This window comes from Phodopus roborovskii, unplaced genomic scaffold (assembly GCF_943737965.1).
Source record: "Phodopus roborovskii unplaced genomic scaffold, PHOROB, whole genome shotgun sequence".
NCBI classification, from domain to species: Eukaryota; Metazoa; Chordata; class Mammalia; order Rodentia; family Cricetidae; genus Phodopus; species Phodopus roborovskii.
Genome location: NW_026125444.1, coordinates 13,160,998 through 14,225,000, shown reverse-complemented (window position 1 = coordinate 14,225,000; position 1,064,003 = coordinate 13,160,998). Strand labels below are relative to the sequence as shown.

The following is a 1,064,003-nucleotide window of genomic DNA, read 5'->3' as shown; positions in this document are numbered from 1 at the left end:
TTGGGTGTATGCCTAAGAGTGGAATTGCTGGATCCTGTGGTAGACCGAGTCCCATCTTCCTGAGGAACTATCATACTGATCTCCAAAATGGCTGTACAAGTTTGCATTCCCACCAGCAGTGGAGGAGTGTTCCCATTTCTCCACATCCTCTCCAGCTTAAACTGTCATGGGTGTTTCTGATTTTAGTCATTCTGACTGGAGTAGGATGGTATCTCAGAGTTGCCTTAATTTTCATTTCCCTGATGGCTAAGGATGTTGAGCACTTTCTTAAGTGTCTTTTAGCCATTTTAGATTCCTCTATTGAGAATTCTCTATTCAGTTCTGTACCTCCCTTTTTATTGGATTATTTGGTGTTTTGGTAACTAGCTTCTTGAGTTCTTTGTATATTTTGGAGATCAGTCAGATGGGGGGTTGGTGAAAATCTTTTCCCATTCTGTGGCTGCCTTTTTGTCTTGTTTACTGTGTCCTTGTCAACTGTGTTTTTTCCCATCTCTCCTCTGCTATTGCCATAGCTGATTTCCTAAAACATAGGTAGTGCTGTTTGTCCATTGCTTGACTAATTTACACATCCTTTAAGTATCACTCTAGTGTTGCTTTTCATTAAAATGTCTCTCCCTGAAGTTCAATATTCTCTTTTCCTAGTGTCCTCTAATAGAGTTTGTAACCATGCTGATATTATGAATTGATTTGTTTAATGTGTGTGTGTCTTTCCACTGAAAAGATTTGTGTAAGGTAGATGTCACTTCCATGCTTAGCACAGTCGTTGGGACAGTAGTAGTGAAAAAAGAGGATGGATGAGAACATAAGGCACAAATACGACAGGGTCCTAAACTCTTCACTTTCTCATAGACCTTGGTTGTAGTGCTAACCTTGCTAAGATAATAACAGGCTTCTTTCTTTTGTCTTTTACATTTGTCCACCCCAGAGATGGGATTGGTGCTTACACTACAATGCAGTGATGGAAATGTGGCCTTTTCTAACCATAGCTTTGTGATTCAGTTAAGGCAGCTAGAGAGTCACTCTTGTCTCATTCAGGTAATTCACTTTTCTGAGGAAACTCAGATGGGTAGCAGGTTATTAGATACTCTGTGCATTTTCTCCAGAGGTCTGTGTGGTGTTGGCAGCTTTGAAGGCAGGGCTTGGGATAATTGTGTCTGTATAGGAATTCTGTACTCCCTGAGATCAAAGGACTCAGACAGGACACTCAGTGTGTACCTTCCATTTATTTAGCATCTTAGGAGATAATCCATTTAGTTTGTTATTTCTGGTGACAGCAGCTTTCAAGTTCGAAGGCTTAAAAACAAAAAGGACCGAATGGTGACCTTTTCAAAAGGTGCACTTCCTTTTGAATTATCTTCCCTTTAGAACCATCTTCTTCCTACCTTTGAACTTGCTTCTTCTCTTAGCCTGCTCTACTCTTCTACTGTGTCAAGAATGGCCTTCCTTTCCCGAGCCCTGTCTTTTCTTGATTTGGGTCACTTTTGTTTCATACCTGCACTAACATAATGACTAAGGTGATGAAACTATCATTCTAAGAGACCATTTTGTGCTTACATGGTAGCACCTCAGACTGGAGCCAGAGAAGGTTTTCTAAAGTGGAAAGCCCTGAGCCTTTCTACAAGACGCTGTACCTCTTGTTTGGAGTTTCCTTTGCATCACCTTCCCACCTTCTCTTTGAGGACTTGCTTCCCTGTCTCCAGGGCAGTAGTAGTAGATGTTCCTTCAGTGTATTAATCCCACTTTCTAATTTTCCCTTTGTAGCAATTACTACAGTGCTGTGTAATTTTACCTGTGTGGCAGGGTCTCCCTAACTATACTGAAAAGGCCATTTAAGGGCTGTATCCATTTCTGTGTCTTAGGTGTCCAGTACAGCATCTGCTACACATATTGTGGTGCATACAATAAGTATTTGTGCAGGAAATGAGTTTTGGATGGAAGCTGTCAGTTCAGTGATCTCTAAAACTGCTAAAGAAATATCCCATGACCATTTCTTTTTTTGTTTGTTTGTTCATTTTAAATTAATTTACATTTTACATCCCAATCTCAGTGTCTCCTCTCTCCTCATTCCCCCCCCCACCTCCCATCTGGCCTAGGAATTTTACTAAGTCTGTCCCATCATCTAGTTGAGGCACGACCAAAGCACCTCTCCCCCTCCATACCCCCGCATCTAGGGCTGAGCAGGGTATCTCTCCATATAGAATGGGCTCCACTAAGTCAGTCTGTGCATCAGTGTTAGATCTTGGACCCACTGCCAGTGGCTCATACATTGTCCCAGCTGCACCATTGTCACCTATATTCAGGGAGTCTAGTTTGTTCTTACGCAGGTTCCCCAGTTGTCAGACCTGGGTCAGTGATCTCTCACTAGCTCAGGTCAGCTGATTCTGTGGGTTTCCCCATCATGGTCTTGACTCCTTTGTTCATATTTTCGCTTCTCTCTCACTTAGCTTGTACTCCAGGAGCTTGGTCTATTGGTTAGTTATGGATTTGTGTATCTGCTTCCATCTGCTTCTGGAAGAGGGTTCTAGCTTCTCTGGGGTTATGGATTGTAGACTGGATGTCCTTTGCTTTATGTCTGGTATCCACTTATGAATGAGTACATACTATATTTGTCTTTCTGGTTTTGGGTTACCTCACTTAGGATAGTTTTTTTCCTAGTTCTTTCCATTTGCCTGTGAATTTTCGGATGTCATTGTTTCTTACCACTGAGTACTCCATTCCATGACCATTTCTTTATTATTGAGAGAAGCAGTGCTAATTTGTATCTTTATTTATGACTTAATTTAGATTCTAAACACATTTGCATACTTGATTACATGGCCCCAATGACAGTCTATAAAATTGATTTTTCATATTTTGGTTGAGTAGTATGAATAATATTTCACTCTTGGATGATAGGATATCCCACAAATTTATGCTGGTGGTACCTTGTGATTTAGAATATATATTTTTTTCCAACAAAAAGTCATTGTGAATGGATCTTTTTAGAGGAGTGATTCTCAGCCTTTCCAATCCTACAGCCTTTTAATACAATTTCTCATGTTGTGGTGATCCCCACCCATAAAATTGTTTTTTATTGCTGCTTCATAACTAATTTGCTATTGTTATGAAATTGTAATGTATTATCTGTGTTTGCCAATGGTCTTAGGTGACCCCTGTGAAAGGGTCATTTGGCCCCAAAGGGATCATGACCCACAGGTTGAGAACAGCTGCTTTAGAGACATGCATCTTTCTTGGTTGACTTCACTTTTCTGTAGAGGGGGTTATTCATGTCATGTAAAGGAGTTTATATAAAACACATGTCACCATTTGCTATATCTTTCATTATAGAATGCCTGCAATACTGTGAATATATATCTTGCTTTCAAAGTACAAGAGGAGTTTGATATTTAAAGGAATTCTGTAAAGCCAGTTGCTTGGGTTATGTTAGTGGATAGTTGGTTAATCAGGATATGGACTTGAATTGCTTACACAAAACTGAAACTGAAAACAACAGATATCTGGGCTTTCTACTCATCTATATACCATAGTTTCTGGTGGAGGCAGCTCACGCCATGCACAAGTTATGGCAGTCTCAAATGCTTGAGACCAGAAGTATCTCAGATTTAGATGGGATCTAACATCAAAAGTGAAGTTCATTTGGGTTTTATAGACACTATACATATAGCTTGAAGATATTTACTGAGTATTTTTAATGTGGCTGTATTTGAACTCAAAGAGATTCACCTGCCTCTGCCTCCAAGTGAGTGTTGGGTTAGAGGTGTTTGCCACTATGCCTGTCTGGGTTCTTTTAAATTCTTATCAGCAAAGATAATTTAGTTATGTAAAGACTGTGAAACTCTCTACCTCTATACTGAACACATGAAAAGAACCTGGAAGCAAAACAGAAAACTAGTTTTGTTTGTGGGCTATGGTAGATGACAAGGAGTTCACCACTATGACTTCAGTGTTGTGAGGTTTGTAGGGTGGTGCAGAAAGTTGTTTACCTGCTACTGATGCCCAGGTAGTGTCTTAGGCATGGAGTCAAACAGGTGTTTGCTAGGTCTAATTAACCCAGATTCCTGACTGAGGCACACTTTGGATCACCTTAATGAAACAGTTATTACTTGTCAGACAAGTTGTATCTGAAGTTTGGAATTTTATTTCCCTTTTAGAGATTAAAAACTTGTTTAATCTTTAGAAGATGAGTGAACATTTAAAGTATCAACAGAGAAGTTAGTATTATAGTAATAAATGAATTACATTTTTTTGGTTTGTTTTGATTTTTTAGACAGGATCTCGTTGTGTAGGTCAGACTGGTATGGTACACACTATGTAGCTTAGGCAGGACTTGAATTCAAATTCTCCTGCCTCACTCTTTGACTTGCTGGTTAATGTTACTGTGCTATGCTTATCATCCCCCACACTGTAGTGGTTGTTCAGCTGTCAAAAGCCAAAGAATTTCATGGACTACGTATTCTACAGCTTTTGCTGTTTTGAATCATTCCTTCTGTAGACATGTTGAGCTCAGCTTTCTGCGTGGTAGACGCCTGTGCTAGGGATACAGAGGTTTGCTGAGGCTCCTTTCAGGCATTGTGATAGAGGAGTGCACTGTAAGGACACAAAGGCGTAATCTTAAGACATACTGGGGTTTGGAAAGTCACTTCTAATTCCTAAATTCATCTTTGAGGTTTGAAAGAATTATGCATAAAAAATTCCCAGATTTAGATATTTAGATTAAGTGAAGGAATATGAGACTAGACAGTGGCCAAATTAAGATGTTATACACCAGTAAGTACTTTGAATTATATTTTCAAGATTAGGAGTAGCTATTGAAGGATTTTAAATTGGGTCTTCTATAGCACCGAGGAGACAAATGTGGAGTGGAGTGAAAATGTGTATGTGGTGGGAAAATTAATTATGAACTAGCTTCAGCCCTGTAAATGTGATGGGGCTTAAATTCATGTAAATGGCAAAAATTTAGGTAATGGCAATGGGACTGCCAGTACAAGTTCAGGAGTGGAATTTTCTGGACAATGGAGATAAGAAATGAACCCTGATGATTCCAATCTCAGGCATTCTGGTTGGGCAGAATCTTCCAAGAGAGAATGTATTAACTTTTGATGGGTTGAGTTTGAGGTTCTTCTCCAGCACATTCAGGTGAGTGGCCAGGAGAGACTGCTCTGGGCAGATATTTAGGACCCATTAGTGTTGATGTAGGTGTGAAAGCCACAGGATTGGAAGAAATCACCAGATAGAATAATAGAGTCAATGTGTCTGCTACCTGTTGCATTCTTTTGGTTTATTTGGTAACTAGGATGACATGTAGCTTGGGTGTTTCTATTTCAGTGGTTCATTTGAGAGATGCTGTCTGACGAGAAGTGGTTATCTCTGTGTCTGCCTCTCCTTATAGAACAGTGTATTTGATATTACCTCAGAAGTGGCACTTAGATTGTAGTAGCATGAGGGATGTAAGTTAGTTGATATTCAGAGGGCTTTTGAGGTAAATCTCAGATACGTACTTTAAAAGACCATCCCTTTAAAGAGAAATGTTTTTTAAATAAAACAATATGTTAGTGTTCTTGGAATGAACAGCTGTTTTGTTGTTGTTGTTGAATCCCATAGTTTTGAACTTAGGTGTTTTCCATGAACATTCTCTATGTCTGACTAGACAGGAATGGCCTGTATTTCAACTCAGGCAGCATAAAGTAGAGGGCAGGGCATAGGAAACTAAATTTAAATCCTAAGCACCCATGCAGAAAAGGCCAGGAGTAACTAGCATGTGTACCTGTAACCCCAGTGTTGTGAGGTGGAGATAGCTAGATTTGGTAGCTGCCAGCCAGCCTAGCTGAAATTGCAGGCTTCTGGTTCAGTGAGACACCCTGTCTGAAGGAAGTAAGATGGACAGAAACATCAGAAACATCCTCTGGTCACTGCGTGTGCATGCATGGGTACATGCTCCTACACACTCATGTTCATGTACACCATACACATGTACTTTAAAGTAGGGTATAATCCATATGACTGACTAATTAGTATCCATAGCCATAGTATAAGGGGAAAAGATGCTTTTAAAGGATGAACAGTGATTGAAATACGCTAGTTTTGTTTTTCAGAGCTGCATTTCTTAGGCTGGCGATTTCTTCGATGTTAGAATGTAGGTCATGCATTGTCATATTCCTTCCTGTGGACTTCCTGTTCGTTTTCCTTCTTTCACCTTCCTAAGGAAGAGCCTCGCAATAGAACTTGCCTTGATCTTGGATCTGAACAATACAACAGTTCAGATGGGTATTTTTGTCCTGATACATGAAGGAGCTTATTACTCTCGACCAACATTCTCAGGAAGGTTCAGTGAGTGGCTTTTTAGAAGTCAGTAACTCCTTGTCATGAACTCTGCTTATTTAATACAGGAAGCATAAGCCCACATACCTTTTGAGCTATTCACTTTTGGGGACTGACTTGAAAAATCTGACTTTAAAGGGAAGAAATCCAAGAAGACTGTGTGACCAGGAAGTTTCAGTAGAGGAAGTTTTATGGATGTGTTAAGCTCGACAATTGAAAGCCAACAGACATGAATTAGGAGATGGTAAAGCTACAGGATCTGTAGAACATGGGGTGGAGCTTATAATTTTATGTTCTAATGCCTTGAAAATGGTTTTGTTTCTCTTACGTTCTGAGTTAATCCCTAGAGCATAAAACACAAAGCAGTCTGCTGTAGCACTGAACTCTATTATAACTATAACTTTATTATAGTTTTAAAGATTAAATTTTGTGAACACTGATCTTGTCTCTCCAAGTAGGATTGCCTGTATCAGCTCATACTCCAGCAAAGCACTAGGAGATGTTTATAAACATAAAAGAATGCTTAGGTGTTTAAAGCATAACAAAAATCACAGAGTCTAAGTTTAGAGTATATTTTCTGACTTGAAGACCTTTCTTGTTTCATGGCATTTCTATACGTGTGGTTCTTTCTTGCCTATATGCCAACATTCTAGAGAGAAATCTCGTTTGGAAATTTCTTGCAAGGTTTATCAGTATGCAATCAATAATAGCACACCCACTCTTTGTCCCTTTAACAGTGAGCACCGCCAACGTGTATTGTGTATTTTGCCCATACTTGTGTATGCGTTGTTTCTTTCTTCACCTTTTTAAGATTACAAAATTAGAAGGGTTTGTTGTTTTATTTTACTTTAGATGACTTTCTTTTTTTCATGTAGCAGAAACCCAGAGTTTATTTCATTCAGCAGGCCCAGTGCATACTTTTAATGGGAATTTAATGGAAAACTGGCACCTCTTCATTTCCTGGTTTTGTGCTTTGGGTGGAGTTGGTTTCTGAGTATGATGGTTATGACAGGAAATAATATGAGGTACCTGCAAGAAAACACTGGGAAAGGTTGCCAAACATTTTGAAGTACACGCCTAGGGTTCTGCCCTCCTCCAAAGTTGGGTCTAGGTGCATGCTGATCTTGTAGTTGAGCCTACTCAGTCAGTTTCTTTAAATAAGGTTGTTTTATTTGTATTTATGTGTATGTGCTTACATGTATACATAGATGTATGTACCTGCAGAGGCTGGATGATGGGTGTTGAATTGCCTTGAGCTGGGGTACAGGAGGTTGTGTGCTACTCAATGTGCTCTTAGCCACTGAGCCATTTCTTCAGCCCCTCAGTCAGGGTGGGATCTATTGCTAGCATGCCATCATTCTCTACAGAAAAACTGAAAAAAGAATTTTGAACATTCTTAATGAACTAACCACTTAGAAGCAAGCCATGATAAGCTGAATCATCATTACTATTGCTCAGGTCATGACCTGAATCATACTGGAAGAGATTCCTGTCTCCACTTTGTGCATGGTGGTGTCACCATCCCTTTGCTGATCATTCAGACTTCAAAGCCTGTCTTCTATCACTCTGTTCTTGATGTTTCTAGTCTGCATTGACCTTCCAACATCTGCCCTTCCATTTTCACATTTACTCTGTGTGATATTGCATTCATATTAATTTTGTTGTCCTTGTGAATCAAGTCTAGCTCTCGGAGAGCAAGATTATCTACAAGTTTAAAGCAATGGTTATAAATGAACGAACCCCTGGCCTCTTCCCATTTTCCTTGCTTTGCAAGGAAGCAGTTGATTTTGGTCTCTTTATAATGCCTTCTTCATTATTATTTCTAGTGCTAGCTTTATACTTCTGTGTTTGCTATCTCCTCTGTTACTACCTTGTTTAAGAACATTATAAATGGCTTTAGGAGATGCTTGGGGTATGAAAATAAAAGGGTGAGTTTCAGTATTCTCCAATTTTAGGATCTGTTTTTAACTATCATAAAACACCTCTTTGTATGTCCATATAATATTTGTTCTTCTTTTGTAATGTGTGTTGGAGGCAGTAGTGTGGATATGCACCTAACCACAATTTTACTTGGTACAGAATAGAAAGAAGGGAAACACTGTCAAGTTTCAAACCTGGGTTTTCCTCCAGACTATTGATTACTCCTACAGCCTTCATGGAAACTGCAGGCAGAATTGAAAATAATTACATTATATAAGTTGCCACCAAGTAAGGCTTATGGTTTTCTTTGGCCAGCTGGCATCTCATGTACACCTGTTGAGCCATAATTCTGTTGAAATGTAGATAGAGATGTAGAGACTTAGTGTAACTTCATCTTAAATGGAGGAAATTGGTTCATGTGTAGCTACTGAAGAACAGAAAGAAGCTGTCCTGTAAGGGTTGTTCTGTTAGGTAATGTGTTATCTGAGAAAGCACACTGCAGAAAGGGTGCCGTGGAAGATAAGTCTTCTCTCTACCAGCTCTTCTCTTTTTACCCTTCCCTAGACAGAGGCAGGCCGTTACCAGTGTCATGGGCTTTTAAGAGCTGTCTTATGCATATGCAGCCATACACATGTATATGTTATCCTAATTCAAATGGCACCACGTCATTCGCAGTTTTGGCATCTTATTTTAAAGGCATGTTCAAAAGTATATCTGAAATGTAGAGTCAGGTATTTTTATGTAGTTATTTATTTATTTTGGTTCATGACTTTACACTTAAATACCATTTAGGCAACTGGATTTTGCTAACCCAAGTGAATATATTTTAAAATAGTGATGTATTTCTAGTATAACATATCGAACCATCTTCTGTTTAATATAATGTACTGTTCACATTTTTTTTAGAGAGAAAGAAGTGATTATTGATTTATCTTATAATGAATCATGCTAATGTTAAAAATTATATTTAGAGAAATTTATATATTAGCTATTACTGCTAGTTACCCCAAACAAATCAGAACATTTACTTTTCTGTTTAAAAAAGGGTAAAACAAAATTGTCAGAAGTCTGGGGATGTAGCTTACTTCATACAGGTAAAGCTCTTGGTTCAGTCCCCAGTACAAAACAAAGTAATAAAGCAAAAAACTAAGATGGGAATAGTAAGAATTTTTCAGGAAATTTGCTTTTAGACTTACATAGAAATCTGTATGGTAATGTGCAAAGAGTCAATCTTAGGGCCAGTGAGGAGCAACACTGCTATAAATATCAAGCTGTTTGTGTGTGGATGGTATAGGTATGATTCTGTGTGGATGTGTTCATGTGGTTGTAGGCACATGGATGTGTGTGGCTGGAGGGTGACTCTGGATGTTTTCCCATATTACTTTGCACTTTACTTTTTGAGAGGGTTTCTCCCTGAATGAACTCCCTGGAGTTCATCATTGACTGGGCTGATTGGCTGGTGAGCTCCATTCTAGATGCCCCGACTTTTACATGGGTGCTGGATATCCACACTCAGTCTCTCAGAGCCACCTGTTTTCTGGATCATCTAAAGTACTCACAGATACTGGTGTGTAAATGTCAGAGTGCCAGTTCTTTAATTCACACTAGGAAGCATCAGGCACACTAATATTCATAGTCGGTATATTTTCCTCCAGTAGGCAAATTTGGGAAAGCAAATTATAATCAGTTCCTTTTTAAAGTTTTATTGAAAACATTTTTTTTTTTTTTTCATACAATATGTCCTGATTATGGTTACTCCTCCCTCTGGTCCTGCCAGTTCTTCCCCAACTCCTCTCCCATCCAGATCCAACCCCTTTCTGTTTCTCACTGGAAAACAAACAGGCTTATAAGGGATAATAATAAAACAAGATCTAATAAAAAACACATTGAAATAGGCTAGAAGAAACAGAAGGAAAAGAGCTCAAGGCACAAGAAATAGCTTCAGACACAGAGACCCACTCATTTGCATACTCATTCCCATAAAAACAGAAAACTGTTGAGAAAAAAAAAAAAAAAAAAGATAAAATTAAAGATAAAGCTCTGCTGTGACATTGAGAATTGTTTTCCGTTGGCTGCCTACTGCTGGGCATGCAGCCTACCCTTAAGAGTACTTTGTTTCCCCGGTGCAACTGGGTATCAATTGGACATAGTATCTGGGTTATGGACAGGGGTGTGGGGTGGGTATGTGCCCACTTCTCTTTTAGCTCTAGGACGCTATCGGGTGCAGTCCAAACCGTGGACACACACCATGTGCAAGCTGCCTCAGTCTCTGTGAACTCATATGTACTTTGAGCCTGGTGATTAAGAGGGCCTTGTTTCCTAGGTGTCCTCCTTCACCTCTGGCTCTTACAGTGTTTCCAACTCTCCTTCTGCAGGATTCCCTGAGTCCCGAGGGAAGGGATTGGATAGCAACGTTACATTTATGGCTGAGTGCTCCAAGGTCTCCTGTTCTCTGATAATGTCTGGCTGTGGGTCTCTGTATTTGCTCTCATCTGCTGCAGAAGCTTCTGCGATGATGGCTGAGCAAGGCACTGATCTCTGGGTATAGCACAATGTCATTAGGAGTCATTACTACATGTTTTTGTTTTGTTTTAGTAGAGAGGTTTACCCTAGGTCCCTGGGCTATCTAGTCTGAGGTTCTTGATCACACAAGCAGTGTTTGGTGTGGTTTCTACATCATGGAGTGAGCCTTACATCAGTTCAGATATTGGTTGGTTTCTCCCATAAGCTTTGTGCCACCATTGCACTTAGCACATCTTGCAGGCAAGGCACTGTTGTAGATCGAAAGGTTCGAGGCTAGGTTTGTGTTTATGTTTTTCCTTGGGTAGTGTAAGCTTAGTTTCTTGATAAGCATTGAGTCAGCCTACTGTGACAACTTTCTCTTAGGGACACAATCTCAACTCAGACCAGACAGTTTCATTTTTAGTGCCCTCTCATTAGACCAGGCCAAAAAGTCGTTGACAACTTTTGCTTTTCTGATTTCTTTACTACAGGGGAAGAGATTATGTCCTTGAGCACATTTTTTAAAACTAGAGTTTTACAAAACTGACTTCAATAAAAAAAATTGTGGCAATGTAGATGAAAACACTTAATGTCTGGCACCCAGCAAGTGAATGGTAACTATTAATAAGCATAGGTGCTTTTGGGTCTACCTCGTTTTATTACCTGCAGTGTCAAAGAGAGCCTTTTGGACCACTTTTGTATATAACTTCTATTTTATCTTATATATTTTTGATATGTTTCTGCTGACATAAAAGGCCAGATCGGACAAGATTAAAAATTGATAAATGCAGGTTTATTGGGTGTAACTCCCCAAAGAACAGGGCCAGTGAAGTCAGGTGCCCAGGCTAAGACAGAGAGATTTTATAGATCTTAGGTGATGGGCAATGTGTGCCAGCCAGGAGCTGGGACTGTGCCTAAGTATGGTCAAAAGCTGGGTCCCTGGGCAGGTACTTGGGTGCCTTTTTTTGATGAGAGTTGGAAGTAGAGAAAAGTTTCCCAGCTTGTGCAAGGGGGAGCAGGGGTTCCAATCGAATAATTTTGAGTAATTTTTATTCTTCCAATTCTTCCTATCCATTGGCTTCCTTAGTTAATCCTTAATGTTGGCTCCCTGAACTAATTAGGGTAATATCACTTCACTCTGCATTATTTTACAACTATTTTGTATTTAACATATTTATTACTTTAGAATTTGTTTCTTGTACCCAAATACTATATTACCCATGTTCCATCCATTTGTAATATTAATTTGTTGGGATATGTGATCTTAATATTACTGCTTGGTGACTTCTTCCATCTAACCTTGTACATTTTCATCTCAAGCTCTGCTTCAATTCTCTCTTACATAGTAGAGAATTATTTTTTTAAATGGAGGCAGTGTCTTAGAGTAGGGAGTTGGCCATAGTGTTGGGAGATAATGTTGGGAGGAAATCGAGGAGTAGAGATAGAATGTTGGTTAATTTAGCAAGCAACAATGTTATTGCTGATCTGGCAATCACACTGTAGGCAAATCAACTTTCTGTGTGAATGTGAATACAGAAAAGATGATTCAGATGAGCCAGCCAGTCACACTATCAACAAAAAATGCTGTTAGTGTTCTTCTCCACCCAACTGGACGATGGACTTTTTTTTTTTTTCTTTTTTTAAAGAGGAGCAAAATAGAATGGGAAATGGTAGAAAAATCACTCCAGTGGTTGTGAAAATACAGATTATTGTGATAATGATCTCAGAGCAAGAATAGGGAACAGATCATTTAAGACTACAGCAGTCAGAAAACTTCACAGTTGAGGGGCAGAAGGGATGAGAACTTAAGCAGTAGGAGGACACTCCCCACCCCTTTAATGAGTTAAGGGACAAGAAGAGCACACAGATGGAAACTTTTTAAGGGAATAAGAATAAAAATATTTTGGCTCAAATTTTCTAAAATAATGGTTCATAAGAGAAAGCTGATGTAGGTTTTTCAAATACTTTGGAAAAAGCAGGCAGCTGTCTTTCTTTAGCATGTAATGGAGTGAAACTTGATAACTCTCAGTGCATGCATTTTGTTTCCGTGTCTGTTTTAGTATCTGCAAATAAGTTCGTTTCAGAAAGTCGGGAGACTGTCAGCATCCTCAAATACTATTTGCTCCAGTTCTACATGGGCACCATGGCTTTCTGGTTTGGTGAGCTAAGGACTGGCATACATTATTGTATTTCATTACTTAGCACATCAGCAGCAGCCACTGTCTTTCCACGGGGTCTTGCCAAGAAATAGAAACACAATATATTTTCTCTATACCACACAGAAATTTTCTGACTTAGCTGGGTACTTATTTGAACTTGATGGGAGAGGATATAATGTGTGTTGATTCTAACATGAACCTTGGAGGAATTTGGTTGTCCCATTATACAGGCTAATTTAACCTTGCAAGAACACTGTATGAAATTCCGTGTTTGGGCTTTACATATCTTGGTGAGTCAAGGTTTTTAGTACTTGTTGCCTCAGGGGGAGTGGCTCAATTGATATAAAAAATGAAGGACATTTTGCTGTGATACAGGCAAGATCACAGATTTAACTCATTAAGTCTCATCAAGACTTACTACTGAGCAGTTAAAATCTTTTAAATTACAGGACCCCGCCCAGGAGGCATCAATTTTCCATTCCTATGAAGGTAGTGATGTGAAGGAAGCAGCTGTTTGTTCTCACGTTTGTGTTCAGGAAGTCAGTTTCTAGTGTGGTTGTGTGCAAGCTTCTGGAGGGTGACAGTTTTAGGCAGAGCCTTGGACTGGTCTTTGGCTTTCCTCAAAGGTTAGCAACTATTGATTCAGCTAGCGTGGAGACAGTGGGATGCTTTTATGAATCTGAGCTAAGGAATGAATGACAGGAAATGAAATGGTTCGTCTGAAGAATATGAGAAGAAAACCCTGGCAGGTCTGCTGAGCGATTTAGGGATTCAGGCTAGCCTTGGGGTCTGACTCATCCTACTAATGGTAAACTAGTTTTCTAGATAACCTCAGAAATAAATAGAAATAGAAACTTTATGTATGTTTTTTTCTTTCCTTCCATCCATCCATCCATCCATCCATCCATCCATCCATCCATCATCTGCTGTTACTGTCTGAGCAAAGAAGACTTAAAATACATTCTAAAATGTTAAATTGAAATTAGGGCCAGTGAGATAGCTGAGTGGAAAAAGGTGGTTGAGGTAACCTGACAACCTGACTTCCACTTTGGAACCCAATGGTGGCAGCAGAGAGCCAACTCCCATTGTCATTGGACCTCCACATGCCCTGGAATACATACAATGCTTAGATTTTTAAGAGCTAATGCTTTCTTAAAAAAAAAAAAAAAAAAAAAAAAAAAAAGGCTTTTACAGCCATCATTTTATTCAGAAAATTAGTTAACACAAATGTTTGGCTTCTTAGGTTTGGTTCTCTTTGTAAGTTTTATATATATATATATATATATATATATATATATATATATATATTTTTCCCCCCTCCCCCAAAGATGTGTCTTTGAGATGATTCTATCCAAACCCTTCAGAGGGCAGGAAACTTGGAGGTGGTGTGGTTAATTATGTCATCATCGTAAGCAACAGAGCACATACATTCCCATAAACACCTAATCTTTGATGAGCTTATCACCAAATAAAATCCATCTGACAACCCTGAAGTCGTTTTAGCTTAAAAATATTTTTGAAGCTTATGCTGCAATGGATTTCCTATATAATAACAAAGCTCTGGCACACATCTATATTATTAACCCTTTTGTAGTTCCCTGGAATAATTTAGCCAAACAGATTCCCTTAAAGACCAACAGTTAGCCAATAGTTCATGTAATACTTAACTTTTTCTTAGGTTAAATGCTTTCAGATACAGGGGAGGGCACATTACTGAAACTGAAACACTGGTATTATGTAAAATGTTTGTTCCAAAAGCAGGGTAGGTTTTTCTGATTTTGGTATACCATCTTCCGAAGTCTGAGGAAATTACAAGTTGACAAGTTACAAGTCATCAAAAACACAGAAAACTTTTTTTCCCTCAAGATTAGACTAGAATAAAATAAGGTATAATTTTGGAAACGACAGTGGCTTTGTTTAACTGTTGAAAGTTTAAGGGATAAACTAGTCTAATACTGTGATTACTACAGAGCTTCGAGTGAAGATAATCGGTCCCAGTGAACCCATTCAAATCCCTTTATGCTTACCATTTTGCTACCCTGTATAATTTTATAAATTCATAAGCAGAATAAAATTTTAAAACCATTAAATTTTTATCTTAATAGTGAAATGTACTTACTGTACAATTTTTGGAGTCATAAATAAAGTGAAGACAAGCGTTATCTGCAGCCTGTTACCTGAAGATAGCAGCCCATTGTTTTTCTCCATCATTCTATAAAGTCGGGTTGTCTGAACACACAAGTACAAATGCCTATGAAATCGATCTTTACATTGACTACTTCCCGGTACTGTTAGGTAATATCTCACGCATTATTTATTAGCAAGTTAGTTCACACTATAAGATTATAATACTTTATTGTCGGGTATGAAAAACTTAACAATTTTTCTTCCTGCCCTTTCCCCGTTTTCCATTACGGATGTCGCACAGGACACTTCTCTGAAATTTTATTTGCATTCATAGCTTGAGTTTTTAAAAACAGGATTTCTGGGTCAAGCTCACGCCGGGGTTCGGTGACTGCGGCCCTGCCCGTCGCGGGGTGCGCGGCTCCCGCACGCAGCGTTACCTGGTGGGTGCGGGGGACGCGGCGCCTCAGCCCCGGGCTGCGCGGTTCCCGCTCGTTGCTAACCGGCGTGTCTTTGTCTTTCCTCCTTGGGGTCCGCCGCGCCCGTGGGGGCCGAAGCCTGGCGAAGCCGTCGCCCCGCAGCGCCGCCATCTTGCGTCCGCCCGCGGGCGCCGTCACCACGCGCCAGGCCGCCTCCAGCTGCCGCGCCAAGCTCCGCGGCGCCGCCAGGGAGCGCCAGCACCCGGCGCGCGCCCTCGGCAAGTCCGCCGCCCCGTGACGCCGCCGCGCGCTCCCGCGCCCCCGCGGCCGCGCGCGCCGCCGCACCTCGGCCGTCCCGGGTCCTCTCTGCAGACGCCGCGTCGCCGGCCCCCGCTGCGGCCGCTGCCCTGCCCCGCCCTGCCCCGCCCCGCCCCGCCCCTCCGGACGCCCGGCCATCCATCCCACCGCTACGTGCCACGCGTCTCCAGGCTACCTGCAAAAACCCCCGCGTGTTTGAAAACCTCACCGCACACAATTCCCTTTCTGTGTCTCTCGTAACGACTCCCTGTCCACACGCACATGCTTTTCACAATATCAGTTCTTCGAAGCCACCTTCGCTCCCCTCGCCTTAAGGCCCTCATCAAGCTCCACTTCCCACTGCCATCGGCCAGAAGATTTCCTGTTGTCCAAGTTCTTGTTGGCTCTGGGGTAACTGACTAACAAACGTAGAGTTGAGCCATGCACAACAGTAACTGAGCTCGACCATTAATTAAGCTTCCTCCTCCCCGTGACTGATTACCCTTCCTTTTTTTTTTTTTTTTTTTTTTTGAGGCAGTCCCTGTTTCCAAGGACCATAGCTTGTCACCCTTAGAAACTTCATCCTCTTTAGAATATTGTCCCGGGGTGATCACAGGAATGCACCTCTCAAAGCTGCTCCAGGAAGGCTGTTGGACGAGCCAACTCCCCCCTTTCCCCTCCCCCCCCGTTGTTTTTCCAGGGACTCCGTCCCTGGGGTTTATTTTACATCAAGGTTGTGCTTATCCTGGGCTATTCCCAGTGACTGGTCACAGCCAAGGTAGCAGGGATGTTCCTGTGGCCTACATGGTCCCTCAGCGAACTGAAACTTTCTTAGGACTGCTGGCTTCAGGCTGTAGCCACAGCGAGTCAGACCTGCCTATGGCATGAAGGTTCTTTTCTCTTGTTTTCTTCAGTCTTTCTCAGGTGTCCCCTCAACGTAACTGCTGCACAGTGACTTTTGTCTTGGTGTCTGCTGCTAGGACCCGAACTGACACTCCAGACATTCCATTCTCTGATCATCTTCCTATCCTGAGTTCTTGGTTAATTGACCTCATTTTTCTACTGTTGAGCAGGCCATGATTCCATAGTCCATTTATAATCATGCCTTGAAATGCAATGCTGTCAGCACTCTCAAACCTCAGTTTCTTCCAAGTTATTTTCCTAAGCAAAAAATAATCCAGCCCTGGCTGTATGTACCCCCTGTCTTGCATTGGCCTAACTGGAACACCTGACTATTTCCTCTAAGAAAATCACAAAACCCAACCGACCTGTTCTACTTTCAGTGCATTATTGCAAATCTTAAATTGATGGTTTTCCTATGGTCATCTCAGACCACCACATCTAGGCCTACTGTTTGTGTTCTCAGAGTGCCCCTTTTGTTTCATAGTTTTCTGAGAAACAGGAGTTGTATACAGACCTCCTCATGTTCCAGCAGCAAGTGCATGGAAATGACGTTCCATTTTGTGACTGTGAAGAAAGCTTGAAGGCCAGCCCCTTCTCTCAGGGCTGTGGCTCTAATTCTCTTGCCTTTTGAATAATTTTAGGTTCTCTCCTCTTTCTCTCCTGTCACCATCATTTCCCCTCCTCTTAACCATTTGTTCAACTGCAATAAATGATCCTGCTTTTCCGCCAGTTTCCCTAGTCAGAAGCTCGGAGGCCACCTCTGCTTCTCTTAGGACTAGTTCCTTACAAATCAGACCATCTAATCAATCAGTTTTATTATTCGAAAATGCCTCTTTGTTTTGTGGAGATAGGCTCTCTCTCTATATACTTCTACTTGACTGGGAACTCACCATGTAGACCAGGTTAGCTTCGAATTTGTAGTGATCTCCCTGCTTCTGTCTCCTAAGGCCTGGACTTATAGGTGTGCACAATCATGCCTGACTCAAAATTGTCTTTAATCTTCCTCCTTCCAGATTTAGTACTAGTCCTGCATGGTCTCCCAACCACTACTCTTGACCTACTTTAGTACATTTTTGATAACCTGGTGATAGTGACCTCTCTCATCCATTAAATAGTTGGTTATAGAACAAATTTGAAACTCCTTACCATGGCTCACCCTTTTATATTTCTCCAACATCTTCTGTACTCTTCTCTTATTGTTTACTGTGTGTGGCCATCCTAGTTCCATCAACAGGCCAAGCAAGATCTTTTCCATACCTCAGGGGGTTAGTAAATGCTACTATTTCTAAGCTGCCCTTCATGGCCATCCTCTCCTCCATCACAGTGTATCCTCTAGATGGGTGCGAAGGTGGAGAGAGGTCTGCGTGGAGTACCACATTGAAAGTAGTCATAACCTCCCAAATCATTTCCTGTCCCTGTTCTGTGTTTGTAATCTTATTTATTTGTTTTTTTTCTCTCTCTTTTATTTCCTTCTCCCCACACTAGAATGTATGAAGGAAGAGACTGTGTAGATGTCTGGATTCTTCAGTACTACATTCTCCGCCCATAGCAATTTGGTGCATATTAGATGCACAACAAATGTCTGTTGTTGAAGGGATAAATGGATACATATGCTAATTTTCTGTTGGGGATTCACTTTCTATTGACTTAGTAAGGGGTATTTATATATTAAAACCACCAATAATTTGGTTATTCTGTTTGTTGCTGACATTCTGCCCCTTTTCCAGTATGTGCCAGTTTAATTATTGATGTCTGATATGCAGAAGCATTGTATTTTTCACAACAATAAATATCTCTTATGAGTTCTGCATTTGGTGATATGTTTAAAAATATCTTCTCTGAGTCAGTGTTACATGTATATTTGTTTCCTTTTATTTTCATTTTTTTAGATTTAAATACTTTTCTCTAAATGGAATTTATTTTTGCTATAGGTATAAGGGCCTAAATGTTATTTATTTAGTTGTTATATCATCACTTATTGAAAATTCTTTTTTACCATTTTGAATAGTTCACATTTATCAAATATTAAGTTCTTATCAGTAGAGTGGTTTCTGGATTTATCACTTGTTTGTTGTTCCTGAAGTCTGTTAACTATTGCCATGGTATCAGTTGCTTTATTCTGTGTTTACAATGAAGTAATATTACTCTTAACTTTTAAAAAATATTTTTGGTTTTTGGCCATGTTTTTTCAAATATGCTCCTCAATAAGCTTTAGTTATACTTTGGTAAATTCCAAAAGAAAGGCTAGTGTTATTTTGTTTAGGATTGCTTTAGGATTGTGGGTTATTTGAGAAAAACTGTAAAGTTTCTACTCTGAAATATCCTGTTGAGGAACCTGTCATGTGTGAAGGTTACTGAAGACATCTTGTATGGTTTTTCAGTCCTTTTTTAATGTGCTGTAAACTTGTTATATTTCAGCTGTTTTACATTCTGTTGCTATTTGACTGTGATCATTCCCCCTCCCCATTTTTAAGAGCTTTTATGAAAGCTATTGCTTGTAGGGTCAATTGATTTTGTATTTGATAACTTTTCAGAAATCTCACTGATACTTACTGATTCTTTTCTACATAGCCAATCATTTTAAGCATAATTAATGATGATTTTGTGTTTCTTTTACTATGCTTATACCTCATCAAATAAGTGATGGTAATAGATTTGCTCTTATCCTGACGTTGTAAGGAATGCCAGCAGTATTTTACCAGATTTTAATGTTAACTACTGGACTGAAATGCAGACCTTTAGCCAAAGGAAATGATTTTCTGATTCAAATATAGCAAACTTTTTTTTTGAAGTTCTTGTTGAATTGTATTAAATATTCTCGTCAACTAGAAGTTATCACATGGTTTTATTTTGTGGTCTATTACCACAATACATTATTATTAAAAGATTTCTTAATGCTGAGCTATTTCCCCATAAGATAAAGTCTGTAATCACAGCACGAATTCCCCCATTTTAAGTATAACAATGTTAAATTCCTTACATTCTAATTGGGGTTATTACATTTATATTCATGAAAAAGATTAGATTGCAATCTTATATTTTTGTAGTCTTCTTTCTTAGCTTCAGAAGGGGAATTTCTAGACTGTTTTAGTTATAAATTAGTAATACTGTAGGAACTGTCTATTCCTTGATGTCTTGAAGGAACCCCCTCATAGCACTGTTTATAAGATAAAAGAGAATTCTCTGAAAATTTTGAAAACTTCTATGGTTTTGTCCTATACAGGCAGCCATACCTCTTGAATAGCAACTTTAAAATTATATTTTTTAAAAGAAAGTCATGCATTTTCATAGAATTTAAAAATATGTTAGATTTCTGCATATATTTATCTTATAATTAAAAATATTTTTCTCTGTATCTGTGGTTGTAGTGTTTTTCTTATTCCTAACTCTGTAGTCTTCAGCTGTACTTTTTCTCTTATTAGACTTGCCAGGCTTTTTAAGGAACCAACGTTTATAGTTTATAACTCTAGTTTTTCTGTTTATATCAATATAATTATTTATGTCTAATTTCTTTCTTATTTTTATAAGAACGTGTAGTTGTTTTGTGAATTTTTTTGTAATTGGTGACTTAGATAATTTTTAATTTCTTATTTAATAATAGGAAGTAATACTATAAACTTACCTCTGGGCATAGCTTTATTGCGTAGCTTCTTACTGTTATAGTAGCTGTCTCTATTTCATTTTTAAGTGGTGTAATTTACAATAGTGTTCTGAGTGTTTCCCCTGTTAATTCTGCTTTCTTTAATAAAAATAAGTTTATTAATATTTATGTTGCTATTTTAATAAAGAGCCATTTTTTTTTTGTAAGAAGTGAGCTTTAACTATGAAACGATTTTATCTGAAGTAGCAAATAAGCAACACCGTAGAGTTCGCCTTTGGAAGATGCCACCAACAGTGTTGCCTAGTGTGTCCTCTAATTACAGACAGCAGCACGTTGAGATGTCACCACCACCAGTAATTCACTCAAATAGCAGTTTCTTCACTGCCCTAGTTGCTCATGTAAGAGTCAAGAAAGAGCTTGAAAATGTTTATGGTATCAGTAAACATCAAGTAATACGAAATTTAAAAAGTCACCCAATAATGAGCAAATATCCATTCAAATTTTTGAAATCGGGAAGGATTGCCTATTTTTAATATGGATGTCTCAAATTTTGTCATTAGGAAAGCTTTCTTTTAGATTTAGAAAATTTGTTTTAAAATATTTGTTTTTTAAAATTATATTTCATATACATAAAGTAAATGAGACCTGCTAAAATTTTATTTATTTTTAAGACAATTTAGTGCACATCTCATTACTTTCTTTGGGACAGAACTAGGCTCAGGGTCTTCTACAGCAGGTTTTGTTTATCCCCATTACATTTCCTTAAGGAATAGTGGGGAAACAATCATCTCAGTGACAGTAGATGATAGAGGGGCTCTCCACTCTGGAGGCTGGTGTCTGTGCTGTCCTTTCCTCAGGTGTGATCCCGTGCTGTCCTTTCCTCAGGTGTGATCCTGTGCTGTCCTGTCCTCAGGTGTGTTCCCGTGCTGTCCTGTCCTCAGTTGTGTTCCCGTGCTGTCATTTCCTCAGGTGTGATCCTGTGCTGTCCTTTCCTCAGGTGTGTTCCTGTGCTGTCCTTTCCTCAGGTGTGTTCCCATGCTGTCCTTTCCTCAGGTGTGATCCCGTGCTGTCCTTTCCTCAGGTGTGTTCCCGTGCTGTCCTGTCCTCAGGTGTGTTCCCGTGCTGTCCTTTCCTCAGGTGTGATCCTGTGCTGTCCTTTCCTCAGGTGTGTTCCTGTGCTGTCCTTTCCTCAGGTGTGTTCCCATGCTGTCCTGTCCTCAGGTGTGATCCCGTGCTGTCCTGTCCTCAGGTGTGTTCCCATGCTGTCCTGTCCTCAGGTGTGATCCCGTGCTGTCTCTTCCTCAGGTGTGTTCCCGTGCTGTCCTTTCCTCAGGTGTGTTCCCGTGCTGTCTGTTCCTCAGGTGTGTTCCTGTGCTGTCCTGTCCTCAGGTGTGATCCCGTGCTGTCCTTTCCTCAGGTGTGTTCCCATGCTGTCCTCTCCTCAGGTGTGATCCCATGCTGTCCTTTCCTCAGGTGTGTTCCCGTGCTGTCCTTTCCTCAGGTGTGTTCCCATGCTGTCCTTTCCTCAGGTGTGATCCCGTGCTGTCCTTTCCTCAGGTGTGTTCCCGTGCTGTCCTGTCCTCAGGTGTGTTCCTGTGCTGTCCTGTCCTCAGGTGTGATCCCGTGCTGTCCTTTCCTCAGGTGTGTTCCCATGCTGTCCTCTCCTCAGGTGTGATCCCGTGCTGTCCTTTCCTCAGGTGTGTTCCCGTGCTGTCCTTTCCTCAGGTGTGTTCCCATGCTGTCCTTTCCTCAGGTGTGATCCCGTGCTGTCCTTTCCTCAGGTGTGTTCCCGTGCTGTCCTGTCCTCAGGTGTGTTCCCGTGCTGTCCTTTCCTCAGGTGTGATCCTGTGCTGTCCTTTCCTCAGGTGTGATCCCGTGCTGTCCTTTCCTCAGGTGTGTTCCCGTGCTGTCCTGTCCTCAGGTGTGTTCCCGTGCTGTCCTTTCCTCAGGTGTGATCCTGTGCTGTCCTTTCCTCAGGTGTGTTCCTGTGCTGTCCTTTCCTCAGGTGTGATCCTGTGCTTTCCTGTCCTCAGGTGTGTTCCCATGCTGTCCTCTCCTCAGGTGTGATCCCGTGCTGTCTGTTCCTCAGGTGTGATCCCGTGCTGTCTCTTCCTCAGGTGTGTTCCCGTGCTGTCCTCTCCTCAGGTGTGATCCCGTGCTGTCTGTTCCTCAGGTGTGATCCCGTGCTGTCTCTTCCTCAGGTGTGTTCCCGTGCTGTCCTCTCCTCAGGTGTGATCCCGTGCTGTCTGTTCCTCAGGTGTGATCCCGTGCTGTCTCTTCCTCAGGTGTGTTCCCGTGCTGTCCTCTCCTCAGGTGTGATCCCGTGCTGTCTGTTCCTCAGGTGTGATCCCGTGCTGTCTCTTCCTCAGGTGTGTTCCCGTGCTGTCTGTTCCTCAGGTGTGTTCCCGTGCTGTCCTGTCCTCAGGTGTGTTCCCATGCTGTCCTTTCCTCAGGTGTGTTCCCATGCTGTCCTCTCCTCAGGTGTGATCCCGTGCTGTCTGTTCCTCAGGTGTGATCCCGTGCTGTCTGTTCCTCAGGTGTGATCCCGTGCTGTCCTTTCCTCAGGTGTGTTCCCGTGCTGTCCTTTCCTCAGGTGTGTTCCTGTGCTGTCCTGTCCTCAGGTGTGATCCCATGCTGTCCTTTCCTCAGGTGTGTTCCCGTGCTGTCCTGTCCTCAGGTGTGATCCCGTGCCGTCTGTTCCTCAGGTGTGATCCCATGCTGTCCTTTCCTCAGGTGTGATCCCATGCTGTCCTTTCCTCAGGGGTGATCCTGTGCTGTCCTGTCCTCAGGTGTGTTCCCGTGCTGTCCTGTCCTCAGGTGTGATCCCGTGCTGTCTGTTCCTCAGGTGTGATCCCATGCTGTCCTTTCCTCAGGTGTGTTCCCATGCTGTCTGTTCCCCAGAATGACCCTTGAAGATTCTTCTTCTGCTCCTTTTATTTAAATCCTTTGCTACTGAAACTTACCAGAACAGAAGTACTTTCTGTTATATTCTAGAATACTCTCACTGAGAACAGTGACTTTGTTTTATTTCATTTATAATATTCTTTGATGTCTAGGCCCAATAGATATATGGATATGCACACATAGCATTCCCATTTGGAAATTTTCTCATGTGCAGATCTGGAGGTTCACAGATGACTTCTCTTTTTAGATAAATCTTTTAGAAGTTCTGCAATATAAGAGGAACTTTTGTTTTAAAATTGTACTTCAAAGTTTTCCTTATGGAACACTTTCTTACAGTAAGACTTGCTAGTAGTTTTAAAGTTTTATTTTTGTCTGAGTATGTGTGTATGTGTGTGTGTGTATATGTGTGAGTGTGTATGTGTGTATGTGTGTGAGAGTGTATGTGTGTGTGTATATGTATGAGTGTGTATGTGTGTGTGTATATGTGTCAGTGTGTGTGCATGTGTGTATGTGTGTGTGTGAGTGTGTGTGTGTATGTGAGTGTGTATGTGTGTGAGTGTGTGTGTATGTGAGTGTGTGTATGTGTGTGAGTATGTCGTGTGTATGTGTGTGTGTGAGTGTGTATGTGTGTATGTGTATGTGTGAGTGTGTGTGAGTGTGTATGTATGTGTGTATGTGAGTGTGTGTGTGTGTGAGTGTGTGTATGTGTGTGTGTGAGTGTGTGTATGTGTATGTGTGTGTTTGAGTGTGTGTGTATGTGTGTGAGTATGTGTATGTGAGTGTGTGTATGTGTGTGAGTGTGTGTATGTGTGTGTATGTGAGTGTGTGTATGTGTGTGAGTATGTTGTGTGTGTATGTGTGTGAGTGTGTGTATGTGTATGTGTGTGTGTATGTGTGTGTGAGTGTGTGTGTATGTGTGTGTTTGAGTGTGTGAGTGTGTGTGTATGTGTGTGAGTGTGTGTGTGTATGTGTGTGAGTGGGTCGTGTGTGTATGTGTGTGAGTGTGTCATGTGTGTAGGTGCCTGCAAAGGTTGGAAGAAGCAGGAGTACACGTGGCTGTGAGCTGCCTGATGTGGGTGCTGGGAACCGAACTCAGGTCCTCTGGAAGAGCAGAAGCACTTTTAAGCTGCAGACCCAGCATCAAGGGGAGGAAATATGCATATGAGGCCCTAAGTCAGGAACCAGGCCACTGTGTTCCAGAATAAGACCCTGAGAAGTTCAAGAATTCTGAATTTAGGTGTGGCTGGCTTCCCAATAAATAGATCAATAGGACTTTGTTGTTGTTGTTGTTGTTGTTGTTTTGTTTTTGGTTTTGAGAGAGCATCTGTCTACATAGTCCTGGCTGTCCTAGAACTTACTATGTAGACCAGGCTTGCTTTGAACTCACATAGATCTGCTTGCGTCTGCTGGGATTAAAGGAGTGCATCACCACACTTGCCTATTAGGACATATTTTATGTGTTTATATGGTATTTCTGCTTGTGTACTTGTGGTGTATGCATGTGTGTGTATGGATGTAGTTGCCCATGCAGGTGTGTTTGGAAGCCAGGGGCTGTGGTAAAGATGTCTTCCTTAACGTCTTTTCTTACGTGTGTGTGTGTGTGTGTGTGTGTGTATAAAATAATTTATTTAAAAATGTCATACATAATAATGTGTCTTGATCATAACCATCTCATATTCCATCATTGGTTGGTTTGTATCTTGAAAGGATTTGGACATGTGGCATGTACGTCTGCACTTTATTCTAGTGCCAGACTCTAGAGGTTGCAGTGAGGTTGATGTTTGAAGGTTAGAAGCAAACTGCACTCACAAGAGTACTGGGAAGTCTGGAAGTTTCAGAGGAAGGTTGCCATAGAGTGTGACTTGAGAGAGAATCCTGTGTATCACCACACTGCCTGATGGGACCGGAGAGCACTTGAGCCTTTGGCCTTGGGATATTACATAAACTGGACAGTAAGTACTTTTGCAAGGACTCTAAACCACAATGAACTGAACATTAGAAGCCCTTACTCCCAATTATTGGACATCGGAAGTTTCTGGAATTGTTCTGTATTCTAACAGGCGCCTCATAACATGACTGATTTTGGTTTTGCTTATTTTTTTTTTAAAAAAGAAACATACAAGTAAGTGGAAAGTTCAGAATTAGGTTTTGTTTAGAAAATTAAGGTAATAATTCACATCTTATACCTGTCTAAGGCAGTATGAGGCCTTCAACAAAACTGTAAAACATCTGAAATGGTACAAAAAGAAGTGCATGATGCTTTGGAAAGGTAAGAGGGAGGGACCTCTCTGTGTCTGCATGTCTGAATGTTCCAGAACATTAGTGTGTGTATGTGCAGTTTTAATGAAGTTTTACCCCCAAGAGCCTCAGACTATCTAACCCCTTTAAGTTGTTGGTCATACTGCCAAACAATAGAGGCGATTGTCATTACCCTTGATTGCCTCCTGGAACTTGAAGGTAGGACCTGATTGCTGAAGACAATGCATACTTCAGACATAGGAGGTGGAGGAACTGTGCTGGATGCTTCCTCCCTGAAGAGCAGCTCTCATAATATCTGAAGGAGCTTTGCAAGCTTCCGAGGGAGAAAAATCAGTCAATAGTCTTAAGAACCACAGCAATGACCAGCAGGGGAAGATACCCCCAAGAGTATGATAGTGGCACTTTCATCTTGGGGCTGACCAACAGTCATTTAATTGGACTTAAGACTAGCTCATTCTTGATACTGTAAATCTGTCCAGCTACCTCATGAATCCTAGAGGAGACTGTAGTACTGCCATTTTCCTAAACCAGTATAATTTCTAATTGCATTCTAAGTGTTCATCTGTGTACCCACAGATAGGCGTATCTCTCACTTCCCATCAATGACGCTTCTTTTTTGCAGCAGATGGGACACCATTACAGAAAGACACAACTGGTCAAAAGGCAGAGAACAATCAATCATGGAGTGCCCAACCTCAAATCTACAGTAAAACCCCTACACCAAAGGCCCGGAGAACATTGTAGAAGAGGGGCTGGAAGACTATAACACTCGGGACCAGGGAGTCTCCTGCAAGATATGTACGACAGGGTAGCTGCACTTATGAAATCTCAATGAATGCCTCAATCTCCAGAATCCTAAATAAGACCTGCGCAATGACAACACTGAGTGACATGCTAACACGAATGGAGAAAAGCTCTAGGGTCCTGCCCCTAGATGAAGACTACAGGAAATTAATGGCTACAGAGAAGGGAAAATCAGTCTTCTCCAGGAATAAGATCCCTAATAGATTATCCAATCCCAAGTGTTCAGCCCTAAACATATATACATGAACAACACTATTAGACTCAGTAGTTTATATTTTTATATACATGTATACTTATATACCACATATTTCTAAACCAAACATTATAGATATATATGAATATATATATATATGTGTGTGTGTATATATATATATATATATATACACACATATATACAGAGCAATTAAAGAAGAGAGGGAGTTGGGAGGCATTGGATAATTTAGAGAGAAGAGGGAGAAGAGAGGAAATGATATAAATATGGTACTTACATTTTGAAATTCTCAAAAAATTAAATAAATATGAAAAAAAGGTATCCTTTATTTGAAAGAGAAAATGAACAGAATTCCCAGGGGCTGAGTTCCAGGAGGAAAAAGGGAAAAACATTACAAACACCAGAGAGGAGCTCACAAGGAAGTTGGAAGTGGAAGACAGGATGGATTAGAATGTGATGGGTTAGGGTCTGTATGGCCGGGCACTGAAAGCAAACTGGAGTGTGGAATGCAAGAACTGAATGCATCTGGCTTTATGTATGAGTCCTAAGCTCTTCCGGAAAGCAGTAAGACATCATCTTTAGCTCCCGTGGGCTCATGAGCTCATGGATACAAAAACACCGTAGGAAAATAATGCCCCCTCGCAACGCAGAGAGACCAGCGGCAAGTGCTACTGTAAGGTTATGCTCTGCTGTCTGCAGTCTAGAAAGAGAATGTCAGTACTGCTGAGTGACCCACAGAGGGGCTTCAAGTGTGGTGCATTTGAGTTTTGACTGCGAGTTGAATGGGTTTTACTAGTGGATAAAAGGGCGAGGCTAAGGGGAAGGGACAGGCAGGGCAATGTCTGGGCACAGAAATAACTCAGAAGGAATGGAGTGTCAGGTGTCAGTTTAGCAAATAACTGGGCTATTTTATTTTTAGTGATGGTGGATCTTTCAAGACTTTAGGGAAAAGTTGGTGCCTCTTATAAGAAGCCTTACCTGGTCTCCGACAGTTACATAATATAATCATAACTTGAGGTATGAAACTATAAACTAATTTCTATTGTGAGATTCAGTTCTTTTAAAACGACTCTGTGGAGGCTTGTTCTTCCCGATTCTTGTGTGAATACTTGGGTAGACCAAACTGAAAGCTACAAAATGTAAGCAAAGGCCCCTCGTTTCACCTCCTCTTCCACAGGGTTCCCTGAGACCCGAGGTGAGAGATTTGATGGTGACATCCCATTTAGGGCTGAGTGCTCCAAGCTCTCCCATTCTCTGATAATGTCTGGCTGTGGGTCTCTGTAGTTGCTCCCATCTGCTGCAGGAGGAATCTTCTCTGATGATGGCTGAGCAAGAAAGGCACTGATCTATGAGTGTAGTAGAATGCCATTAGAAGTCAGAAAGGATCTAAGAATGGGAGATTATACCGGATAATCGTGGTGGACCCAGTGTAATCATAAGGGTCCTGGTAAGTGAAAGGAGGCAGGGGAATCGGAACAGGAGACATGACACAGAATCCAAGGTTCGAGGACTGCCCTCTTTGATGCTAACAGCCTGTGGAAATGGGAATGGAAGGGAGCCTCTTGAGAGACTCGCAGAGGAACAGGCCCTCCCACACCTTGATTTTGCCTAATGGAACTTCAGGTTTCCTGATTGTACCGTAGGAATTTGTGTTGTTTTGAGTCACCTGCTTTGTGGTAATTAGTTATAGCAGCAGTAGGAAACAAATGCGAGGAAAGTCAGCCCCAAACAATCACAATTAGTCTGGGTGGCCCCTTTAAAGGGCATGAAGTCAGATCCCAGTTTGTGTTCAGTGTGGTGCTTACTTCCTCATTAGCTCAGCTCCTCTTTAAGCAGCTTCATTGCTTATAAGTGAGGGGAAAATTTAAAGCTCAGACTTTAATTGCCAGCGCTTAATGACCAGCTTACTAATTTTGAGCTGAATCACAAAGATTCCTCAGATTAGAAACCTTAAATTGCAGTTTATTTTGATGCTGTTCCTGAACATCAATTGTTTCTACCCAAAAGGAATAAACGGTTAGCAATTTCTCACCTATGATGGCTTTCATGATTTTCCTCTGTAGAAGTTATGTTTTAGGCAAATGAATGCCCCATGCAGGTTTTTTTGTTGTAGAGTTAGCAGGGGTCCAAAGATGATATATTCACACGCAAGTTTAAGATGAAATAACACTGAAACTTTAGCAATGTTTTACTTATCTGCTATTCCAGGGTCTATGATTAGTCATCACTATTATGAGAAAGCAAACATGATGATCTAATACTGATTGTCTGAACACACTTTGGCTATTACTTATGAGTATGATCCTTGCCCTAAATATCTGTATCCATAGAGACAGGCTTTGAAAGAAATAACCATGAGGACAAGATTAAGGGTTCCTAGTGTTCAGAAATATTCCATTCCATACTCCACAATGTAGCCGTTTGCTGACTGTTTAAAAGAATGACAGTTCATTCAATTCAACACAACCTCAGAAATTATTTCTCTTGATTACTTGCCCAGAAAACATCTAGAAGTATTTGGATGGACGGATGCCACTGTCTCCTGTAGTTGCCCACATGAGCACTATGTCATAGACATAAAAATCAAAGATCCCGATAATGAACTGGGGCTATTTAACCTGAGAAAATCCATTATAAAATAACTGATTTTTTTCCTGACTGAAGCAAGTGTTTTAGAATTCTAACTTACATAACTCTAACCCTAACCCAGTCCATCCCTAGTAGCCTTCAAGCCTGCTACTGTCTGCCTAGCACCTAACACTGGTATTTAGCCTCATCAGATGGTATATAGCAATTGGCTAAGACCAGGGACTTTGAAAGAGTAAGTCAAGGACAGGTGGTCCCACAGACTCGTATGGCATCTCCCATCACCAGGGTGGCATTGTTATATCAGTGAACCAGCCCTAAGCTGTGAACTCCAATAGGCTAGCACAAAACTAGTGCCCATTGGAGTGATACAAAAACTGGGACTTCATAGATGGCCCTTAGTATTGCACTGCCGTGTCCCCAAGACATCTGTGCTGTCACTTACTGGCATGGGGACTTTGAGGCTGGCCACTGTATGGCTCTGGCTTCAGCGGTCCTAGAGTATCTGACACTGTTGCTGAGTTCACACATACCGCCTGTTAGCACTAGCAACTGGCCCATGCTCTTAATGATCTTCTGGGACCTCCAATAGTGGTGTCCTTCGTAGGGAATGCAGATCGAGCTTGTAGAAGATTCCTCATGGTAACCCTGCAGCAGTCTCTGCCTGGCCAGTCATTCTTGCTTGGCAGGATGTCTGCTCACATGAGATTATCACAACCTGTATAAAAGCATGGTATTATAAGGCATGTTTTGGTGAATAAATAGTGTATCTTCAAAAGGCAATCCTATATGGACATCCTAATTGCTCAGTGCCTCACAGTCCACTCTGCAAAAGCATAGTTTGAATTTTGAAAAATTTTAAAAGTTCCTTATAAAATTAAATATAAATTATCTGATGTTTCAGAAATTTTACTTCCAGGTAATTACATAACAGGAATCAAGGCATTTGCTTACTTTAAGACTTAAACAAGTATATTCATATCAGCTTTACCCACAATAGATAACTAGTGGAAACATCCCAGGTATTATTCAAGAGGAGAATGGGCAATTGTGGTATGTACATATAGTGGAATGTATACATACATATATATGCATTATATATATATATATATATATATATATATATATATATATATAGCATACTACTTGAAAATAAAGGGAATAGAACTTAGGAATACTACCCACAAAACATGAATCAATCTCAGAACACTACGGGGAATAAAAACAAACTTACACAAAAAATTTAGTAATGTATGACTCTACTTCAGCAAAATTTTAGATAGACAAAAATTGATGTATCATAAAAAGCCCAGAACAGCAGTTTCCTCTCGTATGGGGAAAGTAGGTTGGCTGCAGAGGGACCTAAAGGAACTCTATGAAATGAGGATAATGTTCCATAACTTGTGGGGTTTGAGTTAGACAGGGGTATCCATTTGGCAATATGTGATTTATGTCTTAGTTTTCCCCTTCACTGTAGATGGGTTATTATAAAAAAGAGAAATGAGCTAGAAATAAATATTGAATGCTACTTGATGATATATACACTAAAGATGTGCTCAGAAGTGTACTGATGTCTGAAACTTACTCTGAAAGACATTAAAAATAAGATTAATAAATCAATACAGGTTACATGTCTGCAGGCCTAGCACTTGAGAGGCAGAAGCAGGAAGATTTCTTCACTTTTCAGGCTAGACTATTTTATATAATGAGTTCTAGACCAACTAGGACTGCATAATGAGACCTAGAGGAATACCACCATTATCATCATTACCATCATCATCATCATCATCAACAACAACAACAAATAAGATTAATAGAGCATGGGTGTAAGAATCAATATGTCAGCTTAAATACAACAAGATGATAGAATTTGAAAAATAAAGGGCTCAGGGAGATGGTTCAGTCAGTAAAGGGTCCATAGAGTAAGCATAAGGGTATGAATTTGGATCTCTAGCCACCACATAGTAGCCACTCATGATGGTGTGTGTCTGTCATCCCAGATCTGGGGCAGAGACAGGTGGGTCCCTAAGCCCATTGGCCAGGCAGCCTTGTCAAATCTTTGAGCTCAAAATTCAGCAAGAGACCTTTATCAATAAATGACGTGCAGATGAAGGAAAGGACGATGCATAATGTTGACTTTGGGCCTCACATGACACACACAGCATAGTACACAAACTCATATGCACACACAAAGATGGGCAGAAGGATGGATAAAAGAATGAACATGCTATGTCAAGTGCAAACAATTGTCAAATACGGAACGAGAAAATTGGGAGAATTCAGGTGTATACTGCACTATTTCCCAACTTTTCTGTATAGTTTAAAAGTTTTATAATGCACTGTTGGAGAATATCATATCAGCCCTTACGTATTCCATTTGTGTAGGAACATTTACCCATCACTGAAGCTCAGTCCTCTGTTTTTCTTCTTCCCATGTTTTGAGTATTGCTTGTGGCATTTGACTTCTGGACACTCAATGTACTTAATCTGCAGCACTTTCAAGTTCAGTGGACCTTAGGCCCAATAACTCAATTGGCCTTGGTTTAAATTACAATTTTTCAGCCGTATGAAGGTATACAATCTAAATTTGAAGTTTGATCTATCTCTGAGCTGGCAGTATGTGTTGTAATGTGCTCTGGTGGTCCCAGGCAGTGACAGCAAGCTGCTGTTTCCAGTCAACTGCAAAGATAAACAACTGTTCCTCTGCCAGGTTCTGTGTTGCCAAGTCCAGATGTTCAGTGGGGTATGTAAGTATATTTAGTGCCTTTTCAACCTAGGCTGTTTTCAGTTTACTATGGGTTACTAGGATGCATCCCCATCACAAGTGGAGAAGCATTGTATCTATCTCTTAGTTTCTTTAAGGGCTAAAGAAAACCATGTGAAGACCTCAGACATGTCCTGGCCCATGTTGAGAAAGCACCCCGATGTTAACTGCAGCCACCATCACCACCCTTGTTATTTTGCAATGCAGTAGCCATTGCTGTCCGTCCTGCACGGGGATAAGGCTGCAAAGCCACCATGAGTATATTTAGCATCAAGAGTCCCCCAGGAGTTTCATATTTCTTTTTTTCTCTCTTGGAGAGACCTTTATATTATTCTTTTCCAATTTAAATAAAGTTAACTTAGATCTATTTCTCCATGACTTAGAATTGTTAGATGCATTTGCAGCTACTGTAAGGTGGGTGTGCTTTAGTTTTTAAACCAAATTGATTTTTCCAGAAAGGATATCATATTAAAAGTAAGGATCCATTTTAATTCCACATATACCTCATGATCTTTCATCTTCTAAAGGCAACAATCTTCATATGCTTTCTTCTGTGAATCATAAGGGCTAAACTGAAAAATCAATTCTTCCTGAGAAAGGAGAAAAGGACTGTTATTAAGAAGTAAAAAATAGTCTAAGGATAGTGTGAGCAGAAGATCAATGGAACCATTGGAGATGCCGTTAGTTGCCTACTAAAACTAAACCATCACCCCGGGCTGTGGATGATATACGTGCCTATCCTCATCTGAACCAATCTGTGCAAATGTAGGCACAATCTCATGAGCCTCAGCTCTCAGGGCCTTAGCTTTTTACTGTTCTCTTGAAGCCCACAGCAAACCACTAAGAATATTAATCAAACCAGATAAATGTATCGTACTTAAAGCATAGTTTTAGCGTAAGATAATTAATATTTTAAGATACCCAGCAGTCTATATACTTAGAAATGTTCAATTAGAAGTTTTTTTAAAAGCCATAAAAACACAACTTACATTCCAGATATTCAGTTATGCATATAATACAACAGTGGTAAAATTATAGAATGCTTGGGCTTGAGAACCTTGGGTTGAAATAAGATAGTAATAGTATTTGATCAGAAGTCCCTAAAATTTTAAGCATTGTGTTGAAGCAACTTGCCAGTGTGTCAAGGGACTCATGGGAATGCAGGGACAAAGGGCAGAGAGCTACAGACGGACACATGTGAAACCTTGGCCCCTGCCCTGATATAAAAGCTGAGGGAGGACCACCGACTGTCACAAGAGGCAGTTGTGAAGGGCAGAGCACCACAGATGGCAGTGGTTACTCCTTTGCAAGTCTCACGTCTCACAACCAAGGGCAAAGAAAACCACACAAACAAAGAGCTTGCGGCCCGGACAGGGTGTGTACGCATGGTCCCTTTGCCTCAGCCTCCCAAGTGCTGGGAATACAAGAGCACACCACCGTGCCTGGACAGGAGGGCCTCAGATTCCTAGGCCAGTCCTAAGTTCTCCTTGGGTGGGCATTCATGTTTCTTGGCTGGGGGCGGTGTGTGGCTGTGTTTTCACTTGGGGAATTTGTATATCTAAGGATTTCTCCAGTACACCGTGCTGTACCCAGTTAGACATAGAGGTCACGTGGAAGTGCGTGGACAACAGTGGTAGCTAAAAAGCAACAGCTGCAACCCTGAGTGAAGCGCCATTCCATGCTCCAGCAGTTGAGAACGGTCGTTGATAATGCTACTATTAATACACATGCTGGCAGTTTCTCATGCTGTAGGTGAGAGCCATCAGTCAGTAAGCTGGGAGTGGGGCAGGACACCAGAGGAAGGGAAACTGTGGCGAGTCCATTCTAGCCACCTCTTTTTTATGTTCCTCATTTCCATGGTTTACCCAGCCACTCAAACGATGATGACTATATTTTGAAAGGTACCCCTCATAGAAGAAACTGCAGAACATCCCTGATGAGTGGTTCATTATGTAGCCTTGTCTGTCCTGGAACTCAGTATGTAGACCAGGCTGGCCTTGGATTCATGGAAATCTGCCTGCATCTGCCTTCGGAGCATTCTAAAGGTAGCCAAAGGTCTTACTGGCTTTAACAGATTAGTCAACTTACCTGGAATCACAGTGTCTTCGCTGACTTCCAGTAATTAGTTGACTTCAATGCCTTCCTAGAGATAAAGTGTCTTAGGGTTTCTATTGCTGTGAAGAGACACCATGACCACAGCATCTCTTAAAAGACAACATTTAATTGTGGTGGCAGCTTACAGTTTCAGAGGTTCTGTCTATTGTCATTGTTGCAGGAAGCATGGTGGCGTGCAGACAGACATAATGCTAGAGCTGAGAGTCCTTACATCATCATAGGCAGGCAACAGGAAATCGGGTGACTGTCACACTGAGGGAAGCTTGAGAAAAGAGACCTCAAAGCCTTCTCCCACAGAGCGACACTCTTCTTCCAACAAAACCACGCCTACTCCAATAAGGCCACACCTCCTAATAGCGCCACTCCCTTTGGGGGGGGCATTTTCTTTCAAACCACCACATAGAGATATCAAGAATTGAGATTTTGACCTGTTTCTGACGTAGCTCTGCTGTGAGGATCAGTTACTGCCTTCCACGCTACTGTATTCTATGATCGTGGGGGAGAATGTGAAGGCTGCCTCCCTATAGATGCCCTTGATGGCAACCCAGACCTAGTTTCCCCTTTTCTCCAGATCTCATGCCTACTGAAGCACTTCAGTTCCTCTCTCTCTCTACATCTTTTACCCATGGGAACAGTCAGGAAGCAGTGTGTGTCCCCCAGGCCCACCACACAATAATGTCTAAGAGGGCACTCACTACTTAAACCACAGACACCATTGATTTGTTATTTATTGTCATGGCGTCCTTGTGTGCTGTAGCTCACCAGAACCTTTGCAAAGTGCGGTAGATTTGCACAAAGACTTGAGAAGTACCATAACGATCTCTCAAAGTCCCCATTTTCTTTACGTTCATCAAGTCCCACAGCATAAGCATTGGCTTACAAGAAACAACTTTGTAAGGATGGATACGGCCAGAAGAAACAGGCTGTCTTTACTCACAGGAATGGGCAGTGTGAGGTTCGTGGGGGAATTGGTATCAACAGAAATAGACAGGGCTTATTCCAGTGTCCACGGCTCAGGAAGTATTAAGAATACCAAAAGGACTGCACAGGCAGCAGCTACTTGGGATCTTTCATTTCCTCCTTCGCTCTTAAAACCACACTGCCCACTCTTCCTTAGAAAGGAGGACAATGTGGCGTAATAGCCTTTCTACCACACATCACCGCTGAAGGACGTGTGAATGCTTCAAAGTTACCTCGCTGTCGGTTCCGCTTCGTGAAGTTTGTTCTGCTTCCTTACTCTGTCCCCCTCCTTTTGTTCAGTCCCCCCTACCTCTCCACCAACTCACACAATTAAGCTGCACACACTGGCCATGACACCTCCACACCAGCCCAAGAGCCTCATTATTACCTATAAGTCTAAAGAACTGTAGGAATCTTGCTGTGTCACAAGCAAGGTCTGCTGAGTGTCCATAATAGTCTTTCTAAAAAGATGAAGATTAAAAAACAAACTAGCAGAAAGCCTACAATAGTTTAAATATGATTTCCATAAGTTCTTTTTTGTTAATCTATGGAAATAAACCACTAAAATATAATGGCTTATCACATCACATCACACACACACACACACACACACACACACACACACACACACGCACAAGTTAGATCAACGTTAACCTTTCCTTGCATGTAGGAATGGCAATTGTATAACGAATCTTTAACACATCTTACATGGTGCTAACATCTAAAGTTTTCTGAAGAACCAGGAATGTCTACTGTTCTTGCTTTGAAAGCTCTCGTCCCAGAATAAAGCAGTGACCAGGCCACACAGGGGGCTCATAAATAATTGGAATCATGACCCTGCGACCACCTGAGTGCTTTTGAAGGTTGTTTTGCTTTTGTTCAAGACTGTAGGAGAGAGGCAAAAAGTGGTATTTGTGAAGTTGCAAAACCTTCATGCTGAGCTATCTGACATAGAGAAATTTCCGAAGTCTATTACCTGCGCATAACTAAGAAACATTGAACTACTATGTAAGAACAGATACTTCAAGGAGAATTTCGTAATGGAATGTGGCTTCAAAATACTCTGAACAAGTATGCTTCATCTCTTGACCTTTCAAAGGTCTCTTGTGTTCATTCCACAACTAACATGGATTTTGGAGAAATGGGGAAAATACGTTTATTCCATATTCCCCGAAGCAGAATTTTTAAATTTTAAAAAGAAAAGTAGTGTATGCTTAATGCATTAATTGGCCAGAATCCTTAATCCATGTGTCAGAATGCAAAGACTCCTATTTTGTGATAGGAAGGCCAGCACAGCTTTGCAAAAATGAGTGGGACGCTCCAATAAACCATTTCATTAACAAAAATACTAGGTGCTTGTAATTGCCTCCTGCTTGATTTAAATACCCAACATATGGCCCTAGCCAGTCTTGAACATACTGATGGTGACTAATTTTAACATTGTTATTCATGCACTTTCTTTCCTATACCAGAAGGAAAGAGCTGCTGCTCTTGGAGTAGATATGTACAGACCTTGAGTATATGTGTACAGACACATACCCATCTCACTTCTTCACAGTGCGCACCACACCTGGTTCTACCAAAGCCTCAACGTGTGTCTCCCAGTTATCAGGAAGCAAGAACTTAAAAAGAACCCATTGCCCTTGACCATGTCAGTCTACATGGATGTAGATTTATGGAATCTATAGGTCCTGAATTTGCAACGTTCTGGCCAGAAATACCATCTATCCCCTTATTTCTTTATCTCTCTGTCTCGTTCTCTCTCTTCCTCAAGAAAGCCAAAGTTAGGTCGTTATTTACATTTTTGAAATCCTCTCTGAGAACCTGTAAAGCCTTTTAAAGGTTTGATTTGAAATGGGATTACTGTGTCCTGCTATTTCCTTTTCTGTACTAACAAGTAAGCAGCTTATTATGTTGGTTTGTGAGAATTTACCTCATATTATATCTGTGCAATCCAAGAAATTCATCCAGTGAATGATTCTCAAGATTACAAGGTCATCTTTGGCAATGGGATCTGTCTAGTCTAGAAAGTGTTACAGGCTAGAAAGGACGAGAAGTCTTGTAGGCAGGAGAGCTGTGTAACTACTAGAAGAATTTCAATTTGAAGAAAACTTCAGTCAAATACCATGCTACAGGTAAAAATTCGAATCCAAAGTTATGTATGGTTTACCGTAACAGCTGTTTCCAAACATTGCTGACTTATTCAAGATGCTATAATATCAGAACTGGAAGGCTGTAAGGACACTTGGAAGTCGTGTACTTACTAAGATGTGTAAGAACAGATACTTCAAGGAGAATTTCGTAATGGAATGTGGTCCTAAGACTATTTTACAAGAAAGGGATTTGCTCTGTAACTGTCACATGTAAAACGAGGGCAGTTGTGTACTCTGCAGTACTACTCAGTGGACCACTTGGGAGCAACTAGCTTAGTGTCACTTGGGTTAGGATTTTGCTGGGTGCTAGGCAATTACTAAAGACAACTGACATCTATGAATTTCTTATATGGATTTACTTGGATAAAATATCACCTATTTATAAAATGAAACAAGTGAGGGAATATTTGATATTCGGTAATACTTTTTACATTTAAATGGTAGAGGAATTGTAGTAATGTCATTGTTATCAACAGATGCCGTGAGGACTTGGATTATTCTAAAAATAGTACAACGGGGATGGGATGGTGAAAAAGATGGCCCACAGGTTGTTGGCTCATTTTTGAGAAAGACATATGCCCACCTTTCTGTTCATAGGATGAAGTATGTGAGGACAGTGAGGACTAAGGAAGAGGTCTTGGGTTGAGTTGCTAGGGATCAAGATCACATTTAAGAAAGGATATTCTAGAATAGTGGAGTCAGCAGGATGGGCATATAAGTTAAATGTCAAGTCCTTAAGAAGGGACACCTTAAGAAGTAGAAGAGGCAGTGATATTGTACTGGCTGGTTTTGTGTCAACTTGACATAAGTTATAGTCATCAGAGAGGAAAGAGCCTCGGTTGAGGAAATGCCTCCTTGAGATCCAGCTGTAAGGCATTTTCTCAATTAGTGATCAATGGGGGAGGGCCCAGCCCATGTTGGGGGGTGCCATCCCTGGGCCGCTGGTCCTGAGTTTTAGAAGAAGGTGAGCTGAGGGAGCCATGGGGAGCAAGCCAGTAAGTACCCACCCTTCCGTGGCTTTGGCAACAGGATGTGCTGAAGTGTAAGCTCAATAAATTCTTTCCTTCCCAACTTGCTTTTTTTTGTCATTGCTTTTGTTTCATTGTAGCAATAGAAACCCTAACTAAGACAGAAATTGGTACCAGGAGTGGGTTATTGCTTTGGGGCCATGCTTTGGGGAGGATGGTGGAAGGACTTTGGAACTTTGGGCTAGAAAAGCCGCTGAGAGCTGAGACCTCAGTGGGATGTTCTGTGGGAAGTTCTAAGATAAGAGTACTGAGAGGTGTGCAGAGGATGGAGGCCTGGCTTTCAAAGTTTCAGAGGGAAGTTAAAATATTCTATCAGGGCCATTTGTTATTTCGAATTAAGATTCTGTGCTTCTGGTTCGCTGGGGCTGAAGAATCAGCTGTCATTAGCAAGGTACCAGAACTACTGAGGCGGAACCTTTATGTTACTGGGACAATTGATGCTGGTCAGCTGGAGCTAAGAAATTAGTGGTGATTAAGAAGGGGCCAGCATTGCTGGTGAAATCTTCTGGGAAGTATTATTTCCTGAGAACACAGAGAAGCTGTGTTCCAGAGCTGGCCAAGGTTGAACCTTGTGCTGGCAGCTGGACTTGATAATGTATGAAAGTCATCCAGGTGGTACCGATTTTAGGCAGGAATTGGATCACAAGGGCGGGGAGGGTGGGTAGGGGGATAGCAGAGGCTTGGCAGTGTGAGAAGCCAGGAGAGGTCCTTGCTGAAGGTGCACCCTTTGGCGCTTGAAGGACCAGGACTGAAGGGGTCATGCAAAGAAACTGAGGCTTGGCCCCATGAAGAGAGCCTTTGAGTGGCTATTGGTGAATCTGCAGCTCAGTTGCAGCAAGGAACCCCGGTGTTTTGGAGATGCCAGTACCATGGGAAGACCACTAGGAACAGTAGCAGCGGTGAAGTGGAGCCAGCCCGTGCTTAGAATACGAGCTGTGTGTACCTCAGAGGGCAGAGATGGAGAAGTGACCCAATCCCTTTGGAGGAGTCCAGAAGACCGTGAGTAGATCCCAGATATTGGATGGTTGGGATTTTTATTTGCTTTAATTTGATTGTGACCGCACTCTGATTTTTCCCTCTTGAAAGTATTTTACTGGAGCCCTCAGTTGAGAGACTTCAGTTTTAAAAGACTTTGGAATTTTAAGGAGATTAGTTATTCTATTTTATTTTTGCTTTTTCGAGACAGTGTTTCTCTGCGTAGCTTTGGAGCCTGTCCTGGCACTTGCTTGCTCTGTAAGCCAGGCTGGCCTCAAACTCACAGAGGTTCACCTGTCTCTGCCTCCGGAGTGTTGGGATTAAAGGCACGCGACACCACTGTGTGCTGAGATTGGTTATTTTAAAAGGATTGAAATTTTAATGTGTTTGAATTTGTAAAGATTGTGGGACTGTTAAAATTATTTAAGATCTTGGGGCTAAGAAAGGAAGTGTTGTGGCTTAACAGTGATGTACTTGTCTGTCCAAAGGGTCAGTTGTACTGGCTGGTTTTATGTGTCAACTTGACACAAGCTAGAGTCATCAGAGGGGACCCAGCCCCTGGTGGGTGATGCCATCCCTGGGCTGGTGGACCTGGGTTCTATAAGAGAGCAGGCTGAGCAAGCCAGGAGAAGCAAGTCAGTAAGTATCACCTCACCCCATGGCCTCTGGATCAGCTCCTGCCTCCAGGATCCTGCCTTGTTGAAGTTCCTGCCCTAACTTCCTTTAGTGAACAGCAATGCTGAAGTGTAGTCCCAATAAACCCTTTCCTCCCCAACTTGCTTCTTGGTCATGGTGTTTTGTCACAGCAACAGAAACCCTGACTGAGACAGATATCATGAGCATTTATGAGACTGACATGCTGCATGCTTCCCAAAGTGGGCCATTATCATGAATATTTAATGAGGAAAGGACATCAGACTGACCAACAGTGGCAAGAATTCATATTCCTTCCACAGTTTCATTTTATAAATGTATACACAGTAAGATTAAATTTAGATTTGTTTCAAAAGTAAAATTAAATATCTTTATTATTGCAAAAATACAAGATTATAAAAACTGGCATTTTCATCGGGCCTTGGCAGCTCACACCTTTAGTCCCAGCACTCGGGAGGCCGAAGCAGGCGTATCTCTGTGAGTCTGAAGCCAGCCTGGTCTACAAGAACAAGTTCTAGGACAGGCTCCAAAGCCACACAGAAGCCCTATCTTGAAAAACAAACAAACAAACAAACAAACAAACAAACCTTCTTAAAAGAAAAACAACTGGCATTTTCTAAGATATTATGAGAAAAGGAGATATTTAAGGACTATAATTACGGAGGTGAATGTACAGTTGTGAAAATAGATATTTTTCTCATTTCCAATGGGAAAAGATATATTTAGGTACTAAAATTAATTCTGAATTTTCTAGGATATAGCAAAATAATTATTATACTTTAAAACTTTTCATCTAAACACAACTACACACTTGTAAAAAGTTTAAAACATGAAGTCCTTCCATGTTGTCAACAGTTTATACCTTATCCCAAAGTAATACAATAATTACAATTAGGAAACTGATATTAAGCTAGTACTATTAAATCATAAGATTTCATCAACTGATCCACTAATATCTTTTTGGTTTGAATCTAATCTTGGTTTCAAAATTGTATTTTAATAATGTGTCCTGGAATCTTTTAACCTAGGCTAGATCTTTGTTTTTAACTCTTGGCTTCATTGGCTTTGGCATGTTTGAAGAGTATTGATCAATTCTCACAAAGAACAGTACTCAATTTGTACTCTGATCTTTGCTCATAGTTCAATTCAGGTTATATAGTGGGCTTTTTTTTTTGGCAAGAATATCACAAAATGAAAATCCATGCATCATACTGACAGGCACATGGTTAAATTTATTCCATTACTTCTCATGTTAACCTCAGCCACTTGTTAAGGAGATTTTCGATAGTTACTCCTTTCTCTCTCGTAATTACTAGGCATCTTGTAGAGAGATACTTGGGGACTCTGAAGTAGAATAGGGTTTCTATTGTTTCTATCTGCTCTCTCATCAAACTTGTATCTATAAATTTGAGGCTTTAGCAGAGATTCTTGTCTACAAGAATGCATTTTGTGCCATTTGCCAAATTGAGCCTCTATTTTCATCATTTTTTCATCCTATATGTGTATGCTTGGAGATCTACTGTAAGGAAGGTTTGTGTGCTTAGATGTTGTAAGTCCTGGTTTTTATTTTATTCCTTGGTTATGACTCATCCCTTTGCTTTTCTCCTTGTTATTATTTACATTGTCTTAGCTATGACCACTGGGAATCCCTCCAAGTTGGCATCTGTGCCCTTTTGATGTATTTGAAGTTGTTTCTCTTTGAAACAAGGACAAGTTAAAAGTATTGGCTGACACCCTGGAGGGATACAGATCTGGGGACTTGTGTAGGCTCATTCCTCCCCTCTGTGGAAGGCTTGGAAATGAGCTTCTCTATGGCTGAGCTGGTCAGCCCCTTTAACAAGGCCATCTCATATACATTTAAGTCCCTGTTGGCTCCTTGGTATCTTGATCTTTCCTCTTTTTTTTTTCAATGTATTGACTATGTGCAGTGGCCCTGGCATTTTCTTCATCGTCTGCAAAAGAGAAGGAAGAGGGGGCTCTTCACCCATGCTTTTTTATCATTTGCGAGGAGCAAACAGACCCTCTTCCTTAATTCTCCAAGCATTTGGTAATTATGCTGTAGACTAAATCTCTTGACCTCGAGGATTAAAAGTAACCATACCTTAGACCAAGTCTCTTGTTATTTAGATAAGACACCCACGACCAAGACCAAACATCCTACAGTAGCCACGCCTTAGAACTTTAGGTTTTCTGGCTTTAACCTTGGAAGAGTAAGGATAGTTTTGAACTCTCTGACCTTAAGCCAAGATGAAGCACAGCCATCTGTCTGGGCCCTGACAAATATGACACTATCCTATCAATTAGAATTTATTAATGTAATAATTTTAAAGAATTGCCAAACTTGCTTCGTAATTAAATTAATATTTAAGTGAACTGTGCACAGTTTAACAATGACATACATAATATTTCCTATAGGTTTGCAGTATTTATACTTTTTATTTCTAAATTTTAATTGAATAAAAATTCAATAGCACTACTACAACAGTGCTATGAAATGGTGAGAACTGCATGAACATGAAAGTAAGACAATCCAGTTATAACATATAATAAAAATTAACCACTTCAAGTTGGATTTTTAGGGTATTTGACATTAGACATTATTTCAATCATGGCTTATTAAGAAGAAAACATTAACATAAGCCAGATTTTATGACAAAATATTTTGTCCAGTTTAATTGGTTCTTATTTATTGTTTCTATTGATAGCACTTTATGTTCCAAAAATCAAGGCCATTTTGACCTACATTGCTGTAGAATATTATTTTAAGATCTATTACATTTGTTTATGTTGTGGGACATTTGTTTAATGATGCAAAGATGTTTAATTTTTTTTATGTTGCCTTTTTTTTTTTTTAACTCTGTGAAACTGAGTTACCTTGCCTGTCTTAAACACTTGATTGGTCTAATAAAGAGCTGAAGGGCCAACAGCAAGGCTGGAGAAAGGTTAGGAAGGGCTTTCAGGCAGAGAGAGTAAACAGAAGGAGAAAAAGAGAGAAGAAAAGATGAAGGACTGAAATGAGGAGGACTCAAGGGGCAGGCACCCAGCTACACAGATAGTCACAGAGTAAGAAGTAAAGAGAGGTATATAGAAATAGAGAAAAATAAAAGCCCAGAGGCAAAAGGTAGATGGGATAATTTAAGAAAAGCTGGGTATTTGTAAGTAAGAATAAGACTCTGTGTGAGATTTATTTCAAAGCTAAGTGGTGGGTCTTCAAAGAGCCAAAGAATAAAGAGTAAAAGAAAAACAAAACAACCCCAAAAAAACAAACAACCAATAATACTGCATAGTCATTTTTAGGCTAGTGTGAAGAATAATGCAAGGCAGTCTCACAAGACAAAGGGAAATTCACATTCATATTAAGAGTGACTTACTTTTTGAAGTAACTTACAGACCTTAATGGTAGTGTTACATATTGCAAAAGTGTTCTGTGATGGAGGGGCTTCCAGGCACTAGGAATTTCAGAGGGACTAGAGTTTTCTCCTCCTTCTCCTTCCTCTTCTCCTTTTCCTCCTTCCTTTTTCTTCTTATCCCCCTCCTCCTTCTTTAATGAAATAAAGCAAATAGATATTCTGAAAGGGAAAGAAAAAACAATAATTCAAGAGTGCAAGTAAAACAAAATCATACTTGGTTTTGAACTGAGGGCTGAGGAGAAGGGAATGCATCATTTCACCAGCTGTGCAGGGTAGGCAGTGGTATAAACTGGTGGGCCAAGAGTTGAGGCTTGGAAACCAGGCAGTCCTGGGTTTAGTTGCTGTTTTGGTTTACCTTTCCAGTTGCTTTGACAAAAACAGCTTGACAAAAGCAATTTATGGCAGAAAGGGTTGATTCAGCTCATCATTATGGGGGAGTCAAGGTATCAGAAACTTGAACCAGCCAATCAAGTTCATCGTCAAGCATTCTTGCACTCAGCTCACCTTACATGCAGTTCAGAATGCTTGGACTAAGGGAACAGTGTCTTCCACAGTGGGCAGGTCTTCCCACCTCAACTAAGAAAATCCTGCATAGGCATGCCCACAGGCCAACCTAGTCTATATGGTTCTTCAAAGGTATCAAAACTTCATTCAGAACTAACCATCATAGTCCTGTCTCCAACAGAGAACTGCATGATCTCAGACACATTCCTGAGTCTTTCTGAGCCTTGCATAAAAAGCGGTCATGTTTGAATGCTGAATTGAATAATACTCATACATGGCTTGATACACTGAGCAAACCATAACAAACCCTCTATTAAGTGTGAGCCATTATCATTATCTGAGAACAAACAACTGGGCAGTGACTTAATTATGCATTTAACATTAGTCTGAGACTGGTAGGATGAAGGTGATGCCGATGAAGATGATCAATAGTTTGTGGTTTTACAGAAACACAGAACTGGCTCCATTTACATACCTAAATGAATTTGAGATTTTAAAAGCTCCCTGCCTGGGGCAGTCTTAAGGATCATGCCTCTCATATATCATAATTAACTTCACTGTACCCACTGAGCTGAGGCTGTGTCTGAAAAGCTGACATTTAAAACACGTCTTTGGAGCCGATCAGAGGGTGAAAGGTCTTTGTACTGAGGTAGATCAGGACTGTTGAGAAATTGGTGTTACCTTTTCTTACATGAAGTTCGACTACCTCAAGCTCAGATGAATGTGGATCGATTTTAAATGGCTGGTGGTATTAAGTAGCTGTTTCTTAAAAAAGGCTTTAAGCTGTAAAGTTGGAGCTGTGGAGCCAAACACGCTTTTGGGGACTCCGTGAGTAATGTCCTTACATTGCTGCAGTTATAACTCATCAGATCTTGCCCTAATGGCCTGGATGAGTCGATATATCTCTGAGTATGCTTAGAGGATAGACTTGTGCCAGAAGATCTGGTTCAGGAATCAAAAACATATTTAGAAGTTAAAAAAAAATGCCAACAGAAACCCACTATTTAAATAAAATTATCCAACTAGGTGTCTGCTTCCACAGCATTGGTGCAGTTTCTGCTCAGAACAGAACAAAGCTCTTTTGGGAATAGATTTACTGCTGCCTTTAACTTCCCAGCAACAACATTAGCATTTTTGCTCTCATAGTAGTAACAGTGGTTGAGTCTTGGTGGTAGCAGTTGATTTTATGCTATTGCAGAAGGCTGTGTCATGGCTATTTTAGGGTAGTGTGTGTGTGTGTGTGTGTGTGTGTGTGTGTGTGTGTGTGTGTGTGTGTGGTTTTCTGTGAGCTGTCTCGAGAGCTGTTAAGTGGAATATTGCTTTGGCTGGTGTTTAGCTGCTGTTAAAAATTCTTAAATTATTTGAAGTATAGGACAGGTACAGCTAGCCTAGTCACTTTCCTCTTCTCATTACAAATGATCAGAGGAGCAGTTTTAAGGAGATTTGGTGTTTCCTGAGATCACAGCATCTTGCTTCACGGGATCCTATACTACGGGAGGCAGAATAAGTGTCCCTGGGAGGATGATAGGTGTGGCTGAATAGCTGTTACAGGGTTCACACTGATGCACACACTGAGTACATATCTTAGACTATTTTCTGTTTGTTGTAACTGAACACCAAGACTAGGTATTTGTAAAGAATGGAGATTTAGCTCATGGTTCTAGAAGTTGGCAAGTCTAGGGATATGCTGCTGGCTACAGGTGAGGGCTTTCCTGTTATCCTGCAGCACAATGGAGAGTATCACATGGCGAGAAGAGAGTGTGGGTCTCCCGTCTTCTTGGAAAGCCATCAACAGAAGCGTGGGAGCTCCACCCCGATAGTTTTATATAATACTATTCCCAAAGGTCCCTCAAAATACTGTCTACATGGGACGTTAGGGATTACATTTCTAATACATGAATCCCGGGGTTTGCACCCAAACCTTGCAGCAATGGATACTGTGGAGACAGAAGCAGATGACTAAAGGCAAGCAGGTGGACATGCACCCATTGGGTGTAGATAGAGAGGCCACCTCACTCTCCACACTGTGATGTGTGTGGTGCAATATTTTGTCACCACCTGAAGAGAATGAAGAAAAGGAATGAAACTGAATTTGCCTACCTTGTCCTTGACATGACTAAAGAAGCACTAATTAAAAACAAAAGGGTTATTTCCTTCCCCCGGGGCTCAGAGAGCTTTGCAGAAGAGGAGACAGAACACTTGTAAGAGCCAGAGGGGATGGATGAGTCCAAGGAAAAGAGTATCTTCCAGATACAATGAAACTAATGCACATATGGACCCATAAAGAACATGGTAGCATGCACAGACCTGCACACGTTCAAGCCAGACTGGGTCCCAGTGCTGAGATGGGGAGTGCCCTAGCCAAGAAGCAAGTTCTGAGCCATCTCTCTAGTCCAGGAACCACTAACTTTAGTTCATTAAAATTGGAGAGATCAACTCTCCTGATGCAGGGATCAGTAGAGCTTGAGCTACAACTCTAGTTCGGTTGTGAGAAAAGCCAAGGTTGAATTTTAAAGCCTCAATTGTTGACTTGAAATGAGAGTATCTAACACATTGTCTACCAAACCAATATAAATTGAGTGCAAGAAGTCATCATGGGAACTTTCTATTATATTTTCAAATAGAAAGCTCTGAGTGTTGGGCCCAGAGAGATGAGATGGATGTTCACTCTTTCTTTCCTCACATTTCTAGTGCAGACACAGCTCCTTGAAAAGCAATTCCCATTCAATTGCATTTACTTTTCCACCAGCTGAAAGCAATTAGGAGAAATGAAGGAAATTTTGGTACTAAGGCTATATTGGTCACTAATACTGAATTATTTCAGGATTAGGAACACTGTTGTCCATATTGTGGCAGTAAAAGTACTTTATACCCCATCTACGGACAAGGTTAGTGTATCAGTTTATGGACCTTGCATTCCCCAGAGGCCTCAGTTTATAGGCCTTGCATTCTCTAGAGTACCTTCTAAGTCTCTGGTTTGTTCTCAAGTGCTCTGTTTTGCATTTGGATCCCTGAGAGAGCTGGAAAATCAAATGAATAAACACACACAGGCAAAGAAGTACCTGGTTAATTATGCATCACAGGAAATAGAGATGCTCAATTGCTTTTCCCCCATTTCTCTCATGAAGTTTTCACAAAAATTTGTTAAACACTTTGTGATATTAAAAAAAAGTCTTGTATGTCATATATAACCAGCTTCAATATACCCTAATAATATTTTTTAGCCTTACAAAGATGTATAAATGGCCAAAGTGGGCAGCAGAGGACAACCTGATGATCATTGTTATAGTCATTCAATAGTTATTGGGAATTATGACTACAAAGAGCTCTACATGGGATTTACTGTGTTGGCTCTTAATTTTGTTTCTGGTAAATATGCAGGTTTCATCTTTTTTCCCCATAAAAATTCTTTCTACTCTGTCTATATGCATGATCCTTTGCTAAATGATGGCTGGCTGGAGCCAGGGACACATCTAAGTTCTATGACTCAGTGCTTCAACTGCTTTCTATTGCCAAAGTGGACATAAAACTGACCACAGGCACCCATCACAGAGAAGGCAAAAGCCACAAAATAGAGACTGGTCTCACTTTCACATTTGGGGCAAGGAGAGATTTTACGCTCTAACAGAACTCCCCGGGAGCATATTTGGGATGGAGAATGGTGGCTCACAGACCTCTAACATGTATCTCACAGTTTTCGACATCTCCTCATCTCAGCACATGGAGCTGCAGGACTCAGTAGCTGCAGGTCCTTAGCACGACGGTGTAACCTTAACATCTGAGCTCTTTTGGCTCTCATCTCAGAAAACGCCATTCACAGACTTACCATATGGAGCCAGTACCTGGGGGCAATTGCAAAGCCTGCTGCAAGTAAAAAGTGCTATGTCTAAATGAAGAATAATACCCAGACACATGCATTTTTTTAGTGTAGAGATATGGGTGTCTGTTCAGCCCTTTATTTGCAGGAAGTGAGTATGCTGGCTGAACTAAAGCTGTCTATAGTTTTTTAGATGACAGCTGTGAGATACTTAGAAACATATGCTGTTTCACATTTTGTCTGCTTGACACCACCAGATTGAAGATTTAAAAATGAGTTTCAAAGAATTTCTATGGCATTGCATATTCTAAACCTTTCTCACAGAAGACACAGTTATTAACAGTCTTCTATATGTCACTTGATAACATGTCTGCCATGGGAATTCCTATCTAAAGAACAGTATGTCTAGTGGGCAACCAGAGTTTCTGTGGACATGAGGACTGTATTCTATACCAGAGGCCATGGCTCCTGGCCTACACAAGTAGCATACATCTGGGTACTGTTGGTTTGGCTTATTTTCTTCTGTGTCATTATATAAGCACAGTGTTATGTTCCATTATGCTTCCTAAGAATTAGGGACACACTTTGTTTGCATTCTGTATCACTAGTCTTTGCATACATGTTATGGCTGCCTAGAGAATCCTAAAGGGCAGGCCACCATTGATCAAGAGCACAGCCAATCAGGTATTTTGTTTCATTTGCATTTTCGTCTTTCCCTCAGGCACATCTCAATGCCAGTATGAAGATACATTTTGTTTCCCTGCTGCATCCAGCATGGCTTCAAGGAGAGACCTGACAGGGACACATACAGGAAAGCTGGGAACTGGGTGGCCTGGGCTCCTGGATGCAGAACTACAACATCCCAAAAGCTCACCATGTTTAATATAGAGAGTTGACAGACAGCTGAGGTTATTGCATATAGATAAACACAGAGGCAGGCTTAACTAATCTTGGTAGGAGCAACCTCTGCAGGAGAGTAGTCTTTGGGTCAAACACATCCATGAGGAGTAGGAGGAGAAAACTAGGATGGTCAATATCTACACACAGACTAGAAGGGAAAGCCTTGCCATTTCCCTCCAGGACTGAGGCTGTGCCTATATCAAAAATATACATTCACTCAGGACCTTTTGCACTTAGGGCTGCTTCTGCTCCCCACATTTCCCTACTTTGAATCAGAGGAGAAAGACACTAGTCACCAAAACACCAAATAATCCAATTAAAAATAAATAGACAATTTGCAGTAGAGGAATCTAAAATGTCTAAAAGACACTAAAGAAATTGCTCAACATCCTTAGCCATTAGGGAAATGCAAATCAAAACAACTCTGAGATACCATCTAACACCTGTCAGAATGGCTAAAATCAAAAACACCAAGGACCGTTTATGCTGGAGAGGATGTGGAGAAAGGGGAACACTCCTCCACTGCTGGTGGGAGTGCAAACTTGTACGGCCACTTTGGAAACCAGTATGGCAGTTTCTCAGGAAAATGGGAATCAATTTACCACAAGATCCAGCAATTCCACTCTTAGGCATATACCCAAAGGACGCACATTCATACCACAAGGACATCTGTTCAACTACGTTCATAGCATCATTATTTGTAATTGCCAGAACCTGGAAGCAATCTAGATGCCCATCAACTGAAGAATGAATAAAGAAAATGTGGCACATTTACACAATGGAGTACTGCTCAGTGGAAAAATACAATGAAATCTTGAAATTCATAGGCAAATGGATGAGAATAGAAGAAACCATCCTGAGTGAGTTAATCTAGACACAGAAAGAAAAACATGGTATGTACTCACTCATATATAAATATTAGGCATAGAGAAAATGATCACCAGCCTACAATCCACAACCCTAGAGAAGCTAGCAAACAAGGAGGACCCTAAGAGAGACAGACATGGTCTCCTGGAGAAGGGGAGAGGGACAAGAGCCCCTGAACTAATTGGGAGCATTGGGTGGGGGGGAGGGAGGTAAGAGAAAGAGAGGGGAGAAGAGGAGCGAGAGGAGGACATGAGGGAGCAGGAAGATTGAGTCCAGTCTGTGGAAGGACAGAGGAGAGCAAGAAAAGAGATAGCACAATAGAGGGAGCCATTATAGGTTTAAAGAGAAATCTGGCACTAGGGAAATGTCCAGAGATCTACAAGGATGACCCCAAACTAACAATCTAAACAGTAGTGGAGAGGCTACCTTAAATGGCCTTCCTCTATAATGAGAATGGTGACTATGCCATCCTAGAGCCTTCACCCAGCAGCTGAAAGAAGCAGAGATCCACAGCTAAGCACTGAGCTCAACTCCTGGAATTCAGTTGCAGAGAGGGAGGAGTGATGAGCAAAGGGGTTAAGACCATGCTAGGGAAACCCACAGAGACAGCTAACCTGAGCAAGTAGGAGCTCAGGGGCCACAGTCTGACAGCTGGAGAACCAGCACAGGACTGAACCAGGCCCCTGAACATGGGTGTCAGTTAGGAGGCCTGGGCAGTGTAAGGGGGAGACAATGGCACCCGGGACATCCTTGCTAGGTTACCCTTTCTGATGTTACTAATTAATTAATCATGATGATACCGATGCAGCATGGAATAGAATGAGTGAAGCGGCAGGGCTCAAGTAACTGAAGTGTCAAAGTGGCCATCATGGAATGACCACATGTGCCAGCCAGATGCCGAGATCAGGAAGAGGCTTGCAGACAGAGTTATTGTGCTCAGTGGGATGAAAGGGGAATGAAAAGATGGAGAAGGAATGGCAGATAGACACAAACTGAAAGGTGAAAGAAGAGAAAGGCTTTCCTGGGCCAGGTGCGAAAATATGCTGTGAAGTATGGAGAGCGATCAGTCCAGCCCCCTGCTCTCCTACAAAGAATGGTGAGAACAAGTGGATGCTGGACTCTGGCCAATGCCTCTGTGGAGATCACTGTTCCCCACAAATGGGACTTTAACATTCTAGATTCTCTTGGGTGGGTGAGCAGTAACCTCTCTTACGGAGTTCTCTAAAACAAGGTGGCCAGAAACAATCACTTTTACCCACTAAATGCTTTAAATGTAACATCCACTGAAGCATCAGGACTGCTCTCCTAGGGACAGTTCTGTGAGTGGGCCAAGTGGACATGCAGAATCTGCCTAATCAGACTAATTGTTGTATTATTTTGAGGTTTTACATGGTGCCCTCTTTGGAGCTACCTTAGACTTGGGAATAGAGATGTAGACCAATTAAAAGGCTGGTAAGATGGCTCAGTGGGCAAAGGTGCTTGCTTCTATCCTGACTGAGTTCAATTCCTGGGACCCACATAGTGAAGGAGAGAACTGACTCCCACAGCTTGTCCTCTAACCTCCCCATGTTTGCTGTGATACACGTGTACACCCCCACACACAGATAAATACAAGTTTAAGAAAATAAGATACATGCATATAAACTCAAGAAAAAAAAAAAAAAATAACACCGGTGAAAGGATTCACAATGGCAGGCAAAGGGCTGCTAATCGATTCCATATGTTAATGTAACTGTGGTGGTTTGAGTGGAAATGATCCCCAAAGGGAGTGGCCTTGTCGGAGTAGGTGTGTTCTTGCTGGAGAAAGTGCATCACTGTGGAGGCAGGCTTAGAGGTCTCATATATGCTCAAGCCATGCCCAGTAAGACAGACCACTTCCTGTTACCTACCAGTCAAGATGTAAAACTCTCAGCTCCTTCTCCAGTACCCTGTCTGCCATGTTTCCCACCATGATGATACTGGACTAAATCTCTGAGATTGTAAGCCACCCAATTAAATGTTTTTCTTTTTAAGAGTCGTGGTGTCTTTTCACAGCAATAGGAACTAAGACAGTAACCAACAGACGGACTCCATGCTTAATTTTGGCAGGACATGGGATCCCTTCCTTTCAGGTCTTCTGGGATTCTTGGAATGCCAATTTGATCCACCCTCTACTCTTTGTCCTTTTCTCTCTTCCTATGATTCCTTAGAACAGTTTTCATTTTACTCAGAACTGCGTCAGAATCTGGAGTTAGAATAAGATAGATAAAGGCTCCCCCCCCCCCATTAAGCCTGCTTTCCCATTTTCTCCCACTTTTTATGAGAATCCGTGTAGATGGTAGATACATGGACAATATTATCATTACGTACTGTCTTAGTGTTCTAGTGCAGTGGAGGGACAATGTGGCCGAGGCAACTCTTATAAAAGGAAGCATCTAACTGGGGCTTGCTTTCAGTTTCAGAGCTTTAGCTTATTATCTTCACGGTGGGGAAGACAAGATGCTGGAGAGGTAGTTAAGAGTCTTACATCCAGATCTGAAGGCAGCAGGAAGAGAGACCCACTGGACCTGGCTTGGGCTTTTGGAACCCCAAAGCCTCTCCCCAGTGGCACACTTCCTGCAACAAGGCCACACCTAGTTCAACAAGGCCACACCTAGTCCCCCTCAAGGGGTGCTACTCCCTGATAACTAAGCTTCAAATATATAAGTGTATGGGGATCATTCCTATTCAAATTACTACACTTACTGCACCTTAGGCGGGATGCAGCGGGACGGAAGACAGCACAGATTCAACCTGCTTCTTAGGACACGAGTTTAAATTGTGAAGTGAAGATTTCACAAGTGTCTCATTTAGCATTTTCAGACTGCAAATGAAATGGGTGACAGCAAAACCATGAATGGGGGAGGCAATTATGGTGCTTGTTTATTTGGAGGAATAAACAAAGGTATGCTCTATGGAAGCCTCAGAGTGCTTGTTTTAAAATCCTTCCTGGGTGCTAGAATTACATGAATCTGACTCTGTGCCCATTCTTCGTTATGAGTTTCTAATGCTTTTCTGGCTGTATTTATTCTGTAATATTTAATACATTATTGTTGTAAGTATAGCTTTCAGACTGTTAATAAATGCTCTATTTTTTTTTAAATGTTTGACTTTTAATTGTCCTCTTTTTCTTGAAAGTAAAATGGTTGGAATGAACTGTTAAATCTCAGATCCTGTAGAAATGTGTAGCTGGCAAAGCACATTCTAATACAAAAATCTTATTTAATGTCTACACGAGCCCTGCGTGTTGGTGAGGAACAAGGCCATAGAGGCTCTGCCCAGGGTCACGCAGCCAGGGGGGTGGTGTGGGGTCGGGGCAGAGCAGGCTCACTAACTTTTAAATCTCATTTCATGGTTCTTTAGTGCATCTTAAGCTCAGAGCGAACTTGAGCAAGGTGATTGTAATCCTCAGCACTTCAAGTCTCCAGAAGCGTCGCACATACGTACTGCTGCAGTTCTAGTCCAGAAGCCGTCGCGCGTACGCACTGCACTGCTGCAGTTCTAGTCCAGAAGCCGTCGCGTGTATGCACTGCTGCAGTTCTAGTCCAGGAGCCGTCGCGCCATTGCGCGTATGCACTGCTGCAGTTTTAGTCCAGAAGCCGTCACGCGTACGCACTGCTGCAGTTCTAGTCCAGAAGCCGTCGTGCATATGCACTGCTGCAGTTTTAGTCCAGGAGCCATCGCGCGTACGCACTGCTGCAGTTCTAGTCCAGGAGCCATCGCGCCTACGCACTGCTGCAGTTCTAGTCCAGAAGTCGTCGCGCATATGCACTGCTGCAGTTCTAGTCCAGGAGCCATCGCGCGTACGCACTGCTGCAGTTCTAGTCCAGAAGCCGTCGCGCGTACACACTGCTGCAGTTTTAGTCCAGGAGCCGTCGCGCGTACGCACTGCTGCAGTTTTAGTCCAGGAGCCGTTACACCACACACGTCCGCGCTGCCACTGTTTGAGCTACTGCACAGGGCTTTTCCCTATAGCCTCTGCTTCTCTGTCTGTTTCTCCCTCCAATTCTCACTCAGATGAACATTTCCCCTCTGGGGGGGCATTCTGGAGATCTTTTTATTTTAACTTTTCATTAGTATATAGTAATTGAACAAAATAAAGGTTTTGTTGTGACACTTACATATCCGTACATCACGTGCTTTGATCGTGCTCATCTTCTTTAATCTTCTCTTGTTTCCCTTTCCCTCTCCCTTTGGTCTCCTTTTGTTCCCCCAAGTACTTTTCCTATTTTCACGTGTCCTTTTTTTTTTTTTTAATTTTACTTGATTAATGAAGTAAATTATCCCTTGACAATTTAATACACATGTATAATATATCTGATCACCCCTCCCCATCCTTCTCACTCCTTCTGGCATCCTTCCTGACAGACCCTTGCTTATTTTCATGTATTATTTTTATCGATGATCCACAGAGTTTAATTAGGGTTACTTTAATGAATGAGTGTGGGGCTATTTACTGGGGCACAGGAAACATGTCCTGGGGCACAGTGCTTACTATCCTGAAGAAAAAGGAGTCCCTCTCCCTAAGAAGGTATTAACTGCCAAGCTGCTCAGCTAGGGGTAGAGCCCCATGAGCCCCTTCACCTTCCATTCTGGAACATGGAATATGGACAGGCTTGGTTTTGTGTAGGTCTTGGGTAGGTCATTACAGCTATAACAAGTACAATGGCCTTGTCATGTTCAGAGGACAGCATTGTACAACACTCTTCCCCCTCTCCACCTCCAATGTTATTTCTGCCTACTCATCTAGATTTTCCCTGGGACTTGTGTGTGTGTGTGTGTGTGTGTGTGTGTATGTGTGTGTGTGTGATATGATGTCCCACATAGAGCTAAGCACTCATAGTGAGTATTTTGAGCAGTTATGAGTTTGTAAAATAACTGCTGCCCATTTTTTTTTAAAGAAGCTTCTCTGTTCCTATTTTTAATTTGGATTATGTATGCAATATTTGTCTTTTTGAGTCTGACTTTTTTGCTTAACATGACCTTAGTTTTCCAAGATTATTTTTTTTTTAATTATTTGGCTGTAAACACTCATTTTATTTAAATGTTGACTAGGATATTTTAGTAAGCAGAGGGAATACTCGGGAATTCTTTCAAGTGAGAAAAATATACCCTACAAGTTGCTTTCATATAAAATAAATGTTTTAATATATTAGAATAAATAATCTATATAATACTGTATACGGTAATTTTTTTCTGAAGTGTTTCTTTTGATCTTGCAGCTTGCTTTTCCTATCTTTTTAGGGATTGCGTATTTTCCAAGATCTTTCCTTAATGGCTGTGCCAGTTTGGACTCTCATCAACACTGAAGACCTTTGAAAAAGCTCTGTATAAACCAATTATTGTAGAAGATTCCTAAACTATATATTTATATAAAAAGTATTTAAGCCAAGATACTCTTAATGGAAGGATAATGCCTCAACCAGGTACATTGGCTATCAAACAAAAGGTGTCAAATGTGGATTATTTTGAATTGTTGGTCAGTGGGGTCCCATAGACTCTCAAACCAGGCTACTGCATTGCTCCTGGTTACCTCTCAGCCCTTGATCGTAAGAGTCAGTTGCTGAAGACACTGCATGTTTGACATAGAGAAATCAAGTGGTACTGATCTGGAAATCATCCCTTCTAGATAGCTTTCACCGTGCCAGGAGGAGCTATATAAGCTTCTGGGGGAGAAAAATTACAAATAGTTTTTTTTTTTACCAGGCTGTGCTGTGATCCCTGCAAGCTATAACTTCAGCCACCCTGGCAAGGCGAGCTCATTGGTTCAATAGTGGCACAAATATTTTGGGAGTAATCAACTACTTTTTGGTTGGATTTCAGGCCTGTTGCACAAGTTGGAACTCATGCTTGATACAGTTTTCTGGGCCAAGAACCTATGTTTGACTAGGTTATAGGCCTTAGGGGAGAACTAATTACCAATATTTGGTTAAGTGGATATCATATTAAATTGCCTTCTAAATAAGTATATTTCATTTACTCTAGAATAGTGCAGCTCTCAGCCTCTACCAGAGAAACATTTTTTTTTTTTTTGCAATAGATGATGAATTATGCAGAAACTTACAGTTGGATAACCTGAAGAAAATAAGAGCCTGGGGAGTGCTCAGCTCTAGATAGGATATCTATATTACAAGTCCTCACCCTGAGGCTCAGGGATCTTCATGGGAGAGGTGGTCAGAAGTAGAGGTCTACTGTGAAACAGTCCTTTCTGGTTAGGACAGGGATATTGCATATACAAACTCACAGTGACTGTGATTGCACACACAAGGCCTTTACAATATTTAGCCATCCACAATTCTAGCACAGATGGGGAGAGATGCATGAAATCTTAACCCTACCTGAGTGATGTCTCCCTTGTTCTTGAAGTTTGCTTTTTTTTTTTTTATCTTTTTAGGGATCACATATTTTCCAAGGTCTCTCTCTCTTCCTCTCTCTCTCTCGGCACATTTTCATATTAGTTACCTCTCGGTGTCTATAGTGACTGTGACAGTTCGTTCTCTCACCAGCACCAAAGACATTTGACAAAAGCTGTTGTCTTCTGGGGGTGGGGAGGGAGGAGAATCAGTTTACATTGAATGTGGCCCTTGATATATTGCCCATGTTCCAGTGAATGGCCCTACACCCGTGTACATACTGGAAACACGAAGTAGGTTTTAAAAGAGTTCATGACATTGGGAGGGAAACTGATGTGGGGCATGGGAGAAAGTGGGGGATAGAAATATGGGTGGGTTTAACCAAAACACATTATATTCAGCTATAAAAGTCTCAAATTTTAAAAAAGCAAATTTTCAGTTTTCTCCCGTGTACATTGCCTGTAATAATCTCATCTAGTCTTAGGTTTCTATTATTGTTATGAAGAGTAGAGAAACTTCAATTAATGAGTTTAGCTGGGTAGTGGAGGTGCACACCTTTAATCCCAGTACGTGGGAAGCAGAGGCAGGGGAATCTCTGTGAGTTTGAGGCCAGTCTTGTCTATAGAAAGTTCCAAAACAACCAGGGCTACACACAGAGAAATTTTCTCTTGCAAAATCGACAAACCAAAAAGAAATGAATGAATGAATAACGAACTTAAAATCGTCAGAATAACAATTAAAAATGATGCTCAATAATGTTTAGTTACTGTTATTTTTCTTATTGGAAGGGAGAATTTTCATTATATACCTCACTGCAAAGCAACCATGTAGAGATCTAGAAATTTCATTATTTGAATCCCAGTCCAAGACTAATATCCTAGGATGAATATTAAAATAACTTTGGAGTATAGTTCCTGAGAAATGATATGGTTTAAGAAAATAGATGTCAACAATTGCAAGAATATTAGCGAGAAGATTTTAGTGAGACAAAAATCAGTTTCTTCCATTTCATTATGGCATAGCACACTACAGTAGTTTTTAAATCTTCCAGTTTGGACTGGAGCAATAGCTCAGCCACTAAAAATATAAATCTTCCAGTTTACTATCAATGTGATCCAGTTTTTTATTTTAAAAATTTAAACCCATTTTGAGAATTTCATGCATGAGTACTATATTTACAACATTTCTACCTCTTCTTTCCCACTTGCAATTTCCCTGCATACTCCCTCAAAACAATGATCCATTCTTTAATTATTCTTGTTACTTATATGTAAACACAGGTGCATATATGTATAGATAAATAACATCTACTGAGTCCGTTTAGTTTTGATCCTGTGCATATGTGTTTAGGTTTGACTTCTTGGGATTAGGTCACCTATCAGGGACTTGTCCCTGGGAAAGAATGACTCTCCGTGTCTTAGCAGCTATTGATTACCTAGTTCTTCACCTAAGACCTTGAAAGATTTCTCCCATCTTTATTGGTATGTTAGCCAGTATTGCTATTGTGCAGTCTTATCTAGGTAACCTTACTGTTGAGATTTCATGGACTCACAGCCCTCAAAGCATCAATTTCTTCTTAAATGGAGATACTAATAGTGTAAACAGCCAAAGTTGGAAAATGTTAAAATGAAATATCCTGGCACAAAGTTTTAATGAACAAAACCATAGTAACTTAGTCCCAGACTCCAGGCAATGACTGGCCCTTCTCTAGCTCAAAAGCCCTCAATAATTCACATATCAGCCACGTGGGAATCTTTGGAAATACTTTAAGTTCCTTTTCTCATGATAAAAAGTACCCATGTCTTTTCTTTCTGAGTTTCTAGTCCCCATTCCTACCAGGGTGACTTTCCTTCGGAGAATCACTTTCTATTTGTATGTTTCTTCCAGCCAAGAAAATGCTGCTCTCTGTAGTTTTTATTATGAAAGTGTTAGGAGTGTACATAAGCACATATATGTACATATACACATAGTTAAATGTGTTTCTAATATTTTCATAAATATTTATTAGCACATTGTCGCCAAAGTAATTTATTTGTCTTATAAAAGAAATACTCCTAAGTAACCTTCTATTACGTTTATGTATTTTTTCCTTGTATAATAATTTCCTATTTCAATTGCAAGTTCTTTTTACTTAAATGTGAAATTTGTGAGTCAAATATGGCTAATTCTCTAAAATGCAAGATTATCTTTAATTCATCCCTGTGCAGTTTTATTCATTTCCATAATAGGCCCCATGGTGGAAAAGTATTGCCTTGAAGTCAATCACTTCAGATTCTTACTTCCAAGACACAACACTGGTCTTAACCTGTTCTGTGGCTCACCCTACTTAAGCATGTGTGAGCTGCAAAGCAGCTTGGTAAGTAGGGAAAGTCTGGAAATGGGGGTGGGGGAATGGGTGAAAGCAGCAGGAAGAGATCTGATTGGATAGAGATTTGTCCTTCACCCTAGGAGAGCAGAGGGCAAAGAAAGGACAGTTGCTGGGGGAGAGGGAAGGGGATGTGGGATTATGGCTTTGTGATGCTGAATGGGCAAAGATCAAAACAACCTTAGCACCAGAGCAGCATAATTCCATACATCATATAAGACACTGAGATTTTTTTAAAAGCCATGTAAATAGATAAAAACAAACAAACAACGAAACAAACAAAGAAACAAAAAACACAACTATTGTGGTTTGGATGTGAAAAGACTCCCATTGGTTCATGTATTTGAACATTTGGTCACCAGCTGGTGGTACTGTTTAGAATGTCTATGGAGCTTCTAGTAGGCAGAGCCTTGCAGGAGGAAATAAATTCCTGGGGGCTGGCTCTGGGTTTTATTGTCTACCTCTACTTGCTGTCTTCTTTCTGTTTCTATTCTGCTGATGGAATGTGACAATGTGACAATGTGACAGTGTGACAGTGTGACAATGTGACAATGTGGCAAGCTGACCTCACACTCCTGCTGTCCCCATCATAAGGAGCTATATCCTCTCTGAACTATAAGCCAAAGTTAACCTTTTTCTCCTTTTGCAGGATATCTCATACAGCAACAGGACAGGAAACCAGGACACACTCTTGAAGGATGAACATGGTTAACTGGTTGTAAGAAGACCTATGAGCTTACAAATTACTTTCACAATGAAAGCTACTTTCACACTATAAAGTAATGTTCATGAGCCTTTAATATATCCCAGACCATGGAAAGGTTATCGGCTCATGTACTCTTCTATAGATTCTACATTTACTTATAGAATAAATATTTCTATGAAAAATGAATTGCATTTTTTAACTTGGTTTTTCGAGACAGGGTTCCTCTGTAGCTATGGAGTCTGTCTTGGAACTCAATCTGTAGACCAGTCTGAACTCACAGAGATCAACCTGCCCCTGCCTCCCAAGTTCTGGGATTAATTTAATTACAAAAATGACCAGCATTTTTGTTAACAAAGTATTTATTAAAAATTAGAAATACTGTCATTTGGAAGATCTCAAATAAATGTAAATGTTCTTTGACTTGTTAATCTTGTAAGTGCAAGCATACTAGGCTTTAGAAATAGACTAAACACAAAGCAAAGGTAGAAGAGTTTTAGGCTGCTTGACAAATACAATGTATCCCTGGAGGATAAGCAAGAAATTGATAGCAGTTCCTTCTGGGAGGAGGCAAGGGTAAGGAGGTTTTTCTTCCTGTAGTAGGTTTTTAGAACCATCATTTGGAATTTGAACCACATGTCTATTAACTCTTCTTAAAAGAAAGCAAGAAGAAAATGATGTTCAGTCTTTTTTTTTATATTAGTAGGCATAATCTATATGTGTTGATCATCCTTTTACTTGCTTCCCCTTCCCCATTTCATATCCCACTTAACCCTCCTGTCCCCTGAATTCTTTTTGCCTTTGTGTCATATGTCAATGATTCCATTTCTAGCTATACCCACGTTCACACCCACATCTATACTTATGTATAAAAATTAAATCTAGGATCATCAAATCCCAGTTCCCTCTCCCTCCCATCCTCCCATGCTCCCCACCGACCCCCATCCACTCCCCATCAGTGAATGAGTGTTCTTTCCCTACATCTTTGCCAACATTATTTTCTTTTGTGATACCCATTCTTACTTGGGTGAAATGGCATCTCAAAGTAGTTTTAAATTTTAGTTTGTGTGTTTCGTAGCATTTTGGCTAGACAGTGTTTGGCTTTATGAAGAAGCATCATTTATCTGTAACTATTTATCAGGTGTTTGTCACATGTTAGTTACTCTTTAGGAATTAGGTTGATCATAGAAGACTTTTCTGTGGAGGAATTAGACCATTCCAGGCAGTGGGAGAAAATGCAGAACTCTGGAGATGGAAGAGGAAGGACAGGCCATCTGAATGATTACTGTGTGGGTGGTCCAGGTATGTTGCACATTCCCTGGATTCCGGTCCACAGTTGCACTGCTCCACACCCCTTCAGGATGACAGGATCAGCATCTCACCGGATTTCCAGAGAGCTGTGGACCTATGAAGCCATACTTGCATTCCATTCTTCACATCTTTAAGATTTGTAGCTCTCTACCGATGGGAGAAAGTATGTATTAGTCTCCTCTTAGAGATAAGCCAAGGTTTTCTTCTGCAATAATCAGAATGCTGGAAAAGAAAGAGAAATGTTGAGAGTTGCTTGTTCGGAAACACTTGCATGGTTTCTAAGGGAAGAGGCATGTGCCAGTGCCTTGAAAATTTAAGGAGTAAACATGATTGAGTGCAATAAAAATAGCTGGCAAAGTAATACTAGAAATAGTGAATTTTCTTCTTCTTCTATATCATTCTATTAACTTGGAGTTCACCATAAAAGGGTAGTTTAAGACTTTTATTTTCATTTATGTGGAAACCCATCACTCACAAGGCACTGTGCTAAATGCTTTGTGTTAATGTTTTTTTTTTATTCCATTCATCATCTTTATTGCATTTCCATCTCTGATAAAGAAACAGAATCACAGGGAATCTAGATAACTTTGCCTGTTTGCAAAGCCGTTAACAGAGCTGGGTTTCATGTTCAGGCAGGAGAACTTAAGACCTGTGTTCTCATCAACCAAATCAGCGAAGGGGTACATTTAATTTCCCACATTTTCCATCTCAGAAGGTATTAGTTCACTTCAAGTACTGATGTCAGCACCTTTGGATAAATAATTTGACAACAGGGGTGTATCCGTGTTTTGATTACATGACATTAGGAAGGAGATAAAGGAGGAAGCTTATTAGCTTGTATGTTCAATCAGAAGATTTGACTTGGCTTAATTCAATTTTCCAGATGAATAGAAAAAGAAATTAATACAAGGTAATATTTTATTGTACTTGACTCTTATTAGATAAACATGCTAATATCTTAGCTAAACATGGTAAGTAGTTATTTTTCTCATTTTTGAATATTAAAGTTTAGTAGTTAAAGAATCAAATAGGCAGAAGTAAATGGCAGAGAGTGGGAAGCTCAAAGCCCACATTCTACAGCATGGAATTTACCCATTCTATAGGAAAACTTCACCTTACCGCACATCACACTTTATTCAGACAATATTACCAAGTACCAGAGACTGTAAAGAAAAATTAACTTTCAATAAAGACACTAGGAATGCAGTAAAATATGAAAAGAAAGTGTCTTTGCTGTTAGGGTCCCTGAAATGTGCGTCTGGTAGTAAAATGTCTTTGAAGCATGTTGTGCTCTCTGGTAAGGTTCCTGTGCAAGAATAAAATGCGAAAAAAACGTTCTTTCATCCTTGCTAGCTGCTTCCCAACCAACTGAAGGTGCCATGCCTCCTGAATGCTGGCCCCTTTCCTTTATGCACAAGATCCAACATTGTATCATTTCTCATTTAACTACAAGAATTGAGAGAATACATAATTAATAACCTCTTTCACTAAAATGTCAAGTAGTCGGCACAATTCTCAGCTGGTACTGAGGTTTAATTCTTGCACAGGGCTTCTTGCTCAGACCCTGCTCCATGCTCTAAAGTATGGGTTTGCACTTCGCTAGCAGAGTGGTCTAGGAGATCTGTGTAGGGTGGCAGCAGCATCAGTGTATTAACTTGAGTGTATGTATGCATACTGTGTACACACTCTGTACTTGTATTTCAGTGTACACATTTAGACACAATCACACAAACATACATACCATACACACACACTTAGACACACTCAAATCCTCAACACATACATATACATACTCATACACACACACTCATAAACACACACACACACACACACACACACCACAATAAGAAAATAAGAATCAACAAACCTTGTTCACTGATACCTTTCAACAGCAGAGGTATCAACTATGCAATAAAATGACACAGACCAACAGAATAGATGTAAAAACAGGATCCATCTTCCTGCCGCATCCAAGAAACTCCTTAACACCAAGGATATATGTCACCTTGGTATAAAAGCACAGGAAAGGTATTCCAAACAAATGAACATAAGAAGCAAGCTTCATAGCCATTTTAATATTAGACAAAATAAACCATACCAAAATTAAATCAAAAGTGATACGGAAGGACACTACATACTCACCAAAGGAAAAATCCACCAAGAGGACATTGCAATTCTTAACATCTATGCACCAAACACAAGGGCACCCACTTTTGTAAAAGAAACACCACTACACATATTGACCTTCACACACTGATAGTGGAAGACTTCAATACCCCATTTTAACCAATAATAACTAGATGACAAAAACTAAACAGAGAAATGCTGGGGCTAACTGATGCTATAAACCAAACAGGTCTTTACAGAACATTTCACCCAAACACAAAACAATACATTTTTTTTTATCTGCACCTCATGAAACTCTCTTCCAAACTGACCACATACTCACACAAAACAAGTCTCAAAAGATATAAGAAAACTGAGGTAGTACCCTGTACTCATCTGAGTTAAAGCTTGGTATCAATTATAACAGAAACAACAGAAATCTTACAAACTCATAGAAACTGAAGCAGATATCACTGACTGAAAAATATGTCAAGACAAAAATAAGAAAGAAATGACTTTCTAGAATTGGTTCTTTAAGAATAATCAATAAGATTAATAAACCCTTATCCAAATTAACTAAAATGCAGAAAAGGAGAGGATCCAAATTAATCAAATCAGAAACTAAAAGGGAGACATAATAACAGACAATGAATAAAGAAAATGTAGTACATTTACACAATGGAATATTACTCCATTGTTAAAAATTATGACACCATGAACTTCATTGGTAAATGGATTGAACTAGAAAGAAATCATTCTGAGTGAGGTATTCAGACCCAGAAAGACAAATATGGTAGATATTTCCTTATATGTGCATATTAGCTGTTACGTAAATGATAACCAAGCTACAGTTCATAGAACCACAGATTTCAGGTGTAGAGTAAGGGACTGGGGAATGAGTAGATAAATAGTTCTCCTTAGGAAAGGGAAACAGACTATATAGTTATTGGTGGATGGGAATCTGGAATGGGAGGACCAAGTGGAGAAGGGGAGGATCCAGCGGGATGAAGAAGGGAATATGGAGAGAGACAGTTAAAATTAAGGGCCATTTGAGGGTTGTATGAAAAACTAACACAGTAGAAACTTTAAAAAACATACACATATATGAAACTTATCTAAATGAAATTGACGAATAATGGGCAAGGCAGAGGCCTAAATGGCCATCACTTGTCGCCAAATGAAGCTTTCATCCAGGATATAGTACATCTAATTTAGTTGTTAGACAAAGGGATCCCAAGGTAACCCCAAACAATCCAGGCAGTTGCCAAAACTACAGGTTGCTCTCAACTAACTGATGGATGGCAAGGTCTCATTGCTGAAGACATTACCCACACAACTCATTGAGCATGGAAAAGTTGAGCTGGTGCCTATATAGAGCTCTCACCCTTATGTTATAGCATCTTTGGTACAGGAAGTACTCAGCATGCTATCAAGAAAGAGATTTAAAAACAAACCCAGCCTCAATCCTTTTGAGCTACAGTGCTGCCTTGCCTGTATGATATGCTAGGCCAATGGTGCCACAAAGCTTGGTGGAAGCAAACATCTGCTATCTGACTTGACTGAAGTCCCATGTCATAAAATGCAACCAATATCTGACGTTGCTTGGGTGGCTAAGAACCTGAGACCAAGTGGTCCAGGGACCCAGAGTAAAACCACATAATACTTTTCTGAGAAAGTCAGCGATGAAATGACTTTTAATGACATTCTATTCTGCTATATTCATAGATCAGTCAGTGCCTTGCTCAGCAACCGCCAGAGAAGCTTCCCCTTTCAGCAGATGGGAACAAGTATGTAGACTCACAGCCAGACATTATGTAGAGGGTAAGAGACCTTGCTACACTCAGTCCTCCTAAATGTGATATCTCTCACAATTCCCTCCCTTCAGGGCTTAGGGAACCCCGTGGAAGAGGAAGCAGAAATAGTGTCAGAGTCTTAGGGGGTCGAGGAGAGAGCAAGGAAACAAGGCTCTCTAAATCAATACGATCAAAGGTCATAGGAACTCACAGAGATGGAGGCAGCATGCTCGGGGCCCCTGTGTGTCTATTACAGCGTCCAGTTTAGCGTTTTATGGAATGCCTGAATGTGCTAACTAGTGAGTCTCCGATTCTATGTCTTCCCTTGGGCTTTTTCTTTCTGTTTGTTTTGTTTGGTTCTAATGTGTTACTTTTTGTTCTATATCATTTATATTAGATTGGGTTATTATGTCTTAGACGCCTGTTTGTTTTCTAATGAGAGACAGAAAGGGGGTGGATCCAAATGGGAGCCGCAATAGAGAGGGACCGGGAGGGGTAGAGACGGGGGGAAACTGTAGTCAAAATATATTATGTGAGAAAAATGAATTTATTTTTCAATAAAAGGGAAAAAGAAACTAAAACATATTTAACTGGGAAAATGAGAAAATGAAATGTATCACTTTTATACTTGGTATGTCTCTCTCTCTCTCTCTCTCTCTCTCTGTGTGTGTGTGTGTGTGTGTGTGTGTACAGTGCTCCCAGGGAGCAGAAGGGAGAAATAGCTAGAATAAAATTTGGAAGGAGATAATGTCAAAACAAGCACTATCTTCTGAAGGGCACACGAGCCAGTTAAAGTTGGCACTGAGGGGACATCAGATGGGTGTGAGTCCTGAATTGTTTACAAAAAAGGATGATTGGTTGTGTAGATGGGACCAGATGAGGTCGCTGCATGAACAGCTCATGTTCACCAGGTAAAGCTAGGGCACCTAGGTGTGTGATAGGCATTAAATCCATTGGCTGGCCGTTTTCCCAATCTGTGTTTTCTTCTTTAAAGGATACTTGCTATTCCACATGGAGGGATGCTCTCAGCCTATGCACATGGGGGAGGGCCCTGCTCCAAATGATCTGACAGACTTTGAAGATCCCCATGGAAGGCCTCACCCCCCCCAAGAAAGGGGATGGTGAGTTGTGGGGGTAGGGTGAGGAGGGGAGGGTGAGGGAACTGGAATTGACATGTAAAACAACCTTGTTTCAAATTTAAATAAAAAAAATTATCAACAGCAACAACAACAACAACAAAAAAGATGCTTGCTATGGGACAATAAATGAGTTCCTGCCTGACTAGACTCCCTGCTTCCTCTGGTTGTCTCTGGGATCCTGGGAAACAGGCAGGCAGCCCACTTACCTTTCCTCGTACCAGCTCAGCTTTCCATGGCTGGGCTAAGACCCTGCAATCTTCAAAGATAAGGAAGTAGCTATTCAATGGCTTCATGAAAAAAAAAAAAAAACAAAAACAAACAAACAAACAAAAAACCCAAAAAACAAAAAAGGACTTTCAGGTCATATACTGTATTTTGTGCTTGTATATTTAAGAAGACAGAGTCAAGTTTTATTTTTTAACTCCTATCTGCAATATGTCGTGGTGCATATCTAATCACAGATTCGCTAAGTCTAATTCCTTTTCTATCCTATGTACTATTCTATTTACCACCATTGGCCAGGAATAGCAATACTGAAAGAGAGAGAGAGAGAAAGAGAGAGAGAGCAAATGACTAAATGAAACAAATTGAATATATTTACAAGTTGCAAATTATAATTCTTTATTGTAAAGAGCAGCCTTGAGCAATTGCTTCTGGATTCTCAAATTCTTTCAGAGTTAATATCTGTTTTGATTTGTCCCCCCTTATCTTTCTTTCCCTTTTCTCCTTTCAATATTTAGTTTTTTTTCTTTTATTGAAAATAGATTCTTTTCTCATGCAGTATATCTTGATTATAGTTTCCCCTCACGCTACTCCCCCCCCCCAGGTCCCCCCACCTCCCCTCCGATCCAGACAGAACACTCCCTTTCTGTCTGTTGTTAGAAAAGAACAGGCTTCTAAGAGAAAACAACAAACATGACACAATAAAATAAAATAAGATGAAGCAAAGACTGCCATAATAAAGCTGGACACTGCAACCCAACGGGAGGAGTCCAAGGGGCAGGCACAAGACTCAGAGACCCACTCATTAGCACAGCCAGGAGTCCCATGCAAACACGAAGCTGAAAGCTATAAAATATACAGAGAAGACCTGGTACAGACCCGCGTAGGTCCCATGCTTGCTGCTTTGGTCTCTGTGAGCTCATACGAGCCCTGCTTAGTTGATTCAGAGGGCCTTCTTCTCCTGGTATCCTCCATCACTTCTGGCCCATACAATCTTTCTGCTTCCTTTTCCTGGGGATTTTTCTCAGCTTTAAGGGCAGGGATTTGATGGACACCTCCAATTTAGACTTTCTCTCTCTCTCTCTTTCTCTCTGCATAGCGTCTGGCTGTGGGCTTCTGCATCTGTTCCCATCTGCTGAAGAGGAAGCCTCTCTGATGATGACTAGATTAGGGACTGAACCATGAGTAAAGCAGAATATCATTAGGAATAATTTCATTGATCATTTTTTTTTTTTTAGAATTGTAGTGTTTATTTTTACTCTAGATTTCTGGACTATCTAGTCTTTGGTTCTTGGTTACCCAAGCAGTGTTGGTTGGGTATGGGTTCCTTCTCCTGGAGTGGGACTTGAATCAAATCAGACATTATCTGGTTACTCTCACAGGTTCTGTGGTACAATTGACATAGCATATTTTTGAGGTAGGACAGATTGTAGGTCAAAGGTTTTGTGGCTGGATTGGAGTCCACATTTCTTTTTTTGGTTCCCTACAGAGTACCTTCCCACACCACAGAGACTAGAACATAGGGATGAAGTCTCCATGTAGGTACCAACTTGATTTCTCCATGTTAAATGAATTGTATGTGTGTTGTCCTCACATGCCTCAATGCCAGTATGTGGAAACCAGCCTTTTGTCTTAGCAACAGCCTTGTTTATTTAGTGATTTCTATGGGACCCCGTTGGCTAACAACTCAACTCAACCCTAGTCCCATCACTGGAAGCCTTGCCTGGCTACAAGAGATGGCTACCTGAGACTCCGTATCCTCCTTTACCAGTAGTCCTCATTAGGGTCACTTTTATAGATTCCAGGAAGTTTCCACTGCAATGAATTTCTACACTACCCCCTAAATGCCTCTCCCCATTTCTGGCCATCTTTCCCTTCACTTTCTACCTACACCTTATCCCTTCCCAAATTTTTAATTATTTTTTTTTATATTTAGTTCTTAGTTCATTGAGTTCTTTATATATTTTGAATATTAGTCTTCTATTGAAAGTGTAGTTGGTAGAATATTTTTCCATTCTGTAGCCTGCCACTTTGATTGTCCTTTGCCTTATAGAAGCTTTTCAGTTTCATGAGGTCCCATTTATTAATTGTTGGTCTTAGTGCCTGAGCTATGAAAGTTCTGTCATTCAAAGAGCTGACTCTTGTGCCAATGTGTTCAAGGCTATTTCTCACTTTCTTTCCTCTCAGGTTCAGTGTATCTGGTTTTATGTTTTTGTCTTACATGCACTTGCCCTTAAGTTTTTGCAGGATAATAAATGTGGATCTATTTGCATTCTTTTACATGCTGACACCCAGTTTGACTAGCACTATTTGTTGAAGATGTAGTATTTTCTCCAGTGTGTATTTTTTTCTGGCTTCTTTATCAAGAATCGGGTGTTCATATGTCTATGAATTTATGACTGATCATTCATTTCATTCCATGATTAATGTGTCTGTTTTTATGCCAATATTATACTTTTTAAAATTACTATTATGTCTGTAGTACAACTTGAAATCAGGATTGTTTTAGCTATCTGCTTTTGTTTGTTTGTTTGTTTTGTTTTTGTTTTTGTTTTTTTCCCATATGAAGTTGAGAATTGACATTGCAAGGTATGTAAAGAATTATGTTGGAATTTTGATGGCAATTTTTACTGAATCTGTATATTGTTTTTGGTATGATGACCATGGTTACTATGTTAATCTTACCAATGAACATGGGGGATCTTTCCATCTTCTGATATCTTCAATTTCTTTTTTTCAAACACTTGAAGTATTTATCATTCAAGTCTTTCACTTGCTTGGTTTGAGTTAACTCAAGATATTTTATATTATCTTGAGGCTATTGTGAAAGGTGTTTATTTCCCAGATTTCTTTCTCATTGTCACTAGTATATAGAAGGGCTACTGATGTGTGTGTGTGTGTGTGTGTGTGTGTGTGTTAATCTTGTATTCAATCCAGTCACTTACTTGAAATTGTTTATCATGTGTTCCCTGGTGGAATTTTTAGGGGTCACTTATGTATATCATCTGCAAATAAAGATACTTTGACTTGGTCCTGGGCTGTTTTTGGTTGAGAGACTGCTTCAATCTCACTAGGGGGTTATAGGTCTATTTAAATTGTTTATCTGATCTTTTTTTAAACTTTGGTAAGTGGTATGTATTGTGAAAATTATCCATTTCTTTTAGATTTTTCCAAGTTGGTAGTGAACAGGTTTTTAAAGTACTTTTTCTTTTTTTTTTTATGATTTTCTAGATTTCTTCTGTAACTGTTGTTCATGATTTTGTTGATTTGGATATTCTCTCTCTGCTTTTATTTTGTTTGGATAAGGGCTTGTTGATTTTCTCAAAGACCAAACTCTCTGCTTTACTGATTCTTTGTATTGTTCTTTTTGTTTTCTTTTATTGGTTTTAGCCCTCAATTTGATAATTTATTCCTCTTGGGCATGATTACTTCTTTTTGTTTTAGAGCTTCCAGGTGTGATATTAAGTTACTAGTATGATATTTCTCTAATTTTTTTATGTAGGCACTTAAAAATCTCTCTAACTTTTTATATACATGCTATGAACATTCTTCTTAGCAATGCTTTCATCGTGTTCCATAAGTTTGGTTATACAGTTTATTTATTTTCATCAGTGTCTAGAAGGTCTTTAATTTTTTTTGTTGACCCATTTTTCATTCTATGTTGAGTTGTTCCATTTCTATGAGTTCGTAAACTATCTGTTGTTTCTCTTATTGTTGATCTCCAGTTTTAATCAATTTAATTTAATAGAGTTAGGAAGTTATTTTATCTTTGTACCTGTTAAGGTTTGTGTTGTCTGAGTATGTGGTCCATTTTGAAGAAACTTCAATGAAGTTCAGAGAAAAGGTATATGCTTTTGTTTGGGTGGACTGTTCTGTAAATATCTGTTATGTCCATTTGGTTTATAACGTCTGTGAGCTCCAATAGGTCTCTGTTTAGTTTTTGTCTGAATAGCCTGTCTATTGGAAAGAGTAGAGTACTGAAGTCTCCCATGATTGGTGTGTGAGGGTCAATATGTGATTTAAACTTTAGCAGTGTTTCATTTTACAGAAGTGGGTACCCTTTTGGGAGACATAGATGTTAATAACTGAAATGTCATCATGGTGGATTTTTCCTTTTATAGGTTTGTGTGTCCTTCCCTATTTCTTTTAATTAGTTTTGTCTTGAAGTCTGTTAGATATTAAAATAACTACACTAGCTTGCTTCTGATATCCATTTGCTTGAAATATCTTTTTCCAACCCTTTACCCTGGGATAATATTTATCCTTGATATTGAGGTGTGTTTCTTGGATGCAAGAACAGAATGGATTCTGTTTTCACATCTATTCTATTAGTCTATGTCTTCTTATTGGGCAATTGAGACCACTGATATTGAGAGCTATTAATGACCAATGATTGTCAATTCCCCTTATTTTGTCATTTTTTAAATTTAACTTAATTTAATTTTTATTTTTTTGAGACAGGGTTTTCTCTGTGTAGCTTTGGAGCCTGTCCTGGAACTAGCTCTGTAGACCAGGCTGGCCTTGAACTCACAGAGATCCTCCTGCCTCTGCCTCCTGAGTGCTGGGATTAAAGGGGAGCATTACCACCGCCCAGCTGTCATTGTTGTTAATGATGATGGTGGTATATGTGTGTGTGGGTGCTTTCTTTCTTTTGATTTTGCAGGTGTGAATGATTTATTCCTTTTGTTTGTGTGTGTGTGTGTGGCTAACTTCCTTAGGTTGGAGTTTTTCTTTTAGAACCTTCTGTAGAACTGGATCTATAGATAGAAATTGTTTAAATTTGATTTCATCATAGAATATTTTAATTTTTCCATCTACAGTGATTGAAAGTCTTGCTTGGGTATAGTATTCTGGGCTAGCATCTGTGATCTCTTAGAGTCTGCAGTATCCTACACATCCATCTATAATAAAATGTCAATTAAATGTGAAGATGTGAAAAAGATAGTGATTATCTTTATGTGAAATTTTCACTAAGCTCCAAAAATTATATCTAAAGGAGAAACTCCTGAAGGAAATATTTTTAAAAAGTAGGTAGAACATAATTGAATAACTCAAGCATAGAAACTATTTCCAACTGTTTTATGGTCTTTCCAAAAGCAGACCTGAGTGTGCACTATGCATATGTGTGTGCATGTATGTGTATGTTGTGTTTAAAGGGAGCTGGCGTGAGGGTTGGTCAAAATGAAACCAAGGAGGAGATGATATCATAAGAGAAGTTATTAAATTGGCCATCTGTATCTGAGATGGTCAGTCCTTAGAAAGAATCCCAGAACTGTTGGTTTAAAGCATGAAAGAAAATAGTTGTTTTCAAGGACTTGAAAACATCTGAATTTTGCAGGTAGTGACTAAAACACATTCGTGTTTCTGTACTTTTGAGTTATGTGTGTAGGAATACAAGGAAGGTCATGCATGCTTTCTGTGCCACCTGTGTGTGTAGGAAAGATGCTATAAGGGATGTTGGGGGAGAAGTATCAAGGGCTGTGGATTAACAATCACTGAGTCATGTCTCTAAGAGACAGCTGAAGCTGAGCGTGGAGCCAGGAGACCTTGAGATGGGACACAAATCACTGCATCTGCAATCATGCAAAACTGTCAGAATTTCATCAATTTAGTCACATAATGGACTCAAGACAGGAAGAAAGCACTCACCAGATGTGGACCTTGGAAGTTGGATCTCTAAAGAATGACCCCAAATAAACCTTTTTATTTTTGCATGAAAACTTGAAAGATTGTATTCGTCACTTTTTATCTATGTAATGACGTATTTGTTGTTTAGTTTAGCTTGCATTTCTTAAATTTCAAGCTCCACTGGGATAGGGATATTTGTTTCACTGATGTGAGCTACTGATCAGTGATGCTGAATGTGTGATCAGTACATAGAAAAAAAATTTCCATTTAGTTTGATGTTGGCTGGTGGCTTGCTGTATATTGCCTTTATCATGTTTAGCTATGTTCCTGTTTATCTCTGATCTCTCCAAGATCTTTACATGAAGGTAATTCTCCTGACACAATGTGAGGCTCTAGCTAGAAGGCACTATCCATAATCTAGAAATGCCTTATCAGACGCTCTGGCTTTGGTTACCTTTGATATGAACTTTGTAGCCTTCACACACATAGAAGGTAAACTTTTATTGTGATACATTTTGTTATAACAGCCTGAAGTGGAAATTATTCCAGAGAGATGAACTACATATTATTGAATTTGCACATAAAGTAAACTAATCTAGAGGAAATTGGAGAAGAATGGTTGGCTAGAATATATTAATAGAAAGAGTAAAATAATTGGTAGTAAGTAATATAATATTCAGCTCAATTATTATATTTTTTGAGTCCTTGTTCATCCAACATCTCTTAAGATACATCACTCAGACTTGCATGTGTTTGTTTAGATGTTTCTTAAGCAATATATTAAAAATTAATACCTATTCAACTCCAAAGATGCTCAGTAAGTAAGTTTGTGGACCTCAAAATCTACATTCTCAACAAGCTTTTCAGTGATGGTTTTGTCAAGGAGGTGACCCAGAGATGACAGCCTGAAACCTGGCCCCAAGGCTTGTAAATGTTTAAAAAAAAAAAAAAAAAAAAAAAGGTAACTTCAGGGATGTATCAAATCTCTGAAATGTTGAATATTTAAATTTTATCCCTTTCTTGAAAAAAGTAGAGAATTATGTCATATTAAGACATTTAAATTGGCTTAACAGCTCTCTCTCTAGGGAGCCTTTGCCATTTGGCTGGTTAGTGATTGGAACCTACTGACGGGTAGAGATTGAAATATGCAGTGCTTGGGTGCAACATGCCTTCTGGAAATATTTCTTGAATCAAAATGCAAATGAAAGCTAATAATTATTCTTCCAACATCACCAAGCTTGTGCATTAATGTCTTAAGCATCCACATTGCTAAAGCCACTCTCCCAAGCTCTGTTTAGGAATAGTCCAGTGAAATATACTGGAGAAATGCTTTCTAACTGTATAGAAAATACCGTTCACCCTGAATTCTCTTTGTTATCAGCACATAGTGGAGGGATACATCTCAGCAAAGGTGTGATTAAGGGGTGGTCTAATCAAGTTTGATAATATGAAAAGGATTTTGTTTGTTTGTTTGTTTGTTTCTGTCAGGCAAGCCAAAGCCGTACTGTGTACATACTGAAGTTGCAGGTAAGGAGTTGGCTGGCCACCTTTTGCAAAGGTAGCCTCATAGGTTACAGTTTGGGACTGGTAAAAGACTATTTTTTAAAGTCATGAAATTGAACTTGCTATTTCATAAACTATAACCTGTCTTGGGGTTGATTATATAAAGATGAATTCATAAGAGGCTTTGGTGACAAGCTAGAATCTCAACGTACCCGGTTGCTATGAGAAGCCCACCCTTTTGGGATGGTCTGAGGGGATTGCTGGGAATATCACCAAGGATGTGCAGACTGAAGAATGAGGAAATAAGGGGTTACAAAGACATAGAGCAAAGGTTTACCAGACTACAACCCACACCTCCAGAGAAGCTAGGAAACAAGGAGGACCCTAAGAGAGACATACACGGTCCCCTGGTGAAGGGGAAAGGGACAAGAGCTCCTGAACAAATTGGGAACATGGTGGAGGGGAGGAGAAAGATGAGGGGAGAAGAGGAGAGGGAGGAGAACATGAGGGATCAGGAAGATTGAGTGGGGAGATGAATAGAGGAGAACAAGGAAAGAGACACGTCAATAGAGGGAGTCATTATAGGTTTAAAGAGAAATCTGGCATTAGGGAAATGTCCAGAGATCCACAAGGATGACCTCAACTAGGAATCTAAGCACTAGTGGAGAGGATACCTTAAATGCCCTTCCCTTATAATGAGAATGATGACTCCCTTAAATGCCAACCTAGAGACTTCATTTAGTAGCGGATGGAAGCAGAAGCAGAGATCCACAGCTAAGCACTGAGTCTAACTCCTGGAATCCAGTTGCAGAGAGGGAGGAGTGATGAGACCCACAGAAACAGCTGGCCTGAGCAAGTGGGAACTCATGGACCCCAGTCTGACAGCTGGGGAAGCAACATAGGACCGAACCCCTGAACGTGGGTGTCAGCTGGGAGGCCTGGGCAGTCTATGGTGCTACTGGCAGTGGAACCAGGATGTGGCCCTAGTGCAAAGGGACTTCGGGAGACCTTTTCCCATGGAGGGATACTTCCTCAGCCTAATACATGGGGGAGGGCCTAGGTCCTAGCCGAAATGACTTGACAGATTTTGATGACCCCTCATGGGATGGTGGGGGAGTTGGAGGGGGCATGGGAAGATAGGAGGGAGAGGGAACTGGGATTGATATGTAAAATAGGATTGCTTCTAATTTAAATAACATTTATAAAATAAAATTAATAAAAGAAAGGAAAATACTGTCTAATTGTTGTAGCTAATGTAGATGTGTAATTAGGTTTTGTATATTCAAAACAAAGCAACACAAGATGAAGGAAAAAATATAAAAAGACAGTAGTTAGTTTGAGGTAATATTACTTTCTGGGTTATTTTTTATTTATGTTTTGTTTTTTTAATAGGACCTGATTATTTCTTTTTACTTCTGATCTGGAGTTTCATGTATTTGTTTAGACAAAACTGTGGTTTTGATTTTTTCAGCAATCACCACAAATTTTTATTATAACATCAGTTCATAATTTCATTTTTATTGAGAAATGATATTGTTATTATCATTTACACCCTGAGTGCAGTTTCCCCTCCCTCCTCTCCTCCCAGCCTCTTCCCTACCTTCCCTCTGTTCTCCCATCCACTCCTCCTGGGTTTCTTGAAAATGGTAGGTCTCTCATGGATGAAACCAAACATTGCAAATCAAGATGCTCTAAGCCTAAACACCTTCCTATGTATTAAGCCTGGGCGAGACAATCCAGTATGAGGGAAAAGGTCCCAAAAGCTGGCAAAAGAGTTAGAGACAGCCCTGCTCTTGCTGTTAGGAGTCCCACAAGAAGATGAAGCTATACAACTGTAACAAATATGCAGAGTGCCTAGGTCATTCCCATGCAGGCTCCCTGATTTTTGGTTCAGTCTCTGTCAGCCTCTATGAGCCCATGTTAGTTGGTTCTGTGAGTTTTCTTGTGTCCTTGACCCCCCTGGCTCATGCAATCCTTTCTCCCCATCTTCTGCAGGGTTCCCTGAGCTCTGCCAAAAGTTTGGCTGGGTCTTCATCTGTTCCCATCAGTTGCTGGATGAAGCCTCTCTGATGACAATTGGACTAGGCATCAATCTATGAGTAAAGCAAATATCATTAGGAAATAATTTTATATTGTTACATTTTTATTGTTATTTTCTGATCCTCAATCTTATTAGCAAACTATCTGAATCAATTGTAGTAAGAACGATAACAGCTAGTGTCACTAAGGATCTAATCTTGAGGATGACCTGGAGGACCAGAGTGGTTTATGACATACCTAAGGCCACTTAGTTTGTTAGCGGCAGAAATCCCAAGTCTTTCTGTCTCCTTGGTATGGCCACTCTCCTTGGGCTTATATTGTCTTCCACTCCTATAAAAAACGGAAGCAAGGAGAACAGTTTTCAATGGTAGAACTCATCATCTAGGTCCCCTTAGAAGAGAATCTATGGTCACGATCTTCTTCACAGCATTCTAAGGAGGCCACTTGGGCTCCTTCAGATCACCAGTCATGTCATTGCTGCTGTGGAGGGGATTATGGAACATGCTTGTTTCCTGTAGACCTCAATCTAATTGCTGCATCTCGAGGGGCTTGCTTAAGAATTGCCTAAAGTTTTCATTAGCCTTATTTTCTTGAAAATTTCAACTATCAGAATTTGGAACTTGTATTTTCCTTACCAAGTTAAAGCTTTATTTTACACATGCATAGAATTCCAGAGTTTAATTGCCTTCCAATAAAAAGGAAACTATTACATTTCCTTTTTTTAATGAGTTAAAAAAACTTGTTTGATGGTTTTGTGCAGCCCTGTAATTTGAAAGTAATTGTGATTTCTCAGCAGTTCATCTTTCTGCATTTATTAGTACAGAAATATGTACATTCTCAATAAATACAAAATGAATGAAAATATATTTACCTTTTCCTTTAAAATATATAATAATTGTCTTTTTTTTTTACCAATATTAAAAGGACTCACATGCCCTTCGATGGCACTGGGTGAAGAGAACAAGGCTGTTAGAGAAAAGAAGCCGGATGCCTAGGCACTAGCTGATGTCCGGATGCATTGCAGAGCTTGAGACCCAGGAAGAACAGTAGTTGTCAGGTGTTTCCCTACTGATATGTTTTCAATATCCCTGATAATTTCTGTAAAGAGAAGAATCATTATTATGACAAATATAAAACAAACATTTGCCAACATTTTATTATGTTCATTATGAATAAGGGGACCCGTGATACATTGCAGCCGAGTCAGAGAATTCTTCAGGTGTCAGATATTTGTAGGCAGTACTAAAATATGATGGAAGTATCAAATACTAAAGTGGTTAACAACTAACAGTCATAAACCATAACCTCTGGTTGTCTATTCTACCAAAAGAAAGTTTATCAGTTAACTTCTGTCCCTATAAAACTTATTAACTGGCCAGACAATAAAAAGTCAAATCTAGCACAGTGCTGTTCGTGTTCCTGACAATCCCTGCATCTCATCTTAGCATTCTCTCTTCCCAAATCCTGAGAATACTGCCATGCAGCAGTATGTCCAGCATCCCTTTCCCTCCCTTCCTTCCTTCCTCCCTCCCTCCACGCATCCCTCCCTCCATGCATCCCTCCCTCCCTCCCTCCTTCCCTTCCTTCCTCCCTCCTTGTGTGCATCCCTCCCTCCTTCCCTCCCTCCCTTGCTTCCTTCCTTGCTTCCTTCCTCCCTCTGTGCATCCCTCCCTCCCTCCTTCCCTTCCTTCCTTCCTTCCTCCCCTCCCCCCCTTTGGAGAGGATATTTTGAGTAGAAAAGAGAATATAAGGGCACTTGAATATCCAGGATGTTTCCTTTTAAGCAGTTGAGTGAAGAAATCAATGATGGGTGTATTTAGCTAGCTTTCTATTATTGTAAGAGAAACATCCAAGGCATTTCACAGAGAGAAGATGTATTTGGTTCACAGTTTGGGAAGTTGGCTTTGTTGCTTTGGGCTGCAATGAGGAGACACATTGTGGCAGGAGTGTGTAGTAGAACAAAGCTGCTCATCTCATAGCTTGGGAGCCAAGAGAGAAAATGGAATAGGTTTCCACAGCCCTCTTCAAGGTCATACCTGATGACTTACAGACTTCCTGTTAGGTCTCACTTTTTAAAAGACTCTGCACTCAAGTGCCATTTCCCAGCATAGTAAGCTTTAATGCTGGACTACTGAAGTCCAAACTATAGCACAGGTATTTCAGTTACTTTAGGAATGTATTTGTTGTAGAATTATTTGCCTTAATTTTCTGGTTTGTGCTCTGGAGGACAGAGGATCTGTTGGTTGTTGTTTGATTTATTAAAGAAAGAGAGAAGGGATAGAAGGAGAAATGGACATCACAGAAATTCCACCATGGTGTGCCCTAGACAAAGGAGTTCTGTTGAGAAATTGAACTAGGGCAGGTAGAGGAAAAAATCTCTAATAATGCAGAGGGTTCCACAGTCTGGCTATTAATAGATGTTTGTCTCAACCTGTTAGAGAGCTTGCACGGTAAACCACCCCTGTGAAGTCCGGTACCTTAGCCCTAGATGAGGGCAAAGTGTAAGGAATGGCATTTCCTTGTCTGTACAGTTTTCATGTGTACGGTTGCTTCCAGTATTGCATAACTTACTTTGAAACAATTTAGTTGTCTGAGCTATCTTCATTAAAGAAGAAATACTCTGCATGTGTTCAGAACAAAGAGTTTCCATTATTATCCCGGTGTTAAAATGTTCACAGTTTCACTTCTCAGTAAGAAGGTGGTTGGAAACCCAGGTGAGATTACCTTTGTATGGGAAGCTTGGCAATGTTTGCCAGTTTGTCAGCACGGCTGAGAACTAATCCTGTTCTCACTGAGAAGTACAGGACCCACCCTTTCTTATTAATATACCTTGAAAATAAGATTAAGTGTATAAATCTACAGCTAGGACAATGCTCTGCTCAGGCATAGGTGATACATATGTGCATTGGGAAACATAAATAAGTTTCAGGGTCCACATTCTTATCTGTCTCCTTCTTAGAAAGTGCTTTTCGTTAAGACTTTGGGTGAGGTAAATTAAAAAACTCATTAAACTTCAAAGCATGATTTAGTAGAGAGGGTATTATTGCTATAATTTGTAAAGTACATTACATAGATCAATCTATGAACACAAATGAAGAACCTATAATGCTACTAGAACAGTATAAACCATATCTAATAATATATAACACACACATACACAGTTTGAGTATATGTGTTGTGTGTGTGCAAGAAAGAAAGAGGGAGAGAAATACACACACACACACACACACACACACACAGATAGATCGATTAAGGCGGGGTATATATTTTTTTCTCATCTGCTTAGGTTCAGAAGTATTTTAGAGTTAGGCTATTTTTCTTGGACTTGGGAATGTTTTCATATATGTAATGAGATCATTTGAGGAACGAATGGGACCCAACTCTAAACTCAGAGTCTTCAAGTTAACCTTATATAATATTTCAAATAATTTTGTACATGAAGCAAAGTGTCATGGTATGGAATTCCCACTTGAGGCATTATGCTCCACTCACAGTTTCAGATTTTGGAGAATTTGTCATTTCAGATTTCAGGGCAGTCGATTCTCTATCTGTATATTCATTTTAGTTATTTTTGGATGTAACTGGAAAAAACAGCCCAGTATACCCATGGTTAATGCCAAATTTAACAGCTGCAGCCTCCTAAGAGTTTATTGTCAGCAGGATCCTGAGAATTCTCTGGACACATGTCCCTCATGAGGCCAGCCTTTTACTTACATCCTTTTCTCAGGTCACTGGGGGACCTTGGACAGCAATTTTCTTGCTCTGGGCATTCATTTCCATTCTGACTGATACAAGGATTTGGATAAGATGCTCTCAATAGCCTTGTCTAGTTTGAGGATTCTAGAGATAACCAAAATTTGAATTGTGAAAAAAAATGCTGTGTCTTGGCGTCTTTAGTTCTGTTCTTGATTCTGTGGCAACTTTCTGGATCCTTCTCCTCGCCTTGTCTCATTTTCTCATCTCCCTCTTTGTCTTTCTTCAGAGCCCAGGTGGGAGGGCCAGTTCTCTGAAATGGGAGAAAGATACAAATTTCTCCCCCTGGACACTTTGGAACTTCTTATAAAAGAAAACATCAGAGCTTATTTGCTTAATTTTTTGCTTGAGAGCTGTATGTGAGAGAATGTGTTTGTCTCTAAACAATTCTTTAGAGGAAGCTGGCTTCACCAGGTGGAAAGATGTCTGCCTGCCCAGAGGCCAGCCTCCGCATCGCCTCTGAAGAGAGGATAGAATTGTCTGTTTAGTATGCAATTTACAAGGTCCCTGTCTGATTTAGGCTTGAGCAGAATGATGTATATAAATGCCTTTACGGAAGGGCACTAAATTTGCTAGCAATGTTCTAATGTTAACGATGCTTTGGTCTTGCCTGGTGGTGGCAAGGGTGAAGTCCCTCCTTGACTGTAGCAGCCAGGCAGGGTTGATCCAGTGACACCCAGGTGTCTCTGGGATTTTTCCTAGTCAATGCATTGCTGTCACACTGTTCTCATTAAACTGCGGCAGTGACAGGATTACACCTCAAAGTGCAGCAGCTGGAGGCCCTGCACATGCTGCTAAAATAGTCTCAGAATTGAGTTGAAAGATTTAACTTTAGGCCTTTAAAAATCTAGCCTTCCTCCTCTCAGGCTGAGATTAAGTGGTTGAGTAGACCTTTTTTTTGTTATATGCTGTTAAAGTTCTAGATTGTCATTTGTCACAACGTGGAAGTATGTTTGCAACAGAAGAGTCTCTCTTCCTAACTGACTTCGTATTTATTATAAGAAGCCTTCCATCATTAAGTTATCTAATTTTAAATTTAACTCAGATTTGATAGTTGATTCTGTTTTCCGCTTGGAAACCCTGGGGCTTATTTTGGGAAGTAACCCTTTTGTAAATGGGGAACTTACTGATAAGGATACTCTTGTATCTTGACAGCCAACTCTAACACAGAGGGGTTCAGCTACCATTAGAGTTCAGTAAGGTTTCAAACATTTGTTTTCATGGAGGGGAAATGAACTGACATTCCACACACTACAAATAATTTAATGAAGTTTAAAAAAGCTTTCTAACAAGTAGCCATCTATCTAGGTTATTCTCTTAAACACGGGGAACAAGACACTCTCTTCTGAAAGTAAAGCACATAAAAAATATCCTCCGTTCTTTATAATGTTCGCTCAAGGAGAGAGAGCCAGAAGAAATGAACAAAGAAAGCTGACAGGAAGGAAGGTGGGAAGAGAAAGTCGGAGGACCAAGGTAGAGAAGCTGAGGTAAGAGAGAACTGAGCCAGAATAAGACTCAGAGAGGCGAATTTGCGCGGACCAATCCAAACCCCCCTCAGTTTGCCCCATAGATTCATCAGAAAAAGTTACTTCTCTGTTTCTCTTCCAAGTTCTCAGTTTTCATAAACCCTTACCTGGACTTAGATCTGCCCCCAGCTTCTGTGCTGTGTAGTTTCCCCTCAACTGCGTATGGGTCTGCCACCGTGTTCTCGCATCGTTTCCATAGCTACTGCACATCATACTCCAACACTACCCACAGCCCCCAGTGTTCCCTGCAGTGCCCTGTGTCCCCTACAGCCTACACGTTTGCCCACATCTTCACTTTCCCTCCCAAGCAAACACAGAAAACAACGGCAGTAGCAAAAAATCAAAGACACCAAGTACTTGCCTGGATTTTCCAGAAACTCTGTTTTTTTTTTTTTTTTTTTTTCCCTCACTTCTAGTTTTAGGCAATAAAACAGAGCAGTGGAGAGGGCTCACCACCCTTGCTCCACATGGTGGTGGGTCACAACTGCCTGTGACTTCCACTCCAGTGAATCTGACTCTGAAACCCTCTAATCTGCTCTTTCATGGAATGTGTATATACCATCTACAAAGCATTTTCATTAACAAAGAGCTAACTGTACTCTGCCATGGTGCTCTACACACTAACCCCAGGTCTACCTGTATCAGCAGACTTCTGATGTCGGCCCCCACAACCCCTGTTTTCTTGTATCCACATCCTAAGTAATCTCCGTCCCTTCTGTGTGGGCTGGCCCTAGAGTGTCACTTTGAATGAACAGAATGTGACAGATATGACATGATGTCACCTCTGATATTAGGTTACAAAGGGCTGTGACTGCCATCTTCCTGGCAGTCACTGCTCTCTTTCTTGCTTACTAATTTGATGAAACCTGATGTGGTGTGAGCTGCCTTTTTGGGAGGCTCATGTAGCAAGGAGCTGGTGGTGTCTACCAGCCAACAGCTAGCAAGGATTCCTGATCAACAGAAACTGTGAGACACAAAGACTGTTAAAGCCATTTGTTTGGAGGCAATTTGTTACACAGCAGTAGGTAATATGAAATGAACTCTTCTTTTAACAGGCGTGCACACTCTGTTTCTGAATATAAAAATGAGTTCATGATTTGATTGTCTTTAGTTACAGTATACAGCTAGGAATTCATGTTTTAGTAAGATTCTTTTGAACTGATTTTTGGAAGGGGAAGAAGCTGTGTCTTACAAGCTTGGTAAACCACAGGTTATTTCGTTTCTCCCTATTCTCTGTGGACCAGCTTGGTACCCCAATTTGACCTACATGATTTAACGGTGGGTTGTTAATTTTCCTGCGTTATTGCACATCTGTCAGGGAGAATTAGAATGCCTATGCTAAAGTGGCTGTGGCTTCAGTTGGGTCCCTGAGCCAAGCAGTAATTATGAGTCATTTGATTATTAACCTTGGAAAGATTCGAATAGCTTAAGTGGACTTATTATTGAGTTCTTGATCATTTATATACTTTATTTGGCATCAATACCTAGCCAGCTGACAGACAACGACAAAACGCCCAATTATTCTGCCACTGGAAGTCTCCTTACTGAATTTTACAATTATCGCAAAAAGTTTTTGTTATGAGCTGAAACTTTGATGGGATGCAGGTTGTTTTCCAGGTGGTATGAGCTATAACTCCCACTTTTGTTCGCCACCGTCCTGAGTGTTTTCTAACTCAAATCTCAGAGATTCATGTTTCAAATCCAGTGGCTTATTTCAAAGTAATATACGGTTTAAATAAATAAAGCTTAAACTCAAAGAGCTGAAATGGAAGTCACATGTAGGCTTGAGTTACATGTAGTGGTTTCTACGACATTATTTAAAAACGTGGTATGTGCTAAGCTTTCTTTAGCACCATGCACTAGCCTTCGTGGGGGTGAAGTTTTGTCTGGGTGATGGTGGCAGTACTATTTATTGGTGGTGGTGACAGTGGTTTTCTGGCAGGTGTGGTAGAGGTGACAGTGATGATGCTGGTGGTGAGGATGTGTCTCTTTTAGTCTCTTCATGACCAATAATCAAGCAATTTTTGATTATCTATTATATGCTCAGGGACCCAAAGTAGCCATAACCACTAGTCCAGTTCAGCACAACAGACACAAGACAAGAGACAAAATGAAGGAAAATAATCAAATAACATGTGGATTCTGTGTACCACATTTGTTCTAGGAATTGGGGTGTTGTCGTAGGAGATGATAATACTAACCGGCCCGCTGAGAAGGGATCTGGAAGGAATAACATGCTCCAGGACATGTGTGAGGCACAGACTTCTCAGATGCTACAAGAAATATGCTTTTGGATACTTGGAGGGAGCCAGATGAAAGCTGAAAGGCAATTCTTCTCTTTTGTACAAAGACATCCCCGTGGCCAGTGATTCAGGGAAGAGGCAGACACCATATTGTGGCAAAGAGCTGTGTTATCTTTTGTGTCTTCTCCCAGGATAGGCCAGGCCAGTGGGAAGGACCAGGCTGAGGGAGGACCAGAAGAAGGTGGCCCTGTGCCTTTAAGAACATAAGCATTGCTAAGGAAGGACATGTAACCATCATGTCACGGACCACACATTACCACACTCACTTTATTAGTCTGAATACTACCTGGTGATGCCATGATTTCATTGACTTAACACAAGCTTCTTACTTCCTTAACAATGCGCATTCGATGTGGATATTTCTGGTGGGTAAGCAGCATTCTTCAGCATGGAGACATGGAACCCAGGACCCTGTCACCTTCAGCTGATGCCACTATAACAAATATTCAAAGTTGTTTAATTACTGAAATTTGTTATTTGACAGTCTCATACATGTATATAATGCATTCTGATTGCTCTAACCCTCTCATTTCCCTTTCTCGCCTGTCTATACCACCTCCTCACTAGTCACTTTCCCACATACATGTCTTTTTGGTTTCTTTGTGTCCCTCAGGGTTTGACTAGTGTCTTCTGTGAAATCTTGAGATTGGAGTCTGGGTATTATCATTTAGCACACCGTCAAGGACAGCGGCTTCCACTTTGCAGAGTCCATCAGTAGCCTACAGTTCAGCAGGAAAATGTAGGGGATTGTAAGTCCCTCTTAGCCGGGCATTGGTGGTACACGCCTTTAATCCCAGCACTCAGGAGGCAGAGGTAGGCGGATCTCTGTGAGTTCCATGCCAGCCTGGTCTATGGACCTAGTTAGAGCAGGCTCCAAAGCCACAGAGAAACCCTGTCTTGAAAAACAAAAACAAAACAAACAACACAAAACAAAAAACCAAAACCAAAAATAAGAACAACAACAACAACAAAACAAAAACAAAAACCCCAAAAACCAAAGAAAAAAAAACAACAAAACAAGTCCCTCTTCTAGATGCAAGTTTCTGTCCTGCCTGGTTCTACAGCCTTTCAGTCCCAGATAAACACACAGAGGCTTATATCACTCATAAGCTGTTTGGCCCATGACTAAGGCTTCTTATTGGCCAGCTCTCTCTTAACCCATTTCTATGAATCTGTGTATCTCCACTTGGCTTACCAGCGATTCCCAGAATCCCTTTTCCTCAGTACTTACATGGTGTCATCTCCTAACTCACTCTCTGAGTTCCTCTTCCCAGCCTTCTCCTACTCTGGTAGCTGTTCCTATACTTCCTGCCCGGCTACGTCCTGCCTGTCCATTGGCCAAATAGTTTTACTCATCAACCAATAGGAGAAACATATATTCAAAGTATACAGAAGGACATCCCCCATCACCCTGCCCTAGCCATAACTGGCTATTGAGAGGCTCTGTCCTTCACAGGCAGGTAATCAATGCAAGTAATCACAGTTGCTGTGAGTTTGTAATTACATCACTTACACAGTATCTAGTGGATGAGGTTTTACTGCCCTTCTCCCCACCTTTTGATTGCCTTTGGTTACTTTTTGGTTACCATTCTTCTGGCCATCTTCTTTCTGCCTTCCTACATTTTTTTTTTATTCCCTCATTATCAGTGTTTGCTAAAACATTGAAAGAATGGTCTAAATGACATGTTTAAGGCTAAGCCCTCACCTGCCACTTATTCACAGCATTTTGGTGCACTGAAGACATAGTTTCTCACTATGGGTTGAGAGAAGTCTTTATATAAAGATGTAAACATAGAAATTAGAAGGCAGATCAGCTTGCTTTATGTCTATTTGGTGAAACATTAATAGTAGTTTCCCTCAAAGGGACCTTCCAAAGCATGGATTTTTGGTCAGAACAAGGTATGGGATCAAATCCAACCAAGGAGTAATACTGTAATAGTCATGCCACTACTACCTTACCAAGAAGGTTATATATCATAGAGGTCACTTCTGGGTAAGACCACTGATGCCTTTTCTTCCCCTGCAACCTGTGCAACACCTCCTAACACTTTGAAAGCTAGCCTGCAGAGAGGATGCTTCCAGTTCAGCACCAGATTCCTTCCTGTGTCAGAAATAGAGTTTTATCATCTAGTTTTAGTGGGAAACCAAACAGAAAGGCAAGAGTCTGTTGTTTTGGGGGCTTCTGAGATCTTCTTGACAAGCAATTCCTATGGAGAGAGCCCATACCTGGCACTGGGGTTCTTGCTTAGTGCCTTGCTGCTTTTAGGAGCAGAATTATCTAGCCAGACTGGGAATCCTCCTTCAACTCTTTAGTACTTTTTAATTAGGTTACAAGACAATGGGTTTCCATATGATATTTTGTCCCTTTCCCACACCCCTTTTCTTCCCCAGCCCCTTCTCTCTCTCTGTGTGTTTAGCTCTTTGTATTCCTGGTACTCACCCATTATACTTCTATTTCATCTATGTTTTATTGTCAGCCATCCCTTAAAACTCCAACCTCCACTTGCTGCTCTCTAGTTACATGGCTTCTAACTGTAAGTTAAAAGCACAAAAGAATTAAAACTATGATCCACGTATGAGAGAGAACATTGGTATCTGGGTTCCCATAATCGGAATAATATTTTGTAGTTTTATTCATTTCCTTGCAAATTTTATTTTTCTTCATTGCTAATAAAATTTTATTGTGTGTATGTACCACATTTTCATTACTCATTCATCAGTTGTTGGACATCCAGGCTGATACCGTTTCCTAGCTGTTGTGAATAGAGCATCAATTAGCATGGATGTGTGCTTATCTCTGCAGTAGTGTGTAGATCTCTTTTGGTATCTGCCCAGGAATGGTATAGCTGGCTCATGTCATAGCTTTATTTCTAGCTTTTAAAAATATTTACCTTTCTTTCTTTCTTTCTTTCTTTCTTTCTTTCTTTCTTTCTTTCTTTCGTGTGTGTGTGTGTGTGTGTGTGTGTGTGTGTGTGTGTATGTGTATTGGTGTCTGCAGAGGCCTGAAGAGGGCATTGGGTCCCCTAGAGCCGGAGTTATAGATGGTTGTGAGCCTCCCAACAAAGGTGCTAGAACTGAACTTCAGAAGAGAAGGAAGTGCTCTTAACAATGGAGCCATCTCCATAACACCTATCTTCAGTCTTTTGGGAACCCTCTGGATTGATTTTTAAAGTGGTTTCACTGCTGTACACTATACCGACAATGTAAAAGGATAGCTTTTAGCCTACAACCACGCCAGCATTTGTTGTCACTTGTGGCCATGAACAGGAATGGGCAGTCTGGACATCCATTGCTGGGGTGTCCAGTTCCTACAGCCTGCCTCCTTGGGCAATGCACTGACTGCTGACTGAATGTAGAAAAATGATTTCCCAAATGCCCTGCATTTCACATTGCAATGAGCATCATCAGACTCATCATGTATTAAAAAAAAAACTTGCAGATTCAGAAGACTTACACGAGCAAATTTCATTCAGACAACTTTACGGCATACCCTATGAGTCTGCGTTTTAAACTGCTATCCCAGTGACCCTGAGGGCAAGTGGGTGGTTGGATCACTCATGAAGAGACAGCACCTTGATGACAGTGTGCTTTATGAAGTTTGCCTGAGACAACTCTATGAACTGGTCAGTACTTAATACCATCTTCCTCCTAACTGCCAACACACATGCCCTCCTGAACAAAGGGATTTTCCTGACCTTTGGAGTCTACTTTGCCACACATGTGACACACTCCATGCTGGAGAATTAACACCATCTTGATCAACAACTGATAGGTGCAGGGCTGTGGATCCTCTGCTTCCTCCAGCTATCCACTGGAGCAGCTCTGGTGTATACATTTTACACTGGTTTGTGGAATTCTCTACTGGGAGAAGACCGAGAACAAGTTCCAGGTGCCCATAGTGGTACCTGGCTTCCTAACTGCCTCCTTCCGGATTTGCTTCTCTTCCTGACAACTGGGAGGGGTTTCCTCCTCTGGTTAATTGAACTGTCTGCCCTGAAATCTGTCTTAGGTTGTGATTCTGGGAACAAATGAAGATGCCAGAGATGTACATATACCTTACTATAGGTTCCCTGTCTGGGAATTTCCCCCGTGGTCTCATGCGGTGGTTTGAATGAGAATGGCTCCACTAGGTCATATATTTGAGTGATTGGTCCCCAGTTGATGAAACTGCTTTAGGAGGGAGTAGGAGGTGTGACCTTGTTGGAGGAAGTGTGTCACTTGGGATGGGCTTTGAGGTTTCAAAAGTCCACACCAGACCCAGTTTCTCTCTGCCTCCAACTTGTGGATCAGAATGTTCTCCAGTTCTCTGCCTGCCTGCCTGCCATCATGCTTCCTGATGGCAGCCATGCTGATCACCGACTAACCCTCCAAAACTGTAAGCAAGCCATGGGCTAAGTGCTTTCTTTTATAAGCAGCCTTGGTCATGGTGTCTCTTGATACTCCACTCTGCAGGTATGCACTGACTGTGGGAATGAGGAGCACGTTGCTATCATGAGCCTCATTAGCTCTGTGTGATTGACAGTCTAACATGTCTGATCTTGATTCTAGCAGCCAGAGCTTTAATAAACCAAGCAACACCCACATGCCACACTCACTGACACTTTCAGAAGTCCCACAGAGAATGCACTGTCGTGGTTTCCAAAATCTGGGTGGCAATTCCTCTTGGGTAAGTGGCCTTCCTGATTTAATGACTGCCCCCAATCCAGGAACTGCAGCATAAATCTCCACATGTGGGCTACATCTCACAACTTGAGTTAAATGGCCCCCAAACATATGGTATTGTTTTTTGCATTTTCCAACACATGGACAGTTTCTCACATTTTAAATCAACTGAAAATGAGAAGATTATATTCAAATCTTCTTGGAGGATTAACTACCGGGAAATGTGCTTGATTTACATAAATATTTGTGGTGGATAGATGATGAGGTCAGACACTTTGCAAAGACATATTTCATACTGAAGAAAAAATGGAATTCCAAGAAGAGTCAAGGTGGATGATTCTGGAATCACAGGCTTGCTGGAGCTGGACTGCCTGAGCTTCAGCCATGCACTCTTGACTTAGACTGTAGCAAAGGCAAAGCAGAGGGTGGGATGGGGCTAGACAAACTGGGTTTAGATAAGAGGTGTCTTTTCCATATGAATGCTGCTGGACAAGGATCCATCTCAACAGATAGCCTGCCTCCTTTTATGATATTGCTCTGTGTAGATTATAATCTATGTATGAGCCCACGTCAGTTGTTCCGGGGTTTCTGGGTAAAGTCACTGGAAAAACTTGTATGTAGAAAGGTCCTAGTTCCTAGTGACCAGATTTCATGTGGGGGTTTGAGGAAGGATAATTGCATACTATGTAATGGATGATACAAGGTCGAACACCAAGAATACCATCCCTAAGAGAGATCAGGCCCCTTTATTTCTCGGAGGGCTGTATCAGAAAGGGCAGCAGCATGCCTAGAAGACAGTAGTTCTCTGCAGGTGATGATCAATAGGAAAAGGAGAAAAGCAGCTCATTAGCCACTTCTCTCCCTAGCAGTTCACTGGGCCTTGTCAAATTTCCAAAGCCACAGCCAGCTGTGTTGTCCTTGTTATGGAAATACCCACTAGAGCAGTGCCCTCTTGGCTAACACTAGGCATTAACACTGTAGGGACTCTGGGCTGGACCCTGAAGACCAGAATGTGGCCAGCAGCTCTGTTTCGTAGAGTATTTTCAGCCTTGACATGTCTTACTCGTAATGTGCAGAGACACACATAGCAGAGAGACTAGGGAGGGTTTATTCAAACCCATACACTTATCCCGGATAACTCTGCTCAGACAGAGGTCACCAGGCTAGGTGACCTCAGACCCCAGATTGGTGACCTGTATGCACTGTGCTACCTGCATAGAAACCAGGCTGCCAAAACTGCCTCCCTACCTCCAGGGGGAGGAGGGAGCAATTCAAGTTCCCAAGGAAACTCCTCAACTCCCCAGTAGAGTTGCAATCATTGAACCAACTCAGTTCTGCAACATTTTCCGTTTCTCCTCACCTTAAAAGGATGTGTGGTGCCCGCTTATCCCTCCAAGTCCTCCTCTTTCCCTCCAGTTACCTATGGCCACAAAAGCATGCTTTTAACTTCTCCCGCAGAGACAAGCTGTGGAATGAATGGATAGAAAGTAGGATGCTTGATCTGTAGATCTGTTGAGTCTTTGCTAAGAGGGTCTGGGTGGCTTTAGGAAACCAGGGAGGAAGGAGGCTGTGGTCTTCTCGTTAGAAACTTCATGCCTCAATGCCAGCCTTGGGGGAAAGCCAGAACATCGGAAAAGCAATAATCTATGGGGGATTTCAACTCTGATTTCTAGGGCTAGCACTTTCCAAGCATAGCTATAAATCCAGATTCTTCCTTCCTCTGTAGAGAGGGATCAATAATTTTGATCATTTTAGAGTTGATTAGAAAGTTAAAGAAACCCGAAGAGGGTAAAGTTCAAAACCTGTACACTGGAATTCAGGCAGGTGACTTGTTGTTGTTAAGGTTATAAAGTTCATGACGCTTATGAAGTTGAAAATTCTCTGTAGCATACTGGGTCTGCCCTCCTCCCTCCCCCACTCTTCACATTGATTTCATGCCTCCTCCGCCCAGTCCCCAACTCCCTCAGTACACCTCTCTCCTGGGCTCTGGTCTTGGGCTGCAGTTGCGCACGGCTACCTCTAGATGGAACTTTCTCACCAACCCAAAGCCAGGCAGGCCCGAGCACCCTGGTGCAGGGTGGTGCGGGGAGAGGGTTCCCGCCTTCTCTCCGCGGGCCGGCGCCCTGTAGAAGTACCCGGGCGGGTGTAGTCAGCAGGAAGGGGCAAGGAGCTGTGCATTTGGAGCCCAGCGGGTTCCGGGCCACCGAATGTGAGGGAATCCTGAGGTTTCCCGGTGAGCGAGTTGTCGGGAGTTTCATGCCTTGATCTAGGCTCCTCTAATCCTCTCCACAAAATGACAGTCGCCTTGGCTGCCTGGTCCCGCACAGTGCCCGCAGTGGGACTGTGCTGTGTCTCTTCTCCAGCTTCAGGGGCGCGATAGAAGGTGTCCCCTGGCACCCACCGGTCCCGGAGCTACGGGGCAGTACCGAAGGCCAAACAGCCGCTAGCGGGAGGCAAACTTTGCTTGGAAGTGCGTGGCTTGTGGGCGCTACTTTGAACGTCATCGAAAAGAATGCAAGTGTCAGGACACTTGTCATCTGTCATGTCTTCTTCACGGTCACCCGCCTCGGAGCTATGCTCATTGGGAGGGAAGGGGTCCCGGGCTCGCCAGAGCCGTCCCCTTTGCTTCAGGTCGGCGTCGCTTTCCCGCGTGGGTCCCGAGGTCACTGAGCCTCTGTCGCCCTTCTTATACCTCTCCCAGCCACCCCGTTCGTTCCCTATCTTCGAACCGAACCCTCCCTTCTTTCCCCGGGGCGGGGCAGGTGGGGATGATATTTAAACAACAAAAAAACCAGAACTCTGTTATTTCTGGTCCCGGAGTTGATTGGGACTTGAGCGACCGACGAAGGGGTCCCGCCACTGGGGGTGTCCCCGTCCCCCACGCCCGGGACCCTGCCCCTCGGGGATCCTCCTCCCTCTTCCAGGGGTGACTGGTTGGCGCGAAGCGATTGGCGATCCCGGGCGCGATCCCGGGCGCCGATCCACGCGCCGCGTGGGGTGAATGGCCGCGGGAGGAGGACCGGGAGGCGCAGGGCGCAGACCAATAGCGGCCGCCGGTGGGAGTATTTGTTATTCACATGGAAGAGACTCGCCGGTGGCTCGGCCAGCTCAACCCCCTCAGCCCCGAGACCAGCCACAAGTGCGGCCGTGGTGCTCGCCTAGCGCGGTGGCGACGGCGGCGGCGGCGCTGACATGGAGCTGCGGGCCCCCCGGGGGCTTCCTCACCTCGTCTTCTGCGGGGAGCAGGGTAAGACTCCCCAGTGAGCAGCAGGCGCAGAAGAGGACAGCAAGTGCTGAAGCATAGCAAAAAAGCCCCCACCTTTCAACTCTCCCCCAACCCGGAGCTGGCTGCAAAAGTAGGGTTCCTCCCCACCCCCCGATTTTATTGCCGTTTTCATCCCCCCCCCAACCGTGCAGCTGACAGCCAGGTGTATGCTTTCTTCTCAGATTACTTTAATGATCTGCTTTATTTTTTTATTTTTTATTTTTTTTATTTTTTTGCTGGGCACGAGTAGATGGCTTTGCACACTGGAGTCTGGGAAAGAACTGGCGGGCGGAGAAAAGCGGATGGGGAGAGAGGAGGAGTGGGCACCAGGGGGCGAGGGGCTGGCCGGGCATTGGAGCTTGATTGGGTGTCTGTTGATTTTACGTTGCAAATAACAAGGCGGCCACCCCTCTTGTGTTTCCATGATTACATTCCAGTGAAGAGGTGCGGAATAGAGGGAGCTTAGGTTGGAATTCCCAAGACTTAGAGATGTGATCCCCTAAAAGTTTAGACGGTGAACGGGAGATTGAAGGGTGACGGGAGTGGGCAGGCGCTCTTAGGATGCTCTAACCCGGCGTGCGGCGGCAGGGTTTTAAATCGCTCTGCCTGGGATTGCTTGGCCTGAGTGACCTCCTGGACCTGCCCTGGTGGAATCTGGACTTGCCCGGCCGAGATGCCCAGGTACATTGGTTATGCGAATCTAAAGCGAGGGATTTCCGAAGTTAGCGGCTTCCGGGATGAGTTGGGGGTAACCCCCGCCTTCCTGAACACCGGCTAGACGGATATCTAACAAGGATCTGGGGGAAGTGTTGGGGGTTGGGGGAGTGTCGCAGGAAAAGCCTGGTGGTTTAGGGGGGTCTTCGAGACCCGCATCCCCCCGCGTAGCGCTCACACTCTGCCTTGAGTTTGTGGTCCCCGAGTTAGCTCGGCGAGGTTGGGATTTCCTTGCCCCCTCCCCCCAGCTCGGGGGAAAACGCCGGAGTTCTGAGTCCTGTTGGGGGTGGAGGGATCTAGATTCAAGGATCTAGAGTTTCCGAAGCCAAGGCTCCCTGCAGCTCCTTCGCGGCACCCACGGTCAGAGTGGCCCCTGTGTCGGGCAGACCAGTGAGGGGTGTGGGCGTCTGCAGCCAGCAGGTGTGGTGGGGGCGGAGGCGCTCTCGGACGGGTGCGCTCAGGAGCCTGGAGCCTGGGGCTAGGGCGCGCGGGGGTGGTGGTGGCGGGGACTGGGGCGGTGCCGGGTTGCCTGGGAAAAGCTAGAGTAACCGGGTCCTTCCCCGCGGCCCTACACTCTACTCCGCGTAGGGTTTACACGGTCTAAGGAACTGGGAGGGAAAAGGAAGACGCTGCGGGGAGGAGGGGACCCCGGGTGGGGTGAGCGGTTACTGCCTGAGATTTAGAGGGAGACCTCTCAGCCACGAGGGCGGAGTGAGCCCATCTACTCAAAGGGCTCAGAAGTCCCCTGAGGCATAGAGTTGGTGAAAAATAAAACAGAATCATATCCCCACCAGTCCTCCTCCCCCCTTCCCCCCCCCCCCGGTTGGGTTGTCTGACACGCTTCTTTGGTGCAAATGAAATGCAGAGGCGCGTGCGAGTCACCCGTTGCGCAAGAAGGCACCTCAGAGCTTCCCTGAGGAATTGCTTCTAGCCTAAATTGGGGATCCTGGCTTCAAAGGGTGTCTCTGTGCCCAGGATAGTGGTGGTATGTGGATAGCAGAAGACCAAGTCCCCCCCCCCCCCCAGGAGTTCCGCCCCTGGAGGGAATACCTTATTTGTCAATTGGGGGTGATATTTTCCCAAAGAGCCTACAGTCTGGGAATCTTGTGAACACCAGAGAACACACTAGGATCTTGATCATTAATCCTACCAAAAGAACCGAAGACGGGGTTTGCGGTGGAGGTATATCTGCAAGAAAAATTACTGTCAGGATAAATGCATTCCGACGATAGCTTGTGTTTTGCTTGAAAGAAAGATGAAAAGAGAGAAAGAGCCACCAGCAGGTAGATCTTGGATAAACAGCTTATTGCACTTGACTGTAATTTCCATTTTCCGTTATGAAACTGTTTGTCAATAATTGCAAATGGCTACAGGAACCACTCGAGTTTATCTTGGTCACTTGCTTGTGAATAGTATCTTGAAAGATCTCGAGAGGAGACAATCAGCTGTATGAAATGCATTCTCCGGGTCTTGCAAATATATATATATATATATATATATATATATATATATATATATATATATATCTTGATGATTTTGAAAAGATCCCAATTCACTGGGGAAATGGTTTTCTAATGCAATTTTCCTATCTCAGAGTCAACTACAGGTTGTACTACACCCGAAATAATAAAGAGAGTATCTACTCTTAAATAAGGGATGCGGGAACAATTTAGGAAGGGAAGCTTTCCAGGAGACATTTTCTCAGAAGAAAGAAGATGCTGAGCACACAGCTGAATACTGTCTTGTAGGCTCAATTCATTCTGTTTGGTTTATGCTGGTTAGCTTTACCCCCCTCCCCCCCATGCAAGTTATGGCTGATTGGACAATTCTAACCATTCCGATCCAAAAGGAAGATGGAAAAGGATGGGCCCAGCTTAGCTGAACTGGAGTGCAGAAGAAAGTTAGAGGTCTGGAGTGATATGCTCTTTTCAGACTTGGCTGGGCAGGTTGAAGCTGCTTCCGGGCTTGTTTAATTGGTATTTATGCAACAAACAGCCCAGCTGACATTCACATTGGCAGTATCAAGCGCCAATCTTTGTGTAAGAATGTTCTATTGTCTTTAGGGCATGGTGCACTGAGTTCTGCACATGCATGCTTGTGCAATGTTTTTCCTTCTAAGTTTCTTCCCCACTGTCCTCTCCCAATGGGCAACACCAAGAGGACCCTGCTTTAGTCTGTGAGTGCCATTGCTCTGTCTCAGGATTTTAGAAGATGCTGCATAGACTTATCTTTTGCTTGGATCCAGGACAAAAATCTTACCACATCCCAGAGCCTGTTGAATAGGCTGGCTTTGAAAAGTTCAGGAAATTGCTTCTGTTTTCAGGACAGAACCTGGGGTGTTACCAGACTCATACTGGGTTTGCCTAGTAGGAGTGGTCATTCCATGTTGTCCTAGGAGAGGTTGTGAGCCTGGAACTGTGTTGTATTTTTATTTCCATTTCAAGGAAGCTTTTCTTTACTGTTAGGGATTAAGGTTTTCCTTCCTTCCTTCCTTCCTTCCTTCCTTCCTTCCTTCCTTCCTTTCTTCCTCCCTCCCTCCCACTCTTTTCTCCCTTCTCTTCCACTTTTGATTTAAAGTTCTTGGCTTTGGCAAGTTGGAGCAGACTCATCCAGGATCTTGAGCACGGTTTAGCTTTGTCTGGGTCCCATCACTGTGGAAAGAGGGTGCCCAATACAGCTCCTTTCCTTGTTTGGCTATACTTTAGTCTATTAATGATGGTTAGATATTATGGCTTTTCTTAGGAATAGTTTTAAAAACACAGATGTTCCAGTTGGAGGGAGATCATCAGGTCTTGACACCAGTGGTCATAACCCTTAGTGCTAAAAGTATTCTGTTTTCTCACTACTTAAGAGTTTTCCTGCTTTCCCTACAGAAGAATGTTGTGTATTTTAAGAATGGCCCACTGGGCTCTTTGAATATCTGTGGCTTTGACTATCAGGTCAGACACTGTAGCTCCAAGAACTTCTCTTCATGCCTTCCAGTCTTCCTTTGTGCTCCCCCTTTTGGTATGGGCTTTCTAAAGTTGATTCTTGGCCACCTGCCTGTTGCTAAGGTCTGACCGTCTATGCTGGTCATGGGAAAGTGTTTTCCTCAGATCTAAGTATGATGTGCAAGTAAACTGTGTTAGTTCTGGGATGGTTATTAAGCCAATGCTATCCCTGTGCATTCTTATATCGCTTGGCAGTTTAACAAGTTCCTTAATGATCATCATGACATTTGATGTCACACCCAGCAGGAGGGCAGAAATCAGTTCACACTTTAGGGGGAAAAAAGAGGTTAAGTAAATCACCCAAAGACTAGACTCAAGCTTCCAGAGGACCCTGGGCATCCTACTAACACCTTACATAGTCAGGTCAAAGTCTCATGCCCAGAGGCTTTGGGATAGGGGACAGAATGAACTGCAGTTATAGTCCTACATGTGAACTCTGGCCTGAGACTTCAGACAAGAGTCAAATAACCTGTCTGCTCTCAGGTTCTCATGTCCAGATGGGGCTGTGATGCCAACCTTACAGGTGGATTTTAGGAGGAAATGAGACCATGTGTGTGAGGTTCCACTGTCAGCATTCACTCAGTTGGTTTCACTCTTTTCTAATCTGATGCATACTATAAATGTGGTCTTTTTGTGCAATGACTGTTATCTACAAAGAAGGATGCAAATTGAATTCTTCTAAATCAGATTTTTTTTTTTTTAAATGCATGGGGTTTAGGTATTAAAGGAAACCTGTGGTGAATTCCATTGTTATGCAAATAACCACAGTCTAATTTATCTGTTTAGTACTTAAGAGTCTTCTGGATCTGGTTTTCTCAATATCTGCTCTGCTTGTATAAATGAGCCAGCATTTAGAACCTTCTCGCACAGACTGGGGGTGGAGTGGGGGTTATTCGCTTGCAAGCAGAACAGGTTATTGTGCTCAGCTGACAAAGCCTTGGTCTCCTGTTTGAGTAAAATCCCATAGTCCCTTATGATTGAGTAACAAAGTCTTCGACCAGGAAGCAGGAAGACACCTTAGAGTTGATTAGGTCACAGCACTATTTCGGATTAGCAAGTAGAAGCACGGGAAATGCCTGGGTTTGCAGCTATAGGAGCTGATGGCAGTGCTTCCCTGGGATAGCCCTTTGTGTTAAAGAGCTGAACAGACACAGTGCTTCCCCAGGATAGCCCTTTGTGTTAAAGAGCCAAACAGATACAGTGCTTCCCTGGGATAGCCCTTTGTGTTAAAGAGCTGAACAGATACAGTACTTCCCCGGGATAGTCCTTTGTGTTAAAGAGCTGAACAGATACAGTGTTTCCCCAGGATAGCCCTTTGTGTTAAAGAGCTGAACAGATACAGTGTTTCCCCAGGATAGCCCTTTGTGTTAAAGAGCTGAACAGATACAGTGTTTCCCCAGGATAGCCCTTTGTGTTAAAGAGCCAGACAGATACAGCATGGGACTGCTGCTCTCCTGAGAAAAGCTTTTTATTTCTTGGCTAATGATATTTTTTTGCACAAGAACCTTACTCTGTCAGTGCTACACACTGGGGGAAGGCATGGGGTTATTCCTTTGTGCTGGTGGTCATGTTCCATTGGCAGCGGCTGGCCAGGAAACCAGATTGGAAATTTGGAAGTTTGAGTATTTTCCAGGGAAGGATTCAGAAATATCCCTTCTGGAAATTTCCCACAATTGTCCCTTTCTCATTTGCACATTATTGTTTCTTGAGCTAACCATTGGGAAATATATACAACCATAGAAGACTTCCATGGAGTGGTGGGCCCTCACCCTCACTGTACTGTGTCATTGCTGGGGTTATCTCAAAGCACAGGGCCCACCTTAGGGATCTGACGATTTTGGGGTGTTGCTCTTTACTTTCATATAGGGAGCACACAAAGAAAATAAGATGTGAGCGCATGGCACTGGCCTGTAATGCAGTCAGGGAGTTTGTTTGTAAAGACACCCAGGTCTGTAAGACAGTCAGTGTCAGTGGTATAGACCTTAGAGAAGACAGAGAAGGGTAAGATGGGAGAGTGCATGGTTAAGCTTCCTGAGCGTCAGCCACCATCGTGTGACCCAGTAGTACCGACAGCAGCTTGGTGGCCTCAGAATTTCCAGAGAACAGAACTCCCACCTTCTTGAAATGTCTGCCAGGGAAGGAAAGGTTTCAACCAAGCCCAGAGCATGGTAGGTTAGCTTGGGAGGTAAGCTATTTTACTTCAGATCAAACACAGCACATGAAGAAAAGCTCTTTGGAGGCTGTAGCTCAGAAAGGCCATTATTTCTTTGAAAATATTGATTCCAACAATGAGTTTGGATTAAAGTTCAGAAGAATTCTAGGAGAGCTGGATTAAGCAATATAGGATTATGCCGTGAAACATACATAAAGTTTGTAGTTGTTTAGTCTTCCATGGACTTTCACATATTATTTTGGCTTAGAATTTAAAAGAGAAACTGAACCTATCAGCTCTGTGACTTTTATAGCAGTGTATCAGACTCTGAGACAACTGTAATATTTAAATATTTTATACATAGCTCTCATTTTACTTTTCAAGTGATGAGCGGAATTCAGAATTCAGTAAACACTTTACCAACTAGGCGAGTAGTCAAGGATTTGCTCTGCTTTTGATAGAAAAAGAATGGCAGGCCACATTGATGCCTGTTTACTGAGCTTGTACCCTGGGCCAGATACAGTTTTCTAGTATGTACCTGTTGGCAGGTTCTGTCTCCCCTTACAGATAAGAAAACCAAGAGCTAGAGAGCTTGCATGCAACTAATTCCATATTGCAGAGGAGGAAAGTCCAGGAAACATCCATCCAACAAGCTGTCCATTAAGCAATCATCCAAGTAGAACCCCCCCATCCACATCCCATCCCCAGCCCCATGCTACAGCAGATCACAGATGGGATGGATGTTGGGGTGGGCCAACAGGTAATCTTGTTTCTGGGCTTGGGTAGTTGCAGGGTTGGTCAGCCCATCAGATCTTCCCGATCTTTGCCACCAGGGTAAGCTCTCCAGGGTTGCCCTAGCTAGTTCATCCTTTGCAGTGATGAGCAAGGGGCGGGCCAATCCTCCTGCTTTGATGTCCTCAGGGTTGGTTCTTCCACACCTCCTCCTTCAGGGTCAGCTCTACTGTGTTGTTGATGAGGGGCAGGAACAGCTCTCCCTCTCTTATGGTCTTAGGGCAAGCTCTTCCACTTGCTGAAGTCATTGATGGGCTGTTGGGGGGGTGCTCTCTCTCACCCATTCTGCACATGTCAGATGAGTAATTGCTTACAACAAAGGGCTTGGGTCACCCACATCTCTGCCAACAGGGTCGGCTCTATTGTTCTGCCAGGCCAGGTGCAGGATCCCCTTTTTCGAGTGTTGTAGGTGATAATGGGGAGGGTCAGCCCCCTTGACCACCATAGGTGGCAAGGTGGGGCGCATCGTCTTTCCCTTGCTCTTACCACCACACGGCAGATGAGGGGTGTGGTCTGCTATCACACTCTCAGGGCTATCTTACTGGAACCTCTGCCAACAGGGTCAGCTTTATTGCCTAGGCAAGGAGCAGGGCCCACTCCCCTGAGTGCTACAACTGGTCAAGGGAGGGTCAGCTTGCTCATCTTTTGCAGATGGTAAGGGGTAAAGGGTAAGGGGGACATCTTTCCCCACCCACACCATCGCATGGTAGTGGGGCAGCTCTCCCATGCTCACCCATACCTGGCTGGCTCACCCACACCTACACCAACGGGGTTGGCGCCATTGTGCTGCCCAGGCCGGATGCAGGGCCTGCTCTCCTGAGTTTCACAGCGGGCAGGGTCATTGAAATTTCTTCTTAATTTTCCCATTTATTCTAGGTTCAGCCAGTGTGGACTTGGTCTCAAACTCTAAATTAGTGTTCATCATTAATGACATTTTATCATGACGTGACTAGTCTTCCTTGTAAGACTAGTCCTAACTGTCTTAATTGCACATCCAGTTTCATCCAGAAACTCACTCCAGTTTCATCCAGAAACTCACGCCAGTTTCCTAAGAGTTTCCCTTGGTAGGATACTTCAGGTCAGGCTGTTGTGGACCTCCCTCGAGAGGGAAGCAGCTGCCAGGTGAAGTGAGTGGCAGATAATCGGAAAAAGGACTACATATTTGGGGCAGTGCAGAGGGAATCAAGGTCCAGAACATGCCAGTAGGCAAGGGACATTTTGTGCAGGTAGCCTGGAAACATCTCAGCAGAAGGGCCAGCGCTTGGCTGGGGCTCCCAGTGCACACTCAGGAAGTGAGCACAGTAGCAGCTAAGAGCCTCTTTTCAAACGGGGAAGTGAAAGACAGTGCCACTTTCTCTGAAGGCACTTGGGCATATGTTCAGTTGTCCCCCAGGGAGGCACCATCCTTTTTTCTTTTGCAGGACAAAGAAGATGGAAAGAGAATTTTATGAACTGGAACTTGAGAACGAGTGAATGGGAAATACAAGCAGATGTTGGTTGGCTGGGGTGGAGGGAAGCAGTCCAGATTTCAGATTCAAGTGTAAATAGGTTAGAAATGAACATTAGGTTAGGCATCCTGCCAGAATATACTGTTGCCGCTCGTTCTCTTCATTACACGTGCATTTCAAATTTCCTTTTGTTAACTCAGTTCTCATTTCCAGTTAAACTTCCAATCGTTCAGTGAGGGTCTTATGGAATCCTTTAAGGACAAAGTCCCCAGGATGAGGCTTCCCTTGATTTGCCCGTAGATGCTTTCACTCCAGGTTATTTCTTGTCTTGATGAAATGGCTGTTTTCCTCACCGAGTCAGACAAAATTAAGCACCTTTCCAATTGATCTGTAGCTCTAATGTGTTCCTAGTGATGCTCGGACCAAGGCATGTTTACTCCAGAGCTGCAAGCATGCCCGTTGCTTCCTCCCTGACAAATTAATTGGGAACTCTGGCAATGGTTACAGGAAGATCTTCACATGTAACCCTCCCTATGCATTTAATTTTCAAGTCTTTGATCTATTAGCAGAGAACAACAGGATAGTTGATATGAGGTAGCGGCTGCTCTATGCTGAATGTCTCTGCAAGCTATAAGATATTTTCAGAGCTTTTGGTAGCTTGTCTCTCCTTTCCTCTCTTCCCTCTTTCTTCCTCCCTTCTTCCTTTTCTGAGACTGAATAGTCACTGTTTCCCAGTGGGGAATCTGGGATACTAAAAAAAAAAAAAGTCATTAACAGATGACCGCCTTGTTGAACAAGTCACAGAAAATAACCTTTCATTACCTTGTGGACAAGATTTAAATGCGACATTTATATAGCTGTAAAAGGTAAGAAAGGTTTGACAAGAAATAATGTCATCAATCACAGGTATTTTACCTTTCTGGAAATAAGGCTTATTGAACTAAAATGATAAATAAAAATATGTCCTGGTTTGAAAGAAGTGATCTAGCTGCTGAGACTTTTCTGTTTCTCTTGCTCTAAACATGTCATCAATCTCCCTGCTTGGATGCAGTGCAGCCAGGTGTTCAGCATCACGGGAGACCAAAAAGAGCTAGTTCTTAATGAGTAGGGGACAGACAGGGCTTAAGTATATAAGAAATACAGCCTTACTGAACTGAACTCCCCCCTTTTCCTCCTCTTCTTCCCAGGAATAATTCTGCTACAGGGCTGAATTCAAGGACGTGAATTGTTGACCTCATGCCAACATCAGAACCTCAGATGTCATTCTAATTTATTTGCAAGCTGGCTTTATGTGGAAATAAACTTGAACCAAGGGCCTGTCGGAAATTCACTGTGACGTTCAAATCAAGAAAACTCGCTGAACTCCCCAGAGCCTTTCCCCATGGGCCCTGATGGTAGACTCCAAAAGGTGCAGCCTCAGGTGGTCCCCCTTCTTCTGTGGCAAGAATAAACTTTGGGTCATTGATTGCAATACCACCTGTGGAGAAAATGGTATGCGAGGGAAAGCGCTCAGCCTCTTGCCCTTGTTTCTTCCTCTTGACTGCCAAGTTCTACTGGATCCTCACAATGATGCAAAGGACTCACAGCCAGGAGTATGCCCATTCCATCCGGGTGGATGGGGACATCATTTTGGGGGGTCTTTTTCCTGTTCATGCAAAGGGAGAGAGAGGGGTACCTTGTGGGGAGCTGAAGAAGGAAAAGGGGATCCACAGACTAGAGGCCATGCTTTATGCAATCGACCAGATTAACAAGGACCCCGATCTCCTCTCCAATATCTCTCTGGGTGTCCGGATCCTTGACACATGCTCCAGGGACACCTACGCTCTGGAGCAGTCGCTTACCTTCGTGCAGGCATTGATAGAGAAAGACGCGTCCGATGTGAAGTGTGCTAATGGAGATCCACCTATATTTACTAAGCCCGACAAGATTTCTGGTGTCATAGGTGCTGCAGCAAGCTCCGTGTCCATCATGGTGGCTAACATTTTAAGACTTTTCAAGGTAGGTGATGACATTGTCTTTTCAACCGATGTGAAAGAATCAGGAATCTTTGTGGCTCCACATGTGGGTTTAAAGAAGAAAGTGGAGATGATGATGCCAATAGATACTGTCTGTGTCACCGGGTTCCTCAAATGGGGCATTCTGTGCTAGGTTTCTACCGTGTATGGCTTCAGTTCCTTTCGTTATGATTGATTAAATAGATTAATCCTGGCTGTTTTTCCCCAAAGAGAGTGTTGGTAAGTTCTGTGAAGTGTTTGGTCCTTGCCGTCAGGGGCTAACCTCCCCAGGGAGGCTCACTTTAAGTTAAAGCAAGCATCTTTAGAGAATCATAAGCCCTTCGCACATTTATCATACAGAACACTTCCTCTCTACTCGAGGTACGTGTGAGATAATTTACTTGGTAAAACTTCTTCAAGGCGGGATGCTCTGTTATGACAAAAATTCCTGTGATGAAACGGTATTTATTACTAATGTGTAGATGGTAGTGACATTCTAGGAGACGAGATGGCCATAAAGTTGTCAGGCTTATTGTAACTCGAATAGAGCAGAACCTCATTAATTCAGAATACTGTGATGCAGACTGGAAATAATTACATATAATTCTTATTGAGTTAATAGTTCAAATTTGGTAGGAAGCAATCAAGACATTTTGATTTAGGTTTGATGATCTATTATCTGTACACTTTATAATATTGACTAAAATTGCCAACATAAAATAATATATGTGAAAATACTTTGAAAGTACATAGTACCATAAAAATAAAGTTATTGTAACTCACCACTTTCATTAACTTTCTAATCTTATTTATTAATATCCATTATGTAGTCTTTTGAAATAGACACGGTTTTTAAATTGAAAATACTTTTTACTCTCATTTCTTACTCATTGGGATTTGACTTTTCCAACTGAACCTGAATTAATGAGGCTTTATTTTATATATAAAACTATTCCTATGCATATCAGATTTAAAGTTGGACTGATGACAGATAGAGTGACAAAAACGAACGAAATAATGGAAAACATCACAAAAAAAAGCAGGAAAGGGATCGAATCAAAGGCGTTCTCTTTGGGTAGGTATCTCGGGGGCCAGTTTAGTTTGGTCTGTATTTCATATTGGACTCCTCGTTGTAACATTCCCCAAGAGGTTGCATAGCCTCTGTGTGGATCTCCTTCATTCAAAGTGAGAATGCTAAGAGGCAGTTTAATGGCTCTTTTCAGATTGATGACATCGCTTCAAAGGAGGAGGCTGCTGTCTGTGTCTCATAGAAGCCCCGTGTATAAGGCATTCTGAAGGGGAACAAAAAGGCCTTGGGGAGTACGGGAGACACTTTAGCAAGACATTAGAAGAGTTGCCTGGCAGTGAAAGACCTTGAAATGAGCACTGGCAGCCAGAGGTCTCTCATTCTCCATCTCCGGGAGCCTTGAAGAGAAGCTAGGCAGTTGTAAATAGGGCCCCTAGGGATGACTACCACCTCTCCCAGAGGCAAGACAGAGTGAGGACTCCCACCTACAGGATCTAGCCTTCTTCTCAGGACTTCTGATCTATGCCTCATGGTGTTTCCTGCTCATGGCTAGAGTCCAGACCAGCTATTTCCCCAGCCCTCCTCCTTTCTCCCATTCAATCCCCCTCCTCGCTTGTTCTAAAGCCTTTCTTAACACTGCTAGAGATGAGGGAAACCTTCGTGATGAGTTTCTCCTTTCTGGGATCTTCCTCGTGTATATTAATTACTGCTCTTGTCACCCCATAGTTATTGCTTTTTTCTGTGGTCTGGTTACCATCCAAACACACACAAGAATTTCAAGAGTGAGTGAAAGAGATAAAGTACTAACCTGAGATATTCAAAGCTCATTTATGTTATTATTTTTTGGTCATAGAATGAACTTATCGATAAGAGTATGATGATAGTTCTATATAAGATTGTTGGGTTTCTTTAGTGGGAAAATGCAGGTGACATGCACTGCCAGGCCCTGGCTTTGCCCCGTTTCCTAGGCTGCTGAAGGAAAGTTGATGCCATCTGAAGGCGAGAGGGGGGCTTTTGTTTTATACGGCTGGGCCTGGCTTGCCTCCACTTGGTTTTTCCCTCATTTGACAACACTTTTACTAATTTTGGGTACTTGTAGAGGGATTCTGTCTGATGGAGTGAATTATTCTTGGTTCTTTGAACACAGAAAGACACCTAGGGGTCCCCCTGACTACCCCTTGATGGAACATATAGGGAGGCGCTCACTTTTAGCCAGCAGAGGGCAGTGACTGTGATAGATGATATTGCCACAATCAGCACATTGGAACAGAGAAACATTTCGCTTATGTCTCCATGTTACTACACTGGAGAAACTGATCTCAATCAGCAAAGGATAGCTCCTCCCATCTTTCAGATGAACTTGAAGTACAAGCATTGCCAATCAAATAATTTTACCTTATCATGGTGCTGTCTCCATTTACTTGCATGATTTATGTGTAACCTTCAGCTTGCGCTCACTGTAATTGTAATTAGGAGAAGATGGTGGGCTGTGTATGGGAAAGAAAATGGCCTTCTTTAGTGTGGATGACTTCTGTTTATACCCATATGCTAGGGCTGACATGAAATATTACAATAGTTATCAAAGGAATGCTTGCATTAGAGATTGAGATGCAGTTCCATTTTGAAAAATAATAATTTTCCCATGGCATGAGATGATGAGATGAATGATGAATGAGAGTTAAGTTTTAAGCACGAACCTTAGAACTATTCATAGTCCCTGCAGGACAGCATATGAACCATAGAATCCAAAAGAAACTCCATGCATCCAACTTATCTACTCTTGGTTCTCGAGGGAGGCAGCGCTGTTTCATCTTTGTTTCTCTTATCAAAACTCTGAGGCAAATGAGAAAAATCAACTCCTTAATTTAGAGGAGAGCTAGACAGGGACTTGGAGCAGGGAGTTCTTGGAAACAGGAAATGCCCACATATCATTGAAGCTCCCCCAGAGGAGTGGTCTTCAGTCTGAAGGCAAGTAGGTACAACTTAGGCCACTTTCCTCCTCACCTCCAAGAAACCTTTGCAAAGTTCAGGGCCTGTGAATGAGTATAAGCCCTTGCTCTCCTCTGGGGATTGTATTCACCAAGAGAAGTGGACATGACTCAACATTCCTCAGAAATGTCAGAGTGGAGTTGGGCTTGAAAGCCGCAGAATCAGATTTTAATGCTTTGAACTTTATAGAAGCATTGCTATGCACACATGCAAGCACACACACACATTCACACACCCACATGCACACACAGGCATACATGCACACACACGTGTGTACACACACATGTACACATACACACACATTCAAACACACACACACACACACACACACACACACACACACACACACTGTTATCAGCACAGTGGCTGTCTATGTGACCTCTACAGCAAGTTGATGGCCTTAGATAATGGCACTATCAATTGGGATATTGTGTAATTATGAAGTAGTAGCGCTCCTTTGATTTCAAGATAAAAATGGTGTGTCTGGGATTCTGAACCTTAGAAAACTCAGTGAAGACAGGGACTTAAAATGAATTTCAAAATCAGATGTCTTTTGGAAACTTTGACTGACATGCCCAGAGATGAAATTTGTTTATAAAAAGCCCAAATGGTTTTCCTTCTTTAGAATGTTCCCCAACTTCTTCTTTGAATGGGAGGAAATCAGTTTCTCAAAACACACTAAACGTATGTCTTACTTCCAGTAAAGATTGAGTTTCCTAGGTGAAAGGTGACACATTGACACCAGAGTAACTCTCATTAATGTCCGCAAAGACACATGGGTTACAAGAGGACAGTGTCAAGTGCAGTTTCTCTCTCTCCTGTTTGGCTAGTTAGCTTTACCTGGATTGTTAATTTCCCATTCTTGAAGAATGGGCTTCAGCCAGCCTGTGCTGTGCCCTCCCAAAGCAATCAAATGAAATGTCAGTAGAAATCATTTGTGTGAGGGCTAGATGATTTCTCTCCATGTGGATTTGTGCTTTTTAATCATTTAGTTATAAATGACTAACAACGATCTTTACGTTGAGCAATGAAATACAAAGAATTCTCTCATTCTCCTGCAAGTTTTGTCTACTTCACAGTGTTTATGAAGACATACTTTTCCAAGAGGCTCAGCTATACCAACTGCTAAAGCCGTGCATCTTGTGAGTTATTTATTGCCACAATGGGTTTTATTAATTATAAACAGTGAAAGGCAAATTTGCCATGTTCAGGCTCATCTAGTTAGAATGGATGGGTAAGCGAGCAAGCACATTGAATAGATTCTGCAGGAGGTAACATTTCATGTAAATCCCGTTTGATAACAAATAAACACTGGGAAGTGGAAAGCGAGACTCCCTCATACAGTCCTGTAGTTTTAAGCATCTTTGCTTGTAAAAGAGCACACCCTCTTTTGAGTTGGAAGGTGGCCACTCTTTTACAGTGGCCGCTGGGCTGGCAATGGTGTCAACCGAGAAAGAGCACTTCAGATGTGCAGTAGGAGACTTCTATATCACAGCAATGTCACTTGTTAATGTCCTCCCCCCAACCCTCTGAGAGCCATCTTCCCTGCACCCTAGGACAAAGGCCTACCTCTGCTAAGCAAAAGCATCCTGCTTTGCTTGGTGAGGTTTACAGAGAGGCAGCCTTTACATCTTCTTCTTGGTGTCCATGCTACACTGTTGTACTTGTTTGCCTGTCTATATCCTCCACGAGACAAGCACCGAGCGGGCAGGTTCCATTTCTTTGTTATTGGCAATTTATTTCTAGTCCCTAGTCTCACTCTGTGAGACTAATAAACATGTGAATGAACGAATCAACCATATCTTCTACTCATTTAGCCCAATACCAAATACTGGAAATAATATTTAGTTAGATAGGAAAATAGAAATCAAATTTCTGTGTACACTCTCAGGAAAGGGAATAGAAGGGGAAGAAGAAAGAAAGGCATTCCTATTTTCATGTGCTCCCTCACACTCCTACGCATTCCCGTCTTCTTTAGGTAGACCCTTAAAATGGAAAATTAAACAAGCACTAAACATGAGTGCTTTATCATTTTGGAAAATTTAAGCAACAAATAATAGTCTGAGATGGAAAGAGTCCACTTCCCAGTACAACTATTAATAAAATAACACATGCATACATGATTTTATTTATAGATATGCCTTCTGACTTTCTTTTCTACTTAATACATGCAGGACAGACTTATACGTTGGTTAATGTAGGTCTGCCTCAGTAATTTTCAATTCTGCAAGTCAAGAATTACCTGGATAGATGGATGCTCAGATTTTTACTGTTACCAAAGAAACTGGACAAAGCCCTATCTATATTCATATATCTTAGAATATTTCCAGGTGATTCCGTGTTGGTCTAGGATTGGGAAGTTTCAAGACGTCCTCCTTCATTTTTAGTGGCTGGTGCATTTTAATTATGGATAGACCATAATTTATTTTTTACAAATCCCTAATAGGGAAGTAGTCAGAGATTGTTCCTTTTGATTTCATTTGAAAAACTTGTAACAATGCCAAATCCTCGCTGAAACACTGTTAGCCCTAGTGGGAATTCTTGCATCATAGAACCTTTTCTCCGACCAACTCAGATTATACATTGTGAACAGCCAAGCCCATCTCTCCATAAGGCTGTCTTACACAATTCAGGCATATAGCACAGACCAAGGCTTTTCTCAACAAGGAGTAACTTAGAACCAATGTCCTGGTCTTGCGCCCAGGCTGTGAAAGGGACATCATGATTCCTGTTTTGGGGAGTAGATTTTTAAACTTGGTGAATTTAAGTCTTTCTTACTTTCCTTGTCTGAATCCCCAAAGAGCCTGAAATCCTACAGCGAATACTGAAGACATTTTAAGAGCTTACTAGGTGATTAATGCCTAGCTTTTGGGCTCTTTGAGCGACGAGGATGTTTTAAAAGTAGCGAAAAGGCTTTCTAAGAGGCTGGCTTGTGATTAGATAAAATACACCTTTTTTGTTGTTGCTGTTTAAGAAATGGTCTGCAAATTTTTCTGGAAAAAGTTAGAGTGGAGGTAAATAAATCTGCACAAGGAAAGTGCTTTTCTACTTATTTTCCCTAAAGATGGCAATTAAAATAAAAAAAATGTTTATTTTACAGGCTTTATTTATTTATTTATTTTTAGCCACTTGTGGGTTTACAGGAAAGCTAAAGATTGCAAGGATTTTATTTGGCTTTCAGCACAGGTGTCTTTCATAGATTTTTTTTTTTATTTTATTTATTTTTTATTAACAACCAAAAGCTACCTCTTCCTAAGGAGGCTTAAACCCTGGAGGCCATCTGTGGCTCTGGTTCAGTGGCTCACAAACTCAGCTTGCATCAGAATCACCCTGGGGCATTGTTGAAGCACAGATTGCTGAGCCCACCTTTGGAGTTTCTGATTCAGTAAGTCCAGGAAGGGTCTGAAAACTGGCATTTCAAAAGGTTCCCAAGTGTTGCTGATGTTGCTGTTTCACAGCCCATGCTCTGAGAACCAATGCTCCACATAAATTGCATGCTGGCTGACTTAGCAAGTGAAGGGATGCAAAACGGAAATGAGATTTAACCATGTTGTGACTGACAGCCGCCTTTTGTCTTTTAAGGCATACCTGGTTAAATCTTCTGTTCCTACAGGTCTCATCACAGCAACTGCTGGAGGAATCTCATTTTTAATTGTGTGTTCCTTTGGGAGTTGTGTTTCTTACTAAATAATGCATAGCTCAGAAGTCACAATCAGTGTCATGGTCACTTAAACAGGATCTTAAAAGCAGGGCCGTCTGGATTACCATGTTTTACTAATGAGACCATAGAGAAAACTGATTTTTCAAAACTCAAACTGTAAGATACACATTGAGAGTTGAGAACAGTAAGAAGTGAAGAGGCTATGATTTGTCTCAGCTCCCAGCAATTTGTCTTCAGAAACCACGACAGTTACCTCCTGATTTCCATTATGCAACAGGATTGCAAATAACACTCTACAGCAGTCTTAATCAATAGAGGGTCACCAGAAGCTCTTCCCCTCCCACGCTGGGGAAAGGGCCTATTTATCCACTTAATTGATATAGCACATAACCTGGCAAAAGAAGGAAACATCTCTCTCTCTCTCTCTCTCTCTCTCTCTCTCTCTCTCTCTCTCTCTCTCTCTCTCTCTCTCCCCCCCGCCTCTTTTGCTATAACAGGGGACTTTCCCTACTCCTAAGCATTCTTAAGAATATAAGAGTATGCGACAAACCTTTGGAAAGATGAAGGGGTCTGAGCATAGCTTTGTCCACAGACTCCTTGATCTGTTTCTAGAATGAGGCCAGCATCTGCAGTTTTCCAGCATCGGATCCAGAAAAGCAGTAGGCAAGTGTGTTCAGTGATGGCTAGCTATGTTCTCAAGTCTCTTCCAGGTTCCTGCTAAGCCACTGGTAGGCTGGGCAAAGCTTTAGTGAAGCCATATTTATTTCAACACATCTCTCGCCTCCCAGTGCCACCCAAGGCTCTTAGGGTTATGTGCATGGCAACATTCTTACACTAACAGCTCCCTCCTGTTCCTCTTCATCTGGATTGAGAGGAAAATCCAGTTTTGATTAATGTTTGCATTATTTCTTACCTTTTAAGTCCAAGTATTTACACGATGACGATTCCATTTATTAGCACTCTCAGAATGTTTGTGCTTAAGTTGCTTATAGGACAAATGCCACATCCTGCTTATGCAGATTTCTTATATATTCTAACTTATAGATACGATCATTATTCTTATAAGAAGATGTCTATTGACATGGTAGATTATTTTAAGGATTCTTCTAGTGATACTCATACTCTTTTGAATAAAACAGATGAATATGAATTTTATGAAACAGGTCAGGCTCTATAGTCAGACTTTCTGGCTTCAAAATATGATACAATGTTTATTAGCTCTGTGATCATAAGGCAGAGGGTTAATCTCTCTATAGATAGTTTGTGTATGTAGAGAAAGTTGACAGGAAGCCTACTTCTTCAGAAGGTTTTGAATCAACACTAACAAGACAAACTTCAGAGACCTAAGGGAAACTCTGTCTCCAGTGAGCACCATAAATATTTGTTGTGATGATATCAAAAAGGGAATTATTCACCACTCCTAGACATTTTTGAGAGGAATCTCATCCAGTTTCTTAACCATTTGTACTAACCACATCTTGTGAGAATGGTAGACTAACATAAAATCATTGGCCAAGGAATAGAACAAAACAATTTTGGTCAACTGAAGTTTGGGATATGGTATGGCTATCCTGTGGTCAAGATTTTCACTGGAAGCTCATTGGCTCCACATCTAGTCAGGTAAGTTGAGAAAGTAGCAAACTGAAGTCTATGCAGTAGGTCCCAAGAATCACTTTATTTAAAAAAAAAAAAAAAAAAAAAAACAAAGCAATCCAGAGAATGGCTAGGTGACCCAAAGATAAACTTTACTAAATTTTAATAGCATTTGTGTACTTGAATAAAATTCCCCTTATGAATGAATTTAAAAAAGAAAAATAAAAGCATTTTGGTGACCTAGACCTTCTTAGAACTCCAGGACTTCTGGTGGAATTGTGGGTGAGGATGAATATCTGATTCACCCTTGGAATGGGTGATAGAAGTAAGCTCATTTTGGATGCGAATTACACTTTTTAATTTTAATTTTTTTTCCTGTTTGGTGCAGATTCAAATAGTAGGCTCATGCTGGACAATGATTGCTATTCTTTGTTGAGGAAAAAACTCTTTTCTCCCAGACATGTTTTGTGTAATACTCATTCATGCCACTGGGTACAAGTGTGATGCGTGACAGAACTTGCTCTAGAAGTCTTACTCCTCCCAAGACAATCAGAAGAAGACTGGAACTCAGTACATTAAACTTTGATTCATACTGTTACTATCTTCTTCTATTTAAATGGGAATAACTAAGTTAAACTTTTATTATGTTCTGCTAAGTTGTCATTTGGTGAAATATGGACAATTTAGTCCATTGAAAAAGAATTTCATAGAGGAGAATGTGTTTATTTACTGCAGACTTGCCTGGATGTATTGTAATGGGCCTGAAAGACAGAATGCTGTGATAGGTATGGTCAGATAATGGCAAACAGTTCTTAGTGTAAGTGATAAATTTCCACTCCACAAAGAGGAGTAGTGTGGAGAGATGTGAGCATTTTATCCATTCATTGTCCTTCTTTTTCTTGATGGGCAAAATAGCCAATCAGTGCACCAATCGGGATTCATTCTAAAGCATACATCCTACAGATGCATGTGTCATGTTTGACACTGATTCAGAGAGTGAGAAGGGAGCACACCAACTTAAGCTCTCCTGCTACTTAAAATCCTGCTGAGGAGACCTCACTAACATGTAAAGTGACAATGATCTATATGAGATGATATGATAAAGACAATATCACTGCTCAACCTACTGGGGTTCAGAAGAAAGTTCAATTTCATCTGAGGAAGCCAAAGTTATTGGGCAAGCTGTTTTAGTTATCTTGATCTGCTCAATAGAATGATAGGACCTGAACATCTTAAATGCCCCCCCCCAACTTAATGACCCTTTGTTGTCTGAGAAGTTTTTATGTGACCATAGGAACATATGTATATAAAATAGGTATACACATCAAACATCTACTGTTACTATTCATGAAGAAATTTGTTTTAAAGTAATTCTCTCATACATATCATTTTACATTATAAAATATGAAATAAAATATAAATAGTAGGGAGGTGGATATTTTTGCTTATTTTTACATAAATATTTAAGTCTTAGGTGAATATTTAGTATTGAAGGATGCAGAGTATCTTCAGTGCTTTTTGGACTTGATGATGAACAATACGATTCACAGAAATATCTACTACAAAACATACAGAGGTATGTTTATGGTTACCTCAGAAATTGTTGGAAAATATGTGCTAATCCCAAACCAAAATTCATTTAGTATTTTCTAAAGTTAAACTCAAGTCAGCTACTGAAACAATAGTTGGATATGTATGTGTTCAGTGTACACGTGTGTGTGTGTGTGTGTGTGTGTGTGTGTGTGTGTGCATGGAGGCCCAATATCAATGTTGGCTATCTTTCTTCATTGTTCTCTACCTTAATGTTTGATTCAGCATCGAACTGGACATCGGGCCTCTGGGATCCTCTTGTTTCTACCCCTGACATTGCAGGCATGTGCTTCTACACGCAATATTTTAAAATTTACTGAAAAACTTCTTGTACAATAAGTTTTGGTCATATTCCTTCCCCTCCCACAACTCGTGCCAGAGGTCCCCCTCTTTACCTAACTTCATGTTCTTGCTCTTACAAAACAAAGTAAAACCAACATACACACACACGCACGCACACACACAAAACAAACACAAAAAAGCAGATACCCTCAAAAATGAAAAAGAAAAATAACAACAACAAAAACATGGAGCCTGTTTTGTGTTGGCCAATTCTTCCTGAACATGGAGCCTGATTTGGGATGTGGTTGCTATATTCAAGGCCACTCCATTTACCAGTAGCTATCGATTGCAAATAACTTCTTCCTTAAGAGTGGGACTTTATGCCCATTTCCCCTTTGTAACACTGTATATCCAGCTGTTTATGTGGGTACTGGCATTTGAACTGAATTCTTCATGTTTGCATGATAAACACCCTTGGGTTAGACCCACATCTTCAGTCTCTCGAGCAGCAATAAAACAAACAAACAAACAAACAAACCACCTCAAAAGCAAAAACCCACGAACGTTATAACACAAAGACAACAATCAAAACATACATTAATTTGGTACTTAAAGCTCAAGACTGACAACAGGCCCACTTTTCATACAAGAGCAGGTAACTATGCAAATGGTAAAAATACTGCAGTTTATAACATATGGTAGTCTAGTGTCTGACCTGGGGCGTTTGAGGCTGAATGGTGGCAATAGTCTGATAGCATGTGCAGTGTCAAGAGCACGCTATGTGTTTAAAACCACGTCTGTAATGAAAGCTGCAAAGGAGCAAGGTGAGTGCTTCCAGGAATACCGTGGGCTTTATTACTTTTGATTTTGAATTCCTTTGACTCCTGCGTGTTTAGAAACTTCTTACTGTCGCCGCATTTTTCACCATCCCCCACATTCAGTTTTACGGTCCCTTGTAGGGTTGTGGTAACCCATAGTTTAAGGAGCTATGCCATAGAGTGGACAGTGTACACAGTGCTTATTTGTTAAAGTGGGATGTTTGGGGCCAGACTGCCTCACACGGGGTTCTTGGCGAGGTCTTCTTTGCTGATTTATAGATTATTGCCTTCTCATTTTGTTGTAACTGGAGGGCAGAAATGAGTGAGAGAGTTGGGTGGGGGGGGGAGAGGGGAACGGAGGTGAGATCAAACACCACCAATAAAATCCCTCATATCAAAACGTTCACCCCTCTTTCTTCAAAACAATGATACTTTATTCATTCTTCGAGAATGTCATAATTATTTTGATCACATTCCCTTCATATACCCCCCAACTCCTCCCAGGCCCACCCTTCCTGTTTACCTTTACGCTTCACCCCCACTCCCCAAAGACACTATCTCAAAGCAGATTTCATGGTCCTTTGGCTTTTGCAATCTTTGCCCCTGTCTATGACCTACATCTTCTAAAGGCCTCACCTCCTGCCCACACGGCACTGAGGGTTAGACTTTCCAGCTATGAATTTGGGAGCACACAATTTTCAGTTCATAGCACAAGGCTTTGTATAGTGGTGTGGAAGTGGGGTGGACTTAGAAGAGTAGGTTGGAGTGTTAGGAGTGTGTGAACTTAGTGGCCAGAGGGAAGAAAGGACCTTCCAAGCCTGAGATACCCATAAACCTTTGGCCTGATGTCAGCTCATGCTACTCTGTAAGGAAGCAGAAGTGAATGGAAATGTCTTTTCCTCTTCAGGCCATCTTTCTGCTGCGTCAAAGCTTCAAAGGTTACTTTAAGAGTCTCCTAGGAAGATTAAAGATGAAGCATTTGGGAGTATTATACCCTTGGCTTCCACTGAGCATGGAACTGGGGGTTCCACTTAAAATCCAAGCCAGTGGGCATGGAGCATCCAAAGGTCAGAATGCCGCACCTTGGGCAGTGAAGGAGGTAAAAACCGCTGTTGGGTTTGAGGAAGGATCTACCAAACCCAGGAGATCTGTTGACCCTTGATCTGTGGAGATCTATATAACATAAAATCACAAATTTCTCTTTTTTTCATTTACCCTTGAACCACTTTTATTAATCACAGGTACACAGATAAGGTTCAAAAAGGAGCTAAAGACACTGACTGAAGTCAGCGAGTTAACTTTGCTCTCCTGTTTCATAAGAGAGCCAGCCCTGAAGTGCTCCCTGCTCTTCCTGCATTTACACCTCTTGAGATTCATTGAATCTACACTCTGTCATTTCTTCAGGTGGTCACGGTTCTCACTAAGGGCAAGTTTGGGGGGGAATAGGCAATGCTTTGATCAGGAAGCGTTTAAAGTGTTTGGAAATAGGCTCTGAACTGAACATGGCATAAATGATTATTTTCCTTGTTAGTGTTGCAAGTTTTGCCTTGTAATTTCTACCCTTATAACCTACTGAAATGGGAGATATTTGTTGTCTTAGAAACCACAGGGATGGAATTTTAAATTCTTGGAGTTTTTCCCCTTTTGCCTGAGGAAAGAAGATACTGTAAATTTAATTTTTTAAAAAAAGTTTGCATTCCTTTATTTAATTGATATTCATGCAGCTGAAGCATCTAGTGAGTTTGGCTGGTGTATAAATTAATATTTACAGGTAAAACCTTGCTGAAAATAAAATAGATTAAGTGGAGAATATTTTTCCCATAGCTTCCTTCTCCAAAGAAAATGAAATAACTCTGTACCATTTCTCTGTCGAATGCCCCATCTGTCAGCTGCACTCAGACCTGAGCCTTCACCATCTCAGGAGTGTTTGGGGCCAGGGGCTTCATGTGAAGCAGGGTGGTGTGTATGAGTTAGCGCCCACTGGGAGAACTGGGAGTTAGGGATTTAGATTTACCTTTAAATATTTCTCTGATTACAGGGTTCCAAATTGAAAACCTGTATCATTGGATTCTAATTACAATTGCATTTCAGTCTCTGCTGATCCATAGTATATGTAGCACACAACAATTTTTTTTTTAAAAAAATATATTAATCAAAGATTCTAAAATATTGTTTCATGGTGCTTAAACTAAGTATTAATATTTCAGTTTGCTAGGGTTGGACATAAAATTAAATATAAGGCCTATAGAGGGTAAGTACAAAGTACACAATGGGAATTACCCCGAAGGACTTATGCCCATGCAGAAACTGGTTTTCAGGGGGGTACACAGAGTTATGCATTGTCCTTTGTTTCAGACACCTCAGAATTAAGTTCAGTGGAGTTGTGCAGGTTTTAAATAGGATGGACCAGGCCCAGTCTTGTCTGTGGGTATTTGAATACTGTGTCCAGTGACATCTGGATATTTTAAAGATGTTTTAAGAAGCTCGACACATAGTAGAGATATAAAAAAAATAAGTGATTGTTTTCCTTAGTTTCCAAGTACTCGGAGTCACTGTAATGTTAGAAGAAACATTAAAAGTCTTCCTTTGTAATCTAGCACACAAATCAAAATATAGTGTGTGGGACCATTTAAAAGGCAGAACAACACAGCAAGGCAAACAACATCAACAACAAAACCTCACAGCTAGTCCATGAAGACCTTCCACAGGGGTAGATTTGTCTCTCTTGGGTCAGGTATAACTCCACCCAACCCTGTCTTCTGATGACCTCTCCATCATGGAGCAGCCCTTTTTGAGGGCCCCTCTTGTTCCTGAGACCCGAGTTCTCCAGCATCTCTGCCGCCTTATCTGCTTCTTAGACCAGCAGCACAAGTGCTAACATTTATTGACAGCTTCCTAGATGCCAGAAGAGATGCTAAAGCACTTGATATACATAATCTTGTTTGCTCCTCATCACAGCTGTCAGGGAAGCGTGGCTTTTGGATGAGGAAAAGATATTTGTTTAAGGTCACTCAGAAGGCATATGGCCACTCCATGTAAAACCTGGCTCTAATGGACCCATACGTCTTAAGCTATTGCTTTATATCACCTTTCTGTGGTATATTTTCAGATTTCCTGATGGTTTCCTTTATTTAACTATACTCCTACTGTTACTTTAATCCAATTCTGAGTTAAATCCATTTTTCTTGCCATTTTTTTTAAAAGCTTGCCTTTGAGTAGAAGCTAAACCCTCCAGATGGGAGGTGTTGACTCTGCAAGCCTCACATTCTCTGTATGTAGGGGGCTAGAATGGTAGGTGGGCTTCTCAGCATATGCACAGTGGACAATGGCCTCCTTACAAGGATGGGAACTTATTGACCATGACCCTGTGTGCCTGTCTTCCTGCTGGGATGATCCCATGGCTCTCAAGAAATGTTGGTATACTTGTATTTCTTTAGCAACACTAATGGGGAGCTTTCCACTGTCCCAGGTATTTTCTGAGGACATTGGACGGGAAGAGTTTGTATTATTGCAGATGGTCAGAGCAATTTGTGCAGCAGGAAGGGATGATCCATCCAAAATTCTTTTCTGAAGTTGATAGCATGACGTGGTGAAATTACTTGAACTTCAGGAAAACACTGAAAACATCAAAATAAATACATGTGCTTGCGCCTACTCCTTTCCCAAACTAAACCATTCCCTGTGATTGCATTTCCTGAACATATGGTGTCAAGTTCTAGATCAAATGGAGAGATGATAAAATGAGAGTCTTCATGTGAAGGTCCTTCCATTTGCTTCTTATTTGGAGTCTAGACTTGAGTAGCTGGGCTCCTATGCTGGGACAGGGAATGTGTGACAATCACAGTGTCTGAAAAACAAACCATTTATATTCACATTTATGAGGAGAGGTCAGAATCCGGCCCTCATTCTTGTGCCTTGGCAGAAGAGGACAATCAAGTTCTTTCAGCTTCTTTGTTTGGGGAGTAAACTTGGCCAGCAGCCCCACCTGTCTGTGTGTTATCCCAGCCCAAGAGCTACCACTCGATGCTGCTGCTTGTCCCACTGTGGCTCCATGCCCCATCCCTCCTCTCTTAACCCATCTTGATCCTCTCTTCCAAGGCTTCTTAAAGCCACAGTGTGTTTGGTTATGCCTTTACTTTGAAAACACTTTTGATCTTTTTAAGAGTTCCATTAGATAAAAACACCTTTTTATACCTTTTGTTTCCATGGTAATGGATTCCAGGGCTGCTGTAGAAAACCACTAGCTTCGTGTGCCCACGGAAAGGCAGCAGTTATGGATTAATACAGTAAGCACCAAACTACCTGTACAAGGACTACGAGGCTGACAGGAGCACTTAGAAGACCCGTGAAGTGTTGATGTTGTCGTCATGTGCCTGTGTGTGCGCGCTTCATGCTCCCCCCTTCCCCCCCCCCCCCGCAATCAGTGCAGTCTGCAGGCAAATAGCTTGTGGACTTTAAGTGTGAAATGTAGTGGTGTTCACTAGTCAGCGCAAGGCAGATAGAGCAAAATTAACTTGAGATGTTAGCTTCAAGTTTAATAATACATAAGAAGCCATGGGAGCCCCCTTTCTGAATTTTGTACAGCCTTATTTCATTTTTTACAAGCACCATTCCTGTTTCTAAGAATTTAAACATGGGAGAAGCTTTCTTTAGCTGTTTGCCTTTTGCCAGAAGAAAGATTATTTCCCTAAACCCAGGGATGTCTCTCTGGTCGTGTCTGCAAACATATCCTTTAAGAGTCTGGGGCACAGATCAGAGTGCAGCAGGAGATTCTTTCAAGATAGAATAAAATAAATACAAAACAGAGCTTTCCTAGGAAAACCGGAACGATCTTGCAAGACATTTTAGGCTACCGAGAATGGAAAGACAGATTCAGACACTCCCGTTTCTCTTTATTTTTTTTCATCCCTGATTTTGTTCCCTGCAGACATATTCTTTGTCGTGGCTCAGGGCAAGGTGGAGGAGTGGAGGGAAGTGAAAATCAGACAGGAGGGAAAAGGATTGGAGGTTGGAAAGAAGAGGCAAGAGTGTGCTAACTTGATTGCTTGATTGTGCTTGCTTGGAAAGAGGCAATGAATCAAAGCCCCATTTTCGCTAATGTAGATTTTAATATTTTAAATTGCCAGTGCCATTATTAGTAATATTAAGATGATTTTATGTTGAAATGGCTAAAGTTACTTTCAGAATAAAGAATGACATTGAAAGTATAAGTACCCTTCCCCAAGACTGCTTTCTCTTTAAACTGCTTTATACTTATTTACCCCCTCCCCCCACCCCATGTGTGCAGTTGCATGTGGAAGGCAAAGGACCACCTGTCGGAGATTCTCTCATTTCATTCTGTGGCTTCTGGGGATTGAACTCAAGAGGTCCGGCTTGGCAGCAAGCACCTTTATCAGCTGAGCCATCTCTCTGGCCCTGCCTTTTCTTCTTATGCCTTTCGTGCAAAAAATGATTAGCCACTGTAATGCAATGTTTACAAAAGTGTTTTCCTAGGAGAACCAAGTTGAGGGGCCAGAAACACAAGGCCAGCACACTGTATACAATGATTTATTATAAAACTTGGGGAATCCCCACATGCCTGGAAAGATTCAGCACTACTGTCCCTAATAAAATTAAAAGGACGGCCATTCATTTCAATACTCGTTTTCGCTCTCATATTCCTTGGTTTTAAAGTGCCTGATGTAATATATTTCCTCTCTGCTATAGAGCCCTCACCAAGGCTAGCTGAAATTCAACATGACACCTGGGCACAGGGAACACTGCTTCAAACGGTTGTCTCTTCTTCTTGCACCCACACTGGATCGTCACGGAAATCTCTCTAGCTTCTGTTTCCTTACCAGCACTGGTTACACACCAGGAAGGACTTTGGACTTTTGTAACCAGAATGTAAATAAAGCCCCTCCCCTTAGACAGAGCATCCTCCATGTAGAGGATTATCTAAGACTCAAGTTCTGGCGAGGAGTCCTTTGGGTGTGATGGCAGGACAGCCGATAGATAACCTTTGAAAAGTGCTCCTTGCGAACATCAGCACAAACGTTACCAGCTACCATTACACCCCAAACAGAACTCAGAGATGGAGCCTGCTGGGATCTTCCCCTGTGGCACTCCAGCTATAACCTCAGAGCAGCAGAGGGACTATGCTTCCCGGAGAATAAGGGTAGAGTGGCCCTGGAAGAGAGATGCCTCTACCTCCCTTCATTATCTCTTTCACCCTTTCTAGGTGATTTGAGCTTTTTATAGAATCCATTTTGAGTTACCTATAATGTTTTAAAGTATATCACTTTATATAGATTTTTATACACGCATAAATAACTTATCAAGGTCTACTGGCGGTGCCATTTTGTTAGTTCCAACCAAGTATAGAAACTTAACTCTTACCATCTGTTCTCTCTTGTAATATGCTTGGTCTAAATATTTTCTTTGTGTACTCTGAGAAGCATGTAAGGTGGTGTAATGCTTTTTGTTTTAATCATTAATTAAATTTAGAAAACTCAAGACAACCAAATTCTATCCTATTTACCCATATTTTTACTCTGTTTTCCTCCTCTCCTCTCTCCCTCCTTCCCTCCCTTTTCCCTTCCCTCTTTCCTTCCTTCCCTTCCTCCTTCCCTTCATTCCTGATATCTTGATTTTGTTTTCTTTTCCTTTTCGCTCAGAGAGCTTCTTTAGCCACTCTTTTAGGGGCACGTCTATTAATGACAATTTGCCTTCATTCTCCTTCACTTGCAGATGGCATCCTTGGGGAATATTTTCTCTGGATATAGGTCTGATTGACAGGTCTATTCTTTCAGTGTTTGAAAAACATTGCACCAATTCCTTTGAGCTTCCTTGACTCCTTTTGAGAAATTCATTGCTATAGGATTTTTTTTTTCTTCCTATAAGTGATGTGCTGTTTCTCTCTGGCTTGTTTCTTCTTCATCACTGTGCCCATAATGTCTTGATGTCTTTCAGCCTGTCTGTTAGTGTGTTAATTCTGATTCTCTTCTCTGCTTTTTGCCAACTTTGGGAAGTTGTTAGCCATTATATCTTTTTTCTTTTGCTAAATTTATTTTTTAAATGTCATTTCCAGGTGAAATTCTCCCTCCCACCCCTCCTCTGTCCCCACCCACTCCTCCCACTCCCCACCCACTCCTCCCAACAGGTAAGGCTGGCATGGGGAGTAATCAAAGTCTGGCACATTAAGTTGAGGCAGGACCAAGCCCCTCCCCCCTTCATTAAGGTTGATCATGGCATCCCCTCATAGGGAATGGGCTCCAACAAGCTATCTTATGCACCAGGGGATAGATCCTGTTCCCACTGCCAGGAGTTCCTCGGATAGTCCCAAGCTTCACAACAGTCTCCCACATACACAGGGCCTAGTTTGGTCCCATGGAATCTCCATGGCTGTCAGTTCAGAGTTCAAGAGTTTCCACGAGCTCAGTTCAGCTGTCTATAGTTTTCTCCATCATGCTCTTGACCTCCCTTGCTCATGTATTCCCTCCTCCTTCTCTCTGACTGGGTTCCCAGAGCTCTGCCTGGTGCTTGGTTGAAGATCTCTGCATCTCGTTCCATCAGTTACTGGATGAAAGCTCCAAAGATGATAGTTGGGGTATTTACCAATCTGATTACAAGGGAAGGTCAGTTCGGGCATCCTCTAGGCGTTTTGGCTGGGGTCATCCTCATGGATTCCTGGGAGTTCCTCTGGCACCAGATTTCTCTCTAACCCCATAATTGCTGCCTCTATCAAGATATCTCTTTCCTTGCTCTCTACTCCCCCCATCCTATTTCCTCATATTCATATCCCTCATTCCTCCCCTTTATATCTTTAGCTACTTTAGCTGAACATTTATTTTTCTGGTCCTCATGGGAGTAAGATGACTTAAATTTTAGTTCTATTGTCCCACAGTTCTTTGAAGTGCTATTAATTTTTTCCCTAGTGTGATTAATCATTATCATTTAGCTTAGGGCATTTTTATTTTATCTTGGCAGTCATGGACTTTTCCCTCTGCTTTACTCATTCTGTTGTGGAGTCCATCTAGTGAGTCCTCAAATTTTTACTTAGTTCTATATTCACTTTCTTTGCTGACTTCCTATTGCTTTGCTATGTGTTTGAAGACATTTCTCCTCCCCACCAAGACTATTACTCTCTGAAACTGATAATGTTCTGGTTTTGAGGGATAGAAGGGACTTGTGACTTCCCATGTGACTTCAACTGTCAGCACCCGGACTGTGGACCACCTCCCTACTGCACAGTAAGGAGTCCTTACTCTCCCCTACATCCTGACACCACTTCAGTGAAGCATTGTTCCCAGTAGAGGTAAAAGTCCAGCCTCCCCACCTAGCCCTCTCTGGAGGAATGGTGTGGTTGGGCTGCTGAACACCGGTGTACAGCCTAGGCTCCCCATTGTGGTGTGTGTGTGTGTGTGTGTGTGTGTGTGTGTGTGTGTGTGTGTGTGTGAGACTGCAGTTCTTCTGTGGTGTTTGCTCCAATAGAGGGGCTTGCTATCTAAATGTTTCCTATCTAAAAGGGTCCATCCTGCTCATTTTTTTCAGTTCTTTGGATAAACTAAGAAGGCTTCTTTGCTTCTTTGTTTCTGATGTATTCCTGTTGGTATGTCAAGGTTGATGACTTCTTTAGGATGAATGAGGACATATATGGGATTCTTAGTTTAAGTTTTTTTTTTCTTGCTGTGATAAAACACCATGGCCAAAAAGAACTTGGGGAGGAAAGGGTTTATTTCAGCTTACCATTCCCAGGTCACATTGTCACCGTCAGGAAAGAAACTCAAGGCAAGAATCAGGAGCAGGAGCTGAAGCAGAGGTCACGGAGGAATGCTGCTTACTGGCTTGACCAGCATGCTTCATTATATCATCCAGGACGAGGGGCTCAGAAGTGGCACTACCCCCAGTGGGTTGGGCCCCCTACATCAGTAATTAATCAGGAAAATGCCCCCACAGACTTGCCTACAGGAAATCTGATGGATATATTTCCTTACTTAAAGTTTCTCTTTGTACTTAACTCTAACATGTGTCAAACTGACAGAAAAGGTAGCCAGGATAATGGGAAAACATCAACAGCAACAACACTCAGAAGGAAAATGGAGAAAGAAGAACACCCAAAAACTTTAGTACTCTATCATTCCCTGGGGCGAGAGGTCATTAACCTGTTTAACTTTCCTGTCTACCTCTCAGCATCAATGTTGGATACAGTGTCCAGTCATTAATTGGAACCATGAGATTGGGAGGGAAGAGCTCATCTCTTCTAACATGCTGTTGAAGCCTTTTTGCATCTTTGATGCCTTCCCTTCCATACTACTCTCCCTTTCAATGTCAGAGGATTTGATGTGCTTTCAAGAACGTTCAGTTACTCTTAGGAATCTTAGCTTGGAATAGAAATAGCTACAGTGTAGAACCATTTCTTGCACTAGAACAGTAGCAATGGTGAAGCAGTACATTTGCATGCTTTGTTGTTAGACAATCCTGGGTTTAAGTCCTATTTTTACTGTATATTTGTTATTTAATTTTGATCAAGGCACTCAACTGTGGCATACTTCTTGTGCTTGGCACATATTAAGTTCCATAAAAATATGGTTGCTATAATGCATATTATACATTTCCCAGTTATTTTGTGAATAGTCTGATTTCTACTAGGAGAGAAAACAGTCCAGCTGTTTTCTAGGATGCTGTTTTATACAAACAAGATATCATTAGACATTAATTCCAGGTCACCAGCTCCCTATTTTATATTCTGTATCCAGACAGGAGCATCCATTGGAACATGGAGCAAGAACAGTGATTTCTGTGAACAATGATGTGACATTACTTTGATGGAACCTATAGGTTTATTTAAGAGGTTTCATAGTGTAAGAATTCAGTTAAAGGATGCTTGGGGATGTTTCTTTGTTCCCCCAGAAAGAGTGAGAAAATGAATATTTTAGAGAATATCCTGGTACTGTAAACCCTGCTTGATAAATTTCAGACTTCAAAATACCTTTGAAGTCCTCCCTACAGGTCAGGTGAGAGTGAAGAGGTCAAGAAACAAGACATTTGGTATTTTTCCCTTGAGGAAGAGTCGAGTTCTAAGCTGGAAAGGAGATGAGGTTATTCCTGACTGGGCTTCTAGATACATAGTCATGGAGGTCATTTGGTCATTTTGGGTTTGAGCTAATGTGCCAGCTTGAAACACCCATAGAGAACCTGTCAGGTCAAGCCCCCTAGAAGCAAAGCTGAGGAGTGAGGAACCTTTGTAAGTTATTTGTTAACGAGCATTCTCAGGAGATAGGATGTGGTCTCAGGCAAAGTCTAGCCTCACTCAGCATGATCCTGTGGGATGCCCTGGAGTATTAATCACATTAGTCTACCCTGCATTGAGACAAGGAAGAAGGCAATTTGTATCTTTGTATCCTGAGCTATAAACAGCAAAAGTGTTAAGTTAGGGAAACTTCCTAGGTATCCTTGGTCAATGAAACTCTAAGGTGTGAAAGTAGCCACAGGACTCAGAATGGATGGAAGAGAGATCCCGGAGAATCCAGGTCGGGCCTAGCTTCTGCAAGCTTCACTGTGATCATGTGAAAACCAGTGGTTTATGTAACAGGAGACCTGGCTTGCAGTTGTTAATTGCTGTGTGAATTTGAGTAAGACTTTGAGCCTCTGGCTTAGGGGAGGAAAGCATAGCTAGATGCTTAAAGCCTGTTGGACTCATTGAGCTTGGTTGATAGAAAGTATTTGATTTAGTCAGACCAGGCCTTCCTGGCCCACGGAGAATGTAGCTCACCAAGAAGATCAAAGAAAGTTGGTGCCATGTGGCTTGTAGTCTAGGTAGACAACTTTTGGGGTCTGTAGGTAAGAAGGCTTAGAAGCTTGGTGCCTTAGTTAGGGTTTCTATTGCTATGGAGAGACACCAGGACCATGGCGACTCTTGTTAAGAAAAACATTTAGTTGGGACTGGTTTACAGTTTCAGAGGTTTAATCCATTATCTCATTGTGGTGTGCAGGCAGATAGGATGCTGGAGACGGAGCGGAGAGTTCTACATCTTGATATTCATGCAGCAGAAGTGGATTGAGATACTGGGTGTGGCTTAAGCATATATGAGACCCACCTCCACAATGAAGACTTCCTTCAATAAGGCCACCCCTACTCCAAACAAAGCCACACCTTCTAATAGTGCCATTCCCTATGGGGGGCATTTTCTTTCAAACTAACATACTTGGTGATTGAGGGGTACTCAGGGAGTTCACATCAAAACTGAGTCTTGGCAGTGGGTTCTCGGAGGAACTAAGTCTTCCTGTCCCTTCTCTGTGTGTTACAGTGGAACTCTGTTCTGCTTAGGCATTTGATAAAATATTTTCAGTGTCTGAGCTTCAGTTTCTGTATTCTGTTACTTTGCCCCTTGATTTTCATTTCATCCATTTAAAAGAGATCCATCCTTTCTTTTTACAAATTAATGGCATCACTAGTAATATTTTGTAATCATTCCTTGGCTCATTAGTGCAGTTTGTTCCTTATCAGGATGAGACAGATTTTCCATATTTTTATATGTTCCCTTGTGTTGAGACTCCAGTTCTAGAGAATAAAGTTAGCAGGTGAGGCTCAGTAGATGGATTAAACCATAGCCGTGTCAGTCCTGGGATGCTCTGAGGACATTGCCCATATCAAGGGTAGGAGATACTAATGGTAATATATCATTGTTATCCAACACAAGTGGTTGATGGTACACCATTACTCTTGCTGAAACAGTGGCAGATTCACTGTTGGTATCTGAGACTCATTTGGTGTTTCATGAATGCAGAAGTCAGTATTAATCAAACTAGACTCCTGGAGAGATTCTTCCTTTCATGCAAGGCTTTGGCTTGTCGGGCCATCACTATTCTTGAACTTCCACTCCTCCTGTGTATATCCTTTTAGGCCAGAGACCCTGCATTGAGGAGTCAAACCTTAAGGTCAAATCAACAGGCTTTGTAGTAGACTGTAGGAAGAACATTGAGCAGGATTTTTTCTCTCTAGGCGTAGTTACTTGTCATCAGAGGACACACATTTCTTGCTTAAAAAAGGTGTTTCTAAGGAGTTTCCAAGCTTGATTAACTTATTAACAAAATGACCAAGTTCTTACGAGACCTTTTTCTGGAAGGTTTTGCAGGCTTTAGAATATTTGAAAGGCAATAAGTTCCAGGCTGGTGCAACCAATGGGAAGTCCTATCAAACAGGGAGCTACTTTTCTGAGTGGCTCTTGCTTAAGTCTGGCTGGATCCTGCTGAGTTTGGGCTTTGCTCAATGTGTTGACTTTTAAAAAAGAAAGCTACCCTGTGTGGTTGGCAGATCTGTGGTCTGCTAGGGCTTAGAGTTTATATGGCTGTCCCTCATTCTCACCTCAGCCCCATCCATCCCCACATCCCCTTCTCTGTCTCCTGGGTGGATGCTTTGGGATGAGTCCAGATGCTTCTCTGCACCAAAGGATTTCAGTAAGGCCAGAGTGGTAATGCCGCCTCTTTCTTTCTGACTTTTCCTCCTCCCTCCCCCGCACCCCTTCAATTGCTTATGGTTGTAAATAATGACTTGTTTAAAATTTTATGTTCAACTCTAGAAATATTTTTTTTTGGAGAGAGAAAATTAATAATTTTAATACATCCTTACTTGGTAGAAATCTGTCTTTATAGAGTAATTTCTTGTCAGAAAGGCAAAAAGTTCTTTGCCGTGTCTCTGTTTCAATCTTGATGTCTCAGCTGCCATTCTCAGGATGTAGCTTCCTTCCTCGGTAGAGGTGTCATCTGCACAGATATCGCCATTTGCTGCTAATGATGATTGATGTTAGTTCAAAAAGTTCTTCTGTATCAAGAGGGCACTTGGGAAGCTGGCAGTAAAGAGCGCTTCCCAGCATGGGAAAGCATTTGTTATCACTCGCGCTTTGATGCAGCAACACATTGCGGTTCTTGGCATAATGAGAGGCAGGCTTCAGGAGTTACTGCGGCACCCAACTCATACCTGCCAAACTATAAAGACAAACTATATTGAGGATTAAAGGATGGATTCCCTTTGTGTCTCGGAGTAGCAGAACTGAGAGGTTCATAATGACAGACAGGACCATTAGGAGGCATGAAAGGAAAAGCAGAAGCCAGGCTGAAAATGTTCTGGGCTAGAAAGGAGTTGATGCCCTTTGAACATTTAGGTTCAAATAACGTGCCGTCCTTTATCTCCAAAGTCGACACGGCTGACCTGGTGGGTGTGGAGCGTGAGCTGTGGGGTTGTTTCCCAACAGAGAAGATGGGCTTTCTTCAGCTCCATCTTGTGTTAGCCAGAGTTCTTACATGGGAACAGCGACAGGCAGGGAGGTGGCTGGAGGAGAGGAGGCGAGAGGGTGATGGGTAGCGCGTGATGAGTACTTTACATAAGTCTCTTCTTCAATACCTTGCCTGTATCACCTCCATTATTCTCCACACATAACTGCATGGGGGTAAGGATGTGTCTAATTTGCACCTCGTAAATGGGGCCACTGAGACCCAGGGAGGCAAAAGAACATTCCTAAGGCTGCACAGATCGTGAATGGTACAATGATCTTTGGTCTCACTGTGTTTGGCAGCAAGGCCCAAGCTCTGACATATGAAAGTACTCTGCCCTGCTAAGGTTTAGTGACAGCTAGAAACACGTCTGGGAGACAGAGGAATGTGAACTGGACTCCTAGCCAGGACTTCTGTGTGAAAGTTTCTTAAAACGGTTGAGGAAGGAGAGAGGCCTTTGCCACCATTAGTATTTTGTTTATCATTTTGCTTTTGTCCCAGATCAGAGCGAAGCTAAGGGCTCACGTTTCTCCTCTTAAGTCAGAAGAAGGAATCACTTGGGTATTGTTAGTGTTAGTAAGGCAGATTCTGGGTCCCACTTAAGGGCAGTAGTGGTTGGGAACCTGAGTTATAAACAAGGGCTTTAAGTGCTGTGGAGTGAGTGGTTATCCCATTCCACTCCAAGGAGCCCTGCAATGTGGGAACCACAGACCTAAGGCAGGTGTCCCTGCTCCGGTCTTCTCTGGTCAGTGCTTCAGCAGGCGTCATGAACAAGGCTTGACAAACAACCTGATTTAAAACTATTCTGTAATTGGCATATTCATTTTTGTCATAACTGGGTGATGAGATGTAGCACAGGCAACCTGAAGGTTCTCTTAATCACTAACAAAAATAAGCCAGCAAGCCATGTGGTTACTGTAAGCAGCCAATGGACTTCAGGGTGATTCAGCTAAGGGAACTGATGATTTCCAAGGGACTGCAGGCTTGGCAGGACCTTTAAATGTCTGTGCTTTGCATCCTGGCTTTATAGAGGCTGAGTCTGAGGGCCCAAGGACTGACAGGACCTGCTGAAGTGTGACGTAATCAGTCCATGTTTGGACCTGTGGCCACCTCTGGACCCAACCCATCTTGGACGCTCTACACCCTTCCAATTCATGCTGATAGTATAAGGAAGAAGAGATCTCATATCTGCTGGGGATCCACAAACTCGTTTTCCCTGTGAAAACTTTGTCCCACCATGACCACCTGATAAGTGCAGCCTCCCTCAGGGCCCTTTTCACATACAGTTCTCCCATGCTTGCTCCCAACGGAGCCCATTATTTCCCCGTTGGCCATGGAAAGACCTAACAACACTTATTGCACACAATGGGACTTTTTCTTCTCTCTTTCTTTCTTGAGATGCAGTCAGGGGATGCACGCAGAGCTCTTCTGTCTCATGCACTTGCAGACGCCACCAATTATTCATTTGTGTACAGGAACAGGGCACTTGATGTGTATGGCAAAGGCATCTGGAGAATACAGAGAAATGTGACCATCATAAATGAAGAAGTGATTTCCATAGTGATATGGAGGCTGAAGAAAGTAAAACATGGATGATGTCATAAAAGATATGGTTGGGGGAAGCCATTTTGACCAAGTTGTCAGGGAAGGGCTCCTCTCAAAGTATTTTATGTGAGCTGAGACCCAGGTGGTAAAATGAGGGATCCATGTAAAATATCCAAAAAAGGAGAATTCTAGATACAGGGCCAAACATGTACAAAAGAGCTTAAATGGGTATTAACAGAAAGAGTGGGATGGAGTAAGCAGAGAAACGTGGCGAAAAGACAGACCTGTTGTAAACCAAGGAGGAGTTTCCTGCAGTGTAGATGAGGTGGATGGAAACTCTTATGGAAACTTGAGCTGGGAAATGGCATGGTGTAATTCACCTCTTACAGATCAGTTTTATTCACTGAGCTAGAGCTTGTCTAAGATTCTCAGCACATGGTCCAGGCAATCTCTACTTGTCAGTCAGTTAGCATTTCTGGAAGAAAGCATTTTAAAGACTTGCTACATTGTGTGAGGATAAAATTCATATTTTAATCACTTTTTTTTAAGGCTTTGCGTTTTGTCCCTGGTAAAGAGTAAGTGCTTGGTTATTCTGAATAGAGCCGAACGGTTTCTGTAGTATTGTTCCCTTGGAATAAACGAGGGATAGTCCTGTTCTCGTTGATTGACTTTTGTGCATGCTAGTGTATTATGGAAAAGAATTAGTTGACTTCCAGCTTAGTTTGTCCCTAAATTTTTTTTGGGGGGGGTTGTTGTTCTAGAAAGTTAGCTATAGTTCAGCTAACAGGCGAAAGAGTGTACAGTTCTTACAGTGTCTTAGCAACTTTTAAGAAGCAGGCAGAGCCTGGCAAGTGTCTGCCCCTGGCATACTGACAGATTGCATACCAAGACCCTCTCTATCAGAGAGGTGTGGATATGTTAGACATTATGTAGTAAGCAACCTTTTAAAAACCTAAAAATGCTTATAAATTACAAACTAAATTCATAGGTCCTAAAAATGGAGAGAGAGCTGACATCAGGGTGATGAGCAAGCAACTAAGCTATGGATTACTTTGTAGGATGAGGGTGTGTGACATTCATAGAAACCCGGAGCCCTGATTTTTAAATTTTATGCATCAGCAGATAAGTAGGTAAGTGTGTTGGGGTGGGAAAACAAGGTGTTGGGTACCATAAGATTGGTAGAGTTGATAAGGAGCCTGCAAAATCAAAATGCCTCGAAGATGTGTATTCTTTATGAAAAAACAAAACAAAACAAAAAACCTGTTCCTAGTGAAAAAATTAATCTAGCTAAGAAAGTTGTTATAAAAATTGCTGTCTCAGCCTTTTCTGGGAATTGGGAATTAAAAAAAGAAAAAAGAAAGAAAGAAAGGAAAGAAAAGAAAAAGAAAGAAAGGAAAAGAACCTCACTTAAGAGTTCAGATCTCATGAGGCTTTGGTGCTTAAATTTTACCTTCTTTGTGTATGCTGTTCAGGAACTCTCAAGGGACCAATTCATTAAGTTGACTAAGAAGACTAAGCAGGAGTGGTAGGTTCAGTAGTGGATTCTCTCTTGGGGCACTGTTCAAAGCTGGGACTCTTTGGGAGTTTCACAGATTAAAACCAGCCATGTGTGTGCTCATGACAAATTGCTATCTATTGAATGTGATCAACAAGCATCAGTGGAAACAGCAAACTGTAGAACTAGGCTACCCAAGAACTCCAGTGTGAGAATGATCAGCTGTCAGAATGGAAAAGAAGTACTCTTCAAGTGGGCAGGAACACAAACGGTAGAATTGAAAGCATGAGCAAGAAACAAAAGCAACTTAAAATGACAAGGCAGTGTTTGAAAACAGAACCAGGATAAAATTCCAATAGCAGAGACTATTATATCTGAAATGAAAAGAAATGAAAAAAAGAAAACTGGGTTTTAACCTTCCAATACCTGGAAAGATAATTGACAGGAATTTGGGCATACAATGCTTTCAAAAAGTGATATGCACACAAAAGCAAAAACAAACAAACAAAAATGCCATTATGAGTTCCCAAAAGTTAATGTGCCATAGAACCAGTGCCTCTTTTAAAAACAGAAAATTAAAAGCATCTCCAGAGCGTTCTTCCTGTCCCTTTCTAAGTAATATTCCTCCAAGATTAACTACTAATTTTGATGCTGAGACCATGTTAGTTTTGCCTGTCTAAAAACATCTTATGAATGAATTTATATCGTATATACTCTTTTATTCATGACACTTAGCTCTCAATACTTAACAATAAGTAAACTAATTAATATTTTAAGAATAACTGTAGTTCTCTTCTTATTTAAGGTAGTATTCTGTCATATGAACTTAAAATTATTTAGTCAATTCTACAGCCTAAGAGCATTGGGTATCACCTATATGATGTTTTCAGTTGTCAATTTTCACTCATTAGACTTTTTCCCCGGGAATGGGATTTTGGGTTGTAGAGTAGGCATATGCTTATTTGGTACTAGCAGAAACTGCATAAAAACTTCCAACAATTTTCTAGCTTAGTTGAAATTTTGTATGGGAACTCAGCGAACAATACCACATTAAAAATGTCAAAATAGCCTAGCATGGCAGCACAAGCCTTTAATCCCAACACTCAGGAGGCAGAAGCAGGCAGATCTGTGTGAGTTCAAGGCCAGCCTGGTCTACAGAGAGAGTTCCAGGACAGCCAGTGAGACTTTGTCTCAACAAACAAACAGCCCTGAATGCCAAGACAAACATAAAAAGCAGATGGGATGGAGAGGTGGATGACAGATGAGTCTCAGTGAAGAACGAGTCTGTGAACTTGATAAGTATGAGAAGGAGGGAGAACACATCCCAGAATGAACAGCGCTGGATTTAGGAGCAGATTAACATGATAAGACTCAAATTACACCTGTTTGAAGACCCAGTAGAACTGAAGACCTCCAATCTATCCAATTCAACATTACAACAGATGTGTAAGTGAATCATGCATGGAATTAAAAGTTCCAGTATTTAAAATTTCATTTAATCTGATACATTCGACATATATAAAAATCTTTAGACAGCTTGCATTCTTTTTTTTTTTTGTTTTCCATGAATCGTTTGCTTTACTAAAACAAGTTTTAAAATATTTGCTTATGTATTATTTTTATGTGTATGTGTGTGCATGATTTTATGTGTACCACATGCACTCAAGAGCCTGTGGTTGCCAAAAGAGGACATTGGCTATTCACTCACACTGGAGTTACAAAGTGTTGTAAGCTACATGTGTGTGTTGACAACTGAACCCTGTAAGGGCAATGAGCATTCTTTAACTATTGAGCTATCACCCTAGCTCAAAACAAGTTAATTTTTTTATAGTTAGAGTATATTCATATATAAAAGTGTTTTAAAAAAGAAAATATGATCACATGAGTGTTTTCCAATTATCTTAAGATGAAAAATCATGAATTATTTTTCTTTCTTTCATTTTAGCCTTAAAATTGTTAATTACTATTTTAAATTAAAATATAATTACATCATTTCCCTCCTATTCTTTCCTCCCTCCAAGACCTCCGAATCTTCCCCTCATGCCCTCTCAAATTGATGGTCTCTTTTTCTGTGATTATTTTGATATGTATATCAAAATTTTTGATTGTTTTTAGATATATAAACACAAAAATATATACATGTATGTACAAATATACAAATGCAATCCATTGAGCCTACTTTTTTTGTTAATGTCTATGTGACTTCAGACCATTGAAATTTCGTAAAAATGGTTTTATTTACATTGTTTTCACTTAAACTTTTAAACGTAAATATTCTCCTTATTAGTAAACATTTAAGATTGATAGTTGCCTTCTAAATGACTATGTGGTATTGCATCTTGTAGCTGTCTAAGTAGATGGAACTTTCTGTTCCACCTGGTCATGCCACCCTTCAGCCCCAAATAAACACACAAAGACTTACATTAATTATAAACTGGTTGGCCAATGGCTTAGGCTTCTTACTGGCTAGCTCTCTCTTAATTATTAACCCATTTCTATTAAACTATACATTACCACGAGGTTGTGGCTTACCTGTAATCCATCATGTTACTCTTCTGGCAGCTACATGGGTTGTTTCTCTTCTTGTACTCAGCTATTATTTACTGCTGCTCTGAACTACTCAACAGCTGTATTTTACCATGCACTGGACACTGAAGGATATAACAAGTGTAGAAAGGATATGAATGAGTGTAAACCCAAAGCTAAATGCTACCACAGTGGCCATTCACTAACACACATTCCTCTGTGTCTCCTCTCCCCAGAATTCTCTGTAGCTGGTAGCCCTGCTTGTATTTCCTGCCTGGCTACTGGACAATCAGTGTTTTATTCATCAACCAATAAGAGAAACATATATACAGAAGGACATCCCCCCCATCATGTCTAATATACATAAGATACTAGTTACTCAACTAGGAGGAACTTTATGAACTTCTTCCCCATCCATAGTGGGAGTTTGTTTGGCTTGATCATGTATAAGCTGTCACAGCTGCTGTGTTCATGTGTGCAACAATACTACTGTGTCTGACAAGGATGTCCCCTACCTTTGGCTCTTTTACACTTCCTGTCCTCTTCTTCCTTGGGTAAAACTGTTCAGTTTAGAGCTAAACACTCGAAAGACATGCTTTCATCCATACCAAGCCTTTAAATTCTAGCGATTTTATCCTTACCATGCATTTATTTCTAGACATGCTGTATTTTAAGAGCTCAATAACCATGTGTGACTAGTGGCTACCATATTAGTGCAGGGCTGACCAGAGAAGCTCTATCAATGTAGAGAAATGAAATAAAGGCCATTAGGTTTTCGGAGAAATGAGCCAGTTACAACAGAGGGCTATGCCGTGCAGAAGGGAGGAATGTGTGTTAGTGAATGGCCACTGTGGTAGCATTTAGCTTTGGGTTTACACTCATTCATATCCTTTCTACACTTGTTATATCCTTCAGTGTCCAGTGCATGGTAAAATACAGCTGTTGAGTAGTTCAGAGCAGCAGTAAATAATAGCTGAGTACAAGAAGAGAAATATATCATATCTTCTGAATTACAGAGGGACATGGGAACTTAAAATTTAATTATCCCCGTGGAAATTTGACCAGAAGCCTAAAGTGAGCATTTCTGACATTTACATCAAAGTTCACCGTGTGCATTAATAGAAGCAGGCAGATTGGAAGTGGTTTTCATTTCTTTGGCTGTAATAATATGAAAACTTGACAACGAATGCAAGTAGGTTATTACTTTGGTTTTCACGTCTCAGTTAAAAGATAGTGCCATATCGTAGTGTGCTCGCACAATACAAAAGGTATATTATTGGGATCCAGATCAACTACCATAGAAACATGACCTGAATAACCTCAGGCTTCCTGGAAAATTCTTGAGTAAAATACATGACTGTAGGCAGTTGGCTTGCTTTTGCAACAGCTTCAGAAGCAGTGAAGCAAGGCTTTTGAGTCTCTGTCTAGCTTCTGCTGTTTGAAAAGTAGTAATAAAACTGAAAATGTATGTTTGTCCTTAGAAGAAAAATCTCCAAATGCTGTATTTATTCCTGCAAAGATAACACATTTTAAATGTTTGTTCTGTCATTCTACAAGTTGGGATGTGACTATTATACAAAGGAGTCTGTTACAGAAGCTAGTGATCTTGATGGGGGTTGCTCCTTTTTCCCTCAGACCTAAGAATGGACCGGACTCAAATATGTGCCACTAGTATGTGTGACTTATGGGATCAACTGTGAAAATATTAGTTTAGTTCAGCTAGTGTTAATCCGGTGCTACAGCAGAGTATTGAATTAGTACTGTCTTGATGCAGTAACAAAATACCTTTGAATACCAAGTAACTTATAAACAACAGAACCTCACTTCTCAAAGTTCTGGAGGTTCTAAGATCAAGTCACCAGCACATTTTACATCTGAAGAGACCTTATTTTGAGGCTAAGGAGGGATAACGATCCCTCAAGCTCTTGTAAAATGGAGTGAAACCTACACAAATGTCTTACCTCCTAATAAATCACCGTGAGGGCTAAGTTCCAACATACTGGTTTTAGATTTAGGTATTACTTTTAATTATGTTTATATATGTGTGTCCGAGTGTGCATTTGTGCGCATGAGCACATTGCCTAAAGAAGCCAGAAGAGGGTGTCATATCCGTGGAGCTGGAGTTACAGGCAATTGTGAGCCACTGCATGTGGTGCTAGAATCAAACTTGGGTCCTCTTTAACAGTTCATAATCTTAAGCTTTGACCCATCTCTTCACCCATCCCCACATTTCAAAGGGATCCTGACATTTATATCGTGCAAGTGTTCTGGAATGTTCCATCATAATAACTCTCAATATACTTTAAGCTGGCTTTCTGAAGTTTTGGAAACGGTCTCAGACTAATGTTACCTGTACTCAATTGACATTTTACAATATGTGTGAAAGCATATCCACCCAACCTTATGCTTTTTATTTGTGCTCTTTGTCTGTGAAACCAAAAGGAACTTCTTATAGCCAATGCTCATAAGCCCTGCTGTCTCGAGACTGCGATGGGACATTGTTCAGTGGAAGAAGTTGAAGGGTCTGATTATGTAACTTGGTGCAAGCTCTCTCATCACTACATGTGGGTGCCTTTGCCTCACAGAGTCATCATGAGTGTTTGGATTGGAACGGATCATAAGGGATGTTTATTCTCATCTCACATCAGACTAACCAGAACTCTCTAAGACATTTGTTTCAAATTTTGATCCAAATGGGTCCTCACAACACTACACGTTCCATTGCTTAACGTTTTAACAGTTAGAGAACTTTCCTTGGCCTTAGAATGGTCAGCTGTGTGGACCTAGGAAGACAGCTGAGCGATTAAGAGCCTTGGCTGTTCTTCCAGAGGACTAGGGTTCAAATTCCTGAGCCCACATGGTGGCTCACAGGTATCTGTAATTACAGTTTCAGAGAACCTTCCACCCCCTTGTGGCCTCTGTGGGAAATGTGTACATTCGGTGTACAGATAATACATGCAGCCAAAGCATCCATATACACAAAATAAAATCATAATAAAAATACAAAAAGTATGATCTGTTTTGCATTTGGCCAATACCTTTTTGCCTGCATTCAATTTATAATAGGTTTGTGAACTAAAATATCACAAGTGAACCTTTTTTAAAAAATAAAAGAGTAGAAGGACAATATGCAAATTTCTATTGCCATGCTTTCTAGCATGGATCTGCACAGATAGATTCTAGACTAAATACTTTTTTTCACCCATACAAATAGAGGATATAGTCATACGTGTGGTATCACTTTATAATCCAAGCACTGAACTCTAGATTGTCTTGAAAGGAAGGAAGAGAATTCTGCCCCCAGGCTGAATATGAGCTCTCTCTTCTCTCTCCTCCCCCCACAGGATGGTTTTATGCTTACCTTTAGAATTTATTATTAAAACTTTTCATGTGGTTAGAAATTCTCTCACTTCCACTAAAAGCTTGCTTGGCAGCAACTAGAACCTTCTAGTTTTCTGTAGCATGGAGTACTGAAAAAACTGTGTTGCAACTCTCAGCCACTAGCCAGGCAGAGGCTGCTGAATTTGCCATGGTGTGAGTGCCCCTTGCTCACCTCACTGTTCCCCCTTTGAACAGCAAACAGCTGAAGTCTTGGCTGAGCTTCTTCTTGGACAGTGGATTCTTGGCTTTGTGAAAGATGGCAGGGCGTTAATGAGCTTCCTTTCTGATTTAGCACTTGGGTGATTTCTTTCCAACAGCTGCTGTGTCCCCTTGCTCCTCATCAAATGAGGTTTCCAGGTGAATTTACTTCCTCAACAATTTCAGGATGCAAGCTGAAGGCACAGTGTCCGGTTCTTGGTGCTGAATTTTGTTGAGATAGAAAGAGAAGAAACCTAAGCTACATTTAATCTGGAGAATTCCTTGTCTCACAATTGGGTTGCCCTTGGTTTCTCCCAGCAGCGGGGCATCAGCAAATGGAACCTCTATTTTAGGAATTTATATTCCCCAGATATTGAAATAAACACATGCCATTCAGTATTCCAGAATTAAACGTCTATGGAAAATGGAAGTGGGAGCTACATGTCCCAAAAGAACCACCAGGGATTCGGTGGGGGCGGGGATTAACAGGGAAACAACTGGGTTTCTTGGAAACTGGAAAAACTCAACACTGCTTCTGTGCATTGAAATGAGCAAAAACAAATGACTGCTGGAACCCCAGGATTGGGGGCAGCGGGTGTCACAGCACGGGTGAGCAGTCAAGTGTACTGTCAATACCTTGGTGATATGGGAGATCTGAGATGAACAAACTGAGTGATAATCAGGAAAGCTTTGATATACTTTGCTCACAACTTTGCCAATCCAAGGGATCTGGAGATCCCAGAGATGATACCACAGGATCTGGCTCTATACTTTTGTGATGGACACACACACACACACACACACACACACACACACACACACACACACACACCATAGCTCTTGACTCCTTATCCAAGTCATCAGTATGTTTATACATTAGCTTTGTTGCCTGTGAAGCAGCAGTTATAATATCTACCTGCTTAGCATGGCGCTTGCAGCTCCTTACTTGCTATATATTGGTATTGTATTCTATAGTCTGGATCAGTACTTGGATAATGACTAAGGCACAGCAAATGTTTGTTGAATAAGGGTGAGTTTTCCTTAGTGTTCTGAAAAAGTATCATCTTCAATGAATCATCTCCCTTACTTGCTGGCTAATATATAGTTTGCTGTATCATTAAGACAGAAATCTTTGGAGTGAGGATTTTGAAAAATAATGATCAAATGTATAGATAATAAATGTAAATATTTTCCCTTAAGAATGTGATAGATATTTTATAATATTTAGGAATGTGTTTCCCACTAAATGTTTCATCACTTTTCAAATATAAATCACTATGCAGTTATTCAAATTTCTTTCTAGGTCTGTCCTTCCCATGTTTCCTCAACAGCTGGTTGCAACTTCTCAAATCTGTAGGAAATCTTAGTTACTGCTTACTTAATGCTTTCTCTCCTTTATCCCCACATGTATTCATGTTTATGGGCATACAACCAATGTCCATTTCACCCCCTGGTTGGCTTCCAAATCTGTCTTGTGTACCTTTCCCCACTATTATTTGATTAATCCAGCTACTGTCAACTCTTGCCTGCCTTAATACTTAATACCATAGTGCCCTGACTGAGAATTAAGGGAAGGTCTTCTAAGAACATCTGAGGTAACTGACGATTGAACTTCCTGCTGGCAAACTCTCTGGTGCCCATGCACGTAGGACTTATGAATGATTTAAGCAGCTTGGATTTCCATGGGCTTGCAGAATGTTGGAGGTGCTTGCTTTCTCTCCTACAGAATTATGTATGAGCAGATTGCTGCTGAGGCTAGTTGGACTTACATTTGAAGTATGCGGAACTTTAGGTTGTTATGATGTTTGCTGCTGTCATTGGGGGTGTAGGCTAATTCTGAAGAAATAAAACTCATCATTGCAGAAGATGTATCCCCCACACCAGCAACCCAACACAGAAAGATGAGAAGACTTTTATACTAACATAAAGTGTTTAATCCAGGTTTCTCCAGCAAAGTATGCATGGGTACTTACAGTGCAAGGAAACTTATATAGGGTTATGGAATCAATAACTCAGAATTCAGGCTGGTTATTGCTGTGTTGACTGGGAAACCTCAAATTAAACGGATGAAGAGAATCAAATCAGTGCTCCTCAAAGATGGCATTGCCACATTGGAAAAGCTTACCAGGATGGCTTACCAGGATGGTTATGGGAGCTGACTTGGCAAGGATCATAAAAGATGCTGCTGAAGTGGTATGACTGCATCTCACCCACAAGGCCCGATTCTCAGTGTAGGAGGATGGTGAGGGAAACGCTGAGATGTAATGGTTGGATGGAGAATGCACTTGTCAGAAAATAGAATTGTGTGGTGCAAAACCCGACTCTGCTGCCTGTGCTTTTGGTGCCAATGGCTTTCAGTTTCCTCATCCGACTCTAGCCAGCAGGGTCTCCTAACAGAGCCCAAGGTGGACCATGGCTTTTAGAAAGTTGGGTTTGTCAATCCCATGGAGATGAGGTTGCATGAGATAATTTTCACGATTACTCCTGTTTCTGAAAGAAAGAGAAGGGATCTGGTTTAGTGTCTATGTGCCCAGAGAGAGGGGGAAGAGTAAAGAGTAAAGGGAAATGTGTGACATCTCGTTGGAGAGAGATAAAGAAGTCAGGCACACATAGAACTGTGGGTGGGACTCAGCTGGGCAAATGTGATTTCAGCAAGTGGATGAGTCTCCAGTTGCCGTAGATCTCCCCGATGAGGTGTGACACATTGCATGCTCACGGTGAGTGCAGTGCAGTGCAGGGGACCACAGCATCACAAGTCAGTGTATCATGGGAGCTTGGGAGGTATGGCAGTGAGTATGCTTTTATCTGACTCATGCAGAGGTGACTGGTAAGATTGTCCCAGTGTCCGTGTGGGGCATCGTGACTGTTGATTTTTGCATTTGTTGAATGCAGCATCTGCTAGTATTCTCAAATGGGGGGAGCTTAAGGAAGTCTGAGCCCTGGTCATTCAAGCAGTAGTGGAAATATGATTCGATTTGTGTCCATGGGCTGGTGACATCTGGAGTACTTGGAATTGTATACAGTCCCTTGCCATGATTATGCTATATTTAATAGTATTCACACATGGTGAGACAAAAAACTACTTAGCACTGATTTGCAAGTGAATCACAGAATTTTTAGCCCAGGAAGAAACTTTAGGAATCATGTACTTCAACCCCCACAGTTTAGAAATTAGAATCAGAGAGCAAAGGATGGGAAGTGACTAAGCCACGGGGTGTCAGGCATGTTAGCAGCAGAATTAAGACTGTATCTAGATCTCTAGGGTCCCAGATTTGGTCAATTTAAGACTGAAAAAAGGGAGTCTTTTTTAAAAAGAATATCAAATACAACTTGGCTTCGATCAAATTAGAAGTTTTGAAAATCACATTTTCCCCACAGTTTTATACCAAATCCCTCAGCGGCTTGCCAAATCATGGTGCCTATTTAGAGAGAAGGCTCTTAAATTTCAGCTGTGCTATTAGGTTTCAGCACAAATTGTGTCTTTGGTCACCACATCTTGACTTTGTATCCCTGGTGGGTCTCTATTAGGTTTCGTGGCGGGTTTGCTGCTGAAGGGAGCTCAGGCCTCAGATGCTATGTTCACTTACATCCCAGAGCATCGCTCTTCTCTTTCTCCTCTTGTAGGTACTCTCCCCAGGAATCACACCCAGACGCTCTCCTCTTCTGTGTGCAGCCCAAGCCTCATCTCTTAAAGGACTGCGCAGTGCCCTACTCCCCACGTTCTTGTCTGTTTCAGTGACTGTCAGCAGAGGGTGTCATTCAGAGAACCTTGTTACCATCACCACTGGGGTGCTTGTACATGGAGGCCAGTGCATAGACTGTACTCCATAGACAGCTCCCTGAGACTAAAGCTCAGCTAGTTAGATGTGTCAATGGCAGCGAGATTGAGAAACTTCTGACCTATTCCCTTAGCTTTGCTTTCCCTCAAGACTTCACTGAAGGCTTGTTTACTTGTTTACATACTCTCTGGTCTATTTCCTTTCATTCCTCCCTCTCCCTCCAGTGAAGGCTCTGTGAGACTGGGAAATTTGTATTGTTCCTTGTTGCATAAGCTTCCGGAACAGTACTCTCTGCACCTGCTAGGGACTCCATAAATATGGATGGAACTGATGGAGTGAATGGCACCATCATCACTGCTAGGAAAACAACTCACAGGGCCAGCTGCACGGATGGATGGTGCATCATTTCACGGAGGGGAAAAACACAGGCAGGCCCAGGTAACACAGAACACACAGATTTGGTTGTCGGTCCTGGTGCTGATCAGGGTCACTGCATCCCTCCCAACCCCCCCCCCCCAGAAAACTAACAAAGGGTGAAGTTTACTGAAGACAGGTGGCTACTGCCTGTGTGATCAGTGCAATCCTGTAGCACCAATCACTGTGGTCATCTCTGCTCCCATTGAACAGGGATGGTAATGAAGCCATTGGTGCAGAAGCTACAAGTGGCCAAGAGTAACAACTTATTGATCCTGCCTGTCCAGAAAGGCCATGTTTCTTCTCCATGTCTTTTCATTGCTAGTCTGGGTTGAACTGAGAGCACAAATTCTACTCAAATGTATTAACAGCTTTCTAATGTAAACTATCAGTTGTGAAGAAATGAAAATGATTTGAAGCACCGGAAAAGGCCTGAGTTTGCAGCTGGTTTGTTTTCCCTTGCATGATATAAATAAAAAGGAAGGAAAGAACAGCCATGCACCAATGTCAAGATGGAGATTGTCTTGGCACCACTTTCTCAATATTAATCATATATTAATAAGGGCACCTCAGTAGCAAATGAGATTAGGAGCTTTGTGGAAATAAAGACAGAAAAGTACCTTAATAGCTTTAAAATCCACAGATGGCAAATCAAGGAAAAGATGTGTTTATCACCCTCTGAACACTCTGTAAAATGCACAGCACAGGGCTAAGATGCTTCTAATGGCAACTCCTGCACTTCTGGAGACCTCAGTAGAGTCTTTGTCTCTCTGATATTCAGCTTTTCCAGCGTCTTGTGGCAGTCTGGGGAAACCACTCTTCTGACCACACAGCACTGGTTAAATGCAGCTGAGCAGCCTTTGCTTTGCCTGAAGCAGCTGCAGGGAACAACCAGGGAGTCAGCCATGTATAATGATGCATCTGAGATGGGTATGCCATGTGCTGTGTTTCATTAAGTCCTGCACAAACAGTTTGATACAGAACAATGTACAGTATTAACAGCTGCTTTCAAGTGTTTTAGTTCTTTTTCTCTCCGTTTTTACTGCCTGTTGGGTACATTAGCAACATGACTCAGAGGACACTTTTCTGCAACATCACAAAAATGTGAGTCAAATTCCACGCTCATCTAGAACTCAGTAATTTTGACTACAACTCTTAGATTCAGCCCATTTTATGTATCAAACACATTTCAACCTCATCTACCTTTATTTGCATGATATGTATTTGAATATTTTATAAAATTAAAATAAAGAAGTTCTACAATTAGGATAGAATGTCTCTAGTTATAAAATCCCGTACGTTTCTTGCTCTCTCTCTTCTACCTATCTTACTCTCCTTTTCATCCTTCTTTAAAATAATTATGTCAGGGTTAGCCATTTAAGAACCCCAATCCAATCACCTTTAAAAAGTTTTTGTTGGGGCTGGAGAGATGAGGAGTTATTAAGAGCAGGTACGGATCTCACAGAAGATCTGAATTTGACTTCCAGTACTCATGTAGGGTGGCTTACAACTACCTGTAACTCCATCTGCAGGAGATCATGTCCTTGGGCCTTCATGGGCACTGCATTCACACACACACACACACACACACACACACACACACACACACACACACACAGAGAGAGAGAGAGAGAGAGAGAGAGAGGCTTGAAAAGAACTTTGAAAAATGTTTTCAAGTAAACACAGCAATTTGATCATATATTTGTTATCGGGGATCAATGCATAAAATGACTTAAATTATTTTTTATGTCAGGAACCTCTATGGTGTGGATTAAGCTAGGATCTTCTGGAACCTAAGTCATGTTGAAAACCTGCTATATAGCATAGGCCTTTAAGACAGTTTTAGATGTGTTTTCTGATAACTAGAAAGGCTCAAGAGCTCTCTGACTTCATTGGGTGAAAATGATGAATTTATGTTGAAGATGAGGGTTCATCATTAAATAAGAATCTCAAAAGATGAGAATGACTGATTAAATTTTCCTTGCGCCTAGGATGAAACAGCATATTTGAGTTGTTCTTAGTCTTGTAAATGGACCAGTGGATAGTGTTCTCTTGTGGAGGTAGGCTTTGGAGTTAGGTAGAGTTAGGTGGAGTTTGAATTCTGTCTCGTCCATTTACCAGGCCTTGAAAGAATGGTTAAATTTTCCCAGATGAGTCTGATATCCTTATGTCTTAGGAGGCAATGTGTGTGCATGCATGTGCGTTTCTTGTCTAAAATGAACAAATGAGGCCAATGAGGCGCCTTAGTGGGTAAAGATGCTTGCTGCCAAGTTTGATCACCTGAACTTGACCCTTGGGGTTCACGTGGTGAAAGAAGAGCATTGCCACACACATGAATACCCGTAATGCAGTGTCTCAGACTCTATGTGGGTAAATAGGGGTTACTAGTAAGTATCTGGAAGGCTTATTGTAGGAAGTAGAAATACACATAAAAGTGTCTAACTATCTGGAATCCAACAGGCATTCAATATACAATAGCCATTAACAATATTTATTGGCAAATATGCAAAACAATGTGTTAAAAAATCTGGAAAACAAGTTCTGGTTTTGTGGCAATGTTTATAATATTTGGAAGGCAAAACTGGTGGTACTGAGTTTAGCATGCTTACACATACACATGCATTCTACTCTGGAGTCTGCTGGGGGACTCAAGAAGGCATCGTTCAGTGATTTAGCTTCTTGGTGAAGGCACAACTACCCCCCTCCCTTTTTAAAATTTAAATTAGAAACAATCTTATTTTATATATCAATCCAAGTTCCTTTCCCCTCCCATTCTCTCATGCTCTCACCAATCCCCATCCCATCCCTCTTCTGCTCCATAGAAAGGGTGAGGCCTTCTATGGGGCTCCGTCACATCATTTGGGGCAGGGCCTAGGCCCTCTCCTGTGTGTCTAGGCTGAGAAAATATCCCTCTATGGGGAATGGGCTCCCAATGCCCATTAGTACACTAGGTATAAATGTTGTTCCATTACCAGGGGACCCATAGACTTCCCAGGCCTCCTAACTGACATCCATGTTCAGGGGACCTGGTTCTGTCCTATGCTGGTTTCCAAGCTGTCAGTCTGGGGTCCATGAGCTACTTCTTATTCAGGCCAGCTGCTTCTGTGTGTTTCCCCAGCATGGTCTTGACCCCTTTGCTCATCACTACCCCCCTCTACAACTGGATTCCAGGAATTTGGTTCAGTATTTAGCTGTGGGTCTCCGCTTCTGCTTCCATCAGCTACCAGATGAAGTCTCTAGATGGCACATAAGGTAGCCATCAATCTCATTATAGGGGAAGGCATTTAAGGTAGCCTCTCCACTATTGCTTAGATTCTTAGTTGGTGTCATCCTTGTAAATCTTTGGATATTTCCCTAGTGCTAGATTTCTCTTTAAACCTATAATGGCTCCCTCTATTAAGGTGTCTCTTTTCTTGCTCTCCTCTATTCTTCCTTGGACTCAATCTTTCTGGTCCCTCATGTCTTCCTCCCCCTCCCCTTCTTCCCTTCTCTTTCTCCTGACTCCCTCTCCCCTCAGTCTGAGTCAGACCATGTGCTCCCTATGCTACATTTTAATATGCTTACCAAGTTCCACTTGGCTTGAAAGTATGTTCAAGTTGCCCTCATTCAGGAAAATTATCTTCCCTCCATTTTCTTTCTCAAGGTTATGATATTCTTCACTTACCAGGCTTGGGATGCAACCCTCTGAATGGAATCTTTTATCAGACCATTGGGTCCCTTCTCTGTCTATTAAGGGGGGGTAATGTGATAAAATCACTAAATGAATTTCAGGAAATCCTGACCATGAGTAGGTTTACTAGAGGGCAGGCTGAGTTGGGAGGGAAGATTGGAAACACTATGATCTTGGAGCACAGCTCTTCTAGGGATGACATCCATACCTGATCTGCTTTTACTAGTTACCATGCCAGGCATGTGCACCTCCCGCATCTTTAGAGTGGAAATGGCCCCACTTAATGTTTATTCTGCAGTTTTTATATGGGTAAAATGACAGGACAGTCAGGACAGCATGTAGCAGAGCCAGTATTTAGTAAATTTCTTCTCTCTTTGACTTAAGTATAAAGACTTTAGACATCTGGCAGGCATGTCTAAAGCTCACTCTTTGAATTTGGGGGCACTGTGTTTGATTGTCAAGTGAGAGTATCGAAGCACTTTTCAAATGTAAAGTGTAGTATCAATATAAGCAATGAAAATGCTTATGACTTTAAAATTCCAGGTATGACAAGCTGTACATCTGTTGAGAATTCAGTGAAGATTTCAATTAACTTTGACTCACATAGAAATTGCTTAGTAGAAAAAAGGAATTGGTTTTGTGCCCTATATGCTGTGGTTGAATAATGTTGCCCAGAATTCATGTCCATTTGAAATTTCAGAATCAGACTTTATTTGTAAATAGTCTTCACATATGTAATAAATTAGGTGAGGTGAGTTTATATTAGCTTAAGGTGGGCCTTGGAGTGATGATGATGATAATGATGATGGTGTGTGTGTGTGTGTGTGTGTGTGTGTGTGTGTGTGTGTGTGTAGGTAGTGTTGTGTGCATACTCCTTAGTACAGGTATGTGCTGTTGTATAGAATTTCTTCCTAGAAGCTCATTAATACTGAGGGAAGTTTTGAAGGGAGCTCCTTAAGACTCTGAAACTTAGAAGTCTCAGGAAGTCCCTGAAACAGAGTAGATGTATTAAGCCTTTCCATCCTCAAGGTTATGTAAATAGTAAGGTACTCTCCGGCCAGATAAGCTATCCAGAAGAAGAAGACCAGCTAGGAAGCCTGGAAGAGATACTCCTTCACCTGTTGAGTGGTCAACAAGTCATGCTGGCAGCTCTATGGTGGTGTAGATAGATGCCTTTGAGTCAAATCCCCTCCTATTAGTACCACCTCACTTGTCTGCCTGTGAGTAACCCCAACACAACTCACTGGTTCAACAAGTTATTGGTTCACTATCTGGGATGGGCTGTATGGGGTAAGTAAACATTAATTCATGACTCCCCAGGAATAGCATCACACAACATTTGTAAGTGAACATGTGGAAGCCTGAGGTCAATGTCAATGTCTTTCCTCAACCACACTTTTTTTTTTTTTTTTAGACAGAGTCTCTTGTTGAACCTGAAGTCACAGATTCAGCTAGTCTGTCTGGCCATGAGCTTCAGAGATCTGCCTGTGTTTGCACTGCCCCCCCCCAATTGTAGGGTTACAGGAGCATGTGGCCCTGTGGCTTTTTACATGGTTTCTGGGGATCTTACCACAGGTCCCTCGTGCTTGTGTAGTAAGTACTTTACTTATTTTCTAGTCCCATCTCTCTATTTCCATCGTGTTTCTATAAGAAAAGAAACAGACACAGGTGGTTGTATGCAGTGAAAGAAACCCCATGAATCAGAGCAGAGATCAGAGTGATAAATACAAGGGCCAGGGAAAGCTAGAGATTGTCTGCAAACTCTAGAAGCTGCAATAAGCAAAGAAAGGGCCTCTCCAAGATTATTCATAAAAATGATAATCTTGTTGAGCTCTGAGGTTAGGAACAGAACTCCAAAACTCAGAGAAAATATTTGTTGCTTTGAGCCACTCAGATTTGTGGCATTTTGTTACAAGAGTGCTCACCATACATGAGATCCTTGACTTAAGATGGCTTGACATTTTTAAGCATTGTGATGGTACAAAAGTATACCCATACAGCCGTCTTGGATTTCACTTTCAGAGTGGTGTTCCATAGGTTCATTAGGTCATCAACAGGTTGTTATAAAATACATCTTCTTTAGACGTTTTGCCCACATGTAGGTTAATGTATGTTTCATCCAAGGTAGGCTTAGGCCAAGCTATAATGCTTAATAACTACAGTGTATTAAATTCCTTCCTTCCTTCCTTCCTCCCTTCCTTCCTTCCTTTCTATTTTATGTGTATGGGCATTTTGCCTGTGTGTTTATGTGTGCACCACATATGCATATGCTTTGTGCTTGCAGAATTCAGAATAGGGTATCAAATCCTGTGGAACTGGAGTTGTAGATAATTGTAAGATAGCATGTGGGTGTTGGAAATTTGAACCCTAGTCCACTGCAAGAGTAGGAAATGCTCTTAACTGCTGAGCCATCTCTCCAGTCCCCATATTAAATACATTTTTGATTTACAATATTTTCAACTTATAAGGTTGTAACTCAATGTAAGTTAAGGAGCAACATTACTTCCCTTCCTTTTATTGAAAGAGAAGCTGGAGAAATGACATAATTAGGTTTTAATTAAAATAAAAATGTATTAAAAAGTGATTTGCATATTTTAAAATGATGCAAAATGTCAGTTTAACTTGTAAATAAAGCTTATTATGGAGGCATAACATTCTATTGAAATCCTGATGTAAGTGGAAGTTAAGTCTGCCATTAGTCATATATAAAAGCTCCCAACATGCTGGGCTTTTTTTTCTGAAATCCATCAAAGAAGAAGGAATTAGCTCAGAGTTGGAGAAAATCTTCCAGCTTCCAGTTGGTCAGTCCTATCCACTGGATAATCAAGTAGAACAGAAATGGAGTGGTTGTTTTGGTGTGTGTGTATGTGTGTGTGTGTGTGTGTGTGTGTGTGTGTGTGTGTGTGTGTGTGTGTAAGCTTGATAGAGTTTTGTAATGAATTTGGAAAAGAACTAAAGTCATGTTGGATGTCTTAATCAGGTTTCCATTGCTGTGGTAAAACACCATGGCAAAAGGCAACTTGGGGAGGAAAGTTTTTATTTCATCTCCCACTTCCAGGTAATAATCTATCATTGAGGGAAGTCGGCAGTAACTGATGAGGAGGACATAGAGGGGTGCTACTTACTGGCTTTCTCCTCATGACTTTCTCAGCCTTCTCTTTTATAGCACTCAGGAACCCACAGTGGGCTGTGCCCTCCCATGTGTCAATCATTAAGAAATTGTTCTATAGGCTTACCTATATATAGCCTGGTCCAATGGATGTCTGAAGCCTTTATTTTTTGGTTTTCCTTTAAAAGATCTTTCTGCCTCATATAGGCCCTGCCATCATCATCATGTTCCTCTGGTTAATTAGGATCTTTTTCAGTGCCTGGACAGGGGGGGAAATAGGTCTGGTATGAGCATTTCTAAAGGGAGGCATTGTTTGCATCATTTCAAACAATAGGCTGTATAGATTCAGACAGAGCTTCTAAAAGGTGAAGTGAAGAGAAACCTCTCCTCACATGCCCCTGTTCTCACACTAAACCACAGCGGAATCTTGGAACGGAATGTGGTGTCATCTGAAAAGGAACTTGCCATGCAGATGAGTAGAACCCGACAGACCACATGTATTTCCACAAGGACCTGAAAAGGCCTTGCTTTTTGCTTTATACAGACATGCGTGTCTTTAAGAAAGAAAATTCTAACCAGTTCAGTGTTTTAAATATATCTTGTCTTTCCATATATGTTTGTGTTAGGACTGACTCCTTTAATTCTGTGGTATAACATCCCGTTTTACTTGAAAACAATTTAAATATCTCTTTACTAAGCATTCCTGAGCTGAGTTAAAATCTGTTGTAGAATATGAAATGAAAGATAACCTATGTTTTTAGTACTTGGCAATATAAGCCAGCGATCAGGTCCTATATACACATAATAGACCCCGAACAAACAAGCAACACAAACCAAAGTAGACAAAAACCTTCATATAGTATTATAATGAAGACAATAATAATATGTAAGCATTTATTAGGGGGTATAACTAACTAGAATGCTACATAAGTTAACGCATTTGTCCTTTCCAGCATTTATCTGGGGACAAGCACCACAATTGCTATCAGTTAAGCCGCTTTTCTAGTTGGTTCAATGATGTGTCTAGGGCCATTGAGTACATTTGGGATCCAATTCAGGAATGACTACATATCTGTTCTTATTGTGACATAAAGATTTTTGTCTGGCTCCTACACATCATGAGAGTATGACCTGTGCCTGTGATAACATGAATATTGGTTAGAATTAAGAAGTTGGTTTTCAAAATCGAGAGAAACCTCAGCAGGCCTACATAAATAATAAAATTTCCCTTGGTTAGTTCTAGTTTAGAAGGCGTAAGACAGAGCAGTGTGCCATGATTTGGAATTTGGATATTGAGTAATTTCTGTTAAAGGAACAGCAGAGTCTCCATGTACTAGAGCCCAGAGGAAGTCAGTTTATAACGCATAAGTTTTGACCACATTTTGTGCCCTGAAATCTGTAACATAGTTACAACTGAAGTTAGAACAGTAGAGAATAATGCTGTCTATGCTCAAGTGACATTCAGTTTCCCTAAGTGTTAGATGTCTGTATACTTTGTTATTCCCAATAAATGGGAAATTACAAAGAATTTCCTGGCTCCTCTTTCCACTCTTTGCTCTGAGGGATGTTTTCCCCTTTGTAACAGCCACCCTTTTCTTTCTCTAACAGACATGCTTCTTTCTTTCTTTTTTTTCATTGAAAGATATGAGAGAAACTCTTTTTTTGTTTAGTGATGCCATACATAAAAAATAAAAATGCCCACATCACCCAGTGACTTGAGTTATTGTTGTGTTATTCTTTCTGGTAAGATACAAATAAATGCCCACTCAACCCAGACTGGAAATGAGGACAGAATAAAGTAACAATTCTACCAAAGTCTAGCTTGGCCAACTAATATGTTTATTGAGGTCAGTCACAAAGTGTACACGTGAGGGGTTTACTTACAGGAACATCCATGACTCAAACGTAGATGCATCACTAAAAAGCTCAACTTACCATGGGTGATAATGCATGGAATCTGAAACTGCAGAGCTCTCTGTATGACTTGCCGACTGCCTGACTAGAGGGAAAGTCTCTCCCTGGCACTTTACTGCTTCATATTGGGCAGGAACCCCGTGAATCTGGTTAGTTTTAGAATCTTCCTGAAATTTATGAGTTGTTTATTACTTGAGTCTTATGAATCTCCTTCCACCTTTCAGGAGGGACAGTTTCAGTTAAGACGAAGTTGCTAAAGAGCAGGTATGAAGTACGATATGTTACAGTAATACCCACCCTCTAATGGTTAATCAGTAACTTGTCTGAGACGAAAAATATGTATAGTGAAAGATCAGATATTGGTGTGCATATATGTATGTATGTATGTGTGTAATAACTACTTATCTATATAGGTTGCAAAGATTTTGGGAAAACATCTTCAAATATTGTGGTAGTTTGAATGAGAATGTGGCCATAGGCTCATACAACACTTGGTCCCGAGTTGGTGAAGCTGCTTGGGGAGGTAGTGTAGCTTTGCTTGAGGAAATACATCACTGCAGGTGGGCCCTACACCACTTCTAATTTCATTTTCTCCCTGCTTTGTGCTTGTGGTCTTAGCTTTCTGCTAGAGGCCTCTGCTGACATGCCCACCCCATCAAATGGTCTTTCCCTCTGGAACACCCTCTTCCATCAGTTGCCTTTGTTTTGGTATTTTATCACAGTAACAGAAAAGTCACAAGTACAGAAGTAGTTTGTAAGCAGACATAGAAAAGTAGGTAATTTTGCATGCGAGTTAAATTGTGACTTTGAAATAGGGAGATTAGCCCGGGTTATCCTGTATGACGGCCACTCAAGTTTTTAAAAGCAGAGAATTTCTCTTGACTGTTGTGTAAAATTGAAGGCAGTAGAAGGAAGGCAATGTTGCCGGCTTTGAAAACGGAAGGAGGCCTGTAGTCCCAGAATGTGGCTGGCTTACAGAAGCCAGCAAAGGTGAGAAGATGGATTTTATTGTAGAGCCTCCAGAAAAGAATGCAGCTCTGTGACACATTGATTTGAATACTCTGAGGCTCATTTTGACTATACCTCACTAACAACTTTTTTTATTCTACTAAATTTTGGTAATCTGTTATGACAATGTTGGAAAACTGCTAGCGATTATTCTAATGTTTTTAGTACCTATTGAGGTTTGCTATATTGCTGAGTATGTGGTCGATTTTACAGAAGGTTCCATGTGGCGCTAAGAAGAAGGTATATTCTTTTGTGTTTGGATGGAATGTTCTATAAATATCTGTTAAACCCAATTGGGTCATAACTTCTGTTAGTTCCTTTGTTAGGTTTCTGTCTGGTGGACCTGTCTAGTGTTGAGAGTGGGGTGTTGAAATCTCCCACTATAAGTGTGAGAGGTTTTTGTGAGATTTGAGTTTTAGTAATGTTTCTATTACCAATGTGGGTGCCTTTGTATTTGGGACATAGATGTTAACAACTGAGAGTTCATCTTGATGGATTTCTCCTGTGATGAATAAGAAATGACCTTCTTCATCTCTTTGATTGATTTTCATTTAAAGTCTAATTTGTTAGATATAAGTATTGCTACACCTGCTTGTTTCTTGGGTGCATTTGAATGGAAAGTCTTTTTCCAATCCTTAACTCTGAGGTGACATCTGTCTTTGAAGTTGAGTTGTGTTTCTTGTACGCATCAGAAGGATGGGTTCCGTCTTCATATCCATTCTTTCAGCCGGTGTCTTTTTATAGACAAGTTAAGACCATTACTATTGAGGGATATTAATGACCATTGATTGTTAATTCTTGTTTGTTTTGGCTTTGTCATTGTTGCTGGTATTGCATGTGGATTTCCCCCCATGTTTCTTTTGGCTGTTGGTAAAGTGGGATTATCTATTGCCTATGTTTTTGTGGGTGTAGTTAATTTTCTTTTGTTAGAGTTTTCCTTCCAATACTTTTTTGCAGGGCTGGGTTAGTAGATAAGTATTGCTTAAATCTGTTTTTTCCCCCATGGGAGATCTTGGTTTCTCCATCAATAGTGATCGAAAACTTTGCCGGGTATAGTAGTCTGGGCTGGCATCTGTGATCTTTTAATGTTGGCAGAATATTTATCCAGGACCTCCTGGCCTTCAGAATTTCCATGGAGAAGTCAGGTGCAATTCTGATTGGTTTGCCTTTATATGTTACTTGGTCTTTTTCCTTTGCTGCTCTTAATATTCTTTTTTCATTTTGTATGTTTGGTGTTTTGATTACTATGCAGCGAGGTGATTTTCTTTGTGGTCCACTCTATTTGGTGTTTTATAAGCTTTGTGTACTTTCATTGGCATGTTTTTCTCTAGGTTGGGAAAGTTTTCTTCTATGATTTTTTGAATATACTTTCTGCACCTTTGTATTGGGTTTTTTTTTTTTTTCACCTTCTATACCTATTATTCTTAGGTTTGGCTTTTTCACAATGTCTCACATTTCCTGGATATTTTGTGTTAGGGATTTTTTTGGACTTAAGATTTTCCTTGGCCAATGAATCTATTTCTCCTAGTGGATCTTCAACACCTGAGATTTTCTTCCATCTCTTCTATTCAGTTGGTTATGCTTGTATTTGTAGTTCCTGATCATTCGCCTAACTTTTCTATTTCCAGCATTCCCTCAGAATGTTTTTTATTGTCTCTATTTCAACTTTCAAACCTTGCACTGTTTGAATTGTTTCTTGTAATTTTTGGTTTGTCTTTTCCTCCAATTCTTGAATTTTTTTCTTCCATTCCTTTAAGGGATTTTCTCATTACCTCTTTGAAAGCCTCTATCATTATCATAAAGTTGTTTTTAGGGTCATTCTCTTCTGCTTCATCTGTTTGGGGATGCTCAGGTCTTGCTTGTATGGAGTCCCTAGGCTCTGGTGGTGTCATATTGATCTTTCTGTCATTGACTCTATTCTTATACTGTCGTCTACCCATTTCTTCTTCCAGCATGTACTGGTAGGGTCTCTCCCTCTCCTGGTGGGTATGGGACCAACGTTCTCATCTGGTGGGTGCAAGCAGGTCCAATACTCTGATGGCTCTCCTACTCCAGTGGGTGGGTTGGTGGGACTCCTCCCATGGTTGGAGGCTGGACCAGGATGCTGGCAGACTCTGGATGGTCCAGTCTACTAGGACAAGCTCTCCAGCAGGCAGTTCTCAGACCTCAGGATGCTCCGAGCAGGGCACCTTTACTCTATGCTGCCCAACTGGTGACTCTGCCTCTCTTCTCTGAATCCTCTCTCTCAACAAATGCTTTTAACCACTGATCCATCTTTCTAGCCTCTAGTAATTTGTCTCTTAAGTCATCTACAGAGTAAAAACATAAACTTCATGTCACTTATGGACTATTACTAGTCCCATAGCATCACTATCTGATACCTTCTTGACAAGGTGACAACATACCACCAGTTTGAATGAAGTCAAATAGAATGAAAAAATCAGTCATCAATTTAACCCATTTATGAACATAGGATTATACTTTCTTTTAAAAATCATCCACTCTCTTTTCTCCTTGATTTTGTTAGTTGAGAAGTTAGTTTTATTTGTATTTAAGCAAGGCATTGATGATTTCAATTTTGGGGGTAGTTGTATGAACTTCAGCTACCACATTTGTTTTTCTTAACTTTTTATTGATTCTTTCTGGATTTCACATCATGCTTCCTAATTCCACTCATCTCTCAATCCCCTCATTTCTGCCCTCTGCCCTTGCAACCTACTCCTGAAACAAAACAAAACAAAATTAAAAGTAAAACCCCAAACTAAAAAAAGTATAAGCATAAGAAAAAAAAAAAAAAAAGAAAGAAAAAAGAAAGAAAGCAAAAAATGAAAAAACCAAAACATGGCGTCATGGAAACTGTAGTGGTTTACTTGTAAGTGTCCATTGCAATGAGCCACTGGTCTGGTTTGAAGCCTCTGGCTCCTGATGCACTATTGATGCTGGGCTCTCGCTGGCACTCCTCTTGGATGTCCTGTTGTTGCCTCTCTTTATGAAGATTCTGCAGTTTTGGGTCTGCAGGACCAGTTCCGTCACATGCTCCAGCAGAGCAGTTCATAGATGATGTGGATGTTGGGGGTGGACTATCTCAGCCTTGGCTGTGGGCCTGGGTGGTAGCTGGGTTGGTCACCCACCTGGAGAGCTCTCCACCACTGTCCCCGCTGGCTCACCCAATGCAGCAGGCAGCAAGGAGTGATGCCAGTTCTCCTGTCCTTATGTCCTGTCACCCACACTCATACCACCAGGGTCAGCTCTACTGGAACCACCACATCCACTTAAAAGATAGTCCGCCTTTGTGTGCCAGGCACCTTGGTTACTATGTAGTTTTGGGTGTTGGTTTTAAAACTCATACTTCCAGGAGTACCAGATGCTTTCATTGTAGGGTTTGGCATTTGGGCAGTGAATACTTGAGCCAATACTGGAGAATGGACATGGTAGGTTCATTTTGGAGTCAATCAATGTAACTTGGTCATAAGACGCACTTGATGACCGCTGAGACTATTGGCATGACTCACTGATACACAGAACTCCATCCCACATGTCAGAGTGTACTTTACCTCAAAATAACCACACGTGGAAGTACTGCTAAGGGTTCTTGTTTATTCTCTTTTCCAGACACAAATAATGTACTGAAACTTGCTACAGTTATTTTAGCACTTAACATTTTTTTTTTGTCATTGTAACATGTAGACAAAAATGCTATTTGGGAGAGTTTGAAACGCAAAATAAGTATATTGTGAATTACAGAATTGATCTTAGGGAGAATTGTGTCTTTGTCAACATAATAATAGCTTATTATTGCTAAGAAGAAAGATCTCGCTCATTTATTCCAAGATTTGTTAATTAGTTGCTTTATGCTGGAAGACCTCAGAGTGTCTAAAACACTGTAGAGGTTTCAAGGAAATAGAAAACAATATTTTTAAAATGGAAAGTGTAAATATATTTATCACATTTATCTCAGTGAGAGAGAAAAAAGCTTGGAAAGATTCAGTTCCATTTAACCTTTCAGTGTTGTGGCATGACATTGTTATATGCTTGAAAACTGTGATAAAGTTACAAATAATTGAAACAAAAAACAATTGAAATGTTTTAGGTAATTTTGTGATTTTTGTCTTGGGCCGCATTCATAACTCACTTTGAGTGTATGCATACTACCATAGTACATTTTGTTTTTATTCAATGGAAGGTGAAATTCTTCTTGTGGAATGAAGAATCAGGCAAGTTAATTTAAAGGGTAGATGACTAAAATTACTGATGAGAAATCTTGTGCTTATGGAACTAAAATTTGGGGCAAAACGTGGGGAGGTAAGGAGCAGGATGGGCAGGTAGAAAGAAAAGGTTTTGTTGTTGTTATAAGGGAAACACTTGGGTTGGAGTGTAAACTGATGGTGATGAACAAAGGAAAGGGTGTCTGAGAGATGCAGGGAAGGATGGAGGCTTATGGGGTTCTCTGCAACAGGATCTCCACCCAACCCTAGTAAAAGAAAGACATGTTAAAAATTGGAAGTCAATGTAGAGCTTTACTTTGGATATCTGTGTGTTCCATTCCCTATTTCAAATGGAATCTAATGTGGATAAAGGGGAGGGTACAAATTCCTGTTACCTGGAAGCCCGTGAAAATTATGCTTTAACTTATTCTCATTATGTCCTATAACATCCTTTAAAATGGTTTTCATTATATAAGTGTGACTCAGGAACAATTTATGCTGATTTCGCTGGATGTCTTGCCAACATCAGTCTCATTACTTAGTATTCACAGTTTCCAACCCCTATATAATTATAATTAGTCTATCAGGAAAGATAGTTAAATGAGAGAGTTAGGATCACTTTTTATGGATTAACTATCAAGAGTTCTGTTGATATGGGTCCATTTTTCTTTTCTTTCTTTCTTTTCTTTCTTTTCTTTTTTTTTTTTTTTTACAAGAGTTATGTTCTTAATTTAAAAAATGAAATGAATACGATGGTTAAATGAAAAAGGTCAGAGTCAACAGCATGCCTTACCTTTTCACGGCACTATAGGAGGGAGCAAATTAAACTGAGGAGTAAATAAAGTCAGAGGGCAAATAACAGAGCAGATGTTGAGAACACAACTAGCCCAGGTCCAACACAAGAGTGGTACTGATGATGATAATAGAGCTTATTGATATCTTTATGTTGGCTTACTCAAATTCCATCATTTCAATGAACATCATTCACAGGTGAATAAACCAAACCTTAGATCAACACTCAACTTTGTTTAACAAGTCATTGTCTGGGTGTTGTTTGAACCTGGGTTTGTTAGACTCCAACTTCAAAGGTCACAGTTTTTGTCATTCTTTATTGAATGACAAAGCTAAGCTGATGAAAGCATAGGAGCTATTCCTTACAGAGCTTGGGTGGAAGCTATGCATTTGAGTCAAAGTCATTAGAGGAATGCAGTATCTGTCGATCTGGTAGTAAAGCCAGTTTTGCCCCCTCCTTGGATGTCCTCTGGCACTAGAGCTATAGCTGCTTGTCTGGATGGAGTCCCCTGTGGCTTGATCATTGTTTAACTATTATTTGTATCATGTCTTGGATTGGATATTAAGGTTCTTAAGATCTTAAGTTGAAATATGCACACAGGTGTGTCCGTGTGTGTGTGTGTGTGTGTGTGTGTGTGTGTGTGTGTGTGTGTGTGTGTGTTTCCCAATGCTTGCAGAAATGAGGAAAATGTTTACTGAAAGCAGGCTCATATGGGCTGGACTCGAACTTTCTTGGGATACCCACACTTACAAGGCAGCTTTCTGAACTATGATAGACTTTTCTCTCATTTTCTTTTCTTTGAAAGTTTCAAGACTTTAATATCTGAGAAAGCGATTCTGAGGATGTGTTGTATAACTGATGTTCTTGGCCCAAAGTATTAACAATTGCTCAAGAGAAGCTACTTCCTCATTCCTCATGCCCCAGGAACACCTGGGGCCTCTAGAAAGGCCCCAGGAGTGTTGCTTTAAATTAGAATTGGGAATGAATCCATCTCACATTCACTTTGAAGTTTTATGCTGTGGAGTTGACCCACACAGGGATCTACTCTGATAAGGAAAGGAGGATTGACTGAATTAGGCGTTCCATAAAAAAAATAATATAGAAATTTCCACACCACAGTCTGAAATACCTGCCTGGGCCAATGGTGTGAACTCTTCTGCCATTGAATAGTACTTTGATTGCAAGTTGAAGGGAGTTCTGACTTTATATTATCACTCATGCTTGAGGGTCATAGGATGTTGTTGTATTCTGTTTAAGAAGAAAAAGATTTCAAATAACAGTTCTGAAAAAATTTGTGTTTTCTATTACTCCAAGTAAAGCTCTATGCTGAGTGTTTTGTGTCATTATTGTATGTCCTGACATAATTTGATCCTCACAAAAAATAGGGAAACAGAACACCGATTTAAGGCATACAGTTGACATATGGATGACAGAGAAAATTAATACTGTAGTCTCTGAAGATAGCATCAACTTTGACGTGGAATGCTGCAGAAGGGTAGGAAGGGGAGAAATGGATGGCCCTTTCAGAATGGAAAAGGCACAGGCATGGAGAGACTTGAAACTGACAAGTGTGAAGTCTGTTTGGAGAGATGGAGATCCATCTGGTCAGGTGGGATGAGAGTATAGAATGTCCCCAGGGAAACAGAGTAAAATCAGGAATGTGGGCTGGCTGTACTCCAGCCTGGTACCTCTCCTCCAGTATAGAATCCGGGGGATATTTCATGAGTGGCGAGCCACTTTGTTTCAATATGGCGGAATGAAAAGATGGTAGTTCACTTCCTGTTCTTGTTCAGGACTCAACCTTCATCCTCAGCAGTTCACAGGCTCCTGTGCTATCCGCAGTATGAAATGTTCTCTGGCTGAGAGCCAAGCATTTTTCATGTTTCTCAGGCTTCCTTTTCATTGTAGGTCTGGATGGGCTCCCTGAGACTTGTGATAAAGCAAAACCTAGCGGAAGGAAGCAAAGGAGCCATAAATTAATGTTTATTAGCTCACATAGCCTTCTCTGGAACAGTCTGGAATTCGAGACCACAATCTGAAATATTGCCCAGAAACAGATTTTTAGAGTTCAGCTCCCTAGAGACAAGTCATTTCCTCTACCTACACTCCTGGCTTTGGAGTTGAAATAAAAAACTTCAAGGGGACTAAAATTTAAACAAAACATTGGTGTCTGTGATACACTTTGTTTAGCTATTCAAAATAATGAAGTATACATTGGCAGCACAAAACACATCCCTCCTTTGTGCATGTGTTCTACTCACTTCCTCCAAGTTTTTGTTTGGAGAGGAACTTTATGTAAATTCTCTTCCCAGGTAGTGTTTCCTAATCAGAATGTGGCACAGATCTTTCTCTGTTGAGTGTATTTAGGACAGGGCAAGACCTTAATGTCAAGGGCAGTTGTTAAACACCATTTAAAAAGAAAGACTTTGATCAGTTTTATCAACACTTATTAGTTGTGTTGTACACAACTTTCAAAAGCATGGGGTTTAACAAATGTGATGTAAGTATACAGAGCATAGACCATGGAAGTTTGGACAATGGTGCCCCTAAAACAATTAATGTGCTAAGAATTCCAAATAAACAACAGATTAGACCTTGTCAGCATAACACACCAGAAAAACGAGGGTTTTCAGATATTGTTCATAGTTTATTCTTCATCAAATGGTGGTGGAGAGTGTCTGCCAGAATTAAGTACTAAGTCACTTATGAGAGATTTGTCCTCTAGGTAGCTAATGCTGAGAAAACTATTTATATTAACAGGTAAAATAGGCTGGCAATACACAAGCAATTATCTAAATTTTATGGACGTGGCTCTGCCCATAAATCTAGATAATGATGACATATTTCTTATGAGACTACATTAGCTCACAGGTTACCATAATCGTATTAAACCAATGGAACATCTACATAAAGATTAAGGCATCAGAGTGACAATGGACAATCACAATCCCACAGACAGGCAAGAAGGTCCTGGTTTCTGTAATAACAGCAGCAACAGTAACAGCAGCAACAATGCAGCGGTTGTAGAAGTAACAACAACAACAACAACAACAACTTTCCAATTAAGTAGAAATGAATATAATTTGAATACTCCTCTCTTCTATTCAGTATTTCTCCAGAACTGTTTCATTTGCTAGAAAGTTAAAGTTCTCTGCCTTTTCTTGGATTAAAATCAACGTAGGTAGTTCAACTGTCAGATGCACTGAGCCAGAGTTGGAGCTTCTGATGTCACCTCAACATCCCTCCAGTCTGACACTGCTTCTGACATTGCTCAGTGACTGACTCTTGGCCCTGATGTGACTGAGTTGGCATTTTCAAATTATAAGATTACAGAATTGAACCACATGAGAAATGCAGGAATTGACATGTGACTCCATTTTTTTTTTTCAAAATGGTTAAACAGAAGTAATTATCCCTGCCCCAAATGATATGACAGACTTTGAAGACTCTCCATGGAAGGTCTCACCCTCCCTGGGGAGCAGAAAGGGAAGGGGCTGGGGTTTGGTGGGGGGAACAGGGGAGGAGGGGAGGGTGAGGGAATTAGGATTGACAAGTAAAACAACCTTGTTTCAAATTTAAATGGAAAATAAAAGGAAAAGAAAAAAAACTATAAAATACTAAAAGAAACTTGATTTTTACATAATCTTTATTTTATCATATAGGATATTTTACTTCTCCCGTTTTCTAAAAAGTAGTAAAATTTGTGTCATCATGGACTTTGCAAAAATGTTTGACTTCTTATTAGCCTGGGAAACTATTTATTGCACTAGGCAACTTGACTGAAGAACTCCAAGAGGAAAGAGATGTCAACTCATACTTAGTACAAATGCTGTTTGGCACAAGGTAATGCTTATGCAGTTATAGAAAAATACAGTGTGAGCAAGATGATATTCATTTGAAAGGTAAGGGTCCTCTTTAAGTTCAGTTAATAAGTTCAACACTGCACTTACATATATCCCGTGTTTGCAATTAAAATCACTGTGATCTTATTTCCTTACCATTTATTTTATGTTTTTCAGATAAGGTTTCTTGATGTGGTCATTTATACTGTCCTTGGACTTGTGATCCACTTGCTCCAGTCTGCCAAATGCTATTTTTTACAGGGGTTGCCACCATGTCTGGCTTTGTGGTGTTTTATTTTTATGAACACACACACACACACACACATACATACATATATATATGTATATATATATATATTTTTTTTTTTTAGAAGAGTGCATTATGTACCTCAATTGTACACCATTCTCTTGGCCAGTTTATTTTACTGTCCATTTCCCCGGGGGTAGGACAAAATTCCGTCCTTGGGTTTGGCCATTTGGCTCCCTTTGGGTGATAGAATATTGTAGATGGGACGGGATGGCAGATTTGTGCTTAGGCCTCAAGAGCTCTTGTGTATTTCTAGTGTAAGGCTCTTCTTCCATTGCCATGGCGATGTTTCTGGATAGTCTGTTGCAGGGTTGGAGACATGTGGAACAGATATGAGTCACTTCAGTTGCCCCAGCCAAGGCCAGCTGATATCAGCTAACAGCCAGCTTACTGTAGGCCTGTGAGCAAGTTTTCCCAAGATGAGTAGAGCCATTGAACCAACTCCAAGCTGTCACAGATATAAAATATGCTTATTGCTAAATGCTACTGAGATTTATTTCTGGCTGTTTGTTATGCAGTGCTATGGCAAAAGTAACTACCTGATACACTACTTCTGTTGCTATACCATCAGAGCCTAAACTATATGGCACTATAGTTTTCTAGTATTGAGGATGAGTTGCCATAAATGGAGGTGCTCTTTTTCAGAAGTTCTAGGTGTATAAATTCAAAATGGACTGATTGGCTCTTGGGCTCCCACAACCTTGTTTAGTTTGAAAAGGCTCAAATGGTCATGAACCAGAGAGAGATGCAGTCTGACTGACATCTTTACACCTACAATCACTAATTTTTACTTCCCCTCCCATTTCCTGCTTTCATTCCCCCCCCCCCTTTTTCCTTCATTGTTCAGCACACATTAACTCAACATTTATTTGGTGCCTTTTCTGTCCATCACTGTGGGACTCCACAGAATAAGGGGTGGCTGGCAAAATGAACTCTTTTGAATTAGTCAATAAATTACTATTTAGGTAAAACAACAGTTTGGGTACATTTGCTGAAATGTGTGTGACTTGAGAGAGAGAGAGAGAGAGAGAGAGAGAGAGAGAGAGAGAGAGAGAGAGAGAGAGAGAGAGAGAGAGAGAGAGAGGTGGGAAGAAACGAGACCTACAATACTGGGAGAGTTGGACAATTTCCGCAGATGCTCCATCAAATCGAATATAATGATGCCCATCCCCCTCTAGCCAGTTCTATATAATGCCACTTCTCTGCCATGGAGATGAATCATTGCATTCGAGATAAGGCACTGGAGAATTACTGCTGCTTACAGAAAGCACCTACAGCAGTAGGGTTAAGAATTCCCCACAGTTAAAACCCAGACACATTTGCAATGATGAGTGATGGAAAATAGTTTGAACCAGCTTAGGTCTGCAAGTCTTCTTAAGGCACTGAATGAATTCCTCTTAGGTAGTGGGGGGAGACATGCCCCATGGGAGGACAATACTGAGGGGAGTTGTTTGACCCACATCCAAGTTCTGATAAAGACACTTTCAAAGCTCCTAACTTTTACGGCAGTTTTGGATTTACAATATAATATAAAAGTCTGGGTGATTGAAACCATGAGACAGTAAAAGTCCCTTTCAGTACTTCTGAGGCTTAGTATTTGTAATACCTTTTAATATAAGATAAAAGTCACGGGGAAGGGAGTGTAGAAACTTGGCTAGAGGGTATTTGTTGTCAGCTCAGCCTGTATGGATTAGCAGAGCAGGTTCTGCAAGGTCAAGGTGAGTGTCTTTACATGGTCTGGATGGTATGGATCAGATTCTGAATAAAGTTGATTTATTATGGAGTCTTGCTTACTATTTGGTAAACACTGCAGTCTTGGCTGTAGATGTCCTTCACAAATGAGCAGGGGAGGTGAAATGTGATACCAGGTGGAGTTAGAATAAAAATGTCAGGTGTGGAGTTATATCCAGTGTAGCAGTCTTCACAGGTATAAAATTGTAAAGCCTGGTCTTCAAGTAATTCACTAAAGGTATTTCTCCACGATGTCCATTTCCTAGTGCCTGAGATAGAGAGGATTTGGCAGAGGTGGTCGCATGGATGCCTAACACCAGCAGAGGAAAGGTGGGAAAATCTTGGAACTGAAGCAGATTGTGACATCTTAGCCGAGCTAAGATTTTCCTTTTCAGTATTCTGTGAAGACTTTTAATACATTTCCACTATTACTTAAGAGGTGTTTTCATTTAGAGCTGCTCACGTTTGGCTTATCACTCGTTTATTGTCTGACTTGGGCTGTGGTGGCCTCCATTTTGCCATCTATGAAAAGGAGTCCTCAGAAGTGCCTGTCACAGGGTTGGGGCAAAGGTGCCGTAAGCTATGTGTAAGTCCCCATGTGGAAGTGCCCAGACGTGCCAACTGCTATTGTGTTGTCCCACGTAGCTTCAGCTGTAAAGTTAACTTGACATCTCACAAAATCATCTGACCTGTGGCTATATCTATGATGAATTATCTTGAGTGTTGATTGATGTGGGAAGACCCAACCCACTGGGGGCAGTGCTGCATAAGGTGGACCAGGGTACAAGACAGCTAGCCAAGCATGGGGCAGTGAGCAAGTCAGGAAGCAGCATCCCTCCAAGGTTTCTGCTTGAGTCCCTGCCCCTTCCTCCCTCAGTGATGGACTGTGTTTACTGAAATAGACCTTTTCTTCTCCTAAGCCGTTTTTGGTCACTGTGTTTACCATAGCAATAGAAAGCAAATTACAACATGCCTGCCAAGGTCAGGGCTATGTTCCGTATTCTGGAGCCCAATCCTGTGCTCATCCTTGGCAGCTTCCAGTAAGCACTGCTGGATGTGTGCAGAATGGCAGATGTCGAGGGGCTAACTCCGCAAAGATTATTACATGAGATTGGGAGAATTCCGCAGAGGCACGATAAAATCAAAGCTAAAAGAAACCTTTAATATCACTTAGTGCCCTTCTGTTATCACTTTTATAGATGGGAAATCAGTCCCGAGTGCGTTCACGTTAATCTGAGCCATTCGAACAGTGAACAGGAGCGTGGTATAAGAACATTGTACTGTGGGGGCAAGATGAAAGAAACGAAGGAAGTCAGACCTGGAGCCCTGTGACACGGAGCTAGCACTGGAGGGGCTGTGAGGGAGGGAAACGGGAAAGTTTGACATGAAGAAAGGCTAAGAGTTCACGATTTGGAGACGATGTGAGAATACCTAGGGCAGATACAGCAAAGGAACTTATGCCTGTGCCCATCCACTACATGCTATTCAGGGTTCTTGCTGTGTGGAAATTCCCAACTCGTTTTGACCTCAGGGTTGCAGGTTCAGTTTGATTAGGTACATGCACATACATAGTAGTTTCTATATGAAAATACATCTTAGAAACTCACCCTTGCTTGCTTTATCATGGACACACACACACACACAAATCATCTCTCAAAATAGTTTAGTGTTGGTGTTGGCAATGAAAAGGATGAGTTTGTGTGTGTACACACATATATGTGTATGTTGTGTGTTCATGTTTGTGTGTGCTTGCATTCATGTGTGTGTGTGTGTGTGTGTGTGTGTGTGTGTGTGTGTGTGAGAGAGAGAGAGAGAGAGAGAGAGAGAGAGAGAGAGAGAGAGAGAGAAAGATTGTGTGACATCTCAAGGTACACAGTGCTTAGATTATTCTATCGTGGATGTATTGATGGTGAATGATGTTCTTTCAAGTAGTTTCTACTTGTCCCTGTGAGGAAATGATACTTGCACAGCAGCTGCATTGATTAGAAGACATGGATTAATCTTTGTGTATTCTCAACTCAAGTTGGAGGTCAGGCAGTGGTCTAGAGATAGGAATAAAAGGAGGCTCAAAACTCCCCTGTTGATATTACCTGTTGAGGAGACAGATTTATTGAGAGGAAAAGGACATCTCCAAATTGTGTCACACTGGAGGTCTCTTGGTTGTCTTCAGGCAGAAAGCCTCAATGGACATTGTCCCAACCATCAGAACCATCAGAACTCTCTGTGTTTCTTACAGATCTTGCTGCTCCCAGTTGGGCCTCTGTCCTCAGTTTCTCCATGCTCAGCATAGCCTCATGAGGATTATATGCAGATAAAGCATATACACCACTTGATGGAAGATCGAGTCCATTAAAACCATCCTCTCCCACAGACTGTGTACTGCAAGGAATCTGCATGATATTGATGACTGCAGACTCACAGTTGAGAAAGGGGGACACAGAAGGCCTATATGACAACCTCCATTCCCCAACCCTCAAAAAAGTAGCATCCTAGACAGAAAGCAATTGAAAAGAACTCTTAAAAATTGTGATGAGGATGCTGAAGTATAGCTCTTCACAATTGATGGCTTCTGGCTGGAGTGTGAATGGGGAAAGACTCAGTTTTCTTTAAGGGGCTGGCCACAGGGAGTTTGAACATGCTTCTGTGAACCTCATATGGGCAACACAAATTGGAATTGTTTTCTTTCTTTCCTTATGTCTTCTTTTTTGGGGGGCACAAGGATGGGGGTGGACCCTGGAGGCCTGAAAAGTGAGTGTGATTGAGTTTCACACTCCCAAATAATAAAAATATTACAAAAAGAAAAAAAAAACACCCAACATGGTTTTTCTCTTTCTGTGGATGCATTTTATTCTGGAATCAGTCAGATTAAAGGCAGTAACAGTTGGGGAGAATCACAGGTATTATTTCAGAGCTGTGTGCAGGGCCCATGGAAGCCAGCAAGAGATAGTGTAAACATGGAGGGGGATACTGTTCTAGCTGATGGTACATGGGAGGGGCAGATGGTTGTCTTCCAGGAGCTCTGGCCTTTCGGGGTGAACTTGGCCACTGAGTATCCACAGGGCAACAGGGAAGGAGCTAAGAAGTATTCACTGTTGCCTCACTCTCCCACACCCTTAATCTCCCACAGTTTAGTTTCCACTGAAGATAGAATGAAGGGATCACTTAATGAGGGTCCCAAAGGTCAGGCCCGGAGCCCTCTGGTGGGGAAGGTGAAGTACTGTTTTCAGAAGAGTCAAGGGAGAGCATCCAGCACAATGCCTGCTTTATTTCTTGGCTTGACCTACAGAAGACCATTTCTTTTCCTCTCCAATAAGGGCATAGCGTAATCACAAATTGTAATGATTTATAGCTGATTATTGCTTCTCTGTCCTGATTATTGTCTCATGCTTTATACATTTATTTTCTTCCTTCTGCACATCTCCTGCTTCATTTGCCCGGACAAACCCTTTTGTTTTCTCTTTCTATACATGGTGCAATATCTAGTGTGTGTGTGTGTGTGCATGTGCGTGTGCCTGTGCATGTGTGTGTGTGATTTTCTTTGGCTTCTTTATCCTTTTATGGCTCAAATCACTGCACACTAGTAATTAAGCCTCAAAATGCCCCAGTGAGATTGATAGTAATGCACACATAATGAAAAAGATAAGAAAAATCAATGTATTAAGTTGATTGTTAATTCGGTTTTTATGTATGCAGGAGTGAAAGGTTAGAACACATACAATACAGTTTATGTTCAGATCCACAGTTTGATTATCTGCTCCTATCTAGATACGATGTTGTGTGGCTCTGTCTAATGAAGACAGAAGTAGCATGGGGGAAGGGAAGCTGTTTTCATAAGCTTAGTGTTATTTTTTATGGACTTTAATGGACTGCTCTTTTGATGTTGAATGTAAAGATTCATCGTCAAACCCAGGCCACGAGGATGTTCGCATAGAGATTTATAATTTTAAATTTAGATCCCTGGTCCATTTGAGTTAATTTTGTTAAACATGTGAAGACTATGCCTACCTTATTTTTCTTTTCTTTTATATAAACAAAATATCCAGTGTAATATTTATAAAAGCTTATGTTCCTCCATTCAGCCACTTTCTTGTTTTGTTGAAACCAGTTAATCATGTTTGTGACTCCACACTGTCTGTGGATTTCTAGGTCTGCCTTTTGCCAATGCCACACTGTATTGATCACTATGGCTTTAAGTGAAGGGTTGGAATTGGCTAATATGGGTCCTATATGATTGATGTTTCTCACTAGTACTCTGATTGTTCTAGGTCTTTTGCTTTTCCATATATGCTTAAGCATACCTGTAGCCATAAAACAGATTGTGGGAATTTTGATTAAGATTGACTTAAACCTACAAACCAACCTGGGGAGAATGGATATTTTTTTCTTTTATTTATTTATTTATTTTTATTTTTTTAATTTTATTTAATTTTATATAACAGTCCAATTAAATGAAAACAAACATTTATACACAATATTTGGGAATTTGGGCGTCGTTCTTTCCAAACTACTTCCTGCTGGTAAGGGGCGCTGTCTTGGGGGATTCGAAGAAGGAGAATGGATATTTTAATAGGGAATATCTTTACCATGAACATAGCATAATCTCTGCATTTCCATTTCCTTTGCTCTCTCATAATCAATTTTGTAGTTTCTTCTGTATCTCTTATATACTCTTGCCAGATTTATACTTAAGCATTTCATGTTGGTGTGATAACTCAAATTTGTTATTTAATTTTAGATTCTAGGTGGTTATTGTTTACACACACACACACACACACACACAGACACACACACACACACGCAGTTGTCTTCTGTAGATTAACCTTCTATCTTTATGTCATGACTCTGCTATAGTCATTTTTTAGGAGCATCCCATATTCTTTGAAAATTTGCTATGTAGAATGCCATGTGTGAACAAACATTTTTACTTCCTCCCTCCCAATCTGTATGCTGTTTTTTTTCTTTTTTAATTGTATTCATTTGTAAAGTAGGACTCGAGTTCATGCAGAAGACATTTTTGGTTTGTTGACTATTTAGGAAAAACAATGACCAATTTCTCACCATAATGTATGTGTTTAACTTGATTAAAAAAATATATATATATGTATATATATATATGTATATATATCAACTTGGATAGGTTTTCCTGTCTTCCTATTTGAGTAGAATTTTAAAAATGCAACAGTGTTGGATTTTACCATGTGAACTTATGTTTTTGTGTGTGGTTTGTATGCTTGTGCATGGGTATTTGTACATACGTGCATGTCCTTGTGTGTATGTGCCCTTGGAGGTCCAGAGCTGACAGGTCTTCCTTGATTGTCTTCTACCTTACATATTGAGAAACCTGGCTTGCTTGTTCTGGGGATCAGTTTCCTTCAGTTCCCATGCTGATGGGAATAAAGGCAGGTTGCCATGCCAACCTGGCATTTCTGTGAGTGCTGGGGATCTGAACTCTGGACCTTCCTATTGAGACATCTCCTCAATCCCAGATACTCTTTCTGCATGAATTAATGTAATAATATTTTCTTCTTCAGCTTCCTGTGCAGCAAACCACATTGATTGATGATTAAATATTAGAGCAAGGTTGTATAGCTAGAAGAAATTCTAATTGTTACTATGGTTTGAATAGTAATAGTTCCTGCTGAATAATTACCAATTTCTCTTTATATGAGTTTTGTTTTTCAAAAATTTGATTCTTTTCTTATAACTTACCAGACTTGTGAGCAGAGAGTTGCTGACAGTACTTATCTTTTCAGTGTGCACATGAGTGATAGCCATGACCTTTTATCTCTGGTGTTGGTAATTTGGGTCTTCTGTTTTCTTGGCTAGTCTGGCTAGAAGTTGTAAGTATTATTGATATTCTCAAAGAATCAGCTTGTGATTTCATTGACTTTTCTGTACCTTATCCCAAATTTCAAATTCATTGCTTTATATTCTGATTTTTCTTCTTTTACTTTACAGTTTAAATTATCCCTTTCCCTCTAACTTCCCATGGTAGAATTTAAACTATGTATTTAAACTCCCTCTCTTATATTTTTCTTCTTTTTTAATGATGTAAATTACTCTCTAGACCTGGTTTATTTATCCCTACCTTTTAATAATTTGAATCTTTATTTCCATTTAGTTAAAAATGCATTTAATTTCCTTTGAGAATTCCACTTTAAGCTCTGTGTTACTTAGAACTGTATTTATTTGATCTGTAAGTAATTCTGAACATTCCAAATCTGTTCTTGCTATTGATCTCTAATTCCACTGTGATCATATGCACATGATTTATGTTTTAATTTCGTTCAAAATTTTCATTTAAGGTGTCGAATGTGGCCTGTCATGGAGAGTAGTCCATGTGAGAAGACATGTATAAGAATAATTATGTACTTTTGGATCATAGACCCTTTCATCATTGTATAATAACAACTCTGTCCTTGATCACCCTTATTTTTCTGAAGTCTGACTTGTCTGAACCTAACATGGCTAAGCCAGGTTTCTTCAGTTTGCATTAAAATGGCTTATACATTATCTGCATTCCTTTGCTTTGAACTTACTTGTGTTTTATATTTAAAGTAGATTTCTTGTAGGAATAACAGGCCTTGCTTTTTAATACACTGAAAAACCTGATCTTTACTATGAGTATTTCATACTGAAAGTGATTGTGAATGTCGTTAACATACATGAACTGTTTGTGGCTGTGTTTTGGGAACTGTACTTAATTCTTTGCCCTTCATTCCAGCATTTTCTGTCTTCCCTGCTTTTCTCAGTCTCTCTCTCCGTGCATATGAATGTGTGTGTTTGCATGCATATGAATCTGTGTGCATGTGTGTGTGTGTATGTGCAGAATCATGTGAATGTTTGTGTGCATGCATATGAATGTGTGGCCATGCATTATGAATGTGTGTGTGTGTGTGTGTGTGTGTGTACATATGCATGCATGTTCTTGTATCTGAGTGTGGCAGGACTCACAGCACCCAGACAACTTTGAGTGTCAGTTCTGGCTTTGTACCTTGTTTGAGACAAGATCTTTTGTTCGTCACTGTAAGCTAGACTAGATGGCCTACATCATCTGGGGATGCTCCTGTCTCTGTTCCCATTTCATAACAGGAGCTCTGGGATTAGACGTGTGCTACCATGCATTTCATAACAGGAGCTCTGGGTTTAGACGTGTGCTACCATGCATTTCATAACAGGAGCTCTGGGTTTAGACGTGTGCTACCATGCCCAGCTGCACATATTTTCTGGGTATCTGAAGTCAGCCCCTCACTTCTGTGACACAAGCGTTTTATTTATTAAGCTCTCTTTCCAGCCCCTTCTCTGATTTTTGTTCGTGTGTGTGTGTGTGTGTGTGTGTGTGTGTGTGTGTGTGTGTGTGTACGTGCGCTTCTAGAGGCAGGAGAGGGTTTATGTACCCTGAAGCTTCCTAATGAGAGTGCAAGAGCAGTAACTTCTCTTAACCACTGAGACATATTTCCAGTTGCTCCCTGTTCAATTTCCAATAGAGCATTTTATGTGATTGTGTGTGTGTGTGTGTGTGTGTGTGTGGTGTATGCATTTATAAGAGAGTGTTTGTGTGTATTTGTGGAAGCCAGAGGTTGACATCAGATATATTCCTCAATTTCTCTGTCTTACTTTTTTAAGATAGTGTCTAATTGAACCTGGACTTCACCAGTTTGGCTAGCTTAGCTGGCCAGCAAGCCCCAGGGACACTTTTGACTTTGTCTCACCGGGGCTAGGGCTACAGACCCACGATGCTGTGTTTGACTTTTTGTGTGATGCTGAGGGTCCAGACTCATGCTGGCGAGGCAGGCATTTTCCCTCCTGAACCCTCTCCTCAGCTCCCACTTGAGACTCTCCTCTATTGTATTTCCTTTTCCATCTCGGATGTTTTGCGGTTGTGTCCAGAATCTGTAATATGCACTTTAAAATATCTATATTGACTTTCTAATAACATCATTTTATGTACATATTAGGTTGTTATGAAAATATTTTATTATTTTTATTTTTACTTTTTAAAAATTATTTTTTTTCTTATTTTACTTATCGATCTCAGTTCCCTCTCCCTCCCATCCTTGCATGCCCCCCACGACTCCCTCTGCCATCCCGTTCCCCACCCACTTTCCAGGGAGGGTGAATCCTTCCAGGAGGGATCTTCAACATCTGTCAAGTCATGTGGATTAGGGCCTAGGCCCTCCCTCCTGTCTCTAGGTTAGGGGAGTATCCCTTTATGGGGAATGTGCTCCCAACATCCTTTCATGAACCAGAGATACATCCTGGTTCCATCGTCAGAGGTCCCTTAGACTGCCCAGGCCTTCTGACTGAGATCACATTCAGGGGGTCTGAGTTAGTCCTGTGCTGGTTTCCCAGCTATCAGTCTGGGGTCCACGAGCTCCCTCTTGTTCAGGTCAGCTGTCTCTGTGGGATTCTGCAGCCTGGACTTGACTCCTTTACTCATCACTCCTCCCTCTCTGCATCTGGATTCCAGGAGTTTGGCTCAGTGTTTAGCTGTGGGTGTCTGCTTCTGCTTCCATCAGCTACTGGATGAATGCTCAATGATGGCATATAAGGTGGTCACCAATCTCATTATCAGGGAAGAGTATTTAAGGCAGCCTCTCCACTATTGCTCAGATTGTTAGTTGGGGTCATCCTTGTTATTTTGTTATTTTTATTTAGTGTGTCAAATATTGGGCTTCATTATGACATTTTCATATGTGTGCCACATTTTGCTCACATTCTCCTACTATTCTTCCTTGTCTCCTTCCTTCTGCTAGTTTCATTTCCCCCTCAAATATTCCTTTTTCTAGTTTCATGTTACTTATATAACATGCTTAGAGACACACACATAACTTATGTGTTCCTCGTATGAAAGGAAACATGGTGTTAGTCTTTCCTCTTTAGTGAAAACACTCAATTCTTCTTGCATCTCTTAGGATATTACTACAACTCATTTCACTAACCCACATGCTGCAGTCGGGTCATGGGTGACTCACTGGTAGGATGTCACCTGCCATATCCTATGATAACTCTATACATTGCTCTCACTTTAAATGATGTTTAAGATGTCTATTTTATTTCTTCCTATTGCTTTTCACTTAAAAAAGATTTATCTGTAAAATCTTGCCTCTCTCTCTCTTTGTGTATGTGTGTGTGTGTGTGTGTGTGTGTGTGTGTGTGTGTGCGCGCGCGCGCATGTGTGCATGTGTGCGTGCCTACGCATACACATGTGCAGGTGCCCATGGAGGCCAGAAGGTGCCTGAGTCTATGGAGTTGGAGTTACAGGTGGTTGTAAGCTGCTTGATGTGGGTGATGGGGACAAGCAGATCTTCTGCAAGAACAGTGTTTGTTATTAACTGCAGAGCTACATCTATAACAGAGCTTTTAATTTCCTATGTTCATCTGAGTTTCTGACCTGTGCCATTTCCCTTCACTTTGAAGAACTCTTCTTGTTGCTTTGAAATAAAGTCCATGATGTAAACTTAGAAGTCTCTTGCTTCAGCCTCTCAAGTGATGGGATCACAGACATATGCCATCACTCTTGGCTTGAAAACTTCTTTTTTAACATTCTGTAATGTAGATAATTAAATACATCAATTTTTGTTTTTAGTGAGAAATATTTTTTTTTTAATTTTGAGGGATTTTTTTAAGATTTGCAATTCTAATTGACTTTTGTCTTTTGATACTTTTGACATTTCATTCTGCCCTTCTTGCTTTTTGGTTTTTAACAAGATGTCTACCGTCTTTGTGCTCTCCTAAAGATATCACCATGCCAGTGTTTAAATGGGAGTTGTAAATGAGGTAGTCAAGACGATTTTAAATGCATTCCATGGTGAGTAGGGAATTGTCTTATGTAGGCTGCCAGGGTGGAAGCTGTCACATATGGGAAAAAAAAAAAAAAAAGGAAGGAAGGAAAGGAAAAAGAAAAGAGGAAAGGGAGATCAGTTACATTCAGCACAAAGCTGCCTGTGTGCCCACAGCTTATTATTCCAAGAAAAAGGTGTAATCTAAGCATTTAGATGTAGGCTTGAGAAGTACAGGGTGACAAAATTACCATCTCAGATCTGTGAGCACTGGCAAAATACTTGGTGTTAGAAAACATCAGAGGAAACTTTTAAGCAGCTTGCTCTTAAGAAAGAGTCATTCTTTTATTTGTTCAGTTCTAGCCCTAAGTCCAACCGTCAGTGGGAAGTGTGGGTAAGACTTGGCATTCATCTTCATGCATTTCACCCTGCTTTTGATAACATTTTCCTCTTAGAGGAGAGCTTAAAAAATAAGAAGTTAAAAGGTTTCCATTGTAACAAAGACATTTTATTGAAAAAGTATAGGGGGAAGGAATGTAATAGTCATAAAAAAAAAATGAATTCAAGGACCAGGATGTCTAATCGGGCTATCAGGAGACATCCTGTGGTCTGGTCTCAGGGAGGAATCATCAGGAAGAGCAGGACCAGAGGACATGTTTTCCTTCTCTCCAAAAGCAAGTGACTACGTCCGATGTGGGCTTTGGATCTGGTTCAAACTTGGAGCTACCAACTCTCTCCCCAGGGGTCCCTTAGCCTCTGTTTCCCACCTCATCATGCAAGTATCAGGCACATTTCCTAAGATGGCATTTTTTTCTTTTACTATTTTTCCCAATCATCCCTTCAAAGCACTAGATCTGAGGAAATGGGAAGGAAATACTACAGGACAGTATGTTATCTTGTGGGTAAGTTTGGTGTCTACCAACATTTTAGTCAATTTCAGTTAATAATATCTAGGACTGAGATATAAATACCAAGTCTCCCCCTCCCCCCCGTGTTCTTGTGCATGTTTGGGTCCCATTCCTCCTGAATTGCCAGTTAACTGGTTCCTTACCAGTTACAGGGATGAATTAACTCACACCAAAAGGTAATTTTCATAGGTTAAAAGCATCCCAGTGTAATGTATAGTCTTAGAGAATATTCTGGAAGATACCCAGGACAAAATAATTGGTTTCAAGTATTACAATTTCAGCCTGTGGGAGCACCTGTAGACTTCATCCTGAGGAGCACTTCTACATGCAGGAGAGAGGATCACATTGCATCACCAGAAGAGACTCAAGGGAAAGGGCGAAGGAAATCGGGCTCCTTGGTCAGCCAGATCTGACAGATCAATCTTGGTGTTGAAGCAGAGAAATGGTGCTTTAGCCACATTCCTCTGGGCAGGCTGAGGACTTTCAAGCTGGTTACTTCACTTTCCAGCAGATACTCTTTCAGCAGTCCTAACTTGTGCCATGTCATTCCTCTGTTTAAAATCCCACAATGGTTCCATTTTACCCCTAATAAAAGACAAAGCATTTTTTTTTAAGAACTCAATGAAATGGTAACTCCTGGGTCTCCTGACCTCTCTGCCTCTACCTTTACTTTCTCATCAACTCTGCTCTGTCTGCAAGGTTTTTCCTTGGAGCAATCCAGGTCTGCATCCTCACTCAGGCTTTGCATGGTTTTCTCTGCCAAGAACGCTTTTATTTCTAGAATTTCTATAAGGCTAATTCTTACCTTTTTCAAGTTTTGCTCAAAAATCATCTTCCTCAGGACCCATAGCCACCCTATTTGAAGCTTCAACCGCCTGGCACTCCTTTACCACAGCAGATTGATTGCTTTTCCCCACAGTAGTTATTGCGTTTGAACACACTATGCAATCTAGTTGTTTATCATGTTTAGTAGTTGTTGTCTGTCTATTTTTTTCTTCACTATAATGGAAGCTCCAGAGGGCATGAAATGTCCTGTAGTCAGCTGCTGAGTACATGACCATGGCTTAGCATAATGTTGCCTACTTAAGTTATTTGCTGGCTGGATCAAATAGTGAAGGTGTAAATGTTGGTCATGGCTGTCTTTTCTTTGCTCCATCCCTGTCAAGAAGGTTTTTGTAGCTACCCTAGAATCATGCATACTAGGCCAGCTCATAATTTGGACACAAACTTGTATTAGACCTGAGATGCAGACAAACAGGAAATCAGAAAGAGCCTAAGGAAACTCCAGAAAGCCAGTGTTGTGGGCAGCACATTTACTCCCAGGGTATGTGATTATTGTTAACAATCCCCTACTAGGTGCAAGGCTATTTTCAAAACAATTTCCTATGAAAAAGAAAGGCATGATGTGGAAAAATTTTATCATACATACACACACACACACACACACACACACACACACACACACACACACCTAGTAGAAGTAAAAATATTATAAGTAAAAATATATAACACAATTTTTAAAATTCTCATAGTTTACAATATATATTGAATGTAGAAATTGTTAAGATTTGAGTGGGGTGATGGTGCACCCCTTTAATCCTAGGACTTGGGAGGCAGAGGCAAGTGGATCTCTGAGTTTGAGGCTACTTTGATCTACAGAGTGAGTTTCAGGACAGCCAAGGCTACATAGAGAAACCCTGTCTTGAAAAAATAAAATTAAGCTACAGATTTCTAATTGTCAATAACAACAAGAGGACTCTCTTTTCCTTACCATATAAGATAAGGAATTAAGAACACTTTTATTAATATTTCTTTTATTTTTCTAACTTACACTTTTAGCTAATATAATCCATCAGTTTTCCATTACATTGTTATGCTAACACTGCCTATAGTACTGGGTTGATACTTTAATATTGTTAATGTAAAGTTTTCAAGAAAGGGAAATCCTTTATTTATTGATCTATCATAGTACTGAATAGCACTGCAGTTTGATGTCAGTTAAGCAGCAATTCTAGAATTTAAAGTAGAAGTACCACAATTAAAAAAATATTATCTAAATCCAAGAAAAGAGTTAATTTACAAATTCAAAACTGTACTTACTAATAGGAATATTGTATCTTGCATTCTATACTTGGGATGATTAATTTTCATTGCTACTTATGTGTGAGAGTGTTTCTAGAGTAACTTCGATGTTAAGAAAGACCTTCCCTGAATGTAGGCAACCCTGTCCCATGAGAAGTAGTCCTGGGCTAAGCAAAAAAGGATAAACATGGGTAGAACATCAGCGTCTGTCTCTCTCTCTGTTGCCTGACTGTTCACTCAATGTGACCAGCTGCCTCATGTCACTATTGCTACACCTACAACTGCCAGGACATGCTTCCCAACCATAATAGACTGTTCCCTCAGACTTTGAGCCAAGATAAATCCTTCTTTTAAGTTGATTTTGTCAAGTATTTTGTCAAAGCAACAACAACAACAAAAATAACTAATACAACATTCTATTTTATTGTCTTATATTTTTAAACACAAATAAACACTTCAGTGGTTATATGAAATGACAGGAAATAATGAGTTAGCTAGAAGTTGTTGCTGGCAATCAGTATCTTAGCACTATTTATTTTTAATCTTCCAAGTGTTTTTGATCCAAACAAAGTATAATTGAAATTTTAGGTACACATAATTTTACAGTGCTTCTTAGAAATTCAAGAATAAAACAGCCATAGAAAATTCTAGAAACAAAACACCAGTCTTGTTATGGACTAGAATATCTTATCTTTCTATATCTGATTTTAAATTATGTGATAACAGAAAATTGGAACGTCACTTTACACACACACCCACACCCACACCCACACCAACAAGACATTGAATTGAATGCACTGCAAGGATATGGAATAAGACAAGACTTTTTCAGACTGGAATGTGTATACTCACTTATGGAGTATGTGGGTCTGGGACTGTGTATGTATGAGTTTAACTGTGTTGCTGGGACTTGTGTGAATTTATGTGTAGCTTAAGGATGAACAGTAAAAAGTATGCTAATTTACACATATAATATTAGACTCAGCTGCCACCCAGCAGTGGTTGTATCACTTAGCACTATGCAGAGTTGTTTGTGCATGGTGATAATAATAAGCAGTCTGGTTTTTAACTATTAAAATATTATTCTTAAAATAGAATGCTTAATGATGCTTTAAATTCTGTGCAGAAAGGGCACCTTTTGGCCTCCATTCCAGCCAGACTGTATTTTTTGTCTGGTTTTGGCAGGTCACTGGAAATAGCAGACTCTAAACCTCTTGTCCTTGGATTCATTAAAAATTAATTGTTTTTGGCATATTTTTTCTACATATTTTTGAGGTACAGTTTGGCTTTCTTATTCATGCATGTGTTCGGTAGTGATCAACTGAGAGTAATTAGAAGATCCATCACCTGAAGCTCTTGCCTTTTCTTCATGGTGAGTATATTCAAATTCCTCTCTGTTAGCTGTTTCGCAGTATATAATGCCAGTACTCACTTGCTAAAGGATATCTTTAAGTTAATGATTGACTTTCTCAGTGAAGAAACTTTCAGTGTTATTCAACTCTGGCTCAGCGCTCATAATTTTTAATCCAAACACAATAGTATGGGGAAAAATATACTCTCATTGATCTGAATAAAGCACTGTCTAGAAGATTAAAATAAGTCCCACCAAAGGCCACCAGAAGGTGAAACAGCAGTAGCTTAAACATCTTATCTAAATTGAAAAATAAAAATCCTTAAAAATTAAAACTAGGACAATGCATGGCCTTTCTTTCTTTCTTTCTTTCTTTCTTTTTTTTTTTTAATGAGTCAAATCTCACTAAAAGGATGTAGGAGAGCGAATGGCTTGAGATCTTGGATGCCTGCATTTTCTGTGATGTAATGCTGAAGTCATTGGATGTTGGTCATCATTTAGTTCTTGGAAGCTTTAGCGTTCTGTAGTCCAACTCTGCCTTTCATAATGCCCACAACACCAAATTCTGGCCATTCTCCCAATGGTGTCACCATCCTAGCTCCAACATGGGACACACAGCAAACGAGAAACTGACCAGTGTCACATGGCCCTTATTAAGCAACATGTTAGGGATCAATTTTATTAATCTGGCTTGTTGAAATATTGAAAAAGAATTTATGTGGTCTTAATACAATTCCTGAGGTGTTAACGACAATTTAATTTCTAAGCCTTTCTGTGGTTTCTAATCTTGCATGAGTGCCTCTGAGCTGTATGAAAAAGAAGGCAAACAAACACACGCATTCCACCCGAGGGTAGCCAGGTACAGTGACTCATGTCTATAATCCTAGCACTTGAGAGGCTGAGGCATGAAGATTGCCATCGGTTTGACACCTGCTGGACTACACAGATAAGTCCTGCCTTAACCAAAATCAGCAAGCAAACAAATAAATGAGCAAATGAATAACCGAAACCAACAAATAAAATACAACCAGAGCAAAGGAGTAGGACTCAAAGAGGAAGGTTCATCTGGCAGAGACGTCGCTCACAGGATTTCAGGATGAAGCTATCATGTCTAGATAGCTAAGAATGTGCATGCTTGTGTTTTAAATGCATCCCCTTAAGCCACTTACACAGGACTCATCAGAGGGGAACTTTTATTAGGAGATGTTTTTCTCTTGGTGGAAATAAGCATTGTATTGCTTGTTGCATCGTTCTGACTCTCTTGGCACTTTTCTAACATAAATCCTTACTTGATTATTATTATTTTTTTTTATATTCTAAATTTGTCAGCGAAGTGATGGCAAGGCTCACACTGCTTCTTGTCTCCCATGTCCCATCCCCCCCCTCCCCTGCCACTCCCATCTGCATTGCCTCATTTCTCACCTGCCTCTCCTTCCAGACACACACCTCCCCCAGGGCTGGCAGCATCTTTTGGAATCTCCTCTCACCCTGGCTGTATATGGAATTAAAGAGAGAGAGGCATGGAGGACGGAAGAACTTAGGGACAGTGACTACTACAAAAGCGAAACAGGTGAACAGTAGCCTAAGAGCAGTTTGAAAGTAGAATTCTGACACAAGGTGGCTTCTTAGCCAAGAGAGGTGAGGAAGAAATTAAAAGGCTACATCTGTGAGATGGCAGAAAGAGAAGGACCTGTCGACAGCGTGAAGATGGAGCACTGCATTGCAACAACTAGGCCAAGGTTTTAAAAGGTGAAGAAACATAGCTTTAACCAGATATTGGAGGTTTTAATTTAACTGCCTGTGTCATGGCTATTAAGTTGGAAAACATATGGTTCCCAAGTATTTGAAACCTTTTCATAGCTAGTAATTTTTTTTAGGCAGTAAAGCTAGCTACTAATTTTAAAACTAACTTCAATATATTCCTAGTCATCAAAATGTCACCTGCTTAGGGAAACCACCTAAGACCATTTTGTAAAAAAATTGCTTCCTTAATTTTTACTTTGTTTTAGTTTCTTTGTAGCATTATGTGACTAAAAAAATCCATATATATATATATATATATATATATATATATATATCCACACATATATACATACATATACACACATGCACGTATATAAATCTATACCTGTATCTACAGTTATATTTACATATGTATATTTACTATCTGACTTTCCTGCTAGAGAAGGGATACATATTTTTATTTAGTGTTGCAGTTTCAAGACAGCAAGACCCACACACGTTGAAAGCATAATGTGTACTTGCTAGATAAATGAAAGAATAATAGAAGTAACACTGATTGAATTTATTGTATCAGTCAATCGTAAGTAGTCCCAGTACTCACATGAATTTCAACAAACACATACAGTTATTAATTTTATTTTAAGATGAGATAAATGCAGCCTTAAAGATTAAATAACATCTTAAAGTCACCCAGTATTTGGTGGAACTCAGATATTAGCTGACTGTTAGGAGAGTTCATTTTGTGGCAAGATGTTTCAGACAAAAGTTTAAATAAGAGGTGAAACAAGCTGAGTTCTGAGATGCAGAAGCTTTGACGTGGGGATGAGAGGACCAGATGTGCTCCATGACAGGAGGAGGAAAGATCACCCAGGAGAGCTGTAGGGCAAGTCTTCAGAAAGTTTTAGGAAGAGGAATGGTGGTCGTGATGAGATTGGAGAGTGTGTAAAGCCAGTCTGAGAGTGAAGGTGAGTGAACTGTTAGATTTCAAAGAATGAAAACTCATATAGATCTTTCCCGAGTCAGAATGAGTTGTTCCCCTCTTCATTAAGGTGAAATATAAGTTTTTATTGTCTAGTCAACCACAGGTTCATTATTTATAGCCTTGCATTTAAAAATATACTTTAAAAATGACATACCATAATTGAACATATTTAAAGGGCAGATAGTGATATTCCTATACATGCAGGAAATGTGGAAGAATCAGATTGTGGAAGTTGGAATATTTATTATCTTTAAAACATTTATCACATCTTTATGTTAAAACACTTCTTTGTGTTCAAAATTCTCTCTATTCTGAAATATGTGAACAATCTGTGCCAACACTTGTTAATGATTGTCATATACTCTGCAATGGGACCTAAGACATTAATCTTGCTGTCTAATAGCATCTTTGTAAGCTCTTGACAACTAACTTCTTCTATTCTGGAATAAATCTAGTTTCCCATGGAAAATAACTAGTATCCCACAGGAGGTGCTTAAGAAGAGTCTCCCCCAGTAAAATCTCTTTGTATGGGCTGAAGAGATGGTTCAGCAGGTGAAGTGCTTGGCGTGCAAGTGTGAGGACCAGGGGGGTTAGATTCACAGAATCTACCTAAATGCTGGATAGGCGAGGTGGCCTGTCTTTGATCCCTCCCTATAGGGGGCAGAGACAAGGAAGCCCTTGAGCAAGATATAAAAGAAGCTGAAACAGCAAGATCTGGGTTCAAAGATAGACTCTGCCTCAGTAAACAAAGTGAGTAATGGCAGAGGAGACAGCAGATGTGAATGCCTTGGATCTCTGCATACACATGCATGAACATGCACCTGAACACACACAAGTGAACATTCAAGCACACTCTACATGTACATATGTTAAAAATCTCTAGGGTGTGGGGAGATGGTTCAGTGATTGAGATCATATGTTGCTCTTGCAGAGGGTGGCTGACAACTTCGGGGGCTCCAATGTGCTCCTATATACTTTGTGAGCACCTGTATTCACATCACATGTGAGCACATGTGCAAATAAACACGCAATTGAAAATGAAATAAATCTCAAGCCTGGAAGTGGTGGCACATGCCTTTAATCCCAGCACTCAGGAGGCAGAGGCAGGTCCATCTCTGTGAGTTCAAGTCCAGCCTGTTCTACAAGAATTAGTTCCAGGACAGCTTCCAAAGCCACAGAGAAACCCTGTCTTGAAAACCCAGAGAGAGAGAGAGAGAGAGAGAGAGAGAGAGAGAGAGAGAGAGAGAGAGAGAGAGAGAGAGATGCAACGTTTCTATATCCACGTATTGATCTCTTCGTTTTATAATTATGAGTTCTTAACCAAAAGTTTCATATAAATAGCATTTAATACCTAAATATTTTAGGATGCATCTTTAAAAGATCAATACCACTAAAAAAATAACTACACTATAATTATACCTACAGAAGTGGCAGTTCTAAGAACATTATTACTGGAGGGTATATCTTCCTAGAGTTAAGGATAGGGGAACTTCAACAGGGATGGCAAAGCATCTATATTGCCTACTTTTCTCATATGTGTGACAGAAAGCAATCTAAGAGAGCAAGGGTTTATTTTAACTTGAAGGATTTAGTTGGGAACATGTGGCAGCAGGGTCATAAGGCATTGATAACACAACTTCAGTAGTTAGGAAGTGGAGAGACATAAGAGGCTGTATTCTACTTGACTTCTTTTCTTTATTCATTCGGGGACCCCAGCATATTGGATGATGCTGTTCACATTCAGGATGAATCTGCCTTTTTCAGTTTAACTTCACTGAAAACACCCTCAATAGGCACATAGAGGAGTGTTTCCTAGATAATCCTACCTTAGTTTAGTTGACTGTGAAGACTGCCTATCATAGAATCCAAGGTTTAGCCCAAGAGGAAGCCCTTCTTACTTCTAACTAAGCTGGAAGCTGTTGTAGTTACTAGAATTCATGGAGCTCTGTAGTTGCAGTAACATGGCCTTGGACAACGAGCTACAATCACTGCCAACCCCACAGGAATAGATCAAATACGATAAGAATGATGGCTGTTCTCTTCTGCTTTCCCATCTCTGGCAACACCTTAGCATCAGATTGGACTTGGAAAGAAGCCAAAGGGAAGGTCAGGCTGCTATGGTTCACAGCTGTCAGTCTCTGAGTAGTAAGATGGGGAAGGGTGCAGAGTTGATTCAGGGTAGCAACTCATTCCCTCCTAGCTTCATGCAGGTCCCTCTAGGACATGCTTTCCTTTTTTTGGGGGGGGGGTAAGGATTCCTTTTGAGGCATGGTCTTCCATCACAGAACCTGAAGCCTTTCACTATCACTTTGAGGTGCACACATTCTCCATGTAACAGAAGAAAATTGTCCAGTCTCTCAGCAGTCTCGAGCTGGTGGAGTTAGGTATTTTGTAGGAGCTCTTCTTTCCTCCCTTCCAGTGGTATATTACTTTTTCTTTGTGCTACAAGAAGATCTGTATTTTGATATACTAGCTCCCAACCCTGACCAACCAAGGTGCAAGGAAGCTCCACTAACTGCCTTTTGAAGATGCTTTGCTTTGCTGTCTTCCAATTAGGTTTAAGATATTTAGATGAGAAAATGTAGTTCTGGTTCATTTAAGATAAGCCTCCAATAAGAGGCAGTTTGGAGTTTGCTGTAGGAAGCCGGCAGGGTTATAAAACCCAGAGTGCTGTTAAATAAATCCTCTAACTATTAAGTCTGATGTATGATGAAAAGGAGGAGCCAGAAGACTATCTAGTCTAGCAAGAAAGAGAATGGGTGTTATATACAGTTGTGTTGGTCATCACAGAGACTTGATTAGATGAAGAAAGAAGAAGGAGGAGGAGGAGAAGTAGTAGTAGTAGTAGAAGAAGAAGAAGAAGAAGAAGAAGAAGAAGAAGAAGAAGAAGAAGAAGAAGAAGAAGAAGAAGAAGAAGAAAAGATCCATGTTCTTGCTGCCAGTGTCTTAGGAGAAAGAGAAAAATGGCATATGGGATAAAAGGGTAGGGAAATCCCCTAGTGGAGGTTTTGGGGAGGAAGGACAGATACTGGGGATGAAGACTTGCTGTTACTGGAACATTCTGCTGGAAGCTGAAGAAAGGGTCAAACAGGTCCATTGTCCCCCTAGTCTTTCTGAGGGACAGATGCCACCTGCTTTTTATGAACTGGAAGGCAAGACTATTGCAGTTCTGGAAGAAAACCATAGATTGGCAGCTACAGCCTTACAGCCTTTTTAAAACATAGAAGGATGACCTGATACTTAACAACCAAGAGATGTTCACATTTTTCACAAATATAACCAAGACAGTTAAGGAACCTGTCAGGGATAACACCTATAATGGTGGTTGACAAGGCTGAACATCTTGATCTAGAAACAATCCCAAATATGAAATGATCCAAAATCCCAAACCTTTTGAGTGCCAATATAACAGAGTAATCAATATCCCTGACCTCTTGTGATAAGCTGCATTCAACATACATACACATTAAAAATACTGTGTAAAGTCACCTTCAAGGTATATGGATTAGGCATACATGAATCATAAAACAAAGCAGCCAGCCACTAGCTCTTACCTCAGCCTTAAAGGCGATCCTGGCCTACCAAACCTCAGACTGAAATCCCAGATGGCTATACTCTTCTCAGCGTGGCTGGAGAATCCTGAGACTCAATGTCTTCCTATCCTTAATGTGGCTGGAGAAGAATGCTGGCTCGGAGACCCTGCTCCTGTTTTAAATACCTCTCATGAGTCCTGGGGCTAAAGGCATGTGATACCAAGTGCTGAGATCATCTTTATGTGAGCGGTTTCTCTTTAGGACTGGATCAATTTCATGTAGTCAGTGTGGCCTTAAACTAACAGAGATCCATCTACTTCTTAATCCTAAATCCTGGGATTAAAGGCATGTGCCTGGCTTCTATGGCTCGTGTCTGACTTTGCTTTCTGAATCCTCAGGCAAGCTTTATTAAATCATAAATTCTATATCACCATGCAATTGCATGTTGAACTTGATTATCAGTCCCAAGATATCTCATTCTGTATATGCATATTCAAATATCTAAAAACATTTGATATCTACACAAGAATGGTACCCACATTTTGGATAAGGGATGCTCAACATCACTTGAGTTTTTTTTTTCCTCTGATATCCTCATGACCAGAAGATCCTACAGCTCATGTGTTAAGATGTTACAGAGTTATAGTTCACAAGGAAACAGGCTTTTAAAAAATAATTTTATTTATTTATTTGTTTATTTACAGTGACACATACAATGGTGCTACATTGAAGACTAAGAACTACCACTTGTTATTCATGTATGGGAGGTAAAAGAATTGGTCTTCTAGAGATACACAGTAGGATAGTAGTTTCTACAGGTTGGGCAGGGTGGCAAAATGGGACAGAGGACTACTGGGATAGAGTATTAATGAATAAAGAGATTAAGTTGTAGTACTCTGTAACAAAGTAGGACCGCTATAGTTAACAGTATTTCATCATATATTTTAAAATATATAAGAGGAAAGATTTTTGAATGTTTCAAACACAAAGAAATAATAAATATTTGAAGTGATGGACATGTTAATTACACTGGTTTGATCATTGCCCATAATATACAGGAATTCCAATTCCATCGTATCCCATGATTATGTACAATTACTATGTTTCAATTATGAGTAAAAATGAAATTAGCTATCAAAAAGATAATGGTGCATTGTTTAATCAAGTGATCCTTCCATGTGTTAATATAGAATGAGCAATGATAGACAGGAAATCTTTCTACTGGTACAATCCTGCTTACTACAATCTTGTTGATTCATCTCAACATCTAAATTATTAATGGATTTTTTTATTTCAAAAGCATTACTCAAGTAATGAACTGTGTTTTCTTTCAGTTATAAGTGGATCTTATCCGGAATAAATCTGTCTGCTCTGTTTGTCCAGGACTCACACACACACACACACACACACACACACACACACACACACACACACACACACACACACACAGAGAGAGAGAGAGAGAGAGAGAGAGAGAGAGAGAGAGAGAGAGAGAGAGAGAGAGAAGTTAGATCAGTGTTAACCTTTCCTTGCATGTAGGAATGCCAATTGTATAATGAATCTTTAAATTTTTAACACATCTTCCAAGGAGTGCTAACATCTAAATTTTTGTGAAGAACCAAAGGGTGTTTGAAAACACACACACACACACACACACACACACACACACACACACACACACACACTTCTTACAAATAGGGAAACAAGGAAAAAACATGTGTTCTGTAACCCAGGTCCCACTCTAGGCATCTTCAATTGCTTCCCTGGTCACAGTTGATGGAGACCCAGTTTTGAGGAATCTTCTTGCTCAATGTGGCTGGTTCTGCTAGATCCAGAAGACAGATTCTTCTCATCAGCTGCTCAAATTTGTAGACCTCTGTGTTCCAGGAAGGGGGTTTCTTTCTATGCTTTTCTTGTTTTCTCTTAATATTGGTATTTCCTTCCTTTTCTATTTCCTTTTATTTTCCCCTCGTGGGTCCAAGGGCCAAACACACTAGGCTTAATTAATGAGGACAGGAAACTTGCATGGCTTGTTATTCTCCTGCTTCAGGTTCATGAGGTTTAAGAGTCAGAGAAGTCACATTTCTTTCTTTCAATAAATTAAATTGTTTTATAAAACATTGTTTAATATAAAGAATGTTTAAACAAATAGGAAAAGTATGAGGAGTAAAGTAAAGAAGTGATCTCTAATTCCACTTTTTCTTAGCAAACAACTTCCCCATTTCAACTTTGTAACTGCTTACATTGACCGAGAAAAGACAACTCCATTAATTAATACCTGACTTACCACTTAGGAAAAGTGGTAGCTACTCTTCTATGAAGGCTTCCCACAGGCTTCCAAATACGCCCCCCTCCCCACCCCAGCCCAGTCCATCTTGTGGCTTAGAGGAACCTCTGTCACCAGAGAATGGTTTGATCTCCTCAACAGTCTTTCTATAACTTCCTAGGGGAGAAAAAAAAATAAATGACCAACACACTAAGTTGCCTCTCTCCATATTTATTTATTGATGTGAGGGCTTGGGATTTTGTAGCCCTCTGGGGTAACTTGTGAGAGTTTTGTGGGAATATGTGGGCAAGCCTGTGTAATGGTAATGGCCAGCACAGCTCTGCTGTAGTCCAGTCTTTTTCCTTCTCTAGGCATTATTTTCTGAAGTGGTGATCTTAGATTGTGGCTTTTATTTATTTATTTTTATGATGATTTTAGTTATTTTGCCATTTGCAAATTTTTGTCTAAAACTTTTAAACCAGTTTTTCTTTATGCCATTATATTTAGTTAGAAGAAGAGGAGTGGGGAGGGAAAGGGAGAGGGCATGGAGGGGGGAGGACACTAGTCATTTTATCCTGGAAATCTTGTTGTCCGATTTGCATGCTCAACTTGGTCCAATGTGGAATTCTCACTAGCCAGTTGCCTGTCTTCCTGCCTGGACAAGCTCTGTGTATCCACGTATAAACACTGTTGGTTGAGGTTTTGTCCAGTAGGCAGCGTGCCTTCTCTCCTTCGCTATGCAGTGTTAGTTAGCTGTTTTCTTGAAAGAGATGCACATTAATAGTGTTTAAAGTACCATTTCCTGCTTTTCTCATGTTTAGGCAATGCTTTTGATAAACCTCTCCATTAAGTATGTTCCTTTACATTCGCTGACATATTTATCCTTTAGCTGAGCTTCGCTTTCTAACTCTGGAAGTAAGGGCAATTTTCAAAATTATCTTTTATTTGTGAAAATAATAAAGTAGTAGGCTTTCGTCTTTTGAGTATGTTTTATTGCACTTTATATCAGAACTTCAGTGGAAAATCCAGCATTTCATTATTTTGTTTAAGTTTTAGAATGTCTTAATCTCTTAAAAAGACAAGTTTTCAGCTGTGGTCTATTTGCATTTACACAACATTAACTCTCATGGAAAACAGCATAACACTCAATGGTTCCCTGCACATATACTGGGAATCTGACTTACAGAATGAGGAATATGTTAAAGAGATATGCTGGGTTTTACAAGATCAGAATTGCTTCTACGATCACTTTCCCATCACATCTGTTTTCTTCTCCTGGAGATTTAGGTGTATTCATTCTGTCTTATTTGGCAATTATTTTCAACTCACACGATCAACTTTGCAGTGCCATACATCTTAAGTTACTAGTGGGTTTCTCCAAGAGGTTTTCCTGCATTTCTCTGTCCCCCATACTCGGTGTAAGGATTAATTAGGTCATCTTTAAAAATAGATGCTGATGGCTAAACTCAGCATACGCTTAGACAGTGTTTCCTGTCTATTAATTTTCTGTTTTCACAAGTACTTTAGGCTTGCATCTAATTATCAAACAATGACTAAAAGGCTTAACTTAGATAAGTAATTTTAGATGAGAAAGACCTGTTTGCAGATCATATCTGCTATTATTAGCTCACAAAAATAACCTGAAGAATTCCCAAGAGAAGCAAAGGCAAAGCCTTCATTGTCCTACATGCAAGAAAGCAAGCATCAGCAATATTTTATCTACTGGAGAGCTTACTCTTTGGCACGCTTGCAGACCTGGATAACTTGCTTGGAGAGCTTTCTAAACTGTTGGACTAGTTAGGTGGGAGTTTGTTAGAAGGCAAAGACAGAGTGGGAAGGGTTGGCAGTTTATTGCCCCATCCTACAGATATAGGACAGTGAAAGGGTCAGGAGATCCCACCCAGTTTCTTTTTCTTTTGTGTCAGTGTTGTTATGGTCGGGTTGTCTGTCACAAGTTGGAACCCAGTATCCAACGCGGCTGTGTTAAGAAAGTGAGGATGATTAAGGCATGAGGGTAGCCCTCAGAAATTGGATTAGTAATGTTATAAATGAGACTCAAGCAAGTTGCTTGTCCCCTTTTCCTCATGGAAGGACATAGCATCTGGGCACAATCTTTGCAGGAGGAGGAAGAGGGCTCTGAGCCAATGCTGCTTCTGCACGTGCTGTTTTGAAGGGTTCTATGAGAGCAGTGGCAGCTGTGTGCAATGTTGTATTTGCAGTTAAGGGTCAGGACAAGCACTGGGTTCCTAAGTTTGTGCTGGCTCCACTAACAAGACAGTGTCCTCTGCTTAAACCAGGAAAGACAGATTGTGACCAGTTTCGTTGCGAGGCAGTTCTGGGTGTTGTCCCCACTCTTTCTAGTGGATCTATAGCATGCCAGCAAAGCTGCACACCAGTGAAATGGACTGAAAGCATGTCCTCAATGCAGTCTTAGGTCCGATCCATCTGACCGCATTTGTGTCCACTCGTCTCAATTCTTTAGTTGCTATGACAATTCTTTTTTCCCTTGTATGTTCCAATCCATGCCAATAAAATTCCTATTTTCGGCTTCCAATAATCTGTCATCCATCATGTTGCTTGCTTCTTTTAATTAGACTCAGGCACCGAGAATCAAGCAAATGCCTCTTTATCCAGACCACATTGCCACCATTGGTGGTCACACAACCCTATGTTCTTATTCTTTTTCTTTCATTTTTTTCTGGCCACTATTCTAATTCCTTCTCCTTAGCATTCACTCTGGTGTCTTTGATGTATTGTTTTAAATATGTATGTATACCTTATGAAGTCTGTGCTAATTTTTCTATGTAAATGTATCTTTAATTTACATCGATAGTGTTGTGTCACAAATTGTGCTTTATTCCCTACTTGTATTCTTTAACTCTAAGTAGCTGGATGTATCATAAATGCTTGTCTGGGCCACAATAGGTGACAACATCCTTTTTCTTACTCATTCTGTAAGTTTCTTATAGGTTGGCTATGGCTTTTTCAAACTGAGAAGTTACTCAACCTAACATGAATCTTGTTGCAGAACATACTGATAAAGAAAAATATGTATTATTATATTACAGATTTGTTTATACTTACATTTTAGCAACTATATTTCAATATAAACTTTTCTATTTATAATCCTACGTTCTGTTTTGTGTGTGTGTGTGTGTGTGTGTGTGTGTGTGTGTGTGTGTGTGTGTGTGAACTGTTTTGAGACAGGGATTTTTTTTCTACATTTTTAAAATTTATATTACAAACAATCTTGTTTTACATGTCAATCCCAGTTTCCTCTCCCTGCCCTCCTGTCTACCCCTTACTGACCCTCTACCTCATCTACTTTCTGTTCCCCTGGGAGGGTGAGACCTTCCATTGGGAATCTTCAAAGTCTGTCACATCATTTGGAACAGGGCCTAGGCCCTCCCCCCATGTGTTTAGGCTGAGAGAGTAATCCTCTATGTGGAATGGGCTCCCAAAGACCATTTGTATACTAGGGATAAATACTGATCCATTACCAGAGGCCCCATAGACTGCTGCCCAGGCCTCCTAACTGACACCCATGTTCAGGGGATCTGGGTTGGTCCTATGCTGGTTTCCCAGACTGGGGTTCATGAGCTCCCCTTGTTCAGGTCAGCAGTTTCTGTGGGTTTCTCCAGCCTGGTCTTGACCTCTCTGCTCATCACTCCTCCCTGTCTGCAACTGGATTCCAAGAGTTTGGCTCAGTGTTTAGCTCTGGGTGTCTGCTTCTGCTTCCATCAGCTGCTGGATGTAGGTTCTAGGATGGCATATAAGGTAGTCATCAATCTCTTTATCAGAGAAGGGCATTTAAGGTGGCCTTTCCACCATTACTTAGATTGTTAGTTGGGGACATCCTTGTAGACCTCTGGATATTTTCCTAGTGCCATATTTCTCTTTAAACCTATAATGGCTCCCTTTATTATGGTACCTCTTTTCTTGTTCTCCTGTATTTTTCCACTAACTCAATCTTCCTCGTGTCCTCCTCTCCCTCTCTTCTCCCCTTCTCTTTCTCTTAATCCCCTCTCCCTTTCCTCCATTCTCCCAATTTGCTCAGGAGGTCTTGTCCCTTCCCTCTTCTCTGGGAGACCATGTAGAGACAGGGCTTTTTTAATGTAACCCAAGATGGCCCCAAACTTACAATCTTCTGGCTTGCTTCCTAAGAGCTGAGGTTAACACATTAACTGGATTTTATTTTTTACATTCTATTTATTATGTGCACATATATGTGTACATTTGCATGTATATGAATGCATCCCTTTACATGTATGTCTCTCTTTCTGCATATGCATGTGTATGGCACATGTTTGTAGGTCCATACAGAGGCCAGAAGAGGACACTGGATCCCCAGGCAGTGAAGTTACAGGCAATTGTGAGCTTCCTAACATGGGGGCTGGGAGCTGGACTTGGGTCCTCTCTGGAGGCGTGGCAATGGTTCTTAACCTCTAAGCCAACTCCCTAGCCCATCATCTGGCTTTTAATCCTTAGTATCTGCGATGTGAATATTAAAATGGTTTTTTAGAATGAGTTCACAGGATTCACCAGACTTCCAAAGTGGTGCATTGCTCCAAGAAGAACCTTAGTTTCAAAAATTGTTCTTAATAATATTTGCATATATATATATATATATATATCTTACCTGCTTTATCGTCTTCTCTTTTTTGTGTCTCCTCCGCTCTCTCTTTTCTCCTTATATTTTCTTTTCTTTCTCTTCTCACTCTCCCTCATTTTTCTCCTTCTAAAAGTCCTTTTATCCATGACCATTTATCTTTTTTTTTTAATTCTTATAAATGTCCTGTAATTGTTTCTTCCACTGTAGTCTTCCTTCTTTCTCTTCATTGATTTCCTTGTCAAAAAGACATGGACACATGAACACTACCCATTTTTACTCTTACACTGTACCTCTGTTTTCTCTCTCAGTGTTTTATGGAAGCGTGCCTGGATTTGATTTTCTGTTGACTACATTTTTCTTCAACTCTGCACACACATTTTGCTTGTCATTCTGTCTGTGGAGTGGCTCCAACTGCGTTTCTCACATCTGGAGTTTCTATTAGTTCTTAAGAACCACTTCTTCATTCTTCATGGGCTGATTTCTTATCCTCTCCCTTGGATGACATTTTGCCCATTTTTATATCTGTACTTCTGTTTTCCACTAGTTCTGATTTATTGGGTATAGGCTTTTCGGTGTATGGTCTCCCCTACTGCCAAGTCCCTGCTATCTTGAATCTGGCTGCAGCTCTGCTGTTTAGGATATCAGTCATATAGAGACCATGGCCAAGCCAGTCTTAACCTGTGCCACTCTGGTATGAGAGGAGGGTGAAGATGTTCTCCAGGATACAGAGTTCATTGCACTGAGACTTAGACTAAGCTTTATACTTACTGTCTCTTTTATTGAGAAACTGACTGTGAGCAAAACTCTCTTTGCCCCTGCTACATACCATTCTGCTTCTACTTGTCTCTACTTAGCTGCTAGTTTTTGAGCTTATGCTTTGGATGAGGCTGGGAGCTGGGTGAAACCATGTAGGGCAGAACAATCAGGATAAACCTTTCTCATACAGGCTCTACTTCAGCTCTGAGCCAAAGTTACCTCCATTGCAGAGGCACACTTATGCTGTCATTCTACTGAGGACTAAGAGAGCAACTGGATTCCACAGTGAGAGAAGAGTTCAACTCAAGTATATATCCAGCCCAGATACCCTTGTGTGTATCTGCCTTCACTCTGAGCCCATTTTCCTTCCATGCTTGATCATTTGTCCTCCCTTTCTGCTTAGTGTTTCTGCACAGTCTGTGTGTCCGTTTTCAGATCCACATACTTTTCCTTTACTTATGGCTTCTTGAGAATTGGACTAAAGAAGGAATTTGAGAGTTTTATTCCAGTAGAAGAACTACCTTCCAAGTGCATACGTAATTGTCACTATATCTGAACAAGTATTTCATTAATCGCTTGCATATATGTGCTGGTACAAGATTTTGTCACTGGAAGAGAGAAAGGATGTCAGTCAAATGGTTCCTTTATCTCTCAAAAATTCCTTTTGGAGAGAACCCTATACACATAAGCAACCTTTGTTAGAGTTAATCTCACTTTGTAACACTGGGCATTTGGGCCAGGACACCCAGTCAGTGAGGAGGGTTTCAGTATCCAGTTTCGTTTTGTTGTTGTTTGTTTTGTTTTTGTTTTTTTTTTTGCCATTCTCTGTGCTGAGACAGGAGTTCAGTGTTCAATTTACCATGGTATCATAGGAAGACATTCTTTGTTTTGTTCTTTTCTTTCAAGTTCACAGAATCAGATTTAAGTTGAAATGAACCTAAGAAGGCAAAGGTAGTTACATTCTCTTGATTTTTCTTAAATAATAAAGGATTTCAGGCTGTTTATATGCACATGCTAGTTGACTGACTGAGACAGAGTCTCGTGAAACACTGTCAGGTCCTGAGCTTGCTATGAAGCTAATGGATTTATGGTCCTTATGCCTTAACTTCTCAAGCGCTGAGATTATAGGCCTGTGCCACCACAACTAGTTTTGGATGTGATGCTGGGCATTGTCCCTGGGGATCTGTGCATGCCAAGCAAGCATTGTATCAATGGAACTGTATTCCCAGCCTTCTTTACACTTTAAAAATATACACTAAGTGGAATTTCGAGGTCTTCAGTCAGAAAAACTTGTGAATAACACTGTTTTGATTCAAACTTGCTGGTTTCAGCTAAGTTCTTGTTGCTTTTCCTTTTTCCTTCCCCAATGGTTCAAAAGTGCCCGCCATTATCAAACATCTGCATCAGTTTGATTGATATAGATACTGTAGAAAAGCATTCTGGCCACAGATATTCACCCCTTCGTTTATCCTTCCAATTAAGTCATCAGTTCAGAAGATGTTTCATTTTAAATGATTGTCAGCAGGTGGTATAGGATGTATTTAAGGAAGAAGTGGATTTGGTTTCAAGAAAATGAATTCCCCCAGACAAACGGAGCTGTGATGTTCAGAAGATAGAGAAGCATCAGACATACCATGCTGAGTTAGGTCAGACTGAAGAGAACATACCTTGCTTCTGCCACAGCTATTTGAAAGAAGTAGGAGGTGCTTTATGGGTAACTGTGGAATGGGGCTCCCTGCTGACAAGGCAAATGACTCTAATTTGTTCTCAAGGACACATTGGAACCGTCATTCTAGATTATAGCCCAGTCTTTCTTGGGACCTTAATAATATTTTCAAGTCGTCATCAGGCATCTAAGTAAGAATCCCATGTTTGATCCCCTGCTGTGGAAAGTAGCATTCTCATATATTTATCCTAAATCTATCCCATTTTTCAGGCTCCAAATTCCCATCATAGTCTCATTTCCATATCCAGCCAGGCCTTTTGTAATATTTTACACTCACTGAAGTAATATGAACCTTAAATGCATCTAGACTGTTTCACTTAACTGGTAGGACAAATAATCAGGACCCATTTAAATTATTTTCTTTCACGGGTTTTATTCAAACTCAAGTAGTACACACATAGTACATACCCTAAAACCGTTTGGAGAAAAACAATACAACATTTGGCTTGTGACAGAAAAAACAGAAAATGGCAAAATGGACTGATCCCTAAGAGTCAGTTTTTTGCAAGGTCGAAAAAATTCAATTAGATAAACATGCCTTGAATGTTTAGGTATGAGTACTGGGTGTTCTGAAGTCACAAGGAGGCAGGCTTGAAATACATTTGTCTTCTTTTATGCCTAAAGATGCGCTCAGTACACAATAGGGGTGGCCTCCGTTGCTTACAAGAGTAGGGCAAGCTCTACAGAAAGGGAGTCACCTCAGGAGATGCGTGCACATGGAGTGTGTGTGTGTGTGTGGGGGGCGTTGTTTATAATTGGTGAGATGAGCCCAAAAAGGCCTCATAGTGAGAGGGAAAGTTCCCTATGGAGTTCAGAATTAAAGGCAATACGCAGTGTTCTAAACTAGGTAGTAATTTGTAATAGCTGGAGCACAAGGTGTTGGCACGGAAGAGGAAAACGAAGCTGGAGGAGAGGCAGGTGGGAGACAACAGCTGGGTTCTGAAGAAAGTTAGTTGCAGCTGCCCTGTGTCAAATGCAGAGTCTGGAGCTCAGGGTTTCCTTTGAGTATATGTTGGACATCACTCTTTTCAATTTCATTCAACTTAAAGCTTCTAACTCACGTTTAGCATCTGTATATGCTCAGACAATTCAGGCATTTGCTATTTTTAAATGAGTTCCTGACATTCCTGTTTCCCATTGACTTACTTTATTGCTAAGCCTCTCTTTCAGACCACCCTCTTCCCTGAGTTTCCTCTGTAGAATCTTTCTATCATTTCATGGAGGTAGGAGACACCTGACCCAAACTATCTCAGCATCTGCCAAACACTGTACTCTAGTCCACAGCCAAACTCTGGTTGTTGTTTGGATTTATTCATCTCACCTATCCTTATAGTTTCTCTTCTATGTGTTTTTGTTTGTATCCTTAGAGAATAAGTTTCTTTCTTCTTCACATTTCTGGCTTCCAGAAACATTAGGATTGCATGAGTAGTGTTTTTGCACAGCACTTGGGTCAGCTGTAACTTCTTGCCTGCAGAAGTGCCTCTAATAGCCGTGAAATACATCTTTCCTATGAACTATAAATAAAATGAGCCTCACACTTCATTAATGAATCCTTCCTCTTCACATCCCAAGTGATCCAGATGCTAAAGATACAGTATTTCACAGCAGGTTGTGTGACCTTTTATGTAATATACCCTGTAAGTGGGTTATGGTCTTGTGATTAATGTAGCCTGATGTTCACATTGAGAAAATGGGAGGGTGCTAACTGACTTAAGAAACCCAAGAGCTCCAAGGATGCATGCAAATCAGATTGACTAATTATTTTATTCTACAAATGGGATGTTTGTAATTTAATTTTGACTGACAAATGGTTCCAAACTGTGGAGACCATAAGCAGCACAGACGGTTAATGCTAACTTCTATGACACATGTCTGAAAAATACATTTATTCATAATTTTCCTTTTTGGCAGATTTCCTTAGAGACCTTTGACTCGTTTTCTTCAAATGTCATCAGTTGTGCTTCCAATTTAAAAGAAGGATTTCTCCCTCAAAAAAATGCCTGCAGTCATTGATGGAAAGAGCTCAAAGCAAATCTGTAAAGGAAGCAGCCACCCCAGGGTATGGTAGGGCAGATTTCCCCAGGATCAGTAATTGATTACCCTGGAGTTTGATTCTCAGGTTGGAATGAGGTGAGACCATACTTAACTGGGATCTTCATGGAATCTACAACCTAGGTCGAGTGTGTTTCCAGGCAGGGTAAAGTTATTAATGGGGTTGGTAGAGCATTTCTTTCACTCATCATATTTAGATCTGTAGAGTAAACTTTGTCCAGATCCTTCGTGTAATTTACTTTGTTCTATTTGATCACTTTCACCTGTCATCACCATCATCCTCTTTATTATGTTTTCGATCTCTATACTTAACACCTAGTGACTTTATTGGATTTGTTGCTTATCCGGAGGCCAGGCCCTGCAAAGTGTGTATCACTTTACAATTGACTCATTTTCTATTCGACGAGTGATCAAGTCAGCATGGCAACTCATCTTCTAACATCTGCTCTGCTCTGTGCTGATCAGTCCCCTTCCCCCAGTCCTGACAGTTGTCCTTATCCTTGTAGCTGCTATACCATCACTTTCCTGTAAGGTGACAGGAAGTGGAGGGGCGATAGCAGTTTCCCTGTTCTCAAGCTTAAAATTAAACATGAAAATTCAACCATTAGCAAGTGAGAAAATGTAAGCATAATTTTAAATTGGCCTAGGTATATACATGCTGTATTAAAATAGTCTCGGAGCTGCAAAATTAAAGAGAAACACATGAAACAATATAAAATATAACATATATCGAATGCATTCAAGAGAAGGAAAATATAAATATAAAGAGAAACAATATAAAATATAACGTATATCGAATGCATTCAAGAGAAGGAAAGTATAGCATCTGGATTTCTAAACACCTCTCAAGGTCCATACTATCCCTTCTTTAGACTTCTAATCTGCAGACTAAGTAGAAGCATTTGTTTTTTTCTCTGTGCTTTCTTGACATTGTGTCACACTGAAAAGCCTTTGCTTTCTAATTCTCTGCAAACACACGGGCTCAATGTTTGATGAGTCTCAATGTGTATTTCCTTAAAAAGCCAATAGAGAGCCATAAACGGAGAGACATAAGGACTATGCAGCGATGATGGCAGGGACGGTGGGGGTATGCAACGGAACAGCCCCCAGAAGATCTCCTGATGTATTTACTACTGAAAATATTCATGCTCCCCTTAGTCTGATGTGACTTTCACAACTTCCTGCAGCTAGGTTTTGGGGTCATTTTCTTTCATGACCCCGACAGATAACTGAAAGAGAACAGCAATCCTCAGGTAGGAGACAGAGGTTCTCGGTAGACCCGTGGAAGAGATGAGTAAGACACTCACTTGGGGGGGGGCGGGGAGGGGATCTATGGAGGTGGTTTTTCTATATACTCAGGGGAAAGCAGAGTCCTTGCGTGGCTGAGTTTGTCACAGATGAGATTTCCTCTGGGAAGGCTGAAGCTGGAGCAGAACATGGGATAGCATATCCCCTAGGACTGAAGTAGAGTCTGCAGGCCTGGTTTGGGAGGCCAGGAGAATATGGCCTTTCAGAGCTTTTTCCCAAGGAGACCTGACCTCCCACAATGTCCTTGTACTGCAATGAGCCAGGTGGCTGTGCATTTTGCCATGCAAGCATATGCTATTCCCCAAGGAAGGAAAAAGCCTTCATTTTTGCTGACCCTTGATATTAATTCTAATATAGAGCACACACCAACTGGGAAAATCACAACATTAAGACAGCATTTTTTTTCAGTCTTCTTAAGCTCATAGCAAGGGCAATCTTGCTTTTGAAGCTGGGTCTGCCTATGTCAGACATGGATATGTAATAGCATCCGGAGAGTCTGAACTCTGAACTTTGTGAAGCCAGCTAAATGGACAGATGTGGGAATGGCTGGGTCCACACTGTGATGAGACCCACACACAAAGACCCAGATCAGCAGAACAAGGGGTAAAGGAGGGCTGAGATGGGTTCAGAGCGCATATCCTAACTCTCAGTGGCATGCTTTGCTATAAGCTTCCAAATCTTGCTTCTTTTTCAGTTACTTAATGTCTATTGTTGCCATAGCATGAAAGACACAGGTAGCACATCCCGCCCAAGCTCAGCATCGCTTGCTACCAGAGAACCTGGAGGGCTCTGACTCATGTTCTGTTTCCCTATTCAGATGGCAGTGGTCCAGTTGCCATTGTGTTCTTGTCCATTGGGGTCTGACCACCCTTGCCTTCTTCTGAGCCTCCCTGTATTCTTCTGTACTTTTGTCTCATGTCTAAGGACAGTCCCAATCTTAGAGACCTTCTTAGGCTCTTGCGATGTGGCTTTTGTCCACTACCAGATCTTTAGCTTTTTCTTTTCTTTTTGCTTCTGGTAAATGGGTTGTTTTTATTTTATCTAAGCCTTCTATGTTATCACCACTCATTTCCTGGCTCACTGAAAGAATGTAAAGATAATTTTATTTATTTTAATGAAGAGATTTTATTGTTTGTATTTAAATTATGACACACACACACACACCCACACACCCACACACTCACACACACACACACACAGTATAAGAGTTACTCTACTGAAGCAAATTGGCATTTCCATTGTCCCATAGTTATCATGTCTTGTGGTAAGCGCACCTAAAATGTACTCATTACCTACAAGCCATGAGCTGTCCTCTCTTTCATCACAGGCTTATGCACCAGGTTGAAATTAAAGTCTTTCCAAGCTATCCTTAGGGAAACTATATTGCTCCTACGGATTTTGCTGCAAGGGTCCACAGAGCCACAAGCGTGCTCTGTACTGTCTTGAGGGAAAGACTATCACCCTAGCATTCTGTGTTAGGGTTCCTCTCAAGGACCTGCATGCCTATTCTTTATCATTCCAGAATATAAAATGTAACCAAGAGGCTTGCTATCCTTTGAGACCCATCTATTGCAATTAAAGCATAATTAAATCAGAGCAGATTGATCAATGGATCAATAACTTTTTAAACTACAGATATGGTTTCCTAAGTAAACAGGATGCTCAGAAATGTTTTCTTATTTTTTCATTTCTTTTTAAAAGACATTTTTTTTTAAAAAAAATATGTGTATGTGCCTGAATACCACATGTATGTGGATGTCCTCAGAGCCCAGAAGAGGGTGTTGGATCCCCTGGACCTGTAGTTACAGACAGTGCGATTTTATAGATCTGGGTGCTGGGAATTGACCCCAGGCCCTCTAGAAGAGCATTAAGTGCTCTTAACTGCTGAGTCTCTCCAGTTTCTGAACAATTTTATTGATGCCCCTATGGCCTGGTCCTAATACCCTCTCCCAGCCCTCCAGCCCTGGCAAGACCCAGAACAGCTGCTGGTTCCAGAATTTTTTGTTTGTTTGTTTCATAGTTTACTCTGCATCAGAGTCCAAGAGAATGGCGTGAATGCCGCCTTTTCATCAAGGGGATATTGTTTTTTATTTTTAATTTTTAAGGAGAGTTTCCATGTAAGGTGTAGAAGCCCATTTAGATTTGAATATCAGACAGACTACAAGCAGCCTTTTAGTATAAATACGCCTGTGCAACATGGGGAAAACCAAACCCCCCAAATCTGGCAACCCTCAGAGCACAGATTGTTCTGCTTTCCTGACACCACAGCAACTGTTAGTATCTTAGACATCATTTTTCATAGCACTTGTCTTCAAAATATTGAGTAGGAATATTTGCTTTAAGAAATAAAGAAATAAAGTGGATTATGCCTAATTTTACTTTGCAAAGTTAGTAATTCCTCTTGACAAGATGCAGCACCTTGTGTTGGAAGACTGGAGACCCTCAGATTTGGTAACGTGAAAACTTGGGTACCTAAGCTTGGTGAACTATTTGTGCAGATCTCATGACCAAGCATGTGCCTTTAATTGTAGTGCCAAGTCTGTGCAATTTAGTGCCGTGGTTTTGCGCAAATGCCTGAAACATACATATTTTTTTAATTTATTTTTTTATTTTATTTAATTTTATATAACAAAGTCCAATTAAATGAAAACAAACATTTATACACAATATTTGGGAATTTGGGCGTCGTTCTTTCCAAGCTGCTTCCTGCTGGTAAGGGGCGCTGTCTTGGGGGATTCGAAGAAGATTCAGATATCCTGGCTGTAGTCTATAGGGCTGTTTTGTCCAGATGTTTTGAATGTAGGATTAGCTTGTACTGAAACATGCATATTATGCAGCTTCACTATTGTTTATATGCTATACGAAGATAAAAAGATTCATAACATTGAGAAATGGAGCTTGGAAAATTTATGTACAGACATGACGTCATAACCAGGGAAAGTACATGAAAGTGAAATGTCTCTGAGCGCGGGTAGTTTGAGGTCACTGTTTTTGCAAGGAGGAATATTTAACAAGAATCCAATTTAGCAATAATTTCCATCAGGCCATTTACAGTTGGGAAAATTAATGAAAATGTCATCTGTTTAATTACTGTTTGTTACCCTTAATTAAAATGTTAATTGAGTACATTTGTGTGTACAACATACTTAATGTGTTTACTTTTTGACAAAGGAAGTGACAGTGTATTTTGCTTTCTGTAGACAACTGCTCCGTTGTTTACGTCAATATTTTGGAGAAAAGATGAATATATTTAGGGGTTTTAAGATCAGAGTTGGAAAAGTCATTTTCCTGCTACGGCTGAAGGTAGCAGATATGAAGAAAATCATGTCTTTAATCAGCAGAGAGGAAATCTACCAAAAGTGTGCATTTTAGACTTGTATTTGCATATGAGGGAAAAGGACAAAAATTAATCAGCTGTAAAATGTCCATTTAGGATGACATTTGTAAGTAAAGAAATTGATTATGGCGAGATGTGCTTTAAACACAGGCTGGCTCCTAATGCTGAAGACTGGAGAATAATGAGAACCTTTTGTGCTCTTTCATAGCAACAAGATTTTGACCTTTTCATTTGACCAACATTTGAAATAGTTGTTTAAAACAACATGGAGACCCATGCTTCCAAAGTGGTCTAAAATCCTTTATGACAATGGCCATGATTTCTCTTTCCACACAGACTGACCCGTGTTCAGTAAGTAAGTGTATGCTGACTTTATTCCAGAAGGCAAAAATATATCACATATCAGCACAAAAACAAAATGGTTCCTTTTCAAATAATTTATGAAGTGTAATGTCTTCCAAAAAACAGCACCGGCCAGGCTACAGCTTCCCCTTTGCAGGATCTACCAGCAAGTCCAGCAGCTGAGGAACACGAAGACAGAGGATGATGAAATGCACACACTTCACTGTTCCAGAGCTTCAAGCTTTTTTTTTTTTAATGTAACATATCTTATTTATTTATTTATTTATTTATTTATTTATTTATACATATCGATCCCAGTTCCCTCTCCCTCCCTCCCTCCTATGCCCCTTGGACCCCCTTCAGTCCCATTCCCCACCTACTCCACAGGGAGGGTGATGCCTTCCAGGAGGGGTCATCAAAATCACTTAAGTCATCTGGAGTAGGGACTAGGCCCTCCCTCATGTCTCTAGGTTAAGGGAGTATCCCTCCATGGAAAATGTGCTCTCAAAGTCCTTTGGTGCACCAGGGAGGGACACATCGTGGTTCCACTGTCTGAGGTCCCTTAGATTTCCCAGGCCTTCTGACTGAGACCCATGTTCAGGGGGTCTGAGTCAGTCTAATGGTGGGTTCCCAGCAATCAGTCTGGGATCCATGAGCTCCCCTTTGTTCAGGTCACAGAGCTTCAAGCTCAAAGTTTTCTTCTCTTAACGGAAATCACTTTTTTTTTATTGATACATTCCCAGACTAAGGATTACTGGGAGAAGATGCAGAAGTGCACATGAAGAGGCAATAATCATGAGATTAATAAAGTTACTTTTCTTATATAAGATCTCATTTAATCATCAAGGAGCCTGTGGGTAAATACTAGCATGATTTCCATTATGCAGATGAGGAAACTGAGGCATAGCTTTTCCAGACTACACAGCTAGTAATCAGTGGGGCTAGAAGTCAAGACAAGACATTCTGCACTCACAGTCTATCCTGTTTTTCTCCCACTCACCCTGTGACTATTGAAAAGATCTATCTCAACTTTTTTCCTTTTTTTGTATCTGTTGAGGTTTGCTATGTTGTCGATTTTAGAGAAGGTTCCATGTGGAGTTGAGAAGAAGGTATATTCTTTTGTGTTTGGATGGAATGTTCTATAGATGTCTGCTAAACCCAGTTGGGTCATAACTTCTGTTAGTTCTTTTGTTTCTTTAAGTTTCTGCCTGGTGGTCTGTCTAGAGGTGAGAGAGGGGTGTTGAAGTCTCCCACTGTCAGTGTGTGAGGTTTTATGTGAGATTTGAATTTTCGTAATGTTTCTTTTATAAATGTGGGTGGGAAAGGGACCAGATTTCCTGAGCAAATTGGGAAAAGGGTGGAGGGGAGAGGGAGTTAGGAGCAAAAGAAAAGGAGAAGAGGAGGGAGAGGAGAACATGAGGGAACAGGAAGATTGAGTCAGGGGAAGAATAGAGGAGAATAAGAAGAGAGATACCATAGTAGAGGGAGCCATTATAGGTTTAAAGAGAAATGTAGCACCAGGGAATTGTCCAGAGACCTATAAGGATGACCCCAACTAATAATCTAAGCAATAGTGGAGAGGCTACCTTAAATGTCCTTCTCCTATAATGAGATTGATGACTACCTTAAATGCCATCCTAGAGCCTTCATTCAGTAGCTTCATTCAGTAGCTGATGGAAGCAGAAGCAGACACTCAGAGCTAAACACTGAGCTGAACTCCTGGAATCCAGTTGCAGAGAGGGAGGAGTGATGAGCAAAGGGATCAAGAACAGGCTGGAGAAACCCACAGAAACAGCTGACCTGGACAAGGGAGGCTCATGGACTGCCAGACTGATAGCTGGGAAACCAGCATAGGACTGACCCAGATCTCCTGAACGTAGGTCTCAGTCAGGAGGTCTGGGTAGTCTGTGGTACCTCTGACAGTGGAGCCAGGATGTATCCCCAGTGCATGAATGGACTTTGGCAGCCCATTATCTATGCAGGGACACTCCCTTAGCCTAGAGACATGGGGGAGGGCCTAGGCCCTATTCCAAATAACAGATTTTGATGATCCCTCATGGGGATCACCCTGGGCAGTGGATGGGGGATAGGAGGATGGGAGAGGGAACTGGTATCAATATGTAAAATTAGAAAAAATATTAAATAAAAAATTAGTAAAAAAAAGACCCAGTTCAAGACAGAAAAAAAAAGTGTTGTGGCAACTGTACAACTGTAAAAGATGCTTGTGTTAACACTTCGGGTTTAAACTTAATGCCTTGTTTATTTATAGTCTTTTAATGACCATTAACATATTGAAGGAAGATTAAGAACAGTCAGGGGGAACATATGCTTGTAAAATAATTTTTTTTTTCATACGTCATGAACCTGCTCTTAATGGGAAACAGAATTGTGGAGTTAAGTGACATCTTAACTCTGCCACTTGCTTGCTGGATGGTCATAGGCAACTTATTTAACCTCCATAAACTTTTCTGTCTTTTTTTTTTTTTATAAAGTAAAGATGGTATTTTGTACCTCACAGGGTTGTCAGTCTTAAGGATACAGGAAAATGTTAAATACATCCCGAGGAGTCCAGCCTCAGGTCACACTGCTAAGTGTTTGCTTCTAATTTTTACCCTAAGACTTTACTTGGCCAGTCTCCTGGGAGAAAGCATCCCTTCCATAGACTACAAAGGGGGAGTGGCTAAGACAGCTTGGTCTCCAGTCACAACCATCGGCTTGCTCTTATGTACAACTGCATTCCCAGCCAAACACCTTCAGATGGCTTGGCTGTCTTTAGTCTGACTCAGTAGCCAGTAGTTTTCCAATCCCCTCTTTCCTTCTCTTGACCATCCCCACTAGATCTCTAACACAGCTGGCACCTTCTGTTCAGGCCACCTTGCCACTGAGATGGCCTTCTGTGCTCTTACTTCATATGTGGCTGACATGCCTCCATAGATAGTATAGGAAACTAAGAGAATGGGTGTTTTTGTTTTCTGTTTAATCTTTTGCTTGTAGATTACAGTAGAGATTATAATCTTGATAGTTGCTGTAAAAACAAAAGGCAAAGTACAATGTTGGGCACATGCTGGAGCTTTACTACTTATGAGCTATAAGCAGTACACATTACATAAATCTTTATGTTGAAAATTATCAAGTTGGATATTAGTACTGATTGGGTTATCTCTGAGGAAATTTAGGGACAATATGTATGGTTATGTACTTTAACTTGCCTAAGAGAACAGTTGATCACAATTTAGATGGTTTGCCTGTAAGTAGCAGTGGGTATTTATTTTAAATTAAGATTGACGTTCTCCATCTGTTATACTAGTAGACGTATTCACTAAGAGCTGTTCCACTTTGCAAATTTCTATTCCAACAGCCTTACCATCTATTGTAGAAAACATATCATTAGAGAGGAAGATGCATGAGAGCATGGCCTCAAGGAGCTTATTCTTGAAGATGTGTTTAGACAGGGAGAAGGGGGCATGACTTGGGCTGTTTCACCACATCACCCTGTCCAGGGTTTTCTGCAACGAGAGGGCAGTTGTTGGCAAAAACTAAACAAAACAAAACAAAGCCAGTGGTGTTGGAGAGAATGCATGGGGCATGGGTAATTTTTTCTTTAAACTGTTAAATGCTAGGAAGTACATTTTACATTGTTGTGTATACTGTATTAGGCATTATAAAGTTTTGGATTTTGATCTATTTTCACATGATGTATCTGAGTGTCTAAAGACCCTGATATGTGATAGGTACTGAGTATGCATGTTTGTCTGTATCTATGTGTATACATATGAGTGTGTGTGTGTGTGTGTGTTGTGCATCTAATCTATATGGGAAAAATTCATCATACATTCTTTAACTTGCAATACATCCTGAATTTTTTGTTCCATTCCACAAAAGAAAAAGATTACAGTTAAGGCTTACTACATTAATTTTAGTATGCTCACTGGGGGATAGAACCTTAGCAGGGAATGACTTCAAGTTCTTTGAATTGTGATCTGCATTTTAAAAAGTGCTTCTTGTTACTGGGAACAATTGGCTTTATGTGTAAATTGGCTTGTGTCATTGGGACTTCAATACTTAATTCAGTTTGGGTTGGGTGTTGCCCAGTCCATGCTATACTTTGGTACCCACAGCACTTTAGCCATGCTTCATGCTGGTAAGGTAAGTCAATTTATATGGAGTATTTGTTAAACTTACTCAAAGTTCTAAACATATAAGGTGTACTTTAATGTCTGTGTGTGTGTGTGTGTGTGTGTGTGTGTGTGTGTGTGTGTGTGTATCTCCGGTGTAATAATTACTTATTGGGTAGTACTTGATTCTAACCAGTTGTACTGGTACTATCTTCCAAGCCTAACAGCATCATCTTCATCATAAGAGCTTTGATTGCATTCAAAAGACCCTCAAGATTAGGCCTGTTGATGTTTCTTGATAAAGTAGAGGGCATGGGGAGGGCCATTTGACTTTTACCTGATTTCAATCACTCCCTTTTCTGCTCTACAGCTAGCTGAGTACAGTTCTGTCCTAATTGCACATGCCTTTGGGACCTCGGAGGTGCTAGGGTGTGTGTAGTTTGTGGAATGTTAGCTGAAGAAGGAGCTCTACCTAGGCAGTTGTAGGAAACTCATTATCTGTGCTGGGTTTGTGGGCACCGAGTCACTCGCACTCCTGTAAGTACCGGTTCATCTGTGCTCTGTAACTAATCAGAGTAAAATCATTGTTTTACCACATCTCAGGTGAGTGGGGTCAGGTTTGATGGTAGTGCTCCGTGAGCTGGGTGTAAACATTTGTATATGTTTCCCTGGGACAAGAGTTCCTGAAATACTAGGGTCTATGCCAGGCTATAATGGTGAAGATACTGTTCTCCATCGAAGGCAGAAGAGTAAAGTATGCCCTGTTAAAACACTTTCTGTAATGAGGTTTTTTAGTCATGTGGACACTGAAATGAAAATTAACTACAGTGAACCTTGAGACTCAGTCTTTCTAATTTCCATCCAAGTTATCTGTGATTAAGTTTTATATTCAGTATAGGTTGGAAGAGAAAAAGAGGATCAAGTAGAGAAATGGATGCAGTAAAGTCCTTTGGTAGGTGTGCGAATTGCAATACTCTGTCATTTGCTGAGAAAAAACTGGGGAGTAGAAAGAACAATGGAGTCAAATATTACATCCATTGTTCAGGGGCCTGGAGACCCTGTTCCTGCTGATTCTATAATCTTCATCCCTACGTGGACCATGCAACTGAAAAGATGACAATGTTTACTACTGATTTCTGAGTAAAACAATTAGAAGGGCTCCTTGAATATTAAGTATAACATCTAAGGTAGATCTGAGGGTGACAGCTTACTTAAGGTTACATAGGAGGAGGCCTGGAAGCCCTGTAAACTGCAGGTGTGAGGTAGTTGACCAGGAGGAGGCAAGGCTACAGAGGGAAGCTGCCTGGTGTATGCTAGCAGCCTGCATGCTGGTGAAAAGTCAGGTGATAGCACCCACCTAACATAGCCACTGGAATCATACAGGTGCAATGGGGTCTAATGAGATAGTGGCATGGAAACTCAGCGAAAGCCAACTCTGAAGCAGGTGCTTAGCCTCCCAAGGGATAAACATCCCAGCAGGGGTTGTACAATTCCATCAGCATGTAGGCAGTCACGCATTAATACTGACAAAGAAATGCAGGGTCCTAGTCCTGGAAGACGATGATATCATGAGAGCAATTACAGAAATGTGGGGAGAAGAAATAAATTATCATCAGTGGGCGGCAAGTGTGGACGTTATCCCCACTTCAGTGCACACACCTGTTTTTCAAAACTGGGTCACAAGGATGTGATTTAATAACAAATGGCAGGAGCAACTTGAGTTAAGTGTCAGGATATTCGACTGGACGGGACCAGATCAACCACGGGGAAAAGATGGTGTTGGGAGTGAGTCTAAAGGTGGATAGAGTTTGGGATCTCAGGTGCCCACAAGCAGGGAACCAAGAGATGGCAAACTGTTTGGAGCCTGGCAGTGACAGACTCCATACCTTCATCAAGATCATTAAGGGTCTTAATACTTGGCTATAGACGGCAGGGCTCTTGAAGTCAGAGTACATTATAATTGCACCTTACAGGAACTTTAAAAATCATTACTGTGTACTATAGAAGTATTACATTTGTATCTTCTTTCTGGTTGTTGCTTTTGTGGCTCTGTTATTCATGGTAGCACCACACGGATATTACTATAGTATTTCAAATCACACGAACTCCTACGCTTGCCCAGAGGATTTGATATCTCCAGGCTACATTTTGCCATCTTTTTCCTATGGAAGGAAGACCAAGTGAGCCTTAATAGATATTCAAGGTATTAAGGTTCTGAGTAGCTTGGTATCTAAACCATAATGTCTTGGTCCATAGGAGAGGCTTCTAGATAACCCATAAATCAAGAAATCCGGAGACTGCATTACTTTTGCCACTGTTTACTTAATTATGGTGAACATGCTAGAAGCCAGTTCAGTGGAATAATTAAAATTTTGGGTCCAGAGGTCAGATACTGAAGTCAGTGCCCCCTTGTTATCATGTAAGGCTTTGGACATGTGTCTTAATATCATTGTGGATCTTTTTCTTTTTTTCAACCGCTGTGAGCATTACACAATGCAAGTTGGTCATCTGAAAGAACACTAGTGTCAATAATGTCATAACAATCATAATTAGTTATTATCACTTCTGTTGTTAATAATATTGAGTCATCCATACTTTCCTTCAGGTTTTCTTGTTAAACACTGAGGGAGATGATTTCTGGGTTTCAGAGAAAGGAGGTGTGCTGGCTAGTTTAAGGTCAACTTGACACAAACTAGAGTCACCTGAGAGGAGAAAATGCCTCTGTAAGATAGGCAAGGCTGAGGGCATTTTCTTAATCAGTGGATGATGGGGAGGGCCCAGCCCATTGTGGGTGGTGCCATCTTGGGCTGGTGGTCCTGGGTTCTATAAGAAAGCAGGCTTAGCAAGCCATGGGTAGCAAGTCAGTAAGCAGCACCCATGCATGGCCTATGCACCAGCTCCTAGCTCTATGTTCCTGCCCTGCCCGAGTTCCTGTCCTGACTTCCTGCAGCAATGAATAGTAATGAGGAAACATAAACCAAATAAACCCTTTCCCCCCCAAGTTACCTTGGTCATGATGTTTCATCACAGCAACAGACACCCTGTCTAAGACAGGAGAGTGCTGGTTACTCTTCAGTGTCTTTCATCACTAAAGAAAGCTTTTTCTTGCCCTGGCGTATGTCCACAAAAAATAAAGAAAAATTAGAGTTTATAGTTGTTGTAAACCAAATTCCATGAGGAAAGCGCTTTATTCACACACATATCATTATGAAACATAAATGAGTAATTCTAGTGCTTGTATAAATGCTGCCATTTAAATTCTGGCCCTAGGTCAGTCAGATGGCTGTTGAGCCGTCACCATATTTATGAAAATGAAAAGATGTGAAGAAAATCTGTCTGCTTGGGCTGTATACTGAATGTCTGAAGAGGTGTTTCTTGTGTGAGGGCTACTTGAGTTCTGGAGAATACCCAAGACTCCAAGACCTGAGGGTGTATATAATCTGTGTAGGTGCTAACTGATTTGACTCCCAGTAGATATGCACAAGAAATATTCAGGACTCTGGATATATCAGCCAAATTATGTAAGAGTCAGAAATCAACATAAAACAAGAGAAGATATTTCAGAAAGAGAGCAGGATGAGTAGGAAAAGCATCAGATAATTATCTGGTTTGGAAAAGGTAGGTAGAAAAAAGGGCCTTTGCAGCTGTGATTGGGAGGCATCATAAAAACTAAACTTGAGAATTGCGTGGTCATATCTGTGCATCTTGTTTGTATTACACTTTGGGGAGGGGAAAAGTTCCTGAAAGCACTGGGCAGGCAGTTTGAATGTTCCTTTTGCAAAAGGGTTTTGGATTTTAGATTTCAGATTATTTGTTTTGGGATCTTTAAATACTTACATATATGTGATGGGCAGGAACCAGTGTTAAGTGTAAAATTCATTTATGTTTCATAGATACTTGACCCCATAGCCCGTCAGCTAACTGACAAAACACTTGGAATGCTCCTGTATTCTGACTGGAACTTATAGCATGAAGTCAAGTGTGCTATTTAGTGCTCAAAATATCTCATTTTGAGCATTGGGGAACTAGGAGTTCCGGATTAAATATCTTCACCCTGCTCTCCAGCTTGACTTTGTTTTGCAGGTGGAAGAAGCCTGGTTGTGTGAAGCGGTGTTGTTGACATCTTGGTGGGGCTGAAAATTAGGGTCTCTGTTTGCAAAAGGAAACAAGTTTGGATACAAAGCACAAATTCTAACTTGAAGCATCCCCATGGACTTTTAACCTGGCAAAAATGTTTCCTTGCCTTTCCTTTTAAACAAGGCTTATAAATGGAGATGTTTGCCCAAAGGCAAAGCCAGTTTTTTTTTTTTTTTAATTCAGAAAATGATTTCATTTTGCATCAAGAAAGGAACTCACCTGCTACTTAGGGCCTACAGTTCTGTCATTTACAAAAACCTTAAAACAAGTTAAATTTTGCAAAGGGGATAGACAAACTCAACCATGATTAAACAACGTGGGAGTTATAAACTTTAAACTCTTAAGTAGAAAAACAACAGCTGACTGCCATAGCTAAACAAATTTCTGCCCACATATTTAAAATGGTAGGGGAAAACTTAATAGCTCATGAGTGAAGGCCTTTCACTTTATTATATATGAAGCATACTTCTGCACATGGGAGGGGCAGTTGGTGTCACCATTTGCAGGTTGGAATTGGGGCTTGCTGTTATACCTCATGCGATGTGTAACAACTCGGGGGGCTACAGAATCTGTCCAGGGTGATACAGCTGCTGATGGCATTGGCACCTTGAGTAGGAAGGAGGAGAGGGCAGAGCCAGTAAGGTCTACATAGGGTGGGAATTTGGGGCTGTAGTGACCACTGGTCAATATGTTTTCAAAGCTGTGTTTCCTCCAGGGTCTGACCTGTGACACTGAGTTAGAGAATTGGTCATGGTGTATGTGTGTGTGTGTACATGTACATATGCACTAATCTACACTGAAGATATGATGGAAATTATAATTCAAGGTAGTGCCATCTTGTCTGTATCACGTTTAGGGCATAGTCTGTGGAAGGCTCCTTGGAGATGCTATAGGTTGAGTACTAAGAGTTGAAGGGTTTCATATGTTTGCAGACTTTAGAATATTTTGTACTTACATGATGAAATATCTTGGAGTTAGGGCCCAAGTATAAATAAGAGGCCTACCACGTACACAGGATTGCTCTGTAGTAAGCAGTATCACATCTACTTTTATCAACATTCTATAGAGGGAAAAAAATCAAAGTTCAGAATATCCAGCTTTATCCAAATAGCTATTTTATTAGTGATTTTACTTTTTATGAATTTTTTATGCTGTGCATGATATGCATGTGTGCATGCATGTTTATATGTATGAGGATTCATATGTTCCATGGCTCTTGTGGACAACCTAGGGTGTTGCTCTTCATATTCACTCTGTTTGTATCACTTTGTTGTTTTCAGTTGCTATATAGAGAGAGCAGTCCAGCCACTGTTCGTCCTGCCATAGGGATCACAGCTGTGTGTCACTATATCCCTTTTTGAAATGGGCCCTTGGGGTTTGAACTCAGGTTCTCATGCTTATGTGACAGGCACTTCATTGATTGTCACCGAGCTATTTCTCTCACCCTAAAACTGAGATTATAATTTAGAAATACACACAAACTTGAATTAAGTGCTAAGATCTTCATAACTTTGTGATTTTTACTCTTTAACTTAAGCCTTTTAAACACTACCAGACTAGTGGGCAATTGTTCCATTTCCAAGAAGATGTGGAAACCTCCCCAATCTGAAAATACTTTTAGAAATTGCCATATGTGGTGATCTTTCTCAGGAATACAATATTTTGGAAAATCAGCTAGATCTTATGGAGTATTAATCTGAGCACATTACTTGCACATTACTCTGGGAGAAATGCCTGATATTTCTCAAATGTTTGCCAACCCACCCTGTTCAGTGAACACCGACTGTGCTCTTAGTGAGACAGTAAGTTGAGTCTTAAAACACAGCCCAGCGTTTGACACATTTTTCTAAACTGATCACAGGTAGGGATACTGGAAAGATTTGAATCAAATAATATTATCACTCAGTGGAAAGAGGGTGTCTCAGGTTTACCACAATCTATATTTAAAATGGCTTCACATTTTATGCTACAAGAGTTCTGCTGGTTCTTGCTTTATAACACACAGTTGAATGGTACTATTATGGATGTCAGCTTCCTTCCTGGAGGTAGAATGAATATAACATAATCCATTCTGTCATAAGTTGAGCTATAAGAAGTGATGCTTCTGGCTTTTAGAGGTAAATCATATCTGTGGAATGAATTAAAGGTTGGGCTGTTTGCAGTGTATTGAATTTGCTTTTTTCATATGGTATTCATTGAATTCAAATTTGATGAAAGCCATTCATGTTAAATTGGATAACCTTAATTCTAGCAAGTTACACATATTATAAAACTTCTTAGAAAATTATATGGCATTTGTGACGTTTTTTGTCCTTTAATGACTAAGCCATTTTAAAATTAGGTACCCGTACTTAACCATTTATTAGTACAAGTCATAATTTATGACATTTATTGAATTAGTTCAGAATTCAGTGGTCTTGTCTAATTTTATCTTAGTGATTTGATGTTGAAGAACTTAAAACTAGAAAATATTCATAATCTTTCACTAGAGTTTGATAAAATTTCAAAGAATGTCTACATTGTAATCATCACTGTGTAAAATGTAGTTGGTTTGAAAGAGAAGAACTCTCAGCTCTTTAGAAAGCATTGTCTGTTGTGATGATGACGTGTAAAATCTGTCTCAGGCACTTCCCATGTGATTTTTCTGTTGAAGGACATTCTCTTTATGTTGAGCCAAAGGAGGAAACAACCCATCTTTAGAGAACTACATTTTTCCCTTTCCTCTCTCAAGGGGATGGTGTTGGGTAGGGGTCAATTAGAATTAATGAAGGCTATTTATTATGAATAGTTAGAGTTTTAGAATCATTATTTTTAAATATCTGTAACTACAAAAAACCTAATGGTATTTCTTGGATATTTTCAATTAGAACTTGTTTAAATGAATAACCAAAACACAAATTGTAATTAGCTTTACATAGTGTGTACATTTATTGATATGGATATAGGCATTCTTAGGCTTTTCAAAATTGCTGCTCTCCTCATTTGGGTGAATTAAGTATTACTTTACTGTTTTCTGAATATGTTACTATCTTGCTAGTTTACTGAGTCAAATTTTCTTTTAAAATAGGGGGTAAAGGAGGGCCATGATGGTATATGCCTTTAATCACAACATTTTAGAGGTAAAGGCAGATGGATCTCTATGAGTTTGAGTCCAGTCTGTTTTAAATAGTAGTTTCAAGCCAGCCACAGCTACATAGTGAGACCCTGCCTCTCTCAAAACGGAAGAAGCAAAAAAAAAAAAAAAAAAAATTTAAAAAGAGAAAATGATAAATAACACAAGTCAAGGTTCAAGTTAAGGATCTCTAATTCCAAATTAGTGAGGTCCATGCAGTGGTTTTTATGACTACAGTACATATATTACCAGTGATATATTAAGTATAAAAACTCTGTCAAAGTTTCATCATGTTAATTTTCACTACTGGGCATGCATTTGTATATTTAAAAAAATTAGGGTGGATTAAAGCTTACAAAAACATTAGCCTTTTAGGTTTTTATGACAGTCAATCTATCTTTTACAACTCAAAGGGAGCTTCTTGAAGACTGGTCAAAGTCTCCGTTCAGCTGAAGTGTATTATATGGTCACCAGTGATACCTTACCTAATAGTTATGGGCTCACTGTTTCTCTTATATGTAAACATTTTCTATCAAGCAACAGACTAGGAAATGGCATGAGCTGTTCTCTGATCTTTAAAAAGGTTTTAAGTTATTACTGTAGCAAGGTGGGTAGGATTGATTTTGGTGCAATTCTACTTTCCTCTTATAGGAGTTTTGATTTTCCTGCAGTTCACACTGCTTCTTTGCCATGTTTACCTTTGGTGGCAAAATGCTTTAGTTTATGCTAGAAACAAATCCACTTGGTTCTCACGCTTTCTTCATTGTATCCTAACAGATTTGAGGAGCAAATCAGGCACAGTGGAATTTATGAATGTGACTTATCAAGTTGAGGTGATATTTAAGGAGGTGAGACCTACAGCAAGGATGTAACTGTTTTAAATTGATCTTTGAAGTGTTGGGCAACTTAACCTATTGCAGCATTGTAGATATTTTCTCATCTTAATTTTTGTAATTTTTTTCTCCTCAAAGAACAAAACTTTCTAACCTAGCACAAATATATTCACCAACAAGTTCTTGATTTGCTTCTGCTAATAGGTTTGCTTTATGGTAACAAAACTATAAATGTGTTAGTTGATGCTTCCTCAGCATTTCACATACCTGCCCCTGTGCTGAATTCATTACTTGAATTGCTTTGTTAAACCTTTATCTTTCGTCCTACTCTGTGACTTGAAAATCTGAGTGATAACTCTGTGAGGGAGATGGAGATAATATCCAAGTCTTGCCAAGTATGTGAGGCACAAGTTAGAATTTGCCAGATGCCGAGTTCATGTGCCTCATAACTGTACCCACCTCAATTACGCTCATTGTCTTGGAAGTTTGCCTGCCTTAGCTTGCTTGAACTTTTTCTGTCAGCCCAATGTCTTACTACATTTCCTGGTACAGACTGAAAATGACTTTCTTTGCAGCATTAGAAGATAATCCAATCTTTTTGACAACTCTTGTTCACTAGTGCTCACATTCACAAGGATAAGAAAAACAAGAAACATAAAAAAAAATCAAAAACCCAAATGTCCAATTTATCTTATTCTTGGCCTCTTACCCCATACCACCCTTTGCTTCTTAAAGAGTTAGCAAAAACGTATGAAGTTAATTCTTTTTCTAATTGTAACTGTTCCAACAAGGGCTTTCCCCAAGGAACAGAGATCTGTAGATGTGATATGTGATGTGTCCTACTTTTTTCCAGTGAGAACGTAGCACACCCCTCCTGTCTGGTCACCACAGGTCTTCTGGAGGACATAATTATGTCCTACACTCAGAATCTTCTGCTACTTGCAAAAGTTCCTTCCGGTCTTTCTCAGATGAAATGCTGCCTCTTCATGATCCTTCTCTGACGCTTCACCTATGGCAAGACTCTTCACTGGCATCTCTGCAGCCCACGTTTCTTATTGTCATCATCATGCTCTCCCTGTTGCTGATTTGTCCCTCTACCAGCTCCTGAGCTTTCTGGACCATGTCTGTCTTACCCACTGCCTAGCAATGGCCGGATACCATACAGGTGCTCAGCTGATTCTTGAGGAGTGAATGGAAGTAAGAGTGAAGGGGAGAGTTTTTATTAAGGAGAGAAAATAGTTCCAAGGCATAAGATGCGGCAAAACATCTTTTAAATAAACAGCCGAGCAGAGCTAATGGGATGAGTAGCAGCCAGAGGCAGACAAAGGCACTTTTCCTTTAGTTCATGAATCCCAGCCTTGAGTACCACTTTGAAACTAAATAAGGCCATCCCAGCTTTATCCTCAGAAAAATAGCTGCATTGCAGCCAATTCTTTTACTATGTGAAGACCCGGATCCAAGCTCCAGACCTCAGCTTTGCTGTCACACCAGGGAAGCAGCTTGCACCCTGCCATAGATAATGAAGACTGGTCGGTGGTGCATAATGGCTTCTTGGTTGTCTCAATTTTTCTTTTCAAGACTCCAGAATTCAAAATAAATGACATGCTGTAATGTACTATTCTTTATTTTGAAAAATGTGATTATTAGAGTTAAAGATTAAGCTCACACTGTTCAGCTTACTCTTTTGCATTTAGGAGTTCAGAACTGCATAGGGTTAGGGAGAAAGATATAATTAAGCATAAATAACAGCTGCCAGGAAATAAAGGATCAAGGGAGGAAATGTTAAATTACAAGAGGGGTATGGTCAGTAAGACTAGACCTGCAACAAATCTCCTTCCACTGCAAACTCATGGTGGAGGGGGTCACTCAATCCTGTCTTTCAAGCCTGGATTGGAGAAACACAGAAATGAGAACGATAGGAAATCACTTGCCTAAAATACACAAGTGATGTTATTATTTCAAGGAAATTGGTACCTGGTACTAATGCTCTTGCAAGCAGGTGAGGACTAAGAAGGGATACCTGCCATTTTGTAGCTCTGGACTATGTGTCGCTACTCAAAATGGAATTGAAGTATACACTGTAAAAACAAATAAGAAAAGAAAATGATTGAAGCTTTGTCTTAAAAATCAAATAGTTAAGAAACCTTTCCTATAGTTACTCTTTGGTCAAACTATCCCATTGCAATATGTCTATGGCTTTGCAAATGTTTCTGGAAGGCAACAGCTGCTGATTTCACTGATTTATACAATCTTGAACCCTTACCCCCACCCCAAGATTTCCACTTTTCATTTCATAACTGATTTGCATTGCACTGTTGGCTGTTGTAAGTAATCAACAAGAGGTTGATTACAAAGATTTTGACCAGAACAAAACTGATGTTTGGGAAGAGACTAATTTTCAGACTTCAGTGAATTTGTGACTATTTTGTTATGACAATTTGCTTTTTCATGCAGCTCCTTTTCCAAGGGGAGTTGACTGAAACATGCTCAAACAATTAAGAACTCTTGTAATTCTGCTTCCAAACAAAAGCCTTCTTCAGCAGTGTCAGAGACCCTCCTACAGAGAAATGATTGAGAGATTGGGAACTTCTAAATTATCTTGATTGGCTACAACCGCAGTTCAAATACAGAAAATTATTGTTTGATCTATGTATGAATTTGCTAGAGCAGACTAAACTCATGCAAACACCACCTCTTATAACTCCAGAAGAGGGAAATGACTACATTTACAATGTGTCTGCCAAGGGCAGCCTTCCAGATGGGCTTGCAGCAGTTTAGCGTCCTATGCCCTGGGAATAAAACCCTTCGTCATGTGCAATTTAGAGTTATTGAGAAGGTTAGTTTTCTTGCAAGCTACTCCATGCTTTGTCTTGATGAGGGCGAGAAATGAAATTTTTAGTCCTTTAACACAAGTGTTTGGGAATTTGTTTCTTGGCTATTCTAAATATATATATATATATATATATATATATATATATATATATATATATATTTGGAGTTTAAGAAGTGATGCTTAAAATTACATTACAGACCAAGGAGTTTGTTTTTTGTATATCCAAATTCACTTTCTGAAAGATGCGGAATCCTTGCTTTGATGGGGGGAAAGTGTTTCAAAGGAAACAAATATCTTTTCAGAAATTCAAGCTATTAGCTAATAGCTGCAGCAGGAAGTAGTAAAGTGAGTAAAGTGTTAAGTCTTTTATACCTCCACTGAGGAGATAATAGCTTTAATAGCTTTTTTTTTTTTTTTTTTTTTTTTTGCTTATACCTTCGATTCTATAGATTTATTGAAAATGTCAGGATGTGAAAATGTTGACTTAACTGGTTCTTGCAATGAAATTCGTGATGCATGAAATTCTGACATACTTACAGGCCTTCACAGTCATTATTTATAAGAAGAAGTCATTTCAGTTTACCAATGAAGAAGGTATTCTTTTGAAGTCAGAGTGTTAGTATTGATAAGGCCATTATTCATGGCTTTAATTCGTATGTTGATTTTTCTCCTGTCAATTTTCTCCCTGTGTACTCAAATATTAGCTATTGTTCATTGTTTTTCTGGGTCTTCTGTGGTAGGAGTTGATATCCACATGCTGATTGGAAAAGAACAAATTCTGAGTATCAATGTGTGTGGCAGGAAACACTCCCTGCTTCTTCCTAGAGAAGTGATACAGTATCGCAGAAAAGATGTGGCCATTAGAATTTGACCCATTCTGGCCTAAGCCTGTTTTAATTGTTCATCATGAGCTATATATCATCAATGGATTTATTTGACTTCCTGGGTCTAAGTTTTCTTATCTGTAAAAGGCAGATACTAATGCAGATAGAGATGGTATATTGAAAGTGCTTTGTAAGGAGTTACTTGAAATGGAGGTAGTTATTGCTGCTGAGGTATATACCCGGTGTCCTGTGGCAGACTGAACAATGCTGTAAAGAAAAGGGCTCTACTTAAAGGTGGGACTCACCTTTGATGACTTCAGGCAGGAAGATTTCCATATCTGGATGGTTATGAGGATACTTGGAAGCATCATCATACAGCTGGTCTCAAATCCTCAAGTGTGGGGTTGTAGATGAGGACAGGAAATCCAACGCTTTCAAAGTTTCCCTGTTTTTTTCTTATTGGTCATCTCTGGGAGCCTCTTCTTAAGACTGAGATCCAGACCTTTGGGAACCATTGAGTTGGTACATATACATCATTCTTAGGACTTCTTACATACTTTAAATATTTTTTTTTTTTTTTTTTTTTTTTTTTTTTACTGTGAACAGTGTTAACACAATACCTTAATTGAAAACTCAATCAAAATTCATGTTAGCTCTACCTAAATGGTATCAACTTTTTCTTCTTATAGTTGGTTTGTTTGAATCAGTGCCCAAGCAAGGGCAGCCCACAGATGGCATTTGGTTGACATATCCATTCATATCGTCTGTTTTTATATAATAGATTCCTTAATGACACTGTGCCATCTACACTGCAGAGAGTTCTACACTTTTTGATTGCCATCTCATACTGACAATTAACACAGTGCTTTATTTCTGTGCTTTATATAAACCAGTAATTTAATATAGAGGGATGATTAGATTCAGGTTCAATTAATTTTTAGATTGTTGCATTTTTAGTGAGTTCCCATTCATTGTGGTGAGTATTCCTTTTAATGAAAAATTTTAGTGGGGACTCTAAATTGGCTCTGGTGCCTTCAGACACAATCTAATGTCCTGAATGGTTTTCTTGCTTTCCAACCCAACAAGATATTCCAGGCTCATCTTATTTATATTTAGAAGGAGTGGAAAGAGCCTTGCTTCAGTGGGGTGTGGCATTTTGAGATCATAAATCTAAGTACATAAATCTTTGCATCTATGTGTCATGACAGACAGATTTCTCAGGAGGTATGTATAGACACTTACACAAGGTAAGCCTTCTTTGCTGTGCACACTACACACTTTAGCTGCAGGACATAAGGAAATAAATTTCAAATTGACCAGGAAACTTGCTTCCTGCTGGATAGCTTTCTTAGTGCTGGAGGGTTCTATACAGGCTGCTGGGGAGGAAAAGACATCAGTGGTCTTATGTAGTCCTGGACAATGCATGCTGCTATGCCAACCTGCCAAGAAAGATGTGCCCATGGGTGTAATAGTGCCAGGGCTGTTATAGGATAACTAATTGTATTCTGATTGGATTTGAGGCCAATGCCTCAGGAAGGAATTTTATGCCAGGTACTGTAATCCTGGTCAAAAGCTGATATCTAGGGAGGTCATATGTCCTAGAATTTATTATTGCTTTGCTACTAAATGATCATGTTGTCTAATTGCCATCTGATTACTACATTTATATCCATAGACCTAGGCAGCTTTAACCTTGGTCAGGAAACTTTGATTATTTATTTATTTTGCACTAAACAGCAGTCGATAGAGAGAAGCATAATTGATAAGCATGCTAAGGATAGGAAACTGAGTGTCCAGTCCTGAACAGGACATTAACCCTCAGTCTCTAGCAGGGCTCAGGGAACATCTTTGAAGAGGAGGTGGAAGGAATGTAGGAGCTGAAAGATGGAGAGAAATGCTATGAAGAATTATGAACGTGACATAATTATTATAGTAGTGAACTCACAGTGGCTGTGGTTACCAGCACAAGATCTATGTAAGATCAAGCCAGCTGAAATCTTAGGTGGGAAGATGATCTTCAGAGCCCATCTATTGATCTTGTTTTTGTGGATAATATGATACCCATGCACTAAATCTAATGACTAATTGGACTTTATTTAAAAAAAAAAAAAAAAGACATGAAGTTGTGAGGTGGCCACATTGGAAGGAAATAGGAGAGTCGGAGGAGATAAACGTTGATGCATGTGTGGGATTCTCAAAAATAAAAAGTTTAAAAGCATAAAATCACATCAAAATCAACATATAAAAGTTAGCTTGAGATTATACATCTGAGATCCATGAGAAGATGTAAAGGTGACACTGGGCAAATGTATAAGAAGCTCAGTGGGACTGTCTGGGCTGATGACAAAAGAGCCAAGTGGTGAGGGATTGTCCTGCATGGCTGACGGAGGAAGCCATGCACAGGGTTTCTGATGTGCATCTCCATTCCTTACCTCCTTTATGCACCTCAGATTTCCCATCATCTTTTCAGTCTAGGGCGATGTGAACGGAAGTGTATCTAGGGACCACTTTAAGTCCCTCAGCACCACCATCTCCTTCCTCAGCAATCAGTGTGAATGTGTGTCAGGTCTAGTCCCTGAATATCTATGTGCTTGTGAAAAAACCCTCTTCTGTTCTATGTCAGCTGTAGAACACAACAAAGAAACAAATGTTTATGTGTTAAATCATGAAAATTTTGGGATTAGTTGATTTTTTTTATTTTATATAACCAAGTCCATTTAAATGAAAACAAACATTTATAGACAATATTTGGGAATTTGGGTGTTGTTCTTTCCAAACTACTTCCTGCTGGTAAGGGGCGCTGTCATGGGGGATTCTAAGAAGATGCAGAAATCCTGGCTGTAGTCTGTAAGGCTGCTTTGTCCAGCTGTTTTGAATGTAGGATCACCCCGTACTCTGTTTCAGGCGGTCTGGCTTGATCAAACCACATTAGTCTGGAAGGAATCCACATCTTTTCATTTTCTGTGAAAACAAAAATAGAAATCCTTTCCCCCAGTAACTTGTCCTTCAACTTAAATTTTGGAGTCAACGCATTTTTTTATTTAATTTATTGTTTTACATGTCGATCCCAGTTCCCTCTCCCTCCCCCCTCCCTCCCTTTTACCCTCTCTGCCCTCTCACATGCACCCTAACCACCCTCCCCTCCCATGCTCCCACCCAATTCCATATGTAGGGGAATGCCATCCAGTTGGGGTCATGTAGATCTGACAGGTCATGTGAAGTAAGGACTAGGGCTTCTCTCCTGTCTCTAGGTTAAGGCAGTTATCCCTCCATGGGGAATGTGTTAGCAAGGTCCTTTTGTGCACCAGGGATACATCCTGGCTCCACTGTCTGAGGTCCCTTAGACTGCTCAGTCCTTCTGGCTGAGACCCATATTCAGGGGGGCCTGAGGATTAGTTGATATTATCCTGTGACTTGTCTCAAAAACCCTACTCAGTTACATGGGAAGCTGGGGCAGGAAGATCAAAAGATCAAGATCTGTCTGGGCATTCCTGTCTTTTTTGTATGTAGAGGATGTGCTGTTTGAAGTAGCTTGTGTACAGACAAAAATCAAACCACGATTAGAGGAAATGAAAAATGCGAGTCTTACTTTCATAGAAATAATTTTACAGTTATTGGAGGAATTATTCTATAAAGAACATTTTATTTTTGCATTTAGTACTTGATTATGCCAAATTACTAAAAATGTTAAATACTTGATTCTTAAAAGTTTGATTATTAATGTCCAGAGCAATGAATTCATTAGAAGTTTGTGCAACTTCCAATGTTGACAAATGAAAACACATTATTACACTTTTAATTTGCTAGTCTTTGGTATGAACATTGTCCCATCCCAGGTAATGAATCCATCTCTTTTGGAGTTTAAAACAGGAATTTCGTTGACTCAGTCCTTCCTGATAAAATGACATTCACAGTTTATAGGCTTGTTTATTCTATTCTGAGTCCTGTGTCCCTCTGGACTCATTTTAAAAGCAAAATGTCAGTGATTAAAGAACATACTTGCTCTTAGTGAAGGTCATTGTTGACACTTTATTTTATCAGCATCATGGGTCCACTTGGATCTTTGTCTTAGGCTATATTAATTCATTTATTCATGTTTGTTGAACCTTATACTTATAATAGTAGGTATGGGTGATAAGTTGGTGAATATGATAGACAGGGTTTATTCTTGTGAAGCTTAAATCTACCAGGAGATACAGGTACTAAACAAATAATGATATAACTCTAGTGGAAATGAGAGCTATGGGAACATCCAAGCGTGCCTTGAAACCCTGTGTCAGAGGTTATGCCTTGCAGGGGAATGGGGCAGGGAAAGTTTTTCTGAAGAAGTGATGTTCAAGTAGAAACTTGAAGTATGAACAAAGATTTAGGTGATGTGTCTGCTTGAGCAGGGACTACGGCAGGCAGGAAGACAAAGAACAAAGTCAGTGATAGTCGCTTTGAGGCCTGAACAAAGGCCACTGTGGAAGGTGCGAGAGACCAAGAGGACTACTGAAGTGGAGAGGCATGCAGGGAGAAGGTCACACCAGACTTTGTTGCTGACGACAACGGCTGCTAGGAGTTTGGAGAGATGTCAGAATCTTTTCGGTATTTGTCTGGTGTGTGAGGAACACACGGGAGGCACACAAGAGTCGGCTGAGATGGCAAGGGGACGGATTGAGTGAGAGATAATGGGATTCAGGGCAAGAGATGAGAATATGGCAAGGTTTGGAGACATTTTGAAGGGAGACAGCAATTGCATGAATATGAATGTTGAGGGATGTAAAAAATGAGATGGTGTGGTCTCAAATAACTTGAAGGACTTGATTTTGAAGGCACAGGCTGTTGTGGAATGAAAGAAAAGATATTGAGTCTTGTGTGTATAACAATGAATGAAAGAAGAAGAGGCTATCAATTTGAGAATGAGGGGGCATAGGAGGCATGTGAGTAGTGGTGGGAGGGGTTGGAGACAGGGTATTTGAGTGGGGCAGGAAGGAGGAAAATGATATAATCCTGTTATAATTAAAATGTATCAAAATAAACCAAAAGAGATAAAAATTAATTTTATTCAATCAACATTCTCTCACTGGCTCCATGTGTATGCCCGTGTGTGTGTGTGTGTTTGTGGGATATATATACATATATATATATATATATATATATATATATGTGTGTGTGTGTGTGTGTGTGTGTGTGTGTGTGTGTGTGTGTGTGTGTTTGTGGGATATATATACACACATATGTGTGTGTGTACATATATATATATATATGTATTCGGAAAACAATGTAAATCAATGGGTTTAAAAAAAAAAAAAAAGAAAAGAAAAAAGAGAGAACAGGAAGTTAACTGGTAGGAGGGGTGGATCCAGGAGTAGTTGGGGAAGGAGTAGTGAATATGATCAAAATGTCATACATTGTATGAACTTCTCAAAAATGAATTCTGGATAAAATTCTTTGCCAGAAACATACTGCAAATATCCCACCCTTGAAACTGTGCTTACCTTAGAGTTTATTAATGGGCTTTGTGAAAAACAGAGGTTTTTATAATTATATGTTATAATTATTTATTCTTTTTAAATTGAGGTGTGCTTTTTGTAACTATATGAATAACTTTGTTTAAATTTGTGAAAATTTCCTTTTACCTTTTTGTGCTTTTAAAGTTTACCACTTTAGTTTACTCTTAATTCACTTTGAACTTTATTTTTATGAATTGTGTGATAGTTAAAGTACATGGGTTGTCTCATATGAATATGTAATTATTCTAAAACTATTTTTTGAGATAATTATTCTTTCCTTTAAAACTGTGAACTAGAAAAACAATTAGGTTTAGTTTCTCTTTCATGGCTTATTTGTCTTTTATCTGCATTTCTGACTTCCTCGTTAGCTAATATTGCTTTTTACCATTCTATTTTCTGTATGGTATATTTGTTTACAAATATACATGAATACATTATATGCAAGGACCCACATATGAGGAAGAACATGTGGTTTTTCTTCTCCTCCTCCTTCTTCCTCTTCTTCTTCTTCTTCTTCTTCTCCTCCTCCTCATCCTCCTTCCTCTTCTTCTTTTCTTTTCTTTTGAGAGAGGATTTATTGGTGTAACAACCTTGACTGTCTTGGGACTCACTTTATAGACCAGGCTGGCCTCGAACTCACAGAGATCTTCCTACCTCTTCCTTCTGAGTACTGGGATTAAAGGTGTATGCCACCATGCCCAGCTAGTGGTTTTTTCTTTTTTTTTAGAGTGGGTGGTCTTGCTTAGTATTACACATAATAAGTATCTTCATATTCCTGCAAAGTTTTTAGAGCTGAATGTTATGCCATTTTCTGCATGTGCCAGATTTTCGTTATCTATTCATTAATTGTTGAATAATTAGGATGCTTTCATTTGCTTGCTATCATAAATAAAGCAGCTATAGACATGGGGTGCAAATATCTCTGTGGTAGGACGTTTCCCTGAGTGTACGCCCAGGAGTGAAATAGCTTGGTCATATGATAGTTACATTTTTAACTTTTTGAGGAGTCTCCGAGGTAATTTCCATAAAGACTCCCACCAGCAGTGAATATGAGTTCTTCCTTCTCCACATCCTCTCCAACTTTTGCTGTTAGATTTCATTTTTTTTAGAATCAAATTTGTTTATTTTACATTCTAAGTGGTTTCCCCTCTCTCCTCTTTTCCCATTCATCCCCCTCCCCTCAATCTACTCCTCCTGTTTCTGTTCCAAAAGGAGCAGTCCTGCCATGGGTATCATCAAAACATGGCATATCAAGCTGTAGAAAGACTAAGCACCTCCCCTTGTATTAAGGCTAGCCAAGGCCACCCAGTATGAAGAACAGTGTCCCAAAAGCCAACTGAAGTATTAGGGGCACCCTTCCTCCCACTGTTAGGAATCTCACAGGTAGACCAAGCTACATAACTGTCCCATATTGTACATGGTCTGCTCCATGCAGGCTCCCTGCTTATTGGTTTAGACTCATCTGACTGCAGTGAGGTGCTTTCTCAAAGTACTTTAAACTCATATTTCCCTGATGACTAGAGATTTTAAGTGCCTTTAAAAACGGTTACTGGCCATTTGCATTTATTTTTGTTTTTAAACTGTCTACTTAGTTCATTAGATTATTTGTTGATTGACAGTTCTATTTCTTTGGTGTCCAATTTCTGCAGTGATTTGTAAATTCTAGATATTCACCTCTTGTCATACAGCTGACAACGATCTTCCATTCTGTGACTTACTTGTGTGCTCTGCTGATAGTTTTCTTTGCTTTATGGGAACCTTTAATTTTAGTGTAGCCCCGTCTGTTGACACTTACGGCTAGTTCCTTTGCTATGGAAGATCTGTTCAGAAAGTTCTTTCCTACTTTAGTATCTTCAAGAATATTTTCTATGTTTTGGACTAGAAGTTTCAGTGCTTCAGGTTTTAAATTATTGTCTTTGATCTATTTTGAATGGATTTTTGTATAAGGTAAAAGATGTGAACCTAATTTGATGTTTTCTGCAGGGGGCCATCCAGTTTGGTCAGAACCATTTTTGAATAGGCTGTCATTTCCCCCAATGTATGCTTTTTGCCTCATCTGTAAAATTTTGAGTTGACATAGCTTTGCTGGTTAATTTTCAGGTCATCTCTGGTCCCATGGTCTACCTGTCTGTTTTATGTCAGTATCAGATTATCTTTACCACTATAGATCTGCAGTATAAGAAACAGGAAAAGTATCCCATTCATGTTAGCTTAAGGAATTTCAGTGCCAAGGAATATTCTTAGCCAAAGATAAGAGACCTTTATAATGAAAATTCTGAGATATTGAGAAAGGAAATAAAAGAAGATACTAAAGATGACCTTGAATGACCTTGGATTGGGAGAGTTAAAACTGTGAAAAGAGTCAGCTACTAAAATTAATATACATATTTCATGTAAAGCCTATAAAAATTCTGTTATCATATTTCACATTTCTATTCAAAGCAAGTATTCACATGGAGTCACAAAAGACCATCTATAGCCAAAGCAATCCCAATGAATAAGAACATAATGGGAGGTATTACAATACATGACCTCAAATTGTATAACGGAGCTATAGTGACAGCCTAGTTAGTAGTCTTTCCTTCTGAATTGTTTCAGCACATTATTGGAAGTTAGCCTGTTATTTCTGGACTGTGCATTTCATTCAGTTCTATGCATAGTCTTATGAAAATACTTCATTTTTTTTTTTTTGCTTTACACCTCACTGTAGGGTTTTTAGTGAGTGTTAAAATAAGACGAGTTATTCAAGTTTCTTCTTAGTTTTCAAAATTATTTTAGCTATTATTAATTCCTTGCTTTTGCATCTAAACATGATGTTCAGGATGCTAACTTTTACAGGAAAAAATTGCTGAAATTTTGGTGGGATCACATTGAACCACTAGATGAATTTGGGGATAATTGATACCACAACATAATTGAATTTTCTGATTAATGAATATATTGCATCTCTTCATTAACTTGTATGTCCTTTTAATTTTCTGAGCCATGTTTTATAATTTTTAATGTACATTTGCCCCAGTTACTGTTCTATTACTGTGAACAGACACCATGACCAAGGCAACTCTTGTAAAAGAAAGCATTTAATTGAGGGCTTCCTTAAAGTTTCAGAGAATTAGTTCATGGTGGCAGGCAGTCAGGTATGATGCTTGAGCAGTAGCAGGGAGCTTTTCATCCTGATCCACAGGCAGACGGCAGAGAGGAGAGAAACACTGGGCCTGGTGTGGGGTTTTGAAATCTCAAACTTAAAACCCCAGTGACACATCTCCAATAAAGTCATGCCTAATCTTTCTAATCCTTCTCAAACAATTTCACTCTCTGATGACTAAGCATCCAAATATATGATATGAACCCATGGAGGCCATTCTTACACAAATCACCACAGCATGTTTTGCATGTATTTTGGTAGATCTACCCATTCATATTATTGATGGTATTAGCATTTGTGTGTGTTTTTTTTAACATTACTATTGAAATGATGTATAGGAATTAAGTTTTAAATAATAAACTTATCCTGAAACATAAGTTTGCCTATTCACTTTAGTAGATTTGTTGTAAATTCTTTAAAATTTTTATGTAGATAATTGTACCATACATAGGCTTTCTTTTTCAATCTTTGTGCCCTTTAGTTATCAGTTTTTCTATCCATGCACATGCCTACCTCTCTACCTGTCTGTATATTTATTGTTTGCTAGTTCTAAATGCACTGATTATCCACTCTAGCACACTGAAGAACAGAAGCCACGAGACTGACATCTATGTCTTATACAGACTCTTAACAGAAAAGCATTGGGGCATTAAGCACCTGGCATGATCTTGGATGTGTTTTTATAATAAGTGTTGTCTATTATGTTGAGATTCTGTGTGGTCTTACTATGGTAGTGATATATTTACTTAATCACTAAATATTATAACTTTTCAAGAAAACTAAAATGATAATACAGTTGTTTTGTTATGTGGTGAATGGATAGCACCCTTATAGTTGATCTTGGTTTTGTTCATTATCCTTTTGTATTTTTCTGAATACTCTTTTTAATATTAAGGGGGAGGAATGCTGCTTTGCTCTCATTTATTTCCCCCATGGCCAGAAGCAAAAGTCTATGCATTCAGCTTGACTCATTTTACATTTTAAAATAATATTGTAAAATCCAACTGGAGATTGATTATCCAGTTAGTGAGGTAGTCTGGGTTGAAGAGATAAATTTTGAATGAAATTCTTAAGTATTATAGTCAAAATCATAATCATGATCCAGTATTAGTGCATGAGAATGAGTGAATGCGAGGGAAACCGGGACTGGGGTCAGGTCCCAAGGAACTTCATCCTTAGACACTAGACAGAGAGAGATGAAGCAGAAATGACAAAGGAAAAGAGTCCCAGAGAATATGCTGAAGTCAGGGACACTGATGTCAAGCTTTTAATGTTGCCAGGTCAGGTGAACTGAAATTTGAAAATTGGTCATTGCATTTTGGGACATGATACGTTTTGGTGACCTTGCCCAGAGCAGTTCAAGTAGATGTTGAAACAGATGCCCTCTTTAATGTGATGGAATAAATGAGAGACAAGACAGTGAAGAAAGTACATTTTGATAATTTTTAAAAATTTGGCGGCGAAGGGGAGATAAAACTAGTTTGAGAGCTGGAATTGGGCAAGGGTTTGAATAATGCTTTCTTCTTCTTTAAAACCAATTTCTTTTTAAGTGAGAAGATGCATTGTTTTATAGATATCCCAGTGGAAGATCCGTTTGAGAGGAAGAGGTTAATGAGTTGAGAAGAGAGGCGATAATCAACATTGCCCAGCTCAGGAGGTCTGCTGTGTGTGCAGTTCAGAGTCCAAGTTGGGGCCTGACATCAGACACCAAAAGTCACATATCTTCTCACAACTGAAGCAAGGAAAAAAGAAAATGTACCCAGGGTGTTAGCTTTGCAAATATAATGGTGGGGCATTGAGAACAGCCTTTAACTGATAGTTGTTTCTTCTGGAAAAGGGTTTGAAAAAGAGTTGACCTACATTAAAAGAGATAGGAAGTTTTTAGACTATCTGTTAGTGTTTAGCCTGAAACCATCCACCAGATCAGTCAGGCAGCATTACTTAAGCTCAGCCACACTGGACTGTAGCCTGGCCCTGGTTGTGAAGGGACTCAATAGTCCTGGAGACTGTGGTGTGGAGGGAGGCTGGTGATCACTTTGGTTCAAGGCTACTCTCATGTAGCAAACCTGCAGACAAATAATTCCTATAATTGTGGCCCTGAAGCTGGAGGCCTGTGCTAGTGGTGGGGAGCAGACTCCTTCTGCCCCATCCCCGCCAATGGAAATGGGAAGCCCCGTCCTTCTCCAGTTCTGACTCATTTGCATTGCTTACTCTAGTTCCAGCTGTTTTTCTAATTCCCTGCATTTAGCTCTTCACTCTTCTTGGTCCCTCACCTGGAGTCTTTACATTGCTTTCTTTTGTCATACAAGGAAATCAAACCCAAGGCCACACCCAGGCCAGCAAATGCTCTACCACTGACCTACATCCTCAGTCTTATTGCTTGTTGAAATGGTTTTATCAAATCTTTCAGTTTTCCAATTTCCTCAGGTATTTTTCCCCCTGAAGCTTTAAAGCCACTCCATATTCCACTAATGGTCTTACTCTTTATTTACAAAAGGAAAAACAAACAAACAAACAAACAAAAAAGAAGGCTACATTTAGAATTCCCATCCTTAATTTAAAGCAGACTATTATTGCCTTTGTGTGTTTGTGTGGTGTTGGGGGGGGGTATGTAGGGGAGTATGCTCATCACAGTGTGTGTGGAGGTCAGCGAGCAGCTCAGGCATTGGCCCTTCCCACCATGTTTGAGGCAGAATTTCTTTTATTTACTCCTACACACTACAATAGCTGTTTGGTGAGCTTCCAACAAGCCTCCTATCTCTGGTTTCCATCTCCATAGGAGTGTTCTAGAATTATCAAGACTTGTGTTATTGTCTCAGCATTTAAATGGGTGAACAAAACTCAGAGTACTGGGTTGGCACAGCAAGCCTTTCTGCCCTTGAGCCATCTCCCAACCTTAGATTAGCTTCTTAAATACCATCTTGAGCTGGTTTTATTTTCCCCAATTTTATTCCTTAGAACAAAAAAAAAAAAAAAAAAAAAAAAAACAAAACAAAGGCTTCCAAAACACAGTCATGTTGTCAGGGGCAGGGGTTACTATTGATTCTAATTATTTCACAACTTAAAATTTGAGACTGAAATGGTTTAAGGATAGAAATACCCTGCAATTTTTTTTTTTTGCTTTATTTTTGCTTTCTTTACACAATGATATTTACATATAATCTCTGGCAAGGCATTATGAAAACATTTACATATTTAGATTATTTAGAGAATTAGAGAGAATTGGAAAGACAATAAATGTCTTCATATATCTAAGTTATAGTCTATGAAAAAGGAGTTAGTTACTCATAAAAGAGAAACGTATATTTTTCATTTAAACACCAAAAATATGGGGTGCTTTTGAGAAGCAGTTTTGCTAGGTAAATTCTGGATGTTAAAAGCAGGAGCCCTGTGTTGTTTTACTCTCATTAGCAGGCAGTTAATCAACAATATATATCTACTGTAGACTACACACAAAGCGCTTTCTAGAATCTTCTGATGTATCATGGTATACCCAAGAATATTAGCTCTGCCCCTCTCAGGGGAACATAAGGAATTGACTTGTTCTTTGAAAGTGCTTGGAGCCCTTTTCCATGTCAAATGATTGACATTGAACCACACTGAGAGGAGGGTATCAAGAAATATGTAATCCTACTTTGGGAGCCCAGTGTTTAGTAGTCAAGGTGTAGGAGTATTTACCACAGAGATGCAGCTTTGGTGGTCTGTTGCAATGAGGGGGTTCCATCCCTTCTGTGGGAGACACACGGAATGGGCTTCACGGGTGAGGTCTCTGGGTTTTAGGTACGCTGATCCAGCGAACTGGATGCCATCATTTCCTGGTATGTGGTGGAGCACTGATTCCTCCTCCTCAACTCGGCAGTTCAGATTTATGACCTCTGCAGGTCAAGGTTTCTGGACAAACCAGCAAGTCCTCTAGGTACATTGACTTGATGCCTTGTTAAGGAGGGCACAGATAAAAGGGAATCTTTTATGACTCTCCTAATGCAGCAAGAGTCAGGCAGAAATGAATAGCTCATTCTTACTGATGACAAGGTATGTTGCAATGTGTTGCTGGCACTCAAGCACTTGGGCTTCGTCAAATTTTTATTTTTCAGAAACTCATCTGTTATTTTCAAATAAGTATGAAATATATTTAAAACCCTCTTACTGACTCAACACTTTGTATGATATTCACCAGTCTATAGATTTGCCATGAGTCTAAAAATAATCTTAGTGGCAGCATCTGATTTAAAAGTTGAACATAATGATCTTTAAAATATAATTTTGGAAACAGGATATTTCTAAAAGAAATTTCTAGTTATCTCATGACAATCTTACCTTAGAGGAAGTGATAAATTTGAATAGAGGGATATATATATATATATATGTATGTATGTATGTATGTATGTATGTATATATATTCTTAAAATGACTGTAGTCAGACTGACCAAAATAATCTGTTCAATGAATGCATTTAAACCCCTTTGAGCATGATATGGATAATTATTTTTAAAGAAAATATATGGCTCTTGAGTATACTTTCAGGTTACTATTATTATCATTATTAATATTATATAGCAGTGCCTTTTCAACTTTCTGGTACCTTAGAGGAACTACCTGGAGACCTCATGAATGTTCAAATTTTCATTCACTAGGTCTGGGGTGGGGCCTGAGGTTCTCCATTTGTAACCAGCTCCCAGATGATGCTGGTGCTGATGCTGATATGAAGTCAGTTCTACACTTACTACATTCTTCAAACTAGATGACTGGCTTTATGTGATGTAACTATATCTGTTATACCAAAACTTGAATTTAATTTTGAAGTTTATTATTTTCAGTGGCTAGCTCCAAGCCAAGCTATGAATGGCACAAGGGGAAAGCATTCAGCACAGCTGCATAGTTGGAAATTGTGTATTTCCATGTGACACCCACATTAATGTGAAGTCAGGGTAGCTGGGAATCAATGACTTGGCCCCCAGTACTTCAGTTAATGTCTGTTTCACAAGGGGATGGTATGACATGTGTTGGATGTGTGATATGTTCTGAGACTTCTTTTGGGACACCCACGATGCGCTGTCGTGCGAGTAGGACATGAGACTGGAATTCAGTTAGAGATTTAGACTGTGTGCAATAGAGTGTGTGTGAAGTAGAAAGAGAAACATGACATCGCATGAAAGGGGAATCACCAACCAAGGAGTCAGACTTTAAGAGGAGGTTTGGAAAGTCAGTTCTCACACAAGCAAGTAGGAAAGTGGCAGGGTAGCAAATGGTTAACTGAAAACCAAAGTCAAACAACAGAGAACAGACTGAATGTTTTCATGATCCCTGAACAGCTCAAGGCCTTGCACTGAGTTACCACATCACTTGTTTTTCATAAGCAGTCCATATTCTTTCCTATGTTTGTTTCTGTCAAAAGCTGCCCATGTTTCTTGGAACGCTCTTCTAGCTTCTACCTTTTCCCATCTTTATTTCATTTCATTTATTTATTTATTTATTTATTTATTTATTTATTTATTTATTTATTTTGCCTCTGTTCCCTACCTCCTCATGTGTTGGCCATGCTTTATGGCCTTCATGTATTACATGAAGTGCTTTCAGCCTGAGGGTTTAAAATATTTTTCTTATTTGAGAATAATGACTGAGATTTTGAACAATACAAATTTGCCATGTTGACATGGTTGATTGCTGACCCGTCTGCCCAACCTGTCTCTAGTTATTTTACTGGTATTTACCCTACCGGCCCAGGAAGACTCTCTGCCCCACGAGGAACTGTAGCTATTTCAATGGATGGATATTATCATATGTTTTTCATTCTGGTGCTGTCTTAGCTACTTTTCTCATCACTGGCAAGACACCTAACAAATTATTTAATGGGGGGGAGATTATTTTGGTTTGCAGTTTCAGAAGAAGCAGTCTGTCAAGTGACGGAGGCATGCAGTGGCAGGGGTATACCTTTGCAGAGATGCCGTGGAAGAGGCATGCAGCGTCAAATGCATGCAGTGGCAGCCTTTTCACATTACCATGGACCAAGAAGCAGAGAGCACTGGACTTACCCCTGCTAATGTGCCTTCTAGATAGACCCCCACATCCTAATGGTGCCACCTTCTCCCAAAAGGTCCCACCATCTGGGCAATGGGTGCCCGATAGATGAACCTGTGTTATTCATTGCAGAGTCAAACCTACAGTGGTTTGTGATGTCCAAGCTGCAGATAAGCCATGACCTAAGCTGTTGAAGCAGTTGTGTAAGCAGAACAGAGAAGTTTGGGTGCTTCCTTGGGACCTTGAGTACTCAGTGAATACAGAGCTAACTAGGAATGAACAGCAGCCTTTAGTTTGGGAGGGAGAGTCATTGGAAAGTAGATTGTTTACAGGGATGATTTTTGAGACATTTTGTCTAGGTTTAAATGCTACTTTGCAATTTGAAAATTAGTCTTGGGAAAATTACTTCTTCAGAACTCAGTTTTTTTTTTTTTAATGGAAATCAAATATTTAGCATAGTTCTTGCCCCAAGCATTATTAAATGAATGTTGACAAGAGAAACATATACCCATGTGCTCATACACACATGCATCACAGACATTTCATTGTTTAGGTGTAATATGATATATGAAGGCAGTTTATAAAGAGCAGTAAGCCAGGCTTCTCAAAGAAGAGATTTAGATGAGCATAGAGGGTAAATAAGTTCACTTTGGGGACATTTAATGTACTGCTCTTTAGGGACCATTGATATTTGTTAGGAGGACAAGAGCACTCTGCACCATGTAGTAGAATAATGGAATCTGGGTCATTTGAGTTCTTTTATCTTCTTTCACTTTCGTGCAATGATTGCCATTTATGAAATCCACTATTCATTCTTTGGAGATGCAGCTAAGATTATTTCCCCCTATGAAAACGGAGTTCTAATTAAGATCTTTAACCCCATGAGGTCCTTCTAACAGCTGAGTTCACCAACTTGGGTATCATTAAAGAAATGAAACTTCCCACTAGCATTAGGTGTTTAGAATCCGGACCTAAATGGTATCTGGAAGACAGATAATGATTTGAAGTCCGGGATACTGGTGAATGTGGAAAATCACTGAAAATCGTAGAGACTGTCAATCAGGAAACTGATTTACATAGACAAATGTCCTTATCACCATTTCCCTTGTACTTGCAGGATTCCAATCATGGATTATTGAATGGCAAAATGCCAGTCTAAATGGAATATTTGCCAGCTTAAGGTTTATTGACTTCAATTTGTTGGTTATAATTACTAACTTTTTATGTTTAAGCGTTCTAGTGCTGACATGCTTGGGCGAAACATTGAACCACAGTGGTGATTGCACAGCAAGGAAATCAGAAGCAGAAGAAAATTAAATGCTAGGTGATCGTGTGAAGTCAGCAATGATGGGAGTGAGTGGGTGGGTGACTTAAATTTTTAAGTGATTTAGCAAATGATGCTAAGAAAGTGCCACAGCATCGTTTTGGATTTTCTATTATAACAAATTGTAATTGATCATCCTTTGGTACTCATGTAAGGAAAACCACTTCATAGAAAATTTTCACTGCCCTAAGCACCCCATACCCCACAAAATTCCCCTACCTTTTGTTGAAAAGAATGCCCTGAAATAGATTTCATTTTTAAATCCCAAGTTGCTTGAAAACTTTGTCAAGAGGTATCAAAGAAGTGCCTTTTACTCCAGAATGCACTGGAATCAGCAGTAATAGTTAGAAATAATGAAATCAGGAATGACATTTTCTGTGTCTCCCCGGGATGGTAGGTCATGGTGTGAAGTTTTCAGAGGAGGACAGATCCATTTATTTCCCTTTCTGATTTCTGAGCAAATGTATATTATCTTGTTAAAAAAAGATGACAGATTATCTTCCTCGGTTAGTTTTAACCTGTTTCTCATGTATATTAAAATCCTACTCCAAGCCACTCTTGCCTGAGGAGAATGAAGATGGCATTTCCTTCAATTTCTCTTTGTTTTTCTAAAGAATCAAATATTAGAATTTGTAAGTAACAAAAGTTCCCATTTCTTTCAGGTCTTGTCTTAGAGTTGTTCCCTTTTATGATTAGTTTCTGCTGTATCTTTTCATTGACTCATACTCTCTTTCTACTCATCCATTCATTCATTCCTTACTCATACCTTGGAACTTAGAGATATGTGTTTATTCCTACTTTCATACTTACTCTCTTCATAGTTATGGAATAAGAACCCAAATTAGGTGTCGTTCTTGAAAATATATTAGCAGGGCAATTATAGTTCACACTCCTGTATTATATATTTCATAGTCCTTGAAGAGAAAAACTTGCAATGTTTTTCTCCAAGAAATAATGATGTTCAAGGTGATGGATACACCAGTTATTAGGTCCTTATCATTATATAATGCACATACTTATATACTGTGTACAAAACCACACAATAGCCATAAATATATGCTATTATTGTGTGTCGATCAAAAAAAAAATAAAATAGGACTTCAGGAAAACAAAACTTGTAAGCAGCAGGGAGTTTGGGTGACTTTTTAAACATATGATTTAGCCTCAGGCAAGTTTTCTAAAATTAAGTAACTGTCAGTTGGCCAGGGCTCCTCTTTACTTACAATTTGGGTGTGCATACATCTGAAAGACAGCTGAATATGAAGCCAACCTGGTGGGGTGTAGCATATACTCCTTTCCCCCATCTCTTCTCATGTATTAGCCTAACGCCACCTCATCAAGGATGCACACCTTGCCCCCCAGAGATCCGTGGCAACACTCATTATGACTGAGTACTTATTTGCACAGTTGTTTCCATAATGCTTGTCTTTGGAGATGGAAGAGCCACACCCCCATGCTCCTTCAGTCGGGAGGACTGCTTGGTCTTACTGCCTCGTCTCTAAGGATTGCCTCAGGGTCTGGCACCTAGTGTGAGCAGATTTGTTGGATAAATTATTAAAACATCAAGAGTAGCCATTCGGAAGACAAGAACTTTAACCACTATTCAAAAGAAGGGCTTGGCTGACTGTTATGGGCAAGGAAGCTTCTTCTGCAGTGGTATTGATGAGTGCAGATTCATAACTAAGAATGGGAGACACTGAAGGCTGCTGGATAACCTCTCCCCCCACAACCTCTCTGCCAAAGGGTCCAGACAGGAAGCTATTTGAGGAGAGTCCTTAGAAACTGTGATAAAGGTACAGAAGTGTAGTTCTCCACAGCTGATGGTTTCTGATGGTAGTAGGGTGGAGGTAGGGAAGAACTGGGTTTCTTTCAAGGGGCTGGCCACTAGGAGTTTGACCATGTTCCAAAGAGAATATGGGCAGTACAACTTAGACTTGTTTTTTTGGAGGGGGAGGTGAGGAAGGGCACATAGTTGGGAGGATGGACTTGGGAGGAATGAGAAGTGAGTGTGATTGAGGTAGGTTGTATTGAATCACCACACCATTAATAAAAATACTGTATTGGGTAGAGGCAGAAGGGCTTGTACTGAATTCATCTTTAAAATTTGTATGTAATATTGAATTTACACTGGTGATAATTTTCTACAAGTCACAGGATAGTGAATTGTGGAGAAATCAGAAAAGAAGGAAATTGTAGACTAGGAGAAAATTTAAATGAGACAAACCATAAAGTTATTTGTAACAGTAAAGTCCCTCTATTAAGTAAAGTTTAACCCTACTTTTTAAGACATTGAGATGAACATGTATGTAGAATAGCTAGGCTTAAAAGAATCTCCACACTGCTAGAGACTTGATAGATTATAGTCGCTCCTTCCCTTAGGAGCTGTTATGCTTTCTCATTGTAAAATGTAATTAGTAGATCTACAAAAAACATATTATTAATCACACAGGGCATAACTGTGGTTGTTCATATGTAAATTCTTTCATGTTCATGAATTGCTTGTTTTTCCATTTTTAAATAGGCAGGTTAGAAGTCAAATGCTCTCTAGCTTTCAGTAGGTTCTCTGTGGGGCCCCATAGGAGGTATCTGTGGTAGGGGTCAGCTTGTAATTTCTTCATGAATTTGTCAGTTGCTGGTTGTGTGACTCCCCAGAAGTCTAGGTAGCTTCTCTCTAGGTAGCTTCTGCTCTTATGGCTATCTGAAGTCTGTGACTGTTCCTTCCTTTGGCCTGCAGAGAGCTCTTGTGTGGCAGTCACCATGCCCTAGGTCCTAAGGCATTATAGCTCTCCAATCTACCCTTTCTATACTGCTCCTGACTTGAAAATTCCTGTATTTAGAAGAGTGGTTTGAATATCAGTGTGCTTTTTTGCTTTCTTTCCTTCCCCAACTCACACAATATACTTGAAAAATAGAAGAGAAAAAATCAGATCTTCTTATATTTGAACAGACCACACAAAAGGATTATTAGAAGCCAACAAATGACTAGAAGTGTAATCATACTTTCAGTTGCAGAGGCATGCAGAGACAAAACCATGCTCTTTGGGCTTTGAGGAAGGTGTTCTGCCTTTGATATGATGCTTTTTCATGTTTACTGTTGAAGTTTCAAGTTCATCCTCAGCCACAAGCCGTCTTTGAATGATTCATTGCGCAGTGGATTGGTCTTGCCTTTCCCCTTGATGGTTGGTTTTGCTAGCAGTGCTGTGCTTTGTGAAGAGGATGTGGGGGCAGAGCAAGTAGGCTGCATTTTGGCCCATGATGAATTAAACTGACGACCTTAAAATTCCTAATACAGGATTGCATTTGCTAATAAATATAGGCCCTTTCAGTATGGGTGTGGAAAAGCTTTACTAGAAGCTTTATTAGAAGAGTGAGCTGATGTAGGGAAGTAAATAAATAAAATTGCAGTACAATGAAGGATGAAATCTCTCTTGCTGTCCCCGACCCCACAATTTCCAATTTCAATATACTTCCTGGCTTTATTTTGCTAATCTCTATCATGTATGAAAACCCAATGATGAGTGTTCCTTGAGAGTCAAGTTTGGGAACTCAATTGAGCAGGAAGACAAGGATGCATATTTCACATTTGATATTGACTTGTGAGCAGGAAGCTGGATGGACTTATGCTGAGTATGTCTTGATTTGGGAAGAGAATCATAATTTTGAATGCAAAATTGGGACATTCATCACCCTTCCTTATTTTATTATCACTTGGCTTTACTTTTTTTCCTCCTCCTCATCTCTTTATAATGATTTTCACGAAGCTAAGAGGAGCATGAAAGCTTAAGGCAATGTCGGGAGAGGAGGACCAGTGCTGGGCATTGACTCCTAGCCCTGATTTCTCACTCTGATCTAATTTCTGATTATATGCTCATGTCTTGCCACAAGCACAAGCACAAGTAGATTTAATACTACAGAGCAAAGAAGTCTGAACAGACAAAGTTAATGGCTACAAAAGTCATTATGCTTTTTCTGGTCCTGAGTTTTACAGCAGCAACAAATCCATCCTAAGGATGGGTGGCAGGAAGCAGTTGTTGTGATGGCCACTGTTGCTAGGGCCACCATCACTGGAGAAGTGCTCAAGCGCTACCTCCTGGGGGGGAAGAGTGAAGTTTCAAGCTGATCTCTCACTGGGGAAAACCAATGATGTTATTGACTACCACTAAGGATTCCTCACTTACCTACCCTACCAAATACAGCAATCAAAATAAATGAACAAAGTTGTTTTCAGGCAGGTTTTATTTTTCCCCTCTGAGAATCAACAGTGAAGATGCATTATGACTTATGTTTTTTGTCTGTCTGTGCTTGTATTCAGATATGTGTGAGTTTCTTTGTAGTAAGATACACTTTCTACAAACCCTGTGTCTTCACCTGGACTGTGATTTTGGTGCCTTATTGCTAGCTTGTCATGGTTTGGACCTGGCTCCCATGATATTGTGAGCAAATCAGAAAGTATGGAAAGCAGGAAGGCCTCGTGCCATTTGGACAGATAGAGAATAATCAAGATTTCAACAATAGTTTTATGTACAACCAATAAGAAACCTTTATAGATACCTGAAATCATGCCCATTTGGCATCAGCAAGACTATAAATGCCTTAGTTACTCCAAATCTTACCCCTCAGTGATGTAAGTAGACTCAGTAAAGGCAATGGAGAGAGACAATTTGTAGGAGGCAGCATTACATCTGTTTCAATTAATCAGTTTACAGGAAACAATAAACTAGAAGGGACTTTTTGTTACAATTGTCATTTTTATTCAATGTCACATTGAAGTCCATGTGCTTCCAAAGTATTCCCCAAGATTTTCTGAAGTTATTGTGACCATTTCTAGCACCCCAAAGATTTGACTGACAAGTCTATACTTCCCTGTAGTGAGCAAGGTCAGGACACAACTAAAATGCACTTAGTTGATTTGAATTGGGATTCTATCACTTATTCTTGGTAAAACAAATGATCTCATGTTGATCAGTAGCTGTAGCATCTGAGGAGAACTTTGACTAATAGATAATATGAAAATTGGTAACTTTCTACTGAAATAAATAGTATTGTAGAAAAATCCTTCATTGTTGGTATACATGGAGGAAAGTGAGGAGTGATCCTTGAGGTTTTCTTTTTCTATTAATGTTTACTGAACTTTTGATACATGCTAGGAACTCCTATAACATCTATGAACAGTACAGCAAATGTCTATTTAGAGTCTGTCCGTAAAGGAAACAGAGTATATACATATACGTTGTGATAACAGCGTGGAAGGAAATGTGTAACGTGATGAGGTAGTAGCTACAGGTGAGACAACACAGAAAATGGTGTGGGGTTCTGTTTCAGGAGGAAACAATGGAGGGAATTTGCAGGTCCACGAGTTGGAAGGAGGACTTTATGGTTGGGCCAGGTGAGCGAGGAGGAAAGAGGAACAGATGCCAGCCCAAAGGACCCCATAGCAAGGAGTTTATGCTTTATTCTAAGGTCAAAGGGAAGGGGAAAATGATTGAAAATCTGTGAGCTAGATTCATCTATTACTTTCCTATTTGAAAGGATTGCTTTGGTTGCTGGTGTAGTATGGATTTGAAGAGGGCAAGAATGGAAACAGCTAACAGCTAGAGTTGTAGGAATCTAGGCATCACAGTGATTTGGCCTTGAGAATGTCTTTTATTTCATCTTTTCTTGTGTATCATCTGGGATAACTCATGGAGCTGTAGCTCCATGTTTGAATTCCAGGGATAAAAGATGGAGAAATTAGTACTGGTCCCTCCAGGGACATTTTCAGAAGTTCTGTTCACCACTGCAAAGAAGGCTATAATGTGTAGTTCAGTTTTGAGTGGTCAAGAGCCTACAGAGTTTCCATCTAGAATAAGTATAAAAGAGCTGGTAGTCTGTTTTACACACACACACACACACACACACACACACACACAAACACACACACCCGTATTGAAATAAAACTTTAGCCCTCCTTTAGAGGTTCTAAGCCAAATGTGGGTGTGTAAGTCTAAGGTTTGCAGAATATCGAGTTAAATGTAGATCAAGTAATTAGTTTTATTAACAGCCAGGCAAGCACCAAATCATTCCCAAGACACATAGCTGTCTAGATTGCAGAGAAGCCAGCTTGGGCTAGAGGCCAAAATAGTGCCTCCTACTCCTGTATCACATCTCAACCTTGGGACCACTTTGCCCTCCTAACAGATTTGAAGTCCTTTAAATTCAACCAGCGGCCTGGGCATCTGTCCACCTCTCTTTACACACGTGGTATGTGAGAATATATAGCAGAGAGGAGGATGGGAAATTTGCAACTAGAAGAGAGGTTCTGCCCACATGTAGAAAGGGAGCCCAGGATGAGAAAGTCCGTGAATAAAGAGCTTGCTAGGCACCCTTGTTCAGCAAGTGTACCTTTGTTTCCTGTCCCCAGGCTTTGTTTCCTGTTTGTCAGGGAGAGGAAGAAGAAATACACAACTAGGTAGGAGACTTTTGTTGTATAACTTCCCCCAAAACATGGGATTTGGGGTGGGATCTACAGTTAATAGAAAAGTGGAAGCTGTAGACTTTTTCTTTTTCTGGTTTTTTTTTTTTTTTTTTTAAAGGGAGGGTCGTGTGATGAGTCTTGTGTTGTATAATTAATTGCCTCAAGCACACTTTATTTGGGTAATGAAATGGCCTCATTTTAAGCATACATTATAGTCCTATGAAACCTCAGCACAAAGAAAATGATAAACGAAGGAAAGCAAGATGACAGGCATTTTCAAATATGCAATTTGATGCCTTTAGGAGTTGAAAGAGAAAAATAAAAGGGAAAAGTTGGGTGAGGACAGCAGTAGACAGTGTTGAAAGGGAAAGTGGATAGAGGACCAACAGGTTAGGGCAGGACAGAGAGTGGGGGTGCATCAATCAAATAGCTAAGCTTCTGGAGTGCTGGGATGGGAGAGGGGTTAATAAAAGGCTATTTATAAGGTGTGGGCAGAGATACAGGAACTACCATCGGATGAAGATATACTCAGGGGTGGACAATAGTAAGTAGAACCGCAGGGGTTAGGGTTGATGATGTCCATTAGAGCCTGCAAGAGCTATCTATGGCTGAGGCTCGGGTAGAGACCACCTTGTTATTGGGAGAAGGGAGCTGGAGGAATAGATCTTGACCTCTGGCTGGTCTTGCTCCCTGTTCTTGCTCCTGTGTCTCCTTTGGGCCAAACACAGCTGGCAGCTGTAAACAGAAAACCCAGGTGACAGCAATAAAGAGCAGCCTGTTAGGAGACACGGGAGGGTTGATCGGCAAATGGAGAAGATCCTTGCCATACTGTAGCAGAATGCAGCAGGAGGCTTTGCCACATTTCCTGTCACGAGTTAATTAGTGAATTACCTCTAAACATTTACTGAATACTCGCTTCATCGAATATCGTAGTTAGCAAATAAATAAAGAGCTAACTTCTGGGAGAATCATAAACCAGGTACCAGGCAGGATTCTAATTTCAGATGAGACGAGCTGAAGGAGTGAGGAACACTATTTGGCAGGCAGGGAGGGCTTCCTGTGGAGGGATGGCTTTGGAGGCATGCGCAGTATCAGCAGGAAGGGAAGAGCACACTCTTCCTTCACTGTGGTGCTCCTGTGGGCAGGGGTGCAGGTGTTGACCATCTGGGATTTCCGTTTCTAACTCCAATTGAGTCCAGCCTAACGGTAGAAGAGCAACAGGAAGGGAGCAACACCAGATTGAAGTCTGGATCTATGTCTTCATTTCCTTCTGCTGGCGATAGAACATGGCTTGAAGGGGGCGGGGATGAGCAGAGCTGAATGGTATCCTGAACCAGATGAGAGTGTATACTTTATCCTTAAAATTGTCAAGTGGGGCTTGACACTGTGAAGGACATTACTTCTTTGGAAGGATAATCGAGGGATGAGAAACACGTTCCTTAATTCCTCCTGTTGTTGATAATGGTTTCTTCGATTTCCCCCACTCCCCCTCACCCAGCCCCCTCTCTTGCTGTTTTTATTAGGTAAATCCCCCAGAGTTAAGGGGCTACTTAGGATGGATCTGGTGCTGTGAAAAGAAGAAACAGCCTAGGTATTTAATAAAATTTCACTTCAGTTGCTAGTAGGGGTTTAATTTGAGGGTAGAGGAAATATTGGGGATGCTGACATAGAAATTAAAATGCTTAGTGAGCCAAAGCTTGGTGATTTATGGCAAATAAAGTAAAAATAGGATGTGACTTCATGACTGTTTGAAAAGTTGGCTTGAAATACTATCACTATACCATGACGCTATTGTAGACTGCAACATAGAAGAATTGAACAAATGAAATTGCAAACACGTTCTTGCACATTACTTTTTCGCACTTCGATCTCCAAAGAGAAAGCTCTTCAAGACATTGGGGAGAAAGCCCATTACTGGATTAATCAAACAACCATCTCCTATCTGCACTTTTATTTTATATACCCTTTACACCTGTTTAATTAATCCTAAACATGATGCTGACTGCTAATTAAACAGCCCTGGAAGTGACTGACTGAAGGTAGTAATTTGAGATAATTAGTTTTGGTTTCAAACACTCAATTTTCACACTTTGTGCTCATTTTTAGAAAGGGGTGGCTCATTATTGCAAGTGGGGTGGGGGTTGTGGAAGACATTTTACTGCTGGACTCTTAGGATCAGAGGAAGTAGGAGGGCTATGTTTCCAAATAGGACAAGAACATGGTAGAGTGCTGTAGAAGTCTTTACAGAATTCTCTTCCACACACTCCCCTCAATATATCTCACTCCACCTACCCACCCCTACCTATACTCACATCAGTACAGCATACTCTGAATCAGACTGATGAATCTTTGTTTGTTCTAATTTAGTTTTTTTATTGATTTATTGACGCATCTTAGTTCCACTCATCTCCCCATCCCTTCAAACCCACTCTCTGCCTTTGCATTCCCATCCCTGCCTAAGATAAAACAAAATTTAAAAGAAAAGAAAAAAGCAGAAAGGTCTTGCTATGAAAGCTTTAGTGTGTCATACAGCATATCCTTTAATCGGTACATCTTTACTTTACATTGCTCATTGCAATGAGTTATTAGTCTGGTTTGAAGCCCCTGGTTTCTACTATACCATCGTTACTGTTACTGGGACCTCACTGGAACTCCTCTTGGATAGCCTGTTGCTGTCATGTGTCATGGAGATCCAGCAGTTTTGGGTCTGTAGGACTGGGACCTTCATAGTCTCCAACAGGTCATAGATAGGGTAGATGCTGGGATGAGCCAACTCATGACCATGGGTCTGGTGGTTGCTGGTTGGTCAGCCCCCAGCTCATCCTCATCCTCACCCTCATTACCAGGGTGAGCTCTCCAGCACTGCTCAGGCTAGCTCATCCTAATCAGTAAGCAGCAAGAAGTAGGGCTGGTTCTCCTGCTCTCATGCCCTCTAGGCCACTCACCCACACCTACACCATCAGGACCAGCTCTACTGTGTTGCCCATGAAAGGTGCAGGGGTCAATCTGCCCATGCCACCATATGGCCAATGAGGGACAGGGCCAGATCTCTCCCATTTTTATTCTCTGTGTGGCTCACCCATGCCCTATCAACAGGGTCAGCTCTACTGTGCTGCCCAGGTGAGGTGCAGGGCCTGTGCTCAGTCTTAACAGTACTGGGCATGTTCATATTTTCTCCTCCCTGCCCAGGATGGAGAGCCCTGGGAAGGAGGGGATGTGGATCTTCTTCTCTCTCTCTCAGTATTAATCTTCAGAATCATTTTTATTAGAGTATAGGAATGCATATGAGATTGGTTTTTGGGAATTTTATATCTAGTATAGGACATGGGAAGAGCTCACTGAGTGTCCAGGATCTCTTCTACAGATTTTCTAGAAGCAAGGGGAAAAAAGGTGAAGATGGCTAGGGTTGTTGTGCTTTGAGAGTTGTAGATGTGTCTTGCTGAGTCCTCACATACTACAAAGGCACAGGGCCCAATAAAGACATCTGTCTGTCAAGACAGGGCTAGTATGTCCAGAAGAGAAAGCAAAGAGCAGCCGCAGGAGGCTCAGGCAGCTTTTATGGTCTCACCATGTAAAGGAAGTTAACATGATCCACACCAGGAAAAGAAGCCAGGGAGAATTTAGTAAATGGCTGACTTGAGCAGTCACTGCCACTGCTGAAATAGGAAGAAAGTTGGAGCCAGCTTGAGCAGAGGCTGAACAGCTTTCAGAACCTGGACAGCTCCTGGCACATGGTTTTGCTTCTGAGAATGGGTAAAGCTTTTTAAAAACAATCTCATTTTACCTAAAAGTCCCAGTTTCCCCTTCTTCCTCACTTCCTCCCACTTCCAGGACCTGTCCCCACACCCATCCACTCGTCAGAGAGAGTGAGGCCTTCCTCCAATGGAGAAGCACCCAAGTCTTTTACATCATTTGTGCCAGGACCAGGGTCCTCCCACCTGCATCCAGGCTGAGCAAGGTATCCCTCCATAGGGAATTGGCTCCAAAAGGGATACATACTGGTTCCATTGCCAGCGGCACCATAAACTGTCACCTACATTGAGGGTCCCATGCAGGTTCCCCAGCTGTCAGTCTGGAGTGAGTGAGATCCCACTTGCTTGGGCTAGGTATGAATAAAGCTTTTATTTGTAACTTGGAGTCACTTCACTGGGCACTAATATGGAGCAAGATTCTGTGAACTTAGAGCTGTTATCCAGATGTCGAGTGATCTGCAAAAATGTTAAGAATGGTTTGGAAGCCAACTAGTTAGAGACTGGTGAGTGACCATTAGATCCTTGAGATCTACAACCTTTTGTGGCAAGCCAGAATAACTCTTTTTGACATCTCCTTTGAGCCTAAGAATTCAGAAAACTCTCACTTCAGTTGCCACCAGGGATTTAATTTGAGGGTATGGACGTATTCAGGGTGCTGGCATAGACATTTTGTTATCTGTAGAGTCTCATGGTGAATAAAGTTCTATGTATGTGCTAAGCTGTATTTTAAAGAAACTACTTGAGTTAGGGTATCTTGGAGTCTTTTTGACCTCTTAATTTATGCCCCCACCTAGGATGGTGACTGAAGAGTGATGAGATGCCCAGGCACAGTGCACACTCTCAGATTTTTGAGAAATGACATAGGATTCTCAATTTTAAAAAAACTCTGTAGCAATTTATCCTGTTGGTGTCAGAAAACACTCTCTTTTCCTAAGGAATTTACCATCCAGATGCTTTTTCTAGGTGATGATTTTTAATGAGCTGGAAATATGTTTTTATTGGAAGACATACAGTTCACTAGTTACAAATATTCTTGTGTTATTCAATGACTATACCAATAATCAGTGAGGAGAATAGAAAAAGTATGCACTTAAAGTAATTTACAGCTAGGTATGGTGGCACAAACATTTAATCTCAGCACTTGGGAGGCAAAGGCAGGCCAGTCTCTATGGGTTCAAGTCTAGGATAGCCAGGACTACATAGTGAGACCTTGCATCAAATAAAAACAAAAACAAAATTATCAAATTATGATCTTAAAATGTAAGTGGTATCAAGTGTCAAAATATAAATAAAATAAAAAGCAAAACAATAACAACAAAAACTCCTCGTGTTAAATTATCACATACCTTTTATGTGTTAAAACCAAAGAGAATGGTGACTTTCTCTGATGTGTGTTTCATTTCTACACCAGAACAATCTCATATATAATAAAAAAAAAGCAGTAACAAAAAGCAAAAATGCTTTCCTTTGGCCTTCAACACAAAGGAACTTGAAGCAAAACTAAACTGTTTCTCAATGTTTATGCATCTGTGCTTCAAAAGGAAGTAAAGCCCATGGACTGTTAGGAAATTATTTCTAATTAAATTGGTGGTCCTAAAACCATATGTTGCCTTCAGACTGACACATCTAGGTTTCCGTTACAGGTCTGACCATTTAGTCTCTTGCATTAATCTAGCATTGTACAAGACACACCATGGATTGAAATGCTCTCTCATTTGTTTTGCAGATACCTCAAATTAGCTATGCATCCACAGCCCCAGAGCTGAGTGACAACACCAGGTATGACTTTTTTTCTCGGGTGGTCCCGCCTGACTCCTACCAAGCCCAAGCCATGGTGGACATTGTGACGGCCCTGGGATGGAATTACGTGTCAACATTGGCTTCCGAAGGGAACTATGGAGAGAGTGGTGTTGAGGCCTTCACTCAGATCTCAAGGGAGATTGGTGAGCATGTATTTACCAGTTGATTACATTTGGAGGTGACAGGTTGCTAAAATCTGGGTACCTCCAAGAGCTGTCTGATGTCTATGAGATATAAATGCTCTCACAAATATGTGGCCCAGGCTGCTCTCTGTATGGGGAAGCAAGATTATAGACAGGTTCATTGTTCTTATTTCTAGAAAGGTGACTCTTTGGTGCTAATTTAAGAAATAGAAACCCCAACTTCAGTAAACATCTTTTGAGATGTCTGTTTTGATGAGGGAGTTTGCAGGCATCTTAGAGCCACAGTGAATTTGAATAAATGACATACCATTTGATTATTCTAGAAAGAAGTTTACATTAGCAAGTCATCAAATTAAAAAAAAAAGTCAGTGGAATTTGACATGGAACACTAGAGGGATCAGTGCTTATAATTACCTTAAAGCAATATTAGATCAGTCCCCACGGGTAGTCCTGTTATACTCTCATTGTCATATTTTGCTTTTTCCATCCTTCATTTATATATAAAAGTCTAGAGCCTATCATGAGATGAAGGGAAAATTGTGAAAACTTAACCAGGACAAAATGCTGGCAAGCTCTGTCCTGGGATTTCTTCAAAGAGCTTTTCAAACCTATGTAGATATTTCACCCACATGTATATTTCCTGTGAGGCTGTAAACCCATTCTATTTCTCAGGAGAACACAGAATGACAACAGAAAGCAGCATAGAGAATAAATCTTACTGACAATTAGTCATTGCTAGTACTTAGTAGATGGAAGGAGACATATCATTGTTATTTAAATCCTATCTTATTAAAGAGAATCGGTATTTTTGTGTATTGGTGATCATGATGTGGTGGAAGTACTAAGGTGTCTCTTAACTACTTTTAAGCCCTTTTGAACTTCAGGAAGGAAATGATCAGTCAATGGTTGGAAGTTTCAGTTCAGGAGAAGAGCATGGGAATGACTGAGATTTGACCGTAATTACCTGGAACAATTTTCACTTGAGAGTCATAGATGCCTGAAGCCTTCTTCTGGGCGTAGTAGGCCAGGAAAATTTATTATGCACAGTACTTTTTATATTTAACACGTATTCTATGGTTGCATGTGGCACAAACTATAGAGAGAGACTAGTCTAGTCAAAAGATGGGGTTAATTGATTTAATTGGACAAGTGTTCATGCCAACTGAGTCTATGATACTGTAATCATTGCTTTTTGGAATTTTAAGTTGTATCATTACAGCTATAAAAAAGATTCAAAGGCTTCCATTAAACTTTAAATTATATTATTTTCTTGGAAAAAAGTCCCATGTTTATCCTTAAAGGAAATGCCCACTCAGATGAAAACAATAGCTTCTGGAAGCAGGGTTAATACATTATTCAAGCAGCTGATGTCTGTTCTTACCAGAGTGATAATTCAACATTTGGAAGAAAATAATAGAGTATGTATTGAAATAAGTTTTCTACAGTGACTCTGGGCATTCTTCAATGTTGGGACACATTTTGTATGCATGAAAATGATTACTATGAAAAATTCAATAAGGACATAATTTGCCTATTGTAGAATCTGATGTAATCTGTTGTTCTAAAAGTTAAGTGAGAGTACAATTTTAGTTTGTTTTATTGACTAAAATAAGAAATACTTGATTATCTTTCTAAGATGCATGGCTATGCTTTGGTAATACTATCTCATAAGAAGACTCAGGGGGTGCTGTCCCATAAGAACATTCATTATTGCTGGTTCTATCTTAGTCATTAGTATGGGAGAAAATCACTTTAGCACCTCATGCATGCTCCTGATTAGAGCAGCACATTTTTTTTTTTTTTTTTTTTTTTTGCTGTGTTGATCCTTTCAGTATTCTGTGACTTGATTGGCTGTCCATTCTATTTCAGTTCTCACTTATGTAGGGGATGTAGGAGGGATGGATTGTCACTTAATATGCAGAATGCTGAAAAGGCCAAATTAGTATCATGCCAGAGTATGCCATGGAATATATTAAATATCAGAATCATCCCTCATTTTAATGACAAAGATTTTTTCTAGAACAAAAATAGCTGAAAACTCAACCTTTCACATGACAATGATATTAATGGGAATGACAAATAGTAGCAACTTAACCCATTCTGGAGTTATCTGATGACTCTAATGAAAATTCATCAGCTCTGTAACATTTGCCATTCTTATGGAATCACTGATGGAATTTCTGTCACCATGCTAGTAATGTGTATAGAGGAATTTGAATGTCTTGACTGAGAGAGAGGGGTATACAGTCAGTTTTTGGAGTATCTGCCCATAATTAAAATTATGTATTCACTCAACTCAATGTTTGTATTCTCTCATTTTTTTTTTAAAGAAACTTCCACGCTCTGTTCTGAGTTTCTCTCTTCAGCAATATTGATTGCTAAGAAATTTCAGTGTAAGTTGAGGCATCCTATGTTTTAGCTCTGATTAACTTGGGTATATAATAATGGAATTATAGCAAAATGAAAATTCATTCAGTGACACATTGTACATCCAGCTTAATTAGAGTGTTTTGCATTTTAACAGAATCTGAGTTTCTGGAAGTAGTCTTTGTGAATCTGGAAGAATGAAGATTATGTGTAAATGATAGTCATGAATACACACTAATGATGGCTCATCTTTTGACAATATCCTTGTGAAGGAGATATAGGAGACATTTGATATTCTAGATGTCTTAGTGTCAACCTAGAAATATATTGGTTATCTCTTTTAAGGGAGAAACTATCAAACAAATGACAAACGAAACCCTATACCAATATAGGTTCACAAAGCAAAGTTTGACTAGCGTATAGTATATGATGAGGTATGGGAAATAAAACTGAAAGCCAGACAATGACACATCTCTAAGTACTTTACATCAAAAGATATTTATTTATTCTTGGTGTTCTAGATAATACCAGAAACTTTTGAGGGCTGAGAAAAATCTATCAGGATCTATCCATAAGAGAAGGGGGTCTCAACAGTATCAGTTTGGGTTTAAAATGAAGCTGTGACAGTAGAAACGATAGAAAAGTCAACAGATACAAGAGACATTCTGAGATCAAGTCTATGGAACTTGGTAACTGATTACATGTAGATCTTGAAGGTCAGGAGAAAAGTTATAGTTGGCCACAAAATTCTGTAGCTGGGTGGTTGAAAGAAAGCAAGTCCAGTCACAGAACCATAATGGGAAGACTGGTGTTGAGTGGGGAACATGGGTTTGGCAAGGACACATTGTGCTTCTGATACCAGTAGAGATCTTTTGTGCGGAAGCGCAGCAGGAACCTTGGTCTAGTGATCAGGAACTAAAATACCAACCCTCAAGGCCATTCTCACAAAATCATAGCTAAGGAGGGATTGTGGATGCTGAAGCAGAACATGGAGAGAGTGAGAAACAAAGGAAGCCAAGGTTTCATGGGAGTAATGGTTCTGTATAGTAACAGGAAGCCAAGACTAGGGCAGTCTTCTCTCTTCTTGGTGTGTTGGTGGCCATGAAGGGCTTATCTGCTTTTGAGTAAAGTTTTTGTTATAGCAAACTATCAGATATTTTTGTTGTGTATATTTTTAATTCAAAGATTTTGAATATTCTTTCATAAGAAAATAGGAACTTTTCCTGGTGGGCATAAGGAAAGTGTGTTGTGCAGTTACAGAGACCCATGGTGTGTGATCTACTGAGATGAATTGTCTTCTCAGAAGTGCCAAGACAAAGAACAGTCTGGGTGATGTATGATGATGCTCACTGCTTCTCATCTCTGATATCCAGAAACTTGAGACCTAGGTGGCTTCAGGGCTGTGCTGTTTCTTATATCTCAGAGAAAAGTCTCACTTCCCTTGGATCTTCTGAGCTGTGTACCATTCCTTCTTTCTTAGCTCGAAGAAACATCACCTCAGTATCTGCCTCTAAAACCACATAGCCACTTTCTATGTTGTTGGAGGTATCTTTGTTTTCTTTTGTCAAAGAGATGCAGCCACATTGGATAGGACCACCTTACTCTAGCATGATCTTATCATGACTATTATGTTTGCATTGTCTCTATTCCCAAATGGTCACATCTTGAGTTACCAAGGTGAGGTGTTTGTAGAAATGAGTCAAAGTATCACAGGCTATAATTGTGACTGTCTCGGAGGGATGCCATCCAGACACAAAAGAGGGAAGTAGACCAAAAGAACAGGTTACAAGAAGCATGTAAATGGTACTGGCTAGACAGAATTTAGTTGATAGCGATGCTTATAATACCACTAATTCGGTAGTTTCTTTGGTGTTCTATGCAATTCTACTCTTCTGGTCTTGATTACTTGATTATAAAGATAGGATGGCTTAGTATATAATCTGGGATTACAGAATGGAGCAGGTGTGTGTGGGATACCAGTATCTAGGTGTCCCTGGCTCAGATTGCCAAGAGCTCGCAGAAGGATTGACAGGGACACTATAAATATGATTGTACACAGACTGTTACACTACTTTGTTTTTGTGCAATTTCAAAATGTCCTTTTTAAATATATAACACCTAGAAAATTATAAACACCCAGAGTTTGTCTTTTAGCCTAATTTATTTTTATTTCCCCCTTTGGTCTCTTTTGGCTTGAGGAAATGTAATGGCTTAGTTGCTCCTGGGTTAAGAGTTATTCATCATCTGTGTTACATACCCCTGATTGCTAGTGCCACACTCCTCTATTTGTCTTGTTTTAATTATTCAATACAAAGTTTCACTGATACTGTAATAAAGGGGTCGATTATATTTGCTCATGCTTTTTTTCCATCACAATCTATGGGGCTTGTAGCTCCTGACTCAATAAATGACTTCTTTGAGTCTTCAGACAGTTTCTTTCACTTCTTTGTCTTATTATACCATTTTTAAAGGAAGACAGGATAATAAATGTTAATGCTACTACTATCATTATAAAGGGCAAGGATGCTAAGACTTTATCTTTGGAGATAAAAGGAATCTGTGCAAGCATGATATCTTTTCATTGTGGATTTGCACAGTGAGGCGGCACACACACCTCCTTTAATCAGTTATCATGTTTATGAATGACTTATCGGAGATGACAAGCCTTCAAGTCGTCACTGTGTATATTACAAGAGGCAGGATAGACCCAGATCTGTCAAGTCTTCTACTGTATGTGACTTTTCTTCTAATTTGCCAGTGTTGGACATTCCTGACTATTGCCTGACATGTGTTCAGAATCTTAAAAATCTCAGGGCTAGGAAGAACCATGAAGAGACTTGGCAGTTTCTATTTGAATAGTGGTATGCACCAATTTAATTAAATAATTTCCATATACAAGATGACTGATATTTGCCTCCCCCCCCCAAAAAAAAAAGTTGAGTAAGTGATTTACTTTTTGTGACGATTAAGCATTAATGGAAAATTTTATTCCTAGTATAAAATTGACAAATGCCCACTGATCATATTTCTTAGCTTACTATATTGTTTCAGAAGAAAGCCCTCCTCCTCTTAGCTTATAAGCAAGAACCACATTTCTATGAATGAAAATGGATTCAGTTTTAAGATTAAAACAAAGTATTTTCAATGACAGAAAGAAAAGTATACATAAAGTACATGTTCCCCCCTCAGATGTTCATTGCTTTGGAAAAATGACTTCCAGCAGGCAAAAATCAATTTGACAAAAGTATTAATGTTCTAAAATACAATGAATGAAAGGAAACATTTTAATTCAATTGAAAATTTTATTTCATATCCATACAGCTGAGTTCCATTGATAATACTGCATTTCAAGTTGCAAATCACATTTAATTAATATTAACACCAGGTAATTGGCAAAAATAAACTTCAAAGGAGGGCTGAAGAAATCGCAAATTGGAACTGCAGGTGCCACAATACTGCAGAGGCTTTGGCAGGATCCAAAGAGAGTGCATATGATTTTAACAATTACTGCAGAACCTGATCAAATAGAGTATCATTTCAAAGCCATTCCTCTCTCTGGTCTTTCCTAATATTTAGGGCTTAGTAGCTGCCCAGCATCAATAACAGCTGTTAATGTGAACTGGCAGATAGCATTCAAACAAATGCTTTAAGATGCTGTAGTTAAGTTTTTAGTAAACAATGGCAGGAAGATCAGAAAGATGGCAGGCACCATCGTCTGGATTCAGGATTGGAGGAGAGAGGCCTGTGCTTGACATGCTATTGCATCCAAACTAACTTCAGGGAGCAGTCCTGCCTCAAAGACCATGGAAGGGAATTCTGGGTGGCTCCTGACCACATGTGGCCTCCTGTCTCTTTACTAGTTCTCTATGGACATCCCTGCAAGTGTTCTTCCCCATGTTTTATTTTTTGTCACCGTCAGATCCTAAGTATTACTGACCATTGCCATCTGATAATCGCCGCTCCTTGTATCAACTGTGTTGCCACTCAACAGTTCTAAAATTCTTTACAAGTCTGGGGTACACTGCTTCTGTGAGTCCCTGGCCATCATGATGAGCTACTACTGCTCACCGTTCTCATCAGAACACTGACTTGTCATTCGAGTGTATTTTTGTCAGTGGAAGGCCACCCCAGTACCCAGCAGGCTGCCTGTCCCACAGCACATGCTTTATGAACTTCTATCTAATGACCATCATCTCCAGATTCATGGTTGGGCTCTTCATATTAGCCCAGAGGTTAGGCTTGATCAGGCTCTGGGAATTGAAAGGCAAAGGTGGCTCCAATAATAGTTCATAAATTTTGTTTGCTCGTGTCTAACTATCAGTGAACCTTGAAGGGTTTCTGCACCATTAGGTCACTTTTTTCTTTGTGCTTAAGGCCTGAGCTCATCCAGACTCTCATCCATTAGCTAGGTAGTGCTGAGCAGTGGTGCAGGGCTTCTGATGGCTGAGCTTGAGTTTCTGTTCTGTCAATGGGACCTTTGCTAACTTATTGTGACACACTCTAACTGCCTTTTCTGTAGAATGAAGACAACTGAGAATTGAATAATGAGATCATATGTAAATGGAAGAGTAAGTGGTGGACAAGCATCTACTATTATCATTGGTATTGAGACAGAGTCTTGTTGTATAGTTCATGCTGGATTCAAACTCACAACCCCACCCCCTCACCTTACCTCGCCCCCCCCCCAAGTCTCCTCTCAGTCTTCTGAGTGCTGGAATCACAAGTGTATACCATCTTACCAGGCTTTCATCTGCATTCTGTTAAAATCCTGTGGCTTGGCAGTGGACTGTGGACTGCCTTCTCTGAGTGTGTATCCAGCTTGCTCAGTGTTCATGAGGCAGTGTTCCTGACTTAGCATGACAAATACATTACCTAAGACAGAGCTAGCATAGAGTTGAATTCATGAATTAATTATGTCATCATTGGCACACAAAATCTGCATGTTCATCTTTCCTCTTTACCCTTTTAAATATTGGTAGGCAGCATCGCTAGTGTACCCAGCATGTATTCGGCTACATTCGGCTCAGTTGAGAGGACAAAGAGATGAATCACACTGTTTTCTAGCAGGTCACTGTTGTTGTGAGTCAGAGAACACCGACATGCAAACAAGCAAACAAAAATCCAGACTATGAACAATGCCCTGGTGGAGGCATCGCTTAAAAGCCACACCCAAGAGCATCAGGTCTGCAGGAAGGGCCTTTTCAGTTCACATAACAAAAACACTTGTCAGGAGACTTCAGGGAAGAGCTGGTAGGTCCCAAGCTCAAAGGCCGGTGCACAGTATCATGGGAGTTACTCTAAATAACTCAGCAGAAGAAAATCTCTTACATAAAGCCTCAGAAAAATATAGACTGTGACCATGCCAACTTTGAAATGTGGTACATGTATATGGCGTGTTTAATATGTCTAAAACACTAATAGCATCTGACCATAGCACTGTGTTTGTTTAATCTATTGGCAATTACTCAGAAATATTATCTCCTATGCCAGCAGCACTGGACTTGTTCCGATGTGCAAGTCATGGCTTTTTTTTTTTTTTTTTTTTTTTTTTTTTTTTTACCCCAGTATCACCCATGCCCTTGGCAGCAATTTCAGTTTTGCTCAGTTTCTGAAAGTGAGCAGGGGGCAATGGTTGAAATTCAGCCTCAACCCTGAAGTTGTCAGGTTAGAAAACTGCATCACTGAATGTGCACTCTGTCATCAGGAGTGAGCCTTGGGCTCTTCTCTGTTATTGCAAACTTACAGTGTCCTACTCTTGACCTGGCTGATGAATCTCTTCCTACACTCTGGTTTTCCAGACTTGGACCACATTGCAGCATTTATTCTTTGCCTGCTGTACTGGAACCCAGTGGATAAGGTGATGGCATGAAACCGCCAAGTAGGGCCTCTACCGGTCCTCTAGTAGCTGCCTAACTGTATCCATAGTTAGGACACTCTGAATGAATAGACATTAATTCTACAGAATTCAAGAATTTGCTTTTAGACTTTAGTTTAATTCTCTCAGAGACTCCTTTCCAGCTACTTAGAAAAGGTCAGCCTCTGTCACATTAGGAGTATGGTTTCCAAAGTTACCTTTTCCTGTTAACCAGGTGCAGAAACACTTAGAGACAGCTGACTCGAACAAGGAGGAGCTAACGGGCCCCCAGAGTGATAGCTGGGAATCCAGCATGGGACTGACTCAGACACCCTGAACATGGGTCTCAGCTAAAAGGCCTGGGCAGTCTAAGGGACCTCGGACAGCGGAACCAGGATGTATTCCTGGTGCACAAAAGGACCTTGCAGGCACACACTGTATGAAGGGATATTCCCTTAATCTAGAGACAGGAGAGAAGTCCTACTTCAAATGACTTGACAGATTTAGATGACTTCTCCTGGATGGTATCACCCTTCATGTGGAATGGGTGGGGGAAAGGCAGGGGAGGGTGGTCGGGGTGCATGTGAGGGGGGGAGAGAGGGAAAGATAGGGGGAGGGAGGGAGATGGAACTGGGGTCAATATGCAAAATAAAAATAAAAATTAAAAAAATTATTTTATCAAAAAAACCTCAAAAAACAAATAAACAAACAAATACAAAAACCAAACCAACTCCCAATGCCAACTGCATTAGGTATCTTGGGACACTGTAACCAAACACCACAAATCAGGCATATTTAAAGAACACAATTACATCATTTAGTGGTTCAGAGGCTGAGTGTTCCAGATGAAAAAAAAAAAAGTATTAGCAAGACCCTAACTCTTTCATATCTCTCCTTTAGTGTTATACTAATATCAATCTGCTGTTTCTTGCTGGTTTACAGTGTCACTATGACCTCTGTGATATCGGATGAAAGACTCATCTTATTTCAGTATGACTTCATTTTAATTTGATTAATTAAATCTACAATAGCCCTTTTACAAATGCAGTACCTTAAGAGATTTTTTTTGGGGGGGGGGTGGAGGGGACAGGAACAATTTAATTGATGACACCAAATGTAGTTACTAATTGAGCTCTGATGGAGTCCTGTGTGAACTGACATGAAAGGACATTTGCATTTGTCCTTTGCCTGGATTTCGGACCACCTGTGTTCCCTTGAGAGGCCAGTCTTTGTAGTCAGATGAGCAATTCCATTCCCCTTTGTCCCTGTTTGTTGTGGCCACATACCTTAGAACCAAATGTCCAAGTCATGACAACAAATGTGCTTTCCTTTTTGCTTAGCCCCAAAGAAATCACATTCTTTTAATTTCCTTTGTGAGGACATTTCTATATTAAAGGAGTTTTTTTTTTTCTTGGAAACTCTAGCAGTAGCTGAGAGCTTTAAGGTGCAATCTGTTGATAGAAGCACATAATACAAACACCCTTCTGCAGAAATGAAGCAGCATCTGATGCCATTTATGTCATTTTTATAGACCTTAAAAGAGTTGGCCTGAGAATTAGCCGTGTGCTTTTCCCTGTTTCCTTCATAACTTCTCAACTAAGTAACGATTATGGTTTCCTTCAAAATAAATGGCTCAAGAATAATAAAACCAGAGGCTGTAAGATGAATAGTTGATTGAAATAGGTGCCAGTTTTTTCAAGGGTTATGTCCCTTGGCAAGACTGTTTCGTGTGGACTCTAATTTACCATCTGCATGTCAGATAGACCAGGCCTCCTTTCCATGATGCTTTCTCTGCTGCCTATCCAATGTTGTTTCGTGACACACTGAGGGGGCTCCAGGATGGGGAAAGCAAGGGAGGATGAGAACATCAACCTCAAGTTGGCACCTTTGGTTTCTTGTTAACATCTCTGGGAAGAGGCTTGGTCAGGAAAGGAATTTCAACTAATGATTTAAACATATCTTCTGGCAGTTGTAACAGTGAGGGGAAAATGCTGCCTTGTAGCCGCTCATATCACTTCCCAGGCAGTGGCATGCATAGCCATGTGACTCTGGAGTCACATTTGAATCATGTATCATGGCTGGCATGCATGTAATGGGCTATTAAGGGAAAGAGGGATGTTTGGAGTACACTGCCAGTCTTTTGTATTGGATATCATGGAGAGCAATCACACTGTGTTCTCCTTGAAATTGTTGCTTGGTGTTATTGCCTGCGGAAACTCTGTGTCAAATGGAACTATTTATGAAAGCTGATGTGACATGTCTTTCCACAAATATTCGAGTACCTGCTCTGTATTGGTGCATTGTGCTGGATGCGAGAAATGCAGCGTTGATGAAACTGACCAGGCTCCTGACTTGGAAGGTTCTCAGTCAAACTTTCTTATAAAATGTGGAAGTTTTGTGTCCTTTTTAATCTTATATCTTTCTGGGGTGTGAGAATTTAGTCTAAGCCAGAGTGAGGTGTGACTGAAGTCATGGAAAACCTGAGAGTGGGTTTGTCTCTGTCACATACACAGCTGGATCCCCTGGGTGTTCTGGAGTCTCTCAGGTTTGATCAGAGTGCATTGTGGCTTACTGGTGAGAACCACACATTTGGAAGAAGCAGCATGTGTGCACATAGAAGATTAGGTCTGGAGCAGGGAAGAGGACATGAGGGGTGACAGATTTGGGGAATGCCTGTGCATGTGTGGGCTGATGGGTGTGGGTGAGTATGCATGTATGTGAGGGTGTGTCCGTGTGTTCGTGCAAGTGAAGGTCAAAGGACAATCCTGTATATCATTCTTCAGGTGCCACTGTCCTTTTTGAAATAGGATCTCTCATTGGTTTAGAGCTTACCAAGTAAGTTAGGGTGGTTGGCCAGGGAGCCTCAGGGATCATTTAACTCCACCCCCTAGAGCAGAGATTACAAATGCATACAAGTACACCTTACCTTTATTATTATTTTTTCTCATCATAAATTCTTGGCCTTGAACTAAGGTCCTTGTGTTTATAATGAAGGTACTTGTCAATTTTAATTGTCTCCCAGCCCTTCTTCTAGGTAGTCTACCAAAGAAAAAATTAGCCCAGACTTAGATAAAGAGAGACTTTATTTAGAAAAAACTCATAAAATAAAAAATAAATAGCCTTTTCTTTTACATGGTGCAGAGGAATACACAAATACCTTTTAATTTTCTTTGCTCGTTTATTTATTCACATAGTAAATCACTATTGAGTTTCTGCTCTTTGTATTAGGTATTTATAATTTGTTACCAGGTTTGACTCAGGATGATCTTTACCATTAGTTCCCACTCCCCATCTTCTGGCAGATGCCAGTTTGACCACATGTTCCCAATGACCTATTACTTAACAGAGTGTCTAAATGAAAGTTGGAACATCACCAATGGAATATGACAGGACAGCTTCCTGCTGTGATCAGATGGTTTTCTAGAGTAAACAAATACAGGGGGTACACTCTAGGTCTTGCTTTTTGTGTAGGATTTGGGAAAATAGAGTTTGGGGGCCTCTAAGAAGAAAAGTTCTGCCTAGACCATATGGAGCATAAGCAGTTGGCCATTGTAAATACTTTTATGGTTCCTTGCATTTATTTTACTATTTCCTATTTTAATTCTCTTTCTTTCTACAAAGATGGAGCAATACTTTGTTTACCTTTGCATAGTTGGAGGATCTTGAAGGATGCTTAAATATGTAAAGAAGTGGACATCTGATGGGCAAGTGTAACCTGGAGATAGGATATTGGGAGCAGGTGACTTGGGGAAAGGTAGATGAGCAGCCTAGGAGCCCAGATTAAGAATTCTGTAGCATTTGTAAGACTTGGACCTCGAGGTCAGCATCACATTTTTCCTGGTGGCAGTTGAGAGATATGGATTTTGGGTCCATAACTCTGTCTGCAAAAGGAAAGTACATAGGAAGTAAGGAGAAACCACAAAACAAGGTTTAGGGCTAGGTTTATGTTGGCAAACAGAAGAATCAGTTTAAGCAGATGACAGTAAGTCCATCCCCAAGTTGTCACACTTGATGGAGAATATATAGTTACAGCAGGAAAAAGTTAAGTTGAGGACCAGCGCTTCACTACATTTGACAAATAGGGTTGGATGCAAAATTCAGGACGTGGATTAATTTGCTGAATGCATTACTCCTCTTTGGGGTTCTAGGTGTATAAGTGGGTGAGGTGATCCCTGATTGCAAGATCCCACCCAGGTCCAAGGCTTCTGGTGCTTGTTGTGTTTAGAGCCCCGCTCTGTATTCTGGAGCCCTCCTTGCTCATCATTCTCTCTACATATGCTTGATGCTTACATGAAGTTCTGTGTGTGTGTGCAACATGCTGGGAATTCATGGTGCCTTGTAGCCTCCCTGGCCTTGGATTCTGGCGAGGAGACTAATTTTAAAAGACAGAAAGGAAACAAGATAATGATTACAGATTTCACTTTACCAAGAAAGGATGCATATTTATGGTTTATTTGAGAAGGGCTGGGAAGCTGGTGGCTTCAGTGCAGCAGGAGTGGATGCAGTGGGATGATAGGCAAGGGCTTAATTGACTACAGCTGGGTAGTCTGTGAAGGGACTTGTGTGGGTGTGAGTCTAAAACAATGGAAATCCTTTCAGTGGCCTTTGATAATGCTAGGCTGTTATGGAGGCTTTAAGATACTGTATAGAGGCTGCATTCAGGGAGAAATGCAGCAGTAGAGTTAGGGTTAGAGATTCATTGCTGAGCTCCAGGCAAGGACTGGGGGGCATAAGAGAAAAAGCAGAAGCTGGCAGTAGCAGAAGTGGAGGAAAGATCCCAGGTCTGGGAGAATGAGGACTGATTCTGTGAAGGTCTGCGCCCTTGAAACAAAACTCATGTAGGATACCCCAGACAGCATCAAGGTGTATTCTACAGCCCTTACATTGGGATGGTGGTGTCAAGAGTGACCACGAGGCTCCTATGAAAGGATGGCTGAAGAGCAGAACATTGGGTAAATCATTTCCGGGCAAAGTTTCACTAGTTGGTGCTTTAGAGAGGAATTTCTAAAAAGGTAAAAGACCTCCAGGTTGTTGTTACTTTTCAAAAAGTGAAATCATTTTGGAGATTATTATTGCTTTTTCTCTTGGTAGTAGATGGACCTGGGATTTAGAGTGTTCTCAATAGTTGTAAATATTTTTGCTTGAACTCATATTTCTTGTTTCTTTTTTTCGATTTATGTGTTAATGATTCATCTTAAAGTTCACTATTCACTATGCAATCTCTGGACATTTCTTTGTGCTCTCATAATGCTACTGTATTTATAGTGTCACTGCTGAATCCAGATAATAAAAGGTCATGGGAAGGGGCGATCTAATATTTTTGCCTCTAGAAACTAGATTTAGTGTGCCTTCCATGCTGAATACATAAAATTATAATGGACAACTTCTTTGGTTTATAAGCTGGAATGTGGACCATATTCTATTAGATGTGGTCCTATTAGATATGACCTATTTGCTTATCTAACTACCCAAAAGCCTGAGTGGAAGATTGGAGCCTTCCTAGTATTCTCGCATGTGTCAAAATATGAACTTCCCTTTGGATATTAAGGGAAAATAAGGGAAGTAATGTACAAGTGCTACTTGACATATGCCTCCTAGTATATTCCTGTGCCATTAGGTAGATATTCTCCTGTTTCATAGACAATAAAACCAAGCCTTCGATGAATATATATATATATATCAAGCTAGTCTAGTAAGTAAATAGTAGTGTTGAATACATATCCAGGGTTTCTTGATTCCAGTGTACAGAATTTTCACTGCCTCTTCTCTTTTGAGATCGTCTGTTTTATTTTCTGCATGTGTGGCTGTCATCATTGCCTTGGGAGGCTGGCACAGGACAAAGAAACTGTCCTTTGCACACAGCCTCGTTTCTCTCTTTTCTCGTCACTTTAGCCTGAATATTTTCTGGTTTCCTGTATGGATCTTGTTTGCCTGTTGGGAAGAATGCATCCACAGTGTTGCCCTGGTGTGATTTTTTTTTCCCCTCAGTCCTGAGTGTAAGCTATGGCTCCCTGTGCAACATTCTGGGATTCTCTGAAGTAGCTCTGGTTCAGGTCGTTTCTGCGGTTGCTGCACCCAGTGCATATGTTATGACAGAGAACATTTTCGTCAGTCAATGCATACGTCAGCAGGAAGGACAAAGAGAGTTTAGAAACCAAAAGAGATCTTGATGCTACTTTGACTTCAGATGGGCTTAGTAAGTTCTTCATTTTAAGATGAAGTTTATAGGATTGTGTCTGGCTGTAGCTTCAGTCTGTTTCCTATCCCATTTGTTCTAGTCTTTTTTTTGTCATGTGCTAAGAAGATGACTATCAGTATCTGTAGACTTCCATACCACCACTAAACCAACTGTTTTCATTATTTGGAGCAACCTTGACATGTCATTGCATGATGGGTGTCTTAAAACACACACTTTTAGTCTGCTACATTGTGAATTCAAAAGTTCAAAGTCAGTTGGGTGATGGTGGCACACACCTTTAACACCAGCCCTCAGGAAGCAGAGGCAGGCAGTTCTCTGAGTTTGAGGCCAGCCTGGACTAATGAGAGAGTTCCAGGACAGCCAGGGTCTATACAGACAAACCTTGCCTTGAAGAACCAGCCCTCCCCTGAATAAAACAAAAAAAGAAACATTACAAAGTCAAGATATTGGCAGGGCTGGCATGTGAAGGTGCTGAGGGAGACTCTGTTCTGGATCCTGTCATAGACTTGATGTTTGCCAACAAGCCTTGGCTTGTAGCTGCCCAGCATGGTTTCTGTCTCCTTTGTTACACTGCTTTGGCATCTTCTCTGTATTTGTGGCTTCTCTTTTTCTGTCTCTTATAAGGACAGTTGTCACTGGATTTAAGGCTTCCTTTCATCCAGGATGATCTCTTCTTGAGTTCACTTTCTTAATGATTTCTATAGACACCCATATTTAAGGTTGGGTCCTTTCCTGGGCTTCCATGTGTGTGCATCTTCTGGGTGTAAGAGGGGGTGCTGTTAGGCTCATTGTTAAAATCCTAATGGAAAGAGTTTCCCTCCTTTGTGTTACTGTAGAAATTCCAGCATGCTCCTGCTATGTGTCTGGTGATTATATCACTCCATAATCACTGTAGCCTGCAGAAGCTCCTATTCACTTGTATATGCCTACCTTGGGTCTAGGGAAGAAAGAGAAGTGTTCGCTTCACCTGAAGCATACATAGTCCAGGCCAAAGTTCAGTTGGGTTGCTCATCTAGAATGAGCAGAAAAGATTGCCTGGCCCGAGAACCATGCAGATGTCTGCTATGCACACTGCAGAGTCAGTCTGTTGACATCCCTGCCTTCCACATAGACTGTGACCTTCTCAGGGGCATGAACAACCTGGTCTTACTCATCAGTGCCTGGGACATGATAAAAACTCTATCAACACATGTTAAATTAAGTTACAGAGATCAAAATTTCCCCAAAATAAATCCTAGGATCTAAATGTAACCATGAATCATAATGTTTGTTAAAAATAGTCTTGGCCTCTATCTAAATGACAACAAAAAAGCAGTTTTAAAAATAAGAAAAAGCTTGTGTTGAGGTATTCATCTTTACCCTGCAAGGCTCTGTGACTTGTTTTACCTTCACCAGCCCTTGTGTACTGGGGCTCAAAGGGGCAGTGTGGTCATCAGTAGAGTTATGTCTCCCTGTCTAGTAGTTACCTGTGGCAGAACGTGGACCAACTCTTGTTTTTCTCCTCCACCACCATTTCATTGAGTTTTATTGATGAAGACATCAAATGCCACATTGTAGCCAAAGAGTTTCCCTAAAGGTATTTCTCAGCCATGGGTCAGTTCACTTCCTAGCCATTTGGATGACCTCTAGAGGAACTTATCTCAAAAGAAAGGAACTAAGTAGACATTTTGTTTGTCTGTTATAAACATGGTTGATTATTTTACTTTTGGAGATTTTTTTATGATTTCTAGTTCAATTTTGAAAACTTCCCAACAAGTATGCAACTCTGTCAGGAAACACAGAGTCCTATGCATCTGCATCTTGTGACCTTGTGACTCTGGACAGAGAAAAGGTGCTGTGTAGCAATCTCTCTTGTCAAACTATTTTTGGGTCACTAGTCCCGAATAATGACATGGAGACTTCTTATTAATTATGAAAACTTGGCCTTTAGCTTAGACTTATATCCAGCTATCTCTTATTAACTTAACCTGTTTCTGTTGATCTGTGTTCTGCCATGTTCTGCCTCCTTTATCCTGCATCTTCAAACTGGTCCTTGTGGAATTTCTTCTCACCCAGATTTATTTCCTCTTCCTCTCTGTCTTAAGAATCCTTCCTATCCTCTGATGATTAGCCTTTGGCCATTCTGCTCTTTATTAAACCAATCAGAGGGCTCCTTGGCAAAGACAGATCTTCACAGTGACAAAAAAATTATCCCACAACAGTGGTATGAGAAGCCCTACTGTTAAAAGTTGTTAATAATGTAAAAGTAAGTTAAAAGACGTCCTGTTGTTAAAATGCAAAAGTAAAAGACATATTGACTAGGGGTGACTCCATTATAAAACCTCACCATTCTAAAATAGCAACTTCTGTGTGTCCTGTTCTCTCTTCTTGTCTTAGTTTTTCCTCCTTCTCCTCCTCCTGCTGCTGCTGCAGTTTGTTTATTATTATTATTATTTTTTTTTGTGGTGAGAATTTTAAACTTAGATCTATCCTCAACATCTTGACCAGACAAAACATTATCGTTGAGTAGAGGTACAGTATTGCTCAGCAGATCTCCAGACCTTATTTATCTGGTTTGAATGAAACATTGTGACTTTGTGCCTGTTGAGTCATAATTCCCTACTTCCTCCCACTTCTATTCACTACCAACAACCTTTCTCCTTTTTTTTTCCGAAAGAGATTGGTTTATTTTTCTGTGAGTGTTTTGCCTGCTGTGGCCAGAAGAGGGCATCAGATCACCTCGAACTGGAGTTGCAGATGTCTGCAAGCACCACATGGGTCTGGGACCTGGAGCTGGGTCATCTGCAAGAGCAGAACTTTAATGCTGATTTTTAACTTTTGATGTTCTACTCAAGTGACATCCTGAAATGTTTGCCTTTTTGTATCGTATTTCACCACAGTGGCCTCAAGGCTCTTTTTGTTTTGTTTTCACAAGTAATTCTTTTCTTCTTGTGGGTTCTTCACTTGTCTAGGTTTCCCTTACTCTATCTGGGAGGTACCTTAGTCTCATATGCTTGGTCCTCTAGTTGCTACTAAAAATATAAGCAACATCCTTTCTTTTTAAAAAATTAAAAAAAAACCCTGTATTTTTATATTATGCCCACACTTTTACATATTTGGAAGGGGGTTCTTTTTAAAGATTTACTGATTATGTATACAGTATTCTGCCTGCGTGTAGGCCTGCACACTACAAGAGGGCACCAGATCTCATTATAGATGGTTGTGAGCCACCATGTGGTTGCTGGGAATTGAACTCAGGACCTCCAGAAGAGCAGCCAGTGCTCTTAACCTCTGAGCCATCCCTCAAGCCCAACAACATCATTTCAGTTATTAAAATATTTCAACTTGCATAATAAAACTTTGGAATTCAATTGTGGCAGAAGTTTCTCTTCTTCCACAGGTGGGGATGTAACTGTGGGTATGGAATGCTACTTCTGTGCTGCCCACGAATGTTAATTTTCCTGCCCAGTTTCCTATCCTGTGTAAGCATGTTGTTATAGTTAAGCTAGCACCCAATCGTAGAAGTATTTCTGGAATGAGGTGGCTCCAGAACCTGTCCTTCTCTGAAAGTATTTTGTCTTCTCCACCCAGGTGTAGTCTTCCTTAGAGAAACTTTGGCTTCTACCTGGGTTTTGGCACCAGACCTTCCAAGTACTCCAACATATGCTTTGGGTCTTGATCCCAGCAGCATGAACTTGCAAGTTCAGCTTTTCTCTCCCTTGCCTGTAAATAACAAGCTAGAGGTAGGACTTGATTAATGAATGAACGAATGCACAGCAAGCACAGAATCTGATTTCTTTTATTTATGTTACAACACACCATGTCCCTTGATCATACTCAAGAAGATGTATTGCACACCAGCTTCAGGCAAGGCACTGTGATAGGCATTGGAGAACGACACAAAGATGGATGTGATATGACTGTTACCCTTAAAAAGCTGAAAGCTAAGATAAGAAATTAATTACTGAATCTAGATGCAGGCCGTGGGCTGTGTAAGTACAGACAATAAGGCACTTAGCTTCAAGAGACATTTTGGGAGAGCTTTGTGAAGAGGAAGCCTGCAGGTAGATATGGGTGGGGTAGGACATAAAGATCTTCTAACAATGTGTGTTTTGTAAAAGCTAAAGACATTGATTGATCAACAGTGTAGAATTGCTTTGGAATTCTCTCTCAATTATAAAAATAAAAGTTAGTTTGCTTCCTATGACAGAATGACTTTGTTTTCATTCTCCTTTCCATTTTATGATCCTAGAGGGACCTGATCCATCAAGGGAATTTATGTTTGTTGATCCCCATCATTCCACATCCCACACTGCTTTCCTGTATATAGTAGTAAATTTTTTTTCCTGTTCTTGTCCTTTTAACACTGATGGAAAAGGAGTGCTCCCCCATATTCTCTAAGCAGCCTCCACCTTTGTTTGGGTGAGTGAGGTTTGAACCCTACCTGTTTCCGAAACAGTGACTTCTTCTTCCTTTCTCTAGTGACACAATTATGCTGTAAAGTAACTTTGTTAGATTTCAGAATTTGAAACGTATTGTTCCCAAACTGAGCAATGGTCTTGTATTTTCAGAGAAGGGTAGGACTTATCTCTGTGTGGTTTCAAATAACAAAGGTGGTCTGTGAGACACCAGGAGTCTTCTGGTCCACTGCTGTAGTTCAAGTACACAAACACTCTGATGCTGGAGACAGCAGGACTTCATCTTAGCATCATTGCCTTAAAGAAGTCCACCATCTATCTATCCTGTTTTGTGTCTCTAAAGCCTAGTGTCTACAGCCATATTGAAGAGGAAGTGTGGTCTGCCTCCACTTTCTTAGAGCTCCCCCAGTTCTACTTTGGTTACTGCCTTTTGCTGGAAGTTGGAAAACTAATCATTTTACACCCCCAAACGCAAATGTTAACATATACAATTATTTGCATATTATATACATTCCTAGGTAGAGGTAGTTTTTTTGTTTTGTTTTGTTTTGTTTTGTGTGTGTGTGTTTAAGACTTGTATTGCATTCTGAGATACTGAGTACATTGTTTCATTAATGGAGTAAGATAGACAACATACTCAGTGCGTAAGGTCTGCCAAAGTCTTCAATATATGTGCAAAGTATTTGCTTGATCTTAGACATTCAAGTTCTATGTTTTAGGGTTCAAATTATCAAAAGAAACAGAACACAGTACTGTCTTGTAAAGAATGCATAGCATAGAGGAGAATTATTTTCAGTGGTTGAAAAATTTTGTGTTGAGGCTCCAGGAGGACAGCATGGGTATATTTTATTTTCTCAGAGAGATATCAGTTATCACGAAATAATTATGTTTGAGCTGATTCGGGGAGAATGAAGCTGACATTTGAGGTGGATGGAGAGAACATCTGTAAAACTTTAGAACCAAGAGAGAATATTGCGGTAAATAAGGATCAGGATAAGCAAATAGGCTGAATAGATGTTTATTCAGGGAGAAATAACTTACAACCTAGACAGATGAACACCAGGAAATTCAACTCGATCTTCTCCTGTCCGAGTCACGCCAGAAAGAGAGCGCCTTCCTGGCCCCCTCCGACCTCCTTCCTCAGGTCACCTCCGCCCATAGCTCCACCCCCCAATGGGCGTGGTCAGTGCTACAGAAGGACTACCTCACTACAATTCCCCTTTTAGTCTAAAGAAAAGATTTAGGCTTAATACAAAACTATATACAAAACAGTGAATAACAAGTGTGCTCTAAGAAAAGGAAAATCGAGAACAAAATGACCTACATATCTAGTCCTAGGGTGAGGGCATAATGGAGTTTACAATAGAGTTGTCCTAAGCTGGAAAACGTAAGTCTAGTACCTAATATATCTAACTAGGAAGAGAGAATAATAGTTGTGATAGTTTAATCTTTAACCTCATCAAGACCTGAGAAGGAAAATAACAATACTAGAGTAGACAGGAAATGCGGATGGACAACTTCCAAAACGGTGCAGCAAGGACAGAAACAGCAAGCCACCTGAACAGTCACTCTAGGTCTCACAGCGACGTTGGTACACCCAGATTTGGCTAAGGCCAAGAGAACTTGACAGACCACAACAACAGCAGGGAAATAGAATGGCTGTCTTACCCTGACTTGGCAAGGTCAAGCAGTCTTCTATATTTGTCTCCTGCAAGCACATAGGACTGCATGTCCAAATCAGTGGTCAAGGTGGGGGCAATTCTATGCCCAACAGGCCATTAGCTGAGGCGAGATTGAACTCCAGCAGGAGCAACAACAGTGTCCAACATATTTTCGGGAAAATGCACGGTGCTGTCAGGAGCAACAGTGTCTCATGTCAAAGGAGTACTAATATTAAAACATTTAAATGCCATGTTCTGCATGTTTATGAAGGATTGAAGATTAAGCATCTATATCTGACTAATCTCATAGGTACAGGAAATGTGAGTGAAGATAATCTGTAATACTCGGGAACTTAGCTAAAAAGACTGATTAAAACTTTCCTGAGTAAAGCAGGAACAAATACTTATATTGTTTAACTATTTACATATACCTACATGTAAATCCCTAAAATAGAGGTAGAGTATAAGTGTCAAGACAAGAGGTAGAACTATAAAGGGCAGCAAGATAAATATCCCAAATTGTATCAATATACAAAATGTCTTGAACACAAGAAAAGTATACATACATAGAATATGGTAAAAATAATGTGCATAAATATTATAAGTGGAAACATTTAACACAATATAACAAAATATAAACTTAATTTTACATAGCTTACCACATAGGAATACATAACAATGTAAGCTGTAAAATACTATCTCATTCATACTCAAATTCTCAAGGAAATAGGCTAATCTACTTATATCCCATCTAAACCATACCTTTACCCACCATTCCCTATTCCTGTCTAAAAGATAAACCCGAGTGTAAGCATCACCCAATCCCAAATAACTAAAACCAACCCAAAGACGATGACTATTATCCCAAATTTCCAAGGGTAGGGAAAGGGGGCGTAGTCATATTAAGATTACTTCCTGCTGAAATGGGACGATGATTGCTCCAATGGATCCTGTAGGAAGAAAATTTTTAGCAACCAAATTTCTCAACAGAACTGGCTGTGACATATGTAGTTAGTCACTGTGTGGCAGAAAATTCTTAACTGTAGTTCTATTTGAAACTGGCCAGGGTGTAATAAAAAGGTGCACCATTATAGCTAGCTAGTCATGAGTTGTCTCGAGCAAAACAGTCTCAAACCGGTTTTAGGGTGATGTTTGTAGTTCCGATGCATCAGGTTGAGTCAAGTGGAAATGATGATGTGGGGCCCCATCTTCTTTCCGGAAAGTTCAAAGACTGTTGTTAGGAATCGTTATTATTCCTTGTGGAAAAGTTACACATCAATATTAAAGTAAAATTTTCAAGTTTTAAGGTATGCATTAGGGAAAGACAACAATAAGCATTAAAAGTATGTGAGAAAATTAGGATTTCAGAGAGAAAATTGCATAAGATATGAGTCCCCAGATTTTGTTTCTTCTGCCTTACACCAATTGGCTTCTTGATTTAAGGCAGAAACCATGAATTTAATCTTAACAACATGCTTGAATTTAGAGAAGGAAAGCCAAATCCAACTCCAAAGCCAGCATTGGTTTACAAAATTTGGGACTTTAGGAATACTAGATAATAGAGAGAAATAGATTTCTATATAGAAATAGTTTACTACAATTAAAAATTTTTTTTTTTTTTTTTTTTTTTTTTTTTTTTTTACCATATATCAGATTCTGCTTCCTTAAGTGATTGTTTCTGAAGAGCTGTCTTCTCTTCTGTAGGCACCTACATGTTCAGTGTCTTTTGGCTGTTTGATGATAGGTTTTCTCTGTTTTCCTGTAAAAACAAGAACAGAACACTTCCCCTACCTTTGAAAGGCCTCCGCACACCTCATAGGACCTAGTTTGTTGGATGACTTGTCATTTCTCTTCATTAAGATGCTTCTCTTGTTCAACTCGGATCTTGATTAACTTAGATGGTATCCATAGTTTTTCTTCTCCTGTAGATACAAATGCAAAACCCCTACCCCAACGCAACACATATCCTGCTTTCCATTCTGAGGTCAGTACATCCTTGAAATACATTGGCTGATTTAGTTCAGAAGTTTTTTCTATTGTCCAGTGTCTTTCTGCAGCTGTTTTTCCTTTTTCATCAGCATTAAGAAAGTTTAATGTTAATAAAGCATTATGTAATCTGTGTTTGGGTGTTTTGGTTCCTCCTGCCTGTTTATGGAGTATTTCTTTTAAAGTACGATTGGATCTCTCAACCACTGCTTGTCCTGTAGGATTGTGTGGTATACCAGTTATGTGCTTTATCTTGTAATATTCAAAAAACTGTTTCAATTTGTTGGAGACATATGCTGGAGCATTGTCAGTTTTTATTTGTGCAGGTATGCCCATAATGGCCATTACCTCTAAAAGGTGTGTTATAACAGAATCAGCCTTTTCAGAGCTCAGAGCAGTAGCCCACTGAAACCCTGAAAATGTATCTATAGTGTGATGTACATATTTTAATTTTCCAAATTCTGCAAAATGAAACACATCCATTTGCCATATTTCATTCCTATTTATACCTTTAGGGTTACTGCCTGGTGGTAAAGGAGTTTGGTTATAGAATGAGCAAGTAGGACATTTCCTTACTATTTCCTTGGCTTGTTCCCAAGTGATAGAAAAATCCTTTTTTAAACCTTTGCTGTTCACGTGGTGTTTCTTATGAAACTCTGAGGCTTCTAGCATACTTCCTATCAATAAACGATCAATTTCATCATTGTCTTGTGCTAGAGGACCTGGCAGACCCGTATGGGATCTGATGTGTGTTATATATATAGGATGAGTCCTCTTTCTGATAGTATTTTGTAACTGTATAAACAATGAAGTTAATTCTGTATTGTCAGGAATAAATTCTGCAGTCTCAATGTGTAAAACGACTTTCTCTGCATATTGAGAGTCAGTAACTATATTGAGGGGTTCTTTAAAATCCATAAGTACCATGATAGCGATTCCAAGGGAATATAGACTTTTTTTTTTTTTTAATAAGGTGGGATGCAAGGAAGATAAGATTTATGGACCAATAACATTAAGATGAGCCTGTAAAATAAATGGGGACATGGCTGTACAGGAGCTTCTCACAAGAGATAAGGCTATGGCAGGATTTAAAACAGGGTGGCAGCAAGGCCAGATTTGTGTTTTAAGGAAGTCTTTCTGACAACAGGTTGAAAGATGGATGGAGAGACTCCATCCATCTGTAGGTAGTAGGATGAGTTAGAAGGTTATTGAAATAGTCCAGGCAACAAATGACAAGACCTTAAATAAAGGCTGTAGTAGTGAGGCTGGAGGGGAAGCGACAGACAGGGGATAGAGTCACTAGGTCATTGCAAGCACTTGGATGTACACTGGGAGAGAGGACGCAAAGGCATAGCAATCCTCAGATGTTTGAGTTGAACATCTATGGGGATGAGTCCGTTATTAACAAAAATGAGGAATCTGAAAGGAAGTGTTTTGGGATGAACTAATATTTTTAAAGATATTCTTGTGAACCCCCTTTAAGCACAAATGGATGGTTTACACATTTTATGTGTAAACATGGCAGGGGCTTGTTGCACAGATGTGTTCAAGCATTGCCCTGGATGTTTTGATGTTTTTGTTAGAGTGTTTTGGGTGAGACTGATACTTGGATATTGGACTTGTGTCCAAGTACAGTGTCCTCTGTTGTGTGGGGGCCCCATTCTGTTAGCTGATGATCGGAATAAAACAGAGAGTAGTTAACTTCCTTCCCTTGAAATAGAATTTGCTGCCTCTTTTCCTCTGGGGCAGTAGGCTGTGAGGTATGCTGCCTGGTTTGGCTTCTGCTCTTGCTCCTTGACCACCAAGTCAAGTGATAACACTGGGCAGACAAGTCCTCTAAGCCATACCGGCCTCCTCTATACACCAAGCGCGACAATGTTGCTAGCATGCATGGTTTTTGGTGGCAAAAGAAAACCGGGACTGACAAGATGGCTCAGTGGCTGAAAGCACTTGCTCTCAAGACTATATTCAGTAGTGTGACATGTGGTCTCACAAGGTGGAAGGAGGGGATTCTTTTCTCTTTTTCCTCACAGGCTGTCCTGTAACCTTCACATATCTGCTGTGGCATGTGTATCCCATAAGCAAAATAAATAAACTAACACATAAGAAGCTCAAAAGAGAAAACCCGTGTGATTAAACACCTCACAGGTGGCCACCCAGCTTCCAAGCCAGTCCTGGTAATGTGGCTGTCCCACTAGATAAAATACTTTAAGCCCTGGTTCCTGAATAGGCCAATCTTCAAGGCTTTTGTTTTTATTAAGTACAACTGCTTTCAGAACTCTCAGTCCATATGATATGTAACTAAAGAAGCAAAGAACCACGTGTTATGCTTGCCTCCTTCTGGGAGGAGAACCTGAACAGGGATGTGTGCTCACCCCACACCCAGGGACTGTGATGGTCTCCATAAGCCCCCAGCATTTCTGTTCCTTCTCTTGAAGTTTCTTTCTTAGCTGTTATCTCTGAGACAGACTCTAAGCCTTTTCTCCAGCTTGCTTCCTTCTTGGCTCCTCTACTTTCTGTAACACTGTTGATATCCTTTTCTTCTAGAAACTGTCTCTTTTAGCAGCAGACATCATTCCATCCCTTTGTTCCTTCTAGGCACCTTTCTGTCCTCTCCACGATGGTAAGTTACATTGAGGGACCATTCTTGGCAGTCTCTTTAAGGGTTTGTCTTGGGTTGTGATCTGTATGAGATACCCACCTGGTATCTTCACTCTAGATGTCTCCTCTGAGTTCTTGATAAAAACCCTAACTCACATTTATCCTCCAGTTTTTCTCCTTCCATTCTTCTCCTCTGGGACAGCCACTATCATGGTGTAGGGTATAACCTCTGAAGTTTTAACTCTATGGTCAGGTCTCAGGGAGAGAGAAAGGCATTGGCTCACATTGTCATAGACATCCTAGCATTTCAAAAGTGTTCATGTGTTATGATGAAAATGAACACAAGAAAAGTAAGGATATTAATGCTTAATGCCCATTGGGTAGGGAGAAAGGTAGGATGGTTCCTTGAAGCCAGTATCTGAATTACATTGTGAAGACTGAGAATTTGTTATCCAGGGAAAGTGTGTGTGTGTATGTGTGTGTGTGTGTGTTGATGTGCATGTGTGTGTATCAAGCTTTAGGGACCATCCTGTTCAATAGCACCAGTGATAGGGAAAATGAGTCATGTTCATATTGACAAGCTGGGTGCTTGGGATCTGGAAGAAACACTAGGTTGGTTCATTTGGCAAAGGCAAGGTCAAGAGATATTACCTGTGCTATTCTGGGATTTTTAATTGTCAGCCAACCATCTTTAATTAAAATCTGATTGTTACAATCTCTCAGAGTGAGAGTGTCTTTTACTTTATAAACCTCTGTTCATGTTGTTACAATGCCTCTGATGGCCAACCACAGAAGATCTACTCATACTTTGGTGAGATCAGGGCTGCATTCTTTCCCCACTTTCCAAGAAGTCTGGAGGTATGGTGGTTCTAGGGATACCTATTCTTCTGTGTGCACTGCTCAGAGAGGCCAGCAGGATTTCAGCTTCTCTCACTTTTCTCTCATGGGTTTTCTTTCCATCATCCACTTACCATCATGATCTCTTCTTGGAAGCATGTCAAGGGACCACATACACATGGTGCCATCTATAGAAATGAAGAGAAGTTTCTCTTTGAGGATCTCATATTGTTATTTAAGACCAAAACACACATCCCCAGAAGCTCCCAGAGGACATCATTATGCCCCCCAGGCCAGAATTCTACCATATGAATATGGTAGAATCATTACTTGGGAAATCATTATTATGGTAAATCATTACTTGGAAAACATAATGAATGAGATTACAATGTCTGGGTTAGACCGTGTACTCAACAGTGACAGCCATCCTAGCAGTGATTGAAATGACTCCTTAGGGTGAGGGAATATCAGTGGTCTATGCTGCTACTATAAGCCACCAAAAAAAAAAAAATGGACTGGGTTTGAACAGCTCATATTTATTATCTCATAGTTTTGAATGTCAAAAGTTCAAAATGAGTCTCACTGGCTTGTAGTTCAGAAGTAATGACCTAGCAGAACTGGGTCACTGTCTGAATATATTTCCCTATCCCCTTCTATTGTCAATGCAAGCAATGACCAATTTTGTCTTTTTCATCATGGCCTCTTTGTATTTCTGTCTCTTTGGCCTCCATCTGTCCCACATAAGCACCCCATGGTTACATCCAGGACACTTTTTTCCTTCTCTAATTTAGTGTATCGATGACCTTCATTTCATCTATTACTTTATCCTCTCCCCACTTTTTTCTATTGCAACCCACTGCATACACAGGTACTAGAGATTAGAAGGTACAGGCTTTTAGGGTCTATATGGCAGAGAGACATAAACAAGTATCTTAGATGTTACAATAATCTGTAGTCCTTCAAAGTGCAGTATATATGAGCATTCAGATTTCTCAGGATGAGAATGAAATTGGAGGGGAAGAAAACTACCAAGGTGCTATGAGAAGAGGGCTGTTTTTGGTTGAGAAATATAGATGATGCTTCATGTCTCTGAGTTTCAGGATAGTGTTATTTAATGAACTGTTGTTTGAAGTGTTTTTAAAATATTGCATCTTAAGATACACAAAATTTTGGTTATTCCTCTACACAGTATGTTACATCTAATTACCCACCATCTATATTGTTTTAATTATTTAAGTAACCTAGAGATAATTGCAAGTACACAGGAAATCCACTTAAGTACACTGCAAATATTGCCACTTCAGGGAAGAGACTTGAGTTTGTACAAATGGTGGTATGGGTCTGGAGGCAATCTTACAATAAATACTTAGTGATGTCTAACTAATACTGAGGGATACTGGCTAACTAGATGACTATTTACTTGAAACTCCCAGAATTTATTCAATGTACCTAGAAGCAAATGAATGCTGCTTTCTGAACAATCTATTACCAAAGAAGGACAAATCGGTTCCTGGGGGAGACATTTGAAGCCAAGACAGGAGAAATTGTAATAAAAGAAACATATATACAGAAAGACATCCCCCATCACAGTTTAGGTGAGGTTTGATAAGGATCAAATTGTATAAAATCTAAATGGTCTCTGTGACCATTTTATTTTCCTTTTTTACTATTTTTGATTTGCTTTAACTTTATCTTTAAGTGAAAAAAAAAAAAACCAAAGTGTCTAGTTTTGAAAAGCATCCAAGTCTGATTGCTATTAGTTTAAAAATATATATGTTTAAAGGAATTGTCTAATATCTTGATTGTGCTTATAGATGCCATGGTTGGGTGGCTTGATGAAACAGTATCTGGAAAATGAGATTACAATGGTTGATTAGAAATGTCATATATAATTTCATTTCCTTATATGTGAGCAATCATTTTTTCCTTTTCACCAACTGATTGTTTATCCAGAAGTTACCATTTGAAATTCCATTACTTCATGAACTGCTCACAAAGCTTTAGAAAATTACTGCTAATTCTAAAATAATTGTACCACTTATCATTACTCAGTCAAGAAAAATGGGCATTTATGTGTGCTTTAGCAATATTTAGATAGGCTGTTACACCTCTTCTTTTAAAATAGTCCTGATTGCGATGCAAATTGCAAGCTGTGATGGCATTGCTGAAAATTGGAATGGGAACAATCTCAGCTGGTTGATATCCTCTGTTGACAATGGGAGCCTCTGAAAGCTGTGCTCAGTCATCTTTGGATCCCATCACTAAGAGGGCTAGTGTGTGGTCTTTCAACTGAGGCCATACCTTCCATCATTATGCAGTCACCCCATGGCAATGCATGGTTTCCTTCTAACAGGAATTACGATTACCCACAGCTGCCAATACAACCCCTTCTATTATTCTGGGCTTCATACTTAGACCAGTGGAGCTGCTGTATGAGCATTCAATTCAATTACACAAGCACTATTAAATACTGCTTCTGTGCCAGGGGAGCTGAAAGAGAATGGTCTATGCTGCTAAGCAACTAGGCTGTCTACCAGGTGGGTGAATGACAGAACTGTGGTGTATAATAAGTACCATGGCAATACAAATAAAGGGGTGACTTGCAACAGTTAAATTATTCTGCATCAATTAACTAACTCCCAGCCCCAGCCTTCTTACCACCATGGAATTTTGGGCCAGGTAATCCATTGTTGTGGGTTTCTGTTTGGTGCATTTGAGATGTTTAGCATATTTCTCTTCATAGATGCCAGTGGCTATCACCTCTTTATTTATGACAACAATTAACATCTTTCTATAATTGTGAAATGTCCTTTACAGGGCAAACTGACCTGCTGTTGAAAGTAAATCTAAGTAGTATGATAAGAACACATATATTTACCAACCAATCTGAGGAGATATGTAAAGGGGACAAGAACACAGGAAGGAAGAATAATAAGGAATAAGGGAATGGTAAAAAGTTGTGCTACCACAAGTTACATTAGTGAGGTTAACTTGCAAATAAATTTCATTGGAAGAGGTCACCTTTAAAACCAGAATAGCTTTTGGCCAGTTTGAAGTTGTTCACAGTGCTTTGATCTAAAATCCCTTTCATATGCACAAGGCTTATTGTTTTGGGTGAACTTTTGGGAAGGGATTTGACAACCACATATGGTAAAGAATAGAAAATGTCATATTCATTACAGTGATTAATCCATAACTGGAACTATGTTCACAAAATGAATGGAAGTTCTCTGCATGGGCAGACAATGCTGTTCCAAGAAGCCAAATGTTATTAAATGAAAACACCTGTTCCATGTGTTGTTGGTCAGGGAGGTCCCAGAGACACACCTGTCTTACCAAGTAATATAAGCTATTTCTATTGGTTTTGATTACCCACCGAAACTACTTGTTAAGACACTGTTGTTGAAGACAACACATACTTTGACTTTAGGAAACAGAGAAATCAAGTTGAACTCATAGCATCACAGACTGCTCTTCAAAATAGTGGGAAAGAAAGGTAATCAACGGGCTTACTTTGGACTAAGCTTGGACCTTAAATGCTAAAACACCAACCTGCCACACATGATGCTCCTGCTGATGTAATAGTGGCATGATTGTTACGGGGACACCTACTTCATAGGAGAAAATTCACTCCTTACACTTTAAATGTGGCCCAAAGTCCATGGATGTGGAGTCACAGACCCAGGAGGGAGGACTTTACGATCATTGGATATAAATGGGCACATTGTCAACATGACTTCTAAATATTTGTCCTTTTATTATACCCACAGATCTGTGGTGCTTTCTGCATTGGTCAGAGAAGCTTCTTTTTGCAGTGGGCTGTGATTAATGCAAAGATTCATAACTTGTCAAAGTACTAAGAACAACTATCTGTTGAGTGCCCATCCTAAAACAGTTACTTCCTACAAGGCCCAAGGAACAGTGTGACAGAGGGGAGTAGAAAGAATGCATAATCCAGAGGACAGAGAAGAGTACCATGTAACCTTGTGAGAAGACATGACATTGCAGTAACGATTCCTTAGCAACTGTGGCTAGATTCACAAAACCTGAATATGATTAGGCACACCAACGTTCTGTCATGGGAGAAGAAGGGCTTGTCAGGTTTCCATTAATTCTTGAGGAGATATTGGCAGTTGCTGGGCTGCTGGGAGGTGGGGAGTCATTTTTCTCAGTGGTGTAGCCACCATGCTACACCATGCCATGCTCATGAAAATTTCCTCAATTAAACTCAATGGTCACAAAAAAAGAAAAAAGAACACACACACACACACACACACAAGTATGTGTGCGGGGTACTAGTTGAGAAGAAGAAGCAGTTCTATAAAAGAGAGAAGAGGATGGAAAAGTAATGGGTGTGAGAGTCTTATGAGAATGCTTTTTATACAAGGAATGAAATTGTATCAATATACATATACACAAGTATATATATATACATATCTACATACATATATATGTGAATATATACATATGATATATATGTATATATTTATGTACACACATACATACATATATTGTTATTTAAAGAAAATAAGCTAGAACCATGGAAACCCCCCAGGTTGGGACATGTTCTGAAAATCACGGCAGTTGGGGGATGTCAGTCTTTGAATATAAGAAGTAAAAGAGGTTTAAGCTAGCGAGTGTATATCCAAAGGAGGGAATAGTGCTTGGGGGTAAAATGTTACTTATACTGGGGGGTGTCACTTAGGGTTGCATTGGTATTTTTCTGGCCTAACATCAGAAGGCCAGTGAAATACCTGGGCCCCATTGCCCCATTCAGCATAGTTGAACCGATGCGGACCCACACTCACTTACACATGTGTGTACACTGACATTCCATTGACGATCGGGACTTCAGGAAACATGATGGGGAGAGAAAACACAAGCTTTCAAGATAGAGAGCGACTTGTGCACATGATGACAGACAGTGGCCAGAACAGTGGACTGGGGTAGGCAGACAGGGCTTCTGACCTGCTTTATCCTCACACCCGTGCGTGATCTTAGGGGGCTGTTTCACCCTTCTGGATTTGGTTTCTTCCTCATGAAGACCCATTGTTGAAGTACATTGTCAGCTGCTCACCATGGAGCTTTCTATCTCTAGCATTCTATGAATTCAGAAGAAGTGAGGCCTGACTGGCATGGCTCCTATTTTCCATTTGGACAGACCCTGCTTGTAAAAGATCTTTGATTATAGAGCCTGACCAGACCAGCTGGATAGAGGAAACACTCAAGTTTGGAGCGGATATGATGGGCAGGCAATGGAGCAAAGAAAGGGTCCAGTGGCAACCTGAACCTGCAGTCAGTCAATAGATCTTAGAGCATTTCAACCAACGCTGCTAATTAGAACTCCCTAGGCAGCATTCTGATCTGTTGTCCTTGGTGAAAGCAGGACAGACAGAAGAGAAGTCCAGGTGCCACTTCCCCAGCAGGCACTAAGTTCCTGGCAGGGTGTTTCAGGAGCATTCTGTCTCATCCTAATCTGTGGACTCTTCCTGGACCAAAAGCCTCATACTCTTAGTGATCATTTACTATTGATAATGATAGCAGCCATCCTTCTCCAGATCCCTGATTCTCTGTCTTCTGGGCTCTCAAGGTATATTGAACATTATATAGAGATGCAGGGCTTTGTTGCATACAGCATTAGGAGTTCTTGTTACCACTTTTGGTTTTCTCAGCTGCTTTATCCCTGTTTGAGACTCAGGGCTGCTTCAATGAATCTTTTGCTGTACTGTGGCAAGTTGTTTGCTTGCTTCTGATTCTAATGCAACTGTCATATATTCAAGCTGTCTATTAGCCAAACAGACTTGCTACCAACCACCTTTTCTAAGCATCTGCCTCTTATGGTTTTGACTAACATAGCATTTTAGTTGTAGCGCCTTCAAAGCGTGGTACAAGCCACTATACAGTTCAATTCGATACACATCCTAACATTTTTTTTCTGTGTAAGGCCATCTGCTGGTTACTGTTGGGCTGTATAAAGAACAGTACAATTATTCTGTTTTTATTCAGTTTGAGCTCCAGTGAAAAACTGGGAGGCAGGGATGGGTAAGTGGAGGGATTTGCCTGTGTGTTCCACACTGAACACTCACCCCGCCAGTTGGTTCATGGTGGCTATTTATATGCCCCTCCCACTCAATAATAGGAAAATTTCCTTTGACAATTGACTAAAGAACAGGACAGTAAATGCATCCAAATCTGAATCAACAAATTTTTGGCAGATCACCCCTATTCTTTCTCAATTGTCCCTTATTAAAAATATGGCTTTGTTGTAATACTGAGACAAATCCCCTTGTTTACTTCTGATTTCTCTGCTTTTAATTAAACTTCTCACTTTCACATCCCACTCATCAATGTTTGAAATTCGGGCTAAAACAATTAAGTATTTATCAAGTAAGTCTGTGCCAGTGAGATTACTGCTTCCACCCATTTCATTTAATCAATTATCAGTTTGATTTTCCTAACTACCAATACAGCCACATTTTCTGCAGTATAATCTTAGCTGAGCCATTTTTTGGTGAAGTATCTACTTATAATAGACGTAAGGCTTAAGTTTAATTAAGTATACAAATCCTATTATCTGAGCATCCTGTAACATAGGGTCCTACTTGGTGAAACTGCAAGGTGTTACTTGCCAGCATCATGCCTTCCACAGTATCACTGAAGTCTTTACTAGCAACTTGACTGTGGACAGTAAATATATGACAAAAACTTTGTGGAAATAAGATAAGCCTTTATATAAAATGATTAGGTACTGACTTATTAGGTTATTTCATGGCGGGGGGTACCACATTCATGCTGCTGAGCATGACATGAACTTCTAGAGTGACCTGGCTTTCAGGTGGAGCTCCCTAATGGAGAGAATGCTTACAGATATGGGACATTGATGAGTCCCTGAACAGTTTCTTAACTGCCAGAATATACAAAGAGAAGAAGTAATATAATTCTAGACAGAACTTCACTATACGATGTAGAGTGGCAGGAAAAAAGGTACCAACAAAAGATGGGATAAACATAAGACTTCAGAGGTAGATAATAGAGATCACACATGCCAATGTGTTCCAAGAGAGGACCAGTAGAAATGATCAAATATTGGGGCCCTGGGGATGGGTGGGCCAACCTGTTTGCATTACAGTATTGTTAAAAGCAAGTCTAAATTAGTTCTGTTACTTCTAATGATAGTGAAGTTTTGTGTGCATTCATTAATGTAAGCTGGTTCCCAGGTGTCTAACAAAATCTGGTTGTTGGCTAATAGAGCTGAGAATCAGCATGCTGAAAAGGGCAAGTGGGGACATCCCAGATGCTCTGTCCCCAAGGAAGAGCACCACCCTGCCTCATTGTCTTCCTGCACACACATCTGTGACCCTCTGCTGTCCTTGTCGGTTGCCTATATTGCACAATTTCATGCTCAAATGTGATGGGTGAATGAAAATTGGAACTATAAAAATGGACTATGTAAAATTAAATTTTCATAAGTAGCAAAAAGGCTGAATTTTAACTTGAAGTCCTTCAACTCTTCCTCTATTCCATTAATGGCACCTGTGCTGGAAATTATAATTAGTCATGATGTAATTTTACTGTTACCTTTCATTATTTTACAAGTTCAATATTGTTAGAATATCCTGTTAATTCAACACACTATTATATTACCATCTGGGCTTATCAGTGCAACTATTTCAAATTCCCAGTCTTATGAAACCAAACACATTACAGCAATTTGTATGTGAAACACTCCACCATCACCAAAACTTCTATAATACTGAAAACACACTAAAATAAAGTGTAATATTTTGGCTGCCTAAGCTTTCAATAACATTGAAGTCTTATCTGTTTAAAAAAATCTCTTCAAGGACAAAATGTGCCTTATAGAAACCTCAAAATATGAAGTCAATGACACATACTAGACAAGATGTTCTGTCTAGTTGGAACACAGCCTTTTCACAGGCAGAAAAAGAAGTGACCACAGAAGGAATTGTGCCCTATGGGTTATCTAGGGCTGGGTCTCCCTTCACGTTCTTGATCTGGAAGCCTGTCCTCTGCTTATGACCCTGGAGATCCCAGTGGCCCCTAATGCTTGGACTCACATGTTCTTATTTCATTTACTAAAACCCACCCTCTGTGGATCAGGCTTTGCTTCATGGACTTAAGGAAAAACAAGCCATCTCTCCCACGCAATCAAGCAAACACTTCTGTTGGTTCGTACTTTTATTCTCTTTAAAGGGTCATCGGGAAGTAAAAGTGTTCGTGGTCTCAAGACCTGTACCAATCATAAACACCCCAGGTGGACATCTTTGGGCTTTCACTGATGATACATAGACAATTTTCCCTTTGGATTTTTAAATTTGTCTCCTCCATAGTGATATCTCATTTTTATGCTCTTCCTACTCATGTGGCCCGACTAACCCAGAGGATTTTGGCCTCTGTCCCTCAGGCTTTTTGTGTGGCTAACCCTCTTCAGTGAAGTGGCTTTTTTTTCCACTAATAGGTCCCTGTGCCCCTAGAAGTTTTATACCTTGCTCAGGTTTGCTCAGTGACTTGGAATAGAGTGATGCTTTCTCCTGCCTTCTGGCAGAGGAAGGCTGCCATCCTCCAGCTGTGCCTGTGATGAATGACTGTCTTTCTCTCCTTATTCCCCCTTCACCTTCCCTGCCCTCCTCCAGGACTTGTCTTTGCAGAATAACAATTTTTGAAGCAAGAGGAAAAATGAGAAGGGTAAGGAGGGTGGCTTGTTTGCAAGCAACCAGCGAGCTAGCTTCCCCTTTCCGGGTCCCTTGCCAGAGTAAAGGAAGGTAACCAGAACAGTGGCTGCCCTCACTGTGCCCTTCTTCAAACTGCTTAAATACGAGGTCATGGGTTTATCGGGTGGGCTGGTGAAAAATCAAGACTAGTCTCTCTCCATTTTTGCCTTTGTGTGATCATCCCTTGCCTTTATTTGTGCCTGCAGGCATACATAAATCCACCCATCCATCCACTCAGGCATCAGTCTTGTGCAGCGAGTCATCAGTTTTTGGTGCCTGTGCTCTGTGAGGTGCTTATCCAGAAGCCACATACCTACGCTGTTACAGCTGATCATTTAGTGGTTGCTAGGACAAGCAAACACACGTGGGAATCCATACAACAACAGGAGGAAGAATATGATTTAGTTTGAGAAGGTCTGATACAGATATAAATTCTCAAATGTAAGGAGGAAATTAGTGCAATCTGGAGTGGCTGGAGGAAAAATTCATCTACACAGTAAAGCCTTGGAGAGCATTAAACTCCAGGTTCCTTGGACTGAACTTTATAGATAATAGCAAACCTTTGGGAAATGTGTAAGTTTCAAAGTGTCTTGTTGGAAGAGGTGAGCACACCTCCTCTTTGAGGAGGAAATGGATCTGCAAAACTTGAGTGAGGTTTATCCATGCAGCCCAGGAGAGCTTTTTTTCTTTTAAAAAGAATCACTTGTGTGTGTGTGTGTGTGTGTGTGTGTGTGTGTGTGTGTGTACGTGTGTGTACGCAAGTGTGCATGTGTGTGTGCATGTGTTTGTGTGGGAGTGTGTGTGGCTGTATACTAGAGAATAACCTCAGTTGTCAACTCTATCTTCTTTGTTTGGGATGGGGTTCTCTCTCTTGATGCTTATGATTGCATATGTCAGGCTAACTAGTTGGCCTACCATGTTGCACATACGCTTACTCTTGTATGTCTACCTTCCATCTTTCTGTAGGAGCTCCAGGGTTGCAGGTTCCCACCCACTACAGCACCCAGATGCTCATGTGAATTCTTTGATTTTGAACGCATGTCCTCATACTTGTACATGAAGCTCTTTACCCACTGAGCCCTCTCCCTAAGCCCTATGAGAGACTTTCTCATCTCTCAAATGCGACTGTGAAGCTAACATATACCAAGTCAAGATAGAAGGTTGAAGAAAGGTAAAGTCTGGGTGAACCAGATATTGAGCAGGTAGGCAACTGGCAGAGAAGCATTTCTGTGTAAGGATGAGGGAAATGATTTGAAAGCCCTGGGAATAGCGTAGGACTTCCTAAGTCTCCTTGGGCAACATTGCAGCCTCTAATACAGCTTGAATAAAGATTGAACCATTGAAAGAAACTGAGAGAAAAGAGTGAGTGTGGGAGCTAATGTCCTCTAGGATCAGCAGCATTCCACACAGCAATGATGTGTGTAGATATAGAAAAAAATCTCTGCAAAATGGTTGTTTATTATTTCACCACACCTAATTTCAGTTGGGTCTGATATTCCATTTGAAATATCTTGGAGAGAAAGGAATCCACTTTGATTTATTTCTGCCTCCCCCAAAATATAGAAAAAATCAGTCATGAACTTCAACTCTGCCACTATATTTTAATCTATTCATATGATTTATAGTCAAAGATATGTTCCTTTGAATTAAAGTGTCTCTCTTGACCTCTGACCTGACCCCCACAAATAGAAAGAGGAAAGGGAAAATGTGTCTTTGGCTTTGCAGGTTGATTTCTACCCAGCTTTTGATCTGGCCCAACTAATAGAAGCCTTGTCCAGGGCTAACACAGGAGGTTCATTGTAGCTAATGTAGAGAACAGAGCTCCAAATGGTCTTAAATTAATGTCTGTTCACCTTTATGCCTGACTTTGAACTTAATGGCATCAGTGTGCAAAGGAGGCAGGATGAGGTGGTCTCAAATCATTATCTGAAACCCAAGCCTTTAGAAAAGGTCCAGTTTTAAGCTCATTAGGGCATACTGCTGAATACTCTAGAATATCAAATTAACCATTAAAAACCTTTGAAAGTTGAAAAACTGGAACATTTTCTCAAACATTTAGAGATTTTGTTTTGAAGTGAATAAAACTCAGTGCTTTTTAGTTTTTCCCTCTTCCATGATGGAGAGAACATTAAAGGGTATTAGCTTAAACTACTTACAGAAAGTCTAAGAAATACTTTGGAGAATAATTTCTATGGGAGTGACATTATTTTCTATAGAAGGACAGCGAACCAAGTCTGAGGTTCATGAGTAGCCACTGGTAGGTAAAATCACACTGCTTGTTCTGACACATCATTTGAATATGTTAGATATGTGAGGTGGGATCCTGGGGTTCTTTGGCCTTCTAGTCTAGCTCAACTGGTGAGCCTGAAGTTGAATGAGAGACCCTGTCTCAAATATAAGTGGAGAAACAATCAAGGAAGACACCCAGCACACACACATGCACATTCATGTCCATCAACATACATATATATGTACATACACATATTTAACTAAGGCAAAATGAGCCATTCTGGAATTGAGGCAGAATATTACTAAAAGGAAGAACAATTCACTTTCTTCTCTCACATAACTAATTCAATGGAAAAAAAAATGAGGTTTGAAGCCTGCAGTGTAGGTGTTCACATGTTACTTTGGTTGTCATCAGTTCTGAAGAATCTTCCAAGTTGTAGTTTAATCATCTGAAAAATGGGGACAACAGTAGTACATTTAGCACAGAATTATTTTGGGAGATGAGAGAGTTTCTCTACTTTATATCATATGCTTGAGACAATCCTTGACATGTTAATGGAGTCCATGCTGGAGCCACCTGAATGCATCTTATGTTATCTACCAACAGAAATCAGCATGGAGGGAAATAACTCTGATACAAGCCTTCTTTTTCATCAGTTTCTTTACCAGGGCATGTTATCAGAAGAGTTACTGACATATCGACTTTCATGTATTATTTTAGAAAGAACTGATGTTTCATTTGATTGAAAATTGTGATGGCACTCTGTACCTCTCCCATTTTATGATTGTGTTAAAAATACTTCTTTTGTTCATAGAAAATATAATATAATTTAATTATAATTGAGCTGTATGATTATATGATATGTAATTTCAAAATAATTACATTATTTGTGCCTTCTCTTTCTTCCCTCCCATGTAGTACCTACCCCTTGCCATTCTCCAACATCATGGCCTCTTTTTTCAATAATTATTGATATATACATGTGTTTCTCTCTCTTTATGTATATTCTTGATATGGGCGATATTCACCTTCACAGGTCTTTAAGTACAGTGCTGACTCTGCTACCTAGATTCCACACTGAAGATAACCAAATACATGGGCATTATTTTATATAACTGTCCTTATCCGGCAATTGGCCAACTTTTAGACAGATACAAGAAAAGTAGATGGGTTGACTGCCCAGGTTACACTTTTGAACTTTTCAGGTACAAATATCAGGTTGTCTCTACTAAACACTCATTTATTCTGATGGATGGTATTTTTAGGAGACATTTGTGATTTTGAAGGGTAAAATAAATGTAAAAGATGAAGGAAGTGAATTGGTTTAGTTTTCATGTGATGATTGAGACTGGTAATAAACAATGATAATGAATGATTTTCTAAACGTGAGAGTGGCCTCTTTGTTCTTCTGCAGACAAGGTCTTGTCATAGAAAAGGGAAAAGAGATAACATTTGTTGAACCTCATCCAGTATCAGACATAGCATTCAACATGTGCTGTCTTATGTTCTTGTCACACAATCCTGGACATTGAGAGTTTTGCATCTTAATTTCCATGGGAGGTTAGCTGGCTTCTAGAAGTTAGAGAACTAGCTAAGATTATAATGCCTAGCAATGGAATAAGTGGCTGCTCTAATCATGACACCATGTTGTGGCTCTGTTTGTAAAAGGGTTTCACCGCCATGAGTAAGACAACCCGTTATGTTGAGTATCACTGATTAATTCTGAGACAGGATGCAAGTGGTGGGACAGGGTGTATCGTAACAGTTCTATTTTACAGATGCTCTCTCATCTCTTCCATTTCCACAGATTGCACAACCACTTCTCGACAGCCAGTCACGTTCACAGGTATCCACCTTTATAAGAATGGAGTTTTCTAAGCAGAAAAGGAAGACTTCCTTCATATTTTACTTCTTAAATAGTGGCTGCCGTAGATGCAGAAATCTACACTCTCAGCTCCCAAAAAGGTTGGGAAGGGGTTTTGCTGGTCTCCCCGTGAAAAGTGTTCAATCCAGCAGAAACGGGAACTGAGTATTGCATGCATCATGCTTTTAACAGGAAGACTGGGGGATCCTGAAAGTTCTGGTGATGGCCTTATCTTCTTAGCCTGACATTGAAATGGCAGCTTTGCTGTGCCCACACATGCTTATGAAGCAGTTCAACCTGGCTTGAACATAAACAGAACTTGAAAACAAGAAGGATCCTAAGAGAGCCATGATGAACCCCCACCCCAAGAAGGGGAAATAGGGGAAATAGACAAGATCTCCTGAGTAAATTGCGAGTGTAGAGGGAATGGGATGGTAAGAGAGTATGGAGCAGAGAAAGGGAGCAGGGAGGAGGACACAAGGAATTGGGAAGGTCTAGTTGGGGGAAGGACAGGTAGGAAGAACAAGGAAAAAAACATACCTGGATAGAGGGAGTCATTATGGGGTTAATGAAAAGCCTGATAATAGGGAAATTCCCAGGAATCCACAAGATGACCCCAAAGAAGAATCTAAGCAATAGTGGAGAGGATATATTAATCACCCTTGCCCTATAATGAGATTGATGACTACCTTAAATGCCATCATGGAGCCTTCATCATCTAACTGATGGAAACAGAAGCAGAGATTCATAGCTAAGCACTGAACTTAACTCCTGTAGTCCAGTTGTAGAGAGATTGGATTGATAACATGAGCAAAGGAGTCAAAACCATGTTGGAGAAACACACAGAAACAGCTGACTTGAGCAAGTGGGAGCTCACTGACTCCAGACTGACAGCTGGGGAACCCAAATAAGACCGAACTAGGTCTCCTGAATGTGGGTGACAGTTGAGGGGCTTGGGCATTCTATGGGGCCACTGGCAGTAGACACAGTAATTATCCGTGGTGCCTTGCTCAGTCTAGACAGGGAGGAGGGCCTTGGTTCTGCCCCAAATGATGTGACAGACTTTGATGATTCCCCCGTTGGAGACCTCACCCTCTCTGAGGAATGGATGGGGATAGGGTAGGGAGATGGTGAGGGGAGTGGGAGAACAGGAGGGAGAGGAAGCTGGAATTGGTATGTAAAATAAGATTGTTTAAAAAAAATCAGAACAACAGGCCGAGGAGACGATATGAGGAAAGTACATGGAGTTTTAATAATAATAAAGTCTCCAAATTTTATTCTCACATTGGTCCTTGCTCTATCACATTGGGAGGTGTAACCTAGGTGAAAATTCAGCCTGTGAGCTCTGGGCCCACCTGATCCTCACCTGGGTCTCAGTGACAGGGTTTAACTGGATGCCCATTGCCATATGACATAGCATTTGGGCCATGAGCACAACTTCCACACTGTTTTCCATTTCTTATAATGCAGCTTTGGCTTCCTTTCCAGGAACAAGTTTTTTGTCTTTCACAGGAATTTAAGAGACTTTCCCTTCTGAGTCCTAAGTGTAACCTGGTTGTCTAGATCTGTCCTAGTTCCCACACTGAAAATCCAAGATCTCAGAAATCCCACTGTCCCTGGCATCCCAGAACAGTCAGTCACCCTACACTCTCCATCGTAGTGGCTGGAACCTGAGCTCAATGCCTGATACTGGAAATTCTGATTGTTTCTTGCTGAGTTTGAATCCTCAAGCTAAATTACTACAATTCCATGTTTATTGCTGGCTGTGTTAATAAATTAAATTTAGGGTACCAGCTGCAAGTTGTCCTAAATGACATGTTTTTGATGAGCAAACAACCCACATCCTTTGAGTATAAATTGTAATGATTAAAATTTCAGTCCATTAGAGGGTTCTGTTAATAACAGACATTTAGAGAGGTTGTTTTTGACTGATACAATGAGATAGAAGAAATAGAGAAGAAAGACTTTAGCCTCGCCATAGAAGTGGAAACATTTAAATTTTTGAGAAAGCATTTCCTGATGCTGTTGGTTTTCATCGGTCTGAAGGTACAAAATACTGACAACTATCAATATGGCCATTATAAACCACATCTTCTCGAGTCCATGCTTAATCACAAGCTTTTCTGCAAGAACTTTGTTAATGAATGTTTTATATGGTCCTTATATGCCTATCTCATGTGACTTAAGTTTTAAATAATTCCAGAAATTGGGATGTAAATAATGTTATAAAATGGTGTGTAGAATCAATGAAGACTGTATTTAATATACTATTCTAAATTGGATAAAATTACTTTTGCTGTAAAAGAAATGGCAGTTTTATCTAATGATTCTCTTAATAGTTTGCATCAAATGCAGAATAATGTTCTTTAAAGGAAAGAGGAGACATTTGAGATCAAGGAGCAACTTGAGAGCATATTTGACAGAGAGAGAGGGGGGGAAGAGGGAAAGAGAGGGAGAGAAAGAGAAAGGGAAGGGGAGAGAGAGATATTAATAAAGAATATTCCAGAATTTCTCAAATGGGCAAAAGAAATTTCCACACAATTAGTTTATATCAAGGTAAGTCTACTTTGAGAATATGATTAGAATACATTGAACAAAATTCTCCAAGAACTAATAAAATAATGTATAAATAAGAATTTGAAATAAAGATGAAATTGCAATTAGATCAAATTCTAAGCACTGTTTACATAGGCTGTCTCATGTAACAGGAAGCCTTTAAAGAATTCAACACTTGTTACTCCGAGATGTATGTCTGCCTTTGCTGCAGGATGCTAAGTATATGTTACAGAAGTGCTCACATGTGATTTAGTTTATGAGAAAGTTAAGTATTTTTGCTTTAGAAATGTTAACTTGTGATGCTTCATTGGCAAAGCCTATCATGAGAGTTCCTAGTCACAAACTGGCTGTTGTCTGGGTGGGGGTAGAGCCTGCCTAAAAGTCCTTTAACATTAGTTGTTACCATGCCTGCACTGGAGACAGCCTAACTTCATGCACTAGACTCCTGACTTTATAAGTAGGAAGCTTTAGGCGAATCACTTAAACTCCTTTCATTCTCGGGTGTGACATAAAGCCTTCTTCTCAGGGTTGAGCTGAGCATCAGATGAGATAATGTCTGAGAAAGTGCTTTGCAAAGTCTTAAATGCTACACAAAGGTTAACTGTTTTCCCATACTGTGGTTTATAATTGCATGTGCTTAGGTATTTTATGAGTCACAGTGTTCTCTCCAAAAGCCAAGGCTGAGAAAAGTTGTTATGTGACACAGATATTAGTTCTCTCTCCAGGTACAGGCATTATAAAAGGTTAGCACTATATTAAGTAATAGATCTATTGCTCCACTAAATTATTCATGATGATGTGTTCAGTGAATGATTGGTTTGATTGAAATCATCATCAGATATTCTTGGGGCTCTAGGGAGGATGCTGGTCAGTGACACAAGCTACCTTCAATGAGATGACTTGGCTACCATTAAACTAAGAAAAGCCAATTTATGGATTCACTTTGAAAAAAAATGTCATCAAGTTCCCATCTGGACTTTTAAAGAAATCATCCTTTCTTTGATGTAATTGTGTGTCTAAAGTATCAAAGCTTTTCAGAGAAAGTTTTGGAACAGTGAATGATTTCAACCATTTTCTGGATGTGTTTTTGTAAAAGGGGGAAATTCACTTTTATTTTCACAGAAAAAGGTATGTGTAGTTTTTGTTGTGATATGAATGGGCTTGGTTAACCTGGATCCCATATTCCAGTAGCTGCTATAAAGGTTTGTATAGAGCCTCTTATTGAGAAGCTGGTGTCTCCATTTCTAACTGTGACTTCTACATGGCTACCATAGTCGTGACAATTATGTTTAAGCACACTGTCATCTTCTCAAACTGCTCACTATGAAATTATCTTCCTCCTGCTCCTCCTCTTCCTTTTGTTCCTCCTACATCACAACCAGCTCCATCCCTGTCATTCTTACTGAAGCCTTTATTGTTGAATTTGTCTTTTCATAATATAAAGTCACACAGATAGATAGATGGAGATGGAGAGAGGGAGGGAGAGACATTTTCAATCAATTTCTGGTTATTAGCCTAGCCTTTCATGGCCAAGCCATCAGTATTGGACTGAACCAAGCTCTCTGAATGTGGGTGCCAGTTAGGAGTTTTGAGCAGTCTATGGAACCTCTGACAGTGGAACCAGTGTTTATCCCTAGTGCACAAAAGGACTTTGGGAGCTCGTTCTCCGTACTCTTTCCACCCAGATACATGGAAGAGAGCCTAGGCCCTCTCCCAAATGATGTGACAGACTTTGATGATCTCTCATGGAAGACCTCGCCCTTTTTGGGGATTGGATGGAGGAGGTCATGGGGGGGCATGGGATGATGGAAGAGAGAGGGAACTGGTATTGATATGTAAAATATGATTGTTTCAAAACCAAATAGTACTATTTTTCAATTAATTAAAAAGGATAAGTGGGGATATTTGTTATACTTGTCTCAGGTATATAAGTTAGGTATAGAGTATACAAGACAATTGCACTACTAAACTCACTAATATATAATGACACAGTTAAACAAATTGGTCCCTATTTAAGAGTGGACACATGTAGAACTCTAGAATCATAAAGCAGGAAAATTTATTTGTAGTCATTCTGCTACAAAATTATTTGCTTTCGAAGATACAAATTTAGTTTGAAAATTTTGCAACATGCATCTGTTGCACAAAATGAGTTATAGAGAACGAGAACACTAATATAGAGCTGAATAAATCTGCAGAACTTAGAAAATCTGCTGTTTCTATTCTTGCTCCATTTTGGGCTTGGAATTTTCTTTTTTAAAGATATAGTTCTTAGGGAAACAAATCTTAAGAACACCTCTAATGTCTGCTGCATTCCATTACAGTCCCATCTTCTATAGGCCATTGTCCCTGTATCTTCTATATAGGTCATCTTTTAGTTATAATGATTTGACTTACAGTGTCTTCCCTGGCTAGCCATAGAATATGACGCTGTCCTGTGATGCTTGATGGCAAAGCAAGCCATGGCTCAACTTGAGATGTGTTTACAAATATTTTCAAGATAAGCTATAAACCACATCAATTGAAGAACATCTGTATTTTGTTTGCTAAAATATATCAATTATTCAAGTATATATGCTGTATGTATATATTCCTATTTTGTATATTGTATGTAAAAAAAGATTTAGTTTTGGGAATTTCTCAGCAATTGTTGCTTACAATGTACTTGTAACTTATGTTATGAGTAGCCTTTATATGTTTTTATTAGTTATTTGAGAATTTTGTGTTAATAGTCTTTTTACTCACTTTATAAATTGATATATTAAATGAATATTTCATTCCATACATTACAGTTTTAATCTCATTCTAATTAAATAATTGATCACTTAAATTCTGAAAGGGTGTGTATACCTGGCTTAGAAATGAATCTTTGAACATTATTTAGAAACTTCTCTCTAAACATGATGTAAATTATGAAGGCAAGTCTTTGGAAGTTGAAATCTCCTGGGGTTTTCATTCCATCATTGCTTCTTCTCAGTTTGAACCATCTCTTATGGATATGATAACAGTAGAAAATATCTATCAGTCATCTACATGTGGGGCCAAATGTCAGACTCTGTTATACTTACCCTTGACTGGGCAGAGGTGGTATGCTAAAATATTAAAACACTAATATTCTTCAATGCTCATTTTAAAAAGGCAAAATATTAGCAAGGATTTTTCTAATCCATCTTTATACACTTTCCAGAAAACAAGTTGCCAAAATGTTCGTGGCTACTCAACTGCTTTCACAAGAGGCTGTGATTTTCATTGTGTATTTGGTTATAAAGAATGAAAGGGTATATTTAACTTTGTGGATAGAATATTCTGCTAAAGATTACTGTGCTAAGTGATGGAGTAGGTTAAGCATCACCAGGAACCTGTAATTATGATGAAGGATTATGAGTGTGTGAGTCAGTATCCTTCCAACTGCACCGGTTTTAACAGATCCTTCTAGAGAAAATACCTACAAACAGATAACTTTAATATAATATCTGGCGTTTCCCTTATGTTTAGTTTTTTAAATTTTTTTGAATTTAGATTTTATTCTCCTTTTGTGTTAGTTTTTGAAGAAAGAACGAGACAATGAAATATGTTATCTCTTTGGAGGATCATCTTGGTACCTCTGCATCACCCTTCCCTTTGCCAACTCCCCAGAATCAGCATGTCTCATCATCATTAGAGCCCTTAGCAGACTGTCTTTAAATCTGTTAGCCTGTCTCCCTCACTGCTACATGAGCTGTGCAAGGTGACTGCTTCATCTGCTTGACCTGAGCTTTTGAACCAGAATAGAGCCTGGCATCTAGCAACTTTATACATGAAGGAATGGTCACTCACTGATAGTATGTGTAATCTGCTTCCTTTGTTTCACTAACTGGGAACTCTATTTGGAATACTTCAAAAGTAAAGTCAGATAACCTTTTGGGTAGTTGTCTCATTTGAACACTGAGGTTGACAGTGAGTGTGAATTTGGAGAGGCTGCTTGCTACTGGGATGGGGAGAAGCTTCCTGTCATAGATTTCCACACATCTCCTACCTAACATAACTGTTTCTAGTCAAAGCCATTTACTACACACCTATTTCATACTCTCTCACCTTTGAGTTTTCAGTATACCTTGCAGAGGAATGCCAGATGAGGGAAGAGGATCGGGAGAAAGTGGATGAGATGGACAAGAAATGAAGAGTCAACAAATTAATTTTATTTTCATACCATCCCAGTGCTATTATAAGCCTTGGGGGAAGACCAAGGGTGTATATTTGTAAATATTTATCTTTAAAATAGAGTTAAATATTATTAGTTATGGGGCCAAGCAAGTAACAACCCATGAATGCTATCCCCATGACAACCGACCCTTGAACTCTTCCTTGTCACTTTCAAACATTTATAATTGGAGATCAAAGAAGTTCTAGGAGGCCAGGAAATTATTTCTCCACTTGCTGTTTCTTCTATCAATCAAGACTCTTGACAAGAGCAGAGAAAAACTGTCAATTGCTCCTGTCCTTCCCTGGGGCCAGGCTATGGGAGTGCTGATGCAATTAATTTGATGATATTATGCCATGACATTGTGTCAATATGCGATGATGTGTTGTGATGGCACAGCGTCATCACGTGGTGACGCAACATCATGACGTAAGACGTCACATCGCCAATTAAAGAGGTGGTTCTACGAGGCTTTTCTAAACTGAGCAACTAATGTTTAATTAAGGCCAGGTTCTAGACCTGAGACAGTATGGCATCTGACTGTAAGATACAGGTTGGATACAGGTTGTGTGTTTGTAAATCACCCCTAAGAAATTGCAGTCTCTTTTCTAATGAGTCAACTTTAGAAATCAAAACATAATTCATTTACTAGACTGCTACTGTCATAGGAGGTCACTCTATGCATTATTTTCTGTGGAATACAAGAAATTTAAATATGACTAAATTTAAATATGACTTCACAGTGAGATTTAGAAAATATAATCTATTCTTAATTTACATATTTGTTAAAATTACTTAGTGCCTTTTAGAGCTCCATGTAAAATGATTTATAATTGAAATTATTTTGTAACTAATAATTTTATATGCACATATTTCATAATAATATTAACAATAATAATCATGCACTAAGAGTCTAATAATATGAAAATGTTAAAAAGAAATGATTTGTGATTATAGTTTCTGTATGTGTTTATGTGTTATGATTCTGGCTTATATCTTGGTTTTACTACTTTGAAAATGAGGATAATGCAGTTTTCCCTGGCTTCCATAGGGATATTGCAATGACAAATTATTGGATGTAAATGGAATTTGCTATTTAGAACAAATGTTATGTAAATTTAGTGTAATATTCGGTATTTTCTCTAGAGCTTACATAGGCACTACTTATGAACTTGACATCAAATGAAGAAAATGTAGTTAAATTAGAACTGAGGTGGCTTTCATATTTGATATTTCATCTTTACTTTTTTCCCCTCGACTGCTTCAGGTTTAGATCTGTTTTCAGAAACAAAGCAAATGCTGAAGCAAAGATAGTGACATACACAAGGGATTCTATTTGTGACATTTCTAGGCTTGTTAGCTCCTCTGTCCTGAAAATGAAGGAAGCGTAGATGTGTAAGGGAGAAGAGGAACTTTGCACTTGCTTTGGGGGCGAGGGAGGTTGAGCAAAGTTCAGTGTTTCCCTATTCAACCACACAGGTTGCTTTGGCAGTTTGTAGTCAGAATAAGGCACAAGTGTCCTTTGCTACTTCTGATTTTCCATGGTAAAATGAAGAGATTGCTCTGTTGTCTTAAAATTCACATATGCTTCTTCCTTCTTCTATAACTCCAGTATATTTCATGCCTTCCGAAAGTGATGCATGACTTTTTGATGGAGTTTGAAATGGTGGCTGATTACTTTTGAATACTGAAGCTCCACTGGCTGCCGGTAGCTCACATCTGCAGCAGAGAAAAACAATTAGCAAATTTGTGAATTCGCGTTGGTTTATAGATTAAACAAGCGAAGTGATTCTTTATCGCTCTAACCAACACACTGTATCTTGATTACAGGATATAGTTGCTCATTAATAAGTATAACTATTTTTAGATGCTACCAGCGCCTCTCCATCTTGCTAGCTTGTTTTTCTGTATTTAGTGACTACTTGTCTGTCTCCAGGAACCACCTACATCATGTTTGGGGGCCAGAGCCCTGAATTATCATAGTTTTTAAGGCTGACAGAAGAGCACTGAACTGAGTACATGGAACTTCTAGATACAGAGCCCATGCAGCTGCACAGGTTGGATACCCCACACCACCATCAAGCTCCGTCAATCACACATCTGGAAACACTTAATTCTCTGTATTGACTCAAAGTTTCTAGATTTTAAAAGCAGCTCTTATGTGCTCTAGCTTACCTATAAGGTACGTTTCAGCTGATAGACTTTCATTTCTCTCTAGTTGATAATCAGTTTTTTCCCCCTTACTGGTCATGATCTATGGTCATTTCTTACTTATCCGTATACAAGAAAACCAAAAAAATCTTAATACATTCTTTAAATTACTTGAATTAATGAGACTTTATTTAAAGTTTGGGGATGCTGGGTTCAAATGAAAGCACTTTTATCATTTTTATGTTTATGGATTGTTTAGAGTAATAAGATCTTACAACTGGAGGAGTTAGGAGAATGAGAATCTTTGTTCATATAGAAATCATAACCTAGTTATTTTTAATGATGTGTTTTCTTGACTGGAGATATAGGGTAAGTTTTTCTGTAGGAATCTTCTTTACACTAACAGTTTACTTTGCAAACATTTCTTTTATTTTCCCCTGAGAGCAAGTAGACTTTAATTCTATTTTCTCTCCTTTCTTTCTTTCTTTCTTTCTTTCTTTCTTTCTTTCTTTCTTTCTTTCTTTCTTCCTCTCTTTCTTTTTGAATTCTGGATAATTAAAATTATCCAGAAAATTAAATGGAGAAATCTGTATAAATTAGAATTTGGCATCCATTGTACATTTAGAAGAATCACATGTGATATGTGTTTCTCCGACATTTGAATATGGATGGATAGCAGATTGAAATTTAAACCATTGGTTGTTGAATGTCAGTAATATGGATAGACCTTTTTATTTTGGGCTGGCTAAGAGGAACTCAGCATTCACTCAAGCAAAATCCCACTGATGTCTGATTCTCTCAAGTAACATCCCAGCAATAGTGTGGATTTTTTTCTGCAGCCAATATGGAGAATTTCAGTTTCATATGCTCTTGGCATACATTTCTATTTTGTGTCATTTATTTCTTTAGGTCTTTCAGAGTAAGACTGTTTTCATTCTCTGGAGAATTAAAGATATTTAAAGATAACTGTTGCATTCTCCTTCCATTTTTTTTTCTTTCAGAAGAAATGTTCCTTTTCAAATGTCTCTTTATACGTGACATGGTGAACTTTGAGTTTTATTTTATCTTTTTTTTTTCCTTACCATTCTGGTATGAGAAATTGAATGGCTAGTGTGTTTACATTACAAGATTTAATATTAATTTATACTTTAAACTGTCAACCTCCAAAGATCTCCATTGTGGAATTTGTTTGCCCATGCTGACAAGAGCTAGTCTAGGCCTCACTTCTACAGTATACTTTTCTTATTGCCATTACTCTACCAAAATGGAGTGCAAGCCTATAGGGTATCAAGAGCTGTTAATTCAGATGGAACTGGTGTTACCTAACTTTCAGTGTCTCTTTCAAAGTAGACTTGGGATTTTTTTTTTAACATTATATACCCGAGAAGTCTGTTTTTTGAATCCTAAAATTATCTCTGTTAAATTTCAATTTGTTCAGCTAGGTCCTTCTCTTCACTCTGTCACATCTATTTTGGTTTATGTAACATGTTTATTATCCATCTCAGCTTCTTGTCATCTTTCCATTTTAAGACCTCGCTGACCATGGCACTGAAATTGTTTAGGGACACAAGGCCAAGTGTAAAGTCCCATGGTGGCATAATTCTTCATGCAGGTCAAGGTCCTTTGCTTCATTACTAGCTTTTCTGTCAGAGCAGTCAACTAGTTACTGGTTATCCTACCCTCCAGTAATGATTCTTCCATTCTTTCCATTCACATGTGAAAAGCCCCATTACATGTTCTGCTATAATTCAATGCAAATTACTGACTGCATTTCTTGACTATGCAAACAGCATCGTCAAGGAAGTTATGAAGTTCATATACATAGCATGCTACGTTAAGAAGTTTAGTGACTATAAAGTAGATGTGTAGATGAGTCACAGTATCAATCGTCCACAGGTAATAAAAGTTGCTTGCACTTATCTAAGTAAGAATTTGTTCTGGACAGATTCCACTGAGCTTTTCCCCATTTGATGTCCTCATTATTTTAACCAGGAGTCAGTTTTCTAATCGTTAGGAGAAAACACCATCATGAAAACTCATGCGAGACCATTTAAGTTCAGTAGGAAGCATGAAGGTATAAGGTATAGGTAAATGTTGAATGGGGGTAGAAGTTGTTGGAGTGATCCGCATGAGAGAAACATTGTAAAGTTCTTTTCAAAGCACTGCCTTTTAGGTATTAACACTGTTGTAAAAATGGGTCAGGATAGTCTCAGACACTGATTTTATTTTAATGGGCCGTGATGCTATGCTAGGTAGGAAAGAGCCACCTTCTCACAGTAACCGTAACTCTTAAGGGGGAAGTATCCATATGCTCATATTATAGCATAGTATGAACTTACTAATTAGTCCTATTAATTAACTATATTCTCCCATGTGACAAATATAGGGCATTTTGTGTAATTGAGAAAAAATGTGCAATTTCCCTCTTCTGCTAAATACAATAAACTTAATTTATATAATAACTATAAGTAAACAAAATACACACACTACATCGGCTCTAGAATAGATACTATGCTTTAATAAGTTTATCATTTTACAAAAAAAAAAAAACAGTTGAAAATTTAAACTGAAAATGTCTCCACAGGGAAGAGCAATTGACTTCTTTGGTTATTACACAGAATTGAAAGATTTCAGATATGGAATGAAGCTTATAAACAGCAATGTCTACTTTGCACTTCATAGGAGCATGGCTCTAAGAGATGCTGAATAATTTCAGAAACCCAGTTAGTCCATCTTAGAGATAGAGCTAGATTTCTTGACTTTTTAACCCTTTTGTATCTAATTTCATTTTTTAAATACACATTTGTTGACATTTTATGTTTGTATTATATCTACTTCCCATTCCCCCACAAAATTCTCTTATATACCTCTCAACCCTTGCCCTATTTAGACTTATACTTCTAGCCACATAGAATGACATATTACACAATACAACTGGTAACTTGTGATACAGTGCCACAAACCACAACTCAAAAGATGTTATTTAACTTACTCTGCTGATTCTGAATATGCAAATTAGGGTAAAGTATAATAAATATTAATAATGTACACACTTTTTGAACATTTGAAGTATCTTATAATAAACTTGACCAAATGTGTCATCCTTTGTTGCAATCCTCATGCTACTGAGATAAAGGGTGACTTTTAAAGGGGAGGTCTACAAATCAACTTATGTGGTAAGGAAATGTCCCACGATAAGCTATAACCTGGGGAAGAAGGAAACAACTATTTTCTGAAAGTGAGAAGCCATGTGTTCTTTCATGGTCAGCTAGAGAGTTGAGTCGAACCATTTCTAATGCTGGGTAGGGGTCAAGGATGCCACTAGGCATAAAGAAGCATCACGGTAGTGTTGAATATGATGTGTTTGTTGAGATGCATTGCCAAGGAAAAAGACTCTCCTTCAATGTAAGGATGGTTACACATTCAAGGTCAGTGGCTTTGTATATCCCATACCACTTGTCCTTGTTCCAAACAGTTTTTTTTTTTTAATTTTTATTCTTTTTTTTTTTTTTTTTTTTTGCCTTAAAATACATTTTAGAGCACAAGTTCTCTGATTCCTGTTTTGCGACATGCTATTAGCCCTGTCTCATTTTCCTGGGCCATTGTAAACAAGGGGCTGTTAGGGCAGACAGCTGGACCAGGAGCAAGGGCTTGGAAAGTGCAGCCCATGCATAGAAAGTGTAAGAAAAGGGACTGGAGATTTTCTATTTGAAGACAAAAATAGATCAAAGAAAGAGAAAGAATACGAGAGACAGAGGACTGTGGAGGCCTCAGAACTCCGATTCCTTGGTTTTGCATGTTAGGAAGTGAGGCTCAGAGAGACAACATTGTGTAACCATACAGAGCTACAAACTCCAGGCTTGCCCTTAAGCACAGGCAATTTGACAGGTTCCAATGAAGGCTTTCCCTTATCAACATTTTAATGAGAGGGCTCAGCAGTTTGAAATGAATAGCAAATAATGGAAGAAACATGCACATCTATCTCTCTCCTCCCTGGGTCACATCTTAATCAATTGTTGTATTTTCTTCTGATTTTTAAAGAAACAGAATTGATTATGCCCTGCTGACACACTTTTCGTCCCCTCCCTTTTCATTCAGTGCTAATTACTTACGGCTGCTTTTCTCCTTTATTCATGTGTCTATAATTTTATTACACGAAGGCCTAATAGAATGTGATATTTTAGCACATTACAAATAGTATATAAACATCACAAAACTATGCATTCTGACTCTTTCGTTCAACATTATACTTCTGAGATTTTTCTCTGCCGGGAAAAATCATTCATTTTTAACCAGGTCAGATTTCAGCACACAAGTATACCACAGCCTGTGCTTCAGCACTGATAGGCATTCAAATGATTTTCTTTATTAGAAATAATGCCATGGTAAATATTCATATGTACTCATTTCATTTTGTCCAGTGTGGTTTCTCTGCTGCTCGGTTGGGAAAGAGTTAGGTCAGCAGGACTAGGGGCAGCTGAGCCCCTGGGCTTGAAGCTTGTAGGCTCTGGCATCCTCATGTACTTAGCAGAGTTATTATATTATCTATAGGCCAGTTGTGCAAACATCATCACCACCACCTTGTCTTTTTGCAAAGTGCAGGAAAGCAAGGAGGCACTGTTTCTGGAGCAGCAGATTTTAAAACTAGTGCACACTGAATTACGTAGAGGCCCTGTTAGAAGTTCCATCCCAGAATGTCTGACTCTGTTTGTCCAAAGAATTTGTATTCTAGTAAAAATCACGAGTGATGGTAACATACCTGGTTTAGGGGTCACTTTTAGAGTCATTAGAATGTATGTGTGAGTGTGTCAGAAGGGAGAGATGGAGGTTGCATTGTTAGTTTCAAGTAATTATTCAAGCATTTTTGAAGATATCTTACTATAATCAATTTATCACATTATCTAGAATGTAATTTAAGATTTTAAATAATATGATTCTTTAACAGCTTAGAATTTATAAGCTTTGTGTGAAAGATGGCCTTTATTTCATGCCATCCTGAGAAGCAGTTTCTCTACAATAGTAAATTTGCATTCACTTTTGAGTAAGGAAGCCAGGGGAGAAATTTAGAGAGACAATTAAAGAGGAAAGCAGTCCTTCCTTCCTTCTTCCTTTCTCCGTTATCTTTATGGAGTAATCAATAGCTCCACTGCCCACTCACTAGGAAGGAAAGGCTAAAAGGAAAATGCTACAACCAAATTTCTGTCAACCCTCAGCAGAAATAGAAAGTCACTGTAGTGTGCTGTGATGCGCACCTTTATGGAGTGAGCTGTCTCTGTTGAGGTCCTCTCCAACTTCTACCTACTATGTTTGAATATGGCTTGGATGTTTCCCTTGATGATTCATTTTTCTGGATGTGTACACGCGTGCATGTGTGAACACACAAACATGCACACAGAGATTTAGGAGTTGGAAACTTGGTCTTTGACACAGGCATTGAGAGATCTTTGTATCTTTAATAGATAACGCTAGTATGTGAGTAGGTTAAGGAGAAACTATCATTGGAAGGGTTTAACCCTGCTTTCATGGAGATGTTTGAATCGTACAGGGGCGGATTACTGTAAGAGAGCAAAACTTCTTAGTCTTCTGCTTGGTCTCTTGTTTTCTCTTACCACAATGCTATAGCTGCCATGTTGCAAGTCAGCCAGAGGCCCTCAGATACGACGGCAGCCCAGTCCTGTGCAGTGTGAACTCAGAACCTCTGTTCTTTGTAGAAACAAGCACGGGGCGTGCTGTGCTGCTCGCTTCACTTTACCCCATCCTAGACTCAGCCTTCTCGGGTAACACGGCCTTCATCACTTTCCTCTTCTTCCTTCTGCTATCCTTAAAAGGTGCCTATTTCTTTCCCTCCATAAAATTAGCACCCCTCTTTTATCCTCAATGACAAGGAAATAAAATCGTAAGCATAACATTCAGGTAGGCGGGAAGAAGTGGTACTGAAATGGACCCCGCTCCATCCTCCCAGCCTAAAATGCAGCTGGAGCGAAGTTGTCTCTTTCACCTTCTCCATCTAGAGGTTTTCACATCCTCCAGAAAACGAGGGCTCCTCCCCAGCATCCACTTTTCACTCATACCCCTGACTTGAATTTGTTCACCTTCACCCACCTCTGTGCACATCACCTCACCTCTTCTTTCTCCCTCCCTTCTAAGTCACTTTCTCTCAGCGGCAGACAAGTCTTTAAAGAGGGAGCGCAACTTAAGCACTAATAAAATCCCCCAACCCCGAAGTGGCATCTCTTTGCTTTTAGTGTTGAATCCAAATATTTTACCTGCCTCCGGCATAACCTTGCATGGTAAATGCCTTGACCTGCTGTGTGTACACCATATTACAGTCCATGTCTTCTCATTTGTAAGACTCCGACTTGCTCTTGTGTAAAGCCCTGGTCCTCCTATTACTGGAGAAGAGAGAGGAGAGAGGCAGAGGACATAGCAAGAGGATGTCTGCTGTATTGTATATATAGAGGGCAGTGAGGAGGCGGGGTGACTGGGGCACGTGAAGCCAGAAGAAATTCTGAGCTCTGGAGGCCAGGAGGGCTGGAGTGTAGAAACCCGGGTGGGCTTTCCTCTTAACAAAACTAAGAGTTATGGAAAGTTTTGGGGCAGCAGAATAGGATGGATTTTTACCGAACCCCTCCACATGTTGTAGGAAACAATCTGAAGAAGCCACAAGGTCATTGAGGCCACAGAGGTACTGAGGGAATGCTTACAATGTGGTCTTCAAAAACATTACATTTATTTATGAGGGTAGGGAGTATGAAAATGAACATGACATTTGCAAATGCCGAGGTCAGAGTCTGAAGCTCAGGAATTGGCTCTTTCTTTCCACCATGAGGGATCTGGGGATAGAATCCAAATAGTCAGGCTTGGTAGTCAGTGCCTTTTCCCTCTGAACTATAGCACTGATACGCTGGTACTTTTTAAAAATTGTTTACTTTTCTCCAACTAGAATGTGAGCTTCCCAAGAGCAAGAATTACTGCTTGCTTGATTCGTTTCATGGACCCAATGTGGTAACTCGCAAATGGTGTTCAGTTTTCTGAGAAAATGAACGTGAATGAAGTATTCTAGTGAGTCATGTAGCATAGACTAGACAGTGAAATATTCCGTCCAGCTTTGTTATAGAATCAGAGGATTAGTTATTGCTTATTTTTTTTTAGCTTTAGAGTGGATAATAAAGAAAACGATGATGAGAAAAAGTAAAAAAAAAAAAAAAGAGAGAGACACAAAAGGAGAAAAAAAGAGGAAAGGGAAGAGAGAGAGAGAGAGAGAGAGAGAGAGAGAGAGCCATAAATAGAGAGGAAATGGAAGGAACAGAAATTAGGGAAGATTGAAAATAAATTGAGAAAAACTCAAACCAAGTAGTTTTGAGCTACTTCCCCTGATGCAAGAATTTATTAAACCTTTGGATATCAGGGTAAGAATTGTTTCAATAATGAGAGAGAGATGCTGAATTTTTTGGATTTGTGGTCTGTATTCTTTCTGGGTCAGCTAGTTAACTGATCTTCAGAGCTTGAAACTACCCATAGAAAAGGATAATCCAGTGGTAGTGATGGCCATGTCTCCTTCTCCCTATCTGCCTTTTGTTTGTTTTGATTTATTTATTTAAACACAAATGGTGGTGTAGACTATAGCTTGCTGATCTCGGTCCAAAACAGTCTAGTGTAGATTGCAATGTAGGGGTTAAATTAAGGAAGATGCAGCCCTTATCATGAAAATACTGTGGATAAAAAAGTGCTGTAACTATGATAAAGGGTATTTATCCAAAACTACAGAAACACAAATAGAGGTGAGATTTTACCATGTGCCTTGAAAGGAGATTAATGTAAGAATATTGCTACCTCATTTATGATAGATCATAGGAATCTAATGGGGCAAGAAAGAAATATTCATAAGTAAGTAGGAAAAAAGTAAATTTGTTCTTATTTGTAGAGTGTGTCCTTATTAAAAGGAAAATTAAAAAAAATCAATCAACTATTTGAACTAACAAAAGAATTTATAAGGTTCTTAGATAGAAAGTCAATTATGCAGATTAATATCATTCTTATGCTAAAAGCTAATATTTACATTTGATTAATATGTGCTGGGAAGTTTGCATATATTATCTTAGTTACTCCCACAACCACTTTATGAGGTGTTGTTTGTATTATTTGAAAATTGAGAAAATAAATGTTGGTAAGATTGGAGATTTTCCACAGTGGCAGGACAATAAATAATAAAATTGGGATGGACTAACTGAGAAATGGTGGCATTACTTCTCCCTCTTTTATTTTAGAACTAGTCCATTAAAATATAACAGAATAAAATGCTTTCCTTAGTATCAAGTAAAGTATATGTGGTCCTGAGAATGTGAGAAAACTATATTAAGAGCCATTATATTAAAGCAAAACACATAAATATTGAGACAGAGAAGTCCTAAATAATTAGTGAAAAATATACTTTTTTAAAATATATGTATTAAGTGTTTCAATGTTGCAAATTTGTGTACTTTTCCAGTCAATTTACAAACTTAGTTTAATTTTGTTAAAATGGTGACTAGTTATGATGCACAGATGAAAGAGTTGACATAATTTGAAGCTTATATGGAAACCAAATTGTAAGAATAGAAAACTCTAAAGTGATTTAGAAAGCAGAAAATAAACAATTGCCAGTATAGAAATCTAATAATCACTTAAATTCACAACAGCAGTTTGGTTTTTGACATTAGCTTGGAGAAAAACAGATCAAGTGTAACAAATAGGTGGCTTGAGAGGTTGGTTACTCACCCATAGACCTTGGAATATGGGAGTTGAATTGAAAAATTTTGATCATTAATTATGCTTATTTAAAAATAAATGAATTCACAACTTTACTATGCTTATAGAAATTAATTTAAGATGCATTAGATACCAAATGTGGAAAACTAAATTACAACTGTATGAATAAAAATGTTGGAAAGATAGATAGATGGTAGATAATATAGAGATAGGTGATAGATAATATAGATGGATGATAGATATATGATAGACAAATGATAGATAATAGATATATGATAGAGAAATGTTAGATAGGTGGATAAGTAGATAGATTATAGATCTTTATGTCATTAGACTAGGGAAAGACTATATTAGATTACATGAGGTTAGAAATTTCCTAATTGCCTGAAGACCAATCACAAATATAAACGAGACTATATTTTGTCAGAAGTCACTGACATATATAAAGATGATGCCTATAAATTACCATGAAAAAGGCTTGAGGAGACCATACCAAAAAAAAAAAAAAAAAAGAGCGAGAGAGAGTCAGGCCACGCATAAAGATGGCTTAGTCCAGCAGTGGATGACTAGAAAGTATCCATTAATAAAGCATCCGGATGATATCTTTGTTTTTCTTTAATTGAAAAGAGAAACATTCTAGTTAAGTATCAGTGAGTTTGTGGGAAAGCAGGCTAGAGTGAGAGGTGGTAAGTACTAGGACAACTTGGTTCTATCAAGTACAGTTTGAAGTATTAGTATATACATCCATGGACCAAGTTACTCTAGGTAAATGGCTCTGAAGAAATTTCTGACAAAATTACTGACAATATTAAAAAAAATTAGGAATTATTTAAATACATTAGTTCCAAAATTGATGGATTCCGAATCATCCATGAACTAGGATAGGAGTATCTAAAAGTGTATTACTCAAAAAATACTTTCGGAGCATTTATGTGTGAGGCATTGTTAATGTGGTCAGTAAAAAAATCATTGGGTAAGCAAAGAAAGCATATAATAAATAAACAATGGATCTTTCAAGCTGCTATGTCCAATGAAACAAATTAATCAGTAATGATAGATTTTGAATTCATACCTTTGAGTTGAGAAAATTTCAGGAAATTAAACTAAAATAATAAAATCATATTTACATTAAATATTAGGTTGATGTAATAAATATTTGAGGTGATGGACTTACTAATCTTACTAATTTTCTCTCTCTCTCTCTATATATATATATATATATATACACATATATATATATATTCATCTAACCACATTCCATAACATATAATATGTGTCAATTAACAATGAAATGAGGACAAACAAGAATGAAAATGTACCACACCCATGACATAGCCACTATTTCTGAGGAGAGAGAACTAGAATTTGGACAATGTAAGTTATCATCTCTAAATTTTTGACAATATTTGCAACTCACGATATAGACTAGGCTAGTCTTGAAATTATACCGTTCCTCCTGCTTCAGTCTCCTAGTTGCTAGGATTACAGCAACAAGTCTACCCTTTATTTATTTATTTAGTAAAAATATGAACGAATACAACAATGTGTCTTTTATTACCTTGGCTGCCAGATATGCAGCATTACAATATTTTTTCTTTGCATTTTAAAAAAGTAAAGATTGAGGGAGAGCTTTGCAGTAAGCTCTTAGCATGGTGTTGATCATGGGCCACGGTCAGTAAACTATAACCGTTGCTACTGTCATTGTCTTTATGATTGTTCCTCTTTAGGTCTCCCCTTGCAGCATCCTTAGTGAACTTTCAGTGTGCCTAACTTCATCCATGGCTAGACTTTAACAGTGACAAACTTTGTTACTTGAGTTCCGTGCTGAGGATTGTCCTCCTCCTTTTTCCTTATTCTGTATTTCAAATTCCTCTTTGTTTTTCCCCAGAAAAACCATCCCCAATGGATATCATTCTTTCAAGCACTTTATCCTCCCACACTAACACACACCAGAGTTCTTGGGTTTTAGTGCAACTATGGTTGTGAGGAGTATCTACTAAGAGACTCTATGTAATTTAGGTAAATTGCTAACAAAATATATTTGATTTAATTACTCGCAATAAATAAACTGTGTTGGAACTAGACAGGTGGTGAGTTCTAAATGGAAAAATAAGTGACCTTTCCAAGCTTGATGGCGGTGGGTCAAGATGTATGAGCCACATGATTGATCTTCCTTCAGTTCACAGGCTTGTGGAGTTGGCAAGATGGCCTGCCCAATACAATGAGTAATGATAATCTCGAGCTCTTGAATTGGCTCCTGGTTCACAGTCATATGTACATGCATGGGAGAAGCTAGGGTACCACCCTTGAGTTGATTTTACATACAGATGCTCCTACCATCCCTCCCTCAAAGAGCCAGCTTAGTCCTTGGGAGATGGCCCAGTACATAAAAGTACTCACTGAGGAAACGTGGGGATGGAATTCACATCTCAGCATTCATGCAGAAAGCCAGGTGTGGCCATGACACTGTAAGCCAGTGCTGTGGGAGATGGAAATAGGATTGCTGGCTGCTGGTATAGCTCTAGGTTCAGCAAGAGACCCTTTGTCAAAGGAAGAGGCAGTAGGGAGTGATGGAGCAGGACGCAGGGCATCCTTCTCCATGGCACACGCATACACACGAGAGGGAAAGAGAAGTGGGATGGGTGGGCCTGCACATGCACACACTCCCCAACCACACACACACACACACACACACACACACACAGAGAGAGAGAGAGAGAGAGAGAGAGAGAGGCAGACACACACACACACACACACACACAGAGGCAGACACATACACACACACACACACAGAGAGAGAGAGAGAGGCAGACACATACACACACACACAGAGGCAGACACACACACACACACACACACAGAGGCAGGCACACACATACACACACACACACACAGAGAGAGGCAGACACATACACACACAGAGGCAGACACACACATACACACACACACACACACACACACACACAGAGGCAGACACATACACACACAGAGGCAGACACACACATACACACACACACACACAGAGGCAGACACACACATACACACACACACAGAGGCAGACACACACATACACATACACACACAGAGGCAGACACATACATACACACACACACAGAGGCAGGCACACACATACACACACACACACACAGAGAGGCAGACACATACACACACACACAGAGGCAGACACATACATACACACACACACACACACACACACACACACACACACACACACACACCATACACATGACAGTCTGTACCAATCCCAGTACTTACCCTGCAGCCATTTGCACTCCCTTGTCTTTGCTCTGGAGGCCCTCTGTGCATAACCTTTTTAATAGAGCTTATCCTTGTACTATAATTGCTTGTTGATCCATTTGTCTCCCTCTTTAGTGTCAGAGGCACCAAATTAATTTCATTAATTTGTGTTTCCTTGGCTTTGGGTTTCATCAAGGGTAATAAATGAATGAATAAGTAGAACTTCAATTTTGCCAGTATCAGAAAGATACTGGTCAATTTTGATGTGCAGGGATACTGTTTGGAGGGCATGGGCCACATATTTCAGCTCCCTCTGACTAAATGTTTCCCTACACTGGCCTGATAAAGGGGAGGTAAGGTGAAAAAATCCAATCTCTCCTCTTTTACCATATAGCTCTGTCCTTACAGTTTGCTGGGTCCCGTCCAAGGTTTGTGGCTCATTTTGCTCTCATGTTTTCTGGGTTGAGTCAGGATTCGGGGGTTTCAAGAGAGTCCCGTTGCAACTTTCTGCTCTTGGTAATTTACTCCCTCCTGACCACAGACATGCTAATTATAGTCATTTACAGGAACTACTTCCATTTATTACTAACCACCACAAAAACTCAGTGATTCAATATGTGTGTCATAATTTATTCTTCAAATATGAATTGGACACCTGCTATCAATCACTGAGTTAAGCATTTAATGGAGATACAGCTATTTAACTTGCATGCCAGATTAAGTTAGTTGTGTTTCCTTTTTTATTTGATTCTGGCAAATTTTCCATTCGCGCATCCTTATTTCTCATGTTCTCCATCTTTACGTGGCTTATTGGCTAGCCCATAGTTTTGAAAACCAGCCATTTCAAGGAGTACCACAGGTTTGAGACCATCCTGTCTGCACTGGAAGACTGATTTAAAACAAAACAACACCACAGAATAAATCATAAATACCAAAGAAAACCAACCTAAAAATACCACCCAGCAATGTGGGTTCTGCCTTCAGAAGAAATTAAACAGCTTAAAGACAGAAAAGTTTGAGAAGGTTTGCAGAGCTCTCAGTGACACACACCTGGCACCCCTACATCCTTCCATGTTATAGTCAGCAGGGTGAATTTTTACCGTGGTTTACTTTCACTCACTATGATAAAACACCATGACCAAAAGCAACTTGGAGAGGAGAGGGTTTATTTTATTTTTATTTTTTATTTTTTTTTTTACAGTTCCATGGCATTGAGGATACTTATTTTTTTCTTTTTTTTCTTTTTTTATTTTATTTTATATAACAAAGTCCAATTAAATGAAAACAAACATTTATATACAATATTTGGGAATTTGGGCGTCGTTCTTTCCAAACTACTTCCTGCTGGTAAGGGGCACTGTCATGGGGGATTCAAAGAATATTCAGATATCCTGGCTGTAGTCTGTAGGGCTGTTTTGTCCAGCTGTTTTGAATGTAGGATCACCTTGTACTCTGTTTCAGGCGGTCTGGCGTGATCAAACCACATTAGCCTGGAAGGAATCCACATCTTTTCATTTTCTGTGGAAGAGGGTTTATTTTATCATGAAAATCCTGATAACAGTCCACCATTGAGGGAAGTCAGGGCAGGTGCTCAAGCAAAACAGGAAGAACCAGGAGGCAATAACTGAAATAGGGAGCAGAAATGAATTCTTACTGACTTCTCTCATAGGCATGTTCAGCCTGCTTTCTCATACAACCCAACCCAAGGGTGGCACCTCCCATATCAATAATGAATCAAAGAAATGCTCCACAGGCTTCCCTAATGGCCAGTCTTACAGAAGAATTGTCTCAGTCAAGATTCCCTCTTCCCAGACTTGTCTACATTTTTGTCAAGTTGACAAAAACCAACCAGCCCCACAGTTGGGAAGCCCTTCAGCAGGTTCACCACTGTCCTGCATTTACATTTTCTACTTGGACAACTTATTCTTCTGATAAGGAACAAATAATTTGTAGGACAGAAAATATCTGCATAGCTAGATTTCTTTAGCTATTTTTCTTTTGTCATGCAGTAGCAAACTCTTACAGAACATAGAACAATATTTGCATTTGAGAAAAATGAGAATACTCTCTAGTTCACATTGTCTACCATATAGAAATGGTGATCACTGGTGGAAGTCTAGACAGGCATCTGTAATGTCTGGATGGAGTGCCATCTAGAGTGTGGAGGACTTCTGGTCTGTCAATTATGAGAATTAGCTTCAGATTTCTGGGTTCAGGGAGTATAATAACTTGACAATCAAACTGCCTTGTTCCATAGAATTCAGCATCTTTGAACTGTGAACTCTCCTCCACCGGTACTTAATGCGAATCAACGAGCAAAACGTCCAAGGCCGGGGAGTTAGAGGATTTGCTGTGGTTTTGTCAAGCTTGCTTTAACTGTGCATGGTGGTCTCAGATACTCCCCTCCTCTCTTGCCCACCTATGTTGCCTTTCTTCCTTTTCTTTACCCAAAACCAGCCTAGCACCATGGACACAGCTGGCCCCAATTCATTTCTCATTTCTCTTAAAGGTATTTCTGCTAGAAAGGTATTGTCTTCCAGAATTGCCAACCCAAATATTAGAGTCTGGGTGGCTTAATATGAAAAGTGATTTTTATACTCTGAAGAGAAGTCTGAGATCAAGGTGTTGTGAAGGTTGCTTTTGTCTGAGATCTCTCTCTTTGTAGGTGGACATCTTCTTCTGTGTCTCTGCTTGGTCTTTCCCCTGTGTCTCTCTAAGTATTCTTCTGTCTACGAGGACAGTAATAGGTCCTACCTATTACTACCTGTTGCTATCCCTACCTGTTGGATTAAGTAAAAGACCTTATGATCTTTGACTAAGACTGTATGAAGACTCCTATCTCCAAATATAGTCATTATTTGAGCTTCAGGAAGTTGAGACTTCAACAAATAATGGGGGGGGGGTTTACACAATACATCCCATAACATCTAGTAATCTAATAATAATAATAACCTTTATTTGCCTGACTGAGGCTGGATTGGCCCAGTGATTTTGCTAAGTTTTGGGAAAAGCAGAGTATATGTTGTTCTTTCCCTCTTATCTGTTTTAATGAGTTTCCCAAGCTTTTGGATGTAATTCAGACATGCAAACACTTCATTTCTTTCAACGTATACAATGTAATAAGTTTTGCTTTGCTTATCATGAATTTATTAGCCAGTGCCATTAGTTTTAGTTGTTATTTAGTCAAGCATTGCCATTACTTTATTAGGCTCAATACAGGAAGATGAATAAATATTTCCTTTTAATCTACCACCTCCTTTATGTAGAGGATATACATTTTGAAATGTCATCCATTGTTGGTGATCTTATTATTTAATTTCAGATTATTATTTAATTGTTAAAGGTAGCTTCCTGACTTCTGAAATTTTATTTCTCTTTTTAAACAACATTCTAATACATGAATATATAAGTATATTTCTATGGATAAATTAAAATGATGTTTTAAACTCTTTGTCAGTTCCCTCAGAGCTTATGTCATACCATGTCTTTCTATTATGGGTACATTAAGATGAACTAAAGAGTAATTTAAAAGTCTTGAATGTCTTCTTCATCAATGAGAATAATATGTCTGAGTTTGAATACCCTTTTTGTCAGATTCATAGTCTGGATTTTAATGACTGAGATTAAAACTCTCTTTCCTGCAGGGATAGAATGATAGTAAGAGACAGAGGACAGTATTCTGCTTGAGGATATTACCTTCCTATGTGTCAGAGAGCTGTGTCCATGAAGTTGTAACAATATGTTCATCTAAACATTATACAACAACAGTTGATATTCCAATGAGAATGGGGGAAATCTCACAAGGCCCTGACACTGGTTGAAGAATTATAGGTAATTAATGGCTGCTGGGAGAGATAATCAGTGTTCTCCAAGGAAAAGGCCCAGATAAGTTTTCTAATTCCATGTGGTCAGCTCTAAACACAAACACACACACACACACACACACACACACACACACACATTTTTATATAAGCAGCATTGCATGGACTAAGCAGTGTGTGTGTGTGTGTGTGTGTGTGTGTGTGTGTGTGTGTGTGAATGTGCAATGAATTTGAGTCAAGGTTCTCAGGAGGATTTGGAAGACTATAAAGGTGGGTGGAAACGATTCAAACACAGTACATACTTACAAAATTATAAAAGAAAAATGTGATAAAAATTGTCTTTCCTCATGTAGGTTTTTGTTTTTATTTTGGCTTATTAAATTTTTTCCTCTTTGATATCTGGCACTAGGGAAATGCCCAGAGATCTACAAGGATGGTGCCAACTAACAATCTAAGCAATAATGGAGAGGCTACCTTAAATGCCCTTCCCCTGTAATGATATTGGTGACTAACTTATATGCCATTCTACAGCCTTCATCCAGTAGGTGATGGAAGTAGAAGCAGACACCCACAACTAAGTACTGAGCTGAATTCCTGGAATTCAGTTGCAGACAGGAAGGAGTGATGAGCAAAGGGGTCAAGACCAGGCTGAAGAAACCCACAAAAACAGCTGACCTGAGCAAGGGGGGAGCTCATGGACCCCAGACTGATACCTGGGAAACCAGCATAGCACTGACCCAGACCCCCTGAATGTGGGTGTCAGTTAGAAGGCCTGGGTAGTCTATGGAGCCTCTTGTAGTGGATCAGTATTTGTCTCTAGTAAAGGAATGGGTTTGGGAGCCCATTCCACATAGAGGAATACTCTTTCAGCCTGGACACATGGGGGAGGGCCTAGGTCCTGCCTCAAATAGTATGACAGACTCACCCTCCCTTGGAAAAACGGGGATGGGATAGGGATTTGGGGGGGACAGGGGAAGAGGGGAGGGAGAGGGAACTGAGATTGACATGTAAAACAAGCTTTTTTTTTTAAATTTAAATAAATAATTTTTTCTCTTCCTCCATTTTTTTTCTGTAAGTAATATACTACAGCTGTAGATGGAAGTTTCTTGTTTTGCCTACTCCCACAGCCATTTAGTCCCAAATAAACACATAGAGGCTTATATTGATTATAAACTGACCAATGGCTCAGGCTTCTTATTGGCTAGCTCTCTCTTAATTATTAACCCATTTCTATTAATCTAAGTTTCTCTACATAGTCTTGACTTACCAGAGAATACCTGGCCTTCTTGCTACCTTGGGAGCTACATGGCATCTCTTTGGCACTCACACTCTGAGTTCCTCTACCCAGCTTCATACTTGTCTAGTAGTTCCAACTATACTTCCTGTCTAGCCACATCCTGCCTGTCCAATGGCTGAAACAGTTTTTTTTCATCAACTGATAAGAGAAATATATTCACAGCATGCAGAAGCACATCCCCCATCATCTCTTTTTTCCTAAGTAAAAAAGGAAGGTTTTAACTTTGACATATTAAAATTATACATAACAAAACAGTTATAAAGCAAGAACTATAGTTAACGATACTTAGACCATTAACACTTGGCAAAACTTACAATATTCTGTTATCTATCATCATGACTCAGAAATTTAATAAGATCTTATCTTTAATCATAACTAAGGAAAACCATAATCATAACTATCTGTCTTCAACTCTATCCAAGACTTCTGAAGGATAAAATATAAACTCTAGAATTGACAGAGTCATCTCACTGCCTGGACAGTCATCAACATTTTCTCTATAACGTTGGGACATCCATCTTCAGCCCATATGCCATAGTGTCTGACAGACTTTTTAATGAAGTAGGAAATTTGAAGATCTGCTTTGTCTTATATTGACAAAGTTAATCAGTTGCTTTCTTTTATAAAGCAGGAACCCTGGAGGACCATCCTGTTTCTTGGCAAGTTCACCAGTCTGTTTCCTTTGTAACCTGCTTGTCCAGTTAGGACAGTATGCTTACTGTCAGCAGTTGAGGCAAGGACAGTTCTTTGCCCAATAGTCCAGTTTTGTCACATCAAAGGCAAACTCCATAATGAGTTTCTTCAATGCTCATTCTTCTGTCTGACATAATTGGTGTTGCCAGTAGCAGTTGTGTCTCATTGTTAGGAAAAACCCTGATAAACAATTTTAATGCCCATATTCTGTAGGGCTTTGAAGAATACTTGTCTATTTGAAATATATCTTGTATATGTAGAAAATCTAACATAAGTTTTGGATATTATAGGTGACTATACATTTGTATTTTTAAATTATACATTACATTTTGAAATGAGATGTATAAACACAATATATAAACAAGAGAAGCAATATACATATATCAAAATTGACCTTACATTTGTATCAATAAATGAAAATCGACATCAATGTATTTATTTCTATCTCATATTTTTTTTTCATTATAAAGAGGTTGACTGCGATCATTAACTGTAACCAAACTGATTTAAATATGAACAAACATTTGCAAACAATATTTGGAATGTGGGCATAGTTCTGTCCAAATTGATTTCTGCTGTTTGGGGGTGCTGTCAATCCCAATGGGATCCGGAGAAAACCCAGAACCATGGCCAGACCCTGGTTGTAGCAGTCTTTGAAGCTGCATCGTCCCAGCTGTTTTGGATGTTGGATCACCTGGGCCACTGCTTCAGGGTGTCTTCCTTGATCAAGCCATATTACTCTGCAAGGAATCCACAGCTTTTCATCTTCTGTGGAAACAAAAGAGGAACATCTTTTTCAAAAGTAGCATGTCTTTAGACTTAAATTTTGAAGTCAAGTCATTTTCAAAATATACAGGTTGGATTAATCCAGTAGTGTTTATAATTAAATGCCTTTTAGCAGCTGTTGCTCCTTCCTCAGCAATCAAACAATTCAAAGACAACATAATAACATGCAGTATCCATACTCTCTGTGTTTTTCATCTTTATGTGGCTTTTTTATTACTCAGTTTCTTTTATTTTTTATATATTTTTTAAAACAGGGTTTCTCTGTGTATCTTTGGCTACCCTGGAACTCACTTTGTAGATCATGGTGCCTGAAATCGCTGAGCTCCTTCTCTGTCTGCCTCCCAAGCAGTGATATTAAAGGAGTGTATGACCTCCAGCAAGCTTCAATATTCTTTTTGGAGACTTCAGATTGCATTAGCTCAGAATATTTCTTATATTTTTGGCTGTGATCCTAGCCTTTAATGGCTGAGCCATCTCTCCAGCCCAGGTTATTTCTTTCCTTGGTAAGTTTTCCTGGGTAGTTCTCCCTTCTTCTTTGGATGCTTATTTGTCCAAAGATCTCAAATTCTTCAAGATGGTTGCTTTTATTTTCCTGGAAAGACAATAACAAAACTCTTCCCCAGTCCTAACTTTGGGGAGCTTCCTAATCAAATCCTTATCAGTTTTGATCTACGGCATCTAAATTTTTATTTGAAAAACTCAAATAAAACTCTGAGTCTACAGAGAGATGCCATGTAGCTGCTAAAGGAGCAAGTGGTCCAGGCATTCTATGGTAAGCCACGACTACCTGGAGATAGTTAGATGAATTGAAATTGGTTAATAATTAAGAGAGAGCTAGCCAAAAGAAGCCTGAACCATTGGCCAAACAGTTTATTCATTAACCAATAAGAGAAACATATATTTACAGCATACAGAAGGGCATGCTCCATCATACAGCCTTTTTTATTTATTGTCTCATATTATTCTTTGCTGGTTTCAGATATGTATGTAAATTCTAATTTCTGTAGCTAGATTATTGATTTCCAGGTATCTCTTGTGTTATTTAGATGTGAAGGAAAGCAGCAAAATGAATACAAGATATGATTCCTGCCAATGTCTCCCTCAACCTCAATAGTTGTGAGAAGCAATCATGAGTCTCTGCTATGGAAAATCACTGTGAACATGCATAGCAAATGTTATTTGCAATAATATTAATAGTTAATAATAAGTATAGTATTTTACTAGTACTACATTGTATTACTCACAAAATACATTTCATACATAACTATAATTGGTATTTATTTTATACACTTAAACTATAACTTTAGTTTTTGTCCTCATTAATTAATTAGTAAATGTAAAAATCACTAGAGCTTGCCGGGGGTTGTTGATACTGTGTATAGTGTTATTTGCACACTTACACACACACAGAGTGAGAGAGACAGAGAGAGAGACAGAGAGGGACAGAGACAGAGAGAGAATACAGCTACTCCATTACTCCAGCATCTGGTTGGTTATGGGCCATCTGTGTGCTCTGCAAACCTGAGGCATCTTCTGCCTTGATGCCTGGATTTGCATCTTTCCTGTAATTTACAAAGTTCCTGTACTTCCTGTCTCTTTTTCACTCTGTCCACCTCTGAGGTAAGGGGACAATAATACTCTGGGACCAGAGACCAGAGCTGGTAGTACAATGGGATCACCACATTTTGAGGGACAGTAGGCAGATGCAGTGTAGGTATGCCAGTTAAGGTTATGGAATAAAATGAATCAATGACATAACAAGGCAGACTATAATTTCATAGTGCTTGGATGGATAAAGAACAAGAAATGTAGGGACTCATACTGCCTTTGTGGCGGTGGCTTAGAAATTTCCCCAAGCCTTTTATTCTGCTATGTGTTCAGAAATTTCTGGGATGGAGTCTTGAAGCCTTTGGTTCACTGAAGAAAGTAGTTTTTCATTAGAATTCACATACCATGCTCCAGACTCAGAGACTATGAGCAACTGGGCATGCATTTGATAGTTTTGGATAAAGTGGTTTTTTCATGAGAGAGAGAGAGAGAGAGAGAGAGAGAGAGAGAGAGAGAGAGAGAGAGAGAGAGAGAGAGAGAGAAGATTAGTAACTTTATCATAGATTTGTGCCTTTGTTAGGACTTATGATTGGTCAAAACTTCTAGAAGTATCATGTGAATATTTTTAAGGTCAGGTTTGTGACTATTTTAATATAGTATGTGAGAAGTGTGGGCACATGTGTATTGGGAATAGCTGATGGATAAGCAGTGTCCAAATCTCTACTCCGCTTATCTGTTACTTGTCTACTTTAAATTAAAAGCAGGGGAAAGCTAAAAGGAAATGTAAGTGTTGTGTTACTAAGTAGAGTCAGGAACAAGATGAAGCTCACTATAAAATCTACCTACTTGTTTGAGAAAGATCACAAATTCAGCTGTAACCTAAAAGTAAAACATAGTTAAAAGCCCCATAGGGTTTAAAAGAAGGAACATTTGCTTTGGGTAAGTATTGTCCTTGGTACAAGGACCAAACCAGGATTCTGTTCCAAGAATCTTAATGAAAGGGGCTCTGCAATGAAACAAATGGTGTTCTTACAGTTTCTAAACCATGGATCTATGTTTAAGTCCCACAGAGTTAGCTCTGTTTGTTAAATAAAACATAAACGATGACTTTTCAAATAGCAATTTAGTAAACATTCCCATAAGATCTGGTACTGCAGGGGTCCAATTGTCCAGTGGCCTGCTGTCCTTGTTTGCATGGTAGGTAGTATTTTGAATCCGTGGTGGTGTAGTTGTACTCAAGGTAGGCTGTAAAATGGAGATTTCTCCAATGTAGTTGATACAGATTGAAGAGCATTGAGGAGTTCGCATCAGCATTCTTATGTTAAGACTCCTATGTCTTAATGATGATGCTGGAAAAAAGGGGTAGAAATCTTAGAAGACAGTCCTTGTTAGAATATGTTCCTTAACAGAAAGACAGATACTCCACCTTCCCTAGGAAGAGACATAAGAGAATTTTACTATTGTGTCATACTCTACCTCCCTAATGCATATATGTCTGGTTGCTAATGCATATGTCAGGTGTGGGCATTACAGCTTTCCTCACATCAACTTTAAATAAGGCATGAAGCACGGGACAACTGATCAGCGGTTTACTATTTAATGCATTACAAAGATCAGACTAGCGTAGTTTAACAGATCTACTCATGCAAATTTCAAGCAGTTTAATAACTTTTGTGATTTATACGTACATACTGATAAATACAGAGCAAGCTAGTACTTTGTAATTAATTGCTCAAGCAACAGAGAGGCAAGCAATAGAAGAAATCAGAATAAATATCTGCCATGCTATGCTGTAATACTTTGTCAATGCTTTGACACATGTGCTTGGAAGAGGATAGTGTAAGAGAGAGCAGTGTGTAAAGAGCCACCTGACAGGGTAGCTGTCAGGACGGGAACCCGTGGTGCACACTCGTGGAAGGGCTCATGGCTCAGGCAACTTTTGTTCAGAAGATAAGATGTAGTAATGTATAGGAATTAAGGGACATGATCTGTTTGAATCACAGCACAGGTTGTGAAGAGTCGCAGCTGTCATTCTGCAGGGCAGGTCTCTAAGCACTAGGGTGATGACCAAGGTTTTAAAGTAGGAGGTGGCTATGAGCCTGATCCTGCCCTTCTTCTGTGTTCAGCATGGCAGACTGGCTTAGAAACAAGCAGTGTATGTTGTACTGTGAAGAAACGGGCAGTGAATGCTGGGGGGGGGGGGGCGTGTCTAAAAGTGTACTAAGGCAGTCAGTGGGAGAGCAGTCAGGAGCCAACCAAATGTCTAACCCATCAAGCAAACCAGTCAATCACTTTAATTTAGGCAAACAACATGGGCTTGAGTAAATGTTTCACTAAATTGACTGGTTGCTTGAGTGAATCAACCTAATCAAGTGTGTGCTGGCATCTCATAGACACAGCCTTAACAATGCAAATATCATTATAGCCCTTTGCCTTTAAAACAGTTCCGCGGAACTTTCCTGGGGATGTGGGCTGAGTACGGTGAAGCCACCTGGGATTTGACCTTCTGCTACATGGCAGGAAGGGAATTATTTTTAATAGGACATTGTTCATTGCCAAATATTTCGAATACTGTTATTATTCCTATCATTTTAAAAGATCCATTTGAAGTTGTCCTTTGAAGTTTGATATTCTCTGTCTGGCTATTCATTGGTAACTGCTCTAGGCTGAGTTGGCTTGGTTTATGACTATAACTACTTTCCTAGTTTTTAGTAATACCACCTTTTAAGGTCCTGTAGATACATTTTTCCCACACCAGCCAGGAACTTTTAAAATGACTTGAGTGAAAGTTCAGGGTTTTATGGTCTTTCCTACAGTAATACTACTTTTAGGAAGGCACCCAGGATATTTAGCTCTTTTCTTTTCCTAAGAAAAACTACCTCAATTTTGTTTTCATGATCCAATCTGTATCAGTGTTCAAGGGTATTTGAGGAAGAGAGTCAGTACAATTTGCTTTTATCCGCAGGAGCTTGTTTGTACCAGTATAAGCACTGGCCCTGTGGAAGGCCAGGGTATGCTTCTGACTGTGATGTAGACTGTATAGCCAGTTTTGTGTTTTGACTCGAGCCTCAGTCTGAGCTTGTGTCAACAGGAAGGATGTCCATAAACCTTGGTTCTTAGAGCTGGGTCTGTGGGAGAAAGGGGGTCTACTGTGAGAACAAGAGCTGGGATTGCAGAGACACCATTGGTTGTAGAGTGGGGAGCTATTTGTGTTCTTAAGCCTGATTTAGGGGAACTGTATCTTTAGAGATTTGGGTTCTAAGACCTGCTTCTGTCTTACCATCTCAGTAATTGCATGATCTACTCAGTGGTTGTAAGTGAAAATGCCTGTAGAGGTTGGTCCATGTTATATAAATAAATCATACCCAGGCTGGCTATGATGCAACAGGGAAAAGTACTGTCATCAAACACGTGTACGGGGCAACTGAAGTCTTCTTCTTCTCCTTCTCCTTCTTTCTCTTCTTCTTCAAGACAGGGTTTCTCAGTGTAGTTTTGTGGACCAGGCTGGCCTCAAACTCACATAGATCTGCTTACCTCTGCCTCCCAAGTACTGTGATTAAATGGTATGTGCTGCCACTGCTGGTCAGTTTTTTTTTTTTTTTTTTTAATAGGCTGACTTTGGATACTGAATTTACCAATTTGCAACTCCTGAATTAAAGTGCATGGGAAGGAAATACATTCATATGTAGCTAATGGAGAGGTGAAGAAATTAATTATGCAGCAATGTCTATGTAGTTTTCTTTCTGTGCCCATTTCCAATTTGGTTAACAAGATGAGGAAGCAGTGAATTAGTGACATTCCATCTTGTAGATTCAGAGTTTTCATTCTTGCAGAAAACAATTCCATTATACTATGGCAATGAATCTTCTGAGCTTTAGGTTTTGTGGTATGTCTTCCAGACAGTATAATTTGTGATGCACTATTGGTGCTTATGGGAAAATAATTGAATGAATTAAAATGTGTGTTTACACATGTGATTTTAGCTTTCATTATTAATGGACTCTATTATTTTTATTATATGAGTCCAGAATTTATATTAGGGTAGATTATTCTATGGGTCACCAGGTTTTCACCTCCTAAAACTAAGGGACTGTAGCTTAGTGCTAACGAAAATTTTTTCAATGATACATAGAGATTTTTCTAAGTGAAATATATGTAGGAATTTCCATAGTGAATATAGTACTATGGTTTTATGTATGGGCTTTGGAGATACCTAAGTGTTGCCATATTTGAATCCTGGTTCTAACTTCATGATTTTTTCAAACTTGAGGGTTAGTCCTAGCCTTTGGAATGCTCAGTTTTTTTCATTGATTTTATAAGACTCTTCTGTGTAATGTTTTCATAAAGCTTAAGTGAAATGGCACAGATACTGCCCTCCAATCTCATCAAGGTATATGCTTTTCAGGCCCATAAAAATAAGGAATTGGAGGATAAGCTAGGAGATTATTTGTTATTCTTTTGGATGGGCAATATTTTAAAAATAAAGACAAAACATAAAGAATAGAATTAACCACAGAAATTATGACACATACACCACCCAGAAGATCACTACATAAAAACAAGTATCTCAATAGTTAGGAAACCAGCATCCAACTCATTAAAGTACAACAATAAGGACAGAAAATTTAAAAGTGAAAATATCCCCAACTCACTATGATCAAAAATATAATTAAAACATGATATTATATTGCCAAAATAAAATAAAAATAAACCTAGAGGGAATAGAAAGGCCTCTAGGTAATTTCTAGAGACCTACTGACTAAGGGAATATAGAATGGCCTTGGAGAGAAATTTCAGACAAAAGTTCTTCTATCCATCAGAGATTTCTCCCATTGCCACTGTTAGCAGAAATAACAACAACCTAAAAGAAAATAAAAATTTAAAAATAGAAAACTATTATCTTCCTTACATTATGGGAGAAAAACCACAAGTTCTTTAACTATCCCCTTTCATACCCAGATTTGGAGGGTATCCAGTTCAGGAAAAGTGGGGTTCTGAGAAGGAATGCCTAATTTGAAGGCTAAGTGTCCATTTTATATTTTCTTAAATTTCCTATGTTCATACATAGTTAAAGATTTGGGCTATTTGTCTCCAGTGGGAACTAATATTACTATTGATTTTTTAAGTACCCCAAATTGAGGCTGTAAACGAGCCTTTATAAAGTGCAAGGCTTCAATTTCCCTTCAGGAGCATTGCTAGGAAGATTCTAGGGGAAATCCTGTCTGCTGGGAGACCATATGGCCTGGGTATCTCAGAGAGTATCCTGGAAGGTACAGGCCTCTGAAATGCCTGTGCTGGCCATTGAAAATGTATTAAATTGTGCCTCAAGTGATAATATAAAACTGTTTGTCAAATTCATTGATAATGACAAATTATATATCAAGTATAATATAAAAATTCAGATAGCCTCTAAATACTAGAATAATAAGAAAAATAAGGAAAATGTAGTGAAACTAAGCTTACAACTCAGCATTTAAACTTGAAAGAAGTCCCTGGAGTCAATATGTGCAAGTTAAATGACTGACTTGACATACAGAAGATAACCTGGGCTATGAGTTGACCACATAGACACATCAGTGTGTGGTCAAGCCACCTTATGGCTTCTCTGCTAACAAAATTCACTTCACACAGCAAATTCCTTTAATGTTATGCCCCTATAAACTGCACAAACAAAAAGGTTGCTTCTGCTCTCAGGAGGTGATAATTTGGCTGCCCTTAATTGCTAGACAGCATCTTAAAGTCATATTAATACTTATAGAGCAGTGGTTTCCCAACAATCTTGTTGCTGGTGAAGGAACCGAATGAGAGAAAACTCTAAAGTGTGGCCTTAGAGGCTAGCAATAAAATTTACTGAACTCCCAGTGCCATTCTGCTATACTCATAGATCAGTGCCTTGCTCTGCCATCAGAGAAACTTTCTCCTGCAGCAGAAGGAACAGATAGAGACACCCACAGAGATAATATGCATGAATGAGAGACATTGGGACACTCATCTCTAAGAGAAATGCTTCTATCAAATACATCCTTGTAGGGCTCAGGTAACCATGCAGAAGAGGAGGCAGAGAGAGTGTAAAAGCCAGAGGGGATGGAGGACACCAAGAAACATGACCTTGTAAACAGCAAGATTGGCACACATATGAACTCGTAGAGACTGAGGCTGTAGGCATTCTGGGCCTGTATGTATGAGCACCAGATAGGTCTTGGAGCTGAAAGGAGAAGTAGGCACATTCCCCTATCCCTAACCCAGAAGTTACTTCCAATTGACAGCCTCCTGAAATTGAAAACTTAGTTTCCTGCAAGGAGTCTCACTGAGGAAGTAAGTTATTCCTAATTATTCCCAAGGGTAGGCTGCATGCCCACAAAGATGACCAATAGAAAACAAATCCAACATCATCTTTGGAGGTTCCTTCTCTTAAAATGTCATTTCTTTTTTTTTTTAAAGTCTTTTTTATTTTTTAATTTTTCATTTTTTTACCCTGCATGTTCTTGTTCTTTGTGTATATTATGGATTGCAGTTTTGTGTGTGTGTGTGTGTGTGTGTGTGTGTGTGTGTGTGTGTGTGTTTTAATGCATTTCCTGAGTGAGCAAACAAGTGTATCTCCGAGTCCATATCTGTTTCGTGTCCCTTTTTGGGGCTCTTGTAGACTTCTGTTTGTTTTGCCCTATTCCAATGTGTTTGTTTTTATCATATGACATATTATGATTTTATTACTCTTAGAAATCTGCTTGTTTTGCAAGGGATACTCCGTTGTTAGCCTGGCTCAAGTTGCACCTCTTTGGAAAGAAGGTGGGGTACAGGAGTTGGGACAAGCTTTGGAACATTCCATTTGGGGAAGACCTAAGAATCATGGCCATTCTTGTGAAAGGGTATGAGACAGGGTGCTGTCCCCTGTAAGTCCAATGCTCACCTCCGCAAATTGCATGATCAGAGCCATCTGGGTGAACAAGAGTGAAAAGCTGGAAACTTTTTGTTCTCAGACACATAGTAAGAGTCTCTGGAGAGGCGATGGTGCGGGAAGGTTGTAGGTGTAAGAAGGGGTGGGCAGAGGCTCTGTAAGAACTCTCTGTACTTTCCGCTCAATTTTCTTTGAACCTACAGCTTCTCTTAAAAATAAATTCTAGTAAGATAATATGTTGCCTGACAAGGAGGATCTCTATCTCTTAAGAGTCACCCAGAGTTGATATGATTTTAATTGTTAATTAAAGCAGCTCAAGCCATTTCTATTGAGAATAGGCCCAGCTCCTCTATTCTGAAGAAGGATAAAGATTTTTCTAAATACAGATAATAGAAGTTGCTTTTGACCAACTCTCTTGTGGTCTATCTTTGGATAGGATATCGACTGCCAAGGAATTGTACAGAGCTTGCAAGAAAAATAACAGTAGTAAATATTGTAGATATTGGAGACTCCAGGAAATGTTTGCATATGTACCTGTTATAAAAGAGTGTGTGTTTGTTCAGATGAAGGAGGGAATTAATAAACTAAAAAAAAAAAAAAGATGACTTTGGATCCCCAAACTACTACATTCTGGTACAAAAAAATGTACACTTAGACAATAAAGAAAAATCTGTATCTTAATAGCCAAACAAAATAGAAGAAGCAGAAAGAATCTCTTCCTTGATGGAGTTCTTCTCTGGGGTGTGGTGGATGAGTTGACGGTTCCAGGAGGTCAAGTGTCTGCAGGGAAAAAAGAGTGAACACATTTAATGAGATAACAATCAGGGAAATTGTCATAGAACATGGGGTAGTTGTGCTTGGGAAAGGGGTAGAGAACAGCTTTGAATCAACCTTCAGACAGATGTTTTGAAAATGAGTAGGATCAAGTCTCAAATGCCAAATTGTGCATCAGATTTTATAAAGACAAAAGCTATGGGGCTTTGCAAAAATTCTAGGAGAGACATGTTTTCTTGCGAGACAGGATTGTCTTGGCAGAAAAAGGGCAGTGGTTTAGTGTTTATGTCCCGCCAAGCGACGATTTCCCTATAAACCAATTTCATAAGCAAATAAGCAAGTGAAAATAAGATAGACTGAGTGGGAGAGAATGGTGTGGGTCATTCTGGAGTGAGAAGAAGAGCAATTTCTCTTGGTAAGGAACCCTAGAGTAACCAGGAAGAGTAAGTAGCCTTTGAGGAAAATCTATATGAAAGGAGCACCCAACTATAGTGAGCTTGGCAGGCAACGGTAACAGCAGTTGCAAAGACTCTGAGTGGGAAAATTGTGGTCAAAATTAGAAACACAAGCACTGCCAGGACAGTTAAAGGAGGGAGGTGGTTAGGGATGAAGTGAGGGTAGTTTGTGGGAGTCCTTGTAGACATAAGATGGAGGCTGGATGTTGTGGTCTGTGTGAAGTTAAGTCTTAGAAAGGTTCCATGAGATGGATGCAGTTTACTGTGTGTATGGAAAGGATGCCTTAGAATACTGTGTACAGAATGGGAACAATGAAGCCAAGAGTGGAAGGAGGGAAAACACTTAAGTACCAAGCAGCTCTATTTTCTTACTGATATGTTAAAATATGGGTTGTTTATCATCATTAGGGGTGAAGACAGAGAGGCAATAAAAATGGAATATCTCTGATGGTGGGTTCTTGTCAAGCCACTCTCTTTACTCCTCAGCTGTAAGATACCTGCTGTTAAGATATTAGCAGCTGCCATGGATTGGGTGCTTATGAACTGCCATGTGCTGAGAGCCAGGCATGCAAATGATTCTTACCTTATTTAATCCTCATGAGAATATGCCCTAGTAATGCTGTAGAAGAGGTGGCAGCTGTTAATAGCCAAATACAAGACTTGACAAGCTATCAATTTATTCAAGCAAATGATTAGCAGTGCAGTGATTTAAAACCAATTCCATATTCAACTAAATTCCATCTTTAAAAAATGACTTTATTTACAGTACTAGCTTTGGAAAAAAGGCTTTAATAATATCAAAATGAACACATGAAATATTCTCTAGATGCAGAGATAGTTTGAAGTTGCAGCCATTGTCAGGGATATATCTCATGGAAATTACTAAATAATTTTCTGAAATGCCCTCTATTTGTCATGGCTTTTAATATTCTGAAATTTTATGTAACCCACCATTTATGGAGAGTCTCACTCTAATGAGCAAACAGGGTTCTGTGGAGCTCTGTAAACACCCAATGAAGGGTGACCACAGATTTAAAATTGGATTTTTTTTTTTTTGTCAGCTGAAGAGATTCTTTTGGCCTGTCTCTATGAATTTAATTTTACAGTTTTTGCTTGATGAAATGATCAAAGCCTCATGCTTCTAAGCTATATCCCTTTGAAATGTAAAATTAATAGTTCAAACCTTAAAGGAGTAATAAATGGGATTTTTAGGTTTCTGGATATGATGAGTTGTTGGGAATATTTGGAAAGAGAAAGTCTTCTTCAAAAGTCAGTGTCCAGATTTGAAGAGTAATCAGGTTCCTTTCTGTACAGGTGGAGGGTTTCCTCAGTTTGTCCCTTGGGCACAGTGCTGTGTGGCTCTGCGATCAGCATGAAGGTTGTGGGCACCATGGGATAACAGAAACTTCCAAATAGCTATTGCTGCTATTATAAACTATATATAAAGTATGACATCTATATTTTATGAACACTTAAATATCATTTTAATAAAAGGAAAACACCCATGGTAAAACAGAGAAAGCCTGTTACACAGAAAATAGCTTGGAAACTCAAAATGCTGATGAAAACACAAGAGAAACCGCCCCACAGAAGAGGAGATGTGCAGTGATTTCACACACTGTGGCACATGCAAGAACGTGTGGGCATGGGTGGGCTTGCAGAGAGCAGGGTGGTATTTTCATATCTAATATGCTACATCATCATAATATGGGCATCTAATAAGCGTTTAAAATGTCTAACATAGATATTATATCCATCTTATTTGTTTATTCACTTTGGAATAATGTCACATGTAGCCCAGCCCGGCCTTGAACTCACTGTATAGCAAAGATGACCTTAAACTCCTGATCCTGAACCTCAGGTGCTGGAACCTCAGGCCTGTGTCCCCATACTCACCTTCAGGTGTGGAGAAACTTGAGGGGGATCTTTCCATTAAAATTAGTGGGATCTCATTGCTTAGTAAAACGTTCTTTGTCGATCACTGTTGCCCTTCTTCCTCGTCCACAGGCTTCTTTCTAGAAGCCATGATTGGGAAAGTGTTCTTAATTTTTGTCCACGATTATGAGCTGCTTTCAGGTGGACAGAGCTGATGGAGTCTTTTTCCTGATAAATTTGCCATTTATTTTTTTTTAGGCCGAATAGATGTTTATTCAGGGAGAAATAACTTTTTTTTATGCATATAGAGTATTTTTTATTTAATTTTATACAACAAAGTCCAATTAAATGAAAACAAACATTTATACACAATATTTGGGAATTTGGGCGTCGTTCTTTCCAAACTACTTCCTGCTGGTAAGGGGCGCTGTCAGATCTACATGACCCCAACTGGATGGCATTCCCCTACATATTGTATTGTGGTGGGGGGTTGGGAGGGGAGGGTGTTTAGAGTGCATGGGAGAGGGTAGAGAGGGCAAAAGGGAGGGAAGGAGGGAGGGAGGGCTTGGGGGGAGGGAGGGAGGGAGGGAGAGGGAACTGGGATCGACATGTAAAATAATAAAAAAAAAAAAAACGCTTTGACTCCAAAATTTAAGTTGAAGAACAAGTTACTGGGGAAAAGTATTTCTATTTTTGTTTCCACAGAAGTTTCTTCTCTTTAAAAAATGCTTCTTCCCCTGACTCAGTCTTCCTGATACCTCATGTCCTCCTCCCCCACTCCTCTTCTCCCCTTCTCTATTTCCTACTTCCCTGGGGAGTGGATGGGGGTGGGTGGGATGGGCGGCAGTAGGGAGCATGGGATGATGGGGGGGGGCTGGGACTGATACGTAAAATAAGATTGTTTCTAAATTAAGTAAATATGCTTCTTTACTTTTAAGTGAATTAAATTTTGAACAAATCACTAAGCACCTACACCATCCTTATAGGCCACAGGGGGAAAAAAAACCCACAAGATTGGTTAGGATTCAGATCGTCTCCAATACCATTTAGATTGAAAAAAATTAAGGAAGTAAGGAAACACGTTCAGTTCAGGAGAGAAGTGCAAGTGGTGTTATTCACAGGAAGTCCAAACGCCACTTCATCATGAACTAATATCATGTGTGGTCTGTGAGCCTGGCGTTCCTCGGCAGACAGAAAGGATAAGTGCAATTTTAGCACTGTTGCCAAATATTAATTGCCTAAGACATAGGACTTGAGTTTGACATCATATTGTTTTGTCAGCATTCAACTCAACTCTGGAATAGAAGGAAACAATAGTAAAATCTTCCAAAAGCCTGGCATGAACAATTGCTCACAAATTTTCATTGCATTTCACAATAAATTCTAATCTTATAAATGGTCTTGCTGCCTTAAAACACAAAGAAATTTTGTTCATCAATGTGGTTATAGTAGAGTTCTCAATCATTGACTAGTCTCTCTCTCACTCTCTTTTTAACAAAAAAAAAATGCTTTTTTTTTTTTTTTTTTTTTTTTTGGTATGTCAATAACTGAGGCCCTTGCTTCAAAATACTATGACAAGTAGTAGATTTTCTAATGGTGTCTAAGACATATGCTGTCTTTCTTTAAGGGAAATCTACCCTGGAGTATTTGGTATAACTGTATAAACTTAAAAGATCTCATGATTGAACAGCGCAAACTGTGGAACAGGCTCACCTTCTGTTGTATAACACAAACAGTTGCTTGGCTTCCCCTACTTTGATGTGCTGACCCATAACGCAAGTTTAACTTGCTAGAAGTCAGTAATAGTTGCAGCATTTGTTATTAAAAGTGGTAACTACCAAGAAGAGTTGGTAGTTTAGACTTGAGCTTATGTTTCTTTGTTGTCCACTTTCTCCTTCTCTTCTTCTTTCTTCCCTCCCTCCCTCCCTTCCTCCCTTCCTGTCTTTCTTCTTCTTACTTCTGTCAATTTGCTTTCTCAGACTAGGTCTTGATACGTAGCCCAAGCTTCCCCAAAACTTGTGGTTCCTGTGCCACAGTCTGAGAGCTGAGGTTACAGATATATATTATTATGCCTTACTCAGACTTTCATTTCTTTAAAATATTCTGCTTCTTTAGCTTTTTGGACTAGTACTCCTTCAAGAAGTCATACGATCATGTAAGTTTGCATCCATGCATATGTGCGTGCGCGCGCACACACACACACACTCACACACACACACAGAGCTTCGTGGTGTGGATGCCAAAACTTCACTCCTCTTTATTCATCTTAGTCTCTTTCTTTAAATAATAACTGCTGCATTTGCAGTACCTACAAATGTGGGTGAGTATAAGTGGCTTTCTCCTGTAGCAGCATTTTGAAAAAACGTGGAGATGTTATTCCTTGTAAGCATTAAGACCTGAAGTCGAAAGACTAGAAAGTGTTGGCAATTGTACATGGCACAATCACTTATCTCTGTTTCAGTAATGTGCACTCCAGAACAGCACACATTCCCCTAGGAAGCTCAGTTGAATCATCCTTTCTTCTACTTAGAAAGAGAGCTTTAATTTCCTTCCTGTGTCTATTCTGAATGGTAATTGTACATTGAAATTCTCGTTTCCTGATTTATGATGATGATTAGGGCAACAGAGGAGTAATACAAATTTGGCTACTCTCACATAAAATAAAATGAGACGTTGTCTGAATAATTACAAGGGTCGATAATGAGGATTCTCTGTCCTCCGCCACTTTCCTTGGAGGGAATCAACAAGGCAACACATTTGTATCAACAGACAAATGAACTGATATTTTTAAAACTGGCCAGTAAAATGTTCCCATCATAGTTCCTTCAGGAAAAATATGAATTCTATGTGTCCATAAATATTACAATACTTTATCATTAGGTCCCTACTCATATAAGTATTGCTTTTACTATCTATTGTCTGACAGCCTGCCCTAAAAGAAGTGACATAGAGACAATGTGTCAGCAGGTGATGCTTAGTGAGGGGCTGCCTTATGGTCTTGGGAAGATGTCTGGTTTATGTTGTTTCAAGATGAGAGGGCAGATATCTGTGAATGTAACATATGAGGGGAGAGCAATACAATTCATCAAACCATGGCTCCATCCTTAACCCTTCTCTGCTTAACACTGGTCCCAGCATAGCCTCTACTCCATGCTCACAGTTCTGAGAGCAATTTCTCAAGGTTCCCCTCTGCTGCAGCACTGTGATTATGTAATGCCTTAGCCTTTTGCAAATGGAAACGATCCTTCAAGCATTGATTTTAGGGCCCACGTTACTCTTTAAAAATGGGGGCAATTGCTTTTTTACCACTTTTTCCTCAGGTTCTGTAAGGTTATGATCCTTGTTTCAAAATTTAAGCAGAAACTCTTTTTTTATGTTGCACTTAATTAGATTGGGATATGCTCCTGTAAAAACAGATTTTTAGTAGCTTTTGCTTCTGCTTCCTTTAATGAAATTCCTCAAATACAGTTCAGTGTAGAGAAAGGGCAAGTGCAAAAGAAGATATTGTTTGCATAGAGCTTACTATAGTGGTGTAGACATGATGATGCTCACTCTGTTTGTTTATAGAGGCTCTAATTTAATACTCATAAAAGGCAGGTATTCAGCACCAAAGCTCAGGCAGATTGGGTAGCTGATTTCTGGTAACCCAACTAGCATCAGATAAAGAAGTCTAATATTCAGGTTTGAGGGCTGCAAAGCTCTACCAGCTAGACATGTTCTAGTAGACAGTGTTATACAATTCCCAAGGTAATGATTCTCTGGGTTTACAATGCTTGTCTAAGTTGGCCAGAGTCAATTTTACATACCCTGCAAGATGGCAATAACATGACAGATCAATGTGTATAATTAGAAAAAAGGAAAATGTTGGGACTCTATTTATGCCTTAGTAATAAAAAGGGACTGGTCTTCTGCCAAATGGACATATATTTTTGGAGGCAGAGACTCCAAGACACTTCTTGTATTGTACTTATGATAACTAACACTATTTAAATGTCCAGTCAGCTACTGTAGCACATATCCCAGCTCTCAGAAGAGTACTCTTATCACTGGTGGTGATGTGGTGGCATGAACTGATGTAGAATAACAGAGAAAAGCTCTATTTTTATAAGAAAATATTGAGATGTGACAGTTAAATGTTTCACCAATTTTCTGTAAGGATGTCATTCATGTTTGTAAGACATCTTCATGAACATGCTGTATATAAGCTTGGTCATTCCTTGTTTGTGTGGTGATGACAGGATCAATACTGGGAAGTAGGCTCTGACAATTTTCTGTCCATATCTCTGCCCTATCACCACCATTGACCACAACAATAACAACCCCTCCTGCCCTATCACCGTGGTCTTGTGTCAATGAGGGATTACTTTTGTCTGTAAATAACAGATACAAGCCTACACTGACTACCCAGATGGAAGAGTGTACTTTGTCTTGTAACAGAAAACCCACAGATAGGAAGTACAGGTGGAGCGCAGTAGCTCTGGGATGCTATCCAGATGTCATCCGTGTTCCAGGTGTGTCTTCTCTAATTGGTGTCTCCTATTCCCATGGTTGCCTTGCATGACAAGATGACTGTTCAGCTTTCAGCCTTTCAGTGACTTTCAGATAGGCACAGAAAACAAGATGTCAAACAGAAAGGAGCTGTGCTGCTTTCTGGGAAGCCAAGGTATTGGGGAACCCTCCTAGACTCCTGCATGTCTCATTAGTGAGTCTTGTGGAGGGTGACTCCAAGCAGGTTGCTGAAATGACTTAGCTGAGCTCTTCTCTGCCCCGCCCCATTATAGAGTTCTGTTAGTATGACAGAGGAGTAGGAGTTGGGTAAAGAGTTGGCTTTACTCACCCTGAGCCAACCCCTAACACTGGAGTGTTTACTCTTGGTGTTGAGCTAGCATGAAACGCGCTAGAGGAGAAGCAAGCCTCTTCTAGGCTGCCAGTGGCCTCTTCTTTTTCACTGAAAATAGATTCTTCTCTCATCGAAAACATCTCGACCACATCCTTCCATTCTTCCCCATTCCTCCCAACTCCCTCTCCCCTAGATCCACTCCTCTTGCATTTCCTTCTCAAAAAAGAGCAGCCAAACAGGACAAAACAAGACACAGTAAGACAAGGCCAAAGCTTATCACAGCTCTGAGCTATATGCTCTCCTTTGCCTTAGAGCTGTGATGTCTCTGCTCCCCCTGACTTTCATGACCCATTTTGTTATCATTGTTATTTAATTTCTTATTTACTACTTATTGCCAGGGAATATTGTTTTCTTAGAACAACCTCACTGACACTTTAGGCAAACTTAGACTGTCTCCCTTTATATATGTCTTCATCAATAGACTTTGCTTTTGTGCTTGGTGTTTATCAGCACTACGCTTGGGTGTGTGTGTGTGTGTGTGTGTGTGTGTGTGTGTGTGTGTGTGTATTTGCTCTCTTCTCTAAGAAGGAGAGAATAAATTCTATGAGAGTGGAGGCCATGTTGATCTTATATATGGATATCCCTCCCTGCTTAGTGTTTAATACAGGGCTTAGGTTGACACAGCCTCTCCTCAGGAGATATTTGTTGTGGTAGTATAAAACATTCCCCATAAGCTCTTCTATTTAATACTTGTCCCACAGTTGGTGATACTGTGTCTGGGATGTTAACAGAACCTTCAGGAGGTTGCCTACTGGGGCAAGTATATCATTGGGTGAAGTCTGGTGGAGATAGGACGTCATTAGCCTCCATCTGCTGGAGGAAGTACATCATTGGATGAAATCTATAAGAACGACACTGGGGATCTGCCTTCAGGTTTGTAGCTTGGCTTCACTTCCATTTTTCTCTCTGCTTCTGCATTGTTGATGCAATGCAATAGGCTGGTCTCATGTTCCTGCCATCATGCCTTACTTGCTATGATGGACCACAACTGCTTTGCTACTATAAACTAAAATAAATCTATTCTCCTTTAATTAGCTTTTATCACCAGAAGAGGAAAGAAACCAAGACATTTGTTGAATGAGTTAATACTGAATGAATATATTTTATTGGCTTTTCTCACATCTGCTTACTTTCTTTCTTACAGATTTCCTTTATTCATCTTCCTTTCCACATTAAGCATTTTTTAAGTGCTGACTTTCGTATTCTTCTACTCATTTGTGTCCATTTTCTCTGTCCTTGCCTCTCTCTATTATTCACATTCATTTCAAGCAGGTATAATTTTTGTTCACAGTGAATGTTAACATTTTTGTTCCAGCTCTCTCCCGTGGGTTATATATCACAGGTCTAACTGCCAGCAGATTTTTAACTGGAATGCCTTTCTATCACCCCACATGCAACACGTTCCAAATAACACTCATCAAATACCCATCTCAATTTTCTAGTCATTGAGAATAATGACACCTTCCAGTTACTTACACTTTAAACTTGATGTTATTTGTGGCATCATGTATTTACATCATTAGGTGCTGTTTCTTTAACGTAGCAAATAGCTCTATCTGTTCTCTTTTGTGACTGCTGTCACTCTGGTGCACAGTGTGTGGGTTGCAGGTGTTGGTACATGGGAGATGGCAAGATTAAGGGGCATTAGTCAACTAACTGAGGTTCTCCATCAAGCATAGGGGCAGAGGCTTTGCTGGTTCACCACTCTGGAAAATTAACTTTAAGACCCTATTCTGTTGCTTATAACTTGTGCAACAATTAATTCAGATAATGTGAGATTACTCTGCTGTGAAATTTATGAGTGTTTGGCTACTTCAAGTTAGCGATACATTTTTTAATGACAGTAATCGTACTGTTGATAATCACACAGTTGATGAAAAGATCACACAATTCTTTTAAAAACTGCAAAAGTATAGTGGTAGTAATAGTGGACTATGTAAAGACAGATTAGATGTTCCCACTCAATCAACTCCTTAATACAGAAATTAGTATAAATTTACTGAAATTAATGGGTATGAAATTTTGAAAAGTTGGCACAACAGCTTCTCAGATTATCTCACTAATCAAGTTGTACATTTTACTTTCCAGAAAAATGGTAAACCATAAATATATTTGTTTGATAAGTGACTAGGAAAGAGTCTCTGATTAATAAACTTGTGTAACAATTATAGCTTAAAATAATAAAAAAAACTGACAAGTTTTGGAGGTCATGATTGACAAAAGAAACTTCTGTACAAAGTCACATTTGCACATGAAGCCTTTATAATCATTATAATGGGTGACATTTACATAGCTTCAGGTACATGTCCATTTAGCAATAGGATACATTTTCACATGTATCTTATCCTACAAAGAAGTCACATTTCCTCAGGATCTTTCCTGTTTAGATTTCAAGAAACCAATGCTTTATAACAGTTCATTTTCAGTTTGCTATATGTCATGCTGAAATTCATCTCTGTCACCATCATGTTCTTTTGGGATAGGTTTTTGAGTAAATAGAAATATAGAACATAGAGACAAGGTAACCTAGCTGGTGTTAAAAACATGGGCACATAATTGCCTTGATTTTGGAGATTTTCCTTGCTTTATTATTTAAGCATTTCTTTGGAATCTGTCATCTTAACTATCTAATATCTATCTACCTATCTCTGTCACACACACACACACACACACACACACACACACACACACACACACACATATATATATATACATATATATATATATGAAGAAAGAGTCCATGAAGTATTTGTTTACTTTTAAATTTCCGTTGATCTTTTTAAATAGAGCTAGTGTTGGACTACAGAAATTAGAGCCACATGCTTAGGTTTCTGCCACATTGTGACCCCATGGGAGAACTGAATCCTTGGAAAGAACAGCACAGATCCAAGAGCTATTCCTCTCTTTCATTTATTATGTCTAAATCTTCTCTCCCCTGGACATGTTCATATTTTCCAATACAGTAAAATAAATATTGTTTGGGTTTTCATCCATCATAATAATGAAAGTTACTGTCATGAGGAGAAACTGGAGAGTTGGGAACTGGGGCAGTTAAGGTGACTGTGCTTAGTCATAGGCAAAACAGTGAGTGAAAAGCATAAAGGAAATACAAGAGGAACCATAGTTTCATCATTTCTTTCTAATCTCGCCATCATGGATGTCTCAGATGGGTGTAGTTCAGGAGAGACAAGCCAACTAAAGTCATTTCAATTGGTTGTTATTAACTGATAACATTTTCCCTTTCAGCTGGTTGGGTTGGTACTTCTATGTATATCTAAGCAGTATTCTTTACGTGGATATATGTCACTCTCATGAGAAGAAAATCATCTCTGCCCAAAATATAAGTGTAGAGGCAGATGATATGGAGCTGCCATCCTGTGTAGAGAAGCTTTATCTTCTACTTTGCTCTGTACAGAAATTAAAAATTCAACACTGGGCTAGGGAGATAGCTCAGTCTGTAACATGTTTGCTGCATAAATATAAGAACTTGAGCTCAATCCCCCAAACCCCATAAAAATGCCAAGAACAATGGAACACACTTGTAATCCTACACTGGGAAGGCAGAAACAGAGAGATCCCTAGGAAGCTAAAGGCCATTGACAGGGCCAACCTTTAAAACAGAACCAAAATATCTTGGAGTTTGCTATGAGACAGTGTCTCCTAATAACATCAGAAGCTACACACATAAATGGCCACCAACGTGGTTGTCTAAACATGAGCTGAACAAGGACAGCTACAATAGACACGGCAAAGTGGATGGGGGAAAGTTCACGAGGCCTCAGTATCACACAAATAACTGTAGGACTAAGGAATTCTGGGAGTAGGATAAGTAGTCTTCCCCAGGGAAGAGCATATGGATTAGTTATCTAAAAATGGTTATTCCGGACAACATATATAAAACTAACACTATTCAGACTGAGCACACACAGGTTTTGGAACACACACACACACACACACACACACACACACACACACACACGTGTGATAATGACTGATGAAAACAGAGGCCATGGATTTGACATAGAACAAGGAGGGTTATGTGAGAGTGTTTGGAAGAAGGAAAATTAACGTAATTTTAGTATAATCCCAACCCAAAAAAAAAAAAAAAAAAAAAAAAAAACAGAAAAAAGACCTCCAAAAGCATCCTTTTTTCCTCTATATGCACACATACATGTGTTCTATTCCACACATAAACATGCACAGACACATAGTACACATGCACACCACATATACATCTGCATGGGCACAGATACGATTGAAAAGCAAAAATGGCTCACAACCAGCTTTACGTTTTAATGTGGTAAAACAGTGAAAAGAACTGTATAAGCAGAGATATAAAGCATGCTGTTTAGTATCCTGTGCCTTAAGGCTTAAGTTCAACAGATGATTAGAGAAAAGGTTTTGTAATTGTGGGTGACTACCTGCAGAGTACCTAGCCTGACCATTGTTCTATCCACCTGTAGTTTAATTTCCTAAGCATTCCAATTCTATCCTTCACTTCCCAGTTATCTGGATTCAGGGATTGGTCTTATGATGATCATGTAACCTTCTACTAATACCATGTGTTAGAAAGATGGAGGATTCTTCCTCTCTCTCTCTCTCTGTGTGTGTGTGTGTGTGTGTGTGTATGTGTCTGTGTGTTCTCTTCTCCCGTGTTAGATGTGAATGCAGTATATGGCTTTCAGTTGACTGGTGTTCATTCATGAGGCCAGACAAATGTGAAACAAATGTTCAAAGTGGCATAAAGAAAGCATCCTAACTGATTTAGAACTGTTTCATTTAAAGGCCAATGACAAAAGAAAATTTAATGGCCTATAGTTAATTTGCTACTTACTTCAGAATTTTAATGCACTGTGATATTTTACTCTTTTGGCTTTTTGAGGGGCCCATCACCCAGCTCCCAAATAAATCACACACAGGAGCCTTATTCTTTTTTTATATACATGTATTTATTATTTTTTCTTATTTCACATATTGATTCCAGTTCCCTCTCCCTTCCTTCGATGCCCTTGACTCCTCTCCAATCTCATTCTCCCCCCACTCCACATGAAGGCAGGAGGCTTATTCTTAATTATTGAACGCCCAGCCTTACCTTGGATTGTTTCTTGCCAGCTTTTCTTTACTTAAATTATCCCATCCGGTTTTGACCTCAGGGCTTTTATGTTTCTCTATTTCTGTGTACCATGTCCGACTGTGTAGCTGGGTGGCTGGCCCCTAAAGTCTGGTTCCTTCTTTCTCGTTCTCAGATCTTCTTTTCTCTTAGATTTCTCTCCATATTTAGTCTGTCTGCCTACCAGCCCTGCTTATTCCTCTCTCCTGCCTTGTTATTGACCGTTCATCTCTTTATTAGACCATTAGGTGTTTTAGACAGGCACAGTATCACAGCATCACAGAGTTAAATTTTAATGCAAAATTTGAATGTGGTACTTTAGAAGTGGAGAAACAGTTTTCTTCAGGGATGAGCCCTTTGACTAGTTTATCCAATCTAAAATGGTCATCACTAATCATATAACATATGTATATATGAGCAACACTAAGTGGATAATTTAGATTGTGTATATACACACGTGTGTACATATGTAACAGTAATAATTAAAAGGAAAAAAGTCTTAAATTTGAAAGGAAATTGGGGGACAGATAGGAGTAATTGGGAGAGAAGGAGAGGTAGAAATAATTACATACAGAACTTACATATGAAATGGTTAAAAATCCAAAAGATGAATAATAGCATCTCTCAGATATTGAGGTTTTACTGTTCTGGTCATTGTGTAAGGAGTATGGTTTTTCTGCCTGCCGCCGCTGGTCTTGTCCCGCCACCATGCCAGCCCCAATTAACACACTGAGATTCTGTATTAGATATAATTCTGTTGGCCAGGTACTAGTTTCTTATCGGCTAGCTCTGTCTTAAGTATTAACCCATTTCTGTTGATCTATGTATTTCTCTTACCGGGAAGCCAGCCGGCATCCTGCTTTCTCCAGAGTCTCCATCTTGACCCTCCTTCCTCCTTCCTATTTCCTCCTTGTCTCCTAGTCCCTCCTCTCTTCCTTTCCTATTGGCCAACAGTGCTTTATTCATTAACCAGCATGAGAAACCTATATACATAATGGCATCTCCCATCAGTCATTGTACTGGACAATTCACATTTATTTAATCTGGAAAACCATAGTGTGCGGTAGATATCATTCTACAGTTATAGATGAAGAATACCAAGCACCGAGAGTCTTAGTTATTTGCAAAAGGTACCACTAGTAAGTAAAGTGAGATTTCAGGTTTTTGTTTGTTTGCTCTTTTCTTTTTTTCTGAGATGGGTTTCTCTATGTAGCTCTGGCTGCCCTGGATCTCACTCTGTAGACCAGGTTGGCTTTGAACTCACAGAGATCCACCTGCCTCTGTCTCCAGAGTGCTGGGATTAAAGCCAGGCACCACAATGCCTGGCTGAGAATTCAGTTTTAAAGGTGCTGCTTCAGTGATTAAATTTGGAGCAGACCTCTCTGACTGTCAGGTGAGTGCTCACTCTGAGTGTCTATACAGCACTACTCTGAGGATAGTTCTGCAGACACTTGCAGCTTTGAGTACTAGCTACATTGAATTCTTGGTGGTGATTCTATAACATCGTGAGGAGTGTGATGTTAGGAAATCATCAGGGTCTGTGAGTGCTGCACACTGGGCTGTCTCTGGGGTCAGTGGACTCTGTTTGCTGCTCTTTCTTCCCAGTATCCCCAGGCACCCTACCTTCCCATCTTTGACCTTGTCATCATCAATTACCATGCTGTGGGAACCCAGATGCTGCCTTGTCAGATTAGCCTCACTGCACTCTAAGGGTCCTTCACATTTCTACAGAGGCCAAGAATCATCTATATAATCTTGTTGGGGCCATCCAGTCACCCTGTGAGATGGGCAGAGCACTCTTATCTCCACGATGAACTGAATTGACTTTAAGTTTCACATGCATTAGTTTCCTTCAATTGTTACTGCCCCTTACCTTTCCCTGGCCTCCTATATACATGGTTACTCAAAACAAAGGCAAAGGTAAAAGCAAAAATTCCAACTCTCTAAATTAAAACCTGAAACAAATGCATCTAGTTTCTTTTAATGGTATGGCATTACTAGTGTCTTTAGGAATGGAACAGCAGACTGGTGTCTGTCTGTAAGCAATTTAACATCTATGGTGGGAAATTTATACCATGAGAATTAGTGAAGAGTATATACACACCAGAGAAGCCCTATATTCCTACCTCCCAGGAGCCTATGACCAGGAGTTTCTTGGTAGTCACATTTCCAGAAGCACAGTCTTTCTCCTTTGTAGATTACTTTATAGCCATGGAGAGAAGGTAGAAATGAGGTCACAGGTTTATCTTTATGTCTTTCATTGTTCTGAGACTCCGAGTAGAGGATGCTGGTTCATGTTCATTATAATAAACATGACTGCTGAAAATTGATCAGACAGTGAGTTTGGAGGCCCAGCATGGATTCCAGGAGAAACATCTTCCTCTCCTACCCTAGCCTTATTCTTTCTAACCATCCTTGATTGAGTTCTGTTATTGGAGTTCTCAAAAACTGTAACAGGATGCTTTGGGATGCAGGTAAAGGCTCCCTATTGAAATTGACACACACCACAGGTCATGAATTGTTTGCTAAGCATTAGGTATATAATTGAGAGGTCCAGTGTTGGCTCCTGTCTTAACAGTAACCTCCCTCACACCTAGCTTTTCCTTGTCCCTTCTTTGCCATTGGCAGAATCTGGCTAGAGTTTTCCTTTGCTGTTGTGCTAGACATAAATGAAAGGAAGCATATATAGCACACAATCCATGAAGAACACCCTGTAACTGTAACCAAAAGGTTGGTTTTATAAATCTATTCTAAAGATAACTGCATTATTTTCTTCTTAAATAGAACCATGGAATAAAAGGGAATGACAGATCTTGTAGGTTATTAAAGATAGCTTTGTGGTAAAAATAATTTAAGTTATTCACTTCCAATTATTAGGAAACTGTGGTGATTCTATGAGATGAGAAATTAATTAAGGAAACTAACAACCAAAGACTAACATACAAGCTGTGGAAAGAACTTACATAAAAAAAATTACATGAAGAATAAGCAAAGGTTTTCATTATAACATCCAAGGCACTAAAATGCTATTTAAGTGGAATTGAAGGCCTAAATGACTACAATTATGGAGTGTTGAAAATTCTTCACATTAAGAAAAAAAATAATATTTTTACTTTTATGGGAGGCAAAATTAGATGAAATCGCCACAGGAGGCAAGTTATCTGAAATCGTAGGGATTTGTGAGTCCTGTGCAGTCTTCCCTCCAGTCCTTACAAGTGACTTCAGTTTCTGTTCTTTCTACTTCTGACATACTACCTGGAACACCTTGCATCATGTCCGTGCTCAACAAGAAGAGAGGACATTAGAGGAGGCATAAAGAGAGCTGTTGTTCAGCTTAGAATGGTCAGGACAGACAGGCCCAGGCCCAGGCCCAGGGGATGAAAACAACACAGAGAGGTATCTGATGGACTTTTGTTTCAATCTGGCTCCTCCTTTTTTCTGCTTTTCAGCAAGTGTGGCTGGCTTCAGAGTCTGGCTTAGTGACTTTGAAGGCCAGTAGCTGTGGGGTAAGGGATACTCACAGTCCCTTGGGGAACCTGTTTTTCTGGTTCAGTCTTTTTTGACACCAAACATTGCCCTTATTTCCATACAGCTGAGTAAAATTGTTGACTAATAAATGGCAGATATTTGTATTTAGGACCTCAATTATCCATTCTAGAATAATTTTTGAGGGAGAAGGAAGTGGTTAATCCATATGTGAACTCCAGTGAGAGGCCAGCTGGTATAGTCAAGTAAGGTTTATCATCAGCATAAAATGCATAAGGGATGCAGAAATATTACTCCATATCCACAGATTGGGATATGTAGGGGAGTGTTACAATTTTTTTTCAGGATTTTTATATTTCAAAATAGTTCTGTGTGAGTATGTGTGCTACAAATCTTGCTGCAGATTCATCTTCAGTAAATGAGAAATTAAAATTCCTTTAAGTAGGAAACATTGACATTCATTTTAGCATTTAAGAAGTTGCCAAGCCATTCTTAGAATACAAAAGCTTTTGTCTTTTCCTGTAGAAGTCCTCATTAGGCATCAGACACATAAAAAAGAGGAAGATCATTATACATGCAAGACATTTAATTAATGTGGTATTAAAGCATCACAGTTCTACATCCTAAGCAGGATGGGTAAATCTTGTAAAAACAGCCTCTGCTATTACTGTGAAAGCTAGCATTTTTCCTTCAAACAGATTTAATTTGTGTTCTTAAACTCCAAGTTGTGCTCTGCTGAGTGTTTAGTAGCAAATGCATTGACTTCATTGGCTTCACACAAGCATTGGAACTCTATTCCCCTGAATTTGCAATTCTCCTCCTTCTAGGATAGCATCATGCACTTCCCAAAGAGCATATCAATGACTGAGGCTGTAGAGTTTCATAAACCATGCTGTGTGGAGTTAAGGTTGTCATGGTTTGTATTCAGTGAGTCTGTTGTTGAGTTTTGGGAGAATCTGACACTCAAAGGAAACACCTCTCAAGTATTACCTCTGCCTGAATAATACATTGAATTATTTAAAAAGACAATATGGAAGAAAATGGAATACTATCTAGGATGATAAGTAAGATTCAGGGACAATAATAAGTAATAATGAACTAGATGGTAATCTCAGAGTTCATGGTCCTTTCAATAATAATTGCTTTCTTCTTTCTCTGCCTCCTCTCGGTCATTCTCCCTTAATTAAAAACCGTTCATGGCGAGTACCTTTGAATACCAAGGCTACTTAAAGTGTAGCTTTGGGATGAATGAGTAATAAATAAATGTGTTTATTCTCTTTATAGTGAGGCTCAATATGTTGGCTGTACCAAATGACTGATTGTTAAGTATCCATCAAAAGAATTTCTGAACTACTGACTTTTGTCTAGGAAGAGGAATTTGGTTACCTTTGATGTTTAATTGCACTGAACAAGAAACTACATAATGGTTGCTGATGAGAAGTTTTAATGGTTCACTTTAATAAGAAAAAAAAAGGGCTTGTGTGTAATTAAAATAATAGTATAGGGCTGGAGGGATGGCTAGGACCACACCCTTCTTGATGAACTACTGGATACTTATTATTATGTGGGTGATGAAGATGATGTTTTCAGTTGTGTTCCACTGAGAAGCCCATCAGGCTACAGCGATAGTTTCAAACTTAAGATTATACAAATAGTCCTGGTGAGACCCAGTGACTCTCAAAAGTCTGTCAATTAGTCAATCAATCAATCAACCCATGAACCAATCAATTAATAAAACAAACAATGGAAAACAGCAATGACAAACTCGTGAATATGGGGTGGAGACTGGGATGGGAGAGGTGGTAAAAGTGAGATAGTGTATAATAATCAGAATTACATTATATGGATGTGAAATTGTCAAAGAAGAAACTCCATGTTTATCTTTTAAATCAACAACAATAGATACAAGTAGTATGTTTGGATGAATCTCAAAGATCTTGTGTTGCTTGGAAACAAATGTTTGCATAGTTTTTAATTTGCTTTGATTTATTCTTTTTACATTATAAAAAAACTATAATGATGAAGTAGGAGATTATAATCTTTTACTGAAGGCAGACAAAGATACATTTTGGGGGCAGGGCAATTTTGGAATAGTAACAAAAAGAGTCATATTTTTCCACATCCTAAACATAAATATATAGAAATAAAGCAGTGCCAGATATGGCAGTAGTATGCATGTTTGATCCCAGTGCTGGGGAGTCAGTGACAGATCTCTGTGGCTGGCTGGGAAGCTTGTCTAGCCAAGGGTGAGCACCAGCCTCAGCGAGAGAGCCTGTCTCAGGAAATAAGGTGGAGGGTAATTGATGAAGATAGTTTACATCTGCCTCTGACCTCCACATGTATGCATACAGACACAAAAACATATACATACATATGGACATTTATACACTGCAAATATGATAACACAACCATATGCACCGACAGCAACATGCTGATAAGAAAATTAACACTGTGGAAGAGATAAAAAAAAAATGGTTATCAAGTTTTCCTCTTACAGTTCTGTGAATATTTTTTTTTTCATGGAAAGGTTTTATGTTTAGTGATTGCATTAGCTGCTTTTCTGTTGCTGTAACAAAAGACTGTGGGTAGAAGCAACTTACAAAGGGAGAGTTTATTTATGCTTATGATTCAGAGGGATAGGAGTCCAACTTGAAGAGAAGGCATGGCAACAAGTGATACATGTGGCAGGAGGAACAGCAGGCTGAGAGCTCATATATATAACTGCAGCATAAAGGAGGAAAGGAGGAAGGGAGGGGAGAAGGGAGGGAGGGAGAGACAGACAGACAGACAGACAGAGAGAGAGAGAGAGAGAGAGAGAGAGCGAGAGCAGTTTGATGAACAATGGGAATGGTGAAAGTCTTTGGAAGCCTTGAAGTCCCTTCTCTGGAAACACTAATTCCTCCAGCAAGACTGAACCACCTAATTCACTATAAACAGTGTCACCAACTGGGGGAAAGTGCTTAAATGCTTGAGACTATGGAAAACATTTCCCACCGAAAATTTCCAGTTACTTCCTACCCTCTCAACACTTTTACCGCTTTAATGATTTTTTTTATATACTTGCTTACTACCTGTATAGTTATTACTCAATATTATCTTTAAATTTATTTACTTGTATTTGTAATACAAATCTGTTTTACCATAAACTTCATATTAGTGCTATGACTTCGGGGGGGGGGGTGATGACCAGTGTCTTTTTTTGCAAGCACAACAGAAGTCCAGAAATAAAAGTAACATTATGAACATGATGTGATTACAGTTTGGCTAAGATATACTGTCTTGAGGAAGCTGGAGCCAGAGGCAAGTGTTCTGGAGGAGTTGGGCACACATTAGACAAGTCTAAAGACATACAGATGCTAAAACTGAGCTTCAGCTGAGGTCATTGCAGTGGCTGAAAGAAAATTCACAGAATAGCACCTTGCTATTCATTAAGCATGTCGATTTCAAGAAAGAAAAAGAAATAGCATTTTTCCCTCCTCCAAATTCCCTCAGTGGCTTCAGTTTCTACTCAAGGGGTCAGCAAAGTGATGTTGGTGCTTTCTATGTTAGTACCATATACTGAGCCAGACTTCATTTTCAGTAACATCAATGCCTCATTGAGACTGTAACTCTTTGAAGTTATATTTGTGCAAGTAAAGTTTGTGTATACTGTATTGTCTTGTGAGATTAACTAGGTGGAAAGTAGGTTTAAATTTTAAAAATTTCTAATTTAGAAAAAGAACATTAATATATCAGTTTTGAAGTATGTTTAAACTCAGAGATTTCTTTGGGAAGATAACTCAACACTGAAAAGATTACTTTTGCTTATATCTGAAACATAATGAGTTTGATTCTCTAGATTGGAAGAATTTGTTACTTAATAATAAAACAATAATCTGTCAACGTGGTCACACCTCCAACTGTCAGTCACTTTAATCAAAGCCAAACTGGTTGTGGGCAAAGATGGAAAACTTGAAAATGTGACACCATCTTTCTCCCTATCACTTCAGGAAAAGCCCGATCTGGAACTTAGCTTGACAAGTTTAAATAAATAGGCATAACAAATGAGGTGTGATTTGGACATATGATTTCAGACATAATGTGGCTTACATTGTATACGGCTTTTATGAGGATTTCATGAATGATTTATTAGATTGGAGTAAGCAGAAAATATATTTGAAAGACTGGAAGTCAAAAGAGTTGACATCCTCAGTGAGCAATAGATAGGTACTTACATTGTTCATGAGGCAACCCTCAAATAAATAGAAAATGCCCGCATGCCCAGTAATGGAGGCCACACTTTAAAGCAAGCATGAGGACCTGAGTTCAGGTCACATATTTGCACTCCCATTGCTCGGGAGAGTGAGTGTAACGAGTACGGTTTTTTTCTGCCCGCCGCCTGGTCTTGTCCCGCCGCCAAGCCAGCCCCAAATAACACACAGAGACTCTGTATTAGATATAATTCTGTTGGCCGGGTTACTTGTTTCTTATTGGCTAGCTCTGCCTTTAATTATTAACCCATTTCTGCTGATCTATGTATTTTCACATGGCCTTCTCTTACCGGGGAGGCGGCTGGCGTCCAGCTCTCTCCAGACTCTCCATCTTGACCCCTCCTTACTACTTCCTATTTCCTCCTTGTCTCCTAGTCCCTCCTATCTTCCTTTCCTATTGGCCAACAGTGCTTTATTATTAACCAGTATGAGAAACATATACAGAATGACATCTCCCATCAAGTGAGGCAGGAATATCCTGGCTTGCTGGTTTGCTAATCTATTCAGCGAGACCCAGATTAAATGAGAAACCCTGGCTGAAAAATAAGGAGGATTTAGAGCAGGTCCCATTGGCAGGAGAAGCTTAACAAAGAAAGAGTCCATGTTTTGTGTTATAAATAATTTAAATTGAAATAAAGGCACATGGAAACAACTTAGGAAAAAAAACTGACCTGTTCATGCCCCACAGCATGCATGTGCCCCCCCCCCACACACACACATTAAAAGAAACAAAACTGCAATGTAATTTTTGAATATTGTCTTTGTTCCTCTAATTGGCTTAAGATAATAATGATGATGTTGATAAAAACCCTAAGTCAAGTAAAACAAAGCAGAAGTGCTATTAGAAAGGAAAATAAACATCAAGGAAATATTTAACTTTTAATAGTTTACCTGAACAAACACTGAGAGATTAAATCCCAACATAAAATTGTAAGTAGTTTTAAATAATTTAGTGAAGGACACTTCCTCTTCACAAATGGACTAAAAACAATTTACTACCCAAATGCTCAGGCATGGAGAATAATTTCACCAGTGTTGTTGACAGAGAGCCAGGGGACCTTGGGTGTCCTGGAAAAAAGGGGAAAGGCTGCTCCTTGCTGGAGGGGGAGGGGACTTCTCCAGGGAGCCTATCCAAGGTGGGTGGGCTCTCCTGCATAGGACCAATCAGGGGAGAGGAAGCCCAGAGTGGGAGGGACCCCAGAGGCTTATGAAAAGTCTAATCCAGCCCTCAGTGACTCCTCCCGTTTCTTGATGGGAGACTTTTGTTCTAGTCAGGCTTGTAGTTTCTATTGTTTCCAGTCTGTATATGCTGGGGCTTCTCTTTCCCCCATGAATCTGTAAGTTTGTGTTCAGGACCCTCAGGATGTCCACTTTCATTCTCTCTGCAGTGGCACCAGCTGTTTTGGTGTTCTTGTCTCAGATCTGTGCCACTTTCTGTCACGGACCTACTCCTGCTGACTTCGGCTTTCATGTCCCTGTCTCAGATCTTTAGCTGTCACAGTCTCAGTGGCCCCTTACTTTCCAGCTGTCACTTCACTTTCCTGTCAAAGCTGTTCTGCACAGGACGTTTGATTCTTTGTCCAGGACTGTACCTGGAGGTGCCTCTCACCCAAGACCCCTGGAACATGTAGCATGTTTATCTGCATGGATGTGCCTTAACTATAAATGATGATTGGATTTGGGCCTGTTTTCTGATTTTGAGATTTCTTTTCTGAGGGAGTCTCATTAGTTGGATCTGATGAGGCTTATGGTTAAAGGACTTCCTAGCATCGTGCCAGCATTGAAAAGCCTATGTTCAAACCTATCTGATATGTGGGACTACATGAGAAATTTCAATGAAAACCTGTTACTCTTTGAATGGTGCAATCAAATACCGCTTCAAACCTGTAACAGAAAGATAATGATGGGAATGACTGTGGGGACCACAGCTCTGAGCTTGCTTGCATTGTTTGTGGGTCCTTCCCTTGCTTCATTCTCTTTAATTTTCAGATCAGAGCCAAAGCTATAATTAGCCCTGGCAAGAAATGTGGTTGATTGCTAAGAACTGGCTGCTTGTTTTAATTCTAAGAGGATTTGGTCAAACTAATTCTTTAAGGAATAAATAAATGTTTCACGAATGTTGAAGCCTGTAAATGCTATGAACATACTTGGTTAAAATTCTAGATGCTTCTGCAAATGAAGAAGTTTCATGGTAGCTCCTGTTATAATAACTTCTGATTTGGGGTACCTTTGACTCACATATTCCATAATGCATGGGTATGGATTTAAGGTCAAGGAGACACTTGATACCACGTTTTAGGATAGGGTTTCTCTGGGTGTCTTTGTGATATCCAAGAGCAAGCTCTTTCAAAATCTATGATTACAAGAACATTGTTTTGGCCTTGAACTTTCTGAGAATGCAAAAAATGTTCTCCTCCTTTACTAAGATGTTAATCCTTTCCATATTACCCTATGGTAGTTGGAGAGAATTCACTAGTGATAAAACATTGCTAGGAGTCAAAAGTTAATAGTGAAATTAATGCAAAAGTTATTAATATAAAGTAAAGGAGAGTGGTGGGAAGAATCAAAGATCGTTCCCTTAAGGATAAAATATTTTCTTATTGAACAATTAACATTTTTCAAGAAATAGAGCATAAAATGACATTAGAAATCCTTATACTTTTACTACATATGTCACAGAAAATATCCTTTGTAGTAATAGGTGGTCAATGAAATATTTATCTTTTAAAGATGATAACTAAACAGAAATTACTTCCCATTTTTAATAAATAAAAATTACTATATCTGTCATATAACATATTCTTTGTATTAAAATTATATTAAAATAGTTTTGAGAACACCATAAAACAATGATGGCCCTGATGAAAAGTGAATTAAAGGATTTCAGCTATCTCTACAATAAAAAGGAGTATCCAGGATCTTCTAAAAGAGTAGATTCTAAGTCATACGAATGCTTCTAAGTTGAAGCAGGTCTTTTTAAAACTGTATGGTGGTACAAAAATGATTCTTAACTTCCTGAATTTGGTGTTTTTCTCAGGCAGTGATATGTGGAAGGGTTCTCTGATTGATGCTGGGCAGGAGTTCCGGGCTGTAGAGGAGGTCACAAGCACTCCACATATTCCATGCCACAAAGTTATGATATTTAGCCGGATTAGTGTATGAAGCAAATATTTTACTTCACATATATTCAACTTTCAGTGGATTTATCAGGAAATTTTCTCATTGCTAAGTAGAGAATTATCCAAGCCTAGGATCCCAGTTTTAGCCCCATAATTTAGTTGATAGACTAGATGAATAAAATGAATGTTATTAATGTTATATAAAATGGTATCAATGAAGAAGGAAATAAAGGTGTTGACTGGGTGACCCTCACACTGAGGATTGATTCCAAGACATTTTAGAAAACAAAGAATAAAGGTCACTGTATCCATCTTCGTTCTTCAGAGAGATGGAACAAATGGGATATCTTAATATGTTTATATTTCTTCATATGTACAGTATTATTAGGAATTGGCTTTTGTGACTATGAAGATGAGAAGGATAAAAATGTTAAGTTCAAAAGTCAAGAAAGTACAAGAATGTCATCAGACTGCTTAAATTCCTATTTGGATCTCAAGACAGGAGAGATCTGATGATGTGCTAGCTCAAGATGTTCAGATGTTACAAGGAAATTCCTTCACAGATACACCCAGAATACTGTTTGTCAAATATTTGGTCACTATATGGTTGGCTTAAATTGTCATATAAAATTGATTTTCTTACGTATGCCTCAGTGTCCACTGGAAACCATAAACAAAATTTTTATCAAAGGTAAGTTACTGGAATTCTCCTTTGAAGGAAGACTTGTGGGGGTAGAGAGGGGATGGCTGAAGTGATACACATAGCAGGAGTACATTACAAACATTATGCCTTGTGTGAACAAGTCACCACAGTACACCTCATTTTATGGAGGAGATGCTTGGCAGAACCTACAGGCTGTGGGGAGGGGGTGCTCAGCACATACTCCAGAGAGGCGCATGTATTCATGTGGACAAATGTAGGACAGCATGAACAAGCTAAATGCTGATGCGGAGGGAGGAACTAGGGAAAGCTAAGGTGTTCCAAAAATTACTAAGCTGAAGAAACATGGTCTGTGTTGAAATCTTAACTGATTTACTATATACTCGTATACAAGACAGTATGAAGCAACAAAAAAGTCCATGGTATCCATGGAGGCACTTTCTATGATGCTGATATGGGTTTCTGACCTGGAGATATAGCATCACCCCCCTCAAGGTTTATAATTTAGTGATTTAAAATAGCCAACTAATAGCTAAACACAGAAATCTAAGTATGTAGATTTTAATAGTGTAAAGCAGTAGGGAAAGAAAGCAGAGTAGAGCAACAAAAATAAAGAAAGTAGGATAAAGTATTAGGAAAAGAAACAAGTATTAGAAAAGATAATTGAATCCTGCATGTCAATTTGTGGAAAGGCAACCCTATATGTGTAAGTTCCCATAAGAAATGTTTTTGAGTAGTCAAGTGGGCCTGCTTGGTTAAAATGGTGTGAATGGGAGATGTAGTTGAAGGGTTTGGCAACAGCCAGATCATGTGTAGCCTGGCTAGAGAGGAGCTAATGTCCTCTGAAGAGCTGATAGATACCAAGTTTTCACCATCAAAGAGATGACACAATCTTCTTTAAAAGCTTAAAAAATTGTTTAGTAGAGAATAGGAAGAAGAGTAGATAGTTATTAGGTGACCACAGTTGCCTGAGAGGTGGGATAGCATTGGAGCTGTTAGGAAGTGTTGGATTTAGTGTCATTTGAAGGCAAACCTGGGAAGATTTGCTGATGATTTCCATCAAGGTTGGAAGAAAGGGGATAATAGTAGACCACTTGCCATGTTACTTACTTTTGTGTTACTGTGACTTCAATACCAGACAGGAGCAACTTAAGGGCTGATTCATTTTATCACAATGTTTCAGAGGGTTTCAGTCCATCCTGGGGAGGAAAGTAAGGCCCCAAACTCAGTTTATAGTGTAGGAAATGTGTGGTTGTTCTCAGCACCATGGACCGGGAACCATCATGAGACAAGAAGAAGGCAGGGTTCACATACTTGCCAGAACCTACTTTAACTAACCTACTTCTTCCAGGCGCGCCTCTTAAAGGTTTCATAGCCTCCCCACACATCACTATTTCCTTTGCCAGAAACCAAACATTCAAAACGTGCACTTGTTGGGGATATTCCAGATTCAAACCGTAACATCGGCTACAAAGACTACAATTAGATAACTTGGTTTGAAAAACAGCAATTGATGGTGCTAGTAGCTGAGACGAGAATAATCAGAGGATTCTCAAAGGTTTTGAAAATAGAAATGGAAAGTTGCCTTTTGATTGTTTAAAAGGCTTTTAGACATCTAAGTGAAGATGTTAAATGGGTACTTACAGAATGTTAGGAATTTTGATCTTAGAATAGAATATGAAGCATATAGACTACAGATTATCTACACGATTAAAAAGCCATTAGCATATTGGTTATTATTGATATGGAACCCAATAAGGATATTTATGGAGAAATAAACAGAAACAAGAAAAACAGCTAAGACCTGAGCTCTGGAGAATGCAAAACAAATGAAACAAGAAGGGGCCAGCAACAGAAAACGAGAAAAAGAGTCGAAGAATTAATAGGGAAATCAGGGAAATGCTCTTCACTGGATACCAAGTAGAGCACTTAATTTGAGAACAAAGCTATTGTTCATTAGCTTAGCACTTTTGAGGAGTTGAGTAATTTAGAGACAGATGTAACAAGATAGAGGATCATAATAACCTTGATTTTTAGCAGTTCCTCTGGAGTGGTGATGATAGGAGACTGATTAGGCTTAATGGGAGAGAGGATAGGCACAATCTCCAAAGAAAACAGTGAGGACAAGGGTAGAGACTGAAGCTGGGAACAAGTAAGATCTAGGAGGTTTGCTTACATGTTGGATTTTCAAGGTGAGAGCTGTTTACATGCTAAAGAAAATGATGCAGTTGAGAGGAATCTTAAAAAGGAACCCAGAAGGAATGAATTCAGTGTGCTTTGGATGGTTAACTTAGATAGGCCACAGGGGTTTCCTCCATCACTTATCAGTAGGAAAGACAAAGAGGCCTCATAACATGCAACTAAGTGAGACAATTTGATGATGGTGGGGAGTGGTATTTTCTTCTATTGGATTTTAGGAGCTTTTGAAAATTATGAAATAGAAGTCAAAGTTATTAGTTCCAAGTGAGGGACAGAAGGAGGAGGGGGTATTAATCATTTGAGAAGCAAATGTGTAAAATAAATTTTAGGGAGGGATAGAGATGAACTTGCTGTGGAACTATAAAAGGATAATTGAGCTACCTGGGGCAATGGGTTTATGAAGAGAAAATTTCATTTACTTTTGTGGTTCTGGAGAGTTTAGCCTCATATCAGGCTGCCCCATTACACTGTTCCTCCGTTGAGAGCAGCACATTAGAGGGAACGTGTGAGCCAGGAATAAGAGAGATGGGAAGAGAATAGGGTTCCGTGAATCCCTTCGAGCACACTGACTCAACAATTTGAAGGATATTTCACAGGATTCCAACCACGAAAGTTCTCAGCACCACCTAGAAGCACCATGTTGGGTTCAACCTTATAATCTACGGACTTGCAGGGTGATAATCAAAATGCGAAGTGGTCATAATTTTATAAAATGTAAAAGATTTACTTAGTTTTTTTTTTTTTTTAACAAAGTTTGAATGTTATCAGCAATTTAAATCAGGTACTTTTGTGTTTTGAGATAAGCTGACTGGGAACATGGCATACGTTTTCTGCCCTTGAAGTAAATGTTACTCTTCAATACTGCAGAGGCAATTGGAAGTTAGATTTGAAGCGGATTTGAATTGTGGAAGTAAACAAGCAGAGAAAAGAAAGGGAGAACAAAGCCTTTGGAATCACTGAACATTGTGTATGGAACAGTGGTAAAGAGATAGACAGTGGACTTTTTACTAAACCTCCCAAGAAATGCAAGGGAGTGATTGTAAAGACAGCAGATATTGCAACTGTAAACAAATTCTCAAAGATAGGACCATGCTTGTTAGGGACACTTTGAGCTGTAAATTATGTCTGGTTATGTCAGTTCACACCTCAGCCTTAGGGGAACTATAACAATATAATCATAACTAACAATTAGATTAAAATTTTATATATATATATTTTGGTCATTAGTACTTCCGACATACAAAGCCAGACGTCATCTGGAACAAAGAAAAGTACAGCCTGTGTCTCTAGGGAATTGACATTCTACCAGAGGCTCTCTAGGAAAGATAATTAGCTGTAGAAAAAGATCCACAATTGTTTTCTTGAGTAGAGTCTGTTGAAGTGGGAAAGCAACAGGCACATCAAGTTGTTTCTCCACTCTTGTAGAGAAGAATGTAAATATTTATGGAATACAGACCTCTTTTAATCAGTAGCACAGTTGGATCACCACAAAAATAGTGTTCTCTATCAGATACTTCAAATTAGAGAGAAATATCAGGCAAAATTACACAGCAAAATTCTAACATATAAAGTATGAGCAGGAATTCCAGGAAATCACAAAGACGGTTTGTCATCAATACGAAATAAACACTGATCTTTTCTTCCTTCCCCTTCACCCTTTCTAATAGATAGTTAAGTAGGAAGGCTATACATAGTATATTTTCAACTCATTATTTTTTTTCACTTTATAAAACATTAGCAATAACTATTTGTTATGCTTGTTAGTACTAATTGCCAACTTGTCAGGGTCTAGAATTATCCAGGAGGCAAGCCTCGGGGCACATCTGTGGAGAATTATTTAGGTTAGGTTAGTCTCTTGGCAAGCCTGAGGGAAATTAACTTGATTATATTGATTGTTATGAAAAAAAAAAAAAACATCTTAATTGTAGGCAGGACCATTCCCTGGGCGGGGGATCCTGGACTGCATAAAATGGAGGAAGATGGCTGAGCACTAACAAGCATTCATCATACTCTGCTCCTGATTGTGGATGCAAGGTGGCAGTAGCTTCCAGTCCCTAACGCCTTGACCTGTGAGCCAGAATAAACCCTGTCTTTCACATATTGCTTTTGTCAAGATATTTTATTTCAACAGCAGAGAAAAATTACTAAGAGACAATTACTATTGTAAAAGTAGCGCCCATTAATTCTACAGATATACTCATGGGGCCCTCAAGGTAACTGCTGAATTGTTGGTGTTTAAGCAACTGATAATTTCTGGGAGAGGGTGAGGTGAGGTATCCAGTCTTGTATCATCCAGAAGTAACTGCACAGATCACACACACACACACACACACACACACACACACACACACACACACACACACACTATATGTATTAAGGGTCCTTCAAATGGACAACTAGGATTCCATAAGGTTTTCATTCATGTCAAAGCTTTTAACTTTATCAAAATGTCCTGGGTGATGATGACAACATAGCATAAAATAAATAAAATGCTTTACAAAAACCAGATATGCAAACAATAAAGTAAAATACAATAAAGGATAGCAATTCTTCCCCAAATCCTACCTCCCACAAGTAATCACTGTAAATTGGTGCTTCTTCTTTCCTTTTTTATTTTTTAAAACAATCTTTTTTTCTTTTTGATTTGCATATAAATCCCAGTTCCCCCTACTTCCCCTCCTCCTGCTTGCCCCACCTTCCCCCTACCCCACCCTTCATCCAGTCCTCATAGTGAGTTAGGTCTCCCATGGGATGTCAACAAAGCCTGTCACATCAAACTAAGACAAGACCAAGGCCCTCTGCCCTGTATCTAGGCTGAGCAAGGTATCCCTCCTCTATAGGGAATGGGCTCAAAAGAGTCAGTTCATACACAAGGGATAAATCCTGGTCCCACTGCCAGCGGCCCCATAAAACTTCCCAAGCCACACAATTGTCACCCACATTCAGAGGGACTAGTTCATTTTAATGCAGGTTCCCCAGCTGTCAGTCCAGAGTCAAAGAGCTCCCATTGCTCAGGCCAGCTGTTTCTATGGATTTTCCCCATCATGGTCTTGACTCATTTGCTTATATTATTCCTCCTCCTTTTCTTCTACTGGACTCTGGAAGCTTGGCCCAGTGCTTGGCTGTGGATCTCTGCATCTGCTTCCATCAGTTACTTCTTGCTAATGTTGTTAAAGGAATGGATACCAGTACTGTTGACTAAGTTATTTAGGTTCATACTTGAAGTTGGATGTTAGTCACCATAACAAAATACTCATGGTACTTAACAGCAAGAGAAAAAGTTATATATATATATATTTTTTAAACTTAGGACTTTAGAGCTTACATTCCATGATCTAGAGGCCTCTAGTGTTGTTTCTGGATAGCAGTGATAGGGAGTGTGTGGTACAACAAAGCGATTGCTTCACGGCCAGGAAGCAAAAGAGAAAAAGGAAGAAACCACATATCTACAATCTACAGGAAAGCTATATCTGCAGTGAGTCAATGGCCACTATTCTGTCCCCAACTCCTGCAGCGTTACTGCCTCCCAATAGTCCTACCATGAAGCCTGACCAAACCATTAAGGGTTAAACCATGGTGTTGGGCCAAAAGCTTAAGCAATGCACCTTTCTACAGGCAGTCATATTGTGATTATTATGCTTGTGGGAAAGCACTTTATTTGCTCAACAGTATCTCTAATTCCCTAGTATATCCTACTGTATTCATATATATATATATATATATATATATATATATGTGTGTGTGTGTGTGTGTGTGTGTGTGTATAAATATATATATATATTACATCCTGACCACAATTTTCCCTCCCTCCCCTTTCCCAGTCTCTCCCCTTACCTCTCCTCTTTCCCAGATCCACCCCCCTCTTCCACCTCCCCTCATCAAAGATCAAAGAGCAGGCCTTCCAGGAACATTGAAAACATGGCATAATATGCTACAATAGTACCAGGCACATACCCATGCCACAGTATCGAAACTGGATGAGGCAACCCAGTAGGAGGCAAAGGATCCCAGAAGCAGACAAAAGAGTCAGAAACATACTCTACCCCCATTCTTAGGATTCCCACAAGAACACCAAGCTACTCGACCACAACATATATGTTGAGAATCTAGGTCAGACCCCTTCAGGTTCTCTTAACTCTGTGAGCCCCTACAATTGATCTTGTGGGACATGTTGTCCTTGTGTCCCTGATCCCTGACCCATCTGGTTCCTCTGATCCTCCCTTCCCTCCTCCCCAGGACATGGTGATATCTGCCTAATGTTTGGTATGGGACTGCATCTGCTCTCTATAAAAAGCAACCTACAGATTCAACACAGTCCACATCAAAATTCTAACAAAATTCTTTATAGTCCTTAAAAGAATGGTATTTCATATGCTGCGTTTTTCTTATTTAATTATTACATAATCCTCTCTTGTTTACTTTTAATTTAATTCATGTCCATATAACTTAGCTTATTAGTATAGAACATTCATAGTGAAATTTGTTAACATCTTTCTTAGTAGAGCCCTTAATTCTAGGTGTGGTAGCCCATGCCTGAAATCCTAGCACTTGGGAGGTGTAGGCAGGAGGATCAAGAATTCAAGGTCAATCAAATAGCATGTTTGAGGGAAGCTTGAACTACAGGAAACACGAACTCAAAATAAAAAAGAAAATTAAAAGAGAAAGAAAAAACACTAGAAAAACTGCTACTCACATCTGATCACAATTAAACTGTTGATTACATGGGCTAGTACATTATAAGATCATGTATATTACTATTAATTATTAAAAAGGATTTCATAAGAATGGCTATAGTTGAATTCTGTCTGTTTTTTCCCAGTTGTCTTCCATTCTCTATCTTTGTCTGTATCCCGTGCTGAGCCATGCTGACTCAAACTGGATTGCTCATTTTAAAGATCAAAAGCAGATATAGTAGTGGAAAATTTTCAATCTGTCAACCATTGTTCAAAGTGTAGACTCTCACATATTACTTCTGTATCAACTCAGTTTTTGTACTTTAGTTATTTTTTTTCTATTTGACAGGACACAGTTACCCATAATGTAGAGTGTTCCAGATATTGCAATACTCTTCCAATGCACAAATTGCAAAATTTCTTGGCACAAAGTGTCCTCCCTTTCTTTTGCTGTTGTGTAAGCCATTTTAGACTCCCTTCCTGTGGGCAGAAGTGGGTAATTTCCTATCTGGATGCCACCTGTAAGAGTTCTCACCTTTTTTTTTTAGAAGAAACTGTATATATTTCAGCAAATCAGTTCATGTTCTTTTAAGTAATCCTTGTCACTATTCTCTAGGACATAAGTATAAAGCCTTTATGGGGCATTTTCCTAAGATGTTGCTGTTTATAGATCCATGTCACTTACATTTATACATGGCTAACAGAAGCAAAGGTCAGCCTTGACTTATATATTGCCTATGCAAAAACATTCATGCTGTGCCTTCATAAGGGCCACTTTGTGGAATGTGTGTCGTGGCTCATGTGATTTGGGGTTCAGATTTGGTATGATAGCCTGTCAGTCAACTCACTTTAACGTAAATGGATAACTAAAACATGAAGTGTTTCTTGCAGAGCAATGAAAGGGCCACCCATAAAAATGATACTTCTCAAACAGATTTTGAAGGCCATCTGTAACACACAAGTGTAACACAAGTGTTAAAATTCAAACAGCAGACCCTAACTCTAGCCTCCTACACATTCTGGTGACATGACTCATAGTGTCAGCATCACTGTTAGCATCATCAGAGGGAAATTAACTGTGTTAAGACATTTATAAAAGCTGCAGGAGTCTATATCTACACCACTTTAGTTATGTTTTCCATATTGTATTTTGATTATTTCTTTTTATTTTGAGATTTTAATATATGATCTCCCTTTCCTTTCCTCTCCCCAAATTTTCCTTGTTTCTTCAAAATTCATGCCCTCTGTTTTTATTATTGTTGTTATATGACTTTCTGTGTATATGTATTTGTATGTATTTATTTATTCATATATATGCATATATATGCACGTGTGCACACACATACATACACACATATACATATGTATATATATATATGTGTATACATATACATATATATATATATATATATATATATATACACATACATATGTATATTCCTAAATATAACCTTCTGAGGTTGTATGTTGCTTGTATCTATGTTTTAAGGAATGACCATTTGTTATTAGATAATCAACTGGTGTGTTCTTCTCTGGGGAAGACCTTCTTCCCCTTTCAGCACGATGTAGTTGCCTGTAGCTCTTTGTGTGGAATTTATGCCTCATGGGCTTTATCCCATCTACTTAGCATTGTTTCTTTTTGTTGACCTTGTTCACCTCATGTTTAGGTAGGTGAGACTTTATGGATATAGCTTCTGAAATTACTAGAAGACATAGTCTCACACCAAATTCCCTGATCTACTGGCTCTTACAATCTTTCAGCCCTATCTTCCACAAGTTTCCCTGCCTTAGGTGTGGGAGTTGTTTTGTTGATGTATCCATTGGGACTGGGCTTCATAACTCTGCATTATTTTTTGTCCGTTTTTTAAATACATTTATTATTTTTTCTTATTTTACATATTGATACCTGTTCCCCCTTCCTCCCCCTGACTCCCCCCCCACATGTCCCATTCCCCCCACTCCACAGGGGGCGGTGATGCCGTCCAGGAGTGATCATCAAAATCTGACGAGTCATTTCTTATTGGTTGTAATTTTCTTTGATGTTATCCATGTGTTGCAGAGAAGTTTACTTGATAAGGAGTGAGAGCTACACCTATATATGGGTATGAGGCCAACTATTTAGAAAATAGTTAGAGATTATGCTTCTTTGGTAAAATGGTGGTTATAAGTTTTCCCTAAGATCCCTGAGTACTTGGCTAGGTTTCCAGTACCAGGCATGTTTTCCCTCTTGTTGAATAGGCTTTAGGTTCAATTAGAGAGCTATTGGTTACCATTAACCATATGTATCACTATTGAACCCTTAGTCTCATTGTGCTATTTACCTGTTGAAGTTCATTGGTGTTATAACTGTGTAGGAGTATTGGTTGTTGGGTTCTTACACAGCACCTGCCTGCACAATAAAAGGCATTGTTCGGGGAGGAGTCATTAAGGTTGGTTTCAGGCCAGGGGTTTTCAGGCTCTGAAGTTCATGCTGTCTTCATCAACAGGGATGTATCTTCTACCTCTGGGGGGGGGGGCAAGAGCAATAGCCATAGTTCTTAGTGGTTTGAGAGTCTCCTGGACAATCACTACTGATCCCTTAAAAAGATTCTCATGTTCGTTGTTGGGATTTTTATTGGATGGTCATTGATTCTTGGAGGGAGCATTGTCAACCTAGATGAGAAAAAAATTTAACTATATTTGTGTATTTATACATAAACTTGTCTAATTTCTATCATTGTTGTTTTTATATCCTTTTTTTTTTTTTTTTTTTTTTTTTTTTTTTTGGTTAGGTTTTCCTGGACAATTTGCTAAGGCAGTAGCTTAGAGTTAGGGGTTGAGGTTTGAGATCTAGTGGGTGTTTTAGTTAGGGTGGCTTCAGAAAAGTGTAACTGTATGGATAACTTGTAAAAGGGAGTGTCCTACAGGAGAGCTTGGCACATTAGAAATTTCCACAAGGCTTGCCTTGGGAACCCATTGTCAAGTAGCTGATATCTTTAGAAGGAAGGTGTCACAGAGCCATGGGCCTTACTATACTGACTCATTGAATCATTTTTTTCCCCCTATTAATATTGTGTAGATAACATGGTGTGAATTCATCAGGACAGTGTTTCTCAAACAGTGCTGAAGGCTGTGTGCATCAGGATCTCCATGAAGCGATTACTTAGCAGACCTCAGATCCCAGTCTTCCTACATATCCTGGGGTTTGACTTAATGTGCCACAAAATGAGTGTGAATACCTCTCTACTTTTCAAAACTTTGTCATGCACAACTTATACTCAACAACATACACCTGTTCTAATTTACAGAGTTTGATGACATTTGGCAAATGTGGTCATCTGTGTAATCATCACCACCACCAAGATACAGAACATTTCCAAAAAAACACCTCACATGTCATTGAAGCAATTTCTCTCCTACTAGCGACAACTCGGGGAACCACTGATCTGTGTCTTGTCAATACATCCTAGCCTTGCTTTCTTTAGAATTTCAGATAAATGCAACAACACACTGTGCATTTTCCTTTTGCTCAGCACAATGTGTTTTAAGTTGCTCCATGCCATTATATGTCAGTATTATTTTGTACTACACTAAGTAGGACTTCATTGAATGAACATCTCCAGTTACATATTAGTGGGTTATAACAAGTACATATCATAGTTTGTCTCTACTTATGTATTGGTGAGTAGTACCATGCACTGGGTTTTTTGGCTCTTGTGAGTCTAATGTGGAATAAGCATATGATTTATGACAGCTGGAACATTTAGGATACGTGGCAGACATTCTGACTTTATAAGAATATGCCACACTACAAAGAACTTGTAACTACAAAGAACTTGTAGCATTTTTCTTTCCCAGAGCATTGAATGGTCTTTTCACTTGTCCAGTCTTTATTTTTAGCCATTTTAATGGGTATTGAAATGTGGTTTAGATTTGCATTTTCTGACGAATGGTGGAGCTGTGCATCTTTGATGCACTTAGTGGACCTTTGCACTTCTTTTATGAAATTTCTGCTAAAATCTGCTGTCAATTTTATTAAAATGAGCTTTTGTCTCCTCATTACTAAGCTGTAAGTTATTAGGTTTTGGATGCAATTCATTTGTCATGTGCATGATAGCTTCAACCTTCCTTTCATCAGTTAGTATAGTTTAGCAAATTTGGGGTTTTGAAAATTTCCTTTAGGAAATTTATAATTTCAGTTTCTATGTTTCAGTCTATGGTATATTTTAGGTGAATTTTATATGTGATTTGGGGAAAAGTCACATTTATATTTCCAGATTCCTATACCAATTTATGGAAAGATTCCTTTTACTATTGATTATTTTGATAACTGGTATAAATTTAATTGTTCTCTTCTATTTATTGATTCATTTATCAACTTTTTTTTTATTTTGTGTTTGTTTATCTCTGCATAGCCCCGACTGTCCTGGATCTCACTCTGTATTCCAGGCTGGCCTCAAACTTACAGAGATCCTCTTGCCTTTGTCTCCAAGTGCTATTACTAAAGGCATGTGCTGCCACTGCCCAGCCTATATGCCAACTTTCTCATAAATACTCTATTATCTTGAATATTACTACATAATCATTAATAGTTGGAGCAGATAATGTAAATCATCTTACTTATCTTTAAAATTGATTCAGGCTATTATAGGTCCTTTATATTTTCATTTATATTTTTAGTCAATTTGTTGATTTTTGTGTGAAAGCCATCTAGGATTTTGTTTCATAAAGTGTTTTATTATATAAATTTGCATTTTAACAGTTTTTATTTTTTTTTATTTTAACAGTTTTTAAATTTAAAATTCAGTGTAATTAGCTAAAGTTTTAGCGTTATGCAGCCATAATCAGCTACAATTGTCCATCTGAATTTTATGAATTTATGAATTTATCATCTTTCGATGTGTCATGTAAGCAGAATAGTGTAATATTTTCTCTGTGTGTCTGGCTTATATAATGTTGCACAATGATTTCAAGATTCATCAGCATTATGACATAAACCTTAACTCTTTATATGGGCAAATGATATTCTATTGAACATATATACTACAATTTGTTTCTCCATTCATCTTATTAATGCTTGTGTTGCTTTATAGTTTTTGGCTATTGTGAATAATGATATAAGCATCTATTAGAGTTCCTGTTTTCAGTTATCTTTTACTATATTCCTCTCTGTGACATTTCTGGGATGCTGAGATCTTTACAGGGATTATGATGGCCTTGTAGAACAACTTGAATGGATTTATACCTTAAATCTGAACAGTCTGGCATCTTCTGATAGATGATTGTACTATGTTTTCATCCACTTTAACTTAGGCTGCCAAAACAAAGTACTATGGACTGGATGCCTTATACCAAAAGAATTAATGTTCTCATATTTCAGGATGTTAAGAAGTCTAATATAAGTTGTTGGTGGGCAAGTTACTTTCTAAAGACTTTCTTGTAGGTTTGTGTGGATTTGTTGGCTCCATTGCCTGAGTTATGAGTTATGACAACATTCAGTGCATAGCAAGTCTTGATCTTGGTCTTTTAAAGTTTCCCTATGTACTATGCTACTACTTACTTTTCTTCCTGTGTGACTTAACACCTGGAAAGAAGCAATTTAGAAGATGAAATTCTTATTTGGCCTTACAGTTCCATAATGATGCATTCCATCATGTTTGAGAAGGTATGGCAGCATGAGGAGAAAAAGGATTGCAGGAAACAATCACATGAAGTAGAGCTGGGTGATAATACCTAGAGTATTCCCAGACCTCCAGTAACCCATGTCCTACAGATTCTACAACCTTCTTAAATGACCACCAGATGGAGACCAAATACTCAAATAGTTGAGCATACATCATACATTTCACATTCAAACCACATCTGTTAATTTGACATTCTTCAAATTTGATCAGTTAACTAAACCTAGTAATGGATTTTGTGGTTTGTAAGATTTTCAACATGTTGCATGTGAATGTGGCTCACATATTCCTTTCATCCATACATGTTTTTTTCCTTTCATCACTATCTTTGTTGACCTGACTGTACAGTGTGTCATAGAAGCCATGAGAGAAGAAGCATCTTCGTGTTGTTTTCAATTCTTTGAAATTTTTAAATATTTCTCTCTGTCTCTCTCTCTTTCTTGCGTGTGTGTGTTGAGGTTGTGCATGTGTCACTAACATGTCTTTCAAGGTAAACAAACTGTTTGATGATGTGGGTTCTTCCCTTCAACCATGTGGGTTCTGGAATTTGAACTCAAATCATCAGTCTTGGCAGCCAGAACCTTTACCTGCTTTACTTCATCAGCCCAGCTTCTGCAGAAGGCAAAGGAGCTGTAAAACATTCTATTTTTGTTTCTATATTTCCAATCAAATGTGATAAAATAATCAGTTTCTTGGTATATTGATTTTCCCCCTTACTAGATTCTATAATTAGTGATTACAGAAGCTTCAGGCTCTTCAACCCTGTTTTGATTAGACAATTTCTTACTTATTTATATCACATTTTGAACTGCTGCATAAAATTTTCTCTGGTTCCATAGCTAAAATAGTTTTAGAATCATTGATCTAATCTCACTGACTTTCATTCAAGTTGAAAATACCCACTGAACATTACTGCAGGACACTTCTTGTGGGAAAACTACTGTGCTTTAAAACCCAGTTTTGCTTAAGAAGGATGACCCCTCCACCTTTGAAAAAAACCCTGCTGGAACTTAGTATCAATATCACACTTATTGGTAGTAATATCTAAAAATATAGATAAAAAATGAAATAATAATTGCTTTATAGTATTTTCATTTGTTCTTTAGTCTACTAGGGGCTCAGAGATTTTTTTTTGCATAATAACAACCATGATGATCTTTATATATTTCTATCTTTTTCAATTTTTTCCTTTGTTGTGACTTATTTAACAATGTTAATTTAGCTGTGTCTTTTGTTGTAATTCAACTCAAATCCTTTTACAAAGGATTTAGAAGCATAAATTATGATTTCCTCTTGAATTAATAAAAAACTATTTCATAAAGAGCCTATCTTTTAAATATTTAATTGGTGTAAATACTTACCTTTAAGAGGCTTAATGGAAAAGCTATAAATGGGATGTCTTTAGACTTGGGAACAATGTTTTACTGGCTTCCTAAGATAAGCTTCCAAAGAAAAGCCATGGGAATAATGATCTTGTTGAAAGAAGCTAAAAAGCTTTTGACTAAAACAAAACAAAACAAAACAAAATTTGGAGATCTCCTGTTTCCTTCAGAGATTCAAGAGAAATGATGGCTAGGTGTCTTAAAATGTTCCTAGTAAATGAAGCACTAAAGATCCACTCTCTCATGTTTTTGGGTGAGGTTGTGACATGTCCTTGTGACCCTACTGTCAGAAAGTTCCAAGTCACAGAGTTAAGTACAGAGTGATTCATACTGCTCCTGTCTTAACCACCATACCAGATGTGAGGTATTTGCTGTAATTACTTTAAATAAGAGAAAAAGGCTCTTTTTACCTTGCATGTTAAGCTAACTGCAGATGGGGGCTGCTCATACTGTGGGATTACTTAAAGATCCCACTTGGTTCCACTCTCTGCAGTGAGCTAGCTAGCTTTTCATTTGCATGCAAACTTCATAATACAAGCCCTTCTAGCCACTGAGAGAAGAAGAAAACTGGCAACACCAGTCAGATTCTCCTTTGTAAAAATCTAGAAGCCAAACTCTTCTCAAGAAGTCCTCTGTTGCTTCCATCTCATCTGCAAGCCTTGGGTCAGAGCATCTTCCAATGCACAAGGAAGAGCAAAGTGGTCCCAGCTACCCAAGGAGGGGCCTGGGTCAGACAGTGAAGCTTTGGCTGACAAAACTGGTATCTGACTTGGATTGACAATACAATTTTCATCTTATTAACATTAGAGGAAAGAACTATGCCTGAATAATCATGCATTATTAATACAATTTAAGCTGGTAGCCTTTGAAACACAGTTATAATTTATTACATTGTTGATTTCTACCTTAATAGTCACAACAATTTCAAGGTTAACAAAAGAGAAAAGAAATTAAAAATGAAATACTGAAGTCAGTGATGAAAGGGTAGGCACTAAGAGAGTCAAACTGATGTTACTAGGTGTTAGGTCCCACAGCTGTTTATCCCCAAATAAATACACAGAGACTTATATTAATTATAAACTGTTTGGCCGATGGTTTAGGCTTCTTACTGGCTAGCTCTCTCTTAATTATTAATCCATTTCTATTAAATTATGTATTGCCACAAAGCTGTGGCTTACCCATAATCTGGCATGTTACTCCTACGGTAGCTACATGGCTTCTCCCTGGCAGTTTCTCTCTGCCTCCTCTCCCCAGAATTCTCCTCATCTCATATATTACCTGCCTGGCTACTGGACAATTAGTGTTTTATTCATTAACCAGAAAGAAACATAACCAGAACATTCACCCATCAAGGGAGTTACAACTTTGTTGCTTAATTGAGCTAGTTATATTTAAGTGGTTGTGCCTCAAGAATTCATTATGTGTTCTGCATTTACAAAGGGTTAACAAAAGAAGAGCTATAGATGTGATATATTTTATGTATAGGAGAAAGGTTAAGTGGGGTCACTCATTCATTCAAACAATTGATTATTGATTGCAAAGTCTGTGTTTGTAGTCCTGGGGCTGCAAAAGTCATATTTCTAATTCTCAGAAGCTGTGGTCTAGAAAGGAGCTGGCCTTCCAATGATCATTCACTATCTCTCATTAAATGTCAAAGCTAGATGTGATTATTTGAATTAACTGACATTCAAATCCTGTGATAATGCAAAGGGAATAGTAATAGCACTACAAACACCAAACACCACACACACACACACACACATACACACACACACACACACACTGCCATCCAAGATAAAATATAGAATTATTTGTGTCAAATAAATGTGTGTTCTTACTTACTGTCAGAACTGTAAGAACTGGTTGTCAATGCTGTTGGGTCTGGCAAAAATCTTGGAATTACTAACCTGACTTAAAAGTATGGTTTTGCTGGCAGAAAATGATTTATACAAGTAGACCCAATAGAGCACCTAGCATGTAATGGGCACATAATTAACAACTTGATAAGTGAATGTTGCTGAATGGAAGCAAATAAATCACAACTTCTACTTAGTTTCCAAGAATTAATAGGACTTCTATAACTAAAATTTCTTGCTTATGAAAATAGCAGGCATTTTGAAAAGTTATAGTTTCTGTTGACTAATAAGTCTTGTTAGGTTCAAATTATTTTGCCTGAAAGACTTCTGTAGGAATTCTGCTACAAATGCTTAATGTCTTACACAAAGGGCTTCTCATGGCAAATCTATGCCTACTGTTAAGTTGACAACTTGTTTTGATGTCCTTTGCACAAAATGACACGGTGTCATTTCTTGTGGAGAGCAATGTGCTAGCTGGCAATTGCCTGCTTGCTTTTAGTTTTTTCTGAAAGTGTATAGTTATAGGTGCTTACTATGTGTTCCAAGGCTTATAGTACTTAATGCACTCATATTAACCTTTCCTTAAATGAGGGACTTCACAAAATTCCCAAAGTTAGCCCTGTTGCCAGGATGGTATTGGACTACATACTAATGTATTTTTTCAATATTATTTTTTATGTCATAAGTTTACTTATAGACATGTATTAAGCTTAAAACTGGAATGAGTGTATATTCCTATAGGTTAAGAGAAGAACTCATTATTGATGGGAATTGAACTTGATGAAAAGTCATTGTAACTCTGGTTGTTGGTAATTTATAGCTATATCTTATCTACTTTGGTATATGTGTTGGAGAAACAACTGTGTAAATGATATGCTGCCTGCCCTGAAACAACTTAATATTTAATGTACCAAAATCATGATAGCTTTTGATGCCCATATTTCTCTGTCTACTCTGCCTTTCCATTCCCAACACTAATTTAACACTTATTATCCCATTGTTATTCCCCTTAACCCTGTGTACCATTAAGTTTTATCTCCCTTCCCTTGAGAACCCTTACTCTGTAGCCCCTTACTAATTTTCTGACCTCTGTGTGTATTCTAAATGAAACATTCATACATGAAGATTAAACAATAACATCCAAGAATGAGAGAAAACATCATTTTGGGTCACCTCACTCACAATGATTGCTTGTAACTCCACCCACCTACCCATGAATTTCATAATTTAACAGCTGGGTAATGTTCAATGGCATAAATATACCACATTTCCGTTATCCATTTATCATCAGTTGATGGTCATCTAGGCTGTTTACAGTTCCTGGCAACAATGGAAGTGATGCAACAGCTACCTATCTCTAAAGTTGGATATGGAGTCCTTTGGTTATATGCACAAGAGTGATATGGCTGGGTCCTGTGGTATATTTAATTCTTGCATTTTGAGGACCCTCCACATGGATATCCAAGTAGCTGCAGTAGTTTTCACTCTCAGCAGCTGTGACTAAGTGCTCCCCTTCCCCCACATCCATGATAGCTTCTGTTATTACTTTTTATCTTTGCTGTAGAGAATGCATATTTATATTTTTATGCTAGTGATTAAATTTGGGGCCTAATTAATACTATCCAAGCACTTTACCATAGAACTATTGTAGTGAGATATTCAGCCTATTTGTTTATCCTGATCCTTATTTAACCGCAATAAACTATACCTTGGCCCTCGTAGAAAAAAGTTTTTGTATGATTAATATTAGTTTCAGCAGCAGGCTACTAGAGAACTTAAGAGCCCATACTTTGGAGCCAAACTCATAGGTCCATGTTCTGCCTTTGCCTATTGCTACTTGTAAGGACTTAGACAAGATTCCTAACTGTCTTCATGTTCCCACATTCCTGTTGGTAAGGTGGGATGTGACACCATCTAACTCATAAGATTGTTGTGAGAATTGAATAAATTAATATTTATAAAAGGCTTAGAATAATGTCTGGGATAGCAAGTGCCATATTAGTGTTTGCTCAATAAATATTGTCATAGGACCATTTTAACATAAATATATACTTATTACCTGTGATGTGGATTTGTCCCTTCTCAGCTAATTGGGGTAATTCTAGTGCTGCAAATTACAGGAAAATGACATATTGATTAGCTGCTTCTAATCTAATCTGACTAGAAGAGTCAAATTTTCTATCTATATTAATATTCATGGATATTTTATATACATATAGGTATAATTTTGAAAATTTTACAAACACTGTATATCTCCTCAGATTCTACTATGTTTATAATACCAGAAACAGTAATTATTATGATAAAAATTAACAATAATATGTATTTAGTAACAAGCATTAGGTAACTTCTACAGTTCTATATAGGATATAGTCTGCTACAAAATTAATATAGTTGTGTTACAATTGAACAGAAAACTAAAATCATCTTTTATTAATTACTAGAATAATAATAAAAGTAAATTTTTTGTATATTTCACCTTCAGAGACAACGAAATATTTTTAAAAAAGTGATTAGAATAGCCTGACAAAATTTCCTTTAAGAATATTGCTTAAGTGACTAATACATTCAAATCTTAGCATTGGTTTTGGGCCCTTACACTACATAAAGTCATAAATATAGTTTTGGTTAAAAAGTTTTCTTTTGGCCGGTGAAGAAATTCATCCAGATTATTGAGTCAAAAGCTGATTTTAGCTTGAGGATGTTAGTGTAATAGCTGCCAGCTGGAAGCTATTCTGTGACTAATCCGAGCTGTTGAGCTTGGGGCCCTGTGGAAAGCACATAAGGTTGGCTTTATGTGGGTGACAGAGAAATGGAAGAAGTGTGTAAACTTGGCCACAAGGTGCTAAAAGAGCTTTCTGATGCTTCTCCAAACTTCCATTTGTGTCAGACAGTGCAGTAAATTATTTCCAAAATTAAAAAAACAAAACAAAACACTTTTGTGTGAATGCATATTGGGTAAGAAAAAATTTGATGATAAAAGTGGACAACTATCTACAAAGACTTACTAGATAAAATGGGAATACATATATGGGTATATAATGTCACAGGTACCTTAGAAAAGCATCTTTTCCAGAGACCAACCCTGTTGCAATTCTAACTTGTAAATGAAATGATTATTTTAATAATAGACAAGTCAATTTTAGGTTTATATTTTCTAAATAAAAACAAACATGAGTCATAGGTGATACAAAGACCATGGTGCGTTCTTGGCTAGTGCAATGCTGTGACTTTTTTCTTATTAGCATATTTATATATCTTCCTTCTGTTTTTATTTTCCTGCTGTCCTTCTGAGCCAACTGCTTTCCTAGGCTCATGAGAGGGGTCCAGGGAAAGAACAGCCAGAGGATGATGAGACATGAGGAGAAGAACTTACTCTTGCTCGCAATAACATGACAGACCTCTAGCAGAGAGGCTTCTCAGAGGGTGAAGTCTAGAATACAGAAGTGTTGATTTAGACAGTGGACTCCTGGAATAACCAGTGCATTATCAAACTCAATCTCAATTCTATTCCCAAAGCTAGCTGTGGTAGTTCCAGCCCCCAAGAAGCTTGCCTTTTGTGTCTACCTGAAGACACTGTTGGTTTTCAAGCTGTAAACAGGGTAAAGGAGGCTGGAAGGAATGGAGGGAAGAGATTCTCATTCAGTACTACTGTAGATAGTATAGATCAGCACTAGAGAAGTACCCCTGACTGTGGTGGGTATGGAGATGAGCTTGGCAAAGGATCAAGTGTTCAGGAAGTAAAGGGCTGTGTGGCAGTGAAGATATCCCAGAGAAGGTAGGGCAATAGGCTCATCATGAATTATGCAGATGATCAATTGCAAGGAAAAGAAATGTTGGCACCGAACTTTCTGAGAAGTTTCTTTTAGTAATCCAGGAATGAGATATGACAGCCTAGACAATGTGGCCCAGTATGTGAGTGCAATGGAGAAAATAGTTCAACAGAGATTCTGAGGGGTGAATGAAAGATTGTGTGGTGAAAGATTGTGTGGTGAGAATTTCCAAGAGGGTATGTCTATAAGTTTGGTGTGTTATTTGGAAATATAAATATTTTATATTGCAATTTTTATGTGTTTACAAACATAAATGTACAATACATAAATAGATATGATAAAATATATAATAAATAGAAATATTTATGATATTTAGTTAAGATACATTTAAAACTGAAAAAACAAGAAAGCATGCAGAGTTAAGAGGCAATCAAGTACAGGCAAGAATTATGTCTGAAAGAAATGCTAAAGAAACATTAGATTAAGTAAGACCTAAAATTCTTAGTGATTTCTACATGCAGAGTGATTCAAGATACAGGCCAACTAGAGTGAGAATGGCTTCTTTATATTAAAAATAAAAACAACCCACATCTTGTTACTATGGGGCTAACAAGAACATATACTAGCTTGAAGTTCATGGGTAGAAACATCGTTTCCACTAGCCTTTAACTACTTATTACTGGTTTTGGTTTCCTTCCTGGACAAATGAAACTGGGTGAATGCTTGTTTTGTTTATGAATATAGGTTCAATGGCTAGACAATAATCAGAAACCACACAGTAGTTGTATTATGGATAATCAAGTAAACACTATCATAACCTGCTATTCAATGGGAGATAAAGTCTTGCAAACTCCAAGGACCATGTAGATCAGGACATGAATAACAGAATCCTAGAGCAGCATGATCTCGTGAGGCATGACAGACATCTTGTGTGTACACTCTGGGTCATGTGACTTTTAAATACTGAAATGTAGCTAGTAAAACAGAGGAGTCAGCACTTTCATCATACTAAATTTAATTAACAAATTCAGATAGACTCACGTGGCCAATATCTAATATACTAGACAGTCGATTGTATAGGATGGAAAATCTGTCTCTCCTCTGGGCAGATGTAACCTATGCCAGGGCAGTGGCTGTGTTCAGAATATGATTTGCAAAAGTCATGAAGAATTTGCTGCTGGTGCTTTTTAATTAATCCTGAGCCCAAGGGACAAGAGCCGTTTTCCAAACTCATATAATATCCAAATCATTTCACTATGGGAGCAGACCTAGGATGTGTTTGTATCTAAAGCCTCAGCAAAGAGGGTCTTGTTGAATTTATTTGTTAAGGATCTGTCAATACAGGGTAGAACCCTCTGTGAATGACTAGGAAGAATTCAACACATAGAAAGTCTGCTTACCCTCTTTGGACTACAGTTAACAATAACTATTCAGTTATTAGGAATTCAGCTTGGGGAAGCATCAGCATTGAATATTACAAATATATCAGGCATTCAAAATACGTGTATATTCAAGAATATTGATTACATTGGACAAATACGCATTCTGGGTATTCACTGCTGATAGGTTTGGAATGTGTCACTACTACTGTGTTTTCTGTTTTAGGAGGTCCTTCAGTTTAGCTTCTTAGCAAATAGTAGCACCATTCTGAGTGTCTTTAGTTTCCTGTAGCTGGAATCTGGGGGGGTGGGGAGACTTGTTCAAGAAGGTGTTTAATTGTCTTTGTATTCTGAATTTACCCCACAGTAATACATAGCAATATCATATATTGAACTTTGTGTAGGAGCAGATATTTGGCATGTTTCAAGCTACTTTGGGGAACAGTCTTTATCAAAAAAAAGGAAAAAGTGCTTCAAATACATTCACATAATTTATGAGACTGAATAGGGATTTCTCACAAAGGAGGACTGCTGGACAGACAATTACATTTAGCAAGATAAAGGGAGTTGTGTGCCAATTCCCAAAGTCTGCTAGTACTGCAGAGGACAAAGGGTATTAATTCATTCCCCAGGAAAGAGATTACTTCTCTACAGAGCAAACAAAAAAGGAAGTAGAGGAGCCCCGTGGGATTTCTTGACGACCAGGTTCACCAACCTGCGCTTAACTATTTGTTTTCACTGAAAAAAAAAATCATTTGCAAGAATCTAATTTGCATTGAAGGAAAATGAGATTAAAAGAGATTTTTAAAGATTATTTAATCTTATTACCTATTTTATGCCTGAATTCATTTTACAAGATTTTTGCCTCAAGTCATCCAGCATGGACTTCATCCTGGAGAGATTGTTAGTAGCTCTGAAGCCGGGCCATTTTGTTCTTTGAGAGTTTCAACACCAAAACTGTGGTATTTTCCATTTGTCTGTCCACCTTGAACTACTGGGGTCAAACACATGACTCCATTTTTTTCCTATTAAAGCTCTTGGGATGTTTGAATATGGTGATCTGGTCTCCAGACAAAGCATGTGTGATAACTTCGAGAAATTCTTGGATATTGCCAATTTGAGTGTTTGTATGCCTAAGGTTGTTGGAGTTTGCTCCTTATTCAAACTGGTACAGTAGTATGTCATGGTTGTCTGAGCTGCAGATGTTAAATGGGACATTTGTTTCTTTGTTTACAGATTTCCCTCTCCTCCTCCTCCTCCTTCTTCTCCTTCTCCCTCTTTCTCCTCCTCCTTCTTCATTTACTCCCTGCTTTTTTCTTTCCAAATACCTCCTGACTTGCTTTCTTGCCTTTCCTCCCTCCTCTCCCTCCCTTCTCCTCTGCTCTCTCCATAGATACAACATTGCATTCATTCAACATCTATTCTACCTACAGTTGATTGCTTTTACCTTTCTATAAGTGAAAATCTCTTAGTTGCCTGTAGTTTTTACACCCACATTTATTCTATCAGTGCAGATGAATGGTCCTTTGAGCTTGTTGATCTCTTTTTAATCTTGAACAATTTTTGTCTTTGTAGACCTAGTTCTTGTTTTTAACCTGTTAGCTTCTTTTTCAAACCTGATCCAGTCATCCACTATATCTATTTCTCCATCTTCAGATTTTTTTATATATCCCCTGTATATTTTCATGAGGAACAGTGAGTAAAATGTTGGAACAGACAGAACCCAGGGAAACATCTTTATCATACTGAAATATAATCTGGGTTGTCATTGACCATTAATTAGGATCAGCACCGACCACCAATTTAACTGCATTTTTTTCTCATGAGATTAAAGTTGAAAAACATCTTATTAAATGTATTATGTCTCCTAAATATTATGCCAAAGGAAGAATAGGGCTTTAGAATATGTTTATTTCCTCAAAATTTATTACTTCTTTAATGTATTTCATCGGAGATGAATAACACCTTTCGATAAGAGATTATTGACAGCAAACTTAAAATTCAGATATTATTAGCAATAGTGGCACTTAAATGGAAAGGAGAACATAGTAACTATGTGATTTTTAAAAAAATGTTTAATTGAAAATAGATTCATCTCACAAACAATATGTCCCAACCACAGTTTCCCCCTCCCCAACTCTTCCCAGCTTCCTCCCCTACCTCTCTTCTCCCCCAGATACATCCCCCCTCCACTTCATAGATATAAAAGAGCAGGTCTCCAAGAGACAACAGTCAAACAGGATAAAATAAGAACAATAAGACAAGGCAAAGCCCTCATATGGAGAACAAATTGCTTGTACATATAAAGCAAGTGCTACTACAGTCTCATCAGCAGAGGCCTTGAGACAATGGATGTTGTGGCTAACACCAGTCTGAGCTTCTGAAGTGCTGCTAACACTTACTTGTTAAAGTCTTATGTTTTCCAAGAACTGTAAGTATTTGAAATCATTAACTCCATCAATGTCATCAAATGTCAGGAAACAAATGCACACTTTGATTTAATTTAAAAAATGTGCAAAGTACTAGAGGAAGTCATGAGGCAATGAATCAGTTAGGTAATATAAAGATGGGGAAAACTGGAGAAGTTCAATGCAAAGCATTGCCTCATATGTGGTAAACAGGGATTAAATTCATTCTCTACATAAACTTTGCAAGCCATTATTAGCAAACAGAACAAGGCAAACAACAATCACAATAGACACCACCAGGACCCTGTCATGTCTAACATAAAACAGCCACTGGTTTCTTGTAAATAAAAAAATGCATTTTCTATGATCAGTATTTGTTTCTAAGTAATATGTTATTCAAGTCATAGGTTTTACACTAAATAATTTTCTATATGTAAAGATTTTTGAGTTATATAACATTTTATTTAAAATTAGTGTATGTTCTCTTTTGCATTTTCTATTCTATAATAAAAATAGGCATTCAAGAACATCATAGCTTTTAAATAGTTAAAAAACAAAACAAAACAAAACAAAAAAAAAAAAAAAAAAAAAAAAACAACCCACCACCACCAACAACAAAAGCAGCCTTATGGTAAATCTTCAATGTGAAGTTATTGGAAGGGGTTTAATATGAGCTAAGACTGAAAGAAATTTTCAAGCTATCAAAATGTATTTTTGGAGGTATATATTTCCTTGATAGTGTGTAGCTCTTTCTAATACAGTGAGAAAATGTAGGAATCATCCATGTTTATGTGTGCTTTAACTTGGGGGTTGTTCCTTATAGAAACAGACCCACACTGCTTGACATCAGCATCTCATGTGATGCTTTTGTTCATCTGGGCTGACTACTAGTCAGAACCTAGGTGAGTAACCACCAGTGACTGGCGATCCTAAGGTGGGCAGGGTTAAAAGTTGGCAAGTATAAATGCTCTTATTTCCACATATCAGCAGAGAGTTACATGTTTAGACTTTTTCAAAGTTAAAATGAATATTATATTATTTTCTTTACAGATTTAGCTCACGAATGGCAACTGTGAGAGATCTGTTGGGGTTGTTAGAAATTACAAACACCCATATAGAAATCTCCAAAGGCACCTCCTGGTTTTGTGTTGCCTACAGAGTGGATACTTCTCGCTCGGGTGAGGAAGGGAGTGTCAAGCTGTGGGTAGACCCCTCTGCTAACTCAAAGTGAAGGGAAATAGCAGGTGGCTTGAGTTGGCAGAAGAACGATATTACCCTCACACTCTTACTTTAAATGTCTAGACACGGAAGAAGAACGTTTAAGGGACTGGTCTTAATAATGTGAGCAGTCTTTGTTGTCCTTCCGGTCTCCATGGGATGTTGAATCACATTGCCCCTCTTCAAAGTGAGCAATGTTACAATTATATTAATCTCAAAAATTAAAAAAAATAAAGTTAAAATAGCTCCCCCAAGAATCCTGAACTCTCAGGAATGGGATTCACAGAAATAAAAAACAAAAGAGAAAAACCAACCCCCCCCAAACAAACTGCCTGGGGTGGCACTCAACAGATTCCCAGGGGTGCTCTGCTATGCTTTGACCTGATTAGCTGGATCCTAGCTTCTCCTCAATAGGAAGGCAAGTGTTTGTGAAGGTTAATACTGACACTCAACCTGACACGTTCTAGAGCTACCTAGGACACAAATCTCTGAATATATGACCATGAATGTGTTTCTACATCCCACTAGCAGGGATGGCTAGACTCGCCCTAATTATGCCATTCTCTCAGCTAGGGTTTCAGGCTGAATTAAAATTATGAAAGCAAGGTGAGTACCAGCATTCATCCACTCCTGCTTCATGACTCTGAATTCGATGTGTCCAACTGCCTTATGGTCCTGTCACTTATGTCTTTCTTACCGGGACCGATTATAACTTCTGAAGGGACTTGCCAGCCCAAACATGACTTTGGCAGGCCTCACCTTTCTCCCAAATTCCCTCTGCTTTACTAAGAACCATTAGATTACATTTGTAAAGCTAGCCACCAAGTCTGTTCCTTATTTGGCCATTTCCTCCTCTTGAGGCTGACTACCAAGTTCCAGCTATCAAAGTCCCCTTTGGTTCATGGAATTAACATGTCCAATTAAAATTAAACAACTCTTCCTAACACCATGTTTCCCCTATAGCCCCTATAGGCTACATCTGTCCCCTCTCTATCCAGAGGCAGTCCTTTGTCCCTCCAGGACAAATATCCCTACCCCTTTCCCTTGGTCCCTTCCCCTTCTCCCTCAGCCTCTATCTCCTGTCTTTGCCTCTTATTCCCTGCCCTCTGTCCTTCTGGGGCAAATCAATCTCCTTTGTGCTGAGAACTTTGTCTTGGGGTGTCTGTAGGCAATACCATTCCTTTCACCCTCAATCAGTAATCTAAAATATACCTGTCCATCTCTGAGTTGTGTCGTCAGAAATTTTGCACAGTCAAGGAGAAATAGAACTAAGTTACTACCGCTCTGTGTCAAGGTTCTCCTCCAAGTTAAGAGGGTGGATGCTGCTATAACATTTCCTTGACAGCCTACAAAACAATGTGGCAGATTATGACACTTGGCTCTATTAGAACCTAAGAATGGGGTTTCCAACTGTGGCCTCTTTCAACTTCAAGGCACTGAAACTTCCAGGCTTCTTTGCAGCTTTCTTACTGACAGGGTTAGTGGTGTTGAACCAGAATTGCCCAATCACATCACCTGGGTAATAAGCCTCATTTCATATCTGTCCATAACACAGCTCAGAAATCCTAGGATGTACATTTTGTTTTTATACTTTATTGTTTCTAAAATTATGGTGTTTAAAAATAAAGTTGTTGAGTTCAGTGGATATTTGCAACATGATGTTGTGAGGTATGAATAGTAAATGGTTAATATAAAATTAATAAACATATCTGTCTTCTGGTTTAGTTGCTTTTATGATGATAGCAGCTTAAATCTACATATTTAGTAAAATTCCTTAATACAATACAGCTTTATTAACTATAGTACCCATAGTGAACATTCAGATCTTATTTGTCCTAGACAGATGCTTCTTCTTATGTCTTATTTTTCCTACTTTTGTCTCTCTCTGACCTTGGCAAATTCATTTAGTTTTTACCACTGTATTCTTTTACTTTTCACCCTAGAAATTCAACATATGAAATCAAGCAATACCTTTCTTCCTGTTTCTTGCTATTTGCACCTAGCTTAATTGTGGTTTCATCGTGGCATTTTCTTTCTTATAGTACAAGAGGGTGGCAAGTCTTACCATCTCATACTCAATAAAATATGGAATATGACAGAAATTCTTGGGGCAGAGAATGTCCCCAAAAGATCTTCATGTGATTCTGATACCCATTATAGCCTAGGAATATGGACTTGACCTAGGACATGCTTCTTAGTTAACCATAATTACAAACTGATTGTTTCATTTCATTTAGTTTCCCTCTGGACAAGAGATACTACCTTTTGTCCCTTTCTCTCATTTTATTGTCACAATGAAGTTATTTATATGTTTATTATATTTATAATAAAATTTTTACTCACTGTAAGGATTAAGTAACTGAAGCTTAGCAGGATAAACTTAACCACTCAAAGACATGGGGAGTCTGAAGATGCAAACTCAGACGTTTGATACCAAAGCTCTAACCACTTTGTAATATAACAGTGACTCTTAAAATGCAGTCTTATCCAGCAGCAGCAGCTCTGAGGAAAGTGAAGGAAGGACCCAATAGGATTTTTGTTTGTTTTCTTGCTCTCTTTTGTGTTTTTAAACAATATTCCTAGTTAACTCAGTGAACACTAAAGTTTCAAGACTGCTGTCATGCCAGTTACAAATCTCTTCCAATAAGGAATAGCAGGCATGGTTAATAAAGATAAGACCTCATAAAGTTTATTGGATAGCTGGCTGGCTCATATTATAATCTTAAGATAATTCCATATTTGCAAGGTTGACTAAGCTTTTAGTTGCTTAATAACAAATAAAATTGCATTTGCTCAAATGTGCTTTAATTATAGTTCCCAGTAGGCAGAACTATGGTAACAAAATATACTAGGCACTAATGTTTCTTGCATAATGAGCATAGTTAAAGCATTTAGCAGGAATGTGTTACAATTCCCCTTACTAGATGGGAGAGCTTTAGAAATGCCACATGCCTTTCTGCTGTCTGACACCCTCTTGTCCTCTGTTTTAGTCCAGTTCTACCATTTCCATTCTTCAAAAGCACAAAATATAGTATCTTTGTTCCTAAGAGGAAAGGGCAAATTGACAAGATCCTTTCTAATATTATCTTGAGCTGATTGGTTAAATCTAGCATTCGTCATGCAGATAGAAAGAAGCAGTTCCTGAACTAAAGCTGACTTAAGATTTAGCTGAAAAAAACAAAAACAAAACAAAACACAACACACACACACACAAACACAGAACCTGCTTACTTAGTAAAATATTGATTGACAATGAGGAATTAAGTGTCCAAGAAAGACAAATAAGTTTGATTCCAAGAATAAAAGGCAGTTAAAAAATAATACACCAAACTGACAAAATGTAGAGATGCCTTGTGAATATAATTATATCTACCTAACATCAGTGCAACTATTTGAAAAGCACAGCATCCAAACTGTAATATTTTTTTTGCTCTGCATGATGCAAAATAAGCAATTTAATTTTTCTTTTCTCACTAAATTGCCTGGCTCTTGAATGCATTATTTGACCCACAGTTCTGTATTACCCACGGCATTTCCCAGATGACTGAACTAAGTCGATGTCTTATTGTTGGTTGTTTTCCCTCTGATAGGCATGCATGGGGGCCGCAGATAGTAATAATTAGAAAAAAAAAAAACAGGAGAAAGGCATATCATTTAGAACTTGGGAGTGATTTTGGAAGCTTGAGTGCTTTTCAGCCTGGAGACTGGTATTGCTGCTCAGTGACCTACAGACCCTGTCTCTAGCTCCAAGGACTTGTGCATCTTTAGAAATGCAGATTATTGTCTTACAAGTAGGGCAAAGGTGTTCATGGCTTATTGCAGATTCTGAACTGGTCCTTTTCTTATACCTAATTTTAACCTTTCTCTCATGTATGGACTGACCCTTGAGGTGCCACTTGATTTATACCCAAGAGCAAGCGGTTTCATCCCAGGTCTACAGTCTCAAATGAGTCTTGATCATATTGCTGTTCATGCCCCCTCCCCCCGTATCCACTTGCTTCCATGGAAGAAATGGAGTCTCCTGCTACCTGTCCAAACCTCGACTTCTGCTTCTAAGATCAACCCAGCCAGAACCGTAGAAATGAGGTCAGCTTTCCTCTATAAACTATTTGTAAGTTGGGAGAGTGTTATAGTGAAGTAGTTAAATCTCTGAAAGCTGGCATATAATTGAGGCCTCTGTCAGCAGTTAGGAATTGTGAGGTCTGGAGCAACTGGACTTTAGTTTCCTCATCTCCTCTATAGCTAGTAAATGAGCCAAGCAACCACAAAATAAAATATCCTAAAATGTTCAAGGTACATAACAAAACCCACATGTGGGTTTTTTGTTCAGTATTTGTTTGCCATGTTATTATGTCTCCCTCTGCCACACCCGTTGGCTTCTTGTATAGTCCTTGACTATACAAAGTAGTTCCTGGCCATGATCTCTATCTTTTTATTAATGGTGTGTGTGTGTGTGTGTGTGTGTGTGTGTGTGTGTGTTTGTTCACATGTATACATGGGTGTGTGAGCCCATGTATATTTGTAGACAGGGGGACATCAGGAATCAGCCTCCATCTCACTGCCTTGAGATATGGTCTTTCACTGAACCTACAGCTTGGCTGTCAGCCAGCAAGCCTCAGTGATCCTCTTGTCACCGCCCCCTGATAGCTGTATGGTAATAAGTGCATGCACATACCTTTCTGCCTGGGTTCTGGGGACTTGGACCCTTTCGACTTCTTATGTTTAGGCAAGCAAGTACTCTTTCCCACTGGACCATGTCCTGGGCTCCAAATCTCTATCCTTTTTGCCTAGTTTTGTTTGTTTTGATTTTTATCAGTAGAAATCTTACATTTTTTGTTTTTATATTTGGAATACAACCTGGTGGCTTATTCATTTGTGTGAGATAGAATAGATTCACCAAAAACATGTAATCCTCCTGCCTCAGTCTCTTAAGTGCTGAAATTAGAGGCATGTAGTATTCCAATTGGCCCATGGTGTTTTGATATATGTGTACATTGAAAATGGCATAACAAAGCTGTTTGACATACACATTACCTCTCAGATGTGCCACTTCCCCATTGCTGGATTCTTGTCACCTTTATCTTATTATCTTTCTCACCTTGCCATGAGTAAGAACAAAGCATATTCATTGCGAATGACATAAGTTTTCTAAGGAAGTTTATTGCTGTTTACCATGGCTGATTTTATTGATCAATGAACTCAAATGCATTCCTTTAATCCTTGAATCAAGAAAAAGCATTTTGGGAGGGTTTCTTCAAAAAAATTTATGAAGTTTTTTTTGCAAGAGAAACTGAGAAAATTATAAAAAAGTACAATTTGCCTAGATGATTCTGATTGACTACTTGAGTAAATGGCAGAACCTAGGAACACTACAGCTTAGTCATTTAGTGCTGAGGCTTGCCTGTTTGTTTATTAGAGCTACTCAGAAATGATCACTTGGTTTAGTTTAGATGTCCTTCCAGCAACAGCCAGCTAAGCTAAATAACTTGCCATCCCTTCAATAAAATAACAAAAAAGAAGACTTAAAAGTGGTAAATGTATTTAAAATCATTACAACCAAAATTTGATAAAGTTGGACACTTATGACTGACAAGGAAAAGCCAGATTGACCAGGATTTAATAGCCTCATATGTTTAATTTCTAAAACATTTAGAATTTCTGAGTAGTACAGTAGATAAATCTTTTTTGGAAGTATACCACGATGGAGAAACAAAGGTAAACTCATGCATCACATCTAGTGGGTACCAAAGTGTATGCTTCTCCAATACTCATGTACTAATATGTGTTCAGAAAACATTTTCATTAATTTAAGTCATAATGTACATTTATATCCAAATATGTGTCCAAAACATTTCAAGGTGAACCTTTATAATGAATGAATATTTACACGAGTTGGAATTTATTCTGAGTTCTGATTACAGAATGTAAAGTCATGGTGGTTTAAGTCCCTTTCTTGAAGACTTACTTTTTCTTGATTATGATTTATTAGTTTAAACTTGACAGTTGCATATTAATAGTGCTACACTCTTTGAAGAGAGAACTATTAGTTTCAAGGTGTATTAGACTTTATGTGAATTTTGGAGCTATATAAGACTTGACAAATTGGATAAAGAAAGAGCATAAACAATATAGTTGAGTCTCTAAACACAAAGGCTGCTTCTCGGTTTGCATTATTGAACATTTTAGATACTTTTGCATTAAGAGTTGCATTTGGGGAGCAATGGAAGAAAATATTTTCTAAAGCAAGATTCCTGCAGTGCTGTTTCTCCCCATTGCAGGTTGATTTAAGAGCTTTGCAGATGATATTAGCTTAGTGGGCTCTTTATCTAACACAGATTATTGTTCTACATTGCACTTTACAGATTGTTTGCATTATTTATTTTTTGATGCTATGAACCCCAGAAAGAAGCCTTGATCATTCAAAGATATCTCCGAATTGATAGAAATAGTGTCAAAAGTAGGGAAAGTAGGAAAATCCTGACCTCTAGTTCTGCTGAGAGTATTCTGAATTATTTTAGGTTGATTTTAAGTTTATCTAAACTTTCTCTGGTCTAATCACGTTTGTTTACGTTCAGTAGTATCAACACAGTAAACAAGGGAAGGGTCATTAAGTAAGGAGAGATGTGCACCACATAGTGAGAATGCTTCATATGAACACACTGCTTAGTAATATCATAGCCATATGTTTGTGTAACTGTTCATACAATGATGAATTTGTATCAGGAAGAATTTCTTTGAGTATGTCCCTATCTTTAGGAAAAACACTTGTCTGTGTAGATGCATGCATACATGTGTGATTTTGAAGATCAAAGCATTATAAAAGAATGAAACAATGTTAACAGCTACTAACTATCTACTAATCACCTACTGTCCAGTGACTGATCTGTGACTGTCCAAGCATTGTGATGTCTTTAGAATGAATAACAACAACAACCTACTATGTAAATCCTTATTTTTCTTCCTAAAGAAATTAGGGGATGCAGTGAGGGATTAAGGGTGATACTCAGACAATAATGCAATGCAACGCAATGCATCACCACACCACACCACACCACACCACAGGCCAAGCTTTCTCTATTTGCCTTTCTGTCCCTTCTCCATAATTTTTACCCATCAGACAAGAGCTAAGCTGTTCTATCACTTCTAATGTAATTATACTTTTCATTGACTTAACTTTCTTTTCTTCAAACCTGGAGAAGGCCTTAGGGATCAAATTATTATTTTTATTGACCTAATTATAGTCTTTTATTAAGATGATGAGTTTAGTAAATCAAGTATTCTGTCTGCGACAGTGATCAATATAATAGTGTCTCTAGTAATTTTTTCATTAGAAACAAAAACCTACAAAACATGTTCACTTTCTAAAACCTAATAGAGATATCATGACACATGTTTCTTTCTTTCATGATGAGGCAATCATAACATAAACTTTCCAGTACAGTAGTTGATAATTCCTATCTCATTCCTTTCCTTTTAGAGATAAATAATTCCAAACATTCTTAAAAAAAAAAAAAAACAACTATGCATCCTTATTTTGCACACATATTCTCCCTTGGTTCTTATGGAAATACATTTTGATACTTCGTTTGATCTACAATGCATCATTTCTCTGTAAGGGGTAAGGTTTTCCTCCCTCCACTGGTCTGGTCCCGCTGCCACACCAGCCCCAATTAACACACAGAGATTCTATCTGATATAATGCTGTTGACCAGTTACTTGTTTCTTATTGGCTAGCTCTGTCTTAAGTATTAACCCATTTCTGTTAATCTAATATTTCCATGTGCTTTCGTCTTATCGGAGAGTCGTTTGGCGTCCTGCTCTCCCCAGACTCTCCATCTTGACTCCTCCTTACTTCTTCCTCTTTCCTCCTTGTCTCCTAGTCCCTCCTCTCTTGCTTTCCTATTGGCCAACAGTGCTTTATTCATTAACCAGCATGAGAAACATATATACATAATGACATCTCCCATCATTTCTCTATTCTGTTTCCTGCTAATTACAATGACCTTTTTGAGTACTTAAGGTGTACCATACATGGGTTGATGTCTGTCTAGAGAAAAAAAAAGATGAAAAGGCATGAGTTTGTATCATGTTACAGTCTTAAAAATATCATTTGGGTTTCTGGCTATTTATTTATAGATGTAGTTATAATGAGATGCTTATCTGTCATGCATCTTAAATAAAAAGATAGAGGCACTGGAGGAGGTAGCTGGGAAGGTTTCATGGAAGTGAAGCACTCTTAACTCTCTTCTTTGTTGTTTATCTTTTAAACAAGTTTTATTTTATTATTATTTTATATACATCGGTGTTTTGCCTGTATGTATGAGAATGTCTGAACGAGAGGTACAGAGAGTTGTGAGCTAACACGTGGGTGCTGGGAATGGAACCCAGCTAAACCAGTGTCGTTTGTAAGAATAGCCTATGCTCAAGTGAGAGCATGGAGGGAGTGGAGGGTGGGAGAAGAAAGGAGTGAAGATGGGAAGAGGGGAAGAAAACATGAGGGATCGGGAAGATCGAGTTGGGGGAAGAATAGAGAAGGAGAGAAAGAAAAGAGATACCTTAAAACCATTATAGGTTTTTAAGAGAAATCTAGCACTAGGGAAATGTCCACAGATCCACAAGGATGACCCAAACTAAGAATCTAAGCAATAGTAGAGAGACTACCTTAAATGCCCTTCCCTTATAATTATGAGATTGATGACCACCTTATATGCCATCCTATTGCTTTCATCTAGTAGCTGATGGAAGCAGAAGCAGAGATCCACAGCTAAACCCTGAGCCAAACTCTTGGAATCCAATTGCAGACAGGGAGGAGTGATGAGCAAAGGGATCAAGACCAGGCTGGGAAAACCCACCCAAACAGCTGACTTGAGCAAGCAGGAACTCATAAACCCCAGACTGACAGCCGGGGAAGCAGCATAAGACTGAATCAGGCTCCCTGAACGTGGTGTCAGTTGGGAGGCCTGGGCAGTCTATGGGGCCTCTGGCAATGGAACCAGTTTTTATCCATAGTGCACAAATGGGATTTGGGATCTCATTCCCTATGGAGGGATACTCTCTCAGCCTAGATACATGGGGGAGGGCCTAGGTCCTTCCCTAAAGGATGTGTCAGACTTTGATGATTCCCCATGGGAGGCCTGACCCTCCCTGAGGAGTGGATGTGGTGTGGGATAGGGGCATGGGAAGAAGGGAGGGAGAAGGGACTGGGATAGGATTGGTAGGTAAAATAAGATGGATTTTTATTTAAATGAAATATAATATATATATATATATATATTTAAATGAAATATATATATTTAAATGAAATATATATATATATATATATATGCCTTTGCTATTAACCACTGAGCCATCTCTTCATACACGTGTTTATCTTTGAGATTTATAATTTAACTATATTTCCCCATTCCCTTTCTTCCTTTCAAATCCTTACCCCTCCACACTTTCCTTCAAATTCACAGTATCTTTTTTTATATAAATTATATACATTTGTGTATATACATATATATTCCCAAGTATAACCTATTGAGTCCATATAATGTTTATTGTATGTATGGCTTTAGGGCTTAACATTTGAGACTAGACACTGTTGCTCCTAAGGCTCAGGGAACATGGAACATTTTTTTTTTTTAAGGAAAATAAGCCAATAATGTAAATTAGATTTATGAATACTTAGGGAAGTATGTTGGTTAATCTTCATTTTCAACTTGATTGGATTGAAGATAGCAGGAACTGACAGAGCTCAGCTCTATGTGTCTGTACCAGAATTTCTGGAGAATATTAGCATGTGGGTCAGCAACTGGAGTTGGGGGCTAGGATAAAGTAAAAATGAAAGGATGGTGTTTAGTAAAGCAGACATGCCTCTTTGCTTCTTGGCTTCTGTTATGGTAAGCAGCTCTGCTCTGGCATTCTCTCTCTGACAGGATGACTTGCCTTGCCTCAGGAGAAAAGCAATGGCTCCAGTCTTTGGCTTCAGTCTTTGACTGAAATTACATGAAAGCATGTTACAGTGGCTTTCCGTTTAGATTGTTGGCCTTAGTTGTTTGTTAGCAACAATAACCTGAAGAGATGGGGACATATTGGACACCTATATTCTTCTTTTACAACTATAATCAACAATAGCTTTATATCATATACCAAAATGATAAAATTTCATATATAGTGGGACAGACAAAATAATTTACATGTATTAGACTTTATGTGATAATATTTAAAATTAATAATGAGCTTAATCCTTTCACTTTACTTTTTAGCAGGTGTAGCTACAAGAAAAATGTTAAAAAGTCTATTAAAATTGAGAAACAAATATGATTTGCATTTTATTTCTATTAAGAAGCATGGATCTATTAAGATGAGATTTTAAGTAGAGGGGCCAGAGGTGTTCAGTTAACAAAATAAATGCTTAAATGTGCCTTTAAACAAGCTAATTGAGTGTTCATGTTTTGTTCAGTTTGGCACAAATGGTGTCACCTTTAACTTTCTCTATATATCAAAATAATGCAGGTTTAACTAATATTTATTGATTGCATATGTTTTGGATACTGCTGTGAACCAGTCATGAATACACTATAGATAACACTGTATCAGATATACAAAAATGAAATACTAGTACTACCTAAAGGAGTAACTTGAAAGTGACTCAAATAATGAACAATTAGGAATGTATAAATTGTTATTATTTTTCTCACAGATATATGCTATGGCAAGTAAAACTATTCCTAAACTAGTATCTGTCTCATCTTAAAAAACAACAAAATGAAAATCCTGTAAGTTATTTGCTTCTCCCACAAGAGACAAATCCATTCCTACAAGCACATGTAACAGACATGTATGCTCATGATAATCAGAAAGTGACACACAGGAAGATAAATGGGAGACATAGATACACAAAATACAAGACTTTAGAGACTAGGGTCATCTTGGATAATAGGCAAGGACGTTCATTTTAAGGTAGCTTCTGTGGGGATAATCTGACCTAAAGGATAAAATGCTGGGCAAAGCAAATATGTTGAGAGTGGTAGTGAAGTATGTGCTGTGAGCTGGGCTGATCTGTTTTATCATAGTGGGCAACATTTGCTCTAACTCCAGGTATTCAAAGAAAACCCTGTTAAACGTTTTGAGCAAGCTCTTATTGAAGGGGATTGGTTAAAACTGGAAATTGCTAACTGTGAGTTATTAAGAGACACAGTATCCATAAATCAATTAAGGTGCATTACAGTCTATTCCATCCCCAGCTTTCATTTAGAAACACATGGCTGTTTGCTTTACTGAGGCAGTATAAATCAAACATCTAGGCTACCTCAATTTATTCAATAGTGTTTGTCTTTTGTTAAAATAAAATGAAATACGTCTTTTCAGATAAGCTTGAAGGGCAACACATTTGTATTCAACAAGTTCCTGGTGTTCTGATTGTATTTTTGCTTTGATTCTTATATCCTGGCCTGTGCAGTGGTATGGGGGCAGTGTAAAAAGCTGGGCTTCGGTACCTGAACAGACATGATTCAAATGTTGTCTCTATTGTTCACCTGGTTTGACTTTGACCTACTTACTTTATCTCCCTAAATTTCAATTTTCTTGGGTCCGATGCCTACCTTTCAGGGCTGGCAGGAAGGCATACAGAAAGTGTCGCTTAGTATATAGTTTGGGTAAACACCATCATCATTGTCATTGTCATCATCATCACCATAACAGGGTTTTCATATTGTGGATGGGAAATGTAGTTTTTTTGCAATAAAACAATTCAAATGAGTGTTGTAGGTATGAAAAATATTCTTACTAGTGTTACCCGTAGGATTGAGAAAAATGAATGAGTTGTAGGTTTAAGGTCCACAAGGAGAGAAGGAAGGCATATAGAGTCGTCAATAACTACAACAAAAATCTTGCCCTATGGCTATTTAGACAGAGGTTCTCAAAGTGTGGGTCATGACCCCTTTTAGGCCTTGAGGTATCCTTTCACAGGGGTAACCTGAGACTGTTGGAAAACACAAATATTAACATAATGATTCATAAAAGTAACAAGATTATAGTTATGAAGTAAGAACAAAGGTAATACTATGGTTGGGGTCACCACAATATGAAAAACTATATTAAAGGGTCACAGCATTAAGAAGGTCTCATGAGAAGCACTAATGTAGCGCTTGGGGGGCAGGGTAGTCATGATGGTGGTTATACATCTTTCTTATAGTGCATGGAGAGAAATCCTCAGAACTGGAGTAGGTGAGGAAGGAGAGATCACAAGCTTAAATGATCTTCAGGACTGAGATGCAGGCTCAGTCTCACCTGACCAGCAAATGTGTGTTCAAAGATGCCTGTTGAAACACTTTATTCTTTTCCCTCCTAAGCCTTGTGATGGGACAAATGCTTTCCCTGTAACTCCATTCATGTCCCGTCTGGTCCTCTGTAAGTTGAACATTCAGGAAACACCCACCCCTAGGCTTTTCAGAGACAGATGTGTCAGCAGACTGGAGTAGAGCAATCCCCAGCCTGGCACATGGTAAAGGTGTATAGTACTTATACATCCTTGTAAATGCACACACCCTACGCGTTCCAGGCCCCATAAGTATCTGGATTGTCCCAGAATCATGAGAAGTTTGTTATATTTCCTTAAACACAATGATGTCATGAGAACAGAGAATGGGAATCAATGACAGACTGAGGAGAAGGTATTAACTTTCCGAAGGCAGGCACTTGAAATGCCTCTCAACCCTGGGTTTGCATGCTTTACAATACTTTGATCAATGAAGTGAAATAGGTAAGGAGGTTCACACTTCTTGATTCACTTTCCGAAGCTTGTTTAGAAGGAACCAGAAAAATCACCTTTGTCCCTCTAAGCTTGATGTTTTATACAGAAAGGAATTCTGTTATCTCCAATTCAAGAAAGACATCACTAGCCAAGATCATTTGAGTTTAAGAGCCATGTACTTTGTCCTGTAGTTATGATAATGTAGCCCAACTGTCATCATGAAAATGACAGAGGAGGAATGTGTGATACATGGCCATTTGCTGGTATGGAACTGGCTCCATTCTGGGCATGGCATTTGTTTGTATGTCAGTCACACATAATGCTAAAGCAGTGGCAGCTCCTGGAGGTGGGAATGTTTTTTTTTTTTTTTTTGCTGAATTTTAAGTGTTAACTAAACCATTTAGCAAGGGAGTTTGGGATATCATCAAATTTATATAGGAAGTGGGAGTAACAAGGAAAGAACACATTGAATGGCACCATTTCAGCATGAGAACAGTCTGGATTTAAAAATTTACCTGTTTTGAAATAGTGAAGTTCAGTGTATTCACATTATCTTAATTCAGTACTTTTTCACTGCAGATCTGGGAAAACATGCAAAAAACACTTTTTATTTTCTAGACCTAGAACAGAGTCAAGTTAAGTCTAATTTTAGATATCCAATATTGTTTTCTTTCTTTTTTTTCCCTTTTTTTTCTTTTTGGTTTTCAAGGCAGAGTTTCTCTGTGGCTTTGGAGCCTGTCCTGGAATTTGCTCTGTAGAGCAAGCTAGTCTTGAACTCACAGAGATCCGTGTGCCTCTGCCTCCCAAGAGCTGGGATTAAAGCCATGCATCACCAACGCCAAGGCCAATATTATTTTCTTGATTATACACAAAATAACTGATTAACTTCTTAGATAATTTCATGAAGTATAAAATAATTTATCAATTTTTTCCCGATGTGTCTGTGATAGTGTATTTTTATTTAATTTTTTTAATTTTTATTTTATATATTGATCCCAGTTTCCTCTCCCTTCCTTCCTCCCTCTTTCTCTGTCTCCTCCCCCTCACATGCACCCTGACCACCCTCCCTGCCATTGCCCCCCAATCCACATGTAGGGTGATGCCATCCAGGAGGGGTCATCTAAATCTGTCAAGTCATTTGAAGTAGGGACTAGGACTTATCTCCTGTCTCCAGATTAAGGGAGTATTCCTCCATGGGGGATGTGCCCACAAGGTCCTTTTGTGCTCCAGGAATATATCCTGGTTCCACTGTCTGAGGTCCCTTAGACTACTCAGGACTTGTAGAGGTCTGAGTCAGTCCCATGCTGGAGTCCCAGCTACCAGTCTGGGAATTAGCTACTCCTTGTTCAGGTCAGCTGTCTCTATGTGTTTCTATAACCTATTCTTGTCCTCTCTCTCTGCATTTGGATTCTAGTTCGACTCAGTGTTTAGTTGTGGGTGTTTGCTTCTGTTTCCAACAGGTACTAGATGAGGGTTCCATGATGGTGGATAAGATAGTTATTGATCTCATTATTACGGAAGGGCATTTATGGTAGCCTTTCCACTGTTGCTCAAATTGTTAGTTGGAGTCAGTCTCGTAGGTCTCTTGACATTTCTTTAGTTTCAGTTTTCTCTTCAAGCCTATAATGGCTCCTTCTTTTATGTTCTCTCTCTGTCTCTGTCTCTTTCTCTGTCTCTCTCTCTATCTCTCTCTGTCTCTCTCTTCTGTCTTCTATTCCTACCCTGACTCAATCTTCCTAGTCCCATGTGCTTTCCTCTCCTCCCCTTCTCTTTATCCTAGTTCCTTCTCCCCTCACTTCCCACCCCCCACTCCCTAAATACTATGGAGAACTTGTCCCTTCCCCCTTCTGTGAGGGACCTTCTATGAATTTCTTAGAATACACCTTGTATCCTAATTTCTCTGCTGGTGTGAATTATAGGCTGGTGATCCTTTGTTCTAGGTCTAAAATCCCATGTTCCTTTTTTTGCTACTGGGATACCTCATTCAGGATGGTTTCTTCAAGTTCTATTCACTTGCCTGCGAATTTCAAGATTCCATTGTTTTTTCCCACAGAATAGTATTCCAACCACACTGAACCTCTTAGAAGAGAAAGTAGGAGGTACCCTTGAATAAATTGGTATAGGAGAACGCTTCCTGAACATAACTCCAGTAGCACAGACACTGATATTGATAATTCATAAATGGAATTTCCTCAAACTTAGAAGCTTCTGTAAGGCAAAGGAAGCACTTGCCAAGACCAAATGGCAGCCCACAGATTGGGAAAAGATTTTCACCAATCTTATATCTAACAAAGGGCTGGTCTCCAAAATATTCAAAGAACTCAAGAAACTAGTGAACAAAACATCAAATAACCCTAATAAAAATGGGGTACAGAACTGAAGAGAGAATTCTCTGTAGAGGAAATCAAAAAGGCTGAAAGACACTTAAGAAAGTGCTCAACATCCTTAGCTATCAGGGAAATGCAAATCAAAACAACTTTGAGATACCATCTTACTCCTGCCAGAATGGCTAAAATTAGAAACACCAATGATAACTTATGCTAGAGAGGATGTGGAGAAAGGGGAACACTCTTCCACTGCTGGTGGGAGTGCAAGCTCATACAGCCATTTTGGACATCAGTATGGAGGTTCCTCTGGAAAATGGGAATTAGTTTACCACAGGACCCGGCAATCCCTCTCTTAGGCATATACCCAAATGATCCACACCCATGCAACAAAGACATCTGTTCAACTATGTTCATAGCAGCATTATTTGTAACAGCAAGAACCTGGAAGCAACCTAGATGCCCCTCAACTGAAGAATGGATAAAGAAAATGGGGCACATCTACACAATGGAATACTACTCTGTGAATAATTTATCAACTTAAAGTCAATGTTCTAAGAGTAGTTTGCTTATCCTTCTATTGTTTTTGTTCTACTAAAAACTTACTTTTTGATAATAAACTGGTTTCCTTTTGTTTTATAACCCCTTGAAAGTCAAACATTTGGATTGCTTTTCAAATTTTTCTGAAATATTTGTATGCAAGTGTGTATTCATGTATGTGCAGATGCATATGTGTGAACTCTATAGGGTGATCCCAGTATCATTCTTAGGAATACTATGTACCTTATTGGTAATGTGGCTGAGCAATCTTAACGTGCTGGATTAAGGAATACTGTGTACCTCATAGCCAGAAAGTCATTGCTGGACCAGGCAGGCCAACAAACCCCAGAAATCCTCCTGTCTCTAGCTCCTCAGTTGTTGTGTAAATTCTGGGGTTCAAATGCAGGTATAATTGCAGATCAAGATCTTTACCTACTGAGCCACCCCCTCCCATCCTAGATTCTTTGTTATGTATATAGTGTTTTCCCATTGTGCTTTGAAGTGGTGTGTGTGTGTGTGTGTGTGTGTGTGTGTGTGTGTGTGTGTGTTGGTATTTGAAAAAGATTGTCTGAGCATCATAGCATTGTATTAAAATAAGGTCTTCATTTATAAAGACATACAAATTCTGGAATGGCAATGCCCTGAGTATTTTTTTTTTTTGACAACAATCATGTGCTTTGTTTTTTCTGCTTGTTTATCCTTTAGTTTTTCTTGCTGTTCTTTATTAGTCATTCCCAGGACATGTCAAAGTGGAATATTGGAAGACTGATTGGTGTCCTTTCTTTTTCATTGATTTACCTGAGTTTCTAACTGGCTGATGAATGTGTAGCATCAAGTAACATCAGATATTATGGGTTATGTTTGTGAGAAGAAAAATAAAGAGCTCAGTGACAAAAATAATAAAGATTATTATTTCTTAATGCTCTCTCAGTTTGTTAGGTCTTGTGATAGTTGCTTCAAACATTTTAATTTAATTTAATCTTTCTCTCTCTCTCTCTTTCTCTCTCTCTCTCTCTCTCTCTCTCTCTCTCTCTCTCTCTCTCTCTCTCTGTGTGTGTGTGTGTGTGTGTGTGTTCATATGATAATACAAATGCCTATGGAGGGCAAAAGTGGATGTTACATGTTAAGTGTCCTCTTCTGTTACTCACTATATTATTAAAATTGTTTTGTTAATAATGTATGAATGTGTTTCTGAAGCATGTGCATGTTCATGAGTAGCCAGAGGCCCATGTTGGATGTCTTACTTGGTATCTCTCTGCCTTAGATTTTGAGACAGTATCTCTCAGTAAAACTGACATTCAATGGCTGATTAAGCTGGCTGGCTAGGCAGCCTCTGAGATCCACTTGACTCTGTCTTCCCAGCCCTGAGGTTACAGGCACATCATCACACCATGCTCTTATATGACTGCAGGAGATCTGAACCTAGGTTCTCATGCTTGCATAGTAACCCCTTAACCACTGAACCATTCTTCAGCTCCATTTCCTTTAAACCTTTTTGTAAGGAGTAAGGTTTTTCCTCCCGCCACTGGTCTTGTCCCGCTGCTGCACCAGCCCCAATTAACACACCTAGACTCTGTATTTGATATAATGCTGTTGGCCAGGCACTAGTTTCTTATCGGCTAGCTCTGTCTTAATTATTAACCCATTTTTTGTTAATCTAAGTATTTCCACGTGGTTTCATCTTCCGGGGAATGGGGTCTGGCATCTGGTCTCCCCAGTCTCTCCATGCTGACTCTTCTTAATACTTCCTCGAATCCTCCTTGTCTCCTAGTCCCACCTATTTTGCTTTCCTATTGGCCAACAGTGCTTTATTAATTAACCAGTATGAGAAACATATTTACAGAATGGCATCTCCCATCACCTTTTGACAATAGGATCTAAAATAAGAAGGCTGAATAGTGAAGGTATTTATTCAGTGCTACTCAACTAATAAGAATGAATCTGATTTCACCCTTGATTTATCTAAATTAAGAACCCACAACATATGGTTTGTAATTAAAGTCAAAATATTTGAGCCAGTCATTTTAGGGACATTGAGAATACAGCAGCCACAAGGTGTTGAGACGCTGATGGAGGAAGAGAGAATGACATCCACATTTGACTGAGAAGGAACTATAACAGATTTCACAGATAAAGTTTAAATTTCTGCCTTGGAAGTGGCTGCATTTGCTTGAAATCTCTTAATCCTTCATGCCAGGAAATAGAATGTTGTTCTACAAAACTTGGGTCCCATATCCTGTCTTCAGTTTAAGCTGAATATAACAGAAGTACAGATTCCTATTAATTTCTCTCAATCCTAGTACACAATTGTCCTCTTTCAAATAATCAAAAATAGCCCTTACTGAATGATATTTATTCTTTAACTTTACTTTTATGAAATTTTCCCCCTCATACACATCCTTTTTGAATCCTTAAGCAGTCCTTCTACTCAAGGATTTTCCATCTCTGGTTTGGTTGACCATGAGTACCTTTTCCTCTGCCAGTTCTCTCTGTAGTCAGCTTTTCATCATTGTGGTGTGTGTGTGTGTGTGTGTGTGTGTGTGTGTGTGTTTTAACTCTACATTACTTCAAGCCAGTGCTTAAAATGCTGTTGATTCACACTACTGCACTGTACGAATTAGATTCTCTGATTCCAAGTTATTCTTTCCCCAGGGTTATTCCTAGAGGCTCTCCAGTCACAGCCCCTTTCATCCAGCTCTACCCTTCCATGTGAGCATGTAAAATTCCAGTCTGTTTCTGAAACTTGTTAGGCACTTGATAGAGTGAATCATGAGTTTAAGTGTGTCTTCAATGTTGGCTAGTCCTTCATTTTGGATGACATTTCACAAATTTCCTAATGTGCTTTATGAAATAAATTGGGACAAAGAGGGATTATTTAATACTGAGTAGACAGAGTTGAGAAAACAGGTAGAAAACACCCCTCAGGAAATATACATTGCTCTGTCCATGTAGATGAAGTGACTCCACCCATCCGTGATTCATGCTCCTGGTAGATTAATGATAATAGTATTTGGGACTAAAATATTAATCAAGTTATGGTTTTTTCAATTATATTTTCATTGAAAATGAAGTAAAACACATTAGATATTAGCACTTAATGAATGCTGCTGCTCTTCCTGTTACGACATGTAGCATTTAATAAAATAATTTTTGAGGTAAGCATTGAAGTATTGGTGGTATTTTATGTTAGAGATGAAGCTAAGGCTCACAGAGAATAAATAGTAACCAATGGAGTCAAATCTTTCAAATGTTACAGCCCACAGTGGATTTATTTATTTATTTATTTATTTATTTATTTATTTATTTATTTATTAAATCATTTCTTTCTTGGAGATCTTTAAACCCCAAAAGTTCACATTTCTTATTTTTCTTCAAATAAAATTTATAATATCTTAAATTTAGGGTGATAAACTTAGATTTTATGAAATACTTTCAAATGCACATTTTGTTTATTCACATTTATTCACAGAGCTTTTAAGCTCAATTTTAAAAGGTAGTTAATGCCCTTCCCTGATAATGCGATTGACGACTAACTTGTCCACTATCATAGAGCCCTCATTTAGTAGCTGATGGAAACAGAAGCAGACACCCACAGCTAAACACTGAGCCGAACTGGAATTCAGATGCAGAGAAGGAGGACAAGAACCAGGCTACAGAAACCCACAGAGACAGCTGACCTGAACAAGGAGGAGCTAATGGACCCCCAGACTGATAGCTGGAAATCCAGCACTGGACCGGCTCAGACCCCCTGAACATGGGTCTCCATTAGAAGGCCTGAGCAGTCTAAGGGACCTTGGACTGTGGAATCGGGATGTATCCCTGGTGCACAAAAGGATTTGGGGGCATATCCCTTATGGAGGGATACTCCTTTTACCTAAAGAGAGGAGAGAAGTCCTAGTTCCTGCTTCAAATGACTTGACAGATTTAGATGACCCCTCCAGGAAGGCATCACCCTATATGTGGAGTGGGGGAGGAATGGGATGGATGGTCAGGGGGTATGAGGGGGTGGAAGAGAGGGAGGGTGGGGTGGAGAGGAAATTGGATCAATATGTAAAATAAGAAAAATAAATAAAATAAAAAACAAGACAAAAACAAACAAACAAACAAAAACAAAACAAAAAGGTAGTTAATAATTAAGCAAATGTCACTGATCAATTTGGTCTTACATGCTAATGACGGAACAAAGACATATAAGGGTTACTATCTACTTAATTCAACTTTGTGTGTGTGTGTGTGTGTGTGTGTGTGTGTGTGTGTGTGTATACAAATGTGTGTGGATGCCAGAGATCAGTGCTGGATGCACTTCTTAGTTGCTCTTCAACTGACTTTTTGAGACAGGGCCTCTAACTAAACCTGGAGTTCACAGATTCGTCAACCCCAAGATCTGTCTGTCTCTGCTGCTTAGTAATGATATGACAGGCACGCAGCACTGTGGCTGACATTTTACCTGGGGGTCACACTCAGGTCCTTGTCCTGTGTAGTAAGCATTGACTGATGGAGCCATCTCCTCAGGCCCTGGAATCACTTCCATAAAATTAAAAATGAGAATTCAATTGAGCAGGAGTCCCATGAATTGTGGAAAAATACTCTCCTTCAAGAAAAATTAGTGTGTTTGTGAGGCTGACAATGTCGTCAGACTACTTCTTATTAAGGAAATTAGAAGGAAGTAGAAAGCCCTGTAGAGACTGCACAATTAACTAGCAATGTAAAAACAGAACAAAATATTATTAAAATGTTGGAATCTGTACTTTTTTTGATTGTGTAAGAAAAAAGGGTCCATTGGGATGTATTAGCAGGAAGGCAAACTCAAATTGGCAGGAATAATTAATCTCCCGAGAACTGATGAAAAAAAGAACTCATTTGAGTCTATAGAAATTCCCCAAATACCCATGAACACTAGTTACAAAGAATACGAAACTTTCCAATAGATTCCAGTTACCTAAGGAGCAATGTTTGGAATGTGCTGGTTGTGACTGGACATTTGGAGCCCTTTTTATTTATTCATTATTTATTTATTTGTTTATTTATTTATTTATTTATTTTCTACCTTGCTAGCCGACAGAAAGAATGAGTTGATAGTGACTCAAACAATCGGTGTTGAGCACCTTCCTGCACTTACAGTTTTTGCATTCAGCCAAGAGGAAAATGCTATTTTAAAGCCTTTGTATTGGTACTGATGGGTTCTGAAGAGCCTTCTGGAGGAAGAGAGGGTGGAGGAGGAAGATAGGATGCTTCTGAGACAGAGTTTAAATATTGGCTCTTATCCAGACCCAGGTAATCTTGGGAAGGTACTGAAACGCAGACGCTCCACACAAATATCTTGCTAGAGGTCACTGTCAATTCTTTTTCTTCAAGGGTTGGTAATAAGTGTGCTTTTAATTTGCATATATACCTTTACTTCTTCTTTTTTTTTTTTGGCTTATCGCAGTTGTTTCACTCCAATTCTTTTGCCATTTATTCTGAATTGAAATGAAAAATGAAATGTATAAAACATTGCAAGCAATGTCTGTAAGCTTTCCTTATTCTAAAGCCTGACAGTAATTATTATTAAGGGATTACAGGAAAATCTTACAGTATAATTTAGGGACTCTCAATTTATTCACAGACTCTCTTCTATCTCTCCCTTGCTTAGCAAAGACACTTTCTGTCTCTCTGAAAAAAAAAAAAAAAACCTAAGCACTGTTTATTAAGGTGTTTGAACTTGTAACATATATAGTTCAGTGCAAACAGTAATGCTCAAATAATTATAATAAATCAAGTATTTATTGAATATATGTGTACATCAGGAGCTGTCTAATATGCTATCCAGGTAATTTGATATACTTCTCACAACAAACCTACGAAGAAATCAGTGACACAATTATACCATTTGACAGTTGAGAAAATGGAGAATTAATGGTCATGGCAAATTACTCAAGTGGTATATGTTGAAAGTAATAGGGCCTGTTAAAAAAGTCTGGGTCTGGAAGTTAAATTTTGACATTCTTACCCATTTGTGAGAGAAAGGAGGGGGCTGGCCAGATAAAATATAGGGTGATTACTTGAATATGAATTTCAAAAAACCCCTAATAATTGCTAGTGTCCATATGTCATATGTCCCACATAGAATGTAGAGTACACCCTACACCGTTAACTCTGTGTGTCCTTGGAACGCTTAATTGTTTGTAGGATCAGTTTTGACACAGAAAGTTCTATAGAAGCTATCTAGTTTCATTGTCTAAGGGTGCAAGACAGGAAAGTCTCAGGCATCTTGGATACTTGTGTTCCCATGACTGAGAACCTAATAAGGAGCAGGGCCTTGCTGTGTGGCTTCTCTCTATGTGGAATACAAAGTCCATTTGTATACTAATTCCCTGCTATTTCTAGTACTGTTCATCTGTTGCCTGTTTTTAAAACTGCCGACCAGAAAGCCAGTATTGCCAATGAGAGGTGAGTTACTGGGAAAGCAGAGAAGCAGAAGCAACAAGTTAAAATCCTGGCTGCTGTTGCATGCTGCCAATGCCTGGTATTCTTTCCACATGGCATCTCATTTGGTGGAACAAGTAGCACAAGGATAATGGTGTATATTTGATATCTACTTGTCCCAGCCAAGTTTCTTTTAGCTGGGAGGGCCAATTTGAATGACTGGTACTCTTTTCAGAAAACACATAAGCAGGAATGCATTTTATAAAGTAGCCATTTTTTTAGCAGATAGTAAATTAAAATGTTGTGTAATCCACTGGAGTTCAATACTGGGTCATTTTCTTCAAGGAAAAGAGAAGTATTAATTAGTCTGTTGCTCAGAGGCTTCATTATATCTGCTCCATTCCCTTTGCTGTTGTAACAAACAGTTCCTGGACACTTGGGCACTGACTGATTAACTTGTGAGCTCCCTCTTGGTAGCTCTCCTGACAGACACCGGGAAATTGGAGAGGATGTGGTTCTGCAGCAGAAAACAAAACCAGGCTCCTCTTCTAATGTCAGAGAGAAAATACACGAGGCACCATGACAGACCAAAGTACAACACCTGTCCTCAGTCGAGTTGTCTGCTTCAGTGATGAGTTTCCTTTAGGCCCCAAAGCAAATGTACTGGGAGTTTTGAATTGGAGTTGAAATCAACTAAGGTCAGATCATCTGGGTGTGTTTCTTGTCTTTTGGAAGAAGAATAGTTTACCTTTGAAACCACAAAAACTAGGCAAGATTGTAGTTGCATAAAAGCCCCATGTGTAGAGTGCTTGAGTCAGTTGGTTGGTAAGATTCTTAAGTAGTTATTGTCAAAGTGGGAGATTTTAGGGGCATTACTTTCACACAAGAGTGGTGTTTTACTACCCCCAAATTTGGTCTGTCCTCTCAAAAATGATTGACATCTTCAGAAGTATTTTCAGCCCCATGTAAGTAAAGATAATATTTAATTTATATTTTAAGATACTTTTAGTCTTACATTTTATAAAACTGCTAGTTTCTCTATGTCCCTGTCATAGTCTCCTTCAGTACTAAAATCTTATTTAAGGATAATGCAATGATTTTGAGTCAAGAAATTAGTATGGTGCCACACTAACAAGTAAACAACCTACAGATTGTACACAGATTTCATTTGTACTGCTATGTTGTCTTCCCAGAATCCCATTCAGGATTCTGCATTGCATTTTGTTGTTATTTCTGACTAGTCTCCTGAAATCTATAACCATTCTTAATCTAACTTTAACCTTTGTGACCTTGACATTTTTTATTAGCATGGATCAGTTATTTTTGCACATTTCCCATTTTGTGTTTATCTGGTGTTTACTCATAATTGGACTGAGGTTATGCATTTTTGCAGGAATTCCACAGAAATGATGCTGAGGCCTTTTCTGTGCATCACATAATAGAGGTCAGGATGTCAGTATGTATTATTACTGTCAGTACTGACCAGGGCCATTTGGTTAGTTGATATCTGCTTCTTTTTTTACAGCTACTGTTGTGTAACTTATTGCTGGGAAATATTTTGGGAGAAATGTTTTGAGATTATGTAAATCATATTTGTCCTCAACATTTTATCCAATGTTTTTTGCCTACAACATTGGATCTTGATTCAGTAATGATTAGTATGGTATTTACCTAATGATACTTTTTTATTTTCCTCTTTCTATCAACATTTATTAGTCGAAATTATTCAGCAGGGAAGAGTGATCATTCTGTTTGTCATTGTGTCCTTGAACATTTTTATGTATTTATTTATTTGTTCTTATGATGTACTAGCTACTTTTCTCTTGCTATGACAAAATGTCCTGAAAAACTTGGGGAGAATGGATGTATTTTGATGAGCAGTTCTAAAGTGGATACAGTTCACCATGGTGAGAGAGGAAGTAGCCTATCCCATTTCATCCCAACATAGGAAACAAAAGGAAGAGATCATGTGGAACCTGGCTTCAAAACCTCAAAATCTTCCCAATGCAGTGACACTCTCTAGCGGAATTCTACATCAAAGTATTCATAGCCTCCAAAAATGGTGCCACCTGGTGGGACCAAGTCCTCAAACACAAGCCTATGGGGAACATTTCCCATTAAATCATTGCATATGGGGATCGTCTCATCTGTTGTTTAAGTTGCTTATTGTTTAAGTTGGTTATTCTAGAACTGGCCATTAAGTGCATCAGATCATTGTTTCTGTTCTTTGATAAATGCCACATCTGCTTCTTGAGGACTTCATTCCCTGATTGCTTCATACTATTTTATAGTGCTTCATCCATTCCTTCCTGATATTCAGTAGTTTTCCATGTTTTCATTGTTTGGAGGATAGTGTTCAGAATCCTGGATTATATTCAAAGCCACTGTAACCTCAAGGATGATTATTGGCATCCTTTATTTGTAACTCATTTTAGCAATAGTGAAAAGTCTACTTTTGACTTTACACAATATTATTTCCTTGTTTGATTAATTGTAAGGTACATATAAATGGGTCTAGAATTATTAAATCATACTATGCTGAGAGACACATTTACTAACTAAATTTTAGCACTTACACAATTATTTGGAACTGTAGTTTAAAAATATTCAATAAAGCTAACACTTTCAATAGTTTTTTTTAAGTTTCATTTTATTATTTTTTCCTTCAGTATGATTTTGGTCATTTGTAATAAGCTTCCTTTATTTACCTCTGCAATATGTCTGGGTTCCTCATCAAACTCTTCATTGTCAAAAGAGAATTACAAGGTTTAAGGAGATTGTTAACTATATTATTGGTTTTGGAAGTGAAAGCTTCACAAAATTATATAACAGAGAAGTATCTACCCTTGTCCTTGATACCCCAAACACTTTTCTTCTTTCTTCCTGGCCAAACTCACATAAAAAAAATATATTTGTTTTCTGTTATGACTAAGGTTTTCCCCTGCTGGTCTGGGCCCACTACTGCGCCAGCCTCAAATAATACACAGAGACACTGTATTAGATATAATTTTGTTGGACAGTTTCTAGTTTCTTATCGGATAGCTCTGTCTTAAATATTAACCCATTTCTATTAATCTAAGTACTTCTACATAGTCTTATCTTACCGGGGAGGAGGGCTAGCATTCTTTTCCCCATCCTCCTACTTGGATCTCCTCCCTACTACTTCCTCTCTCATCCTTGTCTCCTAGTCCCGCCTATCTTGCTTTCCTATTGGCCAACAGTGCTTTATTCATTAACCAATAAAAGAAACATAGTTACACAATGACATCTCCCATCAGTTTTCTAGAGAATTCATAAATATTTCCTTTTTAAAAATGAACAGTCAATAAAGTACAACCACCCCTTATACAAAGATGAGATTATATTTCACATTATGACCTTGAAATTGTCAGTATGTTCAGATACATTTTCTTAATGTAGTTAGTAGTTTCCATTGTACATATAGATGCCTGGCAGTACATTCTTTATGGAACACCTTTTTTTTTTTTAGAAGAAAGTCATACCCTTAGTAGAATAAAGACATTTAATATTATCACAATAAGAATAAGGATTCCATTGTGTTTTTCTGCTGTGTCACATAAAGACAAACACAGTATGTACTCACTCATATATGGATTTTAGACATAGAGCAAAGGATTACAATTCACACTGCCAGAAGAGCTAGGAAACAAGGAAAACCCTAAGAGAGACATACATGGTCCCCTGGAGAAGGAGAAAGGATCTAGATATTCCAGTACATTGGGAGCATAGAGGGTTGGGAGAGGGAGTTAGGAGAAAGAAAAGGGGAGAAGAGGAGGGGAGAGGTGGGCATGAGGGAACAGGAAGACTGAGACAGAGAAGGAATAGAGGAGAACAAGAAAAGAGATACATACCATAATAGAGGGAGCCATTATAGATTTAAGGAGAAATCTGACACTAGGGAAATGACCAAAGATCTATAAGTATGAACCCAACTAACAATCTAAGCAATAGTGAAGAGGCTACATTTAATACCCTTCCACGATGATGAGTTTGACAGCTACCTTATATGCCATCCTTGAGCCTTCATCTAGTAGCTGATGGAAGCAGAAGCAGACACCCACAACTAAACACTAGCTGACCTCCTGGAATTCACTTTCAGAGAAAGAGGAGAGATGAGCAAAAGAGTCAAGACCAGGCTGCAGAAACCCATAGAAACTGCTGACCTGAACAAGGGGGAGCTCATGCACCCCAGTCTGATAGCTGGGAAACTAGCATAGGACTGACACAGACTCTCTGAATGTGGGTGTTAGTTAGGAGGACTGAGCAGTCTATGGGGCCTCTGGTAATGGATCAGTATTTATCCCTTGTATACAAATGGACTTTGGGAGCCCATCCTAAATAGAGGGATACTGTCTCAGCCTATACACTCAGCCTAGGCCCCAAATTCTATGATAAACTTTGAAGACTCCTCACAAAAAGACTTAACCCTCCCTGGGGAGCAGGAAGGGGATGGGCTAGTGTTTGGTGGGGATGGTAGGGGAGGATGGGATGATGAGAAATCTGGAATTGATATGTAAAACAACCTTGTTTCAAATTTAAATTTAAAAAAATTATTAAGAATAAGGGGTGGGAGGCTGTAAAATTATCATAAACTATAAAAATCCATATGTCAGACTGCTACATGCAGACAAGACAAAACAGTAGTAAGTTGCAATGATTTACTATCTTAATATTCTTTGGAGTATTTCTTTGCATATGTCTTTGATATCTTTAAAATACTTAAGCATGTTGGTTAATTGAAGTTTCTATCATTAGTGTTTGGAACATCAAAAGCTTTTTTTTTTTAATAGTTTGCTAGTAATATATGTTTGGAGAAGTTATTTATCATGTGCATGTCTCTTATCTCTAAAAATATTTGTATATCTGTACAATTGGGGGAAATAAATAAGCTTTTCCCTAATGGCTAAAGATCATTCACAAGATGCACATAGGACATTATATACATAAAAAGTTAAAACATGGATTTGAAAATCACTCCTGTGTTCATAACTGCTCTTAAATATTGTATTAATTTCTATTTTAAGATAAGGCTTTAGGATTTTTACTTACACATAATTAAGAATACTTAGTACTAAAAACTATCAATTTGAAAGACAGAAACAAAGACAGGGAAAAATACATATTATCCTTATTTTAATAACCAGATGAGGTCATCGCTAGTACATAGTGATCAAGGTGATCCAAATCCCTCTAGATCAGTGATTTTCAGCCTATGATACTCAACTCCTTTTGGGATAGAATGACCCTTTCACAGTGGTTGCACATCAGATACTTACATTATTATTCATAGCAGTAGCAAAATTACAGTTATGAAGTGGCAATGAAATAATTTTATGGTTGGGGGACACCACAACATGGGGAACTACACTAAAGGGTCACAGCATAGAAAGTTTGAGAACCGATGCTCTAGATAATTTATGATGGTTATGTGTAGCATGTACATATTTTAGGAAGCGATGTATAAGTTAACCAAATTACTGTCATATTCATACACATGCCTTACTCATTTAAAATAGTGTTGTGGTCATCCACAGTGTGGATGCTTTCTTCCTGAAAGTCTGGCCAAATCAGTCTGAATTCTGATCAATCTAATGTAAACTAAAACTGAACAGACACTAAAACTAGACCAAAAAAATCAGTACATGAGTATTTGAGTGCCCTGGCCCTTTATTATCCATCATCTATTTTTCTATATATGCAGCACTTCCCAGGATTTGCCTAGGAAAGATAGAGTTAAGTCCAAGAAATTGATGTTTGCCTTTTGAACTTTTGTTTGTGATGTTCATTTTAGTGGTATTGCAAAGTGAGGGAATTAACCTCAACTTCAAGCCCACATATCTTTGATCAAAGATGCTTTCCAGAAGCCCGCAGACACCCTCAGAGGGTGTAGTTCTAAAGGAGTTACTTTCCACCATGACTATGTGTTTTCAAAATTATAAGTAAAGTTTTATAGTTTTAAAGATGATTCATTAGGCAAAAGTCTCCCAAAGGTCTTCCTTTCTTATTTTCCTCTTCCCATCAGTTCTCTTTGCTCCAGCCCCACGACACAAGAAGTAGAGCTGAGGCTTTCATATTGCCAACATTTTGGATGGTGTTACAACATATAAAGTTTTCTACAATTGTAAAGACTGTATTCTATTCTCCACTGTAACTCATGGGGATGATAAGTGAGTGTATGTGAATTTAACTAAGTTATGCTCCAGGAGGCATCTTTATTTCTAATGTTTGTATATAAAGCTACCACTTAGATAAGCACGTTGTCTTTTCCATGTGAAACATACGCTTGTCAAATGTTCCACTCTTATAGTCATTGAATCTTTTAAAGGAGAGTCTTCTTGGAGGGAGAAGAAGGAAAACAATTTAAAAAATTCTTAGTTACTCAATAGTCAATCTAATTCCTTTTTTGTCTTGGGCTAAATCTATATCCTGGCAATGCCACACAGCTCTGGGGCAGGGGTGAGGCCCCTTAAATGTAATTTATCTATTTAAGACCTTTAGGGGGAAAAGTGGGGCTTGAGATGTTGAGGCTAGTGCGTCTAGGATCATAGAACGACTTCTCAAGATCCAGACTACTTTGAATGTGTAAGATGTTTGACTGCACAATATTAACTGTTAAAAACTATACTTATACATTATGATATGCCTGTTATCTGCTAGGATCTCTGCAAATACCTCTCATAAATTATATACTCACAATACTAGATAGATGCCATCATTATCTCCATTTTATAGTGAGTATTTTGAGTCTTAAAAAAGCTCCTTTTTGCCATTATTATTTTGCTTTCCTTTTTGTTTATTTTCTATTAGTTATTCAAGAGTTTCCTACAATGTATTTTAATTATATCCAGCTCCATCCCCCAATTCCTAAGATCCCATCCCCCTTCCCTACACTCTCAACTTTGTATCTTCTTTTAAATTTATAAATTCAAATTTGTGCTGCTCATAAACTCTTGGTTGTGTGGTCATCTACTCATGTATAGTTGACCTACACTCTTGAGCCAAACTGACTCCCCTCTCCCAGCAGCTGTCAAATGCCAATAGAGCCTCAGCCAGGGGTGGGACTTTATGTCTACCTCCCTCTCCATGCTAGAAGTTTTGTGTGACTTTAGCTTGTGCAGGTTTGCGTGTGCTGTCACAACTGCTGTGAGCTCATATGTGCAACTTCCCTGCTATGTCCAGAAAACACGGTTTTCTTGTAGTCACACACCACCCCAGACTCTTAAAGTCTTTCCACAATGATCCCTGCACATTGGGAGAAGGGGGTGTGATGCAGATATCCCATTTAGGGCTGAGCATTCTGTCGTCTTTACACTTATTATATTAAGCAACCATCTACGGAGATTTAATCCAGGCCCGTGGTGTTCTTTTATTCTTTCATTGTTAGCTGTAGTTGAGACTTGTGAGTCTAGTATCCTCCATAAGCCCCGCTTCCTTTAGCACCAGCAGAGCCTTTACCTGCTCATATGCCTATGGCAGCAATGGGCTTTTGTTGAAGGCTTGAGACCTCTAAGACAGATTGCCTCTCATGCTTGCCTCACGGGCTACTCAATGGAACTTAGAGGCAGCCGGCAATGGAATCTAGCAGACTTCTGGAAAGATCTGCGTCCTACGGCTCCCATTTCTTTTCTAACCATGTTTCATTTCTGAATTATTAACTGAGTTTTCTGGTCTCTTCTTTAAAAGTGTGCTCGTAATTGAGAGCAAGGGTAACTGTGTTCCAAATCCCTTACAGTCATTCCTCCTATCTTGAGGCAAAAGTCAAAACTTTCTTTCGTGTATACGTTCTTGACTATTCTTGCCCATGTCCTCCTTTCTATTGTCTCCTGTCATTTGCAACTTGCATTTCAGGCTCAGGTTTATCCATCAGTTTAAAATCTCCTACAAGTGTGTGAACATGTGTGTGCACGTGGGTGCGTGCGTGCGTGCATGCGTGCTGTGTGACTTTAAATTCTAGACACACTAAGTTCCAGTGCTAGATTTTCTGTGTTTCTACCATGTCCTGTCCATCTTACAAATTTTTTTAGTTTTCAGAATGCAGCTCTTTTGTTCTATGAAGCTTTCTCTGTAACTTGGAGGAAGGAGGAATTCCTTTCTCTGGGCTTTTGAAGCATCCCAGAAATGCCTTGAGGAAACATGTTTCACAGAGTTAGACATGCTCATTCACTGTTCATTCCACCAGCAGTGAGTTCTGGGAGAGTGATGAATTTGTCTCAGAACTCTTTGTGTCGCTCATGCTTAGCACAGTATCTGCCGTGCCTTTGACAAACTTTTCTTGAATGTATTAATAGGCAGACCGGGAATCAGACAAGGTAAAATAATAACTTACCATGCTAACATGAAGTATGATTAGTGACTGACAGGATCTCCAAGGGCCTTAACTTTCTCATCCCTGAGATGACCATCTTGGCTGTAATCTCTCCTCTGCTAATCAAAGACATTTAGCCAGTAAAACAAGTGAGGAATTAAGGGGTTGCTTATGGCAACTCTTTTTCAGCTTGCTTTTTGTCACAATCATCATTTCAGTGTTGAGTTTTTCAAATGAGTGGTTGGGCTTAGAGGAAGGATATCAACATCTCTGGAGAGTGGGGTGCAATGGAAAGGTTGCTTTTATAATAGGTAGCTCTGGGGGCTTGCTTCAGGGTCACTGCCTCTCGGTGTGTCAGATCAGGAGGGACCACAATGATTAGTCATGGAGCTTCTCTATTAAAAATAGAGGGTATGGAAAGTTTAAGTAATGTCTTCAAGTCATAGAACCAGGCTGTCACAAAATGCAGTCTTTGACCAGGCCATGTGGTACACACCCTTCCATAAGAAGGCTGAGAGACTCTGAGTTCAAGGCCAGCCTGGGAAAAGCAGTGAGACCCTGATAAACAAGGCAAAAGCAAACAAACAAAAGCAAGCAAACACCTCCACAAATCTGGAAAAATTTTATCTGTATTTTTAGATTTTTTTCATTCTGCCTCCTTAAGCACATAATCTCCCCAATTAAATCAACATTTTGCATAATATTGTTTGCTGAAATGTATAGGGAATGGAAGTATTGGTGTTATTCTCTGGGCCCCTGTATCACAGCTGGTTCATCTTAGTAAGCTCAATGACTTGTTAGACACCCTTGGTTTGCCTTCATATTCATATTGGCTTGGTCTCCATCTCCCAATGTAATGAAAGCATCCAACAATTTGCCCCTTCATTCCTTGTCAATCCTCTTTGATCTGTTTATCAGAGAAGTGAAAAAGGGTAAAGAAAAGGTGGACGAACTTTACCAAGGGTAGTTGCAATGATGTGTGCTCAAAGATTTAAAAAATGTTATACCAAGGGGCCATGGTTAATGGAGAGTCAGATTTTATGTAAGATAAAATAACCATACACCACAGAAGCTACTGAAAGCCCTGATGCAAACTCATGACAGTGTCAATCATGGAAACTTGGAGTTGCTACATGGTTTGTTGTCTGAGTGGAGAAGTCGCTTTTGTTATAATGAATGAACTTTTGTCCAGTCTTAAATTTTTCATATATGATGAATACTATTGTTTTTGCCCAATTGCTGTAAACCCTCAGATAAGAAGTAACTTAGCACCAGCAGCTCAGGACCCAGTGTCCAAACACTTGAGCCTGTGGGAGACATCTTAAACCCAGAGCAGGAGAGCCTGTCTCCTTGTGCACATGGCTATTTTTGGCAGCTTTATTTAACTAGATATTGCCAATTTGTTCCCAAAAGATTGACCTCAATTTTTTCCAATTGTAGAGTATAAAATTTACCCTTATATTAACTCATGATTATTATCAAGCTTTTTAAACATTTTAAAACCTGATTTATATGAAATGATATATTAGGCATTTTTCATTTTTGTAATTGTTATGGAAGCTAAGATTTTTCCCACACATTTTTTAGACTTCTTTTTTTTTTGCAATCAAGTATTAATATGACATCATTTCATACATTTGCTTGCTCATATTTTCCTATGGGGTTGTTTTTCTGAATTGAGTTTTATAATTTCTTTATGTATTTGGTAATAATTCCCTATCTTAGGTCAGTGTTAGAGTCACAGTTTCAAGGGCTCCTATTCTTGGAATATCCCTTCAGGATTCTGCACAAAACTCCAGTTCACACACTTGACTTTTAACTTCTCTATTTATGGTCTCTGACTATGGCCTATCTTTCATTTAAATTTGAATTGCATTGACATATTTATTTTGGTTATTTTATGGCTGTTAGTAGTCTGAACTACGTTTTTGCCAGCCAGCTCTCACATTCGGGGGAGCTCTGGTGACTTTGAGCGTACACATTCACACATTCACACTGTTGAAACTGCTGGCTTCTTGGGTTCTGGTCTAAGGTTCTGCACTTTTCTTTTCTTTTCTTTTCTTTTTCTTTTTCTTTTTTTTTTTTTTGCATACTGATGGATTTAGCCTAGGAAAGGAATTAGATGAGCTCTCAGAAAGATACATTAAGTATTATTAATGTACATTTGTACATTTTAGCTCTGGCATTTTATAATTAAAGTTTCATGAAATTCATGAATGAAATGACTCCTTTAGAAAAAAAGTATTAAAAATTTTTCTGTATTAGACAAGTGGAAAATTCTTTGGTAACTATTTGACAAATGTCTACACTGATCCACATAGAAATGTAAATTTGTCTATCTATTTATTACTTGTTCAGTTCATGGCCAGTCTATACCCACTTACAGTGCTTGTTCTGTGAATGTGATTCTGTGGGCCTAATTTTAACTGCCTCACTACCTGGTACACATATAAACTCAAAGGAGAGAAGGTCAGTGATCAGTTCTCATCTTGAATTATCCCGAAAGATTCTTATGCCTCTGAGTCAACTGGAAGTTGGAGGCAATGGTAATGAGTCTGAAACCCATAAGACCTCCTGGAAAGTCCCAAGCATGAACCAACTTCTGTAAAGGTGATGTGCAAACCTTTAGCAGCTTTGCATGTCTCTGTACAACAGGCACCTGAAATTTCAGTGTCTTTTATTTCTTTGATCCTGTAAGTACACACTACACCTATACCTTGATTGTCATCATGACCACTTCTGTCTGCTTATGGTTACAAAGGACTGGTTAAGGCTGAAGTCTAGTTCATCTGATTCATTTTGATTCTAGATTCTTAAAATTTAGATGATGCTGACCAACTAATATCAGTTTTTTTTCAAACCTTAATTGCCTGAACTCAGGAAACTTGGGAGTTGAGTAACATTACAGACTCTAGAATCTCACTACATAAGTGAGTTTCAAGGATCCAGCTGATTTGGCATTGTTTGGGTGTTTACTACAGCATGGGTATGAGGGCTCAGTTTGGATTAGTTATGTAAAAGAGCTGAATTATCAATACCTGTCTGAAGCATCAACATATGTCCATGGAGCTCTTTGCGCTAGATAAGGTGAATAGTGATAGAAGACATGTTCAGCTGTTGACCCTGCCCTTCATATATTTATATAAATAAATGTATGTACATGTACATGTGTATGTACTCCCACCCTCTCTATCAAGACCCTCCCTATCAAGACCAGCTATCATAATTTTAAGAATAATTTAATATCGTGTATTTTAAGGAGAAGGTTCCACTGTGATCTACATGCATTGTTCCATTTTAATGAATCTTAATTTAATCTTAGTTATCAGAATAAATTTGGGTTCTTTTCATTTTTAAGATATGTACCCCACAGAATGATGAGAGTAGCTTCATTTACTTGTCACACAATGATGTACCCTGTGTTCACAAGTCTGTGTTATAGATGGAAATGTGACTGTCACTTAGATGTGTCAGAGAGAAAAATCATAGGTAAAAAAACAAGGAGCCTTGAATTTCTAGTGCCTGCTTCTGTCCCCAGCCATTGTCCACTCCTACACATTCACTTTCATCTTCTCCTCACCCCTGGCTGTGTTCTGGACTTGCAACAGAACATTCAAATCCTTCTCATGGCCTGCTCTTACCACCACACACTGGGTTAGCAGCCACATGTGCCCTGGAGCTTGGCTTGTTGTCATGGAACAGAGCAAATGTTCATCCACGACAGGTTCAGAACCTTGGCCTTATTAGCACTGACCTCCAAACCGAGCTTGTTACTCTGATACTCATAGTTAGGTAATGAGTGCTTAAGCACCCACTGCTTCCAATTATAATGAGTTATTGGCAATATGGCCTCAGCCCTCAAGCAACTTTTGCCGTCTGAAATGGGGAAATGATCTAAAGAAGTGAGAACAAAAGGCATACAGAATGGGGACAAAAATGCAACATGTAGGCCTTCAGGGTGGTTGTCTTGGGCCACACGCTGACAACTTCATTGTTGGTTGTGCTGGCATTTTAAAAATAGACGCACTTTCAACCACATAATGGTGGATCTCCATGCTGTCACTTTATCGGGAATAGGGATGTTTGGGGATATGTTTGCTCACACAATCAAATGATTTGGAACAGTTTTCTGGCATGAGGCTCTTAGAAGGTCCTCAGCAACCCATCCTAAGGGTCATTACCTCAGGGTCATGAGAAAACAAGTCATGAGGTTAATGATCTTCATTAATTTTTCTCTAAATTTTACTGTATCCCAGATGCAGTGAAGTATCATAGAAAATATGCTAAAATACATTTCAGTTATGAACAACATCTACTCTTTACTTTTAAAAATATTTACTTATTTAGGATTTAGTATTTCATTTAAATAATCATTCTCCCATTGAACTACACGCCACACATTAAACTTCATTATTTTCTTAATAACAGGCAAGCTTGTTTATACTATTTACTTGGAAGCAAATATTCCTACCCTATTTGATGGAAAAAATGGAGAGTTTTCCCACTAGATTTCATTTTTAAAGAAATGCTTTTTAGCTAACCTTAATTTTTATTTCCAACAACATCAGTTATTTGTAGCACGATCAAAACTTTGAGGTTAATTTCATCAACATGTTGCAAATGATCTTGTTTGGTAGGGTATCTTTTTGACTTAAACAAGCATATGGATTTACCATGCTAGTGGTACATTTTCAAACACATTATAATTTATTATGGCCCTAGGAAGGGCTTTTCCTTGCTTTCTTTGATTGTAGCAAGGTTCCTTTTCAAAAAGTGAAGAATTAGGGTTTGTTCCTACTTGGGCTGAGGAACTCCCTGAAATGTACAATGTGCCCAGGGCATCCTATGCCCATGATAAGGGTTATCTTGCTTCATTGTTAGCTCATAGGTAGAAAGGGATGGTGTGAAGCATTTTGACATGTGGCTGGATATTCTTATCAAGGGATATTTTAGAAGAGGTTATATAACTGTTCAGAGAAAATCTGAGTGGAACAGGAAACAAATGAACCCAAGCTGGGTGGAAAAAGAAGGTTTTGAACATAGATCACAATCCTGTATAAACCCTGCACTGAAGATGAAAACTATAAACATGTAAAACTCTGAGCCCAATTCTTATTTTCTTTGTCTCAAGGTGATGCAAGCAAATAGCCTGAAGACTGGCTAAACAAAGAAATAATGATATATAAACTCTCCCTTTCTACAATGCCATTGGCAGTGATTACACAGAGGGCTCAACTCTGGATTATACACTTCTCTGGGACATCCAGAGCAGCAAACAGTTAAACAAAGTAGAGGAATGCATCTTCAGAGGAAGAGAAAGAATACGCGCACACACACACACACACAGACACACACACGAGAGAGAGAGAGAGAGAGAGAGAGAGAGAGAGAGAGAGAGAGAGAGAGAGAGAGAACAGTCAGAATGTCTGAGGGAATGCTGTAGTCCTAGAATAATGGCAGGTAGTAAGTTACCTAGCAGGGCACTTCATTTCTTTAATTTCGGTTTTGGTTTACTGGTAATCAAGGGCCTTTCTCTTTAGCGACAACTCAGATAATCGATCTGATGTTAGCTCTGGCGTTACCGGGTTATGTGACCAGGACCTGCAAACCCCCATGGCCTCGGTGAAGAAGGGTGGCAATACTGACTTTCTCATCAAGTCCCCAGAGGTGCCTACCAGATGCAGCCAAGATGGCTCCAAGGCCTGTGGCACCAGGGAATAGAAGCAGATGAACTGTGAAGTCACCCAGCAGGCAGCTCCACAGCTGAGAGAAAGCAGCTTAGAAAACTGGGTCAGGCTTTGGTGGTGACTATAATCAGACACTCGTGAGAAGAAGTGCTGAAAACGTATTAGCCACGGCAAAAACCAATTGTTTTAAAAATGACAATGACACGATGCATTGAAAGAAACAGCGCTAAATGTCGCCGGCCCTGCTTGGAGTGGGAAGAGGGGCTGGAGTTGAAGGTGGAGGGGAACGGGTTATGCTTTAATCGGGAAATGAAAGGTTTGTTTTTCTTTTCAGTTTCAAGCATCATTTTTCAGTTTCATGCTCCTCTCCATGTTAGGTGTAGAAGATGTAACTAGTTGTTGGGTTAGCCCAAGCTACTAACTGAACAACTCTGCTCCCTGAAGGCTAGGAGAACATTTCCTTTGCAAACTTAATTTTAGTTTTGTGAAATCATTAGATCCTGGAAGATGCTGGGTGACCAACTTTGCTGGAATTGTTATTCAACCAAGCCTAGAGAGGTCATTTGGATAGACTATATGGTATTAATAAGCAGCAACATGGCGGATAGAATTTCGTGGAGGTCATTTAGCTTCACACAGAGAAAAAAATCTGTGCTTTGTGAAGGTATCTTACCCATAGACAACAGATACTCAAAAATAATGTCACCCTGCTCATGGAAAACGAGAAAGCATGCTTGCATGAGCCGTAGGGAAGGTCAGCATGATGAAGAAAATAGCACAAAGCATGAGATGCTTTCCAGTATCTGTAAATCTTATGTAGGTGTACCATTCTCTGATGATACTTTTTATTGAACAATTACTATAACAATGTCAAATGTATGTTATCCATTGTCTGAATATTTGCTATGGTATCCAGGCATCGCTGTAAGCATCTTACATGAACTATCTTACTTAAATCTTATAGCAATCTACATTGTAGATATTGTTTCAACATAGATGAGAAAACCTTATTTCAAAGCTAAACCCCTCTAAATATCCCTCCCCTCTATTGTGGAGTAATAGTTGTAAAACCAGTGTGAATTAGGTGTGAGGAAATGGGAGCTAATATCTCAAGCCTAGAAGTGGTACTTTAAAACAACCATGAATGCAAGTCTAAAAATAGGTGTATTTATTGTCTTATGTTGGTTGTTTATTTCATCCTAAGGTATTGATGTATGTGCTAAACAAATAAATTCCCAATTGAATTGCTCTTTCTTTAAAGTTCAAGGCAGTAGCCATTCCATGGATTGTCACAGGGAAAGAAGCTTTCTTCAGCAGTCACTGTGCTGGTCTTCAAAGAGAGATCTCCCCCCCACACACACAATTACATGGTGATTATTTTTAGATGGATTTGACATAATCTCATAAAATACTGGGTATCGCCCAAGTACATTGTGCATCATCTCATTGAATCCACAGTAAATGCCTAGAGTGTAGGTCCTTGAGAGGTAAAGAGTCTAAGCAACTAGTTCAAGGTCAAATAGCTGTCAACTGGAGAGTTGGGATGGATACGTACTCCTTTTGTCTTCAGGATCAAGCCCTTTACTCACAGTGGTCAACTGCCTCTCTGTGAGCAGGTTTCTGTTTCTAATGTTTGTATTGCATATTTTTGATTATGCGTATATTCATTTCTCAGATGAATTATTTAAATTTTTCCCCTACAGATCTTCTTTAATATATAGGTGAAGTGACTTGTTATTACCTTTATACAAATAAAACAGAAGAAAAAAAGCCTTCAGTTCACAATTCTTTTACAATTTCAGGTACAGTTTTCACGATGAAGGTGATTTCAGTTATTCCTATGGATTTTCTCAGGCATGCTTTGGTGAGGGGTAATGGATGTTGATGCATTTATTTTAGGGCTCCTGTGTCTTTTAAAAGGACAGTTTCTCTATCTTGATTTTTAGCACACACACACACACACACACACACATACTTGCATACATTAGTATGTACTTTGTATTCAGATCACTTTACTCTTCAGTTCTCCCCTGGATATGTGATGAATTAGGGAACACATTTACAGAAGCAAGGCACCAAAACAGTTATCTTCTCAACTATTTGGGAAAGCAGGAGGCTGTGAGACCATCAGAGCCCCCCCCCCCCAGTTCTTTATTCTTTTTCTCTGTGCCCCATGGTTCTCCTCCTACTTGTAAGCTCAGTGGTTTGTGGTGCCAGCTGCCACCACATCTGCATTTTAGCCCCTTGCAAGGGACCAAGGGGCTAAGATGAGATCAGGTAATTCTTTTTCTCAATGTGTACTCCATTGTCCACTATCTACACTCTTCTGGTCAAAGTTGAGTTATATGGCTATGCTTATTCAGCTACAAGAAACTCTGGAAATACATGATCTGGCTCAGGGCATTTGCCACTCACTGGAAGCTGCTTACCTAAAGGGACAGGAGGAGGGTGAATGCTGAAGTTAGTTAACAATTTCAGGCATAGTTTGGCCCTCTAGCATTCAGGTATCCCTTCCCACCTGTCATTTCACATAGAGAATGTACTCATGGTCCTCTTAATGGAAATAGGCAAAAGTTTTTCCTACTTGCTTCACATAGCTGAGGGTCTAGAGTCTCTAGTGTGTGCCATTACCTCTCTACCAGTTCACACGTGGCCACAATAACCCCTACACTCAGTATAATGACACATTGCTTGGTGCAAAACTCCAATTTGGAAAGAGAGAGGTTAGGAAGCTCAGAGTGGGGGCTAGGCAGGGACTGCTTGGCACTTGTTCTACATTCCCAGCCATGCTGGACTTGCTCTCTGGACTTTCTCATTAACTGGTAGCTCCCTTGTTCATTGTTTTTTGGTGACTCTTTATGTTTTCTAGTCACATGTGTGGTAGGAGTTGCAAAGTGCGGCCCCCTTGCAAGCTATCTATTTTATAGCCTGGTTTGTGCTATTGCAAGTTTGGGAACTCGGGACTTGCTGGAATGATTGTGTACACAGTAGCTCTGTCAGCCAGGCTTCTGGGTTTTTTTTTTTTTTTTTTTTGAGATGTAATTTTTCTATTTGCTGCCAGTAAGTTTCATTTGATACAAACCTTAGCTGTAATTGAGTCTGTAGATGAAAACTTATGGTATGTTTGCTTCAGAGCATAAGCACCAAGAAGTGTTCCTCAATTTAAAGGCGTCTACTTTGAGGTCTTTTAATGAAAGTTTTGCATGGGATAGCTATGCCTATACCAGATGAGTACTTGCGATTGGACTAGCTACCCTTGGGTGACCTAAGAAGGCCCTCCATAGGAAGGTCATGAAGCAGGCTCTGTATAACAGCCTCCTATACTCTTCCTGGGAGCAGAGCAGGTAGCTTTTCAGCAGTCACTGGGAAAGAGCAGATAAGAAACACATTGTAGTTCTACATTGTATAGCATCTGTGTTCTGAGCATCTATGAGCTGATTTCCTAGCCACTGCTAGATGTGTCTTGTCGAGCGCTATCGCCTTGCCTGCAAGAACGACGCTCAACAACAGGATTCTTCTGCAGCTATGTTTATTGCGTGGCTCATTACAGCAAGTTGAGGGAAGACCCCAAGGAGGAAAAAGGGCTCTGCTTATATATGCTCAGAGGAGTCGTGTCCATTACTGACAGGTGCAGCCCGCAAAACTCGTAATGGTCACCCCATGACATGGATGGCGCATCCTCGACTTGTTGGCTTATGGACAGGAAACTGGCGCCATCTTCGGGAATGGCACCTGTGGCTCTCTACAGTGTCTGACTTTCTTACTGTGGTATCCCACTGAAGGTGTTTATCAGCTGTATGATTTCCCTGGTAGAGTTTTTCGGATCACTTGTATAAACTATCAAATCATCTGCAAATAGTGACAGTTTGACTTCTTCCTTTCCAATTTGTATCCCCTTGATCTCCTTTTGTTTTCTTATTGTTCTAGCTAGAACTTCAAGCACAGTATTGAAGAGATATGAAGAGAGTGGACAGCCTTGTCTTATTCCTGGTTTTAGAGGAATCACATTGAGTTTCTCTCCATTTAGTTTGCTGTTGGTTATTGGTTTGCTGTGTATTTGCTTTTATTATGTTTAGGTATGTTCCTGTTAACCCTGATCTCTCCAATACATTACTCATGAAGGTATGTTGGATTTTGTCAAAGGATTATTTTTAGCATCTAGTGAAATGATCACGTGGTTTTTCCTTTTCAGTTTGTTTATGTGGTGGATTATATTGATGGATTTTTGTATGTTGAACTATCTGTATCCCCTGTATGAAGCCTACTTGGTCATGGTGGATGAGTTCTCTGATGTGTTCTTGGATTTGATTTGCCAGCATTTTATTAAGTATTTTTGCATCAGTTTTCATGAGGGATATTGGCCTGTAGTACTCTCTCTTAGCTGTGTCTTTATGTGCCCTGGGTACTAAGGTAATTATAGCTTCATAAAAAGAGTTTGTCAATGACCCTTCTGCTTCTGTTGTGTGAAGCACTTTGAGGAATATTGGTATTAGCTGTTCTTTGAATTTCTGGTGTTGAATTCTACAATGAAACCATCTGGCCCTGGGCTTTTTATTGGTAGACTTTTGATGACTGCTTCGATTTCGTTAAGGGTTATAGGTCTATTTAAATTGCTTATCTGTTCTTGATTTAATTTTGCCAAGTGGTATCTGTCCAGAAAATTGTCCATTTCCATTGAATTTTGAATTTTGTGGAGTACAAGTTTTCAAAGAATGATCTGAAGATCCTCAGGATTCCCTCAGTGTCCATTGTTATGTTCTCCTTTTCATTCTGATCTTGTTAATTTGCATGTTCACTCTCTGCTTTTTGGTTAGATTGGATAAAGATTTAGCTATCTTGTTGATTTTCTTGAAGAACCAACTCTTTGTTACATTGATTCTTTGTATTGTTTTCCTAGTTTCTACTTTATTGATTTCAGCTCTTTCTACTTTATTGATTATTTCCTGGTGTCTAACTCCTCTGAGGTGAGTTTGCTTCTTTTTGTTCTAGACTATTCTCCAGTTTCTTCATGTGTGCATTATGAACTTTCCTCTTAGCTCTGCTTTCAAAGTGTTCCATAAGTTTGGGTATATTGTGTCTTCATTCTCATTGAATCCAGGAAGTCTTTAATTTCTTTCTTTATGTCTTCCTTGACCCAGGAATTCTGCAATTGTGCATTGTTCATTTTCCTTGAGTTTGTAGGTTTTCTGCAACTTGTGTTGTTGTTGAATTCTAACTTTAAAGCAGGGTGGTCTGATAAGATACAGGGTGTTATTCCAATTGTTTTGTACATATTGAGGCTTGCTATATTGCTAAGTATGTAGCTGATTTTAGAGAAGGTTCCATGTGGTGCTCAGAAGGTCCATTCTTTTGTGTTTGGATGGAGTGTTCTATAAATGTCTGTGAAACCTAGTTGGGTAGTACTTTTGTTAGTTCCTTTGTTTCTTTGTCATGTTTCTGTCTGGTAGACCTGTCTAGTGTTGAGAGTGTTAACCAATTTTTATTAAGTTATTCCATGTGGTCTCATTCTACCAGAGAATGCTCCAGCATGTCTACTCTTTTAGCAGCTACATGGATTCTCCATGTCAGTGTCTCTCTGTCCTCTCCCCAGAAGTCTCCTCCTCTGGTAGTCCCTCCTATACTTGCTGCCTGGCTACTGGCCAAGCAGTGTTTTATTCATCAACCAATAAGAGAAGCATACATACAGAGGAACATCTACGATCAATTATACAATAAGGTTAAAATGTGGTTAAATTCCTGGCAGATCTTTAGCACTGTCTCCTTCACATGGAAAGGGATAAGAAAGAAAAATATCCTGTTGTCCTTCCTCCTCTCCCTCTGTTCAACTCCTCTCCCTCTCTGTCCATCTCTGTCTCTCTGTCTCTGTGCGTGTGTGTGTTCTTGCAAGTATACCATAAATTGGATTTTAAGAAAAAACTATCATTGGACAAGTGACAAACTGTTTTAGGTGTGAATATACATTTTTGAGTTCCTTTCAGACAAACAGCATTGTAATTCCATCTCCATCTCTGTGTCTTTGTCTCCTCCCACCCCCGACCTTGTGTGAATGTGTGTGGTTGTGTTCTTGCAAGTATACCGTGAATTGAGTTTTAAGAAAAACTATCATAGGACAAGTAACTAACTGTTTTAAGTGTGAATACACATTGTTTTTAGTTCCTTTCAGCCAATCTGCATTGCAATTCCATCATAGAAAGAATTCCGTCGCTGCCTCTCTGGAAAGGTGTTGCTATCACTAATTTCAAACAGCTTGATTTAGACAGTATTCATCTTTTTTCTTAGCACTGACCTTGTTGGCAGCCCTGAATAGAATACAGCTTGGGAAGGATACATGTGAAAGCAAGCGTTTTATCCCAGTGAGAGAAGATGAGAACACAGTGAGCTATCAACCAGCTCTTGCAGCCTAAATTTCTGTTACCTTCAAAACACAGAGTCTGTGAACAGAACTGTGTTTCAGGTTTATCCTGGGGAATAGCTTTATTTACATTGGCAAGAGAAGGAAACACCAAAATGCTACCACACCTGAATGAGCAGACCGGGTGAGAAATGGAGTTTGAAATTATGCATATGTATTGTTTTCTGGCATTGCATAGCATCTGGACCACTGACAGGTGATTTTTATTTGACCCTTGCTGCTTTGTTATCAGCTCTCACATACAAATGTCAAAAGGCCTGGGCACAATGTGCCTCTGGCTCGCCCTCCATTCATGGAGGCAGCAGAGAGCTGAGGTTGGAGGCTCTGGCGTCGGTCCTATCCCGACCTTGACATTGTTGTTTTCCTCTTTATTTCCAGGAATATTTTGTCAGTTCTGTGCTGCTTTCTGCTGGTGGGTGGAGGGTTGCTGGCTTAGTTGTGCTAGGATTTTCCTGGCATTACTGCAGCCTTGGCTTCTTGTACCCCTCTGCTTCTGAGTAAGGCTACATCTCAGCTGGATTGTGAGTCTGGCTCTTTCTCTTTTTTCCCTTCTTCTGTACGAATGTTCAACAGTGAAATCTCCCTCTTCAGCCCAAATCACTAGGTGGCTTAAAGTAATCTACAAAAAGCACCACACTGATTTGTAGCTTCAAGCTTTATTTCTAAAACTGGATCTTGTATTCTACAGTACAATTTAGCCACTTGTTTGAATAAATAACCTAGTTAGCTTCTTCAGTTACAGCGTCCACCTCTATCTCCTTTCTCTCTCAAGAAAGATGTGACTGGGCAGGAAAACAAGCCATGGTTTGTCTTGTGGCTTTGAACAGTCTTTTGGTGCATGCTTCAAACCTCCAGGGAGTTAGAATGTCCTACCTGCTTTCTTAGCTAAGGAAATTGGTCTCTGACTCTGAAGTTCGTGCTAATGTATGTTGTTTGTGAAGGGCAAGTTTTTCTCAAAAGCCTAAAAATCATATTACAAATAAGGTTATCCCTCAGGAATCCAGTCAAAACCAGTTTCTGCCCAGCTCTTATTTGACCCACATGCACACATCCATGAATATCACGTTTCTTCTGACCTTGGGGCACAAAGGTGCTACTGATGACATATTATTTAGTAGTCTTTCAACTTGAATACTTTAAGCCATTTGAAGACACAGTTTTACTCATTTGCCTTTTTTTTTTTTTTTGTAGTGATGATTTTTTTTGACCTAGAAATTACTGGCATGTTCATTTTTAACTTTGTAGTTTAACCTCTGTGTACACCATTATGGAGATCAATCTTTAGGAGTCATACATATGCTGCGGAGACCCATTACCAAATGTTTATATGAATGACTTAGAATGGAGCTAAATAATACATTTTTTTGGCCAAAAGACTTAGGTTAGAAGTTTGAGGGATAAACCATTTTTTGACATTTCTTAAATATATATTAGAATTATACACTTTAATATAAATTTAATAATATAAAGTAATTTTGATAGCATAATTGAAGACTGAGAGTATCTGCCTACACCCACATGTAACTAAATTTGGCTCCTTCTTTAAGAGGAAAGTAGTTGGTTAAATATAAGTATGATTATCTGAGCCATTAATTGTACAGGACATATGGAAGGAATGAGTTCTTGCCCCTAATTCCTTGAATATATTCTCGCAGGATCTCCTCCTTTCCAAACACATTCCTACGTCTCTGGGGAGAGGTGGTGTGCAACATGAACAGAGTCCCTGCTCCCATCGACCCAGGGTTGTTGTGCTGTTATTTATTGAGCATTATTTACACACCAAACATTCTCACTCCATAGCACAGAGCTATAGTTTCACACTCTACTCTGACAAGATCAGTCCTTATCAACCTCTAAACTGGGAGTGCTAATGTGAGAAACTAGTGGGACTAACAAGAGATCCAGGTTCAAGGAAGGCTGCATGGAGTCCACTGTGAGTGAGGGAAACAAGGCAAAGTGAAATGCAGTGCTCAGCTTTTATTAGATAAGGCAAACTTCCAGGTGAACTCTACCCAGTCGCCAATTTCTGTGACGTTAATTCCGTAGTGAACTGTCCCCTTCGTTGCTCTACGTTCTTGTATGACTGTGTGCAGTCTAAGGGAGTCCTCTCATTTCTTCACTAAGCACTGAGCCTACCCCATTATGAAATGTTTTCTTGAGAGAAGATAGGAAAATACCTTTTAATTCGCTTTATCCCTTTAGAATCAATTCACTGCGAAGCCGAGTATCTAGAAAGGATTCTGAGGGCTTTGTCCTTCCAAATGTGTGGAGGTTGACCTTTTTAGGAGGCAATAAACACCAGCTCTTAGGGAACTGTCTTGAATAGTTTCTTTCTTTCTTTCTTCCTTCCTTCTTTCCTTCCTTCCTTCCTCCCTCTCTCCCTCCTTCTCTTCCTCCTTCCCTCCCTCCCTTTCTTCCTTTCCCACCAACGTCATCCCTATTCTCTCTCTCTCTCTCTCTCTCTCTCTCTCTCTCTCTCTCTCTCTCTCTCTCTCTCTCTCTCTCTCCCTTGCTTTTTCTGAGTAATGAAAGGGGATCAGATCCCAAAACTCTGACAGACCTTTTAGCTGATTATGTCGCTGATTATACAACTCTATAACCCAAATTCTCTGTCTTTAATATAATATAACTTATAGCCAACCTGGTTTTATTCCAGTATTTACAAGGGTCCCCTCTCTTCACTCCCCCAGCATAGACCGAGAAGAGTAGTTTCTGACTGTGCTTTTGACAGTCTCTGCTGAGTGACTTGACAGTTTTCACTTTTACCTGGCTATGGGATGCTATGCTACCTATGCTACGGGGTGCTATGCTGTGGGATGCTATCATCCCCTGTCAATTATCTTAATATGAAAGATTTGTATCTAGTCAAGAAAAATCTTTATTACTAAATTCATTAAAATGTATTGCAAATCCCCTGGTATATTTATATGTTATTTGCATGGTATTGTTTGAACTAAATAATACCCTTGTTTATTCTCTCCAGCTAGATTGCACCCTCCTGTTGGAGGGACAGAACTGTGCTTTTCTTTTTATTATTCCATAGAGACCTCCATGTTGACCAGCTGTTGGACAATTGACAATATTTATGAAATAATTGATACTATGTGGATTATTTATTCACTTGTTTGTTATTTTTGTTAATGTCAACTTTAGCTGTAGCATGCCAGTTAAAATATGTTCTTTGTTTGAAATCAACTAAGGATAAACAATATGTTTATTTATTGATTTTTTTTCTTACTTTTCTTTTGACACTGATGCCATTATCCTCTTTATGATAATTCTCTACTCTTAATAAATGTCAAAGCCTGTCATAAATGTGCCAATTCAGAAGGATTACAAGAACCCAGGAGTTCTTAGATCATCTTGGGCAACACAGTAAGGGCATCTCAAAAAAAAAAAAAATCCTGATGTTGTAAAGAACATACAGATACTTAAGGAAAGACTGCTAAGTTAATGTAAACAAAGAGGTCTACTCACAATGGACAAACAATGCTGCAGAGACTATAAAACTAACCTGTCAGACAGAGATATCCAATATCAGAAGCTTTGACTCTTGGTCTTCTGATAACTCTTCATCTAGGTTGTTTATTTTTTTTTAAAGTGGACATGAAATTAAAAATACTTAAAAGGAATGTTAGCAAACAAAATGAGTATAAAAATGAGGCCTTTGAATTTATTGAGTTGGTCAATGCCTATTTTCCGTTGAGTTAGATGCAAAGTGCTGTGTGGTGCTTTCAAAGCAACCATGATAAATTATTAAGTGTTTGTAATTTATTACACACACCAGAGGATAATATATTGCAGTGTGAACTGAAGCCACTAAAGAGTGCTGGTTTCGTGCACTGTCTAGATACTGTGTGAGATTGTCTGAGGAAGCAGTGAGCTCATTAGTAACTCACATTGCAGTAGGAGACTGTTTCCTCCCTTATGACGGTTTGTTTTTCAGTTCCAGTTGACGAATTCTGAACACATGCTTCCATTATTCAAGTTTCTTCGTGAGAGCTCTCTTTTTGATAGTATTAGAGCAGTTACAAATGATTTGAAAGAATTTGATTTATTAAGTTTATTAAGTAAATAAATGACAGAATTTCTTCCTTCTATTTAAATGGATTCTGAAGCCTTGCTAAATACATGTTTGGATTTTTGGCTTTATCTATGGCTGACATGAAATAGTAATGATTGTTTTTTATTTGTTAACCTAGTTACATATTCTATCTTCTGTTTTGTGTAGTGTGATTTTATGAAGAATAATTCAAATGAAACATGTAGCAACATGCCCTCTGTAAGGATTAATTCAGAGAGCCTGCAGACATTACCATTTTTCATCATATCTTTATAACCTGAGTGTTTTCTTCTACTGATTCAAAGCACATCATTTGATATGTAGTAGGAGGAGAATGGAAACATTCTTACCTTTTCTTTCTAATGATTATAGGATGCCAAACCCTATATGTGGTTTGTTAGTTCTATTGTGATTTAGAAATCTTTATTTTATTTTACTCCTAAAATGATTTTTTATTATTGTGTATTTTAACAAATACTTTCTTCTTGGGTATTCTCTATTTTGTGCATTCAAAATCACCTTTGATTATAGACAAATTGTTTACCTGCACTGGGGAGCTTTCTCTAAAAGATTTTGAAGCTTCTATGCAGCCTTACCAAGTACTGAAGCTATGTGGATGGAGGAGAAAGGTCAGGGAAGGAAGGGAAAGATGAAGGAAAGGAAGAGAGTGGTGTATTATACAATAATTTTATGTAAATGTAGAATGACTCCCTGTATCCTTTTCAAGTATCCTTCAATGTTATTTATCCTTCATTCCTCCCTTTCCTTCTATATTGTCCTCATTCATTATAGAGTGATACTCCCATACCAGGCTTATTAAAAATATTGGGTAATGTATTATGTTCATCAGACACTCCATTCTGTTAAAAGCTATCACTAAGTAGTTACTACTACTGCTATTCCCACTAAGCTGTGGAGATAGCTGATATAAGGATGTTACATAGGTTGAGCATGGTTAGATAGCTAATAAGTCTTCTTCTGTGCATAGTGTGTGCATAGTCACATGTTATTTGCTTCAAGAAACTTTATTTAATTTAAGTGAGGACAGAGAGCCATAGTTCCTTTCATATTGTGTGCAATTGGAGAGTTTCATATTTGATTTTTATATTCTTGTTAAATAATGTTTATGAAAGCATATAAAAATGCATCAATCAATGAAAGTATTATTTCTTTACCTCTCAAATAGGTAAATATTCCCTTTAAAGTTCTCTTCACCTCAAAATTTGTTATTTGTTTCATTATTTTATTTTTGCATCTTACCTTTTACACTTTAATTAAAATATAGTTACATCATTCCCTCCCTCCAAGTCTTCCTTTTTCTCTTTGTCCAACTCTCCCATATCTCCATCTTCTGTTTATTTAACTGTTTTGTTACACACACACACACACACACACACACACACACACACACACACGTATGTATGTGAATACAATCTGCTGAGTTTATTGTTATTGTAAACATTTGTGTGTGTATGGTTTCAGGGTGGACTACTTTGTATTAGATAATCAATCTGGGGGTAGTACTCAGGATAGCCTAATTCTCCATCTCTTGGCCATTATTAATTGCCTGTAAATCTTTGTCTATGTGTTGAACCATCTGAGATTTTTCTCCCTTTGGCATTAGCGTGTCTATTGACATTGTCTTGCTTATGCAGCCATTTTGATGAGAAGCAGTTTTATTGCAGACTTCTTGATATTCCAACTCTTAAAGTTTTTTCACCCCTCTCTTACCTCTTCAGTGATGTTCCATGAGCCACAAATGCAGGAGCTGTGTTACAGATGGAGTTACACTGGAGTTCATATCTTCACAGCCCAGTCATCATTGCATTGTGTTTAGATGTGTGTGTGTGTGTGTGTGTGTGTGTGTGTGTGTGGTGTGTGTGTTAATGGTCTCTACTTTGCTATAGAAAGAAGCCACTTTGATGAGGGGAGGAGAAATACACTTATCTGTGGACATAAGAATAAGATTTAATGGACATCCATACCCTGAGAGGTTGCTCACACCTGAGTGCCAGGATGCAGGCGTGGGATAGTCCAGAGACCAGGATAGAATCAAATGTGACTGGCAAAAATAAGTCACTGAAATGATTCCTAATGATATTTTGCTGTACTTATAGATTAGTGCCTAGCCCAATTGTCATCAGAGAGGCTTCATCCATTTACTGATAAAAACAGATGCAGAGACTCGCAGACAAACCTTAGGCGAAGTAGGGGAATCTTATAGAAGAGGGGAAGGATGGATTATAGGTGGTAGTGGGGTAAAGGGCACTGCAAGAAAACCCACAGAACTAACTAATCTGGGCTCATGGTGGCAGACAGAGACTGATCTGACAGCCACGGAGCATGCATGGGACTGACCCATGTTTGTAGGTGACAGTTGTATAACTTGGTGTATAACTTGTGGTATTCCTTACAGTGAGAGCAGGGGCTGTCTCTGCCCGTTATGCCAGCTTTTGGGACCCATTCCTCCTAATGGATTGCCTCATGGAACCTTAATAGAAGAGGATGTGCCTAGTTTTCACTGCAACTTGTTATACCTTGGCTGGCTGATATCCATGGGAGGCCTGTCTGTATCTGAAAAGAAACAGTGGAGGCGTAGGAAACAGGTGGGGGTAGGAACTGGGAAGATGGGGAAGGGATGACTTTGGTTGGGACGTGAAAACAAAACAAAACAAACAAAAGCAAAACAAAGAATAAGATTTAGAATGTAGTTAAGAACGTATACTGGACCTCAGTAGCCCCAGAAATTGGAACCAGACATGATTTTTCTTCTGTTACTCTGGTCTTCAGTAGAATTAGATAACTTTGGTGGCACTCACATTTATGGACATCTTGCCCTATAGGGCATGGTTGTGGTTAGTAGGTGTCGCAGGGGGTAGGACTATTGGTCATTCCCTCTCCTTGGCAGTTAGTATTTTCTGGGATCATGGAAGCTAGATGGTAGGAAGTAAGCTGTCAAGGTAGATCTAACGTGAATAATCTGGGTCCTGTGTTCTAAATGTGTGAGACCTTTAGCAAAAGGACTTATTTTCATACTCAGAGAGAAATGCAAGGGCAATATCAAGAGCCTATATTATTTGGGGAGCCATTTGTATTTTCCTGACCAACCATTTGAAGGGCGATTTCTTGTGCCTGGTACGGACTGTGGTTTCTGTTAGCCTATGGTCCTTGTAGGGAGAATTGTCAACCCAAGTAGTATTATCTGTGTATACATATACACTCATAGGAATTGTATGTAATTTGAGGTTAATATAAAGTAGCATTCCTCGAGGCTTTATCAAACAATGCTGGTGTTATACATCCCTCCTTCTCCTTCTGCATTATACTTCCTCTCCACTCCCAAGTTTCAGCTCCTTCTTTGTTTTTCCATTGAGTGCTTCATGTCTCTGTATCCTGCTGTTACCCTCTCAACCTTCTGCTATCATCCCTATATACTTTCCTGGTTTCTTCAGTTACTCTGTGTTACATACTCATATCTAAACATTTGGGCCAGGAAATGCAGATGAGATAGAACATTCATCCTTTGTCTTTCTGGAGCTTGGTTACCTCACTCAATATACTCTCATTTTAGATCTACCAATTTACCTGAAAGTTTCATGAATTTATTTTTTCTTTATAGCTGAATAATATCTCATAAAGTATATGTAGCACATGGTTTATTATCCATTCAGCAGTAGATGGACACTTGGGCTGTTTCTATCTTCTAGCTATTGTTGACAGAACAACAATGAACATGACTGAGCCAGTATCTGTGGAATAGGATGTTGAGTCCCTTGCACATATGCCAAGGAGTGGTGCAGGTTGGTCTTACAGTATATTTACTATTTGCTTCTTTGAGAATTCTCCATACTGATCTCCAGAGTGGCTTAATTAAATTACATTCTTATCAACATCATTGTCAGTTTTTCATTGATCTTGACCATTCTGATTAGGGTGAAATAAAATCTGAGTTGTTTTCATCTATAGTTTCAGATGATGGACACTCTGGGGTATTTCTTGAAACTGTTTAGATTCCTAGCCTTTTTTATTTTTTTTTAAATTGGGTTGTTGTTTTCTTGACTTTGTTTTTTGAGCTGTTTGTATATTCAGAATATAATTCTCTGCCAGATATATAGCAGGCACAGATCCCCTTCCATTCTGTGGGGTTCTCCTTTACTCAGTGGATCTTGGCCATTCTGATTGGGGTGAAATGAGATCTGAGCTGTTTTCGTTTGTAATTCACTCAACCGTTTCCTTAGCTGCACAGAAGCTTCACAGTTTATGATATCCCACTTGTCAATGTTGACCTTAATTTTTGGGCAAGTGGAATCCCACTGAGAAAGTCCTTCCCTATAGCTGTATCACATAGGGTGCTACTGCCTGTTTTCTCCTAGCAGATTTTGCATTTTTGGATTTCACATTTGAAGTGTTTATTTTAAAAGTCTTAGGTAAGTTTGAAATTCTGCTGGCTCCAGAATGTTAGTCACTAGCCCATGTAGTGAGATATCTACCCTGCCTTCACCTGTTGCACTGACCACGCCCATTGGGTTGTGGTGAAGGTGCGGACTTGATCTGTGGGATCTAGGTCTGGGGTCCTGGACCCAAGCTCACTCTCTTACTTCCTGGATGGGTTGCAGAGAGCACCTGGGGTCATCCTTGGAGTGGGAACCCGGCGGTCATCAGTTTCTGGTGTAAGTGATTTTCCCCCGAATACATATCAATCAGTCTATATTGTGTTCCAGAATCTTATTTCCCATGCAATAAGCCCCTGTGACTCTGTTGATTAACTGCTAGTCTTACACTCACCATTGCTTTAACTTTTAGACAGGTTCTCACTGACTTGCTCGCATGAGCCTGGCATATAGGGCAAATTGCACTATTCCTATCTAAATGAGGGAAAATTATACAACTCACTCACCTTACTTGTGAACTATCTGAAATTTTAATTTCATTCTTGTTTATAGGACCAATATGCCATCTCTTTCTCTGTTTCCTTCCTTCCTTATAAATTACAAATTACTTAAATTTAAGTAAATGTGCCTTCCCCCAATCTTCTTCCTTTCTCTTGATTCAACCTGGCCTTCCCTACTGAATATGTGTGAAAGCAACTGCCAGAGCTCTATAAATGCATCTACACCTTTGCCTCCGAGAAGCCTGCTTCTTGACTTGCAGCCTCACACAGTCTTTTCTGTGTGGTACATGGATTTTCTGAGGCAGCCAGACTACACCAAAGTATAGCATCATTCTATAGAAGATATCCTGCGAAGTCTTCCTCCCCTTCTGATCCCCTCCCACCTCCTCTCTCTGCCTTTTTTCCCTTCCCTCCTTACCTCCCTCCCTTTCTTCCATCTGTGCAGTAATTTATTGAAGGGTTTTTTCTATTTCTATAAAGAAACTTCACAATTCCTGCAACGGTAGTGTACATTTTTCTATTTAGTAAGTCATATAATAGTATCGATTTTTTAAAAATATCTTCTACACCATTTTAACCATGCCATTCACATTTTGTCAGAAGATGTACCCAGTCAACGGTGGGGGTATTTTAAAAGTAAGTCCCCAGTTTTCAAAGAATTTAATTTTATTATCTTTTTGATTCTGTGCATGTTATGTGTCTGTGTACATGAGTGAAGGTGCCTGCAGAGGTCAGAGATATTGGATCCCCTGGAACTGGGGTTGCAGCCATTGTGAGCTACCCAACACAGGTGCAAGGTACTGGATTCAAGTATTCTGGAATGAGTGCTCTTAGCTGCTGAGGTATATTTCCAGCTTAAATGTCCAGATTTTAAATGTCAGAATAAAACAGGATGGGAGTTTCAGTGAAAGAATTTTACTAGAAGACATTAGATAGAGACTGTCACACTCATTCATATGTTTATTAATACAACAGCCATAGATTTACATACCTAAGAGCATGGCTTTGCATGTACTTAGAGACAAAGAGTTAGAGGCACATCTTTTACCTTGTAGAGACAAAAGTCTGGGTAGGAAAATCAGCAACTAAAAGGGCAGCCACAAGACACTGAGATAAATGGTCTGGTGAAAGGATTTTAGTCTTTGATTGTAACACAAATAAATAAAAGTCCCAGAGACAGATATTGGGGTTTGTATTGAAGATCAGTAAACAAAACAATCAAGCTACCAGAGGATTCCTACCTCTAACAGGGTTGAGGTATCCCTATTCTCAATGTGGCTTGATAATGAACGCCTTATACTGAGACCTTGTTCCTGTTTTATATACTGCTCTAATGCTGGGATTAAAGGCATGAGCTATAATTCTCTTGTAGACTGATTCACTGTAATGTATCTTTGGGTGGCCTTGAACTAACAGAGATCTGTATAACTCTTAATCCTGAGTCCTAGGATCAAAGGTGTGTACCACCACCTCCTAGCTTCTGCCTGTTGGGATTAGAGATATGTGCCTGGCTTCTGTGGTTTGTGCCTGATTTTTGCTTTCTGAATCCTCAGGCAAATTTTAATAAATCATAAATGATGTATCACCACAATTGATGGTGGCATATCACCACAGTGGGAAGGTACAGATTCAGGACAGCCTATGAGGAATCTAGTTTATGATGAATCAGGCAGAGCATGTTTAGATGAAGACGCATATACACAACAAGTCTTTCTGTTGCTGAGGAGGTGTGGAGTTAAGAGGCTAAAGTAGTCACAAGTTTGAGCTAAATTATCTGCTAGGCCACTGAGCTAAGATTTTGTTTTAAAGTAAATGAAAGCATTTCATAAACATTTGAGCAGAGAAATGCATCCTCTTTCAGACCAATATTTTAGACCACCTATGATACCAACCACAGAAGTAGAGGCAGAAATTCAGGAGAATTTATTGAGGTAATCAATGTGAGGGGTAAGGACATAGCGGAGAGGGGGAGATATGCTTGGCAAAGATTTGGGGTTGGAAACACTAGTGCCCTGTGACATAGTACACAAGGGTAATTAAACACAGTGAACAGGCTAGGATAATTGGACAGGCTTCTGTTAAAGTTATTGTCGCAAAATCTCTCTATGGGTGAAACACTAGGTTAAATGATACAGTCCTTTTACAGGTCTGTGAGTCATAACTTAACATTTTATTAACTTTCAGGTCAACTAATTATCATAAAATGTAATAAATCTAAAATTTAGCATCTACACAGTGTGATGCGACACTGTTTTCTTTGATCACACTAGGCAGACATTAAGCCTATGCTGTTCTCTGTCAGCTCATGGACAATCATATATTGTTGGTAAAAGTATCATTTAGCATACACCTTTTCAGAACTTATTTTAATGAAGTGTAGTTGTCCATGTCTGCGTGAATATGTGCACATGAGCGCTTTTACCTATGAGATCAGAGGTTTCAGGTCCCCTGGAGCTGGAGTTACAGACAGTTGTGAATTGCTCCTCATGTGGGCAGGAAAACCAACTTGGCTCCTCTGGAAGAGCAGCAGAATTTGTAACCATTGATGAATCTCTCCTGCTTCTGGAAAATCTTTGAGGGACAATTTAGTTTTATGTACTAAAAAGCTAAAAATGAACCTATCTGACTATGAACTATGTTACACAGAGTATATAGAAAACAGGATATGAGAAAGTAACTGCATCAATGAAGTGTGTATCACTGTGACATATTGGTCATGAACTAAAGGTCCAAGAACAATGATGAGCAGCTAAGTTTCCTTCCACTAATTCCATAGAAGATAGCAAAGCTAGAAAATGATGACTCCGTGAATAGTACACTGTGTGCTGAGATACCACCTCTTGCTCAGAACCCAGTATTACTTTTGTTTTTCTTTCAAACAGATTGAAGGAATGCCAATGAGACCATGCTCAGTGGCAACCCCAATGGGAGAAAGCACATTTACATTGAGGATCACAGACAATGGTAGTTTCCTATGGATAAAGCCATAATAAGTTTAATGCTAAGGATGGTGAGTGTATAGGCAACGTCTTCCCCCTGTTATTTTCTTTAGCATTCATTATTTACATTTTCATGCTGTGATGCCATAGCGAGGTTTTAACAATTCTAAAAGAAAAATAAAAACAGTCTTATTTTTGTTTTGGGATTGTATTGTTTAGCTCTTCAGCTTTTCCTACAAGATGGCTTGTTATTATCCTTCCCAATTTAGAAGAGTTAGATATTTAATAATAGAACCCATGTGCAGAGGTTCTAGCATTGCATTCTGCTGTCTAAAAATTCATTCAGCTCCAGTTTCGCAGGCCACCTACACTCTTTGAGCTATTTAATTTTTCACAGTTTTGTGCTCATGTTGTGCTATGATGCCTGTACAAAAAGAAATAGAATCTTAACCAATCTGCAGAGAGATAGAAGAAATACATACTATGAATCTAGTGTTATTTTATATAGCATTTTAAGCGTAATGACACAGAGGACTAGAGAAAAGGCCCCAGGCCTTGCTCTGTGGGTAGCATCAACCCTAAGTTGCTAAGACATATCCTAAACTCTAGATGTTGCAGCATTTTACCTTCTTTCTATTCCTTCCCACTTTGCAGAATTTTCTCTTTCTCTTATGCAAATCAAGGTCTTGCCAACTGAGTTCACCAGAGACATCGCTTCTGGAACTAGCTCTTATTTCTTTAAGGGTTCGATACACATAAAAAAGGTTTTCTGAGCTTTTCTGAGCTGTCTTTAATCCCAGTGTTCAGGAAGGTGGTAGTACATGTCTTTAATCCCAGTGTTCAGGGGCCAGAAGCAGGGGGGATGTCTGTGAGTTCGAGGCCACCTGGTCTACAGAGTGAGTTCCACACAGAGAAACCGTCTTGAAAAAAAAAAATGTAATTGTGTTGAAGAGAGTGTGCTTTGTGGAATACTGTGATATGGAATTTAGTGCAGTGAGTTCCAGGGAAAGAATTTCATATATTAAACAGAAAGTGCCCATTGTAGGACAAGAAGCTGGAACATTTGCTGTTGAGCAGTGGTGACACACACCTTTAATCCCAGTACTTGGTAGGCAGAGACAGGCAGACCTCAGTGAGTTTGAGGCCAGCCTGGTCAAAAAACCTACTTCTAGGATAGTCAGGCCAGTTACACAGAGAAACCTTGTCCTGAAACAAAAACAAAGGCTTTCTGTCCCTCTGGTTCCTCTCTGAAGTCCCACGTATATTTTAAACCTCAGGAACTATGTCTATTAATTTCCTTTGCACAATGCCATGACCAACTGGGACAAGATAAGAACTTGATTCTTATTTTAAAAATTTATTTTTAATTAACACATGATTACTTATTCTCCCTTTTTCCCTCCCTCAATACTTCCCATCTCTTGCTCCCTTTCAAATTCATGGCTTCCTTTTCTATAATTGATATATATGAATATATATATGTATAATATATGTGCGATCAAGTAAATATACAAATATAAATATTACAAAGTGCATACATTTTATACATTTGCTTAAATATATAAATACAACCCCTTCAGTGCATATAGTGTTGCTTGTATGTACATAGTTTCAGAGCTGACCACTTGATATTGGTCAGCTAATTATGAGGCTATTCCTTGGGGAAGACCGTACCCCTGGCTCTCCAGACTCTTTAGTCTCCTGTAGTTCTTTGTTTAGGGGTGGGGAAAAGAACTTGATTTTTGCTGAGGCAATTAGTAGTAACAGAGATCAGTAACCCTTCTTTTCAAAAAGGAAAAAAAAAAAAAGGAAGGGAGGGAGGCCAGAGGGGCAGAGAGAGTATGTGAAGGAAAGGAAGGAGAAAGGAAGAGGAAAAGCAACCTCACTCTTGTGAGGACTGTGGACATGAGTTGATGAAAGGTCAAAAACTATTGTTCTTAGTAGAGAATGTGAGCACTATATTTCCTACAGTCACTGGATCAGGAGTCCTGGGGAGACCCAGAGGGATTATTTGCTTTAAGCCCTGTCTAGAATGACAAGAAGCAGGGTAAGAACATAATGCATTTTGAGCTGTGTGATTTTCTCCAATTTTATGCCCAAATAGTGTTATAAAATCTCTGAGACTTAAAATTAATATTTATTATTTGATATTAAAATGAAGCAATGCATTATGAATATAATTTCTTCATTTTCCCCCATCAGTTTGATACCATATTTTCTTAGGATCTGGATCTGGCCTTAAGTTCCCTGCCCGTTCAGTGCTCTGCATGAGAATATTCCTTTCTCTGCGTGGTATTTGATGCCCTTTTCTCCTGGGTCAGGGCTGAGGGGCTAAGGAAGTCTATTTATCCTCCATGTGGGCTGGAAATAGGCAGCCCATTTGGTGTTGGAAAAAAAAAAAATCTCAAACACTTTGTGGAACACTGAGAGGTAAGCAGTTCTAGATTTCCTCAATGTACCCCATATATTTAAAGGTACATGTGGAATCTGTGATTTACTTCTCACATAGGATTCATCAAGTTTCAGTCTGAATGATTAGCCAAAATTTGTCAAAAAGCTTTTCCAGATCTTCCTCTCCCCTCTTGGAGTAGCCTTGTCAGGGGTTCTACCTGGAAGGCTGTGGATGGTAGCATAGTTCCTCTTCTGCTAAGTCACTACTGAACACTCACCTACTTAGAACTTTGTTTATACACAGATGGAATGTTGGAGCAGTGACATCAGTGCTCTGCCTACCAATATCCCCCGTGGTTCCTCCTGTGTTCCCCTCCTCTCTGCTCCTTTCCTGCTACGGAGCTTCACTTTGTTCCTTGAAATGCTTATATAAAATCACTTGGGTGGCAAATGCCCATATGTGTGAGAGCTCTTATTTATTTATTTATTGTTCTAACACTGATATGATACTGAGTGACAAATAGTGCCAGTTAGAGTACTATTTATCTAATTTCAATGATACGACTTTATGTCATGAAAGCCAGTTATTGTATTTGTCTATCATGTTGATAGCCCCGACTTTGTTCCCCAGTACCGCTAAATAGAAAAAACAAAAATAAAATGAACAAAAACCAAAAACAAGTTACTGACACATCTGAAAGTGTCTTCAGAGTTTAAGCATGAAACAACTTATAGATGGGTTAGCGTTGGGCACCATGAAAAGCTGATTCTTTAAACCATCAAAACATGATTGTCATATATCAGATTTCAGTCAAATTATACTATTGTCTGGCTTGTGTTCATAAGCGGATTGAACATGCATCTGCTATGCCACTACCCAAATCAAATAAACAAATTGTACATGATAATACAGTTACAAGTGTTAACAGACAGACAGGTTTTAAAGAGAAACTCAGGGAAGAATTCGAATCATATTGCAATCTTGAAATTCTTATGACTTTACAAATCAAAGGGAGATGAGTTTTTTTTTTTTTTACCAAGCAAGTATGATTGCTTAGTCCAAGTCATGTTATATACAGTACAACTGCACTTGACAAAGAACTTGGCCAGCTCTTCTCACTTGATCTAATCTCAAACAAAAATTGTCCTTGATACCTTTAATTATTTTGTTTTTTTCCACATTTCCACATAAGATGTTTACACTGAATTTTTCTGTTTTTAAGCCTTGATCCTTACTGTCTTCATAATATGATGGCTTAATTCCCTACAATACACAGCTTGGAAACAGACGGACACACACATACATGCATGCACTAGCAAGCATATATGTGATTCTTCTCTGAAAGTTCTAGTGATATTCTGTACAATTTTCCTTTAATTCATTTTCAGTGGTTATATTATTATAATTGTACACATAATGCTGCAGTTTGTCTAGATAGTATGCTAAAAATAATTTTCATCCTATGCAACATTTGAGCGTTTCTTTTAATCATCATTCTTCATCATGTGCTTGATTTTGACGTGTCTTATCCCTTCATCCTCGACCTCTGATAGAACTAGACATGTTCTTGTGGTACATCAAAACACTCCAAACAAGCAAGAGCAACCTAGCAATAGGTCTGCTTACTTTTTACTCAGATTGCCTTCTAGACTCTCCCAATTTCCTGCTTTGATGTGGATTTGATGCCTGAGAAATTTAGCACTGACCTTCATTGTCATCACTTTGAGAGAACCCTTTACCTGTTATGTAGACTCGGGATTTTCTTTCTTATTTCCTTTTTGTTTGGATGACGTATATCCCCCAGAAGATTTCTAGTAAGTCATGTATAGGAAGGAAATACTCTTGAGATTTCTGCACATGATTTATAGTTTAATTGCCTCTCTGTTTTGCATACTTCTAAAGGTGTTGAGCCACTTGTTCTTCTAAGCAAATAGAGCATCTTAGTTCAGAGTGATGAAACAAAACACCCTAAACAATGTGCCTTAAACTACAGATACAGATTTGTCATAATTTTTGAAACTAAAAGTACAAGGTCAGTGTCCCAGGAGGGTCAGGCTTTGGTGACAGTTACTTCCTAGACTACAGGTGTCTATGTGTTCACTGTGTCTTCATGTGTTTGGGAGAGAGAACTCTGAACCCTTTTTCTAATAAGAACTCTAAACCTATCTTTCCAGTTCCAACACTGTGACTTAATTTGAACTTAGTTCACTTCTCCCATCTCCACTCTGTCCCATGTCCTCCCACCACCTCTTCCCACTGACCCATCCACTCCTCCTCCATTCAGAAAAGGATAGGCCAACAAAGCATGGCACATCAAGTTGAGGCAAGACCAAGCTTCTCCCCTGTATCAAGCCTGGGCCACGCCACCCAGAATGGGGAATAGGTCCCTAAAAGCCAGCTCAATCTCCAGGGACAGGTCCTGATACCACTGCTAGGAGCCCCGCAAACAGACCAAGCTATACAACTGTCACACACATACAGAGGGTTGAGGCTGGTCCCATGCAGGCTCCCTAATTTTCAGACCAGAGTCCTGGTCCAGAGTCAGTGAGCTCCCAAGAGCCCAGGTCAGCTGTCTCTGTGGGTACTCGGGTCATAGCCTTGACCCCCCCTGGCTCATACAGTCCCTCCTCCCTCTCTTCATTATGGTCTCCCCCTATCAAGACATCTCTTCCATTACTCTCCAGCTCTGTTCTGCCCCCAAACCACCCAACCTTATCCATCATTTTCCCCATCCCCCTCTTCCCAAGGGGTGTGGGAAGATGTAGCAGGATACAGAACTGTGAAGGGGAGAAAGGAGGGACTGTAAGGTTGAAATTAGAAGGAGGCCGTTGTTAACTGAGGAATGGAAGCCAGTGATGGAGAGACCTTCACTGAGATGTTTTCAAGCCTGCCCCTCCATGCTCACTTCATTTTTATTGAACTGTCAAGGGACTACAGTTACTGATGCCTAGCACCTGGTAGAGGTTCGAAAACTTACAAAAATTGACTTTTAAGTTATCCAATTATACTCTGACTTGGGAAGCCACAATTTAGCTTTAGAGTTGGACATGTTTCCTCTAGTTGTTTTCCTGTAGGGTTTTAAGAAAGTAATTTATTGTATTTTACATGATGTTCTATTCCCATATTAGAACTTATATAATTCACAGTACTCCTGGGAGTTAGAGCATGTGGTAGTCACAGAAACACAAATGTTGAAATACAAGGGAATTTGGAGTTCATCTTGCCAAGGACTCTTCTCTTTACCTAAGAACCAATCACTGGTCCAAGAGCTTGTGTGTCCTCCTTAAGGTCAGGAAAGGGGCAGGGCCATGCTCCAATGTGGGGACAAGAACATGATTCCAGCATTGTTGCAATGCTGGAACTCAGGCTTCTGTTATGACATTTATATTCCCAGATTTGTTTCTCAAAGCTGAACTGCTTTTCATTTGTAGATATTTACATGCCATGTATATGACTAAGACATAATGCATTTGTTAGGAAAATGAATTTGATTTACAAGTCACTTCATGATTGAAAATTGTAGAGATTATATTACAAAAATGTACGAGGCAACAAATTATTATCCCTTTGTCATTTATAGTTCTGAGTTTTCACTCGAGCTTGAATGATAAAGGTGTTAAAAGCTTCACATTTTTTTCTAAGAACCCCCTGAATAAACAATATAATTAATATAGTAAAATATGATTAAGTGATATCCAATATAGCAATCAATATAATAACACGAAATCTTATAATACCCTAGCTGTGGCCTTATAACAATGAGGGGTACAAATTTTGTTGTTTCTGTGAAAGTATGTTTGATAGTCAATCCATAAATTATGCAATTTTGAACTGGTGTGCCCATTTACAAAATTTGTAACAACAGGAATATATTTTTTAAAATGTAAAGGTTTAGCTATATTGCAACATTAAAATTAAGGCCATTTGAGATAGAGATAGCCACTTGGTGGGTTAGCATTTATTAAAAGCAGCTGGAATCCTTGGTGCTGAGGACTCATGCTTTGCCATTTCCTCTTCAAGGAGTCATTTTAATAGCTAATGATATTCTCAGTATTCCTCCCACCTCCAGGTGAATTGTCTATTTCTTATCATGGAAAAGTACAAGTGAATACCCTTTAATAAATAAACACAGGGTATTAATTATAGTATATTAAAATTATAAATGACAATTACATTTTAATGAGAGATGACATGCATGTGTGTTAAAAACAAATATTTTTCATATTTATGGATGCTAAATTAACCAAAAGGGTTTTCTTTTGAAATGTTTTCTGACATGTGATTCTGACTCATGCCAATGTGCCATATATATTGACACTGACCATGTATTCCCAAAATTCCCAAAGTCACCAGCAAGGCCCAGTGGATCTTTTTACTAGGTTCCAGTCTCTTTATTCTGTGCCCCTGTGGTGTAATATAGTGAAGGTGGATGTAAGGAGTCCACAAATACCCAGATGGTGTACAGACATCTACAAATATACAATTATGGTAAATAACTTCTGTAGTCTTCCTGCTCCTGAAGATGCAGTCTCTGCCCTTCAGGATGCTCCAACCACAACCCAAGATAGCACAAACCAGCCCCTCTTTTTCCTTATAAGGGGTCACATCTGCACATGTGAAGCCATGTCCACTGGGAATAAGATGCCACTATAGTACTGTAGTAAGAACTTCTTACAATAAGTCGCCAAACACTGTACTTGTTTGCATATTTTATTGTTCATTAAGAGCTCCTGAAGACCAGAGGATGCACCCTATTCACCTTTTAAATGTCAGATTCCAGAACAGGGCTCAGAGTTTACGAAGAGCTCAGTTAATGTGATGACAAGTATACTTGAACTTGTGGGGAGGGTACCTGAAAAATATTCTTTGCTGAACTTTTGGCGAATGTGAATTCTCAAACTGAACTAGACCTACAACATTTCATTAAACTTACAAAATGTTGGCATTCACATTTTAACTGTATTCTCTTATCCACTGATACTGTGTTTAATTATATGTATCAAACAGATACAATGGCCACACAGGCAATTATTGAGAGGTAATAGCAGAGTGCAGTGCCTATACTTAGCCATTAGGATGAAGTTTGTGAGGTATGCATTTGACAAAACTAGTTGTGTGGTCTCGTGCAGTTTCTTGTAAAAGAATTAATGTCTACCCACTTCTTTGAAGCACTGGGATGTTCTAAAAGCAAAGTGAGATGTTAAAATGTGATGAACTAGTAATTTCTTTTTAAATACATCATTTTCCTGTTTGTTCTGAAATGAACATTTTTAAGGACAAAATACTACAGTTAATATGTTAGGGTGGGATGTCTTATATTTCACGCTGCTAATTACTGTCTATTTTAGATATAATCTGGTCCATGCCTTATTTTTAACAAGAATCCTTCAGAATGGCATTGCCATTTGTTATCTAATACATTCCTTTAAACTCTTCTCCCTTAGTGTGCTTGGAAACCAAGACATTTTCTAGACAATTGTGTATTTAACCCTTATATAACAGACCAACTCCTGCTGAAGGAAATGGTTTTGGCATTACCGACTCAGTCTTCCAGGTGCTTGAAAGTTGTTTGAAAGATAGAATCTTACATGTTGTATTGCCATGTTTGTCCCATATCCTTTGTCACTGCTGTGCACTGGTCACAGAAGGAGCCCTGCTTTTAGAGCTGCTTAGCTAGAATGATAATGTCTTCTCTATTGTCATCCCTTCTTTATTAAATTGAGAGTGTCACTACTACTTTGAGAATCTATTGAAATTACTTTCTTGAACAAAGACCACTGTTCGAAAGCCAGTATGGAGCTGTGCTAAGAACTATAGCAAAATTCATCCTGAAACTTAATGCAGGTTGCTCATGGTTTGTAATCCCTCATCCTTCTTCTGAGATGCTATTGATTTTCCTATTTGGTATTTGGGGAAGAGCTTAAGTGGCATGTGTGTGTGTGTGTGTGTGTGTGTGTGTGTGTGTGTGGGCATGTGTGTGGGTGCGCACACGTGTATTTTGCCTTGTCTTGATTGAAATGACTATAAGACATGGGCATGCTTATTTTTGCATAGTTCAGTCCATGGTATCATGAAGTGGGGTGCCTTGCTTATTTATTTGAACCTCACATATCCAATGGATGCCTACGAGCATCAGGCTCTACTAGCCCCTAGTAACTCTCTTCTGGGGAATCTGTAATATTAGATGCATTTTGCATATTGTTCACTGGTATTATCTCTTGTCTCAAAGGATATCTGATGCATATCATGCACAAAGTATTTGTTAAATTACTGAGGAAGAACAGAGATGATTAATGTTTTCCTTCCCCTTTACTAACCCACCTGATGGAATTATGTAATGAGTTTCTTAGCTAAGTCACTAATTCTGAAATGGACTTAGTGCAAAGTCTAATGTTTTATTTTTTCTTCTTTAAATCCAGAATGGGCAAGCAATTTAAGCAATGTTCATTTTGATTCAGTGCTGTCTTTGGCATAATGATTTTCCTGGGCAATGGGCTGGAAAATGTGAACTTCTTCTTTCCTGGATCTGTTCATATTGGGCACTTGAGCATGTAGGGAGTCTGGGGCCTTCCTGTCATATTGTTGGCCTCAGTGTCTGAAGCCCTACTTTACAATGGAAAAAAGAACAGTGCAAAACCAAAATTTGAAAACACTCTTTCAAAGTATTTGCCACAAAAAAAGGAATGCACACAGCACATTAGCAGAACTCATTTTAACCCAGTTAAATGCTTTTGTTTGTTTTGACCTCACAGAGGAGGTCTACTTCTGTGAGAACTTTAGATCTGGATGTCTGTTCTTTCATTTTCCTTCTTCTGTCATCCATTCCTCCACACAGTAACTTACTCAGCACCATGGAGTTTGACCATAGGGAAGAGATTTGTAGACACTGTAGCACTTTTTATCTTGAGATGAGCACTGGCCTTGTATAAATGCTGTCTTTGGGAGCCTGATCCATTCCAGTCTGCCTCCATACTGGACTTCACTGCGGGTAGATATAGAGACCGCAGTAGAAGGGCCCCTTGGGCTTTTTTTTTTTAATGGTGTCCCCACTGTTATCCTGCAGTGTACTTCTGGGAATGGTCATGTTGAATTCATGCCCTGTCTATACAGAGAGTCTCTTCTGCTATAGATAGCACTGTTTCGCAGGGTCCATTCAAGAGTCCAGCATAGAATTTCATGGAGGAAGGAGAAAGGGGGAATAGCACAGAGAGAAGGAGGAGGAGAGAGAGACGCAGAGTAGATGTGGGTGAGTGCAGTTTTACTCTTTTAATCCTTGTTAGTACAGATAACACTCTTCTTTCACAGTGATGTGCCAGATAAATTTTCTCTCTCACCAAGTGCCTTTTGAGCTGACAAATCTCCAGTTCCTTCATGCTGTGCACTTTCCTGCTAAGTTCCAGTTGTACATCACATGAGGAGGTGAAAATATTGTTGCAAGAGGTGTGGTTACACTTATTTGAACCCTAGAAGGAATTTTCCACAATTCCCACTAAAGGACCAATTATAGCATGTCAAATTGTTATTTTATTTACCTCTGCAAAAAGATAGAATGAAATGATGCTATTGGTATTTAGTGTAAAATTCATGTGCTTTTATTGTCGTTAAAAAGTGAAAAAAAAAAGTAGTCTGAGTACCATGTTTGGGTCAGTCATGCAAATAAATAATAGTTGAGTAACTATCATATTTTATAGATTACTAGAGCATACTTTGTAATGACCAATAATTTATTATTGTTATACATACAAACCAATAATTTAAACTGATATCGTTTTAAACAACTGATAAAGTGATAGTTTTCTTTGCATGTTTGTTTTGTAATCAGGCTAGGTGGTAGTGTGCATGCCTATAATCCCAGTACTTACAAGACAGATGCAGAAGGATCACAAGTTGATGATCATTCTTGGTTATGTAATGAGTTTAAGGCTAGCCTGGGCTACAGGAGACACTGCCTTAAACTGTCGTGCAATCAGAGACTCGGTCATATTTTTATGATTTAATTTGATAGAAATTATGAGTTAACTTGCTATGTTACAATGAAACACAATGGTAGTTGGGTTGTTTTTATTTTTTAAAAAACTGTATTTGGTATTCTTCACATGGCTTTGCAAGTAATTTCATTTTAATAAGTTAATCCTCTATTCCCATCACAGTTGGAACTTGGTACTATGGTGTTGTTTTCCCACCATATACAGTTAATAGAGATGTGTGTCTTTATAAAAAATAGTAATATTTAAAACCAAATCTTTATCCCTTCAGATTGATTTCTAAAAACAAAATTTCTCTATCAAAATACTTGGAGTTTTATGATTTCTTATCTCTGCTGGTTACAATTTCAATTTGTGTTTTCTGTTGAGATTGCCTTTCTTTGTATAGTATCTCTCCTTTAGAAGAAGATTTTAACATTCAACAGTAAAAGTTTGTAATAACTCGATACATACTACAATTTAAAACCCTACAGCACATTCATTTGTATTTACATTTTAATTTGTATATGTGATAAAATACTTTTCAAGATCACCAGTCAAAAAGGGACCTCTTGTTCCTTCTTCAGAGATTTTTGTAATCAAGAAGCTGCTAACTTTCAGTCCTTTGAGGGATTTCCTTGGCTTCCAAGTGCTGGCTTGTGTAAAGCTACCTTCATCCATTCCAGAATGGTCTATATGCAATGATTAATTGTATTGACTCCTGTCCTTCAGAGGAATAGAATAGCCTACATTTGTACATATACTTGAATGGATTTATGATCAGGCATTTGTTTATATAGGCATATAAACTGGGAAGGCTCTCAATCTGCAAGCTATGATGCAGCTCTAAGGCCTGAGAACCAGACGTTCTCAGGGCAGAAGGCCAATACTCCAGTTCAAGCTGCCAACGCAAATCAATTCCACGTTACTCCACATGTTTATTGCATCCTGGCCCTCAATGGATCAGATGATGGCTGATGGCTGCTCACACTGGGGAAGATCACCTGCTTTACACAAATCCCATAGGAATACTCACAAATAATGGCTAACTAGCTGTCTAGCCATCCAATGGCTTAGTCAAGTTGATCCATAAAATTAATTGCCTTAATTTACATGAAGATTTAATAGTCTGGCCTGTGTGGCTTGTTCCAAAGGTCATTCTTGCCTCATAATTCCCTGTCGTATTAGGGACCTGTCACTAGTACTCAGCAACTTTGCCTTTTTTCATTGACCATTCCTGAGTCTTCTGTAAGGCAAGGGCAGATTACACATCTTTCAAACCCATTTTGAAGGTCTGAATTCTGTGACTCCTAATCTGAAGTAGTATTATCTCAACACTCCAGATTCTAACTCTTTAATGAGCTACAGCAAGCATTTCTTTAATTTTGCTAATGTCATGAAATGATTTCATGAATGCATATTAAAAATACAACAAAAGTATTGTTGAATCCTCCCCACATATGGGTAGAATGTGTGTCACATTCCACTCCCTGGGTTGTCTTTAATTTGTTCTCTAGAGAAACCATGTGACGAGAAGCTGGAAATGTTTCTAGAGGATTTTTTTTTTTTTTTTTTTTTTTTTTTGTGGAAGGACTTAGGAGCAATGGCTGGATAGGAATACTGGGTTTTTACACATCTTCATTTGTCACTTGACTCATCCCGAGAAAGTTGTCTTGAGAAAAATCATACATCACACAGATTCTCAACCAGGACCACTTCTTTTCTGCTATAGTTGTAGGGCATGGCTATCAAGTAACTGGGGAAGCCTTTGCTAATGTACCTTGGTGAATGGTCTGTAGGATGATATTTTATACCCAGTATTGCTGGTATTAAATAAACAAAGAGTCCCGCACAGATTTAAACTTTCTGGAGATTATGATTTACTTTCTTATTCAAGTATTTCTTCTTTCATCAATAAATTTCATAAACCATTGTTTTGTTAATTTACAAATTTTCTAAAATTTAAATTAAAAATTATCTTTTGAGAATTTCCTACATGTATACTTAATTCATGTAATTTACACCCTTCTCTCTTTCCTCTGCAACTCCTCTCATGACCCCACTTCCTGTAAAATTCATGACCTCTTCTTTAATTATTATTCACATGCACACGCACGCACACACACACACACACACACACACACACACACACACACACACACAGAGAGAGTCCATATAATGTTGCTCCTATGTATATGTGTTTGAGGCTGATCTCTTGGGTTTAGATCACCTCCAGGGGCTCATTCTTGGAGCCATTCATGGCCTTATTATAGGGGTGGTGCCAGTTGAGATTTCTCTGAATTTTTATATGAGTGTATATGTAACCTGGAGTAACCCATTTACATCTTATGACAGTAAGTGACAGTAAACTCATCCAGTATACTTTGGTTGAGTCTTAGGAGCCCTTTTCTCCATCTTTGCTCTGGCTCAATGAAAATACAGGAACCAAAAAAAGGAGCTTTTCTCTCTGATGCTCAGCTCCTACTTGGTTTAATGATCTTCGGCTGATGTGGTAGATTGTCACACTACTTTTCCAACAGCTGTATTGTTTTCTCAGAATCTGAGTCCTTAACCTGAACTAGTTACTGTACATTGGAGGCCCTCAATGCATAAAGTGAGCTGTCTCATCCTTTTCACAGCTCCAGGGTTGGACTCTACTGTGATGGTTGGGTGGTCTGAGCCGTCAGATAGAAGAAGCCTCAGCTCTCCTGCCACAAACATACCTGAAGCTCAGCGTGTTTATTACATAAAACTGAATAGAGAGGTGGGGTTAGTGCATACAGCAGAACATGCAGGGTTCATATACTCTGTCACCTAGTATTAGGTCAACTTGACACAAGCTAGAGCCATCTGGAAAAAGGGAACTTCAGTTGAGAAAATGCCTTCATAAGATAGGGCTATAGAATATATTCTTCTTAACTGATGATTGATTGGAGGCAGGTGTGGTGCAGCCCATTGTGTGTAGTGCCATTCCTAGGCTGATGGTCCTGGGTTCTATAAGAAAGGAGGCTGAGAAAGCCATGGGGAGCAAGCCAGTAAGCAGCACGCCTCCATGGCCTCTGCACCAGCTTCTACCCTCCTCTCCCCTTCATTCCCCTCTCCTCCCCGCCCTTCCTCCCTGCTCCTGCTTTCTTCTCCTGAAATATACCCATTCTGTTCCTTGGTATAGGCAAGTGAGCAAATGCCATTTTTCTCAGAACTTTTATGGTAGCAATGATGGATGGTAGGAAAATAAGATCTGTTAAAAACTCTGTGTTTTAGATCTGAACATCAGACATCCTCTTGATGTGGATGATGGTACTTGACTGTTTGATGAAGAGGAGTATTGAAAGTGCTAATGTGCTCCACTTTCAAGAACTCTAACCTTCTTATTGGGCTTTTCCAATGTCCTTGGATGATGTTATGACCGCCTCATCAAGGTCACACAAGACCCACTCTCAAGTTTGCAGACAGCAGTTTCATTTTCTTTCACATACCACTTTGTCTCTGTACTACTTAATCAATGCAGACAGAACTTCCATATCCCAGGCTCAAGATAGCTGGACCACTCATCCATGAGTCCCAGCTTCTTTGATAAGTAATACCCATAGCATTGCTTACAAGTCTGTTCTTGTAACAATACAACAAATTATAGTGCCACCCTACAGATGACTGAACCACATCCTAGGTAGCTTTCTAGTCCACAATATCCCAGTACAAACAACTTGGGGAGGCAGAGTCTATTTCAGTGGTAAGGTCCTCTGCATTACTATCATCCCTATTATTTTATTTTTACTTCTATTATTGAGCCCCATTTTGACCATGTATTTACATGTTATCCAATCATTTCTTGGCCTAGGAGACGGGCTTATGAAAGCAGAACTGTCTCTATCTATTTCCCTATCTTAAAACTGTCAATCACAGACCTTAGATGTATTCATCTAATGCCTTTCCATTGAAATTTCTATGCACTAAGCAAGGTGTAGGTATAGGGATTATTGTGATGAGTGGAAGGGGCAGAATTCAGTGGTTGTAGTATTCTACTGGAAGGAGAGAGAAATAAAAACATAAGCATTATAATCACTTTAGTGGTTACAGTACAAAAAAATGAGATAGGAGACAACGGGCCCAGGAAAGTCTTCCGAGGATGCACATTTTCAGAAATGATTGGGAAGTACTGAGGATAGAATGACTATATATAAAGTTTAAGTCAGTTCTAAAAGCTTTCAGAGTTCTAACTATTCTAATTAAGGTCTTAATACTCAATAGAAGTGCTGTTTTTGTGCAGCTGTCAATCAGATTTAACAGGAATAACCTGCTGGGTTTTTAAAATGAGTCTTTAAGTTTGCTTTATCGTACTCATCTGTGATCCTCAGCCACCAAACCATTATGCTACAGGTATAGTCAATCAAGGATGGACACGGTGAGGGGATAGTCTACACTTCTGTTGTTTGGCTGTGAGCTGGCACTTCAGTTTTCAGCAGTCAACTGATGCCCTTGCTTCTGTTTCAGTGTCAAGAAAGTAGTGATAGTAACACCCTTGGGGCGCTGCTGTTGGGTGTGGTGATGGAATCACAGAGCGAATGAGATGGAAAGGAATGATGACTAACAGTGTGCTTGCACAGTGTGCGATCTGTAATGAAACACGGAAAAATTACACAAGTGGAAACAAGCCAGTCAAGGGATGCTGGACAAATAATTATCGATTCCTGTGTAATGCTTTTTTATTGGGGAGGGCTGTATGCCACCCTTGAGGCTCTGGGTGCTGTGGGAAAGGAAAGTTAGTACCCTTGGAATCATGTTCTGTCAGTAACTCCCCAGAGTGAGATATCAGAGCATAGATTCCCTGAAGACAATTGCCATTTCTTCCTCCTAGGCGCTTAAACTGAGGCAGTTTATTTTGGAAGTAAAAATACGTTATTTAGTGTTATGCGGGGAATGAATGTTTCTTTTGCATTAGGACTGAATATTTGGCTGAATTTCACTTTATTTTTAAATAAATTCCAACTTTTCAAATGATTGATTTTAATATGAAATCAGTGGATCATCTGGGACCATGGCTTGTTTGCCATTTATTTCTGTGTTTTGATGGATTTCCTGTGCTATCTTTCGTTGTTCTCCAGTGTTACACTCTTGTCTGCTCTCAGATGCACACCTTGTCTCTCAGCTAACTGATGAAATTGCTGAGTACAGGCAATCTTTGAATGCCTATATGGCTCCTGCAATAGAGCAGGCCACAGCTTATGAATGGATTAACTGTCTATCTTTTTGAATGATGTGGAAGCAGAAAGTGTGAATGAGTTTCAAGGCGAAAGAAGATATTCTAATCTTCTAATGCAAATCACTGGAGAAGCAGTCACTGTATGACTTAATAAAATATCAGCATGTCGTGTCCAGTGGATTTTCTCCAAAGGAATGGGTCCGGCTGAAATAGATTAAGTATGTAGCCGCCACAGAACAAATTGGCCAGACTGACAAGTTTAAAGGGAGGGGAAGTAATTTGAAAGAAAGTGAAGTTGTTATATCCTTTGTTAAAACGCACCCTACTGATACCAGAAGTTTATAAATAAAAACATCTACCAGGTCCTCAATGAATAAGTCAGCCTCTGAGTTCAGACTAAGCTGTACGTGAAGAATGATTCACCTGAAATAATTATAATGAAAAAATTCCAGCTGCCACTTCTTCTGACTCTGGAGTTAGTCTCAGAGTGATGCCCCGCCCGGGATATAGCAGGTTTAATGCTTAACTGGTACTTAACTCATCATGGTAATTTAATTAAAAAGGCAACCGTGATCTGAAACATCCATTGTTCCTCTATGAGTTGTCAGTTTCATGTTGCACTTTGGCAGTTACCTTATGTTATCATTCAGCCATTGTTGATTTTTTAAAGAAATTATAGTTCTCAGCATTCTTCCAGCCTTGATTCCAAAATTTTTCTTCAAGTCGTGATCATTGTTCCCAGCCTCTCATTGGATCCCTATCCAGAGCATGTGATTTGGTCGGATCTCCCTTACCTTCCTTCTTTCTGCTCATGTAAATATCAATCCTCACTCTCAACACCTGGCAGAGTGGTAGCCGCATTTCCCTTTACCTCTCCATAGCTCCAAAAACATGCTTTTTAGCCTGACGGATATTCCTACTACAGTATTCTCAAGACACCTGCCTCCAATAACCACCCTCACATACCTCTTGTATTATCTGTTTTTTTAATCATGTCTCCACAAAACTGGTCACCATGACTAAATCCACGCAAGTACACTTATTTGGCGGCTGCCTGTTGCTTCCTTATTTATGTCAAATCAACATGAAGCATCACTGATTCTAGCTGAGGACTTCCAGCAGAGCTCTGTCTGTTCTTCGTACCTCTGGTGGTATTGTCTTATTCATTGTTCTCCACCATGCATGCTGATAGATAACCTTTGCAGTGGGATTTCTGCTTCCATTCTTTACACTCACAGTCTCCCTTGACACCCGTAGTCCTCATCCATTTTCATTCATGAAATGCCATGTTCAGACAGCCAGTGTTTTCTATGGGCCATTGAGGATTTCTCTACCCCTTACATGGCTCTACCAGCTCTTTCCTGGCATTTCCTATACTGTCCTCTACATGTGTTTCATCCTTTTGAGGCCAACTAAATTATACCACTTCAGAGTAGCCATTCCTGACCACTGACTAAATACCCTTGTTCTTCTTAATAGGGCTTGTAATAATTCATACTTATAAACTTACTGTTTACATGAAGCCTGATTTACTTATATTTCTAAATTCTATGAAGGCAGAGCCCATGTCCATTTTATTGGCCATTGTATCCTCATTCCTTACACTACATATTTTTAAATATGGCATAACATTTGCTATGTAATGAATTGATCACTGTAACTCTTACTGGTATATTAGTAGCTAAGTATAGGAAGCAGCATGGCTGTGAACAGTTCTATCTCTGGAGATTATAACATAAGGTTAGTAAGTACATTTCAACTACAGAGTGATTTTTAATATTTTAAAACATATAAGAAGAAAAATCATCTGTAAATAGAGACAGTTTGACTTCTTCCTTGCCTTTTGTTGTCTTATAGCTTTAGCTAGAACTTCAGGTACGATATTGAAGAGATATGGAGAGAGAGGGCAGCCTTGTCTTGTTCCTGATTTTAGAGGAATTGGCTTAAGTTTCTCTCCATTCAGTTTGATGTTGGTAACTTTGAACAAATTGGTATAGGAGATCGATTCCTGAACATAACTCCAGGGGAACAGACACTGAGAGCAACAATTAATAAATGAGACCTCTTCAAACTTAGAAGCTTCTGTAAGGCAAAGGGCACAGTAGACAAGACCAAACGGCAGCCCATAGACAGGGAAAAGATTTTCACCAATCCTACGTATGACAAAGGGCTGGTCTCCAAAATATTCAAAGAACTCAAGAAACTAGTCAAGAAAACACCAAATAACCCTTTTAAAAATGGGGTACAGAACTGAAGAGAGAATTCTCAACAGAGGAAATCAAAAAGGCTGAAAGACACTTAAGAAAGTGCTCAACATCCTTAGCTATCAGGGAAAGCAAATCAAAACAACTTTGATGAGATACCATCTTACTCCTATAAGAATGGCTAAAATTAGAAACACCAATGACAACTTATGCTAGAGAGGATGTGGAGAAAGGGGAACACTCTTCCACTGCTGGTGGGAGTGCAAACTCGTACAGCCATTTTGGAGATCAGTATGGCGGATCCTCAGGAAAATGGGAATTAGTTTACCACAGGACCCAGCAATCCCCCTCTTAAGCATATGCCCAAATGATCCACATCCATGCAACAAAGACATCTGTTCAATTATGTTCATAGCAGCACTATTTGTAATAGCAAGAACCTGGAAGCAAATTAGATGCCCCTCAATTGAAGAATGGATAATGAAGATGTGGCACATTTACACAATGGAATACTACTCTGCAGAAAAAAAATAATGGTATCTTGAAATTCGCAGGCAAGTGGATGACACTTAAAGAAACCATCCTGAATGAGGTAACCCAGTCACAAAAAGAGGAACACAGTATGTACTCACTCATATATGGATTTTATACTTAGAGCAAAGGATCAGCAGCCTACCACCAGAGGAACTAGGATACAAGATGTATTCTAAGAGATTCATATAAAGTCCCTCACAAAAGCGAGAAGGGACAAGTCCCCTAGAGCACAGGGGAAGGGGGGGGCAGTGAATGGAGAGAGAGGTAGGAGAAAGCAAGGGGGAGGAGAGGAAAACACATGAGACTAGGAAGATTGAGTCAGGGTAGGATTAGAAGACAGGAAAGAGAGAGAGAGAGACAGAGACAGAGACAAAGAGAGATATAGAGAGAGAACATAAAAGATGGAACCAATATTGGTTTGAAGAGAAAATTGAAACCAAAGAAAGGTCTAGAGAACTACAAGACTGCCGCCCACTAACAATTTGAGCTTCCATGGAAAGGCTACCATAAATGACCTTCCTGGATAGTGAGATCAACAACTAACTTCTCCATGGAGCCCTCATCTAATACCTGTTGGAAACAGGAGCAAACACCCATACATAAACACCGAGTCAAACTAGAACTCAGATGCAGATGGAGAGGAAAAGACCAGGTTGCAGAAATACATAGAGACAGCTGACCTGAAGGAGGAGCTAACAGGCCCCCAGACTGATAGCTGGGATGCCACCATGGGAGTGACTCAGGCCCCCCTGAATATGGGTCTCAGCCAGAAGGACTGAGCAGTCTAAGGGACCTCAGACAGTAGAGCCAGGATGTATCCCTGGTGCACAAAAGGACCTTGCGAATACATCCCCCATGGAAGGCTTAACTGCCTTAATCTAGAGACAGGAGAGAAGCCCTGGTCCCTACTTCACAGGACCTGTCAGATCTACATGACCCCAACTGGATGGCATTCTCCTACATATGGAATTGGGGTGGGGGGATGGGAGGGGAGGGTGGTTAGGGTGCATGTGAGAGGACAGAGCTTGTAAAAGGGAGGGAGGAAGGGAAGAAGGCAGGAAGGGAGGGAGGGGGAGGGAACTGGGATCGACATGTCAAATAATAAATTAAATTAAAAAAAATAGGAGAAGAAGAACAATTATTATTTACTCATCCATTCCTGCTGTACACATTAGGTCTGATTACACATATTCAACCAGTTGTCTGTTGCTAGGTTCAATTTTCTTCCCTAAATGAAAGCTTATCTCTTTCTGTATTGTTAACTTTAAATGGATTTTTTTTTTTCAGGATAAACTCTAAAGTATGTAATGTCTTAGTTCAGTCACGCTGCTGTAATAGATTATAATATGCTGGTGGCTTATAAACAATGAAATTTATTCCTCACATTTCTGGAGGCTAGAAGTCTCAGATCAGAGTGCCAGAATGGATGGATTCTTCTGATGGCTCATTTCTAGGTTCAAAAAACAACTGAATATTTTACTGTATTCTCTGATGGTCTGTAGTGTAAAAGAGTTATCTGGTCTCCTCTCCAGCCCCTTTCTCTTCCCCTTTCTCTGTTTTCTTTTTACTTTCCTTCTTTCTTTCCTCCCTCTCTCCCTTCTTCCTTTCTTCCTTCCTTCCTTCCTCCCTCCCTCCTTCTCTCCATCTCTTCCCTTTCTCTTTTTTAAGAAAGAATACTAATTCAGTTCATAAAGGCTCAATCTTTGTTACCCAGTTTCTTCCCAATGACTTTGTCTCAATACCATCATACTAGAGATTGAGTTTCAATGCATGGATATTTTATATACAGTCCTTGACGATCCCAAAATGTGTTCTTGATCCTGGCCATTCTTTTCAACTTCAACTTTAATATGTTTATACTCTAGGCTCACATTAGAATAGGCTCTTTCACACCTTGTACTCTATTATGAGTCTCTCACTTTCCCTCACATAGGAGTGTGTGAGTGTGAAAGCATGTTCTTTAAAATCTGGCTTTAACAAGCTCTCATTTTCTTTCCTCTTTGTTCCCATGACATGATGTGTTTTTGTAAATCTCCAGTTTATTACATATTACATATTTACTACAGTATCTGTCTCCAGATTAGATGGTATTTTCTAGATTAGACAGACTTTGCAGGATTTAATGCATGATATATAATGGCAGCCAATAATTGTTAAGTGACTGGTTATTGTTAGTTTGGGGGAATGAAAATATCTTTGCCTACTGAAGCAGTGTCACAAATATCAACTTCATTCTCTACTGACTCAAAAAAAGTCCATTCACGATGCAGTGCAATAAAACCTAAAGCTAATTCTGTTTTCTCTGTGTTAGAATATGTTTTGTCTCTGATCCACTGCAATTAGGAAAACAAAAACAAAACTCTTTCTTCTAACCCTATCTAGTCTCGAAAGCAGAGCCTTGTCTAAATTTTCTTTGGCTTCTCATTATTTTAGAAAATGTTGAAGGAAGAGTCCTGGGTCCTTCCTTCTTTCCTTTCCCTCCCTCTGTCCCTTTGTTTTGGCTAAAATAATTTTTTTTGTAAGATGGAAGCCTATCTCAGCAAGGGCTTGAATTTTTGAGATTTGTTGGATAGCCTTGTAGACTCTTAGTCTCACAACATATTCTGCTGGAGTGTGAAGAAATGATATGAGCAGCAGAAGAAAAGTAAGTTCAAATGAGATCTAGTATGGAAAAGCAGAAAAGGGGTCTTCCTATTCCATAGTCGCCTCACATACAATATATAGTCAGATGTATTTTATCATTCACATTTAGTTTTATAATAAATAAATGCAAAGTGTCCCCTTTCCTTTCCATCCCCAGGACCTTCTCACAGGTCATAGACAGGTACTACTCTAAACCTTCAAAATCACCACCACGAAAACCAACAAAAATGTTTAGGTTTGTGGAAGGAATCCAAACCCATATTGTTGTTATTTACTTAGTACATATATTATTTTAAAAACAGACCTAATTACTTTCAATAGGCCAGAATGGCAACTAGTTTGAAAAACAATATTTTGTAGTAAATCATGTGCTTTAACAATGCAATTAACCTCATTAAGTTTAAATTAAATAAGTGCTTTCTCTGAAACGACTTATTTCCTCTGCCCCAAACAGGTGGTGTTTGCATTGCTCAATCACAGAAAATCCCGCGTGAACCACGACCTGGAGAATTTGAAAAAATTATCAAACGCCTGCTGGAAACGCCTAATGCCCGCGCAGTGATTATGTTTGCCAACGAGGATGACATCAGGTGATTACTTTCTTGCAGGATCAAGATTTATGCTATGCATCCTTTCCCCCCATCTCTTATGAACAGTGTAAAGAGCGTATGAGATTCACCAGAATTGCTGGGTTCCAGCCCTTCTCATTTCTGTGTCGGCCACGCCTACAGAGGAAAACCTGGAATCCAATGAGATGAGTTAAATCAGAATGCCGGACAGAGTGTGAGAACAGGTTAAGGATTAGTCCAATTAACACATGCTGGAGTCTCAGCTGTATTTCCTTTAGAAGAGCAGACTCAAGCAATTAGAATGATTGACTAATTGTTTAACAATGACCTACTGAGTGTTTTTAACTTCATCAAACTGGTTGTGTTGGTTTCACTTTTTGTTGGTATTGCTGAATACTTCAAACTTGGAAATTGATAAAGAAAAAAAAAAAAAAAAAAAAAAAAAAAACTTGTTTGGCTCTTGGCTCTGGAGACCTAAGAGTATGGGTCTAGCTGCTTCTGGGAAGCTTTTGAGGACTGGTTTTCTGGGCGAAAACATGGAGGGCATCATATGGCAAGTCAGAGAAGCGTCTTACTCTAGGCTTTGCTTCTCACCTCAGAAGGACATTCATGTCATCCTGAGACCCATACTCCTGACTTACTCAAACCTGATCACCCCCCCAAGAATCCCACACCAAACCATTACATATGAGTTGGAAAATTACGTTTCCATGATACATGGAGTTTGGAGGACACACTCAGTCCTCAGCACTGGTGTTATGAGGTTCTAAATTGTAGTGCTTCTCAGAAAATGGCATATATTTATTTCATTTTGTTCCTACAGGAGGATATTGGAAGCAGCAAAAAAATTAAACCAAAGTGGGCATTTTCTTTGGATTGGCTCAGATAGTTGGGGATCCAAAATAGCACCTGTCTATCAGCAAGAGGAGATCGCAGAAGGGGCCGTGACAATTTTGCCCAAAAGAGCATCAATTGATGGTAAGGATGCAATAAGGATACTTTCTTTCATTTCAGTCAAATCAAATTTCAGATGCAGGCTGGGGACATTGCTCAGTAGTCAAGCATTTGGTTAGGGTTCTTATATCTCTGGATTTAATCTGCAACACTGAAGAAAAATAACTTTGAAACATTCGAAGTTAACAATTTATAATTCGAATCTGAGTTATACTCATTGATGATTCTGAATGGAAGATACACCTCTTTTGGCACAGCAGTCATTGCCACTATGCAACAATTGAATGCTAAAAAGTATACTTTAAAGATTATTTTCCTTGTGAAAGAGCACTATTATTAAAATTAGACATTTCCATGATGCTAGTTAATATAGTTCATTTTCGTGCACTTGTGAACATTTATGAGGGTTATAGACTGTTGGAGGGAAAGAGTTTGATTAAAACACTGAATATATTATATTAATTGACCTATGGAAAAATAAATGAAACAGAAAATTGGGAGGAAACCTTAAAGATGGATAAGTTTGTTTCCCAAATATCCTCCCAATATTCTTAACAATGACCCAAATTCCTATCTTTCATATTATCCTCTGGAGTAAAGCATTGTTTCTGGATGTCTTCCCTTAAACGAAGTGGTTACCTGAGAAAACTAAAAATTTAGACTACTTAGCCATGACTCTATATGATTGTATCAGTTCTGATTGCCTTATTGAATTAGCTGAAAATAGTACAGATTGTAGTGGCTTTAGATATAGGACAGCCTGGAGTGTCAATTCATATTTGGAGAGAAAGAAAAGAATTATTTATTAATGATATATAAACATGTATATATGTAAATATATACATGCACACATATATGTGTATATATGTTATACATGTATTATATAGCAATACAACACGCACATAAATATAATATGTTATAAATATTGTTGGATGAAACACTTCTTCAAAGTTCTGGTGGTATTTTGCTTTGGTTTTGAATGAATACTGAAATCATACCTTTTTCCTCTAACATAGGATTTGATCGATATTTTAGAAGCCGAACTCTTGCCAATAATCGAAGAAATGTGTGGTTTGCAGAATTTTGGGAGGAGAATTTCGGATGCAAACTGGGATCACATGGGAAGAGAAACAGTCACATAAAGAAATGCACAGGTAGACACTCGAGTCTCCTTTGTTATATTTGTTTCCACATTACCTAAAAGAGCAAGTGTTTCTCTGTGTCTTGATAGGGAATCCTCTGTTTTCTCCTGTGTCGTATTTGCTTGGCAGGGATGAACATAAGCTCATCATTCAATAAACTGAAGCTTTCTCATTGGTTCTTATAGTCTATCAACAATCATTCAGAAAAAAATATACCATGTGGGCAACATTGGGGTATTTTTAGTTGTATTTGAATAATTTATTTTATGTATCTTCTTTGGGAAAGTACCTTAATGTGTTTATGGGTTGTAGACAGGCAGTTAAGATATGGTACTATTTTCCAGGAATTCAAACACAGTGAGAGTAATTGATCATAAGTTGCTGTAAGACAAGAGTTTTTAAACTATTATAATGTGTTCCTCCATTATACTATTGTTCTCCATCTAGTTTAACAGTTATATCCCTGGCAGCTGTGATTTCTGATGCTTTTAGTTTCTATAGCTTGTACTTAAAATAATAATCATTGAGTATCCCTCTTGAAATGCAAGAATAACACTTTTATTTGCAGATAGCATGGTTGTGTACATAGAAATAGGAGCTTTAGCAGTTACTAAGTAGTAAATTTAATAAGCTCACAATACAAGTTTAATGTAAACATTCATCTGTGATACAATTAGAAACTAACATATTGAAATTGATATTTAAAGAGTATTTGTTGTTCATAGCATGATTCAGAAAAATCCAGAATCAGGGATAATGACACTGAAAACTACAATCACTGGACATGATTTTCCCTCTTCACCTATGTTTTGAGATGTCTTACTTTCTGTCTACCTCACATCTTGTTCAAATGAAGTGGTAATATGCTAAATGTTAGCACAGACATATAATCAGAAAGAATATGAAGATGCAAAAATTGATGCAAAGAAATCTTACTTCATGCTTCCTGTGCCAAGCATGGAGGGAAGTGAGGCAAGCTTCATGTTCATAAATTTACACATGCATCTGAGGTGACAGGAATGAATTAAGTAAATATGAAAGTGAACCAATATTTCCAGATGCTGAGATAAATTTAGGAGAAAGGAAAGAAAAAAGAATATGAAAGTGAGACAAGATGGAATTGGGAGAGAGGATAGCAGTTTGTGTGGTCCAAGGGTGATTCACAGAGGGGAGGGGACACTTGAGAGGAGACCTTGCTATCCTGTGAAGATGTCAGCCATGTGAATACAGGAAAACAGCAGGTGCTAAAGCTAGACTGAGCTTATTTCCATTGTAGGAAAAAAAAAAACAACTCTTGGAAACTAGAGTGTGAGACTATGGTTAAAGAGATGGATCTCTCAGCGTTTAGCTGTGCGTGTCTGAGAGATCCATCTCTTTAACCATACTCAGCCTACCTCCTGTAATCCAGCTGCAAAGAGTGAGGAGTGAAAAGAAAAGGGGTCAAGACCAGGCTGGAGAAACTCACAGAGACAGCTGACCTGAACAAGGGGGAGCTCATGGACTGATAGCTGGGAAACCAGCATAGAACCGACCAAGACCCCCTAAACGTGGGTCTCAGTTAGAAGGCCTGGGCAGTCTAAGGGACCTCTGACAGTGGAACCAGGATGTATCCCTGGTGCATGAAAGGACTTTGGGAATACATTCCCCATGGAGGGAGGGCCTAGTCCCTACTCCAAATGACTTGACAGATTTTGATGATCCCTCCTGGATGGCATCACCCTCCCTGTGGAGTGTGTGGGGGGGTGGAAGAGGGGATCGGTGGGCATGGGAGGGAGAGGGAACTGTGATCAATATCTAAAATAAGGGGATATATATATATACACATATATATGTCTATACATATATTAAAATGAAAGATGGTGAAATTGAAAAAAAGAACTAAATATTATATATTGAAAAACATATATAATGTCAAATATATTGACCATGATGCTGTGAAGAGAAGTAGAGGATAAAAAAGTAAAATAAAAGGATTGAAAAACAAAAGAGATGGATTGCAGTGGACATGTGAACGAAGAACAAGGAATGGTCTTCAGAGTTTCCGGGGTTGAGGGTTTTGAACTTTATCCTCCTCACACTTCGGAGTGACTTGGCTTGTCACTCAGAGGAATTGCTAAGATGGTAGTTTCATGAAGATTCTTCTATCAGAAATGTAAGGAGATGGAGAGTTTAGGGAAGAAAAGGAGGGATGTCCATGAACTCGGCTGTAGTCCTAGTGATGGCAGTCACCACCAAGAGCAGTACAGGATACACGCTGCAGATAATCCAGTGCAGTGGTTCTCAACCGCCCCCCCCAATTCTGTGATCCACTGATACAGTTCCTCATTGTTGTGGTGACTCCCGACCGTAAAGGTATTTCCATTGCTACTTCATACCTGTATTTTCGCTACTATTATAAATCATGATTGAAATATCCAATATATGCCCTCAAAGGGGCCATGACCCACAGTTTGAGAACCACTGCTTTCCTAGGCACTCTTAGTAGATGGTAAGTGGTTAGCACTGAGGCAGAGAAGGTAAGAGATGGAGGTTCTACACGGTAAATTTCTAATGGGGAGGTCTGGGGAAATTAGCTGATGTAATTAGCTGGCTGAGAAAACAACAGGAAAGAAGTAGATGCTTGGGAACTAGGATTGAATTCTGATGAAGCCCATGCAACTTCCCAGTGAGTGGCAACATAAGGTCCGGGACCCTATATGGAGTTCACCAAACGGTCAAATAAAGTCATAAGTAGAGATTTTGTAATTAGACAAAAGGGCAGAAATTTATCATAGGAGAAAGGATAAAGAATAATTGGAAACTCAAGGGTGGTGTCTGAGTTTGGTTTTTGTCACTGTAAAAAAATACCATGACCACAACCAACTTTGGGAGGAGGAAAGTGTTTTGTGGTGATATATTGTTTATGATCTAATAAGGCCCTGAAGATCAAAATGCAAAGCCAGCCACATTAGTTAAGTATAGAAGCTGAGCAATGGTGGCACACAACTTTAATCCCATACTGAGGAGACAGAGGCAGATGGATCTCTGTGAGTTCAAGGCCACCTAGAACTACATGAGATTGAATCAGTCCAAAAGAGAAACAGAGTTTATGCCTTTAATCTCAGCACTAGAGAGAATATAAGGAGCTCAGTGTAGTCTCAGAGGGCAGGCAGTCTAAGATTCTGAGGCTTTGGGGAGAGCAGTGCAGTATGGAGATTCATTTTCCAGTCAGGGAAGACAGTACTTCCATTTCAGCCTCGGTAGAGGTAAAAGCTACTGTCCGGCTGCTTTGCTTCTCTGTCCTTCAGTGGCCTTATATCATAAGCAATTTATCACCACAGAGTTTATTTCATCTTACACTTCCCTATCGTAGTCCATCACTGAAGGAAGCCAGGGATGAGAACAGGAACATGGCAGAAGGAATTGGAGGAGAAACCATGAAAAGATGCTGCTTGTTGGCTTCTCTGTGTTACTTGCCCAGTTGGTTCTCTAAACAACACAGGACCAACTGCCCTGGGGTAGCACCATCCATAGCAGTCTGGATCTTCCCACATCAGTCACTCTGGATCCTCCCACAACAGTCATTAATTAGGAAAACACTTCACAGACTTGCCTGCAGGGCCATCTGATGGAAGCATCCTCTTAATTGAGGCGCCCTCTCCCCTGACATTAGACTGTGTCAAGTTGACAAACAAGAACAACAACCATAACCAATACTGGCAGGGGTGGGTCAGAAAAAGGGACAGAATAGCGAGCTTGTGGGAGGGAAGTGAACTGAGCTTGGGATTATTTTTAGTCTGCAGAGGGGGAGACACAGCATTCAGAGCTGCAGAGAGCTATGGACCAGGGAAAAGAAGCATGAGAGAGACACAGGAACCCAGGGGGAAATGTAGACCAGAATAGAGGAATAAAAGATGCCTTTAAGAGAACTTTGGTTAAAAAAATAATAATAATTAATTAATTAAATATGCTAAGAAGACAGGAGAAAAAAAATGAATGAAGGTTTGAAAAGGCCATTTCACATTAGGCTTGGGTTCATATAAAATTGGAAAGAAGCTTCCTAGAGAAACTCCAGGTAGTAAGAGAGGCTACTATTATTCCTAAACAATGGTATTTATTTGGGGGACATATTATACATAATCAGAGGGGTCAATTTCATGATTAGTAAATGCTAATATTTTTAATTAGCTATGAACAAAGTTCAGAAAACTGCATGCCTCCAAGTACAATGTATATTTGGTCACCAGAAGAATCTGGGAGAGTGCATTCAAGATGAAGTCAAAGGTGTGTCCTCAGGTGACATACGTGGAGTAGAATGTATGGCCAGCAATGGCCCAACTTCCTAGATAGGAGGATTCATAAGGACACGTTGGAAATAAAGGACCAGTTAATGAAGCTTCATGAGGAGAGGATACCCACTACTTTTTGCATCTCAGTGAAAAACAACAACCTCCTAACCAAAACAATATAAACCAGTTGGATGAGCTTTGGTTCTCAGTTTCAGAGGTGTTGTTCCAATGGAATCTGTGGTGCCATTGATCCTGCTCCCAGTATGAGGCAGATAATATGGAAAGAACATGTGGATAAGGAGGTTGTTCACCTCATAGCAGCTACACAGGAAATGGGGAGTGAGGAACAGATCAGGGACTAGTTGTGGCCTTTAAGGACACACCTCTACTGATCTAATTCCTCCTACTAGTCCTTGTCTCCCAAAGTTTTCAGGGCCTTCCACACTAGCAGTGACTGCTGAGAACTCTTCAAAAGATGTGGGTCTATTGGGGCAACGGAGATTCAAGCCCCAAAAGAACTTATATGTAGAGTGAGAGGTGTTTCTCATTGATGTGTATTCTCGCCCCATACTACTGCATTCAGAGCATTACTATTTGCTTCTGTACAAATTCAAATCCCATTGGTTAGACTGAGGTCATGAAACTATACCAGAAAAACTTATTTTTTTTCCTGTGGCGTGTGTGTGTGTATGTGTGAGTGATAGGAAATTGATTATTAATTCATTATTTGATGAATCATCAGGTTTTCCTAACTCCTAAGTGAATAGAGGCATGCAGGTCTACTATTGGCATCTTTAGATGACATATGCTCGGTGCATATACTGAACTGTTTTGATGTTGAATGAAGCTTCTGTGTCAAGTCTGCTTCATATTCCCTTGAATTATTTGACTATTGTTATAAATGTGATAATTTGTTCAGTTAGAACTATTTTTAGTGCAATGAAAGTTGTGTTTAAGTGCTGTGAGAGTATAGCTTAGAGAACTGGGTCAGTAAAATTTTCATCCAAATCCCACCTGAGAGACACTGACATAGTTGGCCTGTGTTTTCTAACAAGCGATGAATGGTGTTATAACTTACTTTAGGAAAGTTACCTGGGAACATTTACAAATTACAAGGAAAGGTATTTGTGCCTTAAATTATTGCCATAATCCATTTCTTGTCTATTTTGGGGAAGGAAGGGAAATGATAATACATGTTATTGGTTAAGTACTCGAGAGTAAAAACTACTGTATTTGCATGAGCAAAGGTTTCCAGGGTCTGTAAATTACTTTTAAAAACTGGCTTTTAAAAAGTTCATGTTTAGGGCCACAGAAATGGATCAGTGGGAAAAGTCGCCAAGTGTGATGACCTGAGCAGGAATCCTGAGATCCACAAGGTAGAACCAGAGAAGTGATACCTGCAAAGTTGTCCCCCGAATGCCACATACCCCCCTAATAACTTTAATTTTAAAGTTCTTGTTTAACTACTCATAATGAGAAAAGGGGACTCTAAGAATGAACTATTCCCAAGGATTCCCTCCCTCACTTAGATCATCACTTGTAGATTGTATGTGTTGACTAAAATTTTATATTAGACTATGGTAATTAGTGACTGTAGCAATTGGCTTCCATTGGAGGCATGCTGGCAATATATTTACATGGATAAGAGTATGCTTCCCAGCAGTGGCGGAGTCTGCCTTATTAATTTTCGGGAGACAGAATATCTTCCAGCAGTGAGGCGCACCCGCTTCCTAACATTAGCGTGCTTCAGACAGTTTGAGATGATCCCCACCCCCCCCCCCCCAGTGTCTCAGGAAAGCTTTCAGAGAGATGTGTTAGCACATCTAACTTTTGATATGCTGGCCAAACTCCAAGTGAGGTAATTCCTATCATCCACTTAGCTATTTATGTAGTTGTTATTGCTTCTGAGAGCTGCTGAGTTCTGAAAGCTACCACTACTTAATCCTACTTACAATTCCCTTTGTCTTCCTCAAGAAGAGAATAAGGACTCTCCTATACTTGTTATCAGTGGTGATGGCTGTTATTTGACAGACATTTATCTGACCTTTCCCTCCCTCCTTCCCCCCACTCACCTCAGCATCAGTGTCTTTCTACTCTCCCAAACCTAGACGTCCCGACTCGTTCGGGCAGTGTGTCTTCTTTGTCTCCCGGACTCCACACATTTTCCACATGCATTTCTCACTCCAGCCCTCGCCTCGACTTCTTCCCCATAGTTTTCAATGTTACTTCCTCTTATTCTCTCATCTTCTCTCCATGAATTACTTTGTTTGGCAACATTGCTACTGGCAGAAAAGAATGTTTTCTTGAGAGAATGTCATCTGCCTCGTTAATGACTGTCTTTTCCACTCAGTGTTTTCTCTTGTGAGGACCAGCAGTGAACATCATGGGAACCTGTGCATGTGTTTAAGCTCTCATCTCACAGGTGCAGTCCTTTCCAGATCACACTGTGTCTCTGCATTTATTGTGGCACCAGGAATTATAAATGCCCTTACTGTTGTCAAAGCATCATCCCAAGAAGGCTGTTGAACTCCACTTACTTCCATAGAACCTTCTGGTGATTTATTCGTTTGCCCGCTCATCATTTACTCACCTGATGATTCATTTGAATAGACCACTGTGTGCTCGGCACTGCGCTCCATCTTCATAGACAAACGGCATCCCCCCTCCCCCAAAGTGCTCATGGATGAATATTATCTTTTTAAATTTTCGGTTCTTCCCTTATCTGCTCTGTTTTTATACTCAGCCAGCCCACTGGGGCACACAGCTTAGCCTGTATACAGCTGACACTGAGGTTATAAATTGTGGTGAGCATATGCTACATGAAATGGCCTATTGATTCTTATTTATGATGATGGAAATAGTGGTAATGGAAAAAGCAATGCACAAATATGTTTCTTCCTACAAACAAGCAATTTTGTCAGTGAACCAAATAGCAGGCACAATAATTAGCTTCTGGAAAGGCCTGTCAGTTTGCTTTCTAGTGCCAGAGCAACTAGGTAAGTTTTCCAGGATAGCTACCACTCAGCAGTTGTTTATTTTCTGTGGAAGACTCTGAAATGAGGATGTTGCTTGGTTCACTCGGGGCTCATGAGGCTCTGTAAATGAATCGGGTAGTCAGCAGGGGGATCATATTTCCACAATCTGATTTGGTGATTCAGAATAAAAAGATAGCCAAATAATAATAATCTCTGAATTACAGTGTGCTCTGGTAGTCTCGTTAGTCTCTGGCCCAGACTAAGGTTCTGCCAGGAAGAGTACCGGCATATTAGCACTGTAAGGTAGCCATTGGGCTATTTGCTTCTGCTCTTGGCAAGTAAAACAGCCAACATCCCAGAATGACTTACTTATTCTGTCTCTCAAATTCTGTATTGAATTCCAATAGGTGCATCTGAAATGGCAAAACAGGCATTGATTTCAGACATACGAGACTCAGAACTCAGAGAGAGGATGTAAAATCAAAATCATTCTCCAATCTTCTAGATAAAGAAACTGGAAACCAGGGAAGTGAATTATTAAAAGCACTCCAAGTGTTAAGTCTCAGAGCTGTAACTGGAATCCTGTAGTCTTATTTGACTTTGTCCTTGTCGTTTTACCCTCAAATGGTTTCCTTACTTACTTATTTCATAATTTCCACCACAAAGTCAGAAATATTTTTATTTGCTCCTCTGTGATGCTTTGTGTATGTTTTAGCTATTTTTCTCATTACTACGACTGAATACCCAAGAGAAACAATTTCAGAAAGGAAAGATTTACTTTGGCTCATGGTTCAAAGGGTACAGACCATCAGGGCATAGAGGCTGGGATAGCTGTCTGTGGCAACTAGAGTTTTCACAGTGTGGCATGTTAGATCTCACAGGCTGGAATCAGAAGAGCTACATCTGAATTGGTGCTGGGCTATATTCCTCTAAGCCTGCTCCCACCCCACCCCAGTCACCCACACCCTTCAGCCAGCCCTTGCTTGCTTCTAAAAGGTTCCACATTTTCCCAACACAGCATCTCCAGCTGGGAACTCAGTATTCAAACACATGAGCCAGGTGGGGCGGGGCAGGGCGGGGCAGGGGGAGGCAGGGCATCCCATATAACAATAATACATTGCTGGATTTTAAAAGCACTAACTAGAAAATGGAAAATAAAAAAAAGTAAAAGAATACAGTTGGTTGTCATTCAATCACACAGAAAATGGTAAATATTTTAATAGTCTTCATATGCCCTTTCAAATGCAAACGAAACAAAACCCCGAAGTCACCTACTTTAAAGATGAGCTTTGGAATAGTCATATATATAACAGGACCTCTAGAAAGGTGTTTGCCCACAAATTACCCACATTCTGGTTTTAGGATGCAGATTTAATTTTGTGCATCTGGGATGGATTATTCTGTATTTCTGAGCAGTTTCCAGGTGGCTTGAATGCCAGTGAGCTCTGGAGACAGGATAGTTAGCATAAACTGATACCAGTGCCACCTGAAACTTACCGATCAGAATATACAGCTATACTAAGGATTACAGATAAACTCAAGATATTACCTGCACAGGATCATATAAATAAAATTTTTATTATTTATCAGTATGTGCTAAATTATGCAATCAGTAACCTATGCTTTATACATTATCCTCAATAAGTATGTAGATCAGCAAACTATGCAGGTGTGTGTGTGTGTGTGTGTGTGTGTGTGTGTGTTTTCTTATAAGGAAATTTGAAAGTGGAAAGCTTTAATTTAACAAAATGCACGCAGACACAAATGTACTTTCAAAATCTGTAAAGATTATAAAGCTTGCCATGTCAAGGACAAAAGGTACTCTGAGAATGTCAGAAAATGTACTTTTAATCTTAAGTGCACATAAGTGCAGGGAGTTAGAGGTGTCCAGCAGCCAGCTCAATTCTTTCATGTTGGAGAAAAACAAACTGGGGTCCGTGTTACCAGGTGAACTATCTAAAGCCTGAAGTCTGATTGATGCTTGGTTCTTTCTTTGTGCCTGTCTCAGCTCTGAGGGCCTTTCCCAGAGTAGGGCTGAGTTGCTTTGACTTATTCCACTGATTTTCCTGGTTTAGTGGCCAGGTCTCCCATTGACTATCCAATGTTGTTTAATCCATCTGTGTTACTCTCCTTGACAGTGAAGGGTGGTATTGAAAATCTCAGTCTGAAATACTAATTCTGCTACCAAGTAAGGATGCCTGAATGATTTGTAAATATTAATGTTTCCCTGATAAAAAAACATAAAAAATGTCCATTTTTAATGCTAATTAATACAATATAAGTTGGTGGTACTCTCTTCCTGTAAAGATCACAGGACTCTATAGTTAGTGGGGTCAAGTGGTGACTGAACATCCAAATGATATCTCAGATACTCCACTGAAGCACTCAGATGTGGAGAAGATCTAAGTACCTGAGTGGTCCTTAAACAGTTTCACAGTCAAACTCGGAATGCTTTCGAACTGATGAGGGTTAAGAAAATGCCACAGATATTATTATCACTTCATGAACTAAAAGAGCATTAGCCCAAACATTTAGGAACACATCTGAACAGAACTCTATCCAGCTTAACAACAATAACAATCACCACCACCACCAACAATAAATTAGGTATTTAAAGGCAAAGGATGGCTAAAACAAAGTGACCTGAGCTTCCTGGGAGTAACTGAAGAAACTTAGGAGTTTGAGTAATGTATTGATTGCTTAGAAAATTTGTTGGATTGTACAGTCTGCTAAACATCTCCATTCATAAAGAATATGTTTTATGAAGACAGTGAGGAAGATGGAAGCATCAGTATAGAGCTGTGACTCTCAATCTGGGGACTGCAACCCCTTAAAGGTTGAATGACACATATCAGATATCTACATTACAATTCATAACAGTAATAAAATTATAGTTAGGAAGTAATAACAAAAATAATTTGATAGTTGGGAGTCACCACAACATAAAGAACTGTATGAAAGGGTCACAGCATTAGGAAGGTTGAGAACCACTGGTCTAGAGTTTGCAGTTAGGCAGGGCTTATAGCTTCAGAACTTAAAGTTTACTTACCATCCTCTACCTTTTAGATAAATTGGTCAGTAATGATGGCCTGCTCTATATTTTGTTTTAAAATAACTGCACTTATTCTATTTAAAGGGACCTCACTATTGCTGACAAGGTAACAGAGTAATGAAAAGACATCTTAGAAAACAATGAAAAAGGTGAATTAAGTATGTATACATAACTCAAACTACATAGGTTTATTTGCTTATTGGAGTTTTGTTACATTCCCCAGTCTTGGAGAGCAAAAGCTTCACAAGTGCAGGGACTTTGCTTCATCTCCGGTTGTACCCAGCCCTTCCATGGCATTTGACACAAATAGATTTTGTTAAAACATAAAGGAATAAGTCCATGTCATATTTTATTTGTCAGCTACATTTTGTTAAACACCTCCTACTAGATACCAAAGATGTGGTAATGGACAACAAAGAAACAGTCCTTGTTTTCATTAAGCTTAGGGGCTATTTGGAAAGATGAATTATTAAAACCACATCCTTACACCAAAACGTATTATGTAATGAGAATAGGAACACACAAAAGAGAGGAGTAATGTACAGAAAGGGAAAGAGTTGCAAACTTTAAATTGATATTAAAAAATTAGCAGAATTTAGACAAAATGAAGAGCTGTATGTCTACAGAAGAAACATACATCATGTCATGACAGAATATAATTGACATGCAGAAAGAATGAAGATGCCAGTTGGAGAGAGATCTAAGTATTATCAGAACCTTAACTATGCCCTTCTATGCATGTAGGAGAGTTCAAGATTCTTCTAATTTTATCGAAGTCTAGATGAATACATGATAACAATATTATCTTACTAGGCTCTTGGTGAAATTAAAAGAGATACTGTACTCAACGTCTATTGATTGTTACACAGAAAATGAAGTAGACATTGCTGCTTGCCAATAAGCAAAATCTCCCCTTACTTTAGGTTAGCACTGCCCAATAAAACTTTCTTTGGTGAGTAAAATTGCTTTATATTTCTGTTGCCCAATGGAGTAGCCACCAGCTATGTGTGGCTGTTGAGTACTTAAGATATGGCTAGTGCTAAAAGAATTGAACATTTTATTTACTTAAATTATTATGTTAGATATAGTGTACATGGCCTACTATGTCTAGTGGATCTTCTAGCAGACAGAACAATAGAGCACCTTTGTTTCAGCACACACCTACTACAGCTCATTTAATCCTGACTTCTTTCTTTCAATTATAGAAGAACTATCCTTCTGGCCAGAGTGTGGTGAAAGGGTGGTTGGTAAAGCAGTTCTAGCCAGTGATATAGTAGGGAGTCTTTCAGGATCTATAGGAAGGAGGTGTCTTTGTTCTTTTGGTTACTGTTATGTCTGTAGCTCTGTCTGGATGTACAGATGAGAAACCACGCTGAGCACAGCACAATAGTCAAGTGATGAGAATTTAATCTGCTACAACTTTGAGTTAACCAACTCTGCATCACTGACTTTCTAAAAATTATCACCCAATTCATTAAGACAAGAGGTTACCTAGTAAAACAAAAATGATAAACAGCTTTCCAGAAATATTTTATTTTAATATATTTCAACATAAATTGAAAATCATGATACATACATATGTAATAAATGATATTCCTCAATTCATCAATTAATTCCCCTTTAAACATTATGCCCTCTCTTTTACCATAATATTTTACAAATGGTACTGATGTTTTACTTACATCCAGATGGACAGGACTCCAGTTAAGCACCTTTCTTTGCAGCGTAAGTAAAAACCTGTTCAAAGTGTTGGCAAATTCATCAGCTATAGGATAAGACATATGAGAAACATGGCATTTCTATTAGGGTTTCTGTGTATAGTAAAGTTCTCAGGGCCATTGGCACCTATATCCTAGCTGAATAGCCTTACACGGGTAACTTCATCTTGTGAAATTCTTTCCACACTTCTTTCTTCCTGTTTCTAAGGTTTGGTTGTGAAGATGATAGTTAGTGCTCACACATGTGACATAAATTTATGTTTCCTCCTATGGCACCAACATGTTGTATTACTAAAACACTGAGTTTTAAGTATGCAGTTTCCTTTGTTTTCAGAAAGGTCGTCTAACTTGTTATCTCTACATTGTACCTAATAGTTGGCTGATATGGGATGTGTCTAGCAGTTCTGGAAGAAGACAGTATTCTAGCAAGCATCATTCCACCCATGTGTTACTTTCCATTAAAGCCATTGACCCACCCATGACCTTTCAGCCTCAAGTGTATTTACTTACATCACCAGACTCACATGGTTAGCATAGCAGATTTTCACTTGGGAAGATGGTTCATATTTTTCATTAAGGAGACTAATGTTGGCTTGAACTCTCCCTGCGTTGTGGCCCACAAATAGCATAGCTCTCTCTTTGTTGTGAGACTCGGGTAGAGGCAGGCTCTGTTTGTATCTCTAGCCACACATCTTTTAGAAAGAGCAGGTTGTGTTAGTTAGCAGAGATGTGGGATGGGAATGATACTCATTTCTTTGCCAAGGAAGAGTCTCAGATCTCCAAATATGCAGACTCAGCAGACCACAGAGAGATTACCTAAAACGATGAACAGCTCAGGATTCTCAGGACTGTGAGAAAAATTAAATAAAATTCAAATCCCCTTAGCCACCAGAGCCAGAGGACATCAGAGAAGCAAGGAAATGTAGAGGTCATAGTGTCTGGAGTTGTGCTCAGCTTGGCCTCCCAGGCTGATGTGAAATGAGGACAGCGAGTACACAGAAACATCTTGGTTTTACTGATTCAGTAGAACTCTTGAAGGCTCTTATTGGTACAAAATGAGGCTTTCTCGTTGACTCTAAATAGGCTTATTAGCAGCACACAGAGGATTTCCACTGTGATCTTTCCTTTGTCCCTCCTCAGAGGGAAGGCATAGGTCTGAAACAGGCTGATAGCTGTAGAAGTGAAAAGTACCCACCGATGGAGGGCAGAGAGCAGGCTGACTGCCAGTGTAGGGCAGACACCCTGAGGAGTGTCATTTGTCTGAGCCACTTTGATGAAACAGAGCCCTCTTTTGTGCTTCTGTACCTGTGAGAGGGAGGCAGTGGCGCAGCAGACCTAAAGTCCCAGAAAACAAAGAATTCATATTGATTTAGGATGCCCACCTACCCCCTATATTTCTTGAGTGTTAGTTTACATTTCAATACACAGCTGACATCCTGGAATTATGACTTGTTTCCCACAGGGGTTTTATTAATTGGTGTGAAAGGTTTAATTTAGTAGACTCCAAGGAACTCTTTGGCTGTTTCTCCCATGCCTAGTGACAAAAGAGTTCCTACTGTTACTTTTTGTGTGCAATTGGTCTGCATCCTCCCGAAGACCGACACAAAATCCAGCTTTAGTGCTCTGTGTAAGCTGGACAACCCTATGCTTGCTCTAAGGGCCAAGGGTTTGATTAAATGTTTAAATGACCTTTTAGGAGATATGATTATGAGAACGGGCAAATAGTTTGTTCTCATTCTTAATAACTGCCATGTATATTTGGGCTATATGTCTACAGACTTGGAAAGACCGTGGAGCAGGGATCATTGGTGATGTGACAAAGGGAAGATTGATGAGTAGTTTTTTTTTTAAGTTTTTTGAAATTATAAGCACATAATTTCCTCCACTATTACAAGCTATGTCCATAAAGTTTCACCAATATGACTCCCTACGTATGAACTGAACAAGGGAAGGGTTAATGAGTTTTAATATAAACGGAGAGTATGCCCTCCCAAAGATAAGCCAACTCAACACAGATCCTAATCACCTCACTCTACCTCTCAAATCCAGATACACACAGAACAGGTTGTGTTGCTAGAGACTTTCTAGCCACATGTGGCTGCCACTGTTTCTCAAGGACAATACCCTGTAGTAGCTAGGGTGCTTTTCCATCCTACCACACTCTGGGCAGTTCAGCAGCCAAATGTAACTAAAGTGCAGATTTCATTAAAGGAGATTTCCAGGAAAATCTGGAATTCATTTGTAAGTTATGTACAACCTCATCATCCAGTCTATGAATCTTAGAAGCTGACTACAGGTTTGACTTCCCAGGCCATACCTAGTTCTTTCCAGTTGCTTCTTTCTATCTCGAATTCTTGCATTTCAGAGCTTCTTTACTTATTTGAGGGTGTATCTACCCTCTTCTCAGATTCTATTTTTGACAGCTTCTGCCTTAGGGCTTTTGTTGCTGTAATAAAACACAATGGCCAAAAAGCAAAGTTAGGGAGGGAAGGGTTCATTTGGTTTATGCTTCCACATTGTAGTCCATTATTGAAAGAAGCCATAAAAGGAACTCAAACAGGACAAAAATATGGAGGCCAGAGCTGAGGTAGAGGCCATTAAGTGGTAGCTGCTTGCTGGCTTTCTCCTCATGGCTTGGTTATCCTAGTTTCTTAAAGAAGCCAAGACCATAAGCAAAGGGAGAGCATCATCCACAATTGACTGGGCCCTTTCTTATAAACCACTAATTGAGAGAATTCACTACAGGTTTGCCTGTGGCCCAATCTTGTGGAGGCATTTTCTTAGTTGAGATTCCCTTGTCTCATATATTTTGGCCTGTGTCAAGTTGACATAAAACTATCCAGTATGGCCTCTTTACTGAAATACCTTCAGGGACCATAATTTATTCAACCTAGATCTTATCATCCATTTGCCTTGAGTGAGCCTTCTCTGTATAGATATATTCCTAGAACATTATGTTTCTGCCTATTGTCCCTTTACTTTGCTGTAGTGCATTAATTCATTGTCAATCACAATAAACACTAGACAAAAATCTAAATTTTAACTTTAAACTTCATACAGTTTACTATAAGAAAGTGGCAACGTTCAAACCATTGTACTTAGTCATAGAGCTGTTATTCAATAATGTCTCACCATATATATTTATGATAATGGAATTTTGATTGTATGAGATAATTTAGCTATCATTTTCCTAGAAAATATGTTTATTGACTTTCATTTTTGTTTCAGCATGTAATTAATTTGTAGGCTGTAATGAATTTGTTCAGCTTACTCAGAAATTAATGAAGCCTTTTTATCCAATGGATTTTGTCATTAGCTTCTTTTCTTTTCTCTTGTCTTCTTGGCATCATTGTTGACAACATAAAAGCCCTTGTGAATCCCCTACTGAGGCTTTGCAAGTACTTCGGTGGTAATTTCATGTTCACAGATCTGGACTGTACTGGATCTTTTATGAAATTATTTTAAAATTTCACTACAAAGTTCACAGAAGTCAACAGATTCCTCTTTAAAGCACATTATCCAAATATAGCTATATATATTCCAGAATTTTCCTGACTAGTTTTATCCATTTGTGGGTTTGTGTACTTGAGTGGTTGATCTCAAGGTATGTAAATGGGCATCACACTAAGCCTATACAAATTGTGAGAAGCTTAGACAATTTTGCAGTCCATTTTAGTATGAAAACTGACCTAGCATCAGGCTCTCTGTGTTGTAATACCTGCTTTGGCATCATAATAAATTATCATTTGCAAGAAGACTACTAAGTAAAACAAGACTAGAAGGAATGTTCTAGTACTATAAACACCTCAGGCTGCCTGTAAGGTATTTAGTAGACATGATGCTTGGCCAACAGCATAGACAAAGATATGGAGATGCTTCCCCTTCCCTGCAAGGGGCTTATGTCTCTAAGGAATGAGCAGGCTTGCCTTTGGATTCAGATAAGAGCCTTTATTGGAAATTCAAATTGTATTTCCTCATCTTATATTAGGAAAGCTTCAGGTAAAGAGATTTCTAGAATTTTCTTCTCTTCCATGCTTTGAATTCTGAAAGCACTTGTAATTTAGTAAATGTATTCAAAAATTAAAATTTAATTCACATTTGTTGAATGAGAGTATTTAAACTTAATTTCTTGATTAAAGTTATTTTAGGCTTACTATGTTTTTTCTGGTTTAACTGTACCATGGTTCCCTACTAGAAGAAACAATAGATTTCCTTGCTGCCATGGAAGGTGAGGATTCTTTTTTTTCATTTTCTAAGTTGAGGGATGACTTTCTCAAAGGGAGTTAGATTGGACTAGAGAACTCCCAGCTGTCCAAAGGATACAGATGATGGTAAAAAGAAGGCTGGATTGAGTGATAATCTTGGATCTATTTTCTATTCCATTTTTGACCAGTTCAAAGCAGTCAATTGGTGTTCATAAAATGGGATTTTGTGGTACTAAAAATAGCATGTTCTTAGAAAGAAGTCTTTTACCTGTTTGCTGATGAGCAGGACTCTAGGTATAGATCAAGTCTCCAGCCCATGCTTTCTCTAGGAAGCCTGGATCTTTTTGCCACACACCTGTTGAGCACTATTCTCATGTTTCGCTTATATTATGGTTGATATTGATTTGTTAAATTATTTGACTCCTCATCACCTATGAAATGGCAAACTCTGTGAGGACAAGAAACATGCATGCTCTCTCATCTTTGTTCACTGTGCCTGACATGTAAGATGTACTACATAAGTATTTGTTGAAGGAATAAAATGTAGAAAAAATACGATGAGGCAAATGGTGCATCCATTCAGTTTATCTACAATAAAAGAAGCTTCTCCCAAATAGAACATATTCTTATTTCTTATGTCTTATAGTTCCTAAGTTGACTATGAGGTTGAAAAATTGGGCTGTGATTCATTGTGCACATAAATTCTTCAACAAATAATAGACCTTTTGTAAATTAAATATGAGGATGAAAAAAATAAAATGACAAAGCATAAAGTAGAAATATTTAAAGATAGTGATATATACTTTGTTAACAATGTTTTGGGGTTGTTTATATTTGGAGTAACCATAAAACTTTCACATGAACATTTTTGTCTTTGATAGGTATATATGATCTGAATCTGCTCAATCTCAACCCTTAATTTACTTTATCTTCACATAAACAGCATTCAGTTCTTAGCTACAGGAACTGCTCTCCTGTCTTCATCTTTAAGTAAATGTGTCCATGGCTTAGTCATTTCTGATATGTTTTCATTTTGTTGTTGTTGTTGCTTTTAATTTATAACACATCACATTGCTGGCCAGTTCTCATGAGATGCTAATTGTAAACAAATTCTAGATAGCTAAACCAAACAATAATAGGTTATTTTAGTACTGTGCAGAGTTTTAAATGATAAACATTATTATTCACTTGATCTCTTGTTATTAAACTGCATTTTCTCTAGTCTGATATTTTACTTTTAGAATAGCTATTTACATTTAAAAATGTATCTAACATTTTGGAAAATGTGACTGATTTCTCTATTGATTGTCTACTTGTCACCTCTCCATCCATCTATATTATTTGTCATCTTAACAATTTTTTTATATTATACATGTCAATACATGGGTATGCAATAAAGCAATATTATAATTTCAGGCATGGTGGTCTTGGTTGAAGGCTTTGGTCTGTCCTTGTGAATTGACCTCTTCAGTTTTGCCTGACTCTAGCACTAGCTAAATCCTTCTTTAATCAGGTGTAAAAGAGTTTTTTTTGTAAAATTTATTTATTATTTTTAAAAATTTCATTGTGTATGTCCATTATACATGGTACCATGTCTCATAAGAACATTTTTGTTTAGGTAAAAATTTTACTTTGAGCACATATCCTTGTCTTCTTTTTGTTGTGAGTAAGGTTTTCCTGCCAGCCTGGACCCACCGTGGCATCAGCCCCAAATAATACACCGAGACTCTGCATTTGATATAACACTGTTGGCCAGTTACTTGTTTTTTATTGGCTAGCTCTGTCTTAAGTTTCACTTTCCCCCTTCCATTATCCCCCCTTTTACTCCTAAGAGTGTCATATATACATGGTTTTATGTATCAGTACAAATTCTAGTGGCCACAGATTAAACTAATGATATTTGCCTGCTATTGACCTAATAGCTTGCCTGCTATTGACCTAATATGCTTATGCCTTGGCCCAGCATGGTGGTACACACCTTTAATTACAGCACTGGGGAGACAGACACAGGGAGATCTCTATGAGTTCAAGGCCACACATGATCTACATAGCAAGTTCCAGGCTAGCTAAGACTACATAGTGAAACCCTGTCTAAAAGACAAAGCATGCTTATTCCAGTTGCATCTATTTTGCTGCAAAAAAACATCTTCATACTTCCTTGGGGAAGAAAAAAATTTCCTTGCATTTATGTGCTCCATTTTCTTTAGAGACTTTTTGAAAACACACTGGGCTGCTGCAATTCATCTGTGTAAATAGAGTTATGAATTGGTCTGAGTAATAAAGAACATGGAGTCAGATATAGAGGAAAATGCTGAGCGATCAGAGAGAAGGAACAAACCACCATCACCCCTGACCTTCTTAGCATCTCAGAAGAAAAGAGAGTGAGTTCTTGTTTCTCCCTGCTTATATCCTGCTTCTGCCCAGCTAGCTCACTTCCTGTCTGTCTGTACAGATCTCCAGACCTCTATGGTTAGCTAGTGGCAAGTTCCATTCTCTGACCTTCAGACAGGCTTTGTTTATATAAGCAAGATATCACACATACCTGAAGTGAAGCCTTACATAGGCCTACCATTCACAAAATTGTATTTTGATATATATTATGTCTCCTTTTCAAATACAAGACCTAGAATCAATTACAGTATCTTGTTCAGGAGCCAGGGCTAGGCTAGACATCCCTCTGCCTCCCTATCTTTCAAGGACTTGAAGATGATTTAACCTACTAGTCTTAGTGATTGATGCACAACACCCTGTTTGTCTCTCTGGCATCAAAACAAAGGAAGACTTAATTTGTTTTGTCTTTTACTAATTGCACAGTTCAAGGGATGTTCAACATTCTCTAGCAAATTCCAAATGTTTATCTAGTTTAGAAAAATTGGGCCAAAGCAAAGGAGCCTGTGGATGATTGATCTAAACTCTAAACATCTAAATTGTTGCTTGCTTGCCTGTGAAGTTTCTTTTGTGTGTGTGTGTGTGTGTGTGTGTGTGTGTGTGTGTGTGTGTGTGTGTGTGTGTGTGTGTGTGTGTGTGTGTTGTAGTTCTCTCTGGCTGGAGGCCAATCAGAAATGACCCAAGAGTTCTGACTCAATCTTGTCAGTCTCCCCTTGACCAAGGAGAACATTTAGGCATGAATTGTAGTTTTCATTGTCCTGTGACTGACTCACATTGGAAATAGCTACCTGAGGCCAGCCTTCAGTTCTATTTTGATCTAATTATCTTACAGAAACAGCCTTTAGTGTTTTCTTTGACCTTTGAGGACTGCTCCAAGGCACACAGAGATTACAAATACTATGGAGGCTGATAGTGTTTCTGTAATGAGGATGCTATTTTATATGCTTAAGGGAAAGATGCTTTTTCTCTGTGGGATGCCTGAGCAGGACATTTTGATGGCCTCAAATGTAGATTCAACAAACATCAGCAGTGTCTTCTGTTACAAAAATCCCTCAGATACTGAACCCTAAAGGTTGAAATCGTCTCTAGTACAAACCTTGGATGTTCAAAGAAGAAATTTATGCTAAGACTGTGTATACCCAAGTAAATGTGTAGTTATGTTTACTTGCAAATCAGAAGTCACTCCAGTATCTCATTCCTGGTCAGCAAGTGCAGCAGAGTTCTCAATCTTTTAAATTCCTTTTCCTAATTGAATCAGATCATTCACAGAAACTTGTAGTTCCCTAGAGTTCTTGTTTTCTGGCATTTAAAATTTAAATGTTAAGATACTGGAATATTAGAGACCTCTAAAAATAACGATGACCTCCTCCTTTCTCCTTCACTGATAAAGAAAGAACAATCAAAATATTTCAAGGTAGTTTCTCCTTTGTTTTTTGTTTTTTGTTTTTTTTGTTTTTTTTTTTTAATCTAAGAGGTTGGATCAGAGACACAGTAAAATAATAAAAAACCTAAAGCTATATATTTCTGGGTCAATCCAAATACATAAAGCATTTAAACATGTCAGTGATGAAGCTAGATACAAACTGACAGGAATAAAAAAAATGTCTGTTTGTATATTTACAGCCCCAATCCAAAAGCAAAATTAAAATTTGTGCTGACCCTTCTCCCTTGGGGCTGCAGATGTCACTGCTGTCCAGGGCAGCGTCTGTTACTGACTAGAAGAAGGAGCAATGGCATCCAAATCTCTAGTGTAAATAAAATAATCTGCCTGCCAAATCCTCAAGCTGTCCCGCAACATGTCTCAAGGCCAGGGAATGAGGGCTAAAGGTGAGTGACAAAGGTGACCACAGACATTCACTGATTCTTTTCTTTGATGGCTCACTCTTCATTATGGTTTATAAGAGGCGGAATATACACAGGTATACACATAGAATGAAGTCTTCATTTAATATGCATCAGCAGTAATGAACATTTAGTGCTAATAGGACTGACTGGACATTTTTATACATATAAATAATTATTTTATTAATTCTTTGAGAATTTCACACAATGCATTTTGATCATACTCACCCCATCAATTCCTCTGAACTCCTATCACATCTACCTATACCTCATGTCCTCATTTTTTTTTTAAAATTAATTGAGTAACCCATCAACTCCAATTTGTGTTGATATGCATTTCAGTATCGGGCCTTCCACTGGGGAGGGCTTGACCTGACAGCATTTATACTGTAGGAATCACAGACTGTCACTCCTAAGAAGCCATAAAAATTCCTTAGTTAGCAACAGGGCCCTTCTTGCTCCTTACTAGATTGTTTACTGGCTTGTGCAGGCATTCACAGCTGCCTGGAAATCGGGAATTCAGTGGTCCTGACATCCAGAAGGCACTGGTTTGCTCTGGTCCTCCCTGATGCTTGGCTCTTACAATCTTTCTGCTCTCTCTTCTGTGATTGTTCCTTCCTGGGCTTCGGAGGTGTCATACGCATAGATGTACTTCATGTTGCTGAGCACTTTATGGCTGCTTATCTCTACACATTGATGTGTGTGAGCTTCTGCATTAAAGACACACCTCAGATTTTGGTCTTAGAGCTGCTCTAATTTACAGGTAGGGGAAGAAGGAACTTAGAGAGCAGTTTGATACTATGTCTGTTTATCAAAATAACTGTAGTGTGTGCACCCTGACAGAGTAACCTGTGAGCCTCCAGTCATGGGTACTTTGCCAGCTCTATGTACCAGGAATGGGTTTCCTCCTGTAGACAAGGCTTTAAATACAATCAAAGAGTGTTGTTACTCCTATAACATTCATGTCATGACTAAAACCATGGACATATCTTGCCATGCTGGTCATTGTGAAGTTCACAGAGTTCACAGCTGGATAGGATTATTGATGATCCCACTGTCACCTACCACCACTGTAAGGAGTAAGGTTTTTTCCTGCCGGCCTAGACCCACCGTGGCGCCAGCCCCAAATAACACAGAGAGACACTGTATTTGATATAATGCTGTTGGCCAGTTACTTGTTTCTTATAGGCTAGCTCTGTCTTAAGTATTAACCCATTTCTTATGGGTTATGCTTAATAGTACCTTCCAGTATAAAGAGAGCTAGCAAATGGCAAGTTTCCTGTCAGTACCTACTTGGTTTTTTCATGCCTTATAATCAAAGTATCTGATATCTTCAGTAAAGGGATTTTACTGTAAAGTTCTGGTGATCCACTAAGTGCAATGACAATGACCTACATTATTTTTGGAGGTCTCTGGGATACCTCTGACCAATAGCTTAAGGAGAGGTATCCATACCCATCACTGGCCTTTTATTTAACACCTATGGACTCTGTGATAAACATAATCCCTTGTGCATGATATATAGGTGTATAATGCACACACGCAGGCACACACACACACACACACACACACACACACACACACACACACCATGTATGAAGCTTATAAAATAGTAGGTTTCCACATGACTTTTTCTAAGTAAACTTAAAGGGTGTGTGTGTGTGTGTGTGTGTGTGTGTGTGTGTGTGTGTGTGTTTATAAATACCCAGCTATTCATTCACCCTAAATATGGGCAGCTAGAATTCACCTTCCTCCAGAAAGCTACAACAAAGCTTTGAAACAATCCACACTCTTGTCTGGTCTCTACCATTTCTCATGACTCGGGACTCTCTTCCTCTTTGTATTTATCTCAATTTGGTTTAGTCAAAAGTTACCCTCATACAGTGCAACCAGGATATATTCCTGGTGTACAAAGGACTTTGCAGGCACATCCCCCATGGAGGGATACTCCCTTAACCTAGAGACAGGAGAGAAGTCCTAGTCCCTACTCCAAATGATTTGACAGATTTCGATGACCCCTCCTGGAGGGCATCACTCTACATGTAGAGTGGGGGGGGCTGTTGGGAGGGGAGCGTGTTCAGGGTGCATGTGAGGGTGGGAGAGAGGGAAAGAGGGAGGGAGGGAGAGGGAACTGGGATCAATATATAAAATAAAAATAAAAAATAAATTAATAAAAAAGTTATCTAAAAGGATATCACTGAAAGGCAATAGGAAAAGTGGGGGCATTTCTCCCAGCTTCCTGCTTTGAGCTCAAGCCCTGACCTTAGCAGTGTTTTCTCAGATTTTGCTTTCTGCCAGTGCTGTCCTTTATGCCTGCATTTTTAATACATTCCCAAGACACCCTATTTTCCCCCTATTTCTTGATCCCTAAGAACAGTGCTGTATTCTCACCACTGCTAGTCTTCACATAACTCAGCATCCAATTTGCTGTCTCTTTATTTCAACCATCCACAGATAATTCTGTTGTCCTTTTGGGACCCTGGATGACATAGAGACTGATGATACATCTGTAGGAAAGTATGTCAAAGATAAATTGCACATCTTGTTTTAAAGTTCTAAATTAGGTCCCCTCAAATGACTGAAGATATAGGCAAAAACAAAAACAATGAGAGAGAGAGAGAGAAATAAAATAAAATAAAATATATGGTCCTCCAATAGAAGATTGTTTCTCCTTATAGCAAATCTGTCTTAGGAAGGAGCTATGATTGTGAGAGGGGCAAAGAGTTTTTGAGTCTGTTGTAGAGCTGGCTTTAGAGAACTGTGATAGGTTTTTGATCTTGTGATAAAAGCTGTCATTCAGGAATATTATTCTAGCATTTGTAGGAAGAGTGAAAGTAGGGGGAAGGTTGATGTAGAGAAAACAGGAGAAAGGCTTTCAAAATAAGACAGCTGTCAAGACACAGTAGAAATAAGGAAGGTAACAGACATTGCTGTTTTTGAATTTGCATTCTTCCCCATGTGATGTGTTTGCTTTAAATTAGTATAAGCTCCTCACATGTGGAGGGCCCATATGCTTTGTTGTAACAACATTAGATCAAATGGCAGAAGTTCAATTAGGAATTAAGGCAATATTTGGCTATAGGGAATGGCATTCTTGTTTCTGGCTCTTGGACTCTATGTGGTAGCTCTTAAAGTCTCAAGAGGCTAATTTCACGTCAGCCTATTTATTTAACAATATTTTAGATCCTTCAGTTTCTCTTTCCAGATGATCAAACTTCCTAGCTTGAATCCAAGGGCATTATACCAAATTGCATTGACATTAAGACTATTGAACTTGGGTGGAGTAATCCCATAAAATCCCCATCAGTACTGAAACATTTTCTGATCATTTATGCATCCTGAATGTTTGTTTGAAAATGTTCTCCTTTTCGTGGGGCAATAAACAAGATAAGGTATGTTGAGTTGCATCTACCAATTTACTTATCTATTTATTCATTTGATAAGCATTTTAGTGAACAGGTACTGGGCACATTTATGTTTTACTCATGAGGAATTTTACTTACTATTCAGCTGTTCTCCCATTTGTTTATTCATAGTGAAAAGGTCACAAGCTTTGAAATGAAGCAAGCCTGGGTTTGAAACCGAACGTTGCCACATGCTGTAATTGCACTGGGCAAATTATTTTACAGACACCTTTTCAGGTTAGATGGAAAATTCATTGTTTCAAGAATGTGCATTATGACTGAGTTAAGGCTCTCAAAATAGATGAGTTCCATTCTCACCTATGAGTAACTGTTATATATAAGCAAATCACACCATGTTTAAGGGGAAGATCCTGTGGCATTCAGCCTTAAATCAACCACAGATAAAAGTCTGTTGTGTAACTGTGGGGCATGTGTGAATAAATGTCTATTCTTCCCAGAAAGGACAGTGCTGACACCAAAGAAACAATCCACTAAGGTCTGGGTTGTTATACCAAAGCAAGTATTGGGAAAACTTACAACTGTATGGGGGTGGGGTACTTAAAGACTCAAATATAGCTGTATTTGTAGAACACTAGCAAAGTAATGATTCAAAAGCTCCCATCGTAGAGTTCCCAGCACAATTTTCAATTAAGCCAGTTGGAGAGTTTCCTTTTACCAAAAATTGTTACTGCTTCTATTATTACCTTGGTGAGGGCTTTGAGAATCATGGAACTTTCTGGGCTCTCTGGACCTTTTTGGTTACATGAGATTCTTTCCCCATTCCAGGACAGATTAATTCAGAGAATACTACATAACATTCTACTCTTTTCTCTAACTCTTATATCCTTTCTACTGTCTCTTCTGTGATGTTCTCTGAACCTTGGGAGTGGTGACGTACACGACAGTTTTCTTCATGTGTTGCTAAATATTGGCTACCATGACACAGCAACAGTAGTAACTTGTCTCTAGAACTTGGGTTATAAGTCTGTACAGTACAGAACACTTGTTGAAAAAAATTAACTCTTTGTCCATGTCCAAGGGTGACAGTACCACTAAGATATGGGAATAAACATACATGTTTAAGAAGCAATTTGACTGGTACATCACCTCTATTTTATATACAATAGTTTTACTTTCCCTGGGGCCTATGGCCTTTTTGCCACTGCCTTCATTCCATCTCAGTGTACCGGAGGTATATTCCCTTTTGTAGAGAAGAAGGCTTTGAATCAACCAGAGGACAGTACCTATATAAGCCGTGCCACTCTTGCATCAATGGACACATCTTGCCTGGTAAGTTGGTAGTATGACATATAGAATCCATAACTGACAAGGACTGTTGTTGATACTTTTCTCCCAAAAACCTGCATATGACTCTCCAAGCTCCTTCCAGTATTATGAATGTTAGATGGTTGGGAGAAAACTTCCAGCTTCATCTCAGACTTATTTCTTCAAGTGTTCTATCTAGAATGTGCATTGTCTCCGACAGTTGGGCTTTATGATCTAATTTTCCCATTTAACTGCAGTAGCAATAGCCATATGATTTGTGGGGCCTCTGAGGTTTCCCTGGCCAACAGCTCTTGGGAGGTTGCCTGTTCCTGGTACTCATTCAACAGCTGAATGGCTCTGGGGAGTGCCCTTTTGCACCAATGCATGTGTTGTGTGTGTGTCCTAAATTACACTCTTTAATGGTTTTCTTTCCTGATCATCCAAATGATTATCCAAATCCATAAGACGTCAAGGGTTAGCACTATCTTCTCAAACCTCTGTATAGAAGGCAGGCAGGATCTGCAAAGGTCTATTGTCATTCATATCAAGGAGTGACAATTGATCTTGAGTAGCAAGGGACTAAAAATACAGATACATTAGAAAAGTCCAAAGCAGCGTGAAACCATCTAATTAATTGAACCAATTGTTTTGGAACAGTCTATTCTGCCTCCAACTGGGCTCTTGTCTTGTGTCTCCTTTAAGAATGAAGCGGGCAGATAGCTAAGGGTGAACAAGTCAGAAGGACGTCTGTTTGCCACACAGGAGAGGTTCTTAGAGCTGCCATGCTAAATCTTCTTCATATTTCAGTGTGACTAGCTAAGACCTTACAAATACGATAGCCCCATACTCCCTGCAGGCTTTAGAATGCCAGTGGAAAGGACTGTCTGCAACTTTTATAGCTAGAAAGGCCTCAGAGGGCTCCAGGGTGCAGCTAAGAGCACTCCCTGGCAGAGCAATTCTGCAGACAATGGGTCACTGATGAGAGTACTGGGAGCAGCAGGTCCCACGGGCCAGAGTGAGTCTTCCTCCTAGAAGCAGCAGGCTTGGAAGGCTCGGGCCTGAACAGTGCATCCTGAAGCAGGAACAGGGTCTGTCAGAGGAGGAACAGAACAAGATTGCCGGCTGATGGCCAGAGTCTGGTGTGTCTGCCTCCAGTGGGAGCCTCAGCAGCGATTCTTCTCCAGGGAACATGTAACAGCAAGTCTCTAGCCAGAGCTGAGAGCTTGCTGATAACCAGAGTCTGGCCAGGCAGGGGCCAGGAGCTAAAATCTTTAGGCTTCTTTCTGTGGAGAAAGCTGGGAAGACCCAGCCAGAGTCTGGAACAAGTTGAGTTTATTTGGGCTGGTAAAAATGAGGGGTTGTGCCCTCTTTAGATACCGCCCAGTGGTGCAATGTTTGGCGGAAGTATGTATAGCCGAATGAGGTATAAACTAGAACCAATCAGAAGGGAGGAGAGGAAGAACTTTCACATAATGGGAACTATTCTCAATTAGGGCTGCGGTCTATACTGTCCCTCTTCCCTTTTCTCTTTGTTACAAAGGAAATAGGGAGAGGAGGAAATCTCTGTGTCTTTTCACATGCTTTTCTTGTAAACCAGGAATTTGAGTTCACTTTTGACTGCCAAGGCATTTGCCAGCCTTGACAAAACCTCCCGTCTTCTGGAGCCACCCAGTCCTCACTGTGGGCTGTCAAATGGGGCCTGCTGTGCTCCGGGGAGCGGAGTTCTTGTTTGGACTCCTACCCAGCTGTGGTTTAATGTTTCAGTTTCCCTTTCTGTCATGGCAGCTATGGAGAAGAAGGTCCCTGGCCCTCAGAAGAGTGGTGCCTCCCTTTGTCACTCACTGGGTTCTGCGTGGTTGTTCATGCAGCAGGCTGCCAAATGCCCGAGGTCTGTCGCATTGGAAGCCGGGTTTCTGCAGTTCAGCTGCAAAGGTGTGACTGCCTCTGAACCCAGGGTTCTCGGGCGGGGCCTAGGCTGCTGCTGCAGAGCTCAGATTCTGTTGTCAGGCACCCTGTTGTTGTCACAAGTAATGATCACCCCTGGGTTCTCCTGTCTTAGGTACAGTTGCATGGATGGAACCCTATCCCCGATCTAAACTGCCATAATCCACCATCATTTTCCTTAAGCTGTTTTGGTGCTGCTACAGTAGGCTGATGCTCACTTCCTCTATCCCAACTTGTTATGTTTAGACATGGGATACTGCTTAGCCTGACTCCCAGGGAAGTAGGGACACACAGTTACCTGCTCTACCTGCCTCTGGAATCAGCTCCTGCTTCAGATCTCCTCGAGGGTAGCAACTCCAGGCTGGGAAAGCTCATGCCTTCCAGTCTGCCATACCTGGCTTTTGGCAAGGCCTTGGACTGAGTGAATAGTCTTTACCCCCAGCATACTTTCTTATAGGGAGAAATATATATCGCATGTTTCAGGGAAAATAATTGTTTGCCCCCTAAGACAAACTTGATTTTATTTTATCCACACTGTTTTACCATGTATGTCTTCTGTGGACTGTTGTTCTGGCTTTAAAGCCCCTCTCCCGGAAGTTAAACATTGTGTTTTTGAATAATTTTTTTTCTCTCTGGGAACTTCAACTTGACACAAATCTTTTCACATTCACACCTGAGCAACCAGGATTGAAAACCTTTGTCTGCTTTGGCCTTTCATCCGCTCTGGATGTATATAGCAACACAACTATGCACAGGTGTAAAGAATTCAGATCCACGGACTAGACAGATGATCTTAACTCCTAGAGAGCTTGCCTTGCATGAGCTCAGCAAACCCACTGATCCCCATGTTAGTCCTGGAGTCTCTGGTGAATCAACCTCATTCTTAAGTCTCCAGTAGCACAGTTTTACTGGGCTCTCTCAGTAATTAATGCCTGTTGTTCCTCTATTCTCCACAATGCTGGTAACTTCTGCTGATGATGGCCAAGTGTTGTTAACAGATTTTAGGAGCCTGTCCATTAGAGACTGGTTTTCCTCATAATGCCTCATGTTATGTAGTTTTTGTTTTAATGCTTCAATTAAAATGGAATGGATATACAATGAAGACAAAGTACAATACTGTTCAATATATGAAAAATATAAATAACAAAGGATAAAGTAAAGTATAACCTTTTTCTATTTTTAAAATCAACTTCTTGAGTCTTAAATTTTGTCAAATATGGTAACATATATCATAAAGTATTATTTGAATTTGAGAAAGATCAGTAATTGTAGCCATAAAAAAATTGAAAAAGCTGGTCAGTATGATGCACGCCTTTAATCCCTGCACTAGGGAGGCAGAGGCAGGTAGATCTCTGTGATTTCAAGACCAGCTTAGTCTACAAAGTTACACAGAGAAACCCTGCCTCAAAAAATCCCCCCCCCCAAATTGAAGAATACTCTGAGAACTAACACTACTAAAACTAATTTTTCAAACATTTCCCAAATAATTTTTGACAGATTTCCTGAATGGGTGAAGGAAAAAAAATTAAAGGAACTTTCAGAAACAGTTAGATATAAAAATGTATACAATATGTGGACTTAAAAAAAAATAGCAAGGCATATTCAAAGATGAACTACCAGAGAACATTCCTAGAATTGTTTTAGTGTTAAAAAGTTACCTTAATAGATATAGGGCAGTAGAATATGGTAAACATCCATATATGCAACTATTTCCTAGAACACTTGAAGCTTCCTTTTCCCTTCCCAAAGAGGTAAGCAATGAAACCTTCACCACCACATTTTAAAAACAGTACAGAGCCCAATAGAAACCACTATATTCAGATATGCCTTGGTTGGTTGCTGATGGGCTGCAAATGTTCAGGGGCTTTAAAAGAAGGCCGATGAAACTTGAAGACAGAAGATGGAGGCGAAGTCCTAGCCATGTCCCTAAATACCAATGTGAACTTCTCAGCATCTGGGAAACAGAGATAACATTTCCCATGGAGCTGTCTCCAAGTTGCAGTGGAAATAAATTGTGCTGTCAACAAGAAACCTTTATGTCCTGAAATTACCCTCCTATAAAAGGCACTGGTCCTTATTCTCTCATTCAGCAAAGGAGCAGTGCTCGTTGCTATGAGGCAGGGGTCACAAGAGTGGAGAGCTGCTAAAGAAGCTGTGGGGAAGGGCAGGGGCTTCGGAGTCCACCCACCTGGAGTGGCTCGGGCCTCAAAACCGATTGTGATCCCAACAGTCACCTCTGCCTTGAGGCTTTCAGTTCATTAATTTAAATCCCAGTCTCTTTAAGATCAAGATGACAAGACTGCATGTTTTTGACAAGGAATTAAGGAAATGTGGAAGTTGTCATTAGGCCTTTGACATGCCACATTGAGAGCACTCGGTTTTGATTGTCATCTAGGAAGTCTTCAGACCCTTTTGTAGGCAGAGTAGGCCTTCACAACAGCAAGGACAGACAAGAGAAACATGGGCAAGAGTAGTAGAGAGAGCTAACAATTTGATGGTAGTACTGCCAGCCTTCTAATCAGGATGACTGGTAATAATCATGAGAGAGGCACAGAGTTTGGGTGCATCTGGTGAAGAATCAGATGTCAATAGGATTTAATGTGGCTGGTGGATATCATTCCGTGAAAGATCTAATATAACGAGGTAAGTGGAATTGTGCAAGTTGAGGGATCCAGCTCTTCAGATCTGTGTTACACATCAGAAACTTTTCACATGATTAAAAACATTCTATAAATGTCTTGAATATCTTTAATGTGTCTATCAATCATTTGACATATGGGCAGGGAGAGGTGTCAATTAAATTTTTAATAAAAAATAGCTTAATTTTTAAAATAGCTTATTTTTAAAAGGAAAAATTAAGTCTACACATGACTAGTGATGATCTGGTAAAGAAGATACATGGGGCATTTAACATGATGAGATTACAACACTTGGCCCAAGAGGAAAAAAAAAATAATTTCTCAGCATGTGGAAGAAGTTTGTTATATTTGGTAACTGAGAGATTATTAGAGATCTTTAATAGCAAAATTACCTTGGGCTATTGTGTTAAATAAAAAGATGCTGCATGCATTAAAGGTGGGGTGTGTTGAGGAGGAGAAGGAGGAGGAGCATGGAGCACAGTTCTCTTCTTGAACATGTTTCTCTTGCTAGGGCTAGGGAATAAAGCATTGCAGGCTAAGCCAGTTTCAACAAGTACTGTATAATCACCAAGGAAGTGGTGCTCTTGCAGGCAAGCTAGGTAGTTTCAATGCCAGGTGTGAAATTACAGTGGTTTAGATAAGAATTTGAAACAATTCTAGAAATAACCACTCTGAGTCATGACATTTTTAGGCCACATTGAAAACAGGAGCAGGGAGAATACAAACAATGTCAAATAATCACCAAGCTCCTTGCTGAGTTTATATTCTTAGCTGCTCAGGATATTGAATTCTCATACCTTTGCTTTTTTTGTGGTAAAAGACTAAGTTTACTTGTACACAGTAGGTAGCTAGCAGAGCAGGCAAAGAAGTGCATCCCTCTAGATAGGCTAATTCATTGTCTCTCAGAAGACACTAGTTGCTTGTAAGTCTTTTTGTGGATTGTATCCTCATGAGATTTTTTCCCCTTCTGATTTCACATGTGTATTGATAATTTCATATATATTGATAATCCCATGTCTTGTTTGTACAGCCACGTCTAGGAAAGACCATTTCATAGCAGACTTCCTGATATTCTAGCTCTTGCAATCATGACACCTGCTTTTCTGGGATGTTTTCTGAGTCATAGATGCAGGAGCTCTAATGTAGCCCTATCCATTGGGCTGAGCTCTCCATCATTCATTGATCTCTGCGTTGTGTTCAGCTGTTGTTTTTTGTGATGGTGGTTTGGAGAATCTACTGTTTAGGAGAGGTATAGGCTAGGGTTCTAAACAGAGAGTTCTCCGCAATAACAATAACAAAAGAACAAAAAAAAAATAAATAAAAAATAAAAATGGCTCAGAAGTATTCATCATTCTTCATAATTAGGAAACTATAAGTAAAAAAGAAATCTGAGGTTTTATCTCACTATAGTCCAAGTGGCTAAGAGGAGCAAAACAACTTACAACAAATACTGGTGAGGTTGTGGACAAAGAGTAACCCTCTATTTCTAAATTGGTCTAACCACTCTGTAAATCAGTATGGAGAAACTTAAAGGCATAAAAATAAATACAACATTGTAACCCAGCTCTGCCACTCCTTGGCATGTGCCCAAAGGAGTGAACTTGCTCAGCCATGTTCATTGCTGCTCTATTCACAATAGCCAGAAAACTGAAACAACTTACATGTCCTTGAATAGATTAACGGGTATTGAAAATTTGATGCATATACACAATAAATACTATTTATCTGTATCTACCCTGAAAGCCTCTGTCCTGCAATGCAGCTTCCATGGTATCAGAAAATTCTGTGAAAGTCCCCAAGAATGGAACCAATTAATGGCCATACCCAGGTGTGATACCTATAAACCACAATGACCACCATGGCAAGAATCCCTAAAGGTTCAGTGGTGGCAATCACCTGCTTGTAGTAACTTACAGCTGTCTAATTTGACTTAAGACCCACTCAACAGAAGAGCAATCATATCTGGTACTAGAAACCTAGCCAATTGGGCTAGTGAGGTCTTGGAAGAGGATTTACTACTTAGTTAGAATAGCATAACTCCTAAGTACATTCTAAATTTTTACCTTCTACTTACAAATAACTATCACTCTGCATCAAAGAGTAGTGACTTAAAATGTGTCACGTAGGGAAAATATTGATTAAGGTTATTTATGCATATTTTCTGTAAATATCACTTAAGCATTTTCTTGCGTTCTCTTATGTTTTGGGGAAAATGGTGATTCATATTGTTTCTGATCCGTAGTCATTGTTCTGGTTGTAGAAAACTGCTAACACAATTGTGAGATACATGATTTGAATGATGCTGTAAAGGAACCCCAAGGAGTACTTGGGGAGATCATAGGAAGTTTGATTGGGGGTGTATAGGCTTGAGGGAGGTGTTCATGGATAAGTCAACTAAGTACCAAGGCAAATAAAATCATTCTCCTCCAGGAAAAAATATGTTTAGAAATGGAAGATAAATTATATTAAGTCTGAGAATAACATTTAATTCAATCCAGCTGGAAAACATGTTTCCTGAGAGAATGTCTAATGTGGCTAAGGAAGAGACTGGTCATAAAAAATAAGCTCCTATTTATTTATAAGGTAATTGAAGTCATTAAGGGTAATGTGGGGTTAGTGAGATTGTATGTAGGTAGACCTCTGAAGCATAATTTGATAATTGAGGTGAGAGGTGTTGGTGTTTGACTCAAGATAATAGCTTTAAAGGCAGAACAGAAAGGGCATTTTTGAAAAATAGTTGATGATTTATGATGCATCATATAATCACATGATGTTTCCCTTGATTCTTTTATTAAAGTTGTCAAAATGGAATGAATTGAATTGCTGAATAATTGATTGCATAGATGGCATATACTGTATATTTTGACCACAAGAGGGACATAATGATTGTTGACTTATGCATAGCTACAGACACTGTTTAAGTTGCATTGTTGTTGGACATAGTTTCCACTATTTCCTGCTGACTGGAGACAGAAGAGTGAAGGATGGTAGAAGCTCCACAGCTGCTTCTGTGGGAATCCCAAGCCTTTTGTGTTATATTGTTTACTATGAAGTATACATATCTCTTTCTAAAATTGTCTGGGGTTCTACTTGGTAGTAATTGTCCCTACTATGCTGCTCCCTCTTTCTGGTTACTTATAGTTTTATTTTTCTTAACTTATTTTATACTCCTTCCTTGACCCATCACAATTCTCATGAATACATAGAATATGCAGATATCCAAAATTTAAGTGAACCAAACCATTTTGAGATTTGTTGACATTTTCTAAAAGATTTGAGATATCTTGAGACTAAATCTGAAAGCTAGTGACTTATAGTATTGATATTTGAAATGAAATAGGAAAATGTACACAGGAAATTTCCATAATGTTTAATAGAAACTAAACACATGATATCTACCAACAAGTAGAGAACAAAATATTATAAAATATTTGGGTGCCTTATAATGTGCAGGCGTGCTTTATAAGTTGAAACAACTAGAGGGTTTATAACCCTTGGTAAAATATGTGGTTTACTGTTAACATATTTTAATTCATGGATTCTATTGTGGAAACACCTTTGTCATTAAGTGTCTAACAATTAAAATGGTAAAGAATATTTCTATTCTTTATACAGTTTGAATTCATAAGGAAGAAGGAAGCAGGTGATGCAGAAGGAACATTTAGCCTGGAGTAGCTGGCTGAAGTGAGGAGTAAGGGATACAGTGAAGGGTCTTAACTCTTCCAATGCACTGGCTTGGGTGTACAATTCATGTAGCAGAATGTCTCTTTTCTTGGTCGGTGGTAATGCTTATTTTATAATACATATTGAGAGTGGAATTAGATAATGAAAGCGGATACTCAGTATGGTGAGTGACTCACAGCATACCCAGTACAAAACTAATATAAACTACAAAACTCCCCACAATTTAAGCGCCTGTTGGAATCTAAGGCATATAAATTCATGATAATCTACAGAGAGTCACTGTTTCAGGGCTGGAGCTTTCTTATCGGAGAAGTGAAGCAGGAGGATTAGGTGAGCTCCAAATTTGATGACTGGGATTAGGATTCAGTGATGCATATGAGTCATATCTGAATTTCGTCTTTTTTGACAGGTTTTATTTTACTCCCAGTCATGCATTCCTTCTGAGAACAGAAAATGCATTCAATATGAGCAGAGTTAGAGGGTTTAGAAATGATTTCAGAGGCATGATGGGTATCTAGGTGAAGAATCCCATCAAGCTGTTAGAAATGAAATTCAGCAAGAGGGTAAGAAATTACAAAATTAGACTATTTATTTATGTTTTATTTTTTATTTTGAGACATAGCATTATTCATAATTCAGGCAGGCTTTGAACTCACTATCCATCACCAGCTTTTCAAGTGCTGGAGTTATAGGGCATGTGCTACATAACTATAAACATAGCTAAAATACCCTTTCAACCTAAATAATACAATTGCTACCTAAAGAATGAAAGTCTCCAAGTGACTCTATTGGGAGCCTGAATATAGATTACTGTTGAAGACAAAACCCTCTAGGTAGAGGTGGATCTGGGGACTGAATGGTTTTCACTCCTGTAATTACATGCCATTTGTTAGACTGAATTGTGCTTCTCTGCCTGTCCGCCTTTGCATGTGCTCACCCTTAGGGAAGTTGTGGAGCATTGTGATTGGGCATCTGACAACTTTGGAGCTCAACTTCTTAGATAAAAGGACCCTAGGTGCTCTATAACTTTGGGTATTTTTGTTTTCTGAATGTTGGTTTTAACATTCAGAACAATATGAACAGTAGTGTCGACCATATAAAAGTTTGTTACAGTTAAATTAGAAATGTATAGGATGCTAGCCTGAAACAGATAGGCAGGTGTCCAGGATCAACTGTTTATTATAATATATATATATATATATATATATATATATATATATATATTATAAAATCAGTTTATATTTATCAGGAAAAACTAGAGTTTCTTAACGTTAAAAGTAACGGAGGTATTCAGTGAATTTGTCCATTGACAGAATAAAAAGAAGTTCATGGTTGTTTTAGAATTGACCTGTCCATTTCTTCAGAAAAGAAAATTGAGTATACTGTGCAGATATTATTCAGGCTGAATAGAGCTTCTGAATGAGATGAATCAAAAGAGAGGCAATAGAGACACATGCCAGAGGAAGGATATGTGTGTGTGTGTGTGTGTGTGTGTGTGTGTGTGTGTGTGTGTGTGTGTACTCATGCATGAGCACACATTTCAAACTAGAGTATAGGCTCTAAATATCTACTAGAATGCTGAGAAATCAGTAATTAGGAAAACCTGATTCATTAATATAAAATTAAATTTAAATTCTTTGCTAGGTATCTTGTAATAGTATTCAAAGGGGAAAGGGAAATTTACAAAATGTACCTTTGTTTTCTCCTTCTGAAACTATGACGGATATAGATTTTCACTTTAAAAATTAAAGAGGGGCTCAAATGAGTTTAGTTATTTTCTGCAGTGATGAAATGCTCCCCTGAGGTGGACTGAGAGGAGTGATAAATCTTTGATGCACCTGTGTAATATATGCAGTATACTGCTGAGAAATGTCTGGGTTTTGAGGTTTCAGTGGCAGAAAACCAACTGTATGGAATCTGGAAATTGTAATACAGTTCTGACCCCAAGTGTTTATTTCATCCACTGTACAGAAAAATGCAGTCAAGGATGCTAGCATCATTCCCCCAAGCACGGGGGTTCTTTCCTCTTCTTCCATGAATGTAACTACTCTGTCCTGAGCAACTTAAAAACGTATCATGGTGACATTAAATCAGATATCCTTGCTGGTTTATGTACTAAACCAAGGTCCTCTAAAACCATCTTAGAAGCTAGGATTGGTGCGTTTGGTTCTGCAGAATGACTCCATCTGAGACAAAGAAGGCATGGACTACAGAAACAAGTGGGTGGGATTAGTAGTTTCTTCCCTCCCCAGTATCTTTGGCATTTCAGAATGAAATAGGAACAGGAAAGAAGAGATATAGTAAAACATCGCTTAGAAGAGTTTTCCTTTCATAAGCAAGAGTTGGAGTTGAGTTCCTGCAAAAGGGCATATCTGTGCCCTTCCTTCTGTTCCATGCAGCACAGAGGTCAGGGCAGAGAGGGTTTCGTGCTATTGCATAGAATACATAAGCTTGCAGTACAATTGTCGGTATGTAAGAGCAATGCTGAAATCTACTTCTCGTAAAGAGTCAAAGTCTTAGTGGATGAGTCAAAACATTGGCCATATGCTATCTTTTTTTGCTGTATGTGGCATTTATTGTTGCCTTTTTATAATAGGAAAACAACTCGTATATCCACAAACATGAGTACATTAAACAAGCTGCCATAAATTTATATTTTAAAGCCCGATTATCCTTGTGTAAAACCATTGGAAAAATATGCTAAATCATTCCAGTGTGATTATCATTGGATTGTGGCATTAGAGGTAGTTCCTAATATACTATTTATGCTTTTCTCTATTTTCCAAAGTTTTCATGATAACTCTGTTGTATTCACAAGTAGAATTAGTAACAACAGAGAGAAAACTGTTTGCAGTGAGCTGTTAAAAGGGATTTTACAGAGATACAACTAGTATAGTGGAGTGAAATCCTTTATAATCTTCTTAGCTCTTTAAAAAATGTATTAACATGTATTAATTGTATAGGACAGTAGTTTCCATATACGTCCATAATGCATTTTCATTATATTTCCCCTGTATCACTTTTGTGTCCCTCTCACTCCCATTACCCAGCTAATTCTCCTATTTTCATGACTTTTATTCTTGTTTGGTGAACCAACAATGTGTTTAATTAAGGTATCTTGTGGGACCATGGGACATTCAGCAGTGGCTACATCATTGAATATATCTTTCCATCCTCAGTAATCATTGACTGCCTATTGAGGGGTGGCGGGGTAAGCCTTGTGAGACCCTCTCTGCTCAGTGATGGAATGTTGATGATCCAAGACTTACACAGGTTGTTACAGATGCTTAGAGTCCAAGTGTACCCAACATGGCATCTGAGTACAAGACTAAGTTATCCACGAACTTGCTGCACATGAAGTTCATGCAAAGAGGCCTGGACATGGAAACCAAGAAACAACTGGAGAAGGAGGAAAAGAAGATGATCAGTGATGAGCACTGGTTCCTAGATTTGCCAGCGTTCAAGGGGAAAGAGAGTTACATCATAGAAGAGCAGAACTTCTCACTATGTGAAGATCTTCTCTATGGAAGGGTGTCATTCAGAGGGTCTAATCTTGAAATTGAGAAGTTAACGCTTCAGATGAATTCTAAGAACAAAGCAGTGGCAACAGAAGAGACAGTGGGGGTCAATGTGTTAGATGAAGAAATGGCAAGAATACATGAGACTTAGGTGGGAACAACTGAAAAAAATATTTGCCAAGAAGAGTGACCGAGCTAATTACGAAGAAGATGAAAATGGAAATATAAAACCCATAAAAAACAGAGAAGATGATTAAAATGGATATCTCAGATACAGCAGGTACCTGTGAACACACCATGGTTTGCACCCTTGTGGTGTCTGTAGTGGTTAATACTCCAGCATTTACCTGTAAAGAAATGCATAATTTTGGAAATATGCTGTTCTTGAGGCAGATGTATAATGGATATTATACATCCTTTCAATAGTATTCTTGAGGGTCTTCAAATATGTGGACACCTGCTGCTTGCTAGATTTTTGACCTGATTTTGATTTGTGTATATGTACACACAGACAGGACACATATGAACAGCTCTCTACTTATTGTCCTGGAATGAATGTTAGAAACTATTGCCATTGTTTCAACAATTCTTATATTTATAATCTACTTTTTGAATCATGTCAAGTCAATTCATACATTCATTTTGGATGCTAATATTTGAGAACTTTGAAGAAGTGACTCCCAAGGAACAGATATGCCTTTCCAGCCTGAACGGTCTGCATGCTACTGGGTCTTTCTCATCTATGGCAGTGTGTTTTTTGTTTATTTAGTTCAGTCACTTGGGACAGTTTTCTAACATTCTGTAATAAACATGTTTTCATAGACTTCTCTGGGTTTTTTTTTTTTTTTTACACTTTGAAACCATTTCAGTATTACTTAGTAACACAACCGTATGCAAGTAATAACATGAAGACTGACCTTTAATTGACAATATATTGATAAGTAAGATTAAGCCACAAAAGGTTTCATTGTTGGTTAAGAACAATTACCAAATTATTCTTTCTTAGGGTACAGCTCCATAGAGTTTAGCACTGACTAGACCTAGTTTTAGTACATCAGCATGTAAAATTGTCTGTACATCTGTCTGTCTGTTTGGAGGTGCACACTGAGGACTTCTAACATTTTGTTGCCCGTGATAAGTAAAGGACTTACCTTTCACTTGATCTCTGTAGACTCCATCTGTTGTGTGACCTCAGCTCTGTGAGTTATGTTTTGGGTTTGCCATCCAGTCAAGAATACTCAGATTGACCTATGACCAAAGAGATACAGTGAGTCTCCTAGAAACTGACCCTGTACCAGCTGGGATTCTGCTCACTTGGAAGATAATTTTTGTACCACAGACTTTTGCAGTTTATTAAGTAGAAATAAAGATGAATTTCTCATGGAAAAAAAAGCCATATGCTGTCTTATGAATCCTAAACATTAGCTGATACTGATCAGCTCAGAATGAACAGTTGGATTTGGTATTTCTGTCTTCAACACTCCTTTTGTTTACTCTGTGCACAAGGTTAAGAGCATATGACGCTTAGAGATCTGTCATTAATGTTTCTTCCACAAGTCCTTTTCAGATGAAAGTCTCCCCTATTCATTGAAATATACAAAATAACTTATGATCTTTGCTTTCATAATACAACGGTATCCTCTTTAGTTTCCAAAAAGACCTGACATGATAAAATTAGGACTAATTTCTCCATTATATATACTATATACCTAGCAAAATAAAATAAACTACTATGCACAAAGGATAAGGAGGTTAATCATCCTTCATTATAAAACTGCATGGATTCTGTTAAACAGCCTCCTTTGTTGATTCTCAAATAGTACATATTGTACACTTCTCAAAGAAATAGTCTGGCCATTCTGTTCCCCCAGATAAATTCCTTATGAATTTAATTTTAATTAATTAATTAGCTAATTAATTAATTTTGGTTCTTGAAACAGGGTTTCACTGTATAAAACTTATTTTTATAAATATAAATATTTTATTAATTCTTTAAAAGTTTCATACAGTGTATTTTTATCATACTCATCCAAACTTTTCCTCTTACTCCTTCTAGATCCACTCCACCTTCTCTCCACTCAATTTGATGTACTCTTTCTCTCTTTAATAGTACACTGACTCCAATATGTTTTTTTATACTTTTGGGTGTATGGCCATTTTCTGGAAAGTAATTGAACTATGAAGAACCATATTAATAAAGAACACCTACTCACACTCCCTGGAAATGATCAAGTATCCATAACTCCTCAATTTAGGGTGAGGTTGTGAGTGTTTCATTCCTGGGGCCTATGAGATCTCTGTCCTCATGTTCTTGGCCAGATTTATAAATTTATGTTCCCTCCTGTGGAACAGGCCTTAAATTCAATTGGAAACTGACTGGTTACCCCCTAATATTCATGCCACTTTTGAACACATGGACATATCTTCCCATACTTGTCATAATTGTAAAGTGTAGGGTTTGCAGGTAGGTAATACTGATGATTTATTTTTCAGCAGCAGCCTGCATAGCACCTTCCAGTACTATACCTGCTATCCAAATGGTTTGTATGCTATAAAATTTACAATATAAATAATTATGAATAATTTTGGAAATATAGTTTATTTGCTATTTCACTTGAATTTCATTTATGATTTTGTTTGGAAAACTTCACATAGTTTAATTGGGATTGTTGTTAATACCTAATTCTCCAAAGCAAGTTTTATTTGTTTCTTCTCTTCTCTGGGTTCCCATCCTTATGCCCTATGGTTTCTTCCTTTTTATTTATTCCTCTCATTTGTGTTCACATTCTTATGAATCTGTTTCCTCTGGCCATTCTGATAGAATCTGTCCCCCACTTCCTATTTAATCTTTCATTTTTTTTTGATATTGCAATTAAAAGAGAAATCCAGACAAGAATTACTTACTTGGGATTTACCGTATTGTACAGAATTTCTATTCTTTCTTCTTTACCAATGATTCATTACTTGAAAAATATTGGCATCGATTTCCAGACACTTATAAAAGTCTCTAGTCAATACATCTAAATTTCAAATAAACCTCCAGTGATTTGGATAAGAAAGGGTCCAATTTATTATTTTCCTTCATTTCTTATAAACCACAACAATGAATGTTTGGAACAGGGTTACACAAGGGCACCAGAAGAAATCAGCCTATGTAAACGATTCTGTATGCTTCCTTTCCCCTCCTCCTGGAACTGTTTTTGCTTAGGTTCTCTGAACTGTTTAGTTGCTGGAGCTTTAGTACTGTCCCTTCATTGTACAGCAGAAGTACAACAATAGCACCTACTTTTTAGCTTTGTTAAAACAGACAAACCTGGCAGTATTCATGTTTCTGAACTAGCAATTTGTAACTTCATGCTCCTTAGAGAAATTAAAGTATAGAAGCCTAATGCCTTATGCCCTCTATCATTGCTGTGATAGCAATTATGCTCAATATATTCCAAATCATATCATTTTCTTGTCATATCTTTGGGGCCTAAAGACCTTTACAGATGGTAACCTCTAAAAATTACCACCATGCTCATATCATAGAAAAGAATATGTCACATAAATCAAAGAATTAAATGTGGTCCCTAAAACTATGAAGACTTTAGGAAAATATGTGTAAGTCGTTGTGGTCTTGGGTTAAGCCAGACTTTCTTGGCAATGGCATCAGAAATCATGAGATGGGGGAGGGGAGAAGGTAATTGGCCATCCTCAAAATTAAAAATTGTGTGATTCTGAGGGTATCATCAAGAAATTGAAAAATTGCTCAGAAAATGGAAAATGTTACATTTAGTACAAGGTATTTGTAATTAGCCCACATGAAGAACAATTGCAATTTAATAACAAAAGACAACCCAATTAAAAATAGGGGATACAACTAGATATTTCTCTAAAGATGTAAAAATAGCCAAGAAATAAAATGCTCAATATGCTTAGCACCAGGGAAATGCAAGTAATTAGATGCCACTTTGTACACAGTAGGATGGCCATAAGAAGATAAGAAGCAAGGATGCAGCAAAATTAGAGCCCTGTGCACTCTGCCGATGGGACTGTAAAATGGCATGGCTACTTGAAAACCATCTGACAATCACTGAAGCAATTAAATAAAGTTACCATATGTTCTGCTAGCTCTATTTTAGCTCGCCATCCAGTAGATGTGAAGACACAGTTTCACACAAAACTTGTTTGTAATTGCCTTTTTCATTATATCTAAAAGCAAGAGAAAATCAGTCAATGAATGAAGGAGTAATTAAATGTGTCTTATCGTATCTGCACAAAGAAATTTAATAGCATGAAAAAATAGTGCTAGACACTTCAATGCCCATTAATCTTTAAAGCATTGTTTTAAATGAAAGAGCCTGTCAAAAAACGACCAGATGTTTTTTTTTTAAAATATAAATCCATGTATAATAGTTGCCTAGAATTGGAAAATTTATAGAGATAGAAAGTAAAGCAGTAGTTGCATGGGCTGTGGATTGGAGATAGATGAATAAGATGATGGAGAATGATGGATATGAGCAGCACATATGTCTTTGGAGTACTGAAATGTTACAAAATTGATGAACAACAGTGTGAATAAATTAAAAGGAATTGAATTATGGGTAAATGGTATAACTTGTGAGAACAAACACAAACAAAAATCCCAGTGTTTTCAGATAGTTCTTGATTAATGAGAGGGATAGTGGCCTAAAATGATCTTTAACAGAAAAAGGGTCAAGAAGTAACTTTGCATATATCTAGAAGGACAAGGAACTCACTGAAGGATTTTTGCTCTATGCCAAAACCACTTAAGCACTGAAAAAAGTATCATAAAAATACACTGGAAGTTTCTAATGCTAAGTTTTCAGGTAGCATAAACAAAAAGTAAGTCAGTAAAGAGAGTTCAGGGAGTGTCAAAACTGGATAGAAAAAATCAATACTGGATGCTGACACAGGCTCTGGGATTGGAACCAAACTTGTGAACAAAATCCTGGAGCCAGGAGTCTGCTTAGCCATAAACAGCAATATAAAAACAGTCTTCACAAGTCCTAGGAAGCAAAAAAAGAAAATTTCCTATTTGTTTAAGGCTTCATGTTGGAAAGACCACATCTGTGCTATGTTTGTGTTATGGTCTAGAGTAACAGTGTTCATAGGGAAAGTCCTAATCTGAGAAAAAGTAAAGTCAAAACTTTATGACTGACTAAAAACTTGCAAGGTTCCCATCAGAATAGAATTAACTATGCTATCAGGCAAATTTCTTGTAGGGAGATCTTCAGGTAACAAAACAAAAACGCCATATACATTTTTAAAAATCAATTCATAGTAGACAAATCAAATAAGAAAATAAATCACCATAAGGTAGAACCAGTAAAGTGTTGAAATGTAAAATTGTGTAACATTTGAAAAGTAAATGTATGTGGGTATGGCTAAAGAGTGGAGCACTTGCCGCATCATCCTTGAGCCCTTGGGTTTGATCCCCAGAACCACAAATATATCAACCACAGCTACACACAACAAAAATACCCCATCAATAAATGTTTTAAATTTAAAATATTAAAGGTATAAGTTAATGAGCCAAAACTAGAAGACAGTTATGAAGACCATGTAAAATAGAGTTTCTAGAAACAAGATTATCAGTAGATTTGATAAACAAAGGCCTAGAGAAGTCTAATGGGACTCTCAGTTTGAAGGAAAATAGAAGAGTAATATACTGATATAGAAATACAAATATTTTATAATACTGTAGCAGGCAGGATCAGAAAACTTAAATAGTACTTATAGGATAAGTAAAAGGTATATGACAGATTTGCCTAATAGGTAACAGTAGAGAACATTCTAGATTTATATAGGAAGCAACCAGTCCTTAGACTGAAGGAAACATAAGGCTCATTCAAAGATTCATCACTGAAACAGATGTATCCAGGCACCATGGTTCATATGTGTTTCAGCGACTTGGTTATGCTGAAGTAAGAGGATCATTGGAAGGTAGAAATTTGAAGTGTGTGTGTGTGTGTGTGTGTGTGTGTGTGTGTGTGTGTGTGTGTGTAGTTGGGGCGTTTGTGTGAGCTTTTTGTTTTGTTTTTTTCATTTTTTTGTCTTAATGTTTTTTTGGTATTTGTTTTAATTTTAGTCTTTTGTTTTGTTTATGCTAGAAACAGAGAGAGAGAGACAGAGACAGACAGAAACAGAAAGAGATAGAGACACAGAGAATGAAACACAGACAGAGAACATACATTTGAGTGAGGGATGATCTGGGAGCAGCTGTATCACTAGAAACAAAAAATAATGAGCCATCTTGTAAGGTTAATCAATCAGGTGGGGAAAAAGAATAAAAATATCCATTAAAGGATGGTAACTTGATCATATAAACCAAGTTAGTACAATGTTGACATTTAGTGGTGATTGTTGGGTGTAGAGCCTGAGGTAGAGAGCTTGCAGTTGAAGGCATTCTCAGCTGGTAATAACACTGAAATCTGCCTTCATCAAAGGATCAGTCTGTTAGTTGATCATCTGTTGATGGCATTATTGGGAAGTTGGTGGAGACTTAGGAGGTGAGGTTTGACTGGGGAAATAGATCTTGCTCCTAGTCTCTTCCTGCCCCTGTCCCTTTGCCCCTTGGCTACCATGAACTCAGTGTTTCCTCCCCACTATGCTTTTTATCTAACAATGCTCTGCCTTACCACCACCTACCAGCAATGGAATTGGATGACTGTGGACTGAAACATTCAAATCCTGAACCAAAATTAATGCATCTTCTTTTAATGTATTTTATCTCATATAGTTGTTAGAGTGAGAAAATGCTGAGTTACATATCCAATTTTATTTTATTTCATTTTCAGTGTAGGGGATTAAACACGAGGGCTGTGAGTGTTCAGGGTAATTACTCTGAGCAATGTCTCTAGCACTGACTCCAAGTATTAAAATGCAGAATTTCTCCGACTATGTAAAACCCCAAATCCAATTTAAAAGTTGTTTACAACATATAAATGTGAACATCTGCATATACTGCATATTATATATAGTATTAGTTTAAAAGGAAAATGGTATTTCAGGCTAATCTGAACAAATATTTAAAAGCAGATAGTATAGCAAATATGTATCAGGCATAATGGAATTTATTGTACTGTATAGTAGAAATAAGAACACCACCATAAAACTCACTGATTGAAATATGTTTGTGAACCGAAACTAATTTGTGATATGAAACATTAACAATGTTTTGATGAAACTAACAAAATTGTAATCCAAGTAGGAAATGATAATATATTTGTCCGGAATTAATAAGTTAACCAGACAAAATAGTTTGAAATGATAAGCAAGATTTCAATAACTCATTTAACTAAGTTGATCTGACATATGCACATATAAAAATTAACTCAACAAATGTATATCTGGTCTCTTCAGATAGTAATTAGGAGGATGTAATTTAGAGGGTGATCAACTCCAATTCTCTATACTGCAGCTTACTAGTTGTGTTATATTACCTTATTATGTCTCATAAATGTGAATTATAAATAGTTATTTGTAAATTACAGGTAGTAATATTACAAAGGGGTTTTGTGATTCCTAGCAAATTAAAATATGTAAACCACTTAGATAAGTGCTGAATGCCAGTAAATGCTTGACAAATAGGCGCTGTTATAACTAACATACGAGTATATAAAAATTAGTCACACAAAGCTCTGTGAAGTGAATTCACAGTGATACCAACTTTAGAAAGTAGCCCCTGCTCTTTCATGTAGCTGAAAACTGAGAAATAGACTTTTTTAATAATTCACAAGTTAATGAAGAAAGTAAAATAGATATCATACAATATTTATAATGGAATCAGCAAGCATCGTACATATAAGATCTCACACATAGTATTCTAATCACTTAAAATAGAAGTTTATAATTATGAATGTATTTATTAGAAAATAAGACATTTAGCTCTTCCCATTCTATTATCCCCTACTATTTTCTCCTTCTTGCTTTCAAAGCCCCCTGTTATGGACCTTGACTAATTTCTTGATTTCTTTGGTTACTTAAATTTAATCACACATAGCTAAGGATTCAGTCAGCATTCACATATGAGAGGGAAAATGTGGTGTTTGTCTTTCTTCCATCGTGCAGAAGGATTATTTCCAACTCCATCTAATTACCTGCAAATTTGAATTCAGGGTAGATTAAAGGATGGAATTTTGAGGAGATAATTAAAGCTAAAGAACTTTGAAAAAGTCAAATGGAAACTACTTCTTTAGAAGCTTCCTAAAATATGCTCATACGTTGCAGGTCTTTATATGAAAGATCTACTTCAATTTCTTTCTTCAGAGACTTAAAGTTTTGCTAATAAAGATCTTTCACTTGTTTAGTTATAGTTACTCCAAGTTATTTTATGTTATTTGTACCTATTGTAAAGGACGAGAAAAAAAATCAGTATCCTCCCTATATACAGATAATAAATGAACTGAGAAACAAATCAGAGAAACATCACCCTTTACATGTATGACATTTTTAAACAATAAAAACAAAACAAAGGAGGAAAAGAAACCAAATCATTTAAAAGTTGATGTACAAGAGGGCAAATGGTAGAAAACAGACAGCGGAAAGCCTGAAGGGAAGGTGGGAGGGGAAAGCATGTGGCAAAGGAACAAAGTATAAATAACAATAAAAGGAACAGAAAAGGGCACTAAGGAAATACAGAGCATGCTGCCCACACTCCAGCGGATCACCCTGCCCTCATGTGCACGCCGGCAGTATTAAGTGGACTCAGGGCGTTTAAAAAGAGGGTACATGAAGTTATGAGAGAAAATTGGTAGTGGGGGATTGGGGAAACGTTGGGGGAGAGAAGGTGGGTGTAATTTGATCAAAGTATATTGTGTGCACATATGGAATTCTCAATAAATTAAAAAATTGATTTTGAGGGGGAAAAAGTTGAGGAATACAAGTCCATAGCTTGGTTTTCAGTTTACAAAGGAACATGTTAACGTATATAAGGAATAAAATGAATGGAACTTTAGAATTACTAAAGAGTCTTAAATCTTAAATGAATAAAATGAATATGTTACACAGGATGATCTGTATTCTTAAATTAACTGTATGTTTTTCTAAATATAAATTTTTAATATAAACATGGGGAATAAGAAAAAAGTAAATGTACTAATTTTAAACATTAAATTGATACTAAAAATGCTGCCTTATTTCTAATATACATGCTGTGAGTTTGTATTTAATGTATCTGGGGCCAACACCCATGAAATAAATATACATGTAATATAATTATTGATCATAAAAGATAAGTGTATAAATGGAGAACTCAGTATCATCTACTGACAGGTTTTTTGTATGCAATAGTTTTGCTGCATTATTTAGTAATATTTCATATTAATTAATCAAAATAGATGTCATTTTCCTTAAAAAGTAAAAAATACCAATAACAGTAATAAGATGCTTATGAGGTATCTATTTGTTAAGATATTCTATGCTTTTGTTAAACAACTGGGCTAGATAAAATTTTCAGAATTAGGCTACCTGGGAAGTCAAATTAATGGATGGGATAAAAAAATCAGTGATTATAAGGATTATTGATAGTACTAAATTATTTGGTTAAGTAAGTAAAATAGGCATATATCATACATTTAAAGCAAAAAAATTACAGAAATATTAAAGTGTAACATTTTCATAATAAATGCAACACAAAGTAAGAAAAACATTTTAATTTATGAATATGTGCGGAACATGTACAGATACATTCTGCCTAGTATTTCTTTAAACACATACCAAAGGTATGGGAATGTAGGTCAGTGGCAGGGTTTTCACTAGCACATAAAAGAGTTTGATTCAAAACCTGAAAAACAAACAAATACATAAACAAGAAACGTGCCAGAAAGGAAACTGACATGGTTGCTCAATTTGATTGCACCAACATTTCAATATATCAAAGAAAGGGTTAAAAAAAAAAGTTAGCTGAGACAAGAAAGTACTCTTTATTTTCTAGAACTTCCATGCCACAAACTAAAACAAATGATTACAGCTCAGGCTATATAAATAGCAACAACAAACTCGTGGGAAATGAAAAAACAACTCACCGAGTAGCATAAAAATTATCAGTGGGAGCAGACCACCTATAAAGATGGCCACCAATATTCAGCTCACAATTATTAAAGGCAACACATTATTAAGAAATCAAGTATTAATCATTTTATATTTATCACTTTGGAACAATTGAAAATCATTGGGTAGTACTACCAAATACTAGAAAGTTTGTAGGAAACTGGGAACAAATTTTGTTTTTGGGAGAATAGATAGTCAAACCATATCACAGGTCATTTTAACAATATCCAGACATGTTGAAAATTTACATTTAAGGCTAGTAATTGCACTGTTGGCATGCCCTGTAGGGAGATTCGTTGTCTACACCATGAGTTTTTGTTGCTGCATTGATTTTAGTATTGGAAACTTGGATATAATACAAATAGTCATTTATGGTGAAAAGGATAAGTAAGTGTATTATGAATATGAATTAAAGTATATGAACTCAATTTTCATGTTGCAATATTGGACGTATTTTGAAATGGTAATGGTTACAAAACATGAAAATATGGTAAGATAATTATTCATTAATAGATACATATTTGGCCAGATATTGATAGGGAAGTATATCCAGCTACTTCAGTACAGTAATTACATCTGGAGGAGGAACAAAAGAGGGTTGTTGATTCTTGGTAATGAGCACATGGGTATTTTATGATACTATCTTTCTGTGTTATTACATGATATGAGTCTTAGTACAGTTCTGTACATGTGGCATCCTTATGAACTCCTAATCTCCAACTTCAGCAGAGTAACTGGCTGGTATAGAAAGAGGAAGACATGTCTATCATGGCTGGCAGCCATACCAGAAAATCACCAGAGAGATTTATCATTATTGTAGCAGACATAAAGTATAGAACAGTCAGTCTGTTCACATCTAATGGGTCTTTCCTCATGTGTGTGCCTTCTCAGTTATATACTAGTGGCCATGTCAGGATTCTCTCTCTCTCTCTCTCTCTCTCTCTCTCTCTCTCTCTCTCTCTCTCTCTCCCTCCCTCCCTCCCTCCCTCCCTCCTCTTTCTCTCTCTCTCTCTCTCTCTCTCTCTCTCCACACACACACACACACACACACACACACACACACACACACACACACACACACACTGTTCTTTCCCAATATTCTCAAATTAGGTAAATGATTGTGCCAGGAAATGTGTTGTGCAGAATATTTGAACTCAGATCCTTATAAGCTCTAAGCAAATTTGCTAATTTTTTAAACTATTTACACAAACTGAGCATGTATACAGTATATGAAAACTGAGCATAACTTTAGCATATTTTAAATTAGACTTTATTTATACTTTTATTGTAAATTGATTTGCTTTTAAATCATTTTAATTAGTAATTATTTCTTCCTAAATTTTAATTTAATTTCACAAATATATCCATATTATAATACTAGTTGATAATTTTTAAGAAATATTCTTACAAAGCTGTATTTCTTCCAAGGCATATACTTGTACTTGTATGAATGTAATTTTACAGTACTACTTATAAATCTGTTAATTGCTTCCACAGTCCATTTTTCATTAAGAATTTTAATCTATGAATTTGTGGGGAGGAGGATGTGGTTGGTGTCTTAGATGGAGTAAGAGTGTCAGGAAATGAAGTCACAACAATACATGGAGTGTCAATTGATTACAAAAATTAGTGGCTCACTTAAAACATAATTTAATGTTCCATGAAGAACATGGATTTATAATGTAGATGTGAGATCAGGCTCTACTGGGAGACCTCTTATAAGCAATGTATATGTGTCTTTTTCTTTCAGTCTGCAAAAATGGGGTTTATAGACTCACAGGATATGAGAATTTAACTTTATGATGAATAAACATGAGAAATATTTAAGTCAGTCGTATTGTACTCTACACGTTAGAGTTCAATAAAGGTTACTATTCCTTTCACTCCTTCCCCTACTTTACATATTCTTTATAACCATGTGGAAAGGGAAATGAAAAGGCTCTAATTGCTTTGAGGAAGAGTTTGATGCAAAACTAACCTCCCAGAGGTGGGTTAGTCTGGTGCATATATTTGGAAGTGATACAGCTTAGACAGGATCTGGGCAGACTGAATATTAGAGTCTCCCAGAAAGAGCCACTGGATAGACAAGAGAGGACTTCTGTAGATAGCACATCTTACTTAATGAGTTTGCTCAAAAGGGAAGCACAGAAATCAGTTTGCAACTAGATGTGGCCATTGGGCAAGACCTGGGAGGGTCTCTGCCTTGCCTTCTCTTTTAAATGGGATTGTTTTAGAAAAGATTTGTATACGGATAGAAATGACCCAGTTTTCTGGAGTAAAGGATGATGCCAATAGATGACTCAGTGGTATAGTGAGAGTTGAGGATAAAGCCATTTCTTCCATCATGGGTTCAGCTATCCAATGACCTTTGTATATTTGAGTAATTCAGTGGAAAATGGTTGTTTATGCATGCAGCTGCCACCCCTACCTACAGATTTATAGGCAATCACAAAATTTGGCTCTGGAGTATTTTATAAAGTTAAGACAATCTTCTCTAAGCATTTATAAAAGCAAAGATGCCATCTTTTATAGTTGTAAGAAACAAATTTTCCCAATTATTTGTGTTTTTCCCTTGTCTCTTCCAGAAAAGGTATAGTTTCTCCTTGGTTAATACTTACATTATATTTCAGGGCCCTTTGAGTAATGACCTTCCTACTCACAGAAAGTTTATTTTGCTTTTGCTATCCAATAAATGTACCATGCAATGACAAAAACCATCTATCATTAAGACCTTTGAATCATAAATCTAAATAGACGGAACTCTCTCAAAGACTAGGAGAAATGCATGTGCATTCCTTAATATTTCAGAAGAAGAAAAGTTTGGCTCACTGAGAAGATTCTGTTACATAGTGCATAGATCTTACAGTGGATAGCATACCTCCTTTATTTTTATACTTATCTATTAATATTTTGAATCGTTTCAATTATTGAAAGTAGGTGTATCCTCATAGAATATATCTTGATTACAGTTTCCCCTCCCTCTAGTCCCCCAAGTCTGTCCCCACTTCCCCTTTACGGTGAACCATCACTTTTCTGTCTCTCATTAAAAAGAATGGGCTTCTAGGAGATCACAAACAAAAATAACAAAACACAACCACTCATGATTTCCATACAAATACTAAGATGAAAGCTGTAAGATATACACAGAAGACCCGGTGTCGGCCTGTGTAGGCTACATTCTTGCTACTTCAGCTCTGTGATTTTATATGAGCCTTGCTCCGTTGATTCAGAAGAACTTGTTGTCATGGTGTCCTCCATCACTTCTGTATCATACACTTGTTCCACCTCCTCTTTGGTGGGATTCCCTAAACTCTGAGGAGAGGGATTTGATAATTTGATGAAGACATCCATCCATTTAAACCTGTGTATATTCCAATGTCTCTCTCTCTCTTTGTGTGTGTGTGTCTCTGTTTCTGTCTCTGTCTCTCTCTTTCTCCACTGCAATATCTGGCTTGGAGTCTCTGTATTTGTTCCCGGCTGCTGCAGAAGGAAGCCTCTCCGATGATGATGGAATAATGCACTGATCTATTAGTAGAGTTTTACCCTAGTTCTCTGAACTGTCTAGTCTCTGGTTCTTGGTCACTCAAACAGTGTAAGGTATGAGTTACCTTTTATGCAATAGGCCCTAAGTCAAATAAAACACTGGTTGGCTACTCCTACAATCCCTGTGGCACCATTTCCATAGTATGTTTTGTAAGCAGGACATATTGCAGTTTTATGGTTTTGTGGTTTGTGGCTGTGTTGATGTTTAAACGTTTTTGGTAGCCTTCAGAGTATCTCATGGCACCAAAGACCCTAGAATGTATGCAAGAAGGCTCCATTTAGGCACCAGTCAATTTCCCCATGTTCAGTAAGTTGTGTGAGAGTAGCCTTTGGCAGTGGTGGCCCACAGTTGGTTTGTGGAGAGCAACTCATTTTCTTAGCAAAAACCTGGGTTGTCTCAGGATTTTCATGGGACCACCCCACTCCGCCTTGGCAAACAACTCATTTCTGGTACTCATTTGGTGACAAGAGATGGCCAGCTGGCTCTCCCCCATGCTGTCCTTCAACTGTGTATTTCACCCTCTCCCTCCCCACTTTATCCTCTGATTCTCATTTGAACATGCTCCCACTCCACCCATAAAATTCATGCTATTTCCCACTCAAGAGAGATAGATACCTTTGTCCCCCTAGCCCTTCCCTGTATAACTAACTTCTCTGGAATTACAGATTGTAGGTTGGTTATCATTTATTTAATGACTAATATCTACAAGTAAGCAAATACATAACAGATTTATTCTTCTTCAGGATGATTTTTTTTCTGGGTCATCCATTTGCCTTCAAATTTCATGATTTTGTTTTTGAGACAAGGTTTCTTTCTTTATTCCTGGCTGAGAGATATGCCTTCCTCTGCCTGACAAATGCTGGATAAAGACATGTATGTGCCACCACCACTCAGCCATGATTTCAGATTTTAAGAGATGGGTAACAGTCCATTATATTATGTTTTATTTATCCATTGTTCTTTAGACGGACATTTTATTGCTCTATCTAAGACTCCAAGTACTGTATTGAATAAGTATGGAGAGAGTGGACAACCTTGAATTGTTCCTGATTTTAGTGGAATTCTAGGTTTTCTTGGGCTTGCTCAGTTTTGTGCATGGTGTTATACTGCTGTGAGCTCATATTTGAAGCTGCCATGTTTTATCCCATCATCCACAATGACTCATATGTTCTTTCTACCCACTCTTCGAAAATAATTCCTGAGCCTTTGGGGGAAGAGGTGCAGTATATGTTCTGTTTACAGCTGAGAATTCTGTAGTATTTTATTCTCTGCCTTTTTTCCAGTTGTTGCAGCATGTTTAATAAGGGTTGAGAGATGCATGAATCTATTAATATAATGATACGCCACTAGGGATTGGTTTAATACTTTATCCATTTAGCACAGTAATAATGGTAGGCTCTCTTTATGGCCTATAGCCTGCCTAGCCATAGGTTCTAGGCCAAACAACAATGCCAGGAATGGATTTCATCCTGTAGAACTGGACATGAATCTAATGTGAAACATCTACTCCCATGATGTTTGTACCACTGTTGCAACAGTGGTATATAGTCCTAGCGTAGTCATTAGTGTAGCTCACAAGGTTCATATATGAGTACAAATGATAATTACTTTTCTCCCCTGGTAGAGTGCATAATACCTCCAGCACTCTGAAATGTAGACAGTATGGATGAAATTTTATAACCTTTGCTAAGTACTTCCAGAAGAGTGATTAAAGAACAGTGCGAAACTTGGTATCTTTTTCTTGATATATTCAAAACAGTTTAAAATGATCATATATTGGTAGAGTAATGACTTAAATATATATATGCATGCATGTACCTACTACATATACATTATTATATATTTATATGCATATAAGGGTTTAATTTGAAAATGGTGTTAAGCATTATGTGCATGTGTATAACACTTATATACATATATGTGTATATGTACTGTGTTATATATAATCTGTTATAGATACACATACACTTTAGGGCACTAGAAATGAAAAATGATAATTACTTGTTCCATTATAATTCTAGTTGATCTACTCTTTCATCAAAAAACAAAATGGTAACTTGGAGCATTATGTTAAGAGCATTTAACCTAGTCCCTTACTATACTTGGAAGCGTAGAATTGGATGAGATCTCAAAGAATGTATTTAATGAAAGCAAAGAGATGAAAACATATCTTTAGGGAATGTTTTAATTAGAGATAAGAGTACCAACTTGAGAGGCAGGATTCATATATTCACCTCTCACACTTACTATTATGGTACATTCTATTTATATAAATACTTCCCGAGAGAATAAGTATATGGGAAATGATGAATGGATTAGCATTTGCTTACTTCAAGTGAACACTTCATTGTGCTCTGCAGTCATGTTGTATTTCCCTAGTCTCCAATTTCTTTACTCCTCTTGTCCATGTGCTACTGTTTTCTCCTACCCACTCACATCACTCTTCTATCCCCAATCTGAAAACCTGTCTCCCTGTCTCTTTCTCTGATATATTTCATAACAAAAGGATGTCCCTTTCCAGTTCTTTCCCACACATCTCCTTTAATTGCTACACACTCATACCCATAATGTTTTTTTTTTTTTTTTATCAAGTTCCTATTTAGCAACCCATTCACAGAAGAACACAGCACCGCCATTTTTTCTCTCCAGCACCACGATCTCCCTGTCTTGACTGGAGTTCTCTGATCAGTGTAGGAGATTACTCTGTCTCTCATTGTGATGAAGTAGTCTTTTGATCCCACTTTGCTCGCCAGTGTTTGCTCTTTTTCTCTTCTTCTCTTCCCATCAAAATGTCTTGAGAAGGTTGTCTGTACATGCTGACTTCAATTTCTTTTCTTTATCCCCTTATGAACCTCCATCAATCATAATTTTCACCATATTTCTGCCCTTTATCAAGGTCACTAATAACTTCCAAGTTTCAAAATCTATTATTGGTCCTCATCTTACTTGATTTCTCAAAAGCACTTGATCCAGATGATCTTATTTGCCTTTGACTTCTAAGATGCTATACGTTCTTAATTTGTAGTCTGTGTCCTTCACTGGTCTTTTAGCATCATTTATCACTCCCTCCCTGCTTTTAATCCCCCAGCCTATAGTTTTTCTTTATTGTTTCTATGAATTCACACAATGCCTGTCCAATCAATTTCACCTGGAACACACTCATCAAAACCAAGTTGGTTTTATTACTCACTGCAGCAGGAAGAACATGTCTCACATAACAGGAGAAGCTTTATTAAGATTATATTTCAATTAATTACTATAGGTTTTGGAGTTTGGATGGGTATTTATAAGTAGAGCCTAAATTATGAAAGGTCATTCCTGATTTACTACTGTTGGACAATTCTCTAACATCCTTAGTAATTAATGTCTACAGGAAAATGACTTGATCAAGGCTAAAGCTACATTTGGTAAAACTGCAATAGTTATTAATTATTAGATGGAGGATAATTGGTCTGTGTAACGAGTATGGTTTTTTCTGCCCGCCACCACTGGTCTTGTCCCGCCGCCATGCCAGCCCCAAATAATACACAGAGACTCTGTATTTGATGTTATGCTGTTGGCCCTGTACTAGTTTCTTATCGGCTAGCTCTGTCTTAAGTATTAACCCATTTCTGCTGATCTATGTATTTCTCTTACTGGGGAGCCGGCCGGCATACTGCTTTCTCCAGACTCTCCATCTTGGCCCCTTACTACTTCCTCTTTCCTCCTTGTCTCCTAGTCCCTCCTATCTTGCTTTCCTATTGGCCAACAGTGCTTTATTCATTAACCAGTATGAGAAGCATATATACATAATGGTAACTCCCATCAGGTCTGTTCGTTTGCACATTTGTGCCTGTGCTTTAAACTCTGTCATAAATTCCAGCAGTGTGTGAAGAATCTCATGTTCATATCCACAGGCTCTAGGGTAACAGGTTAGAATGACATTTGGCAAACCTTTTCTTATATGGGTTTTCACACTGAACATGTCTGGCTCTAGGATCCTGATATTACCTGCCATATCCGTTTTTGTTAGATAATTCCATTCTTTTCCCTTGGTCATACCTTAGCAGCTTCCTTCTTTGACTTTTATACTTGATATCTGGAAAAATCCCGTGGACTGAACTTATGAAACCTACTCAGTGTTGAGTCCTTGAAGCCTTTCCTGGGTTTTCACTCTGATCCAAGTCACCAGCACCCCCTTCCTGGATTATGTGAAAGCATCTACCCATTTTGTCCACATCTGTTCTTTCCCTACATTAGTCAGTTGTCAGCTTGGCAGCCAATATTATCCTTTCAGAAATGTGATCATTCCACCCACTTTCAGGAAGCCTTTTAATAGCTTCCTGTGGATGGTTTCCATCTCATAGCAAAATCTAACATCTTTCTCAAACATGTCTCGTCTGATACATTAACTTTATCTACTACTTCCATCAGTCCCAAACTGCTTCGGCTACAATGGCCTCCTTGCTGGCCCTTGTAAACCTAGAATGCCACCCATTACTATTTATGACTTTTGCTATTGCCTTCCCTCCAGAATGTTATTTCTCCAGGTACGTCCTTATATTATTCCCTGCTTTTCTCAGCTTTCTACTCCAATGTCAGGTGTCATGTGTTCTTCTTATCTTTACCTCTGCAATTATAGCACCCCACACTAATATTGTCTCACCACACTTCTTACCTTATTTTGTTCTTCTGAACCTGACACTCGGCTATGCACTGTGCTCCCTCACCTACCCCCCATACTGGCTTTATTGTCACTCTCATCTCCTCCATAGGGGACAGAACATTTGCTTGCTTTAAGTGTTATGTAAAAAGTATTTGTCTGTGAGGACTGCATTGTCATTTCAAGGACAGTAGACAATGGGGCAACAAGGGAGTCAGAGGGAAATGATTTGAGCAAAGAGCAGCTAGATTTGTTCATGGATATACTTGCCGGTAGGTTGCTGTGGGGGGGTGTCAAGCCCTAGTTCCTCTTTCTGGCTTCATCTCACTCTTGGCTTGAGAGTCCACTTTCGGCGTATGCTTAGGCACCTCCTAAGTCACTCTTTTCTGTCCTTGAGGGTATGACAGCCAGCCATTCCGTGTACTTGTTTCCAAGCATCATAGCCACTAGACACCATAGCCTACTCTAATCCACATGCCTTATGAAGACAGGCACTAGTGTGTGTCTTTTCCCAGTTTTAGGTATCATTACAAAGGCATTTAGAGAAAGAGATTGCAGAATACAGTACTGGCAAAATAAACCATGGTGACAATCTGCTTATCAGTAGTTTGAAGGGCCACCAGGGGCAGGCTGACATTGAATAAATATTGCTTGTTTATCTTTTATCTCCAATTAAATTATGCTGGACTTTTCTAACAAAAGGGATAAACTTAAATGAAAGGTTGAATATTTCTCTTCAGAACTTTCTTAGAAAATTCAGAACTGGGTTTTGTACTAAATTACATTTATTAGACTTTCTGAGAGATCATAAAGCATATTAAGAGAAAATTTCTTAAAAGAATTTTTTCTTTCCTTTCTTTTCATGTTTTGAAATATAAGTTGTGTTGTATAATCAAGGGCTGGATTGGAACTCACTGTATCACTATGTAGCACAGGTTAGCTTCTATTTTGGAGAACTACTCCTTCTCTATCCTCCCAAGTGCTTGAATAACAGATATGAGCAGATACATTCAGCTTTAAATGAATTTGTAAGAGCTAAATATACAAAATCTATAGATTTGTGACTTAACGCCAAACATGGCCCATCCTGTGTCACTAATCTTTGAACCAGGACAAGTGTATGTTATGACATTAACCTAAATTGTTTATATTTACATATTTGAATATTTTCATTTCTGCAAAAACTAACAACATCAAAGAGAGCTATCACCTTAGGGTAAAAAAAAAAAAGAAAGAAAGAAAAGAAAAAAGATCAGTGCCTTGCTCAGCCCTCACTAAAGAAACTTCTTTTTGTACTAAATGGGGATTAACACAGAGACCCACAACTGAACAATGAGAAGGGTGTGAGGAACTTGAAACATTAGTCTTAAATGGGAGTGTTTTTATTTAACCCCTTCCCTCACGGTTCAGGGATCTATACAGAAGAGAAGGCAGAAAGATGTAAGAGCCAGATGGGAGGGATGACTCCAAGGAAACAGTGTCTCCCAGACATAAAAGGATTGATGCCCAAAAGAACTCATAGAGACTATGGGAGCATGCACCACACCTTCACAGGTTCAAGCCAGATGGGATCACAGTGCAGAGACAGGGAAGGTGGACATGGAATCTCACCCCTCACCAAGGAGCTATTTGCAGTTTATGCCTGCATGAAAATCAGTTTTTTTTTTTTTTACAATAGAAAATCAATGGATATATGAACTATACACCAGGGCAGGTCCCATGCCTGGAGTTGTTGGCCAACATGAAAAGAGTCTCATTTTGTGTGTGAGTGTGGAGGGGGGGACTTATTGTATTGGCATTTTTGACTTATTGGGGATTTTGTTAGTTTTGATTTTCATTTTACTTTTAAGAGAGAGAAAGTGATATAGGTCATATAAAATTGAGTGGGTAAGGAAGTAGGACCTAGGAGCATTTGAGGAAAACATTCTTTAAAATATTGTATACATTTTAAAAACTAAAATAACAAAAATTATTCTTAAACAGTTTTATACATGTGTACAATGTACTATGGCCATATCCACTCCCCAGTGTGTCCTCCAACTTTCCCCAGATACTCCCACATTTTCTCTTTTCAATTTTATATCTTCTTCTTCTTAAAAAAAATTTAGCCCAGTAAGTCCAATTAATGCTGCCTGAACATGATCAACATTTTTATTTAGTTTTGTTTAAATGGCCTAACTTGGCTCTCCACAATTTAGAAGTAGTTAATTAATTGACTTTATGGCACATAGGAATTTCAGAATTACTCATGCTCTTGCTTCTTGTAGCTATTTCAGGTAAACACTGATATATGTAATTGTCTTTCCATGTTGAATGAATCAGTTCACAAGAGGCAGTGCATGCTGGGGTTGGCATTAGTGTTCCTCTTCATCAGCACTTGCTGCTGTTTTGGTTTATTTGATTTTTAATATGTAGTAGCAGATAATGGAGGTATCTTCTTACCTTTTGTTCCCTTTACTGTGTTCAATTTATGTCAACCTGATTTGTAGTTATTTGAAGATGTATTGCATCATAGAAAGAAAAGGTTGGGAATCTGGTTGGTGAGACTTGAAAAGACTCATTGTAGACACAGAAAGCTTATGGATCTCTTGGGGCTTTTCATGGACCCAAACAACTTAAAGGTAACCTTTTATCCATGGCCCATACTGTACAACTAATATTTGTTGTAAAATTATGCACACACACACACATACACATACACACACACACATATTAAATTTGATATCATGTTTTGTGTAAATAACTTACACAAAAAGGAGCATTCGCGTAAGAACATGGTGAGAAAAATATTTTCTTTTTAAATCTATTTTCAATTAAAAAAACATAGGATACAGTGATGCTTTGAACCTAATGGTGGATACCTGTAGATGGTGGATACCTGTAGATGGGCAGAAACCAGAACTGAAGGTCTGCAGGTAGCAGTCACGTGTTTTCCCATCACCTAGTCTTAGTTCCTCTGTTGTTTGCCCTTTCCTGTATGCTTCTCTCTGTCACCTTCCTTTAATTATAAAAAAAAATCACATTTCCCATTTCAATAAAAGGGAACCTCTTCTAATTGGCTCTGGTTGACTGCAATCCCTGTGGCCACCATTGGTTGAGGTTGCATCCAGCTTAGTAGATAACTGGTATAAGGGTCAAAGCTATAAAAATGAAGATGGTGTGAGGACTGGGGATGGGACATGGATGCTGCCCAGAGAAGGGAACTGGGAAGCCAATATATCATACCCACTGCTAATCCTTTCTAGTTTGGTAAGATCTTGGGAAGACAAAAAATGAGATATTTTCAATTTTGAAAATCTTTTACAGTGTTTAGGTTCCTGTTTCTATGGTATGCTAAAAGCATATATATACAGAATCTAGTTTTCAGAGACAGGCCCCAAAATATACCTTTATCACATGCGCTCATCATACCATACGTGACTGCAAATTCTCTATGGAGATGTGAGGTCCCTGTTCTTCTTCCTATGTCTTGAGAGCCTTAAAAATCCAATCAGAACCTAGGATGCATAACATCTGAGGTGGGTCTTGAAAAACACCATAGCTTCTCCCGGGCCCTCTTAAGCACATGTTCAGACTCCTTAGTCAAAATAAAAAGTAGCCATCTTAACATTATGATGTAGAAAAGATCACACAGAGTGGTCCCAAAGAGATAAAGATATCTAATGGTCTCTAACCATTTTAGATCTATGGGATGGATCCTTCAGATACCTCTGTTCCTCACTTCTGAAGGTAATCATAGCTGACCCCAAGTGAAACAGCAATGAGCTATCTATCTCATTTGTACCATGACCATAGATTCAAACAGAATATATTTTACTGTTACTTGTAGCTGTTAACTTTGGGGGCATTAAATAATCATTAAGTTTGTCAATAATCAGAGCTTCACTCAAATTTTAAATGTTAGCTCTTCTAAGATCACAAAGATCTATACTTACAAAGAAGCTCATGGGAGTGAGTCTTTATTTACTTGGAATAAAATAGAACTCTGAGTCTAGGGAGTTGGATCAGTGTTAAAGTGTTAGGGATACCCAGCTTAGCATGTGATTTTAGGAATATGATTTATATCTCCAGTGCCCACTTAAAAGCCAGAGGCGATCACGAAGGCCAACCTCCATGTTGTCCCAGCTACCTGGTAGCACCAGTTACCTGGATGCTGCGACACGTATCCTTGCAACAAGCTGGCTAGCTAGACTGGGTAAATGGTGAGCTCTATGTTCAGCATGAGACCCTGACTTAGTAAATAAAGTAGGAAGCAACTGAGGAAGAAACCAGGTGCCACCCTTGTGATACCATACACTCACACACCTGCATACATACTCACACATGTGCCCCACTCCTCCCAAAGGCACCACATGAACAAAGAAAATGTTAAATGAAATATATAGCCCTTTGGCTTCCTTTTAGTTACCAATTGTTTTCTTCTGTAATATTCCATGGACATAGCTTTAAAAGAATAAGATACTATTGCACTTAAATGCACACCATATGAATACTTTGGGGAAGAAATGAGTTTGCTCCAACAAGTGACAATTTGGAATGGATAAGAAGGTCACTTTTTTCTATACGTCACAATAAGTGACTTTGTTTCCAAGTTACTTATTTAGTTCATTTTATTTTTTTTAAATAAGAGAACTTCATTTTGAATTTGAGTTTTAAGGGTGAGTTTCTATATTCCTAAACCTAAAACATCACACTTAAGATTTTCCAGAGTTTATAAAGTACATCCTGGCTCTACATTCAATATCTGTGTTCCTTGGGCAGCTTAACCAATCTTCCTGAGCCCTAATTAAGTATACATATTTCAAGATTTTTTAAATAAGTATATATATATATATATATAACATGTATAATGTATATCTACTTATCCATATATATTTGCCATATTATATGTAATATTTATAATTTATATTTTGGGAATATAATAGTAAATGAAATTAATAATTATTTCATTTTTATTTCAAAAGGGGCGTAGAATTTGTGATGATGATTTGTTGTTCTTTACACTCATCTCTTGTATACTTGACTTCCTTCCATTTTCTTTCATGTATGACTTTAAGAGCCCCACACTTATTATTGTCCTCCCTCCAACACATGCCACTAAGAGCACAATACATGAATAGGAGATTATAATTCATTCTTAGAAGGGATTTTCCTAATCTCTACTCTTAAATGAATAATACGCTTTCATATGCATGTCTAATATACTTGGCAGTAGAAGTTCTGACCCAAATACAAATATTCATGAATTCACAAGAAGTGTTTCTTTAAATGATTCTTGACTTTACCTAGGTATTGAAATTGTATTTTTACAAATATGTTCTTGTGGTTGTAAGTGTTGTTTCTTCATCAGACTGTGATATGTAGAAGAAGACTATTTTATAAATTTTATATGCAGATTATAAGTAGAAAAATGCTGGCTTGTTATACTTTATTTTCACTGCATTTTAAGAGGGGAGTAAGGATAACACAAAGTCTTTTAAAATGAAGCCAAGGATTCTTGCTTTGAAAGAAAAGATGGATGTGTACCATTTGCAGAGGCAAACACAACCACTTCAACTTTTTCCAATATCCTCTCTTAAACTACTGAAAAAAATCTTTTTTATTAGTTCTTTGAGGGATTCACAAAACAGGATGGATCAGGTTAACAGTTTCTCACCACTTTACTACCAACCTGGTTTTGTGTTTTTTTTGTTTTTTTTTTTTTTTTCTTAAAATTAATCCTTTAAGACAAAAATGTGTTGCCCAAATATTCTTGAATGTGAGGTTCTTGACTAGAGATTAGCCAACTTATAATGGACTACAATCTTAGAGGAAACTTCCCCCTCCCTCTCCCATAAGCTAACAATTGCCAATAGCTCTACCACTTGAGTATGCCCAACTCCCATCTCCATGATGGAATCCTGTCTGTCTTGAGCTCACATGGGTGTTGTATATGCCATCACAACTGTTGTGGGTTTGTAAGTGTAGCCATCATGCTGCATCTAGAAGGTAGTATTTCTTTGAAGTCATCCACAGCACCAGGTTGTTATGCTCTATCCTGCCTTTCTTCTATAGAGATCCCTGAGTATTAGAGGGTGGGTTGTAGTATACATGTTTGCTTTAGGGCTCAGTATTTTGCAATTTCCTATTCTCTGAAACTTGGCTAGCTGTGGGTCATTGTGTTAAGCATCATCCACTGCAAATATAAGTTTTCCAGACAGGGGTTGAGAGGCTTTTTCTGTGAATAACCAAAGTCATTAGATATCTAATATTATCACCCATTTATAAGCATAATAATAGTATATATTCATTATATATCAGTATAACAGGACCTCTCTAGACACATATTCTTAGCCTGATACTGTGCCAATAATGGGTTTCACCTTGTGAATGGACTTATACTCTGGCTATTTTTAGACCTCTGGCTTGATGGGAACTCTTGGACTACAGTTCTCTATGAACAAAAACAACACTACCAAAAAAGTTACAGTGAGAAAGTATGCATAGTCAATAGAATGCAGTTCTCAAAGTTTAATAAAGAAATCTGAGTTATATTAAAATCAATCTTCAGGGACCTGGTGGCCAATAACTGTTTTTTCTCAATGGTCAGATGGATGGTAAGAATGCTGATGATGATGGAAATGTACCGGTTATCACATTAGATTGATTTGAGGGCAAAATATGGATACACCTAACAGTTTTAATAGGCAAATAATCTGGACTGAATTGTGTTTCTCCTCCCCCAACACTCACAAATCTTTGCTGAAGACTTAACCTCCAAGGTGGCTATACTGGGAAATGAAGCTTTTAGGAATAAATGGAGATTAAATGGCGGCCTACAGCTGGGAGACTAACCTGGTGGCTTGATGGTCTTATGTTGTTTACACCACCCAGCCTGGTGTATTTTAGTCTGAGATGACTAAGACTTAATTACTTAAAATTTTGTCTACTTCATGGAGGTGATAATAATTCCTACCTTCCAAGATGATAGCGATGACCGAACAAGTCACACCATAAAGCTCAAGGACTTAAGGAAAAGAATAAAAGACTGTGAGGAAAACTATTTAATATATTTATGTATGATTACAAAACCACTCCAGTTACATATCCCCAGCTCCATGGAACAGAGTCCCCAGAACTTTTGTTGAAAATCCTTACATAGACGCAAAGAATCCTGGTAATGCCAAGGGATCTTGACTGTACACGTTTCAGATGCTCTGTCTATTAAACTTTAGTAGCATAGCATCAAAGGAATATTATATGAATCAATGTCTCAAAATGTTGGTTTACAGAAGCTCGAATGCCAGGCATTCAGATGAAAGCAGATTATGTCAGTAGATGTTAATCAGTGTGGGGAAGATTAACAGAAGTCCCTGTCTGAAAGCTTCTAGCTTCTGCCTTGGCAATTGTTGATTTGCATGGAAATACTTTAGATAGAACACAAAGGATGGTGGTTGAATGTTGACTGTAAAATTAATTAAGATAGTATAATGAGATTACGGTACTATTTTATAAACCATGATCCACTTTAAATACCATTTTCTGATCAATAATATACAAGAACACAGTGTGTTGAGGAAAAAGATGAACTGGAGAAAGTTGCTGTTTCTAGTGTTTTATCTGTGCTGTCTTGAATAACTAGCAGGTGAATCTTCCTTGCTGTCTGCACACATAACAGCTGAACAGAAGGCAAACATCCGTGTTGTTCCGTCTCTGGCTCCCAGAAATATTGACTTCTTTTTTTAGTGATACTAAGTCTCATTTAAATGATTAAATCTTTAAAAAGAATGCCAAAGACCCAGCAAATGGTAATTACAATGCCTAATCCACCTCCTCACATCTTCCTGCAAGACAATATTTACTCTGGGTTATGGGTTTGCCAGAACAATCATAGCTCGGCTTCAGCTGGTGGGCATTCAGCTGTATCTCAGCCATGCATTTTTGCAAGATGTTATGAAGATTCAACTGAAACTCAGAAGCTTTGTCAATGGTTAAAAATGTCTCACTAGAAATATATTAGCATTTGCACTTGGATCTCAGTTTGATTTCTTTTTTTATTCCAAGTAATTTTAGCTCTCTTCTCTCTCTTCTCTCTCCTAATGTACCTAATCTAACAAGCCATATGTGATCATGAGTTTTGTGATTTTCACAGACCTATTTAGATCCTAGAATGGATTTATTCCTTCTTGGGGTTCTACTATGTACCAGGTGCTTAGCTGGTTACTGAAGGCTAGATTTATCAAAACTGACAGTAAATAAAGCATGTACCTGGTGTTTTAAACTCTACTTGGAGCACCTTCATTGTGTACCTGGTATGACTATGATAAGAATTATAGCATTTTCTTCCTTTAGCACAGTCAGTTTCTTTGATAAATACATTTGTAAGTCTCAGCATCATTGCCTAATATCATTCTGAATGGCTGTCTGCAAATGTTTTTTGGTTTTCCTTTTCAGTTTCCCCATAAAATTTTCTTGATGTGTGTTAATTTATCATTGCTGCTGTAAGAAATCACCACAACTGTGGTGCCTGAAAACAACACATATTACCTTACAGTTCTGAATGTAAAGAAACGTGGCACAGGTCTCATTGGACTGAAGTTGTCTATAATTGCACCCCTCCTTATGGGCTCTAGGAGATGATCTGGGGTGGAGGCAAATGGTTCCTGCTTTGCTTCTTCCTTTTCTAGTTTTCTAGGGGCTACTAGCATCCCTTGCATTTGCATGGTCCACACTTATCTTCAAATTCAGAAGAAAAAAAAAAGATACTTTGCATCATTTTCTTTTTCATGCCACCTCTCTAAGTCTGGCTCATCTGCTTCCCATTCCTGCTATTGAACACTTACGATTATGTTAGGTTTGGGTAAATGAGATAAACCTTAAATTTAGCTGGCTAACAACCATGATTCCACTTATGTACATATATAGTAGTACACGTGAATGTTTCATGAGATAAAATAGGGATATTTGATGCTACATATATGTAGTTTGTCTTTTTCTCTATCTCTGTTTCTCTTCTTCTGCCTCTCTCCGTCTCTGTTTTTCCCTCTCCTCTCTTTTGCTCCCTCTGTCAGTGTTCAATATTTATTACTAAGTATTTCCCTGTAATCACAGGGAACCAAATGTAAAAATCGCCTGCTTACAGGACTAAATACAAAGATTAGATGAGACCATTTCAGTATCATATAGCTTCTTCAACATCATTTTGCTAGTGACTTTCTTCATTTCTTCTGGTATCCATCTGCACAAGGCTGCATTGAGATTTTCCCCCATGCCTGTGATGCCTGGTAAGCCACTGGTTTCCTTTTTCCATCTAGAGCCTGTGTTCTCTTCAGAACTAGGATCAATTTTATTTCAATATAGATAGATTGATACATTTTTTTTATGCATATAGAGTATTTTTTATTTAATTTTATATAACAAAGTCCAATTAAATGAAAACAAACATTTATACACAATATTTGGGAACTTGGGCGTCGTTCTTTCCAAACTACTTCCTGCTGGTAAGGGGCGCTGTCTTGGGGGATTCGAAGAAGATTCAGATATCCTAGCTGTAGTCTGTAGGGCTGTTTTGTCCAGCTGTTTGGAATGTAGGATCAGCTTGTACTCTGTTTCAGGCGGTCTGGTGTGATCAAACCACATTAGTCTGGAAGGAATCCACATCTTTTCATTTTCTGTGGAAACAAAAATAGAAATACTTTTCCCCAGTAACTTGTTCTTCAACTTAAATTTTGGAGTCAAAGCGTTTTTTTTTTTTTTTTTTTTTTTTTTTTTTTAATTTATTATTTTACATGTCGATCCCAGTTCCCTCTCCCTCCCTCCCTCCCCCCAACCCCTCCCTCCCTCCTTCCCTCCCTTTTGCCCTCTCTACCCTCTCCCATGCACTCTAAACACCCTCCCCTCCCAACCCCCCACCACAATACCATATGTAGGGGAATGCCATCCAGTTGGGGTCATGTAGATCTGACAGGTCCTGTGAAGTAGGGACTAGGGCTTCTCTCCTATCTCTAGAATAAGGCAGTTATCCCTCCATGGGGGATATGTTTGCAAAGTCCTTTTGTGCACCAGGGATACATCCTGGCTCCACTGTCTGAGGTCTCTTAGACTGCTCAGACCTTCTGGCTGAGACCCATATTCAGGGGGGTCCGAGTCAGTCCCCTGTTGGCTTCCCAGCTATCAGTCTAGTGGCCCTTAGCTCCTCCTTGTTCAGGTAAGCTTAGACTGATACATTTAAAGTTTAAAGTTTTCCTCCAAATTACTTTGTTCTTTTTTGCCTTGAATACCAAACTACTAAGTAGTTAAAAAAGGAACATAGATAGTTCTGCCAGTGTAGATATGTGAGCTTTGTTTTTGGTACACATTGGTTACCACATTCTTTATGATCAATTACCCTATCATTTATATCCATGCACACATATACACACATATAAATATACACCTGTGAAGAAAAGATGATGCTATAGTCAGACATCTTTTGTGTCACTTGTCCATTTTGTGTTCTAGAATCCACATTCCTTTTAGTGAGTAAATGCAATGAAATGACACTTAGAGAAACCTGATGGTAACACAAGTTACACCTTCCTCTATGTGTCTTGGAACACATTCTCCAGGACCTCTGGGCAGCCCAGAGGCAACCAGTGAGCTACAATCACATAAGATTTCACACTCACCTCTCCAGCTTCAATCATTCTTCTTTCTCTTTATATTTTTATTTACTTCTTTATTGATTCTTTGGGAGTTTCAAACTGTGCCCCCTGATTCCACTCATCCCCTGTCCCCTGGAATCCTCCACTCACCCCTGCAGCACCCCCACCAAAAACAAAACAAAGCAAAATAAGGTAAGCAAGCAAGCAAACAAGAGCATCAACAGCAAAAACCAACAGAAAACCTCTTTGCTTCTCCTTCTTTCCGGCCTCTCCAACATCTCTTCATTCATCCTGGTGGCACTTGGGGGCCTTGGTGTCATATAGTAAGTATACCCATTTGTCCTTCCAGCTTTACTAGCAAATGTTTATTGCAATAAGTTAATGGTTTGCTTCAAGTCCTCTGATCATCACTGGACCCTCACTGAAACTGGCTCTAGAAACAAAGAAAACTGGTGTGGACTGTTCCCAGCAGCCTATGTAACAAGCTCCTGTAGAAAACCACCAAGTGATGTTAGACTTTGCCATGTGCTATGCCAGAGTTTCTCATTCAGGCTTTTCCTGAATTTTTTGACCCACACAACTGTAATAAATGGTCAAGTGATGGCTGTTCTAAGCCATGGAATTTGGAGATACGTTGTTGTGTGCCAAGGGATGACTTGACTATTACATGATAGCTTTCAGGGCCTGAAAGGGAATTGTGCAATACATGTTAAGTCTCATTTCATGAGAATTTAAACTTGTCACAATGCTAATTTGTGCATTTTTTTCTAGCACTGAAAATAAAGAGATTCAGTTTTAGATACCACCTGATTCTTTAATCTTCAAATAGACCACTGCTTACACAAAATGAAATACATCTTTACTGAATTTCCAGACCTTCCTCAGATAGGATCCAGAGTATACTAACAAATATTGGCTACAAAAAGAGATACTCAGATGTCATCTATAAATTAGTATATACTTTATACTTTAAAATGAAAATCTGATGGAACATTACTATCTTCCTTTCCCAAGAGAACAGCTCTTATTCTTTAATTTGTAATAGATCCAGGCACAAGAGTTACATTTTTCTTGGTGTAGATCATACTATTATTTTAAATTTAAATGTTTAAATAATCAAGACTACTGGTCAAATTTTATTTTTAAATAAAAAAGAAGCCAGCAGAAATAAGTATTATTGCAACAGACATGAGTACTTGGGTCCCATGGCTATAAAAACAATATAATGGATAAGAAAAGTATCTTTTAAAATAGCAGTACATTTTCCTCCATGAGTAAATGAAAATAAGAATGGTGATGCATACCTATAATTCCAAGCTTTCACCCAACAATTTTGAGACCTAGGTAGTATGAGGTCAATTTGGACTATACAGGAAGACCTTGTCTAAAATAATGGGTAGATAGTATGATTGTCACTCACTAAAATATCATGGAGAAAAAGCATAGTATATTTTAGAAAAAATGCAATAAAACTAATCTAATTAACTGTAAGAAACTGAAAGGTATATATCATTCATTGCTTTTTGTTCTTAGAACAAAAAGATTAACGGGAAATTTTATAATTTAATACTTTAGCAAGTAAGTTCAATTGAATTAAGATCAAAGGAAACATTTTAAGGTCACATACTAATTTACAAAACAATATTTTAAGCATGTGTCAGACCTGATTACCAGTAATGCAGATACCAATTGGGATTAGGAAGATAGTTTCATTGTTTAAATTTATTTTATTAAAAAAACAAACATGAAAACTGGACATAAAAAGCTTTTGGACACAAACACATTTCCATGTGTTAGAATTGGTAAAGTAGTGGTAGTCTTAGAAAGGCAATACTGAGTTGATTGTCCATGGAGGAATGTGATATAAGCACATGCATCCAGCACAGGTGTGTCTCTGGGTCTTTGTTCTAGAGTAATGCTTAGCATATGAGAATTTGGGGTTGTACATAATTCCATGAGTTTTCTTGTAAGAGCATCCGATGTTAAGACTGTTGTAGGCAATGAGTACCAATTTGATGATGAAGTCAGAGTTAACTACCTGCATGTTAACATTTTCCTACAGACCAACTAGATGTTTAGAGTACTGGATATATTTACTATTAGGATCTTGGCCCCACTGAAATGGAAAAAAGAAATGTGTTTTTAACCCAATTTACTTTCCAAGTGGTGCTCTTCTGTTTCCCCACTGGGTTTGGGTTTCTGGTTCCAGTAAGATGTGCAGGTCACCCCTTGTCTAAAATGTGTAATCCTCAGCATTCTGATTTTGTCAGTTAAAGAAAATAAAATTGTGTTCCAATGCAAATGTGCTTGACACTTTCCATTTTGCCATGTAGAAGAGCTAGTTTAATATCCGAGTCAGTGGGATGGAGAGGTAGACCTAACTCAGTTCTTTTTTTTTTTAATTTTATTTAATTTTATATAACATTCCAATTAAATGAAAACAAACATTTATACACAATATTTGGGAATTTGGGCGTCGTTCTTTCCAAACTACTTCCTGCTGGTAAGGGGCGCTGTCTTGGGGGATTCGAAGAAGATTCAGATATCCTGGCTGTAGTCTGTAGGGCTGTTTTGTCCAGCTGTTTGGAATGTAGGATTAGCTTGTACTCTGTTTCAGGCGGTCTGGCGTGATCAAACCACATTAGTCTGGAAGGAATCCACATCTTTTCATTTTCTGTGGAAACAAAAATAGAAATCCATTTCCCCAGTAACTTGTCCTTCAACTTAAATTTTGGAGTCAAAGCATTTTTTTTTTTTAGTTTAATATATTATTTTACATGTCGATCCCAGTTCCCTCTCCCTCCCTCCCTCCCTCCCTCCCCCCAGCCCTCCCTCCCTCCTTCCCTCCCTTTTTAGTCTCTCTGCCCTCTCACATGCACTCTAAACACCCTCCCCTCCCATCCACCCACCCCAATTCCATATGTAGGGGAGTGCCACCCAGTTGGGGTCATGTAGATCTGACAGGTCCTGTGAAGTAGGGACTAGGGCTTCTCTCCTGTCTCTAGATTAAGGCAGTTATCCCTCCATGGGGGATATGTTCGCAAAGTTCTTTTGTGAACCAGGGATGCATCCTGGCTCCACTGTCTGAGGTCTCTTTGACTGCTCAGTCCTTCTGGCTGAGACCCATAATCAGGGGGGCCTGAGTCAGTCCCATGCTGGCTTCCCAGCTATCAGTCTAGAGGCCTTTAGCTCCTCCTTGTTCAGGTAAGCTGTCCGTATGTGTTTCTGCCACATGGTCTTGTCCCCTCCATCTGCATCTGGGTTCTAGTACGACTCAGTGTTTATGTATGGGTGTTTGATCCTGTTTCCAACAGGCATTAGTTGAGGGCTCCATGGAGAAGTTAGTTGTTGATCTCCGGGAAGGGCATTTATGATAGCCTTTCCACATAAGCTCAACTTGTTAGTTGGGAGCAGTCTTATAGTTCTCTCCACCTTTCTTTGTGTTCAATTTTATCTTCAAACCAATATTGGCTCCCTCTTTTATGTTCTCTGTCTCTGTCTCTGTCTCTCTGTCTCTGTCTCTCTCTCTCTCTCTCTCTTTCTCTCTCTCTCTCTCTCTCTCTCTCTCTTTCCTATCTTCTATTCCTAACCAGGCTCAATATTCCTGGTCGCACATGTTTTTCTTTCCTCCCCCTCATTTTCTCCTACTTCTCTCTCCATTCGCTCTCCTCCCCCACTTCACCTGAGCTCTGGGGGACTTGTCCCTTCCGAGTTCTGTGAGGGACTTTATATGAATCTCTTAGAATACACCTTGTATCCTAGTTCATCTGGTGATGTGACTTATAGACTGGTGATCATTTGATCTAGGTCTAAAATCCATATATGAGTGAGTACATACTGTGTTCCTCTTTTTGTGACTGGGTTACCTCATTCAGGTTGGTTTCTTTAAGTGCCATCCACTTGCCTGCGAATTTCAAGATACCATTATTTTTTTTCTGCATAGTAGTATTCCATTGTGTAGATGTGCCACATCTTCATTAACCATTCTTCAATTGAGGGGCATCTAGACTGCTTCCAGGTTCTTGCTATTACAAATAGTGCTGCTATGAACATAGTTGAACAGATATCTTTTTTCCATGGATGTGAATCCTTTGGGTATATGCCTAAGAGGGGGATTGCCGGGTCCTGTGGTAAACTAATTCCCATTTTCCTGAGGAACCCCCATAATGATCTCCAAAATGGTTGTATGAGTTTGCACTCCCACCAGCAGTGGAGGAGTGTTCCACTTTCTCCACATCCTCTCTAGCATAAGTTGTCATTGGTGTTTCTAATTTTAGCCATTCTGGCAGGGGTAAGATGGTATCTCAAAGTTGTTTTGATTTGCATTTCCCTGATAGCTAAGGATGTGGAGCATTTTCTTAAGTGTCTTTCAGCCTTTTTGATTTCCTCCATTAAGAATTCTTTCTTCAGTTCTGTACCCCATTTTTTAATAGGGTTATTTGGTGTTTTGTTGACTAGTTTCTTGAGTTCTTTGTATATTTTGGAGATCAGCCCTTTGTCGGATATAGGATTAGTGAAAATCTTTTCCCAGTCATTGGGCTGCCGTTTGGTCTTGTCAACTGTGTCCTTTGCCTTACAGAAGCTTCTAAGTTTGAAGAGGTCCCATTTATTAATTGTTTCTTTCAGTGTCTGTGCCCCTGGAGTTATATTCAAGAAGCAGTCTCCTATACCAATTTGTTCAAGGGTACCTCCTACTTTCTCTTCTAAGAGGTTCAATGTGGCTGGATTGATGTTGAGGTCTTTGATCCATTTGGACTTGAGTTTTGTGCATGGCGACAGACATGGGTCTATCTGTAGTCTTCTACACACCCTCTTCCTATTGTACCAGCACCATTTGTTGAAGATGCTGTCCTCGCCCCATTGTATAATTTTAGCTGTTTTGTCGAAAATCAGGTGTTCATAGGTGCGTAGATTAATATCAGGATTTTCAATTCGATTCCATTGGTCTACCTGTCTATTTTTATGCCAATACCAGGCTGTTTTCAGAACTATAGCTCTGTAGTAGAGCTTAAAGTCAGGAATGGTGATGCCTCCTGAAGTTCTTTTATTGTATAGGGTTGTTTTGGCTATCCTGGGTCTTTTGTTTTTCCATATAAAGTTGATTATTATCCTTTCAAGGTCGGTGAAGAATTGTGTTGGGATTTTAATGGGGATTGCATTGAATCTGTAGATTGCTTTTGGTAAGATTGCCATTTTTACTATGTTAATCCTACCTAACCAAGAGCATGGGAGATCTTTCCATTTTCTGGTATCTTGTTTAATTTCTTTCCTTAGAGTCACAAAATTCTTATTATATAGGTCTTTTACTTGTTTGGTAAGCGTTACACCAAGATACTTTATGTTGCTTGTGACTATTGTAAAGTGTGATGTTTCTCTGATTTCTTTCTCTGCCTCTTTGTCGTCTGAAAAAATTAGGGCTACTGATTTTTTTGAGTTTATCTTGTATCCTGCAAGTTTGCTGAAGGTGTTTTCAGCTGTAGGATTTCCCTGGTAGAGTTTATTGGGTCGCTTATGTAAACTATCATATCATCTGCAAATAGAGACAGTTTGACTTCTTCCTTTCCAAATTGGATCCCCTTGATCTCCTTTTGTTGTCTTATAGCATTAGCTAGAACTTCTAGTACGATATTGAAGAGATATGGAGAGAGAGGACAGCCTTGTCTTGTTCCTGATTTTAGAGGAATTGGCTTAAGTTTCTCTCCATTTAGTTTGATGTTGGCAGTTGGTTTGCTGTATATTGCCCTTATTATGTTTAGGTATGTTCCAGTTATCCCTGACCTCTCCAAGACCTTTATCATGAAAGGGTGTTGAATTTTGTCGAAGGCTTTTTCCGCATCTAGGGAGATAATCATATGGTTTTTCTTTTTCTGTTTGTTTATATGGTGGATCACGTTGATAGATTTTCGTATGTTAAACCATCCCTACATTCCAGGGATGAAGCCTACTTGGTCATGGTGGATGATTTCTCTGATGTATTCTTGAATTCGGTTTGCCAGTATTTTATTGAGTATTTTTGCATTGATGTTCATCAGGGATATTGGTCTGTAGTTTTCTTTCTTAGTTGTGTCTTTGTGAGGTTTGGGTACCAAAGTTATTGTGGCCTCATAAAAAGAGTTTGGCTATGAACTTTCTGTTTCTATCTTGTGGAACAGTTTGAGGAGTAGTGGTATTAGTTCTTCCTTGAATGTCTGGTAGAATTCTGCACTGAATCCATCTGGCCCTGGACTTTTTTTGGTTGGAAGGCTTTCGATGAGTGCTTCTATTTCATTGTGGGTTATAGGTCTATTTAAGTTGTTTGTCTGTTCTTGATTTAATTTTGGTAAGTGATAGTTATCCAGAAACTTGTCCATTTCCTTTGAATTTTCAATTTTTGTGGAATACAGGTTTTCAAAGTATGACCTGAAAATTGTCTGGATTTCCTCTGTGTCTGTTGTTATGTTCCCCATTTCGTTTCTGATTTTGTTAATTTGTATGTTCTGTCTCTGCTTTTCCGTTAATTTGGATTAAGGTTTGTCTATCTTGTTGATTTTCTCAAAAAACCAACTCCTTGTTGCATTGATTTTTTGTATTGTTTTCCTGGTTTCTATTTTGTTGATTTCAGCCCTCAAGTTGATTATTTCCTGGCGTCTACTTTTGCGGGGTGAATTCGCTTCTCTCTGTTCTAAGATTTTCAGTTGGGCTGTTAATTCTCTTATGTGACCATCCTCTGTTTTCTTCATATGGGCACTTAGTGCAATGAACTTCCCTCGTAGCACTGCTTTCAAGGTGTCCCATAAGTTCGGGTATGTTGTATCCTCATTCTCGTTGAATATTAGAAAGTCTTTAATTTCTTTCTTTATTTCTTCTTTGACCCAGGAGTGGTGCAATTGCACATTGTTCAGTTTCCATGAGTTTGCAGGTTTTCTGCTATTTGTGTTGTTGTTGAATTCCAATTTTAAAGCATAGTGGTCCGATAAGATACAGGGGACTATTCCTATTCTCTTATATCTGTTGAGGTTTGTTATGTCACCTAGTATGTGGTCGATTTTAGAGAAGGTTCCATGTGGAGCAGAGAAGAAGGTATATTCTTTTGTCTTTGGATGGAATGTTCTATAGATGTCTGTTAACCCCAGTTGAGACATAACTTCTGTTAATTCTTTTGTTTCTTTGTTGAGTTTCTGATTTGTGGTCCTGTCTAGTGTTGAGAGTGGTGTATTGAAGTCTCCCACTATAAGTGTGTGAGGTTTTATATGAGCTTTGAGTTTTAGTAGTGTTTCTTTTATGAATGTGGTTGACTTTGTATTAGGGGCATAGATGTTCAGAACTGAGCCTTTGTGTTGATGGATTTCTCCTGATATGAATATGAAATGACCGTCTTCATCTCTTTTGACTAATTTTGGTTTGAAGTCTAACTTGTTAGATATAAGGATAGCTACGCCTGCTTGCTTCTTATTTCCATTTGATTGGAAAATCTTTTCCCAACCCTTTACCCTGAGGTAATGTTTATCTTTGAAGCTAAGATGTGTTATTTGTATGCAGCAGAAGGATGGATTCTGTCTTCGTATCCATTCTGTTAGCCTGTATCTTTTTATAGGTGAGTTAAGACCATTAATGTTGAGGGTGAGTAAGGGCCATTGATTGTTGATGATTGTTTGATTTAGGTTTGCTGTTGGCAGTGGTATTGTGAATATCTTAGTTCTGCTTCACCCTTGGTTTCTGGTGTAGTTGGAGTATCTGTTGCCTACATTTTTGTGGGCATAGTTACCTTCCTTGCGTTGGAGTTTTCCTTCTAATACTTTCTGTAGGGCTGGATTTGTAGATACATATTGGGAAAATCTGGTTTTGTCATTAAATATCTTGTTCTCTCCGTCTATATTGATTGAGAGTTTTGCTGGATATAGTAGCCTAGGCTGGCATCCGTGTTCTCTTAATACTTTTAGAACATCTATCCAGGACCTTCTGGCCTTGAGGGTTTCCATGGAGAAGTCAGGTGTAATTTTGATAAGTCTGCCTTTATATGTTACCTGTTCTTTTTCCTTCGCTGCTCTTAATATTCTTTCTTTATTCTGTATGCTAGGTGTTTTGATTATTATATGTCGAGGGATCTTTTTTCTTTGGTCCAGCCTATTTGCTTCTTGTACTTTCATGGGCATGTCCTTCTTCAGATTTGGAAAGTTTTCCTTGATGATTTTGTTGAATATGTTTTCGGCACCTTTGAGCTGGGCTTCCTCACCTTCGTCTATGCCTATTATTCATAGGTTTGGCCTTTTCACGGTGTCCCACATTTCCTGGATGTTTTGTGTTAAGGATTTGTTGGATTTATGATTTTCTTTGGTTGATGAATCTATTTCTTCTAGTTTATCTTCTGCGCCTGAGATTCTCTCTTCCATCTCTTGAATTCTATTGGTTATGCTTGTGTCCATCCGTGGTTGCTGATTTTTTGCCCAACTTTTCAATTTCCAGCATTCCTTCCATTTGTGTTGCCTTTATTTTCTCAATTTCAGTTTTCAAGTCTTGAACCGTTTCCTTCACCTAATTGATTGTTTTTTTCTTGGCTTTCTGTACTTTCCTTAAGGAATTTGTTCATTTCTTCCACTTTTTTGTTTGTTTTTTCCTCCATTTCTTTAAGGGATTATCTCACATCTTCTTTGAGGGCCTCTATCATTTTTATGATGGTAATTTTTAAGTCGTACCCTTCTGCTTCCTCTGCTTTGTTGTTGTGTTCCATTCTAGTTGGTGTAGATTCCCTAGATTCTGGTTGTGTCATGTTTGTTTTTCTGTTGTTAGGTGTTCTCTTGTATTGCCTTCTTCCCATAGCTTCTTCCAGTAGGTGTTGGTGGTGTCTCCCCCCCTCTCTCTATGGTACCTTCCCAATGGGCTTATGTGGGTCTGAGATTCAATATCTGTAGCTCTGTGTGGTCCAAGCTCTCTAGGAGGTTTCTCCACAGACAGGGATCCAGGGATGGGGTCAAGGATGAGGATCCAGAAGAAGATACCAGCAGGTATTCACAGTGGACCTCTGGCCAATAGCTCTGGCCAATAGCCGGTGGAAGAGGATGAGGGCTGAGCTGGAACTTGAGAAGGTTTTGCAGGGTAGTTGGATCTCACTAGAAACTGGCGCTCTCCAGCTGAGACCTCATTCTTTGGCAGAGGCCAGGATTTGGGGGTCAAGGATCTTGCCAGCAGGAACTCCGAGTTGTCCCCCAGAGATAGGCGGATCTCTGGGAGGGGCCCGGGACTCTAGCAGAGGACTGGAGGCGTGGTCAGAGACCAAGCTGGTGGAAATTACGGGTGGCCCCGCATGGATAGTCAGGTCTCCTTTGTTCAGAGTTGCTCCGAGAAGTCTCTGAAGTAGGGTGGACTGTTGGCTCCACCCTCTGTCCCAGTGCTCAACCAGAGCGGCAGGACCGTGGGTGGAGTAGGGCACAGGGTAGGGGGGTAGGCTGGCGGTGGGGATGGGTGGGGGTGTATCAGAGCTCCAAGGGTGCTCTCAATGGGGACTGGAGACAGGAGCAGCAGGATCAGGGGCCAACCCCGACCTAACTCAGTTCTAAACAGAGTTGCATCCCCAGATACGTGTACGTCTTCCGTTCTCTGGAGGTTGGGCCTGACTTTGTGCTTGTCTCACAAGCTCCAAGGTGCTGCACTGCATAGCTACTAGTCCATGAGACGTGCTTAGTGAAAGAAAACGTAGGACATGCTTATTCTTCCTTGTTTTCTCACGTGTCGGTTATGAACATACTGAGGGGAGTGGTGACGGTGGTAGTAGCTTGATGACAAAAAGCACTTTTTTTCTGATATTTTGGAGAATTTCAGGTGAATGGCCTCAATATCCCCTTCAGAGGAGGCCCACTCAGCTACCTGTCTCTTTGGCTTTCCATGATTGGCTAATCACACTCTGGTATAGTTCATCACGTCTTCCCTAGTTACTCAGTTGCACAGAAGGTTTTGAGAGTACAAGATAAAATTGTAGGGTCTGTAGGGGGAAGTTATTACAAAACATTAATTGGTTCAAGAAGTGTACTCAGGAGGAGGAGGTGTTGTGGAGAGTATTGCTTCTGTTTTCCTTTGATGTTAATTATCTGCGGACCTAGATGACCCTTCACCAAGTGTTTCAATGAGGAAATCCTAAGACAGTTTATACTGCTCCTTAGAAAGAATAAAAAAGTAAATGATAGACAGAAGTACATCATAGGTAACTTGAAGAAAGGGGATGGCACATCATGCCCATCTCATGTTAGTTCTGGGTTTCTTAAAGAATTTAAATGAAATAGTTTCTTCCCCATTAGATATGGATAGGATCCAAGGGAGGCTATGAGATATTTCTTTAGTGTTTTTAGTTGCTTTCATTACACTGTAATTCCAGGAGACTGTATATAAATGCAGAAAGCCTGGAATTTCAGTCCTTCAATGCTGACCAAGCAGAGCAGAGAAACAAAAGAAGCAGGCTGATATTGCCGTTACTTGGCTATCACTGGACTTTTGCAGCACACATTTTCTTAGGAAAATGCCTTTTCTCTTTTCCTTAAAGATTAATTTTCTAAAAGGTCAGTTGTCATCTTCTATTACTGCACATCAAAATGTGAAACTCATGAAATTAGATTAAGTGAAATACTGAAACAATTCACATTATCTTGAGATGTTACTTTTAAGGTTAGCATGTTTAAGGCATAAGTAGTATTTACAACTGGATACCTCTCAAAATGCTCACTCTTGAAACAATGGTTATCTTTCATAATCCATTTGAAACATCCTTCATGGTCCTGTTAACTTTAAGAGGATATGGATTCCTCCTTGGGATTTTTAAGAGAAGTACTACAAGTCTTTGATTTTCTCCAGCCCTGCTTGAATGATGAAGATGTCAGGATGGATGACAGCTAATGAACTGAATGTTCAATAGTTCATCACCTTGGTTTTTCCTGAAACCATTCCTTGTCCTTGCCTGGTAAATTGAAATCACTTGACTTTGTTGCAACACCTGACAGGAGTCAAATCTCTAAAATATCCAGGCAGAGTAACTTCTTTTAGCATCACAAATCTTTGCTGCCTGTGCCTGTTAGGCCAGTGGGTTAAGGTGAGAAAAGATGAGGCCACAGTTGCGTTCCATCTGACCCTTATTGGCTCTGTTCACACAGATGAAACATGCTCTGGGCATAGAGCCTTTCACAGTGATGCTGTTAGAAGCACTAAAGAGAGGTTTATGCAGAGAGCAGTATCTATATGATTTACACTTGGAGAAATAGGTCCACTCATGATTGACCATTTGTGTCTTATCTTTCTGTAAAATGTATTTATGATAGTTTTGTCCATTGAAGTGAGTGAATTCATTCTTGTTCATTGAATGCCAAGGTATAGCTGAATTATAAAATGGCCATATCCTGTATTTTTGTATAAAATGCTGAAATAGTCCCCATAAATGAAAAGTAAATAATACCAATTGATTTATTTTATGTGACATCCTAGGATAGCTTGTATTAAAGGAAAGAGGCTAAATGAAGAATTTAGGATACTTGATACAGCACATACTTTAGCTGTAATTTACAAATAATCATTATTTGTTGTTCAAAGTCATTAAAGTCAAAGTCATTAAAATCAAACCTTGTTATTAATGACTGTGAGATCTTTTTGGTTATGTTTATACATCCATACATGACAAACACATTCATTAATAGCAAAATGGTCAAATACATATTTATTTGATTTTTATTATTTTAGTTTGCTTATTATCTGAGACAAATTTTAGTATGTAACCTAGGCTAGTTTTAACCCAGTTATCTTTATGCTATGGTTTTTGTGTGCTGGGATTATGGGCATGTGCTATCATGCCTAGCTTGGTTTATATACTTAATAACAAAGATAATAATATTTGCGTTTGTAGATATAAACTTAATACCTGAAATATATAAAATTGTTTTGTTACTTTCCATAATTATAGATAAAAAACAAGATATCAGAGTAGTTACATAACATTTTTATAACATAAGAAGTAGAAATCTTGGATTTTATCAACCCATACCTTTTGATTAATTTTTAATAATTGCTAATTAACAAATATGCTCCCTCAAAAAAGTCTGTGTTCAAATAAAAGAGAAATTAAATGATTATACAGATTTACAATGGTTAATATTGGTAAATGTTTCAAAGGAAACACAGCGTATCCTTTAAAGCAGCATTGGGCACCATATTGAGAATATGAGTTAATTGGGACTAAATTTAGAAAACCTGTAATCTGAGGTCTGATGTGTTGAGAGACATGAATCAGAGCGGAACTTGAAGACTGGATAAGCAGAAGGAAACTTACGTACTTAGAGAAATGAAAGGAGCCTGGTTTCTCTTAGGAAGAGACCATGTGAAGTGGTGAAGCTGTGGGAGAGACCCTGCATTCTCAGGCTGTGGAAGAAGAGACCATGCGTTCTAAGGCTGTGGAAAAGGCCATTCATGCTGAGGCTGTGGAAGAGTCCACGCATTCCCAGACTGTGGAAGAGTCCATGCATTCCCAGACTGAGGAAGAGGCCATTGCATTCTCAGACTGCGGAAGAGTCCACGCATTCCCAGACTGAGGAAGAGGCCATTGCATTCTCAGACTGCGGAAGAGGCCGTTCATGCTGAGCAAGAGACCATGCGTGTGGAGGCTGTTGAAGAGAGTATGCATACAGAGGCTGTGGAAGAGGCCATGCAAGAGGCTGTGGAATGACTGCTCAGGGCAGGGTAAACTTTGGATTACTTTTAAAGAGTGGAACGACATTCCAGTATTAATCCAGTATAGCACAGGAGGGAGAAGAATGACATGATACAGTTTAAATCAGGTATTCTGGTTTAGGTGGGTTGTGTCACTCTCTGGAGTTGTGATGAATTGAATTCCATGGAATTCTTATTTTCTTTTTGTTAGCCCATGTTTAATATATCATTTATTTATATATAATAAGTATACGAGTGCCTGATCTTTTAGATGCTATAAGTGGTATTTCTTTCTTGTACACTTTGAGTAGACAGAATTCCGACCCCCCCCCACACACACAAATTTACAGGGACTTTCAGGCAATATGCTTTTCACTGTCCATAAATTTCAATGATGGACAATTTGGCTTAGATGTTTTTTGACATAAATTTTCATTATACCAACAAGTGGTTGCATAAGACGTCTGATCAAAATGAAATGAGCTGATCTACACATGAACTTCTTAAAGTTACCAGGTGATGCCCTTGTCAATTATTTCCCTTGCCTGTGTTTTCACTCATCACTCTTAGCAGCCTACATTGAGATGCTGAACCAGCATTCTGCCCTTAAACATAACCTGTCCCTTTTGGAAGTGAGCAGGTGTATGCGCGTCCAAGCCAAGAAATATTTACTCTGCACTTTGCTTTAAAAGAACTTATACTTCTCTCTTTTGAATTAATGCCCAGAAGTTATACATAGGCAATTGTGATGCTTAAATGTCATTTTATACTCTCGTTTTGTTTTTCCAAAAGTATTTCTTTGCCAAATGGTATTCTGAGACCAGTACGTATACATTACTAGAGACCAAAATCTATCAATAAGCTTTCATATTTGGAAAAAAAAATGTATTTTCAAAGAAATTAAATGGAATTTGAAGATATAAATATTGACTGTAATTGGAAAGTAATTTATTATAGACTGATTTTGATGCTTATATAGCTGCTTCACAATGTGCCAGCAATAAGCTCCTATGTACTTGGCCCTTGGCGAATGGAATACTTCTCCGGATGCAGATAGTGTTAAAGAGGGCCTTTACCTTTAAAGAAGAGCATGCTGTCGTGATTCACTTCATTTTTCACTTGTTTGTATCAACATTCCAGTATACATATGATTTAATGTTAAATAGCTCTATGATGGCATCAAGTTTTTCTTTCTCTTGAAGCGCCAGTAATGTTTTGCATTTGTGTATAAAGGACACCTTGAACTGTTATTAAAAAACACAGAGTGTACTAAGAGTAATTATACTTTACTCAATGTTCTTGGTCTCCTTACATTTTTACTTCTTATACTCATGAACAGTAATGATTTAAAAATCGTCATTACATGTGTTGAAAAATACTTTGAAGCTATTAAAGCTTATTTAAATACTGAAAAAAATTAAGCCTCAGCATTTAATTTTATTAAAGCCTACCCATTCTGGGCTTTCAACCTGGCTACACTGTACTATCTTCAGGATAATTAAATCTTTCATTCTTGTGATTCTTTTCCTGAATTCCATTGTTGTTTGAACTGCTTATGATTATAGCTTCCCTTTTATGTTTAGCACATTGAAAATGTATCAAGAAATACATTGAAAGTATTTTACATAATTAAAAATTCCTCATAGGTTCTTTGTTTTCTGCTTCATGAGATTTTTCCTTGATGTGCTTTCTTACTTTGAGAAGCATACACTCTCCTTGACCAGACCTTGTCACTGGACTACAACTGCATATATACTCAAGGCCCAATCAATTCCCATGTACTATCCTCATAAGAAATCTTAAGAATTTCTATTCAGGGGCCATGTATGCTGATGTATGACTTTAATACCTGAACTTGGGAAGCAAAGACAGGTAGATCTCAATGAGTTTGAGGCAAGTCTAGTCTTACATAGTGAATTCAAGGCTAGCCAAAGCTACATACTGAGACCGTATCTCAAACAAACACACAAACAAACAAACCCTATTTATGTTGTGACAATATTTTTTCTTTTCTTACTATCACATTTTTCCCTGAGGACCACAGGAGTATTAAGAGTGAGGATTAGGTAATGTGTGCAGATACATTACACAAAGCAAGCATTATTTAGCTGAAATTTGTATAGGTTGATATATTGTGATTCTCAATATTATTGCAATCTATAGATTGATAGATTCCTCTTAGTCCAGAAAAATCCTTGGAATTTGTGATCCATGCATTCTTCCCAAAATTAACCCTAATTTGGGACAAGATCTGGGCACTGGATTTCTTGTGCACGTATTCCCTATCTTCTTACCATATGCAATAATCTAAATCAAAAGTATTGCAGCACTAGTGATATGCATTTTTTCTATATCTTCCCACATGACTAAATTCTTGTTTTCTTTCAAATGCGTATTTGAATCCCTAATCTCCAAAGTGATTGTGTTAAAAGATAGGTCTGTTTCTCCCGGAAGGCATTACCCTCCCTGTGGTGTGGGGGGTTAGGTGGAATGGGAGGGTGGTCTGGGGATATGGGAGGGAGAGGGAACTGAGATCGATATGTAAAATAAGAAAAAAATAAATATAAATAAATAAATAAATGAATAAATAAAGATGGGCCTTTTAGGAAACAATTAGCCTTGTGGAGTTAATGGGAGTGTAGGATCCATGATCTGATTAGTTTTTTTGTATAAAGAGAAAGAAATACTTGAACTTCTCTTTCAGCTCTATAATATAGCAAGACAGCAGCAATCTATGCTGACCCTTACCAGAACATGTCCATGCTATACACCAAATTTAGACTTTTAGCTTCCAGAACTTTAAGAAACAAATCACTGTAGTTTAAGCAACCTATGCTGTAATAACTTCTTTTTAGCAGTTCAAAGAAATTAAACCATCTAGTATTCTAAGGGAAATTATTGGTAAGTTATCCTTCAGTTTGGTAATGAAAGCCAAAGAATAGAAAGAATGAATATGGATGAATAGAAAGAATGATTACCAATAGTATACCAGTTCTAACATCTACTCTTAGCTTTTCTAATGCCATAGCTGTTGCCTATTACCATGTTTGTATATACTTCTTTCTTGTTCCTTGGAAAGTTCCTTCTAGCAGCTGCATATAGTGCAGAAAAGCACAATTTGGATGTTTAAATACCTAAGTATCCTGATCCCTAATCTGATAGCTAAGAGACTGATTGTGTAAGACTCAAGTTTCTGCAGACTTAACTGAATTTGCCTCAGCATTAAAGAGTATCATGTGACCTCCCAGTACACATTAACATTGACAGTATCCCTTTAGTCTTCCACATAAAATCATGCTATTTTTGAGATACTGCAATATTCATAAACTGTCATTGAGTTTTGTGAAACTCAAACAGCACATTAAGAAATGGCAGTAAATATGATTTATGAGGTAATGCATCTTTTTGGCATGTGCTGTAGCTTTTAATTCTTGGTTATTATTATCTAGGAGATCACTGCAAAGTGCTTTAAAATGTGCTAATGGAAAAAATATTTATATAAAATAAAAGTAAAACATAATGTCTTCCTAAATTTTGTTGGGGAATATAATATATGATTCAAAAAATTAGAAGTCAGCCACAACTCATTGGCTTCTTTACAATGAAAGCTTCCCTTGAGTATCTTCTTAGTTGTCAAGCTATGCTTGATTGTATAAGTCTAGGTAAAAATGAGATTGACAACTAACTATATGCCATCATAGAACCCTCATCTAGAAGCTGATTGAAACAGAAGCAGACACACACAACTAAACACTGAGCCTAACTCCTGGAATGCAGTTGAATAGATGGAGGAGTGACAAGAAAAGGGGTCAAGACCAGGCTACATAAACCCACAGAGACAGCTGACCCAAACAAGGAGGAACTCAGGGTCCCCCAGATTGATAGCTGGGAAACCAGTATTGGACCAGTTCAGACTTCCTAAACATGGGTCTCAGAAGGGCCTGGGAACCAGTATGTATCCCTGGTGCACAAAAAGACTTTGGGAGCACATTCCCCATGGAGGGATACTCCCTTAGCCTAGAGACATGAGAGAGAGCCTAGATTCTACTCAAAATGACTTGACAGATTTTGATGATTCCCTCCTGGGAGGCATCACCCTCCCTGTGGAGTGGGTAGAGAATGGGACTGAAGGGGGTTCAAGGGACATTCGAGGGAGGAAGAGGGAACTGGGATCAATATGTAAAATAATAAGAAAAAAGTGCATATATATATATGTATATATATATAACATTAGGTAAATAGATTATTATTTAAAAATGAGTAAAAAAAAAGGCATAAGTTGCTGGTCCAACTAAACTTTATACTGTTTGATTAGAATGATACCTATTTTGGATTTTGTTGACCAGAGATTGACAACAAATAGGTTTAAGTTACTGAATTACATTATATTCACTGTGGATTGATAATGGAAGATATGTATTATACATACATAGCTTTATGAAATGGGTGTATTAAGGCATCAATTACTTCCAATATATGTCATTATCACAACAGGACATATGATTTCCAGCACTTTGAAGGCAGGGGCAGGTGGCTCTCTATCAATTTGAGGCTATCCTGGCCAATATAGAGAATTTGGACCATCTAGGACTATGTAATGAGACACTGGTCTCAAAAAATTAACATTTATAAGTTGTCAAATAAGGCTAAAATGTCAAAGTGGTTTTTTTTTTGTATAGTAGATATAATGGCACTAATAAACCAAAATATGTCTCACTTAATTTTTGTACTTCTAAGGAAGCTTACATTTGGAGAACTGCTTAATGAAGTGTGATCTTGTAACAAACATGCAGGGTTGCTCTACTTGGTATCTCCAGAAGTTGATGTTTCCACAACATTTCTTGAGAAAGAGGGCCTTGGCCAGACGTCTGTGTTTAATAAGTTTTCATGGCTAACACTCATCTTTCCAACTTGGCTATTATTTTAATTTTACAAACATTCAGGTCAAGAAGAAAGAAACTCATTGGCTTAAGAATTCACAAGAACTGAAAGACTTCAAAAATATTTAATTGTTAATTATAAGAGTAAACAATAAAACATCTTGTATTCTTGGATTTTTTATATTTAAATATTTCCACTGATATCTTTCATGGAGACTTATCTGCATATGAGATAATGATGTCTTGATAAGTACACAATGGAGACTGTCAGGGGTTAAGCCACAACCCAAAGCCAGATGCCACTTTTATATGGGACATGACATATACCATTGTTACATGACATGTTCAGGTCTCTACTCCAAAGACTGCTACATGACAATTGATGAATAGGGATAGAGAAGGAGATGCCATTATTAGATAATGATGTCTTCCTAGAATATAGTTCAACAAACTTTTAGAGCAGAATGTTTAATTTGATTATTGATCGTTGATTATGACTCCTTTTTGTCATCATGTGCACTTCTGACAGACATGTAAAAAGAATTATTTTTAACTTATGACCCTGTTAAAGAAGCCATCGGATCACACATAGAAATAGAATCATCTCCTTGTTAATAGTATTCCTAGGCCCTCTGTCTTGGGAAAAAGAAGGTGAGTAAATAAAAGATGAGCAATGGCTATTCACCTTACAAACAATATTGACAGGAACAATGAAAATATTTTAATATGAATAATGTTCTCTTTCATTCTATTAAAAAACAAATAGAAGCATTTTAAATGTCATATTTTGGGTGATGACATATATGTGTGTGTGTGTGTGTATTTAAGACACTTGACTTTCTATCTTTCTCATGTACTCACAAAGAGAGAGAGATGAACAAATGTGTCCTGTGTAGAAATCCATCATACATTGGTGATGGTGGTAGTGGAAAGTCTTGGTTGATTTCTTCAACCAACTGTCTAGTTTTATGACAACTCCTGTTTATCTCATTCCTTAGAGGACTGGATTGGTAAAGAATGAAATAGGAAGCACTTCTGAGGTGTTTCTGTGAATTGAGTCATTCATGGGTGGTACAGTCAGCCTGGAACTGTTAGGAGACTTGTAGGAAGCTGTTCGGAGACAAAGAACTAAATGTTCTAATTCTTCAAGCACATCCCAGGAGAGTGTGTAGAACTATGAGTTAAATGCAAAGAGAGTAAAAATTACCTTTTACTTAGATAATTAACTTATCAGAAGGCTTTAATTAATGAATAACCACACAAATTTTGGAGTTTGCAGTTGTGTGTGGGAGACTTCCAGATCATTTATTTAATTTTCCATTTTTTTCACACTGTTTTAGATGAAGAAAATGAAGAGATGCTTGTCAAAATTTCAGAAGGGTGGGAAGACAAACTCAGCTTGGTAGATTACTCCTGTCTTATGTTCTTTTGGTTAATAGTTTAGTTCTTACATCAGAGACTGAATAGAAGAACATTTCTTCTATGCAAATGAGGTGTAGGTTGAGGTGTAAGTTCCACTCATGATTCCCTTGTTAGGAACACCTGTCTGGAAAGTACTTTATCTAATATGTACTATGCAGGACAGGAACCATTGGCTACAGAAGACTTCAGATCCATTGCACTGTGTCTAGCATTTGAAATATGCTCACTGTGCAACATGCATTGGCATCAAAGACTTATATCAGAAAGCAATGCATAGAATCTCATTAAGTTTATGTTGCCTACTCAAAGGATATTTTTGCATTTATGGATTTAAAATTAATTTTACCTCTTTACTCTTCAGCTGAAAACTGAAATGTGGATTCTGTTATATTTGTTGTTGGATAACATTGCAGTAAGGTTTGGCCAGGAGCCAAGATGAAATGACAATACCAGGTGACAAGGAGAAAAAAATAATTAGAAAGACAACTATCAGTCACCCCACTACTATATCTCTAGGACTTTGCAAGTAATGTACATCAAATGCTTGTTTAGTGTGTATCGACTTAGCAACCAATTGTACCACTGTGTTTAGGCCTAAAATTACATCAGATTGGGTGATGGGCCAAATCTAACAGTTATGTACTATATCCTAAGTTTTTGTTTTACAACTGCAGGACTGTGAAATCAGCTATATCCGTGTGTTTATACTAAAAAAAATAGAGGGTTAATTAGATGGCTCAGAGACAAGTAGAGAACTTGTCACATCGGTTTGATGACATGAGTTTAGTTCCTAAAACCCACATAAAAGTAGGAGAGAACTGACTCTTAAGAGTTGTATAGTCAGAGTTTCTTTTCTGCCTGGTCCTCTTGTCCTTCATTCACAAAGAAACGCACAGAGGCTTATATTAGCTATAAAATGTTTGGCTGACGACTCAGGCTTTGTATTTGCTGCCTCTCTCATAATTATTAACCCATTTCTATTAATCTAAGTATTTCCAAACTGTCTTGGCTTACCAGAGAATACCTGGACCTGTTACTCCTTCGGCAGCTACATGGTGTCTCTCAGGCAACATCTCTCTGTGTCCTCTCCCGAGAATTCTCCTTGTCTCATAGCGCCTCCTATACTTCCTGCCTGGCTACTGGCCAATCAGTGTTTTATTCATCAACCAATAAGAGAAACATATTCACAGCATGCAGAAGGACATCCCCTATCATCTCCTCTTCCCTGTCTAGATAAAAAGGAAAGTCTTAACTTTAACATAGTAAAATCATATATAACAAAAAACAGTTATCAAATAAAAACTATAATTAACAATATTTAGTTCACTAATATTTGATAAAATTTAAAGAAAATATTCTATCCTCTATCCCATCTTTGTGAATGTAAAGTTTTACATGTAACTTATCTTTTAGCATAACTAAGGAAAACCATAACCAAACTATCTGTCTTCAACTCCATCAAAGACTTAAGAAGGGTAATATATAAACTCTAGAATTGACAGAAACATCAGACTGCCTGGACAGTCACCCAAAGTTGAATATTGGGGCATCCATCTTCATCCTATAGGCTTAGAGTGTCTGGCAGACTTCTCAGCGAAGAAGGAAATTTAAAACTGTCCTGCTTGTATCGGCAGTTTGTCAGTCATTTTTCTCTGTGTCCTGCAGAATGTCTGGCATACTCTTCCATGAAGCAGGAACCCTGAATGACTGTCCTATCTTGTTTTGGCAAGTTCAGCATTCATATTCCCATGGGTCTTGCATGTCCAATTTACACAACATACAGTCAAACAGTCCAGGAAGAGCAGTTTCTTGCTCAAATGGCTACTTTTGCCATGTCGAAGGTAAACTCCATAATGGGTCTCCTCAATGCCCATCTTCCTTTCTGATTTCATTGGTGTTTCCAGGAGCAGTTGTGTCTCTTTGTTATGAAACACACACACACACACACACACAAACACACACACACACACACACACACACACACACGCAAGTGCCATATTCTGAAGGTCTTTGAAAGGTTTTGAAGAATATTTATTTGAAATATATCTCTGTATATTTAGAAAATTTATCTAAAATAACTATACATTTGACTATTATAGGCTACTGTCTATAATCTGTATTTTATTATATGTTACATTATAAAAGAGCTGTCTAAACACCTAAACAAGAAATGAAATAGACATATAACAAAATTGGCCTTAAATGTGTATCAGTAAACCAAAATCCATACCAATGCAAGGTATTCATTTCTATCTCATATTCCTTTTTTTCTCTTTAGAAATAGATTGACTATGTTCATTAACAATTTATAACCAACCCTGTTTAAATGAAAACAGCATTTATAAACACTGTTTGGGAATTTGAGCGTAGTTCTCTCCAAATGAATTCTTGCTATTTGGGGGGCACTTTGACTTATTAGTGGATCCCAGGAAAACTCAGAAACCTGGCCCAATCCTGGCTATAGTAGTCTGAGGCTGCATGGTCTCAGCTATTTTGCATGTTGGATCACCTGGTCCACTGCTTCAGGGGGTCTTGCTTGATCAAGCCATATCTGTCTGCAAGGAATCCGCAGCTTTTAATATTCTGTGGAAACAAAAACAGAACCTCTTTTTCCAAAGTAACATGTCCTTAGACTTAAAGTTTGAAATCTAAACATATTCAAAATATATAGGTTGGATTAATTCAGCAGCATTTATAGTCAAATGTTTTTTAGCAGCTGTTGCTTCTTCCTCAGCAATCAAATAATTCAAAGACAGCACAACCTCTAGTACTTATGGCTTTTTAATAGCTCTATTCCTTTTGTTTTTTATTTTTGCTTTTATTTTGGTGTTTTGTTTGTTTTGAGACAGGGTTCCTCTGTTAACTTTGGCTGGCCTTAAACTCACTGTGTAATCAGGCTGTCCCTGAAATCACACAGATCTGCCTGTCTCTGCCTCCCAAGTGCTGGGATTAAAGGCATATGCCACCATATCCAGCTACTCTATATCTTTCTCCATCCTTTTTCTTTTCTCTCCCAAGCCTACATATATTTTGAAACACACTATAAACTGTTAAGGAGTTTTTCTTCATCTAAATCTGCCTTTATTGTATATCTCTACCTTTTTCTGACTACGAGTCTTTTATCTGCTAAACGGCATTGCTAGGATTAAATTGGACATTTTGTCTGCTGGTTCCAACCTTAGACTTTGCTATTTGGCAGGGTATGCTTACCACCAGCTCTAGAAACTTCACTCAGCACCTCAACTCTGATCTGTGCCACCATTAAGCAGATTGTAGCACGCTGCTGCCTATAAACCTTTTCTGTCTGTATGGGTAAAAGCTGAATCTGCCATGCAGCATGCTGTGTGGCTTGTAGACACAGCCTCTGTGTACCAGGGTAGGAATCCCACATGCTGTGTTCAAGCCTGACTGCCACAGTGTCTCACAGTGTCTCTGCATCATGACTTGCAGGAGTCTGTGAGACTAGGAAGCCCACTGTAGGTTCATTTTATGTGGAAATCATTGTCTCACATTGAGGGTGCGTGCCATTTGTGGATGGAGGTTCTATCCCGCATGGTCCCACAGCCTTTTAGCCCCAAATAAATACAAAGAAGCTTATATTAGTATAATCTGTTTGGCTGATGGTGTGTCTACTTAGCCAGTTATAGGCCAGCCAGTGCTACAAAGCAAGATTTTTTCCTTCTATGTTTTAAAACACTTAGTTAAAAAAAATAAGGATTCTTTTGTGTTATTTGTTTAATTTATGACAATTACCTGATGAATCCACAACAAAATCCAACACAATCTTTGAATTTGTTGCTAAAAATATATTTGCTTACTATAAGATGGTTCCATTGATTTTTTTAAATGCAGTTGTGTGTGTGAATTGAAGACTAAGGAAAATGTGATAACAATATTGATGGAAAATGTGTGTACAGGTAGCCAGTAAGTGAGAGATGTACGTGACTTTGTCCAGGAAGAGTGTATTTTTGGAAGCAATCAGTATCATATGTAGAGAATGTGATGAAAACTGAGGCTAGGCCATGAGCACTAAGTAAGGCAAGCACTCAGAAAAGTTAGAGATCGGTCAGGAAAGTGTCACATTGTACCAGCAGCCCAGTGCAGGTGTAAAAAGTATGAGAGTTCTTAGCAGCCCTCTGGCTAAACATAGTCCGAGAATAAAAGGATAAGATATTCCTTTTACACTGAATAACTAGAGGGTTAATGGTGTCCTTATGAAGAGCAGCTTTAATGGACTGATGGACAAAGAAGCCAGGGAACAGTGGATTAACAGCAAAGGAGAAGAGATGAAGTGGAGATGGTGAGAGGAGATAATTCTTATTGAAAGTCTTGTCTGACATATTGATACCATGAATCTCTGGACAAGATGCCCTTGGAATAACACAGTACCGTTTCTGTGTGATTCCTGCTAAAACTCAAGACATTTTCAAATTTCAGACATGCAAAAAAAAAAAAAAATTATGTGACAAGCCCAAAGTGAAGGTCATTCAACAAAGTAACAAATGAAGTCTCTTGAAAAGTGCTAAGATTATACATAGGAAAGCCATTGGAGGTTAGGCAAGGTGGTGCCTGTGATCCTGGCAACTCCGGAAACCGGGCAGGATTGGAGCTTGAAAGTTCAGGGCCAGTCTCCCGGGTTTCCAGAAAAACAATAGGACTGATTCAGAGCACAGGGAACCTCAGATAAAGAGGGTCCAATTGCTATACAGGATCCTGGACCCGAAAACAGGGGGAAAAAAAATAGGGCAAGCTGGTGAACTTTGAAATGTCATTCATTTAATAGTTTTGCACCAATTATATCCTGGTTCTACAATGTTTTACCTTTAGGGCACACCGGAAAGGAAAATATAGAGTTCACCAACTTCCGATTTTTTCTGTAGGTCTAAAAACTAGTTCAGGAACACATTTAGCTCTGAAAGGAACAGGAGAGATGGAAAAGGTTGGAAGCAGCATGAGACTGAGGAGAATTTCAAATTAACAGTAGAGATAAAAATGAGTGGTAATATTCCTAGAAGATAATCATATGCTGTGTACCATGTAAAATGCCTTGTGGGGAAAATGTAATTGTTTGAACATAACTACACGATGGAGGAAATCTGTCTTTGCTGTTAACTATCCTATTTTTAAACATACAGAACGGGAGGCAGGAGTGAGGTTAAATGTGGCCACATAATAGCAAGTGGCAGAGGGGGCATTAAGAAGCTGACTTGCAAATTCATTTTGTAATTTCTTAATAAGATGGTACCTAAGTTAGGCATGGTTAATAGTTTATTTTGTGTATGCATGCATGCATGTATGTATGTATGTATGTATGTATGTATGTATGTATGTATGCGTGCCTACATCTATGTATGTGTACCACATACATTCCTAGTGCTCATGGAGGCTTGAAGAGGGCATCAGATTCCCTACAGTTAGAGTTATAGGACCTTGTAACCTGCCATATCGATGCCTGGAACCAAAGACAGCCCTTCTTCAAGAGCAGCGAGTGCTTTTAACCACTTAGCCCCTTTCCAGTCCCCAAATAGGTATCTTTAACTGATTAAAGCATGCGAGCTGTATGATGGGGAGAAAGAAAACATGCGGCAGAATAAAAAGGGCAGCACATCAGTATAGTAAGTGGAGTTAGCTCTTAGTGGGAACGCAGCATCCATGGTAAAACTGGGGGAAGCTTAAGGAATAAATTGACAGGCAGCTGCTGTGTAAGCTGTAGCCGATGTGGAGACAGAGAGGTCTCAGGTGGCCTCTAGTTTCTCTGTGAAGGAGGAGCTGATGTTCCAGTTAGATAACAGTAGCGCTGGACATTGGAGGGAGTGGAGAGGTTATCAATAGCTAACGTGGAGGAAAGGAAATAGAAGTGGTAAAGAACTCAAGAGAGGGTGTTCTGGGTATGCCGAGGGCAAGGTGGCAAGATCACACCTACCAGCCTGTGTTCCATCTTTGAAGAGGTACAGCGTCTACAGCGTGCTCTGTGGCCCATGATATATACTGTTGAGTTTATTGAAATTTGTAGTTTTGCTGGGTGCTTGTTAGCAAAGTATCTGATTAAGAAATAGAACGGTATTGTTAAGAAAGTAATAAACTAAGCAGAATAAGTTAACTCAGATCTAGTAGAAGTGGTTGCTAGTAGGAGAGGAAGGCTGAGGAGAATTTAGAACAGTCTTATTATTTCAACTTTCTTATTACTGATGCTTTCATGTAATTACTAAATACTTCCAGCAATTATGATAATACTATTTATTACTTATGGCTATATTTTCTAAAGGAGATCTTTGATTTCATTGTTTAATAATAATTCATATTTAAGGATAGGCTGTGTTAATTAACAAATATGTCTCAAATAGCTTCTCAGAATTGTGATTTATATTTTTACTCCTATGTATAATTTTTAATTCGAATCTCTAGATTTATCTATCTGAAGAAATATAAAGGGTTACAAAATTTGAGTATTATTTGAATCTCACTTAAATTCAATAAAATTAAGAATCCATTTTGAGATCTTAATAACTAAGTTTTAGGTGCCCAATGGCACCTAGTAGATACTATATTACACTGTGCAGATATTGAAATTTTAATTATGTTTGAAGGCACTGCTATAGAATTTTATTTTTAATTTGGAAAACCAATGTTGCTTTTCTAATTAATTTTTGGTGAATTCTTGGAGAAGATTTTTCTATCCCAAAATGCTAAAAATGTTACATTGAAAAATTTTTTACTTGATATTTCTATTGGTTTTCTAGAAATTTATTTACATTATAAATGTATCTGAAATGTTTTGTCATGTGGGGTGATCTAAGATCACACACACACACACACACACACACACACACACGCACATATATATATATACTTTCTGATCAATAAAGTTTAATTAATGAAGGTGAAACTATTATCTTTAACATTTAACATTTAGCATTAAATATTTATATTTTTTATTGGATATTTATTGTTTCATATTGAATTGTTAGTTATAATGAATTTCATTTTTATGAAATGGTTTTCAACAGTTAGGAAATGTGTTCTTTGTTAGGGAAGTTGTAGAGAAAATAAGTTAATGTGATGTGTGTGTGTATGAAAGAAAGGACGGGGGGGGGGGAGGGACAATGACTGATAACATATAGTAAAACTGTTGTGAATGTGTTTGGATGCCACTCTAGTTTGTTCTCCTGAGAAATCAACTAAGGATCAGTTACTGAGTAGGGTCATACTGAACCAGAAAGTTATCCCAGAAGTACACTCATTACAGTTTATGTGAAAGGACTCGTTCTGAGGTATTAGCAACTGTAGGAATGAGAGTGGTGGTCAGGAGCAGAATGGACCAGTTAAGCAGTGGTTGAATTAGGAGAGATCAACGGGTGCCATTCCAAAGGATAACTGTAGATTAGTTAGATTTTACTCGAGGTCTGACAAGAATGAACAGCTTGGTAACATAGGGAAATCAAGTGTTGGGCAATATGCCATTACCTGATGGTTACAACTGTCAGGTTATAAATAACTAGATGAGATTCATCTGTTTAAAAAGATTTGATATTGAGCTTATAATATATCTTAACACTGGAGAAAGGTTTACTTACCTAAGTCTTTGGAATGCTAAGATGAATTTTAATAAAAGTGCTGTGATGGAAATATGGCAACTATGTATGAGGTCCTATAGTAGAGACCATAGCTATGTCCATTTCATTGATAGCAATTGAGTAGGTTCTTGATTTTCAGTGAGTATGATTATGTTATTTTACCTCTTTTTTGAAAGAATTTACTATATATGTATGTATATATATGTATATATATATATATGTAAAAATCATATAAAACATTTTTTTTCTTTTACAGAACTTATTTATGACTGTCAAAATCATGGAAAAATGGAATTGTTATATTGAAAGATTTGACATTTGATATTTTTCATTGCTACTAAGGGTCTATAAACTAGTTCAGTGGCAGTAAGCAAGAATAAATTATTTTTTTCATTCTGCAATTACATCTTCTGTTACTTCTTCCTGGAGAAGTATTTAATAGAACAGTTGATGTTTTTCACTTAAAAAAATATAATCAAGCCCTAAGCTAATGTACAGAAAATTTAATTTAGATTTCATTGTTTTTAGGATTTACTTCCATGAATAAATTCAATTCATATTCTGTACAATTTGTTGAAAGTAAATGCATCATCTGGATGCAATTTTTATTGTTTTGCAGATTAAAATGAGACATAGCTGGTAATAATACAATTGACTAAACTATATCCAATAAAAATGTTACACCAATAGGTGGGTATTCTTTTCTTGCGTACTCTTTTCTGTTTATTATTCTGCTATATTCTGGATGGAGAAGAAAACTAATCTAAAGATTTTAAATTTTGTTAAGTTGTTTTCATTCCCTACAAAGAGCTATATTAAAGATGATGGTGTTTTAGACTTTTGTGTAGTAACTCACATTTGAGTGCCAATTTTATTTTGTTTGAAAAATTCATGGTAGTTATTATAGTTGGAAAATAAAATGTGTCAAGGTGAAGGAAAAGAAAAGAACATCTAATTATGTAGTGGTATATAACAAATGTAAGATGCTTTCTCTTTACCCTATTAAAAGTGTAGTTTACTTACCTCCATGAAATTAAGTTATTTCATTACAATGAACTATTGACCCATAAAAACAGACATGTTCAAACAACCTCCTTTATTTACCCTCCTCAAGTGTCTGCTCCTAAAATCAATTGCTCACAGCTGATGATAGTGAAAGTGGTCAGTATGCGTTCTTAGGATGATGAATGACAGGAAAGGAATTGTTGTAAATATGCGACTTCCAGAATATCTCCTAAGTTTACTGGCAACTGCTCATCAATAATTCTCAGTAAATAAACTGGGCTTTATAAACAAATCAGGTAGGCAAGACCTCCTTATAATTTCTGAGAGAAAATGAAGAATATTTTAAAGATATTTATGACATTGAGTAAGTGAAGTCTCATGGGTATTTTACATGAAAGCATTTTACTGTAAGTCTTCTTGATGTACAAAATAAACTAAGTAGTAAATATTAGTTAATAAATTTGGCATTTAAATAACAAAAATTGTAATACAGGAATGGAACTGTCCAGGCAAAGCTAGAAAATGCAGGCTGTGTATCCCTTATGACCCCATTGAGTCTGTTGAATTGCTGCTCCACTGACACCTTGATTTCAGCCCAATGAGATGCATTTTGCTCTCTAGAGCTATAGAACTGTAGAATGACCAATGTGTGTCCTGTTAAGCCATTGTATCTGGGATAATTTGTTTCAGCACCCACTGGAGAATAGTCCATGTATCTAGGTGTTTACTTGAGGTATATGGAATGTAAAGGGAGTTCAGGTACCAGAAGAGACTCATCATGACTATGCATAGATAGTCCAGAAGCTCCTCCAGAAGCTCAAGGAATAGCTACTTTGAATGTAATGTCACAATTTCATTTAACAAGTAAGTCTTCATTTTAAATAAAGAGTCTACGATCTGAGAGTAAGGATTACAATTCAAGTTCACCACTGACATCGTTTGTTTACTTTCAGGAAGAGACAGGGCGAAGGTGGGAGAGGTTCATAAAGAGAAAGTGACTGTTGCCCTGGCACGAGGCTGACCAACTAGGTTGCTGTGTATTCATCTTGAGTGTTTAAGTCAGGATGTTGCATACTTTCTCCTTCCTCAGAGTACTCTCAAAGGTCAAATTGGGAGATTTCCCTTGGATTTGGCATTTCTTTTGTAAGATGGGGTAATGTTTTGTTTTGTTTCCAGTATGTCTTCTGTTGCTGTGAACAAATGTCCTTGTCAGAAAATGGTCATTTGGAAAGGTATCTGTTTGAGCTTGAGCTGCAGTAGTTTAAGTTTATTTGGGTCTTTGACTTATTTTTGTTCAAAAGTCTTTTTTTTTTTTTTTAAATGCTACACAGGAATCATTTAATACCACTTCCCTGTTCTAGTTCTTGTCTCAAAATGTCTCTCCCAATTTCATGTGTGACTTTGTTGGCAAAATTAGAAAGGGGGCTATTACCTTCTTTAATTCCCAAATGCCCTGTTGATTTTTCCCCTGTTTTCATGACAACAATGTCCTGTTGATGTATTGATGTGCAGAGAGACTTCATTTTAATTGTCATTAAAAAGTCACTCCTTTGACTTTTTAGATCCTTTGACCAAAACTAAGGGACACTTTGACAATTTGTTCAGCAAACACAATGCAGCTCCCAAGCTGTCCCTTACCTTCTTTATGTTTCATGGCCCTCCAAAGACTTATTTCTTCCTTCTTCATTTTACTCCTCCAACCCCATCATTACCTAAACTGTTTCCAGATAATTTTAGGAGTGAAATTCTAAAATTCCAATTGCTATTAAGGACCCATTTCTCCAGACTAAGGGATACAGCCAGCTAGCTCTAGAATTACACCTCATCTATGAGCCAATCTAGAAACTGTAGTTAGAGAATTTTTTCTGAATACAGAAAAGATCATCAGGCACACATATAAAATTTTGAAATTGCTCTGTCTCAACCTAGAAAAAATTCTAATTAGAACCACAAATCCCAAGTCATAGGTGGCAAATTGATTAGATTGATCCTATAAAGACCTTTCAAATTTCTCTTTTCATGATAAAGACGAGGGTGAAATGAGTCTAAAAATGTGGGGCAAAATATGTACTTGCCACTAAAGTCAAACAGGACAGCTGGGAAGTTGCATTGTTTGCTAAACATTTCATCCATATTGGGCTTGAGAAATCTTACTATGTTTTTACTCAGGCTCCTCAGGTAAGCATTTTCACTTGAGCCAAATTTCCTCACTATAACTATTTAAGATTCACATTTTCTTTGGGGAGGAGGGGAGATGGGACCCTACTGTTTAGAACTCTATACTAGAGAATTAGGGTTGAGGTAGAAATCCATAGAAACAGAACTAGTTTTTATTAATGAACTCACGAAACCAGATGATCAAGTGGGATACTTGTGTATAATCTCCATGAAGCAGACCTCCAAATAGTGAGCCACCTATAGATGTAGGTAATGTATATTGCCTGGTGTGCAGAAACAAAGAACAAAATTTCTTTGGATCAAGGTGAGCTCTCGGGACAAACTCTGAAACAGGTATAAGCAATCATTGATTTTTATTGGTGACATACAATAATGCTTGCACAAATGAATACAGGGCTGGGGAGATCTGAGAAATATTTATCTTGGGGCCAGATAGAGCAACAGGCTTATAGCAACTGAATTCTAACCTGTAGTTGTGCTTCTATTACTAAGAAGACTTTTAGACAGCAAGACACACATATGAACACAAAAGAAAGCAAAGGAATAATAGAAATAATTGGCTAGGAATGTCAAACCAATGGACCCTAGAAATGATACGTACACACCAAACAGAAAATAAATAGCCAAAGGACTTCAAGAAGAGAGCAGGGTTCATCACTTGTGTTATGTTACCACATTGGTATGGACTCAAGTCAAAAGCATCAAAGCATGGGGTGTTTCCCTGTGGAAAATGATAGGAAATGATGAAGAGAAATGTAGAAAGTATCCTGAAGGATCCTCCACAATAATTGTGTAAATAACAAAGACTACTCAAAGGAGAGCAGTGGTATTTATTCAGAGTTGCTCCCTGAAAAAAAAAAATAGTTACCATCAATTTCCCTTATCAGAGACTGAAGTCTGCAGGTAAATGTGACAATACAATGGATAAATGAATGGATGGATAGTTAGATACATGATAAATACACATATGCTCTGGCTACACATCATTGGCTCAGAGATACTGAAGATAAGCTATTAGAGGTGAGACATCTCATGTGCCTGGTTTGGGATTGGGATCATATTTGGTTTTATCTGATTGGTCCAGGGATGGGGGAAGAGTAGGAACAACAAATAACGAAGCTGAAACTCATCGATCTGAGTCAAGTTTTTACTTTTCTTGCGTGATTCTTTCAGAAATTATGGTTTGACTTCCTTGGCTGATTACCGTGGGTGTTATGAGCAATAATTCTTTTGTCAGTTACATGAAACCTTTTGGGGTCTGACTGTATATGACTATTTAGAAAGAATTGAAAGCTCTCAGGTGGAAGGAGAGTATTAAAGTTGATTCTGATAGAATATGGAGCTGTGAGAGACCACAGTATGGGCCAGGAATTCCCCTATCACTTACTTGTTTGTGGTGGAGACATCAGTCCTACTATAATAATCTGTAGCAAAAAATACTAAAGAGAAGTAAGGTTCAAGAATACCTTCTAATTGTTTTCAAACCTTAGTACAGCCAGGGTAGATTTTTTAATGCAAATTAGACCCATTTGATGCAGTTTAGCTGCCATAGCAGATGATATGTACTTCAGCCCCAATGAAGGATTATGATTTCTAGCCGGATTGCAAAGGTTAGGCTTAGAAAACACAACAGCTTGTCCTGAGTTGGGATACAATGCTAGTGTCTTTGTTCAATGGGCTTTGAAGAGAAATTTTAACTTGCTCCTCTTCAGGTTGTAACCATCAGGTAACAGAAGGGGCAGGGAGAGAAAAGAGGAGAAGAGAGAGAAGGGAAGGAGCATACAACCTAGGTCTTTCACCTAGAACATTCTGAGATCAGTAGGTTAAAGACTCAATGTTTACTTCAAATGGCTAACTAATTCAAGGACTCTAACGAGATAATGAACTTAGAGAAAAGGCTATGAAGTGGAAAAGAGTTGGAAGGGAGGAAATGATCACCACCTGTTGTCTTAATACATCTTTGCTCTGTTCAGAAAGGTAATTACAAGAGGTGACCTTGTGAAATAAGATACTTGTTTAAGATAGTAGCTATCTATATCTATATGATAGTGGTAGGGTCACCCCTTCCCCCTTTTACATTAATCTGAAGAACAGGCCGGCAGATTCCTAAGGTAATAAGAGACATACCTGCAAAGACACAGACCACAGACAGTTTGGAGAGGATATTGAAGTCAGTTGTGTAGAAAAAGCCAGTCTCCTTACCGAATCCTTTCTGATTAGGACAGGCAGTTGTAATAAGTGAAGACTTTGTTTAAAACACTTTTACCATTGCAATGGAGGAGAAGCTGTTCAGTCAAGTATGCATCATATAGTTAGTGATGATAGAGTCAGGGAGGGCTTGCTTTGGGCCAGGTACATTATGATGTTTTTCACACTTAGCGCTTTGAACATTTGGTCTTTCATTTCATCCTAAGGCAGGTGTTAATATTCTCTTACTGATGAGGATGCTTAGATTTAACAAGATTAAATAATTTGCCTGAGTAAATGGTGAGCAACTTAAGACCATCGTACTTCGACACTGAGGCCAGAGCTCTTGACCACTGTGGTCAACACCTCTACTTAGAGATAATTGAGGACATCAGTTCACTTGCTTGTAAAGATCATGGAACAATACTTAAAGATTCACAGTAATTTGTATAGGCAGAACTGGAAGAAGTGAGCTACTGCAATCTCTGGAAATATAGAGAAATATAAACTGTAAATTGACCATAGAAGAGTCCCTTGATATTTGGTAACTATGAGACTGCTGAAGTAACTATAGATGTTTTACCCACTTGATTTGTATTTGGAAATGAGTATTTGGTTCTTATAACGTTCCTATATGCTCATACATTCCTCTCGTCTTCTGTATATAAGTTATTGAGGCTTTATCATTTAGCACTTAGAAATAAACTCCACATGCAGGGAGCACATTGACAGGGTTGCCCAGTGACAGGCTTCAAAGACCTTGCTCAAAAGACAATGTTGCCATCTGCTGGGAGCTTCTTCAAATTGCAGACACAAGGTTCCAGAGTCCTTACTACTTAAGCAAGAGGTGGTAGCTTAGGGATGGACCCTTAAATGGAGAATGGCACTTCAAACATTTACAATGTAAACCCTAGATGAATTTTAGTCTTACAGAGACAGGTTAAAACTGGCTCAAACCGGTTTTTGCCCGATTAAACCGGTTCAAAGTGGCTCAAACTGGATCAAACCAGATAGAACCGGTATAGATCGGTTCAAACTGATTTTTGCCCGATTAAACAGTTTTGAAGTGGCTGAAACCCTTTCAAAACAGATCGAAACGGTTTAGACCTGTTCACACCGGTTTTCCCCCGATTAAACCAGTTCAAACTGGCTCAAACCGGTTCAAACTGCCTCAGACCGGTTCAAACCGGTTTAGACTGGCTTGAACCCGATCAATCCGGCCTATACCGGTTCAAACCAGTTTTAGCCCAATTAAAATGTTTCAAACAGGCTAAAACCGGTTCAAACAGATTTAGACCAGGTCAAACTGGTTCAAATTGGCTCAATCCGGTTCTAACAGGTTTTTGCCCAATTTAACTGGTTCAAACTGGCTCAAACCAGATCACACCAGTTCAAACAGGTTTAGACCAGTTCACACCGGTTTTTGCCAGATTAAACCGATTTAAACTGGCTCAAACCGGTTCAAACTGAATCAAACAGTATCAAACCGGTTTAGCCCAGTTCAAACCGGATCAAAATGTTTCTAATTAGTTTAGACCGGTTCTAACTGGCTCAAACTGGCTCAAACCAGATCAATCCAGCCTAGACCGGTTCAATCCAGATTTTGCCTGATTAAACTGTTTCAAACTTGCTGAAACCGGTTCAAACATGTTTAGACCAGTTAAAACCAGTTCCAACTGGCTCAATATGGTTCTAACCAGTTTTTGCCTGATTTAACCGGTACAAACTGGCTTAAACTGGTTCAAACTTGCTCAAACCGGTTCAAATTCGCTCAAACCTGTTCAAACTGTATCAATCCGGCCTAGATCGACTCAAACCTGTTTTTGCCCAATTAAAATGGTTCAAACTGGCTGAAATCGGTTCAAACTGGCTCAAACCAGATCACACCGTTTCAAACAAGTTTAGATAGGTTCAAACTGGCTTTTGCCTGATTAAACCAGTTCAAACTGGCTCAAACCAGTTCAAACCAGATCAAACCAGTTCAAACCGGGCCAAACTGGCCTAGACCGGTTCAATCCTGTTTTTGCCCGATTAAACTGGCTCAAACTGGCTGAAATTGGATCAAACTGGTTTAGACCAGTTTAAACCGGTTCAAACCGGCTCAAACCAGTTCAAACCAGTTTTTGCCCGATTAAACTGGTTCAAAGTGGCTCAAACTGGTTCAAACCAGAGAGAACTACAAGTTCAGATCTTCCATATTCTCAAGTTCAGATCTTCCATATTCTCAAAAGTACTAAAAATGCTATAAAAGCCTATCCTAGAGGGACGAGAGTAGAAAGTAGAGGGGAGACCAGTACCAATGCATTATTAGTAGTAATGACTTTTTTCTATCAATGACCCCATTTATGGAACAACTATTGTCTTCCATGTAGTGTTACTCTACAGGAGCAAAGCTCCAGCAATAAGTAGCTGAGTACCACCTTGGGAAATCTGTTTCTTGCATTCAGAGATGGAGAAAGAGGTGGTGGAGACATTTCTACAAGTAACTCCTAAGAATATTCACACATGGTGTAATGGTGGCAATAAACTCTGAGAAGAGTGTCACCAGGCAATTTTTGTCACTGTGTAAAACATCATAGAGTGTACACACTTCCGTAAACTTTGATGGGCCAGATAATGGAGAGTCCCTCAAAATGGCTCTTGATATGATTGAGAGACAGGAGTTTGAAATATGAGACTGTTGGTTGTATAAACTGGTACCATGTGCAATGTCAGGGCCATGGATTAAGCTCTGTATGTAGTTGAATGTACTGTATTTCTGTATGACCTGCAGTTCAGCGGGTTTCTCTACACCAGAAGCACCAGGGGCACATGAACATCATACTGTGTGGTTTCATTGAGACAGTGGTCGTAATGCCATGGGAACCTGGATAAGTTTCAGCTCCAGGGTAGTTCTGAAGGACCACTGCAACGTATGTTGTCAGTTGTTGACTGAAATAGCATTGTGTTACATGACTGAACAAGAGGGGTATTTGATGATGAGTCCCTTCTGTGTTTCTATGACACACTATGAATCTAAAGGCTTGTTTTCAGTGTCTGGCCAATTTCCCTTCTTCCACTTGGTCATGTCAACATTTTGTTCCTGTCTTTCAACTGATTTCCCTTTGCATCTTCATTGTTCTAATGTTTAAAAACTTCTATGTGGTGCTTTCCGTCCTATACTTGACTCAACTTCAGCTTGATGGGGGATGTTCTTCCGTATGTATGTTTCTCTTATTGGTTGATAAATAAAACACTCATTAGCCAGCAGGTGAGACTAGGGGGTGAGGAGAGTGCTGGGGAGAGAGGCACAGTAGCGAGGCCATGCTGCCGAAGGGGTAACATGCCAGATTATGGTTAAGCCACAGCCTTGTGGCAATACATATATTAACGAATATGGGTTGATCATTTGAAGAGAGCTAGCCAATAAGAAGCCCAAGCCATTGGCTAGAGGAATCATCATGTTATAGTAAACGTTCTCAGTTTCTTCTTGTATTTTCTTCACAAGTGTTTCATTAGTCAGGAGCCAAGGTCAGCTTGTAGTCAACAACACTGTCCCATTGCAAAGCCAGAGTTGTCTCCTTCCATATCTATTGATGTATTTATTGGAGGCTATGTCTTTCCAAGCTTATAGTTATTGGCAAGCTGCACTCAACATTCAAAATAATCCTAAATGTAGCCAGGGGAGCATACCAATGTTGGCATAATCATCCCTTCCAACAAGGTAAAAAACATGTTCATATATTTATCTGTCTTTCTTTTGCTTTGACTTCCAGACTGACTTACCTGTTCTGAATCACCACAACAGGACACTGTCTGATGTTTTTGATATTCCCGGTAAAATGCAAATTCTGAAGCCCTTTCCTTCACCTGTAGTTATTTGCTTTGAACTGCCATTGGTCATTGTCTGTGTGGTTATGAAGGTGATGTATACTATATGATGGAAGAAATGTTCTCAAATAGTAATCCCAATACAATGCATGGCACCTAGAATAGAGTGTACACAGTACTGCACAGATTTGGAAAGTAATTCTGAAAAATCCAGCGTTTCATTATGTCATTCAGTTTCTTGTCAAATAAGCATTTTCTCCTTCTATTATTTCTGGGCATATAAATTTATCCCCAAGGAGACAAACCCAAGTATTTTTCAAATGTTGTTACTTAAATACATCTCTAACAATAGATTTGTCATTTTTTTTTTTTTTGCTCTCTTTAATCTTAATTTTAAAGTGATATAAAACTGTATCTTTAGGCAGTATCAGGGTTGAGCCAGAAAATAAGTTCATGTTACTATTTAAGGGAGAAGAAATGAGGCAGGAAAATTTCAGTTCCTTTGTTGTTTGACACTGCCTTCCTGCTATTTATGGATTTTCCAATAATATTTCATGTTCTAGGGATAGATTTTATTCAATGATTAGACCTTTCAATGTTTCAACCTTTTCTCCTAAATCTCTTAAGGTCAAAAATCATGAATAAATATGTGCTGAGAGTTGTCAGTGGACTTCAAATTGGAGCAGTTTCTCAGTTCTGTTTCTTGCTAGTTATTGATAAATCTGTAGACTCTGGCTGCAGTCCTGGTGAATATATTCATGGGCTGTGGGCCATAGCTTGATATTTAGAGAAATCCTAAGTGTGGCTTTCATAAAAATTTAAATAGAGTTGAATATATTGTTTGTGATTAAATATTTTTAAATAAAAACAACTTAAGTATATGTACTGTTTGGTACTTTTAATTCCAGATTAAATGTAAAAAAGTGTAAATAATAGATAATAAACTACAAATCATGTTCTTAGCCCACACAATCTAAGCCACCTTCACTAATGCTAATCACAACACAGATGAAGTATTTATAAAAAATTAAGAGCTTTAGCTGATTAAATTCTAACCTTTATCCTGGCAGAGAAGCTTGGTGAATTATAAACTGTGGATATCCCAAGAATTAATGAACTTCAGATCTGATGATAGCTTAGGTTGTGGGTAGGGAAATTTCACATTTAATAGCTTGGAGTTCACTTAGAACTTTCTACTTTCAATGAATACAGTGTAATTTTACAATGTCCAATTTGGCTCTGTGGAGTAAGGAGAGAACATAGAGCACCTATGTTTCTCCGACTTAAATTTAACCAAGAAACCTGTATTTTATTTATTAAATCTGGCAACTAGATTTTAGTTGCTCTGAAGATAGATATGATGAATTTTATAGTTACTGCTTAAAATTGAGCCAAACACCAATGTATCCTCCAAATACATTTGTGGGAATATAATAGCTTTATCTAAGAAACTATTCTCCTTGAAGGATGCTGTAACAAGAGAGACTTGGCCTGCTCATACAAAGCAAGGGACCACAAACATAAAAGGGTAAGTGGGCATGCTGTGAGACTCAAATGAGGTACTAACATTTGCACATTTTTAAGCTTGCCATAATTTGTGTATCTTATTTGTACAAAACAATGAGTTTTATTTGATACTTTCTTATTACTGGAGCTCAAGATTTCTGTCATTCAGTCACCACATTACCATATCCTCTCCTTGTCTTCTTCCTCGTTGAAAACAATTCACCTATTTTCATGTCTTCTTTAAATAAGAAAATCTAGATTCCATACATAGTATTTGTTTTCTAGGTCTGGCTACACACACACACACACACACACACACACACACACACACACACACACACACATATTTTCTTCATTCATTCATTCATTTGTGATAGATATCTAGGCTGACCCCATAGATTGACTCCTTTGTTGTATGCAGCTTTTTATCCCCTTCACACATATTGGCATACTATAGCTATATTTCTATTTGTAGGTTTTTGTGGAATTTCCATATTCCATAGGGACTTTCTTCTTTACAATATTCTATGCTACATCTGAAGCCTCCATTTATATTAGGCAAAATTACAATCTAAAATTTCTTTTTACTTTTATGTTAGTTTTTACTGTCAAATGTTATTTGTAAATTATATTAATGTTTTAGAGGTAGAATGAGTATATTGAAGGATTTGAACTCTCAGAAATTTGGTGGTTTTCAGTTCTACTGTTCTGACTTCATGGCTACAGCATCTTATATTTGGTAGCCTTGATCTTCTTTACTTTGAAATACATGCATGACTTTTGTGTCTGTATTTATTCTGTTTGGATCCTAGCCACTAGGCCACTATGGAATGTCTAAACACTACGGATCTTTTGTTGAGGGGGAGGATATACCATTATTTTTATGCCACATTACATACACGCTGAGGTGATGAGTTTATGGCATTGAAAGAGGTAGTCACTGTGACCTCTCTCCTGCTGGGTACACTTGTGACAGAGAGCAACGAGTTTGCAAATGCAGAAACCAATTTACACCTGATGAAAAAACATAGCTAATTATGGAACTAAGTTTTAAAAGCCATAATTTTATCTCTTCTATTGTAGAAGACTATTTTATTTTTGAACTATATTGTTCTAATTACGTTGCTGTGCAGGGTAATATTAGGTTACAACCGTTTAACATGCAGTTCAAAATAATTAGAAGAACATAAATGTTCCCAACACATGGACATTAATGTATGGGGAGTGGGGAGATGGAAATTCTGGCTACCTGATTATATATATATATATATATATACATATATATATATATATATGTATATATATATATATGTGTGTGTGTGTGTGTGTATGTGTGTTAAATACTAAACTATGCAAATGTTATCTATCAATTAAAAACATTACTGTGCAAGCCAGTTATATGCCTCATGTTGAGGGCTTTAATTTACTATATACTTAACTTGAAACCTACCAATTCCTATGAATTTTTTGAGGAAACAAAATATATGAATCATTAAAATGCATTTGCGAATTTCCTGTTTTGAGATGAAGAGTCTCATCTCGGCCACCACTAGCTGGGTGTTTTCAGGAAGTGATACATTACAAGCCCGCACCTTTGGTTGTCAGATTTAATAAATAAAACTGTACTTTGCCCAGTTAAATTTTAATTTCAGACAAATAAGAAATTTTAGTATTGCATGTCAAGGTATTATTTCATCAGATAACTTTGGTCATGTCCCAGATTCTGACTTAATTGATTTGGTGTGAAGTTTGACCACTGGTGTTTGTGGATGCTTTGAGATGAATGCCATGTGCAATGGCTTTGGGAACCACTAGCTAGAAGAATAGTGTTTGCAAATTATGCTATGAAAAGAGGTCCCCACAAATATTTGTAAAGGCATGAGTTTCCCAGCTCTTTACCCATCTCGTTTACTGGGACAGTGAAGAGAATTCACAAGCCTCCTGCTTAAGTTTGGCTGTAGGGAGTTTGTGGGCTACACTCTGATAAACATTGTTTAAGGCATTTTAGCAAGCACTGCTACTTGCTCTCCTTTCAAACAGGCATTAATACTGCTTATGTTATTGCAGAAAAGAAAACAAAACTCAGAATCCCAAGGAGTAGCATTGTATACTGGTTGAAAATAAGTATCATTTATTTTCATACAATAGAATGAATGATATAGATTAGGGAAATTTTTTTCAGGGGAATTTTAAGAATCCATGAGGATTACATTCTATTGTTTGCTATCATTTCTTGTATAATAAATGAAAGGTACATATCTTCTGAACTGGAAGATGGGGCCTTTCCAATGATAATAAGTTAACTTGAAGGGCTTTGCTTCTCTACAATCTCTGACCTCAATAACTGGAAGAAGTATCCTTTGAAGACACTAGATCTGAGGAGCTGACATAATTTGGGATTGCGTGTAAACACATGCTGTGCAAATGCCTACCAGAATGCACTCTATAAGGTTAATGGGCTGATTGTTTTCAATATCATATACCAGGAAAAATAATGCAGATAATTAGCACTGTTAGTGCCAAGGGCTGTTTCTTTTTTTTTTTTTTTTTTTTTTTTTTTTTTTCATTCTTATGTGGTTTCAGTAGTAAAGAGGGAAGGCATTTTCTCTTATTTTAGCCTCTTGGCTTTGATTTCTGAGTTCCAAATCAATATTTTTTTCCTAAGACTTGAAGAAAAGCCAAGGAAGTAAATATTGTGCTTTATTTTCAAGGGTCATTTGAATTGATGGAAATCTATACTGCTGTTAATGATCCAAAATGATTTCTTATAGGTGTGATTATTTTTCATGATCCATTACAGCATTGTGGATTTGCCTCAAAGCCTATTTTATTTTAGTAAACATTTTTTTTCATGCTATCATTGACCCAAAATACATTTTAGATGATGTGGTCTTTGGTATATTTATTCTTTTTGCCTCTATTTGGAAATAATTTGAACTATATTTTCTAAGAGTCTCTGCTTACAAGTATTTGAGTGAAACAGCAGTTGCTATTTTCTTTTTATTACTAACATTTACTAGCTAGTCAATTGGATCAACCTGTCTAAATTGTAGCATTGTGACTGTATATACTAAAGGGCCGCCACCACTACGAGACTTATTTACTCTTTCCAGCCCTGATTCAATTTGTTTTGCAGCTGCGTCTAGTAAACCTTTTCAGCAACACCAACTCTGGTTTGCACAACTCGTTACAGTGATTTCACATATAATTCTAATTTGGATTTCCCAAGAGTATCATGGAATATGCCAGACAGGGGTAATAGTTCATTTTAATTTTTCAAATATGCAGGTCAGGCTCAAAGTTTTAAGGGACATGTGCTGGTAAATTTGTGTATGACATTGTCCCATGAATGTTGACCCTTCTCAGCCACAGTACCTTTTTTCCTCAATTGTAAATGTTTGTTATTAAAACAGACTAAGACATGGACAATGAAAGGATGTGTGTGTGTGTGTGTGTGTGTGTGTGTGTGTGTGTGTGTACTATTAACAGAGAAACTATTACTCTATTTTTTTTAAATATTGATCAGAAAAGAATTGAATAAAGGGAAATTTTTTTGTTTAAATCAAAAGTAGCAAAAACAAGACCAATAATCTAATAAAAAGCTGATAGCAAAGCTGTCTTGCAAAAAATTAATATAGCAGCACAAGAACATTGAATGTCTGGCTTCCAACTTCTTTCTTTACAGGGATAGAGATGATACAAATTTTCCAAACATCTTCTGAAGTTCAAATAATATTCAAGGGTTAACTATGATGCAAATCCCTTAATTTGAACTTCAGCTGGTTTATGAGGGGATTTGTATCATCTTCAGCTCTGGGAGATGCAGAATGGCTTGAAATCAGGTGGGTGACCCTACAGCCAGTCATCTTTGATGGGCATTCCAGCTCCCACAGCCACTAAAATGACTAATATTCAGAATCTACTAGAGGAATTGTTTCTTTGGATTGGGAAGCTGACTTTCTTTGCTGTAAATCGAGATGTGTGAGAGGTTGAAAACACTGTGACAGCAAAAGTCAGGAAGAGCAGGTCTTTCAGACACTTTACGAGCGACAAATCTTTTAATTCACACCATTGGCCAGGCCTGATGACGACCACTCGGAGCTACTGAGAAGGCTGAGTCTGGAGGCTTCTAAGCTCAAGGCCAGCCTTTGTACTGTGGCAAGCTTCTGTTTCAAAAAACAATCTGGCAGTGATAACACAGTCCTAGTTTAAACTCTAGTATGGAAAACATTTAGATCTTTGGAAATTTTCACTTATAATCACTGGGATTTCCTTGAATATTTGCAAATACTAGACCTGGCAATTGTCATATACTAATATTATAGGATAGTATACCACACTACTGACTTCTGAAGCAAGGTCGCATCCTCCATGAAAGGAGGAGTTACAGACCATGCACAAGTATGCCTATTCAGCATCTCTCTCTGTTTCTTCTTCATCAAAACCAAACCAAACTAAACCAAACAAAACTATTTCGAAGCAATTACATGTTAATTTAATTATACTGATCAATTGCTTGTTTAAAATTGAAATGTATCTGTTTAAGAGTTGTACTTTATTTTTATGGAATTGAATTAACCATGTCTTTGGTTCTTTTACCCAGAAGCTGTGCCCAGGTGACTATGTCTTACTTGATTGGAACCAGTGATAATCATGACCCCAATACATGGGTCTATCATTTAAATCCATGCTTTTGAACTCAGTCCTATGTCCTGACACAATTTAGGGAAGTCAGTTTCTCCTTCAGAGTGGCTGATCAAGGAGAAGAGAGCATGCTTCTTCATTCTGTCCCTAAATGAATGCAGAACTCGAGGGTGAGTCACCACCTAAAGTTGGCAGCCTCCCTGGTTACAGCAGGACTTCAAAAAAACCCAGTCTGGGAAAGTTGCCTCATATGAAACAATACAGACAATGCTCTGCATTTAAAGTGTGAACCTAGTGCACAAGGAGAAGGGTAAGAACACCTGCGAGAGGGGCTGTGTTGGGAAACGCAAGCCATAAGGCGAATGTAGGCAAAGAAAGAAAGCTGGTAGAGAATGAGAAGATCCAATTGTTTAAGGGAGGCATTTCAACTTTGGTCTGTTCTTACAAGGGCACAGTTACATAATATTTGTACGTCTCCCCAAAGCACCTTACTCTTTGCCTGGTGCAATGCCTGTCATATAAGATGCAGAAGCCATTATTCAACATCATTTGGATGGGAGTAAGACTCTGAACTAAACATCTGGGCACTTTAGGGTGACAGATGCTCACTCTCCACTTTGAATCCTAACACTCCCAATTATCCAGCCTTTCCCCTTTCCTTCTGACTTCCCAAAGGTCAGTATCAGAGACTTTCTAGCCCAAGGAAGCAACTGCAACCCCTGATCATCATGGGAAGTGGTTCTAGGCTGACCCTCAAGTTCTCACCTACTGAGCCACTGGGTGTCCTTGTCCCATAGTTTATGAAGCATCAAAGGGGTTCTTTTTCATTCACCTTCATCTGTTTGGACCCTGCCCCTTTCTCACCATATGTACCATATGTTCTTCCCACCATTAGTAACTGCCACAGCACCGGGGGTGGTCTCTGATTTGGCAAATACATCTTCACCTTCTGACGGTCTTGGCACAGCTATGTGGAAACAGCTGGTTCACCTCTAGGACTTAAACCTAAATGAGAAACGAAAACTGAAAAAAAAAATGCTAAGATGATAGTGCAATACAATGGCTAATTCAACAATATGAATAATTACTAAGACAAAATTAAATGTCTAGCACTTAATTAAAAATATTGATGTGAGTTGTTATATTCCCCATAGTATCTCTTTGAAGCTGTATAAAGCTATATTTCAATGAAGAAAAACTAATTTTATTGCACACTTGTCCCACCAATTTCACTTTTTTAAATTTATTTTCTTAAAAAGTAGAGATTATCCATACAGTGTTTTCAGGTATATGCTCTTATACTAAATAGTTTTGGAACTGAACAAAGAAGATAGTTGGGTCTACAGTCTAAACTGCTAATCAGCTAACAGAAAATGTAAGCATACTTGCTTGACCTGTGCTTGTAGCACCGTGGGGTGGGGATAGATGGGGCTTGCTGCCTAGCAAGCCAGGTCAAGGTTTTGTGAGAGAGACTGTCTTAAAGGAATATGGTGGCGTGATGGAGCAGGACACACACATAAATAAATAATTAAAAACACAAACATTTTTAAAAAGAAAAATAAATGGCTACAGTAGCAGCAACAACTCACTCACTATTCTCTGGAATGACATGATTTTAACGGGTCATATCAGCCAGGACCCATCTGTTTTAGGAAGAGTGTGTCTTATATTTCGTCAAGCTTGCTCTCTGTCACTGACAAACAAGAAGCCACTTTCTCCGGAGGATGAGTTGTAGTTATTTATATATTTAAACCTGTGTTATTTGTCATGCTCTGCAGGGCTTTACCATTTAAAAAAAATTAGCTTCTGAGGAACATTAACCTATACATTTGGATGTTGGTCCTGATGGGAGGCATAACCACCTGAGAACAGTGTCCTCATCGTCTGTCAGGAAACCCAAGATAAAAAGCCTGAAGTCGTCATAAGTGTAAAACATGAAAGCTCACTGTGTGTTTGTTGCTGTTTCTTTGTTTGTAGGGCCATGATAATAAACCGATTACAGCTAGAGAAAAAATTCCCTCTATTGTCCTCCCCACTGAATATTAATTACTTTGTTGTAATATTTCTTTTTTTTGTTAGTCTTTTGAAAATTATTAACCTAGCTTAGATTTCAGTATGGCTTCTGGGCAAGTGACAAATACCAAATAATTGATATATATATATATATATATATATATGTGTGTGTGTGTGTGTGTGTGTGTGTGTGTGTGTGTGTGATCTCACTATCTGTTATAAATCATGCTTCACACAATTCACACAAACTAAGTATAGCCTGGTCACAGAGCATTGTGGCTTTTTGTGTTGCCATTGTGAAGTTGGCCCCATGTTCTGATTCTCCTTGACAGAGCATAGTTATCTCAGAAAAGCTGACTAGATCCTAGACAACCACATGACCTGGATCTTCAAACACAGTCTTGGCACTATAGAGAGTCTATTTCAGTGTGAAGAACAGCTGATCTTTCCTTATCATTGTCTTTACACCAGCTGAAAGCATCAGAGAGTATGTGAGTAGGTCCTTTCCCTTCTCTGAGTTTATGATAATTTTTGGTTTTGAATTAACCCAACTGGCCTGGGTACTGTCCCACAGGAAATGTTTGTGGATTTTCCTATAGTCTAGGTCCAGTTAATCTGAATTTATTCTTGGTTTGCTACTAATAATCGGCTTCATTGTACAGTTATGATGAAGCTCATTGTAGGGAAAAACAAGATTCATTCTTTATATCCTTCCTTTAGTATGATTTTTTTTTTCTATACAGGGTTTCTTTATAGGGTTGGAGCCTGTCCTGAATCTCTCTTTGAAGACCAGGCTGGCCTTGAACTCACAGAGATCTGCCTGTGTCTGCCTCCTGAGAGTGGGATTAAAGGCATGAACCATCACCACCCGGCTTTACTTTAGTATGATTTTATTTTACTTTATTGTAATAGGCTGGCAAGGGATGCAAGTTTTTCCACATTGTAGAAATAAGATAGAAATGGTTAATCAATAAGAGAATTATCAAAAAGATGCAGTGTTAACTCCAATAAAAAATGTTTAAAACTGAACAGCAATAAAATAAACAAAAAGGATATCTGAGAGATATTTTAATTGGTAAATTTATTTTAAATTTCTACCCTGTCCCTGATAGACATTTTTAAATGATAGGATACCTGTAGCATATTTTGGTGGCTTGCTGTTATGATGGACCTGGCTGAATGTTCAGGGAAGAAAACACAGCAAAAGTGTGTTTCTAATCGATACTTTCAGATAGAAACAGTTATATAGAGGTACATCCTTCCTCGGGCATTTGTGATGTATTTGTTTCTCAAGTTACATCTTTTGTGTAACACAACTGATCCCAAATTGAAAGTTGTAGTGATTTCTCTGAACACTAGTGTAACACACTAAACATTGAATTCTAGTAGAATTTTCTTGGAAGAAGTTACATAATTGAAACTTAATCACCTAAATATATTGATAAATATATTTAAAATGGAAATAAAAGGTCTACAGCAAGTTAGTAAACAGCACAAATAGAAGTCATAGCAGTGAAAGCAAAAGGGAATATGAAGCCATAATATAGTACCAGCACTCAGGGGGAATTAAGCAGTATGCCATCCTGTACTAATTAACAAAACTCCTTCTCCTTGTTCAGGTCAGCTGTCTCTATGTGCTTCTGCAACCTGGTCTTGTCCTCACTCTCTGCACCTGGATTCTAGTTCGAATCAGTGTTTAGTTATGAGTGTTTGCTTCTGTTTCCAACAGGTACTAGATGAGGGCTCCATGATGGTGGATAAGTTAGTTGTTGATCTTAGTATCAGGGAAGGGTACTTATGTAGCCTTTCCACGGTTGCTCAAATTGTTAGTTGGAGTCAGTCTTGTAGGTCTCTAGACCTTTCTTTAGGTTCAGTTTTCTCTTCAAACCAATAATGGCTCCTTCTTTTATGTTCTCTCTCTCTCTCTTTCTCTGTCTCTCTTTTCTGTCTTCTATTCCTACCCTGACTCAATCTTCCTAGTCGCACGTGCTTTCCTCTCCTCCCCTTCTCTTTCTCCTAGTTCTCTCTCCACTCACTGTTCCCCCCCCCACCAGCTGGGCTAGAAAATGTAGCATGGGGAAGTCAGCTAATGGCCAGAGACAGGTCCTGATCCTAAGGCTAGGAGCCTTACAAACAGACCAAGCTACATAACTGTCACCCACATTCAGAGGGCCTAAGTTGGTCCCATGCAGGCTCCCTTGCTGTGGGACCAGAGTCTGTGAGCTCCCTTAAATGCTCAGGTCAGCTGTCTCTGTGGATTCCCCCAACACCCCCTATCCCCCACCCCTGGCTGGTATAATCCCTTTTCCCTCTCATCAATGGTACTCCTGGTGCTTTCCCTGGGAAAGGGAAATAGATAAGATCTCCTGAGTAAACTGGGGGGGTTGAGTGAGGGATGGTAACATGAGGGATTGGGTAGGTTGAGGTAAGGATGGAGGGGAAGAGTGAAAGAGATATCTTGATGGGGGCATTTTGATGTTAGGGAGAAACCTGGTACCAGGGAAACTCCCACTAATTCACAAGGATGACCTCAGCTAAGACTCCTAGCAATAGTGGAGAAGATGCCTGAACTGGCTTTCTCCTGTTATCAGACTGGTGACTACCCTAATTGTCATCAGAGAGCCTTCATCCAGTAACTGATGGAAGCAGAGTCAGAGCCCCTTCTATTTTTCCTTGTCCCTCCTTCCCTCTTTCTATTCATGGGTCCATTCATATTTATAGTGATGGAAATTGAACTTGGGGATTGTACATGCCAGCCAAGAGCTCTACCATTGAGTTACATTTCCAGTCTGTGGAATCCTGTTTAAAAGTAACAAAACTGTGGAAGTTTATAGAGAAGTTATAAAGGGGCAAAACCAAATAAACAGCATTTTAGTAAAGGAGTGGAAAACCCTTTGAAAATTTCCTCAAAAGGTATAGAAACCACTGTTTTCTAAACAGAATGCCTAAAGAGAATATAGAAAGACATATTTTCATAATTTTAAATGTTTATTGGTTTGATGATATTTAAGAGTTATGTGTAGTTGGGTAGTGATGGTGCATGGATTTAATTCCAGCACTTGGGAGGCAGAAGTAGGTGGATCTCTGTGAGTTTGAGCCCAGCCCAATCTACAGAGTAAGTTCCAAGACAACCAGGGATAGAGAGAGAGAGAGGGAGAGAGAGAGATTGAGAGACTTTGAGAGTCTATCTCAAAACAAAACAAAACAAAACAAAAAGCCAAAACAGCAAAAGCAAATAAAAAGTTAACTGCAATTTGTACTATAGCATTTCTCCTTCCTCAACATGGCTGTTGGGATCCCTTTTAGAGTCTGAAGAAAAGACCTCTTTATAAACATCTGTGCACCCATCCCATGCTGTCTAAATGCTAGTGCTTAGTGCCAGGGACATAATTTTGGTAGCAAAAATAAATCACTGGGAAAAACAGATTTGTTAGAAATAAATATAAAGTGCAGCTCAGGCTATGATTCTCACATTAGTCCTAAATTTATCAGACTTCTATTTATAGTCCTTCTCACAAAATGTGTTTTGATATTCAAAGCTTGTGATGAACATTCCAAGATGAAAATATTTTCAAAAATTTATTGCATTTGCATGCAATGAAAGTTTAGAGATGAAAATATTTTCCGTTTTTTCCTTGCATTTGCATACATGGTAACAATGAGAGATTCTGAGGCACCTTATTCCCTTTCTCTAGCTGAAGCCAGGGTTTTTGTCAGACTGGCTTCTAGGTGGTTAATTAGTCCTTCCTGAACTAGAATTCACTTTGTTTTAAAATGTTTTCTAGGTCCTAGAAGAACTTTAACATATTACATGAACTGTAATATAGCATATTTAGTTTATAAGTAATGGTGAAGAACACTGCTTTATATTAGTGAGATTTTCCTAGGAAAAGCCTTGTCAGACTAATTCACTTTCTCCCTGGAAAGTTAAATTCTTCGTAAAAATTTTGATCTCAGGCAATGCTATGTATGAGTTCTGCTTAATGAATATTGATGTTTTATTGATTGTTTAGGGAGTGTTAAAATACAAGCACAGGCTTTTGATTTATGAGAAACTTGAAATGAGCTGTCATGAGAGACTTTACCTCATCTTAGATCTGTTGTTTAAACACTGTCTAATGTGGTTAGTCTCAGATGATATCTATCTCCTCTGCCATGGAAAATACCTTCCTAGTCCTTCTGGATGGAATAAAAATCACCCCTACTAACTACAACATTTCAGAACCTTTACTTAACATTTCTGAAAGGAGAAGGGGCATATATTTAGTTTACTTGACCAATGATTTTCCAGCTTCCCTTTAATATATAATAGTTTTCCTAGAATGGCGCATAACAAAATATTCAAGTGAAAGAACAGGGCACTAAATAGCTTTGCTTTGTTTATATCCCCTTCTTTAGCAAGGATCCCACATTAGTTGCTTTCCAAACATTGCCTTTAACTTAAGATGTATTAGGTCTCTACACCGGGTCTCATACAAACTTAGATGATTTAAGTCCAGCTTCTGTTTTAAAACTTGGGTTGTTGTTGTGGTTGTTGTTATTATTATTATTATTATTATTATTATTATTATTATTATGGCAAAAATGTGCAAAATAATAAATAAAAAGGGTGACTGAAAGATGAATATCCCTTCTGCAGTAAGCACAGGCAGAGATCTCTGTGTTTACTGAGTCCTGTTGAGGACTCGAGTGCAGTGGGCATCCCTGAAGGTGTCTGGCAGAAGCAGAGGCTGGTTGGATTAATTGGAAGGCAACAGCAGAGGTCATCTTGTCTAGTCCCTGTCCTCATGAAGGATGGCCCTGAAGCTCTCCCAGACAGATTGTGACCGGCTTTAATCAGCCAATGGTATTATACCTACACCTGCTCTGTGACCCCTAAAATTGGGAAGAAAAGTCAAAGACCAAGTCAGTCATGCAGAGGAGTAACAGCCTTATTCAGAGCCAGCTACCCTTTCTGCTTTGACCTGCCAATGAGCACTACACAGAGATGCTGTGATGTCGTCTTTCAAGTGTTCCTATCTTACACTTGAGCTACTTTCTGGAAAATGTTTAGTTTCTGTTACAAAAACATTTGCCTCTGCTATTTCCACACACACACACACACACACACACACACACACAATGCCATTCTTTGTTGTTGATTTCCACGGATTTAATCCTCACAGGGTTGAGACAATTTTCCTAACCTCTTGTTACTGGTTTCAACCCATAATTCCTTTGACTTTCTTGTGGGCAAACATATTTAGCAAATACTTTTGCTTTACCTACCTTCTGTGGAACATAATGGAAACAGAATAGGGATATTCATGCAATTTGGTACTGGCTCAGTGCCTGGCTCTATCGTTTGTAAACTACTAGATTTGGGAAGAAATCGCCCGGGGTTTTTTTCTTTTTACCTTCTTTTTATTTATTCTTTGTGTCTTTCACATCATGCACCTTCATTCCTTTCATTTCCCTATGCCTTCATATCTGCCCTCTGTCTGCATTTGCAACCTCCCACCAAAAATAAAATAAAATATAAGAGAGCAAAACAGGAAAGAGAGAGAGAGAGAGAGAGAGAGAGAGAGAGAGAGAGAGAGAGAGAGAGAGAAGGAAGAATCAATCTATCATGGCAGCTGTAGTGTGACACAGTGCATCATGCAGTAAACCCTTTTTATCATATATCTTCACTTCATTGCAGAGAACCATTGGTCTGGATTGAGGACTGTGGTATCTGCTATACTATCTGGGCCCTCGCTGGAACTCCTCTTGGTTATCTTGCTGTCTTCCTGTGTTTTGGAGATCCTGCGGCTTTGGGTCTGCAGGACTGGTCCCTTCACTTGCGCTAGCAGATCACAGATGGAGTGGGTGTTGAGGGTGGGCTAACACACAATCCTGGTTCTGCAACCCTTGGAAGAGCAGGCAACACAATAAAGCAAACCCCCACTGGCAGAGATGTGGGTGAGCCAGCCCTGAGTAATGGGAGAGCTGTCCCCATTACTCATCTGTCATGTGGCAGCATGGGCTGGGGATAGATATGGATACACTTCGCACCCCTCCCTGTCAATGACTGAGGCAGATGGCAGAGCTGGCCCTGAGGTCATAAAAGCAGGAGAGTTGTCTCTGCCCCTTATCAGCTGCAGCACTCGGAGTGTGGCCTCTGTACCTCTCTTGGGCAACACAGCACAGGTGGTCCTGAAGGTGTAGTTGTGGGAGAACTACTGAGGATGTGAAAGCAGGAGCAGTGGCCTTACTCTTTGCTCATCACAGCAGTGGTTGAACTAGCCAGGGAAATGCAAGAGAGCTCACCCTGGTGGTGAGACAGGGGAGAGCTGGCAGGCTGACCAACCATGCGACTACACAGGCTCAGAACCAGTTTCTAGTTTTAACTTGAAAAGTAAGAATTGCAATGGGTTTGTGAGCTTTGAGCTTCATTGACTATACTCTAGATTACTAAGATATTGTGTGTGGAAGCATATACCTCGGCATGCACACTTTTCAACTGCAACTTTCAGGAAGATTTCTTTGCATTAAAACTATACTGTTTTGACTCAATATGATGTCAAGAACCATGCATGCCATACAGTTTAAAAAACAAAATAGGCTCTCTCTCTCTCTCTCTCTCTCTCTCTCTGTGTGTGTGTGTGTGTGTGTGTGTGTGTGTGTGTGTGTGTTGTTATGAGCATGTTTTCCCCACCAGCCTGGTCCCACAGCTGCAGCAGCCCCAAATAACACACAGGGACACTGTATTAGATGTAAAGCTGTTGGCCTGTTATTAGCATTTCTTATTGGCTAGCTCTGTCTTAAATATTAACCCATTTCTATTAATCTAAGTATTTCTACATGGTCTATATTACCGGACAGAGGATCCGGACTGTTGTTCTCTCAAGTCCTTCATGTTGAATTCTTCCTACCTCTCTCCAACCTTCTTGACCTTCTTGTCTCCTAGTCCCACCTGTCTTGCTTTCCTATTGGCCAACAGGGCTTTATTCATTAACCAACAGGAGAAACATATTTACAGAATGACATCTCCCATCAGTGTGGTGTGATGCATGTATGTGTACACACAAGTAGTCATGCTTGCATATGCAAGCATCAGCTACATTAAGTGTCAATAGTCCTTCTTTCTCTCTCTCTACTTTATTGTCTTGGGACAGATTTCTTTCACTGAGTCTCGGGCTTGTTCTTTGTGTGTATGTGTGTGTGTGTGTGTGTGTGTGTGTGTGTGTGTGTGTGTGTTTATTTGTTTGTTTATTAGGCTGACAGTCTGCAGGGCCCAGCTATCTCCCTCTCCTCTCTCATCTCTCCCGAGCACCATGTCTAGTTTTGTATATGGCAAAACCATATATAAATGTCTTCATGCTTGAGCAGCAAGAGCTCTTGCCCACTGAGCCATCTCCCATTCCTATTCCATGATTGATTTCAATGCCTTTACAGCATGAAAATTGCCTATCTTATTATTTACAGTTAATAGGGTCTCATAGCATATATACTCTACAGTATATTCTCCTATGTTGGCACCATTTATACACTAATAGATTGAGAGTACGGAGAATTAGGGAGCTTGAACTGGGAAGAGTAGAAAGAACAAGAAATATTTCCCTTTCCTTTGTTTATATTAAAGATAGACAGTCTTATTTGCTGGCATGTTGCTGCTGGAAACTTGCAAACAGAATGAAGTCAATGCTGAATGGAAATTCAATGTCAGATGCAGCTCTTGTGCCATCTCCTACTCTAATTCCTAGGCTGTACTTCATCTCCTGGGAAATTTGTCAGTAACAAAAATAATTGTAGTCAACTGTTGAAACTTGACCCTGAAAATGAAATTTTTATTAATCAGAGAGCGTACAGCTCCATCGTGCCAAGTGAGGTGACAACGTTTGCAGGAGGTGAGAGCTAGCAATAGTCTCATGACCGATGTTAATGGAACAGAGACGCTATGTTGATTGCCCAACAGGCAATTATGTAGTTTTCCATGGAAAAATTATATTTTTAGCTTGGAGAGTGTTGCCTATTTCACTGGACAGCATTTGGATCTTTGCAGACAGAATGCCAGGTAGCGAGGCACCAGTCTTCAGACCATCCTGTGCCCCTGCAACAATGGGAATCTAAGAGAGTTTGACTGCAAGCATGTCTCAAGCACATACACATTTTCTTTTCATCTTTCTCATCAGCTTATTCCATGGCGCACTATGCTCCTGTCTGACCTGTGAAATCACCTCTTAATGGCCCACTCTATCCATATATTCTTTTAAATATGTCGATACTCATTCTGCCTACAGGGAAAATGTTCCCATGTTGCAGGGACTTGTGGTTTTCTTTTCTTTTTGTAGTGAAAGTTATTTTTAACAGAAGAAAATGTAATAAGGTTAAAAAAACAAAACAAAACAAAACATTACATTGAAGTTGGACAAGGCAAAACAACAGAAGGAAAAGAGCTCCAAGAGAAGTCTTAAGAATCAGAGACCCACTCATTCATACATTCAGGAGTCCCATAAAAATACTAAACTGAAAGCTATGATATGTACTCAGAGGACCTGGCACCGACACATGCATGCCTTGTGCTTCAGTCTCATACTTCAGCCTTGCTTAGTTGATTGTGAGGACTAGTGCTCCTGTGTCCTCAAACCCCTTTGACTCCTCTTCCCCGGTCCCCGGAGCTCTAAATGGAGGAGATGGTTGGAGATATTCCATTTAGAGCTGGGTGTTTCATGGTCTCTCACTCTCTGCACAGTGTCTGGCTCTCTTTTTGTATTTGTTCCCATTCACTGCAGGAGGAAACTTCTCTGACGCTGATGTTGGCTAAGTAAGGGACTGCTTTGTGAGTGTAGCAGATCATTAGGAATCATTTATTGAGATGTTTCCTTTTAAACCAACAATATTTGGTTTTACCTTAGGTCTCTGGGCTATTTAGTCTCTGATTCATGGCCACCCAAGTGCTACCAGTTATGGGTTCGATCTTATGGAGTAGGCCTTATGGCAAATCACACATTAGCTGGCTATTCCCATTAGTTTTGTATCACTCTTACCTTAGCATGTCTTATAGGCAGGCCATATTGTAGGTCAAAGGTTTTGTGGCTGGGTTGGTGTTTATGTTTCTTTTTTGGTTGCTTGCAGAGTATCTCCCCACATCAAAGACATTAGAACGTAGGAGTGAAGGTTTTATGTAGGCACCAGCCTGCCCTCTCCATGTTCAATAAGCTGTGTCAAATAATGAGGAAGATGGAGTCACTACCAGACATCACTTGTCATCAAGCAGAGCTTCCAGTACTGGGACTGTGTTACAACCAATTGAGTTGCTAGCCCAAGTTTGGGATCCCATAGAAATCCCAAGCAATCCATGCTGCTGCCAAGACAGTGTGAAGCATGGCTTTAAATACTGTATTTCATTTTTAAGATTCTGCCCATTTGTCTATCATTGAATAAATTTATATTCTTGCAGTACTTCTTTTCTTGGCTGTCATTGTGATAGTTACAGAAAGGTCAGGGCCCCAACTTTGTTTCCCCCAAAATGAGTCAGTTTAGCCAGACAAGGACACAGAGAGGGACACACACAGAGGAAGAGACAGAAAGATACAGAGAGAAGCATAAAACTTTGGGTAAGGACATCCTTTTATGTAGAACATAGTATTTTCAGCATATTCTTCAATCTAACACACATACATGTGCGTGCACACACACACATACACACACACACACACACACACACACACACACACACACACACCACTCACACACAGGAAAACTGTAACAACAGGTTAAGGGACTAACTCAAATCCTTATACTGAGTAAATGGCAATTCTAAGATTTGGACCATAGATGATGGAATGCAGGGTGAATGTCAATTCTTGTTTGTTGAATAAATACACGAATCTGTACCATGAGTTTGACTTCTGTTGTGATTTATTAAATTTGTATGATTTGGACAGTGTTGGGCATTATATAAGGTTAAACATTTTATGGTCCCACATGTCAAGTCATGATATGCCTCTCCCTAGGGTATCAGATGGCTTATGTTGTTTTATTGAGTCCTCAAAACCACCATGTAATATAGGTAGTAAATTCCAATTTTATAAATGAAGGGTAAGAGCCTCTGAGCCAGTGTACAAATCTTGATCTATCGGATCCAGGAGCCCCATCTTTCTTGCATTTTTCATGTTTGCAAGAGATAGGGCTTAAATCTAAGTCCTTCTAGGATGTACAGAACTTAAGCAGGAGGAGAAATGGCACAGAACATAAAAAATGAACTAAATTAATGAATTATGCCAAGAACAGCAAATTAAAAGTCAAATGGAAAGCTCTTATTTCAGAAAGCTACATGACATCATATTGCAAGAAATTAACTTAAAATCAAATAAATGATTGCCATATATTTACTAAAAATCCTGAACAAATATTTTAGTAAACAGAAATCCCATGTTTTCAGATGGGAAATTAATGTAGCTGCTATGTCATATTCTGTAATTAATAGTTACAAATCGACTCAATTCTAATAAAAGCTTCACATTTTAAATTAGTGAGTCTAGTCAAGATATTTAAATGGAAGCATATGATACAACCAATGAACCAAGAACCTAACATGATGAAATCACAATCCCATTAAAGATGGGATATTGGCATATAAAGATATAATTGGCCTCAGGTAGAAACTTCGGCTAGATATCCAAAATATAAAAGTTTTTCATATGTATTAAATGTGGCTTCATGTAAATTGATGGAAGGAAGAATACACATTCAACAGATATCAATTTGCAGACAGAACTGATTCACAATTTCAAAACCCAAACTGGGACCCCAGACCTTGCAGAAAACATCACACACAAAAATTCAAGTCTTTCAATGATGGAAGCTTATAGAATAATCTTAATTAAAGATTAAAGACAGTATTAGGAGTCAAACTTCCCTGCAGCAAAGGGAAATTCCCTCTGTAAATGGAGTGAATACAGCATATTAAAAAGAATAGATCACTTTAATGTTTTTAAAGAATGAGACAAAGAAATGCTGTAAGGCAGCAGAGCAATATACAAATGTTGGCAAGGAGAGCATACTGAGGGGTTCTCTTTATTCTCTTCTTCATCTATTGTGTTTCAAATTCTACCCACCCAACATGCTACTTTAGTAATTAGGAAAAAAAAAAAAATGAAAAAGTCCAAAGCCAAGTCATAGGGTCTGAAGACTATAATACCCCAGGGCGGAGTGGCATTTATGTCTCCCTTATCAGCTGAAATGGGAATCAGGAAGACGAATTAGAATTTGTCTATAGATGAGGTATCGTTAACAATGCTTTCAAGAAAGAAAACTTCATCAACATTTTCATACAAACTTTCAAATCAGAATTTGTCTCCTATGTGCAAGATCGAAGATAGATAATTATGTAGAAAAATGCAAATGATTGGATTTAATCAAGCAGTCATTTCTTTGTTTGGGGACTTAGGGATCTAGGTATGAAATAACTGAGCCTTCTTTCTCAATGTCTTTCTTTTAAGCTGGCTGTTTTGCTGGAAGATACACTCTTAATCTTATTTGCCACTTACCTGAGGGTTTTTAGTGCCTTAGACACCCTGGGGCACTGCTGGAAATTTCAATACCTGAAGGAGACACCTGGCACCTGCCTGAAGCACTTTCCATTTCCTGCCAGACACAAAGGGAAGAGTTACTGTAGACTGGAGAGCTCTTCATTGGCTGATTTACAAGGGTCTCCTGGTGTGTCTGTCCACAGGCAGCTAGGGAGCCTTCACAGTTACTGCAGTTAAATTACAGAGGAATGTAGGGAACAGGAGAGTCTCAGCAAAGGGCCCTCATCTTCTCATTGTAAATGGATATAGCAGAGGTTCAAATTACTTCAAAAGTTCAATGCATTTGTTTTTACAAGTCCTCAACTAGCCTGTAACAGAATCCATGAAGCAAAATCTTAGGTGGAAATTCCTTTATGAGTTGGATATTATTTACCTACAGAAATCCCACAGAGACATTGATAGTATGCATACTTGCTAGGCTGCAATGTTACATCTTTATAAATAACCAGTTTACAGTCTGGTTATCTTTGAGTCTTCTCACAAATATTTAGTCATCTTTTTGTGTATTTCAGCCATTTTACCTCCTGTATAGTTGAAATTTATAAGCAAGATCCTATTAGGTTCCAGAAAATGCTTAAAATATTACAGAGATCTATTTCACCTGTGTAGTTTACTTTAAAATAAATTTTATGTCTTTATTTGATGTTCATTAGTATTTTTGTAGAAGTTCATATTCTTTAACTCTTATTCTGGTATTTCCTCTAAAGATATGTATCCACCCACTATCTAAGTACAACTTAGAATGTGTTAAATAGTAATTCAGGACCAAAACCAAAACCTGAACCTGCATAAGAAGAATCAAAGAAAATTTCCTGAGGAGGAGGATATGGTTTGGCAGATATGGGGCAAGGTTTTGAATTATACACATTTGACTTTAGATTATCATGTATTGGTTACTTTTCTGGTCTTGGGTAAATTGTTCAGCAGTTTGAGCCTCATCTTTTTTCTTAAAAGGAGGAATGATAATAGTTTAATATTTTCTGTAAGCAAATGTTATTTGGGAGCATGCTGGCCATTTTCATTATGCACATTTCCTTTCCTTTACACTTCTCTGACTTCATTTTCCATAACAATGGAACTATATTTCTTTGCTAAGAACCTGATTTGATATGTAGTAGCTTCAGCATAATAATAATAATAATAATAATAATAATAATAATAATAATAATATAGTAAAACATGGGCCAAGACAGAGTGCAGGGATTACTACTTTACAATTGGTAAAGAATTTCAAGGGCTCAACAGTAACTCACTTATATGATATCCCATTTTGAAGAAGTGGGATTAGTACATTATGTGACATCCTTATATAATCTTCAAATGATTGTGGAAGACCCGCAGAGCGCGGACCCTCATGCCCTGACTCAGGAAAGGCGACACCCCAAATCACTCACGAGAAGTGGTCTTGATGTAAAAGCATGAGGTCTTTTATATTCCAAGTGTACTGGGTTCCACAGTCACTTTCCACGCAGGGATAGAGGACTGAGGCCCCCGGTACAGCACTGAGACAGTCTTTATAGGGTTACAACAAAGCCCGTGCATCGTAAACCAATCATCTCATAGCATCCAGAGTCTGCACGGTGACGACCAATCAATTTAAACCATCCAAGCCCACACTTTATAGACCAATCAGTTTTCTATAGCCCTGGAGGTTTGTATTTGTGCAGGCTCCCTGGTGGGGTGACAAAGCTCACCTACTCACAGGTCCTGTTGTAAACAGCAAAGAATGTGACCTTTTGCCTAGTTGCCACCAGGGGATTGGGTTTAGAATTTAAGGTATTTAGGGCTTTTTTTCTTTTTGACTTCTAGTTTTCTGTGGTCATGGGAGAGCTAGGCTGTATTTCTTCATCCTTTCAATTGCAAAGTGTTGAAGTAAGAAGAAATTAGAAAGGAATAGGCCCTGGAATATAAAATTGAACAATATCATTTATTTTAAGACAGAGAGCCACAATCAATATTTAAAAGGATGGCTGGGAATAATGTATAAAATAAATTGAAGCAAAAAGAGGTTGAAGATAGAATACAATTTGGAAGTTGGGCCATATAAAAATTATAGGGTGCAGCACTGGAAATGATATTGGTGACCTACTAGGCTCCAGGGGATAGTTCTGATCCAAACGGTACACAGATGGCCTTTGTTAAATTAACAAGGTCACAAAATAAAAGCAAAGTCATGGAAAAATGGAAATCATGTTGATAGGGGTGGTAGGGAGTTAAGAGAGGCTAAGAAGTTGTGTTATCAGAATATTTCACATATACGTAGGAAATCACCAAAGAGCAAAATCAATCAACGCAACAATAAAGTGTACAATCTTAAATATTTAAGTCAAGCATTTAATATGTTCCATGATCTAATTTAAGCTGTAAAATTGAAAAAAAAAAAAAAAAAAAAAAAACCAAGTCACTAAATACCAACTAACTCGAGGTGGCATAAGGCCCAGGCTTAGGGAGATTCTAGAATGTGTTCAAGGCATGGCTGACTGTTGGGTGACTGTGGTGGTTTGAAAGACAATGGCCCCGAAGGGACTGACACTATTAGGAGGTGTGGCTTTGTTAAAGTGGGTATGATGCTTTTAGGGGGGCGTGTTTTACTGTGGGGGCAGGTTTTGAGGTTTCTTATACTCAGAGTATCAGCCAGTACCTTAGTCAACTTCTTGTTGCCTGCAAGATGTAGGACTCTCAGCTAATCCTCAAGCATCATGTCTGCCTTTACTCACCTTGATCCCTGATATAATAATGGACAGAACTTCTGAAACTGTAAGTGATCCACTTGAATTAAACGATTTCCTTATAAGAGTTGCCATAGCCAAGGTGTCTTTTCACAGCAATAGAAAACTCTAAACCAAGACAATGACTGATCCACGGACATTAGGGTAACTGACTGTTGGGCCTTTTCCTATAAGATTATTCTTTTTGTCAACTCGATTTTCTGCCCGAACTCAGGGATCAAATTTTCATCCCTTTGTGGTTGTGGTCTCACACTTTTTGTGTGTATCGTGAACTCAGTACACAAAGGGTAAAGGATGATCTATGCTGGTCATCACAACAGCAGTCGGTCGCATGAAAGAACACGTATTTCTTGCTGTGGGTCCTACTGATTTAAAAGTCATGTGCTCTGCAATCACAACCTCGGTGTGTCATGTTAGGGAAGGACATGGGACGCATCACTGTCAAGGCCATGGCGGCTGTGAGTAAGGGCCTTGGAACTCTTGTGGCATTCAGAGCGACTTTGAATTTCTCTCCCTGATGCATTTATTCATGGCAGGCTCTCAAATTCTGTCTTTCCCTTCACCAATCTCTCAGCAGCACCTTCGAGGAAATGGTTTAATTATTTAAAACACTTGCTGCATACTTAAGAAAACACCAGGGAGGAATATTATAAAGGAAATACTTTTTAATGTATGAATTTAGAATCTGGGAGGATTACCAGCAAAATGGAGACAGTAACATTAAAAAAAAACAAAAACAAAAAAACAGGTAAACAATTGGAATGATAAGCTTTATTTTTCTTCTGTCCAATTTCTTTTACCTCTTTCCCTTGAATTAAACACTGTTTACTCTGGTATATATTGAAGCACAGCGTGTCTAATTTCAAGAAAAGAACACAACTCTCTGAAATTCCAACTTTACTCTGAAATTCCAACTTTACTAAACTGAACTTTGTCCAGAAAAGTGGGGCATGCATAAAAAACAAAACTGCAATAGTAAAAGTCTTTCCCCAAACTGTAAATTCCTGGCTTGCTTGACTCAGGGACTCCCGTTTTTAACTTACACAGCATTTTGTAAGCGTGAGCTGATTTTCCCTTTTTCTAAGAAGCAATGAACAGTGACACCCCATAGGAGAAAAAACAAATTTTTCCTTTATAAGAGCATGTCAATTGTGTTTTTTTCCTTTTTCTTTTAATCCTTTTTGCTTTTTTGTCTGATTGTTTTTTAAACAGAGCAGAAACAGAAAGGGCGTGGAATTGCGTGGGCTGGGAGGTGGACACTATCTGAGAGGAGCTGGGGGAGAGGAAACCATGATGAAAATATATATTTTCAATAAAATAAATGTATCATCAATAAAATAAAGAATACCTTACTGAAAAAAAATGTTTTCAATAACATTTTTTTTTAAAAGAAGCAATAAACTCCAAGATGATATACCAGAGTATGAAGTACGTGAACTAAGGTCCACATGGTATCTTTTGGACCCATTCACATTCTGTGTTTTCCAGAAACATAATGTACACTCAGAAGTTTGAGATTTCATTAATGAAAGCATCAATTTTGCTGCAGAACTTGTGAGGCAGACTAATCTCCCAACATGCGAGAGAGGTTTGTTGCTGTATGCGGTTAATTTTAAGCCATACACTAAAACACTTCCCAACTTTACGGTGACATTTTTAATGGATGGCTGACAGCCTTTGACAATATTTAGCGCTTTACAGTAATACATTAACGCTAACTTTAGAAACTATAGCATAATGAAATTTTATAGCCAATTAAGTTCACGAGTCATTGTCAGCTTTCAAAACTCTAGATGAATGAGAGGCTCACATATAGAAAGGGAAAAGCCTTCTCTTGCTGCTATAAAATCCTAAGCATTACCATGAGAGTCACACTTATTGCAGAGAGAAAAATGCAGCATCTACACAACCCGGGGAAAAAGAAATAAGCGATTTCTTTGCAAATTTTGAAATGTGTTTCAGTCTGTTTGTTGACACATGCTTTTGCTGCCTGTGGGAGAATGCTTTGTAGTCTCTGCCAACTCATGTGAGGCTACCAATCATTGGGCCGCCTTCTCAACTTTTACTTTAAAGGGTAGGATGGTCCAGAAGAAGTCATATACCACTGTAATCCCAGTAGTCTGGAGGCTGGGACAGAAGAATAATGACTTCAAAACCAGCGTGGACTACAGAGGAAACCCTGTTTCAAACCCACACCCCTCAAAATATGTTAAAAAGAAAATATTGCAAGCTAGAATATTATTACTCTTCACATAGGTTAATTGAGTCTTACTTATAGCTAAGGATGTAAACAGTTGGAATGTTGAAAACCCTAGGCAGTCTCTTTATTAATATGCTCTGACATGTATGAATGCACAGGAACCCATTAGGTATAAAACATGTGAAGCTGGATCACACTGGAAGAACAATCAAGGAAAAGCAAGTCTACTTAGTCTTTCTGTGCCTCTATATCTGTCTGTCAAGAATGTGTGCATAAATCTGCTCCAGTTATTAAACAGGGAATGGGGAATATCTATACAGACTAGCAGAACTTCAAGTGGCTTTAAAACAAAACCATAATTTGTTGTTTACAGAATATATGGGGATATTATAACACTGTATTTATTCATATATGTGTATATGTGCATATGTTTGTGTGTGTACGTGTGTTTTCATGCACACATGCATGTGTTAAGTCCACAAGAAACCCCACTTCTCCAAATTCTGGTGATTAGACAAGCACCAACATTCCTTGGGAATTTGTAAAGCTATTTTCCTCTACCATAGGAGCTATTGCACTTACCACTGGCATAAGGGATAAATGGCTATCTGTGGTGCCTACTAAAGCATACCAAAGCACAACAAGCCTCAGTATCACAAGCACTTGCTACACATTTTACAGTCCACTCTGGCATCCTGGCTGCTGTTTTGGCTATATGCTCTCTTGGGCCTTTCCCTGTCTGCACCTCTCTATTTCTTCTTTTCCTCAGTAAATGCCATGGTTTTCTCAGGACTACTCTCTGTCTCATGTCCTGGGAAAAAAAAACCCCTCAATTCAGAATTTACCAGAGTAGCTGGTAACTAGGTAAGAGTTTAAGAAGAAAGAGCCAGGACTGTAGTTGCTGTTGTCTTTCTTTAGTATTTAGTCATGAGTTGTCTATTCTGTGATTAAAACTGTGGGAGATAAATTAGAAGTAGTGCTGGAACAGGATGCAATTTCTGGTTTAGCAGTGCTGACATTGTCCTTGCATTCAACATATGAAGGGAACACAGAGACATGGAAAGGAGACAGTTCCCATATTTCCATGATTTATGACTTAGATCATCCTACTGAGAAGCCTTGGAGCCTTGTAGATACTCTTTGTGAAAACTGGCTGTTTCCTACTTTTCTAAACCTGCAAAATCCTCCAAAGGAGGCTTGAAGAAAATACTACTTTCAGATCTTACAATGAGAACCCGATTTTAGTTCAAGATTGACTTAGGCACATATTATTTCTAGAGACAAAGAAATTGCAAATGCGAGTGTTGCAATCAAGTGACAGAAGAAAAGTGTACAATTCTTATTTCCAAGACATTGTTTTTTTTCCCCGAATAACTTTAATTGATTATGAATTTGATGTTAATCTCCGTTTTGAATTCTACTACGTCTCGATGCAAGTATTGACAGTATCAATTATGTGTAGATTTTGAGGTTGGGAGAAAAGGCAGTTTTGGAGAATGGGCATTGGAGATAGAAAAATTAAAAAAAAAATCCATGTTTGTAGTGGAGGAGCAGAATTTAGCATCATGACAGGCTTGGAGGTCCAGAAAGCCATACAATAAGATCTGAAAGAAGAGTGTTATGCATGACTTACAGCAAAGGAAAACATGTCTAATGACCCAGTATAGAAAATTGAATAAACAGTTAACTGCCTTTATTGTAGTATGAATACCCCAAATAGTAACCATTTCAATTTTACCCACTAAATTTAGGAAATGTATACATCAGTGTTTGGAAAGTAAATATTTATTGCATTTAAAGATTACTTATTACACATTATTGGGATCCATGAGCAAGTCTGAGGTATATGCGTTTGTTTCTGAGGAATAAACTTTGCCTAGTTTGGGGTGATAGTTGGGACTTTAAATATGTTCTTTTGTTTCTTTTCTTCATACCTCAAGTGCTGGGCATTCAGAATCTGTTTTTTTTTTTCCCCCAGAAAAGAAACCACTGAGTGTTTAGTCTGACACTTGGGAAGTTTCTAGAATCTGTTCTATGTTTCTTGTAACTGTCATCCCAGAAAATTCCAGCTTCTTCATCCACAAAATCAGACAGTTAGATTATAGTTGATGTGTAAAATTTATTTCTCATGTTTAAACTTCATGCTGCTATTGCACTTTAAATGATAAACATCAACTTACATACTGCAACGTTATCAGTCCTAACTATGCCTGAATATGGGTGTAATTATTCCCACTGACATTCATTTTCAGAGACCTACATCTTTTTAATAGAAAGTTAAAAGAGAAAATTGAGTTCAAAGGGAAAATAAATTAATGATTCTTCTTAAAGATATCCAAAGTCAGTTAAGCAAACATTCTCATTTAATACTTAGAAAATTACTTCTAAATACAGCACTTTGAAAATAAGAATTTATATGAAGTGAAGAGGAACCTTACATTAGACTGCTAATACAGTGATCCTATGGAAATAAAGCTAGATAAAAAGAATCATGTTTCACACATTTTCCTTAAAAGATCATAGCATTACCATAATGTTACATAGTTACAAAAAAGTAAAGTAAAAATGGGACTTGAGAACGAGGACACAGAGATAATGGCCATATATTATTTCTATTTTGATTTACAGGTACTCATGCTCCTAGTTAAATAATTTTTGCCTTTTCCAAATTTTTTTTTTTTAAATCAAAACTAAGTATAAACACCTCACTTTGTGGGAACCAACTAACATAAGTTTAAAGGCTGGAAATCACTGTGCTGGTCTCTTTAAAATCTAATACTGTCCTTTGCTGGTTTTCCTTTTTTTCTGCAGGGCTGGAGAGAATTGCACGGGATTCATCTTATGAACAAGAGGGGAAGGTTCAGTTTGTAATCGATGCAGTGTATTCCATGGCTTATGCCCTGCACAACATGCACAAAGAACTCTGCCCGGGATACATAGGCCTTTGCCCAAGAATGGGCACCATTGATGGGAAAGAGCTACTGGCTTACATCAGGGCTGTGAATTTTAATGGTAAGTCACAACTTTATTTCTGTTTCAACATTAAGTGACAGGGAGTTTCACACCCCCTATCTATAGATGTTGGGACGAAGTAGAAATCCAAAGATGAGAGGCAATACGTTTTGCTCAGAAGTGTGAATTTTTCCACCTGCTTTTCAATCTCCAACATATTTTTGTACTGCCCTTAATCTGTTCTTGAAAAAAACAAAAGTTAAAAATAACTCTCTATCAATCTAAATATTCTACTTAAATAATGCTGCTTCAGAAATCACTTAGAAGGCTCATTCAGGACCACTGGCAATAGATGAGGTTTTTAAAAAATATTTTGCTCTTGACATTATTAGTGAAGACCTTATAGAAATTTGTTTTTTTTTTTTTTAATCTGATATTAAGCTTCTTGAACACTAAGCTGATGAGGAAAATTGGGTGGAGTCTCTTTAATAATCCGAGACTGTTGTGTTTTTATTTTTATGTCTATTATTCTTTGTATATTCTTCAATGATTTAGACATGTGGTAGCAAGGAATTGAGTGATGTAGTGTAGATGGTATTTTTTTTTTTAGTGTAAGAGCAGAAATATTGCTTTTGTGACTGTCACAAGAACCTAACACAAGATGCATTGGATTCACAGTATTTGCTTGTGAGTTGCTGAACTGTCTGTTTGAAATAATAGAGTTAGTGAATGCTGCTGTCCTTCTATGAAAGTGGTAATGGTTGCTGCCCATGACTTTGACCATCATTTTCAAATAAAATGATAGAATGATCTGAGCTGTCTAAGTCTTCAACTTGGCTGTAGTCTACACAATGGACATGCCTTCAGGCCATGCACGGTGCCACACTGTGTATCACAACACACTCTGGTGACCTCAGCTGCCAGCCTTTCTCAAAACAGCACAAGGTCATCTTCAGTTGGCAATTCAAGCAGAAACACCATCTCTTGCTTTGTACAGGCAAGGTAAGGAATAATTTGGTCTGCATTCAATACAGGACACTGTCTTCCATAGCAAAATTTGCTAGGATCATTATATAGCATTAATTCTTTTGTTAATATAAACACTAAGGGGAGTTTGGAAATAATTTTCATGCAGCTATAAAACTGAACAAAAGAGGATTGTTACAATGTAAAGTTATTTACTCTAATGTGAGGTTAGGGAACACTTCATTTCTCCAACAGTGTTAGGAAGTGGGAGGAAGAATGCAAATGAGCAGATTTTTTTTCCTCAATAACTGAAGTTCACGTCTGAAAAGGAAATATTTTAAAGAAACACTCAATGAATGTAATTTAAAGGTGAATTACTAATTTTACTTTTATCTTCACCATGCATCAAGAGCTAACCCTTCCTGATGGCTTTAATTATTACACTAGCCTCAAATGTAATGAAGCAATTATGGACTATTAGAGAGTGTCTTAATGTCTAATGGCTGTTAAGACAATTTGCCTCTGGACTGCAATGATCCCTGAGTTCTTTGGTCCACTTTTTATAGGTTAACTCACTTCTATATTGTCTATCACTTTTTTTGTGCTTGCTTGCCTTTCATACTGATTTCCTCCATAATCTTCTATCATTTAATTTACTACAGGCAGAGAAATAAACATAACTAACTTAGTTAAGGGATATTTATTGAGCACAGACTATGTTCTGCCTTATACTAGATGCTGAAGATACATTGCAAGTAACATAGATAAAACACAGAGGAATTTGGGTTTATTCGAAGAGATATTGACCTGATAAAATCAAGAAACTAATGACATAAATACAGTGAGAACTAAAAGAAAAGAGAGTGCTATTATAAAGTTTATTTAGGAGAGATTTAGTCCAGAGAAGGGAGAAGTTTGAGATAAGGGTCAAGCAGAAACATCTCTATATAGACCAGGTGTTGTTTAGTAGGCACTTCTAAGTCTTGTTTCTTTTGCATTGTGTGGGGAACATACTGAACCAGTGTATTATTATGCTAGATACAAGGGTCCACAAAACTCCCAACTTGGGTCTCAAGAAATATATGCCTTTTAGTGTATGAACTTGAAGGGAAATTTCTCCTTGGTCCTAGAAGGTTTGCATTTGTTTGTTGATGCAACAGGGCAAGAGACTGGAACATGAGCTTAAATAAAGTTTAAACAATTATTTTCATTTTCTGGTCATTTTTAAAAGTCTTAGTATTGAACTACCTACTAATCTTCACTCATTATTCATACATTGGCTTGTTAGAAGGACATATAAGTCAACTAAAATAGAAGTACAATATCAGAACATTAATAAGGAAGACAACACTGATTTAGGAAGTATAATTAAGGACTTACTATGCATTTTCCACACAATAAAAACCTAAAAGAGACCTGCAATAAAATCAGTGTGATGGGGGGAATTCTAAATAATCTTGAGAGGCTACTCTTTGAAATTCTTTCTATAAAGAGGTATGCCATGGACCTCTGGCAACCAAATGAGCAACATTATTTTAACAGATTTTGTAGCCACAGATGAAGCCATCCATCTCTTTGACTGTTTTGCATAAGTGTAATCAAAGCTAAGAAATACAATTGGGAGTTTCATGAGAGAGGTTTCCAAGGAGGGTGGAAATAATACTCTCTTGTCATCTACCGATATGGGATGTACTCTGTGATGAATGAACGGAAAATTTTGTACAATTCTGTCCTCTATATCATCATGCTAACAAGTACAATGTTTTAGTCACTTAATGTAAGAAAATTTGGATTAAAGGGATTGGCATAGTCAAGGTTTCTTTTAGATAACTGATTTGCCTTAGAAACTATTTAAAGAGTCTCAGTGGCTACATAATTCTCATTTTCTAGCTGCACACTTAGACTGCAGGGCTTTCATAAGTTGTATATAGATGTTTGGAATTTGGGTTCTCTTGTAGCATCCCAGAAATCTGTTTTGTGTCATTAATTGAAATCTCTTTGAGTGGAATGTATTGGTGATGGCCAGTGTTCTCACTCAATTGGACAGATAGTCAAGGACTGGTTGTATGATAGGTGCCATGGGCCATACCAAATGTTTTCCAGGACCAGTTTTTTTTTTTTTTTTTAACTTTCCTAAGAGCCCAGATGTGCTCATTTAGAACCACAGCTGCCTGTATTACATAGCAGCAAATACATTTCAGCAACACTCTGAAAGCTTGGTTTTTTTTTTTTTTTTTTTTTTTTTTTTTTTTGTTAAATCAAGATTTACAGGGGAACTGATAATTCTGCACAATTTTACTGTCAGGATAGTGCAATACAAAATGTTCTTCAAAGTAATTAAGAAGTGACACCACAGAATTGACCACTGGATAGAAATATTTAATAATGATCATTCAAATACTGAATTGTGGCTGTATCAAAGAGAAAGTACTTGTTTGTAATAACTTTACTAAGCTGTTTCTTTGTTTTACATTAATGCGAGGAAATACTATTTTAGTTTGCTTATTGGGCTCTTAAATTTGAATTAGTAAAACCATGCAGTTGGTTTGGAGGAAGACTCTGCAAGTTTGTAAAGAGGAGGCAGTAAAGTAGCCGAAGCATCCCTGTGCTGTATAGACTTTGATTTTAATAGGATCATGCTATATAGACTGTTGGTATAACAGGATAGTGTTTAAAGTTGTTCTTGCTGAGACTATAACCAGGCTAGCCACTCAAGCAGCAGTTTGGAGATACATACTTAGTTTAAAAGATCCTTTATCTTATAATGTGTTTAAAAATTGAGAATGTAAAGAACATGCTAGAATTTAGCATGTTATATTTTAGACCCACATTATTCTGTGACAACTGTTAAAAGATGAAGTATGTAGTAGTCAAAGTAATAAACTAAAAATTAGCACTTGACAACAAAAACATAAGCCACAATAGTAGTTTTATTGATTTTAATGTGATTGGTTTCCTTCATTGCTGGAACATTCATTCCTGATTCTGTATTGTAGGCATGTTCTGAATCCTGGCATCTGAAGAACTTCTCATGTTTTCATTCATGTTTTGTCATCTCTCCCCTATACCTGGCAAAGATTTGCCTTTTAGGTTACTTTTAATGCAACTATTTGAACAAAATGTTCTTTTTATAAATTTTTAAAACTCTAAGATCTATTGTAAGAAAAACATAAAGAGAGGAGAGTTCATTTTATTTATTTTTTTTGAAATTTAAGCAACCATGTCAATTCCTTACTCCAAAATGATAAAATATTCATACTCTACATCTTGTATAGAATCAAAGATTTTCCAGAACAAAAGGACCATACTTAGCATAAAAATTGTTGGATAGAATTTCAGAGATACTGTGCCATTCCTTCTACTTTTTCAAGCATAATAGCATGTATTAATTAGGATTATTTGTTTGGTAACAAAAACAACCTAAACTTGAGTAACCAAGGAAACACGAAGAACTTATGAAAACATGTCAAGAAGACTCAAAGGAGAGTGTGAAACATTAAAGAAAACAGACGGTTCTAACAAAGTAAAAAACCAGCCCTCTGTCTCCGTATCTTCTTATTGGACTCACTTTCCTTACATTTGATCTACAGAGCAACACAAGTATACCCCACCAGCTGGGGTGAAGCTCTTGCTTCAGGAAAGCAACTATGGAGACTTATGATTCCATATATATTTTATATTCTATTATACATATATTTTACCAATATGTATTGTGCATCATACATAATGTGTTTTTGGCTATAAGGTCTCAATTACAACTTTGAGGCTTTGAGTCTTCTCATCAGACAGCCGATGCTTTCCAAAGCAAGTGGAACAGGTCTTGCCATCATGGCTGTTGCTTGGTTGTGAGGGGATGTTTATAACATTTCTTTATGTGACATCGTCTAAGCTGGGAGGTGGAGAATAGAGGAGGGTTATGTCTAGGTCTCTGACTTTGGTTGCTTTATTGGGTGACAAGCATTTCCGAGGCTGAGGGAGATAATTAGGACTAGATCAGCATCTGTGAGAAGCAATGCAGTTACCAACTTTAGAGTTATGTAGTGCTAGCCTTCACATTGTGGGTGAATTCTAAGTGTTAGGTGCCCCTTAACTGAACTGAGAAGTAGTGGTTACATTATCACTACACTCAGCTTTCTAGGATAAAACAGGACCATTTGCAAGAGACAGGCATTAGGGTGAAATTTATCAATGTTTTCTTTAGAAAGTTTATTCATTTTAATAATTTAATTCAATAATTCTAAAATACAATTATGAGTCTCTGAATATTGTAGTCCTATGAAGCAAATTTTATCTGCATAAGATATATTTAACTACCTAAAATCAGTATAGCTCAATATTAAGAAATGCTCTATGGCCATGCTAATAGGTCAAATATGATTAATATTCCATGATATTGTATAAAGCCATCTCATTACAATATAAATCACATTGTTGTAGTAAATACAAAATAAACCATGTAGAAGGAGAATGGATATTAAACATGATACAATACAGTTCTCTCAACATCTAACCAGTATGCTTGTAGCTATTTCTATTAAGTAGATGCATCAGACATATTGACACTGTCATTAATGTCCTACAAATTAAAAATATTATAACAAAACAGCAAATATTATTATGAGAAGAGAAAGATTATCATTTTGGTTTGCCCATTAGATTAAAGCATTTGAACAGGAGACAATATACTTTAAAAAATAAAATATTCATTTTAGAAAATTAATAAGAATAAATTAGCATGAAACATTAAGAGACTTCTTACAAAATTATTACTTTATATGAAGTGAACCTCTGGGTTTTTTTTGTTTGTTTGTTTGTTTTGTTTTCAGATGTTTATTTCCTCACAGTTCTGGAAAACTAGGTCAAGGGGTCAGCTTCCCTGGTCTCCCGAGGTCTCCCTGCTTGCACACAGCTGCCCTCTGTATCTCCATATCGTTTTCCTCAGTGTGGGCACACATGGTATCTCCTCCTTAGTCTGATTAGGCTCCCCCCTAACAGCCTCATGTTAGTTAACACAATCACTCCCTTAAAGGCTGCGTCTCTAAATGGTCCCCTCCAAAGGAGCCAAACATTACAACTTGGACATGGGGGTTCTGAGGAGTCAGTTTCCTTAACATCTATTTTAAACAGCATTGTTTTGCTTTCATTTGGGGAGATGAGTATGAAGAAGAAGACGCCAAAATTAGTACTTTGCCACGGTAAAAAAGCCTAAGATGGAAAGAGCCACTTAATAAAGTGAGTAGGCCAGACTGCTTTTGGTGAAAACAGGCTTTGTTTGCCAGCTGCCTTTCCTTGTTGATTAGGGCTGTGTGGACATTTCAGCCTCTTGGAAGAGGCCCACACTATGAAGGAAGGGGTTTTCCTTGGCCACTGAGGTCATCACAACCCTCCGCCCTACCCAGGAGTAGGGGTCTGTCTGAGTCACTAGCAGGAGTGGCACTTGTAGTTAAGTCAAACAGTTTTTTTTTTTTTTTTTTCCAAAAAATATCTGGCACAAATTGAGCACAAAATATGAGAGAACATTTTTTTTTTAAACTTCTGTATTGAATCTTTAAGGGTTTCACATCATGAACCTCTTTTGGGTTCACCTTCTAGTCCCTCTATATTCCTCTCTCATCTCTGTTATACACCCCCCAAGAAAGAAAACAAAACAAAACAAAAACCAATAATCCAAAACCGAACAAAAACCATACCAAAAGAAAAAAATCTCTGCTTCTCCTTGTCTTCTGCCTTTCCATCACCTCTCCATCCACCCTGATGGCATTGGAGGCTTCAGTGTGTGGTATAGTATACCCCTTTGTCCCATCGGCTTCACTGGAAACTGTCTATTGCAATGAGTCATTGGTCTGGGTCAAGGCCTTTGGTTTTTGGTTTACCATCCTCACTGGATCTTCACCAGAGTTCTTCTGGGGTATCCTGTGTCTAAGAGATCTTGTGTGTATCATTCTGCAGGACCATTCCCTTCAATAGCTCCAGCAGGATCTAGATGGGGTAGATGCTAGGGTCGGTTAACTCAAGGCCCACTTGTGGGGACCTGGGTATTAACGAGGCAGGTGGGATCGAGCCACTTGTACCACCCACCTCGGCTGTGTTGGTAGAGTCAGTTCCCCTACATGCATGTCCTCGAAGTAGGTTCATCCTTGCCTGTGGTGAGGGTTAGGGGCCCTTTCTCCCAAGGGGCTAAATTTCTTGCAATAGTGGTAAGCGACAAGTAAAGCCAGCTTTCCCACAGCAGTGAAGGGCAGGACAGGCTCAGTATAGCTCTCTGATTTGATCTCCTATGATTCCTAAGTCTTCCTGAGGTACCACTGGCCACAGACATCAACAGACCCCATATGTGGTTGGACTGTGATCCCAGACATGGCCCTAGGCAGCAGCCTAGGCTCATATGATATCCTGGCTCTGAGTGGAAGGAACAGTCACACAGGTGTGAATAGTTCTGGCGGCCACGTGGTCACCCGACACCCCCATGTTCTCAGGTTGCACCCCAACCCTGTGCCTCTATGAGACTATTAGTGGCAATTAAGGACCCAGACCCCTAGCCATGATAGGACAATGGACCCAACATGGTCCTTAGCAACAGCTGGATGTTACCACTGCCCCAGCGGCAATATGGCCCCCAAACCCTAACTTGTCCCTTGCTCTTGTGTGTTTCCATGGCTTTCGATGGTAGCAGGAGCATCAGACATCAGTACAGATCCTGGCTGCAGAAGGGACACGAATCCTGACATGGCCTTCGGATATTTAGCTTGGGCCCACATGTCACCATGTTATTGAGTGGCAGCACTGGCCACTCAGCTATGGATGCATACTGGTCCTCGGATACAAACTCGGCAAACTCGGACTCAGGTGGCTGGTTTGATCCCAGGCTTCTTCATGGCACTTGGTGGTAACCTAAGTCTGGACCCTGACCGCTACAGGGCCATGGATGCAGACATGGCCTCAGGCAGCAGCTTAGCCTGGTCGAAGTCTGAGTGGCAGCTCCGGGCACTCAGATCAGGATGGCTCTGAAGGCATCCTGGGCCCTGAACATTAACAGGGCCACAGGATACTGCCCAGATCCCAAGCTTCATGTGGCCTTTGGTGGCACCATGGAGACATGGATATCAATATAGACCTCAGCTGCGATAGGACCACGGGCACAGACATGGTACTTGGCAGCCACCTAGGCCTGGCTGTCACCATGGCTCCAGGTGTTGGCAAAGGCCACCCATATCAGTATAGCCCCAGCAGCAGCAAGGCTAGTGGTCCAGGAGGCGACCCAGGTCTGTGCAATTGGCATGGCATTCAACCGCAACAGGATCCATGACAACTGTAGGACTAGAGACCCACACATGACCCTTGGTAGTAGCCTGGACCAGACATCACCGTGGTCCCAGGTGGCAAGCGGATCTCCCTCCTCAGTCTACCCCTCACCACCATCACCAAGGACACAGTATATAGCTGGCCTCCAACATCTGCCCAGTCCTCTCCATCTACCTTTCCTACTTTATGTGTCTTTCCATGGTGTATGAACCATTCTGCTCCTCTAACAATCCTCTGCCCCTTATTTCCTTAAAATGAAGGGGTCCACATGCCCAGGGCAGCTAGGGAAGGTCCCAGCAGGCTAGGCCCCATCTAAGTGTACCTACATCACATGGGCCCCTGATGATCCTCTTGCCAGCCAGGGACCAAAGACCCTAGCTTTCTTCTTTCTTGCTGGGAAGGTCTCAGAAGACTAGGCCCTATTTTGAGAGAACATTTTTTAATCTTAGATTCTTTTTATCTTAGATAATTTTAAAATTAAATTATTTCTTTTAATTTTTAAAGCCATGATATAATTTTCCTTTCCTTTTGTTCAAACTCTCCAATATATCCCTTCTTGCTCACCTTTTAATTCATGTCCTCTTTTTCATTATTGTTACATTCATATGTACATGTATACACATATATATTCTTAAGCACATAAATCCATTATGAAATTAACTGACAGATATGTAATAATTTTAAAAGATTGAAAGAAATTTCTTGCCAGTGAACAGAGGAGATAATTATTAGAAAAATGTTTATTATTTTGTAAATAAGTCTACATTCTAGAATAACCTCAAAAGAAAAGAGATAAATTTAGATAAATTACATTTTAAAAGTTAATGGCCAGAGTAAATGAGCAATATTAACTAAGGCTATTTTGAACATACTCTTTTTGTCAAGCATTAACATGGATGAAAATATTAAGCTATATGATTACAATGATATATCTAGTGTATAACCAGTAATAAATACATAGGTTATGGTAAATGGAAATTGATAGAAATAGTCAGGAACAGGTAGTTACTACAATGAAACAAATTTATCCACTTCTATTATCACAATGGAAGAATTTATTTATAGTATGATATAAATAGATTCAGCCTTCTTTTGTGAAGGTAAACTTTATTATTATTATTTGTTTACCAATTATAGTAAAATTAGTTGAAACAATAATTGAGATTACCTGTACAAAGATGAACTTGATTTTACATTTAACTGGAAAAATGATGAGAATATATATGTACCTGTGTGTGTGTGTGTGTGTGTGTGTGTGTGTGTGTGTGTGTGCGTGTGTTAAGAGAGAGACAAAGACAAAGATAGAGAGAGACAAGCTCCTATTTAAATGAATACATTTAAAATCTACAAAGAAATTAGGGAAATAGAACATCATTTACTTCATAGAAATCATAAAGTGTTAAACTCAAATATTGAAAGTTATAAAGTCATTCTGAACAACTGAAATAGGCTTAGCGATACATTAAAGTTGTGTGTAAAGAATTAATATTTAATATGCTAAAAGATACATAGACTGACATAAAATACAACATTCCAAGGATTAGCTTGTGAAATTTGTGAATTTTATTAAGTATGTGAAGTGTTAAAATTTTGATTCACAGTAGTAGACTGTTTTCCTTTTTTCAATTTACAACTTTATATAAACTCTAGTGTAAGAAAACAACTCATTTATAAAACTTGTTTTGTTAAGTTTATGGAGTAGGATATTGATTAAAGAAATCATAAATAAGACATTTAACTGAAACAATGTCTGTGTTTTCAATAAGCCAAATCTACCAAAATTAAAATGACAGAAGCAATTATTAAAAGATATTTATTCCAAGTGCTTCAAATATGTGAGAATAGATGTTGATGTGATTTCTTTGAAAGGATAAATTAATCAGTACATTTCAGGAATTTTCATAAAAGATAAGACCTCAGTGTGGAATCCAGGCTTTCCTTGACTTTGCTATGTGTCTTAGCTCAAGGCGATTGGTTATCATGACTCAGCTCCCCCCTACCATACCTGGCTGAGTAGTACATATCTAGTCCTTATTTTCTTATTTTGGGGACATATATCCTAAGGGCATTATTTGAAATATTTGTACTTGCAGATATTTATTAAAAAAGAAAGCAAAACAATTTTTATTCTGTGTTTACTTTAGAAAATACCAACAGTGTGACAATGTGGCATAACACCACAACTGATCAGTGGACCTGGGATTTTCCTGCCTGTGGCACCATGCTACTCTGTTGAGTTCACCCCAACCCTCCGCACATCTCTCACCCATAAAGATTATAGAGAAGTGGTGGGAATTCTGAGGTTTCTGTCAGCTCTAAGTTCTCTACAGATCCCTTTAAAAGAAAAAGTTCAATTTTTAAATACCACAGTTATATTCGTCACATCCTTATATATTGCTTAGTCTATGTACATTTCGTCAGCAAATTTACAAGGCACAGATCAGAAGGATGCTGTACTAGGCCACTAGGCAGCTTGAGCACAAATAGTAAAAACCTATGGGCCTGTGAGCTGTCAAATTTCATCACATAACAAAAGAGGCACAGGAAGTTGTTAGGAACAACAACTCCATTTGATAAGTGATATGTTAGAGGTATAGGCATGTAAAAATCCCAACAAGTAGAGATTTAGAAATGACACAAAAGAAGCTTTAGGACAACAAAACAAATGAGGTTACATCTGACTTAAGTTGTCAACCAAATGTGATGTTTCTACATTTAGACAATATGTGGATACAGTGTTAGATGGGGAGGATCGCAATAACAACGTTCATTCACAGAGAAGAGAGCTCTGGGGACCACTTGAGATATCAGGCTGGTGGGATGAGGTTGGATTCATTTGACATTACTGCCAGACTCTACTGTTCACATGTGGAATACCAGGCAAAAGGGAACTGAATGGTATGTTTTGAATAAAATTTCAAGTTCTAGGAAAAGTGTTGCAGAAAAATGTCATATCAGGATTTTGAAGACTAATTGAGTCAGGATGAAGGCAAAGATGTCCAATCAACAGACTACATTTAAGGAGAGCATCTGAAAGCAGAGAGTGGATATACACGGGAAATGGAGATGGGCCTGCTCTCTCACAGGCTTCCCTAAGGGAGATTTCTCTGTGTTTTATGACAGACCCATATTTGGAGAGATTTCAGTAATTTTTGCATTTATGCTATTGATCAAATTGACCTGCTACTTCAATAACTTCTATAATTTAAAACAAAATGCAGAAGTCAGTAGATGGACAAATAGAAATAAAATGTCATTGTTTTTAGTGATGAAATATGCTTTTTATGACTAAAGTTAGCTTATCTACTAAACAGAGAGGACCATTTTGAAGTGATTTTTGATCCTGAAAAATACTATCCTTTTGATTACCTCTCCAATTTGAAAATAATTAAGAAAGCACTATTTATAATTTGGAGGTATGTTACATATTAGTGTACATGGCATTGTATAGGTTCATATGTGGTGTGTTTAGTGTGTATGTGTGTGATTTAGTGCATATGTAGTATGTGGATGTGGTGTTTTTTATGTATGTGATACTCAGTGCATATGTGTATGTGGTATTCGTGTATGTGTGTGTGATGTTTAGTGCATATATGGTTTGTGTTTGTGAGTGTGTGTGTGTGTGTGTGTTGGTTTGTCTATGCTGCAGGTTGATGTCAGATGTCTTTCTCCATTTCTCTCCACCATAATTTTTCAAATAAGATCTGGCACTAAGCCTAGATCCCATCTATTCAGTAGAATGGCCAGAAAACTCAAGGAAGCTGCTTTTTTCTCCTGTGTTGGTGTTTCAGACACAGACTGCTGTGCCCAGGATTCACATGGAGCCTCAGATATGGACTAAAGTCCTTACACTTGCAAAGCAAATGCTTGCCAAGCACTGGTATCTCCTAGCCCAACTAATAATATAGAAACAATTTGTAGGTTATTCCTAGAAATACTTATACATTTAAGGAAAGTGAATATCAAACACAGAAACAGTGGTTGTATGAAGATAAATGAGCAGGGTTACTTGAAATTAAGTAGTTTTTGTTTCTAATTAAGAAAGCCTGAATTGGCTACAGAGTATTAACCTTAGAAATTAAAGCATGGAGAAATTTGGCAGTAAAATCATCCTTGCCTCTTTTTTTTTTTTTTTTTTTTTTTTTTTTTTTTTGAGAAATGTGATAAACTGTTGATTATGAAAATCAAGTTCCCTTTATAGTCATGAACAATAAAGTTATCAGTGTTTTATGTGTTTCTTAAAATAAGGTGTAGCATGAGGGTCATGGTTGGAGCTACTCTATATTTAGGTCTTGCTCAGCTTCATAGACTTTGGAGGCTCCTTTTACTTACTGTAATTATTTAAATCACCTTTATTTTTATTACAATTTTATTTATTTATTTATTGTGCGATCTCCCAATTTTGTGGCATACATATGTGCGTCATAGGACAGTGTGTAGAAGTCAATTCTCTCCTTCCATGTTGTAGGCACTAGGGGTTGAACTCAGGTCATGGGATTTGGTGGCAAGATCCTTCACATGTTGAGCCGGCTCACTGGTCCTCACTCTTTGCCTTGTGATTCCTGTCACTCCCCATCATTCTCTGTAAACAGAAGTACAGGTGATGAGCAAATCACAGAGAGAGATGGGCTCAGTCTCTGGGGGTTCAGACTTGACCTGAATTTAATAGGGTGCAAAGGTAACCCTTGGATAAAGAATGAGGGAACAGGTGAACGAGATCTGGCGACGAAGGACATTTCAGAAAGTGTTTATAGTTAACAGCTTTCATTTTTCACGGTGATCAGAACCTCAAGCTTTAATTTCTGAATTGGAATCCAGCCTTACCACTTGTATTAATATTAATGATTCCCTTGTCGTTAAAATACTGATGGAAACAGCATAGTTATATACATCCCTAAGCATACAGTGACAATTAGAAAGTATTTAATAAAGGAATGCTGGACTGGATGATAAGTACATAAAACAGGGACTGTGTTTTCAATAGTGCTATCATGAAGGAGCCACATTCCCCCCCACCCCCCCCGCAATGATGATGAGATTGGTGGCTGGAGATGGAGGATTTAGAAGTATTTCAGAGTAACCCACTGCAAAATGCTAAATATGAGAATTGGTAGTAAAAATCCAAGTCAGACACTGGAAAAGATGGTTGGGTTTTACACAACCAACAGGATTTTGTCAGCAGTGTTAGTTAGCCTCTTGGATATAGGACCAGAAATGTGAATGCTTTTGTCTTCTCAAGTGAATTGGAAAAGTACATCACTGCCAATATGAATGTGTGACTTGTATAGAGCAGACCAAATGGAGCTCATTCTCTTTACTTCCTCTGTTCCTTTACTTCTTTTAAAATTGCATACATTCCTTCTTTAATGAAAGACGGTATTTAATAGAATAGGTCCTATGTTATAAGGGGTAATTATTTTCTGATATTTTCTTTCAGCAAGAAGCAGCCTGAAAATGAAAATGGGGCCTTGATTATTTTTCTCTTTAAGGTTATTAACTCTTATAATTACATTAAGTTTTAATCACAAATTTAGTTGAAAAGTGAAGGATGTGAATGAGAAAGTTCTTTTAAATTCTGTTGGATTATCATTAACTAGGGTATTTGGCTTTCTTAGTGCTTTGGATATATTAAAAAAACCATGACTATAAAATAAATCATACAACACTTTTGAAACAGTTAATAACTTGATCTACTTTCTTTCATTGTCTTTCTTTTTTGTTCTTTCTTTTTTCTTCCCTCCCTTCCTCCACCCCCCCTCTCTCTCTTCCTCTTACTGGTTCAGACTTTCTACCTAGCCTCCATTGTCCTCCAATGTTTTTCATGTATCATCATATCTAAGTCACATATTTTAACTCTTTTAAATCATTTATTTATGGAATTTGTATAGACATGTAGCACTCACTTAACAAACACTTGGCAAATGTCTACTGTCTACTTTTAATATGCTTTTTGCATTTTTCCTCTTTTCCTTCTCAAACTTTTCTCTTCATTGTTTGTTACATATTAAGCCTCTTTTCTTTCCTTCTGAGCTGTTGATGGACAGACATGAGCTCAAGTCCTAGCTCTCCACACAGGCTTTGAAAATTTAAGTCAGTCAAATCTTATAAACCTCTATAGTTTCATCATTCAATAGGAATAATAAGCATGCACATTTTATAAACATTTGATAAGACACCTCTTGCTTAAGGGCTTAGTGTGACACCTGCGTGCTGTGAATAGTCAACATATGCTGTTATTTTGCTTTCTGCCTCCTGAAAATAATAAATCCTACGAATATTGTCTACTGAGCATCACACAGACACAGAAACAACACAGTTACGCAGATATTCTTACAAACTTCCTCTGTAGACCTTAGATTTCAAACATCTGATATTTCCAATAATTAGAGAGGTGTTGTCTGAATGCAATTTATTGTTTTCTCAAGATTTTATTAATCCTATGTTGCTTGATTAGGATTCCCCCCCCCCATTTCTCTTGTAGTCATCTTCTGAGCCTTTCACTTACTCTTACAAACTTAGGGTGAGATACGGGAATAAGAGGGCAGGACACCCACACTGATCTGTTTTGCCTCCAATGAGATGACAGGACAGGTAGGGGGTAGGATACAAAGAACCTTCCATAGTAATACTAGTGGTGGAGTCTGTTTTACTTACAACTTAAAGAGAAACATCAACTCTGAAAAGAAGTTAATCAAAAAGTTGTTGGCCACAACCAACTCAAGCAAAGAACCACACATACCCACAATCAGAGTAAGCCCCACACTGTAGAATTAGTTGAAGACTAACATTTGTGTTATCTTTTGTTCTTTTTCCATTTGTGTATGGTGTGTGATTGTCTTCCTCTGTGCATGTTGATCAGTGTATATGTATGTACATTCAGACCATAGGTAAACACTGAGTATCTTCTATCATTCTCTAGATTATGTCTTGATTCATCATGTTTTAGTGACTCCAGAGCCCACTAATTCAACTACACTGGATGGCCAGAGAACTCCAGGAGGCATCCTGCCCTTGCATCTCCAATGCTAGAATTACTGACTTATGCAGACATGCCAGACATTTTATATGGGTAGTAGCAGAGACCTGAACTCAGGTCCTATTCTCACAAAGTAAGCACTTAGATTATGTTGACTTTCTAGCCCTCTATTCATTTTTTAAAAAGAGAAATGAAAATTCATATTTTGGCAAATGAATGGGGTAAGGTTCAAGTCTCATAAAAGGTAATAATTTCTAAATTACTCTTAACGCTATTTAAGAAATCTCTAATGTGCCCCAGATCCTTTACTTTTTTTTCTGATTAAGTTTTTATAGTAGGCTGTGTAGTTTATATTAGCTCCTGAGAAACTCTCTCCTGTGTAAGAATAATTCTAAATGCACATCTTTTTCAGTTTCTTGAAGCATTCTTATTTTCTCTTCTTCTTCTTTTTATGCTGTTCTTATGTAAACATTATACATCTGTTAATTTAATTTTACTTTTTATGAGGCAGTGTCTCATTACATAGCTGCAGCTGACCAGGAACTCACTACATAGACCAGACTGACAATGGACTCACAATGTCTTTGCCTCCTGATTGCTGGTATTAAAGACTTGTCATATGCCCTACTGACTTGAGTTAAATTTTATAATCTCTCCCTCTACTATCTCTTTGCTTTATTTAAAGCTAGAGGAAATGAAAAACCATATTTGCTATTGTTTTCTTATTGTTATTATAAAAAGTATAAAATGCATTTAGGGAAGCTGCAAGAATAACTGAAAACTTGGGGCATCCACAAAGAGAATACAGAACACTGGTCCAAAGCCATGAAATTACATTTATGCTCTAACTTTGTGATTTATTTCAAAAATGCTTTTCTGCTCTGACATTTGACTCACTTTCCCTCTGATCTGCTAAGATCAACAATGAATAGATAGCACAGAATATGGCAAAACAATATTTCTTTACAAGAATATTAATTAGAAGTGAGAAAATGAGTACAATAATAATAAAAATAAATTACATGCATTCATATGTCATATAGTTATTAACATTCTGATCCCATGGTTTTGGTTCTGCAAAAATCAGTTTAGAATCATGAGGTAAAATGAAATATGTGCAATACTGTTAACTATTATACATACTATTAACATTTAAAAAAGAAATGAAACAATGAATATGGATGGAGGAGTAGATCCTGGAGAGATGGGGAAGACACCGTGTTGAATATGTTCAAAATACAATGTATACTTGCATGAAGTTCCCAAAGAATAAAAAATACATCCATTTAAAAATAAAACAAAAATAAGTTTGTTCCACGTCAGCCACAACTCATCACTCTCTTCACAGAGCAGACTGGGTTTCTTGCCTCTGTATTATGTAAGTGAAATTGCTTAAATGTCTGGCTTCATTTCACTTCAGTTTTTGACACAGAGCAAGAAATGGACATCTCCAGTAGCCATGTTAGATTCAATTATTTAAATTTATTCTGTTAGATATTCCACATTTAATTTTAAAGCCCAATGAACTCTTTTATAGAATCATAACATTTAATATCTATTAATGAGGTTTAAATATATGAAGAATTAAGTTTTTATTACAATAATTCTAATTTCTTTGAAAGTGGTAAAGAGAATATTAGTTAAAAAACCCTCATCTTGGACAAGTTGCTATCATATCAAGAAGAATAATAGACTTTACTTTTTAGAAAAGTTTTCATTGCACAGGGTGGCTAGTACAGGAATGTCTATAGTTGACATCAGAATTCATTATGGACATGGGTTTTGGCTTTCACAAATATAATGACATATAGCCAATGCTATAATATCATGTAATAGTAGCTGTATTTCCCTAAATGTCCCCTGCCCTGTCTTCTATGTACTTATATCAATCACCCCCCAAAATGTTTGGAAATCCTATATTTCATTTTAGTATTTCCAACCATGTAGTTGGAGTTATAAGATGCCCTTTGTGGATTGATTTCTTCCACTTAGAAATATGTATTTTGTAGTGACATAGTCCTTCTGTAGCACTGACCACGCCCATTGGGGGGTGGAGCGATGGGCGGAGGTGACCTGAGGAGGAGGTCGGAGGGGGCCAGGAAGGCGCTCTCTTTCTGGCGTGACTCGGACAGGAGAGGATCGGGTTGAATTTCCTGGTGTTCATCTGTCTAGGTTGTAAGTTATTTCTCCCTGAATAAACATCTATTCGGCCTATTTGCTTATCCTGATCCTTATTTACCGCAATAGTATTTAATTTAGGTTTTGGGTTGTTTTGACTGTTTGTTTGTTATTTTTTTTTGTTTTGTTTTTTTGTTTTTTGTTTTTTTCTTCATGTCTTGGAAATGAAGGTTTTGGAAGCATATAATAATATTTCATTATATAGGTACACATACCACTTTTTATCAATATTTACACTGAAAGACATGTTTATTGCTTCTAAGTTTGGGAAATTGTGAGTTAAGATCCACAGGCAAGTTTGTATACAGACTTAAATTTTCAGCCTTTTGGGTAAATACCAAGAAATTTGTTCCTTAAGAAAGTTCATCATGTTCAGTTGTCGAAATGCTATCAGAAGTGAAGCAAACCATCCTTTGAAGCCAGAACTTAATATGTACATGTATGTACATGTATTCCTTCATCATCATCATGCATTTTGTGACTCATTAGGATTGAGAAAGCACAAATATGTTATTCTATGAAAAATAGGTAAATAAAAACTAAAATTGAGTTTAAAAACATCTAATAATTTGCTACATAGTCATATATTTCAGAACTATTGAATACTTGTTTTATACATGTTGACATTTGGTGTGGATCCTCACAAACATTTCTTCCTTCTTCAAAAGAACAGCACTCGCATGACTTTTGGCTTTAATCCTCATCCTTGAAAAGTATTTCCCATAACTTAGTTTCATCAATCTTTGTTCTAGACACCGAAGAGAAGGAAAATGCACTGTTGAATATAATTCTCCAGGATAAAATTTCCAAACAACTGAAAACATCAGTGTAGGTTTGCCAACATGTTCTTTTTTCCTCAGCACAGAGTCCTTTCCCTTTCCCAGGGAGCAAGGCACATTTGCTTTCCTCATTTCAGCTATTAATGACAATATGCCAGAGTTGTCACAAACTGTGGAGTCAATAGTTCTAGAGTGCTAAGGATACATTTGAGAAAACTTCTGTGTTCTTCAGCACGCACAGCTCCCATTTCCACATAAATCATTCAGAAATAACTTTCTATCCAAACCTTTGTATCCTAAAAAGTCATTGGCTAGAACTCATAGACCTTCAGTCCCCAAGCCTTGGAGACAGACGTGATATGGATGTCACTTTTAGAGCTGGTTACTTCACAGTATCTTACTCTCTGCACGATGATCAGTTCTGGATATCTGTATTAATCACATCAGACACACAAAGAAGCTTCTTGGATGATGTTTGAGAAATACGTTAATCTGTGGGTATAGAGACAATAACTTAGGGGGAAGTTTATTGCTATTTACAATTGACAGAATAATAGTATAAAGTCTTTCCCTGGGACTTTATGACCTGACAAGTCACAGGACTTTGGTCACAGTATCAGGCCAAGCATGTGTTTAATTTTATGGAGTAGGCTTTAAATCCAATCAGAAAGTGATTACTTATGTTTATAACATACATGCCACTATTTCACCAGTAAGCATATTTTGCCAAGCCAGTTGTTTTGTAGTTGGCAGGATTCACAGCTAGATAAGACTGCTGACTACTTTCCTCACTCAATAATATGCACAGAACCTTCTTCTGCTACAGATGCTAACTCATAGGGAAGGCAAGTCTAGGCCAATGTCTGCCTGATGATTCCATGTCCTATTACTCAAATATACGATGTCTCTAGTGATGGGTTTTACCGTCAAGATTTAGATTGAAACCAAGACAAAATACTGTAGCCTCTGTTGTTTGTTGGAGGTCAGTGGGACCCACTGAACAATAACACAAAAAGAATAACCTAAACCTGGCTGTGAGCACTTACTTCATTTGATACATTGTGCTCTCTAAGTGAGGCTTTCTTCCTTTGGTATAGGATTTCTTCCTTTAAACTTCCTTTTCATATGTATATGTGTATATTTTAGGAAGCATCTACCTAAGAGGTGGTGGAAAGATTGTAAGAGCCAGAGGTAGTGCGAACATGCAACAAAACAGCATTTGCCAGACATGATTGCGTCCTTGCACACAGGAATTCAGAGTGACTTATTAAATAAAAAAAAAAAAAAAAAAAAAAAAAAAAAAAAAAACTCCCAGTTACTGGAAACTCACCGATGCTATAATAAGTCAATCAAACCAAATGAATAAATCCAGGTTTAGTCTGAGAAAAGCATTCCTGGGTGACTGAGCAGACCACCAGGTAAACCCAGAGGTGGGGAGTTTTAATGCCTTGAGTGGAAGTTGGAGCCTAGGGGCTGAGTCTGGACTGAGGCAACTGCAGGGGTCGGGCCTGCCATTTGGCACCCTGAGGACAGGGTTTGGAATGGGCAAGCTGGGGATTCCAAACAACTGTGACTGCATGCACAAGATTTGCACAAGATCAAACCAGCCAGAAGCCTAGCTTGGGAAAGGCTCATGAAGTCTCACTCCTAGCTGAGGAGCTGTTGGCATTGATGGCTGCTGCGGAGAAACAGTCAACTTTTCTCAGTGGTAAGGCCACTGAGGGGCTGCCCATGTTTCAGGAGATAGTTCTACTCCCATGCACATATAGACAGATTGTAAGCGAATTAAAACAAACCAAATAAAACAAAACATGAAGTCCAGAAGGGAGAGTCATGAGGGGCCAAAAGAAGGACTGAAGGGGAGGGAATGCAAAGTAGATTGTACAAAAGCCGTAGATGATAGTTCAGAGGAGATTCCCAGGAGCTAAAGAATTAGTTTATAGCTTTCCGATCGCTCTAGTACACTTCCATTAAAACTAGAAATACAACTGATATATCTGTTTTATATACAGTCACTGGCTCTGGTTGAGGAAGAGAAATGCCGTGTTCATTGATGACACTTTTAATTGACTAGATTATGTGAATGGAGAAACTTTTCTTAAACATGATCTATCTGTATAGGTATGGACTGCCAGTTACTTTAAAGTGAGTATTTTTATAGCAGTAATTTTATCATGCTCTTTTTACACCTTTACAGGCCAAGTACATTTTCAATTTGTACCATGGGACTTCAGGTATAAAATTTAAATGATACTATTCTGAAGAAAAATTAGCTAATATTTGAACAAACAGATTCTGTATCATGTTGGAGGCTTTTTAGCATTTCTTTAAAAAAAAAAAAAAACCTCTTTAAAAAAACATGTTAGGATGCAGAAAATAACCGTTCTATAAATGTTCTAGGAGCCCCTATACACAAACTGTTTATGAAGATAAAAGGACACATTTAAGAAACTCAAGATGGTTTCAGACCAGTGGCTTTTCGTCTTGAGAGAAATAAAAACAGAAAGTGAAATCCGACAAGCTCGAGTTCTTAAGTTTATGTTCAGGAGTATGTGAAAACAGGTACTTCTCTTTACTTACAAACAGAAGAATTTTAAGAAGTCTAGAAATATATGCAGAAGAAAGCAAGATTATGTCTATATCCCCTTGCCAATACCAAGATTAGTTTTTCTATCTTCACAGGGTATCAGAATAATTTTTAATACTGTATATATTTGAGTGGTAACATGGTAAGCCAAGGGGCTCCCAAGGTTGTTAATTTTTAACTGGCACTTATAGAAAATGTTTCTAGAACCACTAATTATGTTACTATCTTAATTAATCAATTAATCATTTTCCAGTCCTATCACACTTTCCCCTGCCTCCTGCCCTCCAGTCCCTTGTTCCAAACTCACCCATTCCCACCCCCCCATCCACACCTCCTCCTTTCTCTTCAGAAAATGGTAGGTATTCATTCCACTTCTATCAGCTAGCCATTGCATATCAAGTTGCAGTAACTAGGTACCTCCTCCCCTATTGGGCTACACAAGGCAACCTAATAGGAAGAAACAGTCCCAAAAGCAGGTAACAAAGTCAGAGTCAGCCTCTTCTCCCACTGTTAGGAACCCCGCCAGAAGACCAAGCTACACAAGTGTAACATATATGTAGAGGCCCTAGGTCAGTCCCATGCAAGCTCTCTAATTGTTGGTTCAGTCTCTGTGAACACCTATGAGCCCAGGTGAGTTGATTCTGTGGTTTTTCTTGTGGTGTCCTTGGCCCCTCTGGCTCCCACAATACTTCCTTCCTCTTTTCCACAGGATTTCCTGAGGTTCACCTAATATTTGGCTGTGTGCCTCTGCGTGTGTTTCCATCAGATGTTGGATGAAGCTTCTCTGATTACAATTGGACTAGGCACCAACCTATGAGTCTAGCAGAATATCATTACGAATCATTCGAATCATTTCATTGGCATTTTTGGCATTTTTTTTTTGCCAGTCATATTCGGTTCTAGCCTGGGTCTCTGAGTGGTCCAGCCTCTGGGTCCTGGCCTTCACATCAGTGTCAGGTATAGGTCTCAAGCTCTCAAGCTGGACCGGTCATTGGCTGGCCATGCCTATAATTTCTGTGCTACATTTACCCTAGCATATCTTACAGGCATGGCAAATTGCAGGTCAGAGGTTATGTGGCTGGTTTGGGATCCCAATCCCTCCAGTGAAAGTCTTGCCTGGTTACTGGAGCTGGCTGGTTCAGGCTCCATATTCCCCATAGCTAGGAGTCTTGGCTAGGATCACATCACAAATTCCTGGAAATTTCCATTGCACTAAGTTTCTTGCTCATTCCAGAGATGCCCCTGATCCCACTTGTCCTTTCCAGTCCTCTCTCCCTCCATGCTCTCCCAATCTGGTCCTTCTGTTCCCATGCCCACCTCCCCCTCAACCCCCGAATCCAGAATCCTCCTATATTCGCCTGTAATGTCTATTCTATTTCTGCCCCACAGTGAGATGGTGTAGAATATCCTTTTAAGGTGTGTTACTTTTGTTTATGCTGTGGAACATTTGTTTAATGGTATAAAGATAGGTTGCTTTTGTTTATACTGCATTTGATACACTCTATGAAGCTTTGATTCTTTGCCTGTCTAAAACACCTGTCTAATAAAGAGCTCTATATCCAACAGCAAGGCAGGAGAAAGGATAAGCAGGGCTGGCAGGAAGAGCATATAAATAGAAGGGGGAATCTGGAAGAGGATGAACGAGCAAGAGGACAAAGAGAGGAAGACATGACCCGGGGGGGGGGGGGGACAGTCCCTCAGCCACCCTGCCAGCCACACAGTAAAAATAAAAGTAAGGTATACAGAACTAAGAAAAGAAAAAAAAAAAAACACAGGGTTTAAAAGTAGCTGGAACAACATAAGAAAGGCTGGCTAGAAAAAAAGCCAAGCTGAGTCCACGTATTTATAATTAAGAATAAACCTCTATGTGATTTATTTGGGAACTGGGTGGCAGGCCTCTTAAAAAACTAAAGACAAAAAGCCAAAAGAGTAAAAAGAGAAAAACGAAAAACAACAGTAAGAATCATGTGTCTCCCTCCCCAAGCCTTCCTTGATCCTTAGCTTTTAGGTCTGTGAACTATAGTGTGTTTATCCTTTAATTTAACATCCACCTCTAAGTGAGCACATGCCATGTTTGTCTTTCTGTGTCTGGGTTGCTGCACTCAGGATGGTCTTATCCATGCAAATTTCATGGTGTCAATGTTTTTAACCATTGAATAAAACTCCATTGTGTAAATGTACCATATTTTCTTTATCCATTCTTTAGATGATAGACACCTAGGTTGTTTTCAGTTTCTGACTATTATGACTAAAGCTGATATGAACCTAGTTGAACAAGTATCCTTTTGGTATGATGTATTTTTGGATGGGAGATGTCATTCTATAAATATGTTTCTCATATTGGTTAATAAATAAAGCACTGTTGGCCAATAGGAAAGCAAGATAGGCAGGACTAGGAGACAAGGAGGTTTCAGAAAGAGGTAGAAGGAGATTCAAAATGTAAGACCAAGAAAGCAGAGGTACGGGCCCTCTGTCCAGACCTCATGTCCACCCCTGTTCCCAGCTCCAATGGGCGTGGCCAGTGCTACTGGTGCGGACAAAGTGAATATCTCACTACAATCTAGCTCAAATTTCAAGTACTATATTGAATAGCTATGGAACAACATTGTCTTTTTCCTGAATTTTGGGAATTGCTTTGAGTTTCTCTACATTTAATTGGATGTTGGTTATTGCTTGATTTATATTGCTTTATTATATTTACATATGTTCCTTATATCCATGATCTCTCCAAGATTGTTATCATGACAGGGTGTTGGATTTTGTAAAGGTTTTTCCATGTCTGCACCTGAAGCCATGCCCAAAAGACGTGTGGCCAGTAACATAAATTTACTGGTAAGGCAAGATACTACTATAGGTATGAAGTCTCCCACAATTAATGTGTGAGGTTCTATGTGTGATTCAAACTTTAATAATTCTTCTTTTAAAAATTTGGGTGCCCTTGGGTTTGGGGCATGCTGTTGAAAATTGCAGTGCCGTGTTTGATTTTTTTTTTTCCTTTGATGAGTATGAAATGTCTTTCTCCATCTCTTTTGAGTTAATTTTTGTTGGAAGTCTATTTTGCTAGCTATTAGAATAGCTACACCAGCTTGCTTCTTGAGTCCATTTGTATGGACAATCTTTTTTCCAACCCTATAATCTGAGGAATGTATATCTTTGATGTTGAGGTGTGTTTCTTGTATGCAGCAGAAGGATCATGTTTTCCTATCCATCCTGTTAGCCTGTGTCTTCTTGTTGAGGAATTGAGTCCTTTTATATTGAGAGATATTAATGACCAATGATGATTAATTCCTGTTATTTTTTGTTGTTGGTAGTGGTGATGATTGTGTGTGTGTGTGTGTGTGTGTGTGTGTGTGTGTGTGTGTGTGCATCCCTTCTTTGGAGTATTTTTATTTTGGAGGGTGAGATTATTTATTGCCTGTGTTTTCATGGGTGTAGTTAACTTCCTTGGGCTGAAGTTTCCCTTCTAGTACCTTCTGTAGAGTTGGATTTGTGGATAGGTGTTAATTATAGTTGACTTTGGCATGGACTATCTTATTTTCCCCATTTATGGTGATTGAAAGTTTTCCTAGGTATAGACATGTGGAATGGTATCTTGGTCTCTTAGTCTCTTAGAATCTGTAAGATATCTGTCAGGGTCCCTCTGGCTTTTAGAGCCTTCTCTAAGAAGTTAGGTGTAATAATAATAGGGTTGCTTTTAAATGACACTTGATCTTTTTCCTTTGCAGCTTTTAATATTCTTCCTTTATTATTATGCTTAGTGTTTTAATTATTATGTGGTGAGAGAACTTTTTTCCTTGTCTAGTCTATTTGGTGTTTTGTAAGCCTGTAGAGGCACAAGAAGCTTAGGCATGTCCTCCTTTAGGTTAGGAAACTTTTCTTTTATGATTCTGTTGAATATATTTTCTGGGCCTTTGAGCTAGGGATTATTTTCCTTCTTCCATTCCTATTATTCTTAGCTTTCTTTTTTTCATAGTGCTTCAGATATTCTGGATGCTTTGTGTTAGTAACATTTGTATTTAACATTTAATATTTTAAATTTAACATTTAATGTTTTCATTAACTGATGAATCTCTTTCCTGTATTGTATCAGATTCTCCATCTTTTTATTCTGTTAGTGAAGCATGCATCTGTAGTTCCTGTTTGCTTACTCAGATGATTTTTCATTTCCAGAATTACCTCCATTTGTGTTTTCTTAATTGCTTCTATTTACATTTTCACATGTTGTAGTTTCTGTGACCTGTTTCTTTGATTTTCTTGGCTTTCTTGGCTTTCTTTTAGAGATTTATTGATTTTTTTCCAATATTTTATTTGTCTTTTCCTCAATTTCCTTAACAATTTAAAAAAAATTTCCTCTCTTTAAATCTACTTATTTATTTATCTTACATCCCAGCTGTAGTTTCCACTCCCCCCTCTCCTCCTAGTCCCCCCCCCCTCTTTCCCAACACAATCCACTCCTCTCTTTCTGCTTAGGAAACGGCAGGTCTCCCATGAATGTCAACAAAATATGACATATTAAGCTTCAGTAAGACTAAGCACCTCCCTGTATATTAAGGCTGCACAAGGTGACCCAGCATGAGGATTAGGGTCTCAAAAGCTATAAAAGAGTCAGCTGCTGCTTCACTGTTAGGAGTCCCACAAGAAAACCAAACTATACAACTGTAACATACATGCAGAGAGCGTAGGTTAGTTCCTTGTGGGTTCACTGGTGTTGGTTCAGTCTCTGTGAGCCCTATGATTCCAGGTTAGTTGATTCTGTGAGTTTTCTTGTGGTGTCCTCAACACCTCTGGCTCCTATATTCCTTTCTCCCCCTCTTCGGCAGCTCCCTGAGCGCCACCTATTGTTTGGCTGTGGGTGTCTATATGTGTTTCCATCATTTGCTGGATGAAGCCTCTCTGAGGACAATTGGGCTAGGCACTAATCTTGTGCACAGTGGAATATCATTAGCAATCATTACATTAACATAACATAACATTTTCCCTCCAGTCACATTTTGTTCTATACTAGGATTGGGTCCTGGTGCTCCAGGCAGTGAGAGAGTTGGGCTTACTTTCCTAGCATTGTTTTAGACTAGACTGGACATTAGTTGGCCATTCCCTCAATAAAGACCTACATTGTCTTAATACAATTTGTTCTAAGGTTTTTTCCCTGCACTTCAGTTGCATTGGAATATTCAGGTCTTCTTGTCACAGGATAATAGCTGGGCTCTGATGGTTTCATATTGTCCTTTCTATTGTTGATTTTGTTCTTATTATGCATCTGGATTTGGGATCATTATTGGTTTGTCTTTGTTTGGATGGGTCTTTTGTTTCTTGGTTTCTGTTTCCTCTCTGGTCTTCTGGCCTAAGTGGCCAAGGGTTCTGGTGAGTATTCAGCTCCAGTGAGGTTTACACAGCTTGCAATACCTCTGGGGTTTTGGGTGCCATCATTTCCTCTAGGATTCCAAGTACCCATGTGGCCTCTGGGGTTCTGGGTACCTGGAGTCCTGCTAAGGTTGTGAGCTAGGATAGGGAACTCAGGAGAGTGGGCGCAGTTGGGGACTGTTGGACAAGTTTTAGGGAGGGTTAGCTAGCTGTGGGTAGATTTTTCCTTGAGTCCTTGATACTAGCTTGGCCTCAGGTAAAGCAGAAATCTGCCAAAGTTGTGGGCTGGGATATGGAGCCTGGCAGAGTTGGTACTGGAGTCCCTAGGACCAGTCTCCCCCTGCTAAAGCGGCTGAAGTTGTGGGCTATTATTATATTCCTAATATTATGGTTGAACAACAACAAGAATCAAAACTGTTTAAAATATTGTGAACAACATCCACCACTTTACTTCACCATCACAGTATCAGAATTTAGGTACAAACTAGTTTCAGATTAATGCAATGAGCTATTTCGAGTCTTAGGCAACAACTGCAGGTTTTAGGAAGTAGGTCTGGAGATCCCCACAGGAATCTGCTCTCTTATTGACAAATACCAGATTTCACAATTCAATTTGATAGCATAAGCGAATAAAGTTGGAGATTTGCCAAAGCACAAAGACATTTCAAGGGTTCCTTAAAATACTAACACCTGATTAGTCTACTTGTCTCTGTCATTTGGTTGGAATTAGGAATAAACTGTTAAATGCTATGCTGTGAGCACTTCCCTTCATGGATAAGTGAATATGATTACTTAACCACTGTGATTGCAAGGAATTTTCTGTTTCTTATCAAGGATGACAATATCATAAATACATGAAATTGATGGGTTTCAATCATTTGAAATGTAAATTTGAAAGGATCAAATACATTGAGCTCTGAAGCCTTTAGGGAAAAAGCTAAACTGCTTCAAGCTTTGTGTTGTCTCCCTTCCTTGATGATACTTAAGTTATACGCCTCTTACTAGCATTTGAGGTAGAAACAGTATTTTTATTTGGCATTCTTATTCAAACAAATTATTTATATGAACATGGGAGGCATCTAATAAAAATACCCAGGACAGTTATTTAAATTTTTTTAAACCTCACTGCAGGTTTTTTGATGGTAAATTTAAATTCATCCATACTTAATATTTTTGGCTTCTAATTAAGTCAAGGAATTGGTACAAGACTGAATAAAACTTTCAGTTCTATATTCATTCAATGTTCAAATATCAAAGGGCCCAAAGCAGGACAATTTCCTGAAGGTAGACTATTAAAATTGCAGAGAATGCATCCATTCAACAGATTATTCATGCAAAAGATCGCTGATAAGTGGTTTCTATGCCTTTGTTAGAAATTGGACAAGTAAAACAATCCTTCCTTTGTGAGCGAGCAGTTAAGAAACAGCCTACTAGATCCTCCCAAGTATTACAGTGATAAAACATGGATGATGGAAGGAGAGGGTGGTAGAATTGATTCTGCAGAAATCCAAGAAGGTGCTGTGGGGGGGGACAGTATTTGAAGGAAGGTTGTGATTATGAAGAGCCTAGGAAACACTTGTGGTTTTTGCCTTAAGTTAGAAAAGAGAGTTGCTCTACTACCATGTAAAATTCATTTATCCCAAGAATCAGATCCTTTTTACTAATAAGTGTAATATTTTTATTTTTTGTAACTCTGAAGATGAATTTATTCTTTCTGGGTTAAAGAAGCCCATTACATACTTCCCAATGTGTGGACACCCAAAGAGGTTCATAACGAATCTCCATGGGAGTCTTCACAGCACACCACTGCTGTTTTTTTTTGAACTTCACACTATAGTGCTGAACAAAGGGGGGCTAGTCTATCATACAACTATGTCCTCAATTGATTGTGATAGCAGCTGTTGGAAAGCAGATACCAGAAAACACCACATTAGATGATAGTTATATTTTTCGTCATTTTTTAATTTTTTATTTAAATTTGAAATAAGCTTGTTTTTACATCAGTTCCTTAACTTATGAGTTTGTAATATAATTATATAATTTCTACCATCCCTCTCTTCTGTTCAGTTTACCACAAATTGTCTTCCTTGCTCTCTTTCAAATTCATAGCATCTTTTGTCAATATTCAGGATAGTCACACTTTTAGCTGCCCCCAGCAGCAAACCATTAGCCATTTGTGAGCTTTTATAGAGGGTACCATTTCTCCATCTATTCATTCCCTTCTTCCTCTGACCACAGGAGGAGGCAGGTGGTTTGGAGGAGTCAGACACAATTTTGACCTTTGTACACTTCACATTCTGTCTGACTGTATGGGATGAAGGTTTTTATTAGTGGGATTTTCAAAGGGAAGCAGTAATAAGTGTTGACACATCTGAAGCAAGTTGGGCTTTTCTGCCCCCTGTAGAGGAAGTGCTTTTTCATATATGGCTACTGATCAAAGATGGCTGTCTTGGCCTGAGAAACCTGGCCATAAGCTGGTCTAGTTTTGCTGAAAATTGGGCCCCAATGTATATTTTTCCTAACGAGGCTAGGGACACGGAGACTTCTGCAGTATCTCCTCCAGTTAGGACGTCTCACTATGCAGTTTGAAGCCAAAGCTACCACAAATTCCAGCATAATTGTGCCTCCCTTTGGCTATTTGAGGTTTATGTTTCCTTGGAAACCTTCATTAAAAAAAAAAAAAAAAAGAAAGTGCTGGCTAAGCCCAGGGGACCCTGAATACACTAACCTTCATACCTCCATAATAGACGTCCTTTACGGAGCATGAGAGTAAAGAAAGTCCTTTATAGAGAATGAAATGAAGGTTAGGCTTCACAGTGCAAGCATGAGCATGTACACAAATGATGGAGAAATTGAGACAGGTATAGAAGCTATCTCCCAACACATGATGTTTCTTTCTCCTGTCCACTGTAATGCCAATGGGAAACTTAAGAAAAAAAAATAGTAACTGCAAGACGAGTAAGCTACACAACACTGCAAAACAGAGGATCTGCCTCTGCTTGCTACAGATGCTGGGGTGATTTGCAGTCCCTGACTTGAAGACCACTCCTTTTTCAGTGCCTCGTTGAGCCACCGTGCTATGTTTAGTGGCATTTCATCATTTATTCCTCCAGGAAGCTCCAACAGAAAATAAGAGGCTGGTAAAAATGTCAACATTTATTGAGTCCCTGTGAAACGCCAGGTAGATTTCTAAGAGCTATTCATATATGATCTCATTTAATCCTCAAGCTAACACAACAATAAACACGGTTTCTGCAGATGAGGAAGGTGGGGCATGGATCCACTCACTTTGCCTGCGTAAGTGGTGGAGTTAAGATCTCAGCCTTTTAAAAATTACTTCATAGTTCATAGTTGCAGCTCTAATTGCTATGGTAATTACCCTGGTAATTAAGGTATTTCACCTCTAATGATAACACTGTTGGGGAAGTAGGGAAACTTGTTAGTGAGTGAAAACTTGTCTAAAAGAGAAAACGAAACCCTTGAAACCCTTTACAATTTAGTCAAGACCCTGGGACCGATGGGGTCAGGTGTGTTCCAAAATAGCACAATCCAGTGTCTTTCAGCTGTGGAAAGCCATGAATCAAACAGAGATGAAGTCAACCTTATTACAACCACAGATGAGATGAGCCCTAGATGTAAAAGTCCATGGGTTCCTTTTTTTTTTTTTTTTTTTTTTTTTTTTTTTGAGACAGAGTTTCAGAGTTTCTGTGTAACAGCTCTTGAAGTTCTGGAAACCAACCTGGCCTCAAACTCAAAGAGATCCTCCTGCCTCTGCCTCCTAAGTGCTGGGATTAAAGGTGTGCACCACCACCACCTAGCTCCATGACATTCTTTAGGCAGAGGAAAATATATTAACGTTTTCTGTAGAGTAAGAGTTCAAAAACCATTTTCATTGAAAAAAGTGTAATTCCATTAGGTAACATACACATACACACATTAATTACTCACACAAACCCTCATACGCACACACTCACTCACACACATTCTCATACACTAACTCACACACATGCACTCTCACACACTCATACAATCTAACATATACATTCATACACATACTCACACTATCCTATACACATAGCCTCACACTCATGCTCACACATACTCATATAATCATACACACACAAAACACACACACACACACTAAAAGCCTTCCATTCTAAGTTGATAATTTGACGTAGTATAAAAATATAACCACGATCACAGACATGGTTTAGAACATTTTCATCACCCTAAGTATATCCCTTCAATCTCCTTGCACTCAGTCATTCTTGCAAACCATTATGGGAACCAATGATTTGCTTTCTGTAATTAGATTTATGCTTCTTAGAAAAGATAATAGGGGCAGAATAATCATTTTGCAGCTTCTGTGTCCAATTTAGTTGATTTAACTCAAAATGTTTGAAACTCACGTATATTATTGTGTCTTCAAAATGCATTGTCTTTTTTTTAATTAATTTTACATGAGTTTACCAAAATTTGTGTATCCGTTCAGTATCTGATGGAAACTTTAATTGCATCCATTTTTCTTTGTATTAGGAATAAGAGAAATGTTCAAGAATGTTCTAAGAGCATTCAAGGGCACTCTTTGGGAAGGTTTGCCCTCTTGCTTTCTTTGTGTAAGTACTTGGGAATAAAGTCTGGATTGTTGGTAAGAAAACATTTAACCTGGTGAGAACTTGTCAATCTTAGTTGGGAAGGGCTTGCATCATAAGCGATGCCCAGAGAGTACATTCATTTGAGGATCAAGTTTGCCCTGCTCTTCTCTAGCACGTGTGAGCATCAATCATTTAAGTTTCAGCTATCTGTGTAGGTAGTGATTTATCACTATTGCTCTAGTTTGCATTTCTTTGACCGTGTATAATCTTCCTTATTTCCATATATTTATTTTCCAGTCCTTAATCTTTAATGATCACTTCAAATATTTTCTCATTAAAAAAAAATGGAATCTGTGGCTGAAGAATTGGATCACTGGTTAAGAGCATTTTACGCTCTTACAGAGGGCCTCTGGGTGACTCCTAACACACATACAGAAGATCACAACAACCTGTAATTTCAGGTCCATTGGATCCAGGGTCCTCTTATGACCTTTATAGCGACCAGACATGCATGTGGTTTACATATATATGCTGGTAAAATTTATAAAAATAAAATAATAAATCTAAAAAGAATCAAGCCAGGCACAGTAGTAGCAAATGCACTTATTCTAGCATTTGAGAAACAGAGACTAGTGGCTCTCTGTGAGTTTGAGTTCAGCCTGGTGAACATAGGGAGACTGTCTCAAAAAGGAATCATTTATCTTATTATTGAGTTGTAGAAATCTTTATTCAATCTATAAATTCTCTATCAATTGTGTGTATGTAATTACACATAACAATTATTTTACATATAAATATATAATAGCAGTGTTTTTTTCCTACCTTTATTACTAAACCATCGACAAACAATTTTACTGGCAGTCAATTCATCACATTTTTCCTTACTGTCATATTTTTTTTTCTATCTTAAGAAATGTGTGCCTCACTCAAGATTACAAACATCTCCAATGTTTTCCTTTGAAATTCTTAAAGGTTTATATCTAATGTTTAAAACTACGATCCTTGAAAAAGTCACATTTGAATATGGCACGAGATGAGGGTTGAGGGTTAGTTTTGAAATACGCATGCTCAGGTGTCCATTACCATATGGTGAAGAGATTGTGAGTCTGAACTGATTGGCCTGTGCGTTTGCTGAGAATTACTTGTATGCATCACTGTATCCTTATTTCTTGACTTACTAAGTTGCCTCCAAAATCTATTTGTCTATGCTTATTTTTAATATTCCATTTTTATTGTAAGCAGCTTTTTTTTTTTTAAACTATGGACTGAAAAGAAAAGTAAATAGTCTTACTTTAAAAATGTTGTTTGAGGGAGGTGCTGACACATGACTTTCATCCCATCACTTGAGAGGCAGAGGCAGGCAGATCTCTGTGAGTTCCAGGCTAGCCTGATCTAAAAATCAAGTTCCGTTGCCGCCCCCACCCCCAAGCTGTTAGACAGAGAAACCCTGTCTCAAAATACATACATGGATGACATGAAAATAAAGATTGTTTGCTGTTTTTCCAGATATGTGTCAATATTAAAATTTTTGATCGGTTTCTAGGAAATAAGCCACAAAACATAAAACAATCTGTTTTAGTTTTAATAGAAATTGATATGAACCCATGGATAAGTGTAATTAATATAATTTTAGAGATATTATATCTTAACATTGTCACTTATTTAATTTTTAAAGCATTTGTCTACAATGATTTTACTTTTCAATGTAAAGGCATACACATATTTGGTTATATTTATTTTCATTTTCCTATTTAAGATGGTCTCATGAGACCAATTATAAAATTTCTAACTCTAGTTATATTTTGGCAGTAGAAAAAATATTTTGTATGTTCCCCTTTTAGTAATCTTAGTGACTCAAACATTCCCTATTCTTTATGGATTCTTCAGGCTTCTCTGCAAAAGCAAACATGGTATTAACAAATAAAAGCAATGTGACTATATCTTTCCTTGTACTCGTAGTATTCACACCTTCCCGTTGGTTTACATCACAGGCTAAGTAAGTCCTTTGGTTGAATGTTGAATGAAAATAATAAAGGAGGAGATGGAAGAGGTTAAACATATTTGTTACATGGCACTGAAGACTGAAGAAGTGAGTTTTATGCCTAGAACATATGGTGGAAAGTGAGCCAATCTATGTGCTCATTCTCTACAGACACACACACACACACACACACACACACACACAAAGAAAAAATAATAAATGAAGGGCAGCTTCATATTTCATCTGTCTAAAAACTAACTACATGGAAAGTAGTGAAGGAAAGTAGTAGGGAAGACACTGGAGACACATCTCACTGATGTACTGCCTAAAATCAATATAATGCATTTCAATTGTGAGCTAACACATCTATTTAAATCAATGTGTCACACAAAGTAGGATGGATATATTAACAGCACAGTAACTTCTTGAATGTTATAATAAATTCTTTTTATTTTGTCACCAAAAATACATATGAAATTGAAGATAAATGCCTTGTATGAAAGATATTTGTCAATATCTTTTATGCTTATTACCTAACTTTAGGTATTGTAATTTTAAATTTATCTTTTTAGCACCAATTACGAAATTTTTAACTTTGGATACATTTCTTATGGTGATCTCAATGATACATAAACATTATCTTATTTAGACATTTCAGACAACAGTGGATGAATTTCCTCTTATTCCTAAATAACTCCATTATTAATGATTTACAATATTAAAGAATACTCAGAAAACCTCATGGTTAACTAATAGAATTTCAATAAAATGAATATTATGATATAGAAATATTTCTATGGGCATGGGTGTACATTGAAGTTTTGATGCAACTCTTCCTAATTTGTAAGAAATGTGGCACCTAATAGTATCTGCCAGTTCTCCTAATACTAGGTGCAATGTACTTGAGATATTATATTTGTGGCTGGTGAGATGACTCAATGAATGAAGCCATTTTATTTCAAAGCGGACAGCATGAGTTTAGTCTCTGGGTCCAATATGTTGGAAGGAGAGGACCAACTTCAGCAAGTTGTCCTCTGATCACACACATGTTTCATGAAAGGCGTGTACATGCACTCACACATATACTTTTGAAGAGTCTTTTTGAAATTATCACATTGAAACACTGATTATACTGTTTAATAAAAATGTGTTTTCCATAATATGCCATATTTCCTTTACTGTTTTGGGGAAAATGAATAGTCCAAATCAATAGAGACATTTTAGAAGATATTGGTATCAGAGACTGCTTCCTGAACATTATTCCAATAGCACAGACACTGTGATCAACAATTAATAAATGGGACCTCCTTAAACTTAGAAGCTTCTGTAAGACAAAGGACACAGTTGACAAGACCAAATGGCAGCCCACAGACTGGGGAAAGATTTTCACCAATCCTACATCCGACAAAGGGCTGATCTCCAAAATATACAAAGAACTCAAGAAACTAGTCAACAAAACACCAAATGACCCTATTAAAAAATGGGGTACAGAACTGAAGAAAGAATTCTCAATAGAGGAAATCAAAAAGGCTGAAAGACACTTACGAAAGTGTTCAACATTCTTAGCTATCAGGGAAATGCAAATCAAAACAACTTTGAGATACCATCTTACTCCTGCCAGAATGGCTAAAATTAGAAACACCAATGACAACTTATGGTGGAGAGGACATGGAGAAAGGGGACCACTCCTCCACTGCTGGTGGGAGTGCAAACTCGTATAGCCATTTTGGAGATCAGTATGGCAGTTCCTCAGGAAAATGGGAATTAGTTTACCACAGGACCAGGCAATCCCCCTCTTAGGCATATACCCAAATGATCCATATCCATGCAACAGGCATGTGCTAAACTATGTTCATAGCAGCGTTATTTGTTATAGCAACAACTTGGAAACAACCTAGATGCCCCTTGACTGAAAAATGGATAAAGAAGATGTGGCACATCTACACAATGGAATACTACTCTGCAGAAAAAAATAATGGAATCTTGAAACTCGCAGGCAAGTGGATGGCACTTGAAGAAACAATCCTGAATGAGGTAACCCAGTCAGAAAAAGGTACTATTCTAGTACCTGTTGGAAACAGAAGCAAACACCCATACCAAAACACTGAGTTGAATTAGAATCCAGATGCAGAGAGAGAGGACAAGACCATGTTGTAGAAACACATAGAGACAGTTGACCTGAGCAAGGAGGAGCTAACAGACCCCCAGACTGATAGCTAGGAATCCAGCATGGGACTGACCCATGAGACCCTGAACATGGGTCTCAGCCAGAAGGACTGAGAAGTCTAAGAGACCTCAGATAGTGGGACCAGAATGTATTCCTGGTGCACAAAAGTACCTTGCAGGCAAATCCCCCATGGAGAGATACTCCCTTAACCTAGAGACAGGAGAGAAGTCCTAGTCCCTATTTCAAATGACTTGACAGATCTACATGACCCCACCTGGATGTCATAGCCTTACATGTGGAATGGGGGAGTGGGAGGGGAGGGTAGTCAGGCTGCATGTGAGAAGGGAGAAAGGATAAGAGGGAGGGTGAGAGAGGGAACTGGGATCTACATGTAAAATAAAAAATAAATTCATTAATTTTAAAAATAAATAAAATCATAATATATCTATGCCAGAGCTATTTTTGAGTTAGGAAAAAAACATTAATTGGAATGCACAACACTCTTTCTCTCCCAACTCTGACTCATTTTTTTTAAATCATGAGAACAAGGAAAACACAGCATATGAGAAGCAATCTTGAAAAAATTCCAGTTTACAAGAAAAATTCAATACTAATGATTTAAAGGTATTAGGTTTATAAACAGAGGTTGCAGTGTTATTGAATACAATGTAAAAGAATAAAGATTCACAGTTATGATTAATCACCACAAAAGGAAAAGAAGTTTTCATATGTTATATGTAATGTTGATATTTGGAAAAATCCACCTAAGACATAAAGGGAGCTATTACTTTTAATAGAACATGTGAAATTGAGTGAATTGTTTCAATTTTAGATTCCTTAGAGTTCTCCGTGAATCATTCAGATGAAAGTATTTAGAAGATGCCTGGGCTCACACATATGGAATGGGAATAATATGTAGATATACATTAACACTGAATTGTATAAGCATCTCTGTGGCAAGACATATGTATTATAATTTTTGGCTCCTCACTGAAATGGCCTATAATCGGGGATAAGAACTCATGGTTGAATGAATGACACAGGAAAGCATTGCATCTCTGTACACAAGGAATCAAATTGGTAAGAAATGTTCGTTGAATGAGTGACACACAGATTGTTGCATCCAACAAATCACATTGATAAGAAATTGTTATTGAATGAATTACACATAGAGTGTACAATCACATCCAATGAGAGAAACCAACAGAAAAATTGTATTCTTCCTATCAAATTATACAATGATCACTCATGGATCCTCTAAATCAGCTCTCATTTTGTCTTTAGTACACTACACACTTAAAAATGGGCCAGAGAGATGACTCTGGTTAGAGTATGTAGTGTTCTAGCAGAGGATCCAGGTTTGGTTTCTGGCATCTGAGAGGCAGCTCAGAACCATCTGCAACTCCAATTCCAAGGGACCCAGTGTCCCTTCTGGCTTCTGAATGTACCAGGTACACACATGATTTACATAATACATGAGAGAAAACACTAATGTGCATAAAATAAAAATGATAAAGTTTTAAAAAATGAAAATGATTAAACAATCAGAAGGTTTTAGGATGTTTTTAGTTTTTGTTTTTTGTTTTTTTTCTCTTTGTTTTTGGATCAGTTAAATATTAAGATCTAAAAATGGAGAAAAGTTAAGGTTTTGGTTCATTAAAATGATTATAAATGATTTATGTTTTGATAAATAGTATCATAGTGGAAATACTATTAAAGAAGTATCATATTCAGAATAAAAGGTAATTGGTTCACATTTTTATACTTCTTTAATAATTGGAGTGGTAGAAGGTGTAGTCAATCTCAATTATCTTATATGTAAATTTTAAAATACACTCATTTGTTAACATTTTCTTAAATATACAAAGACCAAGAAAGTGTTACTCAGCTGTGGCTGCATTTCCACTTTATTTACCCATATTTTCCTTTTTACCCTTATGATCACCTGCTTCTTAACATTGCAGTTTTAATAACTTGTCAAGAGGATCAATGTAAAGTATAATATAAAGTGGAACTTTTAAATAACATATGTGTCGATAACTGGTTTCTGATCCTGAGATATTAGAATTATGTGTTCAATCATTTAACAGTAAAATGGTAGAATTTTGTTGGCTCTGAACTATAATCTCTATATTGAATATGTTATTTTTATGTTATTAATTAGTTTTATCCTTTTGGTGGCATCCAGTGACGTGACCACATATTCTAGGCTCTGTTTTGTAATAGAGTGCTATTTAAAGATGAAGGACGTCATTTATCAGAGTACCTGTTCATCAAGTAAGCATCACACTCTGAGTTCAAGTCCAGTTGGCATGTACCAAGCGATTGAGTTTTTCCTTGGGCACCATCCATGTCACTGACATCCTTAAGGGACAAATAGAGCTGTATAGCTATATCAAATACCTATTATATGCAATATGTTAGATCAGTTTCTGTGGAAAACTCAAAAGACATTTTAGATTCTGTTTTCTGAAGAAGTTCTAGTCTAGTGGAAATACATCCAAATAAAAGGCAGTTGTGAAAAATATATCAGTTTCAGTTAGTGACTAGAGATATAGAAATGCATACAATTATTCTTTGGGAATCTAGTCATTAGAGTCATTCATTCTGCCTAAGAATCTTGAGAAGAAACGACAGCACTTGGCCAGATATTTTAGAGTAAGGTAGATATTTGTGGGTCAGAATGGACTCTGGGAGGTGTGTTCTGAAAATGCTGAGAATCTAGGTGCTGAGTAGCTGAGCTCAGTGAGCTGTGAAGCCTTAATTTGTAGGTAATGGCATGTGTGGTTAGGAGAGGATGGGACAATTAACATTGATTAACCACTGAAATGCTCTCAAGTCCTTGGGAACAGATCTCTGTTTGGGGGAGTTTTATGATTACAAAACGTAACTTCAATCTGCCTTCTCTTCTTACTGATTTAGTTTCTCTGGTCTTGGGTGCTCCTTGACAGAGCATGACATGAGCAGTGTGGTTCATTTTCCTTCAGCATCACCTAAATGTGGAGTTACAAAGATTGGAAATGATAAGATTTAAAAATCCTTCACTGGCTTAGTTCAGTTTTCAAAGCTTGATTTAGTTACTGCCCTAGTCCCCTAGTAATAACGCACATATTGTCTTTCTTAATTCACCCCCTCTCTCAGAGATTTGCACTCTCTGGAGCCTCGTTTTATGGATTGCAAACTTAATTGCAGGAAGTAGGTGGCAGGGTTGCGATTTGGAGCCACTGCTAAACATCCTTTTGTTTTCTTCCTGCAACTTTGAGCCTGTGTCTCCTATTAAGGATGCTTGGGAAATCAAATCATTATGTTTTTTTTTTACAGATGCACAGCTAGGATCTTAGTGTCTGTTTTTGTATCCCACAAAATCTTTGTTCTTCATCTGACATCATACTACAAACTTATCTTGAAGTGGTTCTCCCACATTCAAGAATAAAATTGAAAGGGAAAAAAATGTGTTCTGTTCTGAGGGTAAATAAGGATAGCAATTGGCACTTACATAATTTAATACCCTTGCAGACATGTGTGTGCATCTTCAAATTAAGTAAAGATATTATTGTGTGCTGTCTTCCAAGCAGAAGACTAAATGCTTGGCCATATGACTTTTCCTTTCTATCGTTGCAAACAGAATTTATTTTTACTTTTAGTAGGTGGCCCAGGTTCGTGATTTCTATGCATTGGAAACAGCCTGTTTAGAAATAATGTGGGTGTATTGAGCATGCATGTACACACAGTGTACATATACATGACCAATTTTGGAATTTTGATTTAAGAGCTCAGATATTATCCACGCACAGTGGTGTACACCAGTGATACTAGCTCTTGAGCTCCAGGCCAGCTTGAGATATAATACATGACCCTGTCTTAAAAATCCACAAAGCAGAGGGAATACCAAGGTGGTTTAGTGGGAAAAGGCCCTTTCTTTCAAGCCTACCAAGCTGAGTTAGATCTCTGGAGGCCTCATGGTTAACAACTATGCTTCATGAGTTGTCTTCCGATGTTCCCATGCATGCTTTGGCATGTGTATCCTACTTCCAAATAAATGACTTAGAAAATGACAGCACAAAGCATACAACCCAAAATACCACACACATGCCAAATCTCCCTAAAACAATCAAGAAAGCAAACACCAATGAAAGAAACTCAAAGAACTCAGATAGTGATCATGTGCCAGGCAGTGATTACACACTACCCGCAGTCTGCTTTCTGATCCTCTTGGTTGAGGGTATCCTGCAACATTGGAAAGCTTGTTCACTAATGGTAGGTCTCATGGATTTCTTTTCCAGATGCAAAGCCATGACAAAGCAGATAGTCTTGCTGTTCTTCCAATCCTCATCTCTCTATATATGAATCATACATATGATGATATTATTATAGACAGTATGACTTAAGGAATACTGGAGCATATAGAGATATCAAGCAATGAGAAAAAAGTATGAAGCTGGAGAATCAATTTTAGGAGTTAGGTGAAAAGAAGCTACATGTGAATGGAATCAGAGCAATGAAGGCATGGCCTCTGCTGATGTCGAGTACATTCTCCCAAAGTCATAGCAGAATTGCATTGTTTTAAGCTTGCTAAATGGATTTTGGATGATTTGGTTGTGAACTAAACAAAGTTCAATCTTAAACCACATACAGCACCAGTGTTTCATCCAACATATTACTTTTGGAATCTAACCACCCAAGGGCCATTTGACCTAATTAAAAAACACACAAACACAAACAAGCTCTCGGAGTTTCCTGTAGAATGTACTTGTACACAATGACACACTCAAAAATTTCCCAGAAGCGATTTGCAGAATGGAAGGACTTTGAATCATTAAAACTCCATCTTCATAGATGGAGAAACTGGATGTCAGTAAGGGTAGGAAGACTGTCTGGAATCTCACATCTGGCTGAGATCCAGATAGTTTCATTGTTTGCTTGTACTAATCAAAGCTCTGTTTTACTAAAGTTGGGCCAAGGCTTTGGAACACTGCAGAGATCCAACAGGCTGGGAGAAATTTCACTGCAAAACAAAGAAAACAGGCTTTTGAATTGTTCCTATCTAAGTAGATTGACTCTCTTAGACATTCATTTGGTGGATACAATCTTAAGTAGAGTATACCACCTTACTCAACTTCAGTCCCCTTTGTTTATAAACATAGATCCATTAAAACTGCCCCATTTATGACTGACATTGGTGGCTCACACCTTTAATCCCAGCACTTGGGAGATAGAGGCAGGCACATCTCTGTGAGTTTGAGGCCAACCTCCTCTACAGAGCTAGTTCTAGATCAGGCTCCAAAGCAATACAGAGAAACCCTGTCTTGAAAAACCAAATCAAACCAAACCAAACCAAACAAAAACAAAAACAACAATAAAAGCAAAAACAAACAAACAACAATCCTTGACCAATTTACATTTATGGGTCCAACATTTCTATGTTAGTCTATTTAAAAAAATCTTTCAAAGTTCATTCAGATGTAGCAAACAAAATGGTTAAGAACAGCTGAGTCTGTAGATTTCTCCATCATGATTTAGACCTCCTTGATCATATATTCCCTCCTTCCTCTCTTCTACTAGATTCTTGAACGTCTGCCTGATGCTTGGTTGTGGATCTCTGCATATGGATAAAATCTCTATGATGATAGTTGGGGTATTCACCAATCTGATTACAGGGGTATGTCAGTTCAGGTGTCCTCTCCACTATTTCTAGGGGTCTTAGTTGGGGTCATCCTTATGGATGCTTGGGAATCTCCCTAACACCATGTTTCCCCCTAACTCTATAATGGTTTTCTCTATCAAGATATGTCTTTCATTGACCTACTTGGGAAATCAATAGAGACAGCTGAACCAAGTTCATGGAAACTCAAAAATTCTAGACTGACAGCTTATGCAGACTCCAGGGGACTGAACGAGGCCCTTAGTATGTGGGAGACAGTTGTGAAGCTTGAACTATCAGAGGGAACCCTGGCAGTAGGACCACAATACACACTGTGTACATGAGCTAGCTTGTTGAAGGCCATTTCCTATGGGGGGATAAAATGCACAGTCTTAATGTGTGGGAGCGGGGCCTGGCCCTGCCCCAACCTTGTGTTCCAGACTATGCTTACTCTTCATGGGAGTCCTTCCCTGTGAGGAGGAGTGGACTGGGGATGGGCTTAGGGGGGTCAGGAGGATTGGAGGGGTAGGAGGGAGAACTGTGGTTGGAATGTAAAATGAAATTTAAAAGAATAAATAAATTATATAAAAAGAACAGCCGAGTCCATGAATATAGTCAACCAGCTCTTTAACATCCTTGAATATCATCAAATTCTATTTTCCTCTTTATCTGTTTTTCTGTCTCTCTGTATTCTGGTAGTGATAGAGAAGAAGGGAGTGGAGAGCTCATTAGTCTTTAAAGCATAAGTTTTAGTAAGTAAGAGAGCAGACTCTCACATTACATATGGGTTCAGATCTAAGATATGACTAGTTCTGTTTTAAGGTCTATACTAGAGGGAGGAGTTCCTGAAATTGTCCTGGTAAATGCTGTAGTCTTTGCAAAATGGCCTAGTCAATTCAAAATTTTAATGCAAATTATAAATGTAGATTATGTTGAAGATTTGTAAAGGAAATAATTTAAACATGAATATAGTTTTGCTTTTGTTGCTTTTATATCTGTTTAATTATTCATTTATTTTGTGACAACACCTTACTATGTAGCCAAGGATAACTAGAAACTTGTCCCATTGCCAGACTTCCAAATGCTGGAACTATGGATGTGTAAACATCAGTCTCACCCAACAAACCAAACTAGAAACTTCCAATTAAATTTCTGTATTTGCAAACGTAACAGGTTGCGAGAATGTGGGGATATACTCCATAAATAATGACTATAATAACATCTCACTAGTTGTTATATTCTTTATTATGTTCTTTATAAATTATGAATTAAGTATGGTTACTGTTTTGCATCAATAAGTCATACGTTTCTCTACTCCTAATTCATTTTTATCATAAAGTCAAAAAAGTAAATTTTGAAGATGAGAATATATTTTGGGGCATTCATGTGATTAACATTTTATGCACTTTATTAATAGAAGGCTTTGGGGTGTGTGCGCGCACGCGTGTGTGTATGTGTGTGTGTGTGACTGTACTGTTATTTGTTTAGATGCTAGCTACTGAATCAGGACTACTTTGAGGCTGAGGCAAGCCTCTATGCCTGATAGCATTAAGGTTCTTTCTAGCCACTGAAGGTAGCTATTAAACAGAGGCTCTTCAGCCTACTTTTCAGTATTTTCTTTTTTGAATTTCTAAGTTACTCTCTAATATATATATATATATATATATGTATATGTATATTTATGTATGTGTATATATATCGTTGATAACTTTTGAATCAAGAGTTGTTCAGTTCAAGTAAGAAACAATAGAATTTTCCTTCAAAAACTATGAAGAACATACACAGTGAGTGATTTGTTCCTGGGTAGGGAAGAAGGGTTGGTGTGAGTATCAGATTTTGACTTCAGAAGCACATTTTTGGGCTAGTGATGAGCACGGGAACTGTTTAGCAGTAAATGCTGAGTGCAAAAAGACAGTTGTTTTTATATTTCAGCTCTGCATAAAGTACCTGCATTTTATTCAATATTTTTTTAAGACGACCATTGATCTTTGGAGAAAGCTAATTCAACTTGACTTAATAGCATTTATATCCTGGTGAATAAAAGCTGGCCCCATGTTAATAATTGGAGGTGGTGTTAGCTTATGGAATGTTGTTCAGTGGAGCGACTTGTCTTCTATGATAGATAATAACTCCCACCTTGCAAGCTAGATAAGCAGTGTGTGGATTGGTTGTTTTCAGCATCCTTGAGACTGCATAGCATTCATTTATGTAAGAAAGGTACAGACTGGAATGATGCTTTAGGGATCCTTAGGGCAAGCAAGGCTGTATTTGTGATCATCACGATAATTAATAATGTATGGCTTATATTAAATTAGACTTTTAATTAACAAGGGAAACTAATGTTTTATAAGGGGTAGTAGTAGGATAACAAATTTCAGGAAGATAGTGAGAGAAGATTTTATTAGAAGAATTGATAGCAATGATTAAAATCTCTAGGGAAAAATTAATCTAGAACACTAGTATTATTCAAATATTAGGTGATTAAATATATACCAGGTTTTAAAAGATATGTAAGATTCAATGAAAAGAATATATCATATTTATTTATACTTAGAGTGTAAATTACATCTGGGAAAAATGTTTATCTATTGCTTTAAAACCATTCTTCAAACAGTTTCCTTCTATTTGTAAATGTTACCAAAATATGTATCATGGAAGAATTAGACATGCCAATTATCCATATACAATGATTGTTAATAAAGAATATGTGTCTTGTCTTTTATTTCTTCAATAAATCTTTAAGAATACTGGTCTATGCTGCACCTCTCCCACCCTTTACTTCATCTTTCCTGCTAGAACCTAGTTCCCTCCTTCTCCCTCCCTTTACACCATTTTCTTTGGATCTGACATGCGCATTGCTGTTTGATCTGCACACTGGTAAGGACTGTGTGCTTTCTTGCTCGCTATGTGATCTTTATGAAGTACCCAGGACACTTCAGTTTCTCTGAGCTCATCATCAACTTCTTTAGATGATGGAGGCACTGACCCATTTCTGTCTCCTGTAGCAATTAAGTGTTTGTTAGAGTTTCCCAGGGTCCTGTGCCCTGTGTACTTCCTTCTTCATATTTACCGCAATGAGCTTAATCACTTTTATGTTTTCAGCTGTCTGTCTTATTTAATTTTCTGTTTTGTGATGAACGAATGCCATCAGCAAACAACAATTTGGGGCATAGCATTTCATCATACACTTCTAGTTCATAAATCATCATTGAGAGAAATTAGGGCAGGGACACAAGATACGACTTTGAAGACAGAAACCCAGAGCAGAAACCATGGAGAATTCTGGTTACTGTACCACTAAGTGACCCCTACTCAGATAGCCTTCTTGTACAGCTGAGGCCCATTTGAATGGCGATTGTATCAACCACAACCTCACAGGACAATAATCAGTTGACGACAATCTCTTATAGATATGGCTTTTGATATTTCTAATCTGGCTAATGCCTCAGTTGAGACTCCATTTTCCTAGGTGACTCTAGCTTGTGTCATGTTGACAAAAACTATCAGGACACTCCGTTAAACAGATGATCACCATATGTCTGAAATAGATAGTTAATTTTTTTTTTAACTGCAAACTACTAGTGTTCCCCTTGGTTAACACAAGGACAAGACTATGTTTAAAAATTCTCTCCTTGTGTATTCTAAGAGATTCATATAAAGTCCCTCACAGACAGGAAAAAGGACAAGTCCCCCTGAGCACATGGGAAGTGAATGGAGAGAAGTAGGAGAAAGAGAAGGGGAGGAGAGGAAAGCAGGAGCGACTAGGAAGATTGAGTCAGGATAAGAATAGAAGACAGGAGAGAGAGAGAGAGAGAGAGAAACATAAAAGAGGGAGCCATTATTGGTCTGAAGAGAAAGCTGAACCTAAAGAAAGGTCTAGAGACCTACAAGACTGCTGCCAACTAATTATTTGAGCAACTGTGGAAAGGCTGCCATAAATGCCCCTCCCTGATAATGAGATCAATGACTAACTTATCCACCATCATGGAGCCCTCATCTAGTACCTGTTGGAAACAGAAGCAAACACCCACAACTCAACACTGAGCTGAACTAGAATCCAGATGCAGAGGGAGAGGACAAGACCAGGCTACAGAAACACATAGAGACAGCTGACCTGAACAAGGAGGAGCTAACGGGCCCCAGACTGATAGCTGGGAATCCAGCATGGGACTGACTCAGGCCCCCCTGAAAATGGGTCTCAGCCAGAAGGACTGAGCAGTCTAAGGGACCTCAGACAGTGGAGCCAGGATGTATCCCTGGTGCACAAAAGGACCTTGCAGACACATCCCCCATGGAGGGTTACTCCCTTAACCTAGAGACAGGAGAGAAGTCCTAGTCCCTACTTCAAATGACTTGACAGATCTACATGACCCCACCTGGATGACATTGTCCTACATGTGGAATTGGGGTGGGGTGATGGGAGGGGAGGGTGGTGAGGGTGCATGTGAGGGAGGGAAAGAGGGTAAGAGGGAGGAAGGGAGAAATGGAGGGAGGGAGGGACGGAGAGGGAACTGGGATTGACATGTAAAATAAAAAATAAATAAATTAAAAAAAATCCCTCCTTGCCCATTTATTTTCTTGAATTTCTCATCTCATTAAGTGAAATCAAACACCATGCCTTCCACTTCAGAACTTTGATTGCTACCCCACTGATACTGAAATAGAGTTCAAATCTCTTCTTGGGAATACTCCTACTTGAACTGAAGCTATTAACATTTTGTCCCTTGGATTATGGAGACCACATTCTATTTCACGTTCTCTAACTGTCTTCCTCCATGTCCCCCATTTAGACAATCAATGTTTGTTTCTCATCATATTTTCCTCCTACTTAAAATCACAGAATTGCTTGGTAGAGCCGTCTGCCTCTTAGCTAGACTTCTTAGCTTGTCACCTCACTTATTCCAAAGATTATTCTTTTCTTAATCTTTCTTTCTTTCTTTCTTTCTTTCTTTCTTTCTTTCTTTCTTTCTTTCTTTCTCTTTTTAATTTTACATGTTGATCAGTTCCCCTTTCCTCCCTCTCTCCCTCCCTCCCTCCCTCCCTCTTCCCGTCTCTCCCCCCCACATGCACCCTGAGCACCCTCCCCTTTCATCCTATACATTGATTATGCTGTATCATATCTTTGCTCATGTTATTCCTTCTCACGGAGAACCCCCCCTCCTGTCTGAAATGCCACCTTTTCTGCATCATTTTAAAAACCCAGTTCAAGGGTCACTTCCAGCAAGCTTTCACTGACACTGGATCATCCTCATTAGTGCTAATCTGATTTCTATGCTCCACCTGCATGGCCCCTCATCAGTTGGCAGCACACATTGTACTGCAATTAAATTGCTAATTTTCTTGTCTACTCCCACCCTAGACTGTAATTTTCTTGAGGGCAGGAGTCACGACTTTTTTGACTTTATATTCTCAGGGCTTAATGCAGGGCTTAGCTAAATAGTGTTCAATAAATGTTTCCTGATGAGTGAAAAAATTAATTAGTGGGCTTTTGAAATAAAGGACTGTTTCCATTTGAATTTTTCCATTGGCCAGGCATAGAATGGAAAAACTACATACTATTTAATATTTGGCCTAGTGTTAAGTGTAGTATCGTGTAAGAGTTATCGTTAGAGGGAAATGAGAATGACTATTTAAAAAGTGATAGTCATTTGGGGCATAATTTTGAATCTCTACGAAACTTGACAACATTGGTGTAAAGTCAACAATATTGACTAAGATATTTTCAAATGAGATGAATCTTTGAGTGCTTAGAAACATAAGCACATTTGGCTTCGACTAGAAGAGCTATTCAGTGAAATGATTGGCTGCACTTTTCTGTTTCTATTAAGATATTCTGATATCATGTACACACTGAGGATAAATAGTAGCAAAGGTTAGAAATATTTAAAGAACCCCCAATAGATAATGAGAGGGATGCACAAACATCCAGATTGCAATTATAGACTCATAACATTGACACACATAATTAATGAATGACCCTGCTCAAATTACAGGATTGCCTGAATATATCAAGCGTAAGAAGTGGGAAATGCTTTTGCTTGGTTCAGCAGGTTATGTTTATAAATTCCACAACGTTTTTGATCCTTGTTTTTGCGGGTTATGTTTACACATAGTTTAAGAAAACTTAAAATAAGCTAGAATGTCAATAGTTGCACAGTCCCAAAGGTGTTGCACTTTTCCAATTAGCTGTAAGACACACATGCTCACTTGTCCTAAGTGAAGAGATGTTTCTGATTTAATAGGAAGTATATTTTCTTGAAAGATTTCTAGACTCTAGTTTAAGAAAAGATCAGAGCCTTAGTGGTTGTGTTGCTTGTAACAAATACAGTGATACTTGGTGTGAGAAATGTTCAATTTGTGCTGAGCCATGAGCCCTTTATAGCCAGAGCTTGTGTTAGCCTTCCAGGTGAGCTTAACATTAGCCTCTGCCCTTCTGTTTAAGGGAACGTATACACATATTGGCACTTTGGTCCTTGAGTGGAGTTTAGCATTTGCATGGCGTCATTCATTTCACTCAGAGAAAGAAAGTGGGTTAGTGCCCAGGTGTCCCTATTTCTGCCTACAGCCTTTTAGTGTGGTGGAGAACCCACTTCTGCAGGTGCACAAATGGAACACACTTTGTCCCTGTCTGCCTCTTTTCTTCTGTTTCCTCGCTTTATTCTCCTGAGTAGAGGTTTTGAATCATGGGTGCCTTTTGAGGAAAAAAGAAGAATCACTGTTTAGTGGGTTTTAGTATACTGTGAAGACAGGGTCTTTATGAGACTAAATAGCTTTTAATTCTGGAAAGCCAATAATTAATCAGAATCTTGATAATAACATGCCATCCTTTGTATATGACAGAGATGACAATAACCATTCGATTACTTCCTTAGAAAATAATTCTTACATGTGTAATTTCTGCCATTAAGTTTCTTAATAGGTATTATCAAATTACTCTTCATAGTTACTTAGCTTCTCATAATTCAGCAAAGTGAGTTATATTATTTCATCTTTATCACTGACGGTGATAAATTTTGTTTTTTGCTTTTTAGGTTTCACATTTTTTTATTTAAAATGAGCCTGCAGGGATTTATATATTACTGGGGCAATTAAATTTATTCTTTGTAGGTAGCTTGCCCGTGCCTAATTTTCTTTTGGGGTATTCTTCTGGCTGTGTTTGAATCAATTTTAGACTGGATGTATCAACCCATTTTTTTTTGTGGCATGTATTACAAAAATTGACTTCTCTAATTCATCTTTTCATATTTGGCATTACCTGTCTTTCACCAGCTTAAACAAATACACCACACTCTTCTCCTCTCCATTTTCTCCTGAAGTGTAATCACCAGGAACAGGTGTCCACAGTTCCATGGGAAAATCTGTGATGAAAGGCCTGAATTTTCCCTAAACGTTACCTTCCAGTAGGGTTCTTTTAGTTCTTGCACCATGGAATCTCCTCTAAATGATTTGGTTTCTGAATGCCTCAATTTGAAAGTCAAATGATGCAAATTTATTGTAGTCTAATGAATTAAATTCAGGTGACTACTAGATTTCAATTATAAGATTCTACTTCTGCACCTTTTTAGAATTATTGCCCTAATAAAATCTGCTCAACACACACACACCTGCACTCTCACACGCACATACACACATGTGCACATAAGCACACAGGGTTAGCATGCAGTAGGATAGTCAACTTTTGGTAAGAAAGCAGTATTATGTAATGTCACTCGTGCCTTAGTAGGTTAGTGTCTGGGTTCTCCTATAACACGTGGCCACTGTTATGCTCACTCCAAGAAGTGGGGTAGGAAGTCTTCTGTTCTTCTTAGTTGTAGACAGACGTTCAAGTAAGTGTGCATGTACTTGCAGACCGATCCCTCTGTTAGTGTCTGTGTTCAGAGAGAGACATGTCCTTTTCTATGACCCAGTGAGGTTATTGTAGCTTTCATCTTAACTTCAGAACTACTTACTCTTCCCTGGCACACCTGACTCCTATTTTCCACTGTCCACCTGGTTACATAACAATTCCTTCTTTAAGAACTGGCTACTAAATGTGCTTGAATTCCTGGTAGTGAGAAAGCTTTCCTCTGGCTGCTACTGTGGCTAGAACTGCAGGTCAATAAACTCTTTTAATCCACACCTGATGGATTTATCAGCATTGAACACTGCTCACTCTTTGACGAGTGAGCCCACAAATCAGTGTTAAGCTAGAATAAAACAATTACATGCTTTTCAGGTTATAGTGTGTTTATTATTAGTCAAATGTTTTAAAATGTTAATTCATTTCCACTTTGTATTATTTGACCTAAGACTGACATCTAGACTTTTAAATTTCTAAATAACCAGTGCTTAAGGTTTCTTATAGAAAAAATCATCAATTTTATTTTCTTTCTTGAAATGTCACTTTAATTGTCTACTACCTTATTACATTTTCTGATGATGCTATTGAATTATATTGGTAATGTGACTTTTTTATAGCAATATCTCAACTGCACAATATTATTTCACTATCTGTCAGGAAAATTGCTGCTACTAATGTATATTTCAAATTTTTCTTGCCCTTTTTTTTCCTGTAGTTGGTTGCATTTGGTTAAATCCCACCCTAAAATGAATTAATGCTTTATTTAGTAACAGACTTACTCTTGATATCAACTGGAGGCACACTATTATCTCTCTAAGGAACATGATACTGGAATGCATACTATTTATTCAACTTGCGTGATTCTCAACATTACAATATTTTAATACAGAATTACAGAAACGTTATTATTTATGTACATTTCATGTTGACTGTTACTGTTAATGAGATATTTCCCTATAATATTTTAAGATAATTATTGCAGTATGGCACAGAATAATTGTTATTAAAGTGAGAGTTTTAAGCAGCATTTTTTTATTTTTTAAGTGCTTCAAGAGGAATTTAAATGAATCAATTAGTTTCTCATGTAACTAACTGTGCATAAAAACATAATTTTGTCCCCTTTTTCCACATATTTGTATCTGTTTTGGTTAGAACACCAGACAGAGCCTGGATGTGGATTGCAACACTAGACATCTTTGCTTTGACATAACATCAATTTTATTCTTTTGCACAATGCTCATAATTACTAATGGTTCTTGTTTATCATGCTAGAAGTTGCTTCCAACTCCCAGTTTTTCTTAAAACATGATACTATATATTCTTTTACAGTGATTCTTTTTGCCACCTTGTGTGTGTGTGTGTGTGTGTGTGTGTGTGTGTGTGTGTGTGTGTAGATTTGTCCATGCTAGGGACTGAACTTCAACTTCACACTTGCCAGGAAGTATTTCTGCTACCGAGTTACACTCTCAGCACACAACATTGTGTATTTTGTAGCTTATTTGTATTTATTGTACATTTTCCTAATGTTTAACTATGCTTTCATTTGTGGGATCAAACTTCTTTGATGTGGTATATTTTCAATATAATACTACATTTAAAGTTGCTTGAGTTAAAATGTATTCCCTATTTTCTCCTCCATCAACTCATAGCATCAGAACTTATACTGAAGTCCTGGATCTTTTTGAAGTTGATTTTGTGTAGAATGTGAGCTCATGATTTCATATTTATCTATCAAATTTCATAGTTTTTCTTTTACATGTGTCTCTCCAGTTTGACCTGCACCATTTGTTGAAGATTTTGTCTTTTTTCTGATATAAATTGTTGGTCTCTTTGAATAAAAAAATCAGGTGGTTTTTATATGTGAGCCCTCAATTCTATTAATTTTTCAGTGGGTCCATTTTAATGCCAGTACCATCCTGTTTTTAATACAGGAGCCCTGTAGTAGATTTTAAAATGGGATGCTATCTATGTATTTATTAATACACACACACACACACACACAGACATACACACACACACACACACACACACACACACATACACACACACACACATTACATATTGATCCAAGTTCCTTCTCCCTCCCTCTCTCCTATGTCCCCTGACACCTGTCCCATTCCCTCCGCACTCCACAGGGAGGGTTATGCCTTCCAAGAAGGATCATCAAAATCTGTCAAGTCATTTGAAGTAGGGACTAGGCCCTCCCTCCTGTCTCTAGCTTAAGGGAGTATCCCTCCATGGGGAATGTGCTCCCAAAGTCCTTTTCTGTACTAGGGATACATCCTGGTTTCACTGTCAGAGGTCCCTTAGACTGCCCACTCCTTTTAACTGAGACCCATGTTCAGGGGGTCTGAGTTGATCCAATGCTTGTTTCCCAGCTATCAGTCTGGGGGGGCACGAGCTCCCCCTTATTCAGATCAGCTGTCTCTGTGGGTTTCTGTGGCCTAGTCTTGACCCCATTTCCCTCTCTGCATCTGGATTCCAGTTCACCTCAGTGTTTAGCTGTGTGTGTCTGCTTCTGATTCCATCAGCTACTAGATGAGGGCTCTATCATGACATATAAGTTAGTTATTATTAAACAATATGCTTTTGGATACTTTGGGTATTTTGTACTTCCATATGAAATTTAAGATTATTTTTGATTTATCTGAAGAATCCTGTTGGAAGTTTGATGTAGATTTCACTGGTTTTTGTAGATTTCCTTTGGTAAGATGAACATTCTCACAATATTAATTCTGCCAAAACATGAGCATTGGATTTTCTGGTAGTCTCAAAAATTTCCTTTATTTGTGTCTTAAAATTTTCATTCTTCAAGGATTGTAGCTCCTTGTTTATGTTTATACTAAGGTATTTCATTTTATTTTTGAGGCTGTTTAAATGTAATTGTTTCTCTAGTTTCTTTCTCAGGCTACTGATTTTTTTGTGTTAATTTGTATCCTGCTATTTTGCTGAATTGTTATCAGCTGTAGGAGATTTCTGGAAGAGTTTCTTGTATCTTTTGTGTATAGATTCATATCACCACAAATTAGTGACCTCTTCCTCTCCTATTTGTACCTGCTTTATTAATTTCTTAGCTCTGTCTAGGATTCAACTACTATATGGAAGAGGAGAGAGTGGATATCCTTGTTCTGTTTCTGATTTTACACAATTTTTTATTTTCCATGGGCTTATTATATATTGTATATATTATGTTAAGTCCCCTGTATCTCTAGATCCTCTAAGAAATTTAGCATGGAGGGATACTGGATTTTGTGAAACGTTCTTGTATTTTACATAAATTGAGATGACATATGGATTCTGTTCTTGAGTCTCTTTTATGGTGGATTACATTTATGGATTCCTGCAAATTTCGTGGGTGATATTTTGATTGGTTCTTCTATTCTGTTTGCAAGTATTTTACTGAGAATTTTTTTTTGATTTAATACCTATCTGATTTGTTGGGCTATAATTTTGCTTTTCTGCTGAATCTTTTTTCCATTTTTGTTTCCAGGGTAATATTTGCTTTGTAAAAATTGTTTGCAGATTGGGGATTTAGCTTAATGGTAGAGCGTTTGCTTAGAAAGTTCAAGGCCCAGGATTTGGTCCTTAGCTCTGAAAAATAAAAAGAAAAAATAACAAAAATTATTTGTAAATGTTAATTTAGTTTCTGGAGTAATTTGAGGAATGATGATGTTAGTTCTTTGAAAATATGGTAGAATTCTGTGCTGAATTCATCTGTCCTAATTTTTTTCCAATAAGGACAATTTTAATTACTGCATCAACCTCCCTGGATATTATGGGTCAATTTAAATAATTCATTTATACTTAATTTAGGTTTTTGTAGAGCATATATATCTAGAAATTCATTTATTTATTTTAGATATTCCAGATTGGTGGAATATAGAAATATTTCTTATACAAATATTGTTAACTTTTTATGTATTCAGGTGTTTTGATCATATATATTTCTGTATATCACAAATGACCTGGTGTCCTTGGAGGCTAGAATATGGTGTTGAATTCCCTAGAAACGAAATCATAAACAATTGTGAGTATCATGTGCTTGCTGGAATTGAACTCCATTATTCTGGAAATGCAATATCACTCTTAACCCAAGTCATCTCTCCATCTTCAGAATGTAGGTTGTTGAAGTTAGTTTTTATGATTCTATGATATTCCTTTTTGTCTGTTTTTGTCTCCCTTTTCATCTCTAATTTAGGTTAGATTCTTATGGTTATTTTTGCTGAAGATTTGACAATTTTGTTAATATTTCTTCCTTACACTGATTCTTTTTATTTTTTTTTTACATTTATGTTTCATTAATTTTGACTCTAAGTTTTGTTACCTTTATCAATCATTTCTTTTGGGGTGTGATTTGTTCATTTCCTCAAGTGCATTATTAAGCTATTAATATGAGGTTTCTCCAGTTTTTTTTTTAAGTGTAGGTCCTTTGTGCAGTACATTTTCCATTTAAGGCTGACTTTACTGTGTCCCATTGATTTTTGTATATGTTGTTTTCATTTTCATTTAAATTACTTGATATTGAATACTTGATTGGAACTTATAGCCATTTTCTATTTTAATATTTTTCCTGGTAAGTACATATTTTAATTAGGAAGATACTGTTCCTTGACAAGCAAGATTGACATGGCCGGGATGTCATTGTGAAAAATTAAATTTGTTATTATCATCTAAATTTATGTATGTGTGTACATCTGTGTGAATGCATGCCACTTGTGTATGAAAGTTTTCAGAGACCATAAGAGGATGGCAGAATCCCTGGACCCAGCATTACAGCTTTGTGAGCTTCTGAAAGTGGAAGCTGCGAACCAAACCAGAGAAGTACAAAAAGTCAGGAGATGCTCTCAATCCTTGCTCCATCTTCCAGCCCCTCAAGAAAAATAAAGGAATAAAATCAAGAAAAAAATATATTTTTCTAACCATTCTTCTCTTTTAAACAAGTCAAAGTATTCAAGGCAGTCAACCTAAAATTCTCTTCAATGTTTCTTAATTTTCTTTTCTAGTTTATCAGAAAGGACATTCCTTTTATAGTTGAGTTTGTGAAGAAAGAGAAGAAACTTCACTAGGATGATCTGAGTATATTGGAGTTCACTTCGATATACTTTTAAGATAAAGTGAACATATCTGCATTGCATGTATCTTCTCTGTGTGTTTGTGTGTGAGTGTGTGGGCAGGTGCATACACAGAAGAGTGTGAGTGTGTACTCGCACACATTTATGATCAGGCCAGAGCAGAACATCAGCTGTATGCTCAGTTACCACTTTGGGGCAACATCACTTACTGCATTAGCTCTCTGAACAAAAAGTTTACTGAACCAGAAGGTGGTTGTTTGGACTGGGCCACCTTCTTTGTGGGCTCTGGGAATCCAACTTTTTCCATGTCCACTGCTAGAGTTACAGGTACACAGACATTCCTGGATTTTTATGTGAATTGTGGGGATCCAAACTCATGTCTTCATGATTGCAGAGGAAGTGCCATTACCATTAACACATCTCATTGAACTACTACTTATTTTTTTATTTAAATTAGAAACAATCTTATTTTACATTCAGTCCCAGTTCTCTCTCCCTTTCATCTTCCCATCTCCCCACTGACCCCCCCCCCCATCCCATCCCCTTTCTGCTCCCCAGGGAGGGTGAGAATTTCCATGGGGGATCATCAAAGAACCTATGGTAAGCTATTACTTTTAAATCCTTTTTTTTTCTTTAACTTTATGAATTAGAAGGTGCCAAATATGTGGGAAAAAATGTCTTAATCCCAAAGTGAAAAAATGGTATCTTTTATGTAGGCATCTTGTCAGTGAACTTGTAATGGTTGCCACACCTCCTTGGGTGTGACCTCAGACAGATGAAGCTGAAAGCAAGGAGCTTGAAGCAAGACTTTCCTCGGCACATTTATTTCCGGCAGGTCAGGTGATCCAGTAGGGAGAACAGAGAAGCACTCCAGCGGTTCTTAATAACTTTCTGTGTAATTCTTCCCCAATAAATAATCAATTATCATTTGTCTTGGGTCAAGTGACATAATTACATCCTTGCATTCACTTTTAGGCTTCTGTTTCTTCTATCTTCCCGTGCTTCAGCAGATTAGGTTAGGTTTGCACCTGAGGGACACAAACTCTACAAATCAGGGTGGGTTTTACCAATTAGATTTATAAAGCTCTCTGATTGTTATATTCATATTTTTCTTTTTTTAATTTAAATTTTAAACAAGCTTGTTTCACATGTCAACCCCAGTTCCCTCTCCCTCTCCTCCCCTACCCTTACCCCCATCCCCTATCCTATGTCCTCTGTGCTCCTCAGGTGCACATTCCATGGCTAGAGAGGGAGAGGCATTCCATGGTTAGAGAGATGGCTCAGCCATTAAAGGTTAGGCTCACAAACAAAATTATATTCATATTTTTAATGAAATAGGCAAAGAATATTTTTCTTCCCTATGCTTTAGGCGATTACAGGTAAACAGGAAGACTTTGCTATTGCATATTATAAAAACTAGATTTACAACATATTTTAACGAAAAATTCACAATGGGAGGCTCACAAGATACATAATTCAAAATGTAGTCAATTGAATGCTAAGTTATTACAGATGTTTTAGCTTTTGCTCTGAGGGGATGTCTGAGACATAGTTACATAATTTCTTTATTTTTGTAATGGTTCTTACAGTTTTTACAACAGATGTCCTTTTACAACTGGTCTTTAATCATCCTTAATAACCTGCCTGTGGTTTCTTACATTCATAGCCCCAATTAGTTTATTTTAAATTATATTAAACATCTAATGTGGAGAAAGAACATATGATCATTTTTTTTTCTTTTTGGCTGCAAACTAAATTTGGTTAATAACTGCAGACAAAATATCACAGCTGGCACATTTAACCAATAATGGCTTGTGCGGCATTTACATTCTGTCACTGTGGGAGTTTGTTGCATGTCTCATGGCAGTTCTTCATGGATTTGCATCTCCCAAACAGGAACTGCACATTATTGGAATCTAGGAGAAGATATTACAACATTCCACCAAGAGAATCCCAATTAAAAAGTCCTTATTTGTAGGTGAGGATGTAATTATATCACTAGACCCAAGATAAATCATAAATGGGTGTTTATTGGGGACAATTACACAGAAAGATACAAAGAACCGCTGGAGTGTTTCCCTGCTCTTCCTACTGGATCTGCTGTCCCAACAGAAGGAGCATGCAAAGGAAAGCCAAGCCTCAAGCTCCTCTCTTTCAGCTTCAGCCTGGCTGAAGCCAAACCCAAAGGAGTGTGGCTGCCACATCAGGTCTCCAGACCAGATGCCTACACTTGTTTTATAAACAAATAAAGAAACAAAAAACAAAGACCATTAATATACATTACATATTTAATTGCTTGACTTACATATGTTGGGTTGGTAGGTATTTATTAGATTAGGAAATCAGAAAAAGACAACAATGCACTCCTGTTGCCTTGTGATGATACTATGTTTATAATTTATATGAATAAATATCCATTTGCCTACAGTTCTCTTATTATTATAATGACAGTTCACCATTCTAATAACAAATGTTGTAGTCTCAATTTAAGCTTTGATAGGAGTGACTTATTTTTGATAATATTCTTGGAACACATTAGATGAAAGAGTCCTGAGTAGGAGAGTGCAGATGTCCACCAAGGGCCTGTATTTGAAATAAACTGTCAGAGGATCACCAATTTTGGAAGGGCTTCAGATTCTTTCCCTTTATTGCCCTTGGGAATAGTCATGCAAAGATACTGTAATATATTTCTGTAGAAAGTTTGAAAATTAAGTATGAACAAGCTACATAAAAATGACTAAGTATGATATAAATAAAAACTGGGAAACCCACCAATGTTTCTTTCCATTTCTAAGGTGATTCTGATCCCAAGGAAATGTTAACTTTGAATTTGAACCTAGACTTGACTTAGTTATACAAATTCTCAGTATAAAGTAGTTCTATAAGACTTAATAAAATGTCTTATCTAACTTGTTGTATAGTAGCTTGGGCTGGCATCCGTGGACTCTTAGTATTTGTAGAACATCTATCCAGGACCTTCTGGCCTTGAGGGTTTCCATGGAGAACTCAGGGGTACTTTTGATAGGTCTGCCTTTATCTATTACCTGTCCTTTTTCCTTCACTGCTCTTAATATTCTTTCTTTATTCTGTATGTTAGGTGTTTTGATTATTATGTGGTGAGGGTTTTTTTTTTTTTTTTTGGCCCAGTCTATTTGGTGTTCAGTATGCTTCTTGTACTTTCATAGACCTAGTACTTGTTCAGATTGTGAAAGTTTTCCTCAATGATTTTGTTGAATATGTTTTCTGTACCTTTGATCCTGGATTCTTTGCCTTCATCTATGCCTATTTTTAGGTTTGACCTTTTCATGGTGTCCCACATTTCCTGGATGTTTTGTGTTAAGGATTTGTTGGATTTAAGATTTTCTTTGGTCAGTAAATCTATTTCCTCTAGTTTATCTTCAGCGCCTGAAATTCTTTCTTCGATCTCTTGTATTCTGTTGTCTATGCTTGCATCTGTAGTTCCTGATCATTTACACAGTTTTTCTATTTTCAGCATATCCTCAGTTTGTGTTTTCTTTATTGTCTCTATTTCAGTTTTCAGGTCTTGAACTGTTTGAATTGTTTCCTTCATCTGTTTGATTGTTTTTTCTTGGCTTTCCTTAATTTCTTTAAGAGATTTGTTCATTTCTTACATTTTTGGTGTTCTTACCACAAACCAAAATACTATAGAGCCCAGTTACCATACATTGAAACTTCTGAATTCATGGTGCAAAATGAGCAAACTAGTGTTTCCTGCTTTAATAAATACATTTTTCAGGACTTACATAAGTGATGGACATTAACACAATGATGATACCTACTTTTAGGGATAATCTAGCATGTGGTATACACCAAATTCTGGCCTTTGGACTTGGTAAACACCTTGTGCTTGGAGTTCAACAGAGCTACCCATTTGCTTTTCCTCAGTGGTTAAGGCAGTAGCCCACATGCAAGGCAATGATGACCTTCACAGTCTGTGTTTGTCTTATTCCACAGAGCATCAGGATGACATTTTGAGACAATTTCTCTTAAGGTCCAAACTCCTTCATGACCCCAGAGAATTGTGGTCAGAAGGTATCTATCCTGGGATGTAATGGCAAGGAAGTAGAGAGATAAATGATGAAGAGATAGAAAAGAAAGTCTTTGCAAGGTGTTTGGACTATTGAGCAACTGTGGCTTAGTTCAGCTGCATGCCTCTAGTATGGCAGGCTAAGGCAATGAAGGGTGCAGGAAGCATGTAGCCAAAGAAACACCATCTTAAATGACAGGCAGGAACATGACCCTGAGCCACAGAAGGAGTTGAAGCTAGTAATTTGCTCCAGAAAGAAACTTCTGGTCTGAAGAATATGTGGCATCCTTATGGCATAGGGCATGCCCAGGAGCGGGGTGATGCTACAGAACAAGCTTGGGCAGATAGGATCACAAGGCATCCTCTTTTGCATGTTCTTCAATGGCTGATGCTCTTCCTCTTTAGCTGTGGGGTTGAACCATCAACAAGATGCCCTACTGAGATGTTTTCAAGGATCACTTTTTATGGCTTCTGAGAACTGACTTCTCCCCTGCTTGGCAGTGCTTTCTAATGAATATATATATATATATATATATATATATATATATATATATATATATGTTTGCTCACTTGATAAAAGATGCATCCTTTTTTAAAGGCGGTATGTATTTATTGCCTTTCTCCACCTCCCCTTTCTCTTCTTCCTCCTCCACTTCTTTTTATTTTTGTCTGCAACAATTGTCTTCTGCAATAGAAGTCATTTTTTTTCCTTTCCCACTGCAATCCAAGCAGCTGAGTCCCCTGTTCTGAATTTCTAAGGGACAGGAAAATGAGCGTTCATGCACAGATGGAGCCAAGGCTATAGAGCAGAGGATCTGTGTGCCCTGTGTGGAACAGCACCTGAGAACAGGCATAGTCATGGAAGTCTTTCCTCCTTCATTTGCTCCCAAGGGCTTCAGTCCCTTGGGGATCTGAGAAGGGGTACAGTAAAGGCAGGGGGCTTTGGGGTTGCTGGCTGGAGATTGACAAGTTTACACATGCAGCTCCAAACACCAGTGGCTTGAAATTCAGTTTCTCAAAAATCTCCAATCCTGATATTTGCTGAAATGTTCACATGCATATGCAACACTGTTCCCGTTGTATCTACAGAGCTTTGTGCAATACCTGGCATGTGCCATTCTTTCTTTTCCAACAAGAAACTCTTACCATGAAGCAAGTATTAATAATGTGCTCTTTGGTAGAATGATGCACCAGTGTGTGGACATAACAGTGTTTAAAAAAAAACTACACAGTGTACGCTTCATAGCTGGCCTCAGGGCCTAGCTGGTAGGCTGTCAGAAATCCATCCTGTCTTAGAAGTAGTTGAGGGCAGAGATAGGAAGTAGCAAGGCAAACTGCCAGCATGAGGAGGGAGGCCTGTGGGCCTTTTGCTTTTATTTCTTATTTCATTGTTGCCTTGGGTGAACAGGTGTTCTCTTTCTGGGAACTCCACCAGGAATGTCTTTAAATCCTCTTTGAGTCACTTTCCAATTCTTTCTAGATCCTGGAATGCAGTGGGTTTTTGCTTTGTTTGATGGACTTTCTTTTGGGTTTGTCTTAGTGTTTACGTTTATGTTGGTGAGAAATAGAAAAAGGACATATGAAAGAAATCTATCCAACGATTTCTTTCTTTGAGAGTTTCAAATGTTTCATTAGTTCAATTCTGTAGTAGATCAGATGTAGAAATTTAAATATATACATTGTATTTAAGACAAACTATGTATTTAAAATTTATACTTTTCTCTGAATCAAGTATTTTTCTATATTTATGAAGATCTCATACTAATTTATGAGTATCACTGGAGCTCTATCACAAATATTTTCGTCTTAATTCATGCATGTCTTATGCTAAAACCCATGTTCTAAATACTCCCCTATACAGTTTACATGCTAGCACATATGAACATATGAAAAAATAAATTCATTACTATATATTCTAATATTTACACATTTACTTCACTTGGTTTCTAATCAAGATCTTTTTATGATCAAATGATTATATATAAGCATATATATCTATATCTATATCTATTAAAGCATTTTATGGGAGTTTGTATTTCACTTTAATTGCAATATAGATAATGAAACACTGGGATACTGTTGGGTGAATCTTGTTTTGTTAGAAGAAAACAGTAGTATTTATATTTATAACTTTAAGTGCTTTCTAATTCATTCAGAAGCGGTAATGTATATCTTGTAGCAGAGTGTATTATTTCTAGCTCTCTTGCCCAATGTTGGGTGGCCAGTCACAGTTTCAAAATTTTACTGCAGTGACACTTACCAATCTACAAGAAAGGCTGAGTTTTCCCAGGAGGCTAGGGAGACCTTTCCAATTTGTCTTCTGTGTATTGAATTAGAGTGGACCTAAGCTCAGTAGGAAGAAAAGACTATCAACACCTGAAGGATTCAGGGAAATCAGGCCAGCAGCTGCGAGGCCCAAGTCCTGGTCCTGAACCAGAAGGGGAGAAATAAAAACAGTTGTCCATGAGGGGGATTGAGTTCAACCTGTGTAAAGAAGCCCTAAAACACAGAGCAGAAATCAGAGAAGAGAACCAATAACCCACGCTGGTAAATAGATAGCTCATTAAATCTGAATCTATACACCAGTGAAAAGACACAACACCACATACACACACACAAACACACACACACCATACTCAAACACATATATACATACGTACATCCATACATATATTAACATATATACTCACATACACTCACATATTCACTTTCATTCACAATAAATAAATAGGCTTACTTGTAGTATGTTGCTTTACACAAAAATTCTAGGAGAAAATGTTATTTTCATGTAACAGAAAGGAAAGTGAACAGCCTCACTCACTGTACTTGTATATTCCATTTGGAAATTGAGAATGCTTCATTAGCTGATATCCTTATCTTCTAGACCACCCCCCCCTCGTTTGGACTTTTTGCTACCTTCAGTACATCACACAAGAATACAGCAACCTGGATGCTTGTTTATCTGCACCTGCCTCTCACCCTTCTATTAGAACCAGGGGAAGCAGGACCTTTCTCTAGGGTGGGGTACGTCATGGAAGGACATGGAAAACCTCCTGATGCTATGTATAAGTCTTTGAACGGAATCTTCTGGAGTTTGAGCGTCACAATGTGAGGCATGCATTTTGCATCATACACTGAGGAAAAGATAGCTTAGAAGGAAATATATGCATGTGTTTATGGGAATCTCAATTAAAGGTGACACGTGGATCAAATCACTTCTTTATTAGTTATAATGAGATTACTCCTTTCAATCTTGTCTGAAGGTCCAGATGTGATGACTGGTCACAGCCTACTCTCAGGTGATGAACTCTGAGTTGTGTGGTTTGATGCTTTCACACACATCTCCAGTCAGCTTGAGCAAACACTCACTTGCTCATTTTCTATGCAATTCTCTTTCATGACAAGTACCTAATCTGGAAGAATCCACAAACTGTAAGACTAATATGAAGAAGCCCTTTCCATTTCTAGCTACATGTAAAAATATGCATCACTGCAAGCAATTTGTATAGCTTTTTTCATTCCCCCTTGTTCCTCAGACCAGCAAGTTTTCGATAGTTGGAAATTGCTTAGAATGATTCTTGAAGAAAATTTCAGGAAGTGTATATTGAAGGTATCAAAAATTTCTAATTAATATTTTTTCTTAAACAAGCATTTATTATATGTGTGCAGCATTTACAACTGTCCCTTTTTAGGTACTTTAATTGCTTAAGAATTATTTTATTTTGTGTGTTCTGAGTTTTATCCTGCATATATATCTGTCTACTACATGTATGCAGTGCCTGCAGAGGTCAACAAAGGGGCATGGGATCACTTGGAGCTGGAATTACATATTTTAGGGAGCCTCCATGCTAACAGCTGAGTCATCTTTTCAGGCCTGAGGCATGTTCTTTAAAATGTGCCTTAGATGAAACATATTTTTTAAGTTATACATTTGCATTGGTGGTTCACCATAAGTCATCAGTGAAATACCCACATATTGTTTTCAAATAGCAAATGGTTGTAACGATTGATAATGGGATCTAAAGATTTCCTTATGCAGAGTCCAGGGCATATTAATTAAGCAGAAGGAGGTAACTTACTCACATTCAGTTTTGAGGAATTCACATTCTTCCTACAAAGGGATATGTCATTTCTGTGACCTTATTTTGCTATTGGTTCTCTGCCTCTAACTAATAAATAAAGAAGAAGAAAGGCATGGGAGTAGGAAATGCTTCAGAATCAATCTTAAAGTATTCACACTTCCATCCCCCTTCCATTGACCAACCAGGGCTTGGTGAAGCCTGCACCTAACTGCAGTGACTTCTGGGAAAGGGAACTACCATCTCAGAAAAATAGAATAAAACTTGGGATTATATATATATATATGTATATATATATATATGTTTGTGTGTTCGTTTATATATGTATGTGTACAGAATATATATATATATATATATATATATATATATATATATATATATCCAGTATAACGAACATGTATATGGTTAATGTGAACCCCTGAGATCTAGGAGTGATATTTTACATATAGGCCCTGCATTTTACAAAAATAGCCCCCCTCTATGCTTTGTGTTCAATTCTGTTCTTACCCACACCTCAATTGCTTAATGCTCTGACTCTTCCCAGAGTGGTCGAATTTAACTAGATGTTATCAGAATAGTAATTTACTTAACTGATTCCCATTATGATATAATTAATTGTAAACATTCTCTTAAGGGCCACCATGTGATGTACTCCTGATAGTGACAGTCACACTGCTCACTTAGGTGTGTTCAGTGATCCTGTAGACTCTGGAGGTACAGAGCGTATGTTCTCAGCATAGCTGCTGTTCTACTTGCCTATGCCTAGGTCCAAGTGGTGCATAGTTGCTTTTCAAATGACCATGGATTTCCTTGATCTATTTCAGATGTTGTTTTCAGCCTCCCCAAAGTAATGACATTCATTTGATTTCCAGGATTGTTAACTGCAACCCCCCCCCCCCAGAGAATATTGTTCTGACTCTACAGGACTTTAATTTCTAGTTATCCATGAGGAACTTGACTTACTCACATGTTAACCTACATTTCTCAAACTTTTCCTGACCACATTTCTAGATCTGGAGTAAAACCTATCAAATGAAGCCAATAGTCTACAGCAAAAGGGAATCACCAAAATGAGAGCTTTCTAAAAACAGGTGAAACTAAGAAATAATCAGAGGTTTCATGAGGAAGGAATGCTTGTAAAGATGTTTCCTGTATTCACATTCTGCTCCATTCTTCACTGATACCAACAATGTTAGATCAATTTAAATTGATATAAGGGTAAGCAAAGGTGAATTTTTAATAGGTGTTCATTTTTCTCCTCTTCTTGCTGAGACAAAGGAATCAGCTCTTGAAATTAAAGGATGAGTGCCTACCAAGAAGGTCCTACAAGGTGGGCAGCCAAGCCTAACGGATTCATTTGTGTGTCATGTCAGTTTCTGCATCTATATCCAAGACTTCCTCCAAGGCACACATTTTATGGGAAGAAGGCTGAAATCTTCACAGTCTTAGTTTACTCAGAACTAATTCTAATTTTAAAACTATTTCTAATGAGGATCATTCTAAAACCTCATCAGTTTCTAGCTCTTTAAAGTCTCATTAGACCCTTCCTTAACCTACTCATTTATGGTATGGGACCATGTGTAAGCATACTAGTTGTCAAACTAAGTATTGTTTCTTATTGGTTCCAGGCTAGACAGTCTTACCAGACTGCCATGTATGGCAGTGTTTCCATGTCCCTTAAGCTAGAGTGTGTCTGTCTCATTTGAGGCCCAGAATGGAAGCCTTTATTCTTCTTCACTATTCCTCATGGCTGACGTTTGAACAGCATGATCACCGAGACTGGAGCCACACAGTCAGAGAATGCTATGCTGGGTTTTTGAATGACCATGTAGAATAGAGCTGTTCTCGTGTCCTGAACTCAGCCTATAACCTATCATATGAGTAAATGTTTCCTCGACTTCAAGACAAAAGAATTGTCAGGAGTCGAGTTTTCTTTCTATATACAGTAATTAAAATTGTAATAGGCCCATAGGGTTATTTTAATACCACTGAATACCAAGATATACTAGGGTTCTTTACTCTAAACCACTTGTCAACTGTGTTACAATTTTGTGCTAATTTGTGTTCAAGTGTACAATGGAACCGAAATAAGTCATTGGGAGGAATTGTCAAACAGTTTTTCTGTCACTTCTCATTCTTACCTTTTTTGGGCGTATATATATATATATATATATATATATATATATATTTATTTATTTTTTGCCCATGCAGTATATCACCCTGCTTGCAGCTAAAAAGTAAATACCAAGCATTTCTGGTATCAAATGTAGCACTTCTGATGTGACCCTCTGAGGTATTCATTGATTCTAACAACCCTACCTTTCAGTTTCCATGGTTAGGAGGTCTGCTCTTAGTCAAGTTTTCAAAGGACCCAACAGCAACAAAAACATCAGAACAGCAATGAAATCAACAAAATGAGGTGGACGTGAGATCTAAAAGGGAAAAGAGGTTCCACTACCGGCGTTTTCCCCTTCAGAAGTTAATAATGGAATAGAGGGAGGTAGACGAAGAACTCTACAGTGCAGGTGAACCTGAATGTCAATAGTTCAGTTCACTGATAAGAGCTGGGCTGTCCATGAATGTTTCCTAAATGAAAGTGAAACAATAGTCACAGGAGAGTAAGAGAAGTCGTGAAATAGGCAACTTGACTATCTTGTGGAAATAAATCAATAATAACTTTTCTTTGGCATACCCTTCCAAAAAAATTTATAGCTAATTATTATGGGCAAAAGCAATGACAATAATACTAAGAAGAGATTTGATCTTTCAAGGGGTCACAGAGGAGCACATCTCTTTAATACATGCATTATAGTACAATTGGTAAAAGACATATATTTCATTTGTTTATGACATTATTATGCTTATACTTCAAAAAGCTTAGGTGAGAAAGCTAGGGCTTGGTGATCTCGTCTTTACCATTGCGACCGAGTCTGCTTTGAAAAGAATTTTGATTGCATGGATTCAGGACCAGACTCGAAATTGTGTGCCATTGAGTTTGATCACCATTCAAGCCAAGCCTCTAGGCTTTTGACATTGTGAAGACGTGGTGACAGATCAAAGGATAAAAAGAAAAATCATTGTAGATAAAATTCAGTTCTCACATTTTAAAGACAGGTGTGTGCTCTAGACAGTCGGGGTGCAGGGTCAAGCTGTTAGTGCTGATGAGATGGCAGCTCAGGAGAGCAGAAAACATTTTATGTTGTGATGACAGTGAGTGACCAAGGCATTGATCTTTAATCCCTGTGTTGCCAGAGGGAAAAAGTGAACAGGGCAACAAAATAAATACTCTTGAAGCAGTGTCCTCAAATGCTACCTGAAAACCCCAAGTCTCCCCAAGTCCTTCTTAGGGATGCCAATGAGAAGCCAGCCCTGCCTACTGAAAGTCACATTTTCTTGTCTTTTCCTTGTTCCTAACAATCAAAGAAGAATGGTGAGGGATACCTCAAGAGATTTCTCCTGTGTTCTATTAATTCATGTGTGTGTGTGTGTGTGTGTGTGTGTGTGTGTGTGTGTGTGTGTGCGCGTGTGAGCTTCATGACATACTTTTCCTAATTTATTCACAACCGATAGAGTTCATTTTATTAATGTAAGTCCTTCAAATTAGAATTATGAAATCTCAGAATTTTGAAGTCTGTGTGACCAAAAATAAAAATTTGCTTTCCTTATATTCTTATATAATTCTTACGTCAGGAAGGTAATACATCCAAAAAATAATTACTGCTTTAATAACTGTCTATTCATTTTATACAGCCTGCATGTTTAAGATGAGTTAAATATACAAAAAGAAGAAAGAGAAAGAGAAAAGGGAAAGAGGGAAGGGGAGAGGGAGGAGAAAGTGTGAAAAGCAGAGCTACAATATATGGATATAAAATCACTCTATCAAGGCATATTATAAATAAGAGATTCTGGTAGAAGTTATGACCATTGACTTAAAAGCTGTAACATTAGAATTAGAAAAGGGAAAGATAAAGCCTGGACTTTGCTATAGAAATCACTAAATGCTTTAGATTTCTTGATTTATTTTATTTTATTTTTGTAAAGCTAGAGTTCCTTTTATCCCAACTGCTACAGCTTCAAAGAAAAGAAGATCCACCCCCTCCTCACATTTCTGTCTATGTGTGATTCCTGAGCTCCCTGGAGGCTTGGTGAATTGAGGAGCATTTTTCCAGAAAGGAAGATTGCCTGGCTAGGGACTGTAGCAGATTGCAGCCTGGACACAGCTCAGCTCTCAGCATTATCCCCAGCAATGCATCTCTGAAGTCTGTCGGTGCTCCAGGTGCCCTGCTTCCACTTTTCTCATGGGTTGATGGTCTCAGACTGCAATAGCAAGCTCTCATGGAGGCAGCATGGAGGCTTTGTAAAACCCTCAGCTATATTCCCCAGTGGATGAGTATAGAAGATATCAGTAAAACACCTATGGGTTAAAATATTTACACTAGTGTTGCAATAATATTTCCATTTGACTGTTTGATGTAGCTTAAAAAATGAACTCTATGCTAAAAGTTACTTTCAGAATATCTATTTCTCCATTGCAAGGACTCAGTAAGTTATTCTTTGACATTTTTATTTTTCCCTAAATTATGCCAAGTCCTTTAATATATTATTTATTACTTTTATAAGTATACTCTTGCATAAAGTTTGATCTATTATTGCATGTACATGTGCATTGTGTGTGTGTGTGTGTGTGTGTGTGTGTTCAGGTGCCTGCGTGTCACAGTGTGCATGAGCTGGTCAGAGGACCACATATAATGGCAAATTCTCTTTTTTTCATTGTGGGTTCCAGGGATTGACCTCGGATTTCAGGCTTGTGCAGCAAACACTTACACACACAGACTCTCCTTGCTAGCCCAAATGTACATTCCTATAGTGGCTGTACTATGGGTGAAGGAACACAGAGTTTAAATACCTTCCAAAATTTCCTACTTTATAAAATGTTAACCAGGAATTGCACTCATATCTCCGTTGACTTAAAAATTCACATACTGGCTGCAGTTTAACTGGAGATGTTCTATGACAAAGACCCACAGCCACATTCATGAGAGGTCTATGTAAGAAATGAGTTACTACAGGGTGAGCCCAGGTGATGGGGTTCATTTCTGACATGGCCAACTTTCTCTTCCATGATTGTGATACCCTCAAAAAGTGGTAGAGGTAGTAATAACCAGGTGAACTCTGCCTTCCTCCCAAATCATCAAGGCAGCATGGAGAGTAAGCCCATCCCTGTCTGTGATGTCTGGCATTCCTGACTCACTCCAGGCTAGAGAATATTCAAACCACAAACCCAACCCACTGTGAAAACAACATCTTCTAGAATGCCAGAACCTGAGCTGAATTAGGGATGTACAAACAAACACATGTCATCCTGAAGACCACTTATAAATATTTCTCAGGGTGTATCAAGACTAGCCTCCCTCTGGAAAACTGAGGAAAAGGGAAATTAAGAATGACAACACAAGTTATAAAAGATATTACATGTCAAACTGAGAGATCCACATTCCTGGGTTGTTAGGAAGGAAATTAGTTCCAGAAAAGAAATAGGTAAATAGCTTAATGTTGAATGTTCTCAGTTTGTTTTCTCTCATAAAATTATTAACCAGTAGATCGGATTGCAGTCTATTTTAATTTTAACTGAAACTGGTTGTTTTGTAAGTTTTAGTTTGTTTTTTTTAAAGTAAGTAATCTGCTGATACATAATTGGGAGTAATGTGTATTTTCTTTTTTAATGTTTTATTATTATATTAATTTATATTAATTATATATAACAATGTGTTTATTACATCTTAATATATGTGCATATAATATTTCAATTATATTACTCCCCCCCAAGTTACACCCTCTTGTCTCTCCTCTCTTCCTCTTCCCTGTTCGCACCCAGGACTCCCTCAGCATTCATGTCTTTTTTTCTGCGATACAATAGTTACCTAGGATGGTTTACAGGTGTTTGGTGGGGGAGTTTGTTTACAATAGGATGCACACTTCATTAGTGGGTGCACTTTGAAGGAAATGTCTCTTCTTCTGCATGAGTTGTTTTCTGGACTTAAATCCTCATGGAGGTGTGGAGTCCCATGAGCCCTTTCTTTCCCCATGACAACCTACTGATGCATCTAATCTTGTGGAGATTGACAGCAGCTACTCACAGGTGTGATAATCACAGTTAGAGTTCAAGATTGCAACATCCATGCCTTGCCCATAAGCCGGCTTCTACATATCTCCCCGGTTTCTCTCAGCATTTACATTGTTGCTACTGCTTCTTATGTAATGTTCTCCAAGCTTTGCAGAGAAATGTGGTCAGCTGAGCTTCTCATCAAGAGAAGAATGGACAAAGAAAATATTGTATATATACACAATGAAATACTATTTACCCGCAAAGAAAAACACAACTAAAAAGTTGCAGAGGAATGGATGGAAGTAGAAAATATGTTGAGGGAGGCAAGCAGCTTAGAAAACACAATACTGTGTGTTCTCTCACATACATAGACCCAAAGTTTCTATGTTTTAAATATGTGCATTTATGTCTGAATGAGTATGTGGGGAGCCCAAGGAAGTAAATTCAGCCCATGAGAGGGGGAAGAAAAGGCCCTAAAGGTGGCAGGGAGGTAGTTATGAAAGTAGAAAGGAAAGTAGTAGGAATATGAATGTTTAAGGGATGAGTGGGCCATGGAGATGGGGGACATGAGGAAATGTGGAAGGACCAACCAGTATTCAAGAAAATTAAGCCTTCAGGAATTTTATGCTTGGTAAGCTAATAAAAATAAATGAACAAACCAACAAATAAATAAGTAAATGTTTGATTAGAGATAACCTGTGTGCATATATAAAATTGTTCTCAGAAGCTATAGGTTACTAGACAAAATGCCTGGTACCTCTGGTGTGTCACCTCCCTACGAATTGGGTCTTCGTAGGGTGGGTAGCTTCAGAGTTATTAGTGGTCAAATAGCAAATGGCTGTTAACTGTTCAGTTTTTAAAGGAGCATCTATAAGAGCTCTCCAAGGTTGAGTGACACATTGAGGAAGAATGTGCTTTCAAAGACTAGTTCTCACAGTCCTTTGAAGAAGACATACAGGTTATGGTAAGAGATGAAAGTCAGAGAGGCAACAGTTTCAGTGACCACACCTTGTCCACTTGTGTCATAGACTTTCCCTTAGCTCTTCTCATAATTTATGAACCTCCCATTGATGCTTGAACACATTTCTCACCAAATAGCACCACATTTTTCTCACACTTTTTATACCTCCAAATTGAGGGCCCTTGCTCTCAACTTTCTTAAGAAAAATGTTACACTGTCTGTGGTGATATTGCATTAGCAATGTGTTTCCACTATTAACAATAATAACCCTTATTTTCTCCTTGGTGTGTTTATTATACCTATACGCTGCTTGTAAAGAATCTCTAAGGTATCTGCAGGAAGAATTCTTTGTTAGAGGTCCTTCCTGTTCTCCTTCTTTCTTCTTGCCTTTCCTTTCTATTTCTTCATCTTTCTTTACCTCAGTGCTTCACTGAAAACATCCTCAAAATTGCTCTGCATGTTTGAGAGTCCAGAGATTCTCATAAACATCCTCCAGAGGGTTGGATGACATTCTTGGTCCTTAACATTTCTAGGCACAGACACAGATGGATTAAATGATGCTGTAAGGTTCAGATGAATTGAAGTTTGGGACAGGAGGACTGAGGCAGGAACCTGCATCTGAGCAAGGTATTTCAAAAAGTATTATAGGACATTAGGCATGTTTCGGCATGAAGTCATATTTTAACAAAGCACCTGCCTGTAGGACCCTGGTGAAAAGCATAGATGTCCTAAGGGACTAGAGGCTATTATAGAAAAACATTAGAAATTGCAAGACTAACAGGTACTTTTCTAAATTCCAGGGCATTTCTGGGGAGAAATGACTTAGCTGTCAGGTATACTCCTCTGGCTAACTATCTCATAATGGTAGATATTTTTAAAAATTGTTGCTGCCAACATGATTTTTAAATTAGACCAATTAGACTGCAGAGTCAGAACTCTAAACCCCTGAATGCATATAAAGAATGGCAAATCTGCTTTGAGAAAGAAACTAGGGTGCTTTTTAAGGGGACAGAATAGTGTGGACACTGGAAAGTTGGCTCAGCTGGCAAAGTACTTGTGGCACAAACACAAGGGCCTGAGTATGAAAGCCAGAACCCCAGTAAAAGTGGCAGGTATAGCGAAGCCAATTTGTAATCTCAGCCGAGATAGAAGGATCCCTGTCTACTCACTCTACTCTAATTTGTGAGATCCATGCCAGTGACAGATCCAGTTTCATAAACAAGTTGGACACCTTCCAAGGAATGACACCTGAAGTTGTCCTCTGTCCTCCACATATACACGCCTACACATGCAAACATTACTGCTTATATAGTGCAACTGAGCCTCGGCAAACAAACACACAGAGAGAAGTATACAAACACACACAAACAAGAGTGTTGACTTAATTTACTGCATACCTTTAAATGCTTCTTAATCTTATCCAATCTCTTTGAATAAATTGTTGAGCCTGCTAGATATCTAGCTATTCTAGAGGATCCAAATATATTATGACACACCGATATGAAACCTATTTTAGGTGAAAGGTTTTATGCTTGTGGGGAAATTAGAAAATATGTTGAATTTTAAGCAACTGTGAAAGTATGTGCTCAGTGAATAATCTATAAGGGTGTTCCCAATGGAAAGTACGTATTGGCTGGAAATGCCTGCAGAGAAAGTAGAAAAGAATCATCAAGATAGCAGATAGAAAGACTATGAGAGTAACGGGGTTGGTGTGTAAGCCTGGGATTCTGCAGTTTTAGCTATAGGAATGGGAATAGGAGCCTGGCCTAGTTATTGCAAAATTTCAATATTGGCATTAAAGAGATAAGGGTAGAGACAAATACATACATAAAAGAGTAAAGTTATCTTCTCTGTCTGATCGCTTCCAGGGACATCCTTCATTTGTCCTCTCCTAGGCTTCTAGATAAGCTTTTCTACAGTTCATGTCACATGAACTGAAGCCAGCCTGTCTCTGATTACTTCTATTTCTTTATCTCCTACCACAAGGCTGGGAACTGTCTTTGCATAAGCATGATTTGGCATATGTAAATGTTAGCACAGGTGTGCTGCTGCATTTGAGGTGAGCAGATGGGACAGCCTACCTACAACTGTTCTGTTGCAAACTCACTTAGAGGGTACCAATCAGTCCCTGGTAAGAGCCTCCTATGTTTAGGATGGCCACATAGCTTATTAACCAAGCTGGAGGATTCAAAAGAGAAATGATTGACAAAATCAATATGCTTAAGATATTATGCATGAAATAAGACTATTCAAAAGAAACTATCCTCACAGGGATCCGAGGCCTATTCCTAGTGTCCTCCCCTGCCTTGCTCTCTCTCTCTCTCTCTCTCTCTCTCTCTCTCTCTCTGTCTCTGGAGGTGAGAAGTTTCACTTGGGGGAACTATTTTGTGGATTTTTTAAAACTAAAGAAATTCTCACAAAACTTGACTATTTGGGCTTGATTCTAGGACATAATTAGAGTTAGGAATATGAGAAGAGACATCTGTGTGATTCCCTCTGCATTGGATTCAAGAATAAATGCTTTGCACTGGCCAAGGTAAGAGATGTAGAAGGAGCAGTGGCAATAATATATTGGTCTTAGGATATCACCCCCTCCCCCAAAGGTCCCATTCATTTCTATTCACATGCAAGATGTCTGTCTCCAGCATTCTGAGCCTGAAGCTAGGTTCAAACCAACTGACTCATTTTCATTCTTTTGTTTTTATTTTTTTCTTCAAAATGTTTACAGCAGAATGTCTCCCAGTCTGTACTATTTGTTCTTGTTGCTTGATTCCCTGGGGATATGACTTCTCTTCACTAGTCACTACCCCTGAGAGGTTCTGTCATCTCCTGATATGACAGTAGTGACTAAGGTCATGGACCTTTGTAGTCACAATCAAACCACGTGGAAACCATAACAACACAGATGCAGCTATTAGAAAAGGGCACTTCTTATCATACTCTTTTGAGCCAATATTTCCTATGTTCCCCACTAGAGGCATGCAGCTCAAAGATGTAAGCCCTTAATGGCCTTTGGCCATATCTGTGTCACTTTGGCACCTTGTCTGGAGCCTGGAAATAATCGCTTAAAAGATGCCAAAGAGAGAACCTCATAGGATATGAAAATGGAACCTTGGGGCCAGAAAACAACTTCCAATTGTTTTATGAGTAGAAAAAGGCAAAAGAGCAGAATCGTAAAAGTTATCCAATATGTAACAGAGAAATGAAAGAGAAAATAAAGGAAGAAGGTGATGAAATGGGATGTATAAAATACTGTTTTATGTAGAAGTCCTAATAAAATCATGTACTGTTTTGTCTCTCCCAGTGTACATTCTATGGACTTCTAATGAAAACAATGGGTTTATAGTATACATTTTTGAAAGGAGAGGATAATTTCACGTTTGGTATCAATCTAACAGACATAAACCAGCACAAGAGAACTCATATGAACTTCTTTTGATTGAATTGACTCCCCATAAAAGCAGTATAGTTACAGTTCTGAGAAATAATTGAAAATGGCTTTATATGAACTTTGTTAGATTTGATCAATCTTTAAATCTACCTGGCATTCCATCATTAGTGTTTCCCTTTTGAGTCCTCTGTTGTAATGTTGTTTTACAAATGAGTTCATCATTTCTCTTGGAGGTTAAATATGAGCTTTGCCTGGCAGTCAGGTGCAGGGTTAAGATTAGATAACAGTCCACCTTCTTGTTTGCTTGCTAGACTTAGAAAGACAGGCTTATTATGCAACTCGATATTCAGAGAGGATCTACTGATTTTTCTGCCACATTCAAAGGATGTTTTTATATTTTTTCAAATAGAGGATGCATGAAGATTTCAAGGGTCAAAATTCTCATACCATAATTCTTTTTCTTCACAAACTGGCATAAAAGAGGGATAATTTCTTGAGAAAATATATTTCAATTTATGCAATAAATATATCTGTATCTAACAATCCAATGGGCATTTGTTTGTCCTATTAAGTTTCCAATGACCTATCACAAATTATGTAGGGGTTATAACAAAAATTACAAAGGAGTTACAAATACACGTAGCCCAGAGAATCTGTTCGTGATTAATTCCTTATTTCTCAATTCATTCATTTATGACTATTAAATTAATGAAAAGAGATCTTGACCTGGAAAGGATTAGTGGCCTCAGATGGATAAAGTGTTAATGGTGCAGAGGTCTGGCTTACTCTATGCACAGAACATAAGGTCACATTTTCTCTTTCAGATAAACCCTAGAGCAGAAAGTGAAAGAATTATTTTTGTGAACAATGTATGCTGATAGACCTGGAATTTTCCTGACATGAATGTAACTAAAAATGATTTCAAAAGAGATTAAACATTTTTGCAACATGTTGCTTATTAAATACAAATCATCCTTTTCTTAGTTTTCATAATTTTTTTCATGATTAGCTATCCAGTTTTTCTTTCAATGGGGGAAATAGAACAATTTCATTATATCCCACGCCCTTTAGAACCCTCTCAGTAAAAGCATCACAAAGAATAGGCTACTATAAACACTTAAAAAAAATCCCCTTCCACTTACTGTGGGAGAAAAGCAGCCCTTAAGATTAATTGTGAGGCTTTCAGCTGAGTATTGCCTAATTAAGGATGGCCAAAGAAGAGGAGACCTCTGAGACTCCTTTAATTTGACAGGCTGGGTCCTTAGCATGTTTGAGAGGAGGTTCTCAGGGGCAGATCTGCAATCCATTCCATTAGTATAGACCTCTGGAACTGGGCTCAGGCAATAGCTGTGCACAAAGGAGTAACTTGCTTCCACGAATAACAAACATTTGCTGCATTTGCTTGCCCTGTTTCTCACCTTTTTAGTAGCGATTTCATTACTGAAATGAAAGAACTGTTTTATGGAACAATTGCTGCAGGGTAGAGGCTTCCCTGAAGCTGCGGATCCAGCCACAGCAGCCTTGAGTGTAGTCTCTACCTGCAGGTCGGGTTGGAACACTCTGAAGAGATATGAGTTGCACGTAAGCACCACTTCTATTCCTTTCAGCAATCGGCGCTTTTTAATGCTGCTTTGTTCTTGTCTGTTAAAGCTTCACGTTAGGAAATGCTGATTGATGCTCAAAAGACAGAGCATTACAGGAAGATAAGAATTGCATGCTAATTACTCTAAATGTGGGGATGGGGAGAGATGCAGAAAGATATGAGTAAATGTTACAAACATTTCAGAGGAGTAAAGAATGACCCTCAGAGGAGAGATCTGCTAATGTGGTAGTCAGGCAACAAAGCAGGCACTTGAGCTCTCTACTCTAGTGCTCTCTCTCATCTGTTTCACTTTCAAACCCCCTTCCCTCCCTCCTTCCTTTCCTCCATTCCTCTCCCTCCTGGTTTATAACACAGTCTGGATGCACATATGTATAGTTGTCAAGAAAATTAATATATATTTTACATCACATAATTGATTTTATGTATTTTATGTGTGGTACATGTGAGTATCCATATATACACACTGCATATGTGTGTGCAGTAGGTCAATGCAGCATGTGTTCCTCAATCCCTCTCCACCTTATTTTTGAGACATGGTCTTTCACTGAATCTGGAACAATTTGGCTAGGCTATCTGGCCAGCAGTTCCCGTGAAGCTATCTGTCTCTGCCTCCCTAGCACTGACATTATAGGCAAAAACTAAATTTCTAGGGTTTTTACCTATGTGTTGGGTACCTGCACATCAAGCAGTTCACTGACTGAGTTATCTCCCCAGCTCCTGGGATAATTAATTAAAGAAAGGAGCACCTAATGCTACAAAACAAAACAAAACAACAACAACAACAAAATAACCACACCCTGAGTGAAGTAAATTAAACATGGCATGTACTAACACATAATGGAATAAAACAAGGGGTAAGGAGGAGAGGGGATGGGGAGGATAACATGAGCTTTCTGGAAGGTCGAGTTGGGGGAAGCACAGAGAGAGAGAGAGAGAGAGAGAGAGAGAGAGAGAGAGAGAGAGAGAGAGAGAGAGAGAAATGAAAGTGATACCCTTTACTTTTTTTTTTTTTAATTACATGCCAGAATCAGTCCATCTGAGAGGGAGGTCAGAGCAGAGAGCAGGAACTGAGCCAGTGGCCACAAAAGAAGCAGAGGAACACTGCTTACTGGCTTGTTTCTAGTTGTTTCCTCGGTTTACTTTTCAGTACTATTCAGGAACCCCTGCCCAGGGGTGACAGCTCCCATAGTGGGCTGGGCCCCTCCCACATCAAACATTAATCAAGAGAATGCCCTGAAGACATACACCGAGGCTAATCTGGTGGGGGCTTGCTATTGCCAGATGACTCTAGCTTGGGCCAAACGACAAAAAGTAACTAGCACAACTGAAGTATTTGCCACTTAACTATTTATCCTAGTACTGAAGTTTGTATCATTGTGTCGTGCTTGGCATTTTAGCCCTTCAAATTAGCACTCAACTGAATGCCCTACTCTCCTCATCCAGTGTATTCTTACATGGATACTAATTTCTTCACAGTAACTTGGCCAATTGTAGACAATCAATCCCATCTTTCTCTCCACCTTGCTCCCAATCTCTGCATTTTACCTTATTGCCAAAGCTATAAACCTGGGCCATATCAGCCATTGCATCCCGTTTCCTCTGTTCCTGTCTCACTGACCTCATAACAACTCTCACATTTTACATCCTTTCTTCCTTATATAACTTCCTTCAGGAATACCGTCTCTATTTGAAACCTTCATCAATATTTCATGAATTGTTTCAATATGACTTTATTCTAGTATGTCCCCAATCTTTCCCCTAAGCTATTCATCACACAATTGCAGCCAGCGATATATTTCTAATATGCAAATCTGATATCTCCAGACTATGTAAAAATCCTTCAGGACACTTTTTTGACTTAGGGTGGCATCTGTAATCCTTCAATAGACACTTAAAAAATGTCATCAATTGCTACTTGTAAGCCCTTCATATCAATTCTTTCTATGGACCGATTATAGCCTTTGTTGAAATACTTATAGGATCGTTAATGACTATTTCATACAACATTCACCTTCTAGTATTCTATTCATTTCATTCCTTTAAAACTCAATTCATTGTTCACATTTTCCAGAAATTCTTCCTGGTGTTTGCAGTCTGAACTAGCATCTATATGATCTGCCCTTGATCATCTCGAGTCACCTTCTCATGTTTCAACACTATTTTCTAGAAAACCTGCTCACTACTTTGTAAGATTCTTGAGAGCAGAGACTGTATCTTCTACCCCTGTGTTTCCAGCACACTATACACTTCTGAGGAGAAATTAGGTTCCTCCCAAATGATATAGGAAATTGTCTGGGAATGATTTCCTAGCCAGTAGACATGGAGCCAGTAGGTCAGAACTAGCTTAATGTCTCCATGTTCCATGACTCAAGTGTCAGAAATAGTCTTACCTTCCATTTCTGGAAGGTAACCAATAACCTTGTCAGTACCATCAAATCGTTTTTCATTTGTTAGGGTTTTGTTGTTGTTTTTATTATTTGTTTGTCTGTGTCTTGCTGCTGTGAATGCCAGGTTATCTGGTAGATAAGCTTCCCATGATTCTCCTGTCTGCCTCCCATGTTGCAGTAGAAGTACTGAGATTTCAGAAAGGGAATATTCTTAGAAGTATGTGGCCTTGGAGGATTTAAACAAAGGTTCTCATTCTTGCACAGCAAGCTTCTTATCCACTGAGCTATGTCTCCAGTCCAAACTCTTTAAATTTACTTATTGTTTGTTTGTTTGTTTATTTATTTAATTTATGTGGATGAGTGTTGTTGCCACATGTGTGTCTCTTCAAAGCCAAGAAGACAGTGTCAGGTCTCCAGGAACAGCAATTACAGAGAGTTGTGAACTTCCCTGTGGGTGCTGAACATGCAATCCTGTCATCCATAAGAGCAGTCAATGTTGTTAACCACTGAATATTCTTCTCAGTCCTGCTTTTCCATTCTTAACCAGAGAACTACAGATACCAGGCATTAGCAAACCAAAAAAGCATTTGTTGACTTGAGAAAATGTCCATGGATGGACTGTATCACACAGAACAAACTGCCAGGATACCTTTTCTAGACAAGGAACCTAAAGGGACAAATATATCTCAAGGCTGAGACTGACCAAGACTGATATAATCTAGTAGCAAATACATGAAAGCATCGTTAAATCTAACAAGTTTGCCTAAGCCAAATCTAGACAAGAAACAGAGATCTAAAATAAGAGTTAGTATATTTCAACACTAGAGAGCTTTCTCAATCACATTAAGGCATGCTAACATTTCCCATAAATATGACAGTTATGAGGCAATTAATGGAATACTTTGCAAATCAGTTTCAGAAAATGAAGGAGAAAACTGGATAAGTAATAGCAGAAGTAAAAAATGAAACTGCTATAAATATAGATAATAGCTTCCATTAAAAGTGTCTTCCAACATTGGAAAGTTTAATCACAGTAGCACTCAAATCATTGGTTATACTCTATTTCACAGTTACCCAGCATGGGAAAATTTACCCATCATTAAGTATGATAAGCTCCATGTTTTTTTTTTTTTTTAAATAATATCTGGTCAGCAGTGGAAAATTTTGTTAGCTGATTTCATTAGCAACTTTTAGTTTCATATAATTCAGAGAGTAATAATTTAAAAAGCAAGTGTTAATATTTTTAGATTGTAGCTATCTATTATATTAGTATTTATATGAGTTTAGTGACAGACTGGAATGGGAGGAATTTTTCAGAATTCACATGAACAAAGAAAACTATGGAGGGAAACAAATAAGTGTAACCAAGTACAAAACTTATATACCTCAAATAAAGTTATACAAAAAGTAGGTGGGAGGAATATTTGTTTTAAGCTTAAGAGAATTATTTAATATGTTGGATAGTTACAGTGATCATATGTATTCCTAACACTCTTCTTTTAAAAGCTTAAAATGTTAATTTACAATGGTCTGTTTCAACAATTCACAAGTCATTTTTTTCCAACAATGCATTTAAACACATTCTTAGAAGTATAATTTGCTGTTTATTTTATTACTCTTTAACTCTAGATGTTAATTGCTTACAAGAATTTTATTCTAAGAACTAATATAGAACTTACTTGCACACAGGTATGTTTAAAGCTCTTCTACTTAAATGATGCATAAAAGTAAATGAAAATAAAAGTAAATAGGTAAATAAGATATATACTTACAATAATTTAAAGAAATAAATCATCAGGAGTAGAAATTAGAAAACAAGTGCTTATTGGTATATATGCTCTTTATATATTAACTACTGAAATAAGATCACAAATTGACTAATCTGTGATCGAAAATTTTGATGTTATTGATGACTTATTATATTTTTAGTTTTTGAATTGTGTTAGCTCTCAATTTTGGAAGAAGGAGGCATTTATTAGTTTTAAATTGAGAGAGGAAACATTGTTAATAAAAAAATTCTAGTTGGAAATAATTACATTAAGGGAATAATGTTAATATAATACTCCGTTTGATTCCAGGACTTAGAGGCTTTGTACTCACATTGACAGTTTTGTTTTCTGCCTCCTCAGACACAATCCTACTAAGTGTTTTTCTAAGAAATGGTTAATGGGACCTTTGGATGAGTTAGCATCCCAATTACTATCCATTTGGTTTCAGGTGATGTTATTGTTATTTTTCTTTTCATCCAGCTGTACCCTGTTGCTTTGAGTAATGAGATAGGCAGAGAAAACACTGTTCTTAGTGCTAAAGTAATTTAATAAAAATAAACAAGGCATTAGGTTATGGAAAGAAATTACCCATAAAGCATTGCCTACTAATTGACTGACTTTTTATTTGTCTCAGACAACTTTTACTTGGAAGGTGATATTCCAAATCTAGCAGGGGTAATTAAAGTAACCTTTATAGAACTCAAGGTTAGTACAGACCTTTCCCGATTAAAAGTGAGAGTTATTTTTCCACTAAGAACAGGATAAATTCTGTATTCTCTAGTTAGAAGCGATGGTAGGTGTCTTTGGAACTCTGATATATTATCAGTGTATTGCTTAGTGGTGTAGTATGTTTTCTCGTTGTGCTGCAAGAAGAACTCAATCTTCCCAGGCTGGCACACTGAGCACACTTTCCCAGTGGAGAATGCCTTGCTCTGCAGATAGATTCCTCTTTTCTCACAACACTTAGCACATATCTCCTAATTGGCATGAACAATATGGAGCTGGGTCAGAAAGTAACCAGAAACTTTTAGAGTCCATTGGAGCCTTGCTATTTTTCTCATTACCATGACTTCACTTCTGCTAGTGTCCTGGAGTTTGACTCAAACTTTGTTTAAGATTCTGGTCCTCTTTGGTGATTTGATGATTGCTGGGAGGCACTTAGAAATGCTTGTGGTTCAGAGAGCGTTTGATGGGTCTCTTGCATTTACATCAGTTAAACTTCCCTTCATAGGGAAAGTTCTGATCCTCTGATATTAAGCAACTTTGATTCTTTCAGTCCTGAACTAATTTCAGTTTTCTTTTGATATAATCTGTTTATCTCTCCATCATAACTCTAGTCCTGTTCCCTATCTCCCATTCTGCTTCTTAAGTGTCTTTGGGAAAACACACTCTACAGCGCTATATATCCATACTAAAGTTATTTATCATATTTTCATTATTCTTGGTCTTTGCTACATTTAAAAGATGCTAAGATCTGTAGGCAACTAAATTTTTTACTAAATTTCATGGTGTATCAACTGTGAAGAACATGTTTAGTTGTTTCCTCTTCTTCTCAGCCATCTTGGGTCTTGGTAGAGGATTATATGTCAAGTACTTGATTACCTCTCCTGTTTTGTGCTGACTTTTTTCCTTTCTGAGTCATTTTCCTTGGGATGGTTCTCCTCAGAGCCTCATTATCCCATGTACTCCTAACATGCTACTCATGCCTCAGTTTTTCTGACCAGCTCTAAAAGCCTTAATGATAAACTCTTAGATAAGCTTTATCTCTAACATAAGAAGGTCAGGTCTATAATTTGTCATTGCACTGGCTGCTTTGCTTATACAATTTGAGCTTGAATGTTATATTTTCATTATAACCTGCTCTACAGAAATTCTCCTTCCTCATGGGAGGTCCAAGAAAGAAAAACATCACCTAAGACTTACTCAGTTTGGCAGATATTATAGACACATAATATCTTCTCACTCCAGTCACATAAACATTTATATATTCCCCAATTCCTAATAAATTTCTGCTCATGTAAACAGATTATATGAACACATGCAAGCAATTTAAACACCTAAAAGGTCATTACTGAAGTTGAAAATGAATTGTGTAATGTTTTGGGGGTACATTTGCAGAATAATTTTTTCCATCTAATCCAAAAATTGTCACTGTGGCATTTATCATTTAGTTTAAAAACTGGATTTTTTTATATTGTTTATAACTTTATTTTTTTATTTTTTTTATTTAATTTTATATAACAAAGTCCAATTAAATGAAAACAAACATTTATACACAATATTTGGGAATTTGGGCGTTGTTCTTTCCAAACTACTTCCTGCTGGTAAGGGGCACTGTCTTGGGGGATTCGACGAAGATTCAGATATCCTAGCTGTAGTCTGTAGGGCTGTTTTGTCCAGCTGTTTGGAATGTAGGATCAGCTTGTACTCTGTTTCAGGTGGTCTGGCGTGATCAAACCACATTAGTCTGGAAGGAATCCACATCTTTTCATTTTCTGTGGAAACAAAAATAGAAATACTTTTCCCCAGTAACTTGTTCTTCAACTTAAATTTTGGAGTCAAAGCTTTTTTTTTTTTTTTTTTTTTTTTTTAATTTATTATTTTACATGTCGATCCCAGTTCCCTCTCTCTCCCTCCCTCCCTCCCCTCCAGCCCTCCCTCCCTCCTTTCCTCCCTTTTGCCCTCTCTACCCTCTCCCATGCACTCTAAACACCCTCCCCTCCCAACCCCCCACCACAATACCATTTGTAGGGGAATGCCATCCAGTTGGGGTCATGTAGATCTGACAGGTCCTGTGAAGTAGGGACTAGGGCTTCTCTCCTATCTCTAGAATAAGGCAGTTATCCCTCCATGGGGGATATGTTTGCAAAGTCCTTTTGTGCACCAGGGATACATCCTGGCTCCACTGTCTGAGGTCTCTTAGACTGCTCAGACCTTCTGGCTGAGACCCATATTCAGGGGGGGTCCGAGTCAGTCCCCTGTTGGCTTCCCAGCTATCAGTCTAGTGGCCCTTAGCTCCTCCTTGTTCAGGTAAGCTGTCTCTATGTACTTCTACCGCATGGTCTTGTCCTCTCCATCTGCTTCTGGGTTCTAGTTCGACTCAGTGTTTACATATGGGTGTTTGCTCCTGTTTTCAACAGGCATTAGTTGAGGACTCCATGGAGAAGTTAGTTGTTGATCTCCGGGAAGGGCATTTATGATAGCCTTTCCACGGAAGCTGAGATTGTTAGTTGGGAACAGTCTTGTAGTTCCCTCGACCTTTCCTTGTGTTCAACTTTATCTTCAAACCAATATTGGCTCCCTCTTTTATGTTCTTTCTCTCTGTTTCTGTCTCTCTGTCTCTCTCTCTCTCTTTCCTATTTTCCATTCCTAACCAGGCTCAATCCTCCTGGTCGCACATGCCTTCCTCTCCTCCCTCTCATTTTCTCCTACTTCTCTCTCCATTAGCTGTCCTCCCCCACTTTACCTGAGGTCTGGGGGACTTGTCCCTTCCCAGTTCTGTGTATTCTCTTAGAATACAACTTGTATCCTAGTTCCTCCTGGTGATGTGAATTATAGGCTGGTGATCATTTGATCTAGTTCTAAAATCCATATATGAGTGAGTACATACTGTGTTTCTCTTTTTGTGACTGGGTTACCTCATTCAGGATGGTTTCTTCAAGTGCCATCCACTTGCCTGCGAATTTCAAGATACCATTATTTTTTTCTGCAGAGTAGTATTCCATTGTGTAGATGTGCCACATCTTCATTAACCATTCTTCAATTGAAGGGCATCTAGGTTGCTTCCAGGTTCTTGCTATTACAAATAGTGCTGCTATGAACATAGTTGGAACAGATGTCTTTGTTGCATGGATGTGAATCCTTTGGATATATGCCTAAGAGAGGGATTGCCTGGTCCTGTGGTAAACTAATTCCCATTTTCCTGAGGAACCGCCATACTGATCTCCAAAATGGCTGTATGAGTTTGCACTCCCACCAGCAGTGGAGGAGTGTTCCACTTTCTCCACATCCTCTCCAATATAAGTCATCACTGGTGTTTCTAATTTTAGCCATTCTGGCAGGGGTAAGATGGTATCTCAAAGTTTTTTGATTTGCATTTCCCTGATAGCTAAGGATGTGGAGCATTTTCTTAAGTGTCTTTCAGCCTTTTTAATTTCCTCCATTGAGAATTCTTTCTTCAGTTCTGTACCCCATTTTTTAATAGGGTTATTTGGTGTTTTGTTGACTAGTTTCTTGAGTTCTTTGTATATTTTGGAGATCAGCCCTTTGTCGGATATAGGATTAGTGAAAATCTTTTCCCAGTCAGTGGGCTGCCGTTTGGTCTTGTCAACTGTGTCCTTTGCCTTACAGAAGCTTCTAAGTTTGAAGAGGTCCCATTTATTAATTGTTTTTTTCAGTGTCTGTGCCCCTGGAGTTATGTTCAAGAAGTGGTCTCCTATGGTTTTTACTCTAACTAGTTTAGTTTAGTCATAACAAAGTTTTCTTCTATTAGTCTTGCTAAATGTGCTAAGTGCTGGTCATCCTAAGCAGTCTATCTTGTCCAGTCTTCACAATAACTTGCTGAAGTAGGACTAATTTCAGCTTTACACCCCAGAATGCCAAAACTGAGAACAGTGGTTACTTGCAGCCATTGTGGGTTAACGTGGACTAAGATAAATTTCATTGAAACACATGGTTAAGAGATGGGCTTTATTGGTGAAAGCACTGAAATGAAGTCTGCTTGGGAGGTTATATCTCCTGCGCTCCTTCACTCACTTTCCCGTAGGGGGTGTGAGAAGCCAGACCATTGCAGCAGACGTAGGGGATTTACGTCTATGTTCAGTTAAATTTCCTATGTGCATAGTTGCTCTCATTTTTTCTAGAACAAAGAAGAGAACAGCTTATGACAACAATGCACGTTATTTGGATGACATGCATGATTGTCAGCATTTTCTGTAGTTGTCTGAGGAAGGCTACTCTGAACCTGGGTGCTTTAGAGCCCAATGGGAGGATACTACATTTCCTCTGAGAACGGGAGGGTAGTTTAGTGTGATGTCTTTGCTATATGAAATCTTCCCTTCCAGATAAATTATTAGCTAGAGGATTAAAAGGAAGCATCCCACCACTCCTTCAAAAATTTAGATAGTTGTGTGGTGTGTATGTATGTGAGAATGGTGGGAGAGAAAGTAAAATCTACATAATTAAAAAAAAATCCACATTTCTATTCTCAAAACCTGATGTGTTATCCATTGCCTGCAAACTTGCCAAGCTGTTGTTTACACCCTCAGCTCCTCCAAATCCATCTCACTGCGGTGCAGCTGAGCCCTAACTCACCCTCAGGGAAACCATACATTTTTTTCTGTTCATTCCCTTTCTTTTTTTAAAAGTAATGTATTTTTTGACAATTTCGTACAATGTATTTTGATCACTTTAACTTCCCTCCCCCCAACTTCTCTCAGCACCTTCTCTATTTCAACCTACCCAACTCCATGTCCTTTTGCTCTTTTAGAAACAAAACAATGGGTTCCAGTTAGTGTTGACAGACTTCTGAGCATGAAGCCTGCCCTGTGTCGCTCCACTGGAGAAAACTGTTATTTCCCCCTCCCTGCGACTGTAATTGTAAATATCTCGCAGGGTAGGGGTGGGACTTCATGTCCAGTTCCCCTCCTCTGTGCTGGGATTTTATCTGTCTTAAGTTCATTCAGGGTTCATATTCATATCTGCCCTTCTTTTTCTTTGAAGTCACCTACCACATCTGGGTCTTAAAATATTTCTACCTGCTCTTTCACAGATTTCACACAGATTTCCAAATGTTGGAGAGGAGTATGGTACTGGCCCATTTACCTCTGAACATTCCAAAATGTCTTCTCTGAATGTTGACCAGTGGTGGGGTTTATGTTAATTACCTGCCACGACAAATAGAAACTTCTTAGGTGAAGGCTGCATGATGCACTGATCAATGAATAGAGTGATATGACATTAAGTATTGTTTAATTGCTGCATTCATTTAGCAGAATAATTGTAGGAGATTTTCCAATACCTATCCTATTTAGCCTCATATCCTTGACCTCATTGAGTGTCAGCCAGGGGTTCTTGCTCATAGAGTGTGCCTTAAATCCAATAGACTGGATGATTTAAGTGGTTCTTAGTCCAATATCATTTGTGTGACTATTGCATCAGTGGGCATATCTTGCAGACACATTATTATTGTAGTTCGAAGGGCTCATAGCCGGTAAGTTTGTAGTTTTTTTTTTTTGTTGTTGTTTGTTTGTTTTGTTTTTCCCGCCAGTGGTAGCACCTTCCAGATGCATGAGAAGGCCATAAAGATGACTCACATATTCTGTTGTTTTCCTAGAATGTTTTCAGGAATCATCTTACTTCTCTGTGACATTTTTATTTTGAGTTCCCATCCCTCAGTTTTAATTGATTATTCTTTTTGTATATTTCACAATACCCCAAACATATACATATATTTATCTAAGAAATTGCCACAAGAATTTTGTTTAAAATAATATCTCCATCCACTAATTATGAGAACGTTCAAGGACTATTCAGTGTGAAAATGCAAGTTGTAGAATGGGACAGAATATAAATGTGCATGTAATTACTAGTATTTGCATATAAGATGAACTATAATTTGAAAACCCCACACCTACATATTATTAGGGAAATATGGATAGTCCAGAATTTAAAAAGTAATCATGTTTTGAACATGTATTCATTAATGCAAACAAAGAAAATTTACATTGTTTCCCAATTCCATTAATATTAAGATAATACAATTTAAGGTTACAAAGCAATAACAATATATAGCTTTACATATGGCTAAGTTAGAAAAGAAGATCCCGGCAAGGATCTGTAGCTGTAAGCATTCTCATGTAAGGCTGTGAGGGGTATAATTGATTGGGCATGGTCCAGTATGCTTGAAGATGCATACCAGTTGATCTTTCATTTCCACTTCCATTTACATACTTACTGGAAGTACTTATCCATTTGAAGCAGTCATACATATAATACTCCAAACTAGAAATACGACATGTTTATCATTACTTGACTAGATACATAAAAAAGTACTATTCTACGATGAAAATGAATAAATTCTAAATGAGTAATGCTGAAGACGATTCGTTTATATAAAATAAAAATACCCATTTATTTTATAATATCGTGTTACAAAAAGTTCCAACCAGGTAAGACAATGTTAGATTTCTAAGTAAAATTCCAAAACTCAAACAACAAAAAAGAAACAATTCAGGTCCTCTGAATATACACCATAGCTTTCAGTTTAGTACTGAATGTATAAAGGAGTGGATCTTTCATTCTAGTGACTCCCCCCTTCTCCTATTGGTTTGGCTTGTCCAACTGGGATATGATGGGCTTTGTTTTATCTTGTATTTTATTTTGTTATACTGTGTTGTTATCCCTTAGAAGCCTGTTCTTTTCTAATGGGGGAAACGAAGTAGATTCAGATGCGAGGGGAGGTGGGGAGAAAGAGAGGAGTAGAGGAAGAGGAAACTGTATACAGATTATATTAGGAAAGAATCTATGGTTAATAAAAGTAGGGGAAAGTCAGTATGCTTATCCTTCAAGAAGAGGAGACATGAGTGATTGGGAATAGTGCAGTAGGGCCCATGATTGCAAAGTTGTCCGGCAGAACAAGCTGAAAGTACTAGCACTACACTAACAGAAATCATTGATTTGTAATAATTTATACTGTTATGTCGTTTTATGTTTAAGATATTAAGGTATACTTTAGCAGGGATAATAAAAATCCAGAGACAGATATTGGGTTCAAGCTGAAGATAAAACAAACAAACAAAAAACAAACAAGCAAACACACACACACACAAAAAACAAAAACAAAAACAAAACAAAAAAAAAAAAAAACAAGGCAGCCAGCCAGTAGCCTCCACCAAGGCTGAAATGGAAATCCTGTCTTCCTTGTTACTGGAAACTAAATCTCACATGTGACCCTTGCTTCTTCCTTATATATCTCTCTAGCGCCGTTCAAGGCATGAGGTCTGTTATTCTTCTAGACTGAGTCAGTCTCATGTAGCCCACGGTGGTCTTGAACTCTCAGAGGTCCGTCTGTCTGCCTCTGTCTCCTGAGTCTTGGAATTAAAGGTGCCACCACTGACTGGCATTTGTGGCTAACTAGTATGACTAGCTTTGCATTCTGATCCCCAGCCAAACTTCATTAAATCATAAACAATATATCACCACGTTATACCACTTTGTTTTATTTTGTATGTATGCTATATTTCATGTTTTTAAACATATAAAATGATACAAGCAAAAACAAACTACTAGAATTAGAAGGATGTAACGAGTACGGTTTTTCCGCCTGCTGCCCGGTCTTGTCCTGCTACCACGCCACCAGCCCCAAATAACACACAGAGACTCTGTATTTGATACAATACTGTTGGCCCGGTTACTTGTTACTTATCGGCTAGCTCTGCCTTTAATTATTAACCCATTTCTATGTATCTTCACATGGCCTTCTCTTACCGGGGAGGCGGCTGGCGTCCAGCTCTCTCCAGACTCTCCATCTTGACTCCTCCTTACTACTTCCTATTTCCTCCTTGTCTCCTAGTCCCTCCTATCTTCCTTTCCTATTGGCCAACAGTGCTTTATTATTAACCAGTATGAGAAACATATACAGAATGACATCTCCCATCATCTCCTCTTTTCTGTCTAAAATAACATGAAGGGTTTTAACCTTAACATAGCAAAATATATCACATAACAGTTATCAAATAATCACAGTTAACACTATTTAGTCCATTAACATTTAGCAAGATTTGAAGAAAATATTCCATCATCTATCCTATCTTTGTGTGTCTAAAGTAACTTATCTTTAATACTAAGGAAAACTATAACTATAACTATCTGTCTTCAACTCCTTCAAAGACCACAGAAGGATAATATATAAGCTCTAGAAATGACAGAGACATCTTGCCTTTTCAGTCACCCGAAGTTCTTCTGTAATCTTCCATCTTCAGCCCATAGGCCATAGTATGTCTGACAGACTCTCCAGTAAAGCAGAAAACTTTAAACTGTCTTCTTTATTGGCAGTTTGTCAGTCACTTTTCTCTGTGTCCTGCATACTGTCTCGAAGACTCTTCCATGAAGCAGGATCTCTGTAGCAATGTCCATCTTGAATCAGGAGTCACTTTCCTGTGGGTCCTGCATGTCCAGTTTATACATCACAAAGTCAAACACTCCAGACAAGAGCAGTATCTTGTCCAAATGGCTAGTCTTGCCATATTGGAAGCAAACGTCATAATGCATTTCTTCGATGTCCATCTTCCTTTCTGGTGCAGGTGGTATTGCCAAGAGCAATTATGTCTCTCTGTCACAAAAACCCTAAACCACTTTAAATGCCATATTCTGTAGGTCTTTGAAAGGTTTGAAGAATTCCTATCCATCTCAAATACATCTCTGTGTATCTTGAAAAACCTAACTAACTTAACTCTAAGCTTTGACTATCATAGGTAATTATCTATAATCTGTACTACATTATATTTCTATATAAACACAATACCTAAACAAGAGGAGAAATACACATATCACCTTATTGACCTTAAATTGTATCAATAAATGAAAATCCATTCCAAAACAAAGTATTCATATCTATACCATAATTCCCTTTTTACCTTTAAAAAGAATTGGCTGTGATCATTAACCATTTATAACCAAGTCCATTTAAATGAAAACAAACATTTATAAACAATATTTGGGAATTTGGGCGTCGTTTTTTCCAAACTACTTCCTGCTGATAGGGGGCGCTGTCATGGGAATCTTGGCTGTAGTCTGCAAGGCTGCTTTGTCCAAGCTGTTTTGAATGTTGGATCGCCAGGAACTCTGTTTCAGGGGGCCTGGCTTGATCAAACCACATTAGTCTGGAAGGAATCCACAGCTTTTCATTTTCTGTGGAAACAAAAATAGAAATCCTTTTCCCCAGTAACTTGTCCTTGAACTTAAATGTTGGAGTCAAAGCATTTTTAAAATATATAAATTGAATTAATCCAGCAGCATTTCCTTTATCAGTTGTTGTTATTTTCTCAGCAGTCAAACAATGTAGAGACAACACAATAGCATACAGTAACCAGATTCTCTCTGAGCTTTTCATCTTTATGTGGCTTTATTATTACTCTGTTTCTTTTACTTTTTATTTTTTATTTTTTGAGACAGGGTTTCTCTGTGTAATTCTTATCTGTCCTGGAATTCACTCTGCATACCAGGTTTACTTTGAAATCACAGAGATCTGCTTGCCTCTGTCTCCTGAGTGCTGGGATTAAAGGCGTGTGCCACCACACCCAGTTCCTCTTTGTCTATTTAAAACCATTTTTATTTTTCTCTCCCAAGCCTATGTATTTTTTTTTTTAAACACACTGTAAACTTTTAGCACCTTTTCTTAATGTGAATCTGTCTCTACTGTAAATCTTTATCTTTTTCTGGCCATGAGACTTTATCTGTTAAACAACAACATTGTTAAAATGAAAGTCATAGCTGTGTCAGCCACGGTTTACCAAAGATGGTGGCAGGTACTTTTACCGGCCAGCACAGAAAGCTGTGCTCACCGCCTTGGTCTGTGCTGCCACCCAGAAAGCATGCTGCCGGCTTGGAGATGTGGTCACTACCATTGCCATCTTTCATACACACCAATAAATTGTTAGCAGAGTTATTTAAAAGCTGTGCGTTTTTTTTCCCCGCTTATTCAAAGTAAGGAATCTTCCCTTAAAGGAGCCACGCGAATATCTGCTTGTCTCTAGCAAAGAGTTCAACTGAGAAAAATGCTGCAGCAAGAAACCTTGCTTGTCTCTGTTCTTTTGTTTCTAAAACCCTTTTTTTAAGCTTCTATTAAATTTTAAGTGTAAGTAAGTTCTTACTAGCCACGTTGGGCGCCATCTGTAACGAGTACGGTTTTTCCGCCTGCTGCCCAGTCTTGTCCTGCTACCACGCCACCAGCCCCAAATAACACACAGAGACTCTGTATTTGATACAATACTGTTGGCCCGGTTACTTGTTACTTATCGGCTAGCTCTGCCTTTAATTATTAACCCATTTCTATGTATCTTCACATGGCCTTCTCTTACCGGGAGGCGGCTGGCGTCCAGCTCTCTCCAGACTCTCCATCTTGACTCCTCCTTACTACTTCCTATTTCCTCCTTGTCTCCTAGTCCCTCCTATCTTCCTTTCCTATTGGCCAACAGTGCTTTATTATTAACCAGTATGAGAAACATATACAGAATGACATCTCCCATCAGAAGGACTTTGAAAACAATGAATAGGACCAAGGAATTTCAGGCTATCTGGCTATAGTTTCATGCCTTTGAGTTGAAGTGAAATAGTAACGCCTTAGGTCAGGTGATGGTTCAGGTTTTACCTTGAGATCACTGTGGAAAGTGGAAAGTTCAGATGCAAAATGAAGCTTTTCCAATTAAGACTGCGAGCATCACCAGCATAGGGACACTAGCATCAAGATGGGATTTAGAGGGAGGAGGAAGCAGGTAATAAGGACAGGAGGAAGATAAGAGAACAAAGGTGACAGTAATCAGTATGCACTATGTGTATATGTGTAAAATTGTCTAAGAAGAAGTTCAATAAAAGACTAAAAGTATTAATGATGTAGTTTGGACAAGCATCATTTATCAAAAAAGAAAAGGAGGTTCACCCATTGGGTACCTGACTAACTTAGTTATGGGCCATTGACCGTGTCACTGAGGCATAAACATCCTCCTGTGGAGCAGGTCTCAGATCAAATCAGAAGTAACTGGTTACCCCCACAAAAGCATGCCACTATTACACTAGCAAGAAAATCTTGTCTGGCAAGTTTACCATGATTATTTTTCTTAGCTAGTTATACAAGAGAAAGCTGAATTGTTGTTGCTAATTTTTAATCTCATGATTAAATGTGCTCATTCATGCACATTCCCCTTGCCCTGAAGAGAAGCAGTCCAAATGGTGTCCACTAAGAATGCTCAACAGAAACTGCCTCTGCAAGATGACTTACTTCCCTGGTGAAGCCTTACACTCTGACAGACCTTCATGTGTGGTGGATAAGTAGCTCTCAGCCACCACTAATTTCAGTATATTGCTGAAGGACACCACATCCCCAACTGTAGAATTTTAGAACTCTTCCTAAGGTTTGGCCACTACAGAATGATTCAGATGGGGAGATGGAAAGAGGGTATGAGGGAACAGGATGCTCCAAGTGGAGGAAGAGCAGAGAGGAAGATCAACGAGAGTGATATCTTGATTGAGGGAGTCACTGTGGGGCTAACGAGAATCCTGTCACTAAGGAGGTTCCAAGGAATCTACAAGGTTGACTGAGGCTAAGATGCTAGGCATTAGTGGAGAGGGTGCCTTAATTGGCCTTCTCCTGAATGAGATTAACCCATGAATTATCATCATAAATCCATCATCTAGCAACTGAAGGAGGTAGATGCAGAGATCCACAGCTAAGCACTAAGCTCCCGGAGTCCAGTTGAAGAGAGGGAGGAGTGATAATATGAACAAAGTCAAGACCATTGTGGGGGTACTCACAGAAACAGCTGACTTGAGTTAATAGGAGCTCACTGACTCCAGAGATACCTGAATATGACCAAGCTAGGCCCTGTGAATGTGGGTGACAGTTCTGTGGCTTGGACAGGCTTTAGGGCCTCTAGCAATGGGACCAGATTTCCCTTAGTGCTTGGACTGGGTTTTTGGAGTTCATTCTTTTTTGGGGAGTATAACTTCCTCAGCCTAGATATGCTAGAAATTGCCAGACTTCCTTGACTCTCTGAGGAGTGGAAGGGGGTGGGGTGGGGCAGGGTGGGGGAGCAGGAAGAGGGGAGGAATTAGGACTAGGATTGATATATAAAATGAAAAAAATATTGTTTTAAAATTTAAAAAAAAGATAAAAAGGGGAAAAAGGAAGTTTAAGAAATTACCTAGTTAAGGTTATTATGAGAAAAGTATAATACATAAATGTCCCTTCTCCAATTATGGGCCTCCATGGTAGGAGATATTTCAGTAGTGGCCACAGTTTGCTGTGACTGTATCAGCCTTCCTTTCCATCATGCTAGAACCATGTTTATAGAACTAGTGTGAACCCTCCCTTCCATTGTGGTGAGTCTGCTGTACTGACCTTTTATCTGGCTTCTACTTTGATCTTCTTCTATACCTCATCTTTTTCTTCTCTCCCTGATGTTTACTTTCTTCTGTGTACAAATAATTGACATTCTGGGAAATGCATGTACATGGCAATGCAGAATGAAATATTGAAAAAATTAAAATGGGTTCCTTCTTTCCTGGAACTCTCAATTTCTTGCCTCCTGATCTTATTTTTTCTTACCTAGAAAACTTAGAAATAGTTAAATAATTGTCCCACAAGACTTATAATCTTGGCCAAGTCACTTAACCACTCCAGTATCTTTTTTTTTCCAAATACACATTTGTAATAATCATGCCTGACTCATAGTATTATGAGAATTAATGACATGAGAGTTCCCATATTAAAAAATGTATCAAGAAATGTGTAGGTCGTTTAAATTTCCCAACACATTAATTGATATATTTTATACTTTCGATAGAGTACATCCACCATTAGTATTTTTCTGTTCCTTCATTCACATAACAGACATTTAGTAAGTACTTATATATCAGGCATTTTGTAAGTTAAGGGTTCAATGATATGAATACTCCTGAGCTAAGAAATCATATATTATTAGAGAGAAATATTAACACTTGTACAAATGATTATACAGCTAGAATGCCATGAAAATAAAAATACTAGCCTGTAAAAATATATATTTTAGTTTTGAAATTCACCTAGTCCTGGGAATACAAACATGTACTACAATGTTCAGCTTTATTTTGGGTTCTTAGGATCAAACTTAGAGGTCTTTGTGCTTAAATGGCACACGTTATTAATTGAACAAGCTGCCCAGCCCTGGGGTAGCTCTGACAGTCTAAATAAAGCACACTTGTAAAAAGAGTGGTGTGATTACCCTTGGGTATTGACCAGGAATCACTAAAACAGCAAATTAAATGGAAACTTAAAAATAACATCCAAAAAAATGAATTTATGAATATCTGTCTGGATGCATAATTATACTAATTAAAATATTGATTTAAAGAAGGTGAAATAACTTGTGGCTTGAATGAGAGTTGTCCTCACAGTCTCAGGAATTTGTACACTTAGTTCCCAGTAGGCAAAGCTGTGTGGGGAGAGTTAGGAGGAAGTATGTGTGTTGGAGGAGATGAGTAGTAGAGGAAATATGTCACTAGAGGAAGGATTTTAGAGTATAAAGACTAGTGTCATCCTAAGCTTACTGTTTCCTACTTGTATCTTGAGATATGGCTGTTTCTGAAACAATGCCTAGCATCTATATTGTGATTCCCTACCATGATAGATTCCTTTACCCCTGGAGTTGTGATCACGGTATTTTATTACAGCAATAAAAAAGTAGCTACTACATTACTTAAGTTAGTGGGCCATTAAAATTGATAATCAGGAGACATCTGCTATAATGCGTATCTTAAATATCCATGTGTGAAAGCCAGGGGTCCAGCAAGCTGCTAATAGGAAGGGATAGAGACCCGAGGAGATGAAACTAACTGGACAATTTTGAGTCTTTGGAGGAGGCATAGATGCAACAGAGATGTGGGGTAGAAATCTGATCCTCTTTCCCTCTCCAGGCTTTTACTAACTGAACATGAAGGATTTTGCAGCATAGCATGTTCTTGCCATGGTATGCTGCTAAGAGTCAAAGCAATGGAACTAACTGTTCTTGACCGAAACACCAAAAATTATGAGCCAACATACCCTGTTTTGAATTATCTCAGATACTTAAAAACAGTAAGTTTGCACAAGCCCCTGTGAAAATGAGTATCTAGTAATTATGTCAATTCATGCCAATGGTATATTTGATGTTTTATATAATTAATTGTCAATGATAATAGGTTCCTGTTCTTTCATAAATGATTGGTTCAGTTTGGAGAAAAACTCTTATATTCTTAACTGTATATGTTTAAACTAACTTTTATTTTTCATGGAAAAGAAGAGGAGATGGGACACAATGTGCTTTCTGGTTGATTTTTAATGTTCTGATAACATAGTGAGAGTGGCATCTGTAGGTCTTGGGTCTTTGGGTTCAGGTCTCATGCAGTACATTTGTGACTGTCATCTAGAAGGGGAAAATATGAGAAGATGGAGCTTTCTGAAGGTGGCCCTAGCTGGGAAGAAGACGATGCTGTCACTCCTTACAAGTACAGACCAATTTTTGGTAAGTAGTGAGATATCAGTTGGGAATACTAAGGTAGTGATGTGTCTGTAAGATAGGCTGTTTCTCCACATTACTATAAGGGGCAAGAATGAATGGATGAGTGATTATAAATATAGGAGTTGGGAAGTCAAATAACTGACTTCAGTGTCATTTATTTTATGAAGCTACATCCCATTCCTAAATATTTCCAAAATGCTTAAGGTCCAGAAAATAAAATTCTGATATTTTGTTTTTATGTAACTATATCATATAAAGTTCAAAAAATGATGCTCTCTCTTTCTCTCTCTCTCTCTCTCTCTCTCTCTCTCTCTCTGTGTGTGTGTGTGTGTCTGAGAGAGAGAGAGAGAGATTTTACTAAAACTGAGAGGGGTATTACTTGTTATCAGCAATGTGCCTTGTTACCAAATGTGCCAAAAACCTACAGTCAACAAATATTTCTGGAAAAAGAACATACAATTAGTTATTTTGAATCCTCCTAAGTGAGGCACGCTATTAGCAAAGTCAATAGGACACACAGGCTCTAATAAAGTATGTTTATAATAAATAGGTGAAATATAAAAGATATAAATCTATAATTTTCCTTCCTTTCTTTACATGATTTAACAACTGAATCATATGGCAATGAGAGACAAAATAAAAAATATTGCAAAAATTCATATGCATTTATTACATAATATACTGTATTACATGATAATATACTTAATTTTTATATTATCAGTTGTTAAAACGAATTAACAATTTGAGACATAAAAAGAATTAATGATATATAACATTATAAAATAAATTTCTAGCTATTTAGAAACTACAACATGTGATAACCAGTAACTCTTTATGAAATGAAATATAACATATTTTATCCATAAATATATAAATTTAGAGTTACCCACTAGCTGACTTAAAAACCATACAAGAGGCAAGCTTATAAATGAAGTAGATAATTTTCTACTGACAGTTTTCCTTTCAGTCAGTACTCTGGGACAAACATACTCATTGGAAACTTTCCATCACAAAACATATACCACTTGTAGCTTATCAAACTTCACTCTATTCCTCTTGCATCTGTCAGAACTTATGCCATTGTGACCACTCTACTATTCACCAAGTCCTGTCTTTAATGAGACCCTGGGAGAGACAGAGCCTTCGAATGTACAGATTGGATTTCATAACCCTATTTTATACTCTCTAAACATCTTTTATTTTCATGTCCCCAATTACTGTAATTATAATTTAATTATTTGTTAATTACAACAGAGCAATGTGGGTGCTATTCATCACTGTAATTCCAGCTTCTGCCTTACCGCCTGGCATATGGTGATGTACCAGTCATGTTTGTTGAGAACAGTTACTCCCCTTTGATGATATCAGTCCTTCCATTAGTAAGCGAATATTTCACTGTGAGATCTCTATAGAGTCTCTGCGTCCTAAACATCTGTATTAATTTTCTTATAATGTATTCTCATTTAAAACTTTATATCCAAGGAAAGTCTAGCTTTTGCTCTTGAGTTATTTGAGCCTTCATCATGATAATATATAGAATATTCATTTGGGATGGATTTCCTGCCGCAGGTACAGTTTATGTGATCATTTTAGTGATATAAAAATGAAATAGTGAAGCCATTACACATGTGCTGGCAGACTAGAAGCCTCCCGTGGGGAGGAAGCGTGCGTACTTATCTTCTAAAACTCCAATTCCAGCACAGATGTTGGAAGAAGGTACAAATATTTGTTGAATTAGACAGGGAAGATTGAGTGAATAAAAAGTTAGGGAGACAGGAAGGAGTACTGCATCGGGAAACTTTGGCAGTACCGCCATCAAACTCCGTATTTCCCTGCTTCCTACCTCAGTGACCACCATGCTACATCTACAGGCCTCTGCAAACTTGCCAATAGAAGCTTTAATTTCTAATAATGATTTTCAGGGGTGCATACAAGTCTATTTTTAAGACAAAACTAATATTTCTTATATGAGTTTGTAGCAGCCTAAGTTGTTTGGGGACCCTCTGGGACTTCCTGGGCCATCAACTCCTATGGAAATATTCCATACCTAACACTGAAATTCTTGTTAAATAATTCATTTGATAAAACATTGACTCCAAGTACCAGTATATAGTTTTATAACTATTTTAAAAATTGTATTTAGTTTTAGTTAAATTAATGCGTTTCCATATTCCTTTTTGGCAGGTTGTTCACTTTGATAAACATGTCCTTCCCTCATCTCCCTCAACCCCTCCTTCCTTTCTCCACAGCACTCCTACTTTCTTTCTCTATGGCATATATCTTACCTTATATGAGGGTTATCATTATCAAACACATCTTTTATCACATCTATCTTTTTCATGTTCCTGTGATCAAAAGAAACGAGGAAAGCAACTTGAAGGGAATAGGGTTTAGTCAGCTCATAGTTCCAAGTTACAGTTCAATGTAGTGGCAGGAACTTGAAGCTTTCTCTGCAGTCAAGAGCATAGACAATAAATGCATGCAAGTTTACTCAGGCTCAGCTCGTGTTTCCATTTCTAAGCAGGTCGAAAACCCAGGGAATGGTGCAACCCACTTGTAAGTTGAGCCACATCTATTCACAAAATCCTGCCAATTCCTCACTGACACACTCAGAGGCTAACGTAGACAAAATAATTCCTCATTGCAACTCTCTTCAGCAGATGAGTATAGAATGCGTGAAATTGGCAAAAGTACACACACGGCAGCTTCAACTTTTGTCAATTTGTCCACAAACATGTTATTTTAAATCTTATGATTCCATTCTCTGTTCCCAAAGTCTCCTTTATCTAATAAAAACAATGAAGTCCACCATTAAGTCTCTAAAGTCTGTGAAAGTCCTAGTGCATTAAAATACCAGCCTCTTATCTGTGAACTTCTGGAAAAAAAAAAAACATTTACTTCCAAAATACAATGGCACAGATTGTACGTCCTTACTTGGAAAGAGAAGAACTGGGGAATAGGACGGCCACACCAACACAACACAGAGAATACCAAACCTGTAACTACGTGTACAGCATCTGGAGTCTATAACATAATTAGCTGGACTCCAAAGGACTTAGGTACTTCCCTCTCTGGCTCTATCAACTGAGACACAAGCTCTTTAAGTCTCAAATGGCTCCACCTCACATCTGCAATTTCCTCTGCAAATGTAGCACAGTTCTGGAAACTCCAGTATCCTGCAGTCTTCATTGCAACTGAGTCTTCACAGTTGCAACATAATGCTGTGGCCTCTTTTTGGTTCTTCTTTGCAGGGATTCCTTTTCTATGCCTCAGTGCCTGGTCTCAGCTGTTCTTTCTTGTTCGCCCAACCTTGTATCCTTTATGTTTTTAAAGTAAGTGACATGTGGATAATGCTTACAACATTATCAAGTTCTGCTACCAGCTGTGATATAGCCCAGCCCTCTTGGGGCAGAGATATATTTCCCTAATGGCTAAGAATGCTAAACGCTTTAAAAGTTTGTTGGCCATTAATATCTAATTTGAGAGGCTGAAGTGATGGCTTAGTAGTTAGAGTACTAGCTGATTTTCCAGAGGATCTGAGTTAACGATTCAGATGTAAGGTAGTTCACAACTGCCTGTAACTCCAGCTCAATGGATTTGATACTTGTGGTCTTGTAAGGCACTTGCTTTTATGTGTATATACCTCTACACAGATGCACACACACACACACACACACACACACACACACACACACACATGCACATCTACACATATTTAAAAATGAGTCTTAAAATACTTCTAATTTTGGAATTTGGGGCACTATTCAATTTCTGGGCTTATTTTTATTTTTTTAAAATATTTTTGATTCTTTTTGGAATATTCTAGACATTTCTCCTCTGTCAGATGTAAATGTGACTCTATTGACAGTTTCAATTGCTGTACAGAAAATATTTAATATAATGAATTTCTGGTTGTCAGTTATTGGCCTTAGTCTATCTAGCAAGCCATTACCTATGCCTATATTTTCTGGTGTGCCCCAAGTTTCCTTCTAGTAGTTCAGGGTCTTAGGTTTTATGTTGAGGTTCTAGATCTGGTTGGAATTGATATTTCTGGGCACCATTTGTTGAAGATACTGTCTTTTCTCTAGTGTGCAGGTGCTTGTAGTTGCATTGGGCTTATACCCTGGGTCCTCTGTTTGATTTAGTCCAATTATATTTGTTTGGATTTAATTGTTCTTTATCGATTTTTGTGACAAAAATTTGTTGTGTTATTAATGTGTTTTCTGTAGTACAACTTGAAGTTAGAAACAATGACACTTCCAATGATATTCTTTTTAAAAATACTACATTAATTCTTTGAGAATGTATTTTTGATATCTTTATCCCATTTCCTCACATGAACTAACTAGCCTCAGATCTGCTCACAACTGTGTCAGCTTTATATACTGCCCTTATACTGAAGGGGTCCATTAGTTGTAGCAGTTGTCTGGTGGAGTCTTCAGCATCTCTTGTCTACAGAGTTCATTTATAAATGAGGATTCTTTGACTTCCTTATCTGTTTTGTATAACTTTTATCTTCTTTGCTTGTCACATTGCTCTAAACTAATAACTCTATGGAAAAAAGAATGAAGAGAGTTGACATCCTCATATTTTTCTGGACTTCAGTGGAAAAAATGATTGGATTTTCCATTTAGCACAACTTTGGCTAAAATCTTGTTGCATATATCCTTTAATATAATGAAATATGGTCCCATATCCCTAGTCTATCTAGGGCTTTTCTTCCTTCCTTCCCTCCTTCCTTCCTTTCTTTCTATCACCTTTTTTTACTTCCCAAATGCAGGTTCCCCTCCCTTCTCTACTCCTAGTCCTTCTCCCATATCCCTTATTGCCCTTCCCCCATCCACCTTCCTCCATTTCTCTTCAGAAAAGGGCAGGCATACCTTGGATATCAACCAGCCATGGCATATTCAATTGCAACAAGACTAGGCACTTTCTCTCCTATTAAGACTAGATGAGGCATCTTGGTAGACATCACTGGTGGACAGGAGTGGGTGAATGGATGGGGAGGTGGGAATGGACACAGGAGGGATCAAGTAGTGGGAGGATGGCAAGATGGCAGGAAAGAGTACTGAGAGAATAAACTGGAATCAAGACAGGGGAGGGGAATCTCTAGAACTAGCTAGAAACCTAGTGAAATGGAAACTTCAAAGAGTCTATGAGAGTGACCCTAGATAAGACACCCAGCAATGAGGAATACAGAGTCTGAACTGGCCATCTTCTGCAACCAGGAATGAAGTCCAGTGAATGGACTAGAACACCAAGTCAGGCCAAGCCCTGACTTATAATTTGTCCTGCCTACAATATGCTGGGGAAAAGGTTACAGAAAAAGTATCTTGCTTGGTCTTTTGTCATAATGGGATGCTGGAATTTTTTCAAAGGTATTTTCTGTATCTACTAGGATAATCATATGATTTGTATCCTTGAGTCCATTTATGTGGTAGATTACCATTATTGATTTACATATGTTGAATGTTCCTGTGATCTCTGGAATAAAGTGGATGATAGTTTTAATGGTTTTTGAGTTCAGGTAGAGATATTTTACTGAGATGTTTTATGTCAATGTTTATCAGAGCAATTGATCTGTAATTTTCTTTTTGTGTATGAATCATTACCTTTTTTTGTAAACTGACAATGTGTTTTCTGGTTTCATAGAAAAGAATTCATACACATAATCTCTTTCTCCATTGTATAGATTCTTTTTTGAGAAACAGATTCTTTGGTAAATCCATTTGGTTTTTATTGTTATTGTTATATATTTTAGTTTTAAATTTATGCTTCAGGTTTTTTCCTTATTATGTATATCTTTAATTTTTTGTCTGTTCTTGTTTTACCTTTCATAGGTCATATGCATTCATTTATCTATTTATTTTATGTTTTTCAAATTCGAAGAATATTAGTTTTTCACGTGTGTTCTTATTTTTTCTGGATTTCATTAATACTTATTGTAATAGCTTCATTTTCATTAATAATCTTTTCAATTGGGCCTTTATTTCTTTTTCTTTAAGTTGATTTGACTAAAGATTTATAAATCTTGCTTAACTTTTTAAAGAAACAACTCTTTTTTTCCATTAATCTTTTAAAATTCTCCATTGTTTGTTTGTTTATATTTCATATAAACTACCAACATTGAGGGTGACTACTATGGAATTAATAATTTTGGATAGATATGTTTTATTCTTATTTGTTTATTTATTTATTTAAATTCTACATATCAATCCCAGTTCCCTCTCTCTCCCTCCCTCTTTCCCTCTTTCCCACCTTCACATGCACCCTGACCACCCTCCCTTCCCATCGCCCCCCAACTCCACATGTAGGGTGATGCCATCCAGGAGGGGGCATCTAAATCTGTCATGTCATTTGAAGTATGGACTAGGACTTCTCTTCTGTCTCTAGGTTGAGTATCCCTCCATGGGGGATGTGCCTGCAAGGTCTTTTGTGCACCAGGAATGTATCCTGGTTCCACTGTCTGAGGTCCCTTAGAATGCTCAGGTCTTCTAGCTGAGACCCATGTTTAGAGGGTCTGAGTCAGTCCCATACTGGATTCCTAGCTATCAATCTGGGGGCCTGTTAGCTCCTCCTTGTTCAGGTTAGCTGTCTCTGTGTTTCTGCAACCTGGGCTTGTTCTCTCTCTGCATCTGGGTTCTAGTTCGACTCGGTGTTTAGTTGTGGGTGTTTGCTTCTGTTTCCAAAAGGTACTAGATGAGGGCTCCATGATGGTAGATAAGTTATTTGTTGATCTAATTATCAGGGAAGGGCATTTATGGTAGCCTTTCCACTGTTGCTCAAATTGTTAGTTAGAATCAGTCTTATAGGTCTCTAGACATTTCTTTAGGTTCAGTTTCCTCTTCAAACCAATAATGGCTCCCTTTTTATGTTTCTCTCTCTCTCTCTCTCTCTCTCTCTCTCTCTCTCTCTCTCTCTCTCTCTCTTTCTTTCTCTCTGTCTTTTCTGTCTTCTATTCCTGCCCTGACTCAATCTTCCTAGTTGCACATGCTTTCCTCTCCTCCCCTTCTCTTTCACCTAGTTCCCTCTTCCCTCTCTGCCCCCCCCACTTCCCATGTGCTCTGGAGGACTTGTCCTTTCCCCTTTCTGTGAGGGACCTTGGCCTTATATGACTCTCTTAGAATCTACCTTTATCCTATTCGTCTGGCGGTGTGAATTATAGGCTGTGATCCTTTGCTCTAGGTCTAAAATCCATATATAAGCGAGTACCTACCATGTTCCTCTTTTTGTGACTGGGTTACCTCATTCAGGATGGTTTCTTCCGGTTCCATCCCCTTGCCTGTGAATTTCAAGATTCCATTGTTTTTTTTTTTTTTTTTTTTTTGCAGAATAGTACTCCATTGTGTAGCTTACCACATCTTCTTTATCCATTCTTCAGTTGAGGGGTATCTTTGTTTTGACTTTCATATTCGTGCTTGTACATTGGGACTTACTCATATGGAGTTAATGTTAGATATTCTAAACCCCTGAGTTGAGAGTGCATTTGTTTCTATGCTTGGAATTCCCTTTGTTTTGTGAAATGTGGCTGGGCGCAGTGTTACTTGAAAAATCAACTGTAGAGCGATGTGCTGTTAGCAATGCATGTACTCTCAGCTCTCTCGTGAGAGTCGGTTCAATGTGACAGGAGCCTGCAGGAGGGGGAGCAGGTTAGTGTGCCCTCTGATCAGAGCCAGGATTTGCCAGGTATTGTGGGAGTATATTTTAAAGCTTAGAATCTAAGTCACAAGTGCGTGTGTGTGTGTGTGTGTGTGTGTGTGTGTGTGTGTGTGTGTGTGATAGGGTATACACGCATTTATGCATGACTCATATTATCTTGCTTGCCTGGTCACGGAGCACAGCCAACATTGGAACTTTGTTCTGGTTGTGGTAGTGGGATACACTCCCCTGACTTCACGGGCAGAGGTGTACACACAGGAATTTGACTCATGGCTCAGAGGTCCTACCTTGTTGAAGTGAACGTTTTGAATGGTGAAAGCATGCCTCAGAATTAGAGGGTGCAGACACCCTTTCCCTGTCTACACTATGTGCTGCAGGGTGAGGGAGGTGTGTGCTGGAGGCAAGAGGATTCCTTAAGTTCTGGACTGAGTGCTGGCAGGACAGGTATGAAAGAGAGGAACAGGGTCTGAGATGTCTTACTCCTCGGGGCCAGGTAACATGTGGGGTGGCAGAAGTGTAGAGGCAAAGTCTTCAGGGATGCCTTCTGCATGTGCACCACCCAATGTGGACAGAAAAGGACATGGTGAGCACTGGTTTGCTGTTTTACTCAGTGAGCTTTCCCTTCCTCTACTTTTACTGTTAGGTATTTACAAACCAATGGCAGTTGTTAGGTGACTTTCACCCCAGAATCTGACTAGAGGTTTAATAGCCTTTCTTGTTGCCATAGCAGCTTACAATAAACAAATGCCACTCCCCCTCAAATCTTAGACTGTCTTGATTTAGCCAACTGCTGTTTCTTTCACTATTATGTTAAATCACATTCCTCTTTTAAACATGTGAGTACTGTGAAGCCAGAAAATTGTTTCTCCTGTATCTGACAGTTCGTCGTGGATGGAAAGTGTTCTAGACCGGTATAGCTGAACATAATAATGGACATGAACCCAGTTTTACGGTAATGTCTAGAGTTTAAATAAGATGTAGTGAGCACTACAGACCCAAACATAGGGCTGAGAAAACCCATTTCAGGAAGACAATATGCCATTTTATATAAAGAAGAAAAAACCCTGCAAAATCCACAGCAACTGTAATCACCTGCATTTTAAAATTATAACGGGAAAAACACAATTCCCCCTGCCTCGCCCCCCCCTTTTTTTTTATCAAGGAGTCTTCCTGACCCAGACAGCTATAAATCCACTCTGTTGTTACTTGGAAATTTTGGGATCTCTGGCAAGCAGCAAAGGAGAGCAGGAGTATGGATTTTTCTGAATTTGTAGCATGAAGAAGGGAAGAAAATAAATGAGAAGGTGGGCATAGGGTTGAGAGGCAGAGCAAGAATAGGAAGTGACTGAATTGTGGTGTTTCTGTTAGGTGGAAAAGATGTCCAACTCCATCACAGTTTGTATCTCACTGAATCCTTTAACAGAGTGGAGGACAAAGGTCTATATTGATACATTTAAGTTCTGGGTTCACATTGCAGCATCAGTGAAGAAGGCTAATAGAATGCCAGCTAAGATTAGGGGAAATATTAATAACAGGTTATACTTTTCCAGAGTGTCTCATAAAACCAGAGATTCTGAGTTAGAAAGTCTGTTAGAGGTCACAGTATCCTCCTTCCAGGCATAGTCTACTTAAAATTTTGTGTCAAAACATAATTCTGAGTGTTAGAATTTGGAGAAGCTTATTTAGGGTTTAATATACACAACTTATCAACTAAGTGTTGATAGTTATTAAAACTCAGAATCTAGCATGAAAAGTTTTCAAGAATGACCTTGTTCGTTGTAAAATAACCAACACACACTGTATCTTCATGTATCCCAGGTTCCCTCACCTCTTAATGAAGTCAGTAAGAACATAGCCACTCATGTATTCTCTTGCCATCCTTGTCTTCATAATTTCTCCTATGTATGCTACATATAACTTTCTAAAATCCTGACCACAACATATAACTTAAAGGGTCACGCCTTTTGAGACACTTCCAATTACCCTGTAAGTCCCTTTGATCCTTTCCTCTTAATTGTATCAGTATACTTGTGGGTGGAGATATACGAAGTGTATATACTTAGAGTATTCTTAGCCGATGGGGTGACTTTGCTTCCAGCACCAGCTGCAGAAGAATGCAACAGTCTGACAGTGTGCACTTGCTGCTTTTCATGGTCACGTGTTGCTGTCCTCTGATCTTTGCTGTGATGAATTCTTTTCATGTCTGGGTGTTGTCTTGACAATGTGTCCTTGGTTCACACAAGATAGACCCAGCGACAGGCTACAAACTGTTACTGCAGGATCTGGTATCTGTATCTATAGCATTAGTTAGAGTCTGTATCAAACATCCATGCCTGTAGACTTCTCCTTGGGCTCTTAAAAGTGAACTTATATAACTGATTTCTTTTTTTTAAAAAGTAGATATTTATTTAATTCCCTTCTTTTGTCACCATATCTTCGACTCCTAGAGGTTAGGTATCAGATTCTTTATCTTTTTCCCAGAAGTTGTGGTTTTGCATTGTAGCACCTTATGGAATCTTGGTTTGATCCAGTCCAAAATCATGTATTTTCTGTTTTTCTTCTTCCTTAACAATTGATACAACTTTTTCTTCTAAAATTATAGAGGGAAAATACATGAACACACACACACATATTATACTTCAAGATATATTTAGGTAAGCTATGAAAAATTTTAAAACAACCCATATTGTCACCACAAGTAAACTCTGCCTTTGAATGTGTCCTATTTATTATTTAATCTTTCTACATGACTATGGCTATCAACAAATATAGTAGCATTTTGACCATATTCTAGCAAGATGAAGATTTGTACTTACTACCATGTGGATTTGGATAAATCTCTCTGCCCCAGTTAACTCTAAAATAAGAATGACAATACTAATAATAAACATTTCAAGTTTTGAGAATTAAATGAAGTAAAATGTGGAAATTACTCAGAAAAGAAAGTGCTTTACATCTAGTAATTGGTCTTGTGTGAGTCATTATTATTAATTATTGCTTATTATTATTTCTTAGGTCATAGGAAGACTTGGGAGTAGATGTACTTTGAACTTCTTATTGAAGTTTGTTTAAAAGGCAATATGGAAACACATAGGTAATAAGTTTTCTCAAAGAAGCATAAGTAGAATACCATGGAAGTACCTGAGCCATTTTGCAATGGGCATTTTGTAATTGGGCAGATAGACTGAATGTCTTTCCTTATTCCATGTTGAGATTTGACAACAATGGATTATTCTAATTTTCTAATTTTCAATAACATTATTATTGCTTTTTAACTTTCTTAAACACAATCATTATAATTAATTTTTGTTGTCGTTTTGTATATTATTTCAAGTTTGCTGCAATCCTGTTCACAGTGAGGCTAACAGAATGGAGCATGTGAAAGAGGGTGTGTCTAGCTGGATGACATAGAATTGCCATGTTGGCATGTTGACTTCTTATTGAAGACATGGATGCTTCTGTGTGACAATTTCAGTCATCAAGGCTTGCATTTCGGTTTCATGTAAGCTCACACCTCTTGTTTTTGCAACTGGTATTTAGAAAATAAACTTACATCTGCAGCATTAGTTTCTCTCTCTGACATTAGTTTCCATGCCAAGCTTTAAAAATGTATTTTTTTTTCAAATCTAATAAGATAACTTTGGGTCCTGACTGTGTCTCTCAGTGTCTGCCATTGTCAAGCATCAGATGCCACTTTGATCCACATGCTTTAATTAAATTTGGTGAGAAAAAATTTGAAAAGGACAGCATGAAGGACAGAACTGATGTTGCATATTAGAGACAGCATTGCTTGAAATACTCAGGGAACTTACTGGAATATATCCCACTGTATGACAATTTATGTTTCCACTTTGATTATAACATTTTTGGTAATTTTTGAGATGCCATTGAAAGTCACTCCTAATCTACCTACAAAAGCCCATGGCATGGACTGCAGTAACCCTCATGAAGAAGGAGTTAAGGAGTGTTCACCCCAATATTTAAGAGCAGGTGGTTGGTGGTGTCCTCCCCTCCCAATGTAATAAAATAATGTGTTGTAACATTTTCTTTAGAATTATGAAGTTATCTTTTACTCTAGACCTTGCATCATTCATTTTTTCCACTTTGAAAATGAGAACATACATTCATCTCCACAGTTGCAGCACAACTTATAGTATTCACGTATTATTCCAAATTGTTCAGCGCTCTTGGTGTGCTGATGTATATTAAAGATGACCATATTGCTCAGTATCCTAATGAAGGTAAGCTTAAAATGAAGAAGTACTGATCAATAATTACAGCAAGAAGCAAGGCAAAGCCAGGCTTACTTAGGGTAAATGGAATGCATGGTCACCTGTAAGTGACCCTAGATGAGAATCTTTCAATCATTCATTGAGAAAATGCCCTTTAGAATATTCTCTCACCTAACTTGCTATATGTCACTGGTTTGACAAATGCACTGATTATTTCCCTCTACAGCAGAAGAGAATGAAAATCCAGACCCACTCCTTAACTTTCCCCCTAATTTATTAACACCAATGGCGATTAAAAAAAAAAAAAAAGATTGAGTCTATGGCTTTTCTTTATTCTGCCTTAAAGGGAGAATATATACTGTCATTTATATTAATCAAACCACAGCTTCCTGTGACCTTAAATTTCTTATATTTAACAATCATTCTCTTTTTACTGTTTTCTTGTACCATTTGTATAAAACCCTAAAACATTTGTGGTCACCAGGAATTCCTATTGATCTATTTCAAGTTGCCTTCCTATAATTTTCTTTTTTTACTGAATTATTTGTGGAAGAAAATTGGAAATTGCTTTTGATCATGCAATCATTCTCCTGAGTTTTCCCCACACTATAAAAACCATGTTATGCTTTAACCTTTCATTTTATTTGGACTTTGAAAGTTGCCATCCTGGCTTTTACACATATTACTAAACAATAGTTCAATCATTATGTCCCATGAGGCTTTTGTGTGTGTGTGTGTGTGTGTGTGTGTGTGTGTGTGTGTTTCTGTTGTATTCCTGCTTCTTAGTTATTCAATAGCCAAAAGAAACTTTTTAACAAGTCTGCTCTCCTCATTATGTATTCTGTTGAGTCTAGTTTTCACACTTCTCTTATTGTTTTCCTAACTTAAGAATTTTGTTGTTTAGTTGGGAATTTCATACAATGCATCCCAATCACATTTGCTTCCCATTCCTCCCCGAGTCCCCACTCCCACTCTTGTGCCCTCCTCAGAAAAACAAAACAAAAACATACATCAATCCTAATTTGTGTCTTCCATGTATTCACTGGAACTCGGGCAAACTCCCAGTGGGCAGCCCCTTAAAGAAAATGAAACTCTTCCCCCCATCCCCCTGTCAGAAGCCATCAATTGTAAAGAGCTACACTTCATCACAATTTTTAAGGACTGTCTGGACTGTTTCTCTTTTTTTGGAGTGTGGTGGGGTGGTGTAGAAACCTTCAAAATCTCTCACTCATGGGTTTGCAGTCATTGGCATCACCACCACAGAAGCCTTCCTCCAAGAGTAACTGATGGATGGCAGCAAGGATCATGGACATCAATATGCAGCTTGAGCCATGGAGAGGCTACCTTAAATGCCCTTTTCCTATAATGAGATTGATGACTACCTTAAATGAGCCATCATCCAGAAGCTGATGGAAGCAGAAGCAGAGACCCACAGCTAAGCACTGAGTTTAACTCCTGGAATCCAGTTGTAGAGAGAGAGGGGTGATGAGCAAAAGGATCAAGACCATGCTGGGGAAACCCACAGGAACAGCTGACCTGAGCAAGTGGGAGCTAATGGACCCCAGTGTGACAGCTGTGGAGCCAGCATAGAACAGAATCAGGCACCCCTGAATGTGGGTGTCAGTTGGGGGGCCTGGGTAGTTTATGGGACCTCTGGCAGTGGAACCAGTATTTATCCCTAGTGCACGAATGGACTTTGGGAGCCCATTCCCCATGTAGGGATACTCTCTAAGCCTAGATACACGGGAGAGGTCCTAGAAACTACCCTAAATGATGTGACAGACTTTGATGATCCCCCATGGAAGGCCTCATCCTCCCTGGGGAGTGGATCAGGGTAGTAGGGGGGAAGGTCTAGTGGGAAGCATGGGAGTGTGGAAGAAAGAGGGAACTGGAATTGATATGTAAAATAAGTTTGTTTCTAATTTAAATAAATAATAAAATAAAACATATTCTCTGTGGCAGCAGTCACAGGTCATGGACATCTACATGGTTTGCCCAAACCACAGAAGTCCTTCTAGGATAGAAAATGAACCATTCTTCATTTGGAGATGTTGTGGCTTTGTCAGGGTGTTCAAACAGTTGGGCAGTGTGTGGTGGGGAGAGAGGGCATGACCTACATGAGCTCCAGGCTGCTATGTACCATTTTGCCCTCAGCGCTGGCCACTCCATCATTACCCAAGCTTCTGCCATGTGTTTGCAGCCAGCAGGCAGTTCTGCAGCCCCCACCTCACACCCACACACCCACACCCACCCACCCACACACACACACACACACACACACACACACACACACAGAGAGAGAGAGAGAGAGAGAGAGAGAGAGAGAGAGAGAGAGAGAGAGAGAATCAGGGTGGGCAACGCCATAGGCTGGGTCTGAGGGATGAGCGTTAGCACCATGTGGCGATGAGGCAAGTGGCCAGTGTTCTGGTGGTGACCACCCTAGGATCAGTGGTTGCACTCAGCAATGACTTACCCCCATGTCCATTACATCCTCGCTCCAGCATCCATGGTGGCTACATCTGTTGTTCTGCTTCTCTCCACCACGCATACCTCTCTGTTCCCCGAGTTCCTATTTGCTTCCTTCCCCTTATCCCTACACAACAAAAGGAGGGGTGGCTGACCAACTGATTGGAGCAAAATAAAAGTCCCATGCATGAAAATCAAATGGCTGTGTCCACATGGGTTGTTTCTCAGGGGTCTTTTTAATTGCATTGGTCTGCGAATCTCTTTTTTGAACTAGTGGCCAATGCTGCTGCTTTCGTTTGTTTTGTTTTATTTTGTGTAGTTCAATTGAAATCAGAAATTAGTACACACCAGCACTGCTCTTACTTGCTCAGGATTGGTTTGTATATTTAGGGTCTGTTTTACTCAAGTCCAAATTGAGTTACATAGTGAGGATGGAACCAGCCTGTAGTACATATTAATATTTAAGGGAGGGGGGGGGTAAAGGAAGACAACGAGGAAAAGCTAAGATTAATAGAAAACCTTATATTCATTCCTTGCTGGCTAGATATTCTATGAAGGACTATAGATGTTTGGTTTTTTTTTTTTTTCCTTGTGGTGATTGATAAAGCAGGATTTCTTGGGTTTTGGGTGTAGTATTCTGTGACTGGAGTTAGCTATAAAGTTAGTTCAGAGACTGAGAATGTTCTTCAGTAGAATATTTAAGGACTTGACATGGATGCCTTTAAACTCTGATTCTTTTGTTAAGTTGTACTGACATTTATATCCTTCATGGTATTTTTATAATTCACTTATCTAAACCTAGGAAATGATTAGGGGTGAAGTTGATTATGGCAGAAAAGTTCACCTTGGATTTTCCCTTAAAATAACACTTGGCATGTTCTTTAGAGGAATGACATTTTCATATGGTTTTGTTAATTCCCTTTTGGAACTTTAACCATGAATTTTGGCAGCCTGATTAGTCAAGAATATTATCTGGAAAAAAAAAAAAGAATAATTATGGGGAGATAATTGCATGAAAAGTAATTAAAATATTATTCAGACATACTGATTTTAATATAGTACCAGTGTTACATTAAACCCAACAGACCAACCAGTTTCAAGAAAAAGACAGGAAATCTATCCAAAAACCTGTAAGCATTTACTATGTAAAAACAATATTGCAAATTAAAGGGATACAATCAATATATGTTATTCAAAATGTGACGCTGGCACAATTTGAAAAACCTAAATTTAGATTAATTTTTGTGATAGTCTACAAAATAATGTTCACATATACTGGGGAGTATAAAAAAATCTAGGATTTATTAAATATTCATGTGTTGTGGCAGATATTACATTATGCATTGTAAATGGATTTTTCCACTTATTTCGAACTGGTCTGAGAAGCACCTATTAATAATAATCATACTTTATTGTTAAGAAACTAAGGTAGGAGTCCAAGTAAACATCATACCAGGGGAAGTAAATTCGTAAATCAGAGCACCCATTCAGAGTGGACGTTAGATGGTTCTAATCCCTGGGCTCTTAACCTTAAAGCCTTTAAAGAACTCAGTGTACGTGCTAGTTTGTAGTAAGAGCAGAGAGGCTGCCTTTCAAACCCCGACACCAAAATTAAAGTCATGACAAAAAAATTCAGCTGCATAATAAAGCTTAAGTCTTCTCACGTTAAACAACAATGTCATAAGTAAAGCAAATCGACAGTATTTCAAAAGCATATGACAGAGGATGGATTAATACACTAAGTGTGTAGGCAGCTCTTAAAAACAGATTAAGGCACTGAGAAGAAAATGAACAGCAACATTAAGGTTATTCAGAAAAGAATAAATGGCTAAAACTAGCAAAACACATCAGTCTTATTTGTAATCAAATTAATGCACATTAGCTCTCAGCTTTCTGTAAGATAGTGTAAATTTGGAGATAGCAAAGTTTAAACCTTAGGAAATAAGCAAAAAGCATGGAATCATGTAGTACTCAAAACAATGTTTAAGACAAAAAGCACAAAGTTCACAATGCATTGCCAAGAAAAAAAAAAAAAAAAACAAAAACAAAAACAAAAAAAAAAAAAAAAAAACAACATAGCATTGGAGCCCTAATTCTATTTGTGTAAAGGCACAGGTATGCTGATGACTCGAGATTGCTTTATGATATAAGATTTAACAGTGGTCATCTCTAAGTGCAAAGAGTAAGGTTGAATGTACCTCTCTCCTCTGTACCTTCCCCCTCTATTTTTTCTTTAAATTAGAAACAATTTTATTTTATATAATTCCAGTTTCCTCTCCCTCCCTTCCTTCCATGCCCCCCCCCCCGCTAACTCCCCATCTCCTTCCTGCTCCCCGGGAAGGTCAAGGCATTACATGGGGGATGATCATTTGGGGCAGATCTAGGCCCTCCTCTGTGTGTCTAGGCTGAGAGAGTATCCATCTATGGGGAGTAGGCTCCACAAGTCCATTTGTATACTAGGAATAAATACTGATCCACTAACAGTACAACAGGCCTCCTAACCAACACCCACATTCAGGAAATGTCCAGAGATCCACAAGGATGACTCCAACTAAGAATCTAAACAATAGTGGAGAGGCTACCCTAAATGCCCCTCCCCTAAAATGAGATTGATAACTACCTTATATGTCATCCCCACTATCTTTAAGTAGTCTATAATGCATGTGTTGGATATATATTCAGGAAAGAACCATAAACAATCAACTTCAAAGCCATTTCAGAACATTATCTTCATGTTCTAGCTATTTTTAGTTTTCATAGTTCAAGTGCACATTTCCTCATTTAACAGGAATGCAGGTTTGCAGGTTCTCTGTATAGTTTATGATATCTAGATGCCTAGGTGGATCTCTGTGAGTTCGAGACCAGCCTAGTCTACAGAGCTAGTTCCAGGACAGCCTCCAAAGCCACAGAACAACCCTGCCTAGAAAAACAAACACAAAATAAAAAAATGCACGTGTGTCTGTGTGTGTGATACAGTGTAAAGATTTGCTGCATTAACATTTTTAGATTTCTATTTTACTAATCTGGAGATTAAGGAAGTCTTTTCCAAAGAGCCTATTATAGGGATTGGTTGCCATTACTTCCAAGTTCCTTAGAACAGGTCTTCCATTGTTCTTGGGTAAACCAGGGCATCTACCTCAGTTGACTTACAAAGTGGCCTTCAGGCACAGTAGTGTTGATATTGGTTTAGGTCAGAAAACTCAGGTAGGCTGTGAGACCAGGCAAGAGCTAGTATATGTGCCTCTGGCATCACCTGCCTTGGATTAGGTGGTCTCGTAAATTCATTTGTAGGCTGACATTTGGGGATTCGTTTTTCCTGTTCATCCAGTCTACTCAGTCGTTGTAGTCACTGCTTTACCTCATTTTTAATTCATGTTATTTCTACCCTCAAGGCCAAGGTCAGATCATTTTCTTTGGTCCCTGGAGGAGCATGCCCTTATCATTCCTAGATTCCGAGTTCACTACGTTTAGTTTCTGCTGGAAACTGCCTTTTGCAGCTTTATAAAACATAACTCAGCCTGTGGCTCCTGGATTGCCCTAAAAAATTGTGTTCTCAGCATGCATTATGCTGTCAACTTCACTCAGCAGAATGTAGCCTACTTTTTTCTGCCTGCTTCTCTTTGCTTATTTATTTATTTATTTATTTATTTATTTATTTATTTATTCACATTTTTTTTTCTTGCCATCTTACATGCTTTAGTGGCACTAAGTCCTTTCTCAGTAGTCCAGTGAATTTTGGCCTCCAGTTGTTATTCTTTTGAAAACACAATGGCATTAGCCTCTTTTCACATAATTGCATTTACTTTCTGGCTTCAGGGAGAACAGATCAAAAAAGAACATAGAAAGGCCTGCTGTGGGCTGAAACCTTACTTTCTTGCACCCTGTACAGCCTTCAAAGGAGGTGCAGCCCTCTGCTGCCTCTTCCTTCCATCACTCATCCCTAGGATAATCCACTAATTAAACGACTGAATTTAGGTGACCCACTGCATTTTTAGATTGCACAGCATGGAAATATATTTACATACTCATATAAATTTTAGATAATTTCTACTTGTTTTTTTCGAGACAGAGACTGGGTTTCACTGTATTGCTTTGGAGCATGTTCTGGAACTAGCTCTGTAGACCAGACTGGCCTGGAACTCACAGAGATCCGCCTGCCTCTGCCTCCCGGGTGCTAGGTGTGCACCACCAATATCTGGCTGAGAATTTCAACTTTTCAACTATTCAGCTTAGACAAAGATTTCCCCCCTTTAGTCAATGGTTCTCAGGATTTAAAAAATCCGAAGATTCTGGCAGTCACAGATAATGAGAATCTAATGATAATGTAAATCTAGAACTATTGGCCATATCCCCTGATTCAAAATGTAACAACCATAAACATATCGATTGCCATAATAACTAGTAAACTAGAAATTTTTATTTACAAAATGTAACAATCCAATGTACATACATTCTTATAAAGTGAAACTGAAACTTTTGAAAGGGGTAAAGGTTTTGTATATAAGAACATTTTCTGGGCTGGAGGGATGTTCAGCTGTTAAAAGCTAAGCTCATAACCAAAAAAATATAAGAACATTTTCCAGTGTGACTGACTATTTGATCAAGGAGTCTCTCAATCTCCTTTTGTTTTGTTCCAAAAGGTTGGTTTGTAGTGTACAGATGCAACCTGACTCACTCTGTGTGACTCCATTTTAACTACTCTGTGTCTTATTTTCTTTCCCTAAAAATAAATGAAATAGAGGTAATATCATATCCATTTGTCTCCAAGAATAAATGATAGAAACCATTGTAGCATTTAGTAAATATAAGTTGCTGCATGCACATTACTAAATCACAGCTATTGTGTTGTGTGCATAAGCAATTTTCATTTGGGCTCCTGGTCAACACATTAATCTGCTGCCAGAGGTTAAATTCTGTAGCTGATATCAGAAACATACAAATTTGTTCCTCTGGGTACTCACAGGCTCCAAAGACAATCTTCATACCATTGACATAAGAAACTTTTTTTACCTTTTTTTCTGAATAACACACAGCGTGTCTGTAAAAGAAAACATTAAATATCCATAGACATCACCACTCTGTTAAACGCTAGTGTCTGCTTTTTAGTTAGCGAGGTCTTGCTTCTAAAAGGATGGGATGAGGAGAGGCTCACAGGACACTTTTCAGGTAGACAAAGCTGGCCTTTGATGCCATCCTTTTTTCTATTCCACAGTTTTAATCTTCAGGAAGGACACAGCTACCACAGTCACTCAGAAACTCCCTGTGACAGAAATGGTGCCATCAGTTTATATCTTACACTCTATATTTCCAAAGCTCTATCTTTTGATGACTTGTGATATTTTTAATCTGTTATTATTATCCTTTGTAGTTTGTAAGCCCCCTTTAATAGAAAAGAATGCCAATGCCAAATTCTTGAAGCTGAGCATTGATAGATTTTTGTTATTTGTATTTCATTACCAACTGTGAAGTGGCGATGTACATGATCTGTTTCCTAGAGGAGAGAATTCCAAGGCTTGTTTTCTGTATATCTCTTTAATGCAGTTTTCCTATAACATAATTTCAGTGCTCAATGTTCCCACATGCCATGTTTGAAAATGTGACTATCCCAGGAATTGTTTAAATCACATGCAGATGGCTTAATGTTTTCTTTTTTTGTTTAAACCTCTTTCAACATTTTTTAGCAGCTATAAGGTTTCCATCACTTTTACATTTTAGATGTCATTCAATAAATTAAAATGCTAAATCAAATGTCCAAGATATGTTTCTATATGACATCTGAGAAAATGTTATTTACATGTTCAGTTACAGATTGTATTGTATAAGAGCTAGCCTAATCCAAAATGAATATGAAATTGTAAAGGATGTGATATTTTAAGCTTTCCCACTTTGTTTCATAAGGTGACAGTATGCACTTAGGTCTATTCTAATTGGACGTGAGGGTAGGGGTGCTTGTGATAAGAACTGAGCATGTCGATGTGATGGGCAGAACTCTGAATACAATGTCGAATGCATGACTGGTAGGATACTGAATGAGGGGGAAGAGCTAAGAGTGATATGGTCACTATTGTGATGGTATCAACTTTATGAACCAAACATTTATGGAGGACTAATATTGTTCTTGAATATAAAGTCTAGTGTGTCCTCATATATCTCTTTCAGTGCTACCTCTCTAGCACATTTCCTTCAATTCCAAACCCAAGATAATTAGCACCAATTCCCTGTGGATCGTCCTTGCTTTTTGTTTGTTTGTTTTTCCCGCATGAGAATAGTCATTTTTGAAACCACTTCCTACTACTTTAATTTTGACTCTTCTTTAAATTTATCATTAACTTTAATTAAGCTTTCCCAGGCCTTGAATACTTATAGAGTGTTCATAAAGTTAATCATTTTATTTACTAGCTCAGCTTTCCCAGTCTTTCCTAGTTTTAAGATTTCTAAATCCCAAATTATTTCTTAGGGATGCATGTTGTGAGTCCAGAAAATAGATGATGGCATTGTTATGAAATGAGTGATGGCTTTTGCTTGGGACAATAACCCCACACTTCGGTGTTCTTTGTGTTTTATGCTGATAAGCAGCTAATAATTTAAAGGCTTTCATTTTAGATTTAAAAATAAGAGTATTCAAGTCCACATAAATATTGGTCACACATGTCTGCAGTTTGGAGGAAAACGTACCTCTACATTGTTCTCTGTGTACTTTGTTGCTTACTTTTTCAAGTCTTTCTTATTTTAATTATGTAGGGCATTAATAATCTTCTTAAACCTGACACATGTTTTCTGGCTAAGAACTTGGAACTAGCAATTAATTTCAAGCACTGTATTTTTACTTAATTTAGAGAAGAGTACTCAAGCAGAAGGGTGGGCTTGTGGCTCATCCACACCTTGGTAACTAGAGATATCAACCAGACCGATATGTGGTTTGTCTGGAAAATCATTGTCATCCTAGCCCAAGTCCAGAGGTAGAGGAAGCATGTGAACACCTGCCCAGGCCTGATGGGAGATGTCATTCTGTATATGTTTCTCATACTGGTTAATAATAAAGCACTGTTGGCCAATAGGAAAGGAAGATAGGAGGGACTAGGAGACAAGGAGGAAATAGGAAGTAGTGAGGGGAGTCAAGATGGAGAGTCTGGAGAAAGCAGTATGCCGCCGGCTCCCCGGTAAGAGAAATACATAGATCAGCAGAAATGGGTTAATAATTAAGATAGAGCTAGCCGATAAGAAACAAGTAACCGGGCCAACAGCATTGTATCAAATATAGAGTCTCTGTGTGTTATTTGTGGCTGGCGCGACAGCGGGACAAGACCGGGAGGCGGCAGGCGGAAAAAACCGTACGCCTTACACAGGCCCAGGGCTCTGGTTGTCTCAGACATTTCCATAGGCAGCATTTGCTCTAATGCTAATGCATGTCATTTTCTTTTAACTCTTTGGAAAGTTTTAACCCTTTATGATCCTTGCTTCAAAACCCTGTATAAGCACCCCTTTTTGGGTTTTAAACTAAGACATTGTTTACTCCATGTGTTATAGGATCTATCACAAATTATCAAATGATATAGTTTGCATTTATCTCAAGATGCCCTGAGTCCACTTATTTTCACTTCTTTTCGATAGCATATATTATCATAATAAGTTCAATTACTACTTGTGAGGGAGGGTTAGGTTAGGTCTGAGGTCCCTGACCCCAGCTCAACTCTCTTGGTTCTGGGATCACTGAGAGCAGCCTAGGTGTGGATCCTTGTAGCAGGAATTTGTGGGTCATCAGTTTCTTACATACGTGACTTCTCCCCCAATAAAGTTAATAACCTATATTAAACCTAGTCCCTTGTATCTTAATCCATGCCTATAATCCCAGCATTTGCCGGGTAGGAGCATCCTCAGCTGCGTAGCATGTTTTACCCGCCTGGGATTCAGGAGACTCTGCTTGAAATAAATGAATGAATGAATAAATAGCTAATAAATGCATTTTAAGAGACCAAAATGAACAAGAAAGAAATATTTAGATGTTCTATTCAGTTACAAGATAACAATTATTTGACTTGGAGGGGTAAAAGTAGAGATTTTAAAACAAAAGTACGCAAATTTAAGTTACATCTGACAGCCCAAATTATCCATTGGGAAAATATGAAGACTAAAGAAGACATTAAATGAAGATTCGGTATTCACTTTGTGAGCAATTATGGATGGTACTATGAGGTGGTAAGTTACATGAGGTTTAGGTCTGTATTATACTTGAATTTGCTGAAGAAGGTGAGTTTATGAGACTGTTTTATCAGTTAGGATCTTTATTACACTTTCTTGTTTTCCTGTCTAATGATTATGCTAATACTCATGTGTACATATTTGTGTTTGTGTGTGTGTGTGTATCTAGGACATATATCTTAGTCTAGGATCCACTTATGGACATGTTGTTTTTCTCTCTCTGAGAATGAGTGACTTTACTTAATAACACATGTTCCAAATCCACCAATTCCCTATGAGTTTTATGCTTTCATTTGAATAATATGTTCTTTTATACATATAAGGAAGGGGAGAATGCAGGTAAAAGACACATGAATTGAGAAAGATGATATAGAGTGAAGTTTTTCTCTTGTTTTAACTGTCATTCTTTTTCTTTTCTGTTGTAGATAAGTGCATAAAAATGTAATTGATAATGAATGTGTTAAACCCTAAGCAAAGCTCCAAGGTTTCAGAATGACCATTCTAACTGTTTAGGTCATCAAAATGTATAGAGTTTGGAAATGAGGCAAGTGTATGTTAATTTCGATGTATGGTGTTTTTATTTGTAAGTTCATTACAACAAAGTAATTTAGGCATCATAACAAAAAAAAATTTAATTGTAGGTAATAAAAACCAAAGAAGGCAAATCCAACCCCAAAAGAGATTTACTGCAGAATATTGGGAGGTGCCTAAACTTTTCCATGAGCATCTCTGTGGGAGTAACAAAGCCTTATGTTCTTCCCACAGACATCTTCAGGGACACACCACAGTATCCTGCAGTTAGAATTGCAATAGCCTGTGTGCTCCATGTAAGGAAGTGCATAGCCATCTCTCTCCTGTTGGGGGATTTGTTTTTCCATGAAACGCAATGTCCGGGGACAATTAAAGAAAAACACTAGCAACAATACTGCCAATTTTAGAAACTAAACTGCAGCTTCCTTTCTGTGGATTATCTCATTCAATTACCACCCCAAATCCCAGGGAAGGAAATAACTGCTGCCTTTAACTTCATCGATGAGGAAGCTAAGTTGATAGGTGAATTCAATACGAAGTAGGCCTTGGATTTGTTTAACCCTGTGAAAATAAGGATTTATATGTCTCTACCGGTTTTGAAAGTCTCTTAGGCAGTGAGGTTCTTTAGAACAAATACCCACGATAATAAAAGAGAGAAAGGTTTGTTTGGGCTCACGGTTTTGAGATTTTTATTCAAGAGCTTTCTGATCCCTACTTTGGAGTTAACCAGAAGGCGGTATGGTTGGAGAAGGTGGTGCAGGAGGCTGCTTATCTCATGGTATAAGGGAAATTAAGGAAGAGATCTCAAGGTCATATTACCTGTAAAGGCTTGCCCCAGGGATATAGCTTCATCTCCCCAGATTCTATCCCTAAGATTGCATTACCTTTCAATACAAGAGCCTTTAAAAGACTGCCAAGACTCAAACTAAAGCAAACAGGAAGCTTCAGTTTTGATGGGTAGAGGCCACAACAAGGCTTATAATAATAATGCGGGACAGGTGCTGTTAAATGTAACCACCGTGAGATTTTGGTCCAGAAAACAAGCAGACTAAAGTAGCAGTTTAATGGGGCAGGCCTACATAGGAAGGATCCCCACTTTCCCTTCCCTTTTCTCTCTCCATCTTACCAGTTCCCTCGGTTCTAAGATAACCCCATACACCTGTTCAGTGCAGACAAGAAGGCTTTGTACCTGGTTTTCTTGGGATCTTCTTTAACATGCTTAATTATTTATCTATTGGTACACATCCAGAAGCCAGCCATCAGCCACTTTAGAGACTTAATTTATGTTGAAAGTATGCGAGTATATTTCAAAGAGACATAGGGTGCATGGTGTAATGTAAACTTTGTGATTAAATGGTGTCTCCTATAATTTGTAGAAGTGGAAGGGGAAAATTGAAAATAAACATTTCCATGACATTATTTATTTTCCTTTTCAAACAAACTATATTCCTCTGATTTACCAGCAGGAAACAATGCTACAAAATATCCATGTAACTGAAAGTTTTGTGGAATCTGTCTACATATTTTATTTGTTGGGAGTTGGTAGTATTTTGTAAAGCTTGTCTTCAAGAACCAGCTGCTTGTCTTAAGAAATGAATATTAAACCACAACAATTCACTAGGTTGCCAATTGTTCTATTCCCACAGTGGGCATTAGAGAGTATTTGGAAATTGGCCGCAACTTATAGTATTTGCATGGTAGATTCAGCCTTTCAGAGTGAGGACAATTCAGGCAAATGTCTACTCTAAGAGCAGTGTGAGCTATCCACAGAAAATGAATCAATGGTTCCATGAGGTCTTGATTGAATAGACTAATTTCTCAAAGTAGAAAAATCATTTTTTGCTGCATGACTTAGGGGCTTAGGGAGATATTTCTGCCTGTGGAAAACATTGCCATATGGCTGGGATATCAGACATTTTTAATCCTTGAAAATTGGATCTTGAAATCAAAAAGCCAGGAGATGATGTGGGTTCTCACACTTTTTCTACATCCCTTCCCAAAGCTCCAACCAAATTACAACAAGAAAGGGAATATTTATTAGCAAAATTTCAAGCTGCTGCTACGAGAGCTTTATGTTTAAAAGTTTAAATTCAACCATAAAATAAATTAATATGGAATGCCATTCTGTAGATAAAGTTCAACATGGTTCATTTGCCAGGAGTCCTGAAGGACATATTTTGGAACTGGAGTACTGTTAAAAATTCCATCAAATATAGGTTTCACCTTTGATTCGTAAACAGTTCTGGAAAAAAGAAAGAAAGAAAGAGAACTGAAACAGTTGTGTTAGATATAAAATTTTAACCAGTACAGTTTCTCTATACCTATCCTCAAAATCACATGGTTTAATGTGCATCATCTGGACCACAATCAAAAGCTGAGAGAGTGTTTCTGTGATGCGCACATCCTTGCATTCCACATGGCCTTTGGCCTTCACCAGTGCACTGCTGTGACTTGCCCATGCCCTCTGCTGATGCTCTTGACTTCTTGACTTACTTTAAGATGGACAGAATAATTTAGAAGCACTATGAAGCACCTCTGTGTTTGTCTGTATTTACTGTTTGGTTGGTTCTACAGGTTCAGTTTTTTTTGTCAGATATTAAATAGTCTCTTCTGAATACTTCCTAGAGTCTTTTAACAGTGACTGAATTTTAGTCCTAATGAAACTCCATATGTCTTAGGAATTTCTCTTAGCTTTTTGAAAAATCAAAGATATTTGGAATTTTATTATCTTTGCTTATCCCTTCACATTTGATTCTATTATTTTGTAACTATATACAGACATAAATTGAATATCTATGTATACACAGACATACATATTTATGTACAAGTTTAATGCACAGGTGTATAGGTATATACCTTTTTTTCTTAGGAATTGTAAAGCATTTTACTTTGGAATTAAAAGATAGCATTAATGTGCATTTATTTCCCTACCATGAAACATCACATAAAATGATATTAATAATAATGTTAGCCAACATTTATTTATTGTTCCCAGGATGCCAGATGCAATTCTTTGTGCTCTATTAACTCACATAATCCTCATCCTGACTTTGTTGTCATGCTCATTTTACAGATGAGCCACAAGAGATAAAGTGAATTCCACAAGGTCGTAGAACTCTACTGAGGAAGCAGAACAGGCTTCTCTTTCCAGCCACCAGATTTGTGACCCCTAATAATACTCCCCCTTACATATTTATAGTCTTCAGCCTCACTTTTGTCTTGTGCAACATATCTTTATCTTCAAGCTGTATCATGGGATGTCTCTCCAATGCTGTTTTATATAATGATTAGGGATAAAATGCAAAGCACAATCATGTATGGCGCTACCTATGAAAATAATGTCACTGTGGTGATGCAGAGATGAGCATCAATTACTTTCAAAGCAAAACCAGGTCTCCTTGTTTTCACTGGCATCCACTGTGTACTACATACATACTTTAAATATTGAGTGTATGTGACACACTGTCTTGGCTAGCTTTATGGCAGCTTCACACAAGCTAGCATTAACTGAAAGTAGGAAAACTCAACTGAGAACATATCTCTATAAAGTCTGTTTGTAGTTTGTTTTCTTAATTGGTGATCGAAAGAGGATGGGCCAGTCCATTGTAGGCAGTGCCATCCTCGGCATTGTGTCCTGAGTTCTATAAAATGCAGGTTGAGCAAGTTATGGAAAGCAAGCCTCATAAACAGCACCCTTCATGGCCTCTGCATCAGCTCCTGCCTGCAGGTTTATGACCTGTTTGAGGTTCTGTCCTGGTTTCCTTCAATGATAAATAGTGATATGGAAGTGTAAGCCAAACACCCCTTTTGCTACCCAAGCTGCTTTTGGTCATGGTGTTTCATTGCAGAAATAGTAGCTCTAACTTTGACACATGTGTTTCTAAGAATTAATGATAGTCAATGAAAATAATTAAAAATATTAAAACTTAGGTTTCCCCCAGTTAGTCCTCTGTGTTTAACGTAATATGACAAGTGTGAGAGGCAATACAATATCCACTCATCATTCTTGGTTGAATGTAATTTCATTTGTCTTTGGCCTTATGATGTGCCCACCCTGGACAAGCAGAGGTGACCTATAATCAGCCGGCCAATGGAATGTAACTGAAAGGCAGGAATTTAAGGTCTCTGGATCATTAATTTTCTCTAGAAACAAAAAGGAACATTTTGCTGTGACATAGACATACCTCAGTTGCACTACAGTGCTTTGATTTCATTTCTATTTATGCCTCAATTCATGCTGTGTCATCTGCACATCTTAGGTCCTCACATCCTATGCGCCTCCCTGCCATGCGGCAGTACCTTCTCATGCTATAGCGGGAAGAGATCTTTGTCACAAGCTACTGAGGATGCTTTTCTTTTTTTTTTGCCAAACTGATGATTTTTCCCCCCTAAATTCCACTTTTCTTACTGCAAACACTATGTGCTTGTTAGGGGTGTGAGGGTTAAATTGGTTATGTGAAAAAAAGCAAAGCTGTCTCATATGGTACCTGATACAAAAAAAGAAGTTCCCCAGAGATGATTTCTGTGTGCTCCCCAGAAGGAATCTCGTTCTTTCTCCCTTGCCAAGTACTCTATTTACCGTATTTACGAGGCATCACACACTATTTTTATTTATCTTCATTTATAATAATCCCGTTTACCTTACTAAGTATGGAGAAACATCATGAGACCAAATGATCCTTGCTTATATTTAGTATTTGTTTTTGTTGAACTAAAATACATGTTACCCCAGAGGCCCAGTCATCTTGAATTCATCTCACGGATTTACAGACTTTTCCTTTGTTTTGGGTTCAGAGCAATAGACAGTTCAAAAGGTTTTATTGAATAGTCACAGATCATTGCACAAGGGACAGAAAGAGCAAGGAAATGATCTAGTCGAGAGAAACCCAGAAAAGTCAAGCATTTTCCACTGCCAGCAAAACACCAGAGAGTATTATTCAAAATTCAAGTCGATAGCGACGATGTCCTGTTTGAGAAGTGAACAAAGAAAGAGGATGTGGAGTAGAGGATAATGGAAATTTAAGGCATTTTTACATGCATTTTTGAAACAGTGGTAATGATATTAGAACACAATATTAGAATAAGATAACATTAAGGAAGTAAAGCTCTCTTGATTAGAAGGATTTATATTTTCTATATGTATACCAGCCAGTATATACTTTCATTTTGAGGTCAGTAGGATTTCTTACTGCAGTGTTTGTTGATATGCTGCCATGCCTAACACAGGCTCATGGTTCTGTAAGCTTGAAGTTCAAAACTGATTGCATCTGGAGAAGTCTTTGTCATGGGCTCTCTGAAAAAACGAAAAATAGAGGAGAGCTTCCTTTGTTATAGCTTATTCTCACAGTAACTAGTACAATTCTAGGATGGCTGTAACTCTCTAAGAATCACCACAGTCCTTGGATAAAGCTATTACTTTCTCTTATTACATAGCCACCTCTTAAAGAATCCATTTCTCAACATGAACACCACAATGCTAGTCATATTTACTGACGAGATTTTGGGCAAAAATGCTATTTAAGCCATACCATTTGGCAAGAAACACCTAAAGTATAAATTAGTTGGGCACTTTCTCCTTAGAAGCATTACAACCTGTTTACAAATGAAATAAGGAGCGTGGGACCACAAGAGAAGGGAGAGCGAAATAGAGATGCGAGATATCCAGTGCCATTCTGTCTGAGAAATCTTATCTTCCCTTTGCCAGCAGGTATTGATTGCAAGTGGTTTCTCAGTGAGCCATGGGTTTCTCTGTCAACTTTCCCTGTCAATGTTGGGACCTTGTCTCACTTCCGGCCACAGTCTCTGTGAGTTCATTAATGCATCAGTCCTCGTGTGCCTGGAAGACTTTGTTTCCTTTCTGCCTCTTTTTCATTGTTCCCTAAGCCTTGAGGTGAGGTTATGACAGAGACATTCACAAAATTATCTCAAAATTTTGTTTTTCATAGGACTTCTGTTTTTGACATTTTCTCTTGTCTTACTGTTTTTGTTTGTTTGTTTGTTTTGATTCGTGGTTTTGAAGTTTTAATTTTGGGGAGAAGAAGAAAGAGAGAGTAGGAGTGAGAAGATGAGGTTGGTTGGGTAAATTGGTGTGCAGCACCTAGAAGGAGTTAAGTGAGGGGAAATATGATCTATGTATGGTATTAAAATCAAAGAAAATAGTAAAGAGACGCAAATTGGGCAAATGAATCAAATAATTTTATTTCTTCATTCCTTTAGGGACAAAGACTAGAGGAAATAGACAGTTACTCACTGTAATATGTTGGGGATTAATATTTTAAGGTGTGTTACTTTTGTTTATGTTGAATTTGTTTAACTCTGTGAAGTGTGTTTCGCCTGTCTAAGACACCTAATGGTCTAATAAAGAACTGAATGGGCAACAGCGAGGCAGGAGAGGGGAAGAGGCAGGGCTGGCAGGCAGAAAGGATAAATATGAGAAGAATCTGGTAGAAAAAAGATTGGGAACAAGAGAGGAAGGAGGAGGATTTCAGGGGCTGACCATTTAGCCATCCAGCCAGGAACAGAGTAAACATGAAAGTAAGATTTACAGAAGTAAGAGAAAGAAAAATACATATTATTATAGAGATGGAGAAAAGAGAAAGGCAGAAGCAGGAGAGTATGTAGAACACATTTGTCCACAGATGAATATACACACATGCATAGGTACTCAAATAGTTCATTTTTTCTTAGCGCCAGTCCAGCTCATTTCTATTTTCACAGAAAACATACAAACTTATTCATTTTTTTCTATTTTGAAATGGTACTTCCACCTTGACTATTTTCATAAATACTCTCCCTCCCATGGCAGAAGAAATCCAGTGTGTATAACCATAAACTCTTTAACCTCTGCCCCTTACCATTCTGTAAAGGAGAGCTCTGGCCACTAATGGTATAACAATCTATCAGATTCCCAATAAATGCACTGGTGTGTTTTAAACATTTAAAAAGCTGTTATGTTTTATTTTATTATTTTATTTTCCTGTCTTGTAAAATGTATTCTTTTGATGAACTAGGTCCTAAGTGAAGCTGTTGAAAGATTTCATATCCCACATTCTTCAACTGCTCTATTATAGCTCGTGTGCTCTGGTTATGTGTTAATAGTTTTCTGACATCTGAAATAACAGCCCCATTTGAGCCACATGGAGTGCTTTCATCTCAAAGGGATTCAGTGTTAAATACAGATGGGCTTGTCGGCATGGTCTAGATGACATTTTTATAACCTGTAATGTTCTTCAGCAAGATGTGGTTAATGATCCTTCACATCACACAGTCAGCGAGCACTTGGTTCCTGGTGGAAAGTCTCATTCACATCAGAGTTTCAGAGCCCACTGAACACCAAGTGATTACTGTGGGAAGCAGCTAATGACACCCTAGACATTGCTATATTATTCAGTCTATCATGATTAGTATGAATCTCAAGATCACAACCTCTCATTTGTACCCTCATCATACTATTTCAGCATCTCTTACTTTAAGTGTTTTCTTTTCAACAACATACTTCCCATCCTTAGCAGGAAAGGAATATATATATATATATATATATATATATATATATATATATATATATAATCTGACTGTGCCTCCTCTTGCTTGGTTATAACTTCAAAATGAACTGCTTGTGTTCGAAGCTAGCTTCTAGAAGTTTTATGGATGCCCCTAACAATGTGATAATATTCTCTAAAAAGCCATGGTGGAGAGCACAATGAACCCGAGAAGTAAGTTGATGAAATACCCAATATGCTTTCTCTGCATGTCCTTTCTTTTTACCTCTTTACACTCATAGGGTGTATCCCCCTTGGCTTTTGGAGTTACAAGGCAAGAATCTGCATTCAGTAGATGGTGGGTAAACAGATGTCTTTGGCACTGGACTATGGTATAGAATGAGAGGAAACACAGCTTATATATTTCATAATTTATTAAAAGAGATAACATAAGTTTGCAGACTCTTTCCCATGCAAACCAGAATAAGTACCACAGCAAGACCTGTAGATAAACTGGTAACATTCTCATCAAGAAATGAGGAAGTCCCAAGACTGATCATCTGGATGGAAAACTTAAAATGGGATTTAACAATTATTATTAGTAGGAAGTAAAAAGGACATGTATGCTCTTGAGGGTGTTTGAAGTACTTGAAAATTTGTGTGTGTGTGTGTGTGTGTGTGTGTGTGTGTGTGTGTGTGCGCGCGCGCGCTGTACTCCTTGGAATCCAATAGATAGCTATAGTAGACCATGAAGCTAGAATATATACAGAGTGATTCAATTTTATAATTATACTTATTTAACATAACATATACAATTTTATATGGAAGAGAATGATTGGAAAGGACACTTGACATTGACTTTTGACCTCTGTCTTTCAAACAGGTGTTTGCACCTTATATACAGTTATACCCAAATATACACTGCAAACCAAAACATTCATATACAAAACACACATGCACGCAAATATCTAATGCATACTCATATTAAAGATCACTGTTATTTATACTACTTCTATTTTTATTTTCAGAATATATTTCTGAGATGGAAAGTGTTACTGAAAATAAACTTTGGCAACTAGGAAAAATAGGAGATAAACATCACTTCTGATGATTGTTTATTGCAGATCCTCTCAGGTAGATTTGCATCATCAAACGTCAAAGCTATAACTGTTCATGTTGAAAATCTCTGTAATGCAGGAATCATAGTCCCTCCTGCTGAAACACAGTCACCTCAGGGGCAGATGGTAATGACCACTTGAAAGAGCAAAGACTGATATAAACAGATTATGTGTAGAAGTGACACAGATCATGAGAGACTTCCAGGGACTTGGAGGCAGCTAGAACATAATTACACAAATTCAATTTGGCCTAAACAAGAGGCTAATGCTCCTTTTCTCACCACATGTTCGGGGAGACATGAGTGCTCTATTTTCTAATTTTCTCTGCAAGGAGAAACAGACATTTTAAAGCAAAATAGCCAATTTTAAAATCACTTTTTTTTGCCTTTATTAGAAGATGCCTGGAGTCCTTTTTCTATATATTCATTTTTTATATAATTTATTGGCTTCTATTTTTTTGGTCTTAATCTAGATAATGACAAAAGTTGTCATTTTAATCACTTTTAAAAGTCTAGTGGCATTAAGTATATTTACTGATAGCTATCAGTATCACATACTGCTACACTAAGAGACATTATTTTCTGTTTCCTAGCCCATTTTTTGTTTGTATCATTTTACATGCATAAAGAACCATCATTTTAGCTTACTTTTTTTTTCTTGTGATTGCTTGTTATCACCTTGCATTGCCCTTACTGATTATATGACTATTTTAGAAATAGATTTACCATTTAATGTCTGAACCTCAGGAAAATTAATGAATTATTCCACAAATCAGGAAGTACATGCCACTGGGTAAGATACACAAAGGGTGGGGAGTGGCTAGTCTATCCAGGCTGCCTTCCTACTATTTATCCATGAACCTTCGAGAATTGTGGTGATTCCTAGCCAACAGTGGAGAATTGACATTGTAAGCCTCACAGCAATATTACGGGAGTAGTTATGAGGATTAATATTCCCCATCCTCTGAGAGGTAAAACCTGAGCTTCCAGTTTTGTTTCTTTTGAATGATATTAAATTTCATTTGCTCATTAAGATGATAAGCACTCATCCGCCCTTGTGTGCATGCTACACACATACACGGAAGGAGAGCTGTGCGGTATGAGCATGACCCTGAACAAGGAGTGAACAGGAAGAACTGAACTCAAGCGGATCATTTTCTTACTAGTTGATTCACAGCTGAATTGCATCCATGTGGCTTTTTTGAATCATTATCTCTTTTAGTTTTGAATTAATGTAATTGTTGTTTCCAGAACAATATAGCTTTTTATTTTTAATTAAATTACATCCTTCCCACTTCCCTTTTCTTCATCCAACCTCTCTCTTGTACCCTCTTTTTAATTGTTACACACACACACACACACACACACACACACACACACACACACACGTATGCATACAGAGATACACATATGTACCTAAAAATATAAATACAAGTTTCTCAGTCTATATAATGTTACTTGTATGCATATAATTTCAGGTCAGACAGCTTGCCATTGCATAATATATTCTTGCACATTTGTTATCCTCTAACCATTGCAGGCATATATACATATTTTATAAAGCTTTCTCCTTAAGGTTTGGGGTACTATGAATTAGCTATTGGAGTTGTGCAGATGAAGTGAGAACATTATCCAGAACTACAGGGTTGACTCAGCAATCTGTGCTGCTCAGATCAAATCCTACAAATCAACATTCTCTGTGTTACCTAGGGCAGTATTAGAAATAAATAGTTGCACTAAATTCTAGTCTAACTTTGTTGGACTTTCCTGGATATTGGTGTGCCTCATTATTTAACAATGATATTCACATATAAATTATACAAGGAAGAAAGTGATCTGTATCATAATTTGAAACATATACTCCATTTGACTCAGTAAATAAAGCTGGAAAATTAAAAGAAAGCAACAGTGTTCTGTACAAAGAAATCACTGATATCTTATGTAAAATACTCTTACATCATGTCTTAGGATTTCTCCATAGGAATGTGATAAAACACCACGACCAAATACAACTTGTGAAGGAAAGAAAGGGATTATTTCATTTATATGCCCAGGTAACAGTGCAGCACTAAGCAAAAGCAGGGCAGAACCTCAAGAAGTGTAAGAATCTAGGGGCAAAAACTGAAGTAGACTGTAGGCTGGTTATCCTTTGCTCTATGTCTAATATCTACTTATGAGTGAGTCCATACCATGTTTGTCTTTTTGTGTCTGGGTTACCTCACTGAAACAAGGAGGACCCTAAGGGAGACATACGTGGTCCCCAGGAGAAAGGGAAAGGCACAAGATCTCCCGAGGAAATTGGGAGTACAGGGGAGTGGGGAAGGAGGTAGAAGAAAAAGTAGGGGAGAAATGGGGAGGAGAACATGAGGGATCAGGAAGATCCAGTTGTGGAAAGAACACAGAAGAAGAGCAAGGAAAGAGATACCTTGATAGAAGGAGCCATTATAGGTTTAAAGAGAAATCTGGCACTAGGGAAATGTTTCAGGATCCACAAGGATGTTACCAACTAAGATTCTAAGCAATAGTCCTTCCCCTATAATGAGACTGATGACTACCTTAAATACCATCCTAGAGTCTTCATCCAGTAGGTGATGGAAGCAGAATCAGAGATTCACAGCCAAGCACTGAGTTGAACTCCTGGAATCCAGTTTAGAAACGGAGGAGAGATGAGCAAAGGGATTAAGACTATGTGGGGGGGAGGGGGAATCCTTAGAAACAGCTGACCTGAGCAAGTGGAATTTCAAAAACCTCAGTCTGTCAGCTGGGGAACCAGCTTAAGACTGAACCAGGCCCCCTGAATGTGGTTATCAATTGGGAGATCTGGACAGTCTTTGGGGCCTCTGGCAGTGGAAACAGTATTTAACCCTAGTGCATGGGTGGGCTTTAGGAGCCCATTCCTTATGGAGGGATATGCTCTCAGCCTAGATACATGGGGGAGAGCCTGGGCCCTGCCCCAAATGATGTGTCAGATTTTGATGGTTCCTCATAGGAGGCCTCACCCTCTCTGGGGAGTGGATGGGGGTTGGTGGGGGACATGGGAGGATGGGAGGGAGATGGAATGGGAATTGGTGTTAAATAAGATGGTTTTGATTTAAATAAAACTTTACTTAAAATAATTTTCATGATTTTTTTTAAAAAAAATGTACTGAAGTAGAAACTGTGGAGGAACACCGCTTAATGGATTGCTCCTAGTTGTTTTGTCAGCCTACTTCCTCAAACCATAGGATAACCTACTCAGGAGTGGCACTCTCCACCTTGACTGAGCTCCCCGCTGTCAATTACTGTCAATTATCATTCAAAAAAATGCTTCCCCATATGCCATTCTGGTGGGAGGATTGTCTCCAATGATGCTAGCTTATGTCAAATCAACAAAAACTAACCAGGACAATAATAAAATCTGCAATGATATGGATACTCCCACACACTATGGGACTAGTATTCTAAATTCTGACACACACACACACACACACACACACACACACACACACACACACACACGGGAACAGTATATAGGCAGTTGATATTTTAGTGATATTTTCATATTAATATACAGAATTTTACTTATATTGTTTGTTGAAAGGGAAATGATTTAATACCTCGTATGTTTGTATCTTTAAAAAACTGTATAGCAGTCTAGTCAGTGAGGAAAAATGCAGATAAAACAATAACAATGATTGTCATTAAATAGCAATAGGGTCGTAGAAATATGTTTTTACTTGGTCTCCTCTATTAATTCTACATTTTCCTTTATTAAATTTTTAATTTCTTTTCTATTTTATCATGTATCTATCATCTATGTATAGGTATATATCTGTCTGTCTGTCTGTCTATCTCTATCAACTATGTGTGTATACATAAGGAAGTCAGAGGACTCTTAGTGGGAGTTGACTCTTCCCTTCTTCCCTCTCATGATGTCAGTCCCAGAGATTAGACTAAGGTTGTCAGGCTTAGAGGCAAATGTCTTTGCAAACTGAGCGAGCTATCTTGCCAGAAACTACTCTTTCTTAATAATAAATTTGAATACATCTATTGTAAATACTTTAAGTTGAAATAAAAATCCAGCACTACCTTCTCAGTATTATAAATCAAAGTCCTTTCTCTTAATCTTTGATGACAGTCTGCTTTCTTAAGCTTTCAGTGATAAACAAGGACAATTAAATTAGTCTGGCATTAAAGAGCAATAGGTAAGTGGAACATACCTAATTGAATGCTGTTTCTGGATATAATTCTCTTGATACATAATAGACTAGAATGTGGATCAATAAAGGGTGAAAATTCTTTATTTTCTTTTTGATAGCATGATTTATTGTAAAGTAATATAGCAAATTATCCTTTATACATGATATACCTACTTAAATAAAACACTGCTAATCAGATGGGTGCAGACTTTAGAAATTAGTACAATCAAAGTCAAATACATTAAAAATTGAATAAATATAGAGTTATAAATGTTACCATGGCTAAAGGTTAAAATACTGAAAGACATCCAGTTCATAAAAATGTACTTCTAATAATAGTACATTTGTTATTGCTTTTCAGATTTTCCATCTTGATTTTTAACTCAGTTTATCTTTAAAGTTAGGGTGGAAGAACAAAATAATTAATCATGAAGTAGCATAACGATTCAAATAGAAGATCTAGAAGCTATCAGATGACAAAAATAATGAACATAATGGTCCCTTCTGATTTATTTGCTTCAGATAAAAAAGCATACCAGAAGCCCTTTCCTTAGGTTGGGGTGCCATGCTCAGTGACAACAGGACCAGGATATAATCACCATACATGGGCTTGCTTGTTTGGAGCCCACTCCCCATGATGGGATGCAGTACACAGTCTTAAAACATGGGAGAGGGGCCTGGCTCTGCCCCTACTTATTGTGGCAGACATCGTTGACTTTTCCTGGGAGCCCTTACCCTTGAGGAGGTGTGGACTGGGGGTGAGCAGGTGGGGAGGTGAAGGGGCAGGATGAGACAAGGGATGGTGGGAGGAGGGGTGGAAGGGAGAACTGTGTTTGGAATGTAAAATGAAATAAAAAATAAAAAAGGGAAAAATAGGTCTACCAGAGTCTTGCTCTCTAATATATTTTATATACTCTATTTTCTGGGATATTGTCATGATTTAAAAACAAAATAAAAAGTTTACATGAGTCTGAGGCTGTTTTCATTATGAAAATTTCTCCATCAACTTGAGAACTCAATTTTAGAAGGCATTTAAATCAGACAGCATAAAGAATTTAGCAACATCAAAGGAAGAAAGTAGATATTCATAAACATTAAAAAGAATATCTTTGTTTTTATTTCAGGCATTTGTTTCAGAGTAAAAAGTCTACTACTGTGTTAATAAACCAAAGAAAAAAAATAAAGTATTACCTTCCTCAACTTGATATATAAACTTCCTAAAAAGAGAAATTATTCTGCTTTATTATTGAATTTGTGATAAGTAGGTGCTGGTGTATACTCAGAAAAATCTAATATTGCTTCAGTATAGCAGTAAATATATTATTTCCCTTACTATTGTGTTATTGAGTGACTGATGGTTGAATTGAGTCACAAGAGTCTGGTGCTCAACAGTTGTATCTATAAGTCAAGTGACAGCCAGAGCAAGACCAGGAACCAGGTTTCTTTTTGCCTACAGGTTATACAAAGGTTAATCACTGGAACTGTGTCCTTGAATTAGTGCTAAGTCTAAGAGTGAGTTCGAGTTCTTGCAGAAAGGTAAATAAAACTGAGACATTCATGATAGTAAATTACTTGTTCTCCAGAGGCTCTTGTTCAAATTTATTTCTATTTCTAAAACATAATTTTTACTTTTACCCAAATATTAATTTTATTCAGAAGAACAAAGAATTGTAGTATAGCTCCAGTAAATATGGTCCCAAACAGAAGGCAATGAAGCTCAAAGTAAAGAGTCTTGGTGGTTTAATGCTTATGACTATTATGTTTTCTTATATTTGATTGGGCTCAGCAGATCAATTTCTCAATTAGCCAAATACAAAGCTAAAGTCTGATGCTAATCATTAATATGAATATAAATAGCTATAGGGTATTAATTCTTTTCAAATGGGAAGTTATGTTGTCTAAAACAAAATGTCAACTTGGTTAATTTGTTTTAGAACCAAATCAATGAACAAAAGTTATATTTCTGAGCTAATTAGTTATCTGGGCAAACAACATTATTGATTTAAGATTATTGATTTATATTTCTTTCATATAGACATGGCTCAAAGGGATGAAAAATATAACAATATTGACAAAATACCATTTCTTAAATGCTTCATCTCTGAATCCACTAGTCATCTTGTACTGTGGTAATATTCTTCCAAGTGAGCTAAGGAATTAAACACAGCTAAGGTTTCTCAGAGCTAACACATGTCCTGCAGGTTCGATGCCTCAAATACTGCTCTTTCCACAGTCATCCTTTTCTCTCCAAAGGCTATGTTTGCACAAATATCATGAACATAAACAGTGCCAGTAGAAGTCAACATTAACATCATTAATTTAAAAAGAAAATCATTAAAATCTAATGAATCAACCTTTAAATTTGATGCTAGGGCAGATTAAAACTGGTGATCACCTATGTGCTTGGCACAGGCTCTCTACTACTGTGCTACAACTCAGTGTGTAGCAAATAATGGCTTTCTCATGGTTTGATAGCAGTGGAGATGGTACCAGTCAGGGTGATAGCATGCAGCTCTCTGAAAGTACAAACTGGTGAGGGAATGGGTAGGAGAGAAAGTGATCTGGGGACTGGTTCTAGATGGCTCAGTCAAGACACACTCAAAGACAAAAAAAAAAAAAAAAAAAAAAAAAAAAATGAAAAGAAAAAGAAAGAAAGATCCTTACAGATGATTCGGTCAACAATGAGAATAAACAACTCAAACATTCAAACTAAGTTTCTAAATGCAAAGGAAACAAGGAAAATGAGAGGCTAAAATTCACAGTCTGGGGAGTCAGGGAATCTATTCAATTGATGAATAAGAAGGGAAAATATCTAGGGCTCGAGAGCATTCTAAGGTGGATCCAGATGTTCCTCAGATAGGACTTATTTTGTGTGCTTTTCTTGATATGGAGATGGGAATGTTGAGAGCAATTGAAAGCCTGCAGAGAATATAGCATTGTATTATATATTTACAAATATATTTATAAATGACATTTAATCACTTAGTTTTAAAACCCAATGGATTTCATAAAATGAAACTTAAAACTCCAACAGGTTGTTTCATCTAGGAAGTGCTAATAATATTCTTTTTTTAAATGAAGGTGATAAGTTTATTCCTAATTGGAGGTTATTTCTATGTAGCATTCCAGTGGGAATTGTAGTAAATAATATACTGAAAATGTCTTGAGCATAGACTTAAAATTTAGAACTCTATTATAACACAAGACTGCCATTTTGCATTGTATTTGTGCTGTCTACTATGTATGTATATATGTATGTATGTATGTATCTATCTCTCTATCTATCATTTATATCTATATGTATCAGTTTTAAAATAAGGACTTCTTATGGTTATTTATATTTGAGTTAAAATATATCTCAGGAATATACCCTTATTAATAATGTGTTTATATGACAATCATATTATATGGCCATATCATTTTATATTATATGTATATGTCTTATTTCCTTTTGTGAGTATTTCTTTATCCATGCCTGATAAATAAGTTCATACTGCTTTATTTTTATATCATTAGTTTTCTTAATTATTATATTAGAATATCGGTTGTCTTATTTTTCATTGAAAAGTTTCAAATGGTATTTTTTGTACATGTCTTTATAATGGTGTCTGTATGTTGTCATACATACACATCTATCATTTAAGCATATGCAAGTAAACTAACAATACCAAAGAGTTAGCACTGGCATCTCATAGACATTTACATCCAGGGAAAAGAGGTACCAATGTGACCCCAAATCCCTCTGTAGGAAAGAATCCCAGATGAACGTGAGCATTTCTTCTCACTGATGTCTTCGGTTAGCACTTAAATGCAATGCTCTCTAGTTTACTATGGCTGAAAATTTTCCAGTTTTGAATTTTCCATCATTTTCCTCCCATCGTGCTAAAGGTTAAAAATTTTAATTTCAAGAGGTACTTAAAGATTAAGATTTTTCTCATTAGTATTTTCTTATAGTTTAGTTGTTTTTGAAGTTTATTAGATATAATTTAGAATTTCTTAATTTTTACACTAAGATAAACATTTACTTTTTTCTGTGGTATTTTTAAAACTTGGCATCTTGCTCAAAAGTATCTTTATCATCCCAAGATTGTATGTTATATACACATGTATTCACATATATGATAATAACAAGTTAAAATATAAACATGTTTTACTTTTAATTAAATTTTTTGACAATTTGCTTCTTAAGATAGACTTGTTTAAATACTTCAGCTTTAGAAATATGTTGTTATTTGTTAAGCAGTGCTCTATGATTACATATTAAGTTTAATTTAAATTTGAAGTGTGTGTGTGTGTGTGTGTGTGTGTTTCTGTGTGTGTGTGTCCCCTTCTGTGGAAATATGCACATGAGATCAGTACCTGTAGAAAACAGGGGAGGACATCACTACCCCTGAGTTGTGTTACAGGCAATTGTGAGCAGTCTGATACAGGTGTTCTGAGAACCAGATGTGGGTCCTTGGGAGATAATTAAGTGATCTTAATCTTTGACCATCTTCTAGTCTCAGCTATAATTATATCTTTTAGTTATCTGGGTAAAGAACTAGTTTTAAAAAGTTCTTAATTGTTTTACTAAATCTTTGGCACTATCAATAATTATTTTTAATTTTATGTCTGTCAAGTATTATGCAACAGTGGTCAGATAGTAGTATGACTTAAGGTTTATAATTTATAACTATTCACATTTTAATTTTGACAGGAAACTGTCACCATAAAGTGATTATTTTAAATAATTAAAGACATTTTTATTTAGGTTTTAAAATACAATATTTTATTTATTAGACATTATTTTCATATGATGTTAGTTCCTGAATGAGTTTGCTAAAGTGATATTATATTGTTATGGTTTAATTTATGACTGTGTTTCTCATATGTTTCAGTGTTTTCTTTAATTATCTTCTATAAATTATTGTGCATTCAGTACAGAATCCCAAATCACCATAGTAATGCAGACAATTTATATTTATCTCTATGTTTTAATATACATTGACAGTTCTTGTAATTACAGAAACACAGGTCTATTATAAATAAATAATTTATATCCTTTTTAAATTGTACCTATAAATTATTGTCAGAAATGAGAAAACAGTAAGCACTCCTCTTGCATTTAAGATCACTGCTACTTGATATTTTATTCAATTATTTAGACATTTGGCATCTATTCCTATAGGGCTGTCTGTATTTGATTAGCTCATGGCAAGTCTAAAATATTGACAAAATATTAATTCTGAAATATGTTGGAAGACTGTAATTTAATAGTATTTACAACAATGAATTATTACAAGTGTTTCCATAAGTCAGACAACTATTTCCACACACATATTTCTGTCAGCATGCCATTCCTATTGTTCCTTAAAATTGATTTTTTTTTTGTAACTACTAATTTCTGTTGTTATTTTGATTGATTGGCATACACTATTTTTAATTGCAATACCTTCTGTTTATTTTATTCTGGATATGCTAGGTATTGAAATCATTGACTTTCCCAGAACCTTATACAAACTAGACAAGTGTTCTACCATTGAGCTATATACATAATCTTATGATTTTTCTGTACCAGTCCCCATAAAATTAAAAATTAACTTTTGATAATTTTTCAAATAACATTTAAGAAAATTACATTTTCATTTAATGTTGCTAAAATTCATCCTACATTAGTGACTATGTGTACTTCATTTTTCTGACTGGAATGGGAAATTCTATTACTTGACTATGCTATGTAGCATGATGGATTAATTGATTCTCTTCAAATTTTTTGAACTGACTGTAAGTGTGTTTTCTATAAAAATCTCAAAGAAGATATTGATGCAATTGTATATTGATTTTTCTGGTAATAGAATAATTGTTTATCACATATTTTGTTTATGTACTATCCTAAAAAGCAAACAAAAATATTATAAAAAATTCAGACCTACTTCATTCATGAATAAGAAAGAAAATATTCTAAAAAAAACATTGACAATTTCAAAAACATTGAAATCAAGTTGGATTCTTTCTAAGTCATTATATATAACATTAGAAAATGCAGCTAGGCAGTGATGGACACACTCCTTTAATCTCAGTACTCGGAGGCAGAGACAGGCAGATCTCTGTGCTTTTGAGAGTAATTGGTCTACACAACGAGTTCCAGAATAGGCTCCAAAGCTATAGAGAAGCCCTGTCTCAAACAAACAAAAAACAAAAAAGTTAGAAAATACATGAATATAACTCACTAGAGCACTTAAGAGGAAAAATATCTCAATGGATGTAAGAAAAATCACTTATAATAACAATAAAATTATTCAAGAAAAGTACAATAAAAATATGACATTTTGAATGGGAAATGCTTTCTTAAACTGTTAAAAATTACTCAAGCCAATAAAATAAAAAATGATGGTGAGTTAAAAGCTGCGACAATATTCATTACTCCTCTTCTTGGTAAACCTAAATTACAATAACGATTATAGGGCTAAGGTCTGGTGGGAGCGCTCAGTATAGAAAGGCTTCTACTGCCAAGACCCTACATGGTTGAAGGAGAGGATCCACTCTAGCATCTTATAACCTGATCTGCTTGTACGTATTGTGGCATGCACCCTTCCATCACATACATAAAGTATGGGAGGCCAGCAAAGGCCAGCTCTGCTGATTCCCTGCCAATGTTCAGGTGATTTGCATCAGCAAAGTGAAGAACTTGGAAAATTCTAGTCATAGAAGTGCAGAACAAGTTCATACATGTGCTGTTCAAATCATGGTCATTATTCTTCTGCCATTCCACAGAGTTTACAGTTTACATACGCACACAAAACAAAGGCAATTCTCTGATAATCGCAAAGTTACAGAGCTAGAATTTCTCTCAGGGTCATAAGCAGATAGCAGCTGTCCCAAGTGATAGTATCCCCAGGGAGGCACGGCTAGAAGGATGACTGGCCAGCACTAAGAGGCCTGAAGGCTGGTTTGGGATGCTTTAAATTATAAGAGGGGAGAAGGAGAGTTCATGCATGATATTACATTCCTAGGTAAAATCCTAGGTAAAATTGATAAACCACGGTAAAGGTAGGTGAACTGTAATAATAGCTTATTTTAGGATTAGTGTGGGGTTTAACTGAGGTTAGAATTTGGGACACCCAGTCTCCTTAGCGGGATGCACTATGAATCAAACAAGCTTGGACATGCCATACCCTTATCTTTGAACGTCCCATATGTGATCTATTAGAAAGACTCCTCTCCTGATTGAATGTCCTGCCAAATGAAAGATAATTGCAGAGAGTTGGCATTTAAATTTTATCTCAAGGAATGGAGTGGAAATTTGATTGTGGGAACCAAGGTTATTGACTATGTGACCAAATTTCTCACCAGACATCCCACAGAGTCAGGAAAAGTGACCCAATACACTAGTACATGGGGAATTGTGTCCAATAATTTATTCACTGTTGATTCTTGCACCAAAAGAGAATGCTTATAGCTTCACAAGAGATTTACTGTAAGAACAGCTTTTATATGAAAGGTGGCGGGCCTGGTGTCTTGCAACTGAGTTTGTCTCCATCACAAAGATTCATTCTGGTGGGTCAACATTCTGCTTTATTAGCTGAAATCTCAATTCATAATTCATGCAGACCACAGCAACAAGTAAATTATTTAAATATAACAATTCAAAAGGAATACAATAAGAAGAAAATAAAAAGCCTGTCCACTACTGCTAATTATTATAAAGGGAGAAATAAAAGCATAAGTATTTGTACATACTATGATTCTTTATATGGAAAGAAAAATCTAGAGATAATTTACTAGGCATAATGGAGAGTCTTTCAAAGAATGACTTTGAAAGTCATTCTTCCTTGTATGATGTCCTGAACATGTTTTGGCACTGAGCAGCACTTCTGGCCTCTGCCATTAGTTAAAAATATCCCAAGCTCTTCCAAATGGCCCCTAGGAAGTAAATTCACCTTTAGTTTAGAACAATTTCACGACATGTAAAATGTCAGCTCTATTTTGTACACTTGTAACAAATTGTCTGCAATGTTTTTACACTCAACAATGGTGATAGATAATATGAATGTTTTATATATATATATATATATATATATATATATATACATATATATATATATACACACACACACGTGTGTGTGTGTGTGTGTGTGTGTACATGATATTAGCTATAAAATTGGGAGATTACTGTGGAAAGAAAGGTTTAAATATGGCCGTACAGATAGCTCTGTGATGGAGTACACAATTAATGTGTAAGGTTCTGCATTCAATATTGATTGCCTACCAAAAAACTGGAATATAAAAAAAAGTAGAGAAGAGAAAATATATGTTATAAAAAGATTTTACAACTTGCTTAAGAACTATGTATTAAATACTAAACAAACATCAAGAGACAGAGACTCATAAAGAAGAAGAAGTAGAAAAATTCTGTTTTCCCTATGTAATTTGAATATTCTATCAGTTCAATCTTAAGCCACTTAGATGGCTCTAATATTTACACAGAAAAGGCACAGGGCAAAGAGAAGGCAGAAGAATTCTTAGGATAAAGAGGTGATTTACCTTGAAGTCTTTGTATTAATATATGTAATTTGTGTAACATTGAATGAACACTGAACAAATGGATAAATGCATTAATAAAGAAAAAGATGAGGTTATCTCAAAGTTGTTTAGATTTGCATTTCCCTGATAGCTAAGGATGTTGAGCACTTTCTTAAGTGTCTTTCAGTCTTTTTGATTTCCTCCATTGAGAATTCTTTCTTTAGTTCTGTACCCCATTTTTTAATAGGGTTATTTGGTGTTTTGTTGACTAGTTTCTTGAGTTCTTTGTATATTTTGGAGATCAGCCCTTTGTCAGATGTAGGATTGGTGAAAATCTTTTCCCAGTCTGTGGGCTGCCGTTTGGTCTTGTCCACTGTGTCCTTTGCCTTACAGAAGCTTCTAAGTTTGAAGAGGTCCCATTTATTAATTGTTTCTCTCAGTGTCTGTGCCCCTGGAGTTATGTCCAGGAAGCAGTCTCCTATACCAATTTCTTCAAGGGTACCTCCTACTTTCTCTTCTAAGAGGTTCAGTGTGGCGGGATTGATGTTGAGGTCTTTGATCCATTTGGACTTGAGTTTTGTGCATGGCGACAGACATGGGTCTATCTGAAGTCTTCTACACACCACCATCCAATTGTGCCAGCACTATTTGTTGAAGATGCTTTTCCTGCCCCATTGTATTCTTTTAGTTGTTTTGTCAAAAAAATCAGGTGTTCATAGTTGTGTGGGTTTATATCAGGATTTTCAATTTGATTCCATTGGTCTACCTGTCTATTTTCGTGCCAATATCAGGCTGTTTTCACAACTATAGCTCTGTAGTAGAGCTCAAAGTCAGGGATGGTGATGCCTCCTGAAGTTCTTTTATTGTACAGGGTTGTTTTGGCTATTCTGGGTCTTTTGTTTTTCCATATAAAGTTGATTATTATCCTTTCAAGGTCAGTGAAGAATTGTGCTGGGATTTTAATGGGGATTTCATTGAATCTGTAGATTGCTTTTGGCAAGATTGCCATTTTTACTATATTTATCCAACCTATGGAAGAACATGGGAGATCTTTCCATTTTCTGGTATCTGATTTAAATTTTTTCTTTAGAGCCACAACATTCTTATTATATAGGTCTTTCACTTGTTTGGTAAGCATTACCCCAAGATACTTTATGTTGCTTGTGCCTATTGTAAAGTGTGATATTTCTCTGATTTTTTTTCTCAGCTTCTTTGTCGCCTGAATAAAGTAGGGCTACTGATTTTTTTTTGAGTTTAGAATCCAGATGCAGAGGGAGAGGACAAGACCAGATTGCAGAAACATATAGAGACAGCTGACCTAAACAAGGAGGAGTTAATTAATGGGCCCTCATTCTGATAGCTCATCCAGCATGGGACTGACTCAGGCCCTCCCTGAATATGGGTCTCAGCCAGAAGGACTGAGCAATCTAAGGGACCTCAGACAGTGGAATCAAGATGTATTCCTGGTGCACAAGAGGACCTTGTGGACACATCCCCCATGGAGGGATAACTGCCTTAACCTAGAGACAGGAGAGAAGTCCTAGTCCCTACTTCAAATGACTTGACAGATTTACATGACCCCACCTGGATGGCATTGCTCTACATGTGGAATTGGGGTGGGGGATGGGAGGGGAGGGTGGCCAGGGTGCATGTGAGGGGGCAAAGAGGGTAAAATGGAGGGAGGGAGGGACGGAAGGAGAGGGAACTGGGATCGACATGTAAAATAAAAAATAAATAAATAAAATCTAAAAAAAGAAGGGGTTATTTCTTTTTAGATCTCAGGTACAAAATAAATGTAGTTGTTCAGATGACTGTGAGAATAAAGGAATTCAACAGAAAGAGTTGAAGTTATATAAATTTTGATATTGCATCCCCATATCACTTCATGCATCAATTACAGTTAGATCCAAACACATGTAGAAGTTATAAATTTGAAAAGTCTCAATAAAATATAAAGTAATTACTTTTAGACTTTGGGATTTTTTTTTTTTTGCTACATGGGAATAAAGTCACTCACAGAGGAAATTGGTAAATTCAGTTATAAATTTGTGATGGTTTGAATGAGAATGACTTTCTTAGGCCCTTGTGTTTGAAAGCTTAGTCCCCAGTTGGCAGAACTGTTTGGGAAGGATAAGGAAGTATAGCCTTGTAACAAATGTGCCAGTGTATTTAGGCTTTGATGTTTCAAAAACCCACACTGGGCCCAGTGGGCCTTTAATTACTGGCTGCTTGCTATTCTTGATATAAAGCTCTCAGCTATTGTTCAAATGTCTTTATGCTTCTCTCTAAGATGATCATGTACTAATCCTCTGAAACTGAAAGAAATTCCCAATTAAATGCTTTCTTTTATAAGAGTTGCCTTGGTCATGGTGTCTCTTTACAGTAATAGGACAGTAATTAAAACTGAAGTATCCTTACATAAAAGTGAAGCTGTATCCATATCAACCACAACTAGATTAAAATGTTTTTGAAAATGATAAATTTTAAAAGCCTCAGTAAAAATGTAAACTTTTAGACTTTGGGTTTAAGATGATTTGTTACATGGGAATAAAATCATTCACTGCAAAAATCAGTACATTCAGTTAAAAATTCAAATAGCAAGATAATCTCTCAGATGCAAAAGATACAGTAGCCTATTTGATTAAAGTCCTTTTCTAAGTCCATGCTTATCTTTTTCCTTCTTCTTTACTTGTTCCTCTTATATATGTATCAACATCATTGTCAGACATAGAATTATTTAAAAGACACAGTAATTCTTTCAACTAAGATTTCACATGCAAATTACTACATATTAGATATTTAGTGCATCAGAAAAGATATCATAAGGAAATTCAATGGCACAGGATTCAGAGAAAATTTCTGATACAAAATGAGAATATGTTGAGTTTGTGAAGTAGTAGGATATTTTGTTCTGTCCTCAAATTTCTCTTTAGATATATTACTTAATCTCACTTAATTGCAATATACTTTTTCTCCATTCCTCTGCTTTACCCAAACATTTGCTATTTTAATTGTCCCTTTGGTCACTTCTCTTACAAGAGATTACATTTAAACCTCCTAATACTTCTGCTTCCCTGAGATGTATATCACTAAGTAATGGTTCTTTTTGTGTGTTTAAAGTTCAATCACCTTATTTGAGTACTGTAAATGCAATTATAGCTTGCATTTCTATTTCTCAAATGGGGCTATTCATTAACAATGATGATATTTTCCAATCATAGTGCATCTTTACTCCAAAGATCATAAAGTCATCTACACGATAGAGAGGGCTATTGTAAGTTAACTTTCTTAATGGGAAAATGAAGGAGGTTCGGCTCAGAGAATCAGAAATGCCATTCAATTGTATTCTTTATCCTATCTTATTTTTCCCATAGCAAAACAGAGAAGCTATCATTTCAGCCTAAAATGGACATATATTTTTTAAGACCTTAATATTTACTTTTTATGGGCACATGAGTACATTTGCACTAATTTTGAAAAAAATAATTAGGACATCTAACTACTCAATGGAATTCTAGAGAATGAGTTTGCATCATATAACATATATTATATATAAAATATTGTATACTTTATATGTGTATACATTGTAGTAAGTGGCATTAATCTTAGAACTCTGAAAACAGTGACCAATTTATCCCAGTGTATTTGACTCTAAATTTTAATGTTCTAAAGTGTTCTTATACTCTACAATGTAGCATGCAGTGAAGTATTTAATTATAAAAATGAATATGGACTCTAATGATGAACAAATACTTTGGTGCTACTTACACAATAGTAACATGATGTGAAAAAAATCTCATAACCTAAGCATAAAATCCAGCATTGTGTATCAAGTCATTTAAGAACCTGACATATTTTAGATACATATAAATGCCAAGAATAAGGTAAGCACTGTATGATACAGTGAGTTGTAGGGATAGGATAGTGAGTCTGTTGGAGGGCATTTACTCTGTGCTATTTGAAATAGGATATAGAGGCACTGATGAAGCTCTAAGGGAAAAATACTAGCACAAAGAAGAGATGATAAAATTTCTATGATAGAGAATGCTTCATGATCTTGGCAACAGAAATAAGACTAGGATGGAAAACTATAGAACACAAGTAAGGGAAATGAGGGACTTTAAAAACCATAATAAGCCTTTTGCATTTTAATGTAAGTTGCATGGGGAGTCACTGAATGATTTTTAAGGAGAGGAGTTGGTGTTGCAGATGGACTTGTCCCTCACAGTATCATTTTGGCTGATGGTCAAGAAATGTACAAACATGTTTGGTATGAATGCAGAGTACTTTCTCAGGATTCATATAGATATCATAGTGGTCTGGAGGAGTTTAGTGGAAAAGAGGAAGAATTAGGGATAATTTGGTGATAGGATTTGCTAATAGACAGATGTGAGTAATTGTTTGTTGTATTTTCCCCTTATGGAAAAATGAGGCTTTTAGATCTGGCATACACTAATCTCTTGGTCAGACTTGGGTGAATGTGTATACTTCAACGGGAGAAACAAGCGAAAGATACTCAGTCAAGTTTAAATAAAGTTCAGGAGAGAGGCTTTGTCTATGAATCTGACTATGCTGTTTTAAAATGGTTACCACCAACCAGAATTCATGAATTTTGAAACCTTAGCTTCAAATTAAGCTACAGCAAAAACATAAGATAGAAATGTTTATAGCAGATTATTATATACAAGAAAATTAGAAGGAAAAGGAAAGTTGGAAGCACACTAGCTAATCTAGAAGCCAATAGATAAATGTAAAACTGTGAGATATAATAGCATAAGTGTGGATGGCGAATGATATGCTAAATTCAGTGTAGAAGTCTTCCATGGATGAGACTAATTAAGGTCTATGGAGAATAATCAGATTTATAAGCTTATATTGTGATGTTGTTTTAATAATAGTTTATTCTGTTTACTGGCTGTAATGTATTCTTGATAAATTATATAAAAAAAGGAAGGCATAAACCCCCATAATTTTGTTGTGTTACTAATTTCTATCGGATTTGAGACAGTGATTTACATCTCATTAAGGATATGAAAACTAATAAATTCTTCATTTCTTCTGCTTGCCTGGTGTTGTAGGTGATGATAAGATTACTAACCAGTAACATTTGCCACTAAGTGGGAAAGGAAGAGAGCCAAGATTTGAAAAGAAAAACCTGAGTGACAATTAAAAGTACATTTATCTTTCTTTACATTTAAAAGTAAACAAATAATTCCTGCATTGTCTTCTCTCCCCCCACCGAGAAAACAATACAACATGAACCAAGTCATCAAAAGTGTAGGCAAATTATAAACTATACTGAGGACAGCTTTCATTCATAGAGTTCTTTTGTTTACCTGCCACATAATAAATGCTTTTCATATGTCATGACATACAGCACTAGCTTGGAGGCATTTATATTATTATGATCATCTCAGAGGTGAGAATTATATGGAATAGGGTCACTTGCTCAATAACCACAGCTAATTTGAAGACAAAGAAATCAAACTTCAGTCTTTAAATCCCAAGACTAGTCTCTCCCCCATGTAACACTCAAAGGAACCAGCATTTTGCTGTAAAATTTCCCCTACAGAACTATAGTAGAAGTGTGTGATATGTTGAGTAATAAAAACATAGTTTTCTACACATTTCCTGTTGAAGAGAAACTACTCCAAGAGAAGTGTAGACCCTGAAGGCAGTTCCCAACTAGTAAAAATGTCACCTCACAAATCTATGTTTTTGTTCCCATTATTTCAAAGGTTCACATGGGTGGAAAGTATTTGAAAAATGTAATGTATAGTACCTATAGTGAAAGAAAAAATTAAAGAAAACAAGAAAATTTGATGGGGTATAATTTATAGTGTATAAATATCTAAATAGTCTCAATTCATATATATTTGTTATATATCTTATGATAGCTGTTATTCAACCATAGTAAATTGATAAATATTTGAGTTTTTCATAGGCAGAATTTTTTGTTTCGTTTTTCAGGGTGGCCAATTTCAGAACAAAAGATGAATTTTTTTTTTTAAACAGAGGGTAAACACGTGGAAAGGAGTGGACCAATAATGAGTCCTGTCTGACTATTCAAATATGCTCTTTGTTTCATAGCCCAGGAAACTAGGAAACTTGTCTACAAAGAGTCAACATTCAGTGGTGCTAACTCCCAATGTGAGAAGGGTGAAGTTATTCAAATGCATGCTTAGCCTTGACCAGAAAACAGATTAGGGAAACAAGATGCAAGGCTGATGAGTAATAAAATGTGCTTTAGCTACAAGTAATGATCTCAAAGACCACTCAAACATATGACATAGTTTGGGGTTGGTTTCCCCTGAGACACTGATGACAATGGGAAAGATGGGAAGTAGTATAGATTAAGTTCATAATATTATGAAAAAGATGGGCAAGAGTGTGCATGAGGCTATAACAGGGTAATTCTTTTTTGTTTGTCTGTAATTTGCAGAATGTTTCTTCTGTATTGAGTGGTAACAGATGTGACCGAGGAGACAATTGGCTTCTGAAAAAAAGCAGGTTTCTCTGTAATGAGCACCATAGTGGCCTCTCAATAAATATCTCTCCAACAAATTGAAGATCATATGGGAGATGAATAATAGCATATGCAAAGGAAAGTGAAGAATTTGATTGATCCAGATTGGATAGGAAGAGATAGTTAAGTCTCTGAGCAGTTTTGTAAGACAAGTTCCTACACGTGTATAACTTGATCCACAAGTTATCAAGAGGAGTTAGGGGAAGGAACAAGGAGTTGTATGTGAGAAGACAGAATGGCAAATCAAATTTTGAGGCATTCAGGGAACTGGATTTTCACTTTAATTGTCATTCTATTGAAAGGTCATAGAAATCAGTAAGAAATACCATGTAAATCATATTTTCTTACAGACTGCCATAAAACAAGGGTGATAGTAATTCATACTTATGTGATACTCACTGTATATTTACATGGATTGGTTTATTTAACCATGTTAACTCTGTGTAAGGATTGCTGTAAGCTTAGTTTACAAATAAGAAAAGTGAGATATAGTGAAATTGAGAATGTACCCAAAACAGTAACATTCACTAAATGGTAGAAATGGGGTCTGAACCCATGGTGATCTCAGAATCCACTTTCTTGACCACTTTCAAATATTCTCTCTTAATGCATTATCTGATAGCTGATATTGAAATGATATTGAAGTATCCAAATTAAAAGTTATTATATTGTGGATAATGATTCTCTTATTGACTAACTACCAAGAGGTGTTCTTTTCATTGGAGAAATAAGATACCAAAGCAGGTGGCCATAAGTTTATACATAACCCAGTCTGCTGTCATCATCTGTAGATTACAGAAGTGACACCTATCTTGAGAACAAATGTGCCATGAAAGATTGAAAATCAGTCATTTGATGAATAAAATGACAACAATGGGTATTCTAGATAGATTAGATTAAATATAGTCTTATTTTTAAAATGATAATTAAATATCAGAAACATGTTATTATGATGTCTGTAACATATGTTTTTCTATCAGAAACCTGTTACTGAATCCTAGTAAGTGTTTAGGCATTACTTAAATAAATTTTCATATTATTTTTGCCAGTATATATAGATATTTACTAAAAATGAATATATGGTGAATCATAGTATTTAATTATCTTACTCACTGTTCCAAGTGCTTCACAAGAATTGACTGACTTAAATTTCTTAAAATCATTATGATGGAAAATGTTATTACCCATACTTCACAGAAGTCCATAGGAAATACATGAGAGGCTCAACAGTCTGAGAAATGTTTTGTTCAGGAATAGAAAATAGGTTTCTTCTTGAGTATCTAAGGAATAGTAAGATAATACTGGCTGATTAAAAGATTGATGTTTTTTCCTCAATTCCTTCCTTTATTGATTTATAAAATGATTTCCTACATGAATGCCTGAAAATATTAATTAGTAACAAAGTACATGTGGACTGTTCTTCCTAACCTCCAGGAGCATCCATGTTCATTGCTTAGTCTTTGCTACATACGAAAAGGGTCACACCAATGAGTGGGGATGTCATGTGGCCTTCTGTCTTTTGTCAGAGCCCTTTCTTCCTGCCTGTGCCATCTCCTGTAGGCTCACTCGTCCTTGGTATCTGTGTTCTCCTTAGAGACTTCACGTCATGTTCAAATTTTAGAATAAAGTCTAGAAATGGGACTAGAGTAAACACATCTCTGTTAAATCCTGTGAAAAAGTTCTTTGCAAGAATGCCACTCTCCTAACTAACTCGTTATTACTATATGCAAGTTGATAAGTTCCATTTAATTTTTTTATAAATATTAAGGTTAACTTTTCAAATAGATTAAGAATCCATTATAGGCCAGAAATACATAACATTGACCCATTTGATTGTTAATCGTTTATAATTTGGAGACTATGCTGTAGAAAGGGACAGCAAGAAGAGAAATGACATCTAATACTCTTTGAGGAAAGGGGGGCCTGCAGGGAGAAGAAAGGCACTAAGGAAAGGGATTGCTCTCAACTGAATGTTTAGAGCAAAGAAAGAATAATCCATGAAGATGGAGGGAGGTCTAAGAGCTGTGAGGGGAAAAGGAAGTCTGTGTAGTTACTGCAGTGAGATGGAATGAGAAAACATTGCGATCTCATTCCATTCCACTCTCAACACCTGCGATTATATAAAAGTTAGTAAGAGGGAAAGTAAAAGTGAGCAGAAGTTATCAAGAGAAAAGATGAAAGCTTCCGAGAGAAATGGAATTTAGAAGAGACTGAATTCCTTACATCCTGCTGTTCTGTCACCATTACACTCATCACAGTGAATCACCGGGCTTTGATGGTGTGAGAAGAGCTGGGCTTCTCTGCTGTTCACTCTGCATTGCCCAGCAGAGGTTTCCAAGAGCAGCTCACAGGGGCATCTGCTCCTAAGCAGTGGCGCTAAAAAGCGCACCTGCTTCTTATTGGAGCTGAGCTCGCCATGAAGTCAAGCACTTAGGCTTCTGGCTTGGATGTTCTGTCAATTTTGTGGAGATGTTCATGGATCATATTGTACAATCGATGTCATATTTCAGTGTGTGTACATTTTCCACATTAAGTCACATCATATGAAGCCAGTATTGAATAATCAGACTATCAATTTTTATTTATTTAGCTTATGCATATGTTACTTAGCTTGGCTAGTCATCATTTACTTTCTAATGTATACAATGAAGTTCATTTTATCCTTATATGTGCGTCTAGGTTGATTTTCATGTGAAAGATATTTTACTATCAATAATAAGCTTGTATGAATTACAATCTTTGCATCCCTTACTACACACAATGTATTTTTACCTACCATTCGTCATTAGAGGAAAACAAGCCCACTGAGCTATGTTCTATACTTTATTAACACTTTTTTCCTAATATTTATAGGCAGCGCTGGTACACCTGTCACTTTTAATGAAAATGGAGATGCTCCTGGACGCTATGATATCTTCCAGTATCAGATAAACAACAAAAGTACAGAATATAAAATCATCGGACACTGGACCAATCAACTTCACTTAAAAGCAAGTATTAGTATGCTTATGCATTATTGTTTCCAGCTCTTAAAGGGGAATGTTCCTTTCCCACAATATTTGCAAGAATAGGGGACGTCTAGTCTTGTTTGAACCTTATGTACTTAGAGCCCAATCTGATGTGGGGTCCCAGTGTCTGAGGCAGCTGACATTGAATTGCCCCAGATTTGTCATTTAGCTGGCTTCACAATGGGGGAACTGACAGGCCCAAGGAATCTTATATCAGCGTGAGCCCAGAGAATTTCCTATTAAGCAAGTACGGCCTCGAGGTTATGAGGTGAGATACTCCATGATGGCACCTGACAATAGTGTAGCGGGCTTTGGCCTACGAAGCCACCCTGAGCTTGAAGGTTAAGAGATGTCTGGGAAAATCCACAGTGCAAGGGGGCAGGGTTGGAGGTGGGAAAGAGCATCTTTCATTCCCGCCCAAAAGACTTCTTTCACATTTCAGCGGTTCCAGTTTTATTTTACATGCACACTGACTTCAGTATAGAGTGTGTCCTGTTGACTCAACCATGAATTGCAGTTCTCTTATGCTGCGCCATTCTTCCGAGGCTGAAAAATGCTTACTTCTGACACTTAGTATCTGAGGAATCCCTAAATTAGGCAGTGCTTTCACTGCAGGCCTTGGGATGCCTGTAAAAGTACTTTTGCAAACCTAGAATATTTTCTCCACGCTGTACATTTGCAGTGTGCAATTAATTCACGCTTGTAATGAAAATACCCTTCTCAAAGCCACATTATTACAAGGGCATGCTCGTGTGCTTTCTTGCCTTTGAGGCTGTTCAAAGACATCGGATGATATATTGACACAGTTTTCTCCTCCTGTATGTTCAAATGTCCCTTGAAGTGACATAGTTTTCTAGTAACTGCCACCCAAGTTCACAGGCAAGAAGTGAGGATAAAAAATTGCGGAACTGCAGTTTGTTTCTTTCAAGTGGCTTCCTGATGGCTGTCACAGTTCTCATTCAGCAGCTTTGATTTTAGCCACTGCGTAAGGCAGCCCTGAATCTCAAGAGTTGGGGCTTTAGCTTCTTTGTGAAACTCTTATATTGTTCTGAAACCCAATGTAATTTATTTCAACTTAACTTTGAAAAATTGTCACAGATAACTTATAAACTGAAAATCAGTATCTTTTTGACTGTCATCCTTTGGAAGTGTAGTTCTGTGAAGTAAACCTAATATAACAAAGAAAAATTTGAGAATGGTTTATATAGGGAAGATAACTTTTATCTGACTTTTGTCAGCATCAAAATGCTTATGTTTTTTTTTTTTTTGGTTAAGAATTTACTTAGTAAAAAGAATCGCTTGGAACTGCCATATACTGTGTATAATACCAAAATCCCTATAACGTACTGAGAGCCCCGAATAATTATACACACAAATGAACACACATCTATCTTTTCTCTGTATGCATAATGTGTTTATTCTAAAACTCAACGTTGAATCATAAGCTGTGCTTTTATGTACATTTAATGATGCATGAATGCTTTATGCTTAGAACTGTAATCTCCCATAAATATATCAAATCAATCTTTACAATTTCTCATGCAGGCTGTGAATGTTTATAGTATACAGTAGGGCCAGACTCATTGAAAGAATAAAGTTGCCATTCTAAGGAACAATGGTGAATGAGGCCCTGCAGGGCAGATATAAAGCAAGGACTGAATTCTGCAGACAGTCAGGATATATCACATAACACTCCTGAGAAAGTGGAATGGACTCTTGTTTGAAGGAGGAGTGGGGATGCTTGGGAAGCTACTGATTTGTCAGCATTCTGCTTGGATATCTGCGTAATGTTAACCATTTTACCCTAGTTTCATAAACTCCAAGGTGAAAATAGTAACAACTGCCTCATATGGTTGCAATAAAAATTTAATGAAATAAAGTAAGAAATCATTTAGCCCATTTCCTGATGCATATTATGCCCATAAACATGGCCTCGTGTACTACTCTCTATCTCTGAATTCTAAGCTGTGGGATTCTTATAGAGTTCTGTAGGGAGAGAGTTGAAGTCCTTTTAGAAGAGGCACTTGAGTTTTCTTTAGAAAGTTCAGAGTGGGATGAAGGGAAACAAGAGAGGGAGAAAGGACAACATGGAGAAATCTTACAGAGAATCCCTGCATTTAAAATGTTAACATAATCAGTACTTCTCACTTTTCTGATAGTTGGAACATTTTCTCTGCACTTACAGTGTAACCTTCACATAAGGTAAAGGTATAGTTCTGTTTTTTTGTTTTTGTTTTTGTTTTTGTTTTCCTCTAGTAGTATTTAGATAGATATTGACATCTGGGTGATTGTGTGGGGATGTGTGGTTTTCAAAATCTTATTTTAAAACCATAAAATGCTTTCTTTCCAAACACAATTTAAAATTTCATTTTTTAATGACTGTATTCAGGTACACATATATACATACATATATAAACATAAAATACAGTTACAGAGTGGAATAGTTACTATAGGCTAATGAGCAAAATTATCACTTTCCTGATATGCTAAAATTTTGTGACAGAAGCATTTACATCAACACTTTTAGAAAATCTGAAGTCAACTGTGGTGGTGCATGCTGGTATAATTTGCTAAAGGAGGCAGAGGTAGAAGGATCTTGAGTTCAAGGTCAGCCTGGGCTACACCTTTTGGCATGTGCTGACTACTCTAGTAGACCATTCAGAGAATACTTTAGTGCCAGGGTTCTTGGAGGTCTGGAGCAGAACAGATGCTTGTCCAGGCTGGTCAAGTACTGACATCATTATAGTTCTTGGGCTGGAATAAGTCAAGCCTGAGGCAGAGTGAGCCACAGTAAATTTTGCTGGTTTGATTGAGAGAGAGAGAGAAAAAAGAAAAGAAAAGAAAAATATAAAAGAAAAATGCAAATCTGCAGAGCATCATCATTATTTTTTGCTTGTTTGTTTGTGGTTATTGTTCTGTTTTCAAAGGTCACTGGGAGGAATAAGATCTGCTACTGAATTGGCTTGGTAAGCTCACTTGTGCTGCTCAGAAGTTGTAGGGATCTAGACATGGATATGTGGTCCCTGCTTTAAGGCACTCTATGATAGGACTGAAGGCAGACTCAGACCAGAACTGGTAAGGAATAAGGGGTCCTGATGAATGGACCCAAATATGGTTTGGCCAGGTAAACTGATGAGAAGGGTCTACCTGCTTCAGCCACTCTTTGGAATTACTGCCAGAGAGCACAGTGAGGAGGATTTATTTTCCATACCACCATTTCTCCTTATTCTATTAAACCAGATTTACAACTGGTTTCACACTCTCAATGGTGAGCATTTATCAGCCATTTATTGGACCGTATTCTTGTTTTCAAAGAACCCATCTTGTTTTGTTTTCCTTTGGCTAAATTCAATCACAGGATGATTTTCCACATACACAGTAGATGGTCAGGCACATCTGAGTGCAGCAAATCTTTCCAAAAAATCTCTTAGTCAAGTGAATGGATGTTTGAAGTAAGCAAACTGTCCTTGACCCTGGAAAATGTCTCTCTCAGATACACCAGATCTTCAGAAGTATCATCCTTATTGCTGGAAATACTACTGTCTCTATTTCCTTTTACTGGAATGAATGTGCGATTTTAATTCAGCAGTTAGTGTAATTTGCTTATTTTTGATGTAGGATTTCTACCCAGCTACATTGGTCCGCATGTGGAATGTATATCTGTCTACCTGGAAGGGAAGTTTCGCAAATAGGTCTCTATTTTGCTAGGAATGCATGTCTCAAGAGACAAAGTGATCCTTATAGAGATGACAAGACAGATTGTAATCTTGAGGTTTGGGCTAAACAGAAGAGTTGAACTTCGAGCAAACAGCCATACACTGCATTGAGTCCACAGGGAAATGGGAGCCGTAAGGTTACTTGGTGGGCTAAAGACAACCCAGGAGTCACTAGTTTACACCTCCAACCAGAGATGATTTGTTTGTTTGCTTTTGTTTTTTCAATTGATCTAGGGACATATATATATATATATATATATATATATATATATATATATATATATTTTTTTGCCTGCTTTGTTTTTCTTGTCACTTTACTCAACAAAATGAAAGTAGATATGAAATATATGCATAAAATGACTAAAAATAGTAGCAGATGGCTGTATCTCAATAAGACTCAATCAGGATTAGTAGTACAGAATCCATTGGGAGGGTATTGCAGAGGAAAAAGGTTTCTTTGAGCCTGACTTTATTGCTTAGTGGAACCCTCTCTAGAGTAGCAACCTCTGATGAAGCTATGAATGTTGAGCCTTGGACTTGTCAACTGTGAGTCGTGCAAAGGTTTCTATGTATCATTGTAAAGATAAAGTCCCTCACAGAAGCAGGAAGGGACAAGTCCCCCAGAGCACAGGGGAAGTGGGGCGGATCAGCGAATGGAGAGAGAAGTAGGACAAAGCGAGGGGGAGGAGAGGAAAACACGTGCAACTAGGAAGATTGAGCCTGGTTAGGAATAGAAGACAGGAGAAAGAGAGAGACAGAGAGACAGAGAGACAGAGAGACAGAGAGACAGAGAGAGAGAGAGAACATAAAGCAGGGAGCCAATATTGATTTGAAGATAAAATTGAACACAAAGAAAGGCCCAGAGAACTACAAGACTGCCGCCAACTAACAATTTGAGCATCCGTGGAAAGGCTATCATAAATGCCCTTCCCGGAGAGTGAGATAAACAACTAACTTCCCCATGGAGCCCTCATCTAATGCCTGTTGGAAACAGGAGCAAACACCCATACATAAACACTGAGTCGAACTAGAACCCAGATGAAGATGGAGAGGAAAAGACCAGGCTGCAGAAACACATAGAGGCAGCTGACCTAAACAAGGAGGAGCTAACGGGCCCCCAGACTGATAGCTGGGAATCCAGCATGGGACTGACTCAGGCACCCCTGAATATGGGTCTCAGCCAGAAGGACTGGGCAGTCTAAGAGACCTCAGACAGTGGAGCCAGGATGTATCCCTGGTGCACAAAAGGACTTTGCGAACACATCCCCCATGGAGGGATAACTGCCTTAATCTAGAGACAGGAGAGAAGCCCTAGTCCCTACTTCACATGACCTGTCAGATCTACATGACCCCAACTGGATGGCATTCCCCTACATATGGAATTGGGGTGGGGGAATGGGAGGGGAGGGTGGTTAGGGTGCATGTGAGAGGGCAGAGAGGGTAAAAGTGAGGGAGGGAGGGAGGGAGAGGGAACTGGAATTGACATGTAAAATAATAAATTAAATTAAAAAAAAGAACTATAAAATAACAAAAAATGACCCATTTGGAGGTCACCAGTAATTAGGATTCCCGAAGAGTCAATCTTAAGAAATTGATGGAGAGCTACAGTAGGCAGCAATTGGCTTCTACAAATCTAATTTTAAAAATAAAAGTTCAAAGTTAAAAAAAGTTTGGAGTGACAAAGATGTTTGAATTCTGATCTCAAGTATGTTTTTTAATCTCTTATATCTCATTTGTAATCTACGTAGAAACTATAATATCTACTTCATGAAGTCATTGACTTACTGAGGGGAATTGTACATACATATTGAGAGCTAAGTAAACATAATGATGATATTGTTTTTACAGTACAGGTAGCCTACTCACAAGGACTTATGATACATTTTTTTTCAACATGAAATTAGATAGAAATAGTATACAAAACCTGCAATTTTTGCTTCATGCCTTAATATTTTGAGAATTGGATGGTTGTTAAAAGAAGGTGATATACCATGGCAACTTGCATCTATTTCAAGAACAAAGTATCAAATTATGCTTTCCATAAAAATAACATAGCCTCCATCATTCAAATCTTGTTTCATAAACAGAAACTTAAGAAAATTCCTAGTGTCAACAAACCCCATTAAATTGCTTTATTATAGCTTGTGTTAGTCATTATAACAGGTATTTTAATTGCATGCATAACTTTGCCTCAAGGGTTCCTTGCTCTAGATAAATGTCAGCAGGTTTAACCAAAATCATTTAATTTTGTAGTTTAATACAGTTGAAAGCTGTTGCAATGAAGGAGATTAATGTAGTCTTGCAGTAGTGATGAACTGAATAGAACTTGAAGGTAGCCATACTAGTCAGCCTTAGAGGCCAGGCAGTGGTGGCACACACCTTTAATCCCAGCAGCCACACTAGTTAGTCATAGAAGCTGGGAAGTGGTGGTGCATGCCTTTAATACCAGCAAGGAACACAAAGCAGGTGGACACATGAGTGCACTGTACTCAATCTGCAGTCACGCTGGGGATAGGATTGCCTCTTTTGGTCAGAGCCTTGATAGAGGTAAGAACTCTGTAGTGGCTTGGCTGCTTTGCTTCTCTGATCTTTCACACATACCCTCAATATCTCTCTCTGGGTTTTTATTATTTGTACTATGTGGCGATATCTTGCTTGTACAAATAAAGCCTGTCCAAGGATCAGATAATGGAGCTTGCCACTAGCTAACCATAGAGGTCTGGAGGTCTGTACAGGCAAACAGGAAGTGAGCTAGCTGGGCAGAAACAGGATATAAGCAGGAAAAAAACATGGACTTGCTCTCTTGTCTGCAGAGACACTAAGGAGGTAAGATGTGGTGGTAGCTTACTACTCCTTCTTTCTGAGTTTCTCTTCACAGCCTTCTCCGAATCTGGTAGCCCTGCCTATACTTTCTTCCTGGCTACATCCTGCCTGTCCATGGCTGAAACAGCTTTATTCATCAACTAATAAGCCAAGCATATATTCCCATCATATAGAGAGACATCCTCCAAAAGGTAGAGTCACATGGCATCAAAGGAGCTAAGGGCAAATTATAGAATAGAGGCAAAGTTATACATGCAATTAAAATATCTGTTATAGGAACTACAACACTGGCTATAATAAAGTGATTTAATTGGATTTTATTCATTGTTACTAGAAATTTTCTTAAGTTTCTGTTTATGAAACAGAATTTGAATGATGGAAGCCATTTTTTAATGCAAAGTATACTTTGATACTTTATTCTTTATAAATAGGTACAATATCTGTGTACTCCACCTAGATTAAAGCAAAGAAGTTAAAGTTCAACTCAGGAATCAAGGGAAAAACATTTATGGAGTCCATATAAAATTATACAGGCTTTTTTTAAAAAAACATTTCCATTGGCATTCTTCCTTGACATCCCTTTTGTATAACTTTCTGCATTCTGGAGGTCCTTGGAGTCTCTAAGTAGCTTCCCATACTTATCTTTGAGGAGCAGTATCCATTAACTGGCAGTCCCACTGCTTCTACATAAGGATTCTGTGATGCTTGACATAAGTGCAGTGATGCAGATGAGAACTCTTGCAAAGACCGTCACAGATGGTGGACTCTTTAACAAGAAGAGTACCCCAGAACTCCTAGACTATAGGCCAATCTGATAGGATAACTTGTAGGAAATGAATAAAGATGTCTGGAAGCTAAAATTGTAATGTCTCTACTACTATGGGAACAATTTTATGCATAGTATAAGGTATCATGCCATTTGCAAGAGATATGTTCAGTTTGAATCTAGGACCAAATCAAACATTGTGTTCTGTATTAGGTAAAGTCTTTAATTAAAATAATTTCTCTTGTGTTTTGAATTTTTTGATAGATTATCTCCTTCTCTCTTCACCTTGACTTATTTACTATTTGAACTTTTCCCAGAAAAATAAATAAGTAAAGAGACTCACTAGATAACTTTTACCTTTGGACAATAAGCAAATGAAGACACAAGAAAGCAAGGTTAAAGAGATTTGGTAAATTTCATCTAAGTTCTTCAGCAGAGTAAATGAATGAACCATGCTGTTATTTTATAAACTTTGCTTTTATAAACAATGCTTTATCTGGCATTGTCTGCAGAGACCTTCACACCTTTTCAATCCAAGGTACCGATGACAGAACAAGAAAGGATTTCACTTCCCCCTGACTTGGCAAACCAATAAATTTATTGGAAGTTCTTACAGAGATATAGAGGAAGAGTTAACTTAAAAGAACACAAGTGACTCAGTGGCAGCTCTGTTTCTGAAAAGTCCACCATCATTGGTGATTATTCTCACAGGCTATGTCCCTAGAGCTCAATGCCCAACTTGTTGGAAGCTCCTCAGAATAGTCCCCCTTTCCTCACCAAGTATCCATTATATAACCTTGGAAAGAGTCCTTGTAAGTCCTATACATTTCTAGACATCTAGGATCTCTTAAATTTCATGATTTTTAAATTTCATGGGCTTCTAGATTTCTAAGAGTTCCCTTCCTCCATCCAGGGGAGTATGTTTTATTTTGTAAGTCATGACTAACTGTAATGCTATGCCTTATCAACTGTGTTTAATTATAATTATGAGTTTATAGGATAACTTCAGTCTCGGGATACAGTTTGAGGCAGATTCCTAGAGCAATCTAACAATACTAAGGGTATTTACTAGTTAATTTTATTAAAATAGATCATTAAAGTATCCTTTGGTACAAAAACAGGGGAATTTTTAAGGGTCTATTGAATGCCTAAGTAACAAGGGACTACTTAATTCTTTAAATAATAATGAAAATAACACAGAAAACAATAAATAGAGCTAAACTAACGATGGGGGCAAATTGGAAAAGGCAAAAGAGCGAACATGATATGAAGAATGGCATGGCAAATTAGAAAATGCTTCCCTACTCTAGCACCAGGGAATGATAAATGAATATGGCTCTTCCAGAATGTTATGGGAACTATCAAGTAGTAAAGATAAGAAAAAATGGTTTTCAATCCTGATTCTAACCTTGGGAAGAGTAAAATAAGTTAGATTTCAACACAATGTATAGAAGAAGTAAGGTTAAAATAAGGTTATAAACATAAAATGATACTCTACAGTAGAAGAATTGCCGGCACAAATCATTTCATATGGTGGAGTTACTAAAATGTATGTGGACTCTGTAGCCTCTGTTACTTTTAAATGCTCAAAGGACTCATCAGTGTTATGTGAAATCTACAATGTACAAGAGAATTACAAGTAAGAACTCAGAAGTATGCTGTACGAATAAAATATGTAGTCCCCAGCTGTCAATAAAGGTCACTAGCTGTAAAGAGCATAAAACCTTAACAGATGAAGTTATTATGCCTGTTGACTGCATTGCAAGTCTAGCTTGACCATTTCCCTTAAAGTTGTCAATGCTTAAGGAGGGATAGACCAGAAAGGTATGTTCTCCACAGGTCTCTTACCCACCTACCTAAGATTACAAACCCTTGTCTTTGAGTGAACTTGCAAACATCATATGTAGCACTTAAATATGTGTTCTATACTCAATGGTTAAATAAACCTGAAAATAGTCATAGATATATTTGTTCAGTTTTGAGGCAAGATGTCACCCTTAAAAGACTCCAGTGACTTTTGTAATGATGTAGACAGGATAGTTAGGAGTTAAGAGACTAATCCTCAGCTGGATTAGCAATTTAGCAACTCAATATGTAGATCCTCAATTCCCATACTTATGAAGTTAAGAATTTCTTGTATTCACTAAAATTTCTTCTAAGTGTCTGGCTTTCAATAGGATATTTCAGATATTTAGGTAAAGTAACATCTTTCCTTGTGACTGAATTTGTATTAGTGGCCACATCCCTTTGGGATAGACATAAACATAAGGTAGAAAAGCACAGGGCAGCCTTTCTCTCTCTTGGTAGCAGATCACATTCCAAAGGTAGAGACTACATCTTCTGGAACAGAAACATTGTGGAGGTTCTTTTGTATTATCTTTGTAAGTTGTTCCCCAATAAAACACCCATTTATCATTTATTCTGTGTCTAGTGAACTCAATAATACCCTGCCTTCACTTAGAGTGAAGTGCATTCTGTTTGTTTACATGGTGATATGTAAATGTAAGTCCCAGCCATGTATGTACACAGAAGGGATGCTGGTGTTTGATCATAGTGTGAGGCCTTTCCTCTCATTTTCATCTCAGAGACTCTAAGTATGATTCTTTCTCATCTGTGAAAAACACACCTGAAATGTAATAGGATAATGCTACAGCAATTTTGTTAGCTTTCGTTGGAATAAAAAAGGTGAAATTGATTAACACGACATGGGCTTACTTTTATTCTCAGCTTTTTATAACCTGCTTTAAAAATAGGGTGTGCTGTAGGTAGGGGTAAGGTTTCTTCTATTGGACAAACTGAATTTGAAGAATGACAAGTAAATAAGATTAATGTGACTTGTGAAATTCTAATTTATTTGAAAAGCATTTTTTTCCATTAAGATAAAAGGATAATTGAGGCTTGTGATCCTGAGGCATTTTAGTGATGCCCTGGTTGAGAGAAAATCAGGCCATGAATGTGCAATAAAGATGAACACAACTTTATTTTTGTTCTCATAAAAAGAAAAAGTAAAATGATTTTGGAATCCCCACCATGCCATCTAAAATGTGTTTTATTCAGCTTGTAACATCAGGACAGTCACTCACTGGTGACTATTACCTCCTTTCCTTGTGCATAGCAAAGAGCTGTGCCCAAGTGAATGTCTCAGAACTCAGGTAGCTATGTGTCCATGTTGCTTCTTTCACGGACAGGGCCTTCTCCATTTCCAGGGACTCCTGAGAGCCTGGCTTGCCCTTTATACAGTTTCACATACTGTGTTAAAAGGTGTAATAAACCTTTCTCCTGAGATGAAGCCTTGCATCTTCTGCTGGCTGCATAAGCAATTACTGGGCACTGCATGAAAAACAGAATGTCTTCATAGTCTTGCAGTTATTGTAAAGTAATAATTGGCCTTGGAAGGTTAATACAGTTCTATTGTTCTTAGCTACCAGCTGGATAGAACATATTTTAGAATTTGTAGTGCCTCTGAATATTAAGAGATGCTTTTATGTTGTTTAATTGCTAAAAATCTAGATTTAAAATAACTTCCAAGATGATAATTGTCTTTCTTGCCGAAGCCAACATTTTCTCAAAACCCTTTTTCAGAGCAATGTTTCTGAAGATTTTGAAAGAGTTGCTATTCATATATGATGACTTTCTGGTCACATACACACATGGGCTGTCAGGACAATTCTTTTGTTAGTTCCATCTTTTTTTCCATACATGTTATGTAGATCTTGTAACATGTTATTGTGCATCACGACTGAAAGAAGCAGACATGGGATGTACTGTTTAATTAAGTACACTAACTTCAACATTTTTTTTTTTTTCATGAGGAACATTTGGGGACTAATGCTTCTTAGATCCTACTTTGTGTATTATTGGTTCTAACTGGATTTTCTCCCTGTGCTGGCTTTTTACAGGTTTTCACTTATTTGATTGTTATCCCAATCCAATATTGAAGTACTGCAAACAGGCTTTTTTTATTTTGAGCATGGAAATAAGAGACTAAGTTTGGCAGTTGTGAGACCAATGCAGGAGAATCATATATACACATCAACCTAGGCTACCTAGCAAAATCTAGGCTAGCCTAGTCTATATAGTGAAAATATATACATAATATAATGTGAACAACAAAGAAACAAAAATGCTATTTTTTTTACAGAGGTAATTATGATTAGCCAGATTATTTATTTAGGGCCACTCAGCCATTGAGAACATAGATGAAATCTAATGGCACATATATCTGTAACTTAAAATATCAGAGAAGTAACATGAGGCAGAAGTTGGTGATTGGGTGTGGCAAATAATAAGAAAGTGGAATGTAGTATGATTTTTTTTTTTTAGTAGATCGGAATGCAGAAAGAATAGGGGAGACAGGTTCTAAGAAGTTATAATTAAACTCAGTGGATCTAGACTGTAGATCCTAGAAGGTTCTGGACAACTGACAATAAGGCAGGACACGGGTTAGGTATGGAGTGAACTTCACCAAAGCAGAGGGGAAATAAGCTCAAAAAGAACTAAGGGTTTTGGAAGCAAGTTGAAGCTTCATATAGGAAGCAATGTTGAATGTGGATTTCTTTCTGTATCTAGAATCAGACACTGAAAATCGGTGTCCTTCTAACAACTGGTATCCATCTATTAGATTTTAAAATGGTGGTTCTTAAAGGTAGTCATCACTTGTTAGTGCTACTGCAACAGTCAAACGCTCAGTGAATATACATGTCTTTAGTTTAGACTTTTTTTTTATTTAAAAGATCTTTTGTACCTTAATTACAATATATTCTTAGTGAGAATCAAAGCCAGGGCCTCATCCATGCTAGGTTAGTAAGCTGCCACTCATCTGTAGCCTTAACCATCTGGAGCATTTACTTGAACTTAATATTAATGTGCTAACATTTTAGGAATGTTGGGAAAATCTAAGACATAGATAGCAATAATAGAATCTTTTGATAGTTATTTCCATTATTGAACCAGTGTACCACATAAATATGGTTAGAATAGCAACTTTTACTATTCCCTTAAGCAGTATATTTTAGCATATGAAAGTGAAACATTTAGTGCATAAAAGCAAGAGACCTCAGGCTTAGCCTCATTTTTCTGGGAAAATGGACATTCTTAATGACAGGCAAGTACTTTGATATCTTTCATCATCCATGCATTGACAGCTCCTAGTATACAGGGGTTCCCCCATTTTTTTTAAGATTTTCTTAAAGATAAAAAATGTTTTGAGGATTAAAAGAAGACAGTTTATAAACTTCAACACATTGTAAAATTATAATCTGTTATTTATGGAGGACATGCTATTTTTGAATAGAAAATGCCAGTCACACAAAACACTAAAAAACTCCAAACCCCACTTTGTTCCTTTGATCCTTGGGAGGACTTTAACATATTTTAAAGCAAGCATAAATGTAGGCAAACTTGGAATCGAGTCTTCTTTAATGGAAATAAAGTATAATATTTTTGTTTCTTCTTTCTGTATGAAAATTGGAAAAGAAATTTCTATAGTTATCTTACAGAAGGTCACGCCTATGGACAAACTCTCATACTGTACTTCAAAAGTAAAGTAGTTCCCAGCCAGTGTTGGTTGAATTTGAGATATTTCCTCATAGTTTTGTCAATTAACTATGGAATGTTTAAAATAGATAAGGCCACAATAAAAAGACAAATTAGCCTTTTATTTTCTCTCTTTATTTTTTGGATGACAAATTTCTATTCTATGACTGACACATTGTTTGAAATGCTACTGGAAACAAAGAACTGAGTTAAAAAAAACCAACATTAAAGAATGCTAATTTCTTCATGAATGTATTTTTCTCCAGATTCCTAATAGGTCATATTTAAAGCATATAAATATAGCTTCTTTTAGTAAAAGAAGATTTCTCCACAGCATAGCCATCTGCTTTGCTCCCTCGTGGCTGCCTCCAAACTGCCCAGATTCCCTAATATTAAGCTGAAAGAGAGAATGGCACAGCTGTTCTGGAGCTCAGTGGGTGCCTCTGCCCTCCTCCCCACCTGGCAAGGACACGGTTCAGCTGGGGTTGCAAACTCAGTAAGCCAAGTTGGGCCTCTCTCCACAGCACTAGTTCATGTTCACTGGAACCACTGACCTCTTTCCTGCAATGCCTTCTCCATTATCTTACTGAAATCCTCACTTCAGGGTACTCTGTGGGGATGCAAGAGGGAGGAGAGAGATTGCTGCAAGCGGGGTGTGTAATTCTTAACAAAGTATCTTATTATCCCATTGTTACTTCTTTGACTAATAAGCCTCTGTCAGATGGTATGTATAATGTGAAATGTAATTTTTCTGACATAGACAATATTAAATACGTGATAGTCTATAAATACATAATATATTATATATAACATATACATTATATTCTGACATAGACAATATTTTATATATAATTACATATGCAATGTATGTCATATATAGTTTTAATTTCTTTCCAATCATCTAGGGTAAATATTGCTGTCCATGTGGAACCAGTAAAATATGATTATATACTATTGCAGAGTTTCTACTCTGAAAGCCAAAGCGTTGCTGCTACCTGTGTGATGATGAATGGTAAGAGGACCAATAATAATTGAATCAGCCTGTCTGATTCACGTTGACAAGATTAGGAAAAGAAGGAATGCGTCTAGTAGGTGAAACAGAGTAAGAGAGAGGAAGAACATTGAGTTTTGTGGGAAACCCTGAGATTTGAAAATAAATAAATAAATAAAGGACCTTAAGTGGGGGGGGGGGGAGGAGCTACACAGTGAGAAAGATGTATGTCTCGACAAAAGGTGAAAATGAGAGGGAATGACAGAAACGCGTTGTGTTTTTGCTTTGTTTTGTTTTTGAGGCAGAGTTTCTCTGTGTAATAGTCATGGGTGTCCTGGAACTCACTTTTGGAGACCAGACTGGCCTTGAACACACAGAGATTGGCCTTCCTCCTGAGTGCTGGGATTAAAGGCATGTACCACCATTGCTGACTATGTGGGAATATTTAAGAGCTTTTCCATGGAATAAAGTATGTTTAAGATGGGGGAGGGAACACCACTTTAAGACATTAAATTGTGTTTCATTGAGATTCTAATTTTGTCACCTCGGAGTCATTTCAATGAATATTTAAGTTTGCCTCCAAATTGTGCATTGGATATTTTGGCTTTATGTCATAGTTTTGTGAGGCAGAAGAGTTCCTGAAGTTTTACCACTGGAGCGTAAAATGTCAGATTTGTGTCTTTTGGAGTGGAGCATCATATAAGGCATAGCAAAAAGCATCACAGCATTTCAAGGTGACTAGGTTCTTGTCAGCGGTTGACTCTGGAATACTTTACAAATGCTGGAGAGAAACTTTGCCTTGGATATTAGAATAATGTGTTGGGAGCTGGTAAGATGGCTCAGTGTGTAAAAGCAGTTGCTGTCAACTGGTTCGAATCCCCAGAACTCATATAAGAAAGCTGGACATGTATCAAGAGTGTCTGCAGTGACAACTCCCTTAGAGGCATGGGACAGAGAGGCTTCAGAAACTAGGTGATATAATATGTGAAGCAGAAATACAAGCTAAACTCTGTCTCAAGCAAAGAGGAATAAGACGATCCACAGCCAATGCTATCCTCTCATTTATAATTGTACCATAAAACACATATACTTGTATTTACACATAGTAATTATACCTGGAAACCCACATAGACATTATATGCGTGCAAGCGTGGGCATACAAACACACACACTTTTCTTAAAAGAATAATTATTTGGGTTAATACACTATTTTTGCTTTTAAAATAAATAATTTTAAATGAATACACCAAATACTTTATTTGAATTCAGTGTATTAAAAATAAATGGCCATTGCTCAATTCAGAGTAGACAAAGGAATTCCTTGAATTGCTTATGTCTCAAAATTCTATTCCTTAAGGCTCCATTTAAAACACTCAAATGTTACTAGGAATTTAATGAAATGATGGGCAAAGACAGGAAACAGACTCTGAATTATGGATATAGTTTCCTACTAGAACAAGACAGGTGGGGTAAACATTGAAGGCCACACACTGAGAGATTGCTGGTTTGATGCGGATGCTTTCCCAGAGTCAAAGACTGTTTTTACTTTTACCTAGAAGGAGATCGGCAGGGGCAGTAGAGACTGAGAGGATAGTATATTATTTTATCTATAGTGAGGCTTTGATAATAAAGGTCGACTTCCATCTATGCATTTAGACTCTGAGGAATACATACCCTGGGTCTATGAAGGTAGACTTTCATTGGAATTTCAAAGGGTTAGTAAGAGAGCCTATCCATATTACAAGAGGGCAAGAAAAATATCAAGCATATTCTGGTTTGCTATTGGAAAAATTACTTGTGTTTTAAAGGAAAGGAAAGACCTGAGAACAGCTGTATATATTAGAGATATTGAGAGGGGTAGGATGAAGGGGAGCTGAAAAGTGGGGAGGGGGAGGAAGAGTGAGATGAAGGATAGAATCCTTGGAGAGATAGCTAAAATTAAGTGCCATTCGAGTAGTATGGGAAACCAATCCAATAGAAGAGTCCTCAAATATATACACATATGAAAGTGATCTAAATGAAATCACCAAATAATAGGGGAGATAGAGCTTGATATGTATTGTCACTAAGTAAAGCCTCCAGTATGGGGAAATGGGTTACAATAATATAATTGTGTGGTAGACCAAAGAGGTCCTATAAGAAATCAAACAACCCAGGCTGTTGCTCAGACACTTCTCTCTGCAAACTGATGGCAAGTCCCCATTTCTGAAGATAATTTCTACTCAACTCATTGAATATGAAGAAGTTGTGCTGGTGCTTGTCAAGAGCCTTCACCTCTGTGGACTAGTCTCATTGGTATAAGAAAGATACTCTGCATGTTACCAAAGGAGATACATAAATGCCAACCCAGTCAAAAACATTTCATCTACAATGGTGTTCTTCTGGCAAGATATGCTAGGGCAATGTTGGCACAAAACTTTATGATATGTATCATTTGGCAGGTATTATCACAAAATAATTATTATACATATATATTATACATAATGCATTCACTCACTCACATTTTCTGTTCTTTCCTCTGTGGCTACAATACTGAAAAACATATCCCCATCACCAAGTACCCATTCACTGTCAATGGTTTCTAGAGGGAGGATGTTAGACCCTGTAAATCTTTTAATATTAGTAATTAAATATAAACCCACAGGGAGGAATGGGATTTATTAGGCCCTCCTCTATCTAGAATTCAATTGGGCACGTTGTGGTATGAGTAATCACAGCTCATGTGAATATTCATCAGTGCTCTGGCCATATCCTGTCCAAAAATCAGTATGTCCCATTCCTCCCATGTCTCTGGAATTCTTACTGTTCCCTCCTTTTGTTCCAAAAGCCTTTAAGGGGTCATGCAGCTGTCCAGTGAAATGATGAATGCTAGTCACTTGCTTTCAACACTTTGACCAGTGTCTGAAGAAATGGCTTCCCCACTCATAAAAGAAGCTTCTCGACTAAGGCTGAGAGCAATACTAATCAATGGGAATAAACACAAATATTTTGAGGGCACTTTTATGTACACAATGTGTCCATTGAACAGAATATCAGAAGTATCTTCTGTATTTGAACCTATTGCTTAGCCACAGGCTTTTGGTCACACTTATAGCATGAAGTATGAATTTATTTCTTTGGGGCATGCCTCAAATCCAACTGCAGTGTAGTAGGTTACAATCATGGCAGGCTTGTGCCTATTGCACCAGTACACACATCTTGCCCGACAAGTTGGGATTGTAGCTAACAAGGCTCCCAACTGGATACGACTGACTTCTTAGTACCATCCAGAATTATGAAGCTAATTAGTGGGGAGGAAACTTCCAACTTAGTTCCACATTAAAGTTTCTGTGATCCAGAAGCACTGTGGTGTTTTCTGAAAAAGGGTCTTAGAATTTAGTTCTGGTGGGCAACCCAGCACAGAGGCAGAATATTACACTACTTTTGGGATATCATGGAAAACTTCCTGACTAAAAATTTAAAGAGAAGTAGCTAAAGTGGAATTTTTTTTTATCTTGGAGATAACCTTATTTTTCTATAATACCAATAAATTTTGCTTTTATTGATTTTTTTTTTAGCTGTTCGTGGATACTGATCAAGTAATTTCTTTATAATTAGACTAGATTTCCTCTGTTGTTGTGAAAGTAGATAGATACTTACACCTCCACATCTCTGATCAAAAAGGGACATTATCCCTGTAACTTCTTCAGGTCACAAAAAGTTAGGGCATACTTTGGCAGGTGAAGAGGACATTTCCTGAAGGAGAAGAGACAACATGCATAGTAAAAATCAGTTTTCCCAGATTTCTTTCTCAATTTTTGTCTGAGAATTCCTGAAGTTTCCTGCCTATGAGTAAGTGTTAAGAGATATGGTTATGTCTTCCTGGTCTTGTATAGAGATGCTCTATCATCATTGATACTGACTTTATTTTCAGATAAGTCATTAGCTTCAAAAATTAAATGAATTACTGACTTGTGGTATGTCTTCATGGAATTGCCTTTGGGAAAATTGCTCTCATTGAAACTTGCTTGCATTTAGATCCTTGCACCTGGTTTAGGTTGTGAATTTTTTGCTTATTTTACCTATCAGACTGTGAACCCAAGACTTCCCACATTCATAGGATTGGTTTTAAATCAATATTGTTGCAATTTCCATTTGTAATTATTGTATATCTTCATAATATTGTAGTGATTTTATTCTCTATTGTACATCTAAACGTTTAATGTTTGGGGGTTTGAGGAAATGTATAAAAATTATGCTTCGTGTCCTTATCCTATGCATCACTGTGGTTTTGAAAGCAGCTTCACAAAGTGCTTCATGGTGAGTGGTAACTGCAGATCTCCGGCAAATGACTAGATTTAGGGAGAAAAAGTGATAAGCATCTTAGAAATGGCACTGTGGGATCCCTAAATGTGGGTTGAATATGTAAGTTAATTTGACATCTATTTTCCAGAAAGATTTATAAATTGTTTGCTGTTTTTCCCTGTATCTGATTCCACTAGAATGGACTGGCTAGGAAAAATATTGTCGTGGTAACAATTAGAGATGAACATTTTGGGAAGAATTGAGAGAATGCTTCTTCAATTTTTAATAGTTTAGAATTTGATGGCAGCCAAATAAAGGCATTTGTTAAGTGCCTTCAACTTTGCAAAAGTGAATAATGGAAATATTATTAAAGTAAATTATTCATTTTTCTACTTATAAAATATATTTAGATATTTCTAGTCTGTGTGTTGGTTGAGTTGCTACCTGAGTATGGGACATAGCTCTAATTTCTAGTTTATTTTATATTCATGAACATGGCTATTACTGTTGGGGTAGGTTGCTGCTTAGAACCTCAATGTTACTCAAGAAATACCTTGCTTGCCAGGTGTCTAAGTTTTATATCATATTTCTTGCTCTTGATAAAAGGATCATTCAACCAATGTTGTTTAATACTGTTTCCTATTAGGAGAGCTCATGTGAACTAAAATATAAATAGTAACCAAAGGCAAAAATGTAAATTTATGATGTAGAGAATGGGCATGAGAAATGTACTGTTCAACAGAAATTAAATGAAAAAAAAAAGCATCTGAGTAAGAAAAAATCCAATAGAAAGCTGAAGAAAGCAGTATTAGCTTTACTAATCAAGCATACTGATGTGGGATGTACTCAGTATGTTAAAAAGAAACACACCAGGTGATGGTGGTACATGCCTTTAATCCCTGCACTCAGGAGGCAGAGGCAGAGGCAGAGGCAGAGGAGGCAGAGGCAGAGGAGGCAGAGGCAGAGGAGGCAGAGGCAGAGGAGGCAGAGGCAGAGGAGGCAGAGGCAGAGGAGGCAGAGGAGGCAGAGGCAGAGAGGCAGAGGCAGAGAGGCAGAGAGGCAGAGGCAGAGAGGCAGAGAGGCAGAGGCAGAGAGGCAGAGGCAGAGAGGCAGAGAGGCAGAGGCAGAGAGGCAGAGGCAGAGAGGCAGAGAGGCAGAGAGGCAGAGGTAGAGAGGCAGAGGCAGAGAGGCAGAGAGGCAGAGAGGCAGAGGCAGAGAGGCAGAGGCAGAGAGGCAGAGGCAGAGAGGCAGAGAGGCAGAGGCAGAGAGGCAGAGAGGCAGAGGCAGAGAGGCAGAGGCAGAGAGGCAGAGAGGCAGAGGCAGAGAGGCAGAGGCAGAGAGGCAGAGAGGCAGAGAGGCAGAGGTAGAGAGGCAGAGGCAGAGAGGCAGAGAGGCAGAGGCAGAGAGGCAGAGGCAGAGAGGCAGAGGCAGAGAGGCAGAGGCAGAGGCAGAGAGTCAGAGGCAGAGGCAGAGAGGCAGAGGCAGAGAGGCAGAGGCAGAGGCAGAGGCAGAGGCAGAGGCAGAGGCAGAGGCAGAGGCAGAGGCAGAGGCAGAGGCAGAGGCAGAGGCAGAGGCAGAGGCAGAGGCAGAGGCAGAGGCAGAGGCAGAGGCAGAGGCAGAGGCAGAGGCAGAGGCAGAGGCAGAGGCAGAGGCAGAGGCATCTCTGAGTTCAAGGACAGGCTGGATTGCAGAGTGTGTTCCATGTCAGCCAAGGCTACACAAAGAAACTTTGTACTGTGAAAAAAAAGAAAACAAAGAAAGAAAGAGAGAAGGTGGGGAGGAATTGAGTGAGGGAGGGAGTAGAGAAAGAGAAGGAGATAGAGAGGGAGACACACACACACACACACACACACACACACAGAGAGAGAGAGAGAGAGAGAGAGAGAGAGAGAGAGAGAGAGAGATGGTGCAGGTCACAATACCCAAGTGAATAGGCAATAAAATCCAATTCCAGGTGAATCTGAAGAGGAAAATTTGATTCTGTGGAGGTAGGCTGCTTTTCAAGGCATGAGGGATAACTCCAAGTAGTTTTTAAGGACTAGACTTTTCAAAAGATCATTTATAAAAAGATATTGTTTAAATCTTAAAAAACAAAACAAAAAAAAAAAAAACCAAACAAACAAACAAAAAAAAAAAAAACACCTGGTTGATTTTTGGTGGACTTTGGAGCCTGTAATTCACTTTTTTGTTTAGCTTCTACTCTGACCCTTTTGAGGTGATGATAGAGTTTTGTTTCTAAGTAGATTAGATCACATTTTGGAATAATATATATTGTCAGATGGGTATGACTGATGTGCCCTCGTCTAATATCATAGCCAACAGAGTGCCACTGTCTGAGGAAGCATCCCTCCTCCCTGTGGTTCTAATTCTAGTGACAGCATGCGTGCTTCACTGGAAAAGTACTGGTTTGTCGGCATATAGATGACTGGCAGCTCAGATCTGAATACAAAGTGTCCTTTCCGACTCATAATAGAATAACTTAAAAATAAAATCCACTTTCAGCAGTTTTGTTCCTTTTTGAAGAATTTTAGTGTATCTTAGGGGAACATAAGTTCAGTTACATAGAGCCTGTCATACTTGTTAAACACCCGACTTGAAAAGTGCCTCTTTGCAAACAATGGCTACTCGGCAAGTTTGCCAGCTTCATTGTACCAGGCAAATTAGAGAATCACAGGCTTGTGCCTGAATTAGAGAAAACAAAAAGCAAAACTACCCAGTTTCACAAGGCCCACTCTTTCGAGTAGAGACCTCTGGTGAAGCTCTGTGTGTCCCTTTGGGGGAGATAATGTGAGGGCAAAAATTAAAAAGTAATAATAATAAGGGCTGATGGAATTTAACTTTGAAAAACTATGAAGTTTCAGTTTGGGTTATCATAGTGGAGGGATTAGATTGCAAAGACCTTGTTTTCAGCTCTGTTTTCTCAGAGATTGCATATCTTAGAGTTAATTTGTTCTTTCTTCCATTTTCTTTGCAGAACTAGAAACTTTGATACTGATTGTACATTTGCTTAGTACATTTCCTCCTGACTAGATCACAATCCAGTATAATTGATTTCTAATCCACCACTTTGCTACAAACAACTCTTACAAAGCTGAAGACCCTAAACAGATCTAGCAGCAGCATCCTAGGTTTTATTTGCTTATAATGTTATAAAAACCTTACAGAAGGCCAGTTCTAATTATTCTTCTTTTTAAATCTGATTGATGCTTTTACCTTAAGTATAGCTATTTATAACATAAAATAAGAGAAAGCATTGTAAATGTTTATAATGCTTTTCAACACAGAGCAAATAAATAAAAAAGTATTTGCTAAATATTTTTTAAATATTAATATATGCAACTGAATAAAGCTAAGGTAATATGCCATTGAAAATATGTCGGGGGAATATATATAAGAAAGGTGAATATATTTATGAGAGACAGGGAAGAGACAATTTCATTACAAAAGTACAACCCACAGAGGTAGGCTACTTAGGTAACATTAAATTGTATAAAGATTTCCATCCGCTGTGAAATACAATGTTGCTAAGCAGGAGTTTCAAAAGGAAAAGAAGTAGCTCTTATTAGTTACGTATTTTGGAAATATTTCATCCTGTTCACATAATTGTATTTACTCGATGCCTTTTAAATTCTCTGCGTTTGGTGCAGTGAATACATGTAGGAAAGGTATGAGGCTAGAGACACAATTTGGAAGCTTTCATCTTGGTTTGTCCTCTTCCCATGCTGTTTTGTTCTTATTTACAAACTTGAAAGCTTCAAACTGACATTAAATAGCAGCCATGTTTCTTAGTTTTCTATTGTAACAACTTTACTAAATTTTGATTAGAGTCTTTCAGAAGCTGACTGAATTCACTTAGTGAGATGTTTTCTAGCTGAATTCCTTTTTGCAAGTGACATAATTTCAGGTTTTGTTATGGCCAGGGAATTTTCTCATGTAAATGTGCTTTATTTTCTTCATAATCATTCTGTTAATAAACACAAGCTTGTTTCCATCAGCATTTCCTGTGAATACTGTTGGAATAAAATTCACTGTGCAAACGTCTCTTTCATCCATTTACTTAGAGATTTTTGAGTAATATCCCGGTGTGGTTGAGGTGAGTCATGCAATGAATATATGTTTACATAAATCTCTATAGTGATTTTTATAGTAGATGGATTAATTTCATTCTCACCAACAGTGTATAGAGGTTCTGTTTCCTCAATATAAAGTATCTGTTCTCATTTTTCTTTTCTGCAATGATTGTCCTTCTACTGGGATGAAATAGAGTCTCAATGTAGTTTCATTTTCATTTTCTGATAGGTAGTGATCCTGAACACTGTTGCATATTTGTACTTCATCTTTTGGGAATTGTTTATTCCTTTCCTTAACACATTTGCTATTGGTTTATTTGATTTCTGAATATTAGAGTTTCTTTAGATCTCTGCATATTATCAGTAGTAATTCTCTGTCATATTTTTAGTTTGGAAAGTTTTGTCTTCCATTCTCTAGGCTGTCTTTTATTTTCTTTTATTTTTACTCCTTTCCTGTGTATATGCTTTTTATTTACATGAAATCCATTTTAGTTATAGGGCTATAGGAATGTTTGCTGAGAGATTATGATTCTCTCTCAACCTCAAGAGTTTTTCTTACTTCTTCCTCTAATGGGTTTCTTAATTTTATTTCTTTCCTGGAGGTTTTTAATCCATTTGGAATTGACTTTTTTTTGGAATTGATTATTTTTATTTTAACCTTTTTTTGTATGTCTTTTCATATTTTTTACCCATTTTATACCAACCACATTTCCCCCTCCTTCTGCTTCCTCCTCCACCAGATGTCTGGAAAGTTCAGTAGCTTATGTGTCATGTCCAACATGAACAAAAAAACATGACTCTTACAGTCTTACATAAAGCATCAAATAATCTTTTACAATAAACTGAAATTAAGCAAATGATTTGGGAAAACTTAAACTAGTTTTAGTCTGCTAAAATTAAACTAGTTACAAAGTTGTCATTCATGGATTTATTTTGTTGGCTTTCCTTGTACAACCTGATAAACTTGTGTGTATTTTTGTTAAATAGTAATATTATTCTGATCACATTTCTAAATATTACCATCCCACAAGTGTTCAGTCCTGCCTGTGTGCAAGTGCTTCATGGTAGAGTGTAGAGCTGGAGTTATTCAGCACTGCCTTTCAATGACTTCGAAAAACATGTTACTAAGGGAACCTATTTACGCTATTGGGCCTACCTACTTCATATTTCTTGTTCTTGCTAAAGGTGTGCATATTTTGATCAGTAAATCCTATCAGTGCTAATACTTTAATGTTGCATGTTATGTTCTTTGCTATTTCCCTGGTTCATTTACTCTCTAGGCAGAAGTTTCTATTTATTTATTGGCTCATTCAAAAGTAACAATGGAAGGCTGACTAAAAGCACTCTCCCCAGCTGCCTGAAATCTCACGGTGGAATGGAAAAAAAATGGTCTAGAATTTTCTATTTCAGAAATACAGTAATTTTATGTAATTTTCTCCATTCTTTTCTTTCTGTTAAATAGAATAATGATACTTTTTTCACTCAGTGAATCAGATGAAACATTAGCAATTAGTTATAATTAGAAGAAACCTTGATGCTAACATGCCTTTCAGTGAAAAATCAGACTTAACACAACAGCTAATACAGACAAAAATTATGAGGTTTAGAAAACATTATAATTTTCTTTATATAAAGCTCAGCCATGGCTTTAAGCACGGGGTAAAGGCCGCGTTGGATGCAGGTGCTGCTGCAGTATGGAGACACTTCTGCTCTGACAATACAGCTCTCCGTTTTAGGCTTACAATTTAAGGGGGCAATGTACTTGTTGCTCCAGCTTTCTCAGACGGCAAATGGATCATGTCTGTTGACACATTTGCAGATGCTTCCTTTCAAGTCTGGAGAGTGATTGAGCAGAATCTTAAAGAGAGAATGTGACATATGCAGTTGGTAATAGAGATGTGTGCTGTTTAAAGAGGCCTGTTACCCTGAGGTTGCACAGTAGAAAAACAAGATTGAAAATTTCAGTTCCAATTTAAAATAATGGTTTATATTTCTTCTGTGTGGATTTTGGACATTCCAATATACACCCAAATGTGTTTACACAGTTGGGACAACTTGCAGAATCAATTGAGAAACTTTCAGTTCTGATTTGAAGGTCGCTTCCCCTAGTTTAAGGTGCTAAGGCATTTCTATGATATTTTAGAAGGAACTGTGGCACCACAAAACTACGTGATCTGATCAGGGATTATCTAGCATGACAGTAATAGTGACCGGGCTTGAGACTAGTTAGAGTTGAAGAGTTCCTGTTGGTCTACCCCTGGTGTGGAAATTATTTTCAGCTAACATCTCAAGATCTGTGCTTAACTTTTCACAGATTTTCAACTAATTACAAAACATTCCCTTGTGCATATGACTTGTGTGATTTAGATGTTACAGCAAAATGAATGGAAGGACACCTTACATTGATCTCCATCTTGTTACTGGTTTTTATGCCAGCATTACATTTTAAATCTTGATTCTTCCCCTGTCCCTGGTTTTTAATTACAATATATGACTACTGTTCTACATAGGCACCAAGTCAATTTTAACAATACTTATATGAAATATGATGTTTGCAATATAGCATACGGGGATTCAGCGGGTGAGCTTCTAGAGCTTTTCAAGTCCCAAATTCCCCAAACTTCTACATTCGTCCTGAAGCTGTCCCAATGTTTAGTAACCACATTTCCAGGGTTGTCATAGCAACAATCCCATTCCTGTTACTGATTTTCTCATTTAATTACTCCACAGTTTGCTGAAATAAGATAGTTATGAAAGGCAATTAAAGAGAGGAAAGGTTTCTTTCGGCTCATGACCTAAGTTATCACAGCAAGGTTCTCAGGGCATCATCAGTAGCTTGTCACCCTTGGTCACATTGTGGCCACAGTAATGAGGAACAGAGAAATGGACAACCCTGCTTGTCTAGTTTTCTGTCTTGCACCGTCCAGAATATAAGACTTGGGAATAGTTTACCCCACTTTTAGTGTGCAGGTCATTTGCTTTAATTAAAAATAATTCCTTAAGAGAGTGCCCAAAGGCTAACATAATCAAAATAATCCACAGGTCTGAGGTGACTGCAGACCTTTTCAAGTTGAAAGCCAATGTTAACCATCACATCATGCATGCAATAAAGGATAGAGGATAATCAAGAATTCTCCCTGATAAAACTTAAAACTATCTTTAGATTAGAAGCAATGTTATTGCTATTAGTTCTTTACATAATTAATTCTTCATTGTGAAGTTTACAGTACGTAGAGTTATGAGGTCACAGATGTGATTTTCTAGATATTCTCATAGTTGCCACTAATTGTTCTATTAAACAAGAAAAGAAGGATGTATTTTTAAGCCTGAAGATGAGTTTTGACATTACAGAAACAGGAGGAACAAGGAAAGCCTCCAACTGGGGCAAGAGAAAAGAATACAAGAGAGTAAGGGGCAGCACAGAATGTGCGCATGGGCCTAGAAGATGGCTAAAGAGATAAAAGTGCTTGCCATGCAAACCAGGTGACCTGAGTTTGTTCTCCTAAACCTGCAAGGAGATAACTGACTGCATAAACTTGTCCTCTGACCTCAGTGTGTGCACTATGACGTGTATGCCATACAACATAATATGCATGTGCACATATATACATAAAATAATATTAATAATTATTACATTAATATTTATATGTGATTACATAAATACATAAGTAATATAATTTATTTTTACTATTATTATAAACTAAACATTTTTAAAGAATGAGTTCATGGTCAGATCTAGCTTCTATTTTCCATATTACTCACTACTGTTCTGCTGGGATTTTATGTCACCTCATCTCATCCTAATAGAGCTACACCTGTCTCCGTCCTAGAATTTCAAAGCTCTTCTTCTAAAAAATGACTTCACGCAGAGGAAGTGACCAACTGAGCCTAGTTGAGACCCTCTGTGCTTGCCAATGTCTTCTGTGTAGAGTATTCCCATGAACGCCATAGGAAAGGGGCAGCTGCTTTTCTTTGGCTGGTCATTTTCCAGGGATTTTGTGTTTTTGTATGTGAGTCTTAGTTGCTCCATCTTTTGACCTATCCACTTACAGCAAAGCAATAAACATTTCTCTAAATCCATAGCTTTCCAATCAGTCCATGGTTTTTAAATAAACCTGAAGATAACAATGAGGAAATCTTGGCATTTATATTTTATTAGATAAATAAAGACAGAGGAATAGAACTGACATTTGCTTCAGAGGCAAATACTTTTCTCCCCCTTGTCTTATAGAAAAGCTGTATTTAGAGTCTTTTATTTACAGCCTTGTCTTGTTGCTGTTGTTTTATTTTATTTTGTCTCAGTCACGATTGATGTGCCCTCTATAAGTGAGGAATGTTCTCTAACTAACATTTACCTTCTATAAACCTGGATGCTCTTTTTCTTGACTTTCTCCTGTAAGAGAAATGCTTCCTGTAACTCTGACTTCACTGGCACCCCTGAATTGTTCAAACCAGCCATGGTTTGAACTTTTATGATATGGGTGTCCGTCTGAAAAACACAAAACAATAAGTAGTTTAAATTGCCTGCCTCCGTTGGAAACAGCTATTATTCAAACCTGCATCTATTCTCATGAGTCCTTTCATTTCATAGATACGAAGTGCTTTGTCTCAATAGCTTCATTCAATAACTTTAAACAAAGGGGTATAATTTTCTAACTTTGTGTGCCTGTCACCAGAAGAATTTATTTCAGGGACAAAGGATGAGAAAACCCCAAAGCTTAATTTTTGGAATTTTTGCAGGGCAGCTATGCTTGCTTTCCAGCTCCAGGTCTCTGAGGTCCATTGTCAGGACCATATTTCTTTATTTGGTATTCGAACGTGTGAGGATTTTTTTGTTTTGTTTTGGTTTTTGTGTCTGACTCATGACAAAAATCTAGTTGCTTTTCATAGGCGTTACCGAATTTTGTGTGATGATTCTGAAATGTGATTCTCAATATATGATTCATTGATTCATCTGAAAGAATTCATAATCACACTTATTCTGGAAAGAATAAAATATTTGGGCATTTGCATTTATGTAAGCAGACAATTCACCAAGTGTAAGAATAAAACAAATCTATGAAAGTTAAACATCAGTAACAAAAATCTAGTAGTATTTTTAGTTAATAATCTGAATTCTCAAAAATTGTTGTAAGTAAATAAGTATTTGAATTAATGAAATGATTGATGACAATTATAACAATTTAAGAACAATTGTAATTATATATAATACTTTAGCACTTTGAACAATTAAGGATATGGGATAATATAAAAAGTACAGTTGATTAAATTGTTTATGGTAATTGATAATTTCCAGTAATTAATGGATTTGTAAACACAATTATTTGTGTAATAAAGTAGGGAGGCTAGTTCATAGTTTTGTTTCTTGGATGGTCTGATTTTTCAGAGCTGTATAATTTCAGCCAGGTCCTGTTTCGTTCTACCTAGATGTACCTAGATAAACTCTTGGTTTAAGAAATACATTTGTTCCTAATTCACTTCTTCATATCCATGTGGGGATGCTCTTCTAGCAGCCTAACTTGGCATGGGATCAGGCTATAATTGTGCTTTGCTCTCCTCTATTTGCATGGATTAGATTAACCATCCCATGACTCCATCAGATGATGAATTACATCAGTTTTGCTCCAGTGGTGTGTCTGTTCCTAATGCTGTCATTTATGTTCCTTGTGTTTGTTTTTTTTTTAATGTTTCTCCTTACTTTAGAGATTGTAATTTTTATTCTTACCACTTTACTTCTTCATTTTGAACTGTAGACAACTCATTAATGATGTTTTTCTGGGCTCTTTGCCTCACCAATAAAATGTTCAATATCAGGTGTGTGTGTGTGTATGTGTCTTTTGCATCCATTCTTTTATTTGCCAAAATGGCAGATATTAGCTATGTAGTATTCCTAAAGTATTTTAAACAGAATTATAAACTGTAGTGTCCTAGAAAATAACATAAATGAAAAAAGACACTAAAAGCAAAAGTAAGAAAAAACATAATACTTCTAAAATCATGTGTTAATTAACTTAATCAATCTATCTAATTCAGTTTTCCCTAAAAATTTTAATAGCTTTCTAAGTGTTGTTATACTAAGCAAATTTCTTTCCTGACCCTTATTCTTATACCTTCCTTTCTCGTTGTTGCTTATCTGTTTTTTGGCACCTTCTTTATGGTTGATTTTATCATTAAACTTCTAGATAGTGTGTCTGTCTTCACACAGTTATTGATATAGATATGGAACTTTCTGTTTCTTCACAATACATCAAAAATGCTTCTAGAGAGTTCTGTTTAATACAACCTACTCTAAAAAAAAAAGTCTCTGTTAATCTGAATCTGTTTCTTTTTGGTTGAGGTTGTACTTTTAATTCTTTGGGAGTTTAATTCATGTAGTATATGATAAGTTTGGTCACTCTTGGCACCTTATAAAATATTTAGGAGTTATTGCATTTGCACAGACAAACAACAGAATTTACAATTAAAAATACGACAAGACCCTACAAATGAATACATTCTTAGAGCGATGGTACCATCTGTAATCCTAGCCTCCAGGAACGTGAAGAAAGAGGAACTTGAGTTTGGAGACAAGAAAATACAAAATTCAAAAGAGTATTAAGAGTTTTGAGAAAGAGGGAAATAATAATCTCTCCTGAGGCTTGGTGAGAACTCAAAACAACAGCTGTGACACTGGCAATTCAAAGGGCATCTAATTTCATCTTAAATTTGCATGAACTTCTAGTTTAATTGATAAGAATATTGACTTCATTACTTACTATATGCACAGCTATGTGTGCTCCTGACATAATCATCAACTTCTAATTAATCTCTGGGGATTTTAGGACAAAAGACTCATGACTTAAATGCAATATAATCACTTGTTTCACAAGGGATCCATATGGTTGACTTAACCTCCTGGAGTTCAATGAATGAGTTTAGATTACTTGACTAGACTAGATGTCATAGAGTTCATGCCATGCTTTGGAGACAAAGTCATAATATAGTCCAGACAAAATAAAGCATCCCATTTGTCTTTATTCATTCACAGGACAAATTCAGTTTTCAGAACACCTAGGTCAAACAGAATAAAATGTTTTAGAGAACTTAAGTTAGCAGAGATATTTTAACAACTTATTGTAATATTTACAATAAAAGAGCTTTTGTAGAGAAGTATTTTTATTTATTTAGCATAACAAAATGAACTAAACACAGAATTATAAGAAAATGGTAGCAATAAAAACTTTACACCTATTTATTTTCTAAAAAAAAATTGAATAAATGATTTGAAGTTTGAGATTTCTCAAATAACTCATTTTTATCATAGGAAATCTTTATCCTACTTCCACAAGGACCCACATTTATGGGTTTTGAACATAAAAAGCAAGATTAATTTTCATTGAAGATAAACCTAAACTGCAACATACATAATCATTTTCAATATATGCAGCTATAAAAATGTTTTGGACAATACCTAATACACCATAAGCACTAGGAGATCTTGTCATTTCATGTTATATTTTACATTTAGGAATGAGGTTAATGAGGGATTCAAGCTTGGAAATCTTTTTTAATGAAAGGAAAGTGTGCAGAAATGAGTTTTAGGGTATTGTTGTGCTTTAACTCTCAAAAATGCCCAAAAGGTGAAAGTGCATATTTACTTTATTGAACTTTGCTATTACTTCCCAATGTTGAGAATTAGATTACATTATCTTGTGATTGTATTTAAAAAAATATTATTAGCACCTGCTTTGTGTACTGCTAGGTTAAGTAATGCAATATGTATCTAATGTATAAGGTATGTTTAAGGCACATATTAGACATTATCTCTAACTTAAAGGAGATTAAAAACCTAATAAAGTAGTTAATTATAACATTAGAACATAATGAAATTTCACACAAATGATTCAGAGAAAATAAATAAAGTGAGGAGAGAAAGACTACTTGTGGTTTACATGATTAGGGAATAGATTTACCTGGGAGGCATTTAAAAAACCATTTTCGAAGAATCAGTATTTTGACAAATATTGAAATAATCTTCTAGGTAGAAATAACCAAAGAATAAAACTCACAGGAAGAAGGCAGAAATATCTGCATGAAAAGACAGATTTCAAAGTTAAGTCAATAAGCACACCCTGAAGGGAATATTCTTTTTTTTTTTTTTTTTTTTTTTTTTTTTTTAATGCTACTAAGGTAGTTGAGGCAGAAATTTCAAGAGTTAAGTCATGTTACAAATCTTTAATATTTTTCCGTAACCAATTAGAAGTTTGAGCAACTTTCCATGAGGGAAATATATAAGCAAAACAATGTCTGAGTAGTTTGTTTTTGTCTTAAGACAGGATCTCTTGCTATATCTTAGGTTAATCTCAAACTCAGGGTCCTCTTGCCTCTTCCTCCCAAGTCCTGGCATTCCAGTTATGCATTTTGCAATGTGGCTGGAATAATTATTCATATCTTGCCTAATTTTGTGTGGAAGATGGAAAATAAGAGAAAAATAGAAAATTTCATACTTTTTATGGTTTTCAAGAGATGGCTGTTTGATGACTGAATTCAGAGGGCTGCACATAACCATGGATGATTAATAGGGAAGATATGAGTTAGGAAATTCATTTCTAATTTAGAAAAAGACCAAGAAGAAATTGTTTTAGTCCCAGTGATGAATCCATTTTATGTATTTATTTTATTATTAGAAAGTTTCATACATGTAAATGTATGAAATTATATGTGTGTGAATATTAGTGAGATTTGCCCCTATTAACTTTTCAGTATTTTCATTTTAAATAAAATCGTTTTCTCCCCCTTCCTTTCCTTTATCTCCTAGCAGCAATCCAATTCTCTTCAAAATCTTTCCTATGCCATTGCTGCATGCTCAAGTTAGTGCCCTCTTATTCATTGTTTATTATTGTGTGTGCATGTGGGTGTCTGTGTATGTTTGTGTGTGTGTGTCTCTGTGTGTGTGTGTTGTATGTGTATGTGTGTGTGTGTATCTCTGTGTGTGTGCGTATGTGTGTGTCTATGTGACTCTGTGTGTGTGTGTGTGTGTTTGTGTGTGTATATGTGTGTGTGTGTGTCTCTCTCTGTGAATACAGAACCTACTAAGTCCAACCAGCAAGGGAGCACATGCCTGGGATAGGCTAGATCTCTTCTCCTTTTGTCCAAATATGGGAACTTATGGATTTTTCCCTTCTGTGTTAAAATGTGATATTACCATTGTTCCGGTCTTGTATATGAAGCCATTTCTGTGACATTTTATAAATACAGAATTCTGGTAGTCTAGTGTTTTAAGTCTTTCTGCCTCCTCTTCTGTGATATCTTCCAAGCCATAAATGCAGGAGCTGTGATGTATGTAGATCTATCTATTAGAACTGGTTCCCCAAGATCTGTAGATATCTGCATTGTGTAGAGTTATAGATTTCTGTGATGATCACCATTTGTTGTAAAGAAAGGCAGCTTTGATGAGGGGCGGTAGCTGTACTTACAATTTAGTGTTTAGAGCTAGGAACCATAGATAAGAGAAATCATGTGAGTGTTGTTTATCTTTCTGGTCTAGGTTACCTCATTCAGTATAATCTTTCCTACTTCCAGCATTTATCTGCAAATTTCATGATTTCATTTGTTTGTTTATAGCTAAATAGTATTCCATTGTGTGTATGTAACATATTTTTATTATTCATCCATCTGTTGAAGAACATTTAGGTGGTTTCCATTTCCCAGATATTGTGACTATGAGCAATGTTGATCAAGTGTCTGTGGTATGATAGTGAAGTCCTTTGGAACTATGTCAAGTGTGATGTGTCTGGGTCATATGCTGGATTTTATTTTTGTTTTGAGGATTCTCCATAATCTTTTCCAGAGTGGCTATAGCGATTTGTAAATATATAAACTCATAGACATTAAAGAACTCATTGTTGAACAATGAATGGGTCAAAAAAAAAATAAAGAAAAAAATTTCCTTAGAACAAAATGAAAGTAAAACCACACAAGACCTCTAGGACACATTAAAGGTAGGTCTATGAGAGAGAAAGTTTATAACCCTAAGTACCAAAATTAGAAACTCATACAGAACTTGGGTATGGTGGCACATACCTTTAACCCCAGCACTGGAGAGACAGAGGCAGACATATCTCTGAGTTCAAGGCCAGCTTAGTCTACAAAGCAACTTCCAGTACAGCATAGGCTGTTACACATAGAAACCCTTCTCAAAAAAATTAATAAATAAACATACACACACACACAAACAAATTCACACACACAAACACACAAATCAGAAAGAGCACTAATAAATAAATTAATGATGCAGCTAAATAATTTGGAAATACAAGAAGAAACAAAACCCATTAGAGGACCATAAATAATAAAAATAAAAGGAAAAATTATGAAATAAAACAAAGAAAATATTACAAATATGTGGTTCTTTGGAGCAATAAATATGATGTACAATGCCTTAGCCCAATTAAACAAATGTAAGAGAAGGGGGAATCAAATGAACAGATTCAGAAAGGAGCAGAGGAGTATTACAACAAACCCCAAAGAAATATATAATACTATGAGGGGATGCTTTTAAAACCAGTACTCCATTAAGCAGGAAAATCTAAAAGTAATGAGTGAACTTCTTGATTCAACCAAACTGCAAAAGGTAAACCAAGAAGAGACCATAACCTAAACAAACCCATAACAACGGAAGACACTCAAACAGTGATCAAAGCCTTCAGAATAAGCTGATAAATGGACTCACAGTAGAATTCTACCTCACTTTAAAAGAACTATAGTTTTTTCTTTCTTTTTGTTTTTTAAATAATTCTTTTTGTTTACAATTGAAACAAGCTTGTTTTACATGTCATTCCCAGTTCCAGCACCCTCCAGTCCTCCCCTACCCCCCAAACCCTATTCTATCCCCTTCCTGCACCCCAGGGAGTGTGAGGCCTTCCATGGGGGTGGGGAGTTTTCAAAGTCTGTCATATTATTTGGAGCAGGGCCTAGGCCCTCCCCCTGTGTATCTGAGGGAATATCCCTCTATGTGGGATGGGCTTCCAAAGTCTATTCATATACTAGGGATAAATAGTATCCTTTACTAGTGGCCCATAGTCTGTCCAGTTCAGTCCTCCTAACACCCACGTTCAGGGGGCTGAGTTGGTCCTATGCTGGTTTCCAAGCTGTCACCCTGGAGTCCATGACCTCCCCCTTGTTCAGGTCAGCAGCTTTTGTCCTAGAGCCTTCTTCATCTAGTAACTGATGGAAGCAGAAGCAGACACCTGCAGCTAAATACTGAGCCGAACTCCTGGAATCTAGTTGCAGAGAGGGAGGAATGATGAGCAAAGGAGTCAAGAACCGCAGTTGTTAAACTGAATCCTGGAGTACCTCTTCAAATCAGAATCATCTATGGAACATGCTCTATCTAGCATTTCCCACGAGGGCAATAAGGAGTTGTGACTGGATTCCCAGGCGAAGGGCTTGCCCTCCTTCTCCTATCATTGAGGTTTATGTAATATTCTTGCTTTCCTCCCAGAATTGAGTGCTACGTAAGTTCATTTAAATTTCATCTTCTCTGTGTTATAATAAACACATTGAAGAATGAAAATTTGTGTTCTTAATACAGATTTGTCTGTCTATTATATATGTACTTTACTGTATTTTTGTCAAATTTTATTTCTATATGGTTTTAATTGTAGTTTTAACCAGAATTGTGGAAGTTATTAATTTCTAAATTATTGAGTTTTATGTTTATGGTATTCATTTATTTCTAGTTTTACTAAAATCTTTCATCAGAAAATGTGACCCAAACAAGATTTCTTTTAAGTCCATTAAAAAAAATAACCTCTATAATCCATCTTCTTTGTACATTTTATCCAATATTTGGGCTTTGTCAATTTATCATTTATTTTTATCATTTATTTGTTTGTTTGTTTTTGTTTTCTGACAGTTTACTTGTGTGCTTTCTTACCCATAAAAGCACAAACAAGTTAAAGTTTTCATTGAGAAACTGGTGGATCACATCTTGATTATTATAATTTTGCCCTTTGGTTCATATTAGTGTATCTTTTTAGACAACATTTGGTAGTTGTGATCAGTTTTGTAACCAGGTTTGCTCACAATTATTTGAGAACTCTCAGAGGCTTTGAGGATTAGAGTAACCTTATGTCTTAGGGCTAGTTCTTGATTTTTCAAGCTTGTTTTAATATCTAGCAGGCTGAATTGACTATGCTTGTAATTTTTTTTGCAATAAAATTATTTTTATCTGCTATTTTTTCAGAGTGATTATAGATCAGTTAAAGTTTCTCCCTATTCCCTAAATGTGAAAATAACTTGGCAATTTTATTTTTGCTAGAAAAATCCTTTTTTTTTAAAAAAAATCAAAGTGTAATTATGTTGGGATGTTTTTTTCAACTTATAAACTCTTATCTTTAAGATCAATCTCTTCCATTTTTTAGTTATTAACTTTAAGTCTCTCCACTAAAATAGTCTTTAGAAAAAATCTTTCATCATACCCTTATTTTCTTGATTATCATTCCATATAATTACTTTTACTTTTTATCTTTAGAAATGTAGGTATCCATATGTTTTAAGTTTCCTTTCTCTTTTGTTTTGGTTTATGTTTTCTGACATTATAACCCTTTCATCCATTGTTTGAGCTTTATAAATTGGCCTGCCAACAGTAATTTGCTTTTTTTCTGAACTATATATTATGCTCCAATATTTCCCATTTTTATTTGCATTTGCATGCCTGTTTAACTCTCTAAGCCCTTATTTCTCATGAATTCTTTTTCTACTTGCCTTTTTATAACTGTATTTCAGCAAGTTTTTGTTTAAAATGTTTATTAGATTGTTAATAATGTGATTTCAAATTAATTATTTTAATAAAGCATATATGGAAAATACAAAATGTCTGTATTTGTGAATTCTCTGATGCTGAGAAATAGCTGCCTTCAGGTTTTTAAACAAATAGGTTTCTTGGTGTGTTTTCTGAATTGTTTCTAAATAACACACTTACCTTACCTGATGCTTTGCATCTTTCCATGACATCAGTATTGAATAATTTCTCATAAGGGCTATCTTATTCTCTACCATTGCCAGTCTTCCTTTGCAATTGACAATTCCAACACAGATGCAAATCTACCTTGCAGTATCATGGTCAAATAATTTCTGTTTAAAAATGTGTTTCCAGGTATATAATTAATTAATTGTGATTTCCTGGAAATTTAAATTGTTCCTGTAGCTTATGACCATTTAAAAATTGTTTCATTTCTTAGTGATTTTTTTCCTTATGAAATAACTTCAAATTTTCCCCAAAGGGTAGCTAGCTGGTTTACAATTTTATGTCTTTGATAGCCTCTGCGGTGCCTCATTTAACCAGTGCCCTCCAAGTGAGAGCATTGTACCTGAGATCTTCCTTTTAGGCCACTTAGGACAATCCTATGAATCTTGCCTGTTTCTTGTAAAATCACATTTATCAATGGTTTTGTGGGAATAAAAAGTGAAAGATTTTTGATAGTGTGAATACATAAAAAAGTCTTCTATTATCCTTGAAGTGTTATTATTATGCTTAACAATACATTTCCAAGAGCTAGGCTAAAAATAATTTACTTCAAGATGAATAGGTACTACATTATGTTCTTTCTCTCAGGTTTAAAATAATCTCCATGTGCAAAATTTTTGGTATGGGGAAACACAGAGTGGCAGTCTCCAGAATGATTTAAGATCTGTTCATTCTCAGGGTTTGTAATCTCAGCGTGGTAAAACCTAATATTTGATATATTTATATAGTCTGGGAATCTCAACAAAATCATTAGAACTAAAGTTTCATTCAATTTTACTGTGAGAAGTCTTCTTAGATATTTTGTCTAATATTCTCTTCTACTTTCTCCTAGATGCTTATTATACAGATGTTGGGACTCTTAGATTCTCTTTTAACTCTATTATCACTTCACTTCTTGCTCATTATTTTTTATTCTAACTTTGAGTAAGCTACCTCATGGTTTTTAAATGTAGTTCATTTATGAAGTTATAATTAATAATTCTATGTATAATATATAATTAATAAATTAATTCAATATTAGGTAAAATAATAATAACCAATCCAATTGTAATTAATGTATTACAACTTATAAGTTCTTTAATACTCTTTTCATATTCTTTTACTAAAGTAGCATTTTATCATTTCATACATGCATTTTATGACCTCTTTGGGGCTAGCAAGATGGCTCAGCAAAATGGCAGTTAGAAGAAAACTGACTTGTGCAATTTGTTCTCTAGTCTGTGAATGTAAAAACACAAATGTGTACTCACACACTAATTGTAAAAAGAAGGATATCTCTGATGTTTTTTTAAAATCTTCTATGCTTTCTTCTCTGTGTGCTGCCAGTACCTTCTCCAAGTTCATCTCATTTGCTTAACATCTCTTTCCATCAAGAAAATTCTTCCAATAACTGATGCTCTTTGGACTCCCATTAGAGAAAAATAAAGACTGTTAAGAGCAGTTTTCCCACCAGTCAGGTCCCAGAGCTGTGTCAGCCCCAAATAGGACACAGAGACACTGTTTTAGATATACGGCTGTCAGCATGTTACTAGCGTTTCTTATTGGCTAGTCTGTCTTAAATATTAACACATTTCTATTAATCTAAGTGTTTCCATGTGTTCTTATCTTACTAGAGAGAGGGTCCAGACCTCTTCTCTCTCAAGTCCCTAAATCTTGACTCTCCTACTATATCTCCCAGAATCTTCCTTTTCTCCTAGTCCCGCCTATCTTGCCTTCCTACTTACCAACAGTGCTTTATTCATTAAACAATAAGAGAAACATATTTACAGAATGACATCTCCCATCAAGACTCATTTAAAATTTTTGATACATAAGTATTTTTGTTTCTGTTGTTTCATTTGAAAACACCTGATAACAAATCTAAACATATCCAGATTTGATGTATCAAAAATGCTGGATTGGAATGTTACAGGGTAATAACAGTAATACTCCCGTTTCAACTGTGTCAAGTATCTGGGATCCCATAAACCTTTAATTCACTATTGTGAGTTGTACCAATTAGAACTATTTTCAATAAAACAGGCCAAATGGATATTGTAACATCTGTGACGCTCTTAGATAAGAGGACACAGCTAGATATCTACTAAGCAGATTCTAACTTCTATTACAGTAATTATAAGGGGAGGGGAGTCACTGGGTTGTAGGGATTCTGAACCAGGACATTTTCCATTTTCATCTTTGATCTAAGGCATGCTGTGTTAGCTCCCACCACTATAACAGAGGCACGAGACACTGAACTTACAAAGAAAATAGGTTTTTTTGCCCATGATAAAATGAACCTGTTGCTATTTGCTATAAAGGAGTTTCACATGGCAACGGCCAAACATGCATGTAAGAGCAAAACTGTTTCCTTTCAGTCAGGAAGTGAGAAAGACAGGGATTCACAATCACTAAGGAAGACATGACCCTCAGTGACTAGATGCATTCTATTAAGCCTCACATCTAAAGTCTACATACTTTTCCAAAGAAGCCGTGCTGGGAACTAAATTCATACTATGCTGAGCTTGGAGGGACACTAAAGATTCAAGTAATACCATGTCATTTATGGAAAACAAAAACAAAACTTTCAATAAAAATATATTAGATATGTTGATAGTTTTCTACTGACCCTTCCTTTCCCATTCCCAGTGAACTGAGTCTCCTGGAGACACTCCCTTCACCTAGGTTACTGTTAAAACTGTGTGCCTACTTCTGTCTCCTGTCTTCTCTACTTCCTCCGCCGGGTGTACTTAATGTAGCCAATTTTTATGACCTTTTAGCTGTCTGCTGTTGTCCTTCACTGCTCTGGGAACTCTGCAGAGAGGCAAAAGAACATTATTGACTGTGCGGCCTGGGCTTGAATCTACTCACCCTCATTAAAAAGCAGTGTGACACAAGTGATGTTATTTACAGTCTTGTCCTCCTTGGAGAAGTTGGGGAAGAAATCCCTGACTCGGGATTGTTACAACTGTCAGTGCCCAATCTTAGAACACACTGGCTTATAGTAGGTCCTCAGTAAGTGCTATCCGCCATTACACTTTTTAGAGTTCCTCTTGTCTTTATGACTTGCATGTTTTGCTGTTCAGAATGACATGCTGCTGAACGTGTTCATCCCAAACTCAGACCTATGCATGTTTATATTTATTTTTGTTTCTTAAAACTTATTTTTAATTCTCTTTGTGTTTGTGTATGTGTGTGTGTATGTTTGGGGGTTTGCATGTATGTATATGTATGTGTGTTTGTGTGTATGTGTGCCTGTGTGTTAGGCACCAGGGGGCAGGTGCCTGCAGTCACCTGAGACAGTGGATTCTTTGGAGCTACAGTTACAGATGTGGTCACCACTATGTGGGAACTGAGTCCTGTGAACTGAACCTGGTTTCTCTGCAAGAGCAGCAAGTGCTTTTAATCACTGAACTTTCCAGCCTCCACATGTGTATCTTAATATTCTGAAAGCATCATTTTCCCCCAATTCTATAGGTTGAGATATATATCCATTAAATAATATGAGCTAAAATTGACTGGGAAAGTATTTTAATGAGCAAATTATTGAGTATATTGTTTAAGTAAACGCAGAACATTTGCAATGGACTACATTAGTTAGTATATGAATGAATTGAAAATCATGTTATGTCAGAAAAAGTAAGAAATATTCACAATTAAATGGAGTGTTCTGAAAGTTTCAACAATTACCACCAGTGAGTTTTAGTCTGGGTTGATTTTCACATTATTGACTTTTACTTCTAATGAAAGACCCATTTAATTGAATTAAGCTCCCATAAAACATTGACACTATGTGTTTAATGCAATTGGTTATGTGACATTTAAATTATATTTTAATATTAAGCTGAATTAAGTTAAAAATATAAATTCTGTAAATACTTTTACATAATAAGTAAATGTACTAAACTAATCTGAGAAGTTAAATACTAATTTTCATAGAAAACATCTAGATAAATTATTTCTAGTTAAAAACATTATTAAAAGAAGTGATTGAAACTCCAACTATAGTCATATATAATATGGACTAGTGCACATAGCAAAACAATCATACCTCAATGGCTTATGATTGATAATTATCACTCTATGGTATTTAAATTAGAATGACCATAGATTTAGAACTGAGATTCTGTCGATATTATTGCAGCTCTCCCAACACTTATAATCCAGCCGTGCATCTACAAGTTTAAGGTCAAGAGTTAGGTGACATTTTTCTTCTGTGTAGCATTAGAAATAAATACACTTGACCCATATGCTAATTGCCAGAAAACAGAAGGCAGAACATAAGTTGTGGAAAGATAAGAACAAAACATAGCAGACCTTGATGAAATGCAGAGAGAACAATGTTTGACCTGCCACTGTTCTTTTTTAGATGAAAACCAAGCAAAACAAAACAAAAAGCTAATTATAGATAGAATGTGGGTTCTTCTCAAAGCTGCTCCTCAGTTCTATCTACACTGAGGAATTAGCAGTTTTTAATTCACAAAACAGTTTGAAGATCTTGTGGGATTTTTCTAATACCACTTCAACATACATGGCAGATGACTAGTCTCCCAAAAATTCGTTGCTTTGAAACTATGGATAGAATATCCTAGTCACCAAATCAACACAAACTAAGTTCATGTAAACTCACAGCAACTGCAGGGGTACGCACAGGGTCTGCACTAGGACCTCTGTGTGTTATGTTGTGGCTTCTAGTTTAGTGTTTCCTTGGGATTCCCATGTGTGCAAAAGAGTAGGCCTGCTTCTTGTCCTCTTTTCCTTCTGTTGGTTTCTCTTGTCCAACTTCAATGAAATAGTTTCTGTTTTATTACATTTCATTTTGTTATAATTTTTAAAGAAATGAATGAATGAGTGAGTGAGTGAATAAATGAAAACCAAGCCACTAAAGTAATGGTTAAAGACTGAACTGTCATTTATACCTCCTAGGAGAAGGAAAATTATAGCTTTCTTATGGAGTGACACTGAATATATCCCCCCACTCCAAAGCACATCTCATGTTGAAGAGTAGTTGACCAACATGTAATGGATTTCTCAGTCTTTTTGTGCTTTTATTTGCATACAGTTTGCTGTGGAGTACTGTTTTATTTTGTTGTTTTCAGGGGGGTTTTGTTGTTGTATTCTTTTGTTTGTTTGGTTGTTTTGTTTTCTTTGTTTCTTCAAGACAGGGTTTCTCAGGTGGCTCTGGCTATCCTGGGACTCACTTGTTTCTTTCTTGAGAAAGAATTTCAAGTTGAGTTGATAGCCAGGGGGAGAGGATCTGGAAGGACTTGTGGGGAGGGGAAGAACATGACCAAAATGCACCTAAAAATTGTTTTAAATAATAAAAATTTTAAAATGTTAAAAAAAAAAAAAGAACATTCTAGTAACCAAGCAGATGAAAGAAGGAATGTGTCTCTTGCTCAGAGCCAGAACACTCAAAACCCCAAAGAGAACAGTTACAGATGTATAGTTAGAGGCCAGGTCATTGAACATTCTGTTTATTCATCAGTGTACATTGAGCATGTGCAGGCAAAACACATAAAAATCAGTGTGAATTCAAACTTTGTTTTCAAAATTATCTTTCGTTTACTAGATCGCTTAACATGAAATTTGGTTCAACTGGTAAATTTCTACAGAGTATCCACCTGAGGTTTTGATAGGCCTTGTTTTTAATCTGTAGATAAATTTGAGGTGTTATTAATTTAGTAATAGTAGGGGTTATTGTCTATGATCATGGGTTTTATTTTACTTTATTAAATTTTATTTTGTTTTATTTTTAACGTATAATTTTAATGAGTAAATCTCATACTGCTATAGCTAAGCTTTGTTTTAAGCATTTTTATTTTAATGCTACAAAAATAAAATAATTTTCATTTTTATTTTGAGTTGTGATTAAAGACAAGATTTTTGTTTGGTGACTAGCTTCTTGAGTTCTTTGTATATTTTGGAGATCAGCCCTCAGTCAGATGTGGGGTTGGTGAAGATCTTCCCTCTATCAGATGTAGGGTAGATGAAGATCTTCTCCCATCCTGTCTTGTTGACTGTGACCTTTGCCTTACAGAAGTTTCTCAGTTTCAGGAGGTCCCATTTATTGTTGATCTCAGTGTCTGTGCCACTGGAGTTATGTTCAGGAAGGTATCTCCTGTACCAAAGTGTACTAGGGTACCTCCCACTTTCTCTTCTAAGAGGTTTAGTGTGGTTGGATTCATGTTGAGGTCTTTGATCCATTTGGATTTAAGTTTTGTTCATGTTGATAGGTATAGATCTATATGCAATCTTCTACATGTCAGCATCCAGTTATGCCAACACCATTTGTTGAAGATGCTTTCTTTTTTTCACTGTACAATTTTTAGCTTCTTTGTCAAAAATCAGTTGTTCATATGTGTGTGGATTAATATCAGTTTCTTGGATTCAATTTCATCAGTTTACCTGTCTCTTTATTGTGCCAATACCAAGCTAGTTTCCTCTATAGCTCTATAGAGTTTTGTCACGGAATATCTTGTTTTCTCCATCTATAATGATTCAAAGCTTTTCTGGGTGTAATAGTTTCAGATGGCATCCTTAGTCTTTTAGTGTTTTTAGAACATTTATCCAGGACCCTCTGCCTTTAAGAATTTCCATTGTGTAGTTAGGTGTAATTCTGATAGGTCTGCCTTTATATGTCAACTTGGCCTTTTTCCTTTGCAGTTCTTAATATTCTTTCTTTGTTCTGTATGCTTGGTGTTTTGACTATTATGTGGCAAGGGGACTAGTTTTTAAATTTTTGATCTAGTCTATTTGCTGTTCTGTAAGCTTCTTGTAATTTCATAGGCATACACTTCTTTAGATTGAGAGAGTTTTCTTATTTTTTTTTATTTTGGACTTTGGGAGCCCATTCCACATAGAAGGATATTCCCTCAGCCTAGACACATGGGGGAGGGTCTGGTCCCTGCTCCAAAATGATATGACAGACTTTGAAGACTCTCCATGGAAGACCTCAATCTCCCTGGGGAGCAGAAAGGGGATGGGATGGGGGTTGGTGGGGGGAACAGTATGACAGGAAGGAGTGGGGACTGGGATTGTTATGCAAAACACGCTTGTTTTAAATTTAAATAAAAATACATAAATAAAAAAGAGAGAGTTTTCTTTTATGATTTTGTTGAATATGTTTTATGTGCCTTTGAGTTGGGCTTCTTTACCTTCTATACCTGTTATTCTTAAGATTGGTCTTTTCATGGTGTGCCATATTTCCTGGATATTTTGTCTCAAGGATTTGTTGGATTTAAGATTTTTTTTGGTAGATAACTCTATTTCCTCTAGTTTATCTTCAGTGCCTGAGAATCTCTCTTCCATCTCTTGTATTCTGTTGGTTATGCTTGCATCTGTAGTTCCTGGCCATTTACCCAGGCTTTAGTGGTAGGAGATGTAGTGCTGGATGGTTTGAGGTATGAGGAGGATGCCCCCAGGTCTCTGGAATTTCTCTTGTGGTAGGGGCAGAGCCAAGGCTTTGTCTGATAGGGGTAGATGCAGGCTGGATGGTTTGGGGGCTGCCCCCAGTTCTCTGGCAACTCAGTGGGTGGAACAGTAAGATGTGCCCTGGTCAAGGGCCTCCAATGACGGTGGGGTAGGAGATGGCCTGGTGCTCATCTCTCCTGGTGGCGAAGGGGCCAGGGCTCAATCACAATTTTTGTAAACATGTTTTAAAGCCTTTGGAACAAATGAATCTGTGTTGAGAGTTAAAGTAGCAAATGTGAAGTTATAGACAACATTTTTCCCCTCTCTTTGTGAACTTTATTATTTCTGAAACATTTTTCTGACTTTAATTATTTTAAAGATTTGTTTTTTATGCATAGTGTTCAGCTGGCATGCATGCTTACACATCAGAATAAAGCAACAGATTACTGTGAGCCACCATGTAATTGTTGGGAATTGAACTTAGGACCTGTGGAAAAGCAGCTAGTATTCTTAGCCTTTAAGCCATCTCTCCAGCCCCTGACTTTAATTTCTGTTTTGAATTAGACTATGATAAAAATGTCTAGAAGCCTTAGACACATTGATATTTAGGATTATGATAATTACTTTTAGATGTAATGTTTGAGTGTCCTTTTTTATGAATCCATTATGCTCTAAAAATCAATATTTCAGCCACTAAAAAGAATATAGTTTTTTAATATTTTTGAGATCTGACTACATGCTTTTAGTTCAAATTTCTTTCTATCTCACTGAAACCTTCAAGTAAATAAATATCCATTTGTAGTCATTAAAACTTAATGGGAAATTAATGGAGTTGTGAAGAAGTTAGCTTTACTTCATGGGATGCCAAGCAGGATGGCTCTGGTCCTTCTCTGTGTTTCATCAACTTTCTCAAACAAGGGTTAATTAAAGACATTTAAATTCTCCATCTTAGGCTGATTCAGATCTTCCTAACAAATGTAGAGCTTAGGGACCAGAGAACACAACTCCTGCCCTCAACAGGCCAGGGAAAGTCAAGGAAGGAAAGCATTCTTATCATTTTCCATAAGAATAGTCCCTAGGCTTTGGGAACTCATTTCCTATGGAGGGTTATACAGGGGAAGGCCTAGGTCCTGCCCCAAATGATGTGACAGATTTTGATGATCCCCCATGGGAGGCTTCACCCTCCATGAGGGGTAGATGAGGTGGGGGGGGATGGGAGGATAGGGGGGAAGGAACTGGGTATATAAAATAAGGTTGTTTTTAATTTAAATAAAATTTAATTTAAAAAAGAAATAACAAAAGAAAAGAAAACCTTTTTTCTGTAACCGTGAAGGGAAAAAAAGAAAAAGAAAAAAGAAAGAATAGCCCAACCACTGGTCCTCAAAAGGAGGCCACCTTAAAAACAATAGGGGAATAAGGTTGACATTGCACACTTGGTGACTTTAAGATACATGCCTACTGTTACCTGGATTACCTTCTCTAGGATTATCTAGCTGACCTTAGAGTTATGATGACCACAGACTGGGCAAACTTAGTTTGAACCGCATTAGTTTTTTTGTTGCAGCATAAAAATAACTCCAAAATGTATAGGCTTATAACTAAGTGACCATAATTAAATGAGTTTTCCAAACAAACAAAAGATATGAAAGCAGAAGATGGAGCAGTTGGGGAGAGGAAGAAGATCATTGGGAGAGAGGCAAGAGAGGGTAACGCAGGCAAATATGCTCAAGATGTATTCTACACATGTATGAAACTCAAAAATATAGAAATAATAAACACCTTATATACCTTCTTAGCTCGAGGATTCAAGAAGAGCTTTGCTGGGCTGTTCAAGTTCAGTGAATCCCACAAGTCAAGATGTAAGCAAGTGCTGAATTCATCTGAGGGTATGATTAAGCCAAGCAGTTACTTTCTAGGTGGCTCTGAACATGGAGACCTCCGGTTTTCACCTCAAGCCTGCTTGAGAATTTTCAGGACAGGTGATGCTAAGTGAGCATGAGTGACATAAGAGAAAATAAAACTGAGGCCAAAATGGACTTCATGACTTAGTTGCACAAGTCATGACTACCATGCCTTGAACATAGCATTGGTTAAATAGGTTGCTCTTCTCGGGGTGAGAATGAACCACACGAGTACACACATTTAAGGAGGAGAGGGCATTGGGGACTACTTAGAAAGATGACTGCCATAGGGTGCAGTAATTCTTCTCGTAGACTGTTAATAAAGTTGGCCTTGGTAAATTAAATTTCCTCTTTCTTTTTTGTATGTGTGTTTACCTCTAAGGGGCTTCCAAATCCCAGTATTTTCACATTTACCTTCTACTTGGCTCATCTGTGTGGTACCTTTTTGTGTTCCCTCTTCTGTATCCTCATTGCTTATAATTGCATTGCTTTCAGACACCTTTAAGACTGCAAGCACTCATTAGTAAGCATCATCTTTAGGTCTTTTATTCCATATGCTTTTTTTTTTTCAGTGTATGCCTAACATGTGAGTATTGCTCTATCTATGAGCAAATGAGAGTCAGAGATTAACTGCTTGCATCATTTCCTTTCAAAACCAACACATTGTCCTCTGAATTTCCCCAGCTATTTTAGAAAGACATAAATTATATACTTGTGTCTTAATCTAGTGTTTGAAAGATTTTGACTTTTATCTCTGTGATTAGCTCTAAAATACCTTTCAGTGGGGATTTTTGTTTTTGCTTTGTTTTGTTTTTCTCCCTCTTATTTAATTTTTAAAGCTTTCGTATTAAAGCTGTTTGGGCCAATAAATCTTTCCTTGATACCATAGTGGTCAGCCATGAAGGGGTAAGTAGAAAGTAATGACACTCACCTAGTTGATGATCCAAGTGATTGATTGGATCCAATCATTTAACAGTTTTATAAAGTCAATATCAGGGAAAGAAATGAGACTCTTATTATGGTAAACTGTATTTGTACTGTCAGAGTTCAGTGATTTATTACAAACCTGTGGCTAGGATTAGGATATTATAAACGAGGAAAAAAATGAAAGGCTCATTAATTTTTTATGCCCACAGGTGGAAGACATGCAGTGGGCTCATAGAGAACACACACACCCAGCATCTGTCTGCAGCCTGCCGTGTAAGCCGGGGGAGAGGAAGAAAACCGTGAAAGGGGTCCCTTGCTGCTGGCACTGTGAACGCTGTGAGGGGTATAACTACCAGGTGGATGAACTGTCCTGTGAACTCTGCCCTTTGGATCAGAGACCCAACATCAACCGCACAGGCTGTCAGAGGATCCCCATCATCAAGTTGGAGTGGCATTCTCCCTGGGCTGTGGTACCCGTGTTCATAGCAATATTGGGAATCATTGCCACCACCTTTGTGATTGTGACCTTTGTCCGCTATAATGACACACCTATCGTGAGAGCTTCTGGGCGGGAACTCAGTTATGTGCTGCTTACGGGGATTTTCCTCTGTTACTCAATCACCTTTTTGATGATTGCCGCACCTGATACAATCATATGCTCCTTCCGACGGATTTTTCTGGGACTTGGTATGTGTTTCAGCTATGCAGCACTTTTGACCAAAACAAACCGTATCCACCGAATTTTCGAGCAGGGGAAGAAATCTGTCACAGCACCTAAGTTTATCAGTCCAGCATCCCAGCTGGTGATCACCTTTAGCCTCATCTCCGTTCAGCTCCTTGGAGTGTTTGTGTGGTTTGTTGTGGATCCCCCCCACACAATCATTGACTATGGAGAGCAGCGGACACTAGATCCGGAGAATGCCAGGGGAGTGCTCAAGTGTGACATTTCTGATCTCTCACTCATTTGTTCGCTGGGATACAGTATCCTCCTGATGGTCACGTGTACTGTTTATGCCATTAAAACCAGAGGGGTCCCAGAGACGTTCAACGAAGCCAAACCTATTGGATTTACCATGTACACCACTTGCATCATTTGGTTAGCTTTCATCCCCATCTTTTTTGGTACAGCTCAGTCAGCAGAAAAGGTAAGCAGCAGGAAATCTTTTTGACAGCTCTTTTCCTGGATTTATTTCAATTTAACCAATTAGAACTATTTTTCCTACTATTAGTTCATTTATATTCTTTTGAACTGCTTTAGTCTGTGGTGTGTGTGTGTGTGTGTGTGTGTGTGTATGTGTGTGTGTGTGTGTGGTCTGTATTTGTGAAGGTTACATTACTTTGAGTATGTGTGGCCTATGAATCACTTTTCCCTCCTGAGTGCCACTATTGCCTGATCTTCAGCAGGGTTGAAGACTGACAGACTTCGGATCATTTTCTGGGACACTTTTCCCAGCCCTGTTATCTACAATGGCACTGTTCTTTTCCAAATGTTAATTAAAAGGCAGAGGCAGAAAGGGCAGATGGGCTCACAGGGGTGAGCTGTCCCTGAGAGATCTCACTGCATGGCAAATGACATCTTTTCCTTTCTGTGGAAACTCTGGGAAAAAGCCATTTCTTGACAGTTATGGTTCTAGTCACACATAGTAGCAGGATTTATAATAACACAACCCAAAAGAAAATGTGTTAATACACTCCTAACCACTTACCACATCTCCCCAACCCTAGTCTTGTTAATATTACATTTACAAGTGATCACGATGGTGGATAATTAAGACAGCTGCAGACAATTATATAACATTGTTTACATTTGTAGGTGAAGATCAATTGGTCCTCTTGAATTAATTTCCTTTGTCATTAATCTTCAGTTCACATTTTTCCACTTAAAACACTGGATTAGTGGAGAAAGACTTCGTGTGAAATGTGTTGTTTGTTGACGTAGATGCATACAGTTCTATATAAGAGCAAGTTGAGAACTAAGGTTAACTCCAAGTTCCCAGATTTGGGAGGAAGCTGAGGAAGTTCATAGCACAAAGGAGATGTTAGATTTCTGTAGTGATAACTCTTCAGCCTTAATGTGTATGTAAGAATGCTCTCTCAAAGAGAGTACTTAAACATCTCTCCACCACCCATCATTAGAAAGATATGAACTATCTCATGAGAAATTATATTCCTGGGTCTGTAAAGATGCAGTTGAGGTCTTCCATAATTTAAAATCTCAACCATCTCAGATGGAATGTCCTGCACAAGGGGAGAACAGCTTTTAGGATGACCACTCAGCCCTCACTGGATCAATGTGGTCTATAACTATGAGACTAGCATGAACTTACCATGGATTCGTGATCCCTAACACTATCCAGATGTCCTGGCTTTGTGGGAGCCACAAACATTTGATGTGTGATCAGGCATGAAGAGGGAAGTTAAAAGTAAGACAGTCAGGGACTAGACCCTTAGTAATGAATAGATTTATTTCAATATATAAGGATGGAAATGTATTAAAACTTAAATTTAACTTGTGAAAGAACACACAAGCTGGGAAATAACTGTCTCCAAGTTCAGTGTTGAATTTGATTTGTTGGTTTAGTCATGGAAAATAGTATTGTTTTTTCAGTGTTTGAAAATGACCAAATATATACATTACTAGTAACAGCTATGTAAGCAGTTGCTATGTTCATACTGGAATGTCTTTTTGACTACTTCATTGCCTATAGAGGGTCATTACAGCATGTTCACTGTGCTTCTGGTGACCAATCAGTATCCGAAGCAGAGGGTATCATCTGTGCAACATAACTTGTTTTTCTTCTCTTCTCTTACATTTTAAACAATAGGAATGTTATTTTTAATATAATGGCTTCTAGAGATGGGCAGGTTAGAGAACAATTGTGAGTATGTTTGGGTCTTTTTTTTTTTTCCTGAAAGTGCAATGCTTCAGCATTTAAATAAAATCATCATCTTCTATCAAGGTATTGGATAACATGGTATTTCAAGTTTTTCAAATTTGAGTTCTGAGTGTGCCTTTAAAGTTATTAAAGTATTTTGTCCCAGGAGGAGCTCATGAGGTCCTTCCATAAGGAGGAGATACTGTCAGTTGACAACAGCTGGAGGATGAGAAGCCGTTCTTATTTACAGATACAGCACAGACACACAGACTGACCCAGGCTCCTGTGGACAGCCTGCACAACCATTTACATAAGGGTAGCATTAATTGGACTTAATGTTTGTTTTTTGTTTTTTAAAGAAGTGATGTTGATTGGATGATGAACCTGGTGGATAATTGGAGGGAGAAATGGTATCATGGATATTAATATATTTCACTGTACACATACACAAAATTATTAAAGAATAAATGTTTATAAATATAAAATATTTTTCTCCCCAAAGAATAAAGTTATAGATTTGTAGCTGTATTCTAAAAAAGCAGCAATTGAGATAAAGATTTGAACATGAAATAAATGCAGAATCATGCCAGAAAATTGAAGCTGCCCACTGTGATGCTAAGCCTGTGAGAGGTGTATATCTATTTTTAAAATCTGAGCTTTATATTTACTTTTATGAGTATGAGCATATCCATGCCTTTAGGGACATGGTTGAATGTGGTTAGCCAATTTCTTTTCATTTTTTTTTTTTTTAGCTTTGTGGAATAAAGCTATGTTTGAAACAAATTGTAAAACAAATAAAAATATGCTAACTGGAATTTATTTTGTATTTGTGATGTGATTAAATATGAGACAGTCTGCAAGACTCAATAATAAGCAGTAACTGTTTGGATTTTCAGAATGTTATAGAGATGTATCATTTAGTCTCCAGGTTGTAGAATTGGATCATAAATAGTCTTTGCCAGTGAGTACTTTATATAATAGAATTATGTGTTATCCTAAAACTTACCTTAAAATTTACTGTCTGCTTTTTTTTCAAAGTGTCTTTGTTATTCAAGATGATAGATAAAATGCTTCAGAGTATTTTTAACATTGTTAAAGCTATTGGCATAGATATTAAAATGAACTAGACATTTCTATCTCTAAAAGAAGTCTTTAAATAAGTTTATTGACTGGGGCAGGAAAGAAGAGCTGATCACTCCTCCATTTTCATTTATAATGCTCAGCCAATTAGCCCAGGTTATAAACTTGAAGCATTTACAACATCCAGGCGACACACACATCCATTAATTCAGCAGATCCTTATTGAGCATTGTGTCTGGCATTGTGCTAATTATTGAACCCATGTCAGTCTGCCTCTCTGAGTGTCCTTGTAAGTATCAGCTTGGCTCTTAGCCCATGCCTTCTTGCTGTCTGCCAGCACCAGCAAGATGCCAGGCTCAAGGGCAGGGAAAATGGTGAGAGGTCAGATTTGAGATGAGAAAGCAAATAACTATTCATCGTATAACTATACATTAGTGCCACAGAGTTTGCAACATGGAAAACAGCAGGAAGAGCAATTTTCTCCCAGGGTGCATATTGTCATGCCATCAGAAAGTAGGGTCTACTGTAGGAAAGTTGTTGAAACATACAGCTCTCTCTGAAATTTCAATAACCAAGAAACAAAAGTAAAGATATTCAAATAGTCTGTATGAGTGGTTCAGAAAATATTTCTACATAAGCAAGTTTTCAGCTATACAAAGAACAGTGTGGAACCATAAAGACTGATAGCTCTTTAAAGTGTGTCATGCCTGCTTTCAATAGCAAACACCATCTAAGTTCTCCACCTGTTTTTTTCTTTAGATTTATAATTGTGTAATTTGCTCATACTTCTGATTCTGCTAAATATTGGGAGAAATTGCTTTCTCCTTGCTTATAGAGAAACAATATAAAGGAACAATTAACTACTGAGGCATTCCATAGGTATAACCAAACTCACATAATTGTGCTAAAAAGACTAAAAATATATTTAAAATCATTAACTTAATAGTCAGGAAAATAATCATTAGTGGTAGCTACAGGCTGATAAGGTGGCAGAAATCTCTTAAAGACATTTTATCTTTCCTAATTGGGCCCATAAGATTCAGATAAACCAAACAATGGCTATGACACTGACAGACTCCAAGGAGTAAAATGTTTCAACAAGAGCACTGGATATATAAACAAAACAAAACAAACAAACAAAAAGCAACATCAGCTGATAACACACCATGACCAAAAGCAAGTTGAAGGGGAATGGTTAGTTTACTTAACCTACTTTTCCACATATCCATTCATCATCAAGGGGAATCATTATAAGAACTCCAAAACTGGAGGCAGGAGCTGATGCAGCATCCATGGAGAAATAATGCTTACTGGCTTGCTCATCATGGATTGCTCAGCCAGCTTTCTTATGGAACCCTGCACTACCAGCCCAGGGGTGGAACCCTCCACAATGGGCTGGGCCTTCCCCATCAATCACTAATTAAGAAAATTCCTTACAGGTTTGCCTACAGTACAATCTGTTTTTTTTATTTATTTTATATAACAAAGTCCATTTAAATGAAAACAAACATTTTATAGACAATATTTGGGAATTTGGGCGTTGTTCTTTCCAAACTACTTCCTGCTGGTAAGGGGCGCTGTCATGGGGGATTCCAAGAAGATTCAGAAATCCTGGCTGTAGTCTGTAAGGCTGCTTTGTCCAGCTGTTTTGAATGTAGGATCACCTCCTACTCTGTTTCAGGCATTCTGACTTGATCAAACCACATTAGTCTGGAAGGAATCCACATCTTTTCATTTTCTGTGGAAACAAAAATAGAAATCCTTTTCCCCAGTAACTTGTCTTTCAACTTAAATTTTGGAGTCAAAGCATTTTTTTTAATTTAATTTATTATTTTACATGTCAATCCCAGTTCCCCCTCCTTCCCTTCCTTTTACCCTCTCTGCCCTCTCACATGCACTCTAACCACCCTCCACTCCCATCCCCCCACCCCAATTCCATATATAGGGGAATGCCATCCAGTTGGGGTCATGTAGATCTGACAGGTCATGTGAAGTAGGGACTAGGGCTTCTCTCCTGTCTCTAGATCAAGGCAGTTATCCCACCATGGGGGATGTGTTCACAAAGTCCTTTTGTGCACCAGGGATACATCCTGGCTCCACTGTCTGAGGTTCCTTAGACTACAGTACAATCTTATGGAGGCATTTTATTGATTGAGGTTCCCTCCTTTCAGATGACCTTAGCTGAAGATGGATTTTATACTTCATTAAAAATCTGCCAGACATTCTGGGCCTATAGGCTGAGGTGCCCCAATGTTACAGAGGAACTCTGGGTGACTGTTTGGGCAGTGAGCTGTCTCTGTCAATTCTAGAGTTTATATATTATCCTTCTGAGTTCTTTGATAGAGTTGAAGACAGATAGTTGTGGTTATGGTGTTCCTTAGTTATGATAAAATATGTTACATATTAAACTTTAGACTCACAAAGACAGAATAGATGATAAAATATTTTCTTTAAATTTTTTCCAAATATTACTGGATTAGTTACCATTAACTGTAGTTCTTGCTTGATAACTGTTTTGTTATTTTTTAATTTTTCTAAGTTAAAGTTAAAACCTTCCTTTTTATTTAGACAGAAAAGATATGATGGAGAATGTCCTTCTGCATGCTGTGAATATATGTTTCTCTTTTTGGTTGATTAATAAATGCTGATTGGCCAGTAGTTAAGCAGGAAATAAAAGCGAGACTGCCAGGCTAGGAGAATGCTGGGAAGAGGAAGGCAGAGAGGGAGATGCCAGGTACCTGCCAAAGGAATAACATACCAGAGCATTATCTTAAGCCACAGACTCATGGCAATGCATAGTTTAATGAAAATGAGTGAATAATTAAGAGAGAGCCAGCCAATAAGAAGCCTGAGTCATAAGCCAAACAGTTTATAATTAATATAAACCTCTATGTATTTATTTGGGACTGATGGGTGGTGGGACCAGGCAGGATACGAACTCTTCACTTAGCTTATGTCAAGTTGACATAAAACTATCTAGCAAAGTTAGTAAAAACAAACAACAACAGCTCCACAATTGTCCCAAACAAAATGCCCTAAGAGTGACATCAGTACACCTGAACCGGCCTTTCTACCCTTGCCATGTAGAGCATCTACCCCACTAGCCCGAGACCTAGTCATCTTCTAGCAGCTCTACTGTCTTGTTGCAGTGACTGGAAGGAAGTGCATAGCTTTGGAGTATCAGTGCTGGAAATTAGTTTCTGCATCTGCCGCATAAGCTGAGACTATATAAGCAAGAGGCCATGCTCCCACTACTGGTTAAATTCCCCAAGACTACAAATTGAACTGTAGAGCCATATAAAACATCAGCCTCTGTCTTTGCTCATTCCTGTTCTCAACCCAGAGCACACTTGATTTTATATATTCTGGGAAAGGATAGGAAGATGGTTTTACTTTTTTTTTTTTTTTTAAACCTGCTTTTGTTTCATTATTAAATTTTAAACTAAAATAAACGTTATCCTGGTTTTAAAGTGACGCAATTTGTGAGTCATGAAAAGTATTTAGCACCCAGTAAGCAGTGAATCAATGTTGGGCATCATCACTCTTAAAGGTGTCATCCATGAAGATGGGGAGCCTACTTGGTTTCGCTCACCATTGTATTCTAGAACATACTCATGACGACAAGTCTGAAATAGTTCTAAAGGTATTTGTTTAATGACTAAAGTATCAAAATAAATGGAAGTCATGGATATCATTTGGTTTAAGTGGACAATTAATCTCAATTTCTCTAGCCATTTGTACCTAAGTTTTTTTTTTTTTTTTTATCAAACATGTGCATATGCTTGTAACTATAGGTATGTAAACACACCAGTGAAAGTGGGAGATGAGGGAGACATTAATCTTTAGCAGAAGAAAGGAAATGTTCCTGAGGCAATGTATAACTCACTTCAAATATTTAGCAGGGAAAAATGCATAGGAAAAGCCCAGAAAGCAGTTGCTGAAGTCTTTATGTTGAAATTAGAAATGTGAACAGCTTTAAGGGTGTGTGTGTGTGAGAGAGAGAGTTCTCTCTAACTAGTAATATATACCTGCTCTAAAGAATAGTCCAAGAGTTAAGAGCATTCAGAACCTGGAGTGCCAATGCTGATAAATCCTGGATATCCATGGAGAAAGATGCAGAATAGACAATTAAGACCTGATGTCCTTAAAGCCACACATGGAAATATCGCGGTTAAATAAGGATCAGGATAAACAAATAGGCCGAATAGATGTTTATTCAGGGGGAAATAACTTACAATCTAGACAGATGAACACCAGGAAATTCAACCCGATGCTCTCCTGTCCGAGTCCTGCCAGCAAGAGAGCTTTTCCCAGCTCTCTGACCTCCTTCCACAGGTCACTTCTGCCCATGGCTCCACCCCTCAATGGGCGTGATCAGTGCCACAGAAGGACTATCTCACTACATGGAAATAATGAACAGTATCTGCTTTGCTTGTATACACCTGTACACTCTCCTGTTTGCTGATGAACTGTATATATACATCATTTTGATTTTGTTTTTTCTTGCCACCTTGTGCTCATTTGAACTGGTTCCCTTTGGATGCTTCAGTTACATCTCACATTATAGTACTATTTCAGGTGGTAGGGTAATTTATTTTCCTAGATAATATCAGTTGCACCAAGATGATTTATTTTGATGCAACTGATAAGAAAATGTTTATCTGATATTATTTTCCCAGGTAAATAAGATGATTTGAATATATGAACATTTAGAAGAAAAACATCTAATTTCTTATATACACATAGGCATGCCTGGGGATGAGTGCCTTGTCTAAGATTTTTGTTTGCTTGTTAAATGACAGTGTTCGTATTATAATTACAGGAAACTACAACTTTACAGATTTCGTACAATTCTTTTTGAGATTCTTATCTTACTTGACACAACAAAGGGATATATTTATTCAATGAACCTTGTTTAGGTTACATACTGTCATGTTTGGGACACTAGGGGAAACAATGATCTATTTATTATAAAAATTATAAACATTTGGTTATTGTGGGGTTATAGTATTTTCTCATATTTTCCTTTTAAACTAAACTGAGTTTTAAAACTTTGTAATTGTTCCCAAATTCGAGATTTCATGAGCTAGATTCTTACTGAGTCAATTTGGAAGGTGGTGACAAGCATCATAAAAATCGTAGCCATTGATATGATCCAAAACTCCATGACACTACATTTAATTAATATTAATTTTTCAGAATATATAGATTAAGGCTTTACTTTAAACTATTTAGAGTTTTGTCACATGAAAAGACTTTTTTTTTCTGTATTAATAGAGTGTTAGTGACACCCAGACACTTGATAATAGGGAATGTGGTGACTAATTTACTTACTGTAAATTCAAGTTATATTTTCTATTACTCAGTAGAGATTTGTGTCTCAGGAAAGCATACATAATGCCAGAAAGAGAAGATAGTGACAAGTAAATAGATTCATTTGGCTAAAATCATAACGCAATTTTATGTGAAGAAATTAAAAAATATATCTAAATGGTGGATCGCATAAAGGCCAACATCACTCACCTTAAATTGTGAAAAATATTTATTTAACCAAATTTTAATGTAAAGTACACCTGTGTAAAACATAGGCAAACCAAACATATTCAAATATTTAAATGAATGAATGAAAATAAAAACTCGAAATTCTTTTCCCTCTATGATTTATATAAATGAAAGAAGTCCTAAACTATATCTCAATGAAAGATCAACAGGTAGCCTGAAGATACTATGGTGACCATCAGGTAAACAGGCAAAGGATGTCATTTCAGAATATGACTCCAAAATTTCTGCCTTTTATTCCAACCTCAGTGTAAGGACAGGGAATTTTAAATTTATATAGTTTTGAATAATAATGAGTATTTGTGAATATACAGCACAGAAATAGAAGTACTTTTATATCAGACATGGGTGGGAGTGGAGTATTGGGAAATGTATCTCTTCTAGATCTGATATAGTTTCCAACTGTTCGCACACATCCCTGTTTTTAGTTGTTAGGGTCCTTATCTTTAAAAGGGAAACCAGGCAGGAGAAACAATCATTACCTCAAAAGTCCATATCCATTCATTCTAAGCAAAGTACATGACCTCCACTGGCAATCTTTCTCAATTAGCCTGGCCTGGCAATCATAACTATACATCAATAGTCATGACTTCATTGAGACTGAAAAAAAAAACAATAGCACAATTAATAAAAGAATACAATACAAATGGAAAAAAATTCCAAAGGAGAAAAATCATAGAAGTAATTCAGAAGATATTTGAATTTGAGCATGCAGTATGCTCAGATAGAACCGACAAGATCATTGCTCTTCATACATATCACTGGGTAGAGGATCACCAACACAGGTGAAAAAAAATCTGAGACACGGAAAAGAAAAGTAAATGTGATTCAACAATAAAAATGTGTCTGAGGAATCAGATGCCGGTGATCATCACAGAGGGTCCAGTTAATGAAGCAATTGTAAATGTAAAAGCATTTGAGATTACTTCAGCTATTTTTACATGCTTTTTCTCTTTCTCCTTTCTTCCATACTTCCTCCCTCTCTCCATTTCTCCCTTCCTTCTTTTCTTCTGCTCTCTCTCTCTCTCTCTTCTATTAAAGTGGTGTGTGTGAGTGTGTGTGTGTGTGTGTGTGTATGTGTGTGTGTGTGTAGCTGACAACTGAATCTAGGGAGACATATATGCTAGAAAATCCTACTACCACCTAAGTACAAAATTTGTAATTTTTTTTAAACATTGTATTATGAAAGCATTCTAAGCCTTCAATTCGACCCTGACCTCATTTGGTGTCCCAGACAGTTCTCGAACTCTCTTGGTAGCTCAGGACAGTCTTGAACACACAGTGCTTGTTTGTGTCTCCTCTTATCAAATGTCTGGGGTTACACAAAGGTGCAACTAGGCCTGGCTAAAATGCTAGAATTTTGATAATTGTGCTTACCTTTTTCTCTGCAAATCTAATTATGCTTCCTGGATGAGTTTGAAGTAAATAATACTTAACAGTTATTAAAAGCAATCACAGTAGGCAATGTTCTTCCATTGTTAAAAGGATTCTGGAGACAAAACATAGACTAGCTATTCATTTACTTGAAAGAAGGCAGATATCATTAGGTCTGTATTCCCAAAAATCGTTATATACTTAAAAATTAGGCTGGGCATGGTGGTGTGCACCTTTTAATCTCAGTGCTCCAAAGGCAGAGGCGAGTGAATCTCAATAAGTTCTAGGCCAGCCTGACTTACACAGTGAGTTTCAAGCCAGTCAAAGCTACATAGTGAGATCCTGCTTCAAAAACCAAAACAAAGAACCAGAAAAGGAAGTCCGTAAAGGAAATCCAAGAGAGCAGGATGTGCCTGTTCATCATGTCATCCATTTTGTCTTTTGAATGGCTAACAGGTAGCATTTAAAACTAAGTCTCTGGACACACAATTGTACTACCTGTAAAAAATGAAGTGAAAAATGAAAGATTATTCAAGTTTATCAGTTTCATAGATTGATGCCAGAAGATGAGTAGATGAATAATAGGACTTCATTTTGTTGATTAAATACTTAGATTTAACTACTTAACACATGTGATATAACAGTAACTGTATAAGTAGGAACTACATGAACATGTTAATTCTCTTTCCTAAGACAACATGAACATTAGTCTCATATTAGGATTTTTAATGTTTACTATATTTTAAGGAATCTTATAGATGCATGTGTACATTGGATTGCTTCACTTTAAAACTCATGACTGCATTCTGTCATAAGTATTTGTTAATGTGTGTGCACCTTTGCTCTGCTGTTTGGTATTCAAGAAGATGAAGAAATTAGTAAGAAGCTGTTATCAAGTTGCTTAGCATCAAGTAGTTGTGAAAGTGAAACACACAGGTACCTTATACAAAGCAGAAGGAATAACAAAAATCTTGAGGCCAGAGATGGTGGAGGGAAGAAAACAGTGTGTCCTTTAGGAAAATGAAGCAAGTTTCACAAAAGAGGTGGAATTAAATTATGCCTGGGGATGTGGTGGGAACAACAGATGGAAATAACCTCATGGGATTGTGACAACACTGGCTTAGAAATCCCAGAAAAGAAAAGTCAGATATCACTTGCAAAACCTGTGAGAAACTATACTAAGATCAGAATACTCAGAGGAGGACTGGAAGGCCATATGCCTCTATTTGCCCTGCTAATAGTACACTGTTTACTTTGAAAAGGTTTGTCCCAGTATGGACAATAAATTAGGGTAGCCAATAATTGGGAGCCATTTCATGGAAGAACTTCTCCCAACTGTGTATGTTATTTACCAGAGATTTGAGTATATTTGAATCACTCAGAGCATGAAGATAGTCCCAGTACAACCATATGTCAAATTGCTCTGCCCTTGATAATTGTATGAACTATAATGCACACAAATAAGAAGTAAAGTAAGTGTATTGAAGAAATGATTGAAATGGAAATAGAAGAGAAGCAGGGTCTGGCTTGCAGTGTACAGGCTGTCTGTGCACCTGCAATAGGAAAGCTTAAACCCAGTTCTGCTTCAGGAGGAGCTGAGGGTTTTTTCTGGTCTTGGCTAAGATAAATACAATGATTCTTCTTTTGCAAGGAGATAGAACCCAAAGCCTCACTCACTTATGCTAGGCAGATGCTACCTTTTCAGACTTTTAAGTTTTTTCTTAACCATTATACTAGGAAGTGGTTCTTTTCAACTTCTGATTATTGTATCTAGCAAAGGATAGAGAGGCTTATTTGAGATTACAGCACGGAAAACAGGTAAAAGTAGTTTTCATAATAAAAGTCAAGATACATTTTATGGAGACTACCTTCAGGATTATGAGTTTGGATAAAGAAAACCACTAAATAGCAAAATATATATTAAACTATCTTTAAATTTACTTACACATGTTATGGGGTCATGTGTAGGTCCGAGGCCAGCTTGTGGGAACTGATTCTCTCTTTCCACCATGGAGGTTTCAGAGATTGAACTCAGTCAGATCTATAGACTTGGCTGCAAGTGCCCTTACCCATGGAGTCTTCTTGCTGGTCCCTGAAAGAGATGTTAACAGTTTAAATACAGGGACTTTGCCATGCTGAGTCTCAGGGCTGGGGTGGGGTGAGGGGAAGAACATGAGTTCACATCCATACCCAAAACTATCTCCAGTTGACAATCACTTGCAAAGGAAAAATTAGATTTTTCTAATTTGTATACAAAGTGGGCTCCCAGGCTCGGTGCCCAGAAGTAGGCAGCCAACACAAAATGTACTCAATGATTTTTTTTTTTTTTTTTACTTCACATTGCTTTGCTTGATCTTTTTTTTTTTTTTAGTCTGATTGGTCCTTTGTGTATTAAGCTTTCTGATTTACTGTTTTTATGTGTTTCAACTGTGTGTGTGCATTTGTGTGTTGTGCTTTTTCATATTAATTCTGGTTTTATTCCTTCTTTTTATTTGCCTGTTTACTTATAAACAGAGAAATAAAAGAAGAGTTTCATAGGTGGGGAGGATCTGGGAGGAGAGGGTAGAGGGGAAACTGTAATCACAATACTTTTACATATTTCTCTTGCCAGCTATTTTCTCTCTAAAGTTCTCATCTACTTTGAATTGAAAATAGTATTGAAAAAGGTAAGCTTATCATCAAAACTCTTGAAAAATTTTTACATTAGCAAGCAAGCTCTGACCATATCTCCTCCCTTTCTTCAAATAAGCACTCTCTTGGGAACAAAATGACCAATCAAATTCTCTTTATTGGACACTTGGTTATATTGGGTACTTATTCTAAAGAATTGACAATAACAAAGCATGACATAAGTACAATCTGAATTCTAAAGTGTCCTTTAGATTGTGGTAAGAGATGCAGCCATGAGCAGAGACAGCTAACACTACATGGTTATCAAACACCTCTAAAAAACAGAGCCTTAATGCAGGGTTTTCCACTTTGGTTATTATTCACAGTATTTTACATACAGAAACATTTATATTTGCCTCATACCCCTTAGTTTTATCTCTTTTTCTTGTATACATACTGAGAAACCATGCTACTTCAAGTCTCCTTACATTTTTGTCTTATCTTCTTCCTTCTGCTTAGCTTATCCCTGATCTTGGCCTTCCTCCCAGCACCATTCCCTTCAAATGCTCATCATTAGCATAGTTTCTGCTAGGCAGACTTGTCCAAGCCCACTGCTCTGTGTTCCTGAGCTCTGCCCTTTTCTGTGTTCAAAGAAAGGGTCTGGGACAAAACAACACTGAAATCTGAAAGCAACTCTAAACTCAAATTGTGAAATTGAGCTATGTAAATAAACAAGATCTATTACAATGAATATAGCCATTACTAGCTGGATATTTTTATATGCCCAAAACATGGTTAAATTCTTCATATTTAATGACATTTCCTTTCATCTCAAACAGACTCTAAGCAACTGAAGTGGATGATGTAGAAAAGTTACAGATGTTAGCATTTGTATTGAAGGTGGACCTGTGGTTGAACTTACTCTCTTCATGAGTTTGAGATTTTTTTAGCTTTTACTTCACTTTTCTCCACTGTGTTTAGTTTCTTTCTGTCTTATTCCTTCCTTTCCACAAATATGAATGGGTTGTTCAGAGGCTTGCACTTGGCATTTGACTCTGACTTCTCCTTTATTCCTTTTTTATTATTTTTAAATTTCCGTTAAGTATTTACATAATTTTGTTTTGTCTTGAAATGTCTACTGCACCCATACTTCTCCCTTTTTCAAAGGTCAAATCCACAGCTCATTCCAATGCTACTATTGAGACTTAAGTGTTAATGTGCTTGGTTCACTATTTGTCTTAGTTACTTTTCTAACGCTGTGATGTGACAATATGCCTAAGGCAACTTAGAGAAGAAAGTTTATTTTGGCTTACAGTTTCAGAGGGTGAGTCCATTATCATCAAGGCAAAGAGCATGACAGCAGGCAGGCAGGCAGTCATGGATCTGGAGGAGTAGCTTAGAGGTTACATCTGACCCATTGTTGTGCCCAAAGTCTGAACCCCCAAATCAGCAAGAGGCCCATTTCCATGCAAAAGCAAAGAGTCTTTAATAATTTAACAAATTAACTGCATTAACTCAGTTCCTCTGTCTGTCTTACATAGTGGGTAGATTGTGAAGGACCCAAAGGGGCAGCATGGCAGGGAATGTATTGGGTAGAGCAAGGGGAGTGTCTAGGGGATCCACAACAGGCTCAGGATTGGTGCACTTCTGGGATTGGGCGATCTGTCCTATGTTGATTGGTCAACTGGTTGCTATGGCCTATGGGCCCTCCCAGGGCAGTTAGTATGCTCTGTATGCCACTATTACCACACTGTTTCAGTAGAGCACATGCAGAGCTTGTAAAGCACATCCAGAACTCACCAGCTAATTTATTGCTATGTGGAGGGTATCTGGCTTCCTTGTGACTGGCTGAGGTCTAGCAAGATCAGAAAGGCCAGAAACTCAGCAACATGTACTGAGTTAGTGACCTACATTTTGCTGGGTCTTTTCTGCAGTCTGTCATGGCTGCCAAAGCAGGGAGCTGGAAGAGGGTCCAGTCCTCTGGTCCCTTCACCATAAGCATGAGTCAGACAAACATGGAATTGAATATGGTTTAAGTACTAGAAACCTCAAAGCCTAAACCCAATGGCACATGTCCACCAGCAAGACCAAACCTCCTAAGCCTTCTCAAACAGTTTCCTCTAGTGACTACCAAACATTAATAATATGAATTTATGGGGGACATTCTTATTTAAATCATCAGATTATTTGGTAGTTATTCTCTGATGTATGTCATGAAGCAATTTGATAATATCTCTGCTTTGTCAGTGCATAACTCTTCCTATTTAACCATATTGTACTTAACACCTCCACCTGGTTGAATACAGATAGTATTATTTGAACCAGATAGGGGTTTCGTTCATGAAGTTCAGTATCACTATAAGAGCATCTAGATTAAAATGCATAATTAAAAAAGTAATTAACTAACTAAAAGTTCTTATTTGTGTCATCACTGATGCTATGAAGGGTTTTAAACTTAATTTTTTTTCTGAACTCCATTAGTTGAAGCTTAAAGTTTCTAAACTTCATCTTCCAAGCATTACTTTTAGTTTTATTGAAATTGTTTTCCTAACCAAATCATAAAATATTTTCTTGCAAACATTACAAATTCTACTTATATGCCTATTCAACATATCACTGCTGAACCTAGCAGGCAGGTTCTCCCAGCATCCCTCAGTCCTTACCTGTAACAGGGTATGTATTGCATATCCTTCCCCCTACCCTGCGCTCTCTACCCCTGGAGCTCTGCTACTCTTACCCCAGAGTCTCTTCCCTATATAATGGACACATTTTGTTTAGCCTTCCCCTCCTGCTGTTGCACCTCTTCCCCACTCCTTATCCACCCCACCCCCACATACACACACATGGCCCAGCTCAATCTGGTCATGCCCACTCTGAGTTTTCCCAGATGTCCCTGCCTCTGACTATACTCTCCCTTTTATTTACATACCTAAGAGCAGTCATGGCCTTTCCTTTTTATTTCTTTATTCAGTAGTTTACTAGATTTCTGCTATATTACATTTCTAAAATTGTGTTTTATTATCCATCTATAGTAACCCAGGACTCCATCTTAGAGGTCTGAGACTAGCCCTGTATGTAGCCTGAGACTATTAAGACAATACCACAATACCAGGAATACTGGGAATGCAAAAGACCTGGACAGCCTCTCACACCTGCAAATATGCACACCCTCAGGAACAGACTATGGCTTTTTCTTTCAGAAAGCTGCCCTTTCCTTTTAGCTGGGCCAAAGTCTCAACCAACCAAGGAGACTGTGGTCTGCTGCAGCTGTGGCTTAAATAAAATTTACTGTTTGAAACTGCAATAAATTTTTGGGTTGTCATTCCTGGTGGTCTTGAACTCTGCAATATGTCTATGGTTCTAACTCTCCTTAGTAACTCTTTAGGAGAAGACAATAATCTAAATTCTTTTGTTTTCCCCTACTCTCCTTCTAGTCCCAAAAAGCCTGTCAAAGTGCTTTGCAGCTAGGTTCAGACAAATGTATTTGTTAAACTGAATAAAATGGAAAGTGGTAAACATATTCAAGCCAAGTATGTGTCAGTGTTATTTGAAAGATCATTTAAAGACAAAAGTAGAGAAAAGTATTTGAATTGAAAAGTTCTTGTCTCTTTGCTTTGGCTTTGATCACGCAAGTTATCTTCTCTGAATTTTATTTTCTCTACCTCAAATAAAAATGAGGCCATCTCGTCTGAAATTATAAAATGCTCCTATTGCAGATGAAATTGACAGTTGCATAAGAAATGGTCAACCACTTAGAGGCATGACCTAATTTTTAACCAAATGCACAGGAAGATTGTTGTACATATGCAGTAAAGGATGTAAATTAATGCACAAAACATTTTAGAAGATAAATGTACTTAAGGCAGGTTATTGGTCTCATAAATGTCAGTCAAGTTCATTCACATCAACATAGCATGATGCAAATGTATGACCCAGAATCTGAATTGCTTTTCCAAAGAGCCCTATGGGGATTCCATTCACACCATATGTTTCTTTCAGGTTTATGAGATATCCTAGGCAAGAAAATGGGAAATATATTAAGCACAATGGTTTCTCAATATCTTTGCTCTCCACTTTAAAAGAAACGAAGAAAAAGAGAGAAGGACAAAGGGGAGAAAAGTCTGACTGACAGCAGATATACATTGCCTGGGTCATCAGATTTTGATTGCTGCCACATTGTTCTCATTCTCTTTATTTTTCATTCAAATCACTTTTCCTTTGCTAGAAAAACTTGAGCCAGTGGGTGGGAGACTTGGATGTGACTCCAGAAAAGTTATCATATGCAGAAATCTCTTGCTAGAGACTGCTTTTGATTTTACCTTACATCAGTGAACTCCTTATCCCTTTCTACCACATTTTCCTTGTACTTCCAGTTAATGTGGTGTCATAAATCGCTCCCCACAATGCCTAAGGAAGAGAGGGAAATTATGTCTGCAGACCAGACTGCTCCTGATAGTGAGTCTTGATAACAAGAATCCCTTAAGTTCTCCTGTGGGCCTTGGATTCTTTTTTTTTTTTTTTTTTTTTTTTTTTTCTCGCTTCATTTATTGTTTTCTTTTTCTAATATCACTCAACTTGTTGGCCCTGGAGAAATCCAAGAATTAAAAAATCTTTTGGTAATAAGAACAAGAAAGGCTGTTATTTTCTTAAGAAAAAAAGTTTTGAGAATTTAAGGCTTAATGCAAACAAACAAACAAACAAACAAAAAGCCCGATACAGATATCAGAGTTCTCTTTCCTTGCTGACAATTGTCTTTATGTAAATGTTTATATATATATTACACATAATATATATATATATGTATATATATTATACATATAATGCAAACACACATATATACTTACATATCTCTTAGCCTTGAATACATTCAAAAATAACAGTTTTTGCCAAACTCTTCATTTCTCAAACTTTCATGGGATGGCACAAATCTTTCATGGAGATACTAGTGAAAGTTTTATATGGTCTTTCATTCATTTTTTAATAATAAAAGCCAACACATTATTTTTCGGACAATTCTGGGAGCTAACTGATCACACATGTGGTAGTTACCAACTCTGCATTCTTTTAATACCCTGATGAAGTAAATTGCATTCAATCTCTAGCATAGATGGTGCAGCATAGTATGATAGGTACAACAATGGCTTCTGAGCCTGCATATGTTGGGAAAAAAAATCCTCTTGTGGCCAGCCCCCAAATGATTATTATTACTTCTTCACGCTTCAATTTCTCCATTGTGAAAAGTGATACAGTTTTAGCACACATGACAAATTTGAGCATACAGCAAGGTTATTAGCCTTCTTTGTTCATTGTTGGTATTATGCGTAGATCACAGAGTCCTCCCAAAACCAACAAGGGCACTGAATTCCACATGTAAAAGCAAAGATCCTTTATTCAAATTTGAACTTGGAGCTTCTATGTATGCAACGCATTGGCATGATCGGAGAGTCTCTAGCTCAGTTGGGTGGGATTTTTATCATAGTAGAGGTTGCAGTGAGAGGATTTCCAAGTTTCAGGACCCCCGGTTGGCTGACATTTGTCTAGTATTGTCTTGGTGAAAGGGGAAAGGTGTGTTCTGCACTAAGGGACATCTGATGATCCTACCTAAGATGGTTGGAGCATTAGTTATTTCCTTTGGAACATTAGGTATCCTTCCCTTGAATACTGATTGGTCTGTTCCTGGCTGTTCCCAGTTTATGGCCTTTTTTGAAGTCAGGTGTTACCTTAAGGTAAACTGGAACTCAGGCCTACTTTCTGGTTGGACTATATTGAGCTTGTCATGGTAGCAGTGTTGTCAAGCAGTAGGTGTGTTCCAAGCTGCAGTGGCCCTACAGTTGGTAATGGTGATGAGAGCGTGGTGAGCCACCATGTTCCTGGCCAATGATATTAACCTCTTTGATAGTCTATCCCTGCTTCCCCTATTTTCATGTTGAAAAGCTTGGGTTGGATTTATTTTAAATTTATGTAATACCAGTAAATCTCTGAAAATTACAGCAAATTCTTCCCTAAATCTAAAGATCATTCAAACAAACACTAAATTTTTTCACATTCATATTCTCATGTGGTATGATAAAAAAAATAGCCTAGTTTTCAATATTAATTATTACATGTTTTCATACTTATAGTGAGTGAGGTCTTTGTCACTCCAAATAGAACCATGTTACAATTCAGTTTGTTTATAATTTATTTAAATGCTTTTCTCTCAAATGGTTTGCATGCTTTGTTTGCTGGATATTATCATAATGTAAGGCTGACTCATATGATTAAATATTATACCAAACGGATTCCTTTTTTGTCACTCCACCATCACAGTGTGAATACCACAGTGTGAATAACCAGCCTACTCCCAATTTAGGCTTATAAGCCATCTTATAGTAAAGACAAAATAGGTTCATTCCTGTTTATTATTAAACCTCTGTTTCTCAAAGAGTGGGCTATGCCCCCCATAATTGTAGTACAAATGGATCTGCACTGCCTGTTGCATGAATGACAATCATGTCTTTATTTCAAAAGATTATTTATAACTATCTTGTAACCCTACTTTTAAAGGTTATAAGACCACGTATGACTACTTTGTTATGAGTGCCTCTTATGACTATCTTGTCATGTCCACCTTGCATCCTTGCCTTTGTTTTAGTAGGTCATTAGAACTAACACCTATGCTAATTTCTATTCCTGCACTTGTATCTATGTTGCCTGTCAAACCCTCCATTTGAAAATCCCCTACCCTTGAATTCTAAAATCCTTGTTTTTCTTACATCCAAGGCTAACCTCTCAATCCACACCTTAGTGAGAGGCAGACCCTTACATAAAAGAAAAACAAAAACCCTTGATTTAATTAATCACACCATGATGGTTTGGGTCAGTGGTCTTTCTCCCCCCTCTATAGGATTCACCATTGTGCATCAGAAAGTCATGGAAGCCAGGTTGATTGAATCTCACGTGCATCTTAACCAAACATTCATTTTTCTAATCATCTAATATTCTGGATAACTTTGTCCTTCCATTTGGAACCATCTCTTGCATCAGATGGATTTGTATATAGATTTCATTTGTACATGAACGTTCTTACCAGCTGATCCTGTGAGTTCCAGTCCACAAGAGCAGTAGTTGTGTTCTTTGCACTTGGGTGGCACTTCCTGAAGAACAGTTTGCAACAGGCACTGATTATGTATTTTTCTTTGTCACAGAAGTTCTCTTTCTGTATCCAATGTTTCAACTAGAATACTTCAGAATAGTCTGTCAATTTCAAGTCAATTCTCCAATTATTGAACTGTAATCCTAGATTTCTTAATAACACAGAAAGAGCTATATTGTTCTTCTAAAGGGAAATTTCATAAAAATATCCTGAAATCTCTATGTCCTCCAATATTAAACCAATGAGGAATTTTTAATGTGTGTATATGTATACAAAGATAATTATTAATACTTTTAATAATAGAATATTCTATTTTTTATATGGAATGCTGTTAAAATGTACCATTCCATTTCACATACAACTCAGCATATATTAAATCAATATTTTCAACCTTTTTAAAAAGGGTGTTATATCAGAGTTCCCAGATTTAGGAAATAAAAATACAGATGCTCAATTAATTATGAATTTAAGATGAACAGATATTTATGTTGAGTATGCTTTGCATATTTATGACATAAAATATTTGTTTATCTGAAATTAAAACATAACTAAAGCACTGTATTTTGTAAGGTAGTTTTATACTAGGTTGATGATCACCCACTGATGAGATGAATGCTAGTAATAAAAAAGGTTAAAATCCTCAAATTATATGCTATGAGAATTGAATAAAACTTTATGAATAGGTTCAATATACTGAATATTTTATGCAAATATAATTTTAAATAATGATAAATAGAACAGTGTTTCATCTCTAAATGGTGTTAAACATAATGATGAGTAGTCATTGTAAATGGAATCAAGGTCTCTCAAACACAGGAACATTTTAATGGCCTGAATCTTTGAATAGATTATGCTTTCTAGTAAAGGAGAATTGAGCTAAGGAATGGGATTAATGTAATTTATCACCCGGTGATGAAAACAAGGAAGTGTTGCTGGATTGCCTCAGTGGGTCCAATGGAGCTATAGGAAAACTGTAATGTGGAAGAGGCAGACAGGAGTCAGTGCTACAGAAGTAATTCCAAGAATTTGGCTGTAGGACACTTTATATCTTTTGAAGCTAGAGTTTAAAGTCTTGCTAGTTGCATTGAGCTCTCCAAAGTCTGAGCCATTTAATCAGTATTATGTTGCTTCACTTTAAATATCTACTATAGCATTATTGAGTTGAGCTAACATAAAACCCATCACAATGAAATGCACCTACCCCTATCTGCAGTGACATGAAACTGCTTATTGGTATCTCATTCACCAGGCCATGTGGAGAAGCAAAAACCGATGGATCAAGATTAGGACATTTGCTGCTCTGACTGAAAATGTTTAAGTCTCTAGATACTAAGGTGTAGAAGGGTCGAGTCACAGCTTTGTCTCTGTATCTCCTGTACAGAACACAGTGCTTGACACAAACTTTACAGAAGAGCCGAATAAGTGAGTATAATTAAATGTTGACTTTGTTTTCTCCACATGGTGAGGGGTTTTGGTCCTATAAGATTAAATTACGTTCTTGAAAAGTTAAAGCAAACTTTAGGAAAAAATAGACATATGCCTTATCAGCAAAGCAACTTAATATGTTATGGCATTTACCCTAAGCATTTCCCAACTGGCATTAGTAATAATATTTAGTTAGATGGAAAATTAATGAGGATAGACACATCTATCTCTCTCCTGTTATTACCCACGCTCTCAATGTTTCTACTTTTTAGCTTTGCTTCTTAACCAGAAAAAAAAAAATAGGTCGTACCTGAGTCTATCTCCATTTAAAGGTGAAAATAAAGAGAACAGAGGAGAGAATGAATGTGGAAGAACGTATAGGCTGTGACAGCAGAAAACAGAGTGAGGGAGTAGAGAAGCAACAGACATCATGCTGACAGTGTGAGTGCAGTCTGGGATGTGGCCTTAGGAACACACTGCTCTGAGACACGCCATCAGGCTGGGAGCATCCTTTGGAGAGTCCCTCTGGAATCTTAGTTTAAGCAATACACACACTGATACACAGCAGGAGGGGGTAGTTGTGGAAGGTGAGCTGTTGAGTTTAGCGTTTCTTAGATTCATCTGCTTTTGAAACACACATGTAGTATATACTGTTGTATCTGTACAGACTGCCTTTTGGGCTTTTTAACATATAAACACTAATGTTTATAAGATAATGACAGTGGCAGAAAGAATAACTTTGTTGAATGAGTCACACAAGAATCTTGAGAACTGGTCATTACAGAATAACTCCAGGCATCTCATAACTTACATTTTGAAACAGAATGTCAAAGTATCACTGCCATTTGATTCTTCAGGGATTTTCGTCTGTAAGAATAATAGATCTATCTTAAAATCTCCAGTTTTACAGACATTGAGGTAAATGTGGGGCTTGATTTGAGACTATGTATTTTCTCAGCTAAGAGATAGCAGCAACATCAGCCCCTATCTCCTGCTTCTTTCTGTGTGTGATTAGATATCTTAGTGTGGAAGGAAAAATGGTTTGTTTTTTAGAGTTGTGTATTACAACACTGTTGCTACATTTTCTACTCAAGTTCTAATGCAGGTTTGAGGATCAGGGTTCAACCTGTCTCTTTATGTTTGCTATTAATAAGTACTAGAAGGAGCAAGAAAAGGGCAAGGGGCTATTATCCCTGTATATAAACTATGGTGTTTGTAAAGTTTAACTATAAGATTTGGGCATCATACAGAGACATAACCTATGATTTGAAACAGATAGCAGTTAATTAATCGCTACTTAAGTGGGAATATGCATTTACACATGGAGATTACTGGAGGCCACCGTACAGTGGTTCCAGGTTTTAACGGTGTGGCCCAGGATGACTTTCATTAGTGGTGTTCTATATTATTGCTACTGAACTTGAGGTTCCCTTTGAGCCAAACTGTGTGAGTAGAAACACCTGGACAAAGTCTGCATCTATACAGCCTAGTTAAATGCGTGTCAGGTTCATGCACTAGTTGACTAACATAGTTTCTTTGTTTGTTTTGCTTTATTAGAAGAATGTTTTCTCATTGATTTTTTTTTTATGTGTGTATATATGTGACTGATTAGCTACACACACGCTACATGCATGTGATGCCTTTGGAGGCCAGAAGGAGTTATGTCTTTGAAGTGAGTGATGAGAAGTGACTCTGGGTGCTCTGCAAGAACAGCAAGTGTCCTTAACCATAGAGCCATTATTCCAGCCACACACACTCAATTTTAAAAAGTGAATTTATATTAACTGAGGCATAACACATAAAAACATACACATTAGGGGGATACCTTTCATGTTACAGTATATATCTCTATCTCTATATCTATGCTAATCATACCAAACTCTCCAAACACTTGTTATACTCTCATGTTGGAGGCATTAAAAACTTTCCTTGAAGCATTTTGAGATGCACAGTACACAATTACTAAAGCATCCCTATTATGCTCTATCACCCTGGCGCTTCTTCCTGATGTGCCATAGAAATCTTGTGCCCTTATGTGAACCTCCTAGGCTATTGGCCTCCAGTAACCACCATTTATTCTCTCAGTTTCTATGAGGTCAACATTTTGTATTTTTTGGAAGAATGAACTCATGAGCTACTTGTTTGGCAGTGCTCATCGGATTAATATCTAACTTATTCTGGGTCCATGTATAGTGGCTTGGGAAAAGAAATGGCTCATTGTCTTGCTCTCTGCTTTGGAATGTGAGAATAAATGCATCTATATTGTGTTTCTAATCCTGCAATACTTATTGCCAGTCCTAGGGAGAAAATCCCTTCTAAACATTTTTATTTTTAGTAAAATTTTTATTCTGTAACTTTGGCTTTCTGTATTGGCTAAGTCCCTTTCTTTTCAGAATATCAAACGTTTGTTTTAATTTAACTCAATAAGTCTTCTAAGTCAAAACTTTCTTACACGTTTAGTAGCAGATAGAATTTTTACACTTTTTTAACACTTGCTTTTTGCTTGGCCTTATTTTTTTTTTTTTTAACATTCTTATGTGTTGCAACTGATAGATAACATAGTGATCCTGTTGAGGTAGAAAATCACTTTAGTACTTAGAGTTTTATCATGTTGACTGAGGCCTTCTCTCTAGCATTATTCACACACATTTGCTGCAGTTTTGGGGTTTTCAGCTTATATTATTAGTGTGTTTCTTGTCTTTTGACCTACATTTGATTTTCCTATATTCAAAGAATTTGATCCCATTAATAGTCAGTTCTTAGTGGTTTCTGTGGTGACTTTCTAGACAGCCTCCTTTCAACAGGATAAAAAATAAAAACCATAGTGCCATTCTTATCACAATCCCCCTGTAGGAAAGAATTACTAAAACAGTCACAAGAAGTATTACAAAGGTGTCTGCTTGTTCATAGATTTGTCCAAGATGAGTTCAACCTAAAATCTTGAAGGTGAGGGTTATGTCAGAGTTCATCATACCATATGCTCAGCCTCAGCAGCAACTAGAATTTGTCAAAAATGGAAGCTCGGGGATGATGGTTTATCTAGTCATAGACAGACATGAGTGGAAACAAAATCTTGAAGTTCTGAATTTTTCGTGGTGACACAAGTCTTCTGTATTCAAACAGACCCTGAAAGTCTGCTACCGTTCTCCCTATACCCATGCCATTTTGAAAGGTGTTTCCACAGAGAATGAAATGCATTTTTTCATTATGTTTATGTTTGTGAATGTTGATGATGTGTCTTTATACCTCTTCTTTGTTGATGCTCTTTGTCTAGGGCCATATAATAGCAGGTTGTAAGGATATGTACTAATGAGGGCAAGGCAACACGTTAAATCCTCAAAGAGACAGTAAAACAAGTCCTTAGGATTCATCCTTTGGCTATATCTAAAGGGAGTTTTCTCATTATAGTCAAATATTTCACTAGTATGAACCTTTGTGTGAAGAGAACTGTGAAGGAATCTGTGCAGATCACAGTATCAATATCAATAATTCTCTTAAACAAAGGTGTGGCCAGGGACTGGTTGATAAAGTGCTTATTCTGATCTCTAGCACTCATGTAAAAATCCTGGCACAGTAGTGTTGTGTATCCATAACCCCAGTGCTAGAGATGTGGAGGCAGGTGGATGACTGGCACTTGCTGGTTGCCAATCTAGATCAATAACGAGCTCCAGGTTCTCTGAGAAACTCTGCCTCAAATCATACAGTGGAGACAAGTGGAAGAAGACATCATTATGTCAGTATCTGGCCTTGACATGGACAAACACATCACTACATGCATGTGCATAAAGGCATACACAAACGGGCCATGTACATACTCACATAAAGAGAGTCTTCAGAAATTCTGAGTTCAATTTCCCATGAAGAACTGATGGTAAACCTTGTATGTCTAGATGATGTCTAAAGGAGCTCTTAAATATCTCCAGGTTTCTTCAAGATTCTAGGTCAGCACCATGGTTAAGACTTCTCTTTGAAACATATACATATTGGGCTGTAAAAGAATAAAATAGCAATAAAACAAGGCCAATCTTCCATTTTGAGAGCAGTGTGTCTTTTCTAGATATGTAGATAGCAACTCTGCTTTATTTGCATTTTGTTTTTATCCTAAACATGCTTATTTTTTTCAAAAGATTAAGTATTTCTTTCTGTGTCTCCATTTCAAACATTTGATAGATTCATCTTGAAGTCTTTAACAAGAATGGATTGTAATAGCCAGTTCAGTTCTGAGGGAAAAATTTGGTAGATTTATTTATTAGTAAGGGAATCACATCACCTATTATTTGGAAGTCATGCCCACTGCCCACTCTTGAATAATGTTGAATGTTTTCTTTTGTTTGTTTGTTTGTTTGTTTTACTGTGTTCTTTAAGTAACATTTAACTGTGCCAGGGATGTCACTGAATGCCCCTTGATGGCTCAATACAGTTTATAAAGGCAATAGAGTTTATCAAAGGATGTAAGGTGTGCAATGATATTAACTAAATGAACAAATAAATGCTAGTTTCTAAGTTCACTTTGTACTAATATTAGAAATATTTTCGTATTTTATAGGTGTCATTTGGCCCAGGTATAATTTGGTATTTTTATATTGTACCTCAAGAAGATTTCACCTGTCCTTCTTTGACTAGATGGTGTGTTTGTGTGTGTTAAAGATTCAGTTTTCTCATGTTTGGTATCTCAGAAGTTCTATTTTTCATCTATATTATCATCATATTTTCATTGCTTATACCATGCATATAGAGATGAATGATATTATTTAGGATTTTTTCCTGCCCTTTACCCTATATATATATATTTATTTACTGTGTTTAGATTTCAAATCAGATGATTCTGGTTTTAAATGTTGACATTTTACTACCTCTGAGATTTTAGTATAGTAAAACCAATAAAACTGTAATTTAAAAAAAATCTGTGTATTGGGTATAACAATTATTATCACAGGTATTTTAAAACCTTGAATCAGGTTTCTTTTACCTCACAAATGGTATGTCTTCAGTGGATACTAACAATACTTATTTTCATTATTACCTTACTATATTGAGGTATCTACATTGTATTCATCTTCTTAATGTGCCTAGCTTGTAATTGATTTCACAACTTAATTTGGCTTTTATTCATCTCCCTCCATGTTTAATTTAAATTAATTACAAGTCCATCAGTAATTCTCTAAACAAATATATATTCTCTGAGTGTCATGAAATAATGTACTTTGCCTCCTCAAGGATCAAGCATTCTGGTACATTAAGCCACAGTTCAAAAATCATAATTCTATCATATGACAGCACCTGTGTGGCCAATCATTCTCCTCCAGAATGTTTTAACCATTAGAAGAAAAAGCTTTAAACCCTTTTAAATCTCAAAATATTAGTTTCCCTACTCGTATTTTCAGAGTTCTAATATGATTTTCATTATTTTTTTTTTTGTAAAGAACATTTGTTCCTTTGTCCCATAAAATAAATAGGAGACAGTTACAGAGAGGGAATGTACATTTCAGCATCCTGTGTCTAGTTGTACTTGGTAGAATCTGGTTCTTGCAAACATAGCTACTACTTCATACACCTCATATAGGCTGACAGTGCTGATATGTTCATATATTTTTATGTCATTCTAGGGTTATAAGACATCATTAAGTGATTTTTATACCTTCCACCTATACTTCAGCTGTTAGATCATTTGAGAAGCAGTCCATATGACTTACCCAATGTACATTTTCTTTAGAGAGGTAAGATAAACTCTTAGAAAAAATAACTGTACTTATTAATTATGAGTCAGAAAAGTCCTGACAGATTGATAATAGTTACTGTACCAGTTGAAGTAAAATTCTATCTACTTCAGAAGTTACTAAAATATATAGCTAAACTAATAAGATGATTTCATTAATTTATAATGGACATGCTTTTGAATATTTATGTACTCCAGTACTCATGTTAATATTTATTTGTAAATTTAGTATTCTTGAAAGGTAGGGCTAATGTGGGGCTAATGAGAGACTTTAGGTTGTGAGGGCTCTGTATTATTGAATAAATGCCATTTTGTATAGGACTTTTATGATGAGAGTCTCTATTTTTGGCTTTTGTAATTTGAAGTTACAAAATGAGGCCCTTGCAAGACATGTGTTTGGTTCTTGGCTAGTCAACCTTTGGATTGTGAAAAGTGCTTATGTCCACTCTACATCATGCAGTATGATTGACTATGGACTAAGGAGTTACATAGATTTTAAACATTTAGTTCAGAAAGTTTGGAATGTGGTTTTCTTCCTCAATCCTAATTAATACATGTGCTGATGAACTCATTCTGTTACCATCCGTTCCTTCCAGTGTTCAGACACCTTTCAGCATAAATAAAAAATGGAAGTCTAGTTCCCCTAAAGACAAGTATGGAAGGTCAGAAAAGTGAGAGTCCTGACCTAGAGAAGATGTTTCAACTGATAGAAATGGGGTTCTGGAAGAACAAACAGAGATTGTGGAAAACACAGAGGAGACATAAAAGCTGTGGGGCTGAGGATTAAATGGTGATGTTTACATTCATTTACATTTCCTGAATGGAAAGAAGAAATTCTAAGCTGAGGAAAGTTCTGGTAGATGCAGAAACTTTCCTCTGCTTACAACATGATTTGACCTTGGTTCAGGAGTATAGTGACAATAAAAACTGACTAAAAAGAGAGGAACCAAAGGATTTATAAAAACAATCCTCCATCTTCAAGAAGTGTTGAGCATCTATTGTTTGCATTTAGACAATTTGAAGAACTTTCTGAATCGAAACTAACTTGATTAAAGGTTACAGTTATATAAATACATTCCTGGTTGCTGAAGAGGAACTTATATGTCAAAGCCAATATTTACTAATATTTAGGGGTAGACATTGTTATACTACAGTTCTAAATGTATTGATTCAATTAATCTTCACTCAACACAATGAAACATGGGCTATGTTTATTCAATTTGATAGATGAAATGGTAGCAAAATTTATCTATAGACAGGAAGCTGACGAGGATGAGGACACAGAGACAGGAGACTGGCAGTCTGGAATTTGAAACCATGCCCTCTACCTGCAGAATTAATGACATTATCATAGAGAATACCTCCCTTAGGCAAATTAAGTGGTGTAAGATGATGAAGGGACACTTATTTTGCTGTAAGCATGTTTAAAAGCTCCTTAAGATTAGATTAGCTTTTCTTCCTTGCACTTCTGTGGTATTCTTGTTTGTCATGCCTATGTAATTTCCTGCATTATTATATTTTACATATAAATTTCCATCAATGTCATCACTACTAGATTATGTTTTTCTTAAAGTGAAGAGTTACCTCTTTTATATATTGCCTTGTCTAGCAGAGGCCACATTGCTATACATTCAAGAAAATTATTGACTGGATACATGCCTGTAATCCTATCACTTACAAAGCAGGGACAGGAAAATTACAATTCTTAGCTAGCCTGTGTTACAAGGTGAAACCGGTCTAAAGAAAGCAAACAAAACAAAATTGTTAAATAAATCTGACATTTTCAACAGCAAGTGTGAATTCCACAAAAGTAAAACAGTTTTCTAGAAAGTTGTCTCCTTATGAAAGCATATACAGAACAGACTAGATGTGACACATACCTAAGCTAAGTATTCTTCAATGAACACACTTGAGAAAAACATCATAAGAGAGTATAGGGACACTTTAAATGCTTTGTGTTCAATGGAATAAGAACAACACATGGGATGTATGTGCAATAGAGTGTGATGTAGCCTTACAGAATGAGGAGATATTGCCATTTGTGTCAACATGAATGAAGCTAGAGAGTAAGTGAAATAGTGTAGATATAAAAATAACAAATACTGCTTGACTTCAGTTACACATATATTAAGCAAACTCAGAAAGGGTGTTGAACAGTGGTTCTCAACCTGTGTGTGGCAACCTCTTTGGGGGTTGAATGACCCTTTCACAGAGGTGACATATCAAATATCCTGCACATTCAATAATTATATTACAATTCATAACAGTAGCAAATTTATAATTATAATAACAATGAAAATAATATTCTTGTTGGGATCACCACAACATGAGTAACTGTATTAAAAGGTCACAGCATTAGGAAGATTGAGACCATTTGTAAAGATTTATGCTTGTCAGTAACTGGAGGCAGGGGAAAGGGAAAACTAGTCAAAAGGTACAAACCTTCATTCATACATGATAGCTAATGGATAGCATGATGACTGCACTTACCTGATTTTCTGCAATCTTGGAATTTACTGTGCTCCCACCATGAAGTAAAAAAGAACACATTTGACATGTCATAGACATAATCATTATCTTATTTGCTGGGATCATTTCATTATGTGCTTGTATATTAAGGCCTGACTTCACACTATATACGTTTGAATAGATGATATATCATGATAAATAAAAGGCCCAGAGATATTGGAGTTCAAATTTCAAGCTGAAGATCAGAAAAACAAAGCAGCCTGCCACTAGCTCTTACTCTACCTCAGACTGTCAGGTCATTCTGGCTCCACCAAACCTCAGACTGCTGCCTCTCCTCAGTGAGGCTGGAGAATCTTGAGACTTCAATGTCTTCCTCTTCTCAATATGGCTGGAGAGTAAATACCAGCTCTTGTCTGGGATTAAAGGCATGTGATCCCAGGTTCTGGGATCAAAAGCATGAGCTCTGGTCCTCTTCACTCTTGTGTAGGCCATGGTGGCCTTGAATTAACAGAGATCTATCTACCTATTAATCCTGAGTCCTGGGATTAAGGATGTGTACCACCACTGCCTGATCTCTACAGCTTGAGGCTGACTTTGTTTTGTGAATCCTCGGGCAAGCTTTAATAAATCATAAATAATGTATCATCACAAGATGATGTTTGTTTTTAAATTATACATAAGTATTTTTAAAGTGAATTAAAACATAAAATGTTAGAAAGGTCAGTTTCTATCCTTTATTAACTTTTCTTTGTGGAATTTATTTGCAATCAGCTTTGTAAAGATAAACAGTAGCATAAGAAATCAATCCTTCTTTTGCTCTGTGGGATGACCAGTATTGATTTTTGCCCCAAACTTGGAGAGTTTTTCTGTTCATCACTGGTCTAAACTGACTTCGTGGAGTAATTGCCATCTTTAAAGTTGGGTACATGAGAAACCACTCAGTCTACATTCTATATGAAACCCTTGGAAAGATGTGAGCTGATGGCCTATTTATGCCAATGTTAAACTCTGCTTTATGTTTCCGTTAATTAGTGGTTGGGGTAATTAGCCTACACAATAAGTAAGTTATCACTGGAAATTTGCTTGATGATAAGAAGCAAATAATATAGTTATAGGTTTTATATGACTATGAGTCTACTTTTACAACAGATCAATTTTAGTCCTCATAAAGGTTTGCTTGCATCCATCAACATGCAACCTAATTGGTGACAAGAGTTGCTTCTATGTTCATTACTCCACTTTGGAGCCTAGAAAGTGATAAATGACACCAGCTGCATAATTGAAAACATTCATCTTTCCTTCTTGGAATATAGGTCTCTATAATTTGGCTTCCCTACCAGTTATCCTCATTTACAAGCTTTTCAATTTGATATTTTGCACAAGAGTTAGTGACAAAAACGTAGTTATTTGGAAATTAGTGGTTACAAAATTATTTTCTACAATACTTTCATAAAATTCCTGGCACACAGTCACTTCTCTCATATAAACACTAGCTAAATATCTGAGAGAAATGAAAGCAGGATTAGAATCAACTGACAAGATAGAATTTTCTTTATTTTCATGTATGACTTTTGTAGAATAATTGGAAAATAATTGATGAATTTATTAAATGTATTTAGTATATAAGTTTATATATTAAAATACGATGTTCGGTATGTCTGCTGAGATATAAAATGTAATGTACCTACAAAATCATCCCATTTATATATATTATAATGTATATAATCCTTATTACAAAAGTATTGATCAGGGAAAAAGATAGCAAGGAAAAGTCTGTGTTATAATGGAAGGAAATTATATATATATATATATATATATATATATATATATATGCATGTATGTATCCAAACTTGTCAATGTATTTTTATTTCAAATTTAATAAGGTTGTAATATGTTGAAATACTACATGTTCAAGTTGCTCAGAAATTATGAAGCATGTCACAATTACAATGACAGAATTTTCACAACATTCTGACATTTCCAAAGTAGTACTTGCATGGAAAATTTTGGGATCTCTTTCTGGAAATCCCTTACTCACATTATATCACACTAAATCTCATGAGTAAACTGAACCTGGAAAGACAGGTAATAGGTTACATTGTGTCAACATAACTCTCAATGCTCAGTGCTCCATAAGGACAGAGGTTTCTTCTTCAGTCATAAAAAGCTTGAAGGGGCTTAGGTGACTATATAAGTATACAATCCTCTAATGAGGTCACTAATTAGAGACATGGACCCATTTGGAAGATGAAGGATGAGGGTGAGGGAGAGGAGCATGGAGTCTGCTACCTCTGCTCATGACTCATTGGTCTTAACTGGTCATGTGTCTCTTTCTTCTTACGTGAGTGTGGGTAGAGAATTCTATCACACTGTTACAGGTGAATGGTAACTCTCTAATATTGTGGTTGACTTTTCAACAATTTTTTTATCCATATTAGAAAAATATAACCTAATAGTGATATAAAGCAAGGGAATTGTCATACTTGTATATAATGAACTTTTTCATATCCCCCCTCTATTATGATTTTAAATCCTTCTCCCTCTATCATCCCCATCCCCTGTAGGTTTTCCACCTGCCTTGTCCCAGAGCTCTGCCAGCCCCAAATAACACACATAGACATTATATTAGATATAAAGCTGTTGGACTGTTATTAGTGTTTCTTATTGGATAGCTCTGTCTTAAATATTAACCCATTTCTATTAATCTAAGTATTTCCATGTGGCCTTATCTTACTGGAGAGAGGGCCCAGAGTTCTGCTTTCTAGGTTCTACATGTTGAATCTCCTCCTTTTCTTCTCCCTGAATTCACCTTATCTCCTAGTCCTGCCTATCTTGCTTACCTATTGGCCAACAGTTGTTTTATTCATTAACCAATAAGAGAAACATATTTACAGAATGACATCTCCCATCACATCCCCCTTTTAATTTCAAATCTTTGTATTGTATTTTCCCCTATATTACACATCTGAAAGAAAGGATGCTACATTGGTTTTTGTGAGTCTGACTGATGTCGCTTAATATGAATATCCATCTATTTTCCTGTAAATGGTGTATTCATTTTTTATTCCTTTTGGATTAATAGAGTCCCATTATATTTACAGCAATAGCTTAACCTATAGATTTAGGTAGTTTTTTTTAGTATACTCTATACTTACTTTTGAAGTATACATTACATTTAATTATCTTAAAATGCAGTTTGTTGCTATGCCAGGACTCAAATATTTATCAACGAATTATCACCATATCTGCTTGCTAAATAAAATGTGTTTTTACCAAAAACAAAACAAAACAAAACAAAGCACAACAACGGCTAGGTGTAGTGGTTTCTTCAAATCTCTCTTTATAGTTCCTTTTATGTCTAGTGTTGTACTCAGATCACTGTTTCACACTCCCAAAGTGCCTCTGCGGGACATAAGTAACTTGGTCATCTTATTTTGTTTGCTTGCTTAAACTTTTATTCATGAATAGAACACTAGGCTAATGATGTGAACCTTACTGCCTCTTGTGAGTTTTCTTTTTCCCAGAGTCACTCCTGTTCATCTTACCACTGTGTGCTCTGACCCACTTTCTCCATCCTGCTACCCTTCGGCTGCCTCGCCATTCCTTTGCTTTCTCACAGCTGCAGATGCGTTTCTTCGTGATGGGAGAACATCAAGATTAGCAGTCCCACATCATTTCCTCCCACATCGGCAACTCCAGCAGAAAGAGAAATTAAATGTGCATCAGTTCTTGTGAATGACTCTTTCTCTGATGGATCCTCTTTGGATCTCACTCCCTACCTTTTACCTAATCTTGGTTGATAAAGGGATGTGGCCCCATCCTATACAAAGTCCTAGACCATGAGCTCAACTTTGAGGGTGGTCAATGAAGATGAGGGCCTTTTCATGGAACATGAAGTTTGGGATTATTCTCCACGGAACAGCTAGGCCTCAGTCTGTAGGCTAGCTAGGCTAGCAGTCTGTAGTCATCAGTGCATGCTGCATTATATTCACTCTTTTTGCCTCCTCTCCTATCCATACTGAATAGCCCACATTACCTGTTATCAAGTGTGCGATCAGTCAGCAGCATTTTTATGCCGGCAGTTTTTAAACTATATTAACTAAGTGGAAAACTGGAGATAAGAGTATTATCTAATAATTCACCAGCACAACTCATGAGGAGTAAAGAATGAAGCTCTATTTTAGAATATAAAATCAGTGCATGAAAGTCTGCAGAAATTTTAGTATAACAGTCTCTGCACATGAACTAGAGGTTTATTTTTCTGTCAATATTTTGCCAAACCTTCGTTACAAGTCAAGTACAAATATTCATGTTTACTCTTTAAAATTAGTATTGTTTTACATACGCTAATTTGGAAACATTTGCATATTTAAAAAGACTATCTGCAGTTTAGTTTTTCTCTCACACTTTAATCAGATAGTTTTGGAAATTTTCTCTCTCCTGTAAACACATCCTGGAGGAAGGCTCATTTGCATTTTGTTTAAGAGTACTGCCCTTGCAGACTGTCAAAGAGCCTACCTTACAATGTCATTACTTAGTTTGTCATTACACAGACTTGGCATTTTAGTGCTGTAGCATTCATTCAAGGATAAGTAGCTGCTTTCCGACTTTTCCCCAGTGTGAAATAATCAAATTAGAAATCTGTTCATTTTCTTTTTCATTCTTGTAATAATCATTCCTAGTCCCTGAAGCTGAAATATTTATAGGTAGTCATGAACCCTTATAATCGCACATTCTTCTCCATTAAGAAAAGGAGTTTATATCTAATCCCAACAGGTCGTATGGTAACTGAAATCAATCCAACCTTGCTTCTGGTCCTGCTCTAAGAAGTAAATCAAATCTAGCCAGCAACCCCTGTAAATACTTTATAGCACTGCATCAGCCAGACATTGGTCCCTCTGGAACACGTTCCCTCCTACTGCACCTGAGTTCTCACTGATTAAAATCCATACTACCCACAGGTGGCCTGCATAGGCCTGCTGTCAGTCTGCTTGGACCTATCAACATGCTCTTCCTCAATGAAGCAGCTTTCACTGATGTCATGTTCTCAGATACCAACTCCCTGCATGCCTGGACCTGCTCTCTGACATGGGCTTTGTGTCTCCCAATGAGTTTGCTTGATTTCTAGAACTGGTCCAATATAATCTTGCCTCAAATTATCCAGATCACCATAACAACAGCCTTTGTGAAGACTTCTCTGGCTCCACGTGCTAACCTAATCTTAATGTAAGAAATGTTACCTTGGAGGTCTTAATTCATTCCAGCATGATCAAATGAGGCATCAGACATATGAGGATTACTTTTGCTGTACCCACAACTTTAGAGTCCCAATATTCTACAAACGTGGTCTATCATTCTATAATACCGATTCATGGACAATCAATGTTTCATGTGTGTACCTCTGCATAAATTCAAGTTTTATAACTACTATATAAGTTTTTAAAAATAAATTTCTAGCTCCATGCTCATTTGAATTTGTATTTTAAAAACTATTTTTTGTAGAGCTTGGAATTGAACCCCAGTACTTGAGCATGCTGGATATATACTCTACCCACAGAGATAACATCCCCACCTGCTTACTCATTTCTGAAAGATTTGAAAAGCTAAAATACTTGTATTTACTTTTATGACTCTCCCTGCAGTTAAAAATAAGCAATCCATGCAGAACTTTTGGAGATTCATTCATAAATGGCTTGATATTTATTCAAAAATATCTTAATAATTGTTGTTTGTAATTCTAATAAAGGCATTTAGAGAGGAATTACAAAAATAAAGTATAGAATTAAAATGATTTATTTTAAAATTTAGAAAAATTAAATGCTGTGGTTTTATAAACCAACCCTGACTGAGAATATAAAAGAAAACAGATAGCTTAATGCTCAACAAATTAAACAAATATTCATGATTGCTAATTTGACCCAATGTAATTAAAATTAAGTTGAATGCTTTTTGGGTTAATACTATGGCTCACAATTTATATTTATAATGCATTAAAAGCTATATAAGGGAGGCCTACTCATATTACCAGCAAAGAATGAGCATCTGCTATACAATAATTGGTCATGCATTTTTACATTTATTACTCTGGGCCAAACACTATTTCATTTCTTGTGAATTAAATTGCAGAGTATGTTTCACACAGTATTTCTTTTTATGTTATTTCTTTGACATACTATTTTTATTTCTGACCTCTTCTTTAAGTGCCAGCCCTGCAGTTCTAGTCACTGCTGGACAAAATGCCTCATGCATGTGGAATATACTACAAAGAGCTCAAACCAAGTATGGAAATGAGGGGGTTTCCTAGGGTTTATTCTCTGGTATTGGTACAATCTTTGGCCCATGAACATTGACTCCTCTGTCTCTTTCATTCCCCATATTTCTTCTGTCACCAAAATTTCTTGGTTCTGAAATTCTTCAGAAACCTTGTAAATCTTCTATTATGTCCTCATTACTGACTGCTATCTTGAGGAAGGTTCAAGGCTCTGAAATTTATCACCTATGTTCACAGATGCCCCCTTACTCATCTCCTAGTTGCTGATATCCTCTGCCATCTAAACTGTCCGTCACCAAATCCAGTAATGGTTTCTTACAAAGAATGCTGGGAGTGGAAGCTGGTCGAGGAATTGAAAATCATATATCATTTGTTGGCTTCAACTTTATAGCACATATTGTCTTTCTTAAACCCACAACTCTAGTTAGGTTGTGGATTTGCTGCTATCATACCTGTTTTCTATTAAGACATGTCCTTCATCATCGTATGTAGAAAATAAAGGACATCATGGTACAACACATTCCCCTTTTCCTCTCCTTCTTATACCCATCAAACTTAAATTATATCACAGTTTGTATAGCTATATTTGCTGAATGAGTCACATTAGAGTCATCAAAGGAGAAATTTTTGACAGTTTTCCTACATAAATACATATATGTATGGTAAAGTTAATATAAATAGGTTAGAAAATACCAACAGTTATTTTACTCTCAGAATGAATATAAAATCTATAATGCCAACTATAATTTTAATTTAGAATAGTTCAACTATTACCCATGCATCGACAACACCAATTTCAATTGCTTTTTCTTGGACAGGAACATGGTTCTTCCTCTTTGTTATCTTAGAAAGAACTATGCACCTTGGAGTGTTTTTACATGTTATATAGATTCTGGTACTTATATTATGACACATTTATGAAAAAAAAATAACAATGAAAGGCAGGCATCTGAAGGCCCAAGAATTTGTAGATATAATCAAGCCAGTTTATAAAGATGGCTACTGTAGGGCTATGGTCTGTTGCATTTGAAGTAACATCAAGAACCTTTTAAATATTTAATAATCAATGTTAAATTACATAAATCAATGTCAATTTAAGACACCATTTATATGATTGCAGGACTTTTGATACATGTATCAAATTTGAGTTCACAGATGAAAAAAATAAACAACAAGAAGTATTAGAAAAAAAGCTTAGAGAGGAATTTGAAAAGATACTGTAACAATAAAATATCAGAGAAAGTGCTAATTTAGTTCATAGTAACTTTAATAGTTGAGATCTGCTTGCTGGTTCTAAGAAGGTAAAAGGCAAACATTGGACTACAGTATCCTTGAAATTAGTAGAAGAGTAAAGCTGTGATTAAGTATCAGATGTAGGGTGAGAAGGCTTTCAGAGATGCCTCTGGTGCCACAGAGGCTTGCAGAAGGTCCTCCTGGATTTGGCTCAGTCTCTGCAATAAAGACTGCTACTAAGTGGGCTAGTTCTCAATGGGGCCAACATGGCTCCCCTGAAAGTCATGATGGGGCCTAAATGGTGCAGCTGGGACACAGATCATTGTTGGATGCCACCAGAAAGAAAAATTCCCTTCTCTTCTTCACCTCTGCCTCACTCGATTAACTTCTATTCCCAAACAAATCAAAAGTTGAAGCAGCCAGAAAACCTGTGTGTTTTGCATCTAGAAAAGTAGAAAGAAAGAGCACAGAGGTACTTACTAATGACTGGAAGCAGAAGGGAAATAAACAAAGGAAAATGTCACTCACACTGCTCATTTTCAATATGAATATAGACTTTTGTGCTTTGCTGAATGGTGAGATTAAGAATATAGACTTTTGTGCTTTGCTGCATGGTGAAAATAAGTATACTATAGCTAATAACAACTCTATTTCAACTAGTTTTAAAAAGTAGATTTTCATTAGTATCATAAAGACATGAGAAGGAGGCAGAAAAGTGGGGGAAGAGAAAGGACGTTTATAGGAAGCCTGCTCCATCAGCAAAACCTGAATATGCAGATAGGTATATCTAGAGAGATCCAAACTCAGAGAGAATGTAATCTCACAGCCTGAAAAAAAAAATAATCTGGACTCTAATAACTCTCAAATGGACTTTTTTCCTAAGAAGAGAAGTTTTTGTTTTTTTTAAGTGGGAACTTTAAAAGATATAGATGACGAAAAACAATAAATATGCATTTGTAGCCCTGTCATGACATTCCATTTTATGCCAGGAGTCAATGCAGAAGATGCTCACTGTAGGTCAGTACCTTTGATTTCTTCCAATTAACAAGTTACTTTCATCAGTTAATGTAAGAGAAATACATAATTTATGGCCCATAATCAAATTTCGCATAATAAAAGGCCTAATTTGACACCATGGCTACATTATGTCCATTAGAGCTCATCCTCTTGCAGGTACTGCCAGTAAAGCTTGCGCGCATCTCTATAGAGCAGGGAAGAGTGAACTAAATTATGCTATGAAATATTTAATACCAATTGTCAGCTCATTAATCAGAGAAACAGTGGCTGCAGCCAGCAGTGTCATATCTGCCTTTCTTGGAGACACAATGTCTCCTGTGCTGGTGAGTGTTTTCTGTTGTGGACTTTTCAGTTGTCCTGGGGTGCATGCCAGAATCATCTTCCTATGCTGTTTCAGTGGAGTCCTGGAAACCACTACTGTTGCCCTTGCCACAAGCTTCCTCTCCTGAGGAACCAGCCAGTGGTCAGGAGCCAAAGGACTAATGGACCTGCTTGGTAGTGAGGTAGAAACCGAAATCTTTATGTCTCATCGCAGAACCTTCCAGCCCTTGGATAAATGGGCTGGGCTTCTCTTAATTTCCGGCGTGCTTCCTGTCTTCTCTAGGAGACATGTCAGGATGAAGGTGTTTCACTGCATTAGCCTTGATTGCCTAGTTCTAATCTACAAATCTGCTGCTTTGCACTTTGAGTTTTGCTTTAACTTTTAAGTTCTCTTTAAGAATCAGGAGTCATTTCTATACTCTACTGACACATGCCATCTTTGTTCTTGTGTGTGTGTGTGTGTGTGTGTGTGTGTGTGTGTGTGTGTGTGTGTGTCTGATATGCTGATTTCCCTTGTTCCCTCATGCTTTGTAACATGGAATTTTCAACAGGATATAGCTTCCAACTGTCTGCCATTTAGGATTCACATTATTATGCCAGTTTCAACAGCATTGTTCCAAATTGCCAAGTAAACACTGTTTCTCCTCTACCAACTGCAGGTAGATTGTAGGCCTTTCAGAGAATATAATGTTCTACTCAGAAAAAAAGTTGTAAAATGATTTCTGAGCAGTAATGATGATAGACGGGGGACAACAGGTCAAACAAAATGGCTATGGTGGGCAACTCCAACTGAGACTATTAATGTTATTACACAACCACAATCGGGGGGTGGGGGAGATGAGTAGGGAGAGAGAGAACATGAACCATGAGCACTGGTCATTTAATGGGAATGGCTCTTCAGTCCATCTTTATAAATGAGGAAATTTAGGCAAATGCAGCTTGAAATGCTAAGGCAGTAAGTGTCATTGTGCTCACTGAAGGAGCATGGAGTTTGGAGGCAGAAACAAGCATGTTAGAACAGCATCCTCTTGGCATGCTATTTTGCTCTAAGTGGCTAACTTATACTTGCTACATCTAAGTTTCCTTGCCCTTAGAATTTATAAAGTGTGTATAGAAATACACAAAGCAGCAAATGTGAAGTTAAAGCAGAGAGCACAGTTTTGTAATAATCAGTAATAGTTCTCTGATGCACCTATGTTGTCTGTATATTGCTGCTTCTGTTTCAGGCCATCAAGACTATGCTCATTTGGTGTGCAAAGGTGTTGAAATTCCTGATGGTCATGATGTGCGACAGTTCTGAAATTCCTTCTGTGTACACAGTATTTAATATTACCCTACTTCATGCCTTCTCCATGGAGACAGTATTGTCCCAAGTAGGCTGTAAATTGAGTTTGGAGCAGCAGAAACACACCTCATTTTATGAATAACATACAGATCTATATTCAGTATTCAATACACTTTATTTGTGATATCAAAGTTTCATTTTGTACAGATTAAGAAAATGTGCCTATAGAGACTCTTGGTGGTAATACTATGGAAAGCAGATGAGAAACATTGTTCAGTTCAGTTGGGGTGCCTCAATAAAACTGGCTAGGCCTTTTGTAAAACTGACGCAACTGAACCATTTAGGAAGAAGGACCCTTCATTGAGAAGATGTCTCCATCAAATTGGGTTGCTGGCTGGGATGGGGGGAATTTTTTTTATTTATTTAAATTAGAAACAATCTTATTTTATGTACCAATCCCAGTTCTCTCTGCCTCCCATCCTCCCATGATGTGAGAGGGCCCAGTCCACTGATAACCATACCACTCTTGGACAGGCTGTCATGGAAAGTATAAGAAAGATCAGTGACCATGAGCCAGAAGAGAAAGACAGTAAGAAGCACTCTTCTTTGGTTTTACTTTAATTCCTGACTCCAGGTTGCTGCCCTGAGTACTGTCATGGCTTCCATCAATGACCGACTGTGAAAACCAAATGAACTCTTCCCTCCCTAAGTTTCTTTTGGTCATAGACTTTATCATAGCAACACATAGCAAAGTAGGGTAGAACAGTTTCTTCTGCAACTGCCCCTAAGTACACAACATTAAGTTTTAGGCTACAGTGACTTCTCCAAGGCTAGGGATGTAATAATGGTCACATGATGTAAGTGAAACAGACCTCCTAGAGATGTATACTCAGAAAAGTAAACGAATTTCAGATGTAGCTAAAAATACACAAGAAAATTGGCCCCACCAGAACTTTCCTGATGCAGAAAAGTCACTAGCGTGTCACCAGATAAGTCTCCTGAAATCACAAGTGCAGGCTCTGGCACATTCTTTACAGGAGAATGGAGGAAATGAGGACCGAGGCTTGGGTCTGTCTGTGCAATGGATGTAGGAAGCATCACTGAGCATCCTTACAACTTATGTGTCTCCTCTATGAAGTCTGTATGTGCTTTATCACTCCCCTTTTCTTGGGAAGAAAAAAATCTTATTCAAGACGGTATTTCTTATATGATTATAGCTATAAAATAGAAGAGACAGGGCTCTGGGTCTCCCTGCACTGAATTCTACTACAAGTCATTGACTTCGCTATTGGTGGGAGCAGACTTCAGCTTGCTCAGCTGGCTGTAACACAATGTTGTGTTTGAAGCCTCTACAGACTGACCTTATTTTTAGAGCAAACAGGTTTCTGGTGCCTCACTGAATCCTTCATTTGGAATGGTCAGAGTTTCATTTCTCTCCAGGATTATTTTTTGGCCTTGGACCAAAGACTGTCTCAGTGCTGTAGCACAGTTTATGAGTACTTTGTTTTATTGTAATGAGCCACATCCAAGTGAAAAAAAAGCTGCATAGTATTTAAATACAGTGATTTTTGTTTACTTAGCAGATTTTTAAATTGTTTGCTATTGTAAAAGTAAGTCACTAATAAATGCTCACTTAAAATTATTTATGCTGTAAAATTAGTGGAGCATAATATTTTTTTATTGGCAGCCATTTACTTTAACCAGATACATAGCACTTGCAAGTGTTAAGTTCTAGTCAAAGAGAAAACATCGTATACATATCCAGCTGTTTCATAGTGGTTTTAGTGACCATGGGCAGCACAGTATCAAAATGCTTTCAAGAAACGTACAATTTAATGTCTGCCTTGTGAATCACTACTGGAGACATTGAAATGTATGAAAATCCTATTTTTGAAGACTTGAAATATGTATTTTCTTTAAATTTTTAAGACAGTTGAATATATATATGAATGAATGATTCCTTGAAATTCAAAGAACACAGTTCAGAACATTGCCTGTTTTATCTTCCCCAGGAGGGAAGGGCTCATTCAAGTTCTTTTCACAAGCTCTGTAGTATACCATGGTTCTGTTTTTGTCTGTTTGCTTAACACAGGGTTTCACTGTGTAGCACTAGCTGTCCTGGAACTCACCTTTGCCTCGGGGACTGTGCTGGCCCTGAACTAAGAGAAATCTGCCTGCTGCAGCCTTTTGAGTGCAAGGATTAAAGTCATGTGCCCCCATTCCTGGCTTATACTGTTTTTCTCAATTTAACTGAGTTTGTCTGAGTTTAATTTAACTGAGTTGCATGACACAAACATGCAAATGTGACTGATATTTTTGTTTGTTTGTGACTTTGTAAATTATGCTGAAGGTGGTCAGCCGAGGGCCTCTAAGATTGAAATAATGTTCCCTTCCCAGTTTTAAGTTGTGTGTCCATCTGTTTGAATGAGGTGACCTTGGCTGTAAAAATGCTGAGAACTTACACTAATGACCACGGAAATGGAATCTGTATGGATCCCAGAGCTTTATACTGTCTTGGTAATCTTTCATTTTCTTGAGTGTCCATAAAGCCTGATTTCTCTAAACTCATTATGAAAGAGGAAAGTAGAAAAACTCAGAGCTTAGACCACCTGTTAGACCACCAGCGGAAACTGTGCCATATGACAGTGTTAGCAGAGAGGCTGGTATGACTCTTACAGCAGCTGAGTCTAAAGATGAGAACCTGAAAGGAGGTCAAGGGCACATTCTTTGAGTCTTTGCCTTACATTCGCGATCAGAGAAATCCTCTGTCCCCCCTCCCCACCCCAAAGTGAGGAACATGCTAAAGAGGACTGGGCTGAAGATAAACTTCCAGATAGAATCCCTAATGGAAATCCTTAGGTGGCTATTATTTCAACTTAGAAATGAGAAATCCACCTGGTAGAGGTGAGAGGCTTGGGTAAGGTGACAGAGCTAGTAACTGATGGATCTATGTGCCCAGTGTTCTTTCTACTCAGCCAGGCTGCCACAGTCAGAGAAGCCCAGCTGTAAGCCTGTGTGATTGCCCATCTGCTTGCTCTCTTCTCACAGAGAGGCTGCCACAGGAGTTTTCAATAGCTCAGACCCTTCCTGTGCGAATTTGTTCTTCAGGGAAAGATGCTAATTTCTCTCTTCGCACATTCCTCTGTGTCTTTGGCACAGGCTTCTCTACTTTGTCTAGGAGAGTCTGAACCAACACTCTGAGGGAGGATCTTCTTGGCTCAAGGTCACTGTCTTCCCCTAAGATTCTCCTCTCTGCTCTGTTTTGGATATGAAGTGTTCTGTCTCTCCTGTTGGGAGTCTTACATTTGCATCTTGTAAGAGGGACCCGGTTTTCTTAAATTTAGTGCCTTTAACCTCCATTTTCTACATTAGATACACTAATATTTCCTAAGACATGCAAGCAAAAAGGGGACATGACACTTTTATTAGGGGAAGATATTTTAGGCTCTCCATTTTGCGGTATAAACAAACAAGTGGCTTGGTGAGTTAGGGCACCTGCCACCAAGTCCAACAAATCGAATTCAACCGCCAAGATCCACATTGTGGAAGAATAGAACAGACACCTGCAACTTGTCTTCTGAACTCACCATGTTTATTTATGACTTCTGCTTATGTTACTTTTAAATTATGTATTAGTTTTTCCAAGAAAAAAAAAATGAGAGCTCACTTAATTTTGAAATTTACTTGCAAGAAACACCTTTGAAAGTGTAGATAAAGTATACTTCTATTTCTAGAATCACATTTACAATCTAGTATGTATGCCTCAATTCAAATTGTGAGCTAATTCAAAGTTTAGAAGAGTAATTGTGCTTAGTGATATATCACCACATGGTTGATGCAAACCTACTGTATCAATAGAAAACCTACAAGAAATAAAGTAGTAGGAACAAGGATTCAGGCAAAAAGCAAGGTGAGCTAGAAACCACCAACAGCAGCATGTTCTTGCTGCAAGCCAGGGATTCCCCACCTTTGTAGTCCAAGTTTATTCATGTATAAACCGTGTAAAGAAGATTACTCAATCATGGGCTGTAATGGATTATGTTATAATAAGATAATGAATGTAATGTTCTGAGCACAATGTCCGAATCATAAAAGTTCTTTATAATTGTTAATTGTGTTACTTGGTTTATTAGCCTTGCAAAACGTCACCATAATTAATATTTTCTCAAAGAAAGAAAAAATGTTTTGATTTGCTTTTTTCCTCTCTGAGGTCAACTTATCTCTTTACACATAGATGAAGAAAGAAAAACAAATGAGGAATAAGGAATAAATATTATGGAAATGTAAAATCTGTGTGAATGATTATTCTGAAATATAATGAAGTATAGATGTGTGTAATGAGACCCCTTTCCTCATTCACAGATGTATTAATTTTTATTGCTAAATTATTTCTGATATTTTATTTTCAAAAGTAGTTCTACTATTTACCCGACTTTAAACACAAGATACCGGTGGGTAGGAAAGGCAAATTAAATTGGTCAAGGCTTATAGAAGAAAAATGAAAGGAGAATGAAGAAAAATATATGTGGTCTTTGCTTTCAGTACTTGGCTATTTCTATGGCCTCATTCTTTCTAGCAGTGTGAAACTTTGCCAAAATTTTCTGTGAAATTAGTTTCACATAGTTGTAAAATGAAAGAACTCTAAATTTGTGAGTAATCTTTTTTCCTAAAGATCCTAGAAGAGGCACATAAAATTTTTATGAAAACACAAATGACAAACAACAATCAATATCCATTTCATTTTAAATGACTGTAAAACAAAAACAACAACAACAAAAAAAAAAAAACCCAGATCTACAGTATTTTAGGACTCATTTAGTTTTCAAACATTTATGACAGTGTTAGATTAAATTTCATTATAATAAAAGCAGAAGATGGGCTACTTTTAGGGAAATTTCTAAGGTCTATACAGAAAGAAATGCAGTTTCTGTGAAAAACATTAGGTTGTGTAACTCTCAACACAGAATTTGTGTTTGAAGGACATTGCTTACGTTCAAATCTTCAAATGAATCAGTTTGATCAGAAACTTTCAAACTCAGCCTGTAGTAGAGAGGGTAAACAAAGATTAAGAAAATCTCTCTAATTGTTTGAAATTTTCTTTCTAAGGATAGGACATATAGGAGGGATTTAAGCTTGTTTCTAATTGTTTCTTGAAAGTGCTACAGCATAAGAGATAAAACAGTCTAAGTTAGAGTTGAATAGTTCTACGATTTCTCATATCCCAAATGATATGATTTAGCTGTGAGACTTTTAATGTATAACCAAACTCCTTTTTTGAAATAAAGCTATCTTATATTCTTAAAACAGGAACCTACCAGGAAGTTTCCAGAATTAGACGGAAATGACCCGCTTGAAGAGTTTTTAATATACCACGCAGGTTCCATAAAAAGTGATGGCTGTCTGAGTTTGAGTTTCATTGAAAGAAGAAGCCTGAGGCCAAGAGCTGAATGAAACTAGCAAGGAAGAACTGGAAGCCAGTGTGTGGGAGGAGCAGAGAGACAGAGGAAGCAAAGGAACATCAACTTAGGACATATTCAATCATCCTGCAGTTTTCTGAGACCTCTTTATATACGGATGCTATGTCCCCTATCTGTGTAACAGGAGGCCAGAGCAATTGTCCAAAGCATAGTTACTTCTGTGTAGATTTTTTTTCCTTTGAATTTTAAGAAATAGGTCACATGCTTAGATAGAGCCAATTTATGGTACAAGGGTTCTAAGCCTGGTGTTTCCCCAGTGATGGTTTCCTGATGGAAGAGTGAGTTAAGCACTCTGTTGCTATTGTATTCAAGAGAATCCTTGTCAACATGGGTGACAGAGTCTTTAGCAAAGAGCTGGCTGAAGGGAAGGTGGGGGGCTCCTTTGTGAGCTTGGATATGAGGAGAGAAGAATTAACAAGGACATATTGCATTGTTAAAAAAAAATCTTTGTCCGAGTTATTCATACAAACTGGATATAGATTAAGATTAAAAATGTAAAGAGTGGGTGTGTAACAATTGGCTTATCCAGTTGTGGAGAGTAGAAAACCTATCATGTGGCATCTACAAGATGGAGAACTAGAAAAGCTACTGACCAAGAATTGGAGGGAGGGTGATTCATTGGTGTAAGTCCTGGATCTAAAATTTAAGAAACAGGAGCTCCAATGTATGAGTGCAGGGTAATGTCCTCAGTCCTTGTTTAGGGAATGGAAGAGAATTCTCCTTTGTTCTGTTCCTACCTTTGAACACTTGTATGATCAACCACATTGCTAAGGGTAGATTTACTTTAGCTCTCTAGCAATTCAAATGCTACTCTGTTGTAGAAGCTTTCTTAAAATATACCTAATAACAGTGTTTGCCAGCCATCTGGGCATAAAACTCATAAAGAAACCATCTACAGGGAATTTTCAGAAGGCAACAGACAGAAACAATGGATGGGAATAAATTTAATAGAATAAAAACAAGGGTTTAGAATTTTAAAATTTTCTTAGTGGTGATATATATATATATATATATATATATATATATATATATAATTTTATACATACCATAATATTTGCCTTCTACTGGCTTGGTATTTTTTAAGGCTTTCTATGACAGACCACGAATACTGAACTACTTGGCTGGCTCTTTTCTTTATGCATGTTACACACAAAATATATGTACACATAAAACCTCACCAATATGCAAACAGTTCTAAGTAGAGTGCTAAGTACCTTAAGCCACTTGGAATTAATTTTCCAGTATATCTTAACTGTGTCTCAAGTTGTCCAAGTCCTGGGATATTCATTTAGTATTCTAAAATTGATAGTTTATAATCAGTGTCAGAGTCCAGAACAATTGTTATACAAATATATTCTAGATGATGATGATGATTTCTTTTTATAAATAAATTCCACATGTAAAGTTTATGCAGGATGAGCCTTTTACTGTTATATATACAGAGGCTCAGATTAGTTTTGTGGCTATGAGATCACTTAGTTCTTTATGTCTCCACTGAGTGGAAACTCTAGTTTCTATCTTGATCTCTACTCTTATTTCTACTGACTGCATAAACCTGCAGTAGAAAAATATTTACATGCTTTAAATGGTGCTTATAAATTGGTATCTGTTATGAGCAGGTTTTCCCATCATCCTGGTCCCATAGCCACACCAGCCCCAAATAACACAGAGAGACACTGTATTAGATATAAAGCTATTGGCCAGTTACTGATGTTTCTTATTGGCTAGCTCTGCCTTAAATATTAACACATTTCTATTAATCTAAGTATTTCCACGTGGTCTTGGATTACCAGAGAGAGGAGTTGGGGTTCTGCTCTCTCAGTCCTACATTTTGAATCTCCTCCTACCTCTCCCCGACGACTCCTTGTCTCCTAGTCCTGCCTATTTTGCTTTCCTATTGGCCAACAGTGATTTGTTCATTAACCAACATGAGAAACATATAAACAGAATAACATATCCCATCAGTATTCTATAGCAAATATAGTATGTCTTTGATATATTTTAAAGTCTAACATCAAATATATCTAATTATACTTAAGAGTATCATATGCATGCTTGTAACCTTGACAGAACTATTGATATAAATTTTAAAATATTATTAGAACACTATTATCATATACATACTTCTGGACAAATGCAGTAAAAGAAGAAGTCCTCACTGTGATGAACTAGTAATCTAAGGGTAGAGACATCTACCAAATAAAAATACGAACAATGTAGAATTGAGTATATAGTTCAATGATGATGATGATGAGGCCTGGTTTGCTTCATACTTGTAACAATATTCCTGCCCTAGTCTCCTGATTACTGGGGTGATAGGCATGAGCCACCACTCTAAACAACCCCATTTCAGGTTAGTGCTATTTAAAAAAAAGTCAAAATTATAGTGTTTTTTTTGAAAACTACTTTTACCAGGTTTCTACATCATGAAAAAGAAATACTTCTTTGCCAAATTATGGTTGTTTCAAGCTGTTATAAGGCTAAGATGCAGCTGAACTAGTAACTTTTTCACTGACATTTTTGCTTGATGGAATGACTGACATATAAATTATGGTTATTCAAACTTGGGTATAAGGCAGATATTCCCTTGAAAAATGAATAGACTAAGCATGTCACTTTGAGGAAAATAACTAGCTGTATTTGTTTCCAATGGTTAAATTGGAGATTTCATGGAGAAAAACAGGTTTTTGAAAGACTTGTGCCATCACAATGAGTTTGATAACTTTCTATTTGTTAAATAATTTTCTGATTAGATTAATAATTGTATTAACAAATGTAATATTTGGGGCATGGTGTAATGAAATATGTCACTAGGAAAGCTCATGTTGCCTAGTGAGTGAATATTTACCAGCTGATAAATGTATGATGTTATGAAATTATTGTGAATACATAGGTGCCAAATTGAAAAATCCATTCAAAGTGCAAAGTGGACCAATAGCTATTGCTACAGTAGTATATGTAAAGGTCACCTTTATTGTTTTGGATTCTTCATCACATCTAACCTTTAAGAATTACAACAGTCAAATAACTTGGTAACATAAAAATATAATTATCAGGAAAGGTTATTAAAATACATTTTCATTTCTCAAACTTATTATTTGTGTGAGGCTTACTTTTCATAATAGCTTTAACTAAAAAAAAAAAAAACTTACACATTAACTCTAAAAGGAAATAAAAAAGACCAATTATCTTTTATTAAGTTAGAAATGAAAGAGAATTACAAAAATGAAACAAAGTATCCACAATTTAATAATACTTTGTTTTTAAAGGTAGTTTTATAACATATGGCTTTTGAAAATAAAGTGGTTTTCTATTTCTAAATGAATATTTTATGTAAATATCAAGAGGAGTAGCCTTGTAAATAAAAGTGTCCATGTATACATAAACATTTGTAAGCGGGCAAAGGACTTGAGGACCTAGAGGCTGTTGACTGATAATTTAGCACCTTTAATCTGACTTTTCTATAAAAGAGGGTTCTGGCTTAAACTGATATGACGGGTTGTGCCTAGTTTTATTGTAACATGTTGTGCTGGGTTTGGTGGCATTATTTATTGAGCAACCAAGAGGAGTAGACGTGGAGCTGAGGTGACTGGTAGGAGTGGATGGAGAGGGAACTGCTGTCAGGGTGTAATGTATGAGAGAATGATGATACAATTTAAAAAATATATTAGACAACAATTGATGCTTTATCTAATTATTCTTTATCTGTTAAGAACCAAGCATCAGATATCGGTATCAGAACTTATGAAATCAGAGAAGGAGGGGAGTAGCCACCAGTGACTTCTTACCTCTTCCTTTCCTTCCTCCAAAAGGGTCAAGAATCTCTCTCAGCCTGACCTTAGTACTTCCTGTCTCCTTTCTGTTTTTAGTACTCTAAACCTCTGTGGTTAATTTTTGTCAGCTAGTTCCATACTCTCCCAAGCAAGCTTTATTCCTCAGATACCACTATTCAGTTCACAAACCACAATTAATGATATGAGTATAAAGTACAGACACCCTAACATGTGATGCTAGTCACACCATAGACTTGTGCTGTTTACCTTGTTGCCAAAACCCTCTTGGTTGCTCAATAAATAATGCAATAAAACATTACTTCAAAGAATGAACGAGATAACCTCTTCAAAATGATTTCAAGTCCCAAAGGGAAAAAAAAACTATGATTTAAGAACAATTTTGATGTACCAAAAAAAAAAAAAAAAAAAAAAAAAAAAAAGATGAAGGTATCAGACAAATGCACTTCTTCCATTCTTATAATTGAAATCAAGTAACAGTAAAAAGTTTGACAAAATGGTGCTAGAGAGATGGTTCAGTGGTTATGGAGACTAATTGAAGACTGAGGTCTAGTTCCCAGAAATATTAGGGAAGCTCATAACTGTCTGATTCTAGTTACAGGGGGTCCAACACATTTTTCAGATCTCTGTGTGTGTCTTCATTCATGTGCACAGACATACAAACAAATTAATTAATTAAATTTTAAAAGTTTGACAAAAGCATCAAGCAGTAATTCCATGCAATTTCAATTTTACTCAGTTTTCAAAAATGTGTTAATAAATATATTTAATGCCACTTACATTTTACAAAGACTAACTTTAAGGCATTAACCTTATAATAACTTTAATGTTATTGAAAAATCTAACTTCATGAAAAATATATAGCCTAAGTTTTTTATGTATGTTTATAATTTTTTCTTATTTTATATTGATCCCTGTCCCCTTTCCCTCTCTCCCTCCCATGTCACCCCCATTCCACAGGGAGGGTGATGCTTTCCAGGAGGAACCATCAAAATCTGTCAAGTCATTTGGAGTAGGATCTAGGCCCTCCCTCCGGGCTCTAGGCTAAGGGAGTATCCCTCCATGAGGAATGTACTTCCAAAGTCCTTTCATACACCAGGGGAAACATCCTGGTTCCACTGTCAGAGGTTCTACAGTCAGAGATCCCTTAGACTGCCCAGGCCTTCTACCCGAGACCCACGTTAAGGGGGTCTGAATCAGTCCAATGCTGGTTTCCCAGCTATCAGTCTGGGGGTCCATTACTCCCCCCTTGTTCAGGTCAGCTGTCTTTGTGGGTTTCTGTAGCCCCATCATGACCCCTTTACTTATAAATCCTCCCTCTGTACAATGAGATCCCAGGAGTTCAGCTCAGTGTTTAGCTGTGGGTGTCTGCTTCTGTTTCCATCAGCTACTAGATGGAGCGCTCTATGATGACATATAACTTAGTTATCAATCTCATTTTCAGGGAAGGGCATTAAGGTAGCCTTTCCACTGTTGCTCAGATTGTTAGTTGGGGTTATGGGGTCATCCTTGTAGGAACCTGGACATTTCACTAGAGTCACTATTATCTTCAAACCTATAATGGCTCCCTCTGTTATGGTATCTCTTTTATTTGCTCTCCTCTATTTGTTCCCCAACTCAGTCTTCCTGGTTCCACATGTTCTCTTCTCCTCCTCTTCCCTTTATCCCAACTCTCTCTCTCTCTCTACTCACTAGCTCCTTACTCACTCCTAATATGCTCAGGAGATCTTGTTCCTTTCCCCTTATGTGAGGGACCTTGTATGGATCTCTTAAGTTCCTCCTTGTATCCTAGTTTCTCTGGTGGTGTGAATTATAGGCTGGTTATTCTTTGCTCTATGTCTAAAATCCATATATAAGTGAGTTCATACCGTATTTCTCTTTTTGTGACTAGATTATCTCACCTAGGATTGTTTCCTCAAGTTCCATCCACTTGCCTGCTGAGTAGTATTTTATTGTGTAAATGTGCCACATCTTCTTTATCTTCAGTTGAGGGGCATCTAAGTTGCTCTCTGGTTCTTGCTATTACAAATAATGCTGCATTGAACATAGTTTAACAGATATCTTTGTTGTATGGATGTGGATAATTTATGTATATGCCTAAGAGTGGGATTGCCAGATCCTGTGGTAGATTGAGTCCCATGTTCCTGAGGAACTTCCATACTGATCTCCAAAATGGCTGTATAAGTTTGCACTCTCACCAGCAGTGGAGGAGTGTTTCCCTTTCTCCACATCCTCTCCAACATGAGTCATCATTGGTGTTTCTAATTTTAGCCATTCCGAGAGGAGTAAGATAGTGTATCAGAGTTGTTTTGATTTACATTTCCCTTATGGCTAAGGATGTTGAGCATTTTCTTAAGTGTCTTTTGGCCATTTTGGATTCCTCTATTGGGAATTCCCAATTCAGTCCTGTACCCACTTTTTAGTAGGGTTATTTGGTGTTTTTGTGACTACATTCTTGAGTTCTTTGTTGTCTTAAGTTATTTTGGAGATCAGCCCTCTGTCAAACGTGGGGTTGGTGAAGAACTTTTCCCAGTCTGTGCCATTTGGTCTTTTCAACTATGTCCTTTGCCTTACAGAAGTTTCTCAGTTTAAGTCGGTTCCATTTATTGTCGATCTCAGTGTCTGTGCTACTGGAGTTATGTTCGGGAAGCAGTCTCCTGTACCAATTTGTTAAGGGGTACCTCCCTTCTAAGAGGTTCAGTATGGCTGCATTTATGTTGAGGTCTTTGATCCATTTGGACTTGAGTTTTATATGTGGTGATAGACTTGGGTCTATCTGCAATCTTATACAAACCATCATGCAGTTGTGCCAGCACCATTGGTTGAAGATGCTTTCCTCTTTCAATTTTATACTTTTAGCTGTTTTGTCAAAAATCAGGTTTCTTAATTGTGTGGGTTAATATCAGGATTTTAGAATCCATTCCATTCATCTACCTGTCTGTTTTTGTGCCAATACTAAGCTGTCTTCAGGACTATAGCTCTATAGTAGAGCTTGAGGTCGGGGATGGTGATGCCTCCTGAAGTTCCTTTATTGTGCAGGGCTCTTTTGGCTATCCTGGGTCTTTTGTTCTTCATATACAGTTGAGTATTAGTCTTTCAAGGTCAGTGAAGAATGTACTGACATTTTGATGGGGACTGCATTGAATCTGTACATAGCTTTTGGCAAGATTGCCATTTTTACTATGTTATCCTATCCAAGAGCATGGGAGATCTTTCTATTTTCTGATATCTTCTTTAACTTCTTTCTTTAAAGACACAAAGTTCATGCTATATAGGTGTTTCACTTGTTTGGTAAGCGTTACCCCAAGATACTTTATGTTGTGGCCATTGTAAAGTATGATGTTTTTCTGATTACTTTCTCAGCTCCTTTATTGTTTATGTATAGTACGGCTGCTGATTTTTTTTTTTTTTTGAGTTATTCTTGTATCCTGCAAATTTGCTGAAGGTTTTTTTTATCAGTTCTAGCAGTTCCCTGGTAGAGTTTTTCAGGTCACTTATGTAAACTATCATGTCATCTGCAAATAGTGACAGTTTGACTTCTTTCTTTCCAATTAGTATCCCATTGATCTCCTTTTGTCGTCATATTGCTTTAGGCAGAACTTCAAGTACAATATTGAATGGATGTGGAGAGAGTGGGCAGCCTTGTCTTGTTCCTATTTTAGAGGAATCCCCTTAAGCTTCTTTCCATTCAGTTTGATGTTGACTGTTGGTTTACTCTATATTGCTTTTTATTATGTTTAGATATGTTCCTGTTATCCCTGATCTCTCCAAGACCTTTATCATGAAAGAATGTTGGATTTTGTCAAAGGCTTTTTCAGCATCTGGTGAAATGATCATGTGGTTTCTGTTTTTCAGTTTGTTTATTGATCACATTGATAGATTTTCATATGCTGAACCATCCTTGAATCCCTAGGATGAAGCCTGCTTGGTCATGGTAGATTATTTCTCCGATGTGTTCTTGGATTCGATTGCCAATAATTTATTAAGTATGTTTGCATCAATGTTCATTAGGGAAATTAGTCTGTAGTTCTCTTTCTTAGTTATGTCATTGTGTGGCTTGGATACCAAGGTAATTATGGCCTCATTAAAAGAGTTTATTGTGTGGAACAATTTGAGGAGTATTGGTATTAGCTCTTCTTTGAATTTCTGGTAGAATTCTGCATTGAAACCATCTGGCCCTGAGCTTCTTTTGGTTGGGAGGCTTTTGATGACTGCTTCTATTTCATTATGGGTTATAGGTCTCTTTACATTACTCACCTGCTCTTGACTTATTTTTGGTAAGTGATAGTTGTCCAGAAATTTGTTCATTTCCTTTGAATTTTCGAACTTTGTGGAGTATGGATTTTCAAAGTATGGCCTGAAAATTGTCTGATTTCCTCAGTGTCCATTGTTGTGTCTCCCTTTTCTTTCCTGATTTTGTTGATTTGCATGTTGTCTCTCTGCTTTTTGGTTAGCTTGGATAAAGGTTTGTCTATCTTGTTGATTTTCTCAAAAAACCAACTTTTTGTTATATTTATTCTTCGTATTGCTTGCTTAGTTTCTACTTTATTGATTTCAGCCCTCAAATTGATTATTTCCTGGCGTCTACTCCTCTGGGTCGAGTTTGCTTTTTTGTGTTCTAAGGCTTTCAGTTGTTCTGTTAATTCTCTAATGTGACTATCCTTAGTGCAACGAACTTTTGTGGTAGCACTGCTTACAATGTGCCCCATAAGTTCAGGTATGCTGTCTTCATTCTCATTGATTTCTAGGAAATCTATGATTTCTTTCTTGTCCCAGGAATGGTGCATTTGTACATTTTTTAGTTTCCATGAGTTTGTAGGGTTTCTGCAATTTGTGTTGTTGTTGAATTCCAACTTTAAAGGTTTGTCTGATAAGATACAGGGGGCTATTTCAAAATTTTTGTTATCTGTTGAGGTTTGTCATGTGGTCTAGTATGTAGTCAATTTTTGATGTGGAGCTGAGAAGAAGGTATATTCTTTTGTGTTTGGAAGGAATGTTCTATAGATATGTGTTAAATTCAATTGGGACATAACTTCTTATAGTTCTTTTGTTTCATTGTTATGTCTGGTGGTCCTGTCTAGTGGTGAGAGTGGGGTGTTGAAGTTTCCCACTATGAGTGTGTGAGTTTATTGTAGCTTTGAGTTTTAGTAGCATTTCTTTTATGAATGTGGGTGCCTTTGTATTTGGGGCATAATTATTCAGAATTGAGACTTTGTACTGCTTGATTTCTCCTGTGATGAATATGAAATGACTGTCTTAATATCTTTTGATTGATTTTGGTTTGAAGTCTAACTTGTTCACTTTCCTGCAAATGTGCTCACTGCTCTAGACTGACTGATTATCTGCACAGAAGAAACATTTTGACCACAGGAATGAAAAGCACTGTTTTTTAATACTAATACTTAATGACATTGGATGCATGCTAAGAATTACACAGACTTGTTGGAGTGTTTCCTTCCCAGATTATCACTCCATCCCAGCTATTTTCCTGAGCCATGATGGAAGTCTATTAGCATACTGTGTGGGTTCAGTTTGCACAGCTGTCCTTGCCAAGGGCTTCCCTGCAGTTGCTTCATCATTGGGGTAACCAGCTGTTACTTATTTAAAGCTTCCATCATTTTGTATGACAGAGTAACTTAATTATGCCCTGCTTTAGAGATGTTAAATGAAATTATCTTCAAAACAAGTGTACTTCATTTAATATTTTTCTCCATCAAGTACTTGAACTGTGACATTTACGTCATGAGCACTAAGTAACTAAATGCTTTATAAATTGAGGCTTTCTGATGGGGTAATTATTGTTGAGGCAGAGCATATCCTAAATATCTGTGGTAAACACTGTGGTAGCTGATCCTCTGGTCTTGGCTATAAGGATTGTGGAAAAATGATAATTTGATAAAAAATATTTAATGTTATAATTTGTCACACCTCTCCAACTTATTACTATTATTTTCCAGATTTAGAATCTAGATAATCCAGTTGTTTTGATCATAAAATCTTTTCAATAGAATTTGAAAAGCAATGAAATGGACAGGAAGAAGTAAAGTAAGGAAGGATGGAAGAGAAAATGGAAGGAAGGGAAATCAGGTATGAGCAAAGAAAGAAACAAAACAATTACAAAGTGATATGAGGGAACAAATTTTTGTTATGACAACTTAGTTTTACACACACACACACACACACACACACACACACACACACACACACACACCCTGCATTGCATATTGATATCATATGATGGATGTGTGTGAGGAAAGTTTAAAAACCAAAGCTAGCCATGCATTCACATAAACATTTAAGGATGGTTAACATTTTCATCCTTGAATATGATGTTACATATGGATATGTTATATATGCCTTTTAGTAAATTGAGGAACTTTTTATCCACAATGTGCTGTGAGTTTGCCATGAAAAGCTGGTTTTCAAAAACACTGTGACTGTTCAGAGGCTCATAGGATTTTCACTCTTCATCTTATTATTTTAGCATGTCACACTTATTGATTGTTTTATGTGGAACTATCTATGCATCAAATATAATTCCTACTTGATAGTGCATGATCCTCTTAATGTGCTGTTGGATTTCTTTCCAACAGCTTTATGACAGGTGACCAGCCTAATTATACAGGGCTACAAAGAAAAGGCTCTAGCTATGATCCAGGTGTCTCTAAGAAAATTTGCATTCAGCCTTAGCAAGTCTCTAGCCTTCTGTAAACTCTTTTTAAGCATTAAAAAGGGGCCACCTAAGGCAAGATAAAAATGTATGTATATGCACATATATGTATATATGAATATATATTTATATAGACATCTATATGTATTTATCTATGTACATGTACATTGGATAGATAGCAGATAGATGATGGATAGATGATAGCTAGATAGCTAGATAGACTGATAGATATATAGATAGATAAGAAGGAAGGAAATCAATAAGGAAAAGGAAAGAAGCAAGTGTGTTACCATTTATGGACAAAATCTCACTGAATTCTGTAAATTGATAAAAAATATTTTAATGCTTATACCTTATAAGGTAATTATAGTTTTTGATAAAATGGCAAATGGGAGTTTATTTGTATTAAGACCAAAATAATTTGGGGAAAATGGAATGGCTGAGAACATTCTTGAGAGCAGTAAATATATCTAAGACATTGTCCTGTAATAAGTGAAGGGTATGGGGCACTTTGTATACATGGTGTTTTAGCCTGAGATTTTAACAAAACTAGTACTGAAATTATTATAATAGAAAACAGTTGGCTTCCGAAAGTGGTATAAAAGTTTGTGACTCTACAATTACCTTTTCTCTTTTCTTTGTTAAATAGGAACTAGTTATCAGAAAAAAAGTATGGAGAAAAGCATGCACTGTGTTTTAAGAAAAAAGATGCCAATGACTCATACATACTTGAAGAGTGGGAGAATAAATTGACAGGTCAAGCTTACAATATAGTAGATTTTCTGAGGCCAAATGGAACTTGTCATCAACAGTTAAAAATTATCATAGAAAAAGCATAGTTTTTGCTTTCTGTCACGCACAGCCACAGAACTGGCTGTGAGCTCTATGTAAATGAAGTTGGTCTTGTCTGTTCTAGACATAGACAGTGACAAGATAACAAAACTGAGCGGGGTAACCTCAAAGCCAAGTTTTGACTGACTGATGGTGAAGCCTAAGACCGAAGAAGAAGGATTAGAGAATCTGGGGAGGACTCATGTACTGGTTTCTTGGAGGACATTGCATAGCTCAAAGGTAATAGAAAAACAGAAGGGATGTAAATCAGATGTAAGGATGCTTGAAGTTGAGACATTGGTTCGTATTCACTTGCTAGTAAGAAATAATGACATGAATAGTCTAATCAGTGCAAGTGGGAAATTACACGATCTCAAAGGCTCAGGGATTGGGTAGATCATTATGGAAGCTATTGATATTAGCAAGAATAATGGAGAGAGATCTAACCAGCTTCTGAAACTTCCCATATTATATAACAGTACACTGTATGTTCTCTCTCTCAAAAGAACTTTTGAGCATTAGTTTGTGTCTCATTGACTGTAGATAAGTGAAAAAGGAGAACAGAGGGTCAGTTCTCTCTTTCCATCATATGTGTCCCAGGGATTGAATTCACATCATCAAGCTTGGTGGCAATGGCTTTACCCAGTTAGCCTTCTTCAAGGCTTCCTTTGAGTAAGCATGTGGAGCACCTGCCTTTCTTTGCTTGGTTTATTTAACTCAACACTCTCTGCTTTTATCCGTGTTATTGCAATCAATAGGATTTCCTTCTTTTATGGGACAATGGTTTTCCTTTCAGCACAGGACATTTTATTCAGCCATTTATCTATGGATGGATACTCACATTCATTCCTTATTGTGCCTCTTGTGAATAAACTACAATAAATATTATAGTTTCAGATCTATTGATTGGTTCAGAGGAAGTATATGTACTGTGATGCCAAATTAGATACCTTTATAGGTAAACCTAACATTTGTATACATGCTTATTCATTTGAAAAGTTGGAATAAATATATTCTTTCCTCAAAGATTTGCATGTGAAGTTAGCCATAAAGTATGGCTACATATAAAGTGGTTAAAGGGCAGGTTACAAAACAAGCAATGATAAAATTGTGGATTATAATTGTAATTTTAGGAATTCTTCCTCTGGAATGCTGTTCCCGACTATAAATCAGAATATTCGCTTTCACTATCCTGGTTGGGGTTTTAGGATCCCTACCTGGATCACATCCCAGGCCAGATGAAGTGGTCATTACCTCTAATTACTCTCTTGCCCTGGCTTGCCTTTTTGCCTCTGATCAACATTTAGTGAAAGCAGGAAGTTGCAGAAAGCTAATAATTGAAAGAAAAGCTAAAAGCAGAAATACTTGAGGGAAGATATTGATACTGAATAATATTAGCACCTAACAGTTGTGTGCTATTTCAGTACTTCCAAAACACTATTTTATTCAATATTCACAACTAACCCTGTGAGTTTATCAGGTCAGGAATAATCCTCCCTGTTTTACATATGAAGACAGAGAGTCACAGGAGGTAATTTAATGGCCTAGAGTTGCCATATCCAAGGGGGGTAAAGTTAGGTGTTAGATGTTGGTTTTCTGGTCTTTTATGTAGAATGGCTCAAAATGCCTAAAATTCTCTGGGCTGCGTTTATGTATACTGTGCTAATAAATATCCCCCAATTCAGTGGCTTACAATACTCACCAGCATTTCCTGTTGCTTCTGAAGGACAGCTCACATCTAGAATAAACCATCTTCTGCCAAAAGCAACCAGGAAAGACCAGCAATAGCCAAAACTTCTGGTCATATGCAGTGAAGCTACATTTGCTAACATTCATTTTCTGAAACTTCACAATGAACTGTGGTGTGAAGGAGTAAAAGAAACAAGTTCTTCCAGATGGGATAAGCAGATAATCTAATGATCTGACATATAATATAGAGAAAGGGAGCACAGAGTTAAGTGTGGTAACATGATGTGAGCAGGGTTAACTTCAACAATAGAATATGGAAGGCCTTTACAATAAATACGCAAAGAAAAAAATCAGCACTACAAAATGCACATGAAAGTGTACAATTTGGAGAAAGTTGGGTAGGCAGAGAAATACTTGCCAGGGATAATTTTACTTTATTTATTTATTTATTTATTTATTTATTTATTTATTTATTTGATATTCAGACATTGGGGACCTTTATTTCTAGTAGCAAATAAATTTTGTAGAGGCACCTACACATATGACCAATTTGTGAGAATGAGCTTAGAGAGAAAGATGTAAGTAGGTGTTTGCTTTTGACAAAACTGCCTCCTTCCAGAAGTGCCAAGTAATGTCGACTTGTTTTTCCTATAAACTCCTACCGGTCCTGTAGTCTACCTAACATGTGTGAAATGATCTCCCTTGAAAATTTCATGGAAAATATAGTTTAGTACCATCTATAAACAACACCCAAGGTCACTGAACCTAGGAATGGATTTAATGCTTTGTGGTTATATTTGATAAACTAGACAAAACCACAGTCCATCTGAGGGTGTTGTAACCTCATTTTTTTTTTCTGTCACAGCATTAGAAACCATTCCTCATCTTGATCATTTACATCCCCCATTAGTTACAGGGGCTGACTAATCATTTTTCTGATAAATATAGAGAAGCAATTTTAGATGGATTCTCTGAATATATAATATATGCTTTCTCACTGAATAGCCTTAGTTTCTGGGTAAGTGGCAAGTTTCCTCCATGTGGTTATTAAAGGACTTCTGTTGCTTCTATCTAATAGGATTGCCATTCTCAGCTGCCTGATTATAATAAATAGAGAGGCAGCAAATTTTGAAAATGTATACAGAAAGCTCATATATTCTTGGTTTCTTATAATAAACACTATAAACTTTTTATGACATTCACAATTTTCCATGATTTTTTTTTACCGAGAAATTAGTCTGGATTGGCACCCCACATCTAGTGAGAACATTCCCCTAGTGACAACCAAGCATTTGTCATAATTATTTTTATACAATGGGAGTAAAAGCATCCACTATGTGCATGTTGGGATTTCTATGGCAAAATCGTCTTCCCTCTTAACAATGCCTGTGTTGTTATGTTTTTCTTCATAAGTTACTATACTTTAAAGATTTCTTGATAAATATAACAAAATGGGGGAAAGTGAAAGGTTTAAAACAACTCATCACTTAACATTAAAATAAAGAATTCTCAATATTTTCTCTGTGGCAATTCAAAGTTTCTTTTCATCTCAATTTGTCTGAAAACCAAAACATTAGTATTTCAAATATCTAGGAAACAGTAGGTATCATTTTTACCAATGGATTAACTTATGTATGCACTTCTTTACCCTACACCTTACAACACAGTTTTGTTAGTGCCATACAGATGGTACTCCAGCACACAATCAGGTTAGTTCTACCATTCCACTTGTAAATTAAAGTGTGGAATTAGTATTTTACATTATAATATCAAATAAGATAATTATCTTTATACCAATCACAAATTTCCTTAAGTTATTTAGCTGAAATATAGAACGTTCACTGAAAATGCCTTCAGTGAAAACTTGACTAAATATTATTGTGATGTTGGGAATTTACATAAAACTCCACAAACAAAGAGATATTTTAAATATAAAGTAATTAAAATGTTGTCACTATCATGTATAGAATATCTATAATGGTGGCATAAGTGGTATTCAATATTTGCATTTTCATTATTAGAAAAGTATACCCCTATCACAGTGAAAAGTAGTCACATTTAACCTAGACTTTCAAATACTTGTAACACATCACAAAGATTTTACTAGAAAAGATCTGTGTCTCAATTTCCATTAATTCTTGCACAGTGATGGACCCTTTCGTATTAACTTCTCACCCCTCCCAACAATATTCTTATCACTGAAGCCCATGAAAATAATAGTTTGTTTTTTGAGTGGTGAAACTTAATAAAGATGTTATAAGTTGTTTTTTTTTCTGCTAGCCTGCCTGGACCCACAGCTGCACCAGCCCAAGTAATACACAAATACTCTGTATTTGACATAATGTTGTTGGCCTGTTTCTAATATTTCTTATTGGCTAGCTCTGTCTTAATGATTAACCAATTTCTATTAATCTAAGTACTTCCACGTGGTCTTATCTTACCGGAGAGAGGGGTTGGCGTTCTCTCTCTCCTCCATCTTGAATCTTCTCTCTACTATTTCCTCTATCCTCGTAGTCTCCTAGTCCCACTTATCTTGCTTTCCTATTTTCCAACAGTGCTTTATTCATTAACCAATAAGAGAAACATATTTACAGAATGACATTTCCCATCATCTCCTCTTTACTCTCTAAAATAAAAAGAAGGGTTTTAACCTTAGCATAGCAAAATATATCACACAACAGTTATCACGTAAAAGTGATATTTAGACCATTAACGTTTAGAAAGATTTAAAGAAAACATTTTATTATCTATCCTATCTATATTCTGAAGTCTTATATGTAACTTATCTTTAATCTTAACTAAGGAAAACTATAACCATAACTATCTGTCTTCAACTCCATCAAAGAGCACAAAAGGATACTATATGAACTCTAGAAATGACAGAGACAACGTGCTGCCTGGTCAGTCATACAAAGTTATTCTGTAATGTTCCATCTTTAGCCTATAGGCCATAGTGTGTCTGGCAGACTCTTCAGCAAAGCAGGAAACTTTAAACTGTCCACCTGTATTGGCAGTTTGTCAGTCACTTTTCTCTGTGTCCTGCAGAATGTCTGGCAGACTCTTTCATGAAGCAGGAACTCTGTGATTGCCACATCTTGAATCAGCAGTCACTTTCCTGTAGGTCCTGCATGTCCAGTTTATACAGCATAAAGTTAAACAGTGCAGACAAGAGCAGTATCTTATCTAAATGGCTTATCTTGCCATATTGAAAGCAAACTCCATAACAAGTTTCTTTGATGTCCATCTTTCCTTTTTATGCAGGTGATGTTGCCAGGAGCAGTTGTGCATCACTGTTAAGAAAAACCCTAAACCATTGTAAATGCCATATTCTGTAGGTCTTTGAAAGGTTTAAAGGATATTTATCCATCTCAAATATATCGCTGTATATCTAGAAAACCTAACTAACTTAACTGTAAGTTTTGACTATCAGAGGCAACTATACTCTGTACCAAATTATACATTACATTTTTAAATGAGCTATATAAGCAGAATACCTAAACAAGAGGAGAAATATACATATCACAAAATTGACCTTAAATTTGTATCAATAAATGAAAATCCATTCCAAAACATAGTATTTGTATCTATACCATAATTCCCTATTTATCTTTTAAAAGATTGTTTGTGGTCATTAACCATTTATAACCAACTCCACTTAAATGAAAACAAGCATTTATAAACAATATTTGGGAATTTGGGTATTGTACTTTTCAAACTGCTTCCTGCTGGTATCGGGCACTGTCATGGTGATCCTAAGAAGATGAAGAAATCCTGGCTGTAGTCTGCATGGCTGGCTTGTCCCAACTGTTTTGAATGTTGGATCACCTGGGATACTTTTTCAGGGGGTCTTGCTTGCTCAAACCACATTAGTCTGGAAGGAATCCACCACTTTTCATTTCCTGCAGAAACAAAAATAGAAATCATTTTTCCCAGTAACTTGTCCTTAGACTTAAATTTTCGAGTCAAAGCATTTTTAAAATATGTAAATTGGATTAGTCCAGCAGCATTTGTTTTAACAGTTGTTATTTCCCCAGCAGTCAAACAATTTAAAGACAACAGAATAGCGTATAGTATCCAAAGTTTCTCTGTGCTTTCCATCTTTACATGGCTTTTTTTTACACTATTTCTTCTACTTCTATTTTTTCATATTTTGAGACAGGATTTCTTGGTGTAACTTTTATCTGTCCTGGAATTAACTCTGTATATCAGGTTTACTTTGAAATCACAGAGATCTGCTTGCCTCTGTCTCCCTAGTGCTGGGATTACAGGTGTGTGATACAACACCCAGCTGTTCTCTGTCTTTTTAAAACCATTTTATTTTTTCCTAAGCCTACATATATTTTAAAACATACTGTAAACTTTTAGTGGTTTTTCTTAATGTGAATCTGTCTTTACTGTAAACTTTATCTATTTCTGGCCACGAGTCTTTATCTGGTAAACAACAACATTGCTAAAATGAAAGCCACAGTTGTTTCAGCCATAGTCTATCCAAGATGGTGGCAGGTGCTTTTACTGTCAGAACTGAGAGCTGTACTCACTGCCTTGGTCTACGCTGCTATCTGGCAGCATGTTGCAGACTTGGAGATGTGGTCACCGCCATTACCAGCTCTCATACACACCATTCATTTGTTAGCAGAACTCTTTAGTTTTAGTTGGGTTCTTTTTTATTTTTATTTATTTATTTATTTATTTATTTATTTATTTATTTATTTATTTATTTATTTATTTGCCCCTTATGATGACTCAGGAAACCTCCCTTAAAGAAGCCGCACAAATCTCTGCTTGTCGCTAGCAAAACAGAGCCCAACCAAGAAAAATGCTTCCACCAAGAAGCCTTGCTTATCTCTGTTCTTTGATTTCTAATCTTTTTGTTTTTTAATCTTTTGTTAAGTTTTAAATGGAAGTTCTTATTAGCCACGTTGATCGCCATTATGTTATGAGTTGCTTTCCTGCCAGCCTGCCTGGACCCACAGCTGCACCAGTCCCAAATAATACACAGAGACTCTGTATTTGATATAATGTTGTTGGCCTGTTTCTAATGTTTCTAATTGGCTAGCTCTGTCTTAATGATCAACCCATTTCTATTAATCTAAGTGTTTCCATGTGGTCTTATCTTACCGGAGAGAGAGAGGCTGGCATTCTTCTCTCCATCCTCCATCTTGGATCTCCTCCCTACTACTTCCTTTTTCCTCCTTGTCTCCTAGTCCCATAAGAGAAACATATTTACAGAATGACATCTCCCATCAGTGATGGACTCTTTGTCAACCACCTTCATGAGAAATAAGCAATGCCCACCCCTTTTGTGTATTAACTTCTCACCCCTTACAACAATATTCTTATCACTGAAGCCCATGAACATAATAGTTTGTTTTTTGAGTGGTGAAATTTAATAAAGATAATTAGAAATAAGCTTAAACATGTAGGTTAAGAGAAAGAGAAGTACTCACAAGAAAGTAAGACACACCCAATGATGTAAGTGTGGACTTTTAAAAGGCAAGACCAAGAAAATAAGACACACCCAAATGTGGGTATGGACTCTTCACAGGAGAGCCATTTACAACGTGTTACATTAATTTTAAGGGAAAAATAGGAAGGCTTAAAGGAAAATATGACACAACATAAATACTACTTCACCTTAAACAGCATACTGAAGTAACCATGCTTTTACAGAATTTATTATATGAAAAATACACAAGATTTAAGATGAGACTGAGGCTTAAGATGAGCTAAAGAACATCATTGGAAAAGGGAAACTTAGTTAATGACAACCTATGGCTCTCATACATTCAGATACAGAATTAATATATCTTTTGGAGTTGATAGCAGATGTTGACCAGAATCAGGACCTGACTCACAAAAGAACAACACCAAAAGATAACATGTACAGGGACAAGGATTAAAGAAGTTTACAATTAAGATTATGATTGTTTAAATGTCAGGGTATTTGGGCCAATTTCAACATAGGGGAGCAAAGAGGACTCCAATTGTATCCACCTTCTTTGATGGATGATATGAAGTAGTAAAACAGCCACTTGAAATGTTGTAGAAGAAATATTCATGAGCACAAGATTTTTACAAATCCACTAGGTGGGGACAAAGAGAAGATACTGGAACTATCAACTGCTTCTTTGATGAATCTCTAAGTCAGATTTATAAGTGAGCAAAGAAGAGCCAGATGAGGTTCTAGAAAAATCTAGTATAGTCTGGTCAATGCCTCCACAAATATCAATGTCATTTGCAAATGCTTTGGCAATTGGAGTAGTAACCTACAATGTTACTATAGACACAACATGGATTCCCAGGAAGGGAATACTTAATTGGATTGCCAATAGGTCATGCCATTTAAGCTTTGAACATCATATTGAGAATCCTATGTAGAATGAAAATAATCACATGCAGCCAGGAAATAGATGAAGTCAATTATATGTTATAAAAAGGAAGGAAATTGGAGAAGGTAGTTGATTTCATTCTCAAAGATTTAAATGCTTGAGAGTTGGGTTACTTCATAACCCTTAGAATAGTCTTTGTATATGTCTTGGTTCATAGGTCACAAGCCTTGTAATTGGAATGTCTTTCAGAATAATTTGAAGGAAATGGTTCTGATGTCTGGCTGAGCTTTTGTGGGAAGGCACATGACAGAGTTTGCCACTGAAAACACTACAGAAAGGTCCTCTTTCCTTCTCTTCTATGTGGTTACATTGTGATCCTATTGAGAATCTTGAAGTCCTTCTAGGTATTTCAAGTGTATTCTTGACTGCTAAAGTTAGACAAGAGATTTCAGCCTTCAGATTGTAGAATGACTAGACTGTCTTTCACTGCATGGAGCACATAGTATATTGTACAAGGATATGACATGTAGGTGTTCTCTGTAACCTGAGCAGTAGGAAATGTAGTCTGTACCTTTGACTAGTTGGGATATAAGACCCACAACATTTTAGGTTGTGATCCCTGGGTGTTCATGATTTTTTAACCATTTGAAATTGTTTCGAATTGTCTTAAAAGTAGATGACAATGCCTTAATGATTGCAACACCAACCAAAGAGCCCTAGTGCCATTTTTTGGTAGTGAGTAAATAATATAGCTGTACCTCTGGGGTGAGTGATGTGGCTCAAGGGGGTCCCCATATATTTGAGTAAACTTTTAATTCTTCTGAAATTTTTTCCCAGAACTAGTTTCCAAGCAGTGTCTGGTGTTGGCAAACAGAACAGTATCAGATAGTTACAAAAAGTCTAAGGTTGTAGATCTGAGAGTTTCCTCTTTAGAAGTCTGGATACTTTCACCTTCAGACATTCATCTGTACATTCTAGAGTCTCTGTTGTATGAAATAAGTATTTTGTGCAGTGAGAGACTATTCTGTATAGAATGACCTAGAAATGGTCACGTTGTTAGTTCTAGGATGCCAGGGTCCAGACATCTAAGAAAAGAGAAGATGCTGTAGGGTTGTGACTGAATTATAGGAGATGTAATTGATCACAGTTCAGAACACAAATGGAGTTATGAGTCTTTGGGGCTGAGTTGGATATGGATAGCTATTTTATATTCACTGCCTTTTCTGATAGAGCTTCACTTAAATCTTCCCAACTCACATAACCTTAGGATTAATCAATGTTAATAGACCAAACAATAAATATCTAGGCTCTCCAGAGAGGTTTCAAAAAAACGGGGTCAGTGGAAGCTCTGCATTGTCAGAATAATTAGTGCTTTCAGTATTCTGGAGAAGGACACACTTCATGGTTTTCTTCCTTTCAAATAGCAAGGCACTAGAGAGTATTAGAGGAAGGAGCCAGGAAAAATCCTGCTGCCAGTCTGTTGTTTCAGAGCACTTGGAGCTTTGATTCCAAAAGGGACTCTGAACATTTCAAACTCTTATACCCTATAGATATAAGAACAAAACCAACAAGAAAACATTGGGGCAAATTTCTCAAAGGTCAAGAAGTAAAAAAGAGCATATCACTTTTGTGAATTCACTCCAAGATCTAAGAGCAATGTCAGTATACTTTCTTCCTGATTTCCACCCTGAACTACCTCAAACCCACCCCTTATCACTTTGATTCCTAAGCAATTATGCCTTTTTATTCCCCCTAGATATATAGAGTTAAAGGCATGAATTTATGCATAGTTTGCACATTTAATATCAAAATCTAATTGTACCTGTATTTATAACTTCTTTCTCATTTGTATGTTGATTAGTCATATATTACCACTTTTTTCTTCTATTGAAAATAGATTTTTTTGTATAATATATCCTGATTAGGTTTTCTCAACTTCTATTCATCCTAATTTCTCCCCACCTCTCCTCCTATCCATATCCAGTCCTGTTCTACAGCTCATTGAAAACAGGCTTCTAAAGGATAATAATAAAATAAAATAAAAAAAACAAAGAAAAACATATCAGGTTAGCACAAAACAGACAAACAAAAAGAGCCCAAGAAAAGGCAAAGGGAAGATATAGACACAGAGATGCACTCATTTCCACCACCAAGAATTACATAAAAACATAAAACTGGAAATATATATATATATATATATATATATATATATGTGTGTGTGTGTTTGTGTGTGTGTGTGTGTTTGTGTGTGTGTGTGTGTGTGTGTGTGTCCTATAGGATAAACCAATAAAATAAAAATTAAAAAAGACAAGCAAACAGTACAACACCACAATATGAGACAAAAAATCTCCAATTATGCCATTGAGTTCATTTACTATTGGTCATCTACTGCTGGGCATGCATCCCAGCCTAGTTTGTTTCCCTAGTGAGACTTCCTTGGAGAAAATTAACTTTTTATTTTCAAGTAGTTATCAATTAATAATAACATGTGGTTATGGGTGGTGGCATGTGTCTACCTCTTTCAACTCTAGGACCTCACTGGTGCAGACCATTGGAGGTCTCTGCCTGCTGCCCTAATTTCTCTGATTTCTTATGTACTTGAATCCTGTTGTACTTAGAAGGCCTTGTTTCCTGGGTGACCCCATCCCCTCTGGCTTCTCTATTCTTTCTGCATCCTCTGCTACAAGGGTTGCTGGAGCCTGAGGGGAGGGATTTCATGGAGACACCCTGTTTAGTTCTGAGTGTTCTAAGGCCTTTCACTCCCTGCCCATTGTCTAGCAGTGGACCACTGTGCTTGTTCTCATCTGGTACTATATGGAAATTTTCTGAAGATGGCTGAGCAAGGCCATCTATGAATCTAGCAGAATGTCATTAAAAGTCATTGTATTGCTACTTAAAAAAAAAAGTATCTCTCAGCCATTTGCATTGTACTTGTCATAATTCTCTATTTAGACTTGTACCCCATTTTTTATTTATTTAATTTATTATTTTACATGTTGATCCCAGTTCCCTCTCCCTCCCTCCCTTTTACCCTTTCTGCCCCCTCACATGCACCATGACCACCCTCCCCTCCCATCCCCCCACCCCAATTCCACATGTAGGGCAATGCCATCCATGTGGGGTCATGTAGATCTGTCAGGTCATTTGAAGTAGGGACTAAGACTTCTCTCCTGTCTCTAGGTTAAGGCAGTATCCCTCCATGGGGGATGTGTTCACAAGGTCCTTTTGTGCACCAGGGATACATCCTTGTTCCACTGTCTGAGGTCCCTTAGACTGCACCAGGGATACATCCTTGTTCCACTGTCTGAGGTCCCTCAGACTCCTTCTGGCTGAGACCCATATTCAGGGGGGCCTGAGTCAGTCCCATGCTGGCTTCCCAGCTATCAGTCTGGGGGCCGTTAGCTCCTCCTTGTTCAGGTAAGCTGTCTATGTGTTTCTGCAACCTGGTCTTGTCCTCTCCATCTGCATCTGGGTTCTAATTCGACTCAGTGTTTAGGTATGGGTGTTTGCTTCTGTTTCCAACAGGTATTAGATGAGAGCTCCATGGATAAGTTAGTTGTTGATCTCACTATCCGGGAAGGGCATTTATGGTAGCCTTTCCAGGGAAGCTCAAATTGTTAGTTGGCAGTAGTCTTGTAGGTCTCTAGGCCTTTCTTTAGGTTCAGTTTTCTCTTCAAACCAATATCAGCTCCCTCTTTTAGTTCTCTCTCTCTCTCTCTCTCTCTCTCTCTCTCTCTCTCTCTCTCTCTCTCTCTCTCTCTCTGTCTTCTATTCCTACCCTGACTCAATCTTCCTAGTTGCACATGTTTTCCTCTCCTCCCCCTCTCTTTCTCCTACTTCTCGCTCCATTCACTGCCGCCCTCACTTGCTCTGGGGACTTGTCCATTCCCCCTTCCTCTGGTGGTGTGAATTATAGGCTGGTGATCCTTTGCTCTATGTCCAAAATCCATATATGTGTAAGTTGTACCCCATTTTTAAATTTGGTTATTTTCTTCTTAATATGTAAATCTTTAGATGATTATTTGTTTTTTTAGTATTAGCCATCTATTGGTTGTATAGTTGGCAAAATACCTTTTCCATTCTGCAGGCTGTGACTTTGTCTGAATGATCATGTCCTTTGCCTTGTAGTTTTCAGTTTGTTGTTATTAGTGCATGCATTAATGGTGTTCTGTTCAGAAACTATTTCCCTGTAAAATGAGACTATCAGGTTCAGGGTATCTGGTTTTATGTTGAGGTCATTGGTTCACTTAGAGATGCTATTTTTGTGGTGTGATGAGTATAGACCTATTTGGATTCCTGCACATACAGTAACCCAGGCTAGCCAGAACCACTTGTTGAAGACCCTGTCTTTTTTTTTTTTTCCAGTGCATTTCTGGTTTTCTTATCAGAGATCAAGTATCCTTAAGTATATAACTTTACTCTGGGTCTTTTACTTTACTTGATATCAGTGGCCAATGTATCTTTTTTTTTTTTTTTTTTTTTTTTTGTCAATATCACCCTGAATTGTTTTTACTACACCTTAGAAGTATAACTTGAAATTGGGGTGGTAATACTTCCAGCATCATTATTAATCATGATTGTCTTCTCTGGAAACCATCTGGCCCTGGGCTTCTTTTGGGTTAAGACTTTTAATGATTGCCTCTCTTTCTCCAGGGGTTATAGGATTGTTTAAATTGCCTATCTGAATTTAATTCAACTTCAGTAGGTGGTATATTAAAAAAATTATCAATTTCTTTTAGAATTTACAATTTTAGTGGAATTCAGTTTTAACAAGTATGTCATTATGAATTTCCAGATTTCCTCAGTGTCTATTGTTATGTTTATCTTTTCCTCTCTAATTTTGTTAATTTAAATACTCTCTCTGCCTTTCACTTAGTTTGGATAAGGGTTTGTCAATCTTACTTATTTCTCAAAGAATCAACTCTTTGTTTCATTGATTATTTATATTTTTTTTCAATTATTTGCATTGTTTATTTGTTTCAATTGTATTGATTTTAGCTCCGAATTTGATTATTTCTAGATGTTATAACTTTTTTCTTTTCTTTTCTTTCTTTCTTTCTTTTTTTTTTTTTTGGTTTTATTTTTTTTATAATTTTTTTATTTTTATTTTACATATCAATCCCAGTTCCTTCTCCCTCCCTCTTACTCTTTATACTTCATCTCCTACCCTCTCATGCCCTGCAACTACCCTCCCCTCCTACCCACCCACCCCCACTCCACATGTAGGGTGGTGCTCTACTGGTGTTATGTTCAGGAAGCAGGCTCCTGTTCAAGGGTACCTCCTACTTTCTCTTCTAAGAGGTTCAGTGTGGCTGGATTGATGTTGAGGTCTTTGATCCATTTGGACTTGAGTTTTATGCATGGGGACAGATATGGGTCTATCTGCAGTCTTCTACACACCCTCATGCTATTGTGCTAGCACCATTTTTTGAAGATGTTTTCCTTCTCCCATTGTATACTTTAACTGTTTTGTCAAAAATCAGATGTTAGTCGGTATGTGGGTTAATATCAGGATTGTTGATTCGAATCCATTGGCCTACTTGTCTATTTTTGTGCCAATCCCAGGCTGTTTTCAGGACTATAGCTCTGTTGTAGAGCTTAAAGTCAGGAATGGCGATGTCTCCTGAAGTTCTTTTATTGTACAGGGTTGTTTTGGCTATCCTGGCGTTTTATTTTTCCATATTAAGTTGATTATTAACCTTTCAAGGTCAGTGAAGAATTGTGCTGGGTTTTTAATTGGTATTGCATTGAATATATAGATTGCTTTTGGCAAGATTGCCATTTTTACTATGTTACCCTACCTATCCAAGAGCATGGGAGATCTTTCAATTTTCTGTTATGTTTTTTAATTTCTTTCTTTAAAGCCACAAAGTTCTTACTATATAGGTCTTCCACTTATATGGTAAGCATTACCCCAAAATACTTTATGTTGTTTATGGCTATTTTAAAGTGTGATGTTTCTCTGATTTCCTTCTCAGCCCCTTTGTCGCCTGAATAAAGTAGTGCTACTGATTTTCTTTGAGTTTATCTTGTATCCTGTTAGATTGCTGAAGGTGTTTATCAGCTCTAGCAGTTCCCTGGAAGAGTTTTTTGGGTCGCTTATGTAAAGTATCATATCATCTGCAAATAGTGACAATTTGACTTATTCCTTTCCAATTTGCATCCCCTTTATCTCCTTTTGTTGACCTATTGCTTTAGCTAGAACTTCAAGAATAATATTGAAGAGATATGGAGAGAGTGAGCAGCCTTGTCTTGTTCCTGATTTTAGAAGAATCGCCTTAAGCTTCTCTCCATTCAGTTTGATGTTGGCAATTGGTTTAATGTACATTGCAATTGGTTTTAGGTATGTTCCTGTTATCCCTGATCTTTCCAAGACCATTATCATGACAGGGTGTTGAATTTTGTCTAAGGCTTTTTCAGCATCTAGGGAGATAATCATGTGGTTTTTCTATTTCAGATTATTTATATGGTGGATCGTGTTGATAGATTTTCATATGTTAAATGATCCCTGCAACCCAGGGATGAAGCCTACTTGGTCATGGTAGATTACTTCTCTGATGTACTTTTGGATTCAGTTTGCCAATATTTTATTAATTATTTTTGCATTGATGTCGTAAGTAACATTGCACTGGAGTTTTCTTTCTTAATTGTGTCTTTGTGTGCCTTAGGTACCAAGGTGATTGTGGCCTAGTAAAAAGAGTTTGGTAATAAACCTTCTGTTTCAATTGTGTGGAAAAATTTGAGGAGTATTGGTATTAGCTCTTCCTTGACTTTCTGGTAGAATTCTGCACTGAAGCCATCTGGCCCTGGGCTTTTTTGATTGGAAGGCTTTTGATGACTGCTTCTATTTAATTAGGGGTTATATGTTTTTAAAAGTTTTTTGTCTGTTCTTGATTTAATTTTGGTAAGTGATGGTTATCCAGAAATTTGTCTATTTCCTTTGAATTTTCTAATTTTGTGGATTATGGATTTTCAAAGTATGACTTGAAAGTTGTCTGGATTTCCTCTGTGTCCTTTGTTATGCCCCCCTTTTCATTTCTGATTTTGTTAATTTGCATGTTCTCCCTCTGCTTTTTGGTTAGTTTGGATAAAGGTTTGTCTATCTTGTTGATTTCTCAAAAAAGCAACGCTTTGTTGCATTAATTTTTGAATTGTCTTCCTGGTTTCTACTTTATGGATTTCAGCCTTCAAATTGATTATTTCCTGGTGTCTACTCATCTGGGGTGAGTTTGCTTCTTTTTGTTCTAAGGCTTTCAGTTGTGTTGTTAGTTCTCAAACGTGACTATCATCGGTTTTCTTGATATGGACACTTAGTGCAATGAACTTCCCATGTAGCACTGCTTTCAAGGTGTCCCATAAGTTAGGTACATTGTGTCCTCATTCTTGTTGAATTTTAGGAAGTTTTTAATTTCTTTATTTCTTCCTTGACCCAGGTATAGTGCAATTGCACATTGTTCAATTTCCGTGAGTTTGTAGGGTTTCTGCATTTTGTGTTTTTGGTGAATTCCAACTTTAAAGCATGGTGGTCTGATAAGATACAGGGCACTACTCCAATTTTTTTGTCTCTGCTGAGGTTTGTTTTGTCACGTAGTATGTGGTCGATTTTAGAGAAGGTTCCATGTGGAGCAGAGAAAAAGGTATATTCTTTTTTGTTTGGATGGAGTGTTTATAGATATCTGTGAAACCCAATTGATACATAACTTCTTATAGTTATTTTGTTTCTATGTTAAGTTTCTCTCTGGTGTTTCTGTCTAGTGGTGAGAGTATGGTGTTGAAGTCTCCCACTATAAGTGTGTGAGGTTTTATGTGAGCTTGAGTTTTAGTAGCTTTTCTTTCACGAATGTGTGTGCGTTGTATTTGGGGCATAGATGTTCAGAATTGAGACTTTGTGCTGATGGATTTCTCCTGCGATGAATACAAAATGATCATCTTCATCTCTTTTGATTGATTTTAGTTTGAAGTCTAAGTTGTGAGATATTAGGGTAGCCACACTTTCTTTCTTCTTGGGTCCATTTGATTGGAAGATCTTTTCACAACCCATTTCCCTGAGGTAATGTCTGTCTTTGAAGCTTAGATGTGTTTCTTATATATAGCAGAAGGATGGATTCTGTTTTAGTATCCAATGTATTAGCCTGTGTCTTTTTATAGGTGAGTTAAGACCATTAATGTTGAGGGAAAGTAAAGACCATGGATTGTTAATGCTTGTTTGTTTTAGATTTGTTGTTGGCAGTGGTATTGTGAATATATTTGCCCTCCTTTACCCTTGGGTTCTGGTAAAGTGGGTTTATATACTGCCTATGTCTTTGTGAGCGTAGTTAACTTCCTTTGGTTGTAGTTTTCCTCCAGAACTTTCTTTATGGCTGGATTTGTAGATATGTATTGTGAAAATCTGGCATTGTCATTAAATATCTTGTTTTCTCTGTCCACAGTGATTGAGAGTAGTAGCCTGGGCTGACATCTATGGGCTTTTAGTACTTGTAGAACATGTATCGAAGACTTTCTGGCCTTGAGAGATTCCATGGAGAAGTCAGTTGTAATTTTGATAGATCTGCCTTTATATGTTACCTGGCCTTTTTCCTTCACTGCTCTTAATATTCTTTCTATATGCTGTATGTTAAGTGTTTTGATTATTATATGTCAAGGGGTCTTTTTTCTTTCATCTAGTCTATTTGGTGTTGAGTATGCTTCTTGTACTTTCATGGGCATGTCCTTTTTCAGATAGGAAAAGTTTTCTTCAATTATTTGTTGAATGTTTTCTACACCTTTGAGCTGGGCTTCTTTGTCTTCTTCTATGCCTATTATTCTTAGGTTTGGCCTTTTCATGGTGTCTGATATTCTCTGGATGTTTTGTGTTAAGGATTTGTTGGATTTAAGATTTTCTTTGGTCGATGAATCTATTTCCTCTAGTTTATCTTCAGCACCTGAGATTCTCTCACCAGCTCTTGTATTCTATTGGTTATGCTTGTGTCTGTAGTTCCTGATCGTTTGCCCAGTCTTTCTATTTCCAGCATTCCTTTAGTTTGTGTTTTCTCTATTGTCTCTATTTCAGTTTTCAAATCTTGAACTGTTTTCTTTCACCAGTCTAATTGTTTTTTTTCTTGGCTTTCCATACTTTCTTTAAAATATTTGTTCATTTCTTCCAATTTCTTGTTTGTTTTTTCTTCTATTTCTTTAAGAGATTTTCTCACATTGTCTTTGAGGGCCTCAATCATTTTTATGAAGATCTTTTTAAAGTGGTTCTCTTCTGCTTCATCTGCTTTGGGATGTTCAGGTCTAGTTGGTATAGAGTCCATTGATTCTGTTGCTTTCATGCTTGTCTTTCTATTGTTAGGTGTTTTCTTGTATTGCCATCTTCCCATTGCTTCATCCAGTAGGTGCAGTTGAGGTCTCTCTCTCTTTATGGTACTCCCCTGGTGGGCTTAGGTGGGTCAGAAGTTCAATGTCTATAGCTCTGGGTGGTCCAAGCTCTCTAGGAGGTCTCTCCTCAGGCAGGGGCCCAGCCATGGGGGTCAAAGATCAGGCTCCAGCTGAGGCCTGGTGAAGGGGGTCAAAAATCAGGCAGGTGGGGATTCAGGGTGGTCTTCTGTAAATAGGCAGGTCTAGTGTGCTCAGAGCAGCTCCAGGAATTTCCCTGAAGGTGGCAGGATTGTTTGATTGCCCTCTGTCTCAGTGTTTAACCAGAGTGGTGGGACACTGAGCAGGGTATGGCACAGGGTGGGTCAAGGGGAGGATCTTTGTGGGGGGGTGTACATCAGAGCACCAGGAGTGCTCTGGCTGGGGACAAGAAACAGGGCGGGGGGGGGGATTTGGGGCCAATCCAGGGAGTTTCAGAGAAGTATGTTGGAGGCAATTCAAACCGAACTGGTCCCAGACTCACCTCTAGCAGAGGCCAGGCAATGGGGGTCAAAGATTCTGCGGGCAGGGACTCAGGATGGTCCCACAGGAATAGGCGGATCTGGCCTGGTGATACTATTACTTTTAGACGTGATATCTTTCCTTCCTTCCTTCCTTCCTTCCTTCCTTCCTTCCTTCCTTCCTTTCTTTCTTTTGTTCTAGAGCTTTCTGGGATACTATATGCTACTTGTAGATGATCTCTCCATTTTTTTTTTTAATGTAGACACTTAGTGCTATGAACTTAACTCATAGAACACTTTCATTGTGTTCCATATGTTTGATTATGCAATTTTCATTCAATTCTAGAAAATCTTTAATTTCTTTGTTCTTTGATTTTCCAGTTTTCACAATCACATTTTACATACCAATCCTTCTCCCTCCTGTCTTCACATTCCTCCCACCTTCCCCCCCCACTCCACCCCCATTCCACTCCTCAGAGAGGGTGAGGCTTCTCAAGGGGAATCATCAAAGTCTGTCTGAGCAAGGTATCTCCTCATAGGGAATGGGCTCCAGAAAGCCAGTTCATGCACTAGGGATAAATACTGGGTCCACTGCCAGTGGCCCCATAGACTACCCAATGCCCCTAACTGATATCCATGTTCAGGGGGCCTACTTCTATCTTATGCATATTCCCCATCTGTTAGGCTGGTGTCAGTGAGCTCCCACTTGATTGGGTCAGCTGTTTCTGTGGGTTTCCCCAATACTGTCTCGACCTCTTTGCTCATATTAGAACTCCTCCCTTTTTATTGGGGAATTGAGACAATTGATATTGAGAGAAGCCCAATGAACATTGTTTGTTGATTACTGTTATTTTGCTGTTATGCTGCTGCTGCTGCTGCTGCTGCTGCTGGTGGTGGTGGTGGTGGTGGTGATCTGTGTGTGTTTCTTCTCTTTTGATTTGTTGATCTGGCATTATTTATTTCATGTGGGTTTTTTTTTTTATTTTTGGGGGTGTAACCACCCTCATTTTTGTTGAAGTTTTCCTACTATTGCCTTCTGTAGGGCTGGATTTGTGCCTGGAGATATTTATGTATTTATTTATTTATTTGTCTGATTACTTACTTATTATGAAATAATAGTTTCTGTCTTGGAATTTTTGTTTCTGCTTTTAGAAAAATCGAGTTCATGCTCAGTTTTTATCATGAGTCCACTGACATTATAAAATGATTAATTGGTGGTTTCCAGGTACTGGTAAGATGACTTTACAGTTATAAACACTTGTTACTTCTGCAAAGGACCTGGGTTCAGTCCCCAGCACCCACATGGTGGCTCACAACTATCTGTAAAGCCAGTTCCAGGGGACCCAGATGCTCTTCTGGCACCTCACACACTTTCTATATATAAATACATTCACACATGCACACATACACACACACACACACACACACACACAGAAACACAAACACATAAAATAACTATGTAAAAAATTTAAAATGATGCAGTGGAGTTGGCAGTTTTATTTTTTGAATTTTTGCTTTTAGTTGCATGTTTTATGTTTATACTTTGAAATGATTCATTTATTTGTATTTTTGTGTGTATGTTTTTGTTTTCATGTATGTCTGTGAAACATGCATGTGTATGCTACTAACAGAGGGTATTAGTTCCTTTAGAACTAGAGCTATAGACAACTACAAGTCAACATGTGGGTCCTAAGAAGAGGCAGAAATCCTGGCTGTACTGGTCTGCAAGTCTGCCTTTTCCCAGTTGTTTTGAATGTTGGATCACCTGGGACACTGCTTCAGGGGATTTGCTTGATGAAATCTTGTTAGTCTGGAAGGAATCTATAGCATTCCATTTACTGGGGAAACAAAAATAGAAATTCTTTTCCCATTAACCTGTCCTTAGACATAAATTTGGAAGTCAAAGCACTTTTAAATACATAAATTGGATTAATCCAGCAGCATTTATTTTAACAGTTGTTGCTATTTCCTCAGCAGTCAAACAATACAAAGACAATACAATAGCGTACAATAGCCAGACTCTCTGAGTGCTTTCCATCTTCACGTAGCTTTTTTATTACTCTATTTCTTCTATTTCTATTTTTTTTTTTTCATTTTTTGAGACAGGGTTTCTTTGTGTAACTTTTGTGTGTCCTGGAATTAATTTCTTTGTGTAACTTTTGTGTGTCCTGGAATTAATTCTGTACACCAGATTCACCTTGAAATCACAGAGATCTGCTTGCCTCTGTCTTCCAAGTGCTGGAATTAAAGGTGTGTTCCACCACACCCAGCCACTCTCTTTTCTTCTATTTTTTAACCACTTTATCCTGTTTCTTTTTCTCTCCCAAGCCTACATATATTTTAAAACACACTGTAAACTGTTAGAGGATTTCCTTTATCTGAATCTGTTTGTGTTGTGTCAGAAACCCCCCCTCAAAGGAGCCACACAAGTCTCTGCTTGTCTCTAGCAAAACAGAGCCCAACCCAGAAAAATATTGCTACCAAGAAGACCTATTTATCTCTGTTCTTTCGTTTTAAAAATCCTTTTTTAAGGTTTTGTTAAGTTTTAAGTGGAAGTTCTTAAGTACCCACATTTCAGGTACCATTTTGTTACGATCAGTTTTCCCACCAGCCTGGGCCCACAGCTGCATCAGTCCCAAATAATACACAGAGACACTGTATTAGTGTAAGCCTGTTACTAATGTTTCTTACTGGCTAGCTCTGTCTTAAATATTAACCAATTTCTATTAACCTAAGTATTTCCATGTGGTCTTATCTTACTGGAGAGAGGTTCTGGACCTCTGCTTTCTCAAGTCTCTACATCTTGACCCTTTTCTACATCTCTCAGAATCATTCTTGTCTCCTAGTCCTGCCTATCTTGCCTTCCTATTGGCCAACAGTGCTTTATTGATTAACCAATAAGAGAAGCATATTTACAGAATGACATCTCCCATCACTCATTCTTAATAATTGTCAGTGTCAGTTTAGTTTTATTAAGCATGGTCTCTCCATGCAACTAGCCTTTCTTGGCATTGAATTCATGTTTCTGATGGCCATGGCCAGAAACACACAATTAATTATTCTGCCTCACTTGCTGACTGCTAGATTTAGATATATGTACATGCACACACACACACACACACACACACACACACACACACACACACACCTAAAGTGTCTTTAACTTCCTGGAAAAGCATCATTTGAACTCTTAACAAACATGATATTCTACTCATACTTTGATCATACATTTTTTTTCTATAGCTTCTAACCGCATTACCAATAGTTCAAAGTTAAGGACTCAGAGCTTCTTTATGAACAAGGCCCACAGTATGCTGATAGTCTTTATTCACAGGCTGCACTTTTAGCCTTTGATTCGACACTCCATTTCACAAACATGCATCCTAATCCCAAAGAGGATGTAATGAGAATCAGCATTAATTCAGATCAAAGGCATCTGTGTCTTCTCTGCTGAATTCACAGTGACATCTCTAGCCTATTGAAAGGTTCACAACATCTGAGGCAGTGATTTTTCCCAGTCTGAACTTCAACATGATCCTTTGAATGTGCAGAACCCAAAATTTTACTCAAGCACAAAGTATATTTGTTTTCCCTTTGCATCTATTTAGCCATTTCTAGGAGAGACTATTTCACAGCCGTATAGGTATGTGTGTGCATATGCATATATGTACACACTCCCATACACACCCATTTTTAAATGTCTATATAACAAAAATAATCAAAGAAAACAGGCTATTGATTTGAGAATGGGGGCCATGAGAGGGATTTAAGAGTAGGTAGCTGGAAAAGGTTGTAGGGGAGAACAGGAATTAGAGGAAAGCACATAATTCTCTTTCAATTTAAAACTTAAAAATAATTTTAAAAGAGAATATCTATATTTTCTGTCGATCTTAAGCAAAATGCCAAAGAAACAGGAAGAATATTTTTTAACATTTAAATAAAGAATTTGCATTTTAGTGTGCAATAATATGAAAAGGGACTTAAATGTGAAGCTGATTTGAGAGGGGGCACACTTTTTATGGTGTGAGGAGTGAAGGAGGGTTAACATAATGCTGATTTGTTCCTTATTTCTCAGAATAGATTACTTTAGTTGCTAAGGGATTGAAAAACTATCAGGTGAGACGTCAACATCTATGGAAGTCTGTATTAAGGCAGCTCTTGCAAGAAAAAGATCAAACATCACAGAGAATTAGAACACCCTCCTGATGGGTGATGTCCTTCTGTATGCTGTGAATATATGTTTTTTTATTGGTTGATGAATAAATCCTAATTGGCCATGAGTCAGGCAGGAAATACAGGTGGAGCTACCAGAATAGAATTCTGGGAAAAAGAAAGGCTGGGAGCAGTCACCAGAGAGAAATGAAATGTAGCTACAGGGAAGGTAAGATGCCTGGGTATTCTCTGGTAAGCCAAGACCATGTGGAGATGCTTAAATTAATAGAAGTGTGTCAATAAGAAGCTCAGGACATCGTGCAAACACTTTATAATTAATATATGTCTCTGTGTATTTATTTGGGGACTGAAGGGCTTTGGGACTGGGCTGAACAGAAACTTCTATCAATACCCTCCAATTTTTCTTTAGGATTCTAGGTCACGACCCATTTTATGAGATCTTGGATGTGTGAAAATGGTCTATTCTGAATAAAGAGAAGGTTGTGGAAAAGATATTACCATTGAGTACCCCATTGTGTCTTCTCCTCTGTGGCTTTTCCAGAAAATGCTTGCTTCCACTTCAGTGCATCTGGTTGTTTCAGGTTCACATATTGAAGGGACTTGGAAGCTGAGGACATAGCAGGCTATCAGAGAATGTGAAGAAAAAGCAATTCCCCTTCCTTGGTCATAGGAGTTTAGTAGGAGGAGGCAGGATGAAAAGCTAAGAATAGAAAGAGAAAAAGTTAATACCATATTACTGTCAGTATCTCTTGATAAATTTATATAGTTTAGTGTGAGCTGCTATAATCCCTTCCTTTATCCAGTGACCCATCACCTAAGAAATAGATGTTATTTTAGGTATGTAGCTTTCAATATCAACAAATAAGTTGAGTTTGGAAAAAAAGAAGTTCTTCTTACTTCAAAATAAGAGTACAGTAATCTTTTCTAGTAGAACACAGCTATCTGATCACCATTCCCCAAACACCCTGGTTTGCTCAGCTATCTATGGATATTTCTCTTGTCACATACACCTGGAAGGAGACTTTGTTAGTACCTTTATAAATTCAAAGTTCTATGATGAGTAACTTTTTCGTTAGAATTTTGAGTCTATATTTTAACCAAAAACATATTATTTTATTAAATAACATCCTGACTTATGTAGGGCTTCTATTGCTGTGAAGAGACATCATGACCAAGACAACTCCTATGTAGGAAAACATTTAATTGGGGCTGGCTTATGTTTTCAGAGGTTTAGTCCATGATTGTCATGGCAAGAAACATGGAAGCATGCAGGCAGACATGGTGCTGGAGAAGAAATTGAGAGTCTTAGATCTTGATCTGCAGACAGCAGGAGATAACACATGTACAGAGTATAAGTTTAACATCTGAGACCTCAAAGCTCCTACCTCCCACCCAGTGACACACTTTCTCCAAAAAGGTCACTCTTACTCTAACAAGGCTATTCCTTCTAATACTGACACTCCCTATGAGCTAAGCATTCAAACACATGAGTCTATGGGGGCCATACCTATTCAAACCATCAAACACCATATAAGTGTGATTTTCTAGATAATAAATTAAAAGCCAGAGAGAAAAGCCAGGTCATACATTTGTCCAATCATCGTGTGTGGATAAGGCTTTTCTCATGCAGGTAAACTACACACACACACACACACACACACACACACACTTTGTAATGATGCTAGAGTCAAAACTTAGACTTTCTGAGACATGTTCATTTCCAGATTGTAGTAAATCATTGCGTGAAAGTCAGTGCTTGAAATTGAATCAGTAGTCATATCCACAACCAATATACAAGAAAAAATGTGTGTGCAAATACTATACTTGTGTACAGCACTGTCTCTACACTATCTAGGTAACAGTGCTATCTGTAGTAGGCTGCTTCTACCCACATCAAAATTATCAACATAGACAATCCTCTACAGACATGTCAACAGGTCACTCTGATCTAGATGCCCCCTCAGTGAGACTCTAATTCAGTGATTCTAGATTGTTCCAACATGACAAATAAAACTAAATATCAAGTACTACTTGTATTAATATTGTATGTGTTAGGGAGGCTAACTGATTAAGATAAATTTAAAAATCTAGCTAATGAGTTTGTGAGTATTCTATCATGTGAGAGTTATTTGAGTTCTAAATTCTTTTGCTTATTTTTAGTTTAAATGAACTTAAAAGAGTCTGACTGAGACAATTCTGATGACAATCAATTGAAGTGGATGTAGTTTGAACTTTGTCACATTCTTTGCATGCTTTACCCCTTCTTTATGACATTTTTTACTTATTGTTTAAAAATTTCAAACAAGTATACAATGTATTTGATGATATCCACCACCTACTTTTTTCTTAATTTTCCACATACACCCTTTCATAGACATCTCCTTCCCAATTTCATGTTCCTTCATTTTTCTAAATTTCTCATAAGAACAAAGAGCTTATAATACTAACATGAGGCAAGGAATCATCAGAGGGAATGTCTTTTCAGAATTGCTGTTGAGACTCCATTACCCGAACAGATATCTGGCATCTGAAAGGAAGAAATATTTCTTTTTCTTAATTACATATTTATCCTATTTCATATGTATGTGTTTTGTATACATGTATGTCTGTGTATCACATGTGTTCATTTTGCCCATGGAAGTCAGTGAAGAGTGTTGCATCCCCTTGAAGTGGAGTTATGGACAGTTATGTTCTATCATGTAGGTACTGAGGATTGAACCTGGATCCTGTTCTTCAAATATAAGTATTCTTAACCACTAAGTCATCTCTCTAACCCCATGAGGAGATCTTTTATATTTTGTTGAGCCTCCTAGATTTACTTTGATGTGATATAAACATTGAGAAATACCAAAATTTATTCTTTGGACAGGCTGTTATAAAACAAAACAAAACAAAACAAAAAACAAGCAAACATAAAAATCCACAAGGCCAAAAAATCAAAAAACAAAGCTCTTTTATCATGTTTGTTATTTTTATCAGGTGTGTTGATCGCAACTACACAGTGATGTGAGAGCTATCATGCTCCAAAAGCGATGTGTATCATGATGACCTAGATTGCTGTGATGCCTCTGTATTCACTATATGTACTTGCCTCTTGCTTAAGTATTGAGGTGGTTATTTGGTTCAGTGGTACACTTCTAAGAAGATGTATAAGGGGAGAAATGCTAGTCTCTTGTCACACTGTATTTTTTTCCCTTTCCTTACCCAGTTTATCATATAAAAAGTAAGAGAAGCTCCACCCTTCCCAATTTGTTTTAAGGAATGAGGATTTTAAAATAAAGTCAGTCATTTTTACTTGTACTTTGTCAGAATGAAAGCTTGACTACATTCAAAGGGCAATTTCAGTAAATATTCTCCAACATAGCAATAGGAGAGAAACTGGAATAATTTTAGAAAATGGTGTGTTATTTGCTTTATCTCCTACTAGTCAGACTTAATAACCATGATTCTTTTCCCTTTTTCCTCTTCTCAGATGTACATCCAGACAACAACACTTACTGTCTCCATGAGTTTAAGTGCTTCGGTGTCTCTTGGAATGCTCTATATGCCCAAAGTGTATATTATAATTTTTCATCCAGAGCAGAATGTTCAAAAACGCAAGAGAAGCTTCAAGGCTGTGGTGACAGCTGCTACCATGCAAAGCAAACTGATCCAAAAAGGCAATGACAGACCAAATGGCGAGGTGAAAAGTGAACTCTGTGAGAGTCTTGAAACCAACAGTAAGTCATCTGTAGACTTTCAGATGGTCAAGAGCGGGAGCACTTCCTAATAGATGTACGTTGAACATTCTTCTACTAGTCTTGGGAACTATACTACCTGGTTCGATAGGCATGATGATAACACACACCCTGAGACTGTCACAGCAGTCAGAACCATTGGATGATGGCTAAATGTTTACAAGATGGGTAGTAGTTCCCAGCATACAAACTGCCAACTTGAACTCTAACAAAATATGGCAGTTAGCTCTCATGTTGAGGTATCATAGAGCTTGGCACTTGGAATGCAATTTCATTTTCAAAATTCATTTTTGAAATTTAAGAACTATTCTAGAGGATTTTTTTTTTGCTTCAGTATTGGCTACTTTTTTTAATTTTAATTTACCAGTGATATTTGTGGAATGTGGTTCCCCAGATCTTGCACAAATGAATGACAAGTTGTTTGGATCTTTGGGAAAATGAGGAAAGAGTTAGTTAACATGTGTGATGAAGTCATCCTAAGTACTTGATTCCTGCAAGTGCTTTCTTCTTATGACTTTCTAAAATTTCTTTCTTGAATATGTTAATTTCCAGTAATCCTTGAAAGTTTCCTAGACTTGAAGACAGATCCTTTCTACCACTTTCCTAACTCACCTTTCTTTGCCCTGCAGTTGATCAAGAATTATCATATGCTAACAGTGCACTGATACCCAGAATAATCCAGTTCAGTTTACCTTATCAGTTAAGGTTTTCCTGGTATCCATACAAAAGCATTAGACATTTGTATTGTATTGTAGATATTTGTAATGTAAATGTTTTATTTATATTACCTGGTTGCTTAAACAAATTAAAGAGACATAAATTCAAGCTGAAGTCCTTACTCTGGAATGGCTCCTAGTATTTTGGGAATGCCATAGTCTATAATAATTAAGTATAGGAGGTTTTGTTATTGTTACACATCTATAATTCAAGCAATTGTGTCAAGAGGATTGAGTCACAAGGGTTTGTGAATTCATGCCTTGGGCTATGTAACACAACCCCATCTCAGAAAAATAAGAAGATCCAATCACAAAATTAGTCACTTCCCCCCAGAATCGTGTATCAGGCTCTATACCCTAGCTGCTATTCTTTGGTGCTGTCTTAGTTAGTGTTTCTCCTGCTGTGAAGATACACGATGGCCATAGGAACTCTTGTAGGAAAATATTTCATTGGGACTGGCATGCAGTTCGGAGATCTAGTCCATTGTCATCATGCCAGGATTCATGGTAGCACGTAGACAGACATGGTGCTGGAGAGGGAGCTGAGAGTTCTATATCCTGACCTATAGGCAGCTGGTGGACAGAATGAGCCACTGGGCCTGGCTTGAGCATCTAAAATCTCAAAGCCTGCCTCTACGGACACACTTCCTCCAACAAGTCCACACCTCCTAATAATGGCACTCCCAGTGAGTCTGTGGGGAATATTTTCATTCAAGCTACCATAGGCATTTAAATACAAAAAAAAAAAAAAAAAAAAAAGACTAAGGCTCAGTTTTATTTGGCTTAATTGCTAAAGATATTTATATTTTCTATTCGATTGACAAAACTTCCTTTGAGTTGAACTATCAAGCTATCTATGTGAACATTGCATATTGTAATGTTCTGTGCACATAGATAATCTCTGCTAAATAAGCATGTTGAGTGAGCTCATCAGCTTAAGGACTAGGGAGATGGCAGAGTGGGTAAAGGCACTCACCAGCAAGTCTGATGACCTGACATACCCTGGGACTCAGACTGTTGAAAAAGAGAATCAATTCCCACAAATTTTCCCTTGACTTCCACATATACTGTGAGGCACAAACACACACACACACACACACACACACACACACAAACACACAAACACACACACACATCAAACAAGCAAGCAAACAAATAAATGTTAAAAAAAAAATGGAAAAACCTTAATGGCTTAAGCCATTTTCAGAAGCCATCTTGAGTCTGGGAAGATGAGCTAATCTCAGTCATCAGTACAGAAAGAAACCTTGTAGCAACTCCTCAAACACTTCCCACACAGACATTTCAAAGAGGGCTGTGTGAACTTTCAAGAGCAAACAGTGGGATGGATGTTAGTAACAAATGCCTATAATCAGCTCCCATGATAGATAAATGATTTACTAACCACAGGGATATTAGAAAAATGCTGGTGATTTAGGGGCAGAATTTTTCTGTGTTCCACCGAGAAGCAGGAGTATAGGGATTTAAAATCCGTGCAGATGCCAGTAAGCGGCTGTTGGCACTCTGCACTTTCAACATTGGCACTGACAACATGAATCGCCAGAGTCTGCTGCTTTACCTGCATTTGTGTGACAATCCAGGGAAGGACATAATGGGGTTTCAGATGGGAACAACTAACATTTTGGTGGCATAAACAGCAATCATCCCAGGTCCAGTTAAGGAGCATAATGGGAGGAAAAATCAATAGCCTTCCCTGGAAGAGCAAATAGTTTCCTCTAAAAGTAAACTTCCTACTGTCAATAAGTACCGATCTTGTTAAATAAGTCTCAAATACAAACTATGGTTGTTTTCCTTGTTATTTTCTGTGGATATTAAAGTGGAAATTATATCACCTATATACATTTTTCAGATTTCTCTAAAATGAGAAAGAAAGATTACAAACACGAAGGCTGTTGGGACAGTGAGCTTATTGCATTCTGCAAGAGTTAAAGGTCACATTTGGAAGGTAAAGGGGAGCAAAAAAGATGGACCAAGATAAATCCAATTATAGTCTGGGGTGTGGTTAACATAAGATTATTTGCAATTAAAATAAGGAACAACTTTTAAGGGTATTGATAGCTGTGGCTACTAGACTGTTGCTGAACTTTTTTATTCAGACTTAATAGTGTTACATTTATATATACATAATATATATACGCATACATGTATATATATATATATTCATACATAATATATATGCAATTCAGTATAGCTTCTTATGTCTACAAAGCTCATTTTAATGTTTATTTTAGTATACATGCATATATGCATATGTATGTATGTATGTATATATATATGTGTGTGTGTGTGTGTGTGTGTGTGTGTGTGAGTACTGTGTGTGGCTCAGGGTGCCTATAGAACCCACAAGAAGGGCCTAAGATTCCCTAGAGATGAATACACAGATGGTTGTGAGCTGCCTGACGTGGGTACTGGGAACCAACCTCAGGTCCACTGGAAGTAAGCTTTCTTTTGTATTTTTTATTTATATATAGTTATTTTATTTATTATTTTGTATATATTTACACAAAGTATGACTCATGACTATATTATGATTTTTGCTCTGTTCCCCACTTACTCTATATAGATTTATTATTATTATTATTTTTCTTGTTTTAATATCGATCCCAGTTTCCTCTCCTTCCCTTTCTCCCCTTCTCCCTTTCTACCTTCCTCCTATGCCCCCTGACCACCCTCCCATCCCATCCCATTCCCCACCTTCACTCCACAGGGAGGGTGATGCCTTCCAGGAGGGATTGACAAAATCTGTCAAGTCATTTGGAGTAGGGACTAGGCCCTCCCTCCAGCCTCTAGGATAAGGGAGTATTCCTCCATGGGGAAAGCCTTTTTGTGCATCAGGGATATATCCTGGTTCCACTGTCAGAGGTCCCTTAGACTGCCCAGGCCTTCTAACTGAGACCCCTGTTCAGGGGGTCTGAGTCAGTCCCATGCTGGTTTCCCAGCTATCAGTCTCCCCCTTGTTCGGGTCAGCTGTCTCTGTGGGTTTCTGTAGCCTGGTCTTGTCCCCATTTTCTTATCACTCCTCCCTTTCTGAATCTGGATTCCTGTTCTGAACAGTATTTAGCAATGGGTGACTGCTTCTGTTTCCATTAGATGAGGGATCTATGATGATATATAAGTTAGACATCAATCTCATTATCAGAGAAGGGAATTTAAAGTAGCCTTTCTACTGTTGCTCACATTGCTAGTTGGGGCATCCGTGTAGGTCTCTGGACATTTCTCTAGAGTCAGTTTTCTCTTCAAACCTATAATGGCTCCTTCTTTTATGGTAGCTCACTCTTTCTCTCATCTATCCCTCCCCTGACTCAATCTTCTTGTCCTATGTGCTCTCCTCTCCTCTCCTTCTCTTTCTCCTAGTTCCCTCTCTACTCATTGCCACCACCACCACCCCAGTTCCATTATGCTCAGGAGATTTTGTTCCTTTCTGTGAGGGACCTTGTATGAATTTCTTAGGTCCCTCCTTGTATCCTAGTTTTTCTGGCAGTGTGAATTATAAGCTGGTGATACTTTGCTCTATGTCTAAAATCCATATATGAGTGAGGACATAACATGTTCCTCTTTTTGTGACTGGGTTACTTCACTCAGCAGTGTCTCTCTCCATCCTCCCCTAACCAGATCCCACCTGATCCCATCCCTACTCCCCATCTATTCCCCACATCCCATCCATTCCCAAGCCCCTACCTAAAAGCCATGCCTATTCTATTTCCCTTCACAGCGAAAGTCCCCCTTGAGCCCTCCTTGTTATTTAGCTTCTCTTGGTCTGTGGATTGTACCATTGTTACCTTTTACTTAACCGCTAAGACCACTTATGAGTGAGTACAGACCATGCATGTCTTTCTGGGTCGGGTTACCACTCTCTGGCTGATCTTTCCCTAGTCCCATCCATGCTGTTAAAGGCAGTGAGCTTTGTCAGTAATGGAAATCTCTTTGGCCCCACAAGACTCATTTTAAAAGTGGATTGTGGATCCCAACCCAGGCTTCCTGTCACATGATTAAAATTTCACAACTCCGTATAGTAATTTTTAAGGAGTATGAAGTTAGAAAGCAAACTAGTTTCCTGAATTTCCAAAGCACTGCATTTTCTATAACAAGAGGCCCTATTGTTTCAGAAGTGGGGGGTGTGGAAGCAAAGTTTACATATACAAGATTTCGGCCATTATATTGTCACAGCTCTACCTGTGTTCCTCCTGATATAGTCATTAAAAAGGGATGGCAGCACTTGCCATTTCTTTAGTCTACCGACCCAATGTGGCACACCCAAGGAATTGTCCTCTTCAAAAACTTGTTGTCAACAGAGCATACATATATACATGTGTTAAACTGTCAAAACAGTTCCCCTATAAGTTCATTGATATTTTTAATATTTTTATTCATAATAATTCTGAAACAACGATTCACGAAAGTTTATCTGACATCTGGAGCCATCCCTTGTTATTGCGTTCTTTTTATTTCCTTTTGTGTAAAAAAGATTTATTTCTCTCATACCCTCATTATGGATTTATCTCTTTCTACTCCTTGAGTGCCGCCACACCTCTTTCCTCATGGCCTCGCGAAGGATAATGAAATAAAAATAAGGTATAATAAAATAAAACAATAAACAAAAACTAAGACATTTGAATTGAACAAAACGAACAGAAGGAAAAGATACTAACAAAAGACACAAGAAACAGATAGCAGCGCAAAGACCCACTCATTTCCACGTTCAGAAATCCCACAAAAATACTACACTGGAAACCATAATAATACTTATGCAAAAGACCTATAAGGTAAAAAGACAGCAAAAGACACACACACACACACACACACCACATACCCCCCCACACACACCCCACACATAGCCTAGGGACCTAGAACACACATACACCACATACCCCCCCCCACACACACCCCACACATAGCCTAGGGACCTAGAACAAAACTAAATAATACTGTTTTTTAAAAAGTATCAATAAAATAAGTACTAATGACATTGTGATATCTTCATAGATCAGTACCTACTCAGCCATCATCAGAGACACTTCCTCCTTCAGCAGCTTGGAACAAACAAAGAGACCCACAGTCAGACATTATTCAGAAATTTAGAGCCCTGGAATCCTCAGCACTAAATGGGATGTCTCCATCAAATTCCTCTCCTCAGAGCTCAGGGGATGTAGAAACAGTATAAGAGCCAGAGGGGATGGGAGACACCAAGAAAACAAGGCCCTCTAAATCAACATGATTAATACTCATATGAACTCACAGAGACTGAGGCAGCATGCACAGTACCTTCAGAAATATGCACGCAAGGAAGCCCTAGAGCTGAAAGGAGATGTGGACACATGCCACCATCCTTACTCTAGAAGCTATCTCCAATTGATAACCACTTCTGATTGAAAAGGGAGTCTCACTGGGGAAACATATTATTATTAATGCTTGGTTACATACCCAACACTAGATGGTCAAGAGAAAGCAAACTCAATGACATCCTTTGGCGGTTCCCTGTCTCACAAGTCAATGCCATGGCTTTTCTTTTTTCTTTCTTTTTTAATTCAATATTAATTTTTATTTTTATTGTGGCTTTTATATTGACTAAAACACATGTTTCCAGAACTTTGATTTGCTTTACCAGCAAAATTTAGCCAGCGAAAATTAACATTGTTTTTCTGTGAATCAGAGTCTCAAAATGAGACTCCCATGGTTGTACAATTTCCCCTAGAAATTGCTTTTAATGCTTTAGTTTCAAATCTTGTTCAAAAACACTTGAAAGAGTGGAGTATGTATTCTTGATTTGTGATAAACCCTCTAGGTTACAATGACCCTTAAAGGCAGTCTGGTCCCAGTCACTGCTTCTTGAATAACGTCTTTAAAAGTCTTTAGAAAGCAGATCTGCTGAATGTTATTTTTCCCTTTTACAATTGTGATTTCTCTCCCCTTTACATTTTAATTAAGGTATCATTACATAGTTTTCTGTTTTCTTCCTTCCTCCAAGCATCCCCTGAACCCTCCTTGCTTTCTTCCATTCCATGGCCTCTTGATTTTTTGTTTTTAATATTCATGTTATAATTGTTTGGATATATTTCCAGGACTAGACATTTCATGCTATGACACCAATTGGTGTGGTCTCTCTGGGCATGGCAATTTCTCCCGATCTCAGCAACCCTTGGTTTCCTGCAGTTCTCTACCTAGAATTGGGACCTGGGGAGATTCACCCTTTCCACTTCAGCACGTCTGATGTTGACTTTTCCTTTTTTCAGTCTATATATTTAAACAAAGATTTCCTGCACTTCCAGACAATGCCAACAATGCTAAACACCACAGAAAGTTCAGTGGCCCTTTGACCGTCACTTTTCTAAATTATGGCATGTTTTCTTCACCTCAGCTACAAGTAATTAATGTATCAAAAAACAAAAAAAGTGTACAGAATTTATTTGCTTAAAGAAATTTAGAAGCACAAAATGAAGTATATGAGTTAAATCATGAGAACTGAAAGTAAACCAATATAGAAACCATTGTACCTCACTTTTCCTGAAACGATAAAAAGCAAATGCAGCAGCCAGATTACCGTTTGGAAAGAGAGCTATCCAATAGGATTACAGAACGACAGGGAATGAATGACTCAGTCCTTAATTGCTTGCCACAGAGGCATGAGGACCCGAATCAGATCCATAGAACTCACATGAATACCTGGGCATGGGCATACTTTTGTAATTCAAGTGCTGTAAGTGCAGAGATAGGTGAATTCCTGAACTTACTGGCTGGCCAAGCCTAAATTAATCAGTCCCCACCTTTGAGGAAGAGCCTCTGTCACAAGGCTTTAAGGTTTTAAGGAATGGTAACTGAGATTGAGCTCTGGCTTCCATGCCTATTTGTGCCCACACACAGAGACATGCACACACACAACAATATACACAGAGACACACTCAGAGGAAGACATGCAGGGACACACACACACACACACACACACACACACAAGGCAGAGGAGGGAGACAATAGGGTTTCTCCCAATGAAACACTTATTCTCCCTGACATTATTCTCTTCTATTCTTGCAGCATGCTATAGCTGCTACAGCTTTGAATTAGTGGTGAGGGTGACACATATGGATGTGGTTTACTGTTAATCGTTTTATAGAAATAGAACACAATGTATAGCTGGAGTGAAGTCCACCTTTCTTTACTATTCCATGATAACACTCGAGTGTGATAAGGGAAGATAACATAAATTCATGAGTGGCATATTTTGAATATTTACTTAATATTGTTCAATTAAATGAATGTTATTAGAGTCATGTAATTAGCACTTCCTGGACTGTGTTAATTTTAGTGATAGACTCAGCATGGCTTTGCCTATAAACTGGATGGTTCCATTACAGGTATTCAGAATTATAGAGGGATAAGTCTAATTATCAAGTATGTCCAAAGAACAGTTTTATGATTCCTATCAGTGCTCAATGTACGCAACTATAATAAACTAGTTAAAAATATTTTCATTCTGAGTTATATTAATGCATGAAAATACATGTTCAGGTGTTTAAATATCATTATTCTAATATTTAACTTAAAGTAGGTAACTATTTTGAAAAAATTTACACTATATATTTGAATTGTGCAATTATTTGTATTTAGTTTTGTATTCTCTGGAAGTGTCAGCATGAGTGTAAATTTGACAGAATATTTTTTTATCCATGTATTTCTATTAGTCTTACAGCAATGAGTATTGTTTCATAGTAAGTTGGTAACAGAGGCATCAAATATTAATTTCATCCTTTGGAATTTATTTCCATGTATACTTTAGTTAAAAAATTTTAAAACGTCATAAATACCTACTGACTGTGCCAATATTTAGCTAAATTTGTGTGTACTTGAGATATTGGCTTGTTAATTTCTAAAGTCTGAGATTATTATTAATTTTTAAATGGAAGATGTACATTGTCAAAGTACAAATAACTTTTTGGTTATAGGATTGGCTGAAGTGATTTAAATCTTTGATTTAGTCTGGTAGATTTTCAAATGTCTTTTGTAGGATATCAGTGTTTTCTTTCTTTTTAAGTATATGAAAATTTAATTTGTAAAGGTGATTTATAAATACTATTTCACTTAAGTTTTTTAATAATTAGCATTTTGTATCCATTATTCTGCATACTATTCTTATACTATACACTGGACTGGGGCTTTTGTGAATTAACAATTTAGTTGGATTTCTACTACATGGTTTAAAATACTAAGTAACATATTTCAAAACATTATTATCAGACAGCCCAAGCAGAATTTGAAATTGTATTAGCAAGGTGGTTATTATGCACTATTAACATATCCCATTTTTTTTTAACAGCTTCCTCTACCAAGACAACATATATCAGCTACAGCAATCACTCAATCTGAACAGGGAGATGACACCATCTGAAGAAAGGTGGTGTGTGTCCTTAAATATTGAACATGAGACTACAAAAAAAGTCACTCCTGGAGACCTCTGTAGACTACAATCAATCAGATCAATAGTCTTGTAAGGAACACAATTAGCCATGAGCCAAAAGTATCAATCCTGAGGAGCAAAGAAACCAATTTTATACAATATGACCAATGAGTGTCAAGCTAAAGTATTGCTTACCTGTGAGCATTAAAACAAAAAATTCAAAAGGAAAACTAATGTTAGCTTGTGAAAAAAAAAATGCCGTTGAAATAAACCATGTCTGATGTTATTCTTGTAAGTATATTTCTGTGATTGTGAGAACTCCTGTTCCTGTCCCACACTGTTCAACTTGTATAAGACTCAGTCTGTCTCTTGTAATGGCTGACCGGATTGAAGCCCTGGGTTGTGCTACAAAATAAATGCAATGGTTGACGCATGCACTTTTTATACAAATAATTTATTTCTAATAATAAAGGAATGTTTTGCAAATGTTGAGCACTGTTTCGTTCCAGTTTTAAGACTAGGGTGTGCTCCTCTTTCCGTTTGGCCCTTCTGTTGTTTTTGGGTTTTGGTCTTGCCTCACACGGATACTACCTCCTCCAGAAACATGGTGTTAGATGTTTTGTGTTTACGAGGAGACTTTTATTGCTCTATGAAAAGGTATCACTTGTATAAGACGTGGCAAATACTTTTGACTCCTGTAATAGATTTTCATAACGACTATGCTATGAAGAATCAAGTTGTAGCTTGGTATGTATTTCTTTAAGTTGTTATAATTGACAATAAGCTAAATTTTACTTTGGAGAATACATCATGGAAATTGTCACAGAATAGTATATGACCAAATTGCTCCATATTATTTCTAATTCAAAACTTTTTCATAGTGAAATAGTCCCTGCTATATAATATTAATTTTCTCTCACCTGGGCCTAACAATCACCAAAATCAGAAGAGTAATGGGCCTTACCAAGGGCATTATTCAAAACTCTGAATTAACATATTTATTCCCTTGACATCATTAAAGAAACCATAGTTCAGAAAACATGTCAATGAATTCTTATTTTCCAAATGAAAACATTCATTGCTTCATAAAACAGTATCATTAAAGAGAGAGAAAACAGGAAGCTTGTCTGGTGCTAATAAACCATACTAGGGCAGATAAGAACAGTCTGTTAATGGCTTTCAAATCTGTGACCATGTTTGTCCTGGGTTCTTCTTTTACACACAATCCCAGACATCCATCAAATCAATGATTTCCTACAATCATTTTGTTAGTAAATGCTCTCTATGCTGAGTTAGCTTAGACGGCTCATTGCTTTCCTTATAGATATAAAGAACTATCTCTGAAGCTTCAACCCAGATATTAACAGTCATTTTATTTAATTCATAAGGTTCAAGTAGCAACACTCAGACTCTTCATACAGAATATCATTTTCTAGATCCCCAAGGAAACAGATGGTAGTGGGCATAAAGAAATGTTTATAAATTGGCTTTATGTCGAGTTTCTCCAAATAATATCTGTTCTTTGCACATAACATTTTAATCAAAGAATAAAAGTATCATTCTTAAATATCTGAACTAGGGAAAATAAAGTTTTGTAATCTAAGTCCTAAAACCATTTTTGGTGTGCTTTCTGGATGAAACCTGAACTGAGAAAAGTAAAGCATGCCCTGTATTTCATTTTATTGTACCATGAGGCTCAGGACTGTTAGAGATGCCAAAACGTTTTCATTCTGAACTGGTCAGCGTCTTCATATTGGAGATTTTGATGATTCATTAGAATTTTCCTTGACTTTAACTAAATATTTATGTTTAATTGAGATAAATGGCTGAATTTAATAATTTTTGCTTTTCAATCATAGGAAAAAACCCAAGTACATTTTATGTACTGATTGACAGGGTCACTGAAAGCAAAGCTGGCTCACTGGGCACTTGAAAGGATTTATTATTATTATTATTATTATTACTTTAAAATCTGTAATATTTTAGAAAATATGAAGCATGACTCAAGCCGTTTCAAAATTATTATTATTATAAATTTAACAATGGGTTGTTTCACTTAAGTATATTTTTATAAATAGTTGAGACATGTTTGGTTTTATACAATGTCTGATTTAACCCATAGTAGCATGCATAATGGTTCTAATGAATTCAGACACCTATCTACATCTCTAATACTGCACCATTAGAAAGTGGCCTCCTTTTCGCTCTCATTACCCCCAGCAGAGGGGGCGGGAAATTCCAGCACCTCTTTATAGTAGAAACTAGACCATTCTATCCTCTGCTGTGGTTATTTTCTTAAGGATTATTCTGTGGGTTCAGATGGAGTTATAGGCTGGGACAACAGTAGCATCCTCCGAGCAGGATTTAGCATGTTTTTGGTAGTGGTCCATGAGGCCTGTGATTTAAAATGAACAGCCTGTATCCCATAGATAAGCCAATGCAAAGTTGCACAAAAAAATACAGTATTATATTCCTTAGAATTGACCTTGTGTTTTATTCTGGAAAGAAATGTCACATCTAATCTCAGCATGCCAGAGGGAATGCTAAAAATGTAGCTTCAAGTAATATTCAGCAAATGTCACTGGTAGACAATGAGAGATGTATTAGTGTGACCTTGGGCCAAGTCTGACCCGAGTTTAAGAATTAGCTTATGATAGGGAATACTACAGGCTTAAATCAAGGATAGTATGACACAGACTACTTTTATTTTTAAAATAATTTAAACCGGAGGATAACCATTAAGATATGATAGGGATTACAGACTAACTTAATTTGTATTTTTAAAGATATGTTTACAAAATTTAACATTTAAAAATAGCAAGATTTTACTTTATTTCTGTCAATTACCATCGTACAAAATACCTAGCCAGGAACAGAAGTTTTGTTAGATTTTTTTTTCTGCCTTTAACTCAGTATTCTGCATTATTTAACAATACTTTTTGACACCAGAAATAATAACAATTTCCTGAAATATATAATTTAACATTTATTCTTTATTCAGATTGTGGGTAGAAGTGACATCTTAAACTTCTGTTATATAATCATAATTTTTCCTCATTTCATTTATTGAATTGTATTTAATATCAGTATTTTCATCCACTTTCTAGAATGAGATGACCAAAGGGAACAATAAGGTTGCAAAAGAGGATGAATGAGAAGTAATTTCAAATGATATCATACTCTAATCCTGAGAAATATTCATCAGAGGTGCTTCTAGTTGCCTCTATGGTTTTCATTTAATGACAATAAGATTAATAAAATAAAAATGGCGCTTATTCACAAGAAATGATAGCTTCAAAAGAGACTCACATTTAGTAATGTTCAAAACTTGCTGACTGACACTTTGAAGGGTCCTATTACTGAAATAAAGAGAAAATGCAGCTTATAATTTTATTTTAAGATATGTGCATTGTTGTATTACTGTATGCTTCTTTTTCTTTCTGAAGCATAATCCTAATTGCTGGTGTACCTTCATTATTGCTTTATTCCCCTCCACTTTAATACGCTGTAAGTCATTCTGAATTTTTCTTCATTTTAATCAGAATTTTTCTTCATTAGTCTATGAATAGACTAATGCTTTCAAAACAATATAGATGAACAAAAACAAAATTTACCAACTAAATATGCATTTGTGCTTGTCTATAAGTGGTCAAGAAAAACTGATTTGGCTGATGTGATTTCTAATCTTTTCAGTCTTTATTACTTTGTTTGGTTTGGAGATTATAATATAATTGTATAATTTTCTGCTTACCTTCCTTACCTCCAAACTTTCCCATGTACCCCTCCTTCTCTTTCAAATTCATGCATTTTTTGATTAATTGTTGTTTTATACATACATACATATATATATATATATATATTAAAAATAATGCTTGCAGTTGTGAAGCAAGCACATGAATTAAACCACACTAGGTAAATTTATTAAATTTTGGAATTGATTTGCTAGCCAGTGAAACATGTTAGAGTATTGAAGTATAATACTCAAAAGGTTTTTTTTTTTAATCCTTATAAAAAAGATTAAATTAGTAAATCAAGAACAGTATTCACTTCTTTACCAGGAAAGGGAATTGATAAGATGGCAAACTCATATAAATGTATTTGAGACAGCAAGAATATGCACTTATTATATAAAGTAAATGAGAGAGACAGATCTGTTGTAACATCCTGTAATGTGATAAGCCATAGTCACTGAGATCATTTATGCATTGGAGAGACATGATTTGGATTTGTACTGGATGAAATGTCCTAATTAAGTCCTCTACCTGAAAAGGCAGCTGTGTTGACAGGAGTTCCAGCAAAGACAGCACTGGAGGAACGCCCATCTATACTCTGCCCATTGCTAGGCTTTTACCACTGTCTCAGGTTTACATAGATCTTCACTGTCTTACTTCTAACCCAGTAAGTAATGCAGGGGCTTGTAACACAACTCTGCTTTATCTGTTCTTTCTGTACTCTATCTCCATGTTAGAGTCAGGATTGTATGACATGGTGAGGAGAATAACTGAATAAAGAAACATAGAGTTGCCTGTGTTTTCCACAAATAATCTGTGGAAAATGCATCTTTTTGTTGTTGTTTTTTTAGAGACAGGGTTTCTCTGTTGCTTTGTAGGCTATCTTGGAACAAGCTCTTGTAGACCAGGCTGGTCTCAAACTCACAGAGATCCACCTGCCTCTGTCACCCGAGCACTAGGATTAAAGGCGTGTGCCACCACCGCCCAGCTGAAAATGGATCTTTTGTCCCCTAGAAATTCTTCTTTGTAATAGATATATTCTTTCTAAATTTGTAGTACATTACTTTGAGGAAGGGCATCAGTTTCCCAAAAGTGCCACTGGAGATGACAATTTGCTGTATGTCCATGAATTCTTCTGTCTATCATTAATGATTAAGGAACTTCCCAAGCAAAGCCTTTCTTAGGCTCTTACATACTGTAGGCTGAAGATAACAAGAATGTAGACTATTTCCTATTCAAAAGAGAAGGGTGTGGACCGTGTTTACAATCCATCTTTCCTCCTCACTTTGGCTCTGCAGGGCAGGGTGAAATGGTGAGCACAGATGCCCAAAGCTCCATTTTCAAATGGAGTTCTTTTCTGAATGGAAGACCAGCATCTCTGGAGGCCAAAGTCTTAATAAGGATCTTTACTAATGTCCTGGGAGGAAGAAGGGGAAGCAACTAGAACATACAGAATTATGAAGTAGATGAAATGTGGGTTATTGATTTTGGTTCCCCCCTTGTTATGCTCTCCAATTTTCTTTTAACACTTGCTAATATCCCTCAAGTGGCTAATGTTCTCAGTGTATTTTCTAGATTCTCAGAGATCCATATTTTCCCTACCTCCAACTTGTGACTCACTAGTAGTTTACTGGGTGCCAACAATTCAATGCCAAATGACTGTTTCATACCCAACATTTCTCCACTCAATTTTCACAGAAATTTAAGGAGTCATTCCAGAGGTCCCTAGGGAGGCAACTAAAGCTGGATTTTAAATAATATACTTTATTATTATTAAAATAATCCATTTATCATACTCAGACACAATGTAGATGCTAAGACTATAGCAATGAACCAAAATTTGTCTGTATCCTCATGACTATTATATTTTGGCAGAAGAGAAAATAAGGTAAGTATAAATAAGGTATGGAGAGTGATAAACACTGACAAAAAAATAAAGGGAAATTGAGGGTTAGATTTGTATTTTAATTTGTCTGACATTTGAGGGGAGATCTGTAGGAACAAGTGTTTGATAGGTACAGTGCCTTAGTGAAGAGAAATCCAGGGGAAAAACATTTGAGGCAGAAGACCCATCCAGAATGGCAATTACAAGAGCAAGAATAGATTATGTGACTTAAAGATTTTATATGCTTCTGAAAGCACGTGACTTTTGCCTATGTGGGTGGAACCCCAGCAAAGGGTTTGAGCATAGAGATGACTTGAGACTTGACTTTAAGTAAGTCCCAATGACTTCTATGATGAGGAGTGGTAAAGCTGCAAGATGCAAAGACAGACTTCTACCAGAAGACTCTGAGGTGATAGGTTAGAAATGACCATCACTTGCTGGCAGAGGCACTGATGGTAATGTAAAGCCATTTAGACTGGATACATTTTGGCAGGAGATCCTACTGACTTGCTAATGAATTAGAGTACTCTTAGGGATAAGGGTGATTGCTGGGCTTTTATGAGTCAGGGAGAAGACTGGATTGCAATTAATGAAGATGGGTTACACTATAAGGAGCATGAGCTCCAGGCAACAGAGGAACCAGGGCAGTCTGAATGCCCATGGCTTCTTCTCTTTTGGCTTCCATGTTTGCATTTTAAAGATGTATGAATTATTAACTTGAATAACTGTAGAAACTATGGGCCAAATTTTGGGACATAAAAGACTATGAGGACAATAATTTGTTCTAAGTCCTATGTTAATTCTTTTGTGGTTATTTTAAAATTGGTTTTATTTGTTTTAGTTGTCATCTTCTCTATTGTGAATGAGAATCTTTGGGTCAGCTGTTTTCTCTTTGTCATCTCAAAAAGGTAAATGGTTTATCAGTAAGTTTATTTTCATGAAACCGAATGGATGGAAGGTACACTGTCTGGTCTCACAGGTATCCAGAGGCTGCAGGCATGTATTACTTTAGTTTGCTATATGATTTGCTGTCAACAGTTCCTTATCTCTCAAAGGCTTCCCTAAATTTTCTTCCATCATTTCACCCATTTAATCATTCATTTTGTTCATTGTAACAAAAAGGGTAATGTGAATAATTAAACATTAAGTTCTGTCATTGATTTCTAGATGGTTGGAATACAGTCCAAGAATGGAGTCCTGGGAAGGCAATCCTGAGTGCTTGTGAGAAAACGCCAAGAAAGCCAAAGAGTTTTGCAGCTTTAGTTTCGTCAAACATGAGTTGTTCTTGACATGTGTTTCCATGCTCCTCTCAGGCAGGTGCAGCAGATAGGAGTGAGTTCATGTCAGCACTTGTGACTCACGTCTCTATGGAAAAACATGTCATTGCCACATGCAGCTGTCCTCATGGTTATATACAACTTGAACGCATGAGAACTTTACTCAGGTGACCTTTCTTAAACCCCAGAATAGGAATTGTCTGATGCTCTGAATGAAGTTGGCTGTTGCTTGGGTCTGCTTTATTTTTCAGTCCCGGTCTCCCAGACTCATGTTGCCAACTAGAATGATAAACAGTATGTAAAGAATGTAAAAAAGGGACCTCTGACAGTGGAACTAGGATGTATCCCTGATTCACAAAAGGACTTTGGAAGCACGTTCCCTATGGAGGGATATTCCCTTAGCCTAGAGGCAGGAGGAAGGGCCTAGTTCCTACTCCAAATGACTTGACAGACTTGACTTCCCCTCCTGGAAGGCATCACCCTTACTGTGGAGTGTGGGGGAAAATGGGATGGGAGGGTGGTCAAGGGCATGGGAGGGAGGAAGAGGGGGAGAGAGGGATGGAGGGAGAGGGAACTGGGATCAATATGTAAAATAAGAAAAAAAAGAAATTAAAAAAATGTAAAGTACCTACTACATCCAGAGGATAACAAGGCAACTAATAATATAATTTACATCGATGATCTTAACACTAATTATAATAGATAAAGTTATACATCACAACTTGATTCCAGAAGATCTTTACAGCTTTTTCAACCTTTGGGGAGTACATTTAGTCTGATGGATATATTTTGGATGAATTAAAGAAAGTTGAAAATTACTATTTGATGAGCAGTTTATGTTTTCATTGAGTTTCCTCTGATGTATAGCTTTTAGGATTCCATGTACACTGAAAGACCAGAACACATGTACACCATTTTTTAATAGTTTTAGGGTTTTTTATGACACATTTTAAAAATTCTTAAATACAATGAAAGAATTTAGGAAACATGACAAGATTACTTGAGGGACTTCCTTCTGCTTAGCTTAGTGTGATGTTACCCTGGTTACATAAGTTTTTATTTTTAAGATGATGTTCCTCAGACATTTATCTAACATATTTACAAAAGGTGATTTTATTGCACCTCTGAGATGGCAAGCTGTGATTGTTTTTTATCATGCACAAGTAGTTTCTTAGTTAACTAGTGCATAAATTTCTTGATAAGATACAATGCATTATTATTATAATGTCATCCACATGGGAAGATTGGCCCTAACGACTAGTAAATATCAATGTCAAATCATACACCAGTAAATAGGCCAAGAATAGAACTTCATGATCCACAAGTCTAGGTTAACACCCTCTGCTAGAACAAACTGTGCCCAGTAATTATCAGTTAGTCTCAAGCATGATTACTACCTAGTAATTATTTCTTGGATCTAAAACCTTCTTACTGTTATTTTCAATAGAAGCTCTGTGCATTCTCAAAGTCTATCATAAGGCAAAATCTTTTCAGAAAAGGATAATAGAAAGGTTTGCTGGTGATCTTTCTACATTATTCTGACAAGCCTAAATCTTTAGAAGAAAGGTGTTTAGACACTCAGTTCTGCAAGACTGGATTCAGCAATCAATTTTAAAAGGCAGGTTTTCAAAACTGTTTTAAAGTTTTGAATGTCTAGGTCCTAACCTGTTATCTCCCTGCCCCAGGTGTCCCCACAAAAGAACAAACTCTCTCTCTCTCTCTCCTTCCTCCCTCCTTCCCCTCCCTCCCTTGCTCCCTCCCTCCCTTACATGAATGATAATTTCTAAGAAGTAAAACTAGACTCCATTTATAAATGCATAAAATGAAAATTTCAAATTCTTACATATCTACTTCCATTTTGTATCTTGTATTTGTGAATATGACCCTCCATCAGCAGAGATCTGAGATCCAAAATAGATATATAATGTATTATTGGGGCCACTGTACCACTGTATGCATACAAAATTCCACTTTTATAGACTGGATCAGTAAACCAGAACACAGAAGAGTTTAAGGGCTCATGTGTTAGTTCTTAACCATTATAAAGAAACTGAAATAACAAGCTGAAATAGCCTATTGTAGAAAAACAATAGCAAAACTCTCAGTTTTTAGAAAGTACCTAAATACAAATATATCCAACAGAAGTCGTTAGCTAACAGAGGCAGCTCTCTCCCATTGAATAGGAAATTCTCTCTCTCTCTCTCTCTCTCTCTCTCTCTCTCTCTCTCTCTGGACTAGTAACCAATAAGAAAAGAATTTGGGTACTTCTTCTTAATTTCTAAGTATTTTGACTATATACTATTCAAATACAATTACCAGATTATGGGTCTCATTCTGCCTACAGAAAAGTGGAATCTTTAATATGAATAATAACAAGAAAATGTCATTTTTGTACCTGCATTATTGCTGTCAGCTTTAGAAACAGAGGAGTGTGTTAAAACGTGCTTCAACTTAATTTTTAGCACTTACACATGATAATGATTTCTTTTTTCAATCATTTTATGTTGTAAGGTTAGCACTAAAACCCAGAACAAACTGATTCATGGTGAATTAAGCTAAATAAATGCTTCAAATTGCTATGGACATGCAGTAATCACAAGGTTCAACTATGCTATGAAATTGAAATATTTAATGGGGGCATTTTATTTAATGGAACCATTTTTGTGGAAAAGCTGTGCAAAGGTCGCTTGCATGAGCACATGTTAATTTTTTTAAACTTTTTATTATTGGAAGAAAATTACAAAGATTACAGATGTTTTATTTTATTTCAATTTTTTTTAAGGAACTAATGACTGTTACTGATAACTGGTCCAATAATTTGTGACTAGTTATTTTACAGGTACCAAGGGAAAACTAAAATGCTATATATATAGTTAAATTGCATACTATGTTCTTATCTATATTATACCCATAGTTCAGCACACCCTCTCAAGCATCATCAGAGAATCTTCTGTTTGCAGTAAGTGGTGATTAACACAAAGATTTTCAACCATTCCACATCCAGAGATTAAAAACTATAGGGCCACCAGGCAGATCTCAATTTTCAAGGCCAGCTTGGTCTACATAGTGATTTCCCAGACAGCCAGAGCTAGACAGAGAAACACTGTTTAGAAAAAAGGAAGAAAAAAACTATAGGATGCTCATCTCTAAATGGTACATCTTCATCAGAACTATCCCCCATTAGGTTCTGGGATCCTTGTGGAAGATGGGGCAGAGAGGTTAAAGAGCCAGTGGTACTGACTTGATACAGCAGAATCGTTCTTCCCAGAGATGAAAGGGCCCTTGCACACATGGACTCACAGTGATTGGAACAAATGCACAAGATCTGCACAAAATCAGGTCAACCAAATCCAAGCAAGGACAAGGAAATAAATCATGAAGTCCCACCCCTACGTGAGGAGGTATTGGTAATGTGTGGTTACTGTGAAGAGGGCATGGTCTGTTAACTTTAGGGGTGCTGCTTCTAAGAAGCTCCATTAGATAGTTCTACATCCATGCACAAACAGGTGACATTAAGTGAACTCAGTGGGGTTAGAGAGAGGAGAAGTGTGTGTGTGTGTGTGTGTGTGTACATATATATTGAGAGACAGAGAAAGAGAGACAGCACATGAAATGGGAGGGAAAGTAGTTGGAGAGATGAGAGAGGAATTTAGGAGACAGGATGGGGTGGATTTGATCAAAACACATTATATGCATGTCTGTCTGATAGATCAAAGAGAAGGAGCAAGCTATAGTACACCTTACCTCCTAAGCGTCTCAGCAGACAAGAGGGTGATTTCCTGTTTCTCCCTGATACCAACGATCTCACTTCCTGTCTGTCTGTACAAACCTCCAAACTTCTATGGTTAGCTAGTGGCAATCTCCATTCTCTAACCTACTAGACAGGCTTTATTTGTTTAAGTAAGATATCACTACCACAAATAATAATATTTTGTAAAAAATTCAAATACTTCTTTTTAATTGAAATGTTTACAGAAAAATATCCATGATGTCTTTTCCAGTTACACAAATGTTCAGGGAATATTATATATCTATTTCAAGTATGGAATATCTTTTAATATAACTAAGACAAATGGCAATATATTTTCAAGTTCAAAATAAATACATAAAGTATACTATGTAAGCCTATATATCTATATACTCCAACCTACCAAACTAAAATTTCTTTGTTCAGGGCTTGAAAACCCTCATTTTAAATTAGTACATTTATTTATCTGTGTTCAATAAGTTTGACAGTCACAGGTAGGCAGAGGTGTTGCAGAAGCTTCCCTTCTAAATGTGGTTTACACTCCTATTGCATATCTATATTCAATATCTATGACATTGATTACTATTGTAACTATTAATTTGTGAAGATTTCAACTATTTGGAATTACAGTAAAAAGTTTTGTGTGGCTGGAGTGATGGTTCAGCATTTAAGAACATACATTGTGCTTGTAGAGGACCCATGTTTGGTTTCCAGCACTCACAAAGGGTAAATCACAACCATCTGTTTTTCCAGCACTAAGAGATCTGATGTACTTTATCATCCTTCTTGGACATCTGCACCCACCCACCCAGACACACACATACAAATGGACCCATCTACAAACTCTCCTCTTAAAGACAACAGAACTTGTGCAGTATTTAAAGAAGTATAATGTTCAGACACAAAATGAAGAGTGATCACATTCTAGAGTACTCCAACCACCTAGTAGCTCCTTATTTGGTCATAGTTGAAGCAAGATAGTAGCAACTCAGAGTGTAATGAGATGGACATGAACTGAAATCAGTATGAACAGGAAGTCTATTAAAAAAAGTGTCTTACGTTTTGAAGACTGTAGTAGAGTACAAAAGCAGGTAAGTGATTTCATATGTAGGACAGATGGGTTGTCCTCAGAGGGACTGATTTGTTCTGAAAGACCTGCAGAGCTCAGACCTTCATGCTCCCACTCAGAAAGGCGTCCCCCCCCCAATCACTCATGAGAAGCGGTTTTGATGTAAAAGCATGAGGTCTGTTATATTCCAAGTGCACTGGGGTCCACAGTCATGCGCCATGCAGGGGTAGAGGACTGAGGACCACGAGGGTGGCAGTAAGATAGCTTTTATAGGATTACAACAAAGCCTACGAATCTTAAACCAATCATCTCATAGCATCCAGAGCCCGCACAGTGCAGACCAATCAATTTAAACCATCCAAACTCTCGCTTTATAGACCTATCAGTTTCCTATAGCCTCAGAGGTTTGCATTTGCGCAGCTCCTGGGTGGGGTGACAAAGCTCACCTACTCACAGGTCCTGTCCTAAACAGCAAAGAAAGTGACCTTTCGCCTATTCACTGGCTGAGGGCAGAGTCTGGAATTTAAGGTTTGAACTTCTAGCTTCCTGGGTTCATTGGCTGTATTTTTCCATCCTTACAGTTCCATCCATAAGAGATGCGAGAAACCAGTGCAAACAGTGGAAGGAAACAGGAAGTTCGGGAAACTGGCAGTATTTGTATATAACCTCAGGAGCTAATACGCTGGAGAGAAGGTAAATACACAGAGTAGGACCAAGTTTCTAAGGTATTTGTGCTCTCCCAAAGCTAAGGCAGGGAAGCCTCCTTGAATATTCTTGATTATTTAGAACAAAAGTACAAGTTAAACATTTTGAAAGTTGGTATTTAGTTGCAGTTGTGTATGGCGAGGCAGAGGCAGACACGTTTCTGAGTTTGAGGCCAGCCTGCTCTCCCAAGAGAGTTCCAGAACAGCCAGAGCTATTACACAGAGAAATCTTGTCTCAAAACAAAACAAAACAAAACAAAACAAAAGCAACCAACCAACCAACCAAACAAACAAACAAACAAAAAAACCAGTACCAACAACAAGAGAAAATACAATTAAAATGGGTAAAGAAAGAGACATATTTTGTTGCGTCATAAGCCAAATAATAAGCCAAATAAGTTATGACAAATTTGCCAGATAGAAAGCTTTACTTTCTTTCATGTTAGTAGATGAAAGGTCAGAGATTTCACACAGCAAGGCTTCATTGTTTTTATTTAAGATCTTATACCCTTGATCTGAGACACACAAAGGGTTTAGATTCTTTGAGGCTATAAAGCAATCATTTAGCCTTTGGGCCTTGATTGCTTTATCTGTAAAATGGAAGTAATAAGCCTTTTTATTTCATGCAGAAGACCTCAATGTTTGATAACTAATAAGAAACTAATAATAAATTGTCTACAGCTCCCTGGACATCAGCCACTAGCTGGATAAAGTGGATTGTTACAGCAGTACCTCTTGAGATATTGGTACTTACAGCAACCTCAAAACAAAATATATCATATCCCGTTCAAACTGCCCTTGGATAGAAAGGATGCAATTATCCCAGGTGGAAATTGATTGCAGGGTGTGTGTGAACATCTGGACTTTTATAAAACGTGCCTTTGGAGACTGAAGATATGTGCCATATTTGCAGATGTGAGTACTCTCACAAAAGAGGTAAGTGCCAGAACTCTTCCTGTTTGGGAACTTTCAGGAGTATGGAATGATAAGAAAAGAGAGAGAATTCTTATTTTTTTTTTTTTTACAGTGTCAGGCACAAGAAAATTTTCCACATTAAACAGGGTAGAGGAAGAAAGAGTTTTCTCTTGCTGAAAGAATTATTTGCATGACTGTTGAAAAGATGCAGATGTATAAACAACACACAGACAATGGAATTTCAAACCCAGCGATGCCCTGTGCATGGCATTGAGTAAGTCTTTACAGGTTTCTTATTAGGAAATGAGACCTACTGAAACAGACCCTACAGGAATGCAGCCCAGACTAGTTTCTCTGAAAAAATTCACCCACGAACTTCAGCAAAGCAGGGAAAGTTGATAATGCAATTCTGTTTATGATAAAGTGGTGTCAGGCAGCCTCATGTTCTTTTTCTACAAGATCTTGTAATTAATTTGTTAGTTTATTATTATTATGCATGCATTTATATGAGGTGTAATAGTCACATTAACTTTGTAGAGTCAGTCTCCCCTTTCAGCTTTACACGGATTCTGGGAATCCGGCACGGGTCACCAGGCTTATTAGGTGAGCACCTTTACCCACTGAGCCATGTAACATGCGTAACAAACACCAGATCTGTTCTCTGGATGGGAGGGACCCACTTGTTATTTGTGTTGCCTTTAGAGGAAGACATAGAGGTATGAAGTGAACTCTTTGACTCCCTCAACAGGTAGGGACATAATTGTACATATTCATGGACCACAACCCTTCCTGTCACCACTGCACAAAAAAGAAAATTCTCTGTGTGCTCCTCTAAAATGTTTTAAGTAGCATATTTTTGAAATAAATCCTATTTCCCACACATCGTTTTGTTCTCCAATCAGAAAGAAAACAACTGGTTTTTAATTTCTCAGCTGTCCTTACTCCTCATGCTACTCTCTGAGTTGTATCCATGTGTTCAATCTAGAGCCACACACTGGAGAACTCAAAAGCAAATATACCACTGATCAATTCCTTGAAATTCATGTCTGCACCTGCCATATAGTATTTATGGCATTCTCTCATTCTCATCATTGTACCAATTTGATCTTTCCCTAAAAAACTTTGCCTGATAGATGTGAAGACTTAATCTCATTTCTAAGTTGCTTTTCATGGTCATAAGCACTTGAACTCAGTACAGAGCTCTACAGGGGGTGGGATGTCATCAGCACACACTTATTACTTTTATTCAAGATAAGTGATTATCACATAAAACAACCACATTTTAAAATTTCTTGTTCTCTTTCAAGTTTATTCTTCCTGACTCATTAATTGTTACATAAATATACATACACACACATAATATATATTCTTAAATACATAAATGCAATCTGCTCAATCTCTATAATGTTATTTACATATATGTTTTCAGGGCTAATTGGTATTGTATTTCAAGTATAAAGGCTGAGGTTTCTCAATTACTTCTGGCCTTTGTGTTTTTCCATGGTATAAGGAGAGATAATGATTTGTTTTTCTCCGGCTTCTGGAAGAGCATGGGGAAAAAAATGGGGCCAATTTTATGTATGAAATACAGGTGAAAGTATTTAATTAATTCATACACTTCCCCTGGTATTTATGTATTCTGTGTTTTTATTTGATTTTTTTTATCTTGTTTTGTTTTTGTTTTATTTGCCTTTGCTGATACGGCTTGAAGGAATGTCTGAGTACTTGTCACCTATTACAATTTACAGGTGTCTCTCCTAGAGTTGAATGATTTGCAAATGTTAAGCAGTGTCATATCTTGAGTTTAATTTTAAACTCATTTTTTACACATTAATACTCAGTTTCTGAGCAAAGATAAATATTCTGAAGGATGGTTATATGATTATTATAAAACTGAGTTCTCAGTCATAAATATAAGACATCTCACTGAGAGTTATGTCTTATAAATAACATTTTCTATGTTTGATTTGTTACTTGTTACTTTGCATAGATTATAGCATATGCTAACACCATGATAAGAATAGATAAGGTAAAATTTTATAAACTCATCATTTATAAAAGTTATACTACCATAGGTTTTTAAAATTATAGATAAAACAGTGTAATGATAACTTGTATAAGTTAGAGTCTAACTCTGAATCTGAAATTAAATAAGTGATGACACATTCATAATAATATTTCTCCAAATTATACTAATTCCTAGATGGGATAATCACACTTGGAAAGAAAATTTTAAAATGTATTATAGAAACCATGATAGCAAAATTGCTCACAAGAGAGTTCTAGGTACTGGCCTTTCATTCACATAATTTAAAGCAGAATCTATAAACCAATGTTCTATTCCATGAGAGGCAGCTAAAGCAGATAAATTTGGAAGATCTTTCTAGAGTAAGTCCACATTCCTAAACAATAGCACCAAATTATGACTCTGGGGAATCGGCTCCCCTTTAGGGATTCATAGTCTCATTATAAAGGAATTTAAGAATGGAATTAAGTGGAAGGTCAAGAACAATTTCATAGAATTTAAAAGAAAAGCCACCAGAGTTAAATGGTGAACTTCCGTGGCTTCTGCACAAGAAGGACTGCTGTACTCAAGAGTTCACAGCAAGCATCATTGCCTACACAAGGCTCACACATGATCAAGCCACCATCATTATAGCACAGGGAAGAAAGAAGTTCATAAGTCTCTATTCTTAGCTGAGGAGCTATGATGGCTTCTGGGTAAGGATAGTCAATGTTCTTTAAGATATGGCTCCTGGTTGATAAACCAGGATCCATCAGACGGCTCACAGTTCATTATAAACGGACAGCACAAATGATGGATTCATAAATAATAAAATGAAGGCACAAAGTGGGTGGTTCTTGGAGGTAGTTAGAGGAGGAACTGAGATAAGATATAATCAAGCTACAATTTATGAAATTCTGAAAGAATTAACAAAATACTTTTGAACAAAAGAAGCAAGAAGAAAAATTGTGCCTTGCTTACTCAGGTAAACTCAGCTGAACCTCAGGATAGGTACTAAGACAAAAGTGGGGAGCAGGAAATGGGGGAAGGAAAAGTGTGATGTTTCATTAAAGAAAAATACTATTCTGCTGCTCCCTTTTACATTGTTTGAGGTGGATCTACCTTCTTAGGTGTAGTTCCTTGGTCAGGTGACTGACCTGGCCCAGCTGGAAGGTTAGGTCTCCACCATACTAGAAAATCTGTTTTCTTGACCAGAAGGAATTTTCCTTAATGGCCTTTATTGCTACTTTAAGAATAGTAAACCACTAACTGATGCAAGTAAGGTATTAAAATCGTTTTTTCTGTTTGTTTCATTTTTGCAAACAGGTTAAACTTATTTTCTGTACTGCTCTTTATGGTTTGATTATGAGACAACATTAAAACTGAACTGATTAATTATAATGATAATGTATTTTCATTATCAAAAATTTGCATCAATAGCTTTCTCATGTGGTAAATACTTGCCTTTAGCTACCTGAGCACAAAAGGCTAAGCCTTCACCCTGCTCGGGTGACTGTCACAGGCTCTGTAAGCAACAGGAAGGACTTCAAAGCCAAAGGCTCCTCTAGTCTCTGTGTCCGACTTCTGTTGCTTAATGTACAGTTCTAGTTTCTCACCATGTCTAGACATAACTTTAATTCCTAGTAATTTAGATATTAAAGTTTTTTTCAGTAAATTGAGTTGCTTTTACTTTAAAACCAAAAGAGAACAAACTCATCCAAAAGTTTCCTTTTACCTTTATCACTAAAATTATTGAAAACCTCTCTGATGATCCTTTTATAGTTAATCTGAAAAAAACAAATCCATACATTTGGTTTTTTACTTTTATACATGAAGGAAACAGCACACAGTTTGTGATATGCTGAATTATAATTATCTTGCTAGACACAGCTGAACTAGGCAAAGTTTTGTCAAGAACAAGACAAGTGACCAGAGACTACACATGAACAGCTGTTCTTCAACATACATCTCCTCAGAAAATGTAGTCATCAATGATCACTGGAATTGTAATATTTGTCATGAAGTCAACACTTTTTACATTAGTGGGAGGATGCTCTAGTTTAGTCTGGCTGCTATAAGGAAATACCACAAACTGGGAACTTACATAGCACAATTTTTTTTCTCACAGCTCTGGAGATCAGAATCTCCAAGATCAACATGCACTTTGGTTCCTCCCGAGGTGGATTCACATGGTTCACAGAATAAGAGAACAAATAAGCACATTTTTTTTTTATTTCTTATACAGGCACTAACTCCACCATTTGGCCTGATTCTCATGACTACATCTCAACCAATATACCCACAAAAGCCCATCTTCAAATACCATGACATAGAGGGATTAGGCCTCAATATGTGAATTATGAGTTAACATAGTTATTTTCATAGCATAGATAGAGTTGGAGGAATGTTCAATGGCAGAAAGTTTGCAGAAGCAAGAGTCTGAGAGAAACCCCTTGATCACCTTGATTTCTGTAAATTATAAAATAAATTGTTATTTAATTATTTTGTTTTATGTCATAAAACAAAAATAAAAAATAAATCCTAAGAACTACATGATAAACATTAAGGTTAGAAAAGTTACATATTCTGTGTGTATCCTCAAAGTTGGTTTTTTATTGTTTGATTTTTTTGGACAGTGAAACAGTAAACAGAGAAAATAAATTCACTTCAGCTTAAACAGAAATTGTAATAGTCGAGTGTCCCTCTGCTGCTAACTTTGAAGAACATTGTATTCTTTTCACTAAGAGTGACTTCTTCATTGGGATTGTCTTTATACTAGCTAGTCAATCCAGTCAGATCAATAACAATGTACTTTAATTTATATCCTTAGATCCAAACTACATTCTTTCTAATGTAAAATACCTTTTCCCATTATCTTATTAACCATTATCTAACATTCACTATGCAAGAACACTCCAGTACACCTTGCTAACAAAACTGTAAAACCTTGAGAACCTTGATCTAACGATAATGATAGTTAAACTTGATCAATCCTTTTTTTTCATTAATATAGCCTCTTGCTAATTATTGCAGTAGGTTCGGACCCACAACTTTGTCAACATTTACCTCTAACTGAATCCGGGAATGTCCCACATAGAAACATTTAAAAGAAAACAAGCAATATCAGTGGGGCATTGAGGATGAACAAATGTCCTCTTGAAATTGTGCTACAGCTTCTGAAAATGCTCACGGGATGTCTGGAAATTGCATTTCTGAATGTTGTGAGCTTTGAGTCTTTCAAGCATGTAATGAATGTATATATTTTTTCCATTTATTTATCATTGGTAGAAATGGAGTGATGGACTTTTCCACTGACGCTCCTGTCCATGTGTGTTTTCATTGCTCTCGTCAGCACTGTTATCTGACAACACAAAACAAGTTGCACTTGGGCTGATAGACAGAGGCAATCCTTCTTTCAAAGAATTTTCATATGTCACCATCATCTCCACTAAGATGCAGAACAGGGGATGACAGAATGATTGGTTTTATCTGTATTTTGGTATATTTTTTCTCTGAATGGCAGTCCCAGAGAACACAATTTTTGAGATAAAATAACAAAACTGTGATTACTTCAAATGGCAGGGTCTGATGGAGGATTATAAATTATTGCCTGAAAGTGCCAAATATTTCAGACCCAGAGCTGAAATTGTGCTCTGGAGATTGTTTGGAGTAACTGCTTCTCTCTGAATCTCTTTCTTCATTTAAGAAAATAAACTGTGTCTTGAAAATGGCAGGATGCCAAAGAAGAAACAAAAACAGAAAACAAAAACAAAAACAAAACAAAAGCCACCTAAATGTACACACACATAACTCACACTAGTAAGGTCAAAAGAAATTCATGTAAAATTGGCCATGCATTTCTCTTAATATTAGTTCAATTTGTCAAGGCATTAAAAAAAATGTTGTACCCCATCGTTTTCAAATGGAGAAAAGATTTCTAAATCCTTTACTGCTTCACTTTTCAAGTGTTGCTCTCTTAAACACACCTCACTAAATCAGATAGACTCCAGCTGGAGTGTTTATCATGCAATCCTAATAGGAAGCTCATTACAATATTAAGCACATTATGTCAAAAAAAAAAAAAAAAAAAAAAAAGGAGTTCTGTGGAGATAAAGGTTTGAATTCTCATTTAAGATGAACTTCTTGGGCTTGGGGTTGAAGAAAACAGTGATCACCAGGGGATTGAGAAAATGATGGTCATCTTGACACAGTACTTAAAAGTACCCTAGTTCTCACAGCAGAACAGTAACCAGGTGGGCAAACTTAGATGAAAATGTTGCTGTGCTGAATTCCAGTTATAGCAAAATGTAACAGTGCATGATTTGATCATGTTCCTAAGTGGACTTCTTAATCCCAAAGGAACAGGGAAGCCTGCAAATGATTCTGTGTCCATAACCAACCCCCCCGTCTGTGTGTCCATTTATTCATTATGAATTCATGCAGGAGAAAAGTATCCAGGGAAACTGGGGTGGCAGATTTAAGAATAAATTATCTGATTTCAAGGAAACTACGTTTGAAATTTGAAAGCATATCTAATTATAAACTCCACTGGTTCCCCTACCCATGTTCTCCATCATAAAAAAGAAATAGGGATATCAACAATGGTAATACTTGTTCGATATTTACTTTATGTAAAAAAAAAAAAAAAACAAATCTATCCACTCAAGTGGCTGAGGCAGGATTACCTCAAGTTTGAAGGTAGCTTCAACAATTTGAGGTTGTCCAAAAGAAAACTTAAACTAGAATTTTATTCAGTCTGTGCTGATTAATTTTGGAATCTCAACTAATCTCAGATGATTAGCCTGTAGGTGAGTTTGTGGTGCCTTTCCTTGATTAATGACTGAGGCAGGAAAGCCCAGCTCTCTCCTAGGCAGGTGGTCCTGACTTGTAAAAGAAAACACCAAGGGAGGCCTGGAGATCAGGCTGTTTCCCCCATCCTCTGTTCCTGTCCTCTTTTTCTGTTTTGTGTCTCTGCCTCAGTTGCCTCTTCCAGATTCCTGCCTTAGCTTCCTTTGATAACAGACTGTAACCTGTAAGCCAAATAAACCATTCCTCTACATTAATTGTGGTCAGTGTCTATTATGGCAACAGAGAAATTAACCAAGACAGAAGTTGCTGCCAAAAATGCTGTTGCTGTGATGGACCTAGCCTTGTCACTTGTTTTAGGGGGGACTGTAGAACTGCTGGAAACATTGGGACGGAAAACCATGAAATGCTCAAAGCTCATGAGCTGCTTTTGGGGAGCTTGGAAGACAAGAATGTTGAGAAAAAGCAGACGAGGAAGGCCTGGTTTGTGTGAGGTTTCAAGGGGTATTCTGTGATATATTTGAATTGAGTATATAAGCTCCTGATGTTGGGGCTGAAGCATTAGCTGTGATTCTCAAGAGAACAGCACAATTGAAATGAAACATTTTTTACTGGGCTAATTGATGCTGCTTAGTTGAGGCTGAGAAAACAGCTGTAATTAATAAGGGACCAGCACTACAGAGATGGAATCTTCTGGAATGCACTTCCTTAGGTTACCACACAGAAGCTCTGATCTAGGGGGAGCAAGTCTGACCTCAAGCTCACAACCAAACTTGGTGATATGTAAGAGTCCCACACATCACACTGGGTTTTGAAGGAATGACAGTCTGTGGAGCACAGATGAGGCTTGGCACTACAGGGGAGGTCATTGCTGAAGGTGTAGCCTTGATTGCAATAGGGATGTCAGGATTGTATGGGTCAGGGTCAGAAACTGGGGCTTGGCATCATGAGTCAGAGCAAGAGGCCTTGAAGAGTCCAGGAGAAGCTATTTTGAAGGTACAGTCTCGGTTGTTACTGCTGTAGAATGACCACCAAAGACACTGGCAGGTGTAGGGTGGGCTAACTTGAGCCTGCTACCAACTATTGTGCTGAAGAGTGGAGCTGGTGAAGCCCTTTGGGGCCCAGAAGATCATGACTGAGTTCCTGACATCAAGCATTGAGATATTGCTTGCTGAATAATCATAGCTGGCCTGTGTGCTAATCAATATCAAATAATAATTCCTTATGGTGTTTTCAAATACAGTTAGTGGGGTTTGTGTTCGTTTTATTTATTTATTTAGTTAGTTAGTTGGTAAGTTAGTTCCTTGCCCTTCCCTGTTCTTTCCTATTTCCTTCCTGTCTCCCAGTTAAAGTGCTAGCCCCCATATTTTCCCCATTTTTCATGGTAACTGTATGCCACTCTCCTCTAGTATTCCTTCCCTCCCACATGGTTTCTTTTACTTGCCTTACTTGCCTAGGTTCTGTGGTTGCTGCAGGTTATAGATTCACATCTGAAGATTTGGAGCTGGGAACCTCAGATGACAGGGAACAGGTAGTGTTTGTGTTTTTGTGTCTTAGTTACCTCACTCAATAAAATGTTTTCTAGTGACATCTATTTCTTTCCAAAGTTCATGACTACATAGAGTGGGATAGTAATGAATTATTTTAGAGTGGTTACTAACAAAATTAAAAAAATATATACATGTATAATTTCTATGTAGTGTCACTAAATCATTTGAATAAAAAAAAGCTACATGCAATTAGTCATCCAGAGCTTCTGATCTTATTTTCCGATAAATACAATTTGTTCTCACAACTATAGCAAGTGGGTGGTGGTGGTGCATGCCTTTAATCCTAGCACTCAGGAAGCAGAGGCAGGTGGATCTCTGTGGTGAAGTTGAGACCAGCTTGGTCTACAGAGTATGTTCCAGGATAGCCAGGACTGCTACACAGAAAAAGAGAAACTTTGTCTTGCACAAACACACACACACACAAACACACACACACACACACACACACACACAAATGCTAGCAAGTGACATATAGTCCTATCCTCTTTAAAAGCATATTAAAGGAAGAAAAGTGTCTTTGTAGAACCAAAGACCAAGAAATAAAATTCAGTGTTACTACCAGTGACACCCTAACCCATAGTAACACAAACCTATCTAAGGGTTTCCATTTCTTTGTGTAATAAAAAGCAGTATTGAAATGAATATGTATTATGTGCTGGCATTTGAAGGACAGCCAGAGCCATAAGTCAAGCTATTAACTTATACATTACCTCATGTATGTTTCTTGTTTCAAGTTGAAACACTAAAAAATCTATCTGCGGCAATTTCTAAATATACAGTTAATAAAAGATTTGTGTTCTACTTAATCAAAACAGTATTGGAGTTGTGTCTAACTTCTTTGAATGATCAACTGAATGAATGATAATGTACAAGGTAATATTAGAGGATTCAGATGCATTAAAAATGAGCATCTCTTAATATGTAGATTATTTTATAATATGACATGAAAATTGAAGTGAATCTGTCTTAGGGAACAAAGGGAACTACTGTGAGGAGGGAAAGGGAAAGGAAAGGGTACTAAATGACCCAGCCATATCATTTTTAGGTACTTACTCCAAGTCCACACATCCCAGAGATCCTTGAACATCAGTGTTGACTGCATGTCTATTAACAATACCTAAATGTGGGGGAAATACTTAATGGACAGGATACATGCTTATGAAAGTATCCTTGTGTAACAGCAGCTTGTGCAATCATGTACACAATGAAAACATTTTAAAGTTGAATGAGCCATTTTAAAACACATTAATGAGGCAAAAATATTTGAAGGTGTCCTTAAATCCTTATATGTATTGTAAATATTCTTCTCACAAGCCAATGTTGTTTATTCACCACTAAATTCTGACCTACTAGCAGGACATAAATAAATACTTATGAATGAGTAAGTAAATCAATAAATACTTCGGAAATATTTTATTGCATTATCTGAATGAAAAATTCAACAATCATACCTTGAATGGATTAATACCTTTATTATGTGCAGATTTTATCAATGTCCTAATTTACTTGTGATAAACGAATGTAGAGATTAATTAATCTTTCAGCTGAGGGCACTATCTATTAGTGTTGGAAGCATTTGAAATTGTCCATTTAGCCTGAAAAGCCCATCTCTTAAGTTCTTTCTACCAAACGAGCAACTGCTTTTATTGCTTCTATTTCCTAATACACTCCAAATTGTGAAGAGTAAGTCAAAGCTGATTGCTGAACATACCCTTGTATATGTGTCAAAACTCCCCGATGAATGTGTCAAAATGCACCTGCCATTAATGATCAAATTGAATAAGTAATGCTGGAAGTATGTGATGGGTTTGACGTATTCATATAAACCAGTATTGTAATGAAAATTGTTATCAGTGGCTGATCAAAATTCTCAGTTTTCTCCTGTTTTAAAATTATTTGGAATCTCAAATATAATATTTGTAATGCTAAAAAGGAAGTATAATCACATTCTAAGGCACCCTTGAGAATTCTGAATGTTGCTCCCCTTCTCTGTCAGTCATGAGGAAACCTAGTTCACATTGACAAGATTTAACAGTTTTCAAAAGGAAAATAAAGTAACAGGAATGTCAGTTTCTCCCCTAGTGGGTCACAGGCAGTCTAATTCATCTTTTGATGATATTTACTGCCTGTTCCAGCCAAGCTTCCCTTCCAGCTGCAACCTGATGCCAAGGCTCCTGGATGCAGACCAGCCTGATCCTCCCCTGGAACCAGAAAGGGCTCAGCATTCCATCATATGGGCACATTTTTAAATGTTATTTATTTTCTCATCTGAGTAAAAAAAAATAATGTCAGAGAACCTTGGGTACCATTTAGAATATCAAGTGATACCAACTGCCACCAATCAAGATGAGATACAGCCAGCTCTGCTCCCCTAATTGTCCCAAGTAACTTTGGCCTGGGGTTCCTTGGTGTAAATGTGTCTTTTCCTCAGACATTCAATACAACACCACTTTTCTAAGTTCATCACTCATTTCTCCCTGGTAATGCTCATTGCTGTGGAAAAACACACCTTTACCATGAATACATGAATCAGTAGCTATTTTATCAACTTGGGTTGAGTCAGAGGTCATAAACTGTACATGAAACACAGCCAAGAAAAATAATTCAAGGGTGGTTTACCAAGCTCAAGCCTGTGTTACTCCAGTTAGCATCTAATTATGAAGGAATGAGGACAATGGGATGGCAGTCAGTATTATAGCTTAAACAGGGAGAATGAGTTGGAGAACGTCAGCCCTCAGAGATATTTGCTATGCCATTTCTCTGCCAGGTCTTGATGGGAAGAAAAGCTGCCAAACTGCTGAATCATGGCTTTGGCTTTGTTTTTAAGACTAACTGAAGACTTCTAATTGTCCCTAAATATTCATTATTCTTTCCTTATACAAAAGACACCCAGTATTTAGTGGAACACCTGCTTCCATGTAAAGAAAGACCCTAGACACATCTGAACTCTTCCTTTTGTTACAGTACTATTTAAGACAGCCAAGTATTTGGAAGTTTTAAATTCTGTTACATGGGAGAACCTGAATGGATTTGGATGTTATCCTACTTAGAGAAATAAGCCACACAACAACAGGTATATAACTATAAAATACAAAACTATAAAACTTAAGAAATCAATCCTTATTACCATTCTGCAAGAGATTCCTAGGTATAACATGAAAGTCAAAGGTCTATATTTGTTAGTTACTTGAATTTCATTTAGTGTAAGACTGCAGATTCCACTCAGAGCCCTATGTACAAAAGGCAAGCATTCTATATGCCCAAGCCCTTAAAGTTAAGATATATAAGAGGAAATAATTTTTGTCCTTTATAATAACTTTGTGTTGATTTTGAGCTTGGTTTGATCAATAAATCTCTATTGAAAAGTATGCCAATGTTTGTGTCTGGCAGGGAATTTTCATAGAAGATTAGATCATGGAGCTCTATTATAACCAACCAATAAAACTCTTGATAAATCACTGGTCTACAGAGCAAGTGCAAGGACAGCTAGGGTTATTACACCCTGGCTAAAATACCAAAACCCCAAACAAACAAACAAAAACAAAAAACAAAACCAACCAAACAAACAAATAAAAAATCTCTTGATAGATGATTCATAATATTTATTATTGAGAGGTGTTTTAAAAGTAGACAGATAAGCCATTGGAGGAAGTGTCTGGGGACAAGTCAGTTTGGCTGTATTTCTGCTTACAACTTCCTGTGATCCTCCTCTCTTTCCTGTCTGCACTTTGTAAGATTCTTGCTTGGTTATGTCTTTTCTATCATGATGGACAAAACATTCTGAAAACATTAGCTAAAATAAATCTGCCTTCCCTTAAGTTTCTCCCTTAAGTGTTTTGGTTTCACCAATGAAAGCCTAGTAGTACAACTTCCGGTAGAATTAAATATATTCTGTGGATGATGAGATTAAATAAATGAAGAGACAAGTCATTCATTTAGACAGAATACTTATAAATATAATAGTAGGGATCATATATAGAGTACAGTGAACACTTTCAATCCCTACCAACCTACAGCTCAATTTGTCCTCTGCCTTCTCACTAGTTTCTCTCATGCATCATGATTGTTCATTTTATTTTTTGACCCCCTGAGGTGAAACAGACCTGTCATATGACCTTGGGTTTGGAGCTATCTGTTGGAGCCTGGTGGGAACAGCAGTAGGCACACAACTGACTTCCCTTTCCCTGAGTCCATGAAATTCCAGAAGCTGAGGGACAAATAGTAGGACCTCTAAACTTAGGCTGGGGTGGTATACATGCTTGTTTAAGAATGAGCCCACAATTGCTTATTCTCCTCCATTTAGAGCATCCAGGAATTTACCATCATTACATTCTTTGTATTGAGAAGCCACTTAGAGGCCAGTTTGCAATTTCCTACTTTATCTGTAATATAATACATCATCCAATTTTTAAAAAATGAGCAAAAATACTCCTGTATATCATCAGAGAAAATGGAGGTGATAATCTCAGGAATGGATGTTCAACATTAGCCACTATGACATGCAAATTAAAATATCACTGCCACACCTCTGATGTAATTGTATGTGTTTGCATGAATATGTACTCCACGGGTGTTTGAACACTTGTTCCCCATTTGGTGGTACATACTTGAGGGTGCACATTGTTAGGTATTGGCTTGCAGACTTGATACCCTCGCTCCTACAGTTCTCTCTCTCTCTCTCCCTCTCTCTCTCTCTCTCTCTCTCTCTCTCTCTCTCTCTTTCTCCCTTCCTCCCTCCCTCTGTTTTGTGTTTGCAATTAAAGTTAATTCTTAGTTCCTACTCTGTTCCCTGCTATCATGCCTCTGGTTATTATAGACTCTTCCTCTGGAACCCATAGTTTCAAACAAACTCTTTCTTCTGTAAGTTTCTTTGACCATAGTACTTTATCACAACAATGAAAAGTAATTAATACACCCGGATAAATTAAAGGACTGAAATTATATGTACATTCAAATCCTGGTGAAGTTGTAAAGTAAGAGGATATCTCATACATTTCGAGTTAATGTGTACACAATGTGTATACTGATGACTTTACCTTGTCTTCTTTTCTAGTTCTGTACCTATATTTGCCATATGACTCAACACAGAATCCTGGGCAATTATCTTGGGGAAATGAGCATCTGTATATGCAAGTCTGCACATGAATATTTATATCAGCTTTATTTGTTATACTCACATTGAAATGAATCAAGCATCCTTCTGTGAGAATAGCTGAATAAAAAAAATAGTAATATATACAGAAAACATAATACTATTGGGTGATAAATAGGAAAAGAATCCTGATGCGCTTGATGAATTGAATTTATACGAGAATATTATTCTTAGAGGAGAAAAAAAGAAAACTAGTCTCAAGAGTTAGTTTCTGTATGATGTTGTTTATCTTGCAATCATGGGGTATGTGAGCATAGAGAGTTAGTGATTACGAGGGTTTATGGAAGAAAAGGTCAGGTGTGAATATATAACGACAGCCTGGTTGAGATTGACTGGAGTGGTGGAGCAGTCCTGGTTTTTCTTTATGAGTAGTCTATGAATCTATTCATGTGACAACTCTCATAGGAATAGTCAGCCACCCCTGCCAATATCAGTGAGAGAATGGAAGCATAATGAGCCCCAAGCAAAGTCTACAGTCCAGGTAACACACTATTCTAATCAGTCTTTTGAATTTAAAGTGCTCTAGAGTTTTGTGAGATATCCCATTCGGTACAGTTGGGTGACAGGTTCCAAGTCCTCTGTGTGGTATTTGCATAACTCTTCATTAGTGTTTGTTTATAATTGTTTCAAATTAAGTGCTTATATTGGTCAGAGGCATTAAAATGGTGAGGAAGAGTTAAACATGATGCATACTTATGTATACAGAGCTTTTGATTGCATATGGATGATATGGGTGATTAAACAAAAATTTATTTCAAAGGTAAAACAAAGGCAAAAGAAGCAAAAACTAAGTTTAACAGTCAGAGTTAAAGACACTTTCATGGTGAAAACTGTTTTTCAAGGATAGTTATATGCATAACAGATAACTGGAGTACCTGTTATAACTGGACTTGTTGATTTACGCCTTGCTTATGTCAAATTGATTTTGGATTTCCATGCCCCACTGATCATAATTGTCTTACTATTATAAACATGTATCTATATTATGATACATTCAAACAAAATCACAGCTAGTTGTAGTTGATATTTAATTAAATATAAATAGCTTGTTATATCAAAAACAATTAAATATAATTAGCATTTCTTGTGAATGCTAAGATGAATCAAATAAAAAGAACTGGGAGCTGATTTTTTGTTAAGGTATTTCAAAGCAATTGTGTGTATATCTATGTGAGTATGTACCATGTTCAGTGCATCTGTGTTGGGGGGTTGGGTGAGTGTGCACGCATGTGCAAGTGTGAGCGGAGGCCAGAGGAGCATGTCACTTCCCCTGGACATGGAGTAAGGGGGATGTGTGAGCCTCATGATGTGAAGGCTGGTCACTGAGCTCTGGCTCTCTGGAAGAATAAGAAGAGCTATTAATCACTGAGCCATATCTTCATTCTCAGGATCCAGTGCTCCAGTTTTTCTTACTTGTTTATTGGATTCCAGATGATTTTCCTGGTCTCATCATTGAAAACTGCCTGACAACGAAGACTGTGTTAAGTACAATGAATAGTTTTTCTACTCATTGTATTATATGAATTAGGGATTACTACTTTCTCGAACTCATAGATTCTTACCTATAATGTGTAGCACAAATTCCCCTTGAAATGGAATTTCTATTTTTTTTTCAAATTGATAAAAGCTTAGCTGGGAAGAGAGAATTTCAATTGAGAAAGTATCTCCATAAAATTAGCCTGTAGGCAAGTCTGTGAGCATTTTCTTGATTAATTATTGATATTGGAGATTTCAGCTTACTGTGGGGGGGTTTCCTTCTCTAGGGGGAGGTCCTGGGATGTATAAGAAAGCAGGATAAGCAAACCACAAAGAGCAAGCAGAAAGCAGCATTCCTCCATGGCCTATATTTTAGTTTCTGCCTCCAGGTTTCTGACTCTAGCTCAATCCTTGATTCACACATCATTGATAGATTGTGATCTGCTTATAAGTAAAAATGGCAATCTTACCAAAAGCAATCTACAGATTCAATGCAATCCCCATTAAAATCCCACCACAATTCTTCACCGACCTTGAAAGGATAATAATCAACTTTATATGGAAAAACAAAAGACCCAGGATAGCCAAAACAACCCTATACAATAAAAGAACATCAGGAGGCATCACCATTCCTGACTTTAAGCTCTACTACAGAGCTATAGTTCTGAAAACAGCCTGGTATTGGCATAAAAATAGGCAGGTAGACCAATGGAATCGAATTGAAAATCCTGATATTAATCCACGCACCTATGAACACCTGATTTTCGACAAAACAGCTAAAATTATACAATGGGGCAAAGACAGCATCTTCAACAAATGGTGCTGGCACAATTGGATGAGGGTGTGTAGAAGACTGCAGATAGACCCATGTCTGTCGCCATGCACAAAACTCAAGTCCAAATGGATCAAAGACCTCAACATCAATCCAGCCACATTGAACCTCTTAGAAGAGAAAGTAGGAGGTACCCTTGAACAAATTGGTATAGGAGACCGCTTCTTGAACATAACTCCAGGGGCACAGACACTGAAAGAAACAATTAATAAATGGGACCTCTTCAAACTTAGAAGCTTCTGTAAGGCAAAGGACACAGTTGACAAGACCAAACGGCAGCCCACTGACTGGGAAAAGATTTTCACTAATCCTATATCCGACAAAGGGCTGATCTCCAAAATATACAAAGAACTCAAGAAACTAGTCAACAAAACACCAAATAACCCTATTAAAAAATGGGGTACAGAACTGAAGAAAGAATTCTCAATGGAGGAAATCAAAAAGGCTGAAAGACACTTAAGAAAATGCTCCACATCCTTAGCTATCAGGGAAATGCAAATCAAAACAACTTTGAGATACCATCTTACCCCTGCCAGAATGGCTAAAATTAGAAACACCAGTGATGACTTATGTTGGAGAGGATGTGGAGAAAGTGGAACACTCCTCCACTGCTGGTGGGAGTGCAAACTCATACAGCCACTTTGGAGATCAGTATGGCGGTTCCTCAGGAAAATGGGAATTAGTTTACCACAGGACCCGGCAATCCCCCTCTTAGGCATATACCCAAAGGATTCACATCAATGCAACAAAGACATCTGTTCAACTATGTTCATAGCAGCACTATTTGTAATAGCAAGAACCTGGAAGCAACCTAGATGCCCTTCAATTGAAGAATGGTTAATGAAGATGTGGCACATCTACACAATGGAATACTACTCTGCAGAAAAAAATAATGGTATCTTGAAATTCTCAGGCAAGTGGATGGCACTTGAAGAAACCATCCTGAATGAGGTAACCCAGTCACAAAAAGAGGAACACAGTATGTACTCACTCATATATGGATTTTAGACCTAGATCAAATGATCACCAGCCTATAATTCACATCACCAGAGGAACCAGGATACAAGTTGTATTCTAAGAGATTCATATAAAGTCCCTCACAGAACTGGGAAGGGACAAGTCCCCCAGACCTCAGGTATAGTGGGGGAGGACAGCTAATGGAGAGAGAAGTAGGAGAAAATGAGAGGGAGGAGAGGAAGGCATGTGCGACCAGGAGGATTGAGCCTGGTTAGGAATGGAAAATAGGAAAGAGAGAGAGAGACAGAGACAGAGAGAGAGAACATAAAAGAGGGAGCCAATATTGGTTTGAAGATAAAGTTGAACACAAAGAAAGGTCGTGGGAACTACAAGACTGCTCCCAACTAACAATCTCAGCTTCCGTGGAAAGGCTATCATAAATGCCCTTCCCGGAGAGTGAGATCAACAACTAACTTCTCCATGGAGTCCTCAACTAATGCCTGTTGAAAACAGGAGCAAACACCCATACATAAACACTGAGTCAAACTAGAACCCAGAAGCAGATGGAGAGGACAAGACCATGCGGTAGAAGTACATAGAGACAGCTTACCTGAACAAGGAGGAGCTAAGGGCCACTAGACTGATAGCTGGGAAGCCAACAGGGGTCTGACTCGGACCCCCCTGAATATGGGTCTCAGCCAGAAGGTCTGAGCAGCCTAAGAGACCTCAGACAGTGGAGCCAGGATGTATCCCTGGTGCACAAAAGGACTTTGCAAACATATCCCCCATGGAGGGATAACTGCCTTATTCTAGAGATAGGAGAGAAGCCCTAGTCCCTACTTCACAGGACCTGTCAGATCTACATGACCCCAACTGGATGGCATTCCCCTACATATTGTATTGTGGTGGGGGGTTGGGAGGGGAGGGTGTTTAGAGTGCATGGGAGATGGTAGAGAGGGCAAAAGGGAGGGAAGGAGGGAGGGAGGGCTTGGGGGGAGGGAGGGAGGGAGGGAGAGGGAACTGGGATCGACATGTAAAATAAAAAAAAAAAAAAAAAAAAAAAAAACGCTTTGACTCCAAAATTTAAGTTGAAGAACAAGTTACTGGGGAAAAGTATTTCTATTTTTGTTTCCACAGAAAATGAAAAGATGTGGATTCCTTCCAGACTAATGTGGTTTGATCACACCAGACCGCCTGAAACAGAGTACAAGCTGATCCTACATTCCAAACAGCTGGACAAAACAGCCCTACAGACTACAGCTAGGATATCTGAATCTTCTTCGAATCCCCCAAGACAGCGCCCCTTACCAGCAGGAAGTAGTTTGGAAAGAACGACGCCCAAATTCCCAAATATTGTGTATAAATATTTGTTTTCATTTAATTGGACTTTGTTATATAAAATTAAATAAAAAATACTCTATATGCATAAAAAAAAACTAAAAAAAAAAAAAAAAGATAATATGAACCCTTTCCTCCACTAAATTGGTTCCGATTAGTGTTCTATCACAGCAGAAAGCCATTGAGAACACTTAGTCTAAACAAAGACAACATTTTTGTTGGCTATCTGATTTCTGTACAATGTTGTACCCAGATTTCAGGGCATTCTGTTTCATACATTTTAAACAAACATGTTTACTGTTTTATCAATTTTAAGTGACTCTTTTTTCTTTATGGAAGCTGATCTCAACTTAGATTCAAATCTCAGTGTCAGTTGTTCAATACCAAGTGGCTGATTACAGTACAGCGGGGAGAGCCATTGGTCGTCAGAAAGTCACCCTCAGCACAAGCTCACACTTGCAATTGCTTAATTTATCATAAATGGTTTATGATGTTGAGAATTTTATATCAAGTAGATTTCTAGGACTTATTTCATATTTTACTTTTTCAACCAAAATGAGATATGACTCTAAAATATGTTTATATATTATTATCTTAAAAATTTTTAGCTCTACTTCACATATTCCAGAGTGCTAAACATTTCTCTTCTTTCCATATTAATTTGAACAGAGTTTGAGTCTTCTAGATGTATTTCATTCAAAAGCACAAGAACAATTATAGATGTAAGTAATCCAATTAATGGGTTAACTTATGTCTTCTACCATAGTGTGGCTTAAGTATCCTATTAAGTACCAGATTATTCTGTCATTATTTATAAAATATCATAGCTGACTACAAATTACACCTATCTATTTTTCAGTCATTTTAGTTATGATCAAATATCAAAGGATCATAATAGTTTATAAACATATTCAAAATAAGTGATTTTTATTTTTCTCAATTTACATATCATTGCTTCTAATGATAGTGTGCTTAATAGTGAATAAGATCTAGGACAGTACTCACCTCTCAGTAAGTAATCACCCCTATCTATTAGATGTGGGCTGGTGACTTTCACACTTGTTTTATAAGTGTAGAAAGTAAGCCCAATAGCATTCTTTACATTTATTAAACTTAATAAATGTGAAGTGAATAATTAAATGCATATGTAAAGAAAATGAATTATGGAGGGAGAAGCTTGCTTCCTATCAAAAAGAAAACTATAATCTCAGCATGTCTCTTCTATTATATCACATTGTTTATCATGGTATAAGGGATGGAAAGGGTTGGATAATTGCTTTCCGGGGAAATTTGGGTTTAAGGAGGAGAAAAGATTACCCGTAAAGATAAATGTTATGAGTCCATCATGAATTCATGATACATTACTGCAGTAGAAATGGTCATGCTGAGCTATCTTTCTTTCTTTCTTTTTCAGATGCTTACTTCATTTTATTTATTTAAATTAGTGCATTTACTTAATGCAGTTTTTATTGGCATATATCCAAGTGCATAGAACTGAGTTTGATAGGGTCATTTTTTTTCCCGTTGTTAATATTGAAATAAAACTGTTTGATTTTCATCCTTCTTTCCTTTATTTAGTTCCTCCTCAAACTCTTCCCATATTTCTTCTCCCAATCTCAAGTTGGTAGCCTCTTTTTCTTTATAATTGTTATATATACAGATAAAATTTATGTGTGTTTTTGCACACACACATAACATGCTGCATCTATTTTGCATTGTCTCTGTGTAAATGGTTTCAAGGCTGTCCACTTTGCATTGGACAGCCAATAAAGGGATTTGCTCCTGGGAAGGCTAATTCCCTCTAAGCAGTCATCAGCTGCCATTAGTTCTTTGTGTAGGAGTGAGACATCAGGAAATGTTCTCTTTTCAAATTACCATGCTCATTGATACTGCACTTTTGTTCGTGGAGTCATTTCTGTAAGAGACTCAGTGGGTAAGAACACTTCATGTGCTAGCGTGAGTACCCCAGTTCAAAGCAAATTCATCCTGGTGTTGTGGTTTTACAATTGGCACCTCTACTTCCACAATGTTTCCTGATACATACATGTTGTGCTGTAGACGTGTCCATGGGGACTGGGCTCCCCATGATATGTTTATTTCTGTATTGTGTCCAGTTGTGTTTTTCTATGTTCATTTCCATTAGCTGGGTAGAGAGGCTTTTTTGATGAGTGTTGGTAGATACACTTATATGTGGGTGTAAGGAACAGATATTAATATAGTAAGGAATCATATTCATCTATCAAAATGGCCCACGACTTCCCTAGTCCCAGGAAGAGGGGTAGGTTTCTGGTACCAGGCATAATTTCTCTTCTGTTGAGTGGGCTTTAGGTCCAATTAGACAGCTGCTGGTTAACACCACCATGAAAGTGACTCTTATAACTTTATGCTTATATTGTTACAGGTAGGTAGGTAGGACTGTGTAACCGTTTCCCTCCCTTTGAAGTTTGAATAGTATTTTCTGATAAGCCACACTGGCTGACTGATCCCTGCAAGTGACATAAGCTAACAAAAAAGCCAATACTTGTTCTGAGAAACCACCTTTCAAAAGGCTGGTCAGGCTAGATCACGTGACTCCCTGATGTGTGAGGTCCTTTTGTATGATCTGAATATATGTTTCTCTTATTGGTGAATAAAGCTGTTTTAGCCAATGAACAGGCAGGACATAGCCAGGCAGGAAGCTAGGTAGGGCTCCCACACTAGGAGAATTCTGGGAACAGGAACACAATGAGGAGCTGCCAGGGAGATACTATGTAGCTACTGGGAAGTTACGACACCTGGAATTCTCTGATAATCCAAGACTATGTGGAAATACATAGATTAATAGTAGTGGATTAATAATTAAGAGAGAGGTAGCCAGAGAAGCTTTAGTCATCAGCCAAACAGATTATAATAAACATAGCCTCTGTGTGTTAATTTGGGACTAAATGGATACAATACAAGGTGCGGCGCAGAAACTCCCATTTACAACTCCCAAGACATAGGGTATAGATATAACCCTTGATTGTTTCTTACGCATTGAGAGTGGGCTCCTATTGCAGAGGACACTATGCTGTAAGATACACGACTTGGATGATATGACTTGAAAGACTTTTTTCCTGGGATCTAGCTTCCACAGGGATAAGTTTTAATTCAAACTCAAACAAGCTTAAGAATGAAAATCAATTAAAAACAAACAAAAAGATATATAGAAAGTATTCACTTTACTTCAGAAGTGAACATTTGAACTCTACATTATTGTCTTTTATAAAACTCTCCCTCTTGTTATTACTATTGTATTTTTTTTTTAGTTTTCAAGCCTTGATTATAATAAAGTTTTAACAGTTATGACATAAAATTAGTGTTCTGTAAGTGCTATTCCATTGTCTTTGTATTTAACCAACCTGGATCTCTCAGAATCAGAAATATTTCTTTAGAAATTCTGAGAGATTTGCCATCATATATTGCACTAGCTCAAAACAAACACACAAAAAGGAGAACTAAACAACAAAATGAAACACCGTTGCAAATTTCTTCTCTGTTGTATGTGGGCCCTTCTGATTTTGCATATAGGTGTATAATTTTTGGTGGAAAGGAACTTAATAAAGTCTGAGTCTCATATTGGAGCTAGCTGTGAATCTTTCAAACAGGTAAGGTCCTCTGTGTCAGTCCCACATAGTGGCTTACTGGTGAGATAAACAGATGTTTGGCAAGATGTGCTCTATGTAAGCAACAGTACAGTAAAGTTAATGAAGGAAATCTATACTTTTCAGATTTCCAACACTTGGAATTAGAAAAGACACTAATGATATTCACAACTGAGCAGAGGAGATGGCTTTGTGGGTGAGCTCATGTGATATTTATGCTTGAGGACCTAAGAATTCAAATCTTCAGAACCCAAGAAAAAACCCTGGCATGGTTGCACATGCCTGTAATTCTGCCATTAGGGGAGGAAGAAGGGATAGGTAGAGCCTGAGGATTTGCTGCATGGCCAGCTTTATGGTAGAGGATGAACAATTTCAATGACTCTGCCTTAAAAAAGAAGTTGAACAGCCACAGAGCATACCCGTGTCCTCTTTAGCCTCTGAATGTGCATGCATTGTTACATACACCTGCATATACACATGTGTATATACCCTCTACTCTTAACCCCACCCTCATATATAAAATATATCCATAACCTCAGATGTGGCACTAATTTCCATGTGCAAATATGTTTAAACTATTTTCTACTGTCTTCATTTGCACAGCTATTATTTTCAAGAATAACTAGGTAGTAACTAGCTGGACAAGGTCCAAGGAATTACTGATTCATAAATGGTTAGCTCTAGGGAGAAGTGGCAGCTTTGTGACTGCTGCTTATTTTGTCATATTTTTAATCAGGCATTTGAATTCCATTTTTAAAGTGCATTGTATCTTACTCTTGGAGAAAAGGAGAACAGATTTCATAGATGTTTTCAAAGCGTTTTTTTCTAATATAAAGCCAATATTCTAATCGCGAAGGAAATATTCGGTGGTAATAAGAAAACCAGTATTTGATGTATAACAATGAAAGATATTTTTGCTTTAAATGACATTACATCTTTGAGTGTCTTGCATTCAAAGAGTAAAATAAAAATCAGTGAAACAACCTAAAACATAGCAGTCAATAGTTTTCCTTTTATTTTCTCTCTCTCTCTTTCTCTGTTTCTTCCTCCCTCCCTCTCTCCCTCATTCCCTCCCTTCCTTCTTCCCGGAGCTTTAGATAATGTAAGAATAGAATTCCCTCACATGTGTTTGGGGAACTAGCCCTTTGAGGTAAAAATGGAGAGGTTAGTAAAACTCTTTCTTCAGATGGAACCTGTGAAGGCACGTTACCCACACTATCCTTTCCCATCTTAATTTGCTTTTCTTTAAAAGCCATCGCAATTTAATTAATTAAGTTAATGTGTGTGGGATCATGGGGGTGTGCTATGGCATAGACATTGATGTCAAAGGACAATTGACAGTCGTTAATTCTCTGTCATTCTCAGTGATCAAACTTAGATCTTCAGTCTTAGCTGCAGAGAACCAAGCCATCTTACCATTTTTCTGGTCTTGCAGTTTTACATCCCTCTACCCTTCAGCTATCCTCAAGATTTTGATGACTCATTTATTTATTTATTTATTTATTTATTTTTATTTATTTATTAGCTAAATATTTAGCTGGATCTGAGAAGTGTTGGCATACTAAGAAAATGTTTACATTGTCTGATAGAACGAATCAGTAGGAGAAAAGCACTATCCATATTGGAACTAACAGGGGATCGATCAGAAGACAGCAAGAGGTAAACAAGAGGCCACCAGGCTGCACAAAGCACAGGTAAATATCTTCAGGCTTCTCAAAGCTGAGGAGAGAAAAACCTGGCATGCTTTGAGTGGCTATGACAGTGAAAGCTTGGTAATGTAAGCATAATATAGAAAGGTTAGGCAGGGATTTTCAAAGTGCAGCCACCTGAGAACATCTGGGTAAATGAATGGATTGGTTAAATAAAATTGTACAACTTCTTTTGATATAAAGCTATCATTCAAATAAGTATCGGTTTGTAGGGAGGCTGATGCTTAGGAAAGGCTTTGTTATTTGTTGAGATTAATCTTGAAAAATACTTATATTGAGTTTGGTTTTGTTGTTGATTTTTGGCAATATATATCTTAAATGCAAATAGCATTATTTGTGAGACACAGCCCTTTGGCACACAATAAATAGCCTATGACTAATTGATTCAAAGACTCAATTTGAAAAGGAAGAGAGCAAAGCATACCCCACAGAGCTTAAGGCTTTAGGACACCTAAGCAGTGATGATAAAACAATGCTCAGTGATTAATCAATCTAATAAACTAGATTAAAGCAGCCAGGCAACTTGAATAATATGGTGGAAGTATTTTCATTTTCTTCAACAGCAATTATTTTCACCTATAATTGTTCTTGATTATCCGAATAAATAAATTAGCTGTTTTATTCTTCCTGTGTGTGAATTTTCTTGACTTAACATAGTTTCTCCCAGTGTATTAAGTATTTTATTTCTGTAAAAATTCTACCATATTCCCTGCCTTTGTTGATGGCCATCTAACAATTTTTTCCTATAAAATATGTATCATTTCCGTTATCTCTTGTCTCTTCCTTCTTCATCTTAACAGTATAAATATACTTGATGATAACCACACATAGATTGTGACCTTGATGTTCCCGCTTAAATCTCACTTTTATCTCTTTCATAAATTTTTCACTTAGTTTGTCTATACATTTATCTTAATTAGCTTGCATTTCCTTCCCTTAAGTATATATCTATCAATGTTTGCTGTGACCAGGACAAGTGGTGGATAACAGTGCTATTTTAAGCAAGTATGAGTCAGATAACTGCAGCCCAGGAAAGCTGTGTCTTTCCTCTTTAAGAGTCCAAGGGCCAGGGAAGGACAAAGAAAATTATCACAGCAAGACATTCCTTCCTAAGAGGGAAGGGAGGCAAGCATTATATACAGTTACTCCTGAAGTTTGTTTTACTATTACAAAATCATTCTTTTATTTTGAAGACGCTAAGTCAAGTATTCGTATAACTTTCAGTAGTAGTCGTCACATATTTATGGGTCCTATTGATTTTGTGAACCTGGTACTTATTTGGGGCAGGTCAATAAGTAGGTTTAGTATAATTCATTCAGTCTGGAGGAAATTTGAGAAGAGAAAAAGTTACTGTTTTCGTTAAGAAAAATAGTGTGACACAAAAGAGTGCTTGGATTTCCTATTGCTCTGTTGTCATGAAAATTGTGATGCCAAGGTGAGACTTGAACCATTGTCCCCCCACACCCATGCCACTGAAAGCTTTTGTAAAGTTAGTTTTGTGCCATGTGGTAGGATGTGCTGCATATGGAGAATCATTGCTGAGAGAGAGGCACCAGCATGTTACACACACACACTTATAATACTTTTCTTAATCTATATAATTTTTGCTGAAACCCCATTGTATTTCTCTGTAGCCTCCTATGTGATTTGTTGACCATCTCATGCTTTATAGGGTTACTAAAGAATTGTTACTTGCTTTAGTACTGTAGGCTATAAATGTTTATCTTCCAAAAATCTTTCATTTCTAGAAAAATGGCACTGTGGTTGACTATAACCAGCTAATTCTATTGTTGGTTAAAATGTAAGTGTATATGACAATACAAAAGACACAGATCTATAGGTTTATCAGAATAACCTTTAAATATCAAATTAAGGCCCCAGAATGTTTTTGAAAAATCATCTAATTTTAAATGTTCATGGGATATTAAGAGGAACTTTGCCCAAATTGTTTTGTTTCATAATATATTTTTATTTATTCACTATATACTTTGATCATATTCTAACCATACTACATCACTCTAAGTTCTCAAAGTTTGCCCCACCACATTGAGTCTTCTCAACTCCATGTATGCTTATCTTTAACCCATGTAGTCGAATTACTGCTGCCAATATGTGAATGGGTATAGGACTATCCACTGGAACATGGGAAACACACTAAAGTCTACATCCCCGAAGAAAACTGACATCTGCTTCCATCCCATCCACCAGCCAGCAATAGCTCCTAAGTTAAGGATAAGGCTTGCCCATCTGTATGGACTGCTGACTGGCTTAACTTGTACAGGTAACCATAGAGACTTTTCCATTCCCAAAGACTATTTTGCTATAGTCATCTCAACTATCTTGCTTTTATAATTTTCTAATTCTTTGTCCTTGAAGTTCCCTGAACACCAGGAGAAGGGAGTATGATGTTATGGATGCCTCATTTAGAGCTATAAATTCCTGAGGCATTTATTCTTAGCACTTTGATCAGTTATGACTATATATGAAATGCTGTTGACTCCAAAAATAAGCTTCTCCAATGAGAGTTGATAGCTCAACTCATCTAAGGACAGAAAGACAGGTATCTAGGAGACATTTTAGTACTATACAATTAGCAAAATAATAGTAGATTTTCCACTAGGACCTATGACCTTCCCAACTATAGTTTCCTAGTCCAGTTCAAACCAGGTCTGAGTTCTTTCCCATTGAGCAGAATGTAGTAGGTTGGTAACCCTTATAAGAGTGATGCTGCTACTACACCATGTGCATAGCTAACCAGGCTAATCACTGTACTTCACAGCTTCCACAGCTGTATAAGACTATCTTTGACTTCCCCCAGATTGTATAGCAGTTCATGTTACAAGCTAGACAGCAGGGTGGAAATGAGGAAACCAGGAAGGTACCATACTCTAGAATATGGTGTTTTAAACAATAGGATGTTGCCAACAGTTTTGATGACAACCAATATAGAAGATAATAGCCAGTATTTTGGGGGATCTGTGGGACCCCCTTGACTAACTTGAAGGGAAGCATGCCACATCTGGCACTGGGAATTTTGTTTAATAATCTATGGCATTTGGGAGGAGCAGCAATAACCACTTATACCTGCTTTGGAGGGTAATTTTCCATTAATTTAAATGTGTGTGTGTGTATGTGGGGGGTGTATGCTCAAAACCTCCAAAAACATTATATATATATGGATTTTATATATAGTAACTTTATATTTATAAAATAATAGTTTTTCATGTAGGTAACTCAGACTCAGAAAGACACGTGCAGTGTATTTTCTCTCATGAATAGCTTATGGTTTCGAAGTGTAGGTTTTGTCTTTAAATGTGGGCACCTGTTTAATCCAGGACATTAGAATGGTGTCCATCAAGAGCAAGGAGTTAAGGAAGATGTAGTGTTAGAACATGAGAGAGACACAGGTGCTTTGTGGGGACACTAAAAATGGAAAGGGATGGGACATTAACGCAGAGGAGAAGGTGGCAGACAGGGATAGCTAGTACCCAATTTCTTTACATTTCTAATATATAAATTAAGACTCAGAGAGCTTGAAGAGCTTGCCCTGAAGGGTTACATCAGAGTGAACTGTAGGCTATTTGACCTGTGTCTTTGTATCCTATATATTTCTGGTGCTTTTCCTTTTAGCTCTTTTCTTTCATTTGTTTTGTCTTTTTCTGCTATGTTTGTTTACGTATTATCATATTTTTATTTTTTAGATGTCTATTTGACAGATACAAACGGTGTCGGTTCAGTTAGGAGGGGTTGGGAGAAACTTGTAGAGGTTGGAGGAGAGGAACTGTTATCAATATATTGTACACAAAAATTAACTTTCAAGAATAGAAAAAAATGGATAAAAATTTCCACCATGATCATAAAGTTTTTATGAGATAAGTTTTCCCTAAATGTAAACAAGGCATACTGAGGGCTCATTCCTAGTATTAAAACATAATTCGGTTTAGACTACATTCATAAAAATTTCTGCATTTTTCTTATTCCGCTCTGATTGCTAGATGTGTATAGTATGGTGCTTTCTCATCTCTGCCTCCTTAATACCCTTTGGGCTATGCCAGAGGACTAAAGAAATGATGACTGTTTTATCTTGGATTCCTCTGTCTTTTACCAGCTCGTAGTTGACATTGTAATTTGATCAGTGAGCTTTGTACTTTTTGTTCTAACTCACTACTGTACTGCTAAGGATTCTGTGAATTGAGTCCTCCATATCACCCTGAAGTGCACTTAGTACAACAAAATGAACTGAAATATTTTACAAAAAAAAAAAAAAAAAAAAAAAAAAAAAAAAAAAGTGGTGTGCTTGTCTCTCTGGAAAATCCTGTTTTGAGTGCCCAAGGCAAAATAATCATGATTTGTAAATGCAAGTTTTTCTTGGAAAACTCTAAGGAATCCCAATAAAGAATGAATCTCAAAGGTAAATTTAGACAGAAAATAGTACTAAGAGATCTTAAAATAGAATTATGATCACTTTTATTAAATAAACAAATGATGTGCAAAGACATGACTATGGAGTGATCGCTAACTCATTTGATTCTGTTCATAGTTTTCCTATGCCCAATATATATTTTTATTTTCATTTTTCCATTATTTTAATTTTTAATCATTTTTATTTAAATTTGAAACAAGCTTGTTTTACATGTCAATCCCAGTTCTCGCACCCTCCCCTCTTCTGCTGTCTGCTATTAGTTTTAAACTATGACGAGCCAAGTGGAAACTCTAAATTCTATCAAAGAACTTTAGCATTCATTCTGAGGATATACTTGCCATGCTGCAGGTTCTGTGGCTATAAGATAACAGAAATGGAAATTCTACCACATTAGAAACACTGGATGAATATTTGGGAGCACGGTTTTCTCCTCCTCTGTCCTTCAGTCAGCCCAGCCTGAGATCCTGAACTAACAAAACCTACCACATAGGTCTATGACGCAGTTGGTTTTGAATTCTTCCCAGCTCTGCCATTCTGTAAGATGGCCACTTCCCCAAGTATGGTGCAGACAGATTGTGAGAGAAAGTTCATTTAAAGTGAGAGAAAAGGCTCCAGCTGCTTACAGAAGAATGGTCTTCACTATTTGCTGGCCTTGTGCCTTCAAGTACATAAAACCAGTTTCAGACTTCTTATGTATGCTAATCATCTTCCTATGTTAGATATTCTCCACTATAGAAAGCAAAATTTATCTGCCTTTTATGTGGACTGACACCAGAGCCTGTATCTGAATATAAGGGCACCTTTGAAAGAGTGGGGAAAATCTTAATATTCAAGGACCTTCTTTCCTTTGTTGAGTCTCTTTCCCCTCAGGGTATCATCAACCCTAATTGTTTTTTCAATGGCTCCAGTGATTTTAACAACCCTGTATTGTGGTTTTGTTTTGATATCCTGTTTGTTTAAAGCTTTTATGACAAGATACTCTCTGACATTTTCCTTCTTTTTCCCTGTAATTTTCATTTATGTCCCATTGTCTTTGTTTCAGAAAGCAAGAAATTGAAAGTCTGACTATACTCAAGGCTATTAATGAGTGTAACTATTTCAGTTGAAACCTTGCAACATTATTTTTTTGGGTCTAAGCTTCAATGTGGGAAATAAAGGAAAGATGTTAATATTTACCGGTGTATTTTGTTCTTTATTTAATTTTAAGAACCAAAGAATGGTGCCTATGATCCTGATGTCCTCATGATAGGAAAGTTCATACTCATCTATAGTTTTTAGATGCAATTTGTCAATACTTTAATGATGTTTAGTTATAGTCTGCCCCATGTGAGTATTCACCAGGATTCCAGCTATAATTTTTCAAGCTTTAACTCTAGACCCATGGAGCCATAGAAGATTTAGAGCAACTAAAATTATTAAGTGAAATGATTAAGTCAATTAGCGTAGTAATCAAAAGATGGTATAATAAAGTCCACATGAAAATTTGTATGGAAGTAACAACTATACATTCATAAACAACTTTTTGTGAAGATATAAAATTAAAGGGCTAACATAATGATTCTTGCAAAAAAGTGTTTTCCCCCAGTTTCTATATTCTTTTACAGAGCATGTTTTTAACATAAATAAATAAATAAATAAATAAAGTAGGATCTGAAAATCTTTGAGCTTAGAAATCGATTAACTATAGTGAATTTTGCTATGTTGTGGTGTCTGTTCCAGACACTACAGATAGAAGTAAAAGTTGTGAATAAATATGGACCTAGAACCTTGTATGTGGCCCCAGCATCAGGACCATGCTAACTCCTCCTGAGACAAACAGAAAAAAATATGGTGGAATTACCCTGAGGCCACTTGTATTAAAGGATCTGTAGTTGCTGCAAAGCATCAGAACCTCATCCTTCCTCTATGAGTAACCACTGTTTTTACTCAGAAAAGCCAGCCTTCTGCATTTCTTTTATCATTTTATTACCTAAATACTAGAGTAGATCAACACCTTTAAAATAGCACATACTTTGTTACCTCCTAGGCAAGTTGTCATTGACTATGTGTTTTAAAGTGAGGATACCTAGTTTTGTGTTTTGTTGTGTCCATTTTAACTAAAATGTTTACAAAGTTTTTACACAATTAAAAAAGTGTGTATGTGTGTGTACTTGCGCGCATGCATGCCTGCTTGTGTGCATGCGTGTGTTTGTGTATATGTGTGTGTGTGTGTGTGTGTGTGTGTGTGTGTGTGTGTTGGTTTGTGTGTTCATGATGCCTCCATGGAACATATGTGCAGATCAGAAGACAGCTTGCATGGGTTGGTTCTCTCATTTTACCATGTGGTTTCTGGAGCTTGAAGTTAGATTGTCAGGCTTTCCAGTACCTACCTCTGCTGACTGAACCATCTTGTGGCCCCAATTATACTTAAGATTCAATATTTTTGTGAATTTTTGATATGTCTCTAACATTACTGTATTGGGAAATCTCCATCATCAACCACATTGGGTTTGGCACAGCATATTATAAAGACATACCTCTGTTTTTGTCCCTGAGGTTGTTTTTGCTGAATTTTAATCGAAGACTGAAGATCCAAACGAGATGTGGGTGGGGCTAAGCTATAGGGCATCATGACCTGAAAGAACAAACCAGGAGAAAGGGAGCTGAGCACTCATTTCCTTCTATCTGCTTGCTGATCCACCTAGATGTGAGTAATCCAGTCACTACCAGAACTTTCCTGCCATGCTGGCATGTGTCCCTTACATTGTGAGTCAAAATAAATCTTGTTGACTTAAATTTTTTTTGATATTATAACTTCACCATTTATTCCTTTCTTTGCTTCTTTCAAATCCTCCCATATAGCCTTTCCCACTCTCCTTCAAATTCATGGTATTCTCCCTTTTGTTTTTTTTTTACAAATTGTTATTGCGTGCTTATAAGCATGCCCATATGTGTTTCTAAATCTAATCTTCTCGGTTTATATAATGTTACTTGTATGTATGTTTTTAGGACTGATGAAGAATATTTCTTTTGTTGCTATTTATTTACCTCTATGTATGTGTGTGATTGTATTTGTGTATACTTAGGACAGCAAAAGGTGTTGATTCCCTTGGTGTTGGAGTTACATGTGTGCTGCATCTGACTTCTGGTCTTCTCCTCACTACTGAGGCATCTTTCCAGCCCTGGAGCTTTCTTTCTTTAAGTTGCTTTCTGCAATGTGTTTGGTCACAACAGTTAAAAAGTAGCTATTAAGTCACTATCACAGTGTCTTCTTCCAAGCTCTACCTTTCACTGATATTTGTTTGTGATACAATGAGATCTCTTTGACACAATATGTTGATTGTTCCTGTCCTCCTCTTCTTCTTCCTACCATTTGACAGAGTAGGGTGTCCTTTGATTAGATTCAGTTTCAGTCCTTTTGGCAATGAAGCAATTTGTATCCTGTTCTTTGCTAAGGGGATATGTTTAGTTGTCTTTTTTTAATGCTACTAATCACTGTGGATGCTGTGCCTAAGCCCATTAATTAGGTGGGAGTTGTAAAACAATATTAGTCGATTGCTGGGATTTTCTGCCTGCCCATTGGCTGCAACAATCACATTAAAAGAAGATTTCCGACTAGCATTTTGATATGTGATAATATTGATGAGGCATGATATGCTTCTTTCTTGTTTCCTTTTATTTCCTGGCCTTTTAATAACCCAATGGTTCTTGATCGCATTCTCAAAGCAGCTCATTATTATTTTTTTTCCTTTCTTTCTTACATATCTTCCCAGCTTTAGGAACTCACATATTAAAATGTTTCGTAGATTTCAACCCATTACATCCATCAAATTTCTTGGAACCCAAACAGCTGCATCCTTAGCCAGTGGGAATGTCTTTTCTGGTTCTGGCTCCCGATGTTGCAACTGTGGTGGTGAGGATGATTGACCCTCCACGTCTGTCCTCTCTATCACACTGGCCTGTACTTCCTCCCAGGGGTTCCAGGCTTTCAAGAGCAGCAGAAGAGGGCAAGCACCCGTAGGAAGGCAGTCATGAACTCTCTGCTTGATTTTCGTTTTTTGCTTGTCTCACTAGGCAAAGCAAGTCAGAGGGCTCACTCAGCCCCCACACGGTGCTGGAGAGGATTACTGCAGAGTGGACACCATAAATGCCTGTGATTCACTGCACACTCGGATTTTCTCTAACATCTTGCTCTCTTGCCTAGATAATTAAAACATGTCCTGTCCTGTTTTCTAAGTCCACTAATTTCCATAGATTATTTTCTTTAGATTTTCGTGATTCTGGAATAATGATTTTGTGTGTGCTGAAAATGTGGCATTCTGAAATCTGTTTTATAAGTTTGTAGCTATTTTTTGCACAAGCTTTATCATTTATTTCCCAATTCTGTTGCTTTGATTTTCTGTAAGTGCTTTCTTTATCTAAATTCTTTTTATTTAGCCTTGTTTTTGTTAGTCAATCTTGAAAATATGTTGTGTTCTCTTAAATGCACAATATTTTCCTTCTATTTTAAGACATTGATGTGCTTCATGGTCTAGTTTCTTGGAATTTGTCTGTTTATTTTCCATTTCTGAGAACTTTCTCCAATGTACTAGTCTTTGAAATTACATTTTCCCAGTCCTTGATTTTCTAATTTTGATTTATGTTATTTTTTTTAATGCCCTAAGTATTTTAGTTCATTTTGAAAAATGCTGTCAACTGAGGGGTTGAAATGGGACAAGGCAGAGGTTCAAAGGGAAATAGCTAGAGGTAGGTGGATGGTAGAATGGAAGGGTTAAATTGATGGAAATTACTTTTCAATTAAAACCTACTATAAAGAGTACACAAGGAAGAAATATAACTCACTCAACAAAACACTGTTTCATGATGTTTTTGTACATATATTTCCACTCTAATACAACATGAAAAGAAAATGCACTGCATAGCATGAAGAAAATTTTTATCAGGGTTAGGACCTTAAAATGATTTTCCATGGGGGACTTTTATTTTCCAGTTAGAAGCAAGTATACACTGAAGCATGGGTAATTATTTCCAAATCCTCCCTGGAATTAATGATAATAATTTGTAATAACATGCCAGGGTAAAAGAAGTAACTATACCTGATTCTCAACAACATCCTTTAAGTATAAGAACTTGTAGAGTATAGGTAGTTTTAAAGAATTTTCAGTCTGTTTCCATTAATGCAAGCTCTGTTTTGCCAAAGTCATGTTTATTCATATAAACATAAGTGACACATTTCTACATGTACCAGGAGAGAGTGGCCCATGCTGAATTCAAATTACATATTGCAAGTCTCATGTTTATAGATATTTCCTTAATTATAGAAATTGCCAGGAACCAGCCTTTGATCTAAAACAAGTCAGGCTGCATTGAATTGGAATGTTATTTTCTTCTCTTTCCCCCAAATGATAGTTTGAGCTATAATATAATCTAATAATGTGATGCAGAGTGCCAGATCAAATGCAATAGGACTTGTCTGACAAGTAGATATAAAAATAGTGCTGTAACACTCTTATCTTGACAGGTCACCTAAAATGTCTTCCAGCCAACCAAGTTGCCTTGGCTATGCCTATATTTACAATTCCCAATGAAAACAGTTGCTATAACTGAAAGACAGATGCCCATTAAAATATTATTGAATATGATGACAATTTTGCAAAAAGCAAATCCAAGGCAAATTCAATATACAATTTTGGGCCATTTGTAACATGCATTGATCAACTACTTTAAAATCAGTGTTTGTCATCTCAAATTTAATTATGACATTGAGGATTTTTCTTGCTAATGTTGGAGGTAGGTACATGCGTATTTGCAAGTGTAAAGACATATAAATGGCAAGTTACATTGCTGTAATGAAGACTGGCCCTTTCATTCTTGTCATTATCACTTTGCCTACCAGGGTAACAGATATTTAGAAAGTTGATGTCTCTTCTCTCAGTAGCAACAAAGGTTTTAGAGTTTACCCAGAATGGGTGGAGCTGCACATTATGGAAATGCTCTAAGGGTTCAATTCACTTGACAGCAAGTGAGGTTCACAACTCATTGTAAAGTCAAATGTATTTGCAAGAAAAGAATTCAAAACAGTTTGGGTATAAGTTAGGATCTATTAATTCACTTCAGTCTGGTTACACACACATGGTAATATGTATTCTCCCTTATTCATATTAATTTTTCTGTATAACTAAAGTCACTAAATTCTGCAATGCTTTCTTGAAACATTGTAGATTCACTTATATAATACTGATGACTGTTTTCTGTAAATCCTGACAGTAAGATAAATATCTCCAAGTCCCTGGTAGGAATTTCACCAGACCAGAGTACTTTCAGCTGCATATCTTGGGTCGTTATCAATTCAGAAAAGTTTTACTTGAAGATAGGCTTATCATTGTAAAATGGATGGTTCTAGATGAGAAACATCCAATGTTTTCAGCTTACTTTTAATATATTGCTGTTGTAAGATTCGAGTCTGAGAAGAAACTGGTTAGTTATAATATTAGGGAAAGTACTAAATTCTGTTTCCACAAATTGCATTTTATTCTATCAGTGATTCATTTTTAGCATATGCAGCATTACAATCCCCTCTTCTGGCTCTAGCTCTTTTGTTGCATCGTGGCCCCCAAAGGAGTCCCTAATGCTCAATTATCAAATAAGTAAAGTGACCTGTTTCTGTCACATCCTTTGTATCAACTCACAGTAATAGTAATATTATCTGGTTCATCCCCTGCTTCAACACAATTCTGGCAATAAGTGATAAAGTGGGGACCAAATCTAGAAATCATCTTTTCCCACAGTGAGTAAAGTTCCAAAAGGACAAACTTAATCTACAATAAAACATCAGTGATTATTAAGTGTAGCACAAAAAATGAAAGCCCAAAGGCAGATATTGGGATACAAGCTGAAGATCAGAAAAGCAAAGCAGCAAAGGCCACTAGAGAGCTCTTACCTCCAACCAGGCTAACAAAAGAGGGGAGATCCTCTCCGCAGAGTGATTGCAGACTGCATTGCTCTCCACCAAACCTCAGACTACACTGCGACTGCACCGAGCTCCGGCCTTATATTCCTTTCTAGTGCTTAAAGGCATGTCATCCCAAGGGCTGGGGTCAAAGGTGTGAGCTGTTCTTGTTTTAGACCGATTAACTCTCATGTAGCCCAGGCTGGTCTTTAACTCACAGAGATCCATCTGCCTCTGTCTCCTGAGTGCTGGAATTAAAGGTATGGTCACCACTGCTCCTCTATGGCTAACTAGTGACTTACGTTTGTGGCTAACTACTGGCTTAGCTCTTAATTAGGTGTGTTGCTAACTAGTGGTTTATCTATGCATTCTGATCTTAAAGCAGTGTTTATTTGTTAATTACAAACAAAATATCACTATAACTAAGTGTTCCAGAAGACAAGAAAATAAAGGGGGAGGGATAGAAATGACATTCTAGGGAGACTTTCCAGATTATTCTAACCTAGGACATGAATTCAGTTTGCAAGTGAGCAAGATGAATTCCTGAAGAAAGCTGTCTGTCACTTAACACTTTCCTAGACAGAGGGAAGAGAGAATCTCAGTTGAGGAATTGTGCCCTTAGATTGGCCTGTGGGTCCATCTGCAGTGCATTTTCTAAAACTACTACATTTGAGGCAGGAGAGTTAGCCCTCTGTGGGTGGAGCCCTGTGAGGACGGTAGGAGAAAGACAGAGGACACAGGCAGGGGAAGAAAGTCGGTTAGGAGCAGTCTTCTGTTGGTCTCTGCTTTGGTTCCTGTCCCCGTTTTTCTACCTTGAGTTCCTGCCTCCTGAACTGACTTCCTTCACTTATACATTTACATCTGGAAGTGTGAGCTGAGTTAAATCCTTCCTTCCCCGCATTGCTATTTGGAGAGTGTCTTGTCACAGCAACAGAAAGCAAACTAAGCTGAAATTGGTACCAAAGAAGTTGGCAATAGTGTGGTGATATCCTTTGTGAGTGTGTGTGTGTGTGTGTGTGTGTGTGTGTGAGAGAGAGAGAGAGAGAGAGTACATGTATGTGTGTGCACCCATGCATTCATTTGTCTGTGTTTTGTTGTTATTGCTTGAGGATTGTAAAATGTATTTGGAACTTAGAGCTGGAAATTTCATTGATTGTTCACAGTTTAATGAGCTGTTCAGTAGGGTGTAGGAAGATAGTACTGAGAAAAGCAAAAGCTCTATCAGGGCTGTTCAGATGATAATCTGGGTTAAGGATCTGTTAACCCTTCCTTTTATTGGGACAATTGATGCTGGTTAGCAAGCATAATCAGCTTGCTTAATAAGGAACCAGCATCATTGAGATGAAATCTTCTGGAATGTTTTCCTCAGGGTTGGCCATCGAATGTATTGAGCTTTAGAGGGGGCCCAGCCTGCTTCTCCACCTCACAGCTGAACTCAAGTAATATGCAAGAGCCCTCTACATTGTACTGGTTTTTTTTGGCATGGAAGCTAAAGGAGTGAAGAGCATGAAAGATCATGGAAACAGTCGAGACTTGGTAATATGAGAAGCCAACTGAGCCCGTTGGGAAGGTACAGGCTGATTTGCAATACAGAACCCTGGATATCAATGATGCCAGACCATGGGATGTCTGCCAAGAACAGAGCAAGTGTGTAGTGAATCCTGACTGAGCCAAAGAAGAAAGGAAAATTTATGGTTTAAACAACTTTTGGTGTGTTGAGACAGGGTCTCCATTTGTAGCCCCAGCTGTCTTGGAACTCATTATGAGACCAGGCTGCACATGAACTTTCAGAGATCCACCTGCGAGGCTGGTAAAATTATTTGGAGGATGGTAGATACTTAAGACGGTGCTAGACAGAGGACTTGGACCTCTGGATGTGTTTTTCTTTAGTCCTCACCTGTCTTTTTGGTGTCTCTCTTTTGGGTGGCTGTTGGGGAGAGAAGCTTTCTCATGGTCCTACGATGTTCTCCTCCATTGTCTGCAAACAGACCAACACATCTGAAACTAAGAACCAAAGCACCTTCTCCCTCCTTTAAAATGATCTTCTAGGTTACTTGCAATAGCTTATAGACCCTGTTCACCAAGGTGCATGAGTGGAGACTGAATGGAGATAGGATATTGAAGCTGAGAGGGAGAGTCCAGTTACCTATGCTGAGAACCGGTTGTAGGCATAGAAGAGGTTAGGAAAGATACTAAAAAGAGAGGTCAGTGAGGCAAGAGCAAAATGATAATGGATCCTTCAGAGACCCCGCAAAGAAAGTTTGCAAGCATGAACCATGTCGAGTACTGCAGGAAGAAAAGGGTGATGATTTCATAGACTCTAGCTTTGAATTTGGCAGTGTGCAGTCATTGGTGACCTTGACAAGATTAGTTTTGATTAAATAATGGAAACAAGAAATTTACTTGGTACAGGCTTCAGAGAAAATGATTAGGTCTGGAATGATGCAATGTGAAAGGACAGGAATGTGCTGTTAAATGTAGCAATGAGAAAGAAGCTGCTGTCAGGCAAAGTCTGAGCTAAATCCTGGAAGGAAATCAGGGAGGCATGCCATGTTGCAGTTTTAGAGCTGCAAGCCCCCAGGGAAAGCTTATGGTTGATGTATGGACCTACTGGCTTGGATTCACAGAGTAGAAAAGGAAAGTAGGAAAGAGCCAAGAAAAATAGCATTTAGTACTTTTGATTGGAGCACTTCCATGTTTCTGGGTTCTGTTTCATTACTTAAAGTTACAGGATACTCTTGTATGAAGGTGCTTTAGAAATAGTAAAGATGGACATTAGTGTTTGCTGTTTCCTTATTGACTTAAATGCCTGTTTTATACTGCTGAATTTCAAATGTAGAGCTTGTTCCTAAATTATTATTTGAGCCACAGCCCCAGTGTATTAGTCAAGGTGTTTTAGAGGGTCTGAACCAGTAGGACACATATGTAATTATAAGAGGAGAGCTCTTATCTTGGATTACCCAGTTAGGAGCTTGATACCTTCACAATGGCTCCAGGCAGGATGCACAGAAAGAGAAAAATAGCAGCTGCAAAGACCATAATGCTTGGGGTCCCAGAACCCGAGTTAAAATTGAAAGGTGTCTGCAAATCCATGATAATGCTGGAGAATCTGGAGCCTGATAGCTAAGAGTAATGACAGGAGGAAAAAACCATACACAGGCTGGGGATGTTGTTCAGTGTTAGAGTGCTCATTTAACATGCTCAAGCCATAAGTTCAGCACGCAGTATTGCAAAACAAAACAAAGAAATCTAGTGAACAGCAACAACAAAATCTCAGCTGCAACAGCAAATATACATGCTCACAGAAGAAGAACTGATCTTGTAGCAACAACTGCTGTTTTCCCCTTCTGTCTCTGTTCTATCAGGTCTCCTGGCTATTTAAACCACCTAGCCTTTCATTTGATTCATTTCACAGAGCTGTATAACAAGTGCCCGTGGAAGCATTCTTACTGATACCCCCAGAGAAGTACTTTAGCAAGGTTCTAGGTTCTAAGTGTCCTTCATCCACTCAATGTGACAACCAAAGTTAACCATTATGCTACTTAACAACTTGCTGAATATCTACAAATTGATGACCAAATCATACCTCAAATTGAGCATGTTTAGAGTCAAGACTATCATGCTCCTGTAATCTGCCTTAACTTCTGATATCGCTCTTCCAGTCCATCATTTATACAGCTGTCTTAACAGTGTCTCCTACCTTATTTTTGTTACATTTGTGTAGCCAGTCCCTTAATACACCTCCTTGTTGATTCCTTAATTAAGCTTGCTTATTATTAGATCATGATCTCTGCCTTATATTGTTTTATAATCTAGTTTTTTATATTGCTAGATTATTCTTAACTACACGGAGAAAAATACCACTTCCAGCCTCTGCTGTCTTCTTGAATGTTAGTATGTAAGATTACTAACTCCTCAATAATTCCCTTAGTGTTTCCCCTAAATTGTCTGGTCATTTCATTTTATTCTAATTATGAAGGTAAGTAATTTCCTGGAATGTTGAACCCTGGAAACAAGTCATGACAGCCTAAGACTGAATTTCTTTTTCCCCTGGGAGGTAGAGAATGGTCTTACGATGTTGAGATTGAGGGAAAAAAACCCAGCTGGCTGTAATTTTTTCTAATTGATTGAAAGTAGAAAGGAATGTATTTCTCCTAAAAACTGATGAAAATCTCAATTATCAAAATTTAAATAAGAACAAAAATAAATAAGCTTATGTAATCTCAAAAAAGTCTAGTTTTTCTGGGAAGAATCATTATTAGATGATTTACTCACACCCCAGAACTCAGAGATAATATTAAAATTTTAGAAGGAAAGTAGAATAATGGTTAAGGTATCTATATTTTTTTCTCAATAAAACATGATAGTAATGATAATGAGCTAATCTAAATATTATCTGAACTTATAATTTCAGAAATTCATTGTTAATCAGAACAATGTTTTTTCATTCAAGGAGTCTGAGGCAGGAGGATTGTGAGCTCGGAAGTGCCCTAACTATATAGTAAGGTCGGATTGGGCTATAACATGGAACTCTGCTCCACAATAGAAAATGACAAGCAAGCACAGTCCATTCTGAGGAGCAACAACCACCCTGCATCATCTCAATGTGTACTTCATCATTTTGTACATTTTGTCATCGCTGTATCCTAATCACTAATGCCATTGGTTCTACTTTCCACACCTAAATTTTCTTAATTATGATCAACATTTCTCCTACATTTTAAAGATGCTTTAAATGCTATTTCAAAGACTGTGTCTGGCACACTTTTACTTTCTGCATTTATTTTAGTTTTTGGTTTTTTTGTTTTTTTCTTGCTGAGAGGTTAACTGATTATGTTTCTGGGGCTAACCATGTCTTCATTTTCTTTATCCTCACAGCAGCTGTTATAGGTTATTGCTAAGTAGTTGATTGATTTTATTTGCAGTGTTAGGGCTTAATAACCAGCACATCTAGGGGGATTTCTTTTTTTAACATTAATGGCGTACTTCTAGAAAAGGTATGTTTTCCCAAACAAACTGTAAATCTATTTCTTAATTTCAGTGGTTTTATTGGTGTAATATAATAGGCAATATTTTCAATTAACTATACAATTAAGAATTTTAATATGTTTTCAATTTTGTGTAACCACCAGAAGTATCTAATTCCAGACTCTAATACTCCACTAATAAAATGAATTAAAATCAATCTCTCAAATAAATTCTCATAATCCTTATCTATACAGATGTCTATTGTGGACATTTCATGCAGAGACTTTGTTCTATGTGACTGTGAATCATTTCATTTTCTTACTGTAATCTCTCAGTGTTAATTCACACCTTAGTATTCTGTTCCATTTGTATGTATGGTATCTTGTTCTGCATAAACAACATTTTATCTAACCATTTGGCACATTTTGATAACATATTTATTATGACCTAATAAAATTATGAATGGTTATGGCACAATAAATAAAAACCCAGAGACAGACATTGGGTTTCAAAATTCAAGCTGAGGATCAGAAAAGCAAAGTAGCCAATCCACTAACTCTTACTTCTATCTCAGGCTGAAAGGGCTAATCCTGTCTCCAGGAGCTCTCACCAAGCCTCAAACTGCTGCCTTTCCTCAATATGGCTGGAGAATAATCCCTAGACTGACTACTGAAGACCCTGCTTCTACCTTTTATATCTCGCTAGTGCTGGGATTAAAGGCATAAAATTTGTTACTCTTTTAGACTGATTCAACCTCCTGTAACCTTGGGTAGGATTGAACTCAGAGAGATATGTCTGCCTTTGTCTCCTAAATCCTGGGATTAAAGGTGTGTGCCTGGATTCTAAGGCTAACAACAATTGCTACTTTGCTATTTTGATCTCCAGTGATTTTAATACATCATAAACAATATACCACCAAAAATGGCCAATTTCATTTTGTGTTTTATGGTTGCAGAGCTTGTATCTTTTATTTGCATTTTAATTATTTATGAGTTTATTTTTTCTGTGATATTATTACATGTCCAAATATACAATTATGAATTTGGATAGCCGATTGTATCAATATTATTTGCCATTGAAGTGTCTTGGCTTATTTCTCTAAATCAATTCAATATAGATATATAATCTACAATCTCACTGACGTGTATACATGTATATATTCAATACATGTATCTGCTTATGCCAATAACTCAATGTCTTATGTATTATATTGTTCAATATAACTAATACAGTCCCTCCAATTTTGTTCCATTTCAAGACTACACTGGATAATCTATTTCCTTTATAATTACATGTGAATTTTAAAATTGATATCTCTTTCATATCTTTAAAAAGATATGAAGAAATGGGTTATAATTCGCATTGAATCTATACATCAGTTTGGACAGTTCTACTTTCTTCAACAATTAAGCTTTCCTATATATAAACAGAAGGCATCTACTTATTTAGGTATTTAACACTCATTGTTTGTTATAGTTTTTTATTATATGAGCCTTTTGCTTCTTTTAGTAAATTTATTTTATATTTTCAATTCTGCCTGATGCAATTTAAATACAATATCTTGTTTGTGTTCCAATTTTATGTGCACTAAATTGTTTCATGATGATACACACTTTTTTTTCCCGTAGGTTCTGTTCAGGTTCATCATGGATTTAAAATTTTGCTCTTTACACTGGAATATTAACAATTGGCTTTTATTTATGTTCATACATTTTCCTTCCACCTGTTAAATTAATGGTTGGGAAACTTCCCTTAATATTTGGTTTTTGTTATTACATTTCAGGTCCAGAATTACAGTTTTGATCACTTCTCATAATTCATGATCTCCTTATTTGTGAGATGTGATTTCCATTAAGTCTTTATTTATTCTGTCTTTATCTTGGTATAAATCAAAAATGACTAATTTACAATCTGTACCTCTGCTTTTTCTTCATTTCCTGCTCTTGCAAAAGCTCAATCTGAAGCACTGATCCAGGGGCCACAGTACCCATCTCATCTCTTTCTTGAGTACACACAAGGTATGTCATTTCACTTTTTAATTCCATTGATATAGCAAAAACTTTTAGTTTCCTGTCCCTAAGGCATTGTTTTCCTGAGCATTTATTCAAATGTTTTGATTAGATTATTGTTTGTTCCATCTGGTACTCACTGGCTTCACATATTTGTGACTAATAGTGGCAGGACAGTGACTTAAGTGTTTGCCGAATTCTGAGTTACTAAAGATAAAAACAAATTATTCAAACAGTTCTTAAATGATATCTCATAATGGTTAGAGTTATTCAGTTATCCAGCACTTGGGAGGCAGAGGCAGAGGCAGATGGATCTCTGTGAGTTTCAGGCAGGATCCAAACCAATACAAATAATAATAATAATAATAATAATTAATTTAAAATTGTTTACAATTATTAGGCTTTAAATTTTGAATCTGACAGGTTCCAACAGAGTTTGTTTGGTATGCTTTTCCTCAAGGTACCAGTACTATTTGGGAAGGCTATGGAAGCCTTATGAGATGGGACACTGCTTTGAGAAGTGGATCACCAGGGGTGACCTTTTAAGGTTATCTGCCCATGGGTGTATTATACTATTTTTGTTATACTAACTCACCACCACCGCAGACTACGTTATTGTACTATACATTCCTTGCCAGCTTCGTCTGTATTACTCTCAAAGTGTGGTCCAAAATGAATCGCTTTTCCCCTCAGGGTCTTTCAGATATGTTATCACAGCAATTAAAACAATATTTAAAACTGATAATAAGAATGAGGTGGTTGTTGCAACCATATCCCACTATGGCAATGTTCTTAGACATTTGAAATTGGTCTAAAGAGGGGTTTGGGTACATTTGGAAATGTAGGCAACAGAAATGCTTGTATGCTCTAAGGTCCACATAGCACGAGATTCTGTTGAAATTTAAGAGACCAGAATACTAATGGAAAGATGGACAGTGAATGTGGAACTCTGAGGCTTCGGATGGGAGCTGAGACACCATTGAGAATTAGACAAGATGATTCTTGTTGCAATCTCGAAAATAATTTGTTTATATTCTACATTGATTTTGAAAACTCAGCTTAAGCTTTGTCAAAAAAAATAATGGACAAATTAGTTTGATGTAGTAAGGATCAAGACAGCAAAGCCTTTAAGCAGTGGTGCAGTTGTTGGTGCTGCATTTTAGCCACATTCAAAGTAAGAACGGGGGTATAATGGAGATGTGAACATATGCATTTTAGATAGGAGAAGAGTGCACTTAAAGTTGTAGGCAAAGTACATATAAGCTTTATTGTTAAAGAGATTAGTGCCTTTAAAAGTAAGGAACACATTTAATATTGGTAAAATAAGAAAGCTGTCTTATGGGTTTTAAGGGACAAAACTAAAACATCATTTGAAGTGTCTGTTTTTAAGAGAATGTGTCACATTTTCATTTTTAATTAAAATATAGCACTCCTTCTTTCTTTTCCTTCTCCCTGCCCTTCCTAAATCCCTTCCCTCCAATTCCTATCATGGCCTCCACTCTAAAACTGATAGCTTCTTCTTCAGTTATGATTGTCTTACACACACACACACACACACACACACACACAAACACAGAATCTCATATATTGAGTTAATGTTTGCCAGCTAAGGGCACTATTTTGAAAGCCTGTTGAACTTTTATTATGTGAGGTAAGTGGCAGAGTTTGTCATCGGATACAGGCCTTTGAAGACTAAGGCACAATCCCTGGTTCAGTCAGGCTCTCTGTAGACATTATATCATGATATGAAAACCCTCAGGTGCTCTGACTGGCTCGCACTTATCCATTCTACCTTCTGTTCCTTGCCGTGATAGACTGAAATCCACTGCCACCATGAGCTAATAAAAATCTTTTCTTCTATAAATGATTCCTCTAAAGAATTTTGGTCACAGTGATCTAAATGGAACTAATATAGCACTGTCTATTTCTTTTCTTTCCTTTTCCTCCTCGTTGACTCTTACAGTATCATTATTTAGACAAGTTTTATAAAAGAAAAAACAAAATCAAGCACTGCACAAAAAGATTTCCCTCATCTCTATAATCACCTTTAAAAATAAAAAAATTCGTATCACGGAATTGAAAACATTTTGCTACAAGTATTGTGACATTATAAATCCCGTGTATTAATTTAAAGTGGGCTAGATAACTTGCAGTTCACTGGAACTGAACTGGGATATATCGACATACTTTGCATTTTGGAAATTAAGTATGTGCATATGTTCTAATATAATTCATGTAATTATTAAAGAAAACTATGTTCTTCAATTTTAAATAGCATTTAAGACATAATTAGGAAGGTTATCTTGCTTCTGGAAGAAGTGTGTCAGAATTGAGAATTTTTAATAAATCGCTTTAGAATATTTTAGTTCATGTTTGATTACTGAAAAAATTTATGTCACTTGTAAAATTGTAAAATTACTCATTTTCAAACATAGAAACCAAGTTTTCTAACATAGTTAAAATTATTCTTGTGAATGCTTTAGTATTTGTTCAACCTATTATTAAAATAGTATTTAAAGTGAGTATTTAAAATGAGGAACTGGAATTAGAAAAACAATTGATCAGGTTGATTTCAGTAAAAACTCTGGGAACTTTTAAATGTGTTTAAAATGTCAGCATCATGATATTATAAGTATAGTTAGTAAGATTTAATCTTATTTGGATACACTATTATCAGATGTCTTTTCCAATTAAGAAAGGTATTACAAACAATATTTAACTAACATGAACTCATAATTAAAACTTGAACTTTTGTAGTGGCTTCACAACATATTCAAAATTTGCAAAGAATTCTTATCCCAGGATATATGAAGAAAATGTCTTTTAATCATTAATAAGCACAATACATTATTAAGTATTTTATTTAAATTTTTGGTTCTAGTATATACTCAAATCATTTTCATTTTAACTATATAAACTCGTCCTTCTTGAATTTGAGATGGTCTTTAGGATATCTTGGAACTACACATAGATAGTTTGGAATGAGTTACGTGTGTATCAATGAAGACTTTACTGTTTCACAGGTTGATCACTGAATTTGAGTGGTAAATGTTTTCCCATATGCACCATTATCTTCCTTTAAAGAGTTAGTTGCAAATTATTCTGTAAATGAAATTTGGTGTCAACATGGAGAAGTCAGTTAATATATTCATTAAGTTCAACAAATGTGACTGTGAATATTTCCCTGAATTTTATTCAGGAAATGATGGTAATAGTGGAGGTAATGGTGGTTACAATTGCCATACTGCAGTAGGAGTCAATAGAGACACTGGTGTTAGTGATTGTAGTAAAGAATATTAGTAGCTAGCCAAGCATAATTCTAAATACCTTATATGTAATCTTTGAAAAAATGTTACTGACATTTCAGTTACAGTCGTTATATTGCCAAGGAAGAGTCATAGAGCCCAGTCTCAATGGATACAAATAAAAAACACTGGCAACTAAGGTTCAGGGAAGCAGGCACAGAGAGATTGTAAGAAACAGAATTTCATTGAGTTTGGTTACATCTCCTAGTAACATCAGAAGCTACACCCCATAGACTCTCAAATGCATGACTGAGAAACCTGGAGCTGAATAAGGACTAAACCAAGAGACATGCCAAATCAGACAAGGAAAGCCCATGAGGGTTCAGTCCTGGAGAACATACATATATATATACATATATATGTGTGTATATATATGTATATATATATATATGTGTGTGTGTGTGTATACATATATATATGTATGTGTGTGTATATGTATATGTATATGTATATGTATATGTATATGTATATGTATATGTATATGTATATAAGCACAATAGGAGATAGAAAGTACAACCACCATCTAGAGATATGAAAACTCCTATAGCCTCACAGGTCCACTCATCTCTGAGATATGATCTACCCAGACACTCATGAGTCAGCCTCCTAGGAGATTTAGCACAAACTTACTTTGGAGTCATATACTATACTTACCAAGTAGCTAAGTTTAGGTGGCAAAATGGATTAAACCTGGCAAAAGCGTCCTCAAAAGGCCTTAGACAATGGGCACAGAGGCATTTTAGAATATGAATAGCAAGTTGTAATTTACTTATTAGTATATCTCATTCTCATCACAGGGCAATTACCAGGCATACATGTAGCCCAGATACAATCATACAGCTGTCTTGATCTAGCTACATGATAAGTCACTCAAGTTACTCCTTGCTTTTTACTCTATGTAAATTTGAACCTTAGTCAAGTTCTTTTTATGCCTCTGTAAATTTTATGGTTAGTGCCTTCTGATTGTACTATCATTATTTGTGTTACTCTACAAGGAAAGTTAGTTTCATGCTGTTAAGGTTTTCTTTGATTGTCTCTTCAATTTATCATTTTGGAAAAATGTTTTAGTATTAGTGATAAGGTTAATTTACTACATAAAATTAACATTTGGTTTTAAATGAAGTCAGAGACAAAAATTCACATTTTCCATTGCCAATATCTCATAATAAGTTTTTATTTAAGGGACTTCTTTGATGAAAGTCAGTTGATAGTACAAATGTGAGTCTAGTTCTAAATATTTGATCTTATTACTTGTTTATCTTTACAATAATATCATATAATCTTGGCTTTGTAGAATAGGTCTGGAAATAAGCTTTTCTAACTCTCCCAACTTTTTTCTTTATTTGTTTTATAACTATTCTAAACCTTTGTATTTCCATATAAATATAAACTTTAGGTTTTCATTTTTACACATGTCAAAAATTTAATGTTGAGATTATTATGAAAAAAGAAAGTTTTAGAAGAAGGAATATCTTAACAATATTGCGTTTTCCTGTCTGTGACAAGTGGAGTACTCATTGCTTAGTGTTTAGGAGTTTGTTTTTATATTTACTTCAGAAGTATTTTTGGAATATATATCATAAATGCGTCTTACTAAATTCTTCACAATAATTTCATGCTTTTGATGGTATTGTAAATGATATAGTTATACTTCCATTTTAAAATTATTTTTTGCTAGTGTCTGAAGGCATCTTCATGCATAAAAAAGTACAATTGTGGGTGTGTAATCATGAGGGCTTAGGTCAGTGAATAAGTACTGCAAAATTATGAAATTTCACTTTTCAAACGTAAATATTTATTGAGGCTGGAAGTAAAATATAATCCTTGGATTTAGCAACACTGTGGAACACACTTAAAAATTTGTTGGAAGATTGAATCTCATACTTGTTTATAGCACCAATATAAAACACAACACAAAATGGATGCAAGGTCTCATTGAAGGAATAGATATGCCATCTTGAATTGGTGACAGTAACACTGGCATATAGTTTCCATAGTCTTTTATAGTATTGAACATAAGCAGTCCATTTACCTCAGTGAGATATTGAAGGAAAAGAAAATAATACAATTTATTTCTGTACATTGGATTTATGTTTTGCAAACTTGTCAAGTCACTTGTAATTTCTAGTTTAATGGTAGGGTGTTTAGAGTTTTCTAATTGCACAATTTTATTACCTATGAATTAAAATATTTTATTTTCTTTTATAGTTTTAATCGTATGCTAACCACATAATCTGTATTTATCATGTATATAGTTCTCTTACAAATATAAATGCTACAATATTTTTGTAATTTTGAAAACTCAAAAGAAGTCACTTTTCTAAACATTTGACTGTGAAGCCTGCTCTTTATTCAGGTGTAATTGAAAAAGGGTAGAGAAGGTGACCAGGTTACTGAGCCATAGGTCCAAGAAGTGTTTGGCACAGGGATTGGTTATCCTAGTTTAAATACAAATTTGTTCTAATTCTTGGAAATTAACTTTGAGCCAACAGTCACCTGATACTAAAAGAAAGCTTTAATGTGGAGAGGTAAGAGAAGAAAAAGAAAGAAATGCAGAAAGAACTGGATAGCAAAGGGTAGAAAATGAGCTGAGCATTAAAAAAAAAATAGAAAATGTGCTGAATAAATATTCCTGTTTTGTTTGTTAGTGTATTCTTTGTGGTTACAACTATATTCAGTGCAATGCATTTCTATAATACAATAAACAAATGGCAAGTAACCACAACTCCTTTTTTTCACTAATTTTTTTGTTCACTATTATTAATACTAGATATATGCAGTACATTTCTACAATATAATAAACAATACAAATGGCATTGGGGCACAGCACTTTCACCCAACAATTTTTTGTGAAGTAATATTAATATTTACATGAATAAATGTTAGTATATCCTGATTGCAAAATGACTAACATATAGTTTCTGTTGTATCTCCTTGTAGGATCTCCGGCCCTATTTTCACTCAAGATGACAAGATGGATTTGACCTCAATTATCTCCATTCTTTGTTCCTGCTGTATCTTTTATTCTTATTACAGCAAGTGCTTCTGTCATGAGCAGGTGATTCAGTAGAGTAAGGAAATATTTTCTTAGGTATTTTTGGGTGTTTAGCCAATGCATGCCTTATTTCAATTCTACAGAAACTAGAGATGTCTCTCCATAGAATGTTATTATGCTATACCACATAGAGATTGCTTTAGTTAGAATTAAGTTAGAATTAAAATATATGCATATGAATGCACACCTGTGATAGGTTAGGAGATGGTGAATCTAGGAGATAAAATAATTTTGAACTTGATAATGTTGGTATTTATTCTATAAACATTTTGGAATCATGTATGATTATTTCTGTGTGAGAAATAATCTCAGTGTAATCTGAACAAAAGGTGGAATGAATGGGACATCATCAAGGTTAATTGCAAATTGCAATCCGAATGGTCCAGGATGCTATCATTCACATTAAATTTCTTTTAAATCCTTTAAAAAAGTAAACATAGTGTTTAGTTAGTTTGAAGTCTTCCCCTAAGCATATCTTTTCATTGTGAACAGGGGTAAAGTGATGTGCTTGACATAGTGAGATGAAACACATCACCATTATAACTTACAGTTATGAAATTTAAAATGACAAGAGCTTCTTAAAAGAGTCAAGAAAAATGTGAACTCATAACTAAGAGTTCAGGGTTAGAGTTCAGTCCATAGACTCTGGTACAATAGGAAGTCTGTTTTCTGTTTGCTTGTTTTTGTTTCTACACATCTCTTTTCTTCTGTTTAAGAAACTAAGGTTCTTTATTTTAGAAAACTTTTAGTATCTACACTACTCAAAGCCAACACAGTGAATTGAAAATATGTATAAAGACATGATATCCATTGCTTTAGCTTTAGTTCCTAGAAGGAAAATATAGCTGGGAATTTCTTTTCCTCAATGATAATAAAGGTCAAACACAGATAAACAGTTGCAATATACATTATTTTAATTTGATTTTCAGTATTTAAACATGAAGGTGATTCTTCTCTTGCCTCCATGAGGATAAAAAGGAGTTCTCACTAGTGTTTATCATTTGTCACTATGACAAAATAACTCAGTTAACATAAATGTTATTTTAGAGCACAGTTCTGGAGACTCCAGACCACAGTTATTTTGTCCCAATATTTTAGGACTGTGGTGAGGCCAAGAATCATGACAGCACATGCATTGTACATCAGATAATTGTTTCTTGTTAGCTAAGCAGGAGGATGCGAAGAAAATAGGAATGGAGGTAAAGATGGGTCAGGGAGAAAAAGCAATAGAAAAAGGGGAGATTGAAGGAGTGGGGAGACTGGGAAAAGGAGGAGCAGGGGGAGGAAAGCTGGAGTTCCAATAACTCTTTGAAGCAACTTTATTTAGTAGCATCTACACATTTGTTATCAAGCTGCCCACCTATGGCATTTAGTGGACATTTAAGATACAAACCATAACACCATTTGAGTTAATAGCATGTTCTATCATTGTGATAAACAATTGGGGAGAAAAATAGCTAAGTGGTGGTAAGTTTTGTCATGTCTCAGGTCAGCCAATGGTCACTTGGTTCCTTGTTTCTTGACCTGTGGTGAGTCCAAACAACTTGGTGGAGAGTAGTGGGCATAATGGAGAAAAACTGCTTCTTACATCCAAGAAATAGAGAAATAGAAAACTGTGAGACACCAGTAAACTTCTCCAGAATAGGCCCCTCATGACTTATTCTTTCCATTTAGTCCTGACTTAATTTCTACTTCCTCAAATATGCTGAAAAATAATGAATCAATCAATATTCACTCAACTGATGAAGTCATAGAGCACATGACCTAATTATTACCTTAAGCTATGTTTCTGAGTACCACTATATTGGGAGTCAAGCTTCAATAAATAAGCCTCCTTGGAAGTCCCATCATGTCCAAATCATAATAACCACTTGTCCACTGGATTATGATTGACACTTGGCTTCCTAAGATGTTCACCCTATAAGATGTACATAATATCTAATCAAGAAATTTGGTTGATTCTACATGCAAGTGTGTTAAAATTCACTATATTTTTCCCTTTCACATCTTCAGTATATACAGTCATTATTTCATCTAATGTACTTATTAGTTATGCTCATTATTTTGAAACTTTTTGTGCTAGGGAACTTGCCAAGATTGTATTTCTCCATTTTCTTTGATATTACACATAACCATGCGACTTTCGATGGCAGATACATATCAATGGGAATGACTGGTTTTATTTTCACATAAAAGCCTTATAATTCGTCATGTACTTCTTAGTTTTAGCACTGCATAATTATAGTAAGTCCAGAGGTGTACATTCTCCACAGAGAATGACACAAGTCAGGGATCTTTACTTGGCACACAGTGTCCTTTTGAGGAGTTCAGAACATTGATATATGAGAGGTAGTAGTGTATGGTCCTATTGACTAAGATCAGTGAATCTCCTCTTTTCCAAGAGGATCCAACCCTGCACAAAGAACTACACATGACTAAGGAATTCTGAGGATGAGTAAAATGATCTTCTCTAGCAAGAACATACCAACTCTTCATTCAATACCAAATTGTCAGCCTTAAAACCATCCATAAAAGTATCATATGGACTGAGCAGGTTATATTTACAAATATATATGAACACACACACACATATGCACGCACGCACACAAATGCACGCACACACATGCACGCATGCACGCACACACACACACACACACACACACACACACACATGCATGTAATAATTAATCTAAAGATGCCATGAATTTGAAAGACACTGAGGAGAGGTATATGCGAAGGTCTGGAGAGAAAAAAAGCAAAACAATAAGCAAAAAAAAAAAAAAAAAAAAAAAACAAAGGAAGAAGGAAATAATGCAATTATAATGTTAAAAATTAAAAAGCAATAATAAAATATGGTAATGATGTCACACCATGAAAAGTTATCAATCACTTCTGGTTTGAAGTATTGTGAATCTCTTTAGCATATACTTTATTGTATGTTCTTGCCTGCATTGGACTTTATATGAATATAAGGTATAATGATGACTATATATAGTAGTAAAATGCTCAAAACAATAGATGAAAAGTTATAAACTTGAATATATCTAATTAAATTAAACTATCTAAACCTAAATTTGAAAGAATTTCAATAAGTAATTGCAAAACTAATTGCCATAGCCTTGGAAAGAATAATCTTTAAAACAGTAGCACAAAATATAGTTATGAAGTTGAATGGTAGAAAAACCAAGTAAGTTAATTAAATGGGCATATACAGAGCTTTGCAGGTAACATTTAGAGGGTCTATATCCAGACACATGCAAGAAACACATGTAAATACTGAACTGGTACATGACTATGAAACAAAGTCAAGATATTTGAAAGATAAGGATCACAGAAATGCCACCATCACTCCAGCGCAACAAGAACAGGGGAAGCATTCTTCTGGTTGTCAGTATATAGCCAGGATTTACCACACACCTTAGAAATGAGCAAGAATAACATATAAAAAACATAAATAAATAAATAACATTTAATAATGTGTGAATATATTAGCAAAATACAAAAACATGGCTAAGAATTTATCAATCAAATGTCATGACTTAAGCAGGTATATTCAAAGAATGCATTTTTTTATTTAACACTGCCAATCATGAAAATACAGAAATGAAAAAGTAATTATTGTATACTTCAAAAGGTAAGATAAATATCTGATAAATTTTAATGCCTGTTCATGATAAAAATGTCTAACAATATATCAAGATAAAGACTGCTTAACTTAAATAATCTGCCAATATATTTCAGCAAAAATATTTTCTTCTAACAAAGAAAAATCAATTATACCCACTGTCATAATTTTATTGGAGACACTGGTAATAGCAGTAATATAAGACAAATAAAAAATATTGTTAGTAAAGTGAAAAACATCTGTCAGACCTGTAATTATAACATTTGATTAAATTGTTTTTCTCAAAGGAAAAGTACAAATATAGAACATAATCAGATTAGCCTGTTTGATAAGATAATCAACTGTATCTGCATTAAATATTATATATATATATATATATATATATGTATATACTCACTAGAAACACTGGCCATCCTTATATTCTCAAGAAATGCTTCTACCTGCTGCCCAATATTTGATGGTGAAAGAATGGTCTCGTAGTCTTATTAGGGCTTACTTGTTATGAATTGCTACAAAGACTTACATATTTGAATGTTTGGTTTCTAGTTGATGGGCTTTTAGGAAGGAGTAAGAGAGGTGTACTTGTTGGAGGAGGTATGTTACTAGGAGTGGGCTTTGAGGCTTAAAAATCCCATGTAATCCCATCATAGAGCTTTCATCCAGTAGCTGATCGCAGTAGAAGCAGAGATTCATAGCTAAGCACTGAACCAAACTCCTGGGAGCCTAAGTTCAATAGTCCAGTAACAGATGGAGGAAAGAAAGAAGTTGTCCTCTGCATATGCCTGCATACACACACACACACACACACACACACACACACACACGCAGGCAGACATCAAAAAATTCAAACAATAAAAATGAAAGAGGACTTTGGTACCATCATCTGTTCCCACTTCATACTAGAGAAAATGGGTACTGAGGAGCACAATGCACAATGAGAAACTAGTGAGATAAACAAGATTGTATCCTAGGAAATGAAGACTATATGTTACATGAATTTGATAGAATAAACAGTATATATGTCATCCCTAAAAGAAGACATTGACATTCTAGGAACTTTAGAACATCATGTGAAAAAAAAAGTAGGGTATGTCGTATTTGTGTTACACATCTTGAGATGGGAAGATTTTTGTGTGTTATCTAGGTGAGCTACATGTGCAACTACATGTATTTAAAAACAAACAACAACAACAAAAAACTAAGTAGGAATACCTCTTTAGAGAGAGGTAGATTGTAGATTTAAAGATGGAGGCAGACAAAGAAAGATGAAAATAGAAGAGAGAAAGATGAGGACAATGGAGAGTAGAGAGACAAGTCAGAAGAGGAAGTAGAAAGAGAAGCTGCCTCAGGAAGTCACTTCCTCAAGCCCAGTCTCTTTGAGAGCATGTTTTTCTCTCTATCCTGAAACCCTTTTGACAGACAAATCATGTCTGAAAGTCAACCCCAAAGGCACCAAACAGTGTGAATATTTATGTTTGCTGAATGCTATGTCTTTTATCTTAGTTTCTATCTTAGTGTATTTCCTTGATGTTTATTTGAAACTCATCTAATTTCTCTTCTATCTCTGGTAAATGGTTAAGATTCTAAATACTCTCTTTCCTCTTCTTAATTTGTATTATTATTTCTTCTTATGTTTATGCCTTTTATTTTGTTGGCTTTGTAATTAATCTTTATCTTATCTCCACATCTACAGAAGCAGTATGAAGGATATTAGCAATATTGAAATTGTGCTCTACTCTAAACAACAGTCAATACTTTTATCTTTTCAATAACAAATTAATTTTAATTTTTGAGGCCACTAAGTGTTTTTATGAATCATAGTTATTGTATATAAATACATATACCCATAAATAGGTAAATAATAAATGCAAGAAAGAGAACTTTCATGATACATTACAACTGTGTTTGGCATGAAATAATTTTTCCAAGTATTATCAGAACATTTTTTATGTTAAATGGTGAAATATTGAAATTAGCTTCACATAAATAGAAAGTAGACTCTTTCAGTATTTACTGTCTGACTCTGTCATCAAGTCTCATAAAACTAAAACTTCTGATAGTTCAGTATTTTATAGTGGAAGGTAATGTGTTGACTGGTGTTAGTGTGTTAAGATCATTTAAAACTTACCTACCTATAGTTTCTAATACAAGACATCTATACTTTTGTGGGTGTTAACAGCACCAAAATGTATGTATGTAAGGAAAGAAGAAACAAATAAAGGCTGTAAAGTATGATGAGAATTAAATGGACTTTGAACAAATACAATTAAAAGAAATCTTCAACTATTTTAAAGTTCTAATAGTAGGTTTTCATAGCCTATGTTGATGAATATCTCTATGTACTATATACAGATACTACTTGCAACTAAATTTCATCCAGCAGTCAAATTATGTACTGTGTTCTTCAAACCAGGTTTCAAAACAAATGCGTTTTATAGTTAGTATTCTTTCCCAAAATAAATTTGTACATTGTATGTTTTCTCTTGCTTTATCAATTCACAAAATCTGCAATAAGCACACAGGAATAGAGTAGCTATTTAAAACATCATGCTTCTTGGGAGTTAAAAAATTGATCAGAGTATTTAGAGAGACATCCAATGAAGGATTGCAGTACTATGCTTAAGGGTTATGCTTATTGAAATATATGCATGTGGCATATGTTGATTAAAATTTAAAGCATATTTTATACCTTGACAGTAATATTCCTTTTAGTAGAACAACTGTTTAAATATCATTGATATTGTTTGTTTCTAGTATGTATAAAAAAAGAATATATTTGTGAGTAAATTTATAGAACTATATGAAATGCACACATTGTTTTTCCTTTTTCTTTTTTCTCTCAAGACACGGTTTCTCTTTGTAGCCCTGGTTGCACTAGAACTCGGTCTGTATACCAGGCCAGCCTAGGACTCAGATCTATCTGTCATTTCCTCCTGAAAGCTGGGACTAAAGGTGTGTGCCACCATTGCCTGGCTCATGATTTTTCTGCAATGAAGAGACTTCATCAAATTTTCAGGGAAGTAGCTTATGCATCCTAAGTTTTGCTCCTTAGGTATCTGTCCTAAAAGTCTGTTCAGAGAAACCCTTGTCTGACTAGAAATCAGAAAGCTTCAAAATGAACACTAATGAAATGGCTAAGTAGGAATGGAATATTACGAATGGGTGTATGATAATCCAGCTACAAAACATCGTAGAAGACACCTTTCAGCCTTTCTGGAAATGAAATCCATGTGAAATGGTCGCAGAACAGAAGTTACTGGTGGCAATTAAATGTGGGGAAGTAACTGTGCTTAGGATTTGTACAGTAAGATGAACACTATTACATATACCACAAGGAGAATCTTCTTATGGGCATCTGAAAATTAGAGGAATTAGTTTAAGATGAACATTGACAAATTAGGTCATCTGAGAGTAATTGAGTTGAAGAAAGAAAAACGATGGGACAAATGGAAAAAGACAGAAATGATCTCGCTCTCTTTTTGCTGGTGGTGTTGGGATGAATCTTAGGCCTTGCCTATGCTTGGTAAATACCCTACTACTGTGTTAAAACCCCATCCCACAACAGTGATTTGATAGGAGTGAAGCATTTATCTAATCAATTGCACCAGGAGAGGAAGAAAAAAAAAGGCAGTTAAATCACAAGAATTGACAAACAATATTAATAAAATATCACAAGAGAAACAAGTAAAATTAACACCAGTAATACATTCATCATGTTTGAAAAGTAAGTCATGAAAAACAAACAGATTGAGAATATAAATGTTACATAATTGTGTTGAGCAACAGAGTTAATAATATTGGCTTCTTAGCTGCTTCTGAGAAAATCTTTTGATACATTTTCAATAAATGTGAGAAGCCTTGTGTTTTTCTAGAAAGAAGATGTATATCAAATCTGTGAAATTATAGAAAGTTTGTTATTATTAATGGTCTGGGTTAGGAATAGAGTTCCTTTGAACTCCCCTTTTCTACAGAGTGAGATAGACAATCTATTTAAAACTGTATGATGATTGAGGATTGAGTGGTTATAGTTGAGAGAGCCTATTAGGGACTACTTTAACATAGAGAATGAGAAACTCATTAGCTTAATTTTCTGACAACAGGTCTTTGGGTCTGTTTGAACCTGCACTAAGTTGTCATGGTGATGGCAAATGTTAATGGAGGATAAGGTGAGAATTCTGACCTGCCTCTCTCATATATTTAACAAGGTTGTTCTGCCACAGAATAGAATCCACATTGTTACGAGTAGTTTTCCCTGCCGCCTGTCTGGACCCACCGTGGTGCCAGCCCCAAATAATACACTGAGACTCTGTGTTTTATACAATGCTGTTGGCCTGTTACTAGTTTCTTATCAGTTAGCTCTGTCTTAATTATTAACCCATTTCTATTAATCTCAGTACTTCCATGTGGTCTCATTTTACTGGAGAGAGGGGGCCTGTGGTTCTGCTCTTTCCAGACTCTCCTTGCTGACTCCTCCTTACTACTTCCTCGAATCCTCCTTGTCTTCTAGTCCTGCCTATCTTGCTTTCCTATTGGCCAACAGTACTTTATTCATTAACCAGTATGAGAAACATATTTACAGAATGACATCTCCCATCACCACATAGTTGTTGGAGTGATCAAGAACAAGAATAGTTTTTACTGCTATAGGTTTAAGATCAGAAGATACCCTGGGCCTCTCTAAAAACTCTATTGCCTTTCAATGATCATCAGTAACTGAATCATTCAATTAGTTGAATATTTTCTTATCTTTCTTTGGAGTGGATTGTGATGTGGCTAAACCTTGGGGGGGGAATCTGTTTTGATGTTTCCTTAAATCATTATGAAAACACGGCAAGTAGTATTTCCTTTCCTCTTTTAAGCTCCTATTTTATTCAGCATTTTACATGCAAATTACATAAATACAATTATTTTTCTTTCATGTACAGTCTTTCTTCTCTCTCTCTTTTTCAGTATAATGTGGGACTATATCATAGAAAAAGACTTAAATTTGAATTATGTGAGAACAAACATTCATAATTGTCTGACTAGAATCCATGGTTTGAGATTCATTAGCTTTCAGGATAATATGGGGAAGTGATATATTAAGACATGCCTTTAGGATGATTCACAAAGCCTGAATGCAATCCTGTGCTGTGAATATGATTTCTATAACTCACTGGAATGCTTCAAAGAGAGTGATTTTCTTTACAAGATGACTAAAGTAAAAGGGATCAAGAGGGCTAAAGTAAAACCTCAAAGGATTTTCCCTGAAAGATAGACATTAGCGTTTACCTACAGACAATCAGAAAGTTACATCCTAATGTAAGCAATCTCAGACACCCTGGGTTTTGGCTTAAGCTGCTGCATCACATAACACTTGTGTATACAAAACATCTATTTTGGTGGGTGGTGGGAAAGTTATCATTGCATTTCTGATCTTTGGCCTGTATTACTAGCTGGGATTTACTGCAAGTAAAAATATATGTATTTCATTCTGGCTTGTTGTATTTTAAATGGATGGATCTATATTATGGCCAGAAATAATGGCATGCATATAAAGTGCAGAAAACTCAGATCTGAAGGATGTTCTCACGTCTTACTAAATTCTAAGACTCCAACTACAGTCAACTTCAAAAACTTGTCATGCCCTTCTTCTGCTCTAGAGCCTTTACAGGATTTTATCTGGATTCCATTAGGTTCCTTGCACCACATCCCTGAGTACAGCTTCAAGTCTTTGTAGGCTGTGCTTGTTTGACTTGTATTCACTATTCTTTGTCTGTGTTGTCAGACAGCCCTCATTAATGTCCTTTACTTTCTGCTCATCTTTGTCTCTTGTAATCTTCAACAGTGTTCTCCCTACTTTGAATGGATTTACACTTTTATTTTTGACTAAAAATTTATACTGATAGTTTATTCTTCTGAAAATTGGAGCAATAACAGCCACCAATAGCTAAAATGGGCCATTAAAAAACAATCTATTCAAGTCTTACGAAACTTAAATTTGCTTAAGGTTGAACTCATGACATCATGGAGTTCTCCTGAATTAAAAAGTCCTATGTTTTTAAGTTTAACTTATTTTAATATATCACACTATTACATCATTGTTTCAAAGAGATTTCTTTGTACTTCACTAACACAGGCCTACAAATGATTTAACAAAGTGTGTTTAACAATTTTTGAACAAGAACTGGTGAGATGGGTCAGTGGATAAGGGACTTGGGTGGCAAGCGTGAGTTGCTGAGTTCAGAAATTCAATCCCTAGAACTCACAAAATACCAAGTGAGGCAGACATGGCAACTGTAGCACTCCCACTGATGAGGCAGAGAGAGAACCTCTGTAGTTAGTGAACTCGCTGGGCTCGTCCAAACTGGCAAACTCCAGGTTGAGAAAAAGGCTTTTAAACTTTGATCCATCATTTTGAAATATGTACAGCATACATTTGGTTTTCAATTTTTGTTCCAACTTTGTCTCAATTTGTTATGAATGTGATATACCAGAAAGAAATAGACATTATGTTTTTCTTCAATATCAGAATTTATTAACTAACAATAAATTGAAAACCTGCAATGTCAGCATTTTTTTTTTCAGATAATCTCACCTACTTTGGTAATGTCATTTGTGCAAACGCAGAAACTTCTTAATTACACTTACTATCAGACAATACAGCAAATGTGTCTGGATATGTATATATTTTGGTTATAGAATGAATGAATATTAAGGCTACAGAAGAGTTGTGAAGGATTTGGAAGTGAGCTACAGTTATGGAAGTAAAGTCTGTATTCATAAGAAAATGAACCTTGACCAGTAGCAGAAGCCTGTGGTGGGTCAGGTTTGGAAGAGAAAATATATTAGCTAGAGAGGACAGACCTGGATTGGAACAAGAAACTAGATTCAGGCCCATCCGGTTGAGCAGGGGGACAGGCAGATGGCAGTTGAGCTACCCTAGTTGACAACTGGGGACAAAGCAGAGCTGCAGCCCCTATGAAAATACTAATGTCTATTACTTAAGATGATGAATAGAAATTGGGTTAAATAAGTTTTTCAGGGAAATTATTTGTATGCAGTTTTTATATATTGTATTGTAATGTATGTAAAGGCAATTTGGTAATCAACTTTCCAATGCAAGAATTCATTAATATTTGGCATATTGACACATGAGACCGACAATTTCAATGATAAAGTTTTGATGCTTAAAATACTATACATACTTGGATGTCTATGGGGACATGTTTAGTTTTGATCTATTTTAATTTAGAACATGCATGTTCCAGGTTTTGTGATATTTATTTTTGTATAATATAATAAATACCTAAAATTATATGAGAAAGACAATGTTTTAGTTTTTTGACATATATTCCAAAACATCTTTCCAAAGTGGTCTAATATGCACTCGCAAAAGAAATATAACAGTATTCATATCTCATACATATGATGATAGATCTTAGGCTGTTAAGATGTTTAAAATTTGTCGCAGGAATTTTCATTTCCACATGTAGTTAATATACAAACATTTCAAAATCTACTATTTGTATTAACTCTGAGACATGATATGTATATGTTTTAATAGAATTACAATATCTCAATTCAGTCTGAACTTACATTCGGTATGCTTAATTCACACACAAATTAGATTAAAATTGTAATTGAAAACTTAAAATAGCCTGCCCACATTGTTTGAAATATGCATTGCATAAAAGTCTCCTAGTACTGAATCCAGTATCATTTTTAAAAATATAAATCTGAAGTTAAGTTAAGTATAATTAAAATTTAATCAGTGTAGTTAAATTTCAATGGCTCACCAGGTATGTCTGTCTGGTGACCACAGCCTTCCACTGTAGAGACAGAGAATCTTCAGTCTGTGAAGTTCCCTTATGAACCCAGTCACTATGAATTCTGTGATCTCACTTCCCACCATTTTCCTGCTCATCACCGTCCCTCCCTTGTCTGTCTTTCTGTAACCCAGCAGCTTCCTAGGGACTTGGCAACTACTCTATTGGCCTACAATGCTCTTTACTTAAAAATTCCTCCTAGGCTGTTATTACTACTGTATGTCTTTGCTTTATATATCTCCTTATCAATGACAGCTTGTCTATAACTATTATTTGTTTCTCACTTCTTACCCTTCACTGTCTTTTTTTTTAAGTTGTTGTTTTTTGACTTTCAAAATAATGTTGTTTTGTTTTATTTATTTTTTCTGTCTAGCTAGTGGAGAATGTAAATGGTATTGAGGCAGGGTATATGCTAACTGTCCTGGCTAACAGCAGATTCTCAAATATTTGCTCAGCAGGAAAGGTTACCTGTAATTTCTAATTACTATAGGCTCTGTACATGTGTGTATGCCTGTCTGGCACTGCTCCCAGATGCATTCTTTAACTCATGTTTCTCTATGATCATTAATCTATGGACCAATTTTCCCTACTTTAATTGTGCCTCAATAGCTCCCTAAAAATTCTAATTTTCTCTAATGGTAGGGTGGGTAACAGCATTTCATTTTTAAATTTGTATTCATGGTATATGAGTATAGATAGAAATTTAAAAATTTTGAAAAGAACTATTCTGGATTAAGGGTGAACAGTACAATAGTTCACAACTAATATTTTACCATATAAGTGAAAATAAATAATGCAAACACAAAATTATCTCTCATATCTTCTGTTTAAAAAAAATCAGTTTTCCCAAAAATCTATGACCTTTATGAAGTAATCACAGCCTTGTGCATGCATGTATTTGAGAACTATTTGCATGGTGAATATTTGATTCTGAATATAACATAAACTCAGAAAATTGCATCAATATTATTAAAATAGAAACCAAATAAATAATTATCAGCCATTTTCCATTAAAAAACTTGGATCACATTTATAAAAATTTATTGTGAACACTGGTTATCTCATTTAAGAGACATTATAGATTGTAATAAATACCTATAATCATGGAGTAAGTGATAACTATTTACAGGTGGTTCACCTCTATTTAAGAATTTATTCTGTAACCTTATTTCTGACATGTTTTATGCAGATACACAATGCAGAAACTAATAAAAGTAACATTTTAATGAAAAGACCAATCTCACAAATATTAGCATTCTGTAAAAGCTTCCCTGTTCCAATACTTGATGTGATGTAGGAAAATAAATGCCCCCCCAGAGGTAACTTTCTCATTTGCCCATTTGCTTAAGAGCACCTGCTGTGAATCCTCTACTTCTCAACAGGGTAATGCCTTTCTATAGCTTACCACTGTCTTTGTTTTTTCAGGATAGGTTTTCCTAATGCTTTCTAATTAAATCTCTATTTGAAGACTCTCAGGGGAGCCAGGTTATAAAGCTGCTCATTTGTAGTGAAATTGAGCATATGGAACACGTAATGTTGGACTAGCATCCCAGGAAAAACTCACTATTGAATTCAAGCAAGCTACACCCTGTTTTACCAAAGCTCACAGACAATCAGAATAAATAGAAAACAAGGACTACAAAGGGAACTGATAGCTCGCTCTATGGGTATTGGTGTCCATCAATTTTCTGTGCATTCTTCCCACATTTCTTTGTGTAGAAGGCTTCTGGCAGCCTTTCAAGCAAGACTTGTGCAAATGCCTATCACTTCTGGAAAACTTCTTCAAGTGTTATAGGCAGTTGTTTCTTATCCTTGTGTTCCACAGCCTCTTGCCCATGGGCAAATGTGTAGTACTTTGGCTACAGATAAAAGACCATTTATGTGCAAGAGTCACATGCCTAAGAACCACCCAAAGTCTTTCTTTCTCTTTCCTCACCTCAATCATCAGATTCTTTACATTTTGTTTTTATTATATGTAGACTAGGGTTGTCTAAACTAAGTTGTAATTGTTAACATTGACCTTGGACAGAATCTGCAACACTTTGTACTTCATGACTAAGTGATGATTATAGAAACCATACTTCCTTTTAAAATGGTGTGTAATAGATGAATCAGTTGGGATGGGACTCTACAACTGACTTTTTTTTTTTTAATTGTGGGTTTTCTGTAATGGTTTCCATTTATTGCAAAGAGAAGTTTCCTTAATGAGGGGTCAGGACTAAGGTTATTTGTGGGTATAAGGACAGATATTTAGAATGCAGTTAGGGATTATGCTGTTTTGGTAAAGTGGTGGTTGTATGTATGAATTCTCCTCCAATATCCACGATTCATGGTTTAACACTATGTAGCTATCAGCTCAAAAACTGTAAACTATATAGTATGTCCATTATTCTTCTCATTTGTTCATTTATTTGTTGCACAAATTCTTGGGCTAGAAAAATATCTGTAGGCATTAGGATTTAAAAACAAACAAACAAAAACAAGACACATGGAAAACTACAATTATTATTTTACTAGATGGACATAATATAAACTGCATTCTAATTATGTGTCTGTATATAGAGATTATTGCTCTGTTCTTCCTTGATCAGAGAAGAGTTTGTTTGTAGTAGAAACCAATTAATGCAGTGAGTCACTAGTCAAAGCCATAAATGGAATTTCTATATTATCCATTCAAGGTTCACAGAACTTTGAGGAATATGAGGCAGGGTGGTGGTGGTGGAGGTTGTATTGTGTGTAGGGGGGTTGTGAAAGTGTGTTGTGAAATTATTTCCTTCATACATGACATGGCTATTGAATTTATGAACCCACAGCAGTTGTGGCTACCTCTGTAAAACCTGTACAAGCTGGAACCCATCAACATTTCCTTATAGGTTGGGTAAGAGCTGATGACCCCAGTCACTTTGCAGTAATTATTAACTGATGGATAGATTGAATGAAACAGAAAAGTCCCATGGACTAAAGCTGCACTGACTATACATACATACAAGCATATATTATGTATAGTCAAGAAAAAGATTTCTGATTCCAGAGAACATAAGCAGACACATATTGCTCACAAGAACCCGCAATACATGACAGCCAAGACAGTACAGACAAGTGATTTGTTACTTGAAAATAACTGTGGCTAATAATTATTATTTTTTTTTCTTTTGGTTTATCTGTCTACTCTATTTGTTTAAACAAATATGAGCAAAGTCATTGGTAAGTCAGATTAGGAAAAAGTTCTCATTGTCAGTCTATGCATCCGATGATACTTCACTTCTGAGCAGGTGATTCATCATTTGCCATCACTGTGTGATTACTCATGCCCTTTCTCAGCAGCAGTGCTGCTAGCTTTTACCCTGAAATGCTCTCTTCCATGAAACTTCTTCCCAGTCATTTTCAAATCACACACTCGTCACTGTCCCGTGGGCTGTAATTTGCATTTCCCTATGTTGTTCTCAGAGTTGAGTACGTTTTTTTCTATCTACTGCACTGTTGTTGGGGACTCTGAGTGTGATGATTTCTTACTGTACACTAACATGTATCATCAAATCACTCTCTCACAACCACATTTCTCTTATGTTCATTATTACATTTACATCATTGGTATCATTGGTGCTGGCTTTTGGCCAATGAGATGTGTGCCTGCTCTGCCCTTCATTAGCAATGTTTGTGATTTGTATTTTGTGCAATTATAATTTTAGAAAATAATTTTGGTAGGTATTTTTGTCTTTCTGAGGGAGAAACTAAGAAACTTGTTTATTAAATAAATGCCTCAGATGTATACAAGTAGTTGTGGAGAAAACTAGGTAAAGTTGTAGTTGTCTATGCAAGTTTTTCTATTTTTTAAAATTGTATTGTCATATGAAGCTGGCTAAATAGAAATCACTTTGTATCTGTAAAATGGAGCTCAAATTTGCTCTTCCAGCAATGGGTGTGTGTTCACTCATAGTCGTTTTGAGAAATTACACTGACAGTTTAACAATCCCCAAACCCATACAGATGTACACATAAGACACACGTCTCTAGTCTCCTTTTATGCTGCTCACCAGCTGTCCCAGTCAGTTTAGATGAGGCAGTTTAGATGGGACATGGTAGTAGAGCAAGTAGTAGCCAATCTACTACTGGAGTTACTTTTGCAGTAGAGGTATTCACTCTTTCATGTCACTTCCCTGACTCTTTTGCTACTCAACTTGACTCCAAGGTATAGGGAAAAACAAACAAACAAACAAAACAAAACAGAAAATAAAAACCCCAAAACCTAAGCAAACAAACAAAACAAAAACCTCTTTTCTGGTAGTTAAGGCTTGGGGACTCCTTGTTAAAGCATTAAAGCATTTTCAGCAGGTATTCAGAGTAGACTATAATCAAGGTTATTGTTTCCACTCCTGTCATTGGATGGCCCATTACTGAATCTGTCCCATCATTAGAATGGTCAATCATTTCCAAGGTATCATCTTGACTATCATGTGCCTCCTGGCCACTTGTTTATAAACATTTCACAGTGCTTCACTTTATCTACTGAACCCATGTTCTCTTGGATATTTTTTTCTTTTTCTGAATGTGTTTTCTCACAGAGAAGCCATAAAGGGAGGAAGGGAGAAAATGAAGGAAGAAGAGACGACGATGATGGTGATGACAATGATGAGGTGTGTGTGTGTGTGTGTGTGTGTGTGTGTGTGTGTGTGTGTGTGTGTGAGAGAGAGAGAGAGAGAGAGAGAGAGAGAGAGAGAACACGAGCTCATTTCATTATTTGTCTGTTGCTTCTCTCTAAATTGGGCTTGATGGATCGTCCAAAGAAGTTGATTAGCACTGTAAAACCCATAGCCCTTAGAACACAAAACCTTAGTCACCCAGTTGTGAAAAACACCTGGATGGAAGTGAGCACCGTTTTGCTCCTACTATATTTCCCTTCTTTAAATAATAGGCCGAAGAGTTATGTTTTAAAATGATGAAAGAATATCAGTTACCCAAAACTATAAATCCTTATACTTTTAAATTTGTTTTCAAATCTATATTAGCCATCTCTGAAAAATCAGTTTTATACCTATGTATTCTAAAACAAGAACAGACAATCAGTATAATTCATTTAATAAGTGATCAACACATCCATTCCCAAGGCACAAATGTTTCCTCTGGGAGAAACTACCAGATAGTTCCCTATCTCTTTTGCTTATGTCATCATTCTTCCTCTTTCATTGGAATTATTAGAATATCCTTGAGATTCTGAATTTGATACCCTTGTAATTGATTTACTCACTAATCCTCAGGCACCAACAGCCAGCCTGAACCATGTGATGTGATTCAAGCCATTTTGTGTAACATCTGGCAGCCGAGTTCCTGGAAGAAAGTATCATCTAGCCAACAGCAGCAGAATGTGCTGTCTCAAATCATACCATTTTGACATAAGCATTACTTTAAAATAAAGTACTCCAAAAAACAAAACAAAACAAAACAAAACAAAAACAAAACAAAACAACAAAAAAAAAAACACTCTTAAGTTTTTTATAAAAGGAAGAGTGGCATTTTCCCATGGTAAGATTGCTTTTACAGACTAAAGGAAAACAATATTTTCATCATCAAAGATGAGAATTAAGGCTAAGATCTTGCTAAAGTCATTTTTGTCTTTTGTTAGCACCTCTGGATAATATATTTTCTTATGAGTGATTGTGCTGGCTAGTTTATGTCAGCTTGACACAGGTGAGAGCCAGTTAAGAGATGGGAACCTCAACTGAGAAATTCCTCTATAAGAGCTGGCTGCAGTCAAGCTTGTAAGGCAAGTATTTTTTTAATGTTTTAAAAAGTATTTTAAAACATTTTTTTAAATTTAAATGCATATGGATCATATCCTTGCCCTCATCTAAGATCCCTTCCTCCTTCCTACACACTCAACTTTTTCTTTTGCAAAGACAGAACAGTCCCAATACAACAAAAACTTCCCCCAAATAAAATAAATCAACACCCAAAAGAAAAAACAAACACTAAACTGTAATCAAATAAAATCATACACCTAAAAATGTAGAGTTCAGTATATGTTGGTCAACTACTACTGAACATGAGTTTTGTCCTGGAGTTGTTGACGTACTCAGTGTCACTCCATTGGAGAAAACTGATTTTCCTACTCCCAGGAGGTGTAAATGACAGTTCTATTGTTAATGTTTACCCTAGTGGCTGGGTATTCATTCATTCATTCATTCATTCATCCATACATCCATTCATTCTTCTAAAAATATAACAAAATAAAATTTAATAAGATCAAACATAAACTATCACATTGAAGTTGGACAGAAAAAAAAAAAGCAAAAACAAAAACAAAACAGAAGGAAAAGAGCCCAAGAAAAGGTACAGAAATCAAAGACCCACTCAGGATTTTCACAAAACCACAAAACTGGAAGCCATACGCATAGAGGCCCTGGTGCAAACCCATATAAGTCCCAAAATGTTGTTTCTGTCTCAGTTCATATGAGATTTGCTCATGTTGGTTTAAACATTGTACTCTTGGTGTCCTCCATCCACACTGTCTTTTATATTCTCTCTGCTTCTTCCTCTACAGAGTTTCCTGAGTTCTGAGGGGAGGAATTTGATGCAGATATTCCATTTAGGGCAATTGTTCAAAGGTCTCTCTTGGCTCCTTTCTGTACAATGTCTGACTGTGGCTCTTCTTATATATTCCTGCTGCTGCAAGAGGTGTCTTCTCTGATGATAGCTGAGCAAGGTACTGATTTATGAGTAGAGCAGAGTATCATTAGGAGTCAATCACTACTTTTTTTTTCATTTTTAGACCAGAATTATTTGCTAAACCCTACATCTTTCAGATATCTAATCTCTGATTCTTGGTCACCCAAGCAGTATCAGGTATGTGTTTTATCTTGCAGAATGGGCCATGAGTCAATTAAGTTAATTCTCGGTTGCCACCATTGCCTAAGCATATTTGGCAGGCAGGACAGATTGTAGATCAAAGGTTTTATGGTTGGATTGGTGGCTCTCTTTTTGTGGCCTACATAGTACTTTCCCATGACAACGTCATTAGAACACATCCATGAAGGTCCTATGCATGCACAGGCTCAACATCTCCATGTTCAATGAGTTTTGTAGAGGTTGACTTTAGTAAAAGGGCACGGCTGTCAGTTTGTGAAGAGAAACCTTTAGTATTGTCAACAGCCTCAGTTGTTTTGAATTTCCACAGGGGTCTCTTTGGCCAACAATGTAATTAGATGTTGTCCAATCCTGGTATTGGAGGCTTTATTTGGTGTCAGATCTACAGCTGGGACACTATTTCCCAAATTATTCGGCAACTTCCTTTAAATCTCCTTCACATGTGTATATAGCTTAGGAATATTTCACTGCACTAGATCACCATACTTCCCCTCAAATGTCTGTTAATTTTATCTTTCTCTCCTTATTCTCACTACTTTTTGCTCTCCCAACTTGATCCTCTTGTTCCAATACCCATACTAATCCACCCATAATTATTTGTTCTATTTCACTTTTCTCAATTTCTGTTTCCCTAAAGAAGGAGATTGTTAGGGTTCCTTACTCTGATAGATTGGTTATCATTGAATTAACAGCTAATATCTACATAAGTGAATACATACCTTATTTCTCTATGTGGGTCTGGAATACCACACTTAAGTTTTTTTTTCTAGATCCACCCATTTGCCTGCAAATTTCATGACATAATTTTCTTTTAATTGCTGAGTGATACTCTATACTGTATTTTCTTTATCCATCTTTCTGTTGAGGGACAACTAGATTGTTTCCAGTTTTTGGCTAATGTGAATAGATCAGTAATGAGTATGGTTGAACAAGTGTCTTTGTGGTATGATGAAGCATCTTTGGATTTACATACCCAAGAGTTATAGCTAGATCTTGAATTAGATTGATTCCTATCTTCCCTGAGCAACTGACACACTGATTTCTATTGTAAAAGTATGAATTTACTCTCCCAATAAGGTATGAGTGTTCTTCTTACTCCACATCCTAACCAACATGTGCTGTCACATGTTTTACTAATCTTAGCCATTTTGACAGGTGTAACTTGAAATTTAAAAGTAGTTTTGATCTTCATTTACATGATGGCTAAGAATTCTGAACATTTCTTTTAGTATTCCTCAGCAATTTTAGTTTCTTCTACTAATAATTCTATGTTTAGATCTATACCTCATTTTTAATTGGATTGGTTTTTTGTTTTGTTTTGTTTTGTTTATGGTATGTAGTTTCTTGAGTTCTTTATATATTTTGGATAAGAGCTATTGGATGTATAATTGGTTAAAAATCTATTCCCATTTTTTAGTTGCTGCTTTGTCTGAATTACAGGGTAATTTGCCATACAGACACTTTTCAGTTTCATGAAGTCCCTTTGATTACTTGTTGATCTTTGTGCCTATGCTAATGGTTTTCTGTTTAGAAAGTATTTTCCAGGGTCAATCAACTTAAACCTATTCCCTCCCATCTCTTCTATCAGGTTCAGTGTAACTGGTTTTGTGTTGAAGACTTTGAACCATTTGGAATTGAGATTTTTTTCAGGCTAGTAGTATGGATCTATTTGTATTATTTTACATGCAGTTATCCAATTTGATACTCTCTTTATTCTAGTGTATATTTCTAGTCTCTCTGTCAAACTTCATAAGTATGTGGATTCATATCTGGATCTTAATTTTAATTTCATTGATTAATGTGTTTTTTTGTTTGTCAACACTATGCTCTTTTTGTTACTATGGCTTTGTAGTACATCAAATTGAGGAAGGTGCTATCTCCAGCAATTGTTTTTTCTTTTTTTTATAATTCTGGATTGATTTAGATAGTGTGTGTGTGTGTGTGTGTGTGTGTGTGTGTGTGTGTGTGTGTTTCCACATGAGGCTGAAAATTGTCCTTTCAATGTATTTGAAGAATTATGTTGGAATTATGATGGGGATTGCATTGATTCTGTAGATTGCATTTGGTAGAATGACCATTTTTACTATCCTTTTATTCTACCTACTCATGAGAATGTAGTCTTTCCACTTACTGATATTTTCTATACTTCTTTTGTCTTAGAGTTTTTATCATATAAATCTTGCATTTTCTTGGTTAGCGATACCCCAAGATACTTTATATTATTTGAAGCTATTGTGAATGGTATTGTCCTGAGGACTCCTTTCTCAGTCTGTTTGACATTTGTACATTTGTACTGATTTTTTGTGAGGCAATTTTGTATCCAGATACTTTGCAGAAAGAATTTATCAGCAGTATGAATTGCATTTATCAATTTATGTATGCTGAACCATTAAGTTATAGGATTTATACATTTCCTCTTGAAGGACCTCTATCATATTTATAAAGAATATTGTAAGGTCTTTTCCTTATGCTTCAGCTATGTTGGAATATTCAGGGCCTGCTCTTGTAGGGTTGCTGGACTCTAGTGGAGATATATTACCCTGGCTGTTATTGGTTTTGTTTTTATGCTGCGATCCATTCAGCTGGGGTTGGGAAGATTGCAATTCTAGGTGCCAATATCTGGTCTCCTCTTCATTGGTCTACTGTTTTGTTCTTTTTTTCTGTGTCCTTTCTGTTTCTCTGGAGAGTGTGGTGGCTGTATTTTGCCTATAGAAAAATCTTTAGGGTCCTGATTGGTCAGGGCACTGAGGATCTGGGTAAAACATTTATGGAGCTGAAACTCAGGATTGAAGTTGGGTTGACAGGATGGTGGGGGAAAAGAGAAGGGGAGAAGAGGAGTGTGGAGGAGAATATGAGGTATCAGGAAGATTGAGTCAGGGGAAAAATAGAGGATAGCAAGAAAAGAGATACCATAATAGAGGTAGCCATTTTAGGTTCAAAGAGAAATCTGACACTAGGGAAATGTCCAGAGACCCGCCAGGATGAACCCAACTAAGATTCTGAGCAATAGTGGAGAGGCTACCTTAAATGCCCTTCCCCTATAATGAGATTGATGACTACCTTAAATGCATCTTCGAGCCTTCATCCAGTAGCTGATGAAAGCAGAAGCAGACATCCACAGCTAAGCACTGAGCCGAACTCCTGGAATTCATTTGTAGACAGAGAGGAATGATGAGCAAAGGGGTCAAGACCATGCTGGGGAAACTCACAGAAACAGCTGAACTGAGCAAGTGAGAACTCATAGACCCCAGTCTGACAGCTGGGAAGCAAGCATAGGACCAAACCGAGTCTCCGGAACATGAGTATTAGTTAAGAGACCTGGGAAGTCTATGGGACCTCTGACAGTGGAACCAGTATTTATCCCTGGTATACAAATGGACTCTGGGAGCTCATTCTCCATGGAGGGATACTTTCTCATCCTAGACACACAGATAGGGCCTAAGCCCTTCCCCAAATGATGTGACCAACTTTGATTATCACCCATGGAAGACTTCACTCTCCCTGGGGAGTGGTTGGGGAGTAGGATGGAGGATTTGGTGGGTGACATGGGAGGATGGGAGGAGAAAGAACTGGAATTGATATGTTTCTAAATTAAATAAAAATATAAAATATAAACGTCCATGTTCCTTATAATTGAACATATACATATATATATATATATACACATATATCTACACAAACACATGCATATATACATATATAAATATATATTTGTGTGTTTTTACATATATGTTTATGCATTTGTTTATGTAATAATAATAGTAATTAAAGAAGAATATGTAATAATTTGAGAAGAGTGGTGTCCCTACACAGGGGTAGTTGAAAGGAAAGCGTGGAGTGGAAATTGTATAAATATAGTATTCATTTATCAAAGTATCAAAAATATGTAAAATAAATAGTCAGGCTACTACAAACATGAAAAAGAAAAAGAAGGAGAAGGAGAAGAAAAAGAAGGAGGAGGAGGAGGTTAAGCAAGTCAGTAAGCAGCACTCTTCTAGGGCATCTGGACCAACTCCTGCCTTCAAGTTCCTGCCCTGTTTGAATTCTTGTCCTGATTTCCCTGTATGGTAAACAGTGATGCCAAAGTGCTTTGGTTATGTTTCATCACTGCAACAGTAATCCTAACAAGAACACTGGCACTCTTTTAACATACTATATAAACACATGGATTTGGGCATTTCTTTATGTTATAACTTATGAGCTCGTACATGCAAAACTTATAATTTTTTTGCATAATCATGAAACTTATGTTTTATACATTTATTTCTAAGGCTCAACTACATCTCCTAAATGACAGAAAACCAGCTTTATGCCTCTTACAGTGGCATTTTATGATCTCCCAGAATTTTGTTCACGAAAATGACCTATTTTCTTTCTCAAAAAATAAAAAACAAAATATAAAACAAAACCGGAAACTAATTTTTCTATACCTTGAGATCTCTATTTGTCTTTATATTTTTCTGTGTCTGGGTTTTTTGTTTGTTTGTTTGTTTAGTTGGTTGGTTGGTTGGTTTGGGTTTTTGTTCTTGGAAAAACTTAAATAACAATTTGTTCCACCCCTGTAGCCCTGCTAATATTCCAGGGAAAGGGGAATGAGTTCCTTCATTCACACTTAGGCATAAACAACTGTAAAACCCTAGAGAGGTTCTAACTTTCTCCATATATGAAGGTGCTCACCTTGGAGAGCTGGGCTTAGCATTAACTATGAACAGGGCAGTAGACAGATGGGACGTTAACATGTTTCCATAGACATGGGATTTTTAAGTACCCAAGAAACTATTCAAACTGCAATTTACTGGCCTTAAAATAAATCTTTGGTATTTCTTTGGGTATGCATTTTAAACTTATGAAACTTACATGTTTTTGCATATATGAATGGGTAAGTCTCACTCCAAAATACTAATTATCACCCCTAAATTATTTTTGCCTTCATCTATTATCTCTGACACCAACTTTTTTTTCTTGTCCAAAGGCAAATCCCTTAAACATTTTGATGTCTCCATAAATGTTATAGAAATTTAATGTAGTGATGTCTGGGTATTCAATGCATATAATTATTATTATGAGGCAAAATAGTATTGGCGTATTTTCAAATAGCAGATGAAAACTGTACCTATCCATTATGATAATGAACAGGAACAGAAAAAAGTAGAGTTCATGCTACTTTGAAATATTCTGTTCTGGTGAAACTCATTTGGTCAAAAGATTATCTTAGAATAAAATGAAATGAAATGAAATAAATAAATAAATAAAAATGTAGGCTAAACTCATGGGAAGAGATATCTTAGAAACTAAAAGCACTCCATTTAATTCTTTTCCTAAGCTTCTCAACATGCTCCAAAGTTGCCTGTCTCTATTTAAAGTGCCTTCAGCCAAGACAAACAGCTCAAATCCTGTTCTTTTCTCATTGTTAGCCTTAAATGAACATCTTCGTTATTTGTAATGCCTATGGTGCCACCTGGAGCACTCCATACATTCTACGGCTACTATGTCTATTAGTTCCTGTCATTCTAATGAATTCAGAAACCTGTCTAGATTCCCAACTTCTGGTTGTTTATAAGTGAGGGAATTTACTTAAAAACCCATCATATTAAAAGAAGTAGAACTCAGTACCTCCATATATGAAAATGATATGATGCTAGACAGAAAACTTGACTCACTACTTCAAATTAAAATTTGAAGAAACAATTGCAGAGTCCATAGTGGATACAGATTATACACTCTGGTCTGCCAGAGGCTGTACTTCACAGTATGTCTTAGGCAACACTGAGAGAGCAATTGCTTCCAAGGGGTTCACATTATGCATCCCCAAGTCTTCCAAGTCAGGAACACTATATCGCTCATCCCATCAACATATTGGTGGATAGAAGAAGTTGAAAAAGAATGACATTCACAAATGAGCAATATAGCCTATAGTAGAATCATCATCAAAGAGACCAGAGAGACTCCATCCAGAAACTGACAAGAGCAGATGCAGAGTCCACATTGAAATATTAGGCAGAATTTGGAGAGTCCTGTGGAGGAGAGGGAGGAAGGATCTGAGGAATCAGAGGGGTCAGAGACATGAAGAGAATAAGTCCCATAGAATCAATTGACCCAGACTCATGGTGGCCCAGAGATCAGGGACCTTTGAGCCCTAGATCCTCTGCATATATGTTATGTCTGGGTAGCTTGGTGTTCTTGAGGGCTTCCTAACAGTGGAAACAGGGGCTGTCTGTAACTCTTTTGGACACCCTTTTCCTCCTATTGGATTGACTCCTCCAGCCTTGATGTGATAGTATGTATCTGGTCTTATTGCAACCTGTCATGCATGTTACTGGGAAGTCAGCTATTTTCTGAGGGGAGAGAGAGCGAGCATGGAAGAGAGGGAAATTGTGGTGAGGATGTAATACACAAGAGAAAAAAAATAATAAAACAAAGGAAAAAAGGAAAGAAAAAATTTACCTGTTAAATCTAAAGATAATTTGTCATTGTAAATATTAAATTTATTTAATCTCCTGATTTTATGATTTTATATTAGACATTTTCTAGATAAAAGTGTCTTAATTAAATGATTAAATAACAAGCAAAATTAAAATAATTACAATAACATTTTAATAGTTAAATAATATAATTAAATAAATAAAGCACTACAATTAAAATAAATTGATTTAAAAGGCAGACTTAATAATCAAAATAAAATTAAAACAATCATTAACCATTCATAAATAGTTAACTAAATGTTTTAATTTACTATTTAGTTAGTAAATTAATTAACATAGTAGTTAAATTGTCTAATGATAATAAAATCATCATTTTGTCAAGATTAAAATAAATACATTTATATGTGGGTGATTTTAATAATTAAAATAAAAATATTTAATACTATTAAATTTATATTCTACCTGTGAGTCAGATACAAAAGTTACCAGATCTAAAGAGGAAAATAAAATAAAATGAAAGAAAATCAGATGTATACTTTAGAGCAGAGGGCAAGAGTTTAATAATTGAAACTTTAAGAAAAATGGTCAATGCCGTCTGAGATATGTGTTTTTTCAATAATGTCTACCAAGGAGAATAGCTACAAAAGAACTTTTGTTGTGTTTAGGAAAATTAGCAAAATAAGCTGCTCAGGAGAGAGTGCCTCCAGTATGTATTGAACATGACAAAAAGGGTTGAATGTGAGAGCTAATAGGGAATCCAAGGAGAGTAGCAGGTAGAAGGCAAGACAAGCCTCAGGCTGAGTGTGAGGCTTCTCTTTCCGTGCTAATCCTATCAAAGACTTCCCCTTCACTTGTGTGAATTGTAGAACCATTAGAGGGAACTGGGGGATACAATTTATGTTCCAAATGGGCTCTAGCTTCTTCACTGGGAACAGGAGAGAGAAAAGAAACAAAAGGGAAACTAGGTAGGAAGTTATTGTAATCATTTAGATGGCATTGTATGTTCATGAGGTGTCCTGCAGTAATGATAGAAATAGCTAGCAAAATTAAAATGAAACAAAACTTGCCTTAACTCAGTTCCTACTTATTCTTTCTCCTGTGAATGAATCCCCTTTATATCCTTGATTCTTTCTCCATGCTAATCTATTTTTGGCCCTTCAGAAAATAGAGATGAACTCTCATAACTTACTCTAGAGCTTCACTGTGTGCCTGGTACCTTTGAGTGTAGGATTCCCGCTTAACTTTTCCAGAAAATAATCCACAAACTGGGTGTCTGGGGATGTTTGAGATGTTTGTGGGAGTCAGCCAGGTTGTACAAAGTGTCATCATGATTCAGGTTTCCTAAAGTTGGACTTCCTTTTAGTATTACTGAGGAAATTTCAGATGGTAACATCTGTGATTAGACTAATTTGTATTTCTGATTTTGTCTGTTTTTTATTCATATTGCTTTACCAAAGTCTAAACAGTTTATGATCTCACTTCATTTACATATATAGTTTTATGAAGACAAAAAAGATAGGAAGCTGTGACCATTTGTGATGGTTAATTCCAGCTATCTGCTTTGTTGGTTAAGCCACCTATGTGTTCTGTCACACGTTTCCCTGCGTATTTGTATGAGATTAGCATTTAATGGAGTCAAGTAAAGCAAATAACTTTCTTTAGTGAGGTGGGCTTCTGTCGTGAATTCAATGGCTTTAACATACCAAGATGGAACCCTACCCAGCACTTCTGTTCTTTCCTGAGTCTTAAGCCAATGAGTATTCTCAACAGACTTTGTATTTACCACACCCCTTAAATATGTTAACTGCTTAAAATCAATTCCCCTCTCCTTCTCTCCCCCCACCTCAAAATCTCTCTCTCACCTGAAATTTATGATCAACCTACATCCCAATAAAGCAAATGTAAGTAGAAGATTAAGGAAGAACTGCATGTAGAACATGCATTCTATCAAACATCATAGCTTAGAGGTATATTACATTGTACAGCATCACTTATTTCCCCTTGTGATGACTTGGTTGACTGGAAACAGATGGCTTCCTCTGCCCAGAATCATAACAGAGTGTTTTATCACATAGTCTCTGCTTGAGAAAAAAATCAAAGTGTATAGTTATTAGGCAAGGCATGCATACATCCTTAGCGCCACTGTAAAACTGATAGACCCTGAATTATCAGACTATTGACTTAGAGTAAATAATCCTGTCGATATGATTTCTTTTCAGCACCATACCTAACATATTGATCTATAAATTTCAAATACAGGGACAAAGAGCATTTCTTTTGCCTCCCACTTACTTCCTGTACAGATGTTTGTGCACTTCTCATATCTTCACATGCATCTAAATGCAGGTGGAATCAAATACCAGCTGAAGCAAACTTAGTGTTTACAATCGAGCAATCAGGGAAGCAATTTCCGCATCCTAATTGTTCTTAATAAGACATATTCCTCACTGTTTTGCTAGATAGGACAGCTGCATTTTATACTGCCGGCTCATGATCACATGAGAATTGAGTATTTTATCATTTTCTATATGCTAGAATATAATATCATTTACTATCCAATAATTTAATTAATTATGTCCTTATTGAAAATATCAAGTCCACAAATTCACCTGGTTTAGAGATAAATTTGCTTGTAGTTTGTTCCATTGACAAATAAACTACCTTTTAATTCTTTGATTTCAAGTCATTCATAATACCCGATGCATAATTAGAAAATCACTTGTAATGAAATGTGACTTATTTGTTAGTAAATCAGACTACTTTCTCTTTCTTTATTAAACTACTTAAACAATAGGAGAAAAACCTTCACTTGAAGTAAATGGATTCCTTTTTCATGCATGACACCAGGACTCCATTCACCCACAGGACATCAGGCTAAATTGTTATCAGTAAACCACTGAAAATTCCCTGCTGAAGCAGAGTAAATATACTGGGTGGGAAGAGAGTCCTGTGTGATCTCTAAAAGAGAGAAAACACGTAGTTAATGTAGAAGTGTGAAAGTGACTTATTAACCAACCAAACCATGTGAAGCCATGGCAGTTTAAGAAACACAAGAAAATAACTCTGCAATTAAGATTTGCTTTCCAGGCTACATATATAAGATATATACTATGTACAAAAACTCAGAAAATTGATAGAAAATTTAGAAAAGCCAAGACTTTGTAAGAGCAAAGGAAGTTGGCTAACAAAGGAAAATGTCTTACCAACTTCAACATTCCCAGGACTGGAATCTAGTAATTAATGTTAGCACTTGTCTATAAATGCCCTCATATTCCTTGAAATGGTACTATTTTAATTACCTTTTTGTTGCTGAGATAAAATACTATAAGAAAAGCAACAAAAAAGAGAAAGTTCTATATCTCTAATACATTTCCAGAGTGTGTCTTATCATGGAGGGAAACATGCGTAGTAGCTAACTTAACTGAAGTTCTTCACAGACATGCTTAAAAGGTTGTCCCCTGGATGGTTCCTTTAAAGTTTAAATTCATCACCAAGCATCATAATTCTATGGCTTGTCAACTAGAAACCAACACACTTCATTTCTAATTCAGAACTTTGCATCCTTTGTCCTTATAGGCTCAAGACCATTTCATAAGGCAAAAATACATTTATTACAACGTTCAAAAATTCCATTAGTCTTTAATTAGTCCAACTCTATTTAAATATTCAAAGTCTAAGTCTCATTTGAGACTCAAGACGAACTGTCAAATATATGCCTCTACACAATATGAATTGGGTTAGATAATTATAATGCATAATGGTGCAAAGTAAATATTTTTTTTTTCCAAAAGGGAAGAATCATGGCATTTTAAAGAATGAATTGCTGTGGATAATCCTTCTGTACCCTCTGAAATGTGTTGCTTTCATTGTTAATAATAAAGCTAGTTGACTGATAGCTAGGAAATATTTCCAGTGCACAGAAAATGCTAGGGAGAAGGGCAGAGTCCTAGAAATCACTGGAGATGCAAAGAGAAGCAAGATGAACATGCCATGTTGAAAGAAGGTACAGCCACGTGACAGAGTGTAGATAAGAAATATGGGTTAATTTAAAATGTAAGCATTAGCTAATAACCAACCTGATCTAGCAGCTGAATATTTATAATTAACAATAAGTTACTGAGTTGTTATTTGGGAGTGACTGCTGTAACACAGAGAAACTCCACCTACAATGAATGGATCAAATAAAAACAAAGCAAAGAAAACACCGACTATTGCAACCCCATGTAGGCAATCTGGGACCCAAGAAGGAATTAGAATGAGGTAGCACTGCCATTACAGTTCTGATGTCACAGGACACAAAACCTTTCGCTAGAGTTGATTTTTCATCAGATGTATTGTGGTTATGACATTTTCAACATCTTGGCATGTCCATTGAAGCTTAGAGGTTACTTTCAAGGCTTCATAGAGTAACATAGTACAGCTTCTTTGCCAGGACTTCATAACTGCCATACATCGCTTGGTCTCATATGTTCTCTTCAGACTCCAGGATCTTCCATCAATATTGCATTTTTCATATCTATATGATGTGGCTGCTTCTGCTAAGTTCTTATGACTCCTTGCATCACTGTTATATAGATTTCTCTGTGCTGATCCTGGGGAACCCCTTTAGCTGTATTCCCAGCTCAGGCTATAGATTTGAAAATTTGTTTAGTGTAGTCTTTTGCCAAGTGTGTGTTTCCTATTGCCCAGTGTAGAGCAAGGCATTTCTCTTTTAAATTTATAGCCTATTTTTCTCCGTGTACTTTGGCCTCAAAGTTTAACTTGACCAAAATAATTTTCTACTTAAATATCTTCACAATAAATCATTTTCATAAATTTTTACCTAGTATTTTGATGATTTTATTTTCTGTAGACTAAGCAAAAGCTAGTAAAATGTAGTGACATCAAAGCCTGGATTCTCCTTTTCTTTAAATTTCTTTAAATTAGTTCATTGTTTTTTCTATTCAGTTTCACCCAAGTACTCAGGACACAGACAGATTCCTGCTCAAAAAAAAAAAAAAAAAAAAAAAAAAAAAAAAAACCAGTAATGGCTTCTAGCTGGGTTCTTGGCAGAGTACTTTCCACTTCTAGGGCTTCACCTTCTGGAGTTCTCTCAGAGTTCTTGTCTCCTGATCGCCCACCAGAATGGCTCATTAAGCTTCCAGTATGCAATAGTTTTTATTGCCTAAAATACCTCTTTGCTTTTCTGTGACAAAACACTCCAACATAAAACTTACAAATGGAAGAGTTAATTTTGGCTCAGTTCCATGATATAATCAGTGCTGTGATATAATCATGGCAGAGAGCATGCCCAGATGTTAACCTAATCTAGATAATTCCTCTCACCTGCCCTTAGAGCATAGAGCTGTGTTTGTCCTGATCACATCAAGTTGAAAACCAACATGAACTATCGCGGTTCCCTGCTGAAAGTACTGGAAATTCTTTCGTGATGGTATTTCAATCTTCTATTGCTATAAGGATTTAAATATGGTACTTAATACTCATATTTACTTCTCTATTTATTGAGGTGTCCTTTTTAAATTTTCTAAATATTTTCATTAAAAATAATTTTAAAAACTTGCAAACAAAATAAACATCACACACTAAAACTAACTAGATCAAAAGTATATAACTGTTGAGATATCTTTGAAGAACAAGTTCTAAACTGGTACTAGGCATTCCATAGCAATTGTCCACTCTGGTACCTCAGAGTCATATCCTAAGACTTCTTTTAGAACCCTAAAAATGGTGAGCAGACATTCTGTACTACCACTGAAAGGATGAAAATAACAGCTTAACTCTCTAATGACCACTAAAAGTCAGAAATTTAGAAAAAAGTCCATCAGTATGTATTTAAAAAATCACCCTAGCTGCATGCAAAGCTCAGGATAAAAGAAAAACACATGAAATATCTTGGTCATGATGACTGATTTCTGGATATTATTATTATTATTATTATTATTATTATTATTATTCATAATCACCTAGTTTCTGAAGAATGTTGTTATCCACAACAACAGCCTGGGAATTGTTATGGGTCATCTGGTCTGCAAAGACAATTAATAACTAAAGATGGGACTCATAGCAAAAAAAGGGAAAGACAGAGAAAACAAGAGCCTCTGCCAATAGATATAGATAACTCCCTGACTGGAAAGTACATTCTCCTAGCCGCTCAATGACAAGGCTACTGAGCCTGCTGGTTCTTGAGAAAGAAAAAACCCCTAAACTTGCAGATGTGCTAAATCTCTGTAACCTAGGAAACCTTACTAACCATTCCAAGTTTTGAACTATCCCATGACCTTGCTTTTAGGCCTAGTGAAAATAACATGTTATCTTTGAAACTGGCCTTGTTAGCTTTGATGTAAGTCCTATAAAAGCTATCTCAATTCTGCCCTCAAGGTCCTCAGTCCTCTAACCCTGTGTGGCGTATGTCTGTGGACCCCAGTGCACTTGGAATAAAAACTCCTCATGATATTTGCATAAAGACTGCTTCTCTTGAGTGATTTGGGGTGTCACCTTTCCTGAGTGGGAGAATGAATGTCCACGCTCTGCAGGTCTTATACCACAAGTGGCAAGAGCTTCAACCCATACTGAACTGCACTATTGTAGAGACAGAGGAAGAGGAAATGTAATGCTTATGTAGCATTCTTAATATTTTAGAAATCCAAGTGCACCTAGAGTTGTGCATTCATAATGTAAGAATTCAAGAAGGCATTCCACAGCTCTTTACCCTGTTTGTGACTCTCACGATTCCTGACTTGGCATTTAAGAGTGGTTTGCATACACAAATTGTTTAGGGCTGCATTCTCAACTGTCACTTATTCTCAGAATAGTACAGAGTCCTGAATCTCTGCATTTACCATTGAGCATTGCAAAGAGACTTCTTTGATTAGTTTAAAGGTAACTTTGTCTATGGGTACTAACATAGAGATTTGTAAGACAATTTGATGCTGTGTCAATTTAAAAAAAACAACAGTAACAAATTTTTCATATGGGCCTACAATCTCACCAGATTTGGTTGGTTGGTTAACCTTGCTTGTAGTATAAAGCAAGAGTTCCCTTCCATTAAGTAGGTCTCAAACACAACCATAAGTTTTCAAACAATCTTCTCACTATTTCTAAAATGGATGCATCTTGCCTAGCATATGGTTCACAGCTAGACAAGACCACTGATGTCTGCCCTCAAGCCCAGAAGCCTCAATAACACCTTCCTACCAGCATTTTCAATGATTTTATTTTGTTAAAAAAGAAACATTTGTGTGTACATGTATACTTGTGCATTCAGGCATGTGTGTTTATGTATTAATTACACATATTAATGGACTCAACAAAACGCTCCAGTATATACATACCATGAATGACTTGGCCAAAACATAGAACGTCATTATTCGATTTCTCCCTCAAGTCTTCTCAACCTTTAATAATCAAAACTCTTTAATAAAATCAAGTTGTGAGTACACACACACACACATACACACACACATATATGTATATGTATATACATATACAATATGCTGTATACATTGTTTTTATATCTGAAAAATGCAGTACTTGTCTATTAATGCCTAGTTTATTTTACTTAAGTTGATAATAAGTAATAATCTATAAAGCAAGCAAGAAAGCAATCCAAACAAGGAGGAAAGATATAAAATTAGGAATAAATACGGAGAGAAAGGAATAAAGGAAAGAAGACAAGTGAGAGAGAAGGTAGGGAAAATGGAGGAAATAAGCTATAAAGAAGTATAGTAGACTAGGCTATACCTGTTGCTTATTCCAAAGAATGAACAATTATTGTTGTTATAGTCTATCTTTTGCTGCTGTAGTAGAGAATCACAGACTGATTAGTTTATAAGGAAAAGAGATTTTCTATACTACATTGTGTAGATTAGAAAGTACAAGAGCATAGTGATCTTAGTGTCTGGCACACATCTTCACGCTATGTGAAAATAACAAGTGAGCATGTGTTAAGACAAAGGGAAACTTGACTTCACTCATGCTTCCTGCCTTTCCCTTTTGATGCAGGAAAACATGGAAATGCACATAATATGGATTATAGTGTGAGGTTTTAACATATGTAATCTTAGTATAATGTTCAATTCAAAATAAATATAACTATTTCACAAACATTTATCATTTTTATGTTGAAAACAATGTATTTTTGGATTATTTACACACACTATACATTATCACCTGACTGCAATATACCACTTTAGAATTATCTTCTGTCATAATATATAAGTTCATACCCACTGGTCAAGCTCTCCCTCCCAGGGATCAATTCCCTGGGTAAATCGTTTTCTCCCAGAAAGTGTCAGCAATGCTTTCATGAGAGGGAAAACCTCATGACCCATTGACTTTTTAGATGTCCTACCTCTCACTGTGGTTTCAAATTACTTTAGTCATCTTATTTCGTAGTCACTGTTAAATTTCCATCACTTTGTACACATTCCCAGATCTTTATCCTTGAAAATGAGAGACTTTGGTGAGCTGTTGCTGTAATTGGCCAGTTATGTTTACCACCGGTATGAAAGTACTGAGCAACTTTACAATAAATCATCACTCTAGACTTTTACACTCCATGCGGCTTCTATTATGTACCAGCAAGTCTGTCTCCCCATAAAAAATCAGACTCAATTACTACTGTCAGTAATTCCTGTCTTTCTCTGCTGGATTGTTGGTATGGTTGCCCAGGGTGTGAATGATGTTTTCTCTTTAATATCAGTCTGCTTTGCATATCCCTATGCTTTTATGCTATGTTTTTGTAGTTGAACTGTAAGAGGATAATTTGACTTCAATTATTTCCAGTGATTTAAGAAGTGTCCTCCATATCACCCTTATATGCAAACTGTGCTTTAATATTGCTGGGGATTAGTGTACATAAGAAAGGGCTGGCAGGCGTTAATTCTGAAGGGTAATTCAAAAGCGATTTGTGAAGGAATTTACAGTTTATGCAGGAGGCAATAGGATGTCCTTGAAGAATTGTTAAGTGGTGGAGCTGTGGGCCCAGAAAACTAATTAAAATTGCTGGGTGGACTGAAACTAGAGTAAGATGAAGACCTCAGAAGGGCTGCTGTGGTCCAGCTAAAGGCCTGCAGTTAACTACTGGATAAAGAAGGGCAAGGCCAAGTTGAGAAGTACAAGTCTGGGAAGTGATGTTCAACCCCAGAAACTGAGTTGTCTGAGTGGGGAGAGCATCGTTTGAATTAGACTTGCTCAGATCTCAGATTTGATCTCTAGCATCTCTGTAGTTGTGTCTTCTTGTCTGCCAAGTACTCTCTCTATTCAATCCTCCCCGAATCTTTGTCCCATCCCTTAAGAGAGACCAGATGAAGACAACTGAGTTTCTCCAGTTGGCCTTTGCTCTTGTAACAGTCTGTATTTGTGGGTATCAAATATTTATACTCAACCAAACAGGTATCAAAAATATTTGAAGAAATATTGAATCTATATGTTGCATGTTCAGACTTTTTTTATTGTCATGTCTTTAAACAATATAGTATGGTACCTCTTTATAGAGCATTTACACTGTAATAGATATTATAAATAAGATAGAGATAACTTAAAGGATGTGATAGGGTGTGTGAGTTCTTTGTAAACACTATACAATTTTATTTTTAAAATTATTTTTGAGGTATATTTTCATTGGATGTGTATGGGTATTTTGCCTACCTATATGTCTGTGTATCATGTTCATCTCTTGTTTCATTAGAGTCCAGAAAATGCCATCAGATCCTTTGAAATTATAATTACAGGTGGTTATTCGATGACATGTAGGTGCTACAGTTCCTGTAGGAGGACAGCCAGTGCTTTTAACCAGGGAGCCATTTCTCCAGCTCTAACTATACCATTTTACTTAAGGATTCGAGACTGTCTAGCCTACCTGCACAAGTCCTGGAGTCTATCTTTTATGGATAGTTTTACTAATGAAAGCTACAGAACATTGGGGAGGTATGTAATCCATGGGCTGCTTTTATGTTATTTCTCGTTTGAACTGTCCCAGACTTTGAATTACTGGTGTCACTTCCTTTTTCTCCTGACCTCTGTGATTCAGTCTTGTATTCTGACTCTGGCTTCCTTCTGACTACTTTAGGTGATCAAGATTCCTCTAATTGAAATGTAAATGTAGTAGTGCACCCAGGATTCAGTCTTGGCCACTTTCCCATTTAGGTCTACCCTTTACCCTTTCTCCCTGCATAATATTTATTCCCAGATGATAACCCTAGGTAATACCTTGGGTTAAAGTGCTTTTTTCACATGCTGATGGCTACTAAATTCTTTGTGCATTTGTCTCTCTCATTCTTTTTTTTTTTTTTTTTTTTTTTTTTTTTTTATCATTTTCTTCTCTTTTTTTCCTGGAATTATAGGATTAGACACTGTGAAATACACACAGAGGATTTAATTTGAATTTAAAAAAAATCCAAATAGAGATCTGACAAGAGACAAGAGGGAAGAGAAATTGCATTTAGGCTGAGTAAATCAGCAGCAGCAGCATCCCTAATGGGTTCATTATAGCTAGCCTGTTATCTCAAAACAACAAAAAGGCTTGGACTCTCTTACAGAGGAAACAAAAACTTTGTTGGAAATATGTACAATATCTCACAGAATCTATAGTCAAGCAAAAGCCTGGCGAGACTGAGCCAAGTAAATACAGTTATCACTCTGGGCCAATATATCCCAGGGCTCTCACCAATTCATGCAGTTGCAAAGGAAAACTTCTTTTGTTGATTTTTCATCTTGTATCACTCATAAGATTCAGTCAGGTCAACTTCCTGGTGGGGCTTGGATCACAAGGCAAGTAGCAAAAAAGTATCTAACTCCCTTTCATATTGTGTAGGAAATGTGGTTAGATTCTTTCAAATAAGTGCATTGCCATGATCAGTACAAAATCAAATATTCAGTAGAGGCAGACTCATTAGAGCCATGCATTAGAATCCAGGGAGATGGAAGTGTCTTTGTCAGTCTGGGCTCTCACTCACAGCTCTGTGTCTTTTTGTCAACAAACCACACTTATCCAGTTCTCTATAAAGTGAGGCTATTGTTCCCACATGTTTTCTCATGTATCCCAGTGTTATGAGTCTATGCAACACCTTACAGCTAAAGAAATAAGCTGGAATCAAGTTCATGCCCAAGTATGTAGAATTTTATAAGTTATGATCCACCTTGCAAGTTCCTAGAGGGTACAGTCTGCCAGGATATCTTCACTCTGCTTTACTAAGGTAGATAAATACAAATGAGAAGTAGCAAAGGTTATGTACTCACTGGACAGATGAATTGAAGCAAAACTCAGGGAGACAAGATTTCTCCTATTAGAGAAAGGGGAAAACAGAGCTTGGGGAACCAGACTTTCCTCTTAGCAAACACTTAAGCAGAAACAAGGAAAATATCACTGTGTAAAAGGCATGATATGTCAAGTAAACTTAGAAATCAGCTGGAGGTGCAGCCTAAATACAATTAAGGTCTTTGTTCCACAGAGACATCTTCAGAGCCAATGGGCTCTGTAATGACTACAAAAGATGTAAGCTTATCTTCTGAAACACCAACATAAGCTTCAGACTAATGCACCAAGAATTTTGAAGTTAAAACACATACTATGTTTTTTAATAGTAAATGTTGCAAAAAATAAAACAAGTTAATAAGCTAAAATTTGATTTCAGTAATTAATAATTTCATTGTAAATATACTATGTTCATACTGAGGGGATTATCACTCATCTGGCTATTGGACAAGTAAAATTAGATTGGGTTTATTGGGATATTATTGATACTTTACAGAATAATGGACACTGACATGCAGAGGGGAAATCATTTTTCCTGACATCAGTTGCTTAATACAGTGTTCAGTTTAAGACATAATGAACACCAAGAGCTTAATCTAATTGGCAGCATATCAAAGCATGATCTATTACCCGCACACTCACTTTTCTATCAAGATAATTGACTTGGACATTAACTGGACTGATGTATATGTGAGTCTATGAACATATGTGTATGTATGTGTTCCTCTATGAAAATATATGTGCATATGTATGTGTGAATATGTATGTAGTTTGTTTTTATGTCTGTATTTGTATATGTGCATATGCTTGTATATGCACGCATGTGCAGGGTCGCCGCTCCACAATTCCTCCCTCAAAGGAGAGGACCAAGGAAAGGTGAGTGTGCTGTCCACCTGTTCTCCAGCCCCTGTCCACCACAAGGACAATCAGATTGGACAGGGAGCCTGGTCAGGGCAGGAACTCATTTTATTGATCCGAACAGATATTTAAGTAGGTTTCAGGGTAGGGGCAGGGCTTCGTTGGGAGGAGTTTGATGAAAGTAGGTGGAGAGACCAGTGAGGGCACAATAGTGTTGGTTTTAATCCCCAGTTACCAGGCAGAGATCACTTTCTTTCATGCCCTGTTGAACCATCTCAATATGGAAGTGCAACCAGGAAAGGTCTGGGTCTGGATCGAGGCAGGGCATAGGTCGTGCCTTTAGGCCTGTCCTGGGCACAGGCCTGGGGACTGTCCACAGGCCTGATGTCGCCACATGCATGTATGGTTATATATGTGTATATGCATGAATATGAATATACATGAAATATGTACAGTGTGTTTGTGTGTTTTTGTATATAAGTGTTTGTAGATCTATAGATATGGAGTACTGGTGTATGGTACATGTATAGTACGTGGATGTGTAGTGTTTGTGTGTGTGGATGCATCTGTATGTTTGTATATGTGTGCATGTGTATATGTGTAGATGTGTATATGTGTACATTTTACATATGTTTATGTATAGTTATATGTGTGCATATATATGGTAGATTTGTATAATGTTTATATATATATGTGTGTGTGTGGGTGTGTGTGTGTGATTGTCTATAATAAAAATTCAAGTATTAGGAAATAAATAGATGCCTCTTGTTTGCCAAAATGATATTTTATGATTGGAGTAAGACAACTGCAATTTGAGGAAAGATGTTAATTAAATGAAGAGAGAGGTAAAGTAAAAGCTGAAAAAATGTCTTTGGGACACATTGGTCTTATTGTGATGGGCAGGGTTGGGGGTGGGCCCTGCCCCAAATGATATGACAGACTTAGAAGATACACCATGGAAGGCTTCACTCTCCCTGGGAAGCAGAAAAGGGTTGTTATGGTTATTGGTGGGGAAGAAAAAGGGGAGGACAGGAGGGTGCAGGAACTGGGATTGACATGTAATACAAGCTTGTTTCAAATTTAAGTGAAAAAAAAATTATAAAAATAAAAAAAAATGAAGTCACCCTTTCAATCTAGATGATATTGAAAAAAGTTGGCAGCCTCTCTGTGATTTATGTTCATATTTAAATAGAATTTCCACGCAGATTAAGTGGGACAGTACCTATAATTTTCTTGGAAAAGCACCAGATAAATATTGATTATAAATATTAGAGTCTCAAACCTTAACAAATTGCTGGGCAGGTGTTTGCAGCATAGTCACTATTTACTACATTCCATGTATGAAAATTTTAAGTGACTTCATAGTCAATCACATACACAATCTAGCCATTGGACTATGTTTCAATAGCTTAAGATCTGTATATTAAAACAGGGAAGCTATAGGAAATAGTCCAGATGAAATTGATGTTATCTAGCAAATAAATTTTGGAAGTCATGGTTACTTCATAGGTGTGTTGTGTTACCTAATTCGGTATTATCTTGAAGTTAGCTTGCAGAAATAGATGATTGCTCCCTTTATACTGCTGTTGGTTGCTTTTTACTCTTTTGGCTCTTGGGGGGGGGGGGGCGGTGGGCAGCTAACCAGCTCCCAAATAAATCACACACAGAGTCTTATTCTTTCTGGCCTTCGCTTGGCTTATTTCTAGTTAGCTTTCCTTAAATCATCCCATCTACCTTTTGCCTTTGGGCTTTTTCTTGTCCTACTTATGTATATCTTACTTTCACTCTTCCTCTGTGGCTGGCTGTGCATGCAGCTGGGTGGTTGGCCCCTTCTCTTCTTGCTCCGTGATCCTCCTTTTCTTGCTCCTTGATCTCTTTTCACTCCTTTTCCCCTTCTCTTTATTTTCTCTGTTGCCAGCACCGCCCCCATATTTTCCCCAACTTTGCTATTGGTCGTTCAGCTGTTTATTAGACGGATCAGGCACAGTAATACAGCTTCCTGGAATTAAAAAATGCAACGTAAAAGAATGCAACATATCTTTGCACTGTAAACAAATGTTCTAAAGCAGAAACAAATGTAACACATCTTAAATTAATATTGCACAACATTATACACTTCTTTATGATCTATAAATACAAGTTAAAATAAAATAAGATGAACTAGGAAGAGTAGTATGAGCAACCAGATCTGGAAGCATGAGTGGTTTTGCTTACTGTGGTTGAAAACATAATGATTAACAAGGTTCTGGTATACTCATTCAGGAACTTTTAGAAACAGAAAGTATTCTGTAGGGTTTTAGGAACACCCTTGAATGATGATTTAAATGATGCCATATTTGCTTCGTTTGTGCTTTTCTCTCCAGTGAGTAAAAACAATCTTAATCAAATTTAGTTACTTTCATCTAATGATTAGATTAAAATATAAGTAAATAAGGTGATTTCATTTCTTCAGTGTTTTTAATCTGAACATTCTCAATTTAATTATTGTACAAAAGAAAAGAGAGAGGAAAATATTCCTGAACTGACAGATACTAGATAGTACTGTACCTTGTCATCTGTGGCCCGAAAGAGCTAGCAGAAATAGAAAACTTTTCATCTCTCTAATGAAGATGATGCTTGTTAATATAATCAGAATATGCTTTAAGAAAGTAAGAAGCCCTGGACCAAATATTGAAATATCTATATCTACATCATCTACATCTATATTCAACAATTGAAGAAAAAGAAACCATGGATTTTAAGGAGAACAAGGGGACTGCACTGTGGTCGCTTATACTTAATATTCTCAACCAAGACACATAGTCAACATATGTATATCTATGTTTGTATTTTATTTGAAATTTTAGTACTTTTACTATTTTGAGGGGCCTGTCAACCAGCTCCCAAGTAAGTCATACGAGGAGGCTAATTCTCACTTATGAATGCCCAGCCTTAGCTTGATTTATTTCTAGCCAACTTTTCTATCTTAAATTAACCTGACTATCTTTCCCTCTGGACTTTGTTTCTTACTTCTGTACATCTTTACTTTTCTTCTTACTCCATAGCTGTCTAGGTGGCTGGGTGGCTGGCCCTTGATGTCCTCCTGTTCTTGTTCTCTTGTTCCTTCTTCTTTATTTCTCCTATCCTTGCTCCTGCCTTGCTAATAATGGCCATCAGCTTTTTACTAGGCCATCATGTGTTTTAGAAAGGCAAAGAATCACAGCTTTACAGAGTTAAACAAATGTAGCACAAGCTAAAGTCACAAACCTAAAAATAATATTCTATCTCATTTATACTGCACAGAAAATAAAAGCATTAGAATCATACCATTGATCTAGGAAGAACTCAAGGATGCACTACAATTCAAAATGGCAGAGGAAACTCTTCATAAGCACATCACAAACTCTATTTTCACAGCATTTGTTGAATGGCAGTTGAACAAACTCTGAAAATATTTTAATTTTGATTATCAACAATCACATGAGAAAACAGCCAATATCATTAGTAGAGTTATTCCTATATTATGTCAAGATGTATAACACAGTCATTATGTTACAACAACTATTTAAATACTAGCAAGTAGAATTTGGCAACACTGGCAGCTTTATTAAGAAGGCTATTGGTGAGGATGAGAAAATGTGCTCATTTTTAACTGAACCTGAGAGCATTTGACATAGGCCATGTTGACAATTGCTGTAGCTGGTTCCTTACAGGAGATAAAGCTGTCAAAAAAAATAGTCTCTACTTGCAACTCATAGTCATATGAGTGACCAACACTTTTTCAGTGGTGCTAAATCTATGTGTTTCAGGAAGAGTTAACAATAACGTGTTTAGTAGGTAACCCAATTTTGTGTAATATATATTTGTTTGAATATGCATTTGATAGGATGTCAGTGTTGAACTATAGTCAGTCTGGTACTAATTGATACATAGTGTGCTAAAAATGATTTATTATCTTAATAGAGAAAATGCTCTAAGTTTCACTGAGGACACTAGTTGGCTAGAGGAGAGGGGCACGACTTGGACCCTTATCATGAGTCTCTATTCCTAAAGATGCACAGCATTCAGTCCTAGGAAAAATGCTGGATACATGGCAGATTAAACACAAGGAACACTTTCATTTGTGAAGAGTTTTCCAAGCCTTTTGTCTTGCCTGTCATTATGTTGTCTCTTCTCGAACTTTTCTCTCCCTGACTTATTTGCTGAACTGATTGGAGAAGAAATTTGCCTTGGAGGTAAAGGCAGAAGAAAAGCCACTTCATCTTACGTATGAGTGATTTTCTAGATTACTTTCCTATGATGAAGTTGACAGAACTCTGTATTTCATCTGTTACCCAGAAAGTCTGAACAGAAACTTCTGACGATGAAATTACATGCTTCAGGATTGTCTCAATTACTTTGGGAAGCAGAGCACTTTTACCACCCCTACTCAAAATCCTAAAGCCTCTTACATAATAGTATTCATTCTCAGCACTCAGATCATAAAGCAAAATAATAATGTAAGTGATTAATCTGGAAGAGAAATTCTTAAGAATTTATCACATATTAAAAGGTGACTTCTTGGGACTGGAAGTCTAGAAGACCACATATCACCCAGTCTAGGATGTTTTAGACCCTCTTGCTATTTTTATCATAAGATGAAGTAGAAACACCTAGGGAAGGACATTAGTGAACTAATCTGTTAGCTTCAGGTTTCCAAAGTGAGAGCAAAGATGTACAGGTGGCTAAACCAAATGACAATTCTTTGTTCTTACACCTGGGTATTATTAATAGGCATCACCTAGCTGTTACTAATACATAATTTTAAAATAGAAATACAAATTGCTAGGTATCGTAGGTCCCCTGCACAAGCCAACAGGGGATATTAGAGAACAGGGTTTTATTAAATACAAATTCTTAGTGCCTATCCAGTGGAGAGTAAAATTGACATGATTCAAGGATTAATTAAGCCATTCTGTAGTTCTTTTTCAGTTGCCAAATATAGAAAAAAAATCAAACTAATCATAGACAATCACTTCAAGCAATAGAATTATGGCTTACTAAATCACCCATCTCACTTAACACCCAACTACCACCTATCAACTATCAACAGGTGCCTGGAATGACAGCATCTGGTCTAAGCACAGCACTTTATTTTTACTGAACTAAATTAGGTATCCTTGAGAAGTTTTGGAAAATTCTCATTCCTTTTATAGAGCTTCCGTACCTTTTTGAATTAGACCAGGCTTCCTAGAGCATTCTAGAGCTTATTCTAAGTTTTGAGAAGGTCTGAATTTAAATGTAATAAATGTGTAGTACAGCATTACAAATGCACATTGCCTCCTCAGAATAGTAGGGCCAAACTTAAACTAAATTAGGTAAGAAGCTAGGAATTGAGACAAGTAGTGAGAAGCAGTGATTACAGAATGTAGAAAGTGAGATGAACATATCCAGTCTCCAAGAATACTAATAATAATGCAACTTACATATATAATACTAGAAGTTAATATTTCTTCTGTTCAGTTAACTGGGTTGAATTTTACACAAATTCAGGAAATTGCCTATATTATTTGGCATTTAAATCACAGTCTAGATTCCTAATCAGTTTCTACTTAGTGAAAGGAAATTTTCATAGGCAGGCTGAAAAACACACACTGGGAATCTGTATGAAGAGACTGGTAACAGGGTACCCTACAAGGACACCTACTGTTGAGAAGTAATTATTCATGGGAAACTTTCAAAATCTATTACAAACTCTCTAACATTGATATTCAAAGTGTATTCTTTGGAGCAGTTTCATATTAGTTATAAATTTACTGGGATTTGAAGCGTACACCCAAGTTCCATCAATCTGTGTTATAATAGGCTTTCTTAACTTGCACAAAAAAAATCAGTTCACACACAAATTGAATTTTGTGGAGTGGGCTTCATAGTCAATCATAGAGCAATTGGTTACCCTGTAACAGTTATACCTTTATTTTACATGTGACTACATCTTGTCTGGCAGGCTGCTGTTATAGTTTGCAAAGTTTACTACTAGATAAACCTGTTGTCTTTTTTGTTTGTTTGTTTTGTTTTTTCCTATCAGCCTGAATAATGGCATCAAGGAAGAGGTTTCCAGTAAAATTGCAGCTTATGTCCTCCATGTTTTGTAACTATGTTATGTGATATTGTCAGAAGTGGTTGCATCATCTAGTTCTGGTTGACAACTAAGCAGAAAGACAAAAGCCTGTATTGCTATGATTGCCTATAGGGCCTCCACAGTCAACAAGTTCAGTGTCAGATTCCTGTACCTGGATCTGGAATTTTCATTTAGTATTTTACTGCTTTTGGAGGCAGTATTTTCTAGTAACAGTCCTTAAAATTCTTATTTTGTTTTGTTTTAATTTCTGTTTTAATAGACAATTTCTTCATAGCTTTTTTCCACCTATTTCCTTCATGTGACCTTTCTCCTCTCCACTTCCCAAACTCCCTCCTCAATTATCTCTTTGAAGCCACTCAAATTTTCTAATTTTTCTTCACCCATTTGGATTAGTTTTCCAACAGGTATGATGCATTTAGCATGTACAACATAAATCCAATCCTTGTTATAAATTATTTAAATAGCTTGTTGCTATTTAGAAAACGGGGGTGGCATTAACCTCTGTGCATCTGACCTAAGGACTGGAAAATTCCTAAAGGAAAATACTAGAACTTAGATAAAGAGTAGTTATAATTAGGTTCAGCATTCTAAATTGGCTAGCCTAACATAATCTAGATTGTTTAATCTGTAGTAATTCTAAAATTTTAATCATGAACTACTCTACATTTGTACAGCCTTTGTTTGTTTTTTTATTTTTTGGACTAAGGAAAGAAGTAAGAACTTCAAACATGTCAGTGAAGTCCTCTGCCACTGATTGGCATGACCCTACCTTAGTCTATATAGTCTTAAGAAGAGAAAACATATTAGGCATACTCCAGATAAAACAGTTCCTTAACAGTTTGGACTCTGTCCTTGGCTACAATGAAGAGACGACTGGGTGTTTTGGGTGTTATTCTTTCGCTAAAAGGAATTGTGCAAAGTGGATAAAAGTGGATATTCATAAACACTGGGAGTTTATTAGATTCACAGTTCCAAAAGTTAGGATGCAAAAGCAGCAGTCCCAACAAGGGCCTTGGTGTGTCATGCATCATAGCATCTTATAAGGACAGGTGAGCAAGTACAAGGAAGGAGGAGCCAGTGCCTTTCATTCTGTCTATCAGGACCCTCTTCTATGGCTGGCATTAACTCATTCATAAACCCTGAACTTTCATGGCTTCTTTTTTTTTTTTTTGGCCTCTCAATAGTTCTTCTATTATAGAAATAAAAATGAAATTTCAACATAAGATTTGGAAGACACATTTAAGACACAGTATTAAAAAGTTTTTTTTTTGGGGTTTTTTGTTTGTTTTTTGTATATCTAGGGCATAGTATCAAAGTGTTTGTGCTTCTGAATTGAAGAGAGTATCATACAGTCTTTGTCTTTCCAGAAGAGACTATCTCCACCTCTAGATCTTACTCTACTACTGGAACATGGAAACCACTGACTAAGTTCCTCCTTCATCACGGGAGCTATGGGAAATGTCTCATTTCTTCTCATTGTAGTTGGCTTTAGACCTGCAAAGTTAAAACCAGGAACTCTGACAAGTCAGCCATCCTCCTTTGTGACCAGTTTTGGAGAACATACTAACATTCCATTGATTTGTTTGTTTCTCTCTGTGTCTCTGTGCCTCTCTGTCTCTGTCTGTCTCTCTCTGTGTATGTGTATGTGTGTGTATGTGTGAAAGAATGGGGGGGCAGGTGCATAAGTTAAGTTATGCCTATGGATACAGGTACTGCCCCGTGCATATGCAATCAGAGGGCAGTATACAACTATGAGAGGTAGGTCCCTTCTTCCATCATCACTTTTGCATCATCAGTATGGGTATCTAGTGCCTTTTCCAACTAACACACCTCCCCAGCCTCCTTTTCTTTCTCATATAAACCAAGAGCTCCTTATATCATGTAATGTTTGCTGGAATCAAATGCAGAACTGTATATTAACTGCTAAAGGATCAACCCTTTCCCCTCCACAGCCTTTTAAAAGGAAACACTTATTTATTTTTACTTTATGTGCACGGGTGTTTTGACTTCAAATGTGTGCACCAGATGTGTGTGTGTGCCTAGTGTCTGTAGAAGCTAAAAGACTACATTGATTCTCCCTGGTAGTGGGGCAGCCATGTGGATGCTGAGACCTAAACCTGGGTACTCTAGATCAGCAAGTGCGTGTAACTGATGAACCAGTTCTCTAACCCCCATCCACAATGGGAACAACCAATCCATAAATAAAATTTCACATGAGAGGTAAATTTTAGAAGTATACTTAGATTGAATTAATAAAAAAGTTGTCACCAAATTACCACAGAACTCCCTGAGAATCCACGTATAATGTATAAACTTATTTTAAAGTAGGCATATAATGCAAAGTTGGCTATAGTTTGGGAATTATTTTTTTGATAACCACCAACAGATTTTTCTCATTAACTAAGTATTTACTTCATGGTCCCTTATTATTTTCTCAAAAGATTCTCCTGTCATAATTATTTTAAAAATTAGTAGCTTGGAAGTGGTGGCACACACGTTTAATTCCAGCACTCAGGAGGCAGAGGCAGGCTGATCTCTGTGAGTTCGAGACCAGCCTGGTCTACAAGAGCTAGTTCCAGGAAAGCCTCAAAAGCCACAGAGAAACCCTGTCCTGAAAAAGAAAACAAAAAGCAAACAAACAAACAAAATAAATAAAAATAAAAATTAGTAAAATATAATTTCAAATTTCTTTTCCATTCTTCCCTCCAGCCACTCCTATGTCCCTTCTTAATCCTTCTAAAATCCATATATTCTTTTCTATAATTATTGTTATCCCATGTGTCTGCACACATAACAATATGAATATGACCAGTTGAGACCATTTAGGGTTACTTGTACATACATGATTTCATGGCTTATCACTTGATATTATATAAGAATCCAGGGAGCTCATACCTGGAACACTAGTTCTCCATAACCCAAAAGTCACGAGTTGCCATTATTCTTAATGCTTTCATTATCTAAATAGGTAATTCTCCCAGAAACCTCTCAAGTTTGTAATCTTAGTTTTTATGTTTTCCATCAATTAAAACTGACAAAAACTTCACAGATTTTCTACAAAAACTTCTATTATTTAAAGTATGCAAAACCAAAGTTAAAAAAAAAAATCATCAGATGAAGTACAAATATACTTGCTAACAGTGCTTATAGGTAAAGATTGAAAACTTGCAAGCTATGACATATATGTATAATTTTGAGTATACATGTCATGAATAAGTATTTATTTGTTTGCTTCTTTTTTATTGCAAATCTAGGATCAAATCCAAAGTTTCAAGTGTTCTAGGTAAGTATTTTTGTTTCTTTCTGTTCTCCAATGCACTACATCCTAACTCTTGGTTAGTGTACTATAAATTTAACTCATTAAATATACAAATATATTCATTGTGATAGCAGTGAAAATATATGATTATTATAATTACAAGAATTTTTGACTGATACTCTAATGCTTATATACATTAGGCATATACTAATATATACTTACAATGCTATGAAATGGAGGTATTAATTGATTTTTAACTATGAATTTTTTCCATTGAAAGATTTATGTAATTTTATTGCTAAGTGAATATGGGAAGTTGGAAGTCAGTACAGTAATCTTTATTATATTATTATTATATTAAAATAGCATGTTCACATGGTTTTATATTTTCATGTATATGTAAAACGTAGCTGAAAATATACCATAAAAACTAACAGTGGTTAAATTTCATATGAGGAATTCTTACTTCTTTAAATTTGATTTTTATATGTGCATAAAATAAAATGTACTCAAGTTACCTCTTCAATTCCTTTCTCCCCAACTTTCCCCCCATTTTACCTTCATGACCTACATTTCTTTTACTTGTTTATTTTTTTTGATAGCACATTAAGTTCAGTTTTGTTTGTGTGTTTGCTTTTTCGTTTTTTGAGACAGTGTTTGGAGTCTATACTGGTACTTACTCTGTAGACCAGGCTGGCCTCGAACTCACAAATATCTACTGTCTGCCTCCTGAGTGCTGGCAGTAAAGGCTATTTGTTTGTTTTTGAGGCATAGTCTCTGTATGTAGGCCCACCCTGTCATGGAACTCAATGTATAGCCCAGGCTAGCCTCAAACTTATAGTGATTCTCATGCCTCGACCTTGAAATATGTGGGTCTTCACACCCAGCTCTATATATTACTTTCTAATAGAGACTGCTGAATATGTAGTTGTGAATTAAATGCCACAATGCCTTTTAGTATTGAAATTTTGGAATAAAATTAAACACATTTGCTACTCAAGGCATACTATTTAAGAAGATTTTTGAATAGCCCTGGTATGGCTAAGTGAACAGGACAAAGAGCGGTATTACTACAACTCATTCTTTGACTACAGAAGTAGAACCACTACGTGATTCACCTGCAATGAAAGGACTCAGCTATCTCAACCATTCACCCTGGGACTGTAAGTAAATCATCAGCATAGCCTTAAATTACACATTCCGGGAAACATGTTAAAACTCTTTGGAACTCTAGCTCTCTTTGTTTAATTACCACATAAACTGACCAACCAAGCTGGCTTCTTTAGATCTACTTGTGCTATAAATTAATAAATTGATAGGCTCATTTACACTTCATGCTTTGCAAGCTTGATAAATGTGAGTCTACGCCACAGCAATTGATCCATTCTGGAAATGCTGACAAAATCAAACCCTGAGCATATGAAACTAATCTCAGGCCCTAGGCTTTGGTATTATCTGTAAGACAAATGCTACTTTTAGAAGCCTTTCATTCAAATTAATAAAACTTTTTTTTTTTTTTTTTTTTTTTTTACCTAAAAGCTGTTCCTGTACCCAAAGCGCTCCATTTCTGTCAAAGCATAACCACAGTTCAAAGCATATTCTAAGTGTTCACCTCCTACACGAAAGCCTTTCATTGTAGAAGGTGACTTACTTCTAAATTGCTATAGAAATTATTTTCTCCTACTCTTTGGATACTTGTCAACCATTGATTGTGTTTTTGTCAGTTGATAAAGATCATACATTATATAACACTAAGCTTAGTTTTTCTGTTAGCAATGCTATTTATCATACTATGGCTTGAATTGAGTCTGTATTTGTTGATTTAAACTTTTCTTCATTACTTTGTGCTGCAACTTCTCTGTTGTCCTTCAGTGTCATTTAAGCATGAACTTTCTTATTGTAGCCTAAATTTTATTTTGTATTACTCACATTAATAACTCTTTTTCTTATTTAACTTTTGTGTTTTGCTAGTACAGAAGATGTGAAAAACACATATGATGGCTTTTGATCTTTTAATACATGGATATACTATAAAATATTGGAAGCAGGTATAACATAACTATGCCCTCAAACACTGGTCATTTCCTTGTAGTGCAAAGTACCAGTACCTTTCTCAACTTTATGAAGTATACATTATAGTTATCTTTTGTTTATACAATTTCATGATGGAAAGTATTAGCATATTTGAAGTGTATTCTTAGGGAGTAGATCTGAATATTTTGTATCTCTTTATATCAATAGAAACTTTAATGTCCTTATTTTGCGCAAAATTGACCCTCATATAAATTAAATAAAAACAAATTGATGTGTTCATGAAAATATAGGATTTTTCCTTTATTGAAAATATTTTCATGTGATATATGTAATAAATATGACTATGCCCTCTCCTCCTCCTCCCATACCATAATCTGGATCAACCTCTTTCTGTGTGTCATTAGAAAAATAAACAGGCTTCTAAGAGATAATAATAAAATACTTAAAATCCAATACAATTAAAAAAAAAACCTAACATATTGGAATACAGCAAAACAAACAGAAGGAAAATAACCTAAGAAAAGGAACAAAGGTCCACTTATTCGCACATTAAAGAAGCCCATAAAGCAGTAAACTGAAAGCCATAACAAAGACCTATAAAGTAAAAAGAGAGAAGAAAAATACACAAGTAAAATAAAATTAAAATAAATTAAAAATTATGAGATAGAACTATTATTTTATAAAAGTGAAGAGCCCTGACATTATGAGGTGATACACTTCCCAAGGTACAATTGAAACTCAAAGAAAGTCTACTAAAATCAGGAACAAGACAAAATTGTTCACTTTTTGTATACCTTTCTATACCAGTCTAGGGCCTTGAAGCCTTAGGTAGAAAAAAAAAATGGAAGAAAAACAAAGAAATATAAATTAGAAAAGAAGAGGTCAAATTTCTTTCTGAAGACAATATGTTAGTATAAATAAATGACCCCAAAAATTCCAGCAGGAAGTTCCTATAGCTGATAAACAACTTCAGCAGAGTAGCTGGATATAAGATTAACAAACAAACAAGCTAACAAAACAGTTTTCCTCACATATACATATAAAACATGCACTGAGGAAGAAGGCAGGGAAACAGCACCTTTAAAATCATCTCAAAATGATCAAATATTTTGAGCTAATTCTAATGAAGCAACTGAAACACCTGTAAGATAAAAACCTGAAGTAACCGAAGAAAGAAATTGAAGAAGATATTAGAAGATGGAAAGATCTCTCATGCTCACTGCTCCTAGTCTGGAATAGTCATATAGTCACTATCCTACCAAAAGCAAACTACAGATTGAATGAAATCCTTGTCAAAATTCCATCATAATTCTTTTAAGATATTGAGCAGATGATTTTCAAATTCATATGGAAACTGAGAATAACAAAGTCAATGAAGAATAATGAAAGAACTGGAGAAGGTATCACTATTCTGGATTGGAAGTCACACTAGAATTATAGAAATAAATAAAGCACAGTGTTGGCATAAAACCAGACATCTTGGTAAACATAACTAAATTGAAGACCCAGACATAAATCCACACACCCAGATAAATGTCTGAATTTTTTTATAAAGAAGATAAAAATACACATTGAAAAAAGCCAACAACACAATACATGGTGCTGGTTAACCTGGATGGCCACATATAGGATAATCCAAATAGAAATATGTTTACTATTCTGCCTAAAACTCAAATTCAAATGGAGCAAAGACCTTCATAGATGAGCAAGTGGGGAATAACATGGAACTCATTGACATCAGAAAATATTTAATAACAGAACACCATTACACAGGCACTAAAATCAACACATTATAAATGGGACCTGATGAAACTGAAAAGCTTCTGTATGACAAAGGACACCACCATTCAGACAAATTAATAGCCTATAGAATGGTAAAAAAATTACCAACCAGTGGAGGGCTAATATCCAAAATGTATAAAGAACTCAAAAAACTAGGCATCAATAAACAAATAACCCAATTAAAAAATAGAGTACATATCTAAACATAGAATTCCCAAAAGGAGGAATCTCAAATGACAGAGAAATACTTAAAGAAATGCTTATCATCCTTAGCCATCATGGAAATGCAAATTAAAACCACTTTAAGATTTCATCTTACGTTCAATAGAATAAGTCACAGCTCATGCTAGTGAGGATGTAACTGGAACTCTCATCCATTGCTGGTGGCAGTGCAAATTTGTACAGCCATTATGGAAATCAATGTGGCAGTTTCTTACGAGAATAGAAATCACTCTAACTTAAGATCTATCTCGACAACTTTTGGGCATATATTTAGAGGACACTTTTTCTTGTGCGGAGACATTTATTCAACCATGATCATTGCTGCTCTATTCAAAACAACCTAATGTCCCTTTATGTATGAATAGATAAAGTAAATATGGCACATTTGTACACTAAAATATTACACAGCTATTTAAAAGTGAAATCACAAAAATTGCAAGAAAATGTATGGAACTAGAAAAAAATCATCCTGAGTAATATAATTTAGACCAAAAAGACAAAACTGCTGTGTATTTATAATAAGTGATATTAGCTGTTAATTCAGTGAAAACCAAGACCCATAGTGGTCATGTATTGAGTAAGGGTTGGGATGGGGGCGGCAGATAGATCCCTTTAGAAAAGGGAAATAGAATAGATAATTGTGAACAGAATGGTGGTGGATTAGAATGTAAGGAGCAATTGGGGAGGTGAAGAGGGGAGGAGGGAGAAAAAGACAGCTAAAGTTAAGGAATATTTGAGGGGTAACATGAAAACCTAATACAGGAGAATCTTCTAAAATATGTGCACATGTGAGGGTGATCTAAATAAAATCATGAAACGAGGAAGACCAAACCCTGGCTGGATATCTCTTGCTACCAAATGAAGCTTTAATACTGGGATTATGCTATATCAAATTGAATTGTGGGCCAAAGGGGTCCCATGGGGACCCCCAAACAACCCAAGCTGTTGCCAAGATTATAGATTGCTCTCCACAAATGGACAAGAGGGTTGCATTTGCTGAAGAAAACATCTACAGGATTTGTTGAACATGGACAAGTCAAGCTGGTGCCTACATGGAGCTTTTTACCCTATATGCTAGTGTCCTTGGTAAAGGAATGCTATCAAAGGAGAACTATAAACAACAACCCAGCTTCTTAACCATTGGTATTCAATGGTACCCTGCTTACAAGATATGGTATTGCTATGATGACATGAAGTTGGTGACTTTTATTTTGACTTGACTTAAGCCTACTCCATAAGATGGAACCCATCCTCAACACTACTTGAGTGTCCAAGAACCTGAGACTAGAAAACTCAGGTACATTAGGGAAAACAAATGCCAGTGTTCTAAAAACTGTAACAATGAAACGACATCTGCTATAGTCATAGTTTAATGCCTTGCTCACTTGACATGAGAAAACCTTCCTCTTGTAAAAGACAGGAACAAATAAAGACCCACAGCCAGTCATTATGTAGAACATGAGATATCTTGGTCCAACCAGCTCTAAATGGGTTGTCTCCATTAAATCCATCTGCCCAGACTTAGGTAAACTGTGCAGAAAAGGAGGTAGAAAAATATAAGAGACTGTGGGGGACAAAAGATTAAGGCTCTCTAAATCATGATCAATACACTTATGATCTCATAGAAACTAGGGCAGCATGCATAAGACATATGCTCTTATACCTAATACAGTTAATAAGCACATGCAAATGAAAATCTAGTGTCCTCCAAGAAAGTATCACTAGAGAATCAAACTACTCTTAAGTGTAGGCTGCATTCCCAGAATAGATGGCCAAAAGAAAAATGAACTCAATATAGGAACTCTTAATAGAGTAACTGTGAATTGGAGTGATCCTTGAACTGTATTAACTAATTCCTAGCTTTGCAAAATAAATAGATAGATAGATAGATAGATAGATAGATAGATAGATAGATAGAAATCCAAGTATGATGGGCATAAGGTGGTGATAAATGTCATTCCTGTGTGATAGTTGTTTTGTTTATGTGTGCCATGTCTACTTTCAGAGCACAGGAATATTCTGTAGACTGATACATTCTTCATATTTATATATTTGAAACACCACATTAGTTATTAAAATTACACTTAATTACCCTGACTTCAAATAATTGTAAATGTTGCTTGAAATGTTGACAACATCTAAAATAGAGAAGTGGACACCTTATGTGAGCTAACCTCCTGTGCACTGTTGGTATGGACTGCATGGTAACCATTGCTGCTTGACAAAGGTCCAGCATTTTGATCTTACAGACCACACTTCTACAGAACATTTTTACTTTCAGTTTTAATGATTCTCACTAGCAATGCCTTTCTCTTTGGGAAATTTTGTGTGGGCTTTGGTAAAGGATGAAAATGTGTACAATGGTAGCTTCTCTAAACAAAATAGTTCTTTGGGGAGAAGATCCCCTTCTACCTAGGTGTCAGGAATCTCATTGTCTCCCCCAAATTATATCAAGAACAGAAAAGTTAGAGGTTTACTAGACACACCTGATCGATCCCAAGGATGAAATACCTACAATTCAGATCCAGAGTCTGGGGCCATTATGGGTCCCAAAGGAACACCACTAGGGATCAGAGCAGTGCTTATCCCCTTGGGGAACCGAACATTGCTCTTAAATTGTAGTATAATGTCTGATGCCCTAAAGACATCTTTTTCCCAAGGTCAGGAATTTGCATAAGGTCTTCCATTCCTGCATGCTAATGCAGTCATTCTTATCTCAGGCAAGAGGAACTTGTGACACTTCAATTAAGATTGACCTATGCCTATTGTCAATGTGAATACTAAATTCCTCAACCCTTATAACAAGCCACACCCTAGCTCACATGCCCCCTTTTCAATTATAGAGTATAAAAGGTGTATTCTGTTTTCAACTAATGTTGCTGGCAGCCAATTGACCCTCAGATTGTTTCTATACACCCTTGCTCCCCACTGGATCCACCCATCCTCTTTGAGACATGAACATCCTGCTAAGCAGGTTTTTGGCACATTCTGCCTAGTATTCTGACTTACTAATATGTAGCCAAAATACATTTCGGTTTGACCATCTTTTCACAACATTTTAGACAGTCTACACAAGCATGAATGATACATTGAATGTGAATAAAGAAAACATTTTTTAATTTTATTTTTTATTAATTTATTTATTCTTTTGAATTTCATTTTTCATTCCAACCAGTTTTCCCTCCCACCCCACACTCTCATCCCCCATCACCTCCTCCCCCAAGCCCACCCAAAAGATTTTAATTTAAGTGTAAGTAAGTTACTTAAACTCCATGTAGATAGAGAACCCATATACATTGCTTTCATATTGAGGATATAGGCTATCAAATATGCAGTGAATCAATAGTGCTTACACTTTGTGGGTTTGGTTTTTGTTCATGTCTCTGTTTTCTCTGGGTTACTACCTTCAATTAGACTAAAATGCAAACCCATTTCTTGAGATAAGTTCCTTTATTTTTCAAGTTACAAAGTTGTGTTGTGCTTGTCTTGTTCTTGGTCATTTCTGCCATTATTGCTTTCCCATAAATGTCAGAATTCTGAACATTTCGCCCACTGTTATTAGGAAACATATTGCCTTGCATGTCAACATGGAAATGAAGCAAAGGGTAACCATATCCATTGAAGAGCTCCTATACAATAGGGGGTACCTCATGCTAGGTTCTCTAAAGTTTGATAGACTACTGCTTAATGGAATGCATGGAGATGATATAAGGGGATATGACTTTACTTGAAAGAGGATGATACATTCTTAAACCAAAATTAAAAGTAGAATTAGTGTTCCCAGTGAGATCTCTGTTTAAACTCCTCTTCTGCTCTTACACAGTGATGAGCTGAGTGAGCATTACTTAAGGGAGGGTGAGAAAGTGGACAGAAATGGAAAAGAAGGGATGAAAACTTTCCAGCTCTGAAGCAAGTGATTAATATGGAAATCCAAACTATTAATAAGATGAAAAATTTTGTTCATGATTTGAATGTCAAATAATTTCCCATTGGATGAAAAAGTACAATTCGTGATACTTTTTAAGAAAAGTAGTATCTTTTAAAACAGCGTTTGTAGCTCAACTTTATATAAAGGACCCTGGTATTTGAAATCCTGGTTCTAAGAGGACAGCCTAAGAACCATGAATGTGTACATGGTAGAAAGCATCTTTTTTAGATGCCTTCCATTTAAATATCTACCAAGAAAATGAGCCTTTGAGATAATCCAAACATTAGTAGAATAGAGATGGAGTTTAGATGGGCACTATGTTATCTTCCTTAATTGGCACTCTACCTCATTTGGAGATACCCTCTCACTGAACCTGAGGATTGCTGATTGACTAGGTCAGCTGTCAGTTATCCTCTCTTTACCTCCCCAACACTGGGATTCTAGGTATGCACCAGCACCAGATGTCTTGGCTTTTTAAGTGGGTGCTAAAGGTTGATCGCAGGTTCTTGATTTTGCACTGCCAACACTTTGGAGACTGAACCAACTCCCCTACTCCTCAAAGTGATCACTCAGTGTACAACCCATTTTTACCCCTCCAGACCATTTGTTATCAGTTTTGTTTATATCAGTGTTTTTTTTGTTTTTTTTTTTTTTTTTTTTTTTTTTTTTTGGAGTTCTTTGTGTATTTTGGAGATCACCATTCTGTCAGATGTAGGATTGGTGGAAATCGTTTCCCAGTGTGTGGGCTGCCATTTGGTCCTGTCAACTGTGACCTTTGCCTTATAGAAGCTTCTCAGTTTAAGAAGTCCCATTAATTGTCGATATCAGTATCTTTACTACTGGAGTTATATTCAGGAAGTGGTCTCCTGTAACAATTTGTTCAAGGGTACCTCCCACTTTCTCTTCTAAGAGGTTAATTTTTTTTTAACACTTGTCAAACATTTCTTGGATAAGAGAGAAGGAATAAGAGAAAGAAATTGAAGTGGAAGGGAGGAAACATGGCTTTTTGTTTTTCATTGTACCTCTATTATGTGCTACATGAATGCATAAAAGGTTGAATTTGATTTAGAAATGCCTATTCAGGTTTATTTTTCTTCAAGCCATAACAACAATATTGATTATTTTATGAAAGTACAAATAACATATTGTTCTTACTCTTTAATCTTAAATGTAGAGCCTTATTGATGTATGATCTAAAATATTATGTCAATTTTCATCACTTTTTACACATACATTATGTATCTCATGTCAACATTTCTCCCTTCTCTGAAAATAGCACTTAATTTCTGACCCTCACATCTTTAAGATAGTGATACATTTTGTTTTTATCCAAATTCATGATTAGCACAACTTCTGTAGACATCAGTGTCATGAAGGAAATGAAGTATGCACTTATTTCCATTACATCTATTGTGAGTTGGTCTCTGTATTGTTCGAAAACAGATAATAAAGAATGAGCCCTTGTGTGAGTACCTCTAAGGTAAACTTTCCTTCACTTAGACAAGTCAGGGTTATAGAATGGAAGCAAATTAATGAACCTAGATACATATCACACAAATGCATTAGTGCACTCAGGGCTTATAAAAGGTTTAGTTTATGATAAACATCCATTACTGAATTGAATGATTTGTTGTTGTTATTGTTTTGCTTTTCTTCCTACACATCCCCATTTTCTTTTTATTAGCATCTAGTTATTTAATTTCAAAGTAAGAAATTTGATAGCTGCCTGGCTACTTCTAAGACAGTGGATTATTCTCTACAAATGGAAAACAGTGCCCCTATTTCCAAGGACAGCACCCACACAGCTCATTGAACTTGAAGTTGATCTGGTACCTACATGGAGCCTCATCACTATTTTCTGGTGGTTTTGGTGTAGGAAGGTATCCTGCAGGCTTCCAAACTAGACATCAGCACCAACACAGCTACAAAACCTTTGACATGTACAATTTGTCCTGTCTGGAGAATATGCTAGGGCAATGGCAGCACAGAATTTGTGGGAATAGCCAAGTAATGTCTGATTTGACTTAAGCTAACTTCACATGATAGACCCATATTTGACATTGTTTGAGTAGCCAAGGAAAAACCAAATGCTATTAGTATAGAAAAAATGAACAATAAAATAACTCCTAAGGGTATTTTGCTAACTCATACATCAGTGCCTTATTCAGCCATCAACAAAGAGGCTTTCCCCCCTGCAGCAGAAGAGAACAAATATGGAGACCTATGGCTAGACATGGTGTAGAGGAAGAGACCTTGAATCACACATCTCTAAATGAGATCTCTCTATCAAATCCCTTTCTTCATTCTCAGGGAACCCTGTGGACAAGGAGGTAGATAGAATGTAAGAGCCAGAGTGGTTAAAGGACATCGGAAGTCCCCTCTGAATCAACAAAGCAAGATGCATAAGCACTCACACAAACTGAAGGAGCCTACATGGGTCTGGACCAGCTCCCCTGCTTATACGGTATTGCTCTTAGCTTGGCATTTTTATGGGACCCCTGAATATCAGAATGAGTAGGTTTCTGACTTTTATACCTGCTGTTGGGATTCTTATCCTCTTGTTGGGTTGTTGTGTCCAACTTTGGTATGATGGTTTTTGCTTTATCTTATTCTATTTTGTCTTGTCTGGTTGTTTTCTTTCAGAAGCTTGTTCTTTTTTAATGAAAGACAGAAAGGGAGTGGATCTCAAGGGGAGAGCAGGCAGAGAGCAGCTTGAAATAGAAAGAGGAAAACTATCATTGGGATATGATGTATAAGAAAATAATCTATTTCCAATAAAAGGAAATTACTAGATCTTGATTTGTGTTGATAAGTTAAAATTAAAAGTATCTCCAATAAACAGACTTCTTACACTTTGCCCAAAGATTATTGGCATCTCTTTTAAGTTGTATTTATTGTGTGTACTTGCAGACATTTAACTTTCAAATAAATTCAAAAGAAAAAGTACTACTGATGCTTATGAATACACTTTCAAATTTCAAATTAATAATCTGACTTTAAATGATATAGGAGATTTTTTCAGTGGTAGCACTTCTCATTTTATATGTATGGAATGGGAGTAATTAGCTTCTGAGAGCCTAATTTCCTTGGCTGTACATTAGTAACAATACTTCAGCTAAGGTTCAGGAGCCAAGTGGTGATGATTCAAGAGTCACATGTGATTTCCTCATGTGTCAGTTTCTGTGGTGACTACTTGATGGGACCTATTTCACCCCGTCCTATCTAAACAGATTATTGTCATCCTACTGTGCATTTATGAAGACAATTGCCTAATTGTTTTTTCTCATGTGCATTGTGTGGGATGTGTGTACACCTTTGTGCATGAATGTTTAGCTTCAAGGTTGATAGAACCTTTCTTGATCACTCTCTACTTTATGCTTTGAGGCAGGATCTCCCTATGAGGCCCATCAGTCACCAATACAACTAGTTAGTCTAGTGAGCTCACTTGTTCCAGTGATCCCTCTCTGCCTTTTGAGCACAGAATTAAAGGAGATCTGCCAGGCTCATTTAGGTCCTAGGGATCTGAACTCCAAACCTCACAATCCTGGCATGTTTTTTTTCTTAATAATGGAGCCATCTTCTGAGCCCCATCTATGGAAGCAAATGATAAACATATAATGCAGAAAGGGAGATTACAAAATTAAGCACTTACCTGCTACATGTTTGCTAAGCCTCTTCTTACAAAATGCTCCGTTTATAATATACCTAATTTCTAAAGGATTGTACATGCTAAGAAGAAAATACTGAACATTAAGCGAAGGCTTCTTCTGGGAATCTAATAAATATGATTCACTAATGGATGCATAACTGCTTTCATCTCCTCCTCCACGAAAAGGGTTATTATACTGATTTCTCTCTTAATTTACCATAGGGAGTTAATGTTCTATTATGTATTCAGTTCAGGTACTAAAATAATGTAATACTATAAAAACAAATTGAAGTATTCTGGGTAGAAGGCAAGTAATTAACATTGTTTCATTTGGGTTTTATTGAGTGAAGTAATGTGTTTTGTAAGTAAAAAAAAACTTGTTTCAAATCTATTCATTTTCTATAATATAGTTATAGTATTCACAATTTTCTCTGTTTCTACTGTTTTTTCTTTCTTTTGAATTTCAAACTGGTTATAATTTCTACCCACAATAAGTAACATTTTTACATAATTTTACACAGAAAGAAGCTAATACCTCCCTTGGGTCTCTCTGAAGCACAATAAAATTTATGATCTGCAAATTTTGTTTAGTTAGGTACAATATATGAATCCCCAAAATTTACCTGATGATGGGTTTCTATTGCTGTGATTTTTGAAACTGCAAGAATTCCAAGGTAGCATTCTACCCCAATACAACCCTGGGTCAAGAATGGACAGGAGTTCTCTTTGTGAGGTATATCAAGTGTAGACTGATGCAGGTGCAAAATTTGGGAAGGAGGAAAAGGAGGATAATATTATAAATATCCAGGAAAGTTACTGTCTAAGTCACAATTACTTTTCACTTAGTTAACAAGCATATAACCCAAATAATCTCTTTACTTTTAAAGTAGACTATACCTATCAGATATTTCATTCAGCTGTTAAAATAAAGGTTTTATTTAATCAAATATACTTAAAGACATTATTTATCATCAGAAATTTTCTTGACATATGAAATACTGTTTCAGTTCTTTGTTGTTGTTACATTTTTATAGTTGAAACAAAATAATATTAGCAAAGCAACTTACAAAAGAAAGCATTTGGGTCAACTAATGGTTTCAGAAGATTAAAGTTCATAAAGCCAGAATAAGGGCATGAGGATTTGGAGGCAGAAACCCCTGAGAGCTGGCCTTGTTACTCACAAGCAGTGGAGTGAGTGAGACACACTAGGGATGGTGCTAGTCTTTTTTCTTATTAAATTTATTATTTTTTAAAATTTCATTTTACATTCCAACCAATGTTCTCCCTTCCACCCCTCCTCCAGCCCCTCCTGCCTTTCCTCACACTCTGCTCTCATCCACTCCTCTCAGTAAGTAAGGGCTAGTCCCTAGTCACATACTTCCTCCAATAAAGCCACACCCCCTGACCTTTCCAAACAATTCCACCAACTGGGGGCCAAATATCCAAACATGAAAGTCTATGAGAAGAGTTCTCCTTTGAAACATCATAGTAATGTTGTAGACTAACTCCCTCGTCTCTCACCAGTCATGTCTGAACATAGCACACCTTTGCAGTGTAAGATATATGTTCATTTCTTGGTCCCAAAGACTTGTCTCTTAAAGTGCAATGAACTCTACAACCCAAGAACCTTTTTCATTGAGTTTCTATGTTTAATTTCTACTTTCAATTTATTTGTTTTGAGAAATTCCTAAGGCATTAGTGAGCTACACCTTTGACTGTATCTTCCTGAGCATTTCCAGTGTAAGGAGGGGAGACCTGCTCTGAAACAGCTGGCAATGGGCAGTGGCCCTAACTGCTAAACATTGCATTGTCTTGTCTCTTTTTCTTCTGCTGCTGAATGTGAACACACCATTGTCACATACTCTCGCCATCACAGAGAGACATCTATTAAACAATTCTTCTCCTTGAATTATCCCCTCCAATGAGTCAAAATAAACAACTTCTCTTTCAGGTTGCTTTCTGTCAGGGATTTGATCCCCATGACAGTGAAAGTTTGCAGTAGAAGTAAAACCTTCTGCATCTTCCTTGTTTAACTCAATGTATTCTGAGCTCTCAATTTCTTTTAAAAGATAAGCGATATATTGCTTTCCTAATTGTCCAACATTTCACAAGGGAATTTTAAAATGGATCAACGCAGTTAACCAGTTTTGCAAACAGTTTGGGCATCACCCAATGAGACCTAATACAATAGCAGATAACATGATGCAGATGACAAAGAAGATGCAGAAGAAGGAAACAAAGAGTCAGAACTTAGCTGTTGTCTTTCCCCAAGAGCACCATTCCTTAAACAAATATCCAGTGATGCTTGGCTATGAGTAGTACTATCTAATGAGAATTCCCCATAAGAGTTAAATTCCAGCTGATGTGACAAGTTGAATTCAATTTAAAAAATAAATGGATATGAAAGTGAAAAGTTACAGAAAAAGAGAATAAAAGTATCTCAGAATCATGGAGATGTTGAGGTTAATATCCTTAATTATGTTTTATTTAATTTTTTTTAAAGTTGAGAATGTGATTGTCTTATTTCCAATTAAAAAATTCTAGCACTCACTGCTTTCTAGCTAAGAATAGGCACTCCTATATGAGTTCTCCTGCTTCAGATATTTAGTAGCACTGAATTTGTTGTTTCTATTTAGGATAGCTAATTTTTATCAGTGTTAAGAAGAGAATCATATACATGATTGACAATGGCTGTGAATAGAGAGATATACTGGGAAAAGAAAAGAATAAAACTATATTCAAAATGCACAGATAAAGACAACCAATATTTACAAATAAACATCTAAATTTTTTAATGATTACAAATTCCTAAAGCTAAAATTTTAATATAAATGTAATTGGATAGTCTATTTTTATCTTTTAGTTAATTTGGATAAGAGTTTATCAATCTCCTTCCAGTAACTGATGGAAGCAGATGCAGTGATCCACAGCCACACAGCCAAACATTGGACTGAGCTCCTGAATTTTTAGTTGAAGAGAGGGAGGAGGGATCATATGAGCAAGAGGAGTCAAGATCAGCACTTGGAAAACCACAGAGACAGCTGACCAAGCTAGTGGAAGCACATGGACTTTGGATTGACAGCTGGGGAACCTGCATGGGAACAAACGAGGACCTCTAAATGTGAGTGACAGCTATATTGCTTGATTTGTTGGGGTGGGGGTCCCTGACATGGGACCAAGACTTGTCCCAGGTACATGAATTGGCTTTGTGGAGCCCATTCCCTATGGTGGGATACTTAGCTCTGTCTTGATACAAGAGGTTAAGATGTAGTCCTGTCTCAACTCGGTGTGCAAGACTTTTCTTTCATTTTTACTTCTTTTTTTTCCCCCATTCACTTTTAATTTGGCAATGAAGCGCCCATCCAGTCTAGCAGTTAGTTCCAATTCTCCTATCCATTAAAACTGAACATCCCAGTGATGGTCTGTAAGATATGCTGGGTTATGTGTCAGGATCTGCAGGCAGGGTGTTTGAAGGCTTAGTCTATCCACTGGAGTGAGCTCTGCAATCACCATTCAAAGAATGCTCCAAGTTTGTTTGCACTAATAATTGTACCAACTGTGTGCAGGAGTTTGGGATAAAATTTAAAGGTGACAGAGAAAACATATTTTCATACTAAAATATTAAAAACTGAATATTTGCATAGAGCAAACAGCAGGAATTATTGAACAGAATGGGGAATTCCTAAAAAAAGTATAATAAAGTACATTGAAAATCCTCTGAATAAACAAATGGAGACACATCCATCCCATGATTTAATTTTATAAATATGTCAAGTTTCACATAATTAATTTGAAATATTTCAGTTACACTACTGAAATTTGATCATTTAAAGTATGAGCAAGTAAATAAATAGGTATAAACAGCAAGAAAAAAATTGGAATGTTTATTAGATATTCATGGAAATGCAGGTTCAGTAAACATTCCTGCTTTTTACATACCACCGTAGAGTTTCGATGAAGTAGAAATGGGTAAATCATGAAGACTCTGACGCTGTGAGAAGAGTGTCAGATAATGGATGTGTAGTATTTATTTCTTCCTTTTCATTTTGACTCTCTTCTGTTTGTCTTCCTCATCTCTAGCAAGTGATTTTGTACTATCTAAAAGAGAATAGGTATAGTAGTCAATGCAGATATATGTTCAAATATTATGTTTCAATCAAAAAGTACAAAATGGTAATTATCCAGTTGCATGTCAATTCTGCTTGCATTGCTAAAGCCTTGGGTAGGAATGTTACCGTGACTCCAAAACCATAGTCTGTATATTATTTATAAGTGCATACATATTCATCTAGTCTTACTGTTTCATGAATTATAGTTTTATGTAACTATTGCATGCACTTTATATTATGGAAATTGATCAATTATTTAAAATGAAGTTAAACCAACCTATATATCTCGCTAAGTTTGGGTATAAATGACTTAGAGGAAAATGCCCTATGTTAGTAAGAAGATGATTCTGTCTTTGCTCTTGATCTAACTGAGGCAGACCCTTTCCAGTTGTTTCTTATATTACAAAGTTCTACCACCACTCAAAGAGTCATGGCATTTGCAGTCAGAAACCATAGACAGAATGAAGGAAAACCCTTCCTGGCATACATCTGTGACTGTGGCCTCATTAGTTGAGTATAGTGTATTGAAATAGCAAGTTGTTGTCCAATTGAATCAGAATTATATTCACATACCATAAATATGCTAACTTTTTCATCAGAAATAAAAAGTTCCTTAGGCTTTCATTTGCACCTGGGGCATGCTTATTGCTCATTCTCTACATCCAGACACCTGCTCTGAAGTTAATTTCAGAGTCCCCATGACTTCCTGGTAAATTTTCTGCAGTTATTCTTATGTTTCTTGATCGAAGACAGAGCTCAAACTATTGACTTCTGAAAGTCAGACTAATAGGTTGTTGTCACTGTGCAGACTGTAGAGATGCTGAGTGAAGACTCTCATGTCATGACAACCTAACAAAGGCCAATACTGAAGCTACAGCCCAGGGACAATGCCACTCATGTGTAGTTTTTGAGAGCTTGCGGATCTGAATGCCCAGTTAGAGCCACTTTAAGCACTGTTGAAAGTTTTGGATTTTAACTGCATGTTTTAGCTCTGATTTTAGGGAAGAACTAGGGTGAGGGAAGTTAACAAATGGTCTATTAAATACTTTTCCTCACTATGTCAGTCATCTAAATCTACTTTGGTTTCATGTTCTATAACCCAATCCAAAGGTTGAGCTAAGTGGGCTTGAAGTTAACTCTGTACCCTAAGATATATGATTTCAAATTCAAAATAAAATTTCACTAATATCATTATACAGAAAGTTTTGATTCAAGATCTCTGTCAGAGTTTAGACTAGCTAGGGAAAAAAAAAAAAGAAAGGAAAAGAAACACCATGACCCACAGCAGTGGTTGCTAAGGAGACCGGCTACATATTGCTTCAGGTTATTAATCAGTAATATCTTCCCAAGGATTCTGCCATGATGGCAGAAATAGCACTATCAGACCAAAATTTACTTCAATTAAATTGTGTATATAAGGATGGCTGATAAAATTCATATCTCTATAGGATTATAAATCTTTTGTTAGGTATTAAGACTTTACTACATAGATTTTCAAGGATTGGGACAAGCCCAATGTGTTCTGAAACAGAAGGAAGGTAGAAAAGAAAAGATAGAATATGATGAGATATCTTTCTGGAGAAGGTCAGAGCAGGTTCAGAATATAAAGTGGATGGGACAGAAGTTCAAGAAATACTTAGGGGTAACCAGGGAAAGAGCCACCATGATGGCAAGGACAGAAGCATGGCAAAACTGAAGGTAGGAATTCCTCAGAGTACCTTCCCTCAGAGTGATGGGAGATGTCATTCTGTAAGCATGTTTCTTTAACTGAATAATGAATAAAGCCCTGTTAGCCAATAGGAAAGCAAGATAGGCAGGACTAGGTGACGAGTGGGATTTTGTTAGATGTAATAGTGAAAAATCAAGATGTATGATATGAGAAAGGAGGTCCAGACCCTCTCTCCGATAAGACCAAGTGGAAACAGTTAAATTGATAGAAATGGGTTAATATTTAAGATAGAGCTAGCCAATAAGAAACACTAGTAACCAGCCAACAGTTTCATAATTAATACAGTGTCTCTGCATGTTGTTTGTGGCTGACATGGCTGTGGGGCCAGGCTGATTGGAAACAACAATGGTGTCAGCAACATGACAAAAGCTTAAAATGGTATTTTAGAAATAAAAGAACAGAGAGACAAGCAAGCCTTCTTGATAGCAGCATTTTTTTTCAATGTGGTCTTTGTTTTGCTAGAGACAAGCTGAGACTTACTTGACTCCTTTAAGGAAGATTTCCTGACTCAGCATAAGTGCCATAAAACTACATGGCTCTTTTAAGAGGCACTGCTAACAATTCAAAGGATTTGTGAACCTCTGGCAGTGGCAACAACCACATCTACAAGCTGGTGGCATGCTGCTTGATGGCAGCATAGACCAAGGTGGTGAGCACAGCTCTCATTGCTGGCAGTAAACATACCCCTGACATAGTGGAAAGCAATGTTGTTGTTTAGCTGATAAAAGACTCCTGGCCAGAAAAGGTTGAAGATTTACAGTAAAGAAAGATTAAGATAAAGAAAAACCTCTAAGGGTTTACAGTGTATTTAAAATATATGTAGGCTTGGGAGAGAAAAAAAAAAACAGGTTAAAGTGGTTTAAAAATAATAGAACAGAGAGAGTATGATGGCACATTCCTTTAATCCCAGTACTTGGGAAGCAGAGGCAAGCATATCTCTATGATTTTAAGGCCAGCCTGGTTTACAGAGTGAATTGCAGGACAGGCAAAAGCACACAGAGAAACCCTGTCTCAGAAAAAAAAATGGAAATATAAAAGTAGAAGAAATAGAGTAACAAAAAAGCCACAAAAAGATGGAAAGTTCACAGAGAGTCTCAATACTGTATGCTATTGTGTTGTCTTTGAATTGCTCAATTGCTAAGAAGGAACAACAATTGCTAACATACACTTGCTTATCAATGCTGCTAAATGAATCCAACTTATATATTTTAAAAATGCTTTAACTTCAAAGTTTAAGTCTAAGGACAGGTTACTGGGAAAAGGATTTCTATTTGTGTTTCCACAGAAAATAAAAAGCTGTGAATTCCTTCCATACTAACTTGGCTTGATCAAGCAAGACCCCCTGAAGTAGTATCCCAGGTGATTCAACATTCAAAACAGCTGGGACAAGGTAGCCTTGCAAACTACAGCAGGATTTCTGCATCTTCTCAGGATTCCCGTGGTATTACAGCATCCCCAACCAGCAGGAAGCAGTTTGGAAAGAACAATGGCAAAATTCCCAAATATTGTCTATAAATGTTTGTTTTCATTTAAGTTGGTTATAAATGGTTAATGATAACAACCAATCTCTTCTTAAAGATAAAAGAAGATTATGGTATAGAAATGAATACTTTGTTTTTGGAATGTATTTTCATTTATTGATATAAATTTAAGGTCAATTTTGTGATGGATATTGCTCCTCTTGTTTAAGTATTGTGTTTATATAGCCCATTTAAAAATGTAATGTATAATTTAGTACAGATTATAGTTACCTATAATAGTCAAAACTTATAGGTAGGTTTGTTAGGTTTTTATAGATATACAGAGATATATTTCAATTGTTCAATTGGATCGACATTCTTCAAACCTTTCAAAGAACTATTGAATATGGCATTTAAAATGGTTTAGTTTTTTTTTTGGTTTTGTTTTTTGACAGTGAGGCACAACTGCTCCTGGTAACACCAACTACATCAAAAGGGAAGCTGGACATCGAAGAAACTAGTTATGGAGTTTGCTTCCAATATCGCAAGACTAGCCATTTGGGCAAGATAATACTATTGTCTAGACTGTTTAATTATATGCTTTATAAAGTAGACGTGCAGGACCCACAGGAAAGTGAATGCTGTCATAAGATGTAGATTGCTAGAGGATTCCTGCTTTATGGAATGGTCTGCCAGACATCCTGCAGGACACTCAAAATAAAGATGACTGACAAACAGCCATTAGAGGCAGACAGTTTGTAATTTCCAACTTTGCTGAGAAGTCTGCCAGATACATTCTGGCCTATGGGCCGAAGATGGATTTTCCAATTTACAGAAGAACTTCGATTGACTGTACAGGTTACGAGATGTCTCTGTCAGCTATATACTATCCTTCTGTGGTCTTTGATGGAATTGAAGACAAATAGTTATGATTATAGTTTCCCTTAGTTAGGATTAAAGATAAGTTACAAATACAACTTTAGACTCACAAAGATAGATGTAGAATATTTTCTTTAATTTCTGATATTAATGGACTAAATATTGTTAACTATAGTTCTTATTTGATAACTGTTTTGTTATATACTTTACTATGTTAAAGTTAAAGTCCTTTTTATTTTAGGCAGAAAAGAGGATATGATGGGAGATGTCATACTGTGAATATATTTGGTTATTGGTTAATGAATAAAGCCCTCTTGGCCAATTGGAAAGCAATATGGGCAGGGCTAGGAGACAAGGAGGATTCTGGGAGATGTAGTAGTGAGAAGTCAAGATGTAGGACATGAAAAAAAGAGGTCCGGAACCACTCTCCTATAAAATAAGACCATGTGGAAATACTTAGATTGATAGAAATGAGTTCATATTTAAGACAGAGCTAGCCAATAAGAAATGCTAGTAACCAGCCAAAAGATTCATAATGAATACAGTGGCTATGTGAGTTATCTGGGGCTAATGCAGCTCTGGTATCAGGCTGGTAAGGAAGTGCTCCTAACATCAGAGTGGTGTTCCTGTTTCATAAGCGAGCTGAGCAAGTGAGAAGAATAGTAGGGTTCAGTGATTAAAAGTATCTGGAAGTCTTTCCATCTATATTTTATAACGCTCATTCAAGATCAACTCTGACTCTTAAGTTATTAATGTAAAAATAACAGTTCTTACTATAAGAATGGGGTTGCACATTCATGCTTATTTCGTTAAAAATCATCATATATTAGCATTATCATGGCTAAAAGAGATGTATATTTAATTCTGAAAAATAAAAGTTAAACACAAATGAGCTAATACTGCCAATCAAACATTAGGGTGTGTTTTATTTTATTATGATTTGACTTTGAAAGTTTTTATGAAATTTATCATACAAATTTAGGCAATTCAGGCACAGTTTCATATTTCTTGAAACTAATATAGCATATAGAGTAGAAAGTTTTCTGTTTGAGAAATACTGAGCAAGTCCACTGCCTTACTGGAATTTCTTGAATTTTCTTTTTAAGAGTAAAGAAAACAAGATTCTTAAAATGAAAGGAATTACCCACAAATAAAATGATCCACACATATTAATTTTTACATTATACCTGAGTCACCCCAGAGAATTACACAGTGCTGTACAACCTAATATTTTACAGTATATAAATAAATGTGAGCTGAGAGACAATCCACTTTCCCCTATACTGATTTATATACTAGGAGAACTTGAAATTGATAGTTTTCCCATGAGAAGAATATGCACAGCATCTAACTTTGTAAATAAGAAAGGAAAAGATAGGAGACTGGGAAAGAAATTTGTATAATCTTGTATTGGAAATAATATGGTGTCATCCTCCTAAAAACTAAAATAGAATTATCATGTGACCTAGCAGTCATATTTTGAGTATTTTTCTAACAGAACTGAAATCAACATCTCAGAATCATATTAATTCTATGCTCACTTTAGCATAATTCATGGCAGCCTAAACTTCATACTAAATTAGATGCTCATTGATGGAAAAATATTTCATAGTCATAGAGTGAACTATTATTCCATTTTTTGAAGGAAGATAATCCTATACGTTGTGGGCAACATGGACAAATGTTGCTGCATAAACAAAATACACCAGAGATTTTCAAAAAGTCTAGAGCTACAGGATTCCACTAATATGAGGCATGTAGAATAGATAGACTCAGAAGTAGAATTAAGAAATTTGTGGGGATATGGAGCCCAAAAGAAATAATATTTAATTGTACAAGGTGATTATATTCTAGAGAGCTCATGAGTCTCAGTTCACAGTGACACAGTGTACACTTACAAATTTGTTAAAATTCCTTGTTGGTGCTCTTATGATAATCAGAATTAGTGCAAAGTAAAAGAAGAAAGGTAGAAAGGAAGAAAGGAGGAATCATGGATTCATGACTGAGCTTGATAAAAAACTGAAAAGAGATGCTTGTTCGAGCTTTAACTAGATATTGAAGCAAAAAAAAAAAAAAAAAAAAAAAAAAGGCCTGTATGTGTGTTTTCACAGTATGAAGCTGACCACGAGGAGGTTTCTTTCTACACAAGGCTCACACTCCTCTTGAGGCAGGACACCATGAGAACTGTTGTGTGGACATATGCCCAGGTCAGCCTGATATTTTTCAGAAAGATGAGTTTGAGTAACCCCACTGGATATCATGCTTCCTGAGGCTGTAGAGAGGTCAAAGACTTCATGAAACATTTTCAATAAGGGAATTTGTTAGGGGGAGCACTGTGCATACAGTTATTTTCCCTACATTGCAGAAGCCATGACAGTTCAGAAACCCCTTGTGCAGTTTTGGTTTCTCCCTCAACTGACAACAAGTGGGGCTAAATTTTAGTTCCTACCTCATCTCTTCCTTCTTTCTTGCTGTCTTGCTATAGGGAAAGGTCAGGATGACAATCCAATGATAACTCTGCTTTAGATAGTTATTATATCTTGATTGATTTGAGATTGCTAGAGGGTTGACCAGGTAAAAGTCTTCATTGCGAAGCTTGATGACCCAAGCTTACACTCTGGGACCCATGTGGTTTGGCAGAGAATTTATTCCTGCAAATTATTCTCCACATGTATGCTATATGACACACACACACACACACACACACACACACACACACACACACACACACATTTCACATGTATACATAGGCCCACAGAAAAAGTTAAAAAATGTTTGCATTGAAGAAAAGCAAAAATCTAAGTTCATGATTTTGAGATTCATAGTCACAAAACCTGTTACGTAAAACTCCCCCTATTCATGCTACCTTCTATCTCCATCCCTAGCAAAGGTGTAAAACATTAGAATGTGTTATAGTGAAAGGGAGGAGCTTTGCTGTATGACAAGCCTGGGCTCCATTTCTCATAGATCTTCCTATTCTCTGTGGTACTTCCTGCGCCTTTATAGTTATCCATTTTTTAAATCTGATTTAAAGAGTTAATGAATCCTGAATATGAAAGGGGGGGTAGAGCCTAATAACATTGGCTTTTCAATAACTATTTGTTCCTTCCCATTAAACAGGCATGAGCATGATCTTTAATCCTTACATTCTTTCAACTGAGTATTGAATGATAATGTTTATTGAACATTTACTATGTTCCAGGCATTGGGCTAAATGTTTTCATACATTAACTCATTTAATTCTTTTAACAACTTTATAAATTAGGGTCTATTATGGCCTCCATTTTAAAGTCATGGAAAATGAGCCATGTAGATTTGTAGTCATTTGCCCAAGGATCTATAGCTAAGCTTTTTTTTTTTTTTTCAATTTTTTATTTCATTTTACATTCCAACCAGTTCTCCCTCCCCTCCCTCCTCCCACCCACCCTTGCCTCCTCCTACCTCCTCACTTTCCTCATAGCCCACACCCAGTCCACTCCTCCTCAAGGATGAGGGTTCCCATGAGGAGTCAACATAGTCTGACACTATAGGTTGGGACAGGGCCAGGCCCCTCTCCCATGCATTAAGACTGAGCAGGCATCCCATTATAGGGAATGGGCTCCAGCAAGTTAGCTCATGTACCAAGATTATATCATGGTCCTACTGCTACTGAGCATGGCATCCCACCCTAAGGAATGTGGTTCAACAAGCTAGTTCATTTACCAAGTTTGTATCACATTCATACTGGCAGGGGCCCCTCAAGTAGTCTAAGCTTGACAACTGTTTCACATGTACAGAGACAGTTCATTCCCCTGTAGTCTCCACAGTTGTAGGTCTAGAGTTCATGAGTTTCCACTCTTGGTTCAGCTTGGGCAGCTTGGTTCAGCTGTCTCTGCAGATTTCTCCTTTATGCTCTTGACCTCCCTTGCTCATACATGCTCTCTTCCCTGTCTTCAACTGGATTCCCAGAGCTTGTTCTGGTTCTTGGTTGTAGATTGCTGCATCTGGTTCCATCAATTATGGGCTGAAGACTCTATGATAGTTGGGGTATTCATCAATTTGATTACATGGAGAGGCCAGTTCAGGCATCCTCTCTACTATTGCAAGGAGGATTTTCTGGGGTTCTCCTTGTGCATTTTTCAGAGCTACCCTAGCACCAGTTTTCTCCCTAAGCCCATAGTGGCTGATGATGGGAGATGTCATTCTGTAAATATGTTTCTCATACTGGTTAATGAATAAAGCATTGTTGGTCAATAGGAAAGCAAGATAGGTGGGACTAGGAGACAAGGAGAATTCAAGGACGTAGTAAGGAGGAGTCAACATGGAGAGACTGGGGAGAGCACAATACCAGCCCCTCTCCAGTATGATGAGACCACGTGGAAATACTTAGATTAATAAAAATTGGTTAATACTTAAGACAGAGCTAGCTGATAAGAAACAATTAACTGGCCAACAGCATTATATCAAATACAGAGTCTCAGTGTGTTATTTGTGGCTGGCACAACGGCGGGACAAGACAAGCGGCGGGGAGAAAAACCTACTCCTTACAGGTTCTCTCTATTAAAAATATCTTTTGCATTGCTCTTCTACTGCATCCTTCACCTCCTATAGACAAGGCTTTATGTTCTCTTAATTTTGCTATATTTCACTAGACTATGTATCTTTTCTCTTAACACATCAGATCTAGAGATCTCTTTCAAGTCAATATTACATTAAAACTTAAGGAAATATTCAACTACAAATAAATATTCAAATAAGTTCCTGTTCATTTCTGATGGCATATATAAGAAAATTAATTCAAGAAAGTATTGAAAAATGCCTATATTAGATGATATGGCTGAGTGGTTTGATGGTTAGAATACCCATTGCCATCTAACCATCTTCAGATCCTCAGAAGTAGACAATAACTATGATTTCTTTATCATTAGGCATATTTGATCACTGAAGTCACCCTCAACATTCCAAAATTATTTTTACAGGAATAAATAAATACCATCTAGAAGTGTGCTATATAAATTATCTTTCTCATTAAGACCAAAATTTGCTCATATTGTTTCTAAGAAAAACATAGTCTACTGATGAGTTTCCTACCCTAAATCAATGCAGTCGCTTTTATCTCTTGTTCTTGTCATCCACTTGCTGTTGTGTAGAGAGAAATAAATATTAAATCAGAAGAATCAGAACTTAGGTTTTATCAATAAGAATTTAAAAATATTAGAGAAAATAAGTAAATAATACTATTATATAAAGATTTTATCAGTAGAGAACAACCAGTTACTTACTTTGGATAGTTAAATCACCTATTTCTTTTTTTTCTTTTTTCTCTTGTGTGTGTGTGTGTGTGTGTGTGTGTGTGTGTGTGTGTGTTTACTGGAGCAGTTGTGAAGCCCTTTACCTTTAGATTGGTCTTGTAATTCTTTCAAGTTTCTTTATCCAGTGGCCTAAGGGATTTTCTTTCTGACCCCAGGCCAATGAATCTGTTGACTGAATTCATTTCTGTCCAGTTAACTGCTAGACATGAGAGCTATGAGTCTCCCTGAACCCCTTATCATCTTACCTTGTGTAGCTCTCCTTTATTTCTGTACCCATCATTGTACTTTGGCCCTTCAATCATCAGCTCTACTCTCACATTTAAAGCTCCTCCTGAAGGGTTCTAAAATGTCACACAGATAAGATACATGGATGTAAGGAGGAAATTGAGAATCTTTAGTTCTATTTGTATTCCCTCTCATCCTTCCAGCAAAAAGACATTGATACACATTGCTTCCTGATTGGGCAAATACAGGGAAAAGGGCAATTTACCATGGGAACTCTTTCTCTAGAAAGTAACTGTTGTAAGCTCTTGGGGAACTGTGTATTGTGTGTGTGTGTGTGTGGTGTGTGTGTGTGTGTGTGTGTGTGTGTGTGTGTGTGTGTGAGAATGTGTGTGCATACAAGCACATGCATGTTGGTTGATTTACCAAATGTATCTCCATGTAATCTAATTACAAAATTGTTTTTCCAGTGTCTTTTTTTCACTCTGATAATTTCAGAGGTGTATATAGTATATTATGGTCATATTAATCTTTCATTTCCTCTCTAATTTCTCTCAAACATTCCTGACACATTCACTTCAAAAATTCACCCCCTCTTTTCATAGCCCACTGAGACAAACTAGTGTTGTTCTTACATAAAGTGCATATGTATAGTGACACCTATTAGATCCATGGACACCTTTAAAGGGCGTCTTCCTTGAAGCAATTTGGTTCTCTCTACCCAGTGGCTTTCAACTTCCAAATATCCTTAGCTAGAAATGGGGTTTCATAATCTCCTCCCCAGTCTATTTTGAAAATTTTAGTGTCTTGATCTTGGATAGATCTTCTGTAGGTAATCACTACCACTATGAGTCTGTGAGTTCAATGACATTGAAGTCTTCAGAAGACACTGTTTCATATCAGTTGATCTTAACCTTTGGTTTTCGTAATCTTTCCTTTCTTCCTGGATGACTCCTGGATGGGTCAGGGTTTTGTTTTGTTTTTACTATAGTGTAAACATCACAATACAATTTTTCATTCTAAGTTTCACCAAGTAGATATTCAGTAACAATTGTGTTGTATATAAGATAGTTAACGCTAACCCACTTTCAGACTATATTTATAAGATCCACATATCTTCACACACTTAAGCAAATGAAATTAGAAAAAAAAAAAAAAAAAGATCAATGGCTCATCTTGTCTTCCTACTGTCTTTCACCACAGTCCAAATCCAAGAATCCAGGTTAAAGTCCATATGATAGTATTCATCTTTAATTCCAGTGCTCCTATGGTGGAATAGGATATAGAAAGATCCGAATCAATGGCAGAATCTTATAGAAAGAGTTTTTCAAAACAAGGTGGAAGATGAGAACCAACTCTTACAAGTTGTCTTCATATCTCTATAAATAGCTCAGGTCATATGCTTGAAGATATACACTTAGGCATGCATGAAAACACACACAGGCACATGCACATGCACAGGCACACACACACACACACACACACACACACAAACACACAAATTCTCTTAGAAGACATAAATAAGCCCATAGAACATAGGAGTGGTGTTCAGCAATTTTCATCACAGAGCAGAGACGTACCCCCTGCTCCCTGTCCTCCACCTCTGGCTCCCTGTGCCTTGTGATGCAGATGAGTTAATGAAAGAAATTTCTAGAAACTTAGTAATTTGAAGTAGATTTTTTTGAATGCTATTCTGGTTCTACATTGATTTGTAAAAGGCACAGAAAATATTTAAATATAAATAACATCATTTCTATTAATGTTAAAATGTTTGAGAAAATAAAAATTTGTAATTATATGAGTAGGAATGCAAAGTGTCAAGGAAATATTGAGTTGACCTCAATAGCTTTATTTATAACAATGAAAATATACAAAATAATTGATGACTTTTCATGTTTATTTCTGTTAGTTTCTTTATATCAACTGGAGTTTTTTGTTGGTTTTGTCATAGCCTACATTAAAGCAAAAACTCACATTTCCAGTGTGTGACCTGAATATAAATACAGGCTTCTTTCAGAATTTGTGAATATTTTCCAGCTGCTGTGTGATAGGAAGCCAATTATGTACAATAGATCATACAGAGGAAGCAATTACATTCATTTTCTTGGGCACTGAGAAATTTGATAAGGTTGACACTTGGTATATTGAGCTGTGATAACAGTTAATTTTTTAAAAGGCATAAAATATAGGCCAGTTGAATTGAAGTCATTTGTTTTTAAATTGCTGAAAATTGTGTTACCTTAGATGCTTTTGATAACAAGAGGAGTGAAAAATTAATTTAGAAATCTATTCTATATGCAGAATGTGTACTAGGCTCATTCAATTAGGACAAAATACTTAATTCTGAAAGCAAAACAATTCATGGGACCTTGTGATTACCCTCAGATGGGCTGGACTTTGGGGAAAGGTTAAGATGGCAGATCTTACTGGACTCAATGTTTTAATGAACCACTTTTTCAAATTTTAAGTAATGTCCTTTATTTACTTTTTCTGCCTGTCATCCAGTATCCACATTTCCTATTCATCTCTTCACTGGCATTCTGTCTGTAATACTAGACACATTTATTAATCACTTGACACAGACAACTCACGATTATAAATGAAAGAAGTCTTCTTATTAATTTATTTACTAAGCAGCTCTACTGAGGCAAGTTCATATTTACTATATTGTGTTGTTTTTTGAGCAATTGTGAACCAGGCTTTGTACTTACACAAGAAATAACTTCTCTTGAACTTGGACTTAAAATGAACTTGCTTCTTGACTATGTCTGGATGAAGAGACATGATTTAATTTTAATATAAATATAGAGTAAAATGATCAGTGATATGAGGAAAAATAGAGAAATGCCCTTGAGGAATTATTGATGCAATGAAGTCTTCTAAAGGTGATGTCAATGTGTCTTCATGTTGTTATACAGCTGTGTTCCCGTTCTTCTCACAAGTGTCCAGATTTGAACAATATGTGACATGACCATTTAGATCATGGAAAGAAAACATGTGTGAACTAGATAGATGATGATTTTGAAGAGCTAGTCCAGAATTCCATGGATATATCATGTGTTGAATGTTTAATGAAGACAAAGGGATGTTTAAAGTTCATTTAAACAAATACAAAAGCTTCACATATCAGAAACACTAATAACATGGGAGAGGCATGGCACTTCCTGACAGTATGGCTCTGTACCATATCAGTGAATATGCATAATCTTTCCTGACAAGAACCGTAGTGACTTTTCAACAGTTAGTTGTAACTGTCTCTTTATAGAAATGCTGAAAAACTTTTCAATATGTCTATGCCCTTTCATGTTTTAAATACTAAGGCAATGCTTACAATTTCCTTGGAATATCTATCAAATAAAAAGACTTCTTATGTGTTGTTTTCAACTATATTCTGTGGTTCAGGCTGTACCAGCAAGTTGTAATATGCCATAAGCAGGTATTTAAAAGTCCATGGTACTTCTTATGCAATTTTTCTTAACAAAAGGCAGCTACTTAAATGGACAGGTTAAAATCCATTTCAATGTTTTCTTCCTCTAAAATGAACTCGACAGGTAACCTGTCACATAGGTCCCTTTAGACTAGGTATTTTTTGTCATTTCCTTAGAGAACCGTCCTTCCCTAGATTTCATTAAGACTTTGCTATGACAAATGTCTACTCTGCAGTGGCTCTAGAGGCTTCCGTGAAGGCTCTGGAAAATGAATAGGATAAATAATAGGCAACATAGACCATTTCATAACAATATTTCCAGTGGTGTTCTTCCTGCACATGCTGCAGCATGGTAAACTGTGACCACTGGTCCATGCTGGGAACTTGGCTGCAGCAACAACACATCACAGCTCTGTGGACAGACAAAGAAATGCAAGTGGACATAATGAAAGCCACACATGTGTTTATTGTAGCAGAAATTAAATTTGCATTCCATAAGTAATAACAGTAGTATTAATGTGTATTTCATATCTTTGGATATCACACTACCTCATGTCTTCGTCTCAGACAAAAACTTCAACTTGATTCCATATAACAAATATGGGTATGTCTTTCTTTTTGAAAGTATAGTGTACTTTGTGTTGAAATAAGGAAGAAGATTATCAGGAGAGGTCATGTGTCTGTACCTCAGTTAGCAAACCGAGTAAAACATTTATTTAGAGTGAAGAACTGAATTTGCTCACTTCAGATTCCTTAGAAAGAGATTAAATTGTATTATCTAATTGGTTGTTCTTGTTTCAGACTTTTTGTTTAGCAGACATTGTTCATATTTTGTTTGTTGTTGCTGACATAAGTCTACACTGAAAGTAGCTTATGCACCATGGATACCGTAGGCTATTCACTGGAACCTAAAGCTAGAGTTGAAATAAAAAAAAAAAATGCAGAGATCATGCCAGTAAGTGACAAAATAATAATAATGAAAACACTTCATGATTATAGTTTGCAAGAATCACAAAGAAGTGAAAGTTCCCTATTCCACAGCAGAGATACAGAATGAAGAGAAATGGTCTTTAGTCTGGGTACCTGAATTTAATAATTTGCAGCCCTATATGGAATTATTAAAAACATAAATAATTTGATTAACAATACTTAAACACATTCATTAAGGTATATGTTTTTAGAACATGTGATAATTAATAAAAAAGCAGAGAATCATTACTTTAGTAAAAAGAAAAGACAAAGCCTGAAATATGAAGAAAACTGAATAGATCAGTTTCCATAATAATATAAATAATAAAAGAAAATAAATTCAAGATTATGAAAGGCCAATTTTTATCCATTAATTTAGAACTGAACACAAAGGTGTACTCATTTTTCTAAAAGTCTTGAGGACTGGAGACTTCTCAAATAGTGCCACATGTGAAATAATTTAATTTCAATATGGTGGTACAAAATAGGACATCTAAACTATGTTTTTTGTAGCTCAGTAATCATATTGCTAAGCACAATTTCTAAAATGGTAAACTTGTTGAAGAAATTACTATTCTATATTGAATTATAGCTTTTAAAGTTCTATTTAGTTCAAATACCCTATAAAAACTATGCCATGAATGATCTTCTCATTCTGTGAGAAACTCTAGCATTGTGCTTATTTTTGAAAACATTTAATCCACACTAAACATCAAGTCATAATATAGGAATCACAAATAAATAAAATAAGTGATACATTTTTTTCAAGAATATGAGGTTGTTTTGAGATAGACAAATGTTCAAAAACTTCTATTTGAAAAAAATCTTTTTGTTTCTCAGTTTTCAACATTGAATACGTAGAGTTCTTCACAAAATGAAAAGGAAAAAGGTTGGTTAAAATAACATGATCTTAACCATGATAACAAAACACACTGAAGTTAAGTAGCAAACGTAGTTGAGGTGACTGGAATAGGCAAAGACTAGAATTATTCATAGATGTGTCTGGAAGACCATGAGCTTTTGCAGAGTGTATCTAAATTTAGAAGGAAGAAGAAACATCCATGGTAACCTTATAGATGCCACTTAACTCTGCCCCCTTCTGGGTGTTCCTTCTATCTGTATCCTAGACCACAGGCTCTCAATGTCTGGGTCAAAATTTGGCATGAGCACATGAAGGGTAATAAGCATAATAAGCACTCACATGCTCTTAAATATTACAGGGATACGACTTTCTGTACTTCTTATTCTTTTTTGAAGCTTTGAATTTTCTGTCATTCTTGTTAATAATTTGAGGTGAGTATAAGATCACAAGCTACTAGTAGATGCTTTGTTTGATCTTCCTTTACACTTTCTCCTCTGTTCACTATTAATGTTCTGTGTGAATTTTGTTCAGAATATGTAGAGTTTACAGTGACTTTCTATGTCATGAAAGAAAATACCTTGTTTTTTGTACTATAGAAATTGCAGTTATGATGCCTATAATTATTGATGGTACAATGCATTATTGGAATAAAAACAGAGAGGATTTTGTGTTATTTTGAAGGACATTTGTTAATTAACAGGAATTATCCATTTCTTGACTTGCATATGCTTTATAATTTCATTTTGTTCATGATGGGCACATAGAATACTGGCTATCAATTTAAAGAAAAAGTCAAAATTCAAAATTGGTAATAAAATCATATCAGAGATTCTTTCAGCATATGTGGAAATCTCTTCAGGAAAGAAAAAAAGAGAAATAGTCTTTTGTTTAAGGGAGATCAGAAATGACAAGTGTGTCACTATAAGGAACAAAAGCATTGTGTGGCAAATGGGCATCATTCTAAATAACTGTACTTGAACAGTATTATTTCTTGAAGAACACCATGTTATGATCTGTGTTTTATGCTACTTAAACATTACAGGATATTATTCAATAACAATAACTCTCCCTTATTCTGATCCTAAAGCCACAACAATTGTGTGTAATTCAACCTAATTTGAGATTTTGTATATAACTTTATCAGAAAACGCCAAGTGCAGAGGGAATTATCAACAGCTGCTGTGAGTTGAATAGAACTTATTATAAAATAGTACAATTAACAACTGTTACTCATGAGTCTTTTATCATAAGTTAACTTCCTGTGGTGTTTTCAAATATGTTGCTCTGATACAGTTAAGCACTATGCAGTAGTTGTGAGTAAAAACAAGGAAAGTAGTTCTGTGTGCTAATAATAGTGTATTTACTAGCTTTGTGACTCTGAAGAAAAGTAATATTGAGAGATTCCTGGAACAGAGTAATAATAATATGTTTCAATAAAATGTTGTAAAAACAAAATAAAAATATTACATACAGATTCATGGGAAATACCCAGTATAAGTATTCCTTAAATATCAAGTATCCCTGCTTTTATTAATGCTATTACCAACATCAGGTTATGGCTAATCTTGGCTATCCACATACCTAGGAAGAGAAAACCTCAGTTAGGGCTCACCATATTGGCTTGCAGTTCTGTGCGCAGCATATCTTTGATAACTAATTGTTGGAGAAATGAAGAACAGCCTGCTATGGGCAGTTTTCTCATTGCTGGGCTAATGGACCTGAGCTGAGTAAGAAAGGTAGTTGAGTAAGCCACTTTAAGGACATCAGTAAGCAGTATGCCTCCATGGTCCCTGCTTCTGTTCCTGCTTCAAGTTTCTAGCTTCCCTTGATGTTGAACTGTAACCTTGAAAGGCAAACACACTCTTTCCTTCCCCATGCTGACCCATGATGACTTTTTTCCTAACATAACATAAACATAAATATGGCATTTCTGATAAGATCAGATTTACACTTTCATTTTTAAAATCGTGAAATATAAGATTTTGCTACTTAGACAATAAAGTTATTGGCTAAGCTCAGATCTAAATAATTTTATTAGGGTCACACCCATATCTCATTTTAGCCTTTAATTAGTTGCTCATGAATGCCTTGTTTCCCATAATTTAAGCTGTTTTTGATATACTCCATATACACTATTTTTCTCTAAAATATGAAGATGAACAAAAGAAAGAAGTATAAACTCATTACTAATCTGATGTCATTTCCAAGATATTAGCATTGTTTTGCTTATTATTTTATCTCAACTAAAATTATTTAAATGTGATTTAATTATTAAAAAATTTCAAACTATAATTAAAAATTTTATGTCAATAAATATTAGAAGTGTACCTTAGTTGTTTGCAAAATTAATGGAGTTCTTCATCTACATAGAGATTTAAATAAAAAGAAAAAGAAAAGAAACAAAGAAGACAAAAGCTGTTCCTATTTCAGTTTTGGGGATTATAACAAGCCACATATTTCTTCCCTAGAAACATGTCAATAGTTTCATGATGAAGTCCTTTGCAATGTTAACAAAGATGTATCTCTGATGTTAGCCATAGTCCTTGGTCCCAAGGGGCCCCTTTTGTACAGTACAGCTGCCAAATATTTGGCTACATTTTTTCTCTCACATTTCCTGATAATTGCATTAAAATATCACCCAGTTGTTGTGTAAAGTTTTGAAGAAATAAAGTAATTGCACAGAAATGAAATTCAATGTAGTTGGAATATGTATTAACTTGAGAAGTTGTAATTTGTTACCTGCAAAATGGAACAGTAAGTATACAAACCCTGGGAGATAGATACTTTTAAAAACTTAATGAATTGTAATTGTATTTTTGTACATGGGGTTCATCTCTTCAAGAAACATTCATTCATATTTTGGTAAATTTTTGCTATAATGCCAGTCAGAGACATCATCACTTTCAATGAATAATGGTGAAAGTCAGAAATTAAACAAAACTAACGTGGTAAGAGAGTGTAGCCTAGGAGTGCCTTTAGGATTAAATTGAGAGATGACATAGTAGGCATTATTAAATGTTGCAAAGCAGGGCAATATCTTGACTGGGAAATTTGCTTTCACTGTCACTGAAAACAACAGCAAAACTATTTACCAACTAGTTTAGGGTTAATTTTATTTGTTAGCTATCAAACATTTGGCTAGTTTAAAAGTTAGCTTCTTCCACAAAAGGGTCAATGGTACAACCTATTTTAAGAATCAATATTTTGGATATATTCACCAAGGCCAACATCATTCCTTTCTTCAGTTTTCACTATTAATATTGTCCAAATTCTTAGATGCCTGGTACCATCTTGGGCTATAAGATCAATAAGAACAGAGATATTCATGTTCACCTGTATTGTCTTGGACCTCCCCATCCAAGGTGGTGGGAGGTAAAAGCTAACAGCCTGTGGAGTCTCATTTTCTGGTTTTCATTTTTGGTGATTTTTGTCCAGCCTTCCCTCATACCATATTTCATTGCAGTGTTTTTGCCAACAGGATACACTAAATGTGTGTGTTCTTTCTAGATAGAACATTATTTATTCACCTTATAGTCACTCTTTCTTAAATAATGTATCCATTTTTTTAAATTTCATTTTACATTCCAGCCACAGTTCTCCATCCTCTTTCCTCCCCCTCACCTTCCCTATATCCACCCCCATTATACTCTTCCTCATGGGTAAGGGCTCTAAGAGCCCCTGGGCTCTTAGTCTTATAGTCATTCTTAATACTAAAGTTTGTCATCACTTTTTACACTAGTCATTCTTTCTTTACTAGGATTTATGTTCACCCTTAGAGATGAAATGATTAAATATACTGGCTTTTTTTTCTAGTGAAGTTTATTAATGCAACTACAAATACCTGAAATGACAAGTATGAATAGCTTGAGCTACTAAAGATATGTTTCTAGTAATTACTTATCTATTTTTATGATACTTAATTATCTGTTCCATTGGCTATTGATTTTGTTTATTGAATTCTACATATTAGTTTTGTTCTTCAGCATCTATAATTCTGTTTGATTGTTTTGCATTATTTCTATTTCTTTGCTATTTTGTCTATTTATTTTTTTTTGAGACGGGGTTTCACTGTATTGCTTTGGAGGATGTCCTGGAACTAGCTCTGTAGACCAGGTTTGCCTTAAACTCATAGAGATCCACCTGGCTCTGCTTCCCGAGTGCTGGGATTAAAGGCTTGTGTCACCGAAGTCTGGCTATTTTGTTTGTTTCCAGCTTTAGTTAATTGCCTTTCAATGTTCTATATCAATTTTATATCATATTATTGAGCATTTTTAAGAACAATGTATTCATTTTCAATTTGTCAGTCACCATTTCTTTGGGGTCAGCTCTTCTGGTGGTGTCTTATGTTTCTTTTGGTGATGCCAGATTTGCCGACTTCTGTGTGATCTGTGAACTATTGATTTGGCATCCATGTGCTTGAAGGAGAAGATACACTTCAGGTCTTCATAGACTGGTTCCCCACATATAAGTTTTCAAACATATCTCCAATCTGAGGGTTTGCTAATGGGTTTTCAACTGAGCAAAAATGCAGTGCTGGGACCACATGGATAACCCTTTCATAGGTGGAAATCCTGCCTTCACCCTTGACAAATGGAAACTCTTCAAGGACATGACAATAGGAAGGGAGTTATATGATCTATAGGTGGTCACTTTGCAGCTTCATGTATGGTTTTGGTATGTTTTCTTCTAGGAACATAGAAAGCCTCTTTTTATATAAATGAGTGGGTCCCTGACAGAGCAGGGTTGTCACACAGCATGGATATGGATTTTAACCAAGTCATTGGGTTATTTTTTTTTTAATCCATAATCAAAAAAGATATACAGGTTTGCATCAGAGGACATGGACGCCTGCACCTTCTAGTAAATTCCGAGCATTGTTCTGAAGGATGGCTGGTGACCATAGCAAGGGGTCTCAGAGATTCTTCAGGATCTAGGGTCAGATCATGGTCAACAGTCTATGGGACTGTGCATAGCTATATATTCCTTTCTGTCTATCAGGCAGTACCGTTTCCAGATTGAGTGAATCTCTGAAGCCAAGTCATGTGTTGCATCAGGATCCACTGCCAGAGTTTCAATTGATGGATGTGTTACTCAAAAGGGTTGTGGATGTGCAGATAGCTTCTTCTGAGTATGGTAATGTATCTTACTAATAGATGAACAAGGAAAATCTGTGATTGGGACTTTCCCCAGTATTAGAATTACTTTGGTTAGTTTGTCATCTGCAAGTGAAATGCCTTTTAAAAATAGATATTCTATAACAATTTTACATATATATTGTGTTTGTGTTTATGTATGTATATACATACATACATATATACATTGTATTTTAAGGATTTTACCTCCATTAATCTTTCACCTCTTTCCCTCTATCTTTTTAATGTTCAAACATTCTGTGATATAAGCGTAGCAAGGCACTCAATCACTCTATTTTGTCTATATTGTGTATGTGTGACCCACTGAGTTTAAATTATGAGCATAGTGAGAGGTTATTTCCTGGAGCACAGGAAGCTTGTGGATGGCTATGTCATCAAAGAAATAACATTCCTTCTTACCTTACCCCAGAGATACTGTTAACTGATGATCGGATGCCAGGAAGACAGGGCATCCTGGGAGCCCTGCCTCATCCATAATGCAATGTTCACAGGTCAGGTTTCATACAAGCAACCAAAGCTGTAATGAGTTGATGAGTGCAAATACCATGTAGTGGCCAGATGATATCTTTTACAATATGGTTTCCCACTCCCTTTTTTTGTGATGTTCTCTAAGCTTGGATGTCTGGCAGGAGCAATGCAATACAGATGTTCTCTTTAGAGCCAAGCACTCAGTAATTATTTAGTGTTGTCAGTGGAACGAGTTACAGGTGTCTGCCTTCACTGCCACCTCTGCAGTAAGGAAGACTGGGAGTCAGGGTAGAAACAACACCGTTTCAAGGAATGTTTGAAAGCATGCCAATGGAGCAAAATAACAATAGTAGGTTCTTCTTAGGGTCCTGTATAAATTCTTCTCAGCCTTAGACTCCGTAAGGTTTCATTCTTTCCTCTCTGGAATGCTACTGCCCACAAAAGATATACTTTTCTGTAGATGATAGTAATATAACCCTTGCTATGGAAGTACATGGGTAGGTATTTGCTGTTCTCCTGTCTTGTTGAAGTCACTCCTGTGATCTTTGCCTTGTGATGTTTCTCTCTTCTTTCATTGATCATATGGTGTTTTTTTGCTTTTCGATTTTCCTAAATGCTCTTTTAGGCACCTTAAAAATTTCCTTTTGTAGTTAATTTTATCATGGTAAGATTATAAAATAAAATCATTTATTTGGAGTATGTATTGATCCTTCACTCTAGGGGATGACGTAATTAGTATACTTCTACTCTCTTCCAGCTCCCACTCCTCCCCTTCCTGAGGCTAATTTGTTACACTCTCAGATGACTACTGTAGTCCACTAGTGGTTTCCTTTAGAGGAAGGGTTGGGTTTTCTGATGTTCAGTTTATCGATTTTAAAATTACCTTTGCTATTATCTTACTCCACACTTATAACCTATCCTGTACTTCAGTGTTTAAATTATAATTTTTTTTCTGTTGCATGACAATATTCCTCTCATCTTTAAATATATTTAAGAGGATTCCGAGATGACTAAGTTATGGCACAGGCTTTTCTTTCACCTCCTACTTTTGAAGGCCTTTACAAGGAGGACTTGTGGCTGCTGTGTTTTATTACATCATAAATGAATGAAAAGAATATTGTCTATTGGCTCTTTCTTGTCAGAACAGAAAATTCTGGGAACTTCTTTTCTTGAGTGTTTTGAAATAATTTGTCATTATCCATAACTTTAAAAGTCTACTTATTTTATTCATTCATTATTTCTGCATGAACATATTTGAAAGCACCATGTCTATTAATGTCCACTTTTTAAGAGGGAGGTGTTTCAGACAGAGTTTCTCAGTGTAACCGTTCTAGCTATCCTGAACTTCACTCTGTAGGCCAGGCTGGCCTCGAACTCACAGAGATCTGCCTTCCTCTGTTTCCTGAGTTCTGAGATTAAAGGTGTGCACTATCACCATCCAGCCTATTAATGTATCCAGCCTATTAATGTCCACTTTGACTGCTTTCTTTATTCTACTTTATTTTGGGGCTATAGGTTCTTTAATTTTCGAGATGTTATGTTAAAAATTTGTATCTAATTGAAATTCTGTTTTCAATTTGATTTTTCATTTTTTTCTATATTGGAATAGTTTTCAAGTTTTCTGTCATCTGTTTTCCAAAATTAAAATAGGAAAATGAAAATCTAATATTTTCCACCTTTGCCTATGTCACTTTATTTATTTACTCATTTATTCTTATTTTTAGACATCATGTTCTCCATGACCTCCATGACCAAGCATTTAGTGTATGTGTGTGGTCTGATCTTCCATTTTATTGACACAGGATCTCTATTATTATTTGAATCTGTGCTAAATATGCAGGCTTATTGCCAGAAGAGAGTAGTTATTACCAAAATAGTAAATATAGAACATTGCAGAATTGATGGGAACACACTGAGTGTGAGATAGTATTCTTCTAGGGTGGCAAGAACAGAACAAGTCTGTAGAAGACACTCAAGATACTTTGTATGTGTGTGTGTGTGTGTGTGTGTGTGTGTGTGTGTGTGTGTGTTTGAACTTAAATACATGTATATAACTAGCCAAGAATATATAAGCATTGGTAAAATATAATCAACAATCTTCAGTGGGCAATGCTGCAGTGGCCAAGATTAAGGCTCAGGACCTATATGGATGGCAGGGAGGAGGAGCAGATGAAACAACTGGATAATCTGGATGAGAGATTACCTATTTTTGCATTGCCAAAGTGACAGGCAGTGCCACACTTATGCTCTCTAAGTTATGTGTCGACCTGAGTCCTTGGCATTATATTAAACAGACTTAAAAAGAAAACATCAAGAAATTCTACAAGGAAAAGAAGTACAAGCCTCTGTACCTGTGACCCAAGAAGACTAGAAATACATGCTACCAGCTCACCAAGCACAAAGAGAAGCCAAGGCCCAAGAAGTGTAGCTGAAGGAGTCATTGACTGTGCAAGCATGGGACCAAGGTCTAAGAGGCCATAACCATAAAGCACAAGACTGCAAACGAAATAAATAAAGTATACAATACAGTTCAGAGGGACATATATAAAATCCAGTAGTTGATTTGGCTATAGCTGGCAAATATTAACATAGCAAATTTATCTTTCATTCTCTACCAGGAAAATACATCAGGGGCTACAAAACCTATAATAAGATTAAAGAATTTGCCAACATACATGTCAGGTATGCATGCACATATGTACAAGTGCATGTCAGATGGTAATAAAGGCTTATTAGGTACAAAATACCATTTGAGCCTTAGAAACATGCCTATCTTTGTCTACTAAGCTCTAGCATTACAAAAGTGACCAGGCCTAGCTTTTTATTTGGATTTCTGAAATCAAACTCAGGTTTTTGTGTTTGTATGGTAGGTATTTAATCCATTATGTAATCCTCTAGGTCAGAGAAAAAGGATATAAAATATAGAAAATTCTCATTGGATTATCTTTACTGTATTACCTTGTTGCATTTCTATTATCTATCACTATCTATCTATCTATCCATCTGCCATATATCTGTCTTTCTATCATCCATCCACCCATCCATCCATCATCCATCCATTAAATTTGGTTCCACAGATCAACCCAAGCTTTACACACTCAACTTACACTGCTCTCGTTGCACTTTGTTTTATCCTTTGCTTTTCTATATTGTTTTAGAAAGTCTTTGTTTAGATACACCTTTTGTTCCAAACATGCAGGAAATAATACATTCATTTCCAGGAATAATCTAGAAATATGCCACAGTAGTATTTTGTCTCGGTTCTTTTCTATTGTGTGCTGAAAGTGCATGAAAGCATGGGAGATTAGATTCAAATAGGTTTGGTCATATGGACAGCTTCCCATAAACTGAATAACTTAGAAGTAATTGGTTATTCTATTAAGCCTCTTTTCTACTAAAATGAGCTTACCAACAGTGTCTATCTAAATAGAGTTGTTATGAAAATTAATATGCAGTAAATGTAAACTGTTTAGAAAAAAGTCATATAATATATAAAAGATAATACTAAACATAATGCTTGGCATACTTGAGTCACTAGCAAGTCTTTACCCAAATGAAGGCAAATTAGCAGACTGGGGGTATTTGTGTATGAGCAAATAGAAATGATTGGCTATTACTTAATGTCAAAAAAGAGTAGGAGAGTCCATGGAACAGGGTATGAACACAAATGGCAAGTTCTAGTGAATCTGTAGATGATATATATCGATCTTAGATAGGGCTCCCAGCGGATATTTTTTTAGTGAGTTTTACATGGAAGATTGTATGACAGGTTTATGGGTATAAAGTTTTGCACGTTTAGTTGGTAGTTATTCACTGCTATTATTTTATGAATAATATTTACTCTGTTGATTTAGGATTTTACCCTGAAAGGAAACTCTTATTCATTCCTGCAATAGCATAGCCAAGCAGAGAGGGAATCTGATAGTTTATGCTTGGAAATAATAGCTTGCATAGTACTTCAGTCAGTTTTTAGAAGGGCATGTATCCTCATGGTTTCCACAGTGGGTACAATAAGTGTTTACCTTTAGAAACAGACACTGGGAAACAATATTCTCTCCCTTTTTACTATGAGAAACTCAACAAGTAGAAATGTTTATAAACTGAATAAAATCATTGAATTCATTTGCAGCACAATTGAATCGGACTAAATACGCTTACACTAATAGGAAATGAATGGCTTCACGGTTTCTTGCAATGTTTATAGATGCAAGCACATTTGGTCCTTACCCATTTTAGTGCAACACACCTTGAATGTGGCAAAAAATTTAACTGCTTTGATCTTACCTAGAAACACAAGAAAAAAAAATAAAAAATAAATGGTCAGCAGTGAATGTCTGGCAGTAAACTCCTGCATGTTAATGCTTACATGAAATGATTTTGCCTGAGGCCATCCTGACCCTCATGATGCTGTGTGAGATAAGTACAGCAGCACACCAACTTTGGCCTACAAAGTCACATTTCTAACTTTCTTCACAGGATGAGTTGGAAACATTAATTGACTATAAAAATAAATAAATGGTTTTAAAAATAAATTTGGACTTACATTTCATTAATCTTCATCCAGATATATTTATATATTTAAAACACTGGCAAAGAATACATGTCACCAGAGAATCATGGATTATGGCAACTAACACCAAGCATACCTTGGTTGTAAAGATTCCATGTGACATAAAGATAGACCAGGAGGCTGTCCTCCACAGCACCTGTTGGATACTCAACCTGTTGAAGGATGCAGCACAGTAGAATCTCTCTGTGATAGCAGTTTCATATAACCAAATAGCAACTTGGAGGTGTAAGCAGGAATAAATTTTAACCACACTTTTCTGCAAATGTTATTATTATTCGGCTAATATGTACACTGAGAAGATGCACCCTCTGTAAAAAGATATGATAACATCATTGCAATTGTAAAACCTGCCCCAGTGTGGTACATTTCCAATATACCACACAGTCTCTGTTTCCTGATTTTTGCATCATCTTTACCTTACTCCTATTCTGTTTAATGAGGCTTGCACCACTGTGGCTGAATGCTCAGCATTGACTGCTGAGTATTAATAGCTACAGCGTCTGAACATAATTGTTGCACACTCTTCTGGACCTCCTTCATTTTCTACCTCTGCCAGCATGGCCCTTCTAGAAGGAAATTCTTTTCAGTCTTACAGCATGTTAAATCAATGCAATAAGAGACAGGTGGCTAGAAAGTGGTCCTATCTTATTAAACATATTTATATCTCACAAAAGGGCTTCATTTTTTCATTACATTTTATGGGTATATTTAAAAATATCATGAAACAAGTTAGTATATGTACAATAAAAATAAAAGTATTTTCTTTTCCTTAAAGTTTAAAAATTATTCGATTAATATTAATTGTACAAGTGCATGTGTTTCTGGGTACTATTTCAATACATACATACCATGTGTTCTCATCAGAGAAGGTTAACTAACTATTCATTGAAAAGATATTTGAATGATATCCGGACAGAAATTTTCCTAGTAGAGGGTATGAGTGGAAGTTGAGCTGCCCTTTCAAATGATACAAGTTGAGGAGCTATTGACTTGCCTTATGTGAGCTCAAATCCTTGTCCCCGGGTGAACATTTAGAGTTGATTAAGCTCATTCAAAAACTATTTATGTTATCAAATTTTAGTCAGTCATGCTGAAAAATATGCATGCAAGTGCACGTTGAAGTTAATTATGTCTACAAAAGAGATCTTAATGTGTTATAAATGAAATTGAACAGATATAGTTGAGCAGAGGATAGTCAGCCTTATAAACTAACATTCTGCAAACATCAGACATTCAAAAAAATGACTTAGTGAGGTCTGAATTCTAAAAGATCCTAGAATAACTACGTTTTTAAAAGTTGTTACTGTGCTTTAATTTGATGCACACCAAGGGGTGCTTATATCTTATTTGTGCTATCTCTTACTGGTAATCAAGTAAATTTCACAGCAGTAAGAATTTGCAATTGCTTTTAATTGTGAATTTATGAGTACAAGACTATCATAAAAGTATTGTGATGAACTATGAAGGTCAATAATTAATGAGCATGAAGTTGTTTAATTGTAGGAAGTGGGCTTTATTTCATCGCACAAATCCACAAAATGGGCAACAATATTTTATTAAACTATATCTTAATGTGCACATGTGTGAGTGTGTGGCACTCTGTGTGTGTGTGTGTGTGTGTGTGTGTGTGTGTGTGTGTGCATGTGTTTGTTTGTGTTGCTTATTATTTGGACAGAATAAATCCTAATACTTAATAGACAAAAAAAAAAAAAAAGAGCCTCATAGTTTCTTTCACTCCCTGACTAATTTCACAGAAGTTAGATATATAGACCATCCAATGAATACCTTATAGGTTTGAACAGCAATAAATTTAAAATGTTTGAAAATTGTGTCTCCACTTCACATTACCTCCAAGCAATAAATATCATTTAAGGACTAATTGTGCAGTATTTGCTAACTAAGAGAAACTAATTGTACATTTAAACAGTAGGCTAAGAACAAATAAACCCAGTATTTTCAAATGTTGACTCCAAGCTCTGATTTTTCACGTGTAGATTTAAGAATTATTAAACTTTCTGCATCTCACATTTCTCCATGAGTATTGATTGCTTAAGTCAACAAGTGTTAACTTACTTTCCACAGTGGGTGAGGTGCTATTCTAGGTGATAAGAAAAAGGCATGAGCAACCAATTTCCACAATGCACGCCAGGATTAGTCAAGGCAGGCTGACAGTTCATTTCTTGGCACAACTGGATGTAATATATTAGGTGCTGAAAAGTGTGGTGACAAAGGCTAAAACTGTCTAGGGGTGATGAAGAAAAGTAGAGAGCTTTAACATTTTATGGAGTGATTTTTTAAAAAAAGCACTTGGCAGAGTTGATATCTAAGCAGAAATCTTAAAAAGAGAAGGGAAAAGGTAGGCAGATATAGAGACATATTGAGCAAGGAGGCATCTGAAAGTAGAAATTACCCAAAGCAGTAAATGTAGTTATGGAGAAGCAAGAAGTTCTGCAGTCTTGTGACCAGTCATAATGAAAGAATTGGAAGAACATTAACTCTGAGAGGGGACAAAGCATATGTAAACTTGCTCATTTGTTTATTTGTAATTTTCCTTGTCAAGACTGCAACCAAGTACACTCAGCCTTTTAAATTGGTATGTTTTTAATCAACTCTGTTGAGAACATGTGTCACTTTAAAAAAAAATAAAATATTCAATCTACTGAGATGGCTAATTCAAGCTCGTGGAAACTTATAAACTCAAGACCTGCAGCCCCAAGGGACCAAAGTAGGTCCTTTCTATGTGGGAGACAGATGAGAAGCTTGAACTAACTAAGGGGCCCACCACAGTAAGACCACGATACAAACCTAGGTTGTTGGAGCACATTCCCTATGGTAGGATGCCTTGCTCAGCCTTAGTGCATGGGAGAGAGGCTTGATCCAGCCCCAGCCTGTTCTTCCAGACTTTGTGGACTCTTCATGGGTGCCCTCCCTGGTGAGAAGGAGTGGACTGTGGGTGGGTTGGGGAGAAGGTAAGGAGTGCCAAGAGGAGGGGTGGGAGGGAGAATTGTGGTTAGAATGTAAAATGAAATTTAAAAGAATAAATAAATTATAAAAATTTGAAACATTCAATAGTTATGCAGGAATTTCAGAGGAATTGTTTTTTGCATAACATTTTCATTATTTTACCTTTTCAGTATTTTACTTTCTGTATTTCTTGTTCCATTATATTTAAATTGCTTTGCTAAGTTTCATATTTAAGAAAGACACTCCATGAAATATATTAACACTGTTACAAAGGAGAGAATCCAAGGCAGGCTTTACATTCAGTGTTCAGGTGATATTGGGTTCGCAATAGTCAGAGTAATAAGGCAAATAAATAAATAAATAAATAAAGCAATGCACATCATTTGCAAAGATGAGTCATTCATAAGGTGTTTGTATTGGCACATGACACAATTATGGACTTGGAAAACTAACAGATACCTACAAAAACGCTGTAAACAAATTTGTTTATTTAATGGTCTTACAAAATTTCTTTTTCTTAAGCTTATAAAAGAAGCTTTTATTTATGTTTTTAGTATGTGCACAAAAGCAAACAAACACAAGAAGCCAAAAACAGTCTCCCTGTCACAAGCAGCTCAGCTTGATGTGTCCTTCTAGGTGCTGCAAATGTACATACATTTTGCTAATTGAGAGTATACAATATGTACCAATCTTTTGCCTGCATTATGAATATTCACCATTAAATCCTTATGCTACATGAGTATTTTGATAATCAAGAATATACCATGGCATCTCAATCTGTCTGACAAAACTGTAATCCTGTCTTCCTTGGCAACAAAACATTCATAGAAGACAAATATGGCAGCAGACTTCCAGATAGAAGAACTGGAGAAGTTAAAACTGAAATGCTGCATTCCTTTAATGCTCAGCTTATAAGGAAACACAAAGCAACAGACCAACTAAGTACAGAATTCCTAAGTTTATCATCGAATCTACATACTAAAATATCAAGGTGTGTTCTTGCTCAATAGATGTAATTCCTGTGGAATACAGAAGATGTACCTTTGGTAGGGGTCCTCAGGATGTCAATCTCAACAACACAGCACAGGGCTGCAGATATTGCCCTGTGAACCTCTCTCTGCCCCTCCAGTCAGCCTAACAACATGGATTAACTCACACATGGCTTAACAATTCTTTGTTCAAGAGGTACCTACTCAGTCAACCTATGAAGCTATACTATGAACCATATGCTTTTTTTTAGGACATTCATGAAGTTCAGATGTTGTGGGATGAACTTTGTGTACAATAAACACAAGTATCTTCCCATATACACATATGGATCTGTGGGTACAGCTCTAACTGTCTTCTGGATGTGGTGGTCCTTGCAAAGAGCCCCTGCTTCATCCATTCTTCTCTGGACAACTCCAGTCCAGGATGATTTACTGATAACCCCCAGAAGACAGCCCTTCCTTTGGGCACTGGGACTTACCCTCTAATTGGTAACATTCAGCATTAACTGAAATGTAGACTGGAATAATGGCTAGACCAGTGGAAACAACTAACAGGCACAGTGCCTTGCTCTGCACTATGTTTCCCCCAATCCACCACCTGAGAATAGCATCTGCTCAAAGACAATGTTTAACAATTCCACACCCCCAAAACATTCCTATGAAATAATATTTCTTTACACATTAGCGTTATACATATTTATATGTCAGTATATAATTAACTATTCAATTTATTTTTATAAGGTTTCATTTAGAAAAATAAATAGCAACTTGAAGACAATTGTACTAGTTGAAGTCACACATGTAATGTTATGTTATGAAGCACTATATAAGGCAAATTTAACCAAATATAGTTACACCTGATTAGTGAAAACTACTGATTCTAGTCAAGATCTTAAGACAATAAAATAACCTTGTCTTTGAATGGTGTCTGGCTGTGCGTCTATATTTGTTTCCATTCACTGCAGTAGGAAGCTTCTCTGATGATGGCTAAACAAGGCACTTATCTATGACTAAAGCAGAATATCATTAGGAATCATTTTATCACTGCTTTATTTTTTAAGACAGTAGAATTCAATTTTACACTAGATCCTTGAGCTTTCTATCTACTATTTTCTAATTTCAAGTGTCTAAAAATTTCACCAGTGCTTTAAAACTCTGAAAGATAGGTATCTAGTGTCTATTGTAACAGTTCCCTCACTATGTAACAATTTATTTTTCTCAAAATTACAGATGAATCTCAAGCATTTCCACATGGTTAGCACCATCTGTTGTAACTACCAAGAATGCTTGGGGGGGGGGGGGGCTGCTTCTTTCTCAGTCTTTATTTACAATCTAAAATGAGCATTTGTAAATTTGTAAAACTCATAAACAAAAATATAACATTCAATGCTGGAAATGTAGGAAGTAAAATTCCCATTTTAGATACAAACAGGCCATTGCATTGCATTCAGTAATCCATAGAATTCAATAGTTTCTGGCTCTTGCGTAGTTCAGCAATAAGCAATTAAACTTGTCTTAATAACCCTGCACTATTATCTCTGTTGATTGAACACAGATAAATTACATTTTGTTTGGTAGAGGCTTGATGTCAAACATATTATTGAATTTTAATGTTTGTAAATTCAATAGTACAATATGTATGTATCTACTTTTAATCAGAATACCTGATTAAGCTGAACTCTGATTAATCACTTTAAGGTCATTCCAGAAAAAAATATATGGAGACATGGTTGTGATGTCAAGATTTTCAGAATCACTCAGTTGCTTGATGTATGAGCTGGAGCTTACAATAAAGCACTCACTAAAAGCAGTGAGAGTAACATTCATGTCCACACCCTGTATACTACTCATTTATATAACACATGCATGTTCTGACTGCAGTCAGTGGCATGCTTTCTGACAATCACTGTGATTTCTGTTTTGCCTTTGCATATCTCCCAACATTTCTCTTTGTTCACCTGTTGCTCCACATGTCCTGAAGTAGGGAAGTGAGCAGTGAGTATAGATTGGGAACCTGTAGGGGGTTTATCATCTGTAGTTGGAGTTCCATGCAGTTCTGAGCTCCCGGGGAGACAATCAAAGACAGAAAAGAAAGAAAGAAAAAAAATCCAAACACATGCAAATAAAATATATTTTCTTCTCAATTGCCTCAATTTTCCCCACAGTGCCCCTCATTTCCAATTTTCTATAATTTAAGAAAATAATGAACATTGGTTATTGGAGACTTAGGAAGTATTGAAGGTGATCACTGAGTTTTACATTTTTGACACTTGTGGACTTTACATTTCTGTATTCATACTCTAACATTTCTTCTCAGACCACACAGTTGAGAACTACTTGGTCTCTATTCCTCTTGGTCAGGAATCATTTCTTTATTTATAGGTTTAAAAAGTGATGTTTATGTATGACTGAATGATATATTGTTTTCACATTTGCTAACTTAGCTGATTTACATGGAAGTAATGACTTTTTCAAGACAAATATGCAATAACTCACTAGGTATTTAATAAAACTGGGCAACTTTAAAGACATAACAATTGAAGAACCAAGTTTCTGTTAAGATGAATTTGAATTTAATTAATATTTTGGTAAATTGAATTCAAAAGAATTTTTATGAGCACGCTATGCTCTCTGTAATCCACACTTTCAAGGTTACACATATTTCTTCTTCACCGTCCATTCTCTATGAATTTGTATTGCCATACTAGGTCACCCAAGCCTCATATCTCATTAATCTCTACATTCTGGAATATTTTGCATTGATTCTTCCTGTCTGTTCTTGACAAGAGTATTAATTTTAAGGCAGCCTCATTCTGAAATCTCCTTGGGATTCCTTTCTATTATCAATGTGGTTGATTATAATACAATCATTCATTTTTTTTTTCCTCTGTGGCTAAGCTTTTTCCAATAATTTTCATTAAGAAATTTCTGTTTCTTTTTATTTATTCTACAAGTCCATTGAGTGTATTATGGCTTCTAGTTTTGTGTCATTGTGGGATTTCTGTGTGCAAACTAGTGAGTCACTAAGTCTGTATCTGATTCCTGTGCCTTTTCTCGGGCTCTTTTTCTTTTCTTTGTTTTCGATGTGTTTGTTTTTTCTTGTCTTATTATATTCTTTTAAAATTTATTATTATCCCTTAGAAGCCTGTTTCCTAATAAGAGACAGAAAGGGGTTGACCCAGATGTGAAAGGAGATGAGCAGAAACTGGGAGGGGAAGAGGGAAAGAAAACACTAACCAGGATATATCATATTAACACTTTTCAATAAAAATAGAGAAAATACACAAAGTACTACATTTTCTTAATTTTTGTTTAAAAAATTCATGTCTACTTATAGGTTTTGATTCTGGGGTAATATTTTAGGTTTACAGTATTTAGCAGACAGGTATAAGCCTATTGTTTCTGTCTTCTGGACGTTCAGTCATTTCTTGTCATCAACCCTGAATGAGGCTTGTGAGTAATGAGACCATGTAGATTAATTTATCTTCATTTCCCTAGCCTGTATATGGGCAGACACCATTTTTATTGATTAAGGCTGTAGTTGTTTGAATAAGAATTTACCCCCCAGTTCCTGTCATTTGAACACTTGGTCTCTAGTGAGTAGTGCTATTTTTGGAGGTATAGGAGACTCTGCTTTGCTGCAGGAAGTGTGTCTGCCACTTGGGGTAGGCTTTAGGCACTTACAGTTACTCTTTCAATTCTGTGCTTAAGGTTTGAAGTTGTGAGCTCTCAGATTTCTTCTCCAGCTGCAATGTTTCTGCTTTGCCATCATGGTCTCTTATCCACCTGAAATGGTAAACTGTCTTAGTTAGGGTTCTATTGCTGCGACAAGACACCTTAATCACAGCAACCCTATAAAGGAAAACATTTAACTGTGACTGTTTAAAAGTCAAAGGTTTAGTTCATTATCATCATGGCAGGAAACATGGCAGCATAGAGGCAGACATGGTGCTGGAGAAGGGCCTAGAATCCTACATTCTGATCTGCAGGCAGCAGGAAAAGAGAATAAACCACTGGACCTGGCTTGTGCATCTGAAGTGTCAAAGCCCACTCCCAGTGACACACTATCTCCAGCAAGGCCACACCTACTCCCAAAAGTCAACACCCCCTCATAGTGTCACTTCTATGAGCCTATGGGGGGCATTTTCATTCAAACCAATCACATAAACCAAAATATTTTCTTCCTTACATTTCCCTGGTCATGGCATCATCAAAGAAACAGTAAAAGTACTAATACAAAGTTTCCAACTTGCCTTTAGTGCTCACCAGAGAAGCAAAAGTGGATCACTGCAAGGCCAGTTTAGCTTGTTCCAATCAAACAGAGCCTCCTAGATGATTCACAAATAGCAAGTAACTATTAGCTAAGTATGTTTTCCAACGGTTTATTAAACATCAAAAACCAAAACACACTCCACTGTCTTTTTCAACCCCTGGATAATTTCTGCTTAGACTTATATAAAAATGTGTTTCTAATCTTTCTCTATAGTCTCTAAAGTATTCTGAGACCTTGAAAATTGACATCTAGGCATGAAGACAAGAGTTTGGATCCCTTTTAAATAAGGCTTTGGTCATATTTGCTAGGCACAATAAGAGGATCTTGAGTTCTCACTGATAAGCTACCCTTGTCATTGAGTTTGCTCCAAGTTCAACGACATGTCTGTCTCAAAATATAAGGTGGATTGAGATAAAGGAAGATAACTAAAACAAACATTCTGCCTCTGGCCACAAAATATGCATGCATTGATATGCATATTTGCATACCTGTGAACACATAGATAATACAAAAGTGATAAATTAGTGAATTAGCTGATGAGATTGTGTATCTATATCCCCGGGAAGGGCAAAGTTTTACTGAAGAATGAATAGGTTCACATAATTTGGAAAGGCTATGTTTCTAAACCCTTCATGTTGCATGAGGACCTCTTTCTAAAACTGTTCTGCATGATGACTGGCAATCCTGTGATCATTATCTCATGTCTATTCTTTTCTACTCCCTTTTCTCTCATAATCAGAAAAGTATTAAAGAGAACCCACTTCTACCATGGGAGCTCAGAATCTCTTTTCAGAGATCCTATCATTCTGCCTGTCCCTGATGCTGGGGCCTGAACTCTCCTTGAACATCCCATTACGTTGTTTTCAATCCATCTATCCATGACCTTGATAGGTTTTCTAATAAACACTTTACTTCAGTTGTCAATCTCAGTGTCCATTTTGACCCACCCTTCTCTGAATCCTTTCACTAACAAGGTTTTGGAGGCCATTCTTATATTTAGAGGTATTTCATAGACATTAAAAATGTGATAATGTTAAAAGTTCTCCAGTCCAATCTATTTATGTGGGAAATTTTCCTTGTTCAACTCTGAGAGGTGACCACTCACAAAATTTCCTATCATCTCTGATCACACATAGAAGTCATTACTCCTTAAACAGTTAATGTTTCTATATTATTCTGACATTAAATTATTCTCTATCATGAAAAGGCTACTGTTTAAAACAGAAAAATTACTATTCAACAAGAAATCGTGGGGCAAAAGTGAGCAATTCTATTTTCAGAATGAAGATAATATAGCTATAATCATTAGTTTTCTGAATTTAGGAGAAAACATACACAATTTATTTCCTTGGAGAATGTTCTTGAGGTGTATGAAGTAATTATGTGTAAAAAAAATAAAATGCAACTTAGTTATATAAGTTCCACGTAGCCTGGGCTACTGAGACCAGTCTCAAGACAAATACAAACAAACAGAAAACAAAACAAGCGAAAGAACACTGCTTTTACAATGTTTAAAATGTTTAATGAACTATTTTTCCCCAGCTGTGATTAATACTGAACACATCCTGAATGGCAACAGGATGAAATGTCAAATAATTTCTTTGAAATCCTGTATCATTACTGTTTTCAGTAAAGAGGCTTCCTGGTGTTGGTTTACCAGTTAAATACCATTGTGTGTCTTAGACACCAAGTGAAGACATCTAGGGAATGTGCCAGATTGTTGCAGTCTGCCCCACACCTCCGTTTTAATGAAGTCAAATTTGCCTTGCTAATATGCATTATTAAGAACTCCCAGGAACAATTAGAGGAATAGTAATTGTGGTCAGTGGTTTGTATGAGAAATGTCTCCAGAGGTTCATGTTTTTAAACATTTAGTCCCCAGATGCTGAGACATTTTAGCTGGCGGGGGGGGGGGGGGATGTTATGCTGAGATATGGCCGGTCTAGAGGAAGTATGTCATAGCTTCTCCATAAATTCAGTATAATTCTTTACTTTTTTGCTTGTCATGATGAGGCTCTATCTGTTTTCTGCTACAGCTGTCTATGGAAATCCTTAAGTGATTCAGGAAACAGTTTGGTCATCTTTTTTTTTTTTTTTTTTCCAGTGACAGAAAATCAAGTAATACAATGAATATACAATGTTAACTCTCTCTCTCTCTCTCACCCCCCCCCACAGAGCACATATCAATTAAAATTTATTTTTCCCAGCCATGGAAACTGAAATGGTATAATTCTCTGTCTTTCTGTTAAACTCTGCTGAAACCAAGCAAAACTGATTTAGCTACTTGCTTTAGGAAATACCTGCTTTTAGAAGATAAGAGAATGAACCGGCTAAACGGATTACTTATCAGGACCAACAGCTTCCTGATCAAGACTTGCTTCAAGACCCTTGCCCAGCAACCCAAAGTTATAATATCTAAGCAGTCTAATTCATTTTAAGTTTTGCAAAACTCCTAGAAAAATCACTAAGTATGGGCCATAAAACTACAACCATCTTGCTTTAAAATCCTAATATGAGATGACTACCACACGGTTTAGTTTGTGTTCTTATTGTGAAACCTGATAGAGCTGTCTGTAGTTGGCAACACGGTCTGGTAGTCTTTTGGGGAATTGTTTTAGAAAGCTCCATTCATAATTATCTTTCCCATGCTGGTGAAGCCATACGCTGTGTCATTAATTTGTCAACCATTTTATCCTAAGCATAAAGAACAAATGTCTGATAACTCTTAACAGCTAACCTTTACACAAAATGACTGCATTTTTTATTTGTTTGTTTCCTAATGACAATATATGTCCATATGTATCTTGAGCCACCAAGCACTCTAATGAGTCCCGTCCCCAGTTACCAGTCCCCACTACGGCACACTTTTTCCATTATGTTGACACTCAATCAAACTTTCTCAACAACAGATTTTAGAATTTCTGTTCCTTGACATGTGTTAAAATACATCCAGAAATATCAGCTGATTTATTATATTTCTTTGTCCAGGGCAATTTTGTGGCCAGTTCTCCTAACTACTGACCTGTGATAGTATTTATTTCCAATAGTTCAACTGCTATAAACCTACATTTCACCCTTATCATCATATAGAAATTATAAATAAATAGACTCCATATAATTAGAATTATAAATGCAGTTTTATAAGTATCTTTGAATCAATAACATCGCGTGATTATTGTGAAATTTAGAAATTCACAGTAGTTACTACAGGATTTCTTGGAGCTTATTGCTTCCATGATAAGAGAAAAAAAAAAAAGCTTAAGGTTAACTAAATTACACCTCCTATCTGAATGAATTTTACAAATGTAAAGTAACAGAAATATAGCACTTAGTGACAGAACAATGGGTTACAATGTCAAATATACTACAAAAAAAAAAAAAAAAGGAAAATGCAAGCTTCAGGAACATTTGGAGTATAGATCAATAAATTATCTTGCCTACAGTTTTATTGTAGGCAATATAAATATAAATATAAGATCTTTCCACCTTAAATATTATTGGCTGCCTACAAGAGTTGTGTATTCAAATACTTCATCTTCCAAGACTCTCTGCTTATATCCTTTGATCTTTCTGCTGACATGAGGCCAATGTTGTCATTAGCATCAGAGCCTGAACCTGAGCAAGGGATATGAGCAGAGTTAAACTTCATTCTGTCTGTGACTTCTTGTCAGCTGTCCAGAAAAGCATTTGTTAAAGGAAAGGCTTTACTTTTCATGTATCATCTGCACAGGGAAGAGATAAGCTCAGCATGGGCTATAAATTGTTACATGTTCTATATGCTATGACAACAAATGGCTTCAAGGTGATCAGTATACCAAAATGTGTCATAATTGAATCACTAATTTTTGTGACATGTGCTATGATATTCATTGTTAAATCTTTGCCACACACACACTATATGTGAATATATAGACACAAAAATGTAGGTACATATTTCAAACTGATGTAAACTTAACAGCAATTATATTAAAAGTTTATCCACATTTTGTGAGTGTATTGACTTGTACATGAATACCTAGCTGCTTATCTGTGTCTAACAGAATCAGGGAAATTAAAATGATGACCATGCTGTAAATTTTCACTAAAATTGATAAAGGAAAAGAATAAAAACAACAACAACAAAAATATGGGGCAAGGGAAAATCCCAATATATGAGAGAGGACTTTCAGTTTTTAAATTCTCAACCTTTAAATGACTGAAAGAAGATTTTGGGTAAATAAGTTTTGATTCAGTCATTCATATCAAATGAAATACCGTATGAGGTTGGCATGGCTTGTGGCATTATTCAGAGACAGAACTTCCTCTGTCCCTCAGGGCACACACTGTTAGCAATCAGAGGCAGTTAACAAGCTTTCTGCTGTGTTCCCCCCTTGTCATAACTCTGGAAACTTTGGAGGAGCTCTTCAAGAAACCCTTGATTAGAATTCCTCACAGTAGTCTAGCATGGAGGGCAGGAAGGGCAAGCCCAGCTGTGACCAGGCTATGTATAAGAACAAGGTTTGTGATTAACAAAGTGTCCCCCTTCTCTTTGAAGCTAATCTTGCAAAAACACAATGGCTTACCAGTAGATAGCTAAATAGTCTTTTATTCACCTTAGTTACTCAAAATGAAAGAATGGTAAGGTTAGAACATGGATAAACTTCCACGTAATTTTGTATCATTGTGAAAACTTCCTGTAATTTTATTTAGTTTTGAAAATCTACCAGGCCTGACTACAATAATGAAAGCCATAGATTGCAAATTCATAAGCAGTGCTTGAAACTGGTTAGTGTATTTTGGTAATTCATGAGTGAGAAAATGCATTTCATTTCTCTGTCTTGCTGTGGGCCTCCTGGGCAGTTCTAGGAGGTCAGGACTTGCTTCAAGGCCATGAAAACTTGAAGGTACTGGATTTTATATCTCCAGGATCAATCAAGAGTGAACCTGTGTGCAGCATGCCCTCATTTGCTCTTCTGTTTTATGAGAAGCAGAGAGATTTTTGAACTGGTTAATACTCAAAGGAAGAAATTTAAACCAGGCTTTAAGATACAAAGCATGCAAGTAGATTAAAAGACACTACTAGAAAACAAATAGAGAAGGCACAGGCTGAATTAGAAAGGGATTATGTATAGTTTATACAGTACAATTACATGGAAAACTGTATCAAAATTAAAGTTTTGTAAATATTCTCAAAAGAAGTACCAAAAGCCAATAGGTATGGTTAAATACTAGTTATTAGAGAAAACATAAAGTTTTAGTTACTAGAAAACTTATAGTCATAGCTACCAGAGAAAACAAATATAAACACTAAAATGGCAAATATAAACACATGTCTACAGTTATTATGTACAACTAGCATGAAATGGCTAATACACTGTGAGGATGTATGTAACATGGGATACCACTTGGAAAACCAGCAACTTCTTGTAAGTGAAGAATTCTTTTAAATGCTATTTCAAACATATTTATACATTTGCATTTCTATGCATTTATCTAAGAGACATAATTTATTTATTTACAGTATTATGTACAGCAGTGCTCATAGCTTACACCTTCCTGGATTGTGTTGTTTCAACTTCTTCCCGATGCTTGTGTGGTTGGTATCACCCCTACTTTCCCCACCCCCAAGGGGCACCCCTCAGGATCTTACAACAATTTGACTTTTCCCTTTATGTGTATTTTAATTATTATGAACCGGCATGTTGATATATATCATATTCTTTGATATTTCTAAACACAATCATGTTTTTTAAAAGTAGCAATCACTAACATCTTCCTTTATAATCAGAAAAATACTTGGGGAACATGATTTATCTAGTCTTAGATATTTGCCTTCATTAATAGTGGTTTCATCTCATGGAGAGTGTGCCTAAAACCAATGAAACAGTGCTTGTTTACTACTATAACATTAATGCCAGTATTGTATCACTATATCTTATAGTCAGGTAGCTGTGATAGATTTCAGAGGACATACATGGGTGAGATTCATAAGCACTTTTCTCCTTGAGTAGTGTGCATAGTATCTTCCAACAATGAGCACACTTGTCACTAGGCATGAATCTTGTAGCTGGGAACCAATTTGATTTCTCTATATTTGATAAGCTGTGAAGGTGGTGTCCTAAGCAGTAAAGTCTTATCATCAGGTTGTGTAAAATAATCAATACTTTGGGGATCTATAGGACCATTTTGCTCCACAGATAATTACATCAACAAAATGTAACTCATTACTGATACCGGGGATTTTACTTAGCATATGATATCTAGTTGGGACATTATCTTCCTGGTTATATGATAGCTTCTTTTAAATTCCTTATGTATGTATTTAAGAAGTTTACAGACTAATAGTAGTCTATAGGGCTCTTTATTTATTATAAATTTTTATTGATTTTACATACCAAACACAAATTCCCCCTCCTCTCCTCCTGATCACCCCATCTCACACTCAACTCACCCAGTATCCAAATCTGCTCTTCAGAAAGGGTAAAGCCTCCCATGGGGAGTTCACAAAGCCTGGCATATTAAATTAAGGTGGAACTAAGCCCCTCTCCCATGCATCAGGGATAAGCAAGTCATCCCACGACAAGGAATGGGCTCTAAAAGATCAGTTCATGAACCAGGATCAGATACTGGTCCACTGCCAGAGGCCACACAAACTGACAAAGCTTTACAACTGTCGCCCACATGCAGAGAGCCTGGGGTAGTGGTGTCATGAAAGATTCTTACATGACTTTAAGATTTTGATGTTAGTTATCCCTCTCTATAGTCACTTCTTTACCCTGTCTTCTTACACTTCTCCACATTTAATCTTGCTATTTCAGTCATCTCTTTATTACTCTGTATTCTATTTTTCATTCCATGGCAGATATTATCCTCCACTTTTGTCCCATGTTAGGTACTTAAGCTCTGTGGTTATTCATAATGAAACAGCATATAGAAGACTTAAAATATAGTATACACATATAAGAGAAAATAAGTAATCTTTGTATTTTAGAGCTTGTGTTATTTCACTCAGGATTATATTTTTGCATTTTATAATTTTTATTATGATGACGATGACAACGAAGATGATGATGATGTTTTGTTTTGTTTTCGAGACAGGGTTTCTCTGTATTGCTTTGGAGCCTGTCCTGGAACTATCTCTGTAGACCAGGCTGGACTCGAAATCATAGAGATCCACCTGTCTCTGCCTCCCCAGTGCTGGGATTAAGGGTGTGCACTACCAATGCCCAGCTTGGGTATTTGTTTTCTTGATGTCTAGTTTTTTTTTGGATTCTTCATGAGTTCTAGATACTTATCTTCTGCCAGATGTATAGTAGGTAAAGATTTTTTTCTATTTCTACATTGACACTTTGTTTGAATGGCAGTGTCCTTTGCTATCAGTGTCCTGTTCAGAAAATACTATCCTGTGTCAATAAATTCAGGTATTTTCCTTACTCCGTATTCTAGAAGATTTAGGGTATCTTATGTTATGGTCTTTGATATATTTGCAGTAGAGTTTTGTGTAGCATGCTAGACCTGGATCAATTGTCATTTTTCTTCATTTAATTTGTTAATGTTATATGCTAGCACTTAAGGCACTTAAGAGCATTATCTCCCAAGTGTATAAATATCCAAAAATGGCTATTACCATTACATATTTGATAAATTATAATTATTTCATTATTATAAAAAACAACCTAACATTACTAAAATATTTATGTTTATTTAAAGAAGTGATTATATTGTAGACATTAGAGACAGTAGATAGAGGACCACATTGAATAAGACATAATGACATTGGTTCCTAAATTACATTTTCTCATTTGAGGCTTTGTTAAAACACAATAGTAAAGGTTTATTCTGTAAAAGACTTAAATATTTAATTAACAATAAAAGAAGAATAACAAGGTGATATGAATAAAGTACTAAGTTTTCATATCATTAGTTATAAATTTGCTAGTTTAATTTATTTGTGTAGTATCTGAATAATTAATAGAAAATAATGGAATGTGGTTTTGCATATATATATATATATATATATATATATATATATATTGCACTTAGCAAAGTACTGTTAATTTATGCAACATATATGATCAACCCTTATTTTCCACTGTAGTCTTCATGTGCTTACATGTGCATACATTCTTCATGTGCTTACGCTAAAAGACAAGAATGTAGATTATTATTGTCAGTACAGTTCTATCAGGATTAAAGGAAAGTCAGAAACAAAACTGAAACTGATGCTAAAAATGCATCATGAATAATGGTCTCCATTAAGAAACATAATTAAAGAATGAAGCATACAGGACGCTGGCACAAGAAAAGTAGTCTGTATTTAGTGGCTAATCTGGGTGTCAGTTCAAAGTTGGAAAGAATTGTGTGTGATAATAGATCTTCCACCAGGATTAGCCATGTGACGTTAGCACTTGGAAGTGAACAAAATTTAAGTCAGAATGCCAATCGATGCGAAGTAATTTACAGAAGACATGTTAGATTGTGCCCAGCTAAATAGACAATGATGGATGGCAACAGGTAAATTTAAGAGTAGTGGCTAGTCTTCATCGGAGATTTGAGCATCTTGTGAAACATATTGAAAATCAGAGGTTTCAACATAAATAGTTGCATCCAAATACGGTTGACCATAGGAACTAAAACACTGAAATTCAGAAAGAAAGCACATTCATGATTCACCAACAAATTTGGACATCATTTTCTAGAGTGGATCTGGGTGGCAGGATATGACTATTTTCAGAAAAACATGTATAATTTTGCTTTGTCAAGGTTAGATATTCCAGGTCTATAGTATATGTATAATATGCATGTATTGCCTTTACTGCTGCCATTACATTTTTCAATTTGACACAATAGTAGCATACAGAACTCAAGAAAATAATCTAAGTCATGGTGATTCATTGGAGAAGAGATAAGGAATCAGTGGTAGTCCCCTAGGAATATCTCACATAATAAAGCATTCTCTCATATTGGTTTAAATGATCTAACAGCAGAATATTGCCATAAATGATGAGGGCATTTTAGAAGCGCTGCTCATTTTTATAGATACATGCGCTTTCTATGCATTTGCAGTTTTGTACTCTGAAGGAAAAGCTAAGTATTTCAGGAAAGGGTTCAAGTTGACAGACTGTTTCACATTGATGAGCTGTACAGGAATTTGGATTTTATGGAGAGCCCAAATATCCTCTCATTCATCTGATATCAAAACAAGACAAGGAGTTATATTTTGGTACTCTAACTTTGCATAAAGTGAATGATCAACTCTTCAGTGGAGCACATCATTTAGAAATGATTACAATCACAGCTGCTACAATGATGAAGGGACTTCCAGCCGCTTTATTTTTAGGTGTATAGCACGTTATGACATTTTCTGAATGGGTTTTCTCTTGCTTTTTTATCTTTAAAATTTAGATTACTCATCTATATCTTATTATGCCACTGTAGATGGAGATTTATTTCTCAGAACAATTTATATATATATTTTTAGCAGCAGACTGGATAGTGATAGCAGCCTAGTGAACACTTATACAGAAATGGCAACTCAAAAATGGATTTCAAAGCATCTCTCTGTCACATGCAAAACAGCAATCCCAGGGATCTTGCCAATAGAACAAAACTACACATTCTACCATTACAGCTAAAAATAACAAATCATGATAGAAATCGCAGCTTGGTTTCACAGTTTCAATTAAAAAAAAAAAAAGAAAAGAAAAAGTCTTGCTCAGTAGAAAACTATCCCATCTTTGTTTCCCCAAATTTTGAGTGAAGGTTAAAGTGTGGTATATCACAGTGAAGGTTCACATCAAAGAAAGATTTCTCCTGTGTACTCAGTTTATCAATAAAAACAAGATGTTATTGTAAAAGTTATCCATGTGAGTTTCATTCTGAACTGTGTGATTTGGGGAGCTGGTGAAATCATATGAAATGCAAAACAAGAATCGTGAATTTATTTAGTTGAACTTTCATAATCTGGGTATTATATAGATGACATGTGTCTGCCTCTAAATCCAAGCTGGGATTTCTGACTCTCTAAATCCAAGAGTCAGACATTTCTGATGCTAGGAAGTAAGCCACCTATTCTGTTCAGTGTGAGTGTATTTCTTGACAGGGAAACCTCAAAGTGCTTATCTATTACAATATTACCATTGCCTCAGCAGCATTCAGCAAGCTACAACACTGGTGGGAGCTCTGGCTGATAAAGCAAGAATTCAGTTCATAAAGTGACAATGATTATTCAGAAGTTACTTGAATAATTACTCTTAGGATTTTACATGCATAATTTCACATTCACCTAAATTCTATGTGCTGAGGTCTATTTTATATATTTTTATTGCGTTAAAATAATCAAACAAACAGAAGCAGGCTATGTAAAATTTATAGTCTTGACTATTTCAAAAGAGTGCACTTCAGTAGTATTAACTATGTTCCCATTATCCTATGATAAAATTAACTTTGATTCAGAAAACCTGAAGTTCTAATCCCATTATACACCTCCTCATTGTCCCCATTTCTCCTGTTCCTGGCAGTCACCTTTCTACTTTCTGTTTTGCTTCTCTGAATCCCTTGCATAAATGGAGTTGCATAATGATGGGCTTTGCATATTCACCTATTTCACTCATCCAATTCATCACCACAGCAAAAATTTATTTCTTCCACGAGGATGGATGGTATTACATTTTATGTCTGTACTTTGGTTTGCTTATTCTTGCCCTTGCTGACAGAGGCCTTGGATTCCTCTGACTGTGGAGCTATTGGGACGTCTGTCTCTGCAAGAGTATGAGTTTGTAATCTATTTGATGATTATCTCTGTTGCATAATACACATTAATCTTATTTCCAGAAAGATGTATGCTTATGATTGTGAATTCTCTAAGAGCATTTAGGCATATTTATTAAGACTGAACAGTATTTATTTCAGTTTGGGATACAATGCTATTGCTGAGTTTCTTGTTGGTACAACTCATCCCAAATAATACTCATTTATTGCCTTCTGGTTAGACTCTCCTAGCAAGGATACCTAGTATAATTGAAACAGGATTACTATACCATACTTTCATCAATAAAAGTCATTCATGTGTCTCTATTCTCTACTGTATGAGAAGACCAAGCTCTATTTTATCTTATTCTTAATTCTATGCGGATGTAATTTATTCATTAAATATTAAAATTTATGGCTGCTAGGAGCCTCCTGAGAACTGGAGACTGATTGCAGACTGGCCTTCCCAGAGTTTGTCTCTGCCCATGGTAGGAGATAAGCTTGGGCCTGTTTCCGGCCTGCCTTCTGGTCCTTGCTCAGAGTCTCCTAAGACTGAAGGCTCTGAAGACTCAGACTCAGAGAGGACTGAAGACTCAGAGTAACCCATCCCAGCAGAGCAGCTCAGCTACAATATTCCAGAGCCCACTCCACCTCTACCCACTGGATGAGGTCTGCTTGTATCCACCAGAAGAGAACCCTGGTCCTGTCCACACCAGGAGAGGAATAGACCCCACCAGTATGCACCGGCAAAAGGGATGGATAGACAAAAGTACAAGAACTCAGTCAACAAAAGAAAGATCAATATGACACTCCCATAGTCTAGGGGCTCCACACCAGCAAGACTTAAACATGCCAACACAGATGAAGCAGAAGAGAACGACCCTTAAACCAACTTCATGAAAATGATACCCTAAAGGAGGAAATAAAAAATACCTTTAAAGAAGTGAGGAAAAAAACAAACCAAAAAATGCATTAAATCAACTAATTTCTTAAGGAAAGCCAAGAAACAACAATCAAACAGATGAAGGAAACAATTCAAACAGTCCATGACCTTAAAACTGCAACAGAAACAATATAGAAAACACATACTGAGGGAATTATGGAGATTGAAAAGCTGGGAAGCTGATCAGGAACTACAGATGTAAGCATAATGAACATAATACATGAGATGGAAGAGAGAATCTCAGGCATTGATGATATACTAGGAGAAATAGATTCATCAACCAAAGAAAATCTTAAGTCCAACATATCCCTAACACAAAATATCCAGGAAATATGGGACACCATGAAAAGGCCAAACCTAAGGATAATAAGCATAAAAGAAGGTGAAGAAACCCAATTCAAAGGTGCAGAAAGTACATTCAACAAAATCATAGAAAAAAAAAAAAACTCCCCCAGCATAAAGAAAGGCATGCCTATGAATGTACAAGAGGCTTACAGAACACTAACTAAACAGAGTGGACCACAAAAGAATGTACCCTTGCCACATAATAATTAAAACAACAAACATACAGAATACAGAGAGAATATTAAGAGCAGCAAAGGGAAAAGACAAGTAATATATAAAGGTAAACCTATCAGAATTACACCTGACTTCTCCATGGAAACTCTGAAGGCCAGAAGGTCCTGGATAGATATTCTATTGACATTAAGAGACCACAGATGCCAGCCCAGAATACTATACCCAGCAAAGACTTCAATAACTATAGATGAAGAAACCAAGATATTCCATGGCAAAGCCAGATTTAAACAATACTTATCAACTAATCCAGCCCTATAGAAAGTTCTGGAAGGAAAACTCAAACCTAAGGAAGTCAACTACACCCACAAAACATAGGCAATAGATAATCCCACTTTACCAATAGTCAAAAGAAAAATAGGTAGAATTTCACACATAATACCACCAACCACAACAAATCCAAAACAAACAAGAATTAACAATCACTAGTTATTAATATACCTCAATATTAATGGTCTTCACTCATCTATAAAAAGACACAGGCTAACAGATTGGATATAAAGATAGAATCCATCCTTCTGCTGCATATAAGAAACACATATCAACTTCAAAGACTGACTTAACCTGAGAGTAAAGGGTTGGGAAAAGACTTTCCAATCAAATGGGCCCAAGAAACAAGTGAGTGTAATAATCCTAATATCCAACAAATTAGACTTTAAGCTAAAATCAATCAAAAGAGATGAAGAAAGTCATTTGTTATTCATCACAGGAGAAATTCATCAAGATGAAGTCTCAATTATGAACATCCATTCCCCAAATACAAAGGCACTTACATTCATAAAAGAAGCACATTACTAACATTCAAATTGCAAAGAAAACCTCAAACACTTATAGTGGTAGATTTGAACACCCAACTCTCAACACTAGACAGGTCCATAAGACAGAAACTTAACAAAGAAACAACAGAACTAACAGAAGTTATGGCCCAATTGAGTTTAACAGACATTCATAGAACATGCCATCCAAACACAAAAGAATATACCTTCTTCTCAATGCCACATGGAACCATCTCTAAAATTGAACACATACTCAACAATATAGTAACTTCAGTAAGTACAAAAATATTGGAATAAGCCCCTGTATCTTATCTGACCACCATGATTTAAAGTTAGCATTCAACAACAACACAAATTGAGAAAACCTACAAGGCCATGGAAATTGAACAATGTGCAATTGCACCGTTCCTGGGTCAAGGAGGAAACAAAGGAAGAAAGAAAAGACTTCCTAGAATTCAATGAGAATGAAGACGCAACATATGCCAACTTGTGGGACAGTTTGAAAGCAGTGCTAAGAGGGAACAGCACAGCCCTAAGTGCCCACATGAAGAAACTAAAGTACAGTCACACTAGAGAATTAACAACAAAATTGAAAGCTCTAGATTAAAAAGAATCAAACTCACCCCAGAGAAATAGAGGCCAGGAAATAATCAATTTGAGAGCTGAAATCAATAAGGTGGAAGCTAGGAAAAAATACTAAGAATTGATGTAACAAAGAGATGGTTCGTCCAGAAAATCAACAAAATAGAAAAACCTTTATTCAAACTAACCAAAAGACAGAAAGAGAACAAGTAAATTAACAAAATCAGAAATGAAAAGGGCGACATAACAATGGACTCAGAGCAAATACAGGGAATCCTCAGGTCATACTTTGAACACCTATACTCTACAAAATTCAAAAACTTAATGGAAATGGACAATTTTCTGAATGGATATCACTCACCAAAATTAAATCAAGACCAAATAAGCAATTTAAATAGACCTAAAACTCCTAATGAAATAGAACCAGTCATCAAGAACCTTCCAACCAAAAAAAAAAAAAAAAGCCCAGGAACAGATGGTTTCAGTGCAAAATTCTACCAGAAATTCAAAGAGCTAATACCAATACTCTTCAAAGTGTTCCATACGATAGAAGCAGAAGGGTCGTTGCCAAACTCTTTTTAGAAAGCTACAATTGCCCTGGTACCGAAGCCTCACAAAGACACAACTAGGAAAGAGAACTACAGACAAATATCCTTATGAACATTGATGCAAAAATAATCAATAAAATACTGGCTAATTGAATCCAAGAACACATCAGAGAAATCATCCACCTTGACCAAGTAGGCTTCATGACAGGGATGTAGGGATGGTACAACATATGACAATCCATCACTGTAATCCACCATTGAAACAAACTGAAAAAGAATAAAACACATGATCATCTCATTATATGCTGAAAAAGCCTTTGACAAAATTCAACACCCCTTCAAAATAAAGGATTTGGAGGGGTCAGGGATAATAAAAGCAATATACAGCAAACCAACAGCCAACATCAAATTAAATGGAAGCAATCTAAATGCCCCTCAACTGAAGAATTGTTGGACAAAATGTGGTACATTTACACAACAGAGTACTACCCAGCACAAAAACAAAATAAAACAAAAACAAGAAAAACAATGGAATCTTGAAATTCACAGGCAAATGTATAGAACTAGCAGAAACCATCCTGAGTTAGGTAACCCAGTCACAAAAATATGTATATGGTATGTACTCACTCATACATGCTTTTTAGACATAGAGCAAAAGATTACCACCCTACAATCTACACCAACAGAAAAGCTAGGAAACAAGGAGGACCCTAAAAGAGACATACATGGCCTTCCTGAGAAAGGAAAAGGAACAAGATCTCCCAAGCAAATTAGGAGCGTGGAGGGAGGGGAGTGGGAGTTAAGGGGAAGAAGAGGGGAGAGGTTGGCATGAGGGAATAGGAAGTTTGAGCCAGGGAAAGAATAGAGGAGAGCAAGAAAAGAGATACCACAATAGAGGGAGCCATTATAGGTTTTAAGAGAAATTTGGCACTACGGAAATGTTCAGAGATCTACTAGGATGACCCCAACTATCGATCTAATCAATGGTGGAGAGGCTTCCTTAAATGCCCTTCTCTGATAATGAGATTGATGACTACCTTATATGCCAACCTAGAGCCTTCATTTAGTAACTGAAGCAGAAAAAGATATCCACAGCTAAACATTGAGCCGATGTCTTAGAATCCAGTTGCAGACAGGGAGGAGTGATGAGCAACAGGTTCAAGACCAGGCTGGACAAACCCATAAAAACTAAAAAGGGGGAGCTTATGGACTCCATTCCAATAGCTGGGAAACCAGAATAGGTCTGACTCAGAAACCATGAATGCCATGTTGGTTGGAAGGACTGGGCAGTCTATGGGGCCACTGGTAGTGGATCAGTATTTATCCATAATATACAAATGGACTTTGGAAGCCCATTCCACACAGAGGGTACTCCCTCAGCCAGGACACATGGGGGAGGGCTTGGGCCCTGCTCCAAATGATATGACAGACTTTGAAGACTCCCCATGGAAGGTCTAACCCTCCTTGGGGGATCAGAAGGGGGATGGAATGGGGATTCATGGGGTGGGGGGAATAGGAGAGGATAGGAGTGTGCGGGAGCAGAGATTGATACGTAACACAATCTTGTTTCAAATTTCAATTCGAAACTGATATATATATCAGTATGCATGTGTGCATGTATTGGTATGTACATGCTTGTGTGTGTGTGTGTGTGTGTGTGTGTGTGTGTGTGTGTACCTGTGTGTGAGTCTGTGCTAATGAGTGTGGGTTCCCTGGTGATCAGAGGAAATCAGATTACCTGGAGCTGGTGTTACAGATGATTGTGAGCTACCTGAAGTGGGTCATAGGAATGAACTCTGGTCATCATACAGAAAGCATAACTGTGGGCTTTTTTTGTATTGTCCCTAAATTAATGTTAAAATTTTGTTTTCAATTTTCTTCGCAAATATACAGGCAGTAGCTAATTTCTGCTTCCATTTTCACAGACGGAGTCGAATACATTTACTGAAACCTCAGGTGAGAGTACAAAAGGAAGGACTTAAATAAGTTTCCCAAAGGCAAAGTGCCCTGATTCTGATTGGTTTTTGTACTATTCCAGAACATTTACTCTTTGTTATTTTTTTTAAAGCTTCACATCTTTTTAATGCTATCTTTAGTTGTTATAAGTTTTAAGGAAGAAAAGAACAAGCAATATGATAATAACCAATATGGTTAAGTTTTAGTACTTTGCTCTTAGACTCCTGGAGTGATCTTACCATTATTATTTTGGACATAGTATCAAACTTCCCTCTAAATTCTCATCCATATATCCATGTATTAGTGTAGCTATCACACCTTATCATAAGATTTTCTTTGTTCAGCAGATGGTTGCTATTGTAAAAACTCACAACTTAACAAGTGTCTGTGGAATGCTCAGCTCCAAATAGGACATCTCTCACCAATGCTAAGACTTAGATACCATCATGGAAGAAGAGACAAGACCAAAGCAGTATTTTATGGACAGGAACTCATAGCAGCGGCTGCTGCTGCTGCTGCTGCTTAAGACTTGGCACAAGATCAAAGCAGTCATTATTACAACATTGATGGAGAAAGGCTCATGAGATGACTCTCCCCATGGATGAATAGATATTGAGAGTTGATGACTTTTTAAAAGTGTTGCCCTTGGTAGGTCAACTACTACATTCCAGTGGATAAACACACAACCATAAATAGATTGGCAGCATCCCCCCAACACATTATACACATCTACACACATATTACAGAACCACACACAGCCATACAAAATAATATAAACAAATCTTTATTTTAAAAAATTGGTATTTCCTTAAAAAATATTTTAGTATTCTGGAATTATTTTGAGGAAATAATTATTTAAAGGTACATATATTTAGAGTCCTTTTCATAAAAAAATTTAAAAATTGAGAGATATTAGAAAATGCTTTGGAATTTTACAATCAATCCTGTTTTGGGTGCATTTGAAAATTTAATTGTGTCTAGCTAGTACAATTGGCTAGTTTTGGGAATGGCTTTCCAGGACTTCGTGATTCTTGTAGATCATTGCTGAAACTCATATTCAATCTGCAGCAAAGTGAATAGAAAAGGCTTAGGATGATGTTATCATCTGAACTTCTATGTGGCTTGTTTCCATAGTCAGCCACCCAAAGGGATGCTCAAGTGTCACTGTACTCAGAGGTGTGATCTTGGATTCCTTGCAAGTATTCCAATATCTGTTACTTTGTGTGATGGGTAAAAGTTGCTGGTGCAACACTGGATAGGTGTTTAGTTTTGGGGCTGTCAGTGAAGAATTGTATTCATATTCAGAAATATAATTTTCTGTATTTTCCTATTTTCTAACTTGTGCTTATATGGTCAGAAGAATTCCACAAATACTTTTAACACTAAGGCCTTATAAGAGTTGAAAAAAATAAAATCTCTTTAGGATAATTTAATCCTTCTAGCTTCTTCTAATTTGCATATTATTCTTTATGACTCTGAAATCTGTTATAACAAAATACCAGAAGAAAGCTGTATTGCATAAAGATGAACCTATTGACCTATTATAACCAAAGTCTTAAGATACACCAAAGGATATTGTCCTGTTAACTTCAAAGTATGTATTTAGTCACCTATTGAAAGAATTACAAAAGTTTATTTGCTACAAGCCCTGCAGCCAAAATGTTAAATTAATTTCCATTGCAATCTAGTTTTTCCTTGGCTGATATCACCACATATGTTTATTTCTTGAAAAATGTTCTCTTTTCAGTTCCTTGGAGTTAGCAAAATGGAAACCTTTAGGTTCCCTTGTTATTCAGATAACATTTGGGCAACTATATATTTTACTCACCTAATTAAGTCCCTGGATAAAATGATGAAAGAAGTGAATTTTCACTTGTAGATTTCCAATGTAACTTCAATTTCCAAGCTATCAATAGCCAGCAAATGAATAAAAGGTTTCACTTACAGTAATAGTATATTTTTGGTTATCTTTCCAATCTACTCAACTTTAAGACTTGGACTACCAGAGGGATCTCTCAGGTCTTTCTAATTATTCTCACACATTTTTTTAAAAAGGAAATTGCTTTCAGTGGGAATGCTTGAGGTCCCAAAGAGAGAGGCATTTCTATTTTATCATTGCTAATCTCCTCATAGGCACATCTATGCATTAAGCCAATGTTCTCTTTGCTGAACCATGAAGATCATCCATCCTAGTTTCTTCTAATTTCTTGCAGCTCCTAGATAACAGCATCCTCCCCACCCCAGGTTTCTGCTTGCCAAACACAAAACCTCACATAAAATATTTCAAAAACAAAACTGTATCTGAAGACATTTCTGACACAAAATGTAATTTGTAGTTGAACCATTCACCATCAGTTTATAAATTACCTTTCAAAATTATTCTTATAATGCAAAGTTGTAAATCTTCAACAGGCTGGATACAAAATTAACTCACAAAAATCAGTATCCCTCCTATATGCAAATGACAGGCAAACCTATTCCCTATACTTGATCTCCTTGTCCTGCCTAAATACAATGGGAGGTACTCAGTCTTACTGTAACTTGATATGCCATCTTTTGTTGATACCCATGGGAGGCCTTCCCTCTTTTTTTTTTTTTTTTTTTAATTAATAGAAACAGAGAAGGAGCACATGTGTGCTTTGGGAGGCAGGGCAGAGAGCAGAAGGGAGTTTGTGGGAGGAAATGGAAAGAGAATTGACATAGTATCCTTCTGGGGTTTTTGATGGGGTTGAAGGCAGACATTTATGGTTTTCCTTAGTTATGATAAAAGGTAAGTTACTTACAAAGGTAAGACTTACAAACATAAGATAGATGATAAAAATATTTTCTTTAAATTTTGTCAAGCAAATGAACTAAATGTTATTAACTATACTTCTTGCTTGCATATATATATATATATATATATATATATATATATATATATTTAAACTTAAAATCTTCCTTTTAATTTAGACAGAAGAGGAGATGATGGGAGATGTGAATATGTTTCTTTTATTGGTTGATAGAGTTGTTTCAGCCAATGCTTCAGCAGGACATAGCTAGGCAGGAAGTATAGGGGGCTACCCAACTAGGAGAATGCTGGGAAGAGAAAGGAAGGGAGAAAGGAAGGCTGTGGGAGCAAGAGATATAGGCATCATCGCTAAGCCAAAACTATGTGGAGGTACACAGATTAATAGAAATGGGTTAATCATTAAGAGAAAGCTACCCAATAAGAAGTCTAAGCCATCAGTCAAACAGTTTATAATTAATATAAACCTCTGTGTGTCTATGTTGGACTAAACAGTTGTAGGACTGGGTCAAACAGAAACTTCTGTCAACACAGCAGAATCCAGGCCTGGTATCAGTCCAGATGGCAGTCAGGTCACTCACCAGCTTGTCAACTGCTTAGGTGTACTGCAGAGCAGTGGGCTTCTTCTTGAATTGGGAGCAAGGCCCAATAGTACTGCTGGTTCTGAGACAGAAGGGGCTGGCCACAGGACAAGATGGTCATTCACTGGTTGTGGTTGGTGTGGTCTTTGTCTTAGTGGTGAAAGTTCCAGGGCAAGGCCAAGCAGCAGCAGTGGCAGGAACAAGGTGGGGTTACATTTGCCTGGGGAAGGGTCACTGGACAGAATTCAGAGAGGGGACAGTTGTACTGGCAGGTGAGTCACTCACCCTTTCTGGCTTGTGAGGCCTTGCCCTGCTTTGTAGAAGTCTTCTGAGGTTGGGAAGAAGGGCCAGCAGTGAGTCTGGAGACCCACTTGCATGGCACAGACTCGGGAATGGGTTGCCAGTGATATATTCCAAAAAGGTTTGCAGTTCTACTGGCAGACAGGCCACTCACCTGTCTGGCTGATGTGATCTGTGCCTTAGTGGTGAGGGTCTCCTGGGATCGGTGTGTGTGTGTGTGTGTGTGTGTGTGTGTGTGTGTGTGTAGGGCTAACAGCAGCAAGGCTAGAGATGAGCTGAAAAGATATGAGTTTGGGGAAGGTTTGCAAGGGGCAGAGTCCAGGGAGGGACTGATCTTTAAAAGACAATTTTCATCTTCATATGGAAATACAAACACATACACATACACAAAAACCAGAATAGCTTAAAAATTCTCTAATAATAATAATAATAGTAATAAAAACCAGGGGAGATATCAATATACCTGATTTCAAGTTGTACTACAGAGCCATGATAATAACAACAGCAACAAATGACATAAGACAGATATGTAAATCAATGGAATCCAATTTAGAAACTCAGACATAAATCCTTATACCTATGGATACCTGTTTTTTTTTTTTTAATAAAGAAGTTGTAAATACATACTAGAAAAGGAAAGTATCTTCAAAAAAATGGTGCTTGTAAAACTGGGTGACTGCATATAGAACCATCCAAATAGATCAACACTTATCACCCTGCATAAAACTCAACTCAAAAATGGATCAAAGACCTCAGCATAAAATAAAACCAGAGAAAATGGGTCTAATAGAAGAGAAAAGTGAGAAAAGCTTTGTGCTCATTTGTACAGGAAAATTCTATCTGAACAGCAAACCATTAGTATAGGCACTAAGATCAACAATAAATGAGACCTCATGAAATTGAAAAACTTCTGCATGGCAAAGAATGCCATTATTCTGACAAAGTGGCATCTTTGAGATGAAAGATTTTTTGTTTTTACCAACTATACCTCTCATAGAGAACTAATATCCAAAATATGTAAAGAATCAGAAAAAAATATAGATAGCAAAGAAAATAATTGAATTGCAAAGTAAGGTGCAGATCTAAACAGAAAAATCTCAAAAGATAAAACTGAACTGGCTGAGAAAGACTTCATCCTTAGCTACCAGGAAAAGACAAATCAAAACTATTTTGAGATTTCAGTTTACAACTTTCAGAATGGCTAAGATTGGTAACAAATGGAACAGTTCATTCTGGCAGAGATGTGAAGGAAGGTGAACACTCATGCCTTGCTAGTGGGAATGCAAACTTGTATAGCCAAGTTATAGAAGTCAATATGAGTTTCTCTGGAAGACGGGAATCTATATGCTTCAAGATCCAGCCATACCACTCTTGGACACATAGCCAAATGATGATTAATCCTACCACAGAGAAAGTCATGTGGTAGCTACTCATGATCAACTCTACTCTGTTCAATGCTTCTCTTAATAGCCAGAAATTGGAAATAACCTAGTTGTTCCACCACAAATATATGTACAAAGAAAAATGGTACACTTATATAATGAATCATTAGCCAGTCATTAAAAAACATAAAATCATTAAACTCATAGGTAATTGGATGGGACTAGAAAAAAATTATTCTAATTGAGGCATCCTGATCCCAGAGAGGCAAATATGGTAATTATCCATTCAGTTGTATGTATTAGTTTTATATTAGCTTGAAGTTAATGATAACAAAACTACATTCTGTAGAACTGCAAAGATGATTTATAGAAGACAGATCTTGTTATAAAAGGGTAGTGAACTAAATAGTTACGGATGGATGAGGGAGTGCCTAAAACCAGAGGATTAAGTAGGGAGGAGAAGGAAGTGTGGGGTACATGGGAGAGAATACAGGCAGAGATAGCTAAAATTAAGAACCACTGAGAGGTAGTATAGCATCCTAACGCAGTGAAGTGACGGGAGATGTCATTCTGTAAATATATTTCTCGTGTTGGTTAATGAATAAAGGACTGTTGGCCAATAGGAAAGCAAGATAGGCAGGACTAGGAGACTTGGAGGAGTGAGGAAGTAGTAGGGAGGAGTTCCAAGATGTAGGAAGGAGAGAAAAGAACACCACCCCCTCTTTCTAGTAAGATAAGATCACGTGGAAGTATTTAGATTAATAGAAATGGGTTAATATTTAAGACAGAGCTAGCCAATAAGAATCACTAGTAACTGGCCAACACCATTATTTCAAATACAGCGTCTATGTGTGTTTTTTGGGGGCTGGCACAGTGGTGGGACCAGGCTGGCAGGAAAAAAAAATCAAAAAAACAAAACAAAACAAAAAAAAACTTTACACATAACAGTGAAGCTTCCTAAAATATAAAATATATACATATATGAAGGTGATCTAAATGAAACTGCTAAATAATGGAAGAGGCAGAGTCCAAACTGGTCATCTCTCTTCACTAACTGAATCTTTAAGGTATGGTTTGGTGTTCATCTAATGGAGCTGTTGGCCAAAGTGGGTGCCATTGGACTCCCCAAACTACCCAGATTATTACTGAGACTCTATGTTGTTCACCACAAACTGATGACAAGGACACATTGCTTAAGTCCACATCTACACAACTTGTTGAATGTGGAGAATTCCAGCTGGTTCCCACATAGAGCCTTCTCCCCTGTTTTATGTCTTTGGTTCAGGAATATGTATTCTTCCAAAAAAGATATGTAAACACCAACTCAGCCACAAACCCTTTGATCTACAATTCTGTCCTGCCTGCAAAGTATACTACTATAGTATTGGCTAAAGCTTGTGGAAGTAAGCAAACAATGTCTGATTTGACTTCAGGCCCACTCCACAAGACAGAAACAATATGTGACACTGCTTGGATGATCAAGAACCTGGGTCTAGATATCCCAGAGGCCTAGGTTAAAACCAAATAATACTGTTAAAAACACAAATTAAACAAAAAGTCCTATAGGGATAATTCCTAATGACATTATTCTAATCTCATAGATCAGTGCCTTGCTCAGCCATCATCAGAGAAGCTTCTTCCTGCCAAGAAAAATATACAATGACTCACAGCCAGACATGATGCAGAAAGTGAGTGACCTTGGAACACCCATTCCTAAGTGTGACATCCCCATCAAATTCCTTTACTCAAATGTCAGGGAACCCGAGAAAAAGGAGGCAGAGTGTAAAAGCCAGAAGGGATGAAGGACAGCAAGAAAGGCCATCTAAAGTAACATGGACAAAGCTCATATAAATTAACAGAGATTGAGGCAGTATGCAAGGGCTTCCATCAGATCCTCTACATACATACATACATACATATATTTATATATATGTATGTATGTATGTATGTAGATATGTATGTGTATATGTATATAGGCTTCTAGCTTAGTGATTTGTAGGAATGCTGAATGTGTGAATAAATGGGTTTCTGTTTCTTGTGCCTTCTCTTGGGCTCTTCCTTCTGTTAGTTTGTCTTGTCCATCTTCCATGTGAGAATTTTTCTTTATGATGTTACATTTTATTTTGTTGTATTTTTGTTATCCCTTAGAAACCTTTTTGTTCTCTAAAGAGATAATAAAGGAGTGGATTAGATTGGGAAATGAGGCATGGAAGAACTGGGAGGAGTAGAAGAAGGGGAAACTATAATCAGATGTCTTATCTGAGAAAAATATAAAGAATAGAACTAAAATAATTAAATACCTTGGAAAAATAAAAAGAAAATTATGGAGCTTAAGGTTGTAAAGAACATGTGAGTGTCGTGCTTTGTCTTTTTTATTAAAATTTTTGTTTAGAGTATTTTGATGATATTCACTCCCTCAAATTCTCTCAGAACCACCTTTTCCCTAACCACTCAATTTTTTGTCTCCTTTTCTTCCCCCTCCCTCCCTTCCTCCTCCCTCCCTTCCTCCCTCCCTTCCTCCCTTTCTTTCTTCCTTCCTTCCTTCCTTCATTTCCTCCTTTTGTTAATCTCATGAAATTTGTGGTGGTCATATGTTAGCAAATATTTGGCCAATAACTGAAACATGATCAAGTTACTGTGGTCAACACTCTTGAAGAAAACTGACTATCTCTCTCCACAAAGGGTGGCAATTACAAATATCTCTTCGGCTAGATGTGGGATTTGATGGCTACCTCCCCCTCCATCCCTCTGTTTTGTCTGGGTTGAGTTTTCACAAGTCTTGTACATCCTCTTGTAACCTTGTAAATTCATGTCTGTGTCTAGAAAACACATTTCCTTGAAGTTATTCACAACCTCTGGCTCTTACTACCTTTCCATCCCCTCTCCACAATAGCTACTGAGCTTTGGGAGGAGTGTATGGGATACAGGTTTCCTGTTTATGGCTGAGTGCTCTACAGTTTCTTATTCTGTATGCCTTAACTAGTTGAATGTTAGTTACCATCTATTATAAATAGAAGCACTTCTGTTGAGGGTTGAGAGATGCATTTAGCTGTGGGTATACAGATAGGTCATAAAAAAGTGGTTCAATATTATTCCAAGAATAACAGTAATGGATTCTTCCCCATGGTCTATGGTCTGTCTAGTCTCTGGTTCTTGACCCTAATAACAGCACAGGTGTGTGTTTCATCTTTTAGAACAGCACTTAAAACCAATAAGAAAGTAATTGTTTCCTCCAAGATGGTTGTGCTGACATTGCACTGGTGTGCATGTCTTGCTAGGCTGATTGTTACTATACCTTTCAGGGTTCACATCTGGGTAAAACTGATGATTACTTTCGCTTCCTCAAGCATGCATAGCACCTTCACTGGGAAGAAAGCTTCTAAGTGAGTAGCAGGCTGAGTTATTTCATGTTCTATGGCTTAAATGCACAGTACCTTCAGCAAGAGGGCCAAGTTCTGGAAGCAGTCTATGGAATATCATTTCCCCAAAGCTTGAAAAGTAGTAATCCTTTATCTATTATTCTATGGTGTCTAGTGAGGTTAATTGGTACCCCTTTATTGGGTATTTCCATATATTTTTGTTTTGGGTATGTTTATGCATATATTATAGCATAATTGTAGGTTTCCATATAGTTCTTTTGAAATTACTTTAGCATTATTTATTCTTTCACTTATTTTCATCTTTGCCCCATTGTCCCATTTCCCACCTTATTTAACCCTCCTGTTTCACTATTCTCCAATAATTCTTTATATAACTCAATTGTTTCTCTTTTCTTTTGAAAGCTTCCCAAACTATGACCCTTCACTAAGTACTAGACCTCCATATATATGCCAAATGAAACATGTTTCCTCTATTTATATGTGTTAACTCTGAATCTTCAGACACATGTGTTTCATTTTAAATATTCTACTTCTTTTATCTATAGTTATTTCATATTGTAAAACATGAAACATGTGTTTATATCAGATTTTCCTTGTATTTAAAATTGCTTGTATTAGATCAGTAAATGCATTTTTGAGGGCATTTTCTCTACCAAGATACTTGTGTTGCTGACTTAGGGCTATATAAATTTGTAATTCAAGAGGCACTGTGGACAGAATGAGTTTGACAAAAGTTGGATATTACTATTGCTTTCTCCTCACTCCTAGACATATATTCTCATTATCACAGGGGGAAAAAAAAGAGGAATTTGATTCTGTTTCTATTGAAAATGACCTTGTGAGGACATCATATTATTTGTAAAGGAAAGAAAGTGCTTCTGTTTCAAAGGGACTTAGGATACTTCCCTTGTGGCCTATTGTTTAAAGAATAGGCTTTGGCTTATGTTAAAGCTTCATGCACAGTTGTTTCAAATGAATCTATATAAAGAGTTTTCTGGAAAAAAAAATCTATTTGCTAAGTCAAAGCAGGGAGACTTTATCCCTATCACTTACATAATAATTATACATAAAGAGATTATCTGTCAGCCTCAAGAGAGCTGATTCTGTTGCCTGGAAAACCTGTGGCCAGTTCTGAAGATTTTGGCATGAGATTAGCCTGCAAAGACACTGCCCTACATCTTGTTTTCCCATAGCCTCCTATCTTGGATCTCATCCCAGATTTCTTATGTAAGCTAGCAAAATGTTCAGCACCTTAAAGGAGTATAATAATTTCAGTGCATAAACTACCTGTACAACCAATGTAATAAAATTACTTTTAGTGTGTCTTTTGGCAAACAAAAGCTCTCAGGGCAAAATTTCATTTACATTCTAGAAAAGTCTTTTCTGAAGTGTGATAAAATTTTTTAGATTAATTTGATAGGATAATTTATAAAAGGCAAACTGTTTTAGATTTTTAATAGCTTAATTAGTAACTGACAAGATTTTCTCAAAATGACTTCAGACATGGCTAACTATCCTGTGTCTTTTGTCCAATATATAGGTATGTATTATACCTATATAGCTTCTAGGTCATTTCATTTGAGTAACAGTGTATGTTCTCTGAGAATACAGTATATAGGAGCAGTGAAAGAAACTAGGAAGGAGAAGGGGCTGCCTACTTCAACTTCTGTGCCATTAAGAGGCTTAGTATAGTTATTTTGTGTGAGGTCTGTGTCTACATGGATTCATTTTGTACAAGAATAGTAAAAACATATAGATACTTAAGTAGAAGTGTTTCTTTGCCCAACTGTTAGGAAAAGATCACATATATCACCATTTGATGATGTCTTTTAAAATAACCCACTTAAACAAGATGTAGCAGTTTTCTGATAACAATTCTACATTGCATACAGAGGTAATATATGTAGCATGTATATGAATGATGTATACATTGTGAATCTAAGTCATAGTAGCTAAAGAAGCAGGAACTTTGTTTCTGGATGAGGGTACTGTGTTCTCTCCCCCAGTTCGTTTCATTCTTACCATTTAAAGGTGAATATGATTTTTAACATTATGTCGTTTATTAGCAATAGATTTAAGCCATCACTTTAATGGATATTTTTAATACTACTGAATTTATTTTACTGGATTCAAAAGTTTACTCTACTAAGATACTGTACAATATATATTCTTAATTATTTGTTCTACTAAAGATGCTGAAAAATTGGCAATGGAGAGATGGATTAATACATAAGAGCACTTGCTTAGAAGAATAAAGACTTAAGTTGAAATTTCTAGCACCCATATAAAAGAAGGCATGGCCCCACGTACCTGTTACCTCTGACTTGGGATCAGAGCCAGATGGATCACAAAGAGAGCTGGCTGCAGGGGAGCTTACAGTTGAGTGATGGATTTATATTGAAGGAATAACCTGCAGATTAATAGAGTAGGACATTACATATTAGCTCTAGTAATCCCACCAAATATTCACACCCACCACACAGATCCTACACACACACACACACACACACACACACACACACACACACACACTTTCACACTGTCACACAGACTTATACACACTCACACATATATGTTGATAAACGTAGCTTTCAATTTTTGCCAGGTCCTACATTTCCATGCTCCCACTGAGTGACAGAATATGCTCTAATTTGTTTGTCCATCACTCTCTGTTGCACATATCTATAAGAGATTGGTGTTTTCTTGACCCACAACACTACTCAAATTTTATGTATACCTGCATGTTAATGGACATATGTGAATAGTTTCCTAAGGCCTACACTTATGTATCTTTGCATGTAAAAAATAATATCAAATGTTTTCCATTGTGTAACATTTTCTTATACCAGTAAAACTTATTGTATTTTAGGGCATCATGACTTTTTGGTCTAGGATATGCAGGAAATAACATTCATCAAAATATAATACAACAATGGAACTTTAATTTATATGTTTCATTTTCTACAATTTAATGACTTTTTAAGAAACTAACATTTGAGAAGGCTATAACATATTCCTCTCCATGTAATTGTGCATATTTGTGATACAAAATTTTCCTCATAAACACATCAAAAAATATTAAATAAGGAAACTACTATTAGTATCCAGCTCTTCCATTCAAGCTAGGCAGTAAGAGGTTTCCAAAGGTCGAAAGCAATTTTATTTATTTTTTCTTTGAATTACTTAGTTTTGAAAAATAAAATTCCTCTATAAACATACTTTATTTAAAGAATAGTAGTTTACATTTGAAACTGTTTTGTCAATTTAATATATGTTTATTACATAATAATAGGCTTAGAATAATTTTAATTTTTCAAAAGAACTTACTTGTAATGGGTTGATATATTTGTTAAATTTCTTATTGCATTGCTTGATATTACACAGAGTGTCCTTTGGAACAACACAATGAAACAGAGAGCCACTTTGGGTGCACAATAATGTTTTGCCTTTTATGTTATAATTTTTAAAACAGAATTTTCAGTCGTGAGTCTATCTGAATTTTCTAGCAGATCTCAGAATCCCTGAGCTTCTCCTAGATTTTCCTCCACAGTTCTGGGATAATAGTCCTCCTCTACCATATGGAGTTTAAAGGAATGGATGGTTGAAACCAGGACTTCCTTCTCCTACATGGGCACTCTTCCAATTTAGCTGTATCCTCATCCACAAAATGTGTAATGTTGACATCAGATCAAATATGTCAATTTCTTCAAACATGTATCTTTTTATGGGAAAAATAATTTCTTTTAAATTTTGGAACTATCCAATGCCTTAGCATTATCGATAGATAGCCCTAGAGTACAGCCGTCCATCAAGGCATAGGCACACGGGGAGGCACACTTCTGCTTCTGCTGCTGGCAAACCTGGGCCTTTGTGTGCCCATGCTTCCAAGGAGGGCGTGTCACTTCCAGGTCCAAACCCTGAGGCCTAGTGTTCTGCTACTCTCAGCTCCAGAAAACAGAAACAAGGGTTTAAACACCTTGCTTGCCAGTCTGGGCTTCAATCCCAGTGGCTCTGGCCATTGGGAGCTTTTGTCATCCCTAGCGTCCAGCAGTAGTGAGTGGCAGCAACAAGAGGCAGAAGCCAACGCCTCCTGCTAGGGTTGCAGCTTCTCTTCCGTGGGCAAGTGACCCTCAGATGCACAAGCAGAAAGCGTTTCAGAAGGTCTCTCCCGCAGCCAGTGTGACAGGTCTCAGGCACAGTCAGTGGGTCTCGGAAATGCATCTAATCAGCTGCTAGATAGGATCCCTACCACAGACAACTGCGCAGACTCCTGCTCAAGATTGCTTTAGATGGAAATATTTTTGAAGTTATCAAATGTGTCATACTATGGTCTGACTTATATTTTAAAGTGAGAATATTGGAGTGGCTATGAGAATAGTCTTTCAGAAAATATTGAGAGTAAGGATAGCATGTAATTTTGACAGTATTTAGGTAAGAAGCTGTGATAATTGGATTTAACTGTGATGTGAGAGTAGAGAAATATTTTTAAGGTAAAGATGGGAACATTTACTCCTGTATTATATATGAGATAATAAATAGTAGAGAGTCCAACGCAGCCGTGTATGTAAGGCACTGTGAGATGAGCGGGTGGTAGAGCAGTAAATCAAGAGCTCAAGACTTACATAGGCCATGATGGAAAGATCTATTAAAGCTCTCAGTTGGAAATGTAGAAAGGCAATTTCATATATCATACAAAGTGCATATTTTAGTGTGATGGGCTTACCAGATATGGAAGGGGAAAAGAAGAAGAGGAGGAAGAGAAGAAGGATCTATCACAGTAAGATGTGTTCTCTCGTGAGTTTTATGATCATTGAAATGACACATCACAAATGTTGAGCCTGGTTTAACTCCCCCTATTGGTGTTTAATAATATTTTGATAATATCAATTTGTTGCTAAAATCTAAATAAAAATTTAACATTTGAGTACACACAAATTATGATGATCATTGTGAGAAGAATATGACAAGAAAATAAAAATGCTCATGAACCCCCAGACTGATAGCTGGGAAACCAGCATTGGACTGATTCAGACCCCCTGAACATGGGACTCAGTTAGAAGGCCTGGGCAGTCTAAGAGACCTCAGACAGTGGAACCAGGATGCATCCCTAGTGCAGGAAAGGACTTTGGGAGCACATTCCCCATGGAGCGATACTCCCTTAGTTTAGTGGCAGGAGCGAGGGCCTAGAAGGAGCTCCAAATGACTTGACAGATTTTGTTGATCCCTCCTGGGGATCATCCCCCTTCCTGTGGAGTGGGGGGTGGCATGGGGCAGGATGGGGAGGTCAGGGGTCAAGGGAGGGAGGGACGGATGAAGAGGGAACTGGAATCAATTTGTAAAATAAGAAAAAGTTATATATATATATACATATATATGTGTATATATGTAACAAAAATGAAGTTTAGGCTTTGCTTCCTTATGCTAAAGGAGTTGGGACCATAATGAAAGGTCTTAATGTGCAGATATATTGCTCTGTCCTTTATATACAGCTGCTAGATCCTAGAAGTGTGAATGTTACTGCTGTATTATATTTTTTTTTTTGGTATTTTAACTGGAAAATATTTTACTTGTTCTATGTTGAATTCAAGAAAACAAGATCATGTAGTGTTTGGTCCAACGAAACTCGAAGTTATGTGTTTTGAAATGCAATCTCCTAAGAGTAGCCAGGACAATGTTATATTATAGCAAGTTTGTAACAATAAACTCGGGACAATGTCAACTGTAACACGGACAATAAACACCCAAAGACAGATATTAGGGTTCAAGCAGATGGTCAGATAGGCAAAGCAGCCAAGCCAGAAGCTCTTACCTATACCCAGGCTGAAGCAATCCTGCTTTCAATGCGGCTGGAACATAGCTAGAGATGAAAATCCCCAGACTGATATCTGCTCCTATTTTATATACCACAATTGCTGGGATTAAATGCTTGGGATCCCAAGTGCTGAGATCAAGATCACCTTCTTGTGAGCTGTTTCTCTTTTACACTGTATCAATTTCATATAGCTCAGTGTGGCCTTGAATGAACAGAGGTCCATCTGTCTGTCTTCTGAGTCCTGGAATTAAAGGTGTGTGCCACCACGGCCTGGCTCTTTGGCTTGTTAGTATGGCTGCTGGGATTAAAGTTATGTATCACTACTACCTGAGCTCTGTGACTTGTGGCTAGCTTTTCATTCTGAATCCTCAGGCAAACTTTACCATATTATAAATAGTGTACCAATACAGTCAACTTTTCCTGAAAGAATGGAAGGCATAACTCGCTTTCTGCTTAAGTGCGGTTACTGATGGAAACAGAATCCTCTTTTGTAATGTCACAATGAGTTGATTTAATGGCATGCCACATAGTATATTGCTGAAATTTCTATAAGGCATTAATTTCTGATGTGAATGATAACATCTAAGGATGCCAAGTGCTCTAAAATAGTGTGCGTGTCAGGTTTTATGGGAAAATAGAGCAAGACTATCTAAAATAGAAGTGCAATACCTGTAAATTAGTGTTAATCTGAAATAAAGTAACACTCCTGAATTCTTCATCAATCCTATTCCAACTTCATGTTGTTGGTGTAACCAAATAAAATGTATGTGACTTAGTGGGGTAAAAATATACATATTCATTTCTATGTATCCTTACATTATTTTTGTTGAAACCATAGAATTGTATATATTCGATGGATTCATACAATAGGAAATTTCCCTCTTCATAATCTTACTTTAAAAAATCCAGTTGGTTAAAATCTTGTCTAAATGTTGGCAGAATGATGAGATTTTATAGCTGCTCTATTATTTTTATTCTCATACTAAATTTATGTGTTAATTTTTTTAAGTTCTTGAAAAAGGAGAAATCTTAGACCCAAGTGGTTGAAGAGGTTTATGAGGTAATACTAGCATCAAATAGTTAAGTAAAAATCATAACTTATTTCAATCAGGACATGTTTCCATCTACACCATAGGTAAAGTTATAATTGGGAAATCTTTCTAGACTTTTATTGAGTTATAGTTCATGTATGCCATGGATATAAATATCTCTTTTTACACTATACAATAATTCAAGGTGTGATACACACTCAATGATGTGTAGCATAATTGATATAAAATATTTTTTTCAAATTATTTTGTTTATTTTACATGTATGGATATTTTCGCATGTGTATTTCTGTGCACCACATGTACAAAGTGCCTTTGGGTGAGAGGAGGGGGAATTGGATGGCTTGAAGTTGGAGCTTTAAAGTTGTGAGCAACCTATTGGATGCTATGAAGCACACCATGGTCTCTTGAAGAGCAGCCAGGTTTCTTAACTTCTGGGTTTTCTCTCTAGCAGTTTTTGGATTCCCCAATACTTCCCCTACGCTAGTGTTCAATCAGGTTTTCCATTCCCAAGCCTTGATAATTACTTATTGGTTTCTATCCTTGCAGAATTTCCTTCCTACCTTCTGAGATAGGTTCTAGTCATTAAGTGGTGTACTTAATAACAACCCTCATTACTAGCATAATGCCAGTACATTCCTTCTTAATACTGAATAGCATTCCATCATTGCATGTTGTTTATAAAGGCTAGAAATTGAAACCATGGCCTTATCCACACTAGGCAATTGCCTCTGGGCTATGAGAATAACTGAGAATTTTTTACCCACTGTTCACCATGACTATACAGAAGTAATGTCCTGCCAATACTTACATAATGTTTTTTGTTGAAAGAATGCTGTCAATTTGTTAAACACTTAGCATTAAAAATGATAGATCATATGACAAATTCATAAATAGGATACTAAAAAGTTATTTTTTATTCTTTCCATTCTATGTGTCACACAGACAGTGTATGAGCATACAGCTACTCTGGGTCTTGAAAGTGTCTGTTATGGCCACTTCAATGACTTTTAAAGCAATTCTGTACTGATGTCAGCGGGATCATTTTGTGACTCTAGTTAATTACAATTTTAATTGTCAACCCAAAAGAGGCTTTGAATAGTTAGTTTGTGGAAAAACTTACATAGAACCTTAATTTTTGGCTAGAGGAAATTTAAATGCTATGTGGAATAATCAGTCAAATGTTACAATAAAGTTTTATTTCTCTACTTTATTGCTTGAAAAAATGTCATATGTAAAGTGATTATGATTCTGAATGAAGAATCAGACTGCAGTAAACTGTACTTTAAAAATATGTAGTTACATTTTGAATGTGTATGAAATTAGGAAAGAGATTATATATATGCTTTATATTATTGACAATGTAAATAAAATCTGTTCAAGTAGACTATGTCTTTGTGACAGTGAAGGTCACAAAAGGCATAAGACAAACTTCACATTGAATATAGAGGGTACCCCAACATTTTTCTACATTTATGGACGTTAAAAAGGAAAAAAACATTCCTGCAATAAATTTCTACTACATTCCATTTAGAGAAGAATCTTGAAAACTTGTGGTTACTAAAAGGCTAGGGCATCTCTAGAGAAACTGTAATGAAAACATAGCTCATTATAAATCCTCAGAAGAGGATGTGAAGAGCAAAACACTTTTAAAATTATTTTATAAAGAGTTTTTTTTAGGACCCATGGGGAAATATTTCCTAGTCTCTGCAGGATAATCGCTGTCGGAATTTTTGAATTTTTATCTTGCATTTTTTTTTGAAAAGAATAAACATCAATAATGTAAGTACAATCACAAACACTATGCTCAGGCAATATGTTTAAAAAGTAATTGAATGCAAATTGCATTCAGATTAGTATTTCTGAAATGTTTATGTATGCAATAAAAGAAGAAAACAAGGTAAAACATAGAAAATCAAAACTTTCTTTAAATTTTTACCTTGTTAACATTTTAGTGTGATAAGAGAATTAACACAGGAACAACATTGTCCAAGTCAAAAAAAAAAAAAAAGGTTATCTTTAATAATTATAACCTACCTGCGGGGGATGTAACACATCATATAACATGTGCCTCTTCCTTTCCTGTTAATAGTTCAGCTTGTAATCCAATGTCCTCAAGAAATTAAAATCTAAGTTTATTTACATATCAAGTAATTGTATATGTGAAAATGTAAAACCATGTGTGTAAAATTTGACTTATCCCTGCCAACTTTCATTAAAAACAAACACATTTTACTTGCATAAAATGTTTTCAAACAGAAAAACAAAAGAAAAGAAAAAGCTCGTTTTTCTAGCAGTGCATTACTGTAGCATGCAAAAGTACATCAATTTCAACAGTAGCACTGTTTTAAATTATGTCAAAATCTAACTGGAATTGTAAATCATAAAGGATTTTATTCCTTATTATTTTATAGATTTATTTTTATGCATTCAAAATAAGAAGTGAAATATAAATGTCCTGTTGACATGGAATGTCATGGGACATTTTCCTGGTAGAGTAGAACATCTATTTGTCCCAATAGAACACCAACAGCAAAGCAAAGCAATCATTACCCAAGTGTAGCTATCAAAATGTAGCTTAATGATTTAGTGAATTTATTGGAGTTACTTAGAGTGATGTGAATGAGGGATATAGGTACAGGAGTATAGGTGATCCAAAAGCTGATGCTTCACCTAAAAGCCAAGCTTAGCATGGGTAAAGAATTCTTAGAGTACTGCATTCTTAGGGCTCACTCTGCAACTTGAAACCATCCCTGCACTTGATCAGTGCCCTCTCTCCACCAACTGTGACTGGTTTTGTAAACCTTCAGTAAATGTTTAGTATCTCTCACAAGAATCCTGACCTTTCACTTTTTTCCCCCTGGGGATTATCAGTTTACTTTACTCTTTAAGGACTATGAAACTCTCTTCTCTCTTCAGAAGGAAATGTTTTAAATGAGATGTAATACCTACACATAACTCAGGCTTTTTACTTTATATTTGAATTCCATGTATGTAATAAAACTTACCATGTGTTTACAAACTAAAAGGAAGACTAAAAAAGGGGGAACAGCTTTCATATCGAAAGAAGGGAATGTATGGTGTAACATTATATGGTCATTGCATTTTATTAAGATAAAGTTAACCTTGGTCTATTGTGATGGTTCATATTGTTAGCTTGATGCAACTTAGAGTCACCATGGAAACAAGTCTCTGGACATGTCTATGAAAATTTGTCTAGATCATATCATCCAGTTAGAAGGACCACCCTAAATGTGAGGAGCCATTCCAGGAGCAGAGATCTAGGACCTAATTCAAATGAGAAGTTGAGTTGAACACAGGCATCCATCAACCTCACTTCCTGACAGTAGCTGCATTGTGACAAGCTGCCAGGAACATCCACCATGCTTTCCTATTCTAATGAATTTTACCTATAAGTATGAGTCAGAATAAACCCATTCTTTAAGCTACTTTTCTCACGTATTTTGCCTCAATAATGAGACAAGTAACTAGTGCACCCAGAGATTCACAGTTTTATTTAATTTTATTAATTAGGTGCTCTGTATGTCATGCCCATGCAGAACTCTCACTGTCTTTATCCAGTGTTAATATGATGAATATCACTGCATAATTAATTTTATTTAGTGAGGCATGTTTTTAATAAAGTTCATATTTTAATGACGACTTAAAACTTTGTGAAACCTTAGGCAATTGTATATATGGTATTTAAATGGTCACATAAAAGCTAGAGCTATCACGTAGAGCACAGTTAGTGAAAAACATCAGAACATCCTCTGGAAGACAGGTTTTAATGCTTTAATAAACAGTTCAGTGCAACATAGTAGCCTTCAAATTTTACTTAGCTCCTGACATCTAGTGCCACAGAGCCATTTGGCCCTATAAAAATGCTCTTGATGGCATTGTTTACTGGAATTTATTGCTATCAATTTGGAAAACCACAATCCTATGAAATACAAGCTCAAGTCCTGTAATGCAGATATATATATATATATATATATATATATATATATATATATATATAATTTAAATACAGATGAGAATAAAGCTAAAAGACAAATATTGCTTAACATATATGTATGGGTGAGCATGTATAAATAACTCGCACATTAGCATCTGCTTATATTTGTTCTGATGTTAAGGGTCTTCTTTTTGGCTGGTAATTTCTCAGTTATTATTATTATTTTTCCTTAAGCAAAACTTTTGTTTATCCCTCCAGACATATCATACTCTTAAAATGTGCTTTGTGTCCCATTACTAATATACTAAAATTTCCCTAAATAAGCCATGCCCTGTTGATGAATACCCAGATCTATTCTTTTTATAATTTGTATTCTTTTAATTTCATTTTACATTATAACCACAGTTCTGCCTTCCACCCACTTCTCCTCCTACCCACCCCCCTCTCAACCCATTCCCAATTCACTCCTCCTCATGGGTAAGGGCTCCCATGAGGAGTCAACAAAGTCTGACTCAGTAGGTTGGGGAAGGGCCAAGCCCCTTTCCTATGCATCAAGGCTGGATTTCACAGTTATTTTTAAAATGTTCTGACTCATCCAGTAATCACATGCATATCTGTTTTCAGCTCTGTGATTATAAATATACAGACTTCCACATGTTTTTCACAAACTTTCAGGTGTTACCTGTATGTGATATTTAAGAATCCTGGTACAGGGAAATGTTCCTTTATAACTTTTAAATATATTGCACAATTGTTTCATATTATCACAAAACATATAAAATTAGTGGTATTTTTGCTTTCAGTAAACCAAAATTATTTCATATATGTGTCTATAAATTTTTGAACTTGTATTAATTTATTATAATGTATATCCATAAGCCACAGACAATTCATTTTCTTTAGAAGAAGTTGTCATCATTATCTAATTTATTTCTACCAAAAGTTAAATCTGTCGAGTTGTATGAAAATGTGAAATTTCATATGGGAATAGATTTTTAGGATGATAGTTTTATACATTTCATATTTTATAGCCAGTGTGTACGTTGAAATGTTTGAGACTTTATCCACTTTTAGGGGCTTCCTGCTTTTACTTAGGTCAGTGAACATTAGTCTTGCTAAATAGACATGAGTGCCCTTCACAGACCACTTACATATCCTACAGTGCCCCTTGTCCATTGATCCACACAAGCTGTATTTTTTCCTTTTAAAGTGTTTCAGAGAAGTTTATTACTGAATTTTTCTTTTACTAGTTAGAAATGATGCTGTAATTCCAGGAACACATTGACATCATCATTCACATTTACTTTAAAGTTATCTCAGCTACAACCATGGCTTCAATTACTATTTATATTCAGCAATAACTATCAAAGCCAAACATTAATTTTGACTGATTTTAAACTACAGAGTATATATATATATATATATATATATATATATATATGTATGTATATATATATAGTAACACCTGAAATCCTGCTAGCTTACTGTCAGACCCAAGCTGCTTTTTTCAGCATCAGTCTTCCAGTTTAGAAATTATAGATGTAACCTGAAGTGCATTTAGAACTTATAAGACACCCACTACTAGGTTCTAAGACCATATACACAGGAATGGTTGCTCAAGAAGAGTTCCTGTAAGAGTCCAAAGCTCATAGACTCACGAGCTTAAACATAGATTCAGGTCCACCATTATAAGCTCACCACTTTTTTCTCCAAAGTCTGGCTTCACATTCCCTGGTGCTTTGGAATTCAGAAGCATGCTTTGAGAAATCACACTTGATCTTCTTCAAGATGACTTCAGAGACTTTACTTGAAATGAGATAATATGTTTTCTGGAATTTCTTAAAACATATCAAGTTTCTCCCACCATAAAGCAGATTCTTGTCCCTGGCCTCTTTACCCCACCCTTTCCCTTCTGTTAGCCTCAAATCGCTGAATGATGCTAATTTTAAAATTCTTCTACTGTCCTGTTTTCTCCTTCTTTGTGTGACTTCTTAATTCATCTCCCAACTGTCAAAATGACTTTAGTGTGTTTCAATCAGTATAATAACTGGACATATGCCAGATGCTGGGTTTGTTGAAAAGGGGATCTAACAGTTAACAGCTCTTAGGTTCTGGGCACTTTTGTACTTCCAGGTCCACTTATGTGAAAAGATGAAGTCATCAAACTCCCAGGCTTAATCATTTATGAAATGAGGACCAAGAGCTTCCATTTGAAGGAATCACTCTCCACACACATGGTTTTGTGTATATGCTTCAACCAAATCAAACATTCTGCTAGTCAGCACCCCTACGGAGGGTCATTCAACCATACATCTTGTTCTTCATTTAAAGGAATTTAGGAAATATTTAGTTCAAATATAAAACACTGTTTTTTGGTAAATATAATTTTTTTAAATTTTATTTTATATAACGAAGTCCAATTAAATGAAAACAAACATTTATACACAATATTTGGGAATTTGGGCGTAGTTCTTTCCAAACTACTTCCTGCTGGTAAGGGGCGCTGTCATGGGGGATTCGAAGAAGATTCAGAAATCCTGGCTGTAGTCTGTAGGGCTGCTTTGTCCAGCTGATAGAACACTGTTTTTATATCAGTCATTGATCTAGTAACCTGAAATTCTTCCAATAATGCAATGTGCACCTTCTGAAATTCTGGGCTCCTGTGCTGTATTTGAACTGCATGTTTCATGTTCATTTATTAATGTATTAGAAAATAGTATAAAAATTAACATGATCTTTTTAACTTGTGATTGCAGACCAACTTTTAATTTTTTAAGAATCAAATTTGTACTTTTGTTCTAATTTTTTCTCTATGAAAGTTTATGACTCTTCATCTGGATATGCCCACAATGCCCCAGTATAAATCCTTTTGGATACAATCACAATTTCCTAGGTTAAACCCATCCTGCAGTAGAACTTCACCTTGTTTAGAGGAAGGAATGGCCTTGCAAAAATCATTTCACTCCTTTGATTTCAATTACTTTTGATCAATGTTGATTTACACTGGGTTCCAAAGATCAAGTCCTTCACAGAAAAGACTGATTCTAATTCTTGTGCTGCAGAAATGATATAATGTGACTTCTGTCCTAAGGGTAGTGTACATACACACACATGATATACTTCAGTCCCACATGGAGGAGAGGAGAGAAAGGAGACCAATAGCAATAGCTTCCTTGCAAATAGTGATTTTACGAAGAACCATAGAAAGAGACCTAGTTTTTCCAGCTCATTTTTCCTCTTCATTTCGGTTGCTACTAAATAACACCTATCCACTGATAGTGTCTATACATTTGATGAACTGAAGTGTGAGAGAACTAATTTGTTGAAAATGATGTTCATTGCTAGGCATATGAAAGTTTGTATATTTTTTTGCTCTCCTGAGTAATTAAGTATGTGATCATGCATTTGAATTGAATGTTTAAGGGAGTTTCTGTCCTTCCTGAAAGTATGTGTCTAACAGAAAGAAGATATGATAGGGTTGCAGGAAATTAAATAGAGCATTTCTACTGCTTTGTATATTGTGCAGCGTGTGTGTGTGTGTGTGTGTGTGTGTGTGTGTGTGTGTGTGTGTGTGGTGTGTTTGTACTCCGGTAGGTGTTTGTGCCGTGTGTACCACAGCATGCTTGTGGAAGTCCAATGGTTTTCCAGGAATCTGTTCTCCCCTTGCACATTGATTCTGAGGCAGCTCCTCTTGTTATTTCTGCCTCTGAGCTGAGTATGCCAGCTTCTTGCTGGTTTTCTTTTCTCTATTTGCCATCTCACAGTATGAGTACTGGGTTGGGCTTGTAGATGGAAGAAACAGCGTCTGGTTCTTTGTTTTGAAACCAGGGATTCAGGGTAGAGCTAAGGTCCAGGCTTGTACAGCAGGAACTTGGCCTGCTGAGCCATCTCATCAACACTTGCTCTGAATACTTTTGGCACTGCAAAATAGCGGTCACTCCAAAAATATTGTTAGCTGTGGATAAGAATGAATTTTGCTAATAGATGATAACCGAGCCCTTTTCATATTTGATTTACCGAGTAATAATAATAAAATATGATCACATTTGAGACATTTTTATTGCAGTTAATACTCTGTTATTTTTAGGCCGAAGCTCTAAAAGGTTGGTATAAATTTTCTTTTCCATGGAAAATGGTCCAGTCTTTACATTTTACCAGAGACAATTAAAAGAAAAAGGAAGAAAATGGGCTAATTTTTCAATAACATAAAATTTACTGATTTCTTCTTTGATTTAGTTTTATATAAGATTTCTAAATAAACTTCATGAATTAGTAGTATTATATTTTTCTCTTTACTCATATTTGATTCTTCATGTTTGTGTCAAAACTCGCTTGACAATTATATTCCTAGATATTAATATAATAATATTATTAAATATACTATTATTATTAAATGATAACTACCTAAGAGTCAGATGTTAGCTATTAGACTTCAGTTATAATTGAATAATCTCTATTATGTATCATTGTAAAATTATTGGTTTCTTTAAATGCTAAACAGGTAACAGAAGTGATCAAGGTTTTATGGTGGAAATGTTAAATCTATAGTAGCTTATTAATCACTAAGAACTTTTATTTTGTGTTATCTAATATCACTTTCACATAACCACATAAGTAGCAACTAATGATCTTATATTTTAGTTTACAATAGACAAGTTACAACTATTGTGGTTTGTTACTGTTATAATTATTTAACAGCCCTTTATTGAATGAAGAAAGCCAAGATTATTGAGAGAAATAACTGAAAACAAGATTTACCATTATCTCAATTATTAAAAAGAATAATTTTATAAGTTAAAATATCCATATGAATCTGAGTATGTAAACAAATATTTCTTATATTAACAATGCTTTCACAGTGATAATGGTTTATGGTTTATGTGGTTCTGTTATTTTTTTATTTATTTTATCAATAGTAAAAGATGTAATGTCTTTCTGTTAATCAATAGCCTATGCAAGGCTTTTAAGTATTACAATATTGTCAATTTCTAATATCAGCTTTCTGACAGATTTAAATAGATTCTTCACCTAAATCTTCTCAAAGGCATTCTTATGTTATAATATGTTGTATATTTATAAGTGGGTATAATGTAATGATTTCCAACTTATTTTATTTAGGAGCTCTGTTCATGTCCCCAGGAATGCCAGATATGATCACAGTTCCTTCAAACATTGTTGCAAAGTATTTTCAACTATGCAGAGATGTATTGCATTTATTGAACTATGTAAAGATGTGTTGCATTTGTTTAATTATGTAAAGATGTTTTGCTGTTTTATCTTGCCTGCCTAAGGCATCTGATTGTTCTGACTAAAAGCTTAATAGCCAATGGGAGGGAGGAGATATAGGAAAGACTTTGGGTAGTGAAATTAAGGAGGACGAATCTAGACTCAACAGAAGGAGAGAGAGAGAGAGAGAGAGAGAGAGAGAGAGAGAGAGAGAGAGAGAGAGTGAAGTTGTCAGAGTCCAGTCAGACATATTTACATGAGCAAGCAGGAAAGTAGGACACACAGAATGAACAAAAGATAAAAAAGCCTCAATGCAAAATATAGGTGAATAGAAATAGGTTAATCTAAGTTAAAAGAGCTAGTAGGACAAATCTAAGCTCAGGCCAAGATGCGTAATAAATAAATCCCCATGCCTTTATTTGAGAGATGGTTGGCAGGAAAAAAAAAATAGGTACAAAACATAAAATGGCTAATGCTGATCCAAGATTCTGGCCAGACTTTTCAAAGAGTATAAATACTGTAGGTTTAATTCTCTACGTGACTCATTTGAGATTCACTCCTTTGTTTCAGCTGCCCTGAAATATAATTGAACATTCATGGATAAACTGCTGTTTTAACTTTGACTAGTAACTTAAATATAAGATACAATTTTGTATGCTTTTTAACTGTATTAGTCCAGCACTCTGTCTATCTCGTGTAAATAAGAACAGTTATTAAAAACATGTTAATTGAATCAGTAAGTAGGTATCAGTGTTTAATATTATGATGAAGATAACCAGTAATACTTGGAGATAAAGAGGAGGGAACTTATTACAATTTTCCATTCAAAACTCAGTCTATACTATACTATTGTTGTTAACTGACAGTTTCATTGTCATACTGCTGGGGATTTTAACAGAACTGTCATTGTGCTCAGGCTTCAGTCATGACTCACATTACAGGGGTCATGCTCACCAGATTCACATTATTTCTTTATATTGGTGTTGAGGATGGGGGTATAGCTAAATGTCAGTTTCCTTGACTAATGTGCATCTGTGATTTCTTCTGCATTTTCTTGGTTGGGAAAATATTTTCCAATCAAATGGACCCACAAAGAAGCAGGTATAGCAATCCTAATACCTAAAAAATTAGACTTTAAGCCAAAATCAATCAAAAGAGATGTAGAAGGTCATTTCTTATTCATTACAGGAGAAATCCATCAAGATGAAGTCTCAATTCTGAACATCTGTGCCCCAAATACAAAGGTACCCACATCCATAATAGAAACATTACCAAACTCAAATCACATGTAAAACCTCACACTCATAGTAGGAGACTTCAACACTCTCCTCTAAACACTAGACAGGTACATCAGACAGAAACTTAACAAAGAAACAAAGGAACTAACAGAATTTATGACCCAGTTGGGTTTAACAGACATTTGTAGAACTGCCCATCCAAACACAAAAGAATATACCTTCTTCTCAGTTCCACATGGAACCTTTTGTAAAATCCACCATAGATTCTCCATTACAGCAAATCTCAATAGGTACAAAAAATTGGAATAAGCCCCCATATCTTATCAGACCACAATGCTTTGATGTTAGTATTCAACAACATAAAGTGCAGAAACCCTACAAACTCATGGAAATTAAACAATTCTTAGAATTCAGTGAGAATGAAGACACAACATAGCCAAACTTATGGGACACATTGAAAGCAGTAAAATGAGGAAAGTCCATAGTCCTAAGTGCCCACATGAAGAAACTGGAGAATAGTCACATTAGAGAATTAACAGCACAAGTGCAAACTCTAGAACAAAACAAAGCAAACTCACTCCAGAAGAGTAGACACCAAGAAATAATTAAATTGAGGGCTGAAATCAATAAACTAGAAACTAGGGGAAAAAATTACAAAGAACCAAAGTAACAAAGAGTTGGTTCTTTGAGAAAATCGACAAGATAGATCAACCTTTATCCAAACTAACCAAAAGACATAGAAGAATATGCAAATAAACAAAATAAGAAATGAAAAGGGGGACATAACAAAGGACACTGAGGAAATACAGAGAATGTTCAGGTCATACTTTAACAACCTATACTATACAATTTTGAAATTTTAACAGAAATGCACAATTGTGTAGATTATATCACTTACCAAAATTAAATCAAGAACTTATGAGCAATTAAAATAGACTTATAACCGTTAATGAAATAAAAACAGTCATCAAAAGTCTTCCAAGGAAAAAAAGCTAAGGCCAGATGACATCAGTGCAGAATTCTACCAGAAATTCAAAGAACAGCTAATTCCAATACTCCTCAAAGTGTTCCACACATAGAAGCAGAAGGAAAATTTCCAAACTCTTTTTACAAGGCTATAATTAACTTAGTACCCAAGCCACATAAAGACAAAGTAATAGAACCTCAGATCAATCTCACTCATGAACATTGATGTAAAAATACTCAATAAAATATTGGCAAATCAAATCCAAGAACACATCGTCCACCATGATCAAGTAGGCTTCATGCCTGGGATGCATGAATAGTCCAACATAAGAAAATCCATCAACTCAATTTATTATATAAACAAACTGAAAAAGAAAAACCACATGGTCATCTCAATAGATGCTGAAAAAGTCTTTGACTAAATCCAACCCCACTTAATGATAAAGGTCTTGGAGAGATCAGGGATAACAGGAACATACCGAAACATATTAAAAGCAATATATAGCAAACCAACAGCCAACATCAAACTGAATAGAGAGAAGCTTAAGGTGATTCCTCTAAAATCAGGAACAAGACAATTACAATATTGTACTTGAATTTCTAGCTAAAGCAATAAGACAACAAAAGGAGATCAAGGGGATACAAATTGGAAAGGAAAAAAGACAAACTGTCTCTTTAGTAAATATTTTTTAACAGCAAAAAAAGGAAACACACTGATTCAGAAGGGCAGAGTTTTCCTATGGACTATGGTGTCCACATCATCTGGAAAGAAACAAAACTCCTTATAAGCCATACTCAGGGAGGAAAATATTATTGAGTATACTACGAAGCCTTGGTATGTCATGAGTGTAATCATGGTACGGATTTAATATTTTCAGAGAATCCTTTTAAGTAAATTAATGAACACTAACAACTTGGACGGGATAGCTGCTGGTTCATATTTTTGTTTTACACTCAGTCAAAACTGTTGAAACAGCTGTATTACCTGCCTGACATATTTTCTGTCAACATGTCTTCCTTGTCACTGTGAAGGACACTTGAAAATAAAAGATGGAATTTCAGCTTGAACAGGATGAGAGCTAGGTCTCAGAGGATTTTAAAATAATTATCTAGCTTTCATACTATATTCAACATGGGGTTTCATTTATCCCAGACTTGCCTCAAACTTCCTGGGTAAACCTTAGCCTCCTAATTGCTTGAACTACAAATATATACCATCAAATTCAGGTAAACACTTTATTTTCACTGAATACTTCTTACAGAGTTTTCTATTATAATACCTTTATTCTTTGTTAGATTATACCATTACATTTACATTAAATGTGTCTCCTTCAGAATAAACATGATGTAAATAAATACATTATCACCTTTTTTTTAGATAATGTACGACAAATACTTTGAATTAAGAGCAATACCATTTTATAAAATCATTAATTATTAAATTATCGAGCTAACCAGTGTGATCACAAAACTTAAATATGTGGCTATAAACTTATTTGGGAAGACATCTTTGCATCTTCTTAAATTACATGCATATAATTTTGTAACAATATTTCCTCACAGATTGTGTATTTTACTCTTTTACTCACTCTCTGTAGAATGTAATAATATTTCCTTAAAATATTATTTTTTCTGTTACTGGATAAACAAGAAGAATTGTCTTTAGATCACAGCATAAAATACCTACAGTTAGATACAGTTCATTTAATGGGACAGTGTCCTTGATAACCATTGCTCATTGTGTCACAGATGAGGGCAATGAGTGCTTCCACCAGAGTTCTCTATTCAGTTGTATATACAACCATTCACATGGTGTACATTAAACTAACTTATACTTACTAATTCACAAGATGATGTGAAAAGAAAGTATAAGATTTTATAATTTATTTATTCGTTTAAATTTCAGTTTACATTTCAACCACAGTTCTCCCTCCCATCCCTTCCCCTGATCCTACACGTCTTTCCCTCAGCCCACCCCCATTCTCCACCTCCCCACATGTAAAGGCTCCATGAGAAGTCAACAAAAAAAGCATACTGAGTGAGGTAACCCAGACTCAAAAACACAAACACATTATTATTCAATCATACGTGGATATTCGAAGCAAAGTAAAGGATAACCATTATATGCTATTTTATTGCAATATGTATCTCATATTATTCAAGGCTAATGCATACTCTCACTGCTTCTGTGAGTTCATGTGTATAACATCCCTGTCATGTCCAAAAAAACCATTTTTTTTTTCTGAAAGAATTCCCTACTTCTGGCTCTTATAATCTTTGTACTCCTGATGCTGTGATATATGAGTCTTGCAAGGAGAATGTATGATATAGATGTGCCACATAGGGTGGGAAATTTCATACTCTTATATTCTCTGTATCTTATTAATCACCATCTACTGCAAAATATAGCTCATCTGATGACATCTGAGAGGGATGCACTAATCTTTGGTGTAAAGAAGGGAGCTTTTAGTAACCTATCATTGACCAAAATAATAATGGGTTCTTTCTAAAGCCTATGTTCTAGCCAGTAATAGCCAGCCACATCGTTTCGGTTAAAGGTGGAAGAAATGAAGATATTTTTCCATTTTGTGGGCTGCCATTTTGTCTTGATGACTGTGTCTGTTATAAGCACCTTCCCACCAGCCTGGTCACACACCTACCAGAATGGCTAAAATCAAAAACACCAATGACAATTCATACTGAAGACATTGTAGAGAAAGAGAAACACTCCTCTATTGTTGGTGGGAGTGCAAACTTGTGGGGCCACTTTGGAAATCAGTATGGCAGTTTCTTAGGAAAATGGGAATCAGTCTATCTCAAGATCCAGCAATTCCATTCTTAGGCATGTAACCAAAGGATGTACATTCATACAACAAGGACATCTGTTCAATTATGTTCATAGTAGCATTGTTTATAATAGCCAGAACCTGGAAGCAACCTAGATGCCCTTTAACATATTAATGGATGGAGAAAATGTGGTACATTTACACAATGGAGTATTACTCAGCAGAAAATAAAATGAAATCTTGAAATTCACAGATAAATGGATTTAACTGGAAGAAACCTTCCTGATTGAAGTAAACCAGTAACAGAAAGACAAGCATAGTACTCACTCATATATGGATATTAGACATAGAGCAAAGAACTACCAGCCTACAATCCACACCTCCAGAGAAGCTAGGGATCAAGGAGGACCATAAGAGAGAAATACATGGTCCACCTGGAGAAGGGGAAAGGGACAAAAGCTCCTGAACAAATTTGGAGCTGAGGGAGCGGGGAGGGAGGTAGGAAAAAGAGAAGGGGAGAAGAGGGGAGTTAGGAGAACATGAGGATCCAGGAAGACTCAGAGGGGGAATGAATAGAGGACAGCAAGAAAATAGACACCTTAATTAAGGGAGCTATTATAGGTTTAAAGAGTAATCTGGCACTAGGTAAATGTCCAGAAATCCACAAGGATGACTCCAACTAAGAATCTCAGCAATAGTGGAGAGGCTACCTTAAATGCTCTTCCCCTATTATGAGACTGATGACTACCTTAAATGCCATCATAGAGCCTTAATCCAGTAGCTAATGGAAGCAGAATCAGACACTCACAGCTAAGTGCTGAGCCATACACCTGGAATCCAGTTGTAGAGAGAGAGGAGAAAGGACTCAAGACCTTGCTGGAGAAACTTACAGAAACAGCTGACCTGACCAAGTAGGAGCACACCAAGACCTGACATAAAGTTGGGAAACCAGCAATGGATTGAACCAAGCACTCTGAACATGGGTGCCATTTAGGAGGCCGGGGCAGTCTATGGAACCTGACAGTGGAACCAGTATTTATCCCTAGTGCACAAATGGACTTTGGGAGCCCATTCTCTAAGGAGGGATACTCTCAACCCAGATACATGGAGGAGGGCCTAGGCCCTCCCTCAAATGAGGTGACAGACTTTGATGATTCCCCCATTCCTGGAGATGTATGGGAACTTGGGTGTTGGTGGGGAACTTGGGAGGATGGGAGGGAAAGGAAATTGAGATTGATATGTAAAATAAGATTGTTTCTAAACTAAACAAATAAACTTTTAAAAAGGTGCCAGACATAAGTTTTACCATGTGGAATGGGCTCTTAAATTCAATCAGACAGGATTAGGTTACTTCCATAATATTCACACTACTATTGTATCAGTGATCATAGCCTGTTATGCCAGTCTCATGAGGTTCACAGTTAAATAAGTCTACTCAATTCTTTACCTTTCTGGCGGCATGTATAGACACTTCTGATACTAGGAATTCTAGCCAGTAGGAATGAAGCTTCCACATCAGTCCACAGTTCGATTTTCCCATGTCCCATGACACAAGTGTTGTCCCATGTCTCTGAGTAATCCCATGCTTTACAGTTTAACTCTGTTTCCCTTTCCTTCCTGCAACACTGACCCCATTTTGTGCTATATATAATAAAGCTTCTACAACATTAGGTTTTTGTTGTAGCACGAATAATAAAAACCCAAAGATAGATAGTGGGGTTCAAGCTGAAGATCAGAAAAGCAAAGCAGCCAGTAGCTCTTACTTCTACCAAGGCTGGAAAGGAGATCCTTTCTTCCCTGTAACTGGAAATGAGACACTTTGCTTCTTCCTTATATTCCTCTCTGGTGCTGGGATTAAAGGCATGATCTCTGTTACTCTTTTAGACTGATTCACTCTTATGTAGCCTGGGTGGGCTTGAGCTCAAAGAGATCCATCTGCCTCTGTCTCCTTAGTCCTGGGATTAAATGTGTGTGCCATCTGTGCATAGTTTCTATAGCTAACTCATGTGCCTGGCTTTGCAAACTGATCTCTAGTGGCTTTATTAGATCATAAGCAATATATGAACACATTCCATGTTGAATTTTCTAAAGTCCTTAGCATTATTTTTCTGACTTATTTTTATTTGAGTGAATATTTTATGCACTAATAGTTCCTTACTATTTTAAATGTATTATTTTGTTTTAATTTTCATTTTAGTTGCATAAAATTATAATTTTAGCCTACATTTTGTAGGTGTCTGTCTTAGTTAGTGCTTATATTATTGTGATAAAATACCACTACAAAAAGAAATTTGGGGAGAAAGGCCAATCTAGTTGGAAAATTGTCTCAATTAAAATTCCCTTTTGCAAAATTACTCTAGCTCATGTCAAGTTGACATAAAACTTTGCCAGAACCATGCTTTCACTTTTAAAGAGTCAAACATACCTGCTTGTTCCTTCTAATATGTATTTTTTATTTATATTTTCATGATTTCAGATTTTAATTCTGCTAATTGAAGATAGGTGTGAGCTATCATTTTCTATATATTTTTCTTATTATTTGTATATCATCAACTATCTTTTACAGAAAAATGTAGAAAGTGGTGTTCGTAATATTTTTATATTTCCATTCATCAAATACTGACATCTTCCAACATACAACATTGACCTTGATATTTACCTGTACATAACACAGGTAAATGATGAGTTGCTTTGAATTCCTAGTTTCTCAATAGCTACTATCATAAATTATTTTATAATTCTATTGACAATGTTGTATGTCTGGATATACAAATGTGTGTGTGTGATGTTGAAATGAATTATAATATTGAATTTCTTAATTTAACTTCCTTAATTTTCTAAACTAAATCCTATTTGGAGGTTATTTGCTTAATATTAAATAAAATACTGAAATGAAACTCTAGAGCATTGGAAAAATTATAATACATCTCTTTCCTTCTCAAATATAAAACTATGATACATAATTATCAGTTTCAATAAAATAATAATCTTCCTTTAAATTGGTAGTTTTCTACAAAGGTGATGTTTGCTTGTTTATTTTTTTAAAGGACTTGTGGAAGTTTAAGGAAAATATATAATGTAGAAGTTTCAAAAAGTTTTGGATCAAATCAATGAAATTATATAAATCTACACCTTAAAAACTTTGAGGACAAAATGTTGACTCTTAAAGTTAAATTACTGACAGAAAGGATAAAGGGACATACATACTGACTCATTTGTGCTTTATATGTTCCATAACTAGATCTTTGCAAGAGGAAAAATGATACAGTGTGTACATTAATGAATAAATTTTAATGTCTGGGCAGGTTCAGTGGTAGAAGACACCTTTCTGGCATATGAGAGAATTTACTTTTGATTTCACTTGCATTTGTGTTTTCATGCACCTTGGGTCTTGTTTAGTGTAAGTATGTGATTGGAAATTTATAAGGATTTAAGTTTTTTTATTTTATTTATTTTCTTTCTTTCTTACCACCAGAATGGCTATTTTTAAATTCTCTTCTGGATTTTTGAAATTCAGGATTAGAAAGGTATTTTGAGTTTCAACTTATCATATGTGTGTGTGTTATATGTGTGTGCATATTGTAAACAAACAAGATACTTTACATTGCTTTTAGTTAATCATCTTGCCTTTCTTAAGTACTAATTTTATAGGCCAACCATATGTAATTGTATATACAATTGCACACATGTATATACACATGTTACACATGTTATCGCATGCCAAATTACCATGGCTAAAAAGCTATAATTTTTAAATTAAGGAATGTTGATCCTGAAATAGAAAAAAAACCTGTTTCCTCAACTTTCAAGTGCTACAAAAGATTATTAGTCTACTTGGAACTTTTAAAGGAAAAATATTAATAATAATTGTTTCCTTATTGCCACAGAGAAAAGCCACAAGAATTTCCTTATGAACTTAATATAGGCAAAGTTTTTCTTTTCTAACAAATTTTTCATAAGGTAGATTAATATAGGCAAATACAATGATATTTACTAAAGTATTAGATTCTATTAGTTTGTACTTTCTTTCCAATGGGTCATACACCCATTAAAAAATTTCTAGAGCCAAATAACAATAGATTCACGTTTTTTATATTTTTACATTCATTATTTAAAACTGTTAATAGATAATCTGTGATCTATATGGGCTGGCACTAAACTTAATGAAATAAAAATGATATTTTTATTGCTCTGAGAAATAGTCATAATTTAGATAACGCATTAGATATGAAAATTTAATTTCTGATTGTTAGTTGTAATTTTTTTTCAAATAGTACATTTATAACTCCTGGACTAACAGTTACTTATAGAAAATATCTTCTTCTGCATGTATACATTTGGTGTTTGTGTGTGTGTGTATGTATGTATGTATGTATTTATTTTCCTATCTGTGAATGTAAGCACATGCTAAACATAGTACACATATAAAGTTCTGAGGGCAGATTTGGGTGTTAGTCCTCTAGTTGTAGCTTGAGCCAGGAATTCTTTGCTGTTCACCAGTGCACAGGTCAGCAGAGCTAGCCAAAACTTCCAGTGATTCTTCTGTCTCTGCCTCCTTTCTCACCTTAGGAATATGAAAATTACCTATATGCACCGTTTTACAAGTTTATATGTGGGTCTGGAAATTTGAACTCATGTCTTCTGCTTGCATGGCAGAAGAGTTCAACCACTGAGTCATCTCCCCATTCCAGATTATATTTCTAGTGCTAATATTTTATAAATATTGAATATTCAATATTCAATATAAATATTGAAAATAAATATTTTGTTGATGAATCAGATGTCAAGATCAAGTTGGAAAAATAACTGAAAGAATAGATTACAAGGTCATAAAGATGATTTTTAATTTCTGTAATTTAAATTCTATAGCAATTCTCTTTTGAGTTGCTTGGTAATATTATATATGAGTGTGTGTGTATGTGTGTGTGTGTGTGTGTGTGTGTTAATATATGCCCATGTTTGCAAAATTTGACAAGGTACAGTTAACAGTAATTTCATTGACTTACTAGTTATTTGTACTGGAAGAAGATCTTTACAAGCGTCGGTGTTAAATATAGGATACATATGGGAGGAGATGTGGACAAGATAAATCTTTGTATTGAATTATATGTGTGGAAGTTTTCAACCCTTTCAAATGCTGTTATTAAGTCTGAGAAGGCAGGTGGCTGTGTTTGATCAGTTAGGTGACAGCATCAGTGGGGCTTGTACAACAATTCTTTTCTCTATTAGTTTTCTTCAGTTGTAAGTGGTGATCTTGCTCAGCCTAGAAAATAGGGCCAGCTTTGTTTTTGTCAATGTTCCTCCCTATTAATCTTTCTATTTCAAGTAATTGTTTTCAGCTGCACTTGATGGCACACAGTCTTAAGACATGGTACATATATGGTAAAGTTGTTGTGCATAGGTAAATAATGTAGACAGCTTATAGTTATTTATTTTTCTTTGTATATGATTAAAGTCATCATAAACAAAACCTCTATTTTTGTGTCAAAATATTCACGTTATTTTCAAATCCTGACAGCAGTGCTGTCCTCATGGATTCCTCTCCAATGTTATCTAGGAAGAGCATCTCCAAAGGTTTAGAAACAATCATTAGAGAAAGTGCTAATGGACTCATGGTTTGCCAATTTTAACTGAACTGACTCCATCTGGTTCATTCCAAGTCTGTAAAATCCTCAAGGGAGATGCTATCTCTAGAATAAGCATTGATGTGAACCTGTGGCACACCTGTCTTTATTGAATTGTGTTTTCAATGTATTCTTGTCAGAACATAGGGGCTTCTCATGAATAAGTAAGAAGCAAAAGTCTCACAAAGTGTGTGAAAAGAAGATTACTAGACTTCTTATATTGCTTCAAAAGTTCCAATCTGTGACACAGTGGCAGGTGTGGACATTGTAGTGGTCAAGACACAGAGAATCAAGTGATCTAAAATACTCTAAAACTGTATGTGTGTGTCAGTGCCCACACAAGCTAGCAAAGGGCATTGGTCCATTAGAGGTAAACTTACAGGCATTTGAAAGTTGTCTGCCATGGGTGCTGGAATCTGAACTCCAGTCCTAAAGTTTGATCAGAAACTTTTGATAAGTTCTCAAGAATAACAACAGTCCCCTTTAATATGCACATTTCAGTTGAACTTAAGTGTATTTAATTGAAAATCAAACATGGATGGCAACATATTCAATTGAAGGAAATGTATAATATTATATAGGAAAAATAAACAATTTTTTTGTTTCTAGATATTTTTTTCTGTAATCACCTGCTTTAACACAATTATACTTGGATGTCAGGTAGATTTTCCTTTGCCGTTTTTTGCAAATATGTAAAATGCTAAAATGCTGTTCTTTAACACTAGAGAATGCTTATCATAAGAAGAATGTCCCAATTGTTCATTATAATAATCCAGTTGCTCATCAGTCTAATCTCAACAGAACAACACTTAAGCTCCATAAGAAAATATATGATTTATGAACAGTTTTTTTTGCATTTCAATGTATCAAAATAACATTAAATATAATTCCCAACTACAAAGAAACAAGCTTTCTTATAAATCAATAAAAAGAAGAAAACTAAGTGATCAAAGAGGTATAGAAAGCTTCATGGAAGTATGTATGCACACAGTAAAGATTGTTGCTTGGTCCCATAATTACACTCCAAGGAAATAATCTTAAGAAAACAGTCATAAAAATAAAATAGATAAACATACATTTTTTTAGAATGCATAAAAGTTATAAGAGTGTAATTGCTGAATTACACTGAGACAATGGAATGACTTGTTGCCTAGAGCTGCACATTGTGCATTGACTTAAAGTGTTTACCAATAATATATGTAAATGTTTTCTACACTTCTCTCACATTGATCTCATCCACGTTGTTGCTTTATATTCAGGATCTTTCCCCTGCTTAGCAGCATCTCAAAGCAGAGAGACTTTCTAATCCTCTAACTCTCAAAAAGTCTAGGACTTTAATTAGAGTTACTCAGCTTGTTTCTCCATGAAGTAGCCTGCTGTGTCAAGGAAGAGTGAAGCAGGAGTCCCAGGAGCTCAGGACTGATCAATACCCCCTGCATTGCCAGGTTGCTCTGTAATGGGGACAGAGTATCACAGAAGCTTAAGGAGTAAGTAAGTATTGTTTTCAAATCAAAGTTGTGCAATTAGGAGTGCAACACTAGCTTAACAGATCTTAAGTAAAGACAAAGCAATAATAATATAAAAAGTACTTATCAGTTTTAAATAAATGAAGGCTTTATTTTACCAACAACCAAACCAAAATATGGCATCATTACCAACAGTTTATAACTGGGCATCCTGAGTCTTACTGGGTTGATGTAATTCATTTGCTCAAAGTTATTGACATTAGTTTCTGAAACTCAGTTTTAACTGTAAATGCTATTTTATGTTTTGTGGTTCAGATTCAATTTCTACTACAACAGTAGAACTGAATAGTCACAAAGTGAACCTTATAAGCCTCTTCTGTCTCCATTTGTCTCAGAGACCTTGTCTTCTAAGTTTCCACTTGGACAGCCCTTTAGCACTGAACACTCAACTGTTTCTTCAGCTCAAAGTTCAAACATTCTCCACAAGTCTCAAAAAAAAAAAAGAACAAGAAAAAAGTCCAAAGCCACATAGACATGTTTATCATAGTCACAAATGTTCTAGTTTCCCTCATTTGATGTGTTGAAACATTCTGACCAAAGCAACTTTGGCATGAAAGGTTTATTTGGCTTAAGAAAATTCA

At 37.8% G+C, this 1,064,003-nt stretch overlaps 2 protein-coding genes across 7 annotated transcripts in view; both read left to right on the top strand.

Moving 5' to 3' along the window:
- Positions 1-15,760, top strand: part of Znf800 (zinc finger protein 800) — a 47,314-nt gene extending 31,554 nt beyond the window's left edge. For both annotated transcript variants that reach the window (XM_051175786.1, XM_051175785.1), the window contains exon 6: positions 15,581-15,760. In XM_051175786.1, the coding sequence (XP_051031743.1) occupies positions 15,581-15,740 (160 nt within the window). In that variant the 3' untranslated portion in view covers positions 15,741-15,760. The remainder of the gene's footprint in view (positions 1-15,580) is intronic.
- Positions 15,761-89,752: 73,992 nt separating this feature from the next.
- On the top strand, positions 89,753-854,555 carry Grm8 (glutamate metabotropic receptor 8). Of its 5 annotated transcripts, none has more exons than XM_051175782.1 (11): positions 89,753-89,826; positions 99,128-99,938; positions 238,611-238,827; positions 438,384-438,519; positions 439,322-439,476; positions 440,469-440,606; positions 569,533-569,733; positions 716,455-716,591; positions 762,233-763,168; positions 844,681-844,927; positions 853,985-854,555. In XM_051175782.1, exons 2-11 carry the CDS (start codon positions 99,429-99,431, stop codon positions 854,032-854,034), a joined length of 2,727 nt encoding a protein of 908 aa, XP_051031739.1. In that variant the 5' UTR covers positions 89,753-89,826; positions 99,128-99,428; the 3' UTR covers positions 854,035-854,555. The 5 variants fall into 5 exon arrangements, with proteins under 5 accessions (XP_051031739.1, XP_051031738.1, XP_051031737.1 ...); XM_051175781.1 differs by lacking the exon at positions 89,753-89,826 and adding an exon at positions 90,157-90,525 and having other exon boundaries at positions 844,681-844,982; XM_051175780.1 differs by lacking the exon at positions 89,753-89,826 and adding an exon at positions 90,159-90,525.
- The last annotated feature ends 209,448 nt before the right edge of the window (positions 854,556-1,064,003 follow it).

What these genes read in the sequence shown, in the direction of transcription:
- Grm8 (XM_051175782.1), top strand. Translation starts at nt 99,429, where the DNA reads ATGGTATGCGAGGGAAAGCGCTCAGCCTCTTGCCCTTGTTTCTTCCTC. An exon ending in ACATTTTAAGACTTTTCAAG is followed by an intron (nt 99,939 to 238,610) that starts GTAGGTGATGAC and finishes TTTGTTTTGCAG; the next exon opens with ATACCTCAAATTAGCTATGC. An exon ending in GCCAACGAGGATGACATCAG is followed by an intron (nt 438,520 to 439,321) that starts GTGATTACTTTC and finishes TTGTTCCTACAG; the next exon opens with GAGGATATTGGAAGCAGCAA.